The sequence below is a fragment of the Lissotriton vulgaris genome, chromosome 1_1 (assembly GCF_964263255.1).
Source record: "Lissotriton vulgaris chromosome 1_1, aLisVul1.2, whole genome shotgun sequence".
Classification (NCBI taxonomy): domain Eukaryota; kingdom Metazoa; phylum Chordata; class Amphibia; order Caudata; family Salamandridae; genus Lissotriton; species Lissotriton vulgaris.
Window position 1 is genome coordinate 1,984,222,433 of NC_141685.1, and position 1,122,918 is coordinate 1,985,345,350.

Consider the following 1,122,918-nt stretch of genomic DNA (forward strand, 5'->3'; position numbering starts at 1 on the left):
GGTGCTTCTAACCAAGCCTACCCCGGTGTACCTGACCTAAGCCTAATAATCGGGAAGGGACAAGTAAGTAGCGATGTTAAGTTAAGTTGGTTAAGATAGTTTTGCCAAGAATCTGCATCAATAATTCTCCTAAGGGTTTAGTCAACTCCGTACCTTGGTATTAGAATGTTTGAGGTCTGGTATCTCTTTCCTCAGGACTCGATATCCCAGCAACCTGCAAGGGTAGGCTGGAAACACAGGAGCTGGATTTTCTTGGCTGGAGAAAAAGACAGCGTCTCTCTCAGTGCAACAAACAGGAGGGGCGGCTTCCGCGGGCTCTCGCATCAGTTGGGCTCTCGGGCAAGTAGATGGCCGCTCTGCTCCAAACCACAGTGTGTTTGCTTAAGGCAATCATTGGTATTTTATACCTGAAAGGTGCCGGGTTTGACGTAAGATTGGACATAAGATGTCACCAAGAACTAACAGTTCTTGCAGGACTTTAGGAGTTCTTTTTCAAATCAAAACAAAAGCAGGGGGGGGTTTCCTGGGCTGCTGAAGGCTTGGTTTGTTTAAAGAACGCGTTGTGCTTTCTAGGAGTCGATGGGAGTAGCCGTGCTGTGCTTTGGATTGCATGGGCTATTACTGAATATGAATCTGATTCTTATGCCGTTGTCAGGACATTATTGATTATAACCTCACAAGGGCATAAATCGGGAATATCGAATTAGGGTCCTAGACCAGAACACGACACCGACTCCACGAATTGATGTCCATCATTACTAAAACTAAGCAATATTAAACATTCAAAGGTGCATGTGTTTTTTTTTTTTTTTTGACCCACCCCAAAATACATATCGCATTTGAAATGGTATACGGTAAATACACGGAAATGAGTATTTGTACTGTTCGCTTTTCAAGCAGTGCTATCATTCAGAGAAATGCATACATATATCAGCTGAACGAATTGCAAAAATTACACATGAAATGGCTCTAAATACAGAAAAGAAGGTCGAGACCATTTCATCACATATTTATACAAATTTCTGTGATATGTGCTAGAGGCTGAGGTAAAATATTGTCTCTAGTATCCTAAAATAGACGCTCTGTTCTCTGAGAATAGTTCTACTTTAAGCAGAGTACCATGTGCCAAAAAAAGTAAATATTTTGGAAATATAGGCAAAAATGATTTTGCTTTCAGAGGAAAAGTTCCAAATATTTTCTGTAGCTTTGTTTATCAAAAACTGAAGGCCGAATTCAGAGTTCAGGGAACGCTGTGTGCTCATTGTTTTTCTTAAGAGGTATTCTCGTTGGATGGAGAGAACATTGTTTCAGACATGTTCGCAAAGAATAGGTCTACCACATCAGGTGAAAGTTCGACCAAGTATGAAAATTCTGCAACTGTGCCGTTTTCTGCGTGAGTGCTATCATCGATGTTAGGATCAGCAATGCTCACAGAAGGCTGTACCTGTTCGGTTCTGCTTTCCTCTCATACTTCTCCGCCACCTATTCGTAGTGGGGAATTCTTATTGAATGCCGTCATAAGAATCGGTAGCCGCTGGGGACAACACAATGCATGAGTCGTTACCGGACCTACCAAAGTATCGATATCCATTGGTACTGCTGATTGTAGTGTAAGACAGATGTCCAACACGCATTCTTCTCCGCATAGCAGACATCGAAGCACAGGTATGATGCAATCTTTCCAGATCGGTCTGAATGAAAGAAACCAAGTTGTACTTAGATCTCTTAGCCGGGCCAATCCGAGGACCTTAGTGATACGGGCTCGGTATCGTATTGCTAGGAACGTTTCTTCCAGTGTTGCTAGAGTCTTGCCTGTGGATTGGCTTGCCATATCAGTGCAGGAAAAGCAAAAATAAAATTCCTGCTACGAGTCCCAAGATTAAGGGTAGGCCGCCAACGACAGAGTGGACAAAATTCGGGAAGATGCCCAGAACTGTTTCAAAGGGTGCTAACAGTCCCGAAAAAATTGTCTTAAATACATGTGCGATGCCACTGGTATCAGATATGTTTAAGATTTGGCTCCAACACTTCTACGAAATGTACGGGGCAATTTGCTGATAAAAGGGTATGTATCTCTGCTGTTGCCCTTGCAAATTGCAGATCATATGTTTCTTTTGATGACGTTAGAGGCACAGTTGTTTGTAAAAGAATAGACTTCATTCTGCTTAAATAATCAATTCGAATAGAAGAGATATTCAACCGAGGCCATAACGCAGCCCCCATATCGGGATTGCTGTGTGGATACAATACTTGCATACAGCAAATGGCCCTGGAAGTTACAGTTGTCAGATAGGCTTTTCCTGGCAGCATGCCACAACAGCTGTGGTCACTTATTAAAATGTAACTACCGTTTGAAACTGGTCTGAAGAATGGCTCTATCTGTTTTGCAGGCGTGCCATGCAGGTGACATGAAAGGTTATTTGAAGACCCTTCGCAGGCTCCATGCAAATTAATTCCTTGACACAGAAGTGTACCGCTTAGTGATTTTTTACAATTTTTACCACTAAGAAATACCTCTCTGTTTCCCTCACTGTAACATCTGTGTGTATAAGGTAAATCCCAGGTTGATTTGATGTATTCCTTACCCAACCTTTTATACTGGCCTGCTGGTATTTACTCTTGACAGTAATTAAACTGGAAAGTTGTTATCGGAATTGTAATCGTTCCATGTATTTTATCCATTGAATGACAGGTCTTTCTGACATTGTCAATGGTAATCTCTTGAGTTTTTCAATGCTCAGGACTGTATAATTTGCTTCTTTTTGTGCCAAACTGATTTGTTTATCAGTAAGGTTAAAGAGACCGAATAATGACGTTGTGTTGAGTAGACGCCATGGCACGTAGCCTGAACGCAGATTTTGCAACGTCCATCCAAGCTGTACAATAGAACGTAATTGAGACTGACCATGTTGTAACATTAGTAAGTCCTGCTCTATTATATCAAAGGCAGACGATACAATACTGTCCAGTGAATATATTCTGGAAGACATAGTCGTTAACCCATTGTCCACAACAGAAAGTGATTTTTCCAAATTAATACGATCAATTTCTCGTATTTTCCCAGCAGTTTCAATTTGCATTACTTTCCATGCTTCGTTCTATGCAGCATATATACCGGCCACTATGAAACGTTTTTGACACTGTTTGCGTGGTCCCATTAGGAAATCACGCTAGTCAGCACCATCTTTAATTAAAGTCAAGTTTTGCTTAATTTCAGCCAGTGTGGATTTCTGTAGCCACTCAAGGCATAGTTTCCCTACACTGTATGTTGTAACTATCCCTGGATGTTGTCTCTGGGAATATCTAGGGTCTGGTCTGGCCATTTTGAACCCCTGTGTTTTGTTCAGGAATCTATCTTGACAGTTATTCGTGTCTGTTGGCCAGATCAACCACTTTTTCCAATCAGTGTGTGTTCTGTTTTGGTTTAACATATTAGAAACGTCTATCTCCATATCAGTAGTGCTGTCACTATCAGGCATGGGTTTTGGAATAGACGGTGTGTTCATGTCTTTTATCTTAGCAAGGCCAAGACAAGTAGTTTGTTGAACTGTGTCATTCAAGAAAATAATTTGTTCTGGGATCATGCAGGCCCTAAACAGTGATTCTAGGCCTTGTACTTGCCAATCTTTGGAACCCCAGATTGTTTTTGTTTCAATGGTGTTTTTCCAAATTTCGAAACCTAATGTAGACATTTTGTCATAAAATGTTTCTGAATATATCAATTTAGTATTTGTCAACATTGTTTTCATTCCTGTTCTATTTGACATTTTAAAATAAAACGTTCTTGGGTCACTGTTATTAAGTCCTGAGAAGTATTGGAATCTATCAGAAGACTTTTTTGAACTGCCTTTTGGTGGTGTTGGACAGTGTTCCCACTGGTTAAAAGAAAAAACATTTCTAGGTTGAGCACTTTTATGCAAATAGTGATCACCGTTATGGTTGTAGCAGTAAAGCTCCTCATAATTGGACGAACCCTGCAAGTAATCTTGTTCTGAAAATTTTGCTGACATTACTAAATCTGACATCATATTATTAATGTTTTCAAATTCCCAGTCATCAGAGAAGGTACTAGGTGTTACAAAGTCACTTAATGAAATCTTGAGCTGGTGGGGATACTTTAAAAGCTCGACCGGGCCCAAAATGTCATAATCAGTTCTGTCCCATGCTACCCCACCGGGTATTGGAATGGCTATGATGCTCACTGATGACAGTTCTCTTTTCTCGATGTGAGAAGATGTGTGTGGCTTTAGGACCAAGTTGATGTTCTGACTTGCTGTGTCCATTGTACTATATTTTCCTTCAATGAATCTTCCCAAACATATAACCATGATGAGCCAAAGCAGGAGGAAAAGTACACCTAACACAATCCAAAATTCAATCCATGGTAAAATTAGATATGTCTCTTTCAGTTGGTGAAAAAGTTCCATTACTTTGTCTTTAAAACTTTGTGTTGGAGGCCTTTCTTCATGTTTGCTTGGGTCTTCAGAGAAATTGGAAAGGGGCGACCAACTCGGTCCCCCCGAACGTATGGCCGAGTGCCTCGATCCCCCCGGGAAGCCATTTTGGGCGGGAGGCGCGTCTCAGCTGGTATGCCCGAAGCGGCGTAGCTGGGGCGCGCTCGTTCCCGCCCTAGAGTGGGCTGGCCTAGACACCGACGCAGCCAGCCACGCCCTCAGGGCAGGCAGGGGCGGGTATACGCCCGCCCTGAAGACGGATAAAAAGGGACGCAAGACCAGAAGACATCCTCTTGTTCTTGTGCTCTGAAGCTGCACCTCCTCGCTGCACGTGAGCTCGGGACAGAACGAAGAGCCAATTTTGAGCGTTTTAATCTTTCTTTTTGTCTTCTAGATACTTCGTCTGAGAGATGCCCAAGAAAGGCGCGAAGAGAATGTCAACTGACCAGATGGTTCGGGCCCTTATGAAGGACATGTCCGAAATAAAGAGGCAGTTGGCGGAGCGAGACGGGGAGGAGGGATCGGGGCGTCCACCGGCCGGAGGGAGGCCAAAGAAGCCGAGAAGGGGGCCGGTCGGGGGAGACGTCCCGGTTCCCTGTTCCCCGCTCGAGGCGCCAGTTCCGGTACCGGCCCCGGTACCGAAGGAAGGGAATCCGATTCCCGTCGTAGTCACCCCGACATCTGCCGAGGATATGCCTCCCGAGTTGGCGGCACAGTTAGCAGCATGGTTGGGGGACAGTAATGGGGGCGCCATGGCTGCCGAAGCGCAAGCACTCATAAAGCAGTTGCGCGAGAAACGTGATACAGCCAAGGTGCCCGCGCCGGATGCGGCGATAGACAAGCCACGAGGGACGGAAGCAGCGTCCGGTGCAGGTAAGCGGCCATTGCCGATCGCGAGGGATGAGTCAACACCCTCTCGTAGAGAAAAATTGGGGCAACATGTTCCTTTGGCTATAAAGGAAAAGATTTGGGCTGGGGAATACGTAAACATTTTCTCCTTGCTTGTTGATCATTATGAAGTTGAAACTGTTAAGAGTCAGAAGGATCTGATGCATCCAAGTGTTTGGCGCGCAAAGATGGCCGCCTTTAAAGTGAATGAGAATATTGGCAATTGGGGCAATGCATGGGGAATTTTTACGTCAATTTTGGGGAAACGTAGGCCTGAATTGCTCCCTGAGTTTCCAGTATATCAGTCACGAATTATGGGGTACTCGATATCGCACCAAGGTAACCAATGGTTCTGTTATGACAACCTGTTCAGGAAAGCAATGGAGCATAACAAAAGTTTAACCTGGGACTGTTATGATTCTTTGACATGGGATAAAATGAAAGAGTCCGGGATGTTGAAAATACCGTTGGTGGGGAGTGCTGTGGGTGAGTCCTCCCGCCAATATGGGGGGACGCCCTTTCGGTCGGGTACGGGTACCGACGATTATCCGAGACCCGCTGGCAACACAGGGAAGAGGGGTTTCTGTTTCAATTTCAACAAAGGTAAATGTACTAGGCCCCCGGGATCCTGTAAATTCAAGCACGAATGTAGTGGTTGCGGGGCCCCCCATCCTGAGTCCTCGTGCAGAGCCAAAACGGGTGAAAATGGGGGTAGAGGAGGCGCCAAACAGGTCTAATGTAGTCCGAGGGGCGCCCTTACCAACCCCGATTGATACCTTGGCGATGATTCCTTGGCTCAGCGAATACCCAGATCGTACTTCTGCTGGGGTGCTGCGAAACGGTTTTTCATATGGTTTCCGCATCCCGGTGGGGGACTTTCAGGGTGTCGGGACGTGTAAGAACCAACTTTCTGTCTTACAGCATACGAATGTAGTTCAGGATAAAATCCGGAAAGAGGTTATCCGAGGTCGGGTTGCCGGCCCGTTTAGTGTTCCCCCGGTACAGAATTTTGTCTGTTCTCCTTTAGGGGTGGTCCCCAAAAAGGACCCAGGTGAGTTTCGATTGATCCACAATTTATCAGCTCCTCATGGCCTTTCTGTGAACGATGCAATTGATCCAGGGGTATGTTCGGTGCGGTACGCATCATTCGATGAGGCCGTAGCAATTTTGAATCGCCTGGGGCCCGGGACGCTGATGGCGAAATCGGATATCGAGTCAGCGTTCCGTTTGCTCCCGGTACACCCGGACGACCAACGTCTTCTGGGATTCGTGTTTCAAGGTTCATATTACATGGATAGGTGTATGCCGATGGGGTGCTCTATATCTTGTGCATATTTTGAGAAATTCAGTAGTTTCTTACAATGGGTTTACACGAAGGAAACGGGTTTTCGAAATGTGATGCATTACCTTGATGACTTTCTGTTCCTTGGGGCCGCTGGGGATGACGAATGTGCCCGGGCCTTGACTGAATTTTGTGTATTAATGGATCGATTTGGCGTGCCATTGGCACCAGGTAAGACTGTGGGTCCCACGACTCACCTCGAGTTTCTGGGGATCGAATTGGACTCTAGTGAGGGTTGTTTTCGTTTACCAGCCCCCAAAGTATCGAAATTCAGGGCAGCCCTGCAAGTGTGTATAAATGCTTCTAAAGTTACGCTGCATCAATTGCAGCAATTGGTGGGGAAGTTGAACTTTGCTCTAAGGGTGATCCCGATGGCCCGCCCTTTTTCCCGTTCAATTGCCCAGGCGATGGTCGGCCTAAAAGAGGGTCATCATCGCACGAGATTATCGGCCGAGGTCCGCCAAGACATGCGTATTTGGTTAGCATTTTTGGCGGATTTCAATGGTCGAGTCGTCTGGAACAAACCGGCCTTGTCCTCTGAAGAGCTTGGTCTATGGACGGATTCAGCGGGAAGCATGGGTTTCGGCGCCATCTTCGGCACAAAATGGTCGGCACAAAGGTGGCCAACATGGTGGCATGAAGAGGGGCTGACGAGTAATATTGCTTTCCTTGAACTGTTTCCCATTTTGGTGGCCCTCAGAACGTGGCCCGATGGATTCAAAAATCACTCCGTCATATTTTGGTCTGACAATATGACCGTTGTAGACTGCATCAATAGTCAGGCAGCACGTTGTAAAATGATTTTAAGGCTGCTTAAAGAAATTGTCTTACTGTGTATGCAACTGAACGTGGTATTCAGAGCAAAACATGTCCCAGGGGTGATGAATCAGGCTGCTGATGCACTGTCTCGTTTTCAAATGCAGGCTTTCTCGGGTTTCCTTCCCTCAGCGGACCCAGAGCCGGCACCCTTTCCCGAAGCTCTCTGGTCTCTCGGTGCCCCGAACTTCGTTACCTCGTGGGAGAGAGTCTAGCACCAAGGACGAGGAAGGCATACGAAGGGGCGTTTCGGGCTTATTTAGCCTTTTTGGGGACTGAGAGAGGGGGGCTTTGGGGGCATGAGGATTGGGTAGTACATTTTCTGATGTCCTTGCGTAGGGCTGGGAATTCGGTGGCTACAGCCCAGAGGCATCGTGCTGCTATTTCCTTTGTTGCCAGGGCTCATAATATCCAGGACCCGACAGCGTCTTTTGTAGTACAGAAAGCGCTGCGTGGGTGGCAACGCCTTGAGGGTCGCAGAGTAGACGAGAGGCGCCCGATAGGTCTGGATAGGTTGTCCCAGTTGCTGGCCACACTCCCCGCCACATGCTCGTCTCAGTTCGAGGCCTGTTTGTTCCGAGCTGCTTTTACGCTTGCATTTCACGGGGCAATGAGGATAAGTGAGCTGGTGGCAAGGAACAAGCAGGATGTTGCGGGGGGTCTGTGCCGGGCACACGTTCAGATCAGGGGTGAGACGATGACTGTATCCTTTGTCAGGTCCAAAACCGATCAAGATGGGATAGGGGACTGCATAGTCATTCGCAGGATTCCAGGGTCCTCCATGTGTCCGGTAAAGTGTTTAGAAGACTACCTAGCACGAAGGGTGGCATCATGGGGAGGGACATTGTTGAGACACGCTGACGCCACCCCACTGACGAGATTTCAGTTTCAGCGGGTGCTGGCGATGTCAATTACCGCAGCGGGCTTGGACCCGGGCGAGTTTGGGACCCATTCCTTTCGGATAGGGGCTGCCACCGAAGCTACAGCCAGGGGTCTTAATGTGGAACAAGTAAAACGAGTGGGGCGTTGGTCCTCCAATTGTTATAAGAGGTATGTGCGGTTGCACATGTTGTGAAGCTGTAATAATGTACTCACGCTTCTTGTCTTTGTTTGGTTTTCAGTTACGCAAGCCTTCGAGGCGGGGCGGACTATGCAGTCGACCCAACACCAGGCCAGCGGTCAGACATCACCGGCTGTGAGAAAGGAGGTGTGGGTCGTGGGCCACTCATACGTGAGGCGTGCCGCAGACGTATTCGAAGCAGGTGACTTGATTCACGTAGCTGGGGAATACGGGTACAGAATGTCCTTCTACGGAAGGGGCGGTCTCTGTATTGACCAGTTTCAGGCATTCTTTGAGGGTTTGTTAGGGCGGACGAGGTCACCGCCGTCTATAGTCATAGTACATTTAGGGGGCAATGATTTGGTCACCACCGGTAGACGACTTCTCCTAGAGGCAATGCTTTCCACTGTAAGTTGGTTGGCAAGGAAAGTTCCGGGGTGCATAATTGCGTGGTCTCATATGATCCCACGAAAAGTGTGGCGGGGGGCTTTTTCGATTCATGCTTTGAACCATTCTGTTAGAAAACTTAATAACAAAGTGAATAGGTTGTTCCGTTCCAGGACATTGCATTCTATCTCGCATGGTTGTATTAATGAGGACAGTATGTATTTAAGGGATGGTGTGCATTTGTCTCGGGTGGGAAATGAGTTACTCATAGGAGACTTCTTAGCATGGTTAAAAACGTTGAAACATGACCTTTAGGTAGGACTTTTGTCGAAGTTGATGAAGTAGCCTGATGCAATTCTGTCAATTGTTGGAATTGCTTCCGGATTTTCATTTGCTTTTGCATTTTTCTTTGTTTCTTTAGAATAGTCTGAAGCTACATCATTGCAGATTGGTGTTTCTTGACGAACTGTTATAATTTGGGTTTCAAGAGGCACAGGTTCCATTGCATTATTGCATAGTCCTTTTTTATTCATTGCAGATTTTTCAATTTTGATTAGTCTCTCAGCATGAGCATCTTGGATTGTAGCAAACTTTGGTATTCTGCTATTTCTTGGGAGTCCATTTGGCCTACTACTTATTATTGGCCAAATGATTGTGGTTTTACCAGGTCGATGGATACAATTTGGTTCTCCTTTTTACCAGCAAAGGGCGGTAGTACTACTGATCTTGTTCCGTCGACTGCTAAAACAGGTACTGCTTTTCTGTATGAAGGCCCAAATTCCTTCTTTACCGCAATCTTTTCTCTGACCAGATCCCCAATCTTTGGAATCCAGACAGGTCTTGCTGGGACAGGTGGTTTTTCTTCAGTGGATTTCGACTGTTGTTTCAACTTTATGTTACTCAGGTTTTTTCTTGTTTCATTTAAATCCTGTAAAACAGCCAAACGATCTTTGATATCAAAGCTTTTTTCTTCTACCACTGAAGTATGACTATCTAAGTCCTGAATAAGCATTCTAGTTCCGAACAATAGTTCATATGGAGTAAGACCTTTTAGAGAATTTCTTGGCAGATTATTAAGACTACGTTGGACACTTGTTAAATGTTTGACCCACCCATCACCCGAACCTAATACCCTCGCCATTATAGATTGCTTTATGTCCCGTTTTTTTCTTTCCACAACCACATTTCCCTCAGGATGGAAGGGAGAAGAATACTGGAATGCGATGCCAATACTGTTCATGGCCTCTTTGTAAGCTCGAGAGCTAAACGCAGGACCCTGATCAGAATGTAGCATGCCAATTGCGTATGTGCCGATAAAGACTCGCAAATCTTTTATAACAGTTCTGGCGTCAGCCGAGTGCTGGGGTCTACATTTTAAGTGAATTCAGTCTTAATTATTATGGGGACGCATTTCTCCAACTGGATTTCTGCGATATAGAGAGCCTAATGCTCTTTAATAGTGGTATCTGGGCTACAGGCTGGACCGGTTCAAAACTGCGATCTCTGTTGCAGTCCTTGCAATTCTTTGCAAAATAGTAGATATCTACGGTCATTCCCGGCCACCAGTACTCCGATTGTGGTTCCATCAGAGATTTCAGGATCTCTTGGTGCCTCAGACCCAACCCCATATGTGCTTCTTGTAATAAGAAGATTCTCCGGTTCGTGTTTGGAATTACCCTATCCCCATCTCCAGCGATTCGAGCAAACAGAACAGAGTTTGCATCAATTATGTATGTATTACTGAGTGGATAGTTGAGAGGTAGTGTTGAATAATCGCCTTTTCATGAGGCTTTTACCGCTAGCATGGTTTCCCCATCTATTTGTTTTTCTGGACGCTTTTTAGTGGCTACGGAAGCCGGGTGAACCGCTTCCCCTGTGGCTCTGTTAGCCAATGAATTCCCTGCAACATGAACGCCATCACGTCGATGACTCAATGCGTGTATCACGTGAGTCTTTCGTAGTTCTTTCTGTAAAAGAACTACCTGTTCCCAAAGCTTATGCTTTATTGTGGCACCTGTATCATCTTTGTAACCATTTTTGATCCATGTCTGCATGTCACTGTCATAGGATTTGACGCAGAAATACGAATGATTAGAGGTCAGGTATGTGAATCCGCATCTTCCTGGGATGACTCGGATTACAAGATTGCGTGTGTTCTCACGTGTTTGCAATTTCTTTTTAGTTAACATGTCTGTTTGTAGTGATCTCAAAATTTCTGTGTGTTTCTGAGTCCAATTGGTTTGTTTGAAATCTTGTTTTATTAATTCATAGAGAGGTTTAACCCTCTCCGCGTAATTTAGAATGTATGTTCTTCCGAAATTCAGGAAACCTAGTAGTGATTGTAAATTATTCAGCGTTTTTGGTGCTTGGAGTATAGCACATTTCTCTAAGAAATTGTCTGCCAGGCTTTTGCCTTCACTTGATAATTTATAACTTAAAAATAGGACAGTTAAATGGGCAATTCGTGACTTTTTAAAGTTGAATTTGTAACCCTCTGAGGCGAGTCCAAGTATTATGGTGTTCACTCTTTTTAAGTGAGTCTCCAAGTCATTATCTGTGAGATAGATGTCATTGAGGGATGCTCGAGGCTTACCAGGACGACTTTATGGGATTTATGCTATCTGCTCGATGCAATTCGCGCATTCCGCGCATTTTAATGCAATTTTACTGATTGTGCTCTTAATCATTTTTTTGTTGTGCAGGTACCTTTGTGGTTGCGCGCTGGCCGCTTTCTGCGCTGCACCTACTCCCCTTCTTTACCACTCGGCCCCTGCAGGAGATCAAAGTCCTGCCGGGACACGTACTTGGCCGCCATCTTGGGTGAGGAGGGTCCCTAGGCGAGCGGTATAGCGCTCGGCCCCTCACACCATCAGCCCTATAAAAGCCACAATATCTCGGCCCCCCAATTGATAGGACGCTCGAGGCTTACCAGAGCGACATTATGGGATTTATGCTATCTGCTCGATGCAATTCGCGCATTCCGCGCATTTTATTGCAATTTTACTGATTGTGCTCTTAATCATTTTTTTGTTGTGCAGGTACCTTTGTGGTTGCGCGCTGGCCGCTTTCTGCACTGCACCTACTCCCCTTCTTTACCACTCAGCCCCTGCAGTAGATCAAAGTCCTGCCGGGACTCGTACTTGGCCACCATCTTGGGTGAGGAGGGTCACTAGGCGAGCGGTATAGCGCTCGGCCCCTCACACCATCAGCCCTATAAAAGCCACAATATCTCGGCCCCCCAATTGATAGGACGCTCGAGGCTTACCAGAGCGACTTTATGGGATTTATGCTATCTGCTCGATGCAATTCGCACATTCCGCGCATTTTAATGCAATTTTACTGATTGTGCTCTTAATCATTTTTTTGTTGTGCAGGTACCTTTGTGGTTGCGCGCTGCCCGCTTTCTGCGCTGCACCTACTCCCCTTCTTTAACACTCGGCCCCTGCAGGAGATCAAAGTCCTGCCGGGACTCGTACTTGGCCACCATCTTGGGTGAGGAGGGTCACTAGGCGAGCGGTATAGCGCTCGCCCCCTCACACCATCAGCCCTATAAAATGGCACCCCCCTACAGGGAACGCAGCAGACGGGCGCAGCGGACACACCGTCAGCGCGCCGAAGTCGCGCCAAAGTCCAGCCCGTCTGTGCCCGTCCGCGGCCAGACGGGCCCAGGGCCCTGGGGCGCTGCCTCTCCCATCACTTACTCTTCCGCAACACTCCGAGGTTTTCAGCACCCCCCTTGCGCCCTCCTGGCTACAATCTGGGACCGCCTTGTATCTCTCGGTATCTCGGCGGATATACCCTCTCCCAGACTTACCTTTAAACCCTCGGTGGTCTCTACCCCGCCTGAGACTTCTATTCGCATACTCTACCTCAACACATGCTCCCTTCCCCAACACCATGCTGATATCTTCCTCTTGCTGACAGCTGATAACCCCGATGTCTTACTGCTCACTGAGACCTGGCTGTCTGACCTCACCCTTCCTGATATCTTGGCTGCTCTGCCCCCTAACTAATACATGCTGAATGCCAACCGGCCTGCAGCCCGCCGTGGCGGGGGGGTGGCGGCAATCATACGGAAGGACCTGACATTCATTGCGTCTTCTTCGCTATGTCTTCCAGAGGTCGAGAATCTTGTCATCAGCCTGGCAACGGAAGCAGGTGCCCTGGCTCTCATTGTCCTATATCGTCCTCCCACCTCTATGCCTCTGTCCCCCGCTGCCCTCAGCGAACAGCTTGCCTCTTTGATGACCTCTTCTGCTCGCCTCGCCATGTTTGGCAATTTTAATTACTGGTTTAACCATGCCGACGCAGGCCCCCACGCTACTGAACTGTTCGAGGCACTCTCTAGTCTATACCTGACCCAGCATGTCGCCACCTCCACCCACACTGGTGGCCACATCCTGGATCACATTTGGACGCAGGGGGTATCGCTCACTGGGCTGAACATCTCCCCCTGCGTCTGGTCCAATCACTCTATGATCGACTCGTCCATTTCTGTAAAGGCCCTGGTCAAGCCACCACCGCGGGAGGGCGGGTCGGCTCGGAAGTGGAACGCCTTTGATTCCTCTGCTTTTCTCTCCTTCCTTGCGGAGACTCAGCCCCCACCTAGTAGCAATTCAGACATCAACACACTGGACGCCAACATTGCCTATTGGCTTACTACCGCTAGTGACAAGTTCGCTCCCCTGTCCTGCTTCCCCCGCTCTTGCCACAGTAAATCTCACAAATGGTTCAACCCAACATCGAAGTCACAACACCTTGAGCTGCGCCAATTGGAGCGCAGGTGGAGGCGTAATTATCTCAGCACAGACAGGGAGGTGTATGTGCTCACACGCAGGGCATATAAAAAAGCCATTATCACAACTAAGGCTGCCTATTTCTCAGACAGAATATCCATAGCTCCCAATAAATCCAAAGAGATATTCAAGGTCCTCGGCGAACTAACATTGGACACCAGGACACTCCCGAACCTGCCCCCTTCCGCAGAGTCTTGTAATGCCTTAAACACCTTTTTCATCGACAAGATTTTGGCAATTAAAAACTCCATTCCTCACTCCTCTCCTTCAGCAATAGCCGCAGTTTCTTCCACTAACACCTCCACTCTGGCCTGTTTTCCCACACTCGACCCCGATTCCTTAGCCAAGTTGGCCACTCGGGTGAAATCTGGCTCCCCCAAAGACTGCTGCCCCCCCCCCCCTCTGTGTTCCGCGACATCTGTCACACTCTCCCGCACTGCATCTTACCCCTTCTCAACACTTCCCTTAACTCTGGCACAGTTCCTTAATCTTTCAAGGAGGCTGTACTGGTGCCCTTGCTAAAAAAAACTGGCGCGGACCCAGCTGTCCTTGCTAACTACCAGCCCATCTCTCTCCTGCCCTACCTGTCAAAAATCTTGGAGGCACATGTGACCACCTGCCTCTCGCAATTCATCAAGGAGTCCAACTTCCTGGAAACAAACCAGGCCGGCTTCAGACCAGCCCATTCCACCGAGGCTGTGCTCCTTGCCGTGTTGGACAACCTCAGATGTAATGCTGACAGAGGCCGCCCCCAGGCATTGGTCCTATTGGACTTGTCGGCGGCATTCGACACGGTGGACCACAACATCTTACTCCACCGTGTCGAGTCCGCCAGAGTGCGCGGGCCTGCTTTGTCCTGGGTTAAATCCTTCTTGGAGGGTAGATCCCAAGCAGTCAGTCTGGGCCCCTTCAGCGCTACAAGCGCACCTTCATCCCGTGGGGTTCTTCAGGGTTCTTCCCTCTCCCCCCTCCTTTTTTATTTGTACCTTCAGCCTCTCATCCACTCCCTAGGCAGTTGGGACGTCACCGTATTCAATTACGCGAACGATTTACAAATTATTTTTCCCCTCTCCTCCCCTGACGCCGTCACCACCTTCAAGGCGGTCATGATACACATCCAGCAGTGGATGAACCAAAATCAACTAAAGCTCAACCCTGGGAAAACTGAGCTCCTCCTTCCTGGGAGAAGCGCTTCCCATTGGGGCCCACAATTCTGGCCATCTGAGCTCGGCCCATCTCCTCCCCCTGCTGGCTGCGTAAAGAGTCTCGGCGTCATAATTGACTCTGAGCTCACTCTTAAGGCCCAGGTGAGCGCCGTAACATCTTCCTGTATGTTCCAACTACACAGAATTCGGAAACCCGCCCACCTTCTGACCCCTGAAGCTCTGCTACAATTTTAATAGCACTGGTGCTGTCCCGTCTGGACTTTTCTAACTCTTTGTACCTCGGCCTTTCTAAATCCCTGTTGTCTAGGCTACAGATTATTCAAAACCAGGCTGCCAGACTGGCATTTAAAATCCCGAGATGGCAGTCGGCCAAACCTTTACTACATCAATTACACTGGCTACCAGTCAGCGAAAGAATATCCTTTAAGGTCGGCTGCCTGGTTTTCAAAGCCTTGACTGGTCCCTCTCCTGCTTTCCTGAAGTCCCTGGTTACCCCCTACTGCCCCTCCCGTACTCTGAGGTCTACCCACCTCCAGCTCTTAGTCACTCCCCGGTTCAAACTTACCAAATTAGGTGGCCGCAGTTTTTCCCACCTGGCCCCCAAATTATGGAAATCTTTCCCACTCTCACTTAAATCCTCACACTCTCTTGTATCATTTAGGAAGCCCCTAAAAACTCTGTTGTTCTCACATCCCCACTAAAATCCCTTCTGTTCAGCTTCAGTGTTCCTATCAGCGCCAGGAAACTCATGGTGACAGTGCGCTCAACAAATGCCCATTAACATAACATTAACATTGACATATGATAATGCTTCATCATCATATATTTGTAGTAACTCTGTTACTCTTGCTGAGAATAATCCTGGGCTATTCTTGAATCCCTGTGGGAGTCTGCAAAATTGTTTTTGCGATCCAAATATTGAGAAAGCGGTCAAATACCTGCTTTCTGGTGCAATATTTTGACAGAAGAAACCCTCAGAGATGTCTAGTGTCGTTTTATATTTTTTGCGCACAATGTTATTCATTAGTGCTGCACTATGTGAGTTTTGCACTGCAAATGTTTTACAACAAGAGTTTAGGTGTCTGTAGTCCAAAACTAGATGATATGAATCGTCTGGCTTGGAGACAGGAAACAAAAGATTGTTCATTTGAGAGGTGCATGTTTCGATCACCCCTTGGTATTCGAGTTGATCTAAGATCTCCCTGACTTGTTTTTTAGCTTCTTGTTTAACTGGGTACTGCCTTTGTGCAGTGGGCTGATTTTTTAACTGGATCTTGTGGTGAGGTGAGTCCTCATCCCATCCTACATGATTTTTGTATAAAGCAGGAGCTTGGGCTACTGCCCATTTTCTTGCATAAGTACATTTTTTATGAATCGGGATATGATTTGAGAAGGCAGGCATAATCATTTGTTCGCCATGAGGGCACTCCCTGACAAACTCTGGTGGCCAGTCTTTCTCAGCTAACAGAATGTCATAGCCTTTTGAAAGTTTTTCCCAAAAGAGACTTTTTATTTTCCTGGTTTTATCTCCCTCTATACGTAATGTTATTTCATATTAAGCATGGGCGGAAAATCCGTTCCGCTAGCGGATTTTGCGGATTTTCGGTAAATTCGCAATCCGCAACATTCGGGAATTTCCCGCAAAATCCGCGAGCGGAACGGATTGGGTCAAAAGTTCAAGCTGACTTTTGTAACTCTTTTAGAATGGCGCCGGCAAGCTGCCAGAGCCATTCTAAAATAGTTACAAAAGTCAGCTTCAAAAGGAAGCTCTAATAGATAAAGTGAAGCAGGTGCTGCTCAAATTCAGTTACACAATCATTAATCACCCCAAACTTGGGGTGATTAATGATTGTGTAACTTCATTTGACCTTCAACTCCTGCACCTGCTTTACTTTATCTATTAGTGCTTCCTGTTGAAGCTATTTGCAGCTATTTTAGATGGGCGCTGGCAGCTTGCCAGCGCCATTCTAAGTGGGGCTGAGGGCAGAAGGGCACAAAAGTGGAACAGAGGGCAGAAGGGGACAAAAAATGAGTGGGGCAGAGGGCAGAAGGGCACAGAAACGAGTGGTACAGAGGGCAGATGGGCATAAAAAACGAGAGGATGGCAGTGATTAACCAGCAATAAAAAAAACCCGCGAAAACGCAAAGCGCCTCGCGAACACCCGCGAACACGCAAAGTGCCCCGCGAACACCCGCAAACTCGCAAAAATAAAAAAATCCGCAAATTCGCGCGAATTTGCAAATCCGCAAATTCGCGGATTGCGAATTAGCAAAATTCGCCCATGCTTATTTCATATAGCTTTTGGGGCACACTAACTCGTGTGTCTGCAGTTTCCACTTGAATGTATTCATTCGTGTCCACTGTCTCCAGAAGATTCATCAGGGTCTTGTGAGCTATGGTCACTTCTGCTCCTCTGTCTAGTATTGTCTGTGCCCACTCTCCGTTTTTCAGCTGTGTCCTCAGAATTATCGGCATGTTTAATCTTAATACTTGCTACCTTCTTTCTGGGAAATTGTAATTTTTTACTTTGATGAGCAGGTTCCTTGTCTTTGGACTTGCTGTGCTCTTCTCTGTGTTCTGATCGTCCTCTTCTTTCCGATTTCTGTGAGGAAGATCAAGAAGGATTCAGTGAGAATGATCTAGAGGGACGTGTATCAACATCTATCTGTCTGGTTTTCTTATTTTATCCCTATCTCTAAGGTTGTATCTTTTTTCAGAGGGTTCCCTTTGGGGAGACTTGTCTTCTCGGCCTGGAGATCTCTCTCTACGATGAGGAGACCTTCCTCTGGACTGGAAACGTTTTTCCCTGGGATTGGATTTTTTTTTACCATCCCAGCTCTTTTTTGGAGTCTTTCAATTATTTTTAATACATGATTTTTCAGGAGTTTCAGTTAGTTGGGGTTTTATCGGTTTCCCACCCAAACTATCTCTTCCTAGCTCTTCATAGGATCTTTCTATGATTCTGGCAAGTTCCAATGGTTGGGCTGCTATATCTGTTTCCTTCAGTTTCTGGCGGATCGCCACAGATGCTGCTTCACCTTTTATGTTGGCTAGTAATATAGCCGAGACCAGCTTGAAGTCTTTTAGTAATTTCATACCTAGAGTTAAAGCTGGTCTGGACCGTATTCGTTTTGAATCTGTCTTAATACATCTGGTATGACCGCCATAGACGGGACACCGTGTGTTTTTGTGTAGATGTAATCAAAGACTGTGCCCCAAGTGTCACAGTCCTCCACATGTGGTGCGATCCCCATTGGGAGACAGATAGTCAGAATTCTGTGTTTATCAGTAGGCGTAGTATCAGGAAATACTGCCTCTATTTGAGTAATTGTCTGTGCTAAACAAAATGGAATTTGTTCCCGTTTTATGGGTACTTTACCAAGACATGATTATATGTTCTGCGGTGTGATTTTGTTTATGGTCCCCTGGTGAGGGGTCTGCTGTGGAATGTTAATTGTCGGTTGGACTATGGAGGTCCGCATGACATATTGGGCTAATTGTCTATGTATTTTAATTAAGAGTTGTAGCTGAGCTAAAAGTTCAGGAACTGACATTTTATCAATGTCTTATTGTGGTGTGTAGCTCGCTAGAACCGGCCACGTTGTTCCTGGTCTACCTAGTGGACCGAGCCTGGTGATGTGATAATTATGTTTTAGGGCGCCTTTAAACCAGAGCAGGTGCTCTCGGTATTTTAGTGGGATTTCAATCTCCTCGAAAGGAGTGTATTCATCCGGAGGTTCCTCTATTTTGTAATAGTGGAAGTCTTTTGTCGTAACGTGTGCTGCTGGAAAGTGTATCCAGGAATGGAATACCGCTGTCTGCCTATATTCGTGTGCCTCTATCACGAATATGACTATATCACCTCGCCGTGTCAGACCAATTTCTATAGGTTTTAGAGTTATAGTTCTTTTTAGATTGACCGGAATGAGTATTGCATCCGGTTCAGTTTCATGAAGACTTGTGTCTTCCTCTAAGAGTCGAGCTGCTAGTCTTGCTCGCTCCCTTTCTTTGTCACTTTCTGTCATTTTACTGACTGAAAGTTTTCTGTTGCAGATCGAGTTTCAAGTTAACAAAGATTAGGTCCACAATATTTTGGAACACTGTATCCTTCAACGTTGATCAAACCCAGAAACTAATACATAGGATTCTCATCCTACTAAGTTCCGGCGGATATTAACCTTTCACCCACTCCAGACGTCTATTGGAGTTTTTACGGGGAAAGGGTTCTGTGAGAAAAAGCACGACTGAGTTACTCTATTGTCTTGCGTTAGATTATCGCCTTACCAAACATTGGGCGCCATGTAGTGTAGTTCCTATTTTCCCAATAGGCTCTGCGCATTGGAATAACATAAACAGCAGTGTAGACATAGGACTGAGGTCATCTAGGTCTCTACTGACTATGCTAAACTTAATTTAAATGATGGATTTAGGCCCGGATCTCTGTACTGGGGTGAATGTATGACATTGTTCTGCATTCTGTCCATCAACTGTTGTTTTTGCATTTGTCACCCCGAGTGGGATGGGTATGCTCAGACCTGAGTCCCATTCTCTCCACACCACTGGAGTCAAGCTATCCTGGCTGAAGACAGCTGATAGCCAGAATCCGGTCCTAGGATGCTTGATTCCGGTCCAGGAAAGGCATGGCTTGGCAGTTCGAGCTGAACTGTTCCCATGAGGCACAGGGTCAAGGCTGATTTGCATATGGCCATGTCTGAACTTGGGTGGTGTGGAGTGCAAAAAAACAATCGATTTAGGCCCAGGTCTCTGTACTGGGTTGAATGTATGACATTGCTCTGCATTCTGTCCATCAACTGTTGTTTTTGCATTTGTCACCCCGAGTGGGATGGGTATGCTCAGACGTGAATCCCTTGCTCTCCACACCATTGGAGTCAAGCTATCCTGGCTAAAGATGGCTGATAGCCAGAAACCGGTCCTAGGATGCTTGATTCCGGTCCAGGATAGACATGGCTTGGCAGTTCAGGCTGAACTGTTCCCATGAGGCACAGGGTCAAGGCTGATTTGCACATGGCCATGTCTGAACTGGGGTGGTGTGGAGTGCAACAAAACGATGGATTTAGGCCCAGATCTCTGTACTGGGGTGAATGTATGACATTGTTCTGCATTCTGTCCATTAACTGTTGTTTTTGCATTTACGATTATGCCCATGTCTCTCTAGTGTCTCCACCCCAATAAATTGTCACCCCTTTTGGCAACTTAGATATTCCCAATATTTTCTCTGCCCAATGAGCCAAACTCTCACAATATCATACCCCAAGACATCAATTTTGGTACATCCAGAACAGACTGGATTTCTGTCTGTGGGTAGTAACTCCAATTGTTGATTGGGTCAATTCTTCTAAGGAGATCCTGACTCTGCCAAGACCAACAAAACTTCAAACTCAACATTACATTTCGGTATAACCAAAACCCTAGCATCAATTTCACCCGTGTAACCCTTCACATTTAGAACAATTGTTTACACACCCTCTTTGACACTTTCAACTGCATGCACTTTGCCAGATGATTTGCATACACAAGCAAAATGCCCTTTAAGATCACATTTCCAACAATTAAAATTTCTTGCATGATGAGTTATACTGTTGGAAGGATTCTCTAATCTCCCACATCTATAGCACTTGGGGGCATATTAGTAAGGGCTTTATCGCCGCTTTAGCCGCACTTTGTGCCGCTAAAGCGGCAATTTTTTTATCGCCCTATCAGCAAGCTGTCGCTAACAGGCGTTAGCGACAGAGTTCTGGCGATATCGGCCCGTTTTCTATTGCCTTGCATGCCAGCGATGATTATCGCTAATGACATGCAAGGTAGGCTTTTCCAACTAGAAGAGACTGAAAACAGTTGCTAACACAACTTCCCCCTAAAAGCAGCGCAAGCGAGCTATAAAAAAAAAACTGCGCCATGCGCGATTATCGCTAGTGTTTAACACCTGCAGAAAACCTGACTTACGTGTATCATCAATGGGAGGTGAATTTTCAGTCTAAGTCCACCATGGCGTTAGTCCGTGAATATCACTGGATTTCCAGCGATATTCAGGCATTTCGCCGCTATCGCTGGATATTTTATCACAGTGGTGATAAATGTTGCTAATAGTATGTTATCTCCGCTAAAATATTCAGCGATAGGCGTCAATAAAAACAAACGTGCTAAGCGCGTTTTGCAATAGATATCACAAGTTTTTGATAATATCCCCCTTGATTGGCTAACTCAGTGTCAATCTGTGCAGCATTATCTGCAATAACATCACTACTACTCTGTGCAATAGTGTTATATGTCAATGCATGAATATTTGTCATCTCCTGTAGCATTTTCCATCCCTTCCACAATGTTTATTGCTTCCTTAAGCGGAGGTTACAAGACAATAGCTTCTCCTGTACAGGACCCTTTGTTAGTGCATTGTACCAACTGGTCTCTTATTAATGAATCCGTTAGTTTTCCAAACTCACATGTGCTAGCAAGAGTTTTAAGAGAAGCTATGTAAATGCCAACTCTCTCTTTTGGTCCTGAATTTGTATGAAAATGTATGGCGTTCCAATACAACATTAACATGCAGTCCAAAACATTGTTCCAACATTTTCACTGATATTTCATATGTAAGTAGCTTCACCTCTTCCATTGACAATTTGTATCTCGTCTTTGCTCCTGTAAATGCTACAACCCTCAATACCTAACATATGCAGTTATGTAGCTTACTTCCTGGCAGCATAAAACTTTTCTCCCCCAATGTATGAGTCAAATAGTTCCAACATTTCAAAGGAAGTAAATAATCACCTTTTTCTGAGAAATGTTGCTCAAAGACAATGTAGAATTGGGTTGTAGGTTGACTGGTTGATGAGCCCTAGTCAAGAAGAAACCACAATCCTAGTCAGGATAAGAAGCAGGCAAACCCTAAGGTAACGTGTGCTCACCCTCTGCTAGCTGAGGACAGAGCAGTCAGGCTTAACTTAGACTTAGAGGCAGTGTGAAAACACCACACAAAAAGATTCCACATGAGGTAAGACCAGAGTTCTTCAAACTTTTGAAGGTTGAGCCCCCCTGCTGATTTCTTTAAACATAGCCCCCCCCACCACCTGACTGGAATCTGGTACACTACATAATCGACCACCACCCGCATATCCCGGGCCATATCCGGCAAATAATGTTCAAAACAATGAGTGTTTCCTCCTTCTCCATGACTTCCCTCACTACCACTACCCAACAATGCACCTCATCTCTCTATAGCACCTTTCTGGCAAACATATATTTGTTTATAGTGCTACTAATAGTTTCATCATACTCAGGGACATATGTACAAGCCCCTATAGACATGTTGTGGTGGCGATAGGGGCATTGCCGTATTTACAAGACAGAGTTAAGACACTTAACTTAGCTTGACCCTGCCTTGTAAATAAGGCCCCCTTCCATGCTATGCTTAGCGCGAAAGGGTGGGCAGTGGGTGTTGCGGTGGGCATTCCACTGCAACAGGCACTGATTTTGATGTTGCACCCTATTTACGAAGGCAGCGTAAAAGTGAGGCAGCTTTAAAATTAAGAACAGGGAAAACCGGATCTTAAGCTGGCGAAACTAGGAGAAATGCATAATTTCTCCTCATTTTTGATTCATCCATGTGTGATGCCTTGTTCAGCACACATGGAAAAAGCAAAATGCCTTGTATTGGTAATCTAAAAAAAAAAACAATTTTGTGATTTCTGTGTGTGCTGCATTAAGCAGCACACATGGAAGTGAGACAAATGGCATTTAAAGATTGTTTATGTACAGGACGGTCCCCCTCCTGTACATAAACAATCTTTTCCCTGCACCCAGACACCCTTGCACTATGGTGCAATGGTGTCTGCATTGGCGCTACACTGCTAAGTGTAGCGCAGGGAAAACGCAAGGCTGCACCATATTGTTGTAAATATGGTGCAGCATTCCGTTTCTTAAGTGGCAGAGAGAGGCCTTAACTCATGACTGCTAACGCCTCACTCCACAACTTCCTTGAACATATGCCCCTCAGTTCATTGATCTGCATGGTACACCTTCTTTGTAGCAGGCACATTAACCCTCTGTGCTGTGAGGGTGGCAGGAGTGCTCATGTGACTGCACAGTGAGGTATGCAACAGTGTGAGAGTAGGGTAAGTGGAGTTACTGCAGGGTGAGTGACATGACCATATGAATTTGGGTGTGCATGTTAGTGCATAGTTGGGACTAATGAATGCATGGTTAGTGATGGACTTGCAGATTGAGCAGTGAGGGGGACAGGTGAGTGAAGTGTCACATGAGTGCAGAGTGGGTAGTGTGCTTGTGTGGCTGCAGGCAGAGGTACAGGGAAAACCGCGCAAGTGCATTGTGAGAGCAGAGTGATCACTGAGTGCAGGGTGTGAGTGCATGGGGGTCAGTATGAGGGAATTGTGATCGCTGTGAGTGCAGGGTGAGCATGAATGTGAAGGGTGAGAATTTGGAGCAAGTTGTCTGAATGCAGGGTGCATTCCCAGACACTTGCAGTGACTCAGCATGCTATTGACGGCGGCGCAAGGTTTCAGATATGTTAAACTATTGCTATTGTAATTATGACATTAACCAGGGATCGAGGGTGGGCGAAATAAATACTGGGCGGATCTTGCAACAAACTTCCAGTTTTATGATTAGGGTTGCCAGCTGATTATTTTGATGTCCCAGGTGGTACAAAAATAAGCAGTCACCTAAAGCTCTATTTTCAGCACTTATTTGAGCATACTCTGAACAGCAAATTTAAGTAGAAAGCCCTTTAAATTGTGTTTCAGGGCTGCCTGAATGATATAACTGATAATAAAAGGGAATAAAGACAGAAAAGTCACATCATGAATGAATACATACTTCTGTATAACTCATATTTAGTGTCAAGAGAAGCAATTTGCAGGCTGTTTAAACACCTGACTGGGATTTGTATTTTGGCAACTTAAAACCCTTTTAGCCCTGTGATCATTGCACTCCTGCCAGTGTAATTTAAAAAGCAACATTGTCGCCTTTCTGGGAAGAGCTGTCCCTCCCTGGACGGGGTTAAATTCCGAGAGCTGAAATGCTTCAGTGGGAAATTATGCAGGCCGAAGCGATCAGTCAGTGTTGATCAACACAGTTGTGATGATGTGCCAGTCCTGATCTGTGGAGCAGTGATGATGCATTGACTTTGATGAACGGAGAGTGCAATGGGGACGTTCAGTGTCATCATTGAGGATGCTGAAGACGATGATGCGGTGACCTTGTGCCATGGTGGGTCCGAAGGCGATGCATCAGTGCCCATCCCACACAGTGAGGGGGGTGCACCGATTCTGTTCATGCAACAGCACCGATGCAATGATTCTGACTGACGCAACAGGAACAATGTGCTTGTTCTGGTCCACGCTGCAGGGGCTAATGCAGCAGTTCTGATCTATCCAACAGCACCAAGCAAGTCACTTAGGCCTCACTTTCAAGGGTCCTGGACTCAACTGGCCCCACTTGGCAGGGCAGACTGCCAGACACTAGAGTCCAGGTGCAGAAGCTGGTAACTTGGAAGTATTTTATGTCCCTGAGACCTCAGATACAAGCCCTTGGAGTCACTCTGGATTCAAGTGATGCAGGTTCAGTACTTCTCATAGGAAGCAGGCAGCAGGGCAGCACAGAAAGGCAGGAATCTGGCAAAGTATCAGTCCAGCAGAGTGGCAGTCCTTCAGCAGCACATCAGTCCTTCTTCCTGGCTGATTCTTCACAAGTCCAAAAGTGTACGTGATGTTAGATGTCCAGTACGTTTACCCAGTTATGCATTTGAAGTGAGAGAGTCTTTAAAGACAGATCTTTGAAGTGCACAAAGATCCTACCTTCTGGTCCTGGCTTCGGACTCATTACAGTGGGGTGTGGAGCCATTTGTTTGGGGACAGGACACAGCCTATTCAGGTGTAAGTGAGGCTTGGTCCAGCTCCTTACACAAGAGCTCACACCTAATCTCTCCTTGTGTGTGGCTGTCTAGGGGTAATATGCAAAGCCCAGCTGTCATCCTACCCAGATGTGTATCGGAGACAGGCAGCAGGCACAAAATGGCTAAAGTAAGAAAATACCAACTTTCTGAAAGTAGCATTTTTTAAACTGCAATTTAAAATCCAACTTCACCATAAGTTTTGATTTGAAATTATGATTCCAGAGATGCCAAACATAGAAAGTCTATTTTTTCACAATTGGGAATTATACTTAAAATATGTAATACGGTCAATTCAATGTCAGCCTGTGGGAGTACTAGGCCTTGCAGTAATGAAAAACGAAGCTGAGGGTTACCAGGACAAAAAAACTTAAAAGTACATGCCCTGTCTTTTAAATACATTGCACCTTGCCCTGTGAGTTGTCCAGGGCCAACTTTAGGAGTGACCTATATGCACAAAATTGAAGTTCTGAACCCTAAAAAGCAATGGCAGTGTAAACTGAGCACACAGACTCTGAAATGGCAGACCTGTGCCAGGGATAGAGGGCTTCGTAAGCGGTTGCATAATAGGTGCTGCAGGCCCATTAATTATGAACACTAGAGGGTTCTGGCCCTAAAAAGCAGGGCTAGGCCAATCTTAAATACTCTAACAACAACATGATTGCCAGTATTGATTGTTCACTATATTTATTCTTTTGACCAATCGCATATGACACTCATAGTCACTGAAATTTCTTTTTTTACTTTTTTGTTTTGTCAACAGTTTGAATTCAATTTCATCAAAACGTTATCAGTTCAAGTTATAATTCAGTGAACAGTTAAACCATTTCACATAGACCACATAAAAAATTCAACACATATATAAAATTATACATAACTCACATATATGATACAACACTAAACATCAAATTTCATAAGGAAAGGGAACAGGAAGAAAAATTAATTAGTACATGTGCAACTCAGGTTCACTACTTTTTGGTACATAAAAGAATAACACAAATGAAAAGGATTTACAGAAAAAGGATAGGCAAAGAAAAAGAAACCCAGAAGAGAAGGGTTGGGAAAATATTTTAGAACCCACATTTTGAAATGTTCTAGAACGCACAACCCCGTACAAGTGAAGGTACATAACTCCTTCACCAGACTGTTGTTTGCCTTGAAAAAAGACAAAAGCGTTGGTAACTTAATTGTTTTTTGCGCATCCGTCAATTTGATCGACACCAGATCCTTCAGATATTCTCCCTCGTCCCCTTCAAGTGGCTCTGCCCCCAAGTTGCTATACAAAGCTTGATAAAATCCTTGAAATGCTTCAAGGACACCTTCCTCCATTTCTTGCAGTACTCCATTAATATCCATAACTTTGACGATATCATTATAGGCAGCTTTCTCTCTTAATCGTTTAGCCAGGACTCTACCTGTTCTTTCACTAAAGTCATAAACATCTTCCCTATGGTGCACGCATTTTTCTGCTATTTGGTCGGTTATACTAGCATACGCATTTGCCCTCTTGATGTTAAGGTCCCTTTGTGCTATAGCCGGATCTAAACCTAAACTGATTGTTTCTGCTAATTTCCACTCTGCTTTTATAACCAAATCAAAGTCCTTTCTATGTTTCGCCCACATCTTGCAACGTTTAAAATTAGCAAAACTGAGAGTTTCTCCTCTAACCACTGACTTAAAAGTGTCCCAGACTACTTTCTGCTCAGTCGTGCCTTTATTAAATTTGAAAAATTCCTGAATTATGTTTGTCATATATTGACAGGACTCCACATCTAATAAGAGCTTCCTATCAAAAGACGAGGTCTGATTACCTTCTTTGACATTAGAACCAAAAACTAGTTCTAATATTACAGGATTATGGTCTGATACCAATTTAGGCTGTACCAATTTAGGCTAAAAAATAAATAAAATGATTTTATCGCCCCCCCTGGAATGGGATGAAGTTGAAAAAGATCTATTAGGTTTAGCTCAGGGAAAGGCTATGGGTCCTGATAATATACCACTTGAATGTTACTGTATCTTTAGGAACATATTGAAAACTGAATTATTGGAAGTTTGTCAACAAGCCTTCTTGGGGAATGCGCCAGACTCTTGGTCAAAAGCAATTATAGTGTTTTTTAAAAAAAAAAAAAGGGAAACGGGATACTGAAATGGGGTCTTATCGGCCCATCTCGTTACTTAACTCTGATAGCAAAATGTATTCAAAGCTAATTGCTAATAGGCTGAATGACTTTGTGCCGGGCTTGGTGTCATTAAGGCAGCATGGCTTTATACAACAGAGAGACACTACAGATCATGTTAAAAGAATAATCTCAATCTTGGACTGGTCGAAGGCTACCAACTCTCCCGTAGGCGTGGCCCTGTTGGATGCTAAAAAAGCATTCGACAGGGTCTCGTGGAGGTTTATGTGGTCAGTCCTAGAATGGAAGGGCTTTCCGATTTTATTACGGCCATACAGACATTATATCTTCACCCATCGGCTATGATACGTATTTCGAGTAAGCTATCAGGGAATATTGCGATAGCAAGGGGGACGAGACAAGGATGTCCTTGTTCCCCCGTGTTATTTGCTCTTTACATTGAACCCTTTTTATTAGCTTTGGAGAATAATTGGGCAATAACACCTGTTGAGATAAATAATGGTAAATATAAGACATTTGCATACGCAGATGACATTGCTGTTGCGACCTCTGATATTAGCAATGCTTAACCAAGGATAATTGAAGCAGCCGAGGTTTTTGGCAAATCCTCGGGGTACAAACTTAATGTCTCTAAGATGCAAGTTATTCATTCGGTGGCCGGCCGTCCAGCCGATATCAATTTTGTAACAGAGGCAACTTACTTAGGTATTAAATTATCATCTAATATGGATGATATTATTTCTCTAAATCTGGACCCAGTTATTGCCTCTACTAATAAGACACTAGAAAGGATCGATAATCTGCATTTGTCTCTTTATGGGCGGAGTAATGTTTTAAAAATGCTTATTTTTCCCAAGTTTCTTTATATGTTTCGGGCCATTCCTTTATTTATTTCTGCTTTCTTTTCCCATATTGATAGAATGTGTTCAAGGTTTTTGTGGGGATATCATCGATCTAGGAGAGCCCTTAAATGGTGTAGGCTACTCAAAGCTAGAGGAGGTTGGGGTGTCCCCAACTTTCAAATATATCATTGGATAGCCTTACTACAACACATGGGTGTGTTATTATAACATAATGATCCTACGGAAAACTTTGCTGCCCTTCTATTTAAGAGATACTAATGGATGTAGAGGCGAGGCAGTGCTTTGTTCGTGTAATTCAGCCTAGTTATCACAAGAAAATTAAATTCAAGGTGGTTTTGATCGCATTAGAAATATGGCGGAAAATTAAATGAAACTGGGTATGTGGTCCAAATTAAATTGGTACATTCCTTTCAAGAATTGTCCTTTTCTTCCTGAAATATTTAAGGATCAGGTCATGTATAGGTGGCATCAGGCCAGATTTTATACAATCGGAGATCTGTTTCAGGGGAAACAGGTAGCTTCTTTTGATTTCTTGCAGAAGAAATATAATTTAGAGCGTATTGACTTTTTTAAATACCTTCAGCTACGGAGCTTCCTGGAACAGAAAATAACCCAGAACCAGATTATTGTGCAAAAAATTGAAATTGTGGAAGCAATTCAATTAAGGTCTAAGATGGGGCCCTTAAATCAGATGATCATTGACAAGGCTGAGGATGACTTAGAGGCGCGGGTGGCTGCATGGCAAAATATATTGGGGATAGGGCATATTGATTTTGAGAGGATAAACGAATTAGCCACTAAAGTGTTATTCAATGGCCCTTTAATAAGCCAACATTTTATGTCCATTTTTGATTTGTACTATACGCCAGGAAAACTTGCTAAGTGGAATTCTACAAGGGAGAATAAATGTAATAGTTGTGGACAACTCGCAGTGGATGCACCTCATCTGTTTTTCCTTTGCCCTAAGTTATCTAAATTTATTAAGGATGTTGAGTATTTTTTGACACATAGTCTGGGTATCCGACAGCAACTATCTGCAGAATTAGTGATATTTGGATCGCAGGGAAGAGGGAAGGTGCCTCGAACAGAGGCTGAAGAGGGGCTCATTTTTTAATCTGTATGTCTATTTTCCATTTATGTATCACATCTTTATGGCTTGATGTTGAACCATCAACTTTTATTAATTGGCATGCAAGATTGCCCGCTATATATCATTTAGAGACCGCAGTTTATAAATCTAAGGGTCTGAGAAGGAAAGTGTTTTGGTTGAAACTGTGGTCTCCTGTTACTAGTTGGATTGATTCTTGAAGTTTTGTATGATGTGCAGAGACTGCTGATACTGTCGAAAATTGTGACCGAAGGTATATTTCTCCATGTATATATGTGATTCATTGGATTGATGTATAAATTGTTGTTCTTATTAATTCTTCTCTTGTTTGTATTTTGTCTGTCTGTTGATTTAAAAAAAAATAGAAAAAGGTAACTTAATCAGTCACACAGCTGTACCCAAATCAACCAACAGGAGTACCTTAAGGGCACAACTTAGTCTACCTTCCATTGTTGGACACCATAAATTTGGCCCATGTCTGTGCTTCCCACAAAAGATTGATGGATCTCTCTTGTCAGATAACAAATGAAAACATGATGCCTTTTCAAACTGTAAAGCAAAAAATTTAGTTTATGGCATTTTGTGCCCATGTCCAACCTTTTACATTGGTAAGACTAACCAGGAAGCACGTCAGCGAATAATACAACAGATGTCAAGGATTTGCAAAAAAACAGCTAAAGCACCGTTAGTCAATCATTGGACAACACAAAATCACACTGTAAATGAGCTCAAATGGAGTGTGTTGGTAAAAATCGAAAAAGACCCATGAGGTGGAGACATGTAAAGAACATTAATGAAAAGAGAAGCTTTATAAATAAATAAATATTAATTGTAAAATTTAACACTGCTGTAGATCGGCTTCTTGAGCTATCTGAAATCTACAACTTATGATACATTCCTACATAGCACCACTGCGACACCACATTGTCTGTGAGAACTAGACCAGAAGTGTTAGTAACTGTTCTTTCATCCAAGCATGACAAGCATTCATACTAGAACTGGACACCTCAAAAGGGTTCCATTACCGGTACACATACCTAGTTATAATGTACTTGTGCTCAGTAGGCACACACACTCATAAGTGCCCTCACCATTCTGACATGGTTCTGGTGAAAGATGCCATCCATGTAACAAAGTTTTTGGACCACGATAAACATTGTGACAACCTATTATGGACCAATCATCATGGACACACTATACACATATGTAGTTGTATTGTACTTGTGCTCCGCAGGCACATACAATCAGAAGTGCCCTCGCCCCATTCTTCCATGGTTCGAGTGAAAGGTGCTGATGGAGCAAGGTTTCATATGTACGGAAACTCTCTTGGACTCAGTCCTCTCAAAATAACATATAATTAATTACTCAACATGTTTTGTCTACTAAAATTTGCATTGCACGACATTTTTAGTAAGCTGGGAAGCTTGCATATGTGCTTTTACTAACAGTAACCTGAGTGTCCTAAAATGGCCGCTGCAAACGTGGGAACTCTTCTGAGCATGCCTCTACCACATTTACATGGTTTGACGTATCTCTGCTTTGGTGGGAATTTCTTGCTTCTGCGCACTAGTGCCAAGATGGGTGCTTTATGCTTACTCATACTAATGCACATGCTGCTGCTTGTACTAAACTTTGTTCGTTCTGCTTAACTATTAATGCTATAGTATGAATAAAGTAATGGGGTTAGAGTAGAGATAAGTGGTATACAGTGCATTCATTTATATTTGTATTCTAATATGTTTTTCTTAGACCTTGTTATTAGCTCTTAAATGGGCTTAAGAGTGATACAAACTCCATATTGAAAAAGCTGTGCCTGCACAGAGAATCCCTGAAAATCCTGAAGTCACTGTCATTGAATGCCTAGCAACACTCATCTTACCCACTATGTTCCTGGGAAAATGTCCCTTTGACCTCAGGAGAGGAAGAAAAAATGAACTGCAACAAATACAATGTATAACAATTGCAACCAATATTGCTGGGTGGAATAAATTATGGGCGGGAACTTGATCAATATAATTCAATGAGAAATTACCTCATGTTAGTATGGTGTGATGACCTCTTCTCGTCTTTCTGACCTATCACTGAAGGAGAGCACATAGATTTGCATTGCATTGCCCTAGAAATGGTAGGTAGGTTTAGTTAGAGAAAATTTTCCGACTTGTCCGAGTAGCTGACCTGTGACTGACCAAACGCATGCTACAGGAGATCGAGAGCAGAGGTGCTGGCAGAGCACTCTCTCAGAAGAATTGCGGTGTTGCTGAGGGAGATTTATCGATTACCCAGTCGGGGTACCTAATTTGGCTTAGAGAGGGGTGTGACGCCGGCGGTGCATTTAGCAGAGGTCACCTGTCCTGATCTGCGCCTGTCCGGTCCCGTGGGCACCTGATTAGTCGGGAGCCCTATCTTTGCCCCAGCCCGTGGCCAGGGTTGGTTCTCACATTATTCCAGGTAAATATAATCCATGTAGTATGTCCTTGTACTATTTCCCTTTCTCACACTTCACAGGTACCAATGTTTAAAGGTGTTACTGTGGTTTCTTGCAAACTTTATATCCTATTAATAATTTTCCTACTTGTGAAATTTATGGTCACTGTAATATGGACAAAGACTCATCAAAACTTGCATAGATAAAGTGTTTAAACTTCTCCGGAGTCTGTGGTTATTTTCAGGAAAGGTAAATTATTAGATTAACTACCCATTATTCTAACTCCCTTTTCGATCGCTAGGACTTATAATATAGGTGACAAGGATTGGTAAGTCATGGTGTATAGGTATAAGTCCTGAAACACAAAATTCTGATGGTTAGGAAAATAGAAGCAGGATTACCAGTTCAAAGGTGTGTATGTTTATCAGCCCAGGTGAGTCTGAGTTATTGAGCTGGTGATCCAGCGCGCCATCAGCATTCTTTCTGGTAGCAGAGCGACAGTTAGGGTTTAGTTAAAAAAAGGTAGTTAGTTGTGTATTGATTATTGATTTTATGTACTAACCAAAACCAGTTTGTATTATTAAATGTTGTTTGGAATATCCCGGGATACTGAATAGCGGGTGGTAAATGGAAGTCACACTGCAGTGAGGTTACTTGCCTTGATAGAATAGGTGTGGGAGACTGTACCGCCTACCTGGAGCAACCCTTTTCGTTTTCACCACAACTGCTGCCTGCTTGCTGGGACAGAGGGAGCATCTTTGCTGGGGTCCGCGCCACTGAGAGCGCTGCTGCTTTGACTTGCTGGTCCCCCCCCGCCGCCGCTCATTACACCTGACGCGGATGCCGAGCGGGGGGACTACAGGCCCCACAATCCCTGGCTGGGCTAGCTCCGCCCACTTACGCCCTTTCACCCACCCGGATGCGCACAAATCATCGCAGCTTCCACATAGGTGTGGGAGACTGTACCGCCTACCTGGCGCAACCCTTTTCGTTTTCACCGCAACTGCTGCCTGCTTGCTGCGACAGAGGGAGCATCTTTGCTGGTGTCCGCGCCACTGAGAGCGCTGCTGCTTTGACTTGCTGGTCCCCCCCCGCCGCCGCTCATTACCCCTGACGAGGCTGCCGAGCGGGGGGACTACAGGCCCCACAATCCCTGGCTGGGCTAGCTCCGCCCACTTACGCTCTTTCACCCGCCCGGAGGTGCACAAATCATCGCGGCTTCCACATAGGTGTGGGAGACTGTACCGCCTACCTGGCGCAACCCTTTTCGTTTTCACCGCAACTGCTGCCTGCTTGCTGCGACAGAGGGAGCATCTTTGCTGGGGTCCGCACCACTGAAAGCGCTGCTGCTTTGACTTGCTGGTCCCCCCCGCCGCCGCTCATTACACCTGACGCGGCTGCTGAGCGGGGGGACTACAGGCCCCACAATCCCTGGCTGGGCTAGCTCCGCCCACTTACGCCCTTTCACCCACCCAGAGGCGCACAAATCATCGCGGCTTCCTCCGCGCCGCGGGATGCGCGCGGGTGGCGCCGGGCAAAGCCTGGGACAAGGGCTGGTCCGTCTAAGCCCGTCCAAGACAGGACAAGGCTGGGCTGGGCCCCCCCCCCCCCTTAGTTACAGCTCCCCAAGGACTAAAGAACTGTAAGAGCTCTTCTGGTATTTTATGTGTATTGTCTACGTACTATAAGACTGGCTTAGTAGTAACTTCCTTCCTCTGCCATCACTTGTGGTCGAAATTTGCATGTTATGCTTAACCTTGTAGAGGCTACCTGTCAATTTTACATTTGCGGGTTAGGCTCAGTGTAGCTCGTGGTCACAAGATAGAAATGTCTACTACAGCAAGCAAAGGATTAACAGCTCAGACGGGAGGGGGGTTTAGAGGGACCTTAGATGCTTACTTAACAAAAGCTGTCTCGACACTGGATCGCAAAATTTCATTTGCTGAGAATCGCTTATCCCTTGAATTTCAGAAAAACAAAAGATCCTCATTGGGCTCAATTAGTTTCATCTACACACAGTACACAAAATAATGATAATATTTCCACCTCAGACATTGGTATCCCCATTTTTCTCCAAGATTACCCGCCCTCACAGATATTATCTAGTGGGGCCCTGGCTGAAGTGGTTAATCTAGACCCCTCCCTAGATTTTTCCCTGGAAAAACCCTCCTTGCTACAGCTCCCCAAACCCACTCCTAAGAGCATTAAGAGTAAAATACCACTCACAAAGTCATCCATGGGAACTTCACAAAAAAAGAAGAGAGGCGGAACTGTTCATCGGGGCAGGAGGCCCAAAGCACCCAGAATCTCCCAAGATCCAAATGTGGGGGGGAATATATCAGTAAAAAATAATCAATCAGAGGACTTTATACATCCGCTTAAACCCAACTCCCCAGAGAAAGCTCAACAGGATTATAGCCTAGATAAGATGGAGCACCTAGTTAAGTCCCTACTTCTTCCACTAATAGAGAGGGTAAAAAGAGTGGGCAGCGATCTAAGCAGCCTAGTGGAAACTACTGCCTCAAACACCAAAGTTTTAAAAGAACTATCAACACTTATAATTGCTCACACGAATAGCGGTCATACCCATAGCAATATTAACGGTATTTCTAATGGGGACACGTCCACACTTCCATGCCCCATTCTACTTAGTAACACAGTCGAGAAAGCACCAATTGAAGGAGCAAGAGCCCCCAAAGAACCCAAGAATGCAAGTATAGGGGCCACAAAAACACCAACTGGAGCAAAGAATGTTATAACTGAAAAATCAGGGGTTATGTTGGCAAAGAGCAGAGGGCTAGACGACACCACTACCAAATTACATCCAGCCCCCAAGGAGATTGATAAAGCTGCAAACACTGAAAAGGCCCACCCCATAGAGAGAGATTTAAAAAGAACAAACCGCCACATAGATCTGCCTCTGGAGGCGGCCCCGTAAGTTATCGTTCTCACAGGGGTGCCCGAACTCATGGAAGGGAAGAGGGAAAGCTACCCAGAACTAAAGAACAAAGCAGTTCATTGGCTTAGCAACAACAGGCCACTGCCTCCCAACTTAGATCCAAGAGTTGCCACTTATATAACTGATTGGTACTTAGAGTGGGGAGGTAGCGGCATATCGACAAGGGATCTAAGCTATTTTTACCCACAGCCTCTAGTGATACCCTGGGAAAGACGAGACATTCATAACCAATTTAAAACTGCTCATGCCCCTTTCCCAAGGAATACACATACGAATCAATGGGAAATGATATACAATGGTCGTAGGTGCACAGAAAGAACAGACAGCCTATGGGGCGGAAGCTTACAGCGCGCACCACTCACCCCACACACCTTACATTGGTCTATCCCCTTAAGGAATAGATTTAACGCATTTTTGGGATTGGATGATCTAGACTGACAGGCGATAAAACCTCCGGGGAAATATTTAATGAGTCTAGCAACTCACCCAACCATAATGCTATCCTAGTTCATAAAGTACGACACTTACGGTAGCATAGAGGATCTACACGAACCAAATGAAACTGCCATAAGTAGAGAAATAGAGGTGGAAGCAGTAGAAGAAGCAGGGGACCTTTACCATCCGAGCACATCAAATAGGGAGATTAGCAACCTCTTAACTGTCCCCCAGACTCCCACGGACCATCTCCCACCAAAGGAAAGTAGGACAAGAGTAAGTCCCTTAACAAAAACTATAGGGCCCAAGTTAAGCAATTCCTTTTATAGCCTGCTCAGCTGGAACGTAGCGGGTCTGTCAACTAAGGTCTCCCAGCAACCATGGCTGGATGTAGTTATGAAGCATAGCATAGTTTGCTTACAGGAAACCTGGACGACTGAGGAAACCCATATTACAGGCTTTCGAATCTTTCATTCACCAGCACTTGCTAGTAAACAGGGTAGGAATTAAGGAGGTCTCTGCACCTATATTGCAACGACAGTGGACATAAAAGTTAGTAAGTTTCTAAGCACAGCGTTCTATCAGATACTGGTACTTAGAGGGAGTCACTCACTTAATATAATCTTAATAAACTTTTACAATAATGTACCTGCCAACATGATAGAGTCTATATTTCATAGTCTCTTGAATAGTCTAATTTTTTTAAGAGACCAATTAGTAGGAGAAAAGGTGATAATTTGGGTCGGTGATTTTAATTGCACCATCTGCCCTTGTTCTGCAACTGGTTTGTGCGGCCTGGCTTATTATAGGGAAGACTGACCCACCAATTTTGTCCATACAAAACTAGGTAATATCTTTAACAACATCCCCTTCCACCTAAATTTGTCCTTTGTGAATGAGTTATGCAGCCCGATTGTTCCATTCAAACCGACCTTCAATGGACGGGGGTGCAACTCCATCATTGATTTTTCTTTAATGTCCTCAGTCCACGCGGGATGCGTGATCACTTGGGAAACAGGCAAGGTTCTTTTTGGCGACCATTACTCCATATCTTTTATAGTAAAAAGAAGGAGGGAGTTAAGATTAACAAAGAAGGATTCCAATTACACACCAAAGATCAAACTAAGCGCTACTAATGGTTATGTCATCAAATGGGAGAAGGTTGAGCCCGCCGGGTTTTAAAAAAATCTAATTTCGACGTCTCTCGAAGATATTTTGACATGCCTGACAGATGACGAAGAGCCCGATAAAGTCATGGCCTATTTCTCAAACATTCAACTAGCTGTGATGAATCTTCTATTTAGAGAACATAGATGAGCCGCAAACCAAGCACAGGGGTGGTTTGATACCAAATGCACTAAAGCTCTAACATCCTTAAAAAAAGCATTACAGAACAAACCCAAAAACCAAGATATAATTCGTCAAGCCAGAAGAGCTTATAAACTGACCATTAAAACCAGGAAGGCCACCTTAAAGAATGAGGCCTGGGCGTCCCTATGAGAGACCTCGCAACGGCGAGATAATACAACCTTCTGGAAAGTGATAAACGTCCCACACCTGCAAAGTAGAGCGGAGGACTTCATAGATGTAGCTATACCAGGGGACATATTGTGACCCATTTTAAACAGCTGTATGACAGACCGATTGGTGAACACTGTTCGATTACTCCTAATGATAGCATTCCAGGCTCTAGCGAACCTGATGATTTAAGCATATTCCCCGTAGATATAACCTTTAGCTGCCAAGAGGTCATCAAAGCTATCACGGAAAGCTCATCTGGTAAGGCTCCCGGCCCCAATGGCGTTCCGATCGACGTATATAAGGCAGAGATTAATCTTTGGGCTCCGCTACTTACTTAACCCCTTCAGCGCGGCGTGAATTTTCGCGCTGTGCTGAAGGTTCTAATGAGCCTATCGGCTCATGACGGAACGGTTCCGTCATGAGCACAGCTCAACCGACGCTCATAACGGAACCGTTCCGTCATGAGCATGGAAGGGGTTAAGTCCAATCAACTCGGATTCATTCCATCTTGGTCTGACACCATCGTTGTGCCAATATTCAAGAAGGGAAACAGAAATGACCCTACCTGTTATAGGCCAATCTCGCTCCTAGACGCATTGATGAAGGTGGCTGGCAGAATAATCCTAAACAGGATTCGAAGCTGGGAGGAGGAAAGTCAGGCCATTTACAAGTTACAGTACGGCTTCAGATCAGGGAAAGGGACAGTGGAACAGTGTTTGAACTTGGCCTTATTCATCGCCAAATACACACAGTCGAGGAGTGGAAATTTTATATCACATCCGTAGATCTAAGCTCCGCCTTCGACTGTGTGGACCACGAGCTTCTATGGAAAACACTGTCCGATCTAGGCATTAACGGTCAAATCATCACCTTTATTAATTAATTATACAAGGACGCTGGAGCCAGAGTGAGATTCCGACGTCAGAGGGAATGTTCGGATAAATTCCCCATCCTGAGGGGTGTTAGACAGGGGTGCATATTAGCACCCCTGTTGTTTACCATTTATGTTAACTCTATTGGTCAATACCTAAGTGATTTCCAACATGACTACCCCTCTATAAATGGGTCACCAGTGCCAATACTACTGTATGCCGACGACGCGGCAATAATGTTGCGGACTAGGATCGGACTACAGCGGGCTGTGGTCCAATTTACTAGCTTTATGAGGGACAGAGGCTTAAAAGTAAACATCCCTAAAACGTACACAATGTCTTGTGGTCGAGGGCCAAGAAGGGCATCTTGCCCTATATTTTTAGAAGGCCAAAGAATCGAAACAACAGACGGGTTCTGTTACCTAGGTGTGACCTTCGATAGGAGGGGGAGCTGGCATCCAGCAGTAGCTGCCAGAAAATTAGCCTTTACACGGTCCATCGGCGCGCTGAGTAACTTCTCAGCTAAAATAGGGGGGAAATCCGTGAAGGAATTGATACATATTTATAAGGCCAAATCTGTATCTACAGCAACATATGGGGCTGGGCTATGGGGGGTAGAAAACGCCCAGATGCTACAAGGTTGTGAGAACCAGTTTATTTGCCATCTACTTGGCGTTTCTAAATTCACATCAACTTTTATGACCCACATAGAAGTAGGACTCCCTTATATTTGTGACACGGTTAGGATTTCGCCTTTACTGTTGTGTCAAAAGACTGGGTGACTGAGGATACCACTTTAAAAAGAGAGGTAATAATTGATTGTTTCGCTACGGATGGGGCAGCTAACATTAGATGGCTATCTTATGCGAAAAATATTCTCACGAAGATAGGCCATCCAGAATTTTTTGACAAACCGTCCAGTATGGAGGGGATATCAAGAGGTGCACTGAAAAAGATGGCCCTCGACCATCTAGTAACTGACAGACGGAACCTTGAGAAAAAGAAATACATAGTTCTCAGATATCAGGAAATTACTCAACATGAGGGCCTTCAACATTATCTTACTATGGACCTAAGTCCTTATGCCCGCACGCTGATGACTCGCCTGAGACTAGGTACCTTCTTCCGCCTGGTCACCTTTCCTACCTGTAACGACTGGTCCCCGGAAATTCAATCTTTTCCGTGCGACGATGCCTCAACGCATTCTAATATACATTACGTGTTGTTCTGTACATTTTATAAGAGACCGCAAAGGGCCTTTCTGATATCCGTCCTTAAAGCTTGAGGGATTCGTACTTGTAGATTAGCATATGTAAAACTACAACAGTTAAAAGATGATAATGTTATTTATGCAGTCTCAAGCTTTTTAAAACTTGTTATTATATTTAGGAACACTATGCAAAGCCCTCGTATTTAACCTGTGTCGGTTAAAGTACCATGTATTCATGAATTAAGTTTTAAATTGCCTCTTTTTAAGTATACATTTTTATCAACCTGTGATGTTGTTTTAAAATTCGATTGATCAAGCTTATTCTGAATATTATGGATTATATTTTGCCTTTTAAAAAAAAAAACATGCAAAATGTATTTATTGTATTATTGTGCTTTTATGATTTTACTCTGAAAATCGAATAAAGCTGGTTTTGATTTGGTTTGATTTGAGGTGCGGAAAGTTAGCTAAAACTTGAACCACTAGTTAGGGATTCTTTTTTTTATAAAAGTGAGAGTGATTGATAACAAAGGAGTTCGCTGGTAAAACTTTGGTCTTATATTACCTACAAAGGGTAAGCCTGGAGGAGCAACAGGTTATTTTTGCTTGAGTGAAGAGTAAGCGGAAAGTTATTTTACTCGCAGCATATGAAGAGTAGACGGAAAAAGGTTTACTCGTGAAAGAAATTATCTGTTCTATTGAATTTAGTCAATCAGGCAAAATAGTGAATGTTTTTATGTTGTTAATTAATGAAAATGAGTCATTAGAATTAAAAGAATTTGAATTGTCGTATTACCTTGCAAAGGAGGGAGTCAGTCGCGGGTGCTGCACTGATGTCATAGAGAGCAGCGCTGGGATTGGTCGAAGCAACGGGTGTGTAGCCGAGAGAAAATTGTAAAGGAGGGGTGAGTGCAGAGAGTGAGACTCACGTCACAGAAAAGCAGCGGAAACATTGGTTAATGCAGATTGTAAACCAAATACTCATTGGTCATTGAAATTAAGAGACGCGCTGGTATTGGAGAAATATTTCTGCAAAATAAACAAATTAATTTAATTAAATTGATTAGAATTTTATAGAAATTTAGAGCCATTTAGATCCAGAAATCACAGGAAATCTACCAGATAGAAAATATTTAGGTTTTGCCAGAGAACAGAGTATTAGAGGAAGACCATACAACATGTACGAAGAAAAGTAAAAAATGTTGTTTATGCAAAAAATCAACAAGTATTTTATGAAAGATAAACCAGTGAAAAGAAGAGAAGAAATTATTATTCCACCACTGAAAACGCCCACATCATACAAGATGGTAGAAAGAGGCTACCACACACTTGGTTGGTTAGAAAATTGGATAGAGTATACCAAAGACGATGGCATATTGGCTTTTCCAGAACATGATACATTTAATGGAAGAATGTTGCCTAATTTGCTAACTCACATGAATTAGTTAGACCCCAGACCAAGATTAACGCAATATGAAGCTCTAGAAGAATGGGAGACAGAGGCTTTTGAACAAGATAGATCTTGAGGTGACAAAACTTTTAGCAGGTTTTATCCCAGATTTCCAAAAGAAATTCGAGATAAGCAGATGAAACAATGGAGACAGACTATGCTAGTGGAAGAATTATATCCTGTTTTTAGCACAGAAAAACTGATTGGAAGTAAAAGTACTTAGAGAACAAACCATTAATGACTGGGGATGGTGACTCAGATGATGATTATTTAGAGGATTTATTAATGAAAAATCCGCCTCCTTATCAGGAAGAAACCAATAGAACTATCCCTAGTGCTCCGTTTTTACAACCCCCCTTGGTTTCACAGGCTATACATCAAAGCTAATTAGAAAAGTTATTACGAAAGAGAGAAAAGAAAGCCTTAAATAAACAGTGTACTGAGTTAATTCAGAAAATAACCCAATTAAATGGGAGTCCTGAAGCCCTGACAATACCAGTAACTATAGGTCCCGAAGTTCCTTTATATGGAGATAAGCAACCCAGTCCTAAAAAATCTGTACTGACTACACCCATAGTACAGCCCATGAAAGAAAATGTAATAGTTGATGACCAAGCAAGTGAATGAGAGTCAGTAATTTCCTTTATGGATTTACCTATACGAGGACCAGTGAGTGATTCAATCAGAAAAATTACTCCCAGATGCTCAAAGGAATTATAAATCGAGACATCTACAGAAAGGAGAAGTGCAACTATAGTGAGCCCTGATGAGTTAGAAAGATGGACCAGAGAAATAGAAAAGCCAAAATCACAGCTGAAAGCACTAGACATTTTTAAATTAAGGGGAGAACTAGAAGAAATGGTAGCTGGAAATGTAGGACTAGAAAGGGTAAATTCTTTTGATGAAAATAAATTGTTGTTTATATGCATAAGTATTACTCAAAATACGAAAATATATCATGAGAAATTGATGAATTTGGCTTCTGAAATGGGAATTGACATTGGCAAATCAAAGGTGTTACAGAAACCTATAGAGCTGAATTTTCTGACAAAGATTCAGAAAACATGAATGTGTCAGGACGAAAATTGCAAATAAAGGAGTTGTTGTCATTGTTGCAAAAAAGGGGAGATTTAGATAAAGCCAGATGAACAAAGAAAAAGGAAGAAGCACATGCAAATACAACTACATCAGAGTTCTTATTAAAAGAAACAGAAAAAGCTAAGTGGTTGTGTCCGATGAGGGAAATGCCTGGAGGACGTTATGTACATGTCCCATGGTCCCAACAGGATATTTTATCATTTACTAATGATTTCCCAAAGCTTATTTGACATTGTTGTTCCGGCTAATTTAAGGACTGAGTGTAAAATTACAGTAGATTGGCCAAATGATGAATACACTAGAAATCCAAAAACAGGAGCCCAGACAAAAGAAGTAATGAAAAAATATAATCAGGTAATAACCTATTTAAAGGGAGAGATTCCCCCAAAAGAAACAGACTGGACTAAAATAGAACTACTTAAAATAAATATGAATCTGTACATGCATATTATGAACGCCTATTGCAAGTATTTAAACAGCACAGTGGTTTAAAAACATTGATAATAAGGACATGACACATTGTATATATCGTTTTGTGTCCGGACTAAAACCAGAAATCTCCCAAACGATTAAAGAACATAAACTGTGCTGGCAAGCGGAGCCTATCGATGAGATTCTCAAGTAGGCAAAATACTGTGCGGATGAAATTGATAATAAACAAAAGAAATTAGAAGAAAAGGTAATGTGGGCTCAAGTAAAAATGGCAGAACAGCAGGAACTTCAGTTAAGTCAGCAAGCAAATAATCAGAAAAAGGGGGAAGGCCAAGGTGAAAGTAGTGGGGGCAAGCACAGACGGAAATTGACTAAAGAAGAAGCAAAGAAAAAAGTTTCCCTGTCATGGGTGCAGAAAATTGGGGCATTGGAGAAACAAATGTAAATTAATACACAATAATAATGTCAGAAATCAAAATGTAAATCCACAGACGAAGAATGAGGTTTCAATGAGACAGCCGCAACAGGTAATGCAGAATCAGTTACCTCCTGCCCCTATGCCTGATTTTGTGAGTCAAGCCAAATACAGTGTGGACACCAGATTTAGGGAGGGAAGTGGTAAGAAAAATTCGGTAACACCACAGTTTCTTTTAAAGGACACATTTGTGAAGCCAAGGCTTACTGACGGTGCCTGAGAGGGGGGGGGGAAGAGGAATGCGTACTTGGCGCATCCTTACCGGTAGATCAGTCAGGTCCTTACATTGTGGGAAAAGTGGAGGGAAATGATGTTACCTTTTTTGTTGGACGCTGGTGCTACCCGTTCTACTGTGAGAACAGCAGACATCCCAAAACTACCCCTCACTGTAGAAGCAATCCAAGTAGTGGGCGCTTCTAATAAACAAATTAGGACCCTTGTCACAGAACCAATGGTAGTCTGTATCTGTAGTTTTAGAGAGATGAACAAGTCTGTAGTGTGCAACTCTAGCCCTGTAAACTTACTAGGGAGGGATCTACTGTGCAAAATGAATTGCACAATCTTTTGCACACCGGATGGTGTTCAAATTCAGACTCCAGATGTAGACAGAGCGTACAAAATTATGCTAACCAAACAAGAAACAGAAGTTAGAAGGATGGGCCTAGAAGCTTTACCAGAAGAACTAAAAACCTTTGTGAATCCTGTTGTGTGGGATTTTTCAGGAAAAGAAGTAGATTTGATGGCAGTTGTCGATCCCATAAAAGTGACAGTTAAAGAAGGTGCAGTTTACCCAAATATTCAACAGTCCTGAAATAAAGGCAGGTGTTGCAAAGGAAATACAGAGTTTGGTTGAACAAGGCATTTTAAAAGAAATAATGAGCCGTCCTTGTAATTTACCTATAATTGGCATAAAGAAACCAAACGGAAAGTATAGAGTCGTTCAAGACCTTCGTAAGATAAATCAAATTGTCCTCCCATGTTGCCCAGTAGTACCGAATTCAGCAGTAATTCTGTATCAAATACCATGGAGGGCAGGATGGTTCACTGTAATTGATTTCTGCCATGTCTTCCTTTCTATCCATTGCATCCAGATAGCAAGTTTTTATTTTTGTTCACATTTGATGAGCATGTTTATGTCTGGAATCGTGTTCCACAAGGGTACACAGAAAGCCCATCCATCTTCAATCAGATTTTGAAAAGGTGTCTTGAAACACTGGTGCTGCCCAGACAATCTGTTCTGGTGCAGTATATCGATGATCTATTATTATCATCGAGAACCAGAAATGACTGTATGATTGATTCCATTGCATTATTGAATCATCTGGCAAAGGGTGGGCATAAAGTGTCCCCAGAAAAATTGCAATATTGCACAACCTCAGTCAAGTACTGATTCAATTCCTTTATTATGTTTTGGAACTCCGAGGAGATCCACATAAAAACCATACACAATACAAAATCCATTCAATGCAAGAACGACATCTACAATGTTTACAAAAATACAGAATAATCAAATTTCACCAACTACAAAAGTCATCAATAAATAGTTAAAAACATTTTAAAAAGTTAAAAATATTAAAACAGAAGATTTCATTTGGGGGATTATACAGTGCAAGGAAGAAAGAGTTAGCATTAAAAATACCCAATTGCAAACATATATATCTTAACCACTTACGCCGGAATGGACGCAATATAGGGCATATGAAGAGAGCATGCAGGCAATCCTGGGTGGACAAGTTGCAAAAATTACAAGTTGCAGGAGTACCATACCATTTTGCCAATAAATTATTTAATGGCAACAAATCCTGTCTTAGGAGAAACCAAAATCACCGAATGCCATGTGGTAAATTCCAGGCGACATAGGGTTGGATAGTTTTCCTCATATATGAGTCAGTAAGATGGTTAGCTCCCTTCTTAGAGTAAATAGCCTCCTTGTCCATTTTAAAGCTAAGATCCCAGGATGCCTCTTTCAGAAGTGACTTTAATTGTGCAGCAGAAATAATAAAAAGAGTGCTCTCTTCCAGTTGAAGAAGGGCCACCGCCTTTCTGAAATTCTTAATAATTTGGGAGTACTCCTTTAAGCTGCCCAACAGTTCAATCTTCATAAGATATCTTAGTGCACCCTTTTCTCCTCTAGCCAAACTAGCAACCCACCGTACTACCGCTGCTAAGCCCTGCACCCAGCTACTGCGAAGGCCATATTCAAGTCTGCAGGTGGCTGCTGAGCAAGCAGTGTTGAGAGAAGACATAGATCTTAACAAGTATTTGGGACACCAGATAGAAAGAGGGGTCAGAAGAGAGACATCTGAGTTAATCAAAATAATTCAAAACATGAAACTACCCCAAACTCCGAAAGAAATCAGAATGTTTTTCAGAGTTGTAGGTTGCTGCAGGCAGTGGATTGTGGGATTTGCAGTCTTAGCTAAATATTTGAATCAGCTGACAAAGAAACAGGCAAAAGATCCAGTTGAATAGGATGATGAAAGCATGACTGCTTTTCTAAAATTAGCAACTATCTATTTGAAGCTCTAGCATTAGGAATGCCTGATTATTCAAAAGAGTTTGCACTATTTTGTTACACAAGAGACAATTGTGCTTGCTCAGTTCTAACCCAGACTCATGGGTTAATGCGACGTCCTTTGGCACATTTTTCCTCCACATTGAACCCAGTGGCAACAGCACTGCCAGGTTGCCTGAAATCTGTAGCTGCAACTTGCATGAGTCTTCAGCAAAGTGAATCCATTGTCATGGGACACCATGTAACAGTGTATGTCCCACATGCAGTCTTGATTCTGTTAACCAGAACGCGTACACAGTATTTAACTCCTAGTCGGATGACTAAATATGAAATAATTATTCTTGGTTCAGAGAACGTGACAATAGTCAGGTGTACTATTTTAAATCCAGCAACCCTGTTACCAAATTCACACTTTGAAGAAGTAAGAGAGGAAGTCGAACATGATTGTATCGACCTCACAGAATTCAGTACTAAACCTCGCACAGACATACAAGAAGAACATTTAAAGGACCCAGAACCTGAGTTATTTTTTGTAGATGGGTCACGTATGCGCCATGAGGAAGGAGGACTAAGCGCTGCTTATGCTGTGTGCACATTATCTGGTATAGTCGAAGCATCCTATTTACCCGGAGTCAAGTCTGCACAAGTAGGCAAATTGATTGCTCTAATAAAAGCGTGCAAAATTTAGAAAAATTGGAAAGTAACAATTTATACTGATAGCCAGTATGGTTACGGGGTTGTGCATGACTTTGGCCAGCTATGGATGCAAAGGGAGTTCATAACTTCTTCAGGAACCTCTATTCAAAATGGACAATTTCTAAAAGAATTACTTGAACCAATTCAATTGCCTAAAGAATTGGCCGTGGTCAAATGTGCTGCTCACCAATCTGGAAATGACAAAGTGACAGCTGGTAATAGTTATGCTGACCAAGGGGCTCAACAGTGTGCCAGATACAGAATGGCAGTAAATAAGAAAATCGATGCGTGTGGAATCAGCTGCCAACTTATGTTGTTGAGAGGAGTGAACACATGGGAGGCAGTGAGAGATTTGCAAAGCGGAGCAGTACCCAAAGAAAAGGAAGACTGGGAGAAAATAGATAGACCTAAAGATAGTGTGATAGTTTACCTGGATGGACGACTAGTATTACCTGATGGTATGCTTGCACCAATGGCCAGGATCTACCATGGGGACACACACATAGGTAGAGATGCCATGATGAGATAGTTCAGACAGGATTGGTTTAATGCAAAGTTTAGGAACATAGCAGAGAGTCTTTGCCAGAGATGCTTAATTTGTCAGCGAATGAACCCTGGTAAGAAAACTGTAGTTTGTCCCGGGAAAATTGGGAAGGCAGAAGGCCCATTTATTAGACTACAAATTGACTTCATTCAGTTACCTGTTTGTCGAGGAAAATATGTTTTAGACATCATTTGCTTATTTTCCAAATGGGTAGAAGCATACCCAACCAGGAGAAATGACAGCTTAACCTTGGCCAAGCTCTTTTTAATAGAGCTCATTCCTCGTTTCGATTTTCCAGTAACGATTGAATCAGACAAGGGAAACATTTTAATAATGAAATAATTGGGCTGATTCAGAAGCTTTTAAAATTGAGCAAAAGCCTCACTGTGCATACAGCCCAGAGGCTTCTGGAGTGGTAGAACAACTGAATGACACAATCAAAGCAAGATTGGGAAAGATGTGTGAATCTACCCAATTGGAATAGCCTGTTGCTTTACCTCTTGTCCTGATGGGACTCAGAAGCATTCCAGACAAGAAAACAGGCTTGATTCCCCATGAAATACTCATGGGAAGGGCAATGAGGCAAGCATGTGTGCCAGGACACAAACTTTTAACTATATCTAATGATTGAGTGTTGGAGCACTGCAAAGAGTTGGCTGACCAAGTGTGTTCTATCTCTCACCAGGTTGGGGAAGACGCTGTTGCCAGACAATCAACTCCAGCACATGATTTGAACCCTGGAGATTGGGTAGTGATAAAAAAATAACACCCGGGAATCTTGCCTCGCACCAAGGTGTGGAGAGCCACGTCAAGTGATACTGGTTACCACCACAGCTGTAAAGGGCCAGTGAATCCCAAACTGGATCCACGTCAGCCACACAAAAAGAGCAACAGAACCTGTCAAAGTAAAGGCTGAAGGTTGTGCAGCTGAAGGATCTCAAGCAGTTGATCCTGAAGTAGTTGGCGAAGAACAACCGAGCACCAGTCAGGATGAATGGATTCCAGTGGTTGATATACCTGAAATAAGAATAAGAACAAGAAGCCAAACGTATCTAGATAGCCAGAGTGATAGTGAGGACGAGTCAATCAATTAATCACTCAACGTATTTGTAAAGCGTGCTACTTACCTGTAAGGGTCCCAGGGGGAGGGGGGTGGGGGGATGCTGCTACTGCTCGAAGAGCCAGGTCTTGAGGAGTCTTCTGAAGGCGAGAAGTTCTTGGGTCTGCCGTATGTGGGTAGGGAGGGTGTTCCAGGTATTGGCGGCGAGGTAGGAGAAGGATCTGCCGGCCAGAGGTTGTTCGTTTGATGCGGGGACAGCTGCGAGGGTGAGACTGGCGGAACGGAGCTGGCGGGTGGGGGTGTGGAAGCTGAGTCTGCTGTTCAGCTAGGCTGGTCCGGCGTTGTGGAGTGCTTTGTGTGCGTGGATGAGGAGCTTGAAAGTGATCCTCTTGTCGACAGGGAGCCAGTGTAGGACTCTCAGTGGGGGACATTGATGATCAGTTGGTCTGAGGCGTTTTGGATGTATTGTAGGGATCTATGACAGAATTTCGACAGACAGAATTTCGACCTACACAAATATCGGCGTAATTATATCGATAGGAAAAATATCGACGCCCTATGTACGACATGGTAAGTACCAAAATATCGAAAAAATAATATCGTTGTTAAAAATATCGTTGTTAAATATATCGATTTTTTTAAAATTTAAAATAACATAAAAAATACTGTAAATAATACTTATTAATTACTTAAACATATTTAAATATATGTAATAATGGTAAAAAAAAATAATAATACATATTTAATTAAAAAAATAATAATTAAAAATCATATATAATATATAATTACTTAACAATAATTACTATTCCCACTCCAGTGGGTGCAACAGTAGGGAAAACTGACCCTGAACCCTAAAAATACCCCTTTACCCAAAAACCTAAAACTGACCCTGAACCCTAAAAATACCCCTTTACCCAAAAACTGAAAACCGACCCTGAACCCTAAAAATACCCCTTTACCCAAGAACTGAAAACTGACCCTGAAGCCAAAAAATACCCCTTTACCCAAAAACGGAAAACTGACCCTGAACCCTAAAAATACCCATTTACCCAAAAACTGAAAACTGACCCTGAACCCTAAAAATACCCCTTTACCCAAAAACTAAAAACTGACCCTGAACCCTAAAAATACCCCTTTACCCAAAAACTGAAAACTGACCCTGAACCCCAAAAATACCCCTGTACCCAAAAACTGAAAACTGACCCTGAATCCCTAAAAATACCCCTTTACCCAAAAACTGAAAACTGACCCTGAACCCTAAAAATACCCCTTTACCCAAAAACTGAAAACTGACCCTGAATCCTAAAAATACCTCTTTACCCCAAAAACCAAAACTGACCCAGAACACTAAAAGTACCCCTTTACCCAAAAACCCAAAACTGACCCTGAACCCTAAAAATACTCCTTTACCCAAAATTAATTAATATTACAATTAAATTACTTCCCACCCTATTCCCCTATAAACCCACAACCCGCTCCAGTAGTAAAACATATAATTTAGTTAAAAATATACATAAATTATCAATTAATTATTCTATTAATCAATTAAAATAAATCATTGCCAATTAATATTTAATAGAAAAATAAATTAATCATTAAAAAATATTTTTTTCATTACAAATAAATTACTTCCCACCCTATTCCCCTATAAACCCATAACCCGCTCCAATAGTAAAACATATAATTTACTTTAAAAAATACATAAATTATCAATTAATTAATCAATTAATCAATGAAAATAATTCATTGCCAATTACTATTGAATTGCAAAATAAATTAATCATTAAAAAATAATTATTTAATTACAAATAAATTACTTCCCACCCTATTCCCCTATAAACCCACAACCGCTCCAGTAGTAAAACATATAATTTACTTAAAAATATACATAAATTATCAATTAATTAATCAATTAATCAATTAAAATAATTCATTGCCAATTAATATTTAATTGCAAAATAAATTAATCATTGAAAAATAATTATTTAATTACAAATAAATTACTTCCCACCCTACTCCCCAATAAACCCACAACCCGCTCTGGTAGTAAAACATATTATTTACTTTTATATATTTTTTATTTATAAAAACATATTAAACACATATTATAACAATTAATTTAAATACTTAACTAATATTTCTAACACATATTAGTAAATCGAAATTACTTACATCGATATATATGCTATCGATATAAGTAATTTCGATATTACTTACCTTAGGGTCAATATTCTGGCCATCGATATTCTGGACATCGATATTCTGTCCCATCGATATTAGCAACTCGATATAAGTGTAAGTCGAAATAAAAAACTCGATATTTTGACTGTTTACCGTGTTGTAGTCGTCGTAGGTGTTTGATTGGGATTCCTGCGTAGAGTGCGTTGTCGTAGTCCAGGCTGCTGCTGATGAGGGCATGTGTCACCGTTCTTCTTGTATCAGTGGGGATCTACTTATAGATCCTGCGGAGCATGTGGAGGGTGTTGTAGCAGGAGGAGGAGACGGCATTGATGTGCTTCAACATGGAGAGGGAGGAGTCGAGGATGAATCCTAGGTTGCGTGCATGGTTGGTGGGTGTTTGTGCTGTTCCCAGTCGACGACATCCTTCATTCCCTTGTGGAGGTTGGTTTTGGCGGTGCATGGGTCCTTGGTGAGGGATAGGATGAGCTGGGTGTCGTTGGCGTAGGTCGTGATGGGGGGCAACTTGTGCGAGGGGGGCCATGTAGACATTGAACAGCATCGGGCTGAGGGATGAGCCCTGAGGGACGCCGCAGATGATGTTGGTGGCTTCGGATCGGAAGGGTGGGAGGCAGACGCTCTGGGTTCTTTCGGAGAGGAAGGATGTGGTCCAGTCAAGGACCTTCTCTTGGATTCTGGCTTCTAGGAGGCGTGTTTTTAGAGTGCGTTGGCAGACCGTGTTGAAGGCGGGAGACAGGTCCAGGAGGATGAGGGCTGATGTTTCGCTGTTTTCTAGTTGGGCCTGATGTTGTCTGTGGTGGCGATGAGTGTTGTCTCGGTGCTGTGGTTTCATCTGAATCCGGACTGGGACGGTTCCAGGATGTTGTTGTCTTCCAGGTGCCGAGTCAGTTGCATGTTGATGTTTTTTTCGATGACCTTTGCCGGGAACAGAAGCAGGGAGATGGGTCGGAAGTTCTTGAGATCCTTGGGGTCCGCTTTGGGCTTCTTGAGGAGAGGGTTGATTTCGGTGTGCTTCCAGCTTTTTGGGAATGTCGCTGTTTCGAAGGAGATGTTGATGACCTTCCGTAGTTGGGGTGCGATGGCAGCGTCTGCTTTGTTGAATACGTGGTGTGGGCATGGGTCAGGCGGAGATCGTGAGTGGATGAAGTTCATGACTTGCGTGTCACGTCCGTTTCTCCGTCTGCATTAGGAGGCTTTGGGAGGGAGGAGCAGCTGGGAGGCGGGAGCAGGGAGGCCAATGGATGTGTAGGGGGAAGGGCCTGAGACAGGAGCGAGGGGGGCGAGGAAAGCTGATGCACGGGCAGGGGGAAAAGGCAAGCAAACAGGCTCAGAACAATGGGGCAGCAAGCAGGTGGCAAGCAGCGGCCTGGGGGTGACCTGCCTGCAAGCAGGGTCAGAGATCGCAGGAATAGAAGAACGTATTCAGATTACAGAAATCAAAGCTAATGGTAATATTGAGGAGGACCAGATAGAGCAATATACTCAAACCAACGAAACACCCACCAGAACTCCTGTGTCTGAAGAGGGACAGATAGGTACTAGAAAAAACGCACAGGCAGAAGACAATCAAGAAATTGCAAGACCTGTGCAGGACCAGACAGGATTAGAAAAACGGGTTCAGGATGAAGAGAAAATTCCAGGCCAAATAAAGCAATATCCTGAACCAGGTCAGACTAGTGTCGAAGAACCCATTCAGGTAGAAATGTCAAAGGTAATAATTCCTGGACAAGGTCAGATAGAGAAGATACCTGAAGATGACGAAAATCAAATTGTGCCACAATTCAAAGAAAACAAAGGAACATCTGAAAACACTGAAAATACAGTGCCAGCTAAAAGACTCAGAAAAGGCGATAAATGGCCTGGTTCTGTTAAAAGACTGAAATATCATCTAGTCACAATGAATGAAGAACCTGAACAAGTGGGAGAAGTAACCAGTCAAACTGAACCGTCAACAAGTAATCAATGACGAAGAAGTCCACGTTTGAAAAGGCGAACAATAAATTTAAAGGTCCTATAAGCATGGGCGAATTTTACGAATCTCGCGTTTGCGAATTTTGTGGATTTGCGAACTCGCAATCCGCAAAATCCACGAATTCCCGCGAATTTGCGGATTTTTTTTTTATGTTCGCACAGGTTTCTGCAAGTTTGCGAGGGTTTTGTACAATTTCGCAAATTGCGAAATTGTGCAAAACGCTTGCGAACTTGCAGAAACCCGTGCGAACACAATGTGCCCAGTAGGGTATGTGCCTCGTCTTGTGTGAATAAAAGGTCAGAGAAAGATCAGTTCAGCAGATGAAGAGAAAGAAGCTCCTGGTCACAGGAACAACACGGGTATTGCGCTCGTGAAAGTCAAGGATGCAAAGCCTATCCAGCATCACAGCTGATTTTCCACAGTAGATTTGGGAAGAAGGCACACCTGTCCAGCCTCGACGACGCTCACGATTGTTTTTGGGCTAATGAATGAGTCACTGAATTTGAGCATCAACTAGTTCGAGCGTCCATGTGTGTGTTACTATGCAATCGTCCCGAAGGGCGCAGGGGTCCCTTGAGTGAGCTGTGAGCTGTAACTATTTTACAATGGCGCCAGCAAGCTGCCAGCGCCGTTGTAAAATAGTTACAAAGTTAGCTTGCACAGGAAGCACTTAGATAAAATAAAGCAGCACCTGCTTCGTTTTATCTAGTGGTTCCTGTGCAAGCTAACTTTGTAACTATTTTACAACGGCGCTGGCAGCTTGCTGGCGCCATTGTAAAATAGTTGCATGAGTGGGGGGTTCAAATTTTGAACCCGTTACGCTCGCGGATTTTTTTTTGCGGATTTTGCGGGAAATCCGCAAAATTCGCGGATTGCGGATTTCCCAAAAATCCGCAAAATCCGCGAGCGTAACGGATTTCCTGCTCACACTTAGTCCTGAATGGACTTACGCCATTCTTGAAGATTTTGAGAATCTGGAAATCAGTAATAAAAGTGATGAAGAATTGATTGCTGATCAGTTAATCAAAGAAGTGAGACCAACTTGAAATAAAATCACAGCTACATTCTGTGAAAGGTTTACAAAGAGGGGCAAAGTCTCCTTAGTCAAAAATGGCTGATGCTAGAATTACTAGAAACTCGAAAAGACATTGTATAAATACATGCTGTAGGATATGCATATGTAGTGTACTGATAGTGCTTATAGTATGGCTAGGACTGACAATAGCAATACCTTATTTGATGGCTGCTAAACAGAATGACACTAGTATACACGGAAAGGTAGCGCACCATAAACAAGATAGAATAGACTCAGAAGCACCAGATGAGATAGAACTACATCACTTTAGAAATGGAAATTAAAGAGATTTGAATGTATTTGCTAACCAATTAGTACATTATGTAGAGACAATGCAAGTTAGTGATTGCTATGTCTGTATGAAATTACCGACATCAGTAGCTGAAGGAGTTACTTACCACCATTTACCACTGACGTATGGTATTTCATGTAGTATATTAACTAGATTGTTTAATAGAACTGTAAAGTTACAGCATTAATATTCTCATTTAGATGTCATTTTTTCTGAAAATTCTATACGTAAAAAAATGAATCCTGTCTTTAGCAGTAGAGATGCGCAGTTCATGGGTGAATATTTTCTAACAATGAAAACAATAGATATAGCTAAATCACGCAAAGACAATTTAACATGTAAATTACATGAAGAAGAGAAAATATTTTTAAATTTAGTAGAGAAAAGGAGACAGGATTTCCATAGAAAGTCCACTGAACCGAAACCCCAAATACCCAAATGGGCTGAAAGGGAAGAATGTATGGCAACTGGCAGGACTCATTCTGCTATGTCTCTGGACTTTGAAAAGAAGGGGAAAATCTGTGTCCATAGAGAAACAACCGAGTATAACAATGTATTCATTGGTTCCAGTGAATGTGAACACAATTTCTTGATAATTGGGGGTTGGGGACTAAAAGGGGGAACGGATCCAGTATTTCCTGGAGTCTATTATATTTGTGGGAACAAAGCTTTTTTTAAACTGCCGATCATTGGTATGGGAGTTGCTATTTCGGAATAGTATTCCCAAAGGTAGACCATGTAAAATGAATCACTGGAACCAATGAAAACGATAATGAACTAACACAACATAAAAGAGCTAGTTTTTCAGAGATTGTAGGTGACATATTTAGAGTATTGATACCTTCAGTGGGAGTAATTCTGAACACTCCAAGATTTTGTAAATTGTCTACCGTGGTGGATTGCTTATCGACTGACACTGCTGGAGGATTCCTAATGATCAATACTGAATTAGTTGCGATCAGAACGATGGTTTTACAAATTTGACTTGCTCTTGATATATTATTGGCAAAAAAAGGGCGGAGTCTGTAGAATGTTGAAGGCCCAACATTGTTGCACTTACATACCTGATAAAAGTATTGAAATTGGAAGGTATATAAGGAATATTACTTATTTGGAAGAAGAACTGAAACCACTGGAGGTTGATAGTGCATGTAAGATACTAACTGATGGTCTCACCTCGGTAGGTAGTTGGTTTTCTAATGTTGGTAGATGCATTGTAGGTAAAGTACTGATGCCAGTAATGGGAATATCACTATTAATTTTGGTGATAATGTTTTGGTGCAAATGCTGCAGAAACAGAAAAAGGAATGCAGTTAATGAGAAAAGAAAGAATGAACATTTGATGAAATTCAAATGGAGGAGTTAAAAGGGAACATTTATAAAAGAATGAAAGGATTTTAAAAGAAAAGAGATAAAGGAAATTCTATAGAAAAAGAGGAAATAGAATTGGGAGAGTGCTAAAGTTGGCATCTAGTTCCGTAATTAGTGATGATATAAAATATCATCAAAGAGGGTATTGATGGAGCAAGGTTTCATACGTACAGAAACTTGCTTGGACTCAGTCCTCTTGAAATAACATATAAATAATTAATCAACATGTTTTGTCTACTAGAATTTGCATTACTCAACATTTTTACTAAGCTGAGGAAGCTTGCATATGTGCTTTTACTAACAGTAACACGAGTGTCCTAAAATGGCCGCTGCAAACGCAGGAACTCTTCTGCGTATGCGTCCGCCACATCTAAGTGGTGTGACGTATCTCTACTTACTCATACTAACGTACTTGCTGCTGCTTGTACTGAACTTTGCTTGTTCCTCTTAACTAATAATGCTATAGTTTAAAATAAGTAATGGGGTTAGAGTAGAGTGGTATACAGTGCATTCATTTATTTTTGTATTCTAATATGTTTTTTTCTTTGACTTTGTTAGTATCTCGTATTTGGGACTAAGAGTGACACAAACTCCATATTGAAAATGCTGCGCCTGCGCAGAGAATCCCTGAAAATCCTGAAGTCACTGTCATTGAATGCCTGCCAACACTCATCTTACCAACGATGTTCCTGGGAAACTGTCCCTTTGACCTCAGGAGAGGAAGAAACAATGAACTGTAACAAATACAATGTATGACAATTGCAACCAATATTGCTGGGTGGAATAAAAGTGCATGGGAAAATGAATTATGGGCGGGAACTTGATCAATATATTTCAATGAGAAATTACCTCATCTTAGTATGGTGTGATGACCTCTCCTCGTCTTTCTGACCAATCACTGAAGGAGAACACATAGATTTGTAACATTTAGGGGTGGTACATTGCCCTAAAAATGGTATAACTAAGGTAGGTTTAGTTAGAGAAATTTGTCCGACTTGTCCGAGTGGCTGACCTGTCACTGACCCAACGCATGCTATAGGAGATCGAGAGCAGAGGTGCTGGCGGAGCACTCTGTCAGAAGAATTGAGGTGTTGCTGAGGGAGATTTATCGATTACCCAGTCGGAGTACCTAATTTGGCTTAGAGAGGTTTGTGACGCTAGGGTTGCACTTAGCGGAGGACACCTGTCCTGATCTGCACCTGTCCTGTCCCGTGGGCACCTGATTAGTCGGGATCCCTATCTTTCACCAGCCCGTGGCCAGGGTTGGTCCTCACATCATTCTAGGTAAATATAATCCATGTAGTATGTCCTTGTGCTATTTCCCTTTTTCACATCTCCCAGGTACCGTACCAATGTTTAAAGCTGTTACTGTGGTTTCTTGCAAACTTTATGTCCTATTAATCATTTTCTTACTTGTAAAATGTATGGTCACTGTATTATGGACAAAGAGTCATCGAAACTTGCATAGATAGAGTGTTTAAACTTCTCCCGAGTCTGTGGTTATTTTCAGGAAAGGTAAATTATTAGATTAACTACCAATTATTCTAACACGGTTTTCGATCCCTAGGACTTATAATATACGTGACAAAGATTGGTAAGTCATGGTGTATAGGTATAAGTCTTGAAACATAAAATTCTGATGGTTAGGAAAATAGAAGCAGGATTACCGGTTCAAAGGTGTGTATATTTATGGGCCCTGGTGAGTATGAGTTATTGAGCTGGTGATCTCGCGCGCCATCAGTGCCATTCCTGTAACAAAGGTTTTGGACTATGATAAACATTGTGACAACCCATCATTGACATATTATCATTATTTAAATACAATCCAGGTAAAACTATATACTTATTTAGTTTGAAATGTATGCAAGCTTTTTTCACTCTGCTTTTTTCACTCTGCTTTTTTCACTTTGTCTGTAAAAACTGGCTCCAAGCAGATTCGGGGGCTGAAATGATCCCTGGTTCTTGTTTGATGTCCAAAATAGTCCCTAGGGCAAAGAGAACAATAAAGCTTAATGAAGATTCAGATGCGGTTCTGATTCATCAAATTATGCACATAGCTTTTGCGTCATAAATAGGCCGACACGTGGGAACCAGGAAGCGGCCACATTTCGGTGGATGAGAGACGCGGGCGACGCTATGAAGAGCAACGGCTTTCCAGAAGTAGGCCTAAGGTATGTGGCCCTCAGATTCTTCCCCCCTTCTGGCAATAAATGGTCTCAATCGACATCAGTTTTAAAGAGCTCTTTACTCTGTTTGCCTTTTTTAGATTGAGACATCAGGCACCTTCTTAACGGGCACATGTGTGCCAGAGACATATAACGCCCTAAAAAAGGTAAAGACAAAGCTCTGCTTAGTTTTAAAGTTAGCACATTAGTTAAATTAGATCTCTCCCAGATTCGCTTCATGATTCTTTGTGTTCAGCCCATCTCTTCAGTTTTGTTTAACACACATATATCGCAATTGCCACGATTCCCTGTAAATCTGTATATTTTTCTTCCGCATTAGAATCAAACAACAGTACTTTCCTAGTCTTGCCTCACATGCTGTAAAAAACTTTAACTAAAGAGACAGCATGGCGTGACAGAGGACACCTTCTTTTTTTCTTGACTACCCGTGCTTCTTTCCCTAGTTTGAAGAATACACACAAAGAACCACCTATACCTCAAACAAGCGTGTGTTTGAAGATTTCCTTGGGGAGACTTGGTTCCGTACGTTGAAAAATGGCACAAGTCTGTCAGTCAGTGTGATACACTGGTTGTGTTACTGTTGCCTTAATAATGGCCAATATTCAGGGTTAGTGCACATTTACCATCTTGAGTTGGTCACTCAAATTCTAAAGTGCAGAGTAAAAAAGTGAAACTATAAAAATTGTTAAAATGTTACTTGATGGAGTATGCTATAAACTACACAGTTAAGCGAATACAAAACAATACCCGTGAGCAAGTAACCAATTCAAGAACTCACATAATGGGCAATTACATTGAAAATTATTGCAGATTCACAGATGGGAATGTAGAACTATGTCAGTGTTGAGGCCATTAGGGATCATACAGTTGAATCGTAAAATAGACCTCAACTCCAACTGCCTCAAACACTTTTCTCTATTCCCTCCCCTCTATCCCTGTGGTACCTGATCTAATACAAAGTATACTCGATGTTCTACCTTATTCTTGTAAATTTGTTCAAAATTTCTGGCCAAAGGGTATGTCTATTGTTAATGGCTCTAATGTGTTGTAAAATGCACTGATGAACTGGTAGAATGGTACTGCCTATGTACATATTAGAACAGCTGAATCTTAGGGCATAAACAACAAATGGGCTCTTGCAGTTTAATGGCTTCATGATCTTCCACTATATATAGATATATATATTATGGTACTGACAGTTCTCGAACCTGAACTGCCATAGTCTGCAGCAATGAAAGACGGTGCAGGTGTGTGCCTCACCACTAGGGATGGAGGCACCTATTTAAAGACATAAAAATGGGAACCTTGAGCAAAGATGGTGTTATCTGGTGAAAACTGTCCGCCGAAACGTGTAATGCTTTATCGTTCAATAAAGGTTTCTGAAGCCCCTCAGTGTCCCTTGATCTGCTCAGGATGGGAGGAGATTTGTTTTGCATATATGTAGAACCTAGTTACCATAGGAATTTTTTTTTTGATTTGCTAATAACTTTGGCGTAGTTTGACAAATGTTTACGAAATACTCCAAAAAAAAGGTCAATCCAGGTCAGCTCCTATCCTAAAAGTTTGGAGCTGATTCATCAAGCGGGGGCTGAGAAAAAAGGGGGTCCCAAAAACTGTTTTCTCCATGTTAATTTCCATAGGAAAATTTATTACAGGCTACAGCCCAAACTGCTCAACGGAATTACACCGCATTTGGCAAAAAGGTAGAGCTTGGTTCAGAAAGGGACCTTTTTCTTAAATGGTGTCAACCCGTTTAGTAGTTGTTGAGAAATTCTAAAAATAAAAGCCGAAAAACCAATTTTCCATTGGAAATTTTAGCCAAGGCTACAGCCCGAACTACTGAACTAAATTACACCAAATTTGGCAAAGAGGTAGTGTTTGATTGAGAAAGCAACTTTTTTAAAATGGTGCAAATCCGTTCAGTAGTTGCTGAGAATTAAAAAAATGAAAGTTTCGATATCTGGGGTTGAGGTGGGTTCGTGCACCCTCACGGGCTTCACTGTGATTGGGTGCCAACACTCCAAACCTGGAAGTAGAACCGAATCACAAGAAAACAGTAGAAAAAAATCTAAAGAGATGAAAAGGGGCCAGGGTAGAAACACACTGACCCCCTAGTCCTGCTTAGGGGGTCCCACAAAGACCCCCAGGCCCAAATATTTAAATGACCTAATGTATGCTGGGTGTGCGAATCCGGATGATTATTATTTTTTTAAATGCGCCCCCGAGTGGGCCAGGCTTCGGGGGCAATCGTATAATTATATTGTGAGTTCCTGCGGGGCCTCTGCAGCCCCAGGAACTTCCACCTCCCCGGGGCTATGTCCATTAGGTGTGGGAGGGCACACTGCCCACCTCCCCAGGGCTTGTTTTGCAATTATTGAATCACCATCCCTGGGGCTTTATTCAAATATGCAGGGGGGCCTTGTGGCCATCCCGACCACCACCTCCCTGGGGCTTTGAAGATAGAGAGGGGGGCCATGTGGGCCGCCTCCTGGAGACCTTGATGGCACTGGGGACTGCCACCTCCCCCCCCCCCCAGGTCGGCTCCTGCAATGTCCCGGGAGCCCACCCCTGGGACATTGTTGTTTGCTATGACAGGGTGGAAGAACATATCCAGTCCTGTCATAGCAAACCCTGGTTTGCTTCGTTGAAGCGAGAGAAGGTAAACCTGCTCTCGCTTCAATGAAGCAAAGCAGGATTGCTTTTGGGCAAGTGGAGCTCATGTTAGCAGCAATGCCAGTTTCTGTAGGAGGCGGGGAGCCGGTGGGACCGTTGGGGCATTGGGGCTACCCCCACGGTCCCCAACAAAGAGGCCAGGCCCTGGGAGATGGGGTCCCCGGGGCCAGAAGTGGACAAGGGTATGGGGGCCATGTGGCCCCCTTTCCTAATGATTAATAAAAACCTTCAAGAATTGGGCATGCCCTGAGGGATGGGGTCTCGGGGCGAATATAAATTAATGGAAGTGGATCATTTTATTTTTAAAAAGTTTGGAGTGGCGATCCTAATGTGGCACTCAGCATGGTCCCCTAGTGTGAACGCCCTGGGTGCGCGGCTCTCAGTGAGGCACCCGAGTACATCACAGTCTTTAAAAGACAATTTACCTGTTAATGAGGCTTTGTTGTGTTTTCACCCGTTCTTAGAGCCCCTGCATTTCCACTCTGCCTATGACTGGAAGTTTTTATCAGCCTCCCCCAAATTTGGCTGGAGTTGCGCCCCGGACTGGTGTAATGCCAACTCTGTTTACGCTTACAGAATTCGGTAGATTCTATCCTCCGTTTGTCAATAATTCAGCTGTGCGACTGGTAATATCTTGCAGACAGGATTCTGGGCCTTTTATTACCAGTGCTCCATGGACCCAGCAGCTCGCTTTAGGAGATCCAGTGGAAGGGACTCCGGGGATCCAACAGTAAGAATTCCTTGATCCAGAGACCAACTACCTTGGAGGGTATCCACTGAATGAGAATGCAGTTAAACTACAATTCCAAGCTCTTGGACTTGGTTTTCCAGGCATCCGTGCGGTATTCCCGCTAGCCAGTGGCCCAGATTTTAGTGGGCGGGAATCCCAGGTACTAGATTAAAGGCTGTAGGGATTCCGTAGCAAAGAAGGCAGGTGCCTCAGGAACTGGCGCAGTGCTTACTCATGCTCCGTGCAGAGCGTCGGCTCTCCCGAGGCTTGGTTTGCAATCCTGACGCTGCACCGGGGTTGCCACTGGTTGGCAACCAGCTAGAGCCAAGCTTGTGCTCAGGGGTTAGGTTCCAACAACATATGTACCTATTCAATCACTCCGCAAATCCCCAAGCACTTATAAATTCACCATACACTCTCCTTGCAGTACTCTAAATACCCAGTCTCTGTACATGTACTCATAGAATGACCCAGAAAAAGTTACATAAACAAGGTCTTCCCCACTGCCAGAGGTAACATGGTTGCATGCACAGTCAACAGCATAATGTAATGTCGTAGGGCCCAGGGCTATCATGCACACAATATCACAACATGAACACACGGACATAGTTAGATAGATAGTAAAACTGGCTTTGGCCACATGCGCCCGGACCCTTTTTGTTACTAGGGTCACATGTCCAGTGACGCCTGTGCTGGATGTGTGTGTGCTGAGTGTAAGGCAGACCTTAGAGAATGGTTGGTGCTGGCAACAACTACAAAAGTGTTCATTGGATCACACACAGAGATTCAATCATAAAGGGTTAATGACTTGTGGTGCACTAAGGTAGGGGCACCAGATCTTTAATTACACAAAAAAAATTGTATCGTAAAGGGTCCATGACTTGTGGTGCATTGAGGTAGGGGCACCAGACATGAGCGTGCTCATGTGAGGAAATTGTTAGTGTCCCTTCAGGATATTCCTGCTGCCTGAGGTGTCTACAGCATGAAAGTCAATCATAAGGGTCCATGAGTTGTGATGCACAGAGTTTGTGGCACCTGAAGAGCTCAGCTTGTGTGCAGCCAGCGATCATGGCGTGTCCTTGCAAGTCATTATTGTATTTTATATTTGTGAGACCTGTTGACCGCAGTGTAGGCCAGAGGCAGTGGTAAACGTGGTGTTGACTTGTGGTGCACTGAGTTAATGGCAACAGTGGCGATCAGCGTGTGCGCAGCCAGCGATGATACTTGGTTTGAGCGGGCCGCACTGGGAGCAATGTCTTCTGCCTAATGAATTCTGCCTCAATAAGGCCACATGGCGGTGACTTGTGAGACCTGCTGACTGCAGTGTAGGCCGGAGACAGTGGTCAGCAAGGGCCCACAACCACGTGGTGCACTGAGTTAGTGGCATCAGAAGTATTCAGCGTTTGTGCAGCCAGCACTGATGCGTGGTGCGGTTGGGCCGCACTGGGAGCAATGTCTGTTGCCTACTGGACTGTGTCATCTGCAATCGTGACTCGATCTGAATTGTGAGCCCTGCTGTCCACAGTGCAGATGGAAGGCAGTAGTCAGCACAGACATTAGGGAATGCTATTTGTCACTTCCTCTTGCCAAAATCCGAGGACAAAGAGTACAATTCACTCTGCAATTAATAAATCAAGACTGAATTCAAATTCTGAGCCCTGCTGACCGCAGTGTAGGTGTATGGAACAAAAGATTAAGGGCCTCATTTATGAAGGCCTTGCGCCACCGGTGCATCACTTTTTCCCATTTTAAAAGTGACGCACCGGTGGTGCAAGGCCTTCATAAATAAGGCCCTAAATATGTATGGAATACATTGTCGAACTATGTAGGTTTCAGGGACGTTTTAGTTAGTTGCCTACTGGACACTGAAATGAATGAATCAAGACTGACTTTGAATTGTGAGCCCTGCTGACCGCAGTGTAGGCCGGAGGCAGCGGTTCGCAAGGGCCCACAGGCATGTGGCATTGAGTTGAGCAGCACAGTTAGCGGCACCTGAAGCACTCAGCATGTGCACAGCTAGCTATGATGCGTGGTCCGGCCGGGCCACACTGGGAATAATGTCTGTTGCCTACTGGACTCTGCAATTAATGAATCAAGACTCAATTTTCATTGTGTGCCCAGATAATCGCAGTGTAGGCCGGAGGCAGCGGTCAGCAAGGTCGTACAGCCACGTGACGTTGACTTGAGCTGCACAGTTAGGGGCACCTGAAGCACTCGGCGTGTGCCCAGCCAGCGATTATGCGTCGTTCAGGCGGGCCGCACTGGATGCAATGTCTGTTGCCTACTGGACTGCGTCTTCTGTAATCGTGACTTGATCTGAATTGTGAACCCTGCTGTCTGCAGTGTAGGCCGGAGGCTGCGGTCAGCAAGGGCCCACTGCCACGTGGCGTTGAGTTGAGCTTCACAGTTACTGGCACCAGAAGCATTCAGCGTGTGCGCAGCCTGCGATGATGCATGGTCCGGGCTGACGGCACTTGTAGCAATCTCTTTTGCCTAATGAATTATGCCTTAATAAGGCTATTTGGGGATGACTTGTGGTGCACTGAGTTAGTGGAACCTGAAGCCCTCAGCGTGTGTGCAGTCTGCGATGATGTGTGGTCTGGGTGGGCCGCACTGGGAGCAATGTCTGTTGCCTACTGGACTGCGTCAACTGCAATCACAACTCGATCTGAATTGTGAGCCCTGGTGTCCTCAGTGTACATCGAAGGCAGTAGTCTGTACAGACATAAATCTGTGGTGCTGTGCCGCTGGTTCGCAGGGGGTATGTGTTGAGAAAGCTTGGTAACAGTGGCGGCCTGGGGAGGGGGCGCTGACTTCAGAGCGTGGGCCTTTACAGAAGTGAACCACGCCCGAGACCTGGCGTATTTATTCACACTCATAAGCTGGAGAGCCATACGTTGGGCCAGCCCACTTGGCTTCCGCTTACAGGGGGGGATGACACATCTACATGACTGAGATCTTCCCCACTGCCTGAGGTAACACTGGCCACAACACTGCAAGAACCAGAAGTATATGTACACATGGAGAGGTCTGTGCTCTGCATAGTGAGGTCTGTTCAGCACATCACCGTTACACTTGGCATTGTGTGCATTGTTATTGATGGGTGACTTCTCTCCTTCACACATACTTGGTTCTCACCTCTACCAACATTTAGCTATTGTGTGGCTGAGGGGCCATGGTGTTTTGGGAATTTCCGCTGTCCTGTTCTGCGCTTCCTTGGTGGTAGTAGGGGTGGTGGTCAAGGGGGGGAGGTCCTGGGGTGGTGGCGGTGGGTGTTGTGGCCTTTTTGGGTGTTGGAGCTGCATGATCAGTAGCTCTATGACATGTGTTGGTCTTCAGATTTGGCTCTGGGCTGGGCTCCCTTTCATACTCTAAGTCGTCGTCCTGCTTTACACCAGTAAAAGGCAGATGTTAAATTCTTACTGCTAACGCAGCTTCCAGCCTGTTTTTGGATCGCATCGCTGATTTGGCTGGTCATTGAAAATATCGGGTAGAGGTGTTTTTGTGGTTTTTTCCAACGGGAACGCCTACTCTGCATATCATTAGTGTTAGTTGTTGCTCTAATTTGTGGCGATGTTTTTTGCAGAAGCTAACGCTGGAAAACTGGCGATATCGGCAGTTTTCACTAGGTTGAGAATGGGATGATAATTCTTTCCCTGCGCTAAAGTGCCCATAACTCAGCAATAAGTCCTTGAGAGTGCAGCCCATTGTTTTGTGCTTTATTTCATCCAAATTTTTGCACCCAGCCTCTTTAAAAGAAAAAAATAATAATAATTTTTGGGCCCTGGGGCTTTTTATGGGATCCCCTGAGCAGGCCTAGGTTGTCGGGGTGTTTGTACTCTGCCCACTTTTCCTGTTTTTTTCATTTTTTTCTTGTGATTTGCATGTAGCTCCTACAAAGTCCTAATAAACACAAAGGCTCAGTTTAGAGTCACCCTATAACCCAACAGTGTTTTTTTATCGCAGTGTTATCGGCACTTTAGTGCAGCAAAAGTGGCGAAAGTATTATCACCCCATTCTCAAGTTGATGCACACTGCGACATTGCCCACAGGCTGACGGTACCAACACAGTGGACAATCAACATCCTTATGCAAACAAAGCTGGTGGCTGTGCTGTACCTATTGGCGACTGGTACCTTCCAACTAAAAACTGCGAGAGTCGGAGGAGTCTCACAGCTAGCCCTATTACACTTCCTCACACGTCTTGGATGCATGTCTACAAAAGCAACGTAGGGCCCCTGTATCCGCACCCTCCGCTTGTCCCAATTTGTAGTATTCCTGCACAACTAACCATAGCCATTGCTTGATGCCTCTGTGCTCCAGATTCAAGATTGTAGTCACTGAAATGGGGGTGCAAGAGGTCATGAAGACTAGTAGTCAACAGTAGTGGAAAAACAGTACTTTATTTGAAAAACTTAACAACACAAAAACATCAAACAATGAGTGGCATTGCCAACATGAAACACCAACTTGTGGATCCAAATAACTGACGATCGTCCTGGAAATCCCAAAACTCTGTATTCAGAAACCTGTTGGATAAGACAATGGTCAAGTGTTACTACGGTCCCAAATGTAATATGGTACAATGTATAGCACTGGCACTGCTTAAAGGTATGATCAATCCTGCACAAAATGACCGTAACAGAAGTTTGTATGGTCGTTACCTTCGTAGGAAACAAAAGGAACGTTACAACCACACGTACTTCTGGTATGGACTCATTTGCAGGATTTATCACACCTGTAAGCTTTATAGTTTTTTTCAGCTTGATACACCTGCGTGTTCACTTCACCCACACTACGTAGGAACAGCTGGAGACCAAGCAAGGGAACGACGCCATAGCAGGCTTTCTGCACGTGTTGGGGGCAACTGACTGCACTCATGTACTACTTGTGCCCCCTGCCGACACTGCACACAATTACCGCAACAGAAACCATACGCATTCCAACAATGTACAGGCAAAAGTGGACCACTAATGTTGTCGCAAAAGTCTCAGGCAGTGTGCATGATTCCTACATCTTTTGCAAATATCCCAATCTTGGTCCCCTCCGCCCAGCGATGATTGCCCGACCCTGAGGACCCAGACCTCAATGCTCACCTGCCGCCACTGGCGTGTCTCCAAGAGGTCCCATATGTGTAGGAGCAACCTCCTCAGCCGTCGCTGGATTCTTTGGCACAGGTCACAAGCGCATCCTGCTGCACCGCTCAAAGGAGTCATGTCTGTACAGTCAGCTGCCTTTGGCGTACACGCGGTTCAGCCGAGCTCACAATTCAAATCGGGTCTTGATTGGTAGGATGATGTATCAAGGCCTACGCATGATCGCAGGCTGCACACCCGCTCAGCTCTGGTGGCACTAACTCTGTCATCGCCACGTGGCAGGAGGCCAGTGTCTGGCAAAGTGCTTCGGCTGCCAACAACTCAGTGCACCTCAAGTCATTGCCTCGTTGCGGTAAGCACGCAATACACCCAGATAGAGAGTGGAAATGGCATTGAGCATGTGAGCCCGGCCGTGTTTATTGGCAGAGTCACATGTCCTGTAACGCCTGCGCTGCATGGGTGTGGTGTTGGTGTAAACCAGCTGTGAGGGAGTGGCTCTGGCATGCTGACAACTAGACCTGTGATCAGAAGATTGCTACAGGGAAAACCTGGGACATGTAGCATTATAATTCCCTCTCTGCAAGCGTAATCGTAGTGGGCTGGCTGAAACGCGCACCCTTCACGACTTTACCAATATGGCGGTTTGAATTCGCACACCCACTGAGATAGGTACACGATGGGTGCGCAACTCCACTTTTTTCTCAACAAAAATATATGTATTAATATTTAAGAAAACAGAAGACATTATATTTTTCCATAACAAACAAAATAAATTACAGAAACTATTTTTAGGATATTAAAGTTACAAAATATCACTAAAAAATATTCTGCACCATGGTCTTTAACAAGGGTCAGGTATAACCTCAACAGTGTCTGTAACAGAGGGAGGCAGTTCACAAGTGAGAATCTTGATCTTTTGCCACATGCCTAAGTTGAGTGAAAGGCTGCACTTGCCACCCCATTCACCAACTGTCACAGGTGCAAATCAAACAAGATTGCCTGGGCCTCATGGCCTTCTACCCTTCACACATAGCCAATATGCAGCCAGGATTGCATAGCCCCGCAGCACCCTATGATAAAGAATAACTGCGATTCCTTAGCCCCTTCCTATTCAGCAATGATGAGGTCTACCCGCAGTAGCAGCCCGGTTCCTTAGAGTGCAGCCGGGCTCTCTCAAACCACCACAATGTCTCAGGGAAAACAAAGGCAAAGTGGTTGCAGTGGGGCTGAGCCAGCACATCCAGCTCAGCTTACTAGGCCACCCCCACTCCACTGCATCGCCTCCTCAGCCCCCAGTCGATGCCTCAGAGGAGATACGACCTCAGCTCACTTATCACTCAGGAAAGAAGAGGAAGTGGCAGCACGAGCGGCTGGGGCCACGAGACACTGCACTGCCTCTCCACTGCAAGAGTTACTCATTCCACAGGTCTAGAGTGGGGTAGGTCGCAAGTTCCACAAGGCCCTTTACAGTTGTGACCAGCGTCCTTAGATAGTGAGCACATGGGCAAACCATAGTGTGAGGACTAATTCTGTGATGTGGTCCTGTTACAGTGCATTCTCACTCTAGACATGGTTGGGGACAACAGAGGACAGCTGCACGCTGACCAAGTCTGCAAGAACACTATAAGCTGCCCTTTTAAGCAGGATGAGACAGGATCTTGTAACCCATTGCTACAGTGCTGCAGAAATGCATCCACCATTTTGCCTGTTTAACCATACTATCCAGAGATGTTTTAAGGCATTTACAAAATGGGAAATTGCTCTGGGCCTTTACATTCAAATGATATTGGATCAATTATTGCAATAGTAATAATGGTGTGCATAAAAACATATTGTTTTTTTGAGTTGACCACTGGCCATGCACCCTGCACAGATTATTCTGCAAACGTAACCCGTGCACTCTCAAGCAGTTGGTTGAATTTTACTTATAAGATACTATTTTTGTCTGATTTATCTATACTTACTTCATATCACAACTATTTGGTTTTTCTCTCTACCTATATACATATCTGTGTGCCCCTTCTTTTTCCCAACTCTCTAGCTCAAATGTGTTTATCTCACCTCTCTCTCAATACACCACTCTATCCACCTCTCTTTACCTCTCTTTCTCATGACCCTACCTCTTTTTTTCATGATCGCACCTCTCTCTTTGGACCTCTTTCTAGATGGTTACCTCTCTGTAACCTCTCACTACCAACGCTCTCTCTCTACCGTAATCCTCTCTCTGCACATGAGCTTACATCTCAACTCCCTGTTTCTTTCCGCCATTTACTTCTACCCACTCTCAACCTCATCTCTCTTTACCTCCTTCATTCTATGCTTCACCTCTCTCTACCTTGCCTCAACAACTTACATCATTCTCACTATTTCATCCTTCTATCCTGTGTCTCTTTCACTTTACCTAAAATTTCAATTTACCTTATCGTCCCTTCACCAACTCACCTCACATTACTGCTCCAGCTCCTCTCTTTCTACCTTTATTTCCTCCACTTTACCTCGCATCCTGCTTGTGGATCTTCTCTACAAGTTTTTGGTTGTGTAGAAGATGTGCGCTTCCACTAAAATTAGTGTTTGTATTAGACCTTTTGCCGTGTTGGAAAGCTTATGCTCAGTACAGTAGGCCTATGTTGGTAATTGTGAAACACTGGTCGCACTGCTCTAAAGCCAGCCCTGAGGAGGACCCCATGCACTTGCCAGACCTAGATAGAACTGACTGTGTATATGAGCATATGAATATCTCTATTTTCTGGAAAAAAAATGCATCCGATGAGGAAAGGGAGGCACACTATTTGGCATTACATCACCAGTTCCCCCAGCTTCATGGTTGATGCAGTAAAAGGACAGCGCACTTTACATTACTCACAAGCAGTAAAATGTTTCCCTTGTGTTGGTGCAGCTATTACATTGTACTTATGGGTACTTTTCTTTCTGGTTTCTTGTCCATCATAAGCAGAGATTAGCAAGTCATTTCAAGTACATCTCAGAGGCTTGTCAGCCCAATAGCTCCAGGTGAAGCTAAACAATCAAACAGTCCTCAACTGATGTTGGACACCCTTATTCAAGTGAAAACCTATTACATATGTAGGTGGTCATCATAATAATGTGTGAAGCGCACCGTGAAGCATAAACTTGAAGTGTTAGAATTATTAACCATGTTAACATAAATACAAAGCTATTGACAAGTAGCATAGAGAATTAACGTGGAAAATGAATGTAACCCACAGAAATGTTAACATGGAGAACTTGTGTTGTGAATCTGACAATTACTCATGTACTAATTTTTTTTAATTAATTATAACATATTATACGCAGGTAGATGTATTAGTTGAAATTTCATAAATGCTTATGTGAATTTGTGAAGCTTACATGGTGCATTCTGATGTTAGCTGAAATCGTGGGCCTGAAAATTAAGTCTGTATGTATAGGCATTTATATAGCGCACTACTTACCCGTAGGGTCCCAAGGCGCTTCGACCGCTGCGAAACCCTTCCTGGCTTCCCTGAGAGATGGTCCCTTAATGGGTATCTCCAGGGTGAGACCAGGCATCCCCGGCGGTCTGGTGGGGCCGTTAGTGAAGATGAGGCAAGCTAATGCCCAGAGTTGCCGAGTGTGATCGCCGATCAGAGTGGGCACCAAGGCGAGAGAATTATCGAGTCCGCTGACCCTGGTCCAGAAACCTGCCGCGCCGGGAATCGAACCCTGGTCCCGGGCAGTCCTCTGCTCTCGGGTCTGCCGCCTCTAACCAGTGAGCCACACTACTTCACTCCTTGACAACTCTTGCTTTAGAGTTAATAGTTGAATTTCATGTGTGCTGTGGAATCTGTTCTTTCTCACGTTTTGTATTGTCGGTGAAGAAGCGCTCTTTTAGACAGAATAATGTTTTTGTTTTTCTAGCTTGACAATGAGATGAGTTACAATTGTGTATCTCGAGTCGAGAAAGAAAGGTCGATACGATTCATACAGGAAAAGGCTTGGGAACCAAGGACAAATTGTTGCGAGAATGGTACACGGTCGACATCGTGCCTTTGGAGAGAGAGCATCTCAAAGAGATTTCTATCTTTGTGATGGTGGCTTTATGCGACTTGAACCTTTTATATTTCCTCTTGAAAAGGCTTATGTAGGGATGTCACCTTAGCGTTAGAGTAGGGATAGACTTAATGCTTTTCACTCACCAATGCTCCATGCAGGGGAATTTGGACTAATGCTTCCTGATTGTCTGTATTTTAGTTCTTGAAATAATTGTTTTGCTTATGCTGCGATGTCTAATTTGGATGTGCAGATTTGGCTTCATTCTAATTCCTTTGTATTTCTATACCGTCATGTTGAGGTGTCTCCATGTCCAGTTATTTTTGTCTTTGTAATAAACTAACTAACCTTAAGTAGTGGTCTGTGAGTTATAATGTATCATGGATAGTTATTTGCTAATTGACTATTTCCTAATGACTTTTCTCCCCTTTACACTTTCATGCTGCAAAAAAGAACCATTGGACTGTGATTCTAGAACAGGTCTAGATTTATGGGCCTGGTCCTTTCACCCTAAACATAGAACTATGCCCTGACAGCAGGTGATGCCATAGTGATAATGAATTTAGATATGTAAGAGATAGAAAAAACAAGAAGCTAATATTTTTAACTATCTTTGGTACTATATTCAGCATGTGTGGATAAGGGTGCCTACAGCATGAGGGTGTCTAATTTATGTCCAGGAGGAATCGATCTGTTGAGTCTGTATCAGATTTGAAGGATAATCACATTAACTACATTTGTCCTTTTACAAAGTCAGTGGTTATCCTGAACATTTCAGATTCCTCACACTCTTCAGGACCAGTGTTGGATACCTCTTCTAAAATAGGGCATTGCATTCTAGACACTCAAATTAGTTAACCCAAGGTTTTTCTCCTAAATGTTGCAGAATCGGAGGACAGACTGCTTGATGACTATCGGCAAATCTTACCCTTGGTCTCCATATATCATTGGAAGGGGTGATTTTCTTAAAACCTGATGAACAAGACTACAGTTAAACCATATATCTCAAACCTTCACACTGGAAGGGGGCCCGCATTTACCACTTTGAAATGGACTCCATCAAATCTTCGATTGGCCATGGCCCAAGCTACTATTTTTATAAAGCAGGCCCCAACACCAGATGAAAGAAAAATGAGGTAACTAAGAAGGCAACCCACAATTTCCATGGCCTCTGGTGTCTTCCAAGCCCTGGGCTTGACCACGGAAAATGTGTTTTTCAAAAGAGTAACCACCCTCCAAACACTTTCCATCACATGGTTATCTTGCCCAATCTGATGCTCTCATTACTTGAAAATGCCCTCTGCAGCCGAGAACAGTATTAGAAAGTCCAACTACTCACAAGGGCTATGGTTAGCTTCAATATTGATACAAAACCACATGAGAAGCACTTTGCCCCAGGTGCATCCTTCCCCCAAATTCCACACAAAAAACTCTGACTATATGATTACATTATTCATTTGATTTTTTATTCATCTCTATTTTCTTTAAAATATCCAACTCCATAAAAACTCAACAAGGGTTGGTTCTCCATACGAATGCAGAACAACTGTTTAGAATGGTCTTTTCTGTCCTTCAATCCCCACACATGAAGCACTTTGAAGAATATTTTCCAAGAGACAAATATAACAATATTTTTCCTCAAATATATTCCACATCCTTCCTTTCTGCTTCATACATACTATGCTGCTAATGGGATATAGCAAAATAACAGAGGGATACATAGAACACTAGTACTATGCAGCAAACAGTATATCTGAAAAATACAATTCAGGACCTATGTACAAAGACAAGACAAGGTATGTGTGGTTCTAACAATTCCTATCTGCAGCAAGAACATATGTTTCCTGTAAGAAGTTGGGTAATTTGTTATAGTAATGTGAACATACTTTGTCAGGGTGAACCCTTAAAGTCACTACATTAACCTGAGCTGAACTCACTGAAATTTATGGCACAGATCAGACAGGCTTAACTTAGAGGAAAAGTGTAACACATTTATGCAGTACTAAAACAGTGATAAAATGCAAAAGAATGATAATCCCAAAAGGAATTGGAAAAAGAGAGTACAATATAATAAACCAAAAGACAAAAATCCAAGAAGAGGAACCCGATATATGAATTTTTCAATTTGTCAGTGGAAATCGCATAACATAATTATTACAAATATTTATTTTGCGTTATATATTTATTTATATATTTACAATTTATTACAATAAAAATTATACATAAATATATGAGAGAAACTCAAAACAACTTTCTAAAACATTCAAATAATTTTAGAAGAAAAAAAGGCTAATAAAATAACATAAAAACCAAACAATTAACTCTACAAACTCTATATAACCAATATTATGAAAACTCTTATAGTGTAAGAATATCACATATACTATTTCCAATCCAGTTTATGCAACAGAAGCGTAAGTGATGGACATTGAAGAGGTGAAATGTAGTAATCCTAATCCAGTTAAATTATCAATAGGGAAAGGGTTGGAATTCGAAGGAGTTAGATTTACAGTTCCTAATCCAGTCAATGCAACAGTACGGAAAATCTAGTTTCAGATAGCATCTGTGCCCCCAACTAACTCAGAGACAGAAGGGTGGTAGCACAAAGCTGAGTTCTCAGCAACCAGAGCATAGATTCAAATAACACACTGTCATGCCTCACTCCCTCAAGGTGTGCTTTACAGCATGTGGGTTTCAGGACACTGGGCCCCTGGAGGAGACTCCTTTCACCCATGACACTGCTCTTTATCCCGTTGCCTCCCCTCCATGCTTATTGGTGCTTCTCATTCCACAGTTTCTGATCCACTTATCTTCACCTCAATTATCAATGGTGTCATCAGTGCAGCCACTTCAGAAACCCTGGACCAACACTCCCTCCCACACAGTAAAGGCCTTATACATCGGGCAAAATAAAGCGGGTCTTGAAGTCTTGCAAGATTTTAAACTCCTGCAAGAATTTGCAGCCATCTTGGGTGTCGTACTATAAATACTGCACCCATTCCTTTCAGCGTTGCTTGGCTCTGAGTTCCTGCCCTGAAAGGTCTTGTTCTCCTTTATCCAACTTACCTGCTTTTGGATCCTGGTTCCAGACACCTCTAAAGAACATTGCTCTACTGCTCGGCAATCTAAGAACTTGCAAAGAAAGAAGAAGAATGTGCTTTGCCTCTACTCCTCAGCAATGTAAGTACCTGCAAAGGAAAAAAAAGAAATAAAGGCCAGTGCACTGTATCTATCATTGCACCCAAACAACTCAGATTTTTTTTATTTGATTATTTTCTTCCTGGACTAGTGCCTCATGATTTACCTGAGGGTAACTCCCATGGTCCCAAGAAAGTCTTGATATGCAAAGTTTGTTTCTTCTAAAGATATCTTATCCCCGCAATAATAAGAACTACTGACTTTTGTAGTAACGGAAGAGCCTCTGAATATTCCCGTTGGCTAAATAGAGTTTACTAAGGTGTGTAATTGTGAGTCTTCAATGTTAAGAGGTAAATTCACCAGATGTTTGTTTATCCCTATCGAGAGTAACTCAGCGTGATCCCTACTAACCAGTGTATATTTCTATCATTCCTGAAACAGAAACACTTTAGGTCAGCAAGATGAGACACCAGTGCATGTATCTGTCCTTTGATCAATCGTGTAAACAGATTACTACCAGATGCTATGAAATAAGAGAAGAGTGTGTCTTCCCTTTCACCTTCTCTACCACCCCAATGCACTCTTCCCTAAGGGTTAGTCGCCACTCAGGCGTTTTTACTGTATTTTGAAGATTGATCTTTTGGAGGTTGGGTGGAATATCTTGACTTCCGCAGATCCCTGGACTTCAGGTGAGAGAAAACTTGTAGCGCACACATTGTTTTGCCACTCTGTTTCTATCTTTTGATGTGTGGCACAAATGTCATATGGAAAACCTCAGCAGACTTGTCAAGGATGTCTTGACACTTCAGCAGAATCTGACACAGTTATGTCATATTAAAAAAGATGCCACCTTTGAGGGACACCGGTCTGGTTGGGGGAACAAAAGTAGAGTGTAATCCTGGGTACTAGCCACATCTGCTTGTGACAGGATAGGCATCTTTGCAGTTAACCGAGTCCTTGGGCACAGCCCATAGGCCATCCTTTAAAGGGCACAACACCACCTCCACACACTATTCCTTTTGTCCATATCCTGGGCATCAGTTCAAACCTCATTTTTCCCATTGAAATGCTATTTACTGGCTGGAATAAGTGGGCAAACAAAATGCAGATTTAGCTTTCAGGGACTTCAGGAAGGCAAATGTAACTCATCTATCCAAAATATGTATTTGAAATTGGACTTCACCAGTGAAATCGACTACTGAAATGTGTAGCTATTCCTAGGTGGAAATAACATTCATTAAACGTAATGTTGAATTCCAATGCTTTTGTATGGAACAGCCACCTCTGCTTCAGTGAAATGAGGTTTTAGGGCTTTTTCACAGTAACAACAGGATACCATTAACTTTTACATGTTGAAATTTTGTATACGAGGCACCCTGCCTTGTGGGTAATAAGGCCTACTTAATTGTGAATTTTCAATTTTTAAAAGGAAGGGTAAGGCCTGACATTTTGACAGTTTGAGTTTGCAGTTAAAATATGCTGGTGGCAGGCCTACGGCCATGTTTACTTTGTTATTGTAGTGTATGGTACATTAGGTACTGCAGTCCACTTGTGGCATTTGACTTCAGACCCTGGGTACACCTTGATACTATGCACTAGGGACTCATCATCCTGTTGAAGGATGAGCACAGGTATTTTACCACTGGTTAGCAGGTGTAAAGTGCAGAGAGTTCTCTAGCCAGCACATATAAGTTTCAGCAAAAAGGAAATCTGGTGTGACCCTCTAGAAAGAACATTTCCAACATTCCAATAAAAACTCTGATTAAAGAACATGGATGAATATACAGTGAGGTTCTAAGATGTAATCATCTACATCAATTTCTTTTAGTCACTACTCAATTGATTGTCACTAAAGTGAGTTAATGAGAGTCCTTAAGGATGAGTACAATGTAGTTAACTATTTTCAACTTGACGTTAGCCAGGTAGGTGGATTAGTGCCCCTTGCATACAGTCCTTTTTAGGGCTCGGCCTCCGTCAACCCTGCGTCAGCAGGGGTGGCGGAGGTTCGAGCTCTTATGTTATAAAAAAAAAAAGTATCTCTAGGGGTCCGGGCTGCCACATTCCTTAGTGCGCGCCCGTGTTTTATGGCATCTGCAGAGTGATTCGTCTTCGCTGTGCTGTGTTTTTATTATCCTTGACGTGATAGGCTTAATGGAATTTGTCGGTCGCCATGTTGGCATTTTGTGTGTGGTTACGCGCACATCAGTGCATTAATTTCAATTAGGAGCTGTCGGAGTGGCGCGATAATGTAATGCAGATGTTGTGGGCGCGTTCACCAGTCTGCAGTGAATGGTCTGCAGTGAATGGCGCGCGTTCGTGCTTTTCTTGTGCTTTCTTTCCATGTAGGGCAGACGTGAAAGGCATGGTCTTATGAGGGTGAGGGCAGAGTAGTGAGGGCCGAGTGGTGAGGGCCGAGTGGTGAGGGCCGAGTGGTGAGGGCAGAGTAGTGAGGGCAGAGTAGTGAGGGCAGAGTAGTGAGGGCAGAGTGTAGAGTAGTGAGGGCAGAGTAGTGAGGGCAGAGTAGTGAGGGTAGAGTAGTGAGGGCAGAGTGCTGAGGGCAGAGTGCTGAGGGCAGAGTAGTGAGGGCAGAGTAGTGAGAGCAGAGTAGTGAGGGCACAGTGCAGAGTAGTGAGGGCAGAGTAGTGAGGGCAGAGTAGTGAGGGCAGAGTAGTGAGGGCAGAGTGCAGAGTAGTGAGGGCAGAGTGCAGAGTAGTGAGGGCAGAGTGCAGAGTAGTGAGGGCAGAGTGCAGAGTAGTGAGGGCAGAGTGGTGAGGGCAGAGTAGTGAGGGCAGAGTGCAGAGTAGTGAGGGCAGAGTGCAGAGTAGTGAGGGCAGAGTGCTGAGGGCAGAGTGGTGAGGGCAGAGTGGTGAGGGCAGAGTAGTTAGGGCAGAGTAGTGAGGGCAGAGTGCAGAGTAGTGAGGGTAGAGTAGTGAGGGCAGAGTAGTGAGGGCAGAGTGCTGAGGGCAGAGTGCTGAGGGCAGAGTGCTGAGGGCAGAGTGGTGAGGGCAAAGTAGTTAGGGCAGAGTAGTGAGGGCAGAGTAGTGGAGGCAGAGTAGTGAGGGCAGAGTAGTGAGGGCAGAGTAGTGAGGGCAGAGTGCAGAGTAATGAGGGCAGAGTAGTGAGGGCAGAGTGCAGAGTAGTGAGGGCAGAGTAGTGAGGGCAGAGTGCAGAGTAGTGAGGGCAGAGTAGTGATGGCAGAGTAGTGAGGGCAGAGTGCAGAGTAGTGAGGGCAGAGTGCAGAGTAGTGAGGGCAGAGTGCTGAGGGCAGAGTGGTGAGGGCAGAGTGCTGAGGGCAGAGTGGTGAGGGCAGAGTGGTGAGGGCAGAGTGGTGAGGGCAGAGTAGTGAGGGCAGAGTAGTAAGGGCAGAGTAGTGAGGGCAGAGTGCAGAGTAGTGAGGGCAGAGTAGTGAGGGCAGAGTGCAGAGTAGTGAGGGCAGGGTAGAGTAGTGAGTGCAGAGTAGTGAGTAGTGAGTAGAGTAGTGAGTAGAGTAGTGAGTCGAGTAGTGAGTAGAGAGTAGAGTAGTGAGTGCAAAGTAGTGAGTAGAGTAGTGAGTAGTGAGTAGTGAGTAGAGTAGTGAGTAGTGAGTAGTGAGTAGAGTAGTGAGTAGAGTAGTGAGTAGTGAGTAGAGTAGTGAGTAGTGAGTGCAAAGTAGTGAGTAGAGTAGTGAGTAGTGAGTGCAGAGTAGTGAGTAGTGAGTAGAGTAGTGAGTAGTGAGTGCAGAGTAGTGAGTAGTGAGTAGAGTAGTGAGTAGAGTAGTGAGTAGAGTAGTGAGTAGAAGAGTGAGTAGAGTAGTGAGTAGTGAGTAGAGTAGTGAGTAGTGAGTGCAAAGTAGTGAGTAGAGTAGTGAGTAGAGTAGTGAGTAGAGTAGTGAGTAGTGAGTGGAGTAGTGAGTAGAGTAGTGAGTAGAGTAGTGAGTAGTGAGTAGAGTAGTGAGTAGATTAGTGAGTAGTGAGTAGAGTAGTGAGTAGAGTAGTGAGTGCAGAGTAGTGAGTAGTGAGTAGAGTAGTGAGTAGAGTAATGAGTAGAGTAGTGAGTGCAGAGTAGTGAGTAGTGAGTAGAGTAGTGAGTAGTGAGTAGAGTAGTGAGTAGTGAGTGCAGAGTAGTGAGTAGTGAGTAGAGTAGTGAGTAGTGAGTGCAGAGTAGTGAGTAGAGTAGTGAGTAGTGAGTAGAGTAGTGAGTAGAGAAGTGAGTGCAGAGTAGTGAGTGCAGAGTAGTGAGTAGTGAGTAGAGTAGTGAGTGCAGAGTAGTGAGTAGTGAGTAGAGTAGTGAGTAGTGAGTAGAGTAGTGAGTAGTGAGTGCAAAGTAGTGAGTAGTGAATAGAGTAGTGAGTGCAGAGTAGTGAGTAGTGAGTGCAGAGTAGTGAGTAGATTAGTGAGTAGAGTAGTGAGTGCAAAGTAGTGAGTAGTGAGTAGAGTAGTGAGTAGAGTAGTGAGTAGAGTAGTGAGTAGAGTAGTGAGTAGTGAGTAGTGAGTAGAGTAGTGAGTAGAGTAGTGAGTAGTGAGTAGAGTAGTGAGTAGAGTAGTGAGTAGAGTAGTGAGTAGTGAGAGCAGAGTAGTGAGTAGTGAGTAGAGTAGTGAGTAGAGTAGTGAGTAGTAGTGAGTAGTGAGTGCAGAGTAGTGAGTAGAGTAGTGAGTAGTGTAGTGAGGGCACAGTGCAGAGTATTGAGGGCACAGTAGTGAGGGCAGAGTAGTGAAGGCAGAGTAGTCAGGGCAGAGTAGTGAGGGCAGAGTAGTGAGGGCAGAGTGCAGAGTAGTGAGGGCAGAGTGCAGAGTGCAGAGTAGTGAGGGCAGAGTGCAGAGTAGTGAGGGCAGAGTGCAGAGTAGTGAGGGCAGAGTGCTGAGGGCAGAGTGCTGATGGCAGAGTGCTGAGGGCAGAGTGCTGAGGGCAGAGTGCAGAGTAGTGAGGGCAGAGTGCAGAGTAGTGAGGGCAGAGTGCTGAGGGCAGAGTGCTGAGGGCAGAGTGGTGAGGGCAGAGTGGTGAGGGCAGAGTGGTGAGGGCAGAGTAGTTAGGGCAGAGTAGTGAGGGCAGAGTGCAGAGTAGTGAGGGCAGAGTAGTGAGGGCAGAGTAGTGAGGGCAGAGTGCTGAGGGCAGAGTGCTGAGGGCAGAGTGCTGAGGGCAGAGTGCTGAGGGCAGAGTGGTGAGGGCAGAGTAGTTAGGGCATAGTAGTGAGGGCAGAGTAGTGGGGGCAGAGTAGTGACGGCAGAGTAGTGAGGGCAGAGTGCAGAGTAATGAGGGCAGAGTAGTGAGGGCAGAGTGCAGAGTAGTGAGGGCAGAGTGCAGAGTAGTGAGGGCAGAGTGCAGAGTAGTGAGGGCAGAGTGCAGAGTAGTGAGGGCAGAGTAGTGAGGGCAGAGTAGTGAGGGCAGAGTGCAGAGTAGTGAGGGCAGAGTAGTGAGGGCAGAGTGCAGAGTAGTGAGGGCAGAGTGCAGAGTTGTGAGGGCAGAGTGCAGAGTAGTGAGGGCAGAGTGCAGAGTAGTGAGGGCAGAGTGCTGAGGGCAGAGTGCTGAGGGCAGAGTGCTGAGGGCAGAGTGCAGAGTAGTGAGGGCAGAGTAGTGAGGGCAGAGTAGTGAGGGCAGAGTGCAGAGTAGTGAGGGCAGAGTAGTGAGGGCATAGTAGTGAGGGCAGAGTGCAGAGTAGTGAGGGCAGGGTAGAGTAGTGAGTAGTGAGTGCAGAGTAGTGAGTAGTGAGTAGAGTAGTGAGTAGAGTAGTGAGTAGAGTAGTGAGTAGAGAGTAGAGTAGTGAGTGCAAAGTAGTGAGTAGAGTAGTGAGTAGAGTAGTGAGTAGTGAGTAGTGAGTAGAGTAGTGAGTAGAGTAGTGAGTAGTGAGTAGAGTAGTGAGTAGTGAGTGCAAAGTAGTGAGTAGAGTAGTGAGTAGTGAGTGCAGAGTAGTGAGTAGTGAGTAGAGTAGTGAGTAGTGAGTGCAGAGTAGTGAGTAGTGAGTAGAGTAGTGAGTAGTGAGTAGAGTAGTGAGTAGTGAGTAGAGTAGTGAGTAGAGTAGTGAGTAGAGTAGTGAGTAGTGAGTAGAGTAGTGAGTGCAAAGTAGTGAGTAGAGTAGTGAGTAGTGAGTAGAGTAGTGAGTAGAGTAGTGAGTAGTGAGTAGAGTAGTGAGTAGAGTAGTGAGTAGTGAGTAGAGTAGTGAGTAGTGAGTAGAGTAGTGAGTAGAGTGGTGAGTAGAGTAGTGAGTAGTGAGTAGTGAGTAGAGTAGTGAGTAGTGAGTAGAGTAGTGAGTAGAGTAGTGAGTGCAGAGTAGTGAGTAGTGAGTAGAGTAGTGAGTAGAGTAGTGAGTAGTGAGTGCAGAGTAGTGAGTAGTGAGTAGAGTAATGAGTAGAGTAGTGAGTAGAGTAGTGAGTAGTGAGTGCAGAGTAGTGAGTAGTGAGTAGAGTAGTGAGTAGTGAGTGCAGAGTAGTGAGTAGAGTAGTGAGTAGTGAGTAGAGTAGTGAGTAGAGTAGTGAGTAATGAGTGCAGAGTAGTGAGTAGTGAGTGCAGAGTAGTGAGTAGTGAGTAGAGTAGTGAGTAGTGAGTGCAGAGTAGTGAGTAGTGAGTAGAGTAGTGAGTAGTGAGCAGAGTAGTGAGTAGTGAGTGCAAAGTAGTGAGTAGTGAGTAGAGTAGTGAGTGCAGAGTAGTGAGTAGTGAGTGCAGAGTAGTGAGTAGAGTAGTGAGTAGTGAGTAGAGTAGTGAGTAGAGTAGTGAGTAGAGTAGTGAGTAGAGTAGTGAGTGCAAAGTAGTGAGTAGTGAGTGGATTAGTGAGTAGAGTAGTGAGTAGAGTCGTGAGTAGAGTAGTGAGTGCAGAGTAGTGAGTGCAGAGTACTGAGTAGTGAGTAGTGAGTAGTGAGTAGAGTAGTGAGTAGTGAGTGCAGAGTAGTGAGTAGTGAGTAGAGTAATGAGTAGAGTAGTGAGTAGAGTAGTGAGTAGTGAGTGCAGAGTAGTGAGTAGTGAGTAGAGTAGTGAGTAGTGAGTAGAGTATTGAGTAGTGAGTAGTGAGTGCAGAGTAGTGAGTAGTGAGTGCAGAGTAGTGAGTAGAGTAGTGAGTAGTGAGTAGAGTCGTGAGAAGAGTAGTGAGTAGTGAGTGCAGAGTAGTGAGTAGTGAGTGCAGAGTAGTGAGTAGAGTAGTGAGTAGTGAGTAGAGTAGTGAGTGCAAAGTAGTGAGTAGTGAGTAGAGTAGTGAGTAGTGAGTGCAGAGTAGTGAGTAGAGTAGTGAGTAGTGAGTAGAGTAGTGAGTAGAGTAGTGAGTATAGTAGTGAGTAGAGTAGTGAGTGCAGAGTAGTGAGTAGAGTAGTGAGTAGAGTAGTGAGTAGAGTAGTGAGTAGAGTAGTGAGTAGTGAGTAGTGAGTAGTGAGTGCAAAGTAGTGAGTAGAGTAGTGAGTAGTGAGTAGAGTAGTGAGTAGAGTAGTGAGTAGTGAGTAGAGTAGTGAGTAGTGAGTAGAGTAGTGAGTAGTGAGTAGAGTAGTGAGTAGAGTAGTGAGTAGAGTAGTGAGTAGAGTAGTGAGTGCAAAGTAGTGAGTAGTGAGTGGATTAGTGAGTAGAGTAGTGAGTAGAGTAGTGAGTAGAGTAGTGAGTGCAGAGTAGTGAGTGCAGAGTACTGAGTAGTGAGTAGTGAGTAGTGAGTAGAGTAGTGAGTAGTGAGTGCAGAGTAGTGAGTAGTGAGTAGAGTAATGAGTAGAGTAGTGAGTAGAGTAGTGAGTAGTGAGTGCAGAGTAGTGAGTAGTGAGTAGAGTAGTGAGTAGTGAGTAGAGTAGTGAGTAGTGAGTGCAGAGTAGTGAGTAGTGAGTGCAGAGTAGTGAGTAGAGTAGTGAGTAGTGAGTAGAGTCGTGAGAAGAGTAGTGAGTAGTGAGTGCAGAGTAGTGAGTAGTGAGTGCAGAGTAGTGAGTAGAGTAGTGAGTAGTGAGTAGAGTAGTGAGTGCAAAGTAGTGAGTAGTGAGTAGAGTAGTGAGTAGTGAGTGCAGAGTAGTGAGTAGAGTAGTGAGTAGTGAGTAGAGTAGTGAGTAGAGTAGTGGGTGTAGTAGTGAGTAGAGTAGTGAGTGCAGAGTAGTGAGTAGAGTAGTGAGTAGAGTAGTGAGTAGAGTAGTGAGTAGAGTAGTGAGTAGTGAGTAGTGAGTAGAGTAGTGAGTAGTGAGTAGAGTAGTGAGTGCAGAGTAGTGAGTCGTGTGTAGAGTAGTGAGTAGAGTAGTGAGTAGAGTAGTGAGTGCAGAGTAGTGAGTAGTGAGTAGAGTAGTGAGTAGTGAGTAAAGTAGTGAGTAGTGAGTGCAGAGTAGTGAGTAGTGAGTAGAGTAGTGAGTAGTGAGTAGAGTAGTGAGTAGTGAGTAGTGAGTGCAGAGTAGTGAGTAGTGAGTGCAGAGTAGTGAGTAGAGTAGTGAGTAGAGTAGTGAGTAGAGTAGTGAGTAGTGAGTAGAATAGTGAGTAGTGAGTAGTGAGTAGAGTAGTGAGTAGTGAGTAGAGTAGTGAGTAGAGTAGTGAGTAGTGAGTGCAGAGTAGTGAGTAGAGTAGTGAGTAGTGAGTGCAAAGCAGTGAATAGAGTAGTGAGTGCAAAGTAGTGAGTAGAGTAGTGAGTAGTGAGTGCAGAGTAGTGAGTAGTGAGTAGAGTAGTGGGGAGGGTAGTGAGTAGAGTAGTGAGTAGAGTAGTGAGTGCAGAGTAGTAAGTAGAGTAGTGAGTAGTGAGTAGAGTAGTGAGTAGTGAGTGCAGAGTAGTAAGTAGTGAGTAGAGTAGTGAGTAGAGTAGTGAGTAGAGTAGTGAGTAGTGAGTAGAGTAGTGAGTGCAAAGTAGTGAGTAGTGAGTAGAGTAGTGAGTAGTGAGTGCAGAGTAGTGAGTAGAGTAGTGAGTAGTGAGTAGAGTAGTGAGTAGAGTAGTGAGTATAGTAGTGAGTAGAGTAGTGAGTGCAGAGTAGTGAGTAGAGTAGTGAGTAGAGTAGTGAGTAGAGTAGTGAGTAGAGTAGTGAGTAGTGAGTAGAGTAGTGAGTAGTGAGTAAAGTAGTGAGTAGTGAGTGCAGAGTAGTGAGTAGTGAGTAGAGTAGTGAGTAGTGAGTAGAGTAGTGAGTAGTGAGTAGTGAGTGCAGAGTAGTGAGTAGTGAGTGCAGAGTAGTGAGTAGAGTAGTGAGTAGAGTAGTGAGTAGAGTAGTGAGTAGTGAGTAGAGTAGTGAGTAGTGAGTAGTGAGTAGAGTAGTGAGTGCAGAGTAGTGAGTAGTGAGTAGAGTAGTGAGTAGTGAGTAGTGAGTAGAGTAGTGAGTAGTGAGTAGTGAGTGCAGAGTAGTGAGTAGAGTAGTGAGTAGAGTAGTGAGTAGTGAGTAGAGTAGTGAGTAGTGAGTGCAGAGTAGTGAGTAGTGAGTAGAGTAGTGAGTAGTGAGTAGAGTAGTGAGTAGAGAAGTGAGTAGTGAGTAGTGAGTAGAGTAGTGAGTAGTGAGTAGAGTAGTGAGTAGAACGTAGTGAGTAGAGTAGTGAGTAGTAGGTAGAGTAGTGAGTAGTGAGTAGAGTAGTGAGCAGTGAGCAGAGTAGTGAGTAGTGAGTGCAGAGTAGTGAGTAGAGTAGTGAGTAGAGTAGTGAGTAGTGAGTAGAGTAGTGAGTAGTGAGTAGAGTAGTGAGTAGTGAGTAGAGTAGTGAGTAGTGAGTGCAGAGTAGTGAGTAGTGAGTAGAGTAGTGAGTAGTGAGTACAGAGTAGTGAGTAGAGTAGTGAGTAGAGTAGTGAGTAGAGTAGTGAGTAATGAGTAGAGTAGTGAGTAGAGTAGAGTAGTGAGTAGAGTAGTGAGTAGTGAGTGCAGAGTAGTGAGTAGTGAGTAGAGTAGTGAGTAGTGAGTAGAGTAGTGAGTAGTGAGTGCAGAGTAGTGAGTAGAGTAGTGAGTAGTGAGTGCAGAGTAGTGAGTAGAGTAGTGAGTAGAGTAGTGAGTAGTGAGTGCAGAGTAGTGGGTAGTGAGTAGAGTAGTGAGTAGTGAGTAGAGTAGTGAGTAGTGAGTGCAGAGTAGTGAGTAGTGAGTGCAGAGTAGTGAGTAGAGTAGTGAGTAGTGAGTAGAGTATTGAGAAGAGTAGTGAGTAGTGAGTGCAGAGTAGTGAGTAGTGAGTGCAGAGTAGTGAGTAGAGTAGTGAGTAGTGAGTAGAGTAGTGAGTGCAAAGTAGTGAGTAGTGAGTAGAGTAGTGAGTAGTGAGTGCAGAGTAGTGAGTAGAGTAGTGAGTAGTGAGTAGAGTAGTGAGTAGAGTAGTGAGTAGAGTAGTGAGTAGAGTAGTGAGTGCAGAGTAGTGAGTAGAGTAGTGAGTAGAGTAGTGAGTAGAGTAGTGAGTAGAGTAGTGAGTAGTGAGTAGTGAGTAGTGAGTAGAGTAGTGAGTGCAGAGTAGTGAGTAGTGAGTAGAGTAGTGAGTAGAGTAGTGAGTAGAGTAGTGAGTGCAGAGTAGTGAGTAGTGAGTAGAGTAGTGAGTAGAGTAGTGAGTAGAGTAGTGAGTAGAGTAGTGAGTAGTGAGTAGAGTAGTGAGTAGTGAGTAGTGAGTAGAGTAGTGAGTAGTGAGTGCAGAGTAGTGAATAGAGTAGTGAGTAGAGTAGTGAGTAATGAGTAGAGTAGTGAGTAGAGTAGAGTAGTGAGTAGAGTAGTGAGTAGTGAGTGCAGAGTAGTGAGTAGTGAGTAGAGTAGTGAGTAGAGTAGTGAGTAATGAGTAGAGTAGTGAGTAGAGTAGAGTAGTGAGTAGAGTAGTGAGTAGTGAGTGCAGAGTAGTGAGTAGTGAGTAGAGTAGTGAGTAGTGAGTAGAGTAGTGAGTAGTGAGTGCAGAGTAGTGAGTAGAGTAGTGAGTAGTGAGTAGAGTAGTGAGTAGAGTAGTGAGTAGTGAGTGCAGAGTAGTGGGTAGTGAGTAGAGTAGTGAGTAGTGAGTAGAGTAGTGAGTAGTGAGTGCAGAGTAGTGAGTAGTGAGTGCAGAGTAGTGAGTAGAGTAGTGAGTAGTGAGTAGAGTATTGAGAAGAGTAGTGAGTAGTGAATGCAGAGTAGTGAGTAGTGAGTGCAGAGTAGTGAGTAGAGTAGTGAGTAGTGAGTAGAGTAGTGAGTGCAAAGTAGTGAGTAGTGAGTAGAGTAGTGAGTAGTGAGTGCAGAGTAGTGAGTAGAGTAGTGAGTAGTGAGTAGAGTAGTGAGTAGAGTAGTGAGTAGAGTAGTGAGTGCAGAGTAGTGAGTAGAGTAGTGAGTAGAGTAGTGAGTAGAGTAGTGAGTAGAGTAGTGAGTAGTGAGTAGTGAGTAGTGAGTAGAGTAGTGAGTAGTGAGTAGAGTAGTGAGTGCAGAGTAGTGAGTAGTGAGTAGAGTAGTGATTAGAGTAGTGAGTAGAGTAGTGAGTGCAGAGTAGTGAGTAGTGAGTAGAGTAGTGAGTAGTGAGTAGAGTAGTGAGTAGTGAGTGCAGAGTAGTGAGTAGTGAGTAGAGTAGTGAGTAGTGAGTAGAGTAGTGAGTAGTGAGTAGTGAGTGCAGAGTAGTGAGTAGTGAGTGCAGAGTAGTGAGTAGTGAGTAGAGTAGTGAGTAGAGTAGTGAGTAGAGTAGTGAGTAGAGTAGTGAGTAGTGAGTAGAGTAGTGAGTAGTGAGTAGTGAGTAGAGTAGTGAGTAGTGAGTGCAGAGTAGTGAATAGAGTAGTGAGTAGAGTAGTGAGTGCAGAGTAGTGAGTAGTGAGTAGAGTAGTGAGTAGTGAGTAGAGTAGTGAGTGCAAAGTAGTGAGTAGAGTAGTGAGTAGTGAGTGCAGAGTAGTGAGTAGAGTAGTGAGTAGTGAGTAGAGTAGTGAGTAGAGTAGTGGGGAGGGTAGTGAGTAGAGTAGTGAGTAGAGTAGTGAGTGCAGAGTAGTGAGTAGAGTAGTGAGTAGTGAGTAGAGTAGTGAGTAGTGAGTGCAGAGTAGTGAGTAGAGTAGTGAGTAGAGTAGTGAGTAGAGTAATGAGTAGTGAGTAGAGTAGTGAGTGCAGAGTAGTGAGTAGTGAGTAGAGTAGTGAGTAGTGAGTAGAGTAGTGAGTAGTGAGTAGTGAGTGCAGAGTAGTGAGTAGAGTAGTGAGTAGAGTAGTGAGTAGTGAGTGCAGAGTAGTGAGTAGAGTAGTGAGTAGTGAGTAGAGTAGTGAGTAGAGAAGTGAGTAGTGAGTAGTGAGTAGAGTAGTGAGTAGTGAGTAGAGTAGTGAGTAGTGAGTAGAGTAGTGTTATGTTATGTTATGTTATGTTATTAAATCATTTATTGAGCGCACTAACACTGATTCGTTTCTTGGCGCTAAGTGAGTAGTGAGTAGAGTAGTGAGTAGAAAGTAGTGAGTAGAGTAGTGAGTAGTGAGTAGAGTAGTGAGTAGTGAGTAGAGTAGTGAGCAGTGAGTGCAGAGTAGTGAGTAGTGAGTAGAGTAGTGAGTAGTGAGTGCAGAGTAGTGAGTAGAGTAGTGAGTAGAGTAGTGAGTAGAGTAGTGAGTAGTGAGTGCAAAGTAGTGAGTAGAGTAGTGAGTAGAGTAGAGTAGTCAGTAGGACATCACAGGCAGCAGCTGTGCAAGCTTCTTAATCTCACAAGGAGACCACAGGCAGCTGAGGTGCAATCTTCTCCCACTCACAAGAACGACATCACAGGCAGCAGCAGTGCAAGCTTCTTACACTCACAAGGAGACCACAGGCAGCAGAGGTGCAAGCTTCTCACACTCACAAGAAGGACATCACAGGCAGTAACGGTGCAATATTCTCACACTCAGAAGGAGATCACTGGCAGTACACACCACATGAACACACTCCATAACACATAGCAACAATACATTGGCATTTACAATGCCATTAGCTTAAACTCAAATAAATCCGAGCCCGATTGCATTTCTAATGCTTGTTTGAATAGTTACTGTCTCATTTACAGTATAGCAGGCAGCCGCTTGGCCCGCTAGGTCAATGGAAGTTATAACATCCTCCCTCCTGGCAGAGGAACCTTCTTCTTAATTATCGATCTGATGAAGCAGGAATCTTTGTGTAACATCGGGGAAATCACAGTTGTGAGTCAGCAGTGGCAGCAATTTATGGTAATGTTCTGCTCTGTGATGCTTTAAATGATGCTTAGTGCCCTTAGGCTGCAGGGCAAAGGGATGGATTATGGTTTATGGGATACAATGCCAACTTCGGGATTAGTATCTGCTGAGTCCAGAGCAGAAAGCTTGGTTAGTGCCAAGGGGATGAAGTTTAATATAGTTGGTTATGACCATGCAATAAAGTGTGAATCTTTAGTATTTTTATGTTTTGTGTTCATTAATCACTCCACTCCAATGATTTAGGGAATAGTTAGTTCCAGTTCTGGTCTCAGTAGTGGAAGGTAGGTATTTCACCACTGATTCCCGGAGTCTTCTCATCCTTAACCCCTTTCATGCTGATGACGAACCCCAGCCATCATGCACTACGGTGCTCGTGTGCTGATGACGGCTGGGGTTTGTCACGGCCCGCCCCTGTTCGTGTTGTTTACAGCACACCAGGGGAATCGCGGCCGCATGGAAGGGGTTAAAACCCTCCACACATCAACAGAGACCGCATTTTACATTAGAACTAAAATGTTGCAAAAGAGACCATAACACACCGCTCTCAAAATTTTAATATATATAAAAACTAAAAGACAAATAAAAAGTAAGTACTAAAAAATTAAATAAAACAATTACAAGGAGTATATATCCTGCAACAGTAAAACAATGTTAACATTAAGGCAAACAAATACTAGAACTACAAAAACATAATTCACTCACATTTCACTTTCACACTATAATATGGTCTTCTTTTATCTCTTTTGGTTGTCATCATGTGCTCTTCTTCACCACTGCTTGAACATCCCATCACCACACCTCAACTATTTTCAACCTCATAATCATTGCAAACCTCTATTCTTGAGTCAGCAGGGATGCAGAAATGCACCCCATTGTCACTGAGAATGGTGGACGGAATGTCTTCTGGGACAAAAATTCAATCAATAAACCTAATCACAGATTCTGTGTCGGCCTTCTTAACAAAATCTACAACAGGCTATCTAGCAATAAGATCTATCAATAAAATGAGGATTTTTAAAGAAAATTCCACAGGTTAATTAAAAGCGTTTTCTACAGATTGCTACAGGAATGTAACAATCACTCATTCACGTTCTTAAGGTTCTAATGGATTAGTCAGCAAAATCATCTCTGGGACATTCTGTAAAAAACCTTTTGACTGTTAAATAAATACCTGGCCACCAGAAAAGTTTCTTTACTGCAGATTTCATTCCGACCACTTCAAAATGTCCATGACACAAATCCATAATAGTCATTTGTACATCAACAAGGGGAACAATCCTGTCTCCTCTAAATATCAGTTCAATACCAACACTGAGTTCAGACCTAAATTCTCAAAATGGCCTCATTTCTTTGTTAAAATTATACTTTCTTGGCCAGTCATTGCGGATAGAAGCAGAAGCTTCTTGAAAAAAGCGATCTTTCTTGTAGTCTGAACTCCACTGCTCCCTCCTTATTTATGGCATGCCACAATCATGAATGAGTGTCATCTGAAAATCATTCCATTGCATCATCCATGCATTTCTCCAATGGGGCTGGCATACAAGATAAGCAATTAGCAAAAACATTGCCCCTCCCTGGTACATAGATAACTTTATAAATATAGTCTTGCATATGCATGGAAAGTCTTGCCATTCTAGCAGAGGCATTCATAGTTCCTTTGTTTGATTATAATATGACTAAAGGTTTGTGGTCACATTGGATGATTAAGGGTTTATCCCAAATAAAAACCCTGCTGCAGCACCCAAGCACATGCCAAGGCTTTACTTTCGATTATGGAATACTTTTCCTCTGCAGGTGATAAAGCCCTGGAGGCAAAGTAGATTATAGTTTCTGCTCCGCTCTTGTATTTTCGTGTCAAAAATGCTCCTAAGCCTTTTTTCCTGGGATATGTCATAATGACATTATTCTTTTTAGGGTCAAAACTGCTCAGATTAGCTAAATTGGAGATACTGGATTTAATTCTGCAAACATCCTCTACACACTCTAATGACAACTAAAATGTTATTCTGTTCTTTAACAACTGCCTGATGTGTAACTACCTACTGCAAATCTTGGCATGAATTTTGCACAGTACTCTGCCATACCCCAAAACGATCTGACCTCCTCCATTTTGCTAGGTGCCAGAAATTCTCAATAACATCAATCAGCAACGGTTTAGCTTTAACACCATCCTCTTTAATTACATGCTCCATGTACGTCACAGTACGTTCAACAGACATATATTTTGAAAATTCTATGGTTAAAGTGTGCTGCTCTAGGATTTTAAAAACTTTTTGTAGCCTGGCATCATAAACATTCCTGTCTTCACCAAAACACGAGGATGTCATTGTGGAAGAACGTCACGCCTTGTTCTTACAGAGTAACCTTTGGAATATGGTGGCAGCGGATGCCAGCCCAAAAGGAAACACCCCACAGATGTAATAAATGTCATCAAATGCTCGGATACGGGAGAGACATTTGGTGGTATGCAAACGATAGGTCAATGGTGGAGAACCACTTGACACCCTTAAGGCATACCACTATTTTGTTAATCTTGGGCAGGGGAAAGCGACCCATTGCAATATTCTCATTAAGTTTTGAAGATCCATGCAGAGTCTGATCTTACCATTGTTGAGTCATGCCAATACCAAGGGTGAAAGCCATTCTGAGGTTCTATTACATCCATAGACATTAACTTGGCCACTTTATTTGACACTTCTTCCCTTACTAAAATAGGTATGTTCCTCATTTTGTGAATCTTCGGTACGGGTCGTTTTTGAGAATTATCACGTGTTGCTGAACACTTTAGCAATGTTCTTAACATTGCTGAGCCTATAGTAGCTCCATCATCTACCACCAGTAGCTTTTCTTTACTATTAGAGTCATGCACAATGGGCAGTTTCCCCTGATCAATTCAGCATATCCTCTTGTGGTCCTGTTTTTAAATTAAAAGTTAACCACTGGTAACCCAGCATTTCTATTTTCTCTCTGCTGTATCCCTCTGGATGTATATCAGGTTCTAGCAAATGTATTATAATACTATTAACACATTTGTCTCTGCACACTTCTTCATTCACAATGTTGTATGGTGAGCTTGAATCCTCTTACATTTTATTCTTATCTCCAGTGTATTAATTCTTGTTAAGTTGCTGTAATCAAAAACTAATTCCCATGTTGGCTCATCACAAGGGTGGATTTCCTGATTCTCTTCCTCTGAGCTTTTATTTTCTTCAACAACCTATTTGACACTGTTTTTCTTTCTCCTACAAACTGTGGTGTAATGGCCTGACACACCACAGTTACTGCATTTTTGTTTCAAAGCGGAGCAATACATGCTATATCCAGGTGTTCCCTATTATCACATCTGAAACATTGCTACCCATCCTTACCAACTGGCTTATCCCTACTTTGTTTTGCATCGTTTCTGTCCCATCTGGGTCTGGTGGCTCATTGGACTAATGCATACACTGCAGGGGCTGGTGTTCAATCTCATGGTCGCAGGTTCAAATCCTGGTGAATCCACTCAGCTTTTAATCCATTTGAGGTCGATAAAATGAGTACCATTGATTTGGGTTACAAAAAACATCTGTTATCCAGTGAAAAGATACCTATGGGTGAACATGTGCTTTACAAATACACGTTATGTTATCTTGAATGAATCACGTGGCACCTGACCAGTGGGTTCTCCATTACAAAGGCCAGTTTGCAAGTGGCTCACCAGTCCAAGATAATTTTGTAATGCCGTCTTCTATTCCCGCCATATATATAACTAAAAAAGAAGTGAAACATGCCCTCCTCCTGGTCCCAAAAGGTAGGGCTCCCGGATTAGACTGCATCCCCGCGGACCTGTTCCTTCAGGATCTCAATTCCTGGGCACAGTATATCCAACTTTTGCTGAATGCTATCGCCAAAGGAGCATCATTGCCCAGTTCTTGGGCAGGAGCAGTATTTGTTCCTATTCACAAAAAAGGGGATCACTCAATACCGGGAAACTACAGGCCCATAAGCCTGATTGACTGTATCCAAAAAGTTACAGCTAGGGTGGTGCGATGTACAATTCAGGCATGGGTGGAGGATTGTCATATCCTTTCTGATTTGCAAGTTGGGTTTTGGCAATGCATTAGTACAGTGGACCAGGTTTTAAAGTTTATTCTCATATACTGGCGCTCTGTAACCCTGGGGAAAGGTACTATCTACACTGCCTTCGTAGACCTGAAGTCAGCATTTAACTTGGTCCCGCGACCTAAGCTGTGGCACACCCTGCTCAAGCTGGGCATGCCGCTTGAACTTTTGGCTCTTTTGGTCAAGTTACATACAGACAAGTTTGCCCAGGTCAGATGGGACACGCAGGAAGTACTACTGAACAATTCCCGGTTGAGAAGGGGGTAAGACAGGGATGCGTACTAGCACCTACCCTCTTCTCCATGTACATTAATGGAGTAGTGAATTATTTTGAAGACTTCCCCACAGATGCTCCACTTTTAGCTGGGGTCAAGACCCCATTACTAATGTTCACCGACGACACTCTCATTCTTTCCAAAACGAGACAGGGACGCCAATGTGCCCTCCCAAGATTTGAAGAGTTTTTGCAGACCACAACCTTATTGTTAATATTGACAAAACAAAGTATATGGTCTTGCACAATTCTACAAAAGTTATCAGCGACGTTAGTATGAAGGAAGGGTCTTTGGAGCAAACTGAGACTTTCTCTTATTTAGGGGTATTAATCGACAGAATACAGAGCTGGAAGCCACAATTGGACTTCCTTTTTGTTAAACATGCCCAACTATCTGGTGCCTTGCTCAAGGAGCATAGATGTTCACATACAAAACCAATAGCTCCTGTGCTAAAATTGGTGCCTCAATCTTATATGGGGTGGAGTTGTGGGGATATGCCAATCTGGATACTTTAGTGGTGGGCCAGAATAAATTCTTAAGGTCGCTAATTGGCCTCCCCCAATCCACTCCATTACTTCCTTTTTTTTTGGATTTGGGCTGCCACTCAATAAGGGATGTGGCACATTTTAGGCTTTTAGCATATTGGAGGCGGCTTTAATTGACTCCCAAGCTTGTACATTATGCCCAGGCCCTCCTAGAAGTGAGGGATCTAGATGTTAACAGGAAAATTGTGTGGTTTAGTTCTGTTAAAAATCTATTATGTAAGTTGGGGATGAGCCATTTGTGGACTGCCCCAGCCGGAAGTGTATTTCCAAGCAAACTAGAGCTAAAGGCAGCGTACTGGAACTTGATTAACATGAATCCCTTAGCATCTGGTTCCAGTCGTACCCTGACTAAAGCTTTCCTCGAACTAAAACACACGAGCCCAAGTTTGAGGGGTATTGGGACTTACTCACCTCAACACAAGACAGGAAATTATTCCACCAGTTTAGAGTGGGATCTTTGCCCTCACATACTTTCACCTCTAAATGGAGCAATACAAATACCAGCATTTGTCCGTCTTGTCCAGATATGATTGAAACGTTGGCTCACATTTTTTTTGTATGTCAAGCCTACACCGAACCCAGATGTACGTGGCTAAAACCTGTATGCTCTAGTCTGGGCACTAGGTCCAGCAGTGAGGCCTTCAGAATCCTAAAAACCTCTGTGGAAGGCCCGATTGTGGTTGCTACAGCAAAGTTTCTGGGCCGGGTGTGGTTGATTAGATGGAATAAAACAAGATGAATGTAACTGTCTACGTTGTTCCGTACCCCTGTATCTACTTTATAGCACTATGCACTCTTGTACCATGGTTCCACTCCACTCTACATAAAAACTCGAATGTTTATGTCAATTTTTTTAATTAGGCTCCACAATTATGGGGTTATTTTAAATTCCTTTTAATGTATTTATTGTATTACGTAGGACATTCAGGGTGTTAGTTTTATATTTTCCAATCAATAAGTCTCCTGTTTTTAGAATTACGTGGTATTGTCTGTCTGGCTTCCATGTTTATGTTGCTCTAGCTTTTGCGATTTTTTTTAACAAATCAAAATAAAGGTTATAAACTGAAACTATTATCTTGAACTGATCCAAGCCTGTGTCGGGTTCTTTCTCACCTTGTTTTAAAACAGACATCTCAACCTGCCACACAATGACTAAAATGTCATCCGTTGGAGAATCCTATTTGGCCCACAACTATTCTTATATTGCTGGGTTGCTAGTGTGCATCACCAGTTGGTCTCTTATTAAATCTTCATGTAAGACCCCAAACGTGCAAGGAATTGCGATTCTTAATATACTCTTGTTTCCTTTAGAAAATTGTATACCTAGTTATTCCTATGCAAACTCTCAGTGCGAAGATTATCAAGATCCTTAATTGCTACCTCAAATATGTTGATAAACTCTATAATTGTTTCTTTGGGCACGCAATTGTATGCCATTTACCCACGGGGACCCAAAATGATCTTTTTTCCACTGAATTTTTAATCACCACCAATGGTGTCAATCTAAGTTAAAAAATAGTCCTTCTATTCCATCCATGAAGTGGAACGTTTGAATGCTGGGGCCCAAAAGGCATGAGGTTTATTGTGCCATTGTAATCACCAATAGTCTGTAGGAGGTTGGATGGATTTCCTGCACATAGGGGCCTATTTATGGGATTTTGGCACAGGGCAGCACAGCAAGTCATCTTGCTTCGCTGCTGTATGCCAGAGTGAAAGTGCAGAAATGCTCTCTATTTAAGCAATACAGTGCATTCCTGATCTTTCTCCCTGCGCTAGCATTGTTTTGGAAACCTAGTACCAATGCAGGCACCCTTGCAAAGTAGGCACTGTTACATGCAGGATTGTGTTTGTGCAGGAAGGGTCACCTTCCTTCACAGAAACAATCCTACAAGGCAGTTTCCTCTTTGGAAGCAGGAAAAAACAAGGATAAATAAATATATTTCTTCTCGTTACGCCTCACCTTGTGAGGTGTATGCATTTGCCACTTCCCCAGGTTAACGTCCCTTTGTAATCCTGGGGAAGTGTCAAGTTCAAAGGGTGTTGCATGCATAACCCACTGCAACACCCATGGAACGCCTTCCGGATGCAGAGTAAGGCAGCTCATCGATTTACCATGTCTCGCTTTTGTCATGATTTTTTAGGCCACTCAAAGCCATGCAGGGTGGCTTTGCGTGGCTTCAGAAGTCCAAATGAGAGCCCCAATTCACAGATGTACCCCTTTATGTGGTGCAAATGTGATGCAGGGTTCTCATAAATACGCCCCATAGTATCATTACAAACAAATTTTAAAAACGGAAACACGGTAGCATTAATAAAATGTAGAGAGTTAATAGTATAATGTTGAAAGGATATTCTACCAATGTCAGCGCTAATCACGAAGGGACGTCAATTAAAACCCTTAACAGCTCTCTAGCAGCCATTTGCATTTACTACATACCTGTTGCTGGCAACAACGTCTTTCTTCTGCTAGACCACATCTGATCTGTTAAAGTGCAAGCTTTTGCTTAATTGAAATATGTACATTTTGTTTAAAATGATTTTATTCACTTACACCTATGATCGAAGATAACTCTTTGGGTCTAAAAGTCGAATGCAACAATAAATTGGACATCCTGAATGTTACTTATAAAAAAAATATAAAAAAACAACGCTTGTACAAACTGCACATCTTTACTATGCTTCATCGTGCCTAACTGACTAATAGACCTTTCCAAAGAAAGATTTACTGAATTGCTTTCCCTCATGCAATTGTTAGACGTAATGACGTGATACATGATGATTTAATAGAATCCCTAGAAGGTCATTTTCTATACAGGACAGAGTTCCATATGTCAGTGAGTCAGGAGTCTGAGGCTTTTTATGGGTCATATATTCGGTGCATGTTTTGTGGTGTGACTCAGTGATGTAGTCTGACACACAAAAGAAAATAATTCCAGATCACCAGACCCTATTTCCCTTGGGCACCGTTTAGTAAATAATTCCGAAGAGTTACTCATGCGTTTCATGTCTAGATTTTTTTGGGAAAGGAAACCCCCGTTCTGAGTAGCTTTTCAAAGTGTTTCTCCCAATCTCTGTTTAACTAAACCTTTTAATGTTTTTTTTTCCTTTTGTGTGCTTTCTAAAGATGGATGAACGTGGATAATTCATGCATTGGCCCTCTCTTAATATGTCCTGAGACGAGAGCACTTGTACTTTGCAGGCCACCTTATTCATTATTATGGTGTTTCATTACTTTGTTAACGCGAAACTACAGTGTCCAGTACGATTGAACAAAAGGAGCTGGCATTTGTGGAGCTTTTTACTTTCCCTAATAGATGAGAAGCGGCAGGTCCAATGCTTTCTGAGGCATTTTGGAGCATATTATCAAGACAGGAGATAAAATTATCGCCGTTTTAGCGGCAGAAAACTGCCTCTAAAATGGCGATAATGGGCTTGATAAATGCTCAATGGAATTCCAATTGAAGCCCATGTTAGACGTCCTTCACATTTAACATGGGCTACAATTGGAATTCCATTGAGCATTTATCAAGCCCATTATCGCCATTTAAGCAACAGTTTTCAGCAGATAATATGCCGCTTCATTTTTGCTGGTAATGAGAAAACATGGAAAAAATAGTGGCAACAAGGTTGTACAGTAAGTGGGACAGTAACACCGCATGCAATCAAATACTGCTTCAAAGTCTAAGAAGCAGATGTGCAGCTTCTTCCGAATGATGTTTGCACCTGTCTGCTGCTAGGGTAAGGGCTAGGATATTCATGGTTGTTCCAAACCCTCTTTGCAACCCTGTCTGAATGACTGGAATGAGGTTGTTAGTGTTTGACCACTCTATGCACTCCTTTAGAATTAGCAACGCATAGTATTTTGCTTCAGAATCTGTTTGCACTGTGAGCCTATAGTTGCCTGGCCTGGACTAATTTCGCCTCTTTTAAACCGGGTTAATTATCCACCCTCTTGAGCTCATTGGGAACAAGACTGTTAGTTCAACTTCCTTGTATTGCTTTGATAGCGGATTTGTCTAATATTTAGGATTTCATTTAAAAATAGCCTGCGGGGTGCCATTTGCGGGAAGCCCAGTGCTCCATCTCTACGCCCTGTTGTTATCACCTTTTCAACCTTGTTAGGAGATTAATACTGGACCTCATGCCCAGGTGGACAGTCGAGGGTTATGCACAGATTACTATTACCATTTATTTTGGTGCTGCTAATATCTTTTGTTGCAGTTGCTTTCTTTAACTTCCTGCTTTTACAAATAGGAACTAGGCTTAGTGTAGTGTGTAGCATCCTGCTACAATAAACACAGACACGTGTGTTTCTCTAAACTGGAGCTTTATTCATTGCCTCTTACTCCTGCCCTGTCCCTACTCTAACTGACCAGTTCCTTTCCCCGGCTCCTCCTGTTCCTGCTCCTCCTACGACTCCGCCCCCCCAACCACTAGACTACCTCACACAGCTCTACATAGTGGAGACCCTTTCCTTAGTAGAATGACTGATACATTCAGCTCGCACGAGGTTTCTGAAGCATGCGCAGTCAGTGAAAGACATTCACTGAATGTTTTGTCAGATGGACGGCCCAAGCTTCCTCTGGCACGCTTGAGTTGTTTATTATGCTAGTTGACCTGCCAAGACCATTTAAAATCTCCCAGAATACCCTGGAGTTGAATTTCTTAGCACTAAATATCAGCGTTGTCCAGATTGCATCTTTTGTTGTTTTCCGGTCTTCCCAAAGTTGTTTTTTTGTATTGTTTTCGCATGTTTTTTATTTCCTCCCATGAAGAATTATGGGCTTTGGGCTTTTTTGAATTCCTAAGTGGCTTTGTTAATTCCATTTTTAAGGCTTGGCAGTTATTTGATTTGATAGGCCTTTTAAGCGCTTGTCTGCTTGCCACCTGTTATTGTTTACTGCAGGAGCATGCAGCATTAATCTCGAAGTAGATTCTATCCATGCATACATTTGAATGCTTCCAGGCATGATACTAGACTCCAGAATCTCTTTCGCCAAGCTGGCCAGACCAGCTAAGGGGTTATGTGTCGATCTCAAGCATTTTATATTTGTTGTTTTTAATAAGCCTACACCTGAATCCGCCGTGTTTGCAGTGTATCTTGGGAAACGTAGTTTGAACTCATTTCTAAAGGAAGAGGCGATAATCTACGGTACAACAAAGGAAGAATGTTATGTGGAGGCATATGTGGATCTATTATAACTTGATGGAAAAGAAGGGAATCCTTTAGCTTTAAAACTTTCAGATTTAGTATGTCACAGTCACATGAGCTGCAGCAGGCAGAAGCAGAGCCACGTAGCGGACATGTAGAGTTTAGAGGTTACTGAATTCATTTAGATCGTTCAATCCAGCCATGGCAGTATTACATTTTAAAATGAGGTAGGCCTCTTTTTGTGCCAATCGTACACTCGGTCAATGACCTGAAATGGACAATCTTAGCAAGTATTAAAAACACCCCAGGGGCCGGTGGAGACCCAGATGTGACGGCGGATTCAAATACAGTTGGACACGCCCCCTCCAGTTACAAGCTGTCTTTTCAAAACGCGTTGGGTGCCGGACTCAAGCGCTTTCAAACGCCGTAGAGAAGTAAGACACCGTATTTTGAATAGATTCCACATCGAGAGAGTGGAATATTACGTTTTACTAAAACGCCCGCTTTGTGTCTCAACAGCGCACAAGCTCAGGCGGCGGCTGCCGCTTGTACACGAGTTCAGCGAGGGGATTAATGCCCGAATAACAAAGGTAGGAATCACCATTGTTTGAACTGTTTCCAATACCACCAAGTTTCAACGGGATTACTAATAGGTGCCCCTGCTTTTTTCAGCTCTCCTGATCTGCACACCGAACATCTGACGTGTGCCGGCACCCTCCCCAGTAATCGCTACCTTTGCGCATCCTCGAGGTATGTCTTGGACGTTGTAGTCCATAACTGTAGCGTAATAGGGACACTGGAGGCATGATTTTAATTTGGATCTTTATACTTTTTCAATTATAGGGAGTGATCTGAACCCCCGTCAAAAAGGTACCTTTATCTTTTAAGTGTGCGAGTCCATGCAAGAAGTTTATATTAGTCAGCCATTCTTTGATACCGTTTTTGTAATTACTTTATAGTGACAACGACCCCCCAGTCCATGTCCTGAGGAGAACCCGTCTAACACGCTTGGGTTCGAAACGCGTCGACGTCCTTACCTGCAAGATACCAATGAATTAAGGCTCAATAGGAATGTAATTAATACATGTGTAAATTGCTGAGCAGCCTCTGTGCAATTCCTATTTTGTAGCACTTGGTGATAAATACACTGTGTATCTTTGGCAGGTGGTAACAAGTAGGCTAGTATTTTATTCTGTCAGTCCACTTGTTCATTCCATATTCAGGATTGGTGCCTCATAGATTGATTAACCCGAGGCATAGCACAGTTGTCCATGTAAATTATTTGTTTGAATTTCCCTGGTTTAAGTTCTCATTTTTTGTTATGTTGCTTTCAATCTATTGAATGTATTGTCTGTAAATTTTGTAAATGTTGCGTTGTGTCTTTTGACGCCCAAAAAACTTTTTACAAATCCTTTTATAAAATAAAAAAGTGATTCAAGACACATGTTTGTCCAACCTAGTAACTAATCAAACTAGGTGGTGAATGATCATAGAGACTCAAGCTGCCCGGCCACTTTGTTTGTTTACTTTATGAATAGTGGTCCAGGCCGGTCAGTGACAGGACCCAAGCCTTTCCCAGTTTTCCCTCCCTACATTTCAGGCAGACTTCTATGTTCTTCCTCAAAGAATTTGTTGGTGGTACCTCGTTTCCGCAAGAGCAGATGGGGCGGTAGGGCTTTTTCTATAATTGCTCCAAAACTATGGAATTCCCTCCCAGGTGAAATAAAAAATCAGCCCTCTGTTCTGTGTTTCCGAAAAGCGTTAAAAACCTGGCTGTTTGCAAGGGCGTACTTGTAGTTATTTTAATTTTTTTGATTTTTTGATCTTTTCAGTTAGGCGCCTTGATGTTTTCGGACTAAGTTGCGCCATATAAAATGCCTTTCATTTCATTTCATTTCATAATGTTTAATGTGTTCTACATGCGGTCCATCATTTGTGTGTCTTTTGCTTTCTGTCCCTCAGTGCACCAGGTATGCCCAGTCGTGGGTCCAAGGCGCACTGTGCCACTGGATTCATGCTGGCCTGGCTGATGAGGGGTGATACCCCGAAGCCAGTAGCAGGATGCTTGTTTATGGTCTAGGGAGGACCTGGCTTGACAGTTCTGGCTGAACTGGTCCCATGAGGAGCAGGGTTCAAGACTGATTTGCACACTGCTGTGTCTAAACTGGTGTGACATAGTGAGCAAAAGAACAATGGCTTTAATCCAGATCTCTTTCCTGGGGTGAATGTTCGATTTGTTCCACATTCTATCCATCATTTGTGTGTCTTTTGACTCCTTTTGCGGGGAGCATGCTGTAGTTAATTACCCAGCCACAGGCAGATTGTCCTTGAGTGAATTCTCTTCTGTTTGTTTGATAATCGGGAAGGATATTCATGTGCAGAATTAGGTCACTTTGCAGTTTTTCTCTGGTTTCAAGCGACACAGGCCTGTCTGGACCTGATTACGGAGTATTTTGCCGAAAGTACTTAGGCTTACTTAAATGTTGTCGTCTTTTGTCAGAGTAGAGTTAGGTGGAGACATTTTCAGGTAACTTAGGGACGTTACCAGTCATATCTACAGTTATTTGCAATGCATCTAAAGCGTGTGATATAGCATTTTCTCCCAGATTGCAATGCCCATATGGAAATTTGTGGATGTGTTTGCAATTGCCACTTATCTTTTTTCAAGCTTCGCATCAAAAGTGGGACATAGTCTATTGCTAGTGGGTGCTTCTTTCAGTATGTACTGATGGTTATTCCTTGCTGTTCTAGCACGATTTTTCTGTCTCTCGGTTTGCACAAGAGCCATAGGCTCATTCCGTACCACAACATTTTCCGATATCCGATCGATTGACTGCGAAGCAACCTCTGCCTTCTCCTGATTATTACGATTTTCTACTGTATTACTTGGTGGCTTGTTTGTCTCCGAACTATGATGGTTTTCTGCTGTTGGTACTTGGGGCCAATTACTCAGCTCCGAGGTATGACTGCTAGTAGTAGGAACCAACTTGGATGCTTTCCTTTAATTTATAATACCTGCTGCTAAAATAGCCAGTGTAGTGCTTAACTTGTCAATAATATGGCCACATGCACAGTTTGTTTGTTCTGCAGGATTTATTTATTGTACCCGTTATAAAATCAGTTAATTTTTCTAGTTGCCACATTGATACAGGTATTGTGGGTAGTGATCAAACTCATAAAAACAATCTGAATTTCCAGCTTATTTGACTGCACGGTATCGATGTAAGGTTTTTGTGTTGTGCAGGAAGATTGGCGCTCAAGCTAGGTTATGTGTCTGTGTGATAAGTTGCGTGTATGTAGGGTGCAAACTGGTCAGGGGAAATCCCCTAAGAAACCCCCGTATAGATGTGAGTCCAGAAACCCACACTTTCAAAAGAAAATACAGTCCAGGGCACACGTAATGAGTGTCAAAGAATAGTTCCTTTCAATATAATGTTCAAAACAGGATGTTAGATCCACATCAGATGAGTAGTTTCACGTGTGTTTAATCAATCAGAAATGTGCGAGCAACCAGCCGACACGTATGTCGTCACATGTGGGAGTGATCATGTGACTTCTTCAGGGCTGGGGGATGATACCAGACATGAAATAAACCTTATGCTAAGAGACATTGAAGGTGGAGGATGCCTGGGATGCCCGATTAGCACAGCTAATCGTGTGGTGATGCGGCACCATCTTAGCGGTGAAACCCTAAGTGAGTAGTGCACTATATATTAAGTGATATTAAGATATTAAGTGAGTGGATTAAAACATAAGCATGAAATCGGTGACTGTGTGGAGTGGGCACGTCATGTTATATTGGAAAACACGTAGGCAAAAGAGAAAGAACATGAGTGACATGATCGTGGTTTGTCTTGGGGAGGCAAGGTACCTGAAATGGGATGGTAGGAATGATAGTCATATCAGGTACCTTGCCTCCCCATGACTATTATTTTATCAACACATCATGTACATGATCCTGTTTTCCCAAAGAATGGAATGGAGCTCTCTGCCATACTCATAAATACCAATGTAGGAAAAAGCAGAAATCAAAAAGGGTGCATTTCTTTAAGTCTGGATATCCTCTAGACAGACATTCATTACGTCAGACAATACTCTGGAGTGCTACATGACAAAAGTTATGAATCGGAATCTGAACTTGAACAATATTACTTTTTCGAAAAATGTACATTTATCACACTTAGGGGCAGATGTATCAAGCCTTTTGCGACTCGCAAAGGCCGAAATTCGCAGAATTTCGGCCTCTGCGAATCGCAAAAGGTCTTTTTGCATGTTTTGACATGCATCAAAAATTCGCAAAATAAGAAATAGCAAAAATTTGTGATTTCTTATTTTGCCATAGCATTTAAGGAATCGCGATTTTGCTATTCCTTAAATGCTATTTATGTAGCCTTTTTGAATTGCGATTTTTGTTTAAGAATTCGCAAATTACCACCAAGTTGTAGTTGATGGTAATTTGCGAAGTCTTTAAAAAATGCACAATTTAGCATTTTTGATGGTGGCATGTGAGGCACACACATGCCCACAGGGCCTGTATGTGCGCCATATGCACACACATGAACATTTCAGGGGTGCAGCAGGGTGTCTTTGAGACACCCCTGCACCCTTGAAATAATTCTCAAATTGCGATTTGCAAATTGCGAATTCGCAATTTGAGAATTACTTCACAATCATTCCTATGGGCCTCCAGGCACATAGGAATGCATGGGAAATTATTCCTTATTTGTGAATTTGCAAAATGCGAATTCGCAAATAAGGAAGAGTAAGGAATCTAAAAAAAATAGCGATTTTTTTCATACATTCAATATTGCGAATTCTAAATAGCGATTCCTTAAAAATCGCTATTTAGGAATCGCAAAATGGAATCTTGATACATCTGCCCCTTAGTTTTTCCATCTTCTCCCGTTTAGTATTTATTCATCACGACTAATCAATCGGATACAAATTTACCTTAAAGAAATTAAAAGACAAGAGGCGTTTGACAAAACAGAAACAAGTTAGTTTAATTAAACACTTCAGCCCGGAGAATATCGACAGAATGCATCTCAAGTAAGTCTCTCCTTGTACAAAGTTTTGGCCAAGAACATATACATCCTGAGGTACAATAAACAATTTTAGCATTCTTGGAAAAGCATCTCAGTCATATATTAACAGGTTTGGGCATCTGATAAGAACACAGATGGCTCTCGACCTTGGAGTGAGTGAGCTAGAGTAGGCCAGTGTGTATGTGTCCAGATGTCTGGTGTGGGGAGTGCATGATCATTACATGTGGTGTGAATGTGGTTCCTGGTTGGCTAAGTGTTTCTATCTACATGTGGCATCTAGCTTTGCGGTATTTTGGGGAATGTGCACTTTTGGCCAAACATATTTTAGTGGGGCCAATTTTTTCTGACCTATTTGTGGTGCAACTGTCTATCTGTGGGATCGATCTGGGTTTCACCGTGGGTGCAGGTTTTTCTTTGGGCTAAGTGAGACCCATCCTGTGACCTGTCACTCGATGTGCTTGGGTTGGGGTCCCAAGACCTGTCTAACCATCTATCTCTGACTTGGGGTTAATGGGGAGGTCAACATGGGGGAATCCAACAGCAATGATATGAGTGCATTAGAACTTCTGAAAATAAAATGGCTGTCATTGAAATAATTTTTACTGCCATTCTCAGCTATGTGCGTACAGTTGACACAGCATGCCTTGATATTGTCTTTACTGATATTGACATAGTTATGCATGCCTAGATCATGGTGTACATTAACATCATTACTGCCAGTATCAACCCTTTTGTGCAGGTGTAGATTATTACATACATTAACATTGCATTTCTGGGTCTTAACAATGTTATGCGGCCACAGGTTATGGCATACATTGACATCGCAATTATTGGTATTAGCGTTCTGAAGCCCGCACATATCATAGTATTCATTGACATTGTATTCACCCATTCCAAGAGCACTTTGCAGTAGTGGCCGGTATGACTCCCAGGTGGGGGCAGGTGCGGCTGGGAGGGAGACATGCAACGGGTGCGAGGTAGCTGTAGAGAAATACAACAACAAAAATGAAAAACGTACCTTACTGCCATTCCCACTGCCACGTCTCTGCTCCTTGCTCCTGCTTTCTCTTTGAGGTGTGGGACAGGAAGCCAGAAACAACAGCAAGGCTCCCCTGACCAATCTCAACACTGTGATGTAGCTATGTGATTGTTTTTGATTGACCTGGTGGGACGCTCCTCCAGGGAATGGGAGCCTGGGCTTGTTTTCCATGCAGGCTGTACTACAGCCTGCCTGGAGAAGGGGTAAAGTGCACATGACTGGTTTGGGCAGCCTGAGGGGGCCGACCAAACAGTCACGGCACACTTTTAGGAGTGGGAAAACTACTCATCTCCTGCCCTGCTCCGTGTGAGCAGAGCAACCCGCCCACCAAGGAAGTAAACATAAAATGATGATAACTAAAAGTTATTATCATTTTATGTTTCCTTTCCTCACACTGCTCAAAACAGTGGGGCAATCCTCCACCATAGCGGCAGTATGAGTCTTAGTCACTTTTTTGGAGGTGCTCTGGACCTTGAGGAAAATTAAACTAATATTCAATCTGATACTGTAGAACTATCAGTCAGATATTTCCCCCCCGGAATTCTGTCTTGAGCTCTGATGGAAAAGCTTTGAAAAGTTTTAAAGCTTTCTTCTGGTGCCCAAATAACCACAGGAGTACACTTCTAGGGCTCTACAAGACCCCAAGGAAATGCACATAGAGACTCTCATGGTATCCGGCAGAGGCCAAGAGCTAAAACCAGCACAGGTTCTATTGCCACTGCCCAGCTGGACACTTAAGGGATATGCCCTCTTGGTCCTTATTGTGAGTTTGTATCGATATATGACAGCAGCCAGCTCACCCTGGGAGACCTCTTCTGTGCCCTGCGTACATGAAGGAGCAACTGCAGTCCTTTAGCTCTAGTCTAAAGTGACAGACAGTAGTTCTAGTATTCTTCTGATCTTCTGGCGGTCCAGAAGGTGTCCCAAGGAGGGTGCCTTTGGGTTCCACCTTTATGCCTATCACCAGTAAGTGGGTGTAGTGACTTTAGGCTGCCACCGGACGTGGAGGTAGCAAACTCTTGCTTCAATGAATGGGTAACTCTAGGATTGGATAGTTGTATCCCAGCTAAACTGGGGGGAAGACTCGTAGGCAATCTAACCCCTGATTTAACGACTCACTAATCGCAGCCAAAAAGGGCTGCAAGCAGTTTGAACGTGCTTGGAGACGCTCTTATGATGGGGTAGCAAAAAGGGAATATCGAGCAGCCATTAAATAGTACCATATGCTCATTCGGTGAGCTCGAGCGGAGTATGTGGCTGATAAAATCTTTGCTAGTACCAATCCCGCCAAGATGATCTTCTCCGTGCTGAAGGGCATGAAGAGTTGTGGTACTACGGGGACCTCATCGATCTCGTCTAATCAGCGGTGCAATGAGCTGGCTCAGTATTTCGTGAAGTCAAAAAGATTTATCTTGGACTCTCTACCCTGATTTCATCCCCTGAGGCGGCGGCCTTGGGGACTACGTGCTCCATCATGGAAAATACCTTGTCATCCTGTCCTCCGCTATCTCAGATGAAGTTAAAGGCCCTATTTTTGAAGATCAAATCGGGCTTACTGGCCGACCCGTTGATACCTGCTCACTTCCTTCAGTTCCATACTTTCCTCTCCCCGTTGAATATTGACTTGGTCAATCTATCCTTGGCATCAACCTCCGTACCAATGGTGTGGAAACACGCTAAGGTCATCCCGTTGCTCAAAAAACCCTCTCTGGACCCTGCGGAGTCAGGCAATTATAGCCCTATTTCCCAACTGCCTTTCCTGGTGAAGCTGGCTGAATCGCACTTGAATTCCATTCTCCCTAAGTTTATTGAGCAGAATGCTATTCTTGATCCATCTCAGCATGGTTTCCGAGACCGCCATAGCACTGAGTCTGCCCTGTTTTTGGAGTTACGGAGGCCATGCGGGCGTATCTGGATGATGGTGATTCAGTGGCCTTGGTCCTTTTGGACCTACGTGCCGCTTTTGATACAGTCTTCCATGCAATACTTCTAAGACACTTTCAGGAAATAGGCATCAGGGATACAGTTCTGAATTGGCTCCGGTCTTTTCTGGAAGGAAGGTCATTTCAATTCCTCGTGCCGCCTTTCCATTCCCAGGAGTTTGCTTTGCATCAGGGGGTGACACAGGGCTCAGTGTTGAGCCCTTACTGTTCAACATCTATGTCCGGCCTTTGGCCGTGCTAGCAAAAGGAAGGGGCTTGTCACTGGTGTCGTATGCTGACAACACCCAGTTGGTGATCGCATTTTCCCAAAAAAGGTGTACCAATCTGGCCAAGTTTAAAGAGGATCTTTCACTGATTGCGGACTGGATGGCGTTAAACTGTTTGCACCTGAATACCAGTAAGTCCGAGATCTTACTGTTCAAGAAGGATCAGGGGTTGTGGTCCGAGGAATGCTGGCCAGATAGCCTCAAAACTGCACCCCTTCTCAAGGAGACTGTGAAAAACGTAGGTGTGTGGTTTGACAGTGGCCTGACGTGTGACGCCCAATCGAAGGTAGTAGCTGGGGCATGTTTTGGGCTTCTGCGAGGCCTGAAGCCGCTGTTGGATTTCTTTCCTCCAAAAGTACGCCAAACCATTGTCCAGGCTTCAATTCTATCCCGACTGGATTATGGCAACTGCCTCTACTTGGGTGCCAACAAGGCCAGTGTCAAGCGTCTACAGAGAGTACAGAATGCAGCTGCCCGCATTCTGGTGGCTCCCAAAATCTTGCTTAGTCCTCACGTGCTTCACAAACTTCATTGGTTGCCTGTTGAGAAGCGCATTCAATTTAAGTCACATTGTGTGGCGCATAGGATCTTGACGCTTCAGGCACCCTTGGGGTTGGCTGGTCTGTTAGAGTTCTACGTGCCACGGCATCCACTGAGATCTGCCGACTTAGCGCTGGTCTGTACTCTGCGTGTCTTGAGAGCCAAAGCGGGTGGCCGTCTCTTTCGCAATTTGGCTGCGCAACTTTGGAATTCGGTCCCTATTTGCATCAGATCCATCCAGATTCATTTTGCTTTTCGGAAAGCCATAAAGACCAGGCTTTTTCCTCTGTAGCCTGTATTTCTTTGGTTCTTGTCCTTGGAGTCTGTGGTTGCACTGGGACGCCCCATCGCTGGGGCAGCTATGCGCATTACAAATCCGACAAATAAATAAATAAATAGGGCACTCCCCGAACAATGTTGTAAAGTTTCCCAGTGGCAACACTATCAATATTTCAGCTGTTCCTCTTTGCCTTACTTCAAACAGTCCCACTGTGTCCTTCACTCTCAAAATCCAAGATGGGGAACACTTCTCCAATTTGGTAGTCTGTGTGTCCATCCAAATGTGTTGCAAGGGTAATCAACTGTCCTCTCCTCTGTGATACCTCAATACAGACCTGAGGGTGCTTTCCTCCCACTGGGTTTAGAAGCAGCCTCCCACTGGGTTTAGAAGCAGCCTGACCAGGTGACAATTGCTGAGGCCTTGCCAGATGTCTCCTAACATTTTGTTATGACAAGGGGGGGCCCTTTGAAGTTAATTTGGTTCCTGGGCCAGCCGCAACTAGTCTTCCTACCAAGGTAAATAAATACCAAGCCATTTTCATAACTCTTTCACACCTCATTCAGGCCATGTATGGAATAGGCAGTGGCTGGAAAGCTAATGCAAATTAGCTTCCAGAAGATTCATCCAGGTAAAGGTAACTTTCTAAAAGTTACATTTTGACTATATTTATTAAAGGTCTTCACCATTTGATTAGATTTCCATTAGATATGAAAATACATCTTTAACGGCAATATGCAGATGGTACAGGTCAAAAGTTACAGATGGAACTGTATAATCTATACTTAGTTTTTCCTATGTGCCAGGTACAGCCTGACTGGTGACTATGTTGTTTTGGGTCTAGTAACGGTCAAAAAATGCCTTTTCTTATGTAACACATGTTCTACTCTTACATATTATGCATCCGAACTTGTGGACAGCTAGGTGGACTTTCTGATACTTATTTAATATTGAAAATCAGGCACTTTACTCCTGGGTAGCAGAGCTGAAGTGCACAGAGTTCTAAAGTCATCAAAAATAGGGTCACAAAAGGCACATCTAAGTTGACCAGGCAGAAAAAGCTGATTTCGTATAACCCTCCTCGTGATTGGAGTGACTACGGATTTCCCCATCTTTGTCTTTTACCCTCTGAGGATCCAACAAACCCACAAGAAGGGCACATTAAGTATATTCTTGTTACAAAATGGGGGCACTAGTAAAGATAGAGTCTTTGAATTATAACCACCAGCCTTCTTTATAAGGTGGCTAAGCTGTGCCCTCATCATGAATCACCATGAACTGGGCTAAACTGTCCTTTGAAGACAACAGCTTCCAGCAGGGGCAATGGCCAGGCTCCCCTTTGCAGAGGACATTCAACTTATTGTAACATCCTGTCTGCTTTTTCGAGATTTCACTGCTCTCATAGAAAGTGGCATTTTCTTTTCACTCTGGATGCTCACTTTTGCTCCGTTTTGTTACTTTTGCCTCTTTGCCCATTTCCTTTCACTCTTTGCACTGTCACTCTTGGCCGGTTCTTTTGCTTTTTGCATGTTTTTTTCTCTCACTCCTGCATGCTTTCTCTGCTTTTTGCCTCTTATCTCACTGCTTTTAGCCTTTTTTTCTCTCAGAGTTTTACCTACTTTATTGCCTCATTTTCTAAGCCTTTTTCCTGCTTTTGCGCCCATGCACCTGTAGCCTTCCTGCTCTTTTTTTCCTGCACTGCACTCTTGTCTGCTTTCCTGACACTCCCACAGCCTGCTCTAGCTCTGCCCCTCCTGCTCCTAATTCATGGCAGAAATGCCAGTCGCACACCAAAGGCAAGTCTATCAGTGCTTGTCCTTCCCCCATTTAGCTCCAGCAGCCTGAGCCCTCCACCCAACACTGCATTCTTAGACGCTATGTTGGCACTCCCAAACAAATCTCAGACCACCTGGACCTCCCTCCTCCTTAACACGTGGTTGCTTGCCAGACATTCCATTGATGTCCTGCACAACCTCACATCAGACCTTCTTTTCCTGATAGAAACCGGACTCTCGCTGCCATTGACCCCTATCACAGTGATCCTCCTGAATACAAGATTGTAAGACAGGACAGATGCTACAGGTCAGAAGAAGGACTAGCTATAATCTTCAAAGAAAACGTCTTATTCCCTGTTACCTCCACTAGCACCACCCACTGTCCAGAACTTCTGGCCTTTAAACAGCACATCTCCAACAAATCCATTCCTGGAGGTGCCATCATCTGCAGGTCACCTGGCCCATGTCCTGACTTTGTCATCTTTATCTTAGACCCAACTGATGCTGGACAACATCTCCTTCATCCTCCTCAATGACCTCAACTACCATCTGTAGGACGTCAGTGCCCCCAACACTATGAACCTCTTGAAGGACCTGAACACACACAGACTAACCGATCACATGAAATACCACAGCCACACTGCCAGACATCTCCTGGACACCATATTTACTAATATTAATGACATCTCACCTGGAGTGACCATTCACTTATCTGTTTGACCTGCACATTCCCCAGAGGTGCTGAGCAGCACCTTCGAAAACCTCCTGAAGAAAGTGGATCAGGATCCTGTAAAAATATGGACCACAGGGTTCCAAGTCCACTGACCACTACACCATTACAATCTCTCCCAATCCATCAACAACTTTAACAACTGGATCACCTCCTGCACCAACACCCTAACCTGCCCCAAACCAGGTTGTAAGCAAGTAGGTACAGAAAAGAACTTAGACTCACCAAACACTCCTTCAAACAACTTGAAAACAGGTTGAGACAGACAAAAGCACCTAGAAATCAGCCCTAAGGGTCTAACAAATGGTCAGCATTGACAGAACACATTGAAAACAGCATTACAGATTTCACCTCACCTACAGCCAGCTCTACAGAAATCACCCCCATCTCAGGATCCTCTCTGAACCCTACACTCCACTATTTCATACAGAAGTGCAGCAACATTTCCAACAATTAAAGCCCATCCACCATTGCTGCCCCCCTGCCCCATGAAATTAACCCTGCAGACAACGTCATGACTTAGTGGCCCATCATCACCATGGTAGAAACTGTAGTGACAATGCAATTAATTGACTCTGGAGCCCCATCAGATCCCTGCCCACACTTCATTATGACCAAAGGAGTGGACTCATTTGTACAGCCTTAACCCAAATATTCAAAAACTCCATCAGCACAGTTACCTTCTCAGATGACCAGAAACACACCACTCTACTCCCTCCTCTGAAGAAACCTTCAGTATACCCTAAGACTCTGGCCAACTATAGACAAATCTCCTTTGCCCCATATTCTGCCAAAAACCTGGAGGGACCCATCAACAAATGACTGGCTGAACACCTGAACAACAATAAGCTTCTCAATCTAACTAATCTTGATTCAGGCTCAACCACAACACAGAGACTGCCCTTATGGACTCCACAGATAACATCGACTGATCCTGGACAAGAGAAGACACCGCAGCATGCACCTAACTCAACCTATCTGCCACCTTCAACATCATATCCCACCCTAACCTCATTGAAGGCCTCAATGAGGTGGCATACAAAGGCCGGTCCACCACAGGATCTGCTACTTCCTCACCAGATGCACCCAATAACCTCTTATCTAGCATTGGATATCCTCTGGAATGATATGTGCACTCTACAAATAATTGTAACATAACAAGTACCAGTGTGGGGGGGCGTGGCCAACTGCCGAGCATGGCAGACATGATCTGAGCTCGCTCCATCTGAAATCCCCTTATATCCTGACATATATCCTGTAAACTTGGTATCTGACCCCTACCCTGCACCTTTATCCTGCGGAGCCGCTGACAGCTGCGCCTGGAGGTCTTCCCGGTGGCCCGGAATCTCACACAGCAACATCCACACTGGTGAGGTGACGGGGCCCAACGAGGCCTGCCGGCAGAAAGGAAGCCGCGGCTCACAGTCGACTCGGAGGCGGATCGGAAGTGGCACTACCCCGGGCGCGACTGGGACACTACCTCCTGCTGGAAGACCCGCTGCAGAATACATGCACCGGAACACGGCGGGCGCCCGCGGGACAGCACCACATGGTGAGCGGTACGATTTATGAGGCTGGATGCTCAAGAAATAGTGAGGGATGCACAGGTGACTGCCATTGCGCTGGAGAGGTGCGGCCGTTAGACCCTGACGTCCCGTGCTACCTGACGCGGCTGTGATTCTTGCAGGAAGGCTCATTTCCACCCAAGATGATGCGGAGGGGTACCCGCACGGAGAGGCGGAAATTCGACTACGGCACCGCAGCTACACAGCGGAAAGGACTAATTGGATCGGGCGGTGAGCCGGAGGTGAGGCCAGGCGTCCAGCAGTAATCCCCGACCCACGGTGGGACCGCGGGTGGCCGGGAAGTGAGGGAGCAGCAGCAGGTGAGGAGTCGCACGCACGAACGATGCCCGACCACATGGCAACGGGGGACTGACTGGGAGGCAGCGATACCAGACAGCCCTGAGCACAGTGCGCAGGTCCGAAGCTATCCACACGACATACCATGGCGCAGATGACTGCTCATAACCTCCCTGAGGTAACGGGAACATCTGCATCGGCGGCGAGAGGCAGGAGAACGCACACAACACGGAGCGCGGGTCATAGCGCCGAGCCCCCGCCAGGACACCGACACTACATGGCGGACCCCCTCCTGAAGGACTTTGCACATAAGGCCCAGGCACACAAAGACACGAAGCCCAGCAAACTTGTGGGCGAGGCTGCTACCTCTCCCATTGGGCTACGAGGAATTACTATGTGGCTGTGATAAGCGGGGGACTAGCAATGGTGGCATGTTGTACTGCTAACGACACAACAGCCCCCCCCGCCCACGCCTGTAGAGGCCCTGCTGGCGAACGTTTGTGACCCTGACCGGGTGGAGCAGCCGTTTCCCCTCCCCCACGCTCTGCGCAGACAAACAAGGGGCACCGCTACAAGGGTGAGGGACCAGAGTGGGAGCCGGGAAGTGGAGCACCTAGCTCAGGTGCCGGCGCTTCGCGCAGACATCGATACTTCGCGGGATAGATCAACACTGGTCCTCATGCTGCCATAGAACCCTGCCCAAGGGGCTATACCAGGGGAGACATGGCCGTACCTGTGGATATAAAGTTGTGAGCCACGTTCCTAGGGCGGGTGTTTCATCTGGGTCCCATTGCCCGAGTCTCGTGAGTGCTGTCCCCTGCCGAATTGGAACATCATGAGGGGAACCCAGGGAAAGTGGGCAACAATATTGCACTGTACATCCGCCCCCAAGGAATACTCCACGCACTACAGACTGGAGTGGTCGTGACGGGCTGGCCAGCAACAAGAGCACGGGTACACTTTACAGACAGTGCGCGCCCCCCTATCGGCCTGACGAGTGCACTACCATAGTACACAATGGGAAGGAACAGGATTTCTCGTAATGGAACGCATGCCTCCGGCTCGGAAGACCCACTGGCCTCCTCAAACGAAGACGTGGTCCCCCCAACAGGCTTTACTGCGCATGAAGCCAAACTGGATCTTATACTGACGGAAATTAAAGCCTCCAGGGAAGCCCTTGAAACATGAATAGACACAATGTCCACAGGGCTCTCGCTCCTGAAGGATGACCACAAGAAATTGGCCGAAAAAGTGTCTGAACACACACTAGCAATCGCAGATTTGATTCCTCAACAGACGGAGCATTCCACGAGGCTAGAAAACCTGGAGAAGCAGATACGGGGCTTGAGAGATAGAGTGGACGATGCCGAAGGGCGCTCGCGTCGAAACAACATACGCATTCTGGGCATGCCAGAATGCAGAGAAGGGGCGAACCCGACCCGTTTTGTGGTGGAATGGCTGAAAACTGTCATAGATCTAGGGAGCTCACCCAGATGTACAGCGTTGAGAGGGAGCACAGGGTACCCCCAAACCACCAAGGCCTGGGGCTCCACCGCGTCCTTTGATAGCGCACCTCCTTCACTTCAAAGACAGGGATGAGTTTCTCAAGGCCGCAAGGGAGAACGGCCCAATAAAGTACGAAAATCAAACGGTCTCCATCTACCCGGACTTCACTCAAGATGTGCAGAAGGCCAGGGCGTCCTTCTGGGGAGTAAAACGTGTCCTCAGGGACCGTAATGTAAAATATGCCTTATTCTTCCTGGCGCGCCTCAGAGTCATTCATGACCATAAAGCTTACTTCTTCGACACTCCTGAGGAGGCCTCGGAATGGATGGAGGTAGCACTCACGCCACCCCCATCCCCGCGGGCCGGACAGGAAGTACCGGAAACGCAAAGATCCGATGGCCGGGACATGAATCTTAACGTTGGGATAAAGCACGCGCACACAGCACTGAAAATGTACAACATGTGGTCAGTTTTACAATGGTCAGAGGCATTGTCTCAGGGCGAGGGTACTTCGGGTTATGGCGTCTCCTAATCATTACAAGGTCTGCACTTGGAACGCGAGGGGTCTGGGTTCGGTACATAAGAGACACAGAGTGCCTGCAGATTTATTTGTGCCTGATTGTGCCGGCGCCACCGCCAATTGCATTGCGCTATTTCGGATTGTGCCCCAGTCTTGTTTAGATATTGGCTTGCTGCCATTTTGTTGTTGTTGTTCTGCCTCCCTGCCCTGATCTCCACCCCACTCCCACCTCCCAGCTGATCCTCCCTCGCCCCTCCCCTTCCACTATCCTCATATGACAGATGCTTTTGCGTGCAGCGTTCACGCGCAGCAGAAGCGCCTCATGCACGCCGAAGGTGTGCCAAATGGAAGCCCGACTACACCCGTCCGCGCCCGGACGGCGCCCAGCACCAGACCCCCTGGCCCACGCAAATCCCATTCCACCGGCATAATATACGACGCCGCAGCGCTCCTAGCCCTTAACCCCGGCCCACTCCCAAACTGCTTCCAAGCCGCTCCAGGACACACCCATGGACCCTTCGCCTGCCACTCCTGCAAGTTCGACTGCATCAGGAGCCACACCAAATCCACAAACTCCAAACTGAGCTCGGACACCAACCACCTAAAGTGCGTACTGCTCAACACCCGCTCAGCCCACAGACACTCCATCGAACTCTGGAACCTACTCGACACTACATCGCCAGACGTCGCCTTCCTTACTGAAACATGGCCATCCCGGACACCTACAAGATCATCCAAAAGGACTGCATCAACCAAACAGGAGGAGGCTTCGCCATCGTCCATAAGAACACCATCCGTATCACGACCAGCTCCGACGATAACCTCACTACCGCCGAACACCTTCACTTCCAGATTCACACCGACCCCAAAACCACATTCAGAGGCACCCTTATCTACAGACCCCCAGGACCACGCTCACAATTCAGTGAAGACATCGCCGACTTCATCAGCCCACATGCCCTCCCATCCGAGAACTACATTCTACTGGGAGACCTCAACTTCCACCTGGACACGAAAAACGACAACAACACCACCACCCTTCTGGACAACCTGGCCAATCTCGGACTCAAACAACTCGTTGACATCCCCACCCACTCGGCCGGACACACGCTTGACCTTGTCTGCACCTCCAGCAAGTACATCTCCTTCGATCACACCACAGCTCTCCATTGAACGGACCACAGCTGCGTTCACATCCACTACAAAAAATTCACGACCCATAACCCTCCAAAACCAATTCCCCGAAGAAACTGGAACAAAATAACCACCGACCCGCTCCTCTCGTCGCTTCAACAAAACCCCCCTGCCAATTCATCGGACCCTAACCAAGCAGCCACCAACCTCACACAATGGATCACCCACAGCGCAGAATAACTAGCACCCTTGAAAAACCATCTAATCAAGCAAGGTAACAAAAAAGCCCCCTGGTTCAATGATGACCTTAAGAAATCCAAGAAGCTCTGTCGGACTCTTGAGAAAACCTGGAGAAAAAACCCTACCACTGACAACCTGGCCTCCTTCAAGAACGCCACCCGCAAACACCACCAACTCATCCGATCCACCAAGAAATCAGCATTTAAGGATTGACTTGACAACAATGCCCAAAACAGCAAGGAACTTTTCAACATCGTCAAAGAATTCACTAACCCCTCCGCAGGCACTAACGACATCACCCCCTCCCAAGACCTCTGCGACTCTCTATCATCATTCTTCCACAACAAAATCGCCGAAATACATAACAGCTTTCAAAACCAGTCCGAAGACCAACCCACTCCACCCACCCCCGAACCAAAACTCCCCTCTAACAACCTTTGCGCCTGGAACCCAATCACCACTGAAGACACCATCCGCCTGATGAATTCCATCCACTCAGGATCGGCAACTGACCCTTGTCCCCACCACATCTTCAACAAAGCAGACTCCATCATCGCACCCCATCTCCGAGACGTCATCAACTGCTCCCTCAACTCCGCCACCTTCCCTGAAAACTGAAAACATGCCGAACTTAGCGCTCTTCTGAAGAAACCCACGGCTGACCCAACTGAACTTAAGAACTACCGCCCCATCTCGCTCCTCCCTTTCCCCGCTAAAGTCATCGAGAAAGCTGTCAACAGTCAGCTCGCCACCTTCCTCGAATCCAACAAATCCCTCAACTCCTCTCAATCAGGCTTCCGAGCCAAACACAGCCCTCATCGCAGCTACAGACAACATCCGAACACTACTGGACAACGGAGAAACAGTCGCTCTCATCTTACTTGACCTCTCGGCAGCCTTCGACACAGTCTGTCATAGCACCCTCATACAACGCCTCAGCAACATCGGTGTACAAGGAAAGGCATTGGACTGGATCACATCGTTCCTTACCGGAAGAACCCAGAGAGTCCGCCTCCCCCCTTTCAAATCAGAGGCCACCGAAGTAATTTGCGGCATACCACAAGGATCATCACTCAGCCCCACCCTATTCAACGTATGCATGAGTCCCCTCGCATCCATTGCGCGCAAACACAACCTCAACATCATCTCCTACGCAGACGACACCCAGCTGATCCTCTCCCTCACCATCAACCCAAACACCACCAAAACCAACTTACACGGAGGAATGAAAGAAGTAGCCGAGTGGATGAAGAACAGCCGTTTAAAACTAAACTCGGACAAAAGAGAAGTCCTCATCTTAGGATCTTCCCCCTCTGCCTGGGACGACTCATGGTGGCCACCGGCCCTCGGAACCGCACCCACACCTATAGACCATGCACGTAACCTGGGCTTCATCCTGGACTCCTCCCTCTCGATGACCAGACAAGTCAACGCCGTCTCATCATCCTGCTTCAACATCCTACGAATGTTCAAAAAGATCTTCCGTTGGATCCCCACCAAAACAAGAAAGACAGTCACCCACACACTGGTCACAAGCCGATTGGATTACGGCAACACCCTTTACGCCGGAACCACAGCCAAACTACAGAAAAAACTCCAACGCATTCAAAACGCCTCTGCCAGACTCATTTTAAACATCCCTCGGCAAGCTCACATTTCCGACCACCTGAAAGACCTCCATTGGCTCTCTGTCAACAAAAGAATAACGTTCCGTCTCCTCACCCACGCACACTAAGCCCCCTACAACCTGGGACCGGAATGCCTCAACACGCGTCTATCCTTCTACACCCCCTCCCGCCAACAACGATCGTCCAATCAAGCCCTCACCGCTATTCCGCGCATCCACAGATCCACCATGGGGGGAAGATCCTTCTCCTACTTAGCGGCTAAAACCTGGAATTCTCTCCCCACCCACCTCCGCCTCACTCAGAACCACCTCTCTTTCAGAAAGCAAGTAAAAAACCTGGATATTCGATAAGTAATTCACCACCCTCCCTCAAGCGCCTTGAGACCCACTGGGTGAGTAGTGCGCTATACAAATTCTGGAACTTGAACTTGAACTACACATAGCGTATCTCCAAGAGACGCATCTGAATGGGCGGAGGGCACTAATCTGTTACGGAAATGGACAGGCCAACTATACGCCACAGCGTTTTCTGCGTTCTCCCGGGGGGCGGCCATATGGATTAGAAACACTGTTTGATTTAAACCAACAGAATTGAGGGTCGACAAGCGGGGCCGATATGTGTTCACAAAGGGGATGCTAAATGGTACATGCATAGTGCTAGGCAGTATTTATGCTCCAAACTCGGACCAATCGAAGTTCTTTGAAGATGTTAGCAGAGTGTTGTCGGATTGTGCGGGGCATGAATGGGTTGTTGGTGGTGATTGCAATGCGGTATTGGAGGACCTCATGTTAGACAGGTCACACCCCCCACTACACACAGCAGAAAGCAGGCCATAGCATTAGCGCAGTGGGCGGATGGTTGGGCGCTAGATGATGCTTGGAGGGTACTTAACGCGTCCAATAGGGAATACACATTTTACTCCCCGCCACACAAATTAACACTAGAATTGACTGTATCTTCTTTTCCAGGACACTGACAGCTTCCATTGCGTCAGTGCAACACATGGGTAAGACACTGTTGGACCACAACCCGGTGGAACTATCATTACAATGGGGGAGACTGCCCACTCCGATACCGACATGGCAACTGTCCCCGGGTCTCTTAGAGGACATAGTTTTCAGATCCACACTGCTGGACGCTAGCACAAACTAGCACAGCCAGCTCCAGGCAGATCGAATGGGACGCCTTTAAGGAAACCATACGTGGGGTGGCGATGGGCACGAAATTGGGCGTTAAACACCTGGTGCTGGAAAAGCTATGGGCAGTGGAGGGCAGCCTGGCGATGCTTGAGAATGAAGCTGCAGGCACGGACGGCACTCTCACACAACTCCAAGAGGCCCATATACAGCACGCAGAACTCTTGGAAGAATTAAGAGTGATAAACTGTAGGGAATACACCACCAGGCAGCAAACACAATCAGATAGAGCGGGCACGCTTTTGGCACGCTTGACGTGCGATGCCCCGGAAGGCACTCCTATAATGGAGGTGAACAACGGTGCCGGAGTGTTAATTCAGGACCAGCGGGAGATCAATGCCGCGTTCCAACGTTATTATTATGTTTTATATGGTCCACAAGAGCCGCTCTTGGACCAGGACTTTGAGGCATTCTTCTCGGACATATGTGTCCCTCAACTGAGTGAAGCACAAGGTGCGGATCTCTCGAAGCCCATCACATTAGCAGAAGTTAGGCAGGCCATTAAGGCTTTACCGAGGAACAAGGCACCCGGGACCGATGGACTCCCGGCAGAATTCTATCTGACGTATATTGACATATTGGCCACCCGCTTACACGCACTCTACAGGGAAGCATTAGAGGGCGACACACTGCCAGGCACGACACTGCAGGCTCTGATAGTGTCTCTTCTAAAACCTGGGAGAAACGCTTTACAGCTGGAGAACTACAGGCCCCTGTCGCTGTTAAATACAGATTCTAAAATCGTCAGTAAGATTCTGGCGACGCGCCTCTCCCACTATATTCCAGACATGATACACCCTGACCAATGCGGGTTTTTGCCGGGCAGGAGTACTGCCCTGAACCTAAGGAGACTCAGCCAACTGATGTCCCCAGATGCCATGGGGAGGGATACCGAGGAATGCATATCCCTGGACCTCAGACAGGCCTTTGACAGAGGCGGTATGGGAGTGCCTGACCTGATTGCCTACAGCTATGAGTGCCAACTCCAGTGGTTGGCGTACTGGCTGGCGGGTCGCAATTTCCAAGAATTGAACATGTCGGAGGCAGACAGGAGTCGGAGAGAACTACACCGGTTACTGCTTCCAAAGGCCAGGGTGCCTTTGTCGGCACCGCCCCTACTTAAATTAGCAATTGCGCATTGGAAAAAGGAGATCAGTTATACGAACAGGCGTTCATCATACGCACCCTCGATACCGTTACTGGGCATCCCACTGGGGTCTGACACGTTAACAGAACGCAAACTGCGACCCTGGAACGATGCTGGAGTTGTGCAAATTGGGGATTTCTTTTCGGAAGGCAGGCTCTTGACGAACGCAGACTTCACCCGTCTACACCAGTCACTGAGGGCGTTATTTATACAACACGCGCAAGTTTCACATTGCATAGCCGCACACTGGGCGAGGGACGGGACGGAGCCGGACACGAATACGCTGATCGCTATAAAATACCTCATGGGGACGGGTAGCCACCTGATGAAATGGCTGACTAACGGAATCTGAACCAACAAGGCTCTTTTGCTAAAACCCCTTAGGCTATGCTGGGAAGGCGATATAGGAAGGGTTCTCAGCGACAAGGAGTGGGAAAAGACACTTAAACTGCTGAAGAAAGTATCGAGTAACCCTAAATTCAAGTTCATCCAGCTCATGATTGTACATAGGGCTTACTTGACCTCCCACAAGATATGTGCAATGTTCCCATATGCGGCCGACACCTGCCCCAGATGTCATCAAGAAGACGCGGGCCCCTTACACATGTTTTGAGAATGCCCTAAGCTGGGATATTACTGGGGGACGATTCACCGGATTCTAAACAGGGTAGCACCGAGCAGGCCTTACACATTTGCATCATTCAGCATATTGTGGTTAGGTTACAAGGAGAAGAAGAGGAGTGTGGCTACAAGATTTGCCGATCTGGCACTATTGTTAGCAAAGAGGGCGATAGCGATGAAATGGAAGTCGGCTAGACCACCAGAGATAGAGACTTGGAGTGGGGAAGTGTTGAGATGGGGTAAGGCAGAGGGGCAGGAGCTACTCAGAGAAGAACGTAGAGGCCTAAGAAAGAATCCCATTTCCTTAGATTGGAGCGCGCTATTAGTGGAGTTTGAACGGGGTATTCAGGACCACGTTGAATAAGTGCACACATAGATGGCCGTAGAGGGGAGCGGTACAACTGGACTTGTGGTGGCTCATGCACCAAGAGACACACACGAGTGCTATGGGCTGGAAGGCATACCCTTGGGGCAAGATGCAGACCTTGATAGCCTTGTACATTGTTGGATTATATGTCAAAGTAAGAGACCGAGTGACCCGATAGACATTCATTGTGAAAATATATTCGAGTCAATGCCAGTTTTAGTAATAATCTGTGTAACAAGTAAGTGCTGGGGAGGGGAGGGAGAGGGGAGTTCAGGAGTTGTACTCTTTCACACGAAAACGGAAAATTGAAATGTTGGTTATATACTGCCATGGACACCGCAATCGAGTTACGATGAGACTGATCACTATAATATGCTTTGTATCAGTGACTTTCTGTTATCAATAAAGATATTTAAAAAAAAAAAACATAACAAGTACCAGTGTGATGTTCCCGATGAAGGCAGAAGAGCTTACATACTAAGTACCATGTTGTTTAGCCCCACTCAGTAGTCTCTTTCATTTTTCAATAGCAAACTCCTAAAACAGGAGTTTGTTATAAAAAAAAACATGGATCTGGAATACAGGGAGTTTTCTCCTGAGTGGAGTGTTGTAGCATGAAGTAGGGAAGAGTCCAGTGGTTCACTGTAGAATAATGTGGACTAGAGTACATTGTCGTAGAGTAGAGTGGTGTAGAGTAGAGAAGAGTAGAGTGAAGTGGCGTAGAGAGCAGTGGTGCAGAGTAGACTGCAGTGATGCAGTGTACAGTGGCACGGAACTGCAAAGAGTGTGAAGTGTTGCCGAGTAGACTGCAGTGGTGTGGAGTGGTGCAGTGTATAGTGGAGTGGGTGTTTAAGGGAAGTATGCATGGTGTGGTAGTAAATTGCCATTACGTGCAACCCTTCTTCAATAGAAATTACCATTATATTTGTACAGACATGCAGTTTTACTGATAAAAGTATACAGCACACAAATGATAATGTGTGGAAAAGGTCATCACTGAGTGTGTCGATGTGCTTTGATTGTAATAAAATACTTTTTTCCACCAAATAATTACCTAAAATGTGCTTCATTTGTGTTTTTCTGATTCCAATATATATTCTGAAATATCACCCCAGTTCATTTACAGAAATGTAAAATTTGTTGTGTGCTGGAAAAAAAATGATATCATACTCATACAGCCATTCCTCAAGCACATCACCAGTAGCCGGCAAGATTGTCACACAAATGTTCTTGCTTTGAAGTCAGGGAAAGAAAATCGAACACAAAGCTTCATTTGTTGAAACAGCAGAGCTTTCCCACCTCTAAATGAGGTGAGGGAACCATGAGTTTGGTGGGGCAGCAGAAACAGCCAAACTCTAATTGAGACCATATGTTTTTTTCATGATCAGCAGTCATTCATTGTGTGAAAATGTGTTCCATTCAACTCTCTTTTAAAAATATGTACTATCCTCTTGCATGTAGTGTTGGGGATGTTACGTTTCAATATGTGTTGGTGCAGATAACATGCCTGCAGACTCACCGGCTGAAATAATATTTCATAGATACAGACAGATAGGTAAAATGTTATTGTGTGATTTAAGTTAACAACCAATACAATAAGATAGAACTCAATATGACACACACTTTTACAAATATCAAAAATATAAAATTCAATTTGCACCTGAGTGAATTTGTTAAAAAAAAATCGGAATGGGTAAAGTTAGGAAACAACAAATTGGATCTAAGATTAGAATATTGATAAAATTGACTTCTGGAGTTGTATGTATTATTCCCATAGGCTAAGCGTGTAAGCGTTGCTAGTTTGTCCTTATCAGATTCAGAGAAGACAACTGTTATATTACTTTTGCTGTTTTTCCGAGTTAAAGTAAAACTAGCATTGTAGGGAAATTAAATTTTTCTCCCAAAAAAATTCACCTCAGTTTCCCTGACCATAAATCTGACTCCAGGATTAAAATGTGTATCTTCTTTAATTACAGTCTTAAACTTGTCAATGGTGCAATAAAACAGTCACATAAATAATACATTATGTTGATGTGATTTAAGGATACTAAGTGGTTAAGGCCCAATTCACGTCTGATATTAAATTGAGGTGTGGAATTTTTTCAGATTGAAAGCTTGTCAGATTATTTTGATAAAAATAGTATTCAAATACTTAATCTTTTGTAATGAAAAAAAATCCTCAATTTAAAAGAACAGAACAGGCTTTCATAGCTAGAACGGTGAGAGTAAGGCCAATTGCCACTCCTTCATTCAAATATATAAAGTGCAAAATAGCTATGTTATAATTAATCTATTTGTAATCAGTGCTTTGTGAGAGTGCCAGTTTAATGTTCAGTCACCTGTTAGCCCCAGATAAGAATACTCTGTCACTTCATCATTTTCCTTATCCAATTTCCAAATGTATCTCGATTTTGACCTTCCAAACAACAATTTTGTATTATTATGAATTATTGATAATATGTTTTCAAAACAGTATTCTCCTAAATGTGTTAGATGTCATTGGGGACCAATTTGTGTTGATGATATTATGTCAAAATCATCAGCGTAAATTAGATGAGAGATTCTACATTGCTCAAATCTCTGTTGGTCGCCATCCTTATTATTGCTAATTGTAAGATGTAAGAGAGTGTCATCCATGCCCCAAGCCATATCTTATGTCTGATAACTTTATTGAAAGCCTTGGAAAAGTCAACAAAGAATATGAATAGATACACATATGTCCTTAACTCTCCTAGTCCATATTACTTCCATACATACCTACTTCTAAATATATTAACTCACACTCCTACACATACCCCAACACATACCAATATTTCCTTCTGCTTTCTCTTTCTTTTACTTTAACATACTTTTAATTAACCCTACCTGCTTAGTCAGACTCTTTCTCATTCCTACATACTGCTACTTACTAATTCTATTTACATATACTGGTCTTTGGTTTTTGTCGGTATTTTAGTGTATCCAAAATGACTTGTGACCATTACAACAAAGAACACAGACAACTAAAACAAGCCAGATTTGTCAACTTTGTCAATGCTTGTTTTAGTTGTTAGTCAAGAATCACTGATAAAGCTAAAACATATGAGACGAGCAGTTGAATAATACAAGCAACAAGTAGCCTGGAGTCAAGTGACACACAATCAAAGACACTCATATATGCATACCAATGTGCACGAGCACACATACACTCTTACTCTCTCTCATGATCTCGCTCTTTTTAATCTTAAAATAGATCATTTGCTACTAATTTACCCTTAAATGCCCTATACTGTGTAATTTCAATAACCCTAATAAAGCTATATTACAATCCTGTCCAGTTTTGTGCACTGTTTCCTGCTTTATCTGCTTTAAAATGTTCTACTTGCCACACATTTTCCAGAATTAACATTACCCAAATACCACTAAAATATTGTGCCAGGAAGAGTCTCAAATTACGATTTTTGAACGTGGGCCATTTCTATTTCTGCTACTCAGGACTGTTTTTATCCCAGTCCAATTCTGGCAAAACGATTGGAAAAAGTAAACATTAATTTTGCTCTGTTGCCATTTGATATGAGTACTAAAATTATGAAATGTATGGAAGGTTATATCCCAAATTATAATCATTTGAAAGGCAAACATGTCACGCATACTTGAGAACAAGTAAACCGAGTAATCCTTTAAGTGTAAGGCGTGATGAATTGTTTTCTCTTCAGGGGAAAGCCAACCATTGAAAAGTTGGGCACTAGAAGGAACATAGCAACACTTTTAGTAAACAGAATCTTGCCAAGGGTGCACACTTCCTCTGCAGACTCTATAAATATATGAAATGCGCAGTATGACTTGAGCCAAGAAGTGACTACAACATGACCGCAGCTTGTTAAAGCAAACTCAGCGACAGGCCCTCCAGCACCTTTCATAATGGCTCGTAAGACTGCTGTCTACCTTGTACTTTCATTCATCACAGGTACATTTAGATTTATTCCGTTATTTGTTAGCGCAACATAAAGTGTGCATTTTACAGACATGGACATAACGTTAAAGGAACGGAAAGTTTACCACTTTGTGAAATATGTTTAGTATAGGATTGTTACTGAAAGTCAGAAGCTTCGGTGATGTCAGTAGATCACATTTGCAAATTTGTTTTGTACATACTTAACGGCATATCGTAAGGGAACTACTGTTAAGCCGAAACACTGCATAAATTGTAAAGGAAAACTTAATTGCCTATGTTCAATGTGGATTTGAAATATAAACGTACTTTCTTGCGATTACAGGATTATAATATTTAAATATGAATGTGCGTGATGTGTGTGGAGTTTACGTACTGTGGAGTATTTTACAGAAATTGATTCACAGCATCACTACTTTCAAGCATCATTAGCATTTAGGACAGTTAATGCAATTTTCGGGAATAAAGAGGTTACGCACAGTTTTGCACGTACTGTGAAATGTGAAATATTTTGATAACCTTTTGTAATGTATTTATGTCTTTTATGAATCGTATTTCGAAATAAAGACTTATTGAAACCTGAAACCTGATAACCTTTTGTAGGCATGAAAAAAAAGCACTTGCATTATGGGCAGGTTTGGTTTTGTGCAGGAATGTATACTTTTGTGCACAAAAGCAATATAGAGAGGAATTTGAATCTTTCTATGTGTGATGCAGATTACACTGCATATGAAAAGAGGAAGTAATGAGGAGAAGTACAAATATTGCTCCTTGTAGGAGCACCATTTTGACAGAAACCCAATTTCTCCACCCATGTAAAATGTACCCAATGCAAAGTAATGCTAGGTAGCACTATGTACTGCATTGTGTTACTTTGTATTTACGAAACCAAGCAAAACAATCCAAAATTGCTTTGCATGGCTTAAAAGTGGAGCAACCCCGTCACAAATTAATAGTAGATATGGACCAGAATGCCTATGTCCAGCACTGTCCAAGTTAGATCATGGCATGCTGTATCCATGCCTGATTGTCAGGATGTTTATGTAGAATAAAACGTATGCATAAAGGGAGTTTAAACTGAGCTAGTGAAACAGCCTGTGATTATCAAGATAAAACACTCTTTTGTGTCATAATTTTTTATTGGAGTTCAAACCTCTATTTGATAATCTGCTGAAGCAAGGCTGTTGGTTTTGGCAATATGTGTATGTAAGCATTATATAGGAACTCCGTATCTAATGCACTGGATAATTACTAGTGAACATTACAACGCATGGCATACTTCCGGCCTCTGAACTTTACAAAAATAATCCCAGATGAATGTGGGTAGAACAGAACAGAACTCAAATATTGCTCAGAGATGCATGCCCTCAGATACGGAATTTTAAATATTTTTGAAATAAATTTTGGTCTTGAGTCTCAAATATTTACTCATGTAAATCAATACATGCACAAACGCCGTACTTTATGAGTGCATAGCCACCTTTCTAATTGAGTGACATTGGTTTCAGAAACATTTCCAGGGTGGGAAGGGTCTGAGAGACCAGTTTGTGGAGATCAACAAATGTATATCTTTGTGGAAATTCACAAACACACATCACATACATCTAGCCACTCTTCACTTGTGCTTAGAGATGTCCACACCATTTATGAATGCAACTATCACAGGATTCCAGATGTAACCTAGTAATCTTTTCTGAATTCCACAAGGTATAAATCAGCATCAATGTAAGGAAACCTGAAGGCTCAGATTTCTGATTTCGTTTGTGCACGAAGGCCCTATTTTGAAGAATGCTGATTCAATGGGATACGTTTAGCATCCATAGATCGTTATGATATGGGCTTGCTGCCATCCGACGGAGAAAGCTAAGGAAAAAGAGCATGAATAGTTTTGTCCAAATAAATGTACCACTTGAGCAACAGTGTTTTAATTACAATGCCATTTCAGTCTTTCAATTTAGCATGCTAAGCAAAAATGGAGGAGCACTCAGATTACTGCATTTGATAGCTGCTTTCTACTGTCAGTATATGCAGTGATAGTGTACTATATATTTCCATTTTCATAGATCACTATGTATTCAAATATGCAGAGAGCCTGGATCACTAAGACAAAGCAGAGAGTAATAGCTTCCTTATGCGTACTTTTAGTCTCTGTTTTGAAAGGTGACATTTTGGAAGTAATAAAATGAGTGCTAATGGACATTGTTGGTGGTGGCTGTTTCTGTATTGGCAAAACATGGAAAAACACACATCCCATATGTAGTAAACAGGCAATGTATCTGCGACAGTTAGAATTTACACTTAACTAAAAATGCAGGTTAAATATATATACTGTATGGACCCCTTGTATTGACATCACAACACAGCCAGTTAAATTGCCAAACCTACGTAGCACAATATCTACTTGAATCACAAAATACAACAATCGATTGTACACCAAAACTGTATACAATTATTGAGTAGTAAATCCCATGCAAGGTTTGCTAAGTGTGAGGTTCAGAACATGGTTTCCCCTGCCAGTCTGTGAATGCCCACAAACGTGAGTTTATTGGTATTGTTAATCTCATGTTTAGTCACTTACCCCCTTGGAGACAGAAAATGTCTCTAGCAAAAGGCTGGAGTAACTTAATTTCCATGGTGGCAAAGGGATATATCAATATAGAGTTGTAATGTATCGGATAAGGTAGGGGAAATAAAAAGAAATACGAAATTGGCGCATCAAGCTACCTTTTCCTCAATGCAGAGTTCTGTCTTGTGTATAACTCCATGTTGGGAAGATAGCAAATGTCACATGACCTTCCCAGTGGTATGCTTGGAAACCATGGCAGTCAAAGCTTTCTAGACAGTCTACATTGAATATTTGTAAATTTTCAAAACTCGTTCTTTAATACCACTATGAATGTAATATTTCTATTTTCAGCTACCAACGTTTATTAAAGCATTAACTATCATACAAAATCACTAGCTGGTATCAAAATGTTCGAACCCTTGATGGCCCATAAGTAGATACCTCTCTCCTGGCCTGTATACCAAGGACATAATCCAGAAAATCAGCTTCTGACTTTATATTCTGGGGTTTATTTGAAACTGGTTGGTTTCTCGTAACTAAAGGCCAGTAACCAGACTCTTTGCAAAATATAATAAATTAATAAATAGATGTACGATTCCAGGGAGATTTGGTGTATATTTAAGATTCCTCGGATTGGGGTAGAGGATGTACTTGGAAATGACTGCCAGGAGTGTATGCTTCTGTAGATGAGTGGAGGGAGGGAGACAGCACAGCTTGCTGTAGGGGCATACTGTGAAGAGATTACACATGCCAAGGCTGTATTCTAGACTAGGATAGGTGAGGATGAGTGATGGTGATTAAAGATACCTTAAATAGGTCACCGGGGGGTGGGGGGTAACTGGGGATGTTAAAGAGTTCCAATGAGGATAACATTGGTCTTGGGTTGGTTGTATTCTGGTACAGAAAGGACTTGTTTGGCAGTTCTGGCTGGACTGTTCCTATTGGACCAGGGTCAAGAGTGATTTGCATATGGCTGGGTTCTAATCTGAGGTGGAATGATGGGCAACAGAATGAGGGGTTGGAATGCAATCCCGAGCAACTACCAGTGGTTAGACTTATTTCAAGCATCCTTCCATCACCTTTTGTGTGTTTGATAGTAAATGTCATCTCCATAGTCCAATCTCAATCAGATTAGGACATTGAGCACTGGCACATACAAATGATAATCTCAAAATGGAGGACATTTTATTCCAAGAGCTTTGTAGTGGACTCACCCAACGTGCGCCCTGTGCGCGTGGGCTCCATTTGCCATTGCCTCGTGTAGCCCGTTTGTCTATTGACGTCATTGTGACAGTTAGGCTGGTCAGTTTGTGCCAGCCATTTTACGCTTCTCCGGCTTGCAGGTCGGACCTACATTTGGGAACTCAATAAAACTTATTCTTCAATGAAACTGCTTCAACCTTCGAGTTATTACACTCGATTTTGGCGACGAGGTTACGAGTTCCCAAAAAGAACCCACGTGAAATATAAGTTTGTAACGATGTGCTGAAGGACTGGAAGAAAAGAAAAGAAACGTTTACCGGTGTCAGCTCGTGTTGTGGAGAGCGGTCTCCTGGTGCTGGTAGTTTCAGAGTTGGAATTGTGGTGAAGCGGTAGTGCAGCGACTACAAGAGGTGAGGAAATAAGCTGACGCAATCTGACGCGAGTGAAACTGGCGCATCCCGGCCCCGCCTCTGTCAGTCATCGTATTACATCACTCCTGCCGGCCAGAAGAAAGTAACAAATAGGCATTTCTTAAAGGGGAAGGAGGTGCATTCCCTAGTTTATATCGGAACGTAAAGATAGCGTCTGATGTGTAAAGAAGTGTTGGAGTCCCACTTCTTATTGTGGAAACAACGTATGTGACGAAATAAAGTGGAGTTTACTAATTTGCGTAAAACAAGAGCGTGAAGATTAACACAGTGGCACGCACACTTGCTGCAAGGAAAATAAAATTTGAGCATAGCAGCTTGAAAGAAATATTTGTTGAAGTGGATGAAACAGAATAAAAGAGTCTTTGTGGGCACAACATATAACATGTATTAAGAGGGTTCCTTTCCACCCTCATCTTCTCACATTTGCCAGGTTTATATCCTTTTAAAAGAAGTTCTCCTTTGGAATTGTTAATCTATTTACAATATGCAGTCTGTCCACCCTCCACCACCTTTTCTTGATACTCCTGGAGAACCACCAGTGGCCTGGAGAAAATGGTTTGATGCATTTGAGAACTATTTGGGGGCAATAGGAGCAAACAGATTTAGACCTGAAAGAAAACGGTTTTTATTGCTCCACTCACTTGGATTTGAAGGTAGGGACACCCTCAAGCATTTACCAGAAGTTGCGGATGAAGCAGGTGAGGAAACTGATGAATACAAAGACACTGTTAGAAAACTGGCTAAAAGATATGACAAGTAACCAAGTGTTGTAGTGATGAGGCATAAGTTTTTCAAAAGGGCACAAAAGATAGAGGAGGATGTAGACACGTACATCACAGCCCTAAGGAAGTTAGTTGCTGAATGTGAATTTGAAAATTTCAGTGAACAGCTGGTTCGTGACCAATTCATAGGAAAATGTCTTGACAAAACCATCAGACAAAAATAGCTTTCTTTAGAAAATCCGTCACTTGATGAATCCATCCGTATAGCTAAGAGCATAGAAGCTTCTTAAACTTCCATAACAGAACTGGAATGTAAAAACACTGAAATGGTTACTCCAGTGCGCCTCACAAAGTACAAAAAATAGGATCTTCAACAAAATAATTTTTTCAAAAGAACTGACATTTGTTTCAGGTGTGGTTATCCCTCTCAAGCAAAAAATGGGAGACCATGTCCTGCTAGGAACGCTGTATGTCGAAACTATGGCAAGATGGGACACTTTGACAAAGTGTGTCAGACTCATAAAAAAACAACGTTCATGTAGGGTGTGTTAAAGAATCAAGCGATAGTGTCAATGATGATACTCTGAGTGAAATAAAAGACATGGTACCTGTTGTGAACGATGGAAGTGTAAAAAGTGGAGATCCAAATGACTGTGTGGATCCGTATGTGGTCATTGAAGTTGGTGACAAAAAGTTGAGACTTCTTGTGGACTCAGGTGCACGGATCACAATGATCACAGAATAACTTTTCACAGAGAAATGGGGAGAAATACCCCTAGAACCTCCAGATCGCGAGCCTGTATCCTATGAAGGGCACAGAATAGAGCTTCTAGGGTATTTTGTTATGATTTTCAAGAACAGACATATATATGGAAAAATATATGTAGCTGTCCACAGCCTCAATATTTGAGGATGGCTCCATCAAGGCTTGTTTAGCATGATGTTATGCCCAGGTGCAAGTGAACAGATATTGGCTATCCATGATCACACACATGTTGAAGATTTGCTCCACAAATACTCCAAAGTATTTTCAGGAGAGCTAGGAAGAATTAAAGGGTTCAGACATAAAATAAAGGTAAGAGAGGATTCTGTGCCCGTCAAACATAAAGTCAGAAGCATACCCTTCAATATAAGAGAGGACCTGGAAAACGAACCTATGTCTATGTATAAGAGAGGGGTAATTGAACCCATTGAGTCCTCGGACTGGTCTTCATCCTTGGTAGTTGCTCGAAAAAAAAAAAATGAACTGAGGATTTGCATTGACTTGCGCAGCTTAAATAAGGTGATTTGGGTGGATTCCCACCCCTTACCCAATATTACAGAAATGCTGGGGGTGGTAGCAGGGGCCAAAGTTTTCTCAATACTAGACCTGGCCTCTGCGTACCACCAGATTGAGCTTGATGAAGATTCACGCCACTACACTGCATTCAACTCTCCCTCTGGCTTGTTCCAATTCTGTCGCTTGCCGTTTGGTCTGGCTTCGGCAGCTTCTGTCTTTCAAAGGGTTATGGTCAACTTACTGAAAGGCATAAAAAACACGACGATATTTCAAGATGATGTCCTTTTATTCGCAAAAGATCAGAATGAGCATGATTTGATTCTGAACAAGATTCTCTCCATATTTCAGGAGCATGGTGTGGTTCTAAATAGGGACAAATGTGTGTTTTCTAAAGACAAGGTGGAATATCTGGGTCACACCAACTCAAGTGCGGGGGTCACACCCAAGCCAAGTCTGGTTCAGGCCATTTTGGATGCGTCCGCCCCAAAAGACAAAGCTGGTGTTAAATCTCTGCTACGTCCCATTTCGAAATTGTTGAAAGATAAAAGTGAATTTGTGTGGGACAATGACTGCAAACAAGCTTTTACTTGGCTCAAAGAACAATTGAGCACAGTCAAAGCGATAAAACCATTTCTGTCTGATGTACTGTGCACATTGACTGTGGATGCTAGTAACTATGGATTAGGGGCAGTTTTGACACAGGAAATTGGAAATCAAGAACATACTATTGGTTTTGCATCCAGGGTACTGAGGGAGGCAGAAACCCATTATTCAGTAATTGAAAAAGAACTTCTTGCATGTTGATGGGGCATTGAAAAATTCAAGAATTATCTTTGGGGACGGAAATTCACATTACAAACTGACCATAAACTTTTGGTGGCTAATTTAGGAAACACCAACAATCGAAATGCTACACCTCGCATAGCCCGTCTTGCATCAAAACGTTTACAATTCAATTTTGAGGTAACTCACATCGCTGGGGGAAAGAAATGTGAGGGCGGATGCTCTGTCACTCTTGCCAGCAAACTCCAGTCATGCTACTCAGAGCGATGACGACATTGATTATGATGAGAAAGAGGATTGTATTATAGCCAGTGTTGAGTTAATGAATGTATGTCCTGTGATGCAAGAAGGTTGGAGTGCAGCTATGACAAGTGATGAAGTGTTAAATGATGTGAAGAAGTACACTATCCAGGGTTGGCTAAGGGAAGGGAATGTGAATGTGGCCTTCAACCTTTCGTGAAAATATGTGAAGAGCTTTCTATAGAAGATGGTCTAGTATTCAGGCTAGATAAGCTAATACCTCCCGAAAGCGTTAGACCCACCTTACTTGTAAAAGCTCAGGAGGGACATTTGGGTGCCACTCTTACCAAACGTAGGGTTAGAGAATACTTTTGGTGGCCACAGATGAAATGAAATGAAATGAAATGAAAGCAGGATTTATAATGAAATGAAATGAAATGAAAGCAGGATTTAAAAAGCGCATGGCTGCCCGTGAGCGTCCCAGCGCTAGTGACAGAGATAGTAGAGGAAGGTGAAGGGTTAGGGGAAGAGCCAAGTTTTCAGATGTTTTCGGAATGTAAGGAGGTTGGGTTCAGCATGCATGGTAAGAGGCAGCGAGTTCCACAGCTTGGGGGGCATTATAGGAGAAAAGGCGACCCCCTGAGCGGGCCCTTTTAATCCTGGGCACATGGGCCAAATGAAGGTGTGCTGAGCGTAGGTTTCTGGGGGCTTCATGGTGTCTAATCAGATGTTTTAGAATAGGGGGACCGTTGTCATGGAGAATTTTGTGGGTCGTGCAGAGAGTTTTAAAATAGACCTGCTCCTGAATAGGCAGCCAGTGGAGAAGTCTGAGGGATGATTTTGCAGAGCTCCTACTGTTAGTGCCTGTCAGGAGCCTGGCTGCAGAGTTTTGTATCCCCTGTAGCTTGGCAATGACGTTCTTAGGGGCACCAAGATAGAGAGCATTGCAGTAGTCCAGTCTGGATAGTAGAAGGCTCTGGATGAAGAGCTTTCTGGAGTCTTGGGGGAGCAAGGGAAGGATTTTGCGGGTGGTCCTGAGGATACCGTAGCAGGCCCCTGCAGACTTCCTGGCTTGAGTGGTGAACGAGAGGTCCTGGTCGAGCCACATACCCAGGCTCTTAATGGTTTGTTTTGAAGTCGGAGCCGGTCCCATACAAGGAGGCCACATGGACTTTGGGATGAAATGAGACTGGTTGCCCAATACCAGAACTTCAGTTTTTTCACTGTTAAGTTTAAGATGAGAACGGTCCATCCAGAGTGAAATATCTCGGAGGCAGGAATAAAGATTATCAAGGGGATGATTGAGCTGGCTGATAGAAACAACAAGCTGCGTATCGTCGGCGTACGTCACATGTTTTCTCCAGGGGGGACATATAAGCATTGAAAAGGGTAGGGCTCACGGAGGAGCCCTGGGGGACTCCACAGTGTGCAGGGGTGGCACAGGATTTAGAGGTTCCCTCAAGAATTTGGAAGGAACGGTTGTGGAGAAAGGATTCCAACCAAGTTAGTGCAGACCCCGAGATTCCCAGTTCCCTGAGCCGGTGGATCAGCGTGTTATGATTCACGGTGTCGAAGGCTGCGCTTAGATCCAGGATGATCACTGCCACTGATCCTCCTGTATCAAGGATCTTTCTCGCCTCTTCCACAACCGCAATCATAGCGTTTCCATACCCTGGCCGGGGCGGAAGCCCGTCTAGGACGGGTGAAGTAGTCTGTTAGTTTCCAGATAGGCTGAGAGCTGCGGGTTGACAGGTTTTTCAGCTGTTTTGCTTACTATGGGCAGCACATAGATGGGACAGTAATTACTCAGATCTGCAGGATCGAGGTGTTTTTTTTTTAGAAGAAGTTTTACGATGGCCTTTTTCCAACCGGGGGGCACGATAGCTTTTATTAAGGAGGTGTTGATAAGTTTGACCAACGGGGGCAAGATGGTCGATGCAACTAATTTTAGAATATTAGATGGGGCTGGGTCAAGTGGGGAGCCACTTTTAATAGAGAGAAATATGGGGAGGAGAGTCTCCTCTGTTGAGGGGGAAAAGGAGTTTAGGCAGGGACAGTTTTGCAGCTGTGTGCAAAGGAGGGGTTCTGAAGGGGTTTCTCCTATGAAGGGGGGAGGGGTTTTAAAATAGTTTGAATTTTCACGTTAAAGAATTAAGCGAACTCATTGCAGCGTCGCTAAGCGGGTTAACCGGGGGAGGATCTGGAATTTTTAAAAGCTTGTTATCTATGCGAAAAATTTCTTTGGATGAGTTAGAGGAGGTTCTGATTTTTTCCTCGAAAAAAAGAGCTTGAGTGTTTTTAAGGGCTTTTTTAAAAGTTAGAATTGGACGGCTGTATTCTTTCTTTTTTTGGGGGGCAAATTCTTTCCTCCAGGCTCTTTCATTTTTTTTGCAGAGTTTTTTTTAGCAGACGAAGATCGTTGTTGATTCAGGGGTACTTGGGCTTCCCACCAGGGGTATGAACAGGGATCTTGGGAAGGATTGTGTAAAGAGAATCCTCGATCCAGGCGGAAAACTTAATGTCCGCTGCATGGGTAAGGGGATCACGGGGTGGGAGGGAGCATTCCAGGAGTTTCTTCCAATCTTCTGTGTCCAGTTTCGACCAACAGCGTTCAAGGATGGTAGGAGGGAGATGGTTTGGGCCGGTAGGAACCCTGAATGTGCCAGCAGAAACAGATGAGGGAGTGGTCTGACAAGGGAAGGGTGACAGGATTTTGCACTTTAAGATTGGAAATGTTAGAGAATAACGGGTCGAGGAGATGGCCCTTAATGTGGGTGGGTTGGCCGCTAAGCAGACCGAGTTGATATGCTGCGAGGTCGAGTTGCAGTTCAGACGCCCCTTTGTCGCTGGAGTTGTCAAAGTGAAGGTTATGATCGCCTAAGATGGTGAAGTTAGGAGAGGTACTAGCCAGGGCGAAGGCGGCTTCTGAGAGAGAGCTACAAAAGTGACCTGGGGGGCCGGGGTCTATAGACAAGGATGCCTGATAGAGATTTCAGGGGGGAGATTTGAATAAGGAACAGGGCATTTTCACAGTCTGAAATAGGACTATCGATAAAACGACAGGACAAGTGATCCTTGTGTATTATTGTGATTCCTCCTCCCTTCCCTGATGGTCTGTCCAGTCGCTGAATCAGGAAGCCAGGGGGCAAGGCTTGCACAATATCAGGGTTGGAATCAGGTGAGAGCCATGTTTCCATGAGAAACAGGACCTCCAGGTGGTAGTCTTGGAGAAGCATGTGTATTTCCAGGGCATGTTTGGGCAGCGAACGGCAGTTGAGCAGAGCCATATTGAGTGGGACCCATGAAGAGGGGCAGGAGTCGTGTCCCACAAATTGGAAGGGGCAGTTGGGGCAGTGAGTGGAAGAGTCCATCATGGTGTTGGTGTGAGAGCAGCACGAATGAGGGGTCTGGCTGAGTTGAATGAGTAAGTCTCTCATGTAGACTGAGGGTTGGTGAGTACTGGTGGGGATAATACAGGGCCCAGGGCCCGTTCTGGCATGGACGGGCGCAGATGGGCTTGCCTCTGGCGCGCCATCGGTGCGCCCACTGCGCTCGTCCGCTGCGCGAACGAGAAGCATGGTGCATTTTATAGGGTGGGGCAAGTGTCAGGCGCAACACTAGCCCGCCGACCTCGCTCACCCAAGATGGCGGCCGTGGAAGAGCGCCTGCGAGGGAGATCACGCGTCCAGGTGAGCCCCAAATCGGCAGCCTGGGAGTGCTTGACCTTCTAAGAAGCAAGGGCGGTGAGTAGGGCGGGAAAGTGAATTTATTTTAAAAATTGCATAAAAAGCGTTACAGCGCTAAAGAAGCATTTGTTCACAGATTATTTTAAAAATACATGAGTGAATGTGCACAGCAAGGAATTCCTATCCTAAAGTTCCCGGCTTCCGCCTCAGGAACGACTTTCTCTGTCGAGGAGTGCTTACAAACTAGGTCCTTTTGTAGGGTGAGGCAAGTGTCAGGCGCAACACTAGCCCGCCGACCTCACTCACCCAAGATGGCGGCAGTGGAAGAGTGCCCGCGAGGGAGATCACGCGTCCAGGTGAGTCCCAAATCGGCAGCCTGGGAGTGCTTGAGCCTCTAAGAAGTAAGGGCGGTGAGTAGGGCTGGAAAGTGAATTTATTTTAAAAATTGCATAAAAAGCGTGACAATGCTAAAGAAGCATTTGTCCACAGATTATTTTAAAAATACACGAGTGAATGTGCCCAGCAAGGAATTCCTATCCTAAAGTTCCCGGCTTCCGCCTCAGGAACGACTATCTCTGTGGATGATAAGGACATTGATGTTATGGTGCAGGAGTGTACCATTTGTGCCAGCAATGAGAAAAGTCTCAGCACATTTAATCCCCCTCTCACTCCTATACCTCTCCCTGAAGCTCCGTGGGAGAAACTAGGTATTGATGTTTTAGGACCTTTCCATTCTTTACCTCCTCAATGTAAGTTTGCCATAGTGATGATGGATTATTACACTAAGTGGCCAGAGGTTAAGTTTGTATCCAGAGTAGATTTGAAGGAGATTGTGGACTTCATGAAAGAAGTCTTCATGAGAGAGGGTTTCCCCTTATCCATCATTACCGATAACGGGGTGCAGTTTGTGTCTGCTGACGTGGAAGTTTTTCTTTAAGAATCCGCTATTACCCATTTGAAAAGCTCTCTTTACCATCCTCAAACCAATGGTTTGGTCTAGAGGCTCAATAGAGTAATTGGTGATTGTATCAAATGGGCAATTGAACACAACAAAGCTGTTTCCCAGAGTGTAAGAACAATGTTGTGGTTCTACAGGACCACCCCACATTCATCAACTGGAGTATCCCCCTTTGAACTTCTGAGAGACAGGAAGCCATGTACTGAGTTTAGACCTGCATGGATGTCTAAATGGTTTAGATCCAACACTACTTCACAAGAACTAGATGAAAGGGTCAGATCAAATTTTGAAAAGGTCCAGTCCAAGCAGAAAGAATACTTTGACGACAGAAAGCGGGTCACAAGTAGGGAGATTGCTGTAGGTGACTGGGTGAAAATAAAGAAACACGGTTTTGTCAAAAAGGGAAATCTAAGTTCAGTAAACCAGTGGTTGTAGATAAAGTGTGTGGCAGTGCTGTTCGTGTCAATGGACAAAACTGGTGGAATTTGAACAAAGTCGCAAAGGTTAAAAATGTTGTGGATGGTATGCACAATTCCACTGATGTATTCGATGTGTCAAACAACTCTGTTCCCAGAGATCGCAGTGTTCATGGTTCATGCCATTTACCCTCGGTGTTGAGGAGGAGCAAAAGAGTGGTCAAGATTCCGGTTAGGTATCGGCGTTAGTTCCTTTTTCTTTCTTTTCCTTTTGTTTCCTCCTTTCTCATCAGCTTCCTCTCCTCTACTCTCCTCTCCTCTTTCCTTCTTCCCGCTTCTCTTCTCTTTCCCTTTCCGCTTTGTTCTCCCTTCTCCCTGTGGAAAGGAGATATATGTAGTGGTCTCGCCCACCACGCGCCCTGTGTGCGTGGCCGCCATTTGCCATTGCCTCGTGCAGCCCGATTGTCTATTTACGTCATTGTGACAGTTAGACTGGTCCGTTTGTGCCAGCCATTTTACGCCTGTCCGGCTTGCAGGTCGGACCTACATTTGGGAACTCAATAAAACTTATACTTCAATGAAACTTCTTCAACCTTCGAGTTATTACAAGCTTCTTGTGAAATAAGCAGGTATTGCATATACATGTACAGGTATACATAAAGAACATACAAAAAGGGCTTTCAGTCAGCCCACATCAGCAACTGGTTAACTGGGCAAGCTCCTTTTAGACATTTGATCAAGGGGCTGTCTATCATATTTTGGATCAGTCTGCAGCATTGAGTGAATGTTAGCATTGCCCTTACCTAGTTCATCTCATGCATTGCAGCTAATAACCTGCAGGGGTTCACTTCACAAGAGCGCACAGTCAATTCTATTTTTTATTTTACTTATTTATTTTATGTACTATTGGAGGAGCAAGGGAGGGTTTTAAAGAATGTAGCATGGCTGCTTCCTCTCCCATCAGCTGCCATCACGTCTTATGCAGCCCAGTTTAGAATATCAAAACCCATGGCATGGATTATCATGCACCCACTGATATTCATGGCGTATGCCTTCTTGCACATAGTCTCCTCAAGCAGGCCCATCAACAAAGTGTCCAAGGGCTATTTAATGACACATGGGGTCTGCTAATTTTGTGGGGCAGTGGCTCTCTGAGAGGCCACTGTCCAAATCCACTAGCTATGCAGTGCAAGGCTAAGTTCTTCTTTCTCACTAAACTGATCCTGATCCCTTTCTTTGTCCCAAATCAGTTCGATCAGAGAGAATAGAAGGGGCTACTGAGATACTAAATACTGAATGGGCATCCTGAATTCTGTTTAAAAAAATTTTGCATTCAATATCCCACCAGAGTTTCCTGTTCAGGAAGGTGCATGATATTTTTCAATGACCATCAGGGACCCCATTACACATAGGGGTCACTTTTCCTGTTTGCGCCACTGTGCACCTTATTATAGTGAATGCACTGCCCTAACGGCAGCCACAAACTCATGCTGCACTGGGGAGATGGCATTCAAGTGAAATATAGAGTGACTGCTTCAAAGCCACTCCATGTTTCACTGCGCCGGAAGCAACCAACCTGCTCTTTAAAGAGGGATTAGAGATCCCTTTCTAGGCAGTGCAGTAAATGACTGAACCTGCCTACAAGGGATGTCTGGGGGGTCCTTAGGACCTCCTTTCCCCTTCTCCAGTGGACAGACATCAGGAGGTTCACTGATAGTGTGCCATGTTTTTGTGGAAAACTGTCAGTGTGCCTCCTGAGAGCGTATTTGCCTTTTTGCCCATGTACATAAATTGTGTTTGTGTGAGATGTTTTGTGTGGTGCACAGTTAGTGAGTAAAGGCCTTAAAGAGGACCTTAGGTGAGTTAATATTGGTAGGACAGTGAGTGTGTACAGGCTTGTGTTGTTATGAATTGAGTGCATGTGCCTAGCAGTGCAGAGCCTATGCAAGCAATATATGATCACACATGAGAGTGGCATTGCCAGTGCTTAATCTGAGATGGTGGTTTTTGGTGGGCCCACTGTTACTCTTTTTTATTAAACCAGCACTTATTTTTCCTCATGAGACATTGAATCAGAGCAGGAGAGTGAGAAACAGACATAGCTCAAAGAAGAAGGAGAATGCAGGAACCTGAAAGAGAGAGGTACAGGGGCAGGGTGTGCCTGGTAGTGGATTGAAGAGACATGGGTTAGAATCAAGACTAATATTTGGCTCAGCAACAGGTAATAGCGCCAGCCGTCAGGATATGAGCTGAGCTTTAATTCTTTCACAAAGTAAGCACTGGACAGATCAAAGCAAATGTTTATTGAGCTACTAATATGTTCCAAATCTAAGGTAATATCATTACATGTACATTTTTAATTTAATGTATTGTGCGCATTACTAAGAAACATTGGTAAAGCCAATGATCCGACTCGCATATGAACAAGCAAGCAAGACCTATTAGCTTTGCCAATGCTTAAAATATATGTTTTGCCTCATCAATCAATTGATCAATCAATCATTTGTAAAGCGCACTACATACCCGCGAGGGTCTCAAGGCGCTGGGGACGGGGTGCTACTGATCGAACAGCCAGGTCTTGAGTATCCTCCTGAAGGTCAGCAGGTCTTGAGTCTGTCGTAGGCTCAGTGGGAGGGTGTTCCATGTCTTGGCGGCGAGGTGGGAGAAGGATCTCCCACCGGTGGTTTTTCTTTGGATGCGCGGGACGGTGGCGAGTGAGAGGTTGGCGTAGTGTAGCAGGCGGTTGGGGATGTAGAAGGAGAGCCGTCTATTGAGGTAGGCTGGGCCGGTCTTGTGGAGTGCCTTGTGTGTGTGGGTGAGGAGCTTGAAGGATATCCTCTTATTTACGGGGAGCTAGTGCAGGTTTCTCAGATGGGGGTGATGTGGCTGTGGCGTGGTACGTCGAGGATCAGTCGTGCTGTGGCGTTTTGGATGCGTTGTAGTAATTTGATGAGCTTGGTCGGGGCTACCGCGTATAGGGCGTTTCCGTAGTCAAGTCTGCTGCTCACGAGGGCCTGGGTGACTCTCTTTTCTTGTATCTATCGGGATCCATCTGTAGATCTTGCGGAGCATGCAGAGGGTGTTGAAGCAGGAGGAGGAGACGGCGTTGACTTGCTTGGTCATTGAGTGCGTTGAGTCGAGGATGATTCCCAGGTTGCGTGCATGGTCGGTGGGTGTCGGAGCTGCCCCCAGTGCCGTCGGCCACCAGGAGTCGTCCCAAGCTGAAGGGTTGGAGCCGAGGATGAGGAACTCCATCTTGTCCGAGTTCAGCTTCAGACGGCTTGTCTTCATCCAGTCGACAACGGCCTTCATTCCTTTGTGGAGTTTGCTTTGGCGGTAATGGGGTCCTTGGTGAGGAAGACGATCAACTGAGTGTCGCCGGCATAGGAGATTATGTGGAGGTCGTGCTGTCGGGCTAAGTGTGCAAGCGGGGCCATGTAAATGTTGAACAACGTCGGGCTGAGGGAGGATCCCTGGGGTACGCTGCAGATGATCTCGGAGGCTTAGGAACAGAAGGGGGGGAGCCGGATGCTCTGGGTTCTGCCGGAGAGGAAGGAGGTGGTCCAATCCAGAGCCTTGTCTCAGATCCCTGCGGAGTGGAGGCATGCGCATAGTGTGCGGTGGCAGACAGTGTCAAAGGCGGCAGAGAGGTCTAGGAGGATAAGTGCTGCGGTCTCGCCGTTGTCCAGCAGGGTCCTGATGTCATCGGTGGTGGCGATGAGGGCAGTCTCGGTGCTGTGGTTGCTGCGGAACCCTGACTGGAAAGGGTCCAGGATTCTGTTTTCTTTCTTCATCAGTACCTACCATTGTGTTTTCCAAAACCCCATAGCTGGAGAGCCATGTGAACAAGTCAGTGCCTGACAGAAATATAATTTACAAAAATATGCCCCAATTTGGGTTAATGTTAATGAATCTACACCCAATTGGAAGTATATTTTTGTAAATAATAGTTAATACACTATTGGTCATATTTACAAGAAGATAACACCACCAGAACCTCACTTTTTCAGACGATCTGATAGTGTTAAGTATTTGGCCTTATTTACCAAGGTGGCATTAAGCCAATTAACGTGGCTTAACACCGCTTTCTAAATAATTCCCCTATTCATGCAGCACTTCAGTATGAATGGGTGTTGCAGTGGGCGTTGAGCCGCAACACCCATTCCTTATTGATGCTTCCCCATATTTACATGGTATGGGGAAGCAGTGCCAGGGAATACCTGGTCTTAAGCAGGAAAAACGAGGAGAAATTTTTCATTTCTCCTCAAATTTTGCTCCTTCCATGTGTATTACATTCTGAAGCACACATAGAAATAGCAAATCGTCTGTAAAGATTGTTTATGTGCAGGAAGGTGCCCCTTTTTGCACATAAACAATAACCCCTGCAATGCAAGCACCCTTGCAAAATGGTGCAAGGGTGCCTGCGCTGGCGCAAGGCACCTTGTTTAGCATCATCGCTAGGGGAAAGGTGTGTGCTGCATTCTTGTAAATACGGCACATCCCTGTGCTTTGAAACTGACGGAGCACATCGTTACCAATTTTGGCATAACATCATGCTCTGCCAGTTTGTAGTAAATATGTCCCTATATTTCTGTCAGACGAAATTTTTGCTCATGGTTGTAATGTTCTACGTGACATGCTCTAGTGTCCCACAGGAAGTTGTAACGCCAGTGACTCCCTCGAGGGCTGGACACACTGCACCCCCACACCCATCCATTACGGGTGCCACGAGTGACGTGGCCTCGTCAATTAAAGGGCCCGAATGCACGTGCTCGTGGCCAGTTACTACTGCAACTCTCCTGGTGTGTGAGCCCCTCATTTCCCTGATGTGGGCCCTAAGCCCAACACTACAATGGTATTCTCACAACTGGTAACATTTTGCTTAAACGTTGTTTGAGTTTATTTTTTACAATAATGAATGTGGTATGCTGTTATCTGCTCTTAGACTCCTTATGAAATGATATAAATGAATGAATAAATGAAGTGTGTCTATACAAAATTAATTGTTTCGAAATTGTTTTTGGTTAGGAAGTGATACTGCCTTGCAGATTCTGGCACAAAGAGTTTGATGTTTTGCGTAAGAGAGGAAGTTAGCGATAATGATTGACCTTCTTGCCTCTGCATAAAGAGTGTATTCCAGAACAGATGTTTAGTGCAATTTGGCCAAGCTTAAATAATGGCCATAATCAGGCGATCATCTTCGAGAAATGGGCTCTCATTGCCTTTTAAAACCCCTCAAATTAGGGGGCATATTATCAAGGGGGTTTATCTCCGCTTTTTTGGCTTTAAAAGCCAAGAAAGCGGAGATAAAATGATCTCCCTATTACCTAGCTGTCGCTAACACCAGTTACCGACAGCTAGTAGGAGATAGCGACCATCTTGGGCCCCACTTTGCATGTCAGTGATATTTATCACTAATGACATGCAAAGTGGGCGTGCCAAGATGTTAGCGACTGGAAACAGTCACTAACATCGCTATCTCCTATTACCAACTTTTGGAGATATTCGCGCTTATCTCCAAAAGCTAACACCTGCGCAGTTCTTAGCCATGTTATCCAATGGGAGGTGGATAACATGGCTAAGAGCATTAGCTCGTTAATGCATGAATATCGCTGACTTTTCAGCGATATTCATGCATTGCGGCCGATTTATCTGGGTTTATCTGGGATAAAAATCGCCGCAGCTCAGCCGTAAATTTTTGTCTCTAACCAAGTAATAGCGATAATTATCGCTATCGCTTGGTAATATGCCCCTTGATTTCTCTGAACATTTCTGACAATCTCAAGGTTTACAATTGCCAGTGGAGCCAAGTGTCATACTGCCACAAATAAATACCTTACGGTCTTAACTGTATTATATTACAAGAATTAAGCTATATTGAAAAGAAGCTGCAAAGCCTTGATTGAGAAAAATGGAGCTAAAAATGGCAAGGTTAGCTGATGGGCCGAAATAAAATTGTGGGAGGACACACACTTTCAGAGAACCCCTTTTTGGTGTCCAAGTTGAACTCTTTAGAACAACTAACAACTAAGAGCAACCGGATAGCCGTAATGAGGGAGGACCCCTTCAGTTGAGCACAACAGAGAAAGTTGAGCATAGGACGGACGAGTAGTATCTTATGACTTCACATTGACTCTACAATGGGACTCTGTGAAGATGTAGATTGCACCTAGCAGATGCAGATTGAGGATCCTTGCTCAATTTGGCAATCTTTTAATTCCTCCCTTTTCTTTGGTTCTGCAAAGCAGTTCTTATCCGCTTTGAATTTTCACCAGGTTTAAAGCACCATGGATTGTTTTGTGTGAAGGTTAAACTTCAGGCTTTTTGTATTGATACAGAATCCCCAGAATTCGGTATAACAACAAAACTGAACGCTGAAGTCTGCAGTCAAAAAGCAGCACAGTTTTGAATGGGGCAAGAATGTAAACTTGCACTAGTATTCTGCTGTGAAAGACATTGTGATCAAACACATATTTCTTCTTATGGTACATTACTGTCAAATGCTAATATACTAAAAAGTATTTGTCCTTAGGCAATTCATTTGATGCTATATTTCAACTTCTCCTTGATTCTCAGCATCGACCAATGATTTTGCTGATCTCACCAAAAGTATACATACCCCTTATTCCTCTGTGTGGTGCTGCACCTTTTTTGCTCAAATCCAAGTGTAACAGTCTTTTATTACTCTGGGTGTACATAAAAATACCTTTTAGGCACACTCCATGCAAAGTAGCACACGACAACATAATGCACAGCATTGCTTTCCTCTGTATTCCCTACACCACGCATAGGCACACAAAGTGGCTTTAGATGCCTAATAAAATACAAATTAACATTCAGTAGCTTTATTTTTGCACACACGTGCCGTGACACCAAGGCAACATCTCAGGTTATCTTCCTAAATTATAATATGTAACTCAATTGTACCATATCATACTTGTAAAATACACGTATATGCGTTCAAAAAAACATAATGCAATCCATACACACATGCCATTTTCAGAACAACCAAACAACAAACTAATTTACATTATTTTACTATTGCAAAATATTAAACAAGCCGATGTAAGGCATAATGTTTTTCTGTACCTCCAATATAATCAGGTTTCGAAACCAGAAACATCACACAGCAACTCAAGGAGATGTTGTCATCAGCATGAGACATGTGAAAATAATTTGTAAACCTTCATATAAAAAAAAGTATATCGGTCGGTACATTCGTCATTTTATAATCCATATTGCTTTCAGATATGAACATTAGTACACTCTTTTGGGCTCAAACTTCGATACATAACATGCAGGGCTCCTGGCTGAGCTCTTCAACATCTACATTAACCTGCTGGGCAATGTCATGCAAGCGCTGAAAGAAGCATCCTCACTTATGCTGATGACACGTAATTGATACTGACAAAACAACCAACACCAGGAAGAAGATCTACAAATGTATGACGGAAGTGGCCATCTGCTTGGAAATCTAACTCCCTCATGCTGCCCTGTGTTTGTGTTCTGGACGAACGCTGCGCCGTGGGATTCCACCTGTTGGGCCACAAATGATTGAGCCATTCCCATAGTATACTCACAAGTTAGAAGTCTCGGAATCATCAATTCCAAAAACTGGACATGACTGACCAAGTCAAAGCATTGGTCTCGTTCTCATTAAATAATCTAAAAATGCTGCAGAAAATCAAGTGAATATCAAATACCACGAGGAAAACAATCACCCAAGCCCTGAGAAGCAATCAACTGATAGAAAGACCATGTACACAGGGATCACCAACCAGCTGACAAGCAGACTGCAGACCTTTCAAAATGCTGCATCCAGACTAGTCCTTAACCTCCCAAGCCAAGACCACGTCATACCACATCTTAGTGAGCTCCATTGGCTCTGATACTCAGGTGTGCACACTTCAAACTCCTCACTCACACCTATGAAGTAATCCTAACACTGTCACTGTCAAAATGAATAGCTACATTCACTTCCACCGCCCTGCCAGACACATCAGCTCTTCTGGTCCCTCACTACCACAAACCCAGCATCAGACCAAGGGGGTGAATCTGCTCTTACCTGGCACTTAAAGCCTGGAACAACCTCCCCTAATGCATCATAGCCACTCCTCTCATCTCTTTCTTTTTGGAGAGTTTTATTTAGCGCAAACTTGACCCGAAGGTATCAGAGCACTTTACATGAGCACCAGTTGCGTTACAGATGGACACATTCATTCATTTCCAATCTTTATTTCGACCATTTGGTCATAAAAGATACACATACAATAAAATCACATAAACTCTGTTGAATTTTGATAAAACATCAATACATGATTTAAGATCAACACAGACAATAAAAACAGTTATTAAGAATTGAAGCGAATCTAAAGTCTACCCAGCATTTTTTAAAAGGCGATTACGCGTATACCAAACATTCGTAAAGAATTTGGAAAGTGCAAAAACAGTTGGGCCGGAAACATCGGATTTTAAAATCCTGTACATAGGTGTGTATTCCCTGCCACCCAAATTCTTAATCAAGGGAAGCAGCCAATGCTTTCTGGCTGCCTTGTAGGCTGGGCAGAAAAAGACCATGTGTAAGTCATTTTCCTCTTTATCATCGCAAAGAGGACAGTGCTTGGTGGAAGGGACTTTTGACCAGGTGCTTGAAAAGGACCGAAAAGGCAATGTACCGTATCTCCACTGGAGAAATAGCTTTCTGGTAAGTATAGGATATATAGGATCGAAAGCCTTCTCAAATCTGTAGAGATCCTTGGTTTGCAGGAATATGGAAGAAAGGGACCCCTCTGTCTGGGTAGCTAAGGCCCTTGCCCTTTTGTGTTCATGATACAGATTCGCCAGGGATCTCTTGGAAATTCTTGGTGCTACATTTGCCGGTTCAGTCCACAATTCAGGGAGCCCCAGATCAGTGCAAGTTGATTGGATGTTTTGGACCCAGGGAATACTGAGCGCCTTGGGGTGATTTAATAATTCGACCAGATCCGCCCTATAATCGGCGAGATCATCGCCGCTCCATAGCCTGCGCCAGAAGGCAATGGGTCTTAAACTTATCTCGTCGGCAAGTGGCCGTAGCCCTAAGTCAAGCCTCAGAGGAAGGAGTGGAGTGCTAGGGGGAAGTGCGGCTATCTGTCTTATAAACCTATTTTCTGTGGAAGACAGATTCCGGCATGGGATGTGGCCCCACAATTCAGCCCCATACATGATCGCCCCCCTGGCCTGGGCCTTGTATATCTGAATTAAGGCCCCCAGTGGGCGATAGGACGAGCCGGTCATCATCCGGGATATACCCCCGGTAATTTGTATTAATTTAAGGTTGGCCCTGCTCTGATGGGGCCCCCAGGTCATAGTTTCGTTGAGCGTCACGCCGAGATATTCAAACGTGGCCACTCTTTCCAGCCGCACTGCTCCCAGTTGGGGATTCGGGCGCTGTTTGGGGCTCGGATTCAATACCATGTATTTGGTTTTTGAGGCATTGATTTCCAGCCCTCTATCCTGACAGAAGGCCACAAAGGCATCGAGTATCCTTTGGATGCCCATAGGTGTTTTAGATAGCAACAGTGTGTCGTCCGCGAACATTATTGCGGGCACCCTGTTGCCATTTAATTTGGGAGCATCTGTGTAGTCGGTGGCATTAAGATGGGCGATTACCCCGTTGACGAAGAGGCAAAACAAGGTCGGCGCCAGCACACAGCCCTGTCTTACCCCTCTGCCAACGGGGAATCTATCAGTCAGTTCCCCCGACCTCCCACACCTCACCTGGGCATAATTATTATGGTGCAGCCTCTGCAAGGTCAATAAAATATCTGGTGGTACGCCCATCCCTGCCAGGATGATCCAGAGTTTTCCCCTGGGCACTAGGTCGAAGGCGGCCCGTAGGTCTACGAAAATCATGTACAAACTACCGCCCTCGAACCTCGCTATCCTCCAATAGATCAGATTCAGTCTAAAGACCTGGTCCACAGTCGATGCCCCTTTCCTAAATCCTGCCTGATAGGGACTGAGGGCGCCCACCTCCTCTATCCATTCCTGAAGCCTGTTCAGGAGAACCCTACCGAACAGCTTCTGTGCTACATCTATCAGGCTAATCGGTCTGTAGTTGGCTAGGAGGAGGGGGGATCCCTTTTTGAAAATTGGGACCACCTCAGCCCCCAGCCAAGTACTAGGGATTTCCATCCCACCGAGGATACTGTTAAAAAGAGCAGCGAGGTAAGGCGCCCAGATGGTGGGCTCCTGCTTGAACAGGTCTCCCGGTAGCCCATCCAGTCCGGGCGCCTTCCCTGAAGCCAGACCTGAAATAGCAGCAGTGACGTCACTCAGTGTTATTGGATCCGCCTGAGGGCCCAGCCTCTCCGGGTCAATAGGCGCAGGAAGTTCTCCGGACTCAGCACTATATAGGGACTGGAAGTGGGCCTGCCACACTCCAGGAGCTATATTAGGCTCCACTGCCGAGTGGAGACTCCCTGATCCCCCATTCACAAACCTCCAGAACAGGCGTTGATCTTGTATTGCTAGGGCCTTTGTGAGTTCTTCCCACTGGTTTTCCTCCCATTCTATTTTAGCCTGAGCAAGAAGCTTCTTGTAGGCTTGCTGCATTGCTTAAGGCGTTCCCCTCCTATGCCCTCCTTAATTACTCCAAGGAGTTCTGTTTTGGCCCGTCTACAGGCTGCATTGTACCATTGTGTTTTACCTTGGCACCTCTCCCTTGACTTTCGTACGTTACGAGTGAAGTGGGGTGCCGCAACTTTTATAAGTTCCTCGTGGGCCTCAAACAATTTGCTCCTTATGTCTTTTTTATTTGCCACACTGTCAAGGGTCCCAACAATTTCCAGGATGGGAGTAATCTCTGCATAAAGCAGTGGGAGTTTGTCCTTGTTTGTGACCATATGCTCCCACCTAATTCTTCTCCTACTGTTATCTAGGAGGAGCGTGGGGTGATTCCCTTCCTCATGGGTCACTGGGGCCTGAGGGCCTGGGTGGACAAGGTCTAACTCGAGGGCATTGTGGTCACTGTCCATCCTGTCTATCACCCTGAAGTCCTGTATTGTTGACCACCTCGCTAGTTGGACCAAGACATAGTCCAAATGAGACTCTCTCCCCCGTCGATTGTAAGTGTTTTTGCTGGGTATATCGGATTTCAATCGCCCATTACATGCTCTGAGTCCAAACCTTAGCGTAAGGGCAGTAATTTGCAGTGCCAGTGGGGTCCAAGCTTTCGGAGATGGCGCATCAACCCATGGTACTGCCCACCTAGCTTCTTCTTCCGATAAAAACCCATCATGGAGGCCGGGGAGTGGCTCAAAGTGAGAGTTAAAATCCCCACCCACCACATAGTATGAATCAGTCGACAGTTCAGATAAAAAGTTCGAGAGTTCATCAAAGGTCGGTGATTCTTTTGCCATCCCCATCGGCCTGGAATAGATGTTGACCAGCAGGAGATTAGCTTTGTTTGGCCATGTTAATGAGACCGCAAGGATGTCATCAGAGTTGAATGGGAGCCGTGTGGCCACACAGCCCAGATGAGCAGCAACCCACGTCGTGAGGCCCCCTGATGGGCGGCCTTTGCCTTCCCACCTTGCTGGAATGAAAAATGATGAGTAGCCTTGATGTCCATAGTCCTCTCTGGCCCAGGTTTCCTGGAACATGCATATGTCACCAGTCTCTATGTACTTTGCCCAAGCCGGCTCTTCCAATTTGTTAGCCAATCCCGCAATGTTCCAGGAGATTATCTTCAAATGTTCGGAGGTGGCAGTTGCCATACCGTGGGTGTTGGAGGAGGTGAATACAGGCTCCACTTCAGTTGCGGGGCCTGTGGCAGGGGCAGCAAAAGATGTATGTGGCACCGGGGGTCTCGTCGCACCATTGCCCACAAGGAAAGGGGCCATAGTTGTCCCCTCAGCAACAACTACTCCATCAGTGGCTAGGTGAAGAGATTCGGTTCTGCCATGATCTGAAGCAGCTGGATCATTCAGTGGGCCAGAAATTGAACCGGAGGACACAGTGGGGAGTTCCAGGAGGCCACACGAGCCAGAGACCCCTGGCACTGGCTTATAGACGGTAAGTCAGTCGACCCCATCCAAACCGTTCAGACAATTGAAGCGATTAAAATCGCAAAAGGGTGTATCCGGCGGTTGGAAGTGCGGGCGTTGTACAAAGCCTTTGTGTTTACGTCTGTATTCCACCCTTGTCCAGTCATCATGTATTGGGACCTGGTGCCTGGGAATCGGGGGGAAGAAGAAAGATACTGGGAGGGTCTGTATGGTGGAATCGAGGGATCGGTTCACTCCTCCACAAATGTGTCGAACCGTGCCCGGATCCTTAAAGGTTACCATAATACAGTCCCCCACTATGGTTTTCCTGGTCTTCCCTAGCCATGGGACCCTTCTCACCATGATGATTTCGTTGTTAAAATGGGATGGCAAGGGTCGGTTCCAGTTAAGCCATTTGATTACCTTTTTCTTAAGGGATTGGTAATCCTCGTTTTCCCCTGATCTTAAGTGGGGGGCACCAGCTAAGACCACCATTAATCTATTGGCTTCAGGCGGGAGGTCTGGCCTCCGTGGTCTGGGGGTTGGCCAAACGGGCGTGTGTGGGGGGGCGTTAACCTGATCTTGATGTATTCCAGAGGACTCTGTTTGAGAGCTATGGGGGGCTTGATCCAATGGGTGAGTAGATCTGTTGCTTTGGTTATTGAGCTGTGCCTGGAGTTGGATGGCCATGAGGGGTTGCAAAGGAGGGGCAGGTGGCGGGTTTCTGGGGGGGGCTTTATTGGCATTAGTTGCAGTTTCTACTTTGGAAGGATCCCCAGCAGAGGAATGGATTTCCACTAGCTTTGTCTGCTTACTTACTAGAGTGTTCAGAGTGGTAAGGGAAGTTTCTAGTAGAGTGAGCCTAATCTCGACTTTTTTTAGGCTGTCGCTAATGGGCTGCAAAAGGGAGCGAAGTAGAAATTCGATGCTCCCCGTGGCAGAGAGTGGCAGGTTTAGGTTCGAAGAAATAACCTCTGGTTCTTTGGTGGTGGCAGTTATACTGGGGTTTGGGGGCTTAGGGGGTGGAATGGTAGGCACTATCTCCGTAGGCTTCCCCGGTAGAACGGTGTTAGTGCGTTTCTTGCCAAAGTCAAGATGTGATATTTTGGATTTCCCCCGCCCCCCCACTGTTTTCCGAGCACGTTTACTGGGTGGGGGCCTATGTAACTCCACCACTACGTTTAATTTGGACTTGCTCTTATTAGCCATTTGCATAGGTGGGGTTTGGGTTACCAGGTTAACAGGAGTATGGGAAAACTCTAGGGGGGCTAGCTCTGTGTTTTTTCCAGGCGCTTTCGCTGGGGTAGAGGGAATTTCCCTTAGTAGAACGGGAAAGTCCTCAAGTGTCGGATTAATTAGACTGCTGGGTGGGGTACCTTCCTCTTGAGTGGTGGGGTAAGGGATGATATCGGTCAAAGGTCTGGTTTTCATAGATTCAATGGAGCGCCTGCGCTCCACCCTACGTTTCTCAAGCGAGCTTTCCTTGTCTGCCTCTCCTTTAGTGGATTTAAAGTAATTATCTAGTGTCCCAGAGCTAGAGGCGCCATCCCTTGAGGGGGTTTCCCGTGGTGGAGGCGAGGGCATTGCCTTGATTGTAAAGCAAAGTGGGATCAAGAGAGTGGGCCCAGCCCAGCCTCCTTCGGCCCCTGACGGCCACAGACGGTCCCGCCCTTGTCCCGGGCTTCTCCCGGCGCTCCCGCGCGCTCCCGTGCAGCGGGAAAACGGTTGCTTAATAAGGAGTATAAACACAATAGGTGGAAGGGGTGGGAGGGGTCGGGGAGAGCGGGCCAGGTGTAGGTCTTCAGGGCTGGCGGGGCTCCTGGGAGATGCAGTCCCAGAGGAGCTCACGCACTCGCTCGCAGCACCGTGGAAGCACTTCCCTCAGAATCCCCTTCAGTGTCCAGCAGGCAAACACTCGTCACGCAGCGGGACCCGCGAAGCGGGTTCCGCAAGAAGTAGAGTGATGGCAGGCAAATCCACAGGAAAACAGCAAAGCGTCCCACTCGCCGACTCAGCGAGAGCAGTTGATAAGGGCTCGGTGGAAGGGTGGGAGGGGTCGGGGAGAGCGGCCCAGGTGTAGGTCTTCAGGGCTGGCGGGGCTCCTGGGAGATGCAGTCCCAGAGGAGCTCACGCACTCGCTCGCAGCCCCGTGGAAGCACTTCCCTCAGAATCCCCTTCAGTGTCCAGCAGGCAAACACTCCTCACGCAGCGGGGCCCGCGAAGCGGGTTCCGCAAGAAGTAGAGTGATGGCAGGCAAATCCACAGGAAAACAGCAAAGCGTCCCACTCGCCGACTCAGCGAGAGCAGTTGATAAGGGCTCGGTGGAAGGGTGGGAGGGGTCGGGGAGAGCGGCCCAGGTGTAGGTCTTCAGGGCTGGCGGGGCTCCTGGGAGATGCAGTCCCAGAGGAGCTCACACACTCGCTCGCAGCCCCGTGGAAGCACTTCCCTCAGAATCCCCTTCAGTGTCCAGCAGGCAAACACTCCTCACGCAGCGGGACCCGCGAAGCGGGTTCCGCAAGAAGTAGAGTGATGGCAGGCAAATCCCCTGGAAAACAGCAAAGCGTCCCACTCGCCGACTCAGCGAGAGCAGTTGATAAGGGCTCGGTGGAAGGGTGGGAGGGGTCGGGGAGAGCGGCCCAGGTGTAGGTCTTCAGGGCTGGCGGGGCTCCTGGGAGATGCAGTCCCAGAGGAGCTCACGCACTCGCTCGCAGCCCCGTGGAAGCACTTCCCTCAGAATCCCCTTCAGTGTCCAGCAGGCAAACACTCCTCACGCAGCGGGACCCGCGAAGCGGGTTCCGCAAGAAGTAGAGTGATGGCAGGCAAATCCACAGGAAAACAGCAAAGCGTCCCACTCGCCGACTCAGCGAGAGCAGTTGATAAGGGCTCGGTGGAAGGGTGGGAGGGGTCGGGGAGAGCGGCCCAGGTGTAGGTCTTCAGGGCTGGCGGGGCTCCTGGGAGATGCAGTCCCAGAGGAGCTCACGCACTCGCTCGCAGCCCCGTGGAAGCACTTCCCTCAGAATCCCCTTCAGTGTCCAGCAGGCAAACACTCCTCACGCAACGGGACCCGCGAAGCGGGTTCCGCAAGAAGTAGAGTGATGGCAGGCAAATCCACAGGAAAACAGCAAAGCGTCCCACTCGCCGACTCAGCGAGAGCAGTTGATAAGGGCTCGGTGGAAGGGTGGGAGGGGTCGGGGAGAGCGGCCCAGGTGTAGGTCTTCAGGGCTGGCGGGGCTCCTGGGAGATGCAGTCCCAGAGGAGCTCACGCACTCGCTCGCAGCCTCGTGGAAGCACTTCCCTCAGAATCCCCTTCAGTGTCCAGCAGGCAAACACTCCTCACGCAGCGGGACCCGCGAAGCGGGTTCCGCAAGAAGTAGAGTGATGGCAGGCAAATCCACAGGAAAACAGCAAAGCGTCCCACTCGCCGACTCAGCGAGAGCAGTTGATAAGGGCTCGGTGGAAGGGTGGGAGGGGTCGGGGAGAGCGGCCCAGGTGTAGGTCTTCAGGGCTGGCGGGGCTCCTGGGAGATGCAGTCCCAGAGGAGCTCACGCACTCGCACGCAGCCCCGTGGAAGCACTTCCCTCAGAATCCCCTTCAGTGTCCAGCAGGCAAACACTCCTCACGCAGCGGGACACGCGAAGCGGGTTCCGCAAGAAGTAGAGTGATGGCAGGCAAATCCACAGGAAAACAGCAAAGCGTCCCACCTCATGGACACATTCATTTTGTTAGGCACAGGGAGATTAAATGATTTGCCCAGAATCACAGGATGTTGAGCCCCCCTGCTGAGACTAGAACCTGCTTCCCCGGCTTCCAGGTTGACCGCTCTAGCCGTTAAACCACATCCTCTCCCCTACGTTCTGTAAGGACCTGAAGAACTGGCTTTTTAAGTAAACTGCCAGGCTGGCCTCATACACTTGCTGCAGAGCAACTGGATACCCTCAGCGGTGATTAGAGCATTGACTTTTTTTTGTATGAAACAGATATATGGGCACAATAATTTTTTTTGTTGGTAAACACAATTACACATGGCGCCTCAATCACTGATGCATGGAGAGGTGCAGAGATCATCCCAATATATAAAACAGGGGGATTGATCCATTCCTTCAACTTATAGGCCAATTAGTTTTATCAATTGTACACAGAAGATTTTTGCTCAGTTGATCTTAAGCAAAATTGAGACATGGATCAAGGAAAATACCATTATTTACCCCTTTCAGGCAGGTATCAGGAAGAAGGTGTCTATAATTGATCAAATCTTCAGTTTTCTATACTTTATTGGAAAGTTGTGACAGTCGGCGAAGGAACATTATATGTTGCCTTTGTCGACCTTAAGTCCTCCTTTGGTCTGGTCCCGGGTGACGAGCTCTGGCGAGTCTTGACCAGCCTGGGCCTACCTGACAAACTCTTGTTACTCCTGATTTGTGTCCACTGGGGGAATTTTGTGCAGGTCCACTGGGGTACTCAAGGACAGGTGTTTGCTGGCATCCACATTGTTTTCGTTTTTTCTCAAAGATGTTGTTTCCTACCTGTGCTCCATACATACTGTTGCTCCATCTCTGGCAGGCATCAGGATACCAATTCTTCTTTTCGTTGGTGACACCCTATTGATTTCCAAAACCCCTAGTGGTGTGCAACTTGCTTTAGATAGCATCTTGGAATTTTGCTCAATTCGAGGTTTGGAAATCAATTGTGCAAAGACTAAGATAATGTTTTTTAATAAGCATAGATCTTTTAAAGGGAAACTTGAGTTAGGGGGTGAGTGACATGATAGTGTAGAGATTTTTAGCAATTGGGAAATGACCATCTCCTCGAATCTTTCATGGAAACCAGAGCTAGATTTGCTAACTCTTAAGCACAGGCAAATGAAGGAGCCATAAATAGAGAGTGCAATTGCTCCTTATCGAAACCCTTTGCCCCGACTTTGCAAATGTATGATGCCAAAGCTACTGAGGCCTGTTTTTATGGATCAAAGCTGTCTGGCCTCTCCTCGCTGACTAGATAAGAAAATTGGTCAATTAATCGCAAAGCACTCCTCTTAAACCTTTAATGTTAGATATGGGTCAATCATTATTGGCAAATAGAAACACATTGCAGCCCTTGTTATTCTGGAGGAGGCTGTAGTTTTAGCCTGAGCTGGCAAACTATGGTGATGCATTAAGGGATGTGATGAGTGCAGACCAGTTTTGCAACAAATATGGCTGAGGCAGGTATGCATGTTGCTTGCAGCCACTGGTCTTGGGGGCTGGGGACCCCTGACACCAAGACTATTGAAAGACCATTATTGGCAGTGGGTAGACGAAAATGCAGTTAGATCAAGCATTGTTCACCCGCTGATTGGAGGCTTCTATGACTTCAAATTCACATTTTATCTGGAAACATATTGGGATTTAGTAAAGGTACCCCTAGAAATGATATTTCAAATATAGGGTGGGTACACTGCCTCTAAAAACTTTACTGCAAGATGGGCTGCTGATAAAAATGGCGTTGGCCCAGTGTGCACTGCTGCCTCAGACTGTGTTGGCCATGTATTATTTGCCCGCTCTGGATATGGCAGCATTTGTCGATCATGGATTACATTGATATGCATGCTGTTGGGGACTCGCTGTAGCAAAACTGCTCTCAGGATACAGAGATCAGACCCCAACCAGGCATCTGTATGTGCTGTTGCCAAGCTTCAGGGTATAATGTGGGTACCATTTTTCTCAGAAGACTTTGGGGAATGCAGGGTGGGTGGAATGTTGTGGATCCACGCACATTCCAGATCTTTCCATCACAGAAATATGAGGGAAATTTGTTTTTTTACAAAGTTTGAGGTTTGAAAGTGTTTCTCGGTAACAGAATCTAGTGAGAGCCAGACAAGTCACCCCATCCTGGATTTCCCTGGGTGACTAGTTTTCAAAAATGTATAGGTTTGCTGGGTTTCACTAGGTGCCGGCAGAGCTAGGGTTCAAAATCTACAGCTAGACACTTTGCAAAAAAAAGGTCAGTTTTCACTGAGAAAATTTGGTGTGTCCACGTTGCGTTTTGGGCCGTTTCCTGCCGCGGGCCCAAGGCCTACCCACACTAGTGATGTACCATATTTCTTGGGGAATGCGGTTGGGTGGAATTTTGTGGATCCACACAGATACCAGAACTTTCCATCACTTAAATGTGAGGAAAATTCATTTTTTTAACTAAGCTTGAGGTTTGCAATGGATTCTGGGTAAAAGAACCTGGTGAGAGGCACACCCATCCTTGATTCCCCTTGGTGTTTAGTTTTAACAAAATGTACAGCTTTTGCTAGGTTTCCCTATGTGCCAGCTGCGCTAGGGCCCAAAATCCACAGGTAGACACATTGCTAAAAACAAGTCTGTGCCTAGTGGGCTTTCTGCCGCCCTGGGGGGAATCGGGAGGGGGGTCTGAAAGACTATGGCTATTTTTTGGGGGGGCATTGGTATGCCCATTCTGGGAAGCTCCCATCCGCCTGCATTAAAAAAGGGTAATCGCTGGCACCTAGCTGGCTTTCTGCCCCCAGGGGCAGATCAGGGTCCACTGCCCCCATCTGCCCTCCCTGGGGGCAGAGAGACTGGAATTTCTCTGGAGGGGTGGGGTATTGTCATGCCCATTTTGGGCAGTCCCCACCCCTACTTGAATACAAAAAATAATCCCTGGTTTCTAGTGGGCTTTCTGCCCCCCCCACCGGGGCTGATAGACAGTCATTTTTGCAGGGGTGGGGATATTAGCATGTCCTTTTTGGGCAGCCCCCACCCCTAATTGTAAATGCACAAAATAATCCCTGCTTTCTCGAAGGTTTTCTGCCCTCGGGGGGCAGATTGGGGGCTACTTCCTCCATTTGCCTCCGGGGGGGCAGAGAGGCTGACATTTTTGTAGGGGGCATTGGCATGCCCGTTTGGGTAGCCTCCACCCCTAATTTAAATAGGCAAAAAAAAATCCCAGGTGTCTAGTAGGCTTGTTGCTCCCCCAGGGGGGCAGATTGGGGGATATTGCCTCTATCTGCCCAAGGGGGGGGGGCAGAAAAGCAGTAATTTTTGTGGGGATGAGGACATTGGCATGCCCGTTTTGAGCAGCACACACCCCTAATTGTACTTTCCCAAAAAAATCCCTGCTTTGTAGTGGGATTGGGGATACTGCCCCCATCTACCCCCTAGGCAGAGTATTTTACAAGTCTGAAAAAACACAACTGGGTCAGATTAGAAGCAAATTGAGAACCATTCTGGAGAATGCCCAACAATCCCAAAAATCCCACTGAAACCAAAAGGTGAAGGTCCAGAACTTAGCCATTGGAGAGAGTGTCCTTCTTATGATGCCATCCGTGGAGCACAAGTTGTTACGGTCCTGGCATGGGCCATATAAAGTGTTTGAACAAGTGACTCCTGTCACTTATCGCCTCAAGATGAACCCTGAGACAAAGGTATCACATATCTATAGTAAACACCTCCTATAAAAATGGAAGGGACCCTTTACTATCCTATTCGGAGCCCCTTATGAGTGACCTTCCTTGTAGTATCAATGTATTGACCCATACCTCCCTGTAGACCTCAATAAGGAACTTTGCACGTGTTCACAAACCCTGCAGGAGATGTTCTCTCTTGTTTCAGGCAGGACAGCTGTCCTAGTCCAGCCTATAAATGCCCCCCAGGGAAGTCCTTGTGGTCAAGAACATACCGTATCACTGAAGCCCGCTGAGAGGTCATAGAAAAAATGGTAAAGAAAATGCTGTGAATGGGGGTCATTGAACCCTTGCTTAGTGAATGGAATTTGACAGTTGTCTAAAACTCGATGGGTCAGTCCACTCTTGTATTGATCTTAGGGAAGTCAATCAGACCTCCAAATTTGATACTTGCCCCCTCCCCAGAGTGGACAAATTTATAGAAAAACTAGGGGAGGCAAAATACATAAGTACCTTGGAATAATGTAAAGGATACTGGTAAGTCCCATTAAGAGGACACGCCATAGAGAAAACTGCCTTCTCCACTCCAGGGGTATCTCTTCATGGTGCTTCCTTTCAGACTCCATGGAGCCCCTACAACCTTCCAACAAACGATGAATTCCATCCTGAAACTCCATGGACAGTATGCTATTGTATATATATATATATTCAATGAAAAAACCATTGGTTATAGAACATATATAGTTAGGAATTTGCATTTACAAAACCTTATTTTACTCGCATAAAACCATTGAAATTCCATATATAGTTAGATGCGCTAACTATATATCGCGCACCCGCAATCCACTGCTGATGATGTCACATATTACATCATTCATGACATGGTTAGTGACATCACTGATGACATCACTGATGACATCACTGATGACATCGCAAATGACATCACTGATGACATCACTGATGACAACATCCAGTGACTGTTTGTTTCTGTAAAGTTAAAATATGTCTTACATATTGAAGAATGAGTGGATGTATAAGTGTCTGGATGAAGGATTTAGTAGGTGCATGACTGACTGTATGAGTGAGTGATTAAATGTGTCTCACTGAGTGCATGGGTTAGTGACTAAACTGTTTTAATTTGTGCATCATTATATCTGTTGTTCTACAAACTGCTGCATATGTTGATCAGTAGCTATATGAGTATCTGCATGGGTTATTCATTGGTTGTCCAAGTATTTGTATGGGAAACTGAGTGTGTGTGTATGGGTGGCTGGGAGGTGTGTGACTCTGTACATAGATGTGTGAGTAGTTGATTCACTATATGTATGGGTTCAAAAGTGCATGTGGAAACAGCTGTATGGGTGGTTGACTGTGCATGAGTGTATTAGTGAGTGAATGGATATCTCAGTGCTACATGTCAAAGTAAGTACATATGTAAAACACAGTACATGTGAGAGTTGACATCTATAAATAACTGTGCATAAGAGCCAGTGAATGTGTGAGTGGCTGTATGGATCATTGTGAACATGTATCAGGGATTGTATAAGAGAGTAAAGTAAATATGTGTTAGTATATGTTTGAATAAGTAAGGTGTGTATAACTGTATAGTTGAGAAAATGGAGGTGTGATTGATTTTTTGCATAACTGACTAGGTGTGTGAGTAACTCCATGGATGAGTGACAGTCTGTGACTGTCTGTTTACACTGATTGTATCTAAGGTTATATTAGAGTCTGAAGAGGTTCATGGTATTATCACATGAATGATATCATCAGTGATGTGATCAGTCATGTCAAATGAGATGTTATCAGTGATTTTATCAGTGATGTCATTTGAGATGTCATCAGTGATGTCATCAGTGATGTCACTAACCATGTCATGAATGATGTAATATGTGACATCATCAGCAGTGGATTGCGGGTGCGCGATATATAGTTAGCGCATCTAACTATATATGGAATTTCAATGGTTTTATGCGAGTAAAATAAGGTTTTGTAAATGCAAATTTCTAACTATATATGTTCTATAACCAATGGTTTTTTCATTGAATTTTCAAGGTTTTGTAAATGCAAATTCCTAACTATATATGGACTATAACCTATGGTTTTTTCTGTGAATTTCAATGGTTTTTTAATAGCAAATATCAAAAGCTGTCAAATGTCAAGTACGTGATAGGTAAAAACGTTTTCGTGTTTATGCACGCTCATGTGCTTTGAACGCTTCCCCCCCCCCACTCCCCTCTTTTCTCTTAGTAGTACTCTCTCTTTGCAGATAGTGAAGGGTAGTTAACGCAAACCTTTACCCCCGTTGTAATCCGTCGTACCTGCTTGTCTCTCCATTTGATTGATTGTTATCCAAGCATTTACTGTTTTAGAATTGGTTCTCTTTGGATCATTCTCTATTTACAAACAAGCACAAAGTCGCAATACTCTGTTTAGTCTTTGCAGATAGTGAAAAATCGTGTAAAAAAATAAAAGTAATCGAGCAAAATCAGTAGGCCACTAATTGGATCTCTTTTTGACCTCGCTAAAATAGAAATATTAGGAACAACCCTTCATGAGAAATACGAAAATAGTGAGATGAACTTAGCTCCACACCATGAGGGCTGCAAGACAGCTCGACTCCGTCACCCACCCTGCCCAAAATAACGACAAACCCTATGCAAATATTAAAAATATAGACAACACACCAGCAAAGAAACAGGGTAAAACATTTTATTAAATTACTATTTACATAACTATTTTATACTTTTTATTGCCCGATCCGGCTAGCTCAATCGATCGAGCATGAAACTCATGCACTCTGATAGCAAGCGTTGCTACTGATGCTATGCAGACCAAAACTGGTTTTCAGTTTGTACATTTTTCTAGATTTTTCAATCCAAGGTTGGTTGACTTTGTAGAACGATGGCTTCAGATTTACAACATACGGTGTGGTGGCGCGGACTGGGAGGGGGCGCTTCGCTCCTGCCCCCTCCCCAAGTAAGATTTTCATACGTGAAAGTACGTTAATGGTTTTGGTCCCTGAGTTGCTTCAATGTCACTGCCATTCTCAAATGGCATAAGTTCTGGATGTTGGGTGCCATAGTTCAGAGTTCTGAGCAGCGCTTGTAACACTGTCTGAAGCTTATTTCCACCTACTGCAGCTTCACTATTCTCAAAGTAAGTGAGTGTCGTTTGTGGACCTGACTGCATTAGAAAACAATGTCATATGAAACCTTCCTAAACAGCTTGACGGAGGCCCCCGAGGGGCGGTGTGATGGCCATGGACTCGGAGAAGACACTTGGCTCCGACCCCCTCCCCAAGTCTTATAGCACCGGTGTAGCCTGAGATCGCCCCCGACATAGGAGGCCGGCTCCCGGGGTCCGGCGGAACTTTTTGCCTTTTGATGACTCTTCTATTCTGGACCTTGTCCCACAATCCGTTTGACCTGAAGACACGCTGTAGTGGGGCGCCCCTTTACCGTTTCAGTTGCCATTCCGCCCGCTTTTGCTACACTGTGCCTCTTCCGCCATTCAGCTGTTTACCGCCCGCTCTTGCGACTACAGCGTCTCGCTCACCATGTAGTTGAGTTGCTCCCGCTCTTGCGGTGCAGCGATAGGCGGCTGCCACAGGACTCTCAAAATGGCGGCCGGCTCTTCGGATTTGGGCCTGGTCCACTAAAATGGCCCTGGGACTCCTTGGAACTCGGACGCTTGCCTGCTGGGCTTGGGTCCCATTCTCGAAAACGTCCCCTCAGCCGTGAAGATTCTACAAAAGTCTTGGGGGCCCCCGACTCCCGCAGGCTTCTGGTGGGGAGCGGCTGCCATGTCTGCTCGTGAAATGGCCACGACGGAGCTACGAGATGGTAGTGCTCTCATGCTGACGCCAGCTTTAGTCTGAAACATCCACAAACACTGTAGACTACCAATTCGATCAGTTCCGGTAGCGCCCCAACATGACCCGGAAGAGAAGAACTTGCCCTCCCCTCTTTGACTGATGGTTCTTGTTGCCTGTCCCCTCTGTTGTCATTTAACAGAACTTTTTGGACTGCTGAAAGGGGTTGTGTTCCGAACGCTGGTTGGTGGAGACATTTTGACTATATTCTTGACCTACGTTGTCGCGTAATGCGTTATATGACACGCCGCGTTAGCGCACCCGGAAGTGATACGAGGCGCGGCGCGCAGCGCGTAACGTAAGCATAACAGGTCATGTGACTTGTTAATAAAACTTTTCATTGGTTCATTTTACTTTTGTTATTTTAATGATGAAAAGCTTGGTCATATGACCTAAAAATTACGCTTTTTATTGTTTTCGAACATTGTTTTTTTTTAAACATATGTTATAATATTCCAGGCTAATGTACTTTCCCGGAAAATTTACAACTGTCCTGCAAGTAAAATATATTCCTTTTTCGAGAAAAAGGGCGTTTCTTCGTTCCATGACGGAGCCGTTGAGTAAAAGAGACTCGGCCTGCTGTCTTAGTCGCCGATACGCCTGATTATCAGATTCTTATCGATCACTTTATGTTGCAGAAATAAAAAAAAAAAACTGCCCTTGACCATTTATCTTTACTGCGTTCCTACATATTATACCTTTTATCCGTCATGTAATTGGACTGCTTTATTTCACTTGCCTTTTACTGATTCGAAAACAGTGACTAAAAGTAAAAAACTACTACCGTGTTTTGTTTAAAAAACCTTTATTGTGAAAATGTCAGTATACAAATACGGGCCTATAACCACGTGGGCCGGCCACGGAGCAAACTGAAATCGTATATGATGAGGAGACATTTACACTGTAGAGGAACGTAACAGTTGCGGAATCGGTAGACGTACATTTTGTAATTAAAATAAGACAGGGCCACTTACAATAAAATTTTCTAGATATACATTTGCGGGCAAGGAGTTACGAGTCCCATTTATACCGGCGCCATTTTGGGTGAGCCCGGGCAGGTCCAAGATATAGTCAAAATGTCTCCACCAACCATCGGCCAGACCAGAACCCCTTTCGGCCCTGTATGCTACAAGATGGTGTCTTTCATTCAGAAAATATGGTTGGCAGCATTTTGAAAGGAAACAGAAACAGCCGTTCTCCTAGTGAGTTTCACATTGTTACATTTAGGAAGAATGTTGAAGAGTAGTATGTGGAAAATCTGAAGCCATTTTTCTACAAACTCTCAATCAGCCTTGGATGGAAAAAAAATCCTGAAGAATGTACAAACTGAAAACCAATTTTTGTCTGTATAGCATCAACAGCAACGCTTGAGTCAGCTTTGTGTCAAGCCGCCATTTTCATTCAATCACTAGCGTCCCCCTGCAAACATTCAGGGACCTGGTCGTGTCTTCAGATGAAACGGATTGTAGGAAAAGAAACAGAAAGGAAAAGGAAAAAAGTTCCGCCGGACCTCGGGAGCCGGCCGCCTATGTCATGTGCGACCTTTGGCCACACCAGGGCAATAGTGAAGCTGCAGCAGGTGCAAATAAGCTTCAGACAGTCTTACAAGCACTGCTCAGAACTCTCAACTATGGCACTCAACATCCAGGACTTGCCATTCGGATCTTGGCGCCTTGTGCTGGTTCCGACCTATTCACACATCGGTCCACTACTGACATCACCTCATAAGCCAACGGGGCACCCCACGCCGACTTTCGGCACAGCATTGTAGGATGGCCACACCAGTGCGGCAACTTGCTGGACACAACCTCGGTGCCATCCGGATCTCGGCGCGTTCGAGTCACTGTACCGCAAGAGTGACCGGAACTCAGCTGGACACGCCGTCTTTCGGCGCAGCATTGTAGGATGGCCACACCAGTGCAGCAACTTGCTGGACACCACCTCGGTGCCATCCGGATCTCGGCGCGTTCGATTCACTGTACCGCAAGAGTGACCGCAACTCAGCTGGACACGCCGTCTTTCGGCGCAGCATTGTAGGATGGCCACACCAGTGCGGCAACTTGCTGGATACCACCTCGGTGCCATCCGGATCTCGGCGCGTTCGATTCACTGTACCGCAAGAGTGACCGCAACTCAGCTGGACACGCCGTCTTTCGGCGCAGCATTGTAGGATGGCCACACCAGTGCGGCAATTTGCTGGACACCACCTCGGTGCCATCCGGATCTCGACGCGTTGTGCTGCCTTCGGCCTATTCGCACATCGGTCCGCTACTGACGCCGCCTCACGTGCCAACGGATTTTCTACGCTTTTTGTAGCCCTATGCCGCATAACAGGTCATGTGACTTGTTTATAAAACTTTTCATTGGTTCATTTTACTTTTGGTTTCCTAAAGATGGAAGGCTTGGTCATATGACCTTAAAATAACACTTTTCATTGGTTTAGAACATTTTTTTTTCCCAAACGATGAAAGCCCTACCTTGTTTCTGGATCATTCAGACTGAAGCTGGCGTCAGCATGAGAGCACCACCATCTCGTGGCTCCGTCGTGGTCATTCCGCGAGCAATCATGGCAGCCGCTCCCCACCGGAAGCCTGCGGGAGTCGGGGGCCCACAAGACTTTTGTAGAATCTTCACGGCTGAGGGGACGCTTTTCGAGAATGGAGCCCAAGCCCTAGCAGGCAAGCGTCCGAGTTCCAAGGTGTCCCAGGGCCATTTCAGTGGACCAGGCCCAAAACCGAAGAGCCGTCCGCCATTTTAAGAGTCATGTGGCAGCCGCCTATCGCTGCACTGCAAGAGTGGGAGCAACTCAACAACATGGTGAGCGAGACGCTGTAGCCGCAAGAGCGGGCGCAACTCAGCTGGATGGCCGCCACCTGGGGAGGCCCGTTCACGCCGCCTCCCCCACGCCCCCCCCACGGGCCGCCCCACGCCAATTTTCGGAGCAGCATTGTAGGATACCAAAACCAGTGCGGCAGTTTACTGGACATCACCTGGGTGCCATCAACATCTCAGCGCGTTCTGCTGCCTTGGGACTATTCGCACAACAGACCGCTACTGACGAGGCCTCTCCCCGCACCACCCGGGACGCCCCACGCCAATTTTCGGAGCAGCATTGTAGGATCCCAAAACCAGTGCGGCACCCAGGCGACATCACCTGGGTGCCGTCCAGAACTCTGCACGTTGTGCTGCCTTGGGACTATTCGCACAAAAGACAGCTTCTGACCATTGTTGCTTTTTTGGGTGAAAAATGTTTAAATGTTTTTACAGTTTTTGTTCCGTTCATTATATTTAAAAGTTAATAAAGTTTTATAATGTTACTTTGTTGGAGTGTTATAATTTTTTTAAAAAACGGGTGAATGGGGCCTTGAATCGGGTTATTGTCATGTGTGGGCTTTGCAAGTGTACTGCTACAGGATCGGACATTTCAAACTCAAATGCACGTTCTTTTTCTTACCTTTCCGAAGCATGGAGCGCAATAGCAGGCAGAGAAAGGGTGATGCACGTGTTGAACACTACCTGACCTGGCAAGTTGCTGGCAGTGCCCCCCCGCCCGCTCCTGAAAGAGGGCACACACACACACCGCCGCCCCGAGTACTTCACAAATCTTTAAAAGACCATGCGCTTGTTCATGAGGCTTAAATGGTTTATCACCTCTTCTAGAACACCTGCATCGACCCTCTGACGTTTCCTGGAAAAATTACCACGTAACACAATACCAAGCCCTGTCAGCTGAAACCCCCGAGGAATCGTAGGGCATATTATCAAGGGGGTTTATCTCCACTTTTTTGGCTTTAAAAGCCATGAAAGCGGAGATAAAATTATCTCCCTATTACCAAGCTGTCGCTAACACCAGTTAGTGACAGCTAAAAGGAGATAGCGACCATCTTGGGCCCCGCTTTGCATGTCAGTGATACTTATCACTAATGACATGCAAAGTGGGCGTGCCAAGATGTTAGCGACTGGAAACAGTCCCTAACATCGCTATCTCCTATTACCAACTTTTGGAGATATTCGCGCTAAACGCGAATATCTCCAAAAGCTAACACCTGCCCTGAGCAGTTCTTAGCCATGTTATCCAATGGGAGGTGGATAACATGGCTAAGAGCATTTGCTCGATAATACATGAATATCGCTGACTTTTCTGCGATAATAGCAAGGTTTATCTGCGATAAAAATCGCCGATGTGCGGCGAAAATTTTTGTCTCTAAACATGTTAGAGACAAAAATTATCGCTAGTTGTTCGTAATATGCCCCCGGGTTTTTGCTTGCAGAAATCGGGAGGCGGGAGACTAGCACTGAAATCAGTAGTCTCACGCCTGAATCGGGAGGGTTGGCATGTCTGGATTCTCTTTAGCTGGGGCCATAAACTACATCCGCAGGGGTAGGTGATAGCCTGGGACCAGCCTGGCATCTAAAATGGCTGCCGTGCACGACAAAATTGTGGCATTGGAAAAAAGGCAAGATGGCGCAGACAATGTTTATCAATAAGGATTCATTTATAACAAAATATTTTATCGCAGTGACAAATTGGCGGTCCACATTTCCTGATTTCCATCGAATCGAACGTTAACAGACGTCACGCAGCAAAAAAAATAAAAAGCTCACGCACAGCCGCTGGAAGACATGTATCAACATATATGAGCCTCCTCAGCCACCCTCATGAAACATAGGGGATTAGGATACGTCTCCCGCACCCCCTTATACCTAGTAATTTAATTAAAACGAAGCACAAAATGGCGAATTCCCGTTTCGCTACCAGTTTGCGGCCCAGTTCGCGGCCCGTGAAGCGCTTCTACCGTGAAAAATCATTTTTTTGTTATTTTCCCCACGGGACCCTTTAATAACCCCAACAACATTCCTAGGAGGTCAAGAGGGGTATACCTTGCCCCCTTTCATTAAATTCCCCCTTCGTTTTTCACCTCTTCTTCTCTCTCGATCCTACCGAGAGATAAGATGGCGGCCGCTCCGGACTGTCACGCAGCAAAAAAAAAAAAAGCTCACGCACAGAGCAGTTTTTAGACATGTTATCCAATGGAAGGTGGATAACATGGCTAAGAGCATTTGCTGGATAATGCATGAATATCGCTGACTTTTCAGCGATATTCATGCATTGTGGCCGATGTGCGGCGATAATTTTTGTCTCTAAACAATTAAAACGAAGCACAAAATGGCGAATTCCCGTTTCGCTACCAGTTTGCGGCCCAGTTCGCGGCCCGTGAAGCGCTTCTACCGTGAAAAATCATTTTTTTTTTATTTTCCCCACGGGACCCTTTAATAACCCCAACAACATTCCTAGGGGGTCAAGAGGGGTATACCTTGCCCCCTTTCAATAAATTCCCCCTTCGTTTTTCACCTCTTCTTCTCTCTCGATCCTACCGAGAGATAAGATGGCGGCCGCTCCGGACTGTTTAGAATGTTGACAGACACCGGAGAGCCAATCAGCTTTCTGCGAGCAAAGTTCCGTTTCGCGAAAAGTAAGCGGACCGGAGCGCAGCCCGGAGCGCTGTTACAGATATATATCTTGTTTTGAACGTTAATTTCTCAAAAACTACTGGAGCACATATATTGAGACCTAGCAAAGGCACATTGTGCTAACAGTCCCTACAATTTTGCCAAGTTTCGTGCAAATCCATTCAGCCGTTCGAGCTAAAAGTGAGTCCAACCGCCCTATGGAAAACTCAATGTTAAAAACGCGTTTTGGGACCCCCCTTTTTTCTCAGCCCCCCCTTGACGAAACCCCCCCAAATTTTCAGGGGCTGCTCAGAAACAAAATGTGCCATTTTCCTGAAAATCTCAGCCGATTCCGTCCACAAACGCCAAAGTTATTAGACATAGAATTTTCAAAAATCCCATAGGGAATTAATCCTAACTATATATACCTACTGGCGATAGCCAGTAGGTAATATATATATATATATATATATATATAACCTACTGGCGGTCGCCAGTAGGTATATATAGTTAGGATTTTTCCTCTATGGGATTTTTGAAAATTCTATGTCTAATAACTTTGGCGTTTGTGGACGGAATTGGCTGAAATTTTCAGGAAAATGGCACATATTGTTTCTGAGCTGCCCCTGAAAATTTTGGGGGGGGGGGGTTCGTCAAGGGGGGGCCGAGAAAAAAGGGGGGTCCCAAAACGCGTTTTTCGCTTGTTAATTTCCATAGGGCGGTTGGCCTCACTTTTAGCTCGAACGGCTGAATGGATTTGCATGAAACTTGGCAAAATTGTAGGGACTGTTAGCCCGATGTGCCTTTGCTAAGCCTCAATATATGTGCTCCAGTGGATTTTGATAAATTAACGTTCAAAAAAATATATATATCTGTGACAGCGCTCCGGGTAGCGCTCCAGTTCGCGTACTTGACGCGTAACGGAACTTCGCGAAGCGAAGCTGATTGGCTCTCCGGTCTCTGTCAACATTCTAAACAGTCCGGAGCGGCCGCCATCTTGACTCTCGGTAGGATCGAGAGACAAGAGGAGGCCAAAACGAAGGGGGAAATGACCATAAGGGGGCATAGTAGATCCTCCCTGACCCCCTAGGTTTGATGTGGAGGCTTTAAAAGGGCCCCGCGGGGCAAAAAAAAACAAAAAACAAAAACAAAAACGTTTTTTTTTTGCGTGGGGAGCGCCCGGTACGCTTTTGTGCAATGGGCGGTGGTAATCTAAATGATGAGGAGGGGGGGGGCATCGTTCAAAGCACATCAGCGTGCATAAACACGAAAATGTTTTTATCTACCACGTATTTGACTTATCTCTCTGAGATGCATTCCCTTGTGTTTCGGCAATGGTAGTCTGTTCATTACATAGATCGCCCGAGGGCGGTAGTACAGACCGCGCAAAGGAAAGGGTCAAAAGCCAGTGGTATAGGAGTATGTAACAAGCGAGCCATTTAATTGAAAAAACTAAACGTGACAAACGGTTGCAGGATCAGTGAAGGTTGATTTTATAATTGAAAGTATAACAGGATCAATTACAATAAAATCGTCCATACGCACACCATGGGCGAGTTTCATGGGTAACATTATTTCAAAGCTTTATTAATACAATAATCATTAATGAAAAATCAACATCAATAGGGTTGTCTGTATTTACAGTCAGTACCCTTCCCCGCCCGCCATGTGCACAAAGACCGCATACATCCCCCATAACGTCAAGGCTAAGTAACTAGAACGTCATAAGGAGTTGCAAGTCGCTCCCATACTGGCGCCATTTTGGTCGAGGCCAGGCAGGTTCAGAGTATAGTTCAATGTCTCCAATAAGTAGCGGCAGGACCAGAATCCCTTTCGGCAGTTCTGGCTTCGTCATTACAAGCACTAGAAAACAAGACATTCTGGGCAATACCACCCTTGACGCAGCCCTTTATTCCTCAAGATGGTGTCTTTCAAAAGCCAGGGGTATAGGAGTATGTAACAAGCGAGCCATTTAATTGAAAAAACTAAACGTGATAAACGGTTGTAGGATCAGTGAAGGTTGATTTTTTAATTGAAAGTATAACAGGATCAGTTACAATAAAATCGTCCATACGCACACCATGGGCGAGTATCATGGGTTACATTACTTCGAAGCTTTATTAATACAATAATCATTAATGAAAAATCAACATCAATAGGGTTGTCTGTATTTACAGTCAGTACCCTTCCCCGCCCGCCATGTGCACAAAGACCGCATACATCCCCCATAACGTCAAGGCTAAGTAACTAGAACGTCATAAGGAGTTGCAAGTCGCTCCCATACTGGCGCCATTTTGGTCGAGGCCAGGCAGGTCCAGAGTATAGTTTAATGTCTCAAATAAGTAGCGGCAGGACCAGAATTACATTTATGAAGAATGTTGAAGAGTAGTATGTTGAAAACCTGAAGCCATCGTTCTACAAACTCTCAACCAGCCTTGGATGGAAAAATCCTGAAGAATGTACAAACTGAAAACCAGTTTTTGTCTGCATAGCATCAGCAGCAACACTTGAGTCAGCTTTGTGTGAAGCCGCCATCTTGATCCAATCAATACCGTCCCCTTGCACACATTCAGGGACCAGGCCGCAGGACGTGTCTTCAGATCAAACGGATTGTGGGACAAGGTCCAGAATGGAAGAGCCACCAAAAGGCAAAAAGTTCCGCCGGACCCCGGGAGCCGGCCGCCTATGTCGGGGGCGATCTCAGGCCACACCAGGGCAACAAGACTTGGGGAGGGGGCAGGAGCCAAGCGCCCCCTCCCAGTCCGCGCTACCACACCGCCCCTCGGGGGCCGTTGTCAAGCGGTTCAGGGAGGCACCGCAGGCAGCGGTTCTTCAGATCAGTGGCTCTCACCGGCAAGGCTCCCCTCCGTTAGCAGCGATCGTTGGCGCTGTGGTTGCGGCCGGAGGCCCCGCCTAGGCAACGCCCCGGCCTCTCCATGTCGTAGGCCGCAAGAGTGGGCGCAACTCTGCTGGCCGAGCGAGAAATACTGTCCCCCTGCACACATTCAGGGACCAGGCCGCATTGCGAGGGCACCGCAGGACGTGTCTTCAGGTCAAACGGATTGTGGGACAAGGTACAGAATGGAAGAGTCGCTGTACCGCAAGAGTGGGTGAAATTTAGCCGGATGGCGGGTGAGACGCTGTATTAGCAAGAGCAGGAGCAACTCAGCTGGCCAAGAGAGACTTGGGGAGGGGGCAGGAGCTAAGCGCCCCCTCCCAGTCCGCGCCAACACACCGCCCCTGGGGGGCCTCCGTAAAGCGGTTCAGGGAGGCACCGCAGGCAGCCGTTCTTCAGATCAGTGGCTCTCACCGGCAAGGCTCCCCTCCGTCAGCAGCAATCGTTGGCGCTGTGGTTGCGGCCGGAGGCCCCGCCTAGTCAACGCCCCGGCCTCTCCATGTCGTAGGCTGCAAGAGTGGTCGCAACTCAGCTGGCCGAGCGAGACTTGGGGAGGGGGCAGGAGCCAAGCGCCCCCTCCCAGTCCGCGCCACCACACCGCACCTCGGGGGCCTCCGTCAAGTGGCTCAGTGAGGCACCGCAGGCAGCGGTTCTTCAGATCACAACAGAGTCTCATGCTCGATCGATTGAGCTGGCTGAATCAGGCAACAAGAAGGTGTGGGGGGGCACCTCTTGCTCAACCACCACCTGAGGAGGTGGTACTCTCTTGCTAGGAGGTGGTGGTGGTGGGGATGCACCAGCTGAAGCTACAACACTTGCTATTGCTAAGTGATAAAAAAGGTCTTCCTCTCACAAAGATGAAAGTCAGAGTGAGGAAACAAGGAGGGGTTTTCATCATTTGGGACAAAAAATAGTTCTCAACCAATGAAAAGTGTTATTTTTAGGTCACATGACCTATCCTTACATCATTAGGAACCCAAAAGTGAAATGAACCAATGAAAAGTTTTATTAACAAGTCACATGACCTGTTATGCTTACGTTACGCGCTCCGCGCCGCGCCCCGGATCGCTTCCGGGAAGCTGCGCTTCGCGCCTCGTGCACCGGAGCACTTCCAGGTGCGCTAACGCGGCGCGTCATATGACAGAAGGGACAGGCAACAAGAACCATCAGTCAAAGAGGGGAGGGCAAGTTCCTCTCTACCGGGTCACGTTGGGGCTCCACCGGAACTGATCGAATTGGTAGTCTACAGTGTTTCTGGATGTTTCAGACTGAAGCTGGCGTCAGCATGAGAGCATTCCGTGGCTACGTCGTGGCCATTCCGCGAGCAATCATGGCAGTCGCTCCCCACCGGAAGTCTGCGGGAGTCGGGTGCCCCGGTGACTCTTGTAGAATCTTCAAGGCTGAGGGGACGCTTTTGGGAATGGGGCCCATGCCCTAGCAATCAAGCGTCCGAGTTCCAGGGTTGCCCAGAGCCATCCTTGCAGGCCAGGCCCAAGTCTGTGGAGCCGACCGCCATTTCCTGAGCTCCGTGGCAGCCACCTGTCGCTGTATCGCAAGAGTGGGTGCAATTCATCCGGATGGCGGGTGAGACGCTGTAATAACAAGAGCAGGCGCAATTTAGCTGGCCGAGCGAGGCCCTGTGCCGCAGGAGCGGGCGCAACTCAGGTGGCCGAGTGAAGCGCTGGGGTGTAGCTGAGAAACCTCCACCTGGGGAGGTGGGGGAGGCTCATTCGCGCTGCCTTTCCCTTCCAGTGCACCCCACGCCGTCTCCTGGCGCAGGTATATGTGATGGTTGGACCAGGGCACCGCTGGACGTGTCTTCAGGTCAAACGGATTGTGGGACAAGGTCCAGAATGAGAGAGTCACCAAAAGGCAACAAGTTCCGCCTGACCCCGGGAGCCGACCGCCTATGTCGGGGGCGATCTCAGGCCACACCAGGGCAACAAGACTTGGGGAGGGGGCAGGAGTCAAGCGCCCCCTCCGAGTCCGCGCCAGCGCACCTCCCCTCGGGGGCCTCCGTCAAGCGGCTCAGGGAGGCACCGCAGGCAGCGGTTCTTCAGATCAGTGGCTGTCACCGGCAAGGCTCCCCTCCGTCAGCAGCGTTTGTTGGCGCTGTGGTTGCGGCAGGAGGCCCCGCCTAGTCAACGCCCCGGCCTCTCCATCTCGTAGGCCGCAGAGTAGTCGGGGAGAAATCCCGGGAACGGCGGCATGCATTTGGATCGATGTTGCAGCAGGCTGCCATGTAAATAGTTATTTAATAAAACGTTTTACCCTGTTACTTTGCTGGTGTGTTGTATATATTTATAATATTTGCATAGGGTTTGTCGTTGTTTTGGGCGGGGTGGGCGGCGGAGCTGAGCTGTCTTGCAGCCATCATGGCGTCGAGCTCAGTTCCTCTCACTAGTTTCATATTTCTCATGAGGGGTTGTTCCTAATGTTTCTATTTTAGCGAGGTCAAAAAGAGATCCCATTAGTGGCCTACTGATTTTGCTTGATTCCTTTTGTTTTTTCTAACGATTTTTCACTATCTGCAAAGACTAAACAGAGTATTGCGACTCTGTGCTTGTTTGTAAATAGAGAATGAACCAAAGAGAACCAATTCCAAAACAGTAAATGCTTGGATAACAATGAATCAAATGGAGAGGGAAGCAGGCACGAAGGATTACAACGGGGGCAAAGGCCTGCGTTACCTACCCTTCACTATCTGCAAAGAGAGAATACTCCTAAAAGAAAAGAGGGGGGGGGCAGCGTTCAAAGCACATCAGCGTGCATAGACACGAAAATGTTTTTTTCTACCACGTACTTGACATTTTACAGCTTTTGATATTTGCTATTAAAAAACCATTGAAATTCACTGAAGTTGTCATCAGTGATGTCATCAGTGATGTCACTGACCATGTCATGAATCATGTAATATGTGACATCATCAGCAGTGGATTGCGGGTGCGCGATATATAGTTAGTGCAACTAACTATATATGGAATTTCAATGGTTTTGTGTGAGTAAAATAAGGTTTTGTAAATGCTAATTCCTAACTATATATGGTCTATAACCCATGGTTTTTTCAGTGAATTTTCAAGGTTTTGTAAATGCTAATTCCTAACTATATATGGTCTATAACCTATGGTTTTTTCAGTGAATATATATATATATATATACAACATCTTCATCTATAGCTCCTCTTGAGATATGAACCTAAGACTCATACATACAGTAATCCATGCCTTGGGTAACAGTGGATAGAAAATCAACACAGCCATGAGTCAGTTAGGTGCTAGGAAACTGAATTATTTGCGGTTCCTTTTGGGTGAAGGCCAAATTGGACCACGGTCAAAGAAAGTCAGAGCTATATCCAATATCCCCATACCAAAAATCAAAAGGGACTTAGGGGCTTTTATTGACCCCTCCAGTTATTACCGAAGGTTTGTCTCATGTCTTGCTCTGTTAGTAGCATCCTAGCTGATTGCTTAAAAATGAAACATAAACTGAACAAACCTCACAAGCAGGACTCAAGACCTAAAATATTCCCACACCACGGAACTAGACTTGCCGGTTCTTACTATAACTTACCCCTTGCTCTCCAAAGAAACACCTTGGGTGATTCTTGTGGCTATATTATCACAGATCAATAACACTGTTGAGGAATGACCTCTGGTATACGTAAGCAGAAAGTTATTTCCCTGAGAACAAAACTTTGCAGTGGTCGAAAAGGAAGCTCTTGCGATTAAATGGGCCATAGAAACACTAAGTTATTACCTGGAAGGACATGAATTCTCCCTGTATACAGCCCATGCTCCCCTCGAATGGATGGCATGTAACAAAGAGAACAACGACTGAGTTTTACAATAGTTTTTTAGTTTTACAAACCTTTCGTTTTGAAACATTCCATCATAATGGCATAGAGCATACTAATGACGACTTCCTCTTTAGATATCCCCAAAAAGATTTTCTGAGGAAGAGCCTCATAAGCCCCCGTTCTTACCTGCCTTGAACTGCAGGATCTGCTCTGATGTCCTCCCTCATTGCCAACATGCCTGGGGGGAGAGGCAGGGTTACACTGGGCGTGACCTGTAGGGGGTCGCCAGCATAAACAAAGGACCACTCTGTCTTGGAACAGGTTGGCAGGACCCCAATAGACGCAAACCATTCTGGATGGAATGAAGGAATGGACAAAAATGATGTGGGCTGCAAAATAAGATAGAGAAGTGATGGTGAGGATATTGAATAAGGAGAAGAATACTGTTGCAGGACTCCGACCTGAAAAAGACGACACCACCAGCTTCGACGAGTCCATGGAGACATGGAGTGAAGCGCGGTGCACACTGCACGTGGTGCATTGCCAGTGAGTTATTCGAGGGAGGGAGCAGGACATAATATGGGGTCGGTAAACCCAGGCTGTATTTGTAGTTTCAACTGCCTTCTCTCTTCCACCACTTGTAATTGACTGCTTGTACTGAAAGAGACAAGACGTTTAGTACTAGGAAAGTAATGATGCACTTATGTTTTGATAAAAATTCATTCAGCTGAGTCACATCATGAAACGTAGGTTATGAGCACTTTTGTTTAATATTATGGTCACTCGGACGTGACACTATCACTTGGGCAATGAGGGACATTGTCCAGGATATTGAGGGGTTAATCAGTGGCATTTTGCAGGGAGTCTCTGTGTACTCAATAAATACTCAAAATTCAGAAACCTATGCAGCCTCCTCGTCCTATATACACCTTCCCTCCTACACATAGTTGTTCTTCTGGTGGCCAGATTTTAAATGTGATCCAGGCCCTTCCCCCTGTGAGTTGCTTAGGGGGCCTGTAGAAAACTCTTTCTTTTCTTCTCTCACTTCTCCTTCCTTTGGTGGGGACCCTGATGACCCTTTTGGGAGTCCCTCCTCAGATACCTTTATGGACACTCTTGTGCAGACCCAGAGGGCCGCCTCCTCAGCAAGCTTCCTGGAGTAAGAAAGCTTGCTATCAACCAGGCTTTGGCACAGCTCTGGAAATAAGTATCAAGAATGTGCTCCTTTGAAAACAAGTTGTACAGCACTTCAGGATCATTAACTTTGCTGCCCCTGATCCAGCCCTCTAGCGCCATACCAGCATAGTCCGGGAAATCCACCCATGTTTGTGTAGAGTTTGTGACTGACCCAGAACGTTCAAGGGGCCAGCCCAAATTTGCTGATTAAAATGGCCTTCATGGCAGTGAACACCTATATGTCCTTTGTTGTGGTGCTCTAGGGGGAATGCATTAAGTGTAGCTGTCACCCACCCAGACATGTATTGGAGACATGCTGCTAGGCACATAGAACAGTAAGTGTAGAGAAATGTCCACTTTCTAAAAGTGCCATTTCTAAAACAGTAATGTTAAAACAATGTCACTAGTTAGGAGGATTTGTCATTACCATTCCAAAGATATGAAACATGAAAAAGCTACTCTTATCTGATCAGGGCTTACAGCTTCAAAGTGTATTAAGGAAATCCCAAAGCTAGTGTATAAGGGAGGTGGGTTTCAAAGTTGTGAAAAACGAAATAGTCTGTTTGTCACTACTAGGACATGCAAAACATAAAGGTGCATGTCCTACCTTTTACTTACGTAGCACACAGCCCTTAGGATTTCTTAGTGCCTACCTTAGGGGTGACTTATAAGTAATAAAAGGCGAGTTTAATACTTGGCAAGTAGTTTTCAATGCCAAGTCAAAGTGGCAATAAACTGTGCACACCGGCACAGCAGTGGCAGGCCTGAGACAGGTTTGAATGGCTACTTGTGTAGGTGGCACAATGAGTGGTGCAGGCCCACTAGCAGCATTTGGAATACAGGGCCTGGGTATGTGGTATATACCTTTACATGGGACTTACTAGCACAACAAATATGCCAAATAGGTATATATCAATATCAACATGTTTAGGAGCGAAGCACATGCACTTTAAAACTAGTCAGCAGTGGCAAAGTGCTCAGAGTCGTAAGGCCAAAAAAAAGGATCAGAAAAACTGAGAGCCGAAAGGAAAAAGGCTGGGGAAAAGACCACCCTAAGGATGACAGGTCTAACAGTAGTGAAGGCTGTGTGAAACTCCCTGGCAAGAGTCTGCTGCTTCTGTAGGATGACACTCATAGTTGTATCGGAGGAGTCCATTTGGACTCCAGACCACGAGGAAAGGCCTGGGTTTATGAGTGTGTGCTCTTTAGCTGAGTGATAAAATCTTGTTGGAATTTTGTTTCAGCCTGATCTTGGTGACTCTTGCCCTTCATCACCTCAGATATATCTGCTAAGGACTCATCAATTCCATGGAGCCAAGAGTAGGTGTCTCAAAGCAGAGTACAATATATTATATTAGCCTCAAAACCTTAACATTTTAAAATAATTGTACAACTATTTTCAGTAAATGATATGCACCGTAACCACACTTTTTAGTACTTAAACAGTCATGCAAAATTCGTAAATGATGTTAAGTTTAATGTCTTTGCACCTGCTAATTGCATTATTCAATAATAAAAGTGGGTACATATAACAACGTATCTGAGCAGTTACAGTTAATGACCCATAAAATATTATCACATGGAATAGTGTAGTAATATGTACTATTTTTCCTACTGTTTATATGATTACATGGTACCTTTTATGCAACTCAGTACACCATTTTTATAACTAGGTTGTAAACATTGGATTTGATTAACATATTGACATACATTTTGTTAAAGGGATTATATCAATATAATATACTTGCAAGTAGACTTCAGTAACCTTAGTGTTGCCTTGGAGTGACACAAGGCAACATAAGCCTTCCAAACTTCATAATAGTATTTCACAATGCCTCACAAGGGCTGCTTAGCATCACCTTGCATGGCGTGGAACTGTAATGCATTTTGTTCTTTTGAGACTTTCTATAGTTGGAGCATGGGCATTCATATACATCCACTTGTGAAATGTGTAGCAATATTTTTAATAGCTGTGAACTTGGCAAAGAATCAGAAGGATACACCTTCCCAATGAGGCTTAGAGAGTAAACAAAATCTTAATTTATCAAAAACTCATTGTTCTGCCCAAATGTAATGCATTCTGCTGTACACTTATAATGATGAAAATGACTGAAAGCTTCCTTTTTGTGCAGGAAGTTTCCCCTCCACTGTATGCTTTTCCACTGTACAATATTAGACTCTATGCCACTCCACCGTACACAACTCAACTCTATACTTCTCCATTGTAGACTATGTCACAATGCACGCTACGCTACTGCATACTTTCACTGTATGCCACCTCACTCTATACCACACCCCTGTATGATATTGCACTGTACGCCACTCCACTCAATCCTACTCCATTCTACGCCACTCCACTCAAAGCCACCACATTATACACCACACCCCTGTGTGGCACTCTACTGTATGCTATCCCACTGTATACCACTTCACTATACAGCAATTCACTTTACACTATTTCACTGTACACCACTCCACTGTATGCCAATGCAGTTAATGACACTTCACTGTAAACCACTCCACTCAATGACACTGTACTCTGAGCTTTTCAACTGTATGTGACGCCACTCTACCTCACTCCACTCTATGCCATTCCACTCTATGGCATTCCACTCCACTCTACACCACTCCATTCTACACCATTCACAGTACGCTACTCCACTCTACCCAACTCCACTTTATCGTACTTCGCTCAACAACACTATACCCCACTCAACTACACTATATCGCACTCAACAACAGTCTATACTATACAACAAAGTACTCCTGTCAATTCCAGTGTACAGCACTTTACTTTACCATATACCACTTTGCTCTACTCCTTCTATGCTGCTCCTCCCCAGTTGATATAGTCTACTCTCTGAGATGCTATCCATTGTACTTGACTACTGCACTCTACACCACTCCACTGTATGTTACTCTATGCCACTCAACTCTTTGGCATTCTATCCCACTTCACCCTACCATACTGTACCACAATCTATTCAACACCACTTCACTTTACAACACTTTAATGCACTCTGCGCCACTCCAATTTTCTACACTCTACAACACTTTCTGACACTTTACAACACACCAGTCCACTCCACTGTACCACGTCAAGTCAAGTCAAGTCAATAGATTTATATAGCGCGCTACATAGCCAGAGGGTCTCAAGGCGCTTGAGGAAGGGTGGGGAGTTACTTGTCAAATATCCACGTTTTGAGTTGCTTTCTGAATGCTAGGTGGTTCTGAGTAAGGCGAAGGTGAGTGGGAAGTGAGTTCCAAGTTTTAGCTGCTAGGTAGGAGAAGGATCTACCTCCCATGGTGGTTTTGTTGATGGGAGGTACAGTGGCAAGGGCTTGGTTGGAGGATCGTAGCTGGCGGGAGGGGGTGTAGAAGGATAGTCGTGTGTTGAGGCATTCGGGTCCGATTTCGTAGAGTGCTTTGTGTGCGTGGGTTAAGAGCCGGAAAGTAATCCTCTTATTGACGGGGAGCCAGTGGAGGTTTTTCAGGTGATCAGATATGTGTTCTTTACGCGGGATGTCTAATATGAGCCTGGCTGAGGCGTTCTGGATGCGTTGTAGTTTTTTCTGGAGTTTTGCGGTGGTTCCGGCGTAGAGGGTGTTTCCGTAGTCCAGTCGGCTCGTGACCAGAGCGTGGGTGACTGTTTTTCTAGTTTCGGTAGGGATCCAGCGAAATGTTTTTTTGAGCATGCGAAGAATGTTGAAGCAAGATGAAGAAACGGCGTTGACTTGTCTGTTCATCGAGAGTGAGGAATCCAGGATGACGCCCAGGTTACGTGCGTGGTCCATCGGGATGGGTGCTTTTCCAAGGGCCTCTGGCCACCAAGAGTCGTCCCAGGCAGAGGGGGAGGTACCTAAGATGAGGACTTCTGTTTTGTCTGAGTTCAGTTTCAGACGGCTGTGCTTCATCCATTCGGCGACTTCTTTCATTCCTTCGTGTAGGTTGGTTTTGGCCGTGTTAGGGTCTCTGGTGAGTGATAGGATCAGTTGAGTGTCGTCGGCGTAGGAGATGATGTTGAGGTTATGTTGGCGTACGATGGCCGCGAGGGGGCTCATGTAAACGTTGAAGAGGGTGGGACTGAGTGAGGACCCTTGGGGTACGCCGCAGATGACTTCAGTGGCCTCTGACTTGAATGGTGGAAGGCGGACTCTCTGGGTTCTTCCGGAGAGGAACGAGGTGATCCATTCCAGTGCTTTTCCTTGGATTCCGACGTTTCTTAGTCGTTGTAGAAGGGTGCTATGACAGACCGTGTCGAAGGCTGCGGAGAGGTCGAGGAGGATGAGGGCGACTGTGTCTCCATTGTCCAGTAGAGTTCGAATGTCGTCTGTTGCTGCGATGAGGGCGGTTTCGGTACTGTGCTTGGCTCGGAAGCCGGATTGTGAGGAGTCGAGGGATTTGTTGGTTTCGAGGAATGCGGCGAGCTGGTTGTTGACCGCTTTCTCGATGACTTTGGCCGGGAATGGCAGGAGTGAGATAGGGCGATAGTTTTTGAGTTCGGTGGGGTCAGCTGTGGGTTTCTTCAGGAGGGCGCTGAGTTCGGCATGTTTCCAGCTTTCCGGGAAGGATGCGGAGTTGAGGGATCAGTTGATGACGTCTCGGAGGTGCGGTGCAATAATGGAGTCTGCTTTGTTAAAGATGTGGTGAGGGCAAGGGTCTGTGGGGGATCCTGAGTGGATAGTGTTCATCAGACGGATGGTGTCCTCAGTGGAGATAGACTTCCAGTCATTGAGGATGTTCAGGGGGGGTCCTGCAGGGGATTGGGTGGGTTGGTCTCCGGGTTGGTTGTCGAAGCTGTTGTGGATGTCTGCAATTTTGTTGTGGAAGAATGAGGCTAGGGAGTCGCAGAGGGCTTGAGAGGGGGTGATGTCGTTGGAGTTGGCTGAGGGGTTGGTAAATTCCTTGACGATGTTGAATAATTCCTTGCTGTTGTGGGCGTTGTTATCTAGACGGTCCTTGAAAGCTGCTTTCTTGGCATTTCGGATTAGTTGGTGGTGTATGCGGGTGGCGTTTTTGAAGGCGTCCTTGGTGCTGGTGGTTGGGTCTTTTTTCCAGGCCTTCTCGAGGGAGCGACAGAGTTTCTTGGATTTCTTAAGGTCATCGTTGAACCAGGAGGCCTTCTTGCTGCCTAGTTTGATTTGTCGTTTTTTAAGTGGTGCTAGGATGTCGGCGCTGTTGGATAACCATTGGGTGAGGTTGGTGGCTGCTTGGTCTGGGTTTGAGGAGTGGGCGGGGGGGTTTTGAAGAAGCAATGAGGAGATCTGGTCGATGGTGATTTTGTTCCAGTTTCTTTGCAGAGTGGGTTGGGGGTGGTTGTTGGATGTGGGCTTGTTGTAGGTGAAGTGAACGCAGCTGTGGTCCGTCCAAAGGAGAGCTGTGGTGTGGCTGAAGGAGACATGTTTGCTGGAGGTGAAGATAGGGTTGAGTGTGTGACCTGCGATGTGGGTGGAGGTAGTGACAAGTTGTTTAAGTCAGAGGTTTGCGAGGTTGTCCAAAAGGGTGGAGGTGTTGCGGTCGTTGTTCTTTTCAAGGTGAAAGTTGAGGTCTCCCAAAAGGATGTAGTCCTCGGAGGGGAGTGCGTGTGGAGTGATGAAGTCCGTGATGTCTTCACTAAATTGTGCGCGGGGTCCTGGTGGCCTGTAAAGGAGGGTGCCTCTGAGTGTGGTCTTGGAGTAGATGTGGATCTGGAAGTGAAGGTGTTCAGAGTTGGCGAGATTGACGTCTGAGCTGGTTGAGATGCTGATGGATTTCTTATGGACGATAGCGATGCCTCCTGTGTGGCCGGTACGGTCCTTGCGAATGATCTTATAGCCCTCCGGGATGGCAATGGTGATGTCTGGGGCTGAAGAGGCATTCATCCATGTTTCTGTTAGGAAGGCGACGTCCGGAGAGATGGTGTCGAGTAGATTCCAGAGGTCAATGGCGTGTCTGTGGACCGAGCGGGTGTTGAGCAGGATGCATTGTAGGTGGTTGGGGTCGGATATCTGTTGTGTGTTCGTAGATGAGGTGTTGGTCTTGGTGCCGTCGAACTTGCAGGAGTTGCAGGAAAAGGGTCCATGGGTGTGTCCAGGAGCGACTTGGATGCAGTTGGGGGAACGGCCGGGGTGAAGGGCAAGGAGGGTGGTGGCGTCGTAAGTAATGCGGGAGGGGTGGACATTACGAGGACCAGGGGGTCTGGCGCTGGGCGCGGTCCAGGCGCGGACGGGCGTAGACGGGCTTACCTTTGGCGCACCTTCGGCGTTGCCGTAGCGCGTGGACACTGCGCGTGGGGGCATAGGTCATAAATGGATGGTGGAGGGGGTGGAGCGTGGGAGGGTCAGCTGGGAGGCGGGATCGTGGAGGCTCCACTCTACAACACTTTACTCAACTGCAGAAAATGCCACACCACTCTACTGTACAATATGCAACTCCACTCCATACTTTGCCACTCTACTGGACTCATTCCACTTTAGTCCACTGCACAACACTTTCCCACATTCAATGGCACTGCGCTCCACTCCACTCTACACCACTCCACTCAACCACGCTCCACCCCAATCTATGAAACTTCACTCTGCCAGACTCTTCTATACTCTGTTCAATTATACAAAACTGTCCTCCACTGTATGTCCCTATACTCCACTTTACAACCCTCTACTCCACTCTACACCCCAACACTCCACTGTGCCACAGTCTGCTCCACTCTACAACACTTTCTAACACTCTACAACACACCACTCTATTGCACCGTACAAGATGCCACTTCAATGTATTACACTTTACTTGACTCTGTGCTACGCCTGTTGACTCTGAAGTACTCCGCACCACTGTACTACACAATAAGCCACTGCCCTACATAATGTTCACTCTACTGTACACTACGCCATTCCACTGTACTCTACTCTACAACACTCCAGTCCACTCCACTATGCACTACTCTACTCTACCCTACTCTACTGTATCCGACTCTACTCTACAACACTCAACTCAACGCCCGCCCCTTTACACTACTCCTCTGGATGCAATTCAACTGAATGCCACTCTACTCTACCACACTCCACGCACCTCCCACTCTTCACTTGATGACACTCCACTTGGTGACTGTAAACTCAATAATTTAAAACAGATCTTTATTTTTTTTTAAAAAAGAGATTTATTTTAAAAATCCAAATGTTAAACCATTCTTAGAGTCAGGAGAACTTTATTGTTTCTGTGCAAACCAAACTTAAAATGCACACTATTACAAATTCTAAAGTAACAGTTATGCTTTAAATTTATAAATTAAGTGCCACCTTTAAATTGATATAACTTTATTTATTCTTTATCTACAAACCAAACTTAAAGTACATGAACATTTTAAATTGAAAACTTACACTTATACTGGTACTTACTTTATAATTTACCCAGCACCTTAAAATTCATTGAACTTGTACACAGTGGATCCGATTCACAAAGGGCCCCTACATACGTGACTGTCACCATGCAGTCATAGTGAGGGGGCCCACATTCTTGGCAGTGAGCCTGCAGTCATGGCAGGACCTTCAAAATGGGTACCTGCAGTAAGGAGGTCCTGCCACAAGTGTGGGGACCCCGCTACGAGTGCTGGCCCCCGTCATGACTTTGGGGCCTCCGCCATGAGTGCTGAGACCCTTTGTAAATCTGGCCCAGTATATTCAACTCAGTAGGCACACTACATTAACTACAACTTGCCAGTGTTCTCAAAAACGATGTGATTTGCGATGACAGAACTATTTTTGTGCACACTAATATTTTAGATGCTATAAGTGATACCATAAAATAGAGTAAAAGCAATGCATGGAAAAAGCTTGACACATATGTATATACAGGTTTTTTCCCACTGTTGGCAGACACAGTTAGCAACTGTTCTCATCTGATGCTAGTTGTGGATTGCCAATCCTTAATATAATTTCTGTATCTCATGTTTCAAGGATGACCACATTCGAAGGAAAATTACTGTATTTATTGTCAAAACACTCATAGACTGACTCTTTTTATTCCAATGAGTTTCGATCTCCATCAGTCTTTACCATGTTTCATAATGCTCAAAAGCTGTGTGAGACCTGACAGTCTTAGTGTGGTCTTCCCACAAACTTTTTGTCTACTCCCCCCTATTTTTGCTGAAATTCATTTTTGTTGGCCTTAGGACTCTGTGCAATTTACCACTCCTAGCCAGTGCTAACGTGCTTATGTTCACTCACTAAACCATGGTAACAATAGCTTACACCTGATTGGCCTTTTAGTTTAATTATACGTCTCTATTAAGGTTGTATACCTTATATCCAGGGCCAATAAATTAAATGCTACTAGTGGACCTGCAACAGTTATTGTGCTACTCACCTAAGTAGCCTCTTAAACATGTCTCAGGTATACAGTCAATTTAAAAAATGGAACATGTACTTTTAAGCTTTACATGTCCTGGTAGTGAAAAAATCATACATTTGTTTTTTACTAGTGCGAGTCCTCCCTCTACCATAGAATTACATTGGGTTACCTTATTACATTTAATGAGTGCTAACTTTTGTTTGGGAACAAGCAGTGCTTAATTTGTAAAATATGAAGTGCAGGTGCTCACAGTCTTTAACAAGGCCACACCCACTTCCCAAGCTCTGCCCACTCCCTCCAGTGGCCCCACCCACTCCCCTTTATTGGCTCCACCCACATCCACAAGCCTCAACATATCGGAGTCACCTCCTCCCTTATGAGTTCCGCAAGAAGATAAAGTCTGGCTCTTCACAAAAGCAAGTTAGGCACCTCATATCTACACACCTGCCCAAATCCCCGGATACCGTCCTGTGTGATTAGTGCGCTATACAAATCAATATAACATAATGTAACATACTGGAAGCCTAAGACAAAAACTTAAAAGTGAACTCAAATTAGAGAAAGGTCATTTGAGGACTTGAGGCAGCTTTGCAAAATACAGAAAATGTGCTTGCACTGCGCTGTTTAAAAGAAAGAAAAGAATAAAGGAAGGAATACATTAAAGAAGGCAGTAACAAATGTAGGCAGGAAGAGGAGCACCTGAGTAAGCAAATAAATAAGTAATGGATGAAAGGAGGAGGAAATAAGAAAAGAATGTGTAAGAAAGAAATGAAGGGATAGAGGGAGAAACACACCTTGTATGTTTGTAAAGCACATATTCACTAGAGGGGGCCTTGACACCTAATTACAAATGTTGTTATCCAGCTCAATTGCATTAATTTTATCTAAAGGCCACACCAAGATTTCAATTTATGACCCTGAGATAGAACATAGATTCCTGGAGTAGATATAAACATATGTGCAAAAACGAAAAAATTAAAAGGGAGAGTGAGGGAGGAGGAGAGGAGAGGTCTAAAGGCAAAGATGGATGCAGTAGACAATATGAAGAGAAATGAGGAAAGCAGATATTGGGATTGCAAGTTTGGAATGGAACTTGATGAGAAGGAAAAGTGAAAAGAGGAGAAAGGCAAGGGAAGTAAAACGGACAGTGGGGAGAGTGTAGAAGTAGAGTGGAAGGGAAAGATGGAAAGGTGAACAATGAAAAGCGTTTAGTGAGGGGAGGTGGCGATTAAGAGATAATGCAGATGTAGGGCAGAAACTGAAGTAAGATTGAAGAGAAGTGAAGGAGTGAGGTGTAAAGGGGAGGAAGTAAAGCAGATACTGAGATAGAGCAAGCATGGAGTACACCTCTGCTTTATAAAATATACAGTCATTAATTATGTAAAGTTGAGAGGTAACAGGAGTGTATCATTCTTGGCCTGTCTCATCAATGCACAGCAGTGTTGTCCAAGACACACAATAGCGATTCTTTAACTGTGTTAAGTTTTGTGCCATAAAAAGATGTTTTGCTATGTCACAATAGGTATTACTGATAAATCATAATAAAGTGTCAATTAAACCATTGGGATTACACCTTGATAGAGAACCACACTCTCATGCTTCAAACTATTAGATCTATTACATGATCAGACTATAGGTCGCAAAACCCCACTGCCACCTATTTTCAAATGAAGTCAGACATTCAACTCCATTCAGACAGGCTTCCACACATACTTTTTAACTAATAAAGCACAGAATTTAACTGAGTCTGCCACCTGTGCTTTATTAGGATTGTAATTTATGATCAGCGAGTAACAAAAGGACATCTGTGACAAAAAACAGAAACCCACTGAGCTATCCACATAAATATAGTTCTGTCATCTGCATGGTACATGTTCTACATTACCCCTCTGTGCTACAGTCAAAACTTCAACTAGACAAAACTCTGCTCTCTCTCTAACAGGAACATAAGGCTGAAAATATGCAGCAGGGGTTTAAGGGACATGGGTCTTTGGAGGTGAAGAGAAGGTGTGGGGTGATGATCTCAGCAGGCTTGTGGGGGTGGGGGAAGGAACACAGTGCCCAACATAGCCTAGCCCCTCTGATAGCATATTTTGAATCAAGGCTATTTTTCTTCAGGTCAAAGCTGAGAAATTCCCTGTGTATCCTCCCACTGGTTAGGGGGTAGTTGGGAAAGCCTCCTGGTTTGAGTGGCCAAGACTGGGAAGGGCTTTGCAGCCTCAAGTGCAAACCCAAAGTATGGAAACTCAGGGCCCAGTGCATGCTTAAACACAAAGCGATGGTGGGGAGGGCTGCTCTGAGAGTGAGTGAGGGAGCTAAGGGGTACTGTTACAGGAGCGAGCGAGTGTTTTTGCAGGGAGGGACATTGTGAAAAAAGAGGGGAAAGTGGCTGTAAGCAAAGGGGCACTGAGATACAGGTGGGAAAGGCACTGTGCAGATAGGGGCACTGGGAAAGTGGGAGAAGGCCATTGTGGAGAGAGGGGCACTGTCGGAGGTAGCAGTGGGGCACAGTCACAGTGGCAGGGATGGGAGGTGTTCTTCATGGTGCTTCTGCTGCAAAATGCCCATTGCAGAAGGGAGAGGACGGGTGTGATAGAGACGAGATGGTACTGGGACAGGTAGGAGCGTGGTACTAATACACTGACTGGCAGGAAGAAATGTTTTCACTTTCAGACCACCCTCAGCAGCTTCCCGTATTTTGTTATTATGCTGCAAAGCCTTGTCTGGGCTCCTGATGCAGGCAGCAACTGGGTAGTTTCCTGTGGGTGCCACTGTGCAGGAATTTATCGATGGTGTCCCACAGCCATGCACTAATCTGTCACCTGTAGGATAACAGTTGTGCGTAAAATAACGCACACACAACTCACCTAACCTTGCAACTTTGGCTACACTGGAAAGTGCAGACTGCTGGGTATCGCAACTGAAATTATGCTTCCAGTTCATCGTTCATGCAATTTATACTTGCATGACACAACACACCTGCCCTTCCATTACCCTGATGGAATGTCTGACAAAATATTGATTCCAAAAATATCTTCCGACAAAAATAACGCACAAAAATGTTGATTACAAAAATATCGCGAAAAAAAATATTGATGTCAAAAATATAGTAATTACAAAACATTGTTATATGTAATATAAATAAAATAATACTTACAAATGTAATAAACATAGTTGAAAATATGTTATAATATTTAAAAATATTAAATATTATACATAATTTATTTAAACATGTACTAATAATATACATATCTATATATATAAAAACGAATGTATGTCTGTCTGTCTGTTTGTCCTTTATGCATTACTACACCATTCATCTGATCGGCATGAAACTTTGGGAAGTTGTTAAGTACACTCCCGCGAAGGTTTCTGGCAAAAATAAATGTAAAAAAAGAATCTATATATTTAAAAAACGAATGTATGTCTGTCTGTTTGTCCTTTATGCATTACTACACCATTCATCCGATCGGCAAGAAACTTTGGGAAGTTGTTGAGTACACTACCGCAAAGGTTTCTGGCAAAACAAAAATTACCATCAACAAAGCACAAGGACAATCGCTGCAAGTGTGTGGACTAGATTTGGAGAATCCGTGCATCTCACATGGACAACTGTATGTGGCCAGCTCACGCGTCGGAAAACCTTCTGATTTATTCGTATACACACCAGATGGAAAAACAAAAAATACCGGGTATCCACAAGTACTCGTATAAATAAACAGAATTAAAACAACACTTTAAAATATATTACAATGAATAAGTTTCAATAAAAGTGACACAATGTTAATTGAATGTTATCATAACAAGTTTCCTTAAATGTCCTTTCTTCTGAGATCGCAGCAACGTGCGAAGGGCAAGCTAGTAATACATAATATATACTTCCTTAACAATAACTTTTAAAAATAATTTTAATAACTTATAAATAAATAAAAATATTATACATTACAAATACATTTATACACATACTTTTTCAAAATGGAGACGGTGCACTATAAATCAGTCCGAAGCGCTTTAATTTTCAAAAATAGTCCTGTTTATTGTATTTCAAAATTCTTAAAAGGCCTCAGCCGATGCGTTTCGTTCCAAGTTGGAACTTCTTCAGGGCTCCATAGATGGTCAATAAGCGAGTAATTTCAGGCGTAGAGGGAATCTCAATTGAAATATGGGTCCACCCCTTGTGTCACACAACGCGACGTTTGCTCTTCATGGAGCGATCTTCGAAAGAGTGGATTTGATATGCGGAGTCCCAAACAATGTATTGGCAACCCTCTTAAAGTCGATGTATGAGAAAAGCAAAACCCCTTCCACAAACAGCAATTTAAATTTGAGTGAAGTGTAGAGTGGAAAAGAGGTCTGGGTCACCCTAAATGGAGGATCATCCAGGTAGCTTTAACAACAATAAGGGCATATATAACCCCCAAAGAAAAGTAAGCTTCACCACCTCCTTCCCTTGTGTGACGGGAGAGGCGTCCAGGAATTGTGCGAGTGGAAATAAAAAAAAAATATAAATAAAAATTAATAGAAATGTAAAACAAATTAAAAAAATAAGTAAATGATGGATAGGGTAGGGGTAAAAATCACTATTCCCACTCAAGAGAGTGCAACAGTAGGGAAAGTGTTGGATAGCGTAGGGGTAAAAATTACTATTCCGACTCCAGAGAGTGCAACAGTAGGGAAAGTGTTGGATAGCGTAGGGGTAAACATTACTATTCCTACTCCAGAGAGTGCAACAGTATGGAAAGTGTTGGATAGGGTAGGGGTAAAAATTACTATTCCAACTCCAGAGACTGCAACAGTAGGTAAAGTGCTGGATAGCATAGGGGTAAAAATTACTATTCCCGCTCCATTGAGTGCACCAGTAGGGAAAGTGTTGGATAGCGTAGGGGTAAAAATTACTATTCCCACTCCAGAGAGTGCAACGGTAGGGAAAGTGTTGGATAGTGAAGGGTTAAAATTACTATTCCACTCCAGAGAGTGTAACAGTAGGGAAAGTGTTGGATAGGGTAGAACTTAAAAATAACATACTTATAAATAAAATAATATTTTAAAATATTACAAAAATGTATTATTAAATAAATATAAACTATTTACAAATACTAATACATAATTATTAAAAACATGATTAGCAATAAATAATTAAGTAAAAATTATTAATACATACCAATTAATAATACATATTTGCTTAATAATAATTAATTATCAATAATATAATTAACAAAGCAATTAATCAAAATAAATTATTTCTTAATTACATTTAAATTACTTCCCACCCTATTCCCCTATAAACCCATGACCCGGGACAGAACATAAATATCAATTGTTCAATTAATTAAAATGAATTACCAGTTAATAAGATTAATTACCAATTCATTAAAATTAATTTATAATTCCTAAACATTAATAATTAATTTAGTATAATTAAATTACTTCCCACCCTATTCCCCTATAAACCCATATCCCGCTACAGAACATAATTATCAATTAATAAATTATTTCAAATTAATTACCAATTAATAAAATGTAATTACCAATTAATAAAAATTAATTTATAATTCCTAAAAATAATAATTAATTTAGTATAATTAAATTACTACCCACCCTATTCTCTTCTAAACCCTTAACCCGCTACAGAACATAAATATCAATTAATCAATTAATTAAAATGAATTACCAATTAATAAAATGTAATTACCAATTAATTAAAATTAATTTATAGTTCCTAAAAATGTATAATTAATTTAGTATAAATAAATTACTTCCCACCCTATTCCCCTATAAACCCACAACCCGCTACGGTACTAAAATACAGCATTTACTTAAATAAAAATAAAATACATATGAAATACATAATAATATACATAAAAATCATATAAAAATAGATATAAGTAACATCGATATTACTAACATCGATATTAGTAACATCGATATTACTAACATAAATATAAAAAAAATCGATATTATTTACCTTCGTAATTCTGTCCCATCGCTATTAAAAATATTGATATAACTTACCTTCTATATTATGTCCCTTCGATATTTAAACATCGACATTATTGTATGTCGATATTTAAAAATCGACATTTTGTCCGCCTACCACCCTGAAGACCAGGCACTGTTGCGCGCCAAAGCAAGCACACTAGCAGCATGCACCAAATCTGAACGTACAGCTTCACAAGCCTTGCTCGAGGCTGGGGCTTTTTAATGGCCTGTGCACAGTGCTGGCTGTGCATGGGAGAAACATTCAATAGACCAGGCCCTGAGAAATAGGTGCCGGTGCTCAGCACCTTCACACACCTGCACAAATTAAGCACTGGGAGCAAGTGGAAATATCATGTTTGGTGTGTTAAAATCATAATTTAAAATCCTCTCTTTAAGTTGGATTTTAAGCCGCAATTCTGAAAATGCCACATTTATAAAGTTGTCATTTTCTTGTCCTAACTATTTGGTGCCTGCAGCCTATTTCTGGTTCACGTGAATAGATGTAGTTGCCATTTGACCTTTGTGTATTCCTCCCAGAGAATCACACAATAGAAGGGCTGGGTGGTGGCAGGATTAGCCACTCTGACAGACTGGGAGATGGGGAGCTTTGCACAGTCCCACTGCCACTTCAAAGACATTGACTCAACACATACACAAAGAACATTACACTAGGCATTTATGAATTCAGACATCCTGGGACCAGGAAATAGAGGCAGTAAGTTTCAGATACTTCTTTGGAGGGAAAACTACAGATGTTTCTTCCACTTTAAAACTTGCACCAGATCTAAATCTAGGGACCTCATACCCACCCTTCTGTACACTCCTGGACCTGTGGATGCTACGGAAGAAGGACTGCCCAGCTGGACTGCTGCACTGGACCTACCTGGACCTGCTGGGGACTGTCTGAGAATGAAGACTTGACCTGCTCATTCAACCCCAGGCTAAAACGACTCCATGGGTCATCTGAATGGCCTCCTGTTCTGAGCTACAGGGATATACCAAGCTCCAGAGACCTGTCTGCAACTGCCCAGCTGACCTGTTGTGCTGGACCTGACTGGACCTGTAGCTGGACTTGCCCATGCCCTGCTGGCTTCTGCAGGAGTGAGTTCCTGATCCTCAAGTGGTGTTTTCTAGGTCCTGGACCCTTGTTGTGGCATTGGTTGAGTTCCTCCTGGAAGAAAAGGAGAAATCATGAATTTTGGCTGCTTCATGGCCATGAACTGGCAGGTTCACTCTATTATCTTCCCACCTGTGCGTACCTCCAACACAAAGCTCTGGTAAATACGACTCTTCGTGCTACAGCGACCGTCAGTGACAACCAGCAACGCAAGATCTGCACTTTTGCAATACAGCATCAACAGCCCACGGTGACCGCCGAAGCTAAAGCAATGATCGTCCATGACAGAATCTTGTGTTACAGTGTCGACCATCCACGACGCTCTATCTGCTACTTATAGCCTCCTCCAACACGAACTGAACTCTTCACACTGGACTTTGAAAAGACAACTTTTTCAGCTAGACCAACCTGGCCCCTGTATCTGGCCTGCACACCATTGTGTTTGGCCTGGACCAGGAAACTACAAATGAGGCTTTGTGATTTTAGACACTATACTTACCGTAACACTTTGAAATTGCTTCTCTCTGGTTCTACTGATAGGATTTTTGTAATTTTGGTGTGAAAAGATTTACCTCATTTTGCTCTATTTTTCTATCAAATTGGTGTGAGATTTTTCTTTTGTTGTGTTTTCACTTTAGTACTGTACTGATGCATACATTATTTACACATTGCCTATAAATAAGCCTGACTGCTTTTGTGCCAAGCTACCAGAGGATTGAGCACATGTTAAGGTAATTACTTTTTGTGGTTCACCCTGATGTGGCTGTTGTTTAAGTAAGGTTTTACTCCCCTCAACCAACAACCCAAGTTACACGGTATGTAACCAGCAAGAAAACCGTTACAGGTTCCAATACCAACAAAATAACAGCATAGAAAAATGTGCTTGTCACAGTCCCCTGTGTATTATCTGCTTATCTCCTTTCAATTTTTGTATGTGACTGTACAAGACAAAATGTGTACTAAAGAGCGCTGTGTTCATCCTTCAGGTAGAAGGCTCAAATCCCTGTTCAATTGTTATCTAAGTCATCCACCCGCTCTAGACACACTTTATGTAACCTCTAGGTTCCATTCTTTTCCCAAACCAGCTGGTCCATATTTTGTACGTAAATCAGTGGATTTATTTGGTACCTGAGGTTAACAGGTTTCGTTCACAGTAATAAACAGAGCGTGTTTGCTTATGGCGCGAAATTCAGAATGAAATATCTATGCTTGAGGTCTCATGTCAGAATATTATTGCGATAACTAAATATGTTAACTGTTTAGCCTTTATACAGAACACGTGGTTTTCGGGTTCTAATACCAAATTCAATAATGTTCAGTGGTGCATAGGTGTGTATATACCCATTCTTCACTTTCTAATTCCAGTAAAATCGCTCAGTTTGTTAATTAATGTGTTGCAAAGATTTGCCTGTAATGTGCTGCACACTATTTCAAATAAAGGCAGGTCGTTAACAGAAGGAGAAGAAATTGGATTTTTGTTGTGCACCACTTGCAAGACCATAGAAGATCGATGTGGCTGACATGTTTTACCTTTGATAGTTGTTTTATGTGATAGCTAATAAACTTTCTTCAAACTGTGTAAATCCTGAACGTTACAGATTTCAATGGGGACAGGACAAAATCACTATTTCAACCATCTGGAGCCACTAACAGATTTGCTTTTGAGCCTAGGAATGTAAACAGCCGTTTCTAAAACAATAAGACAAGATACATGTTCTCCAAGCAATTCTGAACATGTGAGCTTTGCATTTTACAAAAGCCACTTCTGCAGGGGCCCATGAGGGGCCTTTTAATACTTGACCATTATGCTGCAGAGTTACCCATTATGGCCTTGCCTGTATCCTGTGTAATTTCTGACTTTTCTTATGCCTACACGGTCGTGTAGTTTTAGCTGGAGGTTGTTAGTTGGCACCAGTAGTATCGAGCATGTTACATATGAGTTCATGCCTTGCTTAATTCTTTTCTCTGGTACTCTGAAACCATGCCAGCACCAGCTCATGAATATTTTGTATGTGAGACCAACCCTTACTTTATCTCACAAGTAACTTAAAAGGGAATACGGACTGGGAAACACTCACCCACAGATGCTGAATATGGGGCACGACATGTGCTTTGTAAAAGTGCCGATCGTCCCACAGAATGCCCTCCACTAGACGCTTTGAATATAGTCCACAGTCCTTATGAGAAAGTGACACGTCCCCTGAGGTGTTAAATACATTATTTTAAAGCCAGCTGAAAAGTTTTTCAGTAATTGAAGATGCAATATGTTTCTGTGATTAGATCCAAACTGGCACTGTTGTGTCCACCTAATCTATGTTTTCAATGCTCCTGGCAACATGCTTTATTGGGTCTTAGTTATTTTCGAGTTCGTTGGAGTAATATGTCTATGTTTCCTTCCCAGTGATAAGCAAGAATGAAGCTCGCCTACTGTTTACCGCAAACCCTGTATTTGTAACTGAGAACAGACCCCCCAATGAAGTCATAGTCACGGCCGATGATCGCGATGTTCCTGTTGTTGGGACGGTGTATGTCATATCAGGAACTCCAGATGAATTTTCAATTGATGCACGTGAGTACATTTTTATGACATGTTATACTACGTGGGGACATAGGGGTAGTTTAATAAACGACAGATAAACATTCACTTTGCAGACACATATGAGAGGTTGACTTTCGTGCACAGTTAATTGTGTTTATTTTAATAGTCGAAATAGCCAGATCTTGTCCGCAGACAATGTCTTAATTTAGTGCAAAACGTTGTTCTTTGTGAAAAGAAAAACATAAGAAAGCAGTAGCTAGAAACCGTGTCCACGCCAATTAGGGAGTTTTCAATACTCTCAGATTTACAGATGTTCATCCCAGTTAAGGGTGTCTCGATGTTGCTGTAAATTGTATGGTAAGGTGCTGTGTGCTTCGTTTCATCTCCAGTCAGTGGGACAATAAGAACAACGAAGACGTTTGACTATGAAGCCGATGGCAGAAGATATGAGCTGGTTGTTGAGTCAAGAGATGCGGCATCCGTCGCTGTTGCTCGAGCAATTCTTATCGTCAATATTGTGGATGAAGAAGAAGCTCCTGAATGTTTCAATGCAGAGTTTGCCGCTGGAACAGGTGAGTTTCTCATCACACTAAAATATTTTCCATATGTAAATATTGAACAGGACATTAGATTGACAGCCTAATTTGATTACTCTCGAAGACATAATGGTTCTTTCTTTCAGTCTTTTGGGGGGAATGTATATATATAGGCGGACTCGATCCGAAGGTATCAGAGAGCTTTACATGAGCACCAGTTGCCTTACAGACGGACACATTCATTTTGTTAGGCGAGATTTAGCGATTTGCCCAGAATCACAAGATGTTCAGTATTCCTGCCGAAACCTGAACCCCATTTTCCAGCTTCAAGTCGACTACTCTAGCCTTTAGGCCACATCCTCTCCCCATTCGTGACCAGCCTCAGTACTATAAGAGTGGATTTCTCTATAGATAGCATTTTACAATTAATTTTTGGATACTAAACATAATTTTATCACATATTATGTGCAAAACTTCATAGGAAGGTTGGTCGCTCCTGGATTAGGAGCATTTTAGAAATGAATTGAAAGCCACAGGAAAAGGCAGTTGTGTAAGTTCCCAGAGGTCCCTACATTTAATTGGAATATAAAACATTTACTCTGCATTAAATGAGTACATTATATTGATTTATGTTTATGATTGTTCTACTGGACCTCAAAGATAATGAATGATATGGAACATTGTCCATGTTTGGAAATGTCTTCCTCCACTCACTCAAAATAAGCATGTTTCTAATCTCCCTGAACCTTCTAGTATCTGCTGTGCAAGTCCTAGACATCCCCAGGCTGGACTTTTGGAATGTTACTGTAACAGGTGCCCATCAAGAATCTCTCTACCTGCCAAAGGCGATCTTACACTCAGCCGATAGATAAGTCCCTGAAGTTGCAAAGGTGTTTGTGTGAGTCCAGTATAGGTTTGGTAGGAGAAGGCTATTCCTCCATTAAACAAAATCCATGCTTAAATTGAAATAAAAACTTTCCCCATGTGCTTGTGTATTCTACATGATTGGAGAAAACAAAATGCTTCTCTTACTTTATGCCTACCTCATGGAGGCATACATTTTTGGCACAAACCTGTCTACAAATTTAGGGATTCACGTAAAAACACATGGATAGTTGCAAGCAAAGACGCATGTACCACCGATTGGACTCCTCCTTAACCCAAAGTAGTACAAAGTAGAGCGCAGAGCTACTTTGCATTCATGTAAGGTTACTTTCTCACATAAATTATATTTTGCTATTGACATTAGTCAATCAATCAATCAACTCGGAAATATAAAACACCTCTACTCACCCAAAAGGCTATCCAGGTGCTAGGTACTTGCAGGGATCGTTCAAAATGCCTGGTCTTGAGTTCCTTTCTATATTCCTGAAGAAAGGAAGATGTTTAGAACTAAAGGGGAAGGTCTGTCCAGGACTTGACAATGAGGTAGGAGGTGGAACATCCGCCACTGTAGCTACAGAGGATGCAGAGAGTGTGTGTGATGGTAAGGGAAGGAAAGCGCAGGTGTCTGGAGAGTTGGTGTAAGTTGGTTGATGCGTGCTGGTCCATAGTCATGTAGGAGCTTTAGGCATGTGTCAGCATTTTGAATTGGCATCTTCTCTGGTTGGGGAGTCAGCGGAGGTTACTGCGGTGGGTGGTGATATAGTTCAGTTTGGGGAGGTACAGAATGAATCTGGAAGCTGAGTTCTGAATTGTCTGGAGTCTCTTCAGGAGTTAGGTGGTGATTCCTGCATACAGTTCATTGCCGTTGTCCAGGCGGCTGGTAACTAGAGCTTGAATGATAGTTTTCCTGGTGCTGACAGGAAAGCATCTGATGATCCTATGGAGCATACAGAGGGTGTGGAAGCAGGTGGAGGAGACTACGTTGATCTGGCATTTCAAGGTAAGTTTGCTATCCAGGATGATGCTCAGGTTGTGGGCGTGTTCTGTCAGTGTGGGTGAGGGTCCTAGAAGGGAGGTCCACTAGGTGTCATTCTACGGGGAGGTGTTGTTCCCAAAAATCAGCATTTCGCTCATGTTCTTGTTGAGCTTCAGGCAGTTGGTCTTCATCCAGTGTGTGAAACTCGTCATACAGTTGTGGAAGCTGGTCTCAGTGGTGGAGGGATCTTCTGAGAGCAAGAGGATGAGCTGGGTCTCGCCTTCATAGGATATGATGTTGAGGTCATGGGTTCTGACAATGTTAGCCGGGGGCTTCATGTAAGTGTTGAACAGGGTGGGTTGAGGGATGAACCTTGAGTTATACCATAGATGGTGCTCTTGGGTTCTGAGGTGAAGGGTGGGAGGCTGATTCTCTGGGTCCATCCTGTGAGGAAGGATGTGATCCACTTGAGAGAATCTCACTGGATCCCGATGTGGTGGAGTCTCTTGAAGAGTGTGTGGTGGGATATAGTGTCAAACACCGCTGAGCGGTCTAGGAGGATCAGGGCCTCTATTTTTACCTATCAAGAAGGGTCCTGATGTAATTTGTGGCATTGATCAGAGCAGTTTCGGTGCTTTGGTTGCTGCAAAGATCATATTGGGAGGTGTCCAGCAGGTAGTTTCTCTCCAGCTCTGAGTTGGCAGTTGATAGGCTTCTTAAGGACTTTGGTGGGTAATGGCAGTAGAGAGATGGGGCAGTAGTTTTTGAGTTCACTGGGGTTGGCAGAAGTTTTCATGAAGAGTTGTGTGACCTCTGCATGTTTCCATCCGTCGATGCGTTGAGAATGGAGGTGAGTTTGCTGCTTATTTCCTTGCTCTCGAGGTTGAAGCAGTGGTGCGGCCAGGGGTCCACGGGTGCTCCAAAATAGATGGAGTTCATGGTGGCTGTGGTGCTCTAAGTGGTGAGCTGTTCCCATGCGGTGAGCGGGTGGTTGTGGGTGGCATCCATTGATGTGATGAATTTGTGAAGGTTGCTGTGTTGGGGTTCAAATTTACTGTAGATACTGGATATCTTGCTGTAGTAGTAGTCTGCCAGCGTGTTGCCCAGGTCCTGGGAAGGAAGAATTTGTTCTCAGTGGCTGAAGGGGTTGAGAACTCTCTGACGATGCTGAAGTGGTCCTTGCTTTACTGCAGTTCAAAAGGCTGCCTCTTTTTCGTTTCTTTTAGGCACTGGTGTTATTTGCTGAGGGCTGACTTCACTGTGGCTTAGTCTGTGATGACTGTGCTAGTTCGCCATCTTCTTTCAAGCCATTTGCAGTAGCATTTTATACTCCTGAGATCTGGTGTATACCAACTGGCTTGTTTGGTGGATCTGCTGGTCCGTCTGCTGTTCTTGGTTGGCTTGATGGGGCCCCCCTCTGTTGGTGCAGTTATGATCCAGGCAGAGAAAATCTGGATGACCAGTTCAAGGTTGTTTGCAGGGTAGGTCTGGGTGGTGTTGCGGGCATCCACCCATTGGGTCGCTGTCACTTTGTTCCAGCTGTGGTGGGATGAGCTGGGCATAGTGGTGGTGCATGGTAATGCTGCGTTGGTGAAGTGGATGATGGCAGGGTCAAGTGAGTTCAGTGGCATGACTGTACTTGACTCTGTCACTGGCCATGAAGATTGGGTCACACATATGTCCTGCGCTGTGTCTGGGATTGGTGACCAGTTGGGTGAGGCCGATGTTGCCCATATTTTCCATGAGTTTGGTGGAGTTTACATCTTTGGTGTCATCAGTGTGGTAGTTAATGTCACTGCGGAAGATGCAGATCTTGGAGTTGATGATGAGTGGGGCGATTAATTGGTTTATGCCTTTGCCGAAGCAGGGGCCCAGAGCTGTGAGGCGGAGTATCTGTGGCTGGCTGGAGGGCCAGGATTTCTGGTGCTGAGCATTGTCCAAGCTCAGAAAGGTGCAGATGGGCTTGCCTTTGTTGCACCGGTGGCTGGTGGCGATTAAGTGGTTCATTAAGTAGGACGGAGAGTTGCTGGGAGGCTGTGGGAGGGCTTTAAGGAGGGAAAATAAAGAGCAGGGATGGATCAGGCAATGGGGAGAAACCAGGCAGAGCAATAGAAACAACAATCAGGCAAAACAAGCAAAGAAAGAAAATCTGACATATAGAGTGCACTAAGGGCATGCCAAACCCAAAACACCATGGAACAAATCAAAGCAAGGCAACGGCGGCAGGAAGGGGATCAGGACGCAGAGTCTAGTCTATCAAGATTTTGCATCAGTTGAAGTCATGTTTTTGTGAATTCCACTAGTCCAATGCTTTGATAAAACCACACCCCAAATGTTAATTTTTGGCACATTAAGGGCTATCTATTAATGCACATCCCACTTCAAGATCATATTGCAGTCTGAAGGTATATTAGAAAATATGGAGAGATGTTAATTTTTCAATACAACTTCTCAATCTTTGGTTGCATTTCTAAAATGGATGAACAAAAAGCAGATATTTTTAAAATTGAAAATGTTGTCCTCAATGTCTGGAGGCTAACAGTATCAAATATGCGTGGGGTTACCAATGGAATGTGGTTTGCACAATTTATTATGTAATAAGAATGCAGATTTTAAAATTGTGGTTGACTCCCTATATATGATGCATTGTTCATTTGATGACAGATACACTCAGGACTGTATGGAATCTATAAAAGCTGTACATGTTCTAATTCTGTATAAACTAAGGAATCTATTGGTGTAATACAGATTTCCCTTGTCATGAATAGCAAGCTAGTAGAGCACCAGGAACATGACATTTGTGTTGTGTTGTGTTGCCCTTGCGTTACCTTTGTGTGATGCAAAGAGCAATGCAACACTGTGATGAATCTGCCCCAAACCATCTGCCAATCTCCCATGTTGGGTGGAGGGACATCACCCTTGAGTATCAAGAACACTCACCTGGAACTTGGAACACCCAATTCTGCCTGACCTAAGACTAGATGACCCTGTGATGAGATGTAGATCACCTGGAGAGAATGAGGTCCAGTGTGGATCCTGCCAAGTGGATCCCAGGAGTGAAGTGTGAGGTTCAAGTCCATTAGGACAATCACACTAATCGGACTGTTTGCCTGTGTGTGCTGTCAAAGCCCATTTCTGCCAGTTGGGGGCTATGATGAAGAATAAGGGTCATCCTCCTTGGTGCTGTGACCAGAGAAGGGTCATCACCCTGTGCAGCATTGTGACCTGAGGAGGATTGTCGCCTTATTGGTACTGTTTGCAACTCTTGTATGCCAGGTGGGTGTCATAGAGAAGATTGAAGGCCATTGTCTTCATGCATTGCTGTGATGAGAAGAGGGCTGTCGCACTGTGCAGTGCTGCAACCTGGACTGCTGCCTTGTGTACCATTGTTTGCAGCTCCCGGTAGGCAGGTGTAGGGCTTCGGTAAAGTGAAAGGGCCCTTACCCTGAGGCAGTGTGCAACAATTCAACTACCCAAATACAGGAGCACCCAAGAGCTGCCACCAGCATCAGGTAGTCTTACTGAGTGAACGTAGCAGTGATGGGAAGCATGCCATCCTGACCATAGGGCCCAGATCTCTGATGATCACTGGGCCAAAGGCGCGTACTTGGACACTCTGTTCAACACTCCTACGAAAGTGGGTAGAACTGAATACTGAGCCACATTTTTATCTAGGTCAGAACTTGCACTGACTTACACATAGGCTCTACTGTATTTAGTGTTTATTTTTTGTGGTATTTTGTGGTGTTTTATCAACTTTTAAAATCAGGGTACGTCAGTGTGGTTCACTGACAGAACAACCACCACAAAAAAAACGACGAAAAAATATTGAGGGAAAAATATAGGATACAAAAATATTAACTCCCTATTCTTAAAAAGGTAAGTACAGAAATATTCAAATGAACATATTGTTTATAATAACAAAGTTGTATTAAATATCGATTTAAAAAAAAATATGTAATTTAAAATACTAAAATAAATATATATTAAATACTAACATTAATTTATACAAAATAAATATAATTAAATGTATATTTTAACAAATACAACAAATAAACTTCCTTTTAAAAATGTAAACACACACACACACATATATTAACATACATATATATGTAAAACAAATAAATAAACTAATACTTTAAATATTATTATAATGAAAAAAATTGTAAATAACTAACATTATAAAAATATATGCATACATACTTAAATATACCAAAAAACTAAAACATTACAAAAAGGAGACCAAATCAAATTTAAATAAAAATTAAACAACACATTTCTTAAATTGAATAAAAAATATTTTACAAACAAAAAAGATTGTAAATCATAAATATTATTATTATAATAAATCAAACACATAATTGTATAAATGATACCAACATAAAATAAAATATTACACATTAAAATAAATACATCCAAATTGCCCACTACATAAAAAAATGCTACATTAAATAAATATGAAAATAACGACTCCCACCTAGCATAACACAATAGTAAAACATGTTTTGAATATTTCCCACAAATAATATTTAATAATATAAAATAAAATTACATAAAATATAACTGTGCACAATACTACATTTACATTTCCCACTACAATTAACCCACAATAATAAAAAAAAAATTAACAAGATAAAAAAAATCCCATTAAACACATTGCAACAATAGGAAAATTGTTGAATTGCACAGGTGTAAAATGTACTATTCCCACTCCAATTGGTGCAAAAGTAGGTAACATGTTGGATTACGGTGCAGTAAAATGTACTGTTTCCACTTCAGTCAGTGCAACAGTAGGGAAAGTGTTGGATTTAAAAATGTAAAAAATGTATTATTCCAACGACAGTCAGTTCTACATTAAAAAGCAAATAACATGTCTACAAAAACTAATTTTGAAAACAAAATGAAAATATAAAAAATGTATATTTAAAATGTTATCTATAACATGTAAATAAACAATGAAAATTAAAACCTCATTATAATAGTACAAACATTAATAATTAAATGCAATATTAAAAAGTATTTATTAATGCATGAAATACATAACATAAATATAGTTTTAATTTCATCTTACCATCTACCGCTACAAAATTGCAACCAAAACCTAATACTAAAATAAAAAACACACATATTTTACAATATTAACACAACATTTGTATTAGCAACAAAAATAATATATTTAACTAGAAATTATTAACTATGCAATTACATTTATTTAACTTTCCACAACATACCTCTACAAAATGTACAGCATGCTTCTAAAATGTTATAATAGATGTAATTCTTAATTAACACATTAAATATAAAAAATCATTCTTAATTTCTTTTTCATTATTTATATCTTAAAATTGATTTTGTTCCCACCCAATACCCATATAAACCCCACCTAAAATAAAAATAAACTTACAAAAATGACTTAATTCATTTTCAATTAAATACTTTATATTAATACAAAAATAATTATGCATGAAGGTATTTCCTAGTGTCTTTACATGGCACACTTTTATGAATGTATACCCATGGAGGCAGTGTGTGGAGTTCTGCATGTGTGTGTTTACTCAGCACGTTATTATGTATGTGTGCCCATGGCAGTAGTACATGGAAAGCTAAATGCAGGTTTGTGTGCAGTGCTAAGGATGTGTGGTTCCCTGGTATGGTACAGTGTGTGGGACCCTTGGCTCTAGATTGGGAACCCTAGGACTGGCTGGAGGAACATGTGGAAGTAGAGGATTCCACTCAGGCAGATTTGTGGATTGCTGCTTTCATGAGAGGTGGGTGGAACTCACACCGGTGGAACTTCTAGGACTCTAAATCACCATCAGCCTAGCTTAAATGTTAGCTCACATAACTGGGAAATAACAACAGACACGTGCTGAAAGGGTACCTTGCTCAGAGCTCATGGTAAGCCGGGCCCTGACACATCAGGTGAAAAATGCCTCCAAAAAAACATTTAGGCCCATTAGCTCCACTTCCACACAGCCCCATGACATGGGTTCTGATACATACGTTTTCGTGAAGTGCATGCTCCAGGACAGCAATGCCATTGCAACTATGGGCCTGATTTAGAATTTATCAGAGAGGGTACTCCATCACAAATGTGACAGAATAGCCTGCCCAACAAACCTTTTGTCCACCCACCTTACTTAGGGATGGTGGACCTTATGTTTTCCATCAACTGGGCTCTATGTGGCTCAGTGACAGAATTTCTTTCCATGGAGTGGTGTACTTTAGAAGAAGGGTCGTTCACTGCCTACCCTATTTACGATGGACTATGTAATGTCTTTTCTCTTTTTCTGTCCGTCGCCACCATGAAAAAATGCTGGGAGATTGGGAAAAAATTACAATGACCCCAATAACCCTGGGAGAAAACTCCCACAGATGCAAGAGATTGGTTCCCTTCAAAGTACAGAGTTGATGGAGGTAATTATTGACGGATTGTACTCTATACCACCACACTCTAAATCAGGCCTTATGTCCTTCAAGATTTCTAAGAAGTTTTTTTTACATACATTAGATATGTTTGTTTCCACCAACATCATTAATTTAAACCAATATACTTAGGCACGGTGGCTATTTCTTGATAAATAGAGAAACTAAACATAAGAGGAGCACAAAACGTATTTTGTGTAGAGATATCGTTTAAACAGTTCATGTTTTAAAATCTGCATTTATAATCACGATCCCCTTTCTTTTTATAGTCATAGTGCTTTAACATACAAGGAAGCAAAATTAGAAATTCTATAAATATAAAATTAAATTAAATTAAATTAAATAGTAACTAAAATGTAAATCCATGACTAAATCACAATCTATGTAAAGTTCAACGATACAAAGATTTTGCGCAACCAAATGAAGCCGCTAGCAAACAGAATTAATATTAATATAACATTAAACAAATATCAAATACAACATGAATAATCAGAATGGCCTTCAAGGGCACCCCAAAGTGACAACAATACATGTTGTACTGACTTAATTTGTGCATTTAAACAATCTACACTGTATCTTCTAATATAAAATGTGCTGTCTGATTTCATCAAAAGTCAAATTATTTGTAATAACATCTCAGTTTAAAGAATTGACAGTGAAGAAAAACATGCACAATAGGTGAAATTGACAACAAGATGCATCTAGAAAACTATTGCAGCAAAAAATTCAAGAGGAGATTATTTTTGATTTAAATTCATAGAAATATGACTCTCATGTTAAAGACACTTGAGGGCCCATTAGGATGACAGGCGGCCTTTGTCTGCCCGCCATCCCATCGTATATAGTGACCACTCGCCATAAGGGTGGGGGTCCTGTGCCTACAATTAGGATGCACCCTCCACAGTGGTGGGCGCATACAGCATTCCTGACAGTGTGGCGGGTAAGGCACTCAGCACCGCCCGCCACAATCCCAGGAAGGCATGCTGTGCACTTCCATGCACAACATGGCAGGCACTGCGCGGTGCCTGCCATGCTGTGGCAGAACCCTTTTCCGCCCAGTCGCAAGGCGACCGGGGCGGACGGTCTTTCCGTCTGCCGCAGACCCCCAGCCATAAAAATATGGCGGGGGTCATTCCGGCACGGATGGCGGGCGGATCACCCCCGCCAGGCTGGCGGTGGCTACCGCCGGCCTGACAGGGGCGATCCAACCGCCATCCTAATGGGGCCATTGGGGTCTATCAGGATGTAGGGCGGATCGCCACCGCTCGCATGGCAGTGGCAATCCGTCCTACATCCTACCCCGCCTGCCACCCATTTCCCCCCACCATATTAGTATGGCGAGGGGACTCCGGCAGACGGAAAGACCATCCGCCGTTTTTCCGCCAGTTGACCAGTCGACCAGGAGGAAAAGGGGCTATATATGGTGGCGGTGTCTGCTAGACACCGCCATCCATATAAGCATGGGAGCGGGAAGCAGCTTTTCTGTGGCAGCATTGCCGCCATGGAATGGATGCAGATTATGCTTTTGGGGGCCCGTTGCGGGCCCCCAGTGTATTAGGGAGGTGGGTGGTGCACATGGAGGGTACCTTTGTCATAGACATGGTGGCAGGCACCTCGCCGTGCCTGTCACCTTGCGCATGACAATGCTGGGAATGGAGGATGCCACCGCCACGGTGGCAGTGGCATTCTAATCGCCGGTGCGGGACTGCCGCCCTACCGGCTACTGGTCCCAGCACCGCTAGGGTGACAAGCGGAGGAAAGTCCGCCCGCTATCCTAATAGGCCCCTTAGTAGTGGATTATCCATCTCTTTGGAGACATTCATATTGGTTTGCAAAGTGCCACCATGGCGGTCGCATCATGCTAGGTTAACATTGCGTTGGGTGTTGCTGGCTACAGCACCCGCCGCATGGCTCAAAATGCATGTAGTGCATTTCCCTGCACTATGTGTCAGGCATCACGCGGTGCATGCCACCACCTCTCCCAACACAAGGGGGGCCCGCAACAGGGCCCCAAAACCAATCGCTGCCAGCCTTTCAAGGGCAGTTTACCCTCCACGGATAGGCTGGCTACGGCCAGCATTGTAATTTGGCGGACGGTGCATTTTACAGATGCTGAACACTCTGCTGTACCGATTGCCTGTGGGGGAAGTGTGGCGGGTGGTCTCTGCGACCACCGCAGTCCGAAGGCGATTCCCCCGCCATCGTAATTTAGTGGTCGAAAATTGCTGTCAGATGGCGGAGGGCCCACCACCGCACGGCTGGCGGTGGCGGGCCTTCCGCCATCGTAATCACCCCCAGTATTCTTGCAATTTGTTCTTCACATAGTGAAATCTTCTTCCCTGCAATCTCTTGTTTTGTTTTGGGTAGAGGGGGAAATGGGGTGTAACCCTTACCCACATTGGAAAGTATTTTACTCCTGCTACTGACAGCAGAAAAGTGGGTGTTGTTGGAAGGTGGATTATTAGCAGGGATAAGTTTGCACCTACCACTAGCAATATGGCCATCAACAGAATATAAGGCCCAGTCAGTCTTAATAACTTAATAACTTATTCCCTTGCTCAACCCTTGGTAGCTGACTGCGTGCAAGCAGGCTTAACTTAGGAGACATGTCTAGAGCATTTAAAAACACCAATACATTAAATAAGTAAGACACAACACACACAAAAAATCTAACAACAATTTATAAAATTTGGAAATACTTTTTTGATAAAAATGACACAAAAATTACAGAATTCCAATATAGGGAATCGGGAATATGAAGTTTTAAAGAAAAAACACTTTCTAGTGCTTAAAAAAAATTGCACAAAATTGGGGTATCTGGTCATGCTTGACCTGGACAAACTCAAAGTTTGAGGTCGACCGCGATCGAGCCCTGGTGAGATACACTAAACGGGAGGCTTTGGTCAAAATTTTACCTTCACACTTTGAAACTTTTCTGTAGGATTTTCTCTTGATGTTGAGCAGGCCTCTCCAACAGGCCTGATTTGCAGTGGCTTTATCGGATTGGTTCAACTCCAGAAAGGCTTAAGCCCCGGAGCTTTCAGGGGGGTGAAACTGAAATTCAGGCTGGGTCGCAGTTCGACGTAGTCGGCTTGACTCTTGACATTGGGTTGATCACTTTGTGGAATTTTTTCAAAAATGTTCTCAAAAGTTTTCCAAACTTTAGGAGGTGCTTCCTGAAGTTACTTTTGAGGCTTTAAATCCATGGTTCCAGTCTCTGAGTTGCTCCTCAGAAGTGGGTACTACAGTTCTCATAATGCACCTGGCCAAATCTATTCAATTCCAGTTGAAGGTGGTCAGCTAGGTATTTCTTGCTGGAAATGATGCAGGTGGAGCTCTTTTAACTTGTTTCTTTCAAGGAATCTACTCCTTCTCTTTTGGAAGCAAGGCAAACTCCTTAGGGATGATGTTCCTAAGTGTGGAGCAGGTTCAGTCATTCAGAGTGCAGTCCTCTTGTTGTAGGCCAGGGTCCACATACTTATCCAGTGTTCTGGGGCAACAAGTGTGGGGGGGGGCACCCATTACCAATGGGTTACAGAGTGCCTCCCAGAAGTATGACAAAGTGTGGCATGTTCTTGTCCCACAAAGCGCTGTAATTTATTTAAAATTCACGATGGAGAACTGTTCTCCTTGGGGTTAAGATCTGGCTAAGCAAACCTCGTGGTGTGGCTCATTTCACTTAACTCTCCCCTTCCAGACCTTCTGCAAATTCCATTCCTGGGGCATCCATCTGACTGGATTCTACAGGTAGATGGGGGAGGCCTGGCTTGCATCCTTACTGTCCTGTTTCTTTGAAGACCAGCATGTTTACCCAGCCTCCTTCATGGCCTGATCTCTCCAGCTGCAGATCTCCCCCACCAAATATCCTATGTCTCTGCGCAGGCAACTGATCACCTTCATCAGAGCAATTTGGCTAAGCTGTCAAGGCGGGCCAATCAGAGAGTCTGCTAGAAGGCTGGATTTTGGCTCACAGAAATTAATGTTTCTATAACTTCTTTACTGTACTAGTTATGATAAATTCAACAGTGGCAAGTTTGGGGATTTAGCGACAGCTTCCAGGCGATAGCGACCGGTGTGGGGCCCGCTTTGCATGTCAGCGATATTTATCGTTAATGACATGCAAAGTGGGCGTACCCAAACTGGTAGCGACTGAAAGCAGTGGCTAACACAGCTTTCGCCTATTAGCAATACCCGTGATGCGATAAAAAAAACGCCCGCTAACTGCGATTAGCACCAGGATTTTACACCTGGTAAAAATCTGACTTAGCCATAATAGTCAATGGGAGGTTTATTCCACGGCTAAGCCCCCACCTGCCTATTAGCGAGATCTTCCTTAGCGATAGTATTTTTATCACTGGAAATCTCACGTTAAAGATGGGATTCGCCGCTATCGCTGGATTTGTTATCGCCGTGTAGAGAAACGTTGGTAATACTGCGCAGTTTGCGATAATTATTGCAAGTTGTTTGCTAATATGCCCCAAAGTGACTTGTGTGCACTTCTCAAAACACTAATAAATATGGAAATGCACTATTGTCTCCTTACTGCACCTTTAACGCTTCTAGAGTTTTGTTTTTTTTGCAGATGTGGCACTAAATAAACCTAGAAACCCACGGAAGCATAAAGGAATACAGAGTGACAAATGTGCTGTTTGAAATAGTTTAAAAATCGCAATTTTGCTGATAAACATATCTATATTTGCATTGATATGTTTCAAATACTGATCTGTAATTGACATACAAGTAACTAATGAACATCTCAACACACCGTTGTTTAGTGTGAGCCCACAAAATGTAATATTATTTTTTTTCACAGCACTTAAATCCATTGATGAGAATTATCCCATCCTCCTCCCTTTCTATTCTGTGGATGCCAGAGACCAGGATATTGGTGATTTACTCACAGTAAGTGTCTTTGTTTCTTAGATATAAATTTGGTAACTGCAGTTCGATTTCAATCTGCGTGAATGTTTGTTAATTGAAAGGAAACTATCACATGACATGCTGAGATAATTAGTTTACCTGATGAATGTCTTACACAATGTTTGGGATGATTCAGTTTAAGCAAACATTAAACCAACTAACTCCTTCAGCATAAAATATTATTTAAAGCTTTTCTTATCCTTTCTAGTCCATTGGACGCCTTAAGCTTGCTTAATCATTTTTGAATGTCTGCAGCGACATCTAGAGGAAACAAGAGAGTTTTTTATGCAGACACAGAGACAACTCTGCTTCTCCTGTCGCTCTACAGAAAATAGTGTTACAACACCATGCTAGTTTGGCTAATATTTACATTTAGATCTATTATGATTTGTTTTTTGTGGGAAGGCGAAGCCTATTCGTGTAAATAGAACTTCTCAGACATTTAGATTGATAAGTGGTACTCAATGTGCTGACTTGTGCGACCTTGGTTCTAGAATATGGTTTGGCACTTAATACCATGTCAAAAGTCATTGTAAGAATACTACAATTAAATATTAGACACGCATGAATGGTGGCCGTAGTTCCAAGGCAATTAGTTGAAATGCGCCATAGGCACATGAAGTGGTACATGTGACGTGAATAAATAATCGTGATTTCAAAACGACAATTAAAGCTTTATAAATGGGCTGTGCGGAGCTCGAAGAGTTCTTCTACATGGAACTCATGCAAAGTGCTGAAAAAACTCTGCTGCACTCCAAGGAGTTCCGAGAGCATCAGAGTGCAGAAAGTCGCGCTGCTCGAGCAGATTTTTAGCTCCTGGAGTTTCTCAGTAGTAAATCAGCATAAACGGCACCACATGCAACGCAAACGGCAGGTTTCTCAACATGAATGGTAGAGACCTACTCTGACTGCCCGCATGAAAAATCTCTCCCTGAGGTGGTCAAGCATATGATTTTTTTCCTCCTGCTCGCCAACTTGGCGAGCCATGTGAGAAGAAAAAACTCTGTTGCCGCTTTGCGGAGTTTTGCGGAACTCCATGTGGATGTGTTCAGAGTGGGCTGAACTCTGCAAACTCCGCAGACAGAGATGAATTCGTCACCCAACCCATATAAATATATGAATGATGCCCTGCCGGTCAGAGGCATATCATGGATGTGATATCGCCTGTTGCAAAATGGGGCCTAGATATCTATGGCTTGTCTAAAATGAGCAGGCTTGTGCACAGCATGCAATATATGTAGAGTGAATATGCATTAATGTATTTATGAACACTGCAAATGATTTTACAACAATGTATAAATGGCGTTTCATGTTGAATTAAATGCCCTAATGTTATGTTATGTTATGTTATTCAGAATTTGCAAAGCGCTCAACTACTCTATAGAGCAGGGGTACTCATAGAGCGGCCCGGCACGCATTCCTTGGCGGCCCGCGGACCTTGCAGACATCGTACCAGTTTTAAATTTTTTTTTTCAAGAGTGTCTGGAAACATCGCCGGTTGCAGCTGCCTGGACTCGGAGAGGCTCTACTCTAGGGGGGCCGGGAGATTCCAGCCATAGAGTGGAGCTGCAGGGGCCTCAGAAGAGGTGAAACAGAACAAAGCCTCATTAACACGTTAATGGTCTTTCAAAGACCTGTGAAGTGCTCGGGGCTGTGTGCATGTCAGGCAAGCTGTCTCATCCCGGGCTGCCACACACGAGGAGGAAGGGAGGAGGGCGGGGAGGGGGCCATTTGAACTCAATAGGTGTTGCACTCCTGAATGTGGCACATATATTTCCTCTGTAGAAACTCATGCTCCCCCGAGTAGCATTTGTTTTGTCAACACTGAGGGGATGATAGTCTGAGCCAGCCTTACTTGAAATCTCTGCCCCCCGGATTACACCTAATCTCTGCTGCAGTGGTCCAGCTGGCTCTCGTGCACCCTCTCCATTAGGGTGTCATTACTAATGTGCTGCAAATTTTGGGAAGGCTGGGGAAGGTGGTTCGATGTGTGCAGCAAAGAGCTCTTGCTTTTCGTGATATTTCAGAGGCGTCACTAGTGGGGTGCAGACAGCACATGGGGTGACACCACACCAATCTGGTTATGCTGTGTAAACTCTGGCAGTATTTCCAGCAGTCAAACACCTCGACTAGTCTCCCGTCCTCCTCGCACACGTGCAAACACACTTCCGAATCAGCTCGTCTCCCTAACAAAGCCAATCCCTTCAGATGCAGCGGCGAGAAGCTCCCCTCCAATTTGAGAGCATCACTCAGAGCTTAACTGTTGCACAGAAGGAGATAGACGCGCATCTTTAGGCATCCTTGGGCGTTCTGCTTCAGGAAGCACCCAGCAGAGCGAAGCTTGGTGTGTGAACACGGAGGTCATTTAACCAATCATGTAACATCGACAATGCCTTTAAATATGCGGTGTATACAATGCATACATGTTACAACTTCCTCACGACATATTAAAACATATCTGAGTAGGATAAGTGAGCCACTATGCAATAACATTTTAAAAAACACACAGTTTGAAAAACCTTTTATTTCACAAGTCTATTTGGTGGGTGAAGGGTACAGTCAAAATGTGTGTATGTTGGGGGGAGCGGCTATACATCATACTGTGCAAGCTCTTTCTCGGGTTAGTTAATTAATAAGGATTCCAACCATAGCCCACCCCTCACTCGGAGTTTCTAGTAAACCAGGGTTCCTACCTCATGCAAATAAGTCACTGTTACGAGAAACCATTCCCTAAAGCAAGGAGTGTCATTAATCGCAAATCTGTAGACGCTTGCATTATCCCGTCCGTCCCCGCCGTTCTCTAAGCGCTGTGAAGCAGCAGGGGATGTCTGCATATTAATGGCTGTGGTGCGCTGTCCAGTGTAGGGCAGCTCCCGGGGGCCCTATAAGACAGCGCCCTACACGCATGCAGCAGGGACTGAAGCCCCCTATCTTTTCTGTGTTTATCTGCACCTAAAGAATGTTGCTGATGCTGACCCATGTGGACTTCTTCTTTGAGGGAGGGAAAGACAGGGGAGGGAGGGAAAGAGAGGGAGGGGTCGAGGGAGGGAGAGACAGAGGGAGGACGAGGGAGGGGAAGAGAGGGAGGGGTCGAGGGAGAGACAGAGGGAGAGAGACGGAAGGAGGGAGAGAGGGATGAGACAGAGAGAGAGAGAGAGGAAGGGAGACAGAGAGAGAGGAAGGGAGACAGAGAGAGAGGAAGGGAGACAGAGAGAGAGAGGAAGGGAGACAGAGAGAGAGGAAGGGAGACAGAGAGAGAGAGGAAGGGAGACAGAGAGAGTGAAGGAGACAGAGCGGGGGAGGGAGGGAGAGAGGGAGGGAGACAGAGGGAGGGATGGGGACAGGGAGGGAGACAGGGAGGGAGACAGAGGGTGAGAAGGAGGGAGACAGAGAGAGAGGGAGGGAATGACAGGGAGGGAGGGAGACGGAGAGGGAGTGTGACAGAGAGGGAGAGAGAGAGTGAGAGGAAGAGAGACAGAGGGAGGGATAGAGACAGAGGGAATGGAGACAGAGAAGGAGACAGAGAGAGAGAGAGAGAGAGGGGGGAAGACAGAGAGAGGGAGGGAGACAGAGAGAGAGAGGGAGGAAGACAGAGAGATAGGGAGGGAGACAGAGAGAGAGAGATGTGTGTATGCTGGGTCTGGTGGCTCCGTGGATGAAGACACACGCAGCAGGGGCCTGTGTTCAACCTCATGGTCACAGGTTTTTTTTGGCTCTAGCCCCGCCTCCCCTCTCTCACTGACCTCGCCCCCACCATTGCGGCCCTCGGCCACAAACCACACCGTAAATTTGGCCCCTGAGAGAAAGTTTGTGAGTACCCATGCTATAGAGTGTCCTGGCCATATATCAGTCGATTGTCTGAGTCTCATATGCAGCTCATTCCAGAAGCGGTCCACCTGTACTGGAAAGAAACAGCTGCCTCTGCGAGAGTGGGCAAATTTGGGTACCTTCATCAGATGTTGTTGTGACGATTTTAAAATTCTACCAGGAGTGTAGAAGGACACCTGTTTCCTAATGTAGTGGGCTCCTGTGCCATGAAGCGCTTTAAAGGCCAACACAAGGGCCTTAAAATGAATTCTACTGCGAATGGGAAGCCAGTGTAAGTTCTTTAGATAGGGAGAAATCCGTACTCTAGAACACAACATATGAATGGCTCTGGCTGCTACATTTTGGATGACCTTGAGTTTGTTCAGAAGACTATCTGGTAGGCCCAAATATAGGACATTTGCATAGTCCAGTCTTGCAGTGATGAGGGCTTGGACCACACTCCTTCTGCGGGGGACCGATAGGAGGGGCAGAATCTTGAGAGCATTTTCAGGATGCCATAGCAGGTTCCTGCTACCGATTGAACATCTTTACCACTTGATTTCTCACTACTCCTGCTGATGTCCTAGGGGGTGACGTATCGATTGGCCAGCATCGCCTCAATGCATCAAGGATGAATGAGCCAAAAGAGAATCACTTTGGATTTCTCAGGGTTGCATTGTAGCTGGTTAAGTCTAAACCAAGCAAAAACCTTGCTTAAGCATTTGTTAATCCTCTCTCCTTCAAAATCCTCGCCCTTTTTACAGGTAAACAACAGCTGAGTATCGTCAGCATATGATATAATTGTTGCACCACAGGCTTCTGCCAGAGTGGCGAGGGGAGCCAGATGCAGATTAAACAGCAACAGGTTTAGGATGGAGCCCTGAGGGACTCCGACTTTCATGGGAGGCATGCAGGCCGTAAATGGGGGAGTCCAAACCTCCTGGCTTCTGTCATCCAGAAAGGAGGAGAACCATTCTAACACTGTGCCACCTAGGCCACACTCCCCTAATCTCTGTAGGCATCGGTCGTGGGGCACGGTGTCGAAAGCTGCAGACAAATCCAACAAAATCAGAGCTGCTCTCCCGTCTGTATCGAGAGGCTCTTTGATGAATTCGGAGATCTCGAGTAAAGCCGTCTCTGTACTGAAGTTTGCATGGAAACCATATTGGCTCACATGGAGAAGGGTGTTGGTTTTGGAAAATTCGGTGATCACAGAGTTCACATATTTTTCTATAGTTTTGGCAAAAAAAGGCAGGAGGGAAATAGGTCTGTAGTTAGATGTTATTGTGGAATCCACAGTTGGCGTGGTGCCTGTCACGTTGTGCATGCAAATGCACAACATGCATTTTTTAAATTGCGCAAGGTGCTGATTACAGCACCGCCAGCAGCAATGTAAAAAATGTGTGATGCGCCCGCCAGAGTGTCGGGTGCATCCTAATTTGAATGACGGGACTGCCGCACCTATGGCGCGTTGTCCCTTTTGCTGTTGCGGTGGCCGGTGGACTTTGTCCGCCCGCCATCGTAATAGACCCCTAAATCTTCCCATGCCGGCCATAAAGTGCCCTTGTTTAAAGTACCTGGTGTTCATGTAAAGCACACCAATTCCTTTGGGTCAAGTTTGTGCGATATAAAACTGGAAACAAACTATCAGTGGGTTTATGAGAGAATGCACGTATCCATGAGTGGGTCAGTGAATGGGTGCATGAGTCTCTGAGTGGGTCTGTGAGTGGGTGCGTGACTGAATGTGTCACTGAATGGGTGCATGAGTCTCTGAATGGGTTTGTGAGTGAGTGAGTGATTGAGTGTGTGAGTGGTTGTATTAGTGTCAGACTGGGACTTTGAGTGGCTGTATGAGTCTCTGACTGGGTCTGTCACTACATGTGTGAGTACCTGTCAGTGAGTGAGTCAGCGTCTTAGTAAAACTGACAGTAGGTGTGTATATATTTATTTTGTTTTATTTTACTCACCAATATTCATGAAGACATTACGATGTTCGCAATGTCATTGCGACGTTACACGGGGCCACGCTGATGGTCACGGCGTATTCACAAATATCACGAGTGGCAAACAAAAATCAATTTTCAACACATAACTTGTGTCATTAAAACCCCCATTTATCAAACATGAGGTTAGAGTATTTTTACCCTAACCCCTTATGTCAGCTTTGTCCGGAATTTCCAGAATTGCCTGGAATTTTCAATCAAACCAATCATTCTCCAATCTATAAAATGGTGGCTTCAACTTTCTCTACAGGCTGTGGCCAGCCAATCAGACATTCCTGTTGGTGCATGCTTTCATGATTAATCATGAAATCATCGCAAAATATCTCCGGCCACAGATATCACTAACTGTTTCTAAATTTCTCAACAACTACTGAACAGATTCACACCAAATAACAAAAGGCAAGTCTGCAAACCAAAAACTTGCTTTCTGCCAAATGTGGTGTCATTCATTCAGCAGTTCGGGCTGTAGTTGAGTTTAAAGGTCCTATGGGAAATAACATGGGAAAGCACACTAATTTTGACACCCCCACTTGAAAGATCACCACAAAACCTTCCATGCACAACATGAATGGCTATGACACTTTTGATGGAAAATCTAGTGAGGATTCGCCAAGCTGCGCCAAAGATATAGACAAGTCAAAGGACGCTTTTTCTATGGAAACATGGCCCTAACTATAACTACCTACTGGTGACTGCTAGTAGGTAATATACTACTAGTAGGTAGTTATAGGTAATTATAGTTAGGGCCTAGCTTCCATAGGGAAAGTTTTTTATTTGACTTGCCAATGTCTTTGCTGCAGTTTGATGAACATTCATGAAATGTTTCAAGAAAAGTGCACTTGTGATTCTAGCTGTGCACTGCAAGTTTCGGGGTGATCCATCAAGTGGAGGCCGAGAAAAAAGGGGGGTAAAAAAGTGCATTTCCCATGATTATTCCCATAGGAATTTTAGACACAACTACAGCCCAAGCCACTGGAAGAAATTACACCAAATTTCGCAGAAAGCTAGCTATTGAGCCAGAAAAAATGCTTTTTGTTTTTGGTGCAAATCTGTTCAGTAGTTTCAGAGTTATTGAAAGACATCCAAAGTTGTATATCTAGGGATGCAAATCCTTTACTAACACTCCCCGGTCTCGTGCAGAGATCTAATTGGCTGCCAACACATCAACCAGGAAGTTTTCACAGCCATCTTGGGACTGGGCTTCAGCTGAGTCCCAAAAAGAAGTTTAAATAAAAGAAAAGTGGGCACAGTTGGAATACCCTGACCCACTAGCTCCGATCCTAGGGCCCCTTAGGGCCACCAGGTCAAAACAGCATTTAAAAAAACAGCAGTAAAATCACAACAGAGTTCTAAATCTGTGGCAAAAAAAGAAAAAAAAGCAAGGACCCCAGTGCTTGTTTACTGTATAGCCCTCAGGTGCCAGGGGCATAAAAAAGAAGAGGAGAAGGCACATGTGCCCCCCCCCCCTCCTGTGGCTCTTTAGTGGCCCAGGGACCATCACCTTCTTGGGGCAATATTTACATATCACAGGGGTGTAGCTCAGAACCCCCTCCATTAGGCTCCTTGAATCCTGGGGACTATCACCTCTCCAGTGCAAACTCCCCCCCCTGTCATGCTGCCTTTGGCCATAACTGAGCGTGCAGCACATTACTGCTAGCAGCGTGTGACCCCCCCTTCTTTTTAGACATGAACTTTTTTCTCCTTTTTCTTCACTTCCAGAGTACCAATAAGTCCCGACCTTCCGGCGGAAGTTCAGGGAGCTTTGTCCCCTGTAGACAGGAGTAAGCATCCTACTTGTAGATAATTTACACATTGATTTTACACATCTAGGTACTAGCACCTGTAGTGCATATACCAAACCGGGCAATTGCCACGTTCCGTCACAAGTGCCTACGCCCGCCTTATTCTCTCACACGTCTAGGCACCAGGCGCTAACCCACCCTTGTGCGTGGTTGACAATTTTACATTTTTTAACTTTATGTGTCTCTTGTTTGTCCTTTTTCACTTTACAGGTACAAACTGAGAGGAAATATCTCTTACGTATATCAGCATCTTAGCGCGTGCTTCACATACAGGGCACTGATAATCACATAGATCCCTGTACCAGCACCACACATAGGTCCTGAGGAAAGCCAGTTTAATAAAAAAGGCCTGGCTGAAACTAGTCGACCACACTGGACGTGGGAGACCATAAGTCAACCCCTACATGTCCCAAGCCTTTGTTTTTAACCTCTGCCTGGGGCCCACCAATAAAGTAACCGTTAGGGACCAAATTTTTAAATCTCACGCAACACACCTGCACAGCACACTCACCTTCCCAAAAACCCGCTCCGCAGTAATCTGCCACTCGGTGCCTCGGATGGGGCCCGATGATGAAGCATGCCACCAACTAGATTGGTGGGTGAGGGCCTTCATACTAAACCAAATGGTTTCCCATGTATACACATGGCACAAAGACATAGCTAGTTCTCTTTGATTAACCACTATATCCTAGGGGAAACAAACTAGCTACTCTAGTTCCTCTCTCTCTCCTTGATTAACAGAAGTATAGTATTATATCATCTGCGTATGCAGACACTATATGTGTAGTGCAGCTTCTTTGCGGAGTTTAATGAGTTGGGGCTCTAACGCCAAGACAAACAGCAAGGGTGATAAGGGGCAACCCTGACGTGTACCCCTATTGATAGAGGAAGCAGGAGAGATGTGGGCGCCAGTCCTGGCTCGAGCTGTAGAAGTGGAATACAATAACCTAACCCATTTCAAGTAACCTCTGGGAATACCAAACTTCTCCAGAGAAGTTAGCATGTAGGTCCAATCAAGTGTGTCAAACGCATGTCGCTTGTCCAGCAATAAGCATCTAGCCGTGTGGGAGAGTTTCGCTGCTACTTCCATTATATAATGAAGACGTCTAATATTGTTCAGGTGAAACTAGACACCACACAGGCACAAACTGAGGTTGCATGCTGTAAAGCCAAGATAAGTGAGGAGTGGGCTAAAGACATAGCAAAGAAATACCATCTTTTCAGGAGAGAGTGTTATGAGTTTGGCGAGGCAACCAGTAGATGTTTGGTGAAGAAAATTAGATGTAAGCAGGCTAAAAATACTAATACGGCAATTGAGGATTCCACGAGGAATATAGGAGAAACACCAAAGGAGATTTTGGAGATCTTTCGGGCTTTCTATGAGGGGTTGTACTCAGAGGATATTAATACCCAGGGGAGAATGGAAGACCTTTATAAGCATCCCTATAGGAAAATGTTGAATTGAGAGGATTAGAGAACATTAGAGGAATAGATTACAATGGAAGAGCTTTTTGAAGCTGTAGGTTCATTAGCTATAAGGAAAACAACTGGTACTGATAGGCGCCCTCTGGAAGTATCATCATATTTTTCAAAAAAGACAAACCACCCACACTTCCAGGGTAGTTTAGACCAATCTCGCTCATAAATTGTGAATGACATTTTTTGGTCTGACTGGTAAATTCCATTCCGCTTGCGGAATTTGGTTAATTTTGCGTTCCGCAGAGAATGCGGAATTGCCACAAATTCCACGATCCACGGCTTCACAGAATTTTTTGCTTCTTCGTGAGATATTTCTCCCTGAGCACACAAACAACGTTCTCAAACAGGAAAAAAGCATCACCTTATGCAGAACAAGCAATTCTGCATTTTCGCTGAACTTCTGAGTGCTCCGGAGATTTGTTATCGTTTTGCGGAGCTTTGCGTGGCGCGACTACACAAATTCCCCCCACCCCTAGAAAATGTACGCAAAAATATTGGCCACGCAACTTTCTTGAGTGAATATGCCTTTAGTCTCGATCCACCAGCATGGATTTACGGTGCACAGACATAATATCGAGTCCAAAATATCGTTTGGACATAATATCGAGTAAATAATATAGACTGGACAAAATATCGACTGGACAGAATATCAACTACAAAAATATCGTTTTTAAGGTAAGTGAAGTAATATCGACTGTATAAAATATAGATAGCAAAAATATCGAATTTTTAATAATATATTATATTTTATAGTGTATTTTTATGTAATAATATGTGTGAAAAGTGTGTATTAATGTTATAAATAATTTTATTAAATGGATTTTGTTTTTATAATAATTGCGTAATGTAATTCTGTAGCGGGTTGTGGGTTTATAGGGGAATAGGGTGGGAAGTAATTTAATTATAATTAATTAAATATGTAAATTAATTAATTGATATTAATTTAAAATGAATTGTTAATTAATTAAATATGTAAATTAATTAATTGATATTAATTTAACATCAATTGTTAATTAATTTATATGTGTTAATTAATTTAATAGTAATTGCAAAATATTTAATAATAATTGATTAATTGGTAAATATGTAAATTTTACTAATTTAATGCAGTAGCGGGTTGTGGGATTATAGGGGAATAGGGTGGGAAGTAATTTAATTAATAATAATTAAATATGTTAATATATTTATTGATAGTAATTAGTAAATAATTGATAATTAATTTATATGTGTTAAATAATTAAATAGTAATTGTTAATAAATTTATATTAATTGATTAATTGGTTAATATGTGATTTTTACTAATTTAATTATTACAACTACGCTTTCCAACGCGTTCCTTACTGTTGCATCCAATGGAGTTGGAATAGGAATTTTAACTCCTATGCTACCCAACGCTTTCCCTACTGTTGCACCCACTGGAGTGGGAATAGTAATTTTAACCCCTACGCTATCCAACACTTTCCCTACTGTTGCACCCACTGGAGTGGGAATAGTAATTTTTACCCCTACGCTATCCAACGCTTTCCCTACTGTTGCACCCACTGGAGTGGGAATAGTAATTTTAACCCCTACGCTATCCAACACTTTCCCTACTGTTGCACCCACTGGCGTGGGAATAGTAATTTTAACCCCTACGCTATCCAACGCTTTCCCTACTGTTGCACCCACTGGAGTTGGAATAGTAATTTTAACCCCTACGCTATCCAACGCTTTCCCTACTGTTGCACCCACTGGAGTGTGAATAGTAATTTTAACCCCTACGCTATCCAACACTTTCCCTACTGTTGCACCCACTGGAGTGGGAATAGTAATTTTAACCCCTACGCTATCCAACGCTTTCCCTACTGTTGCACCCACTGGAGTGGGAATAGTAATTTTAACCCCTACGCTATCCAACGCTTTCCCTACTGTTGCACCCACTGGAGTTGGAATAGTAATTTTAACCCCTACGCTATCCAACGCTTTCCCTACTGTTGCACCCACTGGAGTGGGAATAGTAATTTTAACCCCTACGCTATCCAACTCTTTCCCTACTGTTGCACCCACTGGAGTGGGAATAGTAATTTTAACCCCTACGCTATCCAACGCTTTCCCTACTGTTACACCCACTGGAGTTGGAATAGTAATTTTAACCCCTACGCTATCCAACGCTTTCCCTACTGTTGCACCCACTGGAGTGGGAATAGTAATTTTTACTCTATTGTTATTGTATATTAATAATATTGGCTATTATTTAATTATATTTTGTTACTATATATATATGTGTTAAGAAATATGATAAAATATATTTTTTTTGTACTTTCATTAATTATTTAATCATCATTAGTTAATTTAAGTATTCTTAAGTATATTTTAGTACTTAGTTTTTAATATTAATTAAATTTAATAGTGTTTTTATTAAAGTCGATATTTTTTACAACTATATTTTTGTAAACGATATTTTAAACTCGATATTTTTGTACTTACCTGTTTGTAGATAGAAACTCGATATTTTGACAGTCGATATTTTTGACACGATATTCTTGCAGGTCGATATTTTGGAATTCGATATTATTTCAGTGATCCTGGACTTACACCAGGGAGAGGCACGGTCAACCACATAGGTAGAGTTACGGCACTATTAGATATTACCAATACAAGTAAACAGCCATGTGGAGTGATTTTATTGGACACAGAAAAAGTGCTTGACCGTGTCTCCTGGGAAATTTTATGGGCAACGATGAGGTGGCAAGCGTTCAGACCTGGATTTATCGAGGCAGTTAAAACTATGTGCAGATCCCCAAATGCTTGGGTCTGCGCGCTGGGACTTGAATTGAACCCGGTATCTATATCAAGGGGTACCTGACAAGTTTACCCTTGTCCTCCTCTGTTATTTGCATTATATGTTAACCTGTTACTAAACCTACTGGAATATAGGCTAAATGCACAATCACTGAGCTCCAGGCAGGAACAGATTGATATATTAGCATACGTAGATGATATAGCGATAGTTTTGTCTGATCCTGCTACCACATTGGTAGAGACAGAACAAGTTCAATTCAATTCAATTCAATTCATTTATATAGCGCGCTACATACCCAGAGGGTCTCAAGGCGCTTGGAGAAGGGTGGTGAATTACTTGTCGAATATCCAGGTTTTAAGTTGCTTTCTGAATGCTGGGTGGTTCTGAGTGAGGCGAAGGTGAATGGGAAGTGAGTTCCAGGTTTTAGCCGCCAGGTAGGAGAAGGATCTTCCTCCCATGGTGGTTTTGTTGATGCGAGGTACAGCAGCAAGGGCTTGGTTGGAGGAGCGTAGCTGGTGGAAGGGGGTGTAGAAGGAGCTCAGGCTGTCAGTTAAATCTGGCCAAGACAGAGGTTATATGTACAGACCAAGCACATTTTAATGATCCTAGAGTTATGAAGGAGGCAACATTTCTGGGGGTGCGTCTGAATGCATGCCCTGATACAATGGTTCTGTCCAATTGGGACCCTATGCTACACAAGATTAAAAAGGAATTAGATAGGATGGAAGGCCAACATTTGTCAATGCTGGGAAGATGTAACATCCTAAAAATGAATAATCTGCCAAAGGTCCTTTATTTTTTCAGGGGGATCCCATTAGAAATTGCAGGGAAACAGATTCAGAAATTCAAATCTATATGTAGCAGCTTTCTGTGGGCCCAGGGTAAACCCTGTTGAGCTATTGAATTTATGACCCTTCCGCGAGCACAAGGGGGCTGGTCGGTTCCCAATTTTCAGTTTTACTTTTGGGCATATTTGCTACAACATATTAGAATTTTATTAGGGGAGGAAGACGAGGAAAGTGTAGATGAACTACCACATATTTTCAAGATCCTATTGGGTTCTACAGCCGAGACAAGTCTTTTTAAGATTCTTGAGCCCAGCTAGTATAAAAAAAACTCATTTCAAGGTGGTCCAGGCTGCTCATAAGGCTTGGCTTTCGATTCAGAGATATCTCCAGATTGGTAGAATTAATAATTATACCCCACGAATGATCCAGCTTTACTTCCCTCTATTTTTTCGGATGGTATTATGAACAGATGGAGATGTAAAGGCATTCAGATTCTAGGAGACTTAGTAGACAGCGGCGTTGTCAGGACATACGCTTCGCTATTCTCAAAGTACGATCTCCCTAAAGCAGACTTTTTTAAATACCTATAGATTTGTGACTATTTGATTAAAAGAGGTGATGTTACACGCCTAGCACAGAAAATAACTTACTAGTAGCAGTAAAGGGACGGAGAAGGATTGGAAACCTATACCAAGCACTAATTGAAATACAAAATGATGATGTAGAGGCACAGAATGCTCAATGGAACACCAGGCTGTCCCTCGAAGGAAATATTCTGCAATAATCTATCATATAAGCCGATAAACTCTTAATCTCCTCCAGTCTTAAAACACACCAGTATAAAACCATGTTTAATTTATATAATACACCTGCAAAAACTGCTCGCTGGGGGGGGGAATGAAGATAAGTGCACTCGGTCTGCGATGGATCTGGCAGATATAGTCCATATGTTTCCAACATGTCCAGAATTAAAACAATTAATTAATTTGATGCAGACCTTTCCGATGGAAGTTACAGGGGTGCAGATTGTGATAACTCCTACAGTTATGTTACTGAGGGTCTTAGAAGATGGTATGCTAACACAGGGAATGTATACATTTAGATATTTCATCTATGTTGCTGTTGCAGTGGCTAGACTATGTACAGCATCATTGTGGTGGCAGGAAGAACCCTCTACCTTTGAAATGTGGAGAGGAAGGCTGTATGCTATATGGCTGAGATACCCGCCACCCCCTCTCAACACAATCCCCAAAGGAGGGAAACCGGAAACAGTTCTTGAAGTTTTTTGGAAGAGGGAGGGAGTGACCCTCCCCGGCCGTATTTATTAAAACAAAATTAAAACATTAAACAGTTTCATATTAATGTACAATTTCATTACCACATTGCGATGTTTGGCTAACCTTAACAGATTCTCTAATACAGAGGTTCTCCTAGCCGAACTATCAACCTACAAAACATTTTCTTGAAATATTGAAATTGTACATCCTAACGTTTAAGGGCCAACGGCAAGGTCATAACCGGTGTCAAGATCCCTAACCAGAAATACCCCCCCCCACTTGGGAGGGGCGACAGCACTGAGGCGTACCTCAAGTGCAACTACCAATTTCCCTTGACTTGACGGGGGCCCCAATAAACTCGACGCCACTTAAAGGTCGTTCGAGGACTCGTGTGAGTATCTAGAAGGTAGCGTAGACCTCCCCCCAAACCCCACACAACTTACCACATCTGCCGTCGCAGACGTCACTGGCCCCGGGAAATTCCCCAGGAGGGGGCTGTAACCCCTCCTACACAGGAAGGGGCCTTGACCGCCTTTCCTTTCCTTCCGGCGGCCCATCCTTAGAAGGGACCGCCTCCCCGTTGAGGGGCCAAAGGCCACCTCTCCCGAGCGCTCCCATCCGTGTTGGGTGACGCCCACTCATAGGGATCTTCCAATTACTGCTCACCGATCATGACCTTACCGCCCGACCAAAATAAATACGACAATGCTAACTAAACAAACAATACGTTGGCCACTATGACCAAAATAAGCATGCTTATAAATGTACACTAAAAACAGAATATCTTTAATAACAAAACATACCTAAAATCGACCAACTTTATTACACACTCAATATCAACACGATATTACCACAACCTGTAAACGAAATAGAATTATTGATCCATTTTATTACAAACAAATGGCTGTCTTCAGGGACTGGTGGGTGGGTCAAAATTGGCTCTTCGTTCCGTCTCGAGCTCACGTGCAGCGAGGGGGTGCAGCTTCAGAGCACAGGAACAAGAGGATGTCTTCTGGTCTTGCGTCCCTTTTTATCCGTCTTCAGGGCGGGCGTAAACCCGCCCCTGCCTGCCCCGAGGGCGTGGCCAGCCGCGTCGGTGTCTAGGCCAGCCCACTCTAGGGCGGGAAAGAGCGCGCCCCGGCTACGCCGCTTCGGGCATACCAGCCGAGACGCGCCTCCCGCCCAAAATGGCTTCCCGGGGGGATCGAGGTACTCTGCCATACGTTCGGGGGGACCGAGTGGTCGCCCCTTTCCATATGGCTGAGATACCCGCCACCCCCTCTCAACACAATCCCCAAAGGAGGGAAACCGGAAACAGTTCTTGAAGTTTTTTGGAAGAGGGAGGGAGTGACCCTCCCCGGCCGTATTTATTAAAACAAAATTAAAACATTAAACAGTTTCATATTAATGTACAATTTCATTACCACATTGCGATGTTTGGCTAACCTTAACAGATTCTCTAATACAGAGGTTCTCCTAGCCGAACTATCAACCTACAAAACATTTTCTTGAAATATTGAAATTGTACATCCTAACGTTTAAGGGCCAACGGCAAGGTCGTAACCGGTGTCAAGATCCCTAACCAGAAATACCCCCCCCCACTTGGGAGGGGCGACAGCACTGAGGCGTACCTCAAGTGCAACTACCAATTTCCCTTGACTTGACGGGGGCCCCAATAAACTCGACGCCACTTAAAGGTCGTTCGAGGACTCGTGTGAGTATCTAGAAGGTAGCGTAGACCTCCCCCCAAACCCCACACAACTTACCACATCTGCCGTCGCAGACGTCACTGGCCCCGGGAAATTCCCCAGGAGGGGGCTGTAACCCCTCCTACACAGGAAGGGGCCTTGACCGCCTTTCCTTTCCTTCCGGCGGCCCATCCTTAGAAGGGACCGCCTCCCCGTTGAGGGGCCAAAGGCCACCTCTCCCGAGCGCTCCCATCCGTGTTGGGTGACGCCCACTCATAGGGATCTTCCAATTACTGCTCACCGATCATGACCTTACCGCCACAGGCCGGATAGTTGACCGGCTATCCGGACCCCCCAAAAAGCTCCTACCTAAAGGTCATGCTTTAACGTTTTTAACCATGCTAAGAAGTCTCCTATGAGTAACTCATTCCCGAGACAAATGCACACCATCCCCCAAATACATACTGTCATCATTAATACAGCCATGCGGAATAGAATGCAGTGTCCCGGAACGGAACAACCTACTCACTTTGTTATTAAGCTTTCTAACAGAATGATTCAAAGCAGGAATAGAAATAGCCCCCCGCCACCCCTTTCGTGGGATCATATGGGACCACGCAATTGTGCACCCCGGAACTCTCCTCGCCAACCAACTTACAGTGGAAAGCATTGTCTCCAGGAGAAGTCGTCTACCGGTGGTGACCAAATCATTGCCGCCTAAATGTACTATGACTATAGACGGCGGTGACCTCGTCCGCCCTAACAAATCCTCAAAATATGCTTGAAACTGGTCAATACAGAGACCGCCTCTTCCGTAGAAGGACACCCTGTACCCGTATTCCCCAGCTAGGTGAATCATGTCACCTGCTTTGAATACGTCCGCGGCACGCCTCACGTATGAGTGGCCCACGACCCACACCTTCTTTTCCACAGCCGGTGATGTCTGACCGCTGGCCCGGTGTTGGGTCGACTGCATAGTCCGCCCCGCCTCGTAGGCTTGCGCAACTGAAAACCAAACAAAAACAAGAGGCGTGAGTACATCATTACAGCTTTACAACATGTGTAACCGCACATACCTCTTATAACAATTGGAGGACCAACGCCCCACTCGTTTCACTTGTTCAACATTAAGACCCCTGGCTGTAGCTTCCGTAGCAGCCCCTATCCGAAAGGAATGGGTCCCAAACTCGCCCGGGTTCAAGCCCGCAGCGGCAATTGACATCGCAAGCACCCGCTGAAACTGAAATTTCGTCAGTGGGGTGGCGTCCGCGTGTCTCAACAAGGTCCCCCCCCATAGTGCCACCCTTCGTGCTAGGTAATCTTCTAAACACTTTACCGGACACATGGAGGACCCGGGAATCCTGCGTATGATTATGCAGTCACCCATCCCGTCTTGATCGGTCTTGGCCCTGACAAAGGAGATAGTCATTTCCTCTCCTCTGATCTGAACGTGTTCTCGGCACAAACCCCCTGCCACATCCTGTTTGTTCCTTGCCACCAGTTCGCTTACCCGCATCGCCCCGTGAAATGCTAGCGTAAAAGCGGCTCGGAACAATACCGCCTCAAACTGAGATGAACATGTGGCAGGGAGTGTAGCCAACAACTGGGCCAACCTATCCAAACCTATCGGGCGCCTCTCATCTACTCTGCGACCCTCAAGGCGTTGCCACCCACGCAGCGCTTTCTGTACAACGAAAGACGCTGTCGGGTCCTGGATACTATGGGCCCTGGCAACAAAGGAAATAGCAGCACGATGCCTCTGGGCCGTAGCCACCGATTTCCCGGCCCTACGTAAGGACATCAGAAAATTCACTACCCATTCCTCATGGCCCCAAAGCCTCTCTCTATCAGTCCCCAAAAAGGCTAAATAGGACCGAAACGCCCCTTCGTATGCCTTCCTCGTCCTTGGTGCTAGACTCTCTCCCACGAGGTGACGAAGTTCGGGGCACCGAGAGACCAGAGAGCTTCGGAAAAGGGTGCCGGCTCTGGGTCCGCTGAGGGAAGGAAACCCGAGAAAGCCTGCATATGAAAACGAGACAGTGCATCAGCCGCCTGATTCATTACCCCTGGGACATGATTTGCTCTGAATAGCACATTCAGTTGCATACACAGTAAAGCAATTTCTTTGAGCAGTCTTAAAATCAGTTTACATCGTGCTGCCTGACTATTGATGCACTCGACCACGGTCATATTGTCAGACCAAAATATCACAGAGTGATCCTTGAACCCTTCTGGCCAAGTTCTCAGGGCCACCAAAATGGGGAAAAGTTCCAGGAAAGCAATATTACTCGTCAGACCATTGTCATGCCACCATGTCGGCCACCTTTGTGCCGACCATTTTGTGCCAAAGACGGCACCAAAACCTATGCTACCTGCTGAATCTGTCCATAGCCCCAGCTCTTCAGAGGACACGGCTGGTTTGTTCCAGATGACTCGACCATTAAAGTCCGCCAGAAATGCTAACCAAATACGCACGTCCTGGCGGACCTCAGCCGATAGTCTCGTGCGATGATGGCCCTCCTTTAGGCCGACCATAGCTTGGGCAATTGAACGAGAAAAGGGGCGGGCCATCGGTATAACTCTCAGGGCAAAATTCAACTGTCCCACCAACTGCTGTAATTGATGCAGCGTAACTTTAGATCGATTTAGACACACTTGCAGGGCTGCCCTGAACTTCCACACTTTGTCAGTTGGCAAACGAAAACAACCCTCTCTGGAGTCTAACTCGATCCCCAGAAACTCGAGGCAAGTCGCAGGACCCACCGTCTTACCTGGTGCCAATGGCACACCAAACTGCTTCATCAATACACAAAATTCGGCCAAGGCCCGGCCACATTCGAGATCCCCGGCTGCCCCAAGGAACAGAAAATCATCAAGGTAATGCATTACATGTTGGAAACCCGTCTTCTTTGTGAAGACCCATTGTAGAAAACTACTGAATTTCTCGAAATAGGCACAAGATATAGAGCACCCCATCGGCATACACCTATCCATGTAATAATAACCCTGAAACATGAAACCTAGGAGACGCTGGTCGTCTGGGTGTACCGGGAGCAACCGGAACGCTGACTCGATATCTGACTTCGCCATCAGCGCCCCGGGCCCCAGGCGATTAAAAATGGCTACGGCCTCATCGAAGGATGCGTACCGCACCGAACACACTTCCGGATCTATTGCATCGTTTACAGAAAGACCACGTGGAGCTGACAAATTATGAATCAGTCGGAACTCACCTGGGTCCTTCTTGGGGACCACCCCTAAAGGAGAACAAACAAAATCCTGTACCGGGGGTATACTAAACGGGCCGGCGACCCGACCTCGAGTAACCTCTTTCCGGATCTTATCCTGAACCACGGTCGTATGCTGCAGGACGGAAAGTTGATTTTTACATTTCTCCACACCCTGAAAGTCCCCTACCGGGATGCGGAAACCATACGAAAATCCGTTCCGCAGCACCCCAGCAGAAGTACGATCCGGGTATTCACTGAGCCAGGGAATCATCGCCAAGGTATCAATCGGGGTAGGTAAAGGCGCCCCTCGGACTACGTTAGACCTGTTTGGCGCCTCCTCTCCCCCCGTTATCACCCGTTTTGGCTCTGCACGTGGACTCAGGATGGGACGACCCGCACCCACTACATTCATGTTTAAATTTACACGACCCCTGGGGCCTGGTACATTTACCTCTGTTGAAATTGAAGCAGAACCCCCTTTTTCCTGTATTGCCGGCAGGTCTCGAGTAATCGCCGGTACTCGTACCTGACCGAAAGGGCGTCCCCCCATATTGGCGGGAGGATTCGCCAACATTACTTCCTACCAATGGCATTTTCAACATACCTGTCTCCTTCATTTTATCCCATGTCAAAGAATCATAACAATCCCAGGTTAAGCTTTTATTATGCTCTTTTGCCTTTCTAAAAAGATTATCATAGCAGAACCAATGGTTACCCTGGTGTGATGTCGAGTACCCCATGATTCGTGACTGATAGGTCGGCAACTCGGAAAGCAACTCGGGCCTACGTTCCCCCAAGATCGACGTAAAAATTCCCCATGCATTGCCCCAATTGCTGATAGTCTCATTTACCTTAAAGGCGGCCATTTTTGCCCGCCAAACACTCGGATGCATAAGATCCTTCTGACCCTTAACATGCTCCACCTCATAATGATCAACAAGCAACGAGAAGATGTTCACATATTCCCCCGCCCAAATCTTCTCCTTCATTGCCAAAGGCACATGTTGACCCAACCTTTCTCTACGAGAGGGTGCTGACTCATCCCTCGCAATCGGCAATGGCCGCTTACCTGCACAGGACGCTGCATCAGCGGTCGCAATCGTCCCTTGTGGCTTGTCGACTACTGCAGCCGGCGCGGACACCTTGGCTGCATCCCGTTTCTCGCGCAATTGCTTCATCAGCGCCTGGGCCTCGGCAGCCGTGGCGCCCTCACTACTGTCGCCCAACCACGCTGCAAGTTGTGCTGCCAGCTTGGGCGGCATATCCTCCTTGGACACCGGGGTGACCACCAGAGGAATCGGATTCCCCTCCGCCGGTACTGGGGTTGGCGCTTCGAGCGGGGTACAGGGAACCGGGGCGTCTCCCCCAGCTAGTCCCCTCCTTGGCCTCTTGGCTCTTCCTCCTGGAGCTGCTCCAGCCGACGGACGCTCCGGCCCCCCTTCCCCGTCTCTCTCCGCTACCCGCTTCTTCAGCTCAGTCATCTCCTTCATGAGAACCCGAACCATCTGTTCGGTCGTCATTCTCTTCCCGCCTTTCTTGGGCATTTCTCCGACAGAGTATCTGTAAGACAAAAGAAAGATTACAACGCTCAAAATTGGCTCTTCGTTCCGTCTCGAGCTCACGTGCAGCGAGGGGGTGCAGCTTCAGAGCACAGGAACAAGAGGATGTCTTCTGGTCTTGCGTCCCTTTTTATCCGTCTTCAGGGCGGGCGTAAACCCGCCCCTGCCTGCCCCGAGGGCGTGGCCAGCCGCGTCGGTGTCTAGGCCAGCCCACTCTAGGGCGGGAAAGAGCGCGCCCCGGCTACGCCGCTTCGGGCATACCAGCCGAGACGCGCCTCCCGCCCAAAATGGCTTCCCGGGGGGATCGAGGTACTCTGCCATACGTTCGGGGGGACCGAGTGGTCGCCCCTTTCCATATGTAAACTGGAAACTAACCTTTATGCCATCAAAGGGTTACAGAAACGGAGACTGGGCAACAAGATATATTGGCTACTTATTGAGCATTTAACACCCGCAATACATTAAAAGACGATCACCGGGAGGGCGATATCCGATACTTCTCACATAGCTGGCACCCCCTTGAAACTTGCTATATGAACTCATTTTTAATAGAGAATGGAGGAAGTATATGATTTGCTTTTTTGGTCTAATTTGTTTATGGTGGCATAACCTATATGTTTTTGGAGTGATCAAACTGTATTGTTTTATGTTTTTTATTCTCCTGCATTTTTGATTTATGTATATGTTTCTGCAAATGGCTATTGGCTAAATAAATAGTTACATTTAAAAAAAAGAAATGTATTGTCATGTTCAACAGGTAGCATTAATAGACAACATAGAGTAAATCCTGTAATGCTGTGTGCAGTACACACAATAAATTTGATTCTGTAGTCCTATGTAGGTAAGCGGTGAGAAGCTTTTCCCGGTGCCAGCTTGACAAGTGATGTATAATAGTATTGGCTTCAATGATCAACATTGTATTCTTTCTTCTCATGGAGGAATCCATGCTCTTTTTTCATTTTTACCTCCATATACATTTATTCTGCTTGTCGTTCAGTTGTCCAACTAACTGTTCAAAATCAACACTTTGCTGTCTTGCTTGTTCCATTGCAGATTCCACCTTATTCATTACTATTGCAGCTAAGCATGGGCGGAAAATCCGTTTCGCTCGCGGATTTTGCGGATTTTCGGTAAATTCGCAATCCGCGAGATCCGCGAATCTCCCGCAAAATCCGCAAATCCGCGAGCAGCGGATTTTATGGCTTGCTCGCACTGTTCGCGTGAGTTCGCGGCTTGCCAGTACAACTTCGCACCCTGCGAGTAAGTGCTAAATTGCAGAAATACGATCTTAGCAAAACTGAAACTACTTACCAGGTTCAAAAGTTCAGGCTCATCATTAGTAGCCATTTCCTGTAGTGCTTCCTGAGGGGCCCCTCCAGAGTTCAGTTGCCAGTTGCAACTATTATGTGACCCTGCTCTGAACCTCAGAATAGTTACACATATGCCACAAAGGTCCTGAATTACAGCTAAGGGAGACAAGCAGGAGCCAGGCTGGAAGTTAAAATCCATTAATCAGCCCCTAATTCATTATTGTCAGTTGGGGCAGGGCAGGTGTTGTAACTAATTTTGCAACAATGAAAGCACTTAGCAAGTGCAAAAGATCACTAATCAGGAAGCACTAAGGAAGCAGGTGCCAGCTAAAAAAATATTCTGTGACACATTAATCAGCCCCAAATTAATTCAGGTCACTTGAGGCAGGGAAGGTGTGCTTTGCTTTGCCGAAAATAATGTACACTGGACAACCAGAGGGTGTGGTGATGAAACAGAGGGTGGCATGGGTGGGCCAGAGGGTGGCATGAGTAGTCAGAGAGTGGCAGTGGTGACAGAGAGTGGCAGTGATGAAGAAGAGTGTCCCAAACAGGCTGGACACGTAGAAACAACAAGTTCGCAAAACTTGCGACCCGACAGGTAAGTTCGCAAATTGCGAAATTGTAAAAACCCTCGCGAACTGGCAGAAACACGCGCGAACAAAAAAAAAAAAATCCGGGAATTCGCGGATTTTGCGGATTGCGAGTTCGCAAATCCGCAAAATTCGCGAACGCGAGATTCGCAAAATTCGCCCATGCTTAATTGCAGCCTGCTTTTCACTAATTGGTTGTCCATGAGGATATTGACTCCTGGTAAACAACTTTGGTTGCTTTGTGAGCTCTCCTTAGCTATCTCAGCAGCAATTTCCTCCTGTTGAATTTCATCATTTAACAATGATGACTGATCACAGAATGCTGTCTTTCACAGCATTGAAAGGATCTTCATAGGAGTCATAGGGCCAGATGTAGGTAAGTAACATTTACCGAATCTTAATTACCGAAAATTACCGAATTTTACCGATTCGGTAATTAAGATTCGGTAAATGTGAGGGGTTGGTATGTAGGGAATCCAGATGTTCCCTTTTACCGAATCGGTAAAATTTGGTATTTACCGATTCGGTAAATACCGAATCGGTAAAGCCTATTGATTCCTATGGGCTTCAAAGCCCATAGGAATCAATAGGCTTTACCGATTCGGTATTTACCGAATCGGTAAATACCGATTTTGACAAGGGTGCAGGGGGTGTCACTTTGACACCCTCTAGCACCCCCAAAAAAGGTTCGGGGGCCATGTGGCAGGCATACCTGCCCTAAGGGCAGGTCTGCCTGTCATATGGCACAGGTGTGCAGCAACACATGTGCATGCACACCGGAATCGGTATTTTACCATCAAATATATTTGATGGTAAAATACCGATTCGGTAAGGGTTGTGGGACTCAGAAGAGTCCCACCTACATATCAATTTTACCGAATCGGTAAGAATACCGATTCGGTATTTTACAGAATCGGTAAATTTACCGATCGGTAAATTTACCGATTCTGTAAAATACAGGGCCCTACATCTCAAATTGCATTTACCGGTCGGTAACGGCCGAATTCGGCCGTTACCGACTGGTAAATGCCTACCTACATCTGGCCCATAGTCTCCAAGTAATTCCGATTCAGCACATGGCTTGAAGAGTTGTAGAAGAGCCAAATTGAAAAATGTACTTCTGTCTGGAATTTAGCAACAAAGCTTCCTGTGGTTAGTTAGATTTTCTTTTGCATGTCTCACCACACAACCCTCACATCCAACCACAGCATATTTCCCATCTTCTCAGTTTTTTTACATGCCTTTTGTATCTGTAGTGTTGAAGTACTTTATAAAGGCCCATGTCTTCTAGATGTGAATTCCTTCTTGGATAGCACATGTCTAAAGAAAGCCCCGGGAGGGTGGTGGTCCCTGGGGTGCTAAGAGCTTAGGAGGGGGGGCCAGTGCACCCATTCCTTTTGAAAACAAAAGTCCCATTGACCTGGCACACCTGGGGGCTTAATTCAAAACATGTGCAAGAGACTGCACTTGTTTTTGTTTCAATGTTGCCACAAATCCGCTGATCTACCCACCACCACATCTTGGGGGTCATGGTATTCCTACCCTGCCACTTTCTTCTATATTTTTAATATTTTTTGGGGACTCAGCTGACGTTGAGTCCCATGGAACCAGGAAGTATTGGCAGCCAATCAGATTACAGTACAAGACTTTTTGGATCTGTAGAAGGTCCACATCCCAGGATATACACATTTGGATTTCAGTTATTATCTCTAAAACTACTGAACTGATAAACACCAAACTACCAAAACGCACCTCTATGGGCCAAGATCCACCTTTTTGACAAAATTCCTCTAACTCTGTTCAGCTGTTCAGGCTGTAGTCGTGTTCAAAACTTCTATGGGAATTAAGATGGGCAAAATTAGCTTTGGGCCCACCCCTTTTTCTCACCCCTGATTGATAGACCACCCTGAAACTTTTAAGACACAAGCTAAAGTGACTGGTAAATTAGTTTTGAAAATTTCTTGACAATTTGTCTAAAGGTGCCAATGTTATTAGCAATATATATATATTTATATTCCACAACAATGTTCACTAATGTCCACCGATGAAAGACTATGGGAGCTGTACTATGCCCACAATGCACCTTTTTTAAATTATTTTTTGAAATTGCAGAACTACAGCAGTGTGCTGGCAATTGATTGGACTGGTGAAGAGCAGTCCTTTGTCAGTGATGACTATCTACCTTCAGTGGGAGTGTATACAAGATTGATATAAAAGATATGTACCACTCTTCACTTTACAAAGGCAAGGGTGCCGAAATGCTTCTGTTTGGGAAAATACATCGAATTGGCAATACTGAGAGTGTTGGTGTTGATATAAATATATATACAGGTGACTTGCTGTAGAAAGTTTACGACATCGCATGGGATGAAAACTATGTTTTTATGACCCTAGACGTGTCTTTCTTGAATACAAGTTTCCGACACAAACAAGGATTAAGTGCCACCAAGCATTTTTTAAGTGCTATACCTGTCAGTGTATACCAGCACACTGATATTACTGCAAATGATGGAGATGTGCCAGGATAACAATTACTTTCTGTGTGATAGGCATCTGTGCAAACAAATCTAAGGGACTGCTATGGGCACTTGTTTCTCCCCCAGCTATGCGAATCTACATATGGGCTGTTTGGAGGAGCCAGGGCTGATCTCAGAATTTGCTGTAGAGTGGACTGATAACATTGTCTTTTGGACACAATATATTGACAATCTCTTTGACCTCTGGAGAGGTTAATTGGAATCAGCCTGGGACATTGCAGATCGTCTTAACTCCAATGATTTGAACCTGACATTTACTAGTAAGATCAGTAAGAGTGAGGTTGAATTCCCAGATTTGAAGGTCTTTGCCCAAAATAGTAAGATTCACACTAAAAACGTTCCGCAAGGAAACAGCTGGAAATTCCATTCTTCATGTGCAAAGTTTTCCTCTGAATAAACTCAGGCAAAGCATCCCCTATGCCGAAAACCTGTGTATGAAGCACAATTGTAGTGACATTCAATCCTTGAGACAAGTTTAGTCAGAGTTGGACCTCAGATTCCAGGAAAGGGGCTACAACCCAGCACTACTGAAGAGCACTAAAACCAAAGTAGATTCCACAACCAGAGAGGTGTCACTTGTCAAAGAAAAAAGGAATACACCCAACACCAATGGCACTGGCACTGTTAGAATTATAAAAGGGTATAATACATACCACCAGACAGTGAGGAGTATCCTTAAACCCCACTAGAACTTGATGTGCAGAGATCCGGTCCTCGGATCTTCGATGCCCAAGCATCCTCTACTCACTTTTATCTGATCAATCTTATTGCACTTTTATCTGATCTTATTGCCTCTCATAATATAAGCACAGTCGCATACGCAGACGACACCCAACTGGTCCTAGTTCTGGACGAGGATACAGATAGGGCCGAACAGGTCCTGAAAGAGTGTGTGACTGCGACCTTCAAATGGATGCATAACAACCATCTCAAATGCAACTCTGCTAAAACAGAGATCCTTCCTTTTGGAAAAAACAATATCTTCTCCCCACACACCTGTTGGCCTTTGGATGCGGAAGCTCCCCCAAACACCATCAGTGCAACACGAAACCTAGGAATAAAATCTGACGACATGCTATCCTTTAAACAACAAACTAAGGAAGTTGCCGCCGTGTGCTTTAACATCATCAAAGGCCGTCGCAAATTCTTTGACTACTTGCCCTTGCCTGCCCGTTGCACAGTAGCAATTGCTCTCATTACATCGAGAATTGACTACTGCAACAGTCTGTATGCAGGGGTGGCAAAATCTACCCTGCATAAATTGCAGATGGTTCAAAATGCGGCGGCCCGCCTGGTTTTGAGATGGCCTAGAAGGTCATCAGCATCAGCCGCCTTGGACTTGTTGCACTGGCTCCCCATCCAGAAACGTATCTTATACAAGATCCTTCTGATTACTTTCAGAGGCTTTGATAAGCGCGGCCCAAAATATCTGTCTAATAAATTTCACAGATACCATCCGAACTGCCAACCTAATGTCCATTCCTAAGTTCAGATTGGCCACCAAAGGAGGAAAATCACTGGCAGTATTAGGCGCCAAAGCCTGGAATATACTTCCGGCTCACCTCAGAGCATCTTCATCAGAAAAAATCCTTAAAAAATCACTAAAAACCTGGATCTATGGACTGTCCGAATCAAGGTGCAAAACCCTTGTTTAAATAACATCTTAAAGCTCAGTTAATAACTTTCTGACAATCTATTAGTAATGAAGTCACAGCGCCAAGATGCTCAATGGAGTGTGCGTGCGCTATATAAAAACACACAAACATCAAACATCAAACATCAAACTTTTAGACCGGCCAAGTCTATGAGAGGTGAATTATGTAACAGCAACCCAGAAATGGTGCAGTCGAATTCCCCGGCTTAAATTCTCTCCTGGATTTTACAAATGCCACAATTGTAAGGCCTGCATCATTGGCTTTAACCTGAGTGAGTTTCACAGCCCACCGCACAACACCACCATTAAGATCCGTCAGTCCTACAACTGCAGAAGTACTTTGTGGTTTTTGTGCAACGTTGTTCATACCCTAAGGTATATGTGGGCAGTACCAAGCACATGGAACATGTCAGGATTCTGCAACACTTATGCAGAATTGCCAAAGATGACAAAACATACCACGTAGCTCAAAACATAAATGAGAGAAATGGGGGTAACAGCAGCAATCTGGTGTACTTTGTCATAGATTCGGTCCCCAAGCATGTGAGTGGTGGCAACATGGAGCTCAAGCTGTGCAGATTAGAGTCCCGTTAAATCATCATGCTTAATAGCATGATCCCGCTCTCTGTCAGCCTGGTACTAGTGTTTTTAGACGTACGCAGAATTGCATTTTGCAGGTCACTTTTTTACCTTTTCCTACTTGTTCATGCTTGCAGAATAGAATCACAAACTTCTCTTTTTCTGGCACTCATCACCACTGTTTTTGAGGTTTAGTATGACCCAAGAGAACTTACCCAAGTTAAGGTGGCATACAACTTTAACGCCTTAACCATGGTGGCAATTCTGCCACGGTGCGGGCATTCTAATGAGTAGGCGGGGCTGCGTCGGCCGTTCGCAGGCCGACGGGAGCACGGAAGGGGTTAAGAAAATATTTTTATGTACCTGGCATGGGTTGTAAGTACAGGGGTCTTCTCCCAGATACTGCCTATACTGCATATTGTACTACAATATGGACTACGTACCCAATTGGGCAAGAGCTGACTCTTTGGGAAAGAGTCTCAATTCTTGCATAGCTACATGGTCTGAAAGATTGTCAGTATTATCTGTAATTTTTTAAGCACCACCTATTCTACTTGTGCAACGTATTGCAGTTACAGCAATGTCTTTGTGTTAAGCAGAAGGTACATTTTCAGCAATAAGTAGATACAGCATGCCGCCCTATTCATTCTCTTGCTAAAATGCACAAGTCAGAGTGTAATATGGAAAACACATTCAGTTGGTGTCCTGCAATGAATTGTAACACTCTGCCCGACTTAGTATTTTGCTTCTCACAATATTTCATATTCACATTGTTTCTGAGTGCAATTGTATTTTATTTTATTTTATTTTGTACATCCCGACATGAGCAGCTCAATTTATGGTATATATTTTATGTTTATTGTATGCTATTGAAAACATGTATTTGGGTTTTGTTAAGTTCAGCTGCTCAGGCACAGTATGTTTTCACTATCTATTTCCTGCTTAGTGGTAACAAGTGGCATTTAAAGGCCAGAAAGTGGTGGCAGTGCCATGTGATCAATGTGTCTGTGTCCACCAAAACGTGTCATTCTATCCAATGTCATTGTCTGCCTAAATAAACTTTTTTGGGGCCCCCCCACACTTTTTTTTTCATGATGCCTCCGGGATTTGGTACCCCCCGGGGCTAATTTGAAAAAAGCATCCCGCGATTTAAAAAAGAAAAACTGGGCTTGGGGGTCCTTATGGGACCCCCTGAGCAGGCCTAGGGGGTCAGGGTGTTTCTACCATGCCCCCTTTACGTGTTTTACAGATTTGTTTCACTGCTTTTGCACAAGATGGCTGCCAACACTTCCTGGTTTTAAGTGTTGACAGCCAATTAGCATGCAGCTCGAGCTTGGGAGGGTACAGAGTACACTACAGAGTAATGTACTTCATATATAGATATATCTATGATTTTACTTTCGATTTTCTCAGGATATACTGAACGGATTTACACCATTTAACAAAGGGTATAATCTTCGAACAGAATTCTACCTTTTTGCCAAATTTGTTGTAATTCCGTTCAGCCATTCAGGCTGTAGCCCTGGCTAAAGGTCCTAGGGAAAATTGCATGGGGAAAACATGTTTTGGGACCCCCCTTTTTTCTCAGCCCCCGCTTCACAAATCACCCCTAAACTTTCAGGGAACGAGCAGCGGTACTCACGTTCGCTATATTAGTATAGCAAAACATAGTTCATTTCCCATCCGACGCGGAGCGCTGCGCTGCGCACCGCCATCAAAGTGCTCCCGGCACTGCGGCCGTGGGACCCAATGGAGACTCTCCACCATCCGGAATGAAGTCAGCCCCGCTCCACAAATTTGGATGGCCCAAACAGGCAGACGCATCGCAGTGGAGACACAGCACAACCAGAGACGGCGGAAACTCGACAGCAGAGCGCGATAGAGGAGACCCGGCCACACACCCGGTCCTGAACGCCATGGACCCAGCCCTACATATGCAGCCGGTGGTGTACCTGCTACAGCACTACCATCAAATGGGCTGCCGCGGACGACGATGCAGGTACGCAACTACACAAATACAACACACAGGCTAACACAGGGTGCAATTCCACCACAGACACCCTGCTGGGGGTAACAACACATCAACAAGGGCACCCACACATGACCCACCTGCCACCAAGTCACCCCACTGCATCCTGGACACACATCGACCGCAAAATAGCAGCAACGTCCCGGTCCCAGTCACGTCACTGCAGCGGTCAACACATGCGCACAATGCAGAAGGCAGGACCACTCCAAGGCATTGGCTGGGCACAAACACCACAGGGACACACCTTTACCAACCACACATGAACACACCCCATCAAGTCACAGGCCAGGTGCCCATCCTGTGCACCACCATGCACAGCAACAAGCAACAAGCACAGCAACAAGTAAGCTCAATACACACCCTGCACCAAGCAACAAACAACCAGGGAGAAAGCCACTGCAGGAGTGGCTGACAAGGAACATACACCAATACCACCACTTCCTGCCTGCCACGCTGTCGAGCAGGTCAGCGGGCTAGTTGTTCCCTCCCCTTGGGCTATTTCAGATGGTGATCTGGCGGAAGCACAGCGGGCGCGCCAACTACGCGCCGAAGTTGCGTCAAAGTTAAGCCCGTCTGCGCACGTCCGTGGCTGGCCGCGGCCAGGGGCCTCTTACTATGCCCATCGCATTACTTATTCCTCCAAGGATCTCTTTGCCCTCCAACGCTCTGGCCCACCTTATCCCCATGCTATTGACGCCGCTCGGGACTGTGGCATCTTGACCTCTCAGGGCCCCTGTACAGGTACACATGATTTGTGTACTCCCACTAATTGCAGTAACTCCTCCTTTACTTCACCAGCTTCTGGGCCATCTGTACCACATCCTCTGGCAATAGTATACCTTAATACGCGCTCGCTGGTGAAGCACCAGCTTGAAATATTTCAGATGTTGGAAGATAATAACGTAGACATTCTTCTCATTACGGAGACTTGGTTAACTGATGATTCTACCCCTGACATCCTTGCCGCTGTTCCTACAGGCCAACAGGGCAGTCGGTAGAGCAGGCGGGGGGGTTGCAGCTATCATTCGTTCCCAATACAAGTTTACCATCCTTGAAACTACTATTCTCCCTAAAACTGACATTCTCACTTTGAAATTTATTTCCCCTAGGTTTTCCTTTATCTGTGTTCTTGCCTATAGACCCCCTGACAATATGCCCCTTTTTTCCCAGCTTTTTGGTGATCTTATTTCCCGGCTAGTTATTAATTCCGCCAAAATTCTTATTATTGGAGATTTTAATTCTTGGCCATTAGATCCCTGTGAAAGCAGATTTTCTGAAGAATTTACGGATCTTTTATTTGGCCTGAATTGTAATCAGCACATCACAGTGGCCACTCATAACAAGGGTCATACCCTCGATCAAGCTTGGACGGCCAATCTCGATATTTCCCTTCCTCTAGTATATCCCTGCTCTTGGTCTGATCACTTTTTTATTTCCTTTTCCCTGAAGCTCATTCTGCCCTGTCACCCTTCACTTACTACCAACTTTATTGCGCGTAACTGGAAGCGAGCCAATCTCACAGAATTCCATTCTATTCTAGCTGCGACAGCCCCCAGTGACATGGCCTCGACATCTGCCCAGGCTGATGTCCTCGATCAGTGGCTGGTACATGCGAGTGATGTAGTGGCCCCGTTAAGAACCACTAAAACTAAACGCCCTCACGACGCTCAGCAGTGGTTCACGGATCAACTGAAACTGGAAAAACTGGCCCTCCGACAAGCTGAGCGCCGCTGGAGGCGCAATAATGACCCACTATTAAAAATTGCATGTGTCGACCTATTAAAACTTTACAAAAAATCTATTCTACTGGCTAAAACTTCCTACTTCTCTCAGAAAATTCTGAATTCTGCCTCTAAGACTAAGGATATTTTTGCAATTGTGGAGGAACTCTCTCTACCTGACCGTGTCACTCCCCAACCTCAACCTACACAAGTCCTCTGTGACTCCCTTAACTCATTTTTTATTGATAAAATCACCACCATTAAAAACAATATACCTTTTCCTTCTCCGACTATTGCCTCTTTTTTACCCCCTATGAACCCCTGTCGTTATAATGTGTTCCCTCCCATTTCCCCGACTAAGTTCACCTCTCTGTTACACACGGTAAGCTCGGGTTCCCCCAGCGATTGCTGTCCCCCTCAAATCCTGAAAGCCGCCTTTCTGACATGCCCTGATCCCCCGCTGGCACTTCTCAATAACTCGCTCGCCACAGGCTCTGTCCCGGCTGCTTTCAAACAGGCGGTTGTAGTCCCTATACTTAAAAAGCCTGGTGCTGATCCCACATTCCTCAGCAACTATCGGCAGATCTCCCTTCTCCCCTACTTGGGAAAAATACTGGAGACCTATGTTACCCGTTGCCTCAGCGCCTTCATTGAGGGGTCTTCTTTTTTAGATAACCATCAAGCCGGCTTTAGACCGGCTCACTCCACTGAAGATGTCATTGTGGCCGTAATGGATGTGCTGAGGCAAGGCGCTGATAAGAACTTGGCCCTGGCACTTGTTCTATTGGATCTGTCGGCCGCTTTTGACAAGGTCGATCATGCTATCTGATCGACTGTGTCAATAACGCTGGCATTCAGAGCATAGCTCTAACTTGGATCAGGTCTTTTTTGCACCAGCGCTCCCAGTCAGTTCATCTGTCCACTTTCTCAGCCCCTTATTCTTTACTTTCCTGTGGTGTCCCTCAAGGCTCTGCTCTTTCGCCCCTTTTATTTAATCTGTACATTCAACCTCTTATAGTTTCTCTCCGCCACACCCCGGTCACTATCTTTAATTATGCAGATAATTTACAGCTGATTTTTCCCATTGATCCCTCTCCTTCCTCCTGTACCAAATTCCAATCCACCATGCTTGCCATCTCTGAGTGGATGCATTTTAGCCAGCTGAAGCTTAATCCCAACAAGACAGAGTTAGTATTGACAGGAGGGTCAGCTAACCCTTGGAGCCCTAGTTTTTGGCCCCCCTCTCTTGGTCCTCCGCCCTGCCCTGTCAACTTGGTGAAGAGCCTTGGTGTAATTATATCCAGTGACTTATCCATGAGGCCTCAAATTAATGCTGTTACATCTTCCTGCTTTTTCCATCTACGCAGGATCTGCAAAATCCGTAGGTTTCTTACCACTGAGGCCCTCATACTTGTTATCATGGCTCTTGTCACCTCCCGTATTGACTATGCTAACTCCCTCTATGTTGGGATCCCTGCTTACCATCTCCATCGGCTTCAGCTGGTACAAAATCAGGCGGCCAGACTGATTTTCCAACAGCCCAAACACCAACATGTCTCGCCCCTGTTGAGGAGATTGCACTGGCTCCCAGTAGCTTCTCGCTGCATATTTAAATTAGGCTGTACCGTCTTTAAGGCCCTCTTTGCTCTTGCCCCGGCTTTCACTTCCTCCAACCTTAAGCGTGATATTCCCTCAAGAAATCTCTGGTCCATTGCCCACAACCTCCTAACTGTCCACAGGTATAAACGTAAAAAGCATGGCGGTTCGTGCTTCTCTTTTCTTGCCCCTGCACTGTGGAACTCCCTTCCGATTTCACTTCAACTCTGCGCCAATTATCCATGCTTTCGTAAACTACTCAAAACTCATCTTTTTCAATTAGCCTATGAATAATCCTGCTGTTCTGCCCCTCCGCTTTTGTCTATGAGCGCCATGAAACCGTCTGGTGACCGTGCACCGTAGAAATGATTTTAACATAACATAACATAACAGTGCCACACACACTGAAGGCTGACAATCCTTGCCAGCACATACACACCCAAACAAACACACACCCTGGGTGTAGCTACAAACATAACAAGCACACAGGGAAACCTAAACAGATGCCTGCCCAAAAACAACACACAAACACCAGAGGAACACACACAGAACCCCAACAGAAATAGACATACCCTGCCAGTCAAACTGTTTAAAGGCAATGGGAGCACAGACACAACATTGGTGCACAAAATCATCACTCAGGAACAAAACACACAACATACCACAAATCACACAAGAAGTGCACCTGCACAGAACTACATTGGCACATCAAACCAACCATAGATGCACATGAAATTTTAAATCAACAAACACCACAGGACATCAAGAGATGCACATCAGGCAGTGCCAAGGCCACATACACACAGCACGGTATGCACAACAAGCAGTGTGTGCACAACAAGCACAACAGCCACACATAGACATGACTGACACAACCTCAACACACACACCACAAATTAGCAGAGCACAAATACAACAGCACTCCCAGGATGTGAAGCAATACCACAGCCAACACACAGACATGCAACACAACAACAACAGGATGCACCACTCTGGGAAACGAGAGCAGAACCATCTCCACCACAGCACTGGGCAGCACACATAGCTGAAGTGCTCATGAGCAATCCTCACTGATTATAGCACAAGAACATCACACATAAACCATTAGGGCAATGCCCATAGTGTAACATCACTCTTGGCCCAAAACCTGCACCACAAGGCACAGTCTCACAAATGAAGTGATGGTGAGGCACATACACATGTAAACCAAGGGGACAATTGACATCAAAGTCAACTGACTTGCATGTCAGTAGTAGACATGCAAGGGGTGTACCATACACAAATAGAGGGAGTGCAGACCCACAATGGCCTGCCACAAGTGGCACACATAGGGGGTGGCATTATTACCAATACTAATATCCTATACACTGTTTTTAATAATATTAGCTGACCACTAAATAAAGTTGTTTTTGGTACAACTAATATGTTTTAACATATCACTATCACTTGCACATAACACATACCTATCAAGTCTACTTCACAATAACCTGCTCCGCTGCAAATCAGGCGTTAAAGCACACTGGAGGGACATTTGGTTCCTCCAGTGGGAACCCCATGATGAAGCATGTCACCACTAGGGTGAGTGAGGGTTCTTCTTAAACAAATATGAGTTATTGTTCTTTCCTTTTTTGTATGTGTTTTCACTCTTTTCTCCAATTTTTGTTCCAATATCGCCTTGTCACTATTGGTGGGAGGCTTTTTCCTTTGGTGTCTCTGGCTTTATTTCTTTGCCCACAGCACCGGCAAGTAACTCCTTAGTTGTTTTTTGCATTTATGATTGGGGATATAGGAGTGACCTCTTGTTTATCCTCTCTCTCTTGTTTTTAATAGATACTTTGCAGCGTGCAGCTGTGAGAGTGTGTCTGTTGGTTGTTTTACCCTATGGTGCAGACCCTTTTCACAACATGGAGAACCCTGGTTTGTCTTACACTAGAGAAGAGTTTGATGCCATCATGAATGACAATGCATTGTTTTCAGACCCCCTAATATCCCAGACAATTGCCCAAACCACTGAATGGGACAAGCTTGGGGAACAAAAACGTAGCCGCATAAGAGCAATCTTACATGGGACTATGCTAAAAGAATATCTAAGTAACAATATAGCCCCTAAGGGACTTTTAGTTACAAACGCCCCGAGAATCTTCCTGGACGATGCAGTGTTCAGGAAGGAATGGGCCCAAATTGCCTGGCACTGCACGCGGGATTGGGCAATATTAATTATGAAAACTGGTCTACGTCTGTCAGAAGCATTGATGGTCGAGATGCAGCAGACAGAAAGTCATTTTAAAGCTACCTTGACTGGTTATAAAAAACGTCTTGATGATCTAAATATAGAAGTCAATGAGTATAAAGAAAATTTGTCTCAATCAAAAGCCCAAAAATTCAAAAAAGATCTGAAACAATAGTCCTATGTTAAGGTCTACCCCTATTCCAGTCCTGATTATACACCCCCAAACATGAATGATGATAACTCTGATACATCAGGGGAGTCCAACACAAGTGGGTCTTCTTCAGGGAGCACTGGGAACAAAAGGGGAGGACGAGGCAGGGGGCGAGGACGAGGTTTTTAACCCCCGATATGGTAGCCTTATCCACAAGGGCCTAATTTTCAACCTAACATGTTTGATCAACGACAACAGTTCCCACCCACCACTGTTTTTGAGGTTTAGTATGACCCAAGAGAACTTACCCAAGTTAAGGTGGCATACAACTTTAACACCTTAACCATGGTGGCAATTCTGCCACGGTGCGGGCTTCTAATGAGTAGGCGGGGCTGCGTCGGCCGTTCTCAGGCCGACGGGAGCACCGAAGGGGTTAAGAAAATATTTTTATGTACCTGGCATGGGTTGTAAGTACAGGGGTCTTCTCCCAGATACTGCCTATACTGCATATTGTACTACAATATGGACTACGGACCCAATTGGGCAAGAGCTGACTCTTTGGGAAAGAGTCTCAATTCTTGCATAGCTACATGGTCTGAAAGATTGTCAGTATTATCTGTAATTTTTTAAGCGCCACCTATTCTACTTGTGCAACGTATTGCAGTTACAACAATGTCTTTGTGTTAAGCAGAAGGTAAATTTTCAGCAATAAGTAGATACAGCATGCCGCCCTATTCATTCTCTTGCTAAAATGCACAAGTCGGAGTGTAATATGGAAAAAACATTCAGTTGGTGTCCTGCAATGAATTGTAACACTCTGCCTGACTTAGTATTTTGCTTCTCACATTATTTCATATTCACATTGTTTCTGAGTGCAATTGTCTTTTATTTTATTTTGTACATCCCGACATGAGCAGCTCAATTTATGGTATATATTTTATGTTTATTGTATGCTATTGAAAACATGTATTTGGGTTTTGTTAAGTTCAGCTGCTCAGGCACAGTATGTTTTCACTATCTATTTCCTGCTTAGTGGTAACAAGTGGCATTTAAAGGCCAGAAAGTGGTGGCAGTGCCATGTGATCAATGTGTCTGTGTCCACCAAAACGTGTCATTCCATCCAATGTCATTGTCTGCCTAAATAAACTTTTTTTTTTTTTCATGATGCCTCTGGGATTTGGTACCCCCCGGGGCTAATTTGAAAAAAGTATCCCGCGATTTAAAAAAGAAAAACTGGGCTTGGGAGTCCTTATGGGACCCCCTGAGCAGGCCTAGGGGGTCAGGGTGTTTCTACCACGTGTTTTACAGATTTGTTTCACTGCTTTTGCACAAGATGGCTGCCAACACTTCCTGGTTTTAAGTGTTGACAGCCAATTAGCATGCAGCTCATGCTTGGGAGGGTACAGAGTACACTACAGAGTACGGCTCTTCATATATAGATATATCTATGATTTTACTTTCGATTTTCTCAGGATATACTGAACAGATTTACACCGTTTAACAAAGGGTATAATCTTCGAACAGAATTCTACCTTTTTGCCAAATTTGTTGTAATTCCGTTCAGCCGTTCAGGCTGTAGCCCTGGCTAAAGGTCCTAGGGAAAATTGCATGGGGAAAACATGTTTTGGGACCCCCCTTTTTTCTCAGCCCCCGCTTCACAAATCACCCCTAAACTTTCAGGGAACGAGCAGCGGTACTCACGTTCGCCATATTAGTATAGCAAAACATAGTTCATTTCCCATCCGACGCGGAGCGCTGCGCTGCGCACCGCCATCAAAGTGCTCCCGGCACTGCGGCCGTGGGACCCAATGGAGACTCTCCACCGTATGGAATGAAGTCAGCCCGGCTCCACAAATTAGGATGGCCCAAACAGGCAGACGCATCGCAGTGGAGACACAGCACAACCAGAGACGGCGGAAACTCGACAGCAGAGCGCGATAGAGGAGACCCGGCCACACACCCGGTCCTGAACGCCATGGACCCAGCCCTACATATGCAGCCGGTGGTGTACCTGCTACAGCACTACCATCAAATGGGCTGCCGCGGACGACGACGCAGGTACGCAAATACACAAATACAACACACAGGCTAACACAGGGTGCAATTCCACCACAGACACCCTGCTGGGGGTAACAACACATCAACAAGGGCACCCACACATGACCCACCTGCCACCAAGTCACCCCACTGCATCCTTGACACACATCGACCGCAAAATAGCAGCAACGTCCCGGTCCCAGTCACGTCACTGCAGCGGTCAACACATGCGCACAATGCAGAAGGCAGGACCACTCCAAGGCATTGGCTGGGCACAAACACCACAGGGACACACCTTTACCAACCACACATGAACACACCCCATCAAGTCACAGGCCAGGTGCCCATCCTGTGCACCACCATGCACAGCAACAAGCAACAAGCAACAAGCACAGCAACAAGTAAGCTCAATACACACCCTGCACCAAGCAACAAACAACCAGGGAGAAAGCCACTGCAGGAGTGGCTGACAAGGAATATACACCAATACCACCACTTCCTGCCTGCCACGCTGTCGAGCAGGTCAGTGCGCTAGTTGTTCCCTCCCCTTGGGCTATTTCAGATGGTGATTTGGCGGAAGCGCAGCGGGCGCGCCAACTACGCGCCAAAGTTGCATCAAAGTTAAGCCCATCTGCGCACGTCCGTGGCTGGCCGAGGCCAGCGGCCTCTTACTATGCCCATCGCATTACTTATTCCTCCAAGGATCTCTTTGCCCTCCAACGCTCTGGCCCACCTTATCCCCATGCTATTGACGCCGCTCGGGACTGTGGCATCTTGACCTCTCAGGGCCCCTGTACAGGTACACATGATTTGTGTACTCCCACTAATTGCAGTAACTCCTCCTTTACTTCACCAGCTTCTGGGCCATCTGTACCACATTCTCTGGCAATAGTATACCTTAATACCCGCTCGCTGGTGAAGCACCAGCTTGAAATATTTCAGATGTTGGAAGATAATAACGTAGACATTCTTCTCATTACGGAGACTTGGTTAACTGATGATTCTACCCCTGACATCCTTGCCGCTGTTCCTACAGGCCAACAGGGCAGTCGGTAGAGCAGGCGGGGGGGTTGCAGCTATCATTCGTTCCCAATACAAGTTTACCATCCTTGAAACTACTATTCTCCCTAAAACTGACATTCTCACTTTGAAATTTATTTCCCCTAGGTTTTCCTTTATCTGTGTTCTTGCCTATAGACCCCCTGACAATATGGCCCTTTTTTCCCAGCTTTTTGGTGATCTTATTTTCCGGCTAGTTATTAATTCCGCCAAAATTCTTATTATTGGAGATTTTAATTCTTGGCCATTAGATCCCTGTGAAAGCAGCTTTTCTGAAGAATTTACGGATCTTTTATTTGGCCTGAATTGTAATCAGCACATCACAGTGGCCACTCATAACAAGGGTCATACCCTCGATCAAGCTTGGACGGCCAATCTCGATATTTCCCTTCCTCTAGTATATCCCTGCTCTTGGTCTGATCACTTTTTTATTTCCTTTTCCCTGAAGCTCATTCTGCCCTGTCACCCTTCACTTACTACCAACTTTATTGCGCGTAACTGGAAGCGAGCCAATCTCACAGAATTCCATTCTATTCTAGCTGCGACAGCCCCCAGTGACATGGCCTCGACATCTGCCCAGGCTGATGTCCTCGATCAGTGGCTGGTACATGCGAGTGATGTAGTGGCCCGTTAAGAACCACTAAAACTAAACGCCCTCACGACGCTCAGCAGTGGTTCACGGATCAACTGAAACTGGACAAACTGGCCCTCCGACAAGCTGAGCGCCGCTGGAGGCGCTATTATGACCCACTATTAAAAATTGCATGTGTCGACCTATTAAAACTTTACAAAAAATCTATTCTACTGGCTAAAACTTCGTACTTCTCCAAGAAAATTCTGAATTCTGCCTCTAAGACTAAGGATATTTTTGCAATTGTGGAGGAACTCTCTCTACCTGACCGTGTCACTCCCCAACCTCAACCTACACAAGTCCTCTGTGACTCCCTTAACTCATTTTTTATTGATAAAATCACCACCATTAAAAACAATATACCTTTTCCTTCTCCGACTACTGCCTCTTTTCTACCCCCTATGAACCCCTGTCGTTATAATGTGTTCCCTCCCATTTCCCCGACTAAGTTCACCTCTCTGTTACACACGGTAAGCTCGGGTTCCCCCAGCGATTGCTGTCCCCCTCAAATCCTGAAAGCCGCCTTTCTGACATGCCCTGATCCCCCGCTGGCACTTCTCAATAACTCACTCGCCACAGGCTCTGTCCCGGCTGCTTTCAAACAGGCGGTTGTAGTCCCTATACTTAAAAAGCCTGGTGCTGATCCCACATTCCTCAGCAACTATCGGCCGATCTCCCTTCTCCCCTACTTGGGAAAAATACTGGAGACCTATGTTACCCGTTGCCTCAGCGCCTTCATTGAGGGGTCTTCTTTTTTAGATAACCATCAAGCCGGCTTTAGACCGGCTCACTCCACTGAAGATGTCATTGTGGCCGTAATGGATGTGCTGATGCAAGGCGCCGATAAGAACTTGGCCCTGGCACTTGTTCTATTGCATCTGTCGGCCGCTTTTGACACAGTCGATCATGCTATCTTGATCGACTGTGTCAATAACGCTGGCATTCAGAGCATGGCTCTAACTTGGATCAGGTCTTTTTTGCACCAGCGCTCCCAGTCAGTTCATCTGTCCACTTTCTCAGCCCCTTATTCTTTACTTTCCTGTGGTGTCCCTCAAGGCTCTTCTCTTTAGCCCCTTTTATTTAATCTGTACATGCAACCTCTTATAGTTTCTCTCCGCCACACCCCGGTCACTATATTTAATTATGCAGATAATTTACAGCTGATTTTTCCCATTGATCCCTCTCCTTCCTCCTGTACCAAATTCCAATCCACCATGCTTGCCATCTCTGAGTGGATGCATTTTAGCCAGCTGAAGCTTAATCCCAACAAGACGGAGTTAGTATTGACAGGAGGGTCAGCTAACCCTTGGAGCCCTAGTTTTTGGCCCCCCTCTCTTGGTCCTCCGCCCTGCCCTGTCAACTCGGTGAAGAGCCTTGGTGTAATTATATCCAGTGACTTATCCATGAGGCCTCAAATTAATGCTGTTACATCTTCCTGCTTTTTCCATCTACGCAGGATCTGCAAAATCCGTAGGTTTCTTACCACTGAGGCCCTCATACTTGTTATCATGGCTCTTGTCACCTCCCGTATTGACTATGCTAACTCCCTCTATGTTGGGATCCCTGCTTACCATCTCCATCGGCTTCAGCTGGTACAAAATCAGGCGGCCAGGCTGATTTTCCAACAGCCCAAACACCAACATGTCTCGCCCCTGTTGAGGAGATTGCACTGGCTCCCAGTAGCTTCTCGCTGCATATTTAAATTAGGCTGTACCGTCTTTAAGGCCCTCTTTGCTCTTGCCCCGGCTTTCACTTCCTCCAACCTTAAGCGTGATATTCCCTCAAGAAATCTCTGGTCCATTGCCCACAACCTCCTAACGGTCCACAGGTATAAACGTAAAAAGCATGGCGGTTCGTGCTTCTCTTTTCTTGCCCCTGCACTGTGGAACTCCCTTCCGATTTCACTTCAACTCTGCGCCAATTATCCATGCTTTCGTAAACTACTCAAAACTCATCTTTTTCAATTAGCCTATGAATAATCCTGCTGTTCTGCCCCTCCGCTTTTGTCTATGAGCGCCATGAAACCGTCTGGTGACCGTGCACCGTAGAAATGATTTTAACATAACATAACATAACAGTGCCACACACACTGAAGGCTGACAATCCTTGCCAGCACATACACACCCAAACAAACACACACCCTGGGTGTAGCTACAAACATAACAAGCACACAGGGAAGCCTAAACAGATGCCTGCCCAAAAACAACACACAAACGCCACAGGAACACACACAGAACCCCAACAGAAATAGACATACCCTGCCAGTCAAACTGTTTAAAGGCAATGGGAGCACAGACACAACATGAGTGCACAAAATCATCACTCAGGAACAAAACACACAACATACCACAAATCACACAAGAAGTGCACCTGCACAGAACTACATTGGCACATCAAACCAACCATAGATGCACATGAAATTTTAAATCAACAAACACCACAGGACATAAAGAGATGCACATCAGGCAGTGCCAAGGCCACATACACACAGAACGGTATGCACAATAAGCAGTGTGTGCACAACAAGCACAACAGCCACACAAAGACATGACTGACACAACCTCAACACACACACCACAAATCAGCACAGCACAAATACAACAGCACTCCCAGGATGTGAAGCAATACCACAGCCAACACACAGACATGCAACACAACAACAACAGGATGCACCACTCTGGGAAACGAGAGCAGAACCATCTCCACCACAGCACTGGGCAGCACACATAGCTGAAGTGCTCATGAGCAATCCTCACTGATTAATAGCACAAGAACATCACACATAAACCATTGGGGCAATGCCCAGAGTGTAACATCACTCTTGGCCCAAAACCTGCACCACAAGGCACAGTCTCACAAATGAAGTGATGGTGAGGCACATACACATGTAAACCAAGGGGACAACTGACATCAAAGTCAACTGACTTGCATGTCAGTAGTAGACATGCAAGGGGTGTACCATACACAAATAGAGGGAGTGCAGACCCACAATGGCCTGCCACAAGTGGCACACATAGGGGGTGGCATTATTACCACTACTAATATCCTATACACTGTTTTTAATAATATTAGCTGACCACTAAATAAAGTTTTTTTTGGTACAACTAATATTTTTTAACATCTCACTATCACTTGCACATAACACATACCTATCAAGTCTACTTCACAATAACCTGCTCCGCTGCAAATCAGGCGTTAAAGCACACTGGAGGGACATTTGGTTCCTCCAGTGGGAACCCCATGATGAAGCATGTCACCACTAGGGTGAGTGAGGGTTCTTCTTAAACAAATATGAGTTATTGTTCTTTCCTTTTTTGTATGTGTTTTCACTCTTTTCTCCAATTTTTGTTCCAATATCGCCTTGTCACTATTGGTGGGAGGCTTTTTCCTTTAGCGTCTCTGGCTTTATTTCTTTGCCCACAGCACCGGCAAGTAACTCCTTAGTTGTTTTTTGCATTTATGATTGGGGATATAGGAGTGACCTCTTGTTTATCCTCTCTCTCTTGTTGTTAATAGATACTTTGCAGCGTGCAGCTGTGAGAGTTTGTCTGTTGGTTGTTTTACCCTATGGTGCAGACCCTTTTCACAACATGGAGAACCCTGGTTTGTCTTACACTAGAGAAGAGTTTGATGCCATCATGAATGACAATTCATTGTTTTCAGAACCCCTAATATCCCAGACAATTGCCCAAACCACTGAATGGGACAAGCTTGGGGAACAAAAACGTAGCCGCATAAGAGCCATCTTACATGGGACTATGCTAAAAGAATATCTAAGTAACAATATAGCCCCTAAGGGACTTTTAGTTACCAACGCCCCGAGAATCTTCCTGGACGATGCAGTGTTCAGGAAGGAATGGGCCCAAATTGCCTGGCACTGCACGCGGGATTGGGCAATATTAATTATGAAAACTGGCCTACGTCTGTCAGAAGCATTGATGGTCGAGATACAGCAGACAGAAAGTCATTTTAAAGCTACCTTGACTGGTTATAAAAAACGTCTTGATGATCTAAATAAAGAAGTCAATGAGTATAAAGAAAATTTGTCTCAATCAAAAGCCCAAAAATTCAAAAAAGATCTGAAACGTTGGTCCTAATATAAGGTCTACCCCTATTCCAGTCCTGATTATACACCCCCAAACATGAATGATGATAACTCTGATACATCAGGGGAGTCCAACACAAGTGGGTCTTCTTCAGGGAGCACTGGGAACAAAAGGGGAGGACGAGGCAGGGGGCGAGGATGAGGTTTTCAACCCCCGATATGGTAGCCTTATCCACAAGGGCCTAATTTTCAACCTAACATGTTTGATCAACCACAACAGTTCCCACCCATGATAGGTTGGAATTCACTGTATGCCCCCCCCCCCCCCCACCCACAAAACCACCCAAATGCATTTCCCCAACAACGTTTTTTAGGGAGAGGCCGGGGAAGAAGGGGCAAATGAAAAGGTGCCAACCAGGTCCACTGGGACCAGACGGAGACTGTGGGCGACAACACCCGCAGCAAAACACAAGACCAGAGGGCGGGCACAAGCAACCAGAGACTCTAGTTACCAATCTATTTTCAATGACATTGACTCCAACTCAGATAAACACTTTGGAGAAAGGGCTTGGTTTTGTGCCAACTCCGAGATTAGATCGTTTCAGACTACGTTATGAATTAACAGAGTTTTTCAGGAAGATAAGATTAAAAAGCTTCTTTGAACAAAGACAATCAGAAGACTTATCTCAAGACTCCCTGAATGACACGATGTTTAGATTGAAATCTAATTTCACCCCCCCTCCAAATATGGTACCTCCGGAAATATGGGCATTCGAGAAAGCGGTTATCACGGAGGTAGAGCAATTCATTGAGCCAACTCCCTTTAAGAACATGACAGGAGCAGAATTCCAAGCAATTCAGTATCTACAGAACAACAACACAATCGTGATTAAGAGTGGAGTGCAGATAAGGGGGGTGGGATTGTGATTCAGGATCGGATAGATTATGACACAGAATGTTGTTGTCTTCTGAATAACCAGACCAACTACATTCCCTTACACGAAGACCTGTCTGAGAGTCTAAAAATAGAAATTCTAGAACTAGTGACCACGGCGGAACATGATGGCATTATTAGTAAGCATGAGGCGGATTTCCTTACTACTACAGAGGGTAAAATTCCATACTTTTACACCCTCCCAAAAACTCATAAAGGCGTCCTACCACCACCGGGTCGTCCAACCGTGTCGGGTTTGGGTTCAATACTCGAACCCCTCTCAAAATACTGCGATTTCTTTTTAAGACCAATTATTGAAGCCACGAGTACCTACATCAAGGACATGAAGAACCTCCTGGCAATGCTACAAACAATCACGTTACCAGATGACCCATGTCTTCTTGTAACTCTGGGTATCGAGAGTTTATATACCTGCATACCACAGGATGCGACAATTAAGGAATTGGCAGAGATGTTATAACAGACAACTTCGGAATATAACACCACAAGATCATTTGTCGTGGAAATTGCGACTTTAGCCCTAAATTGCAACTTTTTGGAATATAATGGGAAGCTGTTTTTACAAGCAATGGAGACTTCAATGGGAAGCACGCTTGCGCCCAGTGTGGCAGGGTTATATGTGTGCCACTTTGAGTGTGAGCACATATTGAACCAATCTAACCCTTTCTCGTCAAATATGTTACTATGGCAAAGGTACATAGATGACGTTCTACTGATCTGAAGAGGTGATAGTACCTCCTTAACATAATTTTTTTACTGGCTTAACGGTCTGAATCGTCATCTTAAGTTCACCCACGATTATGCTGAGGATAAGATTGTATTTCTACACGTGACAATCTCTCGCACTGGCAATGAATTACGAACAACAACTTACTACAAACCAACATCAAAGAATAACCTACTGCATTACTCCAGTTTCCATCCTCAATCACTTAGGGAAAATCTCCCTTTTGGGCAGTATTTGCGAATACGACGCAACTGCAGTGAGTTGAATGATTTCAAACAGCAAGCCCAAGACCTGGCAGGCAAACTACAAGTTGTAAACGGGCCCGTAAGCAACACAGAGATGCCTTATTGGAGAACCATCCTAAAGAGGCTCTTCCTGAAATCCCACTTACATGCGTGACTACATTTAACCCTTTATCTAATGCAGTCACTCGTTGTATAAACAAACACTGGTGAGTACTTACCAGTACTAATCATGATTGGGAGAAGCCCCTTATGTCATTTAAACGTGAAAGAAGCCTTAAGGATGCCGTTGTCCATACCCGTCCCAGACAACAAGACAACATCAACACTGAAGGGGTTCTGAATGCATGGGGTTTGCCTCCGATAACTGGACATTACCCGTGTGGTGGTTGTGCCGTGTGCCCATTGACATGTGCCACAAAAATTCTGAATTTAGAAGAGGGAAAAGTGTGGCAACAAAGAAATCACTCCAATTGTCACTCGTGCTTTGTTATCTACCTAATTACCTGCCCTTGCGGGTTAAAATACATTGGAATGGCAACTAGACGAGTAAAGTTAAGGATCGGGGAGCATCGGAGCAATATCCGTTGTCACAAAAGCAACACAAGACTAAGATCCCACTACTTACAGCAGAAGCATACACCAGATGAACTAAAATGGACTGTGATCAAACAACTGGCCCAGGGCTCTGAGGCCAGTTTGTTCGAAAAAGAACAGAGGTGGATATATCGCCTTTCAAGCCACCAAACGGGCCTTAATGACAATATTCCTTGGGGTACAGTAATGAAGAGATAAGAGCTTTTTGTCATGAACTCATTACGTTATTCCCTGCCCCTTTCCTCATTTTGTGTCTTTCTAGAATGGGCCTTTAATTAACGACTTTTATGGACCCTATGTGTGGGTTCATCAAAAAAGAGAGACTACTTACTGTTAGCAATGACCCAGTAACTAACTGAGGATATCAATTCAAGAAGACTTTGTCCCCTACGGCTTTCTTATGATATACATATTTTATGACAGTGGTGCCTCAATAGTTAACAACACTGACATTAATGCTTCTGTCTCCTGTGAGTGGTTAAAATAAAAATAACACCACATCGTTCCCACAGCAGGAGTAACTCTGGGTTAATTTAAGGACAAAAGCTAATATTACTGATAAAACGTGGCATTTGTGGCATGGGTAAGGTTTAAATGCTAAAATATGTGCCAACATTCCACCTAAATAGGGGTTTTGAATATCAATTACCCACATAGAAAGTCGTTCAACAAAAAGGGCTCATAGTTTGACTTGGTGGCAGTGTCAATAAAGTTTTTGCTCACAAAATAAATAAAAAAAAGAAAAAAACGTTTTGGCTAGTGGTTTATGGAAGCTTTAAATTATGCCTATAATACGCTTCATAATGGTTTTCTTTGTGCCTCTAGGAAACCACATGAAATTACTATATTAGGGCATTCCAAACCTACCTATTTACTGTTTCTTAATATAAATCCTTCGATGTCTGACATAATTGCGAACTAAGAACGATATCCCTTTAAGGCTCAGCGCATGCTGAACACGTGACCTACCCCTGACCTCTCTTTTTTTACTGACGTTCTGCGTTGGTAATTTTACTTTTCGGGCGGCGGCAGTGGATCAAGTAGGTTCATGGCGGCGAGCCGCTACTAGCGAAGTAAGTGCTACGCATTTAACTTGAAATCGTTTGGCACTTTTTTTCTAACACAACCCAGATTGACGGTATAATTTGTTTCCTACACAGTGGCGGTAGCGTGAAGAGAGCCTCCCCCGCTTAGCCTACTGATGACAGCACCATAATATCGTGCTGTGATTAAGACAAACCAACAGTGTTTTTCGTAAAATGTTTCTTTTTCAATGAGTCCCGTTTTGATTTCTTGGCTCACGTTTAACGTGAGAGGAACATGGTCTCATTTTTAAATCTTTCAGTGAAACTGGGTCAATTTAATATGCACCATGGTATTTTCAAAAAACCGTTTTTTGGATACTCGTCATAGCCAAGTGTACTGAATATGTACTACTTGTGGCGATTTATTTTGATGAGTTTAATTCGATTTGCAGGTTTTCCTAAATACAAAACAACAATAGGAGAGGCAGGGAGATTAAGGAACACTCTCTTAGTCCCCGGTTAGTACGTATAAACAAAAAAAGAGAGGTTAAATAGGTCTCAAAAAGCCACAGAGACGGAGCGATGCAACTGGGGAATCACACACCCACTTTGGGTGGATAAGAAAGCCCTCAGACACCGACCTTGTCAGTGTCATGCTTCATCATAGGGCCCCACCAAAAGAGGCCGAGTGCCTCTTTGGTGTGCTATGACGCCAGAAGACTGCGGAGCTGGTTGTGTGAAAAGGGCGTGCAGTGAGGTATAAAAGTAAAAGTGCCTAAAGGGTATCTGCAAAAAATATTTTAATGATTGATCCCTAGGGCACGGTTAAAAGGGGTTATGGGTCTGAATTTTTTGCCACAGGTAATGGATTGGTTAATTCAGAATTTAATGTTAGTCAGTCAACATGTTTCTGCCTTTACAGTGGTTTAAATTTACCTAGGCATTCATCAGGACTAGTTTATACTCCGGCGGTATGGACTCTCTAATCGTCCACCCTAACCTGAGGGCGTGAAAGTGAAAAAATCAAAAATGTGATAAAGTGCATAAAAAAAGGGGGAAGAGCAGGTTGCTCATTCCAAAAATACTCCTGGTTTAGGAGTGTTTCTGCACCTGTAAAATGAATAACACAGACAAACAAAGAAGACATACACACAATTAGTTGTTGGTATAGGTCATTGCATTTGCCTAGGGTGCTCCATAGTTGTGGCATAGGTAGTGTTCCCAAATAAACACTAAAGTTAACACCATCCATATAGCCCTATAGGGATGATCTCGCTAACTCTGGGTAAGTGAAGTGAAAATAAGTGCTTAAAACACACAGAGTGACTAGAAAGGGTTAAAAACACGATAAAAGCACTCCATAGGAGGGATCAATGGACCAAAGGTCTGTGACCCCACCGAATAACTCAAGGATTCAATAGATATCTCACTTTAGAATATGGCGCTAACTGCACCATGGGTCTCGGGAGGGGGGTTGGAGCGTACCTGGCACATCCTGAAAATAGAAAGTAAAGGCTTGAAATACATTGGATCGGGTTTGACTTAGCTCGATCGTGTCGCTGAAGGCAGATCATGGTGGTTCAGCAACTCACGCCCTCAGCGCTCTCAGCCCGCTTTTGCACCTAGCATAACCTCAGGACCGGACCCCGACGATGGGGAGCGGGGCCGGTTTCTGAGTTTAAAAAGCGTTTGCTCGTTGTTCCTCACTCTTCCGGGTGGGCGTGTCCTGCACCAAAGCGAGGCTTGAAACGCGCCGGCCCGGGTTAGGTGGGCGTGGCGCGTGTCTGATCAAGGCTTGGATTCCATAGCCAATCGGACCGTACATGTTACCATGGCAGCCCTGCTGCCTCAATGTTTGTAATAAAAACTTTACTCGATCCATAAGCTGCTCAGTATATACTGCAAACAAGTATGCAGGCAGTGTGACATGGGTCATGATAATTCAAACACTGTGGATTCAAAGCTATACATAGGTTGTGGTGTCACAGAATTGCTAGTAATGGATAGACAATATCAGAGGAGGAAAACCTCTAGAGTGAGACTGTGGTGAAGGAAACCACTGTTTTTGATATGCAAAAACAATTATACATGAGCCCACCAAAGAATCAATGGTAGATGGTGGTGACAGCTGCTGTGACATGTGTCATGGACCACCTTGTTACCCCAGGACGGTATTCCACGGGATGTCATCATTCAACCCCACATTGTTGGTTCCCAAATGGTACACCCAGCGCTGTTCTTTTTCAAACAGCCTGCTTGAAATGTTAGTGGTGCCAGTGATTGCTTCTATCATTGTCCATTTCATGTAATTGGTGGTGTGATTGCAGTCCAGAAAGTGACGACTCAGTTTCATCATCAACCCCACATTGTTGGTTCCCAAACTGTACACCCAGCGCTGTTCTTTTTCAAACAGCCTGCTCGAAATGTTAGTGGTGCCAGTGATTGCTTCTATCATTGTCCATTTCATGTCATTGGTGGTGTGATTGCAGTCCAGAAAGTGACGACTCAGTTTCGTTGTTTCTTTTTTGCACCTGATATTACTACGGTGCTCACGGATACGCTGTTTCACTTTGCGTGTAGTCATACCAACATAGCGTAGGGCACAGGGACATGTGATTAATAGCACCACATTAGTCGAGTTGCAGTTTGTGTGTGCGACCTGGGTCCAGATTTTTCCTCGCTCCAACGAGAGTGTTTTTGAAGCCTCCGTTAGGTGGCACACGCTGCAATCCGAGCAGGGGTAGTGCCCTGTGATTTGAGGTAAACCCCATGCCGCCGTCACTCTAGGGATTTTGCGGGGTGTCTTTTTTTTTGGACGGGTATGAACTAAGGCATCCTTCAGACTTCGACCCTTCTTGAAAGAGAAGAGAGGCTTTTCCCAATCCTCTTTGGAGGATTTTATGATACTCCAATCTTTGTTTATTGTCTTCTTCATAAGGTTAGACAGGCTATTGAAGGTAGTTACACAAGTGAGTGGTATTGTTGCTTGGTTACTGGTTTTTTCTTCCAATAAGGCCTCTCTCGGCTGGTTTCTTGCTCTCTTGAAACCCTTGTTTAGGGTTGCCGTTGGGTAACCTCTGTCTCTCAATTTCTCAGTTAAACCAGAGGACTGTTCTTTGAAATCCGTCAGAGTACTGCAATTTCTTCTCAGTCTAAGATATTGCCCATACGGGAGATTTTCCTTCAGGGGGCGGGGATGGAAACTGCTGAACTCTAGTAGATTGTTCTTGGCTGTTGGTTTTTGATGAGTTTTCGTGGTTAGACATGTTCCAGAGACAGAGATCACTACATCGAGGAAGACAATGTCAGTTTTGCTGGTGGTGTGAGTGAACCTAAGGTTATGGTCAAGAGTGTTGATCCATACCAAGAATGACTCGAGGTCACTGTCACTGTCTGTCCATAGGAGCAAAATATCGTCAATGTAGCGCTTCCATAAAAGCATGGAAGGCGAAAAGTCTGCGGATGGCGGCAAGATGTATTTCGCTTCAAAATCAGCCACATAGAGTCCAGCCACACTAGGGGCAAATGTGCTGCCCATAGATGTACCTGAGCATTGGAGGAACAACTTGTTCTTGAAGGAGAAGAAATTCTCTTTGAGTGCTATAGTCGCACACTCGATGATGAATGATTTGGGTGTCTGATATTTCCACTCAATTGAGTTCAGTGACTCTCCCAGGACTATTTTCATGTGCCAAGTACGCTCCAACCCCCCTCCTGTGACCCATGGTGCAGTTAGCGCCATATTCTAAAGTGAGATATCTATTGAATCCTTGAATTATTCGGTGGGGGTCACAGACCTTTGGTCCATTGATCCCTCCTATGGAGTGCTTTTATCATGTTTGTAACCCTTTCTAGTCACTCTGTGTGTTTTAAGCACTTATTTTCACTTCACTTATCCAGAGTTAGTGGTATCATCCCTATAGGGCTATATGGATGGTGTTAACTTTAGTGTTTATTTGGGGCCACATCTATGGAGCACCCTGGGCAAACGCAATGACCTATACCAACAACTAATTGTGTGTATGTCTTCTTTGTCTGTGTTATTCATTTTACAGGTGCAGAAACACTCCTAAACCACGAGTATTTTTGGAATGAGCAACCTGCTCTTCCCCCTTTTTTTATGCACTTTATCACATTTTAGACTTTTTCACTTTCACGCCCCCAGGTTAGGGTGGACGATTAGAGAGTCCATACCGCCCGGGTATAAACTAGTCCTGATGAATGCCTAGGTAAATTTAAACCACTGTAAAGGCAGAAACATGTTGACTGACTAACTTTAATTCTGAATTAACCAATCCATTACCTTTGGCAAAAAATTCAGACACATAACCCCTTTTAACCGTGTCCTAGGGATCAATCATTAAAATATTTTTTGCAGATACGCTTTAGGCACTTTTACTTTTATACCTCACTGCACGCCCTTTTCACACAACCAGCTCCGCAGTCTTCTGGCGTCGTAGCACACCAAAGAGGCACTCGGCCTCTTTTGGTGGGGCCCTATGATGAAGCATGACACTGACTAGGTCGGTGTGTGAGGGCTTTCTTATCCACCCAAAGTGGGTGTGTGATTCCCCAGTTGCATCGCTCCATCTCTGTGGCTTTTTGACACGGTTTTCCTAAATAAGCAAACCTGAAGACAGCAAATATAAAGACTGGGAAGTAACAACCCTGAGTCTATCCTTTTACTTACCCCAAATTCGGGTTTTTAAGGAGTAGTCTTACTAAGGAGTGACTATAAATGCTGGAATTAAATGGGATACATGTATGAATAGATATGTTGTACATGAAAAGAATGGTCTGTAAAATGCATTAATGTTGTGCTTTATAATTACAGATTTTTGGGCCTCTAGAAATACTAGGGTAGCAGAAACCGAATAATTCCGGTATTTTTTATAAAATAATTTTTCACATACTATATATCCACTGGTTGGACACGCCTTAGCGAGCGCTGACCACCAGGGATATTCACTTTTATGGTCCTGAAGAAAGCTGCATCAATTACCATAGACAGCTGAAACATGTCCAACTACTTTTGAAGGGATATAAGTGGTCAAGAATATTACCACTACTAATATCCTATACACTGTTTTTAATATTATTAGCTGACCACCAAATAAAGTTGTTTTTGGTACAACTAATATTTTTTAACATCTCACTATCACTTGCACATAACACATACCTATCAAGTCTACTTCACAATCACCTGCTCCGCTGCAAATCAGGCGTTGAAGCACACTGTAGGGACATTCGGTTTCTCCAGTGGGAACCGCATGATGAAGCATGTCACCACTAGGGTGAGTGAGGGTTCTTCTTAAACAAATATGAGTTATTGTTCTTTCCTTTTTTGTATGTGTTTTCACTCTTTTCTCCAATTTTTGTTCCAATATCGCCTTGTCACTATTGGTGGGAGGCTTTTTCCTTTGGTGTCTCTGGCTTTATTTCTTTGCCCACAGCACCGACAAGTCACTCCTTAGTTGTTTTTTGCATTATACCATACACACCATGCCACACACACCATGCCATACAGGAGGAGAAAAGGCACCATGTGCCTGCAATGCATGAGAAACACAAACACAATGCCGGTGATGCGCAGCGGGCCACACAGTCTACACAAACACACTCAAGACACGTTGATGATCAAACAAACACAACACTGATGTGCAAGTCACACACTTTGCACACTCATAAGTGACCAAAACAACAAGGAGGAGTCACACAGAACTGCATGGACACACCAACACACTGCACAGTGCACAACAGACAACTCACACGTGTGCATACAATCATTTACACAGGGCAGGACAATCCAAACAACAGACACACAACTCCTGTGTGACACATGTTTCTAGCACAATCCAGAGGCACACACACATCCACACCCACTACAAAGTCACACCCTTCACACTGCACACCTCTGACCATCCAAGAGCCCACATCTCATTTAGGCCAGGGGACCAGGACTAAGGGCCAACACAAGATGACCATACACATACATAGCTGGGCACATATACAGGAATAACACACATACATCATGACATTGCCCAGCCTGCATGCAAACCTGTGCACAGCATCACACCCTGTGCTGGCAGTGTCCCCCAACCTTACATGGCAATAATGTAGCCAACAATAGCAAACCACTAAAAAGAGATCTGAATGACAGGTAAAATAGCCATCACAGATAACACTAGTATCAGTGTCTGAATGGACTGAAGACACTGTCACCCCTGTCTAAAAATGTGATGCGGGCAAAGAGCCTGGCAATGTTGAAGTGACACATAAAACATGGGGCATAGGCAACCAAATGCACACCATCTTGCACAGTAGAACAACAGTTGACAAGAGCAAGGCACAAAATGCTGATCATATGCAAGATAATCTGCACAGGTAAACTACAAACAGGAAGGCCAGTGGGCATGGCACAGGGGAGAATCCAACACAGCAGAGCAACAGGGCCAGTGTCCATGGCAGGAGGCACAGCAAGTACATGAGAGGCTGCACAGGGGTGATTCCAACACAGCAGAGCAACAGGGCCAGTGTCCATGGCACAGGGGAGAGCCCAACACAGCAGAGCAATAGGGCCAGTGTCCATGGCAGGTGGCACAGCAAGTACATGAGAGGTTGCACAGGGGAGAGCCTAACACAGCAGAGCAACAGGGCCAGTGTCCATGGCAAGTGGCACAGCAACTACATGAGAGGCTGCACAGGGGAGGGCCCAACACAGCAGAGCAACAGGGCCAGTGTGCAGGGAGAAGTTCAGAGTCAGGACATGAGAAGCTGCATAGTGAGTGTGTTTGACTGTACCCGTCCATAACCAGCAACACACCCAGGTGGCAAACAATGGGCAGGTGTATGAGGGGGACTAACACTCACATTCGGCTGTCAGGCGGACTTGGAGCTGGCTGTGTGTCGGGGACAGCAAGAACACTTGACTGGGGAGACAAAGGGCCAGGTGATGTAGGGCTATCAGTGGTTTGGCAAGCTGGAGGGCTGTTTGGACCAGGTGGTATAGTGGCACGTGGAGGTGGAGTCATGCAGACCTGTGATACAGTGTGGGTGGGAGAGGTTGGAGGGGTGCTCTTCCACTTCTTGGTAATAGAAAATGGCTTCCCGATCTTGGGGTTAATGGGAACTGGTGATGACACAACAGGCACACACACCAACTGTCCCGCATCAGGTGCAGACACTGGCACTCCCTCTGGTGACGTGCTGGATGCTGTGGAACGCTTTGTTTGGCTACGCCTCTGGACTACCTTCTCCTTCTTGCCAATTGTCCCACTTACAGTGCCCTCATTTTCCTCTTTGCCAGGGGTGGCCCTGACAGTGCCCTCCTTTGCCTGTTTGCCAGGACTAGCCCCTACGGTGCCCTCCTCAACCTGCTTCACTGGGCTTGGAATTGGAGTTGATGTGGTGGGGTGATGTGGTCCTGTGCCCTTCCTAGGTGTACCCTTGCCATACAACACCTCCTCAGTGGGCACAGACACAGCACGCCTAGCTCTGCATGAAGTTTTAGGGACAGGAGAGTCCTTTGCTGGTGATGCCTCTGAGGCATGTGATCCTGATGTCAGCCTCCTTGCTTTTTCGGCCTTGCTCTTCCCTGATGGGCTCTTGTCTTTGCATTCTGGGCTGGCTCTGCTCTTCTGTGGTGATTGTGTCGGTGGGCGGGACCGCTTGGGTTGTGTCTGCTGTGTGCTCCTTGTGCTGTATCATATCTGTGACGCATGTGAACCGTGGTCACTGTCATCTGATGTGGCCACTGACTGGGGGGTGGACAAAGGCACCCTAGCAGGAATAGGAGCATGTGCCTGTTGAAGGGCAGACTTAACTGCGGATGACAAAGCCTGGACTATACGGTGTAGCCCACCCATGTCAGAGTGTATGCCCTCCATGTAGGCAACCACCTGGCCTAATTTCTTGTCATGGTCACTGAAGGCATTGAGCAGGGACGTCTGGCCCACACAATGCTGCCGCAGGAGCTCTACACACTCAGCACTGAGGGCAACAGGGGGGACAGGAGCAGGCTTAGCGGTGCCAGGTGGGAATGTAACTCGTCCCCTCTTACTGACACGGACACGGGCAGCACCAGATGAAGTGGATGGGAACTGGGCACTGGCCACTGTGTGGTAGATGTTGTATCAGACTCCCCATCCCCTGTGCCTGCCAACATGGATGCATCACCGCTGGCATTAGATGATGTAGTACTCTGTATCTCAGCCACGGATTCCTCCTGCATTCTACGGTCCCCCTCCGATGCGCTGGTGAGCTTTGTGTCACTGGCCTCCGATGCAGCTGTGGTGCTACTCTCGCCACCACTGGTTTCTGGCTCCCATTCCTCCATGTCCACTGGCGTTTCTGCATGAGAGACAGATGCAGGGTTGTGTTAGTGTCATCATCAGAACAAAGCAATCCAATCAATGCAGTACAGGAGATGCCCAAATCAACATGGTGACCACCACACCCTGCAATCACATTGCAGCAACACACTACATAGACCACAACAGTGCCTGTAACCCTGAATATCTGCCATGACTGAGCCATGTTGAGGCCACACAGCACAACACCCTGCCCGTGGATGAAGTGTACCAGACACACAACTTGCCCTACCCACACCTAGGGCCAAAATGTGGGGACAACACTAACACTCATTGCCACTGACAGGCCTTCAGGGAACAGGAGGGGACAACACACACACCTATTAGGACATGACAGTCCACAATGCCAAGTAGGCCATGCCAAGCACCATGTGGTACTCTGGGGCACCTTGTTGTCAGATGTGTTGGCATCACCATTTATGGTGCATGCAAAGTAGGCCTACATGAAGATAGTGGACCCTGCTGTACACCCCCTAATAGATTCCCCACACTATCCGAATGCTGGATGACCATGTAGATCGTAACACCTCTGGTTATGAGAAAGCACAGCAGGGAGGATCAGCTTTGTAAGGCAAGTTTGACACAATGCCTGAGACTAGAATACATCCCATCAGCCACTCACATGACACAGCACCGCACCACCAAAGAACATCACATGGGCCACCGCTGCCACAGGCCCTGCACACATTCATCTGCTCACAGCTAAAGTCACCCTCCCCAAATTCTCACCCCTGCCTTGCCGGTGATACTCCTTCAGACGTGCATCCAGCTCCGGATGAGTCACTGCCAATATGGGGCCCATCAGTGGTGTTATGTTAGCGCTCTATAAATATCTTACGCTGGGATGCCCACAGGTAGCTATGCGCTCTATAAATGTCACTTCTATTCTATTCTATTATGTTGCGCTGTGCCAAACGCCCAGTGCACGGTAGCAGCCCCAATGTCATCTCTGCCACATTCTTTGGCAGCCGGCTGATGTTGTCCCACCTCTTGTGGCAGTGGGTGCGTCATTGATTGGATACCCCCAGGGCTCGCACCTTTGCTGCTATGGCCCACCACACAGCCTTATGCTGGTGTACCTTGAGCTGGATGTATGGGAGAAAAGAAGGGTAAATGACCAGTGACACAGTGTCTGTACCTACATCGATCAGTACAGTAGCAAGACACAGACTCATGACCTATTGTAATCTCCCTCCATCACAAACTGGGGGACACCTCACAAGGGCACTCTGCGGGGCAACATATATGATTGCATGCATACATGAGGGAGTAGAGGGTCCCTGATAATCTCACACACATGCAGGATGACTGCACTAAACCCCCTCAGTGGGTCGCAGACTTCACCAGTCCCATGCATGTCTGACACCCCCTGCCCAAGAGCTTCCTCAATGATAACTTACCACTACATTGGGGCCACCATACAGCCTTGGGTACTGTGCCAGCACCTCGTCCACTAGGACCTCCAGCTCCTTGCTTGTGAATGGACTGGCACAGAACTTCTCTGTCCTTGCCATCCCTGGGGACATGGAACACCTGTGATTAAAGTGAGTGGTGAGGAGTCCCAGGCAGGAGGCACTTGAGGCAGCAGCAGGAGAGGGTCCCAGGCAGCAGCAGGAGAGGGTCCCAGGCAGCAGGCACTTGAGACAGCAGCAGAAGAGGGTTCCGACATCAGGCTCTGTGAGCACTGGAAATGTGAGGCTCACTCCCACAGAATTATAGCCCCATGGGGTCGTTTGGATGGTGCACAGCTGCAACGATTGGTTGTCCAGGTCAGCCTCATTCAAAAGCATCCAATGACCGCCTCCGCGGTGGCTGAGAACGCATTCTGCTATTTTTAAAACTGCATCATGCCACCGCAATCATCGCTCCCATTGGCTGTAGGCAATGCTCCATGGCGGTGATGCACCACAGGGGCCCAGGGTGTGCTACCGTGATGGTGCATCTTTCAAACGTATCCAATGACTGCCTCCGCTGTGGCAGAGCATACCCTCCATGATTTTCAAAACTGCATCATGCCACGACAATCATCGCTCCCATTAGCTGTAGGCAATGCTCCATGGCGGTGATGCACCACAGATGCCCGGGGTGTGCTACCGCGATGGTGCATCTTTCAAACCCATCCAATGACCGCATCCGCGGTGGCGGAGCACGCCTTCAGTGATTTTCAAAACTGCATCATGCCACCGCAATCATCACTCCCATTGGCTGTAGACAATGCCCCATGGCGGTATCACACCGCCGTGGCCAGGCAGTAACTACCGCGATTTGGGTGGTGGAGCATGGCCAAACCATCTACCCGTGCCTCCATGACACTGGCTACCGCACTTGTGAAGGGAGTGGTGCTGGTGTCACACCGCCGTGGCCAGGAGGTAGCTACCGCGATTTGGCTGGCGGGGAATGCCCACAGCCATCTACCCATGTCTCCATGCCAATGACTTCCGCACTTGTGAATGGGGTGGTGCTGGTGTCACAGCGCCGTGGACAAATGGTAGCTACCCCGATTTGGGTGGTGGAGCATGCCCACAGCCATCTACCCATGTCTCCATGCCAATGGCTACCGCACTTGTGAAGGGAATGGTGCTGGTGTCACACTGCCGTGGCCAGGCAGTAGCTACCGCAATGTGGGTGGCGGAGCATGCCCAAAGCCATCTACTCATGTCTCCATGACAATGGCTACCGCAGTTGTGAAGGGGGTGGTGCTGGTGTCACACCGCTGTAGCCAGGAAGTAGCTACTGCGCTTTGGCTGGCGGAGCATGCCCACAGCCATCTACCCATGTCTCCATGCCAATGGCTACCGCACTTGTGAAGGGGGTGGTGTTGGTGTTACACTGCCGTGGCCAGGCGGTAGCTACCTCGATTTGGGTGGCGGAGCATGGCCAGAACCATCTACTAATGTCTCCATGCCAATGGTTAATGCACTTGTGAAGGGGGTGGTGCTGGTGTCTCACTGCCATGGTCAGGCGGTAGCTACCGCGATTTGGGTGGCGGAGCATGCCTACAGCCATCTACCCATGTCTCCATGCCAATGGCTACCGCACTTGTGAAGGGGGTGGTGCTGGTGTCACACCGCCGTGGTCAGGTGGTAGCTACCATGATTTTGGGCACATGCAATGGCAATGTCCATCATGAACACTGCATCAGTACACAGCAGCAACATGTTTAAGGGCACATCATTGTGCACACAATGCCATTATTCCATATAATCCACAGGTGCACGCACGTTATGTGTGATGCACATTGGTCTGTGGTCCCTGCCCTGTCACTTATGCATTTGATGGTTGATGATGCGTGACAGTGATAAGCTGGTGTCAATAATGTGTAACCAATCAATGTGTTGTGGGTCAGTGCTGACCTTGGCAAGGCTTGACTCACTGTATGGTGTTGTTACTTACTTGTGCTTTCATTTCAGCGCATGCACACAAGTGACAGTTTTCCAGCTACTGTGATCATTGGGTTGTGGATGTGTGCCAAGTTCACATGATGCATTGAGGTGTGACAGGTACAGCATATGAGTATGAAACAGTCATGGTAATTTTACACACATTGTTGTATAGTAGGGTACGAGGCGTGCACATGTGAAATGTGGGGTTCAGTATGTGTGCATTCACATTGACCTATGTGTTGTTTGGGGCACTTGTGTATTGTAAATCGAGAGGTGTACCCTCTGTGTGTCTCAAATGTCCACCCATGTAAGCTGGTGTACCACGCATCACTCATGGCAGTCTCTGTTTTTTTGTGACATCCTTAAAGGGATATGCTGTGGCCATCTCATGATGGTTGTCATTGACATGTGTCCATTTACACCTCAACTAGGAGGAGGGCTAATCTCATACGTCACCTGACAGTGCTGAAGGACATGGAGGATAGAGCGATCATTCCCAAATTCCGCCTTGACAGACCAACACTGAAGACCCTTTGTGATCTGTTGGAGTCCCACCTGAAGCCTCGTCGCCAATACCCAACAGCATTCACACCCACATACAAAGTGATGGCAGCCCTCCACTTTTTTGCAACTGGTTCCTTCCAGGAGACCATGGCCTGCGCTGCAGGGATGTCGCAACCCATGTTCAGCCTGGTGCTGAGGGATGTTCTTGCAGCCATGATTATATATAAGGATCGATACATACATTTTCTCAGGGGAGCAGAATTGGTCAGTGTGAAGGGAGACTTCTATCCACTTGGGAACATCCCCCATGTTGTTGGTGCCATCGATTGCACCCATGTTGGTCTTGTGCCACCACAGGCGAGTGAGCACATTTTTAGGAATAGAAAACATTATCACTCTATCAATGTGCAGGTGGTGTGCTTTGCGGACATGACCATATTGCATGTGTGTGCCAGATTAACTGGCTCAGCCCATGACTCCAACATCCTGAGGAACAGCATTGTGCCCAGGCTGATGTCTAATCTGCTTCCCGAACGTGTTTGGATTGTGGGTGAGTATGCCTAGTGATATAGCGCGCTGTGTGTGTGACCTGCTGCCCTCTGCCTGTGCAACATTGCAATGTGTGTTTGTCATTCACAGGTGATTCTGCATATCCCAGCCGTCCATGGCTGCTGAGCCCACTATGGAATCCCAGGACCCCAGCTGACGTCAGGTACAATGAGACTGATGGCAGGACACATCGTGTCATTGAGAGGACTTTTGGCCTGCTCAAGTAAAGATTGTGCTGCCTTGACAGGACTGGAGGTGACTGTCGGACTCATCTCAGAAGGTCTGCATGATCATTGTGGCATGCTGCATGCTCCACAACATGGTAATTCACAAGTGGATTCTCATGCTCCCGGATGATGGTGAGGACCCAAGGTCCCCACCTGTTCAGGGCCCTGAGTCCAGTGATGAGGACAGTGGAGAGAAGAAAGGAGTTTACATGCGTCAACATCTCATCACCCGCTTCTTCACTTAAAGGTGGGTGACGAGGTACAACTTGTACATTGTATGGTGTGATTGCTGTTGTTGTGAAGGGCTATGTGCGGATGGTACAGACAGGCACATGTTGAGTCACCTGTGTGTGGAAATGTGGCAGTGACATTTCACATGTGAATATATACAGAACTCTGTTTGTTGACACTTGTTGCACATTGTGTTGTCTGCCTGTAAACTTATGTGGATGTTTGGTGGTGTCTGTGATGCCACTCTAACATCAGTGACTGTTGTTCTGTTGTGACTGGCGTGTGGTTGGTGCTTTGCCTCCAGAGACTCCAAGGCTCTTCTTTGGATGCCCCCTTGATCACTTTGGCGGGGGGCCTGCTGCATGGTCAGCGGCGTCTGAGGACTCACCCCTCTCTGTGGCCGCAGGGGAGGATGGTGCACTGTCATCCTGCAGCACAACAGAGGGGGGCGGAGGTGTTGCTTGGGACGCAGGCCTGTCCCTCAGTAACGCCACTTGCTGGGCCATGGGGTCTACCATTTGTCCAATGCATGTGTCAATGGACCTCATCAGCAAGATGAGCTCACATAATAGTTCGTCAGACCGGCCACTTTATCCCTGGACCTGTTCATATGCCCCGATGACTCCGGTGAAGTGGCCCAGGGATGGTGTGCCAACCTCCTGAGGTCTGGGGGTGACCCTGGCCCTCCCACGTGCCCTGCTGCCATGGACCTGTTGCCTTGCCACTGTGGGCCCCCACACACTCTCCCTGCCATCCACAGTTGTTGGTGTAGGGTGGTCATCTACTGGGACAGGGAGGGTGCTGCGGTGGTACTGGTGGTGGTGGTGGAGGTGGCGGCGGTGGAGGCATAGGCAGTGACTGCAGGGATCTGCTGTTCTGTTGTTGCAGCAGACGTGGTGGTGGGGAAGATGGAGGCCTGGGACATGTTGGTCCCTGGCACACCAGATGGGCGGCCTGGAGCTCATCGTCCAAACTATCCTGGGAGTCAACATCTGAGAGTCCATGTACCGGGGGTGGAGACTGGCTCTGCTGGTCATTGTTGTACTCAGCAGTGAGTTCTTCATCACCTGTGTATTAGATGGGGAATGGTCAGTGTTGGGCACTGTGCAAGTATTCTGTTAGCTGTGTGTCATCCACTGTCTGTACACTACACAATTGTGAGATCTTCACTATTATTATTAAGTGCAATACTGTGCATCATTACATGGTGCAGAGGAACATCAATTACTCGTACATGCCAGGTATCGATGCATTGCATGCAATTGGTGCTGTGTGTAGTGATGCAGGCCTCCCAACCACAAACAGCCAGCCCAGTGAAGATGGCTACCTAGCTGTAAGTTTGTTTGGTGAACAATGCAATGGCTGACACATGCTCCTGAGTGGGAGAGGCCTCTATCCTGCTTGAGTGTGGGACAGGGGGCATGGTGGGAGTCGTTGTACATGCCTCCCAACCTCAAACAAGCCTCCCAAGCAAGATGGCTACATACCTGTTAGGTGAGGGCGAACAGGGCAATGGCTGACCCATGCTCCTGTGTGGGGGAGGCCTCCATGCTGCTCGGGTGTGGGACAGGGGGCATGGTGGGAGTCATGGTACAGGCCTCCCTCCCCCATAACACCCTCACTGAGAAGATAGCTACCTACCTGTAAGTTTGTTTGGTGATCAATGCAATGGCTGACACATGCTCCTGGGTAGGGGAGGCCTCCATGCTGCTGGGTGTGGGACAGGGGGCATGGTGGGTGTTGTGGTACAGGCCTCCCTCCCCCAAACACCCTCATTGTAAAGATGGCTACCTACCTGTAAGTTTGTTTGGTGACCAATGCAATGGCTGACACATGCTCCTGGGTGGGGGAGGCCTCTATACTGCTGAGGTGTGGGACAGGGGGCATGGTTATAGTCGTGGTACAGGCCTCCCTCCCCCAAACACCCTCACTGTGAAGATGGCTACCTACCTGTAAGTTTGTTTGGTGAACAATGCAATGGCTGACACATGCTCCTGGGTGGGAGAGGCCTCCATGCTGCTGGGGTGTGGGACAGGGGGCATGGTGGGAGTCGTGGTACAGGCCTCCCTCCCCCAAACACCCTCACTGTGAAGATGGTTGCCTACCTGTAAGTATGTTTGGTGATCAATGCAATGACTGACACATGCTCCTGGGTGGGGAAGGCCTCCATGCTGCTGGGGTGTGGGACAGCCGGCATGGTGGGAGTCGTGGTACAGGCCTCCCTCCCCCAAACACCTTCACTGTGAAGATGGCTTGCAATGGCTGACACATGCTCCTGGGTGGGGGAGGCCTCTATCCTGCTGGGGTGTGGGTCAGGGGGCATTGTGGGAGTCGTGGTACAGGCCTCCCAACCCCAAAAAAGCCTCCCAAGCAAGATGGCTACTTACCTATTAGGTGAGGGTGAACAGTGCAATGGCTGACACATGCTCCTGTGTGGGTGAGGCCTCTATCCTGCACAGGTGTGGGACAGAGGGCATGGTGGGAGTCATGATACAGGCCTCCCAACCCCAAACAAGCCTCCCAAGCAAGTTGGTTACCTACCTGTTAGGTGAGGGTGAACAATGCAATGGTGTTTGTGTTCTGCAAGGAAGTACTTATCAGTGTGTTGGTTGCCATTTGTTTGTACTTACCAGCCTCCATTCTCCCAGATACTCCTGTGAGACTCTCAGGATGCAGTATGGCAAGCACCTTCTCCTTCCATGGTGTGAATGTTTTCTGTGGGATGGGAGGGCCACTGCCAGTCCGGTTAGCCAGCTCTCAGTTCTTGCTCCTCCTCTCTTTGACAACCCTCTTGAGATCATGCCACTGCTTCGTGATCTCCTTCTTGGATAGCGGGGTGTTCCCTACTGTATTGACCCTTTGAACTATCCTTTCCCTTATTTGTGTCCTTGTGGCTAAAGGTGTCTGTTGGACCAGGCTACCAAACAGTTGTGGTTTCACTCTCACTATCTCATTTACCATGACTGTCAACTCACACTCTGTGAATGTAGGCATTTTCTCTGCTGCCATGGTGCGCGGAGTTTGACATGCAGGGGTGTGTGTGGTGGGTGTGATGTTGATGTGTGTGGTGTGTTGTGTGGTGGGGGATTGTTGATGCTGGTGGTAGTGATGGTGGTGGTGGTGGTGGTGGTGTGTGTGCTGTGTTCTTTTGCCTCTCCTGTCAGATCTGGAGAGTTGCAAAGGATTGTGGTCAGTGAAGGGGCTGGTTTTATACTCAGCTGTGTGGGTGTGTCCAAATGGGATGTTGCTGCCAGGTGTGTTGTGGGTGTTGTCCTGGGAATTGTACGTATTTTTTTTGGCATTTGTTTTTTCATTGGTATGTGTTTTGTGTATTTGGAGGGCATGGCTACTTTGATTTGTGCAAAGTTTGGCATTGTTGCGGTGTTTTAGCATCATCCGCCATGTTTTTCATGTGTCGTCCGCTGCGGGGGCTATGCTGCAGCTCTTCCGCTGTCTCTCCCATTCACTCCTGTGTGCGACCGCGGCAGTCGGAAACAACGGATCATACCGCGGGACCATCGGGGATATATTAAATTCTTGTGCAGTGTCTCTGCTTTGCTTTTGGCAGGTTGTAGCTTTTCCGCAGCGTTTCCGACTGCGGCGGTCGATTTTTGGACATCACCACCCCCGTCGGGCGGTTTTGGTTTGCCTGCTCCCGCGCGGTCAGTCTTTTTTGGTGGTTGATCCTAATTTGACCGCCGGTTTATCCGCGGCACAAGCAGGTGGTTGTTTCCCCCCTCCATGACGGTCGGGGTGGTTTTCTGACCGCTATCCTAATGGGGCCCTAAGTATGAGTTACCCTCTGTATGAATAAATGAAGTGATGTTTGTATAAGTGTGTAGCTGAGAAAATTGTAAGTATGATCGATTGCCTGCAAAAGTGAGTAGGATAACTGCATAATGGAATAGGATGTGTGCAGCTGTGTAATGTCGATATAAGTGTATAAGTGTGTTTGATAGTGTTCTATTGATCATTGACAGCATGTATGAGTGAATTTATAGGTTAGTGATTAGATGTGTGTGTGTAGATCTAGGAATCACTAAGTGGGTTTTCAGGAACTTGTATTGGTGTGTCAATGGTTTCAAGTATTTTACAGTGAGTGATGAAAGGTTATACTAGTGTATGATGAGGTGTATCAGATTGTCACGTGGATGATGTTATCAGTGATGTCATCAGTGATGTCATTTGAGACGTCATCAGTAATGTCACGGACCATGTCATGAATGATGTAATATGTGGCATCATCAGCAGTGGTTTGCGGGTGCACAAGTTATAGTTAGCATAACTAACTATAATGAGGAATTTCAATGGTTTTGTATGCGTGAAATGTCCAGCTAACTATACCAGCCCTGAAACCTATGTTTCTTTCAGTGTTTTTACTAAGGTTTTTTAAATGCTAATTCCTAACTATAAGATGTCTGAAACTTATGTTTTTTTCTGTGAATTTCAAAGGTTTTTTAAGTGATAATTTTTACATGATCTTTAACTATTTATTTTTACATATTTTATTACATTACATATTCTTAATATAAATGAATGTTTGTTTTAATATTGAAACTGAAATATTGGTTACTTTTGTTTTATAATTTTTTAACATAAATTTGGATTATTTTCTTGATTTATTTTTTCCAATTATTTTTTTGGGGTCAGGCACTCAAAGTGTAACTTTGCGCAGATTCTAGCCGCCATTTTAGAAATTTTGTGAAGGATCCGCGTACGGTATGAGACAGGTGCATATTTTCTGAGATGTGTTCGATTGCTATGCGAGTGTAAGCGACTCCAGCTCCAGCACATTCGCGACACATGCACATTACGGTACAAGACTCTTGCCCCGTGATGAGTTCCGCGTGACATCATATATGTATTGGACACGGTGGGTGCGCGACTCCCGCAAACATTTTTTTCTGTCTATAAACTGTCTACAAACTGTCAAAAAACCCAACGCGTTTCGCCGAAACGCGTTGGGTTTTTTGACAGTTTGGCTTGACATGGAATAAAGTCTTCCAAAACCATACTACTGTTTGGCGGAGATTTATGCTGAGAGTGCATTTGTACTGAAAAGTACGAGGTGGAACGGACATATATATATATATATATATATATATATATATATATATATATATATATATATATATATACATATATATATATATGTCTTTAATATACATATTAGGGCAGACGTTCTCTAAGGTATTCAACGAAATAATATATTTGTACTTGTAATAAACTTATATCACTTTTAAACGCAATTTCATGAAGTCGCTTAGCGTGCGTGCTACGTGTGCTCACAGTGCGTGGATCCCATGTGACCTGAAAAAAAAAGATTTGATTTGTTCATAACATTTCCCATTGTAACTATGGAAGTACCCCAGCCATTTCCTTCATTCTTCTTAGAGCTTCTTTGGAGAGACATCTCTGTGCTTAGAAGAACTTTATTTGCATCATTTTTTTTGGTGGTGTTTTTTAAATCAATAAAGAAGATGACTTCAGGAGAAAAGCCACAGGAGGAGTCAGAACATTCATCAGAGGAAGAATTTCTACCAGAAAATCCACGTCCTCAAAGGCCTGTGTTGATGGTGTGGAAGTTCTCTACCTTTCCGGAGGGGCAGAAAAAGGTAAACGCCACAAAAGTCACCTGCTGGTTCTGCGAGAGAGTATTGTCAAGATGTAGTCCTGAAAAAAATATATTCCTGCTGTACAGCCTCAAAGTACAAACACCTTAAGACTCTCCATCTGGTTAATCTGGCTCGGAAGGAGTGCAGGGGAGTTGAAAGAAACCCTCCGCCTACAGTTCCTGGAACATATGGAATTTCTACAAGTCCCTCACCATCTTACATACGTCCTGAATTAGCTTTTTTGAAACAGCACTGCGTGAAGTGCAACAAACTCATTTCTTTTGGAGAGCAGTCTATGAAAGCAGTTTGTGCTGCGCAACATAATCATCACTTTTGTTTGCTTTTTTTTTTTGGAATGTCTTTTAATTCCTGAAATTTCCTGTTTTTTAAAAAATTTTTAAAATCACCCCAAAAAAATATCAAAATCATTCAGAAAAATATTAAAAGAAGAAAAAAAAGTTCTTCTCAGAACTAACTTCTCTGGTTAAAGAAAGAACTAGCCATTAGGATGGCGGGCGGATTGCCCTCGCCAGGCTGGCGGTAGCCACCGCCAGCCTGGCGGGGGCAATCCACCCATCATCCGCACCTAAATTCCCCCCGCCATATTAGGATGGTGGTGGGACGAGGGCGGACGGAAAGACCGTCCGCCCCTTTTCCACCCCGGTCGCCTTTAATATGGTGGCGGTGTCTATTAGACATCGCCAGCCATATTAGGATGAGTTCAGTTGGATGCCTTTCCGTGGCGGCGATGCGCCACGGAAAGGCATGCGGTCTTCACTCTGGGGGCCCCCTGTGGGCCCCCAGAGTGAAGGAGAGGTGGGGGGTGCACATAGGGCACCTGTGGTACCCCCCCTGCATTTACATAAACAAAGCGTCAGGCACCACGCGGTGCCTGCCGCTTTGTTTATGTAAATGCGTCACATGCATTTTTAGCATTGTGGTGGGCAGGTGCTGGGAGTAACGCCCACCACAATGCTAAAAATGCAGGATGCGCCCGCCACAGTGGCGGGCGCTTCCTAATACCCCCCACGGGACCCCACCCTTATGGCAGGCGGTCCCAGTCACTGATGGGAGGGCGGGCAGACTAAGTCCGCCCACCATCCTAATGACCCCCTATATTTGTATGTTAATGTGTGAAAGTATGGTTGAATGTATGTGAATAGCTTAATTGACTGAAATAATGCATTAGTACAGCATGGTGAATGTATAAGTGGGCGAACTATAAGGAAGTTCTGCAGCGTGACACTGTAAGCTGTTTAGCTGCACTGTCCTGTGGTACTTCCGAAGCACAGGGATGCGACATATGTACATAAATATGTTGCAACTCTATGCTCACCCTGCAATGCTGCACAAACTGAAGACATACAGTGACACAGGCATCCTTACACCATGGTGCAAGCATGTCTGTTTTGTGGTGAGATTGTTTTTGTGCAGGAAGAGACACCTTCCTGCACAAAAACAATCAGTGAAGTCATTTCCCTCGTTCCATGTATGCTGTGCAATGCAGCATACATTGAAAGAGAAAAAATGAGGAGAAATGAAAAAAATTCTCCTTGTTGTGCCTTGCTACACCAACTGGAGAATGGTGTAGCATTCACACACATCTCCAGATTTATAATTTCTGATAAATCTTGAGATGTGTCTTGTTTATATGACTAATGACTAGAGTAATTTCAGTACTGCAAAGAGTGCAAGATACATTTATAAGTACTTAGTTTTTGGCAAAGTGATAGGATACATACATAGTGCTGGATAGATGAATGGACATCTGGTTGGGACAGACAGAAGGGTTCCTAGATTGCTTAGTTACTAACTGAGTATTTAAATGAGTGTATCAATTCTCTCCCTTTTTACATCTCTGTGCAACGCAGTTCTGTAGTGCTTACTGGACATACATAGTGGGCTAGTTGCACTCTTAGAACCCTTAGGATTCAAGGTGACTCAATCTCCCAACATAAAAAGGTTATAGTTTGTGTTTACACCGTGGTGAAGGAAGGGGATGGGGCCATAGGTGACATGTGCAAACACACCCTGTGGAGTGTTTTAAGTTGAGGAATAAAGTCTCCTTTAATCCTGAAAGTCCCTTGGTCCTACTAGCCCACCATGTCCCTCCATTAAACATCATAGATCTGCGTTGCAGAGAGGTGGTTTGAGGCCATACCCAATTTTGCACCTCTCTGCAATGCAACTTTCTGGTACTTCGTGCGCATATTTGGTAGGTTAGTTGGCTTAGCGACCCTCAGGATTTACGAGGACTTTATCCACCAACTTATACGCCCACTGAGCATGTTTGCACACATATCACCTCAGTCCTTTCTTCACCAGTGTGTAAACACAGTCCATTGTGCGTTTTAATACTGAGTTAATCTTACCTGGAGAATAGTCGATTTGAAAAAATGCTAAACATTTTTTTCAGTTGTTTTTTATAATTTACATTTTTGAAAATGTCACATTTAAGAATTAGGATCTGTGAAAGAAAAGAAAAAAATCTGTTATAATATATAATATTATATTTTTTACAATACAACATAATTTGAACATTATATAAAATATTTTGTTTGCCTTTTTTGCTGTTGTCAGAATATATTGAATTTCACTACAAACTGTGATTTCAATGTTACTCATCACATAGTGGGTTAAACAAATCAATAAGATTGTTTAAAAAAAACAATTGTGCGTAAAAAATATTTACAATATTCTCAACTATTTCTCAACATTCCATAAAAACAGCATCCTCAATAACATACCATATAATACAAATCACATATATATTAAATGCTTTCTTGTAAGAAAATGTTCTTACTGCAATTTCAAAGAACTGAATTCATAATTAACTGAACAAATCTTTATCATTTTCATATACTTTAAATGATGTCCTTTAAAAATATATGCTGTGAGAATGTCCAAGAAAAAGTCCTTAATTTAAATATATACCTTTCGTCTAGGCCAAATGGTATTCCTGAAATCCTTTATACTGAAATTGTCCAATAGTAATTGTATTAATACTTTTTACCATATTCCTCATAGGCCGAATTATGTTCTTAAAACTTTGGCTTTAAAAAACATTAGGTAGGAATTTGGAAATTCGCTAGGCAAACGTTGTTTAAATACCAATTGAGCATCATTACAATATGTCAAACCTTTATTTCATTTTAAATAGAGAGTGTAATGTCCAGCTGTTGTAGAAGAACCATCATGGAAAATAATTGCTACTGGTACAAAAGTTCTTCTTGCTATTGATACTTGACTTGTTACAAAATGTTTAATTAAAGTTTCCAATTTTCTTCCATCAGCTGTACAACGTTGTATCATTAAAATGATATATTGTTCATATCTTTGTATAAATAATGTTGATAACATTTCTGATTTGCATTGGCTAACTCCATGTTTTGATTTGCTGCTTTAACTAATTTGTTGAAAGACACTTTTACAGTCTGGTAATGTCAAATATATAAGTCTTTCAGTATGCATCTTAGCACTACAAATAAATATAAAATTTTCACATTGATGTTCCCTTTTATAACAAAGGCCAAAAAGATTTTCAATTTCTATTCCTTAATTTTCGAATACTGCAAGCATGTACATTAGAAATTCCTGAGCATTGTTGGACATTCTGCGTAAATTGAGTAGAACCAGAACAATCCAAAAGATTACGAATATCACAAACACTTTGCATTTTACTTTTATCAGTTCTCAGTTTTTCATAAATACAATGCAACAAGGAACAAAATAATTTTTCACGATTCTCCATAATTTACTGTTGCAAACTTTCAAGAAAAAAAACAACATTGACCACCACATTAGCATAGCATTTGATACCTGAACTATTTTCTAACTGATACCCAACAATCTCTTCAATAGTGTCCTTTTTCTTTTTGCTTGCAATCTCAACATTATCTTGATTGTTTTCCTTCTCTATAACATCACTACAGATATTCTCATATCTTCTTTTTCGACCTACAATATGCTTTTCAAATACAAGATATTCACCTAAATTGGGAGCATATGCTCTTCTTAAACGATTATACTCTTTTACACAGTTTGCATCTGCACAAATCCCTCTCTCATCAAAATCAAGCAAATACAATCCAGATAAAGTTCTGACTCGGGACAAAGTAACATATGCATACCCTCTTTAAAGACAGTACTTCCAATGTTAACCAAAGCACAGTCTACAATTAATCCTTGAAATTTATGAATAGTCACTGCATATGCCAGAGAAAGTGGAAACTGTTTTCTATGGACATATACATCTTTAACAAGCAGAAAACAAACTGAACAACAACCAATTTGTTTGACTTCTTTATTTGATCGTATTTGATTTTTAAAAATTCAATTCCATCTCTATTTTGATAATTAAAAAAATCAACAATTTTACCCATTGCTCCATTTACTAAACCTTTTTCTACATCCAAATTACGCCTTAAAATTGCCCGACAGTTTACACATACATATAAATTTTTTTCTAAACCAGCAGTTTTAGATATAGATTTTTCTAAAGAGTCCAATTTAGTTTTCAATTTTTCTGTCAAAATAATCCGTCAAAATAATAGTGATTCCTTCATGCTCTATTTTATCAATATCCTCCAATTTTATTATTTGTTCATTGTCTAGCTTCAAAAGTTGTGAATTGAATATAGAACACTCGCGCAGTGTTGGCATTAAGCAGATTTATTTTCTGCAATTTTCATATATATTTTTTCAGGAACTATATTTTTATTTGGAAACAAGTTTGTAAGTAGTCGTCTTTGCAAAGCTTGTATGCCAGAGGAGTTGGCCTAACGGCTAGAGCGCTCGACCTTGGAACTGGGGAACTGGGTTCGAGTCATGGTAATGACGCTGAACATCCTCTGATTCTGGGCAAATCACTTAATCTCCCCGTGCCTCACAAAAATGAATGTGTAACATAACTGGTGCTATGTAAAGCACTCTGATACCCGATTCGGGTCAAGTTTGCGCTATATAAAACTCTGCAACAACAACAACATGTTCTGTCAGTACTCCAATTCTTATATCTTGAAGAATGGTTCCATAATCAGCATCCTTTGCCTGTCGCATATTTTTAATGAGTTCTTAGTTTTCAAAACATGACCAAATGTCAACGTTTCCAACACTTCCCAAAGACTTTCTGGTGTCTTCATGTACAAGTGTTTTAAATACTGGCTGTTCTTTTACGGGAGTAAATTGAAGTAGATCTCCAAAAAATACCACATGTTTTCCTCCAAATAAGACATCGTACTCTGTTTTAAGAATTTGCTGTAGTCTTAAATGCACAAAGGCAAGCATTAAGTTTGAGACCATGCTTACCTCATCAATAATCAGACGTTTCATTTTCTTTAGCACTCTTGAAACTTCATAGCAAGCTTCTCCAGATAGTTTATTATATTCCAATTTATTTTCATGCTCTACAGGTAGCATAAGTAAACGATGTAATGTAATTCCTTTAATGTTGTGTGCTTCCAACCCAGTTGGCGCAGTTACAACACAAGACAAATGTGAGTCAGTTGTTTTCAGTAGAAAACTGGTCAATACTTTAATTAGGAAACTTTTTCCTGTTCCAGCTTGACCACTGACATACATTCGGATAGGTTGAAATGATGTGCATGTGCATTCTTTCTTTTCATGAAGAAATCCATGTTCAATCTGTTCACTCCCTTGGTGATATAGTTCTTTCTGTTCAACATTTTGGGGCTCATTAGGATGACGGGCAGACTTTGTCCGCCTGCAATCCTGTCGGAATTCAGGACCGCCCGCCATAATGGGGGGTATTAGGATGTGCCTGCCACAGTGGCGGGCACATCCTGCATTTTTAGCATTGTGGCGGGCGGTGCTCTCTGCACCGCCCGCCACAATGCTAAAAATGCAGTGATGCATTTGTATAAACAAAGCTGCAGGCACGGCGCGGTGCCTGCTGCTTTGTTTATGCAAATGAAGGGAGGTACTACAGGTACTCCCGTGTGCACTCCCCACCTCTCCTTCACTCTGGGGGCCCGTAGGGGGCCCCCAAAGTGAAGACCGCATGACTTTCCGTGGCGGCATCGCCGCCCCGGAAAGGCACCTACAGACGCCCATCATAATATGGCTGGCGGTGTCTAATAGACACCGCCACCATATTATTCCTTTTCCGCCCCGGCCATGAGGCGACTGGGGCAGAAAAGCAGCAGATGGTCTTTCCGTCCCCCAAAGTCCCCTCCACCATACTAATATGGCGGAGGGGAAAACGAGTGTGGATGTCGGGCAGATTGCCCCCCCCCCAGGGTGGAGGTGGCTACCGCCAGCCTGGCATGGGCAATCCGCCCGACATCAGAATGGGCCCCTTAGTTGTTCTTCCAAGTTTGCTAAGTCCATCATATTTTCTTGAGCTTGATGCATTGCTGTTTCCACTTCATTCATGGCGATTGCTGCTTCATTTTCAAGAATTGGTTGTCCTAGTGGATCTTGACTCAGTGGAGCAGAACTTTGACTGTCTTGAGAACTATCTCTAGCAATCTCAGCTGCAATAGTAGCTACTTGATCAATTTGATTGTTCAACATTTTGAGATAATTTTGAAAAACTGTACATTCTATGATATCTTTACAAGCATTGAAGGAATCTTCAAGCGCTGAAAGTCTCCAATGATTCAAATTCTGTACGCCACGGTTTGAAGAGTTGCAAAAGTGCTAAATTGTAAAATTCTCTTTTATTAGGAGTATTGCAACTCAGGTTTCTGTGATTAATCACATTTCCTTTTCTTTGTTTCACCAAACATCCTTCGGATCCAATCACTGCATATTTTCCTTCATTTATGTTTTCTGTAGTATTCCTTTTAAAAGTTTAGTATTGCAGTACTTCATGGAGACATATGTTCTCCAGATGATGACCTATATTTGGATAATATGTGTCCAACACGTTTGTTTTCACAATATCTGCACTTTCCGGATCTTTTTCTGCTAAATATTTGATTTATTGTACAGATTTAAGTACTCGATTTCGCGCTGCAGCAAGACCTAGACTCACCCAAATGATTCTTCTAGATTTTGTGTATAAACTTGCAAATGATGACCGATCAGAGCATTCATACGCTCCAATTTCTCGATGGGATTACATCTTCAAACTGTACAATTTTTTACTAAGACACCTCTTGTGTGAAATTTCTTCCCACATTTCTTTTAAATCCATCTTTTTTGATTTTGTAATATAAGATGTCACATATCGGGCAACAGCAATGGAATTATCCGCAACATACTGAATATCCATATTAGCATTCCACATTGACAGAATAACTGGATTATAATCATTGCTATATTTTGATTCTTCACTGCTTCTCAAATTGTATGTATTTTTGGGAGATTTTCTAGTGATGGTATGTCTCACAGTTGACATAAAACTGTTTACTCTTCCTTTGGATGTTACAGGAAGTGGAAATCCAAAACGACATTTGGAATGAAACTTTTCCTTAGACTTGTACTTTTGTCGACAGTATTTTCCACATCGAAGACTTTGGAATTGTAACACTTGTTGCCTTAAAGTATTTTCATCTGTTCTTTTTGGTATAGCACGTCACATATTCTTCAATAAAAGACAAAACAGTGTCATCCAAATCAGTTCCGAATTTAGGTGCATGCCTAATCCATAACAGCTTATGTATATAAGGAGCACATCTCGCTTGATACTCCATTCTCCCCCAAAAATCTACAACTTCTCCAAGAGGAGGATTCTTTTTATTGCAGATAAAAGACATCAGAGCTTCAAACCTATGATTGAAATATCTGCATACATTAACAGGATCCAAAGAGCACAATTCTCCAGGAGTCTTGTATTCAGTATTTTTTAGATTTGAATTTGCCTCTCGAAGAAATTCATGTAAATCATACCAAGTGTATTCAGCACAGCTTAGGGTAAGAAACCACGTAGGAGTTCCTAAGTTCCTTAGCATACATTTAAGTTCTCCATGACGACTATACCAATATTCATTAGTACCATGCTGGCATGCCATCAAATTAATCAGCTGAGATTCTAAATGATCATCTCTTTGATGTACTTTATCCATACATTCCTTTGCTGAAACATTATGAAGATTTACTCCTGTTTTCAATATGTGGTTCACTGCATATGAAAGTCCAGACAAGTCACTCTCAAACAAAAGATGAAATATATAAAGGATACATTGTTGAAATCTTGAATCTCCTGCATATAATCTTGTAGTTCGATATTCAGATACTTTAATCTGCACTGATCTTTCATCATATTGTCTACCTTTTCCAGTTGGAAACAGCTGCGGAAAACAACGAGCTTCCAAACTTTTATCCCATACACTCATGGGAGTACACTTTGCTTTTTTCATTTGGAATAATTCAATAGTATTCCCCATCACTTCTTTTGAATGAAGTGGATGTACACTATAATGTTCATAGATTTCTTCACTTTTGGACATGTCCACTATTTCAATTTGACCAGTTGATATTTCAGTATCATCTCCCAAAAGTATTTCTTCTTTTCCACATACACATTTTTTTAGTAATCATTGTTTTTTATCAGATATAATGTTGCCTTCTGCACTTTCCTAACATCCACTAATCCTTGCCAGATGTTCTTACTCTTAGTAGGAACACCATTAACTAGAATAACTAGTGGCTCACTTTCAACATTCTCTACACCAATAGTTTCAATATTTTTCTTTAAATCTAGAGGTAAACAGACAACTCTTCCTTTGTAACCTCTCTGTAAATCTGTAGGAGGCAACTTACCTGTTTTAGGCTCCATACGAACAAAAGCTTGAAATTGGTGCACACATTGAATCAGAATAGACTCATACGTATTTAAATCTATCAGTTCTGGAGGAATAGTCACCAACTCTAGATTATTATGGAGAGCTCTAGCGGGCATTTTATTCTGGTCTAATTTGTTATAACAATATTTAAAAATACGCTCATCAGAACCCACATCAAAACAATTCTCTACCAACAAATAAGTTGAAAAATTCCCTCCACTTATCATTATTTTCTCTTTCACTTTTTAAATACAGATCAACAGTCCTAGTGTTATTTGTATAGTGAGTTCGCCGGAAACAAATACAAGAATAATTTGGCCTTTCACCTGAAATCACCTTAAACTTTGTAATTTGTTCTTCACATTTTTTTGTAGTAGTATGTTGCACATTCTCCTCAACATTTTCCTCTATTAATGTGTCAGTTTCTGCACTCTCTTGTCCAGGAGCAAAGTAACAAAACTCAATTTCATCACAAACCTTCTTCACATCTGATACTGACCCACGCAAAAGAGCACTGTTCAACTCATTTAACATTAGTGCTGGACTTTTTGCGTAATACAATCTTCTGACTAACTTCCACATTTGAGAATGATGTACTGCTAACATCCTGAAATGATGAAAAACACTTTGACATACTTTCCTAGAAAGACAAACCAGAGAAAGACCTTGCAAACCAGGTTTTTTTCCCACTCTGCAAGGATCTAGTCCTTGGAACATCTTAATCTTTTGTTTAACACTTTTTTAAATATATTCCCATAAGAAATTGCGTAAAATATCAATACATTCCTGTTGTATACTACAAATGCTACTGCAATCCCAAGTATACACTGGGGCTTTAGGACGTCTCCCTAGAACTTCATCAGATATCACTTGTCCTACATTTCTGGGAACCATCTTCTCTTTGTCAATTGGACAACCATTTCTAACCTTATAAGCTGGACTGAAAATAACTCTCTTCATTAAAGAAAGGCTCTGAACTTGAACTGTGTTTCCATTCACCCAAACAAATTCACAAAAATTAGCTCTGTTAATTACTCTTTTCTTCTTACTTTTGGCCTTCATAACATGGATTGGTTTATCTAGTGATCTAATTCTGTTTAAAGCTAAAATGAATAATTTTCTTTTTAATTTAAAAGCCTTCTCTACAGTGATTTCTATTTCCTTCTTCTTTTTATAAAATAGTGCTCTTTTTTGTATTTCTTCACATCTTTCAACAAATTAAAAACAACGCTAGTGTAAAACATTTTTATTCTAATTTCTGCATAGTGACTTTTTCTCCTTTTATCATCCATTGTGTCTTTTGAACGTGATTTCTTTTTATGTACGTTTCTTTCCTTATCATACTATTTTGTTGTTGAAGCATTCTTTGAACTTTCATTAGTTCACATTGTTTGTAGACTTTGAAAGTTTTTGATGAATTGTTTTGTTTTTTTACCCGAAGACTCATTCTTTTTCCCCACATGATGTTGGTCACCCAATACTTGTTGTTGAATTTTCTTCCAATAATAGTCCTTTTTCGGTCCTTTTCTCTTTGCTGATTTTTTAGGCATGATAAGTTTTTTTTAGTGATGATAAACAATATCTGTAAAAAATAAATATATATACATTTAATTTAATAAATCTATAAATTATACTTTTCTATCACTAAACAAAAACATTGTATATAAAAACCATTTAAGCACTTTCTTTTGTAATCACTAATTGAAATTATAATTGAAGGTGTGAAAGACAAGTGTGTAGGTTGTTAGAGGACTGTATGTGTAATGCACAAGGGTTTGTACCAGTGCATGTGCCAAGGCCTGGGACAGTGTATGAGTACTTAGGTGCTGACTGAATGATTAGAGTACTGCAAGAAGACTGCCTGCGTGAATTTATAAGTGTTTGGGTTTTGGCGCAGTGTTTGGATTAGTACAAGGTGCTAGATGACTGACTGGAGGTGTGCATAAGAAGTGACAGGGAGTTTGCTAGAATGTATAGGCACTGCCTGTGTAATTAAAGATGTGAAACACAAGTGTGTAGGTAGTTAGAGAACTATATGTTTAGTGGACAGGACTTTGTAGCAGTGCATGTGTTAAGGCCTAGTTCACTGTATGAGTACTTGGGTACCGAAAGAAAGATTAGAGTACTGCAGGGAGAGTGCCTGGGTGAATTTATAAGTGGTTGGGTTTTGGCACAGTGAATTAATTAGTACATGGTGCTGCATGGGTCACTTGAGGAGTGCAAGGGGAGTGACGGGGTGTTTGCTGGAGTGCGTGGATACTGACTGGGGAATTGAAGGTGTGAAAGACAAGTGTTTAGGCGGTTAGAGGACTACATGCATAATGGATAGGGGTTTGAAGCAGTTCATGTCCTAAGGGTTGGGTCACTGCATGAGTACTTGGGAACTGACTGAATGATTAGACTACTGCAAGGAGAGTGCCTGGGTAAATTTATAACTGGTTGGCTTTTGGCGCAGTGAATGGATTAGTACATGGTGCTGAATGGGTCACTAGAGGAGTGCAAGGGGAGGGACATGGTGTATGCTGGAGTATATGGATACTGACTGGGGAATTGAAGGTGTGAAAAACAAGTATGTATGTGGTTAGAGGACTGCATGTGCATTGGATAGAGGTTTTTAGTAGTCTATGTGTTAAGGTCTGGGCCACTGCATGAGTACTTTGGTACTGACAAATGATTAGAGTACTGCAAGCAGAGTGTCTGAGTGAATTTATAAGTGGTTGGGGTTTGGCACAGTGAATGGATTGGTATATGGTGCTGAATGGGTCACTAGAGGAGTGCAAGGAGAGGAGGTTATTAAGCTGTTATGTGTCAGCAAACACATGAAGATAGCGCATGCTTCTGTCACACGTGCACACAGACTCACATTGTGATTCTAGAAAAGCAAGACTATTCCCTGGACTCTAGCAGGAGAAACTCACTAGCCTGGAAGGGGTAATGTGAATGCATACATTTTACACATTTCACTAATGCACTCAAGTGTGAACACCTGACTCATTCTGTGAATGCATAAGCAATGACTGGGTTCTAATATTACTGAAACTTGACAACAGGATAGGTTTTTAAGCAGTTATGTATCAGCAAAGAAATGAAGGAACCACATGCTTCTGTCACAATGGTTGTACCAGTGCACACAGACTCTCAGTGTGATTCTAGACAAGCAAGACTATTCCCGGGACATTAGCAGGAGAAATTTACTAGTCTGGAAGGGGTAATGTGACTGCATACATTCTACACATTTCACTACTGCACTCTAGTGTGAATGCTTAACTCATTCTGCAAACTGATAAGCAATGACTGGGTTCTAACACTACTTAAACTTGACAACAGGATAGGTTTTTAAGCAGTTATGTATCAGCAAAGACATGAAGTAACCACATGCTTCCGTCACAATGGTTGCACAAGTGGACACAGACTCACAGTGTGATTCTGGACAAGCAAGACTATTCCTGGACTTTAGCAGAAAAGACTCACTACTCTGGAAGGGGTTAGGTGACTGCATATATTCTTCAGATTTCACTATAGCACTTCTAATGTGAATGCACGACTCATTCTGCGAATGCATAAGCAATGACTGGGTTCTAATACTTTTGAGAACTTGACAACAGGATAGGTTTTTAAGCAGTTATGTATCAGCAAAGACATGAAGTAACCACATGCTTCCGTCACAATGGTTGCACAAGTGGACACAGACTCACAGTGTGATTCTGAACAAGCAAGACTATTCCTTGGACTTTAGCATAAAAGACTCACTAGTCTGGAAGGGGTTAGGTGACTGCATACATTCTACAGATTTCACTACAGCACTTCTAATGTGAATGACTTCATTACCTCATACAACTTAGACATTGTATACATAACCAAAATATGGGGCGACCTAGCCTCTGGCCTGGATTTCTACGTCGCCACCCCCAAAGGGTACTCTGTAGTCAGACAAGACAGAGTCCTCAAAAGAGGAGGCGGACTGGCCATCATGCACTGGGACAACTACCTTGTAAACACAGAACCTATCCCCACCTCCACATGTGAAGCCTGAGCTTTTGCAATAAGTTTAAACCACTCGCATTCCTTTAAAATAATCCTCCTATATCGCCCCCCAAGTCCACGTTCAGAGTTCATCTCCTCACTAGACTGCCTACTCGAACCAGCGGCTGGTGAATCTGACTTTACAATTCTGGGAGACTTCAACTTCCATCTGGAGAACTCTAAAGACACTGACACCACCACTTTGATATCAGAACTATAATCCATTAACCTCCATCAAATGGTCGTCTGTCCAACACATAAAGCGGGCCACACTGTAGACAGACTTTTCATGAACAACGCTAAGCTAGCACTAAGTAAAACTCTTCCCCTCACCTGGACAGACCATTGGGCAGTCCTCTTCGCCGTTCAAGCCAACACAGCCACATCTCCACCTGCCAGAAAACGTGCCTCCCAATTCAAAGCGTGGGCCTCAAGAGACTCGCAGCATCTTAAAACCCAGCTACATGCATCCAATTACCCGTCCAACACGGATCCATCACTAGCCTCCGCTAACTACATAGACTGGTTAAGCATGGGCTCTTCGGTGCCCATAAAAAATCTCTCCAAGAACAGAAACACTGCATGAGCCCCATGGTTTTCTGACTCTCTAAGGTTAGAAAAGCAAGGATGCAGAAACATCGAGAGACAATGGCGCAGAAACTATCTCCCAAACAATAAAGCCTGCTACAAATCAGCATTGTCCCAATGCAAACTCCTCATCATATCAGAAAAAAGTAAATACTATACCAATCAAATGGAAAGGGCCCAAGACTCTACCAAACTCCTCTTCCAAGTAGTCACCAGACTCTAAGGTTCAAGAGTCAACCCCCCACCTGCCCCCTCCCAAGAACTGTGCAACTCTCTAGCCAGGGCCTTTCAAACCAAGGTCAGCTCCATATACAACAATTTTACATCCCAAACAAAGGTCACCTCACTTCCCTCTGTTGTTAATGAAATCACAACCCCCTCCCTCACTCAGTTTAAGCAAGTTGCCATTTTACAGGTTCATGACCTTATCCTAACAAGCAAGTCAGGCTCCCCCACGGACCCCTGTCCCACCTCGGTATCCAAACTCATCCCAGACCTTCTGGCATCCAAACTTACAGATATATGCAATGCCATGTTCAATACAGGTATCTACCCAGAAACCTGGAAAAGGGCAATCATTAAACTGCTCCTTGAAAAACAGCACCTACATCCTTTAGACACCAAAAATTATAGGCCAATTACTGCCCTCCCATTCCCAGCCAAAATCTTTGATAAAATTAATTAACACACAAGTGGCCCATTTCATTGAGGAAAATAACCTCCTTGACGAATCACAATTTGGGTTTAGGACTGGCCTTGGCACCGAAATGCCACTCATCAAAGCCGCAGATGAGATTAGAGCCACAAGAGACCTAGGTGGGACAGCAGTCTTAGTCTTGCTGGACCTGTCGGTCGCTTTCTACACAGTCGATCATGCCACCTTGATCGGCCGTGTCGCGGAGATGGGCATCACACAGAAGACCAAAGAATCACTGGCCTCCTTCTTGGCAAACCGCTCCCAGCTTGTGAGCCTCGGAAAGTTCAACCCCCCTCCTTCACACTCCCATGTGGGGTGCCACAGGGATCTTCCCTCAGTTCGACACTATTTAATATTTAGTTATTTATTATGCAATTTGTATCACGCAAACTAAACCCGAAGGTGTCAAGGCGCCTATCAAAAACAGATCAGAAAGTTTGCAGAGCACCACTACAGGTATGCGCGTGTAAAGAGGTGGGTCTTTAAAGCAGATCTAAAGGCTTGTAGAGTGGGGCAGGACCTTACTTCCAGAGGGAGAGCATTCCACCATTTTGGGGCCAGATTGGAAAAGGCCTTGCCTCCCCATCTTGTCTTCCTGACACGAGGCACAGAAAGAAGAAGTTTATGTGAGGAACGAAGATTCCTGCCGGGGTTGTACTGAGACAGGATAGATCCAATGCCCGTGGGGCTGGTTTTAGCTAAGGCTTTGTACACCATACACATGGATTTAAAGAGGATACGATCCCCAACGGGAAGCCAGTGGAGCTGCTTCCGGGCATCGGTGGCAGAGGCACGTTTGGGTAAGTCGAGAACAAATCTTGCTGCCGCGTTCTGGACCACCTGCAAGTGCTGTAGCTGACTCTTATTCAGTCCAGCATACAGCGCATTGCAATAGTCCAGACGGGAGCCCAGAAGTGCGACGGCTAGTTGCTTTCTTGCCTGAAGGGACAGATAGTGCCTGATTTTTCTTAGTATATGGATGATCCCCCAACAGGTCGATACAGTCCTGTTGACCTGTTGGCACATACTAAGGGTGGGATCGATCATAACCCCCAGATTTTTTGCTGAGGAGGTAGGATCGGGGCAGGCACCCAGTGAGTTCGGCCACCACTCAGCAGACCAGATCTATGTGTCGGACCTGGCCAAAACAAACAAAACCAGTGGGCTGGGGCTAACCACCTATGCCGACCACACACAACTGGTGCTAGCTATCAACAACAATGGAGGAGAAATAGCGGCTAGCTTCCAAGCAGGCATGATCACCATCAGCTCCTGGATGGCAAAAAAATGCTTAAAATTAAACTCGGACAAGACGGAGGTCATGATCTTTGGCAAGCTACACCCCACATGGTCACCTTCCTGGTGGCCGACTGAACTAGGCCCCCCTCCACCTCCTGTACAGAAGGCTAGAAACCTTGGCTTCATCTTCGATGACAAACTCTCCTTCTCAGCCCACGCAAATGCCATCACCTCCTCTGCTTTCTGTACACTAAGAGTAATCAAAAAATACTTCCATTCCTTCCCTCCAACACAGGAAAAAACCTTGGTAAGCTCCCTGGTAATGACCAAAATAGACTACTGCAACGCTCTACTCCTGAACGTACAGAAAAAGGTCATCAGCAAGCTACAGCTTATACAAAATGCTGCCACCAGGATTATCACAAGCACCCCCAAGCACCAACCCATCTCTGCAGTGGGGAAAAAGCTACACTGGCTCACAATCCCCAACCGCATGAAATTCAAGGCACTATGCATAGCCTAAAAAGCAGTCCATCAATCAGGTCCTATCTATCTAAGGAGAGCCCTGTCCACCCACACACCTTACTGAAATCTATGATCTTCTTCTGCCAATCTCCTGACTGTCCCCCTTGCATACAAGTTCTCCTGGGGAGACAAAAGATTCACTGTAGCCACAGCAAAACTATGGAATTCCCTTCCCCCACAAATCAAAGCATGCCCTATGTTGCTCTCTTTCAGGAAACTACAAAAGACCTGGTTATTGCTCAATAATTGGCAATCTGCCTCAATACCTTTATCCATGTCCTCCGCACTGAGACACCCACGGGTATTTGTTACATTCTACAAATTGCTTAAATAAATAAATAAATAAATGCCTGACTCATTCTGTGATTGCATAAGCAATGACTGGGTTCCAATACTACTGGAACTTGACAACCGGATACATTTTAAGTGTTTATTTGTCAGCAAAGACACTTCCCTAATACCACTCGAGGCAGATGCCGGGTGGGGAGAGTGTGTAATATTGCGCTGACTACGAGCGATCTGCTAGCGAATTTCAAAAAGCATTATTTTATCTTGATTTTAAAAAACCTGATGTATTGTTCTAATTGTTGCTGCTGACTATTTTATTACTTTAGGAGCTGACTGCTAGCTTACTGCTCTGCTGCTATTTCCTTTGCACTTTGCACTTTATCTTCCTCCCAGGCACCTGAGGCGGAAAGCCGGGTGACCTTAGGCCTCTCCGATCTTTTGAGTTTCTCCATATTCTAACTCACCTTTGTATGTGACGCGCTTCTCGGCCCGCAGTCTCCCTACCCATTCAGCTGGCACATCGAGGTGCTGAAGGGTACTCGGGGACCTCAAGGCGCGCAGTTCTGTGGCGGCCATCTTGGGGGTAGGCTGGCTCGCGAGGCGGCAGTCTAGTGGTGCAGATTTGCGCCGCCTGCGACGCCTTAAAACCAGGTGCCTTTCTCTCCGCGCAGCGGACGCGCGCTGCGGAGGCGCCTAAGGAGTGTAGTGTAGTTCCTATTTTCCCTATAGGCCCTGCGCATTGGAATAACATAAACAGCAGTGTAGACGTAGGACTGAGGTCTTCTAGGTCTCTACTGACTATGTTAGACTTAATTTAGGTTTGCGCCAGCTAGCTCAGAGGTCACTGGAAACATTCTTGACTGAATAGGAAGTGATCAGCTTCCCTGGCTCAGACAAGAAGGGATTCAGCTTCCGACAACCGCATAAACATGACAACTTTGCTCCCCAGAACAAGAGTCAATCTCTAGAGTCGTGTGAAACAATAGACAGCTATTTCACTCAGTCAGTTGTGCAGATTTAATTTCACCAGGGTGCAGAGAATAGAGAGATGGGCGTTTTCAATACAACATATTATTTATGGAGCAGTCTTCTTTCTCATGCAAGAGAAATGAATTGCCACAATTGCAAGACTTGAAAAGTTCGTACAGTAAAAGGAGTATTACGAAATAATACTGTAAAAGCATTGATATGGTTTCTTAGCCATAAGATAGTTAGAATGAATAAAATATATACATTCATATATACATTGGCTAACGACCTCAACTGGTGCTTCTAACTACGCCTACCCGGCGTACCTGACCTAAGCCTAATACTTTGGAGGGAGTAAGTAAGTAGCAGTTTAAGTTAAGTTGGTTTTGCCAAGAGTTTGATTCAAGAATTCTCTCTAAGGGTTTAGTCAGCACCGTACCTCTGGAATAGAATGTAGGAGGTCTGGTATCTCCCTCTCAGGACCCGATATCCCAGTCACCCGCAAGGGTAGGCTGGAAAGGCCGGAGCTGGTTTTTCTCGGCAGGAGAAAAGACAGCGTCTTTCTCAGTGCGTCAAAGAGGAGGGGCAGCGTCCGTGGGCTTCTCGCATCTGCTGGGCTCTCTGCAAGGGGACAGCTGTTCTGCTCCAGGATTCACCACCACCGTGTGTTTGCTTAAGGCAATGTTGGTATATTTATACCTGAAAGGTGCTGAGTTTGACGTAGGTTTTTGGACATAAGACGTCAATAAAGATGTCACTAAGAACTGGTCGTTCTTACAGTGCTCGCAGGAGTTCTATTACTAATCAAAACAAAGCAAGCAGGGCTTTCCCAGGTTGCTGGGGGTTTGGTGTGTCGAAAGAACTTGGTGTGCTCTCTAGGAATCTAAGGAAGTGGCTTCTGCTGTGTCATGGACTGCAGAGGCGAGTTACTGAAATATGGCTCTGATTATTATGCCATTATAGGGATATGTATTGATTATAGCCGTATAGGGGCATGAGGTCACAATATTGATCGGGTTCCTAGATAAAACACATCACCCACTCCACGAATTTATGTCCATCAATTACTAAAAACGTAAGCAATAAGATGCACGTGTATTCCTACCCACCCCAAAATACATTTTGCATTTGAAATGGTGTACATGAAATACATGAAAATGATAATAGGTACTGTACGTTTTATGCAGAGTAATCATTCAAAACATTTTTTTGCATATATATTCAGTTGAACGATTTGCGAAAATTACACATGAAATGTCTCTCAATACAGAAAAGAAGGGCGAGACTATTTCATCACATATAAATACAGTTGCTGTAAAATGTGCTAGAGGCTGAGGTAATATTTTGTCTCTATATCTTCTAAAAATAGAAGCTCTGTTCTTTATGAATAGTTCTACTTTAAGCAAAGTACGTGTGCCAGAAAAAGGTAAATATTTTGGAATTTTTGGAAAAAAATAATTTCATGATGAGCGGTGCAAAAATAGTTTCAAACGCTTTTCAGTAGCTTTTGTTTATCAAAGCCGAAGGCCGAATTCAGAGTTCATGGGAACGCTGTGTGCCGGATTGTTTTCCAAAATGTTATTGTTTCTGTTCAGGGGAGAACATGATTTCAGGCAGGCTCGCAAAGCATTGGTCTACATATTCAGGTGACAGTTCTACCAAGTTCGATAATGCTGTAACTTGGCAGTTGTGAGAATGATTGCTATCATCGATTTCAGGATCAGCAATGCTCACAGAGGGTCGTACCTGGGTGATGTTGCTTTCATGTCTTGCTTCACTGCCACCACCTAGTCGTAGCGCAGGAGTCTCAACGAATGCCGTCATCAGGATTGGTAACCGCTGGGGACAACACGATGCATGAGCCGTTACAGGACTTAGCAAAGTATCAATATCCATTGGTACTGCTGATTGTAGTGCAAGACAGGTGTCTAACACGCATTCCTCTCCGCATAGCATACATCGAAGCACAGGTAAGATGAAGGTCTGTCATATAGGTCTGAATGAAAGAAACCAGGTCATATTCAGATCTCTTATCCGGGCTAGTCCGAGGACTTTAGTTATGCGGTCCCGGTAGCGTATTGCTAGGATCGTTTCTTCCATCCTTGCCGGAGTCATGTATGCGTTTTGGCTTGCCATATCGGAACAGGAGGGTCAAAAATAAAATACCTGCTACGAGTCCCAAAAGTAGTGGTAGGCCGCCAAAGACCGAATGGACAAAATTGGGAAAGATGCCCAGGACTGCTTCGAAGCGTGTTAACAGTCCCGAAAAAATTGTCTTAAATGCATTCGAGATACCATTGGCATGCAACATATTTAGGATTTGGCTGAGCATTTCTGTGAAATGCACGGGGCAATTTGTTGATAAAACTGTATGTATCTCTGCAGTTGTCCCTGCAACTTGGAGATCATACGTCTTTTTCGATGAAGTGATGGGCACTGTTGTCTGTAAAAGCACAGACTTCATTCTGCTTAAAGTATCAATTCGTATAGAAGAGATATTCAAAGGAGGCCAAATCGGAGCCACTGAGTCTCCAATGCCATTTGGATACAATGCTTGCATACAGCAAGTGACCATGGAACTGACGCTTAAGAGATATGCTTTCCCTGGCACCAAGCCACAACAGCTGTGATCCATTATTAGAACGTAACTCCCGTTAGAAAGTTGTCTAAAGAATGGCTCTATCTGTGTTGCAGGTGTGCCGTGCTGGTGGCATGAAAGGTTATTTGAAGTCCCCTCACAGGCCCCATGCAAGTTAATACCTTGGCACAAAAGTATACCGCTTAGTGATTGTTTACACTCATTACCACTAAGAAATAAATTTTTGTTGTTGTCACTATAACATGTGTGTGTATGAGGTAATTTCCATGATGACTTAATGTATCCTTTACCCAACCTTTCATACTGGCCAGCTGGTATATACTCTAGGCAATTTTTAAATTGGAAAGTTGTTATCGGAATTGTGATTATTCCGTGTATTATCCATTCAATGACAGGTCTTTCTGACATTGTCAATGGTAATCTCTCAAGTTTATCAATGCTCAGGATTGTATAGTCTCCCCCTTTCTGTGCCAAACTGATTTGTTTATCAGTAAGGTTAAAGATAGAAAACAATGAAGTTGTGTTGATTAAACGCCATGGCACATAGCCTGAACGGAGGTTTTGCAACGTACAGCCTAGCTGTACAATAGAACGTAATTGGGACTGGCCATGTTGTAACATTAGCAAGTCCTGGTCTATTATATTGATAGCAGATGACACAATACTGTCCAGTGAATATATTCTGGAGGACAGAGTCATTAACCCATTGTCCACAACAGAAAGTGATTTTTCCAAATTAATACAATCAATTTCCCGTATTTTCTCTGCTGTCTCAATTTGAGTCACTTTCCATGCCTCGCTGTAAGCAGCATATATAGTGGCCGCTATGAAATGTCTTTGACGCTGTTTGCGTGGTCCCAGTATGAAATCGCGCAAATCAGCACCATCTTTAAGTAAAGACAAGTGTTGCTTAATTTGTGCCAGTGTGGATGTTTGTAGCCATTCAAGGCATAGTTTCCCTACACTGTATGTTGTTACTATCCCTGGGTGTTGTCTCTGGGAGTATCTAGGGTCTGGTCTGGTCATTTTTAACCCCTGTATTTTCTTCAGGAATCTGTCTTGACAGTTATTCGTGTCTGTAGGCCAGATAAACCACTTTTTCCAATCAGGATGTGTTCTGTTTTCATTTAAAATTTGGGATACGTCTACTTCAATATCTGTGGTTGCATTATAAGGTATTGGCTTTGGAATAGACGGTTTGTTAAGGTCTTTAATCTTGGCTAGGCCAAGACAGGTTGTTTGTTGAATTGTGTCATTCAAGAACATTATTTGTTCTGGGATCATGCAGGCTCGAAATAATGCTTCTAGGCCTTGTACCTGCCAATCTTTTGTACCCCAGATGGTTTTTGTTTCAATGTTATTTTTCCAGAAATCAAAACCAAATGTAATAATTTTTTCATAAAATGCTTCTGAATATATCAATTTAGTATTTGTCAGCATGGTTTTTGTCCCTGTTTTATCTAACAGTTTATAATAAAATGTTTCTGCATCACTTGTGTTAAACCCTGAGAAGTATTGGAATTTCTCATAGAATGTTTTTGAACTGCTTTTAGGTGGAGTAGCACAATGTTCCCATTGGTTATATTTAAAAACATTTCTAGGTTGAGCAGATTTATGTAAATAGTGGTCTGCATAATGAGTAAAGCAGTACATCTGTTCATAATTCGATGAACCTTGCAAATAATCATGTTCTGTAAATTTTGCTGACAAAACTAAATCCGACATCATATTATTTATGCTTTCAAAGTCCCAATCATCAGAGAATGTACTTGGTTTTACAAAGTCACTTAATGAAACCTTAAACTGATGAGGATACTTCAAGAGTTCGACCGGGCCATATATTTCATAGTCGGTTTTGTCCCAAACTACCCCGCCGGGAATTGGAACGGCTGTGACATTCACTGATGATAGTTCTCTTTTCTCGATGTGAGATGATTTGTGAGGCTTCAGAACTAAGTTGATGTTCTGACTTGCTGTGTCCATTGTACTGTAATAAACTTTCCTAAAATGAAAACTAAAATTAGGCATAGTAGGAGTATAAGTACCCCTGATACAATCCAATGTTCAATCAATGGTGCATTTAGATATGCTTCTTTGAGTTGATGAAAGAGTTCTGCTGCTTTTTCTTTAAAAGTCTTTGTTGCTGGCGTCACTTCAGGGTCGCTTTGATCTTCAGAAAAGTTATCGAAATTGATGAAGTAGCCAGATGCAGTTCTGTCGATTGTTGGAATTGTTTTCTCAATATGCCTTTCATTAGCACATTCTGATGATACATCATTGAAGACTGGTGTTTCATGACGAACTGTTTCAATTTGGGTTCCAAGAGGCACAAGTTCCATGGCATTTCTGAATAGTCCTTTTTTATTTACTGCAGGTTTATCAAGTGTGATTAGTCTTTCAGTTTGAACCTCTTGGATACTAGCAAATCTGGGTATTCTGTTACTTCTTGGGAGTCCACTGGGCCTACTATTTATTATAGGCCACATGATTGTGGTTTTACCAGGTCGATGGATACAACTCGGTTCTCCTTTTTACCAGCAAGGGGCGGTAGTACAACTGATCTTGTTCCGTTGATTGCTAAGACAGGTACTGCTTTTCTGTAAGAAGGCCCAAATTCTTTCTTCACTGCTATTTTCTCTCTGACCAGATCCCCAATCTTTGGAATCCAGACAGGTCTTGCTGGGACAGGTGGTGTGTCTTCAGTGGTTGTTGGCTGTTGCTTTAACTTTATGTTGCTCAGGGCTTTTCTTGTTTCATTTAAGTCCTGTAAAACAGCCAAACGATCTTTGATGTCAAAGCCTTGTTTCTTATCTTCTACCACTGAAGCATGACTATCTAGGACCTGAACATACATTCTAGTTCCGAACAATAGTTCGTACGGGCTGAAACCTTTTAGAGAATTTCTTGGCAAGTTGTTAAGACTACGTTGGACACTTGTTAAATGCTGGACCCACCCATCACCAAAACCTAATACCTTTGCCGTTATAGATTGCTTTATGTCTCGGTTTTTTCTTTCCACTGCCCCGTTTCCCTCAGGATGGAAGGGACAAGAGAACGGCAATCCAATGCCCATGCTGGTCATGGCCTCCTTATAAGCTCGAGAGCTAAAAGTAGGACCCTGGTCAGAGTGAAGCATGCAGATAAAGACTTGCAAATCTTTTATAACAGTTCTGGCGTCAGCCGAGCGCTGGGGCCACATTTTTAAGTGATTATAGTCTTAAAAGGAATTAATAGGACGCTGGATTTCATGGCCATGGCATTACTCCGGTTGACTCGTTACTGCAGTCTGTGTTGCAGTCTGGACAGCTCTTCGCAAATGTATAATGTTGCAGGCTCATCCCCGGCCACCAGTATTCTGCTTGTAATTCTGTCAGAGATTCCTTCATCTGTTTGTGCCGCGGACCCTCACCCATGTGTGCATCTGCTATTAATAAGATTCTCTGGTTCGTGTTTGGAATTACCCTATCCCCCACTCCAGGGATTCGAGCAAAAGGAACGGAGTTTGCATCAATTACGTATGTATAATTGAGTGGATAGTTCACAGGTAGTGCTGCACAGTTGTCTTTTGAAGACGTTTTTACCGCCAGCATGGTTTCCCCGTCTATGTATTTTTCTGAACGCATTTTTGTGGCTACGGAAGCCGGTTTAGTTGCTTCCGCTCTGGCTGAATCAGCCACTGAATTCCCTGCAATGTGAACGCCATCACGTTGATGACTCAGAGTGTGTATCACGTGAGTCTTTTGTAGTTCTTTCTGTAAAAGAACTACTTGTTTTCAAAGCATTTTATGCTTGATTGTGGCGCCTGTGTCATCTTTGTAATCATTTTGAACCCAGTTCTGCAAATCATCATTGTAAGAATTGACGCAAAAATGCGAATCGCACACGATTAGTGTCGGGAATTCACGTTCGGCATTTTCAAGCACCATCTTTAAAGATCTGATTTCAGCTCGCTGAGCCGAACATTTTCTCAGTGATTCAGTTTTTGTTATTTTCGGTCTGAATTTACCGCAGAGCCAGCGACCTTTAACAATCGCGCAGGCTGCATCGTAGGATTTATCCTCTACATTGTAATGCTGTACAAACCTGTCTGTATATATTATACAAGTGTATTGTTCAAGAGGGAGAATTTCGATTGGCAGAGGATATTCTTTTTCATATTTTAAATCATTCCGTTTTTTTATGTTCGGACCAAAATAGTATGTCACGTCTTCTGCAGCAAGAGAATTTTCCCACTGTATCCATTTTGGATCTAGTGCCACTGTTTTTAGATTTACTGGGCTGAAAAGTGCCTCAAAGGCTGATTCTGCTGTGAAAACAGTTATTCTTTTGCCTTGGGCTAGTACTCGTTCTCTCGCTACAGCAGTTTGCACTGCCTTTACAATATTTTCTGTGAGACTGAATGTTTTTTCTGCTTGTGTGTACAAATGTGATTTGTAAGCTATTGGTACTGTTTCTCCCTCATTAGAGGTCAGGTACGTGAATCCGCATCTTCCTGGGATGACCCGGATTACAAGGTTGCGTGTATTGTCAAGTGTTTCTAATTTTGTTTTGGCTAACATGTCTGTTTGCAGTGATCTCAAAATTTCTGAGTGTTTTTGAGTCCAGTTGATTGGTTTAAAATCAGGTTTTATTAATTCATAAAGAGGTTTAATCCTCTCTGCATAATTTAGAATGTAAGTTCTTCCGAAATTCAGGAAGCCTAGAATCGATTGTAAGTTCTTCAGCGTTTTCGGTGCTTGGAGTACAGCGCATTTCTCAAAGAAGTTGTCTGCTAGGCTTTTGCCTTCACTTGATAATTCGTATCCTAAAAATAGGACTGTTAGATGGGCAATTCGTGACTTTTTAAAGTTGAATTTGTAACCCTCTGCTGCGAACCCAAGTATTATGGTGTTCACTCTTGTCAAGTGAGTATCCAAGTCGTCGTCTGTGAGATTGATGTCATCGACATAAGATAATGCCTTATCATCATACATTTGTAGTAACTCTGTTACTCTGGCTGAGAATAATCCTGGGCTGTTCTTAAATCCCTGTGGGAGCCTACAGAAATTTTTCTGCGACCCCATTATTGAGAAAGCGGTCAAGTACCTGCTTTCTGGTGCAATATTTTGACAAAAGAACCCATTAGATATGTCTAATGTTGTTTTGTATTTTTTGCGAACTATGTTGTTCATTAGTGCAGCACTGTGCGAATTTTGTACCACAAAGGATTTGCAACATGAGTTAAGGTGTCTGTATTCCAAGACTAGACGATATGAATCGTCATGTTTGGAGACAGGAAACAAAGGATTGTTCATTTGAGAGGTGTATGTTTCAATTACCCCTTGGTATTCAAGTTGATCTAAAATCTCCCTGACCTGTTTGTTAGCTACTTGCTTAATTGGGTACTGCCTTTGTGCAGTTGGTTGACATTTTAACTGTATTTTGTGAGGAGGAGAGTCCTCATCCCATCCTACATGATTTTTATATAGTGCAGGTGCTTGAGCTACTGCCCATTTCCTTGCATATATATATTTAGTTTGAATTGGAATATGATTTGAGAAGGCAGGCATAATCATTTCTTTGCCATGAGGGCACTCCATGACAAACTCTGGGGGCCAATCTTTCTCGGCTAACAGGATGTCATAGCCTTTTGAGAGGTTATCCCAAAATAGACCCCTTATTTTCCTAGTCTTATCTCCCTCTATACGCAGTGTTATTTCGTATATCTTATGAGGTTCGCTAACTCTTGCGAGCTATGCTGATTTCTTCTGCGCTGTCTAGCATTGTCTGTGCCCACTCTCCGTTTTTCAGCTGTGTCCTCAGTATTCTCGGCATGTTCGATTACTCTAATACTGGCTACCTTCTTTCTTGGAAATTGTAATTTTTTACTTTGAGCAGGTTCCTTGTCTTTGGACTTGGTGTGCTCTTCCCTTGGTTCTGACCGTCCTCTTCTTTCCGATTTCTGCGAAAAAGATCGAGAGGGACGTGTATCAATACTTTGATATCTATCAGGTTTTTTCAAGTTATCCCTATTTCTAAGGTTATATCTTTTCTCAGAGGGCTCCCTCAGGGGGGACTGGTGTTCTCGATTCGGAGTTCTTTCTCTCCGCCGAGGAGACCTTCCTCTGGACTGGAAAACTTTTTCTTTGGGAGTGGATTGTTTATTTCCATCCCAGCTCTTTTTAGGAGGGTTAAGATTATTTTTAATAAATAATTTTTCAGGATTTTCAAGTAGGTGGGGTTTTACTGGTTTCCCACCCAATTATCTCTACCTAATTCTTCATAGCATTTTTCTATGATTCTGGCAAGCTCAATTGGTTGATCTGTTATATCTGTTTCTTTCAATTTCTGGCGGATCGCCACCGATGCTGCTTCTCCTTTTATGTTGGCTAGTAATATAGCCGAGACCTGCTTGAAGTCTTTCAGTAATTTCATACCAAGAGTAAAAGCAGGTTCTGGACCGTATTCATGCTGAATTTGTTTTAGCACATCTGGTATTACCGCCATGGACGGAACACCATGTGTTTTGTGCAAATGGAAGCAAAGACTGTACCCCAAGTGTCACAGTCCTCCACAAGTGGTGCGACCCCCATTGGAAGGCAGATAGTCAGAATTCTGTGTTTCTCAATAGGGGTAGTATTCGGGAATACGGCCTCTATTTGAGTTATTTTCTGTGCTAACCAGAATGGAATTTGTTCCCGTTTTGCTGGAGTTTTTCCAAGACATGATTGTATGTTCTGTGGTGTGATTTTATTTGTGTTCCCCTGATGAGGGGTTAGCTGTGGAATATTAACAGCTGTTTGGACTGTTGCAGTCCGCATTACATATTGGACTAACTGTCTGTGTATTTTAATTAATAATTTTAGCTGTGCTTAAAGTTCTTCTCTTGACATTTTTCAATGTCTGGATGTGGTGTGTAGCTGGCTAGAACCGGCCACGTTGCTCCTGGTCTACCTAGTGGACCGAGCCTGGTGATGTGATCATTATGTTTTAGGGCGCCTTTAAACCAGAGCAGGTGCTCTTGGTATTTTAATGGGATTTCAATCTCCTCGAAAGGAGCGTATTCTTCTGGTGGTTTCTCTATTTTGTAATAGTGGAACTCGTGTGTTGTAGCGTTTGCCGCTGGAAAGTTTATCCATGAATAGAATACCTCCGTCTGCCGATATTCGTGTGCCTCTATCACGAAAATGACTGTACCACCTCGTGATTTCAGTCTGTTTTCTATAAGTTTTAAAGTTATAGTTTTTCTTATGTTGACCGGAATGAGGATAGCATTCCAGTCATTCTGTAGGAGACTTGTGTCGTCCTCCATTAGTTGATTTGCTAATATAGCAGCATCCCTTTCCTCATCACTATCTGCCATTTTACTGACTGAAAGGTTTTTTGTTGCAGATCAGGTTTCAAGGAAACAAAGATTAGGTAAACAATATTTTGGAACACTGTATCCTTCAACGTTGACTAAACCAGAAACTCTACATAGGAATCTCTTCCTACTAAGTTCCGGCGGATTTTAACCTTTCAACCACTCCAGACGTCTATTGGAGTATTTACGGGAGAAAGGGTCTGTGTGAAAAAGCACGACTGAGTTACTCTAACGTCTTGAGTTAGTTTTATCGCCTTACCAAACATTGGGTGCCATGTAGTGTAGTTCCTATTTTCCCTATAGGCCCTGCGCATTGGAATAACATTAACAGCAGTGTAGACGTAGGACTGAGGTCTTCTAGGTCTCTACTGACTATGTTAGACTTAATTTAGGTTTGCTCCAGCTAGCTCAGAGGTCACTGGAAACTTACTTGACTGAATAGGAAGTGATCAGCTTCCCTGGCTCAGACAAGAAGGGATTCAGCTTCCGACAACCGCATAAACATGACAACTTTGCTCCCCAGAATAAGAGTCAATCTCTAGAGTTGTGTGAAACAATAGACAGCTATTACACTCAGTCAGTTGTGCAGATTTAATTTCACCCGGGTGCAGAGAATAGAGAGACAGGCATTTTCAATAAAAGATATTATTTATTGAGCAGTCCTCTTTCTCATGCAATAGAAATGAACTGCCACAATTGCAAGACTTGTTATAATGAAAAGTGCATACAGTAAAAGGAGTATTACGAAATAATACTGTAAAAGCATTGATATGGTTTCTTAGCCATAAGATAGTTAAAATGAATAAAATATATACATTCATGTATACATTGGCTAACGACCTCAACTGGTGCTTCTAACTACTACCTGACCTACGCCTAATACGTGGGAGGGAGTAAGTAAGTAGCAGTTTAAGTTAAGTTGGTTTTGCCAAGAGTTTGATTCAAGAATTCTCTCTAAGGGTTTAGTCAGCACCGTACCTCTGGAATAGAATGTAGGAGGTCTGGTACCTCCCTCTCAGGACCCGATATCCCAGTCACCCGCAAGGGTAGGCTGGAAACGCCGGAGCTGGATTTTCTCGGCAGGAGAAAAGACAGCGTCTTTCTCAGCGCGTCAAAGAGGAGGGGCAGCGTCCGTGGGCTTCTCGCATCTGCTGGGCTCTCTGCAAGGGGACAGCTGTTCTGCTCCAGGATTCACCACCACCGTGTGTTTGCTTAAGGCAACGTTGGTATATTTATACCTGAAAGGTGCCGAGTTTGACGTAAGTTTTTGGACATAAGACGTCAATAAAGATGTCACTAAGAACTGGCCGTTCTTACAGTGCTCGCAGGAGTTCTATTACTAATCAAAACAAAGCAAGTCGGCTTTCCCAGGTTGCTGGGGGTTTGGTGTGTCGAAAGAACTCGGTGTGCTCTCTAGGAATCTAAGGAAGTGGCTTCTGCTGTGTCATGGACTGCAGAGGCGAGTTACTGAAATATGGCTCTGATTATTATGCCATTATAGGGATATGTATTGATTATAGCCATATAGGGGCATGAGGTCACAATATTGATCGGGTTCCTAGATAAAACACATCAGTAGCACAAAAGGAAAGCCCGTCTGCGCCCGTAAGCGTCCCGGAGGCGGTCGGGCACGGGCCCGGCTGGGCAGGCGAGTTAGGATGATAAATTACACAAGGGATGATTTGATCTCCCTTAAGAACACTAATAACACCTGTCTTAGGGTTTTTCCTAAAACTCCCCGGGGCAATAACGGATGTTTGGCCTGTGGCTGGCTACCAGGCCGGGGACTCATCTCTTCTCTTAGTCCTCCTCTTAATAGCAGAAGGTGTTTACTGCTCAACACCAGGTCTCTGGGAAAGCATGGGCTTGGCGTCCATAACCTATTGACGGACCCTAAAGCGGACTGTCTGTTCTTGACAGAAACATGGCTGGGTTTGGGGCAGGACCTGATATTGCCACTGCCACCCCCCCGAGCCATGTTATCTTCAGAAAGGACAGAGCTAGCGGGAAGGGGGGCGGTGTCGCCCTGGTCATCGACAGGCGCATCACATGCTCCATTCTTCCCTTGGACAACATTTTTGGGTGTGAAGTTTTAGCCTTCTCCCTCTCCTTTTCACCCCATCAAACATGTATAGAGCTCTTGGTCTACAGGCCCCCGGGCCCAATGGGTACCTTTTTTGAAGAACTCCACTCGGCTATTTCCACGCTATGCCTCAGATCTAATCACTGTATGCTCCTAGGTGATTTTAACATTCACATGGACAGTGTGGCTGACCCTGAAAGCATAAAGCTCAATGAAATCACCTCATCCTTAGGGCTCATCCCATATCTCCGGTCCCCCACGCACTGCAAGGGTCACACATTGGACCAAATATTCTCTACTGTCCCTGTAGTCCTGGCCTCTCTTGCTCCTGTTCTGTGGTCCGACCACTTCTTAGCGGACTTTGAGATCCTTCTTAAAGAGAAGGGCATCTACAGTGGACAGTGGCGTGAAGCGCATCCCTCCAGAGCTTTCCACCGGGTTTCCCCTGCTATGCTGATGCAGGCTTTAGACACCCACCCATGCCTGCTGACGGGTACTTTGGAAACGGATCTTGAGCTCTTGCAGAGTTGGCTGACTAAACAGGTAGCGGACTTAGCCCCTCTTCTGCCCCCTAGGACACCATCAGTGAAAGCTTCCACTCCTTGGTTTTCACCGGCGCTTGCCGATAAGCGACGGCAATGTAAAAAAGCCAAAAGGGAGTGGCGTAAGCACGATGATGCCAGCTCAAAAGAAACTTACAGGGCTATGGTTAAAGACTATCACAGCTGGCAAAAAGTCTTATCCGGCCAGTATCAAGATGCTTCCAGTTCCTGTAAAGAAATTTTCAGGATAGTCAAGGACTTTATCTCCCCTCCGTGGTGCACCCCCAGATCCTTGCATTCAGAGTCCTGGATCTTCGAACTTGCTGACTTTTTTGCCAGCAAAATTCGGACTATCCAGGCCTCCTTTGGAATGGCAGACACGTCTACCACTCTTAATCTGCGGTCCCCTTGCCCCTGCCCGATCTCCGTGGGCCCTGCCCTCTGGAACTTTCCATCTTTGACCTTACAGGCCTCCTTGGATCTCCTTTCCAAACTGAAATCTGGCTCCCCGTTGGACCCGTGTCCTGCTAAATTCCTTGCGCAAATGGCCCCTACTCTCAACCATCTTATTAACCTGATACTCAATCTTTCTCTTAGTATGGGTGAGGTCCCCCAGCCGTGGAAACAGGCTCTCATTCTGCCACTGCTAAAGAAAACCAACCTGAACCCTGAGTCCCATGCCAATTATTGACCAATCACCCTCTTGCCAGCGCTTGCGAAAGTGGTCGAGAAACATGTCCATACCACCCTGTCCCACTTTCTTGAGACGAACGACATACTCCATAAGTCACAGTCCGGTTTCCGTTCCAATCTGAGCACAGAAACAGCTTTGCTCGAGGTCACTGAGGCTGTTAAGGAAACCTTGGACAGTGGAGGCAAAGCCATGTTGGTTATGCTTGACCTCTCCGCGGCTTTCAACACCGTTCCCCATGACCGCCTCCTTTCTAGACTCTGGGAGATTGGTCTGAGGGGGACGGTGTTCCGGTGGTTTAGGTCTTTCCTCTCAAATCGCCAGCAAACGATCTGGGCCCCCCCTTTCTCTGCCGCAATGCCGCCTTTGGAGGTCGGAGTTCCGCAGGGCTCAATTCTGAGCCCTTCGCTCTTTAACATCTATATGAACCCTCTGGCGGCATTGGCGGAGGATTTTGGGGCCCCTGATCGTGTCGTACGCGGATGACACACAACTCCTGTTCACCTGCGACAAGGGCTGCGATTTTGATGGGGCGTCCATCCGGGATTGCCTTGGAGCTGTGTTTGACTGGTTTAGTTGCAACAGCCTCAAGTGCAACTCTGATAAGTCCGAAGTGCTCTTCTTAGGCTGCCACGCGGACCCCAGATGGAAGGAATGGTGGCCTACTGCCATGTTCCCTCCTGCCAGCGATTCGGGGGCTGCTAAAAATCTGGGTATCCAGATTGACAACAGCCTCTTTTTTAAAACTCAGGTGGCTGGTCTGGCCGGCAAGTGTTTTGCGATCCTGAAGATGCTAAGGAAGTTTCTGCCGCTCTTATCTTTAGAGCATAGAAAGATCACGGTACAGGCCCTGATAGGCTCTCGCCTGGACTATTCCAACATACTGTACCTAGGCCTTCCGGAATTCCTCCTTGCGCGTCTCCAGGTTGTGCAAAACTCTGCGGCCCAGGCCATCTTTGGCCTTACTAGGAGACCGAGGGCCAGCGATCTTCTCAGAACTCTTCACTGGTTGCCCATTAAGAAGCGGGTCACTTTTAAGGCCCTGACCATTGCCTTCAAAGCCCTTCATGGTACAGGTGCCTGTTATCTTCGTAAACGGATCAGCTTCTATTTGCCTTCTAGATCTTTGCGATCCTCCACCCAGGCCAGGGCGGTCACCCCGGTGATCCAACGTGCACGCTGCGGAGGGAGTTCCTTTAAACATCTCGCCCTCCCGGTTATGGAACGCTCTTCCTCTGTCACTCAGATCCAACACCAATCTGCTGGCATTCAGGTAGGATCTGAAGACCCTGCTTTTAACGCAATAACTTATCCCATTCTGCTCTAAGCTCTCTCTCCCGTTCTACCTTCCACTCTGGGTCCGTGATGATCTTCAGTGCCGGGACACTCTTCGGAGTAGCTGTGCGCTATAAAAGTACCCCCATTAACATTAACAAGTAACCACATGCTCCTGTCACAATGGTTGTGAAAGTGGAAACAGACTCACAGTGTGATTCTAGACAAGGAAGACTATTCCCGGGACTCACAGTGTGATTCTAGACAAGCAACACTATTTCCTGGAATTTAGCAGAACAGACTCACTACTCTGGAAGGGGTTAGGTGACTGCATACATTCTACAGATTTCACTACAGCACTTCTGATGTGAATGCCTGACTCATTCTACGAATGCATAAGCAATGACTGGGCTCTAATACTTCTGAAACTTGACAACAGGATACATTTTAAGCAGTTATGTGTCAGCAAAGACATGAAGTAACCACGTGCTTCTGTCACAGTGGTTGTACAAGTGGGCATAGACTCACAGTTTGATTCGAGACAAGCAAGACTATTCCCTGGACTTTAACAGAAAAGACTCACTACTCTGGAAGGGGTTAGGTGACTGCATACATTCTACAGATTTCACTGCAGCACTTCTAATACAAGTCATAAAGTCAAGTCATAAAATTTATATAGCGCACTACATACCCGGAGGGTTTCAAGGCGCTTAGGAAGGGGAGGAGGATTACTTGTCAAATATCCACGTTTTAAGTTGCTTTCTGAATGCTAGGTGGTTCTGGGTAAGGCGAAGGTAAGCGGGGAGTGAGTTCCATGTTTTAGCAGCCAGGTATGAAAAGGATCTGCCTCCCATGGTGGTCTTGTTGATGCGGGGTACAGTGGCGAGGGCTTGGCTGGAAGAGCGTAGTTGGCGGGAGGGGGTGTAGAAGGACAGTCGTGAGTTGAGGCATTCTGGACCGATGTCATAGAGTGATTTGTGTGCGTGGGTAAGCAGTCGGAAAGTGATCCTCTTATTGACGGGTAGCCAGTGAAGGTCTTTAAGGTGACCAGAGATGTGTTCGTTGCGTGGGATGTCTAATATGAGTCTGGCTGAGGCGTTTTGGATTCGTTGGAGTTTCTTCTGGAGTTTTGCGGTAGTACCTGCGTAGAGGGTGTTTCCGTAGTCCAGTCGGCTCGTGACCAGAGCGTGGGTGACTGTTTTCCTTGTGTCGGAGGGGATCCAGCGAAATGTTTTTCTGAGCATGCGAAGAATGTTGAAGCAGGAAGAGGATACGGCGCTGACTTGTCTGTTCATTGAGAGTGAAGAATCCAGGATGACGCCTAGGTTCCGTGCGTGGTCTGTCGGGATGGGTGCTTTTCCGAGGGCTTCCGGCCACCAGGAGTCGTCCCATGCAGAGGGGGATGTGCCTAAGATGAGGACTTCTGTTTTGTCTGAGTTCAGTTTCAGACGGCTTTGTTTCATCCATTCGGCAACTTCTTTCATTCCTTTGTGTAGGTTGGTTTTGGCGGTGCTGGGGTCATTGGTGAGGGAAAGGATCAGTTGAGTGTCATCCGCGTACGAGATGATGTTGAGGTTGTGTTGGCGAGCGATGGCTGCGAGGGGGCTCATGTATACGTTGAAGAGGGTGGGACTGAGTGAGGATCCTTGTGGTACGCCGCAGATGAGTTCAGAGGCCTCGGAATTGAATGGTGGAAGGCGGACTCTCTGGGTTCTTCCGGTGAGGAACGAGGTGATCCATTCAAGTGCTTTTCCTTGGATTCCGATGTTATTGAGGCGTTGTAAAAGGGTGCTGTGGCAGACTGTGTCGAATGCTGCAGAGAGGTCGAGGAGGATGAGGGCGACTGTGTCTCCATTGTCCAGTAGAGTTCGAATGTCGTCTGTTGCTGCGATGAGGGCGGTCTCAGTGCTGTGTTTTGCTCGGAAGCCAGATTGTGAGGGGTCGAGGGATTTGTTGGCTTCGAGGAAGGCGGCGAGCTGGTTGTTGACAGCTTTCTCGATGACTTTGGCTGGGAATGGAAGAAGCGAGATGGGGCGGTAATTTTTGAGTTCGGTGGGGTCCGCTGTGGGTTTTTTCAGAAGGGCGGTGAGTTCAGCGTGTTTCCAGCTTTCCGGGAAGGTGGCGGAGTTGAAGGAGCAGTTGATGACGTCTCGGAGGTGCGGTGCTATGACGGAGTCTGCTTTGTTGAAGATGTGGTGAGGACATGGGTCTGTGGGGGATCCTGAGTGGATGGAATTCATCAGGCGGATGGTGTCCTCAGTGGAGATTGGATGCCTGACTCATTCTGTTAATGTATAAGCAGTGACTGGATTCTAATACTACTGAAACTTGACAACAGGATAGTTTTTTTAGCAATTGTATGTCAGCAAAGACATGAAGTAACCACATGCTTCTGTCACAATTGTTGCACAAAAGGACACACACTCACAGTGTGATTCTAGACAAAGAAGACTATTCCCTTGACTTTAGCAGAAAAGACTCACTGGTTTGGAAGGAGTTAAGTGACTGCATACATTCTACAGATTTCACAATAGCACTTCTAATGTGAATGCCTGACTCATTCTGCGAATCCATAAGCAATGACTGGATTCTAATAGTACTGAAACTTGACAACAGGATAGGTTTGTAAGCAGTTATGTGTCAGCAAAGACATGAAGTAACTGCATGCTTCTGTCACAATGATTGCACAAGTGCATGCAGACTCACAGTGTGATTCTAGACAAGAAAGACTATTGCCTAGACTTTAGCAGAAAAGACTCACTAGTCTGGAAGGGGTTAAGTGACTGCATACATTCTACAGATTTCACTACAGCACTTCTAATATGAATGCCTGACTCATTCTGCGAATGCATAAGCAATGACTGGGTTCTAATACTACTGAAAGTTGACAACAGGATAGGTTTATAAGCAGTTGTGTGTCAGCAAAACATGAAATAACCACATGCTTCTGTCACAATGGTTGCACAAGTGCACACAGATTCATAGTGTGATTCTAGACAAGCAAGACTATGCCCTGGACTTTAGCAGGAGAAACACAGTACTCTAATTAAAAACAAAGGCACCACATTCAACACATCACAAATTAATAACTCACCTTTCAAATTGATTTGTAGATTAAGAAGTATCTAAATCACACACCATATTTTCTTATGCACACAATGTCTGTAGTGTACTGCTCTTAGCAATACCAAAACATGGCATACTTTCCATCTCAATCTGCACACATATACATGTAAATATCAACTCACATTGCTTTCCACATTAATTTAAAAGCACACATTTCTATTGGTTGTACATTTCAAACCTTTCCAATTGACATAACTTTCAAACCTTCCGCCATTCTGATTAATACCTGTTACCATAGTAACAGTTCATTTAACACTGAACTGAATACACAGGTCACAAGTTCAGCACACAACGTTGCAAATTCAAACAGAAAGTGTGCTTGACTTTTCAAAATATCAGCTTATCCTATCTAATGTTCCTTTCAAACAGTTTTTACTAACCAACAAGAAACAAGCTTTTAAAACACAGAAACATGCACCCTATTTTTCAGTCTATAATGTTCTCAAACAGCCAATCATTTCTCTTCCTTTTTTTAAATTGCATCTTATCCACCATTTTAGAAAAATCTTAGTTTTCAAACTGCCCATTTCACATACAGACATCTTCTGAGTGCAACCAGACCTCCTTTCAAGATGCTTAGAGTGTGGATTGGGGGACAAAGCTATATATTCTGGAGCAAAAGGCATGCTGAAAACACAAGTATTGACAAAGATTTAGCTTTGCCAAATGTAGACATTAAATGGATTGGGCAGAAAAGATTGAAGTGGCACCAATTGATGCCATTGGTTACATCCTGGACAAGAGAGTGCATAAACTGACACATTAATAGAGGAAAATGTTGAGGAGAATGTGCAACATACTACTACAAAAAGATTTGAAGAACAAATTACAAAGTTTAGGGTGATTTCAGATGAAAGGCCACATTATTCTTGTATTTGTTGTCGGCGAACTCACTATAAAAATCAAACTAGGACTGTTGATCTGTATTTAAAAAGTGAAAGAGAAAATAATGATAAGTGAAAGGAATTTGCAACTTATTTGTTGGTAGAGAATTGTTTGGATGTGTGTTCTGATGAGCGTATTTGTAAATATTGTTATAGCAAATTAGTATGCAGTCACATTACCCCTTCCAGACTAGTGAGTTTCTCCTGCTAACGTCCAGGGAATAGTCTTGCTTGTCTAGGATCACAATGTGAGTCTGTTTGCACTTGTGCAACCATTATGACAGAAGAGTGTGGTTACTTCATGGCTTTGCTGACACATAACTGCTTAAAACCCTATTCTGTTTCCAAGTTTCAGTAGTATTGGAACCCTATCATTGCTTATGCATTTGCACAATGAGTCAGGCATTCACACTAGAGTGCAGTAATGAAATGTGTAGAATGTATTCAGTCATCTTACTCCTTCTAGACTAGTGAGTTTCTCCTGCTAAATTCCAGGGAATAGTCTTGCTTGTCTAGAATCACACTATGAGTCTGTGTCTAGAATCACACTATGAGACTGGAAACACGCTGATCTCACCGCCCTTCTGAAAAAACCAACAGCAGACCCTACCGAACTCAAAAACTACCGCCCCATCTCACTTCTTCCATTCCCGGCCAAAGTCATTGAGAAAGCCGTCAACAACCAGCTCGCCGCCTTCCTCGAAGCCAACAAATCACTCGACCCCTCACAATCTGGCTTCCGAGCCAAACACAGCACTGAGACCGCCCTCATCGCAGCAACAGACGACATTCGAACTCTACTGGACAATGGAGACACAGTCGCCCTCATCCTCCTCGACCTCTCTGCAGCCTTCGACACAGTCTGCCACAGCACCCTTTTACAACGCCTCAGAAACATCGGAATCCAAGGAAAAGCACTGGAATGGATCACCTCGTTCCTCACCGGAAGAACCCAGAGAGTCCGCCTCCCACCATACAAGTCCGAGGCCTCTGAAATCATCTGCGGCGTACCACAAGGATCCTCACTCAGTCCCACCCTCTTCAACGTATACATGAGCCCCCTTGCGACCATCGCGCGCCAACACAACCTCAACATCATCTCTTACGCGGACGACACTCAACTGATCCTTTCTCTCACCAAGGACCCCAGCACCGCCAAAACTAACCTACACGAAGGAATGAAAGAAGTCACCGAATGGATGAAACAAAGCTGTCTGAAACTGAACTCAGACAAAACAGAAGTCCTCATCTTAGGCACATCCCCCTCTGCATGGGACGACTCCTGGTGGCCGGAAGCCCTTGGAAAAGCACCCATCCCGACAGACCACGCACGGAACCTTGGCGTCATCCTGGATTCTTCACTCTCAATGAACAGACAAGTCAGCGCCGTATCCTCTTCCTGCTTTAACATTCTTCGCATGCTCAGAAAAACATTTCGCTGGATCCCCTCCGAAACAAGGAAAACAGTCACCCACGCTCTAGTCACGAGCCGACTGGACTACGGAAACACCCTCTACGCAGGTACCACCGCTAAACTCCAGAAGAAACTACAACGAATCCAAAACGCCTCAGCCAGGCTCATATTAGACATCCCACGCAACGAACACATCTCTGGTCACCTTAAAGACCTCCACTGGCTACCCGTCAATAAGAGGATCACTTTCCGACTGCTTACCCACGCACACAAATCACTCTACGACATCGGACCAGATTGCCTCAACTCTCGACTGTCCTTCTACACCCCCTCCCGCCAACTTCGCTCTTCCAGCCAAGCCTTCGCCACTGTACCTCGCATCAACAAGACCACCATGGGAGGCAGATCCTTTTCATACCTGGCTGCCAAAACATGGAACTCACTCCCCGCCTACCTTCGCCTCACCCAGAATCACCTAGCGTTCAGAAAGCAGCTTAAAACGTGGATATTGGACAAATAATCCTCCTCCCCTTCCTAAGCGCCTTGAAACCCTCTGGGTATGTAGTGCGCTATACAAATTTTATGACTTGACTTGACTTGTGTGCACTTGTGCAACCATTGTGACAGAAGCATGTGCTTAATTCATGTCTTTGCTGACACATAACTGCTTAAAAAACTCCTCTCCTTGCACTCCTCTAGTGTCCCATTCAGCACCTTGTACTCATCCATTCACTGCGTTAAACCCAACCACTTATAAATTCACCCAGGCACTCTCCTTGCAGTACTCTAATCATTCAGTCAGTACCCAAGTACTCATCCAGTGACCCAGGCCTTAACACATGGACTGACAGAAACCCTCTCCAATATGCATGCTGTCCTCTAACCACCTACACACTCGTCTTTCACACCTTCAATTCCCCAGTCAGTATCCATACACTCCAGCAAACACCCTGTCACTCCCCTTGCACTCCTCTAGTGACCAATTCAGCACAATGTACTAATCCATTCACTAGGCCAAAACCCAACCACTTATAAATTCACCCAGGCACTCTCCTTGCAGTACTCTATTCATTCAGTCAGTACCCAAGTACTCATCCAGTGACCCAGGCCTCAAAACATGGCTGTTAGAAACCCCTCTCCAATACGCATGCCGTCCTCTAACCACCTACACACTCGTCTTTCACACCTTCAATTCCCCAGTCAGTATCCATACACTCCAGCAAACAACCTGTCACTCCCCTTGCACTAGTCAAGTGACCCATTCAGCACCATGTACTAATCCATTCAGGGTTCAAAAACCCAACCACTTATAAATTCACCCAGGCAGTCTGCTTGCAGTATTCTAATCATTCAGTCAGTTCCCAAGTACTCATGCATTCGCCCAACCCTTAGCACACAAACTGCTTCAAACCCCTATACATTATGCGTGTAGTCCTCTAACCATCTGCACACTTGTCTTTCACACCTTCAATTCCCCAGTCAGTATCCATACACTCCAGCAAACACCCTGTCACTCCCCTTGCACTTCTCTAGTGACCCATTCAGCACCATCTACTAATCCATTCACTGCGCCAAAACACAACCCCTTATAAATTCACCCAGGCACTCTCCTTGCAGTACTCTAATCATTCAGTCAGTACTAAAGTACTCATGCAGTCACCCATACCTTAATATATGGACTACTACAACCCCTATCCAATGCACATGCAGTCCTCTAACCACCCACACACTTGTCTTTCACACCTTCAATTCCCCAGTCAGTGTCCATACACTCCAGCAAACACCCTGTCACTCCCCTTGCACTCCTCTGGTGACCCATTCAGCACCATGTACTAATCCATTCACTGCGCCAAAACCCAACCCCTTATAAATTCACCCAGACACTCTCCTTGCAGTACTCTAATCATTCAGTCAGTACCCAAGTACTCTTGCAGTGAGCCAGGCCTGGCACATGGACTGCTTCAAACCCCTATCCACTATGCATGCAGTCCTCTAACTACCTACACATTTGTCTTTCACACCTTCAATTCCCCAGTCAGTATACATACACTCCAGCAAACACCCTGTCCCTCCTCTTGCACTCCTCTGGTGACCCATTCAGCACCATATAGATATATATATTCACTGAAAAAACCATAGGTTTCACACACGTAATAGTTAGGAATTAGCATTTAAAAAACCTTGCAAATTCAGAAAAAAAAACATAGCTTTCACACACCTTATAGTTAGGAGTTAGCATTTAAAAAACCTTGCTAATTCATTGAAAAAACCATAGGTTTCACACATGTTATAGTTAGCTGGACGTTTCACTCATACAAAACCTTTGAAATTCCCCTGATATAGTTTATTCAGCTAACTATAACTCGCGCTTCCGCAATGCACTGTGGGACCACCTGAGCAGGCCTAGGGGGTCAGGGTGTTTCTACCCTGCCCCCATTTTGCAGTCTACACATTTTTTTTCTGCTTTCTTGTGCCTTGGTCTACTGAGCACAAGATGGCTGCCAACACTTCCTGGTTTGGAGCGTTGAAAGCCAATGAGCATGCAGCTCGTGCTCGGAAAGGTTCAGAACTCAAAAAGGGGGCAGGGTAGAAGCACCCTGACCCCCTAGGCCTGCTCAGGGGGTCCAACAAAGACCCCCAAGGCCCCACCAATTTTCTTGATAAAAATCGCGGGGTACGCGTACCGTACACGTACAGCGCGATTTTTGTAATAAAAGAAAAAAAATTGGGGCCTTGGGGGGCCTTGTGGGACCCCCTGAGCAGGCATATTGGGTGAGGGTGCTTCTACCCTGCCCCCTTTTTGAGTTCTACACGTTTGCTTTTCTGCTTTCTTGTGCCTCAGTCTACAGAGGCACACGATGGCAGCCAACTATTTCTGGTTGGGAGTGTTAACAGACAGTTGACAGCCAATCAGCAAGAAGCTTGTGCACGGGAAGGTACGCGTACCGCGCGGTGCACGCTTATAGATATATATATTTTTTCTTTAGATTTTCTCAGGAACTACTGGAGAGATTTACACAATTTAAGCAAAAGTGTGATCTGCGAATCAGACTCTACCATTTTGCCAAATTTCTTGTAATTCCATTCAGCTGTTCGGGCTGTAGCCGTGTCTAATCGCCCTATGGATAATAACATGGGTGAAACACGTTTTGGGACCTCCCTTTTTTCTTAGCCCCCACTTGACGAATCCCCCCAAAACTTTCAGGGAAGGAGCGGGCCATCTTCATTGAGAAATACGCGAAGATTCATCAACCGGCGCCAAAGTTATTCGCAATAGAATGTTGCGAATTTCCTATGGAAACTAGGTCCTAACTATAACTACCTACTGGCTACCGGCAGTAGGTTATATATATATATATCTCTTTTGTAGTCATGTAGCCCTTGTAAATATTCTATGTGGGAAGTGTAATTACAAGTTTTTTAGTCAAAACGAAACCATTTTATGGTTTTTTATATATATGACATGTATTTAAATTGTTTTCCTTTGTACACATGAATTTATTGTAGGAGCATGCATGCATACATATGAGAAATGTGTTTTATCCACCCCGTGGCAATAATAGAAAAGCCACTTTCGAATGTTATTCGGCATTTTAATTGTATTTCACATTCAATTTGGTAACTCATGTATTTGTACTGATATTTAAACCAAGTATTTATACTGTAATTTAGATCTACAGCTGCTATCCCCTCCCTTGCCCTTTGCGAGCACATGGCACTTTACAACAATATTATTACGTGGTTATCTCAATTGTCACCGGGGCTCCGGTTGGCAATTAACAGGTTCACCTTTGGTCACTCTATTATAAGAATAGAAATACTTTCTATTGTAACCGCAACATGAATAATGTAATTAAACAAAAAGAATATTTTGTCATCAGTAACTGACGAGAATCAATGCAGTGTGCTGCTTTTAAACACAAAAATATTGTTTTGGGTTTGTAAGAGAAAACTTCTCTTGTTCTATGCACTTGCACTTTAGTATTTTACAGGAATTTGGCAAAGTTTGGATTTGATGTTTAATTATTTGAACATCCTGTACGAATGATTATATCCTAACGATGATGTGGTGTTTTTTTAAAGGGTAAACACTGGTAGTTCTAGTGGACTACAAAACTCTTTTATGTCTATGCTAGTTCAGGCTGGAGACATGTGACCTTGCCTAGGTGATTACTTAAGCCAAATTCCTGCCTGTGTACTGTGTCATGTGATCAAGCGCTCTGTGAAGCGCGAAACGCGTCATGGCGATTTTTTGAAACCCAGCACAAAATAAAGATTTACCTTTTGCACCGATTTTGGGCCCGTATCTGTTTCTGCAAGTTGGGAAAACTTTGCGCAAGGGATTCAGATATTCTTGGAATACTTAAGCCGGAAACGTCTTTCTATCGGCTTTTTTACGGACCCCCTCTTGATTTGGACCACACCGAGTGGAGAGACATTTTTTTCGTGGACACGGAAGAACTTTGGTGAACTCCGTTGGGAGTAAGTGTGTGGAACCCCCTTCAATTGCTGGAACTAACACAGAGCTCGAATACGGACCGGGAGGCACTGCTTCGGAGGAATCGGCACCTCCCGTTGAGCGTTGAAGGTACGTGTTTGTAAAGCGAAACTGTGAAGGGGTAAGAGGTGTGCTTTGCCTGTATGGACAGTCCGACAACTGATTTTCAAGTTTCGGGATTACCGCCAGGCTACATAAACTTTGTATTCAGTGCTGGGACAGAATGTCGTCTGACACAGTAAAAGAACGCGAAACAGCAGCGTTATTGATGTTTACCAAGACAGCAGTTGAACCTGTAAAAGCCACAAATGCGACTAGCAACCCTACAGAAATGAATAGTACTTTAAAGGATAAATTTAAACTGTTGGAAAAAAAGAGCCGTGCTGAGCAGAGCAAATGGTGGGAGGCAAGGTCTCTTAAAATGTACCTGGATGTGAACAGAGTGCCTCGCGGCTTACGTATTCTGCTTGCACCAAGCTACGAAATGCCAAACCCGATGATGTTGCGCGAATGGGCGGAATGTAACCTTAATCACTCCAAACACCTCATGCAAATCCTGATTAAATATGCGGAAACCGATAGAACCACTTTGTTGGAAGAAATTGACAAAATTAATGAAGAAATCGAGGCTTTAAATCAGGAGGAAGAGGCTAAAAAAATGCGTCAGGAAATGGGCACCAGACTCAAAAAAGAGGAGGACAAAATCAAAGACAGGAAAACATACAAATTTTTCCGTGATGAAACAGATTTTGAAACTGGCCGCATTTTTACTTTTTCTAAGAAATATGACGCTATGAGAAAGAACAAACAAAGCAACAAACAATTAGTTGAAAAATCAAAATCAACAAGAGTTGATGCTTCCTCATCTGGCAGTTCATTATCATTAGCCAGCTCCAATCCGGAAAGTGAGGAAGAGGCAGGAGGTCAAAGCTGTGATATAGGTCCAATTAATTCATTGGAGGAAGAACTAGCCCTTTTTTGCGAGGACAGGAGACAAACCCTGCGCCCTCGGACACAACGCAAAAACTACACCACAGCAAAAACTGGAAACGCAAACAGTGGAGGAAAGCCAGCAAACGCCGCACCAAACCGCAAAAAGAGAGGGGGTTGGAACAGAAAATAAAACCCAATGCAGATCTGGATAAGACGATTGTGAACCTTTCTAATGTGCAATTAAACCAAACAGAAAAGGAAATCCTAAGCTTGGGACTTACATATTGCCCGAAAAGAGACTTCAATTATGTCAATACCAGATTGGACATCTTTAAAAGCACACATAAACTAAAACTTAGTAAATATTTTGTGTTAAACAAATTCACCAAGCATCAAAGGTCTGCACACACGGATAGCGTTATTCCGGCTCTCTCACAAAATACAGAAATGTTTATGGAGGAGATAAATGAACTTTGGGCAACGGACTCTGCACATGACAATGAAATTACATCCAGTACATCAACAACACAAATATCGGAACCTCAAATCAAACCACCAATGACGGAGTTTAAGGCCAAATCAACATTTAATCCGATTATGTTAAAAGAAAGCATTGATCTGTTTCATGACCAAGTAGCTAAACAACTAAAAGAACTGAACATTAAGACTCGCAGAAGCAAATATAAATACAACAGAGAAATATCAAACTATGATGCTCTAATAACCAAGCTACAATCAAATAACAAGATAGTTATTAGAGCCTCTGACAAAGGAGGAAACATTGTCATCATGGCTAGGGACATGTATATTAAAGAGGCACATCGACAATTGAGTGACACTCGCTGCTACACTAGATGCACAATAACTGATTTGAAAACAATGTACACTAACTATCACCAAAAACTGTCTAAATGGAAATCGGAGGGTTTAATAACGGGAGATGAATACAAATTTTTGAGAAATGAACACCCTGTGACTCCGACCATATACTTCCTACCGAAGTTACACAAAGATGCCAGCAATCCTCCAGGTCGTCCAATAATTTCTGCCAGGAATGGATGTCTGGAACATATGTCACAGTATGTGGATTTTTTTCTTCAGGGGGAAGTGAAAAAACTGCCATCTTTTGTTAGTGATACTAGTGATTTCCTTGGCAAAATCAAAGATGTAAAATGGGAAAATCACTACTTGCTGATTGCTCTAGATGTATGTGCACTATACACCAGTATTGTTCACTCTGATGGATTGAATGCACTAAACTTCTACTTACAGAAATCACTTGATGGTATGGTGAAGCACCAACAAATGATATTGGAAATGGTGGATTTTTTTAAAAAAAATAATATATTCACTTTCAACAATGTACTATACAGACAACTGCAGGGTGTTGCCATGGGGGCCAGCTTCTCTCCCAGCTATGCCTGCCTTCACATGGGCTGGTGGGAGGAGCTGGTCCTCATGGTTAAACACCGTGCAATTATGGAGTGTCACGCAATCCCATGGTTGCGGTTCATAGATGATTTATTTATAATTTGGGATGGCAATATGGAATCAGCTGCAAAATTTGTGGAAGATATTAACAACAATGAATTAAATCTACATTTTACCGCCACCATTAGTAATTCATCTGTAACATTTTTAGACACCGAGATTTTTGTTGAAAATGATAAAATTGAAACTAGACTCCACCGTAAACCCACAGCAGGCAACTCAACCCTACATGCCAAAAGCTCTCATGTGAAACATCTAATTAACAGTATCCCATACGGGGAGATGTTGAGACTTAGGCGGATTCACAGTAGGGAAAATGATCTCATCACAGCCCAGATAGCAAGTAAAATCAGATTTTTGGAGAGAGGCTATTCGGAAAGAATGAATAATATTGCCATCTCCAAATCAATGACCATGAACAGATCAGAACTTCTATCTAATTGCCCTAAAAAACCTAGAACTGATGTGGTTCACCCAGATAATTCGAATGAATTCAGAATTATCATACAATACAGTGCCCAACACAATCAAATCCAATCCATCATCAATAAAAACTGGCCCCTGGTCCTCTGTGATCCTGTAATTGGCAAGGATCTCCCCAAAAAACCTTCGATTACCTATAGTAGGGGTCAGTCAATGAAGGATATACTTGTAAAAAGTAGCCCTGAAATTATTGAATCCAACAATTGGCTCCAAACACATGGTGGGTTCTTTAACTGTAAGGTCTGTAAAGCCTGCTCACAAGCAGTGAACAAAACAGGCTATATATCACCCTTTGACCTTAAGGAATACAAAATCTCAAAAGTCCTTACATGTAAGACAGAGTACGCTGTCTATGTCTTGTCATGCCCCTGTGATTTGCTCTATGTGGGGAGTACTAAACTCCCCGTGCACAAAAGAATTTTACAGCATATCAGGGCAATCAACAATCAAGATAATACATATCCAGTGGCAAGACATTTTAAGACTAAGCACAACTCAAAGAGTTCGGAATTAAAGTACTTTGTGATTGACTGTGTTCTTCCAAACAAAAGAGGCGGGAATAGAGAAGAAAAACTTCGCCGCCTAGAGACTCGCTATATCTTAGAACTTAATTCAAAACAACCTTCAGGGTTGAATAATACGGAGGACCTTTATACCTGTCTCTAACAACTTTTCCTGGTACTGACAATTTTATAATCCAAATTTTGAATGTGAACTTCTACCTCAGGGATGTGTAAATATACAATGAACTAATTATTTTTAATTCTTTTAGATATTTATTGATATATTTATATATTTATGAATGCAAACTTTTAGGATTGTTTCTCTTTTGTAGTCATGTAGCCCTTGTAAATATTCTATGTGGGTAGTGTAATTACAATTTTTTAGTCAAAACTAAACCATTTTATGGTTTTTTATATATATATATGACATGTATTTAAATTGTTACAAAAAGGGGGAACAGGGGTTGGACAATTTTTAACGGGGTCCAGAGTACATGTCCTATGACACAGAAAACAACAACAGTAGTACAAAGTTCCCCAAAAGAATTTCATCAAGTTAACTCATTAAGACCTCTCTCTTAAAATGTGTGATAGAGCAGGGAAAGTGGGAATCCCTTATCGGAATCAAGGATTCCTCACACAAGTCAAAGGTTGGGTAACCACTGTCACCCCACCCGATGATTGTCCAGTGTCATCATTGGCTATCCTGCTCCTTCGACAGGCTGGCGATGCAATGCCTGTCGGGCTGCACGAAAGTGCTGCACTTTAGCGGAGATCTTTTATTCCTTCATAGCCAATGAGTGCATGTGTGTGAGGGACCTAGGAAGTGCAATAAGTGAGCGTGAGTGAAGGTAAGTTAAAAAGGTCAGTAGAGTCCAATAGGGGAACCTTTAATAGCATGGCTCACTGCCTTATTAAAAAAGGTGAGGGGTATTAAGGCGTGACGGTAAGGGTAATCAGGCCTTATTCAACCCTCAGTCCGGGTTTGGTCAACATGTTTCTTGCCTCTAAGGCAATTCGTCAGGACCAATTGCTCATAAGATTGCTCATGAATTCCTCCTACAAGAATCAGGAATCAAGTATACGACCTGTAATGTGTCGCAGAGTCAACCCTTCATTGAGGCCCTCCCTGGGACTAGAGAAGGAAACAAAAAGGGGTTTAATCAATCAGAGGTTTATTAACCCGAGATATTGTTGCATGTGACAATGGCATGCAGGTGATTGTGTACTATAGGGGTCCCAACCCCTGTGGGACTATCACATCTGTGTCAGAGAGGGTATAGAAGAGTTTAAAATCACTCGAACTAAAGTGAGAGAATGTCCTCCCAAGATGCGCCATTGGTGATTCGCACTGGGCAGGCTTTATGTGTGATCACAACAGAACAGCGTGCCCCATCTGACTAGGTGGCACATGTGTATCACGCAGGTGAGGTCGGTGTGTTACTGTACACCAACTGTGAGCATAAAGTAAATTCAATCAAGGAACACCACTTAAACAACAATTTATGTATCAGGGGGCATCATACACACTTATGCCGTGATCTAGCCCAAAGTGTAGTAAACCGGGTAAATAGTGAGTCACAAGGATTGTGGTGACATTGGAACGCGGCGCTTACCCGCAGTCCCTGGTCGGATTGTGATCCGGCTGACCTGGTGGGGCCAGAGCTACGTGGTAAAGTACCAGGAAAACAGAGAAAGCGTACCGCTCGTCAATATACTGGGGAGCGGCAGAGCTTACCACGGAAGCAGACATCAGTCCCTGCGAAGTCGGGGCAATAGAGTTGGTGGAGCCTACCTTACCTGACTAGCAGCTGGCAAGGCTTCTATCACCTACCCCGTCCACCTAGGTACTGACGCAGGATCGCCGGTAAGAACGGACTGCAATGCAGCCGCTAAACAAAGCCGACCGCGCGGGCGCCGAGGGGGGCGTGTCCCTGAGGGTTGCTAGGGGACGCGGCAAGCCGGGGCATAGGCAGCAAAGATGTCCCGCTAGTATCACCGAATCACAGTGGGCGCCATCTTGGAACAGTTTCAAAGACCGAGTAGGTCGATTTTAACAATGAACTCGGCGTCTTTTAATGGGAAAATAATTCTGAAGGTTTCATAAAGTGTATTGACTTGTGATGTTGTGTGCCAACTGGGAATGGACCTGTATGAACAGGTAGTTTAGAAGTTACAATCAATGCCTTAGAGGGGAACAACTCATAGGATGTGCTATCTGGCCAGCATGATCCAGGGCACTGCATCATTTAGGCCAAATTCATCAGTGTGAAGGCGGTGTACCCATCTTTGTTCTATTTTGAAGAGGGCTTGTTGGTTTATTGAAGGATGGCATTCCAGGACAGTCCATTTTAGGGTTTCAGCCACATGTTCATGTTGTCTGCAGTGCTCATATAGTTTGGTGTGAGTCTTATGACAACGAATGTTGCTATTATGCTCCATGATGCGTAATTTCACTGGGCGCATCGTCATCCCAATGTAGAGCATCTTGCAGGGGCATGTTAGTACATAAATGCAACGTGAGCTATTACAATTGGTGTGTCTATTGATGTTCCAAGTGAAGTTCCTGGGTAGCTCAATGGTTTTGCCTTGGATTGTTTGTGGGCAGACTACACACGATCCACAACGGTAGTGTCCAGTGACCGGTGGAAGATCCCACAAGGTATTGACCGGTCGTGTACTTGATTTCTTAGGTCGGGTGTGGATTAGGGTGTCTTTAAGATTCGCTGTCCTCCTGAACGCGAACCGCGGGAGTGGTAGTTCCAGATCAGCTGTATTGAGAATACCCCAATGTGTATTCACAACCTTTTTGATGAATGCCGAGTGCTTGGTGTAGGATGTGACACATGTGATTACATCCTCCTTTTCCTTGGTGTGGACTTCCAGCAAGGCCTCTCGGTTGTTGTTGAGCGCTCGTTTACACGATGTCTTCAGTAGCCGTGTAGGGTAGCCCCTATCTTGGAGCTTATGTTGCAGGGTCGTTGCTTCGTATTTGTAGTCCTGGACAGAACTGCCGTTTCTCCGTATCCGGAGGAATTGGCCGAATGGTAGGTTTTCCCTCAGGGCTCTTGTATGGTGACTATTATATAGGAGCAGACTGTTTCTGTCTGTCTTCTTTTTGTATAGGTTGGTCGTGATTGTTGATGGGCCCAATTGGATCGTGAGGTCTAAGAAAGGTATGGATTCCTCAGAGATAGTACCCGTGAATTTTAGAAAGGGGTTCTGTTGGTTGATCCATAGACAGAAAGCCTCACAACTCGCCCGGTCACCTTTCCAGAAGATTAAAATGTCATCGATGTATCGACGCCAGAGTGTGAGGTTGTCTCGGAAAGGGTTTTGTTCTGGTGGATAGATGTTGTGCTTTTCAAAGGAAGCCATATAAATACACGCCAAGCTGGGAGCAAAGGTCGAACCCATAGAGGTCCCGCTGACCTGATGGTACAGTTGTGACTCATACCGGAAAAAGTTCTCAGTAAGGGCAATGTGAGCCAGTTCCATGATAAAGGCGATGGGAGTGGGCGAAGTCCACTCGTCTTGTTCTCGCATCAGTGAGTCCACAGCTTCTAGTGTGGCTTGCTGTGGAATGTTGGTGTACAACGCCTCTACGTCTAAAGTCAGGAGTAGATCAACGTCTTCCCTCCCATCGATGTCATTGATCAGACGTAGGACGTCTCTGGTATCTTGCAGATACGAAGGGATCTGCTTCACCAACGGTTGAAAAAAGGCATCACAAAATTGGGACAATGGTTCCAGCAAAGATCCGATACCTGAAACAATCGGTCTCCCCGGGACTGGAGTAGTTCCCTTGTGAATCTTGGGGAGGGTGTAAAAATACGGAGTGATCGGGTCCGTGGTCACCAGGAATTCAGCTTCCTTCTTGCTGATCCATTCATTAGTCTCGGCTTCTATGACAAGGCTGGTGATGGTAGTCATTATTCGTTTTGTAGGATCTTCCATCAGTGGTCTGTAATGGGTTGTATTAGATAATTGTCGCCTGCATTCACCGTCATAGTCTTCATAATTTTGTATGACCGTGGCACCCCCTTTGTCAGCTTGCTTGATGACTATAGACTCATCCCTGCCCAAGTCTATGGACGCCTGTCGTTCTGCAGTTGTCAAATTGTGAAATGGTTTCACCTGAGGTTTATTTTGTATGCTTTTAAGAACCGCTCGTTCGAAAGTGAGCACCTCCGGTGGTACCATACCGTCATTGGGGGTGAATGTAGAGGGTTTTCTTAGACCTGTGTCTAGGATGGGCAGTTCTGGTTGGTTATTGAAGAATGCCCGCAGTCGTATTTTTCTGAAGAATTGTTTCAGTTCGATAGTTTCTTGGAAAGAATCCGGAGTGGGGGTGGGAACAAACCCGAGGCCTTTCTCTAACACTCTTTTCTCTGTGGGTGATAGAATTTTCCTTGACAGATTGACGATCAGACTCGTTTCCCCCTGGCTGCTACACTCCTGGTCTCCATTGAGGTTGACGTTGGTGGCTGGTCCTGCCACTGTACTCCTTTCTGCCCGCCTCGCTTTCGCCCTCTTCCTCTGCCCCAACCTCTGCCTTGAAAAGGTGGCGGATTGAGGGGGTAAAATTGTGGCGGGCCTTGTGGGAAAAAGGGATATTGCCAAGGTGGTGTCATGTGAGGAGGGCCATGGAAGACTGGGCCTTGTTGGTACCCTTGTTGCCAAGTGCGTTGGGGCGCTCGTGAATTCCTAGCAGGGTATCCCCCGCTCGAGTCGCTGCTCGTCGAGCCCCGTCTCTGATCGCTGCCTGAGTTCTCATCGGATGAGTAGGTATTCCTCTTCCCTTTGTAACCGTCCTTGAGATAGGGATAGACTTTTTCTTTTTCAAACTTGGCGATGTCTTTCTCAAGTTTGGTGGTTTTTTGTTTTAATAAGAACTCATGGTGGTCAGACATTTCCTGATTAATTTCACTCAGCTTGGTGGCGAATGCCGTTTTGTTGTTTTTAGAAGTTGCATTTTTCATAGAGGCCTCCAGGGCCGAGATCTTTTCCAACAGGGCATCAGAAAGGCGTTTTGCTGTCTGACTGATCAGGAAAAGTAGATCCTTTGTACATTTCCAGGATACCTGGCACCAATCTACTTTGAAGCGTTTGTCTTCCAAAAATAGTCTCGGGACTATTTTAACAATCAGGCCCTGTGGGGCTATGTTACTCCTCAGATATTCCGTCATCATCACCCCATGGATGGTGATTCTTATGAGTTCTTTTTTCATTTCGGTCAGAGTCGTCCATTCATCTGAGGCTATACTAGATGTTGAGACTGGAGGGTTGGTAAGTATAGATGGCGTTGTTCTCAATGCCTCGGCTATGGTGTCCTCATTGAAGCTTAGGCCCGGAACATCCTCCATGGTAGTGTCTGGAGTCTTGGATGTTATCAGCAATAAAGTGCGAAGGACTATGCCGACCAGAGTAATATGTGTCTAAGTGGTACCTAGCTAGGCAGTAACTACTGACTAGAGATGGGCCAGAGGAGGAGAAAATTCTCCGCCGCTGGTAACCTGAATGGGTTCCCGTGCGGAAAGCACGCTGGGAATTGTTACAAAAAGGGGGAACAGGGGTTGGACAATTTTTAACGGGGTCCAGAGTACATGTCCTATGACACAGAAAACAACAACAGTAGTACAAAGTTCCCCAAAAGAATTTCATCAAGTTAACTCATTAAGACCTCTCTCTTAAAATGTGTGATAGAGCAGGGAAAGTGGGAATCCCTTATCGGAATCAAGGATTCCTCACACAAGTCAAAGGTTGGGTAACCACTGTCACCCCACCCGATGATTGTCCAGTGTCATCATTGGCTATCCTGCTCCTTCGACAGGCTGGCGATGCAATGCCTGTCGGGCTGCACGAAAGTGCTGCACTTTAGCGGAGATCTTTTATTCCTTCATAGCCAATGAGTGCATGTGTGTGAGGGACCTAGGAAGTGCAATAAGTGAGCGTGAGTGAAGGTAAGTTAAAAAAGGTCAGTAGAGTCCAATAGGGGAACCTTTAATAGCATGGCTCACTGCCTTATTAAAAAAGGTGAGGGGTATTAAGGCGTGACGGTAAGGGTAATCAGGCCTTATTCAACCCTCAGTCCGGGTTTGGTCAACATGTTTCTTGCCTCTAAGGCAATTCGTCAGGACCAATTGCTCATAAGATTGCTCATGAATTCCTCCTACAAGAATCAGGAATCAAGTATACGACCTGTAATGTGTCGCAGAGTCAACCCTTCATTGAGGCCCTCCCTGGGACTAGAGAAGGAAACAAAAAGGGGTTTAATCAATCAGAGGTTTATTAACCCGAGATATTGTTGCATGTGACAATGGCATGCAGGTGATTGTGTACTATAGGGGTCCCAACCCCTGTGGGACTATCACATCTGTGTCAGAGAGGGTATAGAAGAGTTTAAAATCACTCGAACTAAAGTGAGAGAATGTCCTCCCAAGATGCGCCATTGGTGATTCGCACTGGGCAGGCTTTATGTGTGATCACAACAGAACAGCGTGCCCCATCTGACTAGGTGACACATGTGTATCACGCAGGTGAGGTCGGTGTGTTACTGTACACCAACTGTGAGCATAAAGTAAATTCAATCACGGAACACCACTTAAACAACAATTTATGTATCAGGGGGCATCATACACACTTATGCCGTGATCTAGCCCAAAGTGTAGTAAACCGGGTAAATAGTGAGTCACAAGGATTGTGGTGACATTGGAACGCGGCGCTTACCCGCAGTCCCTGGTCGGATTGTGATCCGGCTGACCTGGTGGGGCCAGAGCTACGTGGTAAAGTACCTGGAAAACAGAGAAAGCGTACCGCTCGTCAATATACTGGGGAGCGGCAGAGCTTACCACGGAAGCAGACATCAGTCCCTGCGAAGTCGGGGCAATAGAGTTGGTGGAGCCTACCTTACCTGACTAGCAGCTGGCAAGGCTTCTATCACCTACCCCGTCCACCTAGGTACTGACGCAGGATCGCCGGTAAGAACGGACTGCAATGCAGCCGCTAAACAAAGCCGACCGCGCGGGCGCCGAGGGGGGCGTGTCCCTGAGGGTTGCTAGGGGACGCGGCAAGCCGGGGCATAGGCAGCAAAGATGTCCCGCTAGTATCACCGAATCACAGTGGGCGCCATCTTGGAACAGTTTCAAAGACCGAGTAGGTCGATTTTAACAATGAACTCGGCGTCTTTTAATGGGAAAATAATTCTGAAGGTTTCATAAAGTGTATTGACTTGTGATGTTGTGTGCCAACTGGGAATGGACCTGTATGAACAGGTAGTTTAGAAGTTACAATCAATGCCTTAGAGGGGAACAACTCATAGGATGTGCTATCTGGCCAGCATGATCCAGGGCACTGCATCATTTAGGCCAAATTCATCAGTGTGAAGGCGGTGTACCCATCTTTGTTCTATTTTGAAGAGGGCTTGTTGGTTTATTGAAGGATGGCATTCCAGGACAGTCCATTTTAGGGTTTCAGCCACATGTTCATGTTGTCTGCAGTGCTCATATAGTTTGGTGTGAGTCTTATGACAACGAATGTTGCTATTATGCTCCATGATGCGTAATTTCACTGGGCGCATCGTCATCGCAATGTAGAGCATCTTGCAGGGGCATGTTAGTACATAAATGCAACGTGAGCTATTACAATTGGTGTGTCTATTGATGTTCCAAGTGAAGTTCCTGGGTAGCTCAATGGTTTTGCCTTGGATTGTTTGTGGGCAGACTACACACGATCCACAACGGTAGTGTCCAGTGACCGGTGGAAGATCCCACAAGGTATTGACCAGTCGTGTACTTGATTTCTTAGGTCGGGTGTGGATTAGGGTGTCTTTAAGATTCGCTGTCCTCCTGAACGCGAACCGCGGGAGTGGTAGTTCCAGATCAGCTGTATTGAGAATACCCCAATGTGTATTCACAACCTTTTTGATGAATGCCGAGTGCTTGGTGTAGGATGTGACACATGTGATTACATCCTCCTTTTCCTTGGTGTGGACCAATGTATTTAAATTGTTTTCCTTTGTACACATGAATTGATTGTAGGAGCATGCATGCATACATATGAGAAATGTGTTTTATCCATCCCGTGGCAATAATAGAAAAGCCACTTTAGAATGTTATTCGGCATTCTAATTGTATTTCACATTCAATTTGGTAACTCATGTATTTGTACTGATATTTAAACCAAGTATTTATACTGTAATTTAGATCTACAGCTGCTATCCCCTCCCTTGCCCTTTGCGAGCACATGGCACTTTACAACAATATTATTACGTGGTTATCTCAATTGTCACCGGGGCTCCGGTTGGCAATTAACAGGTTCACCTTTGGTCACTCTATTATAAGAATAGAAATACTTTCTATTGTAACCGCAACATGAATAATGTAATTAAACAAAAAGAATATTTTGTCATCAGTAACTGACGAGAATCAATGCAGTGTGCTGCTTTTAAACACAAAAATATTGTTTTGGGTTTGTAAGAGAAAACTTCTCTTGTTCTATGCACTTGCACTTTAGTATTTTACAGGAATTTGGCAAAGTTTGGATTTGATGTTTAATTATTTGATCATCCTGTACAAATGATTATATCCTAACGATGATTTGGTGTTTTTTTAAAGGGTAAACACTGGTAGTTCTAGTGGACTACAAAACTCTTTTATGTCTATGCTAGTTCAGGCTGGAGACATGTGACCTTGCCTAGGTGATTACTTAAGCCAAATTCCTGCCTGTGTACTGTGTCATGTGATCAAGCGCTCTGTGAAGCGCGAAACGCGTCATGGCGATTTTTTGAAACCCAGCACAAAATAAAGATTTACCTTTTGCACCGATTTTGGGCCCGTATCTGTTTCTGCAAGTTGGGAAAACTTTGCGCAAGGGATTCAGATATTCTTGGAATACTTAAGCCGGAAACGTCTTTCTATCGGCTTTTTTACGGACCCCCTCTTGATTTGGACCACACCGAGTGGAGAGACATTTTTTTCGTGGACACGGAAGAACTTTGGTGAACTCCGTTGGGAGTAAGTGTGTGGAACCCCCTTCAATTGCTGGAACTAACACAGAGCTCGAATACGGACCGGGAGGCTCTGCTTCGGAGGAATCGGCACCTCCCGTTGACCGTTGAAGGTACGTGTTTGTAAAGCGAAACTGTGAAGGGGTAAGAGGTGTGCTTTGCCTGTATGGACAGTCCGACAACTGATTTTCAAGTTTCGGGATTACCGCCAGGCTACATAAACTTTGTATTCAGTGCTGGGACAGAATGTCGTCTGACACAGTAAAAGAACGCGAAACAGCAGCGTTATTGATGTTTACCAAGACAGCAGTTGAACCTGTAAAAGCCACAAATGCGACTAGCAACCCTACAGAAATGAATTGTACTTTAAAGGATAAATTTAAACTGTTGGAAAAAAAGAGCCGTGCTGAGCAGAGCAAATGGTGGGAGGCAAGGTCTCTTAAAATGTACCTGGATGTGAACAGAGTGCCTCGCGGCTTACTTATTCTGCTTGCACCAAGCTACGAAATGCCAAACCCGATGATGTTGCGCGAATGGGCGGAATGTAACCTTAATCACTCCAAACACCTCATGCAAATCCTGATTAATTATGCGGAAACCGATAGAACCACTTTGTTGGAAGAAATTGACAAAATTAATGAAGAAATCAAGGCTTTAAATCAGGAGGAAGAGGCTAAAAAAATGCGTCAGGAAATGGGCACCAGACTCAAAAAAGAGGAGGACAAAATCAAAGACAGGAAAACATACACATTTTTCCGTGATGAAACAGATTTTGAAACTGGCCGCATTTTTACTTTTTCTAAGAAATATGACGCTATGAGAAAGAACAAACAAAGCAACAAACAATTAGTTGAAAAATCAAAATCGACAAGAGTTGATGCTTCCTCATCTGGCAGTTCATTATCATTAGCCAGCTCCAATCCGGAAAGTGAGGAAGAGGCAGGAGGTCAAAGCTGTGATATAGGTCCAATTAATTCATTGGAGGAAGAACTAGCCCTTTTTTGCGAGGACAGGAGACAAACCCTGCGCCCTCGGACACAACGCAAAAACTACACCACAGCAAAAACTGGAAACGCAAACAGTGGAGGAAAGCCAGCAAACGCCGCACCAAACCGCAAAAAGAGAGGGGGTTGGAACAGAAAATAAAACCCATTGCAGATCTGGATAAGACGATTGTGAACCTTTCTAATGTGCAATTAAACCAAACAGAAAAGGAAATCCTAAGCTTGGGACTTACATATTGCCCGAAAAGAGACTTCAATTATGTCAATACCAGATTGGACATCTTTAAAAGCACACATAAACTAAAACTTAGGAAATATTTTGTGTTAAACAAATTCACCAAGCATCAAAGGTCTGCACACACGGATAGCGTTATTCCGGCTCTCTCACAAAATACAGAAATGTTTATGGAGGAGATAAATGAACTTTGGGCAACGGACTCTGCACATGACAATGAAATTACATCCAGTACATCAACAACACAAATATCGGAACCTCAAATCAAACCACCAATGACGGAGTTTAAGGCCAAATTAACATTTAATCCGATTATGTTAAAAGAAAGCATTGATCTGTTTCATGACCAAGTAGCTAAACAACTAAAAGAACTGAACATTAAGACTCGCAGAAGCAAATATAAATACAACAGAGAAATATCAAACTATGATGCTCTAATAACCAAGCTACAATCAAATAACAAGATAGTTATTAGAGCCTCTGACAAAGGAGGAAACATTGTCATCATGGCTAGGGACATGTATATTAAAGAGGCACATCGACAATTGAGTGACACTCGCTGCTACACTAGATGCACAATAACTGATTTGAAAACAATGTACACTAACTATCACCAAAAACTGTCTAAATGGAAATCGGAGGGTTTAATAACGGGAGATGAATACAAATTTTTGAGAAATGAACACCCTGTGACTCCGACCATATACTTCCTACCGAAGTTACACAAAGATGCCAGCAATCCTCCAGGTCGTCCAATAATTTCTGCCAGGAATGGATGTCTGGAACATATGTCACAGTATGTGGATTTTTTTCTTCAGGGGGAAGTGAAAAAACTGCCATCTTTTGTTAGTGATACTAGTGATTTCCTTGGCAAAATCAAAGATGTAAAATGGGAAAATCACTACTTGCTGATTGCTCTAGATGTATGTGCACTATACACCAGTATTGTTCACTCTGATGGATTGAATGCACTAAACTTCTACTTACAGAAATCACTTGATGGTATGGTGAAGCACCAACAAATGATATTGGAAATGGTGGATTTTTGTTTAAAAAATAATATATTCACTTTCAGCAATGTACTATACAGACAACTGCAGGGTGTTGCCATGGGGGCCAGCTTCTCTCCCAGCTATGCCTGCCTTCACATGGGCTGGTGGGAGGAGCTGGTCCTCATGGTTAAACACCGTGCAATTATGGAGTGTCACGCAATCCCATGGTTGCGGTTCATAGATGATTTATTTATAATTTGGGATGGCAATATGGAATCAGCTGCAAAATTTGTGGAAGATATTAACAACAATGAATTAAATCTACATTTTACCGCCACCATTAGTAATTCATCTGTAACATTTTTAGACACCGAGATTTTTGTTGAAAATGATAAAATTGAAACTAGACTCCACCGTAAACCCACAGCAGGCAACTCAACCCTACATGCCAAAAGCTCTCATGTGAAACATCTAATTAACAGTATCCCATACGGGGAGATGTTGAGACTTAGGCGGATTCACAGTAGGGAAAATGATCTCATCACAGCCCAGATAGCAAGTAAAATCAGATTTTTGGAGAGAGGCTATTCGGAAAGAATGATTAATATTGCCATCTCCAAATCAATGACCATGAACAGATCAGAACTTCTATCTAATTGCCCTAAAAAACCTAGAACTGATGTGGTTCACCCAGATAATTCGAATGAATTCAGAATTATCATACAATACAGTGCCCAACACAATCAAATCCAATCCATCATCAATAAAAACTGGCCACTGGTCCTCTGTGATCCTGTAATTGGCAAGGATCTCCCCAAAAAACCTTCGATTACCTATAGTAGGGGTCAGTCAATGAAGGATATACTTGTAAAAAGTAGCCCTGAAATTATTGAATCCAACAATTGGCTCCAAACACATGGTGGGTTCTTTAACTGTAAGGTCTGTAAAGCCTGCTCACAAGCAGTGAACAAAACAGGCTATATATCACCCTTTGACCTTAAGGAATACAAAATCTCAAAAGTCCTTACATGTAAGACAGAGTACGCTGTCTATGTCTTGTCATGCCCCTGTGATTTGCTCTATGTGGGGAGTACTAAACTCCCCGTGCACAAAATAATTTTACAGCATATCAGGGCAATCAACAATCAAGATAATACATATCCAGTGGCAAGACATTTTAAGACTAAGCACAACTCAAAGAGTTCGGAATTAAAGTACTTTGTGATTGACTGTGTTCTTCCAAACAAAAGAGGCGGGAATAGAGAAGAAAAACTTCGCCGCCTAGAGACTCGCTATATCTTAGAACTTAATTCAAAACAACCTTCAGGGTTGAATAATACGGAGGACCTTTATACCTGTCTCTAACAACTTTTCCTGGTACTGACAATTTTATAATCCAAATTTTGAATGTGAACTTCTACCTCAGGGATGTGTAAATATACAATGAACTAATTATTTTTAATTCTTTTAGATATTTATTGATATATTTATATATTTATGAATGCACATTTTTAGGATTGTTTCTCTTTTGTAGTCATGTAGCCCTTGTAAATATTCTATGTGGGTAGTGTAATTACAATTTTTTAGTCAAAACTAAACCATTTTATGGTTTTTTATATATATATATGACATGTATTTAAATTGTTTTCCTTTGTACACATGAATTGATTGTAGGAGCATGCATGCATACATATGAGAAATGTGTTTTATCCATCCCGTGGCAATAATAGAAAAGCCACTTTAGAATGTTATTCGGCATTCTAATTGTATTTCACATTCAATTTGGTAACTCATGTATTTGTACTGATATTTAAACCAAGTATTTATACTGTAATTTAGATCTACAGCTGCTATCCCCTCCCTTGCCCTTTGCGAGCACATGGCACTTTACAACAATATTATTACGTGGTTATCTCAATTGTCACCGGGGCTCCGGTTGGCAATTAACAGGTTCACCTTTGGTCACTCTATTATAAGAATAGAAATACTTTCTATTGTAACCGCAACATGAATAATGTAATTAAACAAAAAGAATATTTTGTCATCAGTAACTGACGAGAATCAATGCAGTGTGCTGCTTTTAAACACAAAAATATTGTTTTGGTTTTGTAAGAGAAAACTTCTCTTGTTCTATGCACTTGCACTTTAGTATTTTACAGGAATTTGGCAAAGTTTGGATTTGATGTTTAATTATTTGATCATCCTGTACAAATGATTATATCCTAACGATGATGTGGTGTTTTTTTAAAGGGTAAACACTGGTAGTTCTAGTGGACTACAAAACTCTTTTATGTCTATGCTAGTTCAGGCTGGAGACATGTGACCTTGCCTAGGTGATTACTTAAGCCAAATTCCTGCCTGTGTACTGTGTCATGTGATCAAGCGCTCTGTGAAGCGCGAAACGCGTCATGGCGATTTTTTGAAACCCAGCACAAAATAAAGATTTACCTTTTGCACCGATTTTGGGCCCGTATCTGTTTCTGCAAGTTGGGAAAACTTTGCGCAAGGGATTCAGATATCCTTGGAATATATATATATATATATATATATATATATATATATATATATATATATATATATATATATATATATATATATATATATATATATATATATATATTCACCTAAAAACCATAGGTTTCAGGCCTAATATAGTTAGGAATTATCATTTAAAAAACCATTGAAATTGCTCCTAAATAGTTAGTCGTACTAACTATATTTTGCGCACCCGCAATCCACTGCTGATGATGTCACATATTACATCATTCATGACATGGTCAGTGACACCACTGATGATATCACTGATGACATCTCAAATGACATCTCTGATGACATCATTGATGACATCTCATTTGACATCACTGATCACATCACTGATGATATCATTCATGCCAAGTTTGGTATAATTCCGTTCAGCCGTTCAGGCTGTAGCCGTGTCTAAAGGTCCCATAGAAAAAGCCATTTGAAAAATTTCAAATTCCATTTTCTTAAGAACTACTGGAGGGATTTTCACCAAACATAGCAAAGGCACATCTGCATACCAGGCCCTACCATTTTGCCAAGTTTGGTGTAATTCCATTCAGCCGTTCGGGCTGTAGCCGTGTCTAAAGGTCCCTATGGAAATTAACATGGGGAAAACAGGTTTTGGGACCCCCTTTCAGCCCCCGCTTGACGAATCCCCCCGAAACTTTCAGGAAAGGAGCAAAGCGGAGCAAGCCAAAATTCTAGAAAATTACACACAGATTCCGCAATCGGCGCCAAAGTTATTCCCAATAGCATGTTGAGCGCATATAGATTTATAATTTACTCAAATTCAATTTTCTCAACAACTACTGGAGGGATTTTCACCAAATATAGAAAAGGCACTACTGCATACCTGTCCCTACCATTTTGCCAAGTTTGGTGTAATTCCGTTCAGCCGTTCGGGCTGTAGCCGTGTCTAAAGGTCCCATAGAAAATGCCATTTGAAACATTTCAAATTCAATTTTCTCAAAAACTACTGGAGGGATTTTCACCAAACATAGCAAATGCACATCTGCATACCAGGCCCTACCATTTTGCCAAGTTTGGTGTAATTCCATTCAGCCGTTCGGGCTGTAGCCGTGTCTAAAGGTCCCTATGGAAATTAATATGGGGAAAACACGTTTTGGGACCCCCCTTTCAGCCTCCGCTTGACGAATCCCCCCGAAACTTTAAGGGAAGGAGCAAAGCGGAGCAAGCCAAAATTCTGGAAAATTACATACAGATTCCGCAATCAGCGCTAAAGTTATTCCCAATGGAATGTTTAGCGCATATAGATTTATAATTTGCTCAAATTCAATTTCCTCAGCAACTACTGGAGGGATTTTCACCAAATATAGAAAAGGCACTACTGCATACCTGTCCCTACCTTTTTGCCAAGTTTGGTGTAATTCCGTTCAGCCGTTCGGGCTGTAGCCGTGTCTAAAGGTCCCATAGAAAATGCCATTTGAAAAATTTCAAATTCCATTTTCTCAAGAACTACTGGAGGGATTTTCACCAAACATAGCAAAGGCACATCTGCATACCAGGCCCTACCATTTTGCCAAGTTTGGTGTAATTCCATTCAGCCGTTCGGGCTGTAGTCGTGTCTAAAGGTCCCTATGGAAATTAACATGGGGAAAACACGTTTTGGGACCCCCCTTTCAGCCCCCGCTTGACGAATCCCCCCCAACCTTTCAGGGAAGGAGCAAAGCGGAGCAAGCCAAAATTCTGGAAAATTACACACTGATTCTGCAATCGCCGCCAAAGTTATTCCCAAAAGAATGTTGAACGCATATAGATATATAATTTGCTCAAATTCAATTTTCTCAACAACTACTGGAGGGATTTTCACCAAATATAGAAAAGGCACTACTGCATACCTGTCCCCACCATTTTGCCAAGTTTGGTGTAATTCCGTTCAGCCGTTCGGGCTGTAGCCGTGTCTAAAGTTGTATAGAAAATGCCTTTGAAAAATTTCAAATTCAATTTTCTCAAGAACTACTGGAGGGATTTTCACCAAACATAGCAATGGCACATCTGCATACCAGGCCCTACCATTTTGCCAAGTTTGGTGTAATTCCATTTAGCCGTTCGGGCTGTAGCCGTGTCTAAAGGTCCCTATGGAAATTAACCTGGGAAAAACATATTTTGGGACCGCCCTTTTTTCTCGGCCCCCGCTTGACGAATCCCCCTGAAACTTTCAGGGAAGGAGCGGAGCGAAGGAATTTTAAGGAAAATTACCTGCAGATTCCTCAATCGGCGCCAAAGTTATTCCCAATAGAATGTTGGGGATTTCCTATGGTAACTAGGTCCTAACTATATATACCTACTGGCGACCGCCAGTAGGTAATATGTATAAATACACCAAACACCACATAAATATGACACGGATGAATAAGCATTGAAATGAGACTTATCACATCGTTATGACAAAATGGTTACAGCGTAAGTACCTCGTACATACATACATCCTGTCACCGCTCTTGGGTAATCATGTACATTACTGATGGAAATACATTTATTAAAATAGCCAATTTACAGAGTTAAATGCATATTGAAAATCACATTGCCGCTTGTACCAAATTGCCACAATTTATATATATATATATATATATATATATATATATATATGAAACAATCCCTGCTGCCTCTCGCCCGGAGCCCAGTGCTGGAAACCGCTGCGCAGGAAGAAGAGAGGAGACCTCAGGTGCAGTGAGCAATGTTTTCTTTATTGTACCCTCGAGGAAGCGGCACACAGCATGACGTTTCGGCCTACACAGAGGCCTTGATCACATGACGCACGCTGGGAAAAAGGCAATTTTTAAAGTGCTAGTGCTCAGTGGAAGTACACTCCGATTGGTAGGTTTTTGGTCACGTGTTGCACTTATCATAGACACGGACAACAGACTATAAGTATGCAGACATCATGGGATAATCCCCGAATAGCGCCATGTTATCATAGTCCATACTATAACAATAAAGTGCAAATGCAATTACATAAATGTGTAAACAGAAAAAGATCACTGGATGAATCCAAAAATCAAAACCGATATTTGTTGTGCAAAGTGCAATGTGCGTCATGAGGATCAATCTCAATATATACACTATATACAATATATACCCTGTACAAAAAGTCATGTATAACACCCCATTCATAGGCTAGTATCTACAAAATATATAAATAAATTCATAAATAATGTATCATAAATATGTAAATATATATGTTAAAACCATGACTGTACAGTATATTGCAAATATATATACAAATAAACACAACATCATTGATGCGGGATGAGATCTCAAGTGAACAAGAATAATGTCATAAGTATTCATGTTATGGCCTTAATACCAAGATCGCAGCATCCCATTGTTAATGCACAAGTTTTGTTTACACATACGTATGGTGCTGAGCTGGAAAGTTCACGGGCAGAGGAGATGTTGACCCCCCCTAAGGGGAGGGGAAACCATCGCAGCCTCTGCCCTGTGACCATCCCCTGTGCTCATGAATTGCCTGGTTGGACCATACCTAAAACCAGATGTACATGTGTGACTAGTGAGAGATGAGAAAATTAACAAGTGCACTTATTTTTATGTGGTAATTTTCAAGTTTTTTTGTGACTCCGTGACATTGTTTTCTCCAACTCTTTCTCTGTAGAGCTTACTAGATAGTTCATTTGAAAGTGAAAAAAGCTCTTAGTACATCCATGTGCAACCTAAACCTAGGCTGCACTCCACTTAAGAACCATCCAATCCTCTAAACTGTATACTGTTAAGAACAGAAATCTCAATGACAAAACAGACACATACACCTCAAATATCTATTCGGAAGCAACAAACTGCTCAACAGGGGAAGCTAAAGACAGTGCACGGCAGTATAATATTGTCATAAACACGTGTAAAAATCTTCAGTGGAATTCAATCCCCCCGGAGCTCGGCAGTCCATTTCCACTATGTACCTGGTTTCTAACTTTCTCAGGGCTCCATCCCTATCTCCTCCTCTCCTAAGAGGACCAACACAGTCAATAGCATAATAGCGCAACAGGGAGCTGTCATTGTTATGGTGTTCCTTAAAGTGACGGGCCACCGGATATGTTGGATCACTGGTATTGATGGCCCTGATGTGCTGGAGTATCCTCTTGTGCACCTGCAATTTGGTACTGCCAACATAACGCAGGGCACACGGACACTCCAGCACATACACCACATATTCACTCTTACACGTGAGTTGTTTTTTTATTTTCCGTGCCGCAGAAGTGAATGGGATAGCATATTCAGTTTTATTCAGTCCATGCTGACAGGCCTTGCAGGATGAACACTTCCTAAAGCCCTTACTTTTCCCTAACCAATTTTTGCTGGTCAGGACTTCTGGGCTAGATTTTACTAGGGCATTCTGCATGGAATATGCTCGCCTGTATGTGATGGATGGGGTATTGGGTATTCTATCCCCTATCACTGGGTCACATTTCACTAGATTCCAATGCTTGGAAACTATTTTCCCCAGCGCTGCATGTTGCCTATTAAAGGCCCAAATCAATCTGACTGGTTGATCATTAGTAGTGATGGGCTTTTTGTGGACCTTAGGCTCGAGGGCATGATCACGTGGAATGGCATTAGCTTTGGTTATGGCTTTATCCACTATTGCCGCCTGATACCCTCTAGCTAAGAATCTGGACCTACTGGCTTGTTGAGCCAGGTTACACTGGGCTTCTGTACTGCTCAACCGACGAATACGCAACATTTCTCCATACGGAATGCTGCGTATAAGGTGAGCAGGGTGATGGCTGCTGGCGTGGAGAATCGTATTTCCAGCCGTCTCCTTACGATACAACCTTGTTTCTAGATTTGTTGCTCCAGGTGTGACGGTCATGTCAAGGAAATGCACCTGATCCCTGCTGATGGTAGAGGTGAAGTGCAAATTGTAATCATTCTTATTGATGCAGTCAACAAAGTGATCAGCCTCCTGGCGAGTGCCCTTCCAGACTAGGAACACATCGTCTATATAACGATACCACCTAACAATAGATTGTCTGGAAATGTCAGCGTGCGTGCCACGGAGAACCTGTCTCTCCCAGTAACCCATTTGGAGACAGGCATAACTGGGAGAGAAACAGGCCCCCATGGCCACACCCCTGACCTGCTGGTAATATCTATTGTTAAACATAAAAAAGTTGTGGTGTAGACAAAATGAAATCATAGAAAGTAACATGCGGTTATGGTCAGCCATGATTATAGGTCGTAGTCCTAGATAGAATTCTATGGCTCTTAGTCCGTCTTGGTGATTAATGCTGGTATATAAAGACGTGACATCTAATGTAATGAGCCACAGATCCATACCCCACTCAATATCCTGTATCTTTCTTACAAAATCATTGGAATCTTGCACATATGATGGTAACTCCTGGACAAATTCCTGCAAGAAAGAGTCCACATACACTGTTGTTTTCTCTAATAAACCCCCGCACGCTGCAATTATCGGTCTTCCCGGGGGTTTATTAGGATTTTTGTGGATCTTCGGAATGAGGTATAGGACTGGCATGACTGGATGGTTGTTCTTTAGATATTTCAGCTCATCCATGCTCAGTAGGCCAAAGGACCTCCACCCCATCAACAATGAGTGGAAGTCTTCCTGAGCTTTTTTGACCAATGAAATGTCACTATGTCTGTAGCAGTTCAGATCATTCAGTTGGGAGAGGGCTTCTTCTAGATATAGTTTTTGTGGCCACAAAACTATGTTCCCTCCCTTGTCAGCCTGTCTGACGATAACATTTTCATTGTCCTGAATTTTTTGGATGAGACGCATGTATTGATCATTTTGTGTAAACTTTTTGCGTTTAGAATTGAGCACCTTGGAGTGTAGTGATTTAATATCTTTGACAACTGCATCATGAAAAATGTCCAAATTATCATAAATCATCACAGGCGTGAATGTAGAACGCGGTTTAAATGACGTTAGTCCCCCCACCCTATTGGTCTCACCTCCAGATGTAGTTTGTGATGAAGACTGCTCCGATCTGAGAGACTCTAGGGCTTCCAAGCCAGGCAAGTCGCGGGCTTGTAATCCCTCTTCTCCAGCTTCAACCCGCATGACACTGCTGCGGGTTTTACCTCCAGCAAAATGTTTCTGTAGCTTGATTTTGCGGACAAATTTGTAAAGATCAATTCTTGTGTCCGCATAATTCAGATCGCATGGAGGACAAAATGTGAGACCTTTAGATAGAATATTGAGCTCAGAATCGGACAGGACCATGTCTGTCAAGTTGATGATGGAGGGGGCAACATCCTTCTCCCCAGATAATAGGTTCACTTCCTGTTCCATCTCTTTGCACTCTTTTTCTTCCTCTTCTGCTGATTTGGCTCTTGCTCTGGATCTGGCCTTGCGACGTTGGTAGCGTTTTGCGTTGATTTTTTTGTTCCTGAGCGCGACTGCGTTCTCGGGCGTAGGGTCCCTCGCCAGTCTTTCCTCACACAGTCCAATTCCTCTGCTGGCGTGAGCTTTGTAAACCCCAACTGCCTTCCTGATTGGGCAGAATTGGAGTCTGAGTCGCTATTCATACTTGAACTCAAGTTGGACTCCAACGAATCATCCTGCTGTGCTGTTCCCCGCGGTTGGTTAGAGAGACCCGCGGTGCCTGCAATTTTTAGTCCCCGTGAGGCTTTGATGGCGTCATATTTTTTCGCAAAGGTGAAAATGCGACCTTCCGCATAATCTGCCTTGTCACGTTGGAATTTCCAGGCTTTCCTTTTGCTGATGGATTGACCCCTGGAACCCGAATCCTAGCAGACGCTGATCGTCTGGGTGTACCGGGAGCAACCGGAACGCTGACTCGATGTCTGATTTCGCCATCAGCGTCCCGGGCCCCAGGCGATTCAAGATGGCTACTGCCTCATCAAACGATGCGTATCGCACCGAACAAACTTCCGGATCAATTGCGTCGTTCACCGAAAGCCCATGGGGAGCAGACAGATTATGGATCAAACGGAACTCACCTGGGTCCTTCTTGGGGACCACCCCTAACGGAGAACAAACGAAATCTGGTACCGGGGGTACACTAAACGGGCCGGCGACCCGACCCCGGCTAACCTCTTTCTGGATTTTTTCTTGCACTACAGATGTATGTTGAAAAACGGAAAGTTGGTTTTTGCACATCCCTACACCCTGAAAGTCCCCTACCGGGATGCGGAAACCATGTGTAAAACCGTTCCGCAGCACCCCGGCAGAAGTCCGATCCGGGTAGTTGCTGAGCCAGGGAATCATTGCCAGGGTATCAATCGGGGTTGGTAAAGGCGCCCCTCGGCCTAGCTTAGACCTGTTTGGCGCCTCCCTTACCCCCATTCTCACTCGTTCTGGCTCTGCACGATGACTCAGGATGGGATGATCCACACGTACTACATTCGTGTTTGAATTTACACGACCCCGGAGGCCTGGTACACTTCCCCTTATTGAAATTAAAACAGAAACCCTTTCTCCCTGTATTGCCCGCGGGCCTCGACTGGTCGTCGGTGCTCGTACTTGGTCGAAAGGGTGTCCCCACATTTTGGCGGGAGTAGTCAACAACATTGCTCCCGACCAATGGCATCCTTAACATCCCCGATTCCTTCATCTTATCCCATGTTAGAGAATCGTAACAATCCCAAGTCAAACTCTTGTTATGTTCCTTTTCTTTCCTGAACAGATTGTCGTAACAAAACCAATGGTTACCCTGATACGTTGTCGAGTAACCCATAATCCGTGATTGATAAACGGGAAACTCAGGGAGCAACTCGGGCTTACGTTCCCCCAAAATCGATGTAAAAATACCCCATGCATTGCCCCAATTGCCAATGTTCTCATTTACCTTAAAGGCGGCCATCTTTGCGCGCCAAACACTCGGATGCATTAAGTCCTTCTGACTTTTCACATGCTCCACATCATAATGATCAACAAGCAAGGAAAAAATATTCACGTATTCCCCTGCCCAGATCTTTTCCTTTATGGCTAAAGGCACATGTTGTCCCAATCTCTCTCTACGAGAGGGTGCTGACTCGTCCCTTGCAATCGGCAATGGCCGCTTACCTGAACTGGACGCAGCTTCTGCCGCTTGCGGCTTGTCTATCCCCGCCAATGGCGCAGCCACTCTAGCTGCCTCTCTCTTCTCACGAAGCCCTTTTATCAGCGCCTGTGCCTCGGCAGTCGTGGCGCCATCACTACTATCCCCCAACCAAGCTGCTAGCTGTGCCGCCAGCTCGGGGGGCATGTCATCCTTGGGTGACGGGATGACGACAACGGGGATTGGAATCCCCTCCATTGGAACTGGGGTCGGCGCCTCGAGCGGTGCGGAGGGAACCGGGGCGTCTCCACCGGCTGGAACCCTTTTCGGTCTCTTAGGTCTACCCCCAGCCGGCGCCGGGCCCGAACCCTCCTCCCCGTCTCGCTCCGCCAACCGTTTCTTTATCTCGGACACTTCCTTGCAAAGGTTCCGCACCATCTGGTCGGTCGACATTTTCTTCAGGACTTTCTTTGGCATCTCTCCGAGGAAGTATCTGGAAGACAAAGAAAAAGATCAAAACGCTCAAAATTGGCTCTTCGTTCTGTCCCGAGCTCACGTGTAGCGAGGAGGTGCAGCTTCGGAGCACAAGAACAAGAGGACGTCTTCTGGTCTTGCGTCTCTTTTTATCCGTCTTCAGGGCGGGCGTAAACCCGCCCCTGCCCGTCCCGTGGAGCGGGAAAAAGCGCGCCCCGGCTACGCCGCTTCGGGCATACCAGCCGAGACGCGCCTCCCGCCAAAAAATGGCTTCCCGGGGGGATCGAGGCACTCCGCCATACGTTCGGGGGGACCGAGTGGTCGCCCCTTTCCATTAGAGAGACCCGCGGTGCCTGCAATTTTTAGTCCCCGTGAGGCTTTGATGGCGTCATATTTTTTCGCAAAGGTGAAAATGCGACCTTCCGCATAATCTGCCTTGTCACGTTGGAATTTCCAGGCTTTCCTTTTGCTGATGGATTCTTCTTCTTTCTGTATCCTCGCCATCATATCGCCTCTAAGTTTAATACATTCATTTGGACAGTCCACACTGGCAGCTGCGATGACCAGATTAAGCTCCTCAATCTTTGCCTGTGTTTTCAACCGGTCACTCTCCGCATAGCGGACCAGTATTTGGACTAGCTTGCGTGACGATTCTAAATTGCAGTCAGCCCATTCACGGAGCATTTCCGGATCTGGATCCTCATAACTTGGGGCCAACATGACCCGCAAACCACGCGGTATCCTATTTACTTCCAAATAGCGACTCAGTGACCGGTGCTCCCACCATTTGGAGAGTTCCCTTTTCATCAACTTTTCCAGTTTTTTGAAATGGTCACGAACGCTCACAACTTCATCTGCCGGTGCATTAGAGGCGGATGGTTCAGCTGACCCCCCAGCCGGGGAGTCATCAAACTCGTTCAACGCTGCCTGTTCCCTCGCTTTCAGTGCGTCTGCCGACATGCCGCTTCCTCTCAGTCAATATTGCGCGTGATGCGCTCTCACAGCTGTTTGGGCGAACGCTGCAAATGCAAGCCGCCGTACAGTCGCGCACACTCTCTCCTTACCGGTGTTTTCTTTTCCGTGCCACTTCGCTAGTCCCAGCCGAAGAATCTCAACCAAAGCAGAACGCTGGGCAGGCTCCGCGTCGGGTTAACAAGCAGCACAGCGTTAGCAGTAACCGGGGGCTGGAACAATTACTCCCTAACGGGAGAGACAAACGACTTCCGGGTCAGCAGAGGTCTCGGCTTCCTGTCGTTCCGCCGCAAACAAGGAGAGGGGTCATCCAAATGCCGGCGAAGCACACTGCCGGTCTGGCAATATGAAACAATCCCTGCTGCCTCTCGCCCGGAGCCCAGTGCTGGAAACCGCTGCGCAGGAAGAAGAGAGGAGACCTCAGGTGCAGTGAGCAATGTTTTCTTTATTGTACCCTCGAGGAAGCGGCACACAGCATGACGTTTCGGCCTACACAGAGGCCTTGATCACATGACGCACGCTGGGAAAAAGGCAATTTTTAAAGTGCTAGTGCTCAGTGGAAGTACACTCCGATTGGTAGGTTTTTGGTCACGTGTTGCACTTATCATAGACACGGACAACAGACTATAAGTATGCAGACATCATGGGATAATCCCCGAATAGCGCCATGTTATCATAGTCCATACTATAACAATAAAGTGCAAATGCAATTACATAAATGTGTAAACAGAAAAAGATATATATATAAAAAGCAGTCCTTGTTCCGTCTATGAATGGCGGAACTCAATAGGTCTGGACCTCCGAAGCCTCTCACAATACAGCGAAAATACAGCCAAGAAACAGTCACTCCTCAAGTGAGTTTACAGGAAGACGGTTTATTCAATGAAAGATGACGCGTTTCACTCCACTAGGGAGCTTGTTCACCGCTCTTGGGTAATCATGTACATTACTGATGGAAATACATTTATTAAAATAGCCAATTTACAGAGTTAAATGCATATTGAAAATCACATTGCCGCTTGTACCAAATTGCCACAATATATATATATATATATATATATAGAACTATGTGGAATCTTGTACATTATGTATATATAACGAAATGTAAGATGTTGGACTGAGTACATACCTGAAACCACTATGAAGCTAGTGAATCTTAGAAATTTCAATCTGATTATAAGAAATGATTGGGGAAGATGAGAATCAAAAACCAATGCATATTCAGAGGGGACAAAGAACAGTTTTTGATTAAGTACTTCACAGATACTGCATTCTCATGCATCCTAAGTAAGAAATAATGTGTGTCAAGGGTTGAAAATGATCTAAAAATGTATATATTTGTAAATAGTAGGTTAAATACCGATCATAATTTGAAATGTTATACATTCATTTAGAAAAAACCTCCCCTTGTTCCATTTTCAGACTGTTATTTACACCCCTTTCTTACTTAAATGGACTTGGTAAAAAAATTCCCCTCTCTTTAATACAGTTTAATGGGAGTACTTTACTGAAATGAGCAAAAATTGTTATTAGTTCACTGTATATAGAAAACTACTTGATCGGATTGTAAATACTTCATTTGTGGTAAAGGGTTTATTACGGTACTTCACATGAATTGTAAATACTCATAACAAATGACTGCAAGTATGTACTAGCCATAGATCAAACTATGCAGGGTTGGAGGTCTAGATGGCCATGGAAATGGTAGAGGGTACTTATACACAGCACTATATTTAAGTAAGGTCTAGACCAAGGGACTCTATGGTCCAGTTGAAGGGAGGAAGCCGAAACGTGTAGACCGTCCATTTGATGCACTTTTCTTTGCACATGGTGTGTATATAAAATAGTGGAGAAAATCAACTGTTGCTGTGCAGTGTCTTTATCTACGGGACTCGTAGGAGAAGAAGCTGATGTGATATATATATATATATATATATATATATATATATATATATATATATATATATATATATATATATATATATATATATATATATGTGTGTGTGTGTGTGTGTGTGTGTGTGTGTGTAAGGATTGCTCTCACGGACAAGGGGCTGCATATTTACCATAGCAGTTTAGCAGCTCCCTGTCTGTGAGAGAAACGTTAGTTCCCACAGGAGGAGGGTAACTAGCTATGACCGCAGGGGCCTTGAGGCTCTCCCTATGGACCCGGGGGAAAACAGGAGAAAGATACAAAATAAGGGGCAGAAACATAAAGAAAAAGCAAAATAAAGGCCAGAATGAACAGACAGAAGCACAATAAAGGTCAACAGCGAGCAGAAAGAGGCTAGAAAAAGGTTAGAAACAAGCAGAAAGTGGCAGGATACAGGTCAGAAACTAGCAGAATAGGAAATATCATACATTATTTTATGTTACAATGCGATAGCACAGGCTTCATATATATATATATATGAGATTTTTTTTAAAAAGCAAGTTCTTGGCTAATGCTAGACTTCTGACGTTTGTGGCAATACATTTCATTCGAATTGGACCTATTAAACAATATTTGGAAGAGGCTCAGCCAGTATGTAATGTAGCATACTAAAAGCTGACAATTACAGACTACAGTACTATAGCTTCATAACGCAAAATAATTGTATTCCTGTCAAAATGATCATGGCACATAGCTTTCCTTCTACTTCATACCATTGTAAAAGGAAATGTTTTGCACTCAAATCTTCATTCTTCTGATATTCTTTTCTTTTTTCTTTCCGTTACTTAGTATTACGAGCTCAACAGCACAAAATAATTATAGTGCATATTTTTTCTCTGCAGTATACATTGCAAAGTGAAACTTCTGCTCCATTACCGGATGGGAAATTCTTTTCTGTGGACTCCACAACTGGTGTGGTCTCGAGGACATCTGCAAATCCACTAGATTTTGAAGAAGGATATCATGTAAGACCTGAATTCTTTTTATTTCTTCCTTTAACATTTTAATACCATAGGTTGTATTTTGCCATTGCAAAAGTTTCCTTTGTAACTAAGATATTATTTTACATAAGATGTAGTGCATCATGTATAAAAATTTAATTTGCAAAAAGTGATTGCAAATTACCCAGAATTACAGAAATATTGCGACTGTAATCAGCTTTTTTTAACCAAATTATGTACTAATAGATCGTTTAAAAAATACTGATTTGCAGGGGGTTGCGGAATGATCTGATCAATTAATATTCAGTGGGCAGGTCTTAGTTTGTGATCCCTCTGAGCAGATGGTAATGCAGGGATTGAGATCACAGGCCCCACCCCTGCATCTGCAGTTCCAAACGGGGTACTTTTCTTCAAGACATGTTGTATAGACTCTGTGGTCTTACACCCCACCCATGTCTTTTTAAATGTTTATTTGTTATTCCGAGCGCAATTTGTAAATTCTTGCTTGTATGTGGTCATTCTCTTGCAACTGTCCCTCTTTTTCAGGTGTTGTTTCATTCTAAGGAGCAAAGCCCAATTTGTTGTTAAGTTGTACTTTTTTGCTTGTAGGTTCAATTTCGGCACTATTCTTTTCTTTGCTTTCTGCAAGTGTTTCTGGAGCCTAGACTTAGTGTATAAGCAGTCTCCAGATGCGGTCAAAGCGTGTGTCAGTGTGAGTGAGGTCGGCCGTAAGCAGTTCCAGTGACAAGACATCCCACGGTCGGAGAAACCATGAAGCAGTGGGAGGAGGGTGGGGTCACTTCCAACAGGAGGCAATGGACTGCTGTGCTGCTCCCAATAGGTGGAGAATTTAATACCAGTGTACTAAAGTCATGGCCTTCAGTGTGCCGGGTCGAATCCCCAGAATCGCCAGGGACAGGGTAGAAGGAACCGGGAAACCCACCACCTCTTCGATGTGACTAAGGACCTCCTTTCAATACATGGTAAGACTCGGGCAAGACCAACGCGCCTGGGAGCTATGAAGCAGAAGCTGTCGAGAGTGTTGAAGGACAGAGTAGATTTTGGAGATTAGGCCCCTAGATCCCTCGAATCTACAAACCAGGGACTCAAAGAGGGTGAGCTATCTAGTCACCTCCCAGGAGTACGCTGGGGAAGATAGCCAATGACACAATTGACAGTAGTGCAGACACGTATTATCTGTGAGATGTTGCAACCTAGCCAGGCACATCATAGTACTAGTTTGTGAGAGACTGAGAGGAACTCAAGGAACGAGCTTGGTTGATGGCATTCTGCTTGGCTTGTGACAATTCAAGGTCTTTCGAGAGGCGTCTGGAAGAGGAGGAGGAACAGTGGACCATTCCGCAGGAGTGAGCCCAGAGAGCGTGTGCGAGAGGATGGGAGGTCATCATTGTCAGAGTCCACAGGGAGGGAGAGGAGACGCTATGCCTCTTGTAGAGATCGGAGAACTTGCTATCGACCTTCCCAGGTAAACATCAAAGCGAAGGGATGGCCCCATTGATATTTAATCTCAAGGTCCCGCAATTTATCTGTCACAGGCTTGAAGACCTTCCTCCGGCGAAGCGTAGAAGGCGGAAGGTCTTAAAAAAATTGTATAGCGAGCCCATTGTAGGAGACCACTTGAACTCCCTGCACCTTTTGAATGAAAGCTTCTTTGTCCGCAAAGAAGTGGACTATTGTGATGATGTCCAGGACAAAGTTCGGGTGGTTGAGTGGGCCAGGCACCCGATGCGCTCTATAACAGTAATCATTTGAAGTTGAAAACTGACAAAACAGAAATAGTTTTTACAAAAAGTAATGTGGACCATTGGATCCCCTCATTTTGGCCCAGCGAGATGGGTCCCCCTTCCTCTCCTAAAAAGGTGGTAAAAAGCCTCAGGGTCATCATTGATGAGGAGTTATCATTTAAGCAGCAGGTAGGCGCAATGACATCATCAAGCTTCTGCCAACTTCGGTGCATCAAAAGGATAAAGAAATTCCTCACTAGGGAATCCTGTACCCAAGTAATAATAGCCCTAGTCATGTCCAGAATTGACTATGCGAACTCTCTTTACTTCGGTCTTCCTAAAATACCTTTGTGCAGGTTCCAGTAAATTCAAAACCACGCCACCCAGTTGATATATTTCCTGCCCGAATATGGCCACATCTCCCAGGTGACTAAGGACCTCCACTGGTTGCCAGTCACGCAGAGAACAATGTTCAATGTGTGCTGTATGGTTTTTAAGGCCTTATATTTGAACTGTCCTGCGTTTTTTAAATCTCAGAATATTAAATATTGCCCCACCAGAGAACTGAGATCCAACCACCTATACTATCTGGTGATCCCCCATGCAAAAAACATAGGACTGGACGGCGTAGGTTCTCTGTCACTGCCTCTCGAGCATGGATTACCCTGCCGTTGGATCTTAGGTCCACTTCTCATTACACTACATTTAGACAACTCCTGAAGACATGGCTCTTCAAATATACTTACCAATAACTGTGGATTAAGGCCGCATCAGCAACCTAGTTCCAAGAGACCATCCAGTGAACATGCACTTCATAATTCACCTTTAACATAACATCTCATTGTCAACACAGGTCTGCAAATGGTAGGAATAAAGAGTGGAATAGCTGGCCATTTTAGTCACCTCCAGGCTCCATTCACTGAAGGAAACATTTTTGAGAAATTGGGTTGTTGGTTGCCTAGGATTTTTACCCTGGTCAAGCCACCACCGCAATCCCTGCCAGCATAGAACAAAGACACTAAATGAACCTATGCTGAAACCTCTGGTAGATTGGCACAAAACCCGTCAGGCTTAACATAGAGGCAATGTGTAAAGTATTTTTGCAGCACGCAAACAATAATAAAGTGGAAACACAACAAAAGAAAATTCCCAGAATTTAGAAAATAGAGTACATTTTAATAAATTATTTTACACCAAATTTAAAAAATCCAACAAGTAGAACCAGAGATATGAATTTGTTAAAGTTTAAAGTAAAAACAAGCACCTAAAAGATAAAGCATCAATAGGGTACATCAAGTTGCACAAGTAAAAAAATATGTCCGGCTGCGATGGAGCTCGGCTCGGGTGAAAGAATTGGATTTGGCATGGTCAGAGCTTACGTTAGGACTTAGAAGAAATTTCGCAAAACAACATAGCAGGTTTTTATCCTTCATGCAGATTAAAAGATTGTTTTATTTGTCAAAAGGATCAAAATGTCATCAACAAGTTCTATGGACCCAATTTGATTGTTCATAAGAATGGAATGGGCTGCGCTCTTCTTATTTATGCACACTCTTGATCACGTACTGTTACATGTGCATAACACTTGTATCAGATTACCGGGTACGTTTCTCACCACAAACTCACTGTGCCTTCACATTGTTTTGAATATTTTTTATATACAATTGAATGAATTGATCAATTAATTTATTTGAACAATGATTTTGAAAACTACGGCCATGGGACCACCGTTCTTTAAACATACATTTTCCCAAGGTCCCAGATGACACTCCAGTTCCCTTGTTACCTATAATCCCATTATGGGCAGATACACTGATAAAATGGCTTGGCGTTTCACCACATTTTACACATTTAATCACCTCACCATCTTGAATGAAAAACATAACTGTTGTGTGGCTCCAGTTCTCACTATGCAGAAGAGGACATTGTATTTAAAGAAACAAACACCGGATCAATAATTTTCTGTCTGCCCTCCCAAAATCAGAATTTTTTCCTCTTTCTGTTTGTAATATTAAGAATGAGATAAACCTCATTTTGTTCAATTGTTGCTGCTTATTTTTATCTTTATTGCTTTCTCTCTCCCAACATCCTCAAACACAGAGGCCTTGTGGCACCTACCTGAGGTTTTCCTTGCCATTCTGGTCCCTTTGAAATAAATGTTGTTCATCAAGACATGTTTACTTTAACTACTATAACATGTATTTCTAAAACTGTACGTACAATGTATCTTGTGATCTGTTATGCGAATTGTGTATTCGAAATGTATACTGTTATGTGATGTGACAATATGTAATGTCTTTTTATAGTGCACTATTACCAAGAGGGTATCCAGGTTGTGTGAAGCTTACCTTGTGGGGCATACTCAAAGAGCCAAGTCTTCGGCTTCTTGTGTATTTCAAAAAGGGAGGATGAGGCTTCGTGTGTTGTAGGAGATCGTTTCAGGCTTTAGGAGCAATGCATGAGAATGCACAACCTCCTGACCGCCTTTTGTTATTGTGTGAGGTGTGTACTAGAGAGAGTTCGGCAGAAAGGAGGTGCCTGGAGGGTGGGGCAATAGTATGCAGCTGTTCAATTAGGCAGGTCCTGTGTTGTGAAGTGCTTTGTACTTCTGGCTGAGGAGTTTGAAGTGTGCACGCTTGTGTATCAGGATCCAGTGGAGAATATCGAGAGCTGCATTTTTGTTGGATTTGCAAAGGGCTACGTTGGCTGATCAAACTTTGCAGATGCTATGCAAATCCACAACATAGAATTAGCAACTGTGACAGAGGCAACAACAAAATGGGTAGAAGGGCAATAAATGAAGTATTGTGTTGGGGAAAAAGTGTTTCCTTACTTTGGGAACATCAACTGTGGCTACACACTTTGTGAGTGCATACAATGGAACAAACAATAACTCCAACAACATTTTGCACTGTTTGTTAAGTGATCTGTGCTATGAGATGTCTACCATTACATCTAACAATTTCCCCAATCATTGAAGTTGCTGCAAGACACAAGTGATGTAAAAACGAGAGTCCTCCACTATTTAGCCCTGTGCGTACTTTGCAATGTAAAAACGTGTTTCCAAGACTCATTGTTGCCTCAGGGAGATATTGGGTGAGCTGTTAGATCTCAGCTCAAAAAGGATTTTTTGTAGTCAGTCTAGGTACAGTACCAGATACATTTCACAGTTAAATAGGTTTCAAGAAATCTAGCCATGAACGCACATTTTTATTAAGATATTACACTTTTCTGTTATCTGAAAATATATACACACATTTACAGATTTTTTTTATTAAATCATAAAAAAATACACAAATTGCAATACAAAAGACAATAGTAATGTAATTACACTATAGTGATTTAACCAGAGTTTCGATTACACATTGAATACATTTGCAGTCTGCAAAGGGTTGCAAGCACTAATATATTCAAGGAAACACAAAACAGAACATTGCAGTCACTGTCGAGCAGCATGATAGTTAATAAGATATCAAAAACCTGAATGGTTCGCAAACACTGTCTGATCGAGAAGAATGCACTGTAAAATGGAGAAAGGTAAATGAGGATTCCGCAGTCTGACCAACAAGAGCAACAGTGAGTAGATTGAACTGGACAAAGAGTACACACTGGGACCACCCAGATCCTTTTCGAGCCTTCAAGCATTCAGGCCAGCAGGGCGGATTCTAGATTTCCAAACATAAAGCAAATTCAAAGATTAGCATAAGCAAAAAAAATGTGATGAGTAGGGAATGTGCTTAAGAGGCGTTATATTCACTCAGGTCTACTGAACTTGTAGCCATGGTTCTTGAGGCAGCCATTCCCCATTCTGCTGAGGAGTAGTAAGGGTTTCTAGGCATTGTGTGGCGGCCATTGATTTCTTGTTTAAATGGTATTGCTAGGTATGCAGAAACAATAGGACTGCATAGATCTAGCAGAACTTTCAGTTCTGTTCCCATACAAGAGAAAACGGACAGCATTCAGCTCCACATTCTGGAAACAGCAGAGCAGCACGAGCCAAGCACATCTATCTCCAAGAAAATGTTCAGTAAGCTAGATGGAAGCTCCAATATACATTTCTAAATATTTGTAGATAAAGAACACACAACTGGCAATATAAATCAGTGCTTTGTTAATAGGAAAACCAAACAATGAGGCTTGAGGGTCTTTCTTCAGGGGGATTTCCGGAAAAGGCCCTATTTACTGTCTGTCCAGAATTCATTAGAGTAACCACTGCCTCAATGCCGTCGGTCAAATGGAACCTGCAGGGTCAGCTCTGGTGGTAAAACTAGTCTATCCCCCTTCCCCAGTCAGATCCTCTAGACAAAATAATAGGACAAGACTAAAAAGTAGTGAAATACAGTGCCGTTTTTATCATCCATAGTGGACAGAATCTATTCTCTCTCTTGCAAGTGTTATTTTCTCCTAACTAAAGAAGTTCTTTATCAACTAAGGATAACTATAACAACAGGCATACCAAATTATCTCTCATGCATATGTATTTAGTATTCCTAATGATTGTTTCAAAACGTTGGCACACAATGTCCACAAACATTTCCAATTCATAAAAAAATAACATCAGAAGGCTCCCCAGTTCAAGTCCCCTGGACAGATAGATTTGCTGCCTCAAGTTTTACCTTCGGAATACGCCACTTTTTAGAAATCAGATTCCTCCAGCGTAGCAAAACGGGTAGCTGAAGTTGGGGAGGGCTCCACAGGACTTGATACATTTACAGCGTTGTTGGACTGCATGTGTTTACAGCGCAGCAAAAATCTTTGAATGGCACAAATTGTATTGTATTGTAATTGGATTTATATAGCGCTTATCACCCAGGGGTCTCTAAGCGCTTGCCTTGGGAACCCGTCCTGGATTTTCCTTGTGAGATAGCCCCTACAGGGCACCCCAAGGTGAAAGCAAGGCATCCCGCCGTGGGGGGCCGTTGTGGAGATTAAGCAAGCTTAATGCCCAGAGTTGCAGAGTGTGAACCCATGATTAGGTCAGGCACCGAAGCGAGAATTATCGAGTCCATGGACATTTGAGCTCAAGACCCTGCCGCGTCAGGAATTGAACCCTGGTCCCGGGTCTGACCTCTGCTTCAGTGTCTGCCTGCTCTAACCAGTGAGCCACACTGGTTTTGATGCCTGTTTGGAGTGCACCCTTCCTGGGAAAGCTGTAGCAACTAGTCCTGGTTTTCTAGAGGTGGAAAAAGTACTAAGTCTCACTTTTCTTCAATTGCTCAGAAAGTTTCTTCAGGTCAGTCCTGAACCACGACAGACCTCTAGGCACCATGGGCCAAATGCATGAACAGATTTTCCCACAGACACAGAATGGGCAAACCCCTTTGATGTATCTGGCCCCATGTTTCTCACCAGCTAGGTCTCCTGGAGGGTCCATGACTCTGAGATCATCTGGACCCTCTTTGAGCTAGGAGACCTTATGCTTTTTGTCTCCAGCTAGGTCTTCTTCTTCAAGTGGAGTCTTCCCAGGTCTCAAATGTTTTGAGGAGTTGGTGTCCGAGGTGCCAGTGTTGCAGCAGTACTGAGAAATAATTTCTAAACCCAACATCACCGCTTTCCTGAAATGTTCAATCACACATTCATTCACCAGTGGGGCCCATAACACTGCACTCTCTTCAATTGAACTCTACTTCAGGGTTTGGTGAAATCTATCTGGAGTAAACGCTGTAACATTTGGCGGAGTGTCTAAACCTATTTAACTAGTTATTATTTACACCTGCAGTTTTAAAAACAGTTTACCATGGTTTTATTAAATCTCAATTTTATCCAGACACACCAACATAGTGGCGATGAACCTGTTAGTAGAAAAAATGGCGTAGGAAAATACAAGACCAGCTTTAATTTTCCAACTCTCTTATTTTATTATCAACAGATTTTAGCATGTCTAACATTAAGGCATTTATTACTTCTTCATTCAAGAAAATTCTTAAATCTTTATTTCAATCAAATGATCATTTATTTTAGAGCTCAGATTTAACATTTATTAAAGTTCAGTTAGGAAGTTTGGCAAAGAATAGATAGTTCCAAATTCACTGTCTCCTAATATTCCTAGCTAACACCCTCATTTTATCCTAACAGTCCTGCAAAGAAAACAAATAATCAGAAAGGATCTTATATTCAGGAATCAATCTGTCAGCACTTCGTGTAGAAATCGAAAGGAGCGATGCCTCTAAGCAAAATCAGGGGTTTTTATACACTAATTTCCTAACTTAATCTATCTAAAAAGTATCTAGCATCACCAATTCGGGTTCTGATTGGACAATTTTGGGGTGGGTGAGTACCTCCTCACCATTACAGCATCATATTCACAGTGATTCAGCAAATTCATAATGCACTAATTGTTTTAGGTCAGTCTTGTCCTAGTCACATCCGCGACTTGAAACGTTGGGACCTTTTCCCACATTTAGAACACTCGAATGTCCATATTTTGGCACCCATCCTTATTTTTGGGACGTGGTAACCTTGAACTCTCCATCTGAGCACAGGCAGCTCACTCGCACTTGCAGGTTTTGGATGCACATGCGCAGTCTAGCATTCGCTCGCAGTTCATCAGAGCGGCAATTTTCTCGGTAGGCCTCAGAGGCCACTTTTTGGAACTATTGTAGAAACAAACACAAATCCATGTTAAATATAGTACTAAAGCTTTTCTGTTTACTTCCCACCATACTAATATTTCCCCATTTGTTATTACCTAGCAAATAAACCACATAAATGTGTTTTATACTTACATATCGGACGACTTTCTAGCACAAAAACGTATACAATAAGCACAAACATGCTGCGTTTGTTTATATTTAAGCTGTGCATTAGTTCACATTACTATAGCAATACAAATTAGTTAATTATTTCGCTTCATGCAAGAAAATTAGTATTCCCACATGTATTTTATGTATGCAACTTATACTATGGTTGATTATTTCAGCACAACACACTATTAGTAAAGTTAACGTTATGGAATATTGACTTTACGAGGGGTATACAAAATTTAGTTTTTGCCACCTCGCTCCATCACCAGATTTATCTTGTGTACCTCCACTTACTGGCACCTTGTGCCAGTAACTGAAGAAATTCTGTCATCCTATCCTAATTATTTCCACACAGTTTTTTACCTCATTTTGCTGCACTTTCTCTTTGCTTTACTGTAAGATAACCAAGGAACAATGAGCCACTGATTCCATGCCGTAGAACCTTTCTGCCACCAGACAGGGCTGTCTTTAACTTTTTTTCCTCCCTCCTATTTAGATGAGCTCTCTGCTTACTTGACGCAATCCAGACTTGTTCTTTCCTCAATTCAGACTTGAGCCTGGCAGTCCAGGTGGGACCGGGAATGAAGTAGAGAAGCCCTGCCTTGCATCTCCAAGTTGAAAGAGGAATTATTAAGTCGGCCTATTGTTATGGGTTCCATGTTCAAATATCGTTAACATAAATATCGTCTGATAAAAATATCGTCACTAAAACATCGTTTACATAAATATTGTCATCTTATACTTAAACTAGAATTCACACAAATATCGATATTTTTTTATCGACAACCCTAATATCGTTCACACTAATATCGACTACTTAAATATCGACTACTACATTATCGACTTTATTTTAAATAACATTACCTTTGACATATATATCGACTACACTAACATCGACGACCTATGTGCTCTAAAAATATACAAAAAATATCGTCGTTTTGTTTATAACTCGAAATGCACTATTCTTGATTTTACTCATTTTTTATACTATATTACACTCCGATGTCCTAAATATTATAAACATTTCTTTATTTTCAACATATAAACGATTTAAATATTACACAAAAATGTAACTTATAACACATTTTAATATATTCTTTTACAAACAAACAGTGAAACAACATAGTATTACGAAAATAACGGTTTTCCCATGCCAAATAACGTTCTCAACCAATGATTTTGAATTTTCACTAATTGAACCAATCAAAAAGTACCATTAATTAACTCACTAATATAAATACAATGACACACTTAACGTAATTTACCATTTTTGGCCCAACCTTGGAGAAAAACGGTTACCTTGCTGAGAGAAGAGAATACAAACCAACGACTACAACTACAATACATCACACTACACTTCAAGTAAGTTAAATACCATTTTTTTTTCGAAATTACTATAAGTAGATAAAGTCCCTATTTTTAAAACTTTTGATCTTTATAGTGAAAACTAAACATGTTAAACTTATCAACAACGACAATACAGTTAGATGTAAAAACATTTATAAACTACCTTATCCATATCTATTTAGATAGCTGAAAAAAATTATTTAAACTTGCTAAGTAAATGTACAATGTAAATAATATGTATCCAACTATTATCATCCAAATACTACAAGTAACACAATGATAATTTTTTCCACAGACTCTACAAAATTATTTACCTATCTACAACTACACTACCAACATCCTCTACTACATCAAGTAAGTATAGTCAGTATATCTATAACAATTCAGAAAGTAAAATGATACACCTATTACACTAAAGTATTACTTTCTATTATTCTTTAACACTACTACAGAACGTAAAAGGGAGACAATTCTGAAAAATAAATAAGAATAAAAGGTTTACCAGTGAAGCCACATAGTAAGTATATGTTTACACTTTTGCCTAGTCTTATACACACCTCTAAAATGGTGTTCAATGTTCTAAAAAAGACATATATATATTTCCACAGATCTACCTTAGACATGGCAACTGGAGCTACTTTCATTACTTCGCAAAAAGGAAAACTAATGCTGAGCTACATGGGTTACACCTACACCCAAGAAAGAGTGAAAGCTAATAAGACCCATTGGAAATGTAGTAAATATTACTCAAATGCATGCTATGGTAGAGCAACAACTGTTGATAACAATGTGGTAAATGTACGTGAGCATAACCACCCACCAAATGTAACTGAAGTGGAAGTGAGAGAAGCACTAGAAACATTGAAAGATGCTAGTACAGGATCACAAGAAACAAGCACTAGCATTTTGAAAAATGTTTTAAGCAAAGTGCCTGAACATGTGACAGGACAGCTACCTTCTATTCCCAACATAAAGAGATTAATTGCTAAAACTAAACGTGCTTCTGATCCAACTCCACCAACACCAGAAAGTTTTCAGGATATAAAAATATATCCAGAATATACCATTACACATAATGAGGATAAATTCTTAATGTATGACAACAACAGTCATGACAAAAGAATTTTACTTTTTGCTACTAATAGTAATTTGCAAAAGCTTAAATCATGTGAAACATGGATGATGGACGGGACTTTTAAAGTTTGTCCCAAACCTTTCTATCAACTTTACACCATTCATGGGGAATACCAAGATACAAATATACCTCTAATTTATACTCTGCTGCCAAACAAAACAAATACTACCTACGTAGAAATTTTAACAACGATCAAAGAATTAACAGATAATTACTATCCTCAAAGAATTGTTATTGACTTTGAAATGGCCATGATTCAAGCTATCCTTAAAATATATCCCCATACCTCCTTACAAGGTTGTTATTATCACTACAACCAAAGCATATGGAGGCACTTACAAAAATCAACTTTAAGCATTGAATATTGTACAAACAGTAACTTTGCTTATCAAATAAAAAAGTTGATAGCATTAGCATATGTACCAACAACAGAAGTAGCTAACTACTACAATTTATTAATTGACAGCCCTTTCTACCGCACCAATGAAAAAAAGCTAACTCCCTTCTTAGACTACTTTGAAGATACATGGGTTGGAAGATTACATCGTTCAGGCCACCGTAGACAACCTAAATTTCAAATTCCATGGTGGAATGTCTATGCTAGTACAATAGCCCAGAAAGCTAAAACTAATAACGCAGTTGAAGGATGGCATAATGCCTTCCAAGCGACTTTAGGAAGAAGTCAACCAACACTTCACAAACTGATCCAAAGCATTAAAAAAGAGCAGAGCTACCAAGAACTCAGAATAGAGCAATCACTGTCAAAAATTGGCCCTAAACTAAGTAAACAAACATTAAACATGTACGAATATCTCCAGCAAAAAACTAGAATGTACCCAAGAATAGAAGGTCTAGCATATTTAGATCTAATAGCTAAATCAATCCTTTAAATATAAATTACCAAAAAGTGAGCAAAGGACAATTAAAGATAATATGTAGTTAAATATCGTAATATTATGTCATGTAAAATGATCAATAATATATTTTTACAAGACATAATAATATAACATTGAACTAAACAGTAGACTATACCACAATGCAACGCAAAAGTAAATATCACTTTTACTTACGGTTCTGCTGCTGAAGAATATGTTCCATGGTGATGATTTCCACAGGAATAATACCAAAAGCTATCCATATCCAATATCGAAAAATCCCAACAAAATGCAAAAAATACAACTGTTTGATAATACTCCCGTTGCAATCCTCTCGAATTGGAAACCATAAAAAAGTAGATAAATCTTCACGAGTAAAAAAAATAGAGACCCCGAAAATGCAGGACATTTTCAAAAATATGTACCTGCTTAAAAAAAAAAAACGTCACAGTCCATCTGCTCACCAAAACGAAGACCTGTAAATTATCGAAAAAATAACAAACCTCAAAACATTGGCAATACGCATAGCCTACACATAGCATATAACACATAAAAACAATCTGAATTCATCCATTAATACAACAGTAAACGTTACTTTTGTTCGAACTACCTCACAAAATACGCTCTCCATAACGACGCAAAATAACACGTAATTCGCACATAATATGTAAAGTACTACACATATCTACACGTACACACTACAACTATCACTAAACTTAAGTTAAATATCTTTAAAAGTAAAGTGAAACAAACTTACCTTCACCTACAAGAAACAGCTCCCAACCGCGAGCTTCCGTTTTCTAAAATGACCCAAACAACGATGTTGATAGAATAAAAAGTGAAGTTCCAAAAAGTAAAATGGCTGCATAATAAAAACTAAAATAGGACAAAATAGCCTTTAACAAAAAAATAAATTGTATTAAATAGCATAATATATGCAATATGTATTAAATATTTTTTTTTCTTGTTAAAAAAAATATGAATATTGTAAAATAGACATTAATATGTTTAAATGAGTTATGTATTAATTGTTTTTTATTAAAAAAATGTATTTCATTGTTAAATATTTTTCTCAGATATTACAAAATGTAAATTTATGTTATGTACATATCTTGATAAAAACAATGCCATCATAAATATGTAATATATTACATTTTAATAATAATTATTAAAATGTAATATAATAATTTAAGTATAATACAAACAGTATTTATGTAAAAAAATGCTATATAATTTGTGACCAAAAATTATGTAAAATGTTATTTAAAAAATTGTAATATCTTTGCAATATCAAACTAAACTCTCAATAACATTTTTTTTTTTTAAAATTTGTTTCTTATTTTTGACTTGTCATATTAATGTAAAAATGTTATAAAAATGTTTTTATTGTATATTTATGAAATGAATATTACTACATAACATATATGATTCTTATTAAAAATAATAAATAGATACTGCTGAATTAAAAATAATAATAATTCTGCTGGACAGTAAACCATAATAAATTACTATTCTAACTCCAATCCAACATAAGTCAGGGAAAGTGCTGTATAATAAACCATAATAATTTACTATTCTAACTCCAATCCAACATAAGTCAAGGAAAGTGCTAGATAATAAACCATAATAATTTACTATTCTAACTCCAATCCAACATAACTCTGTGAAAGTGCTGGATAATAAACCATAATAATTTACTATTCTAACTCCAATCCAACATAAGTCAGGGAAAGTGCTGGATAATAAACCATAATAAATTACTATTCTAACTCCAATCCAACATAAGTCAGGGAAAGTGCTGGATAATAAACCATAATAATTTACTATTCTAACTCCAATCCAACATAAGTCAGGGAAAGTGCTGGATAATAAACCATAATAAATTACTATTCTAACTCCAATCCAACATAAGTCAGGGAAAGTGCTGGATAATAAACCATAATAATTTACTATTCTAACTCCAATCAAACATAATTCAGGGAAAGTGCTGGAAAATAAACCATAATAATTTACTATTCTAACTCCAATCCAACATAATTCAGGGAAAGTGCTGGATAATAAACCATAATGATTTACTATTCTAACTCCAATCCAACATAAGTCAGGGAAAGTGCTGGATAATAAACAATAATAATGTACTATTCTAACTCCAATCCTACATAAGTCAGGGAAAGTGCTGGATAATAAACCATAATAATTTACTATTCAAACTCCAATCCAACATAAGTCAGGGAAAGTGCTGGATAATAAACAATAATAATTTACTATTCTAACTCCAATCCAACATAAGTCAGGGAAAGTGCTGGATAATAAACCATAATAATTTACTATTCTAACTCCAATCAAACATAAGTCAGGGAAAGTGCTGGAAAATAAACCATAATAATTTACTATTCTAACTCCAATCCAACATAATTCAGGGAAAGTGCTGGATAATAAACCATAATGATTTACTATTCTAACTCCAATCCAACATAAGTCAGGGAAAGTGCTGGATAATAAACAATAATAATGTACTATTCTAACTCCAATCCTACATAAGTCAGGGAAAGTGCTGGATAGTAAACCATAATAAATTACTATTCTAACTCCAATCCAACATAAGTCAGGGAAAGTGCTGGATTGTAAACCATAATAAATTACTATTCTAACTCCAATCCAACATAAGTCAGGTAAAGTGCTGGATAATAAACAATAATAATTTACTATTCTAACTCCAATCCAACATAAGTCAGAGAAAGTGCTGGATAGTAAACCATAATAAATTACTATTCTAACTCCAATCCAACATAAGTCAGGGAAAGTGCTGGATTGTAAACCATAATAAATTACTATTCTAACTCCAATCCAACATAAGTCAGGGAAAGTGCTGGATAATAAACCATAATAATTTACTATTCTAACTCCAATCCTACATAAGTCAGGGAAAGTGCTGGATAATAAACCAGAATAATTTACTAATCTAACTCCTATCCAACATAAGTCAGGGAAAATGCTGGATAGTAAACCATAATAAATTACTATTCTAACTCCAAACATAACTTAACTCAGGGAATGTGCTGGACTGTCAAATTAAAAAAATTACTATTCTAACTCCAATCACACTTATATCAGGGAATGTGCAGGATAGTAAACAATATACATATAACAATTAAAATTTCGTGACAATTTCAAATTTTGATTTGTAAATTTCGAATTCTGATAAAATTTCTAATTTGTTCTTATTTTTCGATTTTTTTTAAACATATTATCTAATTTACTACCCACCCTTATCCCCTATTATACCAATAACCCGCTACTAAAATATTAATATGAAATTTTTCACTATCATTAAAAAAATAATTTCGTTTAAATTTCTAAATTTTATTGTAAAATTTCTATTTCTGATTTATTTTCGATTTTTATTATAAATTTTTTTTTTTAAATAATTTTATAATTAATACCCACCCTTAGCCCCTAAAATACCAATGACCCACTACTAAAATTAATATATTAGTTATTAATTAATGATTACAAATAAAATTTCGTGAAATATTATATTTAGAAAATGTAAATTTCGATTTCTGATAAAATTCCTAATTTGTTTATTTTTTAAATATAATTTTAAATTACTACCCACCCTTATCCCCTATAATACCAATAACCCGCTACTAAAATTTTAACAAATCTTTTGTAAAAAAAAATTTTTTATAATTATTATTATTAAAGTATTTTTCTAAATTTTTAACAAAAATATTAATTATTGTTTTTTTTTTAAACACATTAGATTTTTTTGTCGATATTATATACAACGATTTTTTAGTCAACGATATTCTATTCATCGATATTTTTGTTTGACGATATTTATGTCATTCTAACAAAACGATATTTTTTACAACGATATTTACAACGACGATATTTTTTTCTTTCGATATTCTTACCACGATATTAATGCTAGTCGATATTTTCCCGTCGATATTCTATCTTAATACCATTGTTATGACATCTATTCCTGTCCACTCCATAGACCTAATCCTTGCTAAGTGGTCAGCAGGCAATACAACTATGTCCTTCTTGGATCAGAGGTAGGCCAATGTCTTGTGAATCATGGTCAGTAAATCTCCCGTTCAAGGATTTGCATTCCAACTCTAAATGGTTGATGAGTAGCATGTGGCATCTTAAGGTTCTACATCTGTTGCCAGGTGCTTCGGAATGTTATGAACTGAACATGATGTGGGGCAGTTGAAGCCTGGCTTGCATCCTTGTAACAGCTCTGATGTGGATGGGATATTTTCTGTGGAATAAACGTATTAACTACTTCAAAGCTGGCTCACCTGATTCTTACATTTGGCGACAGAGGGTCGCTTTATCCATATTGGAAGGATCCCAACACTACTACTACTTCTGAATGAATTTAAAAGGAAAATATTTTCTTTTCTACTTTTTACACGAAGGGGGTACTGTTTTTCTCTCATTTATCTATTGGATTTTCTACATATCTATTAACAAAGACAAAGAACCTTTCTACAAATGTAAAAACATCTTATAACTTTAATATACCACATTGACTGGAGTAATTTCTGTGGAATTTCATTCTTCAATTTTTGGATTATTAATATGTATATCTATATGATCGTTTTGCAGGGCTGTTTCTACCATTAGGCAAGACTAGGCGGCTGCCTAGGGCGCCAAAAGGGCAAGGGCGGCAAGAGGGGGGAAAACATTTTTACTTTGTGCATGCATATAATGCCCACTGGAACAGTCTGCATTCATTTCACAGAAGTGGCAGGTGAAGTTCTTTATGCATGTTATCCTTCTTTTCATTTTTATAATTTCAGTATTGTAAAGAAACCTTAGGGAACCCATTTCATACCCTTTAAAAGCAGTATAAATAAGGTCACCATTCTCGTGCAGACACCTGGAAAAGAGTACACATGTGAGTGAACGTAAAAAAAGTAAGAAAAGCTACAAATATATTCTATTTTAAATAACACCACTAAGTTTGCAAGGAACACTTTGCAGTGCTCCAAGTGACAAATGGAAAAGTAAAATAGAAAGAAAATCGTGGAGAAGTGGAGATAAAGGAGATAAAGGGGGTTGTCAGAGATAACAAAGCTTAAAGGAGCACAACATACAGCACAATAAGCTCTTTCTTAAAGTGTCAAACAGAATTCCTTCCCAGAATTCATGTCGTAGATCACTGCATATTATTGGGAGACTCAATCTGTAACAGCAGTAAGGAATCAGGGCCTAGATTAACAAACAGTCATTCAGAGAGGGGCTGCATCAGAAAAAGTTGTACTGCACTAAGCAACTTTTTTGCCTCATGGGCAGGCAGCAGCACCTGTATGTGAGTGAAAGCGCACCTGCTTTAACATGCTGCGCAGCGCACCCTAGCATAGTGGTGTGTGGAGCAGGCTGGCAGTACCAGTGTGTGGGTCCCTAGTGTCATCAATCTTGTAGCGCAGGGCATGATTTTTGGCCTATCTCCAAGTGGTGCTTTATGCAGCAGCCAGTGATGGTGAATACGTCTCACACGTCGCACCACCCTCTCTCTCGGCACGCGAGGGACGGAATGTTTGTGTCGGCTGCTCTGGTGCCTAGGAAATAAAATAACCATGTCAGGTAATTTCATTTTTTTTTTAAGCAGTGCAAACAGGTTTCTAATAGCACGCCACTCATAAAAAAATATATGGTGCTACGAGGCTTATTTTTTCCATCACATCAATCTGAAGTTCTTTTTTTGTTTTTTCACCCCAAAATACAGGTTCCGGTCTAAGTATGGTCTGGAAATAGTGAAAAAAAGACGAATAGCCATAATTTATTTTCTAACCTGCAATATAAAGAAGTTCACATTGTGCTCTGCCTCTTGCGCTTTAGCTTTTGTGGTTGTTTGTCACGATTTATGCGGCGAGACATATCAGTGGCGGTTAGATATTAAGAGTGTGATGCTTGACCGGCGTGAATAAAATCATACATATAGCAAGACTCTTCAATCCACCTGGTTCTAGAGTCAGTTTGGCAGCTCTATATGATTTACAACTCAAATGTACCCAGGCAACTATTGTACCGCACTGTGATCTTCTACGGCTACGTTTGCGCTCTATACGCCCACTTACAAAACATACATCGCTAATTAAATTGTGCCTCAGGGCTTAGATAATAGGTCAATATTATTCAACACAAAGGCACTACTTTTTAACTTGGAAAGATAAAAGGCTGAGTAAACTGTGCAACTATTTCAATTTGTGACAAGCTAACACTGCAGATCTCTGCAGCAAGTGGTTAATCTACTCAGCTGTTTTGCCATGTGCTCTTTGATTGTTGGTGTTATTTATACTCAGAGCCACTTGAAATTAAGCCGCAGGGGGAAAACACCTAGAAACGGCCCTGTCGTTTTGCTTGGAGAAGGTTTGCCTGTCCTATTCCTGTGTTGAATGCCTGGCAGTGACTGACATCTAAAACAACGTTTTGCTTCCTGCAAAATTGAGATTTGACTCTTATAAATGCTTTGTTCTGTGACTAGTTGGCGGTAAAGGTTACTGCAAGATTTCCCATTCTGAAGCCTTTTCTAAACTAAGTCATTGCTTTTTTTTGTGCAGGAAGATGCTTTTGTGTTTACTGGACCAAAATTCTCAGAACTCGATAAATACAGGGCCTTTCCCTTTTTAATTGACAGCATTTGTGGCCTGATGAAACATCACCCTACTTGTAATTATGATAATTGTGAAACCAGGAGCAATCTTTCCCATACACTTCGAAATAGAGATTACATACATTTTTCAGCAGTGTACAGCCATTTGGCACCATTATGCACCAATAGAATGCATGGAAAAATTATTTTGGGGATTTCACCCAATGCAATAATAATGGAGCAGATGGGATTATGGGATTAGCAGCTACCAGAAAAAAAGAATATAAACCTTCAAATGGATCAGTCTTTTGGAAAATGGTTTTACTTCTCACTTTGTGGAGCCTGCCAGTCCACATAAATATTCTGCTATTTTGACTTCAAAGTGTACATTTGCTTTCATTTCATCGGCTTAGAAACCAAGAGCGAATTCGTTCAAACACTGATGACAAATTGCATTGTCCAATGAGATAAATATGTACTTGGTCAGAGATAAACAGGTGTCATAGAAAAGAGGGTGCTGTGCCTAAAAATACCAGAGATTACATCAATGTCATACAGAGTTAGATTTCAATTAGAAATAATACATCTGTCACACCAAGGAATATCCACCTACATTCTCAGGACTTCTGCCAAAGAAAAGATCTTCCACCACTCCCCCTGAGGTAAATCCTTAGTAACAGAAGAGGCAACCGAGCAAGAGACAGAGAGATAGAGAGAGAGAGAGAGAGAGAGAGAGAGAGCGCAAGAGGGAGAGAGAGAGAGAGAGAGAGAGAGAGAGCGAGAGAGAGAGGGAGAGGGAGAGAGAGAGAGAGAGAGAGAAAGAGGGTGAGAGAGAGAGAGTTAGTTCTGGTGTACCTGGAACTCCTGTCAAAGAATGATGGGTGTGAATTGAATTTTTTAACAGTATCCTTCAAGTTCTAATTGTAGGGCGCACTCCTTCTGCCAGGGGAGATACTCTAGGGCTGATTACAATGGTGGACGGCAGGGCTGGAATGGCTGCCGGGCAGTTGTGTGTGCTGCCGAGCTGGGGGCTAATTTCTCTGTGGTGGGGGCTTATTTCGTTGATGGGGACCTGCGTGCGCATTGAAATAAAAAAAAGCAAAACGAATTTCATTTTTCACACACAGGTCCCTATCAATGAAAACAGCAGCACACACAACTGCCCGGTAGCCAGTCCGGCCCTGGTGGAAGGACTGCAGTCCGTTCACCATTGTCTCGTGGGACCACCTGCCTACAGGGCGGTGATACCACAGGTGGTATTACGATGCGCGATCCACCAAGGTGGCTGAAAGTGCCATACTTAACATTGCGGCGGGTACTGCTGCCTGCAGCACCCACCACAATGTTATAAATGCCCTTTCTCCATTTCCCTGCAGTACGTGGCAAGCAGCATGCGGTGCCTGCCACATGGTGCAGGGAAATGTAGGGCACCAAAACCAAAGTCCCCGGGTTAAAGGGGGCCCACTATGGGCCTACAAAGTCCATCCCACCAGCCTTTCGAAGGAGGGAGAACCGGCATGGAAAGGCTGGTGTGCAGGGACCATCATGATCCTAACGGTGGTGGCTGCCATTTATCAGAATACGAGGGCCTTCGCAGCACCAGGGGGCTCAAGGCGGACTGTTGCATGCTTGGCGGTCAGAGTTTGTATCGCCTACCATTGTAATATGGCGAGCGGAAAATGGCCTCACGACGGCGGTGCACCTGCCACAACAGCCTGTAGGTGGACGCTTCACCCCTCTGTGACAAAAGGGAACAATATCATTAGGCAACTATACATGAATTCTCTACAATCAGCTTGAGCATATTTTTTTGCCCCCCAATAAGTTATTTGTAACTTACTCCCACATGCCCAACACCCACTTGGGGAGACCACCATCACAATTACCCTTCTACTCTCCATAAAGTGAACTTTGACAATTGCTCTGATTCAGAAAAGGTTAATTTAGAAAGTGTTAGGGTGTGGGTCCTCAAGAAAATATCAAACAAGAGTTAGTGCAAGAAATCAGAGTCCACTTAGGAGACCGCTGAACACTGACCCTTGTGCTATATCCTAAACATATTTTTAGTTTCTTCGCTGATTACACAAAACTGTTAACTTAACTTACGTTGCGTTACTTCACACTACTCCTACAATGTGTCCTTTTTTCTTTTATTATAACATCCAAATATACATTCAAACCATAAGGGGCTCCTTGGAGAAAGGAGAAATCAGAACAGGGAGAGCATGGTATGACTGGTGAGAATGATAAAACTCTTGTATACCAAAATGTTGTAGTTCAGGAAGAGAATTCAACAGCTCTTCCACTCTCTTTAACAATGCACCTGACAGATATATCATGCATTGACATATTTTCTATAAGCGGGTACTAAATCCAGTCAATCCGGCAACAATAACTTATGGTCTCATTTATGCAACCATCCATGACTTATGATGGAGATTCCTTGAACAACCAATAACATCTGCAAGAGCTGGGTTGGTAGGTCACAAGAAAACCTCCAAATGGAAGCATTGCTATTAGCATGTTAGCCAGTCCAAATCACAGCACCCACTCGATCATGCCAGGAGATGGATGACTGACACCTCCCACCTCCCTGGAGCACCTTCCCTAGGTAAACCCCCAAGTGCTGTGATAAGCGTGCCCCAAAAGCCTACTAATGGTGAATGATAGATGATGAAGACGCAAAAGTATTGATAGAGCAGAGATAACATCAAAAAGAGTTTATGACAAAGCAATGATCTATGACACCTTTTTATGAGAAAATAGCAAACGTGTGCATGAAACATGTAATGAGAAATGACACAACTAAGACGAGCTTGTTCTGCTACGATACTGACATTTTTTTCAGAGGAGAATTACAAATAATCAGACTTTACATATTTATTGTGTCCACTACTAGCCAACTGGCTTAATATCATCTCTAAACATGGACACACTGTATAATGTTTCACTTTTTCTGTGGACTGAGAACATTCATTTTGTCAATTTGTATTTTTTACTCACGTTGTTCTTTTTCGATTTTTTAATTTTGTAGACTTTCCAGCTTAAAATTAGAGTAACAGACAAGAGCGGTCGTTTCTGTGAAGGGATGCTTACTGTCAACATCAACGATGTGAACGACGAGCCTCCTGAGTTTGTGTAAGCACTTCTAAGATATGTATTCCAATGTGGTATATGTCTGTGGTGTCACCTAGGAAATAGTTATAAAGAGCAATGTCTTCGTAAGTCTTCCTAGCGTGTGTTTTCTAATATATAAAAGCATACATTCAGATGCCTAGAGATTTGAGGCCCGGTATAACTGTACATGGTAAATACACAAACGACATCAAAAGTTGTGTTTAGAAGGGGTGTGTGGCATGAATAATGTGCTTGACTACAATTAGCTACAGCGAGAAAGCACTTATGAAAAGAAATGTACCTAAAACAGAACACCAGTGCAGAGGAAAGCTTCTTATAATCCATTCCCAACTGATGAAAACGAATGAGTAAGAGAAAGGTAACAACCATTATGAATACCGTTATCGTACGGGCTTTTTGATAAATGATAATTAGGAAAATTATGAAGGGAGCCATTAAAAGCATTCCAAATTAGCAGGTCACATTATTTAGTACAAGTGCTGATAAATATGATGTTTATTTCACTAATATCGCATAGTATTTAATCATTCCTCAGAGCAAGTCCACTTTTCAACAGAAATAATTGATTATTCCACAAAATCTTTTATTGGAGGCTAATTTCAGGAAAATAGCATCGGTAAATAACATTCGTGTGTTTCATACCCATAGTTCTGTGGTTCCCAAACTGTGCGCCGCGGCGCCCCAGTGCGCCGCAATGAGGTGCCAGGGGCGCCGCGCACACTATCTGTAATTTTGGCCATCACAGGGAGCAGCGCTGCTCCCCTGTGAGAGGCCTCACCCCTGCTGCTGGAGGCGCCTCGCACTCCTCCAGGAGCACGAGCAGCCCCTCCCGCCCATTGTCATTCAGTATGCCGCTGATTGCCACTTACTGAATGACAATGGGGCAGTCTGGGGGTGTGACACCATGTGGCGGCCTCCTCCTGCCTCAGTGTACAAGTGAATATAAGACAAGGGGAGGTTGTGTCCAAATGAGCGCTGGGTAGGACAACGTAATCACATGTATCAAATAAAGGGAACCCAGTCACTTTTCATTTCTGCTTATTTTATTTGGAGCAGATGCCACCCAACTTTTTTGGATTCGTGGGTGTTGTTATTTATTTATTTATAACCACATTTGCAAGTTGCATCACTTGGATCAACCAGTGTACTAGTCCGAGGGTTTTTTTTTTGTCAAACACCAGAGGCTAGCCTGTCATTTTAGAACTGAAGTATTTTCAATATTGTATTCAACAAAGCCATGGTTGCTCCTTTTTTTTTTTTTTTTAAGGAACTAGCAACCATTGACAAAGCCAATAGTCCTGGCTTGTTGGGGTGTAATGATACTTGCTGTATTATATATCTGGATGCAATGACAGAGACAACATAATACCAGTGAGGCAGAACACTATGCTAAGCGCATATGTTTAGCCTAGGTGTTTTAAGATGCGCTCTTAATTACGTCAAACACCCCCTTTGAAGAGACCCCCCAGTTTTTTTACACCGCTTAAAGCCCTGGAAAAAACACCATGTTACAGTAACCTCACATCCTGGCACTGTGCATCATGCATGACTTCTACGTTTTCAGTCTGCCTATGTGCAGGGGCATAGTGAACTCTCCACCAGCCCACCCCTTGCTTTAGTTCATTCTTGATGGGACTCTTCTGCCTGCCACTCTGCAAACAAAGGCTCAGCTCATAATGTGAAAAAGTGGGTGAGTAAATAAGTGAAGGAATGTCTGAATGGCTGGATGGATTACTGAAAGGATGAATGCATGAATGAAAGGGGGAATGGATAGATAATGAAAGAAAGGATGGACGGATGAGTGAGTGAATGAATGGAAGTATGGATGAGAGAAAATGTAAATAGATGGATGTATGGGTGGAAGGGTAGATCTATGGGTGCAAGGGTAGATGGATGGGTAAAAGTGTGGATGGGTGTGTGAAAGGATGGATGGATGGATGAGTGAAAGGGCAGCTGATGGGCGAGTGAATTGGTGGATGGGTGTGTGAAAGGATGGATGGGTGGATGAATGAAAGGGTAGATGATGGGCAAGTGAATGGGTGGATGGATGAATTGATAAGTGAAATGGTGAATGGATGGATGAGTGAAAGGGTGGATGTAAGGATTGATGAGTTAGTGAAAGGGGGTAGATGGACAAAAGGATGGATAGATGAGTGAAGTGAAAGGGTGGATAGATGAGTGAAGTGAAAGGGTGGATGGATGAGAGAACTGATGGCTGGATGAGTGAACGGATGGTTGGATGAGTGAAAGAACGGATGAGTAATAGGATCAATGGATGGATGGATTCATGAATGGATGAGTAAATGGGTGGGTAGATGGATGGATAAGTGAAAGGGGGATGGAGAGAGAAAGGGAGGATGAATGACTGAAAGGGTGAATGGGTGGAAGGATAACTGACTGGGTGAATGGATGAGTAAGTGAATGGGTGGATGGATGAGTAAGTGAATGGATGGCTGGGTGGAAGAGTGGATGCATGGATGATTGTACAGATGGATGGGGTGAAAGGGTGGGTAGATGAATAATGGATGGATGAGTGAAAGGGTGGATGGAGGGATGGATGAGTGAAATGATGGACGGAAGGATATATGGTGGATAGGTGTGCAAATGGTTGAATATGTTTGGATATAGATGGGCACACAGATGGAAGGACAGACCTTTTTAGTGTAAAAATAAGGCTGGGGATACTGATTACGACAGACCAAACTCAATGTTCCATTTTCTCAGAGCGGGTCTCAGTACCAAAAGGTACTGAAAGCAGCATGGCATAAATAATGGTTTGGGACCAGGTACTCTGTTGGGGAAAAAAACGATGGATTGGGATGCAGCCAGTGGATGAGATTAATAATTCAAGCATTCCAGCCAATATAATACCTTCATTGCGTCCCAAATACTTTAAGGAAGATAACAGGAGGTACACACCACCCACCCACCCACCGGTAAAAAAATGGTGGGGAGCCACGGCCAACTGCCGATTAGGTCAGGGGAGCCACAGGTCAAAAAAGTTTAATGCATGTCTCTGTGGCAGGAATGTGGTGATCGCTTGCTGTAGGCGTTTGGAGTCTCGTGACTGCTGACTCATCTCTGACTCATCGCTGGGTGTTTGATGGCTGACTCACCGCTGCTGCAAAAGGCTGCCGATTCTCTGTCGGGTGGCTGCTTTGGCGTTTGTTGCCCCCCCCGCGAGATTGCCGAGGCTGTGCGGGTGGGTAGTGGCGGTCTTCTACAGCGAACAGCGACGCAGACCTCCCACCCGCACGCTGTGGCTGAGGCAGGAACCGCGAGCTGCAAGAGGCACCCGCGAGAGACACCAGTCACCGGCATCCCGTGGCAGCCGCAAAAAAACACCCAGATGACGGGGGAGCTGTGTGGGACAAAATACCTCCCTGCAGGGTGTTGTGCCTTGCCTTGTTGTGCCTCATTCTCTGCTGCAGCTGAGGTGGGGGCGGAGGCTGTGAAGGGGCCGCTCGAGGTCAGCCGGCGAGTCGAACTGCCCAGAGTGCCCGCCCCCCAAGAGCAAGAGCTGGTGGCTAGCTGCCTTCCCTGGGGGCTATCAGCAGGGGGCGTGAGCTGCTAAAATCAGGCAGTAATCACCAGTTATCTATCACGCATGGGGGATGCCGCAGGGTGACCCAGCAGCTGACGACGCTCCTCTTCTCCCTCTGGAGTGCCTGGCCCCCCTCACCCCTTTCAATGAGCTGGAGCAGGGGTAACATAATTAGAGCTGGTGTTGGTGTTGGCAGCCAACGTAAGCAAACGGAAACAATCATAGCACAAGCACCAAGTACAAAGTACAAAGCAGGTGGAGGCCTGTAGCTGTCAGCCAGGTCTGCCCGTGCAGTCGTCCAACACTACACTTAAACTGTGCCCAGCAGAGAACTGAGAGCCGAGACCAGATCTGGGAGGCGGAGACCCGCCCAGAGAATCACAGGACAACTGGGGTCAGGTAGGTGGGCCTGCAAGTTAAACAAAGCCAAAGTCAATTTTAAGCCTAGTGCAGTTAGGCGAGTCAGGAAACTAGGCAATCAGCATTCATTTAACGACCGAAGGAATCCAAAAAAGCACTCATGAAAAAAACACAATAACTAGCTCCCGACTCAGCCCTTCAGGCCGCAGTAACTGACTCCGCCCCCCCCCCCGACTCAGCTACTGGTCTCAGGCGCCCAGCGTCCAAAGTAACCAGCGCAACAAACGCACTGACGCAAGTGCAGCATCCTGTGAAGAAAAAGAAAAGGAGTAGGAGAAGGAACAGGGGATCACAATGAGATCCGGGAGGTCTAGGGACCCACAGGCACCTCTGAATCCTACTAAAAGAGCCAGGAGAGCAAACAAGGGCAACAAGATACTCAGTAAGGACCCCAAGAATACCAGCGAAGACGACTTGAAGAAAGGGGTGATGGAAGTTAAAAAGGAAGGAGGAGGAGAAGTGCAGCTGATACCCCCTACCCCCTTACTCTTAGGTCTCCCTAGCCCAAAACCTTCACTAAACCTCAAAGGGTGAGGGGAAGCAAGCAGCAAAGCTATTCCGGGCAAAACTAGTTTCCAACCAAAAATTTACACAACATTTTCATTCATTAAGGACGATGGCTCGGTCCTCTGCTTGAACAGCCGGAATGCCAATAGCTTGCCTACTCCGATGCTCACGAGAACCTACGCACCAGAACAAGAGCTTCAGTCAGTGTCAATGAAAGAGCCAACGAGAGGGTTGAAGAGAGAGCCCGCCGCAGAGGAGATAGATAACGAAGATGACGAAGAGGAAGAAGAAGAAGTTAGCGATGATAGGTAGGGCCCTGATGTCACACAGACTGAAAAATGCAGTGAGCATCACAGCAGGGTGACTCTTATGAACATTAGAAAGCGGGACTCGGACCTGACCCTGGACCAGGTGCTAAAAATAAAACCATGGGCATACAAGAGGGAACATCAAGACCCCATCCAGAGCGCCCTGAACACTGGAACCATAATAAACTGGACCATGAAGGGCATTCCAAAACCAACTGGAGCGAAAATTTTCCCAGAAGATTGGCATGACACAGCCAGAGACGTTGAGGAAAACCCACGGATACAAAAGGCACTTGAGGTGCCCGGTGCTCCTGACGCGCTTGATGCTCTCAAAACACCAGCATCAGTACCTAGCGCATCAAGCCACCTGAATACGCGGAACACGGGCCCCGGAACAATGGCAGGGCAGGGCGCCCCCGGACCACTTCAGGATCTTGTGTGTGAGATAAAGATACTCTCAACACAAGATTGCAGGCAGGAGCAACCAGAGCACAATAAAGGAACGGGCAGGACCACTGACCTCGAAGACAAAACAAAGGGGCAGACTCTTGACACTCCTACCGGAAAGCATACCACAGCACTGGACTCGCACGCACCCCAGGCACACGCCCATCAACCAGCACATTCTGAGCAAACCTCAGACCCTCCTCGAAGCCTTCCTCCAGTCCTTGTCAATTCAGCCTCTATCCCACCGAAGGTCATGGACCCAGAAGCCTCGTACCTCACGCAAGAAGATTGGGAAGAATTGGTTGCCTCTTATACAGCACCCTCTCATGAGGCTCCACAAGAGGTGGCAACAGGCCGGAATTGCAATGTCTCACAACCCATCCCCAGTAACACAACACCGCAAGCTAAGGTAGACCTATGGGAATCTCTCCTGCACACACTGCAACTGTCCGTTAACGCCATCCAATACCAATAGGACAAGATGGACCTCCAGCTGTCAGTTCTACATTCACTATCAATCTTTGCCGCCAACATCGACAACAAGCTAACTGAACTGAACAGTCTGGGTAAAAGGGCCCAAGAAGAGACAACATTTATACAATCGAACTGCACCGGCATAGCAATTGTGGACAAGTTGGCCACACTCCCAGCAGCAATGGATAATCTTCTCTCAGACATCAGGGAGGCTGTAAAAAACAGTTCATCAACCGGACAACTTGAGAGGAAAAACAGAGCACGGCAGACAAACAAAGAGGGAATTCTGACACCAACTGAGGGTCCCTTTTTCCCAAGTACAAGAAGAACAGTGGACAAGGGAAAAGGAACATATAACATTACCACAATCAAATGGACAGCCCAGAGAAGGAGATCTCCTATCGCCAACAAATAGTAATATAGCAGCTACATGGGATCTCCCCCAAAAGGAAGAACCGCAAGAACATGGCCGCTCATCGAAGCAGGGCAGAAAACAAAGAAGGAATGGTCGCAAGCAAAAGTTAAACTCCCTCGCAGCAGGTAAAGACAAGAACAACAAAGTTTGCAATTTGTGACCAGACCCAACACTTGATAAGTTGGCTCAAATGGGCTCTGAAACAGACAGAGATCAGGACTCATGCCCCATCCCCACCCAGGAACAGTGGCACAGGATCCAAAGGAAAAAGAATCGGAAAAGAAAAACATCCATCAGGGCGACTTCCAAAAAAGAAGACGGACCCGCCCACACGAGCAATGTGAAAGTCGCAAAACCCAACGCCAGCGAAAGCTTGAATAAGTCTGGGGAAAAATTATTAATTTGAGCACCACAAGAAATAAAAATCCTCCCCCCAATGCAGGTAATGGGACAAAAGCAGGCCACCCCCCCAGAGGCCATATCAATAGCAAGTATCACAAACCAGGAGTTAACAGGATCAGATGAACCGAAGGCCCCAGACCAAAGAATGTCATCAGAGGAATCCATCAGGGTCAAGACCACCTCAACAACCGCACAGAGCAGTCCGAACAGGAAAAAGGAGCACTTAGTTAACCCTATAATTTCTCTAATTCCGGAATACACATCTAGGGGCGCTTTCGACATCCTAAATAGGGGAAACATACTACGCTTGCTGAACTCCATTGACAGCTTAAAAAATATATCCACCAATGATCTGGAGTCAGTGGAATTCATAGTCTCACCGGAACACCCAGGGGAAGAAGCCACTAAAACAGTATGGGCCACAACGGAATTAGCTGAACTGCACCGGCATAGCAATTGTGGACAAGTTGGCCACACTCCCAGCAGCAATGGATAATCTTCTCTCAGACATCAGGGAGGCTGTAAAAAACAGTTCATCAACCGGACAACTTGAGAGGAAAAACAGAGCACGGCAGACAAACAAAGAGGGAATTCTGACACCAACTGAGGATCCCTTATCCCAAGTACAAGAAGAACAGTGGACAAGGGAAAAGGAACATATAATATTACCACGCTCAAATGGACAGCCCAGAGAAGGAGATCTCCTATCGCCAACAAATAGTAATATAGCAGCTACATGAGATCTCCCCCAAAAGGAAGAACCGCGCGAACATGGCCGCTCATCGAAGCAGGGCAGAAAACAAGGAAGGAATGGTCGCAAGCAAAAGTTATACTGCCTCGCAGAAGGTAAAGGCAAGAACAACAAAGCTTGCAATTTATTACCAGACCCAACACTTGATAAGTTGGCTCAAATGGGCTGTAAAACAGACACGGATCAGGGCTCATGCCCCATCCCCAACCAGGAACAGTGGCACAGGATCCAAAGGAAAAAGAATCGGAAAAGAAAAACCTCCATCAGGGCGACTCCCAAAAAAGAAGATGGACCCGCCCAGACGAGCAATGTGAAAGTCGCAAAACCCAACGCCAGCGAAAGCTTGTATAAGTCTGGGGAAAAATTATTAAGTTGAGCACCACAAGAAATAAAAATCCTCCCCACAATGCAGGTAATGGGACAAAAGCAGGCCACCCCCAGAGGCCATATCAATAGCAAGTATCGCAAACCAGGAGTTAACAGGATCAGATGAACCGAAGGCCCCAGAGCAGAGAATGTCAGCAAAGGAATCCATCAGGGTCGAGAACGCCTCAACAACCACACAGAGCAGTCCGAACAGGAAAAAGGAACACTTAGTTAACCCTATAATTTCTCTAATTCCGGAATACACATCTAGGGGCGCTTTCGACATCCTAAATAGGGGTAACATACTACGCTTGCTGAACTCCATTGACAGCTTAAAAAATATATCCACCAATGATCTGGAGTCAGTGGAATTCATAGTCTCACCGGAACACCCAGGGGTATAAGCCACTAAAACAGTATGGGCCACAACGGAATTAGCTGAGAGAGTGCTCAAAGAACAAGCAAAGCTTAATAGCTGGCGCATAATTCTTCGCCCATTTGTAAAACCTAGATACCCAGACCCTTTGGCATCTGAATTCCAACAACGAAATGTACAAAACCAGGCCAACCAGGACCCTCAGTCACTTTCCGTACTGTGGAGGGCCCGCAGCTACACCCCTGACAATCTAGAACCAAAAGAGCAAGGCATTAGAAGGCAATATGTCGTGAAAGAGGCAACCAACTTAGACTGAAGTTGGTTGTCCAGGACCTTAAACAATAACTCGGAAAAACATTGACAAAACAAGTCCGTTACCGGGAAATCCTCTAAAAATTTCAAATTCTGCTCCTGGAACATCAATGGTCTTGGAGAGAAGCTCACGGACACAGAACTAAACCTTTACATGCAAAGTTTCGACCTCATTGCATTGCAAGAAACATGGACAGACTCTCATTCACCACTCCCAGGCTATACCCTGAATTTTATCTCTCCTACACAGAGTGCAAGATTTGGCCACAAAAAGGGAGGCCTCGCTATATATAGTTCATTAAGAAGCATGTTTACAGTAGTGTCACTAGCACACAAATTAGACTCTCCGAACACAATGCAAGTACTACGAATCTCCATTCGGGAACAGGTAAAAGACAAGGAGATAATTCTGATAAACCTTTTCTTACACCCCCGAGGTAAGAAGCAAGGAGCCCAACAACTGAAAGAAGAGCTCATAAAACTATTAACCACAGAGAAAACAAACAGTCTGATCATTAGTGGCGATTTTAATCAGAACATGCTCAACATCCAGCCACAGAAATCACCACAGATGGGAACCAAACCCTCAAGATAACACTTCTGGAGGAAGAAGTACAAAAACAGTGCAGCAACTCCTAGCGAGACTAAAAGAACTAGGTCTCCGAGCACTAAATGGAAGATTTCTAGGGAACCGCCCCCAAGCGGTAACATTTCACAGTAAAACAACCAGTTCAACAATTGATTTTAACTTCCTCTCCAGTAGCCTGTTTCAATTGGCAAGTGATTTCCACATCAGCTTACTAGACTTTAGTGACCACTTACCCCAAGAAGTGACACTAGAGGCCTTCACAATTCTAAACCCACTATGCGCCAATGGGCATAAATTAGTATATACTGCAAATGATAGGCGGATAAAGTGCAGAACAGATGATCCTCAGCGCCTCCTGCTCTATGCTAAGCAAGCACTCGGCGAAGTCCTAAATGAAACAACAGACCTAATCGAGAGCTGGGAGAAATTTGCAGAAACACTACGCAATAACATGGGAACAACAAAGGGGAAAAACCGGCTTGAAAGAGCGGGCAAATCTGCGAAGGACACACAGTATTATAATTTTAGAAACAATGCTCATCTAAAAAACCTAAAGACTCTCATTGGCCAAATGCTATGAAGGGTAAGGACAGATCCCGCTGCCAAGGAAGAACTGAGGCTGCTAAAGCGCGACGGCAGGTTTCTGATCTGGTGACTTAAGCAAGAAGCAGAAGAGTCTCTGTGGGCCAAACTCTTAAAAGATGCCAATCTAACAACAGTGCTCAATTCTGGTGAAAGATCAACAATCTGTCCAAGGAGCAGAGTCAAGGCATTAACTCTCATGTCACAGAAGATGACTGGATAATCTTTCTTAGCATGCATTTCAACTGTACTGACACAAACACCCAAAGAATATCAATTCCCACGAAGGACACTGAGGGTCCATTAATGCTGCGCTGTGAACACCACAACCCTCAGCAGCTAGATCAGGCAATTGTAATTAAGTGCGCACTGATCTATAACAGAATCTCAAAGGGAAGACGTGGGGGGCGCCAAGACCAAATGAGATTCCCCTTATACTGTTCAAGCAAGATCCGGAATATTGGGCTGTTGCTCTTAAACCACTGTTCGAAAAAATCCTGCAGACATCAATAATCCCATCATCATAGAGGGGAGCCATCATTTCACCTATCTTCAAAAAGGGAGACCAAAACGAATCAAAAGATTACCGGCTAGTCGCCCTGCTCGACAACAAGGCAAAATACTTTGCGGAACTCCTTCTAGAGGAACTATTATCATGGGCAGCTAATGTTTCAGCAATTCCATCAATCAAACAGGTTTTTGCAATGATATGGGTACCACTACCAATATTCTAGCTCTTTCTTTATTAATCGATGCCACCCTTGAAGCGAAGCAACCGCTATATTTGTGCTACATTGACTACAGCTCAGATTTCGATCATGTCAACAGGAACCTTCTGTGGGAAAAGTTAAATAAGCAGAACATCCCCCTGTTGCTCTTAAACCAACTAATCTTTCTACACAGCGAGACATGGGTACAAGTTAGGTTAGGCTCTGGCGATTACCTAACAAGGAAGATCCCAACAAACACAGGGGTAAAACAGGGATGTGTACTCGCCCTAATACTTTTTAATCTTTTCATGGGAGAGCTATCAACTCTGCTAAATGAAAGCAAATTGGATGCACCAAAGCTAGGGGGCTCCCAGCTGTCGAATCTCTTTTTCGCAGACGACCTGTTACTTATCAGCCGGACCCCTGTAGGCCTGCAGCGGCTACTGGACATTACTTCAAGATACTCCGCTGCTAACAGGCTTAGCATCAACCGTGAAAAATCTAAAGTTATGTGCATTAACCTCCTCAAGAAGAAAGTAACACAGAATTGGCTCTTGGCATCCAGGAAGCTGGAAACGGTCTGTGAATATCGATATTTGGGGGTCATCATAGACTGCAAGGACAACTTCAAGCCGCAATGTGAAGCCATAAAAAGGAGAGGGCTAACTATTGCGGTGGCACTGAGAAACTTAAAAAATGCGGTTTCTGGCCCAAGCTTACTATCTTTCATAAAGGTGATTCAGGCAAAATTAATCCCAGACATCACTTATGGCAGCGAATCTATAAGGGGGAGGGACGCTTCTTCAGTGGATGGAATGGTGGCAAAGGCTCTACGTATGATCTTTGGCCTTCCTAGGTATACATCGCCTGCTCAAATGAATTTGGGCTACCAAAAGAAGAGCTGGCACGTAAAGGAACCTACATAAAAAGCTGGCACAAAGTAAGCAGGGGAGACCCGAAAACTCTAAATGCTCTCCTGTGGAAGGAACTTCAAAATAAAGAAACTTGCCCTGCAAGGCTGTACTTGGAGGCTGCTATGGACGATCTTGGCTTACAGCAATTATGGGAACTCCCAGGCTCCCCAGCAGGCTTCAAAAAGGTGGTCAACAAGACAGTCCGAAAAGAATCATTGCTGCAGGACAAAGAAGCCCTGTCAAAGCGGGCTCACGGCTAGCTTACAGTTCAATCGTACACCAAGCTCTCGCCCCAAGCTTATGCACAGACAGGCTTTACCCAAAAAATAAAAGAGAAGTTCCTGAAATTTCACCTAGGGCTATTGCCATCAGCGGCCCACTTACCCGCATGGTTACAGCCAGAATTACCAACAACATGCTGACTTTCGGGAACCGCAAAGAAAACACAGTTCATCTGATCGCCATCTGCAGCAAACTCATTCAAGAACGTCGCTCCTTCTTGAGACCACTTTTCAACATCCGTAAGATATGGACCTGCAGGCAAGCGGTGCTCGCTTGTTTCAAAGGCGATGATATCCAACTGAGCTGCCGAATGGTAAAATTCCTTGAAACAGTGGAGGCCCGCTTCAAAATGTTGAAGGAAACCCACAAAACCTAGCAGCACCGTGAAGGACAAGAGGATCAATCCAACGGTACCCCTGAAGAGCAAGTTCTAGCGGGACACTTTGACTTTGACTTACACTGAATAACACTGACCATATAACTGGGATACCCCGAACTGTTATTATAATTAACTACTTTTTCTTTTAATGCAAACAGGTTTTTTACTGAAGGGGCACTCTCTAAAATGTACTTATTGCACTGGCACTTTACTATATGACCCCTTGGCTGACATCCAGGACAAACTTACTGGACATCTTACATTGATAAACAGGCCGTCCAAACTGAATTCATGCTCATTTTAACCCTGCTGCTGCTATCTCAGTATGTTTTTTTATGGAAAGAATTATTGTCTTAACACGTATGAACTTGACTCATCTTTTATTAACTAAACTTTTTTTTGCTATATTGTAAAGGTTTTAAATAACCATGGATAATAATGTATTACTCCATAGTTTAATGCATGTTGTTAATTTCACAGTGGGAAGTATCCTGGAGATACCGTCGAAGTGTTTGAAGATGCACTTGTTGGCTCTACTATAGCTGCAGTAACAGCCACTGACAGAGATGCTGGATCCAAAATCAAATACTCATTTTCTCTTCCATCTCCAGTGTTTGGATTGGATCCTGGTAAGTTTAACACGTCCAGTTTCTTTGTGCAGATGGACGGATTCCAGCGTTTTCAACGATGTTTCCTGAATAGCGAACTGAAGTTAAATAAACCCAAATGTCAGGTGGAACGCTCTTCACGCATTAAGACTGTTCTGCCTCTGTTAAAGTTATTGAGATGATGTTGTTTACTCACCGGAGATCCCTTGATACCTGAAAGTGTTATTTATTCTACATATTTGTAATAGAACACTTCTGAAAAAGCAAAAAAAAGGAAGCTCCACCACATATGAGTAAATAGAGGGCACCGATCATTCAGTTTGCTTTAAAAATATACATACATTTAAAATATATCAACATTTTTTAATGCACTAACCAACTATATCAACTACCTACTAACTTTGGTTCTTTAATTGGCACAACTACACTAGGATTTCTCCCTTACATTGCATTGTGTTCTTTAAGTGTTTGCCTAACTGTATCAGTACCTCGTGACTGGGGGAATTTGTTGAGCACATGGAAAGAATCTTCTGAAGGCAGCGATCTATATCTCTCTATGGATCTTGGTGTACCTGTGCCATGAGGAGCTACATTTGCTGATTCCGAGAGTCAGCTGTGTCAGACGGACATAGCTGACTCTCTGAGAACAATGAGGCAAAGACTTCTATTCAGAATCATGTACTCGCATTATGGATTGCAACTCGGTTATGAAGAACCTACATGTATTCCTTCTTGTGTTCAAATATGACAGATAAATCAGGCAATGCCTGTAACCTTCAGACTACTCAGCCAATAATCATTTAAACTCATTAACACCCCCTTTTGTGCTTGCTCTGTCCTACTTTAGTAAATAAGCCACATTTGTATACTTTAGTAAATAAACCACATTTGTATTAAAGTTTCCAAATATAAAGCAGACATCAACAGAAACAGAGTTTGGGTACGGCTTCTCATGAACTTTGGTTCCTGTAGCAACTAATGCCCCCTTCCTACACCTACAGAAACCCTATCCTCCCCTTCCCTCAAGGTTGTGATCCATTCCGTATCTTTATTTAATGTTACCTACTCCATTGTGCCTTCCATGGTAGCTCTCTATGCTTTGTCCTATTTAAGCACCCTCATCCCAAGATCCACCACATCCAGCCAATCCTTCTTCACCATATTACAGAAGATTCAAGTCCCTCAGCCATTGTGAGGATGCCACACAAGGCATCCCTTAAGACATGTATCATAGAGAGGGCTTTCCAAACTGCGTCACATTTCACATTTCATATTTTCCTCCTTGATGTTGCGTAGCTAAGATTTGCCATCTTCTACTGTACCACTGTGATAATGATGGTGGGTCTCACATCTTCCACCAGAAGGAATTTGCCAGTTTAGCTGTCACCCAGGCACTGTCATTTCAATAGTCTACCCGCTTTCAATATCCTTTTCTCCTCCTTCATGCGTAATCCCTGTTACATCACTTCTGGGCATTGGCAATTGGTTAAATCATAATTTCTGCCACTGAAACCTCTTTCCGAAATGGTTTCACATTTTGGCATTCCCAACATATATGCACAACGCTCTCTTTTTGACCACCACACTCTGTTCAGCTTACTGAAAGGTAAATGCTATGTAATTTAGTAGGGTTCTAGTCCTAATTTTTTAAAATGTAATAATGGATTTCTTTGTTTCGTATGCACACAAAGGTACAATGTATAGCCCTCCAGTGGACCATCCATTCCTTTGAAGAAATTACCCTTCCAACTTTTTATTAACCCTGGGCGTAGTGTGCGTAGTGCGGCTACGCGAAGCTACGCAAAGTGGGCGAGAAACTAGGCCCACCTGCGCACTTCGCGTAGCCCCACTATGCGCTGCATGCCCCCCCTCCCCTACATAGCTAAATATAATTAAATGGGCCCATATAAATAAATAAAATACACTTACCTTATCCGCCGTCATCCCGGGGCTCCCTCTGCTCGTTCACGGCGCAACTTCTAACCAATGCGCATGCTGTTATGTTCGACTTGGTAATACCAAATTTGCAAAGACTTTACGCTCTTATAAGTTCCTAGTATATGGTACTGGGGGTACTCAGGGCTTATGTGGTAAAGAGGTCTCCAGGGCTGCAGCACAGTTTTGAGCCACCTGAGTGACCCAAGTAAACTATGGACAGTAGGCCTGCCGGTCCGGCTCCAAACCAGTTCCGCGATGAATGAAGATAGGAGGTTTTCATTGCCCCTCAGATTGCACGCTTATCTAAGGAGTCACACACGCCCTACCACCCGTGCATCTAGTAATATAGAGCCGCATTTAAGACTGTTAATGTAATAAACACAGCCCGCGTGCTCTTTTTATTCGGTTGTGATCGTACCCCGCAGAGCATATGTTTATTTAAAAAGCCAGCACATGCCCTCCAGCCTGTGCAGCCATTAACATAGAGCCGCATTTGAGTCTGCAACAGCTAAAAACATAGCTCACGTGCTCTCTACGCTGTGAGGCAACTGCGCCCCACAGTTTTTAATATAGAGAGATCTCACACCGTAATAAGCTGCAATCCCTCTCAGCATCGGTATCCTCGCAGTGTAATTGCATCATGAAAATATACCTGTTTTGCAAATATGGTCCAGAATTCTGACGTGACCATCTAAGTAAATTCTGAGACATATTAACGTATAAATTGTTTGGTGGTAATTTCTTCAAGAAGGCACTGAAGAACCGGATTAACCCACTTACTGGGTATCAGCGGCGGGGGGACCGTCCAAGCCTTCCATACCATTCTTACGTAGTAAAAGGAGACACAGGAGCCTTTGTCTGGAGGAGGAACCCAGATTTATTCAAATAGCCCGGGATATGGAACAAAGTCCCAAGCTCGTCAGAAACAAGACAGAGGAGGCTGCTGCTTTACTCCGCAGCTTACAGCCTTTTATACTTTTTTATTCTGATCTTTTAGCTGTTAGTTCATTGTTCAATCAGGGCAGTGTTTGCGGTTGATAACCAGATCCAGACGATGTTTAGAGAAGGTGACCTGGTCAAGGCATGGTACACAACTAATTGTTCACTCAGTTTGATCAAAGCTCTGTCTTTCAGGTCATTGTCCACTCAGCTTGATCAAAGACCGGTCTTTCAGGTCATTGTTTAATCACCCTGATCAAGGCCCAGCAGTCAGACCATTGTCCAGATAACCTGATCACGGTGTCAAAGGATGTTTACCATGCTGGGAGCAGGAGATGGAAAACAAATCATTTACACAGGGTGCAAGTCAAAGACCTTACAGTGGAACCTTCTTAGACTCAGCACCTAACATAAAATCACCCCAGGTGATATTTGTTACCCCCACTGGCTTCACAGGGGTTTGCGTGCACCCTGAATAGCACCCACTGTAACAATGCTGATTCCCTAGGGATCGTAATTATTCAAAAATAACAGCACAGGTGCACCACAAATGTTTCTATGAGACAAATCAATATTCAGAATACAGTTCCAATGAGTCTCGGAGATCGAAGTTCCTCAGTTTTATTCCTTTATTTCAAAATAGAAAAAACGAAGCATCATACAGCCGATGCATTTCGTCCCTCAAAGGGGACTTCTTCAAGGCTTTTACTGATTGGAGAATCTTCAAAATGGCATATGAAATGATGTAACGGATAAGTCAAAAAAGATCAGATGAAATTATGTTGGAGAGGATCATCTCGCCAAATTGAGGCCAAAAGATCAAATGGTTTTCCAATGAATGGTAACCTCAAAGTTCAGTGTTACAAGTATGTATGGGTCCAAGTAGATGGATCTATATGATAAATAGATCTAACTTTCGTCCAAATCTTTAAATATGATCCCACAGCATGCAACAATAACGCGAAGTATAAATGGCGAAGACCACACGAATCGTGAAATGATGTATCCGATCGGTAAAGTTAGCGTCCGTCCGGTAGTGACCACAATAAGTCTCCCGGCAATAAGTGTGTGAGTGTCTCTTGGCTTTCTGGCGAATTGCAAAGAACAGGGGGGGGGGTTGGGTGTGTGACAATTCCTGGGCAGAAATGCAGGCTGCAAGATGGTTTTTGTTGTGTCAGTTAGAATTTCCTCAGGCATCATCAGAAACGACCAGGTGGGTCATTTAGAAGTGTTTGACACGAGATGACAATGAAAAAGCAATGGAGTCCAGGTACAAATGATGCCGATCAGAAGAACACTTCCAGTGCCGAAATGCGCATCGCAGAAACCATCGCTACCAATATTAAATTGTCTTTTTTCTTAAAGATTTTATGATATGCATCAATGAAAGTCATTGGTTGATGTTTTTTAAGTATAACTGTATTTGTTGACATAATTAAAATGTATTGTTTTTTAATTCTTCCTTTTGAACTCATTTTCTGCATTGCACATGTTATATATTGCCTGGGAGTGTTGTTTTTCACAGTGTTGGGCAGGAAGGAGGCCACACCTCCCTGCTCCCAAGCAGGCTAGTGAAGTGGTAGATTGAGACTGTGAGCTTTAAAGGCTACACTGCCTTTGAGATGCATCAGGGCTAACACCCATTGGAGGAAACAGCCCTCCCTCTTCCTCAGGCACATGTGCACCCAGATAAGCAGGAAATTAGTTAGTGAAGGAGGTATACACCCACAGAGGCAAACTACACTTCCAGGGCGAGCAGCCTGGTCTGAACGTTCAAATTACATTTCTGCCATCTTTAGAAGTTGCAGAATGGAAGGTTCTGTCTAGAAAAGGTGAACAATACCCTTCTGATGTATTAATCTCAGGGGGTGACTAGCTGCAGGGACTAGCTTCCCATTGGCGATTAGCTCCCACACCCTAAATCTAGCATTTAATGGACACTAGAACCTCAAGCCTGAACAACCTGCATTGAAGAGGAGAGAAAAAGAGTCCTGTGACTGCAACAACAAGACTTTCCCAAAGCAAAAGAGGGCTACCCTGCATCTGTGACAATGCTCTTCGAATTGCATGATTGAAACTCGTCCTAGGCTATCTCTCAGTTCCCCCAGACAGAGGGATCCCTTGGGAAGCCTGTAACACCCTCAGACTCCACTGGACAAATGCCACTAGTCCCCCACAAACTGCAGGTAAAACAGCACTCCGGATCCGATGAATCCATAGCTATCAGGCAAACGTATGGATCGCCCAAATCTTGATGGTCTAGTGCATTGTAGGAACTGTAGTCCTGCCTTCCACAAAGTTATAGGCAGCTACCACATTCCCCAGGGCCACTGGACATTGAATTTACTTTCTGATTTACTTACCGCTGCCAAGCCTTTTTGGTCACTGGTCCAACAATCAACCCATTTACTCGACGCACCATTAAGAGGGAATTCCAACCAGCCTTCGACCGATGTCAGCAACCACTCCTTTGCTGTCTTTTTGCATCTTTTTCCCTGTAGCATTGTTACAGTAGTAATAACAGCTGTACCAATACTCTTGTTCAGCACCATGGACAACCAGAAAAACTCTGCACCCAGGCTCCACAGACCAGGCAAAATTTAACTACTCACTGTTGTGTCTTGGTCCTAGGACCCACATCACCTTTACCCTGCAAAGGTACTACCCAACTCGACCTGCACGAGAACGATTGTCAGTTTTTCCCATTAACCAAAATGTATAATTTTCGGTTGTATGATGGAACCCTGCATGCCAACATTACCCCGACTGCGACATTACCATACGTTACTTCACCACACAAATATTACAATGACTTGCTTTAGGGTGCACTGGACATTGGAATAGCATACATTTCTATTCCAACTCTAATCTATGCACCAGTAGAGAAGGGGTTGACTTAAAAATCCAACATCATTCCAACAACCCACCTCCTACAGCAAGTTATTGTAACGACTTCCGGGCTAAAGTGACATGTGGTGATGTTGCTGTAGTGACTGCATTGTAAAGGCTGGTGAATGTTGAGACTTAGGGTTAAATTATTTTTCCCTACATTTCCACTTATTATTTTGCATTGATTTTCTATTACTTCCAAAACCTGTAACTCTGGTTGTGTGCATGCAATTCCATTTGTTTTGGCGTCCCAATCAAGATAAGAATACACTTTATTTTTATGAATTGGTGTCAGATTTCTCTTGAGTCATGTGAATTACTAACGTCCATGTTTGTATTCTGAAATGCTTAAAACATGTTCTTCTAGTAAAGCCTGACTGCTCTTTGCCACTCTACCAGGACTGAGCTAAGGATTTAGCAGTGTGAATCTTCTTTGGGGTATTGTGATAGTATTACATTGGTGAGGACTAACCCCCACACCATATAACACTCCCCTTTTCTACAATATCCTATAAGGATCTTATCATCACTGCCCTTTTCAATATGAAACTAGGGCTTGTCTTTCTCTCTCTAGAACAATATTATCATTATTCTTTTTAATTGAAAAGCCTGGTAGTAGAGAGGGGTTGGGAGGCAAGATGGCACCTGAGTAGCGTCTTTCTCAAGAGCTCCTCCGGTCAGATCCCTAGATACCCTGATGCTGCGCTGAAAACGCCATGCTAAAGATGCCACCATTATCCTACCTGTGAGCAGAGATCCGTGTGGTACACTGACGCGATCTTCCTCCACGTCCGTAAGATTTTTTTTTGTGATGAGAAGCGTGAGGCAGCTCAGGGCTTCCGCGCTGACTGCTCGGGCTTCTGCAACGTCTCTCTGCCTGAGGCCCCCCTGTTACGCATCAGCTACTTCCTCCGATACTCTTGGTGATCCCGACAGACCTGCGGCGCGAGTACGTGCCAAACCAAGACTTTAAGAATATACTTGTCCTCATTTTTCCAGAGAGCCTGTCCCACAGACAAAAGGAAGTCTCTGTGGGAATTGTGACAATTACACGGCAGCATACCTTAAGGTTAGGTATGTCAGGGCACTGTGCCAAAGCTGCTAAAACCAGGAGTAATCACCCCAGCACGACCATAATAGCGGCTACTGGCCTGCCCAACACACAAAGAGAGCCGCCTCTGGAAAATCGTACTAGAGGTAAAAAAAGTGATGTACGCAATAACAAGGGGGAAAAAGCAGAAAAACCAGAAACAATTAAGAAGGCCAAACAGAGAATTACTCGGAATGTAGAAGACTGCCAGCAATTTATCACTAATCTTTTTGGGGCCAACAGTGGCAGGCCACCAAGGCTTGATGGAACACGGGGGGAGAAGCAAGGAACAAACTGACACCGGTGTCACAACAACCCCTGCGGCAGAACCTCTACCCAATCTCCAGACAAACCTTAGCTTAGAACCAGATGCAGGCAACCCCACCCACACAGGCATCATCGAATTCCTTGAGAATGCCGACAAAATAGATAAAACAGCTAAAGCCAACACCCTTGGCTGTCAGGACGTCCAAAAGAAGGTAGGAATCACCTCAGGCTAGATCTCCAGATATCCACAAAAGTCTTTACTCTCTAACGGACGAATCAGAGATGTAAGCATAACAACATCAAGTTGAGGAAATGGAGACAACTGGAATAGCAGCATAGGGCCAGAATATCCAGCAAAGGCACAAGGACTAACAAAATCCCTAACAAAAAAGGGAAAAGGAAAAATGGTGAGACTACTTGGCCTCACAACTAACCTCTCTAACGGAACAAACGCCTAGAACCAAGGGGAGTCTCACAAAGACAAATAATGGAGAGATCCCAGGAACTGGGAAGCAGAACGACCCTTCCCTAGCATTGGTACTGCAATCGATCAAGGGCTTCCAGGAGGAGGTCAGGATGGACAAGCGGAGAGCTCATCTTACTGCTAAAAAACTATAGGGGGCAGTGCGGAAAGTGGGCAGAACCTGCGCAGAGATAGCAGATAGAATGGCCTCCGTAGAAGCATGGACCAAAAATCTGTAGAAGGATGTTGTCACCATAAAAACACAGTGTGATGCAAACCAGGGGATTATTAAAGATCTGACTTGGCAAATGGAGGAGCAAAAAAACAGACAACGCCGTAACAATCTCCACTTTTTAGAAATCCCATAAAGGGTGGAAGGAAATGACCTGACCCCAGGAAATACATGGTCTTTCTACTAAGTGGGGCCTTTCCAGAACTGAGTATGTGGGATTCGGAAAAGGAAATTCAGCAAGCCCACAGGCTTTCTTTGATGTCCCAAAAATGCTCTGTGAACACTCCTGAATGACCACGGGCCATATTGTTATATTTTGAGAACATTTTGTTACGTCAGATTCTTTATGATTTAGCTCGGCCAACTGCTAAGAAGGAATATGAGGGAGTGAGTTTTTTTGCAAGGCCGGATTTCCCTCATTCCACAGTGGAGCGGAGGTGGAGATTGAGGCAGCTTTTCCCCCCTTTCAGCTGTTGGGACAGTCTATCTGCAGAACCCAGCTAGACTAAAAAGTGTCTTCAGGGGGGTTTACACACAGCTTTACCTCACAAATTCAGGCTACAGCATATTTAAAAGAGATTTCTGGCAGACCAGAGAATGGGACTAAAAGCACCTGGGATGTTCGTTATGGTGGATTTTCAATATCAATTTCAATTAGTGAAATCTCTATATTGTGGCTTGCTTAGTAGAATTTGCTTAGGAATGAAGTAATATGTGAAGAATTGCTTGTGGGCAGCTGGGGTGGTGGTACTTTTATTATGTTCTCCGGGTGGCTGGGGAAATGACAGGAGGGGTGACATGGTTTACTACTCAGATGACATCATACTGGCTCAATCTGAGCCCGGACACCTCAGTTACTGATGGTGGGAGGTGAGAGGGGGTGGGGGTAAGGGGTGTGTTTTGGGAGGAGAGGCTGGAAGGAGGGCGAGGAGCACAGTATGAACGCTCTTGAGGATATCTTTGATGGGTAAAATGCATATTGCCACTATCAATTTCAGCGGCCTAAATGACCATAAGAAAAGATTCAATACTGCAGCAGGGCTACGATTATTAAAGGAATATGTAATATGCATGCAGGAGACTCACATAGAAGGTGCTCAACTGTACCTGCTGAAATCGGTAGGTTATAAGTTGGATGGGGGGACGACACAAAATATCCAGAAAAGAAGGGTGGCGATTCTGTAATCTAACACTATGTTACAGCTTACCCGAATATTAGCTGATCAGCTGGGCAGATGGGTAATAACAGAATGCCATAAAAGTACCGGGGAACCATTCACCATCTACTCAATTTATGGTAGCATTCTGGACGACACAGGAGTATTCGAGCAGGTAAATAGCGAGCTGTCTGTTTGGCTGCTCCCCGTTGTCCCCCGTTGTCCTTTGTGGGGACTTTAATATAAACATACCTGCCAACAAGGCATTTGGCCCAAAAGATCATTGTTTGTATAGTGGTAGGAAAGTGGTAGGAAACCCAAAGTGTTTCGGGCACTGAGGGCATTATGTAGAGGCGCTTGGAATTGGCAAAATCCAACGGATCCAGGGTTTACATATTTCTCTATTCCACATAAAGCTCATGCCTGACTCGATTTTATCCTTGTGTCCCAGTCCCTGCTTCATGACTGTTTGATAGAGAAAACTCCATGTGTATTGTCTGATCACAACCCTTTAGTGATCGAGATTAAGGGAGACAACTCTAAACAGAGAGAGTAAGCATGGAGCTTTGAGCGAGCATTGCTGATTGCCGAAGGATACTGTAGCCATATCAGGAACTGGATCCCACAGTTTCTAAAGGAAAATATAGGTAGTACAGGAACAGACATTGTGTGGGATACACTGAAAGCCGGTATATGAGGGAAAACTTTTAGATATTCTTTGAATTGCAATAAAAAAATGACAGCAAATGCATCATTTACAGATTCGACTGGGCCAAGCAAAGGAGAACTTAGTGAATACTATACAACAGGGGGGTGACATGGAGGATTCACAGGCAACGGTAGCAGTTGCTATATCCTCTATTATGGAAACAATAGCTGCAGTTGCTGCAGATAAACGTATGGTATGGAGAGAGAAAGCATACGAGTGCAGTGAGCAGATTGGGAATCACTTGGCAATAGAAGCTACACAAAAAAAATTCAAAACTTAATACAAGAGATCCAGGATCCCACACTGGAAATAGTAACAGACCCAGATAGCGTACAAAACACATTTTATATGTACTATCAGACCTTATATCAAGATGATGTGCAAGAGGATCTTAGAGAAGTTAATGAATATCTGGCCTCAATTCCCGGAGAACAATTTTATGTCAGAGACCTGTTGGATGATCTCCCACAGTGGACTGAGATATTAGTATGCATCAATAGCCTACCAAATGGTAATGCAATAGGATTGGATAGTGTTCCCACCGAATTCTTCAAAACATTCTCGCAGCAACTCAGAGAATGTAAGACTCAACTGTATGTCCACGTGTTCAAGGGGGAAACACCTCCGAATTCTTGGTCTTCCGCTAAAATGGTAATCTTCCTTAAATAAAATAAACCCGCAAGTGAGCCCAGTTCATATTGTCCAATAAAATTGATTAACAGCAACAGTAAGATATATTCAAAGGTTCTAGCAGCTCGTCTGGTGCAAATCATTCACAAGGTCATTTCAATTTGTCAGCATGGATTCATTCCAGGGTGTGCAATGTTGACCATATAAGGAGGGTTATTACACTCCTAGATGCCTCAACAGTATCCAAGAACCCCACAGCTTTAATCTTATTGGATGCGGAAATAGCCTTTGACAGGTTCTCGTGGCACTTTTTATGGGAGGCCCTGTCAAGGTTGCCCGAGCTCTTACTTGCTTTTTGCGGTAAATATTGACCCTGTCATACGTCAATTAGAAAATAACAGGGCCATCTGACCATTCATGACACATGGTTGAGAACCAAAAGTGTTGGCATACATAGCCCTTGTTACCCCTGAACCTACAATCTCTCTATAGCAAATAGAAAAAGAAGCAGAAAGGTTTGGGAAGCTTTCCGGGTATACACTCAATCGCGGTAAAACACAAGCAATAAATGACGCCAGAATGGTTAAGAATGTGACATATTTAGGGGTTAATATCTCTGAAAATATGGAGGATATTGTTAAAGACAATGTAGAACCTCTCTTGGTCAAAACTAAACAGGATTTATTCAGGCTAAACAATTTGTATCTATCCATCATTAGCAGATGCAATATAGTCAAAACGCTGTTCTTTCCAAAGAAACTATATTTTTTCGGTGCAATCCCATTAGAATTTTCAAATGATTGGCTGAAGAAAGTAAAAGATTTATTTTGTTGATTTATCTGGGCATATGCCAAACCACAAAGGGCTTTTAAATATCTTACATTGTCCCGGGAAAGAGGGGGTTGGACTTTACATAATCTCAAAATTTATTGGGCCACTACACTTCTGCATAACCTGGTACTGCTACAAGAAAAGCTGGCATGTTGTGGAGGTCCCGACGCCCCCCCCCCCCCCCCCCCCGAACCTATAATGGAGTAAGAGGCCTGGAGATGGTTGTGGCACTATTTAAATGATAATCACTACAAGAAGGTTCGCTTCAAAAGATTAGTGGGAGGGTTTAAAGTCTGGAAAGCATTTCGAAGATCAATTGGCCTCAATAGGCTTAAATATTATACACCACTAATAGATAACCCAAACCTTCCAGCTGAATATTTTAAGGACTATATGGTTAAATGATGAGGGGATGCTGGTCTGAAAAAATGAGGGTTCTTTTTTTCTTTAGAGGATGTTTTCTCTTTTGAAGATCTTAAAGAGATGTTTGGGATAGACTGGAGAGACTTCTTTAAATATCTTCAAATATGGGACTTTTTATTTAAGAAGGGTGGCCGACCAATTGGTTTTGTCTAGAAATACCATAGTTGACAAATTGGTAAAGAATTTGGACCTTTCAATTCGGGTTGTCTATAATCTTTTCAATTCCCTGATGAAGGATGATATGGAACTATGGACATCAAAATGAAAGTATAGAATTGGCATATCGGACTATACATTAAAGCAGTCATTTAAAATGGCGCAGAACATTCTAATTCCGGCTCGGCTACAGACACAATATTATAAGACCTGCTTCTCATTATATTACATATCAGATAGCAAAATGGGTGAGTGGGAAGGGACATATTGCCCTTGGCGCGCTATATTTCAGGCAGATCTTGTTCATATTTTTGCTTCCTGTGGTATGCTTTCAAAGGTCAAATACGAGATCATGAAATTTTTTAAGGGATCTTTGGGAATAGAATGCGATTTTTGCCTACGTTCATTCTATAAAAAGCTGTTTATGCAAGAAGAGGGATTCAAGCGCAAATGAAAGGTTTAAAAATCTGAGTGCCACTCTCAGGATGGGTAAAGGAAAATCGGTAGATTAGGTGTGATGCCACATTGCAGTGTATCAGCGTTGTAAGGAAGAAATCTATATGACGTATTTGATTTATATGAATTTTGGTTTTAGGTGTATAATACATATTGAATCCATGGTTCTTACCAGCCCCTGGGAGTGGGTGGGGTGGGTTGAAAATTGTAAAAAGCACAATTAACTCGAACGTGAATTCATAAATGTGTATATATATATATATGGGAGATACTACGAGGTTCGTGCCTGTGTGTTGCCGTTCCAAGGATTGGAGCAGACAGGACCTTTTCGCCATATATATATATATATATATATATATATATATATATATATATATATGTATATAATATATATATATACACATCCATCCATACATACACACACACACACACACACACACACACACACACACACATATATATATGTATATATATATATATATATATATATCGCCACAAAGATGCCGAGCAAACCAAGCACGAACCTTGAAGGGCGGCCAGTGTGTCTGGTGCACGGCTTCCAGTTGAATATAGCAACGAACCCTCCTTTCCTTCCAAGAAGGCACACTGACACTGGCTGGGTTGCTTTAGAAAACTGCTTTAATGATGCACAGCATGACGGCAAGAGGCTACCTGAGCCCAACGTTTCTGCTCTTACAAGCCTTGATCACGGGCGGTGCCTCTCTGTCCTTTGAATTGCCCACGTGACATCTCTTTTATCCACACGGGCCGTATTCTCCCACAGAGTGCGCGCAGGTAAATTAGTTTCGTTTCAAAAGTGAACGCCAGCATATTAAAGTTCTACTGCTGAATTGCGCACACATGTCTTGAGTATTTGATAGTCCCTTTGCGCATTTCATAAAGGTAACATTCTTGCCCAGTTCATGATTTGTTTGTTGCACTCACTGCTTATCCAAAGTACTTCCAGCCTGCTATATTCAACTGGAAGCCGTGCACCAGACACACTGGCCGCCCTTCAAGGTTCGTGCTTGGTTTGCTCGGCATCTTTGTGGCGATTTAATTGTTGGAGCCCGACCTGCTTGCCCCCTGTGACGGTGTTGCGGAGCGAGGCAAGTTGGGAGCAGAAGGACAGATGTCCAGATTGCAGGCTGGAAGTACGTTGTGTGGCTTTTTTTTGCAAAGGCGGGCTTATCATCTATTAGCGAGAGGCTCCTAAAGGTCCTTCGCACTACATTTTTTAAATGTGGGTGGGTGGTTGGAGGATCCCAAAGTTTGGAAAGACCTGTAATTGCAAGACTGCTTTTTAAGTAGTTTCTGGCTGATAATGTTGAACTATGCTGTAACTCCTTCCAGATTAGATGGTTTAAAATGTTCAAGGGGGCATTCCTGATGTTGTGCCAGCAGTTTAGGTAGGCCTCCAGTCTTGCTAGATGTTATTTTGTGAGCAAAAAATTCCAGACTGATCTGAGCCGCCGAGGTATAAGTTGATATGTAGAACAGGGCTCTATAGGCTCTGATGATAGTTCTGTCTAGGGTTTTAGAGTATTTTCCTCTCAAAGCTTCGCTTCCATATGAGATGATAGGCAAGATTTTGGCTAGAGCGACCTAAAGTAGAGGAGAGAGCCTGGGGCCTTTTAGCTTGAATTTTAGATGTTTCAGAGATGTTGCTAAGGTCAATTCTTTCCTTCTGATTGTTTCGTGCTGACTGACAAATTGGCTACCATTATCAATGTTGATACCTAGATATTTGTAGTTTAATACATTCTGAATTTCAACATTCCCCAAATGCCAGACAAAAAGGATCCTTTTAGGGTCCTTTTTATAGACATAGTTTTAGTTTTATCAAGGTTTACTTCCAGGCCATTTTCTTTGGCATACCACTATAGTGCGTTCAGAAGGTGCTGCATGCCTACTTGTGTGTGGCTTATTAGAACCGCGTCATCCGCATATATGATGCTGGACAAGGCCTTCCACCAATTCTTGGAGAGTGTGCATTGCATGAATTTAAGGTTTACAACAAATCTGCCATATAGAGATTTAACAGGTTGGAGTGAGCACACAACCCTGTTTAAGCCTGATAGTTGTGGGGATATGCCTAGAAAAGTGTGTGCCATCGCCCAGTTTTACCAACACCCAGGTTCCAGAGTGTAGGTATATCAGCATGTCTAGGAGAGCGTGTGGAATTTTCCAGCCTACTAGTTTCTTCCACAGCCTTGCTCAATCTATGTTGTCGAATGCTGCTGTGAAGTCTATGACTCAGAAATGCAATGCCTGTTTGGTTGCCCTGGTCATGTCCATAAGGAGTGATATAGTGGAGTTGTTAGTTGTTGTCCGGGTTACTTTACAGAACCCAGACTGATTGAATAGAACAACTTGCTGTTCCACGGCCCAATCTTTAAGCTTGGCTAGTAGAAAGCCGGCAAAATATTTCACCTCAATGTCAAACAAGGCAATGAGGCAGTAGTTTTTCAGAGATGTTTTGTCACCTGATTTGTGTATTGGAGAAATGATGGAGCACTTCCATGAAACTGGCCCATCCCTGATTTGGCAGAAGATCAGGTCTAGCGTACCTGCCCAAAAGCCTGGTCTTGTTTTAAGGGCTGCTGGAATTTCATTTGGTCCTGGTGCTCCCTCTTTCTTGCCCTTGGAAATCTGATGTTTAATTATAGCTAAACAAGTTGGCCTGTCTTCATCCTGGTATAGTGTGCTGGTGTCTGGAGGGTCTTTGTTCTGTTGCTTTCTAGTTAAGATAGGGCCAAACGTTGCACTCTACCGGATGTTCCTTGATTGTTGGTGGATGTGAGACTTCAAGTAGTGAGCCCAAGTCTCCTCAGAAATATGCAATGGCACTCCTCTGTGTAGCGGGTGCATTGCTTTGTTCACAAGTGTCCAAAAGCGCTTGCTGTTGTTGGTTTTGGGGCCGTGGAGCAGCTTGGCCTAGAATTCTTCATTTCTAGATCTCTTGATGCCCCATTTAATTTTTTAGGTCTCGCCTAGGCAGCGCATGCGCTGTCTCTCGGAGACTTCAAGTAATCTGTATGTTAGGTGAAACTCTGCCTATTGCCGGGTAATTTCTCCTGCCGCCTGCCATTTGCTTAAGTTGGTAAAGCTCATGTGTTGTCGGTGAGCACTATATTCTTTTAGGCGGCCACAATCAGTCATGTAAAGCGGCTGGTTTTCGATGCGTGTGTGTTGAACTGTGAGTTTGTTTACCAGTGCGAGCACGTGTCAGCGCATGCAGGTTATGATTATGATTCACTGCTGTTGCCCAGTAACTATGCAGCTTTATGGTCCTTACTCACAAGAGCATTTAAGAGTCTTGAGCCTTGGTGCTGGTTCCCCTGCTGTCCTAGGAACCTCCTCACGACTCGCAAGAGCGTTATCGAGTTTCAAGCCTTGGCGCTGTGTTTTCCCCTGCGCACCCGGGAGCGGTACAGGGTGGCGCAAAGGCAACAAGGCCACTTCACTGTGCAGCCGCAGTGGGTCTCCTTGTCTTCTTCCTCCGGCTTCACCATGGACTTGCCATGGACTCGCCCGCGACCCCCGTGGAAGCCGGTAGCAAGCAGCTACAGAAGAGCTTAACTCCAAGGCACGGCCGCCGGGCACTTTCTTTGTCCATCTTTATCTTGGTTACGAGATTGAGCAATACTTTTTGCAAGCAGCCATTATTTCATATCCTGGCCTCAAACTAGAATAGTTCAAAAGAATACTTACAAAATGTTTAGTGTACATAGGCTGCTGGCATGGCCAGAATAAAAAATGTTGTGCAATACGTGAGCTTTTGTGTAAGGATCTACATTATAGTGGAGAAGCACAGAGCTGAGAATGCGTCATGCATGCGCAGGCTATGAGTTCAAATTCATTCCCTGTCAGGAATTATATTCTGCTGCAGGCAATAAAATATGTTCTAAAGCATACCCACAAATATCTTTGTAAAGCTTCTTGTTGCCCAAAATATTGCAATTTCTTAGTTTAAACTATTTCCATGGACATCCTTCCTCCCCCTGCCCTACAGGCAGCAGTAAAATGTATTAAACCGAAAGTGTAAATCAAAAGTGCTTTCTAAACGCTGCCAACACAGAGAAGCAGAAAAGGCACGGACGTGATTACAAAGGGTGAATAAATGAAACCTTGGATGCTTTACCTGACATGGGCATAGTGACACAGCATGATGCCTCGGAAGGTAAATCTGGGTAAAGGTGTTCATCTTCATCTACCGGTAGGGTGCACAGCATTGTTTGATTCAGGGTAAATCACTTAATCACTCTGTACCTAAAAACGGACGCACCCGCCTGTAACACACTGTGTACTAATGTACAGCTCCCTGTTGTCTTAAGGTCGACTTTTTCTTTTAAAAGTACAAAAAAATAACCCCTCCCCCCTCCTCTTAGCACGCCCAGACCCTGCAGCAGCCATTTTTTGCTTCTTTTTTTAATCTTTAATAAAAAAACAAATTGTCGATATGAAAAGGTAAATCACCCAGTGTTAATAACCAATTGTTTCTGCTTCAGTATAGTGGAGAAGCACAGATTATTTTATATCCCGACCTCCCCTCTCATTTGTGTTTCTATCCCCATTCATGTTGTGTCAGGATCTCCCTCATAAGTGCACTGCTGTAGGTCGGTGTAAGGCCCTCGCTCGTATCCTCCACCTCTGTCCCCTCCTGCCACTCTCTGGTTTGCCTGTAACTGATGTGTTTAAAATTGCATCAGCATTGGTAAAGCCAATGGATCCAACCATCTTTAAATCTGAACAAAAGTAGAATCCAGCCATCTTTAAATCTGAACAAAGTAGGATCAAGCCATTTTTAAATCTGAATGTATAGAAAGTTTTATTTTCCATACTTCCAAGATGGCTGATGCATTGTGCTTACATATTGGCAACCACTCAAAAAGAAAGCATTTGCAATGCAACACATCTCGTGTTTGTTAGAGGTTTAGCTATTGGCATTGTAAATAATAATGCATTTTATTTATCTGTTTTAAAAACCAACGCATAAATAAAAGACATTGTCCTTTACAATGCCAATATTTCAAACTCTCGCTAATGCGAGACCTAGTTAGTTAGTTAGTTAGATAGTTAATCGTATTTTTAAAGTGCAGCGGTTACCCGTGGGTGTCGTGGTGCTAATCACTTATCCTGCAGGCAAGAGAAAGGAGGAGATGAGGTTTATTCAGCAAATTGCAAATGCTTGTTTCAGCTTAGATCTTTGTTGGCGTAGAGAAAGCTTGATGGTTGGTTCTCCGGGATTTTGTCTCAGTAGTCTGAGGACCTTGTTGATAGATTTGTTTTACTGTTGTTAACTGGCACCGACGTACAGTTGATGGTATCCATCCTGCTTCCCACACTTCATGGGGCAATATATGTATAATTTTTGAAGAGTATGCACTTGGTAACTTGACAATGAAAGTTTCCCAGTTGCTGGCAAGGTTGTTTTTTGTTCATTGTAATTAGGCAGCAGAGGCTTTGATGCAGAAGGAATTTCTAAGTGTAAGAATTTGTTCTTTTGAGGTTAATTGTATAGGTGTAGTTTGATCCCCCTGGTATGGGTTAAAATGATGGTACTGGCCTGCAGGAGTACCTCTTGAGGCCAATGGTCACTATTCCCCTTGCCACCGAGGAAGAACAAGACCACACTGTGGAAAAGGGAAAGGGAGACCAGTGTATAGTCTAATGTAGAACAGGCTGGCTCAGTATAGAATGAAGCTGCTGGTGGAGAGTCTTCTGGGAATCTGGCATTTAGTACCCGAAAATTGATGTGTTTTAGGTCTTCCAACAAGCACCTGGACATTTTACTTGCTCTGCCATGCAGGCTTCTCTTTTGATTGGGAATATTCCATGCATACGACGGCGCCAGAATCTCTTCTGCAGATGAGGATCCCAAAATATGAAGATTGAGATCTCCTGAGAGAATGAGATTTGGGCTCTCCTGTTCACTTGTGATTTTCAAGAGATGGTCCAGCAAATGTCTGGCGTCTTTGGTTTTCCATTTTGGGTTTATGTAGGCATTGAAAATTATCACCTCCTTGTTTTTCACTTTTGATGTGGAGGGAGGTCTTGATTGTCTTGACCAACGGTGAGGCAGAAGGGATTTCCTTTGCGGTGGATATACTTGTAACAGATACATAGCTTGCCAGCCCACCCGAGAGATGCACACATTTTGCTTTTCTGATTGTGGGTGTGTGAAGACATCTGAAGCCCTGTAGTTGATATGGTTTGGATATCCATGTTTCCTGTAGCAGCACTATATTTTGTAATCTTATGTATGATACAACCTCTGGGTCCGCTACCTTGCTTTTAAGATTGCTGATGTTCCATGAGCAAAGCTAAAATGTTGATTTGGTCTGCTTTTGCCTCTGATCCTGTTGTACAGTATGTCATTGCGTGCATCCATTAATAGTTCTATAAACCTGCTGATAGACTGAATGTGCTGGTAATTGATGTGATAATTATCTGGAGTAATTGGAGCAGTCTGTGTATCCCTGCTCCCTTGCCGGTGATTGACTCCATGCTCCCCCTAAGATTGAATGGGTAATACCTCTGCAGTTATTGTTTTTATTCTTCATGTTTCCAGGCTAGGGAAGGGGATAACTAACTTTACGATAAGGTGAAATACTTATCCCCCAAGGCTTGAACGTTTCACATTCGTTTAGGAACACCTGGTTGACGCGGAGAGAAGCCCTCCACATAGATTTGGTGATTTCTCTTCCTAAATGTGAGTGCGTCCTGATGAACTCTATTGCAAGCAGGTCAGTTGTTTTATGTCCTTTAGAGCTGAAATTGTTGCAAGTAATTGGAGAATATTGCCTCTGTTTAGGCTATCGCAGTTCCCTTTTGATGCAAACTCTGTTATCAGGAGTAGGGCACACAGCTCTGACTGCTGTCCAGACGGGGTCCCCATTGATGAACTGCCTCACCTTGGTGCCTGTTGGATATTTTATGGTTCTGTACCCTGTCGTCAAGGTGTGATTGGACAGATGCTGTATGGTGGTTATTAGCCTGTTGCGGTCTGATGCCTTCTAATCGCTAGTGGGGGCCTTCTGTAACTTCTTCTCCCTGCACTTGTCTCCTTATATTGTTTTGCAATTGTAGGGGGGCCAGTGATGGAGTTTCAATTGTCTGCCACCACTGTTCCCTGTTGCAGTCTGATGCATTCTAACCACAAGTGGGGGACTTCTGTAACTTCTTCTCCCTGCACTTGTCTCTTTATATTGTCTTGTACCTGTAGGGGGCCAGTACTGGAGTTTTGATTGTCTGCCATTACTGTTCCCTGTGATATGGTACCTGCAGAATTGGAGCTATGTTGTCTGTAGCTATGCTGGTAGTAGCTGGTGGCAGATGTCTATTAGGGTCTCTCTCAGAGGATTAGGCTTGTTCGATTGTGTCTCGTTTGTTGGAGTGTCTTTTGGTCTTGGTGGGATACCTGGGCTCCCCTGGGGTTGATTAAAAACAAACACATCTCTTGTATCTTCTATGAAACCTTCTGCTTTGCCCATTGATGTTGCCTGGGGGAGGAACCCTTTTTTGATCACTATTAGATGCTAATGTCTTCTGAGTGGTGAAACTTTCCTTATCTGCTGTTTGAGAGTGATTAGGCTAGGTTTAGTTTCATCCACATCTCCCTGTGTGTGGCAAAACAGGGGGTAAACTCCAGCCATGCTTGCGATTGGTCTTTTATGATGTCCTTTCCTCCTGAGTTGACACCTTTGTTTGGCATTTTGGGCTTGGACATTCTCAGTTTGCTGAAGTGAAGGAGCAGTAGAGGGAGATTCCCCAGATATCCTTCAGATTGCTTTGGTGTGGGCATTTTTGTTCCCAATTTCTGCCTGACCTGGCCTCATAGTTAGATTTCTATTTGCACTTACAACATTCTTGTTACCCACTGACTCCTTTTTCAAGTTGTTAAATAAGTTGGACAGCATCAATGGAAGACATGACAGTTAATCCAGAAATGGCCCGCAGCCACATGCTATATTTACTTCGTTTGGGCTTGCATTATTAGTGAGTTAAGGATTCCCAGTTATTCATCAATCCTACCTACATAGAAGGCCAGGGTATTAAGGAGGTCCAGCTGTAGGTTCATCGTCTTGTACTGGTATTGTAGCGTATCTACCGTCCATTGCATGGTGCTTAGCAGGAAGTCCCACATGTTGGTAGTTCCTGAAGTTGCTTCAACATGTTTGATGTTTTGGTGTGCCCTGCAGCTTAGGCCTAAGCCCTAAACCTAAGGTTGTATTGGTATTGGGTACTCTTTATGAGGACCCACAGGTGGCACCCAGGGAGTGAGATGCCCCCATATCGCCCCACTCCAATGAGTCAAAATATAAAGTATCTCCCTGGTTGGCCTGTTTGCCCTCTAGCAGTTCCAGTGGCTATGCCCTCTTGCAAGTATTAGAATGCTCTTGACCCAGCGGCTTCAACTGCTCCTTGGGCGAATTCCAGAGGATCTGGGACAAGCTTTTGGGCAGTGTGTTGGTTTTTTGGGCCAGTGGACCCTTCTCTGGTTCTGTGAATCCACTTTGCTTTGTGCCGGTGTGTAGGTGAACTCATTTTCAGTGTATGGTTCTGAGCAAGATTCCAAGCTGTGTGTAATGGGCTCTAGTTGGGGGGGACCACCTGTCCTGAAGTGGCTTCAGTTCTTGGTTGCTTCTCGCAGGCGATGCTACCTGCAGCTCGTTGTTTCTCACAGAAAGATGAGGTAGGGGACTAGGTGTGGATGTGGATGAGGTGGTCAGAAAACTCTCTTTTTCTAAACACTCTTCAATTTTGTCGGTTGCAGAATACTTGCCGGCCTCTTCTGCTTGCTCTTTCCCTGTCTGAATAGCGTTGTCGATGGCCGAGTGAGTGTATGCGTGGGCTTGATGGGATTATGCAAACCGGATACCCCACTGCTTGAGGAGTAAATGGTGGCACCTGGATCCTTAAGAAAGAAGAATTTCGAACACATTTTGGGTTGTGAGAAATGAGCAGAGAAGCTCTTGATCTGGGCTCCTCGCCGTCAACATCCACTTGGGTATTAACTTGTATTGCTTGATTGGGAGAGGCTTGCATAATCTCCACATTTCGAATCTGTTTGTTTACTTGAGCTTTCTAGCTGCATTTTACACCCCTTGGGTTGGAAGAGAGTTGCCCCCTTGTCTTTCCTGACCTCAATGTATTGACAAGAGTTGAAATAAGTCAAAGCCCTTCTCTCAACCCTGATTGAAGCACAGCTCACAATGAGCTTGGTAGTTATTGTGGGTTGTTGTAGGTTTGCCTATCGAGACCCTTTTTTTCCAGGGAGCCAGTGCAATGAGCTGGATTTCAGAATCCTTTAGACCTTAGTCACTGTGCCCCGCAAGCTGCACAAGCTGGGCAGCTTCTGCGGTGAAGGCCAACCACTTAGGGGCAGCCGACTACGGCTGCTATGCTCGTCCTCTGCTTATGCATGCAGCTTGACTTGGCTTCAAGTTATTGGCTAGGGCTGCAGAGATCGTAAATGTTGCAGTTGCTATTAATTTTGCTGAGTGGCAAATTGGAGGCGACTGGGAGGTGAAGTATGCAGCACCAACTGGTGGGAAAGGCTGTTGAGAGACAGGGTCCGACAGAGGATGTGCGGACGGACAAGTGCTGTTCACCATGTGAGGTGTCCACAAGCAGAGGTGGATGCCCTTGAACTATCTCACCCCAGCTAGGATTCCTCAGTGGCTGCGATTGTGATCTTTCCACCTCTGCCACCACCTTACCGCTATACCACTGCCTGCTCTTGCTGCCTCGCCACCACTCCACCTGCCTTGTTCTGACCGCTCGCTCCAGTCAGCTCAGCGATGCCAACCAACAGCTCCCACCGGGCCCAACAGGCTCTGTAGAGATTTATCGGCACAGACTTGTCGCTTCACTTATTCAGCGTCAGTTCCTCAGATGTCAGTCAATCATTGATTGGCTTCTTTGGACCGACCCGCTGAACATTATCCAATCGGACTGCAGCGTGCGAGCCCCACATGGGTGAGCAGAACACACCTACCAAAAACAACTCTAAGTTGAGGCTATTTTCCATCTGTATGTCCATTAATCATTGTATTTTCCCAGCAGAAGCACATTTTGAGTTATTTGCATTTTGTGAGGGCTGTGGAGGTGGTGTTGCATAGCACCCCCAGTTCCAATGTCAAAGTGGTGACATCTGAGCTGTGTTGCTCAGTCTTAGTCTCCATGTCGGAATTGTAGAGTCTATTGAACCAAAATATTTTCTCAGGCTATCCAGCTTGGTATGCAGGTAATTTCAAAGACCCTTAAGGTCCTCTTCCAAGTAATCTTCAAGCCTCTCTCCATAGCTCCCATTTAAAATTGGAATTTCCGTGCATCAACTAGGCCTTAATGAAGGCCATAGCCATCTTCTGTGCACTCACTGCTCCCATACTCTTGCCAGATAATATACCTGAGTTTGTATTCCCCTTGTTTTACTCACAAAGATCTTGTTAAGCCGCTCTGAGTTGTTTTCTTAAATGATATTTGGGTGAAAATGCAGCCTCTCGTGATGGAGGACCCGCTCCTTTTTTCAAGGCCTGAGGAGCAAATGCTCAACGTACCAAGGGAACAAGAATTGAATTCAATGCTCATCTTAACTCCCCTGTAGGCGTTGTTCCTATCATTAGCCCCTGAAGTAAATTCATCATATGCTAATCTTCTATTTTTATGTTCAGAGGTTGCTGGTGGCTGCAGAACATGGTGGAACTGCTGTTATAGGCCTTCCATTATACTCCTCAATTGTGGGCAAAAGTGGCAGCACTCCTTAACAATCTTGAACAGAGCAGAAGTGGCTTACTGGATAACCAATTGCTACCAGAGCCTATTCAATGGGGTGCCTGTAATTATCTGCCACATTGCCTGCACTTTATCTCGTATATCCTTTTACACATAGGGCACACTTTCGCGGTTTGCTCCAAGGCGCACCTTAAGATATGTGCATCGGGCGCAAATGGAAAATGCACCATATTATATTGAATGCTCTACCCCTACGGCAGGAGCGAAGCTATGCTGCCCTAGGGGCAGCGCATTCATGTGAACAATTGAGTGCAATTGAAGCAGCTGCTCCTTGCTTCACTGTGTAGGTGGCAACCCACCTGCAATTTCAAGAATGGAAAGATCTCCTTGCAGGCAGATGCAGTGAGTGACTGCACCTGCCTGGAAGGTGATGTCTGCAGGGGTCCATATGACCCCCTTTCCTCCCTCTAGAGAGCTGCCATCAGGGGTTTCACTAATAGTGTGCCACCTTTTAGTAGCAGAACAAGCAGGAATGGGGTCCAACTCATATCTGCACTTTGGAAGTCTGGAAGAAGCACCATTTTCCACACCAGCTTATTAAATCTTAGGGGCAGCAGTGGGAAGTGCGAAGACATCCCTCTGAGTCAGCACTCAGCCTTTCGGTGCCTGATTTGAACGATTGGAGGGTTAGTTGCCCATTAATCTCACTTCAGGTAGTACACTCCATCTGTCATTCTTTTTTTATTTAAAATGTAAGTTATTACCAAGAAAGGGAATGCAGTAGTTCTAAAACACTTTCATGACATGCTGAACTCACTCTGCCCCCCCCTTCACCAGCTCCTACAACTTCATGTCTGCACGTGGGCAGCTTGCACACCATTACACATTATAGACTGGGACTAGAAGATGTGGTGCTTAGATCACTATATCACGTGATATGAAACTCTGTCCCTGACACCTATCCTATAATATCCTTTTTGCTGAGTTTATGAACAGTCAGTTCCATGGCACAAAGCTCAGTAGGCGAGAAGTCAATAAAAAGACAGAATTATCTGTGGGTAGGAATCTTTAAGCAGGACAAGAATCATGTAATTACTGAGTCTCTTAGTTAATGCTCCACATTGAAGCTGCATTGAATTAAAAAAGCTACTGTATATTCTAAATTATCGCTCTGCAAATGTATCACAAGCCTTGTAGTGAAATTTATTTCAACCACACTTTATTTAATGTACTGTGTTTGTTTCTTTTCAAGTGTGAATGTTTGTTATAATCCAGTGTTAACTTTAGTTTCTTAAATCAGATATAGGAACCATAACTCTTCTGAAGGAGTTGGATTTTGATAATCCTGACAATCCTAAAGCCTACCCATTATTGATTGAGGCTACAGATAATGATGCCACCAATACAGCCTCCTACACTTTGACCATTGCTGCCTTAAATGTTGATGAACCGCCAATCTGTGATCCTAGTTTCTCTGCTGGTAAGCCTTTCTCAATTGTTTCATTCTAGAGTTCATTCATGCTAGAGTATTCATTAAATGTTTTCCATACATACTACTTCTAAATGTATATTTCCTTCTGGTTGGAATGTTTATGATTAGAAATGTGGAACATTGATGGAAATGGGGTTTCTGGTTGGCTAGAGTATGCACCCAAGCCAGGCAGTACTCACCACTCCAGTCAAGATAAGCGAGTTACACACCCAAGATAACCCCTGCTCACCCCCTGGGTAGATTGGCAGAGTATTGAGGCTTATACCAGAGGCAATGTGCAAAGTGTTTGCACAACACACACACACCAGCGACACACAAGCACACCACAAAAAAGACTGTACGCAAGGTTATATAAGAATATCTCATATATTGTATATAAAACACATAGTCCACAGTTACATGAACCATAAATCGCTTTGCCAACTAGGCAATAGTCATAACATCACATGTAGTGCACTGAAGTAAATGCTAATAAGGTGCACGGGTCATAAATCACCTGCCATAAGGCAATTGTCATAACAGCATAGGTAGTGCAATGAGGTAAATACTCATTGATTGTATATGTTAGTTCCTACCACTGGTACTTTTTATCATGTCTCCGGGTGTAAATTGACAAATATCAGTGCAAGAAACAAAATACAGTAGCTTGATGCACAACCCATATATAGGCAGAACATCACCATTTCCATATTCCCACTTACAACCCCCTGATCATGTTATGGGGCCCATCATGCCTGTGTGCCTAATTGGTGTTCGGCTGTAAGTTTCCACAAATCGCCAGTGACAGGAACATCTGCATACTTACCCCAGTATTTACGGTAATTGCCTTTGTGCTGAAACCACACTCCTCATTTCAGCTATGGCCCTCGGGTCCGGGGAGGCAATTATGACCCTTCAGCACCTCCTTCCGGTATGCCACAAGGGTAAGGGGAGGATGTGCACACTGTGGGGGGGGGGGGGCGGCAAGAGACCTTTCTCGGTCCCCGACATACAAAAACATAGAGAGGTGCAACTGCGCTGCGCAGACCGCACGGTGCAGCTGATGCCGGCCAAGGGGATTTGAAAATCCTACAAAAATGACCCTGAGGGTCTGCAATGGGACCGTGGCCTGCAGACATGGGCTTAGCCACTGCCACACATGCAGTAGGAACCCAGCCACTCCACTCCAGTCGAGGGGGCCAGCAATGCCCCCAATAGGCCCAAACTCACGGGACAGTTCTTGGTCCCACCCTAATCTCCTCGATGAGCCCCACCACTGACAGACACCCTTCTCTTGTTTCTGAGGCTGAAAGCAGTGGGTTGGAGCCTGTGAGGCTCCAGCTACCTCCAGCGGGTGGACCCTGCCTCCCTTTGTGCCATTGTTGCAAGACAAGGCAGGGAATGTTCCTGCCTGGGACTTCCTTCTTCCCTGTCGGGTAGTCTCTGTTGTGGCTCTCTGGTTGACATGGCAAGTTGATGAGGGCCACACCCAGGCTTCTATTCTCGGCACAACCTTCCTGGCTGATGCCAGGCACCCCCGCTCCTAAAGCCTGTTCTCCACTGCATGGGGCCACTTCAGCAGAGCCTGAGCTGTTGTTAAACACAGTACAGCGCTGCATGGACGGTAAGGTAACCAACCCTGAAATTCTTAAAAACAGCTCTTTCAACATGCGCTGATCTAGGAACAGAGCCAAAAGCCCTCCTCCCATTGTGGAAAAAAGCACTTCACACACACTTACTTCGTGTGAAACAAAAAGATATAAGTACTGTCCAGTCCTTTCTCTGCTTCAGGCAGGATCCACCACTGCAGGCTGTCCTACCCCACACAAGTCTGGGGCAGCACTCCTCACATAATTTCCCCAGCTCTTCTCCCAGGCAGGTTTACTTTTTTTAGATATGGCATGGCACTTTCCGTGATGTCTTGAGGCAAACTCACGCAAGCCCTTGGAGATTCTTCACAGGTAAGATACCACAGCAAGGCAAAAAGAGGCAGTCCTTTTCCTCCACCACAGACAGAAGCAGCAACTGCAGACCAACTCACTCAGAAAAGGCAGTGCTTCCCACACAGTCCTTCTTCTCTTCTTCTTGGCAGGGTCCTCTTGTTTCTTGAAGTAATATAAACTGCAGGGATTGTATGTCTCATACTTATACCCATTTTGTCATAGTTCTCTTTGTGGCAAGGGTATCTGAACCCAGTCCAAACCAGTCCTGTCTTCCCTGGTGCAGCATGACCACAGGGGGCAGAGACAGCATTGTGTAAAGGAGACACAGTAAGCAAAACTCCTCCCACCACTCTAAATGCAGACCCGGTCTATTCATCCTACTGATTAGTCACCCAGGCAAGGTATGGCACACCTCATCCCCCCACAGTGACTGTCTAGAGTGATTGCACATCCCCAGATGCTGTCACTCCAAAACCAGATGCTGAATATACAAACAATCAGAGGCACACAGAATGGTAAAGTAAGAAAATATCCACTTTTCGAAAAGTTACATTTTCAAACACACACTTTAAAAACCACCTTAACTAAAAAATGCATTAATACATTTTGGGTTCAGAGAGAGTAAACTCCATTTTTCTATCTTGTCCCAATTGAATGTTACACATGTAAAAAGGTTACAGTGCAGCCCCTATAATAGCCTACAGGACAGACTACCTTTCAATAGTGAAAAAAGACGTTCACATTATTTCACTATAAGGACATGTAACACACACCAGCACAAGTCTTACCTTTCACATACACTGCACCATACCCTTAGGGATACCTTTGGCGTACCATGTAAGGAAAGGGAAGGTTAGGGCCTTGCAAGTGGGTGCATTTGCCAGGTCAACATGGCCTTTTGAAACTGTACGCTGACACTACAGTGGCAGGTTTGAGATACATTTAGAGGACTACTCATGTGGGTGGCACAACCATTGCTGCAAGCCCACTAGTAGCATTCATTTTAAAACCCCTGGCACGCACTGTGCACTTCACTAGGGACTTACCAGTAAATCAAATATGCCAATCATGGATAACCAATCATAATCACAATTTACACAGAGAGCATATGCACTTTAGCACTGATCAGCAGTGGTAATATGCCCAGCATTCTATAGCCAACAAAAAAAAGGTCAGAAAAATAGGAGGCAAAAGGCAAAACGTTTGGGGATAAACCTGCAAAAATGGCCAGGTCTAACAGGCTTTCTGCTGTTTTTCATTTTCAGATTGAACTGCAAATACTATTCGTTTTTCAGTATTCTTTTACAGTGTCAAGGTGTCAATATATTCTGTGTGCGCTAAAGGCATTTTGGAAACAAGATTACTAAACTCTTTAATCTATCTTACTTAGACTGGAAACATTTTAAATGGGGTAATATTTAAAAATTGCTGTACACATTTGTACGTTTGTTGTACTCAATTGTACAGTAATCTGCCAAGGTAGTTGAAATGGAACTCTGTGTACAAGTTGGGATATAACTGGTAGTTCAATAAGATCAATTAAAATACCTCCTGTGTGGAACAAATTTGTGGTTTATTTCTATCACCAGCCCAGATAACATCTCTAAGGCCTGGACCTCCAAACATCATACTGTACCGCAAGCTTCCTCCTCTCACCCTCTCCCACACAGCCTCAATGGGCCACAAGGTCTCTTTTTAATCTGGCTCTCAGTTCACTCTCCATCACTCTCAACCTGTTTCTATTACTCATCTCTTCTTCTAAAAGCACAATTATCTCTCCATCTTTCTCCATAACCCTCCCTAAATCCCTTCAGGCTCCATACATCCCCTCTCTCTCTCTACATGTCCCACTGTTCTCCTAAAAAGTCTATTAACTTATCTCACTTTTTATTTGCACTCTTTCTAAATATCATCAGTTATATTTTTTCTATTTCCCTTACCAATATGCACCCCCTAATTATATGTCCCGACTGTCTCTCTGACCTCCTTGCTTATACCCCTTTAGTTCTATTTCCCTATATCTCCATTCCCCTAAGCATCAATATCTTTCTACATTCTATCTTTTTGTGACCTTAAATAGTGTTACTATTGCTCCCTCTTTAAACCTCTTCTCTCTCTATAATACTAAAAATCAGACCACACATGTGAAATAGCAAATTATATTTCATTCATACATTATATTGCAGTACCCCTAGTGTAATTCAGTATACCTTATCTATTACTACATTCTACCATTCTATACTTACTTTTCCTCTACCCTTAACCTTTTGGCCTCTTTCTCTCTGTGACTCTATAGATCCATACCCTGTAAATCCATGTATTTCTTTATCTATAGTATCTTTTTAAATCCCTAAATTATCTTTAATATCTCTACCCCTTTATACCATTTATATCTCAATTTCACTTTCATATTATCCCACTTAAACAAATTACATTATACTTCTCATTCTTACAACTAAACCACCACTAAATACCACTCCATGCCACTTCCTTTGCATTACTAAACACATTCTCTATATCCTCTATACAAGTTTGTATATCCTTTATCTATAAATACCCTCTAGTTCACTACCCCAGCTGTCCCTCTGCCCTCCACGCTCCTATCCCCATTCTTTCTATAGCCCTGTATTTCCTTCCCCCATACTAACACTCAACCTCTCAGTTATCTATCAATATATCTCCACCTATCTCTATCCCAAATCTCTCTCTATCTTTCTATTTCTCACTCACTCTCTATCTATACATGTTTCTCTCTATTCACTGTACCTCTCTTTACCTGCACCATTTTTGCCTGTCTCTATGCACCGTTTTTGCTTTATTTTAGTGTAGAGTTTTGCATAGTGCAAACTCAACCAAAGGTATCAACGCACTTAACATAATTGGTAGAAAAACAGTTACCCGAGCTACAAAAGGGGGAAATACAAATACATGAAGTAAGCACAAATTTATAGCGACCATACACCAAGAAGTATACTATGAACAGTCATAGCTGTAGGAATTACATATGGAGTAGATACAGCCACATGAAGTAATCACAGATACAGTGTATACAATGGACAGCAGGAAATATGGGTGATACAGCTCTGAGATACCTACAGTAGGGCGTGCCAACTTAGATATCCATGTGTGCATAATCTAGTGGTGTTGCTGAAAAATGAGCAAGAAACCATACAGACATAGAATAGCATGTGGCCATATAGTAAGAGTATAAACCAGTGACTGGACAGAGGCACATATAGGCCTAACATAACAGTGCTGCCCATCAGTGCAGATATAACGGCAAAAGTAGCTGCTATGTGAGAGAGGATAAGGGAGAAAGGGACGAGGGAATGGTCAGACCGGTCTACTGGAATAGGATCAGCTGCTGTGAGCAGGTTGTCTTTGGAAATAATAAGGTCAGGTGTGGAACCTATGGAGTGTGTTTGTTTAGAGTTGTGTGGTGTGGCAACATTGCCGGAGAGAAATATGGCAAGCTGGTTGGCAGCTGAGTCTTCCGACACACCCCAGTGAAGGTTAAAGTCTCCTCGAAGATTCAGTTGACCACTTTGTGAAGATCAGTCACTTGCAAAGTCAATGAATTCCTCAGTACAGGCATAGTTGCCAATAGGTGGGTGATAGGATTAATCCTGATGGGGGAGATGTGCTGGACTTTGAGTTCTAGAGTCAGGCATTTGAATGTTCTCTGTTTATCTATTTATCTGAGAGTTTTATATAGCTCCAGCTAGACCTGAATGTATCAGAGCACTATACAATAGTAAATGTTCAGATGGAGGATAACAAGTCTATACAGAGCATTGGAGTCAGACATATTACAGCAGTAAATGTTCAAAACATAGATAACAAGTAAATATGTTTTATATGTATATTATTCTATGCTCATGTTATGTTGTTTCTTTTGTTATTGTATCTTGCTCTTTAAGGCTCGTGTACTAGAGCATTAGAATGTATCATGCAGGTGTGTTCCAGGTTAACAGGCAGTTGCTGACTGACTGTGAAGCCTTCCAGATGTGTTCCTGGCACTACCTGTTCTTCATATCTTCATCTCAATAAAGATACTTAAGTAATCCAACTGCGTGGTTACTTAACAAGTGGCGACGAGGGAAACCGGATTTAATTGGAAGCAAAGGATTTTAAAAGGAAAACGAAACGGAGTTTTTTCGGAGGAAACGAAGAATAAAAAAAAAAAAAGAAAATGGAGTTTTCCCTTCATGAATATCATCGTATCCTTTACTAATCTTTGCGCGCACTATGTAGGACACTTGCAAGGTAGGAAAAAACTATTTGATATACTTTTCGGGTCGATTGAACTGACCTGCATCATTTAAATTTGTCATAGCGCGAGTGTTGACAGCGTGAAGTAAACAGTTCCTGCGCGAGCGTTGGCAGCCCTCGCATCACGAACATTGGGAGATCAACTTGCGTGGTGATGTCATGGCGCAAGGTCACGTAGCGTGACCTTTGCGTGGCGGCCATTTTAGGTGGAGGAATCTGTATTTTACATCGGAAGGGAAATATACACGGACACGATCTTTTCAGAGCTGGATTAGAGTGTGGAAACTTCATACTTGGAGGAAAATTTACCGAATATAATATACAAGTATATGGGAAGAACAGGTGAGGAAGTCGGGACACTTTATTAAAAAAAAAACATTAATTGTAATATTAATAATTTTTTCTTTGTGACTAAAAAAAAAAAGAGATAAAGAAAAAGAAATATTAAGGGAAGCAGCCTAGAGACTTGGTTTTATTGGAAACTTATTCTATGGACGGAGGTGATCAGACTGGGACGGAAACTGAAGAGAGAATGGCTCAACACAGTTTTACCATTAGTCCTCCACAACCTTTCTGGTCCACGGGATCACAACCAGAAATCAAGTGGGTGGAATGGAAGGAATATTTCACTAATTGCATTTGTGCTATTGATGAAGCAGGGAAAATGAAGGCTGAACAAAAGAAGAGAATATTATTGCATTCACTTGGTCCTAAGGGTTTAAAGACTTATTCACGTATGCAAAAAGTTGTGAATGCAGATTTAAGTGATTTTGAAAATGCCTTGAGTGATATGGACAGGTATTTTGCACCTAAGGTGTGCATCGGTGTTATAAGACATCAATTCTTCCAAAGGAAGCAAAAGAAGGAGGAATTAGTAGATGAGTGGCTAGATGATTTAAAAAAATTAGCAATTGACTGCAAATTTGGTAATCTTTATGATGATCTTATCAGGGACCAACTGGTCATGCACAATGACAATTCACCTATACAAGACCGATTATGGGTGAATGGAGACGCACCGTTAGATGACATACTTGCCATTATGAGAAAATCTGAAATGTCGGGTAGATGTGCAAATGTAATTAAAGACACAGTGAAAGATACCGAAAAAACAACTTCAGCAGTAGTTAAGATGCAGAATGTTTCAAAAAACACAAACAGACAGTTCCAAGGGAAATCAACTAAAAGCTCAACATGTTTATAAGTCATTGCATAGCTTTTTTAGTAAGTTCTTTGATTAGATGCTATGGTTCTCTGCGTTATTTATCTATCGCAATATGTAAATATCATGACCATTTTATCAACAAGTGCTTCACTATTGAAATATTGAGTAAATATAAAACTGAAATTAAAAAATATTATTAAAAATTTAGTTAGAAAAATACACAAATAAATTAGCTTCAAGTACAGCAACACTTGAAAGTCAGAATGTATACAGTATAATTGTAAATCTTGTATTATGTTCCTTATACATGTATACCCTTTCTATATAGTTAGTATCTGTATATTTATTACTTTTCTCCTATGGTAAAACAAAAGATAAAAAAGCTTTGACTCTCTCCAGTGCACTACTCTGTCTCCCCCTATACTTCTCTCAATATATCCTCAACCTCCTCTCTCTGACTCACTCCAAACCTCATTGAACACCTCATTCTACTACTATAATCTTCAAAATGACCCTTTCTAGACTCTTCCCTCCTATATACCTCCTTGGCTGACACCACACCTCAGTTCGCTACTATGATCCCCCAAACAACCCTTTCAAAATTCTTCCCTTATGCATCCTTCCGTTGGCTCACCCAAAGCTCATTTTACTTCATGATCTCCCTAATGCCTTTCTAGAGACTCTTCCCCTCCTTCATCTCTCCTTTTACTCATCCCAAACCTCATCTTACTACTATGATCTCCCAGCTAACACTTTCTAGACTCTTCCCTCTTCTATCCTTCCATTTTTATATTAAATACAACCGACTTGCATGTCCAAAGTACAAATTAACTCCTATTTCCCTACACTAATCCTCCACTAATCATTTTGGGATCCGGGTAGTATGCTAAATGCACTATGACGCCATGCCAGGGGTAGTAAACATTATATAAAAACAGTTACAATTATTTCAATATATAAGCAGGCTTTTGCAAAATCCTCTTACACATAGACCTCAGCCTCACTAATATGCCCACGTGAAAAAGTGATTCTTTTGTTTACATTTTTTAGATTTTTTTTCACTCTATCCGCTTATATTCACTTTCATCTCAAATGTGAACTTTTCTAAATTATTACAATGTTGTTTTTCCATATGCTTTACTGTAATTCCCATGACTTAACTACATTAATAAAAATGTGCTATTATAATCAATGTCTCAAGTTCATCACTTTCAATAAATGTATACACATCTACGTCTCTCTCTGTCTGTGCTTCCTCTTCTAAAAAGATATGCAATACAATTCAATTCATTCATTTGCGATGAATTGCGATTCTCATATTAACTAGACTAGAGAATCTGGATTTCATTAAAGACACGGAGGCTGACATTATGCATTATTCCTTTAATGCAGTCGAAGCAGCCGCTTACTTCACAATATTAAAAGGTTCTACAATAGAACAATGGCAGCACCTGAAAGGCATGAGCCATCAACAATCTGCCTCTTTTAAATGTGGAGGAAAATAAGTTCATGAAACTTGAAACATCAAAACGATTTTCTGATGAGCAGGATGAAGGAGAAGAAAGAACGAAGGTAAAAGCAAAGGCCAGACGACACACAGTTAAGGAGCGTTACCTGAAAAGAGAAAGAAGTAAATATCTCTTGAATGTAAAAAATAGTGTTGAGCTTGTCAAGCTAAAAGGAACAAGAGATGAAACAAGTACTGTTAATAAAAAGTACAGTAGTAAACTGTAACCAAAATAGCTTTAAGGCCACCAAGGGGTGGGATGGGAGGGATAATGTCAGCCTCCATGTCTTTAATGAAATCCAAGTTTTCTAGTCATGTTAATATGAGAATTAGGCATAGTAGAGAAGCCAGCTTAATGGAATGGTTTTTTAAATATTTTTTTTACATAGGAGAGTATTAGGAGCTTCCAAGGAATCCAGGTTCCTTTCCAGGCATCAACATACCCAGATTCTCCATATGTTGTTATATCTGTAGTGAGTGCCTGGGGCCCAAGACTCTCTGAGGAGAGTTGCAGCCGTCACTGAAAGACCTGAGATTTCATTGGATCTCCTGACACTCTCCAGGCAAGAAGGGTTAAACTTCTGTTCTGAATTAGGGGGTGAACTCCTCCATCTACGTCTGCAAGAAGATTCTCTAGGGTAGGAATTAAGAAGGGGAGTTGCAAGCTAGTACTAGAGTGGTGGGGACCCATGCTTGGGATGGCCAAAGGGAGTTATTAGGACAAGGAAGCACTGATCCTGTCTCACAATCTGAAGAACTCTCTGAATCATGGCAAAGGGAGGGAATGTGTACACCTTGGCTCCTTTCAAGATTGTAGTAAGGTGTTGACTGCTAGAGCACCCGGGCCGGGCATCCAGCTGAATTTTTTCTCCAGTTGAAAGGTTAGTCTGCTCGCAAATAAGTCTATCTCTAGAGGGCCCCAGATCATGTTTAGGGTACTGAACACGCAAACATTCAGTTTCGAATTGCAGTGATCTAACAGGAATCTTGAGTACCAGTCTGCAGAATATTCCGCTTTGAGAGCGATCTTATGTTCCAGACAGTAGAACAATCTTATGTTCTAGACAGAACATCCAAAGTTTCTTTGCGAGATTCGAGAGGTCTGCAGATTTGTTGCGCTCATCAGGGCGTAAAGCCCAGCTGTGAGTTCTAAATAATTTATGGGGTAACATGATTCCTCTTGTGACCAGATACCACTAGTGTACTGATTGAGAAGGCAAGTTCCCCAGCCATGAAGGCTTGCATCTGATTCTAAAACAAACTCAGGTTTTGAACCAAAGATTGCTTTTCCGTTCCAAGCATCTAGGTTCTCGAGCCACCAGGCTAGTTCCGATTTGTCTTCTTGATCCAGACAGATCTGATCTCCATACCAGAGGCCAGTTCTTAGGGCTCTCGCCTTTACCCTTTGGAGGGCGCGATAGTTGAGGGGACTGGAAAAGATGGCTTGGATGGAGGAGGAGAGGAGACCCAGAAGCCTGGCTAGCCATCTCAGAGATAAGTCTTGCTGTTTCAGGACGTGTCTTATTTCCTTCCTGATTTTTGTAATCTTTTTTGAAGGTAGTAAAAGGAAACATTTCAATGTGTCTACTGTGAAACCTAGGAACTCCAGAGATCTGGAAGGGGACAGAATTTATTCATATTTGTTTATGATGAATCCTAAACTTTCTAGGAGATCCATCACAGTCTTTAGGTCTTGGGCTAGTTGTGAAGGCTCTTGAGACATTATAAGACTGTCCTCTAAGTAAATGATTACATGAATACCCTTATTCTTAGAGATGAGGCAACACCTCTCATGACCTTGATGAAACACCATGGGGCAGAGGAGAGTCCAAAGGGGAGATGATGTAATTAGTAAAGGTGATTTTTCCTCTACAAATTGAAGAAAGGGGTTGGTGGGATTGGCCATATGAATGGTGAAGTAAGAATCCTTTAGGACTAGTTTGACTAGCCAGTCTCCCTCTCAAGGAAAATCACCCAAGAGATGGATGCCCTCCATCTTGAAGTGTCTGTAAACCAAATATTTGTTTAGTTCTCTTCCATTTATGACAGGTCCCCAACCTTTGTCTTTCTTTTTTACAAGAAAAAGTGTGCTTATAAATCTTAAAATTTCTAATGGGACCTCTATTATGTCTCCTTTCTGAAGCATAGAGGAGATCTCCTCCTCTATTCTTTTTTGGTGCTCTGGAGAGAGAGGCATGTCTCTTGGGAAAGAAGTTAGTAAAGGTATGTTGGTTCCAATCTATCATACACCCATTGACAGAGTTTAAGAACCAATGATCTTGAGTGATCAATCTCCAATTGTGAAGGAAGTATTTGCGTCTGACACCCACTTTTTGGGGGAAAGAAGGAGAAGGGAGAGGGAAGAGAGTTCTCACTTGCAGGGTTGTTTGAGATGAAGGTTCCACAGGATCTAAATACTCTGATGCCTTGGCCTCTAATTCTCTGGGGGTATAATTGAGGCACGTTGTACTGCTGATACCCTCTTCTGAAACCACAGGACCTTGGAAATCGCCTTTGATTGAAGCCGCCGAAAGAGAGGACCCGTCTTCTGGCCCGCAATAAAAGGTTAAGATTGAAAACTCTGCGCATATTTTGCTGTGCCTGGTCCAGGGCAGGGAAAGTGGAGATGTATTTCCCCAAGGATTTAATGAGGTCTTCTCCAAAGAGTAAACCTGTTGGTTTTTGCGATGGTTCTTTATTGGCCATGTCAGTTAGTTTTGGATTTTTTTTTGTTAAAACGACTCTTTGTCTATTTGGATTAATGCTAGCGTTGGCATTACCCAGTAGAATTAATGCTCTCTGGCTCCATCCCCTGAGATTGGTGTTGAGAGGGGTGCCATGATGTGGCTGTCTTCTGCAGAATCTAGGATTCTGGCTAATGGTCCTAGTACGTCGAGAAGACGGTCTTGGCACCCTTTCAGGGATTTTTCCATCCCGTTTCTTGGATCGCATCTAAGTTTGAATAGGCATTTAATGAGTTCAGGGTCCAAATTGGGGGTATAGCAGTTTTTATCCTCAGTGGAAGGTCTAGAGCATTCAGCTCTAAGGATGTTATGAGTTTCCCTTTCTAAGAGGTTTCTTATCCATATTTTAGTGAATTTTGCGACGTGGTCCTGAGGGAACCACTTAGAACGTCTTGGGTGTTTCAGATTAAATGGGGAAAACATTTCTTCTCCTAAGGGGTCAAGGTTAATGTCCTTAGAGGATGATGGGAGTTCCTCTTACGGATTGTAAAATTCTTGATCATCTTCATCAAGATCAAGGACATGTGGCACTAAGGACACCCAGATACGTTGTGCCACTAAGGACACCCAGATAAGTTGTGCCGCTAAGGACACCCAGATAATTATTATTTTTTTTTTTTGTAACATCGTTTTTATTGCATCACCAAAATAAATGTACAGACAGTAATTTCACAGTATGATCAGAAAGCATAGCAAGAAGATACAGTGGTGATCGTCGTCCCCCATCTTGAGTGGCACGTCCCCATAAAGAAGACAGTCCTGCCTTTACCATTGGGTCATTCCTTGCTGCATACTTCATTGTCCGACATCATTGTTGCAAGAAAAAGTGGGTTGCTTTTGTGATTTTCACCCCTCCCCCACCCCTAACAAACGCCCTCCCCCCATCACCCCAACAGTTTCGAACTCCCCCCCCCCGTGGCCGCGCTGTGCAAAAATACTAGTCAGAGTAAAGTCTGGTGTGTTGAAGGAAGGCCTTATACATTCGCTAAGGTGTGTCCCCGGGTAAGTTAGCTGGGTTAGCTGCGCCTAATTCTTCTGTCTCCTCACTCCCCTCGTCAGCATCATCTCGGAGCGCCTGTACCATCATTTCCCATGCAGTCGCCCTCTCCATAGCCTTCTCATCATCCGTTCTCCAAGCCATTTGGTACCTCAAGGTGCTTTCACAAGCCGCCCACCTCAAACATTCACCATACCATCGCTTATATGTGGGTCCCGCTTTCGACTTCCAATTTCTCGTGATCTCCCGCTTTGCAAGGATCAGCCCCAAATCTATAAATTTGCTGGTATTCTTATTCTTAGACGTGTGCGGAAACCATTGTAGGACCCCCACTGCCTTGATGTACTGTATGTCCCTATCCGTTGCATTGTTCAGAGCCCTCCCAATCTCCTGCCAGTAATCCCCCAGGGCAGGGCAGTCCTGTTGCATCTGGGACAGGCTGCTTGTTCCACCCCAAAGTTTTGCCGTATTTTCCCCGGTGGACACCCAGATAATTTGTGCCGCTAAGGACACCCAAATAAGTTGTGCCACTAAGGACACCCAGATAAGTTGTGCTGCTAGGGACACCTTGGGAGTTTGAGGTGCAAGGACCTCCATCAGAAGTTGAGGTGCTATGACATCCCTGAATTGTTGAGGTGCTTGGACCTCCTATATTGCTCTTATTAATGTTTTTACTTTCCCTAAGTCTTTTACCCCTAATTCAGTGATCTTGTCAGAGTAGATGTTTGGAATTTCTGAGATTTTGTCCTCATCAGGGAGTGAACTTTTAGAGGACATGATCTGATCTAAGGTCTCAAACATGCAGGACCTCAATTCCTTATGAAGGATTTTTTGCAGGGCTTTGTTTTCTATGTTAAGAGTAGGGTCAGAAGCCTTGTCTGAGTCAGAGTCAGACATGTTATATAGGATATGTTAACTTGTAAAAAGTGGTAAAGCCCTTTAATGAAAGATAATTAGGGAGTATTTCCCTGAATAACAGTGACAAGGTTTATAGATGAAGGAATGTCAAGAGAATAATTCCTCTCTTATTATATATATTTTTTTTTTATAGAATGTTGAAAAGGCCAGTTAAATGATGATTTCCTGGTAAAACCTCTTTTTTTATTTTTTTATGAATAAGTTTGTAAAACAATAACAACTTGCGGATAAAATCCGAAATAATAAAAGGTAGCGATGCAAAGCCACATTGGAGTGCGCAGCCTGCATCGGTGTAAAGAGGTGAAAAACAGGAGTTAAATGAAGACATTAGGTAAGCTCACTATGGCATGAGGAAGTAGAACAAGGATGAAATTGAAGAATAATCGTTTACACAAAAAAACTAAATATTAAGGGTCGATTAAAAAGCGAAAAATCTTTAAATATATTCAAACATTAGAAATAGTACATAAGCTGAAAATAAAAAAGGTTAATCTGGTCAGTCACGCAAGGATGGGGCTAGGGAAGGGGGTGTAGGGAGATCTCCGTAAATTGGAGGTCGGTATAGAGAGAGTAGGAAGGGGGGTTGGGGTTAAGCCACACACTAGGGAACTTCAAAATAGAGATAAAAATGAATAATGGTAATGAAGGAAAATAAACGTATCTGCTTGGAGCTGCATTTAAAAGCGACAGATTGTTGATGGCTCATGCCTTTCATGTGTTGCTATTGTTCTATTCTGGAACCTTTTAATATTGTGATGTACGGGGCTGCTTGGACTGCATTAAAGGAATAATGCATAATGTAGACCCTGTTCTTGTAATGAAATCACGCACCACTGTCATAGGCATGAATTGCGGCCTAAATGCCTTACTCATATGCAAGGCAGAGTAAGAAATGCCCAAGTACTAGAAAGGAATACTAAAGAACAACATTGTCAACGAGTGGATGTCATACATCTGAATATGCAAATGAGAATTATGTATCTTGGCTTAGCACAGAAAGACTAGGTGGTATATTTACGAGAAAACGTTAGAGCATGGGGATGGGCCAAATTTGGCAGTGCTACGATCTGACGTTTTCAGAATGCAAGGATGTGTGTATTCACAAGAATATGGTGCACCCCTGTGTTTTCCCTAGCACTGATGCTACATTTAGCTGCCTAGTGCCAATGCAGGCACCATTGCACCATAGTGCAAGGGAGCCTGAGTTGCATGGAATGATTGTTTATGTGCGGAAAGGCATCCCTTCCTGCACATAAAGAATCACTAACAGCAGTTTCTTACTTCTACATGTGCTGCAGAGTGCAGCACACATAAAAGTAGCAAATTGTCATTATTTTATGATGTGTTATGTGCCGGATTGGACACCGTTGTGCACATAAAGAATCACTAATGGCATTTTGCTCTTTTTATGTGTGCTGCAAAATGCAGCACATGTAGAAAATGCAAAAATGAGGAGAAATAAAAGTATTTTTCCTTGTTTCACCATTCTAACACCTGCCCTTCCATTGTACACCCCTTTCAAGTGATGCATGTAAAGGGGCCTCTTTACCAGGCAGCATTAATCCACAAAAAGTGGCTTAATGCTGGGTTGTAAATATGGAGAAGGGTATATCTCCACCAGCACGTCGCTAAAAGTGACGTTCTGGTGGAAGTAACCCTTGTAAATATGCCCCTCTAGGTCTGGTTGCTTGTGAGCAGGCTCTTTATAATGTTGCTGCATTCTGATTGTTCTACGTGTCTACTTTTTCCATTGGTTACACACCCCCCCCCTATTTTTTTGAGAAAAGAAAGTTTTTATTGTTCTAAGAAAGAAAAATAGAATATCCAAATCTGAGTCCAATTCAAAATCTTCCTCTGCTCCCGTTCTGGACCTAATTGTTATTTCCTACTAGCAAAATGGCATTACACATATTTCTTTGATTTGAAATGATATCACACTACATTGTGTGAATTGGGTGGAAAACAAGATAGTAGAGCGATACACATCTCCAAATTCCATAAATATAAAGTATGGGGCTCCTATATTTGCTTATTTCAATCTTTTTGCATCTTAGGAATTTCTCTTATGATACCTGAAACTTTTCCTGTTAAGAAAGTTGTCTACACAATTCTTGCGAGAGACCCAGATGAAGGAGACAATGTAAAAGTAAGTAACTCAAATGTATAACATTAAGAATAATCACATTTGTATTTAGTTATCAAACTTATAAATATATGTCAAGTAATTGAGAGGCTAACAAGGAGACATATGAATTTATCTGTGTTTATTTGTGGCATTTCCACAGTGAGAAGCAATCACAACTCAGCAGAGTACTGTACGTGGTCAAAGCAAGCTTAAAGTTATTGCGTAATATGAGAGAAACCTGGGTTGTGGATGTTAATGCACCGTGATGTACTGTTCTTTAACCCCATGGCTGCTATGCGTTTTCCCCATCTGTGCTGCAAATTGTTGTTTTACATTGTTTTATGACGAGCTGGGCTCGTCATGAGTGTACGAGGAGGCTACACCATGACAAGCCCAGCTCGTCATGAGTGTGGAAGGGGTTAAAGTTTTGAGTCTTCAACTCCTTCCTAAATTGTAGCAGTGTTGGGGTGCTGCTGATGGATATGGGGATGTTGTTCAAGGTCCTTGATGCATAGATAGAAAGGACTTTCTTTTTACACTTCTTATTCTAATGTTGGTTTTATGGGTCATTTAAGGCCCTTAAAACTGACTGAAAATTACAAATAGCTACAGATGTGAAGAGAACCAACAAACATGAAGACCATGCCTGCAAAATGGTCATGATGGTTTTGTAAATTTTTTCAGCCCTGGATTAGACATGCTGAGACTGTAGGATTCCCCCAAGGAGTGCTATGAGGGCTTGAACAGCATCTCTAAAGTTACTTCCTGGACGAAAGTGTTTGACTGTCTTTAGAAGGGAGAGCTGGAACCTGGGCATCCTTTTTTTTGACAGCATGTTCCTTGAGGGTGAGGTTGGTGTCTAGAATGAATCCTAGTGACTTGGCATACTGTGAAAGTTGGAACACAATGCCATCAAGGTTCATGTCATTGAGTCAGGTTTGTAGTTTATCTTGTTTTTTGTTCTAAACAAATAGGAGGAATTCTGTATTGGTTGAGTTGCGCTTCGGGTAGACATTGGATATCCAGATCTCGATGTTGTGCTAGCATTGTTTGAGGACTTGGGTGTCTGAAGCAGACACGATTTTGAAGTAGAGGGGATCATTGGCATAATTCTGAATCTTGATGCTGCTTTTTGGGAGTAGAGCACCAAGTAACTCTATGTAAAGGTTGAGGATGGCAGGAGACAGTATGAAACCCTAGGGGTCTCCATAAGTAGCAGGGATCTTTTGTGACTGTGAGGTGCCCATGTCAATAAACTGGTGCTGGTTAGAAAAGTATGAGGCGAACTAGTGAAGCGCAATGGTGATGAATCCCATTTGAGACTCTAGGGTGCATATCAGGTTAACTTTACCAATACATTTTAGCAATTATCTCTCATTAGTTTAGCTGAGCTACAATTTAAACATGAATAGACTTCTTTCATATCAAAATGATTATTTCTTTAAATATAACATCTTCTCAGTAATCATTTGTTCTTTATTCTCTTTTTTAATGAAGGTGTACTTTCCACAATCCAATAGATATTAGCCTATGTTTTGCTCTGTGATCAGATCATAAAGACATTTTATAAGAATTGCTTTTCAATCGTATGTCATTAGTTTAGCTAAATTATAAATTGAAAATGTGTTCTCCATATTCCTTTCTTCTTCATTCTCTTCTCTAATGATGGCACACTTTCCACGAAACAATAGTTAACAAGCTATGCTCTGGACAACAATATTATGTAATATTTTCTACTGTCATGTAACTAGTCGTGAGTGGTGAAATAAAAAAGTGCGAGTGGGGATAAAAGTCAATATTTTACTTTAGGCTGCCTACCGAAATAAGCAAGTCATATTCACCCATGTAGAGTTCAGGTGCACTTACTCAATTAACATTAATTAACTTGCTGACTGAGGCATTATGCCATTCAGAGTTCAGGAGCACTTGCATTCGCTTCCAACCATTACTCAATTAACCTTAATTTTTCCGCTGACTGAAGCTTTATAGTGATCTGAGTCACTTTTCAATCTCACCAGAGTGCTGTAAATTACTGTCACACTAAACCTATCCTTTTCAAATTGAGCCAATCACTGACTCCTTTATTCACCTGTTTGCTCACATGGATCTATCCACCCACATTCATCCAGTCATATTCACCCACTCACTAACCTTCAATTTTCATCCACCAATCCACTCACATGTGTCCATCTACATTACGTACATCCAATTTCATTCAGTCACCAGTTTACATTCACCCAATGCAGCCTCAGAAAACCTGAATTAGAGGATAAAATACCCAGGCTGTCTTCTGTAGGTGTTTCTTGAAGTAGGTGGGTGGAGTAGGTGGGGACAGGTAAGGAAGATGACATGCATTCTATTGGAATACCTGGGCTCTTCATGTGTAAACCCTGTCTATTCTGCTCGTACCACTACAGCACAACGCCTAGCTGTCTGATCTTCACTCATGGCAAGCAGCCAGGAAATGATCTTTTATCTTAGTTTAGTTTATTTCCAAATATCAACATTTAAGATTCTGCAAAATGGGAGGGGGGCAGAGCCCCAGTACCCTTAAATATGAGTTGGATGTGACGGGAATTGGTATAGTAATAACGAAGTAAAGGATAGCACACCTATTAGTGTTTCATCTATTTTTTAGTCCATTCTTTTAAACCACAGTTTTGTCCGGCGTGCTCACTGCTTGACATGCCAAGCCCACATTGCATGTGACGAACATAGTATATCAAAATTGTGGGGCTACTTCTTAACGCCACTCCAGTGGCGACAGCCTATTAACTCTGCATTTGCATCAATTTCTTCATTTACTTGTATTAATCTTCATTTTTAAACCATCCGCTTTGCGCAATATTATTCTTTGTCCTGTTAAATAAACATCCTTCTTAATCCATCCTCAAGCAAGGGGCTGCAAATTTACGAAGTTTCTCATGCTTTGGTGGGCCAAACGAACCTCTCTCCCCAAAACACGCACTGAAGCATGGTTCTTTTTTCAGCAGTTTATTTTTATCCAATGCATTTCGAACCCTTACATGGGTTCTTCGTCAGGGAAAACCGTAGACAAACAATAAAACATGTATTTACAATCATATTTGTGTCATGTTAATTTCATCAGATACATTCACTTCAATACAATCTACTTTCAATATGTGAATGCTTTCCATCCCCCTCATGGTCCGTTTTTCTAGTCGGTTTTATTTCATACAGATGCCCCCTCCACTTTTCACTCTATGCTTTCTGTCCATGTTTTCAAAAAACCTTTTTCACTTTGTGTAAGTTATTCCTGCTAAGTGCCCTGTTTTGATGGCTATTGCTCTCTCTTCCCACCACGGCGTCTTCCTCTTACTATTCTACCAGATTCCAGCTTCCCTCACTCTCGCTCTTCTCCCAGCCTTCGTGTGCTGCGTTAACTAGCCTCTCTTCCCCCTCCCAATCTCTCAGCTTTTTTCTCTTTACCTGCTGAAACGGCTGTCTCCCTTTGCTCTTGTGAAACTGGAACCATTTCTTTCGACTCGTGTCCTTATTATAAAGATGAAAACTCCCCTAGTTCGCTCGGGTCTAAAACCCGCCTCTTCAATCAACATTAATAATATCCACCTGGTCTTCTGCTGTCTTTTTTCAAGCTACACCTCCCAAACTCCTCCTTGTTTGCAGCCTCCTACAACTCCCACACTCCTCCTCTTCGGGAATTGGTATAGTACCTTCTGCCATTAGAATGGAACCTTAGTGCTTTCCTAAACTGTGTCCCTTTCCGTACAGTTCTTGGAATATCATAATTTCGCTGTGTTTGATCTAAGTAAAGGTCTTTGAAGTGCTGTATGTGTATTGTATGAATGGGGAAAACGACAAATGTTTAGGTTTTCTTTTGGTTTTCATCACTGGATGTTAATTTCACAGCCAATGCTATGGGCACCCTCTGTATTCATCATACTCCAAATAGGTAGCTTTGGTACATTGTTGATAAATGATAGATAACATTGGGTTACACATGCTGCTAGATAACTGATGAAAGCAAATTATTGATTATTGGACTTGGTTTGGGTGTGTTTCAGCCTATGTGAAGTTGGCACAGTACGAATTAGATATTTGTGGGCTGTGTTCTGGTGACATATGCATCCTAGAAGTAGCTAACTATTCTTCAGAGGTTGCTTGGTGAGGGGCACTGGCTTCAATCTGTTCACCATAGAAGGGTGTTGGGTATCAAGGTTTTACTTTTGTGCATCATCACTTCTTTTCCTAATTTGAGTTTATTTTCAGACAAACACAGAATGATTTTGTCATTCAGATCAAGTAAATACAATTCACATTCATTGTCTTTCTTAATGTGTCTGATGGTTCTCGTAGCTTTCTTGAGATAAGATCAAGCAAGATCGCAAATCCAACAAGGTATGCGCTCAATAATCCTCTCACAGTAGTTGCATAGTTTAGGGCATGCCCTCATTACATGTTCCCAGGTCCTTCACTCAATACAATTATACCATTCATAGACTGTATTCACCTCTGTGATTATCTCTGACGTCCTGGAGGGGAATAATGCAATCAATGTATAGAAAAGTATTGAATTTCCATAAGGCAAAATCCATTACAGATAACAGAGCTCATTTAGAGTATGGCAGTTGGAGGCTTCTTTGTCAAGATGGCAAAAGACATTGTCCCCGCCATCCTGAGGGGCCCTGCTTCCACCATATTTAAAGTTGTCCATTGAGCCCTGCAGAGAACTCTAAACAATGGAAGGAGCAGTCATCACAGCATTTCCTGTCAGTCCTGTAAAAGTTTGTCAAATGGCTCTGTCTAACAGGGCGGAAGGCCGTCATACTTTTACAAAGTTGTACTTTTCTCAAAAGCAAAACCTCCCATCGCAGTTCGTTTTTGGAAAAAATAAAACTAGTGGCCACCACAACATAGGAGTTTTCTCTTATGGTGTAGAGGTCATTATTTATTTTCTCCCTGTCACTTACCACCAGATTTTAACTGCTGGTTACTGCTAGAAAAGAATAAGCCATCTTAGCCAAATCTAAATAGGGCAGGTGGTCGGAAAGGTAACCTATGATAGGGGCTCTCAGAGGAGTATGCCAGTGGCAGAGCCAGTATAGGCTCTGCCGTCACCACCCATTCATTCTGAGCTCCCATAAAAGAGGCGGGAGGACCGACAGCTCAAGAGAGAGGGTTCTCCATCGCTGCTTTGATGGAGCACCTTATCTGTCAATCTTTAAATCCGCCCCAAAGTTGTGAGGTTCCAAATAATATCTCCATTCATGAATATTGACATTAACAGCTGCAATGCCATTGCACCACAGTTTAGAGATATATTGAATGAATGATAGCTTACTGATATTGCTGCTCTGGCACCCTTACGCCTTGCTTTCCTGATGGAACCACATTCATTTAAATGTGTTAAAATATGACCATTTATGTTGTCTTCCTCAAAGGAGAAACACCACAAATGTGCCCCTAGCCTTCTGGCAATGCATTATACTTAAAAGTGTATTCAGAAAACCTACATAATGCGACAATTGTATGATGTATGTGGCTAACGAATATTCAAGAATTGATATATATGCTCAAAATGGAGGTAACACTGAAACATGCTGTTGAAGAATTTCCTCCCTATAAATTAGCATAAAATGATTTTATTGTTTCATTAATTGAAATCATCAACAACACAAAGGCCCACTAGCAATTGTTGTAAATGATATATTAGAATGCAAAGACTAGAATAAAACCCGAAACAACGCAAAAACCAACGTTAGTAAACATCCCAACATTTGAACGGGCCTAAAATGCATCATTTAATGAAAGAACAATTAGCCAAACAAAAACACAGGAAATCCATAAACTAGCCGAAATGTGCTGCCATTCTCGAGTGTATATATGGATTAATGTAAATGTGCTAGCTGACAGACTGGTTCTTAACCCAGCTTCATTAAAGTCAAGTTTTAAGCACGTCCTTATAATCGAACCCAGGGCTGTACAAGTTCAGTTCACATCAACAGGTGTTTCTCATTTAAAGTTACACAATCTGCGGTGCCCTTTGGAAAATATAAAGCTCTTCCAGCCCTATCTGAATTCGAAGATAGTGATCGTGGAAATTACCCTTGAACAGTCGTGACATGGATTGACATATATAAACAGAGACGGAACCAAAGTTGTAACTATATATGAGGAGGGAAAAACCCTTCTGGCATGTTAATCGTCACAGCCCATGTCGCGGGAAAGCTGCTTTATTTGCGTCTTCAACGCCATCTTGAAAATGTTTAGACGTAATGGGAACGTCCATAACATTTTCACTGTAAACGAGTCAATGATACTGATAAAAAAAAGACAAGGTATTGGTCCAAAGGTAAACACAATTTATTTGTGACCAGCTCAAGTCCTAAACCAGCATCTGGGAAAGTTATTTTGTGTAAATAATTACAGGACTGAAATCATAGAATGGATGGGGTTCAGAGATGGGTATTCAAGATTGGAGTACATCATTCTTAAGCCACAAAACCCAACTTTAGCTTTAGGAATGCTAGGTGGGATTGCCCAATCCTCAAACCTTATCCCAATATTCTTGCTACTCCAGTAAATAATTAGGGCGAATGAGCGACATCAGCACGGCCAACTGATTCCCTTGCTGATTACTATCATTCATCATTGGATCATTGTTCTGATTTTACGAGTGAAGAACAGCCAGTGATGTTTGATGATCCAGTTAATTATAATTGTAGTTTTAATCTCGTCTTTTACAATTCATTTCATTGTCCTGCTTTGAAAATGCAAATAAAAAAAGAACTCTTTTTTTTACGGATTTAAGTACTCATCAAAAGCTGAAGCATCAGCTTTGACCACCATTTTAATTGCATAAGTGGAATACTGCAATTCATCCATGTGTTGTGAGCCTAGTCTTGGAGGAAATTAATTTGCCTTAGGTAGCTTGCTACCCAGAACTATACAGATGAGAAGTCAGAACACAACATTTGGAAATGTGCCCTTTTTGCAAATTCACTCCGATTAATTTGCCTTTTTGCTGAAGCCTATTTTTTGCAGGCCATACTACTCTATGCCTTTACTCCTTCTAACAAGTGTTAACATGCTTGTACTTTTCCTTTCGACATGATGAAATAGGCATATCCCTGATTGACATATTTAACTTATCTATAAGTAACTAGTACATGGTGTCCACAGGGTACTCAGGGCCTGGGGCCTGAAAGTTAAATGCCACTTGTGGGCTGCGGAACATATAGCGGAACCCAATGCAGAGACAATACAAAAACCAGTTGCCACCAGTAGCCTGACAGTGTAGGTTATAACCACAAATGTACCCTGTCTAAATAACACCCTTTAACAGGCCTAAACCTTTCTTAAATATGTATGTCACCCCTAAGTGAGCCTTACTGTCTACTTAGGCAGGGTGCACGATGTGCAACAGTAGAATATGTTAAAAGAGTCCTTACAGTGACTAGCACCTCAACGCTATTTTCACTATAGGAGGGTTAGCTCTTCCACATTAAATACCTGAATTACAATGTTTAATAGATGGCATGTTGACATATGAAACATCTGGAGAAAAATGTCAATGACTCGTTTTAATAGTATAACAAAATCCAATTTAATTGTAAAGTTGAATTTTGTCTATTTCAGAAAAGGTATCTTTAGAAAAATTACTGTTTGCCTGCCGAAAGCCTCTGGAGGCCTTTCTGGAAGTTTTCAACTGCCATCTGGAAGCTTGATAGCTCCCCTTTGGTGAGCTGTGAACTGCTCCTAGGAGCAAACAATAGGCTGACCTGAGTAGGCATAGATGACCTTTCTGAACCTGATGGAACATTTAGTCAGGGGACTGTGAGGATCCTCTTGGTCCTTTAAGTATCATGTCCTACTTGAAATTCACATTGTCTTCAACAGGTCTGCTGGGGATTTTCATATGACCCTTGGGGTGCAGACCCCCTTGGCACATCCAAATGTTATCTGACACTTGGACAGGACCATTCTGTTGTCTAACCAGCCAGTCAGGCTCCAGCCACAGTGGGCTTCATTTGGCATTACAGTGCCACAGCCTGTTTGACAGGTTTGCTAGGGTTACATATAACATTTGGGGTGCACGTCAAACCTAGGAAACAATGCCAACATACTTTGTGTGTTAACACTGTCTGGTTGCTGAAAGCGTAGTTTATATTTTATCAGACTTCTGACGCTGAGCTTGTTGTGGCAATAGGACTGTCTAAAACGGAATTTTAGTGTTAGATGTGGGAAGACACCAGGATCACCAATGTACAGTTGGTGATCCAGTCCTCAGAGCCAAAGTTTAGTGTGGTCTAAAACTTTCGGCATTTTGTAAATGCCCAAAGTGGGTAGAGTTAGTCTAGGAAACTATACCCCATTGATTAGGACATTCCAGTGGTCATTCCCACACACTAGCTTTTGCCAGGCATACCATTGGAACCACAGGCACTCCTGAACCTAAGGAAGATCAAAAGTGCACACAACCTGTTGTCTGCAACCAAAGAAGAGCACTGGAGGACGGGGCCTGAATGTTCGCTTGTACCCAGACCATAGAAGAGGTATCCAAGGGTCCTAGAGCTGACCTCCTGATAAAGCTGCAGGGACACAACAGGCTACAAGAGGCCTTTTTCTGCAACTACCCGCTGAATGACGGTAACTGGACCTGGACTGAACCCTACTTCTGCCAGCCACCCTGTAAGTGCTTCCCATGATGTCCTGGGGGTCATTAAAATGTACTCCTGTGCTGCTTGGGGACTTCAAGGATCAAGTTTTCAGATATATCTATTTTTAACTCTTTTCAAGCCATCACAAGCAATTCTTTCAGTGTGAATTTGTCAAAGATAGCAGAACAGTTTGACACCAAATCATCAAAAGCACGTTTTATGAGATAAGTTCTAACTTTCTACACAACTTGGTGTAATTCTGAGTCAATGGGAAATCCTCAAGTAGAGTCAATGGGAAATCCTCAAGCAATTTTCATTTCCTTTTTGCAGTAAAACACTGCTCAATGGGGGAAAATGGCAGTTGCTAGCTAGTAGCAGTCGCAGGCTCGGCAGTACATCCAGGGACTCGAGAGGATGAAGCGCAAGTAAGGAGGTAAAAAAAGGCTTTATCATGATACAAAAGCTAGCAAGAAGAATGACCGTTTAAAACTAGGGAAAAAAGCTTTGAAGGACCCGAATATACTCACTGTGCTCACTGTGCCTCTGGCTGGCGGGGGAGGGCCGGTGGAGCCGACGCCGGCGTGCTCTGGGCTTGACGTGTGGAGATTGTGTTCACGCCGCTCTGGCTGGATCTGGCCTCGGTAGTGTTCATCTGTCTAAATCGCCCGCTTGCACCACTTGTTTTGGTGGATACGGACCAGGCCCGGACTGGCCGTTGAGGGCACCGGGCAATTCCCCGGTGGGCCGCATGGTTGGGAGCCGGTTTTGGGCCCCTGGAGCCGTTTTTGTTACAGGGCCGTTATGCTGCAAAAACGGCCCTGTAACAAAAACGGCCGAAAACCGGCCCTGTCACAGAGCGCGGTCGCACCTCTCCCCCCTCCCCTCTCCTCCCGGAGGGGGAAGGGGGGCCGGCCGAGCACTTTGCCAGGGCCGGTTCTGGTTCCCAGTCCTGCCCTGATACGGACGTGGTAGGGACATCTCTGCGGGGGGATAACGAGGTGAGCGGCAGTTCGGGAGGACTTGGAGTGCGTTTCTCGGCGGGGTGGTAGACGTTTACCCCCGCGCCTGCACCGCTTGTTTGGGCTGACACGGACGCGGATATGGACGTCTCTGCGGGGGGTAACGAGGTGAGCGGCTGTTCGGGAGGGCTTGGAGTGTGTGTCTTGGCTGCGGCAGGGCGTTTACCCCCGCGTCGTGTTTCCCGGGCAGTTTGTGGCTTTCCAGAGTTGGCGACTCAGCATGACGCAGTGATCGAAGAGTTTCTACTAACTTTGCCAAATTGCCCGGGTATTCGTTAATGACTTGAGCTCCTATAGCCTATTTAAGCATGCCCTAAAATATATTTCTGGGGGTCTGACAGTGTGTTTTTTGTCCTCTACAATTTTGCTATTTGCAGTTTAATTCTCTTGGTTTTTAGTATTTAGGTGCCAAGTTCTACGCCCACCTTCATCAGCAGGGTTAATAATGGACATCAAAATTGCAGTATGATTAATTTTGCAGCGTGAGGTTGATTGTGAGCTTCTTGTGGTGTGTTTTCTTTCGGTGGTCTTTCCTGTTGTCTTTTGAGAATTTAGGTAGCTAAAAGTTACTGTAATATGGGCGCTGGGTGCTAGGCGCCTAGGTCACTCTCTGGCGTGGAGGAGTGGTGGCAGGGGAAGATTTAATCCCAGGTGGAGGACGCTGGTCTGAAGCGGCTGCGGGACTGGGAATCAGAAGGGGAGTTTCCGCCAGAGTGGAACTACATACTAGTTCAGCTCCTGCTTGTTTGACATTGGTATCCCCACTAAATAGCATTAATAAAAACAGGCCCTGGAACCTGCAAGAGAAAGATCAACGAGTCTACTTAGATTTAACTGGCAAGAAAAGCAGAGATCAGGAGTTTGAACAACATGTATGGCGGACTTCAATGTCTACGGTGAGACAAAAGAGGAGAGACTGGGGGGAAAAATTACATTACGAGAGGGAGAGTGGTTCACTGGAAGACCACGCTAGAAATTTACTGTTGGAATCAGAGAAGAGTAGACTTAACACGTATACTCTCAGAAGCAGGGAGATTTGGGGGTTGGAGAGCTCTTCCTATAAATCTGTAGACACAGAGTATACAACTACGGCAGTGGAACAATTGATGGTAAAAGAGATAAAAGAGGCGAGAGTGGCTAAAGTGTCTAATAGGAATAAAAGCAAAATCCGCAACTACTTGTAATTATACTCCTTCAAAAAAAGAACGGAAAAATATTACTAAAAAAAAAAAAAACCAGCGGTGCAAGAGTCACCCCATCACTAAGATCCTTCTTTAAGGTTCAGAACACACAGCCTTTAGCAGTAAAGGATTTGGTAGATCTAATAGTAGCAGTAGAAAATAATACGACCAATACGACCAATCTTTATCACACTCACTTAGGGTGTGTTAGTAAGGAGAAGATGGAGCCTCTTTTGATGGAGAATATGTATGAGCCCTTGACGCAAGAGCTGAAGGAAGAAGTAGTAGACTCGCTACCTGCACCATTACCTGCATCCCCACCTGCTTTGACTCAGGTTAATATAGAAGTTTCCACTTTGAGTGGAAAGGGAAATGAAGCAGCTGCTCTGAATCCGTTAAATACCAAAGACACAGTAAAGGATAAGGGAGCAACCTCACTTACTGAGGGACTTTTAACTACTTTGCTAACGGAAATCAAGGATAAGTTCGCAGTTTCTGAGATAACCAACTAAAAATACAATCAGCCTGCGAAATCCTTGAGACCAAGATGAATGCCATCTCTGATAGAGTGGGCACCATGGAAGTAGTGGTTGAGAGTCTAACAAAACAAGTTGATAAAAATACACAAGAGATACAGGCCTTAAGAAGTGAGTACAGAACCCTGAAAGATAAGCTGGACAGTCTAGAAAAAGCGGCCAGAAGAAATAGCATCAGATTTATAAATATACAAGAATATGTAGAAGGTGAAGATGTAAAAGCTTTCATAATTAACCTTCTCCTAGAGTCACATCCTGATATTGACAAGAAAAGCCTGGAGGAAGATATACAGCGAGTACATCGAGATCCATACCTGAAAAAACCTGGTAAGAAAAATTCCAGGAAGATCCTGGTTAATTTCAGGACATATACGTTAAAGGAGAAGATTCTGACAGGAGGTTTGAAAGCGGGGGAGTACCAGAGACATGCATGGTCATTCCGTATTAGATCAGACGTATCCCACATAACTCAAGAAAAACAATGGGAGTTAGGGAAGGCTATGCAGGAATTAAAAGGTTTAGGTGCTACAGCAAACTTAAGTTTTCCTGCATCCCTTAAAGTCATGGGGGATTAAAAAATGTATACAGTTAAAGATCCGGTCGAAGCACATGCCTTGTAAAGTAAAATAAAGAGCACTTCATCCATATAGGCGCTTTTTGAAAAAACCCTGGATAGAAACAGAGCCTGAAACCGGAGGTTTCCTCTAACATTAGAGGAGGAAGTTTCCCCGTGGGGTGGGTGGTGGGGCGGTTCCTCTTTCAAAAAAGTATACATTTTTCTTTTTCACTAAGGGTGGGGAGCATGTGGGAAAAAAATAAAAAAAGAACGTCCTCATTTGAAGACAAAGTAGCAAGTACATTTTTGGCCTCTATCATAAATATAGGTTATAAAGGAAGCAATCGTCTTCTCTGTGTCTAACATTAGAATAAAGGAACTAGAAATAACGACCTGGAATGTAAATGGTCTGAGGGTCCAGCGGAGAAGAATTAAGATTCTGGAATATTTGAGATTATCAGAGAGTAAAATCTTCCTTATCCAAGAATCTCACCTACTAAAAGAAGAATGGGTCTCGATTTTAAGGCACCAGAGATGGGGTGAACACTATATATGTACAAATCAAACATGTATTACAAAAGGAGTGGCTATTTTAATTAAAAAATCAGCTGCTGCGGTATTGGAAGAGGGTATAGTGGACCCAGGGGGAAGATGGGCTGTTGCTAAAATAAAGATCAGTGGAGTCGGAATCACGTTAGCAAGTTATTACGGTCCTAACATAGATGATCCAGCCCCCCTGCATGCCTTGATACCTCATTTAGTAGAAGTTGGTTATCATACAATCTTAGGAGGGGATTTTAACCTGGTGCTCAACCCAAGCAAGTACTCGACCTCTCTCAGAGCTATATCCAATACACAAAAAATGAGAAAGACTTTAAAGTAACTAATGTTCGATTTAGGTTTAATAGACATCTGGAGTGACCTGGCCACTAAATCTAAAGCCAAGGGAGGGAAATTTACCTTTCATAATAAAAAATGTGGACATAGGTTGAGGATTGATTTCTTCTTGGTCGGGATAAAAGCAAGACAAAACATCAGTCAAGTAAGTCATGCCCCTGAGCATATGTCTGACTACTCGGCTGTAAGTCTGAAGATAGCTATTTGTAAGACCCAGTCACCTAGAAGGTATACTATTAATCGAGCATTATTATTGGAGCAAAATATAATCGAAAGGCTGAAAGCAGAAACTAAAGAGTTTTTTTATCTTAATTTAAATTCTGCATCAATTCAAACTGTATGGGATACATATAAAGCAGTTCTGAGGGGGGTGTTAACTAGTATATCCTGTGCACGAGCAAAGAAAATAAAAGAGGAGACTAAAAAGCTGGAAAATGAGATACAGAGACTGTCTGAAAGTCTGGAGGGGGACAGGGAGAATTTGACCATTACAAATATCTTAACATCTGCTAAATGTAATTTATCTAACTATCTACAAGCTATTCTTAAAAAAAAATGGGATGCCAATAAACTGGCACACCATGAGTATGGCGAAGGGTGTAGCAAGCTTCTTGCGTGGAAAACAAAGACAGAACAAATGAGAAACTGGATAAAAGATATACGACTTCCTAATAATGGTAGGGTAGTGACAGATAATGATGAAATTGAAGAAGCTTTTGTCCAGTTTTTTAACATACTGTATACAGAAGAAGAGATAATAGATGAAGCTTGCATGGAAGAATTTCTATCAGAGATGGATCTCCCCACTCTCTGACAAGCAGACAGAGAAGTTATAAATGGTCCCTTTTCACTGGAGGAAATATGCCAAGTAATTAACTCTTCAAAAAAGGGGAAAGCTGCTTGCCCTGACTCTATCCCTAATGACATCTATAAGATGTTAAAAGGCAAATTAACACCTTTCCTATTACAACTATTTAACTCCTCTTTCATAGAAGGTAATAGTACCCCAGTATCTTGGGAGGAAGCAACTATAATAATCCTTTTAAAACCTAATAAAAACCGTCGAGATTGTGAGTCTTACCGTCCAATCTCGCTTTTAAACTGCGACCATAAAATCTATACGCAGAATATAACAAATCGATTGGATAAAGTATTAGGGCCACTTATACATCCGGATCAAAAAGGATTTATGAAGGGGAGACAATTAAGTGAGTTGACCCGGGATCTTATTGGAGTTATAGATGTGTAAATGTAAATGTACAGGAATTTATATAGCGCAAATCACAGAGCGGTTTCTAAGGGCTTGCTTAGGGAACCCGTCCTGGTATTCCCCTGTGAGATAACCCCGGCAGGGTATCCGCAAGGTGAAAGCCAGGCATCCTGCCGCGAGGGGCTGTTGTGGAGATTAAGCAAGCTATTGCCCAAAGTCGCAGAGTGTGAACCCGTGAATCAAGTAAGCACCGGAGCGAGAATTGTCAAGTCCATGGACATTTTTTTTGGGACTCAAGACCCTGCCGAGCCAGGAATTGAACCCTGGTCCCGGGCTGACCTCTGCTTCCAGGTCTGCCTCCTCTAACCAGTGAGCCACACTTCTCCACAATCTGTTACAGACATATAAGTCCCCTCTGGCGGTAATAACATTCGATGCCGCCAATGCTTTTGATTGAGTTAATTGGAACTTTTTATTTAAAGTAATACAGTCTTTTGATTTGGGGGGAAATCGCTTAGCAGCAATTAAGGACATCTACTAAAACCCCTCTGCTAAAATCCTGGCTAATGGGAATTTGACTCGATCAATACAAATCAAAAGAGGGACTAGACAGGGGTGCCCTCTTTCCCCGTTACTTTTTAACATGTATATTGAGCCCTTAGCTTTTAAATTAAGAACATCGCAGAAAATCATCCTGTTTAGTTATAACGGATGGGAGAAAAAAATCGGACTGTATGCTGATGACCTTATTGTATACACAGGGAATATAGAAAAATCTTACCCAGAAATATGGCTGGAGATAGAGAAGTTCAGAAAGGTTTAAGGATACTTGTTAAATCAACAAAAACAGAGTTAGTGAAATGGAAATCAGAGTTTGCAAGCACCTACAAAAAGAAAGAGATAAGATACCTGGGAATTCAAATAGTCCACAATATAGATAAAATTGCGCAAGTTAATTTTGATGAGGTAACAAAAGAAGTAAGCTGACTCCTACAATCTTGGGGGGCTATATCTCTCTCCTTTCAGGGCAAATCCAATTTAAATAAAATGTTGATTCTCCCTAAATATACCTTTTTATTTAATAATATTCCCCTCGAGTTCCCAAAAATTTGGTTTAAGAAGGTGCAGGGACTTTTTACAAAATTTATATGGGGAAATAAGTGCCCTAGGATCTCCCAGAAAAAACTTAGAAAGAAAAAAGAGTATGGTGGGATTGCTAGCCCGGATCTTTATCTGTATATGTGTGCATTTCAGTTACAAAACTTCCGACAATTAATGCTGGAACACTCTGCGTTTTCACCCCTTTTTAAAGCAGTCACATGGGCTCGATCTCAACAGGCGGATGGCTTTCTTCTAAAATTTGGTAATCCTAAATAAAAAAAAAAAGTTAAATTGAAGATTCTGCTGGCATCCATAAAACATTGGTCACAAGTAAGCCACCTCTAAAAAAAACATATTATAATGATATTACCCTGATCTGGAACTCTCCGGGGATACCAGTATGTTTAACAGACGCACAGGTGTTACCCCTGAGAAATTGCGGAATTTTTTCTTGGGACCAATTGTTAATTGAGGGAGACCTTATTTCTTGGCCGCATCTATCAGCCATAACTGGAAACTTGATCTCAAAGTTTAAATATTACCAATTAACAAGCTGGACAAAAGCAGTTGGCAAAGAACTGAAAGGGAATTCGTACTTACCACTAAAGATATGCTCTAGAAGCAATAAAGGAAAGGAGGTGGCAGATTGGTACTGGCTACTGGTGCAACATGGAGAGGAGGAGCAGGCCTCATTTATGGAAATTTGGAAGAAGGACCTGCCAGATGAAGATCTTGAATCTATTGGGCAAGTATCAATGTCACTTCTTTGGTCATGTATAAACGCTGCATCATTAAAAAAGAATCACCTTTTCACAGCTCATAAAGCATATTGGACCTCGCGGAGAATCTCAAAGATGGGAAATCGGGAGATCAAGAAATGCCCCAAATGTGGAGAAGATAACGCTAACGAGGTCCATGTGTTCTGGAGCTGTCCGGTAATTTTTGAATTCTGGAACAAAGTGGGTAAGACCATATCAGATGTTATGGGGATGGAAATTAAACTAACCTCCAAATCCGTTATTTTTGGGTTACCTCTCAGTGGAGTGGGTGAGTTAACATTAACAAAGAAGCATAAAGCTTTGTTTTTTACCTTGATTCCCTTAGCCCGTAGGGAATTATGTATTAAATGGATATTAGCATGCCCTCCCACGGAGAATGAATGGATTTATTCCATTCAGAGGACAGCACGTCTGGACCAAGCAGGCAATTTTACAAAAAACACTAAATATTGGGAAATCTGGGATAATTGGGTTGAGACAGGGGCTCAACATATATAATGAGGATAATGGGTTTTAAATATTTTAAATATTTCGGTTTATGGTTTACGGCTCTTTGATTTCTAAGTAGATCTTTGTGTTTCTGGCTCCTATGATTAATATTATGCTTCAGACATGGTCCTGGGGACTAGTCTGAAAAGGGCCACTCACTGGTAAGTGAGATTATATGGGCCGCTTTCTTTTTCAAGATTGAGGTTTTAAAACACTAAAGAAGTAGTCAAAGGTGCGGCTCTGGAGATACATAGTATCCTTTCTCCTCTGTGGGGGTGAAACCGGACTGGTAATTAAAATGTCATACTTCAGACACTTAAAAGGGGTCAGAAAAGAACCATCTCTCTTGATTTTTATGGAAGCATATTATCTTTTAATGAGGACAAATACAAATAAAAAATAAACTTGGTGTAATTCCATTTAGCTGTTCTTTTTCTCTATCTTTTCTCAAAATGTCCAATAGGAATTACCATAGAAATTGCTATATATATATATATATATATATATATATATATATATATATATATATATATATATTGATTACCAATCCGATTCCCTCTTATGAAAGGAAGGCACTGACTCCGTGACTTTGACTCAAGAAAAGATTTTAATCCGACATGCTGCACAGACGCGTTTCGGCGGAAGCCTCCGCCTTGCTCACTTAACTCTGCTGTAATTGGCATACGTTTTTATAACACATTACATGCTGACACATCACGAACAGACCTTATGTCATGATTGGCTATTCGTGGTTATGGCAACCAGTGAGTCATGGTTGAACACACTACTGCATAGACACAGAAGAGTCTGTAGTTTTAAGGACAAAACCGTCATGGTTACATATTATTCCACTATCGGCACTTGATACATTGCAACTGTTAATATTATCATCTCCATTCTATTTACATAATATAACAATATGAGATATTTGTGTCATATATTTTTAAATCTGGTTTACGTTTCTTCCGAAGTTAACATGACTGCGAGCTAATGCTAAACAATTAAATATCATTGTGCATTGTGTCAAAATATTGCAATTCATGTTGGCTCACTCCGGTGCACGTGCAAGTTAATTTAAATAATAATACTCATTCATAGGTTTACTACACTTTACATTATCTCCAAGTGGACTTAATTGCTACGATGCATATACATAACAACGTTTATGCTCGTGTCTGTGCCTGACATTTGTATCAATTAATTGTTTCTGCTGTGTCTAACATATCACGTAGTTACATTGTGTTAGTAGGTGTCATACATGTTAAACCAAAATAATAGCACAATTTGTGACTCAAAATTCAAATAAAATTATATGTTTCAAATGTGCAGAGTTAAAACTGGACTGGGATTGCATTGTCGGGAAGGGTTCTACTCTGGATTTATAAGTGGACAGTCATGGCTTCGTCTGAAATCAATCCATTTGGGATTTTTGAATTTAACAAGATTATATATCTTGACTCAAGACGTCGTAAGGCTAGTCTGCGGTTTCCACCCCTTGGGTTTTTAGGGACACTGTCTATCACATAATAGGAGATATGTTTGATATTCCCGTCATGTTTCGTATTTATGTGTCTGGCCACAGGGTACGTTGGATCGTTGTTTGTAATAGCACGCAAATGTTCGAGAATTCTCACATGTGCTTGGTGAATAGTACTCCCAACATAGCGTTTGCCACAGCTGCAGACCAGAACATATACGGCATACTCCGTTTTGCATGAGTAGCCGCCCCTGATGGTATAGGGTTTATTCCTGAAAGGTACAATGACCTCCTTCATGTTTAACCCTTGTTTGCAGCCTTTACACTTCGTGCACTTTTTAAAGCCTTTTTGAGGTGGGGGCCAAGTGACTGTTTTTTTTAGTGTAGGGGAATTACACACTAATTGGTCACGCATAGATTTGGCCTTCCTAAATGTTAAACTCGGTCTGTTCCCATTCAGGTGTCCTATTACTGGATCATTTTTGATCAGGGGCCAATGTTTCTGCAAAATTTTCCTGACCTGGTTGTGGTACATGTTGTAGCCAGTTATCATTCTTGGGGGGTTACCAGTCACCCTTGTTGGTGTTGTTTTATTCTCCAAGTCATTGGTGAATAATAGATCCTTCCTGTTTTTAGTTTTACATTTGCTCTCAGCTTTTTTGAGGGTTTGTGGTTTATACCCTCTCTTACTTAGTCTTTCAAATAAGTCTTTTTTGGCCTTGGTGACTCCTTCCTCTGTGCTGCAATTGCGTGTCATACGCAAGCATTCTGCATAAGGAATGGACTCCTTTAGTTTAGTGGGGTGGAAACTTTGTGCATGAAGCACTGCATTGCCTGCTGTTGGTTTCCTGTAGGTTCTTGTCTGGATTCTGTCATTTTGTACATAAACCTCTATATCTAGAAATTGGAGCATTTCCTTACTGGTTGTACTAGTAAATTTTAAATTCAGGCTGTTCTCATTCAGGTCTCTGGCGAATGCCTCTGCACTCTCAATGGTACCCCTCCAGAGGATAAAGATATCATCGATGTAGCGCTTATATAGCACCACATTTTCTGACATCTTCACCTCGTGTTTAACGGCTAATACCTGCTCCTCCCACCAGCCCATATGCAAATTCGCATAGCTGGGGGAGAAGCAAGTACCCATTGCCGAACCTTGCAGTTGTTTGTAATGCAGTTTATCAAATAAAAAGGTGTTATTGTTCAGGCACCATTCTACCATCTGTAGTAACATCAACGAGTGTTGGTATAATGCTATTGGATGTTTGTTCAAATAGTATTCCAAAGCCTTCAGCCCATCTACATGTCTAATGCTCGTGTATAACGCTTGTACATCCAGTGACATAAACACAAAATCCTCTTCCCACTGTAAATCATATATGTGTCTCAAAAAGTCACCACTGTCCTGTATATAAGCTGGAAGGTCTTTAACAAATGGTTGGAGAAAATGATCAACATATGTGCTGGTGTTTTCAAACAGACTGCCAATGGCAGAAATAATAGGTCTTCCAGGTGGCTTCGTTGGGTTTTTGTGAACTTTGGGTATAAGATATAGCTGGGGAGTGGTTGGATAGTCATTTTTGAGGAAAGCCAGTTCTGCTTTGCTTATTAGCCCCAAATTCCTCCATTTGTATAAGTCACAGTGATACCTCTCCTGTATACCCACTATGATGTTTGGGCTCACTCTACTGTAACATTCTTGATCAAGCAATTGGTTCATTGCTTCCTCATTGTACATTTTGAGTGGCCATAGCACCACATTGCCACCCTTGTCAGACCACCGCACAACGATATCCGATCTCTTTTGTATTTTGGCAATCAATGCACTATACTCCATTTTCTTGTTGTGGTCTTTTGTGCAGAATTGTCGTGTGCTTAGTAGTGATAGTTCTTTTAGATCTTTAATTACATTCTCTGAAAAAAGGTCTAGTCCATCTTTGAGCAGTACAGGCATAAATATGGATTTTGGTTTAAACTGCGTTTGTACAGTTTGGTGTGTGCTTAAGTCTGCTAGATTGGTTATTTCTCCTGGTGTCATTTGGCTAAGGGATTCATCATATTCAAGGGCATTCATTTCTCCTAATACTGCCATGTCCGCAATACTCAGAGTCTCAGCGATTCCTTGGCCTATGTTTTCTGGACCCGTATTTTTGTTGGTACTGTTTAAAAAATGTTTTTGCAATTTGAGTTTCCTTATATATTGGAACAGGTCTATCCGGGTTTGAGTGTAATCAAAGTTAGTTGAAGTGCAAAACGTCAATCCCAATGATAGTATTTCCGTTTCCCTTGTTGTTAGTTCCAGATCGGTCAAATTAATGACTGTGTTGTCCAAATCTTTCATTAGTTTGTCATCCATTATCGTTTCCTGTTTTTTCTGTATTTTGGCTTTGTTTGTTTTGTGGTTCCGCCACCCCCAGCGCCTGTCTTTTCTTCTTCTGCTTTTTGTTTTGTTTCTTGTTTGGATTTCCCTTTGGTCCATTCTGTTTGTGACTGTTTCCGAGGCCTTAGCGATTTGAGGTGCTGTAAACGAAAATAAGCCAATTCCTGGGCCGGATTTGGTACTTCCCCTGTGAGGACTAAGGAACTGATGCTTTCCGGATCTGACTCCAATGAGGTACTGAGGTCTGTTCCACTCGTGGCGGGTGTCATTTGTGACCCGCTTGCCGTTGCAGATAGCTGTTGTCTTTTTATGTTGTCGAATTTCCTGGCAAATGTATAGATTCGGCCATTAACATAGTCATTTCGGTCTCTTTGAAATTTTATCGCTTTCCTTTCCTTTATTTCCTCTTCCAATTTGGAAAGTCTGTTTATTATTTCTTTAAGTGCCACAGTTATTTCATCTTGGTTATCCCTTGACTCCAAATCTTTCATTATTTCTTCAATCCTTGTTATTATTTTATCACGGTCACTTGCCGCATACTTGATAAGTATTTTAAGCATGTTTTGAGATGCTAGGGCATTGTTGACCGCCCAGTCTTGTAGCATGGCCGGATCAGGATTCTCATAGGTGGGGGCAACTAATATTCTTAGTCCTCGTGGTACTCTGCCCACGTCCAGGTATCTTTGCAGTGATTTTATCTCCCACCATTTTGACACTTCCTTTTTTCAAGTTTCTCTAGTTCAGCACATAGGTTTTTAATACTGTTATCTTTGTCAGTGACTGTCGTTGTTTCTGCCTTTTTACTCTTTGTCGCAGTACTGGTGTCTGCGTCCACAAATATATCCAAAGCGGCCGCCTCCCGCAATTTCTCCCATTCCGCAGACATGTCTTGAACAGATATACGGATTTTTATGTTTACTTGTGAAAGTCACTGCCTGTCAATGTGTAGTCGTCACACAATGCAGGACTACCTCTCCCATAAACCCTTGCAGTATTGTAGTGGAGTAGTGACACAGATTTTCGCCGTCTTACCTGGACGCCCGCAACTGCTCTCCAGCCTTCGCAGGGATCCGGTGAGTCAGCTATTCGTCCATGCCACACACAGTCAGTTTCTCCACGATTGCCGGTTTTGGGGGCGCTGCGTTTCTCTCTTCTCGAAAGTTGAACCAAACGTTTGTCCCAGTTACACAGCGTTGCCAGAACGAGGAGGGTCAGTGTAGGGATTCCCAGGAGCTTGAATCCTACGTATTGATTACCAATCCGATTCCCTCTGATGAAAGGAAGGCACTGACTCCGTGACTTTGACTCAAGAAAAGATTTTAATCCGACATGCTGCACAGATGCGTTTCGGCGGAAGCCTCCGCCTTGCTCACTTAACTCTGCTATAATTGTCATACGTTTTTATAACACATTACATGCTGACACATCACGAACAGACCTTATGTCATGATTGGCTATTCGTGGTTATGGCAACCAGTGAGTCATGGTTGAACACACTACTGCATAGACACAGAAGAGTCTGTAGTTTTAAGGACAAAACCGTCATGGTTACATATATATATATTACCTACTGGCGGTCGCCAGTAGGTATATATAGTTAGGATTTTTTCTCTATGGGACTTTTGAAAATTCTATGTCTAATAACTTTGGCGTTTGTGGACGGAATCGGCTGACATTTTCAGGAAAATGGCACATTTTGTTTCTGAGCAGCCCCTGAAAATTTGGGGGGGTTTCATCAAGGGGGGCCGAGAAAAAAGGGGGTCCCAAAACGCGTTTTTCCCATTCATTTTTCCATAGGGCGGTTGGCCTCACTTTTAGCTCGAACGGCTGAATGGATTTGCACGAAACTTGGCAAAATTGTAGGGACTGTTAGCCCGATGTGCCTTTGCTAGGTCTCAATATATGTGCTCCAGTGGATTTTGAGAAATTAACATGTTAAAAAACAGATATATCTGTGACAGCTTCCCGGGTAGCGCTCCGGTTCGCGTACTTCTCGCGAAACGGAACTTGGCGAAGCGAAACTGATTGGCTCTCCGGTGTCTGTCAACATTCTAAACAGTCCGGAGCGGCCGCCATCTTGTCTCTCGGTAGGATCGAGAGACAAGAGGAGGAGAAAAACGAAGGGGGAATTTAATGAAAGGGGGCAAGGTAGACCCCTCTTGACCCCCTAGGAATGATGTTGGGGTTATTAAAGGGTCCCGTGGGGCAAATAAAAAAAATTTGATTTTTCGCGGTAGAAGCGCTTCCCGGTTCGCGAACCGGGTCGGGAACCGGTAGCAAGATGGAGGAAAAACAATGTGAGAAATGGGTATAAGGGGGTACGGGAGACGTATCCTGACCCCCTATGTTTTCTGAGGGTGGCTGAGGATGCTCATATATGTTAATGCATGTCTTCCAGCGGCTGCGCGTGAGCTGATTTTTTTTTTTTGCTGCGTGACGTCTGTTAACGTTCGATTCGAAGGAAATCAGGAAGTGTTGACTGCCATGTTGTCACTGCGAGGAAATATATTGTTAAAAATAATTGTTATAAATTAATCCGTATTGATAAACATTGTCTGCGCCATCTTGCCTTTTTTCCAATGCCACACTTTTGTCGTGCACGGCAGCCATTTTAGATGCCTTGACCAGACCCACTCTCTGCACGCCGCTGATCCTCAGCATGGCTCCCCACCCTCGCAAGCATCTCCCCCACGCACTGGTCACCCCCGCTCTCTCTCTCATGCATGGGCCATAAACCTCCCCCCATCTGCGCTGCTCTTCCCTGAGAATCACACCCTGTGCCCGCCCGACACCTCCCTTTCACCCTATTCACTACAGCACCCTCTGACACTGTGTCCGATTGTCCAGGCCGGTCCCAGGCTATCACCTAGCCCTGCGGATGTAGTTTATGGCTCCAACTGTAAAGAATCACCCCTCTTCAAAGGAGTTACAGTAGATCAAGGCCCCCACCCCATGAGATCCGTCACACCACACGCGTCCTACTATCTGATAACGATCCTGTATTGTGATTGGGGAGGGGATTCTCACTGTAAGGGTGTGTGGGACCGAGCCTGAAGCGGAAGATTCCAGGGATGCCTTTTTGTACATCAAAGTCTTCACAATTATGTGTCACATTAAAAATATATAGCACTCCAACAAAGTAGTAGGATTATAACACTTTAATAACTTATAAATATATACAACGCTCCAACAAAGTAAACACGTTAAAAAAAAACATTTTAAACAACTATTTACATGGCAGCCTGCTGCAACATCCATCTCAAAGCAACAATGGGCTGCTTTGGTCTGTCTTTTAGTCGGCAAAATCCGTCGGCCTGTGAGGTGGCGTCAGTAGCAGTCCGTTGTGCAAATAGGCCGAAGGCAGCACAACGCGCCGAGATCCGGATGGCACCCAGGTGGTGTCCAGCAAGTTGCCGCACTGGTCTGGCGATCCTACAATGCTGCGCCGAAAGACGGCGTGGGGCGCCCCTGGGGGGGGGGGAGGCGGCGCGAACGGGCCTCCCCCACCTCCCCAGGTGGAGGCTCCTCTGCTGCAGTGGGTCGCCCCTTAGCGTTTCAGTCGCCATTCAGCTGATTTGCGCCTGCTCTTGCGGCACTGTGCCTCATCCGCCATTCAGCTGAGTTGCGCCCACTCTTGCGGCTACAGCGTCTCGCCCACCATCCAGTTGAATTGCGCCCATTCTTGTGGTGCAGCGATAGGCGGCTGCCACAGGACTCTTAAAATGGCGGCCGGCTCTTCGGATTTGGGCCTGGTCCACTAAAATGGCCCTGGGACACATTTGAACTCGGACATTTGCCTGCTAGGGCTTGGGCCCCATTCCCGAAAGCGTCCCCTCAGCCTTGAAGATTCTACAAAAGTCATCGGGCCCCCGACTCCCGCAGGCTTCCGGTGGGGAGCGGCTGCCATGATTGCTTGCGGAATGGCCACGACGGAGCCACAAGATGGTGGTGCTCTCATGCTGACGCCAGCTTCAGTCTGAAACATCCAGAAACACTGTAGACTACCAATTCGATGACTTCCAGTGGAGCCCCAACGTGACCCGGTAGGGAAGAACTTGCCCTCCCCTCTTTTGACTGATGGTTCTTGTTGCCTGTCCCCTCTGTTGTCATCTAACGGAACCTTTTTGGACTGCCGAGTGAGAAAAAAAAAGGTGGGGCTTTCATCATTTGGGAAAAAATTTTTTTTCAATCCAATGAAAAGTGTTATTTTTAGGTCATATGATCAAGCCTTCCATCATTAGGAAATCAAAAGTAAAATGAACCAATGAAAAGTTTTATAAACAAGTCACATGACCTGTTATGCGGCTTTGGGCTATAAAAAGCCTACAAAATCCGTTGGCCTGTGAGGCGGCGTCAGTAGCGGACCGATGTGCGAATAGGCCGAAGGCAGCACAATGCGCCGAGATCCGGATGGCACAGAGGTGGTGTCCAGCAAGTTGCCGCACTGGTGTGGCCATCCTACAATGCTGCGCCGAAAGACGGTGTGGGGTGCCCGGGGTGGGGGGGGAGGCGGCGCGAACTGGCCTCTCCCGCCTCCCCAGGTGGAGGCACCTCATCTGCAGTGGGGCGCCCCTTAGCGTTTCACTCGCTGTCCAGCTGAGTTGCGCCCGCACTTGCTGCTACAGTAGGCCGAAGGCAGCACAACGCGCCGAGATCCGGATGGCACCGAGGTGGTGTCCAGCAAGTTGCCGCACTGGTGTGGCCATCCTACAATGCTGCGCCGAAAGACGGCGTGGGGTGCCCGGGGGGGGGGGGGCAGGCGGCGCGAACGGGCCTCTCCCGTCTCCCCAGGTGGAGGCACCTCATCTGCAGTGGGGCGCCCCTTAGCGTTTCACTCGCTGTCCAGCTGAGTTGCGCCTGCACTTGCTGCTACAGTAGGCCGAAGGCAGCACAACGCGCCGAGATTCGGACGGCACCGAGGTGGTGTCCAGCAAGTTTCTGCACTGGTCTGGCCATCCTACAATGCTCGCTATCCAGCTGAGTTCCGCCCGCTCTTGCGGCACAGTGCCTCACCCGCCATCCAGCTGAGTTCCGCCCGCTCTTGCGGCACAGTGCCTCACCCGCCCTCCAGCTGAGTTGCGCCCGCTCTTGCGGCTACAGCGTCTCGCCCACCATCCAGCTGAATTGTGCCCACCTTTGCGGTGCAGCGATAGGCGGCTGCAACAGGACTCTCAAAATGGCGGCCGGCTGTTTGGATTTGGGCCTGTCCACTAAAATGGCCCTAGGACACCTTGGAACTCGGACGCTTGCCTGCTAGGCATGGGCCCCATTCCCGAAAGCGTCCCCTCTTTTGACTGATTGTTCTTGTTGCCTATCTCTTCTGTTGTCATTTAACGGAACCTTTTTGGACTGCCGAAAGGGGTTCTGGTCCGACCGCTGGTTGCTGGAGACATTTTGACTATATCCTGGACCTGCCCGGCCTCGCCCAAAATGGCGCCGGTATAAATGGGACTCGTAACTCCTTGTTGTGTACTGGTTGCCCAACCTTGATATCACGAGATACATATGCAGTTTTGAAGCACATGGCGGGCGGGGACAAGTACTGATTGAACATTTGGACATCCCTATTGATATTAAGTTCTGATGTATTATTGATTACTGTACTATTGAAAGTTCGAATTAACGTCACCCATGGTACTTGCCCGCAAATGTATATCTAGATAATTTTATTGTAACTGGCCCTGTCGTACTTTAATTATAAAATGTACGTCCACCGATTCCGCAACTGTTAGACACCTTAGTTCTTGCAACCTAATGGCCCGCCTGTTACGTTCTTCTACAGTGTAAATGTCCCCTCATCATATACGATTACAGTTTGCTCCGTGGCCGGCCCACGTGGTTATAGGCCCGTATTTGTATACTGACATTTTCACAATACAGGTTTTTAAAACAAAACATGGTAGTAGTACCTAGATTGGTAAAGTTTTGAATAATAGCCACTGTTTTTGAATCAGTAAAAGGCAAGTGAAATAAAGCAGCCCAATTACATGACGGTTAAAAGGTATAATACGCAGGAAGGCAGTAAAGATAAATGGTCAAGGGCTGTTGTGTTTTCCACTCCTGCAACATAAAGTGATCGATAAGAATCCGATATTCATGCCTATCAGCGACTAAGACAGCAGGTCGAGCCTCTTTTGTTCAACGGCTCCCTAATGGGACGAAGAAACGCCCTTTTTCTTGAAATAGGAATATTTTACTTGCAGGACAGTTGTACATTTCCAGGGAAAATACATAAGCCTGGAACATTGTTAGTGATAAACTGTAAATGCATCTGGGTCCTTTGCTTTACAAGTCAGAGTGAGAAAAAAAAGGTGAGGCTTTCATCATTTGGGAAAAAAAAATGTTCGAAACCAATGAAAAGTGTTATTTTTAGGTCATATGACCAAGCCTTCCATCATTAGAAAAACAAAAGTAAAATGAACCAATGAAAAGTTTTATTAACAAGTCACATGACCTGTTATGCTTACGTTACGCGCAGCGCGCCGCGCCCTGGATCGCTTGCGGGAAGCTGCGCCTCGCGCACCGGAGCACTTCCGGGTGCGCTAACGCGGCGCATCATATGACGCATTACGCAACAACGCAGGTCCAGAATATAGTCAAAATGTCTCCACCAACGAGCGGTAGGAACACAACCCCTTTCAGCAGTCCAAAAAGTTCTGTTAAATGACAACAGAAGGGACAGGCAACAAGAACCATCAGTCAAAGAGGGGAGGGCAAGTTCTTCTCTATCGGGTCACGTTGGGGCTCCACCGGAACTGATCGAATTGGTAGTGTACAGTGTTTCTGGATGTTTCAGACTGAAGCTGGCGTCAGCATGAGAGCACCACCATCTCGTGGCTACGTCGTGGCCATTCCGCGAGCAATCATGGCAGTCGCTCCCCACCAAAAGTCTACGGGAGTCGGGGGTCCCGGTGACTGTTGTAGAATCTTCAAGGCTGAGGGGACTCTTTTGGGAATGGGGCCCATGCCCTAGCAGTCAAGCGTCCGAGTTCCACGGTTGCCCAGAGCCATCCTTGCAGGCCAAGCCCAAGTCTGTGGAGCCGACCGCCATTTCGTGAGCTCCGTAGCAGCCGCCTGTCGCTGTACCGCAAGATTGGGTGCAATTCCGTTGGATGGCGGGTGAGATGTTGTAATAGCAAGAGCAGGCGCAATTCAGCTGGCCGAGCGAGGCACAGTGTCGCAAGAATGGGCGCAAGTCAGCTGGTCGAGTGAAGCGCTGGGGTGTAGCTGAGAAACCTCCACCTGGGGAGGTGGGGGAGGCTCGTTCGCGCCGCCTCTCCCTTCTAGTGCACCCCACGCTGTCTCCTGGCGCAGGTATATGTGATGGTCGGACCAGGGCACCGCAGGACGTGTCTTCAGGTCAAACGGATTGTGGGACAAGGTGTGGAGCAGGCGCAATTATCTCGGGGGCCTCCGTCAAGCGGTTCAGGGAGGCACCGCATCACATTGTTTTCCAATGCAGTCAGGTCCACAAACATCCCCCACTTACTTTGAGAATAGTGAAGCTGCAGCAGGTGCAAATAAGCTTCAGACAGTGTTACAAGCGCTGCTCGGAACCCTCAACTATGGCACCCAACATCCAGGACTTATGCCATTTGTGCAAGGCAGTGACATCGAAGCATCTCAGGGACCAAGCAACATACCATATCCAGAGTCCTTCCCACAACCTCTGCCTTCCTTCTTACCTAGTTATTGTTCTTTCACTCCCACTCCAGGCTTTTAGTCTGTGGATGGAAAACCATGAACCTACACTCACCGATGAAAATCTTACTATTGATGGTTGATTTTGAGCCACAAACACAAAGGCTTGTTTGGATCGATGTTGCAGCAGGCCGCCATGTAAATAGATATTTAATAAAACGTTTTACCCTGTTACTTGTTGATTTTGAGCCCCAAATACAAAGGCTTGTTTGGATCGATGTTGCAGCAGGCTGCCATGTAAATAGTTATTTAATAAAACGTTTTACCCTGTTACTTTGCTGGTGTGTTGTATATATTTATAATATTTGCATAGGGTTTGTCGTTATTTTGGGTGGGGTGGGCGGCGGAGCCGAGCTGTCTTGCAGCCATCATGGTGTCGAGCTCAGTTCCTCTCACTAGTTTCGTATTTCTCATGAGGGGTTGTTCATAATGTTTCTATTTTAGCGAGGTCATAAAGAGATCCCATTAGTGGCCTACTGATTTTGCTTGATTCCTTTTGTTTTTTTAACAATTTTTCACTATCTGCAAAGACTAAACAGAGTATTGCGACTCTGTGCTTGTTTGTAAATAGAGAATGAACCAAAGAGAACCAATTCCAAAACAATAAATGCTAGGATAACAATCAATCAAATGGAGAGGGAAGCGGGCACGACGGATTACAACGGGGGCAAAGGCCTGCGTTACCTACCCTTCACTATCTGCAAAGAGAGAATACTCCTAAAAGAAAAGAGGAGGGGGGGGGCAGCGTTCGAAGCACATCAGCGTGCATAAACACGAACATGTTTTTACCTACCACGTACTTGACATTTTAAAGCTTTTGATATTTGCTATTAAAAAACCATTGAAATTCACTGAAAAAACCATAGGTTATAGACCATATATAGTTAGGAATTAGCATTTACAAAACCTTGAAAATTCACTGAAAAAACCATGGGTTATAGACCACATATAGTTAGGAATTAGCATTCACAAAACCTTATTTTACTCACTCAAAACCATTGAAATTTCATATATAGTTAGTTGCTATACTATATATTGCGCACACGCAATCCACTGCTGATCATGTCACATATTACATCATTCATGACATGATCAGTGACATCACTGATGACATCACTGATGACATCACTGATGACATCTCAAATGACATCACTGATGACATCTCATTTGACATTACTGATCACATCACTGATGACATCATTCATGTGATAATACGGTGAACCGCTTCAGACTCTAATATAATCTTAGATACACTCAGAGTAAATAGACACTCACAGACTGTCACAGTACGTCTCTCACCAATGACCCCAGCACCGCCAAAACTAACCTACACGAAGGAATGAAAGAAGTTGCCGAATGGATGAAACTAAGCCGCCTGAAACTGAACTCAGACAAAACAGAAGTCCTCATCCTAGGTACATCCCCATCTGCATGGGACGACTCCTGGTGGCCGGAAGCCCTCGGAAAAGCACCCATCCCGACAGACCACGCACGGAACCTAGGCGTCATCCTGGACTCTTCACTTTCAATGAACAGACATGTCAGCGCCGTATCCTCTTCCTGCTTCAACATTCTTCGCATGCTCAAAAAAACATTTCGCTGGATCCCCTCCGACACAAGGAAAACAGTCACCCACGCTCTGGTCACGAGCCGACTGGACAATGGAAACACCCTCTACGCAGGTACTACCGCAAAACTCCAGAAGAAACTCCAACGAATCCAAAACGCCTCAGCCAGACTCATATTAGACATCCCACGCAACGAACACATCTCTGGTCACCTTAAAGACCTCCACTGGCTACCCGTCAATAAGAGGATCACTTTCAGACTGCTTACCCACGCACACAAATCACTCTACGACATCGGTCCAGAATGCCTCAACTCACGACTGTCCTTCTACACCCCCTCCCGCCAACTACGTTCTTCCAGCCAAGCCCTCGCCACTGTACCTCGCATCAACAAGACCACCATGGGAGGCAGATCCTTTTCATACCTGGCTGCTAGAACATGGAACTCACTCCCCGCTTACCTTCGCCTTACCCAGAACCACCTAGCATTCAGAAAGCAACTTAAAACTTGGATATTTGACAAGTAATCCTCCCCCTTCCTAAGCGCCTTGAAACCCTCTGGTTATGTAGTGCGCTATACAAATTCTCTGACTTGACTTGACTTGACTTGACTTGACTCATCCATGGAGTTACTCACACACCTAATCAGTCATGCAAAAAATCAATCACACTTCCATTTCCTCAACTATACAGTTATACACACCTTACTTATTCAAACATATACTAACACATATTTACTCTCTTATACAATCCCTGATACAAGTTCACAATGATCCATACAGCCACTCACAAATTCACTGGCTCATATGCACAGTTATTTATATATGTCAACTCTCACATGTACTGTGTTTTATATATGTACTTACTTTGACATGTAGCACTGAGATATCCATTCACTCACCAATACACTCATGCACACAGTCAACCGCCCATACAGCTGTTTCCACATGCACTTTTGAACCCATACATCTAGTGAATCAACTGCTCACACATCTATGCACAGAGTCATACACCTCCCAGCCACCCACACACACACTCAGTCTCCCATACAAATACTTGGGCAACCAATCAATAACCCATATACTTAATCATAAAGCTACTGATCAACACATGCAGCAGTTTACAGAACAACAGACATAATGATGCACAAATTAAGACAGTTTAGTCACTAACCCATGCATTCAGTGAGACACATTTAATCACTCACTCATACAGTCAGTCATGCACCTACTAAATCCTTCATCCAGACACTTATACATCCACTCATTCTTCAATATGTAAGACATATTTTGAAATTTCAGAAACATACAGTCACTGGATGTTGTCATCAGTGATGTCATTTGAGATGTCATCAGTGATGTCATCAGTGATGTCATCAGTGATGTCACTGATCATGTCATGAATGATGTAATATGTGACATGATCAGCAGTGGATTGCGGGTGCGCGATATATAGTTAGTGCAACTAACTATATATGAAATTTCATTGGTTTTGAGTGAGTAAAATAAGGTTTTGTAAATGCTAATTCCTAACTATATATGGTCTATAACCCATGGTTTTTTCAGTGAATATATATATATATATATATATATATATATATATATATATATATATATATATATATATATATATATATATATATATATATTACCTACTGGCGTTCGCCAGTAGGTATATATAGTTAGGATTATTTGTCTATGGAACTTTTGAAAATTCTATGTCTAATAACTTTGGCGTTTGTGGACGGAATCGACTGAAATTTTCAGGAAAATGGCACATTTTGTTTCTGAGCAGCCCCTGATATTTTGGGGGGGTTTTGTAAAGGGGGGGCCGAGAAAAAAGGGGGGTCCCAAAACGCATTTTTCCCATGTTAATTTCCATAGGGCCTTTGGCCTCACTTTTAGCTCGAACGGCTGAATGGATTTGCACGAAACTTGGCAAAATTGTAGGGACTGTTAGCCCGATGTGCCTTTGCTAGGTCTCAATATATGTGCTCCAGTGGATTTTGAGAAATTAACGTTCAAAACAAGATATATATCTGTAACAGCGCTCTGGGCTGCGCTCCGGTCCGCTTACTTTTCGCGAAACGGAACTTTGCGATGCGAAGCTGATTGGCTCCCCGGTGTCTGTCAACATTCTAAACAGTCCGGAGCGGCCGCCATCTTATCTCTTGGTAGGATCGAGAGAGAAGAAGAGGTGAAAAACGAAGGGGGAATTTAATGAAAGGGGGCAAGGTATACCCCTCTTGACCCCCTAGGAATGTTGTTGGGGTTATTAAAGGGTCCCGTGGGGAAAATAAAAAAAAAATTATTTTTCACGGTAGAAGCGCTTCACGGGCCGCGAACCGGGTCGCAAACTGGTAGCGAAACGGGAATTCACCATTTTGTGTTTCGTTTTAATTAAATTACTAGGTATAAGGGGGTGCGGGAGACGTATCCTAATCCCTTATGTTTTCTGAGGGTGGCTGAGGAGGCTCATATATGTTGATACATGTCTTCCAGCGGCTGTGCGTGAGCTTTTTTTTTTTTTGCTGCGTGACGTCTGTTAACGTTCGATTCGATGGAAATCAGGAAGTGTTGACCGCCAATTTGTCAGTGCGATAAAATATTTTGTTATAAATGAATCCTTATTGATAAACATTGTCTGCGCCATCTTGCCTTTTTTCCAATGCCACAATTTTGTCGTGCACGGCAGCCATTTTAGATGCCAGGCCGGTCCCAGGCTATCACCTAGCCCTGCGGATGTAGTTTATGGCCCCAGCTGTAGAGAATCCAGACATGCCAACCCTCCCGATTCAGGCGTGAGACTACTGATTTCAGTGCTAGTCTCCCGCCTCCCGATTTCTGCAAGCAAAAACCCGGGGGCATATTACCAACAATTAGCGATAATTTTTGTCTCTAACTTGTTTAGAGACAAAAATTATCGCCGCACATCGGCGATTTTTATCGCAGATAAACCTTGCTATTAGCAAATGCGATAAAAAACGGCCGCAATGCATGAATATCGCTGAAAAGTCAGCGATATTCATGCATTATCGAGCAAATGCTCTTAGCCATGTTATCCACCTCCCATTGGATAACATGGCTAAGAACTGCTCAGGTCAGGTGTTAGCTTTTGGAGATATTCGCGCTTAGCGCGAATATCTCCAAAAGTTGGTAATAGGAGATAGCGATGTTAGGGACTGTTTCCAGTCGCTAACATCTTGGCACGCCCACTTTGCATGTCATTAGTGATAAATATCACTGACATGCAAAGCGGGGCCCAAGATGGTCGCTATCTCCTTTTAGCTGTCACTAACTGGTGTTAGCGACAGCTTGGTAATAGGGAGATCATTTTATCTTGGTATTGTGTTACGTGGTAATTTTTCCAGGAAACGTCAGAGGGTCGATGCAGGGGTTCTAGAAGGGGTGACAAACCATTTAAGCCTCATGAACAAGCGCATGGTCTTTTAAAGATCTGTGAAGTACTCGGGGCGGCGGTGTGTGTGTGTCCTCTTTCAGGAGCGGGCGGGGGGGGGGGGCACTGCCAGCAACTTGCCAGGCTAGGCAGTGTTCAACACTTGCATCACCCTTTCTCTGCCTGCTATTGCGCTCCATGCTTCGGAAAGGTAAGAAAAAGAACGTGCATTTGAGTTTGAAATGTCCGATCCTGTAGCAGTACACTTGCAAAGCCCACACATGACAATAACCCGATTCAAGGCCCCATTCACCCGATTTTTTAAAAATATATAGCACTCCAACAAAGTGGGATTATAAAACTTTATTAACTTTTAAATATAACGAATGGAACAAAAACTGTAACAAACATTTAAACATTTTTGACAAAAAAAAGCAACAATGGTCAGAAGCTGTCTTTTGTGCGAATAGTCCCAAGGCAGCACAACGTGCTGAGTTCTGGACTGCACCCAGGTGATGTCACCTGGGTGCCGCACTGGTTTTTGGGATCCTACAATGCAGCTCAGAAAAACAGCGTGGGGCGTCCCGGGTGGTGCGGGGGGAGGCCTCGTCAGTAGCGGTCTGTTGTGCGAATAGTCCCAAGGCAGCAGAACGCGCTGAGATGTGGATGGCACCCAGGTGATGTCCAGTAAACTGCCGCACTGGTTTTGGTATCCTACAATGCTGCTCCGAAAATTGGCGTGGGGCGGCCCGGGGGGGCGTGGGGGAGGCGGCGTGAACGGGCCTCCCCAGGTAGCTGCCATCCAGCTGAGTTGCGCCCGCTCTTGCGGCTACAGCGTCTCGCTCACCATGTAGTTGAGTTGCTCCCACTCTTGCAGTGCAGCGATAGGCGGCTGCCACAGGACTCTTAAAATGGCGGCCGGCTCTTCGGTTTTGGGCCTGGTCCACTAAAATGGCCCTGGGACACCTTGGAACTCGGACGCTTGCCTGCTAGGGCTTGGGCTCCATTCTCGAAAGCGTCCCCTCAGCCGTGAAGATTCTACAAAAGTCTTGGGGGCCCTCGACTCCTGCAGGCTTCCGGTGGGGAGCGGCTGCCATGATTGCTCGCGGAATGACCACGACGGAGCCACGAGATGGTGGTGCTCTCATGGTGACGCCAGCTTCAGTCTGAATCATCCAGAAACAAGGTGGGGCTTTCATCGTTTGGGAAAAAAAAATGTTCTAAACCAATGAAAAGTGTTATTTTTAGGTCATATGACCAAGCCTTCCATCTTTAGGAAACCAAAAGTAAAATGAACCAATGAAAAGTTTTATAAACAAGTCACATGACCTGTTATGCGGCATAGGGCTACAAAAAGCGTAGAAAATCCGTTGGCACGTGAGGCGGCGTCAGTAGCGGACCGGTGTGCGAATAGGCCGAAGGCAGCACAACGCGCCGAGATCCGGATGGCACCGAGTTAGTGTCCAGCAAGTTGCTGCACTGGTGTGGCTATCCTACAATGCTGCGCCGAAAGTCGGCGTGGGGCGCCCCATTGGCCTGTGAGGTCGCGTCAGTCAGTGGGGGCTGTGCGTCTCCCCCAAGATGGAGGCTCCTCAGCTGCAGTGCGGCGCTCCTTATCTATTCACTCGCCGTCCAACTGAGTTGCGTCCGCACTTGCGGCTACTGTAGGCCGAAGGCAGCACAACGCGCCGAGATCCGGATGGCACTGAGGTGGTGTCCAGCAAATTGCCGTACTGGTGTGGCCATCCTACAATGCTGCGCCGAAAGACGGCGTGTCCAGCTGAGTTTCGGTCACTCTTGCGGTACAGTGACTCGAACGCGCCGAGATCCGGATGGCACCGAGGTTGTGTCCAGCAAGTTGCCGCACTGGTGTGGCCATCCTACAATGCTGCGCCGAAAGTCGGCGTGGGGTGCCCCGTTGGCTTATGAGGTGATGTCAGTAGTGGACCGATGTGTGAATAGGTCGGAACCAGCACAAGGCGCCAAGATCCGAATGGCAAGTCCTGGATGTTGAGTGCCATAGTTGAGAGTTCTGAGCAGTGCTTGTAAGACTATCTGAAGCTTATTTGCACCTGCTGCAGCTTCACTATTGCCCGAGGTGGTGTCCAGCAAATTGCCGCACTGGTGTGGCCATCCTACAATGCTGCGCCGAAAGACGGCGTGTTCAGCTGAGTTCCGGTCACTTTTGCGGTACAGTGACTCGAACGCGCCGAGATCCGGATGGCACCGAGGTTGTGTCCAGCAAGTTGCCGCACTGGTGTGGCCATCCTACAATGCTGTGCCGAAAGTCGGTGTGGGGTGCCCCGTTGGCTTATGAGGTGATGTCAGTAGTGGACCGATGTGTGAATAGGTCGGAACCAGCACAAGGTGCCAAGATCCGGATGGCAAGTCCTGGATGTTGAGTGCCATCGTTGAGAGTTCTGAGCAGTGCTTGTAAGACTGTCTGAAGCTCTTTTGCACCTGCTGCAGCTTCACTATTGCCCTGGTGTGGCCAAAGTTTGCCCATGACATAGGCGGCCGGCTCCCGAGGTCCGGCGGAACTTTTTTCCTTTTCCTTTCTGCTTCTTGTCCCACAATCCGTTTCACCTGAAGACACGACCAGGTCCCTGAATGTGTGCAGGGGGACGCTATTGATTGAATGAAAATGGCGGCTTGACACAAAGCTGACTCAAGCGTTGCTGTTGATGCTATACAGACAAAAATTGGTTTTCAGTTTGTACATTCTTCAGGATTTTTTTTTCCATCCAAGGCTGATTGAGAGTTTGTAGAAAAATGGCTTCAGATTTTCCACATATTACTCTTCAACATTCTTCCTAAATGTAACAATGTGAGACTCACTAGGAGAACGGCTGTTTATCTCTCCTTTCAAAATGCTGCCAACAATATTTTCTGAATGGAAGACACCATCTTGTAGCATAAAGGGCCGAAAGGGGTTCTGGTCTGGCCCATTGTTGGTGGAGACATTTTGACTATATCTTGGACCTGCCCGGTTGTGTACTGGTTGAACAACCTTGATATCACGAGATATGAATGCAGTTTTGATGCTCATGGCGGGCGGGGACAAGAATTGATTGAATATTTCTACATCCCTATTGATATTAAGTTCTGATGTGTTATTTATTACTGTACTATTGAAAGTTCGAATTAACGTCACCCATGGTACTTGCACGCAAATGTATATCTAGATAACTTTTTTGTAAGTGGCCCTGTCGTATTTTAATTACAAAATGTACGTCCACCGATTCCGCAACTGTTAGACATCTTAGTTCTTGCAACCTAATGGCTTGCTCGTTACGTTCCTCTATAATGTAAATGTCTCCTCATCATATACGATTTCAGTTTGCTCCGTGGCCGGCCCACGTGGTTATAGGCCCGTATTTGTATACTGACATTTTCACAATAAAGGTTTTTAAAACAAAACATGGTAGTAGTATTTACATTGGTAAAGTTTTTACTTTTAGTCACTGTTTTCGAATCAGTAAAAGGCAAGTGAAATAAAGCAGTCCAATTACATGACGGATAAAAGGTATAATATGTAGGAAGGCAGTAAAGATAAATGGTCAAGGGCAGTTGTGTTTTCCACTCCTGCAACATAAAGTGATCGATAAGAATCTGATAATCAGGCGTATCGGCGACTAAGACAGCAGGCCGAGTCTCTTTTACTCAACGGCTCCGTCATGGAACGAAGAAACGCCCTTTTTCTCGAAAAAGGAATATATTTTACTTGCAGGACAGTTGTAAATTTTCCGGGAAAGTACATTAGCCTGGAATATTATAACATATATGTTTAAAAAAAAATAATGTTCGAAACCAATAAAAAGCGTAATTTTTAGGTCATATGACCAAGCTTTTCATCATTAAAATAACAAAAGTAAAATGAACCAATGAAAAGTTTTATTAACAAGTCACATGACCTGTTATGCTTACGTTACGCGCTGCGCGCCGCGCCCCGGATCACTTCCGGGTGCGCTAACGCGGCGTGTCATATAACGCATTACGCGACAATGTAGGTCAAGAATATAGTCAAAATGTCTCCACCAACCAGCGTTCGGAACACAACCCCTTTCAGCAGTCCAAAAAGTTCTGTTAAATGACAACAGAGGGGACAGGCAACAAGAACCATCAGTCAAAGAGGGGAGGGCAAGTTCTTCTCTACCGGGTCATGTTGGGGCGCTACCGGAACTGATCGAATTGGTAGTCTACAGTGTTTCTGGATGTTTCAGACTAAAGCTGGCGTCAGCATGAGAGCACTACCATCTCGTAGCTCCGTCGTGGCCATTCCACGAGCAGACATGGCAGCCGCTCCCCACCAGAAGCCTGCGGGAGTCGGGGGCCCCCAAGACTTTTGTAGAATCTTCACGGCTGAGGGGACGCTTTCGAGAATGGGACCCAAGCCCTATCAGGGAAGCGTCTGAGTTCCAAGGTGTCCCAGGGCCATTTTAGTGGACCAGGCCCAAAACCGAAGAGCCGGCCGCCATTTTGAGAGTCCTGTGGCAGTCGCCTATCGCTGCACCGCAAGAGCGGAAGCAACTCAACTACATGGTGAGCGAGACGCTGTAGTCGCAAGAGCGGGCGGTAAACAGCTGAATGGCGGAAGAGGCACAGTGTAGCAAAAGCGGGCGGAATGGCAACTAAAACGGTAAAGGGGCGCCCCACTACAGCGTGTCTTCAGGTCAAACGGATTGTGGTACAAAGTCCAGAATAGAAGAGTCATCAAAAGGCAAAAAGTTCCGCCGGACCCCGGGAGCCGGCCGCCTATGTCGGGGGCGATCTCAGGCTACACCAGTGCTATAAGACTTGGGGAGGGGGTCGGAGCCAAGCGTCTTCTCCGAGTCCGTGCCATCACACCGCCCCTCGGGGGCCTCCGTCAAGCGGGTTAGGGAGGTACCATATAACATTGTTTTCAAATGCAGTCAGGTCCACAAACGACCCTCACTTACTTTGAGAATAGTGAAGCTGCAGTAGGTGGAAATAAGCTTCAGACAGTCTTACAAGCACTGCTTTTCTAAACATTTTTTGATTTTTTTGTATTTTTGCACAGTTTTATATTTTTTTTTTGTTTTTGATGGAGGGGAAACAACAAAGCACAGGCATTGAAAAAGGCTCAAACTCAGAACTTTGAACTATGGCACCCAACATCCAGGACTTGCCATCCGGATCTTGGCGCCTTGTGCTGCTTCCGACCTATTCACACATCGGTCCACTACTGACATCATCTCATAAACCAACGTAATGTAAATAGTTATTTAATAAAATGTTTTACCCTGTTACTTTGCTGGTGTGTTGTCTATATTTTTAATATTTGCATAGGGTTTGTCGTTATTTTGGGCGGGGTGGGTGACGGAGCCGAGCTGTCTTGCAGCCCTCATGGTGTGGAGCTCAGTTCATCTCACTATTTTCGTATTTCTCATGAAGGGTTGTTCCTAATGTTTCTATTTTAGCGAGGTCAAAAAGAGATCCAATTAGTGGCCTACTGATTTTGCTCGATTACTTTTATTTTTTTACACGATCTTTCACGATTTTTCCCTATCTGCAAAGACTAAACAGAGTATTGCGACTTTGTGCTTGTTTGTAAATAGAGAATGAACCAAAGAGAATCAATTCTAAAACAGTAAATGCTTGGATAACAATCAATCAAATGGAGAGACAAGCAGGCACGACGGATTACAATGGGGGTAAAGGCCTGCGTTAACTACTCTTCACTATCTGCAAAGAGAGAGTACTACTAAGAGAAAAGAGGGGAGGGGGGCAGCGTTCAAAGCACATCAGCGTGCATAAACACGAAAAAGTTTTTACCTATCACGTACTTGACATTTTACAGCTTTTGATATTTGCTATTAAAAAACCAATGAAATTCACTGAAAAAACCATAGGTTATAGGCCATATATAGTTAGGAATTTGCATTTACAAAACCTTGAAAATTCACTGAAAAAACCATTGGTTATAGACCATATATAGTTAGGGATTAGCCTTTTCAAAACCTTATTTTACTCACACAAAACCATTGAAATTTCATATATAGTTAGTTCCACTAACTATATATCGCGCACCCGCAATCCACTGCTGATGATGTCACATATTACATCATTCATGACATGGTTAGTGACATCACTGATGACATCACTGATGACATCTCAAATGACATCACTGATGACATCTCAAATGACATCACTGATGACATCTCAAATGACATCACTGATAAAATCACTGATAACATCTCATTTGACATGACTGATCACATCACTGATGATATCATTCATGTGATAATACCATGAACCTCTTCAGACTCTAATATAACCTTAGATACAATCAGTGTAAACAGACAGTCACAGACTGTCACTCATCCATGGAGTTACTCACACACCTAGTCAGTTATGCAAAAAATCAATCACACCTCCATTTTCTCAACTATACAGTTATACACACCTTACTTATTCAAACATATACTAACACATATTTACTTTACTCTCTTATACAATCCCTGATACATGTTCACAATGATCCATACAGCCACTCACACATTCACTGGCTCTTATGCACAGTTATTTATATATGTCAACTCTCACATGTACTGTGTTTTACATATGTACTTACTTTGACATGTAGCACTGAGATATCCATTCACTCACTAATACACTCATGCACAGTCAACCGCCCATACAGCTGTTTCCACATGCACTTTTGAACCCATACATATAGTGAATCAACTACTCACACATCTATGTACAGAGTCACACACCTCCCAGCCACCCATACACACACACTCAGTTTCCCATACAAATACTTGGACAACCAATGAATAACCCATACAGTTACTCATATAGCTACTGATCAACATATGCAGCAGTTTGTAGAACAACAGATATAATGATGCACAAATTAAAACAGTTTAGTCACTAACCCATGCACTCAGTGAGACACATTTAATCACTCACTCATACAGTCAGTCATGCACCTACTAAATCCTTCATCCAGACACTTATACATCCACTCATTCTTCAATATGTAAGACATATTTTAACTTTACAGAAACATACAGTCACTGGATGTTGTCATCAGTGATGTCATCAGTGATGTCATTTGAGATGTCATCAGTGATGTCATCAGTGATGTCACTAACCATGTCATGAATGATGTAATATGTGACATCATCAGCAGTGGATTGCGGGTGCGCGATATATAGTTAGTGGAACTAACTATATATGAAATTTCAATGGTTTTGTGTGAGTAAAATAAGGTTTTGAAAAGGCTAATCCCTAACTATATATGGTCTATAACCAATGGTTTTTTCAGTGAATATATATATATATATATATTTATATATATATATATATGTATATATATGTATGACAAAATGTAATGGTTCAGCACCCTTATTTTTTGTATTCTTAATAGTTCAGCACAATGTTTTCGTATTCCATACACAGGGTACATAGAATTCAAAATCTTCAATAGAAAATTCTGACGACAGATCTTTTGTTCATATTCTTCTTCTTTTATTAGTTTCTTAAACCCTGTATCCATAGCCAACGCTCACAGACATCTTCAGGGTTCCATTTACAATTATTCTCAGCGTTTTGTCTGTGCTGATATCTGTGTTATCCATGCCTTCAATTATTCCCTGAAAAACTCGCACTTTGAATGCTTAGGTAATAAGTCGAAGTATACAAATTCTTGCTTAGGTTTACTGAACAGTGTATTCCAACTTTTTTTGGGAAAACTGCATACTCCTAGTTGCATTTGTAGGTCTCCATAGACCCAAAACTTTTTACTCAAGTTGCTCAAATATACAGCTTACATGAAGTGTCATTAAGAATTGTCCATGAAACAAGGTTTCCGAAATTGATCACTGGCCCTGTCAATCAATCAATCAATCAGATTTATAGAGCGCGCTACTCACCCGTGAGGGTCTCAAGGCGCTGGGAGGGGAGGGGGACTACTACTGTTCGAAAAGCCAGGTCTTGAGTTGAAGGAGAGATGGTCCTGGGTCAGCCGTAGGTGGATGGGGAGGGAATTCCATGTTTTGGCTGCCAGGTAGGCAAAGGATCAGCCTCCGGCGGTGGCTCTGCAAATGCGTGGGATGGTGGCGAGGGCGAGGCTGGTCGATCGCAGCTGGCGGTTGGGCGTGTAGAAAGTGAGGCGGTTGTTGAGGTACTTGGGGCCTAGGTCGTGGAGAGCCTTGTGTGCGTGATTCGTTTGCTGACGGGGAGCCAGTGCAGGTCTCTAAGGTGGGCAGAGATGTGGTTGTGGCGGTGGATGTCCAGGATGAGTCGGCGGAGGCGTTCTGTATGCGCTGGAGTCTTTTCTGTAGTTTGGCCGTGGTTCCAGCGTAGAGGGCGTTCTCGTAGTCCAGTCGGCTGGTGACGAGGGCCTGGGTGACTGTCTTCATGATTTTGGTGGGGATCTATCGGAAGATCTTTCGGAGCATACGTAGGGTGTTGAAACAGGATGAACAGACGGCATTGACTAGTTTGGTCATCGAGAGGGAGGAGTCCAGGATGAAGCCCCGGTTTTGTGCGTGGTCCGTCGTCTTGGGGGTGGAGCCCAGAACAGGGGGCCACCAGGAGTCGTCCCAGGTGGAGGGGGATGATCCCAGGATGAGGACTTCCGTCTTGTCTGAGTTCAGTTTCAGGCGGCTGTTCTTCATCCACTCGGCGACGTCTTTCATTCCTTCGTGTAGGCTGGCTCTGGCGGTGGCGGGGTCGTTGGTGAGGGAGAGGATCAGCTGGGTGTCGTCGGCGTAGGAAATGATGTTCAGGTTGTGTTGGCGTGCAATGGCTGCGAGGGGGCTTATGTAGACGTTGAAGAGGGTGGGGCTGAGCGAGGATCCTTGAGGTATGCCGCAGATTACTTCGGTGGCCGTGGATAGGAATGGGGGGAGGTGGACTCTCTGGTTTCTTCCGTCGAGGAACGAGATGATCCACTCCAGTGCCTTCTCTTGGATTCTGGTGTTGCTGAGGCGCTGTGTCAGTGTGCAGTGGCATACTGTGTTGAACGCTGCAGAGAGGTCCAGGAGGATGAGGGCAGCTGTTTCCCTGTTGTCGAGCAGGGATCTGATGTCATCAGTGGCTGCGATGAGGGCGGTCTCGGTTCTGTGGTTAGCTTGGAAGCCGGTCTGTGAGGGGTCGAGGGATCCGTTAGTTTCGAGGAAGGCAGCGAGCTGTTTGTTGACGGTCTTCTCGACGACTTTGGCAGGGAAAGGGAGGAGCGAGATGGGGCGGAAATTCTTGAGGTCGGTGGGGTCCGCTGTCGGTTTTTCAGGAGGACGCTGAACTCGGCATGCTTCCAGCTCTCCGGGAAGGTGGCGGTGGTGAAGGAGATGTTGATGATGTCCTGGAGTTGGGATGCGATGATGGAGCCGGCCTTGTTGAAGACGTGGTGGGGGCAGGGGTCGGGAGGTGAGCAGGAGTGGATGGTGTTCATCGTGCGGGTGATGTCTTCAGTGCTGACCGGGGTCCAGTTGCAGAGGGTGGTGGTGGGGGCATTGATTCGGTGGTTGGGTGCGTGGTCTGTGCACCGAAACTGTTGTGTATGTCGGAGATCTTGAGGTGGAAGAACGAGGCGAGTGAGTCGCAGAGGTCTTGCGAGGGTGTGATGTTGTTGTTTACGGCGCTGGGGTTGGAGAGCTCTTTGACGATGCTGATTGTGGGTGTTGTTGTCCAGTCGTTCTTTGAATGTTGTCCTTTTGGTGGTGCGGATCAATTGGTGGTGTATGCAGGTGGCGTTCTTGAGGGCTGTCATGTTTTCTATGGTCTGGTCGTGTCGCCAGGCTTTTTCGAGGGTGCAGCAGTTTTTCTTGGAGGTTTTGAGTTCGTTGGTGAACCACAAGGCTTTCTTGCTGCCGGGTCTGCTGGGTGGGTTCTTCAGAGGTGCGAGGTCGTTGGCGCAGTTGGTGAGCCACTGTGTGAAGTTGCGGGCTGCTTCTTTGGGGTCCGTCGTGTTGGCGGGAGGGTTCTGGATGAGGGAGGTGGTGAGTTAGTCCGCGGTGATCTTGCTCCAGCTCCTGCGGGGAACCTGTTGCAGGGGGTGGTGGGTCGTGGTTCTCCTGAAGTTGAAGTGGACGCAGCTGTGATCAGTCCAATGAAGTCCGGTGGAGTGGCTGAAGGAGATGTGCTTGCTGGAGGTGAAGACGGGGTCAAGCGTGTGGCCGGCATAATGGGTGGGGGTGTTCACCAGTTGCTTGAGTCCGAGGTCGGCGAGGTTGTCCAGCAGGGTGGACACTAATGGACTGGAAATAGCAAGCAGGAGTGTCCCCAAAGAAGGGGGTAGTGTAAAGAAGGAAGGAACAGGCCTCTGCACCCAGTAAAACACTCCTATAAGTGCCTGTGCTGCAATAACCCATCCAGTTTGCCCGAATGTGGCGTGTGGATCAATACAATCACTCACACACAGTCACTTACCGAAACACCTACTCAAACAGCCACTCACTAACCCATACAGCCACTTACACACCCAGTCACTTACGCATATAGACATTCAGACACCCACTCACTCACCCATACAGTCACTACACACCCACTTACCCACTGATTGCACCACTTACACTGTAACTCACCCACCCATACACCCACTGACACAACCACTAACTCACCAATATAGTCACTCACAAAGCATGTCACTCACCCACACAGCTACTCACTGGTTTTGTACAAGTAAAATCTCATCATAAATATAATGTCTCTGTAACCTTTACTTTTTTCAGTGCAAAACAATATATATCTACATATATCAAATACCTGTCCAAAATTTCCTTGCAAAGAAGGTGATGACACAGTGAATCAATCCAATGTAAGATTCTTTTATTCCGCTTTACAGCCCGGACGCGTTTCGGCGGTATCCAACTACCTTGCTCACTACATCTGGTTTACACCTTAATCACAGTTATATACATAGAAGTTTCACAGGTTACAACTGGTTCAGGTTGTCATGACAACCCTGTCATGACACTTCAAACAACATAGAAGAGTTCTGTGTGTAAATTACCTCCATGAAAACTAGACTTCTATGAATTGCCTTTGGTGCATTGTACAAGGCTAGACTAAATGTTTCATTCACATTAGCCCACTCTGCGATGAGCAATGTTTGATTAAAATACAACTCATGTGCACAAATTATATTAAATTTAAAAACAATGTGAAATAATTGCAATTCACAACAATATCTCAGTCAGCGCATTTATTTGTTAAACACCCTGTATGGCAGTCTCGCTAATCTCGCAACCCCAGTTGTGTGAGTTCAATCCTCTCCCAGTGGACTCAGCGATCACCCTATCCCATGGTCACAGTGTGTTTAGCATAACAATGGGTGTTGCAATGTGATTTGGGTGATGTATACCACACCCTGTGTAGCGGTATCACTAATCTCACAAACCAAGATATGTGAGTTCAATCTTGTCCCAGTGGAAGTAGCAATCACCCTATCCCATGGTGAAGTAGTGTGGCTCACTGGTTAGAGGCGGCAGACCCGAGAGCAGAGGACTGCCCGGGACCAGGGTTCGATTCCCGGCGCGGCAGGTTTCTGGACCAGGGTCAGCGGACTCGATAATTCTCTCGCCTCGGTGCCCACTCTGATCAGCGATCACACTCGGCAACTCTGGGCATTAGCTTGCCTCATCTTCACTAACGGCCCCACCAGACCGCCGGGGATGCCTGGTCTCACCCTGGAGATACCCATTAAGGGACCATCTCTCAGGGAAGCCAGGAAGGGTTTCGCAGCGGTCGAAGCGCCTTGGGACCCTACGGGTAAGTAGTGCGCTATATAAATGCCTATACATACACATGGTTGGGGTGTGTTTAGCATAACAATGGGTGTTGCAATGTACATTTGGGTGCTGTATACCTCGACGACTGTTCGTGTTGTGAATTGCTATGTGTTATAAAGTGTTGTTTGAAAACTAGGTGTGTGCTCTGTGTAACGTGACAAATAAGATTTCTAAAATAAAGTAGGTGAGTTTCAGAAGTTTTCGAAGTAGTTAAAGAAATACGGGCCAAGCAGCTACGGACTAGAGGTGCACATTAAGTGCTTCATCCGTGTTTAACCCGTTGAGAATCTTTGAGTCAAGCAGGATTATGTATCTTGACTCAAGGCGTCTTAATGCCAGTTGTAGATTCCCACCCCTGATGTTCTTGGGTATGCTGTCAATCACAAAATATGTCAAATCCTGTGAGTTCCCTGGGTGATGCGAGTTTATGTGTCTAGCCACAGAGTATGCCTGGTCGTCGTTGGTGATTGCCCTAAGTTGTTGCAGTATTCTCACATGTGCCGGATGGATGGTGCTGTCCACATATCTTTTTCCACACGTGCATTCAAGCACGTAGACTGCGTATTCAGTCTTGCATGAGAAGCTCCCTCTAATTGTGTAAGGTGTTTGTCTGAAAGGTAGCCTGACAGAGTTGATGTTAATCCCATGTTTGCAGCCTTTGCATTTGGCACACTTTCTAAATCTCTTTTGGGCCTGAAGCCAAGTGGTTCCTTTAGTATTTGTTGGGGCGTTACAATCTAGCTGGCTCCTCATAGATTTGGCCTTCCTAAAGGTGACTGAAGGTGATTTGTTGCAGTAAGAACCTAGACTTGGGTCATTGCGTACCAGTGGCCAGTGCCTGTTTAGAATCTTACTCAGGTTGGCATGGTACGTGTTATAGCCTGTAATGAGTCTCGGGTGTTTTGTGTTTTTCTCCTTAGTGTTACTTTGACTATTCTGTTCTGGAAAAAGGAGATCTTTCCTGCTCTTTTCCCCACATTTTCTCTCTGCTTTGTTCAGTGTCCCCTTGCTATAACCCCTATTTCTTAATCTTGAAAAGAGGTTTTCCTTCGCACCTTTTAGATCTTCCGTCCTGCTACAATTACGTGTCATTCTGAGGCACTCTGCATATGGTATCGACTCCTTGAGTTTAGTTGGATGAAAACTCTGGACATGTAGTATTGTATTTCCCGCTGTGGGCTTCCTGTTTGTCCGTGTCTGAATTTTATTGTCTGCTATGAAGAGTTCTATGTCTAGAAATTGGATCGATGTAGTATTTGTGGTGCAGGAGAAGCTAAGATTCAAGCAGTTATCATTGCTCTCTGATACAAAGGTTTTCGCACTCCCACTTGACCCTTTCCATAGAATAAAAATATAATCTATGAACATTTTATATACTACCACATTGTCTGTCATTTGCCGTTGGTGTTTAACCTCCAATACCTGCTCCTCCCACCAGCCCATATGCTGAACTGTGTGTTTGTTTAAAATGAAGCCTGTTGAAAATAAATGTGTTATTCTTAACGCACCATTTGGTCATCTCTAACAACATACATGTATGTTGGTGTAGGGATATGGGTCTTCTGCCTTAATAGTGTTGCAGGGCCCTTAGACCATCATTATGCCTGATGATGGTGTACAATGATTGCACATCAAGTGTCATGAACATATATTCTTCACTCCAATCATAGTCATACATTTTGGACAAAAAGTCCCCAGTGTCTTTTATGAAGGCTGGTAGTTCACGCACATGTGGTTGTAGGTCAATAAAGACACTCATATTTTCAAACAAGCTCCCTATGGCCGAAATTATTGGTCTACCTGGAGGCTGTTCTGCCTTCTTGGTATCAAGTTAGTTGGGGGGTCTTGGGATAGTCATTTTTGAGAAAGTCAAATTCAGGCTTGCTGATGAGCCCTATTCCTCTCCAGCGATATAGCTCATTGTGATATTTCTCTTGGATCCCCACAATATGTGTTGGGCTGATTCGATTGTAGCATTCCTGGTCCTGTAGTTGTTAGAGTGCCTCATCGTTGTACATGGTGAGTGGCCACAGGATTATGTTGCCACCTTTGTCTGACCACCTCACCACGATGTCTGGTCGTGCTTGAATTTTTGAAATTAGGTTGTTGTACTCCACGCTTTGGTTATGGTGATGAGTGGGACAAAAGCTCGCTGGGGCACTACAAGCCTTGACCTGCCCTTACTCACGGACACCTTGCCTGTCAGTCTCGCTCTCCACTGCCGCCGCTCCCCACATCGCGGCCGCCGAGAAGGGGGAGCGCCTTTGGACTACATTACCCAGCGTCTCCTGCTGACATCCGGGGACGCTCACAGCCGCGCCTGACTCCCGTGCCCGGAGGCGCTTAAGAGCGAGCTGCTCCAGCGGCCGAGCGGGGACAAAAGCTCGCTGGGGCACTACAAGCCTTGACCTGCCCTTACTCACGGACACCATGCCTGTCAGTCTTGCTCTCCCCCGCCGCCGCTCCACACATCGCAGCCGCCGAGAGGGGGGAGCGCCTTTGGACTACATTACCCAGCGTCTCTTGCTGACATCCGGGGACGCTCACAGCCGCGCCTGACTCCCGTGCCCGGAGGCGCATAAGAGCGAGCTACTCCAGCAGCCGAGCGGAGACAAAAGCTCGCTGGGGACACTACAAGCCTTGACCTGCCCTTACTCACGGACACCTTTCCTGTCAGTCTCGCTCTCCCCCACCGCCGCTCCACACATCGCGGCCGCCAAGAGGGGGGAGCACCTTTGGACTACATCACCCAGCGTCTCCTGCTGACATCCAGGGACGCTCACAGCCGTGCCTGACTCCCGCGCCCGGAGGCGCATAAGAGAAAACTGCCCCTCCTGCCTCGCGGGACGTGCGCGGGCGGTGCAGGGGCTGAGCCCGGGCAGAGGGCGGGCCGTCTTTCGCCGTCTGGGGCCGGATAAGGCCAGGCTGGGCCACCCCCCTTGACTTTGACATATCCCAAAGGTACTTTGTTTTCATTCTGGATGATTTTCTTGTTGGGGGCATATTAACAATAACACATTGACTTCACTATTGAACTGCCTGTTGAACTTGCCTCATCTAACACAAAACTGTGAATTGGGATAAGGGCTGGATCAGACTGCTCTAGACTTTTTGTTTACCTACGAGTAGGAATTCAGGGTGAACAGGTTTGGTGATAACCCATCGAACCCCAGGCATGACCAAACCACCAAAAACACGCTCGGTTACGAGCAAAGCAAACCTAGTTGATACACCAAATCAGGTCATTGCTAGAACAATTAATGTACCACCTAACAAAGTTAAAAAACCTACCTCGATAGACCTGATGTTGAGGAAAGTCTCAGGGGAGATTGAGCGCATGGAAAGGAGTTTGTCCTCCTCACCAATCCCAATACTAGTTACCCCCACACAAATTAGAGACCAAACTCTCTCAGAAAGCCCAAATATAGAAACGGTGTGCAACTCAATTGGGGATATTCCCTGAGCTCAACAGCCAGCACAACCTGGGCAGGAGAATCAAGGGAGAGTAACCTTATTACACGGAGTAGACCCAAACAACAACGGGGGAGGGGCAAGGTACAGCCCAGGAAAAATATATCAAATACAGGTGCTCGTAGATCCAAAAATAGCAAGGAGACTATCACTGAGGACGAAGTAGGAGCTCACCACGTAAGACCGCCAGGGTGGATAGAGGAGGTAATTGACGATCTAAAAAAACATCTGGAAGTCTTTATCATCAGCCAGATTAAACCGATAATTAGTAGGATAGACAAAATTGCAAACGAACTGACTAAACAGGGCAAGACAATGGCCCCGATAAGCAAGAACCCTACTATAGGCTCTAACCAAGCCATAAACACGCCCACTAATCAAACTGCGGCTATTAACAATTGTGTTAGTTACATACAACACACGATTGCACAGGTCCATGATCCGCCTAAAGCACCAGAACACCCAGAGAGGGGACCCTCCCAGAATGGCGGAACTAAACATTTAGATAAAGCCCAACAGCAAACAATCACACAAATAGTGCAGGAAGGCCAGCATTCAACTCAAGGCCCAACTAGCTTACCCCTATACGAATATGACCCATTTGAGAGATTAGAAAGCCCCCCACCACACATAAATCTACCCCCGGAAGCTTGCCCCTACGTCATAGTATTTGCAGGGGTGCCGGAACTTAGACCAGCAGAAAAAGAAACCCATTTAGAATTAAAATCCAAAATAATATAATGGCTAAATATTCATAGGCCATTGAATACAGGGGAAAGGGGGGAGATACTACATGTAAGAAAAGTGAATTGGCTAGGAGGCAGAAAAAAAGATATAATAGGGGACTGTATTGTGGCAAACTTCAGAGATGTTAATTTGGTAGATTACATATTGGGAAACACAAACAGAAACCACACTAGTACAATCTGCACTCTCCCCCTGGGATATTTTTACCCAAGGAGGCGGAGCATTAACAATCAGATTTATTCAATCTGGAACACAGGAAGGGCACCATTCAGACAAAGGTACAGAAGGCCTAATCAGACAGGCCAATTCTTACCAACCAGAGACTACCCACAGTGGAGAAACAGATTTGCCCCCCTACAGTCGCTAAATGAAAACGACTGACTACCTCCCGCTGAAAATGGACAACAAAATATAACCACAGGGGATCGACTTGATTTCAGCACGAAAGGGGTGGGGAAAAGCTTGGAAGTCTTGAGGACAGAAGTTCCCCCAATGATGAGAGGCGAGGATGCTATTGAGTTTATGACACATAACAAGAAAGTGTGTAGACGGATCGATCAGGCATCAGATGGAGGAAAAGCCTCCAAGGCAGGGCTAGCTCTACTGTCCTGGAATATAGCCGGCCTGGGGGGGAAATTTGATAACAAGGACTGGAGGGAGTATATCACTGGCTTCCATATCATAGCCTTAAAGGAGACTTGGGCACAAGACCTCTCTCTCTACAAGCTGGAGAGTTACAAATGCTTTTTCATGCCAGCTTTGGAAAGTAGATCAGGAAGGGCAAAGGGAGGGTTAGCCATATATGTCGATTTAGATTTAAAAGGCACATGGTCACAACCCTCATGGGTATCAGACACTCTACAAGCAGTGATATTCCAGGGACAGGGTCAGAGGTTCCTAATATTAAACTTTTACAACTCAGGGCCGATAGATGGGAACTACCCAGTGATACATGAACTAGAGAGCAGATTAACTGAAGAAATTGATCAAAGGCAGGCCGGCCAAGAACCAATAATCCTACTCATGGGTGATTTCAATTGCCACTTATGCCAGAAACTTCTGCCCGTGAGCCCGGATTGGTCCTCTTGCCCTGTAGAAAGTGGCCCACACTTTGAACATATTAAAGAGGGAGTGGTGCCCTAAACTGGATGAGAAACATTTTGGATTCACGTTCTACGTGAGGTGCCCCTGGACAGAGGGTACCGGTTTTCTTAATTGGCACACTGGACTTACTGTTTGAATTATCATTTCTGGTTGATACGAGTTTGGTGCTATATTTTGGTGCTATATCCACTGTCCACCCTCATGGTTTGATAATAAAGAGGGAACACTCCTTATGAAGCTACTTGATAGGTTTGCTCTCACCCACACTATTGACTTGCGGGATCTGAGAGCAGGAGATACTCTTATACCAACATTTAAGGGAAGAGGCTGCTCATCCATCATAGACTTTATTCTAATATCTAGTTCTGCAAAAGAGCAAGTCAAAGATGTAAAAACGGAATGGAGCCCCTTTAGTGACCATAACCTCCTAACCCTTGAAATTCCCTACAATGTGAGGACAGTAAGGAATGCTCTTTCAGACATTGAACTTCGCCCAACTGACCAGGGGAGGCGTTTAAGATGGGCAAAGATCAATGCACAGGAATTTTACTGCTCCTTAATGGAAAGAGGGAAAGAACAAATAGAGGCCTGCCTTGAACTCACAATAGAGGGTAGAGAGGTGGTCCTGGCATTTGAGTCTCTAACCAAGGTGGTTGACGGATTGTTAAAAACCAAGCGTCCGGTAAAGGACTCACCAAGTCCACGTTGGTTTGACTCCAACTGCTCGCGGGCTTTGAGGGAGCTAAAACTGTGCCTAAAGACGCTCCCGAGAGATAAAAACAAAGTAGCCCGATGTAGACATAATTATAAAATGCAGGTCAAACAAAGAAAGATCACGCTCCAAAAGGAAGTCTGGGCAGACATACGGGAAGCAGGTGAAAATAGGGATTATACCCAATTTTGGAGAATTATCAATAGTCCATGCTTTCAAGATTCTAGTTCCCCTGTTATCAGCAATAACATCCTTCCAGAACAATGGGTCACCCACTTTGAGAGTTTATATAATCATCAGGGCGAAACAGCTAAGACCGGACCATGGGTGGGGGCGAGACCCAAGGAATTGGAATTTTCTCTATTTAAAATCACTAAAGCAATCCAAGGTCTCACCAAAAATAAGGCACCAGGGCCGGACGGCACGCCACCCGATCTCTACCTAAGTAACACCGAATTATGGGCGTTGATCATGACCAGAGTACTAAATGCAGCGATTAGAACTGGGCGCCCACGATCTTGGTCTACAGCACAGATTGTCCCTTTCTACAAGAAAGGGAGTAGGGACAACCCGCAATGCTATAGACCAATTTCGCTGATAGATGTATCTGCCAAACATTTAGGCAGGGCAGTCTTAAATCACCCTGCTGCGTGGACTGAAGCACACCACACCCTAGCAGACACCCAATACGGATTTAGAGCCGGCAAATCAACTAGTGATCAATGTCTCAATCTCTACCTCCTAGTTGCAAAATACACTAAAGCCAGTAACGGAACTCTGTATATGGGGTTTATGGACTTGGCGGCTGCATTTGATAATGTAAACAGAAGTAAACTCTGGGCCCTCATGTTCAAACTGGGAAATGACCCTGAACTTATAAACATCTTAAAAGAACTACACTGGAACACCACTGACAAGGTCCGCATTAGTGCGGGGGGGTGAGTACTGATCCCTTCCTGTGCTCCAGCGGAGTGAGGCAGGGGTGAATCCTGGCCCCTTTCCTGTTTTCTCTTTATATAAACAACCTAGAAAGCTCCTTGTTGGATATGAAGACTGACTGTCCTAAAGCAGGATCGCGCCATATACCAGTTCTGCTGTACTCGGATGACGCGGTCCTGCTGGCATGAACAGCAATGAGCCTACAACATCTGGTGAATGGATTTGTAAAGTTCATGGAAAATCTGGACCTCTCCGTGAACTTGACCAAATCGTTTGTTATGGTGGCAGGGAAAAAACCCACCAAAAGATTTGGATTTAAAATAGGAACACATGTCCTTGAGACTGTTAATACATTCTCGCACTTGGGTCTTCTGTTTGATGGAGAGATTAGGTTTGCCCCCTTGTTGGAGGAAAGATGCAGGAAATTAATCTCAGCAAATGGTGCTATTTTAAATTTTGCACGTAGACTGGGTCGGTGGTCACCAGAGCAAGTGTTGACGCTGTACAGAGCGGTCAGCACCGCCAAAGCCACGTATGGGGCAGAGGTGTGGAGTTTTAGGAAAGCACACCAGCTGCAAGTAGAGGAAGATAAATTCTTACGTAAGATGCTGAAGACACCACAGTGCATCCCAGCAGCGATTGTACATACGGAACTTAGTATTCCATACATTACAGACCACATAAAAGTAAGACCTATTCTGACCTGGCTCCGAATCTGGGTAAACCCAGAAGCAGAGCTTAGCAGACAAATAATTAAAGATTGTCTCCAGAGAGATAGGTGGCTACAAATTCCCTGGCTTAAATATGTCAAAGAAACCCTAGGGTGCATGGATCATCAAACTCTATTCACAGATCCATCTCTGATTGACCCATTTTGCAAAAATCGGATCCAGAAACTGTTGCTGGGCAAATATGATTCGAGCAGGAAACAACTTGACTCCACAAAAACATCTGTAATATCACATTCTCTAGTTAGTAACGGAGAGGGTATGGAACCATATTTATTTTTAATGTATAATCAGCAAGATAGATTTTTAATGTGTCGTTTTAGGCTTAATTTGTTACCCAATATTTTAGCTTATCTATTTGGTTTTACCCTAACAATTGAGCAGAAGGGTGCCTGCGGCTGCGACAATAGGTCTCCGAAGGACAAATAATTAAAGATTGTCTCCAGAGAGATAGGTGGCTACAAATTCCCTGGCTTAAATATGTCAAAGAAACCCTAGGGTGCATAGATCATCAAACTCTATTCACAGATCCATCTCTGATTGACCCATTTTGCAAAAATCGGATCCAGAAACTGTTGCTGGGCAAATATGATTCGAGCAGGAAACAACTTGACTCCACAAAAACATCTGTAATATCACATTCTCTAGTTAGTAACGGAGAGGGTATGGAACCATATTTATTTTTAATGTATAATCAGCAAGATAGATTTTTAATGTGTCGTTTTAGGCTTAATTTGTTACCCAATATTTTAGCTTATCTATCTGGTTTTACCCTAACAATTGAGCAGAAGGGTGCCTGCGGCTGCGACAATAGGTCTCCGAAGGACACCCTTCATTTTGTATTATTATGTTCATTTTATCGTACCCCCGTCGTAGACTCCTTGTAAATATTTTAAAAGAGTCAAAACTGCGTCACGCTAAAACTGCCCTATCATTTTTGCAGAGAGCAACTGACACACGCACTTTGTGCTCTATCATGAGCTTTTTAAAACTTGCTGTTAAATTAAGAAATACCAGGGGCTGACTCAGGCTGTATTGAATGCTTTTTTAATCAATCTTGTTTTTTACACTGTACAGTTCAGAAATGTAATGTTATTGATGATTCTGATGATTTGTATTATGTACTATGTATTCTTATGATGGTTTTTAATCATCGAAATAAAAATTTACTGAACTGAACTGAGTGGTAAACTCCCTGGTGCTCATGAGTGACAGTGTTTTTAAGTCTTTAATTACATTATCAGTGAAAATATCCAGGCCATCCTTTGGTAACATGGGCATGAAAATCGATTTGGGCTTGAATGGTGTGCATGTGGTTTGGTATATGTCTAATTCCAATCTAGCCCCTGCCTCACTCGGAGAGATTTGGCTTGTTAGATCCTCTTGTTCCAAAGCTGTTATGTCTCTGAGTAACCCCATGTCAGCTGTGGTCAATGCCGCAAATTGTTCCGTACCCGATAGTGTTTCTGTACTCCTTTTGTTCGTATTGATTAAATATTTTTGCAATTTCAGTTTGCGCACAAATTGGTAAAGGCCGATCCTTGTTTGTGCGTAGTCAAAGTTAGTTTGTATGCAATATGTAAGTCCAAGCGATAACATTTCTCTTTCTTTTGTCGTTAATTCCATGTTGGTCAGATTGATTACTGTGTTGTCAATGTCAGTGCTTTGGTTTATCGGCGTCTATTTCGTCTGCATTGTCCCTTTGTTTTTTTTTGTACTGTTTTTCCCCAGAGTCTGTTTTTTCTGCGTCTGCTTTTTGTTTTTTATTCTGTTGCTTTTCTTTTACCTACTCCTGGCGCGGCAACCGTGGGCGCAGGCTCATCATACACTCCATGCGTAAAAAAACAAACTCCTGCACTGGGTGGGCACTGAGCCTTTTTTGTTGCCACTCGCATTGCTTTCCATTTCTGATTCCATCTCAGAGCTCTATTCTGATTCGCTCTGTTCCACATTTGTAATTGGATTGCTCGCCCTTGCTGACAATTGTTGGCATCTTATGTTCTAAAATTCCTTCGAAAAAGTATATATTCTTCCATTTAAATAATCATTTCTGTCTCTTTGGAATGTTATCGCTTTTCTCTCTTTTATTCCATCGTCATATTTTGTTACCTTTGCTTGAATTTCTTTCATAGTTTTTTGTACCTCTTCCTGGTTTTCTCGTGATTCTAGTTCTTGTAACATTTCCGGGTCTGGGTTTTCATACGTGGGGGCTACCAGGATCCTGAGTCCTCTAGGCACTCGCCCCACATCCAGGTACCGACTTCCCTCTTGCAGAGTTTTTCTAGTTCCATCGTTAATTTTTTCACAGGCTCAGCATTCTGGGTCGTGGATTTAGTTGTGGCTGATGCGGTTGTGTCTTCATCATTAAAAATGTCCAGAGCTACCTATTCCCGTTCTTTAACCCACTCTTCGGCCATAATCGGAATCCTAAATGTCACTTTGTAAATTCACTGCCTGTGTTTCTTTCACTGCGGGACTACCTCTCCCATAAACCCCTGCGTGGCCTGCTTACTGTCACACACTGCACTCACCATCTTACCTGAAAACTGCGATTACCCTCCAGCGATCGCAAAGTCCCGGCAGAGCAGCCCAGTGGACGTAGTCAGTATACTCAGGTCCCAGATGCCGGTTTCAGGGGGCGCTGTGTTTCTTTCTCCTTGAAAGCGATACCAATCGATTCCTGGTGACACAGAGCAGCCAAAACGAGGAGGGTCAGCGTGAGGACTCCCAGGAGGGTGAATCCTGAATATCAAATACCAGTCCAAACTTGCCTTGCAAAGAGGGCACTGACACCGTGAATCAATCCAGAGAAAGATTCTTTTATTCCGCTTTACAGCCCAGACGTGTTTCGGCGGTATCCAACCGCCTTGCTCACTACATCTGGTTTACACCTTAATCACAGTTATATACATAGACGTTTGACAGGTTACAACTGGTTCAGGTTGTCATGACAAGCCTGTCATGACACTTCAAACAACATAAAAGAGTCTATATATATATATATATATATATATATATATATATATATATATACATACATACATATATATATATATATATATATATATATATATATATATATATATATATATATATATATATATATATATATATATATATATATATATATATATATATATATATATATATATATATGTGGCATTTTGCCGTATTTTAAATTTGAATATATTAATGTTCATTATTACTGGCATATTTGCACGATGTCAAATAGCACTGATGGCTCATTTGCATACTGTATTTATCGTTTTTTGAAACTACCCATTTTAAGTCCATGTTCGTACGCATTCCTCCATATTTTGAATGAATTCATTAATATTCATCAATACTGGCGTATTTGTACATTATCATGCTGTATTGCTTGCATATTTGCACAATTGAGTTATTGATCAGGGTTGCATTTCAAGTCGATGTTTACATGGTACAATGAATTGACTAAATACATCTTCTATGTCTATCTGCACTTCTTCACGTGGTACTCCACTGTCACTTTAAAATTGTGGATCACTCCTCATGGCGCCATGTGACCAAGTCCTCCTGAACGCCGAAACGCGTCATGGCGGTAGTGCACTTATAAAATAAAGTACCTTGCACAAAGTTTTTGGGTCTGTGTTTTTCTTTCTGAAGCATTTGGAGTATCAGGCGAAGTTCTTGTGCACATATATCTATATCTATATATATATATATCTATCTATATATATATATATATATATATATATATATATATATATATATATATATATATATATATATATATATATATATATATAAATATATTACCTACTGGCCGTCGCCAGTAGGTAGTTATAGTTTGGACCTACTTTCCATAGGAAATCCACAACATTCTATTTGGAATATCTTTGGCTTTGGTGGAAGAATCTTCACGAATTTCTCCAAGAAAATGGCCTGCTCCTTTCCGCTCCTTCCCTGAAAGTTTGGGGGTGATTTGCCAAGCGGGGGCTGAGAAAAAAGGGGGGTCCCAAAATGTGTTTTCCCCATACAATTTTCCATAGGGACCTTTAGCCAGGGCTACAGCCCAAACGGCTGAATGGAAGTATACCAAATTTGGCAGAGAGGTAGAGTTTGGTTCGCAGATTGTGTTTTTTGTTAAATGGTGTAAATCCGTTCAGTAGTTCCTGAGAAAATCAAAAGTAAAATCATAGTGACATCTAGAGAAGAAGTACGGCACGCGTACCAAAATCCGTACAATTACGAGCACGAGCTGCATGCTGATTAGATGTAAACTGTCTATCAACTCTCCAAACCAGGAAGTGTTGGCAGCCATCTTGTGCCTCAAGAAAACTGTAAAAGAAATTTGAAAAATAAGGAAAGGGGGCAGGGTAGAAACATGGTGACCCTCTAGGCCTGCTCAGAGGGTCCCACATGGATCTTTAGGTCCAATTTTTTTTTTTAATAAAAAAAAACGCGGGATATGTGAATGGTACTCATACGCGGTAGAAAAGGAGAAGAAAAACTAGAAGTCTGTTTTATTCTTAACTAGCAGCCCGCCCCAGCGTTGCCTGGGGCAGAAAGGGGCTGGGGGCAGTACACCCGCTCCCGCCCGACCCCATCCCGCACCGACTCCCTCCCACCCCGACTCACTCCCGCCCCCCTCCTGCCCCGACTCACTCCCGCCCCCCTCCCGCCCGACTCACTCGCGCCCCCTCCCGCCCCGACTCACTCGCGCTTCGACATTTTCCTTTACAGCTGCCTCCTTCTTGCAAGTTCTCTCTTTATAATAGTAGTATAGATTAGCTCCCAGTGGGGCCAAATCCTGGGGGGATTTATTTCTATAATGGGGGCTTGTAAGGTGCCCTGGGGAACGCCACCCCAGGGTTTTATTTTGAAGTATGCGGGGGGCTCATGGCCCCCCCACATGCCCCGGGGACCGCCACCTTCTGGGGCAGTAAATTTAAAATAGGGGGTCCGTGATGGCATGGACCCCCCAGCCCCGTGGACCACCACCTCTCGAGGCTTTTTAATATTGGAAGGGGATTATGAGGCCTCCCTCCTGGAACTCTTGATGGCCCTGGGGTCTGCAGTGTCCCGGGGTTCCTACCCCCGGGGCACTGCTGTTTGCTATGGTAGGGCGAGAGAGTCACGGCTTCCACTTTAGCACAGCAAACCACTTTCCTATTTGAAAGAGAGAGCAAGTTAATATGCTGTCTTTTTTAAGTAGGAAAGCAGATTGCCTTTTGTTAGAGAGAGGAGCATATAAACTGCTCTCTATGACAAAGCAATGCAGGCTATCGAACAACGGGGGGAGCTGGCTGGCACCGCGGTGGTATTGGGATTCCCCACACAGTCCCAAATTGTATTATTTGAGTCCCGGGGGATGGGGTCCCTTTGCAGCTCCTTAAACATTCGTATGGCGACGCGCTCTAGTTTACCTGAGGGGGCGCCCAGTGCATTCTGGGAACATAGGCGACCACATGAGTTGCTGCGAGTCTAGCAATGGGCAAGTAGCGCTCCTAGCGCTCGGGACATTACACTCCTCACATTCTTAACTCCGTGTCCATGTGGTTATGAGGAGCAGATCCTCCTTTTGTGTTTTTAGTTTTCTATTTTTTTTTGTTTTGTCAACAAGTTTTTTTTAAAACCAAAAAAATGGAACTGGAACTCAAAAAGTGTCCAACAGGAACAAAAGAATGAAAAAAAAACGAATGTCGAGGACAGCGATTCTCCTGCTTCCTGCGTTTTATCAGGTCAATAGACTGTTCCCCATAAAACAAAAGTTTATTGTAATAAATGCATGGAATTTTAATTTTAGCAAAATCAGTATCAATTTGTTGGTGTGGACTGCTTGCTGAAAATGCAGGTGCAGCAGTTGATGTGCTTGGTGCAGCAGCAGATGGGTTGCCCTGCAACCTCCGTGTTGCAGCTCGAGCAAAGTTGTTGGGGTGCAAGTTCTTCATTTGTCGCTCCATATTTGCTGTACCAAAGGAGTATTTTGTAGATAGATCACCCCTTGAAAGAGTTGTTTGGTAAATTTGACAGGTTACTTTTGGAGCATTAACCTTTTTTTGGCCTTCTGGAAAAGTAAAAAACTTTCAAATTAGAGCTTTTTTCCTCTTATTTGGAGGTTCTTCAGGAATTAAATATTCCTCTGAAGAATGGCTGGAAGATGAGTCCATTGCTGTTATTATGGTAATCTTCCTTCTATTTGACAAGATTCTCAGAAGAGATGCTTCTTCTTAGAAAGTCAAAGTAGAATGATTAAAATGGGAAGGAACTTTCAACAGTTGGAATAGGAAGTGTTATGAACCAATCAAATCTCTTCTTTTGAAAGTCACATGGCTTTGCGTACGCTTACGCTGTGCTTACAGTGCTCTTACGATGCGAGTACGCATGACATTACACCACGATTTGTGTAATTGCTTTTAAAAGTAATATACGATTGTTCAAAGTTTAAAATAACTAATTTCATAACGACCCTACATAATGTATTCTGTTAGTATGTTCATTAAATACATAAATATATGTCTTTAAACAATTAAAAACATTTGCGTCTTTCGCGTATGGGGCACCGCACATGACGTCACACGGAAGCTTTGATGCAACGCGTAACGTGAAAGCGTATTCGTAGCGTTTGCTGAGAATGACTAGCAGTACAAACTATGGTGCGATCACTCTCTCATTGTCAAAACGGAGCACAGGGCGCTCTATTAGAATGGTTACAAGTGGTCACTCATTGGAGATCCGATTCAGCTGTGTGGCTTATCCCTGGTATTATAACGTTACCTTTTAGCCTGTTTAAGTTTGAGGTTTGCATGAAATACTATGCTATAGGCAGATATGGATCTTTAGGCAGCGCTTATCTCCATGAAGCTTGGTTATTACCATTTACATATAGGTGCCTGAGGGAGGGAAAAGAAGTTTATCTGAATGGCGAGGATTGCACAATAGCACCAGATCACTCCTTAATTTTTAGACACATACAATTGCATGGCTCTTGTAATCAAGATGCGCCTAATTTGGCCTGAGTTTTGAAAGGCACTCCGACACCTGCTATCATACCAACGTTCAGTTTACTGGCAAATGGGAGTTATTTACTTTGAAATAATGCAGATTGTTGTGCGATGTTAGCAGGCATCGCTTACATGATTACGTTAACTGAGCGTGTGGTTTGCTATAAAAAAGTTGTGTTTACTCCTCTGCATGGGAAGCTGGATGTTCCCATCTGGCCGTCGATTCTGACCTTGAAAGCAGAGTCAACCAAATGAGCCGTATAAGAACGCTACTGTCTCAAAAAGAGGTTGCTCTTACATCTGCTATAGAAACATTTGTCCTTCATGTAGCAAACACCCGCACAGAAGTGCATGCTTTATTAAACACAGATGTGCCCCTGCATTTTGGGGAGTTAATTCAGACTATCTTTAATGCATCCTCGACTACAGGGTTAACTTACTTTTTTTAAGTAATAAGCAGTGGCCTTGTGACTTCTTTTCAAACTATATTTGGTGTCTTCTCTGCATTTTTTCATTCGATTTTTTCCAGCATCTTTGGTAGATTCCCCTTAATACTCGCATTAGTTGCCGGTGTGCTTCTATTCATTTGTTTACTTAAATATGGATGCACATCCTGCAACCCACGACAATATTTCTCGGCTGTTTCTGCTCCGCAACTGAATGCTTAGTTATTACGGAGCGCTGCCTCTGGCTACATTGAGTGCAGCTTATGGATTATCGTTTCGATTTTCCTTTTTCACATGCGTTCAACCTGTCTTCCATTGCCTGAGCTGAGATTTCGACTGGGCCCTGGATTTGTATCTCTGCAGTACGGTGTCTCCCAACATGGACTATGACCAGCTGATGCGCCCCTTAGTGGTTCATGACTTGCTCTGTTCTGGCGGTGGGATTATGGCCTTAGCAGCGATACATGGAATAATGGGACGTTGGAATGTTTTTGCAGCTGCGCGTGACTTCTTGGCACGCAGTTACATTGAAGATGACCACGAGTTTTCCTCGGATGGTGATAGAGGCTCCGGTCGTTGAGGAACATGTACGTTCATTCCCTCTATTGAATTGGATGGCTGAAATGTTTTCAGATGAGAACAATGACTTCCTCTTGGAGGCTATTGCTACATACTGTGCTTATACGCTGTTGGAATAAGAATTTTTGATTTTTCTACCTATTCTTTATTATTTAGTTGCTGCTTTCTATCAAACAGCGAATAATTTTTTTTTGCAAATTTGAACTTGACTCTGCCTTTCAGGCTTGGACTCTGCGTTTGTAATTCGCCCACGTTTATATCACGTGCATCGATCAAGGAAGGGTGTTGTGGGGCTGAGCCTTGCACTCACACCGTGTTAAGTTAGCATGGGTTTATTGGAAGCTTAAACGCCATTTTTGTTTCCTGCTCAGCTTTGCACACGACACACACTTATGATATTGTTTAGAGAAGGCTGAGTATTATGCTTCACATGAGAATAATTTGTTATGCTACATTTGCAGACTGCCTCGCTAGTATAGTGCGAATTGTTAGAGCATTGGAACATCAAGGTTATCTTGGACACTGTGTCTGTTATTCGGAATGATCCTCGCACGATCGAGCCATAACACATATGCATCTGTGGCCACCTCTGATATCGGCGCGTTTAATAATGCACTGTGCAGGCATGATTACACACAGTTGGAGAACATTCGTATCCTGACAGTTCATGCAGAACTCAATGTGATCCACTACTGCTGAGTACCAGAGGTATGGTGCCGCCCATGTAATCCTATGAGACCTTCTGTAGTTATAAACTAACCTGCTAGGTAGGGAGGGTGAAATCTAGGTATATTTTAAATCTGTTTCCCTTTAGCATTATAAATTGCTTTCTCCCTTTGTATTTTATGGAATAGTAACAATGCTGACAACCTTGTTTCTGATAATATGTTTGCATGTATTATCTAAAGTACTGCGCATGAGATTACGGCTTTAGAAATAAACATTTCAAACTTGCACGTGTCTTTATTTTCTCCTTGTTTTGGACTGGTGTAAGACTATAACGAAAGAGTGCTCTTGTTATCCACCTTACTTGAGGTAATCTAAGTCGCATTTTCTGAGTTGACTAGTCATTGGTGTTTTTGCTATAGGACGAAGAACTAATGAGTCACTGATTGCTAGTCTGTTATCGGGTTTGGGTACTAAGGTGGGTTTTGGAACACCGTAATTCACTGAGGTCTTAAGTCTTTATGCACAGTTCTGTGTAGGAGCAGGATCCCTGCAACAGTAGTTACAACAAAAAGGCTCGATAAAGGGCTTTGAGTTTGAATCAGAATATGAAATTGAAGAATAATGATAACCCCAGCCAAGAAATGGAGCAAGTGTGCAAATTTCACAGTGCCTTCGGCCGGGGTATTTGTTACAATAAAAAGGCTCGATAAAGGCCTGCACTTTGAATAGGAATATGAAATAGAAGAATAGTTGATAATCACAGCTAAGGTATGCAGCAAGTAGTTTTGTGTATGTGTGGTAGATGTGTTGATCGAGTGGAAGATGAAAAAGGTGAAAAATAAGAAAGGCTGGGGACGCACAAACTACCCACTGCCTTGTCAGTGAAGTGGATCTTTGGATTTCCAGCTCATTACACAGATAGGGTGTTAGGTTCCGCAGTGGCAGCAAGAGAAACGAGTTCCACATCTAAGGAAGCAAGCTAGTGCACAAAGGGCACAAAGTACACACAGTGTGCGGTAGAAAGGATGCAAGAAAGGACGCAAGTTGCAAATTACCCACTGCCATTCACGGGTAGTAGTTACCAAGAAGGCTGAATAAAGGGCCTGCACTTTGAATTTGAATTAAAGAAGAATAATTGATAACCCCAGCCAAGAAAGGCAGCAATTAGGTGTGTGTATGTGTGAATTATGTGCTGATTAAGCGGAAGATGAATAAGGTGAAAAATAAGAAAGGCTGCAGACATTCAAACTTTCCACTTCTTTGTAAGGGAAGTGGGTGTTTAGTTTTCCAGTGCATATATATATATATATATATAATCACTGAAAAAACGATAGGTTTCACACACGTTATAGTTAGGAATTAGCATTTAAAAAACCTTGCAAATTAATTGAAAACACCATAGGTTTCACACATGTTATAGTTAGCTGGACATTTCACTCATACAACACCTTTGAAATTCTCCTGTTATTGTTAGTTCAGCTAACTATAACTCGCGGGCCCGCAATCCACTGCTGATGACGTCACATATTACATCACTCATGACATGGTCAGTGTCATCACTCATGACATCACTGATGACATCTCAAATGACATCACTGATGACATCATCCTTGTGAAAGAGTGGCAGACCTCCTCTCAGCGTAATATAACCTTTGATACACACAGTCAATAATAGAAACTAACATTTTCAAAACAATGGAGATACCAATACCAGTTATAACAACCTACTCAGTAATTCCACCATCTACATACACATCCACTCATTCACCAACAGTTCTATATGGTCACTCATACATGTACTCACTCATCATATGTACTCACACATCTATACATCCTGTTACACACCGACACTCATCCATAGAGTTACTCACATACATTTATTTGCATATACAGCTATACACACACCACTACACTTACTTTTACAGAAACATACACAAACTTACTCTCTTAAACAATCACTTATAGAAACATATACTTATTTATACAGGAACTCTTCCAATCTCTCACTCTCACATATAATCACTTATAAACATCAATACTCACATATACTAGATTAAAACATATGTAGTTACTCATAAAGATACTATTGAGACAGTCATTCACTCTCTAACACACCCATAAACACACTTATCCACCCATACAGTACTGCACACATGCTGTTTTCAAAACACTTACAAACAGTGAGTCACTCATTAATGCATTTATGCGCTAAGTAATACCCCCACCAAACCATACAGACACTCATACTGATACTCAAAAAAACAACTAATAATCCATATAGACACTCATGTAGCTACTCGCCAACCCATGCAGCCACTTATAGACAAAGTGAGACACTGACACAGATATTTATATATTTAAATATTACTCTCTAATATATGTATTCCCTAAAATACACCTAATAAGTCAGTTATGCAATCATTTTTACAAAAAAACATCCATTTAGACACTTATTCTTCTATCGACCTTTAGATATACATATATAAAAAATATTTATTTTTTTCAGAAAGACACACATTCACTAGATGATGTCATGAGTGATCTCATGAGTGATGTTATTTGAGATGTCATGAGTGATGTCATGAGTGATGTTACTGACCATGTCATGAGTGATGTAATATGTGACGTCATCAGCAAGGTTTTGTATGAGTGAAATGTCCAGCTATCTATAACATGTGTGAAACCTATGGTTTTTTCAATGAATATATATACATATATATATATTCACTGAAAAAACCATAGGTTTCACACCAGTTATAGTTAGCTGGAAATTTTACTGACATAAAACCATAGAAATTCCCACGTTATAGTTAGTTGGACTCACTATAACTTGCGCACCAGCAATGCACTGCTGATGACGTCACATATTACATCACTCATGACATCACTGATGACACCATCCAGTGAATGTGTGTCTTTCTAAAAAACATATATATTTTATATATGTATTTGTAAAGGACGATGGAAGAATAAATGGTTAAATAAGTGTGTAAATGGATGTTTTTTTGTTAACTGGCTTATTAAGTGTATCTTAATGAATACATATATTAGCAAGTAACTTTTAAATATTGAAATGTAAGTATCAGTGTTTCACTTTGTGTATAAGTGGCTGTATGGGTTGGTGGCTGACTCACTGTTTGTATGTGTTTTGAAGACAGCATATGTACAGGACTGTATGGATGGATGAGTGTGTATATGTGTATGTTAGTGAGTAAACGACTGTCTCACTATTGTCTTTTTCAGTAACAACATATGTTTTAATCTAGTATATGTGAGTATTGATATATATAAGTGAGTATATGTGAGAGTGAGAGATTGTAAGAGTTCCTGTTTAAATAAGTATGTGTTTCTATAAGTGATTGTTTAAGAGAGTAAGTATGTGTAAGTTTCCTTAGAAGTAAAGTGGTAGTGTGTGTATAGCTGTATATGCAAATAAATGGATGTTCAATAGTTTTTTTGCATGTGTGAATATATGTGTGAGTAACTTTTGGATGACTGTCGGTGTGTAACAGGATGTATAGGTGTATCACTACATATAATGAGTGAGTATATGTATGAGTGACTATATAGAACTGTTGGTGAATGAGTGGATGTGTATATAGATGGTGGAATTACTGGATTGTTTGTTGTAACTGGTATGGGTATCTCTATTTTTTTGAAAATGTTAATTTCTATTTTTGAATATGTGTTTCAAGGCTGACATTACACTGAAAGGAGGTCTGTCACTCTGTCACAAGGATGGTGTCATCAGTGATGTCATGAGTGATGTCACTGACCATGTCATGAGTGATGTAATATGTGACGCCATCAGCAGTGCATTGCAGGCGCGCAAGTTATAGTGAGTCCAACTAACTATAAAGTGGGAATTTCAATGGTTTTATGTCAGTAAAATTTCCAGCTAACTATAACTGGTGTAAAACCTATGGTTTTTTTCAGTGAATGTAATAGGTTTTTTAAATGCTAATTCCTTTCTATATCGAGTTTCTAACCTATGATTTTTTTTTTAATTTGCTGTTTTGTGTAAGTATTAAATATTATTATTATTATTTTTTTTATCATTTTTTCCTGGGGCGCTCTGGGTGCGCGCTCCGGTAAGGTCTCTGGAAAGCGCACCCAGAGCGCTACTTTCGTTTGTGAAAAAAATATGAATAAAAAGTAAATAATAACGCAAGACATTTAGTACCATACATATAAAAGCTGTTTTTTTTAATAAGGAAATGAAAATGATTTTGCATTTCCGTGAAACTATCAAAACGTCACTTCGGCGCGCCGCGTAAGCGCCCTGGGAAGCGCCTACATTTGCGCCGCGTATGCGCACCCGCCGGCGCTCCAGTGCGCGCAGCATAACCGCGTCAAGTCATGTCACCTTAAAATAACACTTTTCATTGGTTGCTAACAGTTGTTTTTACAAAGAATGAAATCCCCACCCATTTCCTTCACTTCTTCTTTCACTTTTGTGACTGAAAGACCTGTTTTTTGCTCTTGGATCTTTCTTGGTTTACCATGGCTGCCGGAGAATCCAGCAGTGATGAAGAGCCTGAATTCATCGATGAAGAGCCTCCTCAGCCAAAGGTGAAGGAGCATTTCATTTGGGATTTTTTTTCAATACCACCTAACCAGAAAAAGGTGAATGCTCAAAAAGTGGAGTGCAGGATCTGCAAACAAGTTCTGTCACGGGGTGACCCCAAAAAGAAATATTCTTTTGGGAACTTTACAATGATACGGCATGTGGAGAGGAGGCACCCCCAGAATTTTGCCCGGGAAAGCTCTGGCACAAGAGGTTCCCAGTGATGGGGCCTCTACATCCACCGGAGGAGCAATTACTTCTGGGAGGGGGCGATCGCAGGAGCTCGTTCCAAATATTTAACCTGCTTTCAACAATGCTGTCCTGAAATGCAGATACTGCGATCAAACATTCCCTGTTTTTGTTTCTGTTCTTAAAAAAAAGAAAAAAAAAGTTCTTTTCAGAACTACCTCCAATTCTCATCAAAGAGCTATATTCTTAAAAAAATGAGAAAGAGTAAGTGAAATGGAGTGCATTGATAATGGAAAGGAAAATGAGTAAGAAAGAACAGAAAGGTATGAGAGGAGAAAGGCTGTGAAGTAGGGGGACTGAAAGAAGGTGAGTGTTGTGAAGGAAAGTAAGGAGAAGAAGAGTGAATATGGGGAATGTGGATATTCAAAGAAAATGTTGAAAAGGTGTGGAAGGGTAAGAAAAGATGCATTGCTGGAGTTGAAGACTGAAGGCCTCGTTTATGAAGCCATGCGTCACTTTAACGCCACCAGAGTGTCACTTTTTGTGACGCATCAGTACAGTAAAAAATGCACCTTATTCAATCATATTTACAAAGTGGCGCATCTAGGTAGATGCGTCACTTTGTAAGCCCCTGCACCACATTATTCCTACGTCAGGTCTAATGTATGCAAAAGGGACGTATTGACGCAAGAAAGGGTCGTAGAGGTGACGCAGTGAAATCTATGAGATATCACTGCGTCACTTTTATGACGCTGTTGCGTCCAAATATTACGCCTGTTTCACAGCAGACGTGCAGGCCCTTTCATGTGGGGCCTGGCCCCTTGTGAAAGGATGCATTGCTGGAGTTGCATCATTTTTGAGACACACTCCAGCAATACATCACTTTTGCGCTTACAGATACGTCTGAAATTCTGACGTATCTGTAAGAACTTCCAACATAATACATCATAAAGTTAATATGACACATGAGTAGAAGACTAAAGGCCTCATTTATGAGGCCTTGCTTCACTTTAACGCCACCGGTGCATCACTTTGTGTGACGCACCAGTGCTGTAAATAATGCACCTTATTCAGTCATATTTACAAAGTGACGCATCTAGGTAGATGTTTCACTTTGTTAGCCCCTGCGCCACATTATACCTACGTCAGGTGTAATGTATGCAAAAGGGACGTATTGACGCAAGAAAGGGTCGTAGAGGTGACACAGTGAATAAACTGGGGGCCTCATTTATGAAAAGTGACGCAATCCCTGCGTGAAATCAGCGATGCGTCACTTTTCAGTGCGCGCTCCTTACGACATTCCTGATGCGTAATATTTAATGTATGACGCATCATGTCGCAAGGAGTTACAGATACGTCAGTATTTCTGACGTATCTGTAAGCGCAAAAGTGACGCATTGCTGGAGTGTGTCACAAAAGTGACGCAACTCCAGTAATGCGTCCTTTCACATGCGGAAAGCCCCATGAGAAAGGGCTTGCATAAGTCTTACGCCTGCTGTGAGGCAGGCGCAAGATTTTGACGCAACAGCGTCCTAAAAGTGATGCAGTGAAATCTCATAGATTTCACTGCGTCACTATTACAAGGCTTTTTTGCGGGGGAACGCCCCCTCTGCATACATTATACCTTACACAGGTATAATGTGGCGCAGGGGTTTAAAAAGTGACGCATCTACCTAGATGCGTCAATTTTTAAATATGGCGCAACGAGGCGCATTTTTTACACCGCTGGTGCGTCACAAAAAGTGACGCACCGGCGGCGCAAAACTGTCTCAAGGCCTTCATAAATAAGGCCATGGATTTTCCCCATGCTTCGCTCCCCGGTGCGCGTACCGGGTGCCCCCCGCGCAAATCGAATTATTTTTTTTATTTTATGCCCCGCGGGACCCTATTATAGCCCCCACATCAAACCTAGGGGGTCAGGGGGGGTCTTCCCTGCCCCCTTATAGTCATTTCCCCCTTTTTTTTATGCCAGCTCTTGTGTCTCGATCCTACCGAGACACAAGATGGCGGCCGCTCCGGACTGTTTCGAATGTTTACAGACACCCGTGAGCCAATCAGCTTTCCATGCGCAAGTCGCTTTGAACGCCCGGCGCGCTCCCCGGTGGGCGTACCGGGGCGCGCCTATAGATATATATATTTTTTTGAACCTAAATTACTCAAAATCCACTGGAGCACATATCTTGAGACATAGCAAAGGCACATCGGGCTACCAGTCCCTACAATTTTGCCAAGTTTGGTGTAAATCCATTCAGCCGTTCGGGCTAAAAGTGAGTTCGACCGCCCTATGGAAATTAACATGGGGAAAACACGTTTTGGGACCCCCCTTTTATCTCGGCCCCCGCTTGACGCATCCCCCCCAAACGTTCAGGGAAGGACCGGAGCTCGACGAGAAAATTTTCAGGCAGATTCGTCAACCGGCGCCAAAGTTAATCCAAATAGAATTTTGAGATTTTGCATTGAAAAAAATCCTAACTATAACTACCTACTGGCGACGGCCAGTAGGTAATATATATATATATATTACCTACTGGCGGTCGCCAGTAGGTAGTTATTGTTAGGACCTAGTTTCCATAGGAAATCCGCAACATTCTATTTGGAATAACTTTGGCGCCGGTGGATGAATCTTCGCGAATTTCTCCAAGAAAATGGCCTGCTCCGCTTCTTCCCTGAAAGTTTGGGGGTGATTCGTTAAGCAGTGGCCAAGAAAAAAAGGGGGGTCCCAAAACGTGTTTTCCCCATGCAATTTTTCATAGGACCTTTAGCCAGGGCTACAGCCCGAAAGGCTGAACGGAATTACAAAAATTTGGCAAAAAGGTAGAGTTCGGTTTGCAGATCACGCTTTTTGTTAAATGGTGTAAATTCGTTCAGTAGTTCCAGAGAAAATCGTAAGTAAAATCATAAGTATATCTATAGGCGCATAGCATACGCGTACTGTCCGTGTACAGGTCCGCATACGTATGCGTACCTTTCCGAGCACGAGCTGCATGCTAATTGGCTGGCAACTGCCTGTCAACACTCCAAAACAGAAAGTGTTGGCAGCCATCTTGTGCCTCGGTAGACTGAGGCACAAGAAAGCAGAAAAACAAACATGTATAACGCAAAAAGGAGGCAGTGTAGAAACACCCTGACCCTCTAGGCCTGCTCAGGGGGTCCCCCAAAGCCCAAATTATTATTTTCTTTTTTGAAAAATTGCTGGGTACGCGTGCGTACGCGTACAGGTCCGCATACCATACGAGTACGCATGCGTACCTTTCCGAGCACAAGCTCCATGCTCATTGGCTGTGAACACTCCAAACCAGGAAGTGTTTGTAGCCATCTTGTGTTTGGTAGACAGAGGCACAAGAAAGCAGAAAAACAAATGTGTAGAACGCAAAAAGGATGCAGGGTAGAAACGCCCTGACCCCCTAGGCCTGCTCAGGTGGTCCCACAAGGACCCCAAGGCCCAAAAATCTTTTTTTTAAAAGCTCGTCTGCTTTTTTTCAAATTACCCCCCTGGGGAACCAAATCCCGGGGGCATAGCAAAAAAGAAGTGTGGGGGGGACCCCGGGGACTGCCACCCCCCGGGGCACAGCAACACAGCGCCTTAGTGCATACTGGAGGCTCCTGGTGGGCGAGTTGGCCCCCAGGGACTCCAGTATGCAAGGGGAATTAGTTCCCCCTCTGAAAAAGCGCCAGGGGGCTGCATTGGAGAGAGGTGTAAAAAGGGGCATGGCCTCAATACACCTCTCTGCAACTCAGTCCCCTGGCACATACTGGAGGTTCCTGGTGGGCTAGTTGGCCCCCAGGGACCCCCAGTATGCAAGGGGAATTAGTTCCTCCTCTGCAAATGTGCCCGTGGGCTGCGTTGCAGAGAGGTGTAAAAAGGGGCATGGCCTCATTACATCTCTCTGCAATGCAGCCCCCTGGCGCATACTGGAGGTTCCTGGTGGGCTAGTTGGCCTCCAGGGACCCCCAGTATGCAAGGGGACTTAATCCCCCAACTTAGAACACTCAATAGGGCGCGTTTGCACAGTGGTGAAGGTAGGGGGAGGGGCGTGAGGTGATGTGAGAGCAAACATGCCCTGAGGCGCATTTCAAGTTGGGGAATTAATTCCTGTTCAATCCAGAGGTCCCCTAGGGGGCAACTAGTCCAACAGGTATCTCCAGTAACGCGCCAAGGAGCTGTGTTGCAGAGTGTTGTAAAAAGGGGGCGTGCCCTTTGAACACCTCTCTGCAACACAGCTACCTGGCGCATACTGGAGGTACCTGGTGGACTAGTTGGCTCAAAGGGGACCTCAGGATTGAAGAGGAATTAATTCCCCAATCTAGCTCACTACTATTCCTGAAAAGTAAATTTAACTGTACTTACCAGTAACTTGAATTTTCTTCCATAGGATATCATTGCCTAATATAAAATATATATTAGTTAAAAATATATATATATTACAATTTTTATTTTTTCAAAAACATTTTTTTTCAATTTATATTAAAAATATGTAATGTCATTTAAAAAATAAAATATCTAAAAATAAATAATTTAAAATAATATAGTAAATCAGTATAAAAAATATAACAATTAATACATTTAAAAATTATCATTTACAAAACCTTTGAAATTCACAGAAAAAAACATAGGTTTCAGCCACGTTATAGTTCGGAATTAGCATTTAAAAAACCTTAGAAATTCACTGAAAAAACCATAGGTTTCACACACGTTATAGTTAGGAATTAGCATTTAAAAAACCTTAGAAATTCACTAGAAAATGATAGGTTTCACACATGTTATAGTTAGCTGGACATTTCACTCATACAAAACCATTGAAATTCCCCCGTTATAGTGAGTTCAGCTAACTATAACTCGCGCGCCCGCAATGCACTGCTGATGACATCACATGTTGCATCACTCATGACATGGTCAGTGACATCACTCATGACATCACTGATGACATCTCAAATTACATCATTGATGACATCACTGATGACATCATCCTTGTGAAAGAGTGGCAGACTTCCTCTCAGCATAATATAACCCTTGATACACACATTCAAAAATAGAAACTAAACTTCAGTTAGAACAACCTATTCAGTAATTCCAAAATCTACATACACATCCAGTCATTCACTAACAGTTCTATATAAGCACTCATACATGTACTCACTCATCATATGTACTCATACACCTATAGATCTTATTACACACCAACACTCATCTATAGAGTTACTCACATACATACTCACACATGCAAATAATCTATCAAACATCCATTTACTTGCACATACAGCTATACACCCACCTCTACACTTACTTCTACAGAATCGTACACATACTCTCTTAAACAATCACTTATAGAAACACCTACTTATTTATACAGGAACTCTTACAATCTCTCGCTCTCACATATACATCAATACTTACATATACTAATTTAAAACATATGTAGTTACTCATAAAGATACTATTGAGACAGTGATTCACTCACTAATACACCCATACACACACTCATCCACCCATACAGTCCAGCACACATGCTGTCTTCAAAACACATACAAAAAGTGAGTCACCCATTCATGCATCTATGCGGTAAGTAATACCCCCCACCAAACCATACAGACACTCATACTGATACTTTAAAAACCAACTAATAACACATATCGACACTCATGTAGCTAGTCACCAACCCATGCAATGAGACACTGATATAGATATTTTTATTTTTAAAAATTACTCGCTAATACACTTAATAAGTCAATTATACAATAATTTTTTTTAAAAACCATCCATTTAGACACTTATTTACACATTTATTCTTCCATCAACCTTTAGATATACATATATAAAACATATTTAATTTTCAGAAAGACACATATTCACTGGATGATGTCATCAGTGATGTCATGAGTGATGTCATTTGAGATGTCATCAGTGATGTCATGAGAGATGTCACTGACCATGTCATGAGTGATGTAATATGTGAAGTCATCAGCAGTGCATTGCGGGCGCGCAAGTTATAGTTAGCTGAACTAACTATAACGGGGGAATTTCAATGGTTTTGTATGAGTGAAATGTCCAGCTAACTATAACATGTGTGAAACCTATGGTTTTTTTAGTGTATATATATATATATATATATATATATATATATATTCACTGAAAAAACCATAGGTTTCACACCAGTTATAGTTAGGAATTAGCATTTAAAAAACCTATTAAATTCACTGAAAAAACCATAGGTTTCACACCAGTTATAGTTAGCTGGAAATTTTACTGATATAAAACCATTGAAATTCCCACGTTATAGTTAGATGGACTCACTATAACTTGCGCGTGCAATGCACTGCTGATGACATCACATATTACATCACTCATGACATGGTCAGTGACATCACTCATGACATCACTGATGACACCATCCAGTGAATGTGTGTCTTTCTGAAAAATAAATATATTTTATATATGTATATGTAAAAGTTGATGGAAGAATAAATGTTTAAATAAGTGTCTAAATGGATGGTTTTTAAAAATTGATTGGTTAACTGGCTTAATAAGACATCATCAGCAGTGCATTGCACGCGCAAGTTATAGTGAGTCCATCTAACTATAACGTGGGAATTTCAATGGTTTTATATCAGTAAAATTTCCAGCTAACTATAACTGGTGTGAAACCTATGGTTTTTTCAGTGAATTTAATAGGTTTTTTAAATGCTAATTCCTAACTATAACTGGTGTGAAACCTATGGTTTTTTCAGTGAATTTCATAGGTTTTTTAAATGCTAATTCCTAACTATAACTGGTGTGAAACCTATGGTTTTTTCAGTGAATTTCATAGGTTTTTTAAATGCTAATTCCTAACTATAACTGGTGTGAAACCTATGGTTTTTTCAGTGAATTTCAAAGTTATTTAAATGCTAATTCCTTTGTATATCGAGTTTCTAACCTTTTTTTTTTTTACAATTTGCTGTTTTTTTTTAAGTATTCATTTTTTTTATAATTTTTTTCTTTTGCGCTCTGGGTGCGCGCTCGGGGAAGCTTTCAGCTAAGCTCTCCTGTAAGCTTTTCCGTGCGCTCATCTGAAAGCGCACCCAGAGCGCAACTGTCGTTCGTGAAAAAAAAATATGAATGAAAAGTTAATAATAATGCAAAACATTTCGTACCATACAAATAAAATTTGTTTTTTTTAATATGGAAAATGATTATGCATTTCTATTAAAGATTGATGACGTCACTTCGGCGCGCAACGTACGTGCCCTCGGAAGCGCCTCCGTGCGCGGCGCCTAAACGCACGCAAAAGCGCCTACGATCGCGCCACGTTTGCGCCCCGGAAGCGCCTACGATCGCGCTGCGTAAACGCACCCGGAAGTGCACCTGAGCGCGCAACGTAAGCGCGTCGGGTCATGTGACCCTAAAATAACACTTTTCATTGGTTGCTAACAGTTTTTTTTTACAATGAATGAAATCCCCACCCATTTCCTTCACTTCTTCTTTCACTTTTGTGACTGAAAGACCTGCCTTTTTTGCTGCTCCATATTCCTGGATTCATCATGGCTGCCAGACCATCCAGCAGTGAAGATGACTCCAATGATTTCATTGATGAAGAGCCTCCTACCCCAAAGGTGAAGGAACATTTCATCTGGAAATTTTTTAAGTTTCCAGAAGGCCAGAAGAAGGTGAATGCACCAAAAGTAGAGTGCAGGATCTGCAAACATGTCCTGTCACGGGGTAACCCCCTAAAAAAATACTCTTTTGGCAACTTCACCATGATTCGCCATGTGAAGAGCAGGCACCCCCAGAATTTTGCCCGGGAAAGTGTCAGGGCTCTGGCACAGGAGGTTCCCAGAGATGGGGCCTCTACATCAACAGGAGGAGCAACTTCTTCTGGAAGAGAACAATCTCAGGGGCAGGTAGCAAACATTCAACCTGCATTCAACCATGGGGTCGTCAGATGCAGATACTGCAATCAACTCCTCACCTATGGGGAGCAAAGTGTCCTGCTCATGGTTCGGGCATTAGAGAACCATCACTGCCCTTCCCACCCCTAATTTTTTTCTTTTCTTTTTGCTCCTGTTGAGCAGTTTCTATTCCCTGTTTTTGTTCCTCTTCAGTTAAAAGAAGAAAACCAAAAGTTCTTTTCAGAACTACCTCCAATTCTCATCAAAGAGCTATAATCTTAAAAAATGAAGAGTAAGTGAAATATAGTGCATTGATAATTGAAAGGAGAATGAGTAAGAAAGAACAGAAAGGTATGAGAGGTGAAAGGAAGTGAAGTAGGAGGACTGAAAGAAGGTGAGTGTTAGAAAAGAAAGTTATGACACAGTGAATAAACTGGAGGCCTCATTTCTGAAAAGTGACGCATCGCTACGTGAAAATAGCGATGCGTCACTTATCTGGACGCACTCCTTATGACATTCCAGATGTGTCATATTTAATGTATAACGAATCATATCGCAAGGAGTTACAGATACGTCAGTATTTCTGACATATCTGTAAACACAAAAGTAACGCATTGCAGGAGTGTGTCACAAAAGTGACGCAACTCCAGTAATGCGTCCTTTCACATGGAAAAAGCACCATGTGAAAGGTTTGCTGTGAAGCAGGCGCAAGATTTTGGCGCAACTGCATCCTAAAAGTGACGCACTGCGTCATTATTACCAAGCTTTTTGCAAGGAACACCCCCTCTGCATGCATTATACCTGACACTATTTTTTAAAAAGTGACGCATCTAGGTACATGGGTCACTTTTTAAAACTCTGCACCATATTGTATCTGCATCAGGTATAATGTATGCAGAGGGGGCAATCCCTCGCAAAAAGCTTGGTAATAACAACGTACTGAAATCTATGAGATTTCCCTGCGTCACTTTTAGGATGCTATTGCGTCAAAATTTTGCGCCGGCCTCGCATCACTTTTATGTTTACACATATGTCAGAAATACTGACGTATCTGTAACTCCTTGCAACATGATTCGTCATACATTAAATATGACACATCTGGAATGTCATAAGGACTGTGTACAGAAAAGTGACGCATCACACCAGCAGTGTAATAAAATGTGCCTCGTTGCACTATATTTAAAGGATGCAACAGCATCCTAAAAGTGACGCAGTGAAATCTCAAACATTTCACTGCGTCGCTATTACAAAGCTTTTTGTGGGGGAACACCCCCTCTGCATGCATTATACCTCACGCAGATATAATGTGGCGCTTGATTTTAAAAAGTGACCCATCTACCTAGATACCTCACTTTTTAAATATAACGCAACGCAACACATTTTTTTACACTACTGGTGCAATGCGTCACTTTTCTGTGCGCACTCCTTATGACATTCCAAGTAACGCATTGCTGGAGTGCGTCACAAAAGTGACGCAACTCCAGTAATGTGTCCTTTCAAATGGGGAAAGCAGCATATGAAAGGTCTTGCCTCAGTCTAACACCTGCTGTAAAGCAGGCACAAGATTTTGACGCAACAGCATCCTAAAACTGACGCAGTGAAATCTCAAAGATTTCACTGCGTCGCTATTACAAAGCTTTTTGCGGGAGAACACCCCCTCTGCATACATTATACCTGACGCTATTTTTAAAAAGTGACGCATCTAGGTACATGGGTCACTTTTTAAAACTCTGCGCCATATTGTATCTGCAACATGATTCGTCATACATTAAATATGACACATCTGGAATGTCATAAGGAGTGCGCACAGAAAAGTGACGCATAACACCAGCAGTGTAATAAAATGTACCTCGTTGCACTATATTTAAAAAGTGACGCATCTAGATAGATGCGTCACTTTTTAAATATTGCATAACAATGCGCATTTTTTTACACCGCTGGTGCGTCACAAAAATTGACGCACAGGAAGCGCAAAACTAACAGCGCAGGGCCTTCATAAATATGGTCCTGAATTTTCCCCGTGCTTCCGGTGCGCGTACCATGCGCTTCCCCCGCGCAAAACGAAAAAAAAATTTTAATGCCCTGCAGGACCCTATTTTAGTCCCTACATCAAACCTAGGGGGTCAGAGGGGGTCTACTCTTCCCCCTTATGGTCATTTGCCCCTTTTTTTTTCAAACCCCTTGTGTCTCGATTTTACCGAGACACAAGATGGCGGCCGCTCCGCACTGTTTAGAATGTTTACAGACAACTGAGATCCAATCAGCTTCCTGCGCGCAAGTCGCGTGTCGCGCCTGGAGCGCACTCCCGTGCGCGCACGGGAGAGCGCCTATAGATATATATATTTTTTTGAACCTAAATTACTCAAAATCCACTGGAGCACATATCTTGAGACATAGCAAAGGCACATCGGGCTACCAGTCCCTACAATTTTGCCAAGTTTGGTGGAAATCCATTCAGCCGTTCGGGCTAAAAGTGAAATCGACCGCCCTATGGAAATTAACATGGGGAAAACGCGTTTTGGGACCCCCCTTTTATCTCGGCCCCCGCTTGACGAATCCCCCCCAAACTTTCAGGGAAGGACCGGACCGCCATGAGACCATTTTCCTGAAAATTTCAGGCAGATTCGTCAACCGGCGCCAAAGTTATTCAAAATAGAATGTTGATATTTAACATTGAAAATTATCCTAACTATAACTACCTACTGGCGACCGCCAGTAGGTAATATATATATATATATATATATATATATATATATATATATATATATATATATATATATATATATATATAACCTACTCGCGGTCGCCAGTAGGTAGGTATAGTTAGGACCTATTTTCCATAGGAAATCTGGAACATTTTATTCCCAATAACTTTAGCTCCGATTGCAATGCAGCTCTGTGGTGCTTAATGGAGGTAGCTTGTGGGCTAGTTGCACTCCAGGGGGCCAACCTGCCTAGAGTGCAATACCCCATCTAATGCAGGGGGCCTCAGGGGCAGATATCTATCGGCCTCTATTGGAGGAGAAAATCCTCAGGATTCAGGAGAAGCTTGTCCCGCTGGGGCCCATTTGCGGGCTTTTAATGTGTTAACCAGGACATTACACGCACTTTCAAAGGGAACTCATTTCCCCCGCACTACAACTCCCAGTATACGCTGCACAGTTTCATTCAAAACAGCCCATAGGGGACACGCAAACAAGTATTAATAAGATGATTGTGGTTTGGACTGTGCGTTTACCATTTCGCCATCAAGCCTTTGAAAAAGAAGACTAACTTCAAAACGTGTCAGGCGAAGGTGACACGGCTGTGAAAGAGATCAGCGGGTCGAAGTTCTCCATACCTCACAGTGAGTCTGAAGCTTGCAGCTCAGTGGTGTTTCTCGAGTGCATCTCACGTTGTTGGTACTAGCTGGAGCATGAATATTAGGCGGGGGCCAAACTGCCGAAAATGCAACACCTCATGTAATGCAGGGGGCCTCGGAGGCTGATAACTATCGGCCTCTATTGGAGGAGAAATTCCACAGGATTCAGGAGAAGCTTGTCCCTCTGGGGCCCATTTGCGGGCTTTTAATGTGTTCAGCAGGACATTACACGCACTTTCAAAGGGAACTCATTTCCCCCGCACTACAAATCCCAGTATTCGCTGCGCAGTTTCATTCAGACCAGCCCATAGGAGACACACAAACAAGTATTAATAAGATGATTGTGGTTCGGACTGTGCGTTTTCCATTTCACCATCAAGCCTTTGAAAAAGGAGACTAACTTCAAAACGGGTCAGACGAAGGTGACATGGCGGTGAAAGAGACCAGCGGGTCGCAGTTATCCATACCTCACAGTGAGTCTGAAGCTTGCAGCTCAGTGGTGTGGGCCGCCAATAGGTAGTTATAGTTAGGACCTATTTTCCATAGAAAATCCGCAACATTTTATTCCCAATAACTTTGGCGACAATTGCAATGCAGCTCTGTGGTGCTTAATAGCGGCAGCTGGTGGGCTAGTTGCACCCCAGGGACCCTCAGGATTCAAGGGACTTAAACTCCCAACTTAAAATGTGCCACGGGTGCGTTTGCACACTAGTGAAGGGAGAGGGCAGGGCCTGAGGTGACATGAGTGCAAACATGTCCAGTGGCGTGTTTTAAGTTGAGGAATTAATACCTCTTCAATCCTGAGAGTCCCTGGTAGCCCACCAGGTACCTTCAGTAAGCACCACCGAGGTGTGTTGCAGAGTATTGTAAAAAGAGGCGTGGCCTCTGAACACCTCTCTGCACCGCAGCTCTCTGGCACATACTAGAGGTACCTCGTGGGCTAGTTGGCCCCCAGGGACCCTCAGGATTGAGGACAAATTAATTCTCCAACTTAAAATGCGCCACAGGGCGTGTTTGCAGACATGTCACCTCAGGCCACGCCCCCTTCCTTCCCCCTTGAGCAAATGCACCCCATGGCAAGTTGTAAGTTGGGGAATTAATTCCCTTTCAACACTGAGGGTTCCTTCAGACCAACTAGCCCACCAGGTACCTCCAGTATGCACCACAGAGCTGTGTTGCAGACAGGTGTTCAGAGACTATGCCCCTTTTTACACCTCTCTGCAACGTAGCTTTGTGGTGCTTACTGGAGGTACCTAGTGGGCTAGTTTGACCCTAGGGACCCTCAGGATTCAAGGGGACTTATGTTCCCAACTTAGAACGGACACAGAGCGCGTTTACACAGTGGTGAAGGGAGGGGACGGGGCCTGAGGTGACATGTGCAAACACGCCCTGAGGCGTGTTTAAAGTTGGGTAATTAATTCACCTTCAATCCTGAGGGCCCCTGGAGGCCAACTAGCCCACTAGGTGCTTTCCAGTAAGTGACACTGCGCTGCGATGCAGAGAGTTGGTGCACCCCTTTTTACACATCGCTGCAGCAACGCTTACTGAAGGTAGCTAGTGGACTAGTTTGACCGTAGGGACACTCAGGATTCAAGGAGACTTGATCTCCCAACTTAAAATGGCCATAGGGAGCATTTACACAGTTGTGAAGGGAGGGGATGAGGCCTGAGATAAAGTGTGAAAACACGCCTGAGAGGGGGCCAACTAGCCCACCAGGTGCTTCCAGTAAGCGCCACTGCGCTGTGTTTCAGAGAGGTGGCCCAGCAGTGCCCCTTTTTACATCTCTCTGCAACGCAGCTCTGTGGCGCTTACTGGAGGTACCTAGTGGGCTAGTTTGCTAGTTGGACCCAAGGGACACTCAGGATTCAAGGGGACTTTATCTCCCAACTTAAAACACCCACAGGGAGCGTTTACACAGTGGTGAAGGGAGGGGATGGGGCCTGAAGTAACTTGTGAAAACACACCCTGTGGCACGTTTTTAGTTGGGGAAATAATTCCCCTTCAATCCTGAGGGCCCTTGGGGGCTAACTAGCCCACCAGGTGCTTTAAGTAAGCGCCACTGCACTGCGTTTCAGAGAGGTGGCCCAGGCCGTGCCCCTTTTTACACCTCTCTGCAAGGCAGCTCTGTGGGGCTTACTGGAGGTACCTAGTGGGCTACTTGGACCCTAGGGAAAGTCAGAACTCAAGGGGAGTTAATCTCCCAAATTAAAATGGACACAGGGTGCGTTTACACAGTGGTGAAGGGAGGGGATGGGGCCTTAGGTGACGTGTGCAAACACGCCCTGTGGCGGGTTTTAAGATGGGGAAATAATTGCCCTTCAATCCTGAGGGACGCTGGGGGCCAACTAGTCCACCAAGTGCTTCCAGTAAGCACAACTGCGCTGCCTTGCAGAGTGGTGGTCCAGGTCCAGATATCACCTACGGTTACCGTTTCTGGCCTGTTACTCTATCGACCCCCAGGACCGATGGGTCAGTTTCTCAATAGTTTGCCAACCCTTGTCGCCGATTTAGCCTTAACTCCGGCAAGTTTTACCGTACTCGGCGATCTAAATATTCATTTAGATGACCCTCTTAATTCTCAGGCAATAGACCTTCTGTCCAGTCTCTCCACTCTTCAGATTGCACAGAAGGGATTTGCCCCCACTCATATTAAGGGTCACCTTCTTAATGCAGTGTTTAGCAATGATCTGAAGCTCTAAGTTGGTATTCCAATTTCCCTTCCTTGGACGGACCACTCACTTGTCCCTCTGGAATGGGAAATCTCAGCCTCCCCCTGTGTACAGAGCTCGGCTCCATGGCTAGAAAGGAAATGGTCTAATCTCTCTGAAGGCCAGTGGTCCACTTTACTAACTGCCACCATTCCCATTTCTGATCCTGAAACTGAAAAGGCTAATATGAGGTTTAATTCCTGGATAAATAAGTCTTTAGACTCACTTCTCCCAAATAAACTATCATATAAAATAAAAAACAAAGAGTGGCACCTTGGTTCACACCCAAATTAAGGTCTTAAACAAACATGCAGGAAACTAGAAAGTATCTGGAGACAGCTTACAGAAAGTGGCAGGAAATAAGCTTATAGAGATGCTATCAGGAACCATAAGGCAGAAATCAAAGCCGCGCAATCTGCATTCTATGAGTGCAGGATCAGTGCGGCCGCCAACTTACCTAGGGCGATTTTTCGGATCGCTAAATCCCTTGTCAGTACCCCTCTAAAACTCCCCAACCCAATAGACGCCCAAGCTCGCTGTGACAATCAGGCTGAATATTTCCAACAAAAAATACAGCTCATATCTCACTCCTTCACTCCCTCTCAGGTCAATCCCACCACTTTATGCACTGAGACTATGCAGTCTAATCCACAGTTCTCCTTAACAGAATTTCCTCTGCTCGACGAGGAATTATTGAACACCGTAATGTCAAGAGTAACTTCTTGCTCTCCCATCGATCCGGCCCCTCCACGACACCTTGGGCTAGATATGGAGATTATTCAGCCAGTGATCCTGAAAGTTCCTAATGCCTCCATCACTTCAGGAAAGGTGCCGCTGGCGTGGAAATGTGCCCAAGTTAGAGCATTACTGAAGAAACCTAACTTGGACACTTCCAACATGGCCAACTACCGCCACATCTCCCTTCTTCCCTGGCTAGGTAAGCTGCTAGAGAGACATGTTAACACCACTCTGGTTCACTACTTGGAGTCTAACAACCTTCTCCATGTTTCCCAGGCAGGCTTTCGTCCCTAGCTTGGGACGAAAACAGCCATCCTGGCAGTGACAGAAGAGGCGCAGAGGCTCCTGGACCAGGGCAGCACTGCAGTAATTATACTGCTGTATCTCAGTGCCGCTTTTGACACTGTGGATAATAATATCTTGCTTGGCAGACTGAAGCATCTGGGTGTGACAGAGTTGGCGTTTACCTGCTTCCAATCCTTCTTGAAAGACCATTTCTTTGAGGTCTCGGAGGGTACCACTTCACTTAACAGACGGCCTCTTAGCTGTGGGGTTCCACAGAGCTCTTCCCTGAGCCCCACGCTTTTTAACGCCTATATGGAGCCATTGGCTGGGATAGTGCTCCCTTCTGGTATCGAAATTATCACCTACGCAGATGACACCCAACTATTGGTGGCACTAAACCACCCTGAGGGGTCTTCTAGCACCTTAGGCATCTGCCTAGAAGCGGTAGCCGAATGGATGGCACTATCCCACCTCAAGCTAAACGGGGACAAGACAGAACTGATGTTCCTGGGTAAGTCCCCATCACTTAGCATGGCTCTGGTGTGGCCTACCTGCCTGGGCACTATGCCGATCCCCAAAGATCAGATAAAGAGCTTGGGCATGTGGTTGGATAGTGAGCTTTGCTTTAGCCACCAAACTCTCCGCCACCTGTTTCAGCTTGATGAGACATTTGAGGAAAATCTTACCTTTGCTTCCCTTTCAAGCCCGAACAATCATGGTTCAGGCCCTTATTCTCTCCCGTTTAGATTACGGAAATGCTCTGTATTTGGGGGCGCTCAACTGGCCACCATTAAAAAACTTCAGGTAATTCAGAACATTGCGGCCTGTCTACTACTGGAACTTCCCCGAAGGCAGTCAATGTCACCTGCTTTGCAGAAGCTCCACTGGCTGCCAATTCAATCCAGAAATCGATTCAAGGCCACGTGCTTAGCCCACAGAACCATGTGGAAATCAGGACCCGCTATGATTTGCTCTCTGGTCATCCCCTACCAACCTTCTAGAAATCTACGTTCTAGTACGGCCTTCTTGGCAATTGTAAGGAAAGTTCGCCGGGCCAGATGGGATGGACGGTCATTCTCTCGGAATGCCTATATTTTCTGGAACTCCCTGCCCCTTGCTATTCGCAGAGAACCTAACATTCAGATCTTCCGCAAACTCCTGAAAACTTTTCTTTTCCACTAATCATTCATGGTCTTGCTCTGCTCTCCGCCCACCCGGTCAAAAGCGCTACGAGGACTCAGGGTAGATGTGCGCTATATAAAAACAATATTCATTCATTCATTCATTCATTCAAATGTCACAAATATCAGTAAAACTGGTGCCTGTCGGCCTCAGGGTAAATGTGCGTTATATAAATCCAATATTCATTCATTCAAATGTCACAAATATCAGTAAAACTGGTGCCTTGCAGGCCTTTTCCTGTAACTGTAAAGGGGTTCAATACACTTTGTTGTGCATGTGAAGTGTTTTGTTTTCTCACCTCCAGCCTTGGGAGAAACCGGAAATATTACCCTGCGCGGAGTTCCCTAACCCTGTGTGGAATGTGCATCTTCATTTCCTTGCAGCTTAGCACCTCCAAATGTCACACGTATCCATAAAACTGGTGCCTGGAGGCTGGAAGCACACCCAGTGCTTGGCGGGTCTTGTTCTGAAACTGTAAAGGAGTTAAATACATTTTACTGAGTATGTGAAGTGTTTTGTTTTTACACCTCCAGCCAGGGTTTCCAACCCTGCGCCGAGCTCCATGGCCCTGGGGTGTGGGTGCCACTTCATACCCTTGATGCTTACCACCTCCAAATGTCACAAGTATCAGTAAAACTGGTGCCTGGAGACCAGAAATAGGGCCAAGGCCTTGCAGGCCTAGGTCTGATACTGTAAAGGAGTTTCATAGACTTTGCTGAGTATGTGAAGTGTTTTGTTTTCCCATCTCCAGCCAGGGGTAAAACCTGAAATCTTAACCTGCGCGGAGCTCCATAACCCTGGGTAGAAGGTGCAACTTTGTTCCCTTGAAGCTTAACAACTCCAAATGTCACAAAATATCAGTAAAACTGGTGTCTGTATGATGGAAGAAGGCCCAAATGCCTTGCAGGTTTTTCCTGTACCTGTAAAGGTTTTAAATACACGTTGTTGTGTATGTGAAGTGTTTGTTTTTCACACCTCCAGGCAGGGAAGATACCTGAAACATTACCCTGCGCGAAGCACCATAACCCTGGGTAGAAGGTTTGACTTCATCCCCTTGAAGCTTAAAACCTCCAAATGTCACAAGTATCAGTATTAAAACTGGTGCCTGAAGGCTGAAATTAGGCCCAAGGGCTTGCAGGCCTTGTTCTAATACAACGAAGGGTTGAAATACACTTTATTAACCATGTGAAGTGTTTTGTTTTTACACCTCCAGCCAGGGGTATAACCTGAAATCTTACCCCGTGCGGAGCTCCATAACCCTGGGTAGAAGGTACAACTTCATCCCCTTGAATCTTAACACCTCCAAATGTCACAAGTATCAGTAAAACTGGTGCCTGGAGGGTGGAAGTAGGCTCATGCGTTTCAGGGCTTTTCCTGTAACTGTAAAGGGGTTAAATACACTTTGTTGTGTATGTGAAATGTTTTGTTTTCGCACCTCCAGGCAGGGGTGATACCTGAAATCTGACCCTGCCCGAAGCACCATGAGCCCGGATAGAAGGTTTGACTTCATCCCCTTAAAGCCTAAAACCTCCAAATGTCACAAGTATCAGTAAAACTGGTACCTGAAGGCTGAAATTAGGCCCAAGGGCTTGCAGGCCTTGTTGTAATACTGCAAAGGGTTGAAATACACTTTATTAACCATGTGAAGTGTTTTGTTTTCACACCTCCAGCCAGGGGTATAACCTGAAATCTTACCCTGTGTGGAGCTCCTTAACCATGGGTCTAAGGTGTGACTGCATCCCCTTGAAGCTTAACACCTTCAAATGTCACAGGTATCAGTAAAACTGGTGCCTGGATGCTGGAAGTAGGTCCAAGGCCTTGCAGGCCTTGTCCTGATACTGTAAAGGAGTTAAATACACTTTGTTGTGTATGTGAAATATTTTGTTTTCGCACCTCCAGGCAGGGGTGATACCTGAAATCTGACCCTGCGAGAAGCACCATGACCCTGGATAGAAGGTTTGACTTCATCCCCTTGAAGCTTAACACCTCCACATGTCACAAGTATCAGTAAAACTGGGGCCTGGAGGATGGAAGTAGGTCGAAGGATATGCAGGTTTTGTTCTGATACTGTAAAGGGGTTAAATACACTTTCTTGAGTATGTGAAGTGTTTTGTTATCACACCTCCAGCTAGGGGTGAAACCTGAAATCTTACCCTGTGTGGAGTTCCTTAGACCTGGGTAGAAGGTTCGACTTCATCCCCTTGAAGCTGAACACCTCCAAATGTTATAAGTATCACAAAAACAGGTGCCTGGCGGCTGGAAACAGGCACACGGCCTTGCAGGAGGCTGAATACACTTTGTTGTGTATGTGAAGTGTTTTGTTTTCACACCTCCAGCCAGGGGTGAAACCTGAAATCTTACCTTGCCCGAAGCACCATAACCCTGGGTAGAAGGTTTGACTTTATACCCTTGAAGCTTAACACCTCCATATGTCACAAGTATCAGTAAAACTACTGGAGCCCAGTTGAACGTCGAAAAAGCCCATTGGTTAAAAAAATGAACCCCTAACCGTTGTAACTTTAATATTGCTGTGGAAACATAGCACCAGCTTGCCAAGGTCAAGCCTATTGGTTTTACCAGTGCTTATTGTCTAGTGCAACTTCCATATGTACGGTGCCACTTTGAGAGCCCCAACATCAACTCTTCTCTGTCTGCATATCTACTGCATGATTCAGTTCTTGAATAGCAGCGGATTGACATCTTGTCTTGCAAAACCTATTTAGAGAGTTAGGCCTTATAAATGAATATCAACCAGTAAACGAAAGAAAGCTTTCTGTGCATGAACACAGCGAGCCTGGAGATATTTTACTGGAGGAAAGTGGGACACGTCCAACAATTCATATGCTCAGCTAGTCGTTTCATCTGAGCTCTACAATCTCCACGTCACAGAACAGTTAATATTTGGGAATCGTTTTTCAGGCACATATTTTGTTTGATATCCAACACAATACTGAACTCATAAATCTCATCATGAATCTTCACATGCTTTGAAAAAAATGATTTACCACTTGTAAACTGCTCAACAGACTTTGCTCACATAATGTCTGGAAAAAACTTGTTGAAGCCTGGTGTTGTGAAACAAGCCCTGAATTTAATGTACTCGTTCCTTGTGGAGTGTTGAGGCAAACTAAACAAGCTTTTGCAATGCAATCGTTCTCGCCTTTTGAACATTATATGTATTTAGCTATGCAGCACATTAGCCTGGGTGCTGAAACCTCTGCTGTTCTTTAACATGGAGGGAAAGTAATCACCAAACTGCATGTCAAGCAGGTATGGGAATACATGGAGAGAAATATTGCCTTTCAGCGGGAAATAGCATAGTCCACAGCTCTGTTTTTAATATAAAATCAGGGCCTTCGGTGATCATATCACTGAAAGTACACAATTTGATTTTTTTTAATTGTCAACGGGTGCTTGTGGAAGACATTTTCCACGGACTGGAATCTAGAGAATGCTAAAGTGATTCTGGTATTTTACTGACCTGTGCTGGTTGTTTTCTATCAAGAAAGTTAAATAGAGACATTTGCCAGAAACATTTAAAAAAGAAAGTCCCTCAGAAGAAAGCAATTCTGGTATTTTACTGACCTCTGCTGGTCGTTTTCTATCAGGAGTGTTAAATAGAGGTAGTTGAACAGAAAAAAAGTCCCTACGCGGAAGCAGGCAAGTCCTAGGGCTGATCTCCAAAGCCAACAAAGTACATATACATATAAGTATATACTAAAGTATATAAGTATATACTAAAGTATATACAAGAGGTCTTGAAGGCTCGACCTAAAATCACAGTCTGCAACATGCACAATGCCATCTGGAACAAAGTCCCTGCGTGCCTGCAAAACTGGACACACCCCCTTACATGCACTCCTGGAATCAGCAATCAGCTACCTCATATCAGATCCTGTGTCCTATTAAAATGGCAACAAACATTGCGATGATGAGGCCCTGTGCACCTAGAACTACCCAGATCCATGTTCGAAAGCAGAGAATACATAACATTCATGGAACTTCTCAGAAATGTACTATTTCGCTCGTCATTTAACTTCAATTGAACCTCAATGACAGACAAATGGGCGAAAGTGGATGACCAGTGCTTAATTTTTTTCTCCTGGCATTTAATTATAACAGATTTCAGTACATTACCTATCTTTTGCAGACAGGTTTCAAAATTTCACGACATAAACATTTTATTCTTATGGCTTCTTTATTAATTAAAATGAGTGGGACATGCTGGAAGCGGCAGTATTTCCTACAGTCGACATTGTTCATTACTCTGTTGGATGTTGTGCTATTTATTTACCCATGCGAATTTACCTATCACGGATTCCTTATTGTTTTTGTGTTCCTTTTGTTTAGTTTCAGGTACCAGCCTGGTCAAAGGATACCGACACTTATTTTAACCTGGATGCAAATTCTGGTGTCATTTCCACATCGGATGTTGCCTTAGACTATGAAAGAAATCCTAAAGTAAGAAACAAATTGACTAGATTATACTTTAAGATTACATTTCTGTTTGCTCCAAGTATGACATTCGTAATTCAGAAACAATGATATTGCTGGCGTAATAAAAGTTGCAGTTCATTTTATTGATTGATTTTCACAGGTTCCAGGTGTTTGGGTGCACATACAAGCTTAACCTGTCCCAGAAGTGTTAATGGGGGCAATGAATAGACGATATTGTATTGGAGGTGCCCGAAATATAGCTATTGATTAGCTTGCATCACTATTATTAACTTCAATTTTTAGAGGCAGCCACAACCACTCAATTGGAAGACCTGCATTCTGAGCACTCATTTTGGGATATCTACAATGAAAGTGGCGAAGAGTGTCGTTAAACTTAGAAGGCTAATGACACGCTTAGCCACTTTCAAAACGCAGGGCTGCACCATATTCATAACAATATGGGGCAGCCCTGCGTTTCCCCCTGCACTGGTGCTAACTTTAGCTGCCTAGCGCCAATGCAGGCACCCTTACACTATAGTCCAAGGATGTCTGCGTGCAGGGGAAGATTGTTTATGTGCAGGAAACAATCTTTAAATGCTGTTTTGTAACTTCTATGTGTGCTGGTTAATGCAGCACATATAGAAGTTGCAAAACAGCATTTTTAAAAAAATGATTGGTTATGGGAAGGATGGGGGGTCTTCCTGCACGTAACCAATCATCGGCAATTTGCTGTTTCTATGTCTGCTGCACAAGGTTGCACACATGGAAACCGCAAAAACAAGAAAAAATAAAGTATTTCGCCTGTTTAAGACCAGGGGGCATATTTACAAGCCCCTTTTGGCACATAACGTCACTTTCAGTGACGTTGTGAATGCGACATAGGCCTCGCCTTATTTACAATGCAGCTTTCAGCCCCTTAAAATAAATAAGGCACTCTTTCACACTGTATTTAGCGTGAAAGAGGAGGGCAATGGGTGTTGCGATGGGTGTTCCACCGCAACACCGCTGAGTTTGATGCTGCCTCCTATTTACAAGGTCACCTTAAATAGGAGGCGGCGCCAAGATTAAGACCAAGGAAAACCTGTCCTTGAACATTTGAAATAATTCAAATCTTGCCCAATACCCCACACATCCTGCTCTTCACCACACAATGTAGGCATGTCAGGGAGAGAATTCCGTTCCAGATGTGAAGCCATATGCTCGGGTTTTTGCCTTCGATCGTTAAAGAGGCCAAAAGTTTCCCTTGCCCAGAATGAAGTTGTTCAAGTGAATCTTCAGAAAGGACAAAGGGGAATATTATTAAGAAACGGCGTTAAAATTATCACAGCTTTAGCGGCAGGAAACTGCAGCTAAAGCGCCGATAATTTTAATGCCCTTCTTGATAATATGCCCCACAGTCCTGCAGCACTCAGAAGAAAGAAAGAGCAAACATGCTTCAGAGGTCTCCTCTTTCACGTCCTTTTGCCTCCACCTCTGTCATATAACTGATCAAAAATGTAATTTACTCTCAATCCACATCCCTGTTTATGTCTTTGCTAAGGTTTGTTCATGTAGCAGTCAGCGTTTAAAATCGTTCTTATTTTTGCTTGTGACTTGTGTAATCATTATGCGATGATCGGGAATGCTGGTGGCATTTATGCACGTACTCTATTTTGTATATGTAGTTTGTGTGTGCTAGGAAGGACCAGAAGATCAGAAGTTTGTTTACATATTTTGTCCTAAATATTGTATATCAAAATGCTGTCCCATTGCATTGACTTTTTTGACTATTATCTCCAGTGTGGGGATATATATGTGTACATGATAGTTAGGTCAGATGATAACCTGTCAATGATATCCTGTGAAATACCTTACATTTATTGCACAATGACACATACAAAAGCTCTTTAGTAATAACCTGCATGGTGAAAGGGAGCCAGTCCTGTACAAACATTGGGTGTTACTTTAGGTTGTTGATGCACATCCAAAATAAGATGGGAAGAAGCTTTTGCAAAAATTGCAATCAGAATACATGAAGGAATGGCAAACTAATATAAAGACAGCTACTTCCCACCAGGGCAGAGACAAATTCTTATGTGTCAATGAAAGAAAGCTGTGTCTGACCAAGGTTCGCACTCAAATTTCGCAGTAGGAAGAATTTAGAAAGTTGTGCAAGTCACATCCGGGGCTAGCCACACAGAAGCTCCACTGTCAGGGCAGATACCGAAATGTAGAAATGAAGGATGGTGCACGAACAAAAGAAGTCTGTAGCAAATATGGTAAGTAGAAAAAGTTCCTTTATTATTAGAAATCTTTAAAAGGCCTCAGCCAACGTGTTTCGTCCCCAAGGGGGACTTCGTCAGGGCAAAGAAAAAGTGGCAATATTTTATAGATGAACCCAGGACATACTAATCCCACAAACTCCGAGTGTCCACATCATAGGTCGATGAGGTTCTGATCTAATAGCTATTCCAGTAAAAATGTGGTGAATGTGAGGGTTCACGGTCACCGTTATTACAGCAAGTAAAATAGTCCAAACAGATGCAGAAAATGATAATTCTAAACTACTCAATCCTCGTATCCAAGCAGATGAATTGATCAGGGCGCCATATATAAACAAATAAATGGTACAGTCCCTGAGTGGGGTGAAAGATGTTTCGCCTGGACTTAAAGTGTTGAGAGTAGAGGCCACCCAAACGCTGCAGCAAGTAATGGAAACTACAAATATGCAAGGAACAGCGAGGAATACCTGCAGGTTAAACCTTCAGCATTGTGAAGACAGGTACTCCGAACATAGTACATTCCCTTATTATGCGGAGAATATATTTGAAGTGGTGAAAAGAATTGATACATGCCTTATTCCTCCCTGTTCCTTGCATATTTGTAGTTTCCATTACTTGCTACAGCGTTTGAATGGCCTCTACTAATGTAATGCCATGCGTTATAATGGCATTGCGGAGTCATGGTACTTTCGTAATGAAAGTATGCATAGTGATGGTATGCGGAAAGAAAGTTGCGGAATAATGGGTGTTTACCCTCCCCCTGTAAATACATTGGTGGCACGGCGGCCCACATCTCGAGCAACATACTCATATTTTTTCACCACTGATTTGAAAAATGCAGAGGTCTCTCTCATTGATGACCAGCACCGACATACACTTTTAGACACACCTCCCGCCACAAGTTCTAGAATTGCGAACTTTAGAGCTGGGGAGCTACGTTCCACATCCTGTGATTCCAGGCATATCGCTTTGTCTCCCCGTGCCTACCACAAATGAATGTGCTCTTCTGTAATGTAAATTGTGCTCATGCCATGTTGTCGAATTCGCGCTATATAATATTGCAAGAAAATAAAGTAGGGAAACTTGAGTTCACACACTACTGAACGCACACTCTTAAGTGCATCAGCAGTGCACTGTGAATCTGAGTGTTTCACAGGCCTGTCACAGATAAGAAATGCTATCAAAATGAAATCCTACAAAACAATATATTTATTTATTTTATTTATTTAGAAGTTTTCTATAGCGCTAACAAGACCCGAAGGTAGCAGAGCGCTTTACAGTAAAAGGAATGAAAAGGTGGACAAAAAGACACGTAACAAATAAAGGTGATCATCAAATGACAATTAGGGGAGAGGAGAAGTTCGTACATTAGGACTTCTTGGTAATAGGATACAGAGTTATCACATAGTTCTGGGGATGGATGTTGATCCTAGTTACCCTGGACCTAGGGAACGGATGAGGAACAAGGATTTGAGTTGGCTCTTGAATTCCGCATAGGACGGTATGGTTCTGATATGCAGGGGGATAGAGTTCCATATTTTGGGGGCATTTCCTGAGAAGGAGCAGTCCGCAGTTTTCTTCTTTCTGGTTTTTGGTAGGATGAGCAGCAGGGAGTTAGAGCTTCTCAAGCTTCTACTTTGGCCAGCTTTTGTGAGTTTGTTTGCCAGGTATTCTGGTTTTCCGGTGTGGAGGGCCTTGTGGGTTAGGCAGGCCGTTCTGAAGGTGCTACGCATATCCACCGGGAGCCATTCAAGTTCTTTGAGTGCAGGGGAGATGTGGTCGGATTTTTTGCATCCTGTGATCATTCTTGCTGCCGCATGCAATGTTGTTTTTAATGGAGCCAGGTGTGATTTGGGGATGCCTGTTAGGATTGAGTTCCCATAGTCCAGTCTAGATAGAACTAGAGATTGCGTGGCTAGTTTGAGGTCCTTGTTGGGAATGAAAGGTTTGATTTTGTTCAGAAGTCTGAGGTTAAAGAATGCGCTTTTTGCCGAGTTCTTAATGTGGTTTGTCAGGGTTAGTTTGGGGTCTAAGGTGAAGCCCAGAGATTTTACGGAATCAGCTAGCGTGAGAGAACCTTTAAGAGCATCGATCGACTTCAGCCACTCGATGATTTGAGGGTTGTCTTCTTTGTTTGAGATGAGAAGAGTTTGGGTCTTGTCGGGATTGAGTTTCAGGTGATTCTTTGTCAGCCAATCTTGAACGTCATTTAAGACGGCATTTAGTCTGTGGATGTCGTTAAGTGAAGAGGTTTCCAGGTAGATCTGTGTGTCATCCGCGTGAGGTGGAAGTGGATATTGGCATTCCTGAGTAGTTTGACGAGCGGTTCCATATAGATGTTGAAGAGCTGAGGAGAAAGTACTGATCCTTGGGGGACACCCCTGTTGACTTGCTGGGATTCGGAGGTGAAGTTCTTCATTTTTATTATTTGCGAGCGGTTCTGTAGAAAGGAGGAAAACCAATCGAGAACTACCTCGCCGAGGCTAGCTCTTACTTGCAGAGTCTTGATGAGGAGCTTATGGTCCACCGTGTCGAAAGCTGCGGATAAATCAAGGAGTATGAGGAGGCAGCATTTGTCAGGGTCAAGGGAACCGTGAATGTCGTCTATGATGTTCAGCATCGCGGTTTCTGTGCTGCGGCCTTGTCTGAAGCCGGATTGGAGGGGGTCTAGGAGATTGATGTTATCCAGATGATGAGTCAATTGCAGGAGAACGCATCGTTCCAGTGTTTTGGCGAGTAGAGGGAGATTAGATATCGGTCTGAAATTGTTCAAGTCAGTAGAGTCAAGACCGGGTTTTTTCAGCAAAGGGGTGACTTGTCCCATTTTTAGACAGTCGGGGACCACTCCGCTTTGTAGGGAGCTGTTTATGATTTTGCCCCAGATAGGTGCTAAGGTGAGCTTCATTTTTTTGATTAGTGAGGGAGGAATGGGGTCTGAGATGTGAGCTGATGGTTTGGAGGTCGAGATCAACGAGATTATCTCAGTTTCCTGCACGTGGCGAAAGCTTAGCCAACGGAGGGGGAGGAGCCGGATGGTAGGGCCTGTGGGATGGCCGCGTTGTTCTTCGGGAGGTGTGAGTTGTTGATGTCTAGAGATAATTCGATTTTTAAGACTTTATCGTTGAAGAAGGTGGCGAAGTTATCACATAGTTCTTTGGACTCCTGCAGGGGTGAGGGCAGAGGCTTGGATGTTTGACGTCTGATAATGTTGTAGAGCTCCTTAGGTCTGTTTTTGGAATTGGCTAGTGCCTCTCGGAAGAAGCTGGATTTCTTGTTTTTGATGTGGTTGTTGTATTTCCTGCGTGCTGTTTTTAGTTGTAAGCGAAGGATGGCTGTTGGGTTGTTTCTCCACTTTCTTTCTTTGGCTCTCAAGGATCTTCTTTCTGCGTTGAGGTCCGCATTGAACCAAGTTCTAGAAGGGGTGGCACGGCTTCTTTTGAGCTTTAGTGGAGCTAGATTATCGAGAATAGAGACTAGCTCGGAGTTGTAGTGGTCGATGAGATCATTGGTCGAGAGGTGCAAAGAGTTGTCTGGAAGAAGTGAACTTATACTACTGGCCGACATCAATTCATACCCGGACAACGTCAGGACAGGCTGCTAGTCCATTGATAAAAGAGGAATTCATTTCTGAAGCATCATTAGATGGTAAAATTGCTTTTTGCTACTCCAGTGGGAACCAAAATAATTTATTCAAACAAAACCAAGGTTCCTTATTAAGTGCAACAGAGCAGTTCAGAGTGCTCACATCTATGAGCCTACCATCTACCTGGGGGGGTTACGCTGGCCACTTCAGTGTCGGGCCCCAATCCTTAAGGGGGGATCCTTACCCTTCATTAGGACCAGGTACAATAAATATTTGTGAGATATGGGAGACTCAGGGGCAAACTGTAATAAGGCACTTTTGGATTTTTTTAATGTGTGGTCAGGCCTGATTGTAATTTCTGTGTCATCCGCATAGGTCATTAAAGTGAGACCAAAAGAACAATGATATTTGTAAGCAAGTGTCATATACATATTAAACAGTGCCACTCTTTGTGAAGAGCCTGGTGGAATCCCCTTTTCATGGGTGTAGAATGAATACTGAAATGCTAGAAAATGCACCCCTTAGGAACAGATGGAGCAATAAGATGGCAGCCAAGCAAAGACACTGGTCAGAATTCTAATCAGATAGAAAAGGGCGAATAAGATAAATTGAGAACTCATACTATGAAACTGTGTCTTTGAATATTAATGACATATGTCTTCAAACAGGACAGTGATTGGATAGGTCGTGAGCAAGAGGTAGAACACATCTCAATTTGAATTTCCTGAAATGTTATTTACCCATTCATTTGATTTATTACACCTTGTATAGACCAGTAGGTTTGCCATTGTTTTAAAGTTTTTCCTGATCAATCCTGACAGGAACATGCAATTATATTATGATTCAGTAATTGTGCATAAGGCATTATTTCACTGTCATCAACCTTGATTGTTTAGTGACAAGATCACGTTCTCAAGTTCTTTATTTGTTTAATAAACCTGCAATATCACAGGCAGCAAACATTACTACATGCATGTTCATACAGTATTTAGTAATTAGAGTTGGGGTTTTAGGGTACAACACCAACGTTACAGGATCAACAGCCTTCCTGCAGTGTGAACTAGAAACATCCTTTTACAAAATCAACACCCTAGATTGACTAATTCAGAACATACACACAGAGCATGATTCAGATACTAAGAAGTAGTCTTGCATAAATTCTAAACTGTTTCTACATTATTCCGCTTAAACCATTTTAAAATGTTATATTGTAATGGCAGGCCATTTGTCCTTAAATATGACAAATACTATGAACTGTCAGATAAATGAGATTAGAATACATTTTTTCAATTTGGGGGAGCAGCAGAAAAAGTTGTAAAACTAAGATTTTCCACATCAGTAAGTAATTATTTGGATTAGAATGTTTCTTAATAAAGAATTACAATGATTTTTGGAAGGGTGAACAAATAAATCCTTTTAATGTAATAATCTTTAAAGGGAGGAAAGGTAGTTAGGACTATTGACAAGGTATTTCCATAACACTTAACAACATCAAATACATTTTTCATTGCTAATTTGAGTAACTCAAGTTTAGCATTGTAAAATATGTAGCTTTAAAAGAAAAGGCTATTACGCTGGATTATGTAAGCATGAATGCTACATCTGATAGGAATTAATGATCTCAACATTTTTCCTGCTACTTTATTTAGAAATATATATTTGAGAAAAAAATATGGGGCATATTATCAAGGGGGTTTATCTCCGCTTTTTTGGCTTTAAAAGCCAAGAAAGCGGAGATAAAATTATTTCCCTATTACCAAGCTGTCGCTAACACCAGTTAGCGGCAGCTAGTAGGAGATAGCGACCATCTTGGGCCCCACTTTGCATGTCAGTGATATTTATCACTAATGAGATGCAAAGTGGGCGTGCCAAGATGTTAGAGACTGAAAACAGTCGCTAACATCGCTATCTCCTATTACCAACTTTTGGAGATATTCGCGCTAAGCGGGAATATCTCCAAAAGCTAACACCTGCCCTGAGCAGTTCTTAGCCATGTTATCCAATGGGAGGTGGATAACATGGCTAAGAGCATTTGCTCGATAATGCATGAATATCGCTGACTTTTCAGCGATATTCATGCATTTCGGCCGTTTTTTATCGCATTTGCGATAAACCTTGTTAATAGCAAGGTTTATCTGCGATAAAAATCGCCGATGTGCGGCGATAATTTTTGTCTCTAAACAAGTTAGAGACAAAAATTATCGCTAGTTGTTGGTAATATGCCCCTATATTCAATGATATAAAGTGGTGTGGAAGGGCTACCTTTAACACATATGCTAAATATGTTTTTTATGAAAGTATATTCTTATGCCTGTCATCTCTTATCCTTTTGGCTTCCAAGCAGCAGCTACAGCGATTAACATTTATATTACATGTTTTAACAACTCCCAATTTAGTGTAAGACTCCAGTATTTTTGTTCCCAAGTGTGAGATTGAACCTGTTTTCAGTACTCTGAAAAGTCCTAGTATATTTATAGTTTTTCAATTTATTTTGTGATAATGTTCACAAGCAAGAAATGGAGAGAAGATAGCTCTAGCCTGAAACGAATAAGTATTTGGTAAAATATCAAGGCATAATCAGCTTAGTGAATTATGTGAGTAGTTTTCTTTCCAATGGTTGGAGGAAATATATAGACAGTAGCTAAAATTGTGGATAGATCCAAAATACTTAGAGAAAACAACAGGAAATCTAAAAAGTTACCTTGTTTTATGACATTATAGGTGATAATGTTTTGAATAAGCCGACAATCGTAGCCTGTCCACAGTCAGGACTTATGTCTAAGTATTTGAATATAATGAAGTTAGAGCATTGAGGGCCAGATGTAGGTAGGCTTTTACCGGGTGGTAACGGCCGAAAATCGGTAAAAACGGCCGTTACCGAGGAAATGAGATGTAGGAGGCCATGATTTACCGACTTGTGAAAATCCGAGTCGGAAACATACCGACTCGGTAAGAATGACCCGGTAAAATTACCGTGTCGGAAGATACCGTATACATAAATACCGAGTTGGTATTCTCCGACTCGGTAAATCAGGAACGGTAAAAATTAGCCATGGAGATGTAGGTAAGCAGAAAAATACCGATTCTGCCGAAAAACGGTAATAATCAGTCGGTATTTACCATGCATTGAAAGCAGGTGGTAACCAAGGGAGGGCTATAAAAAAAGTCCCAAAATGCACCTCAGGACCCATGATGGCGGCTTTTTACATCATAGCAAGACGGCAGAGACTACAGGCAGCAGGACAGAGAGAATGGCTAAGGGAGGAACAAGTGTACAGGCAGAGGATAACACTGTTCCAATTGACAGAGCCTGAAATACTGCAGAGGTACAGGCTACACCCAGACACCATCAAGCAATTGATCAGGGACCTACACCCTCTCCTGGACCACCCAACACCCAGGGCCCATGCGATCCCACCTCATGTCCAGGTGCTATGTAGCTTACACCTGCTGGCCTCAGGGAGCTACCAGAGTGTGATAGCTGCAGTGGGTGGCGTGTCCCAGGGCTGCCTGTCCCGCTTCTTCAGGCGGTTTATTGACGCCATGATGCAGAGAATGGGGCATTATATTTCATTCCCTGTTACACCGGCAGAATTAGCCAAAACCAAGACTGACTTTTATCACCTGGCACACTTCCCTCACGTGATCGGCTGCATCGATGGCACCCACGTCCCACTCTGTCCACCTGCAGCCACAGAGCACATATACCGGAATCGCAAATCGACGCACTCCATCAACGTCCAGGTCATATGTAATGCAGGTAACCTCATCACTGACATCGTAGCCAAGTTCCCCGGAAGTAGCCATGATTCATACATCTTCCAGAACAGTGGAATATACACGCGCCTACTTGCCGGAGAATTTGGAAATGGATACCTGCTAGGTAAATCACATTGACACACCCTGACACTCACATTAGATCTACGTCTCATGTACTTGAAATTAATGTCTATCTTTCTCCCCCTAGGCGACAGTGCATATGCCCTGCGGTCCTTCGTGCTCACTCCCTACCTCAACCCATCCACCAGGAGTCAAAGGCGATACAACGTGGCTCACAGATCCACACGAAACGTAGTTGAGCGCACTTTTGGGCTCCTAAAGAGCAGGTTTCGCTGCCTCCACAAGAGTGGAGGTGCACGGCAGTACACCCCAATCATCTGCTGCAAAATAATAGCGACCTGTGCAATGTTGCATAATCTCGCCACCAAGCAAGGCACTGAGGTGGAGCTCACATATCATGAGAACATTGATGACGACCCAGAGGTGGCAGAGCCCCAAGCTACAGTGGCAGCAGCAGCTACAGATGGGAGACTGAGACGGGCAGAGGTCACACAACAATATTTCTGAGTGAGTAAAGAGACACAGGCATGAATGTAACTTTGTTGAAGTAGTTTAATATTCACTACGCCACAGCATTGTTAGCTCACATTGGGCTCACTAATACAAACACTCCATGAGTGTGATGTCACGGTTAACACCACCGTGACTACAGCCTTGGTTGGAGTGCTAAGTCATTGTTTGTGGGCACGGGACACAGGGCGGGGCTGCTGTTGCTGTGATTCTATGTCCTCACGCTGGCCTGTCACACTTCCACCACGCCTGCCACTCCTCCGTAACTCATGCACAGGAGTGCCTGCACCACTCCTGCTGGCGGACCCCTCGCTTTCGGCAGCACAAGTGTCGCCTCCAGTGCCAGTCTGTTGCGCGAGCACCAGCTCCATTGCAGAGGTCATCCTGGCCATGCCTTCACTTAAATTGTTGCAGCACTGCACTATGGCAGTTGCAAACGTGTTCAGGGCCATGGTTTGCTTGCGCGCATCCACACGGGCCTTGCGTCTCGCCAAATGGTCCCTGTCCAATTTGTCACACAGGACAGTCATGCACTGTGTGATATCCGATATTCCTGTCGCCATGGATTGCATGCTCTCTGCCATTTCCCCTATGCCCTTGCCTACTGCATCCAGTTTTTCATTTGTTGTGCGTGCGTGCCTCTGAACCCCCATCATTGCTTTCGCCTGCAGGCGCTGCACCTTCACCATGGTGGCCTCCAGTCCGCAGAAGACACCTTGGACTTGCCGCACATCCTCTTCCTCCCGTGGACGTCGCCCTCGGACACTGGCCCGCGTGACTCTGGGAGTGGGCTGCTGCTCGGTATTGCCTCTGTCCTGTGTGCCACCCTCCTCCTCCTCCTCCGATGATGTTTGCAGTATTCTGCGAGGGGGCACATCATGGCTCCTGACTCTTCCCAGCACTGGGGATGGTGATGTGGGGGTGGGTGATAGTTCTGCCGCTCCTGTGTCCTGACTGCCGAATAGGAGAGGGGATTGTGGATTTTCAGCAGTTGCCTCCTCAGGTATCGGGGCTGCCTGCTCTTGGTCCTGCCCTGCGTGAGATGTGCTAGGTCCGGCTACTTCCCTCCTCTTCTCTCTGACCTCAGCTGTGCTGCGCTTTGACTCTCCTGTGGACAGACATGGACATTGTGTCAGTTATGTTGATCACCTGTGTCATGTGATAAAATACACTTCTATTGCACTTTAGCCTGTCTCTCATTTGCCTATGCTACTTGTCTGTTGCTCCCCTTGCTGCAATGCACGCTGACTGCTCTGAGGTATCTACACGTGACTACATTTCACAGGATGCATTGCAGGACATTACTTAAACCTGTTGTGGAGTCTGATTTCTCCTGTGAGGGGAATAGGTAAAAGGGTAAATGATAGTGTTCTTGCATCTTACCTGGTTTCTTGGCTCCTCTTGCTGAGCTGTCTGCGTCTCCTATTCCGTGTATGCATTCCTTCTCAAGGGTGGTTGCAACCATCTCCTCGATGTCGGTGAGTCTGGGGGCTCTGTTACTTCCTCCGCCTGTAGCATCACATTCCTTGCGGCGGGCAGCAAGCTTCTTTTTGGTGATAATGCGGATGTCATACCACCGTTTTTTTAGGTCTTCTAGGTCACGGTGGGTGACACCAATGGCATTTACCTTGCCTTGTATGTCCAACCAGGTGCTGCGTTTGATGGATTCTGCAACATGCAGAGTTTGCTTTCCTAGGATTCTGCCATGATGTCTGACAACCTCAGAAATCAGCACCTGCAGTTCCTCCTGGCTGAACTTCTGCTTCCTTTTGCGCTCTGCAGCTTCTCTCTGTGCCTCCTGGCTCTCCATCTTGCAGTGTATTTTTGACTCAGGTAAGGCTGCTCCACACTCTGTCCTCCTGCTCTCCTGACTGTTTGTTTCTGCACCTGCATGGGCGTGGCCTGTCCCAAGTACTGGGGTGTGGTGGTAGGATCTGATTGGTTGGTTCCCCTGTGGCTTGGAATTTGGGTGTGGTTGGAGTACCTGATTGGTTCACAGGCGCACATGTTTGTCAGTTTCAAATTCTGCGGCGGATAGTTCCGACCCGGTGAATACCGGGTCGGTGTTTACCTACTCGGTATTTACCGGGTCGGATGTTGCCATTCATTCCTATGGGCCGTGGCACCGGTGGATCGGTTTGGGTTTTTCCGTCTCGGATTTTACCGTGTAGGTATATTCCGAGACGGTAAATACCGTTTCCGATTACCGACTGGTTCCGAGTCGGTATTTCTTACCGCCTTCATTACCTACATCTCATTTTCCTACTCGGTAATACCGAGTCGGTATGACTCGCTATTTAAGAGGTCGGTAAAAAAAAATTACCTACATCTGGCCCCTTGAGATTAATTCCGAAGCAGTTAGTTCTTGCCATATACTCTTTCCGTCTAATATACCAATTGTAATAGAGAAATCAATAAAGGCTGCATAATGTTTCTGAGTATTTTCTGATCACATATTTCTCCAATAATAAATGGAATGCTGAGATATCATCTATAATGGATCCATCTTTATGAAACCCAATTTGTTGAAAGAATTTTTCCTTATAACCCCAACCTTGAAGGTGTTATAAAACAATGACAACATGTCATTTACATCTAGTAACCCAATGCGTTTATAGTTGTTTTGGTTCAGATAAGGAGCCTTTTTATGGGTTGGTATGGTTATGCTGCCATTCTAGGATTCAGGTAAAAAAAATGTAAAAAGTGGTGCCAAATGCTTTCATCATTTGTCCAGTTCTTAATCTAAATTTAATATAGACATACCATCGGGGGATGTTACTTTGGTATCCCAAGCTTCTATAATTTGACCACATATATACTGGAGAACGTTTATGAGCAATGGTTTACTCATGGTGGGCAACATATTTAATTGTATCTGAGTCATTCTTTTAGATGAGTATAACTCTGAAATATATTCTTGATATTGTTTTTCTAAGTATTGAAATAGAGGCTTTAGAAGTGGTATCCTTGAAAATATTTTATGTGATATGCCAGAATGTATAAAGATACCAAATGTTTACTCAACATGTATATTATTTCTTGTTTATGTCATTTAAGTTGACATTTTAGTGCTTACATTTCTTTGGTTTATAGTAGTATTTTTTGTATTACATTTAGTCTACTTAGGAATTTATTTAAATGACAATGGCAATTGTTAATTTCAGGTGAGGCAGAATCAGGAGTGCAGTTGACATGTTTTGCCTTATTTTACACATTTGAGCTTTGGCTATCTTCAGATTTGAAATGGTATCCCAAAAGCAGTTAACCAATTGTATAGAGTCCATGGTGTTCCTATACTTATCATGATTTAGAAATGCGGAAAGGTCCCTCAGTAATAAGGCACCTGGAATTTGTATCAATGAAATTCTTTGTTTATCTTTAAATATTAAGGATCTGATTACAGTGACAGGGAGACCGCCACCTACAGCTTGTCAGTGGCGGTCCCTGCCATTTTCAACAACTTCACCACCCGCCACATAAGGATGGCGGGCGCCTGTGTGGCGGTCGGAAAGACTGAGCGCCATGGATCCAACAGGTTCCAGGAGCCCGTTTGTTAATTGGAAGCAGAGTAATGCCAACATTTGTGGCAGTGCCTACCAGGCACCGCCATAGACATTACGAATTTCCTTTCTGATGGCCCTTTCATGGTGGTGAAACAGCCATGAAAAGGCTGGCAGAATAGGATTTTGGGGGTCCGTAGTGGGCCACCCTTACTCCCTGGCCCACAGACACGGGACCTAAGGGGCACCTATTGTGGCCTCTACATATCCCTGCAACATTTGGCAGTGTAGGGTGTTTGTTTTGTATTGCGGCAGGTGCTGCAGAGCACCAGCAACAATACAAAATATGGGCAATTATGATTAGCCCTGTGAGACTGCCGTCTTGTAGGCATGCAGTCCCAAATGCAAAACAATGGCGGACGGACTGAAATCCGTCCGCCATCATAATCATAATTATTGCAATAGTCTTGAGCAAGTGTGACTGGTGGAGATTTGAGGCTCAATATCATAATCTAATGGGTGCTTATAACCATCTGCATTACATGCATATTTTATACTTGTGAAAAAGGTGAATATGAGACTGCAACATAATCCAGTAGTAAGCCTCCATTTTTAATTGAATGAGTTGCTGGAGCAGGAGCATCTCCTTCCATACTAGCCTTCAAATTTGTAAAGCCCAATGGTGTTAGTGTCATTCAATATATTCTCTTTCAAATTGCTATTTCTTATACCAAGATAGGAATTTCAAAGGCTTGAAATATTTCTCAAAGGCTTGAATCACTTATTGTGACAACATAATTTTATTGTCTTATTTAAATATTTTAATGTTTCTCTGTTTTTGTCTGGTGTATATGCATCCTATATATATTATGTGATTAAATTAACACAAATAATCTCGTTCAATGAATAAAATCTTTAAAAGTGGATTGAATTGATAAACCATTTAATGTGTAGTACTGTCTGAAATATTTTACCAGAAATAACGTTGATTATTTCTGTTATTTTTTATGGCACCCAAGACTTTTAAAATGGTTGTTTCTGCAACCAATACCAAAGCTGACTCCAAGTCTTGCACTGGAACCCTCACCTTCAACATTGTGAATGTAAATGATGAAGAGCCGGTCTTTACGTAAGTGCTTAGTAAATATATATGATTTGCTGATAGCTGCCATGTTGAATATGGAATTCTATGTTCTATGTAAAAACTCAGGATGAATTTGAATGTTTCACTCAGATACACATTGCTTCTTTTCAATTAACATTGGGTGCCGCATCCACAAACAGGAAACACATTCAATCAACACAATGAAGTTAATCCTTGGCCATAGATGTGATCTAGAAGCAATGTTAGTTGCTGAACCTGGAGACCTCAGCATTTACAATACCACTATTTGTGATATTCTGCACAATCAAAGAAGGTTGTAGGGGCTGGCACTGCCCGGTTAAACAATGGTATTCACAGTAATGGTCTGTAGCGTGCTCTAGGAGGTATCGCTGTCTAGTCCATGCAGCGTAGTTATAAACACAGTCTAATACAAAGCTACCCCGTCACTGGGGAAGACTCCTCCAAGCACTGCAAAGAAGACTGAAAAAGTCTTGTTCACTTGGTTGTGTTTAATAAAGTTTATACATCAATAATTGGTTCAGTGTATCTTTTCAATCCATTAATTTGATGGTAGTGTCTGTTTCAAACATATGATTGGTTGCTTCAAACGTCAAATGCATATAACAACAGGTTTTATGTGTCCCAATGCATTTTGGGCTCTCACGTCAGCCCTTCATCAGGGGTTTACTCTACAAAATGAAAAAGGCATGGCTATCAGCCTAAAAGGAAACTTCCTATGTTAAACATGATCTCGGGGTATCTAACCAAAAACGTGCATGGCAGTGGTGGACCTGTGAAAAACGTGCTGTGCAAGATTGAGGCATGCAAGTGCCTTGGTGACGTGATTCATGGATAATCAACACAGTGAAAACCATTCAAAACATATCGTGCGGTATTCAAATATGCTTTGAATTCAAAAGCGGGTGTATCTTAGTAACCAGAATTATGAAACGCTAATGTCCATGCAGTGAACCCGAGTGCCCCTGGGTGCTAATTTAACGCAAGTGAGATTAATGCAGTGTTTACAAAAAACGTGACTTCGTGATATGCGATAGGAAGAACTCACTCTCACGTTCGCATGTGAAGTGCTTCGACCTGCAATACATAAAACAGCGAGTGGCTTTAACTTTCGGCATTGTTAGTGTGCACGCTAGAGAATACGAAGTCCTCGGGAGAGGTACTTACTTTGACGAGAAGAAGTTGTACACAATGAGGTGAACCGCTAATCCTCCGTGATATCAGCGTGTGACTCGTGTAATGCAGTGCTTAATTAAATCAACGAGTAATGTGAACATTGAAGATGGACTAAGTCCTCTTGGTGCAGCGCCATCTTGGAGTGGTGAATTGATCAGTGATGTGCTATTGTGATGCCTATAACATATTAATATGGGTGGACTGGGTGCAAATATCAAAGTTACCAAGGAGTTTATGTAATCAGATATAAAGCATAAGAGTACATATGATGGAAATATTCTGCACAATATCTGCCCATTTCTCTCTGCATCGATTAGTAAATGTGGTTAATGAGAAACCAACATTGAGGTCCCAACTACATGTTGTTTCTCAATGCAATTTTGGTTTTGTAGGTCATTTCAACCAAACCAAACAATCCATATTGATCACATGTTGGCAGCAATAAGTGCCGCTATGCAATGGGTGTGCCTCAGCCCATTTGTTTTATAAAAATGTGACATTTTATTCTGACAGCAAAAGTTCTGGTGTTCTTGATGTATTTTGACCTTGTTACATAATTATATTGGCAGTTTATTGTTACTTACACTCCTGTTTCCCATTAGCTTCCTGTTTCCCAATAATGTATTTATCTAAAGATGACAAATGTATTGTGTCAGTTATAGTGTGAGTAGGATATGGTGTAAGTGTCAGAGACTGCATGTTTCTTGATAGTAGTTTCACTAATTGTTTGTGGGGTTCAATAGAGTGTAAATATTATTCAGCGATTTCTGATCATGGGTGGCTTTTATTGGCCAAGTATTGTGGACTGGTCCTTGACTGGTCCTTGGGAACACAGCATGATGCAGGGTTAGCACCTTTGAGTAGTGGGCATAGCCTAGAGTACTAAGGGGTTAGTTGGATTTCCAGACTACAGAATATGATTGTGGTAAGCAAGAGATACTGAATGGTTAATTCTATTATTCAGCAAGTGTAAAATACTGAAATGATATTCCCACAATGGGAAGTATGTGGCAGTAACAGTTGAAACACCAATTGTGGTGCAATTAGGGTTCCTAGCTTTCCAAGAGAAAAATACCAGCCACTTGTTATTATTTTTAGAGTCTGCAAAGGCTTGGACATGATACTAGCTTTGGCTTTAAACAACATTGAATGCATTCATTTGTAACATGACTGTCCTGCATTTGTTTACTTTAAATATTAGTCAGGGGTTGTAAACACAGCTCTAGGACACAATAAAAGTGCTTTCTAAGTATATTTGCAGTTGGCAGTATGTACAGATAAGGGCTAAAATTCAGCTTTAGGTGATTGTGCTTATTTCTGGCCAATAAAATACAGGTGGTGCTGGTAGAAAACCGGTCAGGTGGCAACCCTGGGTGCATTCTAAATCAAAACATCATACATTTGTGTGCTAATTTACTCAAGCTCATGAATTTTCTACATACATGGTCAGTGGAACAATTTACAGTTTATTAAGTTGTATAAAGACAACATTCATAAAATACCTAATTGATTTTATTTGCTGTATAAAATCATTAAATTTGCACGGAAAATGTAGATTGACTACCTCATGATGGAATTCATGGCGGTTTGATTTAAATTGCACCATTTCCTAGAGCACAATTGTGGTTGTACTGGTTTTAGGGACCCACCTAAGACTAAAGTTTATTCACTTAATTAAGATCTACAACTTCTCGTTCAGTTTTGAAAATATTTTGACATGTCATTGGAGTTTTGTTTTAGCATAGTTATGAAATTGTCTGTCTTCAGGAAATGGAGAAAATAGATAAATACCACCAAAACAATGCATCAATGATGTTTTAAAATTTACTCGTAACACACTATTGAGCTTACCCTAGTTAAATATGGTGTTCATTGATTTGTAGACAGCAGAATGTATATTTAAGATATTTTACAAGGTATATTTGAAAATATAGTCATAAGAGAGATACATTGTTTTTGTTATATTTTAAAATAAAATAATCTTGATCAATTTTGTATGTAGTAAAGCCATATAATATTTTAATACTTTTTGATATTTATTTTTGTATAGTGATTTTGCCATTGTTTCAACTCTTCTTTTGCTACTGGAGTTCCTACCATGTGGACATACGCGTTCATTTGCTTGATGATTTACCCTGTCCCATTAGTTAGAATATTTTTATATATGTTTTAATTAGGAAAATATTGCACAATTGCTCGGTGAAACAGAGACCAGCTTCACATGTTCACTTACCGTTGAAGATCCACAGATTACAAGCACACTGATGCATCAGCATGTGTAGATGATGATATTTTGGCTCGAGAAAGTTCTAGAAAAATAGCCCCTCCAATCTTCAAGAAAGGAGAAGTTATGCATTGCATACTGCGCAATGGGCAAAGACACACACACGACTCTTTATGTGGGACACTGAAGATGATCCACAGATGCTAGAGAGAGCATGAGCACGTATGGTGAGGCTGTCCCTGGTTTGGAGCGGCATGTCGGCAGTGAGTGGGGTCCGGGCTCAGTGCCGGTGCCGATGTTCGGATTGACGAGCGGCAGGCGATCCTGCTGACAATCCAGAGCGCACAGGGGCCCGGCAACACCAACACCAGGCGATAATATCAGGCGGGGACAGAGTCCTTTCAGCATGCGGAGCTTCGCGTATGTGCAGCCAGCGCAGCCACCATTAGACACGGCCGCAGAGTGTGAGCCCTGCGAGACCTGCAGAAGTGACCCAACTAGGTTGGTTGCAGCTTGTGGCTTCCTAGAGTTCCCTGCTCCTGACTGCTCTGTTTAGCTTCCTGGTCACCCCCTTACTACTCGCCCTTGCCTCCACCCCATTTCTGTCTTGTCTCTGCCAGATACCTTTTGCCACATACCTTTGCCCAGCTCCTGCTGCTCCCTCATTCTAATGCCTCCATCGACATCGGACATTGGACATTGGACAGGCTTTCATTCACAGAGCTCCACTGGCCCCTTCTGGCATAAGCACTATCAGCGGCATAAGCGACAGTAGCGTGCTACTAGCGGGGGCATTTGAAGTTATTAGAAGTCAGAAAACTGCCATAACTGGGACTGCTGAGGCTGAGGCAGGGGTGGAGTATGGGAGCGTGAGAGTGTGTGCAGCTCTCTGTCTGCCGTTCTCTGCCCTTTGCCCGCTGTCCAACATGCCCTGCACGCATTTGTGAAACGTGGTCGCCAATGCACCTTTTGGAAAGTACCCGCAACACAACGCGAGGTGCAAGAAAGTAGGGTAGCACGGGAGGTCTTGGAGTATTTTCCACCATGAGGTCTGGTAGGAAAAGGGGCCAGCCGGTGGTCCCTGTGCTTAAAGCCAAACAAATGGGGAAGACAAAACCAAGTACTACAAATTTGGTTTCATCCTTCGAGGAAGCAGTGGCCGCCTGGCCTAGCACTGTAGCGACAATGAGGTCGCCCACCACACCTTTCCCAAACAAAAATGTCCTCACAATTTCAATTCTTAAAGGACCCAGCATTGTCTATATTTTCCTCCAGTGATAAAATTCAGGGCCTTCAAGATCCTGTACTCCTCTTACAACTATCCACTATACCAGTCATGGTACAAGCAACAGAGGGAACACTATCAGTCCATCCTGAGGTCTCCCCGAAAGTACCAGACAAAACTTGGAATGCAAAAAAAGCAGCTCCACTGAACCACAAACGGGGGAAGCCGAAATGAAAGTAGAAGAGCATTCCTCCTTCCCATCCTTGTCCATTTGCACCCTCACCTGTACCACCACAACCTCTACACCTGTAACAACTAACCCTAATAAGCAGAATAAATTGTGACCAACACAAGTGACAACAACAAACAATGGTAAGGGCACAAATGTACGGCAAGATGAGTTAAGCAGACCCCAATTAAATCACTCTCCCAAACATCAGCACAAGATACAGCCTCAAAAAGATTCTAAAGAATCCACTCATAACTTGCCAATACAGCCTGAGGCCAGCAAGCTTGCAAACGCCAATTTGTCTCCAGAAGGGGAAACAAGGGGAGGGCTGAAAACCCCTAAGAGACCTCCAAAATCTCACCGGATTCCAGGGGAGGTGGGCAGGATTTAGTCGCCGCTTATGCCCTCTCTTACCTAGGATCACAGGAGTGGGTGGATTTAGCTACCTCCTATGTCTTGGATACCCTGGAAAAATAGCCTCTGCTTATAGTTGGAATTGGCACCTATTTCTACCTCAGGCTCATCATATCAAGCCGGGAAGCAGGCACAGAACACATGGGACAATATATTAAACACAATGCAATGAACCATCGATGTGTTACACTATCAGTCAGACAAAATGGACCTGCAGCTGACCTTACTAGATACACTGGCTCTTTTTGTGGGGGGATCGACAAGAAACTTGGTCAACTAAACAATTAGTAGAGCCCAGCAGGAAGCAAAATTGAATTGCAGCAGTGGTCCTATCATCAGTGAACTATCGTCACTTCCCTCAATCGTATCCACTCTTATAGAGGGCCTGCCATAAGGCCCAAACCAAGAAAAATCAATGGTGAATCCAAATAAAGTAGCGCTCAACAAGTCATTGAATACGGATCCAGCTGTTCAAAACTTCACTGACGTAAATCTTCCGAGTCGCCAAAGGGGCAGCTCAGCCCTTGGGATCCTTTCATTACCCAAGGAGCAAACCCTTACTAAGAATGCAAAGCGACGCCGTCAACTCAGGACAAAAGGTCATAACAAAACATCTTCCTCAAGTTTTACTAAAGTTTACCCTCTTTTCACAACAAAAACACCACAGCAGATAGCGTCAGCACAGGTTACTTCAGCACACTCCCTAGCTGATGGAAGAACTAACCAGCTCAAGGAAACCCACTGTAAGAAAAATAAGGATGCTGCACAAGCACCAATATTATCCCCTGGGGCAGCCTTGTCACCACCTAGCAGCCAAATTGACACCCCAGCCAATAGAAAAATATAAAGTCAGACAGAAAAAGGATGGTAGCACAACCTGCCGAACATCACAATCAACTGAGGAAAGGGAGCCATTTCTCATGCATGGTTCAAACCAGGCATTGGATTCTACCTCAAACTTACTTTTGCCGCTGCCACAGGACGCTAATCTCAAAACTTCAACCATGCTAAATGAGCCTCCAACCTACAGGATTATTCAGGCCTCGACCCAGGCACCAGAACCAGTGAATCGAAAAAATGATAACATCAGTAAAGTACAAAACACCACTCCACGAGGAAGCAAGGGTCAAAGGGAGAATATTTATAGACCTAACCAGATTCAATCCCCAAATCCTGTAATAATCAACACATAAATAATCTGGTGGTCTGATGAGGAATAAAAACTACAAAGACTAGAAAGGCAGGATCCAAAGTGATCACTCGTCAAAACTAAAGCTGGTGACAATTATAATCTCTGAGACATGTGCGACTCCATGACAGAAGAAACCCTGAGGAGGGGAGGATAAAATGAGGATTTCCATCAACTGCCCTTCGTGGCCAGTGTCATCATTTGGAATTCCAAAGTACCCCTGTCACCTCAGCTCTTCTGGCAGCAAACCAAAAGCTGGTTAACTAGGCGTAAAAAGAGACCAATGAGACAAGAGAAAAGATTGATAGCCTGGTTATCTGAAAGGTATACTCACCAAATCTTTTTTAAAAGCATTTAAACAATTGTTCCATCGTGTTCCTGTACCATCCTTAGTTTCCTTATTCATTGCAATTGGCACTAGCAAACAAAAATAACAGTTTGATTTAAGTACAAATATGGTTTTAAGCACCGCATAATGAAAATAGCATTGAAACTTCAAAAGAAAAATGTCCATGTAAAACATACCTTAGATAATCACTTACTATTCCAATATATTTTCAGAACATTATGTTTTATGAAAGTAAAACTATAAACATTTTGCTTTTCTTTGTAAGATAACTGACTTTTTAGACACGTTTTCCTTAGAAAAGCAAGTTTTCAAATATGAAAATCATATACATTTGTTCTCCTATTTCACTAGCAGTCAATGTGTTTCCTAGGCCGACTTTGTAATGGCACTCATTACATCTCCAAATCAGCAACCGATTACATCTTGGACATAAGAATCTTTTGTGTTCAATCAAAAAGTATTTCTTCAATATATTTGTTGTAATTTAGGAATTTTAGTGAATGTTCTCTTCTTGTACATGCATATATTGATGTAATATTGATAGGAATGGCACCCATTGAAGCACACAGATACAAAGTGTTATTTACTTAAAGTTAATCAAATGAAATATTGTCAACGATTGGTGCTAGTTAGATATGATGTGAATGATCCATGTGCAACTCAACCAGCCATATAAATTGTCTCGGACATGCAATGTAAACCTAGCTAGAAAGAAATGTGTACAAAGGGCGGAGAAAAGCAGGATCTTTGGAAGAGAGAATTATGGGTCATGATTTACATGGCAAGGTGAAGGATATTGGTACAATGCTTGTTTGAGGGCTGGGCAGAAAGGGGGCTGCTAAGCAGCAGGTGAAATGAGGGTTGGGAGGTGAGATATTTTATAGGAATGGTTGGCATCCAGCTGACTATACTATTATAATGAGCGTTGGACTTGGCCCTCTCTGCAGTGTCATCCAAAACGTCTTCCCTTAACCTGCCCCACTTGTTTTCTAAACCTGTTTTATATTGGCTTTTAGGACTCTGTGGATGGTGTCCTTCTGACCAGTGCTAAAGTGCTTGTGCTCTCTCCTTTACACAATATAAAGTTAGCATACACCCAAATGGCACATTTAATTTACTTACAAATCCCTAGTCAAGTGGCATTACATGTGACCAGGGCTTGTAAATTACATGTTACAGGTGGGCCTGCGACGCTCATTGTGCCGCCCACTTAAGTAGCCCTTTACACTTGCCTCAGGCCTGCCATTGCAGCCTGTTTGTGCAGCATTAAACTTCTAGTTAGACCTGGCACACTAAACTCATTGACAGGCCTAAACCTTCATTTTGAATACGTATTGATTACCCCTAGAGTTGGTCCTATACAATGTATCTAAAAAGTTGGATATGTACTTTTGAGTTTTACATGAACTGGTAGTGAAAAACTCTTAAATTCATTTTTCTTGCTGCAAGGCCGACCTCGCCCTTAGGAAAAATTGAATTACCTTATTACATTTAATAATTAATAAAGGTGATTGGGAGTAGGTAGGAATGTTGAGTTTGGTCTCTAACAATTGTAATTTAAAATCCTCTTTAATGACAAATCCAAATTTTAAGTCACAATTCTGAATATACCACTTTTAGAAAGTTGGCTTTTTTTGTCCTAACCATTTGGTGCCTTCAGCCTGCTCCTGGGTCACATGACTAGTGTGAACGACAGTTGGCCTTTGTGTATTCCTCCTATGTACCCACAAAATAGAGAGACTAAATGGTGCCTGGATGACCCATCTAGGAAGGATGAGGGGCGGAGAAGTCACCTACCACGCTTGCAACTCAAAGGGTCTGTCTTAGCAAACTTACAAAGAGCTTCACAATTGGGCATTGTAACCTCAGACAACCTGGGACCAGGACAGGAAAGCAAGAAATTCCAGACAATTTTGTGGGGGGAAAAGTGCAGAAGCTTCACCCACTTCAAAGGGGTCACAGGTATTGAAAATAAATCCAAAGGCCAATTATTCAGTTCACTTCTGGACCTGCGGAGGGACTATTGGAGGACTGCCCTGCTGCTTGTAGGTTATTGTGCTCTTCAGGGGGCTACCCTGCTGCACCATGAGGACTCTCCTGCTGCCTTAAGCCTGTCATGTGCCATCAGAGGACTGCTCTGCTGCTGGACACCTGCTCTTCTGCTTGTACCCAGGACTACCAAAGTGACTCCAAGGGTTTGTTGGTTGGCATCCTGATCAGAGCTTCTTGGTCAGAAAAGGCTCCACCCATCTTGAACCTGCACCTGGACCCAAACTGAGTGAGTTGTGACCCTCCATGTGGTGCCCCTCCACTTCTGGACCCTTGCAAGTGGTGCTAAGAGTGCAGTACCAACCTAACTGAAGGTTCTACCAAATCTGGTGCAAAGCAACGCAAAGCCCCCAAAGCAATACTGTGTAGACTGCGCCCCAAGGACATAAGTTACAATCCTCAGTGGACCAAACCTGGCCTTGCAGTCAGCCTGAACCTGTGACTTTGACCCATTCCAACGTAACAAGATAGCATCATTTGGCGGTTTTTGTCTATTGACGCTACTTTTATCTTAATTTTTTAAATTGCATATCTCCATTTCTACTGATTGTACTATATTTTTCTAAACTGATGTGGGGTGTCTGTTACATTATTTGTTATGTACTTGTGTTGTGTTGTTACATTATTATTATTTATGTGCTGCACAAAGACTTTACACACTGCCTCTAGGTTAAGCCTGACAGCTTTTGTTCCAAGCTATCAGAGGACTGAGCACATGTTAATTTACTGACTTTGTTGTTCACCCTGACACGGATGTTGACTGTTGCTTAGGAAGGTCACACCCACCCCCAAACAACATCCTAATTTCTCACATTGGTGGTAGCGGTGGGATCAAGTATTTGTGTGTTTGCAGTCCCATTCAATGATTTGGTGGAACACTAAAATCCCCTTATAAGAAATTTGAACCCAGATTCAACGTCTTTCTAAATTCTCTTTTTCCTCCTCAAATGGTAATTTCTCCAATTGTAATTCCTGCCCTACCTTTCTGCATTTGAGAGTTTTTTGTTGGTGTACATGGGATACCTTGCCAAAACGGAAATGGAGACCAACTGCCTATCATACTACAATATGAGAGAGATGAAGGAATTCTACAAGGAGAGAAAGCTGACTGTGAAAAAAGTGTCCCCTAAACAGGACATCAGGAAGCCTTGTATCATTTTGAGCTAGCCCGTGGGTGGAAAGATCCAACAGAGGACCAATTGGGTGATGACCCTGAGAATAATGAGGAGGAGTAAGAACGTGACTTTACATCGGCTCCAGAATAGAGAGGAGGGCCTGCAGATATTGGGGCCCCTGCTGGATCTCCTGCTTAAAACAGTGTGTCCTCTCTAAACCTGTCTCCTGAAGAGTTGAAGGACATGCAGGATAAGACGGACCTAAAGCTGTAGTTAGCCAGACTGTGGCAAAAGGGAGCTGAGACAGAAAACATCTTAGTGGAGGAGAGAAAGGCTGAGGCAGAAAGAGCCTCGGTAAATGAGAAGACTGAGGCAGGGAGAGACTTTAAAGAGAGAACAATTTTATTGGCATATGAAGTGAGTCTAAAGGAGCTGGATCTAAAGCTCAAAGGCGCCTCGGAGTCCAGCAGTAATGGTGGCAGCAACCATGCAGTGTCTGATGGAGACAAGAGGGTCCACATACTAGGAAGTGGTGTCTAAAATTTTTATGGGAGATGATATAGATAAGGAGCACATTCCTAGTGAAGGAAGGGATAGACTGTTGGCCCTAGGGAAAGGTGATAGGGTAAGGTATCCACTCATGAGGGACACACTCAATGAAAATATAGTCTCACCCGTGAAAACTACAGGCAGAGGTTTAGGGACAGTCAGAGGATACCCCTACAGACATGTGTGGATTCCATGGACTTCGTTTGTAGGGTTTTGGATGGTTGGATGGAGGTTAGTGAGGTAATTAATTATGAGGAGCTGTACAATTTGGCTGCCAGAGAACACATGTTCAATCATTGTTTTACAGAGCTATGCCAGCACCTGATTGACTGCAAGCTCATTGACCCAGGGGACTTGCAAGGGAGGCAGGCCTCTGGACTAGTACCAGAGGGTATGAGAATGTACCTTGGGGTGACTGCAAGGGGATGATTCAAGTTCCCCCCTGCAGACTGAGAGGGAGTTCCTCAGTGACCCAGATGGGTCTCAACACTTTGTTGGCGATGGTGGTACTGTTTGCTGACTGGGCTGCATCTGTAAGCAAGTTCAGGTTAGGTGCTTCACAGATGGGGTGTACAAGTGAGGAGAAGGGTTCCCCATTGGCCAGTTGAGTGGCTCAGAAGAGTGTAGACAGAGCAACCAAACAGAGTTCAGAGTGCCATAGAACTGACAAGTTTCACTGCAAAACAGGACCTTGGTCCATGTTCTTTTGACTAAGCAGGGAAGCCCATCATGGAATTGATTAGTCTGTCCTGGGTTTAGGCTGAATGGAGACGTGTTGGACCTGGCCCCTCCTTGCTGGGTTATCCCACACAATTAATTTACTTATAAGTCCTTAGTAAAATGGTACTAGATGTACCCAGGACCTGTAAATCAAATGGTACACAACAACAGACATACTGATATAGACATTCAGACAGTTTAGTCACTAACCCATACATTCAGTAAGACACATGTAATCACTGACTTATACAGTCAGTCACACAACTACTAAATTCTTCATCCAGACACTTATACACCCACTTATTCTTCAATACACCTTGGCATATTGTAAAACATATTTAAGTTTACAGAAACACACAGTCACTGGATCATGTCATCAGTGATGTCATTTGAGATGTCACAAGTGATGTCATCAGTGATGTCACTGACTATGTCATGAATTATGTAATATGTGACATCATCAGCAGTGCATTGTGTGGGTGCGTGTTATACTTAGCTCAATTAACTATAACAGCGGAATTTCTATGGTTTTGTATGTGTGAAATTTCCAACTAACTATAACATCCTTGAAACTTATGTTTTTTCAGTGAATTTCAAAGGTTTTTGAAATGCTAATTTCTAATCATATGTTCCCTGGAAGCTACTATTAATAATAATAGCAGATACGTGTGTAATTAGCTACTCCATTCCACATGACTAGTAACTGGAATAATTCCAGTGCTGCAAACAGAGTGCATGGTGAATTTAAAAGTGCTTACGTATTGCCTGGATGGGTGATTGGGGAAGTACATGGGACTCACAGGAGGATTCCTACGCTGCATGGGTAATAACTGCATATTTAGAGGAGTCTATCAATCGTATATAGGTAGTTAGAGGTCTCTATGGATAGTGTACAGAATATTGTGGCTGTACTTATATTTATAATTAGGTCATTCCATAAGTACGTGACTAGTAACTAGATGATTATTGCGCGGGAAGCCTGTGATCTTGTTGCCGTGAGGGAAACAGCCAGCGGAAGGCACATATTGCATCAAAGCCATAGGGGGAATGGCTGTTACACCCAGGACTACTGGCCCCAGAGAACCTTGCGCCAGCACTGGCACCACCACTGACGGGCACACCACAAGATCGCAATTGCGATAAGAAGGGCGGAAAGCTCCCGCAGCGCCGGACGCGTGCGGGTGTGCCCGGGCCACACCTGGGTAAAGCCCAGATCAAAGGCGGGACCAACTGCGCCCGTCAGTGACCGGAGGAGGCCCGGCCGGGCCCCATCTCTTGGCTCTACGATTAGAGACACAGAAGAGATACAGAAGTAAGGAGTGGGGCTGAATGGTTAGGGGTATATTAGTACTGATTCTGCGTGGGGAGATGGGAAGAAAGAAAACTATGCCGGCCCCTAAAAGCACAGACACAACCCTAGATGGTTTCTTACAAAGGCCTGTGGGGGCACTTAATAAAGAAATCAAACTGGCAGAACACAGACTCTCTCTGGCCCCAGTAGCTGTAGCTGCTGATATGAACACTCATCCAGGCAAGACCCCCCACCAAACAATTGTGGAGGACCCCAAGCAAATATCATCTATATCCTCTCCAGTTTAGCATGGGGATCCCCCATGTGTGCTCTCACCAACTGTTACTATTGTGAGGCAAGGATGATCTTGACAGGGATTCCACATATTACCCCAGACCATCAAGACATTTGTCAGAGTCTCCTTAATAAGTCTGCCGACTAGTGCTCTAGTAAAACACAGCCCCAGGTAAATTTGCATAAACACATTATAATGGCAAGACAAGTGAGTTGGTTAGGGAAAACACAAAAAGACATAATAGGCTATTGTGTGATCCTGAACTTTAATGATAGGAGATGGGCAGAATTTACCTCATGCCATTTTAGTGACCCAGTTCCCAGTGATTCCCCTTCAGGAAATATATGGGCCTGTTCTCTGGCCTTTTTTTATGCCCCCACCAAAGGAGCAATGGGCCTAGTTTGTGTTCCCAGAAAAGAACCCCTGTTCTTTAGCCCCCCACTTGGCATCACACAAATCGATTTGAAGCATTATGGGGCTTATCGGATAATGACTGACTACTAGTAGATCCACGTAGTCCAAATAAACTGTCACAGTCAGGAGGGTTAGCCAGGGAATCCAGCTGCCCAGTAACAGGAGCAGAAAAGAACAGATTAGGGTCCTACCCTGTTGACCACAACACATATACTACATCAGATGTTTTAGTAGCATAGATGAACAGTCATCAGGAAACAACCCCTCCACTTTCCCTACTTTAACTGACCTAGGAAGTGGGGGTTCTGTCTCAGATACCGAGACCGCTAGCAATAAGGAGGACCTAGCTTTAAGGCCACATAAAACCCATTGCTTTAGAATTGTTTCCCGGAATATTCCAGGTATTCACTCGAAATTGGATGACAAAATGTGGCTAAAGTACGTAAAAACCTTCAATACTGTCTGTACCCAGGAAACCTGGGTCAGGGAGAACATCGAACTAATTGGTTATCGGTCCCTGAATGTTCATGCAATTGTCTCACCTGCAGGGAGAGCAAAAGGTGGACTGTTGACCTTGATGTCTCTTTATACGGGTCTATTAATGTTAAGTCTGTTATTAATTCACCATGGTATCAATTGATATTGATTTTTAATTTGGTTCAGGTCAAAATTCTTTTAAATAATTGGTATTATAACGTTTTCAACCCAAATAGTACAGACATTATTGTAAACTTCAAGGAGGAGATTGACAAGATTGCAGGGAAGTGGCAGCTTCTGTGTATCTATTGGGTCAGGGATTTTAATTGTACTTTATGTAGATATAGCTCAGATAGGGCTTGTGGGTTAATAAATACTCAAGGACAACCGCTACCCCATTTTATACATACCCCACAGGGAGATGCCTTAAATGATATTATCATTGTGAATGATTTGTTTAAAGTGAATGATTTGGTCAGTAACATGGAAATTCAATACCCCACTTATATTGGTAGAGGTAGTGGAAGTGTCATTGATTGTATGCTAATGTCTAAGAAACATGCCTCCCTTGTAGTCTGTTTTGAAGTGGAGCCAACCAATGTATTTATGTATTTATTTGAAAAGTTTTATACAGTGTTGCAAGACCCAGGGGTAGCAGAGCGATTTACATGAGCATTGAAATTCCAGTGGGTACAGTAGGTTCAGCAGGATCAAAATATATACAGACATTGCATATTAGAAAACACTTCTTAAATGAACAAATAGGCTAATAGTTATGGCCATGAGGAGAACAAAAATGTTGCGACAAACAGTTAACACAGAAACAATAAAAAAGGCAAGGGAGCTAAAGAAGGGTCGTTTACTCGGGAAAGGGCTTTCGTTTATGCAGTTAAATGGGATGGGGCGGATCCTAAATACATTGTCAGAAACATGCATCTCAGCTCAAATTGGAGGCGGGGGAGATGAATGAATGAATAAATAAAGTATTTAATAAAGCGCACGGTGGCCAAACGGCTTCCTGGCGCTGGGGACCTGATCAGAGCTCAGCAGAGGGAACCCAAGGAGGTTTTAGGAAGGGAATGCCTGAAAGAAAAGAAAAGTTTTAAGAGCTTTGCGGAAGTGAGTGTAGATGGGAATGGAGCGGATAGAGAGAGGAAGACTGTTCCAGAACTGGGGGGCCAGGACTGAGAACCGAGTGCCCCCCGTTCTGGATTTACGGAAGCGAGGGATATGAAGAAGAGAAAGAGAAGAAGAGCGGAGAGTGCGGACCGGGGCATGAGAAGAAACAAGAGAAGTGATGAACAGGGGCGCAGAACGGAAATGAGCCCGAAAAGCTAAACAGGCTAATTTGAAAAAGGATCTAAAGTGAACTGGAAGCCAATGAAGTGATTTGAGAACCGGGGTGATGTGAGAAGATTTGGGGAGGGAAAGGATAAGACGAGCATTTTGATTTTGAATGGCCTGTAGGCGGCGGGATTCGTAAGCCGGTATGCCCACATACAGGCCATTCCCATAGTCAAGGTGGGAGATGACAAGGGCCATGACTATGGATTTAAGTGCATCGGTAGAAAAAAACGTGAAATTTTCCGGATTAAACGAAGAGAGAGAAAGCAAGAAGACACGACGGAGCTGATCTGACTGTGCATGGATAAGTCATGACTGACTTTAATACCAAGAGTGCGAACAGAGGAGGCGGGCACCGGGGGGAGGGGGGGGACAAAAGAAAGGGGCCAATGTGCAGGGGACCAAGGGTTGGAGGGGCCACCAGTGAGAACAAGTTCCGTCTTGTCTGGATTGAGCTTCAGATGGTTAGCGCTCATCCAGTCAGAGATGAAGACTAAAATGGAGAAGAACTTGGGAAGAGAATCAGGGGAAGAGGAAAGATCAAAGATGAGCTGGAGGTCATCTGCGTAGTTGTACACCGAGACCCCCAGCTCAAGGAGAGAAGTGATGAGGGGGTGAATGTAAAGATTGAAAAGGAGGGGAGAGAGAGAGGAACCTTGGGGAACGCCGCAAGTGACAGGGCGGGGGGGAGCAGAAAAACCGGGGAGATGAACTGCCTGGAACCTGTCCCACAGGAAGGACGCCAGCCAGGAGAAGGCGGCGCCCCGAATGCCCGCTGTGCTGACACAATCCTCTCACTGCCTCCCCTATTGTAGGAGATTGAAGGTGATGGCCGCCCCCTTCGGTATAGTTGAAATCAAGGAGTAAGAATGAACTGGAACAAAACAAACCCCACTCAAATTGAGGAAAATATAGTAGACTAATTTAAGTGATTTTTTTGAATGCCTGTATTATGACTCCCCCCTTGATATGGTTATACAGGGATTTCAGGGAATTTATAGGGTTGTTTCAAATAACTTGTTGAACCCACTAGCATTAAGGTAACCTAGGGAAATCAAAAGGTTCAATGCCGAGTGTACAAGCGAGCAAAAAGATTTAAAGAAGGCATTACACAAAAATCCACAAGATAAGGCCTTAATTAAGAGTGCAAGGTAGTCTTATAAGCACATAGCGGCACAGAGGAAGCAAAACCTGAGGGAGCAGGCCTGGGAGTACCTAGAGAGAGCAAGTGCACTCAAAGACTCTAGGGGCTTTTGGGAGATAATTAACCGCCCATTGTTTACAAAGGACCCAGGGGTTATGGACTCATTGATACCAGGGGACGTGTGGGAACCCCACTACACTAAGATTTTTAACCCGAATGGTATCATTAGTCAGGAACTAAGTCAGGGAGAGCAATTAAATCCATTGACCGCTCATTACTTGAGTCCCTCCCTCACAGTGAGTGAGGTAGAAGAGGCCCTACAGAGAGGAATACACCTAATAGCCCCATGCCCAATGGGGTTCCTCTTGATTTATTTAAAAGTAATATTCAACTTTGGGCCCCTCTCCTAACAAATGTTTTTAGAGCAGCAATAATGGTCCCCATTCCAACATCATGGCAAGAGGCAATAGTGGTCCCTGTGTACAAAAAATTGAAAGAAGGAAGATCCGGCCTGTTACAGGCCCATTTTCTTAATTGACTCCATGGCCAAGGTATTGGGGAGGTTAATCTAGCACGCCTTGAAACCTGGGCAGACTTCAAATGTATAATGTCCCCCACACAATATGGCTTTTGAAGAGGAATGGGGACAAACAAACAGTGCCTTAACTTGACCTTGATTATGGATAAGTACATGAGGGCAAGGAAGGGGTCTATTCAGCTTGCCTTAATGGACTTGTCCAGCGCGTTTGACACTGTTAATAGGAGCAAATTGTGGGGCATGATGGGAGATATGGGCTTAGGGAAGCCTTCGATCACCCTATTGCATAGGCTGCACACAGGCACCAGAGTAGCTATAAGATTTGGACCCAAGGGAGAAAGGACAGGGTCCATTGTTTCTATAGAGGGAGTCCGACAAGGGTGCATATTGGCCCCATTCCTCTTCCTTTTATACACAAATAGAGTAGAATCAGCTTTAAAAGATCAGGAGCAGACTTCCCAAGAATAGGGGGAAAGCCAATACCACTGCTGTCATATGCGGATGACACGGTTTTAATGGCTTTAACAAATTCTATGCTAGCTTTAGACCTAAAAGTTAATTTCGCTAAATCTTATGTCATGGTCTGTGGACCAAGTCATACTAAATCTAGAAAGCTCATGGTAAAGGGGAAGGCAATTGACAAAGTTTCGAATTTTAATTACTTAGGGAATGTTTTTAATAATAAACTGACTTGGGGACACCTCATTATATCGCTTTGCATGCAAGTTGGGCCATAAGCCCATAGCGGAATTAATAACTTTATATAAATCGAAATGCTTTTCCACTGCCACATATGGGGCGGGAGTATGGGGACATCAGCCCCTACAGCATTCTGTCACTTTGAGGTAGGGGTTGATTTTATTTCTCATCAAATACCTATCACCTCATTGATTCTTTAGTCGAAAGTCTGGCTGACGGAAGGGTTAAAGCTCTCAAGAGGATTTTTTTTTTTAATTTGTTTTTATTGCAGAATTAGAAACCATTGCATATAATAAATCAACCAGCACACTCATGGTGTCCCCCCGCATGGATCAAGTAAACCATAGATCGTACACAGCCATTCAGCCCGTATCCCGGAGGCCGGGCGGCGCAGTAACCCAAATTTCCAGCAAGAACATCACAGTGAGCATCCCTGAGGGACAATTGGTCAATGATCGCTTCGTGTATCTGCATTTTACCCCCCTAAACACCTGACCCTCCCCAACCCCGTCTAGCATATCCTAACAGTCCAGTCACATAGGTGATATTACATCCTAACCCCCAGGTCATCCGGTGGTGGGCCCCTATCATAACAGTTCCATGCGTCCCTGACTCTACCCCGCCATCTAGCTAAGTACTCCCGTCACACTAGGACAGTGCCAACCCGGGGATCACCGCTGCCTCCCGGCCTGGGTCCCGGTGCCTAACCCACCCCCCCAATAATCCCAACACACCCCCCAGCCCCCCTAGCAACCGCTAATGATGTAGGCCATGCTCCTAATGCCACTATGGGTTCCGCTAAAGATCAATGATACCTCCATACTCATAAGCCTCATGGAGTCCTCATACACAATCAAATCAGTCTTCGTCCTCCACCATAGAGTCACACAACGCCTGGACTATCATCTCCCACGCTCGCACTGCTTCTAGGCTCTTTTCATTGTCATGCTTGACTGCCTGTCTCATACGGAGCACACTCTCGCATTCAGACCACCTCAGCAGCTCATTCACCCATCTCCTCACAGACGGTCCCTCCTTAGCCTTCCAGTGCCAAGAGATTTCCCTCTGTGCCAGTATCAACAAGATCAATAAATTTACTTGTCACCTTAGTATTCTTCGTGTGGGAACCAGAGCAACAAACACGCCGCCATGTCAAAATCCACCTCCCGATCGGTCACTGCATTTAGGAGTTCCCCAACCTCCGCCCAGTAAACCTCCAGCTTCGGGCAGCCCCATAACAAGTGATCTAGATCAGCCTCCAGTGCTAGGCATCTCGGACATCTCGCCTCGTGCACCTGGAAATACCTTTTAATCTTCTCCGGGGTCAGGTAGGCCCTGTGCAACACATAAAAATGGACCTGCTGAAATCGTGCGTTCCTCGTACCCTTCCATGTGCGTTTAAGGATATGACCCCACACCGTGTCCGGAATGGGCCTACCTATGCTAAGTTCCCACTTCGATTTCAGGCCCATGAGCGGATCCAACCCCTCATGCAGCATCCTATTATGGAGGCAGGTCACTGCTTTAAAGGTACCAGCGGCCATCACGACATACTGGCAAGCCATAGTCGTTTCCGGTTCAATGAGCCCCCCTTTCCAGTGCTTCTGCATGGCCGCCACCACCGCCGCATGCAAGAGGAAGCTCCCCTCCGGCAGCCCAAACTGTTCCTGCAGCGTCTGGAAGGGGACCAACGTCCCATCAAGATACAGATCCCCCACCACCTGCAATCCCAGCTCCTCCCACTCCAGTAGCGGAGACCAATCGCCCCCATGCGGCAGCGCAGTCAACATTCCCAACGGTATCTCTGGCGCATACGGGCGGGACGCCTTCGCTCTCCTCAAACTCTGTTGCCAGCACAACCTGAGCGTCTTCTCCTCCATTGTGAGGCCTCGTAACTCCAGTCTCTGCTGCATGATAATGTAAGCCAGGACATGACGTTGTATACCATGCTCTCGCTCGTGTTCTGGCCCTCTGAATACCCTAGCCACGTGCTGTGTGAGGACCTGAAGCTGCGCGGCCAAGTAGTACAACTCAAAGTCGGGGACCGCCATCCCCCCCTCAAGCTTGGGTCGAAGCAAAGTGTTCAATGCCACCCTACGGCGACCGTGCCCCCAAAGAAAATCGATTATCATCGTCCGCAGGTTCTTAAAGATCTTCTGAGGGATCCAAATGGGCAGCGTGCGAAAATAGTACAGTAGCCGCGGGAGCGCAACCATCTTCAGTAGCGCTACTCTACTCAACACCGACAAAGGGAGGGAAGCCCAAAAGGACATACAGCCTCTCAGCGCTCTTATACATTGCCCAATGGTACCCTCCAATAAGTTCGTGACCTCGTGGTAGATTCGGACTCCCAAATAAGTGAAGCAAGATGGCTCCCAGACCACCCCTATATCACGAACGGGACACGGCGCGTCTGCCCTGAGCGGAAAGACGCAAGTCTTCGTCCAGTTAACCTTGAGGCCCGACAACTGACCAAACTCGGACAGCATATCCATCGCCCCCTCCAGAGCCCGCTCCGCGTCCGCCATGTACAGCAGCAAATCGTCCGCATACAGTGATATATAGTGCGACTACCCGCCTCCGTCGATCCCCGTGTACATGACTCCCGACCTGGCGTGCGCCGCTAATGGTTCCATCGCCAGTGCGAACAGCAGTGGGGAGAGCGAGCACCCCTGTCTCGTCCCTCTACAAACCGGATAAGCCGCGGATACCAGAGTCCCCAGGCGCACCCGCGCTGTAGCCGAGGAGTACAACACCTTCGTCCATCTACGAAACCCCTCGTCAATGCCAAACTTCACTAGGACTTCATCTAAGTAGACCCACTCCAGGCTATCAAAGGCTTTCTCAATATCCACAGATAACACCGCTGGTTCGCCGCCCGCTTCCGTTGCGCCGTCCAATATCCCAATCAGACGACGAATATTAAGCGCTGTGTTCCTCGTAGGGATACACCCCGCCTGATCCCTGTGCACCAACCTGGTCATATGCGGGGCCAACCTGGTGGCCAAAATACGGCTCAATATCTTGTAGTCCACTGTCAACATGGACAGCGGCCTATATGATCTGACATCAGATGCCTCTCTGCCGGGTTTCAACAATGATTCAGAAAAGGGGGTGGTGATGAACAGAGTGTCTGAATTAAGCAGACCACTCTTACCCAGTCCAAAGATCAGGGCTTGATCCATCACCGTTTTCTAGCTCACTGCACCATCCCAGCTCAGAACTTGGCTATATGCAAATTAGTCTGACCCTGGCCCAGTGCATCATGGGAACAGGGCAGACCAAACTACCAATCCAATTCTTATACTGGGAAGGAAACAAGCTACCGGGGACCGGTTTCTGGCATTTCAGCCGTCTTCGGCCCGGCTTGCTTGAATCCTGATGGTGCAATGAGCTAGGGACTCACATCTGAGTATACCCTTCCACGCTTATGGTGGACAAAAATGATTCAGAAAAAGGGTTGGTGATGAACAGAGTGTCTGAATTAAGCAGACCACTCTTACCCAGTCCAAAGATCAGGGCTTGATCCATCACCGTTTTTTAGCTCACTGCACCATCCCAGCTCAGAACTTGGCTATATGCAAATTAGTCTGACCCTGGCCCAGTGCATCATGGGAACAGGGCAGACCAAACTACCAAGCCAATTCTTATACTGGGAAGGAAACAAGCTACCGGGGACCGGTTTCTGGCATTTCAGCCGTCTTCGGCCCGGCTTGCTTGAATCCTGATGGTGCAGTGAGCAAGGGACTCATGTCTGAGCACACCCTTCCACGCTTATGGTGGACAAAACGATTCAGAAAAGGGGTGGTGATGGACAGAGTATCTGAATTAAGCAGAACACTCATACCCAGTCAAGAGATCAGGGCTTGATCCATCACCGTTTTTTAACTCTGTCCCTCACCACCCCTTGTTGTAAATATTTTTGTCCACCCTAAGCGTGGAAGGGTATACTCAGACATGAGTCCCTTGCTCATTGCACCATCAGGATTCAAGCAAACCGGGCCGAAGACGGCTGTAATGCCAGAAACCGGTCCCCGGGAGCTTGTTTCCTTCCCAGTGTAAGAATTGGCTTTTGTAGTTTGGTTTGCCCTGTTCCCATCATGCACTGGGACAGGAACAGACTAATTTGCATACAGCCAGGTTCTGAAACTGGGATGGTGCAGTGAGCTAAAAAACGGTGTTGGATCAATCCCTGATCTCTTGACTGGGTGAGAGTTTTCTGCTTAATTCAGAGACTCTGTCCCTCACCACCCCTTGTTGTAAATATTTTTGTCCACCCGTAGCGTGGAAGGGTATACTCAGACATGAGTCCCTTGCTCATTGCACCATCAGGATTCAAGCAAACCGGGCCGAAGACGGCTGTAATGCCAGAAACCGGTCCCCGGGAGCTTGTTTCCTTCCCAGTGTAAGAATTGGCTTTTGTAGTTTGGTTTGCCCTGTTCCCATCATACACTGGGACAGGAACAGACTAATTTGCATACAGCCAGGTTCTGAAACTGGGATGGTGCAGTGAGCTAAAAAACGGTGTTGGATCTAGCCCTGATCTCTTGACTGGGTGAGAGTTTTCTGCTTAATTCAGAGACTCTGTCCCTCACCACCCCTTGTTGTAAATATTTTTGTCCACCCTAAGCGTGGAAGGGTATACTCAGACATGAGTCCCTTGCTCATTGCACCATCAGGATTCAAGCAAACCAGGCCGAAGACGGCTGTAATGCCAGAAACCGGTCCCCGGGAGCTTGTTTCCTTCCCAGTGTAAGAATTGGCTTTTGTAGTTTGGTTTGCCCTGTTCCCATCATGCACTGGGACAGGAACAGACTAATTTGCATACAGCCAGGTTCTGAAACTGGGATGGTGCAGTGAGCTAAAAAACGGTGTTGGATCTAGCCCTGATCTCTTGACTGGGTGAGAGTTTTCTGCTTAATTCAGAGACTCTGTCCCTCACCACCCCTTGTTGTAAATATTTTTGTCCACCCTAAGCGTGGAAGGGTATACTCAGACATGAGTCCCTTGCTCATTGCACCATCAGGATTCAAGCAAACCGGGCCGAAGACGGCTGTAATGCCAGAAACGGGTCCCCGGGAGCTTGTTTCCTTCCCAGTGTAAGAATTGGCTTTTGTAGTTTGGTTTGCCCTGTTCCCATCATGCACTGGGACAGGAACAGACTAATTTGCATACAGCCAGGTTCTGAAACTGGGATGGTGCAGTGAGCTAAAAAACGGTGTTGGATCTAGCCCTGATCTCTTGACTGGGTGAGAGTTTTCTGCTTAATTCAGAGACTCTGTCCCTCACCACCCCTTGTTGTAAATAGGGTTTCAACAATGGCACTATCAACGCCTCCCTCATCGATCTGGGCAGACTCCCCAGCCTGTGAGCCTCGCCATACACCACCAGTAGTCTAGGCGCCAAGCTATCCACATATTTCTGGTAAAATTCGATCGGCAGGCCATCTACCCCAGGAGTTTTATTCCTCGCCATATGTTTAATGGCCACCCTGATCTCGGCGAGCGTGATAGGTCCCCCCAAGTCCTTCGCATCGTCGTCATCCAGCACCGGAAGCTGCAATGAGTCTAAGTATTCACTGATCTCCCAGGCCTCCACCCCCAGTTGACTCTCATACAACTCAGTATAATAGGTCCGAAAACATTCCATCACCGCTGTCTGTGAATAAACCATCTCCCCCAGCGTATTTTTTATGCTCAAGATTGGGCAGCCTCTGAGTTCAGGGTTAGCGAGCCGGGCCAGTAACGTGCCTACCTTATCCCTCTCAGCATGTGCTTTAATGGCATATTGTCTATAATCATAACTCCGCAGCCGTTCCGTTTCGGTAGCCACCACCTCCTTGGCTTCCAGTAACCGGGCTTGTAAGTCCGGTCGGTCCGGTCTGCGCTGTTCCAGTTCCCTCAACTTCTCTTCCGCCCTAGTAAGCGCATTCAACACCGACGTTCGAGCATTCGAAAATCTACCCATGCACACTCCTCTCACCACCACTTTCATCGCGTCCCATTCAGTGGACCTACAAGTAGCTGTCCCCTCGTTCTCATCAAAGTATTGGTCTATGCCCTGTTGGACCGCGGCACTAAACACCGAGTCCTCCAAGGTGTCGGGCCGAAGCCGCCATGTTGGGATCGCAGGTCTCGCACGCTGCCATTGTACGTGCACCAGCAAAGGATTATGATCCGAGATGGTCCTGGCCAGGTACTCCGTATGAATAACCAATGTAGCTAGGGACCCACTGCACAGGACCGAGTCGATCCTAACATGTAGAGCATGGAGGGCCGAGAAAAAGGAATAGTCCCTACCACCCTGGTGTTGCTCCCGCCATACATCCAAAAGACCCCATCTTTCCTGCCAATCCTTCCTGTGTGCAGCTAGTCTATGCACTGGGGAATCGACCAGTGGAGGGTGAGACCTATCCAGAGCAACATCCGTGATCGAGTTGAAGTCCCCTTACCGCCAGGAAAGAGGCCAGTGAGCAGGATAAGCCATCAAAAAAGCGAGCCTGGTCAACATTCGGAGCATATACACAGCACAAGACCACATCCCGGCCATATAACCTCCCCTCCACCGCCACATATCTACCCTCAGGATCCACCAGCTGATTCAACACCTGGAACGGTACCCCCGCTCGTACCCATATCAATACCCCTCTAGCAAACGCAGAATAAGTGGTTCCAAAGACCAGCCCTCACCATCTCTTTTGCAACGCAGTGCATTCCTGTTTAGTTAAATGAGTCTCCTGCAACATGGCAATCTGGACCCCCCACCTCACCAAATAAGCATGTACTTTGTGGCGCTTGACCATAGTTCGCAGTCCTCGGACATTCCATGTTAGGCATTTCAAGTTAGGTAACGTCCCCATGCCAAAGCATAACGATTCAGTTCAGGTGTAGCCATTCATTGCCCACATCGTAGCAGTTGCCCCCCCCCCAAAAGAACGATAGAAAAAACTCCCCAAACCCCACTCCCCAGGACAGAGCCTACAAACCCAGTTTCAGCCCTGATCCAAACCTTAAACAAAGCACACATTCGACTAATCTGTGGTCGCCACCACAGAAGGCCTTAAGGGCCCCGAGGGGGTGAGTTATCGCCGAACCCGGGCAGGCGGAGCCCGCACCCCGCGCCTTCCATCCCGCAGTGCCGATGCCACACCCTACCTGGCAGCCCTTCTAGCACCAACAGAACAGTTCCCTGCGAGAAATACAATGTCACAAGTCCCATACATGAGTCAGCCATGAAAAATCTCGTCAGAAGTCTGTGGGGTGACCACCGGGCCCTTCGAGCTCTCCGCCTCCGATAATTCCTCTCCAGTCCTGCCGCCGTCCTCGCCAGAGTCCGATACAGCCAGGTCACTCTCCTGTTGCGACCGTGTGATGCTCGCCGTCGCTGCTAGCGCCCCTCTTTTGTCCGCGGCCATTTGACCCTCCCATTTCGCTCCCTGAAGCTTGTTGCGGGAGCGGATCCGTTGGGATTTCCGCACCTGAAGCGGTTTAGGCCTCTCTCGCTGACTCTTGCCAGTCCTGTCCGTGCCGGCACGATACAATTCTAACCATGACCACGCTTCATCAGGAGTTTGGAAAAATTGAGTGTTCCCATCCAGGATTACTCGCAGCTTAGCCGGGAAGAGCAATGAGTACTGGATGCCCTCCTCCCTCAGCTCCTTTTTCACTGCCAGGAAGGACGCTCTGTTCTTCTGGACCGCCTGTGTATAATCCGGGAAAATCGTGACTCGACTATTTTCCACCTCAAATGGGCCCGATGCTCGAGCTTTCTGGATTAACAGGTCCCGATCCTTATAATGGAGGAGCTTCACCACCATCGGTCTAGGGGGACGGCCGTTCAATTCTCTCCGGAAGGCCTACGACCCGCACGTTGTTCCGCCGATTACGGCTTTCAGCATCCTCCGCACGTCTCTCCAGCGTATCCAAACAGTTGAAGATGTCCGTAATCTTATGTTCCGCGGTCACCACCGCCGGTTTCAGGTCTAGAAGCAGCTGCTCATGGTCCTTTACTTTGTCCGCCAGCTTGGCATGATCCGCCCTCAGGAGACCCAGCCCCGTGGTGACCTGCGCAATGTCCTGCTGCAATGCCTCCTTGGTCGAGGTGATGGCCTCCAAGATAGTATCCAGGCGGCGGTTCAGTCTCTGCTCCTGGTCCATCATCAGCGGGGAGGCCTCATCGACCTGGGATAGCGCGGTCGAGTCCTCCCGGGCCTGCTCCGTAATGGCTGCTTCTCCCGCAGCCGCCATCTTAGGCCTCTGTCGTTGTCGCACAGACACGCCCGATCTTCACTAGTGCCCGGTAACCCCTGCCCGGGGGACTTGCGCACCAGCAGTTATTGTGGTAGAGTACCTCCTCGTTGCCGGTAGCTCAAAGAACCAGGAGTACCAGGGCCGCCCGCTCCACTGTTGTCAGGACCTGGGGGAGGGGGGATGGGGGATGAATAAACGAGTGCGTACAACTAGTACACCAGTCCAACGCTGGCCTCCAAGCCCCCAGCTGCCCCACAGGTCTATGCCAGCATGTCCCCGCAACTCCAATCTCGCCGAAGGTGGGCCACCCTGTAGGCCAACGCCAATCCTCCTCAGTTTCGGTTCAGAGACCATCGACCCTCTCCGCCGCCATTTTCTTCGCACTCCGGGCAACACCTCGGGCGTCGTCTCTCAAGGTCTCAGTGACACTAGCGGTCCCCCAAGTGCTCTCAGCTGCACTCCAGCGGTTCTCCAACACCTCGCAGGCCAGTTGTGCCGATCAGGGGTCTCCCCGGGTGTCGTTTTCAGGAGAATTAGCGGGACCCTGCGCGGAGCTGCAAGCTCACGCCGCCATCCCGATCGGCGTCCAAGCCACGCCCCCAAAGCTCTCAAGAGGAATTATTAAGGATTGCATGTTAACTGGATAATACAGAGGCTAAACCATGGCTTTGTTATGTGAAAAGGAAATTTTATGAAATTTGCCTAGGGCATTTTTTGGAAAACCCTATCAGTAAAGATATAAGCATGAAATTGATTATAAAAAACGCATATCGTGTGGAGCTTGATAATTGCCGGTGGCCAACAAGGCAACCATCTCATACTGATCAGTCTCTTTTATATCAACTATTTTATCTGTCTTTTACCAGCAACGTACAATTTAGATTTCGATTGACCAGATTTAGGCTCTGCACATTGTACTTTTTAGGGGCCTTTCCTAAACAGGCAGGATGGTGCAATAACCTTACATCTTGCCCATGCGACAACCTGTCCCAACAAAGCACCCTGCACTTTACCCTTTTTTGCACACTCTACCCAAGAGTTTGGTTTCTTATACCACTCTTAAAAGACATCGGACCATGTAATTTTCAGGAGGGTTTTAACTTTTTGCTATCCTTGTCTACTGAAGTAACCTGTACGCCTGTTTTCAATTTTATTAGGATGGCATTATCAATAAGGAAACATAATGTAAGCAAATTTTGGCATCTCCTTTTTAAAATTGTTTTTTAAACTTGCTTGGAATTCTCGATATATGTGAGCTATATGATTTTATTGCACTTTTTATGTATCTACATTTTTATGTGTGCTTCATGTATGTTATACTTTTATGGTTAACTCTAGCCGAATAAAGTTATTCTTGACTTGACTAGTGCTGTAAAGAGAGTGCATAGTGTATTTATAAGTGCTTGGGTATTAGTTGACAGATTGCATTAGTATATAGTACTGGCTGGGTAACTGGAGATGGGCATAGAGAGTGACAGTGTCTTTCATAGACTGCAAGGGTAGTACCTGGGTGAAATAATCTTACCTGTTTCAAAGCAGATATCAAATTAATAGTAATATATATATTCAATTCTTTTTGTTAATGCACATTTAAAATATTTTAAACTTTAGTGATAAGATCTGTAAAAGAGAAAAAGATATTCTGTTATTACATATAATTTCATAGTTTTTACAACACAAGTATACAATTACATCACATATTCAATTTGCCTTTTTTTGCTGTCTTCGGAATCTATTGAATTTCACCATACACCAAAAAATACAATCAATAAGATTGTTAAAAAAAAACACATCTATCTTGAAACTCAATTCTCCATTTCCATTTTCACAAATGAACATCCTTATTAACATTGTATATAACACAAAGATTACATATGTGAGCACCTTCTTTCGAACACATTTTTCAAAATGCAATATGAAAAAACAGAATCAATTATTTAAACCGTAATTCTGAACATCTTTCCAAAAGGCCAAATGATGTTTCTTAAAATATTTGCAGTGAGGATATCCAATATAAACTTCTGAATTCATATTAACACCTTCCCAATGGCCCGAATGATGTTTATGAAATTATTTGTTGTGAATATATCCAAAAGATACTGATTACTTCATGTTGACATCTCAGAATTTTTGCATAAAAAATACTAAATATGAATTGGGTAATTCATTAGGCAACCAAAATGTATACTGTAAATGTGCATCATTACATAGTGTCCATCATTTATTGCATTTTAAATAAACAGTATAGTGTCCAGATGTTGAAGTAGTTCCATTGTGGATAACAATAGCCACTGTTTTAAAAGTTCTTCCTGAAATTGAAACTTGACCTGCCACAACATTTTAATTTTGGTTTCCACTTTTGTTTCATCTGCTCTACAACATTGCAGCATTCAAATAATATATTGTCCACATCTTTGTATAAATAATGTTGACAACATTTCTGATTTGCACTGAGTACATTCCATATGTTGATTAGCTGACTTTACTAAATCGTTGAAAGACACTGTTTTCAAATCTGGCATTGTCAAATATATGAATCATTCAGTGTCTATTTTAGTAGTAGATGAAAATGAACAACTGTCACATCGATGATCCCATCTGTAATGTAGTCCAAACAGATTTTCAGTTTGTATACCTTCATCGTCTAATACTGTAAGCATAAACATAAGAAATTCCTTTCGATCTTACTGTACATTCTGTGTAAATTGTGAAGATCCTGAACATATATCCAGAAGATTCCGCACATCAGAAGTAGTATAGATTCTCATTTCTCTAAAATATAATGCACCAAAGAACAGAATCTTTTTTCTCAATTTTCCATAATTGCATGCTGTAGATTTTCTAAAAACAACACAACGTTGACGATTACATTAGCATAGCAGTTGATACCTAAACTATTTTCAAACTGATATCCTACAATATTAGCAACCGTGTTCTCTTCTATTTTCTGTCCTGGCTCATCATTCTTTTAAATTCTTTTTTTCTTTGCAACCTCAGTAAAATCTTTCTCATATTTTGTTTTGGACGTATTAAACGTTTTTCATAAGTAGGATATTCACCTAATCTAGGAGCATAGAGTTTTCTTAACATATTGTACACCTTTACACAATTTACATCTGCACTAACCTTATCTTCATCAAAATCAATCAAATACAATCCGGATAACGTTCTTACTCGAGACAATGCAACATCTGCCATACCCTCCTTAAACACAGAACTTCCAATATATACCAAAGCTCTGTCTACACTTAAACCTTGAGATTTATGAATAGTCACTGCATAAGCTAAGCAAAAAGGAAACTTGTCTATGAATATACAAATCTTTTACAAGCAAGAAATTAACAGAACAGCGTCCAATCTGTTTCACCTCTTCAATCTTCAAAATGTAATCTTCAAAAATTCAGTCCCATCTCTATTTGCATAGCTAACAAAGTCAACAACTTTCCCCATTGCTCCATTTACTAATCCTTTCTCAAAATCTAAATTACTCCATAATATTACCCGGCAGTTTAGAGATACATATATGGTCTTTTCCAAACCAGCAGTCTTAGATATTGATTTTTCCATAGAGTCTAATTTTAACTGGAATTTCTTTGACTGAATAATAGTTACTCCTTCATGTTCTATTTTATCAATAGATACCATTTTCATTATCGGTTCATTCTCCAGTTTCAACAGTTCTTCATTGAATGTAGAGCATAAGGCAAATTATAGATTTATTTTCTACCATTTTTTCGGTACATTGTTTCAGCTGCAACATTTTCTTTTGGAAACAAGTTTCTTAGTGGCCGAATTTCTAAAGTAATTTTTCCATCCTTTGTTATGACACCAATTCTAATATTTTGAAGAATATTTCCATAATCTTCATCATTTGCTTGTCGCATGTTCTTGATAAGTTCCTCATATTCAAAATAACTCCAAATGTTCACATTTCCAATACTTCCCAAAGTTTTTTTAGTGTCTACATGAAGAAGGGTTTTAAAAACTATTTGACCTTTCACAGGTGTGAGTTGTAGTAGATAGGGGTGGGCGGCAAATTCCGTTCCGCTCGCGGAAATTGCGACATTTCAAATTTTTGCGTGGAACGCGAAAATGTCAAAACCTCTGTGATCCGCGATGAAATGGAATTTGCCGCCCACCCCTACTTCTTGTGTTGTGCGTGGCTCAATACATCAGAAAGGCACACTTTGTGAAGCTGCACAAAATGGTCACAGAATGCCAGGAATGAAAATATAAACACTGAAAACACTGTCAGCCTTGCGCTCTCCGGCCGAAACTCCGCCACCGGGTCCAGGTGGGTGGGCACCCCAGAGAGCTCCTCAATGATGGGCTTTGGGTAACCAGGCCCCAGCTGGCTCTCACATTAGTCCAATGTCTTGTCACCCTGAAAGTACATTAAAGTAGGATTAAAAGCACAAACCTCAGACTAAACACACATGGGCACCTCACAGCTACTACATTTATTTCCTTACGCCCCTGTTGCTTTCCTTTGAATTACTTGTGTTGTCGGACAGAATGCCTATATTTCAGCCTCTTGCTAGATGCAGACAAACACAGAGTCCAGCCTGAGCTGTCCTGTAGTTGGTAGGATCTCGGCTCCAGTGGCGAGCAGCACTCAGAGGGCGTGATTTGTGGCACATCATGTCACTGCTCCCCTTCCACGTACCCTGAACAAGAACATTCTCTTGTGTGCCTCTGGCTTGTTCTTGTGGTAAATTCGAAAAGCGGCGTTGATGGGGAGGCTCGTTTTCAGGCCACGTGTTGCTGATGAGCTCTTCGGGCTCCTGTATCCCTTCCACACAAACTCATCTGTAAGAGAACGTAAGTCAGAGGAAGCTCAGAGACTATAGGTTCCCAATGAATGAACACAGGCGAGCGGGCCCCAGCTCATTGAATTTTTATGATGCCATCGATTTTGTCATGTGACCGCCTCCATACCCCTGCAGGTTAAGGAAGATGGCTGATGCATTTTGCAGGAGTGCATTGCAAGTTCCACGCATAATAAATAAATAAAGCAAGACACTGTGACTAGGTTGGTTTTATTGTCACGCAAGCACAGTAGCGCCACTTTACAGGCGATATTTTCGACGGGCTCAGCAAAATCTTCGCGAGCATGCAAAATTTCTCTTTTTCGCTGAGATTTTCCATTTCACTGAAATTTGCAAAAGGCAACTTCGCAAATTCAGCCCATCCTTAGCAGTAGATCACCAAATACAGTTTCATGTTTTTCTCCAAATAAAAAATCATCATTTATTTTTAAAATCTGCATCCTCAAATGTACAAACGCAAGCATTAAATTTGAGACCCTGCTTACTTCATCAATTACCAGAAGTTTCATTTTCTTCAGTACACTTGAAACTACGTAACAAGCTTTTCCAGATAGCCTGTGGCATTCCAACCTATTTTCATGTTCTACTGCTAACATAAGTAGACAATTTAAAGTAATCCCTTTAATGTTGTGTGCTGCTAACCCAGTTGGAGCAGTTACAACACAAGACTACTGTGAATCCGTTGTTTTTTGTAGATAACTTGACAAACATTTAATAAAGAAACTTTTCCCCATTCCAGCTTGTCCACTGATGTACATAAGAATGGGTCTAAATTATGGACTTTGGCAATAACTGTTTTCATTCACTAATCCATGTTGTATCTGTTGTGTAACTTGGTGATATATTTCTTTCTGTTCAGTATTCAGACGTTTCTCCAAATTTTCCAAATCAATGTTATCGTGTTGTGCTTGCTGCATCACCTTTTCCACTTCACTCATTGCTATTGCTGCGTAATTTTCAAGTATGGCTTCTCCTAGTGGATCTTGACTTTGTGGAGCACAACTCTGACTATCTTGTGAACTGTCTCCAGCAATTTCAGCTGCAATAGTTTCTTCTTGATTCATCTCTTCCTTCAACATTTGGAGATAATTTGTAAAAAATGTACATTCAATGCTATCTATTCCATGTATTGAAAGAGTCTTCATAGCAGTCAAAATCTCCAAATAATTCCATTTCAGTCCACCAAGGTTTGTAGAGTTGCAGAAGAGGTAAATAGAAAAACTCTCTCTTATCTGGAGTATCACAACCTAATTTCCTTTGAATAATCAAATTTCCTTTGACATGCTTTACCAAACATCCTTCAGATCCAATTACAGCATATTTTCCTTCATTTATTTTTTCTGTAACATTTTTTAAAAAACTATAATGTTGTAGTATTTTATATAGACACATGCTTTCAAGGTATGGACTTCTATTTGGATAGTATGTATTCAACAGATTTGATTTCGGAATATCTGTACTTTCTGGTTCATTCAGTGGCAAGTATTCAATTACTTGTACAGATTTTGTGCTGCAGCAAGGCCTAGAATTATCCATATAATTCCTCTTGACGTTGAATATAAACTTGCAGATGTCAATCGATCTGAACATTTGTAGTATCCAATTTCCTGATGTGAAAGCACCTTCGAGCTGAAACTCTACAATTTTTTGCTAATTGTTTTCTCCTGTGAAATTTCCTCCTACATTTCTTTCAATTCTGTCTTCTCAGACTTGGTAATATATGACCTGACATAGCGAGCAACAGCAATTGAGTTATCTGCAACATTTTGTATGTCCATATTTGCATTCCACATCTTCAAAATCACCGAATTTTAAACATTAATATACTTCTGTTCTTTTTATATTATAAATATTTTGGGGTACTTTTTGAGTGATAGTAAGCCTCACTGCTGACATAAAACTGTTCACTCTTCCTTTGGAAATTACTGGACACGGAAAGCCAAATCGACAATTTGTGTAAAATGTATCCCTTGACTTATATTTCCGTCGACAATATTTTCCACATCGATGACTCTGAAACCGTGAAACTTGCTGTTTTAAGATATTTTGTCCTCCTGTTTTTGGATTTGCACAGGTAACATACTCTTCAATAAAAGATAAAACAGTCTCATCCGAATCAGTTCCAAATTTGGGTGCATCCTTGATCCATAGAAGCATATGTATATGAGGAGCACCTCTAGCTTGGTAATCTTTTCTCCCCAAAGAAATCTTTAACTTTGCCAATTGGTGGATTTTTGCATTACCGATGAAAGACATCATAGCTTCAAATATATGATTAAAATATCTGCAGATATTTAAAGGATCTAGGGAACACAGTTCTCCAGGTGTCTTCAAATCAATATTTTCTATATTTGAATTTGCTTCTAGTAGAAAATCCAGTAAATCCCACCATGCGTACTCAGTATAGCTAAGTGTAACAAACCAGGTAGGAGAATGCCATTCTGCTCGGACGCCAGATCGACTCAGCGGCTGCTGTTGCGGCTCCAGTGGGCTGCTCTGCTACGCCTTTCTGTACTACGGGCGGATAGCGGGCTTCCTGTGGTGGCCAGAAAAATATTTTCAATTTGCAGTTCTTAAACCTTCAGCGCGGCGATGACCGCATTGATCGCATTGAGGCTGTGAGGCTGGGAGGCTGGAAGGTCCGCCTCCGTCGGCCATCATTTTACACCATCTGCGTGGACCAGGAGGCTACTGAGGCTACTGAGTCCGGTGGGTCCTTGCAAAGCAAAGTCAAGCCAACCAGCGGAGCAGGATGGGGAGCACGGATGAATGGCAGGTGAGGTTTGCCAGCTTGCCAGGACTGAGGGTTAGTGGCTGTAAAATCCGGTAAAAGCCTGAAAAATCTGAAAGCCGTACCTTGTGGCACCCTGACCCCTCGTGTGCTACTTACCTCCTGCTTCCTGTGTGCAGCCACTCCTGAAAGTCGCTCAAGACCGTGAGAGATTGCTGGTTCAAGGTTGTGGTTGCAGTATTGACAGCGCTACTGAGCCCGGGCAGAGGCTCCGGATTATTCACACTGAGCGCCCGCTGAGTTCTTGTGGCCCAGAGTTTCCAACCACCTGCCAACCACCTGCCTCATGTGTGCTGCCACTGCGCCACTGCCACTGCTCCATCTCCTGCATGAGTACAGACACAAGAAGGCACAAGGAGGTCAACTACCGGGCACTGAACTACCAGGCACTGAATTGGAACGGTAAGCCCAATTAAATGTAATGTTGTTATTATAGCCAATACAAAAACTGTAAGCCGCATGTTCTGGAACTTTCCTGAAATACACCTATAGTAAGCTGCACTGACACTGTAGTTAACACGCACAAAAAAGCTAACCTTGAGTGGGACAAACTGCCTATATCACTGCCTCTGCCTATACTGCAATCCCGCAATCATCGTAACGTTTCCTTCCTGACGGCAGCTGCCCCAGACTCTATGTGTGTTGTGCTCGTGTAGGAAGTGGTTTTACACTACAGAGAAAGTAAGGAGCAGACAGGCTTGGGAGGGCGTGCAGATCGTGAGGACTTGTGCCATCAGGCTGAGGAGGGGAAAACTAGGTTTGTCTCAGAGTGACATTGACAGATACAAGGAAATTAGAAAACATAAACACAGTTGATATTACAGTCAATAATATGAGATCAGGAAGGGAAAGGACTGCAGGTACAACAACAAAACGCGTAAAAAGGATGCAGAAGTCTATGGTGCCAAAAAAGGTAAAAACCAACGCACCGGGGCTGACCCAGTCTCTTATATCCCCGATTGCACGGATGTTTGAGAAGGCAGGTAAATTACCAGATAAATTCCAATTTACGAAGGACCCAACAGTAGCTCTTATGTCAATGAAATTGGAGGCAATTAAGGACAACCTACAGACCCCCATGAAACCTATGAGTAGTGAAATACATAACATGTCACAAAGCAGTAACCAAATGGAGCAAACAGAGCAAAATCTTGATAAAAACCAACCTGTAAATTTAGATATACTGATCGGAGACCAATTGCAATGGATAACTCAGCAAGAACCCTCAATAGAGTTACAAAATTGCAATATAAAGACGGGGACTGATGGAATGGGAAATACAAAGGTAAACGATGACGACTATAAACAAACAGCACTCACAAGTGCTGAAAACTAACCAACATCATTATGGAGATAATACGGAGCAGGTGGCCCCAATTTGCCCGATTGAAGTTAATGTTGAAATCAACAAATGGTTGTGTGTGCCCCCGGAGCAAGTGGAAACACACCTAATTCAACATGGGGTAGAACACGAGTATGTTAACAGGACTGATATGCTCATTGAAACAACATTAAAAGAAACCAAAATGTTGGGGGAATATTCTGAAGGACCTCAGGAAAAAAATGACTTAGCTTCACTTACTACTTCATTTCTTATTGATAACAATATGGCGGAACAAAAATATTCCTGGGGTAGCAAACAAACTAAGTCTGAAATGGTTCATAACCCAGAAACTGGAAAAAAACATCAAGAAGGAGCAATATCCTGGGATATCTTCTACCAAACATCGACCCACGCTAGAAGCGCTCCAGTATCAATCAAATAAAATGGACATACAAATCGACCTCATAAAAATGATGGCAAGTAATGTGGCGGGAATCAACAACAAACTTGCCCAACTAAATGATCTGATAATCAGAGCTCAAACAGAAAATGAAAAAATGACTTCTGATTGTATCTATGTACCTATTATGGATAAACTAGCGGTACTACCGGCAGTTTTAACTAGTATAATAGAAGATACCAAAAGAAACATCAAATTCAGCCATGAGAAAGTTATGACGGATAATACTGCTACTAAGGAAAAGAGAAAAACAAAACTGGGAATGGCTTTGATAGCTCTAAAGGCACAGAATCAAAACAGTCAACAAAACTTCACGATGAAACAGTTAGTCTACCAGTCCACCAGATCACGGAACTACCGGGGAACGAAACTATGTGTATAATTAACCATGAGGATCAAAACGATAATCATACTGAATCAGATGGATTCTCTACAATGACAAAACGACAAAGAAAAAAACTTTGCAAAGCAAGAAAAAAAGATAAACTGAAATTAACTGCCACACTAAAGATAGACAACGATCCGATATCAGTAACTACTGAGGATACTGCGAAAGGTAGAAACATCTACTTTCCAATCTTTGAGAAAAAAACCATCAATTGATCCAATACAAACAATGTTCCACCTAGTAAATGAAACACAAATTCCTATGAGAAACGACAATGGAGAACTGGAAGGGCAAATGGGTAATGGGTCCTAGATAATCCGCAACAGATAACCAAACTGGATATAAAGCGAAAAGAAGAAGAAAGAGCGCCAAGCAATTATAACCCTGACAAAATGAACGGAAGTAGTCCAACTAAAATAACCCAAATAATGATTCCTCACCAAATTCATGGCACTGATGAGAGAATAAAAAAATATTGGGCCCTTACAGTGTCGAAGGTAGGGAATGGTCCCACAAAAACACCAGATTGGGACCATTTACAGATCAAAAGCAGGGAAGGGCAAAAAACAATTAGCTACATACCCAAGCAATTTGAGAAAAAAAATTCCTTACTGACCAAACCCCAAAATCAGTGCATTTCAATCCAGAGGTAGGCACGACATAATTAATAGGGGGAACTTACTTAGACTATTCAAATCAATACCGGCACTGACCAATATCGATAGTGAGGACATTATCTCTGTCGAGTTTTTGGAGGGGAAACATAATATTCAGACTTCAACACTAATAACATTAATATCACCAACAATAGTTGAACAGATTATGAATGAGCAAACAACATTTAAAACCTGGGGCATAGTACTTACCAAACAATTACCAGAGGTTTTCCCCACTCCCTTTATTGGGGAGGAAACACAAAAAGGTAGACGCACAGACCATTTCAGTCCTAAAAAATGCACTTGGTAGATCCCCCACAAAAAGCATATGTACTGTGCCACAAAACACCATAGATAGAAATTTAGAAATAAATGAAAAATGGATAAATATGGCACTCCACAGTAACCAGAAACAATGATATGGTAGTTCATTACAAGTAGGAGATAAAAGTAACGATAGTGAAATAGTAAGATTATGCTCATGGAATATAAATGGATTGAGAGGTAAGATCCCAAAAGGCTCAGATAGATTTCATAGTGGGAAAACCCCAGATTATAGCATTACAAAAAACCTGGGAAAGTAACCCATTTATGCTACATGGATACGCCGGCTACTATGAACACGCAAAAAAGGAGCGAAGGTTCGGACGAGCTAGTGGGGGCCAGGCAATATTTATCTCTAGATCTCAGGTACAGCATGAACAAGTGATAGTAGATAGCACTAATATCCTGATAGTTAAACTAAACAATAAAATAACTAACTAAAACTCTAAAACATTATATCTGATCACTATATATATTTTGCCTACCAACCGGAGTAGGGAGGCAACCTGTGGAACACCGAACAATGTTCTTATTAATATAATGGTAGAAGATCCTCTAGCAGACTTTCTGATTACCGGGGATTTTAACCTCAACCTCATGTCATCCCACATAAGAGACGATACAACAATATCACAAAACCATCAATGGCTAATTCCCAAGCAAGATCTAGGGATAGATAATAACGCCAATGAGAATAAAATGGGAAAAAAAACTTGTAAAGGACATGGAAGCAATGGGACTTCGAATTCTCTACGGTAGAATAAAACCAGACGTTCCACCATCATACAGTTACTTTGGGTATAACGTACACTCCAGGATCGATTACACCATGACTTCGTTATTTATGTTTCACAACATTACCTCGTACCAATTAAAGAAAGTAAATGAAAGTGATCATGCCCAGCAGATAATCATAATGAACATCGGAGTAAATAGAAATAAGGAGTATCAGTCTGTTCAAGGGCATATTGGTACAACTAATTATAAAAAACTGTTTTGGAATGTTGGAAACAAAGAAATAATGAACGAACAAGTGGAAAGGATCATGGAAGCATGCTTTAAAGACACGGTAACAAAAACAGTGATAGAGCAATGGGAATACTTCACTGGGATGCTGATCAAAACGCAAAGTCAAACACATACTAATAAGAATCAAAAACATAAAGAACCTATCAGGGATAAGGAACACCACTTAAACCTGCCATATACAATAATGAAATTGAAGAAAGAACGAAATAGGACTATCAGGCTAATAAAGAAGCCGGGGATAAAAGCGGAAAATCTGAAAACTTGAAGCTACTAAATCAAAATCTGAAGAAGCTAATATGGGGTGAAAAAAATCAGGCAAAACACGCAACTTGGTCAAAAGTTTTGCACGCCAGCAAACAAAAAAATCCAAGAGAAAGATTATCAATGGACTTGCTAGACCTAACAAGCAGGTAATCTCATCACCACTAACTGAGCAGGAATGGGAGATTTTCTTGAGGAGACACTTAAATCAGGACACTTCACAGTCAAGTCCACTCGAAATGCGACATGGGTGCAAAAACGACAATGATCCTGAATCTTCCTCTAAGGACAAGGATTTGGATACGCCAATACCCATAGAAAAAGAGGAGATAATAAAACTTATAAAACAAACAGAAAAACTGTGCTCCCAGACTAAATGGGATACCGTTTGCTCTCTATAAAGAAAACCCAGAACTATGGGCGACCATCTTAGAGAAACTATACACAGAAGTCATTTTAACAGGAACTGTCCCTAAGTCATGGCTTGGATCCTTAATAACCCCAATATTAAAAAAGGAGACTGGGCTCTTGCCGAAAAATATAGACTGATTACTTTACAAGACACGGATGCCAAGCTATTTGCAAGAATTTTGTTGACAAAACTATCCGAATCGGTGAGGGAAACAAAGAAATTGCCCTTAAACCAAACAGGCTTTATACAAGGCCTATGAACAACAACAAACACAATGGTTCTCGCACTAGTAATGGATAAATCAATCAGACTGAACCAACCCCTGTATCTATGTTTTATAGATTTTAAATTTGTTTCATCTTTTATTTGAGAGTGATCTGTCAAAAGAAAACTTCTTTGGAACAAACTTGAGAAAATTAATATTCCAGCTCCCCTCCTAAAGCTGATTCGCCTCCTATATACAAAGACATGGGTAAGTGTGAGGATGGGGGACGGCCAAACGCTATCTAAGGAGATTCCGGCAAAGGAAGGCCTGAAACAAGGCTGTGTTTTAGCTCCCTACTTTTTAATCTGTTTCTCGCTGACCTAACTGGAATACTGGACGATGAGAACGCGCACCACCGAAATTAGCTGACAAGCGTCTCACAAATTTGATGTATGCAGATGACGTCATACTACTGAGCCATACTAAAGTGGGACTACAGCGTCTAATTAGGCGGACTCATACATACTCGAAGGAGAACGGGATGGTCATAAACGAGACAAAAACTAAGATCATGGTAGTGACCAAAAACAATAAGAGAAGATCCAAAAGTAAATGGTTTATGGACACAACTGAGCTGGAGCAAGTAGAGGTATATAAATACCTGGGTGTATTATTTGATGCGAAGGGCAGCTACCAATTACAAAAAAGTGACATTCAAAGAAAAGCGAACTCATTAACGGCAGCATTCAGAATCGTGCAAAAGTCACTTTCCAGTTTAACATATGGTCCTCTTCTGGGTATAATTGGCGCAAAACTCCTACTGACTATCACATATGGTAGTGAAGTGGTAATGGGTAAGGATAGCGAAACTCTGAACAAGATCATAACCAGAGCATATCAGGCCCTATTCCATCTCCCAGCTAATGCGTCCCCGGCCCAAGTAAGGTTGGAGTTTGGATTGACCAATCAGCACTATGCAAGGCAAGGCCACTTTATAAAAGTATGGAATCAAATAAAAAATGACCACCAAAATGAGATATCGCACCTGTTATGGAGAGAAATAAATAATGACATAAACTCTTCTGCGGGGATCTACCTTAGGGAAGCAATAAAGGATTTTGCGATCACGTCAATATGGGAAAACAATATAACCAAGACATCGTTTAAGAAAATAATTAATAAAACTGTAAACCATCTATCCATCTTAAACGACAAAGCTATCCTCACCAAAAGAAAACATGCATGGACGATAATTAACGGTTATAAAAAGAAGGAAATCCAACAATATCTGGTAACACCCTGGACAAAAAAAACAAACAGGTGCTCCTTAACACCATCAACGCTTATGGTTTTCCCCCCCTGTGCTGAAAATCTGTAATTCCTACTAATCATGACAAGCTCAGCTCGGCATGAGTGTACGAGAGGTGTACCTCATGACGAGCTGAGCTCGTCATGAGCGTCGAAGGTGTTAAAGCCAGATTTGGAACCATGCCAGGCCTGTGTCACCTTCACCCGTGGGAGAGACCGGAAACTCAAAGGAAATGCAGACTGTGTAATAATGGTGAGGAAGATATGCTTCATCTTCAGTGTACTTGCCCTGAACTTTTACATGAGAGAAAATCATTACTTAAGTTTCCCTTCAATGTACGAGGCATAAGGACATGTAGGCAGGCCTTGATTAAGTGCATGAACTCGAATGATATCATTCTAAATGCTATCTTTGTAAGGTTCCTAATGATAGTTTAAAGGAAACTAGGTGTCATAACTATTTTAAATATTTAATCACCTACAAACCTGATGTAATGACATTTTAAGTGTTTTTATGCATGAATACAGTTTTTAGTTTTTGTTTGAGATGTGTAATATTGTAAGATTTTAAATAATCACTACAATAAACTTTTGTACTTTGTAGGTAGGAGTTCCTAAGTTTCTTAACATACATTTTAATTCCCCAAGAAGTCAATACCAATATTCATTGGTGCCATGTTGAAATGCCATCAAATTAATTAACTGTGATTCTAAATGTTCGTCTCTTTCTTCAACTTTGTCCATAAATTCCTTTGCAGTAACATGTGAAAGATACTTGTCAGTTTTTATTATATGGTTGACTGCATATGAAAGTGTAGACAGATCACTCTCAAATAAAAGATGAAACAAATATGGAATACACTGACAAAATCTTGGTTCTTCTGAGTAGAGTCGTAAAGTACGATATTCTGAAGCTGGAATCTGAAATGATCGTTCATCATATCGTCCACCTTTTCCAGTAGGGAACAGCTGTGGAAAACAAAGAGCTTCCAAACTTTTTTCCCACACACTCATGGGTGTTCCTTTTGCTTTTTTCATCTGGAACAATTCAATAGTATCTCATATCAGTTATTTTGAATGTAGAGGGTGTATAGTGTAATGTTCATACATTTCTTCTTTTCTAGAATCCTCCACTTGTTCTATGTGTCCACTTGAAATATCAGTTTCGTCTTCTAAAGTAATTTCTTCTTCTTCTACATTTACACGTTTATAGTACATATTGTTTTGCACCATATATAATATAGCCTTTTGGACTTTCCTCATATCTACTAACTCTTGCAATATTTTCTGACTCTTTTTGGGTACACCATTAACAAGAATGACTACAGGTTCAGTATCCTCTCTTTCTACACCAACAGTTTCAACATTTTCCTTAAAATCTAAAGGTAAATATAAAACTCTTCCTTTTAAACCTCTTTGTAGATCTGTTGGAGGCAGCTTACCTGTTTTAGGCTCCATACAAATTATAGCCTGAAAAGGGTGCACAAATTGAAAAAGGATGGCCTCATATGTTTTTAAATCTTTAAGTTCAGGCGTTATAGCTACTAATTCTAAGTCTTTATGGACAGCTCTAGCTGGCATTTTGTTTTCTTCTGATTTATTGTAACAACATTTACAAATACATTGTACAGTACCTAACTCAAAACGACCTTCCACAAACAGGTAAGCAGCAAATTATTGCCATTTATCATTGTTTTTGTTCTCATTTTTTAAAAACATATCTACATTCCTAGTTTGATTTTATAATGAGTATGTCGACAACAAATACAAACATAGGGGCCCATTAGGATCGTAGACGGACTTGCGTCCGTCCGCGACCCCAGAGTAGGAGGAAACCTCCGCATGGCCTGTGGAGTTCCCTCCTGTGAAATTAGGATGTGACCACCAACCTGGCTGTCACATCCTCTATGTCTACCATTGCGGTGGGTGCGGCTTCAAGCAGCACCCGCCTCAATGGAAAACATGCATACACTGCTTTTGTAGGCAGAAAGCGTCAGGCACCGCTGATTTCATACAAATGCAGGGGGGTACCATAGGTACCCCCCATGTGCACCCCCACACCCCCTTCACCCTGGGGGCCTGCAACGGGCCCCTGCAGTGAAGTTCCACATGCTTTTCCATGGCAGAAAACCCACCGCCGAAAAGCATTTTTTAAAACCCATCTTAATATGGCTAGCGGTGTCTGAGAGACACCGCCACTATATTAGAGCTTTTCCGCCGCGGTTGTAAGCCAACCGCGGCGGAAAAGCAGCGGACTGAAGCCAGGACCCACCAGCCATCCTAATGTGGCGGTGGGTCTTTGGCGGGTCCGCAGCTGATTTTCCGCATCCTCCGGGGCGGCGGTGGCTTCCGCCGGCCCAGAGGATGCGGAAAATCCGCTATCCTAATGAGCGCGATAGTTGGGATTTTCACCAGACCCTACATTAAACTTTGTTATTTATTTTTCAAACTTCACATCAGTACTATCTTCCATTTCTTCTTCAACACCTACACTTATCAAACTCTCACTTTCTCTACACTCCTCTTGACCAGCAAAGAAACATGACTATATATCATAACAAACTTTTTTTACATCCAATACTAAACCATGCAAAAGAGCTGTAAAAATAATAATGCAGGACTTTTCATGTAGTATAATCTTCTAACTAACTTTCGCATTTCCGAATGATGTACTGCTATCAGTCTTAAATGATGGAAATGTCTTTGACACACTTTCCTAGAAAGACAAGCCAGAGAATGACCTGGCAACCCTGTATATTTTCTAATTTTGCAAGGATCTAGTCCTTGTAATATCTTAATCTTCTGTTTCAGAGTTTTTCTTCCATATTCACTTAAGACATCTAGTAAAATATCAAGATATTGTTGATGTATACTACAAATACTACTACTAAGCACTGTAGCCTGGGTATGTCTCCCTTGAACTTTCTCAGCTATTACTTGTTCAACATTTCTAGGAACTATCTTTTCTTTTTCAATTGAAAAGCTATTTTTCACTTCATAAGAATGACCACGGGTATCAACTGCATGCAGTAATCTATTTTCTTGAAAATAACTTTCTTCATCAAAAAACGGTCCGTTCGAGAGGTATGCAAACATTACAAAAATGTGTTCTATTTACAAGTCTTTTCCTTTTACATTTGTCCTTCCTATGCTGCATCATTTTATTTAAAGTCTTCAATGTTTTTATAATTAAGATAAATTATTTTCTTTTCAATTCAAAGGCTTTTTCAGTTTCACTTAGATTCTCCTTATGTTTGTCTGGAAAATGCTACTCTCATTTTATATATTTTACATTTTTTTGTACATTTTGGAGTACTCTACTTTTATAGATACTTTTTCAAACTTCTGAAAATAGTTTTTTCCTATTTCCAACATAAGCCTTTTCCCGATAATCCAATTTTCCACTTTTTTGTTCATATTTCTTTTCCTTTTGTTTCACTGTCCTTATTGTATCTGTACACTTTTTCTTTAAAGATCCATGTTGTAGTTGATCTAATTCCTCTTTTCCTTATTGTTTTAAATAAACCTCTTTTCTGTGTTCTCTTTTTTCTTTGCTCATTTCTTGTCATTTTTACTGTTTCTTAAAAATTATGCAAAATATCTGTAAAATACGAAAAGTTTGGAAAACTATTTAATATAATTTAAATGATTATATATAAATATTCACATATATAACTATAAAAAATACATACAAAGAAACTAGATCAATGATTTCAGCAATGGAACACTGCTACCTGCATAACTGTAGAAGTGTATGAGTAGTGTGAAAGATACCAGAGCACACCATCAACAGGACACATCTGATTATGGAACTGCATGGTAACAACCTCTATCATTCCATGAATACATGGCGAGTGACTAAAATATTACAATACTACAAGGAGAGTGCCTGACTGCATTTATAAGTGCTTAGATATTGGGGGAGTGATAGGATAAGTAGATAGTGCTGCATGGGTGATTGGAGAAGTGTATAGGACTGTGGATATTTAGAGAAGTGTAACAATAGTATGAAGCTATTTACATGTCTGCATTGATAGTGCACAGAATATTATAGTTCTACTTGTATTAGTGGCTAGGCCATTCCATAAGTACATGACTAGTAACTGCTATGATTACAGTGCTGCAAAAAGAGTGATTAGTACATTTATAAGTGCTTAGGTATTCGCAAAGTGATAGGATAAATAGATAGTGCTAGATGATTGATTGGAGAAGTGCATGGGACTGACAAGAGGATTCCTACACTGCCTAGGTACTAACTGGGTATTTACAAGACTATGGGGCATATTATCAAAATGGGTTTATCTCTGCTTTTTTGGCTTTAAAAGCCAAGAAAGCGGAGATAAAATTATCTCCCTATTACCTAGCTGTCGCGAACACCAGTTAGCGACAGCTAGTAGGAGATAGCGACCATCTTGGGCCCCGCTTTGAATGTCAGTGATATTTATCACTAATGACATGCAAAGTGGGCATGCCAAGATGTTAGCGATTGGAAACAGTCGCTAACATCGCTATCTCCTATTACCAACTTTTGGAGATATTCGCGCTAAGCGCGAATATCTCCAAAAGCTAACCCCTGCCCCTGAACAATTCTTAGCCATGTTATCCAATGGTAGGCGGATAACATGGCTAAGAGCATTAGCTCGGTAATGCATGAATATCGCTGACTTTTCAGAGATATTCATGCATATCGGCCGATTTTTATCGCTTAGGAGATATACCTTGATAATAGCAAGGTTCCTAAGTGATAAAAATCGCCGCAGCTCAGCGATAAAAATATCGCCGCTAAACCAACATAGCGATAATTATCGCTAGTTGTTGGTAATATGCCCTTATATCAATAGTGTGTACCTGGTTTGACATCTGCATGCATAGTGCATAGAATATTGTATTTATAGTAGTGTGACTACTAACTGGAATGATTACAGTGCTGTAAACAGACTGAATGTTGAAATTATAAGTTCTTAAGTTTTAGTGCAGTCATAGGATAACTAGATAATGCTGGCTGGGTGATTAGAAAAGTGCATGGGACTGACAGCAGTTAAAAGTGTACATAGATAGTGCACAGAATATTGTAGCTGTACTTATCTTACTAGCTACCCAATTCCATAAGTACATAGCTACTAACTAGAAATGATTACACTGCTGCAAACAGAGTGGATGAGGAATTTATAAGTGCTTACATATTACCGGAGTAATAAGATGACTCTAAAAATCTCCAGACAAGTAACCTGTGATCTTAATCTAATCCATTATCTGACATTTTCCCGGCTCTAATGTTGCTATACTCCACTCCATTCACAATACATTGTGTCGCTCTTTGATTTGTCCATCTGCGTCCAGCTCCCTGTAAGACATGGATCCTGTTTCACTCGATGCAATAGACACCTACCTGGAATTTGAAGGCCGTAATGCCTATAAAATTAAATACCTGCCCAATCTGACCAACAAGGCCTCCAAGAACTTCAAACACAGACTTCTCAATCTGCACACAGAAAACCTAATCTCTGACCCCTACTACTGCGCATCTAAAGGAACCATAATAAATGATCTCATCTTCTACACAAAGAAAAGAGCCCACTGGAGGAAAGCCATCTACTCAACGCTCTTGATCTCTACATCCAGGAAAACCTTGCACAGCCTAAGACCATATGTTGCTCCCTCACCCACCTTCAATGCAAAAATAACCATATTCATTTATAATAATGGGATAATCCTCATACAGTCATCAGATCGCAACCTAGATCTATTCAATAAAGATCTCCCCATCATTAAACATGCATTACCTAATAAAGATTCAGCCCCCTCTCTAGATGGTCCTGTATCTATAGACGACCAACATGCACCCCAAATATTGTCCTTGCCCAGGATAGCCACATTAAACAGTTCACTCTTATCCCCTACACACCCCACCATAGCAATGAGCTCACAAAATACCAATTCTTCCATACCCCCTGATGGACCAGAGTCTTTCCCATCGAATCAAACCAATACGCGCCCACAAATCACTGCGACAACAAGGGCCACCGAGTCACACAGCAATGAAAATATCTCCTCCACCCCGACCCCACCCCCGATTTCAGAATACAAGCCTAAAACCATCGCTAGCCAGACCTTCCCTGACCATCACCCTTAGACCAGCACCAACCCAACTACACAATTTAAAGCACCCCTCTAACTCCCGGCCCCCTGACCCAAACCACAGCCACATGCTCCCACGCCTCAATAGAATCTAGACTTGACAAAATTACACAAGACCTTTACCAACTCAAATCTGACCTACAGAGACTAATAAATATCAAGTTGGAGCTGGCCTATAACGGATGGCCAAAAACGAGTCCAGAAAGTAATAGGCACCTCCACCCACAACCCAACACATCCCACTCACGGCTACCAGAAAATAGGCACTCCTTTCAACAGGTTGGCAACCATCTCACCACGCCCTCTCACAAGATGGCAATCTATACCCTACCACATCGCCCCAACAAGGCCGGACAGGCTTAAGCATTCGCTATCGGACAATGACATACACTACCTTCTCCTCACATATAATTTGGCACACTACGAAAACCCAGACATCTTGACTCCCATACTAACAGTTGCCTCCAACCCATACAGAGAGTCTAGGCCTAACTCCAGAGAAATAAATAAGTCCAACAGTAAGCAGGTCCCCATTATACCAACTACCTCACTAGATACCAAACCACACCTGAAATGCATGCTTCTAAATTACAGATCGGCCATGAAACATGCAGTGGACATTGCAGACCTCATCCTTGCCCACAAGCTTGACCTCTTACTCCTAACAGAAACATGGCTAAATGACTCCTCTGCACCAATCTTAGATATATTAGTTCCGCCTAGCTATGACATTATAAGATTAGACAGACCGAATGGACTTGGTGGAGGCATTGCCTGCATATACCACAGTGATCTTGCGGTGAACCAGTCGCAAACCGTTGAGCTATCGGCTTGTGAATACCTTTGCATAAACATTGCGAGTAACAACAAACCACTATGTACACTACATGTGATCTACCACCCTCCACATGACAACCTCTCATTCATTGAACGAATCATGGAAATCAATACCACCAACGTAGGACAACACTGCTCCCAGATCTTCCACAGAGACTTCAACCTTCATTGGAACGATCCTAATGACCCCTCAGTTAACAGCCTAAAATCCTTTTTAGCGGACCTTAACCTGAACCAAATCTGTGACAGCCCTACGCACAACCTGGGTGCGACCCTGGACCTAATCATAGCTAAAGCAAGCGCCATTTAACTCGAGTCTATCGTCCCATGCTACTGGACAGATCACCACTCCATCACCTTTCTCATCACTGAATCAGTGAGGACACACAAACCACAACTTAAGAAACCCAGACAATGGAAAAGGATCACTCATAACATAGACCTCAATGACTTGACATCCCTCAGCAATAACGTTTTGCCTCCTCCAGCGGACATGTCTGGTGTCAATGTCCTTACATACCACTACAACAACTCCATGACAACCATTCTTGATACCGTTGAGCCTATCAGCTAAATAAACTATGCAGTAGAGACTCCAAACCATGGTACAACGGGAGCCTAAATGAAGAAAGGCGCAATTTGATTCTAACCGAACGAGTGTGGAGATCCTCGCCATCCCTAGAACACCTCAAGCACCTGCGATCACTGAGGAACACCTACAATATTCACATCAGAAACTCCAAAGCAGATTTCTTCAGAGTTCAACTAGACAAAACCAAAAATCGTCCAAGAAACTGTTTGAAATGATCAAACATCAATCTACTCAAAAACCCAACCCCTGCACAATAGAATCCCGTCCGCTACCAAACTGCAATATATTTGCCTCCTTCTTTCTTGAAAAGTACAAAAAGATTGAAAGTGAACTTCAGACAGCGATTGAGCTCCTCTCGATTATACCCCGAATAGCCCAGGCCAGCGTATGATTGTTCAGCACCCAGACCTACATGGACTCTCCCTCAAAGACAACGCGTTGTGGGACACTTTCAAAACCTTTGTGAAAATGCCAACTTATTATCTTAACAAAACTTAAACCGTCAAACCACTTCTGCGACCCACTACCAGTTAACATCTTCAATGAGATTAAAACCTCTTTACTCCCTCTCTGGACTAAAATAGTGAATGCTTCACTACTCCAAGGGGCTTTACCAGACTTCCTAAAATCAGGTCATGTAACCCCCATTCTAAAAAAAACCACAGCGGATCATACAAACTCCGATAACTTCCGTCCCTCTGGCAAAGCTCCTTGAGAAATGCGTACATACCCAGCTATGCAATCACATTGATCAGTTCCACCTTATTAACCATATGAAATCTGGTTTTCGTCTGGGTCACAGCACGGAACAGTCCTTACCCACGTAGTAGATGACGCACTTAAAATGCTAGATCAGAACAAATCTTGCCTCCTAATCCTCCTAGACCCATCCTCAGCCTTCGACGCAGTCAAACATGACAACCTCCTTGAATTACTTGAACACAGAATGGGATTATCAGGGGTTATCCTAAATTGGTTTGTATCATTTCTACACAACAGAATTCAAAGAATTAAGGTTAACCAATCCTTGTCCACTACCACTTCTGTCACTTTAGGGGTCCCACAGGGGTCCACCTTATCACCTACTCTCTTTAACCTGTTCATGGAGCCTCTAACTGACATTCTGAAATGTTCCAAAGTAAAATCCCACATGTATGCAGACGACACCCAACTATACCTTAAAATCTCCTCCCCTGAGGATATCCGGCTACTCAACACAACTCTCCAAAAAAAAAAAAACTTGCTAACCAGAAACCACCTTAAACCCAACACGCTCAAAACTGAATTCCTCTTAATTGCCCCACCAAAAAGATCCCTTGACATTGAAGATTGGATGAAACACCTAACAGTTTTGAACTGCATTCCACACATTATAGATTCCACATGATCACTAGGAATTACACTTGACAAAAATCTCAACATGTAAGAGCACATCAGCTCAGCCACCAGAGGAGCAAACTCCCAAATGAGCATTCTAAGAAAAATAAAACGCTTCCTCCCCTACGAAGAAATCTCTTCCCTGAACCCACAAACATATTCTCTGGATACTGATCTGACCAGCTGTTCTCCAACTAGGGCATGCACGCCGTCTAAGTACTGGTTTATAACTCACTGTCTTACTCCTGATTGCAAAGGACAGTGTCATTGTTTATATTTCTTGGTTATCTATTTTCTACCTATTGAACTAATCTGTACAGTGCTCAGAGACCCTCTAGGGTCAAGTTTCCGCTATATAAAACTTTATAAATAAATACAAATAAATATATAGTGCTGGAAGTGTGGTTAGAAAAGTGCAGGGGACTGACAGAATGATTCCTACACTGCATGGGTACTAACTGGTTATTTATCGGAGTGTACCAATAATATATAGCTGGTTAGAGGAGTGGATAGATATTGCACAGAATATTATAGCTATACTTGTCTTAGTGGGTAGCCCATTCCATAAGTACATAACTACTAACTAGAATGATTACAGTGCTGCAAACAGAGTGCATGGTAAATGCATACGTGCTTATGTATTGGCAGAGTGATAGGGTAAGTAGATAGTGCTGGATGGATGATTGAAGAAATGCATGACACTGACAGCAGGATTGCTAAACTACATGGCACGCAGAGGGAGAACTGCGGTCCGAGTAGCAGAGGAACAGCTGTGAGCCAAATACTATAGTGAAAAGTACGGGCCATCGCCTTGCAAAGAGATAGCCATGACTGCTAATGTTAGAAGAGGGAGCATGAAGGAGATATCGCGCAGACAGAACTACGGTATATTTCCAGTGTTGGCTTGCAATAGTTTGCATAGAGGGAGCTGAGAGTTCGTGGGCTGGCTCATAGAGAAAGAGCTCCAAGCCGACTGACTCACTCATACAGGGAGAGCTGCGGCCCGTCAGGTCACAGAAGGAGAGCTGCGGGCTGGCTCGCAGATTATCAACTGCGGGCCAACTGGTATAGGGAGAGGTGCGGCCGATGGCTTCCAAACAGATAGCTGCGATATCGTGATGTGGAGAAAGGGATCGTGAAGAGGTGTCTCGCAGACACAGAGAGCTGCAGTATATTTCCAGTGTTGGCTTGCAGAGATACAACTCCAGGTTGGCTCACAGAGAAAGAGCTGCGAGCCGAAGAATGGTTTGGCTTCCAAACCGATAGCTGTGATATCGTGATGTGGAGAAAGGGATCGTGAAGAGGTATCTCGCAGACACAGAGAGCTGCAGTATATTTCCAGTGTTGGCTTGCAGAGATACAATTGCAGGTTGGCTCACAGAAAAAGAGCTGCGAGTCGAAGAATGGTTTGCAGAGAGAGAGCTGCTGTCCGGCGAGCTGAGTCATAGAGGAAGAGCTTCGAGCCAACTAACTGGCTCGTAGAGGAACAGCTGCGGCCCATCAGCTCAAAAAGGAAGAGCTCGGGGATGGCTCACACAGGAATAGCTGCAGGCCTACTGCTATAGGGAAAGATGCTGGTCGTTGGCTTGCAAAGGCGTACGTGCGGGACAGTATCGTGGATAGAGGAAACGTGAAGGAGATATCTCATAGAGATACAGCTGCAGTATACTTCCAGATTTAGCTTACAGAGTTACAACTGCAGGACCGATGGCTCACAGACGAAGAGGTGCGAGCCGAACAATGGCTTGCAGAGGGTGAGCTGCAAGCTGGCTCATAGAGGACAACCTGCGACCTGACTGATTGGCTCATAGAGGTAGAGCTCCAGCCCATTGCTTTGCAGAAGGAGGGATGCGAGCCATCTCGCAAAGGAACAACTGTGGGCCAACTGCTATAAGTAAAGGTTCAGGCCGTCGGCTTGAAAATCATGCATGTGGGAAGGTAATGTGGGGAAAGGAAGCATGAAGGTGGTATCTTGTAGAGAGACACCTGCGCCATATTTCTATTCTTGGTTTGCAGATCTACAACTGCGGCCCGATGGCTCACAGACAAAGAGCTGCAAGTTGACTTGTGGTTCACAGAAGGAGAGTCACGAGCCTGCGGGATAGCTCGTAGAGGAAGAGCTGCGAGCCCTCCAATAGTTGGCAGAGAGAGAGCTGCGGGCCAGCGGGCTTTCTTGTAGTGAAAGATCTCCAAGCACACTGACTGACTTGTACAGAGAGAGGTGCGGCCCGTCGGGTCCCAAAGGGAGAGCTGCGGGCCGGCTCGCAGAGGAACAACTGCGGGCGAACTGGTATAGGGAGAGGTGTGGGCCATCAGCTTCCAAACGGATACCTGGAAGATCGTGATGTGGAGAAAGGGATCGTGAAGAGGAATCTCGCAGAGAGAGCTGTGCTATATTTCCAGTGTTGGCTTGCAGACATATAAATGCAGGTTGGCTCACAGAGAAAAAGCTGCAAGCTGAACAATGGTTTGCAGAGGAGGAGCTGCGGGCCAGTGGGCTGGCTCGTAGAGGAAGAGCTCCGAGCTATCTAGCTGGCTCGTAGACGAACAGCTGCGGCCCGTCGGCTCGAAGAGGAAGAGCTCCGGGCCGGCTCGCACAGGAACAGCAGCGGGTCTACTGCTATAGGGAAAGATGCGGGTCGTCAGCTTTCAAAGGCATACGTGCTTGACAGTAATGTGGGGAGAGGGAGCATTAAGGGGGTATCTTGTAGCGAGACAACAGCTGCGGTATATTTCCAGTGATGGCTTGTAAAGGTACAACTGCGGCCCGACAGCTCGCAGACGAAGAGCAGGGAGCCAACCGGTGATTCGCAGAGGGAGACTTGCGAGCTAGTGGACTAGCTCATAGAGGAAGAGCGATGAGCCAACTGGCTGGCTCGTAGAGGGAGAGCTGCAGCCCATTGGTTTGAAGAGGGAAAGCTGCCGGGTGGCACACAGAGGAACAGCTGATGGGATACTAGTATAGGGAGAGGTGCGGAACGTCCACTTGGAAAGAGATAGGTGCGGGACAGTGATATGGGGAGAGGGAGCATAAAGGCGGTATCTTGTAGACAAAGAGCTGCAATATATTTCCAGTGTTGGCTTCAAGAGATACAGCTGCGGGCCTGAGGACTAGCAGAGTGAGAGCTTATTTCTAAAGCCAAGTAATCTTTCAAAAATATGTCACGTCACTTTTGTACCATTGAAACTGATTACGAACTTCTCTTTACACTACACATCCCACGAACCTGCCAATAAAAGTATAACTATTATTTTCATACTCGATAAAGCTCTATTACTTAATTTTTACAAACAATACTGTTGGGTGCACAAAATGGGTGTGGAACATAAGGAGAGTAAACAGAGGTGTAATTCCTAAACATTTATTGTACCATTCCTTTAATATACGTATATTCATGGCTGTAAGTGGGATGAAAAAAATTGTGGGTCTCTGAAAGGGGTAGCAGTGTTCAGCACCAGTAAGACCCGGTTCACTTAATGGCCTGCATATATTCAGCACAGAGACACAATCTAACAATTCTCATCACTTATAATCACAGTTAGTTTACTAGTATGAAAAAATCGTACAGAAAATTTACTAAGAACATTGTTTTTCTTTTTTTATCTCTCACACATTTATAAAACATCTCTTGAAAGAAATGCCCCTCTCCACCTTTATTTTGTAAGAACAAGCAATATATAATCCCTTAAGCAGCATCTAGTCGCTAACTACTAACACGGGGCAGTGTACCCAATTATAAAGCACAAACACTGTTTAGATTATATCTGAAAGTATCATCAAATGATTCTAACCATGCATAGACACAGAAAACAACATGCATGTTTACTTCATCCATTTACTCCCCATGTAATCTGTTCACATTCTGAACGGGTTCGTAGTATAACACCTGTCTTCACTTATATTCAAATGTACCTCCCAGTATAAAATATATCATCACAACCTATACATATGTAATATTTCCAACAAAACACAGTTTTAAACCATTAACACGGATTGCAACATTCTCTATATAGTACAAACCCTACCAATATGGCAATACGAAGAACTGTATTAGATTATTTTTATAAACGCTATAAATAAAGGTGTAATTCCCAAACATTTTATGTATCGTCCTTTTACTATATGTATATTACCAGCTTTAAGTAGAAAGAAACATTTGGCAAGTGTCTTAAATAGGTGGCGGAGCTCAGTAGCGACAAGACCCGGACCACTTAAAGACCAGCGTATATTCAGCAGACAAACACACTCTGATAATTACCTTCACCAATAATCACATTTACTTTAGCACTCTGAACAAAATCGTACTGAAAATATACACAGAACATTTTCATTTCTTTTTTATCTCTCAGATATTTACAAAATAAGTCTTCTAAAGAAAAGCTCCCCAACAAATTCCATTTGATAACAACACCAAAATCCAAAGCCTCCCAGTAACACACCAGTCTTCTCTGATATTGAAATCTACCTCTCAATATAAAAAATGGGACCACAAATTGTCTACATAACATTTCTGGTTTTTGTTCCAGCTCTGTTAACACCTTGGCTGCTAGGTGTTTTCCCCTCCTGTGCTGGAAACTGCACTTTGGCTTTATTCATGACGAGCTCAGCTCGTCATCAGCACAGCTCAACTGTGCATCATGACGAGCTGAGCTCGTCATGAGCATCGAAAGGGTTAAGTTAATAACACATGAATTTTCTACTCTTACCCCTTCCCCATTATTTTCACACTAAGCATAATCTAACTTGCGTTCGTAGTTGGTATGCAGAATCCAAATGTCACAAACGCATTTAATTCTTTCTTTGTCAAACAGTACATGTAATGCACCGCTCTCATCAAGAATGGAACCAGTAATGGCATAATTTCCCTGTTCCACACATAAATACATGTAAAGAACAAATCAGAATAGTTCCTTCATTTTTTCAAATTGAAAAACTTCTCTCTATTAGTTATTTTTCAACTTTCAATATAAACAGTTTTAAAAAACAATTAATAACACATACAGATGAGACGTTGAACGTATTCTATCAACACACTTTCTAGAACATTCTACGGCACCTGCAGGTTAAAAGTTCATCATTTTTTCAAACCAACTGATATTTTTTTGCAACATTTTCTCAAACATTTAACGCACCTGCAGGTTATAAGTTCACCATTGTTTTAAGTTTGAACAGTGCCTTCCAAATACAAGTAGCAGGTGTGGTTGAACTGAGCAAATTTTATCCTATCATATGCACTTCACGTTGAAACTGTTTTTTTATTAACCAATGACTAAGATGCTTTTCAATTGCAAAAAACACAGTTGATGGACAGAATGCAGAACAATGTCTTACATTCACCCCAGTACAAAGATCTGGGCCTAAATCTATCGTTTCTTTGCACTCCACACCACTCTAGGTCAGACAATGTCTATATGCAAATCAGCCTTGAACCTGTGCCTCATGGGAACAGTCCAGCCCGAACTACCAAGCCATGTCTTTCGTAGACCGGAATGAAGCATCCAAAGATGCTTTTCAACAAACTAATAAGCACCCTACTTTTTAGTAATCAATGCTTTTCATCACCCAATCAGTTATCCTTTTGTTTGAGAAAAAAAAGTTCCCCATTTTTAAACATATCTCTTATTCTACGAACGGACTGCATGAGCTACAGACATCTATCCATATCTTCCAGCTATACCTTTAAAATGCTGGTGTGGATCGTAGAACAAAGCTATGTTTTCTGGTGCAAGAGGTATGCAGAACAGAAACATATTGACTTAGACCTAGGTTTACAAAATGTGGACATTAAATGGTTTGGACAAAGAGGATGAAGTCGCACAAATTGCTCCCTTTGGTTAAAACCTGTTTACATTTCAAACACCCTGACCTCATGATTGTGCACTGTGGTGGTAACGACTTAGGCACTTTGACTGGGGTAGGTTTGGAAATGCTAATGAAGGACTCCTCTAGACAATTGATGTTGCTTTTGCCTCAAACTGTATTTGTATATTCCAATATATGCCCAAGACAGAAGTGGAATTGGTCAAACCAATGTTGTCCTCACATTGAAAAATATAGGAAGAATGTCAACAAAGCTGTCTCTGCATACCTCAGAGACCATAGAATGGGATCGAACTACAATAACAACATACGTTTTTACATGGCTGATATCTACAGAGGTTATGGAGTACCCTTCACTGATCTTGGAAATCAAGATTTTCTGAATAACTTGAAGCTATGCATCCGTACTTATATGTAGCTTCAACTAATAAACACAAAGGTTCTTTTTAGAGCTGCATTATATTCTCAATATCGGTTCGCAGAGTGACAGCTGTGATCCGGGTACCACAGGGAGACCTGCGGGCCGTCGAGCAGCCTTGCAGATTGACACCTGCGGCCTGTCGGCTCCCAAATGCAGATCTTTGAGCTGACGGACTAGTAGTGTTTTATGGTTTAGAGTAGTGCAGTGGTGCTCGGGTAGTGAAGGGGATCAAACTGGGGGTAGATTTAGGGTTTACAGCAGTGCAGTGGTGTTTCTGTTAAATAGGTGATCGTGCTGTGGTTACTGGTTTAGGATGGTGCAGTGGTGTTTGGGTAGTGTACAGGGTTGTGCTGGGGATAGCGCTTTACGGATTAGGGTAGTGCAGTGGTATTTGTGTAGTGTAGAAGATCTGCTGGGGTAGTGTTTTAGAGTTTACAGCAGTGAAGAGGTGTTTTGGTAGTGTTGGAGGTCGTGCTGGGAGTAGTGTTTTAGGATAGTGCAGTGGTGTAGGAGGTTGTGCTGGGAGTAGTTTTAGTGTTTAGGGTAGTGCAGTGATGTTTGGGTAGTGTAGGGGGTCATGCTGATGGACTGACTCACATATCTCCAAGCCCACGGATTGGCTTCAAAAGGCATAGCTGTGAGCTGGTGACGTGTGGAGAGCCAGCGTGAAATGGGTATCTCACACAGACACAGATGCCAGCGTTGTCTCTCAGAGGTATAACTACAGACCTGATGGATTCTACACGGAGAGATGTGAGCTGATGGGCTAAGTCACAAAATGCCAGCCAACATTTCCTAGTTTCAACCGTTCACAGCCAATGAGCAGCAAGCTTGTGCTCGTAACCCCTTAAACAATCAATCACATGTCAGAATTCCCAAATATCAATATCTGTAAAATTTGATATTTCGCAAAAACTGCTGAACAGATTTACACCATTTCAACAAAAGCGCGCTTTGTGGACCACAACCTTTCTCCCTGCCAAATTTGGCTTAATGCCTTTAAGCAGTTTGACCTGTAGCCTTGTCTAAAGTTTCCCATGGAACATTTTGGGACTCCCCTTTTTTCTCAGCCCTCCCTTAATCAATCACCCCTAAACTTTCAAAATAGCAACTGATCAAAAAAAAGAATCTTTTTGGAAAATGTCCTAAAGAATCGTCAAACTACGCCACAGTTATAAGCAGATGAAGGGCTCCAGGAGGGGGGCTGCGCAACCCCCCTTCCAACATCAGTGAAGCCTGAGGCTGTGGAGACCCCAGCGGGCCCCTGCAGCCCCAGTGAGCCCCCACTATTATTTTTTAAGAAATGCCCCCTGGACCTAACCCACCCCGTGTTCTCATTAAAATAAAATATGGGAACCCGCGACCCCAGCGCAAATTGCGCCGATTCTTTTTTTTGGTAAAATGTTTGGGGGACACCGCCTAAACAGGCCTAGGAGGTTAGGGTGATTCTACCCTGCCCTCTTCTCCTGTTTTCTACCCTTGTTTATCTTTTTTCTAGCGACTCGCTTCTACTGAGCCACAAGATGCCTGGTTTGGAGTGTTGGCAGCCAATCACAGTGAAGCTAATGCACGGGACTTAGGCTCCGTCTAGATATCGAAACTTTTACTTTTCTAATTTCCAAGCAACTACTGAACGGATTTACACCACGTAAAAAAAAGGGTAGCTTTCAGACCCACGCACTACCTTTGTGCCAAATCAGGTAATTCCGTTCAGTAGTTTCAGCTGTAGCCTTGCACAAAGTTTCCTATGGGAAATAGATTTTTTTACTCTTATTTTTTGAATTTATCAAAAACTACTGAACATATTTAGACCATTTAATAAAAGGTCGCTTTCTGAACCAAGATCTACCTTTCTGCCAAATTTGGGATAGTTCCGTTCAGCACTTTGTGCTGTAGCTCATTGCAAAATTTCCTATGGAAATTACCATGGGGAAAACACGTTTTGGGACGCCCTTTTTACTCAGCCCCCCTTGACGAATCCTCCCCAAACCTTTAGGATAGGAGCTGACCTGGATTGACTGTTCTTTGGGAGAATTTTGCAAAGATTCGTCAAGCAACACTAAAGTTATTAGCAAATCAAAAAATTATTTTCTTATGGAAACTGGGTTGTAACTATAACTACCTACTGGCGATTGCCAGTAGGATATATATATATATAACTCAGCTGGGAAGTCGCGTCCTTACTTCCGGGCAAACTTTGTGTGGATATATATATATCCACACAAAGTTTGCCCTGAAGCAAGGACGCAACTTCCTAGCTGAGTTGCTTTTCAAAAGCCTTTATTGTTAAAAACCGGCATTTTCAGCTCCAAACTTTTACAAATCCTGACGCGTTTCAGAGCCCCCAGGCTCTTTCTTCAGAGGATGACACTGCCAAACTGAAATGCAAGGTAGGTGCCATTAACTGCATGCATACTACATATACAGCCCACGTAGGCTTCTCATGTGAGTCACAATTACAGCATGCTGGTACCTGTAGTTTTAACTCCAAGCAAAATCTTCCCCATGTGGGTTCAGTTAATAACAGTGTCCTTTCTTTTAAACGAATAAAATACCACAGCGGGTTTCAGAATGAAATCCCCAGTTTTCTTTTTTCATCACTCAGCTGCGCCTAAAGGTCATGAATGTTCAAACCTCTCTGGCCCCATTTTGACTCCATGGTGAGGCGTCCTTCTCGGCCAGACTGCCGAGCATAAATCCACACAAAGTTTGCCCTGAAGCAAGGACGCAACTTCCCAGCTGAGTTGTTTTCAAAAGCCTTTATTATTGAAACCGGTATTTTCAGCTCCAAACTTTTACAAATCCTGATGCGTTTCAGAGCCCCCAGGCTCTTTCTTCAGAGGATGACACCGCCAAACTGAAATGCAAGGTAGACGCCATTAACTGCATGCATTCTATATATACAGCCCACGTGGGCTTGTCATGTGAGTCACAATTACAGCATGCTGGTACCTGTATTTTTAACTCCAAGCAAAATCTTCCCCATGTGGGTTCTGTTAGATAACAGTGTCCTTTCTTTTAAACGAATAAAATACCACAGCGGGTTTCAGAATGAAATCCCCAGTTTTCTTTTTTCATCACTCAGCTGCGCCTAAAGGTCATGAATGTTCAAACCTCTCTGGCCCCATTTAGACTCCATGGTGAGGCGTCCTTCTTGGCCAGGCTGCCGAGCATAAATCCACACAAAGTTTGCCCTGAAGCAAGGACGCAACTTCCCAGCTGAGTTGCTTTTCAAAAGCCTTTATTATTGAAAACCGGTATTTTCAGCTCCAAACTTTTACAAATCCTGATGCGTTTCAGAGCCCCCAGGCTCTTTCTTCAGAGGATGACACTGCCAAACTGAAATGCAAGGTAGACGCCATTAACTGCATGCATTCTATATATACAGCCCACGTGGGCTTGTCATGTGAGTCACAATTACAGCATGCTGGTACCTGTAGTTTTAACTCCAAGCAAAATCTTCCCCATGTGGGTTCGTTAGATAACAGGGTCCTTTCTTTTAAACGAATAAAATACCACAGTGTCTTTCGGAATGAAATCCCCAGTTTTCTTTTTTCATCACTCAGCTGCGCCTAAAGGTCATGAATGTTCAAACCTCTCTGGCCCCATTTTGACTCCATGGTGAGGCGTCCTTCTTGGCCAGGCTGCCGAGCATAAATCCACACAAAGTTTGCCCTGAAGCAAGGACGCAACTTCCCAGCTGAGTTGCTTTTCAAAAGCCTTTATTATTGAAAACCGGTATTTTCAGCTCCAAACTTTTACAAATCCTGATGCGTTTCAGAGCCCCCAGGCTCTTTCTTCAGAGGATGACACTGCCAAACTGAAATGCAAGGTAGGCGCCATTAACTGCATGCATTCTATATATACAGCCCACGTGGGCTTGTCATGTGAGTCACAATTACAGCATGCTGGTACCTGTAGTTTTAACTCCAAGCAAAATCTTCCCCATGTGGGTTCGTTAGATAACAGGGTCCTTTCTTTTAAACGAATAAAATACCACAGTGTCTTTCGGAATGAAATCCCCAGTTTTCTTTTTTCATCACTCAGCTGCGCCTAAAGGTCATGAATGTTCAAACCTCTCTGAGCCCATTTTGACTCCATGGTAGATCTGTCAGTGTACATTAAAGATGGCATATTGGAGACATCACTGTTTAGAAAGCCTACGGCACCCAATACTCTGTTGCACGCCAAAAGGTTCATCCCCAAAATCTAATCAGAAGCACCCCCTATGGGGAATGCTAAAGGACAATATGTAACTGAAGTAATCAGGAAAAATATAGCAATGAGTCAAAAGTATTAGAGGCACATTTTAAATCTAGAGGCTACCCTGACGAATGCATAAGATCAGCTGTTTCCAAAACGAAACAAAAGACAAGAGAAGATATTCTCTTTAATTAGAGCAACACTAAAAATAAAAAAGAGAATATGATAAAAGACCGATAACATCATATAATATACAGGACAAGAAAATAAGGAACATTCTATCCAAGCATCAACATTGATTTGTAATGATCCAATTTTGGGCGGAATCGTCCAAAAAAACGCAAATAATATTCAGACAGGCCAAATCCTTTAAACAAATGTTGGTCAGTAGTGTGTTACCGCCCTCTCAACCAAAGGTGGCTGCCTCTATGTGGTTAACAAAGAGAGAAGGGTTTATAAAATGCACCAAGTGCAAAGCATGTGTGCATGGGATCAATACAACCAAATACACATCTGGTTTCTCAGACAGGCCAATTAAATTCAGAGGCCAGTATAAAATGCAAAACGGACTTTGTTGTCTACGTGCTCCAGTGACCTTGTGGCTGCCCAGTGTATATGAGCAGCACTATCCTACCTGTTCACAAAGGTCTCCTGCAGCATTTAACCCCTTCGATGCTCATGACGAGCTCAGCTCGTCATGATGTACATCTCTTGTGTGCTCATGACGAGCTGAGCTCGCCATGAAGAATGGGAATCAAGCACTTTCAGCACTGAAGAAGAATGCCAATAGCAGCGATGGTGTTAAGAGCCATCAAAAACAGCGATAGAACCTATCCGGTGGCACGCCATTACGAACATCACCACCAAAAAAGCACAGACGGGTTAGTCGTTTTTTGTGATAAATGCAATCAAACCCAATATGAGGGGTTGAAATCGGGAGAAGCATTTGAGAAGATTGGAATCTTCATATATAATCAAATTTAATAGCAGAATCCCGGCAGGTTTGAATATGGAGGAAGTCAGGTGTCAAATTGGTGCCTCCTTCATTTCCGTGCCTCCGTGCAAGCCTGTGAACAAGGAGAACAAGAGCTCCGAAACCCGAGGAAATGAGAACCATTATGCAATATTAATGTTTGGAAGCTGTGTGCTCTCCGAAGTGCTGGTACTTTGTGGAACAAAATGGTTGCGGCAGTCCATGTCACGGAAAAGCACCACCTTCAATCAGGGCCATGGAAACAACGGAACTGTGCCAAGTTTCCCCTCGGAACTTTCAAACAGCACCCTTGCCGGTTCGCACTGTCCTGGGGGCCCACTGAGGGTAATGAAAAATGAATCAAAGATGCAAGAGAAGCGTTGAACCTACTAAGGAAAATAATTGAGGAAGGGGGCACCCTAGCCTACTGTAGGAAGAAAATGAACTCGCAAGACCAGAATGCAACACTATGTGAATCAATTGACGACGCAAATAAAAGTCACGTGTCAAATTGGTGCCTCCTTCATTTCCGTGCCTCCGTGCAAGCCTGTGAACAAGGAGAACAAGAGCTACGAAACGCGTAAGGCAATAGTGATTTTAAACCTGAGGAGATGTGAACCATTATGCGATATTAATATTTGGAAGCTGTGTGCTCTCTGAAGTGCTGGTGCTTTGTGGAACAATGTGTATATTACCTACTGGCGGTTGCCAGTAGGTAGTTATAGTTAGGATTATTTTCAATGCAAAATCTGAACATTCTATTGGGAATAACTTTGGCGCCCGTTGAGGAATCTGCCTGAAAATTTCCTCAAATTTGCCTCGCGGCGCTCCGGTCCTTCCCTGGGGGGGATTCGTCAAGCGGGGGCCGTGATAAAAGGGGGGTCCCAAAACGCGTTTTCCTCATGTTAATTTCCATAGGGCGGTCGACCTCACTTTTAGCCCAAACGGCTGAATGGATTTCCACCAAACTTGGCAAAATTGTAGGGACTGGTAGCCCGATGTGCCTTTGCTATGTCTCAAGATATGTGCTCCAGTGGTTTTTGAGTAATTTAGGTTCAAAAATATATATATATCTATGGCCGCGCCCCGGTACGCGCACTGGGGAGCGCACCGGGCGCACTACGCGACTTGCTTGCGGAAAGCTGATTGGCTCTCGGGTGTCTGTAAACATTGGAAACAGTCCAGAGCGGCCGCCATCTTGTGTCTCTATAAGATCGAGACACAAGAGGTGGCAAAAACAAAGGGCGAAATGACCATAAGGGGGCAGAGTAGACCCCCCCTGACCCCCTAGGTTTGATGTGGGGGCTATAAAAGGGCTCTGCGGGAGAAAAAATAAAGAAAGAATGTTTTCGATTTTCGCGGGGGGAGCGCCCGGTAAGTGCACCGGGAAGCGGACCGGGGAGCGTAGCATGGGGAAAACCCAGTTTATTCACTGATTCACCTCTACGACCCTTTCTTGCGTCAATACGCCCCTTTTGCATACATTACACCTGACGTAGGTATAATGTGGCGCAGGGGTTTACAAAGTGACGCATTTACCTAGATGCGTCACTTTGTAAATATAACTCAATAAGGTGCATGTTTTACGCTGCTGATGCATCACAAAAAGTGACGTACCGGTGGCGTAAAAGTACAAAGTGACGCATCTACCTAGATGCGTCACTTTGTAAATATGACTCAATAAGGTGCATTTTTAACAGCACTGGTGCGTCACAAAAAGTGACGTACCGGTGGCGTAAAAGTGACGCATGGCCTTATAAATGAGCCCTTCAGTCTTCTACTCCTGCCTCATATTAAATAAATGACGTATTATGTTGCAAGTACTTACAGACACGTCAGTATTTCAGACGTATCTGTAAGCGCAAAAGTGATGCATTGCTGGAGTGTGTCACAAAAATGATGCAACTCCAGCAATGTATCCTTTCACATGGGGCCAGGCCCATGTGAAAGGGCCTGCATCAGTCTTACGCCTGCTGTGAAACAGGAGCAAGATTTGGATACAACAGCGTCATAAAAGTGACGCAGTAATATCTCATAGATTTCACTGAGTCACCTCTACGACCCTTTCTTGCGTCAATACGTCCCTTTTGCATACATTACACCTGACGTAGGTAAAATGTGGCACAGGTGTTTACAAAGTGACGCATCTACCTAGATGCGTCACTTTGTAAATATGACTCAATAAGGTGCATTTTTTACAGCACTGGTGCGTCACAAAAAGTGACGTACCGGTGGCGTAAAAGTGACGCATGGCCTCATAAACGTGGCCTTCAGTCTTCTACTCATGCGTCATATTAAATATATGACGCATTATGTCGCAAGTACTTACAGTTACGTCAGTATTTCAGATGTATCTGTAAGCGCAAAAGTGATGCATTGCTGGAGTGCGTTACAAAAATGATGCAATTCCAGCAATGCATCCTTTCACATGGGGCCAGGCCCATGTGAAAGGGCCTGCATCAGTTTTACGTCTGATGTGAAACAGGCGCAAGATTTGGACGCAACAGCGTCATAAAAGTGACGCAGAGATATCTCAAAGATTTCACTGCGTCACCTCTACAACCCTTTCTTGCGTTAATACATCCCTTTTGCATACATTACACCTGACGTAGGTATAATGTGGCGCAGGGGTTTACAAAGTGACGCATCTACCTAGATGCGTCACTTTGTAAATATGACTCAATAAGGTGCATTTTTAACAGCACTGGTGCGTCACAAAAAGTGACGTACCGGTGGCGTAAAAGTGTTGCATGGCCTCATAAATGAGGCCTTCAGTCTTCTACTCATGTGTCATATTAAATATATGACGTATTATGTCGCAAGTACTTATAGATACGTCAGTATTTCAGATGTATCTGTAAGCGCAAAAGTGTTGCATTGCTGGAGTGCGTCACAAAAATGATGCAACTCCAGCAATGCATCTTTTCTTACCCTTCCACACCCCTGTTCCTTTTCTACATTTTCTTTGAATATCTACATTCCCCATGTTCACTCTCCTTCTCCTTACTTTCCTTCCCAACACTCACCTTCTTTCAGTCCCCCTACTTCACTTCCTTTCTCCTCTCATACCTTTCTGTTCTTTCTTACTCATTTTGCTTTCCTTTATCAATGCACTCCACTTCACTTACTCTTTTTCATTTTTTTAAGAATATAGCTCTTTGATGAGAATTGGAGGTAGTTCTGAAAAGAACTTTTTTTTTCTTCTCTGTTCTTTTTTTTAGAACAAAAACAAAAACAGGGAATGGAGACTGCTTAACAGGAGCAAAAAAAAAATAAAAAAAATTAGGGCTGGGAACAGCAGCGATGGTTCTCCAATGATCAAACCATGAGCAGAACACTTTGCTCCCCAAAGCAAAGTAGCTGATCACAGTATCTGCATTTAAGGACGCCTTTGTAAAATGCAGGCTGAATGTTCGGAACAAGCTCTTGTGATCTCCCCCTCACCGATGTTGTTGGTCCTCCGGTTGATGTAGAGGCCCCATCACGGGGAACCGCTTGTGCCAGAGCCCTGACACTTTCCCGGGCAAAATTCTGGGGGTGCCTCCTCTCCACATGGCGAATCATTGTGGAGTTCCCAAAAGAATATTTTTTAGTGGGGTCACCCCGTGACAGGACTGTGTGACAGATCCTGCATTCCACTTTTAGAGCATTTACCTTCTTCTGGTCATCAGGTATGGAAAAAAAAATCCATATTAAAATGTTCTTTGACCTTCGGCTGAGGAGGCTCTTCATCAATGAATTCATTGGAGTAATCTTCTCTGCTGGATGGTCAGGCAGCCATGATAATCCAAGATATCCAACAAAGAACCAAGAGCAAAAAGGCAGGTCTTTCAGTCACAAAAGTGAAAGAAGAAGTGAAGGAAATGGGTGGGAATTTCATTCTTTGTAAATAAAACTGTTAGCAACCAATGAAAAGTGTTATTTTAAGGTCACATGACTTGACGCGCTTACGCTGCGCGCACCGAAGCGCTTCCGGGGGCGCTAACGCGGCGCGACCGTGGGCGCTTCCGGGGGCGCATACGCGGCGTGAACGAAGGCGCTTCCGGGGGCGCTTACGCGGCGCGCCTTAGTGACGTTTTGATAGTTTCACGGAAATGCAAAATCATTTTCATTTCCTTATTCAAAAAAACTGCTTTTATCTGTATGGTACTAAATGTCTTGCGTTATTATTTACTTTTCATTCATATTTTTTTTCACGAACGCAAGTAGCTCTCTCGGTGCGCTTTCCGGAGAGCTTACCGGTGCGCGCACCCAGAGCACCCCAGGAAAAAATGATAAAAAAATAAATAAATTAAAATATTATTATAAAAAATAAAAAATAATAATTATTACTTACACAAAACAGCAAATATATAAAATAATTGTAGGTTAGAAACTCGATATAGAAAGGAATTAGCTTTTAAAAAACCTTTGAAATTCACTGAAAAAACCATAGGTTTCACACCAGTTATATTTAGGAACTAGCATTTAAAAAAACCTATTAAATTCACTGAAAAAACCATAGGTTTCACACCAGTTATACTTAGCTGGAAATTTTACTGACATAAAACCATTGAAATTCCACGTTATAGTTAGTTGGACTCACTATAACTTGCGTGTGCAATGCACTGCTCATGACGTCACATATTACATCACTCATGACATGGTCAGTGAAATCACTCATGACATCACTGATGACACCATCCTTGTGACAAAGTGACAGACCTCCTTTCACTGTAATGTAACCCTTGAAACACATATTCAAAAATAGAAACTATTTTTTTTTAAATGGAGATACCCATATCAGTTACAACAACCAATTCAGTAATTCCACCATCTATATACACACACACTCATTCACCAACAGTTCTACATAGTCACTCATACATATACTCACTCATCATATGTAGTGATACACATATATATCCTGTTACACACCGACAGTCTTCCAAAAGTTTCTCACACACATACTCACACATGCAAATAAACTATTGAACATCCATTTATTTTCATATACACCTATACACACACTAGCACATTACTTCTAAGGAAACTTACACATACTTATTCTCTTAAACAATCACTTATAGAAAGATATACTTATTTAAACAGGAACTCTTACAATCTCGCACTCTCACATATACTCACTTATAAACATCAATACTCACATATAATAGATTAAAACATATGTAGTTACTCATAAAGACACTAGTGAGGCAGGCATTCACTCACTAACACACTTATATACACACTCATCCACCCATACAGTCCTGCACATATGCTGTCTTCAAAACACACACAAACAGTGAGTCAGTCACCAACCCATGCAGACACTTATACAGTATGTGTGTGAGTAACTTTTGGATGACTGTCGGTGTGTAAGCTAAATTACTCAAAATCCACTGGAACACATATCTTGAGACATAGCAAAGGCACATCGGGCTACCAGTCCCTACAATTTTGCCAAGTTTGGTGGAAATCCATTCAGCCGTTCGGGCTAAAAGTGAGGTCGACCGCCCTATGGAAATTAACATTGGGAAAACGCGTTTTGGGACCCCCCTTTTATCTCGGCCCCCCGCTTGACGCATCCCCCCCAAACTATCAGGGAAGGACCGGAGCTGGACGAGGCCATGTTGAGGAAATTTTCAGGCAGATTCGTCAACCAGCGGCAAAGTTATTCCAAATAGAATTTTGAGATTTAACATTGAAAAAAATCCTAACTATAACTACCTACTGGCGACTGCCAGTAGGTAATATATATATATATATATATATATATATATATTACCTACTGGCGGTCGCCAGTAGGTATATATAGTTAGGATTTTTTCCCTATGGGATTTCTGAAAATTCTATGCCTAATAACTTTTGCGTTTGTGGACGGAATTGGCTGAAATTTTCAGGAAAATGGCACATTTTGTTTCTGAGCAGCCCTTGAAAATTGGGGGGGGTTTTGTGGAGGGGGGGCCGAGAAAAAAGGGGGGTCCCAAAACGCGTTTTTCCCATGTTAATTTCCATAGGGCGGTTGGACTCACTTTTAGCCCAAACGGCTGAATGGATTTTCACGAAACTTGGCAAAATTGTAGGGACTGTTAGCCCGATGTGCCTTTGCTAGGTCTCAATATATGTGCTTCAGTGGATTTTGAGAAATTAACGTTTAAATCAAGATATATATCTGTAACAGCGCTCCGGGCAGCGATCCGGTTAGCGAACCTTTCGCGTATCGGAACTTTGCGATGCGAAGCTGATTGGCCCTCCGGTGTCTGTCAACATTCTAAACAGTCCGGAGCGGCCGCCATCTTGTCTCTCGGTAGGATCGAGAGACAAGAGGAGGCCAAAACAAAGGGGGAAATTACCATAAGGGGGCATAGTAGATCCTCGTTGACCCCCTAGGTTTTATGTGGAGGTTTTAAAAGGGCCTAGGAGGGTCCAAAAAAAAAAATGAAAACATTTTTTTTTGCGTGGTAAGCGCCAAGTTCGCGAACCGGAAAGCGTTCTGGGCAGCGAACTTTATGGATAAAAGAATGAAAGACTTTTCTAATACTGTATGTTAATTGTTTGTTGTTTTTCTTGTTTTTTTTTGTTTTCTTTTTTTAAAGTGTTTTTTTTATTTTGATTCTTTTTCATAATTTATTAAACTTTCTAACATTTCAGTGTCTGAAATGTTATTATTTTCTTGAAATATTGTTTGCAATCGGTGAGGTTGCAAAATGTCCTCATTTGCAAGGAGGACATCTACTGCTTGGACACATTGCAGCAGTTCATTATCCAAGCTTTCATCCATAAATTCCAGGTCAATTTGTTCATTTAATTCCTGGCTGCTCTCTTGCAGGTCCATCTCAAAAGAAACTTGCTGCTCGCCTTCCATTTTGCATGAAATTTGGATTAAAAAAAATATATATTAGTAGAGATAGGGCACTGTTGGGATTAATTTTAGATAGGCAGTTTTTATCAGTGAATTTATCTTTTGGCAGTGTATAGTATGAGAGTGGAAATAGGACTATAAAAAAGTGTATGTGATTTAACCAAGACAAGCCTTACTCCATTCATAACTATAACAGAGAAGTCTATCTAAATACATTACTACTACAGAGGGATAGTGTATATTTAGCAGAAAAAGCCTACTATATTAAGTTATACTGCACAATATATTAAATTATAACTTACCTTCACAAAGAAGTTGAAGTTTTTTGAAGCTATTGAAATAGGAGGTACAACAAGAAGTAGTAGTCAAAATGGCTGTGTTTCCTTCTCTCCCTTTATATATATACAGGTATATAACCAATCAAATGTCAGGTAATAAAAGTAGAAAATGAAAGTAACATTTTCATTGGTTGTCAATTCCAACAATTCAGATGTGTTTTGTGAAGTAATTTACCTCACGGTACTTGGAGAGGTCTACAGGCTAAATGGCTAAATGAAATTTCAATGAAATTTGTGAGAATGGAAGGGATTGTTATGTAGTATGAGCTAATCTATATTTGGTGAGAGTGTCTCTAGTCGTTTTTCTGTAAATTACTTTCCCACCTTTTTTTTGGACCGCTTTCCGGGAAGCGGCCCGGTTAGCGAACCTTAAGCGTCACGGGAGTCCACCATTTTGTGTTTCGGTCGCATTAAGATACAAGATGGAGGGCAAATAATGTTTAGAATGGGTAGAAGGGGTCATGGTAGACTTATCTTGACCCCCTAGGTTTTCTGAGCGTGGCTGAGGAGGCTTATATGTGCGGAAAAAAAACCTTTTTTTTAAAAAATTCCGCGAGGTTAGCTTTCGGTTAGCGAACCGGGTAGCGCTCCGGGGAGCGAATTTTGTGGAAAATTAGTGAAAAAAGTTAGAGAAAAATAATAATTGTGAGTGATCAGATGTAGGGTAGCTCTGAGAAGAGCTTTTGGGTTTATGGTACATTTAGGTACTTATAAGTAGGTACCAATGCACAGTCTTAAATTCAGAATGAAAATTCTGTTGCCCTCATCTGAGAAGTGAACTCCATCTCCTCTGTAGATATCTTGCATGTAGTAACGCAAGTTATTGTTGTACAGAGAGCCCATTCCATGGTCTCTCATGTAAGCTGAAACAGATTTGTTTACATGCTTCCTCGCTTTCTCAATTTGTGGACAAAATTGGTTGGACCACCTCCATTTCTGTCTTTGGCATATATTGGAATATACCAAGGCAGTTTGAGGAAAAAGTGCCATTAATTGCTCAAAGGTGTCCTTTAAAAGCATTTCCAGACCTACCCCTGTCAAAGTGCCCAAATCATTACCTCCACAGTGCACTATTAACAGGTCAGGTTTTGGCAAATGCATAAAGGTTTTCACCAATGGTATCAATTGGTGACATTTTAATCCTCTTTGGCCCAACCACTTAATTTCCACATCTTGTAAATTGAGGTTAGGTAAATTTCTGCTCTCAGCATACCTTTGAGCCCAGTGGATGTAACTATGTCCAACAATCCAGACCTTAAACATGGTGGGAGAAGGTTGTTCTGCAGTCAGATGAAGTGTGGTAATGAAAGGGCAGTTGAAACAGTAGGAGTTTCTAAAGAAAAAAAACTGTGGATTTCCAATGCTAATGATTCATTAGCAGTGATTGGTGCATTTCCATTTCTGAAAACAGAAAGTTAGGGTGCATGGATGTGTTCTTTGAAAGATGTAATTTGAATGGTCAAGAAAGAAACATTTAATGAAAGATTGCACTGGATACGCAGGTGCACTGAGAGTTCAGAGTTCAATTGAAACATTGTTGTGTGAATTTGCAAACATGAGAGGTCTTCCAGGTGGTGGTTGCTATGGAAACAAGGCAGACAGGGCAGAGGGGGGAAGGGTTTAGATTTGAAAAAAGTGAGGGAAGAGGTATGATTGGCTAATATGAGAGATATGTGAAAAGAATATCTGTATTTCTGTGCTTTCAATAGCTGCAGCCTTTGGAGTGCATCCTTTTTCTTCTGCTGAAGACAATTTGGTGTATTTCTTAGACTGTTTTCAAAACTCAAAAAAGATTTGCTAAGGTGAGAAAAGATTTATTTAATTTAGATACAGAATAGTATGATTTAAGGAGAAAATGATGAAGAAAGCTGTGTTTTAAAAACGATTTAAGAAATCAATTTCATTTCTGGATATGTACTGCTAGAGCTTCATAGGTTGTTTTGAGCCATATTTATAAGGTATTTGAGTGTCTAAGATGTTATGTTTTCCTTTTAAAATGTAAAGTGTTCCTCATGGGGCAAGTGTCTTGTAAATATGCTCCCACTTGTGCTTGGCAAATTTAGATTTTGATTATGGGAGTTACCTAGCCATGTTAATAGTGTCCCAAAAATGGTGCTAGGGAATTGCAGAAAACACTTTCATGTGTCTCGAGGACATTTTTAGTCATTTCTTCATGAATGCAGGTATACAATTGATTTATATGCTGTGTTTAAAAACGAATTTTGAAATCAATTACATTTCAGGATATGTAGTGTTAGAGCTTCATAGGTTGTTTAGGGTCATATTTAGAAGGCATTTTAGTGTCTTTGATGTTATTTTTCCCTTTTTAAATGGAAAGCGTTCCTCATGGGGCCCTTAGCAGTTCTTAGCCATGTTATTTAATAGGAAGTGGATAACATGGCTAAGAGCATTTGCTGGAAAGTGCATGAATATTGCTGACTTTTCTGCGATGTTATTTTTCCCTTTTTAAATGGAAAGTGTTCCTCTTGGGGCAAGTGTCTTGTAAATACGCTCCCACTTGCGCTTGGCAAATTAAGATTTTGATTATGGGAGTTACGTAGCCATGTTAATAGTGTCCCAAAAATGGTGCTAGGGCATTCCAGAAAACACTTTCATGTGTCTCAAGGACATTTTCAGTCATTTCTCCATGAATGCAGGTATACAATTGATTTATATGCTGTGTTTAAAAACGAATTTTGAAATCAATTACATTTCAGGATATGTACTGTTAGAGCTTCATAGGTTGTTTGGGGTCATATTTAGAAGGCATTTTAGTGTCTTTGATGTTATTTTTCCCTTTTTAAATGGAAAGCGTTCCTCATGGGGCCCTGAGCAGTTCTTAGCCATGTTATTTAATAGGAAGTGGATAACATGGCTAAGAGCATGTGCTGGAAAATGCATGAATATCGCTGACTTTTCTGCGATATTCATGCATTGCGGCCGTTTTTTTTCACATTTGCAAGCACTTCTTAGACATGTTATCCAATGGGAGGTGGATAACATGGCTAAGAGCATTTGCTTCAAAGGTTGTTTGGGGTTATACACCATTTTTGGGAAATTATTAACATGCCTATCTAACTCCCATAATCAAATTCTAAATTTGCCAACCGCAGGTGGGAGCATATTTACAATAAATTTGCACCAGGAAGAACGTAAAATAGCATACTAGATACTCAAATGCCTTATAAATATGACCCAAAACATCTTATGAAGCACTAGTAGTGCATATTTCCAGAAATGTATTGGTTTTCATTTAATGATTTACTTCATTGGTAGGCCTTCACATGTTTTTTTATTTTGGTATTTTTCAGTGAAAATCTTATCTGCAACCATGTGTTGGCCTCACCTCAAATAAACAAAACAGGTGATGGACTGAATGTGGATGAATGACAAACATTTACCCCAGTCTAAAGATCAGGGCCTAAACAAATCTTTAGATAGGCTACATCTTATCGTCATCCATACTTAATGATTTAAAATATTAGGGAGTGATTTATGAGTGTTGTATGCCTTTTTTGTACCATCGAGTGTCATTTTTGTGATGCAGTGCTGGTGGAAAACATTTGCTATGTTAAATAATTAGTACGGCATTAAGTTTTAGATGACTGTTATTTATTTACTGTTTGCTAATAGTGGTTAATAACATTTTATATTATATTTTTCCACAGATTCAACTGCAGATTCTTTCATAGTTTGGAAAATGCCTTCCAAATGTCGAATACGAAAGGCTAGAAAACGTCAAAGACAGCAGGATGATGTTTTATTGCAGCAGTCCTCTTCCCCAAATACTTCTCAAAACACCAAGAAAGGTCCGGGTAAGAGCACGAAATCATTCTTAAGAAATATTTGTAGTAAAAAAAGTTTTGCTCAAAAAAATGTTTTAGTTCACAAAAAGAAAAGTAATTTAAATGGAAAGGAGAGACCCATCACAAATGTTACTGGTAGAGGAAGAGATAACTCTGTGCATGATAGTAGAAGGAAACAACAGTTTAGGGACATTCGAAGTCGAATGTTCCGTAATAGGATATTAGTTAATTTATTGAAAAGTATTAAAAAGAAAGGCCAACAGAAAGCGGCATTTTATAAGAAGAAGAAAAATGTAGAGAAAATTATTGATCATGCTTTTGAAATTAAGCGAAAGTTGTTTATTTTGGTAATCAATAGAATTAGGAAACTAAGCAAGGTAATTTCTGATTTCAAAACAAAAAGTAGATGGAAGAGAGTAGTAAATCGTACTAACTTTTGTGAAGTTTTTTCCGGAGAATGGATGCATAGTTCAAGTTCTGAGGCATTTTTTAATGAGGAGACTTATTTTCAGGATAATGATTTGGTGCATGCAGTTGACATCAGTGGTCGAGCTTATGAAGTGAAGGATGGTTGTCCAGTTGAAAAAGAACAACTTGTGACAACAGAGACAGAAGAGGCGCTAAGTGATGAGGTTTTAGGAAGACGTCCTAAGGGTCCTGTGTACATTTGGAAGTGTAGTTCTATTTGCAGTGTGCGACAGGTTTCCATCAATTTGCTTTGTGATTTTATACGGACATTTAATAAGAAAAGTTTGAAGCAGAAAATGAAGTTGTTGCAAGATTTAGATCCTTGCAGAGTGAGACAAATGACAGGTTTGCGTGGTCATTCACTGGCTTGTCTTTCCAGGAGAGTATGCCAGAGTGTTTTTCATCATTTCAGGATGCTAGCAGTGCATCATAATAAAGTGAGAAAATTAGTGAGAATGTTGTATTATGCTAAGAGTCCAGCAATTATGCTTAAACAATTATGTGCTGCTCTTTTGCATGGTTCTGAAATAGATGTCAAGAATATTTGTGAAGAAATTGAGTTTTGTTACTTTGGTAGTAAAGATGAGAATGTTCAAATTGACCCAGAAGTAGAAGGTAATGTTGAAGATAATGTACAGGTTTCTAGTACAGATAATTTTCAGAAGGAAATTGCCACGTTTCAGATGAAATCAAGTGAGAGGCCTAATTTCACTTGTGTATGTTGTCGACGCACTTATTATAAGAATCAGAGTAAGGTAGTGGATTTATATGCAAAAAGTGAAAGGGAAAATAATAGTGAATGGAAGGATTTTGCCACATACTTGATGGTAGAAAATTGTTTTGATTTGGGAGTGGACCAACGTGTGTGTACTTATTGTTGTAACAAATTAAACCAAAACCAGATGCCTGCTAGGGCAGTTCATAATAATCTGGAATTGGTTGAGATTCCTTCTGAATTGAAGGATTTAAATACTTATGAATCTATTTTGATTCAAAGTATCCATCCCTTTCAGGCTATTGTAAGAATGGAGCCTAAGACAGGGAAGTTGCCTCCAGCAGATTTACAGAGAGGATTAAAGGGAAGAGTTGTTTATTTGCCTCTAGATTTGAAGAAAAACATTAACACAATTGGAATAGAAAAAGTGGAAGAGGAACCTCTGGTTATCTTGGTTAACGGGGTTCCGACAAAGAATAAGAAAATATGGCAAGATTTAGTGGATGTTAGGAAAGTCAAAAAGGCAACAGTGTATTTGAAGAAAAATAATAAGTACTATAAGAATGTATATGTTGCAGAAGAGGTAGTAAGTGATGAAGAGGATAGCGATTTGTGTGCTGGCCAAATTGAGAAAGTAGAGGCCTCTAAAAGTGAAGAAATATATGAACATTATAGTGTTCATCCTTTGCATTCCAAGGAAGTCATGGGGAATGCTATTGAGTTGTTTCAAATGAAACAAGCCAAAGGGAGTCCCATTAGTGTTTGGGAGGAAAGTTTGGAAGCTCGGTGTTTCCCACAGCTATTTCCCACAGGTCAAGGAGGAAGATATGATGAGCGACCTCATCAAATCCCTGCGTCTGAATACCGGACTTTACGATTGTATGCAGAAGATGCTAGGTTTCGGCAATGCATTCCCTATTTGTTTCATCTCCTGTTTGAAAGCGATCTGTCTGGACTGTCATATGCAGTGAACCACATCTCAAAAAGTGGTATACAGATGCAAAACATCTCGGCAAGTGACTTTATGCATAAAGTCAATGTCCAAGACAGTATTTTGGATTCTCACTTAATTAATCTCATGGCGTGTCAGCGTGGTACTAATGAGTACTGGTACCGTCGTCATGGTGATTTAAAATGTATGCTGAGGAACTTAGGAACTCCAACATGGTTCCTCACTCTGAGCTGTGCCGAGTATGGCTGGGAAGGCTTACTTGAATTTCTACGAGAGGCAAATGGAAATATTGAAAACATTGAATTCAAGACACCTGGAGAACTGTGTTCTTTGGATCCAGTGAATGTATGCAGGTACTTCAATCATAGATTTGAAGCTATGATGTCTTTCATCACAAATAAAAAGAATCCACCTCTTGGAGAGGTGTTGGATTTCTTCTGGAGAAAGGAGTACCAAGCAAGAGGTGCCCCTCATATACATATGTTGTTGTGGATCAAGGATGCACCTAAATTTGGAACAGATCCGGATGACTTAGTGATGAATTTCATAGAACAGTATTCTACGTGTGCTGTTCCAAACGCAACGGAGAAGAAAAGTCTAAGAGAACAAGTTCTACGTTTCCAAAGCCATCGTTGTAGAAAGTACTGTCGTCGTAAATTCAGAAACAAGGACAAGTTCTACACCAAATGTCGTTTCAACTTTCCACGACCGGTGATTTCTAAAGGAAGAGTGAACAGTTTGATGTCTTCTCTGCGACATAATGTGACGAGGAAATCACCCAAGAATACATACAATTTGAAAAGGAATGAAGAGTCCAAGTACATCAATGACTACAACCCAGTGATTTTGTCCATGTGGAATGCCAACATGGATATACAGTTTGTGGCTGACAACTGTATGGCTGTGGCTCGGTATGTGACATCTTACATCACCAAAAAAGAAAAGACCGAACTGAAGGATATGTGGGAGGACATTTCCCATGAAAAGAGCCTCAGCAAGAAGTTGTACAGTTTCAGTCTGAAGATGTTGTCTCATCGAGAAATCGGAGCTTACGAATGTTCTGATCGATTGTCTTCAGCAAGTCTCTATGCCAAATCCAGGAGTCTCGTTTGGGCGAGTCTTGGTCTTGCTGCAACGCGAAATCGAGTTCTAAAACCTGTTCGGGAAATTGAGTATTTGGCAGAAAAGGAACCAAACAGTACCGACATTTTGAAGACCAACATGTTGGATACATATTATCCAAATCGAAGCAGTCACCTTGAGAATGTTTGTTTATATGAGGTTCTCCAAAATTATATATTCAAGAGGAACATCAAAGAAGATATTGAGAAAGGAGTGTATGCTGTAATTGGAAGTGAGGGATGCCTGGTCAAGCAAAGAAAATGCCAATTAGTAAACCATCGAAAATTGAGTGGTGAATCTCCAGGAAAAAAGGAGTTTTTCTATTTAGCACTTTTGCAACTTTTCAAGCCTTGGCGTGCAGAAGAGGAACTGCTTGGAGATTTCCTCTGTTATGAAGACTCTTTCAATGCAGCCAAGGAGTCCATAGAATGTCCTGCTTTTTCTAAATATCAAGAAATGCTAACTTTGGAAATTGAGCAGGAAGCAACGATTGCAGCCGAGATTGCCAGAGACAGTTCTCAGGACAGTCAGAGTTCTGTTTCATTGAGTCAAGATCCACTTGGAGGACCTATTATCGAAAATGAAGCTGCCACTGCTATGAATGAAGTAGAAAGAGCCATGGCACATGCTCAGGAGGATTCAGTTAACTTAGAAGACTTGGAAAAACAACTCAACGTTGAGCAGAGGAAAATATATGATGAAGTTACCAAGGAAATTGAGCACGGATTAAGTCATGAGAAGAACAAGTGCTCATGTACATCGTTGAAGCCTGTCCGACTGTACGTGAGTGGAGAAGCGGGAACTGGAAAAAGTTTCCTCATTAAAGCAATCTCTTGTTATTTGCAGGAAAGGACTGAGTCATCGCTGTCTTGTGTTGTCACCGCTCCTACTGGACTGGCAGCACATAACATTAAAGGTATTACTTTGCATCGTCTACTGATGCTGCCGGTGGAGCATGACAACAAATTACAATACAACAAGTTATCTGGAGATGCATGCTGTGAAGTTTCAAGAGTCTTGAGGAAAATGAAACTACTTATCATTGACGAAGTAAGCATGGTTTCCAATGTCATGCTTGCCTTTGTGCATTTGAGAATGCAAGAAGTACTTAAAACTGAATATGATGTGTTATTTGGTGGGAAACACATCATTGTTTTCGGAGATCTTCTGCAGCTGACACCAGTAAAAGGTCAACCTGTGTTCAAAATACTCACGCATGAAGATACCAGGAAGTGCCTAGGGAGCATTGGCAACGTCAATATATGGTTAAACTTCAATTATGCTGAACTGCATCAAAATATGCGTCAGGCAAAGGATGAAGATTACAAGAATATTCTACAAGATATTAGAATTGGAAAAGTGACCGAGCATGGAAAAGAAGCTTTAAATGCACGTTTACTGTCAAATTTATATCCCAAACAAGAGATTGAGCCTGAGAATATTTTTCAGAAAATTACTGAGAAGAAATCTGGGATATGTCTCATGCCAACTCTTGCAGAATGTGCCATCTTCAACAACAAAATGTTGAATTTAGAAAAGCAAGAGATTGTGAAACTTGAAGCTATCGACAAATTAGAGCATATGGGATCAACAATTATTTTGTCAGACAATTTGAAATCAAAATTGGATTCATTAGAGAAGACTATATCTAAGACAGCGGGTTTTGAAAAGACTTTGAATGTGTGTTTAAATTGCCGAATTATTTTGAGAAGGAATTTACATGTAGAAAGAGGTCTGGTAAATGGATCAATGGGTAATGTTGTTGATTTTGAGAAATACAAAAATAGAGATGGAATAGAATTTTTAAGAATTAAATTTGATGGCATTGAGGAAGTACAGCAAATTGGTCGTTGTTCTGCTAGGTTTTTGCTTGTTAAAGACTTATATGTTCGCCATAAACAGTTTCCTGTTTGCTTGGCATATGCGGTGACAATCCATAAATCGCAAGGTTTAAGTGTAGACTGTGCATTGGTGAATATTGGCAGTTCTGTGTTCAAGGAGGGTATGGCATATGTGGCATTGTCACGAGTTAGAACTTTATCGGGATTGTACTTGATTGACTGTGATGTCACAAACATTTGTGCGGATCTAGATTGTGTTAAGGAATACAATAGGTTAAGAAGAGAGTATGCGCCACATTTGCCTCAATATCCTTTGTTTGAGAAACGTGTGGTAGGCCGGAAACGTAGAAATATCAGTAACAGTAGGGAGGTTGTTGCAAAAAGACTAAAAGTCAATGAACCGAAAGTTGTTAGCAGAAAGAAAGTGGATACTGTTGAAGAGATTGTTGGTTTTCAATTTGAAAACAGTTCTGGTGTCAACTGCTATGCAAATGTAGTTGTTAATGTTCTCTTTTCACTAGAGAGTTTAAAAGAACAGATTGTGTTCAATTCAGAACAAAGTTTATGCTGCTTGTTGAATTCTGTGTTAGAGAAATGTAGCACTGATGGAACAAAAGTAGAAAGTGTGTCTGAAGTTCGTTATCTGTTAGATGAATGTTCAGGTCAAACAGACTTCTCTGAAAATAATCAGCAAGATTGTCAGGAGTTTTTAATGTATATGCTTGATGTATTGCAAGATGAGGGTGTAGATGTAGATCACCTGTTTGGGCTTTCTTATCAATGGCAGCATGACTGCGAGAACTGTATGGTATCAAGTACTACTAGTGTAGACTCAGAAAGATTTATATATTTAACTTTGCCAGACAGTAAATCAGTGTCCTTTAATAAGCTAGTAAAAGCAGCGGATCACAACATGGAGTGTAGCCAATGTAAATGTCATATGATGTCAACATTATTTATACGTAGATATGGCCAGTATGTCATTTTAATGATTCAACGTTGTAGGCCTGATGGATCAAAATTGTCAACTTTAATAAAAAATTGTGTGGCTTCTCAGCTGTCAATATCAGGGAGGACTTTTGTTACTGTAGCAATTATCTATCACGATGGTCCATCAACAACATCAGGACATTATACAGCTTACTTAAAGTCTGGAAACGGCTGGTCATTCTGTAATGATTCCGTTGTAACTTTCAAAAAAAAATTGCCGTTTGACCTTAAAAATTCTTACCTGGTGTTTTTAAAACCAAAATTTTAAGTAGAGGGAATGTAAGTCTGCAATGCTGTCTAGATTAAAAATCCAACTATATAAACCTGATGCAAGTAAGTCTGCTTCATAGTAAACAGTATCAGTGTCATAGGAAAAGGAGAACATGAGTGACAAAGAAGAGTAAGATATTAGTAGTCCAGGATTGTGAAAATAATCTCAAATATTTTATTTTTGAAAGTTGCGAAAATAGAAAATGTCGGGATTTGATTGGAAGAATTACAAGACTTGCGAATCGTGGCAACATGATTTGGCCTAGTGGAAACATGTGATATAATGAGAGAAGTTTTTTTTCTATGTAACATATTTTACGTATCGATGGAGGTTTTCTTTCAGAAAGTGGCGGGCTGAAAATATTTGTAGCACAACAGAGTGGATGCTGTTTATAGGAGATCGTTCGACGTCATTGAAAGTAAGTTAATTTTAAGGAGTTTTGAAATCAGATTTCTTAGGTTGTATGGGTTTTTTAAACACAGTCATTTTGATTGTGTTTTTTTTTCCCCGCTGTTACATGATGAATACCTTCAAGTCACTGATTTAAGTGAAATTTGATACATTCTGAGAACAGCAAAAAGAAACCATTTAACATGTATAATTAATGTTATGCTTTTTGTCCTTATGATATACATTTAGAAATGTGAGGTACATATGGGTAAGCTGAGTTTTTTAAATATCAATTTTAATGCTTTCAGTGCTGTACTTCTGGGTAGTGTTTTTTTTTAAAAAAGAAAAGAGGGCTCACCTCAAAGAAAGCTCTTGAAAGCACACATCTTATTTGCATCCTAAATCAAGCATTTAAAATGTTAGACACAATTTTATGATGTCTTTACATCTTTTTTGCGCTGCTATTGCATCACTATTGTGAGACATTAGCAGTGCAAAAAAAGCACCATGTTCCAAAATAGGCCTCAGTTCATCAACATCAAGATACAGTTTCTTTAAAATATATATCTTTAGGATTGTGTAGGGGACGTAGAGAAGCAGAGACTTCTGTAAATGTCAAAGTTGTTGAAAAACTGTTTGTTTTTGAACCTTTTCCCTTGTCTTTTCTAATTTTTAAATACATGTTTTAATATTTTTGAAAATGTTTGTTCTTTGTTTTACAGATTGAAAGTATGAAAAAATATTTAAAAAAGGTAACAAGAATTATAAGGTAAATGTTTTCTACTCTTTTTACCCGCAATGCACTGCTGATGATGTCACTGACAGTATCTCTCATTTACTCTCTATAGCTGTCTTTCTTTTTACATTATTCTCTGTTTACTTCCCTTATACTAACTCTTCTTTTTTTTAAAAAAATATTTTTTTTGGTTCGCTTCCAGTTCGCGAACCGGTCAGCGAACTTGAAGCGAACCAAAAGAAATAGTGCTTGCCAGAGTGATAAACATTCTAGCAATTTTGTTTGAAAGGGGAGGTAGTTCTGAAAAGAACTGTTTTTTTTTGTTTTTGTTGGTTTTTTTTTTTTTTTTTTGTTTTTGAACATTTTTTGATTTTTTTGTATTTTTAGAACTGTTTTATGTTTTTTTTGTGTTTTTTATGGAGGGGAAACAACAAAAAACAGGCATTGAAAACGGCTCAACTGGAGCAAAAAAAAAATTACTTCTTGGGTGCATTAGGGCATTTATGATTTTCGAATGCCGTATTCATCAGGTTGATGCTCATGTTGCCATAGGACAGCATAGCACCACAGTGTATACAAGTTAACTTCATATGTTGGAAGTTGGGTTGAATGTTTGGTACAGTTTCATGTGCCTCTCTTCCCGTCAAAGACATTGTGGATGTAGATCTGGCCACAGGAGTTGTCGTGGGATTGTCTTGTAGATCCCTTAACTCAGCCCGGCTGTAGTTTAAGGGATGCCACCTGCTCATGTGTCGATGCATCGTATAGTTGCCCATGCTGTATTTCTTCTCTGTGCCTCTCGACAATCTGTAATCACAGATGAGGCAGGTGGCATATTTAGCATTCACCTTCTTTGATCCAGGAGGGATGGAGAAAAACTGCCAGATGAAACTTGTTTTTCGTTTTGAAAACCGGGGCAACTCTTGGACAAATTGTGGTTCCTCTCTGTCCTCTTCTTCTTCTTCCTCCTCTTCCTCCTCTCTGGTAGTGATAAATTGACTAGGTGGTCCTCTCTTCTTATGAGGAGGTGGAGGTGGTGGTGGGGGTCCACCAGCTGCAGCAAGTACAGAAGCCATTGTTCAATTCTAGCTAAATGGTCTTTCTCTCACCAAGATGAAAGTCAGAGTGAGGAAATAAGGAGGGGTTTACATGATTTGGGGAAAGCAAAAGTTCTGAACCAATGAAAAGTGTTATTTTTAGGTCACATGACCTAGTCATACATCATTTGGAAACCAAAAGTGAAATGAACCAATGAAAAGTTTGATAAACAAGTCACATGACCTGTTCCGCTTACGTTACGCGGCGCGCGCCGCGTCCCAGATCGCTTCTGGTTCGCGGTCCGGAGCACTTCCGGGAGCGCTAACGCGGCGCGTCATTAGACGCATTACGCGATAACGTGATACATCGCGCTTCCGCGACGCGTCACAGTTCCGCTAACGTAACGTTGACCGGTTCGCCGACTAGATCGCGGCATCAAGATGAGCTAACGGAAAGCTTCCCGGTTCGCGAACTAGAAGCGAAGAAAAAAAAAATATTAAAAAAAAAATTATCAATAAACATCTAAAAATATTTTGGGATTTAAAAAAGAATACATTTTATAGCTACAGATGTTAGCTTTTAAAAAACCAATGAAATTCACAGAAAAAACCATAGGTTATAGACTATATATAGTTAGAAATTTGCATTTAAAAAACCATTGAAATTCAATGAAAAAACCATAGGTTATAGACCATATATAGTTAGGGATTTGCATTTACAAAACCTTATTTTACTCGCACAAAACCATTGAAATTCCATATATAGTTAGTTGCGCTAACTATATATCGCGCACCCGCAATCCACTGCTGATGATGTCACATATTACATCATTCATGACATGGTCAGTGACATCACTGATGACATCACTGATGACATCTCAAATGACATCACTGATGACATCACTGATGACAACACCCAGTGACTGTATGTTTCTGTAAAGTTGAAATATGTCTTACATATTGAAGAATGAGTGGATGTATAAGTGTCTGGATGAAGGATTTAGTAGGTGCATGACTGACTGTATGAGTGAGTGATTAAATGTGTCTCACTGAGTGCATGGGTTAGTGACTAAACTGTCTTAATTTGTGCATTATTATGTCTGTTGTTCTGTAAACTGCTGCATGTGTTGATAAGTACCTATATGAGTAACTATATGGGATATTCATTGGTTGCCCAAGTATTTGTATGGGAGACTGAGTGTGTGTGTGGGTGGCTGGGAGGTGTGTGAGTCTGTGCATAGATGTGTAAGCAGTTGATTCACTAGGTGTATGAGTTCAAGAGTGCATGTGGAAACAGCTATATGGGCGGTTGACTGTGCATGGGTGTGTTGGTGAGTGAATGGATATCTCAGTGCTACATGTGCAAGTAAATACGTATGTAAAACACAATACATGTGAGAGATGACATATATAAATAACTGTGGATAAGAGCCAGTGAATGTGTGAGTGGCTGTATGGATCACTGTGAGCTTGTATCAGGGATTGTATAAGAGAGTAAATATGTCTAAGAATATGTTTGAATAAGTAAGGTGTGTATAACTGTATAGTTGAGGAAATGGAGTGTGATTGATTCTTTCCATGACTGACTAGGTGTGTGAGTAACTCCATGGATGAGTGACAGTCTGTGAGTGTCTGTTTATACTGAGTGTATGTAAGGTTATATTAGAGTCTGAAGAGGTTCATTGTATTATCACATGAGTGATGTCATCAGTGATGTGATCAGTGATGTCAAATGAGATGTCATCAGTGATGTCAAATGAGATGTCATCAGTGATGTCATTTGAGATGTCATCAGTGATGTCATCAGTGATGTCACTGACCATGTCATGAATGATGTAATATGTGACATCATCAGCAGTGGATTGCGGGTGCGCGATATATAGTTAGCGCAACTAACTATATATGGAATTTCAATGGTTTTGTGCGAGTAAAATAAGGTTTTGTAAATGCAAATCCCTAACTATATATGGTCTATAACCTATGGTTTTTTCATTGAATATATATATATATATATATTCACTGAAAAAACCATAGGTTTTAGGCCTTATATAGTTAGGAATTAACATATAAAAAACCATTGAAATTCCTCCTATATAGTTAGCTGGACATTTTATTGATATAAAACCAATGAAATTCCACATATAGTTAGTTGCACTAACTATATATTTCGCGCATTTGCAATCCAATGCTGATGATGTCACATATTACATCATTCATGACATGGTCAGTGACATCACTGATGACATCACTGATGACATCTCAAATGACAACACTGATAACATCATCCAGTGTCTGTGTGTTTTTGTAAAGTTTAAATATGTTTTACATATTGAAGAATGAGTGGATGTATAAGAGTATGGATGAAGGATTTGATTGTATAAGTGAGTAAGTATGTGTTAGTATATCTGTGAAAATGTAAGCTGTTCTGTGTTTAACTGTATAGATGAAGAAATCAAAGTGTGATTGATTCTTTACAGGACTGAGTAGGTGTGTGAGTAACTCCATGGATGAGTGGCAGTGTGTGAGTGTCTGCATAGGTGTATGAGTGCATATGATAGTGTTGTAATGATGAGTGACTTTATGTACGAGTGACCTTATGGGTGAATGAATGAATGTGCATGTAGACGTAGGAATCAGTGAGTGCGTATGTAGTAAATGGTATTGGTGTGTCAATAGTTTCAAAAATGATACTCTGTATTTTACACTAGGTGTAACAGGTTATATTAGAGTGTAAGGAGGTGCATTGTATTATCACATGAAGTATATCATCAGTGGTGTGATCATTGATGTTAAATGAGCTGTCATCAGTGATGTCATCAGTGATGTCACTGACCATGTCATGAATGATCTAATATGTGACATCATCAGCATTGGATTGCGGATGCGCAAAATATATAGTTAGTGCAACTAACTATATGTGGAATTTCATTGGTTTTATATCAATAAAATGTCCAGCTAACTATATAGGAGGAATTTCAATGGTTTTTTATATGTTAATTCCTAATTATATAAGGCCTAAAACCTATGGTTTTTTCAGTGAATTTCCAAGGTTTTTTAAAGGCTAATTCCTAACTATATATAGTCTATAACCTATGGTTTTTTCAGTGAATTTCATTGGTTTTTTAAAAGCTAATATATATATATATATATATATATATATATATATATATGAGTGAGTGATTAAATGTGTCTTACTGAATGCATGGGTTAGTGACTAAACTGTTTTAATGTGTGCATTAGTATGTCTGTTGTTGTGTAAGCTACTGCATGTGTTGATCAGTAGCTATATGAGTGGCTATATGTGTTATTGATTGGTTGCCCGAGTATTTGTATTGGAGACTGAGTGTGTGTGTGGGTAGCTGGCATATATAAATGACTATACATGAGAGCCACTGATTGTGCGAGTGACTGTATGGATCATTGTGTACTTGTTTCAGTAATTGTATAACAAAGTATGTATGTGTTAATATATGTTTGAATAAGTAAGGTGTTGTGTGTATAACTGTATAGTTGAGGAAATGGCAGTGTGATAGATTATTTGCATGACTGATTAGATGTGTGAGTAACTCCATGGATGAGCGGCAGAGTGTGAGTGTCTGTATAGGTCTTTGTATACAGATGATAGTGTTGTATTGATGAGTGACTGTATGTATGAGTCATTCTATGGGTAAATGAGTGGATGTGAGTATAGACCTAGGAATCAGTGTGTGCGTTTGTAGTAACTGGTATTGGTGTGTCAATGGTTTCAAGAATGGTAGTCTGTGTTTAACACTGGGTGTATCAAAGGTTATATTAGAGTGTGAAGAGGTGCATCGTATTATCACATGAATGATATCATCAGTGATGTGATCAGTGATGTCAATTGAGATGTCATCAGTGATGTCATCTGTGATGTCATTTGAGATGTCATCAGTAATGTCATCAGTGATGTCACTGACCATGTCATGAATGATGTAATATGTGACATCACCAGCAGTGGATTGCGGGTGCGCAAAATATAGTTAGTCTGACTAACTATATAGGTGCAATTTCAATGGTTTTGTATGAGTGAAATGTCCAGCTAACTATAACACCCCTTAAACTTATAGTTTTTTGAGTGAATTTCAAGGGTTTTTTCAAAGCTAATTCCTAACTATATAAAGCCTCAAACCTTTGGTTTTTTCAGTGAATTTCAAAGGTTTTTTTAAATGCTAATTCCTAACTATATAAGGCCTGAAACCTATGTTTTTTTCAGTGAATTTACAAGGTTTTTTAAATGCTAATTCCAAACTATATAAGGCCTGAAACCTATGTTTTTTTCAGTGAATTTGCAAGGTTTTTTAAATGCGAATTCTATTAGCGGATAATGTTTACATATGTTAATATCTTTGTGGGACAACCTGAGCAGCCTTAGGGATCCGAATTTTGGACCGGAGCAAGATGCTCTCTGATTGGGCCGTATTTCTTGCCTTCTGCCTCCCTGATTGTGCCGTATTTCTTGGCTTCTTCCCCCCTGATTGTGCCGTATTTCCTGCCTCATGCACCCTGATTGTGCCATATTTCTTGCCTTCTGCACCCTGATTGTGCTGTATTTTTTGCCTTCTGCTCCCTGATTGTGCCATATTTGTTGCCTTCTGCCCACTAATTGTGCAGTTTTTTCTTGCCTTCTGCCCACTGATTGTGCCGTTTGTCGGGCCTTCTGTCCCCCCTGATTGTATTATCTTTGCCAGTGTTGGTTCGCTGCTGGTATTGCCTTTGTCCGTGTTTTTTTTTTGCTGCCGTTATTGTCTTTGCCAGTGTTTTTTTCTGCCGTTATTGTCTTTGCCAGTGTTTGTTTGCTGCCGTTATTGCCTTTGCCAGTGCTTGTTCTCTGCTGGTATTATCTTTGCCAGAGCTGTGTGGGCTGTGGGAGCTGTGTGGGCTGTGAAAGCTGTGTGGGCTGTGAGAGCTGTTTGGGCTGTGAGAGCTGTGTGGGCTATGAGAGCTGTTTGGGCTGTGAGAGTGTGGGCTGTGTGGGCTGTGCTGTGAGAGCTGTGTGGGCTGTGAGAGCTGTGTGGGCTGTGAGAGTTGTGTGGGCTGTGAGGGCTGTGTGGGCTGTGAGGCCTGTGAGAGCTGTGTGGGCTGTGAGAGCTGTGGGGCTGTGAGAACTGTGTTCGCTGTGAGAGCTGTGTGGGCTGTGAGGGCTGTGTGGGCTGTGAGGGCTGTGTGGGCTGTGAGAGCTGTGTGGGCTGTGAGAGCTGTGTGGGCTGTGAGAGCTGTGTGGGCTGTGAGCTCTGCTTCTTTTGTGCCTCGGTCTACCTAGGCGGGCTGTGAGCGCTGTGTGGGCTGTGAGAGCTGTGTGGGATGTGCGAGCTTTGTGGGCTGTGAGGACTGTGTGGGCTGTGAGGTCTCTGTGGGCTGTGAGAGCTGTGAGAGCTGTTTGGGCTGTGTGAGTGTGAGCCATGTGGGCTGTGAGAGCTGTGTTGGCTGTGAGAGCTGTGTGGGCTTGAGAACTGTATGGGCTGTGTTGGCTGTGAGAGCTGTGTGGGCTGTGAGGGCTGTGAGGGCTGTGTGGGCTGTGAGGTCTCTGTGGGCTGTGAGAGCTGTGAGAGCTGTTTGGGCTGTGAGAGTGTGAGCCATGTGGGCTGTGAGAGCTGTGTTGGCTGTGAGAGCTGTGTGGGCTGTGAGAACTGTATGGGCTGTGTTGGCTGTGAGAGCTGTGTGGGCTGTGAGGGCTGTGAGGGCTGTGTGGGCTGTGAGGGCTGTGTGGACTGTGAGAGCTGTGTTGGCTGTGAGAGCTGTGTCGGCTGTGAGAGCTGTGTGGGCTGTGAGAGCTGTGTGGGCTGTGAGCTCTGCTTCTTTTGTGCCTCGGTCTACCTAGCACAAGATGAATGCCAACACTTCCTGGTTTGTAGTGTTGACAGCCAATGAGCATGCAGCTTTCTCTGGAAGGCATGCTGATTGGCTGCTACTGTCTATCAACACTCCAAAACAGAAACAGTTGGCAGCCATCTTGTGCCTCAGTAGACTAAGGCACAGGAAAGCAGGAAAACAAATGTGTAGAACTCAAAAAGGGGGCAGGGTAGAAGCACCCTGACCCTCTAGGCCTGCTCAGGGGGTCCCACAAGGACCCCCAAGGCCCCTAAAAAATTTTTTTTTTTGAAAAATTGCGGGGTGCTCGCACGGTGCGCGCACGGTGCTCGCACTGTGCGCGCTTATAGATATATAATTGATTTCAACTTGCATTTTCTCAGCAACTACTGGAGGGATTTACACCATTTAAGCAAAAGCGTGATCTGCGAATCAGACTCTACCATTTTGCCAAATTTCTTGTAATTCCGTTCCGCCGTTCGGGCTGTAGCCGTGTCTAAAGGTCCTATGGAAAATTGCATGGGGAAAACACGTTTTGGGACCCCCCTTTTTTCTCGGCCCCCGCTTCATGAATCCCCCCGAAACTTTCAGGGAAGGAGTGGAGCGTAACGCGCCATCTTCTTTGAGAAATTCACATAGATTGATCAACCGGCGCCAAAGTTATTCCCAATAGAATGTTGCGGATTTCCTATGGAAACTAGGTCCTAACTATATATACCTACTGGCGACCGCCAGTAGGTAATATATATATATATATATATATATATATATGAAAATCCACAAGTTTGCTGATAAGCAAGGTCGCGCACTCAAGGAGATTCAATCAGAAGGGTTTTATTCACCGGATACCACTACGCGTTTCGACACGCCAAGGTGTCTTGATCACACGATAACCTCTCCCCAATGCTCAGCATGTTAAATACACAGCAAATATACAAACAATAAACATAGATGAGGTTTGCATCAATCAACTGAATCAAGGTAAAACTCGTCGGCCATATTGGAATGGAGTTTTTCTCTTGTCTGTGTGTATGGAAACACAAGATTTAGCCATTGTTATTGCACCAGGATATCTGTAAATCGACCATATTACTAGTGATTTACCCAGTAAATATCGTATTACTATTTAAACACATACAAAACTTAGACAGTGAATTCTAAGTAACGAAGATCAAAGAATTTTTAGAAAATAAACATTATGTTTCTACCAATACATTCTTGGCAATGGGGTATGGTTTATACATGTCGAATCTATTCCATTTCTGTAACCACCCCAGTTTATCTAAGCTCACTTCCCACTATGAGAGAGCTTGATATTCGTACTGGAAACAATATATATATATTAGCGGTCTAGTGCCCTGCTAATGATAAATTCATAGACACCCGGATATAATATAAGTCCGAATAGTGCATGAGGTCTAGTGCCGCAGAGTCAAAAAAATGAAGAATGCATCTCAATGCCAAAAACCATCTATGTAGACAAATGAATTATATTGCACAGAAAAAGGGGAGAAAAGTGCCCATAGTGAAAGTCTTATCTTAATAAGGTGAAGTGAGTTCTTCCATCCAAAATGGAGAAAGGTGGGGCCATGGTGAAGTGGTCAAAGAGTGTGCTGTTCCCCATCCTTATCTCCTGAAAGAGATATATAACAACAACATGATTAAAATGATTTAAAACATATACATAAGTATATCTTATACAAAATCATACTTTGCAAGATTTTCAAAACAACTGTACACAGTGGAGGGAAACAGATTTTCTACTACAGATTACCTACAAGTAGAAATGAATCAGAGCGAGAACAAAATACTCATGCAACATTATTCATTATGGAGATGGGTTGCCAGTTCTTCATCCATATTATGCCCTCCCGGGGATCTGGTCTCGAGCTCCATGACCAATCTCGATTCCCTCTTTCTAAGAGCCAATTCTCTATTGCCACCCTGTCTTCCTACATTCACTTGTTCTACTGCATAGTATTTTAACAAGGAGTTGTTGGATTTATGGAAGTCTTGGAAGTGTCTGGCAATGGGATATTTGGCATCTTTGTTTGTAATAGCTCAAAGGTGTTCTTGTACACGCTTTTTAGCCATGCAGGTAGTGCTACCAACATACTTGATTTTACAGGGGCATTCTAAGATATACACCACATAGTTGGTGTTGCATGTCAAGAATTGCTTGATCTTTCTGCGTTCTGGGGTACCTGGGATTGCAATATCCTTGACCATTACACTGGCTCTACATGCCCGACAATGTCCGCAGGGATAGAAACCTTTGAGTCCCTGAATGTGTTGTTTCTTGGACTCAGTGATATCTCCCTTGACCAGGATATCTCTTAGGTTCCTACCTCTCCTGTATGTGATCTGCGGTCTTTCTGTAATTTGTGGGCCTATGATATTGTCTGCTTGTAATATTTTCCAGTTTTCATTGATGATTTTCTGAACTTTACTGGATTGTTCATGGAAAGTAGTGATGATTCTTGTGTTAGCAGGGGCAGTGTCATCCCTAGTTTTATGTATCAGAGTGCTAGATCTCTCTATATCCTGGACTTTTTTGACAGCTTTGGTAAGGACCCATTCAGGATAACCCCGTTCTCTGAATCTGGTCAGCATGGTTTCTTGTTCTTTGGACTGGACCAAAGAACAGGAAACCATGCTGACCAGATTCAGAGAAACATCCTGACCCTATAGGCTTCCTCAGGGGGTCGTTCATGAATTTTTAGGCTATATATATATTTTTTTAAAATAGAAAAATCGCGGGGTACGCGTACGGAAATCGGTAGACTTATGAGCACGAGCTGTATGCTGATTGGCTGTCAACCGTCTGTCAACACTGCTAACCAGGAATTGTTGGCAGCCATGTTTTTGGTCGCAAGAATCGAGTCATAAGAAAATAGGATAACAAAGTTGAAAAATAAGGAAAGGGGGCAGGGTAGAAACATCCTGAACCTCTAGGGTTGCTCAGGGGGTCGTTCATGGATGTTTAGGCTATTTATTCTAATTTTTGGGGAAAAATCGTGGCGTATGCGTACGGAAATCCGTAAGAGCACGAGCTGTATGCTGATTGCCTGTCAACGCTCTAAACTAGGAAGTGTTTGCTGTCATCTTTTAATGAAGTATGCAGGTGGGGTCATGGCCCTCGTACTTGCCCCGGTGACTGCCACATTCCTGGGGCAGTAATATTTTTAAAAAAAGGGGGGTCCGTGACGGCACGGATCCCCCAGCCCCGGATTTTACCACTTTTCAGGGCTTTTTAATGTTGGGAGGGGGTCGTGTGGTCTCCGTCCTGGAGCTCTTGATGGCTCTGGGGACCACCATCTCTCAGAGCCGACTCCTGCAGTGTCCCAGGGTGTCTACCCCCGGGACACTGCTGTTTGGTATTGTAGGGCGGGAGCGTCGCGGCTCAGGAAACCGGTTTCCTATTTGAAAGAGAAAGCAAGTTAAGCTGCCGTGTCTTTCAAATAGCAAGCAGATTGCTTTTCGTTAGAGAGAGCAGTATATAAACTGCTCTCTCTGACAAAGTAATACCGGCTCTCGACGGACACGGGGAGCTGGCTGGGACCGTGGGGGTATTGGTGTTCCCTGCACGGTCTCTAATGATATTTTTTGAGTCCCGGGGAATGGGTTCCTTTGCAGCTCCTTTAACATTTATACATTTAATTTGTGTAAAATCCTTTTTTTATGTTGGGGAACAGAGTATTCCTCTAGTGACTTTGTCATCCATGTATGTTTTTTACTTTTTTTTTATTTGAATTCCGTTTTATTTACAGTATGTTTCTACCTCTTTTAAGAATGAGTTCCACAGTGTAGCGTCCGTTTCAGTGTTTGTAGCGTTTTTGTTCTTTTGCTTACTTACCAGTTTGTGTTCAAGATTCGGTGTCCTATTTGTGTGGACATGTACTTTACTGCTGTTCTTTGCTTCCCTCCACCGTAATTGACAACGTAATGGGGTGAGTCAAAGCATGGCACTGTGTTTGCAACACAGTTGGTGGGATAAATAAATAAAGCCCTTGACACAATGCAGAGTGACACTTTTTATTGTATTTAATTTTCAAATGTTTTTCAAAATAAAATACACTCATGTACAAAATATTGTTGCTTTATTTGCAAGATAAATATCTAATATAATTCATATGAATCACCACATATGCTGATATTACAGTTAAAGATAAAATAAAGTGTTTAAGTTTTTGTACAAGGACCTACAACAAAAATTCAGAATGGAAATTCAACAAAACAATTTAGAAGACAGTTTCGAAATTAGTAACAGTGTCATAGAAGAGCTGAACATACTTTTTACAAGTAGCGAGAATGAAGAGGAAGATATAAATGCTGCAGATATTATCTGTGATTTCCTAGACTAAACCTGAGATGTTGATTTTCTGGAAGCATTAGATGACATCGAGTATGATCATATGCGTTTTGAAATTGATAAACAGGAATATGAAATACATGATGACATTATTTCAGAAGCTCTATTAAGATATGAGATGTTATAAGAATACAATTTATTAAAGTGGTTTGAGACATTCTTGTTGCAGAATTGTAATCATTCAGCTAGTACTGAAGTACTCATGTTGCAAAGTGGGCCTTAGGGCATGGACTGCTTCAAACCCCTATAGACTATGTATGCAGTTTTTTATGCACCGGCAAATTTGACTTTTATACCTTTAATTGCCCAGTCTGTTTCCTTACACTTCCAGGAAACACTAATACAGTTCTAGAAAGGCAGTAAGTGTTTAAAATTCTTACTGCCTTCGGCTGGGGTAGTTGTTACAACAAAAAGGCTCGATAAAAGGCCTGCAGTTTGAATACGAATATGAAATAGAATAGTTGATAACCATAGCCAAGAAAGGCAGCAAGTTGGTGTGTGTGTACGTGTAGATGGTGTGTTGATTGAGTGGAAGATGAATAATGTAAAAAATAAGAAAAGCTGCAAGTGTGCAAATTACCCACTGCTATTCACGGGTAGTAGTTACCAAGAAGGCTCAATAAAAGGCCTGTACTTTGAATTAGAATAACAAAAAGAAGATTTGATAACCATAGACCACACTGGCTCTTAATATTCGTTGACTTTTACTAAGCTTTTTATTATACATGAACGGCAGGGGTAGTAGCTACAACAAAAAGGCTCGATAAAGAGCCATGAGTTTGAATCAGAATATGAAATTCAAGAATAATTGATAACCCCAGCCAAGAAAGGGAGCAAGTAAGTGTGTGTACATGGCTCGATAAAGGGCCTGCACTTTGAATAGTCTTATGAAATTAAACAATAATTGATAACCCCTGTCAAAAAGGCAGTAACTAGGTGTGTGTATGCGTGGATGATGTGTTAATTGAGTGGAAGATGAATAAGGTGCAAAATAGCAAAGGCAGCAGACCCGCACAATACCTACTGCCTTGTCAGGGAAGTGGATGTTTTGATTTCCAGTCCGTTACATAGAGTGGGAGTTGCATTCCGCAGTGAGAGTCTTCTAAGTAAACAAGGAAGTGCATAAATTACACACTCCCGATACTGGGTGGTAGTGTTCAAAAATAACAATATTGGCCCCTTTCTGGGGTTATACAAAAGGTGAAAAATAAGAAAGGCTGCAGATGCGCAAAGTACCCACTGTCTTGTCAGGGTAGTGGATGTTTGGATTTCAAGTCCATTACACAGACTGTGCGTTGGATTCCGCAGTGGGAGCCTGACAAATGGGTATCATATCTAAGCAAGCAATGGAAGTGCACAAAGTACTAACACTGTGCGGTAGAAAGGATGCAAGAAAGGACGCAAGTGTGCAAATTACCCACTGCCATTCACGAGTAATAGTTATCAAGGAGGCTCAATAAAGGGCCTGTACTTTGAATTTGTATTACAAGAAGAATAATTGATAACCCCAGCCAAGACAGGCAGCAAGTGTGCAAATTTACCACTGCCTTCGGGTGGGGTAGTAGCTATAACAAAAAGGCTGAGAAAGGGCCATGAGTTAGAATCAGATTATGAAATTCAAGAATAATTGATAACCCCAGCCAAGAAAGGCAGCAAGTAAGTGTGTGTACATGTGGATAATGTGTTCATTGATTGAAAGATGAATAAGGTAAAAAGTTAAAAATTTTGAAGATGCGCAAAGTAAGCATTGTCTTATCATGGAAGTAGATATTTGGATTCGGAGCTCATTACAGACTGTGCGTCGGAAGAAAGGATGCAAGTGTAGAAATTACGCACTGCAATTTATGGGTAGTAGTTTACAAGAAGGCTGAATAAAGGATGTGTACTTTGAATTTGTATCAGAAGAAGAAGAAGAAGAATGTATAACCCCAGTCATGAAAGGCAGCAAGTGTGCATATTTCTAACTACTTTTGGTGGGAGTAGTTACAACAAAAAAGTTTGATAAATGTCTAATGAGTAATGATGAGGACAGATATGTTTCTGTTTTTTATGAAGTTTCACGTAACAGAAAAGTTCATCGCAATAAATGTATAGAAATGTAAGTTTATTAAAATCAAGATTAATATGTGAGTTTGGACTGCTTGCCGAAGATGCTGTTGCAGCAGTTTATGTGGTTGGTGCAGCAGCAGGTGAGTTGCCCAGCAATTTTTGTGTTGCAGCTCAAGCAAAGTTGTTGTGGTGCAAGTTCTTCACGTGTTGCACTATATTTTCTATGTGTAAGAAGTCTTTTTTGGATGGATTAACCTTTGAAAGAGTTGTTTGGTAAATTTTTCAGATTACTTTTGGAGCATTAACCTTCGCCTGGAGTATTAGCAATCACAAAAAGGTTTAATAAAGGTCTTTGACGTTCAATCAGAATATGAAATTGAAGAATAATTGATAATTCCAGTCAAGAAAGGCAGAAAGTGTGCAAAATAAGCACTGTTTTCGGCTAGGGTAGTTGGTACCAATGAAAAGATGATGTGAAACAAAGGAATGTTGAGCATAGCGATGCTCTTGCTCCCTGTACTTTATTAGGTTGATAGACTGTTCCCCGTAAGACTAAAGTTCATCACAATACATGCATAGAATGTTAATTTCACCGAAATGAGGATCAATTTGTGGGTGTGGAATGCTTGCTAAATATGCTGCTGCAGCAATCGATGTGCTTGGTGCAGCATCAGGTGGATTTTCTTGTGACGTCCGTGTTGGAGCTCTAGCAAAGTTCTTGATATATCGTATCATACTTGGTGTGCCAAAGGAGTATTTTTTGGATGCATCACTCCTTTAAAGAGTTGTTTGGGAAATTTTACAGGTTACTAACGGAGCATTACCCTTTTTTTTCTCTTCAGGAATAGTAAATAAGTTCCAAATTAGAGCTTTTTTCTTCTTCTTTGGAGGGTGTTCAGGAATGAAATCTCTTTTTGAAGAAAAGGTGAAAGATGAGTGCATTGCTGTTATTATGGTGATTTTCTTTCTGTTTGACAGGATTCTCAGAAAAGATGGTCCTTCTTAGGAACTCAAAGTAGAATGAATAAAAAGGGAGGGATCTTTGAACAGTTGGAATAGGAAGTGTTATGAACTGATACACTATAATACATATATTTTCTGACTTTTTCTCAGTTAAATATTGACTTTTTAATTGTAAGACTTGTTTTAAGTCTTTATCTTGTGTACTTTTGGGTATATTGCATGCACAGTATCATCTGAGTTGCAAATTTGGGAGCATCTTTGATCCATATTAATATGTATGTGAGGAGCATCTTTTGGTTGATACTCTTCTCTCCAATAGAAATCCAAAACCTTTCCAAGAGGAGAATTTTTTTTATTGGTGAAAAAAGATATTATAGCTTCGAATCTATTCCAAATTTGCTCCTTTAGATTACTTTTTCATTGCGGCAGCCCTGTTATCGAAAGTTAATATCTCGATTCATCCCAAACTGGTATCAGACCATAATCCGGTGGTTTTAGAGCTGGCTCTGGATTCAGGGTTTCAACTAGGCCCTCGACCTTGGACTTTTGACAGGCAAATATTAGGTGATAAGGAGTATTTTCAATTTATGAGCAAGGTTATCAAGGAATTTTTTGTTATAAATAAGGGGACAGCTTCACAGGAGATTGTCTGGGACACATTTAAATCAGTTGTCAGAGGAGAAACCCTTAGCTTTTCCAAATTTAAACGCAGGAAAGCTTTGAGGAAACATCAAACAAGATTTTGAACGTGTTACTATTACTGAATGTAAGCTAGGTGATGCAATTCGACTTGGTCTTGAGCCTGCTCTAGTCCAAAAGGCCCAACAGGATCTTACTATTGCAAGATCGTTTGCCTATACTAAAATTGCTGATCAGATTGCTGAAAAATTTACAAAACACAAAGAAGAGGCGTATGAATTTGGTGAAAACACCGGCAGATTACTGGCAAAGAGGCTAAAGGAGAGGGCAGTGTATAACGATATCTCAAAAATTGTGGATATACAAGGGAATTTGCAGGATACTAAGGCGGGGGTTCTAGAGGCGTTCCAAGAATTTTACCAAACATTATATAGCAATCCTGGGTCTGATACGGGGCTTGGAATAGGTGTTGGGGAAGAAAAGAAGTATTTCATCGACTTGACCTCTGAGACATTATCAGACCACTGTAAATTAACATTATCCTTCCCTTTGGATCCTTCAAAGGTGGAACTAGCACTTTTAGGTCTGGCACAAGGAAAGGCCATGGGCCCTGATAGTATCCAGCTAGAATTCTATTGTACGTTTTGGAATATATTAAAGACTGAACTGGTGGAAGTATGTCAGCAGGCTTTTTTAGGTAAGGCACCAGATTCATGGTCAAAAGCAACAATCGTAGTTTTTAAAAAGAAAGGGAAAAAAGAAACTGAATTGGGCTCATACAGACCAATCTCGCTATTGAATATAGACAGCAAGAAATATTCTAAAATCTTGGCGAATAGGATGTGTGATCTGATTCCTGGGTTAGTCTCAGTAAGGCAGCATGGGTTTATGCAGCGTAGAGACACCACTGACCATATTAAAAAGATTATCTCTATATTAGACTGGTCACAAAGTATAAAATCTCCCATTGGCGTAGCCCTGTTGGATGCCAAAAAGGCATTTGACAGGGTCTCGTGGCGGTTCTTGTGGGCAGTCTTGGTCTGGAAGGGATTTCCGATAGAATTTATTACAGCGATACAGACTCTGTATTCTCATCCTTCAGCTGTAATTCGTGTAAGTAGGGACGTTTCTAGTCAAGTCGCAATTGCAAGGGGGACGAGACAAGGTTGTCCCTGCTCCCCCTTGCTATTCGCCTTATATCGACCCTTTCATAGTTACCTTAGAGAGAGATAGAATAATAAAACCTGTGCAAATAAATACTGGATCTTTCAAAGTATTTGCATACGCAGATGATATTGCTGTGATAACGTCAAATATTGAAGAGGCCTTACCTCAGATAATTGAGGAGGCGAGAATCTTTGGGAAACTTTCTGGGTACAAATTAAATGTTGCTAAAACTCAAATGCTTCATTCACAAACTAGCTACCCTGAAAATATGATCTTTGAGACTGAGGCAACCTATCTCGGTATCAAGATCACACCGAAGGTAGAGGATATTATTGCTATAAATCTTGATCCTATTATTAGCTCATCTAATAAAACATTAGAAAGGAATAATAACTTACATCTTTCATTGTTTGGTCATAGCAACGTCTTAAAAATGTTGTTTTTCCCTAAATTTTTGTATGTATTTCGCTCCATTCCATTTTTTATTCCTACCGTCTTTTTTGCCCGAATCAAGAGAATGTGCTCAAGGTTTCTTTGGGGTTATCATCGAGCTAGAAGAGCTTTGAAATGGTGCTTTTTACCCAGAGAGAGAGGAGGTTGGGCGATACCTGATTTCCAACTATATCATTGGATTGCTATATTGAAAAATATGGGGTGTTAATTTTGCCGGAAGATCCGTCACCAGATTTTGCCGCCCCCTCAATCTAAGAGATGCTTTTGGGAACAGAAGCAAAGCATTGTTTGAATCGTATAATCGAGCCAAGCTATTTAAAAAAAAACGAAATTTAAGGCAGTTACTGCAGCGTACACAATATGGAGAAAAACATAAAAGAAATTAGCTATAGGTTTGGATTTGCGTGCCTTTACCCCTCTTCAAAATTCCTTTTTTCTACCTGAGATTTTTCGTGACTATGTAATGGTAAGATGGCAAGACTTGGGCATCCATCACCTAGGGGATTTATTTCAGGGGACTCATTTTGAGTCATTTGAATTTCTGCAAAAGACTTATAAACTAGATCGAAGGGACTTTTTAAAATACCTTCTGGTCCGTAGCTTCTGCGAACAGAAATTAAAAAAGAATGAGATTATAATAAATAAAATTGAGATTGTGGAAGCACTTAGAACAAGGGCCAAAATGGGCCTCCTTTACCAATTGTTTACGGCTAAAATGAAGGATGATTTAGAAGTAGGTGAGAGAAAATGGACGAATAAAGGGTTGGAAGGGGTTAATTTCACAAGAAGTATCGACCTTGCAACGAATGTTCTCTATAATTGTCCCCTAAAGTCGCAGCACTTTATGTCAATTTTTTGATTATATTACACACCGGGGAAATTGGCCAAGTGGAATACAGGAAGGGGGACCAGCTGTAGTCGTTGTGGTCTATATGCGGGTGATGCCATTCACATGTTTTTCACCTGTTTTAAACTCTCTAAATTTATTATTAAGATGTAGAGGTCTTTATCACAGACAATTTAGGTATACCAATACAAATGTCACCAACATTGGTGATACTCGGATATCAAGAAAATATGCTGAATGACCTGTCCCCCGCTGAGCAGGGATTTGTTTTTATTTGTATAGCCATTTTCCATTTATGTATCACCTCTCAATGGCTGGACGAGACATCGCCAACTTTTATTAACTGGCAAACTAGACTGCTTTCCACATATCATCTTGAGATGGCACTGTATAGAACTAAGGGTATCAGAAGGAAAGAACGGGGGAGTAAATTGTGGCACCCTATTGCAATGTGAATAGGCTCGTAATTTCAAGAAACTTTGGAAATAAAGGAAGACACTTTAGGATTTTTTCCATTTAAAGCCACAAAACGTTATGTTGTATTGTAATAGCGAGGATTGCTTGCAAGATATATTCAATTTGTGCAAGTGTTTTGTAACGATTATACCTATAGGAGTATTGTTTTTCTGTTTGAGCTATCAAGTATCTGTTTGCCGACATAAACTTCAATAAAAAAGGAATGTTAGAGGAAGTCTGGTCCAACTCTAAAAGGATTATGCAAATCGTGATAGCTGAAAGAAGTTTGTCTCTACATTACTTTTTAACATAATTCAGACACAACACTAGATTGCAGGAGTGTGAAAATGTCTACTTAGACATGTTGCATGCGATCATGTTACATGAAAAGATACATTTTTTACATATTTAACCAGTAAAAGGTAAGTAAGATTTACATTTGCTTTTAGAAAGTGAAGGTGGAGTCATCTGCTGTATTCCAAACATTGGGCCTGTTGGGAAGATAGTGAAAAGTAACTTGTTATTAAGATTGCATTGTTTAAAGGTCAATAGCTTTTTGAAATGAAAACTTTATATGTATTTACAGGGTAAACATTGATTTTTTGTTCTGGGTGTTCTTTGGTCTTGAATATTATCGTTATCCTGGTGGGTGTGTATGTAATCACCATCTTTTGAGCACCTCCAACCAAGAGGATTATACACTAGATATATAGACTTAAAATGTTCCATGATGTGGAGACCATAGAGCAAACCCACAACTTGTGTCATATTATTGTTTAAAGTCAAACGTGATGACTCCATTAGGTTCATTGCAATTGTCAGTCCTAATTCTTAAGAAATATTAAATTAGTAAAAATCTGGGCTACTGGATGCTGAGTGGGTAGTATTATGCAAACTGAAAAAATAATAGTACATGTATATGTTGAGCAAAATTCGAACCTGAATGTCATACCAATCCTAATTTTCAGAGCAGAGAATTTCAGTACACACATTGCTGGGAAATTGTTACTTAAAGATAAGTAACTGTAATAAGAATGAAAATATACATATATTTGGTGTTGAGGAACCTGTTTGAGAGGAAGGTATCGATTAGTTGTAAAAATATATAAAAGCACACAAGCTTCTAAAGAGTAACCAATATGTACATCATACGCTATTAGGTATAGTATACACAATTTACATGTAGCAGAACGTGGTGTACCTGGTACAGGTTGTGAAGATTGATCACGTTGTGAAGATTGATCACATTGTGGATATTGATCATGTGCTGGTGAATTACCACTGGTTATGCTTCGTGCAAATTAATTAAGAAACAGTAACATTTCTTAAAGAAGAAATTAGTTTAACAACCTTACAGAAAAGTTTCTTAAACACAGTTAATACAAAATAACTTTCTTATATTAATGTAGTTTGAAAAATATTTTGTGTGTAGAAAGTTTAAGTGAGGGATATAGAGTACAGTCTATACAAATACAGAGGTAAGGTCTGTCGAAATCAATGCAGTTGAAAACATGACAGTTTAACAAAGGGTGCTCAGGCCCTGCAGTCCAGTAGTAGCATGTACATGAGCAGTCTTGGTATACCTAACTATCAAGAGTAACATTTTAATCATGGACAAACAATTACCATTACACTCTCAAAAAAGGCAGCAATTGCACTTTCAGACTGGTCATGAAGTGGCAAAGTGTCAAATAAAGGGCCAGTACAACACTGTAGTGTCAAAGTTATAAATCCAACAATTTATTATGAATTACATCTATGGTATTCTGAGGAGGCAACTATAGGTCACCTGAGAAAGTAAGAAATGTTAAATTAGTGGAGGATTAAAAGGGAGCAAACATGATGATTACGAGAGAGTACGTATGTTGAAACACAAAGCACGTGGCGTAGCACAAAAATGCAACATATATATTTATGAAAGCACAATATGTAAGAAAACAGGCCTGGGAAGGCCATGTGAGGCAGTAATAAATATTAAAATTCATGGGAGAAAAAAAAAGGAAAATAGAGTTGGGAGGGACACATGACGCAGTAAAAAAAATAATACTAATATGAATGCACAAATTGGACCAATAGAGGCTAAAGCACAGGGCACAGTTCAAAAACACGACACAGAAATTTATGGACTCACAATTTATTTAGAAAAGGCCTAATAGGGCCCGTGACGCAGAAGGAAATATTACGATCAACCATATCTGATCAATAACAATAGAGGCCCGGGAAGGCCACGTGAGGTAGCAATAATTAATAAAAGTTACAGGACGATTAGGAGGGAAGAAATACAATGAAGTACAAAGCACATGGAGCAAAAAAATAAAGCAAAACAGAGCTGGGAGGGCCACATGACGCAGTAAAAAAATAATACTATTATGAACGCAAAATTTATAAGAATACAGGCTAAAGCATGGGGACCTTGTCAGAACCACCATTGATCACAGCTGATCCCTACCTGTCTTATTGGGGGCATTTCGACCTGGAGCCAGCTTCTGCTTTTCCTGCCGGTCCCGTTGCCTTGTGCCACAGTACTCGCTCTCCCCCCACCGCCACATCTTTGCAACATCTGTGTGCGGCCGCTGTGTGGGGGGGGCGGCCTGTGAGCGGGGAACTACCACTTCCAGCTTGCAACGCGGCCGGAAACCGCCAACGGGATAATCGCGCCAGGAGGCGCTTAAAGCACAGCGTTACCACGGGTGGAGCGGATACTTTGTTAGAACCACCATTGATCACAGCTGACCCCTACCTGTCTTATTGGGGGCATTTCGACCTGGAGCCAGCTTCTGCTTTTCCTGCCGGTCCTGTTGCCTTGTGCCACATTACTCGCTCTCCCCCCGCCGCCGCATCTTTGCACCATCTGTGTGCGGCCGCTGTGTGGGGGGGGACCTGTGAGCGGGGAACTACCACTTCCAGCTTGCAACACGGCTGGAAGCCGCCAACAGGATAATCACGCCAGGAGGCGCTTAAAGCAGGGCGTTATCACCCGCGTCGCGGGAGCGCACGGGAGCGTCCCGGGAGAAGCCCGGGCAAAGGGCGGGCCATCTGTGGCCGTCCGAGGACATAGGAGGACGGGCCGGGCCACACCATTAACATCTCCATACTTCTGCTTCACCACTCGGCGTTTACAAGCCTCTGGGTGAGTCAGCAGGAGAATTCAGGGCTTTGAAGGGGTCCCCAGAGAAACGTTCTTACTATCCACTTTAAGTGAAGCAGGGTCACAATGCGGCCCCAACGAAAACCACGTCTTCTTTGAAAGTTGGTTAAGGGATGGGTAAGCGTAAATCAATGGAAGGAGTGGGGCGAGTGAGTAGGCAAAACCACCAAAACAGAGTAAAAGAAAGAAATCAAAGAGAGCACCAAAACATGCAGCCATGAACTGTATCCTTGACAGGGTTGACTCTGTTGTTGACAAATGCCACAAAATGTTGACTGATGAAGCGGGAACCCCCGGGAAGTTGGGCTCTGCTCAAGTGGTAGGTGGGGTGGTGACTGTTGTGCAAGAGCTAGTAGGTCCACCTATCACTATACCCGATATGTTTCGAGCACAGACTAAATCCAGTGTGGTTAATCTACCACATTAGAGAGAGAAAGGGCCTCCCCGGGGGGCAGGAAGGGTGTTTACCCTGGCGATAGAAGTCCTGGTCAAGATGGAGAAGCTACTGCCCAAATTGTAACTGATAATGACACCATTCTATGTTCCAACATATTTAAGATACTGGCGGACATACAGCATGAGGAGTCCAATGCTGTCTCTAGTCGAGTAGCTAACTCTCCCCAAACTATAAGAACAGGCGATGACTGTGATCTTATAAGCTGTAAAGATTGTTTGGGAATTGTTAGCCACTTAGTTAAATTAGTCTCATTATTGAGAGATGAGATCGAGGTCGTGAAAACATTAAATATTAACTTAACCTCAACAATAAAACCTACCCATGGCGATCCCTGGTCTCAATCTGGGGCCGCTCAAAAGAAACCTATTGCTTACCCAACCAAACCCACCCAAGGAACCCATTTATCCCTAGGGAAACGTGACTCAATAGGTAGTAAAGTACCCCGACCCGTCTTGTAGAAGGAGGTGCGAAAAGCTTGCCAAGCATCACTAAAGCCACCACAAGTAGGGTACAAGGTTCCCCGATGAAAAGTAGGTTAGAAAACCAGCCTAGAACTAGTGAACAGAGGAACCTGAGGAGCACTAGGGGGACCAGTGGCCCAGTGGGGTCGGCTCAACAAAAGGCAATAAGATCGATGGCAGGGGCACTGCAAAGTAGCATCTCTAATCATCAAAAAAAGCGGACATCAAATTGTAGTTTACAGCTTGGCAGGGGGGAGGTACATATGAAGGGTAATTTTTCTACAAACAAAATTTACATGACTAACCTTCCAAAGCAAGACAGGAGTATTAATTGCCTCAGGGAAGGGGTAGATTCTCTGCCGAGCAAAGCTATACACTGGCTGCGTTACATCAGAGGCTGTCGATCTGTCATAAGGGGCGACATAGTAAAAGCAACAAGACTGAGTCACCCTGGGGAATGCCATGATGTCATTGAACTAACACTGTGCACCTAGGATTTAGCTGAGAAACTATTCCAACTAAAATTTAGACCCATCCCACCAATTTTTTCAGGCATTCGGCTGAGGAAGGTGCCCCCTCTTCCATTTTCACCCGTCCCCCTTATGTCTTCAAATAAAAACAGGCTCAGGAATAGCAGCTCTGGGCGGGAAGCCATAGATTGACAGCTAAATATTGGGACGGGCGAAATGTCAAACAAAATATCGGGGTATAGAGAGAGTAATCCTGATGTCGCCTACTTAGGGGGTGAGGGGATTGATAATGAGGGTCAGACAGGGGATAGCCTAGCAAAAGGCGATGCGAACAGCGCTATGGTTGGGATGGTATTCCTTTCCCAGACCTAGCTCCAAACATTGGAATGGAATCTGTAAGGGTAAATGATCTTAGTATACCTAATTTAGCAACCACAGGACTATTGCAAGACTTTAATGGGGATGGGGGTAAGATAATCTCTTGGAATATTGCAGGACTGGGCACAAGATTACAATCACCTGAATGGCTTTCTTTTATAAATGGTTTTGATATCTGTCTCTTCCAAGAGACCTGTGCCTGCGAGCCCCAGTTTCTTCCGGGTTTCTTGAATTTTTTCTCGCCTGCACTTAAAGGACCCAAAGGGCGGCTGAAAGGGGGGCTAACTATTTGGTTACAACAAGATCTCTTTGATAGAGTTGTTGAGCTCCCAACTATGAACAGAGATATCCAGATAATTAGTCTAACAGCGGGCTCTTTGGGCACTTTGGACATCTACAACTTGTATGTTAGAGGGTCAGGTGGAGGGAAATCTCAGGTCCTGGCAGCCCTGGATCACCTGATTGGCTTACAAGCGAGAATAACATGATAATCGCTGGCGACTTAAACATTACCTTTGAGCCACTTACATTAGAAGATTGATATTCAGGAGAAGAAGAGGATTCACAGTGGGGGATTCCTAAACTGGATCTAAAACCAAAAGACAGATGGACAGATAGTATAATCCAGACTAATGCAATATGCTGTGAAAGAGGGCTTAGAGCGTTGACTGCAGTGACATCTTTTACGAGCCTTGAGAATTTTTTTTTTTTGTATGTTCTTATATAGCGCTCGACTACCCGGAGGCATCTCGGCGCTTGCCTTGGGAACCCGTCCTGGCTTTTCCCTGTGAGATAGCCCCTAACGGGAATCCCCAAGGTGAAAGCCAGGCATCCCGCTGCGGGGGGCCGTTGTGGAGATTAAGCAGGCTTAATTCCCAGAGTTGCAGAGTGTGAACCCATGATTAGGTCAGGCACCGAAGCGAGAATTATCGAGTCCGTGGACATTTGAGCTCAAGACCCTGCCGCGTCGGGAATTGAACCCTGGTCCCGGGTCTGACCTCTGCTTCAGGGTCTGCCTGCTCTAACCAGTGAGCCAGACTTCTCCACTATCATCGGGCTCAGATACCGGACCGATTTACGCGGCTGTTTTTTCAACTTTGCGTGTCTCAAAACCCCTCCTAGGAGCTCGGAAATTCTTTTCCTAAGATATCGGGCCGACCGAAGCGGCTGACACCAAGGTTTAAGACCTTACACTGTCCAAGTTAACCTTACCCTGGGAACTCGAAAATCCATGTTCCAAGGAATTGGACGTTTTTTAAGATTGTGAAACTATTGTGCACTTTACATCATCCCAATCAGAGCCCAGTATATCAGAAAACGGATACGGTTTACTGAAACGTCACTGCATGGCAATCATCCCAGGCTAGCGTTCTTATCTTAGAGATTTCCTGCCCCTTGTCCACCCTCGTCCTGATGAAGACCCTCGAGCGAGGTTCCACCGTACACCTGCATTGATTTGGGTCGAAACGTCGACACTTTCCTTTCTTGCTCAGCCTTTTTTGATATATCATTTATGATTCTGTTCTGATGAGGCATGAGTTCATTGGAGTAATTGTTTTATGAATTGTTATATTCAGTTTACTGTAACAAATTATTAGTATATATTTTTATTGAGGTTATAATGACCAGTGTTTTATTGTTTATATAGTGTCCTCACTTCTCACTCACTACCTTCCCTTCCCATTCCCCCAGGGGCATTTATTGTGATGAATTGTTGATGTATTTTATGAATTTTGTTCAACTGTACATGTTGTGATTAAAAACAATGTTGTGATACTTAGTCTTTGAAATCATTGAAGCTAATATCTATTTGTAGTACCTGGGACCACTTTGTTTATATCACTTACAGCACTGAACGGCAGAACTGTGAGTGACTGACAAGGTGACAAAACATTTGATAATGGTCGCTCAAAAAGTAGGATTGATTATGTTATCTGTAATATGGCAATCTGGCATCTTATGAAGGACACGAAGGCAGTTGCTAGGCGTGAGAGTGATCATAACTCCCTATGCATTATCCATCATCTGTGACGGGTGAGTCAGGGGGGATTGATTAGGGTCGAGGAGGCCCTAGTTGTGATTGTCCCAACAAATGACATGCGGCAGGTCAGGTGGGCCCAAGTCATGATGAATAGTATGGTGTTGGAGAATATTAGTGAGGAGCTGGATAAAACTACTTCCACCATGGATATCATAGTTGGGGCAGAGAATGAGAGTGACCTGCAGGAAATTACCAATCTCCATAAAAGCTTTTTTGAAAACATAAGGGGTCACTTCTTTAAGGTAGTAACAAAGCCAAGGGGAAAAAAGTGGGGGCAAGGATGCCGTCCAGACCCACCTATAAATTATGTAACACAGAGTAGCTGGGTAGATCATTTTGGTCCCCAATACGCATGCTGCACTGAGGATAGGTATAGAGAATCTGTAAATAATACCTTATGTCTAGACCCACCCTTTAATATCAATGATGTTGCAGTGGTCCTTAAATCTGTCTCGAGGGGAAAGGCTCCAGGACCTGACGGGGTTCCTGCGGATGTTTTTCTCCACGATAAAATACACTGGGGCTTGTATATCATGAAGCTGGCGAATGCCGTGGCTCTAGGGGCGCCAGTACCAAAGTCATGGCAAGGGCCGTAATAATCCCTGTATATAAGAAAGGCGATAAAACACAGCCTGGGAATTACAGGCCTATTAGCCTGATTGACACGGTAAAGGTTATTGGAAAAATGACCCTAGAGAAAATATTAGATTGGGTAGAAGGTGAAAACATCCTGTCCCCCTTCCAGGCTGTCTTTCGCAAATTAACTAGCACTACTGACCAGATATTTCGTTTTACCTTACTTCACTGGAAGACTCTAGTACTAGGAAAAGGCAGCATTTACGCTGCTTTTATTGACTTACGTGCAGCATTTGACCTGGTGCCACGGTTTCAGCTGTGGATTGTGTTAAGCAAGATGGGCATGCCACCAGAAATTTTAACACTAGTAATGAATCTGCACAAGTCGAATCATGCATAAATCCAGTGGGGGGAATATGGGCAAGTTACTCCTGAATTTCCGGTAGAGCGAGGGGTACGCCAAGGCTGTGTTATGGCCCCCACGCTTTTTTCATTGTACATCAACGGGGTAGTAGAACGCATGCTTCCGGGAGGTTTAGATGCCCCATACTTTGGCTGGAGTGAAAATTCCTATTTTATTATTCGCGGATGATACGCTTATTTTATCTAAAACTCCTAGTGGCCTTCAACGAGCCCTGAAGATTTTTGAGGAATTTTGTGTTGACCGTGGGTTGGAAGTTAATGTAGCAAAAACAAAGCTCATGGCGTTCAACCCGCACCACAGTTTCAAAGGAAATTTCATTTTGAATGGACAAAAGGTGGAAATGGTTTCAGACTTCACCTATCTGGGCATCCACGTGGCAAAAAGTGTTAAGTGGAAGAAACACATGGAAATGGCGGCTCTAAAACTGCGCCAAAACGCGGGAGCGATAATTCTAGAGCACAAGAAATCCCTGACAAATCCAATACAGCCAGCACTCCAAGTGTATGAGGCAAAAGCCCTTAGCTCTGCACTCTACGGTGCTGAGATATGGGGCTATGACAATTTAATATCATTAACACTTGCAGAAAACACATTTTCGCGCAATCTTGTCGGTCTCCCTAAGAGCACACTGATGAAACCATTGCGATATGATCTAGGTAGGAAGGCCCTAGTAGATATGGCTAGATTACGTCCCATACTATATTGGCGTCGTATTTGGGTCACTCCTGAACTTGCCCACTATGCCCAGGTATTTCTGGACGTAATCAAAAGTGATGATTTCCACAATATAATTTGGCTGAAGGAGCTCTGCAAAACCTTGGTAGGAATGGGCATGCAGGGGTTGTGGGAGAACCCTGAGGTAACTCTGTCTCCATCTAAAAATACCCTAAAAGAAAAATACTGGGAAATGGTTGCGTACCGGAATTGGAATGGCCCTGATCCCGCTACTATTGAGGATTTTTTCCTGGAAATCAAATCTTCGCCCAGTCTAGAGTCCTATTGGGATGGCATCACAAGATCCGGAGACAGGAAGCTCTGTTTTCAGCTCAGAGAAGGGTCACTCCCTATAAGATCACTAACTGGTAGATGGGCTGAAGGTAATTCCAATATGTGCCCGGCTTGTAAAAATTATAAAGAGACCATTGCCCATCTTCTTTTTGTCTGTAGGGCTTATATAACCCCCAGGCGTATTTGGTTAAAGGCAATGTGCAAATTGTTAGGCACTAGGGATAGCACGGTGGCATTAAGATTAATCTGCACTAGCACTTTACCGGTTATCACAGTTGCAGTTGCTAAATACCTGGGGTGGACGCAGGCGATCAGGAAACAATTTCTGCTGTGATTGATTTTTTGCTGTGAATAATTTGCACCCCCTCAGCTTGTACATGTTTTTGGCAAATTTAAATGTTTAATCATGTCTCTAAAGCAAACAAAAGAGCTTATAGGGTGTCCACTAGTATGATCCCGTGAACATATACATTTTATTTTTCCCTGTTTTTTTCTTTTTAAATAGTGCTGTCAAAATGCTTTTTTATTATCCTTGATAAACTTATCTCTTTTAATTGTACTTTCAAATATGTCAAACATTGGAAATTGTAAAAACCTTGTAGTAACAAAGGAATGTTTTTATTAATCATGCTTTTATGAGTTTTTATCTTGAATAAAGCAAATTTGGCTGACTGACTGCATGTGACACTTCAAAAATACGACACAGAAATTCATTCACGTACAATTTATTTAAAAAAGGCCAAGGAGGGCTCCTTGACGCAGAAGGAAATATTATGATCAATTACATAGGATGAATAATAATGGAGGCCTGGGAAGGCCACGTGAGGTACCAATAAACATTAAAAGCCACGGGAGGATTAGGAGGGAGCAAATATGATGAAACACACAGCATATGCTGCATAAAAGTAAAGCAAAACGGCTGGCAGGGCCATGTGATGCAGTAAAAAAAATAATACTAATATGAATGCAAAAATTGGACCAATACAGGCTAAAGCACGGGGCACAGTTCAGAAATAGTACACAGAAATTCATGGATGCACAATTTATTTAGAAAAGGCCTAATAGGCCCCTTGACGCAGAAGGAAATATTACGATCAACCATATACGATCAATAACAATAGAGGCCCGGGAAGGCCACGTGAGGTAGCAATAACTATTAAAAGATACAGGACGATTAGGAGGGAAGAAATACGATGAAGTACAAAGCACATGGAGCAAAAAAATAAAGAAAACAGAGCTGGGAGGGCCACATGACGCAGTCACAAAATAATACAATTATGAACGCACAATTTATAAGAGTACAGGCTAAAGCACTTGACACTTCAAAAATACGACACAGAAATTCATGCACGTATAATTTATTTAGAAAAGACTAAGGAGGGCTCCTTGACGCAGAAGGAAATATTATGATCAATTATATATGATGAATAATAATAGAGGCCTCGGAAGGCCACGTGAGGCAGCAATAAATATTAAAAGTCACAGGAGGATTAGGAGGGAGCAAATACAATTAAGTACAAAGTATGTGTTGCACAAAAATAATGTAAACCAGAGCTTCGAGGGCCATGTGCCAGTAAAAAAAAAAAAATACTATCGTGCAGGTAGAGTTTACAGCTGCTTTTCCTAGCTTTGCTTTTGTCGTCTCTTGTCTTGCCTTCAAAGGCTGGGCCTTTGGCTGGGCCTGGGTGGGTGGGCGTGGGTGACACCCGCACTGTGGCTATGATGGCCTGGCTGGAAGGCAGCAGCAGTGACACCACGTCGAGTGTCACAAGCCCTCCTCCGCTCGAGCAAACAGTTTGTAGTACAATAGACAACGATGAGAGTCTGTCACCGCAGCGGAGGCAAAATAGGGCATGGTTAGGTCACTATCCGTTTATATGGGATCCGCGGGGGCTGACCAAAGTAAGCCCAGGGTCGTTATTGGTAGCTATTTCTAGAAGAATGACGGACCTGGGGGGCCTCCCATTGGCTAATGTATTGGGTTCAAGGCTTAGTAATAGCAAGAAAGGTATGTGGTGATATGTGGGAAAGTGTGGGCGGGCGTGCACTGCGCAAGTGTGAGTGTGTGCACCAATAATTAACAACAGAGAGAGATGGTGGCGGGGTTTTCATGTGCGCAGAGGCAGACCGAGAATCGGATCTCCAATGAGTGACCATTCCCATAGCGCGCCCTGTCCTCTGATTTGACATGCGAGAATGATTGCACCGTAGTTTGTATTGCTAATCATTCTCAGCGCATACTCACGAGTGTGCTACGAATACGCTTTGATGTTATGCGCGGGATATTGATAGGGGGGTTGACCCAGTTAAAGTTACGGGGACCTGGGTTATCAAATGAGTAAAGGGAAGGGGTCCCAGTAGTATGAGGACATTAACCACAGAGATGAAAATAATCAAACAAACATAACTTCAGTCCACATTGTTTTATTCACAATGGGATGATATATTCAATATGCATAATTTACAGAATCATAAATCAGTGGTTATTTACAGTGCCCCAAAAATAGAAGCGGGGAGGGTAGTGTGATAGTGTTGGGAGTTGGTGAAGGAAAGAGAGAGGATTCTTAAGTGACAGTAAAATCAGCAATTAAGACTTATTTCACAAAGTTACAAACTCTGTACCAAAAACAAGACCGACAGGTTCATGCAGATTATTTTAAACACAAATCATACTCCAAATGTTCAATGAATGAAAACAATGGGGTGTGGAGTTGACGGTGAAGGACAGTCAGTTGTCGACGTTTCGACCCTCATACGTGCAGATATTAGTGTTAATCTTTCTGTGGGGTCTTCATCAGGACTGGAGGGTAGGGGACACGTAACCTAATCGGTATATAAATGTATGTATTACAAACACGGGAAACATTATCCCTAAATTTACTTAACATAACAATGCACATCACCCACATAATGGGACTGACTGGGGTTGACAGAACGTCCCGCCCAATATGCTGGGACATTATCACTCAGCGCAAGTAATGCACGTGGTTGAGTAGCGTTTAACGCTCAGCGCAAGTAATGCACGTGGTTGAGTAGCGTTTAAACATCACAACTATTCAGAACACGATGGAGAACAAGTGGTCGAGAGCAATTGAGGATAGGCCAGATCAGCAGGGGTGGACAGTTTAAAGATTCAGTAAGGACTACTGATAGTTTCAACATAATTACCCGAACGGCATTATGAGCAAGGGGTAATAGCCAACTTGCATACTGAATGCATCAATGCTAGTTGGTGCTAATATTAAGATACCTGACAGATAAAATAAAACTTACCACGGACGTGGTATAGACAGGACCCGGTGATGTGTAGGTTCGGAGTCAATTATGAGAGAGGATCTGTAGGGTTAGAGTGTAAAATGTCAAACGGTACAGTATTTTATACGGTGGGGGGAGGTTATGGTGTTAACTGACAAAATGGTGAGGAACTCACCGTAATGTATCCCAGACGCTGTTAGTATGTTTTCACGGATTCTTAAGGGTCCCTGGCACCATCGAAAATATGCAATCTACCAAATACAGGGCGGAAGCACTAATTAGGGAGCCATTGAAAAACTGAAGACGATCAAACTAATTCGTCCTGATGGAACGGGATATAGACTCACCCAAACGCCGTAACCAGGACACGTCCGGCGGGGATCGTGTTCAGTGGCGATCAGGCGGTGATGGGTAATTTGTAGTGTCTGAAAAAAGGGGGGTTACAACGGCGTTAGCGACCGAGCACTCAACCGAGTGGATAAAGAGTGGAAAAAACCTCCCCAGTCAAAGCCCGCTTACCGGTCACGGAGTTAATCCTGTTCTGATCTCTGCTCGCAGTCGCAATGGCGAGGCAGAGTTCCGGGTACGAAGATATCACCGTGGAAACGTGGTCACGTGATGATTACTGCCTATGATCAACACAGTAGAGAGACTACCTGGGGTTGCTAGGTTACAAGGAACCTAGCGTTTGAATAGTTAACATGGTAGACATGCTGCAATGCTGCGTGCACGATAATTTGAAGGGTAATCATAATTCGTGATAATTCGAGGGGTAATATATCCAGTTCGGATGCGGCAAATGCCGCCTTGTTACAGTCATTAGTTTTAAATAATGAACAAAATAGACATACTGAGATGCTGCGTGCATGGTAATTCAAAGGGTAGTATACCTAATTTGGATGCGAGAAATGCCGCCTCATAAGATGATGTTACGCGCTGCATGAAAGCTTCCATGTGAGGTAATGAACGGCGCCCCGTACGCGAAAGGCGCAAATGTTTTTAATTGTTTGAAAACATATATTTATGTATTTAATGAACATACTATCAGAATACATTATGTAGAATAGGTATGAAAATAGTTTTTTCAAACTTTGAACAGTCGTATATTTCTTTTAAAAGCACTTACACAAAACGTGGTGGAATGTTATGTGTACTCGCATCGCAAGAGCACCGTAAGCTCAGTGTAAGCGGACGCAAAGCATGCGACTTTAAAAGATGGGATTTGATTGGTTCATAATAGTTTCTATTCCAGTTGTTGAAAGTTCCGTCCCATTTTAATCATTCTACTTTTTCTTTCTAAGAAGAAGCATCTGTTCTAAGAATCCTGTCAAATAGAAGGAAGATCACCATAATAACAGCAATGGACTCATCTTCCAGTCATTCTTCAGAGCAATATTTCATTCCTGAAGAACCTCCAAAGAAGAGGAAAGAAGCTCTAATTTGCAATTTTTTACTTTTCCAGAAGGGCAAACAAAGGTTAATGCTCCAAAAGTAACCTGTAAAATTTGCCAAACAAATCTTTCAAGGGGTGATCCATCTAGAAAATACTCCTTTGGCACAGCAAATATGGTGAGACACGAGAAGGACTTGCAGCCCAATAACTTTGCTCGAGCTGCAACACGGAGTTTGCAGGAGAACCCACCTGCTTCTGCACCAAGCACATTAACTACTGCAGCAGAATTTTCAGCAAGCCGTCCACACCCACAAATTGATCCTGATTTTGCAGACGTTAAAATTGTATGCATTCATTGCTGTAAACTTTTGTGTTCAAGGGAACACTCTATTGATCTGATAAAACGCATGATGCAGAAGCAACCCTGTCCTCGACATTAGTTTTTGTTTTCCATTCTTCCAGTTCCAAATTTCTGGTTTTAAAAAAAAAAACGTGTTGACAAAACACAAAAAAAGAAAACTAAAAACACAAAAAAAAACAGTTCTTTTTAAAACTACCTTCACTGGTCAAAAAAAGAACTATATTTCTATGTTAGTGTAAACAAGTTTGTCATAATGAATGTGTAGTTCATAAATGAATGAATGAAAACATTACTAGTGTATGGTGAATGTGAAAGTGCAGAACTATAAGGAAGTGCTACAGCATACATCTATAAGGTGTTTACCTATAGTATACTGTAGTACCTCTGAAGCACTTGAATGCAACATATCCATATAAATATGTTACAAGTCTATGCTTCAAATCGCACTGCTGGTGAAACTGCCTGGGTGAATTTGTATGTGTTAGGGGTTGATATACAACCCCCTTGTGCTTGTTTTAACACAGCTGTTACCTCACTTTTGTGATGCACTGGTAGTGTAAAAGATGTGCCATGGTGTGTGGAAGCTGCATCACATTATAAAGCCCTGCGCCAGAAGGAGGTGATATCACAGTACACAATAAGTGTCATATCTCTGGGAATGTACCACTTATTGTACATCTTCTGATTAGAGTTTTAATGTAGTGAATGGATTCTTTTAGAGTAGTGTACAGATAAGCACATAGTGCTGTATTGTCAGTACAATACTGAAACAGAAGTGGGATAGTGTTTACTGGAAGTGTAAGGATACAGATTGGGGAATTAAAGGTATCAAAGACAAGTTTGCCGGTGCACAGAAGACTACATGCATAGTCTATTGGCGTTTTCTCATGAACTACTGAACGGATTTACTCCATTTAACAAAAAGCACAATCTGCAAACCGAACTCTACCTCTCTGTCAAATTTGGTGTCATTACATTAGTGTATGTGTATGGTACGATGATCAAAAAAATATGTTAAAGGAATTATATAGAATTCAATTTTAACATATTGGAAAAAAATAAATAGTTAAAAAGAATATGTTTCAATTTAGTTGTGTTATTATTTTACATTATGAATATAAAATATAATGTAAAAAAATAAATATATATAAATATTTATATAAAAAATGTAAGAAATTGTTATAAAAAGACATAAATATAATTATTAATACATTTATTAATTATCATTTACAAAACCTTTGAAATTCACGGAAAAAACCATAGGTTTCAGCCACGTTATAGTTAGGAATTAGCATTTAAAAAAACCTTAGAAATTTCACTGAAAAAACCATAGGTTTCACATATTTGAGATGTCATCAGTGATGTCATGAGTGATGTCACTGACCATGTCATGAGTGATGTAGTATGTGACGTCATCAGCAGTGCATTGCGGGCACACGAGTTATAGTTAGCTAAACTAACCATAACGGGGGAATTTAAATGGTTTTGTATGACTGAAATGTCAAGCTAACTATAACATGTGTGAAGCCTATGGTTTTTTCAGTGAATTTCTAAGGTTTTTTAAATGTTAATTCCTAACTATAACGTGGCTGAAACCTGTTTTTTTTAGTGAATATATATATATTTATATATATATATACATGGTTTTTTTGCCACAAAGTGATCCTGCAGACAGTCGATGCGCTCAACAGCGTGTGCTCGGCTCAGGGGTCGGATCCAGACCCAGTATATACTTTACAAAGAGTGTTAGGCGCATATTAATTTAGTGACATTCTAGCTCTCTCTGACAAGGATTGTGGTTGGTGCTTGAGAAATGCTCACCGACCAGCAACCTAATTTCTCATAATGAGTTACATGGAAAGATGAGCTTTTAGCTCATTGTGAACGATTAGAGAGACCCAATACTGCCTGGCAGATCCAGATTGAAAGGTATTTTAAATCTAATAAGAACAGAATAATATACTAGTTGTTTCATCCTCTTCCTTCCTGCAATTGCTAAGGTCCAGTGTAGCAAAGCTGCTGCTATGTATTATGCAAACTACAATAAAGGGCTTGAACTTGAAGTATGGTACAATGGGGTGCCACATTTGTCTGCCTCAACAAGTCTTGGAAATTGCACTGATGGGCTTCTAGATTACATCCAACGCTGGGGGGTTAAAAGGATTGCTGATGCGGATGTATATATGCCTGACTGGTTTCAGAGCTGTGTTAAAGCTTGCCAGGTTTAGCACTTAATAAATTAAGTTCCCCACCGTATGTTAAACTGCTATTAAAATCGCCACTGTTTTTATAAAATGTGTTTATGTGTGTAGCCACTCACCTGTTTGCTCTGAGTGCACTTAGCCGGAGAGAGAGGGAGTGATTAGGGGGCCTGCCATTTGGTGAGTTAGCAGTCTAGTCCTTCCAACGCTGGGGGGTTAAAAGGCCCACTGATGCGGATGCCCAGAGCTGCCTGACTGGTTTCAGAGCTGTGTCATGCCAGGTCTAGTGCTTGGTAATTTGAGTTCCCCACCGTATTTTAAACTGATTTTAAAATCACAACTGTTTTTATAAAATTTGAGTGTTTATGTGTAGCGTCTCACCTGTTTGCTCTTATTGCACATAGCCAGAAGGAGAGGGAGCAATTAGCAGGGCCACCATTTGGTGGGTCAGCAGTCTAGATCTTCCAATGCTGGGGGTTAAAAGGCTTGTTGATGCGGACGCAAAGTGGACGCGCTGCTGGCTTCTTGAAGGCGTGCCTAAGCCAGGCCCGTCTGAGCCTGTCCGAGCTCAGACCGGGCTCAGGGCCTGTCCCCCTTGTTGTTTTACTCCAGACAATTTGTCGTACTCTAGGGAGAACCTTCTTAGACTCAACCCTGGCGGGGATGAGTAAGATGTCCCTGTACCCCCCCTTGACGCAAACCCCGGCCATCCTAGAAGTATTTGCCAAAAATTGCAGGCTACATTTGCCACACATTCTTGTTCTTCCGGCCTCTGGCCCCAAGGAAATGCCAGAAAGCAGGGATAACATAAAGGATTCACCTCCCCTGAGATGTGTGCTGCTCAATTCTAGACCATTGTTTAAACATAGTATTGAATATGTCCATACTTTTGCATAAGGGTAGCCTTTATTGGGGGTTATATTATGCTGCCACCCTTCCCTACGTCTAACAAAGATTGCCTCCCCTTTGTGGGTATGTGCCATACAGACTGTCACCCAATCTCCCCCTGGGACCCAGCGCATTTCTAAGCCTACCTTCTAGGCCGCAAACCATTTATTTATGTTGTCTCCCACTATAAAGCTTGGCACTAGGTTTTGCTGCCGCCACGGCTGCTGGACCATGTGCTTTGTTTGGCCTTCAGGTGCAGGTCTTATTTACTCATTTAATGAGAGAGTGGAATTTTTCCTCCAGAGATAGTTTCTTTTCTTCTATGTCCCTGTCAGCATCTGCTTTCTTCCTTGCCAATGTTCACTCTGCCACAGCCCTTTTTCTTGGCCAGCTGCAACCTGAATTACCCATCTGCTTTCCTTTCCCCCAGCTCATCTGAAAACAGGTTGTGGGTAGCGATGCTGCTGCCTGCTCTGGATCCGGCAGGGAATCCTGATCCTCTGGGCCCTCTTCTCTGGGACCACAAGCAGGGGATGTCATCCTCCTCTCCATTTCCTCCTCCTGCTCCTCCTCAACATTCCTCCTCATCCTCTTTCCATGCAGTAGCCTGTAACTAGCAGGCCTCCCACACGGCCCGAGGGCTTTATGGAGCTCCTGCTTCTTGGAGCTCCTAATTGGTGAAAACCCCTTCTCACTGTAGAATCCTCTGTACACCTTTAAGAATATGTAATTTAAGTTCAGTTTCCAACATCCTTCTGAACAAGGATAGTTATGTTAAATACTCAAGACTAAACAGAGGATTTTCTTTACAAAAAGACCCCGTGCATCCAAGGACATCCTTCATCCTTGTGGATGTTTGTTGGCAAGTGGTCTGCGGTATTGTAAATTTGAGGTATTTTAGTCAATATCTAATTAAGGACCCTGTTGTAGCAGATATGCATGGTGTATAGTGCACAGAGTATTAAATTTAGTCATTCATCTGTCAGGAAGAAAATGGAGTGTTTTAGTTCAGGTGCCATGTGACCCTTTATATTCAAGGTGAGGAATAGTTCTATTACCTAAATTCGTATTCTTTATTATCAAATGCTTGTATGTATGACAATGTAGCTATCAAATTGTGACTTTATTAAATGTCTTGTCTTGTCCACTTGACTGCATATATCTATTAGTGGCTGAATTTTGTAAAGCAGGGACAGAATGCATTAACCTTGGGGAAGACTCTAAGTTGAAGAACTTTCCATCTTTTCATGATTCTGTTGTCGCTGTCCAAGAACAGGAGGTCTCTCAAAGGGATTGTTATATTACCATGTGGTTTGCCTAGCACTTGGAATCCAGTTTTGGCACCTGTAAGACCAATTAATGTCTCTCTTATCCATTCTTGGATGAGACCAAGGGAAATTTCAGAAATTATACCTCACTTGTTAACTGAGTAATCAGTGGCACTCCTAGCAGTATGTTTAGTCAAGTCATTAGGGCAATGTTGTCAAAGCTACCTTACAGTGCATATAAATCTGTGGAATTGGGGCTACATGGTGTCCTTTAACCAGGATGGTAAACTCTGTACACGTTTGCATTCATGGACCTCCTACAGGTCTCTCTGTGCAATTCGTTCAGCCATTCTTTTTGCTTTCATTTTAATTAACAAAAATATGGTAATTTGAATTATTCCTAATTTAAAGAGAGACAATGGGCTGTCCTTACTAGAACATTGGAGAAGTTGCTCTTGTTATGTTTTACTGAAATTAAGTATTTTATCACAAAGAGGAGACAAGAGGGGTGCTATGGGGCTTACGCCTGCCCTTACTAACTGAAATAAACACAAAAAATGGTGTGATACCCTCAGAGAAATGCTGTATGCTTATTCAGCAGGTAAGTCCCAGAGACCCAATGAGTTATCTGTATGCTGGTATTTGTTTGTTACTTAAATTCAAGGCAATTCCAAGAATTGGACGAGGATGGCTCACTCACTTAATGTGACATGCTTCACCAAGTGCCTTGAATTTAGGTAACAAACAACAATTGCGCTTTGTGATGTAGCATGTTTGCACTTCTTTGTATTCTAAGCTAACGAGACATCTGTAGTCCATGATCTATGGGAATTTGTAAATTTTTGTTCAGGGGTTCATGTTTCTATCAGTAGATTTGTGGCAAAGTCGTCATTTTATTCTGTTGTACGTGACAACATTTCAGTGACTGATTTGTGACTGTTCAATAAGAGTTTTTTTATTAGAGTCCATAACATATTTTCAACTCTTGTGTCGCAAAAGGAATATACCAGCAAATCGAATCACATTTACAGAAAATCTCCCAGCAGGAAAAGTGATATATCAATTACGAGCAACTGATCGTGACATAGATGACATAGTACGCTATGAATTCATGGAAAATTACAAAGGTTTTTCTATTAATGAAGGTAAGCAAAATCATAATTTATACATGTTTTCTTTTTAGGTGTAGGTTGGAGGACAAAGACAACACCAACAAAGAGCTACACATAAAATATATCTATTTTATAGAATGCAAGTATAGTTGAGATGGAATTTGGGGCGTGTCTTAAAATGACAAGTGGCTTTACACAGGACAACCCACAGAAAAATCACAGAAAAAGCCAAAAGGTATGGCTTTTTGTAAGTGAAATTGGTTATCAAGTTGGTGAACAAGCTAATGTTTGGATGAATGTATTGTGTGAATGAATGGCTGGATGACTGATTGAGGGAATTTATACATATACGACTAAGGGCCTGATTATGATGTTGTGTGGAAAGCCATCAGACAGTTCATCTGAGACTTTCCGTCCAGCATCATAGATTTTCATCCAACTACCGTATTATGATACTGGCAGTCAGAGGGGAGTTCTGCTGCCCTTCTGATGGGTTCAAGGAATGCAACGGGTTGTCGATGGGACAGATAAGCCCAAAATGGTGGAGGTGCATGCTCAAGCACCGCCAAAAGGGATTATGATGTCCGTTTCCCACAGCCTTTACAAGTCGGCCTTTCTGACATGGAAAGGCTGTCTGAATGTGACTTTGGGGGCCCCTGTGGTGCCCTCAAACATTCATGCATTGTGTGGTGTGCATCGTTTGGTGCCTGCCACAAAGACCATGGATGTTTTAAAAGTGTATTTTTATTATTGCGGCTTGTGTTGTAGCCCATAGCACAAGCCACAATAGTAATATTACACTTTCCAACCACCGTTCAGGTGGTCACATTGTAATAGTGGAAGCAGGACCGCCAGCTCCTTGTCGGGGGGTGTGTTTCTTCTACGATGATGGTTGTACGCTTGTCAGACTGACATCATAGTCAGGGCCTAAATGAATGCTTGTAATGATGAATAAGTGAGTGAATGGGCCTTATTTGGAATGTTTATGAAACCTGGAGCATGACTTCGAAATAAAAAATCAGATGTGCAGTGCAAGAGTGAGTATGGAGGAAATACGGATTGTCTTACTGCTCTCAGCCCAAATGTTGAGCTGTGGAGAGAGGCCTCCTACTGCTGCACAGACACCGAGACAGTTTGTAACTCTTGCCTTCACTAGTACTACAGAAGGTATGCTTCTGCTGCCGAAGATACTCCAGAGCAGTTTGTGGCTATCATTATTCACTGGTACATGTGAATGATGTAGTCCTGCTGCTGCAGTGGTGCAGAGTACCAATTTACACTCACCTTTCAATTGAGTTGTAGAGTAGGTTCACCTGCTGCTGCTGAGGCACCTGAGTACATTATATGTGGCTCTAATATAAAGGAGAGCAGCAGCACCACAGGGGAAAGCTTGGTAATGCCCTTTCTCAATGCCATGGGTTCCCAGACTGCACACTGGCACCCATTAGAGGCATCTTATATGCCATAACAGTCTCATCCATGACCCTTAGAAATATGATCATATGGAATGTCTGGTCCAGTAAAGAAGACTGTCTAATGTCATGACTCACAGTTACAACTCCAATAACAGTGAACAGGTGCGTGTGTTTGCTCTCAGCCATTCATGAATTATGGGTCTAGCCAACTTATAAATATTTATTTTAATCTTTGTAAAGGGCTTTGTGTTGCCTCTTGGTCAGGGTATAGTTACCAGTTGTGTAGCTGGCACAATGCTGTGGGCCCAGAGGTAGGAGGGGGCCCAACTGCACCAGCGCTTTGAGCCATGGGAGGGTCCCTATGTACTGGATGTAAGTGTGCAGATAGGTGTTGATGCATCCCCAAAATAACTATGCTGGTACTCCAAACGTGAGGGAGCAATACATTTGTTGTTACATTTTGTTTTTACCTTGGCACATTTGCTGTGTGTTCAAAGACAGAGGTCAAATGTCAGTACAGTCTGAAACATTGATGCTTCTTCTTTTTTATAAACAATTTTATTGATTTCAGTATAATACAAAAAGTCACATCCAGAGTAAGTAGCATGTCACAATCACTATGCCTTGTAATTAATAAAGCATGCAGTCTGCACCCAAAAGACCCCACATAGCAGCTAAATAAATAATGCAGCGCCAGACTTATTACAGTGCAACCACTCCCAATGCCTCCCAACACTTGCTACATATCCTGTCGTAGTTAGCAGGCAAACTCTGGCCTCATACTCTGGCTTCTCTTAATAGGAATAACAGTCAACCCAGCCTCACCACTGAGATAACATAGGAGGCTCAGAACCCTTCCAGTGGGATGCTATATCCACTTTGGCCACCATCATGGCTGTACCCATTAGATAATAATGTAACACATTTTAGGTAGGGTCAGAGGCAAAAGTTTAAAGACCACTGGGACACAAATCCCCACATTCATAATATAACAACAGCAATGACCCGAAGTCTAGATATGGATGGAAGCACGTAAACTGTGCCAAACCCAAAAGCCCACTCAATCTTATCCTGAAAAAATATTCAATACATTTTCGGATTCCCATCACTCACCATTCCAGGTGACATGCTTCATCATCTGGGTCTCCTTTAATAGTCAACTTGGTGACTATAAGGGCTACAACTCTACCCTATTGATGGAGGAGCCCAAGGATGTTTTATAGATCTATACTTAATAGTTTTAGTCGTACAGATGTGAGCAGATGTATTTATTGAGAGAATGGGAAAAAGAGAAAAAGAGTGCAGTGCAATTATACAAGTGAAGTTACAATTGAAGCATGGCTAGACCTTAACTTTATGCTTGTCTGCCATGGTCAAATATTAAAAAAAGTGCAGAAGAATAGTTTCAAAAGATACCTGTCTTTAAATATTCAAATGGTCTTTTAACGTATTTCTTTTTTTAATTTACTACTTTTTTGAAAATATTTTGTTAAGTTGAAATGAATTAGTTAGTTTCTAATGTTGCACTAAGTAGAGTGGGAATAATACATTTTACCCCTCCTCAATCCCTACGGTGCAGGAATTGTACAAACTCCCATTTCACTATGGGAGCTTGTGCTACGGCTGGTTTACGGCCACAGCACAAGCTCCCATAGGGAAATGAGTCTATGTGATCGCACTATGTGCGGTGCATGGTAATTAGGCCAGAACAGTGAACTCCAATCCATGCGAGGGGTTTGGGAAGTTTTCTGCACTCCACGCTCTGCGAAGCTTGTGAACTACAGAAAACTCCGCCTTGCGTAGTGCTGCAGAGTTTTTTCCCCGCTCGTGTTTGCGTAGAATTTTTACCTGAGCGGCAGGAAGACCAGCGCAAACAGCAGTTCGCAAGGCACTACGCCACTTGAGGAACTCCCAAAAGTTTTTTTATAACTTCACTGAGCTCCGCGTAGCAAATCTCCGTGAATTATTCCCAGGCCTGATCATAATAAGGTATCGGTTCTCATACTGATACAGAATAAGGGGGTCGCAAGTCCGTCCGACATCGTAATAAGGCCCTAGGTTTTACCCCTCCCCAATCCAACACTTTCCCAACTGTTGCACTGACTGGAGTGGAAATAGTAAATTTAACCCCTCCACAATACAACACTGTCCCTACTGTTGCATTGGCTGGAGTAGGAATAGTACATTTTACCCTCACCACAATCCAACCATTTCCCCACTCTTGCAGTGGCTGGAGTGGGTATAGTACATTTTACAACTTTCCACGTCGGAAAGGCAGACATGGAACTGCTGTCGTAAAGTGCCATAAAAAACGGCAGGCACACTGTCCGTTAGGGATTATGAGTCTCTCCCGACTGGCTGACAGGCTCTTTGAGTCCGACGGAACCAAATCGGATTCCCCGGCCGGTTTGGACTCTGACCGCCATCATTAAAATACAGAGGTTGGCATTCAAACCTAAGATATCGGTCAGAAAACCTCCGCAAACAGACCTTAAATATACTTTGTTTTTCTTAGATTAACTTTTTAATTTAATATATATAATATTTACAATTTATATTTATAAATATTTAAAATATTTTATACATCTTTATTAGTAACAGTAATATGATTTTTCAGCTATTTTTGTACTTGCCATTATAAGTATAAAATGACGATATTTTTTACTTCAATATTCATGTCCTAATATTTTTGTAGCACAATATTTTAGGAGGCGATATTTTGTCAGTGAACACTGGAGGATATTGTGATGACTCTGAGGGCCTTCACCGCATCATGCCAAGTCTTGTCCTCTTAGGGTCCCAGCAAGCCTTCCCACTGGGGTCTAAGGTGGCTCAGTGTATCAGGGGCATTGATGATTAGTGTGTGGTATATCTGGGAGACACCACCAGTTCCTAGAGCACCCACCATAAGCTTTGTCTCAACAGGGCTAAATTCATGGAGTGGTGTGCCTTGTGAGATGTGTGTTGCATGCTACAACTGCATATATTTATGGAATTTTCTTGTGGATAATGCGTATTCTGTTTAGCGCTCTTGAAAGGAGTGTATGTGCTTACTGAATCAAACATCTCCCAATTGTGAGATGCCAATGCCTTCCCAGCAAGTAAATCCTTCCAGTGCCACCAGCTCTCCAAGCCATGTGCCCTACCACAAGGGTGTCTGCTGAGCGAGTGTAGACCTTCATCTGGCATTGTGAAGTGTAGCCCTCCACCCAAGAGAGACAATCTGAGTCACCTCTGGTAGTGTTGCAGGAACAGTGACGCAATAGAGATTCACCATCATTGGAATCCTAGGGGCTCATTACATTGCAGTATTTGGGACCAGCCGCCAGCCATGCGTCGGTCCCACCACACAAATTACAATGCGCCGACCAGTATGGCAGGTGCATCCCAGACCTTTAACATTGCAGACAGTGCTGCTGGCTGCAGCAACGTGCCCTATGTTAATATGGCAAGTACTGCATTTCCTTGCACTGTGTGGCAGACACCACGCGGTGCCTGCCATTTAGTGCTGGGAAATGTTGGGGGGTACCTTAGGTACCCCCAGTGCACCCCCCCTAAACACAGAGGAGGCCAGCAATGGGGACCGGATCCAATCACCGCCAGACTTTTCACGGCGGTTGCACTGCCATGGAAAGGCTAGCTGTAGCCAGCATTGTAATCTGGCGGACGGTTCCTGGTAGTCACCGCCACCAGTTCCAAGGTCCTTTCGCTCCGCCAGTCAATCCTAACGATTGCCTATGATGGAAGTGTGGCGGGCAGTCTTTGCGCCCACCACGCTTGCAGAATGATTTCACTGCCACCGCAATGTGCGGGGGAAATTGCCAGTCAGATGGCAGAGGGCCCGCTACTGCACGGCTGGTGGTGGCGGGCCCTCCGCCATCCTAATGAGCTCCCTATTGAGGTAAGCTCCACTCTGTAGGCTGAGTGAGACCATCCTAGTTTAGCCAATCATTTATTACCAAGAACTGCAATGCCAGATAATATAGGTACAGGTTAACCGTACCAAAGCCCCTGTTGTATGGAGCGCATTGACAGTTGACATAGGACAGGCACAGTCTAGAGTTGTGCCACAGAATGAAGATAGCCATTGAGTCCATCTCATAAAACCAGTGGTGGGGCAGCATCTCTGGAATGTTGTGGAAAAGTTAAAGAAACGTTGGCAGCATTATTATTTTCTATAAGGCTATCCTGCCCATTACATTCACTGGAGTGTCTGTCCCTTCTTGAGGTCTGCTTTGAATCTATGGGTCAAAGGAATAATGATAAGAGACCATGTCAGTGCAATTTGAAGCACCCCGTAAATGCCCAGGTAACAGAAGATCAAGTGACAAATTGGGTTGGTAGTTTGCCATTCCACACAGCTCGGCAATGGTGACAGTGACAGTGGCAGTGGTACCTAGATTGACTTGGCTGGATTGATGTATAATCCGTAAGATCTGCAAAAGCTGGAGTCAGCAGGGGGCACTGCTATCTGATTTTGAAAGGAGCAAGAGGACATTGTCTGTGACTAATGCAATGTGGTTTTCATTACCTGTGCCCCACTTCCATCAGCTGAACTGTCCATTGCCCAGAACAAGTTGAGCAAGGGGCTTGATCACTAGCATGAAAAGGAGGGGAGATAAAGGGTATCCCTGCCAAGTCCCCCGGTATATGAAGAACTTGGCAGAGACTATTCCATTAATCTGCCCATGGGCAGTAGGGTTAGAGTAGAGCACGTGGACAGGGTTGCAGAACTGGGGTCCAATCCAGACCCTCTGTAAGAAAAGAGAGAGCTATCCCCAGTCCACAGTGACATATGCCTTTTCAAAATCAATAAGAGCAATGTTAACTCGGCTATAAGGAGGTGACAATAAGCAAGGGTCATGTATAGTCATCTCAAACAGTGTTTTTGCACCTAGCTGCCATAAACCCACATTAGTCTGGGTGTATTACAATGTGAAGGACATATTTAAGGCATAAGGCCAGGATAGTTCTAATGATTTTAACTTCTCAGTTAATGAGGGAGATGTGACGATATTCTGCAGAGGAGAAGGATGGAGGGTGTACTTTTGATAAAACCGCAATCGTAGCCTGGTCAACGTCTCACAGAAAGGAACCTGTCTCTGCTGCTTCTTTAAAGAGGTTTAGTAAATGGAGTGCAAGGACTTCCCTGTATGTGGCATAAAACTCTGTGGGAGAGCCATTAGGGCTAGGTGTCTTTCCATGCATCATGGCTGAAATAGCAGCCCTGATTTTCTTAATCATGAAGGGTTGTTCTACATCCTGTTCCTCAGTCAGAGAAAGTTGAGACAGAGGAATCACATTGAGGAGGGAGAGGCTGCCTCGATCGTATGGTGCAATGGTGTGAGAGGTGCGGTAGAGGTGGCCATTTTTGTACATTATTTCTGGTATGACTCTAATGGCCAAAGGCTGGGCTACTGGCCAATATAGCAATTTGCAATTCTTGATCCCCCACCCATACGCCTGTCCAATGGACGTGCACTAGATCTGTTCATTGGTTCAAGCAATAGGAGCCAAATCTCCCCCCGAATCAGTGTCAACTGTTGGATTATGTCGTCTTGAGGCTCTGTTGGAAGTTGTGTCTCTAAGCGGAGGGCACAAGCCTCAAACTGAGTAATGAGGTAGTGTCTTGCCTTTTCCTTCTGTAGTGTAGTTCCTATATTCCCAATAGGCACTGCACATTGGAATAATATATCCTATAGATTTTACGTAGGACTTAGGTCAACAAGATCTCTATCGAATATATTAGATTTAATTGTGAGTGCCAGCTAGCTCAGAGGTCACTAGAAACTTTCTTGAATACACAAGAAGGGATTAGTTGCTGACAACCTCATAAACACTACAACTTTGTTTCCCCAAGAAAAAAACAGTTTTTCAGAGTTGTGGAAACAATAGATAAGATATTTTTAGCCAGTCAATCGTGCATGCTTCGTTTCATCAGAGGTGCAGAGAAATAGAGAGACAGGCTTTTTCAATAAAAGGGTTTATTGAACAGTCTTCTTTCTCATGCAAGTAAAGTGAACTGCTACAATTGTAATACTGGTTGCAAAGTATAATGCAGACAGTGAGAAGAGTATTATAAAATAATACTGTAAAAGCATTGAATGGTTTCTAAACCATAGATAAATACATAAATAAATAACAAAGGCTGAAAAGTACTCAACTGGTGTTTCTAAAATACGCCTACCCCAATGTACTAACGTAAGTCTAGTACGAGGGAAGAAGTAAGCGAGGTGTAGCATAGGTTTATTTTTCTTTGCCAATAATCTATCCAAGATTTCTCATAGAGTCTAATCAGCTCCGTACCTTGGTTTTAGAATGAAGGAGGTCTGGTATATCTGTCTTGGCACTCGATTTCCAACACCCTGCGAGGGGAGCCTTTCAAACACGGGAGCTGGATTCTCAGCGAGAGGAAGGACAGCTTCTCGACCAGTGCATCAACTGGAGGGTCGGCTTCTTTCGGTACTTGCTGTAGCGAGCTGCATCGGGCAAGTAGATAGTCGAGCTGCTCCGAAATACCGTGTGTTTGGTAGGGCAAGTGTAGGTATATTTATACCTTGAAGGTGCCTAGTTTGACGTAGAGTCGGACATAATAACGTCATCAAAGAAGCCCAGGGGAATGGTAGTTCTTTGAAAACTCCATGATTTCTAGGACACATCAATATTCAAGCAAGGGGATGTCCCAGACTGCTGAAGCCGAGTTTTCCAAGAAATCGTTGTGGCTTTTTGGAACTAGTGGAAGTAGCCTTGCCTGTATTTGGACTGGATGGGTTATGTCTAAATATGGGTATGATTTCTATGTCTATAGAAGGACAATGTGAATTATACCTATATAAGGGCATGAATCAGTAAAATACGCTTGGATTCTAAAATGCTACACAACACTTCCCCATATAAGGATGCTTTTAGCATAGCCCCTAATGGTGGCCTTGTGGGGCACCCAAACTGTGCCTACAGTTCGCACTGTGCCACTATTGGACTGAAAGTAGGCTTTCATTTCTATCGCATGGGTGTATTTCTTGTCTTGGAAGTGTTATGCATTGAGCCTCCACGTGGGACACCGAGCATCGCTAGTCACATCTAGTTGCAGAGGTACAGGGGCGTTACGGAAATTCCACATGAGAGAATCTGTACTTGAGAGACACACAGTCTGCAGCAGGCATAAAAACAATTTCAATGCGTGCATGTGTATGATGGGCCGCTGATGTGTGTGTATACTGTCTTTGTCTAAGGTTGCAGAGTCTTTAAATGCCACATAAACCCAAGGTATTTACCCTGTTGAGCAAATGTTGGGCATCGTTCTGATGGTGCTCCAACAAGAGGCCAGTGGAATCAACTGCAGGGTCGAGAAACGCATTGAATTTAGACCCTATACGTGTGTAATAACCGACTTTTTCTGGCCCTTTTTAGAGGGAGGATGATGGGGAATGACTCCAGTCTATCACCTTTATAGTATAGGGATGAGGACTATAAGTAGGACCTATTCATAAGGCACAGTAGTGCATTTTCGTACCCTTTTTCTTAGATCAGGGCTTATGAGCTTAAGCTAGGGAATAGATATATAAGTGCTAGTGATGATCTATTCTTTTACAAGAGTATTAGCATATTTTTCCATGGAGTTATGCGTATCGTGGGCCTGGTAGCCCTTAAACGGGACAGACTCCATCTTGTCTTCTGCCCGGTAGCTGGAGAACCGGCTCAGGCTGGCCCTTATCGAAGGAATGTATATTTCTCCACTCCGAAGACACAACTCCAGGCCGGCCGGCTGGGAACGTGTCCTTGGTACGGGGAGGTACAAGAATTTGGTGGGCGGCAGGTTACTGGCCGTAACTTTCCATGAAGGGACAGGCTTTGATATTAGCGAAAGTGTTAGGCAATGAGTTAGTTAGTTCGTAGGCGGCAGCTAGCCGTTAGCATCTATGCTATTAATTATCTTCAAGGCGGACAGTCGCCATTTTGAAGTCCGAGAAATATTCTAAGACCGAGACTCTCTGAGAAAGACTGGAGGAGAAATAGCGCGGAGCGCATAGAGCCAGAGAGAGAGAGAGACGGTAGCTAATAGTGAGCGAGATTCCAGTGCCTTGGAGGGAAGCAGAGGAGGTTGAGCCTAGCGGTGCAGACGTGTACTTGTGACGGCTGAGGTGTGACCCCGAGACGAGCCAAGACACAGAGACGAGAAGGGAACCTAGATGACTACCGAGCCCCGACTTCATATTAACCAGGTGACCTCCGCCCTTTCCCATATTGAGCGCTCATTCTAACCCCTTTTGCCTTTTTTTTTGCAGAATATATACATATTGCATAGTATTGTGTTTGTGTTAACTGCTAATAAAAATACCCCGAGTTCCTAGTGAACTGACATGTGCCTTGTATGCTTGTTAAATCGAGGTAACCGCACTTTCTAGTCAGGCATTGTTTGCATGAACGGTTGTGATTCCCAATCAGGTAAAGAATGAATGAACAATGAGGGAAGGAGGGTATGTTTGATGTCAAGAGCAGAAGGTACATATATACACATCAATTTGACAAGTCGTACTGATTTCGATTATTGTAGTTTTATCCCGAGTAGACAAGTGAGAGATTTCCTTTTTAAGTACTCATAGGAAAGTGGTTGTTGTTAGTATACGGCGTTAATGAGAACACTGGGGGGACACAGTGTGGAGGTTCGCTGGATTGTGGACCGTGTGTATAAGTGAGAGCACTGGGGGGACACAGTGTGGAGGTTCGCCTGATTGTGGACCGTTTGGAAAATGAGAGCACTGGGGCTCCAGACCCATGTGTGTAGACACGCCAGATTGTGTGTCGAGTGAGCACTGATAGTGATCAGTGTGTAAGGGTATATATTCAGACCTGCCCTAGGGTAGATTAGTCTGGGCCGAAGTGGCCGCGAGGCTAGTTGGTATAAATAGGATATTGTAGAAAACCTATGCATGTTTATTGCTATCTTCCCCATCCTTAGGTACGAGATGTACGTACATATATGTCTATACCCATTGTAAATACGTCCTGAGGTGGGAGGTGATTACGTTTCGGCTGGGTTAGAGGGGCCCCTAGGGGCTGATTCCATCTGAGCGGAAAATCCGGTTGTTACAACGTGTGAGACCCCTTTCACTGCTGTTAACATGACAAGTAAGCAGTCTAGCACCCTGGGGGGGAGTGTAAAGACACAGGAGTTTCAATGGTTGACCCTCCCCCACTTTAGTGAGGGAGAAGTTACCTACCTGGGTGATCAGACCATGTCTGGGCAACAACCATTGTAAGGCATGGCAGAGGAGGATCCCCACAGCTCAGGACCCCCTGGCGTAACCTGCATGATAAGACATATCAAGTCCAGTCAAGTCAAAGATCTTTATTCGGATATGAAAAAAAAACATCCATAAAAGTACATGCACATCACAACAATTCATCAATAAAATAATTCTTTAAAAGATGGCATAAGATTCCTAGTGCAAATATACAATATATAAACTATTGAACAATAGTGCAAACTTCAAGGGTGTAACAGTAAATCTCTTCATCAGACCATGTTCATTGAAGCACGGGAGCGAAATGCAGACTGAAGAAAACATCAGAGCCTAGCATCAATAGATCTCTAAATGCTAAGTTAAAGTCCATCAGACCGTGTTCTCTGAAATATGGGATTAGATAAATGTTGGTATATTTTGCATAAAAACCACAAAAAAACATAAAGTGTAAAAGGCTATGTTTACAACCTAAATGACAAGGACAGTGCAAATTCCCCAGGTTTTTGTTAAAGCCTAATGGAAAGCAGAGTAGGTGTTTAATGCTTCCGTCGCTAAAACGAAACAGCAGGCTCCTATTCCATCTGCCCAGTTTTTTTCGAAGATAACCCTGAGGAGTGTTATTGGGCCTGCCACATGGTTCCAGAAGAGGCATATATTTTATAATAGATGGCTTAAGATGCTCAGTCCTTTCTCTATCTTTTCGATATAGGTCATACAAAGCCCTTTTTACTGAGTTCTTGTGGGTACAATCGATGGTTAGGGGCAGAGAAAATAAATATCCCTTTCCCACACTTACTAAACTTCTCTCTACTGCCCTAAGCCAGGGTATATGGTTAGCCCGCTCACATTTTAAACAGTCCATGATGATTTCTCGGGTCAAAGAGGCCACAGGGTTCCGCCATATTTTCAGCCAAAACAGGGCGGGCCTGGATCTTATGAAATCCTCTGTATATGGAAGATTCAATTCCCTATGACAAATGTAAGTTGGAGCTGAGATGACCGCCCCCAGAGCCTTTCTGCAAAATCTGTTCTCTTCGATCTGTATATTAGTACTATTTGAGTATCCCTACACCTCTGCGCCATAGGTTCCAGTTGGCAAACATTGAGTTCTATAAATTTGTAACAATGGCATTATTACCTCGGCGCGTTTGGGTTGACAGAGGCTAATTTTAGAATTAATGGCTTTACCCATTTTATTCCTTCCCTGAGCCACATGGGGCTGCCAAGATCCAGAATCGGAGAACAACAAACCTAAGTAAGGAAAAGTGCTGGTGCTTTTTAAAACATTGTTCACTGACACAATTTGACGGATATTATGCTTTTTGGGACCACAAGACATTATGAAAGATTTATTAAAATTAGTACATAACCCCAAATCAGCCATATATGAAACAAAACCTGTTATTAAAATACGCAGTGCATTGGGTGTGCGGCCCATAAGGACCGCATCGTCCGCGTAAAGAAGTGCGGGAAGTAGTTTACCATTAATATTGGGGTCATCACCTGTTAATTTACATAAGGAATTACTTAATTCATTTATATACAAGATAAAAAGCAGGGGGGCCAAGACACAACCTTGTCTGACCCCCCTGCCAATTAAAATGTCCCCTGATAAGACATATCATAACCCTGGCAACCCAGGAACTGCCACCTTGTAACGATTAGGTGTGTCTCCTGCAACATCAGGACTGAGGGCAGGAAGCGGTGGGCATAACGCAGTAGTATAGAGCATTTAACACAGCCTAGAAGGCCATTAACATTCCAAGACATAACATGGAAAGATGTCTTGATAGATCAGGAAGTGGCTGTAGGAACGAGACCCGTGTTGTGCCAAGGACATTCAGAGCAGTTGGCTCTGAGGTGTAGTGCGCTAATGGAAAGGTGTAGTGATATAAGATTGGGTACAACTGTATTAGTGTTATGTAACGACCTAATGGAAAAAAACTGCAATGGCAGGTTACAAACAATACCCTTAGAAACATGCTCTCTAGGAAAATCCCTCCCCCCAAATATTCTCCTACGCCATACTTCCTCTGGTGAAGCATCTGTTGCCCTGAAAATTGCAAAACAACAATTTATGGACTGAATACAGAACAAAGTCATACATTCACCCCAGTAAAGAGATCTGGGCCTAAATCCATTGTTTTTTGCACTCCACACCACCCCAGTTCAGACATGGCCATATGCAAATCAGCCTTGACCCTGTGCCTCATGGGAACAGTCCAGCCCGAACTGCCAAGCCATGTCTTTCCTGGACCGGAATCAAGCATTCTATGGACCGGTTTCTGGCTATCAGCCGTCTTCAGCCAGGATAGCTTGACTCCAGTGGTGTGGAGAGCATGGGACTCACATCTGAGCATACCCATCCCACTCGGGGTGACAAATGCAAAACAACAATTGATGGACAGAATGCAGAACAATGTCATACATTCACCCCAGTACAGAGACCTGGGCCTTAATCCATAGTTTTTTGCACTCCACACCACCCCAGTTCAGACATGGCCATATGCAAATCAGCCTTGATCCTGTGCCTCATGGGAACAGTCCAGCCCGAACTGCCAAGCCATGTCTTTCCTGGACTGGAATCAAGCATCCTAGGACCGGTCTTGACTCCAGTGGTTTGGAGAGCATGGGACTCATGTCCGAGCATACCCATCCTACTCGGGGTGACAAATGCAAAACAACAATTGATGGACAGAATGCAGAACAATGTCATACATTCACCCCAGTACAGAGATCTGGGCCTAAATCCATCGTTTTTTGCACTCCATAATACCCCAGTTCAGACATGGCCATATGCAAATCAGCCATTGGAAACCCATAATCGTGTGGAGAATGGACTGGCTGATGAGTGGGTGATCAATCCTGGAGTAAGTTCTATGCGAGTGTGAAAAAAAGGAATAGCCGTGGTCGCGGAATGAACTGCTATCCAGGCATCCAGCAGCCCCAATGCCTGCAAAGCAGCTTTCAGTGATTTGCTAAATGCCCCCCTGCCACCCTATGGGAGTGTGTGGTATTGAGAGCCGGGTCCCATATCAGATTGAAATCTTCAAACAGTAAGATGTTGCCTCTAGCAAATCCCTCCAGCGGAGCTAGGAAAGTGCACAAGAAATCATGTTGACTAATGTTGGGGGCGTAAATCGTAGCTATAGTGCATGACCTACCCCTCAACTCATCCCAGTTTATCAGAAATCTTCCCTCCTTATCTATTTTAGTATCATGATGGTAAAGGGGGTTAAAGTATGAAAGAGAAGTGGCATTCCATTGTGTTTAGTGTGAGCTGAGGAGCAAACCATGTGTGTATAGGCCCTATGCTTCAATCTGTGTTCCTCCTTGCGTGGGAGGTGGGTCTCCTGCAGGGCCACTATTTTAATCTGGTGATCAGGTAGGAATTTCAGACCCTGTTTCTCTTATTGAAGGAGTTAAGACCCTTTACATTCCATGTTAGACAATTAAGCACCATCAGTTATCCTATGATCCACCAATATGCGTCCCCGAGGGAGCTCTCCAGAGCATTATTCTCAGAGTCAGTCCCTCCTTCCCCCCAACCCACCAGAGCAACCTAAAATAGAAGCAAAAAATACAATGAAACCCAAATCAGAATAACCATGAACAGATACCAACCTAAACTAAGAGCTCGGGGGTTCGATATCAAAGAAGAGAACCTCATTTCGAGCAATGTCTGGGGTGTTCAAAAGTCCACCACCAAGGCCCCTAGAATTGACTTTTAGGCACTCATGGAAGAAAAGCAATGAATACGACAAGTGGCATTGACGGCATGTTCCCTTCGAGTCCCTCCCCCCACACCCTCATCTTCAAGAGTTAGAGTGGCCGACGTCCGATTGACTTGTTGCTCAAGTCTCTGCAACGACCCGTAGGGATGATCACAGGAGACATCACATGTGTTCGACAGATGCCAAACACCATCACATCTTGTAATATTCCTGCCAGCTCACCACTGCTGCACCCAGGGCCCTCCCTGCCTCTTCGATCCTGGGACAGCTTCCAGACCTCTTGCGGCCACCACTGGTGCTGGGGCAGGCACCTTAATACACAAACTAGACGCTGTCTCCTCCAAGTTCATGCAGTGGTAGTTTTTTTGTCAAGAGAAAAAGCTAGATCAAAGGGAGAAGTCCATCTGTATTTTAATTTCTGGTCTCGCAGGGCTGTTGTAGCCGGTCGGAACAGCTGGCTTTGAGCAAGAGTAGCCTGGGCTACATCGTGGTAGAGAGTGCACGTTGCATTCTCAAAGGAGATCTTGTTGAGGATTCGTGCTTTTTCAAGGACCAGTTCTTTCGTTTTAGAAGAGCTGAACTTTGCCAACAGGTCCCTGGGCCTCCTAGCATCTCCTGGCGCTCGCAGCCTCACTGGGTGGATCCACTCCAGTTGGACCTCTAGGTCAGTGTCTCGCTGTAGCGTAGAGAAAAGCCCCACCATGAAGGCCTCCAGATCCAGACCCTCACATCCCTCCTCCAGGCCCCTCACATGAATGTTGTATCCACGGGAGCGGTTCTCAAGATCCTCACATCTGAGCACTGTGGAATTTAACTGAGCACGTAGGTCACCAGCGTGGGCCTCCAGCGGCAGCACACAATCGTCCATATCTTAATATTTTGCTTTGAGATCTAGAACGCGGGCCCCAACCAATTTGACATCTGCTTGCAGGGCCACCAAGCAGTTTCCCATCTCATCCTTAAACGTCTCCAATGAGGCCCTCATATCTGCCTTGATATCAGCTCTGAGTTCTTGTTTGAATTCTCATAGGGATGCCATTATCTCTTCCAGTGTGAGGCCCATGGCGCCATCTGAACTCGTAGGTTCTTCACTGATTGACCACCTTTGCAGGCTGCGCCTTTTTGGGTGGCTTGGAGAGACTGTACCAGAGTGAGTGATGAGTACACAGTGACAGTGGCTTTAGGGCCCCCCAGGATCTCAGGCTATCTTGCTGGTGAGGAGAACCCACGCTTAAGAGACACCGCACTTCCTTGTGAAAGTCTGCCGGGACCACTGCCAGAGGGATGATCTTCAGCAAGGCTGGCGGCTGCCTTCAGCCCCTCGAGCAGCCCCCCACTGACCACCAAGTTAGTGGGGGCTCCCGCCTTCTGGCCTCACCCCCTGCATTCCAACTAACCTCTAGTTAGAGGCCTTCTTCACCCCTGCTACCTCACAACAAAAGGCCTTGTGGGGGCTCCTCAGGTCTACACCCTAACGCGCCCCGACCGGCTGCCTGGGAGCCTGCGTTGCTCAAAAACAAGCCAGATGGGAGTCCGGCATGCGGCAGCCAAAGTCTGATTGTCTGCTGAAGCTCCTGGAGGTCACGGGGTAATGGGCCACCACAGGGAGCTGATCACCACCGCATGCGGCCTCCCCAGAAGGTTGCATCAAGGTGCCTGACCTCCGCCATCTTAGGGTCAGGAACCGCTATGCCACTTTCACTCCTGGGGAGACACTATGTTGCAGGGAGTGCCTCCCCTGCCTTACTCTGTACCAGGTCCTGGCAGAATAGGGAGGCGTTCACAGGCGACTGATGCACCAGGGGCTCCTCTCTACTGACACGGACCACTCCAACTGTGTTGGGCCAACCACCGCTGTCACCGTGCTGATGGGTGTCACCTTCAAGTGGCCAGGATCGATTTCTGGGGCTGGTGGGGCAAGGTCGATGAAGCCCCCGTCCGCCTTAGCACCCGCGTGGCTCAACCTTGGTCCCAGGGTCGCCGCAGATGAGTCGGCATCCAGTTTCGCCGCAAGCTGCCATTTTGGGCTGCGCCGCGGGCTGCGGTAAAAGGAGTGTCTTCAGTCAGCGAGCATCTCAAGGAGCTCCTCACTCATCTCAGGGTAGCCCTCGCATCTTCAGGTGATCCAAACAGTCAGGCGACCTGAATTTTGGGGCTAAAAGTGCCTTGTGGATCTTAGGTAAGGCTGGGCCTGACACGGAGCCGACCGGAATTAGTCCTGTCGGCCATGATGGTTGGCCACGTCCCAAAAACTGTCAGTTTTTAATGAACTGTTGGACAATGTTCTATTAATATGTGAATCTTCGTCTGAGTACTAATTGGTTTGTAAACGTTGATACCATTGGTGCATTACTTCTGTGCTGTTAGGAACACACACCATTTTTGGGGCTGGAGGCATCTATTCTCATTATCATGCTGCCTTTGGTACATTTTGAAAAGTAGACATTTGCGACCTGAATAGGGCAACTAGCAAGGTACTGAATTTACATGACTTGACATAACACTCTCTCTCAAACATTCAGTAACTCTTCCTCCATCCTACTGATCAGCTCTTAACCCACTTCACTCTAACCCAGATTGCGTATTGTTTCCTTTTTTCTCTATACACTCTTTAGCCCACGTTCTTGAATTTGCATGTCTTCTCTTTCATTCTTGCTCTTTCTAAAAATATCTCTGTTTCTTTGCTTGACTTGGCTTTAATCCCTCTTCATTAGATTTTTCAGCAATGCTTTTATTTAAAGGCAATAGGCTCCTTCTTTCATCTTCTTATCTTAGTCATCAATATTGTGAAGATGGTATAGTTTAGTATAATCATGTTGATAGTTTTAAGAACAGGAGACACTATCTCAAGCAGCGGCTCATTTCTCCATTGTTATGTTATGTTATGTTACTGGGGGTTTTGTATAGCTTACAGCTGCTCCGAAGAGCGTCCCGGCGCTGCAGATCAAGAACAAGCACCAGCAACTAACAAAGAATACCACCGGCGAAGGAAAGTGCTCAGAAGAAAAAGAATTATTGGAAAAAGAGAAAAGTCTTGAGCTCCTTTCTAAATGCGAGCAGGTTAGAGCTAGTGCGTAAGGTCAGAGGTAACTCGTTCCAAAGACGTGGAGCAAGGTAGTTAAAGGAACGTCCTCCACATCGTGCACGTCGCACTGCCGGCACGATTGCCTTGCCCAAGGAAGCTGACCTCAAGGGTCTGGATGGAAAGTAGAAGTTGACCCTTTTTTGTATATACATTGCTCCGATGTTATGTAGAGCTTTAAACGCCATCGTTAAGGTCTTGAAAGTGATGCGTTTACGAACCGGCAGCCAGTGCAACGCTCTAAGAAGGTCGCTGGCCCTAGCTCTTCTGGTTAGGCCGTAAATGGCCCTGGCTGCCGAATTCTGGACAACCTGAAGACCAGTCAGGAGATACTCGGGGATGCCTAGATAGAGGATGTTAGAGTAGTCTAAGAGCGATCCTATCAGCGCCTGCACCGTGATCTTTCTGTGCTCCAAGGATAGGAATGGCAAAAACTTCCTCAGCATCATTAAGATGGAAAAACACTTCCCCGTAAGTCCTGCTACTTGAGCCTTAAAGGAGAGAGTGTTATCCACCTGGATGCCCAGATTCTTTGCTGTTACAGAATCACCGGCTGGCGGGAACATGGCCGAAGGCCACCATTCCTTCCATCTCAGGTCGGCGGGACAACCAAAGAAAAGGATCTCGGACTTGTCCGAGTTGCACTTGAGGCCGCTCTTCCCAAACCAACCAAACACAGCCTCAAGACACCTCCAAATGGCAGCCCCGTCGAAGTCACAGCCCTTGTCACATGTGAACAAGAGCTGGGTGTCATCCGCATAGGAGACGATCTGGGCCCCATGCTCCTCCGCTAGCACAGCTAAGGGTGTCAGGAAGATGTTAAAGAGGGAGGGGCTGAGTTTAGAACCCTGCGGGACGCCTACCTCAAGCTGCGGCATCACGGCGGAGAAAAGGGGGGCCCAGATCGTTTGTCTGCGGTCGGCCAGAAAGGATTGGAACCATTTGAACACCGTTCCCCTAAGACCTATCTCCCAGAGTCTAGTGAGGAGAAGGTCATGGGGAACGGTGTCAAAGGCCGCCGACAGATCGAGCATGATAAGCATGGCCTTTCCACCCCTATCCAGAGTTTCCTTCACAGCCTCAGTAACCTCGAGTAGAGCAGTTTCAGTACTTAGTTAGATCTAAACCCGGACTGTGACTGATGAAGTAAGGAGTTAGACTCTAAAAAGTGGGATAGGGTGGTGTGTACATGCTTCTCTGCTATTTTCGCCAGAGCGGGCAGCAATGAGATTGGTCTATAATTAGAGTGAAGTTTCGGGTCCATGTTAGGCTTTTTAATAAGGGGAAGGACGAGGGCCTGCTTCCAGGGAGTGGGAACCTCGCCTGTGCTAAGAGACAGATTAATAATGGGGTTAATAATAGGGTTAAGAACGGGGGCCAAGGTCGCAAGAAATTTGGCGGGGCAAGGGTCTAAGGGAGAACCTGATTTCAGTTTAACCAGGAGGTCCAACGAGATATGGAGCTCCAAAGCTGGAAAACAGTCCAGGATAGGACCGGTAGTAGCTGTGCCTGAGTCGGACTGGAGTGACCAGGGGACGGGGGAATCACCAGGATTGGAGTTGGAATCAGAGATATTATCCGTTTCCTTCAAGGTCGCTTGGATCGTGAGAATTTTGTTGGTAAAAAATTCTGCTAGTTCAGTTATCCATGGTTCCGAAAAGGAAGACGTGGGGATACAGCAGGTGGGAGAAATAAACTCTTTAACGATCTTAAATATTTCTTTACAGGAGCTATCTGCTTCCTCAATCCTTCTAGCTAGATAGGATTTCTTTTCTGCTGTAATATCCCTATGATATTCTTTCACAGCTGCTCTGTGAGTCTGCTTGGAGGTTGAATCATACTGCTTCCGCCAATCTCTTTCGAGCTTCTTGCAGTACCTTCTTTTGCCCTCCAAGGCTGCAGAGATTCAGGGGGCAGAAGCTTTTGCCGGAAGTGGCCTAGCCTGCCGCGACGGAGCGAGGGCTGCGAAACGTGCAGTGAGCCAGTCCTGAAAGAGGTTGACATCGTCACCCAGCTTGCCTGTGAGTACGCACGGATAGGTCTCTAAGGCCTGAGAGAGCATGGCTGGAGAGATTTTGTGAAAGGCTCTGGAAGTGCGAACCTCGCATTCTCAGGATATACTTAACATAAATAAACATACATTAGCATTATCCTATAACTCGTAAGTCTATGATACCACACACACAAGAGGAGATCAGTACATCACAAAACCACAAGAGCCTGTAGATCACTAGGTAGGAAGGCGGGCAAAACCGCTATATATATGCACCAGCCCTTCCACAATCACACCATCCAGCAATTACAGTTGCAAATTAAACTGGTGCACTGGCCTTATTTGATATTAAAAGGTTGAAAACCATGGAAGACTCATTCCCTGCCATCAGATGTATTATACGCCTCCAAGATTGTTTAAATATGGTCTCAAATTGGATGACAAACGCATAAGATATTGGTCTTCAAAGGTGGATTTTATGCATTTAGATGTATATTAATTAACCACTACTGGGTGTGGATGCTGGGGTATGTCAAGGCACTGCATCCAGCAAATCCTAAACTAGTGGTGCTGACCTTGTTGCTGGCTAAAAGGAGGGTGGCTATGCACTGGGGAAAAAAGTTGTATCCAAAACTAGACCAATGGCTGGGGGTAATGCACATTGTAGAGTTCAGCGAGAGATATATGCTGAAGAGCTTCCAAGAGGATCAAGACCAAAGGATATCTGGGCACCTATGACTGCTTATCCCTTTTCACTTCCTGAAGAGACCCATGTGGGACATACTGTGTACTCGATGTGATGGAGCTCATGTGTTGAGATGATTGCATTTTCAGCCTGTGATTATACTTGTGAAATATGACATCATAGATGGTGTTAGATCTGGGGGTCTCTAGTTGGCAGAGGTAGGTACCACTGTCCAAATAGAAGCACCTGCTTCTAGTCAGCATAAGGAGGATACACTCTTTAGATAACCCTTGGTCACCCCCATGGTAGCTTGGCATGAGCATAAAGGCTTATCAAAGGCAATGTGTAAAGTATTTGTACCAACACTCACAGTAACACAGTGAAAACACCAAAAATGGTCTCCACAACAGTTTAGAAAAATAAAGTATCTTTATTTAAACTACACAGGACCAAAACAACAAAAATCCAACATACACAGTTCAAGAACATGATTTTAAAGAGTTCTAGGGTTTGCGTCAAAATAAACCACAGTTGTGTCACGTTTAGCCCAAAGTACCTGTAGATGCGTCAAAACTTCAAATGGAAGCTGCAGCATTGAAAAACAAGCGATGAATCACTCCTGAGACCTTGAGGATGCGATAAGACCGCCCCGCTGGACGTGTGTTGAATCCTGTCTGTATGCGGAGGGATGCGATACCTTGTATGGATTCAAGTGTGCAGGTTCGGTAGGGAATGTCTTGCACAGGCATGATGCGATGATCTTCGGGACGGCTACGATCTCAGGTGCAGCGCCGATGCGCTGCACAGCGTCGATCATCTCCTCTGGCTGCCACTCGATGTGATGGCTCTGCGACAAAGTTCGCAGGGACGTGATGCGGTCTGCAAGCAAGCGGTGCGGTGACCTCACCCAGCGATTACAGGTGCTGCGACGATCTCAATCCTTTGCGGCGGCGGCAATTTCCTTGCACTGTCGAGGATGGGCTCCGCAAGCAAGCAAAGCGTGAACATTGCAGATTGTCTTAGTTTCTCCTTGTCCAGCTTCCCAAACTGCAGTCACAACTTCCAGAGGCCCCACAATTGGATCAAGCACTCTAGGAAGGGCATAGCTCTCTCAGTAGAGTTCAGGGGGAAAGCTCGGGGTGAAGTCCTTTTGTTCCTGGGACTTCTTAACAGGAGGCCAGCTCTCCTCAGGCCCTTAGAGATCTGTTCAAGCAAGGGGACACAGCACACAACAAAGTCCTTCCCTTCTCCTTGGCAGCAAAGCAACTGCGAGTCAGTCCACAACCACACAGCAGGACAGTCCCTCCTCTTCAGTGTTCCAGCTTTCTCCTTGGCAGAGGTTCCTTCTTGATTCCAGGATGATCTAATTTTCTGTAGTCTAGGTAGCCCTTTTTATACCAGTCTTTCCTTTGTTCTCTAGAGGCAGAGATGCCTTTGCTTGGGCAGAACCAGTTCATGTCAGTTCCTGAGCACTTTGTTTTTCCGTCTTCTCCTCGCCTTTCAGAGAGAGGGGCAGGGTCATCAGCCGCCCAGCAGGAGGTGGAGCCCCTCCCACCTCTCAAGATACAGATGCAGTCATTCAGCCTAGGGCTGACTCATCCAGCCTCCTAGGGGCTCCCCAGCCCCTGTCACTCACAAACCAGACAGTCAATTCACAAACAGGCCAAGGCACACAGAAAGGTCAGACAAGAGAACAGCTGCTTTCTAAAAGTGCTGTTCTCAAACACATGATTTTAAAACCATCTGTCTGAAAAGATGTGTTATTAAATTCTGAGTTCAGGGATACCAGCCTTTCATTTTCTATCTTGCTTCTATGAGAAGATATGCAGGTAAACATTACACACAGCATTCTACATTATAGCCTATGGGCAAGATAGATCTCTCAATAGTGAAAAACGAAAATGGCTGTAATTCACTTCCAGAGCATGTCACACACACCAGTACATGCTCTACATTTCATATACACTGCACCCTGCACAGGGGGTACCCAGGGCCTTCTAGAGGGGTGTCCAATGTGTCTAGAGATGGAAGGATTAGACCTGGCCAGTGTGGACACTGGTCAGGGCAGCATGGCAGTTAGCAAATGAACCCAGGCACTGCGGTGGCAGGCCTGAGACACCATTTTAGGGCTACTCATGTGGGTGGCACAATCAGTGCTGCAGGCCCACTAGTAGCATTTGAATCACCTGCCCTGGCACACTCAGTGCACTTTAATAGGGACTTCCTGGTAATACAAATATGCCAATCATGGATAACCAATCACAATTACAATTTACTCAGGGAGCACTTGCACTTTGACACTGTTCAGCAGTGGAAAAGTGCCCAAAGCATCTAAACCAGCAAAAACGAAATCCAGCACAGCGTCAAAAATACAGGAGGTAGAGGCAAAAAAGCCAGGGGAAACCACGCCACAGATGCCAGGTCTAACACGTGCCCCCTTCAGCTGAAAGTGGGGAGAACTACCCACCCTCTTGGGAGTTCTCTTCACTCAGGCGGAAAAACCTGGACATACCATCAGCATTGGCGTGTTCTGTACCAGGGGGGTGTTCCACCGTAAAGTCCATTCCCTGTTTGGAGATGTACCACCTCAACACTTTTGGGTTCTCATCCCTCATTTGCATCAACCATCTGAGGGGCCTGTGGTCTGTCTGAACCCGGAAGTGAGTCCCAAACAAGTAGGACCTCGGCTTCTTCAGAGCAAAAGCTTCCCTTTCAATCGCACTCCACCTCTGTTCCCTGGGAAGTAGCCTCCTACTAATGAAAGCTACAGGTTGGTCGAAGCCCTCGTCATTGATCTGTGAGAGTACTGCTCCCACACCATGCTCTGAAGCATCTGTCTTCACTACAAACTCACTGGAGAAATCAGGCACCTTGAGCACAGGTGCTGTGCACATGGCAGTCTTCAGGGCATCAAAAGCAGTTGACAGGTATCGGTCCAATTCACTCTCCTGGGCTGCTTCCTTGATGTCAGCTCTGTCAAGGGGGCAACAATGGTGCCATATCCCTTGCCAAACCTTCGGTAATACCCGGTGTGACCTAGAAAATCTCTCACCTCTGTCTGGGTCTTGGGGGGCTCCCAAGCCAGAATGGTATCAATCTTCGCCTGCAGGGGTGCCACCTGGCCGCTCCCAACCTGATGTCCAACGTACACCACAGATCCCTGCTTTATATGGCACTTACTGGCCTTAATAGTAAGGCCTGCCCTTTGCAGAGCCTTCAACACTTTGCAGAGGTGTTGAAAGTGTTCTTCCAACGTGGGGCTGAACACATCAATGTCAACCAGGTATGCGGCGCTGAATTCATCCAGCCCAGACAGTACCTGGTTGACCAGAGTCTGGAATGTTGCAGGGGTGTTCTTCAACCCAAAGGACATAACACAGAACTGGAAGTGCTCCTCTGGTGTTGAAAACGCAGACCTCTCCTTGACCCCCTCAGTTAAGGCAATCTGCCAGTATCCAGATGTTAAGTTAAACGTACTGAGGTACAGGGCAGCTCTCAACCAATTCACGAGCTCATCAGCTCTGGGGATGGGGTGTGCGTCAGTCTTGGTGACCGCATTGAGCCCTCGGTAGTCCACACAAAACCGGAGTTCTGGAGTGGCACCGGGTGCAGCTGCTTTTGGTACTAAGACCAATGGCCTAGCCCGGGGGCTGCTGGAGGGCTCAATTACCACTAGCGCCAGCATCTTGGAAACCTCTACTTGACGCTGGCCCTGACCTTGTCAGCTACCGTGTAGAATTTCTGTTTCACAGGTAGACTATATCCAGTGTCCACATCATGGATGCACCAATTGGTGACACCAAGGGTCAGGGAGAACAGGGAGGCAAACTGACCCAACACCTGACGACAGTCCCTCTGCTGTTCTGGGGTCAGAGTGGGCGAGAGGACCAAAGCATCCACTCACCCATCTTGCTCATTGGCTGCCAGGAGGTCAGGAAGAGGGTCACTGTCCTCTTCCATTCCAGCATCTGTAGACAGAAGCATTGTTACATCAGACCTCTCAAAGTAGGTTTTGGGGCGGTTCACATGTAATACTCTCAGGGGCTGCCTGGGAGTCTGCAAGTTGACCAGGTTGGTTACCTCGCTCTTGTGCTCCACCATCTCATAAGGCCCAGTCCACTTGTCTTGGAGCCCACAAGGCTTCATTTGTACATTCACCCACACTTTCTGCCCAGGTTGAAATTAGACCAGAGTGGTATTCTGGTCATACTATCTTTTCACTTTTTTCCTGGCTAGCTTCTAGGTTCTCCTGAGCGAGCATCCTGAAGCGATGTGTCTGGTTGTGGAAGGCCGGCATATAGATGAACACATCCTGAGGGGTTTTCCCTGGGGATTTCTCCCACCTCTCCTTCACCAGAGTGGGAGGTCCTCTAACAGGGTGGCCATACAGAATCTCAAAGGGCAAACAAGGCAAACAACAGGCATGGTAAAAAGAAGTCCCACTTCCATCTCATAGGCTCCACAAGGCCCATAATCATACCTTTCAGAGTTCGGTTGAACCTTTCAACTAACCTGTTTCCTTGAGGGTGGTAAGGAGTGGTGAACTTATAAGTTATCCCACACTCTTCCCACAGAGACTTCAAGTACCTAGAGATGAAGTTGGACCCCGGACGGAGACCACCTCTCTGGGGAATCCCACACAGGAAAAGATCCCCATCAATGCACGGCCCACCACGGGTGCTGTGATTGTCCCGAGAGAGACAGCTTCCGGGTACCGGGTGGCATGGTCCCCCAAGACCAGGATAAACCTGTTGCATAAGGCTGTCTTGTTGTCCAGTGGCCTAACAATATTGATGCCCACCCGCATGAAAGGGATGCTCACCACAGGAAAGGCAGAGAGGCCTTGGCTTGGTCAGAACCAGTTCAGGTCAGTTCCTGAGAACTTTGTTTTTCTGTCTTCTCCTCTCCTTTCAGAGCGAGGGGCAGGGTTGTCAGCCGACCATCAGGAGGTGGAGCCAGCATTGTGGAAGGCAGCCACAGCCCTATTCAGGCCCTGGCGCTATCCCTTCCCACCTCTCAAGATGCAAATGCAGATATTCAACCTAGGACTGACTCATTCAGCGTCCTGGGGGCTCCCCAGCTCCTGTCACTCACAAACCAGACAGTCAATTCACAAACAGGCCAAGGCACACAGAAAGGTCAGACAAGAGAACAGCCACTTTCTAAAAGTGCTGTTCTCAAACACAGGATTTAAAAACCATCTGTCCTAAAAGATGTGTTATTAAATTCTGAGTTCAGGGATACCAGACTTTAATTTTCGATCTTGCTCCTATGGGAATATATGCAGGCAAACATTATACACAGCATTCCCCATTATAGCCTATAGGCAAGATAGCCCTCTCAATAGTGAAAAACGAAAAAGGCTGTAATTCACTGCCATAGCATGTCACACACACCTGTACATGCTCTACCTTTCATATACACTACACCCTGCCCTGGGGAATACCTCGGGTCCATGGAGGCACATGTAGTGTCCCCTCAAACAAACATGAACCATGTCCCAGGCATTCAATGGTGACTGGCACACAGTGTGTAGATTTTAAAAAACATGCCTTTTTCAATTGAGGCATGTGCTTCAGCCCTTTTTTTGGGCCACATCGTAATATGGCGGGCGGGGCCCCACTACATGTTGGACAGTCTCCATCCCAATACGATGGCGGTCAGACGCTCGTCCAACCGCCATCAGAATGATGCCTGAAGAGAGACATATTGCTGATGCACATATAAGTAGCAGCCAAGAATGCAGTGCATATAGTGCCATGTCTGGTGGGGCCAGTGTTCATTTGATTTGCTAATGCTTATGCTTTTTTGATTGTGATTTTTGCTGAGGACCCAGAAGTTTCCTATAGACCCAATTTTCGATTGGTTGTGGGGTGTTACACTTTCTATCAGGTAAAACACATAAAACGTTCAACTGATAACTGACTACAGCCACATCATCCAAAAAGACTATCATACTGAAGCTATCTTCACTAACTTGAGCCTTATCGTGGTATGTATCATGATTTCATAGCTGATTTTATTTGTGTCCTGAAGTATGTTCTCAATGAAATGCATTTGCTAAGACACAATATTAAATATGCATAACAATGTGTTTTTTCCCTTTGCATCATGAAGATACAGGAGACATTTCATTGTCCTTCCCACTGGACTATGAAGATAGCAGTATCCTTCCTGTAAGAGTAGTGCGAGTTCAAGCATATGACAAGGACAGAGTGCATTATGTGCAGGTACCGCTGACCTTCTCTCTTCTGGACTTGAATGACAACTTTCCCAGATGTGAGGATTATTCAATTGTGTGAGTAGTTCACATAACAATTCAGTTATATCCAATGAATAATGACTTGATTACTGCAACGCTGCATGACCAGATGCATGTGTAGAATACATATATTGAAAGGGTGCTTGCAAGGAAAACAGATACAATCAAAGTTATACACATACTGATGCGACCGCCACTGTCTTTATTGAACAGTATAGCAAATATAAATGTTTTTCAGCTCTAGACATTTATCTGAAATTAGCAGTGGCATATTGAAAACATATACCTAATTGCTTCTGCGTGACAAAGACAAATATAATGTTCTCCCATCTAAATTTGATACCTTTCAGGTTATAATATGATGCACTTGCAAATATGTATCTTTAATTATGCAAACCTTCTTTCGCACCACGGGCCACATTATCAAGAAAGGGCAATACATTATTGCCACTTTTATCGGCAGGAAACTGCTGCTAAAGCGGCGATAATGGGCTTGATAATATGCCCTTGTGAATTCCCATTGAAGCCCAGGTTCTGGTGTTAACCTGGGCTTCTGTGGGAATTTACAAGGGCATATTATCAAGCCCATTATCGCCGCTTTAGCAGCAGTTTCCTGCCGATAAAAGCGGCAATAATGTATAGCCCTTTCTTGATAATATGGCCCTAAATCCGCAATTTATTTTACTCAGGGTTGATAGTGAGGCAGTCCCTTGCTAGGCACAGGCATTCGTGTTTATTGCAATGATGGTTTTAAGACTGTGTCCGACGACGACCTGGTTGGATCACTCTCCATCGTCGGCTCAGCAATGTTTAGCGCGCCTTGTGGCCATGTATCATACTGAGATGGCAATATATGTATGGAAGGGCAAGGGCGCAAGCAAAGGGGGCTTTGGCCGTGGGCTCCTTTTTGGGGTTGGATCTCTGCAATGGCTGCGGGATAGGGGCGCTCTTTTACATAGCTTCTGTTAAAGATAGTTGTAGTAGTGTTTTTTTGGGCAACTTTATTTATTTACCTTCTGTGTAATTAGATGAATTCAATGTTGTCATTTTTCCGCACTGGGGCACGGGCGTGGGGGGGTTTAGGGTGCTGGATTGCTTTTCGAACAATGTCAAAAAAGATCTATATATTTTTTTTAAAAACACTAAATGTGATACCTTTCACTTGAAGTTAACATAAACATACTTCAAACATAATGTATCAAGTCAATTGCGCTTCTTTTCCCTTATGAAATTCATGTAGCATTCAACTTCCTGAAACGACGCCAGTTAATACCTCTTTGCTACACCTAAAATGTTGGGATGATGACATCTTGGCTCCTAATAATGTTCTAAGCTATGCCATGGATACTGATGACTATTCTGCTGGCAAATTTCAACTCGTCGGCAATGAAGTAACTGTGAGTAATTGTTGTTACCATGTTGACGTTCACTTATTATTAAAAGATATTTAGAACCATCTTTTCATGGGTAATCAAAGTGCAGCATCAAGAACATATATGATCTCCACTATAGATTATTGCCAGTTTGCAAATCGGTATTGTTCAAAACACACAAATTAAAGTATTTATTTATGCAGCTTTCCACCCCAGCACATTTGAATGTTATAAGTAAACTACATAATTCTTTCAATGCAAACTTTTAAGTACTCAGCGTTAAGGCTGGGTCAATTTATTTCGTGATGGTGAAAGTGAGTAAGTAAACAAGCTTCATTCGATTTCTACAGACGAAAATCATGAAAAGCACATAAAAATACATAATTATTCAACATTTCACAGATATAATCTCATTTTCTATAAGAATAACAGTTGTAGTGCAGATAATCCATCACATTATTATTGATTTCCTAAATGTCTTCACACTTTTCAGAAAACTTGTTTAAAACCATATCACAAATACATTGTTTAAAAGTAGTGAAGCTAAAAATGCCGGTCGGCATCTTCTAAAAGTGAGTTCCTTCAAAATCAGTAGTAACCATTTTTTCCTATGAAAATTATACAATTTACAGAAAAAGACTATGTGGATTGTTGTTTCCTCTGAAGTGGCGTTACATGGGCATGATTGCATCACCCTTGCTCATTCATTCATTTTCGTGAAACTAATGGTACGATGGAATATATCTAATCTGAATCTTGCTAACAGCAGTCTGTCATATTGACCACATACTGAGGTGAGGTAGGGTTGAATACTATAAGCTATTACTGTCATCTGGTGAAGCAATACTGTGGGCTTGGTGGCTTCTTCTGATAATCAACAAGATTCGAGTAATGATATACAATTGGTTTTCAGCTCCTTTCTTGATATCGCTCTCGTTGTGCTTGGTTCTTTGTAAAAGTATCGGATATCCTAAATCGTAGAGAAAGTCCCGAACATATTTTAGCCACTTCATTTTCAGCGGGTCAGTCATTACCATAGCATCGGTAAAGATCTACTGATTTAGGTGGGTTTCCTCATTTGTCCATAACCTGTGCCAAAGCATGATTAGTTCTATTTTAGTTAGGTCTGTTAAAAATGGGACCCCCAATTCTGCATGACAGACATATGATGACACGCTATTTGGGAGAGCCAATATATTTCTTAGGAATTGATTTTGTACCGTTTGTAGGGGTTGAACATTACAATGTCCCCACACTCCAGCACCATACAAAGCTGTCGATACACATTTGGCCCTATACATTTGTAATAGTGCTGGAGGGGGCCTTGTGACTAATTTATTTGAAAAGTTTATTAGGCTGCAGTGGTTTTCATGAAGGCGAGTTTTCTCATCTGCACCGCCTGAGCCCATGTGGCTTTATGGGCAAATAATATTCCTAAGTAACTAAAACTGTTAATAAAGTTTATTCCTTGATTCTCAATGAGCATCTCTCTGCATTTTTTGCTACCTGTGCCGCACCTCATGATAAACGTTTTTGATGTGTTTACCCTTAGGCCTAGGTCTCGCATAAATGCTACAAAACCATCCAATAATCTTTGTAAGCCCACTTGGGTTCGACACATCAGGACGGCATCATCTGCATACATTATTACTGGTATACCTTGCCCTTTAATCACAGGGAAATCTTGACCTGTTTTCATCAGTTCTTTTTCCAAGCCATTTGTATAATGTTTAAAAAGGTATGGGGCCAAGACACATTCTTGCCTGACCCCCTTCTTAATTGGGAAGGGTACTGTACACTCTCCATTAATGCCATAGCGAACCCTACCCTTCGCGATCTGATAGAGGTGTTTCAGAAAATATATAATCTTGTCATTCACCCCCAGTTCCTGAAGAACCCCCCACAGCCTCTCGTGTATTACACAGTCAAAGGCTGCGGTTAGGTCTACAAATGCTAAAAATAGTCTTCCTTTTTTTAGGCATGTGTATATACCGATAAGGGTACTCAGGTTAAGGCTTTGTTCTACAGTTCCCAGTCCCTTCCGGAATCCAAATTGTAAATCTGATAAGATTTTATTTTCCTTGGTCCAGTCTTGTAGTCTCCCTGATACAATGCGTCCTGCTATTTTCGCTGAAGAATCCAGCAGGGATATCAGTCGGTAACATGTTGGGTCTTGTCTATTTCCCTTTTTAAAAGTGGGGACTAAAATGGATCCCGTCCAAGTCTCAATGTACTTTGTAGAGCAACAGGCTGTGATTATTTGGGTCAATATTGAACCCCAGATGTCTAACTTAGTCTTATATAGAATCCTGCCAGGGCCAGGTGCCTTACCCCCTTACTTGCCATAATTGCCCTGTTTACCTCATCCAGGTTAATTTGAAGGTCAGTTACTGTTAACAAGCATATTAAATAGTTTTCCTCACCTCCCTCATTTAAAATTTCTATAGGATTTATTGGATTGTGGTTATCAAAGATATTTGTGAAATGCGCCACCTACTGCTCTTCTGTGATCTCTACTTCGATGGCATGGGTGTCTCCCGGGACTAGAAAGGGCACCCTTACGGCCCTCCAAAAGGCTGCCCCATCCTTAGACTCAGTGGTTTCATAGAAGGTCTGCCAAAGTTCTTCTTTTAACACCCTTTTACGTTCATTGATCGCATTTATGTATACCTTCCTTGCCTCCCTTAGTGCAATCGGGTTCTTAGGAATACTATGGGACTCAATGTGGAATATGCTTTTGTACACTTTGAGTCAAACCATCCTTTAGGCTTTCTTATGGAGTTACTCTTTGATACTCATAAGGTTTCATTTATTGACCTTGTGATATTTTGGAAAGATGTCAGAACTATTTTGTGTGTTGTGTTTTGATTTAGAATGGCTTCCATTGCTGAAATACTTTTTGCCACAATTTTCTGTGTTGTTTCTAGTGGATTGACCATCAGCCATTTCAGGGCACAACCGTTTTTCCTTTTCTTTTCCATCTGGTTGGGGCCATGAACATCTATATGATCATGCTTCGTTCAAGCAAACCGGGCCGAAGACGGCTGTAATGCCAGAAACCGGTCCCCGGGAGCTTGTTTCCTTCCCAGTGTAAGAATTGGCTTATGTAGTTTGGTTTGCCCTGTTCCCATCATGCACTGGGACAGGAACAGACTAATTTGCATACAGCCAGGTTCTGAAACTGGGATGGTGCAGTGAGCTAAAAAACGGTGTTGGATCTAGCCCTGATCTCTTGACTGGGTGAGAGCTTTCTGTTTAATTCAGAGACTCTGTCCCTCACCACCCCTTGTTGTAAATACGTTTGAGGGGTTAGCAGTTTAAGTGACATGCTCAGAGGGAAATGATCGCCCAAAATGATGTCATGTGTTATAAATTGACCCGTCTTTGATGCTAAGTTTGCAGAGATTAGGATGTAAATGTAAATGTATTTGAGCTTATATAGCGCACAGCTACCCACAAAGGGTTTCCCGGCGCTTGCTTAGGGGACCCGTCCTGGTATTCCCCTGTGAGATAACCCCGGCAGGGTATCCACAAGGTGAAAGCCAGGCATCCCGCCGCGAGGGGCCGTTGTGGAGATTAAGCAAGCTATTGCCCAGAGTCGCAGAGTGTGAACCCGTGAGTTGAGAAGGCACCGGAGCCCAAGACCCGCCGAGGCGGGGAATTGAACCCTGGTCCAGGGCCGATCTCAGCTTCCGGGTCTGCCGCCTCTAACCCCTGAGCCACACTTCTCCACAATGCAATCTATTGTTGTAAAACATACTGCTCCATTGAAGGTACTCTTGAATGGCACCGGGATAAGACTTAACTCATTTGCAAATCCTAAGTCGAGATCACAAGCCATTGCATTTAAGATGTTCCCGTATTGTGTGTGTGAAAAATGGGTTTCACTTTCCCCTTCTTCATTCATAATACCACATATATTAGTACCATTTTTAGAACACAGTGTAATATTAAAGTCCCCCCCAGACAATGTATACATCCCCTCTACCTTCTCTTAAAATTACTTTGAGAGCATTTAACAGGTTTTCTAATATTCCAGCTATCTGATCTGTCGGTGTATTATTATAAAAATTTACCAATACCACTGAGACTCCATGTCCCAGGGGGATAGAGGACACGACCGCACCTGAGACCATTTCGACAGCGCAAACACAGCCTATTTAGCTCCTCGCAGCTCCAGCTTTGCAGGAGGCACAGCACTTGTTGAGAGAGGTCACGGCGCCGCATCTTTGTGAGACATCATGTCCTAGGGAGCTAGAGGACACGCCCGCACCTGAGCCCACTTCGACAGTGCAACCACAGCCTATTTAGCGCCTTGCTGCTCCTGCTTCGCGAAGCCCGGGCCATGGGCGGGCCTGTTTGACCCCGTTTGAGGTCGTTTGAGGCCAGGCTGGGCCCCCTCTCTTAATTTTGCAAGATTTGAAGGTTAGTTTCCTTTTTTTGCTTGTTGTGCCCATTGCTGGTTTGGAATAACAGGACCCTGGAAGTTATAGCGTTTAAACAATGATGAACCCTCGGGAGGGATGGGGTAGGACCGGTCTTACAGGTGGAAGTGTGTCCTGGACTCTAGATCAATTCTTGATTAGAGCTAGTTCTGTTTTGGCCCACGAAATTGCCCTGACTGACCGTCGTTTATCCCTCGATCCACTGCAAACAAAACACTTATCAATGAGGGGATTGATGTCTGTACGCTCGCCCGAACGTTGTTTGGTCATGGGTTCAGTCTCTCCTAATTTGATAGGCATTCCAAGCCATTCTCCTTCTACTCCGTTGGATATTTCTCCAATAAATGAGTCATCTAATAGCCCTGTTCTTCCTGTACCGATACAAAAGGGCTCAATATGCACTTCACACCGACATGTCATCACAAGGTCTGTGCCTAAACCCAAGTAAAAAGTCTTGGAAATACAACCGGAGCCAGCATCAAAGAGGAAACGAGGAGGGGGCCCCCAAAGGCAAAAAAACGCTAAGATGCCCAAAACGAATAAGGATGGAGAGCTGGTGAACTTTATGGCCCACATGCATCATTGTGTCATTTTGCATTTCTTAATTTGCGAAAAATAAGGAATCGCAAATTAAGAAGTGCAAAATGCTATGCATCATTTTTTTCGGTATTTCTTTGTGATTCGGTAAAAATCACAATTTTTACCGAATCCCAAAGAAATACCGAATTCTTAAGTTAATTTTCGCAATTCCCATTGATTCCTATGGGCCAAAAGGCCCATAGGAGTCAATGCAAATTGCGAGTGGCACTTAGAAAATTTCATGAGTGCAGGGGGGGGTCCAAAGGACCCCCCCATGCACCCCTGAAATGTATTTTTCGCATCATGTTTCACACACACATGTCCTAAGGACATGTGTGTGTGAAACATAAATGTTGAAAAAAAAACATTTAACGCATTTTAAACACTTTTTCCAAATTTACCGAGTGGTTCAACCACTCGGTAAATTTGGAACCCTAATTGCGAATTTCCACTTGTCAAAGTAATGATGCATTGCTTTTAAGAAGTCGCACATCTGCGACTTCTTAAAAGCACCCGCAATTTTAGAACTCGCAACAATGTTGCGAATTCTAAAATTGCTTCATGCATCCCAAAAAGCACTTTTGCATTCGCAAACGGCCGATTTTAAGGAATCGCACCGTTTGCGAATGAAAAAGTGCTTGATGCATGTGGGCCTATATCACAAACGTCAATTAAGCCTAAGCTTACTATTCCCCTTTCTGGACCTCAAAATATGGATCACGTTGGTGTATCTGTGCTTGTATCTGAAGAAGGGTTATGGGCTAAAATGACGGACTTTATTTTGGTATCTTTATCTCCAATATTTGAGAGACTGACTCTAATAGAAGAGAAATTAACGAACCTCAAACTTGTAGCAGTTGGCTAATCATGGTTTCAATGGGGAAAATTAATAATTATTAATAATGACATTTGTAGAGCGCATGGAAAAATACGCCATCTCGGCGTGTCCCCGCGCTAAAAAAGAGAGGCATAAACTCATAAGGGGGGGAGTGGACAGAGCGAGGCAAAAAGGGCAGTGGTGGGTTATAAGGAAAAAAGAAAAGTTTTAAGTTTTCGTCGGAAAATATTTTCTGAAGGCTCTAGGCGGAGATGGATTGGAAGTTTGTTCCATGCTGTGGCTGCCGTCACTCTGAAGGACCGGCCTCCCATTTTTTCTCTCCTGTAGAGGTGGGTCACAAGGGTGCCCGTATCGCTAGATCTTAGTGATCTGCGTGGTTCGTATCTGGTAACCAGACCTGACAGATATCCGGGGGCTTTGTTCCAGATAATCTGATGGCATTTGAGGAGTGCTTTGTATTTTATTCTTTTTTTCACTGGGAGCCAGTGGAGGGCATCCAGGGTGGCTTTAGAGTTAGCCCTTCGTGGGAGTCTAAGCACTAGGCGAGCTGCAGCATTTTGCAGGACCTGCAGTCGTCCTATGCTTTTACTAGAGGCTCCCAAGAGCAGGACATTCCCGTAATCGAGGCGTGAAGTGATTGGTGCCTGGGTCATAGTGCGCCTGGCCTCTAAAGGAAGGAGATCTAAGGTTTTATTGAGAGTTTTTAGGACTCCAAAGTACTTGCCTACTAGACAGTTGATGTGTGTCTCATAGGAGAGTGTGGGATCCATCCATATCCCTAAGTTTTTTGCTTCAGTGCATGGTGTTGGCATGTTGCCTAGGCAGTTTGGCCACCAATCGCATGTCCAGTGTCTTTGATCACCGCCTACCACCAAGACTTCCGTCTTGTATCCGTTCAATTTAAGGCAGTGCTTGTCCATCCAAGTGGCCAGTGCTTGCATACAGGCTCTGAAATTGTTGGCCTCAGCAGCCGGAGTTTGAGTGAGGGTGAGTAGGAGCTGAGTATCTTCGGCGTAGGATACAATCTCCACGCCAAACGATTGAACCAACTCCGCCAGGGGTGCCATGTATAGATTAAAAAGGGTAGGACTTAGAGCAGAGCCCTGTGGTACTCTCTGTTCCAATACCCACTCTTCAGACCGAAATGAGCCCTGTTGAACCTGAAAGCTTCTGCCTGTTAGAAACGATTTCAGCCAACCGAGTGCTCTATCGGTCACACCTCCTCTGTTCAGACACTGTAGCAAGGTGATATGTGCTACAGTGTCGAACGCTGCGCTTAGATCTAGCATGACCAGTGCCATGGTTAGTCCAGCGTCCGCTCCTTGACGGAGAGTTTCGGTGGCTCTTAAAAAGGCCGTCTCAGTAGAGAAGCCTTTCCGGAAGCCCGATTGGGAGGGGTGTAAAAGATTATTCTGCTCCGCAAATGTCATCAGTTGCACATTTGCAATTTTCTCAGCAATTTTGGCGGTATAGGGTAGCAGAGAGATTGGTTGTAGGTTCTCTAGGACATCATGGTTTACATTAGGTTTTTTCCTAATGGGTAGTACAATTGCATTTTTCCATTTCCTAGGCAGGGTCTGAGATTCGAAAGATGTAGTAAGGACATGGCGGATGTATGGTTCTAAGGTGCCTATACTTGCGGCCAGAACCCTTGGAGGAGCGGGGTCAAGAGGGGAACCTGATTTTATGCTAGAGCATATGGTAACAAGTTCTTTACTTTGCGGGACAGTAAAGCATTCTAGCTTCGGTTTTAACATTGTTATCGCTGGTTCCTTCATTTCTATGAAGGTTTCTCCAGCCTCAGGATGAGTGGAAAAGGAGCTGTATATCTTCTTGACTTTGTTGGCAAAGTATGCTGCCACCTTGTTACATTCCATCACGGAATCAGTTTCTGGAGAGTTGGAAAGCGAGACAGCTGATATTTCTTTGTAAATTTGAAAGAGTTCCCTGGATGTGCATTCTGCCTCACTAATTCTTTTTCCGTAGAAGGTTGCTTTAGTAGTTCTGACCTGTTTTTGATAGCTTCTCTGGGCTTTAACCGGCCGTTTGTGACGGCACCTGAAGTGTCAAGTAATCCTCTAAATTCTAATTATTCATCAGCCATCCCTTTAATAACTGACCCATTGCCTTTGTCACCTAGTAGGAATAGAGGGGTGGTTGTCAACTCGGATGTTGGTGAAGCATTCCAGGGAGGTGGTGTGGATGAGGCGGGAAACACTTCGAGTGAATTTGCCCAGGTTATCCTGAGCACCCCCAGGGAAGATGGAGAGAGAGCTTGTGATAGGTTAACTAGAAATACCCTTCAAAATAACTTTGCATCTGGCTCAGTTAACCACTCTACCACTGCCAGGGGGGGCAATGGTCGTGATTTCTCAGCAATGAACTCTGGATTGGATAATAATCTGCCCAGGAAAGACTCTAGTGTAGTTCATCTTCCACCTGCCGCTGGAGCACTGGTGGGGATTTTGAGGAATGTACCCACCCTACATGCTGGTCAGATCGAATCTACAGACCAGTTGATGTCAAAAACAATTCACTGGCTTAATGTGCAAATGAGGGCAGCGGGGGTATAGGGTTGGAATATTTGCAACAAACTGATAATGGCAAGACGTTCGTCATGGGTTGGCCATTCCATTAAGGACGGGGGTGACTGCGTAGTTACCAATTTTAACAACAAGTATGTGGTCAGACTTCTACTGGAATGTTTAGGGAGCATGAATCCGGGGCACTGCCCCAGAAAAATATCTACCCTTCCCTTAGGGTTCTTTTATAGACCTTATCACAATTCCCTGTCCGGAGGGAGGGTCTGCGGTGATTACCAGGGTGTCCTTCAGAGAGTCATAGGCCATCCCTCTGATTTAAACCTAGCCAACCGATTTGCCCTATTGTCAGGATTAGATGGTTGCGATTGACTGTCTCCTGTAGTTCCTTCTAGGACAGTGAACATGCCCACTCACCCCGATACATCCCATGTGATGGCCTTACATTCTCTGCGGGCAATAGGTAGTTTGTCAAAGGTTTCTGAGGGTCTGGCACAGCATGAACAAGGTGTAGATTTTTTCCCCAGGTCATTAAGTATTCTATCTTGGAACATTGCTGGGTTGCTTACGAAGACTAGATCCTCCGATTGGTCTAATTTTATAGAGTCTTACGACATTGTAGTTTTCCAGGAGACTTGGTCACTGGAAACGATTTTTCGGGGAGGTTTCCTGGCATTTGGTAAGCCTGCAATTGCTTGCCCTAAAGGGCGTTCATCAGGCGGTCTGATTATCTGGGTCAAACAACAGGCGGGTTTACTGGTATAAGACCTAGCGATTGACACTCCGGATATTCAGGCCATTAAAATTACTCCAGCGTGCAAACCTGAGTTTATACTGATAAATGTCTATGTTATGGGGCTAGTAAGTGGAAAGGCATCTACGACCATCTCTAGTCTGGATACATTCATTAAAACACAGGAAGGGTCTTGTAATCGAAACATTGCGGGAGATTTTAATTGCACGTTTGAGCCATTAGATATGGAAGACGGGAACCTAACTAGTGAAGAGGATGCTATTTGGGGTGTCCTGTCTTTAATGCTGGCGCCAATTAAGAAATGGACTGAAGCTGCTCTTCAGTTAAAACGCCTAAGATTGGAGAGGGGGCTCCGTGCAACTAATGGAAGGGGAAACACCCGTTACAACGCAACTTTTACAACGCACTACCATTACATCGCAACTTTTACAACGCAGGTACCATTACAATGCATGCCATTACAACGCATGTCATTACATAGCAAATACTATTACAACGCATGCCATTACATCGTAAGTATAGGTAAGTATATATTTTTTATTTTATTTTATTTTACATTATTTTATTAATTTAATTATTATTAAAATTAAATTAAAATATGTATTTATGTATTTTATAAAATTAATTATATATATTAATTTAAGTAATTAAAAAAAATAAGTAAGAGTATATGAGTATATGTTTTGGGGTACTGAGGTATATGTTTTGGGTTTTTGGGTATTTTTAGGGTTCAGGGCTGGGTTTGGTTTTTGGGGTACAGGGGTATTTTTAGGTTTTAGGGCTAGGTTTAGTTTTTGGGGTACAGGGGTATTTTTAGGTTTTAGGGCTGGGTTTGGTTTTTGGGGTACAGGGGTATTTTTAGGTTTTAGGGCTGGGTTTGGTTTTTGGGGTACAGGGGTATTTTTAGGTTTTAGGGCTAGGTTTGGTTTTTGGGGTACAGGGGTATTTTTAGGTTTTAGGGCTGGGTTTGGTTTTTGGGGTACAGGGGTATTTTTAGGTTTTAGGGCTAGGTTTGGTTTTTGGGGTACAGGGGTATTTTTTGGTTTTAGGGCTGGGTTTGGTTTTTGGGGTACAGGGGTATTTTTAGGTTTTAGGGCTTGGTTTGGTTTTTGGGGTACAGGGGTATTTTTAGGTTTTAGGGCTTGGTTTGCTTTTTGGGGCACAGGGGTATTTTTAGGTTTTAGGGCTGGGTTTGGTTTTTGGGGTACAGGGGTATTTTTAGGTTTTAGGGCTTGTTTTGGTTTTTGGGGTACAGGGGTATTTTTAGGTTTCAGGGTTGGGTTTGGGTTTTGGGGTACAGGGGTATTTTAGGGTTCAGGGCTGGGTTTGGGTTTTGGGGTACAGGGCTATTTTTAGGTTTAAGGGCTGGGTTTGGTTTTTGGGGTACAGGGGTATTTTTAGGTTTCAGGGTTGGGTTTGGGTTTTGGGGTACAGGGGTATTTTATGGTTCAGGGCTGGGTTTGGTTTTTGGGGTACAGGGGTATTTTTAGGTTTTAGGGCTAGGTTTGGTTTTTGGGGTACAGTGGTATTTTTAGGTTTTAGGGCTGGGTTTGTTTTTTGGGGTACAGGGGTATTTTTAGGTTTTAGGGCTGGGTTTGGTTTTTGGGGTACAGGGGTATTTTTAGGTTTAGGGCTAGGTTTGGTTTTTGGGGTACAGGGTTATTTTTAGGTTTTAGGGCTGGGTTTGGTTTTTGGGGTACAGGGGTATTTTTAGGTTTTAGGGCTGGGTTTGGTTTTTGGGGTACAGGGGTATTTTTAGGTTTTAGGGCTAGGTTTGGTTTTTGGGGTACAGGGGTATTTTTAGGTTTTAGGGCTGGGTTTGGTTTTTGGGGTACAGGGGTATTTTTAGGTTTAAGGGATTGGTTTGGTTTTTGGGGTACAGGGGTATTTTTAGGTTTCAGGGCTTGGTTTGCTTTTTGGGGCACAGGGGTATTTTTAGGTTTTAGGGCTGGGTTTGGTTTTTGGGGTACAGGGGTATTTTTAGGTTTTAGGGCTTGGTTTGGTTTTTGGGGTACAGGGGTATTTTAGGTTTCAGGGTTGGGTTTGGGTTTTGGGGTACAGGGGTATTTTTAGGGTTCAGGGCTGGGTTTGGGTTTTGGGGTACAGGGGTATTTTTAGGTTTAAGGGCTGGGTTTGGTTTTTGGGGTACAGGGGTATTACGACTTTAAATCAATTAAATTAATTAAATTAAATTAAATTAATTACAATATTTACAATTATAAAATTAATTAAATTACATTATTTAAATTAAATTAAATTAATTACATTTTTATTTTATTTAATTTATTAAAATTAAATATTATTATTTACAATTTATAAATTAATTAAATTACATTAATTATATTAAATTAAATTATATTAATCATTAATTATTATTTAAATTTTCTTTAAATTATATTTAATGTAATAAATTAAATTATAGTATTTACTATTTATAAATTAATTAAATTACATTATTTAAATTAAATTAAATAAATTAAATTAATTACAATTTTACTATTAATTAAATTACAATAATTAAATTAAATTAAATTAATTACTGTTTTAATTTTTTTTAATTATATTTATTAATTTAAATGAATTAATTTAACTTAATTACATTTTTTAAAAAAAGATATACTTACCTATACTTACAATGTAATGGCATGCGTTGTAATAGTATCTGCTATGTAATGACATGCATTGTAATGGCATGCATTGTAATGGTACCCGCGTTGTAAAAGTTGCGATGTTACGGTATGCGTTGTAAAATAACGCGTTGTAACATCATAGATCCAATGGAAGAACTAAGGGCCCGATGTAGGTGACAAATACCGCTCGGAAACGGCCGAATTCGGCCGTTTCCGACCGGTATTTGGCATCTTGAGATATAGGGGGCCAGATTTTACAGATTCTGTAAATTTACCGAATCGGTAAATTTACAGAATCTGTAAAATACCGAATCGGTATTTTTACCCATTCGGTAATTCCCAGATGTAGGTGGGACTCTTCTGAGTCCCAAAGGCCATACAAATTCGGTATTTTACCACCCAATCCAATTGGGTGTTAAAATACCAAATTCAGGTGTGCATGCAGATGTGTGCATGCACACCTAGCCATGAGACAGACAGACATGCCCTTAGGGCATGTCTGTGTGCCACATGGCGCACATGCCTATTTTTGGGGTGCTAGAGGGTGTCAAAGTGACACCCCCTGCACCCTTGCAAAATTCGGTATTTACCGATTCTGTAATTACAGAATCGGTATTGCCCATTGATTCCTATGGGCTTTAAGGCCCATAGGAATCAATGGGCAATACCGATTCGGTATTTACAGATTCGGTAAATACCGAATCTTAACGATTCGGTATTTACAGAATCTGTAATACCTACATCTCCCCCTTCATATTTACCGACTCTTAAATACCGAATTGGTAAAATTCAGTATTTAAGATTCGCTAAATATGAATTACCTACATCTGGCCCAAATTCAGATAATAAAGGCAACCCCACCTATACATAAGGGCTAAGAGGTAGTAGTATTGATTATATTCTTGTAAACTTAGAATTTTGGCAAAGGGTGAGGGACATGGAAGTTGTGAAAAGGCCAGAGAGTGACCATGATCCATTGTCATTGACACTAGCTGTGAACTGCTGTTTGGTTACCAGCGGCAGCATGGACATGGTAACAGCAGATGTTATTATGTCTCATGACTGTCACAGGTTAAAGTGGGCACAGGTGTCCGAGGAGGAGGGCACCGTGAGTCAAATTAAGGCAACGCTAGCAGACTCCCTTACTGCCCTCTCGCTACTTGAGCCTTGTGAGGACACTTTTACAGCCTTTACAGCGGTTCATGAAACCCTGTTTTCCAAGTTGAAATCTTTTTTATGATACTAAAATCAAGAGCTAATAGGCCTTCTGTGCTCAAATCAGCAGAATGGTATGATGGGGAAAGTAGGAATGCGTATAGGGCTTTATCGAAAGCAATAAAAGCAGGTTTAACGCAGGAGGTAAGGAGATTGAGACGTGAATATAAGGCCACTCAACATCGGGCAAAGAAGGCTTTTGACGAAAGTAGATGGAGGGACTTATTTGATGTAAGTTCTTGGAAAAACTGGTGTCGATTCTGGCAACTAATTAAGAGGGGTGATGATATTGCTGGTCCGGCACCAGCTAACAATGTCCCTCCTAAAGCCTGGGTCGTTCAGTATCAGACCCAATTTTCTTTGCATGGAAATAACTGTGGACAGTATCAGAATGTAGTCTTGGACTCAGTATTAACATTCACTTTAGTGGAAATTGAACACGCTTTGGACAGGGTAGCTGCAGGAAGAGCCCCGGTCCGGATGGCATCCTGGCGGACATATTCAAAGCTGACCGGGAGAATTGGTTGAAATATATTCTTATTTTCGCCAATGGACTGGCAAGAGGAGCCTCAATCCTGGAATCTTGGCATGGGGCTGAAGTTGCCCCCATGTACAAAAAAGGGGATCGTGCTAGTCCAACTAATTATCGGCCTTTAAGCCTTATTGACTCTATGCAAAAGCTGGTGGCTAGATTAGTGCTAAGCAGGGTAAATAGGTGGATTGATGACAATGAAATTTTATCCACCTACCAAGCAGGATTCCGTTCCCTTGTTAGCACCATTGACCAAGTTCTTAGATTTATGTTGATATATTGGAACACCAGGGTCCTAGCTGATGACACCCTTTATTCAGCATTTATAGATCTTAAATCTGCATTTGACAAGTGCCCCGTAGCAAATTATGGAATTCACTTAAGGAAGCAGGGTTGCCTGCTGAGATTTTATCATTTATCATAAAACTGCATGAATCTACTTATGCCTAAGTCCGGTGGGGTAGACAGGGTGAGGTAACTGAACGTTTTCCTGTAAACAAGTTAGTTTGTCAGGGGTGTGTTCTAGACCCAACCCTCTTCTCTTTGTTCATTAATAAGGTTATCTCATACTACACTGAATATCCTATGGATGCTCCTACTCTTGCGGGTTCGAGGGCTCCTCTTTTAATTTTAGCAGACTACACTTTAATTTTGTCTAAAACACATGTCAGTCTGCAAAGAGCCCTCAATAGATTTGGTCAACGACTATGATCTTGTAGTCAATGTTGACACAACAAAGTTCATGGTATTGCACAAGTATAAATCAGTTAAGGCTAGAGTAGAAATGAACACTGAGACACTTGAACAAACTGACTCATTTACATATTTAGGTGTTACAATGGGCAAAATGGTTAATTGGAAGCCGCAGATGGATTTGCCAGTCTTAAGGCATAACCAATTAGCAGGGGCCCTTTTAAAAGAACATTGTCTATCCCAAACCAAACCAGTTGCTCCTGTTTTAACTATATACCAAGGGAAGGTTAGAGCCTCAATAATTTATGGAGCTGAACTTTGGGGCTTTGAAAATGTAATCCCTTTAGTCCAAGCGAAGAACAAATTTCTGAGCGCATTGACCGGCCTTCCTCAGTCCATCCCTCTTAGGCCATTGTATCAAGATCTGGGGTGTATTTAATTTAAGGAGGCCGCGGATTTTAGACCTCTTACCTTTGGTGAAGGCTTTGGACTACCCCGGAGTTAGCACCTTATGCGTCAGCTGTTAAGCATATTATAAATGTTGATAAAACTATCAAAATATCTTGGTTACAAAGAATGAAGACTACATTATCGGATATGGGTCTCATCCATTTGTGGCTGGACCCAGAAGGGAATATTTTCCCATCAAAAATAGATTTTAAAGCCTTATATAGGGACATGGCCAATCTGAAGTCTATCTCCCAGGTGAATGGTGTTTCCTTAACAGGTCTTTTTTCTGGAACATAAAATTGATTATAGGCTGGGAGCCTATTGGCACACCAGTATGAGCTGTGGTGATAGGAAGCTCTATCATCAATTTAGAGTGGGTACTCTCCCCTTAAAATCTTCTACAAATAAGTGGGGGATGGTACAAGACTCAAAATGTAACTGTTATCGTTGTGAGGAAGAGACTTTATCCCATGTTCTGTTTGTATGTCCTGCATGTTAGGGTCCTCGCCATAAATGGCTTAAGCCAGTTTGTATCAAAATAGGAACAAGATCTAGCCAAACAGCTTTGCGTATCTTGAGAACTGATACTAGTGATGTCATAATTATTGCTATTGCTAAATTTTGGAGCTGGGCGTGGGTTCTTACAAGGAATAGGTTGCAGGCATTTTGTAACTGATGTTATCTGAAGTGGCGTATTTGTTTGTTTTTATCTAATCTGCATGTAAGATTGTGGTGTCTATCCAACCCTGTATATTTTTAGTCTTTTAACTTGATTTGTCTTTTTATAGGATCCTATTATGATTTTTATCATGTGATTGTTTTAAAGTTATTCCTTGATTTTTAATATTGTTTCTTTTTATGTGTGTTTTATGATTGTTCAAATAGAATAAAAACAAATTGAATGAATGAATACCAATACCACCAATACCAATACAACTCCATCCAATATACAACTCTATCAATTGATAATATGCCTCTTCATATTTCAATGCAATTTTCCCAATATGAAATATGTTAGATACATACATAGCTAGCCCCCATTTGCCCTCCCATGGTTTCCTGCAACAGCATTCGTATGATAGGTACGATATCCATTCATATGTACGGGCTCCTTTAGCCACGTCTCTTGAAAACATGTGATATGAAACCCTTTTATAAACTCAGACCACTCTGGATTGCCCATCTTGGCTTGTAATCCTGCTACATTCCGATAAACAACTTTTACAAACTTATCGTTGTCACTATGTGATCATACTGTAGTATTTACATCTGATATAGGGGTGATAAGGCGTATCGGAGATGGCGGGGTCCAACATATTCCTTCAATGGAGGGATTACTCTCTCCTCTTTGCTTTCGCACTATTTCTGCATTAATAGAATCTGCCACTGGATAGGAATCTGCTGTTTTTGATGGGGGATCCTGTGAGTGGATTGGCTCAATATGGCGTATAAATGCTCTTCAATTTGTATGTTACTCCCTTGGCCAAGATAATTAGATCTTACGGCTTTGAAACAGTATCATAAGCCGCTGATACACAACTGCTGATAACCTTCGGCTGGACCCTTCGGACACTATCATCCGGTTCAAGAACTGTATGACCCACATTGATAGCTGGGTGGGTCAAAACAAACTGCAACTGAACAAGAGCAAAACGGAGATTATTCAATTTGGCAGGGCTGAAGATCATTGGTCTAGCGACTTGTGGCCCCAGTCACTGGGCCTCTATCCATCTCATAAATCAACTATATGCAATTTGGGGATCACTATCGACAATAAATTGTCGATGAAAGCCCATGTAAACCGTGTAGTGGGCACCTGTTATGGCACCTTACGCAAATTGCGTAAGATCTTCAAGTGGCTACCAATTGATTCTCATAAACCAGTGATTCAGGGCTAATTATGACTCGAGTGGACTATGGCAACGCCCTACTGGATTCTATGAACAACGATCTTTATGCCAAATTACAAACCCTCCAAAACACTGCTACAAGACTTATTCTGGATCTACCCAGGAGATCATCTTCCTGTGCCAATTTGAAATCTCTCTACTGGCTACCTATTAGGCTGAGAGGCAAATTCTAGACTCTTTGCCTCATACATAAGAGTCTTTATCACACTGGCCCATGGTACCTAGGCAAAAAGGTGCATAAATACCAGCCTACCAGAACTTTGAGATCTAGCTTTAAATTTCTTTTAACTCCTTAAAGAGTACTCACTGTGAGACAGGGTGGCCGGTCTTTTTCGTATCTTGCCCCCCAACTCTGGAACAAGCTTCCCCCTCATATATCGTCCATCTCAGATCATATGTCCTTTCGCAAGGAATTAAAGACCTGGCTATTCCCCAACTAAAAGCGATCCGGGGAGCCTTACTGTGTCTGTAAGCACCCCGAGACATAACGGTGACCTGTTGCGCTATAGAAGACTCTCTGACTTTGACTTTGATTGCAAAGCTACTATTTATATCTATTTTGCCTGTCTTTCCATGCGTTATCCCTCTATTATTTACTATTTGTAATGGGGGTGTGTTTGCTAGTCAATTTTGCTCTACTAGAATATATAGGCTTTCAAACCTATTAGCTGTTTTGACATTATAGCTCAAATTACTTTTTACTGGACAGATCCTATTCATTTCATTTAAAATCTTTATTTCGGCACAATACAGCCCTAAAAGATACATAAAAACAATCATGCATAATACAATGTCTACTTAGGAGAATAAATGATTTTAGAGACAGCACGGATATGGTTAGGAAATCGTTACAGTAAAATCTTTATAAATTAATAAATTAAAAAGGCATCAGTTTTTTAAAGATTATTCTAACAAGTTCCAGAATTACAATTAACTATAGAATTTATGAGTATGTTCAGTCACGTTGATGAACACAGAATAACAGCAGCGTCAACCTCAAGTACAAAAATCAATATACACAAAATTAATGTATAGATTCAAGCCCATCTTGTGTTGTACAAAGCTTATTGCAAATAGAAATCTACTAACAGCAAAAACGATCACCTGTCTAGTATCAGTCTTGATGATCCTATTTGCCTCCTTATATGAAAGCACTCCTAGGGTAATACAAAGAGGCTTAATCTTTTTTTTCCTAGCCTTCTCATAGGCTGAGCAAAAGAAGAGGATGTGGGACTTGTCTTCTTTTGTACTACATTGACACAAAGTACATAGCTCACTGATCTTTGTTTCACAGGTGCTTGACCATCTAGCTAAGGTTGTATTCATTTTCATCATTCCATACCTAAATTTCATGTATAGGCTTTTAGCTAAAGGTGGTTGTACCTCGTCTAAAATATCCTTGAAGACAAGAAAATTACTTGTCAAGGTTCCACCTGGATGGTCATTAGACAAGTTATGTACTATATGCACCCAAAAGGTCGTTTTCAGCCACTTTTGTTTGAATTTTGCATTAGGTTAGAAGGATCTTCCCAAAACTGTGACAACCCAATTCTGTTTAGGCATGTGCGCACGTGTTTTAGCCAAACATTAGAGTTATTCGAGTCCAATCTCATTATTTCTTGTAACCCAATTCTATAATCTACTAGCTCTGGTGTACACCAGAGTCTCACCCATAACGATAATGGTCGCAAAATGGCATAATGATCCGTACGCTTCATGTTTAGGTCTAACAATAGAGGTATTAATGGAGTACTTTTTGGCAGCTTCAGGAGAGTCCTATAAAATGTGTTCTCACTATTCGTAAAAACATTCCTAGACATACTCCCCCATATTTCTGCCCCATATAAAGCAGCAGACTGGGCCTTAAACTTGAAAACATCAAGTGCCTGGGAAACTGCCTTGCTAAGACTCACCCCATGTTTTTTTACAATAGGCAAAGTATTCTGTGTAAGTATCATTTTACTCTTTTCTTCTTGGGTTTTCCATGAACGTTTTGAGTCTAACGAAACTCCCAAGTAAGTAAACTTCTGTACAGATTCTAATTTTTGATCATTTAAGAACAAATTCCCCCTAAAAGTTTTATGAGGATTTATGGCCATATATTTGGTCTTATTAGTATTATTTCTATGCCTTTTTTGTTACAATATGTTTGAAATGAGTTTAAAAGGGATTGCAGACCTCTGGGTGTTTGAGAAATCAATATGGTGTCGTCTGCGAATAAGAGGGCTGGGACCCTTTCTCCATTCAATTTTGGTGAGTCATTATTGCAGCCCTCTAAGTAGGATGGGATATCATTAAAAACAATGTGGGAGCCAACACACATCCTTGGCAGACTCCTCGCATAATTGGGATGGCTTTTGTTAGTTCCCCATTTGGTCCCCATCTTACTCGAGCATAGTTCTTTTTGTGTAACCTTATGATCTGTTGGAGAAGACAGATCGGAAGCCCTTGCGAATATAAGGACTCCCATAAAAGATCATGTGACACAAGATCAAAGGCAGCCCTGAGGTCTACAAATGCAACATAAAGATGCCCTTTCCTTATGTGAACATATTTCCAACATAAACAACAGAATCTGAAAACTTGATCAATAGTACTTATTCTGGGCCTAAAGCCAAATTGGGACTTGGTAAGTACATAGCTTTCCTCCATCCATATTTTAATATGTGTTAAAATATGCCTTGCATACATTTTCTGTAAAATGTCCATTAAACTAATGGGGCGATAATTGGATGACACGTTCCTGTTGCCCTTTTTAAAAATTAAAACAATTTCCGCACCCCTCCAGCTGTCCCGAAAATCTGCACCAGCCGCTAGTGTATTACACAAAAAGTTAATATAAGGCTCCCAGACGTTAATTTCGTGTTTGTATAAATCGCCTGGGACTTTGTCCAATCCTGGTGCCTTGCCATTTTTAACTGCATTGATTGCTAGCAGAGTTTCTTCTATTCCAAACTCTAATTTATTTAGGCTGGGGCTAGACCATAATGCTTCCTTTTTCAATACTGCAATATTATCTGGAGGTCTATATAACTGCGAGAAATGTTCAACCCAAGTTATTACATTGAGGAACACATCTTTAACCACTCCTCCTGTGTGATTTCCATTTGCCACCAATCTCCAGAACCCCACTTGGTCCTTAATCTTAGTTGCCATTAGCAATTCCAACCAGCTTTCTTCATCCCAATTTGTTCTGGCCTTCTCTTGGATCTTCTTATATTCTTTTCTAGCCGCCTTAATCCCCTCTGGGTACTTACTTTTTATCGCCACTAGGAGTCTAGCCTTACCATTGCGGCAATCCTTGCCATACCACGGTTTCCTACTTGATATGTTGTTTTTAATTTGATTGTTTTTTTTGGCATTTTAGTTAACAATGGTTTGAATGAGTTAAAGAACCCAATATATAGGTCAACAAAGGCATTGCCCCCTAGTGGTGTACTTAAGTAGCTGGCAAACGTATCAGCTAATAGGCTATAAATTTCTGCTAGCACTTCACCATGCTCCAAAATATGGGCCCATGTTAGTGAACGTCTATTATTACTAACTAGTATATCATCATTAGTAATTTCTTCCTGATAGGATATCTCATTCCTTGGAGATACACCAAGGAACAAGCTGGAAGAAAATGTCAATTGGAGTGGACGGTGGTCACTCTCAATCCTAGGCATAATCTCTAGGTCAGTTAAATATGGCCACGTGTCAAGGGAGACCAGGACATAATCCATTTTGCTTTGGGAATTATTCCCTATAAAGGTCGAGGCCTTAAGCATGTCTGATGGGAGTCGGCCATTACACGCTCTCAATCCGTGCGTGGCTGCCAGCCTCATAATTTGAACTGCCAATACAGTACACTGGACCGACTCAATATTATGTAACAGAGGGATATTATTAGCCCTATCCTCCTCATCAAAAATGTCTCAGAGACCTGTAATTGGCTCGAAATTACAATTCAAATTGCCACCTAGCATTATGCTTGGTTTCTCTTCCATGCTGTTTAAGATGCAGTCCTACTTTTCCAATATCACTGACTCTTTGGATGAACGGAAGGGTCTGTTGTAAACATTAAATAAAAGGAACGCCCTACCTTCTTTCGTAATTATTTTCCCTCGAGTCGATGTTTAATATTGTTATTCGGGCCTCAAGTGTTACTTTTACCCATATTAATAGTTCCCCCGAGGGCCTGCCTCTAACAGAGGGAACTGAATCAACATTATATGTTCTATAACCTACTTTATGTGCCGTAGTTAACGCCCAAGTTTCCTGCAGGAGGCAAATATCACATATTTCAATATAGCTACACCAATCTGGGTCACTAACATTTTTTGTAAGCCCGCTATATTCCATGATATTAATTTTAGGTTTGATGATTACAGTCACTCCTATCTAAGGGAGGACCATCTAATATCTCATCACTCATATCGATATGTACTCCTGCCAATGCTATTTCTCCACCCGAAGTCAATAAGGGTCTTTGTTACACTAAGACCCCTTCTCCCGTATCACCATTTTCCAGCAACAGGTCATATATCTGTGGTAAAGTAGCTGATGGGACATTTATCTTTTTTATCTCCATTTCTATGGGGGCAACCGTTATTCTTTCTTGAAATCCATTAGAAGTGTAAAGAGGAAAAAAGGTCTCAGGGGTCTTACATAATTCGTCCCTTTTCGGTCTGTAAAAGTATCCCAGTGGGAGGGCGTGGATATTGGTGTTATCTTTCTGGATATCCTCACATTATCTTAATAAATGGTGGACTATGTGAGGACGTTTAAAATTTACAACTATACAGTGGCCATCAATGTGCACCCTGCACACCATTATGATCTTGTTCATTTTTTGCGGGCTGAATCCTTTATACTTTTGGAGCCAATCTACAACCTTATTTCTAAGATTATGCCATGTTCCATTTTGATCTCTGCTTAAATCCGGTACACCAGTTAGTATTAATACATACGAGCAGGCGGCTGGGGGTAAACTTACATTATCACAATTAGGAATCGCATTAATTCCCATGGGGCTAGGTACATGTATTCTTGAATTACTGTTGCAGGGAAAGCCTGTTCTCTCTATGATTTTGTCAGTCCTTCTTTCTCCTGAGTCAGCGACATTTCTTCGGGTTTCCTTATTTGTTAATGATTGTGTTTTTTCTCCCATAATATCGGTTCTATTTAAGGTAGATATTCCTAATTGGCCTGAAATGTTCCTTTTGGCGATCACTTCTTTATTTTTTCCATGACTTTGCCTTTATTCTGCAAGTAATTTAACTCCTTCTTCAAGGTTATCTCTCCCCTTTTGGAACATAATATCCAGTTTGGCTATAGCCCGATTTATTTGGGTGATTTTATCGTCTAAATCCTTTAATCTAATGGCCATAAGATCATTTACTTGCACCTGGACAGAATCTAGAGTGGTCTTGAAAATGTCTGCAACAATTAGTTCTAGCGTCTCCGCCATACTATCTGCTCCATTAGGGTGAAAGGAATTGTCAGTCTCAGTTTGAGTTCCAAAAGATCTGCAATCTGGGCTTGTATGCTCAGATAATTCAGACTGGTGTTTGACTGGCTTCCCTATAACACCCACTCCACCCTTTTTGTTAGTGATCCTTTTCCCTTGTGATATGGTCTTTGATTTCTTATTATCCTGCACCCCTTGTCTTGCCCTGCGATGTCTAGTTGCCATCGATGGAGTTGGGGACACGTCTAGCACCTGCTGGTTTTTACTATCATTTATAGTTTGCTCCATCACAGGGCTCCCTAAAGTGTGTTCAGGGGATGCAAGACGCTCACTCATTGTTTTATACAATGGGTCTATTTGGAGTAGTAGGGCAGGTTCGTTGTATGTTGGTAACTTAGATGGATCTAAGGATAACCTTCTTTCTGCAACAGCGATCTCATGAGTTATAAGTGATTCTGCTCTTAGAATGAAATTATCAAGCGTCCCTGCTAGGCATTTCTGTTTGCTCATGGCAATATACTTATATTTATACAGTTATATAAGAATACGTTAGTAACTTTCCACGCTGACTAAAGCCAGCCAAAATTAACCTTACACACACGATAATAGAGTGATAAAATAGGCGGTTAGCTATTTAACAGAAAGCAACATAATTCAACAGCAACATTAATAATCAATAAAAGGGGTATAAGTACTCCCTTGCCTTCACCCCACGATATTTAACTAATAGGACCCCTTTAGGGAATCAACCAGTAAGAGTATCTCAGTTTGGTTTTTCCCTGTTTCCCATCTTCAAACCAACACAACCAAATATCAGTAAGGGATTAGCCCGTCAATAGTAGTTAAAACAATGTCAGCTTGGCCCAGCCCAGCCTCCTTCGGCCTCGGATGGCTGCTGACGGCCCCGCCCTTGTCCCGGGCTTCTCCCAGCACGCTCCCGCGCGCTTCCGTGCAGCGGGTGCGGCGAGTGGTTATGAAGCGGCAGTAGGTGGTGCTCGGCCCAGCCACAGGTGGTAACAGGTACAGGGCTCCTGGGTCTTCGAGTCCTTCTGCAGACCTGTTAGGGCACTTCACGCTCTTCCCAGACAAAATCCAGCATCCAGCATCAACAGCACCATCCCTTTGATGAAGCGGCACCCGCGCAGCGGGTGCGGCGAGTGGTAATGAAGCGGCAGTAGGCGGTGCTCGGCCCAGGCGCAGGTGGTAACAGTTACGGGGCTCCTGGGACTTCGAGTCCTTCTGCAGACCTGCTAGGGCAGTTCACGCTCTCCCCAGACGAAATCCAGCATCCAGCATCAACAGCACTGTCCCTTTGACGAAGCAGATCCTATTCATATTTTCCAAATCATTTTGTGGCTTATAAAAATACCCTATTGGGACAACGTTTATACTTTGGGGGCTTATAAAAGTGCTCCCTAGACGCTCCAAGATTGTTTTCACTAAATATGTGGAGCCGAAAGTTAGAACCTCACAATCCCCTGTTAGTGCTTTTTGACTTTTCCCCACCCAGACCGTTCTTCTGACCATTTTAAATTCAGAGAACAATATACTATGTAGTCCTGTCCTGGTGCTCAGCCAATGTAGAGATATGTTTCTCAGGGTCACCCAGGATTCGCTTTCTTGTCCTGAGAGCTGCGGTACATTTGTTAAAATAACAATATACAGGGTTGCTTCTGGTGGGAGATCTAAAGGCTGGACAATTCGTTGAGTTTAGACTGTGTAGGGCATGGGTGGTGTGAGCTAGCGTGGATGTAGTGCATGGTAATTTTGCTCCTTTGCCTACTCTGCTGATTTCCCTGTTCCTCCCTTTGGCTCTCTCGGTATTGCAATGATTGGTCTATGCCTGGCAGAGTTTTTGGGGCCTTTATTACCCATCTGATTATCCTGCCTATCTTGGCTTAAATCACTTCTTTCCCTGATAGCTGATATATTAGTACTTGCTGATGTACTTGGTATTATCAGGGGTCTCGTACTTGTTATATTAGGCAGTCTAGGACTTTTAAAATCCTCACCTTCTCTGGTCACCTGTTCGCTACATGCCTTGTTCTTCTCCTGGAGTTTCCCTAGAGCTGTTTCGATGTTTTTTAGCCACTTGTCCATCTTACCAAGTGATTCTTTTAAGGTAGCCTCTAACTCTTTTATCAGAATAGAGACTTCTTTAGAGTCACTCATTTTACTATGTAGTTCATTCTGTGATAGTTTTTTCCCAGTCTGTCCTAGTTGTGTTGGGTTTAGTGACTTTTTCCGATTTAACACCTTCCTCTGCTGTCTGGAGCTCGGAGTATTTTGCCCAGAGGAATTCCCATGTTTAGTCCTGTTTCCTTCCTCCGGGTTTCTCAACGCTTTGGGGGAGGTTGATATCCTCCCTCCTCCTCCTCGCTAACCCACACCTGAGCTATAGTAGATTGTAGAAAACCATTTATGGAAGGTGTAATAGAAATTGGAATGCTTTCTGGCCCCATTGTACCCTGGGTGCTCACCATTTGCCTTTCTCCCCTGGCTTCAGCATTTAGCGACTCTTCCACAGTACTTATTTGTTTCCCTATTGCTCCCACCGCAAACATTAAATAGTTCAATAATGAGGAGCGAGTGTTCATGTCCTTTTTGGAGTCCGACTTCCTGCATAGTCCTTTACGGGATTCTGCTTTTCTTTTCCCCATACCAATGGATGGTGCAGAATACACCACGATTATGGGTTTACAGTGCCTACTACAATTTACGCTTCTGTAAATGAGGTAGGTCAGGTACTCTGGAGGTATCACACAAGTCTTTCAAATATGACCGGCCAATATAAGAATTAATATGTTTTACCGTGTTACAGCATTTCTGCTTTAGGTACTCGGCAAACCAATCCAGTCAAACCAATGGGGTGACAGAGCCAAGGAGGGTGGCCCAGGCCGGCCTCCTCCGTCCTCTGACGGGCACGGACGGGCCACCGTTGGCTCAGGCTTCCCCCAGTTGCGGCCCATGCACGTCTTGCGCTGCAGGGGCCCTGTGGCGGTTTTGGGCACATCTGGCGCAGCGGGAGCGATGCGGCGGGAGAGCGCCTCCTGGCGCAAGTGTCACTGGGCATTGGAGTCCCCCCTTCCTGGCAGCAACAAACGGTGAGCAGCAACCCTCCTTCGTGTCCCGCGCTGCAGGGGACCTATTGTGGTTTTGGGCACCTCTGGCACAGCGGGAGTGACGTGGCGGGAGAGCGCCTCCTGGCGTGAGTGTCACTGGGGATAGGAGTCCCCCCTTAGTGGAAGCAACAAATGGTGAGCAGCAATCCTCCTTCGCGTCCCGTGCTGCGGGGGCCCTGTGGTGGTTTTGGGCACCTCTGGGGCAGCGGGAGTGACGCGGCGGGGGAGCACCTCCTGGCACGAGTGTCACTGGGGATTGGAGTACCCCCTTCCTGGCAGCAACAAACGGTGAGCAGCAATCCTTCTTCGGTGCCAGTGCTTAATTTGAGCCGGTAGTTGCTGGTGAGGACCACTGGCACTTAATTTGGGGGTTATCAAAAACAATTGAGGGAGGTAGAGCAAGTCGTTGGATTCATGCTCCACAGGGATAGTTACATAAACAAAGTGAATCCAACAAGGGAAAGGGAAAAGAGTAATCAATAGTGATTGAAGCACTCAGAGTTTTGAAAAATACCCCTCACACACCAAAAGGCCCCTTGGTGTCATGCTTCATCATCGGGGTCTTCGCACCCCTCTACCGGGATGCGGCGTGCTGCGACCTACGACTACGCGGGAGCACTTGCAGTGTTGACTATGTGTGGTGTCCAGTGTGTGGGGTATATTAAGAGTGAGTGGGGGGTGTGTAGTGAAAAAAGTTAAAAAGTACCTGGCACTGGAGTATAAAAGAAAAAAATTTTTATTCTGAACTCTGGCTGGTACTGTTAAAAGAAGTGCAGGTCGAGGTCTAAGTTGTATAATGAACAAGACCTCTGGTGTGCGTTGTTGTCGACATGTTTCGGAGACAAGCTCCTTCCTCAGGACGGGGGCACAACCTCCCCTCCCTACTCACGTCTTGTTAAAAAAAGTGTATTTACAGAAAAGTGAAATTTTAATTATAGGCTAAGTGTGCCTACAGCGGTCTGCTACAAGCACAATGACCTGTAGAAAGACAAAAATCACAACTAATGGTTACCCATGTAGCGGGTAGTTCAAACAGGTGCAGTCAACAGGAAAAATACCATTTGCTTATTTTATAAGCCTGTTAAAAACGGACTCACAACACATACAACATAAAACACATAAAGTACTAGGGTGTACTGTAAGGTGTATTCCTACTTGTGAAGCTTCCTTGTAGGCTTCATGAGCATAGTCAGGACGTCGGGGTGTTGCTTCAATGGCTATCTGTGGTGGAGAATGATGTAGCTGTAATCTTTCATTCTATCACACTTACGTTTGTGGAGGATTATCACTGGTCGTGTGTTCTGTATCATACTCACAAGAACAGGACTCGCTGGTCACCGTCTTAGCCCGCACGCTGCTCCGCTGATGTGGAGTGAGGATGTGGTTTAGGATAGTTATACCTTTTCATCCTAATTGGTGCAGGTAAGGGTGTGTTAATTAGGGGTGTTACCTGCCACTGATTATATGTCCATGTATGGAGCATCCGCTTCCTGACCATACAGGGCTTACGTATATGTTCGGGCGTGCGCCGGCCTGGGATTAGTGTCTGCATCATAGATCTAGTATAGACGGCGCATGTGCAATCGTGTTACAGCATACATACATGCGTGAAGGTAGTAAGTGTTTTACGCGCATGCGCTGTGCCCATGTGTCAATGCGTAATTCCATTTAGAACTGTTGGTCCTTTATAATGATAATTGACTCCAGGGTACATCATCATTAAGTCCGTTCAGATGGGTCCCCAGTCTGAACACCCAACGTTGTTCCTTCTGGAAGAGACCGGCCTCTGAGGGTAGTTGTTCTATGACCGTCCATTTCAAATCATTGACACAGTGTTGTTGGGTCAGAAAATGAGTTGCCATTTTGGTTGTGCTTTTTTTGCACCGCACATTGCTTTTATGTTCATTCATACGTGTTTTTATGGCTCTAGTGGTCATCCCCACATATTCCAGGTTGCATGGGCATTTGATCATGTAAATGACGTTTTTTGAGTTGCAGTTTGAGAACCTCCTTTGTTCCCATGTAGTGCCATTCCGAAAAGTAAGTCTCATACTTTTTTCAGTCAAGTGGCAGCTGCTGCAATTACCGCAAGGGAAATGGCCTTGGATGCCAATCGATGGTTGAAGGGCTATTGTGGTCGGTCTCGGTCTTGTGTGTACCAATATGTCTCTTAGGTTGCGTCCCCTGCGGTGTGCAAACATCGGTTTCTCCAAATCCAATTTTCCACATGTTAGTATTCGCCAATGTTTATTTACAATTTTGGATACATCATTTGACAAGGTGTTGAATGTTGTCACACAGATTGGCCGCTTGTTCTCTGTGGGTTCCTTTGTTCTTTCCTCGAGTAATGCCTCTCTGTTGTTATTTTTTGCCCTCTTCATCGCTTTGTTGATGATTTTGTCGGGGTATTCTCGTTGTTTGAGTTTCTCTTTGAGATCGTTTGCTTGTTGTCTGAATTCGGACACCTCTGGGCAGTTGCGCCTAAGGCGTAAAAACTGTCCATATGGCAGATTTTCTCGTAGATGTCTCGGGTGGAAGCTGTCGTATCTCAACAGGCAATTCCGGGAAGTAGGTTTGAAGTGAGTGGTGGTTTTCAGCACTCCTGCTTCTGCATAAATGTTCAAATCCAGGAAGACCAATGTCTCGTTTGAAACAGTGCTTGTGAATTTTAGAAAAGTGTTTTGGTTGTTTAGCCATTCCAGAAAACTCTCCGCTGACTGTAGATCACCTTCCCAGATGACCAGGATGTCATCTATGTACCTCCTCCAGCATTTTATATTGGCCCTATATGGATTTTGGTCATGGAGGATCTTGTTGGTCTCAAGATGGTGCACATAGAGACCGGCTAGACTCGGAGCGAAAGTGCTTCCCATGCTAGTCCCATGGCATTGTTGGTACAGCGTGGTTTTATATTGGAAAAAATTTCTTTGTAAGGCCAGTGAAATGCATTCCATAACTAAACCTCGTGGTGTTTGGTATTTCCAAGGTGTCGAAAACAGAACTTCCTCTATGATAATCAATGTTTCGTCATGAGGAAGGCTGGTATATAGGCTTTCCACATCTAGGGACATCAGAAGTTGTGTTTGTGGGTCAAAGGTTGTCTCTTGCAATAGTTGTAAGACCGCCTTTGTGTCCTTTAGGTAGGTATTTGTGGCTTGCACTAAAGGACGTAGAAAGGCATCCGCGAATTTTGATAGTGGTTCAAGTATCGAGCCGATGCCCGATACTATCGGTCTGCCTGGGGGTTTGGTTAAGTTCTTATGTATTTTTGGAATACAATAAAAGTATGGGATGCGTGTTTTTTTCTGCTCAAGGAATTCTCCTTCCTTCTTACTTAGCCAATCGTGTGTTAGGCCTTCCTCAATCATACCTCCGATTCGTGTCCTGAGGTTTTCAGTTGGGTCTTCTTGTAGGACCATGTAATTGCGTCTGTCTGATAGGAGTCTCAAGCATTCATTGTCATAGTCCTCCGTTGTTTGTAGCACAATCGCTCCCCCTTTGTCTGCCGGTTTGATCACCAGGCTTCTGTCTTCGGACAGAGTTTTCAAGGCAATTTGTTCCTCCTTGGTTGTATTGTGAAATGTCCGTGTAGTGGACGTGTTCAGTTGATTAACCTCTGTCATTATGGCATTTTCAAAGGCTAATACTTCGAGAGGGAGTGTTGAGTCCGGAGGTGTAAAGGTAGATTTTGGTTTTAGACCGGTGTCTGTTGTTGGGGCTTGTGGTGGTTTGTCGTGGAAGAAAGCCTGTAGTTTTAACTTCCGTATAAACTCTTGTATCTCCACGTTCATCTTGAAGATGTCCGGTCTCTGCATTGGTTCGAAACCTAAACCTTTGTTTAATACCTGTCGTTCTGTTTTTGTTAGTGGCTTTGAAGTCAGATTGACCACTAGGTCCCTCTCTGGTTGCTGGTTGAAGCTTGATTGGGTAGGGAGCCCGTCATACTCCTGGTCTGCCGTGGGTTCTCCTGGCCTTTCTCTTCCCAAGTTACATTGTTGCCTTTCTGGTTCTTTCCCCGGTTTCCAGGGCGGGACCCAAAAAAAGGCTGTGGACCAAAGAAACCCCCATTGAAGTCTGGATTCCACTGTGGATAGCCTTGGACATTGGGTGGGTGGTTAAACTGAAATGGTTGGAAAGGTGCTTGTCCCATGTATTGTGGATATTGGGGTTGGTATCCTCTCCACCCTCGTTGTCTTGGGAACTGTTGCCTTCTTTGCCTCCAACCACCTCTATTCTGACGATTTCCTTTTCCACCACTGGAATTTGAGCTGTTGGAGCTAGTGTCCGACCCATCACTATAAGTATCATTTTTTCTGTTCATGGATACATAATCAGCCCTAGTGTATGGGTACGCTCCTTCTGGTGTGAATTTGTCTTTATCTTTACTCAATTTGTTGAGTTTACTTTGTTTAAGGGTAAATTCAAATTCCGTCATTTGTTGGTTAAGTTCGTCTAATCTAGTTTTTAAATCCTCGGCTGATATGTATGTCTATAGTTTGACTTCAATCTTTTCAATTTCGATCTTCAGTTCTTGAGTAATTCTGGTTGCCGTTTTTATAATTAGGACCAACCAGTCCCTGGTGCAGTGCCATGAGATCAATGACCACTCCTTTTTGAACTGCATGTCTGTCTGGAAGATGAAAGGTTTGTTTTTTACAATCAAACCAGGGGGGCCCATTTTGTTCCTCAGATACCCCGTCATTAACAGACCATGTAGGGCTGCCTTGATCTGGTTACGTCTTAGTTTTACCAATTCATTCCAGTCGTTCATGCTCGGTCCGGTTTCAGGGTTACTGAGTCCCTCAAAGGGGTTTGGTCCTGCTAAGATTCTGTCGATTTCTTCCTCGCCAAAGGTTAGGCCATGTTCGTCCTCCATATTTATTTGACCGCTGTGGCCTACAGTTTACCTAGTGTATGTGTTTATGTGTTGTGATGAGAGTCAAGGGTTGTACTCCCGCAGCTGCACGCTGCCTAGACCTTATCAAAAACAATTGAGGGAGGTAGAGCAAGTCGTTGGATTCGTGCTCCACAGGGATAATTACATAAACAAAGTGAATCCAACAAGGGAAAGGGAAAAGAGTGATCAATAGTGATTGAAGCACTCAGAGTTTTGAAAAATACCCCTCACACACCAAAAGGCCCCTTGGTGTCATGCTTCATCATCGGGGTCTTCGCACCCCTCTACCGGGATGCGGCGTGCTGCGACCTACGACTACGCGGGAGCACTTGCAGTGTTGACTATGTGTGGTGCCCAGTGTGTGGGGTATATTAAGAGTGAGTGGGGGGTGTGTAGTGAAAAAAGTTAAAAAGTACCTGGCACTGGAGTATAAAAGAAAATAATTTTTATTCTGAACTCTGGCTGGTACTGTTAAAAGAAGTGCAGGTCGAGGTCTAAGTTGTATAATGAACAAGACCTCTGGTGTGCGTTGTTGTCGACATGTTTCGGAGACAAGCTCCTTCCTCAGGACGGGGGCACAACCTCCCCTCCCTACTCACGTCTTGTTAAAAAAAGTGTATTTACAGAAAAGTGAAATTTTAATTATAGGCTAAGTGTGCCTACAGCGGTCTGCTACAAGCACAATGACCTGTAGAAAGACAAAAATCACAACTAATGGTTACCCATGTAGCGGGTAGTTCAAACAGGTGCAGTCACCAGGAACCATACCATTTGCTTATTTTATAAGCCTGTTAAAAACGGACTCACAACACATACAACATAAAACACATAAAGTACTAGGGTGTACTGTAAGGTGTATTCCTACTTGTGAAGCATTTGTAGGCTTCATGAGCATAGTCAGGACGTCGGGGTGTTGCTTCAATGGCTATCTGTGGTGGAGAATGATGTAGCTGGAATCTTTCATTCTATCACACTTACGTTTGTGGAGGATTATCACTGGTCGTGTGTTCTGTATCATACTCACAAGAACAGGACTCGCTGGTCACCGTCTTACCCCGCACGCTTCTCCGCTGATGTGGAGTGAGGATGTGGTTTAGGATAGTTATACCTTTTCATCCTAATTGGTGCAGGTAAGGGTGTGTTAATTAGGGGTGTTACCTGCCACTGATTGTATGTCCATGTATGGAGCATCCGCTTCCTGCCCATACAGGGCTTACGTATATGTTCGGGCGTGCGCCGGCCTGGGATTAGTGTCTGCATCATAGATCTAGTATAGACGGCGCATGTGCAATCGTGTTACAGCATACATACATGCGTGAAGGTAGTAAGTGTTTTACGCGCATGCGCGGTGCCCATGTGTCAATGCGTAATTCCATTTAGAACTGTTGGTCCTTTATAATGATAATTGACTCCAGGGTACATCATCATTAAGTCCGTTCAGATGGGTCCCCAGTCTGAACACCCAACGTTGTTCCTTCTGGAAGAGACCGGCCTCTGAGGGTAGTTGTTCTATGACCGTCCATTTCAAATCATTGACACAGTGTTGTTGGGTCAGAAAATGAGTTGCCATTTTGGTTGTGCTTTTTTTGCACCGCACATTGCTTTTATGTTCATTCATACGTGTTTTTATGGCTCTAGTGGTCATCCCCACATATTCCAGGTTGCATGGGCATTTGATCATGTAAATGACGTTTTTTGAGTTGCAGTTTGAGAACCTCCTTTGTTCCCATGTAGTGCCATTCCGAAAAGTAAGTCTCGTACTTTTTTCAGTCAAGTGGCAGCTGCTGCAATTACCGCAAGGGAAATGGCCTTGGATGCCAATCGATGGTTGAAGGGCTATTGTGGTCGGTCTCGGTCTTGTGTGTACCAATATGTCTCTTAGGTTGCGTCCCCTGCGGTGTGCAAACATCGGTTTCTCCAAATCCAATTTTCCACATGTTAGTATTCGCCAATGTTTATTTACAATTTTGGATACATCATTTGACAAGGTGTTGAATGTTGTCACACAGATTGGCCGCTTGTTCTCTGTGGGTTCCTTTGTTCTCTCCTCGAGTAATCCCTCTCTGTTGTTATTTTTTGCCCTTTTCATCGCTTTGTTGATGATTTTGTCGGGGTATTCTCGTTGTTTGAGTTTCTCTTTGAGATCGTTTGCTTGTTGTCTGAATTCGGACACCTCTGTGCAGTTGCGCCTAAGGCGTAAAAACTGTCCATATGGCAGATTTTCTCGTAGATGTCTCGGGTGGAAGCTGTCGTATCTCAACAGGCAATTCCGGGAAGTAGGTTTGAAGTGAGTGGTGGTTTTCAGCACTCCTGCTTCTGCATAAATGTTCAAATCCAGGAAGACCAATGTCTCGTTTGAAACAGTGCTTGTGAATTTTAGAAAAGTGTTTTAGTTGTTTAGCCATTCCAGAAAACTCTCCGCTGACTGTAGATCACCTTTCCAGATGACCAGGATGTCATCTATGTACCTCCTCCAGCATTTTATATTGGCCCTATATGGATTTTGGTCATGGAGGATCTTGTTGGTCTCAAGATGGTGCACATAGAGACCGGCTAGACTCGGAGCGAAAGTGCTTCCCATGCTAGTCCCATGGCATTGTTGGTACAGCGTGGTTTTATATTGGAGAAAATTTCTTTGTAAGGCCAGTGAAATGCATTCCATAACTAAACCTCGTGGTGTTTGGTATTTCCAAGGTGTCGAAAACAGAACTTCCTCTATGATAATCAATGTTTCGTCATGAGGAAGGCTGGTATATAGGCTTTCCACATCTAGGGACATCAGAAGTTGTGTTTGTGGGTCAAAGGTTGTCTCTTGCAATAGTTGTAAGACCACCTTTGTGTCCTTTAGGTAGGTATTTGTGGCTTGCACTAAAGGACGTAGAAAGGCATCCGCGAATTTTGATAGTGGTTCAAGTATCGAGCCGATGCCCGATACTATTGGTCTGCCTGGGGGTTTGGTTAAGTTCTTATGTATTTTTGGAATACAATAAAAGTATGGGATGCGTGGTTTTTTCTGCTCAAGGAATTCTCCTTCCTTCTTACTTAGCCAATCGTGTGTTAGGCCTTCCTCAATCATACCTCCGATTCGTGTCCTGAGGTTTTCAGTTGGGTCTTCTTGTAGGACCATGTAATTGCGTCCCATACTTTTATTGTATTCCAAAAATACATAGAACTTAACCAAACCCCCAGGCAGACCGATAGTATCGGGCATCGGCTCGATACTTGAACCACTATCAAAATTCGCGGATGCCTTCCTACGTCCTTTAGTGCAAGCCACAAATACCTACCTAAAGGACACAAAGGCGGTCTTACAACTATTGCAAGAGACAACCTTTGACCCACAAACACAACTTCTGATGTCCCTAGATGTGGAAAGCCTATATACCAGCCTTCCTCATGACGAAACATTGATTATCATAGAGGAAGTTCTGTTTTCGACACCTTGGAAATACCAAACACCACGAGGTTTAGTTATGGAATGCATTTCACTGGCCTTACAAAGAAATTTTTTCCAATATAAAACCACGCTGTACCAACAATGCCATGGGACTAGCATGGGAAGCACTTTCGCTCCGAGTCTAGCCGGTCTCTATGTGCACCATCTTGAGACCAACAAGATCCTCCATGACCAAAATCCATATAGGGCCAATATAAAATGCTGGAGGAGGTACATAGATGACATCCTGGTCATCTGGGAAGGTGATCTACAGTCAGCGGAGAGTTTTCTGGAATGGCTAAACAACCAAAACACTTTTCTAAAATTCACAAGCACTGTTTCAAACGAGACATTGGTCTTCCTGGATTTGAACATTTATGCAGAAGCAGGAGTGCTGAAAACCACCACTCACTTCAAACCTACTTCCCGGAATTGCCTGTTGAGATACGACAGCTTCCACCCGAGACATCTACGAGAAAATCTGCCATATGGACAGTTTTTATGCCTTAGGCGCAACTGCACAGAGGTGTCCGAATTCAGACAACAAGCAAACGATCTCAAAGAGAAACTCAAACAACGAGAATACCCCGACAAAATCATCAACAAAGCGATGAAGAGGGCAAAAAATAACAACAGAGAGGCATTACTCGAGGAGAGAACAAAGGAACCCACAGAGAACAAGCGGCCAATCTGTGTGACAACATTCAACACCTTGTCAAATGATGTATCCAAAATTGTAAATAAACATTGGCGAATACTAACATGTGGAAAATTGGATTTGGAGAAACCGATGTTTGCACACCGCAGGGTACTCAACCTAAGAGACATATTGGTACACACAAGACCGAGACCGACCACAATAGCCCTTCAACCATCGATTGGCATCCAAGGCCATTTCCCTTGCGGTAATTGCAGCAGCTGCCACTTGACTGAAAAAAGTACGAGACTTACTTTTCGGAATGGCACTACATGGGAACAAAGGAGGTTCTCAAACTGCAACTCAAAAAACGTCATTTACATGATCAAATGCCCATGCAACCTGGAATATGTGGGGATGACCACTAGAGCCATAAAAACACGTATGAATGAACATAAAAGCAATGTGCGGTGCAAAAAAAGCACAACCAAAATAGCAACTCATTTTCTGACCCAACAACACTGTATCAATGATTTGAAATGGACGGTCATAGAACAACTACCCTCAGAGGCCGGTCTCTTCCAGAAGGAACAACGTTGGGTGTTCAGACTGGGGACCCATCTGAACGGACTTAATGATGATGTACCCTGGAGTCAATTATCATTATAAAGGACCAACAGTTCTAAATGGAATTACGCATTGACACATGGGCACCGCGCAAGCGCGTAAAACACTTACTACCTTCACGCATGTATGTATGCTGTAACACGATTGCACATGCGCCGTCTATACTAGATCAATGATGCAGACACTAATCCCAGGCCGGCGCACGCCCGAACATATACGTAAGCCCTGTATGGTCAGGAAGCGGATGCTCCATATATGGACATACAATCAGTGGCAGGTAACACCCCTAATTAACACACCCTTACCTGCACCAATTAGGATGAAAAGGTATAACTATCCGAAACCACATCCTCACTCCACATCAGCGGAGCAGCGTGCGGGGTAAGACGGTGACCAGCGAGTCCTGTTCTTGTGAGTATGATACAGAACACACGACCAGTGATAATCCTCCACAAACGTAAGTGTGATAGAATGAAAGATTACAGCTACATCATTCTCCACCACAGATAGCCATTGAAGCAACACCCCGACGTCCTGACTATGCTCATGAAGCCTACAAGGAAGCTTCACAAGTAGGAATACACCTTACAGTACACCCTAGTACTTTATGTGTTTTATGTTGTATGTGTTGTGAGTCCGTTTTTAACAGGCTTATAAAATAAGCAAATGGTATGGTTCCTGGTGACTGCACCTGTTTGAACTACCCGCTACATGGGTAACCATTAGTTGTGATTTTTGTCTTTCTACAGGTCATTGTGCTTGTAGCAGACCGCTGTAGGCACACTTAGCCTATAATTAAAATTTCACTTTTCTGTAAATACACTTTTTTTAGCACGACGTGAGTAGTGAGGGGAGGTTGTGCCCCCGTCCTGAGGAAGGAGCTTGTCTCCGAAACATGTCGACAACAACGCACACCAGAGGTCTTGTTCATTATACAACTTAGACCTCGACCTGCACTTCTTTTAACAGTACCAGACAGAGTTCAGAATAAAACATTTTTTCTTTTATACTCCAGTGCCAGGTACTTTTTAACTTTTTTCACTACACACCCCCCACTCACTCTTAATATACCCCACACACTGGACACCACACATAGTCAACACTGCAAGTGCTCCCGCGTAGTCGTAGGTCGCAGCACGCCGCATCCCGGTAGAGGGGTGCGAAGACCCCGATGATGAAGCATGACACCAAGGGGCCTTTTGGTGTGTGAGGGGTATTTTTCAAAACTCTGAGTGCTTCAATCACTATTGATCACTCTTTTCCCTTTCCCTTGTTGGATTCACTTTGTTTATGTAATTATCCCTGTGGAGCACGAATCCAACGACTTGCTCTACCTCCCTCAATTGTTTTCGATAAGGTCTAGGCAGCGTGCAGCTGCGGGAGGACAACCCTTGACTCTCATCACAACACATAAACACATACACTAGGTAAACTGTAGGCCACAGCGTTCAAATAAATATGGAGGACGAACATGGCCTAACCTTTGGCGAGGAAGAAATCGACAAAATCTTAGCAGGACTAAACCCCTTTGAGGGACTCAGTAACCCTGAAACCGGACCGAGCATGAACGACTGGAATGAATTGGTAAAACTAAGACGTAACCAGATCAAGGCAGCCCTACATGGTCTGTTAATGACGGGGTATCTGAGGAACAAAATGGGCCCCCCTGGTTTGATTGTAAAAAACGAACCTTTCATCTTCCAGACAGACATGCAGTTCAAAAAGGAGTGGTCATTGATCTCATGGCACTGCACCAGGGACTGGTTGGTCCTAATTTTAAAAACGGCAACCAGAATTACTCAAGAACTGAAGATCGAAATTGAAAAGATTGAAGTCAAACTAAAGACATACATATCAGCCGAGGATTTAAAAACTAGATTAGACGAACTTAACCAACAAATGACGGAATTTGAATTTACCCTTAAACAAAGTAAACTCAACAAATTGAGTAAAGATAAAGACAAATTCACACCAGAAGGAGCGTACCCATACACTAGGGCTGATTATGTATCCATGAACAGAAAAAATGATACTGATAGTGATGGGTCGGACACTAGCTCCAACAGCTCAAATTCCAGTGGTGGAAAAGGAAATCGTCAGAATAGAGGTGGTTGGAGGCAAAGAAGGCAACAGTTCCCAAGACAACGAGGGTGGAGAGGATACCAACCCCAATATCCACAATACATGGGACAAGCACCTTTCCAACCATTTCAGTTTAACCACCCACCCAATGTCCAAGGCTATCCACAGTGGAATCCAGACTTCAATGGGGGTTTCTTTGGTCCACAGCCTTTTTTAGGGTCCCGCCCTGGAAACCGGGGAAAGAACCGGAAAGGCAACAATGTAACTTGGGAAGAGAAAGGCCAGGAGAACCCACGGCAGACCAGGAGTATGACGGGCTCCCTACCCAATCAAGCTTCAACCAGCAACCAGAGAGGGACCTAGTGGTCAATCTGACTTCAAAGCCACTAACAAAAACAGAACGACAGGTATTAAACAAAGGTTTAGGTTTCGTACCAACGCAGAGACCGGACATCTTCAAGATGAACGTGGAGATACAAGAGTTTATACAGAAGTTAAAACTACAGGCTTTCTTCCACGACAAACCACCACAAGCCCCAACAACGGACACCGGTCTAAAACCAAAATCTACCTTTACACCTCCGGACTCAACACTCCCTCTCGAAGTATTAGCCTTTGAAAAAGCCATAATGACAGAGGTTAATCAACTGAACACGTCCACTACACGGACATTTCACAATACAACCAAGGAGGAACAAATTGCCTTGAAAACTCTGTCCGAAGACAGAAGCCTGGTGATCAAACCGGCAGACAAAGGGGGAGCGATTGTGCTACAAACAACGGAGGACTATGACAATGAATGCTTGAGACTCCTATCAGACAGACGCAATTACATGGTCCTACAAGAAGACCCAACTGAAAACCTCAGGACACGAATCGGAGGTATGATTGAGGAAGGCCTAACACACGATTGGCTAAGTAAGAAGGAAGGAGAATTCCTTGAGCAGAAAAAACCACGCATCCCATACTTTTATTGTATTCCAAAAATACATAAGAACTTAACCAAACCCCCAGGCAGACCGATAGTATCGGGCATCGGCTCGATACTTGAACCACTATCAAAATTCGCGGATGCCTTTCTACGTCCTTTAGTGCAAGCCACAAATACCTACCTAAAGGACACAAAGGCGGTCTTACAACTATTGCAAGAGACAACCTTTGACCCACAAACACAACTTCTGATGTCCCTAGATGTGGAAAGCCTATATACCAGCCTTCCTCATGATGAAACATTGATTATCATAGAGGAAGTTCTGTTTTCGACACCTTGGAAATACCAAACACCACGAGGTTTAGTTATGGAATGCATTTCACTGGCCTTACAAAGACATTTTTTCCAATATAAAACCACGCTGTACCAACAATGCCATGGGACTAGCATGGGAAGCACTTTCGCTCCGAGTCTAGCCGGTCTCTATGTGCACCATCTTGAGACCAACAAGATCCTCCATGACCAAAATCCATATAGGGCCAATATAAAATGCTGGAGGAGGTAAATAGATGACATCCTGGTCATCTGGGAAGGTGATCTACAGTCAGCGGAGAGTTTTCTGGAATGGCTAAACAACCAAAACACTTTTCTAAAATTCAAAAGCACTGTTTCAAACGAGACATTGGTCTTCCTGGATTTGAACATTTATGCAGAAGCAGGAGTGCTGAAAACCACCACTCACTTCAAACCTACTTCCCGGAATTGCCTGTTGAGATACGACAGCTTCCACCCGAGACATCTACGAGAAAATCTGCCATATGGACAGTTTTTACGCCTTAGGCGCAACTGCACAGAGGTGTCCGAATTCAGACAACAAGCAAACGATCTCAAAGAGAAACTCAAACAACGAGAATACCCCGACAAAATCATCAACAAAGCGATGAAGAGGGCAAAAAATAACAACAGAGAGGCATTACTCGAGGAGAGAACAAAGGAACCCACAGAGAACAAGCGGCAAATCTGTGTGACAACATTCAACACGTTGTCAAATGATGTATCCAAAATTGTAAATAAACATTGGCGAATACTAACATGTGGAAAATTTGATTTGGAGAAACCGATGTTTGCACACCGCAGGGGACGCAACCTAAGAGACATATTGGTACACACAAGACCGAGACCGACCACAATAGCCCTTCAACCATCGATTGGCATCCAAGGCCATTTCCCTTGCGGTAATTGCAGCAGCTGCCACTTTACTGAAAAAAGTACGAGACTTACGTTTCGGAATGGCACTACATGGGAACAAAGGAGGTTCTCAAACTGCAACTCAAAAAACGTCATTTACATGATCAAATGCCCATGCAACCTGGAATATGTGGGGATGACCACTAGAGCCATAAAAACACGTATGAATGAACATAAAAGCAATGTGCGGTGCAAAAAAAGCACAACCAAAATGGCAACTCATTTTCTGACCCAACAACACTGTGTCAATGATTTGAAATGGACGGTCATAGAAAAACTACCCTCAGAGGCCGGTCTCTTCCAGAAGGAACAACGTTGGGTGTTCAGACTGGGGACCCATCTGAACGGACTTAATGATGATGTACCCTGGAATCAATTATCATTATAAAGGACCAACAGTTCTAAATGGAATTACGCATTGACACATGGGCACCGCGCATGCGCGTAAAACACTTACTACCTTCACGCATGTATGTATGCTGTAACACGATTGCACATGCGCCGTCTATACTAGATCTATGATGCAGACACTAATCCCAGGCCGGCGCACGCCCGAACATATACGTAAGCCCTGTATGGTCAGGAAGCGGATGCTCCATACATGGACATACAATCAGTGGCAGGTAACACCCCTAATTAACACACCCTTACCTGCACCAATTAGGATGAAAAGGTATAACTATCCTAAACCACATCCTCACTCCACATCAGCGGAGCAGCGTGCGGGGTAAGACGGTGACCAGCGAGTCCTGTTCTTGTGAGTATGATACAGAACACACGACCAGTGATAATCCTCCACAAACGTAAGTGTGATAGAATGAAAGATTACAGCTACATCATTCTCCACCACAGATAGCCATTGAAGCAACACCCCGACGTCCTGACTATGCTCATGAAGCCTACAAGGAAGCTTCACAAGTAGGAATACACCTTACAGTACACCCTAGTACTTTATGTGTTTTATGTTGTATGTGTTGTGAGTCCGTTTTTAACAGGCTTATAAAATAAGCAAATGGTATGGTTCCTGGTGACTGCACCTGTTTGAACTACCCGCTACATGGGTAACCATTAGTTGTGATTTTTGTCTTTCTACTGGTCATTGTGCTTGTAGCAGACCGCTGTAGAAACACTTAGCCTATAATTAAAATTTCACTTTTCTGTAAATACACTTTTTTTAACAAGACGTGAGTAGGGAGGGGAGGTTGTGCCCCCGTCCTGAGGAAGGAGCTTGTCTCCGAAACATGTCGACAACAACGCACACCAGAGGTCTTGTTCATTATACAACTTAGACCTCGACCTGCACTTCTTTTAACAGTACCAGCCAGAGTTCAGAATAAAACATTTTTTCTTTTATACTCCAGTGCCAGGTACTTTTTAACTTTTTTCACTACACACCCCCCACTCACTCTTAATATACCCCACACACTGGACACCACACATAGTCAACGCTGCAAGTGCTCCCGCGTAGTCGTAGGTCGCAGCACGCCGCATCCCGGTATAGGGGTGCGAATACCCCGATGATGAAGCATGACACCAAGGGGCCTTTTGGTGTGTGAGGGGTATTTTTCAAAACTCTGAGTGCTTCATTCACTATTGATCACTCTTTTCCCTTTCCCTTGTTGGATTCACTTTGTTTATGTAATCATCCCTGTGGAGCACGAATCCAACGACTTGCTCTACCTCCCTCAATTGTTTTTGATAAGGTCTAGGCAGGATGCAGCTGCGGGAGTACAACCCTTGGCTCTCATCACAACACATAAACACATACACTAGGTAAACTGTAGGCCACAGCGGTCAAATAAATATGGAGGACGAACATGGCCTAACCTTTGGCGAGGAAGAAATCGACAGAATCTTAGCAGGACCAAACCCCTTTGAGGGACTCAGTAACCCTGAAACCGGACCGAGCATGAACGACTGGAATGAATTGGTAAAACTAAGACGTAACCAGATCAAGGCAGCCCTACATGGTCTGTTAATGACGGGGTATCTGAGGAACAAAATGGGCCCCCCTGGTTTGATTGTAAAAAACGAACCTTTCATCTTCCAGACAGACATGCAGTTCAAAAAGGAGTGGTCATTGATCTCATGGCACTGCACCAGGGACTGGTTGGTCCTAATTATAAAAACGGCAACCAGAATTACTCAAGAACTGAAGATCGAAATTGAAAAGATTGAAGTCAAACTAAAGACATACATATCAGCCGAGGATTTAAAAACTAGATTAGACGAACTTAACCAACAAATGACGGAATTTGAATTTATCCTTAAACAAAGTAAACTCAACAAATTGAGTAAAGATAAAGACAAATTCACACCAGAAGGAGCGTACCCATACACTAGGGCTGATTATGTATCCATGAACAGAAATAATGATACTGATAGTGATGGGTCTGACACTAGCTCCAACAGCTCAAATTCCAGTGGTGGAAAAGGAAATCGTCAGAATAGAGGTGGTTGGAGGCAAAGAAGGCAACAGTTCCCAAGACAACGAGGGTGGAGAGGATACCAACCCCAATATCCACAATACATGGGACAAGCACCTTTCCAACCATTTCAGTTTAACCACCCACCCAATGTCCAAGGCTATCCACAGTGGAATCCAGACTTCAATGGGGGTTTCTTTGGTCCACAGCCTTTTTTAGGGTCCCGCCCTGGAAACCGGGGAAAGAACCGGAAAGGCAACAATGTAACTTGGGAAGAGAAAGGCCAGGAGAACCCACGGCAGACCAGGAGTATGACGGGCTCCCTACCCAATCAAGCTTCAACCAGCAACCAGAGAGGGACCTAGTGGTCAATCTGACTTCAAAGCCACTTACAAAAACAGAACGACAGGTATTAAACAAAGGTTTAGGTTTCGTACCAACGCAGAGACCGGACATCTTCAAGATGAACGTGGAGATACAGGTGTTTATACGGAAGTTAAAACTACAGGCTTTCTTCCACGACAAACCACCACAAGCCCCAACAACAGACACCGGTCTAAAACCAAAATCTACCTTTACACCTCCGGACTCAACACTCCCTCTCGAAGTATTAGCCTTTGAAAAAGCCATAATGACAGAGGTTAATCAACTGAACACGTCCACTACCTGGACATTTCTCAATACAACCAAGGAGGAACAAATTGCCTTGAAAACTCTGTCCGAAGACAGAAGCCTGGTGATCAAACCGGCAGACAAAGGGGGAGCGATTGTGCTACAAACAACGGAGGACTATGACAATGAATGCTTGAGACTCCTATCAGACAGACGCAATTACATGGTCCTACAAGAAGACCCAACTGAAAACCTCAGGACACGAATCGGAGGTATGATTGAGGAAGGCCTAACACACGATTGGCTAAGTAAGAAGGAAGGAGAATTCCTTGAGCAGAAAAAAACACGCATCCCATACTTTTATTGTATTCCAAAAATACATAAGAACTTAACCAAACCCCCAGGCAGACCGATAGTATCGGGCATCGGCTCGATACTTGAACCACTATCAAAATTCGCGGATGCCTTTCTACGTCCTTTAGTGCAAGCCACAAATACCTACCTAAAGGACACAAAGGCGGTCTTACAACTATTGCAAGAGACAACCTTTGACCCACAAACACAACTTCTGATGTCCCTAGATGTGGAAAGCCTATATACCAGCCTTCCTCATGACGAAACATTGATTATCATAGAGGAAGTTCTGTTTTCGACACCTTGGAAATACCAAACACCACGAGGTTTAGTTATGGAATGCATTTCACTGGCCTTACAAAGAAATTTTTTCCAATATAAAACCACGCTGTACCAACAATGCCATGGGACTAGCATGGGAAGCACTTTCGCTCCGAGTCTAGCCGGTCTCTATGTGCACCATCTTGAGACCAACAAGATCCTCCATGACCAAAATCCATATAGGGCCAATATAAAATGCTGGAGGAGGTACATAGATGACATCCTGGTCATCTGGGAAGGTGATCTACAGTCAGCGGAGAGTTTTCTGGAATGGCTAAACAACCAAAACACTTTTCTAAAATTCACAAGCACTGTTTCAAACGAGACATTGGTTTTCCTGGATTTGAACATTTATGCAGAAGCAGGAGTGCTGAAAACCACCACTCACTTCAAACCTACTTCCCGGAATTGCCTGTTGAGATACGACAGCTTCCACCCGAGACATCTACGAGAAAATCTGCCATATGGACAGTTTTTACGCCTTAGGCGCAATTGCCCAGAGGTGTCCGAATTCAGACAACAAGCAAACGATCTCAAAGAGAAACTCAAACAACGAGAATACCCCGACAAAATCATCAACAAAGCGATGAAGAGGGCAAAAAATAACAACAGAGAGGCATTACTCGAGGAGAGAACAAAGGAACCCACAGAGAACAAGCGGCCAATCTGTGTGACAACATTCAACACCTTGTCAAATGATGTATCCAAAATTGTAAATAAACATTGGCGAATACTAACATGTGGAAAATTGGATTTGGAGAAACCGATGTTTGCACACCGCAGGGGACGCAACCTAAGAGACATATTGGTACACACAAGACCGAGACCGACCACAATAGCCCTTCAACCATCGATTGGCATCCAAGGCCATTTCCCTTGCGGTAATTGCAGCAGCTGCCACTTGACTGAAAAAAGTACAAGACTTACTTTTCGGAATGGCACTACATGGGAACAAAGGAGGTTCTCAAACTGCAACTCAAAAAACGTCATTTACATGATCAAATGCCCATGCAACCTGGAATATGTGGGGATGACCACTAGAGCCATAAAAACACGTATGAATGAACATAAAAGCAATGTGCGGTGCAAAAAAAAGCACAACCAAAATGGCAACTCATTTTCTGACCCAACAACACTGTGTCAATGATTTGAAATGGACGGTCATAGAACAACTACCCTCAGAGGCCGGTCTCTTCCAGAAGGAACAACGTTGGGTGTTCAGACTGGGGACCCATCTGAACGGACTTAATGATGATGTACCCTGGAGTCATTTATCATTATAAAGGACCAACAGTTCTAAATGGAATTACGCATTGACACATGGGCACCGTGCATGCGCGTAAAACACTTACTACCTTCACGCATGTATGTATGCTGTAACACGATTGCACATGCACCGTCTATACTAGATCTATGATGCAGACACTAATCCCAGGCCGGCGCACGCCCGAACATATACGTAAGCCCTGTATGGTCAGGAAGCGGATGCTCCATACATGGACATACAATCAGTGGCAGGTAACACCCCTAATTAACACACCCTTACCTGCACCAATTAGGATGAAAAGGTATAACTATCCTAAACCACATCCTCACTCCACATCAGCGGAGCAGCGTGCGGGGTAAGATGGTGACCAGCGAGTCCTGTTCTTGTGAGTATGATACAGAACACACGACCAGTGATAATCCTCCACAAACGTAAGTGTGATAGAATGAAAGATTACAGCTACATCATTCTCCACCACAGATAGCCATTGAAGCAACACCCCGACGTCCTGACTATGCTCATGAAGCCTACAAGGAAGCTTCACAAGTAGGAATACACCTTACAGTACACCCTAGTACTTTATGTGTTTTATGTTGTATGTGTTGTGAGTCCGTTTTTAACAGGCTTATAAAATAAGCAAATGGTATGGTTCCTGTTGACTGCACCTGTTTGAACTACCCGCTACATGGGTAACCATTAGTTGTGATTTTTGTCTTTCTACAGGTCATTGTGCTTGTAGCAGACCGCTGTAGGCACACTTAGCCTATAATTAAAATTTCACTTTTCTGTAAATACACTTTTTTTAACAAGACGTGAGTAGGGAGGGGAGGTTGTGCCCCCGTCCTGAGGAAGGAGCTTGTCTCCGAAACATGTCGACAACAACGCACACCAGAGGTCTTGTTCATTATACAACTTAGACCTCGACCTGCACTTCTTTTAACAGTACCAGCCAGAGTTCAGAATAATTTTTTTTTTCTTTTATACTCCAGTGCCAGGTACTTTTTAACTTTTTTCACTACACACCCCCCACTCACTCTTAATATACCCCACACACTGGACACCACACATAGTCAACACTGCAAGTGCTCCCGCGTAGTCGTAGGTCGCAGCACGCCGCATCCTGGTAGAGGGGTGCGAAGCATGACACCAAGTGGCCTTTTGGTGTGTGAGGGGTATTTTTCAAAACTCTGAGTGCTTCAATCACTATTGATCACTCTTTTCCCTTTCCCTTGTTGGATTTACTTTGTTTATGTACTTAATTTGGGGGGCCAGCACTTATTTTTCTGCATAAGATATTCACTAAAAGCTCAATGGAGTGGGGGGCAACCAAATTGTAAAGAAGAGGAAGAAAAAGATTTCACGAAAGGAGCAAGCAGAAACCTGCTCATGTGAGATGAAGGGGCAGAGAATGTCTGGTAGCTGACTACAAAGGCAGCAGGTGGATTTAAGACGCAGCCTTGGTATTTGGCACGCCGATGTTTAATTGCACCCGCCACAGGCTTCTGAGCAGGGATTCAGTACTGGAACTCATTCTGTTCCAAATTAGGCACAGGGTGGCCCTTTTCCCTTTTTCTTTAATGTGTCTATATCCATCTTGTTTCGTTCTCCTTATATCATCCTCTAAAAGTTACTTCTACCCTGCAACAACTATCTGTCTCTCATACAAAACATGTGAGTTGAACCAGAATGGAGAGGAAGAAGAGAAGAATGTGCTGAGAGAGACAAACATTATATGCAGTGTTGTATTATTAATCATATTTGGCCTATGCCTCTTTCTGCTTTGCGAGCTTTAAACATCATCAACTGTTACCATTAGCGCAACTAGTTGGCCAAGTTAGAGGTAAGCTGGGGCTGCAGGGAAGGAATGTCAGTGGTATACATGCCGGAAGAAGGAGAGGATGCATGGTGCAGTAAATGAGATGGAGATATTGATGCTCAGGTATCATTATGTTGCATGTTTGCTTGTTAAAAGGCAGATCAATCACTAGAATAGTTTATAATTCATAATTTACATTGTTGCACTTCTTTGAGTTCCCATTTACAAGGCACAATGCTGTACTTTGTAAACAATGAAGACAGAACTGTATGAATGTTTTTTCATCCTACAGTGAGATGAGACAAGAACTACACGAGTCAGGTTTGCAGGAGAGACAAGTAGACTGCACAGCCATGCCCTAGAACTTCCAGAATGGCTTTACAGCTGAGAAAGTGGGTCAAAGGGGGAATGTGAGAGAAGTGTCACATGGCCAAAAGAAGACCAACAAGCCTATGGAGCCCTCTGAAGCACCAAAGGGATATGATAGCTCTGAGTTAATAGCTCTGGCAACCCCTGACAGAGGGTTAAAGTAAAGCACTGATACTGACTCTGACAGAGCAAAGTATATGATAGGGATAATAAATGGCAAGCACTAAAGCTGGATGATGCAATGGAGCACACAAAGGAGGAGAAATGTATTTTCCTTACCATCTACATAAAGTTCACCTTGAGCCAAGTTATGAGAAATGGTATTACTAACTGATTTGGACAGACCTGGAGCAAGAGATAAAAGCAGAGAAAGCATGACAGGCTTCGAAAAATGTGGCAAGGCTCCAAAAGCCCTCCCCGAACTCTCCATAATGCCAACAGTCTCTTTCCATCTTTATTTCAATCCCTTAGTAGGATTCAGGAAGGGACCAGTTACAGTGGCAAGACCATTATACTTAGATCAGAGTTTCCATAGGAAAGCCACTTTGGATTATTCATGGAATCCAAGAAGATGGCCTCAAGTAGATCTCCTCCTTCCTCACTGGAATAACCCAGATAATCCACCTTTCTCCCTTCACCTCGCAACCCAGGAACACCATCTGCCGGATCCATCAAGTTTATCCCCCAGCCCTACCCTGTTCAACACCTACAGGACTCGCCTTGCCAACTTCGTCAGATCGCATGGTCTGAACATCCTATACTATGCTGACAAAACCCAACTCATCGTCTCACTATCAGAAGACCCCTCTGACGCTTCCGCAGGTGCATGATGAGCATCACTGACTGGGTGAGAGACAACTGCCTAAAATTCAACACAGACATGACAGAAGCGCTGATCTTTGTTAACACCTCCCGTGGAATGGCTCCTGGTGGCTCCCAAACAAGGACCCTCACCCACTCGAACCGACCACACCCACAACCTCAGCATCATCCTGGACAACAAACTGACGATGAAAAGACAGACCAACACAGTATTGTATACCTACTTCCTCACCCTCCGCATGCTATGCAAGATTTTCAGGTGGCACCCCATCGACACCAGATGGACTGTCACACAAGCCCTTTTCGCCAGCCGACTGGAGTAGGGCAACGGACACTACATAGAAATCACCCCACCCCCCCAGAGACTGCAACCTATCCAGAATTATTCAGCAGCCAGACTTATCCTTGACCTCCCTAAACAGACACATATCACCCTCACTTCAAAAAGCTCCACTGGCTCCCTACTCGGAATAAATGCCAGTTCAGGATGCTGAGCCACACTTTCAAAGTCCTCAACATGCAGGAACCTGCTTACATCAACCACCGATTGAACTTCCACCTTCTCTCCAGACACCTGATCTCCCCTTCCCTCTTCCCCATCTACACCCCCTGCCACAGCAACAGTGGTGGACACTCCTTCACCTACCTCGCTGTGAAGTCCTAGAATGACATCCCACTTCATCTACAAACCTCATCCTCTCTGCTGGAAATCAGAAAAGTACTCAAGACATGGCTATTCAACTGAGCCCCCCCTTCAACAGCACTCTTGATGCTTGGATACCCTCATGCGTGATTAGTTGCACCTAACAAATCCCAATTTGAATGGTTGATAGGAAGTTTTATGTAGGTCAAGCTCAAGAAGAAGGGGGAGGGAGGTGTGTTAAACAACAAAGAAGGGGGTGCTAAGGGTCTCTACGAGTACCGTGGAAAACCTAGACACTTGAATGTAGTGTGTAGAGAGAAAACAAACCAGAGGAGAGTATGGAGAAAAAGACCCATCAGCCCACCCGTAGGCGGAACCTCATCATCTGGGTTGGAATTAGAAACTGGTATCCACTAGACACCTCTTTAGATCTCTTGTCGAGGGGTGCTAGTCTAGGATCCTCCAGTGAGATGGACAGCCAGCAGGTAGTATTAGAGGGCTGAGGGGAAAAAGGAGTTGCAGTGCTCGAAATGTGAAGAAAAGTATTAAAAATACCTGTTATGATGACAAAGAACAACTTTATTAAGGGTGACCATCATAACGGCATGAATAAAAGCAGAGTGAAGATAGTATGGAAAGAATTACTATCGGTCATAGATGTTAGTTGGTCGACATGTTTCAGCCTAAACCGGCTTTCGTCAGGACCTTTACTGTACACTACTGCAACGGTGAATCAAACACACCATTTGTGATAGTAATGTAGACCTACTGGTAAACTTTTACTTTATGGTAGTCTCATATCATTTGTCAAACACCTTCCTGAGGAAAAAAGTAAGTAATGCACACAGGGTAGGAACAACTGTAAGCATTTTCAAATAACATCAATAGTGTATAAATCAGTATACCACAGTTATAAATACATTTTTGAAATTTTTAACTCACCCATAAGTACTATAGAGAAGGCCTCACCTCGCCTGGCACTTGCTCCGGTCAAAGAGGCCACGCTCTAAACATGGGAATAAAGGCCTGAAAGAATTTTCGTACATGTGTAAATACTCGCCAAAAAGTGTTAGAAAGAAGCTTTAGCGACACTCAGAATAGGCAATGATAAGTAGCAAGATAGCAGGGAAAGCACGTGGATACACTCAGAATCAAGGCACCTCTGGTTGATAGAGATATAAATTGTAGGCGCTTCGATTCACATTGAATCTTAAACTTTCTTAATGAATGTGCATGTAGATAGCCTGATACTTATGGAGAAGAGGGACATGTAAACAGGAATCTTTAACATGTGTCCACAAGAATATGTCCAGTATGTTTAAGGACATTAACATTATGCTATCAAGCTGGAAATAAATATTTTAAAGAAACCGCTACTGCATATAAGAATATCCAGCTAGAGAATCTCAAATTTTAAAAAGAAGAGCCCAGATTGTATCACCCACCTGTCCGTCGTTGCCTCGGTCTATCCTCTGAGCCGAGGGGAAGGTGGTGAACATATCTAATTGGTTAGAATAAGAAGGCCAAGTGCGGACCAGAAAGGAACCGCATTTTGAGGGTCCCCGAACGTGTTCAATGGTGATCGGTTAAGAAACTAAGCCGGAAATGCTTCGGCATACACTACTGTCACGTTTGGTATAGGTGAAACAGTGGCGAACCTGATAGGACATGACATGCCAAAAGTACTCAATATTGATTGGTCTTTGTGTGAAAATCGATGACCGGAAGCAGATCTAAATGTTTCCCCCTGTGTGTAACTTCAGTCACAGTGTCAGTTTCAGTGAAGTTCTTTCAGAAAATATTTAGAGTTTTTTTATGCATGCTATGATGTGGTTTCCATATCTATCTATAACGTCACTTTAAACTGTGTTTTTTCAGTATACATCTGGGTATTTTGATCATATTCAGCCAACTCTCCTACTGCAAATGGTATTTTCCGAGTACAGTTGATGTGGCCAGAGCTTTCTGGTCTTTGGCCAGGCCCCATGATGAAGGGCGCTTCGGTTGGCCATCCCAATTATACACGGACTTCTCAAGGGTTTGGCCACAGAACCCCACTGCAAGTGGCCAAACCTCTGCAATGCACAATCTTGACCAAACGCAGTAGGTAGCTGCCGAGCCTGGTTCATGGCCAGCCCCTGAGGCTCATCCTGCTGGCGTGTCAACCTCTGCTGTGCTTCACCTGTGCCCTGTACCCAACTTTCCATTCCCCACTCCCCATTGACACCCAGCCCACATTAATTTTTACTGTGAATGAGTGTCTGAACGATATACGACCCTCCTCACCTACTCAACCCTGTTATACTCCAATTTTAAAAGCAATTTCAGGACACAGAGACTGATTCTTGTAATTGTGGAATGGCCAATGGAGAAAAAGCTTCCTCATCCAATTATAGGGTACTATTTAAAAAATGTGGATACCCCAGGATTCTGACATGAACAACTGCCAGATATAGCTAACTTTTTAACCCCTTGAAGAGCAAGCTGAGCACCTCTTTAGACCCCAATTTTTCAAAATTGGCTAAACAGATTTACACTGAATCATAAGAAACATGTTCTCTGAGAAAAAATAACTTTTTGCCAAATTATGTGTACTTCACTACAACTGTTTTGTCTGCATGAAACAGATAATTTTCAGATGGAAATTAACATGTTAAACCAATGTGTTGTCACCCCACCCCTTATTTTGGGTCCCGCGTAATGGATCAGCAGAAATGTTTCCATGAAAAAGCTGAGGTATATGAACTTTTTTTGGGAAAATATAGTACAGATTCATCAAACAGAGCCAAAGTTGTTAGCAAAACAAAAAAAGTTTCCTATGGAAACTGTGAACTAACTATATTTATCTGTGGCCATCAACACAGTGTATCTATATGTGAGTCAGAATAATTTCTAAGTAGTAGCAAGCACACGATCTCCAGAAAATGCAGCCTGATGTTGGTCCATAAAAGAAAATGGGTGAAGCAATAGTAGTCTAGCAGTGTCAATTGAGGTATGCAAAATACAAGGATGTGGGAAAAAATGTGGGAATTGTCACAGGCGGTGGCCAATCCTCGCTACCAGTCTTCATGAAAATGTAATTCTTGACATAGGTATTGAGCAAGAAGAAAGTATCCTATGACAAAAAGTGTTTAGAAGAATAAGGCCTCCCTTTCCTGCAACAAAATGAACCTCGCATTCCAGGGAAAGGCTGCGTAAAACCAAAAAGGGTGACAGAAAGGAAATTTAAGCAAGGTCTCATATTCTACAATGCAGAATGTGGTAAGAAGGGATACATTTATAATTTGGCACAGCAGATAAGCAATGATAAATGTATTAAGGCCATTAGTTATTGAAATAGGCAAGCAAAAAGACCTTAAATATAAAATATAATGTGAGTAAATGCCCCTTTTTGTGCAGTCAAACCCATTTTTTGCTGACTTTATTGCTGATTTTTAGGCTGTGGCCACTGAAGCGCTGCTGTCTAGTGCCCAGGGTGTGTGTTCTGACAAATGTGTAAAAAGTAGCTAATCCCAAATTGCCTTATTTAATTCTCTTGTAAGGACATAGTATATGGAGAAGGAATGATACCCATGGATAAATTGTTAGATTTTACCTGAACTGCATTACTTTCAGTGCCATCCATTGGCTTGGCGTAGGAACACATGGAGTCAGGACTACAAATCTTAGCATGACTGCTGTAGTTTAACCCAGCTGCCCAACCAGCCACAATAGTATTTTTAACCAGGCAAAACCTTCCTTTTAAACATTGATTACTCCTATGAAGGCCGTGTATCCCACAAGATAGAGTCCATGGTATTTAAAATTGCGATACGTGGAAATGATATGTTGCCATATCCCTACAGTGATAAGCCCCCAAAGGTTATTTTCATTGTGAAAGGCTTTCGTTGAAAAAAACTGGAGTACAGATTTAAATATTAAATCTGCTATCTCTGGTTTGGGAAAAGCTAGAAAAACAATTCAACCACTTTTTAAAATATTTATTAAAATCAAATGTAATGGTGTAGTTGGCTTTTAAAGAAAAATTTAGGAAGTGTGTCTATTAGAAATTATATTGTCTTTGCCTGAAAGCTAATTTACATTAGCCTGCTTTCAGCTGTCTTGTCAGTGCTGGGCTTTAAGGAGGTATGAAAAATGCCCCAGAGCAGGACAAGTGCTTAGGCCAGGTCACAGTTGGACTTGATGTGGGGCAGGGGAGCCATATCAACTCATGAAGGACAGCTGGCGGATTCCAGGAACTTCATTAACTTGAATGAGACAGAGGTGAATCCTCTCTATACATAGTTTAGCGTAAGGGGATACCTAGGAAGAGGAAGCCTTTGTTCTTTAGTTCCACAGTTGACAGTTGGGCATCAGCTTGGTGGGAAGGGGAGCTGGGCCCAGAAACTGTTTGAATAGCTTAGGAGCACAGCCCATTTCCCTAAGCACACCCTTGACTGGCAAGTAAGCTCCCTCCAAACGCAAGGAGGATTGTGCCATCTTGGATTTCACTTAGAATACTGTGCTCTGGCATTGTTGGCAGTAAGGCAAACAGGATGTGCTCTTAAAGTGGGTTAAGTTTTCCAACTAACTTTTTCTCTATTGGATAGGAAGTGCCCATGAGTCACTCCACCCACTGGCTACTAAATCATGAAAAAAGTGAACCTCACCACCAGCTACTCAAAACAATTTTTGGACCTGTGAAAAAACAGAAGAAGAACAGAGCTTGCAATTTGATATCCCAGAGGAGACCTGAGGGGCTGAGCTTCCACTTGTAGCCAGTGCAAAGAAGTGGACTCAAATGGGCAGTTGCATGACCTCCTATGTGGCTACAGGGACGCAACAATCTAAAAAAAGTTTTTTAAATGATTTGGCCAGTGGCAGTTGCAACTGGAAGAGGACTGGACCCTGCTGGTGGCATCTGCTGGAGGGAATCCTGAATCCTGAGTGCTGTACCTGATGTCCTGGGACCCTTAGTGGTGTCTAGAAGGATTTATCCTGGAATCTATGATACAATTTGGACTTAGAAAAAATTTGCACTTCCAGACCTCAGGTGGACTGGGGATAACTTCCCAGGTCAATTCATGCAAGGCATAATTAACAATCATAGGGGGGAGAGAGAGAAATCAGAATGGATTAATTCTCCCTCGGCATATTTAAATAAACAGTTAGAATCCACTCCTTGAGATTAAAGGTGTCTCCTCCACAGTGGGGAACACCTTTATGTTTTTAGGTTCCCTCACACACCAACAGGCCCCTTGGTGTCATGCTTCATCATCGGGGTCATCGTACCCCTCCACGGGGTCTAGCGTGCTGCGATCTACGGAGACGTGGGAGCACTGGTTAGACTATGTGTGGTGTTGGTGAGGAGGTATTTAGAATAAATGTGAGTGTATTGTGGGGTTTGGGAAATAGTGATAGTTAAAAAGAACCTGGCTCGTGGGGTGACTAAAAATTATTTATTAAGCCCCCGGGCTGGTGCTGTTAAAAATGAGGGTGGGAGGTCACTACGCTGACAATGTGCGTTACCTCCTTTTTGTGTGCTTCGACATGTTTCGGTGCCAGAAGCACCTTCTTCAGGACGGGGTGCACAAATCCCCACCTTACTCATGTTTCTCTAACTAATACCAGAATTTTCTAATAAAAGTGAGGAAAAATTACAGTGCAGGTAAAAGTAATGTACCTAGCAAAAAGACGTTGTCTATTGATCAACCTGTAAAGGAAAGAAGACAACATTTTTTTTTCTGGTGGTCTCTCTCTCCATATCCATAGGTAAAATGTCCAGTGGTTACAGGTGACATACTATAGCTGTATTCCAGTGCTTATAGTGGGATACAAATATTTTACAAAAAACACACTAGACTCACTGACACACAACATAGAGCACACACACTTAATGAGGACATTTTTGATCAGATGTTTTCAAATCATTTCCTGGTCGTAACACTATTGTTGGTAACCATAACATGCCCGGGGGTCTGCATCTTTCATTCATCCTTAGAATATATATCCACTCATCCTGGTAATATGTATTCTCTGCCCCTTGGCAAAAGAAGACAAGCAAACAATGAAACGCAGTATTATGAACAAAGTGGGCGTTCTAAATACCCCCTCACCAACACCACACATAGTCAAACAAGTGCTTCCAAGTCTCCGTAGGTCACAGCACGCCGTACCCCGTAGAGAGGTACGATGACCCCGATGATGAAGCATGACACCAAGGGGCCTGTTGGTGTGTGAGGGGACCTAAAAACATAAAGGTGTTCCCCACTGTGGAGGAGACACCCTTAATCTCAAGGAGTGGATTATAACTGTTTATTCAATTCATGCAAGGCACAACCTTGCTGGGCAAGCAAATCAAATAGGTCTTGCTCTGTACTTTTAGCTACTCAAAATCCTATTCAGCAGTTCCTCGTGGCACGCTAATCTGACTTCAGAGCAACCTTCCTGGATGCAAGCTGTAGTCTTGCCCCTCAGGAGGATACTATGCTCCCTACTATGCTCCAAAAAAGGGAGAAGGTCTGATCTTTGTAATCTTGATCAGGTAAAGGAGCAAAAAGTATTTTACTAATGAGAGGAATTGACTTGGGTGTGAAATGGTAACTTTGCTATTTCCTGCAAAATTAACCACTTCTGCTGGACCAGTTCCAACAGCTATACAGCTTCAAGAGGACTTACTTGAATGTATTCTTTAACCTTGTCCCACTGGAAAATGTAAACATCCATTTCAGAGTCAAGTAAAACGGTATAATCTTTGACAGTTTCAACCTGTTTGGTGTATTTGACCCATGCTCCAATCCTGTCATTCTGAAATCGCATGTTGTTCCAGGTCGCACATGAACATTCCCTTCTATTGGTGCTTTACGTTTTTTGGTATGTTTTCTCTTAAATCTTTAAAAAGCCATATCACCAGCTCCTCATATGTTTTTTGTTGTTGTTTTGGTGGCATTTACTTTGTTACATTCTTCTCTATTTTTTATGAATTGCAGTGGCATTTCTATTGTATAGTATTTTTGACTTTTTAATTGTATAGCACTTCGAAATGCTCTACATATTTTTAGAAAGTTAAATCTGCCTGCTTTGCATCATAGCTAATAGGGCTTGAGTTCAGGTTTAAATTATTGAAACGTTTGCCTGGACTTTTGGCTGGATTTAACAGAACTGAGAGTTTATTTCTTATGGTGGACTGCCATCCACCCTAATAAATAAGTCACTGGACCAAATAATAGTTGTTTAATGGTGATTTCCAGAATCATAGGCAGGCCAGCAAGTCTCAACATGTCTAAAAGAAAATGATCCCAAGTTACAAAATTGGAACACAGTCTAAAATTACAATGTGACCAGACTTAGCGAGTGTTTATTAGGAAACGTGTAAGATCATCTCCTGGGACATTCCAGGGTTCATCTTTAAGAAAGGAGTTGAGGACCTAGTAAACTATTTAAAAAAAAAAATCTGGATCCTGGAGGAAATCAAAGAACTCATTTACATAATGGCAGAACATCTGCCACTATGCTGCTGAGGCAGAGGCCTCACCATTGTCTGAACTTCAACTGTAATGCTAGCCAGCCGGCGTGCCATGGTGTCCAGACCATATTGTATTTGCTTTATAAAACAGGCCCTCAATGCATGGTATTCTTTCTGAAAAACAACAACCAATCACCATGACACTGGTAATTTTCATCAAGCACTTACAGTCATTTGTTTTCCTGTACTTGACCAACTTGCATGTCCCAGGGATGTCAAAAAGGAACAAGCATTGAAAATTGCAGTAGGTTTTGCCTTTGTGATTAATAATAAGCTGGATTTTTTAAAGCTTGCTTTGTGGTTGTATAACATAAGTTACAGAAGGTCTGTTAAGTGTTCTGACCTGTTTATGCACAAAAAGGCAATATATTGTGCAAATGGTATAGTGCGGGTAAGTATTAGCAACATTTTGAAAAATGAAATCAAATATAGAAATAATTGATTTAATAGCAATATTATGTGTTTAGAGGATTTCTAACAACATTCGGGCCCCTTGCTACTGCACCTGCTGCACCATTCAAATCATGCCCCTAGTGTCTGAAAGATAACTGCAGTTGTGACTGCCTGTTTAGTAGTAAAATATAACATTTGTAGGTGTTTACTGGGTTCCCTAGAGCTTTTGGTGACAGTGCCACTACACCTGATGTAACATTGAAATCAAGTCCCCTTTAACTTCAAGGTAAGTGCAATTTTGACTGCCTGTTTAGTAGTCAAACATAGCAATGTTATGGGGCATATTCTCAAGGACTTATCAACAAGTTATTGGCACTTTATCGCAACAAAGTGGCGAAAAATGTTTCGTTCCATGCATAAGCTGGTGCTAACAGCCAATATCACCAGTTTACCTGCGATAACAGCTGCACAAAACATTGCCACACATGACCCTGGCAACTAACGGTGCTGATATGCAGAGTAGGCGTTCCCGTGCAAAAAGCATCAAAAACACCACTTTGCAATATTATCAATAACCAGCCAGATTGGCGATAAGATCCCCAAACAGGCAATAAGGCTCGTTAGCAGCAGGGATTTAACACCTGCTCTTACCTGGTGTAAAGTCGGACGACAACCTGCTCCACAATAGGGAGCCCAGCCCAGAGCCACACCTGAAGAACAGCAGATGCCATGGAGCCAACAATCATGCAGCTCGGACACCCAAGAGGGCCACAACGCCCACCAACAACACCCCCAGGCCCATCACCCCGACCCGGACAAAGATATGTTACATCAACATTATGAAATAATAACCAAAACAATTTGCCTGATGTGCACAATTACATCACTTAACATTCATATGTGGTCAGAAAAAGGAGAATCACTTTTTCATCTTTGAATTTCCAAACAAAACATTTAATTCAAATTAAACTCAAAACAATTATTTGGAAGAGTCATGAAGGGTCTTCTCTCGACAATCTGTAAGTCACAGTCTGCAAGACCAATTTCAAGATAGGAAGGTGTGTCATGTGCTCATCAAAGGATAGAGAGAGAGCAAAAGAGCAGGGGCACAACACAGGCCCCCGCTCCAGGGGGCCACCTTGGCACTGCACTCTGGCCAGAGAGCTTCTGATTGACCCTGTAGGGGGCCCCTCTTCAAACCGTACAGGGAGGCCCCCTCAATTTTCATTATGCCAGTGAGAAAGAGAGAGTGAAAGGAAGAGGGAGAGAGAGAGTGAAAGGAAGATGGAGAGGGAGCAAGAGTGAAAGGAAGAGAGAGAAAGAGAGAGAGAGAGAAAGAGAGAGAGAGAAAGAGGGAGAGCGAGAGAAAGAGAGAGAAAGAGAGAGAGAGAGAGAGAGAGAGAGAGAGAGAAAGAGATAGAAAAAGAGGGAGAGAGAGCGAGAGTGCAGACACTGCGGACCCAGGCGTCACTGCTCACCTGCTCCCACCGGTGTGTCTCCAACTACGTGCCGGTATACACTGCAGTCCACCAGGTCCCTTATCTGACACAGAGTCCAGATTTATGAATGGCAGAGTTCATACAACTGCACAAGCCATTATCCTTGCCCTCCCCTGTGCACACATGCTGTTGCACCTCAGCCCCTCCCCCTGCCCAGCGGTGATTGCCAGACCCTGCACTCCCAGGCCTCACTGCTCACCTTCCGCCACTGGCGTGTCTCCAAGAGGGCCCACCATGTGCCGGTGCAAGCTCCAAGCCTGGGGCCCGCAACCTTGGCAGCCTCCACATCATGCAGCCGCGCACCGTGGGCCACCATTTCACACACTTGATTCTGGGCATGATTTCACAATGGCAGAGATCATATCAGTGCACACGGCATCATCGCAGGCTGCACACCCGCTCAGCTCTTTAGGTGCCACTAACTCTGTGATCCGCGGGGCAATGCCACGTGTCGGTGGGCCCATGCTGCCCCCTGGCTCAGGCCTACACTGTGGTCCAGCAGGGCTCCCACAAATCCTTACCAGTCTGGACTGCCAGGATGGGGCATCATCGCAGGCTGCACACCCACTCAACACTTAAGGTGCCCCTACCTCAGTGCACCAAAAGTCACCGTCCCGTGGCGGTAGGCCAGTGCCCGCCGCAGTGTATCCAGTGCCACCAAGCCTGGGCAACGAAAGTCATGGGCCCTTTATAATTGAGTCTTGTGGTGCGGACGCCATCATGTCACCTCCGACAGTGGGAAATGTGATGTGGTAGGCCCTCATGCATTAATAATGACCACACAGATACACCGAGATAAGGAGCAGAAATGGCGTCGAGCACGTGCACCTGGCCCTTTTTATTGGCAGGGTAACATGTCCTGTGACACCTGTGCTGGATGGGTGTGGTATGGTTGTTAACCAGTCATGAGGGAGTGGCTGTGGCATGCTGGCAACTAGACCTCTGATCAGCAGATCACTACAGGTAGGACCTGGGACATGTAGCATTGTCGTCCCCCCTGTGAGAGTAAGTGGAATGGGCTGGCCTGGCGTATGCCAGTCAAGCATAAGGGTGTGAACAATGACCCCTGGGCTCTGGGTGTGGTTCTGTCCTGGCCTAGAAAAGGAAGCAACTAATGCATGTGTCTCTGTTGTACTGTCGGCGCCACCCGGACTGGAATCAGCAATGTGTCACCCTGCGACTCAAGTCCCACAACATGAGCAACATGGACGTAAGGGAGAATCACTGACCCTACATTCAGCCATACTTCCACACTTAAATGATCATAGACATGACACATCTGTGTGAAAATGAGTGTTTAACCTCTTTGACGTGGTCGCGATTTCGCTGCAGTGCGGCATTTCTCAAAATGGGCGGGGCCGCGTCGGCCGTTGGCCGACAGCAGCACTAGTGAGGTAGTGCTCCCATCGGCGAACAGACGATGGCAGCATGCAAGGGGTTAATGCACATTCAGCGTTGTAGCTAGAGCAGTACAGGGCCATGCAAACCCCACTTTACATTGTTGGCCCGTGGCGGGCCAGCCAAAGTCCTTTAGGGAATGACTAGTTCATCAGAAGAGGAAGAGTTCAGTCCACAGTCTGAATGCTATGTCGTTGGTGACCAAACAGAATATGGCAGTCCATGTTAAGGTCCAAGGTGAGTGTTGCAGAGTGCATCAGGGACAGTGGAAGGTGATGATGCAGTGAGCAGAACCAAGCAGAAACTGCCCATATGGCGGAGATGAATGCTACTGCGTCCTTTTTATGACTAAGGAAGAATCATCCACATCTTCGTCCTCTGCTGTTTCATGAGCCTCACATGTGGGTGGTGGTGTTCTATCTCCAGCACTGTGTGGCAGTCATACCTCAGGGGCTAGAAGTGGAATGTCTGCCGCACTGTGCAGCACTGACACTTCAGGGGGCTGTGGACGGAGTAGTAGCAGCAGCATTCATCTGTCCCAGGCCTTGTGGCAGCAATGCCATGAGGAGGTCTTTAGAGCATTGAGGATCCCAGCTACCTCTTGCGGGTGTGCAGCCGTGGCAGTCGCTCTTTCCACCTGCGTCCAATCCATATTCTCCAATAGCCTCGGCATGTGTCCCAACTTCCTGGTGACATCGCTGGAGCCACTCTGACTAGACAGTTGTTCCTGTCTCAGAGTCAGGAATCCAGCGATGTCAGCCATGGATCATTGGAGAGCATGGAACAGACTGTGGGTGTCTGTTAGGACCTGTGAGTGGTCCCTGATGGGACGTTGACACCCACGTATGGAATCTAGTTTGCCTGCCATGCGGTCGTATCCCACCCGGTCGAACCCCACCCGCACCTGTTCAGTCAACTTCTCCTGGCACCCCAACACACGGCATTGGAAGGCCATGTGATCTTCGTGGGGGTCCTGGGAGGCAGCCATGATGGTGGGTGCTGCCTGCTGTGTAGCCTGTGCAGGGGGTGGGGTATCATCAATGCAGTTTGGCTGCCCTGCTCCTGGAAGAGGGTTGAGGTAGCTGTCAAAGAACTCTTGGAGGGCATCAGTGTCGAAGGTGTGGTCATCAGAGAAGAGAGGTTCAGTCTGCTCTGCAGGAGGTGTTGGTTTTTCCTCTGCCATGTGAAGGGAGATGCAGTTTAACGTTGTGTTCACATGTATGTTGATGCATTGTACATGTTTACATACAGACTGCATGACATGGTACATTGTGACTGTTTAGGAGGAGCTGCCTATTTGATGGGGGACAGGCGCATTTCGACAACATCACGGATGTCTGTTTGTACGTGTACATTGTCAACTCACATTTTCCTGCAATGCCATATGTGATTGGCCAGTTTCTACACACATGCGGCACTAGTTGTGTCATCTGTTCTGTGTTGCGCTTTCTGCCACATTGATGTCAATGTTGATGTCCTCTGCATGTTATATGTGTGTGCTGCATGATGGGAGAGACGCCCCTGCAGCTCTGAATTTGCTTCCCCTTATCCCTTTCATGAGGTGTGCCTTTGACTTTTGTGCGTATACAGTGCTGAGATGTTGCATACTTGGGTACATTGGTCTCTTGGTGGAAGTTGGGGGTCTGGGGCATGGTTTGTCTGCAGATGTGCTATAATTAATTGTGCATGTGTGCCATTGTGCTCATCTCCCCCTGTCCCCCAAGTCCCTGGTCGTTACTTACCCTGGTGCCGTCGTGTCAGGTTATGCTGAGCAGTGTCCGGACCCCCAACTCCTGCCACTGTCTCCACACTGTTGACTTGGGACACCAATTCCTCCATCTCATCCAGCTCCTCCTGTGGCGCTGGACTCCCACCTCTAGTCTGCATTGCTGCCTTCTAGTCGTTGCCGAGTTTCTGCTTGGTTTTGCGCTTCACGTCATTCCAGCGCCTCTTGACCTCTTCCATTATCCTCTTCAGCACTCCAACTGCATTCACCTTGTTCACGATGGACTGCCATATTCCATTTTTTGTTGCCAATGACACAGTGGAGGTGACGAACAGTAGTTGATGGTGTTCTATTACCTTCGTTATCTGGATCCTGTTTACCTGCAGACTCTTTTTCTTGTCCTTGCCCTTCCCTGACCCCAAGGTCCCGGCCTGGGCCTCTGGGGGGCTTGTGAGGTTCTGGTTGTCCTCTGTACTTGCTCCGGCTCCCTCCATTGTGCTTCACAGTTTCTTTGCTTTTCTCCTTTTACAGTGATTTTTCCCGCCTGACATGTGTGAATTGCAAGCCTAGTGCATCTTATTGAAGATTGTTTTATCGGAATTGGGCCCATCACAACTTTTTTCACGTTGGGATTTAGATTTCTCAGTGACTTTATCGCAGACATTTGATGCATTATCTGGAGACTATCCCATGTTACTGCCCTATTGTGAATAAGAGATTAACACAGAGTTATTTTGAAGCGATAGACGGTGATATGAAACATCACAATAACCAATTGTGGCGCTGATTATCGCACGTTCTTGTGAATATTCCCCAATGTGTTTAGAGGTGTTCTGACAAATTTGTGCCCGGTGCTACTGCAACTGCAGCACCAATACAATCATGACCCTGCACTTGAGGCTGCCTCTTTAGTAGAAAACTATATCATAACTCTTGTATATTAACTTTAATTTCAACTTGCAATATTTATTACAACATTTGGAATTTGATCATAATGACCAAATGGATTACATTGAAAAAATGAATTGTGCAAAGTGCAAAGAAAGGTACTGCGATATGAATAGAAAATGCCACAAATGTTCTAAGGCTAAAGCATCTGCTTTACACAAATAAGTAATAACATGCAAGCATTCCAGCATACTGTTAGAAGCTGCCTGCCTTTTGCATGGGAAGAGATCTTATTTTTAGAGTGAATGGGGATGAAACAGTGTCAACAGCTTTAGTAGAAGTATTGTAACTGTGTGCTGCCAGGGGATGTTAACAAAAAGAAGTTCCACACAAAAACTAATGAACATAGTAATCCACTGATGAGAACTGATAAGAGTCCCCTTTTAAGATATATTAAATATAAGAGATTTCACAAGTACAGACCAAGCACTGTGCAGGCTAAACCTAAAAAGCAGCACCAATTGCCCACTTTAAAAAGGATGATCCTCTGATGTAAATGTAAAATGTCCAGTATTTGTAAAGCACAAACAATTACCTGAAGGTTTCAAGGTGCTGGGGGCCGTCGGGAAGATTAAGAGAGCTATTGCCCAGAGTCACATGGTGCTGGGCAGATCCCTGCTGCTGGAGCCAGGGATCAAACTGTGATCCCTAGCATCCAGCGTCAGTCGCCCTGGCCGCTGTGCCACACCTCTTCCACCTGATGAATGAGCTGCCAACAAATGGTTTCCAGCAGAAAAGCTATCAGAAGCTCCACTGTTGGAAACACAGCAGTTTCCCCATCTCTACATGAGACTTGAAAACAGAAAGGTGGGTGAAACTGGGTATATACTGGCTTGCACTGGATGGTCTACTTCGACTAATTTTTCAATGATTCTGTAGTCTAAATTACATGACACATTCCAGAAAATTTCATATCATTTTATGGAGCAGTGAGTCCCAAGGGCTGAGTTTAATCATGGTAGAAAATGTGTATTAGATTAATACTAATGTGATTCAATGAACTATTTGCCTACCATTAAATAAAATAGTTGATAACTAATCAAATAGTGTATGATGGCGAGTTTATGAGCACTTACAATACACTTCAAACATCCATTGTGACATTCCATGGACAAATAGGCTAATTTGTAAAATTCGTAAATGCGACTACACAATACCATACCTGAAAACCACATGGCTCCTGATAGAGTTTAGTTTCAACCTTGAACTCGCTGCATTATGTAGTCATAAGGGAACAAAACAGGCACCTCTTTGCATTCATACCAAGACTATAGTTTTTATAACAGCAATTCTTCTAAAAGCAAAATCATGTTGGTTGCTTTCTAAGAGTTTACAGTCCCAAACTCTGGACACACTTGAACCTGTATGGAGGGCAGAAGTAGAGACCATCTGCAGTTAAGGAATCCCTTAAATGCAGAACAATTCAGTCATGCATTGAAAGACCGACCATTTAACAGTAATTGTAGTATGTAAGATACAGGGACGTCCTTCGATATTGACTGACCTCTAACTGCTTTCCTACAAACGTTACCCCTTGGACTTTTTCTACTTCAACATGCTCTGAGGTGACACGGCTGTGCTCATTGGTTTGTTTACAAAATTATACCGGCAGGATGCCTCAGCAATCTGAACGCTCACCCTTGCCAAATGGAGTCTTCTGGAGTGCATGAGTTTGAATCTTGCCTTTTCATCATTCCAGGGTTGATAAATTGAGTACTATACTTACTATACACCGTGTGGAAGTATTTGAAGCACATAGAAAATAGCAAAAGAGTGGCAAGAAGCTCTATATAAAAATACTCTCTAATAATTAAAACTCGGAGTAAATACATATGCTTCAAAGAGAAATAATCATGAAAGCTAAAAGAAAAATATCACCCTACCTACTGTTAAACGATGAACACAAACTAAAGCTATGTTAGTAGGTCTTGAAGTAAAAGACAGCCTTCTGGAGTTTTTTCTTAATAGTTAAATGAGTTGCCTTTCAAACTGTGTTGCTCATGACATCAATGCTACTTTTTAAATTCTCTAGTATGTGTTCCGCAAATACCTGAATATCATAGTTAAGAAGCATTCCAAAGTGTAAAGTAGGTGTTCAGAAGAATCCCACATGTTTGTTTGTATTTACAGTTGATGTAAAAGGTACATGGTTACACTGCTGAGGAATGGTAGTATGTGGTGTTAAATTACGTTTATCTACAATGGGCCTTAGTATGAGTTTCGGCAGTCCAGGAGCGGTTGGCACACCACAGCTCCGTTCCAGGACCTCCAAAACTTACAGCTGCCAACCGACAGGTTAGAAGTAGCATTATGGTTTGGTGGGCAGCATGGCTGCTTAAAGGTTCATTGTGAGCCATAAAGAGCACCGCCAACGGACCGTCAGTGCACGTTCCTGCACAGAGAGAAATGCACCATGTCGTGCATTTCTTCATTTGCTGGAACTGAGGATGCAAAACTACATGAGGGCACAACATGTGCCCCCTTCATGTACCCCCATGAACAAAGGCACAAGGGAGACCTGCAGGGCCCACTTTGTTTCCTCACCACCACTCTTTTCATGGCGATGAACCCACCAAGAAAAGGGTGGCGGTGAGCAACTCAATATATGGTGAGCAGTGCCACTGCAGCACCAGCAGCATATTTTGCCCCTGAACCGCTGCCAGACCGCCGCAATCAATCAATCAATCAAACATAGCATTTATAAAGTGCTCTACTCACCTGTGAGAGTCTCAAGGCGCTTTGGGGTGGGGAGTGCTGCTACTGGTCGAAGAGCCAGGTCTTGAGGAATCTTCTGAAGGTTAGTAGGTCTTGGGTCTGCCGTAGGATGTTGGGGAGGGTGTTCCAGGTCTTGGTGGTGAGGTGGGAGAACGATCTGCTGCCAGAGGATGCTCTTCGGATGCGGGGGACTGTGGTGAGGTCGGCAGAGCGGAGATGGCGGATGGGGGCATAAAAGCTGAGCCGTCTGTTGGGGTACGCTGGTCCGGTGTTGTGGAGTGCCTTGTGTGCGTGGGTGAGGAGTTTGAAGGTTATTCATTTATTGACAGGGAGCCAGTGCATGTCTTTCAGGTGGGGTGTGATGTGGCTGCGGTGAGGGATGTCGAGGATCAGGCATGCGGAGGAGTCCTGGATGCTTTGCAGCCGTTTGAGGAGTTTGAAAAAGGCTCCTGCGTCGAGGGCATTTCCGTAGTCCAGCCTGCTGCTGTCGAGGGCCTGGGTGACCGTTCTTCTCGTTTCGGTGGGGATCTACTTGTAGATCTTGCGGAGCATAAGGAGGGTGTTGAAGCAAGAGGAAGAGACGGCGTTGACATGCTTAATCTTGGAAAGGGTGGAGTAGAGGATGACCCCTAAGTTGCATGTGTGACCGATGGGTGTTGGAGCTGTTCCCAGTGCGGTCGGCCACCAGGAGTCATCCCAGGCCGAGGAGGTGGATCTGAGGATGAGGACCTCCATCTTGTCTGAGTTCAGTTTCAGCCGGCTGTTCCTCATCCATTCGGCGATGGCCTTCATTCATTCGTGGAGGTTGGTTTTCGCGGTGTGGGGGTCCTTGGTGAGGGAGAGGACCAGCTGGCTGTCATCGGCATAGGAGATATTGTTGAGGTCGTGCAGTCGGGGCACGTTAGCGAGTGATGCGATGTAGACGTTGAACAGCGTTGGGCTGAGGGAAGAACCCTGGGGCATGCCGCATATGATCTCTGTGGCTTCAGAGCAGAATGGGGGGAGGCAGATGCTCTGTTTTCTGCCAGAGAGGACAGAAGTGGTCCAGTCAAAGGCCTTCTCTTGGATCCTGACATCATTGAGGCATGTGCATAGTGTGCGGTGGCAGACGGTGTCGAAGGTGGCTGACAGGTCCAGGAGGATGAGGCCATGGTTTCTCCGTTGTCTAGCAGGGTCCTGTTGCCATTGGTGGCGGTGATGACAGCGGTTTCAATGCTGTGGTTGCTGCTGAACCCGGACTGGGACAGGTCCAGGATGCTGTTGTCCTCGAGGTAGCGGGTCAGTTGTTTGTTGATGGTCTTCTCAATAACCTTCGCTGGGAACGGGAGCAGGAAATTAGGCCGGATGTTCTTGAGGTGCTTGGGGTCCGCCTTGGGTTTCTTTAGTAAGGCGTTGATCTCGGAGTGCTTCCAGCTTTACGGGAAGGTTGCTGTCTCAAAGGAAATGTTGATGGCTTTCCGGGGATGGCGTGTGATGGTGGTGCTGGCTTTGTTGCAAATGTGGTGCGGGCATGGTTCTGACGGAGAACCGGAGTGGATGGTGTTCATGATCTTGATGGTGTCGTCGTCGTTTATGTTGGTCCAGGAGTGCAGGTGGTTGGTGCGGATGGTGGTCGTGGGGGCGGAGGTCTCAGTGGTTGCGGGGTGGTCATGACGTTGAAGGTGTCGTGGATGTCTGTGATCTTGCGATGGGAGAAGGTGGCCAGCGAGTCGCACAGGTCTTGCGAGTGTGGGATGTCGTAGGAGCTGGAGAGTTCCTTCACAATGTTGAGGAGCTCTTTGCTGTTGTGTGCATTGTTGTCTAGGCGGTCTTTAAAGGCGGTCTTTTGGTGGATCTGATGAGGCGGTGGTGTCTGCTGGTGGTGTCCTTGTGGGCTGGGTAGCAGTCCGGTGTTCGAGCAAGGTGCTAGTTCTTCTCTAGTTCTCCGCAGGTTTGCTTGGAGGCCTGGAGGTCTTCAGTGAACCAGCTGGCTTTCTTGCTGGCGTGGCTGTATGAGGGTTTCTTGAACGGGCGAGGGTGTTGGCCCAGTCATTGATCCACTGTCTGAGGTTGCGGGCGGCAGAGTCGGAGTCACTGGGGTCGGAGTGGGCTCTAGGCAAGGGTGGTCTCAAGCTGGTCTGCGGTGACTTTGCTTCAGCAGCGGTGGGGCATCTATTGGGTGAGGTGGTACGTGGTGGGTTTCTGAAAGGTGAAGTAGATGCAGCAATGGTAGGTCCAGTGGAGTTCAGTGGTGTGGTTGAAGGCGACACTGGGGTTTGCGGAGAAGATGGGGTCAAGTGTGTGGCTGGCGGAGTGGGTGGGTGTTGTGACGAGTTGTCTGAGTCTGAGGTTGGCGCGGTTGTCGATCAGGGTGGTGGAGTTGGTGTTGTTGTTGTTCTCCAGGCTGAAGTTCAGGTCCCCGAGGAGGATGTAGTCCGTGGAGGCGAGGGCGTGTGTGCTGACGAAGTCAGCGATGGAGTAGCTTAACTGTGGTCAGGGTCCGGGGGGTGTGTAGACGAGGATTCCTCTGAGGGTGGTGTTGAGGTCGGTGTGGATCTGGAAGTGTAGGTGTTAGGCAGTGCTGAGGGTGTCGTCGGTGTTGGTATAGCCTCTGAGAGTGTTCCTGTGGACGATGGCGATTCTTCCTCCTACTATGTTGGTGCGGTCCCTGTGGATGATGTTGTAGCCTTCCGAGATGGCTATGGCGATGTTGGGCGCCGAGGAGGGGTTCAGCCAGGTCTCCGTCAGGAAGGCGACGTCTGGGGAGGCTGAGTCAAGCAGGTCCCAGAGTTGAACGGCGTGTTTGCGGGTGGAGCGGGTGTTGAGAAGGATGAATCTGAAGTGGTTTTGTTCTTTCCTGGCGGGTGGATTGACGGGTCGGGTGCTGGTGAAATTGCGTGTTCCGGCAGGAGAAGGGTCCTTGGGTGCACTTCGGGGCAGCCAGAAAGCAGGTGTGTGATTGTCCGACGTTGAGTGCATGGAGGCTGCTGGCATTGTAGCGGAGGCGGGTGTCGTGGCGTTCGTGGGGGCCAGGGGGTCCGGCACTGGGCGCGGTCAAGGCGCAGACGGGCTTGCCCTAGGCACGTCAGCGGCGCGCCCGCTGCACTCCCACTGCGCGGCCTCTATATAAGGGGAGGTGGGAGGGAGGAGCAGCTGGGAGGCGTGAGCGGGGTGGCGGACGGGGGCACATGTGGGCGAGGCTGCAGGGACGGAGATGCAGGAAAAACGGGTGGAGTACGGCGGGGGAAACAAAGGTAAAATAGGGCACAGACAAAATGGCAGGGGGGAGAAACGAGGAAATTAGGCAAAGCAGGAGGGAGGCAAAAAGTAAATTAGGCAATGAGAGACACAACAGTACAACCAAAAGCAAAACAGCAACAATGCAAGAAGACAAGTGCAGCCAAGCAGTACAGCCGGTGGGGAGTGACCTGCCTCAGAGCAGGGTCAAAGGTCACTTCTTTCACCGCTGCAAGGCCTCCATATAAGGGGAATCCTTCATCTGCCGTGGTAGCAGTGATTTGGTTGCAGTCCGTCTCACTAACTTATAATACTATGGGCGGTCCCGCAGTGTGGCAGTGGTCGGACCGCCGTAGTTATAACTAGGGGTGGGCGGACATTGCGTAATCGCATTACGCAAATCTCCACAAAACAGTAAAAAAATCCATGAACACCCTGAAATTCAGCAAACACGCGGAATTGTTTGTTTGCAATGCTTTTTTACTGTTCGCAATCGCTGTTTGCATGCTCAGGGGGAAATATCTTGTGAACACGCATTTGAGAACGCAAACAAGCAAAACATTTTGCAAAGTCGTCGAACGCAGATTTTTGGGCAATTTTGCGTTCTCCGTGGAACGCGAAATTATCCAAATTCCGCAAATTCCGTGAACGGATTGGAATTTCCCACCCAGGCCTAGTCATCATAACAAGACCTTTTGTTATCACGTCACCCCATTCATTCGGTGTGTTTCTGAATGCTCTTTGCCTTTTTTGGGTTTTCTCATTCACAGACACAGCACAGTCATTTTTTGTTGACAGTTTCTAGTGTATGTTAGCTAACATGTACTATTAGTTTCAGAGTTCTACAAATAGACAATTGAAAACTTCAATTGCCTTCTTTAATTTCACTCTATCAAAGTTTTCCATAGCAGAAAAAGAGTGAATTTAAATTATGCCCAGCTACTCACAGGTATTATATCCATTTGGTACTTTATTTGTAAAATATTAAGTGCTAGTGAACGAACTTTGGTTTGGAATTCTTCAGCCGGCACTATCAAATACCAGTATGCCAAATACAAAGGCAGTGTAGTCCTGATTCTACCTCATCCGTCTTTCATCGGCCACCCGACACTTCCTGTCCGTTTATCACACCCTTTCAGGTTCTTGTTCATCTGTGCTTTCTAACTTAGTCATTGTTTTTCTGACTTTCTCTTCCTCCTTATTTTCCTCTTTTGTGATGTTCTGTCACTTGTATTCGTTAAAATATAATAAAGAGCTATAAGTGCCAGTCCTCATAAAACAAGCGTTGGTGGGCCCCACCTGCAACCCCCGGCTCAAATGAACCCCTCCCGTTGCCAAAGCAGGAGCCACGTATGTTAGAATACGAGTCAAACCACTAGTTCAGATAAATATAAAGTTCTTAAAGTATGAAAAAAAAATTGCACAATAGAAATCAGGCGCTGCAATGGTTCTGGTGATGGGTACTAAAGGCAAGCTTTGCTCTGAAGGCAAGCACCTGGTCAACTCTTTCAAATGGAAAAAAGTGGGCCCAAATGTGTGTAGGAGTTGTCACATGATCAAGATTCCTAAACAGCTCTTTAGCTATATCAAATGTTCAACATGAGGTTCATTTATTTAAGATAAGCATCTCAGTGATAACAAATATGGTGGCCCTATTGGTGTAGACAATCCATGTGAAACATTTATAATCTGACTGATAAAAGGATCGAGTGCACAGTGTCTTTACTTCTCCCTGTTTGCTTTCAGATAGGGCCCCGCGAACTGGATTATGACAGTTTGATATTTTCTGGGATGCAGTTTAAGCACACGTTGTTAATAAAAGTTTCCGACCAGGGAGAACCTTCACTGACAAGTAAGTGTCAACTTATCATTATGCACCATGCAGCTAGTGCAGTAGAAGCACGCAAGCCCTTGTCCATCGTGTGATACCAGGCCCAACTGAGGCAGTGCTTCAAAAGAAGTGTCTGTCTCACATAGCTATTGGTAAACCTAGTCATTCTCAGCTACAAGACAGACCACCCACTATTTTCAGTGCAATATAAGCGTCTGAACCTATGAAATCCTTAAAGTCTAATAAATAATAAATAATTGCATGCAAAAAAGTATGGCCTTGGCTCAGTACAACAAACCAGCATCACCGACTTTCAGAAGTGTTCCTATGCTATAATATTCGCAGATGTCTGATATTCAGTCGCTTACATCATGTATTTGAAGTTCTTCAGGAAAAATCAATTGCATCCATGTCATTGGTTTAATATTCCAGATTCGCATGGCCAAATGCCTCAAGGTAATTGTATGTGTTGTGATACTACATTTGTGAACCCCAAAATGTTTGCCTTCACCCTGTTTTTGCTGTCTTCGTTTTTGGGACTCACAGCTAACCATTGGTAAAGTGCTTGTGCTCTCTTCATTAAACATGGTAACATTGGCTTCCTCTCAATTGGCATATGGACTTGTTAGTCTCTAGTAAAGTGGTACTACATATACCCAGGACCCGTGAATTACATGCTACTAGTGGGCCTGCAGCACTGATAGTGCAAACCCACTTAAATACCCTTTTAAACATGTCTCCTGTCTACGTTGCAGGCTGAGTGTGTAGTTGTCAACTGCCATTTTGACCTGGCAAAATAAACCATTTGCAGGGCTAAACCTATATTTTGATATGCATAAATCACCACTTGGATAGGCCCTAAACAGCCTACAGGGCATGTATTTAAAAGGTTGGGAAAGTATGTTTAACTTTTGCATGTCCTAGTAGTGAAAAGCTCTTAAACTTGTTTTTCACTACTGCAAGGCCTGCATCGCTATAGGACAGCACCTGGGGGCATATTATCAAGAAACAGCGTCAAAATTATCGCAGCTTCTGGTGTGAACCTGGGCTTTTATGAGAATTCACAAGGTCATATTATCAAGCCCATTATCGCTGCTTTAGCAGCAGTTTCCTGACGCTAAAGCAGCGATAATTTTAACCCCGTTCTTGATAATATGCCCCTTGGTTCCCTTATTAAGTCTAATAAGTGTCAAATTTCAATTTGGAGCATGTTAGAATGTTGAGTTTGGTGTCTATGAAATTCTTTTCAAAACCATTTGAATGGTAAAGTCGGATTTTAAGTCACCAGTCTGAAAATTTCACTTATAGAAAGTTTGACCTTGGACTCCACGAGTTGTGAGTTTTGCTCCCCAAGTGGTGCTGCTCTTGTCCTGGATCCTTGTAAGTCGACTTGAAGGTGCTCTGCCAGCTGAGCTGTGGTCCTGTGACACATCTCCTCACAGCTCTGCTTTAGAAATGGTGCAACGCGATGTCCCTGATGCCAGACTTCACATCACAGCCCACAGTCTCCTTTTGAAGCTGCTGCAGCAAAATGCATCCTCGATGCAGGCCTATGCATCACAAGCCCCTTGTTGATGGCATCATTGACGATGATGCAGAAGTTCAGATTGCAGTCCCTCAGCTTCTTGGGAATCGCTAGTCCGCAATGCTTCTTCGATTGAGGACTTTGGATAGCAAGCGCCTCATCGACAGCATCTTCGACGGTGATGTAGGACTCTGCAAATAGATCTTAGAAATTCACTGAAGAAAACAAAAGCTAAAGTAACATTATAGTTAGATGTCAGAAAAAGATCTGCTTTTCTTTAAAAAAAACTTTAGAAATTCACATAAAAGTAAAGTATTATTAGGTGAACATGTCAGTACAAAATTAACATTTTAAACTAAAAAAACACAGAAATTCACCAGTTCTAGCTAGCAGAGCTAGCTATAACTTGCGCCCAAGCCATACATTGCTTATGACCTCACATACTACTTCACTCATGATAACATCATTTATGGCATCACTGATGACATCTCAAATGACAACAAGATGATTTATAACGTTTTCAATACGTCTACACACCTATGATGTATTAGGCACATATGCGTTTTGTAAGCACTGCTGGACACAGGCTGTAGAAAATTAGGTAGAAATGTAATATAGTAGCTACTCGCCACAATGTAAACTATAAATCAAACTAACACACTCATTGGATGGTGTAATCAGATATGTCATCAATGATAATGTTGTAACTGACATATTCACAAAACTCAATGCCACGTTAACGTTAGTTTATGTCCGTGAAATGCTAGGGATTTCTTTGATAGCAAAACTGTTCTATTTTCACACCAAACTATAATGTTACTTTAACTTTTGTTCTTTTGTGAATTTCTAAGTTTGAGATGGAAAGAAGAACTGCAGCTTATTGGTTGGTGATAAACTCTGCTCTAGTGGAGAAGTTAGCAGAGTTTTGCCCACTCCTTGTTATGCTTGCAAAGTGTAGTTCCTGCAAAACTCTGCTAACTGCTCCGCAGCAGAGTTTTTTCTTGCAGGCGGCACACAAACATTAGGTTGGCGAGTTTGAATTTGCATCCCCTACCATGATTTTCGGGGATGCTAGAATGCCACCCAGTGAGATTTTCTAAGCACGGGCAGTCGAGGCAGGTCACTACTGTGTTACGAAAGCTGCCACTAAAGTAGAAAACCAACTCGAGCATCAGAAAGAAGGAGTGCCCTCTGGCATGCCAAATGGTGTAATTCGTGCTGAATTTAAAGTATGGAGCAAGCTCCGAGGACCAAAAGTTGTCACGACCACCACAAAGTGACGAATTCTGCCTGCTCATGGAACTCCACCCACCCCTTCTGCTTGTGCATCATCCTCAACCTGGAGACTGTGTACCTCCTGATGTTTAGGTTAGGGAGGTAGACTGTAACCCCATCTCCATTAATACAGTTCTCTACTGCTGTCTGTGTGAGTGAATATTTTCCTCAGAAATGAGCAATACTGTTAACATAGCCCTGCTACTGTTCCTAGGCAGTAACCAAGGTTAGTACAGTGTGATGAGGGACTGGCCTTTCTGCTGACATCTGTTACCAGTATGACCTTTTGTTTGTTTTTTAAATTTTGCACATCGTAGGAGCTTTCAAGTCTACAAACATTCGTATAGGAATGGCTTTACATGATAATAAATGCTTTATTCAGTGATACATGATCATATTAGGGTGTGATGAAGGGTTAGTTTCTCATCTTCTACTCTTCTACTGATTGATAGGTATATCTAGTACAATGTAAAAAAGTGGTTCTCTGGCTAACAACTGAGTCATGGGAAATAAGTGTACATATTAGAGTGTAGGAAGGAACGTGCCTATCTTCACAGTGTTTAATCTCAGAAAACAGCTGTCCATTTTAGATTGTGCAACGGAACTAACTTCTACTATAATGACTTGCTTTGATGGGTGTTAGAAATGTGGGGCCAGATATAGGTAAATCTGATATACAGAGTCCTTAATAGCGATTTTTACCGATTTGCTATTAAGAACTCGGTATTTCAGATCTAGATAAAAATTCGGTAAAAATTACCGAATCGATAAAAATCGGTACTATTTAGCGATTTGGTAGAAATCTGTCAAAGAAATTACCGATTCCCCATTACCGAATCGGTATTGCAGATTCCTTAATAAAGATTCGGTAATAAGCGAATCGATATTTAAAAAAATCGCAAATTGTTGAATATGCCAATTCTGTGCTTCCTCATGACCTCACAACCAGGAAGAAGCCACACCCATGTAGCTGCACTACGCATGTGTGTTAGATCCCAACTAACACGTGGAAAACAGCCACCCACGCCCTCATCAGCAGCCGACTCGACTATGGAAACACCCTCTAACCCGGAGCCCCGTCCAAACTCATCAGCAGACTCCAAAGAATCTACTATGCCTCCGCAAGCCTGGTCCTAGATGTCCCACGCAGAGACCACATCACCCTGCACCTGAGAGACCTGAGAGACCTGCACTGGTTCCCCGTCGACAAAAGAATCACTTTCAAACTTATGATCCACGCACACAAAGCACTCCACAAGACCGGCCCAGCCTACCTCAACAGCAGACTCTCCCTATACGTACCCAACAGGAGGCTCCGCTCCACCGACCTATCCCTGGCCGCCGTCCCGCGCATCCACAGAGCCACCTCCGGGGGCAGATCCTTCTTCCACCGCGCCACTGTCACCTGGAATGTTCTCCCCCTACACCTACGACAGACCACAGACCCTCCCGGCCTTCAGGAGACTACTCAAGACCTAGCTCTCCGACCACTAGCTGCAGCGCCCCTCCCAGCGCCTTGAGACCCTAACAGGTGAGTAGCGCGCTTTACAAATCAACTGATTTATTGATTGATTGATTGCACTAATCTTGAAGCTGTTGGAGAGGCAGGTAGCACAGCAAACAACCCAGGAGCAACTTTTCCAAGTTTTTACTGACATCCTAGACCAGATATGGACAAACAGGAGATGGAAAAAGAGGCAGAAGAGCGCAAAAGGAAGCATACATTTAGTGAGAGGGAGCTGGAGGTCCTTATTGAGGAGGTTACAAAGGACCATGACAAACTGTTTGGACAAAATTCCCTGCAAATGCCTGAGTCACGGGAGAGGCAGATATGGCTGGTTATCCAGGAAAGGATTAATGCCATTGGCTTTGTCACAGGTAAGGCCACGGCGCACAATTACACACCTTCGTTGCCACAATGCAGGAGATTGACCTTTCACTGCAGGTGGCTGCTATTTCCTGGACGCCACCAAGGCATTTCATTCTCTCAAATACATTATATTCATTGCCATCTTACATTCAAGCCCCACTGTGAGGTAAATGGGGTGATATCTCCTACGTTTCATGCCTCCCGGGGAACGAGGCAGGGATGTAGCCCTATGGCTAGAACGGCTAGAGTGGTTGACCTCGAAGCTGGGGAACCGGGTTTGGGTCTCAGCAATGAAGCTCAACATCCTGTGATTCTGGGCAAATCATTTAATCTCCCCAAGCCTAACAAAAAAATTAATGTGTTCTTCTGTAATGAAACTGGTGCTCATGTAAAGCGTTCTGATACCTCATGTCTCGGGTATAGTTTGCACTATATAAAACTCAAAAAAAAAATCCCTACTATCCCCTTTTCTTTTTGCTATGGCCCTGTAACCTCTGGCGGCCCGCATCAGGCAGCATCTGGCCTTCACCCGCCCAGGTGAAACTTGTCTCCTTCTACGCACACGTTGTCACACTATATGTAAAACGTCCGGCCAGGAACTTTGATCCTCTGATTAGAGAGTTCATCAACTGGGAAATGTCGGTCATCTTCCCGCTAACGGAGGCCATGGATCAGTTCCAATCAGAATTCCCGCTATGTTGGGCAGACGGCCCAGTGAACTGTATGGGAATTTGGTTAAGCCTGGATGTTGAAGAACTATGGCAATTCAACTATGGCTGACCGATTACATGGCTGGAGAGCTGACTGAAGCAGTGGATGGGATTGCCTTTACCCTTGGCTGGCTGGCTGGCCATTTCCCAAATGGTTGTTCTTCCCAAATTTCTTTCTTTATCTATTAATCTTCCCCTCCCTCTTAACAGTAGCTTTAGGCATAGATTACGGGCGAACATAATTACATTGGCATGGGCTGGAAAACAACCCAGGATCTCTTGGGAAATCCTAACACTTCCCTTTGAGCAGTGCGGAATGGGCGCACCAAACATGGATATTTATTATAGCTGTGCACAGGCGCAATCTGGATTTCACTAGGTAGGCCCTACGCAAGTTATGGCGCACAGAGCACCTGAACATGACCAAGCTGTGCCACACCTGCTGAGTAAAGTTCTCTATAGGTCATAATCTATACCACGGTTGCACTGTGTAGGCCTGGCATGAGCTGCGCTTGAGGGCGCAGCTAGAAGTGTTATATGCCCGACTCTATACCGCTAATCAGGTATCTTGTGTTACCGTTCTCTGGAGACGCTGGGTCCTGTGCTAGATTGAGGATACTCGAGCGTAACACAATGGGAGATGCGTTCCCAGAGGGAGTCTTTAAAGGCACTAGGGGAGAGAATATATTAGTGTATTGGACAGAATGACCTACTACCAGGTCCAGGCCGCATAACGCGCCAGCTTTGTTTTCTTCCCAGCTGCACCGCCCATGTTTCAGGTGCTAGAAAGCTTTTTGATTAGCCCTTCTCCCCACACATTGATCAGGTGGCTATACTCTGAAATGCAGTGCACAGATACAGTATGCACCCCTAAAGCATCAGGAATGGGACACCCAGTTGGGCATACCTGTTTTGGAAGAACATTGGGTTTTCTGATGTGCGCAGGCTAGAGAATTGTCCCCTAATATAGGCTACATCTGATACATTTTAAATTCCTACACAAGGTAGGCCTGATTGATGATGCACAATGTGTGAAGTGCCTGGTCCCTAGTGTGACTTTCCTGCACCTGTCTTGGGACTGTATTAACATTAGTCACTACTGGGTAAACATCTTTGATGTAGTCAGTCAGTCACAATATCTTTATTGCGGCGAAATGCCATAAAAGAGACAAATTGAAGATACAATGCATTCTACATAATATCAAATTCCATTTAAATCCACAGTGAATCAGAATACAAATAGTAATAAAATATTTACATAGGTTAAAAAAGAGATCATTGCGAATTTAGAAGTTTTGCCCTTCTACACCACATGCGATACAGAAACCTAGAGATTGCATAAACAATGGGCAAATCAGTGTTTGTTATTAAAAGTCTATATACTGGGGGGCGTGGCCAAGATGGCGGCGGAGTAGGACGCTCTCTCGAGTCCCTCCGGCGCCGAGCCCGTGTCTAGCCTTGTTATAGCCCCATCGGCGACCTACTTTTCCCCTGCCTGAGCTCCGCTGTGCTTCCGGAGGCGGGGGGCCGGTTTTGGTGCCTCGGTGGGAGCTGTGGAGCCCCGAGCGCGGAGCTGGCTGGCGTGGCGGCCTGCGGCCTGGCGGAGGCCTGTAATCCCTGGCCCACAGTGAGGCGAGACGCCGGACTCCCGGTCCGCGGCGGAGCGACTCAGCCCTGAGCGGAGAGGTGGCGAGGAGCAAAAGGCCTGCCTGCGGAGCGGCACCGCACCTCGGGCGTCGCATCGGGGGCCGGGACTGGCGGGGAGAGCTGCGGATCAAGACGACTGAGCCCGGTGAGTGTTGCGGGCTTGCGGCTTCTCCCCGCCCCCCCCCCCCCTGGGCCTGGTCTTCGCGCTCGGAAGGGGAGAGCCGAGCGAGGCTTCCCCGGCGGACTCTACCCCTGGGGGTGCTCCGGATCTGTGCGGAGACAGGTGGGGAATCAGCTGGACTGCCCCACCCCTGGGAGGGCCCCCCGGGCCCCTGGAGATCGGGACTCGCTTTGTGTGGCATCTAAGCCAGGCGGGCCCAGAATTGGCTGGCTGCACCCCGCAGGAGGGGACGAGGAGAGGGCCAGAGGCGGGGAGACCGGATCCCTGAAACTTTAGCTAGCGAGACGCATCTCGTAACAAAGGGAAGGCTGGTAGGGATGGTGCGTCGAAGTCTACCTAGCACCCGGCATCCCCCGGATCTAGCGGGTCGCCTAAGAAGTCGGATGATGAGGCCCCTGTGACTAAGGCCTTCATGACGGAGCTCTTTGCTTCCATCAAGGAAGACATTTCGGAATTGCGTGCCCAACTGGCGTCGGACCTCCGAGAGGTGCGGAGGGATGTGGATGGCATCGGGGAGCGGGTGGCCACCTTGGAAGACCACGATCTGAGTGTTGCCAGCGATGTGCATCAGCTGCAGCAGGACATCATCCGTCTCACCGAACAAAACTTGGACCTCCAGTCCCATACCGAAGATTTGGAGAACCGTTCTCGACGGAACAATATTCGCATTAGAGCGGTCCCGTGGGACGGAGAGGCGGGGGACCTCCGGGGATATGTCCAGGCCCTTCTACTGCAGGTGCTGGGAGACGACGACGTCCAGGAAATCAGGATGGACAGGGTGCATAGGGTTGGGCTACCACGGAGAGGGGGGCCGCCGCCGGACATATTGGTTTGCATCCACGACTTTCAATTGAAAGAACGCATTTTGCGGAAGGCCCGTACCATCACCTCGCTGCAGTTTAGGGAGCACAGGCCGCAGCTGTACCAAGATCTAGCGGCTACGACCCTCCAGAAAAGGCGGGAGTTTCGCCCAGTGACTGCTTTCCTGCGGGAGCGTGGCATCTCCTACTCTTGGGGCCATCCCTTCCGCATTATATTTCGTTGGGAGAATAGAGTGGCGCAGATTCGGCGACTTTGGCGTCCTCCCAACAGAGCTCTGGGGCTGCCTGATGTTTTGCCATTGCAGGCAGGCGCCGGAGGGGCGCATGAGCTTCGGTACCGTGCGTTGAATGTACTTTTGGAGAAGACGCCCCGGTTCGTGGTCCCTGGGGGCACCTGATGTGATCTCCCGGCCCCATCCCAGGTGGATTCTTCTGTTCCATCCTATACTGGGACTGTTAAGTGTACTGGGCTCTAGTGCCTTGTTTTTTCTCCTATTGATCTTTAGTTTAGGGGGGGCGTTCTGGTGTTGGGGGTTTTGGGGGGGGTTGCATGGGGGCTCGATGGTGGCGACGTGGGTGCTCTTTGGTTTGTGTGTCTAGATTTGCTGTGGGTGAGTGTGGAATGCATGGCGGTACGAAGGGGCCTTGGGGTGGCTGTAGTGCATTTTGATCTGTTATTCCGTCATGCCTGTTAGCATAGGAACTTGGAACGTTAAGGGTCTGAATTCGCCACAGAAGCGACAGAAAGTATGGAAATATGTGACTGCCACTAGTTGGATGTGGTGGGGCTCCAGGAGACCCATTTAGCGCGCAAGGACGAGCTGCGCCTTAGGCATAGGGCATATCCCCTTATATAAAGATCTTCTGCATCTACGAAACACAGGGGGGTTGCGCTCCTCTTCCGCGCTTCGCTCCACTTCCAGCCTGTTGAAGTCCGCAATGATAAGGAAGGCCGCTGGCTGATGGTAAAGGGGAATGTTCAGGGTCGACTGTGCACCTTTGTGGTAGTGTACCTTCCCAACGCAGGCCAGAACACGTTCCTACAAAACTTGTTGCAGAGGGTGGGGGATTTTGCTGAAGGGCACTTATTCCTCCTGGGGGACTTTAACCTGGTGTGGGATAAGGCGGTGGATAGCTCTGGGATTCATAGGGCGGACACAGGATTGTTTTCTGCCTCTTCGCAACAGTTGGTGGGGGAGCTGGGGCTGGTAGATGGGTGGCGCTTTTTCCATCCCACCTCCCGGGATTACACATTCTTCTTTCATGTGCACCACTCTTACTCCCGACTGGACCACATCTTCCTTAGCCAGGCTCTGAGGGGGGATGTCCTTGATTCTACCATTCTTCCGCTTTCAATCTCTGACCACAGCTTGCTGGTAATTAGCTTACGTTGGTCTCCGCCTGGTGGTGGGCAACGGAAATGGTACTTCCCTGCTTCGGTGGTGAGGGACGATACCTCCAGTAAGGCGTTACGAGAGGCCATTAGGGAATTTTTTGCACTTAATCCCGCTTCTGACACCTCGTTCACCAACACTTGGGACGCCTTTAAGGCGTCCATTAGGGGCACGTTCCTGGGTCTCAATGCGCGCCTTAATCGGTTGCACCAGAAGGTACGGGAGGACCTGGAGATGGAGTTGCTGGCCCTTGAACAGGCTCACAAACTCAACCCATCGAGGGTGACTCTCCGGCCCCTGACGGCGGTCCGTGGAAAATTGAGGGCCCACTACAATAACAGGACCGAACTCACCCTGCTGCGGCTGGGTAGACAATCCTACTCTTGTGGGAACAAGGTAGGCCGGCATTTGGCGCGCCAACTGCGAGACCGGAGGGAACGGGAATATATCGGTGGGGTTCGAGATGCGGCGGGGGTGTTACAACATCGGGATGAGGCCAAAGCGGCGACTTTTGGCCACTTTTATGCGGACCTCTACGCGGGGGACAGCCTGGACGCGGAGGCTCAGAAGGAGTATTTGCGGCGCCTGCCCCTCCCCCAGGTCTCTAAGGAGTGGAACGAGCTGTTGGGGGCCCCGATATCCAGGGAGGAGGTGCTTGACGCCATTAAGAGTCTTAAATTACACAAGGCCCCTGGGCCGGATGGTTATACTGCCATCTTCTACAAGACATACGCCACCGACCTTTGAGATTTCTTGGTATCCCTCTTTAATGGTATGGTCGAGTCCGGCTCCTCGCCTGGCTCCCTGTCGGAGGCGGTGATTACGGTCTTACCGAAGCCTGGAAAGGACCCCGCTAGTTGTGCCTCGTTTCACCCCATTGCACTCCTTAATATCGACGCTAAACTATACTCGGCGATCCTGGCGCGTAGGCTTCAGGACTTGATGCCGGCGATTATCCATCCTGACCAGTCCGGATTTATCAAGGGGCGCCAGACCCACGATAACACGCGCAGGGTGGTGCACCTGATTGAAAAGGCGGCCAGGTTTCGTATCCCGGCGGTTCTGGTGGGGCTGGACGCCGAGAAGGCCTTCGATCGTGTGGATTGGAACTTTTTGTTTCATACCATGGCGGCCTTTGGCTTCTCGGAAACGTTCATCACCATGGTGAGGGCTAACTTTAGCGCTCCGAGATCCCGCATGGCGGTGAATGGCCACGTGTCGGCGTTCTTCCCGCATTCCAGGGGCACTAGGCAGGGATGCCCTCTTTCCCCCCTCCTATTCGCACTAAGCATAGAACCCCTGGCGGTGGCGGTGCGAGAGCATGGGGGTGTTCGGGGACTTCCGTTTACAGGAGAGCAACATAAAATCACGCTCTTCGCGGACGATATTCTTTTTTCCGTGGCGGACCCCGAGCACTCACTGCCCTGCGTGGGGGAGCTCCTGCAGCAGTTTGAGGGGGTGGCCGGATTCAAAGTTAACTATAGTAAATCATATATCTTGAATCTTACTCTCTCGCAGGCTGCAATCGAACGTGTGCGACCTCTTACGCCGTTGGCCTGGGCCGACGGTTCCATTGTCTACCTGGGGGTTCACTTGACTCCGACAGTGGGCAAGCTATTCTCGGCCAACTTACCGCCCGTGTTAGCAAAGGCCCGAGCAGGACTTGACAGGTGGAAACCTACATTTTTGTCCTGGCTGGGTAGAATCCATGCTGTAAAAATGGTCCTCCTTCCTAAATTCCTGTACTTATTTCAGGCACTGCCCATTCCTATGGACAGTGATTATTTTCGGCGTCTTAAGACCCAGATACTCCGCTTTGTGTGGCAAGGAGGCCGGGCGAGATTGTCCTTTGCTGTGCTGCGTAGGCCAAAGTCGGAAGGCGGTGTGGGACTCCCTGACTTACAGCTCTATTATAAAGCGGCGCAATTAAGAGTGCTGGTGGAGTGGTCGCAGCAGATGTCGGAAAAGCATTGGCTGCACATGGACCGCAGCGTGGCTGTCAGATCGGTTTGGGACCTGGCATGGAAACCAAAGAAGGACCGCCCCCTGAACGCCTATATCAGTACCCCCACGAGCACCACTTTGAAGGTGTGGGACTCCCTGGCCTCGGACGACCGTTGGACTACGTTCCCATCGCCGTTCACGGCCTTGCATTTCAACCCGGCCTTTCCGCCGGCGTGTCAGGAGGGGGCCTTTGACGCCTGGAGGGAGGGAGGCTGCAGGGCCTTAACCCATCTGTTCCACGGACCAGATCCCCTCACCTTCGCTAACTGCGTGAGGGATTACGGGATCCCCTTGACCGACCGGTATCGCCACGCACAGCTACTTCATTGGGCCATGTCGCCGGGGGTGCGGGAGGCAGCAACAAGGCCTCCATCGCCATTCGAAGCGTTCCTTCTGCGGACATCAGCTATGAAGGGGGCTATCTCCTTCTTGTACCAGCTCCTGCTTAAATCGGTAGTGTCGCCTCGGCCTCGCTACATGGAGCAATGGGAAGAGATGCTGGAGAGAGACATCTCCGATGTCGAGTGGTCGGCGCTATGGCGGGATCTGACGTCATTTAATCACTCGCTGCATCTCCGGAAAGCCCATCTCAAGACCCTTACGCAATGGTATTTATGCCCGACCAGACTCCACCGCATCTATCCGGCTGCCTCCGATAAATGTTGGAGGGGCTGTGGGTCTCTAGGGGATTTTCGCCACATCTGGTAGGACTGCCCAGCGATCCGGCCGTACTGGGAGGAGATCCTCTCACACATTAGGGAGATTCTCAGTTACCCCATTGAGGACTCCATGGCTTCTATCTTGTTAGGTCTACGTGACCCCGGCCTTGAACATCAGACTCGGGTGGACAAGAAAATACTGTGGCTCTGCCTAGGAGCAGCCAAGCTCACTCTGGCCGCTGCCTGGAAACGGAAAGAAGCACCAGCAATATCTTTGTGGCACGCGAGACTATGGAAGCTCTTAAGCTTGGAAAGAATGGCGGACATCTTCTTGGGCAATTTCAAGAACTTTCAGTATCAGTGGGGGCCTTTGGTTTCCTACCTCTCTAAGGGTCTGCCCTCAGCTGTTTGCCCCGCATCCTTAAGGTCGCTTCACCTGTTTCAAGTCTAGCTGGATGATGGAATGTGAGTTGGTTTGTATGCGTCACCACCATGGAGAGGGAGGGCGGTGGGGATGGAGAGGGGGGAGTTTTCTTTCCTGGTTCAGGGCTTACCGAGGTGCCTGTGTAGAGCTGTGGCTTGGCCGCCCTGGCTATAACGACCTTGGGCATGGAAACTTCCTGCTTGGCCTCTACACGCTCCAGGCCGTTGACGGCCTTGCCGAACTCTTGATATACGGCTTTGTGCATATAAAGCGTGTCTTTGGTTTTGATGTCCATATATTGTCTTGGGATGCTGACGCTCTCTAACACCGGATTGAGCCCCCTGCGTGGGGAAATGTGCGGCTCCTCGGTAGCCTTTCTTGTTTCTTGTTTTTCCCAAATGAAAATAAAAAATTTTATAAAAAAAAAAAGTCTATATACTTCCAAACATCGACTAGAGCCCAGATTCCTGCATAAATTAATTAGCTCATACTGCCGTATTATACGATAACCCTCACAGAAGAACAGCACATGTATGTCAGGCTCTTCTTTGGCAGTACATGCAGGACAACCCTTTTCCAGACCATTTGTCCATTTATTTGTCACAGCATGGAGCGGAGACATCCACGTCGAAACTGCAGGAAGAGTGTCCTAACAAGAGTTGGTTGAATCACATCAAGCACAGATTCCATTGCATATGTGCATTCAACCTCCAGAAAGGAAGATGTCCTGGTACCAACCCTGGGGCCTGTGTACAAATTCCTCAGGTGCAAATCCCAATATCTTCCAATCAGTTTCTTACGTGTGATTCTAAAACAAGTAGTACTCGGATTTTCCCAAAGATCCCCATGGCCTAAAGCGAACAAAGTTTGTTTAATATAGGCTATCCACGGATAACTCCCACTCCCAGGTAAACAAAGAATCTCGATTAACTCTTTTTTAAATATGGCTAGTTCACGAGTTGTCCATATCCTTTGCCAATAGAGGAGTGGCCTACAACCAACCTCCTGAGTGATAGGTCTGACGCCAAGATTCAGGTGCAGTGGGGTTAAAGGAGTGCTTACTGGGAGCCCAACTATTTGCCTGAGAAACTTGTTCTCGGTAGTCATAATCGAGTTGATGTTGGAATGGCCCCATAGCTCTGCACCATAAAGAGTAGCACTTCTTATCTGTGTTTTGTAAATTTCGATCACAGGATTTAGAGGTTTATAGTGCGTATTTCTAAAGAAGTTAGCCAGTCCCCCCGAAGTTTGAGTTAATTTAAGGTTTGCCTTAGTTAACTGAGGTCCCCAGGGCATCTTTTCGTTCAAACTGAGGTCCCCCGAGCATCTTTTCGTTCAAAGTAACCCCCAGATACTGAAATTCCTGAACTCTTTCTAGTGGGACTCCATTCAAGTGGGGGCCAGGATGGGTGGATCTACGGGGATTGAAGACCATATACTTAGTTGTTTGTACATTGATCTCCAAGCCCCGGTCCTTACAAAAATTTTAAAATCCATCCAAAATTCTTTGTAGCCCCATAGGGGATTTAGAGAGAAACAGCGTATCGTCTGCAAACATCAATGCCGGCACATGTCTCTGGGCCAACCTTGGGGCATCGATGTTCTTACATTGGCCCAGGGCATGCACCAATCCATTGATGTATATGCAGAAGAGTGTAGGGGCTAAAACGCACCCCCGTCTCACTCCCGTATTTACTGGAATCAGAGTGGTGAGGTCCCCATTTTTCCCATATCTAACTCTAGCATAGTTCCCTTCATGGAGGCATTTTATTATTTCTAGACGATACCCTCCAGAGAGCTTCTCTGGGGACCATGTCAAAGGCACTATGAGGGTCAAGAAAGACCAGATATAGACTCCCTCGTTCTGACTTCACTGATTTCCAGTAGAGGAGCTGGAGCCTAAATACCTGGTCTATTGTAGAGGTTTTGGTTCTAAACCTAGCCTGAAGATGGGACAAGATTTCATTATCTTCTAGCCAGGTTTGAACACGATCTAAAATAATTCTAGCGAAGACCTTTTGAGACACATCTAACAGACTAAAAGGTCTGTAGTTACCTGGGAGTAATGATCACCGACAGAACGGGACCCCAAATTTTAGGCTCTTTCTTGTAAAGTTCTTCCGGGACATGATCTAAACCTGATGCTTTTCCTAGGATAATCTTATTAATTGAATTTTCAACCTCATTCATTTATTTGTTTTATTTATTATTAAAGAGTTTTGTATAGCGCGAACAGGACCCATGGGTATCAGAGCGCTTTACATATCATGAAGTAGTAAGGAGATACATCTTGTACAGAAGAGTTAAATAAAGAGATATGACATATAAAAGACATTAAACACAATATCTACAGTGTTCTTTCCATGGCATGAGGTAGATAGGTTTTCGGTAATTAAGTTCATTAGTCCTGTATCTTGACCTGTGATTTCCATCTTCTCCATTCATGGAGTATAACTCTGCTGCTATGTTAAAGAGGATCGAACTAGAGCTATGGCAGGAATATGCTCGTTAAAAATATTTTCGTTTCCCGCTTAAATGTTACTGTGTTTGTTATCTTTCTGATGTTTGGTGGAAGAGAGTTCCAGATTCTAGGGGCTGCTCCAGAGAACGCTCTATCATAAGTTATTTTCTTCCGGAACAGGGGTTATCTCAGTACCAACTCCTTGGCAGGTCTATTTCCTCCAGATAGTACCATTTTCGGGGCAAGATATCTTGGAGTGTTGTAGTGAAGTATCAGATTCCTCCTGAGGCGGAAAGCCGGTAGTTGCGAGAGACGATTGTTTTTCAATTGGTGTGATAATTCGGATTTTAATAGAACTTCACTTACCCCTTTGAGCACTTTTCACCTCGAGCAGCGTCACTCCCTGCACAGCGGATCTAGCGCTGGTGCGGGCGATTGTTAGTAATTTGCCGCCATTGAGAGCCACGAGACACGCCTCTCGTGCAGGCCACGCCCCCTCCTGATCAAGGTGAGGATAAAGCGCGCCGACTTCTAGCGCTCAGACAGTAACAGATTCCTCCTGAGGCGGAAAGCCGGGAGTTGCGAGAGACGATTGTTTTTAAATTGGTGTGATAATTCTGATTTTAATAGAACTTCACTTACCCCTTTGAGCACTTTTCACCTCGAGCAGCATCACTCCCTGCACAGCGGATCTAGCGCTGGTGCGTGTGATTGTTAATAATTTGCCGCCATTGAGAGCCACGAGACACGCCTCTCGTGCAGGACACGCCCCCTCCAGATCAAGGTAAAGATAAAGCGTGCCAGGACACGCCCCCTACCCTACACTCTTCTCCCTCCTATAAAATATGTGCTTTCACCGGAAGCGCAGCGGACGAGTGCATCGGGCGCGACGATTGCGTGACGATTGCGCGCCGAAGGCGCGCTTAAGGCAAGCTCGTCTGCGCCGAGGCCGGGCCTAGGGCACCCCCCCTGATCCTGCACTGCCGCACACCTCGCCCAAAGCAAGTACAATAAAATACACTTCCGAGCAAATCCGAGAAATCAAGACCTCAGCAGACTTGCCACACTCCTTACCACATCTGATCTATACCAATTCCACCATAGGTCCTCACAAGTGCGCAACGTGCATGACTCCTACCCCCCTTAAGATCCCCATTCACCAGACCCTAGGAGCACTTATCAATGTACGCTTGGTTCCTAAACATAAAATTGAAATCTCAGAATTCATAGATTTACATAATCTAAATTTATTATTCATCACTGAAACCTGGTGTGATGACCCCTTTGGCCCAGATTTCAAAGTAGCCACTCGGCCTAACTACTGCGTTTGCAGACTGGACAGAATAAAGAGAAAGGGAGGAGGACTAGCCATCATATATAAAAACCATCTTAAGGTAAAAATTACGGACTCTAAATACTGCGATTGTGAGGCCTTCTCCTTTACCATCAGTCTCTTTGGTAATCAATCAATGACAGGCTTGTTACTCTACCGCCCCCCCGGGTCCAGATTGAAATTCCTTAACAACCTCAACAATCTAATCGAGGTATCAGCCGGAACGCCGCATTTTACCATATTAGGAGATTTCAATTTCCATCTTGAAGCAAATCATGATCCCGATACCTCGGTGCTTACAAACGACCTAGCTGCTGTCGGTCTCCAGCAAATTGTCAAACAGCCTACACACAAAGCGGGACATACATTAGATGGAATATTTACCAGCAAACCTCACATTTCAGTTACGACTGTAATCCTTCTTATCTGGACTGATTATTCAGCCGTTTGCTTCTCAATAAATTGTAACACCCTTCCACCATCCTCCATACTATCCTCTCCAATCTCCTTCAGAGACTGGAAAAATATCAACCCCCCTCATTTAGCGGCTAAGCTGCTTGACAGTTTGACCACTGCCGAGCAAGATTCTTCTTTAGCGTCCACTAATTACCTCAACTGCTTAAACAGAGCTTGTCACAACTTAGCTCCCCTTAAAATTTCCCATCGTACCAGAAAACTTCCCGCGGCTCCGTGGTTCACTGAATCCTTAAGACTGCAGAGACAACACTGCAGGAATTTGGAGAGGCACTGGTGCCGATACTACAACCCCACAGACAAAATTGCTTATAACAGTGCCCTCTCTAAGTATAAAACACTCATCACCTTAGAGAAGACACGCTATTACACTACACAAACCAATCAGGCAAAAGATTTCGCAAGAGAACTGTTTCAGGTGGTTACCCATCTTTCTAACCCTCCCACCCCTCGCTCTAAAGGATCACAGGACCTCTGCAACTCTCTTGCTAAGTTCTTTGAAGACAAAGTTACGTCTATCTTCTCAGCCTTCACCCACTCGCACTCTGCTGCCACCACCAGTCCACCTCTTCTTAATAAGGCACTTAGGGGCATATTACCAAGCAATAGCGATAATTATCGCTATTGCTTGGTTAGAGACAAAAATTTACCGCAGCACTGCGGCGATTTTTACCGCAAAAAAACCTTGGTATTACCAAGGTTTAACGCAAATGCAGTAAAAATCGCCGCAAAGCATGAATATCGCTGAAAAGTCAGCGATATTCATGCATTAGCGAGCTAATGCTCTTAGCCATGTTATCCAACTCCCATTGGATAACATGGCTAAGAACTGCTCAGGGCAGGTGTTAGCTTTTGGAGATATTCCCGCTTAGCGCGAATATCTCCAAAAGTTGGTAATAGGAGATAGCGATGTTAGCGACTGTTTTCAGTCGCTAACATCTTGGCACGCCCACTTTGCATCTCATTAGTGATAAATATCACTGACATGCAAAGTGGGGCCCAAGATGGTCGCTATCTCCTACTAGCTGTCGCTAACTGGTGTTAGCGGCAGCTAGGTAATAGGGAGATAATTTTATCTCCGCTTTCTTGGCTTTTAAAGCCAAAAAAGTGGAGATAAACCCCCTTGATAATATGCACCTTAGTTTTCCAGCCTTCGAAACTGCCACGTAGGAACATGTCCATCGACTTGTCTCCAGCACAAAATCTGGATCACCTTTAGACCCCTGTCCTCCTGCCATCCTTAACCTCATTCCAGCAGCTATTTCACCTGCTCTTACCACCATCTGTAATGCCATGTTCACAACGGGCATTTACCCATCAGTTTGAAAGGAAGCTATCATCAAACCCCTTCTAAAGAAACCTACTCTCGGTCCCCTTCTCCCCGCCAGCTACCGACCCATTTCATGCCTTCCGTTTCCAGCAAAAATGTTCGAAAAAATTATGAACATACAGCTATCCAACTTTATAAACAATAACAATCTACTGGACGACACGCAATTTGGGTTCAGACAAGGTCACGGGACCGAGACTGCGTTACTAAAAGCAGCTGATGAAATAAGGATGACACTGGACAAGGGAGGAGCGGCAGTATTAATACTGCTAGGTCTCTCAGCAGCTTTTGACACGGTTGATCATGTCACCTTGATCGACCGTGTCTCATCAATAGGAATCCAGAATAAGGCTAAAGAATTTCTCGCCTCATTCCTGGCAGACCGTCCACAGACAGTAAAAATGGATCAATACACCTCACACACCTTTACCCTTCCCTGCGGAGTTCCACAGGGCTCCTCGCTAAGTCCGACACTGTTTAACATTTATGTTTCGGACTTAGCTAGGGTAATAAAATCTTATGGAATTGCCCTCACAACATACGCTGACGACACCCAACTGGTGTTATCTGTATACAACAATGGCACATCAGTTGCAGCGAATTTCCTAGAGGGAATGCGAGCAATCAGTTCCTGGATGTCATCAAACTGTCTTAAATTAAACTCTGACAAAACAGAGGTGATGACATTCGGGAAACTGGACCAATCTGGTCCCCACTATGGAGGCCTCCCGAGATGGGAGCTCCACCTCAACCTGTCACCAAGGTCCGTAACCTTGGAGTCATATTTGACATTAAAATGACTTTCCAACAATATGTTAATTCCGGAATTTCCTCATCCTTCTACACTCTGAGAAAAATAAAGAAACTGATGCCTTACCTCCCCTCGTCGGCCGGCAAAACCCTAATAAGTACTTTGGTTTTCTCAAAAAACGACTATTGCAATGCCCTTCTTCTGAGTGCACAAGAAAAAGTCCTTAACAGATTGCAGCTAGTCCAGAACGCCTCAGCCAGAATTCTACAGAGCATTCCTAAGTTCACCTCCATCTCCCCTTACATTAGACAGCTGCATTGGCTCCCAATTAGGAGCCGGATAAAATTTAAGGCACTGTGCATTGCATACAAAGCCATTAACAACTTAGGCCCACAGTTTCTTAAAAACGCACTCTGCCCGCTTGAACATTCAAGAACTCTACGTTCATCCTCAGCTCATCTGTTGAAAGTCCCGTGTACTGAAAAGGCCACTTGGGGTTACAGATGCTTCACCATTTCCACAGCTAAACTTTGGAACTCATTACCCCTTCACATCAAAACTTCTCCCACTCTCATCAGCTTCAGAAAAAAACTAAAAACTTGGTTGTTCTCAGTATAACTTCTGCCGCAGTGATGGTTCTGTACTCCGAGCGCCGAGACTCCTCTGGGTATTTGCGCGCTATAAAAATCGCATAAACATAAACATAAACATGAAGTGCTTTGTGGGTGATACATGCCATTTTTAGCTGAATTCTGGCTTTGTATGGTAGCCAGTTTAAAGCTTTGAGGTGTGGAGAGATAGGGTCGAACTTCCTTGAGCCGGTTATAAGTCTTGCTGCTGCATTGAGGAATGCTTTTAGCGGTGCTGTGGAGATTTGTGGTATGCCTGCTAACGTGGTGCACCCATATTCAATCCTTGAGATGACCAATGATTGGACTGCTAGCTTGAGATTTGCTTGTGAAATGAAGGGTTTCACCTTTCAAATGTAGTTCAGGTCAAAGCGGGCACTTTTTGCCATAGCCTTGATATGTTCTTTCATATCCAGGTTCTCATCAAGTGATATTCCTAGTGATTTAGCTGAGTCGACTAAGGTAAGGGTACAGTTTAGCGCCGTGATCATTCATTCATATCATTCATAGTGATCGAGGGAAAATCTGTATCTATACTGGAAGAACTAGTGGGTAATGTGCTCTTACTTGTACTAATACAATGCTCCAGGGCATAAAGGGCCTGTTTATGAGCCTCCCAACTCTCTGCCGCAATATTTGAGTCCAAGGGTATCCGACCTTCGCTACTTCCCATTGCAACTAAATTCCAAAAGGCCTTCACATTCTTACTTTCCAAGGCACTTTTCCTCTTGTCCCATTGTGCAATTCCCCAAGTAATCTTAGCGTCAACAATACATTTTTTATACTGAGCTCTTGCTAATTTATTGGTATTTTGGCATCTATCTTTCATTTCCACAATAAGAACTTTCTTGGCCTTGTTACAACTTTTATCAAACCAAGTCACCATTTTTTGACTCTTTCCGCTTTTAGTGCAAGGTCTACAAAATGCTTCCCTCAGCTTACAATAGATGGTATCATTTACGGCCCCAACTTTATTTAGTGATTCAAAACTTATACCAGCACCTTCAAAAAGCATCACAAATTCAGGGATGAGACTCTCACAAAGTGAGATCAGATTTTTTTCACACTTCTCCATCTGTATCCACTTGACCTTTCTCTTATTATTTGAGAGAAAAAGACCTTCCCTAGTGGATGGCTCTAAATTGGTAAGTTCTCTATCTATGGGGAGCATTAGGGATACTAGGAGAGCATTGTGGTCGCTATCATACCTAGAGAGTATGCTGAAATCTGTAACCAGGGACCATCCCCTACATTCAATCAGAACATAGTCCAGGATTGACTCATGGCCTATCCTATTATAGGTACAATTTGCCGCAGTATCAGAACTAAATCTTTGATATAATTGATGCAATTGTAGATCTACATATAGAACGCTCTCCCTTGATTAAACTGTTGGGAAATGCTGTAACGTGCCCGTAGGAAATGGGAAATTAATTTCCATTCTTTTGCTGCTTGCTAAACGACATATTAAGATGTGCTGGGGTTGCCGCCAGGTTCCTCGGGTGGAAGACTGGCTCCGAGGCTCATCTTTTTGCCACAGACAGCTGTCTGTCTACCGGGACCTTATGCCTGTCCAAGGATGTCATATTTATATCTGGGAAACCTTTCAGACTTAGCTGCAGCAGAGTTCGAAAGATGAAAGTGGATCTCACTCCCTTGCCCCTTTAGCTGCCGAACACATCTGGGGAAAATGGACCAGACTGATGACTGTTAGACATGAAATGACGGTGTGTACAGCATGAGGAGGTCAGCCCCCTTCCTCCCCTTTTCCATTCCCCCTCTGGTTTCTTTTTCTTTCTATTTGAAGCTCTCTGTGGTATAACCCGGAATTAAGCATACAACTGTATGACATAAAAATGATGGGCTCCTGCACTAGAAGATGTTATGCACGTGCTGTATGGAGCTTTTGCTCCTCTCATAATGTGAAAACGAGAGTGCTCTGCTGTAATTTCCTGCTTGTACCCACAGATGTACTCAATAAGCAAAAATAAATGAAAATAAAATGGAAAAAAAAGTTATTAGAATCACAAAAAATGCATTTCCTATGGTGACTCTGACCTAATTATAACAATCTAGTGGCAACCCCCACTTGGTAATATATACATATATATTCAGCCCCAGGCATTTCCCTTCTTTTTTTTTAAGTTTAATGTAAATTAGTGTTTTTCTTAGGCCCTATTATATATGTTTAAAAACACATTTATTTAACCTTTTTTGTATGTAAAAAAAGCAAGCCTATTGATAGTGATAACATGTTTTTTTTAAAAGGGGTGCAGAAGTGGAGCAAGCATTTACCTATATAATTTGGGATACTTTTATAAGGTTACTGTGTTCTGTGCTTTCACATGGATCACTGGAAAGACTTCTTTAAGAAATGCAACTGCTTTATGGATGATATTGGTGACAGGAAAACACACAATAGGATGCTGTTTCTCTTCCTTCTCCTGCTGGATTTAAACTATCTGAAGAAAATATGTATCATATGGCATCATCTTTGCCTGAGGTTCTTCAGAAATAAAACAATAATTTCAGTAGATGTTATTCTCTTTCTTCTTCCCCCTCTGTTTCTTCAGTAAATGTTTCATCTACTTCATTAGTGTCATCTTGGCACTCTCCCGAGTATGAGTTGAAGAAAATTGAAGTTCTTGAATCTGCTTCTAAAGGTTAATTCATTCAGAAGTCAGAATCTGCTAACTTTTTTTAAGCATTTGGTAGAAAATTTGCAGAAACCTTTTTAGGATGAATTGCCAGCAGCTACAGTTTCATCCTTCAAAAAGAAAGGGAGAATGCAGGGAAAGGGGTCCTTCCCAAAGCTTTGACAAGTTTATATCCTCTTGCTAAAAGTTAAGATTGATACAATGATAGCTAACTCGGCTGTGCAGTCAAATACTATTTCTGAGGACGTGGCAGTGACAGGGCTAGTAGACTGCAAGGTGAAGGCATCATTGTAAAATTGTTCTCTGGACTGAACCTGGATGTGAGTACCATAATCTGAATCGATTATCCATCACAGTCACTTGTTAAAGACTTTTAAGCACGACTGCAGCCATTCAGGAGGGCGTTGGGCATTCAGAACTTTTTGGAAGTGAAGAAATGCATGCACGATTTATGTCACATGTTACTAGTGACCGTTTAAAAGAGTCAGCTTTATCTAGAGTTTCCAATATAGCTGCTCAATGCAATATTTATCCCAAAGATTGGCAGGGGAAGGGTGCTCAGAAACCCAGCCTACTACATATTTCTGGAAATAAGATGTTTGATGATCACCTTTTAGATCTGCTTCAAAGAGCCTTTACAATGAGAAACATGCTCAATTATTTAATGCTGAAATGTAATGCTCAAATCAAGCCAGATACTCCACACAGGTAATTTATGAAGAGGTGACAGAGAGATTTTCAATTTCAAACAGGAATGAATAAAGTAACCATTCCTTTCTATTCAGGAACCAGGATACTAGATTTCCTCCTCCTCTTCTAAAGCCAAAGAAAACAAGGTCATCTTATTTGTTTCATCAGCTAAGGAAAGAAGAATATATCAGATGCATGGGTACTGAAAATAATAAATCAGGGATTTTCTTTGGAATTGATTGGAATTCCGCTAGATTCAGGCCTATTTGCAGAGCCAATCACACATATGTGATTAACTCAAGAGGATGTAGGTCTCCTATCAAAGAAAGCAATTTGTGATTGGCCAAAATTCCCGGAAGAACTTGGCTTTTATTTCAGTGTTTTTCTGTTTAAAAGTCATCAGGAAGACTCGGGCTTATGAATCTAAAGAAATTGAACCGATTCCTGAGGAAATCTCAATTTAAAATCTGAATTTAAAATTGAAGCACAGGGATACTTACCTTCATACTACGATTTTTCCATCTGATCATACATTTTTATGGTTCTGTGTAGAAGGTCAGCATTGGCAATTTCAAGTACTCCCCTTCAGCTTAGTATCTTTTTCAAGGGTGTTCACAAAATTCTGGCTCCACTTGGGGTTCTCCTGGGAGGCAGGGAATGTTGGTGCATCTTTTTCTGAACGAATGGATTGTTCACTGATCGTCATAGGTCATCATTCTGGAGCATACAAAGTTGGTTTGCCGGGTGCTTATGAAGCTTGACTTCTCCTGGGGATGGTGACCCTATTCCATTTAAGATTAAACATTTTTGCTGTGCAGTCTGGGAAAAGAGACAATAGTTTCAGTAAGGGAATGGCTCTGTGTCCAACATCACATGGTAAGTCCAGGGTATATAGGAATGTTCTACAAAATGTATTTTTGCTATTTTTTGTCTCTCTCTCTTAACAAGCATCATGTAGTGTCACGGTATCTTGGACTTTCACTTGGGTCCTCTAAGTCATTATCTTCTGAATCATGGGATCCAGCTTTGCAGAAATTGGGCAACCTTGCAGAAACAAATTACATCTGGAGAGAGCTACAGTGGTGGATGATTCAACATACTTGCTCAACTCAATGGAATTTCCTTGTCCCTACCCCGCCACTAGTCATGTCCACAAACACAAGCAATATTGGGTGTGGTGTCACTTTGGATCACCAACAGTACAAGTTAAAAGACTTCCAGACAAGAGAACCCATTTATCAAATTGGAGGGAAATGAAAGCAGAATTTAAGCTATTCTCCACCTCTCTCATCTTCTGCAGAACAGGTGATGGGGAATACATACAATAAAGTAGCATAGCATTACCTCAACAATCAGTCAAGAACACATTCTCAGTCACTAAAAGCCCAAAGATTTCATAGAGTCATTTGGGCAGAGACTCATCTGACCTTGCGCTCTGAGACACACCTTCAGGGGAAGGATAATACTGTGAGGGACAGGTAAGGCAGGGTGTTCCCTGCTTTTGACGACTTCTCTCTGACCTTTCATATATTCAAAGGTATTTGCCAAAGGTAAGGATTACATCAGTTAGACCTTTTGGCAAGTGTAGAGATTACTTTGTTACTAGAGTTCCGGGACAGGTTTCAGGAGGAGTAATTTTAGGGAATGGACACTACTTATGTATGCTTTCCTACATTTTCCTTTAATTTCCAGTTTATTAGCTCGTCTTCAGAGGGAGACGGCAGAGCTGATATTAGTAAGGCCCTTTTTGCCAAGGATGAGTTTGTTTTCATTGCTCAGAATAATGTTCAGAGTATTAAAATGGATATTTCCAGTGAATCATTGTCCTATTAATTCTCCCATCATACATTTTGCTATGTTTCAGAAGAAGAGATTGATGGCATTGCTGTTGAAGAGGAGAGGGGATTAGGTCTTTCTCCTCAGTTGCATTTCAAGTACAGAAATCCAGTAGGCTGTCTACTGGGAATTATTATCATCACCAGTGGTTCTCTATTTCGAGGTGGTGCCCTGAAAAGTTCTTGAGTCCATTAGTCTTGGAAGCAAAGTGGGTCCTTCAGTGTATCAAGGATGTATCAATATGTGTTTAGCTGATGAAACTATGAAAGTTCAGTGGGCAGCAATACAATCAGTTAGAGCCCCTTGGGCCATCATAGAAAAGGCAACTGAAAGAGTTTTCATTAATTAGCCCCCTTTCTAAAATGACAACTCCTTCGTGAGATTTCCTCTAAGTTCATAGGGACCTTAAGTCCCTTGCTGACATAAATCTTAAACATTCAACACTGAAGGTATTCTTTTTGATGGATGTAAGAAATTCAATTATTATTTGAGATGAGTGACTACCCACCTTAAGGAATAATCACAATTAATGTCAGGCTCAACCCTTAACATCACTAAATTGTCCTGAGCTCAACCTCCTGGCAACTGTGGTACACGACAGACAGGCTTAACTTAGGGCAATGTGTAAAGTATTTACAGAGTACTAATACAGTAAGGAAGTCAAAACACTAAACACAAAAATTCCCAATATAAAATAGAGAAATAGAGAAAATAGAGAAAAATGCAATGAACAAAATGGCACCAAAGTGGTGAAAACCCAGTAAGGGAACTAGAGATATGAATTTGTAATGATCTACTTGAAAATTGCACTATAAATTGCAGGGCACCAATGGTAGTTAATGGCCACGGTACACCAAGACTTAGGCACAATTTGAGGCTAACCGCATTAGAGCCCTAATCATATACATCAAGTAGATTGGTCCTGGTATAAGTCAGGGAGTCAAAAACTTCAAAAAAGTTTCAAAGTCATAATCTATATCTGCCTTAGGTTGGTCCCATAAAGGCTCTGGAGCATTTGAGGTTTTTGCTTGAAAAAAAATCTAAGTCCCAAAAAAGTACGGGTTTAGTGTCTTTTCCATGATGCTGGAGCCTTTTAGGGGGATGATATAAAGTTCAGACATAAGTCAGTTGTGAACTATTCGTATTAGTTCCCCTTTGCTCGAGAGCACTGGAGAAAATGTTTTCAAAAGTTTCCAAACTTTTTCCTTGTGCCAAAGGAACCACAGGTGTACGCTGTGAACTCACCACAAGAGTTTGGAGGAGAAGGAGCACCTAAAGAATTCCAAGGTGCCAGGAAGAGGCTAGTAGCAAATGTTGGACCAGGTTTCAGTTGCACAGTGGCTCCAAGAGGCCTTTTATTTACGATTTCCAGCTGTTCTTAAGTTTGGACCTGGTTTCTGTCCTAATGTACTGACTTCTGAGAGAAAAGGGAATTCAGAGTATTGAAGCATACCAGAAAGTAAACTGTTCATTGCAGAACATGACCGAACCAGGTGACCCCGCCCCCCCCACCAAGAAAGTAATCGAAAAGAATCCGGTCAGGGTAACAGCAGGATAGCAGAAACCAATACACAAAACAGGGAGTGCATAGACATGTTTTTGATTTGACCTGTGGTCTTTAGCCTTTTTCATTACTTGAATATGGAAATTTAAAAGGCCCAATAAGTCAATTTCGTTACAACAAAGTTTGTGATTGTCTTACATTGTTTTCGGAATTAAAATACGTATTTTCCAAGGACTATTTCTGCAAAGGCAAAACCTTAAGATATGCACCAAATGATGTAAGTTGTGGAGTTCAGCTACTGGTGTATACATAATTTTAATTTGAAATTACCAAGAATAATGATTGTATCGAATTAGTCCCTGAGCGCCACATTAGTAATTGTCATTTTGGATCACATTGTCAACCCATTAGTGAACCCTGTGACACTAGAGTTGTTGCTAGGATTGTTGCTCTAATTAGGGAAAACAACTGTTGAGACGGGATGACTCTTAACATGAATCAATATCAAATGTTCATTAAAGAAAATGAGCAATGCAAGGGGAGCAGAGTAATATAAAGCATGGAATGTGTTCCCTTATAGACAGTAGTGTAACATATAGGTATATACATGGATAACAATGAATAATGGGGATGTTGTTTGAGTGTACTCTTGTATTTCGAGTACAAGAATATTGTGGTACACTAATATCATGGACAAAGTATCGAGGAACAAAATATTGAAAGGTAAGAACTCCAAAGAAGAATAGATTTACTATTCTTAATTCCACATGTATGTACATTCAAAATAGATATTGTTAAGATTCATTTACTTGGAGTTAGGTGTAGAAAATCTATGCAAACCTACCTTTTGATGTTTTGTCACTGTCCATTCTGTCTGCGACATTAATGTTAATGTCCTAGGCACGCTTTTTACCCATATATAATTTTATGTTTTGTATGCCCTCCAAAAAATATCCTCTACCCCTGCTTTCTACTGCTACACAGTGGCAGATGCCTGCTCAGGGAGCCATACATAACATTACCTCTTCTCTCTGCTTCACATTTGTTTTAAAAAATCTGACCTCCTGTTATCCACCCCACCCTTCTCTGTGCATTCTCTTTCCTCCAGAAGCTGTGCTCCTAAATTACAGCGCTTTTTTGCGCCATCCAGAGCAGCCTGGAACTCTTTTATGATGTAGCAGCAGTGAGTTATACGCTCTGTAACCCACCATTGCTGTCACAGAAGTGAATTATCACATTTAGAGTCTGACAATCATGCTAATGGCTCTCAGCGAGAGCCATATCCAACAATATTAGCTTTCACATTGATTTGCCTTGGTGAAAACCAGACTAGCCTCCTCCTGTCCCTTTGAACTAGAAGAGGCGCAGCAATGCCCTGTGGGCCACACATTCGTTTTATAACTTTTGTCAAATGGTCAATGCACTGTAAAACATGTAACAAAGCAATATGCATGTCAGTGACCTTTATTTTATATGTCTTTCACAGGCACAGTAACCGTGATTGTTAGAGTGACTCGTGTGAATGATTTTTCACCAGTACCAGGATCTAATATATTCAATGTGGTGGAAAATAGTGAATTGAACACTTTGGTTGGGACGGTCAAATTCACAGATGATGATTGGCCGTTTAACAATCTGAAGTATGCAATTATGGGAGATGATTTTGGAACCCCTCCCAAGTTTTACATTGAACCTGATAACGGTAAGGGCCAACAATGTAATGACATTTTTATCCAATACATTTAAATACATTTGAAACAACATAAAACGTTTACTACCTTCTCAAAGAGGAGGTAAGCCATTCAAAAATGGAGGTCAACAATCCAAAGGGCCAATGCCTACTCTCACTTCAACTTTTTTTTTCAAAAGCTAAATGAAGCTGCTTTAAAAAAAGAAGGTTCTATGGGGCATATGTACAAGCCACTATCGTCACTTTTTACGATGTGATGATTGTGATAGGGGCCTTATTTAGAAGGCAGGATTAAGCCACTTAACGTGGCTTAATCCTGGATTGTGAATAATGCCCCCTTTCACGCTATGCTTAGCGTTACAAGGGTGGGCAGTGGGTGTTGCGGTGGGCGTTCCACTGCAACACCCATTGATTTTGATGCTGCCCTCCATGTACAAGGGCAGCGTAAATAGGAGGCAGCTTCAAAATTAAGACCAGGGAAAACCTGGCAGCACACATGGAAAAAGCAAAGTGCCCTGTATTGTTTATGTACAGGAAGGTGCTCCTTCGTTTATTGAAGTGGCGGAGTGAAGCGTTAAGCCATGATGGCTAACCCCTCACTCCGCCACTTCCTTGAGCATATGCCCCAATGTTTTTTAAAGCTACAAAAGGTATGATGGTTTGCTGACCTTTTAATGTTGATTAGGTAGGTCAAACCGAGACCCAGTCTAGGTCTTTCTTCATTATGCTGGGAACTGACCTATTAGTACATAAGGTTGTTTGGAAAATAAGAGCCTGGCTGAAAAAAAAACGGGTTGCAACTTGTGACTGATTTTTGCAACCAGAATAATAGTACTTATTGCTCCTGGTTCAATATTACAATACTGCAACTGCCATAGGCAACTGTTAGGAGAAAGGAGGTTTATTGATATGTAGGTTGATACTTTATTAAAGGCTTGTCTCAGGTACTACTTATGAATCTCCTTTGTAGATAACAACAGGCTTGTAGCCAATCCAGCATTTTATAGTGTACAGCTGATTTACAATAATACTTATACTAACCAGAAATAAGTATTTGTTTGTGAAGGTTTGGAGCTCCTGAACACTTTGAAATAGAAAACAATAAATATTCTTCAGCAGTTACTAAATGTGGTAGATTTTCAAAGGTTAGCAAAAAAAGTATTTAAATGGGTTATCCCAGTAAGTTTTAGTTTTCATTTCTGCCAATGAGCTGTGAGAGACAAATCAGACTTACAGTGGTGCCGTCTCCAATGGATGTCGAATGTATGTGCTTATTTCGAAGAAATCTCGAAGTACTGAGCCCTCAACCACTTCACGGCTCTCCTGAGCACAAATCTCCGAGACTCCCCATTTCTCAACACTTGAAAGTGGGCACAAGATTTTGCAGATACTGAATGGGGGCTAATGTGGGAACAACATTAATTATGAATTAATGAAAAGAATGAGCAGGATAACCACGTTTGCTAATACTGACTGCCTGAAATCCTTAATGTCTTTATTCCTATTTCGAACGTGCAAGAAAATTGATTATTAATTTAGATGGATGTTAATCCCCTACAAGTAAAGTGAACAATTTGCTAGTCCCAACAGAAGTTTCAATATTTTAAACCTGAGCGCAACTTCTGGTAACAACTGCACAGAGCGGATAGATTTAACTTAGAGAAAATAACCCTCCAATTTAGACAAATAATGAAGATTATTGAACCCAGGATACAATGCCTAACAAATGCTAGATCTGTTTTCTGTATTGTACAGCGAACATAAATGTGAAATTGTTAAATATCTCTCAAGTAATAGTAAATAACCTGTGTATACGATGTTATGCGTACAGGTCTATCTGTTAATTGGTAATGTGTTTTTGGCTGTTATAGGTAATATTAAGGTGTTAAATGCTATAGACAGAGAGACTAAGTCACAGTACACCTTAAGTATCCAAGCAACAGATCTCAACAATGATATTGAGCCAGATCCACTGCAGCAGTTAAAGCGCACTGCTGTGGTTACAATCAATGTTCAGGTAAGCATTAATTGTGGAAAAAGGCATACGATACTGATAGGCATTTTCTAAAGCAGGTAGAATATGGTTTTGAAATGATTAACAAAAAATGATAGATTTTATGTTATTGACTGTTAAATATATTCATGAAAGATGACAAAATGAATAGTGTATTGTGTGAACCAGGAGTATTATTAGTAAAAGAGGCTGTTTACCTGTAGGAAGAGCAGAATTTATAGAGAGATATGATTCATCTTACAAAAAGTGTGCATGTTTTTCAAGTTTAATAGAGATTCAAGTCAAATAAGTAGAATCTTCAAATGCACCAGGAGTATATCAACCGCAAACAAATGCATTTGTTAGGAAGTCCAGAAAATGAGATTCAGAACTAAAAATGGAGTGTAACAGGACGCCATTTTCAGTGAGTTACATAATAAAAAACAATTTGAGTGCCGTATGGATTATAAAAAGAGTAAAAAAGAAAAATTCTAATTGAGTGACAGTGAAGACAGATATAATCTATGATCCAATAAACAATTTTGAATATGGCTGTAATCATTAAAAGAACAGTTTGGTGTGAAATGGATGTGAACATTTTAAATAGCTTGAAATGTCATTGTTCATTAAGATGTAATTTCAGTGGCGGCTGCCACAAAAAAAGGTGGAAGGGCCATAGGGGGAGCATGAGGGGGCCATGTGGAAGGGGTAAAAATAATAGATTTTTTTAATATTACATTTAGCTGCTGGCTGCCTCCAGAGTCGTGTCTGCTGCCTCCCCTCTTCCTAGGTCCCAGCAGCCCCTGGGACAGTCTCCCATCCAATACCTGTGCTGCAGAGCAACATGGGGATTGGTCTGAGCAGGCTGAAAAGATACCCTACTCAGACCAGGTCGTCTCTGGTGGTTTCTCCAGCCAAGCTGCTCAATGCAGCTGGGCTGGAGAAAACCTAAGTGCCCATGTGTGTTTTGGTCGGCCTGAGACGGCCGTCCAAACACACATGAGCACTTAGGGAGTGGAGTGCACATAGTAATCCTCCTCCCCCCTCCCATGCATAGGCCCCATCCCTACATACTAAGAGTAAGCAAATGCAAAATAAAACGATGCAAGAACATCACATGAGCACTAGGACACCAGCATAGAGGTGCAAGCCTTTATTTACAGGTACGGGAAGAGTTCATCATGCTGGAAAGATTGAACAGCCATTCTGTCAGGCCTTACGTGTTTCGTAATTATTTCTTCCTCAGAGGCTTTGACGAAAAATGTGTGCTTAGGGAGTGGAGTGCACATAGTAGTCCTCCTCCCCCCTCCCATGCATAGGCCCCATCCCTACATACTAAGAGTAAGCAAATGCAAAATAAAACGATGCAAGAACATCACATGAGCACTAGGACACCAGCATAGAGGTGCAAGCCTTTATTTACAGGTACGGGAAGAGTTCATCATGCTGGAAAGATTGAACAGCCATTCTGTCAGGCCTTACGTGTTTCGTAATTATTTCTTCCTCAGAGGCTTTGACGAAAAATGTGTGCTATTGTGGGAACTCCCCCATGCTTTTAACTTCCAATGATACACCCCTGCATGGGGCTGCACTAAGGAGGCAGTGTTGTAGTATTATGGGAGCTGTAGTGCCCAAATTCACTCCATAGATGGATGCACTTTGATGAACTGTAAGTCCATTTCAGCTCTATATGAGCCCCAGCAGGCGAGTCAGTCCTAAATCTTGAATTGTTGCCCCACATTTGAGGTTGGTAAATCCTCCTTGTGGCCCCCAGATTGAGGGGTGGTGCATTCTCTGCAGCTGGGCCGCCGCCTATGGATGCTGCTCGAAGGTTGCCCTACGCTTGAGAAGCACTCGAACAACAGCATAGAGGTGCAAGCCTTTAATTATAGGTACGGGCAGAGTTCGTCATGCTGGAAAAATTGATTAGCCATTCCGTCAGGCCTGCTGTGTTTCGAAATTATTTCTTCCTCAGAGGCTTTGATGAAAAATGTGTGCTGTCGTGGACACTCCCCCATGCTTTTAACTTTCAAAGACACACCCCTTAATGGGGCTGCTCTAATGAGGCTTCGTTTTGTAGAAGTCCACTGGTGGGCCATTTCCTGGGGGGAATTTTCAGTTCATTAGCGGGGGCCTGTAGGGCCCCCACAGCCCCGCGGACCGCCACCTCCCCAGGGCTTTATTCATTATGTGTGGGGGCACACACCCCCAGGGCATTCATTAACATGGGTGGGGGCCTCGAAGGCCGCCCCAAACCCCAGGGACCGCCACCTCCCAGAGGCTTAAATTGTTTTTTTTAAGTGTTTGTGGGGCTCCTGCCTCCCCTACACTGCCCTGGGGACCACCACCTCCCATAGGCACTAAATATTCAAATACTAGGGCCTGTTCTGGACCCCCAGGCCCAAGGGACCACCACCTCCCTGGGGCTTTGAACCTGGTGGCCCCCCTCCTGGAGCCCTTGATGGCCCTGGGGACCACCACCCCTACAGGTCCAAGTCCTGCAATGTCCCAGGGTGCCCACCCCCGGGACATTGCCGTTTGCTATGACAGGACGGGAGCACAGGTCCCACCCTGTCATAGCAAACTCTGTTTTGGTTTTTGGAAGTGTGAGCAGATTTAATCCTGAGAGACTTTGGGGGCCAAGAAGCCCTCCTGGTACTTCCTGTAAGCCCTATGGAGCAGAATTCTTGAGCGCTGGATGGAGGCCCAGCACCCTTTCTCCACCACTCTGCAAGAGTGACTACAAGTTAAAGAAGTGTTTGCAATGTAATAGGTTTCGCATTTGCGAGAATTAGAGCTATTGGCATTGTAAATGCAAAAGTTTTTTACTAATGTTTTTTGAAGTGGAGTGGATGTACGTTGTATGTAGTAGAATTATGTGGTATGCTGTGCAGTGTAATTACGTGGATAGAAAGTATGTGGTATCTAGGGCCCGATGTAGGTCGGTCGGTAACGGACGAAAATCGTTTTTTTCGGCCGTTACCGACCGGTATACCTGAAATGGTATGTAGGGGCTCAATTTTACAGAATCAGTAATTTTACTGAATCAGTAAATTTACAGATTCTGTAAAATACCGAATCAGTATTTTTACCGATTCGGTAATTCTCCGATGTAGGTGGGACTCTTCAGAGTCCCAGGAGCCTTAACGAATCGGTATTTTACCATCAAATCCAATTTGATGGTAAAATACCGATTCAGGTGTGCATGCACATGTGTGCATGCACACCTATGCCATGTGACAGGCAGACCTGCCCTTAGGGCAGGTATGCCTGCCACATGGCACCCGTGCCTGTTTTGGGGGTGCCAGAGGGTGTCAAAGTGACACCCCCTGCACCCTTGTGTGAATCGGTATTTACCGATTCGGTAAATACCGAATCAGTAATGCCCATTCATTCCTATGGGCTTTGAAGCCCATAGGAATGAATGGGCATTACCGATTCTGTATTTACAGAATCGGTAAATACCGATTGTTAAAGATTCGGTATTTCAACATCTGGATATACCTACATATCCACACTTTAGATTTACCGATTTTTAATTACTGAATCGGTAAAATTCGGTAATTAAAAATCGGTAAATCTAATTTACCTACATCTGGCCCCTAGTGTATAGGAATTATGTAGAGTGGGATTAAATGTTATAGAGAGTAATTATATGGTACCCTCAGGTTTAGTCTTCCTCGTTTCTATAGAAGCTCAACTATGAACTCAGTGAGAAAAAAAGAGATGGAATCACTGAGAAGCACTTGTGGACCTAGTCAGAGGTATGAGGAGAGCCACTTGAATTATGTGACTGTTTGGCTGCACTGACGTAAACAACATTATACAATTTCTGCATTAGCCACATAATTCATTATCAGTACCCTAATCTGCAGATTTGAACAAAAAAAGTCTTTTTTCTAGCTCAACCGGCTCAAACATTACCAAACATGCATCGACAAGTGCTATTGCGTTAAGGAAGTCCCTTTACAAACCTAAAAAGATCACCTGTTAATTATTGCTAAATGTTGGTGTTAAATTGGTACTAATGGTGTGCAAGCCTCTGTGCCTTTCTTGCCTCTTTCTGCATTTCTGTTGCTTCTTTCTGCAAGTTTCTTTCTTTTTCGGCACTTCTCTTGACCTCATTCTGCAAATCTCTCTTACTTTCTGCACCGCTCTTCCCTCTTTCTGCACGTCTGTTGCCTCTTTCTGTACCTCATTTGCTTCTTTCTGTACCCCTATTATGTCTTTCTGCACCCCTTTTGCCTCCGTTCCTTCTTTCTGCACTTATTTTGTTTCTTTCTGCACCTGTCTTGCTTCTTTCTGCACCCCTAGTGCCTCCCTCTCTACCCCTCTTTCCCTGGTTCTGCACTTCTGTTGCTTGTTTCTGCACTTATCTTGCTTCTTTCTGCACCTCACTTGTCTCTTTCTGCACCTCTATTGCCTCTTTCTGCAGTTTTCTTGCCTCCTTCTGCAGTTTTCTTGCCTTCTTCTGCCCTTCACTTGCCTCTTTCCGTCACTCTCTTGCTCTTTCAGCACCTCTGTTGCTTCTTTCTGTACCCATTTTGCCAGGTTCTGCACCACTCTTGCCTCTTTCTGTACCTCTTTTCCTTATTTCTTCAACTGTATTGTCTCCCACTGCACCCTTCATGCCTCTTTCAGCACCTCTGTTGCAACTTTCTGCAGTTTTCTTCCTCGTTCTGCACTCTCCTGTCTGTTTCTGTACTCCTCTTGCCTCTTTGTATACCTCTCCTACCCCTTTCTGCACTGTTCTTACCTCTTTTTCCACCTCTGATGGTTCATTCTGCACCTCTTTTGCTTTGTTCTGCACTTCACTTGCCTCTATCTGTACCTGTCTTGCCTCTTTCTACACCTCTGTTGGCTATTTCTGCACTGCTCTGACTTCTTCCTTCTCCTCTGTTCCAAAGTTCTTAATCCCTATTGCCTTTATATGTACCCCTCTTCCCTCTTTCTGCACATCTCCAGCCTCAGTCGGACCACCTATTCCCTCTTTCTATACCTCTATTGCCTGTTTCTGCAACTCTCTTGCCTTTTTCTGCAATTCTCTTGCATCCTTCTGTACATCACTTCCCTGGTTTTGCACCTCTGATGGTTCTTTTGCACTACTTTTGCTCTTTCTGCACCTCTCTTGCAAATTTATGTACCCGTCTTGCCTCTTACTGCACCCCTTTTACCTGTTTCTGTACCTCTCTTGCCTCTGCACATATGGTCCCTCTCTCTGTACCTCTTTTGCCTGTTTCTGCAACTCTCCTGCCTCTTTCTGGAGTTCTCTTGCCTCCTTCTGCACCTCTGTTGCTTCTCTCTGCACTGCTCTTGCCTCTTCCTGCACCCCAGTTTCTTAATTCTGCACTTTCCATGCTTCTTTCTGCACCTGTCTTGCTTCTTTCAGCACCCCTATTGTTTCTTACTGCACTCGTCTTCCCTCTTTTTGTACCTTTCACGCCTGTTTCTGCATCTCAGTTGCCTCTTTATGCACTTTTCTTGCTTCTTTCTACACCTCTGTTGCTTCTTTCAGCAATAGTCTTGCCTCTTTCTGAATTTCTCTTACCTGTTTCTGCACCCCTCTTGCCTCTTTCTACATCGCCCTTCCCTCTTTGTACAACTCTGTAGCCTCTTTCAACACCTCTCTTCCCTCATTTTGTACCACTCTTGCCTCTTTTTGTACCTCTGTTGCTTCTTTCTGCACTTCTCCTGCCTATTTCTGTACCCTGTGTGCCTCTTTCAGCACCTCTGTTGCTTCTTTGTGCACTTCTCTTCCTTCTTTCTGCACTCCTCGTGCCCCCACTGCACCTCTGTTGCTTCTTTCTGTACTTAGTTTGGTTTCTTGCTGCACTACTGTTGCTCTTTCTGTATTCCTTTTGCCTCTTTGAGCACCTCTTTTGCTTATTCTGCACTTCTCTCTCCTTTTCTGCACCCCATTGTGACTTTGTGCACCTCTGATGCTTCTTTCTGCAGTTCCATTGCCTTTCTCTGCACCTGTCGTGCATCTTTCTGCAGCTGACTTGCCTCTTTAGGCACCTCTGTTGCTTTTTTCTACAGATCTCTTGCCTATTTCTGCACCTCACTTGCCTGTTTCAGCACCTCTGTTGTTTTTTCTGCAGACCTCTTGCCTCTTTCTGCACCACTCTTTTCTTTTTCTGTACCCCTCTTGCCTCTTTCTGCAATTATCTTGCTTCTTTCTGCACCTCACTTGCCTCTTTCTGCACCTCTATTGCCTCTTTCTGCAGTTTTCTTGCCTCCTTCTGCAGTTTTCTTGCCTTCTTCTGCCCTTCACTTGCCTCTTTCCGTCACTCTCTTGCTCTTTCAGCACCTCTGTTGCTTCTTTCTGTACCCATTTTGCCAGGTTCTGCACCACTCTTGCCTCTTTCTGTACCTCTTTTCCTTATTTCTTCAACTGTATTGTCTCTTACTGCACCCTTCATGCCTCTTTCAGCACCTCTGTTGCAACTTTCTGCAGTTTTCTTCCTCGTTCTGCACTCTCCTGTCTGTTTCTGTACTCCTCTTGCCTCTTTGTATACCTCTCCTACCCCTTTCTGCACTGTTCTTACCTCTTTTTCCACCTCTGATGGTTCATTCTGCACCTCTTTTGCTTTGTTCTGCACTTCACTTGCCTCTATCTGTACCCGTCTTGCCTCTTTCTACACCTCTGTTGGCTATTTCTGCACTGCTCTGACTTCTTCCTTCTCCTCTGTTCCAAAGTTCTTAATCCCTATTGCCATTATATGTACCCCTCTTCCCTCTTTCTGCACATCTCCTGCCTCAGTCTGACCACCTATTCCCTCTTTCTATACCTCTATTGCCTGTTTCTGCAACTCTCTTGCCTTTTTCTGCAACTCTCTTGCCTCCTTCTGTACATCACTTCCCTGTTTTTGCACCTCTGATGGTTCTTTTGCACTACTTTTGCTCTTTCTGCACCTCTCTTGCAAATTTATGTACCCGTCTTGCCTCTTACTGCACCCCTTTTACCTGTTTCTGTACCTCTCTTGCCTCTGCACATATGGTCCCTCTCTCTGTACCTCTTTTGCCTGTTTCTGCAACTCTCCTGCCTCTTTCTGGAGTTCTCTTGCCTCCTTCTGTACCTCTGTTGCTTCTCTCTGCACTGCTCTTGCCTCTTCCTGCACCCCAGTTTCTTAATTCTGCACTTTCCATGCTTCTTTCTGCACCTGTCTTGCTTCTTTCAGCACCCCTGTTGTTTCTTACTGCACTCGTCTTCCCTCTTTTTGTACCTTTCACGCCTGTTTCTGCATCTCAGTTGCCTCTTTATGCACTTTTCTTGCTTCTTTCTACACCTCTGTTGCTTCTTTCAGCAATAGTCTTGCCTCTTTCTGAATTTCTCTTACCTGTTTCTGCACCCCTCTTGCCTCTTTCTACATCCGCCTTCCCTCTTTGTACAACTCTGTAGCCTCTTTCAACACCTCTCTTCCCTCATTTTGTAAAACTCTTGATTCTTTTTGTACCTCTGTTGCTTATTCTGCACTTCTCCTGCCTATTTCTGTACCCTGTGTACCTCTTTCAGCACCTCTGTTGCTTCTTTGTGCACTTCTCTTCCTTCTTTCTGCACTCCTCGTGCCCCCACTGCACCTCTGTTGCTTCTTTCTGTACTTAGTTTGGTTTCTTGCTGCACTACTGTTGCTCTTTCTGTATTCCTTTTGCCTCTTTGAGCACCTCTTTTGCTTATTCTTCACTTCTCTCTCCTTTTCTGCACCCCATTGTGACTTTGTGCACCTCTGATGCTTCTTTCTGCAGTTCCATTGCCTTTCTCTGCACCTGTCGTGCTTCTTTCTGCAGCTGACTTGCCTCTTTAGGCACCTCTGTTGCTTTTTTCTACAGATCTCTTGCCTATTTCTGCACCTCACTTGCCTGTTTCAGCACCTCTGTTGTTTTTTCTGCAAACCTCTTGCCTCTTTCTGCACCACTCTTTTCTTTTTCTGTACCCCTCTTGCCTCTTTCTGCACTTCTCTTCCTCTTTGTGCACCCTCCTGTCTCTTTCTATTCCCTCTTTCTCTACCTCTTTTGACTCTGTCTATACCTCTCTTGCCTCTTGCTGTTCTTCTCTTACTCATTCTGCACCCTGTGTGCCTCTTTCAGTACCTCTGTTACTTCATTCTATACTTCTCTCCCTTCTTTCTGCACCCCTCATGCCGCTTTCAGCACCTCTCTCGTATCTTTCAGCACCCCTACTGCCTTTTTTGCTGCATCCCACTTCTATATTTGTGCAACTCTCATGCCTCTTTCTACACCTCTCTTCCCTCTTTATGCACCACTCTTGCCCCTTTCTGTACCCCTGTTGCTCCTTTCTGCACTTCTGTTGCCTCTTTCTGCACCCTTCTCGCCTCTTTTAGCAACTCTGTTTTCTTCTTTCTGCACTCCTCTCCCTTCTTTCTAGACCCCTTGTACTTTTTTCAGCACCTCTGTTGCTTCTTTCAACAATCCTCTTCCTTCTTTCTGTACCCCTTGTGCCTCCTTCTGCACCTCTGTTGCCTCTTTCAGCACCTCTGTTGGCTCTTTCTGCACTGCTCTCGCTTCTTTCTCCACCTCACTATCCTCTTTCTGCACTTCTCTTGCTTCATTCTAAACCTCTGTTGCTTCTTTCAGCAATTCTCTTGCCTCTTTCTGCACTTCTCTTGCTTATTTTTGCTCCTCTGTTGCTTCTTTCCGCTCCTCTCCTGCCTCTTTATGCACCCCTCTTCCCTATTTGTGCAACTCTCATGCCTCTTTCTACACCTCTCTTCTCTCTTTCTGTACCACTCTTGCCTCTTTCTGTAACTCTGTTGCTTCTGTCTGCACTTCTCTTCCATCTTTCTGCACCCCTTGTGCCCCCGTTTGCACCTCTGTTGCCTCTTTCAGCACCTCTGTTGGTTCTTTCTGCACTGCTCTTGCTTATTTCTGCACCTCATGTGCCTCTTATTGCACTTCTCTTGCTTCTCTCTATACTTATGTTACTTCTTTCAGCATTTCTCTTGCCTCTTTCTGTACTTCTCTTCCTTCATTTTGTACCCCAACTGCCTCTTTCTGTACCTCTCTTGCTTCTTTGTACACCTCTCCTAACTCTTTCTTTACCCCCTTGCCTCTTTTTTGACCTCTGTTGGAACTTCCTGCACTGCTCTTCTTTCCCCACCTCAATTGCCTTTTTCTTATCTTGTTTCTGTATAGACCTCTGTTGTTTCTTTCAGCATTTCTCTTCCTTCTTTCTGCACCCATCCTGCCTCTTTCTGTACCTCTCTTGCCAATTTGTGCATCCCTCCTACCTTTTTCTGGCCCTCTTGCCTTTTCTTGCACCTCTGTTGGTTCTTTCTGCACTGCTCTTACTTCTTTCTGCACCTCACCTGCCTCTTTCTGCACCCCTGTTCTCTGTTTCTGCATATTTCCGGCCTGTTTATGCACTTCTCTTGCCTCTTTCTGCACCTCTGAGTTAGAGGTAGTTCTAACCCCCTGCCCTATTATGTACTAGAGCCTTACATGAGAGGTCATGCCAATCAAAGGGGTACCCCAACCCATAGTGTACCCTAGTATATGTAGGTGTTTTCACTTTATTTTAAGTGTCGTTCAGCCTAGCACTGGCTCCAGGCATGATTAGTCAGAGTCATTTACCACCAGTAGCAGTCAGTAAAAATTTGGGGGCACAGGATGACTGCACCTCTGTTGGTTCCTTCTGCATATCTCTTGCTTCTTCCTGCACTTTTCTCGGTCTTTCTGGACTTCTTTTGCTTCTTTCTGCACTTCTCCTATATCTTTCTGTACTTCTCCTGCTTCTTTCTGTGCATTTCTTCTTCTTTCTTCACATTTCCTACCTTTGTAGGCATAGTTATAAATTATCATTTAAAAAACCTTAGAAATTCACTGAAAAAAACATACGTTTCAGGGACGTTATAGTTATAAATTATCATTTAAAAAACCTTTGAAATTCATTAAAAAAACATAGGTTTGAGGGAAGTTTTAGTTAGAAATTAGCATTTTAAAAACCATAGAAATTCAATGAAAAAAAACATAGGTTTTGGGTAAGTTATAGTTAGTTGGACATTTCACTTGTACAAAACCTGAAAAATTTGGCCTTTATAGTGAGTTGAGGTAACTATCATTTGCGCCCCCGCAATGCACTGCTGATGACGTCACACATTACATTGTTCATAACATGGTCAGTGACATCCCTAATGCCATCACTGATGACATCTCAAATGACATCTCTGATGACATCACTGATGATATCATCCATGTGATAATCTGATGCACCTCCTCACATCCTGATGTAACCTTTGATACACCCACACTAAAATACAGACTACCATTTTCAAAACCATAGACAAATGAATTTCAGTTACTACATACCCACTCACTGATTCCTAGGTCTATGCACACGTTCACTCTTTCACCGATACAGACATTCATACATGCAGTCACTTGTCAATATAGCACCATCATTTGCACTGATATACCTATACAGACACTCACATATCGCCATTCATCCACAGAGTTCCTCACAAACCTAGTCAATCAGGCAAAGAATCATTCACACTCCCATTTACTCACCTATACAGTTATACACACATCACCTCAATTATTCATACAGATACTGTTAGACCTGACATCATTGGCTTGAGTCTCTCCTCCATTTTTTTCTGTTTGCCTCCTCTGTTTATGATGTTTTTGCTGGTATACTGCTTTGGGCACTGTGCCACTGCTGATCAGTGCCACAATGCAAGTGCTCCCTATGTAAAATTACTGTACTGATTGAATTCCATGTTTGGCTTATTTGGTTTACTGTCAGTCCCTAGTCTGGTCTGGCTCGCAATGTGAAGCGCTCTGACGCCCTCGGGTAAAGTCCGCGCTATATAAAAATGCATAAATAAATAAATAAAATAAATAGTGCACCAGGAGTGCCAGGGCTTGTTAATACAAATGCTGCTCGTGGGCCTGCAGCACATGTTGTGCCACCCACAAGAGCGGCCTAGTAAAAGTATGTCTACAGGTCTGCCATTGCCAGACCTACGTGCAGTCTGGTACTGTCACGCTGACTGCGCAAGTACCTCTACTTGCCAGTCCCTAAACCTTCCCTTAACTTCATGTTAGTAACCCCTATGGTAGGCCCACGGGCAGGGTACATTGTAAGCATGAGGTAGGACAAGCCTGACAAGGTTGGCATGTCCTAATAGTGAATTACAGCCATTTTCGTTTTTCACTATTGTAAGGTAGCCTGCTCTCCATTAGTTAGAATGGGCTGCCAGGATTATTAATGCTGTAATCCTAGCTGGCTCGGAGAGCATGGTGCAATGTCGAGTTTGGTATCCCTGAACTCGGGGTTTAATCACGCATCCGTTTGTGTGAATGGTTGTTGGACTCTGGGTTTGAAAATAGCACTTTTAGAAAGTGGCTATTTTCTTGTCTAACTATTTCTGGTTTCTGCTGGTTTGGTGTGTGTGTGACAGGAGCTGGGTGGCTCCAGAGGTCTGAGTGAGTCAGTGTGGGATGAGTGGGACATTTGCATTGAGAGTAGGGGGAGAGTAGTTCCTGATAGCCTGCCCTGCCTGATCCAAAGCTGGCTCCACCTCCTATCAGGCGACAGATGACTCTGTGCCTGCCAGGGACGATGGTGGCCCCACCTCCTACCAGGAGACTGATAGCTCTGCTCCTGCCAATGACAATGCTGGCTCCACCTCCTGCTGGGCGTCTGAGGACCCAGCCCTGCACAGTGACTGTTCTGTCCAAACTGGAAATGGATGTGAGAGGAGGCGATCTGGAATCAAAACTTTGCCAACGAGAGGCAACCCTCATTTTAAAATTTAACACAGTCACCAACGGACTAAATGAACTGTCTGAAGTTTCCCGGGCGTTCTGAACCACTTCACCAGCATTTTTTGCCCTGATTACCAAGAACCACAACTCCCATAAGCCCAGTTGCGATCACATGACTTTGCACAACCAATGTGCTGCCGTGTTATTACTGACTACTTTCGCTTGACGGTCACCGCGACTGAATGCCGGTATGCACGAACCTTGAGCAGTGCCCTGGTCCACGCAGCGGGAGAGACTGAAACGAGGTAATGCCTCACTCAGCGTAGTTGTCCACCCTCACGCGCCCGCCTTTTAGACTCAGAACTAAATTAGGCTCCTTATTTCCACAGCCTGAGGCGAACCTCCGCGGACCTCCCGCCCCATCCTCAGCCCCATTAAACATTAACACGGGGCTGAACACAACCTCCACCCGGCTTCTTCACAGGTAATTGGCTCTGGCTCATAAACATCGCACCAGTCTGAAATATTACAGCATCAGTCCCTCTGAACCGGTCCGCCTTTCCATTTTTGTATTCCAGCCCCAACAGTGATTGCTTCACCCATTGGCCCCCTACTATTTAGCGCTCAATTCACTACCGCTTGGAGATACGTTAACAGCACAGACTGCGTGCAGGTATTGTCCTCACAAGTTTCTGACTCTTTTCTTTAAGACGACTCTAGGTCCAGTCGTTTGACTAACTCTGAGTTAACCTCTGGTTACAGACATCTGTCCTCGTGTGATTTTTCGACAACCTTGATCACACACAGGTAGGAGGCGTTACTTGCTGTGGTATGGTTGTTGCTTTCCCTCATTAAAATAGTCCCGCCACATACTAAAGGAAATGTGTTTTTCCTTTTTTCAGATTTTTTGGTCCTGATGAGAATCAGACAAAGGGTCCGATTCGAAACGCGTCAACCTTGTTTACCTTCTTTGTTTGGTTTATGATCAAAAGAATTGTATATATCTGCACTGTTTGATATTAAGTATTTTGAATAACAGTCCTTTCTCTATGTTATTTTGTATTGCTTTTGATTGAGCCATTGACCTTTTCTGCCCCCCTTGTGTGTCTTCCGTGTCACATGTTCAGTGATCCGTGAACTGTAAGGAGTGTGTGTATGAATGTAGAACGGATGTTTTATGAATGACTTTTTTGATTTTTTTGTATTACTTGTCCATTGCACGGATTGTTTGTCTTACCTCCAAATTTGTTTCCTTTGCTCTTGTCTCTTACATATATATAAGAAAAGGTTTTGTTATTGTGGTTGTGTTGTTTAAAAACATTTTCTATTAAAAAGAAATAAATAATCATGGATACACTTCAACATTCGACTAACAATTGAGTCTGTGTTAGTTTTGAATTCAATTTGGTTGGTTTCTTGGAAATAGACACAGTATTGGCACCCTCTTTGTTTATTCTAGTATTTGACTCTGCTTTACTGTAGGTGAGTCCAAGCCCTTGTTTGTTGTTTTGAGCCTCCTGTTGAAGTCACAGGGCTAAAGGACTTCATCTGCTAAAAGTGCTTGTTGCTGGAAGTTGGGAATCCAGCACCTCTGAACGAATCCAGCAATCTCGACGCCGACGGACGCCGCCGAATCCAGTTCGACATCGTGAGTAACGGCTCCAGTGTCCCGCTTCCTCGACGCCGGCCGCCGGGCCCGATCAACGCCAGCAGCGACGCCAGTGAGTAGCGAGTTCGGCTCCAGCTCCAAGTGACCCCGTGTCTGCACCGCTGCTGATCGCATCGACTTCGTGCCCTCTCGACGCTGTGAGCACTGCTCACTCTTGCAACTTCATCATAGACATCGACGACGACGCAGTATCCTGCTTTGCCTCGTGAGCGCTGCTCCTGCCTGACACCTATTGACGCCGCTGCAGGTCGCCCAGACTCCGAGGCAGGATCGACGCCGAAGACGCGACGCCGGACATCTCGACGCCGCTGATCATCGTGTGCTTCGCTTTTCCAAGGTACTGTGTTGTGGGGGTCTGTGCGACTCCGGGCTCGACGTAGCGCTCCTCGTGGTCGACGCCGAACCCTTTGGATTAACTTTACCTCGACGTCGTGTATCTCCAGTGTGGGTAGGAGAAACAAACGTCCGGGTTCGTTGGACAGTTTAGATGATGTCTTGTTTTAGTATAGGACTAACGGGTATCCCCTTGAACACCCTGGGGTCATTTATCATTGCTAGAGGGGCATGTTTTCCATGAAGAAGGCAAAAGTTACACACTTATTCATGAGACAAAGAACATACATACATATATTTCCTTGTGGTAGGAAGATTGTGTCTATGTTATCTAATAGAATGTTCAGGGGAAACGACAGAACTCAGAAGAGTTGATTCAGTTATCTATAGCTGATCTTACGTATTTCCTTGCAACAAAAATGGACAATTTATTAAACAAATTATTAAACAAATTCATTAAAATAAACATTTTTTTCTGATTAAGAACATATCACTACTTTGGTTCGGTAACAAAATACAGGTTTTATTACACAATCCAATATATAAAAAAAGAATACATTAAAACCATTACACAATGAACATGATCATCACAATGTTATTAAAATACAATAAAAAGGTCACAGAATCAAAAGGTCGACGCAGCGTTTCTGCTTTTTCTAGTATGCCTTCATCAGGACTGATTCTAGACAATTAAAATAATAAAACACAAAGTTACCAAACAGGTAAAAAACGTCTTTTACATTATTTGTCTGTCCATTGTTGCTTCTAACCCCCCTGATTAGAAATACTATTTTCTCTCCTAATCTATACACATATTTATTTTGAGTTACACTGTACATTATTGCTTATGTGCCATTCATGAGGTTTCTTACTAGACAGGTCTTAAAGTAGTCTTATCACTGTTTGCCTTCCCCTTGGATATGTCTACTGTATATATAAGAGACACCCATTTACTCCTTTACTAAAAGAAAAAGTACCTCCTATAGTTAGGTGCGTACCTTGTTGGTCCAGTTGAATTTATTATCCACCTGGATGGAACTTCTTGGTTCTATGAGGAGTCCTTTTTTGAAATTTGGACTTTTGGTGCTTTGCTAATTGAATATTCGCAAAGTTGCTCTGTCTCCTAAATAGAGAACCAATGATCAATGACCATTTAATATGGATATGTTGATTAGCATGCTTGGGCTGATTCTCTCCTGTTGAAGTCACAGGGCTAAAGGAGTTCATCTGCTAAAAAGGGCTTGTTGCTGGAATTTGAGAAACCAGCACCTCTGAACGAATCCAGCAATCTCGACGCAGACGGACGCCGCCGAAACCAGCTCGACATCGTGAGTAACGGCTCCAGTGTCCCGCTTCCTCTACGCCGGCCGCCGGGCCTGATCGACGCCAGCAGCGACGCCAGTGAGTAGCGAGTTCGGCTCCAGCTCTAAGTGACCCCGTGTCTGCACCACTGCTGATCGCATCGACTTTGTGCCCTCTCGACGCCGTGAGCGCTGCTCACTCCTGCAACTTCATCATCGACATCGACGACGCCGCCGTATCCTGCTTCGCCTCGTGAGCGCTGCTCCTGCCTGACACCTATCGACGCCGCTGCAGGTCGCCCAGACTCCGAGGCAGGATCGACGCCGAAGACGCGACGCCGGACATCTCGACGCCGCTGATCATCGTGTGCTTCGCTTTTCCAAGGTACTGTGTTGTGGGGGTCTGTGCGACTCCGGGCTCGACGTAGCGCTCCTCGCGGTCTACGCCGAACCCTTTGGATTAACTTTGCCTCGACGTCGTGTATCTCCAGTGTGGGTTGCATTGTTGCCAAGAACTGTGTTTTAAAGAAGAGTTGCTTTTGATACTAAAGACTTTGTGCTAAGAAGAAACTACACTTGAACTATTATTTTTCCTTCCAAGAGTATTTATTGAGATTGTGGTATATTTTTGTCGTTATTTGGTCTTGTGCTAAGCCTTATATAAAAATCCTTATTTTTATAGTACTACTGTGTCGTGTCCATTTGTAGTGTATTCACTTTATTACTGTATGTGGTCATAAATGCTTAACACACAGCCTCTGAGATAAGCCTGTCTGCTCTGCCAAGCTACCAAGGGGGTGAGCAGGGGTTATCAAAGGGTGTGATCCCCTTGCCCTGACTAGAAAAGGTGTGTCCCTATTTGTCAGAAGTGCATACCTCTGCCAACTAGAGACAGCCGGTTCTAACATTGGACGCAGCGGAGAGCATTTGAACCTTGCATTTATGACCCATGTGCAGTGATTAGTGTGCGCTACATAGTGAAAGCAGACCATAGCGCAGCCACAATCTATTTTTGGTAGGATTCTATTTTTGTTCTCCGCTTTTCTGAGGCCTGATCTTTTGAAGACTGCCAGTTTTGACCATGAGTGACGCCGGAGTCACTACCCTTGTTGTTGTTGTGGAGGAATTTGATAGAGCAAAGATAAACGCCTACGGCTTAAAGAAGCTGAAATCCTTTTGCAAGCAGTTGAAAGTTCCTACCAAAGGCATCTCTAAAAAGGAGGAATATCTTAAAGCATTGCAGGCCTGGTTGGAGGCCAGAGATCCCACTGATCCGGTGGTGGTACCGCCAGTGGAAGGGGATGAGGAGGTGCCAGTGAATGGAGCCGTGTCCTCTCCCGGTAGCAGTGTTTCCTCTAAAGGTCTTTCTCCTGAAGAAAGAGAAGAAAGGGAGAAGGAGTGAGCATACAACATGAAGATGGCAAAACTTAAGATAAATGGGCAGTTGGAAATAGAAAATGCAAGAGATAGGAGAGAAGCTGATTTGGAGATCAAAAGGTTGGATTTTGAAAGAGAAAAGTTAGCTTTGGAGCATGATATCAGGCTGAGGGAGTTGGAGCTCAAAGCTAAAAGTTTAGAATTGAATCCCTCTGGTGGCAGCATCCCATCTGTGCCTGCAGAAAGTAGGTTTTATTTTCCTAAAGATGTGATAAAAGATTATCATAAAAATGAAGATATTGGCCAATGGTTTAAAGTATATGAATTAGCATTGTTGGCCCACCGGGTCCCTGAGAAGGATTGGGGAGCGGGGTTGTGGGGTCGCTTTGTGAATGAGGGGAGAGATACACTGTTAGACATGCCTGTTGAGGATAGGATGTCTTATGCTCATATGAAAGATGCTTTAATGTTGAGGTACGGCCTAACCCCAGAAAAGTACAGACAAGCCTTTAGAGAATGTAAGAAATTGCCTGGTACGACGTTGGTTGAATATGTGTCTTTTTTTTTTTGCAGAGCCATGGATGGTTGGGTAAAGGGCAGCAAAGTGGAAAGTTATGAAGCTCTTTATGATTTGGATGCTTGGGAGCATTTGTCTAAAAACTGTTTTCCAGAGCTGCGCCAGCACCTTATTGATAGCAAGATATCTAACCCTAGAAAACTTGCTGAGGAGGCGGGCCGCTGGGTCAGTACCAGGGTTCACAAGGGTCCAGTGGGAGACTCAGCCAGAGGTGGGCAGGGTCCCCAGCAGAAGAGTGGGGGGGACAAGGGTAAACAAAAGGAGTCCCAGAAAGGGCCCCAAAGTAATCCCCAAGGGAACCAAGGGAAAGGTTCCCAGCCTCCTCCTGTGAAGAAGCCAGGGGCCCGACAAGTAAACCTGTTCATAGGGGCCCAATGACCTGCTATGTTTGTAAGCAGGTAGGACATCGTTTTTATGATCCCCAGTGTCCTATGAGGGACTCTAATGCACCACCACGTGCACCCCCGTCAGTTGGCAAGTGTAGCCCTGAGAGGGGAGGAGATGGTCGCCCCTGGTGGGAGGGGTCCCGCAGAGATGTCCCTGGTCTCTTTAGGAGACATGGAAATGGTCCCTCCACCCCCTCTGCCTAGTAACACTAATAAATATAGGCAGTGGGTGACCATTAATGGCCATAGAGTGGAAGCTCTCAGAGACACCGGAGCGAGTGTGACAGCTGTCAAGTGTCACTTGGTGTCCAGAGAGCAGGTGGTTCCCCACGCATTCTACCCTGTGATAGCTTCTGACAACTCCCAGAAAGAGTGTGAGGTAGCTTAGGTTCCCTTTGAATGGGGGGAGTTTCAGGTACTCTTCAGGTTGCTGTGAGGCCCGCCATGCCTGTTGATTGTCTCCTGGGCAATGATTTGGAGGACTCCCCTTGGGCTAAGGTGGAGAGGGAGACACATTTGAAAATGTTGGGTGTGCCAGAGTGGGTGTGTGCAACCACTCGGTCCATGACAGCTAGTAAGGGTGTCGATGGGGTCCCGGAGCCTGAAAGTATGGCCCAGGACCCAGCTGTGAAGAGAAGAGGCAGGAGGCGCAGGAAACCGGCCCCCATAGTTCCCGTGGTCCAGGAGGAGACAGACCCTGAGGGGGATGCCCTGGAGCCCACAGGGGAACAAGTAGCTGAACTAGGAAACATGCCCGAGCTGACCCATTGGCAGCAGGATGGTGGTCCCTCCAGGGAAGAATTTGTTGCAGAACAGAAAGTGTGCCCTTCTCTTGTGGGTATGATGCAGCAGGCCTCAGCCCAAACCTCAGGTGATCAGTCAGGGTCACATTTTGTTTACTGGGAGAACGACCTCCTGTATAGCTAGCCTAAGGCTGCTGAGCCTGGGTCAGCCTGTGTGCTGGTGGTACCCCAGCGCTTCAGAGCCTTCCTTCTGAGTTTGGCTCATGACGTTCCATTAGCTGGACATCTGGGGCAGGACAAGACCTATGACAGGCTTGTCACCCAATTTTATTGGCCTCAGATGAGAAGGGATGTAGACATCCATTGTAAAACCTGTCACACTTGCCAGGCAAGTGGGAAAAGCAGAAGGAAGCAGAAGGCTCCCCTCCAACCTTTTCCAGTGGTCAGTACCCCCTTTGACCGGGTGGGGATTAACATTGTTGGGCCCCTGGACCCCAAGACAGCCCTGGGCAACAGGTTCATCCTGGTCTTGGTGGACCAAGCCACACGGTACCCGGAAGCCATCCCTCTCCAAACAGTGACGGCCCCCGTGGTGGGACGGGCACTGATGGGTGTTTTCTCCCGCATGGGGTTCCCCAGAGAGGTGGTGTCAGACCGGGGCACCTACTTCATTTCCAATTATATGAAGTCTCTGTGGAAGGAGTGTGGGGAAACCTAAAAGTTCACCACTCCTTACCACCCTCAAGGTAATGGGTTGGTTGAGAGATTCAACCGTACCCTGAAAGGCATGATCATGGGACTTGAAGAACCAATGAGGCGTAAATGGGATGTCCTCTTGCCATGCCTGTTGTTTGCTTACCGTGAGGTACCACAGAAGTCTCTAGGGTTCAGCCCCTTTGAGCTTTTGTACGGTCACCCGGTAAGAGGACCTTTGAGTCTGGTCAAAGAAGGCTGGTAGCAATCTCCCCAGAAACCTCCCCAGGATGTATACAGTTACATGCTGGCCTTTAGGAACCAGACTAGGCGCTTCAGAGATCTTGCTCAGGCAAATCTGGAGGCCAGCCAGGAAGAGATGAAGCGGTGGTACGACCGGAATGCCACTCTGGTCGAACTTCAGCCTGGTCAAGAAGTTTGGGTCATGTCCCCTGTGGAACCTTGTGCGCTCAAGGACAGGTGGACTGGACCGTATAAGGTTGTGGAGAAGAAGAGCGATGTCACCTACTTGGTGGACTTGAAATCTCCCCAGAACCCCTTGAGGATCCTGCATGTCAACCGTTTGAAGCCCCACTTAGAAAGGTCCGAAGTGGGCATGCTCCTAGCTACAGATGCTGGAATGGAGGAGGAGAGTGAGCCTCTTCCTGACTTCCTGCATGCAAAAGAGCAAGATGGGTCAGTGGATGGTGTTGTCCTCTCTGACACACTGACCCTTGAGCAGAAGCAGGATTGTCGCCAACTGTTGGGACAATTCCCTGATCTGTTTTCCTTGGTTCCTGGTGTCACTCATTGGTGTGTCCATGATGTGGACACCGGAGACAGCACTCCTGTGAAGCACAAGGCTTACAGGGTGACTGACAAGGTCAGAGCATACATTAAGGAGGAGGTCTCCAAAATGTTTGCCTTAGGGGTGGTTGAGTCCTCTAGCAGCCCAGTGGTCTTGGTCCCGAAGGCTGCAGCGCCTGGTGCTTCACCAGAACTTCGGTTCTGTGTGGATTACCGAGGACTCAATTCAGTCACCTAGACTGACGCGCACCCCAGCCCCAGAGCTGATGAGGTCATAGATCGGTTGGGGGCTGCCCGGTACCTTAGTACGTTTGATTTAACGTCTGGGCACTGGCAGATCACCTTAACTGATGGGGCAAAAGAGAGGTCAGCATTCTCTACACCAGATGGGCTCTACCAGTTCCGGGTTATGCCCTTTGGGATGAAGAATGCCCCTGCCACCTTCCAGAGGTTGGTCAACCAGGTCTTGGCTGGACTGGAGGACTTCAGTGCCGCCTACCTGGACGACATCGCAGTGTTCAGCGCCAGCTGGGAGGAACACTTGCACCACCTCCAGGAAGTGTTGTTGGCCCTGCGCAGAGCAGGCCTTACAATCAAAGCCAGTAAGTGCCAGATTGGGCAGGGTTCTGTGGTGTACTTGGGGCACCAAGTAGGGACGGCAAGGTGGCCCCCCTGCAACCCAAGATTGATACCATCCTGGCTTGGGCCCCGCCCTAAACCCAAACTCAGGTGAGAGCCTTCTTAGGACTCACGGGTTACTACAGGAGGTTTGTCAAGGATTATGGTAACATTGTGCACCCCTTGACTTCGCTGACTTCCAGGAAGCAGCCACGAAATGTGATCTGGACTGACGCCTGTCAAACGGCCTTTGACACCCTGAAAACTGCAATGTGCACAGCACCTATACTCCAGGCACCCGACTTGTCTAAAGAATTTGTTGTCCAGACGGACGCTTCAGAGCATGGCGTGGGGGCTGTTCTAGCTCAGGTTATTGAAGAGGGCCAAGACTTACCTGTAGCCATCATCAGCAGGAGGTTACTTCCCAGGGAACAGAAGTGGAGTGCGATAGAGCGAGAAGCATTTGCTGTGGTCTAGGCGCTGAAGAAGCTAAGACCCTACCTGTTTGGGACTCACTTCCGGGTTCAGACAGACCACAGGCCCCTCAGATGGTTGATGCAGATGAGGGGTGAGAACCCAAAACTGTTGAGGTGGTCCATTTCCCTACAGGGGATGGACTTCACGGTGGAACACCGCCCTGGCACAGATCACCCCAATGCTGATGGTCTGTCCAGATTTTTCCGCCTTAGTGATGAGGACTCCCTAGGTCAAGGGTAGTTCTCCCCACATTTCAGCTGGAGGGGACACGTGTTAGACCTGACATCATTGGCTTGAGTCTCTCCTCCATTTTTTCTGTTTGCCTCCTCTGTTTACAGTGTTTTTGCTGGTATACTGCTTTGGGCACTGTGCCACTGCTCATCAGTGCCACAGTGCAAGTGCTCCCTATGTAAAATTACTGTACTGATTGAATTCCATGTTCGGCTTATTTGGTTTACTGTCAGTCCCTAGTCTAGTGCACCAGGAGTGCCAGGGCTTGTAAATACAAATGCTGCTCGTGGGCCTGCAGCACATGTTGTGCCACCCACAAGAGCGGCCTAGTAAAAGTATGTCTACAGGTCTGCCATTGCCAGACCTACGTGCAGTCTGGTACTGTCACGCTGACTGCGCAAGTACCTCTACTTACCAGTCCCTAAACCTTCCCTTAACTTCATGTTAGTCACCCCTATGGTAGGCCCACGGGAAGGATACATTGTAAGCATGAGGTAGGACAAGCCTGACAAGGTTGGCATGTCCTAATAGTGAATTACAGCCATTTTCGTTTTTCACTATTGTAAGGTAACCTGCTCTCCATTAGTTAGAATGGGCTGCCAGGATTATTAATGCTATAATCCTAGCTGGCTCGGGGAGCATGGTGCAATGTAGAGTTTGGTATCCCTGAACTCTGGGTTTAATCACGCATCCGTTTGTGTGGATGGTTTTTGGACTCTGGGTTTGAAAATAGCACTTTTAGAAAGTGGCTATTTTCTTGTCTAACTATTTCTAATTTCTGCTGGTTTGGTGTGTGTGTGACAGGAGAGTAGTTCCTGATAGCCTGCCCTGCCCGATCCAATGCTGGCTCCACCTCCTACCAGGCGACTGATGCCCCTGTGCCTGCCAGGGACGATACTGGCCCCACCTCCTACCAGGAGACTGATAGCTCTGCTCCTGCCAGTGACAATGCTGGCTCCACCTTCTGCTGGGCGTCTGGGGACCCAGCCCTGCACAGTGAATAGGCCACGTGCCTCTGCCTGGCTACACCCACAACAAACCCAGGATGTTGGGAAATTCCCCTGCATGGACAAACGGATCAAAGCCAAAAAGGGGTATAAGAGAAGGACCCCTGAACCAAGACTTTAGATCACTTCTGACAAGGAACCCTGAACCAAGGACAAGACGCCTGCTGATCCAAGGACTTGCCTACCCCTTCTGCCAGTGTGCTGTTTGCTGGGGGGAATCCTGCAGTTGCTTCTTTATTTTTGCCAAGGAACCAGGAGAGAGGAACTGAGTGTGTACTCTCAAGCTTTGCTAAATAAAATCTCCAAGGGCTGGAAGAGTGGCAGCATCCTGTTGAAGTCACAGGGCTAAAGGAGTTCATCTGCTAAAAGTGCTTGTTGCTGGAATTTGAGAATCCAGCACCTCTGAACGAATCCAGCAACCTCGACGCAGACGGACGCCGCCGAATCCAGCTCGACATCGTGAGTAACGGCTCCAGTGTCCCGCTTCCTCGACGCCGGCCGCCGGGCCCGATCGAAGCCAGCAGCGACGCCAGTGATTAGCGAGTTCGGCTCCAGCTCCAAGTGACCCCGTGTCTGCACCACTGCTGATCGCATCGACTTCGTGCCCTCTCGACGCCGTGAGCGCTGCTCACTCCTGCAACTTCATCATCGACATCGACGACGACGCCGTATCCTGCTTCGCCTCGTGAGCGCTGCTCCTGCCTGACACCTATCGACGCCGCTGCAGGTCGCCCAGACTCCGAGGCCGGATCGACGCCGAAGACGCGACGCCGGACATCACAACGCCGCTGATCATCGTGTGCTTCGCTTTTCCAAGGTACTGTGTTGTGGGGGTCTGTGCGACTCCGGGCTCGACGTAGCGCTCCTCGCGGTCGAGGCCGAACCCTTTGGATTAACTTTGCTTTGACGTCGTGTAACTCCAGTGTGGGTTACATTGTTGCCAAGAACTGTGTTTTAAAGAAGAAGAGTTGCTTTTGATACTAAAGACTTTGTGCTAAGAAGAAACTACACTTGAACTATTATTTTTCCTTCCAAGAGTATTTATTGAGATTGTGGTATATTTTTGTCGTTATTTGGTCTTGTGCTAAGCCTTATATAAAAATCCTTATTTTCATAATACTACTGTGTCGTGTCCATTTGTAGTGTATTCACTTTATTACTGTATGTGGTCATAAATGCTTAACACACAGCCTCTGAGATAAGCCTGTCTGCTCTGCCAACCTACCAAGGGGGTGAGCAGGGGTTATCAAAGGGTGTGATCCCCTTGCCCTGACTAGAAAAGGTGTGTCCCTATTTGTCAGAAGTGCATACCTCTGCCAACTAGAGACATCCGGTTCTAACAGATACTAATACATACTTACTCTCTTTTACATTCACTGATACAAGTGCATAGTCATTCAGACAGCCATTATCACAATCACTCACTCTCACATATAGTCATTTATGTACTCCAACACTCACATATACTGCATTTCACATATGTTATTATTCAAACATGAACCAGTGAGACACCCATTCACTCACCAAAACACCCAAACTCACACTCACCCAGCCATACAGCCACTCACAGATGCACGCTTGAAGCCATACACCCAGTGAATCACCCACTCACACATCTATGCAGTGAGTCACACACACCCCACCTACCCACACAGATACTCAGATACCCATACAGATACTAAGACAAGCAATCAATAACCCCTATAGACACTCATGTAGCTACTCACCAACCCATGGAGTAGCTTACACAACAGACAGATTGATACAGACATTCACAAAGTTTAGTCACAAACCCATGCATTAAGTAAGACACGTTTAATCAATCACTTATACAGTCAGTCACACACCTACTAAATCATCAATTCAGACAGTCATACACAGACTCAGTTTTCAATATACCTTGGCATATGTATATATATATATATATATATTACCTACTGGCGGTCGCCAGTAGGTAGTTATAGTTAGGATTATTTTCTATAGGAAAACCGCAACATTCTATTGGGAATAACTTTGGCATCGATTGAGGGATCTGCCTGTAATTTTCCTGAAATTTGCCTTGCTGCGCCCCGCTCCTTCCCTGAAAGTTTGGGGGGGATTCGTCAAGCAGGGGCCGAAATAAAAGGGGCGTCCCAAAACGTGTTTTCCCCATGTTAATTTCCATTGGGGCGGTTGGACTCACTTTTAGCCCGAACGGCTGAATGGATTTCCACCAAACTTGGCAAAATTGTAGGGACTGGTAGCCCGATGTGCCTTTGCTATGTCTCAAGATATGTGCTCAGGTGGATTTTGAGTAATTTAGGTTCAAAAAAATATATATATCCAGCGCGCTACGCGAGTTCGCGAGCGGAAAGCTGATTGGCTCTCGGGTGTCTGTCAACATTCCAAACAGTCCTGAGTGGCTGCCATCTTGTGTCTCAGTAGGATCGAGACACAAGAGGTGTCAAAAACAAAGGGGGAAATGACCAAAACGGGGCAGGGTAGACCCCCCTGACCCCCTAGGTTTGATGTGGGAGCCATACATTTTTTTTCTTTTTTGATTTGCTCGGGGGAGGGCCCGGTACGCGCACCACGGAGCGTACCGGGGAGCGTGCCATGGGGAAAAAAGAATGTGGCATTTTTTTTATAAATTGGAGGTAGTTCTAAAAAGAACTGTTTTTTTATTCTTTTTGTTGTTTTATATTTTTTTTATTGTTTTTTGGAATTTTTTTTACTTTTTTTGGCTTTTATGAACAATTTTATATTCTTTTTGTAATTTTTATGGGGACAAACAAAAAACAGGGAATTGTAAATGGCTCAACTGGAGCAAAAAAAACAGGAACATATTAAGGTTTCTTTTTACAGTTGTGGTTGTCTCCAGCACGGTTGCTGAGTTTAATGCTCTCCATAGCAAATTGTAGTCCTGCAAAATTTATAAACTATTTTAAAATCTCCAAACTTGGGTTGGATGTTTGGGACCATCTCCCTTGTCTCTGCACCCGATGGAGTGGGTTGTTTACTTTGGGAGGTGCTGGGAGAAGATTGGGGAGGGTTTCTGGTCAATTCTCTGACCTCTGCCGCAGCATAGTTGTTTGGGTGCCAGAGTTGCATGTGGCGAATCATAGTGTTGTTGCCAAAAGAATACTTTTTGGCAGGGTTCCCCCTGGAAAGTACAGTGCCACAGATCAGACAAGTAACCTTTGGCACATTAACTTTCTTGAGGCCCCTTGGGATTTAAAAAACTCCCAGACAATGTGCTCCTTTGGCTTATGGGGGTGTTATGTTCAGGCAGGAACCGCCTCTCCTCCTCCTCCTCCTCCTCCTCCTCTTCTTCTTCTCCACCACTGTGGTGTTGTGGTGGTCCTTGTGGTGGTGGTGGTGGTGGTTGAGATGCTCCTGCTGCTGCTGCTACTGTAGCCATTTCTCAGTACAAATAGGTACAAGTAGGTCTGCAAACAGGTCTTCCTCAGTCAAAGTACAAAGGGAGAATGAGGAAAAAAGGTGGGGGCTTTCATCATTTGGAAAACAAAACTGTCCTGAACCAATGAAAAGTGTTTCTTTCAGGTCACATGACCCGACGCGCTTACGCTACGCGCCCCGGTGAGCGCCCCGTGTCGCTTACGTAGCGCGATCGTATGCGCTCGGGTGCTTCCGGGTGCGCTTACACCGTGCGTATCACGCAGACGCGGCTACGCGATACGTCATGATGATGTTTTCGTTCGCGGCAATAGCGCAAACGGGACGCTCACCGGTACGCGCACCGGGGCGCACCGCAAGACTGCGCTTTTCATTGCACACACCGGTACGCGCACCAGGAGCGCTCCAGGGCAAAAAAAAAAAAATATATATATATATATATATACATATAAAAAATAGTATTACATAAATATACAATATAGGATTCATTATAAAAATATTATATTTGATAGCAATAGAAATTTGCCATTAAAAAACCTTTGAGATTCACTGAAAAAACCAGGTTTGAGGCCCTAAATATAGTTAGGAATTAGCATTTAAAAAACCTATGAAATTCACAGAAAAAAACATAGGTTTCACACCAGTTATAGTTAGGAATTAGCATTTAAAAACCTATGAAATTCACTGAAAAAACCATAGGTTTGACACCAGTTATAGTTAGTTGGAAATTTTACTGACATAAACCATTGAAATTCCCACGTTATAGTTAGTTGGACTTGCGCGCCTGCAATGCACTGCTGATGATGTCACATATTACATCACTCATGACATGGTCAGTGACATCACTCATGACATCACTGATGACACCATCCTTGTGACAGAGTGACAGACCTCCTTTCAGTGTAATGTAACCCTTGAAACACATATTCAAAAATAGAAACTAACATTTTCAAAAAAATGGAGATACCCATACCAGTTACAACAACCAATTCAGTAATTCCACCATCTATATACACATCCACTCATTCACCAACAGTTCTATATAGTCACTCATACATATACTCACTCATCATATGTAGTGATACACCTATACATCCTGTTACACCGACAGTCATCCAAAAGTTACTCACACACATACTCACACATGCAATAAACTATTGAACATCCATTTATTTGCATATACAGCTATACACACACTACCACCTTACTTCAAAGGAAACTTACACATACTTACTCTCTTAAACAATCACTTATAGAAACACATACTTATTTAAACAAGAACTCTTTCAATCTCTCACTCTCACATATACTCACGTATATACATCAATACTCACATATACTAGATTAAAACATATGTAGTTACTGATAAAGACACTAGTGAGACAGTCATTCACTCACTAACACACACATATACACACTCATCCACCCATACAGTCCTGCACATATGCTGTCTTCAAAACACATACAAACAGTGAGTCAGTCATTGATGCATCTATGTGCTAAGTAATACCCCCACCAAACCATACAGACACTCATACTGATACTAAAAAACATCTAATAATACACACACACATGTAGCTACTCACCAACCCATGCAGCCACTTATACACAAAGTGAAACACTGATACATATTTTTAAATATTTAAACATTACTCGCTAATATATGTATTCACTAAGATACACTTAATAAGCCAGTTAACCAATCAATTTTTTTTTAAAAACATCCATTTAGACACTTATTTAAACATTTATTCTTCCATCGACCTTTACAAATACATATATAAAACATATTTATTTTTCAGAAAGACACACATTCACTGGATAGTGTCATCAGTGATGTCATGAGTGAGTGATGCCACTGACCATGTCATGAGTGATGTAATATGTGACGTCATCAATTTCAATGGTTTTATGTAAGTAAAATTTCCAGCTAACTATAACTTGTGTCAAACCTATGGTTTTTTCAGTGAATTTAATAGGTTTTTTAAATGCTAATTCCTAACTATAACTGGTGTGAAACCTATGGTTTTTTCAGTGAATATATATATATATATAAAACATATTTAAACTTTACAGAAACACACAGTCACTGGATTATGTCATCAGTGATGTCATTTGAGATCTCATCAGTGATGTCACTGACCATGTCATGAATGATGTAATATGTGATATCATCAGTACTGCATTGCGGGGCGTGAGTTATAGTTAGATCAACTATCTATAACGGCCGAATTTCTCAGGTTTTGTAGAAGTGAAACGTCCAACTAACTTTAACGTCCCTGAAACCTATGTTTTTTTTTCAGTGAATTTCTATGTTTTTTTAAATGCTAATTTCTAAATATAACGTCCCTGGAACCTATGTCTTTTTCAGTGAATATATATTACCCACTGGCGGTCAACAGTAGGTACTTATAGTTAGGACCTAGCTACCATAGGAAAATCACAATATTCTATTCACAATAGCTTTGGTGTTGTTTGATGAATCTTCATGAAATTTATAAAACGAATTCTTTGTTGATATCATCTCCTGTGTTGAAAGTTTGGGAGTGATTAGTCAAGTGGGGGGGCCGAGAAAAGAGGGGTCCTAAAATTTGTTTTTTCCATGTAATTTCCATAGGAATCTTTAGACAAGGCTACAGGTCGAACGGGTTAACGGAATTACTCCAAATTTGGCAGGAAGAAGGGTCTTAGTCTAGAAAGCACGCTGTTGTTTATTTAGTGTAAATGCATTCAGTAGTTTCTGAGAAATATTGAAATTTACAGATATCGAGATTTGGGAATTCTGCCATCTGATTGGCTGAGGCGTTACGAGCACAAGCTTGCTGCTGAATGGGTGTGAGAGGTGAAATTGGTTGCAACTAGGAAGTGTTGGCCGCCATTTTATGATTCTGTTGAAGTGAGTAAGGGGAAAAAAAGGAGAGAAAAGTGGGAAAGAGGAGGGTAGAAGCGCTGTGAGGTTTTTAGAGTGGTTAGGGTGTGCTATAGAGGGAGTGTGAAGCCAAGTATTGACGCCTACTAGTGTGAAAGTGCTGTTTTGCCCACTATGAGATGGTGCTGAGGTGAGGTGCTGGTACACTCGGGGATGAAACAGTGCACTTACGGTGGTCTGTAGCATACTGGCAGAATCGAAGTATTTACCCTTACCGGTATGAAAGTGCTGTTTTGTCTAGAGTTAGATGGTGCAGAGGTGAAGTACCGCTAAACTCGGGGGTGAAACTGTGCGTCTAAACTGTGAGCTGAGTGCTGTAAACTGATGTGCTCTGGGCGGTGTAGCATACTGGCTGAAGTGAAGTATTTACCCCTACCTGTGTGAAAGTTCTTATTTGCCCATTGCGAGATGGTGCAGAGGTGAGGTGCCGGTACACTCAGGGATGAAAGTGTGTGCCTAAACAGTGAGTTGAGTGCTCTGTAGTATACTGGAAGACGCAAAGTATTTACCCTTACCGGTGTGAAAGTGCTGTTTTGTCGAGAGTGAGATGGTGCAGAGGTGAGGTACGGCTAAACTCGGGGATGAAATGTGCGCCTAAACTGTGAGCTGAGTGCTGTAAACTCATGTACTCTCGGCGGTGTAGCATAGTGGGTGTTGTAGCATATGTGTGCAGGTGCTGTTAGTATGTGTTTAGAGTATACCAGGAGTGGGAAGCAAAATACTCAGTGGTACCGGTCTGAAGACTTGGGGATGAAACTGTGAGTGTAAGTCGTGAGTTTATTGCTGTGAAGTGATGTGCTGTGATCGCTGTAGGATACTGGCCACAGTAGCATACCTGTGTAAGTAGTGTTAGTGTGTGTTTATTCTATACAGGGAGTGGGAAACAAACTACTCATCCCTATTGGTCTGAAGAGTGGAATGTAGTGTTTTAGGAAGCAAGAATAAAGGAATAATCATGAAGAATATAATGCAGAATGTTGCAATGCCAGAGAAAGAAAATGTCTAAGAAAGTAGTTGTGTGTAATAAAGGGATGGAGTTTTATAGAAAGTGTCTTTATTTAAGTGCCATAATTGGACCCACCGGTGCAAGAGCTAGGGTATCCAGCTGATGCAAAGTTGAAGCACTTCTGCTGTATTCAAACGTAAGCTCCTGCATCGGTGAATTGTGTATTACATGTTACAGTTGCATATGAAATAAACAATAGCTATTACTCTTGAATGACTCTACATTCTATAAAGAAAATAAAGGTAGGATTCGATTACCACATGTATCGTTTAAGAAAATAAATAAATAAAAAATAAATTGAAAATGTAATCATCAAACTTTTTAATTTCTTGGCAGTGCTTTTTTGTAACAGAAAATTATCAACAGTAGAATAGTTAGCAATTTGTTGTACATTAGATTGAATGTGGTGCGTGTCAGAATTGATACTAGTTCTACCCACATTGGAACTTTGAGGATGAATACAAACATTGCGCTTCTGAGAAGCACATTCAGTACCTTTGTAGTCAAACCGTACATTATTTTCTTCAGCTGTTTCAAAAAAACATTCTTGTGCAGAGAGATAAGGCATCGAGCTTAGACAAACGCCAACAGCTTCTGCTGTAGAGAAATCGAACCTCCTGCATCAGTGATTTGAACATTATATGTTACAGTTCTATGTGACCTTCACAATAGCTATTAGAGATGAATAAATACATTGTATAATGAAAATAAAGGTAGTTTACGATTACCACACTGTGCCAACCAGTTTCTAAACAAAGTCTTCTTATTACATTTTTATCATGAGGTGGTGAGCAGAGGCTGACTTTGAGTAAAATGGAAAAGGGCTTTGTGAATAACAGGTAGGCAGAGAGGCGTGAGCACAAACAATAGATGTGGTTTCTAAATAGGTGTCGGGTTTAGGTTAATTTAGGAAGTAAATAGTGTATTTGCATAGGCCATACATCACTGATTCCTGAGATGTAAGGGGCAATAATGAAGATAGAGTTCAAATGTCTGAGTATACTTAGAAAGTTATTATATCAAAGTAGTAGGATTGATGTGTATTATAAAAAATTTAAAGGAAAAAGTAAAAAAAATGGGAAAAAATCCATTCAACAATAACATGAGTTTCTTACAAGTCTTGGAGATTCCAGTCCAGAAGTTCTTCAGCGGCTTGAAATGCGTAATGTTCCAAGAGGCTATTGTTGCAATCATGTGAGAAAAGCGAAGCGATCTAATTCACATCCTCAAAGAGACAGTAATGTGCCTTGGGTGTTGGAGCGGTAATTTGAATGGGCAGGCAATCTGTGATGTTGTGAAAGGTCTCACGTTGCAGGAGATCTTTTGCGGCTGCACAGACATCAAATTCCACTGCGATTCCTTTTTGCATGCATTCGCCATTTCTCCACTGATAGAACAATCACGTTCATGGTTTTTAACATACTGCAATACCTGCTGGATATCGGGAGCGATTGTTGAGATGTTGGCAAGGCATAGATCCATTTGCCAGCCTAATGCGCGAGTTTTGCAATCAAATGATGGTTGTTGGCAAGGCATAGATTCATTCGCCAGATGAATGGGCAAGTTTTGCAATCAAACGATGATTGTACGCATATTGCATATGTCTAGATAAATGTTATGTCTTAGCTAGCTCCGATATTAGATAGAGGCAGGTAGCCGAAAAGTTTCTCCGGTTTTTTACAGTATTGATGTAGCTTGGCGTAGGGGCGCAGTCTGTCGGACATAGTTGTTACCATAGAGAGCGTAGCATTTCTAAAAGTAGAATTAGTTGTACGATGGCCCCAAAGAGGGCGAGAATTATGGGCACTGTTCCTGTTATTTCAGAGATGATTGAATGAATGTCAGAATGTAGTTTGGTATTAGAAGAAGAACAGTTTGAAAGCGTGTTAGAAGGCTGTAGAAGACCGTGTTAAAAAAGTGTGCCAGACCTTGAGTGTGACATGTGTTGAAAATTGTGTAACAATTCACAAAGTGTAATTGGCGATTCGTATTTAAAATTGATTGTATTTTATTTGAAGTCCGTGGTATCTGCAGTCGATACATTTCTTTTGCAGGAGTGAAGAAGACTTCTGTTCTGAACAAAGGTGCTTTTAGTTTGGTTTGTTTCTTTAAATGTGTTTTCAAACTAGGAATTGAAGACCAAGTTGAAGTTTGGGAGTTAGTTTGTCTGGGTGGGAATAGATATTGCCAAAGGAAGTTACTGTGTTTGAAACAGTAAGGACATGCGGTATGCCAGCTCACATTCCGTAAGAGTGCATGTTATTGAGAAGCAGATAACTGACGTTAGAAAGCTGTGTGAATGTTGGTGTGATTGTGGGAGTTGGCATCCTTTTAAGAAAGGATGCAAGATTGAGGGCTGTAGACTTAGAAGCGCGGCGTAGTTGGACATTCTTGTATAGTAATAAATGACTGCCATTGTGGTCGCACTATTCAACTGTGAGAAAAACTTCTGTATGCTCTTTAAGACAGTGATATGTTAATGGGATAAACCACTGTTCATGAATAAATGCGCTACCTTATATAATCAAATTCAACATGACAAACAACATGTGCACACACAATGACACTACATGCTGTGGGAACCGTGGCTAGCCATGTACACAAACTAAAAATTGGCATGACACCTCTGCCTCATAATGCAGAATGTGGGGAGAGATGGGAGCAAAGTATGTCCGAAGGTGGCAAGTAATTCTAGATTATAAAAGTATACATTGCAGAGTGTTAAGGGGATGTGCCGGATAGACTTGAGTATGCAGAGCACAGACATGTACATGAAAACATACACTGATGGTCTATTGAGTGAAGTAGACAGTGGACACAACCATGATAGCAAAGTCAGTAGGAAAGATTGCGGAAAGGGAGTGCGTATGTGCCTCCTCCCCCCCACCAAAGGTTTCTAGCAGTGGGCTGGCTCAGCGTACGCAAGGGTAGTGTAGGGGTATGAAGAAGAGGCATGTTTCTATGGGTGTGGTTCTCTTCCAGATTGGGGAACGTGTCTGCCACGTCTGCTTAGCTTACACCGCCATGAGGCTGACGCTGTGAGCGAAGGTGGCTGCATGAATGATGCTCTTAGCATGCTGGTACTCAGAAACCGTCATGGCCTCTGCGATGCATATATGCTCCACAGTTTAACTTTCAACTCCGCCCTATGAGAAAGAGGGCCCACCACGTGCCGGCGGAAGATCCTGGGCCGAGGTTTGCAAGCTTGGAAGGCTCCTGGGATTAACCCTGGCTACCATGACACAGGCACACAGCGCCCAGCCTGAGGCCAAGGAGCATTTAGTGCTCTGTATACTACTAACACAGTAGTCCGACAGGTACCGACAGTGGAACAGTGTTTTTGTTACCATAGTGGGCGAAGCTAGAACTGTATCTGAGAGTGGAGATGAAGGTACTCCTTTCGACCAGTGGTGATCCCACAATGGACGATGTCCGATATTGTCTGCAGCTTGGTTTTGATGCAGCTTGCTTTTGATAGGTGTCCCCCCGTCGGGGTGCATCACAGTCGGTGCTTCCGTAGCTAACTGCTGTCCAGGATTATTGGGCTTTGCTTACTGTAGTCGCTGTACTACAGTGTAGTACAGCAGGTCCAAACAATGAAACAGGGTCTTGATTCTATGATTGAGGATGTCAGAAGTTAAAGTCTGTGATGATTTCGGTGTACCCCCTGCGATCAGGTGCAATCAACTCTAGGTCAAAACAGTGGAACAGTGTATTGATCCCACAGTGGACTATGTTAGAACTGCACCTGAGAGTGGAGATGGAGGTTGTTAGAACTGGGATTTCTGGTTGGCTAAGGCTTACGCCAAAGCCAGGCAGAAACCACCATTCTAGTCAGGGCAAGGGAGTCACACGCCAAGATAACCCCTGCTCACCCCCTTGGTAGCTTGGCACGAGCAGACAGGCTTATCCCGGAGGCAATGTGTAAAGCATTTGCGCACGCCAGCCACAACATCCTAGGCACACCACAAAAGGAACTCCACACAAGGTTATATAAAAATAACTTCTGTATTGTAAAAACCCATCAGATAGTAATCACACATGTACATTGTGCCAACTGGCACGGGCAATATTCACAGGGGATTATGTACAAGACAGGGCCACCTAGACCACTGTCAGGAATCAGCACTTCTAGAACTAGAAATACTGTTAGAAATAGCACTTCGTAGATCATAGAATAATAATCACTTTAGCACACAACCAGTAACTACTGGTACCAAGTAAGTACCACCTACGCAACCCTAACCACATTAGGAGAATATTGTGCAGGGAACCAGGACCTCACTAGCAACCCCTGTACTAGGAGAAAAACAACCACCTAAGTATCATAATACCTGTAGGGGTATAAGCATGAACATATTGCACATGATGCATCACAACATTCAGAGGTGTAGGGAAGGAAAACACATGATGCATAAATATACATTCAGTGGTGTAAGAACAAGGCACATGATGCATAAAAACACATTCAGAGGTGCAGGAAAACACAATTGCGCCAAACTCACATAAGTCACCACCTGTGACTGTCCCTAGGCCCTCTGGCCTTGTTGGGCTAGGACGCCCTGTGTCCCAATGTGAGGGGGGCCTAAACGTAGCATCTGCCTACTAAGTGCCGGGCAGCTGTGTAGAAAATGAGGGGCCAACGTTGCAGGCTCTGGCGAACCAACTGTCCCCTTGGAGCCTTGCTGGGCTCTACAACAAAGCAATGCCCCTGAACCTTTCTGGGCTCTAAACAAAAAGTGGGCTGTGAGCATCTCTGGGCTCTATAACAACACTGGGGCCAAAGCACTCGTGACCCCAAGAGCCTCGTAGCTCTACACAACAGAATGGCCCTCCAGAGCCTCTCCAACTGTGGACCGGGAGCCTCGCAGGGCTCAAAAAAATATGCCCCCAGGAGCCTCGGGGCTCCAAATCACAAAATGCCGCCTTGGTGGAGTCCCTCATGGGGGACTCAAACTCGCAATTGCCCCCGGAGCCTCGGGGCTCCAACACAAAATGCCCCCGTGATGCTGGAGCCTCTCAGGGCTCTAAAGAAATGTGCCCGGTTTGTTGGAGTCCCGCTCGGGGGACTCTAAAGACACAAATGCACCCAAGAGCCTCTCAGGGCTCTGAAACAATGATGTCCTCGTTGAAACTCTCCGGCTCTAAGCACTAATGCCTTCTTGCCGGTGGAGCCTCGGGGGCTCTAAAAAGGATGTGCCCAGACATTGGAGAGAGAGCACACGGGGGGCGGGCACCAGCAATGTGCCCCAACGCCTCCCTCTGCTACCAGTAACCCCTGGCCCCACTCACCGGTTTCTCCGGTTGCTGCGGAGCTCTTCTCCTTTGCTGCCGGCTCCTTTCCACCTCCTCCAGGGGACTCTGCTTCTAGGACGGTGGCGGGGCTCCCTCACTCCGGGGAGAGCCTCTCGGGGTAAGCCAGCGTCGCTTCCTGCCTTCCCCTGGCCTTTGTTGACATCCTCCGATCTAGGGGAAGCCCTCACGGCCCAACCAATGGCTGCGGGGCTGGGCGATGACGCAACGGAACTGGGGCCAATCTCAGCGTGGCAACTCTGCCGCGGGGCAGCCAATGGCAGCGCGGCCCTTGGACCGGCCCCCTAGGCTCTGGGGCGAGTTAACTCCTGGCGGCACGGTGATTCCTCCGGAAAGTACGAGTTGGCTCCCGGGTGGAATAAATACAATAAAAGGATCCGGGGGGAATAAGCGGCAGGCCAATGCCGGGTGGGCACCGGCTGAGAATAAAAAGCGCTCCCAAGCGCTAGGCAGCATAAAGCGCTCTCAAGCGCTAGTGCGAAATAAAGCGCTCTCCAGCGCTGGGGTGAAATAAAAAGCAACAAAGTCCTTCAGGAGTCCAGGGGCTGGGCAGGGCCCATGCAGCAGCATGCTCCTGGCAGGATTCAAGTTAAGAACAAGAACATTTTGTAAGGGGACACAGCCCCTTTTAAACAGTGAATTCCTTTGTCTAAAGGTGCAGGGTGGGGGAAAAACCAGGCGCAGCTGGTTTGGGAGCCCCCTTGATGAGCTCAGCCACCCCTCCCTTTCACTAGTCAGGCTAGGGTCATCAGTCGCACCACAGGGGGCGGAGCCAGCATTGTGTGGGGAAAGCCCTATTCAGGACCCAGGTGCACTACTCCCCAGACATCAGCATGCTAATCTCAACACTCACCACCGGGCAGACCCACCCAGACTCTTGGAGCCAGGCTCACCAGCCAGCTCCAGCCAATCACGTGCCAGCACACTCACTACACACGCACACCCATGTCTAGAAGTGGCACTTCCACACTAGACACATTCATGCCGCATACATCATTACGCAGCATTCAATCTCACGAGTTTGCACATACCAAACTCGCCCCTGCACTCCCCACACATCAGGAATTATCATGGTCACACATATTCCCCATGCATTCCTATGGGAGGGCAGGTCACTCTCACACATACACAGAGAGCTCACGCACTTTACACGTTACCACAGTGAAAAAGTGCGCAGAGACCTAAAATCACCAACACCCGGTTAAAGAAACAGGCTAGGCAAAAGCCAAAAGTTTTGGGGTGAACCTGCAAAAAGGGCCAGGTCCAACAGAGGTACTCTGTTCAACCAGCTGCAACCAACTCTGGGTCCCAACAGTGGAACGGTGTCTTGATCGCACAATGGATGATGTTAGAACTGCATCTGAGAGTGGAGATGAAGGTAGTCCCTTTGACCAGGTGGAACCAACTCTAGGTTCCAACAGTGGAACAGTGTCTTGATTCCACAATGGAAGATGTCTGATATTACATTCTGCTTGATTTTTACAGAACTGCTTCCGTTGAGGTGGATTAGACTCTGTGCTTCTGTAGTTAACTGCAGCACATGATTATTAGGCATGGTTTACTGCTGTTGCTGGAGAACACAGCGGTACAGCAGGTCCAAACAGTGAAACAAGGTCTTAGTTCTATGATTGAGGATGTCAGAAGTTAAAATGTGTGATTTTTTTGTGTATACCTTCTGATGAGGTGCAACAGTCTCTAGGTACCAACAGTGGAATGGTGTCTTGATCACTCAATGGACGATGTTAGAACTGAATCTGAGAGTAGAGATGAAGTTAATCCCTTCGAGTAGGTGTAAGAAACTCTAGGTCCCAACAGTGGAACTGTGTCTTTATCACACAATGGACGATGTTATATTGAATGTCTGAAGAATTATCGACAGACAGAATATCGATATACAAAAATATTGCAACAAAAAAAAAATAACAAAAAAAAATATCGAATGTAAAAAATATCGGTTTTTGTACAACATCGTTATATTTTAATTAAATAAAAATATTATATTAACAAAATAATAATTATGAATGTAATAAACATGTTTAAAAATATAAAATATTATGAAATATTAACAATTAATGAAAAAAAATAATTATTAATAAATATATAATACACAGTATATTTTTCATTAATAATAACCATAAATTAATTATTTTAATAACTTATAAGTATATAAAAATATAATAATATAAATATAAATGTATATACATACAATAGTAATATAAATTACAATTAATAACAGCATAAAATTACAAAAAAATACATACATTAAATATATATAAATAATTTTATAAACATAATTTAATTTTATAAATAACAATTAATAACAACATAAAAGTAATAATAATACAATTATAAACATAGATAGCGTATTTGTACAAATTACTATTCCAACTCCAGAGAGCGCAACAGTAGGGAAAGTGTTGGATAGTGTAGGGGTAAAAACTTACTATTCCCACTCCAGAGAGTGCAACACTATGGAAAGTGTTGGATAGCGTAGGGGTAAAAATTACTATTCCAACTCCAGAGAGTGCAACAGTAGGGAAAGTGTTGGATAGTGTAGAGGTAAAAATTACTATTCCCACTCCAGAGAGTGCAACAGTAGGGAAAGTGTTGGATAGCGTAGGGGTAAAAATTACTATTCCCACTCCAGAGAGTGCAACAGTAGGGAAAGTGTTGAATAGCGTAAGGGTAAAAATTACTATTCCCACTCCAGAGAGTGCAACAGTAGGAAAAGTGTTGGATAGCGTAGGGGTAAAAATTACTATTCCCACTCCAGAGAGTGCAACAGTAGGGAAAGTGGTGGATAGCGTAGGGGAAAAACTACTATTCCCACTCCAAAGAGTGCAACAGTAGGGAAGGTGTTGGATAGCGTAGGGGTAAAAATTACTATTCCCACTCCAGACAGTGAAACAGTATGGAAAGTGTTGGATAGCGTAGGGGTAAAAATTACTATTCCAACTCCAGAGTGTGCAACAGTAGGGAAAGTGTTGGATAGCGTAGGGGTAAAAATTACTATTCCCACTCCAAAGAGTGCAACAGTAGGGAAAGTGTTGGATAGCGTAGGGGTAACAATTACTATTCCCACTCCAGAGAGTGCAACAGTAGGGAAAGTGTTGGATAGCGTAGGGGTAAAAATTACTATTCCCACTCCAGAGAGTGCAACAGTAGGGAAAGTGTTGGATAGCGTAGGGGTAAAAATTACTATTCCCACTCCAGAGAGTGCAAACAGTAGGGAAAGTGTTGGATAGCGTAGGGGTAAAAATTACTATTCCCACTCCAGAGAGTGCAACAGTAGGGAAAGTGTTGGATAGCGTAGGGGTAAAATTTACTATTCCCACTCCAGAGAGTGCAACAGTAGGGAAAGTGTTGGATAGCGTAGGGGTAAAAATTACTATTCCCACTCCAGAGAGTGCAACAGTAGGGAAAGTGTTGGATAGAGTAAGAGTTAAAATAACATACTTATAAATAAAAAATCACATTTATTAATCAAAAAATAAACTATTACATAAATAATTATTAATTAATTAAAAATAATTACCAATTAATAAAAACTATTTAATAATTCCTAAAAATAAATACTTAATTTAACATAATTAAATTACTTCCCACCCTATTCCCCTATAAACTCACAATGTGAAAGTTGAAGAAATTGATGTACATAGACAGCATTCATTTCTCTTCTTCTCCCACTCCTCTCCCTGTGAACACCATGAATGCCATAGACTATTGACCGTATCACTCTGCCAGTGGGAGCCCACACCTATATGCATATGCACAGCCATTCTGGGCACCATGGCCTTTTTACCCATTGGAATCCCCGGCTTCCCTCCTGCGCGTATATTGCACCCCCTCTCTCATGTATAGACCATGAAACCCTCTCCCTTTGCGCGACCCTGATGTGAAAGGCAACCATCCTGCTTGACCCAGGCATTCCCCATTTCCCTCTCGAAGAAGCATCCTTCGCCTCAGCTGACATACCCCCCCCCCAGCTGTATCTGACTGCCCCTGTTCTCTCATGTACAGGTCATAGGATCTCTCTCTCTCTCTGTGCGACTCTGACCCTGCGCGCACCCTGACCCCCTCCCTCTCCTCACATGGGCAAGTCATAAACCTTCTTCTTCTGCAAGACCCTGTCCTTGGGAGTCACGGCCGCGCCTGACCAACACCTCCTTCCCTTCCATGAATGCCCCTCTGTTGACAAGCCTTCCTTCAGCGCTCGATTGTCCACGCGGCATGAATACCACTCCTTTGATGACCCCTTCTCCCGAGCCCGGCTGACCACACAGGTCCGAAGCCATCGCCTAAGCCGGAAGATACCATTTACTGCCCCCTTATTGTATAAGGTCCCTCTCCTTCAAAGGACCCTCTATTGATCCAAGGCCTCCCCACCCCCTGTGATATGATCAGGCGCACACATCCTAAGACTCGGCAGAACACTCAACTGCGTGATGACCCCTCCCCTCTTATCAGCAGGTCAAGGGTCCCTATTGTGAACGCATGTGGGGTAGGATTGACACAAGGATTATAGGGATGTCTTTTCCTTTGCGTCATACTGTCCTGATTGTACTCTCAAGTGTTTTGTAAGATATAAAAGCCAGAGTCTCAGCTCACTTGTTAGAGCACCTCCCGAAAGACACTGTGTTTCGTGTCCGAAATGACTGGTTCTCCTCATGAGAATTAAACTCTGTTCTTGATTCCTGCTTCCAGCGCCCGTCTCTTTATTTGGTAATTATTCAACATGGGAACTAAGAGGCGGTTTGCGCCAGCAGCCTGGGCATCGATAGAATTATGGGCTCATTTTCCACAATTGGCGTCCCAACGCGGGGTCCATCAGTGACATAGGGTTCGGTAAGAAAGATCCAGACGAAGAAGTGAACGTCTAAAATGATCGGAGTATACCTGCCTTGAGAGGGCCCTAGCCCGGCTGCCGATCAAAAGAACTTCACCAATTCTGAAAGGACCTCTCTTGAGTGACCTATTGTCCTGACAGGAATCCCACAGGAATGCTACATGGAGTAAGAGAACAATCAGGCGCTGGAGGAGGAAGACGAAGAACTGTCCGTATGGTCCGGTCCGGGTAAGATTAAGTAGGGTGTTTTTACGCCTGATTGGTAGGGTGGTTCTATCCACCTGATTGATTGATTGATTGTATTGAAATCGGTATTTGTATACTGATATTGTATTGGTTGGTATTGGTTCATTTAGCTTTGAAGGCTACTTGACATATTGGTTCTCTTCTAGAGAACGAGACATTCTCTGTTTGCGACGAATAGGAACGTCGTCCCTCTTTGCAGATAGAGAAGGGTAGGTAATGCAGACTTTTGTCCCCGTTGTAATCCGTCATGCCTACTTTTCTCCCCACTGATTGTTTTGAAGTCGATTAATAATCGATTGTTGCTCTTTGAGATCTTCCCTGTCCACAAACAGAGACGAATAGGAATATTCTGTTCCCTTTATGGATAGCGAAGGGCAGGTAATGCAGACATTTGTCCCCGTTGTAATCTGTCATGCCTGTTTTTCTCCCCATTGATTGGTTGGTTGCCTGGACATTGTTGTCCCAGGAATTGTTTCGTTTGAGGTATTTTCTATTTGCAAACAACGTGAAGTAGAAATATTCTGTCTAGTCTTTGCAAGTAGAAAAGGGTAGGTTATGCCCCTTTGTGAATTCGTCAGTCCTACCCACTCCCCACTGGTTGGTTATTGGGGGGTAGCTCGCATGGTCCGCCCAGGAGACTACCCTTATGGAGGACATATGCTCTCCACTCATGGGCCATTTAGTAGAAATAGACCGACTGGTCCGTCCAGGAGGCTACCCTAGTAAGTGGAAGTACATCGCTCGGTCTGTCCAGGATGATACCCTAATGAAGGAATATATGTTCCCCTTTTTTGATCGATAATCTCGTTCCACCCCGGACCATTTATTGGAGGGAACTCGTCTGGTCCGTCCAGAAGTACCCCCTAGTGAAAAGGACACATAAAAATATGAAGTGATCACCGTTCCCTACTAACAGAAGACTTTAGCTCGAAACACGCTAAGGAAAAGAAAGAAAATAAAAAGAAATCAGGCTAAGTCAGTAACCCCTGATGAGCTTTTGACTTCACCAAAAATAAGAAACATTAGAAATAGTTCGTAATAAGAAATGTAAAATGGCGAAAAGGTTTGACAGCAAAAATAGCCACGAGGTAGCTAGGCTTCACTGCCTGTTCCTGCTCCCAACATGTCTGCCTCATTGCCCGCCACGCCCAAATAACGGTCACACGAAATAGAAACAATTCAATAGGTACCTACCCCCATTCCGGAAGCTCCCGAAGTACAACAGGTCCGCGGTTACGCCCATCCGGAAGGCGAGGCCTCGAGGCACGAGGGGCTCGCCTGGCCACGGTCGGTAGGAGGTGATGTTGGGCAGGCGGTCCAAAGGATGACAAGGACCTCTCCATATTTTCTCTTCTGCCGCCCTGCAGGCCGCGGGGAGAGAGGGGGCTGTCTTGCCTCGGCCACCGACCACCCCTCTCTCTCACCCGATCCGGCTTTCGTCGAAGGCCGAAGCCAAGGCGAGGATGACGGCATTTCTTTGTGCTATAATGGCCGCAACTACACCCAACGCCTGATAATTGCAAGTAGTCCCGCCACATGCCATCGCCTGCATAGTGACAAGTAGTCCTGCCACGTGTCCACCCCTGGACAGTTCCAGGTAGTCCCGCCACATGTCAAGAGAAAAGAGGGGGGGCTGTCTTGCCTCAGCCGCCGACCACCCCCCCCCCATCTTCAATGGCTGGCACGGCCAATATCGAAGCGACGGAGCCGAGGAACGGCGCGGGGTCGCTGGAAGGGGGAGGCGGCGCGAACGAGCCTCCCCCACCTCCCTCCAGGTGGAGGCTTCCAGCGACACCCCAATGCTCTTACTTAAAGAGGGTCAACATCAAAAAGCGGTCTTCTGCCCAGGACGGGCACACGCTCCATATCGTCTCTCCTCGACCTTGAAGATTCTATAAGAGCCGGGGGGCCCCCGACCCCCCCTGCATGGGTGCCCCCGCCCCTTCACTGGGAACCACGACATCGGTGCAACTCCTGCCGGCGCCAGCCTCGGATTGGAAATGGCTAAAATGCAGCCACGGCACAGACTTGTTCAGTTCCGGAGGAACACCAGAATGACCCGGTAGGAAAATTGTTGCCGCCCTCCCCACTCTTTGACTAATGGTCCATATTTGTTAGACTGTTAACCACATAGCACAAAACTTTTTGAACTGCCAACGGAAGGTTCTGGGCCAACCATGCGAGACTAGAGACATTCTGACTGTGCTGGAACTCGCCTGACCCCACCCAAAATGGCGCCGACACAAAATGAGACGTTTTGAATAAACTTTGTTGCACCCTGATTGCGCAAGCTTTTTGCCTCGAGATATATATAACGTTTTGGATAATGAAAGTAGATATGAAGGATATTGAGTATGTGCTTGGACAATGAATTGACTTAGGGTGGGTACTGATTATGAGTTGGAAAATGAATTGGTGTAATTTAGGTAATGAATGAACATTGGATAATGAATTTATGAATTTATTAAAGATGAATTACTGACATGCATCATGTTTGCTCTGTAGGGGAGTTTGATACGATTTTATTGCACTGCCGCACTTTATGCAATGAACTGCCACCAGCTTTGTTCTTCCTATGTACAGTTCCAATCTGCTCCGTGGCCAGTCCACTGGGTTGTAGGCCTGTATTTATACATCAACACTTTTTATTAAAAGTATTTTGAAAACGAAAGCATAGTTGTAGCGGTTGCATTACTGAGTTTTAAATGTATTACTACTGTGAGCAACGAGAAAGTATGATGAAGGCTAAAGGTTAAAAAGGACCCGATATTTAGCAGCCACACTATGTGTCACAGGCAGCCGGAAAAGTGCTTTAGAAGCTTTACACGACACCACAGAAATACCACCTGACCGCCACCCTTGCACGCAACCTGAAGGGGTCGCGACCAAGTAACTCATGTAGATACGCTGGCTGTCAATGATTATCTATCTGACATTACTGGTCCCTCTGGGCTTAAACGCCGTGAATGGTAGAGAAATGCAGTACGTGGAGATAGGTCGAGTATGCGGTAGGTAAAAACATTTCCGGATTACTGCATGCTGATGAGGTTTGAATATTGCCCCCCCACCCCTTCTTTCTCCTCCCTTCTGCAGGTCACGTCGGAACCTTGGCTGATGTATGGAAGGACGATGACCGAACCGCCAATGGGAAGGGGAAGAAGGGAATATGAGCATGGTCCTTATGACAAATAAAAGTTTTTAAAAGACGTAGACTTAAACATGACTGTTCCTCCTTAGAACATAGCAACTGGGAGGATGGACTGACATAGAAACTGGACAGGTACTGAATGACGAAAAATTGACTAGAAACGACGCGTTAAATAATGTAACTGGACGTTTTGACTAGGTAGGGAAAGGACAAAGAAAAATATACGGGTAAGGGTTATCACAACACCACCCGTCTGGGAAGTTAGAAATGTTGCTGGTGTTCAAAATGCACTGCCCCCCTTTTTCGCACTCTTATAGATGTAGCCAAGCTGTCCGACTGTTCTCCCGATCAATACTTGCCGTTGCCTCAGCCCGGAGAACTTCCCACCAAAGGAAGGAACTGAAAAATGGTTTAAAATCCAACCATGGGTAAATAGCACAACCAGGCTAATTTCTGACCGACCAACGACTGAGGTGTAAGTATTGGCAATTGGGAACGCTGGCCGACATCACTGGCGAGAGGGAAAAGGAGGGAAGGGTAGAAAGAGCTAAGCACATAGATAAATAAGATAATAAAGATACGTAGGATATAATATGGATTTTGTTGGCCACCTGTTGTTTCCTGTCCTGTCGTGAATGTCTTATATATGTGTAATGCATGTGCCGTCTTCCCTGTCTGAGTTTGTGTGTGTGTAATGTACGGATTTATGTCTTCCCTCTGTCTGTATTTGCGTGTTACCTGACCTTTGCTGTTCTGTGTTGTGAGCGCACTAAATGACCTATTTTCGTACACGTCTCTCTCTCTCTCTCGCCACCCCCTTATCTCTCTCTCTCTCTCTCTCTCTCTCTCTCTCTCTCTCTCTCTCTCTCTCTCTCTCTACATGTCATACGTGTACCGAATGGCTCGTTTAGATTGCGGACGACTCTCACTGTTTATGAGAGTCTCCCTATTTTCTCTCCCTCTTTTTGGTAAAATTGTGCCCCACCGGCACCAGCCTGATTTAATACTTATTGAACACGGAGGTGTTCAGTGAAATTGACCAAAATAAAAATGATTGTACCTCGCCATAATACTACCTCTCCTTTCTACAAAAATAAATGAACTTGAATTGGCTGAAAAGGAAAGGACAGGTAAGACAGCTAAGGTCCCCCAAATCTGGCCATTCATAGGGGAACTGTATGTCAATGGCACCTTATGTCTGTTCTTCAGAGACGAACGCCAACGTCTAGATTGACACCCAATGCCCAGATTGCCCCACCCCTTCGCACCCAAGCGCGAGCGCCCGAAGTATACCCTTCCCATTTGATAGACCCCAGCTGCTGTCCCGGATATAAACATTATGACCATGAGTAGCTGTTGACCCTCGAGAAAACCTTGTTTTTCCCGACTCTCGACGATAGCGCCCCCGCCCTGTGTGAAAAGGTTAGCCAGTCCTGAAGGGAAATGCTCCGCAAATGTTGAATATGATGTAATGCACAGTTGATGGAAATATTATTTTGTCCTCACTTGAATTCTAAATGGGACGATGAATAAACCTGCCATAAACTCAGTAGGAATGCTGACACATGCACTGCTTGGTAATAGACCTCTGACTGTGACCGATGAGCATAAACTCTCAAATGCGTAGAATTGAGGGAGGAATTCACATGCGTAGATATCTTCTTCTGCCATTTCTCTAAAACGTTGTCTTGTACCTATTCAAAGATTCACGATCACCGAAGGAGATGGGTCAGATGTGACGTACAGCCTGACTGCAGATCTTGGGACACGTATGACATCGACCAAAGGTGGAGCTGCAGAGCAACAAGATACGGGACGAGACCGCAATTTCAACGTGGAAAATGAAAAATGACGGGCCGCCTTGAAGCCCTCCGACTGCTAACCCACGTGTGCCTGGAGTCTCCGTCCGCCTTCTTTGGGCCCGATTGATGGGCCTGCCTGCTTGTTATCCTTTGCTCCCTTGGTCCCTTTTGTGTGTCCCAGGAACTCTGACCCAACTCCGCTCTCTCTCTCTCTCCTATCGACTATTTGAACCACATTCACCCTCTTTCCCACGTGACTTTTTTGCCAAAGGAAAGAACTGCATTCATATGGGAATAGGGTGTTGCCACAGAACTATAGGTGCCGAGCATAAGGCGCCGCCAAATGGATTGTTTAGGGAACAGGACTGTGGTCTAACAGCAGAGGACTGACCGCACCCTGCAACGCGTAAGGATAGAACCGAGCTGGACCTATAGCTCCACCGCCGGTGCTCAACAGCGCCAACGAAAGTACCCGGATTAGAGCCTACCAGTGATGGCTCGCTGATAAAAAGACACTGTGACGAAGAAATCTTGTGTATTGAACTGAATTCCGCTCTCAACTACCTGGTCAAAACTGTTCATTGGTCACATTTTTAAGTTAGACAGATTTATGCTATGTAGTGCGTTTAATTGTCAGGAACACAACGAAATGCAATTTCCTATGTGCTGCATTCTGCCCATCACCTCGACTGTCTATGATTGTACGTCAAATGTTAGTATCGACAAAATGCTAATTCATCAGCGATGCCTGTCCATCTGTAAACCCATCGATTGCAAAAATGACTGCTGTTATGTAAAAAGGGGCGACTGTGAAAGTTGAAGAAATTGATGTACATAGACAGCATTCATTTCCCTTCTTCTCCCACTCCTCTCCCTGTGAACACCATGAATGCCATAGACTATTGACCGTATCACTCTGCCAGTGGGAGCCCACACCTATATGCATATGCACAGCCATTCTGGGCACCATGGCCTTTTTACCCATTGGAATCCCCGGCTTCCCTCCTGCGCGTATCTTGCACCCCCTCTCTCATGTATAGACCATGAAACCCTCTCCCTTTGCGCGACCCTGATGTGAAAGGCAACCCTCCTGCTTGACCCAGGCATTCCCCATTTCCCTCTCGAAGAAGCATCCTTCGCCTCAGCTGACATACCCCCCCCCAGCTGTATCTGACTGCCCCTGTTCTCTCATGTACAGGTCATAGGATCTCTCTCTCTCTCTTTGCGACTCTGACCCTGCGCGCACCCTGACCCCCTCCCTCTCCTCACATGGGCAAGTCATAAACCTTCTTCTTCTGCAAGACCCTGTCCTTGGGAGTCACGGCCGCGCCTGACCAACACCTCCTTCCCTTCCATGAATGCCCCTCTGTTGACAAGCCTTCCTTCAGCGCTCGATTGTCCACGCGGCATGAATACCACTCCTTTGATGACCCCTTCTCCCGAGCCCGGCTGACCACACAGGTCCGAAGCCATCGCCTAAGCCGGAAGATACCATTTACTGCCCCCTTATTGTATAAGGTCCCTCTCCTTCAAAGGACCCTCTATTGATCCAAGGCCTCCCCACCCCCTGTGATATGATCAGGCGCACACATCCTAAGACTCGGCAGAACACTCAACTGCGTGATGACCCCTCCCCTCTTATCAGCAGGTCAAGGGTCCCTATTGTGAACGCATGTGGGGTAGGATTGACACAAGGATTATAGGGATGTCTTTTCCTTTGCGTCATACTGTCCTGATTGTACTCTCAAGTGTTTTGTAAGATATAAAAGCCAGAGTCTCAGCTCACTTGTTAGAGCACCTCCCGAAAGACACTGTGTTTCGTGTCCGAAATGACTGGCTCTCCTCATGAGAATTAAACTCTGTTCTTGATTCCTGCTTCCAGCGCCCGTCTCTTTATTTGGTAATTATTCAACATGGGAACTAAGAGGCGGTTTGCGCCAGCAGCCTGGGCATCGATAGAATTATGGGCTCATTTTCCACAACAACCCACTACAGAACATATTTAACAATTAATCAATCTTTATTGATTAATCAATTAATTAAAATTAATGACCAATTAATTAAAATTATTTAATAACTCCTACTAATTAATACTTAATTTAACATAAATAAATTACTTCCCACCCTATTCCCCTATAAACCCACAACCCGCTACATAACATATTTATCAATTAATCTATTAATTAAAAATTATTACCAATTAATTAAAATTAATTACCAATTATTTAAATTTAATTATTCATTCCTACTAATTAATACTTATTTTAACATAATTAAATTACTTCCCACCCTATTCCCCTATAAACCCACAACCTGCTACATAACATATTTAACAACTAATCTATTAATTAAAAATTAATACCAATTATTTAAAATTAATTACCAATTAATTAAAATTAATTATTCATTCCTACTAATTAATACTTATTTTAACATAATTAAATTACTTCCCACCCTATTCCCCTATAAACCCACAACCCGCTACTGAACTAAAATGCTAAATTTAATTAAATTACATAAATAAATACTTAAAAACATATTATATACATTATAATATACAAACAAATTATTAGAAAATCGATATTAGTAACATCGAAATTATTTACATCGATATTACTACACATCGATATATTTAACTTCGATATTACTGATATCGATATTAAATAGTGTCAATATTACTTACCTTCGATATTGTGTTACATCGATATTTAAACTTCGATACAATTGTATATCGATATTTAAATTTCGATATTATGTCTGTGTACCGTTATATTACCTGTTGCAGGTTTTCCACTGAAAACCCCTCTGTTGAGGTGCATCAGATTCTGTGCTTCTGTAGTTAAGTGCTTCGTATGGTTATTGGGCTTATCTGACTGCTATCGCTGGAATAGACTGCAGTACAGCAGGTCCAAACTGTGAAATGGGGTCTTAATTATATGATTGACGATGTTAGAAGTCAAAGTTTGTGATGATTTCTGTGTACCCCCTCCGATGAGGTGCAAGCAACTCTAGGTCCCAACAATGGAATAGTGTCTTGATCACATAATGGACAATGTTAGAACTGTATCTGAGAGTGGAGATGGAGGTATTCTCTTCGACCAGCTGTAACCAACTCTAGGTTCCAAAAGTAGAACGGTGTGTTGACTCCAAAATGGACGATGTTAGAACTGCATTTGAGAGTGAAGATGAAGGTACTTTCTTCGGTCAGGTGCAACAAACTCTAGGTCTCAACAGTGGAACAGTGTCTTGATCCCACAGTGGATGATGTCCGATATTACCTGCTGCTTGCTTTTCTCAGATGTTTGTGTGTTGAGGTGCATCACACTGTATGCTTCCTTAGCTAACTGATGTACATGATTATTGGGCTTGGTTGACACTAGTCAGTGGAGTATACGGTGGTATAGCAGGTGCGAACAGTGAAATGGGGTCTTAATTCTATGATTAAAGATGTCATAAGTTAAAGTCTGTTATGATTTCTGTGTACCCCATCTGATCAGGTGCAACCAACTCTGTATTTTCGAATCCAATGGTATGTGGCTGTGAGTTGTGAATGACCACTGGATTTAATCTAGACTGTGGTTTGCAGGGTTCACAATTTAGATGGAGTGGTGATTGTTTAATTACAGAATCCAGTAGTTAAGTAATTAGAATGTCTATTGAAACATACACAATATTGTTTTTGTATACTTGCTTGAAGAAGTTTTTTAAAATGAGTTATAGGTTTAGTAAAATGACCAAATTCATCTTGCAAGTCCAAAAGAGCAGTGAATAGGGCAGACTGTGGACAGATGAAAGCACAATTTGAATTCTTTTTATTTATTCATTGTAGAGTTCTCTGTAATTTATTTTATTTTATTTTGTAAAGAGGGAGTGAGAAAAAGTATTGATGGTTGTGTGTGTGAGTACTGCCTTCAATTAACAATGCAGACAGTAGTGTTCACAATTCAGATGGAGTTGCTATTGTACATGATGCAGTACTGTAAGAGAAGAGATTGCTGTAGTGTGCTCTGTATGCACCACTCATACACATCATTGCAGGCTCTGCACACATTTTCTTTGCTTCGTGTATTGCAAAATGTAGAGCTCAAGTCGATGCCACGTGGCTGTGAGCCATTGCTGAACGCTCTCTCTGGCCTATACTGCAGACTTCAGTGTCCACATTTGACATTGAGTCGGTACTGTAGATGATGCAAAGACATTGCTCCAGTGCGCTCTGTCTGCACCACTCATCTGCATCATTGGAGGCTTTGCACACATTTTTTGCTTCAATTATTGCAAACTGTGGAGCTCAAGTGGATGCCAGGTGGCTGTGAGCTCTTGCTGACTGCTCTCTCTGGCCTACACTGCAGACATCCATGTTCACAACTGATATCGAGTCGCTATTGTAGATGAGTTGGTCCTGTGGGTAATGACATTCCTCCAGTGCAAACTGTCTGCACCACTCATATGTATCATTGAAGGCTCTGCAACGTTTTGTTTCCCTTGTGTATTGCAAACTGTAGAGCTCAAGTCAATGCCACGTGGCTTTGGGCTCTTGCTGACCGCTCTCTCTCTGACCTACACTGCAGAGAGCAGTGTTCACAATTGAGATTGAGTTGCTATTGTAGATGAGGTAGTCCTTTAGCAAAAGATATTGCTCCAGTGTGTACTGTCTGCACCACTCATATGCATCATTGCAGGCTCTGCACACGTTTTGTTTGGTTTGCATATTGCAAACTGTAGAGCTCAAGTGAATGCGATGTGGCTGTGAGCCCTTGCTGACCGCTCACTCTGGCCTACACTGCAGACAGCAGTGTTCACAATTGAGAGTGAGTCGCTATTGTAGATGAGGTAGTCCTGTAGGAAAAGACATTGCTTCAGTGCGTACTCTCTGCACCATGCATATGTATCATTGCACACACTTTTTTGTTGCTTCCCTGACGACAAACTGGGCAGATGAAGTCACCTTACGTACCTGTGGGTCCTTGCTGACCGTCCCTCTGTGGCCTACACTGCAGATAGCAGTGTTCATAATTCAGATTGAGTCGCTATTGCAGATGATGCAGTGTTGATGGCAACAGATATTGCTCCTAGTACTGCCTGTCTACAGCACGCATTATGGGTGGCTGTGCACATGCTTAATGCTTTTGATGTGGCTATGTGAGTGCACTAGAACTGATGGAGCATTTATGATATAATCTTTTTGTGTATTTTTTCAGATCTATTGATTGTGTGTTAGTATACCACAAGCTGTTGTTCTTTTACAAAAGATTTATTTCTGTATTATTTCACATCTACTGTCCCTACCTTACTGCAGCATAAATTATTGATTCTTTTATTATTGAATCTCTGTGTGTGATCCAGTGGTTACTGTTGTAGTTGATGCTAGCAGCAACCATTCCCTGAAGGCTGGTTTACACTTACCGCACACACATCCAACACAGACGTCACTGGATATGTCACAATGGTTATAAATATGAGTCAAGTGTGTTCATTATCTATACATGATGCTGTCTCTGGGCCGTACTATATTATGTTGTGCAGTGGACAGCGTATGCAACCATGTTACCTATGGCATTGGAGAAAATTTTCGGTAATGTAACTTTTAGGTGTATGGCTATCATAGGGGGAAGGCTACTTTACAGAGCATAACTATTGATGAAAATGATGGTTGCATGTTTTGAGATATGTGTATATTGCAAAAAGTTTAGAACAAAGCTCTTTAAGCAGAAGAGGTGAGTCTCATGAAATGCAGTACAGATATTGACAAAAATGGGTGGCGTTTTCGAAATGTTACAATATGAAATGTTGTTAACTAATGAAATGCTTTTTTATGGTCACATGGCAATCGCGCAGCCAGTACGCAATGAGACTGCACCCGATGTGTTTTTGAGAAAATATATTTACTATAATATAAGTTTATTATAGTTAGAAGTATATAACTGTTTAAAATATTTTTAATTATCGCTTGCTCTCATATACACTTTAAAGTTATTTAGATTTGAGACAAAAAATGTGGGAATGGTGTATGCGGCGCAACATCGTACATCTATGACGTAACACAGTGCGTGGTAGTGTGCACTTGTCGCATTTGGAACTTGCAGCGGGTGCCACCCCATACATACATGACGTAACATGACGTAACATGCCGCTTGGTAGTGCGTACCTGTCGAATACCACAGTAGCAGCTTGCGCAACCTCATACGTACATATTGTTAAGTGGGACACAGTGACAAAACCCTTTGGTTACAAAATGCGCATCATTTAAATGTTGTGGATAGGATTCGCGTGTTGATCGAGCTTGGTATACTACTGGTACAGGACTGTAGTTTTCTCTAAAAAAAGAAAAATATATACATATTTTGTGGGGAAGATATAAAGGATTACATAATTTGTAAAGTTTAAAAAAGGATGATAGAGTTGCAAAATATAAAAAAACTATTTGAACAACATATATAGGTTTTATAAATATTAAAATATGAAATTAACATTTAAAAAACCTTCGGAATTCACTGAAAAAAACATAGGTTTTACAGTCTTTATAGTAAGGAATTAGCATTTAAAAAACTTAGAAATTCACTGAAAAAAACATAGGTTTCAGGGCCGGTATAGTTGGTTGGACATTTGACTCATATAAAACCAGAGAAATATGCCTGTTATAGTTAGTTGAGCTAACTATAACTCGTGTGCTCGTAATGCCCTGCTGATGATGTCACATATTATATCACTCATGACATGGTCAGTGACATCAACGATGACATCACTGATGACTTCTCAAAGGACATCTTTGTTAACATCACTGATGACATCATCCACATGATAATGTAATGCAGATACTGATGCTCTAATATGTTATGTTATGTTAAATCCTTTTATAGCGCGCAATAGCTACTCCAAGGAGTGTCCCAGCGCGCAGTCAAGAGGAGTTTTAGACTTAGAAGCCAGCAATTTCTGGAACAAATTAGTTTTTCTTAAATACTAATGGGTCTTGAGTATTACGCAAAAAGAATGGAAGGGCATTCCAAGCCTGAGAGGCCTTGACAGCAAGCGAGCAACCACCCAGTTTAAAATGGGAGAAGCGAGGCATCCTTGCCAACAAAAGGGCAGAATAACGCAGTTGTCTGAGCGGAACAGAAAAAGAGAACCGTTTCTGTAAAAAGGTGGGCCCGTGCTCGGAAAGTGTACGGTGAGCAATTACCAGCGATTTAAATTTGACCCTCTCCACCACGGACAACCAGTGCAGGGCACGGAGATGAACACGCACACTACTCCTCCTAGCGATTCCCAAAAGCAGCCTGGCGGCTGTGTTCTGGATCACCTAAAGTCTATTCATAGAATAGCCAGGGATGCCAATATACAGGGCAGTAGCGTAATCTAAACAAGACAGGACTAATGCCCGAATAACTATCTGTTTGGCAGACCTAGGTAGGAGAGGGAGAAAACTCTTGAGTGTTTTAAGGAGGCCAAAAAAGCAACCTGAAACCTTTTTCACCTGAACAGAAAAAGAATGGTTATCCTCAAACTACACTCCTAGAGTTTTACAAGATTTCCGCTATAAACTATAAAATATAAACTTAGACACACCCATTCTAAAATGCAGATGACTATTTCTGAAACCGTACACACAAGAATGCCATATACTATACTACATACCGCTCACTATTGCCTAGGTCTACACACACACATCCAGTCAATTATACTTGTAGTTACTCATCAATACAGGACTATTATATGCACTCATACATCCATACATGTAGTCACACTCTGCCACTCATCCATGGAGTTACTCACGCACCTAGTTAGTAAAGCAAAGAATCAATCACATACCCATTTACTCATGTATACAGTTATAGACACCAACGTCGTTAATTTTAGACATACCATATCACTTATATATACAGATACTAACACATATCTACTGTCTTATACAATCACTGATAGGAGCAGACACTTATTTATCCACGCACTCTTCAGATAATTTTTTATGATGTATACTCATTTATATACTCCAACACTCACATATAGTGCCTTAAAACATATGTAGTTAGTCACAGATATACCCCTGAGACATTCATTCACTCACCAACACACCCATACACACATTAACTCACCCATACAGTCCTTTCCAGATGCACTTTTTAATCCATACAACCACTGAATCACCCACTCAGACATCTATGCACAGACTCATACACCCCACATGCACCCACCCACACAGACACTCAGGGACATCAGACAACAAATCAGTAACTTATATGGACACTCATGTAGTTATTCAGCAACCCATGCAATTGCTTACATACCAGACTAATACAGACTTTCACACTGTTTAGTCACAAACCCATGCATTCAGTAAGACACGTTCAATCACTCACTTAAACGGTCAGTCACAAACCTACTAAATAAGCTCTTAAGGCATTTGTAAATGCATTTATTCTTCAATACACCTTGGCATATCCATACTAATATTATAAAGAGAGAGCCCAAACCTTTGAGGCAGGTAATCTCAGTAACCACAGCACCAATCACAACACCCAATACAGTGCTGGAAATGGCAGTTGCAACAGAAGGACATAGGCTATGCAGGCGGCCACCATATATATACATATTTTTTTTTTGCAGAGTTTTATATAGCGAGAACTTGACCCGAACTGAATCAGGTATCAGAGCGCTTTACATAGCACCAGTTACGTTACATGAGGACACACATTAATTTTTGTTAGGCATGGGGAGATTAAGTGATTTGCCCAGAATCACAGGATGTTTGGCGTCGTTACCAAGACTCAAACCCAGATCCTCAGGTCCGAGGCTGAGTGCCTTAGCCGTTAGGCCAACTCCTCTATACATTTAAAAGGTAAAAGAACCGTGCCAGCAAAGTAGTCCCTTGTGGGCGTGTCTGTGTTGTGCTGTGGGCGTGGGCTGGGGGGTGTGACTAATGCTGGGGGCGTGTGGTACGGCCATCACATCCTGGGCTGTGGGCGTGTGCTGGGGGGCGTGACAAACACTGGGGGCGTGACAAACACTGGGGGCGTGTGTCCGCCTTTCATGCCATGTGAGTCGTACATACAAGCGCCAATTACGTTGCTGCGCAGCATCAAGGGGCACGCTGGGGGTGTGAGAAACACTGGGGGCGTGTGTCCGGCCTTCATGCCATGTGAACGCAATTGCGCCACCTTAAGGGGCACGCTAGGGGCATGAGTAATGCTGGGGGCGTGTGCTACGCTCCTCCCTTCATGCCATGTGGGTTGTACATTAATCAGAAGATCGTCTGCTGTGGCCATGTGCTGGGGGCGTATGTATAGTATGTAAATGTATAGGCATTTATATAGCGCACTACTTACCCGGAGGGTCCCAAGGCGCTTCGACCGCTGCGAAACCCTTCCTGGCTTCCCTGAGAGATGGTCCCTTAATGGGTATCTCCAGGGTGAGACCAGGCATCCCCGGCGGTCTGGTGGGGGCGTTAGTGAAGATGAGGCAAGCTAATGCCCAGAGTTGCCGAGTGTGATCGCTGATCAGAGTGGGCACCGAGGCGAGAGAATTATCGAGTCCGCTGACCCTGGTCCAGAAACCTGCCGCGCCGGGAATCGAACCCTGGTCCCGGGCCGTCCTCTGCTCTCGGGTCTGCCACCTAGAGGCCTGGTAAGTAACGTTACTGCAGCCTCTCCTGCGCGCTGTTACTGAACTATCTCATTCAACTAAATTACACTTGCCTGCTACCATCAACCAGGGCTCTAGCCGGGCTCAGGCGGCGGATCAGTACACTAATTACACGCGCCTGATAACATCAACCAGGGCTGCAGCTGGGCCTCAAGCGGGGGAACATGCGCCTGCTAACATCAAACAGGCCTGCATCTGGGTCTCAAGTGGGGGAACACGCAAATGAGCGTGTCTGCGGGGACAATTACGGCAGCCTCTCCTACTCGCTGTCACTCAACTCTCTCATTAAACGGATTTACCCGCCGCTGATAACTCTCTCATTCAACAACATTACACGCGCCTGCTAACATCAACCAGGGCTGAAGCCGGGCTCAGGCGGCGGATCACTACACCAATTACGCGTGCCTGCTAACATCAACCAGGGCTGCAGCTTGGCCTTCTCCGTCCCTATTCTAATGAAACAAAAAATGTTGTCTACCGCGAGATTTAAAAAATAAATTGCCCTTGCCAAATACACACATTACACACATTATATTTCATACCTGGACAACGTCAGGACGGGCTGCTAGTATATATTTAAAACATATTTAACCTTTACAGAAACACACAGTCACTGGATGTTGTCATCAGTGATGACATTTGAGATGTCATCAGTGATGTCTGGTTTTATATGAGTCAAATGTCCAACTAACTATAACTTGCACTTTGATAGATATTATATGATTTTATTGCATTTATAACCCACTATAAGATGGCCGCCACCACACTGATGTCTGGATGGTATGAACTATGTCCTTTGTTTGTTTCCATTACTATGGAGAGGAAGGGTGGGTTCAAAATGGTTGTAATTCACAAGGGTAATCGACATTGAAAAAGCCGCGAGGTGAAACGCGTCTGTCGAGAAGGAGGGGAGAGGGAACAAAAGCACCAAATAAAGCATTTCTAGCTTTATATCATCACCCTGCGTGTGCCTCTTAATTTGGGAAGTAAACTAATTCTTACTGCTTTGTGAGGAAAACACGGAACGATTCACCATCGTTTTAAGAGTGCACCCGAGAACACGGAGCGGCGGCGGTGAGGTCCTGTTTCCTAAAAAAAAAAATATATATATATATATATATATATATATATATATATATATATATATATATATATATATATATATATATATATTATATATATATCAAGCTCCGCAGGGAATGTCCTAGTAGAGCAGCACTCGAGAGAAAGATGCTTTTCCCCAAGAGCCTTTATTGTTACGGGCATGCGCAGTCGGGACTAATTCCTAACACCTGATTCTTGGCGACGCGTTTTGTTAATAGACTTCTTCATGGGCATTGAAAAGTCAGAAGGGTGCACATATATATATATATATATATATATATATATATATATATATATATATATATATATATATATATATATATATATATATATACCTGTAAATCCGTCTCTGGACACGAGGCAGCCGCCCCAGCCCAATTCCAAAAGAAGACGTAGAGCAGACCCAGATTCAGTGCTTCAGTCAAGGTGCTTTATTATCTTCCAGCAAGCCAGCCGCCATTACGCGTTTCGCTTTACCACAAAGCTTGATCACATGGCAAGTTGCTCAAAGCTGGTGCCGTTATTTAAAGTGCCAGTGCGCGGCAAAATGCAAGGTACATTTAAACAACATAGAAAAGATACTTTCAAGTCTAGTTGTATGTAAACAAGTAAAAGGCATTGTTAGAACCGGCTGTCTCTAGTTGGCAGAGGTGTACACTTCTGACAAATAGGGACACTCCTTTTCTAGTCAGGGCAAGGGGATCACACCCTTCGATAACCCCTGCTCACCCCCTTGGTAGCTTGGCAGAGCAGAACAGGCTTATCTCAGAGGCTGTGTGTTAAGCAATTATGACCACATACAGTAATACAGTGAATACACTACAAATGGACACGACACCGTAGTATTATAAAAATAAGTATTTTTATATAAGGCTTAGCACAAGACCAAAATAACGGCAAAACTGTACACAATCGGAATAAATACGTTCGGGAAGGAAAAAGGATAGTTCAAAGGTAGTTTCTTCTTTAGCACAAGAGTCTTTTATATCAAGCAAATCTTCTTCTTGGAAACACAGTTCTTTAGCAACAGGGTAACTCACACGGGAGCTACACAACGCTGGGCAGAGATAATCCACAGGTTCGGCGTCGACCGCGAGGAGCGCTGCGTCGGGCCTGGAGTCACACGGACCCCCAACAACACAGTACCTTAGGAAAATGAAGCACCCGATGATCAGCGGCGTCGAGCAATCCGGCGTCGCGTCTCCGGTGTCGATCAGGCCTCAGCAGGCGTTGTCGATGATGCAGTTGCACAGAGTGAGCAGCGCTCACGGCGTCGAAGGGCACACGGTTGATGCGATCAGCAGCGGGGCAGACACGAGGTCCTCTGGAGTTAGAGCCGTACTCCTACTCACTGGCGTTGCTGCTGGCGTCGGTTGGGCCCAGCGTCCGATCGTCGTGGTTGCTGGTTCTTTCGGAGATGCTGGATTCACACTTCCAGCAGATAGCACTTTGTAGCAGGTGAAGTCCTTTAGCCCTGTGACTTCGGCAGGAGACTGGCACTCTTCCAGTCCTTGGAGATTTTCTTAGCAAGCGTGAGAGTACACACACAGTTCCTCTCTCCTGGTTCCTTGGCAAAAATAAAGAAGCACTGCAGGATTCCCCCAACAACAGCACACTGGCAGAAGGGGTAGGCAGTCCTTTAGATCAACAGGCTTCTTGTCCTTGGTTACAGGGTTCCTTGTCAGAAGTGATCTGATTTCCTAGTTCAGGGGTCCTCCTCTTATACCCCTTTTCGTCTTTGATCCCTTTGTCTATGCCGGGGGTTTCCCAACATCCTGGGTCTGTGGTGGGTGGAGCTAGGCAGTAGCACCTGGCCTATTCATTGAGCCGGGCCGGGTCCTCAGACGCCCCGCAGGAGGTGGAGCCAGCATTGACACTGGCAGGAGCAGAGCTATCGCCCTCCTGGCAGGAGGTGGGGCTAGGATCATCCATGGCAGGTACAGAGCCATCAGTCGCTCGGCAGGAGGTGGAGCCAGCATTGTATCAGGCAAGGCAGGCTATCAACAACTACTCTCCCCCTACTCTCAACGTAATGTCCCACTCATCCCACACTGACTCATCCAGACCTCTTGGAGCCACCCAGCTCCTGTCACACACACGCAAGACCAGCAGAGACCAGATATGGTTAGACAAGAAAATAGACACTTTCTAAAAGTGCTATTTTCGAACCCAGAGTCCAAAGACCATCCACACCAACGGATGCGTAATTAAACCCCGAGTTCAGGGATACCAAACTCGACATTGCACCATGCTCCCCGGGCCAGCTAGGATCATAGCGTTAATAATCCCGGCGGCCCATTCTATCCAACGGAGAGCAGGCTACCTCGCGATAGTGAAGCCCTAAGATGGCGGCACTTCACTATCAGGACATGCCAACTTGGTCAGGCTTGTCCTACCTTACACTTACAATGCACCCTGCCCATGGGCCTACCATAGGGGTGACTAACATGAAGCCAAGGGAAGGTTGGAGGGGCTGGCAAGTAGGTATACCTGCGCAGCCGACGTGACAGTGCAGGACTGCACGTGGGTCTCGCAATGACCGACCCGTAGACATTCGTTTTCAAGGCCGCTCCCGTGGGTGGCACAACACGTGCTGCAAGCCCACGAGCGGCATTTGTATTTACAACCAAAAATAATTTTTCATCACCCTTTCAGATGTATGCTTCAACATTATCCAGAAGATGAAGCCCCAGTGGGCCTATATCTTCTAGTAATGTTTTCATTACTGGCACAAAAAAACGGCATATAAGAGGTGAAAACATATTTATATATTGTGTGCAAAAACTTTGAAGAGAAAGTGCTAGTGCTTGTGCAAAAAATAAACCAATCTAAACCAAAATCGGTTACCCCAGGAAGCCTCCTGGTTCAACCCTCTTAAAATAGCTCTGAATTCATAACTCAATTGAGTTGAGAGGAGGTTTAAGCCCCCTAAATAAACAAACAGAATTACATTCTGTAAGTAGCGGTATTGAACAGATCACCACATACTATAAATGCCATGCTAGTTTACTGAATCCTCATTCAGCATATGTAACCCTAATTCCAATGACCAGTATTCAGATTTATTGCAAACAGTCAGATCCCTGACTAGCAAAAAATATTGTTATGGGGCATGTCCGACTACTATAAAGGATACCTGGGATCATTCTGACTACAGACTGTGAAGTGCATTAAAGGCAGGTATAGAGATCTTCTGTTGCATTCAAGCCATTTGGCTGGTTACTGTCTAATTCAAGAATGTAACGGGTTTCAAGAAGACGAAGCCTCGCATCTCGATCACCTCCTCTTTTCATAGGCCATAACGAATCAATGGCAAAATAAGATAAAAATAAAGGATTGGAATTATGTTCCATCTCAAAGTGCCTAGCTACGGGATAGGCCTGGTCTTTATTGATGATAGCCCTAATGTGCTGGACTACACGCTTGTGGACAGGTAGCCGGGTACTCCCCACATATCTAAGCCCACAGGTGCACTCCAGCACATAGACCGCGTAGTCAGTTTTACAAGTCAATCTTTTAGTGATCTCTCGGGACTCCTGTGAAAATGGACCCATGTTAGTAGTCTTATTAATACCATGTTTGCATGCCTTGCATTGGGCACATTTCTTAAACCCTCTGCCCAATGCCTTCCATGTACTGGATATCTGGGGTTTAAATGTATTTTTGACCAAAGCTTTGGCCAATCGAATTGGATTTCCTGAATGTTAACAGAGGTTTGACCGGAACCCTATTACCAATTGTTGGATCTCCCTGTATGAGATTCCAGTTGCGGTAGAATATTCTTCTAATGGCCAGGTGCTGTCTACAGTAAGTCAGAATCATTCTCGGCTCAATCTTATCCCCCTGAATGGTTGTGGGAGAATCCTGTATTTTGGGAGTCAAAGCAAGTGCACGGGGCATTAATTGTGTCTTTTTCAAAGCAGCTTCAACAACACTGCTAGAATAGCCTCTTGCCTGGAATCTACACTTGCTGGACTCCTGTGCGACTCTGCACTCCTTATCATTGCTGCAAATACGCCTGATTTGCATCTCCCCATAAGGGATGCTGCGAATAAGATGCTGTGGATGGTGACTTGCAGCATGCAGGATGGTGTTACCTGCCGTAGGCTTTCTGAACAATTTTGTTTCAATACAGTTGTTTTTGACATATATCTCCATGTCCAGAAAGCTAACTGATTCTGCATGTACATATGAAGTAAACTGTAGATTTAAATTATTCATATTGAGTTTGCTGACAAACTCTATTGCCGCTTCCTCTGTCCCTCTCCAAACAAAAAATAAATCATCTATATACCTGAGATAGGTGACTACATGCTGCTCCATGATAACCCAGATTTCGGCCCCCAGGACCTGTTCCTCCCACAGCCCCATGTGCAGACATGCATAACTGGGGGAGAAACAGGCCCCCATGGCAACTCCTCGTACTTGCTGATAAATCTGGTTATTGAAAACAAAATAATTTTGTTCCAAACATAATTTAGTCATGGCTAACAGCATTTTGTTATGCACCCCACAGTGTATTGGAGGCTTGTCTAAAAAAATTTCCATTGCTTTTAATCCGTCCCGATGTTTAATCGAAGTGTAGAGAGAGGACACATCCATGGTCATAAGCAAAAATTCTAAACACCACTGCAATTTGTCAATTTTCCGGATGAAATCCATCGAATCCTGCACGTAAGAACTCAAACCTTTAACCCAGTCCTGTAAAAAATAATCTATGTACTTGGACATATTCTCCGAAGAACTGTCAATGGCTGAGATAATTGGGCGCCCTGGCGGTATTTCACAGTTCTTGTGGATCTTGGGGATGAGGTTAAATGAGGGAACTACCGGATACTCCTTCCTTAAGAATTTAAATTCATCCTTGGAAATGATACCCCCACTTCTCCAGGCCTGGAGTTTAGCCTTTTGATCATCCCAGGCAAATTTTAAGGTTGGCAAGTTACTTTTTTTGTAACATAGAGGATCACCAAGTTGCTTTTCTGCTTCCGCCAGATATAATTCACGTGGCCAGAGCACCACATTGCCGCCCTTGTCAGCTTGTCGTATCAGAATGTTATTATCTGCGTCCAACTTTTTAATTAATTGTGCGTAGCTCCAATTTTGTTTAGTCATTTTCTGACGTTTGCCATTGGTGACAGCATAAAGCTTTTTCAAGTCTTTCACCACCAAGTCATGATAGACATCAATGTTGTCATGAGGCATTATGGGCTGAAAAGTGGACTTCGGTTTAAATGGAGTTTGACAAGCTCTTGAGCCTCCCCAGATCATACTCGCATCTTGTGTTTGACTGCGATCTGTTTCTTTTTGGAGGGACCAGATTTCATCTAAAGCCCCCTGATCTCCTACCACCAATAGGGAGGGGCTCCTTATCTCGACTGGTTTTTATCTTTTAGATTGAAGACTGTAAAATTTACTGAGTTTAAGCTTACGTACAAATCTGTATGTTTCCATGCGTGCATCCGCATAGTTAAAATCACATGGTGGACAGAAAGATAAACCCAACGCTAGCACTGCTTCTTCCTGTTGGGTTAGTACTGTACTGGTAAGATTAATCACTGAGTTGGGGCTGACGTTTGGGCTGCATTCCGGTTCTGGTATTGGTTCCACCTGCCTCTTGGTGGGACCTTTGGCTTGCCTCTTGTGCCAGGTGTTCCTTTTGCGGCGCTGGCCTCGCTTGTAGTTGCGCCTTGTGTTTGCTTGGCCGGCAATGTTCTTGAGCGCAGTGTGTCCCTGCGGTCCAGGCAAAGACAGTCCACTTCTTCTGCCATGGACAATTTGGTAAACCCCAACAGTGGGGCATTAGATTTCTCCCCTTCAGGTTCACTTTCCGCATTAGAACTAAGATCTGATCCTGACACTGCCAATTCACGTGTGCCCCCCAAACTCTTATTCTGCGAGTTTTTCACCCTTGCTTTCACTCCATCATAGTGTCGGGCGAACGTGAAGATTTGACCGTTTAGGTAGTCAAGGCGATCTCTCTCAAATTTGAAAGATTTTCTTATTTTGATCACTTCCTCCTCCTTATTCAAACAAATTACCATATCTTAACGCAGCTTTTTTGTTTGTTCATTTATACCCAATGCAGTGATTTCTTCTTCTAATTTGTCAATCTCTGCCTGTAATTTGATGCGGTCGCTGGCTGCATATTTGACCAAGATCTTCATGAGCGTGGCTGACGATTCTAAATTAGATTCCGCCCAGTCGTTGAGCATTGCAGGGTCAGGGTTTTCATAGCTGGGAGCCAATGTGATACGTAATCTCCTCGGCACTCTGTTAACCTGTAAGTACCGAGTGAGGGATCGATGCTCCCACCACTTGGATTGCTCAGATCTCATGAGTTTCTCCAGTCTTTTAAACAAATCCCGAGTGGTGGGGCTCCCCATAGTTGGCTGTGTTGTTTGTGTGGCTGAACCGGACCCCCCCAGCGGGGAATCCAGAAACATCCATTCCGCCGCCTCCTCCCGTTCACGTAACTTGTTTTCGGACATTATGGGAGTTTTAAGCTGGGAGCCCAAATAGCTCGCCCTTGACACGCCCCAGTCGGATGGTAATCCTCCCCGTCACAAAGCGTTGTGCACACTCCTTACCGGACACTCCGTTCGTAGTCTGCTTCTGCTCATTCACCGTTCGGTCACGCCAGCCGGCGCATTCATTCTTCGGTGTCAGCCCAACAGCAAACTCGCTACCACGGTGTCTGGGGGCAATTGCAGCGTACTCCTCACTGGAGTTCGTAAAACCTCTTCCGGGGAACCAAAGGAGGTGGAGCTTTCAGCCGCGTAGCCCAGTCATAGGAGGGGTTCTGCTCGTACCGCGAAAACTGATCGGTACAACATATGCCTGTAAATCCGTCTCTGGACACGAGGCTGCCGCCCCAGCCCAACTCCAATATATATATATATATATATATATATATATATATATATATATATATATTACCTACTGGCGGTCGCCAGTAGGTAGTTATAGTTAGGATTGTTTTCCATAGGGAATCCGCAACATTCTATTGGGAATAACTTTGGCGTCGATTGAGGATCTGCCTGTAATTTTCCTGAAATTTGCCTCGCTGCGCTCCGCTCCTTCCCTGAAAGTTTGGGGGGGATTCGTCAAGCGGGGGCCGAGATAAAAGGGGGGTCCCAAAACGTGTTTTCCCCACGTTAATTTCCATAGGGCGGTTGGACTCACTTTTAGCCCGAACGGCTGAATGGATTTCCACCAAACTTGGCGAAATTGTAGGGACTGGTAGCCCGATGTGCCTTTGCTATGTCTCAAGATATGTGCTCCAGTGGATTTTGAGTAATTTAGGTTAAAAAAATATATTTATCTATAAGCGCGCCCCGGTACGGGCAATGGGCGCGCTCCAGCGCGCTACGCGAGTTCGCGAGCGGAAAGCTGATTGGCTCTCGGGTGTCTGTCAACATTATAATTTCATAGTTTTTTCCTTTTCCTAGGTGTTACCCAGGAGTGGCTTCCATGTAGCAGCTGTAACCACTTTGAGGGTATACAGACCCGCCCTGGCTGAGTTAAGAGGGTTCTCATTTTAATCTTTAGCTATTATAGCACTACACTACACTGTTTATTATTGTGGTCCTGAAGAAGCGCCAATGACTTACGGGCAACAGAGGCGCAAAACATGTTGGCCTTGACTTTTGATACCTAGGCTGAATGGGCCCTTTTAGGGTCAGTCATTTTTTACACGTGCACATAAATTGATTTACCCTCCTTTTACCCAATCCCCACACACCCGCATGCAACATCCGGCAATCCTAAAAAAAGATCTCCGATAAAGTGACCCTTCGGGGGACCCGTTGGGAATTGCAGTGCCGGCCCTACGAGGAGCAAACACCCGATGATGAAGCATGACACCCCCCGGGGTGTGTGAGGGTGACAGAGGATGTAGAATTATTTTCCCTCTCACATTAGGACATTTTTACACCTAGGATTACTTTTGTCTACCTTCTTTCTTAATTTTTCTTTGTTTTAAAATATGGGTGACTGTTAGCACCCCGATACATGGGTGACCCTTGCACCCTTGTTGGTGACTTTTTACACCTTGACACATGGGTGACTTTTGCACCCTTGTTGGTGACTGTCTGCACCTGGATCCATGGGTGACTTTTGCACTCTGATCTAGGAACTTTGTCCTCCTGTTGATAAATAGATGCAATTTATTTACCTTGTTTCTTTCCCTCTCCTCGTTACATGGCACCCTCTTGACCTAACACAATCAACAGTTCCCCTGTCTTCGGTTCCCCCCCCCTGGTTTATCCTTAACCAGTGGTTGCACAACACTATCTATCGTCGGTGTGACGTGAGATTTAAACCAGATGCACCCTCCCTTTCGCTCTCCCTTCTTGATTTCTTCAAATGGTCACGCCTCTCTATCTTCTCATCAATACTCCCCAAGGTGTGCATTATCAGTCCCTCTGCCTTCCCAAGTCTCTTTTCAACTGTGGAAAGTCTGTCCACGAGGGGCTCCAGATGAGCTGTTAAGAGGGCACCTATTTTCCTCCAGTATATTTCCTCATTCTGCATTAGGCCCATTATGGTCACTGGGTCAGTACTATTTAGGTCAGCTCCCCCTGGCTGGGCTCCTTGAGGGGCTTTAGCAGTCGAGAGGTCATCATTAGGGATCTCCTTCTGAATGCTTTGATTAGAAGTCTTAGGCTTCTTCCCTTTCTGTTGTGTACCAGCTCGAGTTGCTCCTTGCTTTCTTTTCACAGTGGCCCCCTTCGAGTAATCAGCTGGTGAACGGGGCTCCTCATGAACTACTACCACCCCTGTTACTACGTTTGTTGGTGAGTTTGACCCTGTGCTACGAGGTATAGGGGGAGCTGAGATGTCCTGTATACTTATAATCTCTTCCTGCGGTACGATAACTTCGGCAGTCTGGCCTCGTTTTTCTGGCGTGGACGCATTCACGATGGCCCCCAAGGATGATATTTTTGAGAATACTGGGTCCATTGAGAGGCGGCGTTATGTAAGTGCAATCTCGTGTGCCTAAACTGAGGAAGCCCTCGTAATAAATTGATCAAGGGTCTCTGCGACATACCCTGTTCCCGCTTCTTTCCTCCCTCTTCCATCGCGCACTGACATAACATATCAGATACAAGTAACTGTAATACACAGATAGTAACTGGCGTAAATGTTATCACTTACGATGTCCTTATTTAGGTCCGGGGCCTTGGAGGGGGGCCCAGCCCAGCCTCTACCTGGCTCTAACGGGCTCAAACGGGTCCGCCCTTGGCCTGGGCTTGGCCCGGCATGCACCCCGCGCGTCCCATGAAGCAGGGGCACCGAGCTGTGATATACCGCTGAGGGTGGGCGGATCTTGCTTCAAGCCCAGGTGAGCGTGGTGAGAGTGGTCCTGGTCCTCGTGGTCCCCGGGCTCAGCAACGGCAAGAGAACAACCAGCACAGACTCCGGCTGCGAGCGGCTTCCGCGAGGCGGGGGCCTCGAGCCGTGATAAGGTGCTGAGGGTGGGCGGGTCTTGCTTCAAGCCTAAGTGAGCATGGTGAGAGTGCTGCTGGTCCTCATGGGTTCCGGGCTCAGCAACGGCAAGAGAAAAACAAGCACAGACTCCGGCTATATCAAGAAGTTTAAACTAATACCTTATCACAGAGAAGTTATAGGTAGGGGGTGGGGGGTGGCGGGGGTGTTAATAAAGAAAACTTCACACAGGCTAGGCCTTATTGCTCACATGCTGGGGGAGGGTGGGGAGAGGGGGACGTGGTTCTTCAAGGGAGTGGGTACCCTGGGTGGAGTTTTACCATCTAATTATATCAGAAAGTAAGAACCAAGGCGTGGTTAATAAATCATGTAATGGGAGGGCAAGGGAAGGTACATATTACCTCTATTAATATATGCGGGCCGAATAATGTTAAAAAAAAGAGCTATAGTCTCATTAGGCCTTCAGACGTTGAAGGCGGATATTATTTGTCCTCAGTAGACCCATATTTAAGGCTCACGGAGAGGTGTTTTAAATTATTTTTGCATACATCCTGTCCAACGGTCCTGTGGTGACGCCAGCAGACAACGAACACGGCACTCACACGTTCCATGTAGAAGAGAGTCCGGGAAGTTAAAGCAGTGAGCGACACATCTCCGAGGAGAGACGAAAAGCTCTGAGCTTCCACCAACGGCTCCGAGACGCTAGCCGTTTTTAAACGCAGCGATCTTTCTTGCATGTAACTTGCAAAAAGGAACCTGGATATATATAAAAAGTGACTGTGCAGTGAAATTTTAGAGCATACGGTTTTTTAAAAAGGAACAAACTCTATATCTGATGATGAACAACAGGAAAAATGAAGCCTTGAGAACTATACCAATTAATTTTTAAACTTCAAAGGCCGTCCGAGCAAGCAATCCAGAAATCTATACTCGGCATTTTCCTTTAACACGCAGAGGTATACTTTGTGGCTCCTGAAGAAGGCGTTGCTTTGAACGCCGAAACGCGCGTCGAATATTAATTACCACTCTTTTTTTGTAATTTTAAGTGACTGTATAATATATTGTTGTTATAATTTTCTCTTTCCTTCTTTATGTAATGATTTTATTTTGAAATGGAAATGTGTTTAAATGTTATATGAATTTTTCTGTGTAATTTTTGTCGATTTTAACTGATTATACAAATTAAAAGTGATACATAATTTTTTAACAATTTTGTTAGAATTTCTTCCTTTTGCAACTACCCTCCTTATATTCTTCTGATGTTATGCACACGTTTAAATTATTTTTGCTACAGACTGATAGGTGGGACCTCACAAGGTGGTCGAATGGGGGGTGGCAATTTTGGGGGGTGGCAATTTTAGTCAGAGGTAGCAAGAAACAGTTTTCTCAAGTACGGGCTGATGAACAAGGTAAAAGGGTTATTGCAGAGGGTCATTCTAAAAACTGAGCTAAATTCACACTATGCTCTGTAAATGGGAGCATTGTGGATGATCCTTATATTATATATTGTTTATCCAATGAACTGACTCACTGACCCTTGCCAATAAGTTTATGTGGGGACTTAAATATCATTCTGCCTAGTGATTGAGATATTGGTAAACGTCAGAAATATAAAGGTCGGAAACCCAGAGTATTTCTAGCCTAGAAGGTATATGTAAAGATCACAGGCTTGTTGATGTTTAGAGCAGGAAGAGACATCTAGAGCACGGGTACACATACTACTCAGCCCAGCAAGGCTTGCCTGCCCAATTGGACTATATTTTTTATTTCAAGTACACTTACATTGAACTGTAAAATTGAATGATATTGGTGCTTCCTTCCAGGTCTTAACCCTTTAGTTTTGGAGATTCAGGGAGTGAGGAGTGAAATGTGAACTAATTTGAGCCTAGGGTGAGCCCTAATTGCAAATTATGATGATTGTAGACACATGAGTGACTGGGTTCTGATATTTTCTAAAGAGAATACTGGTAGTGCACCAATAGATGTGGTTTGGGACACATTGAAGGCGGGAATATGGGGGAGACTTTGAGGTTTTCATTGAGCTGGGGGAAGGAAGAAAAACATTGTATCCAAATCAAATAAGATATCTGCTGTCAAGGAGAATATGGTTAGGTTAGGCCAACAGGGAGGAAAAATAGAGGAGTCCAAATTAGGGATAATCTCAGCAAGGACAGCGCTTAATGAGATCTTTGCGAACAGGGCAGCTTTTATACATTGAAAGCATAACAACCAGCCTAGGGCAGACAGCTGACTTTTTGAAAGGAGTACCTTTAAATAAACTGACTAGAGAAGAAAGAGAGTCCCTGGAAGGGGCATTACAATGGGATAAGATCCATTCTGCATTGTCTAGCTTATCCTCTGGCAAGGCTGCCAGGACTGATTCAGGCCCTGTGGAATTTTATAAAATGTTTTCGCCCCAAATAAAAGATCATATGACTGAATTATTCAATCAAATCTATAGTGGCGATCCCTCCAGGATCATGGTCTACAGCTAAAATCGTGGTCTTTTAAAAAAAGAATAAACCGGCTGTAGAACTTGGCTCATGTCGTCCAATAACACTAATGAATGGGAAGGCAAAGATCTAATCTAAGGTTTTAGCAGCACTCCTAGCACATGTGATACTAAAGATAGTGTCCAACCTACAACATGGTTTTATCTCAGGGAGGGACACTACAGATCATATTAGGAGAGTGAGCATGCTTATTGGTGCAGTAAAATTGTCAGGGGACCCTATGGCCTTGATATTACTTGATGCAGAAAAGGCATTCAATAGGGTCTCCTGGCACTTTCTTTAGCAGAAGATAGGTACTGGACCAGGGTTTCTGCAGGCTTTAAAAGCCCTATATTATAAGCCTTTTTTAAGTTTCACTTGTCCCTACAGATTACATGCTCAACGTGTATCAGACTGAGGAACAACATCCTTGGAACACTCTTGATTGTAGCAAAGAGAGAAACCAGTCAACAGCGACAATCCTGTAGTGGTATTTGATAATAGCAAAAAAAAAAAAACACAAGGTGGATTAAAGTGGCAAAATTAAAAATGTTTAGGCTAAGTAATGAGACCACCAAAGAAGAAGAAGAAATGGAAAGAGTGGTGCATAAATGCGGGATTTGGAAACACAAAGGAGAGGCATTGGAGATTCATAGGGGTAGATGAAATAATTAAAAAAAACTGAACATGAGGGACCATACACTCCATTGAAAACATGTCCATGGGTAATATATGCCTATAATAAGGTATGATTGAGATCATCCGGTAACTGGAGATCAGTGCTTTTCCTAGGGAAATGACATAGAGGTCAATATTAAAATCAGTAGTGTAAACCGCCAGGTCACAGTAGCAGCTGCAATGTCAGTTACTAGTTTACGCTATCCATGGGACTCACCAGGGGGTAATGCCGGCACAAGGCTGGACTGTCAACAAAATAGCCGCACACTGTGCCGTTCTGCCAGGTGATGTTGGCTCAAACAGTGCATCACCCTAAATATAGACTATAGTGTTGCTAGGTTCTGCGTGGAATAATGTATACCTCGCTACTTGGAATGCTTCCATGTCAGCTGTGTGGAGCTTGTGTTTAGAATAGAAGTCTGAGCTGCTCTCTTCTTTCTTCGCCGATGGCTGCACTGGGGAGCTAATGACATAAACTTACATCAGTATCTAACCCAGGACTGATGATTCTCTTCTGGAAGCGGTGGATAAGACCACTACCCCTACTCTCCCCCTACTCTCAACGTAATGTCCCACTCATCCCACACTGACTCATCCAGACCTCTTGGAGCCACCCAGCTCCTGTCACACACACGCAAGACCAGCAGAGACCAGATATGGTTAGACAAGAAAATAGACACTTTCTAAAAGTGCTATTTTCGAACCCAGAGTCCAAAGACCATCCACACCAACGGATGCGTGATTAAACCCCGAGTTCAGGGATACCAAACTCGGCATTGCACCATGCTCCCCGGGCCAGCTAGGATCATAGCGTTAATAATCCCGGCGGCCCATTCTATCCAATGGAGAGCAGGCTACCTCGCGATAGTGAAGCCCTAAGATGGCGGCACTTCACTATCAGGACATGCCAACTTGGTCAGGCTTACCAGCACTTACAATGCACCCTGCCCATGGGACTAACATGAAGCCAAGGGAAGGTTGGAGGGGCTGGCAAGTAGGTATACCTGCGCAGCCGACGTGACAGTGCAGGACTGCACGTGGGTCTCGCAATGACCGACCCGTAGACATTCGTTTTCAAGGCCGCTCCCGTGGGTGGCACAACACGTGCTGCAAGCCCACGAGCGGCATTTGTATTTACAAGCCCTGGCACTCCTGGTGCACTAGACTAGGGACTGACAGTAAACCAAATAAGCCAAACATGGATACAATAGATACATCATTTTAACAGAGGGGGCACTTGCGCTATGGCACTGATCAGCAGTGACACGGCGCCCAAAGCATATACCAGCAAAACATCGTAACACAGTAGAGGCAAACAGAAAAAATGGAGGAGAGACTCAAGCCAATGATGTCAGGTCTAACAGGCATCAATGCACATGTACAAATCTGAACAATTTTCTAAAATATATAAATAATTTAAATATATTTTTTTATAAAAAGAGTCCACTGTAAATTCATGTATAAATACAAACTTTTCCGTAAAGTTTTTCTTTACCCTGCGGGACCAACCATCTTATATTTCCGCTAAAGACTGATGACATTTCCTGTCTAAATTCAAATTTGTTATATTTGGGGTAAAGAATAACCAAAAATAATTTTTCATCACCCTTTCAGATGTATGCTTCAACATTATCCAGAAGATGAAGCCCCAGTGGGCCTATATCTTCTAGTAATGTTTTAATTACTGGCACAAAAAAACGGCATATAAGAGGTGAAAACATATTTATATATTGTGTGCAAAAACTTTGAAGAGAAAGTGCTAGTGCTTGTGCAAAAAATAAACCAATCTAAACCAAAATCGGTTACCCCAGGAAGCCTCCTGGTTCAACCCTCTTAAAATAGCTCTGAATTCATAACTCAATTGAGTTGAGAGGAGGTTTAAGCCCCCTAAATAAACAAACAGAATTACATTCTGTAAGTAGCGGTATTGAACAGATCACCACATACTATAAATGCCATGCTAGTTTACTGAATCCTCATTCAGCATATGTAACCCTAATTCCAATGACCAGTATTCAGATTTATTGCAAACAGTCAGATCCCTGACTAGCAAAAAATATTGTTATGGGGCATGTCCGACTACTATAAAGGATACCTGGGATCATTCTGACTACAGACTGTGAAGTGCATTAAAGGCAGGTATAGAGATCTTCTGTTGCATTCAAGCCATTTGGCTGGTTACTGTCTAATTCAAGAATGTAACGGGTTTCAAGAAGACGAAGCCTCGCATCTCGATCACCTCCTCTTTTCATAGGCCATAACGAATCAATGGCAAAATAAGATAAAAATAAAGGATTGGAATTATGTTCCATCTCAAAGTGCCTAGCTACGGGATAGGCCTGGTCTTTATTGATGATAGCCCTAATGTGCTGGACTACACGCTTGTGGACAGGTAGCCGGGTACTCCCCACATATCTAAGCCCACAGGTGCACTCCAGCACATAGACCGCGTAGTCAGTTTTACAAGTCAATCTTTTAGTGATCTCTCGGGACTCCTGTGAAAATGGACCCATGTTAGTAGTCTTATTAATACCATGTTTGCATGCCTTGCATTGGGCACATTTCTTAAACCCTCTGCCCAATGCCTTCCATGTACTGGATATCTGGGGTTTAAATGTATTTTTGAACAAAGCTTTGGCCATGGAATTGGATTTCCTGAATGTTAACAGAGGTTTGACCGGAACCCTATTACCAATTGTTGGATCTCCCTGTATGAGATTCCAGTTGCGGTAGAATATTCTTCTAATGGCCAGGTGCTGTCTACAGTAAGTCAGAATCATTCTCGGCTCAATCTTATCCCCCTGAATGGTTGTGGGAGAATCCTGTATTTTGGGAGTCAAAGCAAGTGCACGGGGCATTAATTGTGTCTTTTTCAAAGCAGCTTCAACAACACTGCTAGAATAGCCTCTTGCCTGGAATCTACACTTGCTGGACTCCTGTGCGACTCTGCACTCCTTATCATTGCTGCAAATACGCCTGATTTGCATCTCTCCATAAGGGATGCTGCGAATAAGATGCTGTGGATGGTGACTTGCAGCATGCAGGATGGTGTTACCTGCCGTAGGCTTTCTGAACAATTTTGTTTCAATACAGTTGTTTTTGACATATATCTCCATGTCCAGAAAGCTAACTGATTCTGCATGTACATATGAAGTAAACTGTAGATTTAAATTATTCATATTGAGTTTGCTGACAAACTCTATTGCCGCTTCCTCTGTCCCTCTCCAAACAAAAAATAAATCATCTATATACCTGAGATAGGTGACTACATGCTGCTCCATGATAACCCAGATTTCGGCCCCCAGGACCTGTTCCTCCCACAGCCCCATGTGCAGACATGCATAACTGGGGGAGAAACAGGCCCCCATGGCAACTCCTCGTACTTGCTGATAAATCTGGTTATTGAAAACAAAATAATTTTGTTCCAAACATAATTTAGTCATGGCTAACAGCATTTTGTTATGCATCCCACAGTGTATTGGAGGCTTGTCTAAAAAAATTTCCATTGCTTTTAATCCGTCCCGATGTTTAATCGAAGTGTAGAGAGAGGACACATCCATGGTCATAAGCAAAAATTCTAAACACCACTGCAATTTGTCAATTTTCCGGATGAAATCCATCGAATCCTGCACGTAAGAACTCAAACCTTTAACCCAGTCCTGTAAAAAATAATCTATGTACTTGGACATATTCTCCGAAGAACTGTCAATGGCTGAGATAATTGGGCGCCCTGGCGGTATTTCACAGTTCTTGTGGATCTTGGGGATGAGGTTAAATTAGGGAACTACCGGATACTCCTTCCTTAAGAATTTAAATTCATCCTTGGAAATGATACCCCCACTTCTCCAGGCCTGGAGTTTAGCCTTTTGATCATCCCAGGCAAATTTTAAGGTTGGCAAGTTACTTTTTTTGTAACATAGAGGATCACCAAGTTGCTTTTCTGCTTCCGCCAGATATAATTCACGTGGCCAGAGCACCACATTGCCGCCCTTGTCAGCTTGTCGTATCAGAATGTTATTATCTGCGTCCAACTTTTTAATTAATTGTGCGTAGCTCCAATTTTGTTTAGTCATTTTCTGACGTTTGCCATTGGTGACAGCATAAAGCTTTTTCAAGTCTTTCACCACCAAGTCATGATAGACATCAATGTTGTCATGAGGCATTATGGGCTGAAAAGTGGACTTCGGTTTAAATGGAGTTTGACAAGCTCTTGAGCCTCCCCAGATCATACTCGCATCTTGTGTTTGACTGCGATCTGTTTCTTTTTGGAGGGACCAGATTTCATCTAAAGCCCCCTGATCTCCTACCACCAATAGGGAGGGGCTCCTTATCTCGACTGGTTTTTATCTTTTAGATTGAAGACTGTAAAATTTACTGAGTTTAAGCTTACGTACAAATCTGTATGTTTCCATGCGTGCATCCGCATAGTTAAAATCACATGGTGGACAGAAAGATAAACCCAACGCTAGCACTGCTTCTTCCTGTTGGGTTAGTACTGTACTGGTAAGATTAATCACTGAGTTGGGGCTGACGTTTGGGCTGCATTCCGGTTCTGGTATTGGTTCCACCTGCCTCTTGGTGGGACCTTTGGCTTGCCTCTTGTGCCAGGTGTTCCTTTTGCGGCGCTGGCCTCGCTTGTAGTTGCGCCTTGTGTTTGCTTGGCCGGCAATGTTCTTGAGCGCAGTGTGTCCCTGCGGTCCAGGCAAAGACAGTCCACTTCTTCTGCCATGGACAATTTGGTAAACACCAACAGTGGGGCATTAGATTTCTCCCCTTCAGGTTCACTTTCCGCATTAGAACTAAGATCTGATCCTGACACTGCCAATTCACGTGTGCCCCCCAAACTCTTATTCTGCGAGTTTTTCACCCTTGCTTTCACTCCATCATAGTGTCGGGCGAACGTGAAGATTTGACCGTTTAGGTAGTCAAGGCGATCTCTCTCAAATTTGAAAGATTTTCTTATTTTGATCACTTCCTCCTCCTTATTCAAACAAATTACCATATCTTCCCGCAGCTTTTTTGTTTGTTCATTTATACCCAATGCAGTGATTTCTTCTTCTAATTTGTCAATCTCTGCCTGTAATTTGATGCGGTCGCTGGCTGCATATTTGACCAAGATCTTCATGAGCGTGGCTGACGATTCTAAATTAGATTCCGCCCAGTCGTTGAGCATTGCAGGGTCAGGGTTTTCATAGCTGGGAGCCAATGTGATACGTAATCTCCTCGGCACTCTGTTAACCTGTAAGTACCGAGTGAGGGATCGATGCTCCCACCACTTGGATTGCTCAGATCTCATGAGTTTCTCCAGTCTTTTAAACAAATCCCGAGTGGTGGGGCTCCCCATAGTTGGCTGTGTTGTTTGTGTGGCTGAACCGGACCCCCCCAGGGGGGAATCCAGAAACATCCATTCCGCCGCCTCCTCCCGTTCACGTAACTTGTTTTCGGACATTATGGGAGTTTTAAGCTGGGAGCCCAAATAGCTCGCCCTTGACACGCCCCAGTCGGATGGTAATCCTCCCCGTCACAAAGCGTTGTGCACACTCCTTACCGGACACTCCGTTCGTAGTCTGCTTCTGCTCATTCACCGTTCGGTCACGCCAGCCGGCGCATTCATTCTTCGGTGTCAGCCCAACAGCAAACTCGCTACCACGGTGTCTGGGGGCAATTGCAGCGTACTCCTCACTGGAGTTCGTAAAACCTCTTCCGGGGAACCAAAGGAGGTGGAGCTTTCAGCCGCGTAGCCCAGTCATAGGAGGGGTTCTGCTCGTACCGCGAAAACTGATCGGTACAACATATGCCTGTAAATCCGTCTCTGGACACGAGGCTGCCGCCCCAGCCCAACTCCAATATATATATATAGATATATATATATATATATATATATATATATATATATATATATATATATATTATATATATATTACCTACTGGCGGTCGCCAGTAGGTAGTTATAGTTAGGATTGTTTTCCATAGGGAATCCGCAACATTCTATTGGGAATAACTTTGGCGTCGATTGAGGATCTGCCTGTAATTTTCCTGAAATTTGCCTCGCTGCGCTCCGCTCCTTCCCTGAAAGTTTGGGGGGGATTCGTCAAGCGGGGGCCGAGATAAAAGGGGGGTCCCAAAACGTGTTTTCCCCACGTTAATTTCCATAGGGCGGTTGGACTCACTTTTAGCCCGAACGGCTGAATGGATTTCCACCAAACTTGGCGAAATTGTAGGGACTGGTAGCCCGATGTGCCTTTGCTATGTCTCAAGATATGTGCTCCAGTGGATTTTGAGTAATTTAGGTTAAAAAAATATATTTATCTATAAGCGCGCCCCGGTACGGGCAATGGGCGCGCTCCAGCGCGCTACGCGAGTTCGCGAGCGGAAAGCTGATTGGCTCTCGGGTGTCTGTCAACATTATAATTTCATAGTTTTTTCCTTTTCCTAGGTGTTACCCAGGAGCGGCTTCCATGTAGCAGCTGTAACCACTTTGAGGGTATACAGACCCGCCCTGGCTGAGTTAAGAGGGTTCTCATTTTAATCTTTAGCTATTATAGCACTACACTACACTGTTTATTATTGTGGTCCTGAAGAAGCGCCAATGACTTACGGGCAACAGAGGCGCAAAACATGTTGGCCTTGACTTTTGATACCTAGGCTGAATGGGCCCTTTTAGGGTCAGTAATTTTTTACACGTGCACATAAATTGATTTACCCTCCTTTTACCCAATCCCCACACACCCGCATGCAACATCCGGCAATCCTAAAAAAAGATCTCCGATAAAGTGACCCTTCGGGGGACCCGTTGGGAATTGCAGTGCCGGCCCTACGAGGAGCAAATACCCGATGATGAAGCATGACACCCCCCGGGGTGTGTGAGGGTGACAGAGGATGTAGAATTATTTTCCCTCTCACATTAGGACATTTTTACACCTAGGATTACTTTTGTCTACCTTCTTTCTTAATTTTTCTTTGTTTTAAAATATGGGTGACTGTTAGCACCCCGATACATGGGTGACCCTTGCACCCTTGTTGGTGACTTTTTACACCTTGACACATGGGTGACTTTTGCACCCTTGTTGGTGACTGTCTGCACCTGGATCCATGGGTGACTTTTGCACTCTGATCTAGGAACTTTGTCCTCCTGTTGATAAATAGATGCAATTTATTTACCTTGTTTCTTTCCCTCTCCTCGTTACATGGCACCCTCTTGACCTAACACAATCAACAGTTCCCCTGTCTTCGGTTCCCCCCCCCTGGTTTATCCTTAACCAGTGGTTGCACAACACTATCTATCGTCGGTGTGACGTGAGATTTAAACCAGATGCACCCTCCCTTTCGCTCTCCCTTCTTGATTTCTTCAAATGGTCACGCCTCTCTATCTTCTCATCAATACTCCCCAAGGTGTGCATTATCAGTCCCTCTGCCTTCCCAAGTCTCTTTTCAACTGTGGAAAGTCTGTCCACGAGGGGCTCCAGATGAGCTGCTAAGAGGGCACCTATTTTCCTCCAGTATATTTCCTCATTCTGCATTAGGCCCATTATGGTCACTGGGTCAGTACTATTTAGGTCAGCTCCCCCTGGCTGGGCTCCTTGAGGGGCTTTAGCAGTCGAGAGGTCATCATTAGGGATCTCCTTCTGAATGCTTTGATTAGAAGTCTTAGGCTTCTTCCCTTTCTGTTGTGTACCAGCTCGAGTTGCTCCTTGCTTTCTTTTCACAGTGGCCCCCTTCGAGTAATCAGCTGGTGAACGGGGCTCCTCATGAACTACTACCACCCCTGTTACTACGTTTGTTGGTGAGTTTGACCCTGTGCTACGAGGTATAGGGGGAGCTGAGATGTCCTGTATACTTATAATCTCTTCCTGCGGTACGATAACTTCGGCAGTCTGGCCTCGTTTTTCTGGCGTGGACGCATTCACGATGGCCCCCAAGGATGATATTTTTGAGAATACTGGGTCCATTGAGAGGCGGCGTTATGTAAGTGCAATCTCGTGTGCCTAAACTGAGGAAGCCCTCGTAATAAATTGATCAAGGGTCTCTGCGACATACCCTGTTCCCGCTTCTTTCCTCCCTCTTCCATCGCGCACTGACATAACATATCAGATACAAGTAACTGTAATACACAGATAGTAACTGGCGTAAATGTTATCACTTACGATGTCCTTATTTAGGTCCAAAGCCTTGGAGGGGGGCCCAGCCCAGCCTCTACCTGGCTCTAACGGGCTCAAACGGGTCCGCCCTTGGCCTGGGCTTGGCCCGGCATGCGCCCCGCGCGTCCCATGAAGCAGGGGCACCGAGCTGTGATATACCGCTGAGGGTGGGCGGATCTTGCTTCAAGCCCAGGTGAGCGTGGTGAGAGTGGTCCTGGTCCTCGTGGTCCCCGGGCTCAGCAACGGCAAGAGAACAACCAGCACAGACTCCGGCTGCGAGCGGCTTCCGCGAGGCGGGGGCCTCGAGCCGTGATATGGTGCTGAGGGTGGGCGGGTCTTGCTTCAAGCCTAAGTGAGCATGGTGAGAGTGCTGCTGGTCCTCATGGGTTCCGGGCTCAGCAACGGCAAGAGAAAAGCAAGCACAGACTCCGGCTATATCAAGAAGTTTAAACTAATACCTTTTCACAGAGAAGTTATAGGTAGGGGGTGGGGGGTGGCGGGGGTGTTAATAAAGAAAACTTCACACAGGCTAGGCCTTATTGCTCACATGCTGGGGGAGGGTGGGGAGAGGGGGACGTGGTTCTTCAAGGGAGTGGGTACCCTGGGTGGAGTTTTACCATCTAATTATATCAGAAAGTAAGAACCAAGGCGTGGTTAATAAATCATGTAATGGGAGGGCAAGGGAAGGTACATATTACCTCTATTAATATATGCGGGCCGAATAATGTTAAAAAAAAGAGCTATAGTCTCATTAGGCCTTCAGACGTTGAAGGCGGATATTATTTGTCCTCAGTAGACCCATATTTAAGGCTCACGGAGAGGTGTTTTAAATTATTTTTGCATACATCCTGTCCAACGGTCCTGTGGTGACGCCAGCAGACAACGTACATGGCACTCACACGTTCCATGTAGAAGAGAGTCCGGGAAGTTAAAGCAGTGAGCGACACATCTCCGAGGAGAGACGAAAAGCTCTGAGCTTCCACCAACGGCTCCGAGACGCTAGTCGTTTTTAAACGCAGCGATCTTTCTTGCATGTAACTTGCAAAAAGGAACCTGGATATATATAAAAAGTGACTGTGCAGTGAAATTTTAGAGCATACGGTTTTTTAAAAAGGAACAAACTCTATATCTGATGATGAACAACAGGAAAAATGAAGCCTTGAGAACTATACCAATTAATTTTTAAACTTCAAAGGCCGTCCGAGCAAGCAATCCAGAAATCTATACTCGGCATTTTCCTTTAACACGCAGAGGTATACTTTGTGGCTCCTGAAGAAGGCGTTGCTTTGAACGCCGAAACGCGCGTCGAATATTAATTACCACTCTTTTTTTGTAATTTTAAGTGACTGTATAATATATTGTTGTTATAATTTTCTCTTTCCTTCTTTATGTAATGATTTTATTTTGAAATGGAAATGTGTTTAAATGTTATATGAATTTTTCTGTGTAATTTTTGTCGATTTTAACTGATTATACAAATTAAAAGTGATACATAATTTTTTAACAATTTTGTTACAATTTCTTCCTTTTGCAACTACCCTCCTTATATTCTTCTGATGTTATGCACACGTTTAAATTATTTTTGCTACAGACTGATAGGTGGGACCTCACAAGGTGGTCGAATGGGGGGTGGCAATTTTGGGGGGTGGCAATTTTAGTCAGAGGTAGCAAGAAACAGTTTTCTCAAGTACGGGCTGATGAACAAGGTAAAAGGGTTATTGCAGAGGGTCATTCTAAAAACTGAGCTAAATTCACACTATGCTCTGTAAATGGGAGCATTGTAGATGATCCTTATATTATAGATTGTTTATCCAATGAACTGACTCACTGACCCTTGCCAATAGGTTTATGTGGGGACTTAAATATCATTCTGCCTAGTGATTGAGATATTGGTAAACGTCAGAAATATAAAGGTCGGAAACCCAGAGTATTTCTAGCCTAGAAGGTATATGTAAAGATCACAGGCTTGTTGATGTTTAGAGCAGGAAGAGACATCTAGAGCACGGGTACACATACTACTCAGCCCAGCAAGGCTTGCCTGCCCAATTGGACTATATTTTTTATTTCAAGTACACTTACATTGAACTGTAAAATTGAATGATATTGGTGCTTCCTTCCAGGTCTTAACCCTTTAGTTTTGGAGATTCAGGGAGTGAGGAGTGAAATGTGAACTAATTTGAGCCTAGGGTGAGCCCTAATTGCAAATTATGATGATTGTAGACACATGAGTGACTGGGTTCTGATATTTTCTAAAGAGAATACTGGTAGTGCACCAATAGATGTGGTTTGGGACACATTGAAGGCGGGAATATGGGGGAGACTTTGAGGTTTTCATTGAGCGGGGGGAAGGAAGAAAAACATTGTATCCAAATCAAATAAGATATCTGCTGTCAAGGAGAATATGGTTAGGTTAGGCCAACAGGGAGGAAAAATAGGGGAGGCCAAATTAGGGATAATCTCAGCAAGGACAGCGCTTAATGAGATCTTTGCGAACAGGGCAGCTTTTATACATTGAAAGCATAACAACCAGCCTAGGGCAGACAGCTGACTTTTTGAAAGGAGTACCTTTAAATAAACTGACTAGAGAAGAAAGAGAGTCCCTGGAAGGGGCATTACAATGGGATAAGATCCATTCTGCATTGTCTAGCTTATCCTCTGGCAAGGCTGCCAGGACTGATTCAGGCCCTGTGGAATTTTATAAAATGTTTTCGCCCCAAATAAAAGATCATATGACTGAATTATTCAATCAAATCTATAGTGGCGATCCCTCCAGGATCATGGTCTACAGCTAAAATCGTGGTCTTTTAAAAAAAGAATAAACCGGCTGTAGAACTTGGCTCATGTCGTCCAATAACACTAATGAATGGGAAGGCAAAGATCTAATCTAAGGTTTTAGCAGCACTCCTAGCACATGTGATACTAAAGATAGTGTCCAACCTACAACATGGTTTTATCTCAGGGAAGGACACTACAGATCATATTAGGAGAGTGAGCATGCTTATTGGTGCAGTAAAATTGTCAGGGGACCCTATGGCCTTGATATTACTTGATGCAGAAAAGGCATTCAATAGGGTCTCCTGGCACTTTCTTTAGCAGAAGATAGGTACTGGACCAGGGTTTCTGCAGGCTTTAAAAGCCCTATATTATAAGCCTTTTTTAAGTTTCACTTGTCCCTACAGATTACATGCTCAACGTGTATCAGACTGAGGAACAACATCCTTGGAACACTCTTGATTGTAGCAAAGAGAGAAACCAGTCAACAGCGACAATCCTGTAGTGGTATTTGATAATAGCAAAAAAAAAAAAACACAAGGTGGATTAAAGTGGCAAAATTAAAAATGTTTAGGCTAAGTAATGAGACCACCAAAGAAGAAGAAGAAATGGAAAGAGTGGTGCATAAATGCGGGATTTGGAAACACAAAGGAGAGGCATTTGAGATTCATAGGGGTAGATGAAATAATTTAAAAAAACTGAACATGAGGGACCATACACTCCATTGAAAACATGTCCATGGGTAATATATGCCTATAATAAGGTATGATTGAGATCATCCGGTAACTAGAGATCAGTGCTTTTCCTAGGGAAAGGACATAGAGGTCAATATTAAAATCAGTAGTGTAAACCGCCAGGTCACAGTAGCAGCTGCAATGTCAGTTACTAGTTTACGCTATCCATGGGACTCACCAGGGGGTAATGCCGGCACAAGGCTGGGCTGTCAACAAAATAGCCGCACACTGTGCCGTTCTGCCAGGTGATGTTGGCTCAAACAGTGCATCACCCTAAATATAGACTATAGTGTTGCTAGGTTCTGCGTGGAATAATGTATACCTCGCTACTTGGAATGCTTCCATGTCAGCTGTGTGGAGCTTGTGTTTAGAATAGAAGTCTGAGCTGCTCTCTTCTTTCTTCGCCGATGGCTGCACTGGGGAGCTAATGACATAAACTTACATCAGTATCTAACCCAGGACTGATGATTCTCTTCTGGAAGCGGTGGATAAGACCACAGCAAAATGGCGACGACCTGAACCCTGGTTTTGAACCAGTGTCTTCGTTTTAACTAACCAGGTGAGTTTGTGTAGTCTAAGCGTCCCCTCTCAGCTTAAATAAAGGATTCCCAAGCCCTTTGCAACCTCATAGACTTAATTGAAGTTAAAGAAGAAGGCATATTTTGATAATTTACTAATTAATACATCAACGGGATTTCTGCTGTCCAAACTCAGCGATTTCACAGCTACAAGCATTTCATGATCCGTGGCCTCAGAGTTTTATTTTTGTTCCTCATGAATCCAGGGGGTCGACTTTTGCAAGGGACTTCTAGAAGTTAATGCTGCTTTGGGAATAGTTGTAATTTGTTGTCTGGATTTGCCAAGCTACTGGGTTATCACGCGTGCATTATTAGTCTGATGTGGCCTAAGCGCACACTGTAAACAAATGTATTTGCACTGGTGAAAGCGCTCGCTTAAATCATCCCCATTGTACATTGTGGCTTACTTTTTCCCAGCGAAAAACAAGGTCGGGTACTCACTAAAATAAAAGAACACACTTTGCCTATTCCTAACCTATCTATCTGGGATTGATTTTGTGCCTTCAGTGAATTTCGTAATTTCTGGCACTGTTTATGATATTCCAGCACCACCTTGTGGTTATATTTTGAAAGAAATGTTATTCCATATCCAAAATGTCATCTCTGTGTCATTAAATTTGACGGCTCTACGTACATTCCACCATTTACCATCCGACAATTGTAAGTGAATTTCCTTTGACCATCACCACTTCCTTTGGTTCAGGTAACTTAGAGGCACCCTTCCTTACAACATTACCTGAACACAATTTTATAAAATCACCTTTTTTATAAACTAAACAATTTCCTATTTTGTCATTATGTATTTTTTGATAAACATCTTGATATTTTCCACTTTGGTACGTATATCAGCATCATTGATGTTTCTCCTACCACTCCTCCCCATCCACGCTGGTACGGCCACAGTACAAGGAACTCTGGCCTTAAGTAAACAAAAAGGAGTTTCTCCAGTAACAGAGTGAGGAGTGGTCCGGTAATACCACAACATTTTCTTGATTTGTGACCTCCAACACCCATTCATAGATAAGTTGGTTAAAGCGTTCCACTAAACCGTTTCCCCTGAAATGATAAACTGGAGTTCTCAAATGTCTAATGCCTCATATCCTTAGAAAATCCCCAAATTCTTCTGAAACAAATTGAGGACCATTATACGTGAGTATTGTCCACACAAAATGCAATAACACTGCTAGTTTTTACTTCGCTGACAAATGCCACCTCTGGGCATTTTGAATAATTAACAATCATTACTATAGCATATTTCTCAGATACTCCTAAACTGTCAAAAGGACCACATATGTCCATGTCAAGCCTTTCCCAAGCTTAACAAGAGATTTATCGCTACATGTGCAGGATACACATTGCCTCACAAACCTTTCTATGTCTCAATCCATGCCTGGCGACCAAAAATCTATTCTGGCTTTTCTTTTGAGTGCAAACATTCCACCATTGCCCTCATGTAATAATTCCATTAATCTGCACCTCAAAGGTTCAGGTCCTACAAGTTTGTCACATCTTCTTACTATATCATCCACTGAAGATAATTCCTCCCATACATCCTTATACATCAAAACCTCATTGTCAAATTTCCGTCCAAAAGTTGTGGGCACAATTTTGATAACCTTCGCCAAAATGATATCGACAGAGTTAGCTTCCTTCCACTCATTCTCAGTAATGGCCTGGCATACATCAATTATTTTAGCTACAGTCCATCCATCATCATCTTTATAATCTTTTCCGTCTCCTTCAACAGATAATCGAGACAAACAATCTACATTAAAACATTTAACTCCAGGAACATATTTCAAATCAAATGAAAATTCTTGAAGGCAATATAACCATTTAGCAATGTATGGAGTAGCTCTACCAGCTCCTGCTGTGGTGAACATTTCTAACAAGGGTTTGTGATCCGTGTAAAGCTCGAACTTTGTGCCCATAACATAAACACGAAAATGTTGTACACCCCTCTAGCAAGCTAAGGCTTCCATTCTATGGTAGAATAAGACATTTCAGCACCCTTGAGAGTTTGTGATGCAAAAGCCACCACCCTTTCCCTGCCTTCACTCTTTTGCATTAGTTCCACTCCCAGTCCGTAACCAGTGGCATCAGTTACAATTATGGTTTTGTCCTGGGGATTTTATGGCTTCAACGCAGTAGCACTAGCCACAGCTTTCTTCACGGCCTCAAATGCAGATTGACACTCATTTGACTTTTGAAAAGATACTTATTTTTTCATCATTTTGCGCATAGGATGTACTAAATCTGAAAAGTGATAAACGAATTTGGCATAATACTCGGACAAACCGAGAAATGATCTTAATTGATGTTTGTCACGTGGAGAAGGAGCCTTTTCTCAAACTTCTACCAGTTTCAACTTAGGTTTGATTCTATCAAATGATAATGTGTGACCCAAGTAGTCTACCTCCTGTTCACAGAACTTACATTTCTGGAGACTAATGGTGAGGCCAGCTGCTTTTAATCTTGTGAGTACGTCTAACAAAACCTCATCATGATGATTTTCGTCTTTTCCCCATATCAAAACATCATCTTGAAATACCAACACATTTTTTACATCCTCCAAAATGCTTTGCATCACCTTTGAAATACAGCCAATGTCGGAGCAAGGCCAACGGCATTCGATTAAATTAAAACACCCCTTCCGGTGTCATAAAAGATGTTAAATGTTCAGGTTGCAACCGCACCTGGTGATACGCACTGGATAGATCCAGTGTGGTAAAATACTTACCACCTGCTACACTGGATAACATCTCATTTATACGTGGCAATGGATATCTGTCCACCCATATACATTTGTTCAAGTCTCTTAAATCCACACACATGCGGATATTTCCATTGGGTTTGTGTGCGATAACAATCGAACTTAACCATTCAGACGCTTCTATTGGTTCTATGATATATTCCTTGCACAACCTTTATAGTTCATCCTTTAATTATCCCCTCAATGCCATGGGAGCATTGCGAATTTTGTGTACTTTAGGTATGGCATTCTTCTTTAACACAATCCGATGCTCAAACTTTTTGAGACATTCTAACCCCTCTTTAAACAGATTAGGAAACTTATCAACAGATTTATTATCATTGGAATTTGTCAGTAATACTTGCAAAGGGTGATTAGGATCGAGAATTATGCCCAAGTTTTTCTGTTCTCTCCATCCCAATAAATATTTTCCCGATTCCACAACATATATTTTCACTTCAATTTTTCTCCCATTAAATAACACCATATCATTAAAATATCCCAATACTGGTAATTTCGGGCCACAATAACCTTGAGATTCAACGTCAGTAGGAATTAATCCTATGGCTCCTAAGTCTTCCCACTTCTGCTTGTCAACTAAAGTAAAAGGGGAGCAAGAGTCTGCCCACATAGGCACCTCAATGTTATTTATGATTGCCATACATTTCAGGGGTACATAAACACGTATTGACTTTTGATCTAAGTTGTTAACTTCTTCCACCACCATTACTTCTAAATCGTTTTGTGCCTCGATATCGGCACGAGATATAGCAGAATGACAATTATGTTTACAGATTTCTTTTGTTTGTGAAACTCTTCTGCTTTGCAAGCTCTCAAAAAGTGGCCTATTCTTTTGCACTTATAGCAACGACTTTTAGAAGCAGGACAATGGCTGGCATCTGCTGTATGTTTATTACTCCCACATCTATAACATAACTTTCTATAACCTCCCTCTTGCTTTGCAACAGGCTTTTGGTTATCTATATTGTCTTCTTTTGTAATATGTTCAGTGGACTTCAACACACACACTTTACTTTGATCCATATCAATTTTTTGTTTAGTATCAGCCAATTCCTTTATGTATTGAGAACTATTTCAATACGTTTGTCAATCTCTAATGACTAATCTAATGAAGGATCCTTCAAATCTTACAATTTTTCTTGAACCTTCATAATATTGGTTCTATTAATCAGCTGATTCCCAATGATCTCATCCCTTGGATCTTTAAATCTACAGGTTACTGCCAACCTCCTCAAAGCAGCCACATATTGTTCAATCTTCTCACCTTTTTTCTGCGTACGTAGGAAGAACTTATGGCTTTGAACCACTATACTTCATTTCTTTCCAAAATTTTCATTTAACGCTGACATGGCTTTTTCATACACATCATACTGATCATCAGAATCTGACGCAATATTTTCTGTCCTAGGTTGAAAATTGGGTAATGTACTTAAAACTTTCCTACCCTCCACTCCCAGACTAAGTTTCAATATGGCCAAATTTGTTTTTGGAATAAATACGTCACCACCAATAGCTTCTAAATACGTGGTAAATGTTTCCTTCCAATCTTCCCACTCCATGCACGTGGGACCAGATTCCTGCAAGAACGTAGGAGGTTGAGGAATATTCTGTGTTGCCATTATCAATATGCACACAAAAAACAAAAGGTAAGTATCAGTTAAAACTATTGCTTAAAACAATGCACTGTATAACATGGGTTCTTATGTACTAAAATAAAATGTCCTCCAAATGCACAAACCCAATGTAAGTATTCATAAAGAATATTTACTGAAACTAAAACACTGTGTAAACCAAGTTCTTATGTTCTGAGATACAATGTCATCCACAACGCAGCACCAAGTCAAAGTTCCACTCACACGTGAAAATGTCCAATCCAAATGATTTGTTGATATCACGGCAAATCACCGCTTTCTCTGATCATAGTATAATTGCTGTCTCTAAGCAACAATATGATGGATTTCAAAATGGCGGCACGTACGTTATGTAAGTCACCACGCAGCCTCCAATCCTTCAATCCACTGCAGATGCTCAGAATGATGACCTCATGTTGCTTCGCCTGAATGTCAACACGTGGATACGGTCAGGATGCAAGGTCGCGAAGATTGTTGCTTGGAAACGATGAGACGCTTTCAGCACGCGACGACCCTTCCAGACTCCACCTCGTTGTCAGGAAATTCCCCAGCAGCACGAACACCGATCACGAGGAGTGTTTTCTCACAAAACTCCACATTCTTCGCTCGCTCCTGGACTCTGCTCCTCGTTGCTAGGTAGGAATCGCACGCTCCAGACTCTATATCTAGTTGCCAATGATAATGTTTACATGCAAACTTCAACTGCTTTCACGTGACTCCAACTGCTTCCCTGTTTGTGCCAGATGAAATTAAGTGAAACAGTCAAAATTTACTGACTATTTACGCAGGAATTCACAAATCAGACCAACGTACTATGGTCACAAATTCAAAAGATTGTTTGCTTACGAAGTCAGACTGCTTTTCTTGTTTGACACAGACATTTCTAGTGAACTATTCAAATTCCTTCAAAAGGCAAACTTCCTTGTAGCGTGTTGCAGATCTCTAAGAACGATGGTCCAAACTGGGGGGATCAATAATTACTGAAGATATCCAAGGAATTAGATAATGTCATAATTTTCATGGCACATAAATCCTTAAAACAAAATAGGTATTTTTCCTCTTCAAAGGCATCCCACCCTCGTCGCCAATTTTAAGATTCAGGACACACTTCTTGAAGGTAAAGGATTTATTGAAGTGCAGTATAACGACCCCCAGAGGCCACCTCTCAGCTCCTCAGCCAAGCTTTACTGCTGGACTCTACAATACAGATTCCAGCAGTAGAACCTTGTTGCTAAGAGATGAAGAGAACATACAGAACCTCAAGTAAATAAAAATATACCAGATAGCAGCACAGTTTTAAATGTGGCTCTTTATCTAGTTGTGTAAACGTAATTCTGGTGCAAACAGTGATTGCCACACTTCATCAATTAAAACAAGGGGAGAATGGGTGGCAGGGAGTGGGCGCCAAGATGCCGCCTCATGTTTCACTTGCCTGAGGCAATGTACATGGAAGTCTTCAGTTACAGATGTAGGCTACAGCGTGAAAAACAGATGGCACACTGCAGGCAAATAAAAAAGAAGTGCAAGCAGAGCGGACTAAAACTATAGTTAGGCGCCGCTGATTCGGGACTACATGGAGGTTAGCAAATGATCAATAGCCGACATAAAGGGAGATAACAACAGCAATACCACAAGTAAACCAATTGCAGGGGGGAAAACTAATTAAATGAAGTTTAAGCCAGCATACAGATTACTTAATGTCTCGCTGAGTCAGCGCATGCGCTGCCAAGTTGAGATCTAAAATAGGGCTGGGTATCAATATAAACAGTAAAAACCTATAACATCGGGTTTAAGTGCATAAAGTGCCTAAAAGTGCAAAATGCAAAATACAAGCACTGAAACCATAGGACCAAGAATAATTAAAAGGTTTGGGTACCAACATAGGCAATTTGAGCCTATGAAATCAGATTAAAGGACTAATTGTCTCGTGCTAGTCATCTGAATATATATATCATTAAGAAACATATCAATACACACCCCGATAATGACTGGTATGCTACACAGACCCTAGCTAAGTCTTTCAGCTACTTTGCTTACAGATTGTCCAAGTATAAAATCATTTTGAAACATGATCTCTAAGAATGTTCAAACTGCTGATTTAGAAAAGATGTGTTACTTCATTAGTTATCTCACTGCCTTTGAGTTCTTTAAGGTAATTGATAGTAGTTGCAAGACTGGCTCTCAGATAACTCCTAGATGGTATTCCAGACACTATCCAGTTCGAAATCTAGTTCAGAGCCACCCAGATACAATTTCCAAAAGCCAAAAAAGGTGGCCCTGCCCTGCCACTGTCTGGTGCAGACGGGACCGCACTTGGTCCGGGCTTAGCCCGCGCGTGGCCCTGGCACACCAGCACATGTCCCACTTTGCGGTAGTGCCTGGGATGCTTTGAAGGGCAAAGGGAGGGTGACATCACCTCTAAGGGTGGGCGGAAAATCCGTTTCGCTTGCGGATTTTGCGGATTTTCGGTAAATTTGCAATCCACGAACGCTCGCGAATTTACCGAAAATCCGCAGGCAGCGGATTTTCTTTTCTTGGTGATAAAATTTTGCGGCGCGCGGCGTTCACTTACCGTCATTCAGCGTTTGCCGAGTTGTTTTTCTCGATACTTTGCGAGCGCTGCGCCATTTTGGATCTTGCTGCGAGATCCTGCGGGAGTTTGGCGACCGCGATCACGTCATCGCGCTCGCCACCTTGCACCTAGCGAGAGTTTGTCAACGCGAGTACGCCGTGATCACGTATCGCGAGAGTTCGCAATCGCGAACCCATAGGTGCGGCGGGCAGCAACAATCTCGCACTCGCGAAAATACATAATTTGCAATTCTGCACAAGAAATCCACCAGCAAGCAGCATAAACCTTCTGAAAATTATGATTTTTATCTGAATAACTCCTCAGGTTGACATTTGCCTGCACTTTTTTTGCAAGGAGTCCATTTTGGGGTGGGGGGGTGGGAGGAAGGAAGTGCCCCACATTCTCCAACTTCCTGTTCCTGTCCAGCAGGCTCCTCCCAGTGCTTTGTCCATCTCCTGGTCACTTTTCATTTGGATCTGGAGCTGGAAAGATTACTTTTTGTGGATGCTGCTGGATATTTGGATTTGAGGCCTTTTTGACTTTCTTTTGATCACTTTTGGATTAGAAATTTCACAAGTAAGTTTGTTTGGGGCATTACAGTTGCTGCAACTACAATTTTGTAATTTTCGATTTTTGGGCTGCTGTTGGGGCCTTTTGCCCAGGGGTACTCAGTGGTGGGTGGACTGAGTCTTTCTGTAGGGTCTCTTTAATAAAAACATCATGGAGGGCCTGGATGGCTTGGGATTGTGCGGATTTTTCTGTGATTTTCGTTTTTTGGGCCTGTTGTTGTGGCCTTTTCACCAGGGCTAGTGAGTGGTGCATGTGCCTAGTCTTTCTGTGGGGTGTCTTGAATTTAAACATCATGGAGGGCCTGGATGGCATGGGATTGTGTTGATTTTTCTGTGTTTTTTGATTTTTTGGGGTGTTCATGGGGACAGGCCATGTGGCTGTGGGCCATTTTGAGTGCTGCTACAGGCCCTGGCCATGTGCTGGGAGGGAGGGGGGCATTTTGAATGCAGGCAGTGTTGTTAGGTCTGCAACCATTTTGCCTAGCTTTCAACCTTTATGCCCAGGGGTACTGTGTGGTGCATAGGCCTAGTCTTTCTGTGGGGTGTCTTGAACTTAAACATCATGGAGGGCTTGGGATTGTGCTGATTTTTCTGTGATTTTCGTTTTTTTGGGCTGTTGTTGTGGCCTTTTCACCAGGGATAGTGAGTGGTGCATGTGCCTAGTCTTTTTGTGGGGTGTCTTGAATTTAAACATCATGGAGGGCCTGGATGGCATGGGATTGTGTTGAATTTTCTGTGTTTTTCGATATTTTGGGGTGTTCACGGGGACAGGCCATGTGGGTGGGGGCCATTTTGAGTGCTGCGACAGGCCCTGGCCATGTGCTGGGAGGGAGGGGCCATTTTGAATGCAGGCAGTGTTGTTAGGTCTGCAACCATTTTGCCTAGCTTTCAACCATTATGCCCAGGGGTACTGAGTGGTGCATAGGCCTAGTCAGTTCAGTTCAAATCTTTTATTCGGTTACCCATTTTGTTAAACATAAAAAGTACATCACATATAGACATTACATCATAAAATCACAGTTACTATTAATACACCTAAAAATGTAGAAGTTAGAGAGATACATTGTCCAATAAGGTACGATTTTAAAACATTTACAACGGTAATACAGATGTCCATGTATTCAAAAAAGATTTGTTTCCAACGTTTTACGAATGGTTATACATGATTTCAGGAAGAGAGCTAGGCTCTTTGCCACATACTGTGAATCAAGATGTTGCAGAGCTAAAAAGGCCGGGCGACAGGTCCTCAACCCCATTTGACGCAGCAATGGTAAAACCCAGCGCTTGCGTGTTTCTGCATAGTAATGACAAAACAATACTACATGCATAGTTGATTGGGAGGAGACCTTGTCACAAGGACATTTATCAAGGTCACGGGACCAATTTAGGATTCTAGGAAAAGTAACCAATCTGAAAAAAAGATTAAAGCGTAACCTAGTTAATAGGTATTTTTCATAGTTGGAAACATGGTACGATAAATATGGCTGAATTCCTAGAGACACCTGAACCATCAAAATATTTACATTTGATTGCTTGGATATTTCATTACACAAACGAAGTTCCCTTAGGTGGGTGAGACAATGATGCTTCAAGGTTTTTCTACTCATCTCAGTGATGGATGAAGGCTCGATGGTGTACTGCAAGAGGTCAAGATCCTTCAGGAATTTGACTACATAGTTCAACCATGGGATGTTTTTCCAGGCCGACATCTCAAGACATTCTAAAATGAGTGCACGGGTAAGATGACACTGTGGCTTTGTCCATATGCGATGCCATAGGAGCACTGGTTGGCATTTTATGTAGTCTGTTAAGTAATCGATTCCAAGTTCTATATGGCAGCCATATGTAGGGGCGCTCCGTGGAAGGGCCAAAAGGTACCTTAAAAAGCCATTCTGAATTTTTTGCAGTTCGTCAGTGTTTGCATAGCCCCATACCCCGGCTCCGTATGTAGCGATGCTCAAGCATTTAGCTTGGTGGATTTTAAGCAGTACTGAGGGAGATGGCTTACCCATTTTTCTGGAAAAAGACACGAGGGCAGAAGTTGCTCGTTGGTAGAGCAATCTCCTGGTAACCATCGCCCTTTTCCAAGTCAGCTTGTCATCTACTAGGATGCCCAGGTAGGGGTATTCCCTAACGCGTTCCAGTTTTGATTGCTCGATACAAAGATGTTTAGAGCTTTTTATCTTGGGCCCAGATTGCATGACAAAGGTCTTGGTCTTATTGACCTTTAGCCCAAGTGAGAGCATGAAATTGCAATATTTATCAAGCTGCTTCTGGAGTTGTACTAAGGTCCTAGCGAGGAGTACGGAGTCATCAGCGTAAAGAAGTGCTGGGATTGGGCGACTGTTGATAGTGGGTAGATCCTGGCACCCCTCTAGCATGGCTACTTCCAAGCCATTGGTATATAGATTAAAAAGGAGGGGGGCGAGGACGCAACCCTGCCTTACTCCGCGATTTACTGAAAAAGAGGGCGTTAACTCCCCAGCCGTACCAAATCTTACGCGGGCCGAGGCGTTAGTATAAAGCTCGCGCAAGAATTTGATAAGGGGTGGGTCAACGCCCAACTTGTCCAAGATGGACCACAGCTTGGCATGGCTTACACAATTGAACGCCGCACTAAGGTCGACGTAGACCATAAATAAATTGCCCCCTTTTACTCCAACATACTTCCCAATTAGAAGTGAAAGGTTTAGAGCCTGTTCAACAGTGCCCAACCCCTCCCGGAATCCGTACTGTAAGTCCGTTATGATGTTCTTTTCTGCCGCCCAGTCCTGTAGACGATCCAGGATTAGGCGACCCGCAACCTTACCCAACGAGTCCAGGAGGGAGATGGGCCTGTAGCAGGCAGGGTTATTTCTCTCACCTTTTTTAAAAATTGGGAGCAGTATGGAGGAGGACCAAGAGTCCAGTAGACCGTCTTTTAACGCTGCAGCAATTAGTTGGGTTATTAGTGGGGACCATAGATCTATATTTAGAAGGAAAATATCTAATGGTGCACCATCGGGACCAGGGGCCTTTCCACATTTAGAAGTTGATAGTGCTCTTATAACCTCTCCAAGGGAGAAGTTCAAGTCGATTGGGTACACCCCTTTATCGTGGGTCCCAGGCACTGGGTTGGAAGTTACAGCACAATCCGTTGGGGTGTCACTAAAGATTTTGGAAAAGTGTGCCACCCACTCGTCCGAGGATACGGCGACATCCAGGTGCTGATGCGAATTACCCTCACTTAGGAAGGGAGATTTTACTATTTTCCAAAATAGGGAGCTGTCGTTACTGATACAACTCTCGTGTAGTTGAGCCCAGAGGTCATTTTTATGGTCTCTCTTACAGCTTAGTTGGGCCTGCTTGTAATTAGTTCTTAACAGAGCTATTTTTGTTTGGTCTCTAACTGGATTGTGAAGCTCCTTTTTTAGGGCATTTAAAGCTTTTCGACATGCCGTATTAAACCAGCCTGGTTCAGTGTGACAGCCTGATTTTCGGGTGCGTGAAAGTACCTTCTGTATAACTTTCAGAATTTCTCCAAAACTAGAAATGATATCCGATGGGGAAGATGACTCGTTCAAACATATGTTTATCCAGGGTAGAGCTTTAGAGATCACTGAACCAGATGTTTCTAATGGGTCTATCCTTGACCATTTCACTGAATAGCCGTTAGTTTTTGCCATGGACAGTGATTTTTGGGTCAGTAAGCTATTTTTTATAAGGTTTGACGCCCTCGTAGGCAACTTTAGCTCTATTGTAGTGGGAAAATGATCACCTGAAATTTCTGTTCCTGTACTAAACTTAATAACAGTACCCTTTAAAGAACTTGAACAAAGTATAAAATCTATGGTGCTAAAACAACCCCTGCCGTGAAAGGTAGACCTAAATTCCACAGGAGGGTCGGTGAGTTCATTGGCATATATCAATTCCAGTGACATTAAAATAACATTAAGAGAGTCACCCACCAAGGAGTGTGTAAAATGTGACAAAGGGCATTCATTTTCATCTAGGAGGCCACAATCAGAATTCTTATAACGAGAACACAATTGTACATTAAAATCCCCTCCCCAGATTACATTCCAAGTGGCTGATGCATACTTTGCGCTTTGTTCGTCTATACAATGTGAAATTTCAGAGACTATTCTTATACACTCTGTCGGTGGGAGATTATTATAAAAATTAATCAAACTATATGTTGTACCATTTTTAAAAATGATCAATAAAATTTGGTAACAGGGAGTGTTGCACAGAAGGGAAATATTCCTTACTTTTAACTTGTTAGATATATATACGACAAGACCCCCCTTGGGTCTGCCATGTGTAGAAGGGCTAGCGGAAGAATGGAACGTTAAATACCCTTGAATGTGGAGTGGATCGGTAGTCCAAGTCTCTTGAAAACACATTATTTCATGGGCGGTGACAAAAGCCAACCATGATGCCGATAGCATTCTGGGTCTCAGACCAGCCACGTTCCAGAATAATATGGGCAAAGTGGGAATCAGTGTTGGACCAATCATAGATGATGGACCAATCATAGATGGTGCCCTTCCAGTTTGAGACAGATTTTGTCGTATTACTGGAAGGTCAGGATTAGGAGATGGCAACAAACTTTCTTGATTATTATCACTTAGGTTGATAGGATGGAGCTGACAACCGGCGTGAGTAAAAATGTGAATATCCAGTGGATCAATTGACGTGTCCAGTATTGCAGAGGGCATTGTTGTAGTTGGCAAATGAATCGATGCGTATGTCTGTGCAGAAGAATCAATTTGTGTGGGAGGGGAAGGGCCTGGGGTGGTGGAGTGACCACCAGGCAGATCAGTAACTGTTGGTGGTCAGTCCACCATCTCCAAGCAGTCGTACCTATTGTACGTAGGGACGCCCCTCCAATCCGACAGGGGCATGGGGTTTCTACCTCCTTGACCCTGCCAGTTTAACCGATCCAAATTTCTAAGCCTAGTCCCCACCTGAGTCCAGTTCCACTCCAAGGATGGTGCAGGATAGTGGGCTGGAGGGTAGAAGAAAGCTAGCCTTTTAGTTCCTATGCCATCGGAGGATGTTTGGTCATCCTTGGACAAATGTGCTCTACAGTTTGGGGATCTTCGAAAGTTATTATAATGCAGTCGCCTTGGATGGTTTTTTGCTCCTTCCCTATCCAGGGAACTCTACGAACTGAAATAACGTTGTTATTAGAGAATGGAGGAAGTGGTCGATTTATCGTTAACCAATGGAGTACCTTATTTTTTAATGACCATCCGGGTTCCTCAGAGTTGGTATGCAACGCTGGAACCCCGGTCATGATAACTACATATGGTGTTGCTTCTGGAGGGAGGTGAACAGAGCGAAATGAATTGTGTCTTATATTATAAGCCGCGTTCTTAATGGCTGGTGGATTGGCTGGGTAGCGTGTCGTTGGTACGGTAGAATGGTTGGTCATTTGAGCTGGCGGCCCGGGCAGAGAGGGAATAATAGCTTTTTTATTTACAGCATGATTAACTGGTGTTTGCTGTGGTTTACTTGCAATTGTACGGGCAGAAGTGTGAGTAGAAGACTGATGAACTACCGCTGTGGTAGTTACCACTTTGGGGATTTGTTGAATTTGTTGAGGTAGAGGGGCCCCTGAGTTAGTCAAGTTTGAATTAGGCTGTTGGGATACAAGGACAGCAGGGGTAGAAGACGTGGATTTCTTGGATTTTATTTCAGATGATAAGGTTGCTAGTAGCTTTTCGATCTTAGATAACGCCAGTTTAACAGGTTTAAGATGACTTTTAATTATTGCCTCGAATGAAGCTAGGATATGGGGATCTTGCTCCGGGAGATCCCGCCCATTACCTATATTACCATTTGAAGCAGTAATAGGATGGTCGGAAGGAGGGTTAATTATTTCCGACGTTATTAAGGTGGAAGACTGTAGACAAATTTCGGGTTGGATTAGGGGTTGAGCTAATGTAGGAGAATCATCGTTCAGTTGAAATGGGGAGGCCTGTTGTGAGTCATTATTAATTAGTATAGGATTTTTGGGATCTTTTTTGCCCTGTCTCTTTTTCGGTATGGCACCTTCTCGCTGTCCCCTTATCGTGGGGGATAGAGGGATCTCCTCCGTGTTGGAAAAAAGGATGGGAGTTCTCTCAATCGAACGGGAGGGATGGGGTGCAGAGAGTTGGGATACTTGCGTGGTAGACAGGTCTATGGATACTGATGGATCCACTATTCCTGGAACTGACGGGGTCTCATGATGTAAATCGGGGAGTGGGAGACGTTGCGGGGTTACAGCAGCAGCCAGTAGGCCTAGTGACGAGCGCCTTGCTGCTGCTAAATCTTGAGAGACCCTTCTCTCTAACAAAAGAACACCCTGATTAATGGCGTCATTAGCCTTTGCAATAAATTGGTCTATTGGACCTACAATCTGCGCAACATGCGCGGCTTTGCTGTTTCTTGTTACTCTAGGGGACATGTTGAAAAAATACACAGTAAAGAATTACACAGCAGAAATAATGAAGGCAGTCCAACAGAAAGACATAAAATTACTAATGAAGAGAGTAGCAGATTTTTTGGGGCACTCTAAGACGTTGTTAATAAGGTGGCCCAGTCCAGTCTTACCAGGCTGTAACGGGCTAGAACGGGCTCGCCCTTGGCCCGGGCTTCGCCCGGCGTCCCGCGAGACGGGGGTGACGTGCTATTTGAACGCCTCCTGGCGCGTAGATGGCGCGGCGTGCGCCGCTTTGACTGGTGGGGATTGTAGTTCTGGAGATCCCCCTCGCACCGCGCTCCACTCGGCTGCGGGACTCAGATGACAACAGAGCCGGGCAGCGGGAGGCGGGAGAAGGACAGTCAAAGGTTGATGGTCTCAAAGATTTTGCTACAGCAAAAGGCAGGTAGGCGGCAAGGTTTTCCGCTTCTGTGGACTTCCCCTAGTCTATCTGTGGGGTGTCTTGAATTTAAACATCATGGAGGGCTTGGGATTGTGCTGATTTTTCTGTCATTTTCGTTTTTTGGCCTGTTGTTGTGGCCTTTTCACCAGGGCTAGTGAGTGTTGCATGTGCCTAGTCTTTCTGTGGGGTGTCTTGAATTTAAACATCATGGAGGGCCTGGATGGCATGGGATTGTGCTGATTTTTCTGTGTTTTTCAATTTTTTGGGGTGTTCACGGGGACAGGCCATGTGGGTGGGGGCCATTTTGAGTGCTGCTACAGGCCCTGGCCATGTGCTGGGAGGGAGGGGGCCATTTTGAATGCAGGCAGTGTTGTTAGGTCTGCAACCATTTTGCCTAGCTTTCAACCTTTATGCCCAGGGGTACTGAGTGGTGCATAGGCCTAGTCTTTCTGTGGGGTGTCTTGAATTTAAACATCATGGAGGGCTTGGGATTGTGCTGATTTTTCTGTGATTTTCGTTTTTTTGGCGTGTTGTTGTGGCCTTTTCACCAGGGCTAGTGAGTTGTGCATGTGCCTAGTCTTTCTGTGGGGTGTCTTGAATTTAAACATCATGGAGGGCCTGGATGGCACGGGATTGTGCTGATTTTTTTGTGTTTTTCGATTTTTTGGGGTGTTCATGGGGACAGGCCATGTGGGTGGGGGGCATTTTGAGTGCTGCTACAGGCCCTGGCCATGTGCTGGGAGGGAGGGGGCCATTTTGAATGCAGGCAGTGTTGTTAGGTCTGCAACCATTTTGCCTAGCTTTCAACCTTTATGCCCAGGAAAACTGAGTGGTGCATGTGCCTAGTCTTTCTGTGGGGTGTCTTGAATTTAAACATCATGGAGGGCCTGGATGGCATGGGATTGTGTTGATTTTTCTGTGTTTTCGATTTTTTGGGGTGTTCATGGGGACAGGCCATGTGGGTGGGGGCCATTTTGAGTGCTGCTACAGGCCCTGGCCATGTGCTGGGAGGGAGGGGGCCATTTTGAATGCAGGTAGTGTTGTTAGGTCTGCAACCATTTTGCCTAGCTTTCAACTTTTATGCCTAGGGGTACTGAGTGGTGCATAGGCCTAGTCTTTCTGTGGGGTGTCTTGAATTTAAACATCATAGAGGGCTTGGGATTGTGCTGATTTTTCTGTGATTTTCGTTTTTTTAGGCTGTTGTTGTGGCCTTTTCACCAGGGATAGTGAGTTGGGCATGTGTCTAGTCTTTCTGTGGGGTGTCTTGAATGTAAACATCATGGAGGGCCTGGATGGCATGGGATTGTGTTGATTTTTCTGTGTTTTTCGATTTTTGGGGGTTTTCATGGGGACAGGCCATGTGGGTGGGGGCCATTTTGAGTGCTGCTACAGGCCCTGACCATGTGCTGGGAGGGAGGGGGCCATTTTGAATGCAGGCAGTGTTGTTAGGTCTGCAACCATTTTGCCTAGCTTTCAACCTTTATGCCCAGGGGTACTGAGTGGTGCATAGGCCTAGTCTTTCTGTGGGGTGTCTTGATCTTAAACATCATGGAGGGCCTGGGATTGTGCTGATTTTTCTGTGATTTTTGTTTTTTTGGCCTGTTGTTGTGGCCTTTTGACCAGGGCTAGTGAGTGGTGCATGTGCCTAGTCTTTCTGTGGGGTGTCTTGAATTTAAACATCATGGAGGGCCTGGATGGCATGGGATTGTGCTGATTTTTCTGTGTTTTTCGATTTTTTGGGGTGTTCATGGGGACAGGCCATGTGGGTGTGGTGCATTTTGAGTGCTGCTACAGGCCCTGGCCATGTGCTGGGAGAGAGGGGGCCATTTTGAATGCAGGCAGTGTTGTTAGGTCTGCAACCATTTTGCCTAGCTTTCAACCTTTATGCCCAGGGGTACTGAGTGGTGCATAGGCATATTCTTTCTGTGGGGTGTCTTGAATTTAAACATCATGGAGGGCTTGGGATTGTGCTGATTTTTCTGTTATTTTCGTTTTTTTGGGCTGTTGTTGTGGCCTTTTCACCAGGGGTAGTGAGTGGTGCATGTGCCTAGTCTTTCTGTGGGGTGTCTTGAATTTAAACATCATGGAGGGCCTGGATGGCATGGGATTGTGCTGATTTTTCTGTGTTTTTCGATTTTTTGGGGTGTTCGTGGGGACAGGCCATGTGGCTGGGGGCCATTTTGAGTGCTGCTACAGGCCCTGGCCATGTGCTGGGAGGGAGGGGGCCATTTTGAATGCAGGCAGTGTTTTTAGGTCTGCAACCATTTTGCCTAGCTTTCAACCTTTATGCCCAGGGGTACTGAGTGGTGCATAGGCCTAGTCTTTCTGTGGGGTGTTTTGAATGTAAACATCATGGAGGGCTTGGGATTGTGCTGATTTTTCTGTAATTTTCGTTTTTTGAGCTGTTGTTGTGGCCTTTTCACCAGGGGTAGTGAGTGGTGCATGTGCCTAGTCTTTCTGTGGGGTGCCTTGAATTTAAACATCATGGAGGGCATGGGATTGTGCTGATTTTTCTGTGTTTTTTCGATTTTTTTGGAGTGTATAACTGAACTGATGTTCCTCTGTCTTCCATTGCTTTTAGGTGCACAAGACTCAAGAGAACCACCAGTGCCAGGAAGAAGTCCTGCAGCTGTGTGTGTGTGCAGCATAACGTCACGCGACGTCACGTCTGGCCACAGACAACTCTTCAACTCGTGCAACTGCGGCCTGCTGTTCTGACCTGCTCTGAAGAAGATGGCCCCAAAAAAAGTTCCCCGTAGCTCCTCTAGCAAGAAAGTTGCCAGTAAGGAGCAGAAGAAGCAAGTTACCAAGGAGACTGGTGTGCCGCCCGCCACGTTTTTTGGGAGTAAAAAAAAAAGTACGCCTGCAGCAGCAGCGGGATCTGCTGGGGACCAAGCTGGGAGCAGCACCCCCGCTCTATTGGGCTCAGTGGCACCACCACCACCACGCCAACTTAAGTCCAAGCCCTTGAGTGCTGCAGAGGCACTTAGTCTAGTTGTTCAATCACCATCGACCAGTGATGTTGGCTCATCGCAAGAAAGTAGCAGCAATGTCCCTGAATCAACACAGGTTGTTGTAACTCATCTGACGAGTGTTGAACAACCACAGCCGCAACAACAACCACATGTGCAAGTACAAGCCCAAGTACATGTGGAAGGAGAGGCAGCGCCAGGAGATGTGCAAGCAGAGGTGCATGGAGGGTCACAAGTGCCCACAATAGTTGTTCCTCCCGAAGTAGGGGCACATCAGGAAATCGACAATCAAGGCGAGGTATCATTCATTGTCTTCCACACCTCTAGCAAGGAAGAGATCAAGGGTGAGGTCTACATCTTCTTCAAGCCCACCTCCTTCTGATGATACGGATCAAAATTGGGAACCACCATCACTGCCGTCTGAGAGTGAGGCACACCATGATCTGACAAAGGTAGTTAAGCCTAAAAGGAAGGTCGTCAAAAGTTATGGAGTGTGATGAGGCTCAACAAGAAGTGGCGGATACCCCTGCTGTTGAAGACTCTCACGACGACGACGCAGTCATCATAAAGGTCACTGCAGCCCCAGCGGGCATGCAGAAAAAAGACATTTTGACCCTAGCCCGAGAAGCTGCTGAGCGTGATGATGTTGTCGACGAGGAGGGAATGGAAGAAACACCACAATCATTGGAGTTAACTAGTACACCAACACCTACCACTTCCATATTTCTTACTTGCCAGAAGAGACCTCCATCCACCTCGACCTCAATTAGTGGTGGTGAAAGTGCAAAACGTACTGAAGTTCGGCAATCCACATCCTCCACTTCATCTGGCATTAGCAGCAGGACCACCACCACCAGTATCGCCCCCTCCTCTGACCCCCAAAGACATTTCAAGTCCGCAGTTTGGGACTTCTTTAGTGTTTGCCCAAAAAAGGAAAACCTCGCCATTTGTAGCATTTGTAAGTTGGCAGTTAGTCGTGGTAAGTTTGGTTCCAACTATGGTACCGGAGGCCAGAGAGGTCTTCTTGAAAGAAAGCACGCTGTCAAATGGTTTGCGCACCTACAGGCGATCAAGGAAGCCCGAATTGCACGTAATGCTGTTTCATATGGGGAGGACGAGGAGGAAGAAGGCGTGTCAAACACTTCACTTACACCCAGTACCCCTGTCAGCAGCACCCCCCATGTGAGCCACACTAAGAGTGTGGGAGAGAGTGAGACACCAATGCGAAAAAGTTCATCAGCGAGCGTAACTGGGTCGAAGATATCATCATCATCATCCCGTAAATGCTTGGTCCAGGGCAACATTAAAAAGATGTCGTTTACAGAAATGCAATATGAACGCAACCACCCACTGACGCGTCTGTATAACAATAAGCTGGCTAAAATGCTAGCTCTGGACCTTCTCCCTTTTTCTTTTGTAGAAGGGGTTGGTTTTCTAGAATTAGTGGCAGCGCTCTGCCCTAAATGGAAGGTTCCTAGCCGGTTCTATTTTGCCAGAGTTGCGGTTCCAGCACTACATGAAGATGTGCTGGAGGTGATTGGAAACAAAACAGGTGATGGACCGAATGTGGATCATTGTCACACATTCATCCCAGTCCAAAGATCTGGGCCCAAATCCATCGTTTTTTGCACTCCACACCACCCTGGGTTGGACAATGGCGATATGCAAATCAGCTCTGACCCTGTGCCCCATGGGAACAGTCTAGTTCGAACTACAAAAGCCATGTCCTTCCCAGAACGGAATCAAGCATCCGAGGACCGGACCGGTTTCGAGGTAACACCTCTCATCAGCCCGGCTAGCTTGACTCCAGTGGTGTGGAGTGCCTGGGACCCACGTCTGGGCATCCCCAGCGCACTTAGGGCGGCAATTGCAAACAAAACAGGTGATGGACCGAATGTGGATCATTGTCACACATTCATCCCAGTCCAAAGATCTGGGCCCAAATCCATCGTTTTTTTGCACTCCACACCACCCTGGGTTAGACAATGGCGATATGCAAATCAGCTCTGACCCTGTGCCCCATGGGAACAGTCCAGTTCGAACTACAAAAGCCATGTCCTTCCCAGAACGGAATCAAGCATCCGAGGACCGGACCGGTTTCGAGGTAACACCTCTCATCGGCCCGGCTAGCTTGACTCCAGTGGTGTGGAGTGCCTGGGACCCACGACTGGGCATCCCCAGCGCACTTAGGGCGGCAATTGCAAACAAAACAGGTGATGGACCGAATGTGGATCATTGTCACACATTCATCCCAGTCCAAAGATCTGGGCCCAAATCCATCGTTTTCTTGCACTCCACACCACCCTGGGTTAGACAATGGCGATATGCAAATCAGCTCTGACCCTGTGCCCCATGGGAACAGTCCAGTTCGAACTACAAAAGCCATGTCCTTCCCAGAACGGAATCAAGCATCCGAGGACCGGACCGGTTTCGAGGTAACACCTCTCATCAGCCCGGCTAGCTTGACTCCAGTGGTGTGGAGTGCCTGGGACCCACGTCTGGGCATCCCCAGCGCACTTAGGGCGGCAATTGCAAACAAAACAGGTGATGGACCGAATGTGGATCATTGTCACACATTCATCCCAGTCCAAAGATCTGGGCCCAAATCCATCGTTTATTTGCACTCCACACCACCCTGGGTTAGACAATGGTGATATGCAAATCAGCTCTGACCCTGTGCCCCATGGGAACAGTCCAGTTCGAACTACAAAAGCCATGTCCTTCCCAGAACGGAATCAAGCATCCGAGGACCGGACCGGTTTCGAGGTAACACCTCTCATCAGCCCGGCTAGCTTGACTCCAGTGGTGTGGAGTGCCTGGGACCCACGTCTGGGCATCCCCAGCGCACTTAGGGCGGCAATTGCAAACAAAACAGGTGATGGACCGAATGTGGATCATTGTCACACATTCATCCCAGCCCAAAGATCTGGGCCCAAATCCATCGTTTTTTTGCACTCCACACCACCCTGGGTTAGACAATGGCGATATGCAAATCAGCTCTGACCCTGTGCCCCATGGGAACAGTCCAGTTCGAACTACAAAAGCCATGTCCTTCCCAGAACGGAATCAAGCATCCGAGGACCGGACCGGTTTCGAGGTAACACCTCTCATCAGCCCGGCTAGCTTGACTCTAGTGGTGTGGAGTGCCTGGGACCCACATCTGGGCATCCCCAGCGCACTTAGGGCGGCAATTGCAAACAAAACAGGTGATGGACCGAATGTGGATCATTGTCACACATTCATCCCAGTCCAAAGATCTGGGCCCAAATCCATCGTTTCTTTGCACTCCACACCACCCTGGGTTAGACAATGGCGATATGCAAATCAGCTCTGACCCTGTGCCCCATGGGAACAGTCCAGTTCGAACTACAAAAGCCATGTCCTTCCCAGAACAGAATCAAGCATCCGAGGACCGGACCGGTTTCGAGGTAACACCTCTCATCAGCCCGGCTAGCTTGACTCCAGTGGTGTGGAGTGCCTGGGACCCACGTCTGGGCATCCCCAGCGCACTTAGGGCGGCAATTGCAAACAAAACAGGTGATGGACCGAATGTGGATCATTGTCACACATTCATCCCAGTCCAAAGATCTGGGCCCAAATCCATCGTTTTTTTGCACTCCACACCACCCTGGGTTAGACAATGGCGATATGCAAATCAGCTCTGACCCTGTGCCCCATGGGAACAGTCCAGTTCGAACTACAAAAGCCATGTCCTTCCCAGAACGGAATCAAGCATCCGAGGACCGGACCGGTTTCGAGGTAACACCTCTCATCAGCCCGGCTAGCTTGACTCCAGTGGTGTGGAGTACCTGGGACCCACGTCTGGGCATCCCCAGCGCACTTAGGGCGGCAATTGCAAACAAAACAGGTGATGGACCGAATGTGGATCATTGTCACACATTCATCCCAGTCCAAAGATCTGGGCCCAAATCCATCGTTTTTTTGCACTCCACACCACCCTGGGTTAGACAATGGCGATATGCAAATCAGCTCTGACCCTGTGCCCCATGGGAACAGTCCAGTTCGAACTACAAAAGCCATGTCCTTCCCAGAACGGAATCAAGCATCCGAGGACCGGACCGGTTTCGAGGTAACACCTCTCATCAGCCCGGCTAGCTTGACTCCAGTGGTGTGGAGTGCCTGGGACCCACGTCTGGGCATCCCCAGCGCACTTAGGGCGGCAATTGCAAACAAAACAGGTGATGGACCGAATGTGGATCATTGTCACACATTCATCCCAGTCCAAAGATCTGGGCCCAAATCCATCGTTTTTTTGCACTCCACACCACCCTGGGTTAGACAATGGCGATATGCAAATCAGCTCTGACCCTGTGCCCCATGGGAACAGTCCAGTTCGAACTACAAAAGCCATGTCCTTCCCAGAACGGAATCAAGCATCCGAGGACCGGACCGGTTTCGAGGTAACACCTCTCATCAGCCCGGCTAGCTTGACTCCAGTGGTGTGGAGTGCCTGGGACCCACGTCTGGGCATCCCCAGCGCACTTAGGGCGTCAATTGCAAACAAAACAGGTGATGGACCGAATGTAGATCATTGTCACACATTCATCGCAGTCCAAAGATCTGGGCCCAAATCCATCATTTTTTTGCACTCCACACCACCCTGGGTTAGACAATGGCGATATGCAAATCAGCTCTGACCCTGTGCCCCATGGGAACAGTCCAGTTCGAACTACAAAAGCCATGTCCTTCCCAGAACGGAATCAAGCATCCGAGAACCGGACCGGTTTCGAGGTAACACCTCTCATCAGCCCGGCTAGCTTGACTCCAGTGGTGTGGAGTGCCTGGGACCCACGTCTGGGCATCCCCAGCGCACTTAGGGCGGCAATTGCAAACAAAACAGGTGATGGACCGAATGTGGATCATTGTCACACATTCATCCCAGTCCAAAGATCTGGGCCCAAATCCATCGTTTTTTTGCACTCCACACCACCCTGGGTTAGACAATGGCGATATGCAAATCAGCTCTGACCCTGTGCCCCATGGGAACAGTCCAGTTCGAACTACAAAAGCCATGTCCTTCCCAGAACGGAATCAAGCATCCGAGGACCGGTTTCGAGGAAACACCTCTCATCAGCCCGGCTAGCTTGACTCCAGTGGTGTGGAGTGCCTGGGACCCACGTCTGGGCATTCCCAGCGCACTTAGGGCGGCAATTGCAAACAAAACAGGTGATGGACCGAATGTGGATCATTGTCACACATTCATCCCAGTCCAAAGATCTGGGCCCAAATCCATCGTTTTTTTGCACTCCACACCACCCTGGGTTAGACAATGGCGATATGCAAATCAGCTCTGACCCTGTGCCCCATGGGAACAGTCCAGTTCGAACTACAAAAGCCATGTCCTTCCCAGAACGGAATCAAGCATCCGAGGACCGGACCGGTTTCGAGGTAACACCTCTCATCAGCCCGGCTAGCTTGACTCCAGTGGTTTGGAGTGCCTGGGACCCACGTCTGGGCATCCCCAGCGCACTTAGGGCGGCAATTGCAAACAAAACAGGTGATGGACCGAATGTGGATCATTGTCACACATTCATCCCAGTCCAAAGATCTGGGCCCAAATCCAGTGTTTTTTTGCACTCCACACCACCCTGGGTTAGACAATGGCGATATGCAAATCAGCTCTGACCCTGTGCCCCATGGGAACAGTCCAGTTCGAACTACAAAAGCCATGTCCTTCCCAGAACGGAATCAAGCATCCGAGGACCGGACCGGTTTCGAGGTAACACCTCTCATCAGCCCGGCTAGCTTGACTCCAGTGGTGTGGAGTGCCTGGGACCCACGTCTGGGCATCCCCAGCGCACTTAGGGCGGCAATTGCAAACAAAACAGGTGATGGACCGAATGTGGATCATTGTCACACATTCATCCCAGTCCAAAGATCTGGGCCCAAATCCATCGTTTTTTTGCACTCCACACCACCCTGGGTTAGACAATGGCGATATGCAAATCAGCTCTGACCCTGTGCCCCATGGGAACAGTCCAGTTCGAACTACAAAAGCCATGTCCTTCCCAGAACGGAATCAAGCATCCGAGGACCGGACCGGTTTCGAGGTAACACCTCTCATCAGCCCGGCTAGCTTGACTCCAGTGGTGTGGAGTGCCTGGGACCCACGTCTGGGCATCCCCAGCGCACTTAGGGCGGCAATTGCAAACAAAACAGGTGATGGACTGAATGTGGATCATTGTCACACATTCATCCCAGTCCAAAGATCTGGGCCCAAATCCATCGTTTTTTTGCACTCCACACCACCCTGGGCTAGACAATGGCGATATGCAAATCAGCTCTGACCCTGTGCTCCATGGGAACAGTCCAGTTCGAACTACAAAAGCCATGTCCTTCCCAGAACGGAATCAAGCATCCGAGGACCGGACCGGTTTCGAGGTAACACCTCTCATCAGCCTGGCTAGCTTGACTCCAGTGGTGTGGAGTGCCTGGGACCCACGTCTGGGCATCCCCAGCGCACTTAGGGCGGCAATTGCAAACAAAACAGGTGATGGACCGAATGTGGATCATTGTCACACATTCATCCCAGTCCAAAGATCTGGGCCCAAATCCATCGTTTTTTTGCACTCCACACCACCCTGGGTTAGACAATGGCGATATGCAAATCAGCTCTGACCCTGTGCCCCATGGGAACAGTCCAGTTCGAACTACAAAAGCCATGTCCTTCCCAGAACGGAATCAAGCATCCGAGGACCGGACCGGTTTCGAGGTAACACCTCTCATCAGCCCGGCTAGCTTGACTCCAGTGGTGTGGAGTGCCTGGGACCCACGTCTGTGCATCCCCAGCGCACTTAGGGCGGCAATTGCAAACAAAACAGGTGATGGACCGAATGTGGATCATTGTCACACATTCATCCCAGTCCAAAGATCTGGGCCCAAATCCATCGTTTTTTTGCACTCCACACCACCCTGGGTTAGACAATGGCGATATGCAAATCAGCTCTGACCCTGTGCCTCATGGGAACAGTCCAGTTCGAACTACAGGTGATTGGGGCAGCTTTGCAGAAGAGTGCTGTTCACACTATACATCTGACAACAGACATGTGGACCAGTGGCGCAGGCGCTGATTACATGTGCATCACTGCACACTGGGTCTCTTTTTCAGGGGTTAAAGCAAAGCTAAACGCAGGTGTTGACCCGGACCAAGTTTTTAAAGCTGCTCGGAAACATGCAACACTAGCCATGTTTGGTTTGGAGAAACGTCACACAGCACAAAACATTTTGGATGAGTTTAACACAAAGGTCCTTCACTGGCTGTCCCCCAAAAAAACGCCAGATTGGTTATGTTTCCACGGATAATGGCGCCAATGTAGTTAAGGCCATGGAGCTGGGTCACTATTTCAGAGTGCCATGTTTGGCGCACTGTATAAACCTGGTTGTTAAAAAATTCTTGAGTGATAAAGACAGTCCAGCGTACGAGGTAGTGGACATCTGCCGAAAAATGTGCAACCATTTCAGCCATTCTTTTTAAGCCCGGAAGCATCTGAGGAGCCTGCTACATGAACGTCAAATGCCAGTGAAAGCACTCATCCAGGAGGCGGCAAAACGTTGGAACTCAACCTTCTACATGCTTGAGCGTCTGTATGAGCAGTATACAGTACTCGATCACTATTTCTTAAAACAGGGTACAGCTCACAAGGACCTGAGGATGGATGTGGCGCAATAGGAAATAGTTAAAAGCCTGACACACATGCTTCGTCCTTTTGAGGTCTTCACGCGTGCAGTCAGCAAGGAGGACTGTAATTTGGGAAAAGCTATCCCATTGTTGTACATGCTGGAGCACCAACTGAAGGCGGTGTCTTCTGTGTTTCAAACAAATGAAAAAAACCAAGACCCTTTTGTTTTGTCGGAGAAATTATTAGAGAGCCTACAAGGTGATGAACGTCTTAAAAAGATCCACTCAGAACAGCATTACATTTGTGCTACTATTCTGGATCCACGCTACAAAAAGGCGCTGGCAGGCCGAGCATTCTTTCCTTTTGCTGATGAAGATGTTACAAAGTACAAACGTTGGCTAGTCTTGTCAGCCAAGAGGTTTGAAAGAGAACGGCAGCTCATTGAAGGAAAAGGCAGTACATCAGCATCAGCAGGCCATCCCCAGTCAAAACAATCCACTTCGGCACCTGTGTCGGTGGCACAAGTGACCTCTCAGCCGTTAAAGACACCGGCAACCGGATCATCTGCACCAGACACAACAGTAACATTGGATGCAGAAGAGGATTGGCTAACTTGGCTTGGGTTTGGTTCTCAAAAGGTCACAGCAACAGCTAAGCAAAGTGGAGGAACCTTGGAGGAGGACCTTGAGTCGATGGTGCAGGACTATCTGAATGACTCAACAGAGGTCTATGTTAATGCTGACCCATTGGCGTATTGGCATGGGAAAAAAGAATTGTGGCCACAGCTCTCCAACCTGGCTTTAAACTACTTGTCTTGCCCACTCGCAAGCGTGTCTTCTGAACGTGTTTTCAGTGCTGCTGGTGGCATTGTAACTCCCAAACGGAGCCGCCTCTCGCCCAAAAATGTGGAGAGGTTAACAATGATCAAGATGAATCAGCACCTCATACCACCAGATTACAAAGTACGAGAAAGCACGCCGGATGAAGACGAGGTGGACAGCAACGTAGATGAGGGAATTTCTTCTCTGTTAGGTGACACTGAGCTCACCCTGACGAAGCCTTATTCTTATTCCTGGACCCTGACACCGAGCCCTGAAAATGAGACAATGAATCAATAACTTTCTTTTTCGTCCTTATTCACTTTTATTCCTGTGTGTCTGTCTTTCTTTGTTGTGCACAGTTAATATAATTCAAACTTTAATCACCTAATCACAAAAACAAGCCAATCAGCAGAACTGTCTTCACTTGTTTGCTTATTGATTTGAAGGTGCCGCAGTCTGCATTCCTCAGGTTCACAAGTTCAGAAGAACATGCTCCTCTATCCTCCTCCTCCAGACTCCTATTAACATCAAAGCAGAGGGCTGGATTACGCCCAATGAAGAAAGACTCAGCACTTGTGGGGGTGTTCTACTTCTTTGCGGGTGAGTTGACGGCTCTGGGGCCATTGCTGGGAAGCTCTTATACCGGATAAAAGTGGTTTGGACCAAATCGGAGGCGGAATTCTTTTGTGTTTTTGCTGACTTGCTTGCCTTTGAGGTCCACTTTGGGGGGTTCCGGGTGTTTGTGGGTGAGTTTTGGGGTCTGGGAGCACTGCTGGGACAGTCTAATCTTGATTGCATTTGCTTTTCAAGAAATCCGTGGTGGAAAACTGGAGTTATGGCCTAGCTGCACAGCGCGTTTGGACCGAAGGCCGAGAAATATTGTAAGTATGAGATTTTCCTTTTTTGGCTGTTTGGGTGTGTTTTGCTTTTTGGCGGGTGGGTTGGCGGGTCTTGGGGCATTCCTGGGAAGGTCTAATACCGTATAGAAGTGGTTGGGACAAAATCCACGCAGAATTTTTTTTTGCTATTTCTGACATTTTGCTCAATGTAGCGTTTTCGGGGGCCTGTTTGGGGGGCTTCCTGGTGTTTGTGGGTGGGTTCCGGGGTCTGGGAGCACTGCTGGCTATGGATACTTTAGTTTGCAAGAGGTTTGAAGCAAATCCATGGTGGCAGAGGGGAGTTAGGGCCTAGCTGCAGAGCGCGCGCGTAGTGATTTGGGAAATTGGCAAAAAAAATGACTAAGTCCCCATTTTTGTACTTTTGCTTTTTGGCTGTTTAGGGGTCTTCTACTCATTTTCTCCTGGGTTGACGGCTCTGGGGCCATTGCTGGGAAGCTCTAATACAGGATAAAAGTGGTTTGGACCAAATCGGAGGCAGAATTTTTTGTGTGTTTTTGCTGACTTGCTTGCCTTTGAGGTGCTCTTTGGGGGGGTTCCAGGTGTTTGTGGGTGAGTTTTGGGGTCTGGGAGCACTGCTGGGACAGTCTAATCTTGATTGCATTTGCTTTTCAGGAAATCCGTGGTGGAAAACTGGAGTTATGGCCTAGCTGCAGAGCGCGTTTGGACCGAAGGCCGAGAAATATTGTAAGTATGAGATTTTCCTTTTTGGCTGTTTGGGGGTGTTGTGCTTTTTTGGCGGGTGGGTTGGCGGGTCTTGGGGCATTCCTGGGAAGGTCTAATACTAGATAGAAGTGGTTGGGACAAAATCCACGCTGATTTTTTTTTTGCTAATTCTGACATTTTGCTCAATGTAGCGTTTTTGGGGGCCTGTTTGGGGGGCTTCCTGGTGTTTGTGGGTGGGTTTCGGGGTCTGGGAGCACTGCTGGCTATTAAGCATGGGCGGAAAATCCGTTACGCTCGCGGATTTTGCGGATTTTCGGTAAGTTCGCAATCCGCGAGATTCGCGAATTTCCCGCAAAATCCGCAAATTCGCACACAGCGGATTTTTTTTCTTTGCGGTGTAAGTTCGCAATTGCGAACATGTAGGTGCGGCAGGCAGCAACAATCTCGCACTCGCGAAATTACAAAAATTGCAATTCCGCACAAGAAATCTACTAGCAAGCAGCATAGACCTTCGGAAAATGATTATTTTTATCAGAATAACTCCTCAGGTTGACATTTGCCTGCACTTTTTTAGATTTGAGGCCTTTTGATAACTTTTGGATTAGAAATCAACTTTCTCATATAAGCTTGGTGGGGCATTAAAGTTGCTGTAATGCTGCGCTGCAGAAAAACGAGTTTTGCAAAAGTGAAAGCAGGTTCAAAAGTTCAAACTCATCATTAGTAACCGTTCCCTGTAGTGCTTCCTGACAAGGGCCCCTCCAAAGTTCAGTTGCTAGTTGCAACAATTATTCAGTTGCTAGTTGCAACAATTGTATGACCCTGCTCTGACCCTCACAGCAGGCTCATAGAATAGCTACAAGTAGGCCACAAAGGTCCTGGAAAAAAAAATTGCACTGCAACAGAAAGCAAATTACAGATAAGGACGCAGGTGCCAGACTGGAATTTTAAAACAGTGACACATTAATAAATCAACCCCAAATTAATTAATGTCAGTTGAAGCAGGCAGGTGTGCTTGCTTTTTCCCCCCATAATCTACAGTGATGATGAACCAGAGGGTGGCATAAGGCATTGATGTACCAGAGGGTGGCATGGGTAAAACAGAGGGTGGCAGGGGTGAAACAGAGGGTGCTGGGAACCTATGATGATGAACCAGACGTAGAAACAACATAATCGTGACCGTTGCGAGCCGACATGTAAGTTCGCGATTGTGAACTGTTACAAAACCCTCGCGAACTGTCAGAAATCCTTGCGAACTGGCAGAAATCCTTGCGAACACAAAAAAAATCTGCAAATTCGCGAGAATTTGCGGATTTTGCGGATTGCGAGATCGCAAATTCACAAAATTCGCGAACACCAGATTCGCAAAATTCGCCCATGCTTACTGGCTATGGATACTTTAGTTTGCAAGAGGTTTGAAGCAAATCCATGGTGGCAGAGGGGAGTTAGGGCCTAGCTGCAGAGCGCGCGCGGAGTGATTTGGGAAATTGGCAAAAAAATGACTACGTCCCCATTTTTGTACTTTTGCTTTTTGGCTGTTTGGGGGTCTTCTACTCGTTTTCTCCAGGGTTGACGGCTCTGGGGCCATTGCTGGGAAGCTCTAATACCGGATAAAAGTGGTTTGGACCAAATCGGAGGCGGAAATTTTTTTGTGTTTTTGCTGACTTGCTTGCCTTTGAGGTGCTCTTTGGGGGGGTTCCGGGTGTTTGTGGGTGAATTTTGGGGTCTGGGAGCACTGCTGGGACAGTATAATCTTGATTGCATTTGCTTTTCAAGAAATCCGTGGTGGAAAACTGGAGTTATGGCCTAGCTGCACAGCGCGTTTGGACCGAAGGCCGAGAAATATTGTAAATATGAGATTTTCCTTTTTGGCTGTTTGGAGGTGTTGTGCTTTTTGGCGGGTGGGTTGGCGGGTCTTGGGGCATTCCTGGGAAGGTCTAATACCGGATAGAAGTGGTTGGGACAAAATCCATAAGGAAAAGCCTTTTGGCACTTTTTGTTACTTAGGGTTTGTTAGGGTTAGCCCTAGCAGCAGGATTGCATGTGTTTCGGGGTGTTCTAGATTTTTGCAGCTGAGTGCGGGCTTCTAAGAGCACTCGTGAGAATGTGTCATTTTGGTTGCAAGTCATTTGAAGAAAATCCATGGTGGGAAAGGGGGGATTTGGCATAGTTAAAGAAATCCTCTGCCACTATTCTTAACTTAGGGCTCGTTAGGGTTAGCAGTATTTCTATTGCATGTGTTTGGGTGGGGGGGTTTTCGAGTCTTGGAGCGATGCTGGCTATGGATGCTTTTGCTTGCTTGCAAGTGGTTTGAATACAATCCACAGTGGGTAAGGGGGTATTTGGGCCTACTTTTACTTTCGAAGTACGTTTTGTCACCAGTTTTCTGCTAGGCCTCGTTTTTTGAGATCTGATTGGGGGTCTTCTACATTTTTGCGACTGGCTTTAGTAAGGGACTGGGTGGGAGCACTGCTGGGATGGTCTAATTTTGTTCTAAAACACAGTTTACAGTACACCTAGCTTGAGGGGAAAGATCCGCTAAATGTATTTGCCCATACTTATTTATCCTTCAAAAGGTGACTCAGACAGAGTACGCACTTTCAAAAATATTGTACTGTCTATTAGGAAAATCAAAGTGTGACTTTTTGCACTACACAGCGTACATACCTTATATTTATTTATCAGTACTGTTTTTCGTTCAATAATTACAGGCCGGGTTTCAGTCTGTGCAATGGGGAAAAAAAGATGGAGTCAGGCTTCACATTAGCGAGCCGCAATTCAGCATCCGCCAGGCAGGCAGTGGACAGGGTGTCTTCTGGTCACCAACATTGATGGACGAAGCGTCAGCTGGAATGGAGGAGTGCCGCTAATAAGAGGAATTGTTTGCGGCATGCAACTTACTTACCAAATTCAATAGGAGGACATCTACAACAACATACAGACAGATACAGTATCCATTCTTTTCTTCTATGAGTGTGACTGCATTTCTTGGATCTCTCTCTGCTTCTAAATTGATCTCTACAGGGATTCTATAGGTTTTACTTCTGCTATTTTTTAAACCTAATTTAATGTAGCCCTGTACTGTCGCATTCTGTCATTCACTGTTGTCGAAAGTACTACTTACTTTTCAGTAACAATGCATTCAGTAGTGCATGCACTTCCTTTATGTCACATAAAAGATTTATGGTTAGCTTTGTACCCAAAAATTTCTTTATGTTCAATTATTGTTTGTCCATGCTGTGCTTTTTTTTTTCTCAACAAAACCTACCCAAAAAGAACCCCCCATTCCCATCCATTTTACAAACCCTAACCCTCTTCCCCCGGGCTGTGTGGTTTTGCTTGATGTGTGACTAAATGACATCAATAATTCCACACACTTGCTGGGGAGGATAAGGTCATAGCAACAGGCTGGTGAAGGAATCCGAGGATATATTCTAGACTTACTCAGCTTCAGTACTATTTCTTGTAGTAGTAGCCAATGTCAAAGAAATCCTACTCAAGTACAAATTATACTATCAATACTTTACCATTTGTTAGGCTACATTGTGGCACTGTTCTAGTGTACTGTCACCTGCTATATTCTCTATCGTACCGTTGTAATGCTACAGTAAGGACAAACCAGGTTTCATTTTCTTTTTTTCCATAGCCATGAAACTGCCACTGTGTCACACCACTAGTACCACCGCAATAAGGAGGAAATTTCATCCGCCCTGGATTGCCAACCTTAATCGCCATTTCCCGTGGAGCCAACCCTGGGCCTAGCCCTACTTTCAAACACAAATTACAGGTAAGATACGCATTTGGTTGGAGGTAGTATAATGGAGTATTAGGAGAGACGAGAGTTTAACGGTAGTACTACTAAAGTCCTAGGACTATTCAGGAAAACAAACTTACTGTTAAACCCCCACCCACCAGACTCAAAAGCAGTAAAAAACAGGTATGGTCAGATAAAGTTTCAAAAAGTATATTTTTATAGCCCTAACAAAATAATCTCCCGCAAGACCCTCCCTAACCCCAACGATTGTCCTTCAAAAGTCCCCAAAAAATCCAACTCCCAATTCCCACCCCCCAAAAGTCTCTAAAAAAGGGGCAAGGGACACTACGGCAGGGTGCTGTTGACTTTAGCGGCCAGGGCATCATGCTCCTTGCGGAGGGTGGCATGGTCGAAGCGGAGGCCCTCCACCAAGTTCTTATAGCTTAGGAACTCCTGCTCCAGGTAGGACACTCTGAGGCATAAGCGGCGCCGGCATGCCTTGCAAATCCTGTGGGGGGCAGCTGCTGTCTTTGCTGCTCGGCGGTGGCGTTTGGCTTTGGTAGCCCGGCTCCGTACCGCTGGAGCACTGCGCTGGCTGGCAGCCCGTGGGGGCACGGAGGAGGATGCAGCTGTCCCAGTGAAAGTTGTTGTAGTACCAGACTGCGTCTCCTCCTCCTCCAGGGCCACCAGCCGCCGATATTCAGCGACAGTGGCATCCAGCCTCCGTTGCCAGGCCATTCGAGCCAGCTCCCTCCTTCTTGATGGTCTGTTGGATTTGGAAAGAGCAACTATATGAAGAAAGAAAGACATAGTCTGTAACCAATGCTCCTTAAGATTAACACAAAATGATTGAGCAGAAAGTTGTGTCACAGTACAAGTAGCAAATTGAAAGCACAGTACATAACTATTGAGGACAGTATCTATGTAACCTCCGACTTCTTCATCCTTGCTCTAACATTAGTGGGAGTTTAAGGAACAAATTCTACGAGCACTATGGACTTCCATTACAGTCGACTATGACAGTACACCAGTCTTATTCTTCTTCTCTCTTGTTTAGGAAAATTGGTACGTTATCTTATGCAAGCCGGCATAATGCCAGCGCAGTGAACTTGCACCCGAGAAAAACAGACGCACACCATGATGAGTGAGACAGACTTGCGTTACTGTACCGGTCCAGTACATGCAGGTGGTGAAGCTCTTACTTTTCTATTACGGGTGGCACTGAGAATACTCTGTTAAAAGGGCTACTGCTTAATTAATTTAGCTTTCACCCTATAGTGCAAATGAGTATTAGAAAAGGAAAATGAAGGAGCTAAATAATCTGATTATCTATCACTTCAGATGGGATGTATTTGATGACATATGGGATGACTTTAGGTGCTTTGCTTATTATTGAGTGAACAGTGATACACCCACACATGAATGACGTACTACTACTAAACTAAAGTTATTACGAGAGGTAGGGAGTGTCCACCGTAATAACCGGATATATGCTGTGCTTGCAGTTGCAATACAGACTACTGCTACTATTCATGGTAGTATTTGGACAAAATTACAACTTCTTTTCCTTGCCTTTCCTACACTGGAACGGACGTGCGGGTGCGGTGTTACATGCTCTTCAAAGTAACACTTAGTTCATCCAGTGACCGTCTACTCTCTCTAGATACACATATGCTATCTAAGAGTCAGATAGTACCATGATCCAGGCATCCATCCATTCAAAGTATATGCACACATACAGTTTCTGTTTCACCCACCCAGGCTGTTCTCCTTCCACCCATCCTTGCTTCATCATTCACCCAGCCATGCACCATACCATATTCTTTCCTTCCCAACCACCTAAGGGACCAAGCAAACACATATCATTCTTCTTTGCCAGTCATCATTACATTTCTCGTCCTTCCACACTTACTTACACCCTTCTTTTGCTTTTCGTTCATCCCATCCATCAAGTTCATCTCAGATCTGATTGGGATTCTTCTCGCCAAAAGCTTCACAGCTAAGTCGAAGTACATTTAGAGGAGGCTACTACCTGGTTGATTTCTAATACACCCGTGCAGAAAGCACACTCTGCATTCTTCAATCTCAATAAGTAAGGAATATATAGCTTACCTCTGCCCGCCACCACCGTGTTATCCCTCACAGAATTGTCCGGCACTTCCACCGCCTCCTCCCCATAGTTGTCCTCGTCCAATGCCACCACCACCTCTGCGCTGGCCCCGCCTCCAGATGTTCCACCTACAAAGTACATTTAATAATGTTAGAATACACCACTCACTACTATATAATATTTGGTCTAGGAGGAAGAAAGAAATGTGAAAAAAACAGAATACAATTTAATAATTTGTGACTGTCTACTCTAAAGTAAAAATGTCCCTTTTCCAGGGAAGGCTGTTGTCTTGCTGCACTTTTTGGCACAACTGATGAATGCTTGCTTTTTATTTTTAACACGTACCACTTTTTCTCCTAACAGACAGAAGCTTGACTTCTAAGAACACGAGCAGGATCAAGTTCAAACCAGGTGAGAGCTCGGCTCGACCACAAGAAATGTGTCCAATTAATCGTCAGCACTAAGCACTTTTCCATTTTCAGTTAAACGTTTACTTTTATGACAAACTTGATTTTAATAAATGTGTTTACTTTTAATAAAGCTTTTCAACTTAAATAGACTCTGTGGTTTTTGCTCCTCCAGACTAGAGTGGATGAACTAAAGGTTTTGGAATTTTTGCAAGGATGAGTCCGTGCCTCTGACATCATTGGGGATCAATCATCGGTGACTTTGGGAGCTAAATGACTCTGCCACACTATCTAGTCAGTAAGGAGATTAGGGGTTCAACTACAAAGTCTGTTATCACTGAGGTATGTGGAAAGTCTAACAGCACCTATTATAATTGATAAGCTAAGCAATGCATTATTTAGTGTCCATAGTTCTGTTTGTGTAGATTTGTCCCTGCAACAGTAGTAGAATGGATTGTCCTCCTATCCAAACCAAAAGTAAAGTAGTATCTTATTCTTTCTTGGTAGTCATTCACCTTTTTATTGTTGGCAATTGTCAAAGCATAAACATTTAGAAGACTTGAAAAGACATTATGGACAATCCCAGAGGACTGCACTCAGTGCATAGAGCTATTGCTGACTAGAATGGGAGTCCAATGGAATTGCCAAATGTGAAATCTTAGTTAGCTACACAGACAGACTAATAAGAATAATCTAGTAATACCACACGGAGTCATAGTCGAGGCAGGATAAGAATTAAGATCCAGTCTACAAGAAGATCAAAGACGATTTAGAAAAAATCGAATGAGGAACGCTAGGAAAAAATAAGTACTCTATATTAAAATTAAAACTTACTGGAGCCAGCAAAGGAGCCCCCGCCTGCCCGATCCTGGCCTGCATCCTGAACAGCACCCTCCTCCTCCTCCTGTGTCCTCCTCTTGCCCCTGGGGGGAGCTGATGTACAACATGAAAGAAATAAAAACAGAAAACATGGATGATATTGTCAACCAAATCAAACATTTCAAAAGAACTAATAAAATATGTTGGCGAAATAGCAAATAGACAACTATTCCACGGGATATATTATTGACCAATCTCATGTGGTCTACTACGTTATTAGTATTGCTTGATTTGCGGACCGTCGAATTGGAAACTTCTTATGTAACTCACTAAACAAAGTACTAAAAAGGTTTGCCTAGGATTGGCAGGCAGCAGTCCGCAGCACGCGAAGTGACAGACAAAGTCCATCGTGATTGCAGATCAGCGACAAAACTAAAGTTTCCTACTACATTAACCAGTCATTAAAATACTCAAACTATCAATCCACCACCACTATTTCTTCTTATCGCCATGTGTACAAAGGAAGGACTGGACTTGAGTCTGTGGGGGCTGATTTAGTAGCCCCTTGCGGCTCTTTTGCTCCATTGTTGCGTGACTTTTGTGACGCAGCAGCAGCACAAAAGAGGCGCAATGGTGCGGCGTATATTAACAACGTGACGCATATGGGAGATGCATCACGTTGTAAAGCCCTGCACCATCAGGGGGCGTTCCGGCGCAAGGGAGGGCGTTCCTGCGCAGGAACGCATCCTTAAAGTGGCTGAGGGAAATCTACAAGATTTCAATCACTCACTTTAACGACAATGATGCGTGACTCAAACCCTGCGCCGGCTTGAAGCAGACGTACGGCTTGACGCAGCATTGGGGAGATAGGGCACCCCAGAGCATTGATGGAGCTGCGCCATCGTTGTGGCGTAACTCCAGCAATGCGCTGCCTTTACGGCACAGATGCGTAACGCTTTGGTGACGTTTTGGGCCCATGGTGCACCGCATTGTAAATACGGCGCACGATGGGTGATGGTGGCGTGGCGCACAATTACTGGCGCATCCCTGCTACTTTGCAGGGATGCGCCGGTAATTAAAAATCTGAACCTTAGTGAAATGCACAGAAGATTTTGAAATATAATTTACCTACAATGTAATGAGCAGCATTCTTTCTCTTGGTAAAAAACTAAAATTTGCAAATATAATAACACATAGCAGGAGAAAACAGAGTAGTAAAGAAATAGCTACTACTACCCACCAAGCCCGGGGATCTCAAGGCCAAGCAGGTCGAGCAGATCTCGTTCACGGTCCAGGACTTCCGTCCAGCGGTGGGTGGCCTGGTTGTAGGTGCGCCGGACCCGAGAGTGGTGGTACATGGCCCGGCACACCTTCTCCCACCGCTTCCGGCGCTCCCGGATCCCGTACCCGACACCGATCCTGCCGCCTGCCATGATGGTCCTGGGGAGGCGGCGCTGAACATAAAAAATGAGTGCGACCACCTGCTCCGGGCTAAAGATCTCCCGGGGTACGACCTGCTCCCCCCTCAAATCCTGCACGGGAGCCGGGCACGGGGTGCGGGACCCTTCCCCTTCTCGGGATGCTTCCCGGCTCCCTTCACCATGGTCTGGGCAGAAAGGAATAAAGAAAATAGAATAGGGAAGAGAAGAAAAGAAAAGAGTTTAAAGAAGTAGTTTAAAATTAACCAAAAGTAGCAGTAAACACAAACATATAGGGCTAGAAAAATAGAGGGATAGATAATAAGTAAAATAGATTAAAAAAAACTTCAAACAAGCAAAGGATGGCAGAGATTTAGAGAGGATACAAAAAGCATGCCCAGAACCATAGCAATGAATGAGAAACAAGATGGCCGCGCCCGTTCACGACCCCGCGGGTAAGTTCGCGCGAGATTTTCCTCGCGAACACTCGCAAAATTGTACTGGCGAGCCGCACACTCTGCGAGATTACACTTCGCGCCCGGAAACGGAAATACGTCATGCAAACAAGATGGCCGCGCCCTTGAACGACCGCGTGGGTAACTTCGCACCTTGCGCTACAAGCGGCTCGCGAAAACGCACAAAACCTTGCGAACTAACATGCCGCAAAAAAACAAATCGCATATTCGCACGAATTTGCGGCTTCCGAATCCGATCTTGCGCATGTTCGCGCCCCGCGAATCCTGCAAAATTGCAGAAAAACGAGTTTTGCAAAACTGAAAGCACTCAGCAGGTGCAAGAGTTCAAACTCATCATTAGTAACCATTCCCTGTAGTGCTTGCTGACTGGGACCCCTCCAGAGTTCAGTTGCTAGTTGCAACAATTGTATGACCCTGCTCTGACCCTCACAGCAGGCTCATAGAATAGCTACAAGTAGGCCACAAAGGTCCTGGAAAAAAAATTGCACTGCAACAGAAAGCATATTACTGATAAGGAAGCAGGTGCCAGACCTGGAATTTTAAAACAGTGACACATTAATAAACTAACCCCAAATGAATTCATGTCAGTTGAAGCAGGGCAGGTGTGCTTGCTTTTCCTCCCCATAATCTACAGTGATGATGAACCAGAGGGTGGCATTGATGTAACAGAGGATGACATGGGTGAAACAGAGGGTGGCAGTGGTGAAACAGAGGGTGCTGGGAACCTGTGATGATGAACCAGACGTAGAAACAACATAGTCGCGACCGCTGCGAGCCGGCAAGTAAGTTCGCGATTGCGAACTGGTACCAAACCCTCACAAACTGGCAGAATCCCTTTCGCGGATTTTGCGGATTGCGAGTTCGCAAATTCGCAAAATTCGCGAATTCCAGATTCACAAAGTTCGCCCATGCTTAATCACCTCCCGCGCCGAGAGTTCACCGGGGCCAGCTGGGGGATCGAGTCCCACCCCAACTGTGATGGAGGCTCCGGCTGCTGCTCCTGCAAAGGCCCCCCTGGGGCAGAAAGAAAGCAAGTAACGTCGGGGCTCACGAGCCCGATTGAAAGTCAAGCCGAACTTCATGAACATGGCTCTTTTTCAAGCAGAGATGCCAGAAGTTGTAATGATCTACATCCACTGTGCTGGTGTAGGTGCCAAAATACAGAAATATGGCTTTGAAAGTATCACCCACAATTTCCATCATGTAAATGCAAATTAGGCAGAAATAGCAAAATCTATGTACCACACATAGGTCACTCCACTATTCTACTTTTTCTAACAAAGATAAGTGCTAATTGTTTAGCAAATGTGTAATATGAGTTGGGTTTCGGCCTCGTACCCTGCTACCTGTGCCATCTCACTTCTTAGTTTCTTTTTCTAGGCTTGTCATGTAAAATCCTTTCAGCATTTGCTGATATTTCTTTCACTGCACGCTGACCTCAGATGACTCCATTTACCAGACTCACTAATATGGCTTTCTGTAAGTCATTATGTGTGTGTGTTTCAACCACACAATTCAGCTAAGTAGTGTGTGACTATGTCAACGTAGACACCATTTCAATTCAGTAAAAACATGTTTTGTCTTTCTTTTGTATGAGTTAGTAAACAGTTTCGTCAGGGACTCACTTTAGGCGTCCACATTCCCGCACCAAGCTTTGCTCCCTCGACAGCTTGGACCATTTCCATTGCAAGCAATAGAGAAATTGCACAGCTTATCCATGTCATATCAGTTCAGGCCAGTCACGGCCAGAACTTGCTAGCCAAAGAGAAAACAGGATGAGGGAGCACACCGCTGACCTCTCAGGCAAGGTTCGCCCCTGGCATTCTGGTAAATGCAGTCTCTTGTAGCTCGCTCCGATATTTTCGAGTGTTTCGCCAAGATTGGGGCAGATAGTGCTGATCTCTAGACAAGTGTTTCTGGTTTATTAACCGTCATCAGTAGAGAATACAGTCTTGTATTTTGGCGTTTGCTGAGTAGGCGGCCAAATATTATATCAGGTCCGGTACCTCACACTGGCACGCAGGTGCTTCATCCACGAGCTCGTCAGCTCAATGACTCACGGGAGTACTTTACATAGAAAACAGGATGTGGGAGCACACCGCTGACCTCTCAGGCAAGGTTCGCCCCTGACATCTGGTAAATGCAGTCTATTGTAGCTCGCTCCAATATTTTCGAGTGTTTCGCCAAGGTTGGTGCAGATAGTGTTGATCTCTTGACACGTGTTTCTGGTTTATTAACCGTCATCAGTAGAGAATACAGTCTTGTATTTTGAGGTTTGCTGAGTAGGCTGCCAAATACTATATCAGGTCCTGTACCTCTCACTGGTACGCAGGTGCTTCATCTGCGGCAGCCTGCTCAGCAACCCCAAATATTTTCATGCCTAATCTCCACTGATGACGGATAATAATACAGAAATGCGTGTTTAGAGATGGCCAGCATTGATCTGCACCAACCTGGTGAAACACTCGAAAGAACTTTTGTGCAAGTACACACGCTTGATGAACTGCATCCACCATAGTGCTTAGGGGCGAATCCGCTGGGAGGTGAAGCAATGTGATCCCACATTTGTTTCTTGCTAGCCACAGAGAACTGCTTCATGCACCTGCTATTTTCTTTTTGATGCAGTGGCAGAACACTCTCTATCAGCAAGAAGCAGATGGCCCTTCCCTTACTCTAATCAAATGATTAAGGCTCTGCACTCCTGTCCTGGCCGCAGGAGAGTTTCCATCTCACTTCTTCGAGTAATCCCTGGCCAATAGGCACTTGAGTGGCCGTCAGTCCTTGGTGCACCACATTTCACTGGACTTCATTCATAGGTGATTCGAGGTTCGGAAGGCTATCCTAATTTTTCTAATGGTATAGGGGGAATACAGAGGGTGTCCCAGTACCAGCTGGTGAGTTTTCCTTTATTTTTAAAGGAAAACATTCATATTTACTTATTTCCTTTGGCATAATAATGCATGTACTCCCCTCTTACTCCCCGAGCCGTGCTAATCAGCTTTCTGTACCCATGTTAACATGGTCAGTTACCACAGCAGATATACCAGAGGATGTTGGTGGTGAATGCATGCTTGAACTACAGAATACATTCTTTTTTTATAAAAACGTGTGGTTCTGCTCCGTGAGGGCAGCCCTGCACAAAAGATTATACAATAGAAAAACTAAGGGGCAGATACACTAGAAAGTGCCACAGTGCAGCAATGCAAGCTATTGTGCTGCGCCAAGCTGCAGCACTTTCAAAGCACAGGGATGCAACATATTTACAAGAATATGTCGCATCTCTGTGCTTTCCCCTGCACTGGACTGGAGCACAAACTGCAGACATGCGCCGGGCTAGGCACCCTTGTACCATGGTACAAGGATGCCTGCGTCGTGGAGACATTTTTATGTGCAGAAAACAATCACTAAAGGCATTTTCCTCTTTCTATGCATGTTGTAGAGTTCAGCACGCATTGAAAGAGGAAAAAAATAAAACATTTCTCCTGGTTACGCCTCGCTACGCCATCTCTAGGGTGGTGTAGCATTCAGACACATCTCCAGATTTACGATTTCTCGTAAATCTGGAGATGTGTCATGTTCCATGGGTTTTGCGTGGGAATACCCACAGCAACACCCAGAGAAAGCCCCTTCAAAGCAAAGTGCTGCGTGTAAAGGAGCCATATTTACAAGGAGAGAAAAAATCACACAGGGTGGCTGTTCCTCTCCTTGTAAATATGGAGGAGCCCCCTGCGCCACCAGCACTTCACGAAAAGTGACGTACTGGTGGGGCAGGGGGCTTGGAAATCTGCACCATAGTGCCCCACCCCGGCGAGGCGGTAAAATCAGTTAGCTACGCCACTGTACATAATGTATATTAAAAATTGTTGGTATTGATGGACAAGGATCAGAGAATAACACCCGAGGTGACTTGCCCTATAAGAGGGATAACTTAAAGTTCCAAGCTGCCTTGAAACTGGATATCTGTGCATTATCAAATGCATTGTAGTGGAAATGTAAAAAAAAACCAATCATTGAAGCCAAGAAAGACGGTCCGAAGGCTGGGGGTACCGAGTGACTCTGAGTGACTAAATCATGATGTTATTTAGTTACTCAAATTGGAGTGCACAAAAGACCCGTTGTTATGTATCGAATAAGAACATATGGATTGTTTTAACGTTTGATTCTAATAGCTTATTCTACAAATTAGTGCTTAATATTATCTTACATACATTTTTCCTGTGTTAAAAGTGCAACTATCACAAAACCAGGCTAGCCAACATTATTTTTCACCTATGTCATTATAGTTCTGAGCTTAGTGTTTGGAATGTTTGGAAGCACTACATATGAAATGGAATGTTAGTGGGAACGGCTCATTAAACATACAGCCTATCAGGGAAATTAACTTTGAACTTGTCAGTTATCCTAGAGCACGAGGCCCATTAAAAGCAGGAAGCACTCATGTTTAGAATGGATTTGTGTTCGAGATTACTCAAGTGTCGTGTTGCTCTCGTGATAGAAAGAAACCACAGTGTTGTAAAGAAGATTTATTTAGTGAATATCATCGGCCATACGTTGTGAACCTCTATGTATTTTACAGAATGTAAATGACGAGCCACCTGTTTGCAATCCAGCACTTTACGAGAAGAGGATATATTCGACAGATGAGACGCCATTTCTTCAGCTGCAGTGCACGGACAAGGACTCGCCCAACAGCCAGCTCAGCTACGCCATAACAGGAGGTTATTCTCAATTTCCAACTTTTCCGTTTCCCCGCACCTCATTTGTTATGTTAGACTCTTTGAAAGGCGTGGACACCTTTCTGCTGTAATGTGTTATTCTTGAAATGCAATCCTGTGGGGGCTTGAACACGATATGTAGAAAGCACTTTTGTAGCTCATTTTCACTATTAATCTTGTTACAGGGAACGGTATACAGCGGTTTAAACTGCAGAGGACGGGCCATGATGCCCCTTTCTTGACAACACGACAGAATTTCCAGTACCATGTCTTCGACGGAATTCAAGACCCCACCGTCTTCCAGCTTCTGATAGAAGTGACGGATGAATTTGGGGGAAATGCAGCTACTCGGTTGACGAGCACAGCAACCGTGATAGTGCATGTAACTCCCTGGACGACAACAGTGCCAACTAAGCCCACCACCACGACCACAGCAACTACTGTGCCCGTAAGTGTCTGGCAAAGCCTTCATTTTCTTCTTTTCTTCTTTTCTTTTAACAACAATTATTGCAGTCGAAAAAAATGTTTGGAGTCAGTGCAGATCCAGTAAAAATGTGCCTTTACGTGTTGTTTTCTGGACACGTGCTTTCAGTTGAACATCTTACAAAATAATTAATAAATCAATTCAAATATTTAATTTAGTGTAGTTCTAGAAAATCACTTTGCGTTTCAAAGGATTTTTTGGGGGCATTCGTATGCATGATTGACAGTTCAGGGGGTGCGTAAGACATACCATCTCGCTCTCCTCGTTAATCGGATTGATATTTTAGTGTATAAACGCTTTCTAAACTACTTCTCGGTTTATAGCGGGCAGTAACTCTTCATTACTTTGGTCATACAGACATTTGGCCGCCATACTTCCATTTTAAACCTAGCTATATTCCTAGGTCTCAGACTATTCTGACTGTCTCAATTGGCCTTTCTTTGGTTTGGGGCAAAGTCAAATACTTGAATGCGCACATCTATAATGTACTATGTTCTCCCTTGCCAGTGTATTGTTTGATTTATTTGCAATTACGTGTTGATCTGTAGAGAACTCTATGTCTCATCTTCTTTCAGAAAGCAACGGTTTCTTCTGCAAATTATCTCTCATTCACATGCTTAAGTAGAACCAGATACTATTTGACATCATGATATACCATCAAATAGTCTGTGAATTCTCAATCGTGACGTCTCAGGAGGGATCTTCTTCTTCTGTACATGACCATGTACTTTCACTCCAAGTGATAGCTTTGAGCATTAACATTTTCCATACTTTTCCACTAAACTTTGATGGCTTTGTCTAATTAGTTATTTTGCCTTTTCAATATCCTTTTATATCCTGGACACAGCCATGCTGTCTTTTTGTTTTCTTCTAAGTACTTCGACTTGCTTCCAGGAGTTCCTTATCTATTTTATAATAACACCCTGTCAGTGCCAGTGGGCATGAAGAATTCAGAAGTGTAACAGCACTGAAACGACTGCACCTATAACGAGGTTTTGCATTTTTGTTGTGTAGTGTGATTTCTCCTCTTTTTTCAAAGTGGTGGCCTCATAACTTCATAGTGTATTTTTAAGTGCTTGTCAGTGCAGCTGTCTGCAAGACCTATTACTTGCAATATGCGTTAGAAATGGGGTTTCTGGTTGGCTAGAGTATGCACCTACGCCAGGCAGATCCCACCACTCTAAACAGGGTAAGGGAGTTACACACCCAAAATAACCCCTGCACACCCCCTTGGTAGCTTGGCAGAGCAGTCAGGATGATCCCAGAGGCAATGTGTAAAGCCTTTGCACAAAACACACACACATACATCAATGACACACTAGGCACAACACAAAAAGAGACTCAACACAAGGCTATAAAAGTATCCTTTGTATTGTTCATAAAACACTTTAGACCACAATGACATAAATCACTGTGTGGCTAGGCACTTGTAATGACATCACATAGATTACACAATCCTTTTGCCAATCGGGCAATTGTCTTAACAACACAAGTAGTGCACCAAAGTGAATACTTGTAGAGTTCACACATCGTAAATACACCATCACTGGGAATAATCCTGCAGCTCCTGCACATAACATTTTAGGGAATAACATGCAGCCAACTATAAACAGGCACATACCATGCAGTTGAGGTCAGACCTAAATCATAATTAGGGCATGAAATACAGTGGCAACATCACATCAGGGAATCATATCTTCCCAATATCATCATGTCCACATAGGGTACATTATCCCTGCACTCCTGCTCTACTTTGCAAGGTCCTCCCACTAAAGACGGAGTGCACCGGACCTCAGTCATGCCTTTTAAGAGGGATTCTCCTGGCACACAGTGCTGGTACAGCAGGTGGCGGCTTAGCCCCGAGACTGCACCAGCGGCTACACTGCAAGCCAAATGCCACAGAGGCGCAGTCCCCGTTACACTAGAGGCACAGGGAAGCCTTTCAGCAGCCAAAGTTTCAGCACTTCACTTTTAGGCTCTGAGAGGGAAAAGGGAAGTAACCTCCAGCGCTCCATACGTGCTGTTAAAGGAAATCACAGGGCGAAAAGCACAGCACTTATCACCGCTGTTTCAAATCACAAAGGGCAAGCCACACAGCCCTTGGAGATCACTGGAGGTACCAACAACAGGGCCCAGGCAGGCAGCACAAGGGTCTATGTAATAGAAGTGTCAGTCATTCTCTCTACCCAACAGGCAGCAGGTCAGCACACTGAGTAATCAAGTTCAATGGCAGTTCCTCCTGGCAGTCTGAAGAGCCAGCTGCATCTGTTACTGTCCCAGGCAGTGTCTGGTTTCCTGGGGTCGCATCCTCAGTACTTATAGTCCGAATGTCTTTGTTCAGGGGGGGGATTCAAACACTGTATTAGAATTGCACAACCCTCCCATTCACATTTCAAGCCCTGGTCCCAGACACACGCAGGGGGGCGGACACAGCATTGTGGAAAGTAGGCACAGCCTTGTTCAGGTGCAGGTGCCACTCCTTCCACCACTCCAAATTCAGACCAGGCATATTCAGCCTAGCACAGAGACATCCAGGAGTGGCAGGACATACCTCTACCCCACCCTTGTTACTGTCTAGAGTGAATACACATCCCCTCTATCCTGTCAGTCAAAACCAGATAGTAAATACACATCCAGGCAGGGCTCAAAGATTCATAAGCTCACAGATATGCCCATGTCTAAAAGTGGCATTTCTAAAATAGTATTGAGAAATCTGCTTTCACCCATAAGCATGATTTATCACTTCTACTCCAAACATATCAAACATCACCATGCTACCCCTCTCATATAAAACATTACCACTGAAGCACATATCAGGGTGTCCCTAATGCAAACCTATAAGAGGGCAGCCCTATAGCAGTGAGAAACCAAATAGGCTGTTTGTCACTACTAGGACATGCTATACAGTTAAGAACCATGTCCTACCTTTTACTTACACAGCACCCTGCCCATAGGGCTAGCTAGGGCCTACCATAGGGGTGACTTATATTTAGTAAAAGGGGAGCTTCAGACGTGGCAACCACTGTACATGTCATGTCACTGCGGCAGTAAACAGCACATGCAGGCCCTGCAGTGGCAGAGGCCCAAGACAGATTTGAAAGGCTACTTCGGTGGGTGGCGCAAGCAGCCCTGGAAGCCCACTAGTAGCATTTAATTTACAGGCCCTGTGTATATGGTATATGATGACAGAGCAAGATTGAGAGCTGTGAGGGTGAGGCTGATGGGAGTGAGAGCTTCTCACGTTGCTTCCTACGATCCTGCATTGTCCACTGCAGAGCGCCAGAGAGCTGAACGCCAGAAATGCCATTCCAGCAGAATTTCACAGCGCGGCTGATCAGCATCACCATCGCTCTTTTTCTGTGGCCGCTGTGGGGGGTCCGCTGTTGAACCTCCTGAACCCCCTGAACTCCCTGAACCCCCGCCGGAGGTTGTACAGCTATCGGAGCTGCTGGGGGAGCCTGGGGAAGCCAGCGGGGAAAAGCTCACCTTCACCCACGCCTCCACTCGTATCCACCTGAATCCGCCCATATTGCTCCTGCTCTGCTCTGCTCACCAGGATCGCAGAGGCTCGCAGTGGCATCTCTGTCTCCTTTTCCGTGGCTCCTGTGCATCGGGGGTCGTGTGCGGTCAATCCGCGTGTGCCGTGAGGGGAGGGGCCCGGCTCCAGTCTCGGCCCGGCTCCTGTTCTAACCCGGTTCTAGCCCAGTCCGGCGGTCACGTCAACGGCTTGTCACGGCTTGGCTCCTGCATGCTGACACATAATCTACCTCGCGCCCCTGCGGGGGAGGACAAGCACAAGCAAAGTGAGCAAGCGCCTAGAGAATCATAAAACCCAATTGAGTGCCCCCCACCCCAGTGATTCTGTGACTCTGGGGGCTATACAGCAGCAGCTGCAGCAGATGAGCCTGGGACGTGCCTGGGATTAACATTGGATTAACATTGGAACTAGAGACCAGGCAACGTACATCAGGAAGGCGAGGGAAGGTGTGGCGCAATTCCCACGAGCCGAGGAACTGAGGAACTGTCGTACTGTGGAACCACTTTGGGACCCACTGAGTCCCACGGAAACATCGGCTGCGACCCATGAAAAAGGATGCAGGGGCTGTGAACCTTTTTCATAACATCACAGCGGGAAACCAGCAAATAACCAGAAAAATGGGGAGGTTAGTGGTTCCTTTATTCCTCCCACCTGCTGATACTTCATTACGTTTCACTCTCATTCTGTTCTAGACAAAATCTTATTAGCCATTAAATTACTATAGTCCGTTACAGATTCATCAGTTCTTGTGGCTCGCTAATATACCAATTCGGACAGAACGATTCATGCTATACCTTGCCAGCTAGCCGGAAGTCAGGCGCTTAGGTTAGGCCTGCAAGCCCAGCGAAGACCTTGTGCAGTAAGTTGGGGAGCAAGCAAGGACAAAGTCAAGTGACTTGTGGGTCACCAAGCACCCAGCAGCACAACATTCTGACCCTTTACCCCCTTTTATTACTGAGAGTGACTAACTCGAACAGAATCGCAGAGGCTCAGCAAACTTAACATGAGGTCAGGTAAGAAAAGGGTCAACCTGGAAAGCAAGCCGAAACTCAAACCAAAAGCAAAGTCAAAGGCAAACCAGAATACCACATTAAGCATCACCGAAATAGAAATTGTTAAAGAAGTGACTGGGAGTGGAGCAGGGACTCAAGGAGAGCCTGGGGAGCCTGGAATGTCCAGCGTCGGAGTCTCGCGGGCTGCGATCTCTTGTCTCAACCTGCGTCGGCCTAAAATTACATCAAAATTCAATTTTATGAAAGATCCTTTTTCCACTATCTTCTCATCCAGCGGGAAAATTCAGGGCCTACAGGACTCACTTCTTCCCTTATCCCCGGGGGACTCGCTTCTTGTCCAATCTCTGCAGCAAGCCAGCTGCATTTCATCTCACTCTCCCATTTTGGCCATTCAACAAGATTCGAGTCCAGTGACAGCCGGGGCAATAGGAACCTTGGTCGATCGCGAGCCTTCCAACAAGGCCACTTCCAGATCTTCATCATCCCCAGTCGGAGACCGGGGGGCAACGTCTGCCTTCCATCTACCTTCCCCTGTTACGGTCCCGAATGCCATCCTGGCACCAGCAACCTTATCCCCATGCGCATCAAGTCAGACACATAATCCTCTCATGCAAAATTCTTTCACCAGCAGCGGTGTGGTGCTTGACCAATGGCAAGAAGCCCTGAGCAGCGATGACATAGGCAACCCAAACAACTTGCCGATAGCAGATAAAAGCCATCAGGCCCAAACGGACAATATAAGATCCTACTCACAGTCCCCAGAAGGAGCAGTAAAAGACCAGCTAGACCACAGTAAAGAGGACCGGTCGAACAGACCAAGCCTGGGGAGCGACGCCCCCGTCAACACAACCTATTTTGGCTCGCAGGAATGGGCCGATCTAGTTGCCACAAACATTCCATCTACGCATATGAATCCAGCTGCATTAAAGGTGGAACCATCAAATAATATCCAGGACTTTAGACCTGGTCCAATTCAGGAGGGTGCCCTCTCAAATCTAATCTCCTTGCCGAACTCCTCACTGCCTTTAACTCCCAACAAAAGGGACATCGACAGGGGGCCACCAAAAAGTTTACAAGCAACAGAAGTGTCAAAAAAGTGGGACATCTTGCTCAACACCATGCAACGAACTGTTGATACTCTTCACTTCCAATCAGATAAAATGGACCTACAGCTGTCTTTATTAGACACTCTTGCTGTTTTTGAGGGCGGATAGACGACAAACTCGGCCAGTTAAATTCGCTAATCAGCAGGGCTCAGCAAGATGCAAAACTGGCATGTAGTTGCGGTCCCATTATCGACAATCTTGCAGCACTTCCAGAAATTGTATCCAGCTTACTAGAAGGGCTGCCAAAAGGGACAAACGCAAGGCCCGAGCGCACCAACTCGGGCGGAACAGCCTCTCATGTAGCACCAACATGAGGGTCAACTGCAGCGAGTTCCACTATTAAAGTCTCACCGGAGTCGCCATCAGGGGGACTGCCACCGGAACTGGCCCACACGGCAATTTGTTCCTCTTCTCCTCCAAACGCCAGCAAGCCACTTCTCAATGCGAAAGGGCGGCGACAGGTGAAAAGGAAAGGCCAGAAAAAACAAACACCAATAATCATACCAGAAGTCTACCCACTCTTTCAATTAAGAAAAAAATCTGAACAGCTGGCCGGGAGCTCTAACGCAGAAAGCCCTATCAGAAAGGATCCACCCCCTACGGCCCCTGGACTTTCCCCCAATGGAGTATCCATAAAAGCAAGTCCTACTGCTCCCACATTGGAGGGTGGCACAGTTGCACTCGTCGGCAGAACTGGATCCCAGAACAAGTCCGACAAACACTGTCTCTGCAATGTGGCTAAGGAAAGTCACCTTAATCCACCACAAACATCTGATTCTGTAACAGTACAGCCAGTTCAAACTTCGGATTCCGCGCGGGATGACTCATCTATCCCCACTTGTGTAAGCTTCCGTTCCCAAGAGCAGGCGGATCCACGGCTCCCGAGCCCTCAAACTAAGCTTTTACTCACCACAGCTAGTGCTACCACAGATTTTTCGGTGCCCGTTTCAACAACTCTTACCTTTGGAGAGCATCCAATTGGAATTCAGTATCACTCTGACCGCAACAATTTAAGCCCTCAAGCCCAGAATAATCAGCTAATCCCTCTGCAACGTTATCCAGACGCCCATTCTACCAGCATCCTCTTTACCCCGGAGTACCAATCTAGGGGGCCATTTGACATCCTGAACAGAGGGAACCTATTACGGCTACTCAAAACCATACCAGCCCTTAAGGACTTATCTTCAGCGGACCTTCTGTCCATAGAATTCATAAGAACAGACAGGCTGGGTGGGAATGAGGCGACAAAATCTACGTGGACTTCCCCTGAAACTGTCAACAAAATCCTTAAGGAGCAAAGTCTCCTTAAAGTATGGGGGATCAACATAGCTGCCCACCATAACGCAGGATACCCGCTGCCCCTGCTTGAGAGGCCCCAGCAGGGTACCAATACAACTGCAATGACACAGTCTGTGCTGAGGGGTGCATTGGGTTCCTCTGCTACAGTAGCGCAGGCGCCACAAATGGAAAACAGCTCAAGGCCGACAAATGCGCACCGTACGATCGAACATCGGCTCATCAGGATATGCAATTCGCAAGCCAACCACCAATGACTAGGACATCGAACAGAGAAAGATCTGCGCATGGACACTCCGCATATGGATCTATGCTCATGGAATATCAACGGGCTCTACAATAAAGTAGCGGACATTGAGTTTCTAAAATATGTCAAATTGTTTGACATCATCCTCCTCCAGGAAACTTGGCTGGAAGAGCCGATTCATCTAGAGGGCTATTCTTGCCATCATGCCCCAGCCACAAGGAAAAGCAAGTTTGGTCGTCTATCAGGAGGCCTAGTAACCTATCTTAAAATATCAACGATTGGTTATGCCCAGGCACTCAGCTCAAACTCCTTGGCCATAAATACAGTCGAGTTATTACTTAACTTCGGGGGCAAGATGAAAGAGCTACAGCTGACCAACATCTACATCAACCCTAAAAACAAAAGACAGGAGGGGAAGATCTTGATGGACCATTTACATAATGCTATGACTACTCGTACATCATCAAACCTAATTTTATCTGGAGACTTTAACCAATGCATTTTAGGGTCTTCTGTTAATAGCGACATTCAGGCCCAGTCATTCCATTGGAATATACCAACTCAAGCATTCAGCAACCAATGCAAGGCATCTAAGGCTGCAAAGGCATTACTTGAAGACCTAGAACACATGGGCCTGAGGGTCCTAAACGGAAGATTTGCAGAAGACTCGCCACCTGTGCCCTCATTCACCTCAGGCAAGACTACCTCTTCAATTGATTACATTCTAGTCTCTCTTACGTTATTTCATCACGTTTTAGGCTACAATTTAGGAGATAGGGGTGATAGTGATCATTGCCCTCAAGAAGTCTGCCTCGGGGTTCTTCCTGATGATATTCTTTTGAACGCAATAGGTCCGCAGGATAGCATTTCCATCAACCTCAAACGCATCAAAACTTCAGTAGCAAATACTGCTGAGGTGCTTCAAGCCGCAAAAACACAACTGAGCGCTTCAAATTACCCTTCCGGCAATCCAGTAGCAGGCTGGTAACTATTTACGATGGAGTTTGCAAACAACTACTCGACAACTGTACACCACTTTTCAGCACCAGCACATGGTGTCACAAGGAAGATCTCGAGTACCCAGAAACTGGCTATGAAATTACACAAAAAAGCGATTAATTAAGCTTTAAGACAGTTGAAGAAAAGCCCGGGGGATGGAACTCTTCTAGCAGAGATTCACAAACACCGAGCGGATCTCAAAAAACTGAAATGGGCAATTAAAACAACAAATGAAGCAGACTTTTGGGCCAAACTCCACTACGCATCCAAGGGCAATAACAGCTCTCAGTTCTGGTCAATCATAAACAAATTGTTAAACCCGAAAATTGACGGTATAACATCTTACATAACGAAATCGTCTTGAGAATCATTTCTCAATGACCATTTAAATCACCAGGACGGCAAAACAAGGGTGCTGAATAATCCATTTGAGGGCCGAAAACTTCAATTAAGCTCAAGACGAGGAGATCCCATTTTAGAACCCTCCGTGGCCCAAATCACAAAATTAATTTCCAAAGGTCGCAGCTGGTCCAAACGGCATTCCTCCGGCCCTTTTCGAACTGGAACCAGAATACTGGGCTGACAAGTTGATCCCCCTCTATTCATCCATTAATAACTCTAGGCGCCTTCCCGTCTCATGGAGGGGCTCAATCATCTCACCAATTTATAAGGCGGGGGACAGACTCCTTCCAAAAAACTACCGCCTAATTGCACTCCTTGATATTGAGGCTAAATATTTTGCTGGTCTTCTATTGACTCACCTGCGAGACTGGGCTACAAATCAAAGCTTAATACCATCTAGTCAAACTGGGTTTTGCAAAGATATGGGGACAACAACTAACCTGGTGACCATCTCGTCGCTTATTGACAAGGCTAGGGTGACCAAGCAGGCTCTCCACCTCTGCTTTGTGGACTTTAAGGCGGCCTTCGACAATGTCAACCGAGAAATCCTCTGGCAAAAACTGGCCTCTTGGGGGATTCCCTCGCCTCTACTAAGCCTCCGGATTGAATTACACATGAATACGTGGGTTCAGGTAAAGCTTGGGAACGGCTCGCACCTCTCTAGGCCTATTCCTACCACAAAGGGCCTAAAGCAGGGGTGCGTGTTAGCTCCAACTCTCTTCAACCTTTTTACAGCTGACCTGCCACCCGCCCTTGAGGCTTGTAATTTACATGCTCCTCGGTTAGGAGGCAAAGGGCTGCCCAGCATTTCCTACGCAGACGACGTGGTTTTGGTCAGCCACACGAAAGTCGGTTTTCAAAACCTTATTAACACGCTTCATGGTTATGCCGTTAAAAATCTATTAGAAGTGAACATCAGCAAGACAAAAGTTCTATCCATAACCAGGAACAAAAAGTCGCATACTTGGTCGCTTGGCACAGAAGCAATTTCAAACTGCTCTGAATACAAATATCTTGGGATCCAAGTTGACAAAGGTGGTCGGTATTTAAACCAACTAGAGGCCATCAAGAGAAAAGGCATGTTAATAGCCATTACACTGAAACAGCTAAAGTCCAACTTGAGTGGCGAGACTCTATTGCCACTACTTCGAGTAGCAAAAATCAAAATACAGGTCATCAATCACGTATGGCAGCGAGGCCCTAAGAGGAATTGACGCAAAGCTCCTTGATACAACTATCTCAAAGGCCTACAGACTTCTATTTAACCTGCTATCGTATACTTCGCAGACCCAGATTCGGTTGGAATTTGGGCTGACATGCCAAACACTCGCACGGAGAGGCTCTTACATCAAGAGCTGGCATAAATGAAAGAACTCTTCAGAAAACACCTTGAACCGACAGCTCTGGCAAGATATGACCAGTTCATCCAGAATGCCGGCGAAAAAATACTTAGAGGAGTCCTTGGCCATTACAGGACTGAAAGATCTATGGGAGACTCCTCTATCTCATGCACAATTCAAGCGCATAGTGAATAAGAGTTTAAAGAGTCACTCGCATGTGGAGGATAAAGCCTTGCTTTCTCAGAGACGCCACGCCTGGATGACCCTGTATACATACAAATCACCGGGGCTTCAAGCATATTTTGGTCTGGGGTATGGCTGGAAAACAAAAGAAGCCTTTCTCAAATACAGGCTAGGGATTCTACCTGCCATCCTCACTTACCACCATGGTTGAGACAGAACTACGGGACTAAATGTAGGCTCTGCGGAATGGAGACTGAAGACTTTGAACACCTACTATGTACTTGCTCGAGGCTAAACGAGGAAAGAGTAGCCCTGTTGAAAACCACCTTTAACGAACTAGGAGTCCGCTCAAGGAGACAAGCCGTCCTTGCCTGTTTCGATCCTGGTTTTCCCCCCTTAAACGGAAAGCTGGTGAAATTCCTGAAACTAGCAGAACGGAAATAAAAAAATCAGGCACTTGGTCGAGAGGATTCCACGGGATAGGACAAAGAAGCCTCGAACAATATACTTGTACCATGTTTTTATTGTTTTTTATCTTTGTTACTTCCCTTAAATTTCTGCTCTTAAGGCTTTCTTTCAATTTCTCTTGAGGAGACTGTTTTTTAATGCATTTTTGTAACGGTTTTTATTAAACTAAAACAATAAAAATATTACTTACTTACTTACACTGTACAAGGGACATACAGGTAAATTAAATATGCCGAACAGGTGTAGACCATGTACCAAGTTTCCAAGAGAGATCACATGCACTTTCGCACTGATCAGCAGTGCTAAAATGCCCAGAGTCATAAAACGAACAACAACAGTTCTGGGATGGCCCTGCAAATAGGACTGAGTCCAACAAAGACCTATTGCTTGCAATATATGTAGATTGAGCTTGGGGTCAACGCCGTCAAACATTGGCTTTAGACATTTTCAATCACACCTTGTGACAGCCACAGAGGTATTCCAATGCATGTTGGACAATTTTAAAATTAAATATGACTGATATGTAACACTGCTTCTCACATTCAATTCATTATCTCACACATGCATTTTTTCCTAACTACAGCAGGCAGTATTCTAAAGCTGTTGTTGTGACTCAAGGAATAGCCTGCTCTTAAAATGGCCTTATACTTGCTTTTGTATATCCCAATGCTCAGGCATTTCAGGGTCCAAAATAAACAATTAGGATGCCTGTACAGGATGTCGACTTGTTAATATGTGGGCTCTTGAACAAAAACACCAATACCATTCCATCCCATTACCACCATCACCAATACCATCAGCAATTAACCCCAATACGACCAATACCTCTACCAGAACCACCACCACATATACCACAAGAACTACTATTAATTCAACTTCCATTACCACTGAACGTTGTTTACTCTGTATAATTCTTTGAACTTGCCCTTTTATAATATGTAATCTACTGTTATCTTTCCTTTGACTTATTCATATAACCCTCACAAGTTCTTGCTACTCTCTCTTCCTTTCTCTTTTAAATTGTTTTATTACTGCACCTAGAAACTACACTTGTCTGGTATAGGTTGCCCATAATAAATAAATATATATACAAATAGAACAATATCACCTCCACAAAAATCACGCCATAACTACCAGTACCACAAATATCACTGGAACAATACTATTACCAACAATACCACCTCTAATAACACAAGCACCTTTAGCACAATTATCACCAATACTACCATCATGAATACCATCACCACTGTGCTACCTACACTAATACTGCACTATCACCAGTGACGATTATAACCACCAACAATACCAATATCGACATCAATTTCACCACAACACTATTCTCACTATCAAAACCACCAATACCACACCACAACCACCAACAGCACCACCCCAATACCACATACCCTTCAATGCTTCCAGCACCAATATTAGCACCACATAACCACCAATGCTATATAACATTAATACCAGTACTATTGCCAATATCACCACCATGTATACCACTGATAACACCACCACAACGCATACCATCACCACCAAACCCCAACAATAACACTAACTATTCTTAATACATTGGTGCCTGATAGACTTTTGATTTGTTTCCCTTCAGGATACAATAGTGCACGTATAATATTAGGTTTATTTAGATGCACATATGTTGGATTGGATTTAGAGCGTATACATACCTACTGATCACCTGAAAGGTAAAATATATTTTAAATCACAGCTCTCCTACAAATAGATAGAAAATAGACAATGGAATCAATATGTTTATGTTTCTAGTTATGTTTTACTTCTAGGAATATTGTTTTTTATGATAAGCAGGATATGTTTTTTACGACATTAACATTACATAAGGTGAGTTGGGTCAGACACTGTGTGGCAACTCGTGGGCGATGCACGGGACTGTGTATGTGTAGGGTAACTGCTGCTTTTGTTATGAGGGACGGGCACTATTATAATAGTGGGCAAATCCCCATTGGCGGTTATTAAACAAGCACCTCCTGGTAAACGAATGAGCGTAGGCTGAAACCCTTCTCATTCTTTCTCACTTATCTCAGAATAGCCTAGCACAGGGGACTAAGATTCCTCACGCTAACCTATCAGACATGTGGTGTGAACTGGGTCCCTTACACAGTTGATCTCTTAGGCACAATGTCCTTGGTTCAATCAACGTTCTGATCAGTTGCTGTCAGGGGTCCAGTACTTATTCCCACATGTGTCTTTGAATTGGGGAGACTTCAAAGATGCCTTTGACGTTCACAAGGTTCCTGCCTTACCTGCCATGGCTCCAATCTCGCTACAGGGGTGTATGCAACTCTATGTGTGGAGACAGGCACAGCCCCATTCAGGTGTAAGTGTAAGGGTAAGCTCCTCCTTCCCATTCTACCTAGTTAAAGGCCTGTCAGCCAAGTGATGGATCATCAGGATGCAAATGTCACACCAAACTCCCTTTGTCTGAATGTCTAAAGGGATTGTACACACGCTGTCAACCAACTGAGGCTTGTATTCAGAGACTGGCAGAGGCACAGAGTACTTAAGTAAGAGCATGCCAACTTTATAAAAGTCGCAATCAACACACAGTGCCCACACCACAATTACTCAATACATGTTTTTAAAGGGTAAGAAACCAATTTATTGTCACTTCCCTAGACAGCGTTACTTTGTGTCCATTATTTTATATCTTTTTCATATTTTCAAAAAAATCATAGCAGGAAAAAGACAATAAATTCAAATATTTACAAGCTAAATAGACTTTGTACATACATTAAAGACAAACATTATTTACACATTAGAAAACATTTCAACATCAAGCATTACAAAAAAATGATGATAATTATGTCACAAACATCAATTATTACAAACAATTAATGAGAGAAACTAAGTTTGGGGGGAAAAATGTAAGTAACTCAATGACTATACATTAAAGACAAAAATGTAAGTAACTCAATGACTATAAGTCATTGAGTTACTTACATTTTTCCCCCCAAACTTAGTTTCTCTCATTAATTGTTTGTAATAATTGTTGTTTGTGACATAATTATCATAATTTTTTTGTAATGCTTGATGTTGAAATGTTTTCTAATGTGTAAATAATGTATGTCTTTAATGTATATACAAAGTCTATTTAGCCTTGTAAATATTTGAAGTTATTGTCTTTTTTCTGCTATGATTTTTTGAAAATATGAAAAAGATATAAAATAATGGACACAAAGTAACGCTGTCTAGGGAAGTGACAATAAATTGGTTTCTTACCCTTTAAAAACATGTATTGAGTAATTGTGGTGTGGGCACTGTGTGTTGATTGCGATCTATATAGGGTCTAGCCCCCACCACGTAAAGGACCTAACCCCTGTTGTTCACAACTTTATAAATGTGGCATTTTCAGACTTACAATTTAAAATCCAACTTCGCCATACATTGTGATTTTAAATTGTGGGTCCAGGGATACCAAACTCCAAATCTCTATCTTTTCCCAATTGGAAATGACACTTGAAATATGTTTATGACAATACCAGTGTTAAACAATTGGAGAGATAGGCCTTGCAATAGTGAAAAATACATTTTCAAATGTGTCTCTACCAGGACATGTAAAATTCTAAAATACATCTCCTACCTTGTAGACCTGTCATCCTTGAAATTGTCTTGGCCCAGCTTTTTGTCTGCTTACCTCTACATGTTGCTCTATATTTTTTGTTAGCCATAGGACTCTGAGCACTATCCGACTGCTGATCTGCGCATGTGCTTCTCCCCTGAACATGGTGACATTGGTATTCACCTGATTGGCATATTCAGTTTACTTATAAGTCCCTTGTAAAGTGGTATACCATATAACAAGAGCCGGTAATCTAAATGCTACTAGTGGGTCTGCAGCACTGTTTTTTCCACCTGCATAAGTAGCCTTTCAAACCTGTCTCAGAACCGCCATAGCAAGGCCTGCGTGTGCACTTGCCAAGCCTTAAACTTCCCTTTTATTACAGTAATGTCCTGTCTACAAACCAAGAACTGATTCATCCCCACAGATATCCTGGCAGACAGGAATGAGTTGAACGGGATCCTCGTTCACTTCAGAGCATTGAGTCTAATGCACATACTTCTTCAGCTTTGCAAATGTACCAAACTGCCAAATGTACTGTATTTTAAAGGAATGTGTTACAAACAAATCTTAATAAGAAAAGCAAAATAATGAACATGCACATCTTTATTTACTTTGTTAAATTCAAGTCATACTGCTTTTGTCAATTTAAAAGTGTTTTCAAGGAAAAAGTTGCACACAATCTTACAAAGATTATGTTTTTATTACACAAGCTTATGCTATGGGATGATAGCCTTCAAGATGACACATTCCTCTTCTGCTAGCTGATGCCTAAAAACCAACACAGTGTCTATCTTTATAGAGAAGAAAGGCACAGCAATAAGAGTTTTCAGTAGGTGAAATCTAAGAGCAGTTGGTGAAACTTAGAAAAGAACTATTAATTTCTGTTTGATACATTAATCCTCATTCTATTGTACAAAACAAGAATTAAATGAGGATGAGGGAGTCATCACCCTATTTAATGAAAAGCTTTTAGAATGTGCAATAGAGTATAAACTGTTGATTAAAACATGACAATATATCCATAATACAAGCATTTTCTGATATCAGAAGAGGCATATAGTAAGATGAAAATGTTACTAGTCAGTGGTAAGAAAAGATTACAGGTGATGAGAGATGTCATTTACCTTTGGGATGAGGGGTATTGAAGTGTGAGTCACTTTGCAGCAACTGCTGGTTGTGCTCATTTTTCCCCTATTGAACCCAGACAGAAGTGCAAGCAGAACCCGCTGAGGTAGGTTACAAGCTGCTCTAGTCTCACTCACGATTACATGTTTATAGTGATAGTATTATTGGTGTTGGCACTAGCATATTGAGTTCATATTGAACAACATGCATTAGAACAACCATATTATGTGAAACAGTCATAGAATATTCATATCCCTGGACTGCTCGAAGTCAACTGTGTATGTCAGGAAGAGGTTTCGGGCACTGAGACCAAGGCTCGGGAATTTGAACCTGCTGTTTCGTTTTGCTGGTCCTACGTAGTCTATAGTCTTGCGCTATGGGAAACACAACATCTTTGTTGATAATAAAACCTGCGAGCTCTCTTGAATGGTCTTGTCATTGAAACCCAACACACACTTTGCACCAAAAAAACAAAAAACGGAGCCCTGTCCCCAGCAATTATACTCTATTAGACCCAGATTCTCAAAGGTGTAATGGAGGACTACAGCCAAAAATGCTGTGCTGCTTTGTGTAACAGGGAGAGAGCAGGAGAGTGCATATTCATAGAGATATGGCTCTCCCTAGCGCGAGTGCTGGTTTCTGCTGCCGTGCTCCAGGCACAGTCCTTAGCGCCATTATGCTAGGATGCATGCCTGAGCCTACCATAGTTTTTGTACAGGAAAGATACCCTTCCTGAACGAAATACTTTGGCTAGACAAGTGAAAAACATTTTTCTGCTTTGTATGTGTGCTGTACTGTGCAGCACACATTCAATATAGGAAATGAAAGGCGAAATGAAAACATTTCTCCTTTTCACGCTTGCTTTTCTGTGGCAGTAATTTGTGGTACTAAATCCTGTCTACTAATGTTAGTAAATAGGGTTTAGGGTCATAAGGCATGGGTGGTTACATGGGAATGTCCATGTACAACTCATGTAACTCCGCCTTGGCTGAAAGTAATGCTAAGCAGTGCTTCGTTCTGCTTTGTGTTACATTTCCATACAAACCAATGCTAATGCCAATTAGCATTGGTTTGTTAATCCCCAAAAAGACTTAGGGGGTCATTAGGATCGCGGTTTTCCCGCATCCTCCGGGCCGGCGGAAGCCACCGCCGGCCCAGAGGATGCGGGAAAACCGCTGCGGACCCACCAAAGACCCACCTCTACATTAGGATGGCTGGTGGGTCCTGGTTTAAGTCCGCCGCTTTTCCGCCGCGGTCAACTTACAACCGCGGCAGAAAAGCTCTAATATGGTGGCGGTGTCTCTCAGACACCGCCAGCCATATTAGGATGTGTCCAAAAAAATGCTTTTCCGCGGCGGGTTTTCCGCCGTGGAAAAGCATGTGGAACTTCACTGAGGGGGGCCCGTTGCGGGCCCCCTGGGTGAAGGGGGGGAGGGTGGGGGGTGCACATGGGGGGTACCTATGGTACCCCCCTATATTTGTATGCAGAAATCGGCAGGCACCGCTCGGTGCCAGACTCTTTCTGCATACAAATGCAATGTATGCATTTTTACCATCGCGGCGGGTGCAGCTTGAAGCCGCACCCGCCGCAATGGTAAAAATAGAGGCTGTGACCGCCAGGGTGGTGGTCACATCCTAATTTCACAGGAGGGAACTCCGCAGGCCATGCGGAGGTTCCCTCCTACTCAGGGGTCGCGGATGGATGCAAGTCCGTCCGTGATCGTAATGAGCCCCTTAGTGTCGGTTTAGCATTACAAAAGTAATGCTAACCCGAAGATAATCCCTAATGGATCTGGGCCTTTGTTTGTTAACTTTGATCTGAGTGTCTCTCATACATGGTCAGCTTTTGGGCAGTGCGTCCGGTGCGGCCGCCCTGCATGCTGACCTGTGGAGGGGGCGCTGTGTTTAGCAATACATTTTGACTGGAGAGATGTGGGGCACTTTCGCCCGGTGGTAGTGGGAGAATCTGAGAAGGTAGTCATGGGGTGTGGGTACACCAAAAATGATTGTCGCACCGGGCATCACTAGCACTAAAGCCGGGGCCTGCGCTCATATATACAACTCTAGCACTCCTTCACAAGGGGGTGTCCTCTGTCATTAGTAATGCTACTATTTACCTTGCTACTTTTTATTTGTATCTACTGGTGCTCTAGGCACTGCCCTCACAATCCAGTTCATTGGTTGCCATATGTTTTACAGGGGCCCTAAGGAGAGTGGGTCTACAATTATAGATGGTCTGCTGTTATTATAAATGGGGATACCAGTGCACCGGGCCTATCTCATTAAAAATGTACTTGATGTCTTCCATACTGCTGGAGTACTACCCTCTACTGTTTCATGATATGTTGTATTGTCATTGCAATACATTGCGACTATGTGCCATGCTGGTCTCTAAGTGTCCACGCTCTTGGATATACCCCCTCACTTGATGAGTATTATGTGAAAGGGGGCCCTTGCGTACAGCCTGTTATAGCCACAATATGTCCCTGCCCAATACTGTTTATAGATTTTGGACCTAGGTTACAATTGTTTCAATTGTTACCAATATATCTGCACATGTAGCATGGTTATAGTATGGGACCTAACTAATATGTTAAATATTATCCGTTCTTCTATAGATTTAGATATACATCCTAGAATTTCACATGTGAGCCAGTGGTTCTTTGATTTCCCTATGTAACTTTGTAATTCGCTGTCTGTTCCTAGATCACAAGAGCACTTTTCCATTCAATCCTATCTGATACATCAATTCCTTGATGGCTGGGATGTTACCCCGCTGTCGTCTCCCCCACATTCAGGGGGGCACTGAGTGGGTGATGGGTTGGAGGTAGGACTTTTCCAATAGGCTTTTTTTCAGTATCTTCGTTGTAATATATTTTAATGTTTTTTTCTTTTTTCTGCATTGTTTAAGTCTGTGAATATGACAAACCAACCTTCTGTTCTCTCTTTGTTCACTCATTGGCATCAGTAAGCCTTTACATAGGTCACCGTATGGATCACAGAGGTACATTTGTACACAAGGAGGATGACTTCAATGGGACTAGTGTAAGTACATATGTGCCGACCTTTACTGGTCTGGGTACAATATGGTGCCAAGTTGTTCCCTCTGCTCATGTATCTCCAAATCATTTACACATCCCTACAATATAGCTAGCTCTTCCCTTTTCGAGAATCTGAAGTTGATCTCTCTAAACGTTAAAGGGCTCAATCTCCCTGTCAAACACAAGAAAATTGAAATTTATCTATATAAAGTCAAAGCCAATATGATTTTACTTAAAAAAACCAAATTAGTCATAAAGAGTTGACTTACTCTGGGCACAATTGGATCAGTGGAGATCTGTTATCACCCACAAAAAACAAGAGAAAGGGGGTGGTGACCTTGATTGGCAGAAATTCGGGTTTATCTGTAGATTTCCGTGCATTGGACAATGAGGAAAGATGGATCCTCACAAAACTTTCCAAAAATGCCAACCCCTTTCATATTCTCAATGCTAATGGACATACTCAGACTTCTGAGGCTCCTTATCTGCCTCAATAATCCATATTCCAGACGCTGGCCTGACCATCATGGGTGGTGACTTTAATCTCCCCAAAGATGCTACTTTGGTTAGGGAGTCAAAAGAAAAACCTATTTCACGCCCCCAACGTCCCATACATCTCTCCTCAACTTATGCTCAAGATTCAACCTACACAATTGTTGGAAACTACAACAGCCTGACACCAGGGACTGCACCTTTTTTTCCAACCCACGCAAATCATACTCAAGAATCGACAACCTCTTCATTGCCTATCCACACACACACCTCATTGACCAAACAGATATCCTCTCTAGTCTGGTCTCCGATCACTCTTTTATATCCTAGTCCCTCACAGGAGTTAACACACAGCTATCTTGTAAGTTCTGGTGATTCAATAATGAGTCCATTTACGATGCTGCATCTAAATACATTATGAAAAACACCACCCTAAAATACTTTAATGACAATACATCTGTAGATGTCTCCCCACCACTTACTAGGGCACACTTAAGGCCACCACCAGAGGCACTCCAATTGACATACAAGCGAAATTAAATAAAACACACAGTAGCAAGCTTTCAGGGTTATAACAAGAAATCAAGAACCTAAAGACTCACCATATTTCTAGTTTGAATAAAACCATATTCACCCTTCTAACAAATAAAAAGTTTGAATACAATAGGAGCTTGAGTGAGAAAGCATTGATTTGGGTTAATAAATACAAGAGCTTGAAACTGTGTGATTCAAATATGCTTGCGTCCTATCTTAAAGACAAACACAGTCAAAAGGGCATCACCTCACTAAAATGATAACTCAAATGTAACATAATAAACACCACAAAAGATACTGGAAGTTGTCAGACACTTTTATGAGTCTCTCTATAAGGACAACTCTATGTCTTCCACGATCCACCAAAATGTGCAGGGAGAACTTGTAGAGTGTACACTTACCTTGCATCACAGAGGAGGATACGAATACCCTCAATTCACTATTTAGCTCAGACACAATTGCAGCAGCTATTAAATCCCTCAAATCTAACAAAGCTCTTGGCTTAAATGGCCCTACTGCACATTTTTACAAGACATTCACATCCTCACATGCCTCATGCTATTAGAGGGTACTGTGATGAACCAGAGGGTGGCAGTGATGAACCATAGGGTTGCAGTGATGAACCAGAGCGTGGCAGTGATGAACCAGAGGGTGACAGTGGTGAACTAGAGGGTGACAGTGATGAACCAGAGGGTGGCAGTGGTGAACCAGAAGGTGATGTGAGGAACCAGAGGGTGGCAGGGCTGAACCAGAGGGTGCTGTGATGAACAAGAGGGTGGCAGTGATGAACCATAGGGTGGCAGTGGTGAACCAGAGGGTGGCAGTAATGAACCAGAGGGTTACACTGATGATCCAGAAGGTGGCAGTGATGAACCAGAGGGTTACAGTGATGAACTAGAGTGTGGCAGTGATGAACCAGAGGGTGTCAGTTGTGAACCAGAGGGTGACAGTGACGAACCAGAGGGTGGCAGTGGTTCACCAGAGGATGACAGTGATGAACCAGATGGTGGCAGTGGTGAACCAGAGGGTGATGTGATGAACCAGAGGGCTGCAGGGTTGAACCAGATGGTGGCAGTGATGAACCATAGGGTTGCAGTGATGAACCAGAGCGTGGCAGTGATGAACCAGAGGGTGACAGTGGTGAACTAGAGGGTGACAGTGATGAACCAGAGGGTGGCAGTGGTGAACCAGAGGGTGGCAGTGGTGAACCAGAGGGTGATGTGATGAACCAGAGGGTGGCAGGGCTGAACCAGAGGGTGCTTTGATGAACCAGAGGGTGGCAGTGATGAACAAGAGGGTGGCAGTGGTGAACCAGAGGGTGGCAGTAATGAACCAGAGGGTGACACTGATGATCCAGAAGGTGGCAGTGATGAACCAGAGGGTTACAGTGATGAACTAGAGGGTGGCAGTGATGAACCAGAGGGTGTCAGTGGTGAACCAGAGGGTGACAGTGACGAACCAGAGGGTGGCAGTGGTGAACCAGAGGTTGTCAGTGATGAACCAGATGGTGGCAGTGGTGAACTAGAGGGTGGCAGTGATGAACCAGAGGGTGACAGTGGTGAACTAGAGGGTGACAGTGATGAACCAGAGGGTGGCAGTGGTGAACCAGAGGGTGGCAGTGGTGAACCAGAGGGTGATGTGATGAACCAGAGGGCTGCAGGGTTGAACCAGAGGGTGCTGTGATGAACCAGAGGGTGGCAGTGATGAACCAGAGGGTGGCAGTGGTGAACCAGAGGGTGGCAGTAATGAATCAAAGGGTGACAGTGATGATCCAGTAGATGGCAGTGATGAACCAGAGGGTTACAGTGATGATTTAGAGGGTGGCAGTGATGAACCAGAGGGTGGCAGTGGTGAACCAGAGGGTGGCAGTGATGAACCAGAGGGTGGCAGTGGTGAACCAGAGGGAGCTGTGATGAACTAGAGGGTGACATTGGTGAACTAGAGGGTGACAGTGATGAACCAGAGGGTGGCAGTGGTGAACCAGAGGGTGGCAGTGGTGAACCAGTGGGTGAGGTGATGAACCAGAGGGCTGCAGGGTTGAACCAGAGGGTGCTGTGATGAACCAGAGGGTGGCAGTGATGAACCAGAGGGTGGCAGTGGTGAACCAGAGGGTGGCACTAATGAACCAGAGGGTTACACTGATGATCCAGAAGGTGGCAGTGATGAACCAGAGGGTTACAGTGATGAACTAGAGGGTGGCAGTGATGAACCAGAGGGTGTCAGTGGTGAACCAGAGGGTGACAGTGACAAACCAGAGGGTGGCAGTGGTTCACCAGAGGATGACAGTGATGAACCAGATGGTGGCAGTGGTGAACCAGAGGGTGGAAGTGATGAACCAGAGGGTGACAGCGGTGAACTAGAGGGTGACAGTGATGAACCAGAGGGTGGCAGTGGTGAACCAGAGGGTGGCAGTGGTGAACCAGAGGGTGATGTGATGAACCAGAGGGCTTCAGGGTTGAACCAGAGGGTGCTGTGATGAACCAGAGGGTGGCAGTGATGAACCAGAGGGTGTCAGTGGTGAACCAGAGGGTGGCAGGGGTGAACCAGAGGGTGGCAGGGGTGAACCAGAGGGTGCTGTGATGAACCAGATGGTGGCAGTGATGAACCATAGGGTTGCAGTGATGAGCCAGAGGGCTGCAGGGTTGAACCAGAGGGTGGCAGTAATGAACCAGAGGGTTACACTGATGATCCAGAAGGTGGCAGTGATGAACCAGAGGGTTACAGTGATGAACTAGAGGGTGGCAGTGAAAACCAGAGGGTGGCAGTGGTGAACCAGAGGGTTACACTGATGATCCAGAAGGTGGCAGTGATGAACCAGAGGGTTACAGTGATGAACCAGAGGGTGGCAGTGATGAACCAGAGGGTGGCAGTGGTGAACCAGAGGGTGACAGTGACAAACCAGAGGGTGGCAGTGGTTCACCAGAGGATGACAGTGATGAACCAGATGGTGGCAGTGGTGAACCAGAGGGTGGCAGTGATGAACCAGAGGGTGACAGCGGTGAACTAGAGGGTGACAGTGATGAACCAGAGGGTGGCAGTGGTGAACCAGAGGGTGGCAGTGGTGAACCAGAGGGTGATGTGATGAACCAGAGGGCTGCAGGGTTGAACCAGAGGGTGCTGTGATGAACCAGAGGGTGGCAGTGATGAACCAGAGGGTGTCAGTGGTGAACCAGAGGGTGGCAGGGGTGAACCAGAGGGTGGCAGGGGTGAACCAGAGGGTGCTGTGATGAACCAGATGGTGGCAGTGATGAACCATAGGGTTGCAGTGATGAACCAGAGGGCTGCAGGGTTGAACCAGAGGGTGCTGTGATGAACCAGAGGGTGGCAGTGATGAACCAGAGGGTGGCAGTGGTGAACCAGAGGGTGGCAGTAATGAACCAGAGGGTTACACTGATGATCCAGAAGGTGGCAGTGATGAACCAGAGGGTTACCGTGATGAACTAGAGGGAGGCAGTGATGAACCAGAGGGTGTCAGTGGTGAACCAGAGGGTGACAGTGACGAACCAGAGGGTGGCAGTGGTTCACCAGAGGATGACAGTGATGAACCAGATGGTGGCAGTGGTGAACCAGAGGGTGGCAGTGATGAACCAGAGGGTGACAGCGGTGAACTAGAGGGTGACAGTGATGAACCAGAGGGTGGCAGTGTGAACCAGAGGGTGGCAGTGGTGAACCAGAGGGTGATGTGATGAACCAGAGGGCTGCATGGTTAAACCAGAGGGTGCTGTGATGAACCAGAGGGTGGCAGTGATGAACCAGAGGGTGTCAGTGGTGAACCAGAGGGTAGCAGGGGTGAACCATAGGGTGCTGTGATGAACCAGATGGTTGCAGTGATGAACCATAGGTTTGCAGTGATGAACCAGAGCGTGGCAGTGATGAACCAGAGGGTGACAGTGGTGAACTAGAGGGTGACAGTGATGAACCAGAGGGTGGCAGTGGTGAACCAGAGGGTGGCAGTGGTGAACCAGAGGGTGATGTGATGAACCAGAGGATGGCAGGGCTGAACCAGAGGGTGCTGTGATGAACCAGAGGGTGGCAGTGATGAACCAGAGGGTGGCAGTGGTGAACCAGAGGGTGGCAGTAATGAACCAGAGGGTGACACTGATGATCCAGAAGGTGGCAGTGATGAACCAGAGGGTTACAGTGATGAACTAGAATGTGCCAGTGATGAACCAGAGGGTGTCAGTGGTGAACCAGAGGGTGACAGTGACGAACCAGAGGGTGGCAGTGGTGGACCAGAGGTTGTCAGTGATGAACCAGATGGTGGCAGTGGTGAACTAGAGGGTGGCAGTGATGAACCAGAGGGTGACAGTGGTGAACTAGAGGGTGACAGTGATGAACCAGAGGGTGGCAGTGGTGAACCAGAGGGTGGCAGTGGTGAACCAGAGGGTGATGTGATGAACCAGAGGGCTGCAGGGTTGAACCAGAGGGTGCTGTGATGAACCAGAGGGTGGCAGTGATGAACCAGAGGGTGGCAGTGGTGAACCAGAGGGTGGCAGTAATGAACCATAGGGTGACAGTGATGATCCAGTAGATGGCAGTGATGAACCAGAGGGTTACAGTGATGAACTAGAGGGTGGCAGTGATGAACCAGAGGGTGGCAGTGGTGAACCAGAGGGTGCTGTGATGAACCAGAGGGTGGCAGTGATGAACCAGAGGGTGGCAGTGGTGAACCAGAGGGAGCTGTGATGAACTAGAGGGTGGCAGTGATGAGCTAGAGGGTGGCAGTGGTGAACAAGAGGGTGCTGTGATGAACCAGAGGATGGCAGTGATCAACCAGAGGGTGGCAGTTGTGAACCAGAGGATGGCAGTGATGAACAAGAGAGTGGCAGTGATGAATCAGAGGGTGGCACTGGTGAACCAGAGGGTGCTGTGATGAACCAGAGGGTGGCAGTGATGAACCAGGGGGTGGCAGTAATGAACCAGAGGGTGGCAGTGATGAACCAGAGGGTGGCAGTGGTGAACCAGAGGGTGTTGTGATGAGCCAGAGGGTGACAGTGATGAACCAGAGGGTGGCAGAGATGAACCAGAGGTTGTCAGTAATGAACCAGAGGGTGGCAGTGATGAACCAGAGTGTGGCATTGATGAACAAGAGTGTGGCAGTGATGAACCAGAGGGTGGCAGTGGTGAACTAGAGAGTGCTGTGATGAACCAGAGGGTGGCAGTGATTAACCAGAGGGTGACAGTGATGAACCATAGGGTGGCAGTGGTGAACCAGAGGGTTTAGTGATGAACCAGAGGGTGGCAGTGATGAACCAGAGGGTGGTGGTGATGAACCAGATGGTGACAGTGGTGAACCAGAGGGTGGCAGTGGTGAACCAGAGGGTGGCAGTGATGAACTAGAGGCTGGCAGTGATGAACCAGAGGGTGGCAGTTATGAACCAGAGGGTGGCACTGCTAAAGTGCCCGGGAGCCCTGTGGGTGGGATCCCCTGCGCTGCTGAGCTGCCCAGGTGTTGTGAGCCCACGCGCTACTGAACTGCCCCTTGGCCCAGTGGGTATGAGCCCCCGTGCTGCTGAACTGCCCCGGAGCCTATCAGTGTGAAAATCATTTGTGCTCAATTGCCTGGGAGCCCTCTGGGTGTGAGCAAACATTGTGCTAAGTGTCCCCCTGCCCCCAGTACATATATACCCGTACCACACAGCATCATTATGCTCTTGCACCATGAAGTCTGGTGCCTGGATGCTCCTGATCCGTGTAGGTGGTACCACTGTCTGGTGCAGTCAAAATGTAAAGTTATAACCCGCATGCCACTGCACTCTACTGCCCAGCACCAGCATATGCCTGTACGGGGCAGTTTAGTATGAGATGGGACATTGTACAGCAGCAGCAGCTGCATGCGCCTGAACCCCCTGAGCAGGATCAACATGGCTTTGTACCAACACGCGCAGCAGAGCTATCTTGGACATCTGAAGGATTCTGGGGTCCTGTGCCAAACGTATTTTTGCATCCATGAGTTTCCCGAGCGCCCTCCCCGTGTAGCTCCTGTGACCAGGAGGCTGCTTTCTCCTTATCTGCTGCTCTGCTCTGTCTTCTTCCCTTTATAAACAAGATGCATGTGAACTCGCATAGAAACCCCGCCCGTTTGGCCCCATCCACCACACACTGGCGGTATGAAACGTCTTTCCGCCCGTCCCCACTATAATGGCCAGCTCACTCAAGGGACCTCGGCGCCTTTTGGCGCGTTGGCAAAGTTACAGACACACGTGGTCAGATATTTGTGCAAATGGCACAAAAATCCGCGATTTCGCTGGAAAATTCACCAACTCGCGGACTTTTTTTGCAATTTCGCACAAATTCGCGGACCGCGAATTCGCAAATTCCGACCATACTTAGTCAACTGCTGTTTTTCCATTCATTTCTTTTTACTTTCATAATTCATGATTTTTAAAATAATTTTCTATGCCTGTTTTAACATTGGAATGATGTATTAAATTCTCCCTCGACCTCTTAATAACAGCACATGTTTTGTACTGCTGTTTCCTTACTGTCTTTTTTTTATAAAAAAAGCAATAAATCTCTTGAAGTCAAATAAATCAGGTTATTGCCGATGACATATTTTATTAAGTTGAGCCTACAGGATCATCTGTTATATGTTTTTTGTGTGCTCTTGAGTATTTGTCTGATTCTGCTTTTTTTGCTTTCTGCTTATGGACTTTTTTCACCATTTTTCTGTGACTACATGAATGCAGCAGGCCTCCCATTGTTGTCGGAGCCCAGCTCACAACCTCCAATCCTAGCATCACTACTGAGCCATTAGCTTTTTACTGTAGACAAACTGCATCATCATTTTATGCTTCAATTGACTAATAAAAATGGACATATTTAAATCCCATCTTGTACGGACACTAAAACAGTAATGTTCCGCGACCCCACCCTAGTAATTCTAGCTCATGCACAGTGCTACATAAATAACTCTCATCGAGTCGATACCACTCATGCGTCCATGTTCAGTGGTGGGGCTAGTGTCATTGACAATGACATACGACCCCGTAGCTAATGTTGGCCATCATGTCACCACTGAGCGCTGGGGGAGCACAGATTTTGGGCATTAAAATTGAGCTATGTATCTCCTTCCTCAACCATATGAGTGAAATGCAGACACAACATGATTCATGGGCATAGAAGAGGGACTAGCATCATATATGCAGTGACAGAGCAGCTAGAGCGACAGGAAAGATAGAAATCTATTTGTCAGCTATTGGTCATGCCTAAGGCATGGAAACACTTCTGTACAAATGTCATCTGCAAACAGTGTAACAACACTTAAGTCATATGAACAGAAAGTGGAGTTTTGTATTCCTTGGAGGAAGATGAAATGCTGGATACAATTGTACTATGGTCATTAATCAGACTAATGGTGCGTGCATTGAAATCTGACTCTGCTCATGTTAGCAGATTCATGTTAATTACTGAAAGTTGTACTTTTGTTTTACAGAAGACACAGGGCACTGAAAGCAATTTGCTCCTCTAGGTGTACATGCCTATTACCTTAATATCCAACATTTCCAATATGGCCGTTCTACAGCGTGGTCCATGATTGGGTCTGAGGTTAGGCACAAGAGATAGGCTGAACCACATAGCTTGATTTACATATTGAGAGTCCTGGGCTATTATTGTTTTTGATGCTGGACCCTGGCAATTTGGAAATTGGCAGTGTGTGTTTTATACATTGAATGTCACAGCAACTAAGCACCACCTCAGCATCAGCACAACACCAGTCAGGGTCACTTCTACGTAACACAGTAGCATCACCTGAGCATCACTCAGCAGCACCTGGGCACCACCACAACACCACCACAGCACCACCTCAGCATCACTCATCCCCAGCACAGCACCAGCTCTGCACCAGTGCAGCACCCTTTCACTACCAGCGCTGTTTTTGTCCCCCCATCCCCATAAGAAAAAAAACTATAACAAGCAAGTATTAGAACAGGTGAGAAGAATTTGCCAGAATTTAAAAAACTGAAAGACGTTTTTAGGGTAATTCTTCTCTTAATAGGATTGTTCAGATGTGCATAATATGTGCCTGTTTATATATAAGACAACAAAACACTTTTTTATTATAATGTTTTAGCATGCTGCACAGCAGCCACGCTGTTCTACACCATAGCTTAAACAGATTGGCAAAACCAATTGCTCTGGCTAAACACTTATAAAGTCTCAAAGGTGAGACCTATTGGTTATGCCAAATCTTGTTTCACCTTCTGTTGACTGTGCTTTAGCTGCAATTTGGCTGATTTTCTGGGTTTGAAACCAAATATATTCCAAACCCACATTGAGGGGCGAAAAACCTCCTCATGCCAGTTGGAATCTCACCAACCGCATGGGACCCCTTCCGACTGACTAGGTCGGTTTACATTCTGACCGCCTGATTATGATGTTCGCGGTCGGAGTTTTAACCACGCGGCGATTCCACATCGGTTCGGATCGACTTTCAGAGTATTCGGGTCAGTCGGAATCATATTGTACACCCCTATGGTCAGTGTTTTCAACCTCGGCATTGTGATATTGTTTTCCAACAGCCTTTCGCGAATGCCTGTCTGATATGAAAAGACTGCCGGGCAGAAGCTTTCCGCCAGACTTCGTAATGAGCCTTGTAGTGTCTAATATACTTCCACCACTACCAGAGTCTCATTTAGTTAAGTCAATCACACATGTGGAAGTTCAGGTACCCACAAAAGTAAAGACATTAGCTCATTAAACTATGATTCTTTATATGGAAAACACTTGAGGTATAATGTTCTACTTGGGGGTGACTGGCAGTTGTAATATTATTAAGATGGCTATTCTGCCTCGATACCTGTGTTTTTTAAGATTTATAGCGCTTTTTCTCCCCAAAAAAAGATTTTTTTTAATTGAACGCTATTTGGTAGAAGTGTATCTGGTAGCACGGAACACTTCTGTGTTCAATAAAGGTACTCTAGCTTTCTTGTAGGTGTGGGAATATTTCTCTACCTTCACTTTTGAAGTCCATTTTATCTCTTGTTTTTGTTTAGACTTACAGGAATCTTGGCAAGGGATCTTTGGCATTTGAGGAATTGGCTTTCAGACTATCAAAACAGTAGTTTAGTTATCATACTGCCAAAAGGTCTCATTGACACTGCCTACTTTAAGCATACCTGATTTAAAACGTTAATGGCATTCCAGAAAATAGCCTGAGCATAAGGAGACTTGGTGTCATACCCTGCTACAATTTATATACTCTGCCAGCTACAAATAGGCCTCCCTATGTACATTCTAGCTATTTATTATTCCAGTGGGACCTGTGGCTTAAGACTGAAGGCCAAATTTGCAGCATGGCACACTCTACTTTCATTTGAAGAATTGCAGAATAAATATACTGGGCCATATCAGGGCTTCTTTAGATATTTACATTACATTTTGCAGCACACATAAAAACAAGAAAAAGCCTCAGAAAGGTGCACCTTCCTGCACAAAACAATCATCCTTGTAATGCAGGCTCCCCTTGCACCGTTGTGCAAGGGTGCCTGCATTGGCACTAGGCAGGCAGAAGGGTACCAGCGCAGCAGGGCCGGAGAATCCAGACCTTCCTTGGAAATTAAGTCTGACCGGCCAGATGTTTGTGGGGAGTAATGTGACAGACTGCTTCTGCTTTTGTTACAGGGGGCAGATATTACAGCAATGCTACAAAACGGTCTCTGTAGCAAAAACGGCCCCTACTGTTCCAAAACAGTCCTGCACCCTTCTGGAGCACCGGGAAAAAGCCCGGTGCCCGCTACGGCCAGCCCTGCCCTGCAGCGCAGTTAACAGGGCAGGAATGCACCCTATTGACTTAAATACGCCACATTCCAGCACTTTCCCTGTCAGACAGCGTGCTGCATTGAGTGACTTGGCATTAAATGTGGCAGCACCAACCAAAAAACGTCCTCACAATCGGCCAAAATTCCAGTATGTGTTGCAGCAGCATTATTTTGGGCTAATGCCTTTCCAAATCGAAAGGTGCAAAGATTAGTGAAGATATAATGGGGTATATGTACAAGAACTTCCTCTAACTAGAATTAGCGTTAGTTAGTTAGCAGCAGTTTTCTCAACGCGGTGTAGCAACAAAACCTATCGCCCTGTTAGCGATGTATTTTGAATACGTCGCTACATGGCGATAGTTTCAGGTAGCCCCGGTGAAAACTGCTGCTAACACTAGCATGAAGGCGATACAAATTCTGACGTTAGCGGGCAAAAAACTGACAAAGGCAAATTTGTGGGAAAAAAACTCACGTTAGTCAGCAGAACTTCTCATTTTTAGCCTCTAGATGCAAAAGTAGCCAATAAGTCCACCTCCAATTAAAAAAAGAAAAGAAAAACAATGGAATGCAGAATGGAGTAGGCAGGAACAAGTGCGGCACAGAACAACAACCTCCCCAAACCCCCCCAACAACCAGGATGACCAACTAGAGTCCCAGGGCAAGTGGAAACCTGTGATGCATCACATCGTGCCCTCCTTGCATCACATCGTGCCCTCCTTGCAGCACGATGGGAGCCAAAACTTTGAAAGTGCAGACAGTCCCCGGGCACAGTGGCCTTGCTGAGCCGGTGTCTGAGATCCAGAGTGGGATGCAGAGGTGATGTGGAGTTGCTGGGCTGTGGTGGTAGACATTGCGGCATCGGCGATCGCCCTTACCTGGAGATGAAGTCTGACAGGTCACATGGAGACACATTGCTAACCTGTGTGAGAAGACCACCTGGTGCTCCATGAAGCTGTTAACGGTAGAGGTGCTCCTCTGCACCAATGTAGGGAGGTCTGCATCGCATACCACGCACCACCACTACACTGGGATGCATGGGGGAGATTTAACAATGGTGGGCTGTGCCTCTGTGCATCACAGGCCGGAGGATGTTGCACTGGCCAGATGCTGTGGAGGGTGAGACCTCAGAGAGCTGCGCCGAACTTGTGTGGTGGGAGAGCTCCAATTGCATGCATAAGGGGGCCCTGTTGCTTGACATGCATTGGGAGGTTCCCCAGTGGACTTGGCGGCGACTGCTGTACCTAGGCTTGTGAAATCCTGCCTTTGCTGAAGCTCCTGCTTGCTGAGTCACACATTTGGAGAGAGTGCAGCAGATTGCGCCACAGTGTCAGTTTCCAGGTGAGGAGAATATGGGCGCATAGCGGAGGAGCCCTGTAGTCAAGTTGGGCCCAGGCCTAGTGCCTGTGGGTGACGCACCCCCCAGTGATGGATCCTCCACTATGGTGGAAGAGCATTCCCCCACTGCTTTCGAGCAGTGCAAGAAGAGGAAACATAACATGATGATAACTTTCTGATATTCTCACGCTATGTTTCCTTTGCGGGCAGGAGGTTGGGTGAGGCTGCTCTACTCATAGAGCAGGGCAGCGGTAGATTGGCATGCCCACTCAAGTGTGCAGTGACTGTTTGGTCGGCCCTCTCAGGCTGCCCAAAGCAGTAATGCACACTTCCTTGTTTCCAATGCAGGCTGCATTACAGCATGCATTGAGTACATGTCCACCCCAACAGACACTGACTGAACACTTTGCCATGGCGCTCAAAAACAATCACAATGTTGCATTACAGCATGTGATTGGCTTAGGAGAGGGGACCTTGCTGTTTGCTTCCTGGTCCTGGAAGAAGACTCAGGAGAGCAGGAGCAAAGAAGACAAGGGACTCGACTTTGAGGTAAGATTTAAAAAAATATATTTACAACCCCTGCTTCTCCACTGCGTCCCTTCCCCCTCCTGTGTCCTTTCCCATGTTTTCCACCTCCCAGCTGCCCAGTCTCCCCGCAGCACTACGTATTGGCGGCCGCTGTGCGGCCATGCACAACGGGCAAACCACTGGTACACCAAAGGCAAGCCTATCTGTCTGGCCCTGGGCTGCGCCCAGCACCAAGGACACTTCCTCTCGGACACTCTACCACTATGATGCACACACCTTTCTCGCAATGAGTCCTGGACTCTATACCGCCTGCCATCTAGCATCACTGTAGAATTCCCTTCCACCCTGTGCCTGCCAAAACTACAAACGTACCCTCTGTCACATCAGTACACCAGTGCCTCCTGCCGCCCAGCTGACCAATAGCTGACCAATAGCGCAACTGACTGGCTCAACTGCATACTCCTCAACATGCGGTCCCTCATTAAAGACACAACAGAAATCCGGGATCTCCTCGCAGCCACCTCTTCAGGCATCGCTTTGTTCACGGAAATCTGGGTCAACCTATGCACTGGACCGGATATCGCCATCACCATCCACGACGCTACAATTTCATCCACATGGACCACCATGAGTGCCAAGGAAGGGGGAATTGCCATTGTATAAAAAAGCACACTCTGACAGACCACGCACTCTAATGACCCCACGGCTACCATGGAACACCTCCACTTCCAGATCTAGACCAACCCCTACCCTACCCTCCACAGGACCCTTGTCTACAGGCCCCCTGGCCCATGAACCCCCATTCACCAATGCCATTGTAGACCTCATTGCACCCCAGCCTCTACCATCCACTGACTACATCCTACTCGGACACCTCAAGTTCCACCAGGAGAACCCTAGTGACCAGAGCACCACCACACTCCTGGCTAACCTCTACAAAATCGGACTAAACTAGCTAGTCACCACACCATTCCACAAAGCCGGACCCACGCTTGACCCAGTCTTCTCTGCCAGCGGGAACCTCAACTACAGCCACACCCCCGAACTCTCCTAGACCAACCATCATAGTATAAATCAAGCCCACCCTAAACCACTGCCATCATGCCCCCTGCTGCAGCTGGATCAAGGCCATCAAAGAACTTTTCAGCAACTCCCTCAGCTACACCACTCCACCAAGGCTTACAGATGCCAACACCGCAGCGTGCAAACTCCACTGATGGAGCTCCGACTGAGCATCAGGGTATTGTGACCGCCAAGGAAGGTGACAGCAGACACCCTGGAAGCCAAACTGTACTCTTTACATAGGGATGTACCTAGACATGTGCAGGACCTTGTGAACCCCTATGCCACAATATAACTTTGTCAGGTAGGATGTATGCAGGGTGTGTGTTCCCATGCAACACTGCCTCATATAAGTGGCTCAGTGAAATCTATGATATTTCCAACTGGAAAAGAGGCTTGGCTAAAGGGTGAACCAGCAAAGCATACATGCTGTAAGTGAGTCTGTATTTTTAAAATGACGTAAACGGTTTATGTTTGCTACTGAGCGCTGTTCTCCTAGTTTATTAACTTATGTAAGTAAGTGTTAACTGAACTAGCAGTAGTAACAGGCGGATCATCGGACCCCTGTGCTGCTCACTTAAATATACTGGTGTGACATTTTTAGGTTGAGCCTAGCAGCAGTGCGTATGCGCTACTCCCTCTGCGGGACTGCTGTAGTAGAGTATGGGAGCGAAGCCGCACCCACTCTCCTCCCATGTTCTTCATTGGCTTGTGTCATTGTCTTTCCTAAATGCCACCTTCGGATTCGTTAATAGGCTTGTGAGTCCCTCCTTAGTACGGCCTTGTCTTCATTTGTACCCTCCCATGGTGACTGGCCCTTTTATTTCTGTTGTTACACAGGACCTGTTTTTAGTCTGTAAACACTATTTACTTTAATGAGTTTCTCTTACTGCAGTTGGACATGCGCTGCTTCAGCGTAAACCGTTTGTGTTTTTTTAAGCAGCAGGGCATCCCCTGTAAAATGCGCGCCTGCTTTCAATCACTTTCACCCTGCATTATCACGTGTCTGTTTCCAGGTAGCACATAATCCTGTGCTAATGAGCTGAAGCTGACAACAGCACATCTGTGTTACATGTCATCTTTACTAAAGCCACGTGATGGATTGTTTTCAAAAGCCTGTTTTATTAGCAACACCATTACCACCACCACCACCAATACCACCACCATCAATACCACCACCTCCACCAATGCCACCAATACCTCCACTGCCAATACCACGACCATCGCTAGTACCTCCACCACCACTAATATCACTATCACCAATACCAACACCACCAATACCAACACCACCAATACCACCACCACCAATACCAATACCGCCAATACCACTACCACTACCACCACCAATACCACTAACAATACCAACACTGCCAATACCACAAACACCACCACCATCAACGCCACCAATTCCACCACCAATTCCACCATCACCAATACCACCAGCACCATCAATACCACCACCATTACCACCACCACCAATACCCCACCAATACTACCACCTCCACCACCACCAATACCATCACCACCAATACCACCAACACCAATACCAACAACACAAAAACAACCAATACCACCACCAATACCACCACTACCAATACCACCACTAATACACCCACCACCACCAATACCAATTACACCTCCAATGCCAATACCACCACCAATACCAATACCACTACCACTACCACCACTAATACCACCACCACCAATACCGCCACTGATAGTACCACCACTGATACCAACAATACCACCACCACCACCACCAATACCACCAACATTAATACCAATACCACCACCAGCAATATCACCAACGCCATACCAATACCACCACACCAATACCACCAACACCAATAAGAATACCACCAATACCACCACCACCAACTCCATCAGCCCCAATACCACTGCCAAAACCAATAACAGCACCACCAATACCACCACCAAAACCACCACCAATACCACCACTAATATCACTACCACAAATACCACCACCACCAATACTCCCGATACCACCAGAAATACCACCACCAACACCACTAATACCACCACAAATATCACCACCACAACCACCAATACCCCCAATACTGCCGTCAATAGCACCACCACCAATACCAATACAACCACCACTAATACCACCAACACCACCACCACCATCAATACCACCACCTCCACCACCACCAAGGCCACCAACTACCAATACCACCACCACCAATGCCACCACCAATACCACTACCACCAATACCACCACCAATACCACCACCGCCAATCCGATACCACTACCTCCAGGGCTAATACCATCACTATTACCAATACACCCACCAATACCACCACCACCACCAATACCATTACCACCACCACCAATACCAGTACCACCACCACAAATACCACCACCAATACTACCACCACCACCATTATCACCAACACCACCAATACCACCACTAATACACCACCAATACCACCACCACTACAAATCAATACCACCAGCAACACCAATATCACTACCACCAATACCACCAGTACCACCACCACCAATACCACCCCCACCCCCACCACCACCAATCCACCACCACAAATACCACCACAAATGCCACCACCACCAATACCACCACCAGAACCACTGATACCACCACACATACCGCCACCATCACTAATATCAACACACCAATATTTCACCACCACCAAAGCCACCACCAATACCGCCGCCAACACTACCACCACCAATACACAACCACCACCAATATGACCAACACCACCACCAATACCACCACCACCAATACCACCATCACCAATACCACCACCACCATCAATACCATCACATCCACCACCACCAAGACCATCAACCACCAATACCACCACCACCAATGCCACCACCAATACCACTAGCACCAAAACCACCACCACCACCAATACCACCACCACCACCACCACCAATCCGATACCACTACCTTCAGTACCAATACCATCGCCGCTACCAATACACCTGCCAATACCACCACCTCCACCAATACCAATACCACCACCACCAATACCAGTACCACCAATAGCACCATCAATACTACCTCTGCCACCGACACCACCACTAACACCACCACCACCACCACCAATACCACCAATCATGCCACCACCACCACTAAAACCACCACCATCAATACCACTAACACCACCAATATCGCCACCAATACACCACCTCCACCAATACCACCACCAGCACCAATACCAATACCACCAATACCACCACCACCACCAATACCACCAGCACTAATACCACCACCAGCATCAATACTACCACCTCCACCACCACCAATACCACCACCACCACCAAAACCCTCACCACCAATACTACCACCACCAATACCACCACCACTGCCCCCACCACCACCACCAATACCACCACCACCACCAATCCGATACCACTACCTCCAATACCAATACCAATGCCAATACCACCACCAATACCGATACCAATACCACCATCACCAACACCAGTACCACCATCACTAATACCACCACTACCAATACCACCACCACCTATTTTGCAAAACATTTTTTATTGAAATGAATGCTCAGAGAGATATCACATCAGAATCACTGATCAGGCGTAACCATCCGCCTATCACAAAACAAGTACGCTGTTAATTCCATAGTCAGCAATAAAACTGTACACACATAACTCTTGTGTTCTGGGCCGCTAAAATAGCAGTGCATTCAATTGCAATTGGTAGAACTAAAACCCCTCCCCCCCTCCATCTATCATCTACTCACTACTCCAACTATAGTCCCCCCATCCCCCATCATGCAACATATCCCACCCTCCTCCCCCCAGGCATGTTGTGGTGCAGCCCCATTGGGCTGTAAAGGTGCGGAAATCTCTGCTCCTATCTCGCATCTGGTCCCGTGGATACCATGTGGTATGTTTTGTCTCACTGCTCAGTGTGGGGCATCAGTGTGCAACCAGATAATGCAAGGCAACTTGCTTTCATCGTGGCATTCTATGGAGGGTGTGCCCCAGGGTTGTGTACAGGGGTCCCTCCATCTTCGTCTGCGGGGAGTGAGTGAGTTCCATGACTAATCTCGCTCAGGCTCTCGCCCTCTCTAATGCATTTTCATTACCTGTTCTATGCGCCATTTGAAGTAGGACCACCCCCTCACATCGAGCCCACTTACTAAACTCATGTTTCGATTTATCTACACTGGGACCGTTGTTTGCCTTACACTGCGAGGTTATGGTTCTTTTAGCTGAGAGGAACCCCAGGTCAATAAATGTACTAGTGATTTTGTTTTTGGAGGTGTGGGAAAACCAATGCAGGATGCAATGTGCCATGGTGTGTTGTATGTCTCTCTCAGTAACTTCCCTCAACAGTGCCGTCACCCCTTGCCAAAAGGAATCGAGCACCGGGCAAGCCCATATCATGTGTTTAAAATCGGTGTCCCCCTGTGCACATTTTGGACAGGCCGCGGACTGGGCTGGAAAGTATTTATGTAAACGGGCTGGTGCAGAATGTGAAAATGCACCAATGGAACCGCACATTTCGCGTACCCTTCCAGGCTCTCTCCACTATCCCACCCCACGCAGGATCTGGTATTTCCATTTCTATGTCCGCTTCCCATTTTTCCTTCAAAGCTCTTATTGGTGTTAGAGCTTTGTGGGTCATGCGCTTGTACAAGCATGAGACTGCTTTGATTGTGCCCGCCGCAACCACCACATATTGGCAACCCATAGATGTAGGTGGTTCAGTCAAGCCCGACTTCCAGTGTTTGCGAATCGCTGCTGTGAGCGCAGCATGAACCAGAAAGTCTCCCCCTGGTAGATCAAAACGATCCTTGAGGATATCAAATGGCAGCAGATTACCTTCCTCATAGAGGTTCCCCATGGTCGCTAAACCCTGTTGTTCCCAGGTCTCCAACCTCCGCCAGGTTCCTCCGTGCGGCAGTGCCCTGCATATTTCTAATGGGATATCGGGCGCATAAGGGATCGCCATACCACCTCTTCGTAGGTACCTGTTCCAACATTCACGAGCTGTGGCAAACTCCTGGGTGAGCTGCATGTCTCCGATCGGGAGCCGCAGAACTATGCGAGACAACACCAGCAAGGGGCCCATTGACTCACCTGCCTCACAACCACCACCTATACCAATACGTCCACAACTACCACCAATACCACCATCACCACCAATACCACCACCGATACCACCAATACTGCCACCAATACCAATATCACCACCACTTATACCGCCACCACCTGTACCACCACCACCACCAATACCACCACCACCACCAATACCACCACCACCCATACCACCACCAATACCTCCATGAATACCACCACCACTAATACCACCACCAACAATACTCCCATCACCAATAATGCCACCAATACCAACACCAATACCACCACCACCAATACCCTACCACCAATACCCCACAACCAATACCACCACCATCAATGCCACTACCAACACCAATACCAACATCACCATCGAGTCAATTCACCACCTCCACCACCACCAACACCACCACCAATACCACCACCACCATTACCACCAATACCACCACCTCCAATACCACCACCACAAATATCACCACCAATACCACCACCACCAATACCACCACCAATACCACCACCACCACAAATACCACCGCCACCAATACCAATACCACCACCACCAATACCAGTACCACCGAAACTAATACCAATACCACCACCAATAACAATACCACCACCGCCAATAAAATACCTCCACCACCAATACCAATACCGCCATCTCCAATACACAACCCCCACCAATACTACCATCACCAATGCAACCACCGCCATCACCAATACCACCAATATCAGCACTACCAATACCACCACAAATACCACCTCCACCAATACCACCACCACCAATACTACCAATACCAATACCACCATCAATACCAATACCACTACCTCAGCAACTCTGCTCACTAATAATAGCAGGGGCACTGTACGATGCCGGAGCTGCAGCCAAGACCATCCCTCCCTCCATGCCTGCCATAAAGCAAAGCCCGCCCTGCACCAGGAGTTGAAGCCAGGGCCCTACTACAGCTGGAGTGTTTTTATTAGGCCAAAGATAGCAATGACATTACGCAATTCCACACTGCACACTCAAATCACAGAAAGGGCAGGCACTTGTGACAAATTGCCAATTGCGGTCCAGTTGGCGCTGACACAACAACAGGGAGATGCGCTTTAGTTACTTCCTTGTCTAGCCCAGTACTGAACCACACCCAGAGCCCTGGGGTCATTGTTCAAACCCTTACACTGGACTGGCATACGCCAGGCCAGCCCACTCTGCTTACATTTACTAGGGGGGGAACAATGCTACATGTCCCAGGTCTACCCTGTATTGATCTGAATATCACAGTTCTAATTTTCAGCATGCCATAGTCACTCCACAGCCACTCCCTGACAGCTGGTTTACACCCACACCACACCCATCCAGCACTCACATCACAGGACATGTGACCCGCCAATAAATAGGGCTTGGCGCACAAGCTCAATGCCATTTCCACTGTCTCTCTGGGTGGGTATATCGGTGTGGTTCTCATTTATGCATGAGGGCCTAGGGCCCTACAACATCACATTCCCCAGGGCAGAGGTGACATGATGGCGTCCGCACCACGATACTCAATCATTGTGGGTCCATGACTTGCGGGGCACAGACTTGGTGGCACCGGATGCACTGCGTCCTGCAAAGGGACATCACCACAGGACGGTGACTTTCAGTGCACTGAGGTAGGGGCACCTTAAGTGCTGAGCAGGTGTGCAGCCTGCGATGATGCCCCGTCCTGGCGGCCCGGACGGGGGTTGATTGCAATGAGCCCTGCTGGACCGCAGTATAGGCCTGAGCCAGCGGGCAGTGCTGGTCTACCGCCACGTGGCGTTGCCTCGCGGGTCACAGACTTAGTGGCACCTCAAGGGCTGAGCAGGTGTGCAGCCTGCGATGATGCCATGTGCACTGATATGTCCTCTGCCATAGCGAAATCAAGACCCAGAATCAAGTGTGAGACCTGGTGGCCCGCAGAGCAGGGCTGCATGATGTGGAGGGTGCCATGTTCGTGGGCCCCGGGCTTGGGGCTTGCGCTGACACGTGGTGGGCCCTCTTGGAGACACGCCGGTTGAGGAAGGTGAGCAGTGAGGCCTGGATGCGCAGGGACTGGCATGCTCCTCTGGGCAGCGGGAGGGGCTGGGGTGCAGCTGCCTCGGTGAGCAGGGACAGAAAAGAGATGATTGCGTATGCAATTGTATATACTCTGCCATTCATGTACCTGGACTCTGTTTCAGATGAGGAATCTGTTTCAGGTGCGGGACCTAATGAACTGCAGTGCATACCGGCATGTGGTTGGAGACACACCGGTGCCAGCAGGTGAGCAGTGAGGCCTGGGTGCGCGGTGTCCCCACTCTCTCTCCCTATACCTCTCTTCTTTTCACTGTGTGTCTCTTTCCGTCTTTCTCTCTCTCCCTCTCTTTCTGTCTTTCTCTCTCTCCCTCTATTTCCATATTTCTCTCTCTCCCTCTCTTTCCGTTTTTCTCTCTCCTTCTCTTTTTCTGTCTTTTTCTGTCTCCCTCTCTTTCCGTCTCTTTCTCTGTCCCTCCCTTTCCTTCTTTCTCTCTCTCCCTCTCTTTACGTCTCTCTCTCTCTCCCTCTCTTTCTCTATCTCTCATTCTCCCTCTCTTTTTCTCTCTCTGTATCTCTCTCTCACTTTCGCTCTCTCTCTGTCCTTTGATGTGCGCATGGCACATCATCTTATCAAGAATTGTGTGTTGCAGGCAGTGACCCACAGATTGCCCTGAGGAGAAGCGCCATGAGTCTTCAAAATTGTTGTTTTGAGGTTTTTTTAATAAAATGTTTCGCTTGGTAATTCAAAGGTGAATGTGTGATGCTAGTTTTTGTGATGACACATGCATGTTACCTGTTGTGATTGTACGACATCAGACGAAATATTTTGTATATGATTTTGTGAAGTTGATGAAACATGTCATGGAGTTGGGGGGCCCCGAGAGAGGGTGGTCCTGGGGGTGGTGGCCGTGAGTGTTGTTGTCCTGTTGGGGCTCCCAACTGTATGGTCAGTGGCTCCATGGCATCTGTTGCTCTTCAGGTGTGACTCTGGCCTGGGCTCCCTATTCTGGTGCAGGCTGTTATCTGACTTAACACCAGGTCAGAGCAGGTGTTAATTTCCTTTTGCAAACGCGCCTTATCACCTGTTTTGGGTTCTCATCGCCGATCTGGCTGGTCGTTGAGAATGTTGTGGAGTGATGTTGTCGCAGCTTTTTGCAAAGGAATGCCTACTCTGCATCTCATTAGCGATAGATGCAGGAGGTAATCTGTGGCGATGTTTTTTGTGGCTGCATTCGCAGGTAAACTGGTGATATGGGCTGTTAGCACCAGCTTGTGAATGGGGAGATAAATTGATCACAACTTTGGCTGCAACAAAGTGCTGTTAACTCAGTGATACATCCTTGATAATATGCCCCAATGTATGACACTAGACATATTTATGCCAGGGCACGTGGGCAGAACAAAGGGAGACCACAGTAGGAATGGTGCAAGGAACAGGATTATTTTATATAAGTAGTTATATCAGCACTACAGTATAATTAAATAAAACAGTGACCATACCATACAAGTGTGCACTGAACGTGCAAGTGACAGTGGGCGGCGCAGTGACACAAGAATGAAGAAACAGCAGGCCGATTCACAGAACTAACTTAAAACAAATCCTAAACTTACTACCATTTTGGTATTCACAGAAGGCACTTACTCATTTTGGTATTCTCAAAAGGCACTTACTCATTTCGGTATTCACCGAAGTTAGGAGTCCTAACTTTAGGACTCCTAAATGCCTTCTGTGAATACTGAAAGTCTTAAAGTTAGGATTTCTCTCAGTTTAGGAGTAGTAAAGTTAGTAGTAAAGGGTTGAAGATCTCTTTGGGAGGAGGTATGCATTAGGGTCAGTTGCATTGGAATTGGGTGGGACGTGGTGCCTGTGAGCAAGTGGAAAGAGAACAGCGCACCTACCTTAATTAGGAGAGTTTTCCAGTGAAACCGGGCTGTGCAAGTCAATCTTCGGAGTAGTTTAATTAAAATTCGCTGGTATGAGAGACAATCAGTGAATCCTAGCGAAGCAAGCCGGCCGGCAGATGAGTGAAGCATCTGTAAGTGCCAGAGGGGAGCGGAAGAGTGAGCCACGGCCTTTAGTGAGGCAGCACGTCATCACGGTCGCATGGCATACAAAGACTAAACCACGGGGTGGATACAGTGCTAGGCCCCTGGGGGACCAACAAGTACCTTGTGTGAAGTTTGGGGAAGAAGGTGTTAGAGGCCACAAGACGTTCCGGGCGAGGGGCAGAAGGGGGAGTGGGAGTCGGGTCAACATCAGGGTCCGTGTATTAGGCAAATTACATGGGAAAAATTATTTAGGAAAAAATTACACATGGTCAATAAATCAATCTTAAAAAAAAGCTCATATCGAGGGCTGCATGATAAGTTCATTTTGTTAGCATGAAAGGGAAAAAAGAAAGAACATGCTAAATAATAGCGATAGCATGGAGCCGAGGTTACAATGGCTCAATTGTGCAAATGATAACTGGATAAATCCCAGAATACAATGATGGACACAGTCAACATAGTTAAAAGGTTAAAAACATTACAGTATTCCAAACAATCACGTCGGGTAACCTGTAGGTGTTCTAGCTATGTATATTGGCAGAGCATAGCTAGGAAAAGGGGTACACCTGTCGCTAACAGGTCACAGGTCGGAGGCTCATGTGTTGGGCAGGCTGTGGTCAGGAGTGATGGATAGATGGAAGCCAGAGGGACATATAATGTAGGGTGTCTAAGGTGTATTGATGTCTGAATTCCATTCATCAAGTGTGTTTAAACCCCTATTGACAGAATTGCAGCGAGCAATCCATCTACATTCACACTTGTTCATTAGGAGTTGTAGATTTCTGCCCCTGATGGGAAGTTCTGGGCGGTCGATCACTTGCCACACAAAGTCTGTTTCGGATGATTTTTTTCTTTAACGTGCCCAACCAGAGGTGCTGTCTAAACATTGCATCTTATACCGCTCTGGTGTTGAGAGATGCGTTGTTTGACCATTTGTGTGGTCTGGCCGATGTACAATAGATTGCATATTATCAAGTGTTAAAATTATCGCTGTTTCCTGCCAATAAAACGGCGATAATGGGCTTGATAATACGCCCTTGTTAATTCCCATAGAAGCCATGATGATAACATGGGCTTCTATTGAAATTAACAAGGGCGTATTATCAAGCCCATTATCGCCGTTTTATCGGTAGTTTCCTGCCGATAAAACGGCGATAATTTTAACACCGGTCTTTGATAATATGCCCCTGTGTCCTCTACTAAACTATTGTCATGTATTGTCAGTGGCACTTATTGCACAGCTTCCCTCCAGTGGTTCTACAGTGTAAATGCAGGTCCTTTCTCTTTTTGGTGTCAATTCTTAGCCACGTGACCTTCTTTCTAGATGTCCATAGCTGCCAAGGGTTCAGATTGCTATGTGTAACATTTTCATAATTTAATTTTAATTATGCCGTCGCATGCATTTGCAGTAGTTCTAAGATCTTCTTAGACTTTCTCCTTGGTCAAATAGATTTAATTTCTGATGTGTATATGTTTCCCTTGTCTTCATTGCTTGATTTTGTGCTTGTAAGAAGGTGTCATGTATAGTCATTGAAATCTCGCTCATAATTACACTGAAATAATGAAAATGTCACACATTGCAATCCGGAACCTTGGCAGCAATGTAGACGTCAAACATGAAATAGCTCATGTCTCCGTTACAGTTATGCAGAATAAGTCCTGGGGCCTCATTTATGAGGCTGTGCGTCACTTTTACGCCGCTGGTGCGTCACTTTTTGTGATGCACCAGTGGTGAAAAAAATGCACCTTGTGGCTCCATATTTACAAAGTGACACATCTAGGTAGATGCGTCACTTTGTAAACCCCTGCGCCACATTATACCTGCGCCAGGTATAATGTATACAGGGGGGGGCGTTTTGATGCAAGAAAGGGTCATGGAAGTGACGCAGTGAAATCTATGAGATTTCACTGCGCCACTTTTAGGACTCAAATGCGTCAAAATCATACGCCTGCCTCACAGCACGCTTAAGACTGACGCAGGCCCTTTCACATGGGGCTTTCCCCATGTGAAAGGACACATTGCTGGAGTTGCGCCACTTTTGTGACACACTCCAGCAATGCGCCACTTTTGCGCCTACAGATACGTCAGAAATACTGACGTATCTGTAACTCCTTGCGACATGATGCGTCCTACTGTAAATATGACGCATCATTGGTGTCGCAAGGAGGGCGCAATGAAAAGTGACGCATCGCTGTTTTCACGCAGCGATGCGTCACTTTTCATAAATGAGGCCCCAGGCACTCGTTAATACTGGTTTAGAAAGTCTCACTTCTTGATAGGGCAGTAAAGCGTTTATACTGGAGCAAACACTGCTTCAACTGCCGCCGGAACGCGCTATACCGCCGATGAGTATGTTATTTTTCAGTGCCATTTCATAAAGACAGGTGAAGCATGAAACATTTATACTTTACTGCCATCTAGCGGAATTATAATAGGTTAATTTAATGTGCATTATATCATTGTTTTCTCAGCCTCTTTCGGGACGAAAGAGACTGTTTTACGTGCAAGCAGAAGCACTGTAAAAATTGTGAACAAGTTATAATTCATTTACACGAGCATTACACTGTATTACGACTCATAGCAGTAAAATGCCATTACGATTACCCGTGGCTATATTGCTGAGACCATTAGCAGCAGTACATTGTGTGCTTTGAAAGAAGCAGCAGTTGCTACCCAGGTATAGCACAGTTCCCAGGACCCGGCACTAATGTTGTGCAGCTTTATTGACCTGAGATACTCAATCGTGCGGTTTCCATGGATCAAAATTGTTCATTTCCAAAACAAGTGGCCACAAGAATGCCATCTTTTTACAACATGTATCATTACGTTTCCTTGGTTACCCACACGAGTAGGGCCAGTCCATACCAGCATCCTGGAGAAATGCAGCTACTACCTACTGTTGAACAACTAGTAGTAATACAAATCTGCATTCTCTCTCCCTACAGGAGAAATAGAGGATTTAATTTAGGTTAAGATCCAGGTAATGTTATCTACAGAAAATATGAAAACAAATGATTGAAAAACACCCCTTAAATAAACTCCTAACAAGCTACCTTTATGCACGATTGGACTTGAGGCATCACATTGGTGTGTAAGAAATGCCTTTAGAAACATTCAACTGTCACACATGTTTCAACATTATTTATAGGAGTTTTTGAAGAGTAGACTATGGGGTGGCACCCTGGTTACTGACTCCCCTCCTCTCTTCCTTGACATATAAGAGGAGAATGGTGATAATGGCTGGTGTCATTAGGGGGACTTCAACATGCTGTCATGTTTCATAGTGGACATCTATATGATGTAGTTTTTCAGATTCCATTTCAAGTTTCACATGTAATGTGGCACTTGCACTTTTCACACCAAACATATTGTAATCTCTAATGGAGCAGGCTTCGTACAAACGTCGGGCATCATCATCATATAAACCCGCCAGTGGTTATAGCGACCTTTTTTCATCAGAGAGGCCAGGGAGCAATCACTTACATCTGTTTCTATAAACAGGGAAGATGGACGGCACTCCACAGTAAATGAGATGGAGAATTGTACACGGTTTAAAGGATTTTATTATCAAACTCTATTTATTCAGGTCAGAAATTCATTAAGTATTCAGGGGCATATTTACAATAACTGGCGCATCCCTGCATTTCAGCAGGGATGCGCCAGTTATTGTGCGCCACAGCTCCGCCATCATGGATGCGCCGCATTTACAATGCGGCGCACCATGGTGCAAAAACGGCACAGATGCGCGACGCATCTGTGCCGTAAAAGTGACGCATTGCTGGAGTTGCGACGCAGCTCCAGCAATGCTCTGGGGGCCCTATCTAGTTAATGCTGCGTCAATCCTTACGCCTGCTTCAAGCAGGCGCATGGTTTTGGCGCAGCATGGGCCTAAAAGTGACTGAGTGAAATCTGGTAGATTTCACTCAGCCACTTTTAGGAGGCGTTCTGCGCCGGAACGCACCCCCCCACCCCCCCTGCACAGGAACGCCCTACATGTGGCGCAGAGCAGTCATGTTGTAAGTACCCCACACCATGGAGCAGGATTTGCGCCGCCGCTGCGTCACAAAAGTGACGCAACGGCGGCGTAAAGAGGCGCAAGGGGCTTGTAAATGTGCCCCTCAAATTTTAACATCATTATTACAGATATAAAAGGTCCAGAAGTCAATATAAGGCAAAATAGAACCTCAACCAGAATTATAAATAAAATAGAGAATATGCAACAAAGGTGTTCCATAAAGGAAACTCCTAATCTAAATTAAAAAGGATAAGTCAAGAACGGGCATTTGGTTAAGCAAATATGATAAGGTGTCAGCTTATGAAAGCCCAAACCAAAGAAATATCTCTCATGACAGAATACAAATGCTTTGACATTAAGCCATTGCACTCAGGAATTGGAGATCAGCAGAGGTAAGCTGGATTTTCTCAGTTTAAAGTCAGCAAGCGTCTCCTCGTCTAGTCTAAGGAACATGCACTGTTATTATTCAACAAAAACACTAATGGAAACATTTCGGCTTGTTCTTACTCCCAGGAACCAACCATCTTTCTCCAGACTGTGAGAACAGGTAAACTCCCCTCTTCTCAGGGCAAAACAATGGTCCAAGCATATCTATATCCTTGAGTTGTTATAGTGGACAGATTGTTGGGTGCAATCAGCTTGTGAGGCTTTGAGTGTACCCTATGATAGGGTTGTGGGGCCTTATCATGAAGTACACTCACGAAGACGTCCAGTCAGGCTCATTTACTTAACCTCAAGCTCAACCCTTGGTAGCTGTGGCTATGAGCAGTAAGGCTTAGCAAAGGAACAAGGTGAAAAGCATTTAACAGCACCAAGCAATGAAATAGGTAAGTCACAACGCACAAAAGAAAGAGGACACCGATGTATAAAGATAGATTACATCATTATGAATTCTTTGAGACCTTGATGAGCATAATACACTATAGGGTCCCAGAGATACAGATTTTAGACGATGATATTACTTTTAAATACAACTGTAAAAATTCATTGCCGAACAAAAACTTTAAAACTTTTGAAAAGTTTGAAACAGTTTGACAACTCCGCCTAGTTTGAATGTACAATTCCAACCGGACATAGGTCAAGGTGGCGAGAAAGGATATTTTGGAAAGCTACCTGCCCACGAGAGCATTTTTAAAGCAAGATTCAACCTTTATAGGGAAACCGCCTTAGACTTCAATGGAGGGGTCCAAATGCTGAAGGATGTAGGCAAAAGATGCTCAAAGGATGCACCAGTTTTGATGCAGTAGATGGGGATGACTTTGTGGTTGTTCCTCGGGCCTCAGTCCACGGGTGAAGTGGGGCAATCTTAGCCACAGAGAATGGGGGCCCTTTGAATACTCTACATTGCAATAGCAGACCAGCTACCGGTCAGTCTGCACCATTGATTGGAGCAAAAATCTTAGGTGGCGGCTAGTGTCCCTTGGGTGAAACGAATCTATATTTGGATAGCACTCCTGGGTCAGGCAAAATCAGGTGCAACTTTTAGCTATCTAGGATTTGGCCTCTTTGGGGCCCTGTGACTAGTGGTGGCAAAACGTCTGCAGTGGACACCAACTTGATTGGTTTGGGCAGATTTAGCACCTGTGTCCCAGGTACTGGTTCCAGGAGATCAGCCAACTGATCCTTGGTTTCACAGCTGTAGGTTGGGGCCAAAATCTACTTTTCCCTGAGCCAGGAGGCACAGTCCAAACTTTGGTAGCTCAGAGTGCAGCAGGTACAGTCCTTCTGTCGGTGTGGCCTCTCTATGTGCAGGTTCAAGGTCATCTGGACAGTAATTTTTCTGTCCTCTCTCTGTTTCCTGTGTGATCTGATATTCAGGGTCTCAGGGGTGCCATATTTATCCCAGGAACGTACTCTGAGGGGACCACGATGTCATTAGCCAATTGGTTGCTGGGTCCCCTCCAACCTGTTGCTGAAGTTTCTGTGATGTGTGGCATCTGGCTAGCCGAGAGTTACACATTCTTGCCCCTTTCAAAATGGCGCTACTGTTCCTTGGTCGTGAGAAGCTTGGTAGTCCACCCTGAAGGTGTAGCCACCAGATGGCTATTCGCCTACAGTAAAACTGGTTCAGAGCGAGTTTTCCCTCCTTGATCCTGTCTGCACTTTGTCTGCAGGAACAAAAGGCATCCTGGTAAGGGTTGTAGATGCAACTTTCCTTCAAAGGCAGCTTGATCTTTGAAGCTCGCCTTTTTTCAGCTAATACCTTAGGGGAGGAGGTGACACCTCACTATGTGGCAACTGTCTTTGTTTCTGTGTTGGGGAGTCATTCACACATCTCCCAAGGCTGTCGGAAAGCTGTCTGTATGCCAGGCGGCCTTTTGTGAGGCCACTGGGCTTGCTGGAGAACAGAGTGGCAACTTTCTAAGAGTTGGTAAACTTTAATTGTGGGATTAAATTCGTCCTGGGCATCAGGTCAGATTTATTGTCACAGTTAATCTGATGCTTTACATGAACCAGTTAGGTAGTCCCGTTCAGGAGTTAACCGGGTTGGGGTTCCAACCGGGGTACTTGTATTACCCAATTCGGTTACTAATTTTATCCACCAAAAAACTATTTGGAAGTGTTGCTGTTGAAAGATATTACAATATGGCTCGTTAGGCCTTTTTTAGGGTAGATTTATATATATGTTTCTGGGATGGGATGGTTTTGTCATTGGTGTGAACGGGAAAGCCGAACTGACAGTGCAAAGAGTCCTTCAATCTGCATTCACTGGTGGGGAGCTTTTTGTACACACACATCATGGCACAAACAGTGCTGCAGCCCTGGGTGGACACTCTGACTTACATGCTATGAGTACCATATACTAGGGACTTATAAGTAAGTCAGTCCTTGCTAATTGGGTGTTTCCAATCAACATGTAATTTGTATATGGTCAGAACACTGGTACTGAGGTCTGGTTAGTAGGCCTCAGTGCACTTTCAAAGTCGAAAAACCAGGAGCATAAGTCCAAAAATGTGAGGGTGAGCATGAAAAAAGAGACATTTCCTTACAAAACTCTAACCACAAGTTGCACTCCCATCCTGGTGGCATCTTCTTCTGATCTAGATGAGAAATTACCTATCAGTTGTCCAATACAAAATATTCACTAGCTAGCAAAGTCGTCTGGAAAAAACAGCACCTGCAATGGAAAGAAAAACCAAACAACCTGTTAAACAATGGGAATGAATTGTTCAGGCCTCTTAGCCTTTAACGTCGGAAATACGACAGTCAATATGGCAACAGAAATGCAGCTAACTTTACATTTTACAGCATATTAACTCATGTGCTGTTCATAATGGTTAAAGGCAGTCACTTACAAAAAGTATGGGGCATATTATTAAGGGGGTTTATCTCCGCTTTTTTGGCTTTAAAAGCGAAGAAAGCGGAGATAAAATTATCTCCCTATTACCTAGCTGTCGCTAACACCAGTTAGCGACAGCTAGTAGGAGATAGCGACCATCTTGGGCCCCACGCATGTCAGTGATATTTATCACTAAATGACATGCAAAGTGGGCATGCCAAGATGCTAGCGACTGAAAACAGTCCCTAACATCACTATCTCCTATTACCAACTTTTGGAGATGTTTGCGCTAAGCGTGAATATCTCCAAAAGCTAACACCTGCCCTGAGCAGTTCTTAGCCATGTTATCCAATGGGAGGTGGATAACATGGCTAAGAGCATTAGCTCGGTAATGCATGAATATCGCTGACTTTTCAGCGATATTCATGCTTTGCGGCGATTTTTATCGCATTTGCGTTAAACCTTGGTAATACCAAGGTTTATTTGCGGTAAAAATCGCCGCAGCGCAGCGGTAAATTTTTGTCTCTAACCAAGCAATAGCGATAATTATCGCTATTGCTTGGTAATATGCCCCTATATGATCAATATGCACACGTTATTTAAAGTACATTTTTCTTCCAAATGCATTTAATTATGAAAATTTAAACTTGCGCTTTCCCTTCTCTACAGAGAAAAGGGCCAAAAGGTCCCCAGGCAACAAATAGATGTACTGTGAGGCTATGGCATCTTATTGATTGATTGCAATGTCAGTCCTGATTTTTGGCTCTTAGCTTGCTTACCAAAGTTCTCGATGATAGAGGAGTAGTACCTCTGCACAGTACACAAGCACTGTGTGCAAAGGAGACTGGAGCCCCTCTACAAACAACATCACAAAGCAGATAAAAGTCCTCCATGAAGCTATGCGTGAGACTGTTTCAGGCAGCCCATCCAGGCCACCTCTCTGTCAAAACCTACGTGGAAGCTCGGGTAGATGAAGTGGGTGGTTTCTGTATCTCTGTCCACCAATACATTACCTGCTTATTCTATGCCCCACACTCCAGTCGATAGACCTAAATATTCCCCATAAGGTACCTTGAATCATGAGCTTCTGTTACCCTGCTTTGATAGCTGAAGAGGAACGGCAAGGCAAACCACAGGGAAAGTTTGTGAAGTGCTGTGTGTACCAGCACAATGAAATAACCATAAGGCGAAGGAATGGATAATTTTAATATCAAAGCCAAGTTCAGCTCAAAATTTACATCTCTATTAAACACTATCAAGCATATTTATCATCACTGACGCAATGCTGCACAATGCAGCAATGCACCAGAAACATCTGAGTGGTGGTGTGGCATTTCCCTGCCCAATGGATGCACCATATTTATGGCACGGCGCACCATGGCGCAAGGACCAAAGATGCTTCAGGAATTCCTACGCAACGGTGTCAGGAATGGCACAAATTGCCGAAATGCAAGTACTCCCTACATGACGCAAAGTTGATTTGATTTCGTAAAGCACATATATGTGCCACAAATCAGCATTGCACCACGCAGGAGTGCTCTGCATCTCAAGATCATTTGAAAAAGTGACACAGTCAATAAAGCAATTCACCTCAACACAGAGAAGCATGAAAAGAGCCTCAGGGAGTCAGGAGGGTAACAACCCCAACCCAGAAGACATACCATCCTCCCAGAGGAAGTCTAACTTCAATGAGGAGAAGGACCAGATATTAATAAGTGAGGTGACAAAAAATGTATATCTCCTATTTGTCACCTAGAAATTGCCATTAGCGAGAAAGGATGCCATGGGAATCCATAGTGGAGAAAATACATTTTGTAGCACAAAATAAAAAGGACCATCCTGGAATACAGGACCAAGGAAAAACTAGCCAGTAACCAGACTAGACCGGAGTAGGAACTGATGTCCAGGAGAAGTTGGATACATTGGAGGAGCAGCTAGCATCCCTTATCCAACGTAGTTGGTACCTTGAGTGGAATGGCAGGACAGTGCTGAAGTAGAGGGCCAGCAAGAACTACAAGAAGAGTGAAAACAAGAGACCATATATTAGCAAATTGTCATGCAGGGCAACACAGCAACACACTTTGCGTGAAAGGAAAAGGGCAGATATACCCCACATGTAATCTCATCATTCACATAACTGTCCTTTCCTTGGGCAGTACCAATTCTACCAACCCAGTCCAGACCTGACAAGTTTCCCTGGCCCACGCTTCAAGGGCTGTCCCAGTCAAGGTATTTCCTTTCAGTACTGGGACTTGTAGTTCATCACAAAATATGACAACACGTCACAGAATATGAAGAAGAAAACCTTAACTGGAGAATCACATCATGCATGGACCTTGGAAACTTGGCAGATATGCCAGTGCCAATGCAGACCCCCTTGCACCTTTACACAATTGTGCTTGTGTTGGGGCCAGGTAACCAATAATGTATTGTAATGTAAATTCAGTCAAATTGGCTGTGTAGAGGGTCAGTGTGTCTCCCTAGAGGATCTCCAGGTGCTGAGTTGGTGCATGCGCTGCGAGTAGTATTACTTAAAGAGCCTTGGGCCTCATTTCTGAGCCCTTGCATCACTTTTACGCCGCCAGCGCGTCACTTTTTGTGATGCACCAGTGGCGTAAAAAACGTGCCTTGTTGCGTCATATTTACAAAGTGACGCATCTAAGTAAATGCGTCACTTTGTAAACCCCTGCGCCACATTATACCTGCGCCAGGTATAATGTATGCAAGGGGGGCGTATTGACGCAAGGAAGGGTCGTAGAAGTGACGCAGTGAAATCTATGAGATTTCACTACGTCACTTTTAAGACGCCGCTGCGTCAAAATCCTGCGCCTGCCTCACAGCAGGCGTAAGACTGACGCAGGCCCTTTCACATGGGTCTTGCCCCATGTGAAAGGACGCATTGCTGGAGTTGCGTCACTTTTGTTGCGTCGCATTGCTGGAGTTGCGTCACTTTTGTGACACACTCCAGCAATGCGTCACTTTTGCGCTTACAGATACTTCAGAAATACTGACGTATCTGTAACTCCTTGCGACATGATGCGTCATACATTAAATATGACGCATCAGCAATGTCGCAAGGAGTGCGCACTGAGAAGTGACGCATCGCTGCTTTCACGCAGCGATGCGTCACTTCTCATAACTGAGGCCCCCGGTGTATATGTGGCCAAACGGCTACAGTGGTCGACCTCGAAGCTGGGGAACTGGGTTCGGGTGTTGGCAGGGATGCTCAACATCCTGTAATTCTGGACAGGTCACTTAATCTCTCTGTGCCAAACAAAAAGATGAATGTGTCAATCTGTAACTCAACTGGAGCTCATGCAAAGCGCTCTGATACCTTCGGGTTAAGTTGGTGCTATATATAACTCCAAAAAAGAAAGAACAGAAAAAATACATTTTTGGCACAGCTGACTTGATATGTTAGGGGAGGTCGTTCCAGGTGAAGGCTGCCATATATGAGAATTCCCTACCTCATGTCTTGCTCATATGGATGTGGGGGTGTCCGTGAGTGCCAGTGATGCAGAGCAGAGATTCATGATTGGTTGGTGGAAGCGTAGATGGTGTGTGAGCTAGGTGGGTCCTTGGTAGTGTAGTGCCTTGTATGTGTAGCTGAGCATCATGAACTGGCAGGGTGCCTGAATGGGGAGGCACTGTATTTTTCTGAGGTGACGTGTGATGTGCGTGCATTAAGGTAGGCTGAATAATAGCCTGGCAGTGGTGTGTTGTATAGTTTACCTCTTGTGTAGTAGGTGTGCAGATATGCTGTAGTAGAGGGATTGCTTTGCTACAGTCTACATGTGACTAGGGCCTGCGTGATAGTCAGACATATCAGGAGGTCGCCATATGAATAAATCTGACCATGCAAATAATGTGAAAGCAGGTGGAGAAATCCTGAGGGTCCAAGGGCGAGGTGGTATTTGCCTGGCTGCTGAGCACTGTGATGTGTAGTTGTAGCAGAGGTGGTCGTTGGTGTCTTTGAGAATGAGGGTGCCTTCCAAATCAGCCAAGGCCCATGCAGGGAAGTGATGGGGCGGATTGGGGGGTGGATTTTGACAGACGATGACGAGGGAAAATACATCTTTTTTTTAACTTTCCGTTATCATTGTATGTTGAAATCCCCCCTCCTAGCCCCACTGCTATTACCTGCACAGGCTGTGGCTGTTCCGGATACCAGTACACTTTCCCTTGTTATAAGTGCGGCCCCTGTTGTGGAAGGCATGTGCAATCTTCCTCAGGCAGGAACAGCGTACCCGTCTCAAGGCAATAGAACTTGCCATTTCTGGTGTCATGTTAGGTAGGGAGAAAGTTGTACCTCATATTCAGGCAAGTATAATATGTACATCACATATCATAAAATATAACTAACATTGTTGTGTAATCATAAGTACCTGACCATACCCACACCTATGCTTCATATCTAGAAAGTTGCAATATGACTTCATTCATTACAATAACTACTCCAAGTACAATATGTCAAAGTAACCCAAGTAAGGTTAGTGTAGATGTATAAAACATGTATTTAGCACAATATAGAACCATGCCTTCACTCATACCAGAGATCCCCGCTCATTCCGATATATCGATGGTAAATAATACCCATGAGCTGGATACGTACACTTTTGCTGTTGGTCTTGCATCATGCAAAGGGGAAAGTTCAAGGCAAATCTTAAGTGAGATGTGTAAATGCAAGCAATGGCAGCTTGCATGGCTCTGCATGACTTAAGTAATCTTAGTTACATAAGGCAGCCCACATTGCTGACTTGCTTTATTCTGATCATTGCAAAGATGGAGGGTGCATCAACATCCATATTTTGTCAGCTTTACATATTTGTAGCACACAAAAAGTTGCCCCCTCTCCAATTATTTTGAATTAAGGACCAAATACACTCTTATTTAAATTCGGTCCGGTATATTTATTTATACCTTTTAGTCATATTCTTTCGTACAGAAAAAGTTTTAAATGGCAGAAAGAGAATCCAGAAAACAAACAATTATTGACAAGCTTATTAAATGAACATTTGACTAGAAAGCATATTCACGAAAATATCAAACAATAAATATAAACATTACATCCAACATTCAAATATAAATTGCAGTTCAGAATTTTGCAATGTGTGAGATCAATTCAAAGATCAAAATTCTTTACATAAGCAAGAATGCAATTACTACATTCAAAGAGCAAATAGAGACATGTATCACTATTGTCCTGAAACACTTTAGTTGTTACAATTCGCTCTTGCTGGGGTAGCCGACGCGTTTCAAGTTCGGACCATGAGTGTCCAAACCATCTTCAGGGCTTTGTATTATTCTGTTAGGATGCAGAAAAACGTAGTTTTAATACAACCAATTCGCCTCTATTTGTTGAAAATCAACCGTTTGGATAAAAACAAATGTACCTGTGTGATACTATGTAGTTTGGCTTCTATCACTGGGCACAACTCTTTTCCTCAACTGTCAAGCTGGGCACTTTGTTCCACAAGCGACAGTCTGTGAGATAAACAATATATTGCCTGTTTTTACTCAATGCACTACCAGGGGTTTAAAGGCCACCTAGTACTGTTTTTAGAATGGTTTTCCATACCTTAAACTGCGCTATCTTGCGTTGCACCGGGGGGCGGGAGAATGTCTTGATCTTTGTTCTTGTGATCCTAATTAAATGACATATAGCTTGCTTTTAGATAACCCTTGTATGTCAACTGAAGTGAGTAGTCACGTGTTATTCCCAAACCCATCTCGTACCTTCAAATCATGTAATGGTACCAGTCAGAGGCCTTTGTTCTTTCTTTTTTTCTTATTCTTTGTGTCCTCCCACGTCTACCTGTTTGTATAACGCACTTGTTAGTACACAATACTTTTAAAGATTCACATGTTTACGTAAAAACGGCTGCCTCGCTACAGAAACAGGTTTGCATACCTGTGCCTTCGGTAGAACAAGGCGTCGCCTCTCGCCTCCCGTCTACCGCCCCGTCCGGGGCTGTAGGATGAATCGGCCTCACCTTCTATTTAGTGCTTGGCGGGTGCTGCTTATGATATCAAATCTCCCGTTCTATTAGAAAGAATAACGAAGCGCCTTAATAGAGGCTTCGCGTTCAGCGGGGTGAAAAAAGGAGGTTCTGCGCTGCCGCGTAGATTTCATTACCTGCATGCGCAGTCCACTCGTTTTGTGTTATGCTCCTCGGTTGCTCCTAGCTCGAGTGTGTAGCTGGCCGCCACTTTGTCTAGCTATAAGGGGATCACTTGTGAAGTCAATGCATTATGGGAGTTGTAGTGTATTCAAAATTAGACCGCCTGAATCATGGGTGCGTGGATGGCATGTTGGGTTTATTTGGACCCCAAAATATTAAAAAGATGGAAATCACAGGGTTGTTGTCATTAGTACTAAAAGGAATGCATATTTAAATATCACTTCACGAATCAAGAACTTTTTCTGCAAGTTAAGTGATTTATCTTTTGCGAGTATAACCGGGCAGTATGATGGAAAGTCTCAGATTCTTGACAATTCGGTCATATTATTCAATCCAGTCATTGTACAATTAAATTTCAGGATGAGGTATGCTTCCTTCTCGAGTAGCATCCTTTCAATGTCTGCAGGGCGTTGTACGTTGCTCATTGTGTGGAGGACAGACCACCTGAAGTCGGTTTCACTATGTGACATCTCAACAAAATGTTCAACCATAGGGGCTGTAAGTATTTTCTTTTTAATTCTCGACCTGTGTTGTCCTATTCGGAGGTTGACCTGCTGATTTGTTTTGCCTATGTACATTTTTTGACAAGGGCAAATGATCACATAGATCACGTTTTTGGTTTTGCAATTTGAAAAACCTAGATGTCTCCACTTGACTCCTTGGTGCTGGAATTCATTACCTTCGATGGTGCTCCCACATGCAACACAATTGCCGCATCTGTGGTGGCCTTCTAGTGGTTCCATGTCCCATAATGCTCGAAGGTCATGTTTTGCCTGAGATTTTGGAAGATCTGCTCTCACTATTTGTTCCCCCACGCTTTTATTCTTTTTATATGTGAAGATGGGACGGGGAAATGGGCATTCTAAATTTTCAAGCAGGTGCCAATTTTTGAGCACTGCTTGTCTGAGGTTGTGCGTGTCTGGCCCAAAGGTTGTAACGCAAACTAGTTTATACATATTACATATTTAGCATCAGTGTTATACCTGGAAATGTGTCATGATGTATCAAGTCTACAGTGAACCTAAATCAGGTGAAACAATCAGATTTCAAGTTTCCGTTACCTCATTCTCCCTGTGCTGCATTCTGCAGCACACAAATATCCCAAATTCTCTCAGGAGTGTGTTTATGCATGCAACTGTCTTTACCTGCCTAGGAACTATGTTGCCTACAATGCACGCCCCCTTATCCCATTATGCAATGGTGCATGTGTCGGTGCTAGGCAGGAAAATGTGTGACACCAGTAGGAAAGGACAAGTATGCACTGTATCATTAAACCACTGTGCATTCATGCCCTTTTCCTTTCATGAAGTGCAGCAAGGTGTCTTGCCATGTTGCTCTGCATGACAGCTTGACATAAATGCCATATATGTTAGATAATGCCCTGGAGGCTGGCATTGATATGCCAATATATGTTAAATCTAGGCCATATGTCCAAAGTTATGACAATGACTGTGTAAACAAGCAGTGAGGTCTACTGGGGTTGCATATGTATTATAACAGTGTTATTGCCACTCTGTGGTCAATAGATATATAAATTACTGAGAGATCCACCATCCATGGTACAACTCCTGGGCCACCGCGCAAGTTCCCTGCCATGTGTGCGTCTAACCTTACATTGTGCATTAGATAGGTGGAGAGCTATTGTGATGAAGCAAACCTTGGATTGATAAATCAGGAGCCCTACATCTACGCAACCTCCAGGGCATCTGTGTAATGGGGCCACTGCCACTCCATTCAACTTAGGCCTGACATAGTCACCCCCTGAGACAGAATAACACCCACTATACCTCAGGTAAATTGAAAAGTGGTAATACTAAGGGAATGTTTAGATGTCATACAAATGACTCACACCCCTGTGGCAACACATGTGGAGATGCAATTGTACCTACTCAGGGGTTGTTGAAAGGATACAACCATAGTTGGGATGTAACTGGCACATTTCCAGCATCTATCTGTTGATCAGTGATTGCAATGTGATTGCTAACTTGGTAACACTGTAATCAATGTTTATGCAAAGTGTTGTTAGGCAAGGCATGCAGGTATTGTCACAGGTATACCATCCCCAGACCTATATTAACACCACATTCACATGAACATGCCTCCTTGCTTTTCTTAACATCTGTTGATACGTGATGTTGTATTTACTCAATATTACTAAGTGATTTGTTGGTAGGTGATGTAGTATACCTCTCTATACACATCACGCTGTTACAACTACCATGGATCACATACACAAGTCACAGAGCTACAACCAAGTAGTCATGACTCTTACTTGCCACACCAGTATCCTCAAAGCTGTCAACTTTACCTTGAGTGAACGGGCGATATCCACCTGCAAAACAACACTGGAAACAAAATTGCGTTAAATGTAGAGCAACTGCACACACTTCAAATCTTAACTAAGCACTATGACATTCCAGTGTCATGACACGTTTAAACACACTTACATACTTTCTCGTCCGGACTACTGCAACAGTCTTTATGCAGGCTCCAGGAAAGCTGTATTGCACAAACTGCAGATGGTCCAGAACGCCACCGCCCGTCTTGTGCTGAGATGGCCCAGGAAGTCGTCTGCATCAGCAGCACTTAAGATCTTGCACTGGCTGCCTATCCACAAGAGGGTGCTATTTAAAATCCTATGAATCACTTTCAGGGCCTACCACCAGTTGTGCCCCACCTACCTGTCCAAAAGGTTCGGAAGATACGCACCCTCTCGCTCACTTAGATCCTCCAACCTAAACCTACTTGTGACTCCAAAATTTAGACTCACTACAAAAGGAGGAAAATCCCTTGGAGTATTAGGAGCCAGAGCCTGGAACAAACTCCCACTCCAACTGTGTCAGATTCCGTCAGAGAACCTCTTTCGAAAGGCTCTTAAAACTTGGATTTTTAAAATCACTGACACTTTCTGTTTAGCTTTAATTTAAAACCCCACCTCCAGATATACCAGACACTTTCCTACTGAGACCTCACTTGGCTCACTGGCTTTTATTCCTCTGCGACACAAATGACTAGCACCAAGATGCTCCGTGGAGTGTAAGTCGCGCTTTATAAAAATAAAATTACATTACATTACATACTTTGTCAAACCATGGAATGGAGCTGGTCACCTGAAGGACTGATTGGACAAGAGGTGAAAGGTCAGAAATGTCTTATATGTCATTTGTCATATGTCAAACTCATGCCCATGCATTTGATGTTGTAGGAACTGCTGGCTAGCTTAATCACAGGCCCCTTGCACAATGCCGCAAGGGTGCAAGGATTGCCACTAGGCAGCCAAAATTATGCCAGCAGTAGGAAAGGACAGGAATCCATCGTAAACAGTTCAGATGACGCATTCCTGCCATTTCACACAGTGCAGCAAGGTGGCTTGCTGTGCTGCATGAGAATAGGCTAACGGAGCATATGTAGTTTGTGCTAATTCACACTCCGCAAATTGCACGTAGCACAGTACAAAAACTGCTTCATCATGTAGCGTAGCAGCTAAATCATCAACATCCTCAGATGCTTTGATAAAACAATTTTACATGCTAAAAAGCATATAACCAATTCACAAATGTGAGATTGTTCAATTAAAACATTAGGCAATGAGAGAGGTGATGATTTTGGGGTCCCCCCTAACCTAGGGGGAGGACCAAGCAGACGCCTTAAACACAAAGAGCATAAATAAAAAGCACATCTTGTTGAACTTTGGTGGTGGTCCCATCCTCTTAGGACCACCCCAAGCACAGTTATTGTGAAAAAAACAATCCCAACCAAAAGCCCTGCAAAGCATTATCGGACGAGATTAGCAGTGGACAGTGAATATTATAGTATCCAATATCAAAATAATTCTATAAAGAGCTGCAGTTCCACTAGTCGTTACTAGATGTCCCTCACGAGTCAAAGGCGAAAGCATTGAAATTATTCTTACATCAAGCTGAAGTTCCCCTAGTTGTTACTAGATGTCCCTCACGAGTCAAATGCAAAAACATTGAAACCCTTTCATCAAGCATTTGCATTTGACTCGTGAGGACATCTAGTAACGAGTAGTTGAACTGGAGCTCTTTGTAGAATTATTTTGATATTGGATACTATATTATTCACTGTCCACTGCTAATCTCATCCTATAATGCTTTGCAGGGCCTTTTTCTGGGATTTATTTTGTCAATAACTGTGCTTGGGGTGGTCCTAAGAGGATGGGACCACCACCGAATCATTCAATAAGATGCGATTTTTGTTTTCAAGGCATCTGCTTGGTTCTCTCCCTAGGTTAGGTAGGATCCCTGAATTATCACCTCTCTCACTGCTTGCTGATTTTTCAGTTTCACTTTTGTGAAAGTACTATATGCTCTTTAGCATATAAAGATAGAGATATTTATTTTATAATAACTGACACTGTAAGATGTTATTTGCAATTATTGCACAGTGCAGACAATTACACAGTGCCATCTACGTGCAGCTACGTGTAGTGCTAGTACGCAAACTACGCCCAGGGTTAATACAGATCTGCATTGAAGAATCTAGCCATGCGACAGATAACTTCACATATTGTTCAGTGTTCACATGATTTAGGAAAAACAACAATAAATGTTTAATCCTAATACATTTACAAGCCCAAACCTTCTTTCGTCCTGGATATTGCTCTATGGTTACCCTCATTTGGACAAAGGGCTGCTTAGCATTACTTATTGTCAAGAGTGGTAGCTCTCTGTAAGGCAACAGAGCATTTATGCCAGGTGTGCTGTGGTACAGTTTGATACATCTGCCACCTAGAGTCACTCTGATTTACCTTGTGCTCCAAATGGCCTCTACACATCACACATACATGTTGACATTCATATGGACCTTAACAAAGTTATCTACATTGCCACATGCAGACAGCAGACTACTACATACCTACTTACCCTCCGATCTCCAATCCCAGATGGTCCACAACATCTGCTTTACGGGCCATGACGTTCACCCAACGATGTTTGATTAGGGAGCTCATGTGCTCCTCATTTGCCAGCTTGGCCAGGTGCTAATGCACCCATTTGTGTCACTTTTTCTGGAGCATTACTTCACAAGTGTACATTGCATGGTGTACTGCGCAGTTGCACTTATGTGGTAATGCTAAGGGCCATGCAATGGCAGTGAAGCTCCAGTTTCCAGTTTCCACCTGAGCAACAGAGGTGGTGTGCCTGTTCCAACCCATGCAACAGAGGTGGCGCTCCGGTTCTGACCCGGGCAACAGAGGTGATGCGCTGGTTTAACAGAAGATGCTTGTCATCTGCTAGAGCAAACATCTTAGGCCCACTACCATGGGTCCAGGACTGGGGTGGCACCACTTGACATGCCAGACTGTCAGGTGGCAGAATCCAGGTGCAGAAGTACGCTGTTTGGAAGTCTTTTAACTTCTTGAGCCTTCATAACAGGAGGCCTGCCAGATTGCCCTTAAAGCCACTCTGGGATCAAGGGATACATGTGCAGTCCTTATCATCACCGAGCCAGGGGAACAACAGGCAGCAGGGCAGGACTCCAGAGCTGATTACACCCTCATCAAGATTCATATGAGTTATCAGGGTAAACACTTGGATGTTAGCCACAGTCATATTAGCAAGAAAAGGTTGACCCAAGATCTAGAGAAAGCATTCGACTCCTGTGATGGGACATCCTCATGCATGTCATGCAGAAGATGGAACTAGGAGACTGATGGCTTTGGTGGGTACAGTTGCTCTACACTTCTCCCATAGCTAGAGTTAGAAAGGGAGGAGTTATCTCAGTGCCCTATGATATTCATAGAGGAACTAGGCAGAGTTGCCCATTATCCCCTCTATTGTTTGCCTTGGCTATTGAACCATTGCAGAATGGTTCAGACAGGAGGGGGCAAGACCTGGGCTGATACTTGAGGGGAAGTAACATATAACTTCCCTATAAGCAGATGACCCATTGTTACATCTGAAAGAAGGTGCCCGGGGGATAACCTATGCCATGAAGGTACTAGAGCAATTTGAGAACCTGACGGGACTGGATGTATGATGTTACCACGCATACCATTACCACGCATACCATTACAACGCGGTATTTACAGCGCATACCGTTACAACGCATAGCGCTTTGAGGTGCTGGATAGTGGTAAGTATAATTTTATATTCCAACTCCAGTCCCCGTGGATACTAGGGAAGGTGTTGGATATAAAATTAAACTTATTCCCTATCCTAGAGCGCCCCCCAGCGCAATGCGTTGTAATGGTATGCGTGGTAATGCCTGCGTTGTAAGTGTAGTGCGTGGTAAAAAATGCGTGGTAACAGTTGTATACCGACAGGACTCAAGTTAATAAATGCAAAACGCATATTTTCCTGATTACGCCTTCATTGCCTTGGCCAGTAACAAACACCCCCAACAGATATTAACTGGGCCCCTTGTTCCTTCAAATATCTGGGCATACGAGTGTTCCATGAACAGATGGACCTCATGGAGTGTAATCTTAGTCAAGCAAAGTGTTCTCTTAACACATGCACATCATTTTGGTGGTCCCTCAATTAACAGTTATGGCCAGAGTGTCAGTGTCTAAAACGGCTGACTCCCAAGGCTACTATATTATTTTCTTAACACTCTGGTGGTGATCCCGCAAAAGTGGTTTAGAGATCTGGGCTCAATGCTAAAAGATCTGATTTGGGAAGTTTGCGATCCAGAGTGTTGCTGGCAGTGATGTGGAGGTCCCCAGAGATGGGTGGTCTAGGTGCCACAGACTTCGAAGCATACAATTTTGCAGAACAACTTCAGTGGCTCGCTGATGGTAAGATGGGAGGGGACTGGAGACACTGGGCAATGAGTTGCAAGTGGACTCCAGAGGGAGGTTGCTTGCAAAGCAATTAAACTCCAAGATTCAGGCAAAAGCTTTTGGGACTCTATTGCAGGTTTTGTTGAAATGCTGGAATAGATGCCTTTGACGCACATTGAGGACTCCCGTCTATACGCCTGACCTTCCCCTGGTGGACCTGCCGCGGGGTGACGCCTTCTCCCTTTTCACGGCGGGTCAACTGCAAGAGTGGACGGCGGTGAGCATATTGACAGTTTGCGACCATTACTAGGAGGGAGAGTTTATCTCCTTAGATGAATTTCACATGCAATATGATTTGCCCCCGGGCCAGATCTTGAACTACCATGCAATGCTGGAGACTTTTGGTGCGATATGGTGAGGAGGAAGACGAGAACCCAAAAAGCCCTCAATAATACAGGCGGTGGTGACACTTGGGTCAGCAAGACTCTTAGTAAAATACCTACATGGAGCACTCATGCAGATGACTGTACCACCACTGAAACACTTACAGGAGAAATGGGGAGACTAGGTGGCATGACTGATGCAGAATGGGGTAGAGTCCTGAGCAGCCCAAGAAAATCTCTAGGAATCCCAAATTTAAATTCACACAATTCAATTTTTTGACATTACCTATCTTACTCCCACAGACTTAACATCATATATGTGGCCATAGTATAGCAGTGCCCTAGGTGCAGTACCCTGGATGTAGGATTTGCCCATATGGTGTTAGATTGCCCAGGCCTGCAAAATTATTGGCACCGGATTGTAGAGATTTTAAACAAAGTGTTGGTATGCTTGTTGCCCTGTACAGCAGAGGTCTGCCACCTGTGTCTGTTCCCATGACCTTAAGCCAAGAAAGTGGGCACTACATTTGCTGTCCTAGCACTGGTACTGGCAAGAAGGCATATAGCCCTTCGCTGGAGGACAGCAATCGACTTAAAGTGATAGATGTTGCAGCCTAAGCCAGGGCAGAAGAAAGTACATTATTAAAGGAGGATAATCAAGGCATGAGGCGTCAACCAATCACAGAACTGTGGTTTGAGGTGATGAGGGCATGGGATGGCAAAGGGGGAAGCAGTGGGGAGAGTTCTCCCGATAACACTCAGAATAAGGATACATAAGTGGGAACCCCATACTTCCTCAAGCAAACCCAGTGTTTGTTGCAGACAGCCCAGACAAATTCTAAACCATTCCCCCAGCTTGATGTTAGCACTAGAGATCCCCATATGTCAAAAAGCAACAGTTGACACATAATTGTGAAACTTATAACATCTAATTCGACCACTGACCCCAGGATGCCTTATTTGTTAGATTGCCTAATATGTTATATGTTATATTATGTTTTACTGTGATGCAATTTTATATCTATTATGTGGCAATTTTCATGACCCCCCTGAGGAATAATGCGAGAACTTGGTATTGAATGTAATACTCTGAAGACATATCTAATGGGAGCTGTTTACCACCATAGGCCTTTTAGCCTGGACATGTGCAACTAACCTCTGAACTACATAAGTAATTGTTTTGTATTTCTTCTCCATATTGCCTTATTGTACATGCAAAGGCTGTTTTGAATTAAAATGCCCAAAAAAGACATTTAGGAAAAAAAATGGTTGATCCTGGGCCTTTGCCCCACTCTTTTTGATTTCCTATTCAGCCAAATATCTTTTACTGAGATGTGTTTGGGCCCCTTCCTTTTGATCTATCACTGATTCAACACACACTTATGGTAGCACAGAGACTGGTTCGCTCTCTCCCACCACCAAGAGTATGTCTTACCCAGCGTGCACCTTTTGTGGACTATCAAAGTTGTTCTGGTGGGATTCCTCTACTTCTCATGTTTTCCCCAGACAGCCATGACCTTACTGACAAAGGAACCCAAAGTTATCCACATTATGTGGCAGTGCAGGTACTTCTGCACTCAGTGTACAGTCGCAGCACATTCAGGACCAGATTCACAAACTGGCTCTGAAGTCGCAGCAGAGGCCTTTCAGTCACAACTGAGGGCCCGCACTCTTAGTGGGACCTCAGTACAGCAGTTTCCCATTGCACAGTTTCTGCCATGAGTACGGGACCACCACCGTGACTGCAAGGCCTCCGCCGTCACAGCGGAGGCCATTTGTGAATCGGCCTTCAGTAACCAGTACTGTAAGCCACATGTATTATGACACTATAAGCATACTCAAATAACATAACAACTCCTCGGGTCTGTGATAGTGATGTGTGACAAATGCTTATACCAATATGTGTTCTGGCACCGTTTCTTCCTAGGGGAGAGATCCCTTTAAGGACGAATACCCTCACTTAACATAGGTGACATGCTTCATCATGTGAGTTTCTCCTCCCAGTGGAAAACCGAGTTCCACTGAGAGCTATAACTCCCTCAATGTGAGGAAGGAGCTCAGGGATGTTTTTATGTAGAAGATCCTACACTAATGGGGATCCTAAAATCCCACGGTGGATCAGGTAAAATGAAACATGCAGCGCAAAAATAGACAAAAAAGTTAATTAAAACTACCTGATAGGGTTAAAAAGCAGTGCAAACAGCAGTATGGAATTAAACTGCTGGGTTTTGACACAAGGTTAACATGTTTCAGCCCCAGTGATCTAGATAAATGTCTGGGCTTTCGTCAGGGCCAAAAAGGAACTACAAAGCTGCTGCTCAAATTGAAAAAAATTATAGACTGTACCGGTCGGTACCCAGTCGCAGCTCTTGTACTGCGACAGGGTACCGACGGATAGAGCGGGCCCCCTTCCCTGAGCTGTCACCAGGTAGAGGTGAGGGTGAATATCCTAAAATGTGGGTATGTCCAGTAATACTGAAGAAAACACTGGATCACTGGTCTAGTATCTCTTTCTTATACATTCTATAATTTTTTTTCACTTTGAGCAGCAGCTTTGTAGTTCCTTTTTGGTCCTGACGAAAGCCTAGAAACGTATCTAGATCACTGGGGCTGAAACATGTCGACCTTGTGTCAAAACCCAGCAGTTGAATTCCATACTGCTGTTTGCACTGCTTTTTAACCCTACAAGTGCGAGCAGGTGAATAAAGATTGTCTGTTTTGCTTCCACTAGGCAGTTTTAATTCACTTTTTTGTCTATTTTTGCGCTGCTTGTTTAATTTTACCTGATCCATCATGGGATTTTAGGATCCCCGTTAGTGTAGCATCTTCTACATAAAAAATATCCCTGATCTCCTTCCTCAAATTGAGGGTGTTGTAGCCCTCAGTGGAACTAGGGTTTCCACTGGGAGGAGAAACCCATATGATGAAGCATGTCACCTATGCTGAGTGAGGGTATTCATCCTTAAAGGGATCTCTCCCCAAGAGGGAATTGGTGTCAGAACACATATCGGTATAAGGATTTGTTACACGTTACTATCACAGACCCGAGGATTTGTTGTGTTATTAGTGTATACAAATAGGGGATATTTTCCTTGCAGGTCTGTAAACTTGTTTCCTTGGACCCTCCCTCCCCTTCTTTCTTGTTACTCACTACAAGCATACTGACAGGCAGAACAAACACTCAATCTGCGCGCACTGTTCAGAACTACAAGCCCTTGGTTCTGTACTAGAGTGTGTCACTTTGAACACACACTACCAGACACACACATTAACCATGTGCACACTGTTCCACATTTCACCCTATTTGTAGTGTATGTCTTGCATGGGCATAGTCAGCACCTGATCCTATAAATAACATACTTCCAGATCAACCTGATGTTGAGCACAGGCGAGTTGAACACACAGCAGCAGAATTTTAGAAAAGGTAAGTGAGCCAGTAGGACTCACACATGTGACCCTGTGTTGAATGATCATGTTCACTACTACTGATCGCTACACGGTATTCTGCCACCCTCACACTTGCTTTGATTTATTTCTGGCGCAGACAGTTATGTACCACGACTATGAGGGTGGGTCTTTGGGTGGCCCTCCTGGTCCAATAAGACCGCAATTCACGATACAGGCCAATGACACAGCACACTGAGATTCCATGTTGCCGTATGGAAATATACCAGCATTAGCGATCCAGACAGCAATACAGTTGTGCACTCAGGGCAGGGATACACAACTGTTACCAATCAGGAAAAATCTACTACCCAACACTAGCATTTCACCATATTTAAAATATCTGTGTATGTCCACAATCTTGTTTGCATTCTTACATACACGCTTCACATATTACACATCTCTGTATTCATGAAGTGATGTAAAGGTTGGCAAACATCTCCTTTGTCTTACTTTTTAGATAAATGCCACACATTGCTACTACAGTAGTTTAGTATGTTGTGGCACAGGCCTTTGAGCCTCCGTGCAATGCTCTGTAAAGTATGGAAAATGTGTATTGTATCTAAGCATGGGCGGAAAATCCGTTCCGCTCGCGGATTTTGCGGATTTTCGGGAAATTCGCAATCCGCGAGATTCGCGAATCTCCCGCAAAATCCGCAAATCCGCGAGCAGCGGATTTTGCTCGCACTGCTCGCACTGTTTGCGTGAGTTCGCGCCCCGCGAATAAGTGCAAAATTGCAGAAATACGATCTTAGCAAAACTGAAAGTAACTACTTACCAGGTTCAAAAGTTCAGGCTCATCATTAGTAGCCATTTCCTGTAGTGCTTCCTGAGGGGCCCCTCCAGAGTTCAGTTGCCAGTTGAAACTATTATGTGACCCTGCTCTGAACCTCAGAATAGTTACACATATGCCACAAAGGTCCTGAATTACAGCTAAGGGAGACAAGCAGGAGCCAGGCTGGAAGTTAAAATCCATTAATCAGCCCCTAATTCATTATTGTCAGTTGGGGCAGGGCAGGTGTTGTAACTAATTTTGCAACAATGAAAGCACTTAGCAAGTGCAAAAGATCACTAATCAGGGCGCACTAAGGAAGCAGGTGCCAGCTAAAAAAATATTCTGTGACACATTAATCAGCCCCAAATTAATTCAGGTCACTTGAGGCAGGGAAGGTGTGCTTTGCTTTGCCGAAAATAATGTACACTGGACAACCAGAGGGTGTGGTGATGAAACAGAGGGTGGCATGGGTGGGCCAGAGGGTGGCATGAGTAGTCAGAGAGTGGCAGTGGTGACAGAGAGTGGCAGTGATGAAGAAGAGTGTCCCAAACAGGCTGGACACGTAGAAACAACAAGTTCGCAAAACTTGCGACCCGACAGGTAAGTTCGCAAATTGCGAAATTGTAAAAACCCTCGCGAACTGGCAGAAACACGGGCGAACACAAAAAAAAAAAATCCGCAAATTCGCGGGAATTCGCGGATTTTGCGGATTGCGAGTTCGCAAATCCGCAAAATTCGCGAACGCGAGATCCGCAAAATTCGCCCATGCTTAATTGTATCAAGTGTTGGCAAATGCAAACTTCACATTAAACAGCACTGGAAAGGTGTTATATGTGTACTGTTTTGAGTGTCCGCACACATGTTGAATGCAATCTTTACAAATGTCATTTTGACATCTACACCTGAGGCAATGCCTTTGGCCATGACAGATGTCTCCCATGAACTGTGATTGTATCTGCCACAACATTTCATACCAGCATAGTACTGCCACTCTGCATACTATTCCATATGTGAAACACACATCAATTTGAAGATTGCTTCAGGGACTGACTTATTGGGAGATTTGTAAACCATAATACACTGAGTGCCACATTTAACACACTGTGATGCAGCAGAACACAGCAAAACAGCTTGCTGAGCTACACTGAACTGGTTCAGAGAGGTTGGACAGGAATGCCCCATATCTGTTTAGATATAGGGCAAACCTGGCCTCTCCCGTTCATGCAGGGCACTGCATCACATTGGCTTGCTGCGTTGATTTGTTCTTTGTTGGTGACATGCCCTAATGTTTGTCAACAGCTCTATCAATCAATTAATTCAGGTTTGGAGAGCGCAGCTGCTTAACATGTGAGGGTCTCGAGACGCTGTTGGATCATGCTGCCTGTTCTCCTACTGGTTGAACATCCTGGTCTTGAGGTCTTCCTGAATAACTGGAGTGATGAGGAGGCTCTTAGGTGCAGGGGAAGGTTGTTCCAGCTCTTGGCCTAAAGATGGAAGAAGGGGCGACCTCTACTGTTTGTCCAGGGAATGCGATGAGTGACAGCTAATGCGAGGGATCCAGATCTGAGTTTCCTGGTGGGCTGTTGAAAGGTCACGCATTGGTTGAGGCATGAACGTCCTTCGTTGTGTAGTGCCTTGCATGGGTGGGTGAATAGCTTGTACTGGCATCTCATCATGACTGGTAGCCAGTGGAGTTTCCTGAAGTAAGGGGTTATGTGCGTCCATCTGGGGAACTCAAGGATGATCCTGGCTGCTCTGTTTCGGGTTGTCTTGAGTTCCTTCATTAGTTGGGCTGTTATTCCTCTGTAGAGGGAATTGAAGTAGTCAAGTCCACTGGTGATGAGAGCCTACATGGCAGTTCACCTGGTGTTGATTGGGAGCTTTCTGAAAACGTTACTGAGCATTCAGAGTGTGAAGAAGCAGGCAGTGGAGACAGTGCAGATTTGCTTCTTCATGTATAGCTGGCTGTCAAGGATGATGCCGACTTTGAGGGCGTGTTCGGTGGCTATCAGGGTTGGGCTTAGCTCCGGGGGCCACCCATTCATTGTTCCAGTGTGTGTCCTTGCCTTTCCCGAAGAAGAGTACTTCTGTCTTGTCAGTGTTGAATTTGAGACAGACGTTGTTCATCCAGTTGGCAACATCTTTCATGCATCTTTGTATCTTGTCTTTGCTGGTTCTTGTGTTGTTATAGAGAGGATGAGTTGGGTGTCTTCGACATAGGAGATGATGTTAAGTCTGTGACTGTTGAAGACGTTCAATGGGGGATCATGTATGTGTTGAAAAGTTTTAGGCTGAGGGATGAGCTTTGAGATATACAACAGGTGATGTTCTTAAGTTCAAGGAGTAGGGAGGGAGGATGATTTTCTGCGTTCTTCATGTGAGGTATGATGTGAGCCACTTGAGGGCTGCTCCTTTGATCCCGATGTGTGGTGGGATACAGTGTCAAAAGTTGCTGAGTGGTCAAGGAGGATGAGGGCCTCTGTTTCTCCCTGGTCTAGCAGCATTCGGATGTCATCTGTGGCTGTGACTGGAGCTGTCTCAGTGCTTTGGTTTGCTCTGAAGTCAGATTGGATGGGATCCAAGAGATTGTGGTTCTCCAAGTATCTGGTGAGCCGGATGTTGATAGCCTTCTCGATGACCTTGACTGGGAAGGGGAGCAAGGGGATAGGACAGTAGTGTTTGAGTTTTCCTGGATCAGCAGATAGCGTCTTCAACACAGGCTTCACATCAGCATGTTTCCAAATCTGGGGTAAGTGGGCTGTGGTGATCGAGGTGCTGAGGACCTTGGTGAGTTCTTTGCTGATGAGTTGATTGTTGAGGTTGAAAGCATGGTGAGGCGGGGTCTACAGGGGCTCTAGAGTAGATGGATCTCATTATGGTTGCTGTTTCCTTCTCAGTGAGGGGAGTAACACAGCGTGAGCTAGTGTGGGAGAGCATTAGTTTGTGTAAGGATGCTGACGCTGTCTGCAGTAGGGGATTTGGGTGAGAAATCTTGGTAGATTAATTTTGTTATGGAAAAAGTCTGCAAGGGCATCACAGAGCTCTTGCGAGGGTGTGATGTTGTTTTCTGTTGCTGAAGGGGTCGGGAATTCTTGACAATGATGAATAGTTCCTTGCAGTTGGTGCTGTAATTGATGTGGGGGGCTAGGGCGATCTTGGTGTACTTCAGGAGCTGTTGGTAGCGATTGAGGGCAGCTTTGAAGCGTATTTGGTCCTTGAGAATCTTACTGGCATGCCATCTTCTTTCTGTCTGTCTGCAGCTGTATTTCTTGGTTTTTAGTGCTTCCATGAACCAGTTGGGGTGTCATGTTCATTTCTAGGGAGTTGGTAGGTTTTCTCAGGCCGACTACGTCAGTGCTTGCTATAATCCAGTTTGTGAAGTTGTCCCCTACTTGTTCTGTGTCCTCGGTGCAGGTGGTTGGTAGGTGGTAGTTGACGGTGTTGGTCCAACATTGTTATGATACCTTGGACCAGCTGCACCTTTATTTTGCTGAAGGTGGAGGTGGAAGTGTTGAGGCATTCTGAGACAGCTCAGAAATCAAGAAATTATACAGGTTGAGGCATACATCCAGTTAAGAAAATGTGCACACAATAGATGAGTCAAAATTGACATCCTTTTCTTATAATTAAGGAAAAAATAGTGCAATAATGTTGATCCCATTCCACCAACCGCCCATTGTGCGCACTATGTCTGCATCATTTTTACCATCCTCTTCTAGTTCATTTGGGATTTCAGTCTCATTGTACCATGGCACATTGGTTTTTAGACAGATGCTATGCAATATTGCACATACTAAGATGAACTTGCAGACCTCAGGAGATGAGTACAGCAGTCTTTTCCCTGATTTATCCAGGCAGCGGTAACTGGACTTTAGGACAACAAACATTCACTCAACAACATTGCTTGATCTGGTTACAGCAGAATTGTACTATTTTTGGCCCTCCGTCTGTGGATTTTGGAATGGTGTCATGAGCCATGGACCATATTTTTGGTCACCTAAAAACTGGAAAATACCAACACTTTTTGGTACATTGCTACTTAGACATAACTGATTATATGTGTTATGTATGCAGACAAACTCATAAACATTTCTTTAAATTTTACAGATATGTCTTAGGTACTGTTGACCATTGCTTTACACATGTCTGTTCAACTTATATGTTCCATTCCACATATTGTCCAAGGTGTGAAACATACAACACATCAACATGCTAACTTTCATGTTTAGTCAGACGACTACTATGATTTTGCCATCTATATGAGATTTCCTCTCAATACAAAGTGTCAAACTTATTATCAGAATATATTGCATACAATTAGCCCTATAGAGGTAGTGACAGTGCCAACATGTTTGACACTCACACATACATCTGTCCTTTTATCTCCTACTAGCAGCCCGTCCCGACGTTGTCCGGGTATGAAATAGAATGTGTGTATTTGACAAGGGCAATTTATTTTAAAATCTCGCAGTAGACAAAATTTTTTATTTAATTAGAATAGGGAAGGAGAAGGCCCAGCTGCAGCCCTGGATGATGTTAGCAGGCGCGTGGAATTGGTGTAGTGATCCGCCGCCTGAGCCCGGCTACAGCCCTGGTTGATGTTAGCAGGCGCGTGTAATGTCGTTGAATGAGAGAGTTATCAGCCGCGGGTAAATCTGTTTAATGAGAGAGTTGAGTGACAGCGAGTAGGAGAGGCTGCAGTAATTGTCCCAGCAGACACGCTCATTTGCGTGTTTGCCTGCTTGAGTCCCAGATGTAGGCCTGTTTGATGTTAGCAGGCGCGTGTTCCCCCGCTTGAGGCCCAGCTGCAGCCCTGGTTGATGTTATAAGGCGCGTGTAATTAGTGTACTGATTCGCCGCCTGAGCCCGGCTAGAGCCCTGGTTGATGGTAGCAGGCGCGTGTAATTTCGTTGAATGATAGATTTCAGAAACAGCGTGCAGGAGAGGCTGCAGTAACGTTACTTACCAGGCCTCCAGGTGAACGCGTTTGTCAAGCCCCCAGCATATGGGAACAGCAGGCGATCTTCTGATTAATGTACGAACCACATGGCAAGAAGGGCGGACGTCGCACACGCCCCCAGTGTTTCACACGCCCCCAGGGTGCCCCTTGATGCAGCGCAATAGAGTTTACATGGCATGAAGGCCGGACACACGCCCCCAGTGTTTCTCACGCCCCCAGCGTGTCACGTCCCCAGCGTGCCCCTTAATGCTGCGCAGCAACTTAATTGGTGCTTGTATGTACGACTTACATGGCATGAAGGGCGGACACACGCCCCCAGCATTTGTCACGCCCCCAGCTCACGCCCACAGCCCACGATGTGATGGCCGTACCACACGCCCCCAGCGTTAGTCACGCCCCCAGCCCACGCCCACAGTACAACGCAGACACGCTCACAAGGGACTACTTTGCTGGCACGGTTCTTTTACCTTTTAAATGTATAGAGGAGTTGGCTTAACGGCTAAGAGGCTCGACCTCGGACCTGGGGATCTGGGTTTGGATCTTGGTATCGACGCCAAACATCCTGTGATTCTGGGCAAATCACTTAATCTCCCCGTGCCTAACAAAAATGAATGTGTGTCCTCATGTAACGTAACTGGTGCTATGTGAAGCGCTCTGATACCTGATTCAGTTCTGGTCAAGTTTGCGCTATATAAAACTCTGCAAAAAAAAAAATATATATATGGTGGCCGTCTGCATAGCCTATGTCCTTCTGCTGCAACTGCCCTTTCCAACGCTGTATTGGGTGTTGTGATTGGTGCTGTGGCTAATGAGATTACCCGCCTCAAAGGTTTGGGCTCTCTCTTTATAATATTAGTATGGATGATGTCCTTGCTTGCATACATGGCATTTGTGCAGCCTTTGATTTATTTAGTTATTCACTTAGTAAATGTAACAATTTTTAACATTTGATAAGATTATTTCAATTGGATGTATTCATACATCAGCTAATGCTTTTTGAGGGGCAAGTTGTCTTGCAGAACTTTGATTGACACATGGGCATGGCAATGTAGCCATTTTTCCTATATGCCAACATGATGTAGATATAAGTGATGTTAGACTACAGACCTGTACACAGCACTTTCTGTATTCACATGTATGTATGTTATTCTACCAGGTAGGTGATTCTGTACGTTTATGCCTTGATTCTGATATTGTCAATTTAGCATGAAAGCGTTCAGACTTGGATCATGAGTACAATGGGATACCTTACCTTGGTTGCATTTCAACTAGGTTATTTCATAGTGTATGACATCTTTCACAGCCTATTTATTGACTGTGCCAGTTTTACATTGATGGGCTCGGATGCAGGAAATGTAGGCAACTCCAACCACTAAATTGTTTATCTATCACATTAATGAGGTATGGCAAAGTATGCAATTGTGGCCTATTATCTATGTGTACGTTTGGACCTAGAATGTTGGAATGTCTGAAAAATAAGTGGACTTTCTACTTATGGTATCACATGTGTACCTAGAGTTGGCATTTACACAATATTTGATTCTACACATTCAGGGCATGTTATACATGGAATTCAGAAGTTCATTTTCCATTTGTGCTCCTCAGACTTTGGTCAGCCTACAGAATTGCTGCCAAGTGTGATGCTTAGGAAAGACATGATTTGTTCAACAACCATTATTTTAGTGGATCTTTAATAAATATTTCAGATTTAAAATACCATTGCATTCACACATCTCAAAACTAGCTAAGATGTATCCTTTCTATTCATATTGAATACATTTGTGGACCACATGATTTGTGGGTTGATTTGTTCAACATTGCATAAAATGTGGTTATGCCTACTCACTGTGTGAGAAGAAACAATACATCTCACTGTGGGATTTTTCCTACTTCTATTAAGGATCACTGAGGAAATCACACAATGGGACATCCTTGACCACATGTTACTCCCACTAGGTGTCCATGACACAAGAAAAAGACACAAACACAGAGATGGCTATTATGTCATACGTTACAACTTCTTAGTTGGTAAAATGTATCTTTCTACTTTTCTTATCAATCAATCAATCAATCAATCAGGTTGGTGAAGTGCACTATTGACCCGTGAGGGTCTCAATGCGCTGAGGGAGGTGAGCTGCTCCGTTGGGGTCATTTGAAGAATCAGTTCATTGAGGGTCTTTATGTACTGGTGCAGTGTCGGACTTCGTAAAAGGTTCAGGGGGAGTATGTGAGAAATTGGCTGTCCACTATTCTAGTGGGCGACTTGCACCAGTCCAAATGACCCATTATTGATGGTAGGTTAATGACAACCTTTATAGAAAGCTAGCCTAGTGGTAGCTGTGGCGAGCAGCCTTCAGGCTAAGTCTTGGGGGAATATAAAGCAGCTTATTTTACTAGTCTATAATCTTCTGAATGACCAAATGAAAGGAGAACCACACCAGGTATATATATATAAAATATATGTATTTATTCTAAACACATTCCACTAGTCTCTTTATGAGGCTAGTGGCAAAAGTACATAAGGAAAACTTGATAGCACACAGTAAATTAGCACAATATACGTTGAGCTCTACGGGCATACCAAACTATATATTAAGAAAGTGGTATAAGAACCACGACTTGCATAGATGCAAGGCCTAGAGCCTGTAGAACCACTGGGGTCACCAGGAACCACACAAGGGACCCACGGGAGACGCATGCAGTGTGTGAACACAGCCGCTAATCAGCAAATAACTTCTATGGGGAAAGTCGCAGTTGGAATTTTAAAGATTAAGGACACTTAGATGAGGACTTGGAGCAAACCCCTTAAGAAATAGGGGGTTCTAGAGCCAACACCCACTGGAGCACCAGAGTACTCGAGTTACCTCACCCATGGAAGCCAGGTGCATAGGTGTCTTTTGGTGTCGGGTTTCGTTGTCGTTTTCAAGGGCGATCTGCTGCAAAGTGCTGCTGCCGTCCAAGTGGAAAGTGTCCGGTGTGATCCAAGCCTGGATCAAAGATGAGAAGAACCTGAAAGCAGAGGGGACAGAGTCTGGGTCACTTGCCAGTGACCAGGGTCACGATAGTCGAATGCCCACCGATGTCGGGTGATTTCAGGTGAAGAAGGTGAAGCTTGACTCTTCAGCCACGTAGACCAGGAGGCATCGATGATAACCAGGATCTGGATTTGAGCTGTCCCACAAAGGATGTTCAGTGCTGCGGTGTTGGATTTTGGATTGGACCCAACAAGCCTTGGCAACAGCAACGCACACAGGAATCAAAGAAACGCTTTAGAGCAGACCAGCAAGGTCTGAGGGACTCACCACGCGGTGGAGAGTCAGGGCACGTCTGGAGCAACAAGGGAAGCCCACGGAAAAGAAGAGTTGCCTTCACAGGGAGTCACCAGTCAACGGACCAGGGATCTCGAAGGAGACTCGAGCGGAAGTGCAAGAAGCAGGCTCATGGAACACTCGTGGAGTGTAGGCCCACAATCTTCAGTGTAGATTGTGCTCGGGCCTTGGGATACAAGTCACCCAAAGCACAACTTCAGGAGTTGTAGAGAAGTCAATGCACTAGCAAATGTGCATGGTGTCCAGGAGTTCTGGTTCAACGTCACTAGTGAGGGCTGCGTATCTCAGCTTTGCTGGGGACTCGGATCGGCTTCTGAGAAGTCTAGAAATCCTCTTCCTGTGCTGACAATACTTCGGAGTCCGGCGAGAGGTTCAGAAATGCAGACCAATAGAATGCTTCATTGGTACCTGCTTGAGCAGGGGAATCACTTCTTGACCCCAAGTGAGATTCTTCAGTCCTTTAGTCTTTAGTAGAGTATCGAAGTTCCAGGATTCAGTTTCAGAGTTTCATCCAGGTGTAATCTAAAGTCCTGTTGACCGGCGTCCCTTACTTATTCTGAAGAAAATGGTTGGACATAACTCTGGGGACCTGCCTATGGGAGGGTTTGGAAAGAGGGGTGGCTACACCCATTTCCTTTGTCCAGTTTTGCACCAGAACAGGGGCTGGTAGCCCATGCAACCAGTTTGAACTGGGCTATGCACAGGGGACACCAAATGTGCCCCCAGTGCAGACTTTCTGGCACTCTCAGAGTGTACCCACCTTGCCCCAATACACTAAAGCCTGTCTGCGAGGTGGTTACACCTCCCTGTGACAGGAAACCTATTGTTCAGGCCTCCACTGCCGGAGTTTTGTCGAGCAGCAGGAGGTCAGACAGGTGACTGTGGCTGCAGCATCCATTTGTTATGCCAGGGCTCTTTTAAACTATTACCGGACAGACCAGTGTGCACATGTCTCTCCCTCCAGAAGGGTGGAATTCTACCCCCACCACCAGGACTCGCGGGGTTAGGATTCCAAAGTGTTTGACACTAAACACAACATGTTTCCATGCAGCCATTCCAAAGGTAGCATTTACCACAAGGTTATAATGCACTGAAGAGTATATGGTCTGGCTGCATCACAGAACAGCCTCAGAGAATAGATTCCGAAAGCTACAGAGGGGTCCTGCTGATGCATGGGCACCCTCTCACACAAAACCGAATACTCTACCTTCAGTATTGATAAGGCCTGCCATATGAGTGGCTGATAGGTTTATATGAGTCAGTGATTAAAGGTAGATATAGGTAACCTGTATCTTAGTATGGGGTGCATGCACTACCTTACCCAGGCTGCAGTATCAGTACTGTGGTGTCATTTTGGAAGGCTTCCCAGCGGTGGCATAATACATGCTGCAGCCCCTGGTAGGCCTCTGGGGTACCTATGCCCTTAGTACCTAGTGTACCACATACTAGAGACTCACAGCGGGCACGGTTTAGGAGGAAGAATGGTTTAATGTTATGGACCAGGCTGTGATGGGCTTATTTGTGTTGGGCAGGCTAAGGTCGAGCATAACGGCAGCACGCGTGCGCTACAAACTGAGAGTCGGACGAGTCTGTGTGCTGCTCGGCACCCGGAAATCTTTCAATACCCCTATCCCTACCATGCTATGCTATTACTTTAGGACAAAAACCGTACATCGAATTGACCTTCACCTATCCCCCATCAAGATGTAGAACCTGCTGAACTTACCTCCGACCGCGGAGACCTAGCTATCTGGCCGATGCCCGGTGGAGCTACCTGATAGCTATCGAGGAGATGGGTTGTGGACTTCCCGCTCGACCTGCACCTACCTACCCAGCCGGACTTTGGACAGTCTTTACTTCATCTCTCCGTCGTCCCTCCCTTTCACCTCTTTACCCAACCCCCTTCCCCTCTACGCTCCTTTAATCTCATCTTCTATGCTCTTTAAATGTTTTTCCACGGAGACCTAGCCATTTGGCCAATGCCCAGTGGAGCTACTGGATAGCTATAGAGAAGATGGCCTATGGACTTCCCCCTTGGACCTCACCTACCCAGCCGGACCTTGGGTAGATTTTCCCTTTGTCTCTCTGTTGTATCTCCCTCCTACCCCTTTTACCCTACCCCTTTCCCTTCCTTCTCTCCATTTCCTAGTCTTCTGTGCTCCTTGAATGTTTTTGTCTGTGACTAGTGACCGTGGAGACCTAGTTTTCTGGCCGACTCCGTACCTGATAGCTAAAGAGGAGATGGTCTGTGGACTTTCCCCCCCGGCCGTCACCTACCCAGCTGTACGTTGGGCAGATTTTCCTGCGTCTCTTTGTCATATGCTCCCTCCTACTCCTTTACCCTACCCCATTACCCCCACGCTCCATTTATTTTGTCCTCTATGTTCTTTAAATGTTTTCCCATTGAGACCTAGCTAATTGGCCAATGTCCGGAGGAGCTACCTGATTGCTAAAGAGGAGATGTGTTTTGGGACTACCCCCTTGACTGTCACCAACCCAGCCGGACTTTGGTCAGTCTTTCTTTCGCCTCTCCGCCTTATCTTCCTCCTACCACTTTACCCTTACCCCCTTCCCCTCTACACTTTCACTTATCTTGTCTTCCATGCTTGTGTAATGTTTGTCTAGCAACTGATATAAATTGTAACTGATGTAATTCTGTGGAACCTCATGTAAGGCGCTCTGATACCTCCGCGTCTAGCCAGCGCTATATAAAACTCTTAAAATAAATAAAAACCCCAGTAACCAAACTGGAGTATACCTATAGTACATGCAATCAATTTAGAGAGGAAGCAGCTAGGCTGGAGTCCTGGATAGCAGGGCCCCAGCCAGACTAAAGTCGAAAAATAGTAAAACACCAGCGGAAAGTGGGGGTAACAATAGTAAGCAGATCCTACTCTGCTACAGAGTTCATTCCAGGTCTTGGCTGTGAGGTAGGAGAAGTGTCTACCCCCTGCTTTTTTCCGGTAGAAGAGAGGGATGGGGTGTGGAAGGAGATTTGTTTGTTGAGGTATTGGGGTCCAGTATTGTGGATGGCTTTTCAGTCATGTGTGAGCAGTTTGAAGGTTAATATTTTTTCAATGGTGAGCCAATGGAGGTCGCAAAGGTGTTGGGTGCTGTGGTTATGTCATGGGATGTTTAGGATATGTCTGGCGGCAGCGTTCTGGACGGTCTGGAGCTTGTGGAGGAGTTTTTGTTTTTTCCGGCATAGAGAGCATTTCCGTAGTCCAGTCTACTTGTGATGAGTGCGTGGGTGACGGTTTTCTTGAAGTCTTGGGGATCCACTTGAAAGTCTTGCAAAGTAAGCAGAAGCATGTGGAGGATGCATTATTGATCTGGCGATTCATGGTGAGTGAAGAGTCCAGTATGATGTCAAGGTTGAGGGTGTGGTCTGTTATTTTAGGAGGGTTTATGGGGGTGGGGGGGGGCACCAGGTGTTGTCCCATGCAGAGGGGGTGTAGCCGAGGATGAGTACTTCTGATTTCTCTGATTTGCGCCTCAGGCGCCTGATGATGTCAGGTTCCTTGGTGAGGGAGAGAATGAGATGGGTGTCATTGGCATAGGAGACAATGTTGAGCCCATGGTTTCTGACAATGTAGATTTAGAAGAGTGTGGGGCTGATAGAGAATCCTTGGGGTACTCTGCATCTGATCTCTGTCAGTTCTCAGAGGAAGGGTGGGAGTCGTATTCTCTGGGTTCTGAAAAGATCGTATCCAGTCTAGGGCTGATCCTCGTATGTATGTGGTGTTGTCACTAGTGTGTGGTGGGAGATGGTGATGAAAGCTGCTGATAGGTCCAGGAGAATGAGGGCTGCCATGTGGCCTTGGTAGAGGAGGGCACGGATGTTGTCCATGGCGTTGATGAGGGCAGTCTCGGTGTTGTTGTTGCTGCAGAATCTGGAATGAGAAGTTTAGGATGCTGTTGGTTTCTATGAAGTGTGCTAGCTGGGTGTTGGTGGCCTTTTGGATTACTTTGGTGGCAAAAGGAAGCAGTGAGATAGGCCTGAAGTTCTTGAGATCCATCGGGTCTGCGGAAGGCTTCTTTAGGAGAGGGTTGACTTAGGCGCATTTCCAGTTGTCCAGGAACATGGCGCTCTCGAGAGAGAGCAGTTGATAGTTTGGCGTAGCTCATGTGCAATGGTAGTGACGTCCCTGTGGAAGATGTGCAGTGGACAGAGGCCAGTAGGTGCTCCAGAGGGGATACTCTTCAACATCTTTAAGGTGTCTTCTGTGGTGGGAGGGGTCCAGGTGAGAAGGGTCTGTTGGATGGCGTAGCTGGGGTGGGAATTGAGGCGGTCCTGTGGTCTTCATCATCGAAGTTGTTCTAGAGCGACTTGATCTTAAGGTGAAAGAAGGAGCTGAATTTAATGCAGAGGACTTGGGAGGGAGGGACATTGGTTGTTTTGCTGTTTGGTCTGGCAAATTCTTGTAGGATGGCAGAGAGTTCCATGGAATTGTGGATGTTGGAGAGGATTCTGTTAATGAAGAGATACTTTCCATAACTACCATTCAGAAACTGCTCATTGGTGGAACTGTGGCAGAAGATGTTCATGTCATGTGCATTTCCAGGAAACTTTGTCAGAAAATTGATGAACTTTCCATGATGGTCCACTCTCGCCTGGACATTGATAGAGTAGGTGTACTTACAGATTCTGTACAGGTGCGATGTTGATGCAGTGCGCACAAATTAGACGTGTGCAATCTATGGTGCCAAGCACATGTGGAAATCCAGCAAGAGTGTAGAAGCGTTGCTTGGTATCTAGTTGTTGGCGAGTTTCTGGAAAAATAAGGTGAATGGGTGTGGGTTTTATGATGGCATTCAACACAGATGAGAGAAAAGCAGAAAATGCTCCCTGTGAAATGCCTGCAAATGTGGCCACTATGGTTTGGAAGGTTCCTGAGGCTAAAAAGTGCAGCTCAGCCATGAATTTGACATGTGATGGGATGGCATTGGCCCTTCCAGTTCCTGGCTGGAGAGTTGGTGCTATCTTCTCCAGCAAGTCCATTTTGGTCTACCTATTCAGTCTGTAGAACTGTATGCCCTCCTCCTCCCTGAGGTCAATGAGAGATATGCACTGATGAATAAAACAACTCTTCCTCCTTCGCTGCCTATGTGGTTGTCTCCTTGCTACTCCCAGTTGCATTATAATGACTTCCATGGCGTGGTTGAGCTTGCCAGAGTGTACTCTGATGATAAGGAATTATTTGTACTGCAGCCACTGTGTCATTGCCTACGCCTGGGTTGCTGGGCAAACAGCCTTTATAACAAGGTTTTTACCTTGTTGAGCATTTACAACACATTTTTAGCACAGATATTTTTACAGCGAATATGCATTTAAAACACATACCAATACAACGCATTTAAAGTAAGTTGGTTGGGTGTAAAAAGCATGCAAAGTAATTGAATGTGCAGCAATTCCAATACATTTCTAGCATTGTGTTGTGATAATATACGATGCGTGATGCAGTGCTAAACTAATAAATACCACTGCATTATAGTTGGGTTGGATTTTACACAGGAATGCCTACATTAAATATATTTATTCCTATGTGGCGCAGTAGGACTGAGGGCAGCTTTTGCCCCATACAATCCTTGACAAACGATCCAGTTTTTCAGATGCGTTGTTTTATAAATATGACTTACTGCTTGCAGCTGCCTTGCAAGGACAACACAACCCCTTGATACATATGGCCCAATGTTTAAACAAACGTGCCTATTTGTCGAACTTTACAGGAATGTTGATTGATACTGTGACGCATTCCAAGTACATAACATGGGATTCAAATGTATTTGTATGGAAGCAAAGAACTATGGGCCTCATTTATGAGGCTGTACGTCACTTTTACACCGCTGGTGCGTCACTTTTTGTGACGCGCCAGTGGCGTAAAAAATGCGCCTTGTTGCGCCATATTTACAAAGTGACGCATCTAGGTAGATGCGTCACTTTGTAAACCCCTGCGCCACATTATACCTGCGCCAGGTATAATGTATGCAAGGGGGGCATATTGACGCAAGGAAGGGTCGTAAAAGTGACGCAGTGAAATCTATGCGTCACTACCAGTCCCTGAAGTTCCTGGGGGCTCTCTTCATAATGGATCTTGGCATGGTGTTCCTCTCCCTGGAGCGCCAGTAGACTTTATTTCGTCACCTTTCTTGGCTTCTGTCCCAGTCCCAGGTGTCCGCCCGTCTGTGGTTGCGGAGTCAGGGGGAAATGACATCCACTTTGCATCTCCTCCCTTGGGCCAGGCTGCATCTGTATCCCCTGTTGCATCATGTCCTGTCGCACTGGCATCCTGCCTCCTTGGATTACGAGACTCTGATACCTGTCTCTGCGGGGATTCGGGCGGATCTCCAGTGGTGGTTGCCCCGTCAGTCTCTTTCCCAGGGGTTCGATCTCCTTCCTCCTCGGTCTGTGGTTGTGTTCTCCATGGATGCCAGTGCCTTGGGTTGGGGTGCCGCACTGTGTGCCTCCAAAGCTCAGGGTCAGTGTTCCAGTTTTGAGTCCTTCCAGTCCTCGAACTGGAGGGAGTTGAGGGCGGTTTGGTTGGCTCTTCAATGGTTCACTTCTCTCCTTCGGATTCAGGCGGTCTCGGTGCAGACCGACATCCAGGTGGTTTGTGCTTATATCAATCACCAAGGAGGCATGTGTCGGTATCTGTTTCTCCTCTCCCGGAAGATCAGGCTTTGGGCCGAGTTGAATATCTTGTCTCTGACGGCGGTCTATCTTCCGGGGAAGGAGAATGGGCCTGTGGGCTCTTTGAGCCGGGTGTTCCCCTCCTCGATGTCTCTGTGTCTGTCCCTGGATTTGTTCCATTTGATTGTCCTCAGGTTCCGGCATCCTTGGCTGGATCTCTTTGCCTCGGAGGATTCTGCCCTTCTTCCTCAGTTTTGCAGCCTCGTTCCCTCACGGTTGGCATGGGCCCCGTCTCAGTTCAGTGGTCGACGGGGCTGCTGTTTGCCTTCCCTCCGTTTGCCTTAATTCCGGGGGTTCTCCAGAAGATTCGGTTGGATCAGGCGGAGGTTCTCCTGGTAGTGCCGGAGTGGTCTCCTCAGTCTTGGTTTCCCCTTCTGCTGAACTTATCTGTTTGCCCTCATTGGAGGTTTCCCCTGTGTCCCTCCCCTCTGCGGGCTCCTCTTCTCTGTATTGCCTCCCTGCGCTGCCTCCGGCTGGGGGTTTGGCACTTGAGAGGTTGAGTTTGCTGGGTCTAGGTTGCTCTGTGGCGGTTGCACACTGTCTCCAGCTGTCTTGGCGCCCTTCCTTCTTGAAGTCCTATGCCTGTCATTGGAAGAATTTCTCCTCCTCATGTCTTGGGAAGGGTCTCTCTTCTACCTCCTGTGAGGCTGTACGGGTGTTGGACTTCTTGCGGGATGGTTTCATCTTGGGGCTTGCTGTTTCTTCCCTGCGGGCGCAGTGGGCTGCCATTCTTGCCTTCCGGGGATCCTCTGTGTCCTCTGTCTCCCCGTTGGTGGCTCGCCTTCTGAGGAGTTTTTTTGCTTCATCGTCCTGTTTCTCACTCTCCTGTGCCTCCTTGGGATCTTCCCTTGGTTCTCCAGGTTTGACGGGCCCCCCTTTCGAACTTTGGACTCAGTGGCCCCGAAGTACCTCTCTGCTAAGGTTCTTTTCCTGGTGACCACTACTTCTGGGTGGAGGGTTGGTGAGATTGGGGCTTTGATGGCTTCTCCCCCCTTTTTTCACTTTTGTGCTGACAAGGTCATTCTCCGTCCCAGTCAGTTTTTTCTGCCTAAGGTGTTGTCTTCTTTTCACTGTCAGGAGGCTATTGTTCTCCCTGTCTTTTTTCCGGACCCTGCCTCTCCTGAGGAGGTGGTCCTCCATTCGTTGGATGTGCTGAGGGCTCTCCGCATCTACTTGGAGTGTACCTCTGGTTTCCATAAGGTTGATTCCTTGTTTGTCACCTATGGCTTGTCGGGGCTGGGTCTTCGGCCTTCTTTATCCACCTTGTCTCATTGGGTCAAAGGTGCTGTGGTTTCTGCTTACGATTATGCGCACTGTCCTCTCCCTTCTTCTGTTCAGGGTAGGTCGACCAGGGGCGTTTCCTCCTCCTGGGCCATGTTCAAGGGGGCCTCCTTGAGGGGCATTTGTAATGCTGCCACTTGGGCTGCTCCCCGTACGTTTGTTTCACATTATCGGATTCAGTTGGGGATGGCGGCCTCTGCTGCCTTTGGGGCTCATGTCCTATCTGCTGTACATGGTTTGTAATATGTACTGTTTCTGTTGATTAAAATTGACCTGTTTTTTCTCGCAATTTTGGTCTGTTTTTTTCTTACAATCACTGTGTGCTTGGGTATGGCTCACTGATAAGGAATGGGACGGGGAGAGACGACGAGGAGGTAATGCCCGGTTACTCACCGGTAATATCCATTACTCCGAGTCCTGGTCTCCCCGTCCTATTCCTGCGCCCTTCCCTCCCTCCCTGTCTTGGGTTTCTTCGGGTGATTGTCTGTTTTTGTTCTGGGTTTCTTTGGTATTCTCAGGATGTTACGGTGATGCACTTCCCCCTTAATGGTCGCCTGGAAGTGACGCCACATTGGGGGAGGTGCGAAAAAGCTCAGCTAGGTTGTAGTTTTCTGTGGAGCAGAATAGCTGCTCACTAATAAGGAATGGGACGGGGAGACCAGGACTCGGAGTAATGGATATTAACGGTGAGTAACCGGGCATTGGTGTGGAATACACCAGATATTCAACCAATATACTACAATGTATTTCAGTGTTTATTTGTGTTATGTCACACACTGTAGTCAGCGGTGCCCATCACGGCATCACCGGGAGCTGCTCTTAAGACGTGCTGAGAGGGGAGGGTGGGAGCAGGAGGCTGAGCTTGTGAGGTTGAACCTGACTCCACTCACTATGGGAGGTTAACAGTTTTCAATGATTATGCAAGGGAGCTGAACAAAACTGACAGTCACATTCTTCATAGCAACAGTTTCTTGGCTGGTACAACTTTTGGCAGGCAAGGAAGTCACCTTGGGAGTGATTGGTTCATATGTGTGCGCTGATATATCTGATTATTTATGATTCACATGGATTCTCGCTTCTTCCAGGTGTGTCAGTGCAATTTACCTTGCAAATTACCACATAGGAGCACTGGAATTTGCAATTGTGCGCCACATCGTTTTCCATGTCCTTATGAATGTGGCACATTTGGCCCCCAGCTAAGGGTTTTTAGGTCTCGCTGGCGTTGCAGCGCGAAGCTCTGCCGCCAACGAGACTTATAGCTGCCGTGTGTGCCTCCAAGGGAGACAGACCTGGAGACAGACTTGTGCACGAGCAGACACCGGTCTGTGAACGCGTGGGAATGCCAACGTGCACGCTCACAGCGTCACGCTCCTGTTCTCCCGCTTCTCTTCCAAGGCGCGTTCCAGGCCGACTTGTGGTGTCCGTGCTCCAGCGTTTCTGTGGCCCATTTACCCCAGCATGGTACCAACGGGCTTGGGGGCTGGAGGTAGACGGCATGTGGTAAGTGAGGGCCGGGGAGATTTGTTTGCTTGTTTCATGGAGGTCCGTCAGGAGGAGTACCTTGTGGGTGTGGTAGGGAAGCACATTTGTCTCCGCAGTGGGACATGATGTGACCTGCATAATAAAGCTCTTACTGAAAGGTCAAGCTTAGCGAGCTACTGGTGTTGAGATACTTGCGGCCGTACACTAGCCCAATGTCATTATCTGAACCCTTCCGACTTTCTTTCTTACAGTTTAAAAGTATTAATAGTTTTTTGTAGAAGTAGCGGCCCAGTGCTGAATGCCGCGCTATTAAATAAAAAATCCTCAGAAATAAATATGTTTGCACTGTTTCCTTCAAGTATGCTTTTTTAATATTCAGTAAAGGATCATTTTTTTATTGGGGTCTCAAATTAAAATGTGCACCTATAAGATTAAAGTGTTTGTAATACATTTAAATTTGCTCTTGAAACTACGCAGTATTAGAAGACGCAATTTGATAGCACACAACCCCCCCCCTGAAGCATTCCCTGTAGACTTTTTTTGTCGTTCACCATGACGTCTAGTTTTGCTCTTGCTTGTGCATTACTGTTGTGCCACTGTGTCTTTCACATTCCTTTTTGAATTAATGTACTTTGTTTCTTACATTATTTACCCCTGATTCGCGTTTCAGCTATACAAAAGGCTCCCTGAGATACCTTTAGAACCGAGTTGACACACACCATATGATACACTGCCTCTTAATTTGTATCCACTTGTCAAAATTGGATCAAACGTGCATTTGAAATGGAAGTTTGTTCAAATCTGTGAATATGCTGTAGAGAAAGTGTTGACTTTTTGTCTATTTTCAGCAACAGATGATTATCAGAGTCCCTACCAGTAGATTTATCATTGGGCAAACATTATGGCCATCATTATAAGTTAAGCAGAAGAGATTGAGGTATATAGAGCAGCTGATAAATAAGGTTATTTATGCGTTGAAGTATTCACCACGTTTGGTAAACTCTTGCAATTCAGCATGCAAAAACACACTGAATTCCACATGGCTTGCTTTTTGTTTGTTTTGTTTTTTTAACAGCCCTTTCGTAATTCATATTCCTGTGCAATCAATGTTCACACAGGATTCGGAATTTAGCCTTGAAGGTTTGATAAGAGCCTATGAAGATAAATGAAATTTGGTATTGGCGTTTTGAACAGCGTGATCCATTGGCATTGTGGATGGTCAGCAAATGGATGCTAATTTGAGTAATTCAGTAGCAATGTTGACTGAAAAAGTGATCAATAATTTAAAGGAGGGTTGGCTACTCTCAATGTGTGATTGTTTGTATGATGATGACTCAACCATTTTATACAGCTGGTCTTAATTGGTTGGTTGGTTGATAGCTTTATGCAAATATCATAAAAGCATTACAAAAATATATAAAATAGCACATCGTAAAAAACTGTACAAGTTAAAAAACAAGTCGGATAAAAGATTTCTAATTGTACAACAAATAAGTTATTTAAAAAGGAATTAAATTGATATAGACAGTCTTTTTAAGCGGATCAACCATCCCATTTTAGAAATTTAGACACACCACGAACTATGGGGGAGGATGTGTCAGTTAATAAAATCCGTAAAGCCACCATATACTGGCGAGTTCCCAATAGTCTACAGAGAGGTTTGAGCCAATGTCTTCTTGGGCGGGTGTAATCAGGGCACTCAAAAAAGAAATGAGCCACAGTTTCGGGCCTAGTTGTACATAGTGCGCAATGTGGTGATGCCTGCGCGGGCATGTTCCATCTTGAGAGCAGGTCTCCTAAAGGTAAGGTGCCTACTCTAAATTTAATATAAAGTGCCCGGTCAGCAGAAATTGTAATTAGGTACAAGTAGGGCTCAAAGGCAACGACGTCTTTTATTTTCAGGTAGGCTGCGGTGGAGTTGCAGTGAAGTGGATTGCTGATGAGCCGGGCAGAGACCCAAGACCCACTTCCAGTATAGTTTTTTCAGGGTCGCCTTCGGCGGGGCAGATTGTGTAGTCCAGCAAGACCCCAGACCTAGGTCGCCCAGGAGATTTTTGATGTCCCTGAGCCACTTGATCTTATGCCAGCCGCCCATTCCCATCACCTCTGACAACCCGTCCGCATATGTTTTCAATTCGGGGACCCTCCACAGAAGAGCCCATAAAAGAAGGGGCCGGAGGCGAGCCTGGTCCTTAATTGATTTACAACCCGCATCCAAAAGCACCGGAACAGTTGGAGTGCTCAGCGGGATGGCCAGAAGGTCCTTCAGAAATTTATTCTCAGCCTTGGATAGAACCTCCGAGTTACCAAGGCCCCATAGCTCAGCCCCGTAGAGAGATGCTGTAACAGCTCTGGCTTTGTAAATGTCAATTACTGGAGCTACACATTGCTTAGATGAGTTACGGTACTCACTCAACAACGCTCCCCCACCCTTTTGTGACTAAGGGTCATTTTGTTGATGTGGGATGACCAGTTCATGACATCACTCATGCGAATCCCTAAGTAATCAAATTCTGAGACTCTCTCAAGGGGAACAGAATTCAGTACTGGAAGACGACCAAGCTTTCGTGGAGGGTGCAGGATCAAATATTTAGTTTTGTCCACGTTAATGACCAGCCCTCTTTTTGAGCAAAAATCCTGAAAGCGATTCAAAAGCTTCTGGAGGCCCTGGGGAGTCTTTGAGATGAGGAGGGTTTCGTCCGCAAACAATAGGGTTGGGATCCTCACGCCCCCCAAAGAGGGGGCATCTGCTGGTTCCTCAAGCAGGTGCTCTACCACACCATTCACGTACAGGGAAAATAGTGTGGGAGCTAATACACAACCCTGTCGGACACCCCTGTTAACCGGGATCCTATCGGTCTTTTCCCTGTTCTGTCCCCATCGCAACTGGGCATAGTTGTCGTTATGTAGTTTGATGAGAAGCAGTAGAATATAAGGGGGCAGCCCGCGACCCTGCAAGACCCTCCAGAGTTCCTCCCTAGGAACCAGGTCAAAGGCAGTCTTTAAGTCTATGAAGGCCAGGTAGAGACTGCCTTTGCCCAGTTCCACCACCTTCCAGTGTAGAAGCAATAGTCTGAACACTTGCTCAATAGTTCCTGTACCGGAACGAAAGCCTGCCTGCAAGTCGGACAATATGTGGTTTTCGTCCACCCAGTGAAGAATCCTCCCCAAAATCGCTTTTCCCGCCACCTTCTGGGTTGAGTCAATGAGGCTTATTGGCCTGTAGTTCCCTGGTTGGTCCCGACAGCCCTTTTTAAAAATTGGAACTACCTCTGCCCCTTTCCAAGACTCAGGGACAGGACCTCCCTCTAGGATGGAGTTCAAAAGAGCAGAAATCAGTGTGCCCCATTCACCCGGCTAGGCTCGGAGAAGATCCCCTGGCAGCCCATCAGGACCAGCTGCTTTCAGGGGTATCAGGGATTTGATCAGATTCGTAGCCTCCTGTGCAGTGAAGGGGTCAGTGGCTCTATCCAGTGAAAATGGGGGAAGAGAAAATGGGTCGTCAAGTGGCCCTTCTACAGCTGAATATAGGGCCTTAAAGTGGTTGAACCATGTCTGGGCTGGGATCGTGCAAGTCCTCAAGGTGTCATCAGGACGATTCCTACTGCCCACCAAGTCCCAAAAGCCTTTAGCGTCTCTCCCTCGACTTGCGGCCAGGAGATCATGCCAAAAGTTATCCTCCCATTCCTTTTTGGCAAGTTTCAAACATTGTGAATATAACCTTCTGGCCTCCCTGGTCCTTATTTGGGACTTAGATTTCATTGCTTCGACGAGCAGTGTCTTAGATACCCTACACTTGTGGTTAAACCAACCCTGTCTTTTCCGGGGGCGTATCTTCCTCCCTTTATGACTGGATGGGACAATAAACAAGTTGCTTATGGCCTGAGTTAGATTGCAGAACCGGTCGAACAACTCCACCGGCCCACCCTCAAGAGAATCCAAATTGCCTGAGGCTGTGGCTAGGAGCTGCGTTATGATGGACATCTTCTCAACCGAGAGCGTGAGCTTAGCCCACTTCAGCCATCTGCCACAGTTCGAGACAACTGATTCACCGGGAACAGTAGCACATGCAGGCGAACCCCCTATGCCCTCAAACCACCAAGGAGACAAGGCAAGGGAGAGCAAGTTGTGATCGCTCTCAACGGACGATATAATCTCCATATCTTCCACCGAGCTCCATAGGTGGACGTCAAGCAGAATGTAGTCAATTCTTGACGTGTGGTTAGGCCTATTGTACGTATGGGCTCCCGCTTTGTCGGATCTAGTCCTTCCATTAGGGGCCCTTAGGTCAAACTCCATGGTGAGAGAATTGACCTGGAGTGCCACTTCCGTCCATCTCTTGATTGGGCTAAGCTCTAGAGCTGGTATCCCTCTCCTATAGTCTTCCTCCTTCTGGTCCTGAGTGACTTCTGAGCAAAGAGGCTCAAATGTGCAGTTAAAGTCACCCGCGACCAGGGTACATAACTTGTAGGGGGAAGATCTAAGCAAACCCTCTAAAAGAGCTATAGTGGGTGATTGTCTGCCTCCCTTTATGCCCCGCGCATAAATATTGAAGATTTTAAGAATGACTTGACCCCTGGAATTTTTTAAGGTGATATTAAGGAGATCCGGACAGTTTGTTTGGTGCTCCTCTACCCTACAGTTAAGGGAGGAAGATACCCAAATAAGGAGGCCTCCCGAGGGACGTCCCCTGCCTGATTCCGGGTAGACAGCAGGTATATAGTGGGATGAGTAACCCGCCTTGTGTGAGGGCTACCTACTCCAAGTCTCCTGGAACACACAAATGGAGTACTCCTCCACAAGAGCATTCCAGTCAGGCAAGGCCAACTTCCTATCTAGTCCAGCCACATTCCAGCTGAAAACCCTGATGAGTGGGTCCGTCACAGCTGCCGCGCTACTGGACGCGACAGTGCTGTCCGAACCTGCCTCTGTCAAAATGGGGTGGTCAATAACAGCTTCATTTGGGTCCCGCCCCACACCTGATTCCCAACTAGCCATTAGGGCTACCTGTTTCCCTATTGGGGTAGGTGAACCCGTCAACTTTAGGGATGGGTGGAAAGCTCCAACAGATGTTGAATCCCCCCGAGCCTCCCCAAGAGAATCAACAAGTCAGTACCCCCTGGGACCCCAGCTCGACCTCGGCCATACCGCATGCGGCTGAAACAGAGGTATTGCAGGATGCCATTGGCTGCCAGAGATGTTTTGGTAGGTAGCCACAGGGAGTTGGCCAGGACATTTCATAACCGGCCGGGGGTAAAAGTATGTTAGGTCAACCGCATCAATACCTGGTCCACCCGTAACCTGTTCAGAATTGCATATTGCGTGACCAACTCTCATATATTGAAAGTTGACTACCACACAATCACCCTCAAACGGTTTCTTTCCCTGTCCAATCCATCCTACCCTACGCACTCCAAGAATCAACCCATCCACACCCCTGGGAAGGGGTCTATTGGCTTTAAGCCAGTGGATGATTTTATTCTTCAGTGCCTTGTGGTTTTCTAGCTGGGCGTCCTTCAAGACGGGAACATTAATGAGGACGGCAACGTATGGATGGCACTCTGGGGGGAGATTAACTGGGGGACATTTTCAAGCCACTTTCTGCGGTATGACCGCAGGAGGAGGGGCTCCAGGATGGCTCGTTGCTGCTTTTGCTGCTTTTGCCTTTGAGACCGGGGCAGCTGCCCTGGCATCAACAGTTGGGGGAGCCAGTCGTTTTGGCTTAGTAAGGGCCCCTCCCACTTGCAACTTCTTTTGGTCAGGTTTGGACTTTGCATTCCTCGCTATCGGGGGGTACTAGCATGGACCTGGACAGTATGAATTATAGTTCCCGGTTTTACAGTAGCAGGGGTCTCAGAGACAATTGCCGAGTCCTTCCCTACTGCTAAGGCAGATACAGACGTTGACGGTAGTGTTGCCTGGGTTGAGCCCCCTAAATCCCCCTTCCCGACATTCCCACCCGCATTGTCCTCCCTAGATTTAGACTGTAGTTTAATAAGAGTTTTCAGGGAAAAGAAAAGAAGTTGTCCCGGGTGGTGCCTATCCCCCAGACTCTTAACTTGGTCGATGAGCGGGACCAATAAGGCCTTAACCAGATTCTCAATGAGCTTAGGGGAAGGCGCTTCATGGGGAGCTGTTGGTGGTGCCGGGCTGATGAGAGGTGTTGCCTCGAAACCGGTCCGGTCCTCGGATGCTTGATTCCGTTCTGGGAAGGACATGGCTTTTGTAGTTCGGACTGGACTGTTCCCATGGGGCACAGGGTCAGAGCTGATTTGCATATCGCCATTGTCTAACCCAGGGTGGTGTGGAGTGCAAAAAAACGATGGATTTGGGCCCAGATCTTTGGACTGGGATGAATGTGTGACATTGATCCACATTCGGTCCATCACTTGTTTTGTTTGCAAATTCCGCCCTAAGCGCGCTGGGGATGCTCAGACGTGGGTCCCAGGCACTCCACACCACTGGAGTCAAGCTAGCCGGGCTGATGAGAGGTGTTACCTCGAAACCGGTCCGGTCCTAGGATGCTTGATTCCATTCTGGGAAGGACATGGCTTTTGTAGTTTGGACTGGACTGTTCCCATGGGGCACAGGGTCAGAGCTGATTTGCATATCGCCATTGTCTAACCCAGGGTGGTGTGGAGTGTTAAAAAAACGATGCATTTGGGCCCAGATCTTTGAACTGGGATGAATGTGTGACATTGATCCACATTCGGTCCATCACTTGTTGTGTTTGCAAATTCCGCCCTAAGTGCGCTGGGGATGCTCAGACGTGGGTCCCAGGCACTCCACACCACTGGAGTCAAGCTAGCCAGGCTGATGAGAGGTGTTACCTCGAAACCGGTCCGGTCCTCGGATGCTTGATTCCATTCTGGGAAGGACATGGCTTTTGTAGTTTGGACTGGACTGTTCCCATGGGGCACAGGGTCAGAGCTGATTTGCATATCGCCATTGTCTAACCCAGGGTGGTGTGGAGTGCAAAAAAACGATGGATTTGGGCCCAGATCTTTGGACTGGGATGAATGTGTGACATTGATCCACATTCGGTCCATCACTTGTTTTGTTTGCAAATTCTGCCCTAAGTGCGCCGGGGATGCTCAGACGTGGGTCCCAGGCACTCCACACCACTGGAGTCAAGCTAGCCGGGCTGATGAGAGGTGGTACCTCGAAAGCGGTCCGGTCCTCGGATGCTTGATTTCATTCTGGGAAGGACATGGCTTTTGTAGTTCGGACTGGACTGTTCCCATGGGGCACAGGGTCAGAGCTGATTTGCATATCGCCATTGTCTAACCCAGGGTGGTGTGGAGTGCAAAAAAACATTAGATTTGGGCCCAGATCTTTGGACTGGGATGAATGTGTGACATTGATCCACATTCGGTCCATCACTTGTTTTGTTTGCAAATTCCGCCCTAAGTGCGCTGGGGATGCTCAGACGTGGGTCCCAGGCACTCCACACCACTGGAGTCAAGCTAGCCGGGCTGGTGAGAGGTGTTACCTCGAAACCGGTCCGGTCCTCGGGTGCTTGATTCCGTTCTGGGAAGGACATGGCTTTTGTAGTTCGGACTGGACTGTTCCCATGGGGCACAGGGTCAGAGCTGATTTGCATATCGCCATTGTCTAACCCAGGGTGGTGTGGAGTGCAAAAAAACGATGGATTTGGGCCCAGATCTTTGGACTGGGATGAATGTGTGACATTTATCCACATTCGGTCCATCACTTGTTTTGTTTGCCCCTCCTGTGAGTGGCACAAGGTCTCATACACTGTGCAGGCCTGCTTCACCTCCACATGGTCTCATCCACCCCGGCTAAGGTTCCTCCACTGCCTCAATCACCCTGTCAGGCGCTCTGATGCTAGGACTCCCGGACCTCGGGAGAGTGACGCAGGGTCTCAAACACAGTACATCAGTCCTTTACCTCACATGGTCCCACCCACCCTGACTAAGGTTCTCTTCGCTCATCTAGCTCCTCACTCCCCATCAGCGCTCTGGTACGAGGACCCGTGAGGAGCACAGGGTCTCATACACAGGTGCCAGCATTGCAGGCCTCGCCTCTGCACTTAGCCACCAGGAATCACCCACCTGCGGACCAGGAGCCCCGGCCTGCTCCTGCTGCTGGCTTCTGGGTACAGCTGTTTGGGCATATTTAGTTAGTAGGGATTTGTTTATTAACCTATTACATTAACGGATCATGATTGTTAATGTCAAATTAAGAGAAGGTCGGACAAGATAAACGTCTTTGTTTTTTGTTGTGTGTATGGATGAGCGCTGCACAGGACGGTGCTGTTGTTGTTGAGCTGGGTGGGCAGTTTTCCATTTCCGGCCTTTGCAGGTTCTTTCCCCACGGCATCTCTTGCCGAGTCTCTCTAGCAGTGATGCAGTGTTGTGCCACAGAGTGGATGACATCCTGCTTGTGCTGTTTATTTAAGTTGGTTTGGTCAAGGACACATACTGTATGTTGAGTTGGCAGTGCTTTGCCTGCTATCCGGCTCTGGAGCCTTGTTATCAGAGTTCAGAGTTGGTTGACACCTTCCTGCTTTCTCAAATTTGCTTGAAAATGCTCCCTTTGCCCACTCTTTTTTCAAAATATTCTCGAGGGGAGAACCCCCCGAACCCTTGTAGATGGTTCAGGCTCACTCGCAATGCTTGCTCAGCGTGGTGAAGTACGACAATTGTTTTATGGCTCACCACTTTCAAATCTCACCAGGAGCCACTGATTCACATCCAGGATGTTACATCAGGCAAAGTGTTAATATTCCGTAATTGAGAAAGAGCTATTGACGTGTGTGTGTGGAGTGTAGAAAAATGTTAAGCTTATCTGTGGTGAAGACCATATGTTTTAAAGACTGATCATTGCCCCTTAGTAAACATTATTTCTGGGAAGAAAATTAAATGCACCACAGCCAGAATCACTGGACTATTAGCAAAATTGTATACAGTCACAGTAGAGTATATCCCGGGTAAGAAGAATTACAGGACAGGCTATTTGTCTATACTTCCCATTGCAGACTCTGATGATCTGTAATGGGAGTCTGAAGTCATTTGATTGCTCATGTAGGGGATGTCAGTGTGTGTGGTAGAAATGTAGACTCAGTTGATGCGATTAAGAGCGATCAAATTTTGAAAGAGGTTGTTCCATTAGTGAAGTCTGGGTGGCCAAAAGAAAAGAAACTTATCCTATGTTTTGCAAATGTTTTCGAACGTTTCGGAAGAATTATCCTTGGAAGGCAGAGTGCTGGTATGTATGTATGTATGTGTTCTTGTAAAGCGCACTGCTGCCCTGAGGCATCATGGCGCTGTAGACCGCTGGGGAACCCGTCCTGGCTATCCCTGTGAGATGGTCCCTACTGGGTATCTCCAAGGTGAAACCAGGCATCCCCGGCAAATGTGGGGGGCCGTTGTAGAGATGAGGCAAGCTAATGCCCAGAGTTGCCGAGTGTGATCCCTGGTTAGAGTAGGCACCGAGGCAAGAATTATCGAGTCCACTGACCCTGGTCCACGACCCTGCCATGTCGGGAATTGAACCATGGTCCTGGGCCGTTCTCTGCTTCCAGGTCTGCCGCCTCTAACCAGTGAGCCACACCACTCCACTACATGGTACATGGGGACAAATTGATCCCATCTTCCTGCTATTGCCAACCCATGATTGCATTGGCACATTTGGTCATCTAGGTTCTACAGTAACAAAAAGGAAAGTTAGGGGAAACGTTTGGTGGCCAGGAATGGATGGTGAGACTGAATACTTTGTGAAAAACCATGGTAAATGCAAAGTAAGTGATAAAGTCTTATTAACAGAAGGTTCTAGTGAATCAGTAAATTTATGTCCAGGTAAAGCTTGGCAACATATTACGTGGAATTTTTAGAACAGTATAAAACTTTACTCAGCTACATGAGATATTTTGTAGTAATGATTGACCACTTGTCTAGGTGGGTTCGAAGTGGAATCGGTTTGCGTACCTACTGCTAGAAAAGTCATTAACTATTTCCAAAGAATGTGTGCTAGAGGTGGGATCCCAGGATAAATCCTAACCGATAACGAAGTACAATTTATTTATGCAGAAATTACTTCATTCTTAGACAGGTGTGCCATAAAACACTTGAGAACACCTTTGAACCGCCCGCACAACAATGGGGAAAATGGCACGCTTTAACAAAGTGTTATTGGAATGTATACAATCTGCAATCAGAAGTAACAAGAATGTGGCAGAAGCAATCAAGGAATTAGTCTGATCATACTGCACTACATTGTAACTGGGGAAACCCCCTTTCAATTATTGACAGGGAGGAAGGCTGTAACTGAACAATGTCCTTTTGGGATGGTCCAGTTAATGCCAAAGGAAGGAAATGTTGGTGATTGGTGGAGACATGCTGAAGATGAGTCTGATCTGACTAGTTTTGCAAAACTGGGGAAATAGGATTGGCAAGGAAAACAAAAGAGTGCAAATTGAAAATAGGCGATTGGGTGCATGTGAATAATCCGATTATGGTTGGGAAAGGATGATCTAAGTTTAAAACCTATTCAGGTGTGTGAATTGAGCAAAAATTCTGTAAAAGTGTCATATGGGAATTGGTGAACCACCACTTGGGCAGCGTTGATTCCTGCCAATCACAATAATGTTACCAAAGTCACCAAAGAAAAGGTGAAACATGGTACAAGGGGCATTGCATATAATGATCCTACAAGGAGTACTCACACCAGTGTCGCACCAAAGAAATAGCAAGTGTTTGGTACAAACTGAAGAAGCTTAGTGGAGTAGTATGCATTGTTTTATTTGTGTATATATTTATTTTGATTTGACATTGTTTCATGTTTTCTGTTTCTTCTATAAATTGTTCTTAAATGGTGGGGTAAGCTAAGGCCAGGGATAAAAGGAAAGAACAAGTTGTATCTGTTTATTAAAAGGGAGATGTGTGAAGTTGTTTAATGTCAGAGTCTGACACATCATGGAATGCGACAATGTCACTCTGCTACATTCAAAGAGTGTCAGTTACTCATTTGCCCCCGTTGTGATGAAAGTGTAATGCTTTCACAAAATTAAACTTCAATTTACACAATACCTCTTGTGTGGAGAACTTCACTGAAGGTGCGTTACTCCAGATTTATAAAGCCACTCAGGACCACGCAAAATGGCCTTGTGTGGCTTTATAAAGCTCATTTTGATTTGCATTGTGAATGCACCACACTGTATAGTGCAAATGCAACACAACTGGCCATATAAAGATGGCCCCTAGTACAAGATCTGTACTCCAGTGATTTAGGCCATCAAGGCCCAAACTGGCCTGGGATTAGTTTGCTCCAATTCAGACTGGATGCAGCCTGTCAGTTCAATTTGGATTGTACTTACTGGTGCAGATCTAAAACTGGTTTGCATAACATTGGCCTAGGTATGTTTTGGCACAGTAATAAAGACGATGATGGACTACAATGTGACCATAAGTAATTGCCAGTGGTGGGGATCAATTCAAGCATTCATCATTGCCTTTTGATGTCACGTACAGAGTGCTTCTGCTTCATCTAAGCCCACCTAATCACAGCCATGACAGCATGTTCCTTGTCATATGTAGCCTAAGTCAATCTTTAAACAATATGCAGCAGATTTACAAGAAACTGACCCATCTGTGCAGATTTGTCAGTTCCCGTGCTCCTCCATATGAAACCCTTGCGCTACCATGAATGTGTTGTATTTACAATACAGTGCACCATGGTGCAAGGTTTGACAGATGTGTCTGAAATTCTTACGCATTTGTTGACCCAAAGGTGACGCATTGCTGGAGTTGCTCATGTAAGTGACGCAACTCCAGCAATGCACCACAACGGATAGGTGAGTCCCAGTTAGAAAGCCTTGTGTCATTCCTTATACCCGGTCTAAGCAGGTATAGGGATTTTAACACAGTGAAGGCGTAGAGTGACGCAGTGAAATGTTCTACATGGCTTTTTGCGTGGGAATGCCCACCCTGCATACATTATACCTGATGCAGGTCTAATGTCGTACACAGCTTCACAACGTGACACATCTCCCTAGACGTGTCACGTTGTAAATGGGCAGCAATGTGGTGCATAGTTTAAGCTGCTATTGCGTCACATAAAGTGATACAACGGCGACGCAAAGTGTCGCAAGGAGCTGTAAATCTCCCCCTACCTGAAGATGTCTTGTTGAGCAGAGGAGTTGTTGAATCCGAGATATCCCTCATGAAAACCAAAGGGCAGACTTACTAAGATTTTACATCTCGGTGCATCACTTATGTAGTGCAGCCCCTATGCAAAATCATTTAGAAATTTGTTAAGCTATGTAAAGCTACTTTGTGTAGCTTTGCATGGTTTAGCCAATACACTGTAAAACAACACAGCTCTGCATTATTTAATGTCAGTGAGGGATTTGATGTGTGGAGTATGGGGGCTTTGCTTTCACCCTCCCATGGATTTTGGTGCATTCCTAGATACACTCAAGCTAGTAAGCATGGGAATGTGTCAAAATGCTATGCCTCCCTGAACTAGGCATTACGAGGAGAAATATCTAAATTTTCCTTGCTTCTTCCTCTTATATGCCTGCTGCATAAAAGTAGAAAATGCTGTTAAGGATTGTTTCTAGCAGGAAGGTGTCCTTTTCTGCTCAAAGATAATCCTTTGTGTAACACATGCACCCTCATCCATTGTTGGTTAGACAACACCCACTATGCTAGCATTAGGAGACAACTGTAATGCAAAATATCTTAGTTGAAATTACGCATTTCTGCTGCTCTCATTTTACCCAAACGCAGTGCAGCAATTTTGCTTACTTTTCTGCGTTGTGTTAAAAATTAGTAAATAAGCCCACAAATGGCAATTGCCCTATGCACATACAGGCAGCATTCCCATATCCCTTCCTCCTTACTGAATCCTAGGGGCATATTATCAAGGGGGTTTATCTCCCCTTTTTTGGCTTTAAAAGCCAAGAAAGCGGAGATAAAATTATCTCCCTATTAACTAGCTGTCGCTAACACCAGTTAGCGACAGCTAGTAGGAGATAGCGACCATCTTGGGCCCCACTTTGCATGTCAGTGATATTTATCACTAATGACATGCAAAGTGGGCGTGCCAAGATGTTAGCGACTGGAAACAGTCGCTAACATCGCTATCTCCTATTATCAACTTTTGGAGATATTCGCGCTAAGCGCGAATATCTCCAAAAGCCAACACCTGCCCTGAGCAGTTCTTAGCCATGTTATCGAATGGGAGGTGGATAACATGGCTAAGAGCATTAGCTCGGTAATGCATGAATATCGGTAACTTTTCATCGATATTCATGCATTGCGGCTGATTTTTATCGCATTCGCGATAAACCTTGGTAATACCAAGGTTTATCTGCGATAAAAATCGCCGCAGCTCAGCGGTACATTTTTGTCTCTAACCAAGCAATAGCGATAATTATCGCTATTGCTTGGTAATATGCCCCCTAATTGTTAGAGGTTTCACGTTGATAATTTTCATAATTCTTTGGTGTTGATGAGCTCCCTTGTCGGTCAGAACTAGAGAGTGTCACATCAAATAATTAAATAATGCAATAATAAATACAGTAGTTTCATATTGTGCAGCATAGCCTATTCTTTTCAACAGAAACACACTATGTTACATTGAGGGTACCCACCCTAACCTCATAAAGTTAAATAGTCATAGATATTGGATAATAATAAGCAAGGTCATTTGAGACTCTATGGATATAAGTAGAAAAAAGTTGTCTCTTTCTGTTTATTTTGGCTTACAGATGTTAATGATTCAAAAAGATTTAATGTTTCCTTGTGATGTTTTGTCATTGAAACTAGCACTATACACATATTTTAAAAGGTTTCTTATGTTTCAGGTGACTACATCAGTACTGGTTACATTTTCCCATGTTTGGAATCCTGATAACTGGTTTCCTGCAATATTAGCAATCACAGGATTTCTTCTGTTGTTATGCCTCTATGCACTGGCATGGGCACTCCTAAAAGAGTAAGTTCTATTTGTAGTCAAAATAATGTGTTACTATTTGTTCTCAATATTTCATGCGCAGTGCCATATTTGTCAATGTTCTGCTTTGTCTGAATATTTTATTTTATAGTAAATTAATGCAATTGTTGAGATCTTAAACTACTTTTTGTAGGTGACACCGATGCTTTAATATCCTGATGTTTTGAGATAATTGAAAAATGCATGTAAAATATCAAAGAAAGTAGGGAAATTCCAGAATTTGTGTTTCTATTTATTGTTCTAAAGCACAAGCAAATGACCAGAAGGATTCAAGGTACTGTAAAAATAAAAAAGCTGACTAATATTTAGGCCAATTCTCAAAACTGCCTCTCTACAATCAATGTCTGGTTGTACGATAATTATCTTAAATTACACAGAGAATACATTATAACATGGACTTTGAGCTCAAATTGAGGAATATGCTCTGTGTCCCAAATATTCCATGAAAACTTGGATGTGAAAATCAGTAACACTCTTATGTTACAAGAGCAAACAAGAACAGTTCAATCAATCAGCATTTGTATATTGTAACCCAGGGGGTATCTTGGCGCTGTGGGTACGACATCTCTGTTGAAGATCAAGGTCTTGAGTTTCTTCCTAAAGTCTGCCGGGGAGAGTACTGTTCGAAGATGGAGGGGTAGGTTGTTCCAGGTCTTGGCAGTGACATAGGAGGAGTGGCTCTTGCTGCAGCAGTGACTGGTGTAGGAGGTGCCCATACTAGTGAGGAAAAGCGCAGGTGTCTTGAATGTAGGTGGAAGTTCAGTCATTGATTGCTGTAGGCCTGTCCTTGGTCCTGGAGAGTTTTGTGGACCTGTGTGAGAATCTTGAACTGCCATCTCTTCTCAATGGAGAGCCAGCGGAGGTTTCTCTGGTGCTGGGTGATGTTGGTCTATTTGGGGATACGGTCTTGAGTCTTTCGAAGAGCAGGGTGGAGATGCCGGCATAGAGAGCCTTGCCGTAGTCTAGGCAGCTGGTGATGAGGGCCTGAGTGATGAGCTTTCTGGTGTTGACTAGGATCCATCTGAAGATTCTGTGTAGTGTGTGAAGGTTGTGGAAGCAAGAGGAGGTGACTTTATTGGCTTGCTGTTTCATGGTTAGTTCGCTGTCGAGGATGATGCCTAGGTTCCATGCATGGTCGGGAGGTTTGGGTGCTTGTCCGAGTTCTGCTGACGACCAGCTGTGGTCCCATATAGATGAAAATAGCTAATTTTACATGAAAAGAGCAACAATGCCCACGGAGTGGCATTGGGTTATTGAATCATCACACTAATAGTTTGGTGCTCTTTTCACAACAGTGACATGAGCAGGAACATCACTTTAACTGTCACTTTAGGTAAGGTGGGCTATTTTCATCTTTAGTACTTCTGACAGATTGGTGTGTTGAAGTTTGGGATGCCATAATTAATTGTTGGCTCAATTTCTACTTTGACAAAAGAGATTTATTCTCGCTTGCACACCATATGGTGTGCAAGCGAGAATAAATCTCTTTTGTCAATTTCTTCCTACTCCACTCGCTTGGCACCCACGACGGAGATGCAATACGACGACATTTTCAACATCACTGACCAAAGAGCAGATACCTTTGCTTTCTCTGCTGAAGAAGCAACTCAAATTTATTCTTTAATTGATGAGGGTATATCAGAGACCACGACACATAGGAACAAAGAACAGAGTATTAAACAATTGATTTACCTTTCAAAACGGGCAATTAATCAAAGACTTCATGCGAGTACTCTGGTAAAGTACCACAAAGCACTACGAATTCCTCGGGGCTTAAGGATAGCCCTTAAGCCCTCTCTTTGTAAAAATTCAGTAAAGTTCAAGGAAAAATGGTTCGCGATCCTAAACAAGTGTTCTCTAGACCTCATTCTCCTTATAATAGAGGAACTATCTAGCATCTTGGAGGAACTACAAAAGGAGATAGAAACGGTCACTGAAGAGCTCTCCAAAAGTACACCACCTGAGTATTGGGCAAAGATATTGGAAGATATTAAGGTCCAACTAGCAAAACATACCCAGGAGGTGAATGAGAGAAAAATTAGAAAGCTACGACGAGATACGGTGGACTACAAGCTCGGTGAGGTGTACACCTGGGCTGAGGTGTACGCCCACCGTAGGCAGAACAGGCCATACACCCAAAGCACAGACACATCATCCACTGGCAGCGACCAGTCTTCCGGACCCAAGACAAGTGGAAGATTCCGACAACAACAACAACGACAGACAGGTGAAGAACAGACTCAAGAAAGTTCGACATCTGGTCAAAATCTACCACACACAAGTAGAGAGGAGCCTTTTTTAGAGGAGGGCCGGCAAGAAAAAGAAGACCCAGGAGGGGCAAAGGGAAGAGAAAAAGAACCACCTGCCACCAGGAGTGTAACGGCAGAAAAGAAAAAGGAGAAACCGAAGAAAACCGGGACTTGAATAATCTTGTCATCAACATTTCCAGCGTTAAACTGGATCATATTACTGTTGAAACCTTGCAGAAAGGCATGTTGTTTGTTCCCACAACTGAAACAAACAAATTGGAGTTAGAAATCTCGTTATACAAGCTGATGAGGAATCTACGCTTGAGGCATTTTTTTGAGAACGTGGTTACCGATATAAGAGATATGAAAGAGGATCAGCTATTAGGATTGACACCACATAGCACCTATGAGGCTCCCATAACACATAAAACATTGGACTCTTTTGAAAACCTAGTGAGAGCAGAGCTATCCAAACTAAGCTTCAAAGGGAAGACCAGAGAACATAACCTGACACAGAAACAGATTCAAACACTTCGTAGAATTGCGAATAACCCTCACATCACTTGTCAGAAAGCTGACAAGGGGGGAGCTATTGTGGTGATGAACACTTCTCACTATGAACAAGAGGTGGAGAAACACTTGGGGGATACACACACGTATCTACTTTTGGATTATAACCCGACTGACCAATTTGCCAAGATCATAAACAGTATCATTAACAAAGCCTATGATGACGGAATTATAAATGAAAAAACCAAGAAATTCCTGATCACAGAATATCCGAGGAGTCCGGCAATACACATGTTGCCCAAGATACATAAAGACTTGGTTCAACCTCCCTTTCGACCCATTGTATCTACAGTTGGAAGCATCCACCAACCCATAGGACAACTGTTAGATAAACACTTGCAGGCAAATGTAATGAGGATGAGAACATTTGTGAAAGACACGACCCATTTTTTGGAAAGGTTAGGTACGGTTCAGTTAGAAGAGAATGAAGAATTTATGTTATGTAGCATGGATGTCAAATCCTTATATACTTCTATTCCTCACCAGGATGGAATTGAGGCGATAGAACAGACACTGCTCAATACGGAAATGGATTCAGACTTCAAAGTGTTCCTTATGGAGCTACTTCACTTCACTCTTTTCCATAGCTACTTTGAATGGCAAGGTAAATATTACTTGCAGTTGACCGGGACGGCCATGGGAAACTCGGCGGCTCCGGTCTACGCGAATCTGTACATGGAATACTTCGAGAATGAATATATCCTCAATCGAGAGCCATGGAAATCCAATGCCAAAATGATATTGAGGTATATAGATGATATGTTCGTGATTTGGTCTGGTTCAGAACCCGAATTAAGGAACGCCATTATCGAACTCAATACACAGGATGAACGCATCCAATTCACATCTGAGATAGATGCTAATAAAATCACGTTTCTCGATGTAGAAATACGTAGAAATGGGTCACTTTTTGAAACTGACATTTATCGGAAACAGACTGACCGCAACAATCTGTTGCATTACAATAGTTTTCACAACAACCCTTTGAAAACACACTTGCCTTACTCGCAAATGTTGCGAGTGAAACGGATTGTTTCATCCCCAGTCACATCAGAGATTAGAATTCAGGAAATGGAAGAAAGATTCAAGAAAAGAGGATACCCCCAAAGAATATTGGATGAAGCGAAAGAGAGATGTGCCCAAAAAGACAGGAATACTTTGTTGATTCAAGCTCCAAAAAAAGAGAACACAAGAATTGTGGTGGTTTCGAAATATTCAACAAAGAGTAAAGTCTTCAAAAACATCATCACCAAACATTGGGCGATATTAGCCCAAGAAGTTTATTTCAACAATATATTCAATGAAACGCCCCTTTTCGCATACCAGAGAGGCACAAACCTGGGGAACATGATTAAATCTTGCACGAACAATCCTGAGGAAGTTTTCAATGGCACACTGCCCTGTCACAACTGCAGTCACTGCAACAACATCATCAGAGGGAATACAATTACACATCCCAGCAAAGGTTACAAGATCAAGTTACGTGTTTCAGCAACCTGTGATTCGGCGAATGTTATATACCTTTTAAAATGTCCCTGCGGACAAGGATATGTGGGTAAAACTGAGAGAAAGATGAAAGTGAGACTCAACGAACATAAGTCTAACATTCGCAACAAACAGACCAAATCTACTGTTGCAACCCATTTTTGTGAAGCTTCGCACAATGTGAGCCAACTCAGATTTACCATTCTTGAAATTGTTCGAAAATGTGAAGGTGTTGACAACCACAACAACATGCTACGCAGAGAAAATTTCTGGATTTTTAAACTTGAAACACTGAAACCAACCGGAATGAATGAGAGAACTGAATTTAAATGTTATCTATGATAAGGACTATAATACAATCTATTAGTATGGACTCTGCATGTTTTCTTATAATTGCCCTTTTTGTTTTTCCATGAGAATGATCATGAACCTACTATTTGAATTGTGCTCTGTTCATTTTTCTTATAATCATTTATTCACCACAACTATATGAGTACTGTATGATCCCTACCTATTTCCAGATTATAGTTATGATTGGCCAGCTAGATATTTTTCCCTTCGTTCATTATCTCTTTAATGGTTTTCCATTATTCATCTTGACTCATTCTTTTTTTCCTATTTTCCTTTTACCCGACTTTCTTTTATTCTTTACCATTTAACATACACTATGCATAACACCTTTCCATCATGGTTACCTCATTTCACTCGCTTTTTTCACCTTTTTTCACATGTTGTCATCCGTTTTCTATCTTCACGAACCACAGAGGTACTTGGTCCTTTGTTTATGTTTAGCTAGCTGTTTTAACGTGGGCTTTCGAACTAGTGGATACTCCCTTCGTGAAGCGGCTCACGGGCACGCTATTTAACATTATCGGTAAGCGGTCAGAATTATTTCACGTTATCCTACTAACGCATGGCTCTCTCCACGCTGCAGTTTCCTTATCGTTTGATTTACCCGGCATTACGTAACACGCAGCACTCTGTTTTCCTGACTATCGGTTTCACAGTGAGCCCGTTTATCTTGGTGGAGGTTAACTGTTAACGTACTTTGGAGTTTAGTTTCCTTGATTTCTTCATATTGACAGTTTGGTTAACTCGGTGTTTCGATTGTATAGTGCACGCTTTTCTTTATTTTCCGTTTCCACACGTTGTTCGTTTATCCTGGTGGTGGCTAACTGACACGTGACCGTTGAACTCAGCAATTTTCTGTCTTTAAACAGACCGCATATGTATTTTGTTTGACTGATGCACTGATTCACTTGGTAATTTACTATTTGGTTGAATCCACCTTGCACACTGTTTGTTGTTATCTGTTAGAATAGTGAATATAGTTGTTGAATATAGTTGTGATTTAGACACCTAAGTCCCTGACATATCCTCATATTTGTTTTTAGAATCCAGTCCCTGATGAAGGCTAGCATTTAGCCGAAATGCATTGGACACTTAAAATGTGAATTTCATAAGGCTGGATCTGTGAATTTAATTGTGATGATACAACTTTCATAAAATGAAAAAATAAATACAAAGACTTTTGCAAAGTATGTGAACCGTTTTTGGAATGCAGTTTGTGGAACCAATATAGCCCAGTGAATGGGTCTCATGCTGTGACCAGGGGACGTTGCTCAGGTTGAGGGCCACGCTATCATTATTTCAATTTCTACTTTCCCAGGGTTCTGATTAATTCCCTTCAGATGAGGAGTCGGTTAGCCTTCATCTAATATATGATTAGTCCATCTGTGTACTCACCGAATGATTGATAATTCCAGGTGAGAGTGCATTTACCACACGGAAGAGATGATACTATCCCACACATTTCTAAATTGATTTTAATGTAGTTGGGATTATTTTCCTTTTTGCAATCGGCTTCTTCCCTTACACTCAGCCACTCCGTCCTGGTGAAGACCCACTATTGAGGCTTAGATTTACCCTTTTCCCTTTTATCAGGTTGAAATGTCGACACTCCATACAGCCTGTATTGGTTATTTGCTTCATGAAGGGGCAACTATGATTTAATCAACTACCGTGTATCAATGAGATTAGATGTATGCTGGAAAATAAATGTACTGCACAGGCTTCTGTATTTATTTTCTCCTTCATTTCTCTGTTACAATTCCACCAACGGATACTCTTTTTGAGCACTTTTTTTGTTGGTTTTCATATAACAATAAATTGATGCTTTTTCCATTGTGTGTGTGATAAGAGTTGATACTGTTGTATATACTCTTCCGTATCAATAGAAGAAATAGTTTACTTCCTTCCTCAGAGCAGAGGAGGGTTTTATGGATAAATGACAAGTGGGATAAGTTATTTAGTTTGGCTCTTTCATTCCTTAATGTTCTCTCCTTGTGGACCACTATTGGTATGTATTGCAGAGGGAACAGGCATTAAGCAGGATACATAGAATGGTTCTGAGTTGTTTGTGATCTACTGGGCGGAAGTGGTGAGGGATCCTGGGCGGGCTGGTGGCTGTGCGTTGCAGGAGAAGTGACAATAGTGGAAGCTTAAAGGGCCTTTGGTTGGTCGCTCGAAGAAATTGCAGCCAAGGTTGTTTCGGTGTTAGGGGTCCAGGGCCAAGAGCTCCTTGGAGGTGTAGCAGTGGGTGGCAAGGAGGTGTGGTTCGTGGGCCGATGGCTGCCGATAGACTTGACTTTGGGTGGTGGGTGGAGGAAAATGGCAGGAAGAGGGAAATGGCAGGAAGAGGGAAGAAACCAACAGTAAAAGGCAACATAGGGGCAGAAAAGTCAAAACAGAGTGCAGACAAATTAACAGAAAAGGCAGAACAGAGAGAGGAAAAAATAGCAGAAAAAGCAAGACAGCAGGCAGAAAAACAAGCAGAAAAGGCAAAACAGACAGTAGAAAAACAAGCAGGAAAGGCAAAACAGAGAGAAGAAAATGAGCAGAAAATGGCGAAACAGAGGGCAGATAAGCAAGCTGAAAAGGCAAAACAGAGGGCAGAGAGAAGAAAAAAAAAGAGAGGAGCACAGAGGGCAGCAGGTGGATAAGGAGCAGAGGGTAGCGGACAGCAGCCAAGCTGGACAGGAGACTGTCGCATGGGGAGCTGGCACGAGGACTTGAGCAATGGAGTTGTGCTGTGACCTCCATTAAGAAGGATCTGGGGACAGAGAGGGCCAATGGTTGGTGGAGGAGGGAAACAGCAGTAAGAAACTAACAGAAAAAGCCTAAGTAAAAGGCAGAAAATGAGCACAAAAGGCAAAACAGAAAGCAGAAAAACAAGCAAATGAGGCACAAAGAGAGAACAACAGCAGGTAGGCAGGTGGCAGAGGGTAGTGGACTGCAGACAAGCTGGACAGAAGACTGTTACAGAGGAACCTGCTCGTCATCCGTTACTATCATCTGCACTTACTGACAATGATCTTGCTCTTATTCAATTTTCCACTCAAGGTAATGATCACAAAAGTTTATCTTTCTTCCATAGTGGATTACATGTCTGCTATCTACCTTGAACATCTATAAAAAGCTAAACATAAACGGTATATTATCCAGAATGTGGCAGCCAAAATCGTATTAGGTCTTACTCATTTGGTTCATATTTTGCCTGCTTTAAATGTACTATCCAATAATAAAAGAGTGATATTTAAGGTGATGGGCCTTGTAAATGAAAGGACATTCCTACTCACACAGCAGGTCACACCATAGATATTGTCTTTTCCAATGCACCTTTTCTCAAATGCAAAGCCCCAAAGTCAGTAAGCTGCTCTGACCATGCACTTATTGACTTTCAATTACAGGGACTCAGAGAGCTGAAGTTGCCTGCCCCACACAATCAATCCTCATATAGACAATGGCAAAAAATCAACCCAGAAAACTTCTCAATGGCCTTCACACCCCCCCAGGGACCTAATACATTGTAATATTGAAGAGAGTTTAGCCCAATTCAATAAATCAGCCTTAAATGCTATCAAACTGATTGCTCCATTCAAAACTTGTTTAAACAAATTCAGACAAACCCAGGCAGTGTGGTTCACCCCTGAACTTCCTAAGGAAAAAAGCAGCTGCAAAAACCTAGAAAGAAGATGGCGCCAAACCAATCTTAAAGAAGACAAACTAAAAATACAGGTCAGCTCTCTCCCTCAATCACAAAAGCATAAAGCATACTCGGAAAACCCATATAGCACAACAACTTAGCCAAGCTGAAAACACCCCTCAAGCCCTGCACCAAATTCTGAAATATTTCACCAGCCCCAAAGCCTGCGAATTAGAAGAAAGTTTTCTCAATCTCTCTGTGATAAAATAGGTCTTTTCTTCATACAGAAAATAGACACCATTTATAATAAGATCGCCGCGACCAGCTGTCCTCTGTCTGCAGACATCATAACAAGATCTCCTAGTACCAGGAAAAAAACACTGTTGAAGTTCCCTCTTTTATCACAGGAAGAGACTGAAACACTTATGGGCAAAGTAAAATCGGGTTCCCCTCTCGATGTTCTACCTGCAAGTATTTCAGCCTCTCTTTTCAAAAACACCATCAGATCCCATCTGCTCTCTATTAAACTAATCTCTGAAGGAAGGCCACCGACTCTTAACATGGAAGACGGCTCAGGTCATCCCAATCCGAAAAAATGCCAAAGCTTCCATGGAAGATCTCTCAAAACTCTGCCCTATCTCCCTCTTACCATTTCTGAGAAAAGTTCTGGAAAAACATGTCAACATTCATCTATCTTACCATATCGAATCGGCCGGCTACCTGGATCCATTCAATCACGCTTCCGGACCAAACATAGCACAGAAAGTGCTGTGGTTGCCATTACTGATAACATCAGGCTTGCACTAGATCAGGGCCAACCTGTCCTCCTGGTGTCATTAGATCTTTCCGCCCCATTCGTTACAGTCGACCACCACACTATGCTCATGAGACTGAGGGATTGGGGGGAGTGGCACTGCAATGGTTGACTAGTTTCCTCGCTAATTGTACCCATACCCTTAGCTTGGGCCATACCGTTCCAATTTGAAAGAACTGACCAAGGGAGTACCTCAATTCTCATGTCTAAGCCCAACCATGTTTAATATATACATTGCTCCCTAGGTGGCTCTACTGAGGAACTATGGGTTCATCCCAATATCCTATGCAGATGACACCCAACTTACCTTCTCCTTCAACAAGACATCCTAGACAGCCCAATCCTCCTTCTCTTCCGTCATGCTGCCCATCGTACAATGGATGAGAAACAACTTCCTACAGTTGAATGGCAGAAAGACTGAAGTCATGCTCTTCGGAGAAGCCCCACTACTATGGACTCCAGAATGGTGGCCTAAAGAATTGGGAACCACCCGTCTCCAAAAACAACGGCAAAGAATTTAGGGGTGCATTTTGAACAGACTCTAACAATGAAAGAACATATAACCCATAATGTTGGCTCATGCTTTCATGCACTGGACCTGCTGAGAAGAGTTTTTCCCTATCTCCCCGATCCCCTGTAAAAGACCCGGATCCAAACCCTGGTGCTGAGTAAATTGGATTATTGTAACACCTTACTGATCGCAGCCAACAAGTCTTCTCTAAACCGCCTTCAGATGGTACAAAATACCACAGTCCGCTTAGTTTTAAATGCTCCTCATACTTCAGCTTCACTGCCCCTTCTACACCAACTATACTGGTTACCGGTGCTGAAACGCGTGAAGTTTAAGATGTGTTGCTTAACACACAAGACAATATGAGGAAATGGACCCTCCTATTTGGCGGAGAGGCTCCATCAGTATATCCTCCAAAGGGACCTACGATCAGGCTCGAAATCTCTGCTCAAAATCCCCAGGATCAAAAAAGCACAAACAGGAGGAAAAGCCTTTTCATATAAGGCACCATTCAAATGGAACCAACTTCCAAATGCCCAAACCCCCTTAAATGCAGAAAAGCCTTGAAAACTACCCTCTTTTAGACCAGCCCAACGTAACAACTTCCTCTGCAAATCAGCGAGCACTGAGATACCCTTTAGAGGGTGATTCTTGCTCTATATAAGCCTATAAACTAAACTAAATTACATACACTTCTATCTGACTTATATGTATAGCTGGCTTTTGGTTGCAGTCAGTCTTTATCTGGTGTGAATCGTGACTGAGCTAGGTTGACTAGCTAGCCAAACCTCTATTATCCACAAAGAAACACACACACTGAATACATATTAGTTGTCTATCCTTTCCCGTAATTACACTTTATCCTGCCGAAGCACAATCTCCATACCATTAAAGCAAGAAAAACTTTACATTGATCCATAGATCTCCTACATTAAGGCATGGTGCAACAACACTAACTTGTGGAAGTGTGGGGGGAACCTCTCACAGAGCTCATGCCAGAAAACAGCATTTGTGGCGCACCAGCAGTCCCTTACTGTGAAAATTATTTGTCTCCTGTGTTTGATGTACTATCATTCTCCACCTTAGTTCTAATGGTTCTACTTGCACAAATTAAATGTGTTTTACTTTGAAAAATAATTTGAGCTGAGTGAACAAAAAAGGGCCCAAGCCCACAATACATTATGTTTTGAAAGTGGAAAATTAATAGCATACAAATTGGAAAATAATGGTCCATTTTCAGCATGATGTGGAATTCAAATGGACAGTTCATTCTGCAGGGAATTCAGCATTGTAGGAACCCAAAGCAGCATTATGTAGAAGCAAGGGCCTCATTTATGAGGAATTGGTGTAGGGTTGCGCTGCTAGTCTTCTTGCAGTGCTGCCCTACGCCAATGTAAAAGGGCAGGAATCCACCGCATTTATGAAATACAGTGCATTTCTGTACTTTCCCTCTCTGCTGGTGCACAATGTGCTGCCTAGCACCCACACAGTCAACCTTTCACCATGATGCAAGGGTGACAGTGCTGCATGTAGGATTGCTTTTGTGCAGGATCGGGCACCTTCCGGTACAAAAACAATCTTGAGAGGCATTTCCACTATCTATGTGTGCTGTAGAATGTAGCACACCTGCAAAGAGGAAAATATAAGGAGAACTAAAAATAATTCTCCTTATTTCGCCTTGTCTGGGGAGGAGTAAGGTTTTGGTGCTGCGCCAATGTTACATAATTAAGTAAATCTGGGTCAAGCGTCAAATTCCATGGGTGTTGATTGAGAAAACCCATGGCAGCGCCCATGAAACGCTTTCCTGGTGCAGAGTAAGGCAGCGCAGTGACTTGTGCTATCTTGCCTTACTCCATATCTATGAGGCCATGCAAAGCCACTCAAAGTGGCTTTGTGTGGCCTCATAGATATGGTTGAGAGGTTTGTGCCGCTGGAGTGACAGTAAAAATGATGCTCCTATGGCGCAAGCCTCTAGAAATAAGCCCCTCAGTTTGTCCACTTTTTATTTGAGGTCTCCTAATGCTCGCGTCATTGTTTGAAGCAGCCTATTGTTCTGAACATCCATCAATGCTTTTTTTCTCCAATGAGATAGTTTGCTTATCAGTGAGCTTGCCAGATAGTCCTGGATGGATCAGCTAGTGCTGGCTGACAAATCAGATGCAAAGCAATAATGTATATTGCGAATTTTATGCACAGTGGTGATGCTAATGATGTAGTTACTGCAAATACATATGCCTTAATGTATTCTATCAATATCACTCCATAGTGTCTTTCATGCATTTAGAGATGTTCTGTTTTGAATGAAATTTACATTTGCCAAATGATTATGAATATTTCTTTAAGGTTTTTAATGGTTGTGGCACAAACATAGTTTTATGATTGCTGACTCTTCACATTTACCTTGTCACTTTTCTTCTTATAGTGTTCCAAAATATGCAAAGTTCTTTCCTCAATGTGATGGATCCAGAAAGAATACACAGCCTGATACTTCTCAGAAGGCAAATACTGGAATGAAGTATGTTACATAACAATAAAGTGTGATCTTTGTATTGATGCGTTCTTTAACATTATTGGTGAAACTTCATGCAGCCTGAAAAACAGGACCATTTCATAGCTTTGTTACATTTCCCATTCATAAGAAACATGGTCCTTAGTTAGAACTTGTTATGATGGCCTCAGTAGCCGGAAGAACGCACCCTTATAATTATGAAGAAAGGGTTGAAGCTTCAGGGAAACTGATATGCAAATATCAAATTATGTTTCCACAGATAGTATGTTAAAATATTTTTATCATAGACATGAATTGGCAATTACCAGGCTCAGATGATGCCTCGATCATTATAATCTTTCTGGGAACAAATGTCGAACATCAGCGTAAGAGAAAACAATTAACATTATTCTGGATGTAAGAACGTTTAACATAGATTTATTTACACTGTGAATATTGACCTAAAAAAATTCATTGCAATTACACCAAACACATTATTTGTATTTTCTGTAACAAGGTGTGCATATCTTATACCAGATCAAGCATGGACCTAACGATTGTGTTTTTGATGAACATCCTTTTGCATGTTCAACCTATTGGCCAAGGTAATTGTCATTACCATTGTTAAGTTGGCTAACAGATAGGGAAAATTGACAGATTCATCATAAAAATCAGAAAACAATAATTGGGAGGTTAAACTACATTGTGCTTGCACCACCTCTCATATGTTAGGTGTTCTGCTTGTGCTAAATGTGCAGGCGCTTACCTGCCTGAGCTAGGTTCTGCCTATCGCATGATATCACAGCCATGGGGGCATGACCTCCTCAGCCCAGCAAAGCACCTCAAGGTCCTTCCCCTCATAATGAGGGAAAGCATAACTGATAGCCTCAGACCTGGGTGCTTAAATGTTATGCCCAGAAATGCCCTGGGTCAAGCATCTATCAGAGAAGCACATCATAGAGTGGGGTGAGGTAAGCAGTCTCAGTGACCCCTCCACACTCTGTGATGAGGTAGGGAATGCCGCCTGCTGTCATTGGCTGAAGGTCAGACAATAAGATGAGGCAACAGTTCCATTCCTCAGAAGTCCTGAGGCTTCCCTCCTGCCATCCGAGATCACCACTGCAGCACAGTGAGTATAATTTTTGTTTTAAATATTGGTTTGTGTGTGTATATATGAATGCATGTGTGTTTGTAATGGGTGCAGGTGCATGTGTTTGTAATTGAGAATGGTAGGTAAATATGTGTGCATGTGTGTGAGTGAGTGTGAGTGAGTGTGCCTGTGTGTGTGTGTGAGGCCTACCTGCCCACCTACCCTACCAGTGAATTACTAATCATCACTGGGAGACAAGTACTAGAGGGCACTGTTGAAGGCAGAATTAGGAGAGCAATGGGATGTCAAAAGGAGTAAACACTACAGGAATTAAGAGATGGCAGGGTACAAAAACGGAATGCCTGTAAAAAAGATAGATTGAATAGATTGAGTAGACACCCTACCACTGAACCACCACCACCCGCAGCAGATCCCCCGCAGAAACTGGAGGAAGATCACCTCCGACCAGCTCATCACCTCCCTTAGCCAGAACCCTCCCGCCAGCACAACGGACCCCAACGAAGCAGCCAGCAACCTCACACAGTGGCTCACCAACTGCGCAGATGACCTTGCACCACTGAGAACCCTCCCAGCAGACCCGGCAGCAAGAAAGCCTCTTGGTTCACCGACGAACTCAAGATCTCCAAGAAGAACTGCCGCACCCTCGAGAAAGCCTGGCGCCACGACCAGACCACAGAAAACATGACTGCCCTCAAGCTTGCCACCCGCAAACACCACCAGCTGATCCGCACCACCAAAAGGGCAACATTCAAAGAACGACTGGATAACAACGACCACAACAGCAAGGAACTCTTCGGCATCGTCAAAGAGTTCTCCAACCCCAGCGCCGGAAACAACGACATCACTCCCTCGCAAGACCTCTGCGACTCACTCGCCTCGTTCTACCACTGCAAGATCGCCGACATTTACAACAGCTTCGGTACACCAACCACGCACCTACCACCGAACCAACGCCCCCCACCACAACCCTCGGTGCCAAGATCCCGGTCAGCACCGAAGTCACCGCCCGCACGATGAACACCATCCACTCCGGATCACCAACCGACCCCTGCCCCCACCACCACCACCCCAACTCCGGGACATCATCAACGCCTCCTTCAACACCGCCACCTTTCCGGAGAGCTGGAAGCACGCCGAGCTCAGCGCCCTCCTGAAGAAACCAACAGCGGACCCCACCGACCTCAAGAACTTCCGCCCGATCTCGCTCCTCCCCTTTCCTGCCAAAGTCATTGAGAAGACCGTCAACAGACAGCTTGCCGCCTTCCTCGAGACAAACGGATCCCTCGACCCCTCACAGTCTGGTTTCCGAGCCAACCACAGCACCGAAACCGCCCTCATCGCAGCCACTGACGACATCAGATCCCTGCTCGACAACGGGGACACAGCGGCCCTCATCCTCCTGGACCTCTCTGCAGCATTCGACACTGTCTGCCACCGCACCCTAGTGCAGCGCCTCAGCAACATCGGAATCCAAGAGAAGGCACTGGAGTGGATCATCTCGTTCCTCGCCGGAAGAACCCAGAGAGTCCGCCTCTCCCCGTTCAGATCCGAGGCCCACCGAAGTCATCTGCGGCGTACCACAAGGATCATCACTCAGCCCAACCCTCTTCAACGTCTACATGAGCCCTCTCTCAGCCATCGCACGCAAACACAACCTCAACATCATCTCCGACGCCGACGACACCCAGCTGATCCTCTCCCTCACAAACGACCCCACCACTGCCAGAACCAGCATACACGAAGGGATGAAAGACGTCGCCGAGTGGGTGAAGAACAGCCGCCTGAAACTGAACTCAGACAAGACGGAAGTCCTCATCCTGGGATCATCACCCTCTGCCTGGGATGACTCCTGGTGGCCCCCTGCCCTGGGCACCACTCCCAATCCAACGGACCACGCACGCAACCTAGGCTTCATCCTAGACTCCTCCCTCTCGATGACCAGACAAGTCAACGCCGTCTCGTCATCATGCTTCAAAACCCTGCGCATGCTCCGTATGATCTTCCGATGGATCCGACTGGACTACCGAAACACCCTCTATGCTGGAACCACAGCCAAACTACAGAAAAGTCTCCAGCGCATCCAGAACGCCTCCGCACGACACGTCCTGGACATCCCCGACACTGCCACATCTCCGGCCACCTGAGAGACCTGCACTGGCTCCCCGTCAGCAAGAGGATCACGTTCAGGCTCCTCCCCCAAGCACACAAGGCTCTCCACGACCTGGGCCCCAAGTACCTCAACAACCGCTTGACTTTCTACATGCCCAACCGCCAGCTACGATCGACCAGCCTCGCCCTCGCCGCCATACCACGCACCTGCAGAGCCACCGCCGGAGGAAGATCCTTCTCCTACCTGGCAGCCAAGACATGGAACTCCCTCCCCATCCACCTCCAACTGACCCAGGACCACCTCTCCTTCAGGAAGCAACTCAAGACCTGGCTTTTCGAGCATTAAAGGACCCCCCCTGTCCCTCACAGTGCCTTGAGACCCACCGGGTAAGTAGCGCGCTATACAACTTATGTGATTGATTGATTGATTGATTGATTGATTGATTGATTGATTGATTGATTGATTGGAATTAAAGCGTGTTTACATTTTGAAAATAAATTCTTTTAAAACCAATCATTTTGAAAACTTTGAATATAAACATTCCAATCTTGCTGTGAGATGTATATGACGTTCATTACATTAGAATCCTAAATCTGCTGGCATATTTCGTTTTTTTTTTAAATTCTTTATTACCCAGATCATAGCATATAAAAAAAGAAAAATGCATGTTATACATAGCATTACAGTTACAGTGCTGAATAGAACTTAAAAGGAAAACAAAAAATACATAGAAAAGTAAAGAAAAAAAAGAACATAAAGGCAGACGAAGCATCATTATAACCTACATTTCCAACGACATTTCCATATGCTGTAACATAGGTAACCAAATCTTCACCCCTAGTTGTTTTTTCTTCAATGATTTTATACGATACAGATTAAATTCAAGATGGAACATATTATGAAACTTCGCTCGACACATTTCATAAGATGGCGCCTCTGGTTTCAGCCACATTGTGGCAATGCATAATCGAGCTACATCCAACGCAATAAAAATAAAATATCAAAAAGAATAGCAAGTCTGTGTAGCTTCCCTATCCTTACACACCCCAAATACCAGCAACTCTCTAGATAGCAAAACATTCACCTTCGTTGTTTCAGACAAAAATTGTTCGAGGCTCAGAAAGAATTGTCTAAGCACATTACAATCGAAAAAAATATGAACAATATCTGCATCCTCAGCTTGACACCTAAAACATTTCCCATCATAAACATCGCCCCACTTCAGCATTTTAACAGGCGTATAATATAAATTAAACACTGTTTTATAATGTTGGGTGCGTAGATTTGCTGTCAAAATAACTTGACTAGCCATATTGATCGATTCTTGCACAGATAAACCAGAGTTGCCCAATCTACCCCTCCATTTCCTATCTTGAGTATTAATATCATCTCGTTGTTTTGCCAAAAGTATTTCGTACAAAACCCCAATCTTGACCCTTTTAATTAGAGCTTCCAGGAGTTCATTACTTAGAATAGACTGTGATATATAGTGTTTATGTAAAAAATCTCGTATCTGTAAATATTTAAAGAAATCGTTCTTAGGTATTGTATATAATTCCCTTAATTCCGTAAAAGAAGCCAATGCCCCAGAACTATAGATATCCCCTAAGCTATGAATCCCTTTGTTTCTCCAAGCCCTCATCTTTGTGTCCCAAAATATCGACGGAAATATTTCCATAGAGTCAAGAGGGGTATAATAATTAATCCGGTTCATGGATATGATTTTGCAAAGCCATTTCCAGCCTTTATATGCTGCGAGCACAGTTTTAAACCTTGTTCACTTATAAAAAATGTATGGAAAACTTCCTGCGCTTGAGTACCTAATAACATCTGATAAATGTTTGGGGCTTCAAACTGCATTGGTTCTCCCCCGATAACCAAATACTTCATATTCTGCAAAAGACATACCAGATAATAGAGAGCAAAATTCGGAACACCCCACCCTCTTCGTGTCAATGGTAACATCATATATTTGGAGGCAAGACAGGCTTTCTTTCACCCCCAAATGAACCTATCCGTAATCGATTGTAGCTGCATTAATTGTGCTCGTGTCAGCTCTAACGGTACCGTCCGAAAATAATAAAGAACTTTAGGGAGTATACACATCTTTAAACATTCCGTCGCCCGACCATGGTTAAAGCACTCTACCTTTTCTAACTGTCTTTTAACTGATCCTAAAATATCAGCCCAATTTACATCAATAATCTCCTGAAGTGACATCCTAATTTTGATCCCTAAATACCTAGACTCTTGTGTCACCTGAGTCTCACCGGGGAATAGACCCGCTGTGCAAATAACGTGCGTTTTTGTAATATTCAATTTATATCCAGCAACCTTCCCATACTCTTCAGTCAAGTGCTCAATCTCGCCTAATGCTTGCGCAGGGTCCGATGTAATGACCGCTATGTCATCAGCATAGGCGAGAACGGGTACCTGATGTTCGCCCACTAACATTGATTGTATACCGTTAGTTGTCTCTAATAATTGCAATAGTGGCTCAATATAAATGGCAAAGAGTAACAGAGACCACAGGCATCCTTGCTGTGTACCCCTAGTAATATATACTAAAGATGATTCCTGCCCCATAGTGCAAATCTTAGCCCGAGGGCGTTTATACATAGTTTGCAATGCACGCAAGTACTGGGGCCCAAACCCCATCTTAAGCATAAAAGTCCATAAAAAACCCATGTGACACAATCAAATGCTTTTTCAGCATCTAGAAATATAATTCCAATATTCTTTTGGAATGAAGTAGCATAATCAAGTAATGATATAACCCTGTGTAAGTGATTGACCATACTTCTACCTGGCAGGAACCCATCTTGGTACAGAGATACCAATGGTGGAAGAACTTGCACAAGCCGAGTTGCAAGTATTTTTGAATAAACTTGAGCATCCACATTAATTAATGATATAGGTCTATATGACCCAGGGAGTCTGGGCAGCTTGTCTTTCTCCTTAAAAACTACTATATTTGCATCGTCCCAAGACTCAGGGGGATTTCCACTTTGAGCGGCTATAAAAGTAGCAAGCATATCTTTCGTTATAGTAGAAAACAATAGCAGATAAACCTCCAAAGGGAGTTTATCCAGTCCAGCTGCTTTCCTGAGAGCTTAATCATCTAGTGCCATCTGGAGTTCTTGCATAGAAATTGGGACTTCAAGCTCTTCTCTTTCTGAAGGCCCTAATTCAGATAAGTCAAGGTCGCCAAGATATTGTTCAACTTGATCCTGAACAACAGGATCTTGAGTATATAATTCTTTATAATATGTATGAAAGCCCTCCAAAATTCCTTCCATGGTCTCAACCGTATCCCCTTCGATCGTTCTCCAGAATTTCAATACGTTGAGACGCCTGTCTCCCCCGCTTTCTTTGAGCTAAACATGTGCCAGTTGTTTCCCCATATTCATATCTTTCAGCTTTGTATGTTTTAAACTGAGTAGCTATTTCCTGACTCCAGACCCCGTTAATCCTAGCCTTGCTACAGGCAACCTTAGTTTGTGCAGCTCCACAGTCCACTTTAGAACTAATTGCTAAAACAAGCTCGCACTCAGCCTTTCTCAAGTCCTCAAGCAGTCCCGCTATCACAGCTTTCTGTTTCTCCTGTTTGGCCCACCCATAACTGCAGGTTTCCCCCCTAAGTCCGGCTTTAAAAGAATCCCAAACCATTGGTTGGGTAGCACTTCCTCTATTATAATCTAGAAATGCCTAGCCCATAGCTTAATATGACATATATATTCCTCATCACTTACAAGCTTTTTATTAAATGTAAAGGACAGCACAGTCCGAGTAGTATTAAAGCAGGGTAGGTCCATAACCACCGGTCCACGGTCTGAAGTTGTACGGGGCATTACCTCCATCTTTGCACCAGCGGTTAAAAAACGAGGTAAAAAAATATAGTCTAACCTCACAAATGTACTATGTGGAGAGGAAAAGAAAGTATACCCTGGATTTCCATAATTTAGCAAAGGATATCATAGTTAATTAACCGCAACTCAGCAATCGCTTCCTTTGAAGAGCATTATTCAGCCCACAAACATTAAAAGAACATAAACGCAAGCTCCTTTTAGCCATTAAAACGTATATATCGCTGGTCATTAACATAGAGATAGGAAAATAAATGCACACCAAAGTTCTTACAGCACATGCCCTGAACTGACATTTTGTCCTTTTTACCCTTAACCAAATACCAACCCAACCCATGCCACTGAAAACCCCCCCACACCACCCACACCCCCTCACCAAACCCGCCCCTCCCTCCCAAAATGTGACCCCTCCCTTAAATAAGGCAATAGGGCTATGCCCTGCTGATGCTCGGTGAGTAGCTCCCTGAATACTCGACCCTCCCATTTCCCCAAATATAAGAAAAAAGGATCTCAAAAACTGTAAGTCTGCAACTTAAAAAGAGGTTAAAACCTTAACCTACAATTTAAAGTAACACTTAATATTTATAACAACCAAGTTTCTACATCAGATCATCAATCCAAAGAATGAAGATATGCTTTGGCAGCAGCCTCAGACGTAAGGAAACGAGTCTGCCACTTATTAACTATCTTTAAAGTTGCTGGTTGTAGTACAAAAACTTGCAGACCCTTTGTTTGAAACGGAGCTATCAGCTGTCATAGTTGCCATCGCCTTTCAACTGTGAAATGATAGTAGTCAGGACGTCCAAAAAACTGTATTCCTTTTCCAGTTCTCTTCCTGTCTGGTCTAGCCAGGTCATAGAGTACCTGCCTAGCCAAAAAATTGTTCAAGGAAATCAATATAGATCGAGGTCGTTGATGTCCGACTGCCTACTTCTTACAGGACACTGCCATTCGATCAGTAAAGTCATTGCAAGTTTTGGCCAGGCGTCAAACCATGTTCTGTAGTTTTCTACATGCAGCATGCATTTTTAAATGCTCAGCTCGACCCTCCACGCTATGCTCTGTAATGGATCTATAAATTTCTTCCAATGACACTTGGCTTGATGCCACCACATCTAAGCTCCCACTGGCTTGGTCAGATAGGTCGAGTCTCTCTAAAAGTTGTTCACCATTGGAAAGATCCCAGTCAGGTGTTTCTGCGGTAGCTGATCCCACACTACGCACTCTATCTTTCTTCCAGACAGTGGGTGCCTCTGCTGAAGTGCCAAGGGAGCTATTTTGCCTTTGGCTATCACCCATGATAGGAGTATTGTCTCCATATCCATCTTCCTGGATTGAAAGATCTCCTTCCAAATCTGATCCTTCTGAATGCTCTGAAAGCGAGTAAAACTCGCTTTCCTTACTACTTAGGGGCTCGTGTACCTCCTCGCTATTAAGTTCATCTCCTTCATCCATTACATCTGTTACACCAATGTCTTTAGCACCAGTCATAGCCAGAATTTGGGATGATTCAACATGCTGTACAGCTGGCGCAGGGAGCAGTGAAGGTACCTGACTTTGTTCCAAAACAGCAACAGGAACTACTTCTCCTCCTGCCGCTTTATGCAGATCCAAGTTAGGAGCAGGGACAGAAGCTTTTTTCTCAGCAACAGGGTGAAACATTAGCGGAATCTTAGGGGTGCCTTGAACTAAATCTTGATGCTGCACAACCTATCATAGTCCTCTCCACCCGGCATTTCTTTAGCTCTTGCAGCAAGTGCAGCGCGAGTACCTTTCGCGCCTTCTCCTGCTGCTCTGGTCTTCCCACTGTGAGCCACCTTAGGTGCCATTGTCATAAATTACAGGAAGAAAGCAATGCCACTCTGGAATCTCCAAATCACACAGTATTAACACCCCCGGTGATGATGGTCCAAATTTGAGGTATATCTTCTTCACAAAAAAAGGGCACCCTCAGAACGTTAGCGCCACTATTTTAATTACAACTGTATCAGCTTCTAGAGTCAATTCATCCCATTCAAATGTCTAAGCTGCTTGCAATAACAGTTGCGGTAGCAGTTGCAGTTACAGTTTCTTTTGTATTTGAATATAAGTTTAGTACACTTTATCTGGACCTTACTGCCTGCATTGAAGTCCCTCCGCCGGCCTTAGTTCCAAAATAAGAATGAATTTGCTCCGCTGTAGTGACCGCAGGTGTGCTAAAAAGATTTTGCAGGGCTACTTGCTAGATGTTATGAGAAATGTACTTGTCAGGTTATTAAGTGAATTAAAGAATAAACTAAAAAGATAAAAGCAGGCAACTTATAAACCCGAAGTGCAGGCAGAAGAGCCTGGAATGCTACTTCTCATTGCATAATCAGTGAAGACTAACAAGACAGGTAAAATTAAATTAAATTTTGAAAACCACTATCAGTGATAAATGTCATAGTTCAAGTAAAAATGTCCCAGCTCAGTTAACGGAAGACAAAACATTAGTCCTTGGGTTGTATTTGCAACTCTTATGAAATCAAGAAATAGCTTTTTACATGCACAGTAGCAGAAACAACTGGTTTGCCTTCCCAACCTCAGTGAAGTTGAAAAAGAAGATTCATTGACACACAAGTGTTTTGAGAAAGATAAATATGAAAGCCAGAAGTGTGTCATTAAACCTGCAAAATATCACAAACCTATTGTGAGAAACTGGGTTATATGATTCCAACTCAAGACACAGACAAAATATTTTTCGTGCTGAACCACAAATGTCACTAAATTAACCTATCCTTAACCCTATTGTAGTTTTGCACAAACTATGTAAGGCATTGTGTAAAGTACTTATGCAGAACAAAAACAGTAATAAAGTGAAAACACAACACAAGAATAATGCCACACCAATTAAGAAAAAAAGCATACAATTAAATTATTTGACATCAAAACAACAGAAATGCAACCAGTAAGCCTGGCTGTGTGCAATTTTAAAGATATAAGGTAAGCATTGCACCTAAAAGCACAAAGCACGACTAGCACCACTCCTGGTGATCTTGTTGCATGAGACCGGATGAAAGTCACACGTTTAGGCAGACAGTGGTGGAGCACAGACCAAATATAGATACCAGGTTAGTGCCACTGAACAAGTTACCTTCTAAAGTCTAGTGCGAAGAGTCCAGATCACAGTGGAGGAGGCCACCAGGAGAAGGGAGAGCATTGCGGATGTTCATCGCAGTAGCATGAAGAGCAGGCCGAGCATCATGGATGGTCATCCCTGTAGTGCGTAGAGCCTGCGGGGTGTTGCAGACAATTGTTGCTAGGGATTCATTTTGGCCGTCACCATGTTCTGTTGATGCTGTAGCATGAAGTGCAGATCTTGCATTTATGGTCATCGCTAGTGGTTGCTATAGTGCAAAGAGTCAGGTACACTAGAGCTTCACATTTTGTTTTCAAGGAGAGCACAACCAAAGCCACACCAAGGGTTCAGGAATTAAGGGACACCTCATGGGAATCATGAAATTCACTATGGAAGAGACAAGCACAGATCAGGCTCTCCCAGTTGCAGGTATTGGCAGTAGGTCCAGGCAGCAGGTCAGCTAGGCAGCTGGGAAGATACAGGGAGGCCTTTGTAGCTTGTTATGTCCCAATTTCTCAGAAAGAGGTCAGTATGCTGGCCCTTGGAGTCACTTCAACCTGGAATGAAGGGTGCAGGTCCAGTCTTCCTTCTCAGCATGAAGAGTAGACCTCAAGCAGCAGTGTAGCAGGGTTTCCTTCTTCCGTAGTACCCACAGGTTCAGGATTGCACTAAAGAGTGGGTGTAAGATGCCCCTTTTTTCCTGTTGCCCAGTTTAAAATGGGAGAAGCTTCTGGAGCTTCGCCCTACAGTGGTGTCTAGAGCTTCTTGCCCCCCTGCCCTGTTGCCAGTCTGTGTGGGGGTGCAATAGGCTACTTTAAAGGTCTTTGTGTGTATGTTGAGACAACCCCATTGAATTGCCTTCATGCTTTACACTCCCAAATAAAATAAATTCAGCACTCCCAAGATGAGGCATTCTGTAAAGTAGGAAGAAACACTTGGAAAGGAGACTCAGGACTCAAACAATTAGTCAAATTACTTTTCAAAAGGCAGTTTAAAAAAAGTGTGGGATGCAAATGTATATATATTTATATATGTACAAAAGCAAGTAATAATAAAACATTCACAAGTAATCTAATAATAATGCAACAGACCACCGGTCCACCAGTCTCCGCAGAAGCGCACAAGCGCAGATGTTCGTAGTGACAGCTGTACCCGACCGTCCTACCGCTCCCTTCACTTGAAGTTTTATTTAACCCGGATACGATTTCGTGTAACCCGTAACTGCCGGGTTGCAATTATCACCGTCATACCGAACCAATGTTTTCTGATAACAGACAGCCCTGAAGAGTCACGGGTACAGCACCCGCATGACAAAACACGTGTCGGCTGGTTGTTTGCCTTGATGTTATCATTCCTTCCTATTTGGGAAGGTTAAATACATTTCACTTGAAAGAAACTTTTCAGACTTGTCCACCTTGTCTCATTATATGCTTTTGTTTACTTACTATGAATATCTTGACCATACTCTAAACCTAACGTGTGCACATGACTTTTGTTCAATTCATTGGGTGAGCTCTTGTCACTCCCTAAACTAATCACCGCAACCAGCCCAGGCGCCATTCTTCCTGCACACTCAGAAACCCTGCACAGAACCCAAAAATATAGAGAGCATGCATACACAGCATGGCAGCATATAGAATATATATATGTGTGTGTGTATATATATATATATATATATTTGCCAAAAAAGCCTTTTCCTAAAAAAAAAACAATCACAAGCCCAGCACCGTTTCAGCGTGAAATTTATTTAAAATAAAATGACAAGCAAACGCCCGATCCGTTTCGGTGCAGCCGCTCCTTGGTCACAGGTAATTTGTAGTTTGTAAACAGTAAAACTTATAGTGCTCAAAACCATTACAATAATGGTAGTACTATCTGTCCCAACACAAAGTAAAGCCCTTTAAGTTTGGCAACCATCTTGAAATGATCAAATCAATTGCATTTTCAAGCATTTTTTTGTTATCTCACAATCAAATTTGGTCAACATTCAAGTAAATTTGATGTTTCAAACACATGATTTACGATGTTCCCGCCGATGGTGATATAATCACAGGATATACAATGCATTATATTCACACGCTATGTACACTATATACAATTATGCCCCAGTGGGCATTTTCTCTTGTACCATAAATGGATACCACAACCAATTGATTGCATTCTATCTGCGTTTTTCTTCAAATTAAATTAATCATAAGCATAGCATTATTGTTTTGCAATATATATGCTGTGTTCCTTTTCCAATTCCGCCCAAGTGGGCATTTTCATCGTATAAAACCATTTCTTGAAAATTAAATCACTAGATAACATCTTGCTCTTGTGAGAATGTTATTACTCTCCATATTGAATCACAATGTAAGTTCATTTCATTGTGCCTTTCTTTGTTGGTCTGCCCTTTTGTCTGCTGACAGTATGTCTCCTACAAAAAATACAAAAAGTGTGATCACTGTGATGTAAGAGAATGTTAAAAACAAACTTGTAGCTTCATTATTTACAGAATATAATTTAATACATCTGAACTTTCGGTACACAGCATTAAACATCAAAGATTATTGTGACACTTTTAACATAAATGGATTGACAATTCCACATCCTTGTTTAATCCTAAAGGTTGCATTGTGTCATATTTCATAGTGATTCTGGACTCTAATTGCCGCAACTGTCTTATTCTGTCCCCTCCCCTTTCTGATTTCGGAATTCTATCTAGGGCACAGAACTGCAATGCATTAACATTTTTATGATATTGTTTATCCTCATTGGTGATTGCCCTGGTATGTTCCAAAACTCGTTTTTTGACTTAAGTATAGTGCTTCCAATATATACTAGTTTGAAGGAGCAACATCTGAACTTTCGGTACACAGTATTAAACATCAAAGATTATTGTGACACTTTTAACCTAAATGGATTGACAATTCCACATCCTTGTTTAATCCTAAAGGTTGCATTGTGTCATATTTCATAATGATTCTGGACTCTAATTGCCGCAACTGTCTTATTCTGTCCCCTCCCCTTTCTGATTTCGGAATTCTATCTAGGGCTAAGAACTGCAATGCATTAACATGTTTATGATATTGTTTATCCTCATTGGTGATTGCCCTGGTATGTTCCAAAACTCGTTTTTTGACTTGTGTATAGTGCTTCCAATATATACTAGTGGGAAGGGGCAACACAAAGCGTAACATATATATATATATAAATATATGAGGCATGCACCGTTCCACAATGAAATTATCAAAGAAAAAGAAATCTAATAACGGCATATTCTGTGTCCATGTTCCTGTTCTGTGAGACAAGGGACTGGGGAAGCTTGGAGTATATATGTATATATATATATATATATATATATTCACAGAAAAAACCATAGGTTTTACACACGTTATAGTTAGGAAGTAGCATTTAAAAAACCTATGAAATTCACTGAAAAAACCATAGGTTTGACACATGTTATAGTTAGCTGGAAATTTTACTGATATAAAACCAATGAAATTCCACGTTATAGTTAGTTGGACTCACTATAACTTGCGCGTGCAATGCACTGCTGATGACGTCACATATTACATCACTCATGACATGGTCAGTGACATCACTCATGACATCACTGATGACACCATCCAGTGAATATGTGTCTTTCTGAAAAATAAATATTAGTGAGTAATGTTTAAATATTTAAATATATATATTAGTGTTTCACTTTGTGTATAAGTGGCTACATGTGTTGGTAAGTAGCTACATGCGTATGTATATGGGTTATTAGATGTTTCTCTTAGTATCAGTATGAGTGTCTATATGGTTTGGTGGGGGTATTACTTAGCACATAGATGCATGAGTGACTGACTCTCTGTTTCTATGTGTTTTGCAGACAGCATATGTGCAGGACTGTATGGGTGGATGAGTATGTATATGTGTTTGTTAGTGACTGAATGACTGTCTCACTAGTTTCTTTCAGTAACTACATATGTTTTAATCTAGTATATGTGAATATTGATGTATATAAGTGAGTATATGTGAGAGTAAGAGATTGTAAGAGTTCCTGTTTAAATAAGTATGTGTTTCTATAAGTGATTGTTTAAGAGAATAAATATGTGTAATTTTCAATAGAAGTAAGGTGGAAGTGTGTGTATAACTCTATATTCAAATAAATGGATGTTCAATAGTTTATTTGCATGAGTATGTGAGTATGTGTGTGAGTAACTTTTGGATGACTGTCGGTGTGTAACAGGATGTATAGATGTATCACTTCATATGATGAGTGAGTATATGTATGAGTGACTATATAGAACTGTTGGTGAATGAGTGGATGTGTATATAGATGGTGGAATTACTGAATTGCTTGTTGTAACTGATATGGGTATCTCCATTTTTTTTTAAATTTCAGTTTCTATTTTTGAATATGTGTTTCAAGGGTTACATTACAGTGAAAGGAGGTCTGTCACTATGTCACAAGGATGGTGTCATCAATGATGTCATGAGTGATGTCACTGACCATGTCATGAGTGATGTAATATGTGACGTCATCAGCAGTGCATTGCACGCGCAAGTTATAGTGAGTCCAACTAACTATAACGTGGAATTTCATTGGTTTTATATCAGTAAAATTTCCAGCTAACTATAACATGTGTCAAACCTATGGTTTTTTCAGTGAATTTCATAGGTTTTTTAAATGCTACTTCCTAACTATAACGTGTGTAAAACCTATGGTTTTTTCTGTGAATTTCATTGGTTTTTAAAATGCTAATTCAGAAATATGTCGTGTATGCAACCTATACTTTTGTCAATAAAGTTCTGGCAATATTTTTTTCGAAAACAAGCCGTTTTCTTCACTGTTCAAGTTGCATAGAGACTCCTTGTAAAGCGATACAGAATTCGAAAGTCTGTAGCTTGCTTTTTTTTGAACGCATTAAAATTTGTCTCTAAATAAAAATAGCCTTAATAAACTTTCGTGCGCGACCCGGTGTGCGCACTCTCGGCAACAGTTGTCAATAAAATGGATATCGCATTTCCAGGCTTTCGTGTGCGACCGAGTGCGCGCACCTACCTATATATTTCGTGAAAAATTGGCAATTTGAACTTATTGAATTTCTTCATACACCCCTCAAAGAACTTATAGTACGTCAAAGAGACTGTACCTAGACTTCTTTTTTATTCTTATGAAACTTTTCAGTAAATGGAGCCGAATGTCTTTTTAAACTTTCGTGCGTTACCGGATGTACACACCTTGGTATTTTTTTTAGAAATATAAAACGTTTCATACTTTAACAATTGTGTGCTTAAATCCAGCTCAGAAGATATACAAAATCAGGATGGTAGTTGGTTCAACCCGGACCGTTTATTAGAGGTAGATCGTCCGACTCCACCGGAGGACACCCCTAATAAAAAGGACATATATATAAAATGCGGACTAGCCGCTGTATCGTGCTAGCAAACTATAACATATAAATCGTTAGAAGAAACAAAATGAATCGAGCAAAATCAGTAGGCCACTGATGGGATCTCTTTTTGACCTCGCTAAAATAGAAAAATTAGGAACAACCCCTCATGAGAAATATGAAACTAGTGAGAGGAACCGAGCTCGACGCCATGATAGCTGCAAGACAGCTCGGCTCCGCCGCCCACCCCACCCAAAATAACGACAAACACTATGCAAATATTATAAATATATACAACACACCAGCAAAGTAACAGGGTAAAACGTTTTATTAAATAACTATTTACATGGCAGCCCGCTGCAACATGAAAACAACACTTTCAATTGGTTCTTAATAGTTTCAATTCTGGAATTTACACGCAGCACTCCACCCACTTCCCTCACTATCTTTTCTACTTTCAAGAGAGAACAACGTCCTACATCTTTCGGAAGACTTTGGTGAAATGGCTACCGTATCTCATTCATCTTCCGAATCTGACCAAAATGATCGACTACCTTTAATAAGAAAAAATAAATCTTTCATCTGGCAATTTTTCACTTATCCTGAAGATCAAAAGAAAGTGAATGCACCAAAAGTAACCTGCACGATATGTGACTTGGTTCTCTCAAGAAGAAATCCAGCAAAAAAATATTCCTTTTCCATACATACCATGGTGCGGCATGTCAAACAAGTGCACCCTGTGCAATTTGCAGAGGCAACGACAAGAGCCCTGGCCACGCTATTACCATTAGAGGTGGCCAGCACATCTTCTGATCGACGACCTGTATCTCCATCGAGTGCAGAGATGGACTTGAGATATTTAACTATATATGGTCTATAACCTATGGTTTTTTCAGTGGTTTTTCAAGGTTTTGTAAATGCTAATTCCTAACTATATATGGTCTATAACCTATGGTTTTTTCAGTGAATTTCTTTGGTTTTTTAATAGCAAATATCAAAAGCTTTTTTGTGGAAAATGACTAAAATTAGGTATACATAAGCGGCGTTCATTTATGTTCACCACAGCCACTGTTAAAAGTAAAGTGAAAGTCGCGAAACAGTGGCCACGCCATCTAGTCCCTTTTAGGCTCCATTATGCACGTAAGTAACAGCCATTTTCTGTGTCATGGCCTCTCTGCCCACTGCCAATAGCCTGTGATTGTTCGAAATTGGTTCTCTTTGGGTCATTCTCTGTTCACAAATAAGCACAGAGTCGCAATACTCTGTTTAGTTTTTGCAGATAGTGAAGGATAGGTAGTGCACACTTTTGTCCCCTTTGTAACCCGTCATGCCTATCTCTGCCCCGTTTGTTGGTAGTTGGTTCAACCCGGACCCTTTATTAGAGGTAGATCGTCCAACTACACCGGAGGACCCCCCTAATAAAAAGGACATATATATAAAATGCGGACTATCCGCTGTATCGTTCTATGAAACTATAACATATAAATCGTTAGGAAAAACATGAAACTAGTGAGAGGAACTGAGCTCGACGCCATTATGGCTGCAAGACAGCTCGGCTCCGCCGCCCACCCCGCCCAAAATAACGACAAACACTATGCAAATATTATAAATATATACAACACACCAGCAAAGTAACAGGGTAAAACGTTTTATTAAATAACTATTTACATGGCAGCCTGCTGCAACATGAAAACAACACTTCTAATTGCTTCTTAGTAGTTTCAATTCTAGAATTGAACACCCAGTACATCCAGAGGTGATGTCCGACAAGTTGTGTGGGGGGATGCCTTGCTAATGCCGCCACCCCCACCACCTTCTGTAGGAAGGACTCTGGATATGCTTGGTCCCTGAGAGGCTTCGATGTCCCTGCCTTGCACAAATGTCATAAGTTCTGGATGTTGAGTGCCATACTTCAGGGTCCAAGAAACGGCGTGGGGTGCACTAGAAAGGAGAGGCGGCGCAAACGAGCCTCTCCCACCTCCCCAGGTGGAGGTTTCTTAGCTACACCCCAGCGCTTCACTCGACAAGCTGAGTTGCGCCGGCTCCTACAGCACATTGCCTCGCTCGGCCAGCTAAATTACACCTGCTCTTGCTATTACAGCGTCTCACCCGCCATCCAGCTGAATTGCACCCACTCTTGCTTGCCGGTGAGAACAACTGATCTGAAGAACGGCTGCCAGCGGTGCCTCCCTGAGCCGCTTGACGGAGGCCCCCGAGGGGCGGTGTGGTGGCACGGACTCGGAGGGGGCGCTTGGCTCCTGCCCCCTCCCCAAGTCTTGTTCCCCTGGTATGGCCTGAGATCGCCCACGACATAGGCGGCCGGCTCCCGGGGTCAGGCGGAACTTGTAGCCTTTTGATGCCTCTTCCATTCTGGACCTTGTCCCACAATCCGTTTGACCTGAAGACACGTCCTGCGGTGCCCTGGTCCGACCACCACATATACCTGCGCCAGGAGACGGCGTGGGGTGCACTGGAAGGGAGAGGCGGCGCGAACGAGCCTCCCCCACCTCCAAAGGTGGATGTTTCTTAGCTACACCCCAGCGCTTCACTCGGCCAGCTGAGTTGCGCCTGCTCCTGCGGCACAGTGCCTCGCTCGGCCACCTGAATTACGCCTGCTCTTGCTATTACAGCGTCTCACCCGCCATCCGGCTGAATTGCACCCACTCTTGCGATACAGCGACAGGCGGCTGCCACGGAGCTCAGGAAATGGCGGTCGGCTCCACAGACTTGGGCCTGGCCTGCAAGGATGGCTTTGGGCAACCCTGGAACTCGGACGCTTGACTGCTACGGCATGGGCCCCATTCCCAAAAGCGTCCCCTCAGCCTTGAAGATTCTACAAGAGTCACTGAGGCCCCCGACTCCTGCAGACTTCCGGTGGGGAGCGACTGCCATGATTGCTCGCGGAATGGCCACGACGTAGTCACGGGGTGCTCTCATGCTGACGCCAGCTTCAGTCTGAAACATCCAGAAACACTGTAGACTACCAATTCGATCAGTTCCGGTGGAGCCCCAACGACGTATCGCGTTGTTGCGTAATGCGTCATATGACGCGCCGCGTTAGCGCACCCGGAAGTGCTCCGGTGCGCGAGGCGTGAAGCACAGCTTCCCGGAAGCAATCCGGGGCGCGGCGCCGAGCGCGTAACGTAAGCATTTTACATTTCAGTTGGTTCTCCCTCACAATATTTTCAATGTCACATAAAAGTCACCCATCACCCACTGCCATCTCTGGCTGTTTCCATGGTAACACCTCATTCTGCACCTGGCTGAAGGCACAGGTCAAAAGTTCATATCTCAACGTTCTACAGCAAAGTAACAACACTGTTTTCCCTCCAGAAACACCTGCCTATCCACAGCTCTGTTACATGTCATTTTTTTCACACCCAATAGTACTTTTCGTTTAACATAAACATTAACCTGTTCAATCTCCACTTGTTACAATCAACCAATCATTTTTATTTTTTAAACCACACCCAGCCTCTTCCTTTTTCTTTATTTAGAATTTCAACTTCTAACTCCCATTCCACTTCCAGAACCGATCGGAGGACGACTACAAATCCCTTGAAAATGAAGGTCTGGCTAATAGGACACAGTTATATTCACTGGAGTGAAAAATATGCAGTAAGCAGACGAATTTGCAACCTCAACTTACCAAATGTACACATAACATGGATTTCCAAAAGAGGATTGAAATGTCACCAATTGATTCCATTGGTGAAAACTTTTATGCATCTCCCAGAACCAGACCTTATAATTGTGCACTGTGGTGGGAACGATCTAGGCACAATCACTGGGGTAGGTCTGGAAATGCTTCTAAAAGACACCTTTCGACAATTGATGACACTTTTTCCTCGATCTGCCTTGGTATATTCCAATATATGCCAAAGACAGAAATGGAATTGGTCCAATCACCATTGTGCACAATTTGAGAAAGCAAGGAGACATGTAAATAAATCTGTTTCTGCGTTCCTCAGAGATTATAGCATGGTTTCTATTTACCACAACAACTTGCGATACCACATGCAAGACGTCTATAGGAGAGACGGTGTTCATTTCACGAATGAGGGAAACAGAATCTTCCTCTGCAACATTAGGCTCTGCATCGGTACTTACTTATAAATGCAGAAAACACTCAATTAACACAAGGGCTCTTTTCAGAGCCACCTTATATCTAAGCACTCAAACTTCTGATTTATCTCCATTTTCACACTCTTGTAAATAGGTGTGCGCGACCGGGCGCGCGCACCCCGTATTTTTTTTCGGGGAAAAATGATATCTTTTTGCGTTTAAGGGCCTTACTGCACACCCCGAGAAAAGCTACGCAGCAAAACAATCTCTACCTTCTCCCCTTTCCATGTTTCAACGCTTTGAAATGAACAATATATTTACTCGCAGTGACAAAATGGCGGACAAAACTTCCTGATTTCCTTCGAATCGAACGTTAACAGACGTCACACAGCAAAAAAAAATTCCGCTCACGCGCAGCCGCTTGGGTGCGCGCACTTGTGCGCGCCTATAGATATATAATTGGCTTTAACTTTAATTTTCTCAACAACTACTGAACGGATTTACACCATTCCAAAAAAAGCGTAATCTGCGAACAAGACTCTACAGTTTTGGCAAATTTCTTATAAATTCATTCACCCGTTCGACTTGTAGCCGAGTCTAAAGGTCCTATGGAAAATAACATGGAGAAAACACGTTTTAGGACCCCCCTTATATCTCAGCCCCCACTTGACCAATCCCCCCCAAACTTTCAGGGAAGGAGCGCAGCGGACCTAGCCATCTTCTTTGAGAAATTCGCAAAGACTCATCCACCAGGGCCAAAGTTATTCCAAATAGAATGTTGAGGATTTCCTATGGAAAACAATCCTAACTATAACTACCTACTGGCGACCGCCAGTAGGTAATACATATATATATATATATATATATATATATATATATATATATATATATATATATATATATATATATATATATATATATATATATATATATATATATATATATATATATATATATATATATATATATATATATACATATAGTGTCGCTCCAAGGTTGTCCACCTTTGAGTAGCACACGAGCAGCAGCTTGATATATGTGTAGGTGAGGACGGGAATCCGCTTGCAGATGCCACTCCGTAATAGGTCTGCCCGATGCGTTTCGAAGCTCTATATGCTTCTCTTCAGGGGCTTCAACATAAGCGGCGTGCGTGACCGCCAACCGACTTCTCCTTTTTCCATATGCCACACCCACCAATGGGAGGTTCAAATGAGTCTGTGTAATATGGGAAGTGTGGTGCGGAAAGCACAAATCAAGTACTGTATGGACCCCGCAAGAGTTCCCGTCCTCGATTCCATGTACGGCTGCTGCTTCACTGCCGTGACCCCCAAGGATAGCGGGGTGGTGCATACTTTGCGGCTGGACGGCCGCATGTAAATTGTCGCTCCAAGGTTGTCCACCTTTGAGTAGCACACGACCAGCAGCTTGATTTATGTGTAGGTGAGGACGGGAATCCGCTTGCAGATGCCTCTCTGTAATGGATATGCCTGACACGTTTCGAAGCTCCATATGCTTCTCTTGAGGGGCTTTAACGTAAGCGGCGTGCGTGACCGCCAACCCACTTTTACTTTTTCCATATGCCACACCCACAAATGGGACGCTCAAATGAGTCTGTGTATTATGGGAAGTGTGGTGCAGAAAGCACAAATCAAGTCCTGTATGGACCCCGCAAGAGTGCCCGTCCTCGATTCCATGTACGGCTGCTGCTTCACTGCCGTGACCCCCAAGGATAGCGGGGTGGTGCATACTCTGCGGCTGGACGGCCGCATGTAAATTGTCGCTCCAAGGTTGTCCACCTTTGAGTAGCACGTGAGCAGCAGGTTGATTTATGTGTAGGTGAGGACGGGAATCCGCTTGCAGATGCCGCTCAGTAATGGATCTGCCCGACACGTTTCAAAGCTCCATATGCTTCTCTTCAGGGGCTTTAACGTGAGCGGCGTGCGTGACCGCCAACCTACTTCTCTTTTTTCCATATGCCACAAACACCAATGGGAGGCTCAAATGAGTCTGTGTATTATAGGAAGTGTGGTGCGGAAAGCACAAATCGAGTCCTGTATGGACCCCGCAAGAGTGCCCGTCCTCGATTCCATGTACGGCTGCTTCTTCACTGCCGTGACCCCCAAGAATAACGGGGTGGTGCATACTCTGCGGCTGGACGGCCGCATGTAAATTGTCGCTCCAAGGTTGTCCACCTTTGAGTAGCACACGAGCAGCAGCTTGATTTATGTGTAGGTGAGGACGGGAATCCGCTTGCAGATGCCGCTCCGTAATGGATCTGCCCGACGTGTTTCAAAGCTCCATATGCTTCTCTTCAGGGGCTTTAACGTAAGTGGCTTGCGTGACCGCCAACCCACTTCTCCTTTTTCCATATGCCACACCCACCAAGGGGAGGCTCAAATGAGTCTGTGTATTATGGGAAGTGTGGTGCGGAAAGCACAAATCAAGTCCTGTATGGACCCCGCAAGAGTGCCCGTCCTCGATTCCATGTACGGCTGTGCCTCACTGCCGTGACCCCCAAGGGTAGCGGGGTGGTGCATACTCTGCGGCTGGACGGCCGCATGTAAATTGTCGCTCCAAGGTTGTCCACCTTTGAGTAGCACACGAGCAGCAGCATGATTTATGTGTAGGTGAGGACGGGAATCCGCTTGCAGATGCCACTCCGTAATGGATCTGCCCGACGCATTTCGAAGCTCCATATGCTTCTCTTCAGGTGCTTTAACGTAAGCGGCGTGCGTGACCGCCAACCCACTTCTCCTTTTTCCATATGCCACACCCACCAATGGGAGGCTCAAATGAGTCTGTGTATTATGGGAAGTGTGGTGCGGAAAGCACAAATCAAGTCCTGGATGGACCCCGCAAGTGGGCCCGTCCTCGATCCCATGTACGGCTGCTGCTTCACTGCTGTGACCCCCATAGATAGCGGGGTGGTACATACTCTGCGGCTGGATGGCCGCATGTAAATTGTCGCTCCAAGGTTGTCCACCTTTGAGTAGCACACAAGCAGCAGCTTGATTTATGTGTAGGTGAGGACGGGAATCCTCTTGCAGATGCCGCTCCGTATTGGATCTGCCCGACACGTTTCAAAGCACCATATGCTTCTCTTCAGGGGATTTAATGTAAGTGGCGTGCGTGACCGCCAACCCACTTCTCCTTTTTCCATATGCCACACCTGCCAATGGAAGGCTCAAATGAGTCTGTGTATTATGGAAAGTGTGGTGCGGAAAGCACAAATCAAGTCCTGTATGGATCCCGCAAGAGTGCCCGTCCTCGATTCCATGTATGGCTGCTGCTTCACTGCCATGACCCCCAAGGATAGAGGGGTGGTGCATACTCTGCGGCTGGACGGCCGCATGTAAATTGTCGCTCCAAGGTTGTCCACCTTTGAGTAGCACACGAGCAGCAGCTTGATTTATGTGTAGGTGAGGACGGGAATCCGCTTGCAGATGCCGCTCCGTAATAGGTCTGCCCGATGCGTTTCGAAGCTCTATATGCTTCTCTTCAGGGGCTTTAACATAAGCGGCGTGCGTGACCGCCAACCGACTTCTCCTTTTTCCATATGCCACACCCACCAATGGGAGGTTCAAATGAGTCTGTGTAATATGGGAAGTGTGGTGCGGAAAGCACAAATCAAGTACTGTATGGACCCCGCAAGAGTTCCCGTCCTCGATTCCATGTACGGCTGCTGCTTCACTGCCGTGACCCCCAAGGATAGCGGGGTGGTGCATACTTTGCGGCTGGACGGCCGCATGTAAATTGTCGTTCCAAGGTTGTCCACCTTTGAGTAGCACACGAGCAGCAGCTTGATTTATGTGTAGGTGAGGACGGGAATCCGCTTGCAGATGCCTCTCTGTAATGGATCTGCCTGACGCGTTTCGAAGCTCCATATGCTTCTCTTGAGGGGCTTTAACGTAAGCGGCGTGCGTGACCGCCAACCCACTTTTACTTTTTCCATATGCCACACCCACAAATGGGACGCTCAAATGAGTCTGTGTATTATGGGAAGTGTGGTGCGGAAAGCACAAATCAAGTCCTGTATGGACCCCGCAAGAGTGCCCGTCCTCGATTCCATGTACGGCTGCTGCTTCACTGCCGTGACCCCCAAGGATAGCGGGGTGGTGCATACTCTGCGGCTGGACGGCCGCATGTAAATTGTCGCTCCAAGGTTGTCCACCTTTGAGTAGCACGTGAGCAGCAGGTTGATTTATGTGTAGGTGAGGACGGGAATCCGCTTGCAGATGCCGCTCAGTAATGGATCTGCCCGACACGTTTCAAAGCTCCATATGCTTCTCTTCAGGGGCTTTAACGTGAGCGGCGTGCGTGACCGCCAACCTACTTCTCTTTTTTCCATATGCCACACCCACCAATGGGAGGCTCAAATGAGTCTGTGTATTATAGGAAGTGTGGTGCGGAAAGCACAAATCAAGTCCTGTATGGACCCCGCAACAGTGCCCGTCCTCGATTCCATGTACGGCTGCTTCTTCACTGCCGTGACCCCCAAGAATAACGGGGTGGTGCATACTCTGCGGCTGGACGGCCGCATGTAAATTGTCGCTCCAAGGTTGTCCACCTTTGAGTAGCACACGAGCAGCAGCTTGATTTATGTGTAGGTGAGGACGGGAATCCGCTTCCAGATGCCGCTCCATAATGGATCTGCCCGACGTGTTTCAAAGCTCCATATGCTTCTCTTCAGGGGCTTTAACGTAAGTGGCTTGCGTGACCGCCAACCCACTTCTCCTTTTTCCATATGCCACACCCACCAAGGGGAGGCTCAAATGAGTCTGTGTATTATGGGAAGTGTGGTGCGGAAAGCACATATCAAGTCCTGTATGGACCCCGCAAGAGTGCCCATCCTCGATTCCATGTACGGCTGTGCCTCACTGCCGTGACCCCCAAGGGTAGCGGGGTGGTGCATACTCTGCGGCTGGACGGCCGCATGTAAATTGTCGCTCCAAGGTTGTCCACCTTTGAGTAGCACACGAGCAGCAGCATGATTTATGTGTAGGTGAGGACGGGAATCCGCTTGCAGATGCCACTCCGTAATGGATCTGCCCGACGCATTTCGAAGCTCCATATGCTTCTCTTCAGGTGCTTTAACGTAAGCGGCGTGCGTGACCGCCAACCCACTTCTCCTTTTTCCATATGCCACACCCACCAATGGGAGGCTCAAATGAGTCTGTGTATTATGGGAAGTGTGGTGCGGAAAGCACAAATCAAGTCCTGTATGGACCCCGCAAGTGGGCCCGTCCTCGATCCCATGTACGGCTGCTGCTTCACTGCTGTGACCCCCAAGGATAGCGGGGTGCTGCATACTCTGCGGCTGGATGGCCGCATGTAAATTGTCGCTCCAAGGTTGTCCACCTTTGAGTAGCACACGAGCAGCAGCTTGATTTATGTGTAGGTGAGGACGGGAATCCTCTTGCAGATGCTGCTCCGTATTGGATCTGCCCGACACGTTTCAAAGCACCATATGCTTCTCTTCAGGGGATTTAATGTAAGTGGCGTGCGTGACCGCCAACCCACTTCTCCTTTTTCCATATGCCACACCTGCCAATGGAAGGCTCAAATGAGTCTGTGTATTATGGAAAGTGTGGTGCGGAAAGCACAAATCAAGTCCTGTATGGACCCCGCAAGAGTGCCCGTCCTCGATTCCATGTATGGCTGCTGCTTCAATGCCATGACCCCCAAGGATAGAGGGGTGGTGCATACTCTGCGGCTGGACGGCCGCATGTAAATTGTCGCTCCAAGGTTGTCCACCTTTGAGTAGCACACGAGCAGCAGCTTGATTTATGTGTAGGTGAGGACGGGAATCCGCTTGCAGATGCCGCTCCGTGATGGATCTGCCCGACATGTTTCGAAGCTCTATATGCTTCTCTTCAGGGGCTTTAACATAAGCGGCGTGCGTGACCGCCAACCGACTTCTCCTTTTTCCATATGCCACACCCACCAATGGGAGGTTCAAATGAGTCTGTGTAATATGGGAAGTGTGGTGCGGAAAGCACAAATCAAGTACTGTATGGACCCCGCAAGAGAACCCGTCCTCGATTCCATGTACGGCTGCTGCTTCACTGCCGTGACCCCCAAGGATAGCGGGGTGGTGCATACTTTGCGGCTGGACGGCCGCATGTAAATTGTCGCTCCAAGGTTGTCCACCTTTGAGTAGCACACGAGCAGCAGCTTGATTTATGTGTAGGTGAGGACGGGAATCTGCTTGCAGATGCCTCTCTGTAATGGATCTGCCTGACGCGTTTCGAAGCTCCATATGCTTCTCTTGAGGGGCTTTAACGTAAGCGGCATGCGTGACCGCCAACCCACTTTTACTTTTTCCATATGCCACACCCACAAATGGGACGCTCAAATGAGTCTGTGTATTATGGGAAGTGTGGTGCGGAAAGCACAAATCAAGTCCTGTATGGACCCCGCAAGAGTGCCCGTCCTCGATTCCATGTACGGCTGCTGCTTCACTGCCGTGACCCCCAAGGATAGCGGGGTGATGCATACTCTGCGGCTGGACGGCCGCATGTAAATTGTCGCTCCAAGGTTGTCCACCTTTGAGTAGCACACGAGCAGCAGCTTGATTTATGTGTAGGTGAGGACGGGAATCCGCTTGCAGATGCCGCTCAGTAATGGATCTGCCCGACACGTTTCAAAGCTCCATATGCTTCTCTTCAGGGGCTTTAACGTGAGCGGCGTGCGTGACCGCCAACCTACTTCTCTTTTTTCCATATGCCACACCCACCAATGGGAGGCTCAAATGAGTCTGTGTATTATAGGAAGTGTGGTGCGGAAAGCACAAATCAAGTCCTGTATGGACCCCGCAAGAGTGCCCGTCCTCGATTCCATGTACGGCTGCTTCTTCACTGCCGTGACCCCCAAGAATAACGGGGTGGTGCATACTCTGCGGCTGGACGGCCGCATGTAAATTGTCGCTCCAAGGTTGTCCACCTTTGAGTAGCACACGAGCAGCAGCTTGATTTATGTGTAGGTGAGGACGGGAATCCGCTTGCAGATGCCGCTCCGTAATGGATCTGCCCGACGTGTTTCAAAGCTCCATATGCTTCTCTTCAGGGGCTTTAACGTAAGTGGCTTGCGTGACCGCCAACCCACTTCTCCTTTTTCCATATGCCACACCCACCAAGGGGAGGCTCAAATGAGTCTGTGTATTATGGGAAGTGTGGTGCGGAAAGCACAAATCAAGTCCTGTATGGACCCCGCAAGAGTGCCCATCCTCGATTCCATGTACGGCTGTGCCTCACTGCCGTGACCCCCAAGGGTAGCGGGGTGGTGCATACTCTGCGGCTGGACGGCCGCATGTAAATTGTCGCTCCAAGGTTGTCCACCTTTGAGTAGCACACGAGCAGCAGCATGATTTATGTGTAGGTGAGGACGGGAATCCGCTTGCAGATGCCACTCCGTAATGGATCTGCCCGACGCATTTCGAAGCTCCATATGCTTCTCTTCAGGTGCTTTAACGTAAGCGGCGTGCGTGACCGCCAACCCACTTCTCCTTTTTCCATATGCCACACCCACCAATGGGAGGCTCAAATGAGTCTGTGTATTATGGGAAGTGTGGTGCGGAAAGCACAAATCAAGTCCTGTATGGACCCCGCAAGTGGGCCCGTCCTCGATCCCATGTACGGCTGCTGCTTCACTGCTGTGACCCCCAAGGATAGCGGGGTGGTGCATACTCTGCGGCTGGATGGCCGCATGTAAATTGTTGCTCCAAGGTTGTCCACCTTTGAGTAGCACACGAGCAGCAGCTTGATTTATGTGTAGGTGAGGACGGGAATCCTCTTGCAGATGCCGCTCCGTATTGGATCTGCCCGACACGTTTCAAAGCACCATATGCTTCTCTTCAGGGGATTTAATGTAAGTGGCGTGCGTGACCGCCAACCCACTTCTCCTTTTTCCATATGCCACACCTGCCAATGGAAGGCTCAAATGAGTCTGTGCATTATAGGAAGTGTGGTGCGGAAAGCACAAATCAAGTCTTGTATGGACCCCGCAAGAGTGCCTGTCCTCGATTCCTTGTACTGCCAATCACACCTAATCATGTGACTCAGGAATGGGCTGCAGGCACCAAATGATTTGGACAAGAAAATGGCAACTTTCTAATAGTGTCATTTTCAGAATTTAACCTGTGCTCCGTCAATGGCTAGGTTGGCACAGAGCAGCCGGGCTTGACTTATAGGCAATGTGTAAAGTATTTATGCAGCCCTTCAAACAGAAAACAAGTGAAAACACCACATTAAAAGGATGGCACACCAGATTAGGATAATAGAGTATTTTTTAATAAAAACAAGACCAAAACAGCATGAATCGAATCAGTATACCTGGAGATGTGCATTTTTAAAGATTTTAGAGAAAATAGCACAAAAGCTCAAAGCGCCAACCAATTCTGGTTTGTGGAGCATCGTGAGGATCACTTCAATGTTTTTTCACATGGCTGAAGCAATGCATCATTTCTGAGCTGTCATGAGGATGCTATGTAAGGTCCTGCATCATCATCAAGGATCTCATGGATGAGAGTTTGTGATGCAAAGTCATCCGTCAAAAAAGTGTTGTTGCAGTTGGGGTGATACGTCAGTACCACAGAACTGTAAGACTGCGATGCAGAGCCCGGCATTGTCCTTGAGACTGGCAACAATGCGCAATGTGAGGGGATTTTGCTGAAGATGCATCACGCTGCAGCGGTTCTGAGTAGGCTGCAGAGGTGATGCGTGTGCCAATGCATGTAGCCACAATGAAGCGTCGGTTCTGCTCGGGGGTTGCACTGCACAGCAGATTGTAATAAAAACCCAACTTTATCATCAAATTGGGTTTTCCATTACAATTCCAAAGACACCAAATGTAACATGGCCACCTGCTTTCAATTGGAAATTACAAGGGATTTAAAAGTAAATTAAATATGCTAATTGGGTATAATCCAATGTAATCTTGTTTAGGAGATTGAACACAAGTGCTTTAGTACTGATTAGAGTCCTAAGGCAAAAAAACAAAAAAATGAACTCCACAAACGTGAGGTGAAAAATGCAAAAGGGTAGGGAGTGACCCTGCAGAAAGGGACAGGTCCAACAAGCACCAAGAGTCCTGTTCTTGGTGGAGGGGGCTGCGGGAGGCAGGGCAGCAGTGCAAAGAGCAGGCCAAAGTAGTGGATGGTCAATGATGTAGTGCAAATATCCTGTGTCAGTCAGGCCGGAGCGTACCCATGGCACTCCCCTTGAGTAGTTCATGCTGTAGCTAGAAGGGTCAGGTTGATGGGACTTTGCTTTGTTGGGCAGCATGAGTGACAAGGTCTTGGATCAAACGGGCTCGTTTGTTGCCATGAAGAGCACACACACTTCAATTCAGCTCCAATGAGGCCACACTAACCATCTGGGACCTGAGGGGCATCACTTGGAGGTCAAGGGCATACTCCAGCTGGATCTGGGTGCTTGTTGGGGTAGTTGGGAGTCTCTCTAGGAGTCCTGGGTTCAGATGAAGGTCCAATCCCTTTGACTCAGGCAGGAGGGCAGTAGGACAGCAGAGCAGCAATCCAGCAAGTTAATAGTCCAGCAAGACAATAGGCAAGCAGGACAGTAGTCAAGCATAATAGCTGTGCTGTCAGGAGTATGAAGCCCTTTCTGTGGAGGTAGGAGACAGCCTAATCAGGTGTAAGGAAGGCTGTGCTTAGCTATGCTCTCCCATTCTGCCAGTGATGGCCCATTCATGCACCACTAGCCCTCTATTGTGTGTTGTTGTCTATGAGGCATACACAAAGCCCAACTGTCAGATACACCCAGTCATGTGACAGGCTGCAGGCACTAAATGGCTAAGCCAAGAAAATGCTACCTTTCTAAAAGAGCCATTTTCAAATTTGCAATTTAAAATCCAATTTTACCACAAGAGAGGAGTTTTCATTACAATTCCAAAGACACCAACCATGAACTGGTTACCTGTTCCCATTTGTAAGTTACAGTTTATTAAATATAATAAGGTAACTCTAATGTTATCCTATGGGAGAGGGAGGCCTTACAGTAGTGAAAAACAAATTGACCACTACCAGGACATGTAAAACATAAACGTATAGGTCCAACTGTTAGCATGCACTGCACTCAGCCCTCTGGGCTGCCCAGGGCCTACCCTAGTGGTGACATATTGCATTAAATAGTAAGGTTTGGGCCTGGCAAAAGGTTTATTTTGCCAGGTTAAAATAGCAATTTAGAACTGCATACAGAGGCTCCAAAGGCAGGCCTGGGACATGTTTAAAGAGCTACTTAAGTAGGTGGCACAATAAGTGTTGCAGGCCAATTACTAGCATTTAAAGTACTGGCCCTGGTTAAATGTAGTACAAGTAAATTAAATGTGCCAATTGGGTGTAGGCCAATTGCAACATGTTTTAGGGAAGGAATACAAGCATGTTTCACAGGTTAGCAGTGGTAAAGTGTGCTTAGTCCTAAGACCTGGAAAAATGAGAAAAATGATATCTGCAAAAACAATAGGATGAGTAAAGGCAGAAGGTTTAAGGGTGACACAGCAGAGAGAACCAGGTACAGCAAAGGAGGGTTTTACATTACAATTCCTCAGGCACCAACATGACTTTCCCACCTGCACTCAACCAAGTTCTCACTTAATAAACGTAATAAGCTAACCCAACATTTTTCTATGGAAGAGGCAGGCATTGCAGTAGTGAAAGGTGAGTTCAGAGGTTTTTCGCTACAGGACAACATAAAACTTTAAAGTGCATGCCCAACAATTTAAATACAATGCACCTGGCTCTAAGAAATGGTTAAGGTTTAATTTAGGGACTTATATGCATTGAAAAGGAAGTATTGGACAATTGAAGTTTAAAGCTGCCCACACAGGTTGCAATGACAGGCCTGAAACAAGTTTAAAAAGGTTGCTTGAGTGGGTGGCACAATAAGTGCTTCATGCTAACTAGTAGCATTTAATGCACTGGCCCTACGTAAAGGTAGTACCACTTTAATAGGGACTTGCAAGTAAATGAAATGTGGCCATTAGGTGTACACCAACGTTACCGTGTTTAAAGGAGAGAGCCCAAGCACTTTCCACTAGTTAAAAGTGGCAAAATGTGCAGAATCCCAATGCCCTCAAAAATAGGTTCAGCTAAACAAAAAGGAAGTGAGGGCACATAGCTCGGGGTAAACCATGCGAAAGATGGTTCATTTCCAACAAACATGTGCTGAAAAGTTGCTTAGTAATGGTAATAGAAATGACTATATGATGGGGGCCAATAATTTCATTATGTTACCTGGACAAAGATTGACAGGAGAGCCTGAATAGCAGCTACAAACTTTTTCTTTCTAGTTTTGCCGAGCTGATTTCCTTAAACTGAAATATCCTGTTAGGTTCTGTAGATTCTGAAGTTTCTGGTTGTGGTATTATAGAAGGTGCTTTGGATCTCTGAGTGGCGTCAGCAGATGTAGCATTAATTTTCAAAAAATACATTTTATACCAGCATACATAGGTCTTGTGAAGAAGAATAGGGATTTGTAGTTCTAAAGGTGTCTTTAAATCCCGTATTACTCTAGAAAGATCTTTAAATAGAGTTGGGGCGTTAAATAGACAGGTATTGTGATATATCTTTTGTAAGCCTTAATCTCTTTTGATGTAATTGCAAGCTTAGTTGTATATTCTGTTTTGGTCTTAGATGAATATTTCAGTCTCAATTTTCATTCCATCTGGTCAACCTCTAATTCTCTGCTGGCACATTCTGCGGAGAACCAACAGCTGAATATAGGTTGATCATTCAGTGGTTAACTGCTGAATTTGCTTCATGCAGCAGTGTGTAGCAGGCTACCAAGACACTCATTTAAAGCTAGCAGGAATTGGTGCCTTCACTTCCTTATTTGTTGCATAACCTGTCTTTGTGGGAATTAGGACTCTGTGCACTTTATTTCTGCTAAAATGTGGTAAACTGCTTGTTCTCTCCCTTCCAAATATGATACCAAATGGGCATATTTAATTTACTTATAAGTACCAACTAAATAGCATTACATGTACTTAGGGCCTGTAAAGTAAAACATGCCTTAGGCCTACCACTGCAGCTTGTAGTACAGTTTTATACTGCCTTTCCAACCTAGAAAATGAAATCTTTTGCCAGTCCTAAACCTTCTTTTGTAATATGTATAAGTCACTCCTAAGGTAGACTCTCTAGGGCATGGTGCATGGCCATTAAAAGTATGATATGTGTACTAAGGTTTTATATGTCCTAGCTAGGAAAACTCTCCAAGTCTTTTTTAACTTTAGCAAAGCTAGCACTCTCCTAGACTTACACAGGGTTAACATATTACACTTAAGTGATAATTTCAATTTGGGAGCAGGTATAGAAACACTTCTTTGACTCATGGGAATTATAATTTATAATGCTTTTTAACTGTACATTAGAATGTAAATTACTATTAAACTATTACTATTATGAAAATGCCACTTATATAAAGTTGGCATTTTCTGCCTAAACCAAATATGCTTTTCTGCCAGTGCCCAGATCACGACTGCAAATGGCTCTCCTGTGGTATGATGTGTATTTCTTCAAGACAGGGGACAAAAGGGCTCTGGGCATGTGGAGAGTGTACCTCACCTGAGCAGAGTGGCCTGTGTAGTTGTACTGAGCCCTTCCTGAGCTTCTAAGCCTGAGGGCTGTACCTCACTTCTGAAGATGCCTCCCATATCACTGACAAATGCAGCCCATGCCTGGGCCTTCCTGCCCTTTGTTACTCTAGAAAAATTGGCACAAGACGCAGAGGAAAGGGAGGAACTGACTGCAAGACAAATGGTGAACCCCACAAAAAAGTTAGCAGTTGTGATAAAAGCGGCACCTTAAGAACCTCTCCACAGAACACCTCAGGACATGTGGAGACTCATATTAAAAACTGTCCTGCTATCTGAAGCATGGACTTGCTTGCATTGAACCCAGGACCCCAAAAATGACCCCAAGGATCTTTTGGCCAACCTCCTGTTTGAGCTACAGGGACACAGCAAGCTTCCACAGGTCTTTCCTGCAACTACCGAGCTGACCAGCACCAACCAGACCAGTGTGGACCTTGCTGCTGGCCACTTTTGGCATTAGTCCTGGTCCCCAAGAGGTGCCCCCAAGTCTTGGACCTTTGGCTGGTGCCCCAGTGTACTCCCCTTCACATCGAAAATTAAGTTTCCTGGTCAGCTCATGAACACAAGAGGAATTTCACAGCAGCCAATGGCTACATACTCCAGACTTCACCGCAAGATGCTTTTCGTGTCAACAACTACCCCACATATCCTCTCAATGGGATGCTCCAACTGGCAATCCGCTGTTTGTGCCAAAAATGATCTCCTTGCGGTCCTCACCAAGCAAAGCTCTGACTGAAGCGTCTTTTATTGACATGGACTAAGTTAGCAGGTAAACTTTCAACTCGGAGGAACCTGCCTTTGTCTCTGATCTGCTCTCCGTTATGTTCATCCTGAACTTTTGACTTTGATCTGGTCCAGTGCGGCCAGACATGGTTCCCCTGCACACTGTCAATGGTACCAAGCTATGCCTGGATGATGAGCCCTAACTAGGGTGAAACTAGTCCTAAGTTGCTTGTGGTCCAGTTTAGGGACGACCTGGATTGGCAGTTCGGGTCGGACTGTTCCCAATAGAGAAGAGTGAAGAGTGATTTGCATATGGCTGAGTCCAAACTGAGGTGGCACAGTATGCAAAATAACAATGGACTGGTATGCGGCCCAAGTACTTACCAGTGGCTAAGATTCATTGAATTAAAGCATTCCATCCATTAGTTGTTTATACTTGATTGTTTACTTTAATACGATCATTGCTGGATTGTGGCAATACAATCTATCTTAGTCTAAAAAACAAACTGATAGAAACAGCTGCAGCTCGTGCACGTAAAAGCGGTGGACTGGGTGGGGGGATTTCGACAGAAGTTAACAAGGGTAAATGGAATAAATAGCACATTTTCCCTCATCATCTGTAGGAATCGCCCTCCACCCAGCCCCACAGTCTTACCTGCATGGAACCCCCGCTGGATAGAAACACTTGTGACTCATTATTGGTAACACGAAAAGAAACCATATCTCCCCTTTATTAATTCTTCAAATTGACTGCTTGTAGAAAAATACCTTATTTCTTGTTTACATCAACTGGACAATTCATCCTCCTCCTCTGTTTTCATGATAGCCAAATTTGGACTTTATAAGACTATTTGTCCTTTGCGATTTAACAACCAATGAGAGCTGCACATTTTTAAGTTTAAGGCTAAAACCTAACTAAAGGGCTTTTCTGTGACCATTGCAAAATTCTGAAATAACTTTCCATTAGAGTTGAGTACTTTTAAAACTCCAGCTTTTTCCTAGGACACTAACGACTGTGCTTCTTAATTGTCAGTTGTTTCCTAGAATCTTGTATTTGTTTTATTATGTCCCCTAGTTGTTGCGAATATACCACTAACAATGGACTGTGAATGTTGCTCTTACAAAAAATATGTAATATAACATAACACAACAAAAAACTGCTCAGTAACAGTGGTGGTTACTCCAACCACCAATAAAGTGAGTTATCCATTACTGATTTTCCCTGACCGTGTATTTGATGGCTCAAGCACTAAAACAAAAAAGAGTTGCCCTGCTGCACATAGAGAAATCTCCTGGAGTGCCAGAGCCATTGATTCTTTGTTTGTTTTTGTCTATAACAAATTCCTATTTGTTTCAGAAAATAGAAATATATGTTGAGCAGATCCAAGCACAAGTGATCGCCTTAAGTGCATCCACCATCCTGGCAGATGCATTGAAGGCATATAAATCCCTGCCAGGCATACTATATATGGAGGGTGGCCCTCAACAACATGAGTTGAGGCCAGTGCTCTGGTAACCTGTCAGACTGGTGGGTCACATGCCAACAGATAAACAAGCATTGCAAAAGTCATTAGATCTGGCCTTAATGTACTATTTCAAATGAAAAAGCACTATTTGTGGTGGGTCATTCTCAATCTTAAACTGACATGAAGAGAAATAAAGTTAAACCATTTATGCAATTATTCTTCCTAAACCGAGGTAGTAAACAGTAAACGGCCTGGGGAATTGAAATAGATGTAACGCCTGTTTATGGGTTTCTATGGAAGGAGCAAGGGTGCATTATGTGCCTGTTTATTATCACTCTGGAGTTAATGCTGGTTTATATTACATCATAGCAAATCAGAATACATTCCTGAACACAGAATAAGTTACTTGGGAAGTGGAACCCCTTTCCTTTTGCGAATAGTTACCACTCCAACTTGAGAGTGGCTACCTTATGAATGGTTTGCACCTATTTCAGGACTAATCACTTGATACATATGGCTTGGAATTGCAATTGGGAAGTAACTCCTACTATGTGCCCCCTACAAATTGCGATTATTTATCTGTTTCTAAACCCATTTTAGGAATTTGTAAAAAGTTACTAACTCCTACGAAGAGTTTGGAACATGGTTAAAAGCAGTTTGTTTAGTCATAAACTCTGAATTGGAGTGTTTCAATGCGAAAAATGTATTTGTGCATATATCCCCTAATTTATTAACAACTTCTGTCTTAATGTTCCTAAGAGGAACACGTTGTAGAACCCAATAAACTGTTTTTTGAAAGCGTCGGAGGAAGGCATGATAGGACTGCATTAAATATTATTGAATTCATTTCAAATACTCCCCAGTGGTGCATGCTTGACAAATAATTCAGAAACCTTATTGATTGTATTGTGACAGCCTGAAAATAAATAGATCTTCAAATGTTTAATTAGCAGCTATAAAATAGTATTTTTTTAAGAACAAGAAATCAATTTATATCAACATTATTTATGTATTTATTGGGACCATTGTTTTATCTGTTTCAGGAATTCTGCACCGAATGAGAGTCATCCAAAGAAAAACGAAAAATTAGCGGACTTGCCTAGCAATCCTTTTGTAAGTTAAAAAAAATAAATGATTCCCATTTTTATGAGGTAACTAAAACCTATCATTTCAGGATCAATAGATATACTATGACAAACAAGTGCCAGAAGAGGCATATCAGGGTACAGCCTTAAGTGGCTCAGTATCAGAAAATTACCACTGTAGAATATAAGGGTCAGATGTACGTCCAACACGTCACAAAATACTGGTGGCAATTTGCGACCCGTACTTTTTTCGACCCTGTAGTAAATTGCAAAGCAACCTTTGTAGTAATAGGTCAGTTTGCAAATCACCAATTTCGAGTGGGCCGCAATTCGACCTGCCTTATGAATATTAACCCCTTCGCTGCGGCGGGAATTCCGCCGCAGCGCTAAGGGGGCGGGGGGGTCGAGCAGCGCTCGCATGCTCGTGACAGAGCCGCTCCGTCACAAGTCGCGGTTGAGCTGTGCTCGTGACGGAGCGGTTCCGTCACGAATGCGCCCGCTCAAAGGAACCCTCAGCGCAGGCATGAAATTCGCGCTGCGCAGGCGCACCGAGCAGGCCATGACGGAACCGCTCCGTCATGAGCACAGCTCAGCCGTCATGAGCATGGGAGGGGTTAATGAGGCAGGGCGCATATTGTGACCCACTTGGATTCACAGCCATCACAGCAATGGTGGCCTGCTGAGGTCAGCCAACCACCAGGCTTTTACATAAATATTTTTTTTCTTTAAGTGCAACAGAGTTTCCTTAAAGTAAAACGGGATGCATTTATACAAAAAAAGAAATGTATTGTTTAAGAGTAGGAAGTGAGAGGTCCATTGGTCCACTGCCTACTCCTAAAACATATTGTTTTAAACATGCACAAAGGGGATGGCGTCCCTTGGGAACCACTTTCAGTTTCTAAACAGGCTGCCTCCTCATTTGAGTGGCAAAATGTAAATAAATACTGATACCATTCGGTATTTAGAAGGGAAGCCATAAACACGCCTCCTTCCAAATACGAGAAAAACAAACTTGCAATTTGGGTTTGATACATAAAAAAATCCTCTGTGCAATCGCAAATGGTCTGAATCTCACCCCTTATTCCTACCTCCTTGTGAACTCTGAAATACTAGGATTTATACTAAGTCAGTATAGGCAACCCGTGTAATGGTTGACAGTTCTATGTTCCGTGCATTTAGCAGCATACTGGGTGCACGTCATCTGCATCCGCATCCCTTCGGGGTTTAATAAAAGGGGAGGACCCGCACATGGGGTCATCTCCAGATACAGTCACACCATGCACGCCCCGATCATAGTGCTCTCCATATTTTCCCACATCCATTCTGCAGAGGCCTTACCGGCGTAGTCAGTGCTTGGGGCACCTCACCCCACACAAACTGTATCTTGACAACCCAAACTTGAAAATAAGGAGACATATTTCATGACTAATAAACAGATAGAAAGGGATAGATCGTATTATTTCTTTTTAAAATATAAGAAAAATATTTTTAGAATCATCGTAAACAATAAAAATTAATCTAATATATTTTTAAGTTGTCCATCAGAGGTCAAAAGAAACATATAGTGTAAAACTGTTTTATATTTAGAAATATTGAGGAATCGGTGTATGTACTGCAGGGGAAAAAGTGGCAGATTTATTAACAACCAGTGATGAAATATTTTCAAGAATTTTGCACAATGCAACTTATGTTATGCTATGCGTATTCTGGAGCTGTTATCGAAAGTGACCTTTCACTCATTTCATATGTATTTAAAAATTAAAATATCATCGATTTGAAACCCTTACGCATACAATTGCTCATTATAACAATTGTAAAATAGGAAAACCCATGTACACAAGAATTGCAACGAGTAGAACATCCATTTCATTTGGCTCACTCTATCTTCCACCTTGGCACCATCTAGGCCTCGGAAGAGTTCAGTGCAGATTAGAACTGATAGCCTATAAATAGCTAAGAGTTGTTTGTTTCAGTTAAAGGCAACGTTTTAAGAGGCTACTATATCCCATGCTACTAGCTCAACTTCATTGATATTTCCCAGAAATAAAACTTTAGAAAATACACAACGGTCCATAATTTTAATCATTTTGTCATCGACCATCAACGGGATTGCCCGAAATAGATATAATATTTTCGAGAAGACGTTCATTTTGAGGTAGTTCCCTCTACCTACGATTGAGAGATGGAGATTGTTCACTCTTGAAAGATCTTTTTAAATTTTCTTTATCAATGGGTCGTAGTTAAGTTGGTTAATGTCTTTTACTTTAGGAGAAATACAAACACCGAGATAGGTGGCCTTATTCACTCTATAAGGACTTCCAAAAAAGGTGTTATCTGTGCATAAAACCATTGTCTTATCCCTATTAAGGGAGTATCCTGAGTAGGAGCCGAAAGTCTGAGTAATTTGTTCTATCTCTTGGATTGCCTCAGTAGGGTTTGGTGTTAATACCGCCACGTCATCGGCATAAGCCAGAATTTTAGTATGAAATATACCTACTGTAATGGGTTGAATTAGATTGGAGATAAGGAGTTTTGAGATTAGTGGGTTGATGTGAAGGGCGAACAGTATGGGGGAGCATGGACATCCCTGTCTCGTGCCCCTTTCAATGTTAATAAACTCCGATTCGACACCCTTTATGGCAAGCCTAGCTTTTGGATCCACATATAAAGCTTTGATGGATTTAATGAAGCATGGTCAAAAGTTGTTTGATTCCAAAACTTGCCATAGAAATTGCCAAGAGACTCAGTCGAAAGCCTTCTCGGCGTCGAGCAGGATCATCGACATCTGGCCCCCGAAACTCCTATGATGTCAAAAAGGGAGATGGCTCTACGGGTGTGATCTGTAGTGCCTTTTCCAGGGATAAAGCCATGTTGCCACGGGGAGACCAGCTGTTCGACAATCCTGCTGAGCCGATTAGCGAGAATCTTGGCATAGAGTTTCAAAATGATTAAAATTATGGACTCTTGTATGTCTAAATTTGTATGGAGCTATGGGAAAATCAGGAGGGCAATGCCATATCTGACTCTACCACAATGTAGGGGAGGGTTAGCCATATCAAATCTGACTCTTTACCTATGGGCGACTCTCCTTCAGCAAATGGACCCTCTATTTAACATCAAGCCAACAGCAGTTGCTTTATTAGAACATAATATACCATCAATATATGAATTGGCATTAGGGGACAAAGCCAGAGGGCTGCTGTCAAGGCAAATAGAGCCTTCATACTTTAAAAAAATTAAATTTAAAATTATTACCGACTCATGGAGGATATGGAAAAATGCATCGAAACATCTAGTAATCTCAAAATATACTAAATACACTCCTCTCTGGCATAGCTCGATTCTACCATCTTGGCTTATTGACTCCACTTCTCGAAAGTGGTAGAATATAGGGATTGCTAGGGTGGGCGATCTCCTTAAAAAAGGCTCTATAGCATCATTTGGGGATATACAACAGAAATTCTTGATCCCTCCCACTGACTATCTAAAATATATACAAGTGCACACTATCATTAGTCAACTCTTACCCAAAATGCAATCAGGGACCATCCCTTTCTTTGAAATCATAACTAGGCGGGCCACTAGGATAGGCCATATCTATGATCTTCTAATTAAGAATCATCGTGATGATTTAGAGCTAGTTGAGAGAGGATGGGCAATAAAACTTGATAATCCTAACATAGATTTAGATATGTCATTGATGCTATCCTCTAAATTATTTTTGGCATCTAATTTAAAAGCACAACACTATCGAACTGTATATGACCTTTATTATTCACCCGCCAAATTATTTACCTGGGGCCAAAGACGATCATTGTCCAAGGTGTGGACTGTCTCCAGCGAACCTTGTACAAAAATTCTGATTATTGGGCAGAAATCTTTGGACATAATCTAAGAACTTCATTGACCCTATATATATTTGGCTATGACGATTCTTTGGGATATAAAAAGGAGGAAGTAACGTCCGTATTCCTAGGTATGGCAGTCCTTCGAATCATACTTGCTGCTCGCTGGAAAGATCTAGAAGCACCTACCTTTCAAATGTGGCTAAGCCGGTTTTTGGGGACTTATAAACAAGAATCAGCTATATATATAAAACAAGAGGGAAGAAATCTAGATTGCTCGGGGCCCAGATATGGGCTCCTATAACCCTATGGTATGAGAATGAAAGGAGGCCTTAGGACAAGAAACACCTACTTTATATCAATATCAGTTTTCGTAAATGTTCTATAATTTTGTATGTGATCACTGTTATTATTTCCTTTTCCTCTTTGTTTTTTTATTTTCTTCGTAATCAGAGATCATGACTTGAGAACCTTAGATATATTCTGTATTATTAACTGTTTATAATGTCTGTTACATATGAATTGAACCATGTTCTTTTTTTCTTTTTCTTTCTTTATTGTGATATAGAATTGAACTTGCTCAAATAAAATAAAAAAGAAAAGAAAATAAAAAAAGAAAATACACAACGGGCCCTATTCACAGAACTAACTTACAACAAAATCCTAAACTTACTACCATTTTTGTATTCACAGAATGCACTTGCTCATTTTGAGTAACTTATTCAAAATGAATAAGTTACTCATTTTGGTATTCACAGAAGGCACTTCGGGGGCCTTTGTATGAAAATCTGTTTTTGCGATTCTCAAATAACGATTTTTTGAGAATCGCTATTTGAGAATTGCAAAACAGGATGTATTTAAAAATTTGTAATGTCTTTGCTATTTCTTAGTTTTCCTTAATTGCGATTATCAAATTGCGAAATCGCAATTAAGGAATACCTTCCCATTCATTCCTAGGCCCATAGAAATGAATAAGAAGTCATTCTCAAATTGCAATTCGCAATTTGAGAATCGCAAATTGAGAATAGTTTCAAGGGTGCAAGGATGTCATAAGGACACCCCGATGCACCTCTGAAATGAACATGTGTGAGCATATGGCACACGTACATGCCCTAAGGGCATGTATGTGCGCCACATGGCATCTTGAAAAATGCTAAAAAGTACATTTTTGAAATAAGTCGCAAATTACCACCAACTTGAAGTTGGTGGTAATATACGATTTCTTAAGGAGAAATCGCACAACTTGTGTGCTTGTTGCATAGCATTTAAGGAATCGCAATTTGCAATTCCTTAAATTCTTACGCAAAATTAAGGAATCGCAAATTTTGCGATTCCTTAATATTGCAATGTGATTTTCCTCATACATTGCGTTTTGCAATTTTTTTGTCGCAAACGCTGCTTTTTTGCAAATCGCTGCATTTGCGTCTAAAAATTTGTTTCATACATATGCCCCTTACTCATTAATGAGTAAGTGCATGAATACCAAAATGAGTAAGTGCATTCTGTGCCAATTTACTCCGTCTGGATGGCAGAGACCATTACCACTGCCATCCAGAGGGACTCCCGCAAGTCAAATTTCAACCTGTCTGCCGGCAATATGAACACATCTTTACATTGACATCCCTTTCAATGTAGTAAACGTTTGATGGATACCTTCAGCCATGGTGGCTGTTGAACTTTTCAATACCTTTTTGTTTTTCAAATCAAAATTAGTTTTGTTTTTGAAAAACAAAAATGAATGAGCCTCACGCCAAGGAAGGATTCTCCAAGGGCGTGGGGATCATTTTTTGATATCTCTTACTGCTGGGTTTTTCCTGGTGGTGATAGCCAGGAAAAGAGGCATTTCACCATCAACCCTAGATAGGGGACACAATGTTATTTCCTTCCTCAGATGGTCAATACTCCATCGGGAGTTCGGAGGAAATACTAGGTGGACTCCATTGACAGAATATTTAAGGCCCCTCTGTAACCGAATGAGACTGGTGGACCAAGGGTTTGGCAGGAAAAGGTACCCCGTTGGCTAGAATCTAAATGGGGGCTAGGTATTGGCCCAAACATCTCTATCCCCCTTTTTTAATCTCTGTCGTGAATCTTAACTGAAATTAAAATGTCCAGACACACACCTGTGTTCAATTCAAGCATGAACGCGTCTGTTTCACAGCACAATAATGATTCACTTATTTTTCTATTTATTTTTCAGCCCTCTGCAGTTTTTGATGGCCGTGCTGTTGACCTAGGTATGTAGTTATATTATGATAATTGATATACAGCAATAATGAAAAAGAGTTACCTTATTTGGGGGACTCTCCTTCTTTCTCTGGGTTAGTGATGAATTTAGGGTTTTCTAAAGTTTCACATACAGGTCTGGAAGAATGCCCTTTACTGGGTAGCAGTTTGTGCTATACACAATAACAGATTTTTTTTCTATGCATACTCAATTTAATAGGCAGATTACCTCACTGAGAATGTGTAGTTGCAATCACGAGGAGCGTGTGGCAAGATGACCGCTCACTAGAGAGGCTCCAACAAGCTGAGCCTTCAATCCGCCTAATATCCGCCTTCAACACTGCATTTTAGCACTGAAAATGGAGCGCTGCTCATCTCTGGTGTGTCCTGCCCGGATTGAATCTGTTATATCACTGCTCTGAATCGCCGATGCGCTTACTGGTGGGGTTAGACTGATCTCGGCGACCATCATCCAAAATGGCGGCTCGCTGCGGTTTGACCTGTGGCTCTCTACTACCGTAGTGGGCATTGTGTTTGATTGAAGGGCTGGCCCTGTTGACTGGGCACACTCTGTGCTTACTGGTGGCCTGCCCATCGGACTGCCTACCTGTGCTGTGGGCTCATCCTTGCCACCGGAGGAACAAGCGGAGCCCCTGCAGCTTGGGGACCCTTGAATCCTGCCCGAACCACTCAGAGCTGTGTGGAGGGGCTGCGAAATCCTGTGTGCTTGGCGCCAGTTGTGGTGAATGGGGGGCAACCTACCCTCTGGTGACTGTGGAGGCGGCGCCAGTGGGGAACGGGTCGCGGCCTGCGAGCTGTGGCTGAGCTTTTGAGCGCACAGGAGTGGAGCGGACTGCGCTGGTGGTGATTCGCTGATGAGGCCGTTCGTGGTGACAACTAGCCGACTGAGACCATGCATGCTTCCCGCATTGCTTCGGTCTGGAATAGGTGCTGACACCAGGGGTGCAGTGTAGCTGATGTTCTGCTGAAGCATATCAGGTAATTATTGGGCGCCGTATGTGACTTTGTGCACTTGCATGAAGTGGAGGCCTCTCCCTGGTTTATTTTTTTGGCTTGAGACTGTTATTTGGAAGGCTGCGCTCCTTTCTGCCCATGGGCCCCTGTTGGGCTCTGCACAGCACTGGCATCTCTTGGGTGCCGAATTGCTCCATTTTGAGAAAATCTCTGCATCTGGCGCCTTCATTCTCTAACGGATTGGTGGTGCTTCCCCCTGCAGTGGTGGATTGCGCGTCGCATATTTGCAAAACAGGGGCTCACTTGTTGTGGCCGACGCCCCTCTGGGTCCTCTGTTTGCAAGTACCACTATAGTTGAGCTCATTGGGCCTGCGGGCCTGTGCTGCAATTTGCTATGTAGCGAACAGATAAAACGCAACCTCGCCTCACCTATGAGTCGCGCAAACCCTCTAAGACCACGCAGAGAGCGGCCTCGGACTTCGAGGCTGACTCCTCAGCTGCTTGGCCTCCGACCCTCTAGACAACACTGCTGGCCATGCTCACAGTTTACAGTCTATAGAGGGGATGATGGCTCTAGGTGTAGGCGGAACACGTTCTGGTCCGAACTGGGTGAGTGCTCCACCTTAGTCTCTTCCCTCCATCTTTACACACCGCTTACATAAGCGATCCACATGTCTGACAACCATGAGTCCTTTGTCCGTTTGCTGTAACCAAATAACCCCCACCCTCCCCCTTACGATGTTCTGATGAAGACCCGTAATGACTACCGAAGGGAGAACACCGTGGGTTGAAATGTCAATGATCAAACAAGGCTCAGACCAACCAAGGCCCTACATACCAAAAGAAGCATTAGTAGCCACCAGGACTCATGGTTATGAGTCTAGCCATCAGAAACCTTGTCCTTTCCCTTGTACATAATATCCTGAACCACCTTGTATATATGCACAACATTTTTTGTCACTAAGCACATATGTCACATGAGCACTTTATATTTTTCACCTTTTGTAAACAGCCTGTTTATATTATTAAAAAGATGAATATATTTGAATGAATTAATTCAGATAAAATGCTAAGTGGATATGCACAGACAGTGTTATTGTGATTATTTCTGATAACTATTCACATGTGTCTAGGCGTGTGTGATATTCTTGCCCTATGAATATTTGGGTTATGCGACAATTCATACTACTTAGGAGCCTGTGGCCATATTAGAGTAAGTGATCTGGAGGCATAACGAGCATCAGTTCATATTTAATGTGTTCCAAGATCCCGTCTGTATTACAGAAGAAGTTGCAAATGCTTGTGTTATCCCATTTTCAAAAATAGATCACCCAGTCACACATTTTGCTCCTGTATCATTCTCTCATTTGCTTTGGTGCATGGGCCATGATATTGAAGGGTACATTTGCTCCTGACCAGGCCAAATTCTGCTCTCCACCTTTTGGGAGGGAGTACAGTAGTCCTAGTGACTTCTCAGGTAATACTCTGCAGGTCTGAGCACTAACAAATATATATATTCACAGATAAAACAAAGGTTACAGGGACGTTATAGTTAGGAAATAGATTTTTTTAAATGTAGGCATTCACTGAAATAACCAAGTTACGTGGACATTATAGTTAGGCTCACATATCACATGCACAAAACCATAGAAATTCAGCAGTTATAGTTACCTCAGCTGCACTGCTTATGACCAACCCTGGGGGCAATGCTACGCTCCGCCCACGGAGTGTACGTAGTGTTGCCTACTTCGCACTTTGCAAATTAGGTGTAGTAGGCAACACTACGCACGCTCCATTGATGGAGCGAAGTTGCCCGCCACCCGCCTCTTTCCCACCCTCTTCTACATGGTTCTATTAATGTAAAATACATTTTAAACTACGTTAAAAGCACTTACTGTCTATGCAGCGTCCCGGGGCTCCATCTTCAGATGATGCGGCGAGTTCTTCTAGCAAAATGCCCATGCGGGGGCACCCGCGCATGCGCATTTCCCGCACCTGTTTGCTGAGGTGAGAGAAAGGGGATGGGCCTTCAATGAGCTCTCAGCAATCCTGCTGTATAAGACTCACTTGAGATAACATGAGAAGTTGTTGGCCCCAAGGACCCTCCGCATCCAAGGGGACTCCCCCAACCAGTAGTGCACCAGGAGGTGAGTGTGCAGAATGGTTGAGAAAGGGGTTGGGGCCTTAGATGATCTCTCAGCAATCCCAGTGTGTTTGGGACTTACTGAATGTAATGGAAGGGGTCCGTAGCCCCCAAGGACCCTCAGCATCAAGGGAAACTTCATCCCCCAATCAGTAATGTGCCAGATGGTGCATTTGCAGAGTGATGGAGAAAACTGAGGGCCTTGTATCAGCAATCCTACTGGGTCCTGCCTTTTGAAAAATGTATTGTTAATATGGAAGGGGGGCCATGCGACCCCTATCCCTGGATCGGTTTTGGCCCAGGGGACCCCATCCCCCGGAGCCCTGGCCTCTTTATTCTCTGTGCCCCTAGGGCATCAAGTGACCTGTTTTGGGGACCGCAGGGGAGCCTCAAGGTCCCAGCTGTCCCTGCCAGATCCCTGCCTTCTGCGGGAGCCGGCAATACTGTGACAGGCAGGGGGATGCAGAAAGGCAGCACCCTGTCTGTCAGGGCAATGTTTTCATCTGTTTCTCTGCACGCATATTTGCATGCAGAGAAACATATGAAATCTCTGCCTTCCTCAAGCCAGAGCTGCTCAACAGCCCAGGCTTGCAGAAAGTAGACTTATATGTGATTTTGCTTGGTGGGAGCTTTTAGCTCCCACCAAGGAAATGGTGTTCCCCAGGGTCAGAAATGGCTCCACATTCAATTTAACCCCAGGGAGTTGGTGGTCCCTGGGGGTTCCGTAACTGACCCCATACATTCATTTATTTCAGCCTTGAGGAGTTGGCAGTCCACAGGGCTGTGTGGGGTCCATGTGTGACTCCGCATTAATTTTATGTATTTTGCCCCGGGGGAGGTGGTTGTCCCCAGAGTGGTCCGGGTGGACTTGCCTGCATATACATTATAAGCAGGTCCCCGGGGAGGTGGCAGTCCCTGGGGCTTTGGTAAGCCCTAAGAAGTGGACCCTGTGTGCCCCACTTCTATTTTTAATGTATGCCCCCAGAACTTGGCCCACCCAGGGGTGGTAATTAAAATCAGTTTTTTTTTAACTTTTACGTGAATTCACAAATATAGTGATTTCACAGTTTTTTTAAATGAAATGCTTTTTTGGCCTGTCAATGCCAGGCTCGTTATTTTTCGCTATGTCATCACGGCCAAAGATATCACTAACTTTATTTTTTCTTATATTTTGCAACAACTACTGCACAGATTCACACTAAATAGCTGAAAGTGTGTCCTGCGTTATCAAATCTTCCATTCTGCCAAACTAGATTCCGTCCAATGCTTCGGAGTGCAGCTTGGAAAACAAACCTTTTTTTAGCCCTCTTTTTCTCAGCCCCGCACCACTTGTCAGAGCACTCAGAAACTTTCCATGCATAACAATATTCACAGGCACACTTTTTTGGGAGAAAATGTTATAAAGATTTGTCAATAGGTGCCAAAGATATAGGCAAGTAAAAAAATTAATTTCCTATGAAAACATGGTCCTAACTATATTTACCTACTGGCGACACCCAGTGGATGGACAGACAGTGCCACTAACATATACATTCAAACATATATGATTCAGGGTATGTGCCCTTTTGGGTCTCTTGCCCTCGGGTGTCAATGTACTTTATGAATCCATGATAAGACAATGAATTGAAACACTTTCGAGTATCTGGTAATTCACCTATCCTCTGAAGGCTTGCAACTAATGGTAAGATTTATTTCTGCAGGTTGTTCCTGAGAAAGTTCCCGAGAGTGGCATGTATGGCGAAAATGTGATTCCCTAGCCCCACTTACGCAATAAAAAGCTAGAGGGGAAAAAGTAGGGTTGTCAAATAAGACAAGAATCATCAGCCTGATGAAAGTCAGTAACCTTAATGGGTGATTAGAACGCCGAAACATGTTGATGAACACAGGTAGCAGGACCAAAAATACTAATAGTTTGATTGCACCCTGGCCAGTAATTCTCAATCTTACCAAGAGGGGCCCTGAATCAGGGTGGGCGTAGTTGGCGGAGTACCACTACGGAGATTTCTGTGGAATTGATCAAAAACTCAGTGAACTCCGCTCCGCAACTCCGTTACATCTCACCCCAATTAATAAAATTGTAACCTCACATACCTTTGATAATACAACAAGTAACTCAATTATTTCATGCAAAAATGCATATAGTCATCTCACAAAAGTGAACATGAAAATTCAGCAAGCAGTGAGAGATGTGATGATTTTGGTGTACTCACTATCCTAGGGAGAGAACCAAGCAGATGCCTTGAACATAAACAGCACAACATGCTGAACGATTGGTTGTGGTCCATCCTCCTAGGACCACCCCAAATACAGTTATAGGCAAAGTACAGTCCCAACCATAGGCCCTACAAAGCATTATGGGACTAGATTCCAGAGTGCAGTGAATATTATAGTACCCAATATCAAAACATTCTTTAAGGGGCAGGCTTTCCAGGCTCAACTGAGAGCTAATACTATAATATTCACTGCATTTGAGAATCTCGCCCCATAATGCTTTGCTGGGCCTTTGGTTGGCATTGTATTTTTGCCCATATCTTTGATTGCGGTGGTCCTAGGAGGATGGGACCACCACAATCCTTGCGCATGATATGCTCTGTGTGCTCAAGGCAGCTGCTTGGTCCTCCCTTTGGGTTAGGGGGACCCCAAAATCATCACTTCTCTCATTGCATGATATTTTTCCAAGCTCACCTTTGTGAATTGGTTATAAACTTTTTGGCATGTAAAGGCAAAGTTTTCTCAAAGGGTTGTGGGTGTACTCTATGTTATGTGCGTAATAATAAAACAGAAATCTCACATACTTTAAGTAAAACAACAAATAACTTTCTTTACCTGCTAAAATATATAGTCATCTCATGAAAATGAAAATATCGCAAACAGTGCCTTTAGTTAAACAATAAATCATTCCATGTTTACATGCTAACATTAATATAGTCATCTCACAAAAATAAAAATATAGTAAGCAGTGAGAAAGGTGATGATTTTGTTATCCTCCCTAACCTATGGATAGAACCAAGCAGATGCCTTGAACACAAAGAGCACATCATGCTGAAATGATTTGGTGTTGGTCCCATCCTCCAAGGATCCCCCTAAGCACAGTTATGGGCAAAAATACAATCCCAAACAAAAGCCCTGCAAAGCATTAATGGATGGTATTCTAGAGTGCAGTGAATACTATAGTATCCAATATCAAAACATTCCTCAAGGGACAGGCTCTTGGGCTCAGCTGAAAGCTAATACTATAATATTCACTAAACTCTAGATTCTCGCCCCATAATGTTTGCTGGGCCTTTGGTTGGCATTGTATTTTTGTCCATAACTTCACTTGGAGTGGTCTTAGAAGGATGGGACCACCACAGAATCGTTCATCATTGTTGGACTTTGCCCTTCTGGCAGGTTCACCCCTAATCTTTTTGCTTTTAATCTGTGATCTGTTTGGATGATTTTCTGGTCTCTACGCACTTTTTCCCTGTGTCCCAGAGTAAAGTGCGTGCATGTAGTTAGGCTGGGCTGCTCTCCCATAGGAATGCATCGGGAATGTCTGTGTCCCTGGTAGTTCCTGATGCGTGGGGAGTGCAGACTCAAATTTGGTATGTGCGAGCTCGTGAGAATGAATGCTTCGCAATGATGTATGTGGCATGAGTGTGTCCTGTGTAGAAATGCCACTTCTAGGACTTGGCATATTAGTGTAAAATATGCCTGCTGTGTGATTGGCTGGGGCTGGCTGGTGAGCCTGGCTCCAGGAAGGCTGGATGAGTCTGCCCGGTGGTGAGTGTGAGATTAGCATGTTGATGGCTAGGGAGGAGTGCACCTGGTCCCTGATGGGGCTGGACTTTCCCCACACAATGCTGGCTCCACCCCCTGTGGTGCGACTGATGACCTTAGCCCTGCCAGTGAATGAAATGGGTGGTTGAGCTATCAAGGGTACTTCAAAACCAGTTGCGACTGGTTTCTCCCCCACCCTGCACCTACAGACAAAGGAATTTACAGTATAAGAAGGGACTGTGTCCCCCTACAAATTGTTCTGCTTTTGGATCCTAGCTGAGGGGGCTGCTGCTGTTGCTGGGGCCAGGAGGACCGCCACTTGGATTATCTCCCTGTCTGGAGACCCAGTGAGCTGGCTCTGGCCCAGCCTTGCCCCCCTGCCTGCCTCCAGACCCTGCTGGAGCTTTGCTTGTACCTGTAGCGATGAGAGCGCTGTACTTTGCCTCTAAGCGCCTGGGAGCGCTGTGGATTGCCTTTAGCGCTGGAAGGCACTTTATTTCACTCCTAGCGCCTGGGAGCGCTTTATTTGACTCCTAGCGCTTGGGAGTGCTCTTTGCTATAATTTCCGTGCTTCCCCGCCCCGCATTTTGCGTGGGGAATAGCAGGTGCCTACCCTGCGTGTTGTGCGGGATTGATTGATTGACCGAGCCGGTGCCCACCTGGCATTTGTCCCGCGCCCTTGCCGCTATTTCTAATTTTTTTTTTATTTACCTCGAGGGAGCCCACCCCTCGGTAAATTCATCCCCCCGCCTACGGAGCCCGAGACGGGCCGCCGCGCTGCCCGCGACGACCCGGAAGCCGAAGGTGTCACCCGGAAGTCCCGCCTCGCAGCACGAGAGGAAGAGCAGGGCGGCGGAAGGTGCAGGCAGGGCTCCGTTGCCAGAAGGAGAGCCCCGCCGCCCAGGAAAGAGAGCCGCCGCCGCGCAGAGAAACGAAGCAGCGCCAAGGAGAGCCGGTGAATGGGTCCCGGTGTTGCTGGTGCCCGCCCCCCCCCCAGTGTGCTCTCTTCGAGTGAGGGCAGTTTCCTGGTGCTTTTTGAGCGGCCCCAGTTGGCAGAGGGCCGCTCTGACGATCTGGGGGCATGTTTTGTTAGTTGAGCCCGCGAGGCTCCAAGGTGCCCGCCCTTGTGCAGAGCCGTGAGGGGCTCCCACGAAGGGCCATTGATTCCTGAGTCCCCCGAGAGGCTCAGCGCGCCACATATTTGTTTAGAGAGCCTGCGAGGCTCAGACCCGGCCTCATTTGTTCTCCAGCCTTGAGAGAGGCTCACTACCCATAATTGTTCTAGGGCCGTAGAGGCTCGAGGGCCATTTTGTTTTGCGAGTCCAGAGAGGCTCTTAGGGGACACAAGTGTGGTTAGAGCCCCGAGGCTCCCACGCAGTACTTGCCCTCACCCTTGTTCTTGAGCCCACACGGCTCCAACGTTAGCCATCTGTATTTACAACTGTCCAGCACTTAGTGGACAGTTGCTACGTTTAGGCTTGTGCTCTTGGCTGCCTGCGCAGCCTACCCTGACATATGGACTCAGGGCATTTCAGCCCTTGCGAGGCCAGTTGGCCTGGGGAACAATTCTAGTGTTGTGCTACATGCACCCTGCGCATTGTAAATTTACTTGCTTATGTGATTCCTGCGCAAATGTTCTACCTGCACCTCTGAATGTGTTTTAATGCCTCATGTGCAATTGTTTTTGTTTTATCCCCTTTGCTAAAAGTGACCTGCTTAGAGGATTGTTGATGTCCCATTACCTTTGCTAAAAGTGACCTGCTTAGGTGTTTTATGTTTTATCCCCTTTGCTAAAAGTGACCTGCTTAGAGGATTGTTGATGTCCCATTACCTTTGCTAAATGTGACTTGCTTAGGTGATTGTTTATGTTCCTATAGGTCCTGATAATAAGGTCCTAGTTCCCTGCGTGATTTTCCTACAGTTTTTTGGGTTACGTAGGAGGTATTTACCCTTTACCAGTGATTACTGGTTGTGTGCTACATTTTACTATTTTTAGTGCTACAGTCATTATATGTTTATGTGCTAAGTGTTATACCCACAAGTATTATTTCTGAAAAGTGCCTACCCCTGACAGTGGTCCACGTGGCCCTGTCCTGTACATAATCCCTTGTAAATTCTGCCCGTGCCTGTTGGCACATTGTAAAGTTTGTGTGTTATCTAATGTGTTTTTACTATAATACAAAGGCTATTTTTTATATAACCTTGTGTGGAGTTTCCTTTGTGGTGGGCCTTGGGTGTTGTTGCCGGGTGCGCGCGCAAACGCTTTAAACATCGCCTCCGAGATTAGCCTTGCTGCTCGCGTCACGTTACCTAGAGGGTGAGCAGGGGTTATCTTGGTGTGTAACTCCCTTACCCTAACCTTAGACATGGTGGTCTCTGACTGACTTTGGCGTGAGCCTTGGCCAGCCCGGGATCCCGGGTCTAACAATCATGATAGGCTCTTCGTGTTCAAGGCATCTGCTTGCCCTCCCCCTAGGTTAGGGGGACCCCAAAATCATCACCTCTCTCATTGCCTGAGATTTTTCAATGTTCACTTTTGTGAATTGGTTATATGCTTTTTAGCATGTAAAGGTAAAGTTGTTTTATCAAAGGGTTGTGGGTACAGCAGTTAACTCCACTACGTAACAGAGTCAGAATTATTGCATGAGTGAATTGCGTGTTTTCAATGAAATGCGTAGTTACCACATTTCCGCTACCTCCACTGGCGGAGCAGAGTTCATTGCCCATGATTAGCCCTGAATAAAATGAGGTGGGCACTCTTTTAGGCATCTTTAACTGATTTGTGCTGTAAATAATTCCCTCTTCCTTTTCTTGTGTGTGAGATAGAAGTCTTAGGGCCATATGTGTGAACACATTTTCCCATAGACACAGAATGGGTAAAACCCTTTGATACATCTGGCCCTTAGGGACGAGAAAAGGAAGGGAGATACCTCTCGCCCCTCCTTAAGTGTGTGGTTATAGACATTGGTGTATATACCTGATTGGCATATCTAGTTTACTTGCAAGGCCTTTGTAAAACGGTACACCCTATACCCAGCAACTGTAACCTAAATGCTACTAGTGGGCCTGCAGCACTGGTTGTGCCACCCACACAAGTACCCTTTCAAACCTTTCTTGGGCCTGCCATTGCAGGACCTGTGTGTGCAGTTTACTGCCACTTCGACTTGGCATTTAGAACCACTTGCCAAACCTTAAACCTCTCCTTTATTACACATAGAGCACCCCTAAGGTAGGCTCTCGGTAGCCCTGTGGGCAGGGTGTTGTGTACCTGAAAGGTAGGACATATACTTTTAAGTTTTACAGGTCGTGGTAATGACAAAGACCGAAATACGTTTTCACTACTGCGAGTCCTACTTCTCTCATAGGCAAGCATTGGGAGTTCTTTGAAAACACTTTTAAGCTGTAATTCTTGATTAGAAAGGATTATCTAAATCATGTTTCATATCTTTAGAATGCTAATGATAAAACCTCTTTAGTGGTAAAGTTAGACTTGTCATTTCTATTTCAGGAATGGCACTTTCAAAAAGTGGGATACCTGACTCCTTTGATGTTTTTTGCTTTAATCTCTTTATAGAAAGTATCAAACACAACCTTTTTTATGTTTGATTTTAGGTTATTTATTCAACCAGTCTGTTTAAAGTTTTTGCATATTTTTTTGCAAAACGTTTTCAAAAGTAGGAAAAGAAGATCCACATATATATATGAATAATCGAAAACAACTAATACATTAAACAATTCACAAAATTACATTCATGACAAAAAACTTTAGAAAACAAACATTAACAAAGTGCGACAATTCATAAATGAAACAATTGTATTTTGCACCATGTACATTAAACACATAGCGAGCCTCCTGGCTTTTACTTAAGCCAAAAATCAAGACAGTGCCTAACACAGGGAACTTTTTTGTATGTTTGGGAGGGGAATTTATTTTTTAGTCCAATTCCCTCAACCACTAGAAGTAAGATTTTGGCAGTTCCTCTGTGTTGTTAATAAAATGCCAACGCATTTCAAAGCACAGGTCTCAATTCCTGTGCCTACCATCAGGGCTTCTTATTCATGTGTGTTTCGCGAACATCTGTGTGGACTTGGTTGCACTTGTTATAGAAACAAGGTCGTGAGTCTGTGTCTGCTTTGAATCAAGGCGACTGGGTCCAGCGCAGTTTTACACTCCTTTTTTTTTTGTCCTCATTACGCAACAGTTTGAAGCTAGGAGATTCTCAGGGTCCTTTCTCTTAATCAATCTGTTGTTTATTTGTGGGTCCTGGCCATAACCTTCCGGTTTTTCAGAGAACAGGAATCCCCTTACTTCCATATGCTTTTAAGAAGAAGGATTTTTTTTACGATTGGGGGATGAGCTAGCCATTATGGCTACTCTTTTAAGCCTTCATCTGAGATGTTGCATTCACGTAATCATTGGACTTGGTGATTGACTAACGTGCCTAAACAAAGGTGTGCTTCAAACATTTATGGTATCCCCCCATTAAACCCGATTAAGCTCTATGAAACTCTTCCCATATCTCCCAGAATTTGTATTTCTTAGAAAGTGATTTCTTATTTCTATCCAAGTTGTGAACCTTTAAGACTGAGGCTAACCATTCTCTATGAGTCGGTGGATTTGGGCTTATCCATTGTAGACATACCTCCCTCCTTGCCAACAGGATCAAAATAAACATAAGGTTTTCCTGGGATTTAGTAAGTAGCCTTAGTGCATGTCCGCCCATTACCCCGAAAATGATAAGATCTGTACTTACAGTTAGATGTCTTCCCATTGCCCCATCTAAGGTGTTACCCACATCCTTCCAGAAACCATCGAGTCTAGGGCACTGCCAGAACATGTGCAAGTCATCTGCCCTCTGCAATCCTCATTTTGGACAGCTCTTCACTGTGGCCCCGTTCAGTTTTGATAATCTTTTCGGAATCCAGTAGGGTCTATGGATGGTAAGTAAGTGGTTTCTTTTAAGGGCAGCAGAAGTAACAATCGACCAGCATTTGTTCGTAGACACACTTGCCATGTATTGTTTATATCCAGCGTCGGCAGGTCTTTCCCCCAGATGCTCTACGGGATCCGGAAGTCCTCCTCCCCCGCTGAGATTAGGGCCCAATACCAGTAAGAGACTTCTTTCTTGAGTGGTTTCCTGTCCAATAATTTTACTTCTAGGGAGCTGTTTCCTTTTTTGGGATCTTTAAGCGACTTTGACCAACTCAGAAGTTGATAATATTTACATTTTGAAAGTGTAGACTTCGTACTGTCCGATAATAGATCCCTGTCTAGAAGCTCATTCTTAAACAGGCGTTGCCCCATTCCAGTATTCCTGATGTTTTTAGAGGAACTGTTAAGCTGTCCTTGAGACAGTCCGGAGTGGTAGGGGAGTCCCAGATGGGAGCCTTGTCGCTGTAAAGAGGAATATCCAGCGTAGATCTTACGCAGTACCACAACTTAGCGGCTGACATCAGGGTCTTTAATTTGATTTTGTTAAAGAATTTCGGGTGGCCGAACTTATATAAGAAATAACTGGTGTTGTTTGTCATTTTCTGTAAAAATACTGGATATTTAGTGTAAGAGCCCAGCAGCACCTTGCTGGTTTTGAGTTGAAACGCCTTACAATATTCTAGGAGGTCTGGGCTAGCAATGCCTCCCTGTTCCTTTCTTCTCCTTAAATTGTGACAGGCAATCCTTGGTTTCTTTGAGGACCAAATAAAGCTAGAGAGGTCTCCCTGAATTCTTTTGATGGATTCTCTATTTACCTCCAATGGAATAGAGCTAAAGATAAAAGTAAATTTCGGCAATATTGACATTTTTAGAATATTTGATTTACCCAGGAATGCTAATGGTAGCCCGCTCCATACTTTCAACAACCTTTTTACCTCGACCTCGACCTCGATTCTATGAATATTGATTTGAGTTATTTTCTCGATGTCTTTTACCAGGTCGATACCCAGATATCTTATTTTTTCTTTACAATATGGGGTTGAGAATTCCTCATTCCAACTCATTCTTTCAGTTTTGGATTGATATATCTGGTAGCCTGATAGTTTCCTAAAACTAATCATAGTCATCTCTGTTGCCTTAAGGGCTTCTTTTAGGTTAGAGGTAAAAATCATGAGGTCATCCGTGTAAATCGCAACTTTTTTATACCACCCTTGGTAATGAAAAGGGGAAATTAAGGGTTGTATCCTAAGGCATACCGCTACTGGCTCAATATAAAAAGTTAAAAAGCAAGGGGGAAAGGGAACATCCCTGACGTGTTCCTCTGCCTATCTTGATGTTCTCTGTAAGCGTGCCATTGACCAAAATTTTCGCTTTAGGTGAATTATAGATGTTTTCTACCATTTTTATTATGTTTTCCCCTAGATTAAATTTATTTAGGACCTCGCTTAAATAAATCCAATTTACTCCATTGAACGCTTTAGCCGTGTCTACTGTAATAATCGATAGAGGAAGCTTCTCCGTGATGGCAATGTCTATTGCTCCAATGAGTTCATGTGTAAGTTCTTGGAGGTGTCTTCCTGCCACGAAGCCCTTTTGGTTGGAGATTATCAGAGCCCCCGCAATTTTCCCTAATCTTTTAGCCATAATTTGGGTCAAGATCTTATAATCGCAGTTTAAAATAGATATTGGGCGGTAGGACTCACATTTTTTGGGATTTTTTCCTGGCTTTAAAAGAATGGAGACGGTTGCATCATTATACCACATAACACCTTGGGTCTGGAGAGCAGGTAAAAGAATGAGCAAAGGAAACCTAGCAAGCAGAATTTATGTCAACGGTTTCGGGTATCAACCACCTCAAGGTAAGAGGAGAAAGATGTGTTGCCCAGAACCCATCATTCACAATACGTGAGTTATCATCATTTGGGTCTGGCCTCCTCTTGACGCGGGTATACAGTCTAGGAAAATGACTGAAAAAACCCTCAGCTGTTTGTCAATCAGAGGATGGCTGGCCCGACTGAGCATACCATGAAACCCATAGGCATAAACTCTAGCCACGTGAGGAGGGTTAAAAAAATCAAGAAATAACAAGTGCAGCGCTAAACCATACGAAAAAGTGTGTTAAAAATAACTAAGGGAACTCCATAACAACGTTATTCTTTGAGTGCCCTTGTCATAGTTAAAAAGCAGACCGCTAACTATTGAATTCAAAAGTTAGACGATGAAGAAGGTCGACATGTTTCTGCCCTCACTCGGATCTGTAAGTATCGGGGCATTCTTCAGGACCAATAAGCTAGAAAATATATATAGCTGCTGCTGAAAGTGAGAAAAGAAAAAGTGCTAAATATGCTATAGACAGTTCATATACTCTACCGACATTATCCAACTTGGCTGTAGTGGAACCAATTGTCGGTCTCTTGCAAAACAATATCCATACATTAATACAAACTAGTCATCTCACTCATAATTTACCACACTAATAGCCTCTCAAGAGAGAGGCCCTGTTAGCCGTAGATCTAACACGATCTTGAAACCATCTATATAATTCATATAGTATGTGCACTTACCCACAAAAGTTGGGTGTCACCCTCACCTCTACCTGGTGATTACTCAGGGAAGGGGGCCCGCTCTATAATAGAAATACGTATGTACCATCAACAATATGCAAATGGTACACTCTTCTATTACAGCAGATCTTTGTGATACCGACAGGCACCAGCAGCGAACACTCTCAAATCTCACTACTTTGGCCAACTAAACATGTTGACTCTGGGAGTGCACTTAGACACTCCCTCTGGAATTTGAAAAAGACCTTGAAGACAAACTAAGGGGCATATTACCAACAACTAGCAATAATTATCAAGTGATTTCAGATACTCAAAATATTTCCGTCGCCTACTCTGTGTTCTTAGCCTGTTAACGTTCCAGGAGGTTATTTTTATCTCTCTATAATTTTTACCCATCTCTTCTTGACTTCAGCGGGCTTTCATAGTTATTAATCTTGATCCTAATTACCCCCTTTCTTCTGGAAGAGTTATTTTGTTGAGGACATTTTTTGATTTTTTTTCCCTATTTTTCTCCCATCTCCCATGTGCCCCCCCTTTTCCCCCTCTAGTATATACCTTAAACCAACTGTGCTTATGTGAAAAAAAAGAAAAGAAAAAAGAGGACAAGGGGGAGCACCCTCCCACCCTGGGGAAGCCTCCCTTTCCTTTGGGCCTTAATTCTAGCCCTCTTCGAACTCCGTGCCCTAGTGATTAATAAACTAGAGGTGCTGCTGCCGTAATTGCATCATTTTTTTTTGACTTAGTAATAAGAGTGTGATTGGATCTGGATCTGGTCGCGCATCTGCTCTAGAAGTGAGTCAACTTCCTGTGGGTCCCTGATGTTATACATCTTTTTCATCCACATGATCCTGAGGGAGGCTGGAAATTTCATTTGAACAGTCACGCCAAGAGCTTTCAGTTCAGGCATTTTTTGTCCCAATGGAGAAGTGTGGCTCACTGGTTAGAGGAGGCAGACCTGGAAGCAGAGGTCAGCCCAGGACCAGGGTTCAATTCCCGGCTCGGCGGGGTCTTGAGTCCTATAATGCCCATGGACTCGACAATTCTCGCTCCGGTACTTACTCAATTCACGGGTTCACATTCTGCGACTCTGGGCAATAGCTTGCTTAATCTCCACAACGGCCCCTCGCGGTGGGATGCCTGGCTTTCACCTTGCGGATACCCTGCCAGGGTTATCTCACAGGGGAATGCCAGGACGGGTTCCCTAAGCAAGCGCTTAGAAACCGCTTGGTGATTTGCGCTATATAAATTCCTGTACTATATAAATTCCTGGACATACTGTACATTTACAATTCCCATTGCCTGTCACTTTTGCAATATCGGATCTGATCTTGAAGGACCAGTCACCGTTACTGTAAACCCAACTATGCAGAGCTTCGGTCAAGAGTCTTTCTTTGAGTGTGTATGTTCTGAAGTTTAGTAGGATTTTTCTAGAAAAAAGGGTCCCGATGCACCCGCTGAATGCCCTCTTCCAAACCGCAGGATTTACTCCATGGAAAGTGCTCCTCTAAGAGTGAGACCATGAACTTCTTTATGTCCGATCCTTCACGCCCTTCGGGGATATTTAAAAATCTGAGGTTACACCTTCTCGATTGGTTTTCTAAGGATTCTAACTTTTCGTCGATGCTTTTATCCTTTGCTTTCAGTGATCTAATATCCTTCTGGGTAAGCTCTACTCTCCTAGTTAGGCCCTCCACTTCTGCCTCCACTGAAGAGACTCTGTCATTTAACGCTGATAGCTCAGAATTCAAGGATTCAAATCTTTCATGAAACATGTTCTGATTTTTTTCTGATATTATGAACCTTGACCTCATTTTATCCAGCATTTTTTCTAACATGACATCTGTGCTGCTTCGTGGATCACTTTGCGAGTTCAGAGGATCCGGAGGGAGACTTTTAGGTGGACTGATTAACACTCTACGAGAGGGGTCCTGAGACGTACACTGATCCTGGGTAGGATCCTCGCTGAAAGGTGAGCTTATGTTTACTATTTGAGTAGAAGTTTGAGTTTGATTTTGGGACAAGATCTGGGACTGGGACTGGGCCTGGGTCTGAGTCTGAGCCTGAGTCTGAATCTGAGTCCGAGCCTGAGTCTGAAGCCCTTCATGTTCTAATCCCTCTACTCCCTCCACTCCTGCCCCAGCTTGGATCTCTGCGGGGATAGAGGTTACCATGTCCTCCACTGCTTCTGACAGAGCTAGGGGGACAGATTTTTCCATAGCGCTTTTTTGGCTACAAATTTCTTCAAAATCTCCAGGGGGATCACGATTTCTATTCTGTACCTTAAAATAGGACCTTAGCGAGGGAGTAACTTTTATATTGATAGGTCTGCCCCCTTCACCTGACTCCAGGCTATCCCCAAATCCCCCTTTTTTATTTTTGTTTAGGGGCTTGCTTCCTTGCAGTTTCAGGGCTGTTTAGTTACTGGGGGTGAATTAGCCTTAAGGAACTGTCTATTCCTCAGACAGTACGAGGACCTCCCCCTAACTCCAGGTTCTGCTATAACTCGCTTTTCCACTTTTAATGCAGAGTTTTCTACTTCTTGGCAGTGAGTTTTACCCCCTGGGCTGAAAATAAATAATAAAGGGGTGGGGGCGGGGGGGTAGAGCTGCCTGTACTACCTTTTATCCCCTCCACTTCTGCAGCCAGTAAGCTTATCACTTGGTCAAATGGGTGACAAAGCATGTAATAAGGGCAGTTTGCCAGACCCAGCACTAATAGGTTCTCTAAGCTCTCAAACCTATTCAATAGTTTAGTAGTTTTAGTAGTTTTAGATGAGTAACAGGGAGGGACATCTGTTTGCTCACCCCTTTGAAACTGGAGATTCTGTTTCAGTCGATACCCGGGACCTGCACGTGAAGCCAGGCTACCCCTCACCACAGACCTCCTCGCCTTACCTCTGGAAAAGACCGAAATTCGTCTCACTGCTCTCCTCATGATAAACTGGACTCTTGACGCTGCCTCCCACCTGGCTACGTTCTTACAAGAAATGCCTCGAGTAACTTGCTTGTGGAATGATGGCTTATAGATTCAAAAAAGTGTGCCACAAGAATCCAGGACGCAGTTGAATCGAGACACGCATGGGACGTGAAAACTACTGTCAATGTAAAGGGTAAAGTAAAGTAAAGTAAAGTGAAATACGAGACACCGTCCAACCTTCGTCTAAACTACCGACCCGGTCGCCTTGATTCAAAGCAGACCTTTTGTGGTGTTTTCATTGTATTACTGGATGTGTTTGTGTTACACTAATACTTTATGAATTACCTCTTACAGTGTGTCTGCTTGTTGGGTGCCAAGCTAACAAAGGGTGAGCATAGGTTAATTTAAAGTGTGCAACTAGCTTACCCTGACTAGGATTTTTGTCCCTAACTGGACAGGGTGCAAACCTCTGCCAATTGGAGACCTCATTTCTAACATTGGTGATCAGCGGTGAGGATAGGATTTTTGTTTGTGCAATGCCATATAGTAATTCAGTTTTCACTACAACTCTAGCCTTAAATCAATTCAAGCCTGTTTCAATTCATCCTGTCTAGCCTTTTTGAGTTTGTTGATACATTTTGACTTTCTCAGGAGAAGCTGTACCTACAGGAATTGAGTTTGAGGTGGCCATGTTAGAATACTAAACGATGCAGCAGCAAAATGATTTCTGCAAGGACGTTCACATTTCTACAAAGGGCTTTACCAGCATGTACAGCTGCAGAACACTTTGAGGGACTGGGCATAGACCCAGGATGCAGAGGCTGACATCTTAGAGGAAGAGCAGGAGATTACTGAGGAGCAGGGTGACCTCATTCTAGAATCTGAAATGGGTCTGAAATTACATGTGGACAGGGCCCACAACTTCCCAGAAGCAGTAGTTATTACAAGGGCAGAGATCAGTGTCTCTTTAAAGAACCTGACCCAGAGGAGCAGGCAGGCAGGAGTGTGGAGCAAAAACTCAAACTGAAGCATGCCAAGTTAAAGCAGGAAGAAAAGCTTGCAAGATTGAAACTGGAGAAAGAACAGGCTCTGGAGGAAAGGAGGTTGATTCTGGAGGAGAGGAAGATGTCCCATAAGCGAAACCTCAGAGAGCTGGATATAAAAGCCCTACAAGTGGGGCCCAGGAACAGTAATGGTGACAGTATACTGATAGTGGTCACTGGTGAGTCCAGATCCAGGATCCTAAAGGATTTGGTGCCCAGCTAAGTGGGGGGTTGACATAGACAAATGGTTTGCAGTCTATGAAGTGGCTTTCAGAGTGCACAAGGTGCCAGTGGAGTTCTGAGGTAGTAGTTTGTGGAGGTATATGTCTACGGTGGTGAGGGACACCCTCCTTACACTAGAGGTAGAGGACCAGACATGCTACATGGCAATGAAGGCCATCCTAGACAGTAAGTTTTCTCTAGCCCCTGAGAGGTATAGGCTGAGAGTCAGGGTCACCCACAAGATCTCTTCACAACCATGAGTGGATTTCTTGGATTATGCCAGCAAGGCAATGAAGGGCTGGGTGAGGGGCAGCAAGGTTGATGATTATTCAGTGCTGAATAACTTGACTTTGAAGACGCACATGTATAATATTTATTTTCCAGAGCTGCACCAACAACTAGTTGAGAGCAAGCAAACCGGCCCCAGGAATCTTGCTGAGGAGGTGGGCATTAGGGTCAGCACCAGAATGTCCAAGAAGGGATCTTGGGGAGACTCCCAAAAGAATGGTCAGGGTTCCCTAAGTAAGAAGGAGTGAGGAGATAAGAAGACAGAGGGTCTGGATTAGATCTTGCCTGTCAGGTTACTCTGACAGGCAATCCGGATATCCCCTCTGCTGAAATATCAATCCTATTACATCCTATGGGATTTATATTTCAGCAGATGGGATATCTGTCACTGTTGTGATTAAGGGTGGGTGGAGGCTGCGGAGTTGCACTATGCTTAATTCCGCAGAGTTGCATAGAAACTCAGTGGAATTCCATGGAGTTCTGCAAGTGGGCAGAGCTGCTCCACTCACCCACCCCTAGGTAATTGAGCTGCAGTTGCCTTAACTTTCACTTAAATTAGTGATTTTGCAGGTTCTGGAAATTTAGTCATGCCTCCTGTGAAGTAAACCAGGCCAATGAACATTATTTCACCCTAGTCGCGGAGTCCAGTCCACGCTCAACAGTATGAAAAAACATCAGCTGTGGAGTGTGGGTACCAGACCAACCAGGACCACTGCATGGTGTGCACTGCAGTTGTGTAATGCGGAGTGCTGCTTTTCTACAATCTACACTTCTTTCAAAATATTTTTGATTTCTGGGAGGTGGTAATCCACCTGTAAACCCTCTCAGCATGGCCAGAACCCACCTGTGGACTCCCTCCCCCAACACCGCCCACCGCGTGTCCAATTCACTCTTGGGCAGTCAGTGGGTCAAAAAATCACATCACTTTCCACCTTCAGTGTTGCAAGAGAGGTTCTTCAAAGATACCCTGTAGTGCCACTCCAGAGCAAGTAACATTAACACAGATGAGTAGCAAGCGCAGCTTCTAGGAGCCTCCGTCACCTGCCCGCCTGGGTAAGGTGGTCCTGAGCTTCTTGGCATTGGAGACGACCGGGGACAGAAGCAGGGGTCCATGGATTACTGCTTCCTCCCAGCATCCTTGGAATGAGCAGGCCCATGCAGAGCACTATCAGGGGGCACACCACCACCTGCTTCAAGAAGGAAATAGCCATGGAAGATCTCACGCAAGATGGGCTATGACTACAGCCCAGAGAAAGGCTCCCTAGCACGGCAATGACTGATGTGTTTTTGTTGGTGGAGCAGCCAATTTTGGTGTGGGTAAACCTATTGATATTATTTGGAGCATGAGCGTCTCTTTCCTTAAGCCATGCCCTCTTACTCTGGAACTGTTTGCCTAGATCTAAAACAGAATCCAATCACAGCACAATCAGTAAGCGTTCTACTTTTTTTAAGGAGTTTGAGTGATGGCAATTTGCAAAAGTGTTGAGATCAGGAAGGTAGGGACATCGAGGTGGGTGTTGGTGTTATTATTTCATTTATTTGTAATGTGGTGGCTGCCGGTAAAACTCCGCTATGCGGCGTAGTCAGAGTTTTTGTCAAACTCTGCCCTCCAAGTGGAGTGCAGAGGGACAAAAACTCAGTTTACTCTGCCGGCGGAGCAGAGTTTCACATCCAGACTAAGTCTGGGTGTGAAACTCTGCTACGCCGGCAGAGTTAACAGAGTTTTTGTCAAACTCTGCCCTCCAAGTGGAGTGCAGAGTGACAAAAACTTTGTTAACTCTGCCGGCGGAGCGGAGTTTCGCACACAGACTTACTTTTGACAGAGTAACCCATCTGCTAAGATCTAAATCAGGCCCAGCGTTCTCTAAAGGCCCCCAAAGCAACTCACTGGAGAAAAGGCCTAGTTCTCATTCCCAATCTGGCCACCAGAAGAAAAACTACCCTGACAAATGTCAGCAGCCCAAGCCCATCAAGTGCTATGAGAGCTATAAAAATGGACACTACAAAGGCCATCCCAGGTGTACAAAAAGAGCACCACCTCCCACTGGCAGAAAAAATCCAGGAGTGGCTAGTGTAGTGCTGCGGGAGGAGTATATTTCAGTTAATGGGAGGGAGTTTAGTGAGGTTACCCTAGTGTCCCTGGGTGACAGTGAGATGGCTCCTAAGATACATGTGCCCTCAAACACTAAAAAGTATTGGGCCTCCATCTATGGGAAAGTTGTTGATACTCTGAGGGAAACAGAAGCCAGCATGACTATGATAAGGAGTCAGCTGGTGTCCACAGAGCAGGTAGTTCCAAATGCATTCCACTAAGTTGTTGCGGCTAACAACAGAGATGGTCACTATCCAGTGACCCTTGTTCCTTTTGAGTGAGGGGTGTTACAGGTCTTTAGAAAGCTTGTGTGATCCCTGTCATGACTATTTGTTGGGTAGTGACCTTAAGCACACTGCCTGGAAAGAAGTGAAGCTTAAGACTCATGTGGAGATGTTACCTGATTGGATCTGTGCGTTCACAAGGTCCATAACTACGCAGATGGGAGCCAAAATGCTCTGGAGCCCAGAACATTTGCCCAGCCAGATGCCAAAAAGGGGAAAGGCAGAGGACAGGATAAAATAGCCCCTGAGTATCTTCCTAGTGAGATGGGTGGGGCATATACTGCGGCTTCCCTGGAGCCCACTGAGGAGGGCAATGCTTCCCTTGGTGACCAGCCTACACTTGCTGGATAGCATATAGAAGGATGACCCACCAAGGAGTAGTTCTGTAGAGCACACAGGGAGTGTCCCACATTTGAGGCCATGAGGAAACAGGCTAAAACCCAAGCAGCAGGGGATGTCTGTGGTAGTTATCACATTCACTAGGAGGACAACCTTCTTTACTGTGAGCCTAAGGCTCCTTTGCAATGGATAGCAAGGGCCCGGGTGGTCCTATAATGCTACAGTCCCTTCCTACTGGAGCTGGCTCACAAAATTCACCTGGCAGGACTGTTGGGCCAAGGATTGTCCCACATCTCTTTTGGCCCAAGGTCAGGACTTCCTCAGATACATTATGCAGGACCTGTGTAACCTGCCAGGCTAGTGTGAAGACAGAACAAAGGCATACACCCCCCTCAACCCACTACCTGTTGTTGCCATCAACATTTTTGGGACCATGGATCCCCAGACTGCTTCAGGCAAGAGGCTCATCCTGATTCTGGTGGATCATGCTACTCAGTGCCCAGTAGCAATTCCTCTGAGGACCATGACTGCACTTGCAGTGGCAAAGGCCCTGATGGGATATTTACCCGAGTGGGTTTCCACAACAAAGTGGTGTCTGACAGGGGCACAAACTTCATGTCTGCTAATATGAAGTCAATGTGTAAATAACATGGAGTGACTCATTATAAGTTCCTCACTTCTTACCACCTACAAACCAATGGACTTGTTGAGAGATTCAACAACACCTTGAAAGGCATGCTTAGAAGCCTGCCTGAGGCCTTGAGGAATAGGTGGGACAATCTCTTACCATGCATGGTGTTTGGCTTTAGGGATGTACCACAGAAGGGAGTGGGCTTGAGCCCCTTAGAGCTTCTGTATGGGCACCCTGTCAGGGGACCCCTAAATCTGCTGAAGAAAGGATTTAGTGAGCTACATGCTGGCATTCAGAAGCCAGATGGCTAACCTGTGATGAAAGAGTGGTATGACCAACACTCAACCACTGTGGAAGTACAGCCTCCATAAGGGTGGGTTATGGAAACTGTGGATACTGCTACTGATTGAAAAGAAGGGTAAAGCCACCTACCTGGTGGACCTTAAGGCACCACGTAACCCCACAGGGTGCTTCACCTCAGACACCTCAAACTCCACTTGGAGAGGTCTGAGCTCACAATGCCTATTGTGACAGAAGAGGAAGAGAAGAGTGAACCTCTCCCTGACCTCTTGGACTCCAAGGAAAAGGATGGCTCTTTGGAAGGAGTAATCATTTCCTCCATTCTAGTGCCTGAATAAGAGAGTGAATGTCACCAAGTGTTGGGACAGCACCCTTCTCTTTTCTCTCTTACTCCTGGGTCTACCGACCTGTGTACTCATGGTCGAAACACATGGCGCAACCTCCCAGTTAAGAATCAATCTTCCAGGTTGCCGCATAAAGTGAGAGCCAGCATTAAGAGTGAAATCTCTAAGATGTTGGATAGGGGGTGCTAGAAGCCTCCGGTAGCTCCTGGTCTACTGCTGTGGTCCGGGTACCAAAAGCTGCCCCAGCGGGCACCACACCTGAAGTGAGGTACTGTGTAGAATATAGAGGGCTAAATTCTGTGACAAAGACCGATGCTTATCCCATCCCCAGGGCAGACTCATTGATAGGTTAGGGGCTGCCCAGAACTTAAGTACCATTGATCTTACAGCAGAGTACTGATAGACCACCCTAACAGAAGGTGTCAACTAGAGGTCAGCCTTTTTCACTCCAGAGGGCCACTCAGCTTAGAGTGATGGTGAACCAGGTACTCACTGGTATAGAGGTCTCCTCAGCTGCCTATCTGGATAACATAGCTGTCTTCAATAGCAGGTAGAAGGACCACCTTTTTCACCTCTAGGAGGTGCTTCAGGCTTTGCAACGGGCAGGCCTGACTATCAAGGTCAGTAAGTGCCCGGTAGGTCAGGGGTCTGTGGTATATTAGGAACTCCTGATGGGTAGGGTAAGGTGCAATTCCTCCATGCCAAGAGTGAGAGTTACATTAAGTGAGGGACCCCAAAACCCAAACTGAGGTCAGAGCATTCTGGGTGCTGTAGGAGGTTTGTCAAGGGATATGGCCCTATTGTTGCCCCTTGACAGAGCTGACGTCTAAGAAGCAGCCCAGAGATACGATTTGGTCAGAGGCATGCCAAACTGCATTTGACTCCCTGAAGCATGCCATGTGCACAGCTTCTAAAAATACAGAACATAAAGAACTGATGAAGGAGTTTAATTGCAGTCCCATTTTAAAAGATAAAGCATAATCATTGATGTGCTTAAGTTCATGATAATGGTGACTACTAGACACTTAAGAAAATTCCCAGTTTTTCTTGGTTTTGGACCTCTCTTTTTTGAACTTCTGCTGTGGAGTGAGACCTCCTCATGAAATCCCATTCACCATAATTAAATCTCATCTACTGTAGTGCTCTGTCTTAGAATAGTGTTTAGCTGCAACCTTCAGTGACCTCTTTTGAAATAAGGACTGTTGCTGTGAATAGATGGGGCAAAAGATCATAAAGAAGGTGTGTATAAAACATGCCCACATACATATGCAAACATGAAGACTGAGGTGGAATCCTGCCTCACTCAGCCAGACATCATTTCACAGGTATCCCAGATAGGGTCTAGTATAAATTATTTAAATTATATTAGGTACTGAACAGAACTACACCATTCCTTTTGCTGACAATGCATAGGGTGTTTTTTGTGCACGTTATGTTTAAAGTGTTTCAAACTGTACATGTGGATTGGTGTGTGATACAAGGACCACAGTCAGTATCTTGCTTATATTTTTGGGATCTGGAAGTCATATCTAATTTCAGATTTACACTAGTTAAATTCTTAATTAAGCCTCTATAAGAATGTATTTCTTTGGTTCAGTCCTTAATTAAATATACCTTTAGCGCTGCCTGGCTGAGTGAGTTGATTACTGTGCTCTATGATCTGGGAGATTAAAGATCGCATTGACCAATGGGTACATTCTAGAGAGTTTAAGAATCTCCTGTTGTCTAAACTGCCTCAGTTTAAACTAGTTGGAAATGTCAAACTTCCTTACGCTGAGATTAGCAGTTCTCCCTTTCACATTACTTTATTTAGATTTAGGGGCTCATTACGATGTCGGGTGGAAAGCCTGCGCCTGACACCGTCTCGGATTTGGGACTGACTGACTTGCGGTCAGCGGTTCCCACTGCTGAATTACGATGCAAACAAACATTGTTTCCTATGGGAGCCCATGTTACGCCAGAGAACCAGCCGTAATACAGGCTCCTATGGGTAAATTGAGTGTGTGTGGAAAACCCTGCACCCTGTGGCAGGCACTCAAGGATGCCTGCCAGTCAGTGCAGGGTTTCACGTAGGGGGGGGGGTAGGTGGGGGGGGGGGGGTTCCATAGCTACCTCCTCGGCCACCAACCTTGGGCGGCAGAGGCAAGGGGGCCTGCCAGGGGCCCCAAAAGACACTTTCTGACAGTCTTTCGATGTCGGACAGGCCAACTCGAAAAGGGTGTTGGAAACCAACAACCTAATCCCGACGGCATAAACGCTGTCCATAGGGAGTTACGGTGTGGTTCTGCTCAACAGGAATACTCCGCGATACAGTTGGTATCAAGTAAGAATGATTGGGCGGTTTACATTCTGACCGCGAACATCATAATCGGGCGGTCAGAATGTAAACCGCCTGAGTCGGTCAGAAGGGCTCCGATGCGGTCGGGAAGATTCCGATGGTCGGGCGGAGGCTTTCTGCCCAACATTGTATTGAGCCCCTAAGATGTTACCATTCAAAATATTTTAACATAGGCACTTGTGGACATTCTATATAAATAAAGCACACATCTCTATAGTCACCTCCAAAGAAAGCTACACATAAAGCTTTGTGTTACGAGTGCTTACGAAACCAGAATTGTCTTTACTCTATTGCAAGCAGCCACATGCCTTAGCTACCTCTGAAACAAATTCACACATCCCACTCAATATCTATCTTACCGCTTGTGGCCCAGACACATTTCAGTAATGTTCTGCATTCACACTTAACCGGGAACTGTGCATCTTCATCAGTTTTATACTCTTTCCTCCCTATGATTATAATTGTGTTGTCTGACTCCTACATTTAAAAAAAAATTCTCCTGTAAAATATCTTTGGCAAGTGACTACGCCAATAATTGAGTACCTTTTGTTGTTTCTGGTATAGGGCTATTTTACCCCCCAGAAATATCAATATTGCTTTAGTTCAGTAACTTTAGATAGTTTATTATGGGAAAATATTGCTAATATCATCTTTGCAATACTAAGTGACATTATGTAAAGTCATTCCCGGCAGGTAAACTAATCGAAGTAATATGTCACTCATGATAAAACTCTACTCAAGCATTTTTCTGAAATTCAAACTATAGCACTGTGGTATCAAACTATAAATGTTAGTGCCATCCTTTTATCATTTCCCCTGATGCTCAAGGTGCAATGATACTTTATCTCTAGTATATTTCCATAGGGACATGATTAAACAACATTATTTAGAGCATTTCATTTTGCATCTACTTTCTAGATTTTAGTGCATAAGAGGATGCGCAGTAGAAAAGTAGACAAGTCTGAGCAGAAAGTAGAAAACCATGTCTCCAATTTTATTAATGTTATGTACAATTTTTATTCTATGAAGGATAAGCAAGCGTATATGTATATGTATGCATTTATTTACCTCCCTCTAATTACGTTAGTCATGTAAAGATTCTATGGATTTGAAGTTGCCTTTAACAGAAGTATTAGTTCTGAAGCGACCTTTAGTTATTAAGATGCTTGGAGGTGTAGCATTTCTATAAATTTCATAAACTTTTTCTCTTTTCAGCTACAGGCAAGCACTACTTGTTCAGCAGTAAAACTGGCGAAGTTCAATGGCTGAAATAGGTTACCAACCACGTCAAAGCTCGAATGAGCACGCTACTTGCGTAAACATAAAGTAAACTGAAAAACGTATTATTTTGCTTTTGAATTGAAATCATTATTCATCGTTATGCTGTGTGCTGAAATGCCGACAACATTCACAGCGATATACAAGTTATTGAATGACTTACTGAGTTTCACGTCATCAAAATATCCATCTTTTTGCTGATAAATATTTGAAATTCTGTGTTGTAGAAGTCTGAAGGGGAATGGATTTGAAATGTTTGTTTAAATAAGGTAAAGATAACGTTACAAAAATGACATTGATTCGCCAGAAGCCAGGGGTACCATAAGCGAATTTGAATAACATCACAAGAAGCGACATTATATGGCTTTTACTTGATGAGATCATTGAAAGGGACAGAAACCTATGCATTTAATCATCTCTGGACTACATTATACCACACAAATGGATTAAAAAAAGACCGAAGGACAAACGATCACCATGGTACACCCCTAAAGTTCGTGAAGTTAAACAAAAATTTAAAAAACTAGAGAGGGCCTGGAGGAAAGATTACAGTCTAGAGAAAAAATTGAAATATAGAGAAGCTATCAAAATGTATCAGGCAGAAACTAAGAGAGCACAGGCACAATATTTTGAGGAGAAAATCAAAAGGGCAGGCAATGCTCCAAGGTAAATTTTCTGAATAGCGTAAAAACTGACAAATTCTCCCTCACCTGCATTACCTACAGAATCTGCACCTCAACGTTGTAAGGAACTAGCAGACTTTTTTTACCATAAAATTCTGGATATTTACAACTTGTTTCCCCTAGCTTCTGGACCCGAGGACACAGACACAGCCACGCTTTCCCAAATATTTGCTAAAATCAAATCAGGATCCCCCTGTGATGCAACCCCTGTGCACCTGCTGCACAAGGTAGAGGATGTTATACTACCTGTGCTATTGGAAGTACTAAATTCTTCCGTAATCGCCGGCCAAGTGCCCAGGTCATGGAAACATGCCATGGTAAAAGCGCTATTAAAAAAACCTAACCTCAATCCTGAATTGTGGAGCAACTATAAGTATCACAAGTATCGCTCCTCCCCATGACCAGTACAATTTTAGAGAAACACGTAAATTACCTGGAATCCCACTCGATTTTACACACTTCCCAGACAGGCTTCCAACCCAACCACAGCACTGAAACGGCCTTGTTAGCTGTAATGGAGGAATCAAGGAAAGTCCTTGATCAGGGAGGCACAGTGGCAATTATCCTGCTTGACCTGAGCTCCATTATTGACACTGTCAACTACAACATGCTCTTTGATAGACTCAAAATGGTAGGAGTGTCAGGAAAAGCCTTCTCCTGTATCAAATCCTTTCTAAAAGATGGATCATATCATGTCTTTGAAGGCAACCACACCTCAAGAAGGCTCCCTCTAACATGGGGAGTCCCACTGAGGTCCTCTTTGAGCCCCACTCTTTTCAATGTTTATTTAAGAACCCTTGCTGAGATAGTCCTGCCATATGGGATCCATATTGTGACCTATGCGGACGACACACAGCTAGTGGTAGCTCTAAGCCACTCAAAGAAGGTGCCAGCCAACTTAGAAGCTAGCTTGGGAACGGTGGCGACTTGGATGGACCAGTCGTATCTCAAGCTTAACGGAGACAAAACGGAGTTAATGATCCTTGGTAATCATAATATCACTTCACCTACACTGAAATGGCCCAAAATGTTTGGGTCCACCTCCAAAACCCAAAGAAAGGATCAAAAGCTTACAAGTATGGCTAGATAGGTCACTTAAATTTGACTGCCAAGAAGTTCAATTAGCAGCTACTTATTATGGCATTATCAGAAAAATGCGGAAAAGTTTGCCACGGCTTCCTGTAACTACACTCAGGATCGTGGTACAAGCACTGGTGCTGTTCGGTTCGACTATGGAAACTCTCTCTACCTGGGCACCCCGAAGGCCACCACAAGAAAACTGCAGGTTTTGCAAAATTGCGCAGCTAGGCTGCTGCAAAACATCCACAGAGCACAGTCAGCTAAACCGGTGCTGGAAGCATTGCACTGGCTACCAATAAAAGAATGCATAATGTTTAAATCACTAAGCATAGTGCACAAAACCCTATGGGGTACAGACACAAAAATCAATCTCATTCTGATGGCCTTTCATCGTACCTCACATAACCTGAGAATTCCAATGTATTCCTGGCAACAGTACCTAAAGTTAATAGAGTAAGAGCCGGAGCCCCTATGTTCTCCTGCAATGAGGCAAGACTATGGAACACAGGCTTCAGGAAATCAATGACTAATTGCTTGTTGTAGGATGAGATGACAGTGATGAAATGTCTTGCTATGAAGTTCATAGCAAATGAGATGTGCTATCGCCTATTTCCTGAAAATGACAATCATTCTTTTGACTTTTCATTGACTTTTACATGTATATTTTTCCCTAGCAGATGAAAGAACACAAAACACATTCATTTGGGGCATTACAAGTCTCACTAGGTTCATGTGATATAACTACTAAATTCAATAGTCTTCGGGTATCGGTCATATTTGATCTGGACAAGAAATTATATTTTACCGCCATCCTCAGCCTTACATACACAGACTCCGTCAAACCTTTATTCAACCTACAATAGCGCACCTGATCACCCTTTTTACACAGTACCTCTAAGTTAAGCCTGACTTGCATTAGTGTCAAGCTGCCAGAAGGTTCAGCACAGGTTAATTTAGTGACTTTTGTGGTTCAACCTGACCCGGATTATGGCAGTTGCCTAAGTGGGACTTCCACCCCTCTCAACCAATAACCCATTTTCTTACAGTATAGTTTAAAGAACCTTCTTTTTCATAGTCTGTCAGGCATTTGCTATTCATTGACCACCACATTGCGAAGCATGTGTAGTTGACTCAATGCCTGTGTAAGAAATGTAGTTGTACTCACTTTATTTTACTCTGGAGGGGGAAAGGCTGAGTCAAACTTGCTGGGATTCAAATTGTTCAAACTTGCAAGTGCTGCTCCCATTTGTATTGCCTTTTAGTACAAATCCTAGTTCACAAGGATTAAAAGCAGCAGATGCCTTATTACAATTCCGAGAAGCTGTAATTCATTGCAGATGTAGGTCAACTGTGAGACAGAGATGTGCAGCGATTTTTCTAAAGTAAAGTGGTTGTGCAAATTATCATGGCCAAAGCCTATCTTTGGATTTATGCAGACATTGGGGATTTCTTGAATTCTTCGCTTGTAATTCAAGCACCTCTCAAAAATGTGTCTTGTGGCTCCAAAAAGCCCAATCTTTAAATGTTGCTTGCAGTTCCAGCACATCCCTCCCTAATTCCTACCATTAAACCATATTGCTCATGTTAAGAGATATGAGATAAAGTATTTCCTTCGACTTCTCCTTCTCCTCCGGGCCATTTCAATATTCTCCATGTTCATATAACTTACGCAGTCCGTTGGTGGACTGACTCCCTAAAATCATTTCAGGCAGGTGTCACAACTATAAGTCCTAAAGAGAACTAATCTGCATGTCATCATGCAGGTTTTCCAGGGGTTGCAACCAACATACATGGGGTGGTAAGCTGACGAGTAGCAGCCGGTTTTGGACTCACTGTTTGAATCTTTTTTGTATAATCAAACTGATAACCTACATTCACATTTGTAAGAGACAGACTTTTCGGTCGGTTATTCATGAATCATAAAGGATCATATAAAGCGCCGGGATACTCCGTGGAGTGGCCGTGCGCTATAGAAGTATAAAAATTACATAACATAACATAACATATGGTGTGTAAAGAAGATCAGTATGATTTATTTAATAATGCCAGAGGGATGTTTTAGTAATTAATCCTTCAATTTTTAAATTGATATCCCTCTATAAAGTAAAAAAGAAAGCATATGTGTCTTACAGAATTAATGTTACCCCAATGCATGATATATTTGCACACTGTCAAATGCTAAGCATTTCCATCAGTCAAGAAGATAAAGGGAAAAATAATAGGAAACATTAATATCCAAAACATGCAAATGGCTAAAAGACATTTGGATACCATGACATCACCTACAACCTATAATTTGTAGCTCTAGAAATAGTAAACTGGTGCCATGTGCTAAGTACATAAACAAGGTTAAACAAGAAATGATAGATGTTTGTGATATATTTATCAATAATTCCACATATTCCACTTTTATGACACCTGCATAAATGTAATCATAAATGTACATCGGAACTGGGATGAAACACACAGACATCTGCAAGGCACAGAAATAGCCACCTCACCCAGGGAGGAAGAGATAAGAAAGCAGTAGGTTAATTTCCAGTGGTTTAAGAAAATTAAGATGGTTTAATTAATTGGTATAATAAATTGCCGAAATATGTATTTTTTAAACACTGAAGCTAATAAGTACCATCAATTCAAGCCCATCCAACTAATTGATTCAGAAAATATAATTTCGACCCTACAAATCGTCTATGCCTGGACAGTTTAACACACAATACCAGTTTCCAGGTCGTAAGGATTGACTTGTACATACTTATGTTACCCTAGGAAGTAGGCATCTGTCTGTGCTGTATGCACATTGTAACTTCTGTTGCACGAGAACTGTGTGTCATAAGCCCGACTTCTTCTGAGTGATAAATACTGCTTTACATAATGCAATTGGCTATATAATGACATTTTGTTTATTTTTTATTAGTAGTACTTATGATAGCTCCCATGTTCTATATATGCCACATAAATAATGCCCACTGGCTCAATAGTAATATATATGAGACTAATGTAATGTGGCCTGCATACAAGTGTATTTCTTATACATTTTCCAACGTTACTACCAGTCATGAGCGGAAAATGTATCTTTTCAAACATTCCAAGGTGAAACGACACAAACGGCATTAGGCTCTCCCTTCTGGCAAAGAGAACTGATCAAAATCAGGAGACAGTCCTACAAGGATATTTGGCATTCGCCCCAGCCAAAGAATGGTATGCCCTGTATGCAGTGTGGGCTGTGCCAACCTGGCCGGCACTCAGCATTGGTCCCTGGAATGTAGATTGTGTATCTCATCTCTCCTAATGGATTATTACTAACAACTACCAATTAGGGCTAATTGTATGAAAAATATAGTTATATTATGCTCACTTTTCTTATTTCACCATTGCCATTTTATCTGTCCTTTTAATAAACATGTTGCTACATACGCGTTGTCTAGTTTGGTATGCATTAAAAACCGATATAAATCAATCCTTGTGTTACTGTGTGTGCGCTAATTCTGGGGGTTTGCTGAGGGGATGTCAACATCAGCCTTCTAAATATTTGGCAGGACTCACTGTCTTCGCCAAATGCGACCATCAGCAGGTACGGTGTGAGTGAATAACCATGGGACACCTGTTAATTTTCTTTGCTCCAAACAGAGGTAAGTATACTTTCACTCTTTAAGGGTCATCTATTCCGGTTGTAAATGAAATCCTTTGCCTGCATCATTACTTGGGTTGGTGTGTCAGAGTCAAGACCAATAGAGGCACACATTCTACTACGTTCATTCATCAGGGAAACAAACAACTGACGTTGTAGCCTACACCTATAATAATGTGTACAAATCGAACAAACAAATAAAGACCCACAGGACAAACATTGCTAATAAATCAGACCTTGTTAACAGTGAGGAAGTACTAGAAGTCCTCTAGGACATCGACTACTTTTCATGTAAGCTGAGCAAAACAAAAGTGCACACTATCTTTTGCCAGCCACTTTGTGATTTTCATATATCAATATATATAGTCTATTTTTATCCTCTCAACTAGACAGATTTATTCTACCTCTGAAGTTTTCAAAACTACCTGTCATGTTATCTATACAGTTGTAACAGAATGACTGGTCTAATTCATTTAATGAGATTGTAGTACGAAATAAGTTCTATTTTATATTACTGGCCAATAAGCCATTGTTCAAATTTATTGTAGCATTAGTTCCTGAATGTTCAAGTATTTCAGTGTTGAAATCACTTTTTAATACGCTGGAATCCGCAATGTTTTTTTTTTAAAGACAGTCTCAAATGTCTTTATAACATGTGACATCTCTCCTCACCAGCAATAAAGACATGATATAAACGCTGAACTGTAATATATTTTGCAGTTGAGTTCTGACGTCCCAATGCCTACTGTCAAAGTCAGCAGGTAGTGTGAAGCACAGGCCACTGAGCATAATTGCAGCTGCTGTTTAAAAAAGGAAAACAGGAAGTTGCGTTTCCTTCTTTTGGTGTTTTTTTCTAAAAAGAAAACGATCAGCAGCAAAGAGATATTTATAGCAATGTGTTTAGTTACTTGAAGGAAAGATAGAATCTCTATATGTTTTACACAATCTGAGCCACAGAACACTTAACCTGACTTACATTAACCTGATTCCAATATCATTCTTACAGAAATTACTGTTTTTTGGCATGGTTAGATTTACAGTACGGATTTTGTCATTATTCTTCTTGTCTATAATGAATGTGAATGAACAAGATACCAGGTCCTTCGTGGTTTGTGGAAAGGGTAATGGTATGGCCATACATATTAAGTATTGTTTGTCATATATGTTAAAAGGATATTCCAGGAGGAGCTACGCAGGCATCCAAGATGGTCGCGTGAGCAGAGAGCTCCCGAGACCCGCGCCGCCCTCATCGATCTATCCTTTCGATATCCTGATTATTTTGATGGGCTTTTAAAGTACTACTCTTGCTGATACTGCTGCACTTTTCAGGGCTGAGATCGGACTTTGGGAACCATCTCTACGTCGTCCTACGTTTTCTGGCCTAGCCCCGGACGAGACTGGGGTCTCTGCTGCTCTGGATGGCCGAGACGTAATTCAACAACAACGGTCGCCTGACATCTGCTCAACCGGTGACGTTGTCACTTTCACTTTCGGTTTTCCTTCTACCTCCGAGCTGACTACCTAGGAAGCACTCCGCATTCCTGGCTCCGGTAGTCTAGCCAGCTGTGCTCTCTGACCATAGCCCTGGGCCGGCAGGATGTGATTCTTAGTGTAAGTGCTGCTTTGGAGACCAGCGGATCGCTGCCATTTTCACCAGATCCAGGAAGACCCTTTGGGGTGCTGATTCCAATATGGCGACTAAACCCGAGATGGAGAAACGCAGGACAAAAGTGACTACCCGTGGGGGATCAGTCCAGTCCAACGTAATGGACCGCTACACTCAACCAAAAGGATCCCCCAGTGCTGCTGGCCGTAGTCTTGAGGACCCGGGGACGGACCTGGTGGCTACATCGGAGGTGTCCCTCCAAGATCTCATGGCCGCCATTGCTGGGATCAAGACGGACATGGGACAACAGTATGAGGCCATCATATCCAAGATTGACACGGTGGCGGTTGATGTTACCCTTATTAGAGCTGACTTGGCTAAGACCAATGAGAGGGTCAAAACATTGGACCTTAAAGCCACCAGTCTTGTTACCGACATGGCGGACGCACAATCGGAGATCGGTAATCTGCGGTCATCGCATGATCTACTGGCCAGACACATGGAGGAGTATGATAACAGGGCCCGACGGAACAACATTCGCGTGGTTGGGGTACCGGAGGACAGTGGTGCTGCTTCTATCGATCTATTGGTCGAAGAATAATTGTGACCAAACTTGCTCCCGCAGGCCTCAGTAAGTTCTTTGCGGTCGAGCGTGCGTACCGCTTCCCGGGTGGACAGACCGGGTGGACAGACCAAGCCGGGGGCTCCCCGAGGCCTATTATTGCTAGGCTATTCCACTTTCGGGACAGGGACGCCATCCTTCAGGCCTCTCGCAGACATGGCCCGCTGAAATTTGAGAACAGCTCCATTTCTATCTACCCAGACTTCACTCCTCAAGTGCAGCGGCAATGATCGGGATTCCAGGGAGTGAAACGTCGATTGCGGGACTTGGGACTTAAGTACGCAATGCTGTTCCACTCGCCTTCGCATCGAGTATAGAGAACGTACTTTCTTTTTTGATCGACCGGACAGTGTTGGCGACTGGTTGGACTCATTGCCCAAGGAGGACACCGGGAGCGGAGGCCCCGGAGGAGCGGACGGAGGTGCATCGGCACAGGAGTGACATTTTGGTTCCTGAGGTCCGATTCTGGGTCGCAGTTATCTACAGAGTATTGTCTATATGTTCTGACTGTTAGGCCCGGGGGTGGGGCGGGTGGGATCGTCTCTCCCTTCCTCCTCAGGGGTTCTTTGTGTAGAGTTTGATGAAGGGGCGACAGGCACACTGCAGTTTGGGGTGGCTTCTAAGTTAGCAGGGGTGCAGAGTGGGGGGTGTTGTAACGGGTTCTTGGTTGGGGGTGGGTGGGGTTCTGGTTGTTCTTTGTGTTTTGTGTATGTTTCTCACATGCTACTTATTCATTTGCTTTCCTTAGTTCTGGGGTTCCAGGAAAGGGTGGTTTGGGGGTTCTACGGGGATGGGGGGGTGATATGAAAGTGCTGTCTTGGAACGTTAATGGTCTGGGAGACAGGATTAAGCGTGGTATTGTGCTTTAATTTATTAGACGCCATTTCCCTGATGTAGTTTTGCTGCAGGAGACCCACTTGATAGGGAACGCTTGTAAAGCCCTAGATCGACGAGGCTACCGACTGGTGGCACATGCTGGTTTCACATGCGGCTCCCGGGGGGTTGGTATAATGGTCAAATCCTCCTTGCCCCTTGAGAAAGACGAAGTCGCCCTTGACGATCGGGCCGATATGCTGCTGTTTCGGGGAGGTGGGAGGGGATGCTGATTGTAATTGTTGCTGTTTATGTTCCTCCGGGACTCCAGGCTACTACTTATGCTGATCTTGGTAGGACTCTCCTAGGGCTTCCGGATGGTGTCCTTATAATGGGAGGGGACTTTAATTCGGTGGTTTCGGGTGAATGTGACCAGCTACCCCCCAGAGTTTTGCCGTCTTCCCAGTTGTGGCTGACTGAGCTGATTGAGACTTTTGGGTTAGTGGATGTCTGGCGGATGTTGCACCCTACACAAACTCAGTATACTTTCCACTCTGGTGCCCACGGCAGCCTTTCGAGGATTGATTACTTTCTGATGTTAACTGCTAATACCGCCTTGGTGCGTGGGGTCCGACATCTTCCTAGGGGTATCTCTGACCATTCCCCCCTGTTACTTGAGGTTTCGGTGGGAGGCTTTTCTGGGGGTAGGGTCCCCCCTCTTCATCCCTGGCACTTTAGGAATCCTCGGCTTCGTTCAGACCTGGTTAAGGCCATTGACTGTTATTTCAACGAGAATGAGGGATCCGTCTCTTCCCCTACTACCTTGTGGGAGGATTTCAAGACCGTCATACGGGGTTCCGCGCTGTCCTTTATTGCTGCTGATAAGAAGGCCAGGAGAGAAAATGTGTTAGCTCTTGAGGCAGAAATTACTTCGCTTGAAATTGACCTGGGTGGTGACGATACCCCTGCAATTTTGCACTCCTTAGCGCTGAAACAGGCAGACTATAGGGCCCTGGTGACTGACGCTGCTAAAGTGATGCATAGGAATCAGCTGGGCCGGCTCTATGATGTGGGTGATAAGGCTAGTAAGCTGTTGGCGTGATTGGATAAATCAGAGCGACTGAATCGTGTGGTGCCCGTAATAACCCGTGAGACTGGAGTGTATGTGACTGATCTGGGGGAGATTGTCGAATGTTTTGTGGACCATTTTCAAACAGTATACCGGTCTGTGAGTGATCGAGATGAGGCTGACTCCCGCTTGCTTTTGCGCAACATCGCGCTGCCCTGCGTGTCGGAGGAGGATAGCTCCGCTCTAGATGCGCCTATTACGGTGGATGAGATTGCCATTGCCATTTGGTCCCTGCGATCAGGTAAGGCTATGGGGCCCAACGGTTTACCTATCGAGCTCTACAAACTGCGACCGGACAAAATGACGACCCATCTGCGCACTTTGTTTGTTGATGCATTTGAGGCAGGCCTCCTCCCTTCCGACCAGCGTTTGGCTACTATAGTAGTCATTGACAAGGACGGCAAGCCTCGTGATCGGTGCACTTCTTATCACCCTATCTCGTTGCTTAACGCCAAGCCTAAGATCCTGGCTAAGGTCCTTGCTAATCGCTTACTGACAGTTATCTGTGACTTGATCCATCCGGATCAGTCCGGTTTCATTCTTCATCGGAATACGATGCTCAATCTCCGTAGACTCCACAGCGTTCTTGCGAGAGCTGGGACCCTTACTGAACCCGCTGTCTTGGCCTCCCTGGATGCCACGATGGCTTTTGACACCATTGAGTGGCCATATTTGTGGAGGCCCTTTCGAAGTTTGGTTTTGGCCCTAACTTTATCGCGTGGGTGCGGCTATGAACAACCGTTGGCCCAAGTCGTAGTTAACGGCAGAGTTTCTCGATCGTTCACATTGGGGCGTGGCACCCGACAGGGATGCCCGCTCTCCCCACTTCTCTTTGCTTTGGCATTGGAACCACTGGCGGCGTGGCTTCGATGGGAGCCCTCGAGTAAGGGGATCCGGTGGGCACCGGACCTGGAGGATCGCGTCTCTCTATACGCAGATGATATTCTTCTCTATTTTACCTCACCTCAGAAATCCCTCATCGTGCTCTTCGATGTTATTACCTCTTTTGGAAAGAACTCGGGGCTCGTTATTAACTGGACCAAATCGTGTGTGTATGTTATAGCGGGGGAGCTGCCTCCGCTACCTCGTAGATTCCCGATCCAAGTGGCAGAGACTGGGTTCAAGTATTTGGGAATTTTCATTTCTATGGATTCCTCTGTGCGGTATGACCGTAATCTCAATGCTCCTCTTCGTCGCCTTAAACAGGATGTGCGGAGGTTGCGTGGCTTGCCTCTGTCCCCATTGGGACGCGCGGCACTTTTTAAAATGATGTCCCTTCCTAGATTTTTGTATGCCTTGCAGAATTTTTTTGATCCTGTTCCCTCCCGTTACTTTCGCGAGGTTGAAGTTCTTCAGAGGCAGTTAATTTGGGACGGACGAGCTCGCATCTCCTTATCTAAACTCACGCTCCCATGGTACGATGGTGGCATAGCCCACCCGGACATCAGGCGTTACTATTGGGCCTCACAGCTCAGTGCGATTAACCACGTGATGTATTCCCCTGGACAGCCATGTGCCGGACAGTACGATTTCTCTAATTTATAAAAAGCTCATTAATACCAGGGCTGATCTTCTGGTGAGACTTAGGACCTCTTGGACAGCAGATGGCCTCGAACTGGATGACGAGGACTGGCAAATGGCGATTTCCTCCCCCAGGGAGGTGGCTATTCCGGCCCGCCTTTGTTTTGTGAAATTGAAGATCCTCCACCGAGTCTACATGACTGGTACACGTCTGGTTCGGATGGGGTTTTCGACTGATGGGCTGTGTAAGCGTGGCTGTGGTAAGGATGGCACCTTTCTCCACATTCTATGGGAATGTCTGGTGATCTCCTCTTTCTGGTCCAGAGTGCATTATGTAATGGGGCGAGTCACCGGGGTCTCTCTCCTCCCTGAGGCGAGGCGCTGCCTGCTTAATGTGTGGGAGCCTACGGATTGTACGGCCGCTCAGACCTTTTGGATCACTCTGGGCAACATGGTTGCCAAGAGGGACATAGCGCAACTCTGGGGCTCCCACAGACCACCTGGAATAAGTGCTTGGAAAGAAAACATGGACTGGTGCATGTTTCGGGAGAAGACGGTATATGAGGCTCGGGGCCGTCCCAGGAAGTGGGGTAGAATTTGGTCACAATGGAATGAATACTGTGGAGAAATCTGTACCCCCCCACTTGATTTCACTGCTAACATTCCCTCGTCCCCGTAATTGACGTTCCTATAGACTGGCCACTATGCTTTCTTAATGATCCTCTTCACCATCTCACCGCCCCTCAGAAAGTTGACTTTATTCTTAGAGATTGATTCTCCCCTCCCCCCCTCCCATGCCCCAGACACTGCTCCTACCATGTGAGTGTTTGTGTTGTTTGTTTCAAATTTCATCAAAATTATAAAATGAAACCAACGTGATCCTCCCTATGATGTTTGATGCCAATGCACCGTAGTGATGCGATTTATGGCTTTTCCGCAGCGCAATGTGGTCTGTTACGCTGTTGATTGTCATAGCGGCCGGCCCGATTGGGTTGTAGGCAGACGCTGTGTACTGTGCATTCGATAATAAAGGTTTTTTAAAAAAAATAAAATAAAAAAATAAAAAAAATAAAAGGATATTCCAAGTCACCTGAGAGTTCCATGACCTTAAAAAGGAATTTGGCCTTCAGCCTTATTCCTTTATATATATAATCATGGAATTGCTTGATGGCCTGCAATATCCTTATAATGTACATTAGGGTACTTTATCCCAGATATACTCTGTCTAAAACCACATTTGAGGCTTAAAGGTTTTTGCCTCATCAGACTACTGATCTTTCTTTTACCATTCTGCTTTGGGTACACTCATCACGCTTCGAAACTTAGCCTCAGATGGACAAATACAGGAAAATGGCCGCTCTTTCAAAAAAACTTACCCTCCAGCCTATTTAAAATTTAAAATGCATCTAAAAGCTTCAAACACAAATTCCTCAAAGAACAATCAAAAACACTTGTTGTTGATCTTCACTGCTTTACATAAAATGATGCAAAAAACCCCTATTTTTTATCATTAACACCTCGCCACCCATCCTAGAAGACAGTGTCAAAAAATCACAAATGCAAACTCCCCTATACCTCTGTCCAAACCCCCATACCATGTTGTCCCTTGGAGCAAGTTTGAGTATGACACACATAGAATTTCCTTATGTCAACTTCCACAGATATTGAAGACCTACTTTTAGACTTGACACACCAGGAAGACCCAACCCCACATATCCATCAGGGGCTCCACCTCAAATAAGCTCATTGAAATCCCAGCATCTTCAGTTACCTTCACAAACACAATATCCTCCCTCAACAGCCACCATCATAACTGCTAACCAGTTGATGAACCTTCGCTAGTGATTGTTAACATGTTTGTCAGTAATCAGCCTAACCTTTGATTCTGAACTGAAAGTTGGCTACATGAATCCTCCAACCAGTAATCCACCTCCTCATCTCTCTAGGGTATTGGATTCTTGACCTCAATTGATAAGGCAAATGATATGGGAGTGTAGCACTAATCCACAGGATCTCTCTCCTGTGCAAGAGGCTTAAATATGAACCATTCTCCACCTTTGAACATTTGTCACTGGAAATGAAAACTACCAACTAGGCCCACACAAAGTTCCACATATCTCCCACCGTCCAGGCAACACCTCCAGTTTACTCAACATCTGATGGAGCACATTGTGAAAAAACAAAAAACTTCCAGGATACTTTAATCTAAACTGGACAAATCCCAATGACTCCACTGTCTCTTATCTGTGGCAATTCCTGTGCAAGAATGATCTCTTACAACTCTCCCACTCATTCTAAGCGAGCCACTTGGGACCTTCAAACCACTAAAGACAGCTTTCTGGAAACTAAACACCTATCTCGCTGGACAGGTGTGAACATTTCTGACTTTGCCTTTCCAAAACATACCATAAGTGACAAGCTAGTCTGACAAAATGTGTCCAAAACTTTAAAGACTTTGATGTACCCACCCTTGCAGCCCGGAGCTCCTCTAGTTTGCAAGATACCCCAGACGACACTAACCTACACATTCTTACTAAACATTAAAACAAAGGCATGACTTTGAGCATAGTTGATCCTCTTGTCACTCACACAGAAAACAATATATAAAAACAAACATGTAAATGGTGTTTGAAAAAACGTAAAAAAAGTCTCTTAGATCCACAAAATGTACCTGATGTCCAAACTCCTCCCTGACTCATATCAATAACTCCTCAATGCAAGTGAGGAGTATAAGAAAATGTATTTTAATCAAAAGCTATGTTCTTGAGGCACAAAATAAATTCAGCTAAAAGCCATACTTGGATGCTAAAAAAAAGACTATAAAAAATTCAAATCCCCTGCCCAAATCTCCCTCAAAAACTCAACTGAGAATTGCAGCAACTTTGAATGTTTTTTCCAAGAAAACGTAAAGAACATCATATTCTCGCTGAAACCTCAAATATTTGCATCAAATAGTAATACTACATACTTGCTCCTAATTCAGAAATACCAATAAACATAAATAATAAAATTTCTATAGCAAACCCAAATTACACTTCATGGACCCTGTCCCTGATGATATCATTAAAGCCACCAGCCATCCCCTGATGCCCTTCTGGTTAAAACTGGTCGTCTTCTGCCCCTTGTCAGGAGAAGTACTTGACAGCCTATATACTATCTCATAGTTGCACTTCTTGCATTTCTATTCATCTTCCTCTTCATTGAGTAACATTTAGAAAGCTGTGCTGACTCTCAATTTACGATTAAATCTAGCAAGATTTGAGAGCAGCCTGCAGTTCTTCAACCACTAGCCTTTCAATTATAGATAATGCACTTAATTTTTAGATTCAAGATAACTTGTGACTCTAATTATTTTTGAACAGTAACAAGCATTCGATACAGTCAGTCATGTCTTGTCTAAAACTCTGGAAATCCAAATAGGTCTGAGTGGAATAATTTTTATGTGATTAGCTCAGTAGCTGCTTTCAAGTGATAAAACTTGCAATTTCCTCTTCCTTATCCTCTCTGAGGAAGTCCCTCAAGGTTTAATCGTATTGCCCATTCTCTTTATTCTTTACAGGGAATCATCAGTTGCTTGTCTTTTACTTTATCTCTGCTTATAGTACTAAGCTGTATCTGCTTGCTTGATAACTTTATTTCGGTCAAAAGACCATAAAAAGTGCATATTAAATACATCAGCACAAACATTAAAACAATAAATAATCATAAAATGTTTAAGAAAGAATTAAACTAGAAGTTATCGCAATATAAGACATTAAAACAGTATATACTGCAATTAAGTTAAAAAGGTTTGTCTCCTACGCCACATCTTAAATAGATAACGAGAAACCACAAACACAATGGGAGGATGAGTATCATGAGTCAATATCCTACAGGCCTGTGTGAAATGCAAAAGTCCCAAGTTCTTACAAATTGGTGTCAACCAGCATTTTCTAATTGCAGAATAGGCAGGGCAGAAGAACAGGACATGGGTTACATTCTCAGTTTTATAGCTACATGCAGGGCAAACTTCATTGTTGGGTTTTAACCATTTAGATGTAAAGAACTAATTGGAAGAGTACCATGCCTTAACTGTAGATATAGATTTCGAGCAACTGGGGGTTCAATTAGGTCCATGAATTCCTCAACTTTAGGTTCTGGTTTAACTAGGAGGAACTCAGATGTCAACCTGCCCAGTGATGCAGAGCTCATTAGTGTTTGGTAATTTAACATACGTATCTGAGAAAGGAGTTCATTCTTAGATATCCCGGGGCAAAAGATCTCAAGGGTTTCCCACAATTCAAGAAAACCTAGCCGGGTGATAACAGCACTAATGTGCTGCAGCCAAGGGATCTTTTTGTTTTTTAGAAGAGACCAAATCTCAGAAAATTCCGCTCTGTACGCAGCCAATTCAGGGACTAACCACAACCTCTTCCAGTACATAATTGGTCTAGCACTTGTGATCTCCTCTATTGGCAGCATGCCAAGATCAAATCTAAGAGGGATCAAGGGCGTACTAGATGGTAACCCAACTAGGTTTCTAACAAAAGACTGCTCCACCTTTTTTAGATTTGTTATCTGCTTGTGCCCCCAGAGTTCAGCCCCATAATTTGCTGCCAATCTAGCCTGGTGACAATATATCTCCAGGGCTGGGGTCACAGGCCTAAAAGTAGACTCCTTAAAAACTTTACTTATGCCCCCCGCTAACTGGGATATCTTGAGTGTAGATTTAGCAATCTGAATGTTCCAATCAAAATTCTCGGTCAGAGTGACACCCAAATAAACAAATGTTTTAACCCTTTCAGGGGGGTAGCATGTAAAACAGGGTTTGGGCGCACGCGCTTAGGGGGGTTAAAAATCATAAACTTTGTTTTTTCGAAATTGATTTCCAATCCCCGAAGGTCGCAAAACTCCACAAAGCCATCAAGTATTTTTTGAATGCCCGATGATGTTCTAGACAACAACAAAGTGTTGTCTGCGAACATCAGAGCGGGCACTCTACCTGTAGCCAATTTAGGGGCATCATTGTTTACCACACCATTCAGATGTTCCACAAGGCCATTTATGTAGAGGCTAAATAACGTTGGTGCCAACACGCACCCTTGGCGAACTCCTTTTTGGACTGGAAATTGATCTGTGAGTTTGCCATGCCTACCGCACCTGACCTGGGCAAAGCTGTTTACATGTAGCCTAGAAAGAATGGCTAACAAATAGGGCGGGAAGCCCAGGTCTGCTAGTACTCTCCACAATTTATCACGCGGGACTAGATCAAATGCTGCCCTCAGGTCCACGAACACAAGGTAGAGGCTGCCACCCTCCACCTTTGCTGTTTTCCAGTACAAGACCTGCAGGCGAAATATCTGATCTAGGGTGGAGGTGACGGACCTAAAACCTGCCTGGAGTATAGACAATATCCCATTTTCCTCGATCCACCCGAGAATCCTATCAAGGATAACCCTCCCCATCAGCTTTTAAGATGTATCAATTAGGCTGATGGGTCTATAGTTAGAGGGGGTTAATGGGCAGCCCTTTTTTAGAATAGGCACAATTTCTGCTCCTAACCAGGTAGGAGGCAGGTCGTCTCCCTGCAGAATGCCATTGAATAAAACAACCAAATAGGGGGCCCAGATTTTCGCTTGTGTCCTAAACAAATCCCCTGGCAATTTGTCCAAACTTGGACCCTTATTAGGAAGCAATTTACCTATAGCTGTCTCTACCTCAGTCAAGGTGAAAAGTTCAACTGGGGCGAGGCGTGAGGGGACTGCAATTAACCATCCCCGCTCTTCAGCCCCGCTGACACTTTGAGGTTGCTGGAGTTCAAGAGTACTAACAGGCATTCCATCAAACTCAGACGTGCCATAAAGACCACAAAAGTGGCTTTCCCAGATTGAAGGGGCAATGTTGGGGGCAAGTGCGCGGTATGCCAACTTAGTCCAGTTGCGACAATGGACCAGAATAATTTGGAGTCTTTGTTTCTAAGTGCAGATCCGATTTCCTCCCACATGGTGGCCTCCCGTTCCTTCTTGGCATCACAGATTGCCGTTTTATACATGATGCGATGGGCCCTGATTGCCTCCCTATTATTGGTTTTTATTGCTGTAAGAAGGGCCTTTTTGGCCTTCTGACAAGAGGTATTAAACCATCGAGAAGTCGTGGTTCGGGGCTGGTTTGCCCTTCTCACTGCATACAAAATATCTTTTAGTATGGCAACCAATTGAATGTGTATTTCAGATGCCCTACCCAGATGGCCAAATTTCCCCATATCTTCAATGAGTGGAATGACAGTCTCATATAATCTGGAGGTCTGGCCATTTAACCCTACGCCTACAGTTTGTTATTATTAAAGGTACAGTGGTGCAATGTTCAACCGGAGTTTGGCATTTCAACCCAAAGCTCCCAGGCTTAAGTGACAGGACCAGGACATTAAGGTCACTCTCAGATCTTTCAATGACCCTGAACTCATACAGCCTGTCCCAGTGCCTAGCCTCTTTGAAGATATAATCGATTACTGAGGTACTGAGTTTTAATCGATTAAACGTGTCTTTCCCTGGTCTATCAGGCTTCACCCTCCCGTTGCATGCTCGTAATGATGTCGCTGACGCAAATGACTGCAATTGCAGAACTAGAGGGGTCCATGCCTGGACCCGGGAAGTCAGTGGCTCAGGGATGGCCCACAGCAAATCAACCTCATCAGGGTCACCCAGATTCGGATCCATGAGTGGCTCAAAGTGACAGTTAAAATCTCCACCTATGATTAACACAGTGGAGGAGTCAATCGACTGAATGAAGGTTAACAAGGTTTCAATAGCCTCTGACTCAATGCCCCGCCTACCTGGCCTTGAGTATACATTGATCAAAGCAATGTTTGGCCCATTTGACATACTCAGCAATACACACGGGACTTCCAGTGAATTAGTTGGGATTTGTGATGCCTTAACTCCTAGGTGTGTACCAACCCATATGGACAGCCCACCCGAAGGCCTACCCCTCTCACCCAAACTTGCGAAAACATCGTATGTTGCAAAACCCTGAACCCTACTTTCTTTTAACGCCCAGGTTTCCTGCAACATACAAATATCATGTAAAGCCATAAAGGAGCCCCACTCTGGAATGGGCAGTTTACTCTTAAGACCCGCCACATTCCAAGAGAGGATTTTGACATGGGCAACCAACAAGTCTTGCTTAATTGGTTCACAATCCAAAGAACCAGAGAGGTCATTGATAACAAAAGGGCTAAGATCCGTCCCCAGCTTAGGCTCACAATTCAGTAGATGTCGGTCATCAGAAGAAGTGGCAATTGCGGGATGAGTAGTTTGTTCTGATGCCTGGACTTGCGCTAGGGGGCTTGGTTTAGCATTTGCATCTTGGGTCTCAGTAGCAGGTGGCATGTTGATAGGGTGCCCCGTTTGTCAATCGCAGTCATCAAAGCCTGAGAAGGCATCGAATCTATTTGCGACTTCCAGCGGGGTAAATGGTAACAAATGGTCCATCCTCCTATTTCCTAGCAAATGGTCCATCCTCCTATTTCAGTTTCTATAGCTCCTGAAAGATTTGATATCCCACCCAAATACATTTTCAGCAGTCATAGGATTAGGTGCATGCATCATATACCGGTTGTTAGATGGTATAGACGCTTTGATCTGCGGGCAGGCTAGAGCCCCAGGGTAGATTATAGGGGTCACTAGAGATCTCGGATAAAAATAAGTCAAGTCACATGGAACGATGGAATTACCAACGTTTCCTGGAAACCAGTTTAGGATATGTCTAACAGCTCCAGGATCTCTAAAATTGATAACAATGAGGTCCCCCTTTATGTCTTTCACTCTACTTCCTAACCAGGGGAGTCGCCGAACATGCAGAATCTCCCCATTGATATTAAAAGGAAGTGGTCGGTTTTGGCTAAGCCAGTGCATGGTTTTATTTTTTAGCTGAGGAAACCCTTCCCTCCTGCCATCCTCTAATGTTGGGACTCCCGTGAGCACAACCACAAAAGGAACCACCTATGGGGGTAGTTCAACTTGGCGCCCCCTATGCTTCTCTGCCCTAACTGGGCTGGTAGTTCCCCTCTCATCTCGCATGTTTCCTGTGGAAGGTTTATTCCCTGCCTTCAGAGCTTCACTAGCAACATGCGGTACTGGTTGTTGGACTGATTTAGGGGGTATTGACCTGTGTTGTTTAGGGTTCATAGGCTTGCTAATTTTGTTTGTACCCTTATGGGGAACAGGGGTAGGAGATGGCACTATAACTGCGGGGGGTGGCACAGGATTCACAAGGTCCTTAAGTAACCCAGCATTGTTACTTATAGCCAGTTCTAGATTCCCCAGCCGTTGCCCTACCCTCTTCAACCTCTCTATTATGGGTAATATAAATGACCTAATTAAGTGTTCAATACTTTCAAGAGGGACAGCAGACAGTGCTTCCTTAGGCGGACAGTGTAGAGGAGTAACTAGACCTGGTGGAGTTAGTACAGTCCATACAGGGGCTTTTGGAATTAGAGCTCATTCCGTGGGAGCCGTTAGTGTTGGGACAGTTATTACAGTGGCTTTTGAGGTAGGTGCAGTTGTTACAGTGGCCTTTATGGTTTTACCAAAGTCTGAGTGGCTAATCTTGCTTCTTTGCGGTTCGCCAACCCTCTTTCTTCTTTTATTTGGTGGCGGACCATGAACTTTGGGCGTGGCTGGTCTCCTAACCTACTTTTTTTTAATGGTCTCAACTACTGGTAAAGGTGGCTCAACTATCACATCTACTCCTATAGTAGAATTGCTAGAGAGGTATGCATTATCCGTGTACAAAGTGTTGGAAGTATCAAGTAGAGGGGGCTTGTCTCGCAAAAGAATAGGGACACTATCTGTGGATAAAGGGTCCTCGTTTTCAGTGTGGGAACTTACATCAAATGAATTGGTATAATGCAAAAAGTCCAAGGGAGGTCTACTTTTCATACATTCAATAGAGCGACATCGCTCAGCCCTACACTCGGCCAAAGCACTCTCTCTTTCTAAATCTGAGGCAACCTTAGTAAAGTAGTTGTCTAATGTACCTTTACTAATCCCCCCTACGTTTACGGGTGTGGATTTATCAAGAGTCGCTGCCATGATGGTTAAGCAACCAAAGAGAATACCCAAATAATCCTTTGCAACGTATTAGGGTATGGGCCCAGCCCGGCCTCCTCGAGCCTCTGAGGGCCTCAGAGGGCCCTCGTCCCGCGATGCGCGTTTCCGTTGCTAATTTGAAGCACCTGGTCGGCTCTGGGCGTTGCTGGCGATGTTCAAGGTCCCCCACTGCCTTATGGGAGATGTAGTCAATTAGGCAGTGACTACTCTCTGGTCCCAATGCGAGCGTTTCCCGCAAAGCGGGAAACGCGAGGAGTAGCTGCTTGTGGCGTCCAGTAGGTTTTTTTTAGAAGTCTGCCCCTATTCCAAAGTCCTGCTTTGGCTGCTGCTTTCACGCTGTGTCTCTGCGAACAAGGTTTCCCAAAAGTTCTTCCTCCGGTGCTAATTTGAAGCACCTGGTCGGCTCTGGGCGTTGCCGGCGATGTTCAAGGTCCCCCACTGCCTTAAGGGAGATGTAGTCAATTAGGCAGTGACTCCTCGCTGGTCCCAATGCGAGCGTTTCCCGTGAAGCGGGAAACGCGAGGAGTAGCTGCTTGTGGCGTTTAGTGTTTTTTTTTTTAGAAGTCTGCCCATATTCCAAAGTCCTGCTTTGGCTGCTGCTCTCACGCTGTCTCTGCGAAAAAGGTTTCTGTATATGCAACTCTCCTACCCTGAACACGATTCCTACCTAAATCATCCTCTCATGAGCTATGATACTGGATCTTGTTTTAGCATCCAAATAACCAAACATATTAAACAGATAAAAATGATCAACATCAGGAAAGACTTCTCAAACCTTTCATCTTAAAATGTATGGCTAAACGTCTGGTACTGTTTAAGGAAATTTTTCATTAATAAATAATTTAATCTGGGTGTTATGAATGATTTCCATCTAAATTTAATTAGCTGAACATTGATTCAAATGTGACTATGTTTTCATTTCTCCTGTCTCTCCCCTGAAATATTAGTTAATGTAATATGTTGTGTGATGCTGTCATTTACTTTTTAATAAGACGTCATTCTTAAGCTCTAGAGGACGATTTCATCTCAGATGTCAGTGTTTAAAGTTCTTCCTGCCGAGGGTCAGTGAGTCTATTCCTTGCATAAGTCAGTTATTGTTTTATGTGTAACTAGATATTTTGTTACATCGAATGACTATAGGCCAAAAGGAGACTAATCATTATTTGTCTAGGGGATGATATTAGGTATTGTTACACTTTTTTTGTTTTATCATTTACTGGGCCTATATAACATTTTACTCACCTCATGCTGGCTGTATGAAGTTTGCTGTGTAGTTTGCTATAAAAGAGGGCTAATTTTGGAGATGAGCCAGAGCGTTCTCTCTCTCTTTTAGGTAACAGATCTATACACATGAAGTTCTTTACTTTAAACTTCATATAGACTCCGTTAGAAATTGACTTTCTGGTTGGCTATGGTATGCACCTAAGCCAGGCAGAACTCACCACACTAGTCAGGACAAGTAAGTTCCCCACCTGTGCTCACCCTCTGGTAGCTTGACGCAGAGCATTCAGGCTTATCAACAGAGGCAATGTTTAAAGCGATTGCGCAACACACTCACATCAGTAATATGATAAATACACAACAAAAGAGACTTCACACAGAATTATATATATAGAGCACGGAACCCATATCTGAGCATACCCATCCAACCCAGGGTGACAAATGCAAAAAAGAACAATTGATGGACAGAATGCAGAACAATGTCATACATTCACCACAGTACAGAGATCTGGGCCTAAATCCATCTTTTTTTTGCTCACCATGCAATTCCAGTTTGGACCCAGCCATATGCACATTAGCCTTGACCCTGCGCCCACTGGGAACAATCCTGCACGAACTGCCGGGCGAGGTCCTCCCTGGACTGGAAACAAGCATCCTAGGACCGGTTTCGGGCTTTCAATCCTCATCAGCCAGGATAGTTTGTTTCCAATGTCATGGAGAGCACAGGACCCACATATGTGCATACCCGTCCCACTCGGGTGACAAATGCAAAAATAACAATTTATGGACAGAATGCAGAATAATCTCATACATTCACCCCAGTACAGATTTCTGGGCCTAAATCCATCACTATGCCATACCAGTTTAGCAGGGTATGCCCAGATGTGGGTCCCTTCCTCACTTTGCCACTGGATTCAAGCTAGCCTGGCTGATGACGGACTGAGGGTGAGTGCTTGCAATGTTCAACACTCCGTCCATCACCCCCTTTGGTTTTGCTGTGTTCACCCTAAGTTTGCAGGGTAGGCCCAGATGTGGGGCCCTTGCTCTCTTAGCCACTGCATTCAAGCTAGCCTGGCTGATGATGGCTGATTAGCCAGAAACCATTCCCAGGATGCTTGTTCCGGTCCAGGGAAGAAATGGCTTGGCAGTTCGGGCTAAACTGTTCCCATGAGGCACAGGGTCAGACTGATTTGCATATGGCCATGTCTGAACTGGGGTGGCGGAGTAAGCTAAAGAATGATGATGGATTAAACTCAGATCAGTTGACTGGGTGTGAGTGCTTCCAATGTTCAACACTCCGTCCATCACCCCCTTTGGTTTTGCTTTGTTCGCCCTAAGTTGGCAGGGTATGCCCAGATGTGAGTCCCTTGCTCACTTTGCCACTGCATTCAAGCTAGCCTGGCTGATGAAGGCTGAAGAGGCAGAAACCTGTCCTAGGATGCTTGTTTCCGGTCCAGGGAAGACATGGCTTGGCAGTTCGGGCTGGACTGTTCCCATGAGGCACAGGGGCAGACTGATTTGCATATGGCCATGTCTTAACAATGGTGGCGGAGTGAGCTAAAGAATGAAGATGGATTAAACCCAGATCAGTTGACTGGGGGTGAGTGCTTGCAATGTTCAACACTCCATCCATCTTCTAATTTGGTTTTGCTTTGTTCGCCCTAAGTTGGCAGAGTATGCCAGGCCGTGAGTCCCTTGCTAACTTTGCCACTGGATTCAAGCTAGCCTGGCTGATGATGGCTGATTAGCCAGAAACTGGTCCCAGTATGCTTGTTTCCGGTCCAAGGAAGATATGGTTTGGCAGTTCAGGCTGGACTCATCCCATGAGGCACAGGGTCAGACTGATTTGCATATGACTATGTCTGAACTGGGGTGGCGGAGTGAGCTAAAGAATGATGATAGGTTAAACCAAGATCAGTTGACTGGGGGTGAGTGCTTGCAATTTTCAACACTCTGTCCACCATCCCCTTTGGTTTTGCTTAATGGTAATGTAGGTAAGTCATGTGCTCTGGTAAAAACACTAGCTGCTCCATGGGGACCTTAGGCAATCATGGCTCCCTGGTGCCCACAATGTGTGGCACAATCCACAAAGAGGACACAACAGTCCTAGGTAAACCCCTCTCACAGGGGATTCCTTGAGAGGGTCACCGAAGGGGATGTTTGCTTGGTATTCCTAAAATAATAATAAATAATCCATTTATACCAATAAGCATGATTTTTCACTACCATTCTAAACATACTAAAAATGACAACGCTACTCCATTCAGATCATGAATTACCACTGTAACGTCTATAATGGAATTTCCGATGTTAGCTTATAGAAGTAGCAGGCCTCGTAGTAGTGAGAAACAAATTAGGCTGTTTTTCACTACTAAGACATGCCTCACAATAAGGGCACATGTCCTCCCATTTAACTACACAGTGCCCTGCACTTAGGGCCTTTATTAGGGTGAGCTATAAGTAGTAATAGGGGAGTTTAAGGCTTGGCAAGTAGTTTTAAATGCAAAATCAATGTGGCACTAAACTGCGCACTCAGGCCCTGCAATGGCAGTTGCCTGAGACAGGTAAGAAAGGCTACTTCTGGAGTTTCTACCATCAACGCTGCAGGCCCACTAGTACCATTTAATTTACAGGCCCTAGGTATATAGGATACCACTGAACATGGGACTTACATGTAAATTAAATATGCCAAACAGAGGTAAACCAATCCCACCATTTTTAAGGGAGAGGGCACGTGCAATTTATCACAAGGAGTAGCAGTGGTAAAGTGCCCAGATTCCTAAAACAAACAAAAAGAGGGTTGGAAAAATAGAGGAGGAAGGCATAATATTTGGGGATAACCATGCAAAAAGTGTGAGGTCCAACAGACTCATATAGTCTTGCAGATAACACCACACCCGATCCTGAGTAGGTACTTTATCTCAGATAATCTGATGAAATAGTGTCTCCAGCATTAACTACAGTAACTCTCTTCTTGTTGGCATACCCAAAAACGGCCCCTCTTAAGGAAGCACTCTATGCAAGGCTAGAATTGTTATTGGAACCAGAAGGTTTTATCATATCACATGGCTCCCAATGGAAGTAATGAGCCTTTTTAAATTCATCTGCATAGAGCACAAAGATCTTCATTCTGGAACTCCGTTATACATGGTGGAAAATACCATAATCTAAAAAAAGTCTGACATCCTAAGCATCTCTGAAAATCTAAATTGAAAACTCCAGCCTCCAACACTTTTTTAAACATACGTCTCCAGTGTGTTCTCAGGGAATGGAACTTCACACCTCTACTCATCAGAACAAATCCTGAATTTCAAAATGACCGGAAGAGTGTCTTATTTCAATGACATTGTGTAGTTATTTAGCACTTCACCAAAGAGTACTCTGTTACAATACTTTCACCTGCCACAATCCTGGTGAAGGCATCTTACTCAGCAAACTGATAATCCACCATCTCTACTTAGAACCAGCCGAAGCGTTGTTCTACCAGCTCCACTAGAGGAAATCTTAGGCTGTTGGCAGGTCAGACATGCTAACAATTGTTTCCTGTTCAGGACCACCGGGAAAAATCTGGTGGTCCTAAAGAGTAATACAAAAATCCCCTCCCGCCCCAGACTCTGGTAGAATTCTTCCAACAAGGTATCAGGGATATTAGTGTTTTGGGGGTTTTAAAAACAAACTCTCTCTGTGGGAGTTTATTTTTGAAAAAAAAGATTTTGACTTGTCACAGACCTGTCACTGACCCAACGTATGGTAAAGGAGAATCGAGAGAGAAAAAAAAATTGCATTTGAATCGAGAGCAGAGTGCTAATCGAACACTCTGACAGAAGAATCGAGAGTTAGCTGAGGGAGAAGAATCAATCTACCCAGTCGGGCTCCAAGAGTTGCCATAGAGAGGGGTGTGACGCTGTCGTTGCACTTAGCTGAGGTTGCCTGTCCTGTCCTGCACCTGTCCTGTCGGCGTCTAATTAGTCGGAAGCCTTTCTTTTTGTCCCAGCCCGTGGCCAGGGTTGGTCTTTGCACCATTCTTGGTAAATATAATCTGTGTGGTATGTCCTTGTACCCTTTTCCCTTTTCACCATTCCCAGGTACCAATGTCTAAAGGTATTTTTTTAAAGTCCTGCACGATTTATGCTTTAATAGTTATTTTATTAATGGCAAAGTCCCAAATCTCATTGTTATGGCACCTGACCCACAGAATATTGCATAGATAAAGTGTTTAAAACTTTCCAGTGTCTGTGGTTATTTATTGATAATGTTAAAGTGTCAAACTACCAACTATTCTAACATCCTGATCCTAATTTTCCTTTGTGGTTAGAATAAAGTGACAAAGAATTGGTAAGTTATGGTGTATAGTTATAAATTATAGTACTAAAGAAACCAACAGCGGACCCCACCGAACTCAGGAATTACCGCCCCATCTTGGTCCTCCCGTTCCCAGCCAAAGTCATCGAGAAGACCGTCAACAAGCAGCTGGCCGCCTTCCTCGAGACGAATGGATCCCTCGACCCCTCACCGTCTGCCTTCCGAGCCAACCACAGCACCGAGACCGCCCTCATCGCTGCCACCGATGACATCCGAGCCCTGCTGGACAACGGTGAAACAGCGGCCCTCATCCTCCTAGACCTCTCCGCGGTGTTCGACACTGTCTGCCACCGCACCCTAGTGCAGCGCCTCAGCAACATTGGAATCCAGGAGAAGGCACTGGAGTGGATCATCTCCTTCCTTGCTGGAAGAACACAAAGAGTCCGCCTACCACCATTCAGATCTGCAGCCACGGAAGTCATCTGCGGCGTTCCTCAGGGCTCCTCGCTCAGCCCCACCCTCTTCAACGTCTACATGAGCCCCCTTGCGGCCATCGCACGCCAACACAACCTCAACATCATCTCCTATGCCGACGACACCCAGCTGATCCTCTCCCTGACCAACGACCCCGCCGCTGCCAGAACCAACCTCCATGAAGGGATGAAAGACGTAGCCGAGTGGATGACGACCAGCCGCCTGAAACTGAACTCAGACAAGACGGACGTCCTCATCCTGGGCCCTCCGCCTGGGACGACTCCTGGTGGCCCCCCGCCCTGGGCACCGCACCCAAACCGACAGACCACGCACGCAACCTGGGCTTCATCCTGGACTCCTCCCTCTCCATGACCAGACAAGTCAACGCCATCTCCGCGTCCTGTTTTAACATCCTGCGCATGCTACGGAAGATCTTCCGGTGGATCCCCACCGAGACCAGGAAGACGGTCACCCAGGCCCTCGTCACCAGCCGACTGGACTACGGCAACGCCCTCTACGCCGGAACCACCGCCAAGCTCCAGAAGAGACTCCAGCGGATCCAGAACGCCTCAGCCAGACTCATCCTCGACATCCCCCGGAGCAGCCACATCTCCGGACATCTGAGAGACCTGCACTGGCTCCCCGTCAACAAGAGAATCACCTTCTGTCTCCTCACCCACGCACACAAAGCCCTACACGACCAAGGCCCGAGCTACCTCAACAACCGCCTCAACTTCTACGCTCCCAAACGCCACCTCCGATCGACCAACCACGCCCTCGCCGCCGGCCCCCGCATCCGAAGAGCGACAACAGGAGGAAGGTCCTTCTCCTACTTGGCCGCCAAGACCTGGAACACCCTCCCGACTGACCTTTGCCTGACCCAAGACCACCTCTCCTTCAGGAAGAAACTCAAGACCTGGCTGTTCGAGCAGTAGCGGCACCCCCCCCCCCCCCACCCCCCCAAGCGCCTTGAGACCCTCCGGGTAAGTAGTGCGCTATATAAATGCCTTGATTGATTGATTGACTGATAGGCAGAAAAGGAAAATATCTGAGATTACTGGTTCAGGGTGTGTAAGTTTAATGGGTCCAGGTGAGCATTGTAATTGAAAATGCCCTGAGCTGGTACTCCCGCACCATCAGCCTGGAGCCTTGAGTGGGATGCAGAGGAGCTGTGGAGTCGATGAGCCATGGTGGTAAAAAATTAAGGCGCAGTGAATGCCATACCTGGTGGTGAAGTCTGACCGGTCGCATGGAGACACGTTGATGACCTGTGTGAGAAGCGGGCCTTGCGCCCCTTGGAGCTATGAATGGTAGAGGTGCTCCTGCGCACCAATGTAGGAAGGTCTGCATCACATACTACAATCCAAAACTACACTGGGGTGCACGGAGGGGATTACCAATGGTAGACAGCGCCTCTCTGAATCACAGGCTAGATAATGTTGCACTGGCTGTACGCCTTGGAGGGTGAGGCCCCTGAGCTGCACCGAACTTGTGTGGTGGGAGCGCTGCAACGTCATGCCTAAGGGGCCCCTCCTGCATGAAGTGCATTGGGAGGTTCACCAGCGGACTTGGCGGCAACTGCTTTACCCAGGCTTGTGAAATCCCATCTGGCTGAGGCTCCTGCTGGCTGAGTCACAGATTTGGAGAGAGTGCAGCGGATTGCGCCACAGTGTTTTTGTCCAGGTAAGGGGAAGGTGGGATGCATAGCGGAGGAGGCCCTTGGGTCGAATCGCCCAGGCCTAGCATGTGTAGATGACGTACCCCCAGTGGCGGCTCATCCGCTATGGAAGAAGAGAATCACCCCACTGCTTGCAAGCAGTGCAAGAGGAGAAACAATCATCACATGATGATAACTTCCTGATGTAATCGTGCCATGTTTCCTTTACAGGTGGGAGGGTGGGTAGGGCTGCTCCACTCATGGAGAAGGGCAGGGGTGGAGTGGCATGCCCACTCAAGTCCCCAGTGACTGTTTGGTCAGCCTGCTCAGGCCACCCTCAGCAGTCATGCACAATGTCCTGTTCGCAATGCAGGCTGCATTACAGCCTACATGGAGGACATGCCCACCCCTACAGCCCCTGACTGAACCCCTCATCCTGGCGCCAATGACCAATTCCAATAACACATTGCAGCATTCTGTGGCTTAGGGGAGGGAGGCTGGCTGCCTACTTCCTGTTCCTAGAATACAGACTCAGGAGAGCAGGAGCAACAAAAACACAAAACCCGGCCTCGAGGTAAGATAACTCTCATTTAAATATTTGCAATACCCGCTCACACACATTGTGCGCGTCCACGCCCCATCCAGTGTTCTTTACGGCATATCCCACCTCCCAGCTGGCCAGTCCCCCCGCAGCACTTATGAATGACAGCCACTGTGTGGCCATGCTCAGTGGGCGTACCACTGGTGTGCTAAAGGTATATATGGACTTACGATGCATACCATTATATCACATTCCATTACAATGCATACTAATACTAGGCATATTACGACAGTAGGGAAGGTGTTGGATTGCGGAGATGTAAACATTACTATTCCTACTTCAGTGAGTGTAACCCTAAACTAATCCCTAAAATTCATCTTTGAGCCCCTAAAACACACCCTTAACCCGTTTGCTGCGGCGGAAGTCGCAGCGCTCGGGGGAGGGGGGCCGCGCAGCGCTCCCATGCTCGTGATGGAACCGCTCCATCACGAGCCTCGAGCGCGCTGTACTTGTGACGGAGCTGTTCCGTCACGGCCCCGCCCGCTCAATAGAACGCGCCGCGCATGCACGAAATCAGCGCCGCACAGGCACGCCGAGCGGGCCGTGACGGAACCACTCCGTCATCAGCACAGCACAACCAAGGATGGTGATGGAGCGGTTCCGTCACCAGCATAGGAGGGGTTAAATTTACCCGTATCTGAGCCAAATGCACACCCCAATTTTCATATTTGACCAAAATGCTCACTCCAATTTTCATGATTGACCCCAAAATATCCCATTACTGACATTACAATGTACTGTAATGGAATGCGATGTAAGGGCACCTGAGTTGTTGGATTTGCACTGTGAAGGCATTGCGATGTAATGCCTGCGTTATAATGGATGTCTCCCATGCCAAAGGCAAGCTATAGGCAAGCCCGTCTGTGTCCGTTTGCCCCTGGACCACGCTCAGCACCAAAGACCCTTACTCTCGGACACTCCACCCCACACACCAGCACACTACACGCCATCAACCCTGGATGCCACATCGCCTGACAGAATCAACATCTGCTCTTGACCAGACATCGCCATCACTGACGGCTACTAAATCACCCATAAGGACCACCCTAACCATCCAGGAGAAGGCATTGCCATCACCTACAGAAGCACATTCCGTCTGAGCACGCACTCTAATGACGCAACGGTGACCATGGAACACCTTAACTTCCAGATCCAGACCAACCCGAACCCCATACTCTGTGGCACCCTCATCTGCATGCCCCCCAGGCCATGGACACACATTGTTCTCAAATACCATTGTAACCTCAACCTCATTGCACACCAGGCTCTCCCATCCACCGAGGACATCGTACTCTGTGAACTAAGTTCCACCTGGACAACCCCAGTGACCAGAACACCACACCCTCTTGGGGTAGGTCCCCAACATCAGACTCAAGAAGCTAGTCACCACAGAAAGCCACATAGCAGGACACATGGTCGAGCATGTCTCATCCGCCAGCGGGGCCTTCAACTACAGCCACACCACTGAACTCTCCTGGATGACCATCATTGTATACATCATGTCTACACCATGCCCACCGTACACAACCGCCATCATCGCACTCCTCGCAGCTGGATAAAGGACACCGCAGAACATCAACTCCCTCAGCGCCACCACTCCACCAAAGCTTACAGACAATGACACCGAAGATCGCAACCAGCACCGATGGATCTCCGTCTGCGCCGACACCCGGGCACCCCTCAAGAACGGCACTGCGTCAGTACCTTACGCCTGCATGATGGCAGGTGTAAGGGTGACACAGTACCACAGGGATAGGCTGGCCCCATCCATTGCTGGAGTTGCGTCATGGTTGAGACACAACTGCAGCAGCAATGCGTGACTTTAGTGCAGACAGATACGTCAGGATTCCAAACATATCTGTCATTACTTGCGTCATGGAGCGCTGTTCAGTGAATACAGCGCATTCATGGTGTTGCAAGAAGGGGGTAATGAAAAGTGTTGCAATGCTGTCTTGTCTCATCGCTGCAACACTTTTCATGATTGAGACCCAGGAATGCACACTATCTTATTGATGAGGCTCAGTCCTGCCCTGTAGTTTAGTCACAGGGCAGCGCAGCAACATTGCTTGCAGCACGGTCCAGCAACAAGACCTGCTAAAACGAGGCCCCAAGGGTTATCTACATTTTTAAGACCAGATATTTTCTGGTCTTATAAAACTGCCTCTAACTGTAGTTAGAGGCAGTTTTTTTGGTCGTCCTAACTTAAAGAAGACCCTTATAAATATTGCGAAGTGGGGATAGCAGCGTTATAGCACGGGAATGCCTACCTTGCATGTCATTATTGCTAACAGAAGTGGTGATCTTTATAATGGGCATTTTCACAGGAAAACTGCAGCTAACAGAGGTTAGCGCCAGCTTGTACATAAGGTGATAAAAATCTGGCCGCAAAATCGTCTTAAAAGTGCCGCTAATGCGCCGTTAACTCCTTGGACACATGCCCCATAGTGCCTTAAGGAGAGCGACCATGTGGAGGCATAGAGATCTCCACATCCACCCCAGACCAATGGAGATCCCACAAAATGGTGAAATGTAGTCCGCTAGAACAGAGAAGTACATACCTCCATTGTCCTGGAGAACCGAGTACAGCCCTCCAATCCCTAATTGTGCCTTACTTTTCTTTCCAGATCATTGTTCCTGTTGTAACTGTTTTTAATTATGTAAAACACCTTCCCAGCCGTCCTAGGTCTTGTTCATATTGTATAAAAGTACAAATAAATAAATGAGATAATCCCAGCTAGAATTTGCACGGTGTGTTCCAATGTACATTCTTTTGTGGTAAGTCATCTAGAAGATAAACAACCGCCAGCACAATTAATACTTCCAATCTGTCCCTAATTATTACATGTATGTTTAAAAGTCTTAACGTTCTCCATGGTAATCTTCTAAAATCAGAATGAGGGTACGCTGTGAGGTATCACCACACAATGTGAAAGAGTACAGCAGAGAAAGACAGCTTCAAGCCAACCTGATCAGCCAAGACTTACCCATTTCTTGGGCATGGATAGAAATAATATGATGATCAATTTCTGGGCTTAGAGTATGTGCACTGCACAATCCATACTGCTAAGAAAGGAAGTCTACTGTTGCAACAGTACTCTTCTGAGCATTCTCACTTGTGAAGTAGACAAACTGTAGAAATGCTTTAATCTCTTCATAGTCCAGTCGGAAAAAACCTAAACCACTGTACCTGCACTGTTATCATCAGTGAACAGTCCACTCTTTTATAATCACAGCCGAATAAACCTGCCACTGTCTCCACAGACTGAGTCTACTCAGCTACAATGTTTCACTTGACCATTTGCGTCTTATCGGCAACTGCAGAAATCTGAGAGGAATACTCAACCCATTAGTGTGAGCCTTAGAAAAGTGGAACATTTTCTATGTTAAACTAGGTGATACTGCTACCTAGTCAATATAATCTCCAGTGCTTTTTAGGAGCTCAACACTGTAGATTTGCATAAATAGTCCCTGTTTTGCCCTACTTTAGAGTTACATGACCTTAAAATGTAATGTCTTATTTGTTTCTCAGAGACCCAAAATGGGAAAACCACTATGATTCCCCGGGATATTCATGTCTTACAAAATCATTATAACGTATTGCAGAGGTACATCCCTAATGTGCAATAATATTTTAGATGGTTGTGTTTGCACCTTGCGGTATTAGTGTGCATTACAGGGAACAATGAGGGCAACCAAGAAAGCATAGACCCATGTCCTAATTATAATTATCAGGGGGAAAATAACCAAATTGGAAGAGAGAATTAGGTAAAAGAAGAAGAATTCTATGAGGGACGATTGTTAACTAATTTCTCCTATTTCCACATTATGTAGCAACACCCTGGAAGTTTCAATTCAGGTTTAGGCAAAACAGAAGCAGCATAGAGCTTTCAATGAATATATTGGTTGTGTGTCTTTAGAATTTATGAGCATGTTAACGTATGTTATAAGCAGTGCTTAATTCGTAAAATATTAAGTCCAGGTGCTCAAATTTGTGTAGGAGGCCTCACCCACTTCCCCCAGCTCCACCAACTTCCTCGGTAAGAACCACCCATGTACTATATTGGCTCTACCCACATCTTCATCTGGCACTACTGAAAGCCAGATGTAATACCCGATCTGAATTTCAGCAAGGAAGCCTTTTTCAAGTAAGATTTTAATAGGAGATTCCCCCGCCCCGCGATCATTTTGAAGGATGAAATCGAAAGTGCATTTAAAGCACAATTTTGGAACAAATTGGCTAAAATGACAATGCCATCAATGAAGTCATAGGATTGTGAAAAATCCAATCATCACACAAAGAACAAGCATAGCAAATGAGCCTTCCCCATTTTGGCGTAGGTGGTGAGGGTGTAGTATGTATGCAGTGGAGCAATTTTAAAACCATGGTTGCAAACATATTACTAAAGCATGCTGTGGTAGTGCTCTTTCATTTATTGACAGCATATTTTCCATTGATATTGCAAAATGATCCCATTGACATGCAGATTTACTAATAAAACTATGTACCATTCAAACGATAATGAGTAGAAATTGGGCGTGTGAAAATATTTACAATTTGCACATCACCAAGTAAGGTGTCTGAATTAATTTTGATCCTAATAAATCAGAATTACAAAATCACATGCTTCACTTCTCTAAAAGCTGATATACTTTGAAATATTTGTGCAGTTCCTTGACCTTTACTGATAGTTTGATTTACAAAAGCCACTAACTTTACTGTGACAGGAATAAAACTAAATACCACTTTCCGTTTAAAAATATTGAACATTCATTTGTCAGATAACATAGCCTGTCATTTGACCTGTTTAAACCCACAGCAAACCTGACAAGATGAAAAGAAAAAAGGAAAGACATTTTATTTTCCATTCCCCTTTCGAACTCTACCATGATTATTTTGGGAGTGATGAAACAGCAGCCACACCCCTATTTCATGCACCTATGGCCCAGGCTAGAAAGCACTGAAATGACTAACATTAAGGTTTGACAATGCAAATGTAGCAGGTCATACTCACCACCACCAGCCCGCGCTCTGCCGCCCTCTATCCTCGTGGCTCAACGATACTGGACAGAGCCTCACACAGTCTTGGTCCAAAACTCGAGCCACTTGAACAGAAGCACCCGGGTAGCAGTGTGCACGTGTGCAAGTCAACGGGCAGTCAGCGAGGGAGTACATATCAGAAGTGAGGGGCTCCTGCATACAGGGGAGTCCAGGCACGCATTTACATATTATTTAATGCTTATGCTATGTATGTGCCAGACTGAGCATAGGCATTAAATAATATGTAAATATGTGTCAAAATGAGAGCGAGGCATGGAAGGCAGGGCCGCATATTATTTAATGCTTATGCTCTATGCATCGAGAAAAAGCATTACATAATATGCAAATGGGTGCCAGTGTGACAGCGAGGGCAGAGGCCAGGGGGGCAAGGCAGAGCAACCACCACCTACGCAGTTAAATTTAGAGCGTTTCGCTACTAGATTGACTGACGGCCCAGGGGGTGAGGTGATGTTTATTTTAAAAAGAGAAAAAAAGTGGTGCATGCTTCAGCACTTGTGAAGACTGCGCATGCTGAGCCTGCGCTCTACAATGTGCTTGCTGTTGGCGCCGGCCAGAAGGGATTGGAGAAGGGAACGCTAGCAGCATCTTGGGCTTGGTGCAGACTACACATGGCCTTTTGATTTTTTTTTACTGTGGGCCTTTTTTTCTCAACAAAATAGGCCCCCAGTAACAAAACCAGCCCCTTGTTTCGAAAGCAGCCCCGCCCTTCCAGCCTCTCGGAGGATTACCCAGAGCTCTATAAGTGTGATTGCTTCTCAGTCCCGCTAACAAGTTACAATAACGACAGCCTCACTAGACGTGTACTCACTGGTGCAAGGCCCCCCAAGCACACTCCCTCTGCTCTATGGGTTCCTTCCTACAGAACTCTGCACCCAGACCTGGCGCACGTTAAGTGAATCACCCTTTTAATCAACACTGTAAACGAGCCATTGCAACCAGGGGCACGCTGCAGGCAGAATATAAGGGCTGTGCTATGACCGCTTAATTTTGCACTCAAAATGCTTTTTAAGACAGCAAAGTTACTGATATGGGTGGTCTCTAATTTCCCCTTAGCAGTTTTGAATGGCAGGGCGGGGAGCGAGGTTGGTAAAAATAAAATAACTGTTCACCTGGCTGTCATAAAACTGTGCTGTCCAGCATGAAAAAGTAGTGTTACGTACTACCTTCAATAATCTGATTATGAGGCCTTCTGCTGCAGTACACAACTGGTACAAAAGGGAGTGGTGATGGACGGAGCATCTGAACCAATCAAACACTCACACCCAGTCAACAGATCTGGGTTTGATCCATCACCGTTCTTTAGCCCACTCTGCCACCCCAGTTCAGACATGGCCACATGCAAATCAGTCGGACCCTCTGCCTCTGCACAACTGAACATAGGCTCAAATCCAGCCCAACCAGCGGTCCACCCACCCCAACACTAACTAAAGGCATGGATTTATTTTACCATGGACAGTATGAAGTGCTGATATTGTGTGACACACGTTGCCACCATGTTAGTTGGCACTCAGGTATGTATAAACCCGGCACTCATAAATAAGTGCAGGTGCTAAGCACCGGAAAGCACTGGCACAAATTAAGCACTGGTTATAAGTATACAATTGTTAGCCTAATTACTAGATTTGTGTTGGTCATGGTTTGGGTGGTAATTTCCCATTGAGAAACACTTGTCACTGCAAAAAAAAAACTAGTATCTATGGAATAACTGTATGGTGTTGCTGATTTTCTAAAATCAACTAGTTTCATGATAAAAGCTCAGTTGATTAAAGCATGAAAATGGTATGACCATAATAATTCAATGTGAGGGTACCTTTTCACTTGGACCACATGGTGATTTGTATTTTGGCAGGCTTAAATCCTATCTAAGAACACCTGCCCAATGTATACTCTACTGGCAAGATGTACTAACGTGGAATTCCTTGGAATTCCATCAATACAGCCATAAGAGCAGATTTGATGTCTAATATTAAATGTGGGTGTTATAAATCAGTTAACTGGTTTACTAGGGTAAGAACCCTGGTCCAGCAAAAACCACACTCCTAGTCAAAGTGAGGCACAAGCAAACCCTAAATTAACCTGAGCTCACTCCCGTGTAGTTTGGCACAGAGCAATCAGACTTAACTTGATGCCAGTATCACTAACAGTGCACTTTGCACTGTGATCCTCTATTGTAAATGGCTTTGTAAATGATTGTAAACTACCTGCTATAAACTTTACTATGAATGTCTGGCATTGAGTAACATGCCCAACAATTTGATTGTGATGCTTTTGAATACTGTTTGTCACTTGCCTCACTACCTCACTTAAGTCACCCTACTCCCTTCCCCCCACTCAGTTAGGCACACCAACATTTTCATTTTAATGTTTTCTGTAAATTTTTTCCCTAACTAATATGTATGAGGTGTTTAGTGTGTTTAAATAACACTTTAGCACTAATTCATTTCTCTGTGTTATTGACTTTTGATACCATTTTACACTGTATTTTGATGTAATTGTACTGGGACCGCCACGTTCTATAAGGCTTAACTTAAAGGCAACACTACAAACAGTAAAACAGTGAAAACACCAAACAAAAAGAAGATCCTACATCAGGGTAGAAACATAGAACTTAATTGAATAAATAAAACAAGACCATAATGACAAACATCCAATCAATAGAACTGCAGGTATGAATTTTTAAAGAATAAACTGCAGTATGGTACATAAAAGGAGGAGGCGCCGTCTGCAGCTATCTGGTCAAGCTGGACCGTATCAAAGTCAAACATTTGGCATGCCCCAATGGAGCACAGGTCAGATACAGTCCCAAATTAGTTCAGCTGAAGTTTCACCTTCTCAAGTTTTGTGCCAAGAGTCCCATTCACGATGGAGAAGATCGCCAGGAGCAAGGAGATATTTGTGTGCAGTGGTGGGGGTGGCACGAAGAGCAGCCCAGGCAACGTGGATGGGTGAGGTGGACCTTTACATTGGCAGCCCCCATGGGCTTGCAATGCTGCTATGTGAAGAGGTGTGCTGGTGGTGGCTTGCACAAAATTTCGGAGCGGACAGTGCTTTCCAGTGCAAACTGGCCTGTTCGGGGTCCAAAAGCTCGAGAGCCACACCAAGTGTCCAGGATCCAGAAAGCACAACTTGGAGGTCAGCAACCCACTGAAGACAGGACAAGAAGCTTTTGGGGAGACTTTTATGTCCCTGAGGGTCAGATCAGGAGGCCAGCAGACTAGCCCTTTGAGTCACTCTGGGCTCCTCAGTTCAAGATGGAGTTGCAGGTCCACTTCTTCTTCCCCAGGAAAGAGGGCAGCTGGTCAGCACAGCAGTTCCATTGGTGCAGTAGTCTGGCTGTCCTTCTTCCTGGCAGAGTGCCTACAGGTTGCAAAATGCACTGAAGTTGTTTTGTCTGAGGGCCTTTTTCTGTATAAAGCCTTTTTAGTGGGGAGAAACTTCTTGAGGCATTATTTTGAAGTGCACAGATTCCCTGCCATCCTGGCCCTGCTACAGACTAACCACAGGGGGTATGCAGCCCTTTGTGTGGAGACAGAACACAGCCTGTTCTGGCATGAGACTTCAGCCATCTCCTCCCTCCCATTCGCCCAGTGACAACCATGCATTCTTACCTAAGCTCAGTGACCAAAGACAGGCTGCAGGCACCAAATAGCTAAGGGCCTTATTATGACATTGGCGGTCTCAGAGAGGGCCGCCATGCTGCCACCTTGCTCCGAGGCTGCCAAAGCTATTAAAGACTGCCTGTCAGAGTACAACTTATTTTTACTCTGGCGGACGGTTCTTTGGCAGTCCCACTGCGGTACCTTTGCAAAAGGTACCGCAATGGGAGCATCAAACCCAGTTCCTGCAGGGCATGGACTATGAAGTCCATGCCCTGCAGGAAATGGGGGAGAACGAACACAGGGGGGCACAAGATCTGCCCCCCTGCATGTATTCCATGGCGAAGAGGCACAAGGGAGCCATGTAGAGCTCCCTTTGTTTCATCACCACCACACTTTTCATGGCAGTCACACTGCCACAAAAAGTGTGGTAGTGAGTAAACTCCTAATATGCTTGTCAGTGCAGCTGTTGCACCACCAACTTTTTAGTGGCCTCAGACCACTGCACCACTGCTAGGGATCATAGACCCCTGGCTGCAGCAGCGGTTCTGTGATGGCCGTGATGGTCCAACCGAATTTAAGAGTTTTTCACTACTAGGGCATGTTAAAGTTGAAAGTATATGTCCAACTTTTTAAAAACACTGCACCCTGCCCTTCGGGCAGTCCGGGACCTACCCTAGGGTAATGCAGCTGTGGTGCAGAGGCCAGAGCGGCTGATTCCAGAGCATGGACCTCATGGGTTCGATCGCCTGCGCTGGTGGCAGCTCATTATCACATGACTCTTGGAAATAGCTCACATAATCTCCCAAACGGCCAGCAGAGCCCTGAAACCTTAAGGGGTGATATGTTAGCCCTTTACAAATATGGATTATTATCATTATTCTTATATGTAATAAAAGGGAAGCTTTGGGCCTGGCAAATGGTTAATTTTGCCAAGTTGACAATTTAGGTTACAGCTGCACACACAGGCTCTACAATGGCAGGCCTGATACATGTTTAAAGGGCTACTGAATTTGGTTGCATATTTAGTGCTGTGGGCCCACTTGCAGAATTTAACAGGCCATGGGCACATGTAGTGATCTTTATTAGGGACGTATAAGTAAATTAGATATGCCAGTTGGACATAAGCCAATGTTATATGTTTTTGAGCAGAGAGCACAAACACTTTAGCACAGGTTAGCCTTGGTAAGAAGCGCAGGGTCCTTACCTAGTAAAAGTGAAGTCATTAAAAAAAGGAGGTCTGAAGGCAAAATGTTATGGGGAAACCACCCATTTTGTGGGTTTAAATTCAAGTTTTTTCGGAGTTCTAAATGTGTTTACACTCTTATTGCATTTAAGTTTATCCTAGGTGTGTATGAAGTAAATCAGCCGGTAAAGAGCAGGCAATTGTCTCAAGCATGCTTTTGCGTGCATACTTAGGGCCTGATTATGACTTTGGCGCAGCTTTGCCTACTCTCCGCCGGCACAGCAATGCCAAAGTCACTCAAGGAACACCCGCCTTATTACGAGTTGAACTTTTGTAAAACGGACAGCCTTTCGCCCTTCCCATGGCGGTTCCTGGAAGACAGGCACTTCTATGCGAACGGCAAAAATGTTCCAGCATCTTCCAGCATGGCATGGACTGTGATGTGCATATCGTGCTCGAACTTTGGGGGAATACAGATAGGGGGGCACATTTTGTGCCCCCCCTGAATGTATCCCAATGGTGGGGGTGCCCTGTAGGGCCCCCTTTGTTCCACCACCGCCAGCCTTTTCACTGTGCGGCTTCTGCCATGAAATGGCTGGAGGAGGCTGAACTCGCAATATACTCGCCAGTGCCACTGGCGAGAGAATGACTGTTCCCTGCCACAGCCAGTGGTCCTCTGCAGCAATGACTTTTGAAATTGGAATATGACAGACGGTGGACCGTGACCGCCAGACTCGTAATCAGGCCATAAGATGTTTCACTCACTGTTGTGTCCTATGAAGGTAGACACCAGGAGCCAGGATGTATATTTAAGTCTTCTTTATTCAGTCTCCAGTTCAGATTACAACAGTCTTGACTCCAGCCAGCCTAGTTTGGTACCAGCCCCACCAAGAGCAGCCTGCCTTGCTTCTCAGCCCATCTCTAACTGCCAGCATTCATCCCACTCAGACACCCAGGCATTCCACGCATCACAGGCACACCAACATTCTAAGACCAACTCACACTCTGGCTGAGCAGCAAGAGGCAGCAGGGCTGGAATATATGTTATACAAATAAGTAGGGTATAACATTATCCTGTTTTCTTCAATAAAAGAACATCGCAAGAGTAAAAACCATTAAGACAAGAAAGGATGGTTATGATACATACATTTGAACAGCAATATCCCCCATCCCCCCTAAAAAAAAAAATATTTAGAAGCGTAAGAAACAGTGTACCATTACAAGAAATAGAGTTCGTAGCAATTTGTATCATACACTGGGACGTAATGTACAATGGCGCAAAGGGTAAAAGACCCCACAACACAAATGCCCAAAAGCATAACATAGAATAGCGCTGATGGTAGAATATCCTGCAACTACAATCCCAAGAGTAAGGGAACAAAAAGTAGATGCGTTGTCACCCATAAAAACACCCGTAATGGGATGTACAATAGTCCTGCGTGCAACTGTAAATGGAGTAGACTCCATATCCCAACCCAGAGTAAGGATTAACCTAGGTGCAGAGTAACTATGGGAACTAACCCATGGCCCGAACCCCTTGTAGCGGTTACATACCCCCATGTAGGAGTAGCAAACAGCGAAAAGTAATAAGGAAGTCAGCCCATAACCATTCCTCGTGAAAGGGAACAATGTGATGACCACCCACAGGAAATCAAGGAAAACCCATCCTCAAACAAACGTAAACCTGTGGCATCACTACATCAAAAATACTGTAAAATAAGATTACACTAACTCACTTAAGAGATAAGTACTCTATAGCTTTAAATACAGCACACAAGGCCAAGCCACAACATAATGACGTATGGCAACACTGTAAACATGTACAAAGATAAGTAGTGCAAGACTTTTGTCATAAGTAATCTTTCACACTGAACCCTAAATTACTTGAACATGTTCTTGTTTGTGAAAAATTGCAGACTCAAAATAGTCAGTTGAAGTAACATGCCAGATATGCGGCTCAGAATACACAGTCAGCCGGTCTAAGAAAACACACACAGCAAACTTTGGCAATATGTGCAAGTTGATGTCACTATAACACTGTTACCTTCAGTTTACTCCAAAAACTGGATGGTGATAGAAAAATAATCCTTGCCTAATTTGTTTAAAAGTTATCCCTACCTTATACTGAAATTATCTCTTTACAAATGCCCCTTCTTGACTGTTTCAATTGTGATGCAGACACCGATCGTGGTGGGCAGGAGAGGTTGTGAATGTCCTTTTCTTAATATAATCTAAAATAAGATTTTAATGTATACATAGTGGTACTGTTTTTCTGAAAAGAAGAAAAATGTACACTTTAAGACAATAGATGTATTATGACTCAGTACACCATGCAATAACTTATTTTGCTGTTAGTAAAAAAGAGACGACATGAAAATATTAGTCTTATTTAAATAGCTTTAAAAATTAGTTATAGCTGTACGCGCATTAGGAGGAAGTCAGTGTTTCATCGAGTTCGAGATATGACAGGTATTATTGCGAATATGATTGATAGCAAACAGAATATGTAAATACATACCGAAAACGAATGCTTGAATGCATTTCGTTTTGCAAGAATATATTTAAACAATTTACAGAGACAATTTCATTTCAATAAGTATGCATTTAATAAACATTGGCAAGCCATCAGTGTCAGGAAAAAAGCGTCCTCTGTTTCAGTTCAGGGTTTCCTTTGTAGAACATGTCAATCATCGACAGCTCTTTTCTAGTGAACCGCTCACACCTAATTCACAGGTCTACAGAGTAACCAGCCCTTGGAATGAGAGCAACAAGTTATATTTGTTCGGGGCTGTATGTCACAAACAACTTTCTTGCCAGCGACCTCTGATATCACCAGCACAAGTTCCATTCTGGCAAACGGCCATACCTGTTAATAGTGCAGCAGGAGAAGTTGCACCGGGACTCAAGGGCCAAAAGGGTCAGATTAATCCTAAAGGGTTGTGCTCGAAAAGCTTGATTTTATTAGAGATTTGGGACACAATTCACAAAGGTATTTTTGGTTATAAACTTATGATTATGCTCCACCTGTCAGGAATTCACAACATAATTCCTGGTTGGCATCAATTGAATTGTCACCACTCACAGACTTCTGCTTTTGGTCATTCACAAACCGAAAAACGACCTTTACCACACTGGAAATGGTCAAAATGTATTCCTCTTCCATGATGGGAAATGGAATGAATCAACCCCAGATTTGCCAGTGGAGTAAGAAAAGGGCTTTCTCCATGAGGAAAATATGCCTTTGAATATTGAACTTCCTTTTCCACTCTTACGGTATTCTACCCAAGCACAATTCTGTACAGTGGGAATAGGTACCCTTAAAAATCTTATGACAGATATGCTTGGAAACTTTCGCATCACCTGACTTTCCCTGCTTACTATTACACCTGTTTTGGGAATAGCAAGAAAGTGTAAAAAAGGTTCAAATGGGGTTGTTGACTCCACCTGTACATTTACATATTTCTATGAGATTTGTACCCTCAGTGTCATATCAATCAATGAATAATGATTTATAAAGCACAGCTAATCACATGATAGAGTATCCAGGCGCTTTCATGTCCCAGAGGCTTATTTGAACAGCCAGGTCTTGAGGGCCATTTGAAATATCCCGGAAGTGAGGTGACAGTCCAGAGGTGCGTAGTAAGGCCGTTCCAGGTTTTTACTGCGAGGTGGGAGAAGGACCATCCTCCACTTATGCTTCGGTAGAAGCTGGGAGCATGGGCAAATGAAAGGGAGGTGAGCATGTTCTTCTCGACTGTTGGTGAACGTTCAGGTGGTGGTTAATGTATGAGGGTCCTTGGTTGTGTAGAGCCTTGTGTGCATGGGTCTGCAGCTTGAATTGGCATCTCTTCTGCATGGGGAGCCAGTGAAGTTGCCTGAGGTGGGGTGTGATGTGTGTTCTTTGGGGAGGGAAAACGATGAGTCTGGTTGCGGCATTCTGTATGGTCTGAAGTGTCTGTATGAGGTGTGCAATGATTCCTGCATAGAGGTTGTTGCAGTCGTCCAGTTGGCTGGTGATGAGAGCCTGTGTCACAGTGCATCTTGTGTGTAGGGGTAGCCACTTGAAGATCTTATTGTGCAGAGTGAAGAAGCAGACAGAGGGGTGACGGTGTTGATCTATGATTTCATGGTGAGCTTGTTGTTGATGATGATTCTGAGGTTTCTGGTGTGGTCGGAGAGAGTGGGTGCGGGTCCTAGGTCTGACGGCCACCAGGAGTCATTCCATGTGTTGCTGTTATTGCCAAAGACGATTCAGAAAAGGGGGTGGTGATGAACAGAGTGTCTGAATTAAGCAGACCACTCTTACCCAGTCCAAAGATCAGGGCTTGATCCATCACCGTTATTTATCTCACTGCACCATCCCAGCTCAGAACCTGGCTATATGCAAATCAGTCTGTCCCTGGCCCAGTGCATCATGGGAACAGGGCAGACTAAACTACCAAGCCAATTCTTCACCAGAAAGGAGACAAGCTACCGGGGACCGGTTTCTGGCATTTCAGCCTTCTTCGGCCCGGCTTGCTTGAATCCTGATGGTGCAGTGAGAAAAGGACTCATGTCTGAGTATACCCTGCCACATCTATAGTGGCCAAAAACGATTCAGAAAAGGGGGTGGTGATGAACAGAGTGTCTGAATTAAGCAGACCACTCTTACCCAGTCCAAAGATCAGGGCTTGATCCATCACCATTATTTATCTCACTGCACCATCCCAGCTCAGAACCTGGCTATATGCAAATCAGTCTGTCCCTGGCCCAGTGCATCATGGGAACAGGGCAGACTAAACTACCAAGCCAATTCTTCACCAGAAAGGAGACAAGCTACCGGGGACCGGTTTCTGGCATTTCAGCCTTCTTCGGCCCGGCTTGCTTGAATCCTGATGGTGCAGTGAGAAAGGGACTCATGTCTGAGTATACCCTGCCACACTAATAGTGGCCAAAAATGATTCAGAAAAGGGGGTGGTGATGAAAAGAGTGTCTGAATTAAGCAGACCACTCTTACCCAGTCCAAAGATCAGGGCTTGATCCATCACCGTTATTTATCTCACTGCACATCCCAGCTCAGAACCTGGCTATATGCAAATCAGTCTGTCCCTGGCCCAGTGCATCATGGGAACAGGGCAGACTAAACTACCAAGCCAATTCTTCACCAGAAAGGAGACAAGCTACCGGGGACCGGTTTCTGGCATTTCAGCCTTCTTCGGCCCGGTTTGCTTGAATCCTGATGGTGCAGTGAGAAAGGGACTCATGTCTGAGTATACCCTGCCACACCTATTGTGGCCAAAAACGATTCAGAAAAGGGGGTGGTGATGAACAGAGTGTCTGAATTAAGCAGACCACTCTTACCCAGTCCAAAGATCAGGGCTTGATCCATCACCGTTATTTATCTCACTGCACCATCCCAGCTCAGAACCTGGCTATATGCAAATCAGTCTGTCCCTGGCCCAGTGCATCATGGGAACAGGGCAGACTAAACTACCAAGTCAATTCTTCTCCAGAAAGGAGACAAGCTACCGGGGACCGGTTTCTGGCATTTCAGCCTTTTTCGGCCCGGCTTGCTTGAATCCTGATGGTGCAGTGAGAAAGGGACTCATGTCTGAGTATACCCTGCCACACCTATAGTGGCCAAAAACGATTCAGAAAAGGGGGTGGTGATGAACAGAGTGTCTGAATTAAGCAGACCACTCTTACCCAGTCCAAAGATCAGGGCTTGATCCATCACCGTTATTTATCTCACTGCACCATCCCAGCTCAGAACCTGGCTATATGCAAATCAGTCTGTCCCTGGCCCAGTGCATCATTGGAACAGGGCAGACTAAACTACCAAGCCAATTCTTCACCAGAAAGGAGACAAGCTACCGGGGACCGGTTTCTGGCATTTCAGCCTTCTTCGGCCCGGCTTGCTTGAATCCTGATGGTGCAGTGAGAAAGGGACTCATGTCTGAGTATACCCTGCCACACCTATTGTGGCCAAAAACGATTCAGAAAAGGGGGTGGTGATGAACAGAGTGTCTGAATTAAGCAGACCACTCTTACCCAGTCCAAAGATTAGGGCTTGATCCATCACCGTTATTTATCTCACTGCACCATCCCAGCTCAGAACCTGCCTATATGCAAATCAGTCTGTCCCTGGCCCAGTGCATCATGGGAACAGGGCAGACTAAACTACCAAGCCAATTCTTCACCAGAAAGGAGACAAGCTACCGGGGACCGGTTTCTGGCATTTCAGCCTTCTTCGGCCCGGCTTGCTTGAATCCTGATGGTGCAGTGAGAAAGGGACTCATGTCTGAGTATACCCTGCCACACCTATAGTGGCCAAAAACGATTCAGAAAAGGGGGTGGTGATGAACAGAGTGTCTGAATTAAGCAGACCACTCTTACCCAGTCCAAAGATCAAGGCTTGATCCATCACCGTTATTTATCTCACTGCACCATCCCAGCTCAGAACCTGGCTATATGCAAATCAGTCTGTCCCTGGCCCAGTGCATCATGGGAACAGGGCAGACTACCAAGCCAATTCTTCACCAGAAAGGAGACAAGCTACCGGGGGCCGGTTTCTGGCATTTCAGCCTTCTTCGGCCCGGCTTGCTTGAATCTGTATCATTTTGTCCACCATAAGCGTGGAAGGGTATACTCAGATGTGAGTCCCTTGCTCATTGCACCATCAGGATTCAAGCAAGCCGGGCCGACGACGGCAGAAATGCCAGAAAACGGTCCCCGGAAGCTAGTTTCCTTCCCAGTATAAGAATTGGCTTGGTAGTTTGGTTTGCCCTTTTCCCATCATGCACTGGGACAGGAACAGACTAATTTGCATATAGCCAGGTTCTGAGCTGGGATGGTGCAGTGAGCTAAAAAACGGTGATGGATCAAGCCCTGATCTTTGGACTGGGTAAGAGTGGTCTGCTTAATTCAGACACTCTGTTCATCACCACCCCCTTTTCTGTATAATTTTGTCCACCATAAGCGTGGAAGGGTATACTCAGATGTGAGTCCCTTGCTCATTGCACCATCAGGATCCAAGCAAGCCGGGCCGACGACGGCTGAAATGCCAGAAACCGGTCCCCGGAAGCTTGTTTCCTTCCCAGTATAAGAATGTGTTTGGTAGTTTGATTTGCCCTGTTCCCATCATGCACTGGGACAGGAACAGACTAATTTGCATGTAGCCAGGTTCTGAGCTGGGATGGTGCAGTGAGCTAAAAAACGGTGATGGATCAAGCCCTGATCTTTGGACTGGGTAAGAGTGGTCTGCTTAATTCAGACACTCTGTTCATCACCACCCCCTTTTCTGTATCATTTTGTCCACCATAAGCGTGGAAGGGTATACTCAGATGTGAGTCCCTTGCTCATTGCACCATCAGGATTCAAGCAAGCCGGGCCGACGATGGCTGAAATGCCAGAAACCGGTCCCCGAAAGCTTGTTTCCTTCCCAGTATAAGAATTGGCTTGGTAGTTTGGTTTGCCCTGTTCCCATCATGCACTGGGACAGGAACAGACTAATTTGCATGTAGCCAGGTTCTGAGCTGGGATGGTGCAGTGAGCTAAAAAACGGTGATGGATCAAGCCCTGATATTTGGACTGGGTAAGAGTGGTCTGCTTAATTCAGACACTCTGTTCATCACCACCCCCTTTTCTGTATCATTTTGTCCACCATAAGCGTGGAAGGGTATACTCAGATGTGAGTCCCTTGCTCATTGCACCATCAGGATTCAAGCAAGCCGGGCCGACGATGGCTGAAATGCCAGAAACCGGTCCCCGGAAGCTTGTTTCCTTCCCAGTATAAGAATTGGCTTGGTAGTTTGGTTTGCCCTGTTCCCATCATGCACTGGGACAGGAACAGACTAATTTGCGTGTAGCCAGGTTCTGAGCTGGGATGGTGTAGTGAGCTAAAAAACGGTGATGGATCAAGCCCTGATCTTTAGACTGGGTAAGAGTGGTCTGCTTAATTCAGACACTCTGTTCATCACCACCCCCCTTTTCTGTACCACCCCCTTTTCTGTATCGTTATTGCCAAAGATCATTACTTCCATCTTGTTTGTGTTCAGCTGCAGGTAGCTATGGGGTCATCGGTGAGTGAGAGAAGGAGTTGGGTGTCTTCTGTGTAGGAAAATATGTTGAGACCATTGGCTTTGATGATGTTGGCCAGCAGGCTCATGTATACGCTGAAGCGGCTGAGTGATGAGCCCTAGGGGATACCACTGGTGATCTCCTTGGTTTCAGAGGTGAAAGGTGGAAGGTGGATCCTCTGGGTTCTTCCAGTGAGAAAGGAGATGATCCTGCTTAGCGTGTTCCCTTGATGCCAATGTGGTGGAGTCTTTTGATCTGCATGTGGTGGGATGCAGTGAAGAAGGCTGCTGCGAGGCCAAGGAGGATCAAAGCTGTTGTTTATCCTCAGTTGAGGAGCATTCAGATGTCATCCGTGGCTGCGTTCAGGGTGGTTTTGGTGCTGCAGTTGTTGTGGAAGCCGGATTTGGAGGCATCGAGTAGCCGGTCCTGCTCCAGGTGTGTCATGAGTTGACTGTTGATAATCTTTTCCAGTAACTTCACTGGGACTGGGAGCAGGGAGATTGGTCTGAGATTTTTGAGTTTGCTGGGGTCGAAGGAGGGTTTTTTGAGTAGTGGTCTGACTTCAGAATGTTTGTAGGCATCGTGGAATTTTGTGTTATCAATAGAGAGGTTGAGTATGGTGGTCCTTTTATAGCTGATCCTTTGGTTTCTGAGATTGAAGATGTGGTGCGAGCATGGGTCTGTGGGAGCTCCCAAGTGTATGGATTTCATGGTGGAAGTGGTGTCCTGGGCGGGAAGGATGTTCCAGGTTGTCAGTGTGTGGTTCATGTCAGTTACTGTGGTAGAATATCTGCCTAGAGAGTCTGTAGGTGTGGGTTGGGATTTGAAGTTTCTATATATGGCTGCGGAAAGGAAGATGTGGGCAAGATTGTCACACAGCTCCTGTGAGGGTATGATGTTATTTTTGCTGGAAGTCGGGTTGGAGAGCTCCTTAACGATGTTGAAAAGGTCCTTGGTGTTGTTGGCTCTTGTTACCATTCATGCAGCAAGGGCTGTGTTCCTGAAAATGTAGATACATTGATTGATGTGATGGAGATTGAAATAGTCCAAAAGCAGAAATATTTGAGAAATTGAATTAACAGTCCTGTGAAATAGTCATCACATTTGTCAAAAAGCTTAAGGCAAATTTCACTGTAATATTGCTGTACACTTTGACGGTGTCCTGAGCATGGGGTTTTTTAGAAAATTAGTACTAAGGGGGCGCACTGCCTGGGTTGAAACGTTACAAAGTGTGTAGGGAGCAAAAGTATCGTTGTGTAGTGCGTAAAGAGCAGACGGCAAAACGCCCTTAACCGTCTATACAAGTCAAAGACAAGACAATTTAACAACAAATAAGCTCTCGCAACTACATGTGTGTTTATCCAAACAAGGTACAATGACCAACAGTAAAAAGGAAACGCAGACGCAGGTTCTTTGGTGTGATATTTCTTGTTACAGCAAGATGTTAGCTTTTCTCCAGACTTTAGAAAGATATCAATCGCCGACACGTGTTTCGTCGTGTGCGGGTGAGTCAAACACGACTCTTCAGGGCTGGTAATACAAAATAATGTAGGCAAATTGTAATCTAGACATGTAAAGCTTAATACTGCATATGGTGACAAAAGTGCACCCGACATGCAGTATGACATGTGTTTGTGTCGCACACGATAGGTGAAAAATGGTGAAGGTACTTGCATACTCAGGCAAGTGATCGGTCTATGGTGCTAATGTGCACGTAGTGAGTGAGATGAAAATAAAGACCTTGGTGTGGTCATGATTCACTCGTACACAGTGGTCCTAAAAATAAGAGGGTGTCCGTTGTGATGGTGAATACAAACGTGAGATGTACTACATCTTTACTTCTGATACATAAGTGAGGAGGTGTTTGTGTGACCTCATGACGTGGTAGTTACAAGGTGCCTATATAGGGTAAAGACCCAGAGAGCACAAATTCATGCAATGTAAGATAGTCTATGAATAATGGTTATTACCTCACACTCCAATCCACAGTGTGGTTGGAGTAAGTCTGGGTCTTTACAAGCTCAGTTTCAGGCTATATATTGTGAGGAAAGGAAAAAGAAAAGAAAGGGGACTCATGAGGAGGCTTCTAAAGAAAGAAATGATTAAAAGACTTGACTGAAGTCTCGGGCAGCAAAACAAAACAAACTATTCCTTACCAATGGGTATTCTGTGTATTCATACACAGACGAGGCTGGTTGATAAAGTGATCAGTGGTAGTATAGGAATGGAGTACTCAAATCCCATTGGTAATCTTGTATATATAGTATAGCGCTGTATATCAAAAAGAGGGAGATAGGGAAATCAAGTGTTACTATCAATAACAATATACCAATAACCCGTTTTTGGTTTAGTATGCATCGAGTGTACTTGCTCCTAACGCGGATCCATAGTGACAGCTTTCTCACCATAACTTTGTTTTCACTCGACAGCACACCGCCTCAGAGGATACAAACTCGTTTCCTCAATTTGGCACGTAACGAGAATCCCCTCCCGGCTCCCCGCCTGACGGCATAGCGGGATACAGGTAAAACTTCTTCCCCCCCCGTTTTTTCATCCTTGATCGTTATCCTTCCATAGTAACCGGGCATCAAACGTTGTATCTAGCAACTGATTAGCGCTACATGATAGTAAGTCTTTTAATCATTTCTTTCTTTAGAAGCCTCCTCATGAGTCCCCTTTCTTTTCTTTTTCTTGTGCTCTCTGGGTCTTTACCCTATATAGGCACCTTGTAACTACCACGTCATGAGGTCACACAAACACCTCCTCACTTATGTATCAGAAGTAAAGATGTAGTACATCTCACGTTTGTATTCACCATCACAACGGACACCCTCTTATTTTTAGGACCACTGTGTACGAGTGAATCATGACCACACCAAGGTCTTTATTTTCATCTCACTCACTACGTGCACATTAGCACCATAGACCGATCACTTGCCTGAGTATGCAAGTACCTTCACCATTTTTCACCTATCGTGTGCGACACAAACACACGTCATACTGCATGTCGGCTGCACTTTTGTCACCATATGCAGTATTAAGCTTTACATGTCTAGATTACAATTTGCCTACATTATTTTGTATTACCAGCCCTGAAGAGTCGTGTTTGACTCACCCGCACACGACGAAACACGTGTCGGCGATTGATATCTTTCTAAAGTCTGGAGAAAAGCTAACATCTTGCTGTAACAAGAAATATCACACCAAAGAACCTGCGTCTACGTTTCCTTTTTACTGTTGGTCATTGTACCTTGTTTGGATAAACACACATGTGGTTGCGAGAGCTTATTTGTTGTCACTTTGACGGTGTCTTTGGTTGACATTCATGCATCCTTTTGAATTGAATAAAAAGGCCAAAGTCCATTATAAGGTAGGCCTGGGCGGTGAACTTTGCTCCGTTAGCATAATTTGCTGAGTTCTCTACACTCCGCAGAGTTTGCGAGTGGTAAGTTCGCGAATGCAAGCTTCCGCTCGGGTAGAACTTCTACCCGAGTGGCAGGAATACCAGCATAAACTGCAATTCGGAGTGCACTCTGCCATTCACGGAAGAGTTTTTTTGTAACTTTGTGGAATTCCACGTAGCATAACTCCACGAACTACGCCCAGGTCTGCTATAACGTAGACATTCCACAATACTAGCTTATGCATGCATTTTGAAATTGTTCATTAATCTGCTTCACCCAATATTTTGAACAGCAAACTATAAGATATGGGAGTTCGGCTGCTGTGCGGCACACTGATGAAGGGTGGGAGCCAGCAGCCCTCTGCACTTTCCCTGCTCAGCATTAAAACTGGTGTGCTTAGAGCCACAGTCCCATGCAATATCCGAAAACAGCTGAGCTCACACTGGATTTCACGGAAAGGTAGGGTGAGCACAAAACACCAACCCGGAAGTGAAAATAAGTGCTCACCATGTACTGGAACATGTGTAGGTGCAGGTACAGGGGGACCAACCACACAGTCTCTGGAGAGCACTGGGTCAGAAGAGCAGGGCAGGAGGCCAGCACATAAGGCCGCCAGCCCAAATGATGATACCTCCTAACTTTCCAACAATCCTCTTGGCAAAACAGAGTTAAGGAGCAGCTGGCAGCAGGGTAAAAACAGAAGAGCAGTCTAGTTCAGTCCTTTGTGCAGCACAGGCAGTCCTCCTAACAGAGGTTCAGTCCCAGTTCCAAATGTGATCTAGCAACATGGAGTCAGAGCCCTTGTACTTATACTCCAAATGCCTTTGATATAGGGGTACTTCACAAGAAACCTTACAAGTGTTTAACACTCCCTTTCAATCCCAGGCCTGGTTCCATCCATACAGTAAGGTGCAAAGAAGCCCTTTGTGTGAGTGCAGGACACTGCCTATACAAATGTAAGTGTGCCCGCCTCCCTCTCTCCCTGCCCAGGAAGACTATTAGCATGCAGATGGATGCAGATGCCTCTCTTGTTATGCCCAGCCCTTCCTGTGTTGTGGCTGTCTAAAAGGTGATTTTTATTAGGGACTGGATGAACCGGAACTACCTTAAACTCAATCCAGACAAAACTGAGCTAGTTCTCACCGGCGGTAGGTGCAGTCCTTGGACCCCCACGTTCTGGCCCCCTTCCCTTGGTTCCCATCCCTCACCTTCCTTTTCAGTTAAAACACTAGGGATTACACTGAACCAACACCTCAGGTTACACTCCCAGATTAGCACAGTGGTCTCCTCTTGTTTCTTTACCCTTCGCACCATTCAAAAGATCTCCCGGATTTTCTCTCTTTCTGCCTTGAAACTTATTCTTATGGCATTGGTCCTATCGCGTTTGGACTATGGTAACATCTTGTACAATGGAGCTCCTGCCTATGCCCTCCAGCGCCTCCAATTGGTTCAAAACCAAGCTGCCCGCCTCATTTACAGCCTTTCCAAGTCTCATCATGTCACTCCCTTACTCAAGGCCTTGCATTGGCTTCCCATCAGAGAACGGGCCCTCTTCAAGATGGGCTGCACTACCTTTCAGGCCCGTGCCGGGACTGCCCCAGCTTTCATTACCTCTGAAATTAAAACCTACTGTCCTGGCAGAGAGTTGCGCTCCTCCTCTCAGTCCCTTCTCTTTGTACCACGGTTCAGGAAGAACAAATTGGGGGGCATGAAGTTTTCTGTCCTTGCCCCCACCTTCTGGAACTCCCTCCCTCTTGCTATTAGGTCGGCTGCTTCCTATTCTGAATTTCGTAGGGCGCTCAAAACCTACCTCTTTATGCAAGCTTTCACGCCCTAGTATCTACACCTCTACCTCCTGGGTCCTGCATCCTTCAGCGCCAAGAAACCGCTTGGTAGTCGTGCGCTTAACAAGTATTTTTAAAATTAAATTAAATTTAAAGGTAAGCACAAAGTGTGGCTGTCAACAAGGACCAGATGTAGATTTAAGTCAGGCTGCAAAGAACATAGAGTAGATGCACAGAGAAAGGCTCACTTTCTAAAAGTGGCGTTTCTAAAATAGCAATAAGAATTCCACTTACACCAGTAAGCATGATTTTTTACTACCATTCTAAACATAACACACATGGCAGCACAATTCCTTTCATACCAGGAATTACCACTTAAGCATATGTAAGGGAATCTCTAGTGCTAGAATATAATAGAAGTAGGCCTCACAGTAGTGCGAAACAAAATAGGGTGTTTGTCACTACCAGGACATGCCACACAATAAAAGCATGTCTTATCTTTTACTAACACAGCATAGGGCTACCTAGGATCCACCTCAGGGGTGACCTATATATAGTAAAGGGGGAGTTTAAGGCTTGGTAGGTAGTATTAAATGCCAAGTCAGTGTGACAGTAACCTGGGCACAGGCCCTGCAATGACAGGCCTGAGAGAGATTTCAATTGCTACTTCTGTAGGTGGCAGAATCAGTGCTGCAGGCCCACTAGTAGCATTTAATGTAAAGGCCCTGTGTATATGGAATAACACTGTAAAAGGGAAATACATGTAAATAAAATATGCTAAAAAGGTGTAAGCAAATCATATCATGTTAATGGGTGAGAGCAGTTGAACTTTAGTACTGATTAGTAGTGGTAAAGTGCCCAGAGTCCTAAAGCCAACTAAAGAGGGTCACACAAATAGGAGAAGGAAGGAAAAATGTTTGTTGATAACCCTGCAGAAAGGGCCAAGTCTAACATTAAGGCTTCCGCTCTATCTAGTGAGGCTTCAAGTGTGGGTGAATGCAATTTATAATAAAAAACTGGACTACTGATGCAGCACAGTGAGCCAAGGTGCTGAAGATCCCTATCGAAGGTCCCAGGTTATTTGAAGGAGATTTAGAGAGCAAGCTTTATCAGTCATTGAAGAGAGGACGCATTATTTATCTTTCATGAGAGATACTCCTAAATCCTCGAGAAGTTTTGGATGAAAATCTTTTAGACAACTATCAAGACCTTATTCTTTCGACTAACCAACAAAATTGCAGGGAAAACTTCTTTGTTTCATTCCTTCCAGAAACAGAGCACAAGTCAGAATCATACTTCAGATTTCCTGACTATGTTGAGAATGCCTCTCCATGAAACGTTTGGAAGATATTTATCTGAATGGAGGAAAGTCGTGACTGACAAATGGGTCCTGGACATCATCAGCTCAGGTTATCAGATCAAGTTCTCCTCTATTTTGATTCTGACAGGGACCATTCAAATTCCATTTCGATTCCCCAGCCTCCTTTCAAGACACAAGCTCTCATGGAGGGCATTGCTTCATTTTTTTTAAAAGAAGGCAATGTTTCCAGTTACTATGGTGAAGAGAGGCCTAGGAGTTTATTTGTTAGTCTTCCTGGCAAAGAAAGCCTGCAGTGGCTTTCAGTTGGTGATAGATTTAAAGACATCAAATTCAAAATGGATACTCTGCAGAGAAATGCTTCTTTGATCCCATCGCTTACTTTCATAACTGCACAATATTTTATGGATGCATTACTCTGTATTCCTATAGCCAAGAAGAATTATAAATTCCTGAGATTTGCAGTAGGAATCAACAATGGCAATTCATGGTCCTTCCTTTCGGCAACAAATCAGCTGCCAGAGTCTTTACAAAAACAATGGCTCCAGTGGTGGCACATTTACATCTGTTATAAATACCAATCTTACTGTATCTTGATGATTGGTTGGTTCATGCTCATTCTATCCCAGAAACAGTCTGTAGGCGGAAGCCCACTATGATGGTTATGACTGCACAGGTTGCCAAAATGTCAGCTCCAACTGTCAGGGAGAAATCAAGTTTACTGGAGCCATTTCAGTTTGAAAATGTTCTTCCCTCCAAAGAGGATTGCACATCTTCAACACCTGATTATAATTCTTCTTCCAGATAATAGGTTCCAAGAGGAATGAATCTGGAGATTCAGGGACCCATCGCAGCATCAGTTTTTGGCATTCCGTGGGCGCACCTTCATCTATGTCCCTTCCTCTGTTGCAGGCACATGTTTTACTCACTAGCAGTAAACTCCTTGGTTCACCCCATTCCAATCTCTAGTCAGGTCAAATTGCATCTCATGTTGTGGATGAACTCGGACGATCTTCTGTGGAGTGTAGATTTTATGCATCAGCAACAGCTAGCAGTTCTGACTACAGATGCCAGCAGGATTGGTTGGGTAGCAACTGTTCTTGGCCAATCATATCAACAGAAGTGGTCATGTTTGGAGCAGAGGAAGTTTTCAAACTGGACAGAGATTACAGCAATCCACAAAGCTCTCCTAAAGTCCAAATCTCTTGTGTTTCAGATGGATGTCATAATGAGGTCAGACAACACAGATTTTGTATTGTGTACAGCAACCATCAGGGGAGCACTGGGTCCAAAATCCCTGAAATGACTGCAGCATCAACAGGCCTTTGGGCAGAGGACACTCTGCAAAGTCTATCACCATTTCACATCAGAGGGAAGGACAATGTGCAGGCAGACCATCTCAGCAGGATCTTTCCTTCTAAAATGAACCTCATGTTTTCCCAGAGGGTCATCATGCAAATTTGCAAGAGGTTTGGCACTTCATTTCTGAACCTCTTGTCATCAAAGGATGCAGTAGAACTAAGGATTTGCTACAGGTTCCTGGAGAAGGGAGCATGGGTAATGTATACTCTGCTGATACGTTGTCCACAGAACCTACTTAATGCCTTCTGTCTCTTCACCCTGATTTCGAGGATACTTTTTAATATTCAACCAGAGACGGCAGATGAGATACTAACAGTGCCCTATTGGCACGACGTGCATGGTTTCCACTCCTCAAAAGCCTGTCAATTTGTCCTCTATAGATTATTCCCCTGGGGGTGGGGGGGGGGTTGATGTGTGTCCTGCCTTTCCCGAATGAGTCAGGGCTGGGCTGAATAGACCTGGGCTGTTTTCAGAGTTGGGGGAGAAGTTTTCACTAGTACCTGAATAGGCCCGGTCTATATTTAGAGTGGTGGGAGGAGATTTCCCTTGCCCCTGAAAATGCCCTGTCTGCCTTACGCAATGCTGTCTCCACCTTCTGCCGGGCAGTTGCACCAGAGAGGACAGAACTGGGTTGACAGAGCAAAGATATTCTCTGCCACCAGAAAACAAAGGAATTTTGTGCTATCAAAAGAGGGGCCCAGACCCCTGAACGTTAGACTACTGCTGAACTAAGGAACCTGCTAGGATGAAGAACCAGGAAAGCTGGAGGAGGAGTACTGCCCCGTGCTGTCTACTGGTGGTTGCTCCTGTCATGGGCAGGGAAAGGTCTGAACTGTGCTTTCATAATCTTCTTGTTAGAGTTTTCTCCAAGGGCTTGAAGTAGAGCTTGGCTCCTGTTGGAAGTCTCAGGGATAGAGAAGACTACAACGATCATGCTGGGAATCAAGAGGAACCTTTGCCAAGGAGAAGAACTGGAGAAACTGAGTTGGAGTACTGCCCCTTTGCTGTTCTCTGTCTGATGTTGATCTACAGTGGCTGGGTCTGCCAAGGAAAGCGAAAATTACTTGGGTGTGTCCTCAGTCCCCTGCCTAAGGAAGATCTCCAACGGCTTGAAGTAGAGCTTGCTTCCTGTTTTGAAATCTCAAGGACACAAAGACTTCACCCCCAGCTTCTCCGAACTTTCTTGATGGGAGTTCTGACCTACCAACAGGTGCCTGTAGCTGTTCTGGGCCTCTGGAGGTTGATCTGGCTATTGTGAGCTGGAATAGCAATGCAACAACAAGAAACATGATGCATTCATACCTGTTTCTGATGCATCGCCAAGGAAACCAACAAAGTACCTGCCGCCGGCTCAAGAAATCACTGCACGCCGCATCGGGTGCACCGATCTCCGAAGTCTGAGATTCTCTCAACAAATCCAGCACAAGCCATTTTGTGCAGCTGCAAGAACTCAAGCATTGTCCCGGATCATCACGCATCGCATCAAGGTGTCAGGTCTGTCGCATCATTGAGGGACGTATAAGAAACTGACGCATCATCTCCCCCAAAGCAAGGAACCGATGAAACACCTCCCCTGCACAGCAGTAATATACAGATGCATCACCTCCACCGAAGCAAAGAACCAATGAATCACCTTCCCTACGTGTAAGAAACCGAAGCACCACCTTCCCTGCGATCCTTTTTGTTTTTGTGCGCGACACATCCAAGGTACTTTGTGTGAAAAGTGTCCCATCTGCAATTTGCTATGAACAGAACTATTTCTACCATTTGTAAGTCATATTTCTATTACTGTATTGTGGATTTTTGTCATTTTGGTATTGATAAAGATTACCTATTTTTCTAATCTGGTGTGGTGTCTATTTGTAGCGTTTCCCCTGTAATAATGTATGTGTTCATAAATGCTTCACACATGGCTTCTGTAATTGGTCTGACTGCTTGTGCCAAGCTACCATGGGGGAGAGCAGGGGTTATTTTAGAAGTCTATCCCCCAAACCCCGACTAGGAAGAAAGGTCCCTACTTGGAAAAAGGTGCAAACCCTTGACAACTAGAGACCCCCATTTCTAGCACAAATGTTTTAAAATACCTGCAGGCTTCTCATTTTGAACCTCAGGAATATGTGGGTTGAAATCTCTTTCGTACAGCGTTGTCTTTTTGGTAGCCATAACTTTAGCACAAAGGATTGGCAAACTGCCCACTTTACTCTGTTAACCTAAGATTCTTTGAAGATGGAGTAGTGTTGATGCCACACCCTGCTTTTTTTACCCAAGATTAACTCTACCTTCCAAAAGTCACAAGAAGTGGTTCTTCCATTTTTGTTGGATGTTAAGAGATCTCTTTCCATTTATCTCAAATGTAAATGTAAATGTATTTGAGCTTATATAGCGCACAGCCACCCGCAGTGGGTTTCCCGGCGCTTGCTTAGGGAACCCGTCCTGGTATTCCCCTGTGAGATAATCCCGGCAGGGTATCCACAAGGTGAAAGCCAGGCATCCCGCCGCGAGGGGCCGTTGTGGAGATTAAGCAAGCTATTGCCCAGAGTCGCAGAGTGTGAACCCGTGAGTCGAGAAGGCACCGGAGCGAGAATTATCGAGTCCGTGGAATTTTTGAGCCCAAGACCCGCTGAGGCGGGGCATTGAACCCTGGTCCAGGGCCGATCTCAGATTCCGGGTCTGCCGCCTCAAAAACAGACGATCTTTTTGTAACTTTCAGACAACCGAGAACAGGAAGAAGGGGGACTAAGATGAGTTAAAACAGATGCTTAGAGGCTACTATTCTGCATGCTCGCCAAGAAACCTCTGAGGTTGGTTAGGCTCAGGGTCGATCCACTAGGGATATAGTCACTTCTCTTGCTGAATTCCATGGGGTCTCTATTCATGAGATTTGTTGAGCTGTCACCCGGTCCTCTGATTCTACCATCATCAAACATTATATTCTGAATCATGTGGTTGATTAAGATGTTAATTTTGCTGTTGGAGTTCTGAAGTCAGTTCTGGATAAAGTTCTTGATTTAATATTCAAATTTGTGTTCTCGACAGAATTGACTCAAGTCATGGGTGTGTATTCTAATGATGTGCTCTGTTTTCGTTACTTCAAAGGCATTTTTAAATTGGTACATCTCAAAGCGTTATTACAGGGATGAAGGACGTAGAGGTAATGCTCGGATTACTTATCTTCATTACTCTTAGTCTTACTTGTCACAGTCTTTACAATATCTGCCACCCTTTCTCCTTGCCTGTTAATTTGCTTAGTTATAATAGGAGGATTATGGGTAAGCTTTACTTATATAGAACCGAGGAGGGTAGGTAGGGTTGCTTAGATTTCTCCTGCACGTTTTCTGCCTGGGAGGCGGAGCCACCTCAAAGTGTAATGACTGTAGCCAGAAAGAGTAGAACTAAGAACAAATCAGATGACCAGTAAGGGACCGGAGCGTTTCTTTTGCACAGGGCTTACTTGCAGCTAAACCAAAAAAAAACATTAAAATTAGAACATTCACTTCCTGTTATTTCTCCCAGGCCAATCTTCAGTATGCTGAATATAAACAAAAAATGTGCATCTTATTAATAAATTGAGGACGTTCGAATACTGAAAGATATGAATTCAGTCTCTTTAGTGGGGCTTTGTTCTCTAAGTACTCTTTGATTTCCAATGGTAAATATGAAAATGAAGACTTGCCGTGAGTAATTTTGTCTCACAAATTGCTGTGTACATAAAACTGTATCTAATACAAACATATCTCTTTTGCCAGTTGAGAGAACGCAATCCTCCAAGTACTGTTAATATAGTTCTGCCTCATTACTCATGAAAAGAAGAATGTGACAACTCTGAAACTTGGCAAAGACATTATGTATACTTTATACAGTCAGTGTCTCTGGATACATTTGAAAACGGTGGTAGGCATGTTATAGTTTTTGTAGCACATTTCAGAATTGCAAATTTGGTTGCAGACGCTAGAAGAATAGTGGTGCTTTAGAGCTGTTTTATTACAAGACTAGAGATACCTCACAATACATTGCCAGCATGTGCAGGAATAATCCGAAAACCATGTTCATAATAGCAATGGTTTACTAGCTCTAAAATGGCTTTTCTCACAGAATAATTAGGGCCCATTCACGATAGCATTTCTGAATAGGGGTAGCAGTAATACAGGTATATTCATTACAGTTATGAATCAGATCGAAACATTAAACTCTCTATTATTAATGACGCAACGAGGGCGCAGTCTTTACAGATTGTGTGAATTGTATTCAAATAGTCCCCGAATATTCATATTTTAGATGTTTTGGGGGCAATTTCCAAAGGCAAGTAAGAGTATGCAAAAGAGTACTATCAACATACTACTTTAAATACTCCATCGTATGTAGGCTGCTGTATATATAAATCTCCACTTTCATGTTTTCTCTGAGTAGGGCCTTAAGCTTTAATTTTCCACAAACTATGCTTTCCACTGAAGAAATGTGTTCGGAAACACAGGGACCTATTAAGCAAACAGAGGAAAATAGGAACACTGATGTAAAGATCTGCCTAAATGTACTTTTTTTTTTGTTTCTATCCACAAATATTCCCATTGGTAAGCCTGGGAAGCTGTGCCAGAAATAGGTTTCCATGTGTGCTTTTGAGAATGTCAGGTGACTTTCCCAAGGATTCATATTTCCACTGGGCAGTCTTCTATATAGCATAGAACCATACGTGGGGGAATAGAACCTTTTTCTGTTTTTGACATAAAGAAAATATATTTCTCTAAGATAAATCTCCTCCCCTAAGCCCCTGTCAAATCTATGAGTGTTTGGTTCCCCTTCACATCCTGGATGGGTAATTACTCCAGTCTTTGCTGAAGCAACTCTTTGAACAAGAGTATTGTGAATGCCCACAGACATAAACTTTTGTTGGTGTTACTGAGCATCCAATGCAATGGTTTGCTTAGGAACGCCCACTTCTCTATTCTCGAGTGGGATTTAATACCACAGATTTCTCTACCTTGTGCTATAGAAATTCACCGTTGTAATATACAGTGGTGAATACAATTACACCAATTATTATCCTTTTTACTTTCTGGGAGATATAAAAGTGTTTATTCTGCCTTAAACATGAGTGTATAACCGAAAACACGTTTGAATGGGGCAACTGTCTTAAAGGTGGCCAGATGACTCAATCATCTCCTATATATGTAACAAAACTCCCTAACATTAACATGCAGCCAACCTAACCTTATGCAGGTAAGTCAGAACGAATTAAATAAGCCTTTCTAGATCAATAACAAACATCTACATCCTCTTCCAATCCAGGTAATCTACATCGAACTAGGTGTTAAGTTTTAACGGGGTTCACCCATAAAACTACCCGACCTGGGTCATGATAGCAGTATGTTCAAGAACGGGTCGAAGTAATGTATATAATTTTAAATTTTAACAAACAATTCACCACCGAACAGTTCCAATTCTGTTCACCTGGAACAAAGGTGTATTTATTCATAAGTGAAACATTCATTGGATGATCTCGTATAAAACAAGGACCCCCTGAACAATAATCTATTCTGTGTAGAAACTGTGATTTCTGGTCATACCTTATCAAATGATCAAGGCGATTTTTTGGCCACAACAACAAACATTTCCAGGAAGATACTTGCAAAAAAGATGCGGTCTATTCCATACAGGACCATCGTCCATTTAATAATAAGAATACGAGAATCAAGTGAAAGGACAGGGAACCAGATGAACGGATAGGGAACACAGTCACCCACAAATGGCTGCACTTGTTCCCGAATCATACTTAAGCTTGTCATGCTGATCAAATGTAAATAATCGCGTTCTCCCTCGGGATTTCACTGTTTAGTCCCCTTCTGAAGGTGTCCAGAGAAAAGATCCCAAAGACCTCACGCTTCTTACGTATCTGTTCACCCCCCTTCGTGTCTGGAGTTTTTATTTTCTCTAAAATGCGCCATTCATTGGATAAATCATTCATTGGATGCTCTTGTAATTCAAAGCATGTATCTACTTAAGTATACTCTTAGTGCATGTAATATTTACAGTGCTCACAGTGTAATAGAGAACAAAAGAAGGTTTATGGAAATGGGGGTGAATGGATGAGTGAGGGACAGGGTAAAGGTGTGGTGACATAGAGACAGTTGCATTTATATACAGTAGAACCTTTACACCCTAATATCGGTCCACAGTTCCCTTCTAATCATAACACAAAGGTACATGTGAATTGATTTCTTCTATTCCTATGGCTTTGAAAGTGTGTGGTAGTCTACGTTTCGACCCCTGTTCGATGAAGGGTTATTAGTTCCTCAATATGGGGTCTTCGTAAGGACAAGGTGGTTGTGTGGAGCACGTTTGGAAGGAACTCTTAATGAACCATCCTAGTGGGCACATTAATCTACACCAAATAAGAAATATTTATCAATGGGGTACTCCCAGGTAGTTCTTGATTGGAGGTGGACTTAGAAGAGTCCAGGTGTAGCAGAATACTTTATTTGGACACAGTTAAGAAATAATGGAAAGTGCCCTCTCCATTGGGTAGAGTTGATTTCCCCCTAGACCCTTCTCCTGACATAGAGTTGCCAATTTAGATTCTTTGGGTTCTTTGCCACTGCTGATCAGTGTCAAAGTACAAGTGTTCCCCATGTAAAATGTAATGGTAATTGGTTGGCCATGATTGGTATGTTTGCCTTACTAGTAAAGTCCCTAGTGATGTGCACTTTGTGTGCCAGGGCTAGTAATGCAAAGGAGCACAGAGAAGGGAACTCAGGACTGCAGTGTAGGGCCTGCGCGTGGTTTGCTAAGTTAGCATGTTGTCCTGACAAGTCTAAACGCTTATCAGGCCTGACTTTTCCCTTTTACATACACATTGGGCACTCCTGTGGTAGGTCACGGGTAATCCCTGGGCAATGTGCAGTGTAGGTAAAAGGCAGGACATAGGTTTCAAAAGGAGAGGGTACCCCACTTTCACCAGGGAGCAGGGTAGGAAGACAGTTAGTCAAAAAGGGGAATCCCTGGGGTCGAATGGTCGACTGGTAACTATTGGCCTTTTCTATTTGAGGAGAAAAGGTCACAGAATGCAATGGGTATTTAAACGGACATAAAAAATAGGTTTCCACAAAGAAATAGAATCGTTAACAGTCTATATTTATTAAAATTACAATCCATTAAACAATAAAAAGCAAAACAAATTCATACACTTTTTTGCCATACAGTTAAAATCCAATGGTAAGGGTACCTTGGAGAGTTAAAAAGAAATATTAAACAATGTTACACCAACACAATATTACAGTACACGATAGATAGGAACACAATCAAGGTATATTCACAGTAAATAGACAGCAAAATACACATAATCACAAAAAATCACAGAAAACCCCTAGTACATATGTGGCCCACCAGATATCTATGCCACTGTATTCAACCAGATCCAATGGCCTGAAACGGTTTTGTTGTTATAAAGCTTTAGTGGAAAAATGAGATGCCCATCTAAAGTTTTGCCCGGCCCTGACTGGATTCTTTAAAACAAAAAAACAATGCGTCGACGCGTTTCGGTGCTGTACAGTTGATTTTGTGGCACCTTCCTCAGGACTTCTTTTTTCTGGGGTTTCGGGGAACGGATGGTTACACCGTATCTGTAAATATATTAGGAGAGATGTACGAAATCAATTATCGTGCATAATACCTGTTTCTTTTTCTCTTTTAGGGGGTGGATTTCTAGTTTGTTAAGTACCCATTATGACTTCCCCACTCTGTGTTTAACTACCATTGTTATCTGACCATTCCTGTTTTATGGCACTGAGATAGTTAGTCAAAGAATACACATTTGGTCACTCTTGGTGTGTTAACCGGTACATCTAACAGCTCAATTTTGTTAGCATTGTCTACTGCTGTTACTTTAGAACAATCCCAATCGCCATGGCACAATTGGGCAACTCGCACAACAATCCCTCCGAGTCTTTTTCAATGTGGAAGACCTTTTAATTCAGGGGAGACTGTTACACCCAAGGACCCGAGGGAGGTAGGGAATATAAATTCTCACCCTTAGAGTCGTGTGGGGGACGTTCCAGGATGGGGTCTGTTTAAAAATTCACTTTGCTTCCGGAAATATTGTTCTCGAAGCTTTCTGTCAAATAACCAAATACTTCTGTTAGGGATAAGATAGAATCTCCTGTACCCTACCAGCTAGGCGGGTCTCTGTGTTCACATAATTACCTCTCTCCTAAATTTGGAGCTCCTTGTCATGGGGTTCCTTTCTTTGAAGTTGTCAGGCGTTTGCTCAATTTTCGTGTATCTGTGGTATTAATGTACATCACATATTTTTACCTTACAGTTTCTTGAGTATACACCAAATTCTAATCTGAAAGCTTTATGAGAGTGTCTTACCTCATATAATTTTAAAACGTACTTTGAACGGGCATGCAATGTCGCTGGTCTATTCCAGAACTGGATATGTTCTGTTGAATAAAGACAAATGTGACACAGTCATTTGCTTCTTGTGTTTAAAATACTGCAAGATACTCTGCTCTTAACTCTGTTGTTGACCCTGGAGTTAAACTTGCAACTCTCTATTTGAAATACTCTCTTATGTTTGCTGCTGTTATGCGCCCTCTCTTCTGATTGACACCCATAGTGCCCAAATTCCTATTTGTTTCCCTTATTTTCTACTATTGGCAGGAACCACGTCATTGTTATTGTATTAGCCCTCCCTATACAGCTGAGGTTTGAGTCTAAAACTTAAAGTCCCCACTTAGGACCAGGAAAGAATTCAAAGAGTTAAACCTCCTCTATGCCATTGGATGGTGTGGGGCTACAGCTATCCCCTGTTTAAACTACCTACAGGACATAATATCCTGTTGTTTTAGGTTATACTCTAAGAGGATTCCCCTACTTAAAGGGCTTTTGGGCATGGTATACACTTACCCGAATAGCGCTGTGGTCGTACTTCTGCCTCGTTCGTTCACTCGCTCTAGTGTGTAGTGTTTGGTGCATGTATTTATATCTGCCCCTAATTGCTAAAGTGCTCGCACCTGTCAAGAGGAGCGCCGATATCGCGCTTCGGTAAACACCGCCAACATGGGCGCCATCTTAGAACGCTGTTGGGAGCCGCTTTTTATGCCATAAACTCTACCCATGTGCTGTTTGTGTATATAAACACGTCACCCTAGATATATGCACATATGTCTTCCGCTTGTTCAGGTAATATAAACCCCCGATGTGTATTTAAATTGTCGAAACGGTAATGGGTGCCGTTTTATGGTACAGTTACACCGCATCGGTGTGAATTGCTCTCGTGTTCATTTCTGGTCTCCATTTATTATAAATGGACCGGAATAGTATCCTCGTGGACAATCTAGAGGGTCCAGGTCTCCCAATGGATATTATTATTTAGACCAATTGGACGCCCCGATGTGTCCCCTCACTATGGGCGCCATCTTGGACTAGTGTTTCATATGCATCTTTAAGGCGCTTTTCGAATCAGTTTTAAGTGCTCGTGAGGTGCAACTACCATATAGGTGATGCCTTTATCCTTAGTCACCCATGTTTGCATATGGAGCGAGTCCCTCACTAATGTCAATGGCTCTGCCGGCTTTATATATTCAGTCTGTAAACTTGTTAATTTCAGAGTTTGATTCTTTCGAGTGTAGGGCTATCTGCCTATGGCTCAGATTGTTGGATTGGAGTAGTAGACAGGGGATACATGGTGGGATCGGCTACCTAAATGAGAGCCTCCCACTCTTCCCTAGAATTTAATCCTTTCTTGATGGTATTAAATTTAATCATGTACCATTGTTCCTGTAGTTTTCGTCTCTTAGTACTATCTCCTGATCTTGTGAGTTCCCTAACTCTTTCCAGAATGACCCATCTGAGGTCCTTTATTGCGTGTCCCTTTTCTTTCTAATGAGACACCAGAGGGGCATTTTCTTTGTTGTTATTTATCGCAGATTTGTGTTCTCCTATCCTTAGCCTCACTTCTCTGCCAGTTTCCCCTATATATGCCTGGTTGCACGGGCATAGAATCATATATATTACATTCTTTGTCTTACAGTTATTCAGGGTGGTAATTGTATGTGTGGTACCATTATGTGCCACTGTTTTAGTCACTATACATAACTCGCAAATGCAGCAGTTTCCACACTTATTGTTACCTGTTGCTTTCTGTCCACTCAGGGTGGTTTGGGTCTCTATCCTGTCCTCTCTATAGGTATGCACAAGATTGGACCTTAGATTCTTATTCTTCCTGTATGCATACAAGGGACGCTCCAGGGGTGTAGCGTCTGGGCCATTATTTAGGATTTTCCAATTGTGATTAATGATATTCTTGATTTGGTTGGCTATAACTGAGTGTTGGCTCACCATCACTATTTTGTCCTGCGTCTTCTTGTTGTCTGTTTTTTTAATGAGACAATCCCTATTGTAGCATTGTGCTCTTTTGAGCGAGTGGTTAATCAGTTTTTTGGGATAGCCTTGGTCCTTACATTTCTTTTTCATTTCTTGGGCATGTTTGTGGAAATCTGATAAATCCGTACAATTCCTTCTGAGCCGAAGAAACTCACCAAATGGTATCGAGTCCTTCTGGCTCTTGGGATGGTAACTAGAGTAATGTAGGATTGTGTTCCTATCGGACTCCTTCTTGTACAGTTCCACTTTCAGTTGTTGATCTTGGCTCTTAATACATATGTCCAGGAAATTGACCTTGGACCTGCTGTGCACTGCTGTAAATCTGAGGTTTGGATCCCCTAAGTTGAGCCAACTGAGGAATTCTACTAATAGCTCTACGGTTCCCTGCCATATAAAGAAAATATCATCTATGAAGCGAGCCCAATTTCGAATATTTTCGAAAAATGGACTCACTTCATTGTATACGTGCCTGTTCTCAAATAGGCTCACGTATATACAGGCCAAGCTGGGCGCACATGTTGCGCCCATGCTGGTCCCCTTCTTCTGGATGTAGAGGTCTTTTTTGAAGAGGAAAATGTTGTTAAGCAGAACAATCGATACACATTGGACAATGAACTCTTTATTACCACCTCGTATGTCTGTCTCTTCCAGGAGGTTCCTAACTGCCACAATGGTGTCTTTTTGTGGTATGTTAGTGTAGAGTGACTCTACGTCGAGAGTCACCATCAGTTCATTTTCTTCATCGAATCCTCTTAGAGTATAACCTAAAACAACAGGATATTATGTCCTGTAGGTAGTTTAAACAGGGGATAGCTGTAGCCCCACACCATCCAATGGCATAGAGGAGGTTTAACTCTTTGAATTCTTTCCTGGTCCTAAGTGGGGACTTTAAGTTTTAGACTCAAACCTCAGCTGTACAGGGAGGGCTAATACAATAACAATGACGTGGTTCCTGCCAATAGTAGAAAATAAGGGAAACAAATAGGAATTTGGGCACTATTGGTGTCAATCAGAAGAGAGGGCGCATAACAGCAGCAAACATAAGAGAGTATTTCAAATAGAGAGTTGCAAGTTTAACTCCAGGGTCAACAACAGAGTTAAGAGCAGAGTATCTTGCAGTATTTTAAACACAAGAAGCAAATGACTGTGTCACATTTGTCTTTATTCAACAGAACATATCCAGTTCTGGAATAGACCAGCGACATTGCATGCCCGTTCAAAGTACGTTTTAAAATTATATGAGGTAAGACACTCTCATAAAGCTTTCAGATTAGAATTTGGTGTATTCTCAAGAAACTGTAAGGTAAAAATATGTGATGTACATTAATACCACAGATACACGAAAATTGAGCAAATGCCTGACAACTTCAAAGAAAGGAACCCCATGACAAGGAGCTCCAAATTTAGGAGAGAGGTAATTATGTGAACACAGAGACCCGCCTAGCTGGTAGGGTACAGGAGATTCTATCTTATCCCTAACAGAAGTATTTGGTTATTTGACAGAAAGCTTCGAGAACAATATTTGCGGAAGCACAGTGAATTTTTAAACAGACCCCATCCTGGAACGTCCCCCACACGACTCTAAGGGTGAGAATTTATATTCCCTACCTCCCTCGGGTCCTTGGGTGTAACAGTCTCCCCTGAATTAAAAGGTCTTCCACATTGAAAAAGACTCGGAGGGATTGTTGTGCGAGTTGCCCAATTGTGCCATGGCGATTGGGATTGTTCTAAAGTAACAGCAGTAGACAATGCTAACAAAATTGAGCTGTTAGATGTACCGGTTAACACACCAAGAGTGACCAAATGTGTATTCTTTGACTAACTATCTCAGTGCCATAAAACAGGAATGGTCAGATAACAATGGTAGTTAAACACAGAGTGGGGAAGTCATAATGGGTACTTAACAAACTAGAAATCCACCCCCTAAAAGAGAAAAAGAAACAGGTAATATGCACGATAATTGATTTCGTACATCTCTCCTAATATATTTACAGATACGGTGTAACCATCCGTTCCCCGAAACCCCAGAAAAAAGAAGTCCTGAGGAAGGTGCCACAAAATCAACTGTACAGCACCGAAACGCGTCGACGCATTGTTTTTTTGTTTTAAAGAATCCAGTCAGGGCCGGGCAAAACTTTAGATGGGCATCTCATTTTTCCACTAAAGCTTTATAACAACAAAACCGTTTCAGGCCATTGGATCTGGTTGAATACAGTGGCATAGATATCTGGTGGGCCACATATGTACTAGGGGTTTTCTGTGATTTTTTGTGATTATGTGTAGTTTGAGGTCTATTTACTGTGAATATACCTTGATTGTGTTCCTATCTATCGTGTACTGTAATATTGTGTTGGTGTAACATTGTTTAATATTTCTTTTTAACTCTCCAAGGTACCCTTACCATTGGATTTTAACTGTATGGCAAAAAAGTGTATGAATTTGTTTTGCTTTTTATTGTTTAATGGATTGTAATTTTAATAAATATAGACTGTTAACGATTCTATTTCTTTGTGGAAACCTATTTTTTATGTCCGTTTAAATACCCATTGCATTCTGTGACCTTTTCTCCTCAAATAGAAAAGGCCAATAGTTACCAGTCGACCATTCGACCCCAGGGATTCCCCTTTTTGACTAACTGTCTTCCTACCCTGCTCCCTGGTGAAAGTGGGGTACCCTCTCCTTTTGAAACCAGTTAAGTACAGCCTCGTGCTGGAGAGTCTAGGTTTTTGTGTAGACTATCACAGTTTTTTCCTATCCCAATAAAACTCTATAGTCTCTCTCCAATCATCCAATGGACACACTAAAGACATTTGGCTTTAGTGAAGAACAACTTAATAAAATATTGAGCTCCAATAGAGGGAGCAATAACATCACAGTCATCCCCAATGGGGAAGAGAAATGGAACCAACTCATCAATTTAAAAAAGAAGATCATTAGACCAGAACTGCATGCCGATTTCATGACACAGTATGTGAGGGCAGGGAAGATACCGATAGGTCTCCAAATACGCAATGAACCAGGGTTGTTTGTAGACAATCCAAAGTTCCTGGAAACATGGACTTTCATCTGCAATAGATGTAGCAGGGATCTTATGCTGCTCATTATCGAAACCGCACAAGCTACTGTTCTGATAGAAATAAAAGAAATGGAGGAACTGGAGAAGGTCTTATTAGATAGTAATGTTGTAGAGGATGCAAAAAAAAGGTTAGAAGAGATAAATCAAGATATGAAGGGATACTGTGAATACTTGACCAACAGGAAAACTCAAAAACTTAGAAATGACATAAACAAATTCAGTCAGGAGGTGGTTTATCCATTTCTGAGGAAAGATTATTACACAGATAAGGCCGAGTACAACAGGAATGAGGGACCCAACCTAGATTTCAAACAAGATTCCAGCCTAGGAAACCAAGACATGTACACTTCTCAGGTACATCGGAGAGCAGCATAGAGGAAGAGGAAGTGTGCAGAGAAGACGGAGAATATACGGGACAGAACAGGGAATATGAAACCCCTTTTTTAGATCAGCGCCCACAGAAAAGCAGAGGGAATTTTCGGGGCAGAGGGAGGGGCCAATACCCGAGGAGACCAGCTCCCAGAGAACAGGACCAGGAGTACCAACAGACCCCGGCCCCTCAAGAATACAAGAGAACCAGGAACAAAGTTTATTGGCATTAGATAGGACACCCATCATAAATCTTTCCAACAGAACACTCACATACACAGAAAAGCAAGTGTTAGGGATGGGTTTCAACTTTGTTCCAACTACAGGCATCAACAAATTCCAATTGGAAAAGGACCTGAGGGCCTTTTTTCGTAAAATACGCCTACGCCGGTTTTTTGAGGACAGACCTGTTAGAGAGCAACCCCAAGATTCGGGCCTGAGAACGAAATCAACCTTTACCCCGAGTTTAGGAATGGTTGATAAGAATTTGGAGATCTTTGAATCAATTGTAAAAATAGAAATAGGTCTCCTACTGGAGAAAAAGCACTTCCAACAGCATAACATCAGTAAAGATCAGAGAGAGGCCATCAGATCCCTGTCCGAGGACAGTAGTATAACAATAAAACCCGCTGATAAGGGGGGAGGAGTAGTAGTTTTTGACACATCTGACTACGATCAGAGAGCACTCACCCTCCTTACCAACGAACTGCACTACTCGAGAGTTTCTCAATCAAGACTAAACAAACTGAAAAAAGATGTAGAGACATTACTACACAAAGCCCTAGAG

At 44.1% G+C, this 1,122,918-nt stretch overlaps 1 protein-coding gene and 1 long non-coding RNA gene across 2 annotated transcripts; both read left to right on the forward strand.

Annotated features, from left to right (window-relative positions):
- The first annotated feature begins 120,091 nt into the window (after positions 1-120,091).
- On the forward strand, positions 120,092-973,979 carry LOC147751480 (cadherin-related family member 3-like). Its single transcript, XM_086933301.1, has 20 exons — positions 120,092-120,223; positions 186,924-187,091; positions 187,451-187,633; positions 200,698-200,786; positions 336,744-336,866; positions 358,335-358,438; positions 370,697-370,845; positions 395,045-395,224; positions 410,816-410,907; positions 497,208-497,318; positions 512,008-512,117; positions 627,764-627,909; positions 654,148-654,328; positions 655,533-655,689; positions 724,459-724,564; positions 752,205-752,420; positions 754,280-754,425; positions 875,570-875,711; positions 875,894-876,156; positions 973,845-973,979. The coding sequence occupies exons 1-20, from the start codon at positions 120,178-120,180 to the stop codon at positions 973,977-973,979; spliced, it is 2,847 nt and encodes a 948-aa protein (XP_086789427.1). The 5' UTR covers positions 120,092-120,177.
- A 47,569-nt stretch (positions 973,980-1,021,548) lies between these two features.
- Positions 1,021,549-1,054,180, forward strand: LOC147751481 (uncharacterized). The gene is made up of 3 exons (XR_015300027.1): positions 1,021,549-1,021,618; positions 1,027,636-1,027,672; positions 1,054,048-1,054,180. It is a non-coding gene; the product is annotated as an uncharacterized LOC147751481 (long non-coding RNA).
- Positions 1,054,181-1,122,918: the final 68,738 nt, after the last annotated feature.

Bases quoted from the DNA above. Each gene is read 5' to 3' on its own strand.
- LOC147751480 (XM_086933301.1), top strand. From the start codon at position 120,178: ATGGCTCGTAAGACTGCTGTCTACCTTGTACTTTCATTCATCACAG. The intron at 655,690-724,458 runs GTGAGTAATTGT...GTTTGCTTTCAG, and splicing joins TCGTCGGCAATGAAGTAACT to ATAGGGCCCCGCGAACTGGA. The intron at 875,712-875,893 runs GTTATTCTCAAT...ATCTTGTTACAG, and splicing joins CAGCTACGCCATAACAGGAG to GGAACGGTATACAGCGGTTT.